At 40.9% G+C, this 1,110,367-nt stretch overlaps 2 protein-coding genes, 2 long non-coding RNA genes and 1 pseudogene across 15 annotated transcripts; 3 read left to right on the top strand and 2 right to left on the bottom strand.

The window, feature by feature from the left end:
• Positions 1-1,095: 1,095 nt before the first annotated feature.
• LOC128627524 (uncharacterized) lies at positions 1,096-16,818 on the top strand. 2 transcript variants are annotated; one of them, XR_008391747.1, is made up of 4 exons: positions 1,096-1,311; positions 12,400-12,690; positions 13,523-13,685; positions 14,068-16,818. It is a non-coding gene; the product is annotated as an uncharacterized LOC128627524 (long non-coding RNA). The 2 variants fall into 2 exon arrangements; XR_008391748.1 differs by having other exon boundaries at positions 12,400-13,143.
• A 2,214-nt stretch (positions 16,819-19,032) lies between these two features.
• On the top strand, positions 19,033-24,808 carry LOC119048009 (uncharacterized). Its single transcript, XR_008391746.1, has 3 exons — positions 19,033-19,623; positions 20,604-21,142; positions 21,430-24,808. It is a non-coding gene; the product is annotated as an uncharacterized LOC119048009 (long non-coding RNA).
• A 35,586-nt stretch (positions 24,809-60,394) lies between these two features.
• Positions 60,395-248,592, top strand: USP6NL (USP6 N-terminal like). 4 transcript variants are annotated; one of them, XM_037143516.2, is made up of 15 exons: positions 60,395-60,484; positions 95,311-95,397; positions 173,431-173,498; positions 175,847-175,929; positions 185,060-185,099; positions 199,376-199,456; positions 209,577-209,684; positions 214,909-215,018; positions 217,117-217,165; positions 218,738-218,858; positions 221,581-221,675; positions 222,538-222,603; positions 222,696-222,795; positions 225,290-225,442; positions 243,148-248,592. In XM_037143516.2, the coding sequence occupies exons 2-15, from the start codon at positions 95,364-95,366 to the stop codon at positions 244,557-244,559; spliced, it is 2,520 nt and encodes an 839-aa protein (XP_036999411.2). In that variant the 5' UTR covers positions 60,395-60,484; positions 95,311-95,363; the 3' UTR covers positions 244,560-248,592. The 4 variants fall into 4 exon arrangements, with proteins under 4 accessions (XP_036999411.2, XP_053521782.1, XP_036999409.2 ...); XM_053665807.1 differs by lacking the exon at positions 60,395-60,484 and adding an exon at positions 60,665-60,741; XM_037143514.2 differs by lacking the exons at positions 60,395-60,484; positions 95,311-95,397 and adding an exon at positions 122,670-122,759.
• A 101,451-nt stretch (positions 248,593-350,043) lies between these two features.
• Positions 350,044-853,561, bottom strand: CELF2 (CUGBP Elav-like family member 2). 8 transcript variants are annotated; one of them, XM_053665830.1, is made up of 15 exons: positions 853,116-853,561; positions 740,728-740,763; positions 508,119-508,315; positions 459,861-459,943; positions 430,164-430,212; positions 421,546-421,680; positions 413,229-413,308; positions 409,013-409,171; positions 405,367-405,430; positions 395,844-395,978; positions 370,492-370,623; positions 363,567-363,764; positions 358,367-358,510; positions 355,006-355,176; positions 350,044-353,648 (listed from the first exon to the last, which is right to left on the bottom strand). In XM_053665830.1, exons 1-14 carry the CDS (start codon positions 853,166-853,168, stop codon positions 355,049-355,051), a joined length of 1,593 nt encoding a protein of 530 aa, XP_053521805.1. In that variant the 5' UTR covers positions 853,169-853,561; the 3' UTR covers positions 350,044-353,648; positions 355,006-355,048. The 8 variants fall into 8 exon arrangements, with proteins under 8 accessions (XP_053521805.1, XP_053521808.1, XP_053521804.1 ...); XM_053665833.1 differs by having other exon boundaries at positions 363,567-363,746; positions 853,116-853,559; XM_053665829.1 differs by lacking the exons at positions 740,728-740,763; positions 853,116-853,561 and adding an exon at positions 660,184-660,203 and having other exon boundaries at positions 370,504-370,623.
• A 209,913-nt stretch (positions 853,562-1,063,474) lies between these two features.
• LOC119048000 (protein SET-like) lies at positions 1,063,475-1,065,866 on the bottom strand (annotated as a pseudogene).
• Between the last annotated feature and the right edge of the window lie 44,501 nt (positions 1,065,867-1,110,367).

The following is a 1,110,367-nucleotide window of genomic DNA, read 5'->3' as shown; positions in this document are numbered from 1 at the left end:
GAAACCAACCCCAACCACACTGTGATCTTGGACTTCCAGCCTCAAGAACTCAGAGAAAATAAGTGGCTGTTGTCCCCCCTGCCCAAAGCCATGTGTGGTATTTTGTTATGGGAGCCACTGCAAGCTAATATACCTGGGTTGAATGGCATTCCTGTAAGAGATATGTCCACCAGAACTTGTGAATGTTACTTTATTCGGAGACTTGTCTTTGCAGATATAATTAAGTTAAGGATCTCTATATGAAAACATTCTAGATTTACCAGGTGGGCCCTAACTTCAATGACAGGTGTCCCTCCTTAAAGGACACAGAAGAGAAGAGGAGAAGCACAGAGAAGGCCATATGAAAGGAGGCGGGGATCAGAATTACATAGACTCACGCCCAGGAATGCTACGGATTGCTGCTGACTACCAGAAGCTGGGAGACAGACATGGAAGATTCTTGCTCAGAGACTCCAAGAGGACCAACCTGCCAACACCTGGATTTCACACTTCTGACCTCCACAACAGTGAGAGGACACATTTCTGGGTTTTTAAGCCACCCAGTGTGTGGTCATTTGTTCTGGCAGCCCCAGGACACCAGTCCAGCTGAGAGTTTATGTTTGGGGTGCTTTGGGCTACAGTTAGTCCCCAGGAAGTGGCTGCCCTGCCTCCAAGCACCTAAGCACTCGTGTGTGGCTCTGGCTGGGTGGTGGGCGGTGACTGCCAGTGGAATTGAGCAGAGCCAGTTTCCAGCAGCAGACCCCAGAGTATTCTCTGCTCAGATAGCATGGACCTTTTGGGGTGAGGCAGCGGAAAGAGAGCCCCATGAAAAAAATACTTGGGCTTCCTGTTAATTAGACAGGGCCTGAGTGACAGAGGGTTAAACTAGAAGAGAAGTGACCATATGTGCACCGATGATGGAGGCACTTCCTACAGCTCGCACAGGGCTGGCCCTTCCCCAGGTGGGTCTGTTCTAGGAGCTGCCTTTGGAAGTGGAGAGTCTGCTCATCTCTGTTTCTGGGACCACCCTTCGAGCACACATTATTATACCACAGGCATTCCAAAGCTGGAAATAAAATAGCTATTATAATTTAAGCCAGAGGTGGGGCAGTGGAAACAGTGCTGTGCCCCTGCCCCTCCTCCGAGTTAAAGTCCGTGGCTGACACCCGCCCTCTGCTCCCTCCATGCCAAACCCTGGGCCTTGCAGACCACACAGTGCAGAGCCAGATGGCTGCCTGGTGGCTGCCAGGCGGAGAAGTCACCACTTGTTACAGGGGCATCTGTGGCCAGGAGTCAGGTGGGGAGTTCCTAATGTCTCTGGCAGACGTGGAGGTGAGTTTGCCAAATAATGCCTCTAGTTTTCTCCTGCTCCCAGATTTCACAGCACTTGGCTCCTGATCTTCTCTCTGTTTAGCAAATTCTTCTTTGGCTTTCCCTGAGCTCATGCCTACTTCATACTCTGTGAGTGTAAGGTAAGGGAATAAGGAATTATACTTTAAGGGTAATTATGCTTTTAAGTGAATTACCCTTAAAAATTACCTGTAATTTTTAAGAAATTATGCTTTTAAGGGTACCTGATGCCTGCAGGGGCTGGAACTGACCCAGGACATATAGGAACTGTCCTTCAACACTGTGAAGCCAAATCAGGGCAGGGAGGCCATGCTTTGCCACAGGGCCCCAAAGTTTATGGGGTACAGATTTTGAAATAATGATTCGAAAAATTATACAAAGTTGTAAGCTGGTGACTCCTGACAGATCGTCCTACCATACTCCTCCCTCCGCCCATCCCCACGCCACACGCAGCTCCCTGCCTGTCAAGGTTACCCCGTCTCTCTGTGTCCCCTACCATGGATATTTGGGTGCATGGCGCATGGTTTGCCTCTGTAGGGGCCACTCTCCCCTTGCCATGCTAACTATGCTTGTTCTGTTGGCTGAGGGCACTTGACATATTTCTGGCCCCAAATATCCAAATTTTTCATGATTGCCTTAGGAAAAGATTCTCTCTGTGTGTGGAGACTCCTACACACTCAGAGAAGGAATTGGCAGAGGAACCAGGAAATGTGGGTCCTTTACAAGGTCCTGCAATGGTGTCAACCACTGAAGTCATCTCTGTGGGTTCAATGTGAGGAGGAAGGTTAGTTCTGAGTGAGGGCGCAGGCTTCTACCAGAAATGAAAGGATTTCTTTTTCTCAGATGTCAGCTCATTTGAAAGCAGGTCCCTGTTTCCTTGGCTGTGGTTGAGGTTAAGAGGAAGTCCGTCTCCAGGTGAGGGGCTAAAGGCTGGCAGAGGTGTGACGCGGAGGACACTGGGGCCAGTGTTTCAGAGCCATGAGGTGGCCCCACAGCCGGTGTCGTATTCTTTCCTCTGCTGCCCGCACTCTGCCAGGTGGAATGCTGCTTCCTCACTCCACGGGCCTGCATTTTTCTAAGAATAAAGAAAGCCAGGCCTTGTACAAGTTTTCCCTTTCCCCAAAGCTAATGAAATCAACAAGAAAAAAAAGAGAAAAAAACCTCACTGTTGGTGATCAACCATGGAAAAGAATACAACCTCACACTGTAAACTGAAAAATGTTGCCAAGGAAAGAGACATGATACCCAAAGAAGCTCCTACCTCCATCTTCCCCCATCTCTGGCTCCCCAAAACCGTATGTAAAAAGCAATCAGGATTACCAGCTACAGAAAAGTGGCTCTGCCTTGGCTGGCGTGGCTCAGTGGATTGAGTGCCAGCCTGCAAAATGAATGGTCTTGCTGGTTCGATTCCCAGTCAAGGCACATGCCTGGGTTGTGGGCCAGGTCCCCCGTTGAGGGCATGTGAGAGGCGACCACGCATTGATGTTTTTCTCCCTCTCTTTCTCCCTCCCTTTCCTTCTCTCTGCAAATAAATAAATTAAAGCTGTCCTGCATATACTTATTCATTTACATAGCCTTGTCCTTGATTATATGATGACTCTTTGAGGGCAGTGACCACAATTTTTCATCCTCATATCCCCAGTCCCTAACACAATGCCTATATATTTTATATAACTTATCATAATAATAGCTGTGGTAAACTTAGTAATAACAAGAATATGTAAAGATGATACACTATTAAGTATAGAGCTGGAAAAAGAGAATTGCATAGTGTCTACTAAATACACTTCAGCCAATATGTGTTTGAGGTGCCCTCGGTTACTACCCGCTGGCTGGTGTTCAACCATGATGAGCGAATTGGTAGATTGTATTCCTGATGTCACTGCTATTTTCTGCCTAATGGCGTATTGACATAGCTAAAGCTGGCTGTCCTGATTAGAATCAGTTAGCACACTAGAACATTGTTTATTGAGCATGGTAAATGTTTGCCTTAACTTCTTTGATTTCTTGTCTTTAAAACAATGAGAGAAATGATGTGCTAAGAAGGTCTAATAAGAAAAGGAAATTAAATAATTTTGTTCAGAGCAGTAGCATCCTCTGCCCCAATCTCTTGATTTTCAGCTCACTGGTGCACTTTTATATATATAAACCTTCTTAGATAAAATAGTGGTGTGTTTATGTGTCGAATTTATTAAAATGTACTTATTAATAAAATATATACTTACATTTAAGGATAAATAAATAAATAAAATCTTTTTTAAGTGATTCGATAGGAGGAAAGTAGGCCACACAGAATTCAACCACAGTCTAAGAGAGAAACAGAAAGTTAGAACAGCAAACATGAAAACTAATAAAAGAAAAAAAGGAAGAAAGAAACATCCATGCAAACTGATGGATGAAGAAACCTATCCAAAAAAACAATGGACTCAAAGGAACAGAAGTAGATTCAAATGCCCTTCTGTTCCGTGCTGTGGTAGACACAGGTGGTTTCCGCAGACCCCCTCCAACAGTCCAGGCTGGCTGCCAGCTGCACTTGACAGTCTTCTGTGCCTAGGATGCCATGCAGCTCCCTGTCCCCAGGGCGGCTGGAACACACTGTCTGATGACGAAAGCTAGTGTCCTTGTCTTAAGGTGGGCCTGACCTGCGGTGTGGTTCAGGCTCCATCCAAAGGCCTAACTTATGGGGCCCACAACTGTACAAATGACTTTGTAGACTGTGGTAGGGGAGCACATGGAAGAGATGGTTCATAGCAATTGGGAGTCACGGGGCATCAATTTCTCCACAAACACAGAAAATCTTTTCTTGCCCAAGAAGAAGTATTTGTTGGCATGGCTGTGAGGGGAGGCATGTGTGCCGAGGTACTGGGTCTCAGTGACACTTTTCCTGGGCCTGGCATCCGAGCCTACCATCAGCAGACCGTGGGTGGTGAGCAGGAGTAACTGGTTCTCTGGGCAAGGATGGTAATGAGGTCACTAGTGAGCCATCCCTCCTGTGTCTTTGAATGGCAAAGTCTGGAGCATCTGCATTTCTTCCAGATGACAAGTAGGGGACACACCTGGGGACAGTCTGACTCTTGCTGATGCCATTATCTGTTTTCAGAAACTTCCCTCAGCCCTGACTATGGGGCCCCTTTGCAGGGAATGTCTTCTATTCTCAGAGTCAGTACCAATCCCCCAACATGGAAGACGGCTGAGGTTACCTCAGACAGAGCCAGCAGCAGGTGGGTCACCCTCATCCTCTGGTCATGTAGGTGTTTGGAGGTGGTGAAGGAGGAGTATCCGAGACATTGTGCAATGGTTTCTCCTGAACAACAGGCCTACACATAGTACCTGCCTGGTCCTGTGTGTGGCTCACCTTGGTGTCACCCTCTCAGTGTGACCTCAAGCCTTCTCTTGGAGCTCCTCCCCATCTGTCACCTTCCCCTACACATCCTCTTCCTTCTGATATCAGAAATTCTAGTTAGGCCACACACACACACACACACACACACACACACACACATTTGTATTAGTCAGGCTTCTCCAGGGAAACAGAACCAAGAGGATGTATAGAGACAGATACAGAAAGAGATTTGTTATGAGGAATTGGCTCATGCAATTACGGAGACTGAGAAATCCCATGATTTTCCATCTGTACGGTGGAGGCCCAGGGGAGCCAAGGGTATACTTCCAGTCTGAACGCCAAGGTCTGAGAATCAGGAGGGCCAATGTCCAAGAGCAGGGGAAGGGGCCTGTCCCGGCCCAAGCAGGTAGTATATCACCCTTCCTCTACCTTTCTGTTCTGCCCAGACCCTCAGCAGATGGAGTGATGCCCACCCACACTGGGGAGGGCAATCTGCATTACTCAGTCCACTAGCCAAATGCTAATCTGGGAAACACACTTACAGACACACCCAGAAAGAATGCTTTGCTAGCTATCTGGAAATCACTCGGCCCACCAAACTGACACATATAAAGTTGACCATCACTCTTTTCCTCAAGGTTTTGTTGAGAATGCAGATGCTGCACAGGGGTAACAGCACAGCCGTCAGCAATCAGCTATTTTACTTCTTGATGAATGACCGTCACACCTACCAGGGGTGCCCCAACTTTTGGTGTCTCTGGACCACACTGGAAGAAGAGTTGTCTTGGGCCACACATTAAATACATTGCAACATGTAATCACAAAAAAACCTTACACTGTTTTAAGTAAATTTACAATTTTGTGCTGGGCCACATTCATAGCCATCCTGGGCTACATCCAGCCTGCAGGCCCCAGGTTAGACACCCCTGGAAGCTTTGAGAACACAGGATGGGGGCACAGGCTGGGGCATGAGGGCGGGAGGAAAGGCGTGACACAGACCCTTAAGCGGGTAGGAGGAGGAAGCTGAAGAATCACTTCGTCTACTTTATAGGTCCCCCTTTGGGTCAGATGTGCAATAGGGAACCACTGGGTACAGGTGTCCACAGGGACCCTGAGTACCTCTTCCCAGGCCAGGCCCAGCTCCACCCTTGGTTTAAAAACAGGGTCAATGCAGCGGGGAGCTAGGGAAGCTCTAGGGACTGTGGAGGAACCCAGCCCGCCTGCCCCCCCAACCTGTCAGTGATGGAGCAGGAAGAGCCAGGCCTGGCTTCAGGCCTGGGGAGCCTGGCTGCCGGCTGCAGCCCCCTCCTGTGAGATGCTTTGTATTGGGTTTGGCTCCCAGACTGGACTGTTTTCCTTCCTTTTTTAAGATGTTTGAAGTCCTTTGATGAGTGGGTATTTATATTTCATGCTCTTTCATGCCAAATTAGCACTTGTTATTATTATCTAGAATTACAAAAGCATTTGGTGTTTTCCAAGTTTAGGTGGATAGCTTCACAATCTGAGACTATTCTTGTTTTGCATAATGGGGAGGGGTCCAAAACAGCCATACGTGTATTAAATTTCTGACAATTTAGTGATAATTAAAATTTGCCAAAGAAGTGACCAAAAGGAAACTTCTGGTGAATTTTTGGGGGGCAAAATAAAATAATTTACATTCTGCAATAAGAGTAATGGCCTTGATACTAGATAATTGGTGTGGCAAATTGAGATTTGGGGTTGGCATTTTTTAGGGTAAGGCATGCCTGCAATGTAAATGTTCACTTGCCTTGTACCCTCTACATAGTTCTCATGTTTTTTCCTTTCATTATTTTCCTTGGCCACTTTTCTTTTAACTGGACTGTGACTCACATAACAAATCAAGTGCATTAGAAGCCAGATCAAGACATTCAGGGACAGTCCCAAGAACCCGGGGCTGGCAGTCACCCCAGCTGGAGGGGAAGCCATCCGTGTCCTCCGCCAGCCCAGCTGGCAAAGGTAATTACAGTTGGAGGTGCTTGTTCAGGCCACTGGCACAGTGAGAACAGGTTGAGCTACCCCTTTGTTTTTGGCCTGTAACAAATGAAACAGCGTCTGCTCACAGCCCCATCCTGCAGTGCAGGGGCAAACTACTGCCCTAGAGGTCTTTGGAAGGTAACCTCAAAAATGGGCCCTCACTGTTTTAGGTGGGTCTCACCTGGAGGCAGAGGTTGAGGGGCAGTTCTCCACACTTTGCCTCAGGTTCTTTCCAAGCCCAGAGTTCTCTCATTCTAGATTTTATCAGGACCCAAGGGCAGCAGAAGCCGGCGGTCCTGATGACTTGGCAAAGAAGAAGTAGTGAGTCATAAAGTTAGTTATGATTTTAAAATATGAAGAGGCTGGTTCATTTAAATGAAATTTCACCTTCTCTTCCATCCAAAAGGGAGCAGTCAGAGCCCTGGTTGCACAGAGGCCTCAGGTGCCCAAAAGAACAAAGGGCACTCGGCCTGCAGATCTGGTTTGAAAGCTGCTTGTACAAGCGGCCAGGGCAGGGCCACCCCTGTGTCTCTCGACCCAGCCCTCCACAGCCACAGTCCCAGGGTGGCCATGGGTTTTGGGGTGAGGCTGAAGGCCAGCGAGGGTGTTTTCATCTTCATGACCAAACAGCCCTGGAATCTGACAGGTGTATTTTTTTCCCTCTTGTTCCAAATGTGTGTGTTTGTGAGTGTGCTTGTACGTGTGTATATCAAGTGAGAGCCAGAGAGGGGGAGAGAGAGAGAGAGAGAGAGAGAAAAGGCCAGAAGGGCACATGGCCTCCATCCTGAGTACCCCTCTATTTCAGTCACCTTGGAGTAGGGAAGTACTAGAGGCTTAGGTTGACTGTTATCTCACTAACAAAAAAGGAGCCTCAAAAAAACTTTGAAACAGACTAGTGCAGACCTCTGTGATGGGGGACAGATTCTACAAGGAACGTTGTATAAAAGTTGCTCTGTTTCACTCGGCTTAGTGACACGGAGCAGAGAGGAAGGGGTGAGCTCACTCAGGAGCTGACTCAGGAAAGTGGAGCTAGGAAGAGGGCAGACTTCACTCTGCAGCTTTGTGACTTTCTGGGAGATAGAGATATGTCTGCCTGGTGCCTTCCCCAAGAAGCAGGCTGAGTGTAGTGTCTCGGTTTCCTGGCCTGGGCATGAGATGGGGTATGGAGCCCAGGCGGTCTTTGTCGGAGAAGTCAAAACAAGAGCCAAGGCCAGCCCAGCCAAATAGCAAGGGATGGCAGAGTGGTTTCACCTTATGAGCCAACTCTGACCTCAGGATGCTGTGTTGAAAAGGATTCTGAGTTTCTATCTTAGCTGTGTTTCAGATTCCAACAAGCCTGTCATCAGGGGGTCTTCAAACAGCAGACTGCCCCACTCGTGAGGAGGCCGTGTCTGTCTTTTCCTCACCCTGAGTCACAGGGAGCTCTGGTACCTGGGGCTTGGACCCACTTCTCTCTGAGCACAGTCACAGCTGGGCCGCAGGCAGGGCAGATCTCTCAGTCCGCTGACAATGTGGGCCTTCTTCTTCCGGAGCGCTGGCAGGTTGGGACAGTTGTTCTGATCATTGCCCTGGGGACAGGGGCTTAGATAATGCTGTGTGCACTCCTGCCCCAGAGGGCCAGGCCCAGTCCAGAGTGGTGGCAGTCTCTGCACAGCTGGCCAGGAGCGATGCTGGCTGCCTCGCACATAGCCCAGGGGGGTTTGTTTGGAATTAAACAAACTGAAGCATTTAAAGCAATTAGGGCAGTGCTGATACATACTAGCTGCTCAATGAATGTTAATTTACTTTTCCTTTCTCTCTTTAAAAAACGAACTGCAGTAAAATATATATAACATAAAATTTACCATGTAACCATTTCAAAGTATACTGTTCAAGTGGCATTAAATACATTCACAAGGATATATATCATTGATAACCATCATCTCCATCCCCCTCCAGAACTTTCTTACCGTCCCAAACTGAGCCTCCACACCCTTTAAACACAGATTCCCTGTTTCTCCTCTTCCTTGCCCTTGGGCAACCGCCATTCTTTCTACGTTCTATATCTGTGGATTTGATGACCCTAAGAACCGCATATACCTGGAATCATGCAGTATTTGTCCTTCGGTGACTGTCTTATTCCACTCAGGATAATGTCCTCAAGTTTCATCCGTATCGTTAACATGTGTTAGACTTTCCTTCCTGCTTAAGACAGGCCTGATATAGATAGAGCACATTTTGTTTATTCATTTAGCTCTTTGTGGACATTTAGGTGGCTCCTACCTTTTGTCTACCGTGAGTAGTGCTGTCAGGGACACAGGTGCACACATGTCTGTTTGAGCCTCTGCCCTCATTGCTATTGTGTATACACCCAGGAGTGGGTCCTTTATCTTTTGAAACATCTTTGGCAAATTGGACTCTCAAGAACATTTGTAGATGTCATGCAGGTGGGAGTCTGCTTGCCATTGTGTGTACCCACCTCAGACAACTGCTCACTGCAGCTGAATCAGGGCCCACAGATGAGACCCGCAGCCCCCTCCCTGGACGGGTCCTCGCTCACCCCGAACAAGCCTTTTAATTTTCCTATGCCACTGCCTATCCCAGGCTGGAACATTCGTGGACCAACCTAAATGCCTCACTTTACAAGGGCTCCCTGGAGCATGGGCTGCAGCAACAGCCTTTTAACCTATGTCTGCCATCTGTCCTGGTTCCTGTAAGTCCATCTTCCCCACTGGCCCAAGATCTTTTTTTTTTTTTTAATTTATTTATTTTTAGAGAGAGAGAGAGGAAGGGAGGGAGAAAGAGAGGGAAAGAAACATTGATGTATGAGAGGTACATTGCTCCGTTGCCTCTAGCACACCCTCAAATGGGGACTGGCGCATGACCCAGGCATGTGCCCTGACTGGGAATCAAATCAGTGGCCCTTTGCTTTGCAGGTCGGCACTCAATCCACTGAGCCACACCAGCCGGGGCTGGCCCCAGACCTTGCAATACAGTTCAGACCCCACCACTCCCCACTGCCTGCACTTTACGGGATGAGCTCTGGCCTGAGCACACTTTCCAGTCCTTGGATTGCCGCATAGTTCTTCAGAGTTCTGCCCTTTTGATGCCTTTGTTTACGAGGTCCCCTCTGAATGCCAGCCACATGCCGCCCAACCCTCTCATATTTACCTCATCCAATTTATCTTTTAATGCTTTGCTTGAGGACCTGCTCCTCCTTCCTGTGTGGCCTGGCAGAGTGAGAACTCACAAATGTTTGAGAAATTCTCAGGGGAATGGCATTCGCAGTGTCCTCTCTCAAGGTGAAATGCAGGCATGATTTGAATGTTGCTTTAGAGGCAGGGTCCTGCCTACAAAGGCTGTGGGCTCAGTTAAGTCCCACTGGGCATCCCTCCCCTCCTCAGTCGGACAGTTATGTAAAGCTGAAGAAGGGGCACAAAACACCAGGACCTCTTTAAAAGTCACTAAAGGAGTGTGTGGTTGGAAGGTGCATGTGAAACAATGGTGCTGGTGGTTTCTCTTTAAGGATTTATTGCACAAATTTACATGCCTAAACCTAGGTGTATGTTTATATGTGTAGTCTTGGGGCTTTCTCAGTAGCAATGAATAGCACCACCTCTCTGATTAGTTCTCTGGCCTGTAGGGTCCCCTGGAGTGAGGGCCAGAGCAGGGCTAAGCTGTCCTCTGTCCTCGGAACAGCGCTCGTTTCATCTAGGTTGTGGCTTATGTATTAATAACTTCATTTCTTGCTGCCCTCAGTCTGGGAGGTTAGACATCCCCCATGGGCTTCTTGCCCTACATGTGAGCACATTCTTCCTTGTTCTCTGGAACAGTTCAGGCTTAAATATCACCCTTTGCAAAGAAGAATGTAAATGCTAGAGTGGGACAGCGCAGAGTTAGACAGGTTCGTAGATTACAAGTAGTGATTACACCGCTTTCTCCGTACTGCCTGCAGAACAATGAGCACTGCAGACGTGTTATACCCTGTGTGGGGGGACTGCTTAAACCTCCTTGGAAGGGAGGCTGCAAATGCAGCTGCCCTGGTTTCCGAAGAAGATCAGTTTAAAGTGTAAGAGCCCATTCTGTCACCAGGAAGCCAAACCACTGTGACATGGATGGAACCACTTAGCCTCAGAGTCATGGGCAGTGTGTGTCTGACCAATAATTTTTCTATCCTCTGAGTGTTAAAAAGAAACATCTCCCAAAGCCCTGTGTGTGGGGGACAGACCTTCCCTTCCTTTCAGGCCCTCCAGCTGAGGCTCTGTGGAACTGGGCTGCTGAGCATGCGCCAGCCTGGTGTGGGCCTCCATGCTGGTTCTCTTTCTGTTCGAAGTCCCGTCCTAGCTGGGGGTGCTGGGAGAGCCAGATTAAGGCCCTCATCCCAGCCCAGGGACAGGAGTCACTTCATGGTGGTGTCTTTAGTGGTGGTGGGGGGAGGACGGCAAGAGGGGCTCAGTAGGGAACACTTCTTAACTTCTGGTGTTTTCTTCCATATAGAGGGAGCTTTGCTAGCATAACACGCTGGTTGCCTTCTCTCATGTCACTTCCTAGAGGAAGTAGAATTACATCGGGAAGGAGAAACTGGGTTTGCAGGGCCCAGGTATGTTCTCTTCGTGGAGAACCAGCCTGCTTGCAAACAGCACAGGCCTGCTCTGCCCCTCCCAGCTGCAAAAATTCTAGGGGCAAGCCCCCTGCATGGTGAGGGTCTGCACTGATACAGCGCAGCCTCAGATAGGTGGGTGCGTCTGACTGAATCTAGGTTACTGTTAGGAAGCCACTTATTGCAGATATTAGAAGCCCCATTTTCCAGGACTTGTTATTTATAAAGGGGATATTTTGGTTTCCATCTGCTTGGCTTCTTTGACTTATTTCTCAAACACAACTTGGATAGAGAAGTTGGGGGAGACTGGGAAGAGGATGGAGGAGGTCATTAAATTTCAGATGTTCCAAACCCCTCAGTGGCAATGTCGGGGAGTAAGTTGGATGTGGGCTCTGGTACTCAGAGTGTCTTGAGGAACCCCAACATTTAGAAGTGTGTGTAGGAGGACACCCACACAAAGGAGGCAGACCCCGGGCTAGCCCTGGCAGTCATTGAATACAGGATGCTAGCAAAACATCTTTTTTTTTATTGTTCAGCAGGGTTTGGGCTGACAAACACAACTTCCTTTGGAAAATTCTGTATAGACAGCCTAGCCTTATAAAGAATGATTATATTTGGGGAACATTTTTGTATCTTTTAGGCTTTTTTTCCTTTCTCTATAATACCTAGTTGTCAGTCAGTTTTCTTTTGAGGGCAAGGAAGGCAGGAGTGTTTTTATTCATTACAATTGGTGTCTTTTGAAAAAGGACCCCTTAATTAATGTTTATGGGGCACAGAGCTTTTTCAGAGATACCCGTCCTCTCCTAACACACACAGCTGTGCTTTAGAGCCTGATTTTTCACCCAGCCAAAGGACCCCCCGGGATCCATTATTCAGCTCAACCTCTGCCTCTCCACAGCTTTCATAATGGAACCGCTTCCCTGCAAAGCTCCTGCTGGCTGAATCCCATTCATTCCCATGAAAAGGGCTGCCGATATTTAAAGTTCGTTTCAGGAAGGTTTCATAATAAGAACTGGGGAAAATAACATAATCTCATTTTAAAACGTTTCCTTCCTCTGTTCTGCTGATGGAATCAAACAATTCAGAGTTCCATCTGTCCTGTAACAGGTCCAGATTGCACGATGTGGTTTTGAAGTTGTTTCCTTTGTTTCAGGGCCCCTCCGGTGGGATTCCCGCCCTCCCTGGATGCATTCAGACTGTGCCATTTGATCACTGGATTTGCAATTCCAGAAGCAAAATAACGAGCCAGAATTGTATGAAAATGTCACTCTGCCCTGATGATCAGTACCTAGCACTGGGGAGAGAAGTCAAACTCCAGAAGGCAAAGTGGATTTTTGTTTAAAGGAACATTTTCAAAGTTAATATGAAAACACACAAGTATAAAATTAAACGACGACAACCACCCCAGTGGGAATCTGTGTGTAATGTGCCAGCGTGCTCGGAGGTGAGCCGTTCAGTCCCCGCCCCTCCCTGAGGCCCCGGACAACCAAGGCATTGTGTGCGACTACAGGCTGCCCTGAGAGACCCTCCCCGAACAGGATCTCAGTCCTGGGCGAAGGCGGGACGGCCGCCCCCTCCAGCTCTTCCCCTCCGTTCCTTGCCAGTGTTCCTGACCTGCCCATTCCCTTCCCTCTAGCTTCTAGTTAAGGGCTGGTAATTTGTTTTCTCTAAAGGCCATGCCTTATCTGTTCAGCTGCTATGACAGCCTTTGGGCTGGGGCATTGGCTTTTTTCCTGCTCTTGGATTTAAACTAATGTGCAGATTCTTTCTGTGTCACACACAAGTCTGCTGGACCTGAGACTGAAATAGGCTGTCAGCTCCCCCGGTCTCCGGGTTGCCGACTCACAGGCAGGTCTCGGATCCTGCCTGCCTTCATAAACACACCAGCCTCTTTTTGGTAATAAATCTATCTATGCGTACATCCTGTTAGTTCTCTTTCTCTGGAGGACCATAACTAATATAGCTCTTCTCGTCTTAATTATCTGAAACAACCCTGGCCTTTTAGTTCCCTTAAATCACGAAGTTTCTTTCCTCTCTGGGAAACTCGTACCTCTCCTTTGTGTCCTGACCAAAGCCTACTCTTCCTCAAGGGTCAGCCTGAGTATGACTTCCTTAAGAAAGCCTGACCCCTCTGCATGCCCACCCCCACTGTCTAGGTGAAGTCTCTCTAAACTTCTCCCCTGATACTTACCATAACTGTGATTTAAAGGTTTAAGTAGCTTAAGCAATTAAGGGTTTATTTGGGATTTTACCCATTTAGTGCCTGCCTTTCCCAGGTGATACATTCCTCAAGGGCGGAGACCGAATTGTCTTGGTTGACGCTGTGGCACGAGGATGTCCATGGGCGGATGAATGGTTCCGTGGGCCCGTGCGCCCGGGGCTGGCATTATATGGGAAGTGACCACGTCTTGCAGAAGACGGCAGACTTGCCAGGGTGAGGTGAGGAAATAAATAACCTGCCTTCTTTAACCTGTGTCGAGAAGTGTAGATCCTGAAGAGACTGGTGGTTTTTAAATTCTAGCTAGAATTTAAAACCACTGCTTCTCTGTCATGGCTAAGATAAAATTCAATCTAATTAAGGTGACAAGGTGTTTTCCAGTTGGCTAATTTTGCTTGTTGTGGTTTTTAAAGTGTGTGTTTAGCTGGGTTGATAATAAATGACTAAGAGAACAGATGAAATCCTAATTTTTGTCTCTTTTATCCAACACCACTTTCCCTAATGACTTCCATCTGGGGATAAATATGATTCATTACTTGTGTTTTTAAGTCGAAATGTATAAATTGTAGCTCCCTAGTGTGCCTCATTATTTTCACTTTGCAGAGACTTCCTATGAAGCCACGTTGTCCTTGGGCACTGGAGGCTGGCCGGTGCCGGACGAAATGGAGCCGAGCTCGCTGACTGGCTTTCCCACAGACGAGGCGCAGCCGTGGTTCCGAGGGCCTTGCACTGTCCTCCTTCCATGTCTTCTGCCTCCTGCCTCCATTCTTCCTCCCGCACACGGACTGAGCCGGTCTCCATCAGGGGTTTCGAGTAGAATATTTCACTCTCCTATTGAGTTCCAAATTTTATTTACAAGTCTCCAAAGGACATGACATGAAATCAACTGAAGAAAGGGGTTCCAAAATAATGGTAAACTTTGGTAACCTAGGAGGCTGTTCATTAACAGATTAGTTAACAAACATGTTTTGTGAGTCTTCTTTGAGACCTGTGTTATAGTAAATGACTGAGTTACAAAAGTATAGCATTATCTCTTTGTTCCCTATGTAATTAATTTTTATTAATTACATGTCATATGAAATGCAGAAGATGGTGCTGGACCTGGAAAGTCTGACAAGCTAGAGCGGAGAGTATGGGGAAGGAAGGAAAGGAGGACGTCAGCAGGAAACTTGCTGTTTTCTGGTTTGAGGTACTGAGTGCCCACAATGAGACATGAACTAAGATTCATTGAGCTCATTCCTGCTTAGCTTTATTTTTTTTTAAGATTTAAAAAATTTATTTATCTTTAGAGGGGAAGGGAAGGAAAGAGGGAGAGAGAAATATCAATATATGGTTGCCTCTCGTGGGTCCCTTGCTGGGAACTGGCCTGCAACTCAGGCATGTGCCCTGACTGGGAATCGAACCGCAATGCTTTGGTTGGCAGGCCCGAGCTCAATCCACCAAGCTACACCAGCCAGGGCCCTGCTTAGCTTTCTTTTGTGTGGCTGCCTGGAATGCTATTCCCCCAAATATCTTCATGTCCAACTCTCTTACCTTCTTTAAGATTTTCTGCAAATGTCACTTTCTCAACATGGTCTCCTTATCTGCTATGTTCCGAATTTTGTGTCTCCCCCCAAATCCACATTTGAAGCCCTTACTTCCAAAGTGATGGTATGTGGAGATGGCCCTGTTGGGAGGTGATCAGGTCATGAGGGTGGAGCCCTCATGAATGGGATTAGTGCCCCTGTACAAAGACTCCAGAGAGCTCGCTAGCCTCTTCCACTATGTAAGGACTTGGTGAGAAGACTGTCATGAATGAACCAAGATGTGTGCTCTCACCGAACACTGAATCTTCTGGCACCCTGATCTCAGATTTCCAGCCTCTGAAACTGAGAAATAAATGGCTGTTGTTTATAAGCCACCCAATTGATGGTATTCTGTTATATCCCCCTGGAATGGACTGACACTCACCATGCTATTTACAATTGCGCACCTCACTTCGGCCACATTCTTCACCATGTACTAAGTTCCCTTTATCCCTTCCAACTTTTTCTTCTTTTTACTGCCCTTGTCATCTTCCAAACACACATTTACTTTGTACCTCAGTTATGTTTTTTGCCCCTGTTATGAATGTACACTTAATAAGGATATATATTCACTGTTTTCTTCACTGATGCATTTTACATGCCCAGATAAGTGCTTGCATATGTTAGCTACTCATTAACAGGTGCTGAACAAACCCATGATATGGTCACATATTTTTAGTGAATCTACTTTTGTCTATCTTTAGAAGCATCATTACATTGAAATCAGTAAATAATTTACTTATGGACATCTGTTAGTTGGTGCTTGTTCCTTTTGTTTCCTGGTTTTTAAGTAGCTAAGAGAGAATCATTGGGGTGGTAATTTTATTGCCAATGGAAATACTAAATTTGCATCCAAGTGTCAGGTGTCTACTCTCTCTGGATGTTCTGGTTCACACTTCAGGTGCTAAAGACAAGAAATCAGTGGGAGAAGCAGGAGTCAGGATGGGATTCAAATGCTGAACTTTAGGTGAGTGAAGGCTATAGGAAGCCCCATGGGCAGAGACACAGAGTCGGTGAGAAGATTTGCCAATGGGTCATGGGGAACTAAGGTGAAATAGGAGGGAGGGGCTGGATGCTGTAAACCTGGAAAGCTGGGCAGGGGAGTTTTGGTGTTCTGTGCAGAGACAGCGGTGTGGCCAGGTGAAAGCTTGTTTTAGAAGAGTCTAGTGGCTGCTATACATCGGCTGGGCTGCAAAATGGAGTCAGACAAAGAGAAACCTTCTGCAAAGTTGTTACCCACATGCAAGTGAAAGACTGAACAAGGTGAGAGTAAAGGGTTATCTGAGAGATTTTCAGAGAAACAACAAAATTTTTCCCAATTTTTATTATGAAAATTTTCAAACATACAGAAATTTGTGAAGAATGGAATATTGCTATAACTATATACATTTGTATGTATTTGTGTGTGCATATATGTGTGTGTGTGTGTGTGTGTGTGTGTGTGTGTGTATATATAATGGCCTAGATTCAACAACTAAGACAACAGAACTCTAATTGGGTTTTATTTCATTTACTAAGCTTCTATAAGTGGCAGGGTACAATAGGTTCATTATCTAAATAGAATCATATTTTTCCAATTAGACCTCAGAATCAACATGTGATCATATTTTCTCATTATAATTTCAGTACAGTCAAAATACCAATACCATTTTTAGTATACTTACTCCTTGAATAAGAACCTCCATGTGAAGTCACAATTCATTAACTTAATGAGGAAGGCGGCGTAACGCTGTTTGGCTCCATGCATCTGTGACTGTGATCTTTGCCAGCAAAATATTTTTTAAATGTTCATGTTAGCTGGGTTGAGATGAAACATTTTTGTTTTGTTCCTCTCTAAAGAAAATAAAGGTTGATGTGGTTAATATTTTACGCCAAATATTCTCTGAGGATGAAAGGCTCGTTCATGCTTCACCATGTTAACCTCCCATGTGGGGGGAAAAAAAGGAACAAGTAAGAGTGAAGTATGAAGGTGAAAATACTGAGGAAAATGAAGCTACCAGCCTGACATCTAGTTGGTTTTTTTTATTTCTAGTAGTTTCCATTCCCCAGTCCCCTGTTTTAGATTGTTTTTTGTTGCTGTTTCTTTGTTTCTTTCTTCAGTCTTTAAGGTCTGACCCAATGTTACTTGCTATGCCTATCACTTCTTAGGGTGGGGAGCTGCTGTATTCTTGTCACACTTGTCACTCACCAATTCTCTTGTGGGTAACTTGTTAAAATGCCAGTTCAGTACATTCAAACCATGCAAGTGTCTGTTTTAAAACCATACCTCCGACTCACTAAGGTTGAGGTGTGTGGTGTTGAGGGCCTTTGAGGGCCGCTGAGGGCCTTGACTTCTTTATGTAATGAAGTCCCCTTGGGAGGGTCAAGAGAAATGGTCTGACCTTGAGTTTCAGAGCTATAGACTATCACATTATGTGGGGTTCCTAGCTATTTAGTTCCCATAATCATTGTTCCTGGGTGTGTGTAGTCCTCGTTCTGAGGGGGTAGGATAGTGTGAGGTGCCACACTGCTTCAGAATAGGTTGCTGGGGCCACCAGCTGAGAGACATGCATAGGACCCGAGTGCCAGTCAACTCTGGAGGTAAGCGGGCATGAGGGAGAGCATGGAGAGTTCTCTTGCTTAGTTCCTTGAGAAGAAGTTCCATTCTTCTCCATACACAATTCGTCAGCCAACTCTTAATTTATTTTTCTGGCTAATGAAGACAGTACTCTGTTCCTTTTCCCCATCTTTTAAAATTCATTTTTACTTGCACAAGTAACACATGAATACATTCTATTTATATTTGTCAAAGAAAATTCTATATAGATAAAGACAAAAAAAAAAAACCCCTTTAATTCCCCAGTCCCCAACCTAGCTCCTTCCGCAGAGGTAGTCGCTATTATCAGTTTGGTATAAATCTGCCCAGATTTTCTTGTATGCATTTGCATGACCACATTTACATAGAGAAATATATAGTTTTGTGGATACATTTACATAGGTAATGCCGTGCTTTTTGTAGTGTGCTGTTGCAGCTTCCACTGAACAACGTGCCTTTGAGGTCTTCCTGGAAGATTTTTATGTGGTCTTTTCCATATAAATCTACTTCATTCTCTCTTTCATGGCTACATTGTATTTCATGGACATGCCAAAATTTAGCCAGTCTCCCTGATGATGGCTATTTAAGTTGTTTCCTTTTTAAAAAATCTTAAACATTGTAATAAACATCTGTTGCTTCTTGGTGCACATACTTGAGTAATTCTCTAGGACAGGTGGAAGCTGGCCCAGACACCTGAAAGTGGCTTGCTGGTGGAAAGTCACGGACACTTCATTAAAATAGTTACTGCCAACTTGCTCTCCCTCAAAAATGGTATCAGTGCACCACCGATGTGTAGGAGAGAATGTTTCTCCACCTTGGCTATGGCCAATCTTGACTTTTTACCACTCTGTCTTGCAAAGACATAATATCTCACTTCCAGTTATAATTTGACTTTTTCTGAGAATTAGTGGGGGTGGAGGAAATTTATTAGCCGCTCACCTGCCATCATTTTTTTCTCATTGAGATGCCTTAGTTGTTTCTTTTAACAAATATGTGCATGCCTAGTTACAGAACAGTGTGTGTTCTCGAGGGATTGAAATGGAATGTTTCCATCTAGCCCTGGCCCCTCTCAGCAAGTGAGACGTGGTATCTGGTTTGGAGTCTGGACTGTGGGACCAGGGGAGATGTTGCCACACATCTAAATGGTTTGAAAAGCGTACAGTTGTTAATTAGTAAGTGCAATGGCTTTCAGTGACAGCTATTCTCTTTACTTTCAAGGCTTTATGATGTTGAATCAGATTTAAGTACTTGCCCATATCTCTTTTACAAGGTCCGATTCTAAAATTTATGGCTCCTGATTATCCCCGTCTGTGTGGTTTTCATTAATTGGCAGAAATATCAAGGGCTTTGCTGAGATCTTCTCATCAAGGACAGATCTAAGGATGTCATTTTCCCAGGTACGTTTGATCCAGTCACATAGCCTTTCCTCTGAACAGGAGACACATTTTCATGCCATGACACCTTGACTTCCAAAACACATGTTGTAACTTTTACCTAGACCCTCTGCTTCCCCATGCCCACTAACCACAAATGTTCTGCAGTCACCCTAGGTCTCTGAGCACAGCTGAAATCTTGAGAAACCCCTTGGGCTGGGAGCCGTGGGTGGGGCTGCCAGCAATGGCTGCTCTCTGGTTGGTTCCCCTTGCCTGACTCCTCTCAGAAGAGCCTTTTCCACTTCACAGTTCTCTGCTAGCCACACCTGTGCTGCTTGCCCTCTGACCCCTCCCAATCCAACCCAGCTGTTTCCCCTCAGTCTCCTCCCCACGTTCTGCAACCTGATCCTGAAGCTTCCTCTACCTACCAGGAGACTGACTTGGTATCTTCTACGAGGCCTGGGCGGTGTCTGCCACTGAGCCCCGGCCTCCCTCAGAAACTCAACAGCTACACGCCTCCTATGCTATTTCCTGGCTCTCCACCCCCAAAATGCACTGACAGTGACCAGATGAATGCTTTAGTGACCAGTCACTGGCATGGTTTCAAGTTACCACCTGCTGTTGTGTTCAGAACCTGTTTGTCCAGGTGAGTGCTCTCTACCTTACATGGTAAGGTCTTAAAACTGGAGAGTGAGAGAGACCAGTTTTATGCAAATCTCTTTATTCAGTGCTTAGCCCAGAACCATAAGCAATTGGATGCTTAATAAATACTTGGTGATTCTACAGGTGATTATTTCTTTAATTATGTATTTCTTGAACTTAGTGGAAGGTTGGTGGACTAGGGATAGAATGGTAGTGATTATTATTATTTTTTAAAGACAATTTATTTTTAGAAAGAGGGGAAGGGAGGGAGAAAGAGAAGGAGAGAAACATTGATGTGAAAGAGAAAAAACATCAGTCAGTTGCCTTTTGTGCATGCCCTGACTGCAGACCAAACCCACAACCCAGGCATGGGCCCTGACTGGGAATCAAACTGGTGACTTTTCACTTTGTGGGATGACACCCAGCCAACTGAGCCACACCAGTCAGGGTGGTAATAATTATTTTTAAAAGCTTTTTCCGGGGGTTGAAGTTCTAATTTTCTAATATGCCCAGTTCCTTAGAGGGTCTGATTTGATGCATGGTTCTGGAAGTGTAAATCTTATTTTCCAAGCCAGGTCGTGTTTAGTCCCAGAATGAGTTGTTATGAACAGATCTGAACAAACACAAGTGAGGTCATCCTGTTCTTAGCGTTAGGTTGTTGCAGGTCTGCTTTGGAGGCTTGTCTTCCGGAACCTGATGAAACAGGAATGGTGCAGAGTCTTTCCCTGCCCCCGTGCCCCCTCTGACTCTCTCGCGTCTCTACATGGCCAGGGCATCTGGCTTTGTGACAGACTTTTCTTCTTAAACAGCAAATGTACACAATTTAAAGATATTTAAAAAAAATGTGATACACGTCTGTTAGTGGGTATATGTATTATTGTAAAGACTAGCTAATTGTACATAGGATTTGGAATCAGAAAAAGCTACGGGTTGTTGTTGTTATTGTTGTTTTAATTTAAGCAATCTAACCTTTCTTAATTTCAGATTTCTCACACTAACATAGGTGAAATAACATGAAAAAAGAAATGTGAGTAGACTAATATATTGCCTCTTGTAGCTTTATGTTCTCACCAACAAGGCACTACCAGAGGGCCACCCTGACAGTAATACTGAGCCTGTGGGTAAGACCTGGCTCTGAGGACTGGGGCATTCTAATCCTGGCCTGACCAGTGACTCACTTTGTGACATGGGACTGTTGATTTTCCTGTGCAAGTTTCAGAATTGTAAGATGGGGACCAGAGCATCTGCGAGGATGATGTCTCCCACCCCAAGTGACCCAGAGGAAAAAGTTGCTGCATAACTACAGAATGGAAAGGACTTGCCTCCACACTGAATGTCACAGCTTAAAAAAGAACTCAGGACTTCCTGCCTCATGGTCTAGTGCCCTGGCCAGATGTTTGGTGAGAGAGGAAGTGGAAGGAACTGGCTCCAAGAAACTATCTGCTCTTGCAAGTGGCCGATTGGCCTGGCATCAAGGGACTTTCCCGGCCACTTTGTGAAGCTGGGTTCTTGCTGGCTCCATGGTGAGGACCAGGGACACTGCTGCTCCGAAGCTGGGTGTGGGTGGAAGCTCATGCCAGCCATGCCACCGCTTACTCCGTGTGCTCCCAGGGCCCGCGGCAGGCTCGAGCCTGGTGTGAACAGAGCTGGAATAAGGACTCTAATTGGAGGAGAGGGAGAGAGAGAGGTGTGGGTGGTAGCGGGGGTGGAGTAAGGAAAAAAAAAGAGGCCAGGGGAAAGAAAGTGGGCTCTCTTGTCCCATTTAACTTAATTTTTATTTCGAAATTCTTTTCCTGTCCCTTTGTTCCAGGCTGTCTCTTCCGCTTTGCTTCCTGATGTTCAGACTGTTGGCTTTGGTGTGTCTGATCCCGCTGTTCGCTCTGCCCTTTGACTGTTTTCCACTTCTGCGGCGGTGATCCAGGTAGTTTTTCTCCACTCCTGCTGATTCCTGCAGTTTCTAGAACATACTTTAGAAACAGCACTCTAAGAATGGGGTGAAAAGCCCTATTTATTTTTTAACAAGAACATATTTTTTTCTTTCTCTTAAAAATAAAAACACTCTTTATCTTCCTCTGATTTCTACAAGTCTCATTGTTCATTTTCTCTAATACCAATTTACTCCTTTCCCCCTTGTTCCCCTCACCATGAGTTGTTTTTTTGTCTGGTGACAGCTTTACTGAGCTATAACTCACATACCATACAGTTCAGAAGGGTGCAACTCAGTGGTTTTTAGCATATGTACAGAATTGTGTATCTGTCTCCACAATCGATTTGCTATCATTTTCCTCACCCCCAAAAGGAATCCTGCACCTCTTAGTCACTCCCAATCCCTCCTCTCCAGCCCCTGGCAACCACTATTCTATTTTCTGTCTTTGTAGATTTGCCTACTCTGGACATTTTAGATAAATGTATTCATATAGTATTTGATCTCTTGTGAGAAGTTTCTTTCACTTAGCCCAGTGTTGTCAAGGCTCATCCACGTAGAATGTGTCAGTTCTTGGTTCCTTTTTATTGCCAATACCCAGAGCTTTCGTGTGTCCACATGGGACAGATTGCGGTCAGGGTAAGTGTTGGCGGCCATGAACAGGAAGATAAATCACATGGAAAAGAATGCAGAATAATAGATGATTGACATATGGTGTGAGCCTTTGCCAAAAATAATGCTGAAATCATATTGAGGAGCATTAAATACATTTGCAGGTAATATGACAAAAACTCCAGAATTCAGAAAGGAACCAGTCCACAAAATATACATTCTCTCCATGCAAATCTAATGTTCCCAAACACTCACCTATTGTCCCTTTCTCCCTTCTTCCCTCTGGTCTTTCTATGGAAAGGAGCAGCATGAGGATGTACTCACACCTGTGTATTTCAGTTCCAGTCTTGGTCAACAAAGAGGGAAAGCATTTCATTATTGGGACTTTGAAAAGGCCCACATAGCAAAGCATTAGGCAACAGTTATATTGAGTAGGTTTTTTTAAAATAAAAAAGAGCCCTGCCAGGTAGCTCAGTCCAGGTAGCTCAGCTGGTTAGAGCATTGTCCAGATACACTAAGGTTACAGTTTCGATCCCTGGTCAGGTCACATACAAGAAGGAACCACTGAATGCATAAGTAAGTGCAACAACAAATCAGTGTTTCTCTCTCCTTCCCTCTCTTCTTCCCTCCTTCTCTCTCCCTCTTTCCCTTCCTGTCTCTCTAAAATCAATAAATTAACAAAAACAATAATCATAACAATATGTTCTCAGTCAGTAGGAGGTGATAAAGGCCCAAGATATTGATACGAGACAGTTTCCAGACTAAGTAGAATTGAAGCCCGTTGCCATAACAAGAAAGAGAGTTAACAGGCGCAGGAGCTGGGAGCAGATATCGGCAGATATGTGTGGTGAGACAATCAAGGAAATGGGGTCTTGATTTCCCTTTATTCTGGCGGAGGTCAGAAACCTTCCCCAGGGTCTCCATTGTGACAATCAGATTGTAAACTGCGTTTTAATATTGCAGCAGAAACAGCCGACCATGATTACTGTCCAGATCGCAAGTCACCAGCATTAATGTGAACTGTACGCTACGTGAGGAATACATGAGCAGGGTGGGAAAGTTCCCCTCATGCAAAAATATCTCAAGAATTATATTAATAGCTATAAAATCCATTAAATATAATTACCTTGATTAATGTGGCTTCAAAACATTAATAATAAAGAGGGAAAAGTCATTTAAAAGCTCTGGGGTGGCTGACATTAGGATATTTTGGGACCGGAAAGAGAGAGAGAGTCAGAGTGTGACTTACCGTGACCCACTGTCAGGTGACGGGCTGCTGTGAATTCTGAAATTCTGAGGCTCACACTCAGCCTGAGAGCTCTCACCTGTGTGTCATGTTCTCCGAAGGTCCTGAGTGACATTGCTTGTGCCCCTGGAGTTTTATGGAGTTCATGGGGACAATTTTTTTTAATTTACAGTCTTTGTAACTCCAGGACCCAGACATGCATTCATAGGGCTGGGAGGAAGAGATTATGCTAATGACTGCCAGACTGCATTCAGAGTTCGTTCTTGATTCAGATATGGAATGAGCAGGTATTACTATTGATGAGGTTAAGCTGGGTGCCGGGGACAAAACCATGAATAAAATCATCATGGTCCCGGTGAGGGACTGAATGCACCCCCAACCCCATTTATATGTTTGAGTCCTAACCTTCAATACGGTGCTTGGAGGTGGGGCCTCTGAGAGATGAATCTTGAAGGCAGACCCTTCATGAATGGGATTAGTGTCCTTGTAGAAAAGACCCCAAGGAGCTCCCTCACCCCTTCTCGTGAGGTCACAGCAGGAGGACAAATGTCTATGAACCTGGAAGCAGGTCCTTCCTAGACACTGAATCTGCCTCCAAGCTTGATCCTGGACTTCTAGTCTCCAGAACTGTGAAAAATAAATGTTTATTGTTTATAAGCCACCCTGCCTATAGCAGCCTGAACTAAGGCCTGTTTGCAGAGCTTTTAGTGCCTGGAGAAATGGGCATTAACTATGTATTTGGTTGTGGTTGCAGGAAGTGCTACGGAGACTGTTCAGGGGTTTGAGAGTGCTTAAGGGGACCTTGCCTGAGGGGAAACTTGCTCTAGCACTCTGATAAGCCAGACAGAGTTTCTGGGTCAAGCCCATGGAGTCCGTGTCTTTCCTCCTTTAAAATGAATTCTCCGCCCTCTTACACATAAACTCTGGCAGGCCACCCCACCATTTCTTCAGAGCTTGCCTAAATATATCCCATCATAGGCAGCAGTCATAGTCTGAACTCAAGCCAAGATCCCTATCGTGTGTGACAGGAATTTTTACTGTTTTCTCTCTTTTTAAAATTGTGGTGAAAAAAATACATAACAAAATCTAGTATCTTAACCAATTTATGTGCGTAGTTCAGAGGCGTTAAGTCCACTCATACTGTTGTGTGATTATCACTGCCATCCAGCCCCACAACTTTCTCATCGTTCCAGATGGAACTCTGCTCATCACACTAAACTCCACATTCCCCCTTCCGAGCCCCCGGCACCCAACGTTCTATTTCTATCTATAAGTTTGACTACCCTGGGATACCTCATACGAGGGGACTCATACCGTGTTGTCCTTCTGTGACTGGCTTGAATCACTTATCATAATATCCTCAAGTTCTATCTGTGTTATAGCATGAGTCAGAAATTTGTGTGTATATGTGTGTTTTAATAAACTGTAAATACTTGGACTAAAACTATATTTTCAGGGTCCCTGCAGGACACATGATTTAGAATATTAACATAAATGTTGAGAATTTAATGAAGGGACTATTTCTGAGGGTGTGGGTGTAATAAAACCAACAAGGGTTCTTAAGCCCCCCCCCCCCCCCCCCCCACCGAGCTGGCAACACTGGGAGGCTGTTCCCACTCCAAGGTCTGAAGGGGCAGGAGGAGATTATGATGATCAGAACCTGGAAGAAGAATTGTGGCTGGGGATAGGGTTGCCAGACAGAAGTTGAAGCCTTGGGGAAAGGTGGAGACAGACCCACCACTTCCCTCTTCTCTAGCCCCCCAACCTTCCGCAGGTGCTTTGCACTACCCAAACCAACCGTGAGCCAGAGGGCAAGATTGGCCCCCCAGGCACAGAACACAGTGGGAAAGGACACAAGTTGGATCTGGAGGAGCAAACAACATATCCATTCTATCGGCATTCTCCAGGAAATTGGGTGAGGTGAACGGGTGCAAATGGGGAAGCTGAGAACAGGGGAGGGTTGGGTTTCTCTAAGAGAAAAGGTGAGGTATGGGTATTGCTGAGAAGGAAAAATAGGTCTGGAAGGACAGAGAGAGAGAGAAGGGGAACGAGAATCCTCAGGAGGAAGGAGAAGGGATGGCTAAAGAGGATTTACCACACGAACAGCTGAAACTTTTTTCTGTGTCCTCAAGGGACTTTGAGTGAAGATATGCTTCATTTTCAAGGCTTTGTAGAATTTTGAATGTTGCACTACACTGGGACCTGGGAACAAGAAAGTTCAGTATTCCCTGGTATGGGAGGCAGAATAACAGCCTCAAACATGTCCACATCCTAATTGACAGGCCCCATGAATGTGTCAGGTTATTTGGAAATGGGGCATTAAGGTTGCAGATAGAATTAAGTTTGCTGATTAGCTGACCTTGAAATAAGAAAGATATTCTGGGTTATCTGTGTGGGCCCACTGTCAGCACCAGCATCCTTAACTGGGGCAGAGGAGGACGAACAAGTTGGTGCCAGATGAGGGCCACATGAGAGAGACAGGACTGGCCATTTGAAGATGGAAGCTGACCACAGACCAAGGAGTGCCGGAGCTTCTAGGGACTGGACAAGCTCCTCTAACACCCTGATGTTAGTCCATTAAGACACATTTCAGACTTCTAACCTCCAGAACTCAAAAAGAATACATTTGCACTGTTTTAAGCTACTGGGTTTGTGGTAATTTATTATAGTAGTAATAGGAAATTAATGCACTGGATTTTATGAGTTTGGGGTGAAGTTAGCTAAATTTTTTATTCAAAACATATAGCTATTTCTCATTGCCCTAAATATTATATTTAAAGCTAAACTTGGAAACTTTACTAATGAGAGGTTTAATTAAACTACCCAACTTCCTCATATGAGCTAAAAAGTACACTAGTTAAAAGAGGGGCCGGGTCTGCACACCTGTTTCCTGTGTGCAGGGAACATATTATTTGTCTTCTCTCAGTCCTCATGGGGCTGCTCTGGTCCTAATTCCTTGATTGATGGAGTGTCTGTGATGTTCACGTGTCATCATCAGTTTCATTTGACCAGTGCTTTCCAGACTCCACACTCTATATTTAAGGCTCTCCTTACAGGTAGTTTTGCATGCAGTCCATCATGCAAAGGTTTTGCTGTTCTTTGTGGCCTCTTTTTCTTTCTTTTTTGCCTGCACAGAGTCTCATTTCAGTCTTGTTGGACACACAAACACAGCAAACTTGTGGTTGTATGAGTTAGAAGACTAGCTTTTTGGCAGCAGACGACACCGATGAGGTAAACCCTCCAATTTTAGGCATCTGGAACAGGTATGTTTTTCTACGTTAGCATTTCCACATCTGAGAGAGACATGTTCAGGCATTGCTGACAGGAATACAGAACCGTTCGTCTCCTCGGGAGGAGACTGTAGCAATATTTAATAAGACAACCTCAGATGGGGCTCACTTGTCTGAAGTCAAGGTGTCAGGAGGGCTGCAGCGCCTTTGACCCACTAATCCAATTTCAGGGAATCTACTCTGAAGAAGCACCCCTTGAAATGCAAAGCAACATATCAAAAGGTTATTTATTGGGGCATTACTTACAATAGCAAAATATTAAAAGCATAGTCAAAGTTTCCATCCATAAGAGACTGGTTGAATTGCTCATGGAATAGCCAAGTAGTAGAGTATTATGCAGTCATATAAAAAATAAAGAAATTGCTAAAAATTAGAAGAATGTCCAAGGTATATTATCAAGTGAGAAAAAAAGCAATGTGGTGAAGAACATATAAAGCAGGCTACCATTAGTGTAAAAAAGGGGGAGGAGAAAGAGTGTACATGTGCGTTGGTCTTGTTTTTATTACTGGGGAGACCAGAGTCAGGGGGATTCCCCTCCCTGGTTCTTGCCTTGCTTGCAAGAGAAGAATTCAGGCAAGAGACAAGGTTGTATAGTGGAAGTGAAATAGCAAGTTTATTTATAAAACACAGGAGTACAAACCTGCAAGCAGACACCCAGCTACTCAGGATGCCCTACATAATGAGTCTTAATGCCCTATGTATAGAGGACATAAAGTTGTTAATAAGTTTGTTTTATACACTTGACCCAGAAGGTATAAGCAGGTGCTCAGCTAATCTGAGTGCCCTAACTATTGAAGTTCAGGGGTTATATACTTTAGCCAGCTCCTAGGTGCCCCCTCCTTCTCTCCTCTTCCAGACTTTGGGATTAATTTACAATCATAAAGGCTTTCTTTCCCAGCTAGTGAAATTGCTACAGAGGCTTCCTTTCCCAGCTAGGAAAATCTTTACAAAGGCTTTCTTTTCCATGGACGTGATATACACAGAATCTTAAGGCAGGTCCCCTTCCTCCTCCCTGCCTTAGTTTACTGTCTGTCCTCCCTAACACTTTCACAAGAATCATGGGAAATATAAACCAGAAACAAATGAAAATGATCACCTATAGGCCATAGGTATGAACAAAGTGGAGGAATAGGGATGAGACTGTCAGTGACACCTCTAAGTATATCTTTCTTTTTTCGTTTTGAATCATGTATTTCATTTTATTTTTTCCTTTTTTAAATATATTTTATTGATTATGCCATTACAGTTGCTCTGTTTCCTCCCTTTCATTCTCCTCCACCCTGCACACCCCTCCCCTACCATCCCCCCCTTTAGTTTATGACCGCATGTCTCAAGTTCTTTAGATTCTATATTTCCCCTACTATTCTTGCCCTCCCCCTATCTATTTTCTACCTACTGTCTATGCTACTTATTTTCTGTACCTTCTCCCCCCTTCTCCTCTCCCACTCCCCTGTTGCTAACCCTCTATGTGATCTTCATTTCTATGGTTCTGCTCCTGATCTAGCTGTCCTCTTAGTTTGCTTTTGTTGTAGGTGTGGTTGTTAATAACTGTGAGTTTGCTGTCCTTCCACTGTTCATATTTTTTATCTTCTTTTTCTTAGGTAAGTCCCTTTAACATGTCATATAATAAGGGCTTGGTGATGATGAACTCCTAGAATTTCATCTTATCTGAGAAGCACTTTATCTGCCCTTCCATTCTAAATGAAAGCTTTGCTGGATAGATCAATCTTGGATGTAGGTCTTTGGATTTCATGACTTGGAATACTTCTTTGCAGCCCCTTCTTGCCTGTAAGGTCTCTTTTGAGAAATCAGCTGACAGTCTGATGGGAACTCCTTTGTAGGTGACTGTCCCCTTATCTCTTGCTGCTTCCAGGATTCTCTCTTTCATTTTAATCTTGTTTAATGTAATGATGATGTGCCTTGGTGTGTTCCTTCTTTGGGACTCTCTGAGCTTCCTGGATTTCCTGGAAGTCTATTTCCTTTGCCAGACTGGGGAAATTCTCCTTTATTATTTGTTCAAATAAGTTTTCCCCTCGTGGCTGTTCCTCTTCCCTTTCTGGTACCCCTATAATTCGGATGTTGGAACATTTAAAGATGTTCTGCAGGTTCCTAAGCCTCTCCTCATTTTTTTGAATTCTTGTTTCTTCATTCTTTTCTGTTTGGTCATTTTTTCCCTCCTTCTGGTCCACTCCCTTGATTTGAATCCCAGTGTCCTTTCCATTACTATTGGTTTCCTGTGCATTTCCCTTTATTTCAATTAGCTTAGCCTTCATATGTTCCTCTAATTTGTGACTAAAATCAACCAGTTCTGTGAGCATCCTGATCACCAGTGTTTTGAACTGTGCATCCAAAAGTTTGGCTATTACTTCGTCGCTTAGAGTTATGGGCTCTGGGGCTTTGAGTTCTTCTTGAGCCATAATGTTTTGCTCTATTTGCGCCTGTTATGTGTGAGGAGCAGAGACTTAGGTGTTCAGCAGGGCGGGGTGACCCACTCGCTGGTTTGTGACGCTGTATGTGTGGGCGGGGTCAGAGAGGGAGCAGTAGCAATCCCCTCTGCTGCTTCCTGCTGGGGCCTACGAGGTCCTCTCACTGCTCGCTCCTTCACCAGTTTATCTGCGCATGAATGAGTGACTACGGTCAGCCCTCAGTGGGTCCACCCGCCTGCTGGTACTCCACACCTGGGATCTGCCCATGGCTGCCTGTGCGCCTGGGTTGCATGCCCAGGTTGGTCCGGTGGATCTTTCCTGCCCGACCCCCACTCTGCTGCTAGCTCTGCCCCTCTTACGGGTTTGGCTGAAGGGTTTGTTGTTGTCAGACTTCCATCTAGTTCAATTTTCTGTGATTTGGATGCATTTTTGTTGCTAAAACTTTGTTGTTTTTAAACTTGGTTGTGCAAGAAGGCACAGTGTTTCCACCTATGCCTCCATCTTGCAGAAGTCTCTCTGAATCGTGTATTTTAAATATTCAAAAGAAATTAAATGAAAGAGGACTTAAAAACCACTTTAATGTTTAGTGCAAACAGAAATAAAGGAATCTAACTGGTTAGCAAATTGATAATAAAACAACACAGATAAAAATTACAAATAAATCCCTGGCTGGTGTTGCTCAGTAGATTGAGCTTGGGTCTGCGAACCAAAGGGTTACCTGTTTGATTCCCAGTCAGGGCACATGCCTGGGTTGCAGGCCAGGTCCCCAGTGGGGGCCACAGGAGAGGCATCCACACATGGATGTTTCTGTCTCTCTCTTTCTCCCTCCTTTCCCCTCTCTCTAAAAAGAAATAAATAAAATCTTTTAAAAAATTACAAGTACAGTCATACTTTGGTACTTATTAGCTTAAGAACTCATCAAACACTGTACTTGTCACATTTGGACAAGAAAAAATGTTTCAGCCCTGGGCGCTTGCTCAGGACTCATTGCACTTGCTAGAATTTGTATGAGTCACGATGTTGCTGCACAAAAGAAATGCTTCATCCTTCCCCACTTATTGATTTCAAGTGAAAAACTCTTTACACATTTTAAAACAAATTAATTATGAGTACTGAGGTACCACTGTAACTTTCTTTTTTAAAATCCTCACCTGAGGACATGCTTACTGACTTTAGAGAGAGAGGAAGGGTGGGAGAGAGGGGAAGAGAAACATGGATCAGTTGCTTCCTGTATGCACACCACTGGGCACTGAGCCCACCTCCTATGCATGTGACCTGATTGGGAATCAAACCCACAACATTTCAGTTTACAGGACAACACTTCAACCAACTGAGCCACACAGGCCAGGGAACAAGTAACTTTTGAAGCCTGTACTCTGACTAGTGGGATATATTCTAAGAGAAAAAAACCCACAGGAAGCTTATGAATAGGGCTTGTAACTAATGGTAATACGTGTCATTATGATGAAACATTTTTTGTGTATATAGTAGGACACAGCAATGAGTAAATAAATTGAATATGTGGGGTGACCTAAGGCTCTTGCTGCAGGAGGAGGGAGGTGACACTGAATGGAGAAATGCTATGCCCCTGGATTTAAAAAGGTCTCAATATGGATTCATGATTTTTAAATTCTATCTACTGTCAAAGACAAACTGGGACATTAGCTAAAGCTGTGAAAACAGATTTTATTCAGTAACTACTGATAGTAAAGAAAGAGCTGAGATTTGTGCAGGCTGACTGGGTGTTTCAAAGGGAAAAGGAAAGACTGGGAGGAGGATAGAGAGGGGCTCAAGTGAAAAATGACAAAGGCTAGCCCTGGCTGGTATAGCTCAGTGGATTCAGCACGGGCCTGCGAATCAAAGGATTGTGGCTCGATTCCCAGTCAGGGCACATGCCTGGATTGCAGACCAGCTCCCAGCAGGGGACACACGAGGGGCAACCATACATTGATATTTCTCTCCCTCTTCCCTTCCCTTCCCCTCTGAAGATAATTAAATAAAAATCTAAAAAAAATTAAAAAATGACAAAGACTAGTCAGTTGGTCGGTGGAGGTACAATTAGGCCATTTGTGTCTGGTAGTTGGCAGTGATTGAAGTTAGCTGTCTATCCTCCCACAGAAACTGTGAGACAGAGGCTCTGATGTTGACATTTCAAAGGAATGGCTTTCAGGGCCTCGAGAAAGACATTCCTGAGTCACAGGAGGCACATGTGCATCTCAAAGGGACAGAGGAAGGATCCACAGTTGGGAGCCCTTTTTAGTAAATGCTCTAAGAAAGTGTGGTCAGGAGCCTATCTCAGGTGTTGGCTAGAAGAAACAGCAAATGCTCATGGCAGTGTTGAGCTTTCCAGGGAGGCATTTAAGGGAGGGCCTTGAGTCATCCTACAGACATGGCCTTATGCTGCCTAAAGCCGTGCTAGGGTTTGGTCATCTCTTAGTGCAGAGATCGGGACAGAGTCTTTAGGTGCTGGGAATTCTGGAGTTCTCACCACTGACAGCACATTGCAGCAATGTCATCCCAGGACCAATGGACACATTAGTACTCAGATCTTGGTTTCTAAATGCCATTTCTCTCTGAAATTCCAGATCAGGGACAGGGGAGGTATAATGTATTTGGAATATCTTTTCACACCAGAAAGCAAGACAGCGTTCAGACACCAATGGGCAAGACCGGCTATGTAATTTGGAGGGCCCAGTGCAAAATGAGAATGCAGGGACTTAGACTATGATGGAGGTGTAGGTAGATACAGTTTGCCTCCTTGCACAACCAAAAGAAGGACAACAGCAAATTTAAAAACAAAAATAACCAGAACTGCCAGAAAATTGAACTGTATGGAAGTCCGACAACCAAGGCATTAAAGAAAAAACATTCATCCAGACCTGTAGAAGGGGCGGAGACCAGGGTGGAGAGGACTCACAGCAAAGCAGTGGCTGGTGGATTAGGACAGGTGAAGTGGTGGCTAGCAGACTAGGTGGTCCCATATTTGCCTGCAGATAAACTGGGAGGAACAAGTGGGGAGCAAGACAAATGGTGCAACCCACAGTTCCAGTGCTGGGAAATTAACCCTGAAGATCTCTGACTGTAAAAACTTGTGGGGGTTGTGGTAGCAGTAGAAACTCCCAGTCTTAAAGGAGCATTCATTGGAGAGGCCCACAGTGTCCTAGAATGTATACAAACCCACCCATCCAGGAATCAGCACCAGCAGGGTCCAATATGCTTGTGGGTAGAGGGGGAAGTGACTGAAAGTCAGTCAAGAGCTGAGCAAGCTCACCTCTCTGATTCCTCTCCCACATATAGTGCCACAATGCAGCAAAGTGGGTTGCCCCACCCTGATGAATACCTGAGGCTCCACCCCTTACTATGTAACAGGTGTGCCAAGACTATATATATATATATATATATATATATATATATATATATATATATATATCCCAAATGAAAGAACAAATCACAGCTCCAAAAATAGAACTAAGCAATGAAGAGACAGCCAACCTATCAGAAGCACAGTTCAAAACACTGGTAATCAGGGTGCTAACAAAAATGGTTGAGTATAGTTGCAAAATAGAGAAAAAAGTAAAGGCTGTAAAAAGTGAAATAAAGGAAAATGTACAGGGAACCAACAGTGACAGGAAGGAATCCAGGACTCAAATGAACAATTTGGAGCAGATGGAAGGAATAAGCATTCAACCAGAACAGAATGAAGAAATAAGAATTTTAAAAAATGAGGAGAAGCTTAGGAACCTCTGGGACACCTTTAAACATTTCAACATCTGAATCATAGGGTTGTGAGAAGGAGAAGAGGAAGAGCAAGAAATTGAAAATTTATTTGAAAACATAATGAAGGAGAACTTCCCCAATCTGGCAAAGGAAATAGACTTCTAGGAAGTCCAAGGAGCTCAGAGAGTCCCAAAGATGTTGGACCCAAGGAAGCACACGCCAAGGCACATCATAATTACATTACCCAAGATTAAAGACAAGGAGATAAAGATAAGAGATTCTTAAAAGCAGCAAGAGAAAAGGAGAGAGTTACCTACACAGGAGTACCCATAAAGACTGTCAGCTGATTTCTCAAAAGAGACCTTACAGGCAAGAAGGGGCTGGAAAGAAGTATTCCAAATCATGAAAGGCAAGGACCTACATATAAGATTACTCTATCCAACAAAGCCATCATTTATAATGGAAGGGCAGATAAAGTGCTTCCCAGATGAGGTCAAGTTAAAGGAGTTCATTTTCACCAACCCCTTATTGTATGAAATGTTAAAGAGACTAATCTAAGAAAAAGAAGATGATAAAAATATGGGCAGTAAAATGACAATGAACTCACAACTATCAACAAATGAACATAAAAACAAAGACAAAAACACTAGAACAACTAAACAGGAACAGAATTACAGAAAAGGAGATCACTTGGAGGCTTATTAGTGGGTAGGTGGAGAAGGGAGAATTGGAGATAATGTACAGGGAATAAGCATAAGTGGTAGGTGCAAAATAGACAGGGGGGGTTAAGAATAGTATGGGAATGGGGAAGCCAAAGAACTTATATGTATGACCCATGGACATGAATTAAGGTGGGGGAATGCTGATGGGGGGGGGTGTGCAGTGCAGAGAAGAATAAAGGGAAGAAAAAATGACACAACTGTAATAGCATAATCAATAAAATATATTAAAAATAAAATTAAAATACAGGGTGCCTTGCTAAAAATTACTAAGACTATCAGGAAAGCACAGCAGAATATTGAACCATGGAGGGGGTGTTCTAAGAGCAGGGTCTTGTGTAACTGGAGTTTACATGCCCAGGAAGCTCATCCTGATAATGGGAGATGTGTTCAAGTTCAGGAGAGTCAGCTGGAATGTGTTCCCACTGGTTAGTTGTGGGACAATTTAAGCACTAAAAGGAATTTATAATGGCAATGGATCATAAAACACAGAATTAGAAAATAATTCATGAGTTTACAGTGATACTAAACAGGTGTGTGGCAGGGAAGGGAAAATTTGGGGAAGATTGCCAGGTAATATATATAGTGAGAATAACAAAATTAGAAAAATTATTTTTTCAACCCACAATGTCATAATGACACTAAAACCATTGGGCTAAAGATTGCTAGGAAACAAGATATTTGCACAATTTTTAAAGTCTTCCTTCATCACCCCATAGATTACTTATTAACTACAAATGGGAAAAGATGATTTTACAATAGAGATCTACCCGAAACCATCTTAACCAAGGTATTAGCTGAGCATGGATAATAATGAGAAAAGGTTATCATGCATGATCTTCATGTGATTCAAAGAAAAGTACACCATGTAGTATTTGCCCAAAGTGTTTAACTTGTACCTAATCAGGAGGAAACGAACAAACAAATGTGAATTGTGAGACATTCTACAAGGTTAGTGGCTTAACCTGTTCAAAAATGTCATGAAAGAGCCCCCCTCCGTCAAAATATAGGGGTTGCTCTGGATAAAAAGAGGATAAATAGACATGGGAACCAAGTGAAATGTATGAGCCTTGATTGTCCTAGATTGAAAAAAAGCTGTAAGACAGGGGTGTCAAACTCATTTTCCCTGGGGGCCACATCAGCCTGTGGTTGCCTTCAAAGGGCTGAATGTAACTTTAGGACTGTAGAAATGTGACTAGTCCTTAACAGTTAAGTGAGAGCTTGGTGCTGCCGCCAAGTAGAAACATGGTGCTGGGCCAGATAAAACAAGGTGAAGGGCTGGATTTGGCCCACGGGCCTTGTGTTTGCCACCTGTGCTATTAGACATTTAGGGGACAATTTGGGAAAATGGGGTTTGAACTGCACACTAGACAGTACTATTATATCAATGTTAAATTTTTTGATGATGGTATTAGTTATGGTTTTGGTTATGGTTGTGTATTAGAATGTCTCTGTTCTTATAAGACACCTGCAGATGGTTTTAGGTTGAAATGTCCTGATGTTCACAATTTAGTTTCAAATAAAAGGGAGAGGGAGAGATGGAGTGGGGGGAGGGAGGCGAAGGAGAGAAGGGAAGAGAGGGAAGGTGAGTGATGGGCCAGGGGAAGAAGGGGAGAGAGGGAGAGGGCAAGTAGGCATAATGTTAACAATTGTTTGAGTCTGGGAGGTGAGTATATAGCCATTATTGTATCAAGATCATTCCTTCACTTTTCCATAGGAGAAGCATTAACAAAATAAAATGTTATGGGGAAAATTTTTTCTAGCTAAAGCCACATGTCAGGAAGGAACACAGTAGCACATGAAGGGCAGAAAGCCTCTCTGGCAGATTGCTAGTACCCTTCAAACAGCCTGCTTGCACCTGACACTTCAACATCATTCGCACGTCTCCTGGGTCTGTGTGAGCAGCACAGTTAGTCATGGTGAGAAGAGCAGTGCTGACAGGTGACAACGGTATAAGATCAGCACCTGTACCCAGTGTGACCTAATAAGAAGAGGCTGGGATTGGTAGGCCAGCTGGCTTGGGGCTGAGGTTCCTTCTATACTGTGAGAAAGCAGGTAGATTGGTGCAAGTTCAGGCTTAGACAACTTCTTTGGGTATTATTTGAAAATCGGTGGACATACTTGTATACCTACTCTATTTATGCAACAGATATCAAGTAAGATAATATATGATGTAAAACATTCTTCTTTTATAAATTTATCTTACAGTTTACATATTTTTATTCTGGACAGATAGATGTTGGTTTTTTTTATATATGAGCTTTTATAGATGTACTTGCTATTTGTAGTTCTATTACAATATGTGTCCTATTAACACAGAATTTGTAATCATCCAATTTCACACAATTCCTATCAAAAAAGGGGAGAAAGCAGTACATTTAAAACCATCTTGTGAGTTAGTGAGGGGACTTCTTTTCTGCTGGGTTGTAGTGAGAACCAATTGCATATTTCAAACTTATATTTCTTCCAGGACTGTATCCTTTCAGGGCTGGGTGCAATAGGACATGTGCACATCATATCATAAAATACCTTCTCGGTGAATCAGCCTAATATATAGCAGGGATATTCCTGGCAGTTATTCAGAGACACCAGGGTGGCTAGCAATTACCATGCACTCAAGTGATTGAACCTCTTGCATATGTCCCACCGAACCCAGTAAGACGCAACCCCAGCTCAGCTTCCCCTTGGCTGAAATCCAAAATGCCACAGTTATTCTAGTGGTGTCTGTGCAAAGGAAAATATGATGGAGAGAAAATCCAAGAGGAAAGAGCCAGTGGCCTTAACCTATTATAGTTAAAATATCTTACTTTTAAAAAGAGAGACACAAAGACACAGAAAAGAGACAGACACAGACAGGGAGAGTCTATCAGTGTTTGTTACATCACTCGGTGGATAAAGATGTGCATTGGACAGGTGGAAACACAGGTTTGAAGAGATGGTGGATAGTGACATAGAGATTAGAGAGTCACTTCACAATTATTATAACCGCACAAGTGGATAAGTTCTCCCAAATCAAAGTGCAGAGAAGGAAAAACGGCTGAGGACAGAATCATGGGTAACACCTATATATCATATGAAGAGATGGTTATAAGGTATTGGGCCATGATGCCAATTAGGGCCAGAATATGGGGACTGAGAGATGAACACAACCAGGTTAGTTTGGGTTTCTCTCACAACAGAAAGATTTTTGATAATATATGCATTTAAATATTTAAATTCAGATATATACCTATGTGTATAGCTTTTATACAATAATACAATTAATGCATATTAAGTACGAGCAAAACTACAAAATTCATAAAATAGAAACTAGCATTCAGTATGACAGATGGTATTGTTTTGTTAAAGTAATTATAACTTCTATTTATGTGGTTGAGATTTTACTTGTTGGTTTGGTTGTTTTGCTTTTGCACATACCGCCCACCATTTAGATAATTGTCATGGTCTCTGTTGAGATTTTTCCTTTTTAACCAAGTTTATTTTATATCCCCTATTCATTATTTACAAAAGATAATCTAATAGTGCATCCCAAATATGATGGCAAAATTCTTTTTAAAAATATCATTCAACGAAGTTTATTTATTCATTGATTGTTTACTGTGTGATCTGGTGGATGGTCTCATCATGGAATTCTTACCTGACATCAGTCACAATGTGAATACAGAGCTGAATGCTGGGATTGCTCTTTAGAGTTTTGTAGGTTTCTAATACCATGTGTATTTTGATGACTCACTCTCCCACAATTTTTCTCCAGTCAAATTACTGCAAGACCCTCATCTCTGTAGCAGGGCTTCATACAGCCTACATGTTCTAAAAGGTATAAAGAAGAAGACAAAAACATAAAACAAATTAAAATTGGATGGTGAAGGGAAAGGAATAAATGAGAGCTACACTAATTCACCATCACTCAAAATAAGGTATCAGGACTGTTGAAGGAATGTATGTACCAAAATCTCCACATCAGATACCTTAGGAAGTATGATGTGGTACAGAAACGTAGGTTTGGAAGTCAGACAACTCTGCATTTGGTCAGCGTGCTCACTAGCTTTGACATTGGGACATTACTCCAATTAATCACTTTGATTTCTTATCTGTTGGGAAGTGTTACAGTGATTAAATGAGGCCATGTAGCTAAAATGTCTAAAACTGTGTCTGCTTCCACTTCATGTTCAGTAATAGTGGTTATTATCAGTTTTAGATATTTAGCTGGACTGGAATAAATGTGGAGCTCAAAATGTTGCTAGATGAGGTAAATAAGGCTCAGAGGCCTGATGGCTGTAAACATGGGAATGGCTATGTTGAAACAGACCAACGAAAGGGTGAGAGTTCGCACTTAGGGCTACTCAGATCTTATGCATCCAGATTATTGCCAGTTCTAAAAATCTGACCTGCAATGTGACATCTCACTGAACTTGTGAGATGAACTTGTGAAGAGATAACATCCCTGTCCCCAAGGGTCCAAAAACCCAGTGTTAATCATAATCATATCACTTTGTAAGTGTCATTATCAATTTAGGGAAAGTCTTAGGTACGTAGTCCATTCCTGGGGATTAAAATGATTAGTTCCTTTATCTTTGAGAAGTATAATCCTTTTGGTCTGCTTTGGAACTTCTTTTCTTAGCCTTTTTTATTTTAATTTTTATTGATCTTTTAAATTGTTTATCCTATTACAGTTGTCCCAATATTTCCCTCTTTGCCCCTTCCCCACCACCACCACCCCCTTCCCACAGTCAATCCCTACACTGTTGTTCATGTGTAGGAGTGATGCATATATGTTCTTTGTCTAACCCCTTCACCTTCTTTCAACCAGCCACAACCTTCCTCCTCCCTTCTTACAGTTGTCAGTCTACTTCTTGTTTCTGTGCCTCTGATTCTATTTTGCTTGTTAGTTTATTTTGTTCCTTAGATTCCAGTTATAAATGAGATCATATGGTATTTGTCTCTTATTGCCTGGCTTATTTCACATAGCATAATAGTCTCCAGTTCATGCTGTTGCAAAAGGTAAGAATTGCTTCTTTTCTTACTACTGCAGAGTATTCCATTGTATAAATATACCACAGCTTTTTTAATCCACTCATCTACTGATGGGCACTTAGGCTGTTTCCAAATATTGACTATTGTAAATAGCACTACTGTGAACATATAGGTGCATATATTCTTTTAAATTGGTATTTTGGGATTCTTGGAATATATTTTCAGAAGTGGAATTGCTAGGTCAAAATGCAGTTCCAATTTTAATTTTCTGAGTAAATTCCATACTGTTTTCTACAGTGGCTGCATCAATTTGCATTCCCTCCAACAGTGCACCAGGGTTCCCCTTTCTCCACATCTTTACCAGCACTTGTTTGTTGATTTACTGATATTAGCCATTCTGACAGGAGTGGGTGATATCTCATTGTGGTTTTAATTTGTATCTCTCTGATGGCTAGTGATGTTGAGCATTTTTTCATATGTCCATTAGTCATCTCTATGTCCTCTTTGGAGAAGTATCTATTCAGGTCCTTTGCCTATTTTTTAATTGGTTTGTTTGTCTTTCTGGTGTTGTAGGAGTTCTTCATATGTATTTTGGAGATTAAACCCTTGTCTGATGTATCATTGGCAAACCTGTTCTAACCATACAGTGGGTTCCCTTTTCATTTTGCTGATGATTTCTTTAGCTGTACAGAAACTTTTTAATTTGATGTAGTCCCCTTTGTTTATTTTTTCCTTTATTTCCCTTGCCCTAGGAGATATGACAAAAATATTGCTACACAAGGTATCTAAAATTTTATTGCCTATATTTTCTTCTAGGACTTTTATGATATCATGAATTATATTTAAGTCTTTTATCAATTTTGAGTGTATTCTGGTGTGTGATGTAAGATGGTAAACTAGTTTCATTTCATAACATGATCCAATCCAGTTCTCCCAACACCATTTATTGAAGGGAATGTTTTTATTTCCTTGTATGCTCTTTCCTCTTCTGTTAAATGCTAGTTGACCATAAATATGTGGGTTTATTTCTGGACTCTTTAATCTGTTCCATTGATCTATGCACCTGTTTTTATGCCAGTACCGACTGTTTTTATTACGGTGGTGGCCTTGTAGTATGGTTTGATATCACATATTGTGATCCCTCCAATTTTGTTTTTTTTCCTCAAGATTACTGAGGTTATTCGGGGTTACTTTTGGTTCTATATAAATTTTTGGAATACTTGTTCTAGATCTGTAAAAATGCCATTGGTATTTTAATAGGAATTGCATTGAATCTATAAATGGCTTTGGGTAGTATGGACATTTCAATGATGTTAATCCTTGCAGTTCGTAAACATGGTACATGCTTCCACTTATTTGTATCTTCCTCAGCTTCCTTCTTGAGTGCCCTTATTTTCTGAGTAAAGGTCTTTTACCTTCTTGGTTATATTTATTCCCAGGTATTTTTTTGTTTGTTTGTTTTTTAGTTGCAATAATAAATTGGATTGTTTTCTTAGTTTTTTTCCTGATAGTTCATTATTAGTATATAAAAATGCCATTAATTTCTGAATATTGACTTTGTATCCTGCTACTTTGCCAAGTTCACTTATTAGGTTGAGTAGTTTTTTTGTGAAAACTATAGTATTTTCTACATACAATACCATGTTGTCTATAAATAATGACAGTTTTACTTCTTCCTTTCCAATTTGGATGTCTTTTATTTCTTCTTGTCTGATTGCTCTGGCTAGAACTTCCAGTACTACGTTGAGTAGGAGTGGTGAAAGGGGAAACCCCTGATCTTAATGAAAATACTTTTAGTTTTTGTCCCTTGAATATTTTGATGGCAGTAGGTTTTTCATATATTGTCTTTATTATGTTAGGTATGCTCCCTCTATTCCCAGTTTGCTGAGTGTTTTTATCATAAATGCATGCTGGATTTTATCAAATGCTTTTTCTGCATCTATTAGTATAATCATCTGATTTTTGTTTTTCATTTTGTTTACATGACATATCACATTTATTGGTTTGCTAATATTGTATCATCCTTGCATTATTGGAATAAATCCCACTTGATCATGGTATATGATCATTTTAATATATTACTGGTCCTGGTTTGCTATGTTTTATTAAGGATTATAGCATCTATGTTCATCAGAGATTATGACTTGTAATTTTCTTTCTTTGTTGTGTCTTTACCTGGTTTTGGAATTAGAATAATACTGGCTTGTAAAAAGAGTTTGGAAGTCTTCCCTCTTTGAAAAAAGTTTGGAATAGTTTGAGAAGGATAGGTATTATTTTTTCTTTGATTATTTGGTAAAATTTGCCTGTGAAGCCATCTGGCCCAGGACTTTTGTTTGCTGGAAGTTTTTTGACTACTGCTTCAATTCTATTAGTTGTTATCAGTTTATTCAAGTTTTCTCCTTCCTGTTTCAGTCTTGGAAGATTGTATGATTCTAGAGATTTGTCCATTTTTCCCAAGTTGTCCAATTTCTTGGCGTATATTTGTTCATAGTATTTTCTTACAATCCTTTGTATTTCTGTGGTGTGTATTGTTATTTCTCCTCTTTCATTTATGATTTTATTAATTTGGATCCTCTTTCTTTTTTTTCTTGATGAGCCTAGTTACAGTTTCATCCATTTGTTTATCTTTTCAAAGAATAAGCTCCTGGATTCATTGATGTTTTGCATTTTTTTTCAGTCTCTATGTCATTTATTGCTCCTCTGATCTTTATTATTTCCTTCCTTCCACTCCCTTTGGGCTATGTTTGTTATTATTTTTCTAGTTCTTTTAAATTTAGGGTTAGACCATTTATATGAGACCTTTCTATCCTCTTGAGGTAAACCTGTAATGCTATAAACTTCCCTCTCAGAACTGCTTTTGCATTGTGTCATAGGTTTGGGTTGTTGTATGTTCATTTTCATTTGTTTACAGGTACTTTTTGATTTCTTCCTTGATCTCACTGGGACCCATTCATTATTTAGTAACCTGCTATTTAGTCTCCACATATCTAAATGATTTTGAATTTATTTATTTACTTATTTTTTACTGTGGTTGATTTCTAGTTTTATGCCATTTTGATTTGAGAAAATGCTTGATATGATTTCAATTTTCCTGAATTTGTTAAGACTTATTTTGTGTCCTACCATGTGGTCAGTCTTTGATCCATGTGCACTTGATAAGAATGTGTATTCTGTTGCTTTGGGATAAATTGTTTTGTAAATATTAGTTAAATTTATTCAATCCAGTGAGTCATTTAAGGCTGCTATTTCCTTCTTGATTTTTTGTCTGGAAGATCTAACCTATGGTGTCAGTGGGGTGTTAAAATCCCATATAATGACTGTGTTGCTGTTGATGTCTTCCTTAATGTCTACCAACATTTTCTTTATATATTTAGGTGTTCCTATATTGGGTGTGTATATGTTTATAAGGGTTACATCCTCTTGTGGGATTGTTCTTTTTAGTATTACGTAGTAACCTTGTTTGTCTCTTTATGGCCTTTGTTTTGAAGTCTATTGAGTTGGCCAAAGAGTCTGTTTGGTATTTTTCCATAAAATAGAAGATGTATTTTTCATTTTCACCAATAACTTTATTGATTTGGTTATTTTGAGTATGTTGACTATCTTCTGCATGGTATAACATTGATTGCTCTCAATTAATGTCTCGATTTGATCACTATCAACTTCAACTCATCTAGCCAACCTTGGAGCTTCTTCCAGGAGAACTCTCCAGCACAGAACTTCACAAATCACTTTTGACACATTTGAGCAGTCACAGCACCTTCTCCATACACTGAACAAATCTTTTTTAGCATTTCAGTTGTGATTTTACCTTTCTTGAAATAATAAAGCATAATGTGCCAAAATGTATATTTTCTTCCATCTTCAATATTAATATGGCTACACAAAAATTCACCAATTTTGATGTTTTTTAAAATGAATGCTGATATGATAGCTGTCACAATATAATCTAATGAAGTTGTTTTCAATGAAATTAAAGACAACTAAGTGCTACTAGAGCCATCTTACAGAAAAAAGCAAATGAACTTTTTGGCCAACTCAATATTTTGTCAGATACAAGAATTGCTACCCCAGCTTTTTTATCATCTCCACTTGCATGGAATATTTTATTCTATCCCTTCACTGTTGGTCTGTATGTATCTTTTGTTCTGAGGTGGGTCTTATGTAGACTGCATATATAGGGGTTATGTTTTCTTATCCATTCAACTACCCTGGGTCTTATGATTGAAACATTTAATCTACTTACATTTAAGATTATTATTAATAGGTACTTGTTCATTGCCATTTTGTTCCTTTATACCTATGTTCTTCTTTCTATTACTTCTTCTTAAAGTAATCCCTTTAATATATTTTGTAATGCTGGTTTGGTGTAAATGAACTTTTTTTTAGCCTTATTTATCTATTTATTTTTTGGGTCTGGGAAGTTCTTTATTTCACCTTCAATTTTAAATGATAGCTTTGCTGGATAGAGTGGTTTTGGTTGCAGATCCTTGTTTTTCATTACTTTGAATACTTCATGCTAATCCCTTCTGGCCTGAAGTGTTTCTGGTAAGAAATCAGCTGAAGGTCTTATGTAGAGCTCCCTTGTATTTAACTGACTGCTTCTCTCTTGTTGCCTTTAAGATTTTCTCTTTGTCTTTAAACCTTGCCATTTTAATTATGATGTGTCTTGGTATGGATCTCTTTGGGTTCATCTGGATTGAGATCCTCTATGCTTCTTGAACTTGTATAACTTTTTCCTTCGGCAGGTCAGGGAAGTTTTCTGTCATTATTTCTTCAAACAAGTTTTATGTCCCTTGCTCACTTTCTTCTTCTTCTGTCCCTATGATACAAATGTTGTTACATTTCATGTTGTCCCAATGTTCCCTTAAACCATCCTCATTATTTTTAGGTCTTTTTTTCTTTTTGTTGTTTTGATTGGGTGTTTTTATGTACCTTGTCTTCAAAATCACTCGTTTGATCCTCTGCTTCATTTAACCTGCTTTTAACTCCTTCTAGTCTATTCTTCATTTCAGATATTGCAGTCTTAATTTTCAACTGGTATTATTCATGGTTTCTATTTCCTTTTTCATGTTGCTGTAGTTCCCCTAAAGTTCCTTGTAGTTCTAAGTTCCTTGAGCATCCTTATAATCATTACTTTGAACTCTATGTGTAATAAATTGCTTGCTTCATTTTCAATTAGCTCTTTTTGCGAGGATTCCTCATTTTCCTTCACTTGGGTGTTGTTTGTCTCCCCAGTTTATCTGACTCTTTTTGTTTATTTCTATGTATTAGAGCTCTGTTTTGACTCCCTGTCTTCAGGGGTGGCATTGTGTGCAGGAGCCCTGTGGGATTCAGTGGTGCTGTCTCCTTGATCTCCTGAGCTGGATGCTTTAGAAATGCCCCTTGTGAAGTTTCTGTGGGCCTCCTGTTGTATATGGGTCATGATAGCTTTTGGCCCATTCGTTGGTGGATTCTCCCCTTTGGCTGATTGACTGAGAGGCTTAACCCTGACCATGTCTTGCACGCTATTGTACTGGTGCTGACAAAACAAAGCAAAACAACACAGGAAACAAAACCCACAGAAGAAAAAAACCCCCAAAACAAAACAAAACCCTAACAACCACAGCAAAATCAACAATAAAAAAAGCCAAGTAATAAAATTGGAAAGAGAAATAGAATATTATAAGAAAAATGAGACTATAAGACCAAAGGAAAGAAAAATGATCGTGAGAGGATAGAGGGAGGAGAAACCACAAGAATAAGGAATTAGAAACATGGAGTTACCACAAAAGAACAAAGAAAGAGAAAAAAGTAAAATTAAAAAAATAAGAAAAGAAAGGAAGAAGGCAAAATGGAATAAGAAAAAGGGAGAGTAAAAGTCAAGATTTGAAAAAAAGAGAAAAATAAGAATTGAGGAAAAAAATGATAAAAACCTATATAAAGGAAAAACAATGAAAATAATGGGTCATCTTTAACAGAAACCTAATCCACAAAACCAACAAACAAGCAAAATATGAGCAAAGACACTGACATAGAGAACAGGCAGACAGTGACCAGAGGGGAGAGGGGAGGGAATTGCAGGGGAAGAGGGGGAGGGTTTGCAGGAACAAGTGTAAAGGACACGTGGACAATAACAAATGGGGGGGGTGGAAATGGGAGGGGTGGGGAGGACTGGGGTGAGGGTAAAGGCAGAAAACTGTACCCGAACAACAATTAAAATCTAAAAAAGAGAAAATAAAGAAAAACAACAAAATGAAGTTTATCTCAGCAGAGTTTAGTGCCTGCCTGCTGGGCTCTCCCTGTGACTCTGCTATCGTCGGAAGCTGGTGCAATGTCAGCTAATGTCAGATGCTGTCCGTGTCCAGCTCTAGGTGACCTAGTCAAAGCTACAAGCAATCCATAGTTTGTGGCTGATTCCTCTCAGCTTAGCTGTTTCCAGGATGGGCCTGATGCCTCTGTAAGTCTGGCTTTTTATCAGCACAGGGCCCACGGGTGGTGGGTGGGTCAACTAGTGACCACAGGCACTGGAGGAACTGCCTCCTCCTGCTTCTGCCTGCAGTCCTGCCTTTAGTCTTAGTCTAGCCACTGACCTCTCTGTTTCTGAGAGGACTTCTGGTGGAATTGGGAGGATGGGGCCCCTTGATCTTCTGCGGGAGGTGCTGTTCAGACTTCAGGGAAGATGGTGGGTTTGTTCCCCATCCCCTTACTACATGTGTGAGTCTGTCTCCAATTATTTCCCTTAACGCCTCAGGGCGAAGACCCTAGTAGGATAGTGGGTGTGGCCTCTAGAGCCCAGAGTTTGGGTCTGCTGGAAACTGGGAGGCTGTTCGCAGGCTCTCCCCTCCCGTGAGGGGGTAACGCCAGTCTGGTTCCTGGGAAAGTGTATGGAGTGGCCATGCCCTAAAGCCAGTCTCTGACATCCCTGAGTCTGCCTGTGTTGCTTTCTCCTCAGCAGGAATTAAGATGCAGCTTGGCGAAAACAGGGAAAAAGAAAAAAAAAATTTAAATAGTGCAGGGTAGGGCAAGCAGGATTCCAGAGGGCGGCTTAATTGCTTTTCCCCTGGGAAAGATTGCCTCTTCTCAGGAAAAAAGGCTGCTGTGGCACGGTATTTTACCTAGCCTCCCCCTCTAGCCTCTCCTGGTAACACCCCAGGTGGTGTTGCCCTCCTTTCTGAACGTGAGACCTGTGCGTTGGCCCCTTGGAACAATAGAAAGGGAAAAAGAAAAAGAAAAAACTGCCTTTGTACGTAGTGGGCTCCATCGCTTTGCAACAGGCAGAAAACCCACCGCCTTTCACCATTGGATGCTGTGTGCGAGGGTGATCCCAGCACTGGTGTTGGGGGTCCAAGGGCCAGGCTTCACGCCTCTCTGCGGAAGGGTCCTCAGCTCTGCGGCGACCCTGGCCTGGTGCCTGCAAGGTGGTACCTGCCCCTTTTGCATCCATGCCCTTTTTACTGGTCTCAAGGGGATATCTGCCCATCCTAGGTTAAGTATCTCCTCTTTAGGTAGTCCTCAGCTGTTCACATTGGGTGGGTGTCACCCGCTTTATTTTTATTTTCTCCTACTCAGCCACCATCTAGCTGCCTTTTAGCCTTTCTTAAAAAACTAAATACTACTGGTTTTTGTTGTAAGAATGTGACAAGACAGATCAGGCCGGATCACTGGAGAGCAGCGAGAAAACCCTGTGGCGCCACAGCCTGCACTCCCCAGAGCGACCCACAGGAGGTGCTAGTAAGTGCCCATTGAAATTGCAACTGAAACCACGTGACAGCCTTTCCAAACCCTTAGGCAGCTGTGCAGCGCCAGCACACACTGCCCTGGGTCATGGGCTGTGAGCATGGTAGATGTTGGCCTGAATTGGCTGGGAATTTGCATGGGGCTCTGGGCCAGACTTTAAAAGCAGAGAACACATGGAAGCTCTGGCTCTTTCCTTCCCCTCATGAGCCTGGTCATGGGTTGGGAACCAGAAGTTACCAGGCTGGTGGTCCCCCGAGACTGCATGGTCTGAGAAGCCCCACTCCCCTCCACAAGTGCGACAAGTGTCAGGCCTGGGATGGAGGAGAAGGGCAGCATGTCATGAGAAGGACGCCAGTGCGCAGACTCCAAAAGTCACCTGGAGCTGAGCTGTGACCAGAAACCAGCTAAACCACTGTCATTTCCCAAATTACAGTATATTTTTTAAATGGGAGAAGGAATTCCAGGTGCATTCTTGAATTGAGATGGCAAGGGATGGAGGGGTTATTTGCCTTTGTGTATTTTGAAAGAAAGAAACTTTTGAGGCAGAAACCCATTATTCTTCCAAAATTGTATAGCTTTTAAATAAACAACCCCTTTCCTTTTTCACCATACTTCTGCCTCCAGAGTTTATTGGTGGGGGCAGCAGAACCCCACATAGTTGTATGATAACAAGAATGAAGAATTCAGTTCTAATCATGTAAGGGTAGAGGTTAAGTTCAAGCAGAGTTGGCTTCTGTCCAGGCTCTGTGATTTAGCAATTACTAAATATTTTTGACAGTTTCCTCACCTGGCAAATAGAGACTAATAATACTCACCTCTACTGAATTGTGGTGAAAATTAAATGAGATAATGGCTCTACAGCTTTGGGCCCATCAATAGCAGTATCAGTAACCTTATAACCATTATTCACACCCTCCCAACTCTTCTCACCCCAAGTTGAAGAGCTCTTTGCAGGATTAGAGTTCTTTGGCATACAAAAATTTTATTTCATGAATGTCTGAAAAATATTAAAAACTGTTGCAGCAGACTGGATCTTGACCATATTTGAGAAAATTGGAGAGGAGTTTTAAAATATAAGCTTACTTTTTCCAGTATAAAAAATACTGACATTTTTAGGCATAGGGAAAAAAATCTACTGTTAACCTTAATACATGATTATTATCATAATTTCTTTTATTGTTGAATGAATGAACACCAATTATTTCCAAAGATTATCTACCAGTGTATTTACTGAGAGGCTGTATGGTGAGGAGTGTTGCTGGTACCAAATGGAGAACCTGAGCAGGTCAGTGTCTGTCTCTCGCTTCAGTTTCCTCACCAGGAAATGAGGTGATATTTTTAACTGAGGAGGGAAGGGTGGTTGGGAGTATGTGTGGGGTATTTCTGCTGTCACAGGGGTTGTGGGTATATGGTGGCCAGCTTCCAAGATGACCACTGATGATTCCACTCCTAATGTTCACACCCCTTTGCAGTTCCTCCCATATTGTAGCAAAATTGGTCTCTGTGACCAACAAAATGCAGTGGAAATGAAAGTCTACCACTTCTGAGATAAGGTTAGAAAAGGCACTGCAGCTGCCTTTTTTAATCTCTCTGTCTGTCTCTCTCTTTCTCTATTTTCTTTGTGGAAAGGCTTGTCATCAGCAGCCCTAGGGAGAGGCCCATGCAGTCATGAGCTGAATTCTGCAAACCAGATTCTTGACCTATAGAAACTGCGAGATAACAAATGATTATTGTTTTCAGATGCTGAATTTGGGGTAATTCATTATGTACCACTAGGTTACTCATACAGGGTGTGACTTGCTTTTAACAAGTGGAGTTAAGGATACTAAGTGTCCTGAAGTCTATGGGACAGTCCTGCTCAATGAAGACATCCCACCCTACCATAGACTGGAGTTTTGTGTCCTCCTAAGTTCATATGTTGAAACCTAATCCCCAAGGTGATGGTATTAGAAGGTGGGGCCTTTGGGGGGGATTGGATCATGAGGGTAGAGCCTTCATGAATGGGATTAGCTCTCTTATAAAGGGGCCCCAGAGAAACCCGCACCCCTTCTGCCATAGGGGAGCATAGCTAGAGGACAGCCTTCATCAGACACTGAATCTACCAGTGCCTTGATATGGACTCCCCTGCCTCCAGAACTGTGAGAAATAAATGTTCGTTGTTTAAGACACACATTCCATGGTACCTTTGTTATAACAACCTGAATGGACTTAGACACACGCCACATGCAGAAAGCATCTCCCAACACTGGCATGATCTCTCCCAGCTTGAAATGTGTATGATCAAATTTTGTGAGTTAAAAAGGAAGATCAAAAAGAAAAGGTAATCATAAATTGGTATGTGATTCTAATATAAATTTAAATGCATGTATCCAGTGGCCCAATGAGTCTTCTTTGAATCTGTCCTGCAGAAATTCCAGCAGATAGTGCACAAAATTGTGTACAGGATGTTTCTTTGTTTGCAATAGCAGGATGCCGAGAATAATCTAAATGTCCACCAATAGAGGAACAGACAAGTAAGTTATAGTAAGTCAATACTATTGTGCAACTCTTAACAAGAATAAAGTTGATGTATATTAAAATGAGTTCTAAAGTATATTATTAAATGAAAATCTAAATTATAAACTAATATAAATGGTAAACCATTTAGGTTTTAAAAACAATATACTGGTTAAGGTCAAGACAGAGGTGTAGGTAGACATGCTTTGCCTTCATAGAAACCATAATGTAACCATAGAAAGAATTATAACCAAATCTCAAAACTAATAACACCCAGAACTGTCAGAAAATTGAGCTGTGTGGAAGTCCAATAACCATGAATTTAAAGAAGACATATCCATCCAGATGGGGAGGAGGGGCAAAGTCACAGAGACGGGCAGAGAAGCAGTGAGGCACAGAAAAGCAGTGGTGGCAGTGGGGGCAGATTCAATGGGAGGAATATCTTGCAAGTGAGTGATCCCAGCCTGAGGCACGACTGCACCACCCAGGGTTCCAGCATCCCTGTTATCTCTGACTGTGAAAAACCAGCAGGGGTTGGGGCAGCAGAAGAAAGTGCTGAATTTTCATCACTTAAAGGGCCAGCATGGTCTTGGAACATACACAAACCCACCCACTTCAGGATTCACCACCAGGGCAGCAGCAAGAAGGGTGCCAGGGGAAAGGGGTGGAGTGACTAGAGAGGGTCAAGTGCTGGGTGAACATCCAGAAGCCAGGCAGAGGCATTGTTCCCTCTTGGAGGCCTCCCTACACAGCCTCAAAGCATGAAGTGGATCATCCAACCCTGGCAATTACCTAAGGCTCTGCCCCACACAATTTACAGCAGACTTTTCTACATAGGCCATACTGTGGAGACAGGGAGTAAAAGCAGCTCTACCTAATATACAGAAACAAACACAGGGAGGCTGCCAAATTGAGGAGACAAAGAAAAATGGCCCAAATGAAAGAATAGACCAAAACCCCACAAAAGGAACTAAGCAAAAACAGAAATAGCCAACCTATCAGATGAAGAGATCAAAACACTGGTTATTAGGATGCTCAGAGAACTCCTTGAGTATAGGAAAAAAATAAAGGAAGAAATGAAGGTCACACTAAATGAAATACAGAATAATCAACAGAAAACCAACAGAGAAGGGAAGGACGCTGGAATTCAAGCCCGTGGTTTGGAACATAGGAAACAGATAAACATTCAACTAGAACAAAAAGAAGAAACAAATTGAAAAAAAAACAAGGATAGGATGAGGAAACTCTGGGACATCTCCAAATGTGTCAACATCTGAATCATGGGGATGCCAGAAAGAAAAGAGGAAGAGCAAGAAATTGAAAACTTGTTTGAAAAAACAATGAAAGAAAACTTCCAGAAGGAAATAGACACCCAAGTCCAGGAAGCACAGAGAGTCCCAAATAAGATGGACACAAAGAGGACCACATCAAGACGTATCATAATTAAAATACCAAAGGTTAAAGATAAAGAGAGAAACTTAAAAGCAGCAAGAGAAAAGCAGAGAGTTACGTAGAAAGAAGTTTCCATAAGACTATCAATGGATTTCTCAAAAGAAACGTTGCAGGCAAAAGGGGACTGGCAAGAAGTGTTCAAAGTGATGAAAAGTGAGGACTGCCCTGGCTGGTGTGGCTCAGTGGATTGAATGCCAGCTTGTGAACCAAAAGGTCACTGGTTCGATTCCCAGTCAGGGAACATGCCTGGGTTGTGGGCCAGGTCTCCAGTATGGGGCATGTGAGGAGCAACTGATTATTGTATCTCTTACATGTTGATGTTTCTCTCCCTCTCTTCCTCCCTCCCTTCCCCTTGCTCTAAAAATAAATAAAATATATATTTTTAAAAAAGCAACAACAAGGACTTACAGCCTAAATACTGTATCCAGCAAAACTATCATTTACAATGGAAGGGCAAATAAAGTGCTTCCCAGACAAGGTAAAGCTAAAGGAGTTCATCACCACCAAGCCATTATTACAGAAAATGTTAAAGGGACTTATCTAAGAAAAAGAAGATGATAAAAAATATATGAACAGCAAAATGACAATAAACTCAAAAGCATCAACAACTGAACCTAAAAAGAAAAAAGCAAGCCAGCAACAAGAAGAGGAACAGAATCAGAGATACAGAGATCATTTGGGGGGTTATCAGCAGGGAGGGGGAAGGAAGGGAATGGGGGAAAGGTACAGGGATTAAGAAGCATAATCGATAGGAACAAAATAGACAGGGGAAGTTAAGAATTGTATAGGCAGTAGAGAAGCCAAAGAACTTATATGCACAACCCATGGACATGAACTGGGGGACAGGCACTGCTGGAGGGAAGGGGGTAACAAGTGGAAGGGGCAAAGGGGGAGAAATTGGGAGAACTGTAATAACATAATCAATAAAATATACCTAAAAATACTATATATTTATAAATGTTTAAAAATAGATAAGATATGAAATGATTTACCTCAAACCCTTAAGGGGAATTCTTATGGGAAAGAGCTGTGTGGAGTGGAACTTTGACTTTTTATTCTCCCTACCACTGTATTGTTTGAATTTTTTACAGTAAGCATTCCTTTTGTGATGACAAAAATGTTTTAAATTATTACATTCAGTGATACTGGAATAATATCATCTGTACTTTTGGTGCCACTTAGGTGCTACGGTCTAGTTTTTATTCAAAGGTGGGAATAAGTGCCACGTGGCTTCTGTTTCTGGTCTGAGAAGTATGGGGTTAGGGAGCGAAGTCAGGAGGGCCCTTCTGCCTGGGGTGTGTTACAAGCAACTCTTGTTCAAGATCTGGAGAACCTAAAACATTGTTTTCCCCACAGTCCACAAACACACAGAACAGGAAATGTACACTCAATGAATTACTATGTCAAAGACACAATCCATGAAAGAATGGGAAAGCCATTTTTATGGAGTTGTTGGAAGGAAGCCAAGGAAGTGACACATGTCACCTCCTGTTTCTGGCTAAACAACCCTTAAGTCATTGATGTTGTTCATCAGATTGTTTTGGATTTTAGGTACTATGAGTAAATTAATTTATTTCCCAGCTAATTTTAATTCTTTAATATTTTTATTAGAAAATGAGGAACAGTGCCTATGCATTAATTAGAAATCTATTCTACTTTTAATTAAAACTATTGAAAAAATATCCTTTGCTTCATCTACCTGAACAGTAGTTTGGCCCCTAGTATGCATTCATTGGCTTGGGTTTATTTTTAATATCTTTATTTAACTTCTCCCCAAATGAATCAAGGCAGGGAATAAATCTTTTATTTCCTTCATGTTTTTTTTAATGTAATTGACTTATCACTTATCTCACTGAGTCTTAGTTTAGACATCTGAAAAATACAAGCATTTACTGTAGGAGTCACATGTATACTTCATATACTTTATATTATATACACAGTTATATATATGAGAGCACTTTGTAGAGAGTACAATAATTAAAAAATGCTAGCTACTTAGTTCCCAATTTAATTTATGGGGTTGAATATTCTATCTGCTGGGCAGTCATGTTCTCCAGCAGACGTGCGTGGACCCAAGATCATTCCATCCATGCCATCTTCCACGCTTGGCTTCCAGAGTTGCTCTGGCAAGGAAAAAGGGCAGAGAGAATTGCTTGTGGGAGGTTTCTATGGGCCAGGGCAGGAGGTAGTGCAGGTCACTTTTGTCCACTATGTGCAGAATTCAGTTTCATGAGCACACCTTAACTGCAAAGAGACTGGAAATGTGATGTGCAGTGTACTACATTAAGAGATGGGTCAGATGAGTGTGCACTAGCCTGACACATTATACTATCCATTCATTTCTGTTACTCACTTGGCCTATATCTTAGTCGCTCAGGACCCCATCCTCTCTTTGGACTGGCATCTTGACTAGGGTACTGCCTAGATTCCTGTTCTAACCTATTTCAGCCTGATACATTTAAGTCTCAGAGTTTCTTGTAGAGACTGTAAGGCAGTTATTCCGGCTTATAAATCAATTCACAGAACACCTAAATTCTTGGCTTGGAAAGTATCAGAGGGGAAAGTGTTAAGGGTTTGGAGATGTGACAGGCAGCAGGAACAAACACAAGCATTTCACTTTTCCCTTGGGGTTCTCTGCCATGATGACCATGTCACCACCACAGTTACAGGAACTTTCTCTGTGAATATCCTACCCCCAATGTAAGCAAACCTGATTTCACACAGGATAGCATTTTCAGGAAGACTGTTCTCAATTTTAAGGGAGGACAAATGAAAATGGACAGGATATTGTGTAAAAACTAGAGGCCACTGGTCACACATAGCCACAGAAGGACTCACTGCCCACTCTCCCTTTAAGTGCTGCCCCCGATAGCCAGCATGACTTCTCAGTTGTGGACTACTTGTTTTGGCCCAACCGTTGACACTATTCTAGACTGATATTTCACTCTTGGTCTCTGCATTGTATGAGTTTAGCTTACTGATGAACCATGTGGTTAGATTTGGTGTCTGTATTGATTTAAAATGAAAACATAAAATCTTTGTAGACTACTACCTTTGTATTTTGGGGACTTGTTTCATATTCAGTTTTAATTTAGTTTGAATTGGTTACATTTAATAAAATTGAGATTTAGTACATACTCTAAATTTCACACCACTAAGCCCCTCTATGTTCCTCTCTACCTCACAGAGCTTTTATGATGTCTTGCAAATGGAAATTATATTATGAAATGACTTGTGATGCATATTGTTTGTGTCACAAAGGTTGCATTTCCACACAGCTATGATAAGGTGTAGGTTCTGCCAGTGAGATGTCCTCATGGTGTTTGGATAGCACAAGGAGCATGTAATTCTTCCTCCAGAGGTGGCAGTTGACACCAGGGTTTGACAGATAAATTTTTTTGCAGTAAAACTGGATTCCAAAGAGTGCCCTGACAATAACCAGTTTCTAAGCTGCAGAGCAGCTGTGACGTTGGTGGTGATTTCCTGTCATTTCCTGCAGTTTCTGATTCTTTGTGCAGCAGCTTCCTGATGTCCATAGCTGATGGGGTGTCACCTGAGAGTCAGTGGTGGTACCTTCTCAACCTTCACCCATCCACTCCTTCCACAGACTTTGTACGCATCCGATTCTGTATATTAAATATTGCTGCTAACATCTGAGTAGTTCCTTTTTTCGTCACTAAACTGTAATTGAGATATTAGTTTTGTTGAATTCATTAAATGCCTACATTTAATAATAATACAATAGGAGTTAACATTTATTGAGTGTCTACCAACTACTAGTAATTGGGCTAGGATTTTTACATGCATAATTGTGTTTAGTTCTCTTAAGAACCCTATGAGGAGTTTCTATTACTATTCTCATTTTGCAGAGGAAGAAACTGAGGCACAGGGTTACTTACTGACCTAAGTCTCAGAGATGGCAAGCAGCAGAGTGGGAATTTGAGCTCAGGCTGTTTGAATCCAGAGAGTGTTCAATGACTCCACATCATACTGCCCTTTCGCTTGCACAGATATGTTTACTTCAGGTCTCCAATAGGGTCTGCTTCAGGTCTGAAACCAGAAGTGTTTTGGAATTTAGAAGTTTCAATTTTTAGAAGGGGGACGTAGCACATATGCTGCACGTTAGTTGTGGGGCAGTATAAAAGGGACCTGGGACCAGACCTTGTAATCAAACACACTAATAGTTCTGTAACGGGATGAGTGTTCATATTAAGTAAGGTAAAGACCACAAATAGCCAAAGGAAAGTTCAATTGCTACTAAGTGTGGTAGATGCCAAACTTTGGGGAAAAAAACTTTTGGTTATCAGACCTTGGTGGATTTCAAAATGCAGATTAGGAATTATGGACCTGCAATTAACATGAAGTATAAGCAAAGAGAAAATCTTTAATCTGTCTACTCATGACCACACCTCTTCTTTTTTTTTTTTTTTTTTTAGCTAAAGCACATGGGCAAGGACTTTTTTCTAATCTATTTAAGTCCAATGTAATTGCAAGTATGTTTACTTTGCGAACGCCAAAAGGTTAAGGTCATGATGTTGTTTCACAATGACCAGCGTTATCACCCCGCCTCATAGGACAGAACCAGACAAAATCAGCAAGTTAGTTGTGAAAAACAATACTTCAGAATCTCTTAAAGTATACCTTGTTATTTTTTTGTTGGGTGGGGAGCCTTTTGGGGGCTTATTTTTTTTCAATTACAGTTGCCATACAATATGGTATTAGTTTCAGGTGAACAACATAGTAATCAGACATTTATATACACCTTGTTCTTATACAGCATTTATGTTGATATTTACTTTTTAAGGCTTTAGCAAAAATATAGCTAACTATAGCTTTAGCATTTATTTTTAATCAATTTATTCCAGTTATCTGCATTTGGGTAACAAACTACCACCAAAAACAGAACAAAAACCCACCCCAAAGTCAGCGGCTTAAAACGACAACTTCTTTTCTTTTCTTTTTTTTTTTTAAGATTTTACTTATTTATTTTTAGAGAAAGTGGAAGGGAGGGAGAATGAGAGGGAGGGAAACATCAATGTGTGGTAGACTCTCATGTGGCCCCCACTGAGGACCTGGCCTGCAACCCAGGCATTGTTGCGGCAACCTTTTCGAACCGGCAACCTTTTGGTTCGCAGCCCAAGCTCAATCCACTGAGCTACACCAGCAAGGCAAACAATTTCTTATGTTCTCATGATTCCATGGGTTTACTGGGCTCACCTGATTCATCTTTATTTAGGGTTTCCCATGGGGTCACACAGTTGAGGCTCAAGGCATCTGAAGGCTTGACTGTGCTGGACACCCAAAATAGCTCATTCACATGGCTAGCAGTTGATGCTGGCTGTTGCCAGGGGCTCAGCAAAGGTTCATTCAGAGCAAATATATGTGGCCTCTCTGTGTGGCTTGGGCTCCTGTCAGCATGGTGACCGAGTTCTGAAGGATTAGTGTTCCAGAGACCCATCTGGAAGGTGTAAGACTTCTTATGATCTAGACTTAGAAATCATTTAACATCATTTCCACCCTATCTTTCAGTCAAAAGTAAGTCATGGCCAACCTAGATTCAAGAAGGGTAATAAAAAAAGGATATAAATATTGGAAGCTTGGTTCACTGGCAGAGGGGAGGGCATCTTTGTAGGGCATCTAGCTGCCATACAACTTATGTAGATATGTGCACAAGAGTTTAAAAGTTAATTTAAAAATTACCTGCACAGATGCAAAAGTTTTATTACCTTACAACAAAAGCTAAAATGCCTTGAAATTATAATTCAATTTTTTCAGTACGTTAGAACACTTTTTAATACACCTTTGCTTAATGAGACAAACAAATTATAATAAATGGCATGACATCTAAGTGGCCAAATGGAGAGGTGAAATATGGCAACTGTAAGTTGAGCAGGCAGAAGAAATTCTTGAAAGCAATAAAAACATAAGGAGACATTTTTCAAGTGATAGGCATCATTATAGGTTTTTGGGAAACCATGATAACCGTTTCAGTATGTAATTAGGAGCAGGGTGGCTTGTGAGCAAAAAAGCAGAGGAGATAATGAGAGGCAGCCTTCGTAGCTGAAAACTAGTTATTCCTGCTTTTTTTTTTTTTTGAGTCACAGACACTTTTTAGTATATGAGAAAAGTTAGAAAATTTCCTCCCTAAATGGATATTTGTATACCTTTGTTTCTTCCTGAATTCTTTCCTCCCTATCTTTCTTTCTCCTTCCCTTCCTTCATTTCCTGTACAATTACTCATAGAGAGCTGACTCAGTATCAGATACCAATCTGGACTAAGGGAGAGATTATGGAAAAAGACAGATAATTTCCCAATCTCATGGCATGCATATTCTTAAGATAAGGAAACAGAAAAAACAAAACAATACATCATAAAAAACATGAAAAAATACATCAACACATTAAACAAGAGAACATCAGATAGTTATAAATAACAAACTGCATACATAACATCTTGTATACAATTTTATGGGGTTTGAAGTCTTTCCATGGACTTGTCTTCCTTGCTCTGCAATCAATAACTTCTCTTTTTAACCAAAAGATAACTTTTTAATGTGAAGAGTGTGGACATGGCTGTTGGTTGTTCATTGCTTTTTCACTTAGACTGAACACACAGTTATTGACTGTCTTAAAAAAAATTTTTTTTTTTCAACATGAAGAGCAACTATGGTAGGGTCAGTGGAGCTGACTTCCCCAACTGGTGGAGGAACATTGGTTCCTTATGGAATTTCAGAAAGTTCTGCTGCTTGTGAGGTTGAAAATGTATCCTGCAAGACTTTCCACAGCTTTATTTAAATAAAAATCCCTCCCTTTGGAAAGTATCTGCTTACCTCTTTTAAAAAAATGAAATGGATCAGATAGCCATGGGTTCATATTTCAAAGTCTCAGTTTACAGGAGAGTCTAAGGACCTACAATTTCATCCATATTCTGAAGATGAGAGTGAAGGATGAAAGGTTTGCTTTGGAGAATTTTTTTCTCTATGTCCTCTGTTTTTATGTTCTCACCACAAATTGTACCTTTTGCCTTAGTTATTATGGCATCCTGTGGGGGATTCAAACATATACTTTCATTTTGGGAAACATTTTAAGTTATTTTCATTAGCATAACATATAACTTCTGCAAAAGTGAAATGCAAATATCCATCTATCATATTCCATTAGTTATAGTTTTAAACCTTTGGTATTTGTGAAATATTTTTTAAAAGATTTTTATTTATTTTATTTTTAGACAGAGGGTAAAGGAGAAAGAAAAGGAGAAAAACATTGATGCGTGGTTGCCTCTTGCAGGTCCCCAACTGGGGACCTGGCCTGCAACCCAGGCATGTGCCCTGACTGGAAATCAAACCATTGACCCTTTGGTTCACAGGCCGGCACTCAGTCCGCTGAACCACATCAGCCAGAGCTGAAATATTTTACTTGCTAACACAAACTGTTACTCCATATATTTTTTCACTTTTGGTGCTTTATTGATATCAAGCTTTTACCCTTTCTTCAGTTAAAGGGTATTTTAATATCTGGCACTTCATGTTGGAGTGAATATAATTAAATATAATTATTTAGGCGTTGGTAACAATGGCCCTGTGGGTCAAAACCACCTATTTCTAGAGGTAAATATTTAGTGGAATATATCCACACTCATTCTTTTCTATATTTTTTATGACTGTTCTCATGTTTACTATCTTTCTCCTTTAAGAAAAAATTTGCTCATTCTAATTTAGAGGAAAAATGAATTTATCTTTTATTTCCTTTAAAATCATTCATATGTATTTGAAATGTGTTAAATGCCATAGATAAATGAAACCACATGCCCACTACATGTCAAGTACTACCCTGGAGATATCTTAGCAAACAAGAAAGATAAAAATCTGTGTGTATACTTTAACAATACCTCTAAGATGCTTAATAATAAAAATTAAAGCAAGCCCCAGAAGTTATACCTAAGAACAAATCAAGTTTTATATTGAGGTGACATGACTCACTGATGATACTTTGACTTGGGGAAAAATGTGGGGATTTCTGAACTTTAATATTATAACATCAGAGTGCTATTATTGAAGTATAAAATTGAATCAATGATGCTTATAATGAAGGTCAAAATAAAGTTTTTAAAAATTACCCATATAATTTATGAGAAAACATATCTGAAATTTCTACTTCATTTTGCCAAATCCAGGGTTGTTCATCCAAATTCCCATGAACTCATTAACTAGAGACTTGGGGTTTTTGTTTATGGTGTTTGCAATGATGTCCCTTGAGTAACATCTCTTGCATGTCTCTGTGGTTCCCAAGGTCTCCTTAAATGATGAAAGCTGACCCAAAACATGGCAATTTATTTATCTCTTTATTTAAAGATTTTATTTATTTTTAGAGAGATGGGAAGAGAGGGAGATACATCATCAGGGAGAGGGAGAGAAACATCAATGTGAGAAACATTGATCAGTTGCCTCTCATATGGACAACCCAGTTGCCACTCCTGTGTGCCTGACTGGGATGGAACCCACCCATAATCCAGGCATGTGCTCTGACTGGGAATTGAACTGGTGACCTTACATTTTACACGATGACACAACAACTGAGTCTCACTGATCAGGGCAAAACATGGCATTTTAATAACCATTTATTGAAGGCCTACTATGTGCAAAGAAATCTGTGGGTCCAGTGGGACTACAAAACTGAGTGAGTCAGAGGTGTCTGCCTTTCAGAAGTTCAGGATATCCCAGTCTGGGTGACAGCTAATCAGAGAGTTCCATAACTTTTGGAAATGTGTTTGGATGTTGAAAAAAGTTTCCTGTGTCCTCCCAACCCCTGAGTTGTTTTTACCCCAATTCATATATCAAACAATTTATGCCATTTTTTGGATCAGCATCATAAAAAATAAACACTAGTCTTCACAAATCTGGTTTAAATGAGTTAAAGACCCAAAGGGAAGTATAAATTTATATTTTCTTAAAAGTGTATGAAGAGATCATATTTGTGAGCCAGAAGGAGCCTTAGAGACTAAGATCTAATCTTACAACACAGTTCTTAAAGTTTGCATCTTTAATATGTGACCCTCCTCTCCGATGTTGCACACAGGACCCAGTTTCTTAGTGTCAGTTTTCACCAGCTGGAAAAGCCAGATAATGACAACCATGAAGAGTTGCCAGCTTTAGTAATTCTAGTTCCTGGAATCAAGGACAGGAAGCCTTTTAGTTATTTGCACACCCTAACTTTTCTAACTTCTATTGAATAAATCATTTAATTGTCAGCTAAATACAGTGTTGGAAAGTTTACATCATTCATCTTTTTATGGCACCTCTTAATGGAAGACTCTGGAGATTAAAACTCTTGACAATTTCCATGAAATTAAAACGCTGACCTAGAGAAAGATGGGACAAAAGATGAACATTTGAGAACTTTTAAGTAGTAATGGGATCTTACACAGTAGCCTATTTAAAGTAGTGCTGATTTGAACACTTAAAGTTCCTGAAAGATGACAGAACTATGAATTTTGTCAAAAGCATTGTTGTTTTTATTAAACGAATGATTATCTTGTACACTTACTACCGACCAAGCATTTGCTTGGTTCAAGTACTCGCCCTAAGAGCCAGGTACCATTGTGCCACTTCAAGGTGAAGAAACTGAGGCACAGAGAAAATTAGACTGTCGAAGGTGTGACAGGTGCTAGGTCGTCGAGGCAGAAATGAAACCCGAAGCAATCTGGCTGCAACGACCAGGCTCTTGGTTACTACTCTGTCGACCTCACACCTGGTCCCAGCCATCCCTTGACCTGTCCATTGGACATCAGCTTGTCTGTCGTGTTCCTGCTCTGCTTCCAAAGTCTCCACTGCGTCCCAGGCCCCTTCTCTCTCTCCCTCAGCGTCCAGGGGTCAGAGTCTCAGCGTCTCGGCTTCTAGAGGAGGATGCGGTGAACCAGGGCGCGCGCCCCCGCGGGCGGCGGGCACGAGGAGCAGCGTGCCGCGGGGAAGGGGCGCCTGGGCCGCGCCAAGATGGCGGCGGCCACGGCCACTGTGCTGGCGGTTGGCGGCGGCCCGTGAGGCGGGCGGGGCTGGCGGCGCGGAGGCGGGGTCCCGGGCTAGCCGCCTTGGAGGCGGGGGCCGTTTCCATAGCGGCGGCAGGAGGTGTCGCGCCGGGGAACTTCCTGGTTCCCGGGCTCGGCTTCGCCGGGATCCTCTTGGAAGGGAAACAATGGGGCGGAGGGCACTGCGGTAGCTGCAGCCGCGCAGAGACCTGCTCGGCCACTGGGACTCCCCGCTTTGCCCCCTTCGTTGCCGCCGCTGGGACCGTCCGGAGGTAACTTAATTTCTTCCTCTCCCACTGCCAGTAGCCGGTCGCCCGCGGCGTCTCCCCGGTCGGTCTCCTCCGGGGCAGGGACTCCGACTTGGTCCCGGGGAGCTGGACGCCGCCATTCCCGGACCCGGGGGAAGTTGACGGAGCTGCGGGTGCTCCCTCAGCGCTCGCGGGGGGGCAGGCTTCGGAATTGTGTGGGGGGCCGTCCTTGTCGTCCCTCTGGAACCTTGATTGTGGGGTTCTGAGCGTGTGATTGGCAGGTTGGCGGGCGCCGGGTGGGGAGCGCTAGGGCGCAGGGGGCGTGCAGGGCGGGTCTGCGGGGGACTGCGCGGGGCGACCTCCTGGCCATGGAAGGGGGCTCCCGAAAGGGGCCGGGTCCGACGGATCCCGGGGGAGGGGAGACCGCTGCTCCTTCGCCCCAGGGCAAGTTTCGGCCCCGCGGGAGACGTGTCTCCCTGCAAGTTTCACATGCGTCTTTCAGAGTCCAAGTGGGCAAGACGGAGGGAAACTTCGTGCTTTTAAATTAGTGCTTCATGCTGAGGAACTTTGTTTCGACTAGGCGAGAGGAGGATGCGGTGAATGAGGGATTCGGAGAGCCTGGGAATCTGTGCGTCTTTGCAAAGTTTGAAGGATAGTTTGGAGCTAACAGCCTTGTGACTGTGTGGCGCATCCATTGCGTGAGAATGGTTACTCGCAGGTATTTTAATTTCAGAAAATGTGAGGAGCCTATGAATCCACTGGTGGACATTTTTGTAAATTGAAGGTTGAACTCTCCCTGCCTCCCTTCCCATTTTGATCCACAGATGCTTTGGAGTCAGTAGACTTTAGCAGGAGTCAAATGAGACCTTTATGGGGCTGGGAAAGATTTTCGAATTGGCAATACCCAGGCATTGGAAATAATATGACACACATGGAAAGGAAAAGTGGGGACACGATCTTGAATATTTCACTTGCTGGGACAAAGTGATTTCAACCTTATAACCCATTTATAAAGAAAACTAAGTCTTCGGGAGAGGTGTTTAATATTTTGTAGCTCAGAAAATTTCGGCAGAACTTTAAAGATCACCTTAGTCAAGCCCCTCATATTTTGAATCTCTGGGAAGTTTTGTTAGAGGGAAATCAGATTGGTTTATTGTTTTTTTTCCTGAAGTCACCTTAATAAGAATTAAAATTAGCCAGCATCATATGAACAGTGGTCTATTTGCTTTTACTTCTCACTCCTCAGACCCTAAAATTAAGAAAAAATATTTCTGAGTTTGCTGTTCTTTTATAATAAGTTTGCAGACATAGTCTAATTTATTACTTAAAATGGATATTAATCCTGTGTTGTATTCTACATAGGCAATTGAAAATGTCATAAAATTATACTAATAAAAGTAGAAATTAACTTTTAAAGGAAAACCATAGTTTTGACTTCAAGTACAGGTATACTGAATTAACAGAAATTCCTTTGCTGATTATGTATTTAAAGAATGGAGTTGTCACAAAGGCATTCAAAGAAGCATCATGTACCAAACGTGAAGTCTTGGTGTTGCTACCTATTTACTGTTTTTAGCTTAACTGTCAGTGACTCTTGTGCTTGTTTTTGGTAAGAATATCCCATTACCAGTTTGAACAGTGTTTTGACATGAAGTTGCTCCTAGTAAGGACAACTGCCATTGGTTGAACAGCCAGTAAGTAGAAGTGACAGCTTTGGCACCATCTGCTAATGGGCTGGTCATCCTTAGCATTATTGGGAGCCAAGACAACTTCCTGGCATGCAGATCCGGAGTGGGCTGGGCCTCCAGTGCTGAGAAGAGGTTGTGCTGGTCAGTCTGCCACAGTGTGCTCATCTATCCCAAGTTACTGTTATATTTTGTAGCCAGTGAAAATGGGTAAAAAAGAGGCCAATAAATTCAAGTTAGTGGCAAATTTTAAGAAATTGGTTACAGAGCACTAGGAAAGAAATGTCAGTTTTAAGCTGCAAAAGAGCAGTACTAAAACTTTGGGGATTGCAACTTCAGGTAGACAGAGACACATGATTACATTTTGTGGTTTATGTTTGCAAATTCACTTTAACCATTCTCGTTTTAGTTTAGTGCTATTTTTGGAAGGCATACTGCAGTCTTAGATGTAATTTACTTACATGTATAGACATTCATAACTTTTCCTTTTAAAAAGTGTCTCAATTTTTACAGAGGAAGTCAATACAAAGATAATATTAATTTGAAAGTATTCTGCCTTCTGGCACACTTCATTATAGTATGTGGGAGTAGAGCAGGGGAATTAGTCACAAACACTTGGATTCTCAACAGGTCTGAGCCATTTCCAGGCTATATCACTTCATGCAACTAACTTATATTTTAAAGCTTGTTATTATTATTCATAGTAGTAAAGTTAAAGGGATCATAAATTCAAGTTTGTTTATTCAACAGGTATTTTTTGAGTGCCTTTTGTGTACCCCAATACCTTGCATTTGGTACCTTGTTTTCAGCAACAGGGTGCATAACTCTTTTAAAGTAAAGTGCAGGGAACTCTGAAACCTATAACTAGAGAACCTAACTTGATTTGGAGGTGGTAGGGCAAGCTTTCCTGAGGAAGTGACTTGTAAACCTGAAGGAGGAGGTGGTAGGTGAAAAGGGGAGGTGGCTGGGTGGGACCCTTCGAGAATGAGAGAGGAGTATGTACACAGTTCCTGAAGAGACTGTTGAGGAGGTTAGATAAGAATATGTGTTTATTAGTGCCCTACCTGGCACTGAAGCAACCACTGTTAGTTGTATAGAGAAGGCTCTTGGCACCATACTCTATAATCATCTCGTTCCATAGCCGGTAAAGAAAGGCAGTCAATCTAGGTGACTCCAGCTCTACTAGACCTGGAAATGACTCTGCATACTGTGGTGTCTACTGTTATAACTCTGGCACCATTACTTGTTACTTTCTATATCTGTAAAACTGGGATTGAATATTAAAGAGTCTTTGATTGCTTTACAGAGATAACTATCATTCGATATCAGTATGGTATTATATAAGGGGGACCCCCCAAACCAGGAATTGTCTTCTCGAGGGCAGGTCCCTCATAGCGCTGGCTTCCCCCACTAGGTGAATGTTCTAGGAACCCATCTGTATCAGTGTACTAGCTGGTGTTGTGAGAGGCTGCATTTGGTTTCAGTGAATTTTTTTGAAGACTTTTCCGTGTTTACTCATTTCATGATAAGTGATTTATGAACTTACCTGCTCACACTGCATTGAGTGTTTAGCAGTTTTTGAACCCCCAAAACAGCATGAGCCCTATCTCCCACCCTGCCTATTCACCCAGTCTTGCCCCAAGAAACTTTTTTTGTTTCCCTGGGTGAAAACAGTCCTCAAAGGAAAACGTTGTGCTGATGTGGAAGAGATGAAACCAAAAAAGGCAGAAGCACTAAAAGGCATCAAAATCAATGAGTTCAAAAACTGTTTTGAGCAGTGGGAAAAGGTCTTGATAGATGTATTATATCAAATGGAGAGTACTTTGAAGGTGACTGAAGTTTAAACATGTAAGAATAAATACACAGTTTTTTATAAATAAATTCCAGTTTTGGGGGGTGTCCCCTCATATACTGATATCAGTATAATATTCTGATTTAACCATGATGGCATTTTTCTCGAGAAGAGCTTAGACTATCTTATTTAAAATATCTACTCACAAAATAGCAGTACCAATTTAAGCTAAAATTAAAAAAATGTTTAGTAAATGGCAGGTAGTTTCATTTGCTTCTAGGAAGATTGGGAGCGACTGGAGTTTTCATGTCTTTTGCTTAAGTGTTTTTGACTCTAGAGACATTAATTATTCTCTGATAGAGGTACACATTGCACCTGTGTGTTGCTGACATTGATGCATGTAGAAAAAGTTATAATTTTATTCTGGAATTTTTCTTTCACTGAATTAGCAAGTGAATTAAAAATGCTAGAGTAATATTTTTCATGAAATAAGTGAAAGGAGATCATTTTAAGTTTCTTAATGTATGAATTTCAGTTAGTAATATTATATAGATCACTAAAGGCAAATTAATATTTTATTATGGAATTAATGCAGTATTTATAAGCCAGTTAGCTGTTTGGGGTTTTTGTTCCTGTCTCTTTTTGTTTGTTTTTTGTACATTTTAATGTTCATTAGCCTATCTGTGGTAAGATAAGAAAAGATAAGGTGAAATAAGATTTTGAAAAGTTAGTCACAATGGAAGAAAATTGAATGGATGAGGAGATTGAAATTTATAAAGGTTAGGTATATGTGTGTGGGCTAGATATTTCTATGTATTTTGTCAGTACTTCTTATAAAAATTAATGAAGTGGCATAATGACTATTGACATTAGTGTTTAAAAAATTTAAAAATTTATTTGTGGGGGATGGGTAGGGCAGAGGAGAGTAATGGGGGAAAATGGGGACAGATGTAATTGAACAACAATAAAAAATAAAAAAATCTACTTGTCTCACCAGTTATATGTACTTGCCCTCCTTTTTCTAGCTTTGTTTTGGGTTGATTTAAAATATATAATTATTCTCTTTCTTTTTTTTATTAGCGTGGGATTCTGTTCTTTTACTATTTCTTTAGTGTTTGCCTAAGAAATCCTAATATGTATTCTTGACTTGTCAAAGTGCAATATTACTTGAAACTTTCATCCGTTTTTCAAGTAATGCAAGACCTTTAAAAACATTGAAGCCACTTTCTTTCATTACCTATTCATTGTTACCATGTTTTCAAGTGCATATATAAAAGTATATATTTAACCACAAAGATGCTTTTGTTGTTTTATGCTGTTACTATTCAATTAGACTTACTGTATTTTCTTTTTTTATTCCTTCTTTCATTACTGACCTTTCATTTGTAATAATTTGTTTCTGCCTGAAGAATACCCTTAGTATTTTTAAAAAATGTATTTTGATTGTGCTATTATAATTGTCCTAATTTCTTCCCTTTTGCCTCTTCAGCAATCCTCCTGCCCCTTATGCCTCTGTCCATGGACCGTACAAATAAGTTCTTTGGCTTCTGTATTACCTGTACTGTTCTTAACATCTGTCTGTCTATTTCTTACCCACCAATTTGTGCTTCTTACTCCCTGAACCTTTCCCCCCATTTTCCTCCTTCTCCTTCCCAACTGAGAACCCTCCACGTGATCTCCACATCTATGGTTCTTTTCCTGTTCTGCTTGTTTGCTTAGTTTGTCATTTGGATTCAGTTATAGATGTGAATTTATTGCTGTTTTAATGTTTGTCCATTTGAGCTCCTTTTTCTTAGGTAAGTCCCTTTAGCATTTCATATAATAATGGCTTGGTAATGATGAACTCCTTTAATTTGACCTTGTCTGGGAAGTACTTTATCTGCCCTTCCATTCTAAATGATAGCTTTGCTGGATAGAGTAATCTAGGTTGTAGGTCCTTGCTCTTCATCACTTTGAATATTTCTTGCCAATCCTTTCTAGCCTGCAAAGTTTCTTTTGAGAAATCAGATGACAGTCTAATGGGAACTCCTTTGCAGGTAATTGTCTGCTTTTCCTTTGCTGTTTTTAAGATTGTCTCTTTATCTTTAACCTTTGGCATTTTAATTATGATGTGTCTTGGTGTGGCCCTTTTGTGTCCATCTTGTTTGGGACTCTTTGTGCTTCTTGGACTTGTATGTCTATTTCCTTCACCAAATTGGGGAAGGTTTCTTTCATTATTTTTTCAAATAAGTTTTCAATTTCTTGCTCTTCCTCTTTTCCTTCTGGCATCCTTATGATTTGGATGTTGGTATGTTTAAAGATGTCCCAGAGGCTCCTAAGCCTCTCCTGGTTTTTTTGAATTGTTTTTTCTTCCTGCTGTTCTGATTGAATGCTTTTTCCATCATTGTGTTCCAAATCATTGATTTCATTCTCAGCTTCATCCTTTCCACTGCTGGTTTTCTGTAGATTTTTTTTTAATTTTACTTAATGCAACCTTCATTACTGCCTGAGTCTTTTTTATGGGGTTGAAATACCCGTTGAGTTTCTGGAGCATCCCGATAAACAGTGTTTTGAACTCTGTTCTGATAGGTTACTTATCTCCATTTTATTTAGTTCTTTTTCTGGAGTTCTCTTCTTTCGTTTGAACCATATTGTCTCCTTATTTTTAGTAGCCTTCTTGTATTTGTTTCTGTGTATTAGGTAGAGCTGCTTTGACTCCCTGTCTTAGCACACATGTTAAGTTGTATGGGGTGGAACTTAGGTAATCACCAGGGTGGAGCAACCCCTGCCACTACACTGTGACTCTGTATGGGGGAGAGTGTGCAAAGGGGACGATGCTGTTTGCTTGGCCTCTGGAGTACTGCCAGGGAGGAAAGACGTCTCCCCACTCGCACTTCACTTTCTCCCTATAGGCTACTGGTGCCCTTCCTGCTGTTGCCCTGGTGCTAAATCCCAGAGAGGTAATGTCTGCATGAGTCCTAAGTCCCATGCAGGACCTTTAAGGGGATGCAGTTTCTTCCTCCACACCAACCCTCACTGGTTTTTGCAGCCAAAAGTTATGGAGACTTATCTTCCTGGTGCTGGGTCTTGGGTGGTCTGGACTGGGGCTGGGATCACTTGCTCCCCAAGTAACCCTCCTGTTTTTAGTCCACCACACATGAATGTGGGACCACCCTGTTCCTGTTTCTGTACCTGAGTCACTCCATGTCTCCACCCCTCTCAGTGCCTCTGTGGGTCTCCTTCCCTCCTACCTATGTGGATGAATGTGGCTTCTTTAAATCCTTTGTTGTTAGATTTCCACACAGTTCAATTTTTTGACAATTCTGGGTGATATTTGTTTTGTAGTGTAGCTGTATTTTTTGCTAGAGTTGTGCACAGAAGTGAGACGTGTTTACCTATGCCTCCATCTTGACCAGAAGTCCTCTTTAGTATTTTCTTTCTTTATTTTTGTCAATATTAAAGTATTAGTATTGACAAACTTTCAGACTTTTTATTTGTCTGATAATGTTTTTAGTTCACCTAAAGTCTTGAAAGATACATTTTGTTAGGTATAGAATTCTAGATTGGAGCTATATACATGCATATATTTATATCTTAGTTTTTGGAGAAGAGATTATTCTCAAGTATTTGGCTTTGTTTCTATTGAGAAGCCAGCCGTAGTTTACTACCTTTTTTTAAAAGATTTTATTTATTCATTTTTAGAGAGAGAAGGAGGGAGGGAGGGAGGGAGAAAGAGAGGGAGAGAAACATCAGTGTGTGGTTGCCTCTCACATACTCCCTAATGGGGACCTGGCTCGAAACTCAGGCATGTGCCCTGACTGGGAACTGAATCAGCAGCTCTTTGGTTCCCAGTTCCACGCTCAATCCATTGAGCCACACCAGCCAGGGCAGTTTATTGCTTTTTTTGTTTGTAATTTTTTTTTTGTCAGCTGTTTTAAAGACTTTCTTTTCATCTTTTGATTTCAGATGACTTTCTTTTTTCCTCTTCTTTTCTCTCTTGGGGTGCATACCTTTTGATGCTGTGTCTCGATGTATTTCATCAGTTTTGTATAGATCTCAACCATCATCTCTTCAAATATTTCTTCTTCCCCATTCTCTAACTTAATCCTTCTGGGATGTCAATGATATACACTGTTGGATCTCACTGAATCCTCTATGTATTTCACCTGTCTTCCATATTTTCCATTGTTTTGTTTCATGTTTGGGGGGCATATTTTCTTCTAGACTACCTTCCAGTTTACAATTCATCCTCATCTCTGTCTATTCTGCTCTTACATGTATTCTATGGGTTTTTTATTTTGATTATTGAATTTCTCATTCTAAAATTTCAGTTTGATTTTTTAAAAGTCTGCTATGCCACTTCAACAGTTCTAATATTGTATCAAAATTTTTAAGCGATGCACAAATCTCTTTGGACAGAGTAAGCATGGTAACTCTATTCCAGAGTCCTTACAGGGCTTTTTTCCCCTTTGGTCTGTTATTTCTTGAGGAGGCTCATCTCTTTATGTGCTTGCTTATCTTTGATTGTGTATTATTTATTGTATTTGAAAAATTATTTCTCAAAGTAATTATAGATTTAGGTAAGGATTTTTCTATTGCTTTTTCCAGGCTCTTAGGATCACCTTTATCCAAACTGAGATTTTTTTTTTTTTTTGGAGAGTCTGTACAAGGGGCTGGTTTAGTTTATTTCTAGGCTATCCCGTCATCTGGGATTCAGCTTTTTTGAGGTCTTATTTGAAAGCAGGAGTCGGTTTCTTGGTGGATCTTGTACTTTGATATTTTGTCTTCTTAGCCAAGTCTGCCTAAGTGCAATTTAGCCTCTCAGGTACCTCTTTGGATTAGACAAACAATTCCAGGAGTAAAATGCCCCATTCCCCATCCTGGATTCCTGTTACCTCTTGGACTGTAGCTAGTAATTCCTCATTATCTTGTTAGCTCTTTGTCTCCTCCTGCCCCACCTTTAACATTAAGGTATATTATACATATAATAATTTATATACCTGGAAGAATTTTTATAAATATAATTAAGTGTATAATCATATCCACTTCGATATATAGGACATTTTTGTTACTCCACAAGGCTCTGTTACTCTTCTTCCCAGTCAATACCACCTTCTTCTCCTGTGTTAGCTAACAGTTACACAATTTTTCTGTCACTGTAGGCCAGTCTTGCATTTTCTAGTTTTTCATCAGAATAGTACCATACAGTATGTCATATTTTGTGTCTGGCTTCTTTCATTCAAATTGTGTTTTATCAGTGAGAGTCACCTGTGTTATTACATGTAGCAGTAGTGTTTCTTTTTAATTGCCCTGAACTCATTCTGGTTACTGTGACATCTAAAAAATTGTCTCACACCTCAGTGACCTAAATGATAAAAACATTTCATTTATTTTCCCTGTAAATCTGCAGTTTGGATAGTACTCATCTCTGCTTCATTTAGTTTCAAGTAGGGCTGCTTGAGGCTGAGTCTAGTATTGTTTGAAGGTTTGCTGACATGTCTGGTGGTTGCTGACAACACCTGAATGTGAGCCAACACCAGTCATGAGCCTACTCAGGTTTGAAGAGACAGGAAATGGATTCTGCCTCCTGTTGGGGGGGCGCAAGATTCTGGGAGGGTGTGTGAGGCCAGATACAATGCAGTGACCATTATTGGAAAATACAGCTTGCCAGAGCAGTAGCCTAATGCGTGACTATATCAATTTATTTGTTCATTCCACTCTTAATAGACATTTGGATTGTTTCCAGTTTTTGGTTATTATAATAAAGCTGATGTGAACATTTTTATATATGTATTTTGTTGGACATATATACTCCCTTCTTTTGGATATATTCCTAGGAGTGGAATTATTGGGTAATAGGTGGAAAAATATATATACATATTCTCTATACATAATACATATTCACATATAACTTTAATTATTTTTATCAAAGTTTTTGAAAGTGGTTGTACCAATTTATGCCCTGTGATATTTACTAATTTAAAAATATACTTAATGTATATATATTTTTTGTCTAGCTTTTTATTGTCTTTGAGCAAAAGGTTAATTTATAATACCTGGTCGATCTTTGTTGGAAGTGCATGAACCTTATCTTGTCTTTTATGTAACTTTTCATGTGTTTGTGTTTTACTTTCTTTCCCAATTAGATTGTGAAGTAATAGACCAATTTTTAAAAATATTTTATTTATTTATTTTTAGAAAGAGGAAAATGGAGGGAGAAAGAGAGGGACAGAAACATTGATTAGCTGCCTCTCGTACACATCCTGATTGGGGACGTACATATTATACCCAACTGAATCTCACTCACTGGTCAGGGCACTAATAGACTAATTTTTAACACAGCATTTTAGAATATGTATTCAAATTACTGCTATGAGTACTTAACCATTAACAGACTATCTACATTAATTACTAAAGAGAAAAAAATTTTAAAGACTTGCTTTTTGGGGAGAGTGAGCCCCACTCTTTATCAGTTTATATTACACTTTGTTTTTGACCCAACTTTTTATTACCACTTTGAATTCTAAGCTCCTTCTTCTGACTAGCTTGGCAAATATTTTTCTCTTACAAAATGTTTTCCTCCAAAGTTGGTGATTTACTGTCACTGATGATTGCCAAAAGAATGTCATTAAAATCTCCCCTAAAACTTAGGGTTACCTTTGATTATTTCATAGTAAATAGTCATTTTGGCTTTCTTCCTATTTTTTAAAAACACAACTAACATTTTAGTGTAGCTCATTTCATTTCACACCTGGTTATGATGGATTGATCCTGTTTATAATGCTAAGGAAGTTAGAATCTTTCTTAGTTATCCAGTGAATTAAAATAAGTTTTTAGGTCATAAATCTTACAATGCTAGAAGGAGGACTTGAACATTGTGTTTCAACTCCTTTATTTTATACAGTAAGATAAAAAATGGATCAGTATGAATACATGTCAAATATATAAACTTTAGATTAGCAAAACATTTTTATGCATACATAATCCATGACAATTTTGAGTGGTAGGCAGATTAGAAACTTTAGTTTTAATTTTACAGATAAACTGAGGGTCAGAGAAATGATGTGACTTTATTTGAATTTCTAGAGCTGGTTAATGGCAGAGCTGGACTATTTGTATCTAGGACTACTTATATATTGAATAATTTTTTTACAAGGCCTATAGTCTGTCATTGACCTGCTGAATTCCAAGTTTATTTACATCCTATATGAATTTATCTCTCTTCAACTATATATATATGTATATTTTTGGCCATAAGTTTTCTTATTTTTATTGACCACAGGGCCTTTGCGTGAGCTGAAGCTCTTAACTCCCATTTCACTCTGGTTTTCCTTGGTACTTTTGTCCTGAATTGTTAGCACAGGATGGTTGGAACCAGGTTTCTCTTGATTGTTGTATCTCAAGCTCCATGAGAAACTTTTGCATTATTGTATTGCAGATTTAGTATTTCCTGAATGGGTGGATGGGTACAGTCTTATGTTTAGAATCCAACTAGAGATAAATTTCTTGACAATAGATCCTAGCATCAGGTCTACTTGTCTTTATGTGTCTCATGCTATGTGCTATAGGGCATATTATTATGTGTATAATAGTTGGCAGTTTGGAATTTTTAACTGACTTTTTAAAGGACGCCAGGCTCCTGAAAATCAGAGATACTGTATCTTTCATTTTAGGTTTTATCTGTACAGCTCAGGCATTATGCAAAGTTCTGATAGGATATATCGAGAGAATTAGGCAAATGTAACCTATAAACAAATTATAAGTCACTTTTGAAAGGCCCTGCCTTTCTGGAACTGAGATAAGTAAGGACATTTGTTTTCCTAAATACTTACAAGTTGACCTGTTGACCAGTGTAAAGCTGCTGGAATTTGATAAGTTCTTCTGGAAACCTAACTTGAGTTCCACCTGTAGATGGGGTAATTAGATCTCTTACTTATCTGATGCTTCATTAACATACACGTGTAAACAAACTGAGGAAACCAAACAATTTCTCACTTTTGCCCATCTCATTCTTTGATCTTATTAGCAGGAAGTACTTTGTTGATTTAGTAAATAGGATAAACAGACCTCCTTTCATTCTAGCAATGATAAATTTGTGCTGGGAAAATACCGAAAGCTCTGGGAATTTAGCATTGTGTTTCAAGGTGTATAAATTACAGAAAAAACATTGTTTTTATAGAAAGCCCAAGAATTGTGAAAGTACAGTGGTGAGACCTTATATGTCAATAAATAATGACGTTAATATTAACTAAAGTTATTTCTTTACCTGGAAGGAGAATTTGTTACCTGGGGATCTGCCCTGGCATATATATTTGAATTAATAAACTGTGCAAACTGAATTAAGAAAGGAAGGTACTAGAATTACTGTGATGTAAGTTCCATGGAGACAGGGTCTTTGTTTTGTTCATGGTTGTGTCTTCAGAGCCTAGAACACTTCCTTACTTGGAATATCTGCTCAGTAAATATGTATTGAATGAATAGTGCATTTGTATATTATCTGTCTTTAAGTTCAAAAACTGAACATTAATCATTTAAGTATTGGTTTATAAGATTTGGGAAAATAAATTTAAATTGGTTGAGGCATCATTTCTGATTATATCTTGCTGATTATGAGAAAGTTGCAAAAAGCACATTGCAGAGCATTCATTCATTGTTAAATTTCTTTGAGACATTTTGAAATGATGCATGATAGTCCATTATGTGTAAATTAACAACAATTCATTTAGTCAGTCCCTTATTATTGGACATTTAAGATGTTTATAGTTTTATTTTTTTTGCTGTTACGAATAATGCTTCAATGAAGGGAATTTTCTTAAGCTTTATCTCAGGATGGCAATTCAACAAATAGCAATTTAGCAAAACAAGATCTAGGATTTTTTTTTTTACTAGAAAATGAACTTGGATTACACAACTGAGAAGGTGAGGTTAGAAGCTTCAGTGATCAGACAGCTGAGATCAGACATCACAAATGGTACAACTCTTTGGGTAGGCCAGCTGGTTCTACATGTGGATAATGAATAATCAGCCTTCTTTCACAGAAAGCTGTCTTGCAATTTGTAGTGGAACTGGCTATCACTTGTATTTATCTTTAGCTTTTAGAGAGTAAATGAGTCACTACAACTGTTTCTTCCTCTTAAATATGGCTTAAAATTATAAGTATATTTAACTCTTTATGACATTTACATATGTGAGTTTTACTTGTGATTATTTCATTGCTGAATTTTTTGGGAAAAAATTTGCTTTTTCATATTGAAATAGAAAATATTACATGTACACGAAACTATATGAAATATGTGCTACATAAGGTTTACTACAGTGATGTCCATGCTCTCCCCTCCCTCAGCTTAAGGGATAGAACATTACTAGCACCTCTGGGATTATGCTTCCCATTACTCTTTCACCTTACTGCTGTCCTCAGGAAACCATCAGCCTCAGCTCTGTTGCCTAGGATTCTCTTGCTTTTCTTTATAGTTATATATTGTTAGTTTTACATATTTTGGAAATTTACATAAATAGCATCATTATATATGTGTGTATGTATGTATATGTTTATAGTGTATGGTCACATATTTAGTGAATAAAATACTTTAGTATAATTAAAACTCACAAATTTATTTGCATTTAAAGTTAACATATTTATCTTTTGCATTAGTCCTCTGTTGCTATGTAACAAACAACTGCTAAATTTCAGTGGTGTACCACGACAGGCATTTAATTCCAGCTCACAGGTTTGGCAGTCTCTACTGGGTTTGGCTGGGATTGGCCAGGATTGGCTTGGATCGGCCATAAACTGTGGGTTGAGTGCAGTTACATGCCAGGCAGGTATCTATGAATTCTGGGATGAAGAGAACATGTCCATGCTTTTTTTGCAGCTATTGATATGATTTATATCCTTCATTTTGCTTAAGTGGTATATCACGTTAATTGATTTGTGGATATTGAACTAACATTGGAATCCAGGAATAATTCCCACTTGATGATGATGTACGACCTTTTTAATGTGTATGTATTGCTGGATCTGGTTTATCACATATATTAGATTATAATTTTCTTTGTTGTAATGTCTTTGTCAAGTTTTGGAATCAGGATAATGCTGACCTTATAAAATGAGCTCCCTTCTTTTGACTTTCTAGAATTGTTTGAGAAGTTAATGCTTTGAATATTTGATAAAGTTCACCTTTGACACCATCTGGTCCAGGACTTTTGTTTGTTGGGAGTGTTTTGATTACTGCTGTGGTTTCATTGGTTGTAGTTGGTTTGTTCACCTTTTCTGTTTCTTCTTGATTCAGTCTTGGAAGGTTGGTATGACAATTATCTAGGAATTTTTCTATTTGTTTCAGATTGTCCAATTTGTTGGCATTTCATTGTTCATAGTATTATCTTATAATCCTTTATGTTTCTGTGGTTAGTTGTCACTTCTCTTTCATTTCTGATTTTATTTATTTGGGTCATCTGTCTTTTTTTCTTGATGAGTCTGCTTAAAGTCTTATCAAACTTGTTTATTTTTCAAAGAACTAGCTCTTGGGTTTCATTGACCTTTTTATTTATTTGTTTAAAATTTTAATTGTTGTTCAAGTACAGTTTTCTGTCTTTTACTCCCTTCCCAGCCCACTCCCCCAGCTCTCCCCACCTCCCTCCCATTTCCACCCCCCTTAGTTTTTGTCCATGTGTCCTTTATACTTGTACCTGTAAACCCTTCCCCTTTTCCCCTGAAATTCTGTACCCTCTTCCTTCTGGTCATTGTCAGCCTGTTCTCTGTTTCAGTGTCTTTGGTTATATTTTGCTTGTTTGTTTTGTTGTTTAGCTTCCTGTTAAAGGTGAGATCATATGGTATTTGTCTTTCACCACCTGGCTTATTTCACTCAACATAATGCTTTCCAGTTTCATCCATGCTATCACAAAGGGTAGAAGCTCCTTCTTTATTTCTGCTGCATAGAATTCCATTGTGTAAATGTACCATAGTTTTTTGATCCATTTATTTACTGATGGGCACCTATGTTGCTTCTAATACTTGGCTATTTTAAATTGTGCTGCTATGAACATTGGGGTGCATAGGTTTTTTGGATTGGTGTTTCAGGGTTATTAGGATATAATCCTAGCAGTGGAATTGCTGGGTCAAAAGGCAGATCCATTTTTAGTTTTCTAAGAAAATATCATACTGTTTTCCATAGTGGTTGTACCAGTCTGCAATCCCACCAACAGTGCACTAGGGCTCTCTTTTCTCTACAACCTCTCCAACACTTGTTTGTTGTTTTGTTTACGATGGCCATTCTCACAGGTGTGAAGTGGTATCTCATTGTGGTTTTAATTTGCATCTCTCTGATGGCTAGTGATATTGAGCATCTTTTCATGTGTCTCTGGATCCTCTGTATGTCCCCCTTAGAGAAGTTTCTGTTCAAGTCCTTTGCCCATTTTTTAATTGGGTTGCTTGTCTTCTTAGAGTTGAGTTGTGTTCATTGATCTTTTGTATTTCCTTTAGACTGTTTATTTCTGCTCTGATCTTTTTTATTTCCTTTTTTCTACTTATTTTGGGCTTTGTTTGTTGTTTTATTTCTAGTTCTTTAAATGTAAAGTTAGATTGTTTATTTGAGATTTTGCTTGTTTTCTTGAGGTAGGCCTATATTGTTTTCCTTCTTAGAACTGTTTTTGCTGTGTCCCATAGATTTGAGGTTGTTTTTATATTTATTTGTTTCAAGGTACTTACTGATTTCTTCCTTGATCTAATTATTAACCCATTCTTGTTTAGTAACATGTTATTTAGTCTCCATTGTTTGAGTGTGTTTTCAGTATTTTTCTTGTAATTGATTTGTTTTTATACCATGGTGATCAGAGAAGATACTTGATATGATTTCAGTCTTCTTAATATTTATTGAAATTTTTTAAAAAGGTGAAAGATTTATGTGTTCTCAAGAGAAACCAGAGTATTACTATTGAAATTTATTTGTGACCTAACATGTTTTCTGTTCTGGAAAATGTTTCATGTTTACTTGAAAAGAATGTATATTCTGCTGTTTTGGGGTGAAATATTCTGAAAATATCAATTATATCTATTTGGTCTAATGTGTCATTTACAGCCTCTGTTTCCATGTTGATTTTCTACCTGGAATATCTATCCATTAATGTCAATGGAGTGTTAAAGTCTCCTACTATGACTGTGTTACTATTAATCTCTCTCTCTATGTCAGTCAGTGTTTGTTTTATATATTTAGGTTCTCCTATGTTTGATGCATACATGTTTACCCAAGTTATAGCTTCTCGTTGGATTGTTTCCTTTATCATTATGTATTGTTCTTTGTCTCTCATTATTGCCTTTGTTTTGAAGTCTATTTTGTCTGATATAAATATTGCTATCTCTGCTTTTTTTTGTTTTCATTTGCATGAAATATTTTTTTCCATCCCTTTACTTCAGTCTGTGCGTCTTTTGATCTGAAGTGGGTCTCTTGTAAACAGCATATATATGGGTCTTATTTTCTTATCCATTCACCCACCCTGTGTCTTTTAATTAGAGCATTTAATCCACTTACATTTAAAGTGACAGGTATGTAGTTATTCTTACGCTATTATTCAATTTATGTTTTTCTTCTTCTTCCCCATCTGCTTCTCCTTCTTCTTCTTACTACTTTTTCTTCCTCCTCCTTCTTCCTTCTTCCTTCATTATCTTCTTCCTCTTTTTCCCTTTCTCCTCCTTTTTCCTTCTCCCCTTCTTCTTCTTACTACTTTTTCTTCCTCCTCCTTCTTGTTCCTTCATTATCTTCTTCCTCTTTTTCCCTTTCTCTTCCTTTTTCCTTCTCCTCCCCTTCTTCTTCTTCCCCTCCTCCTCCTCCATCTCCTCCTCCTCCTCCTTCCCCTCTTTCCCCTCTTACCCCTCCTTCCCCCCCCCCTTCTTCTCCTTTCCCTTTAACATTTATAATACTGGCTTGGAGGTGATCAGCTCTTTTTGCTTTTCCTGTCTGGTAAGCTTTTTACCTCTACTTCAGTTTTAAATGACAGCCTTGCTGAGTTACAGTAGTCTTAGTTCTAGGTCCAAGTTTTTCATAACTCTGAATATTTTGTGCCACTGTCTTCTGGCTGAAAAGTCTCGGTTGAGAAATCAGCTGATAGTGTTATAGGTGCTCTCTTATATGTAACTGTCCTTTTCTTGCTGCTTTTAAAATTCTCTTTGTCTTTCACCTTTGGTGTGGGCCTGTTTGAGTCCATCTTGTTTGGGACTCTCTGTGCTTCCTGGACCTCTGTGTTTTTCTTTCTTGCCCAGTTTAAGAAAGTCTTCAGTCATTATTTATTCAAATAGTCTCTCAATTCCTTGCTGTCTCTTCTTCTGGTACCCCTATGGTGTGCTTGCTGTTCTAGAGATCTCTTTATGTGTCCTCACTTTTTTTGGATTTTTTTTCTGTTCTCATTGGATGTTTTTTACTACCTTGTCTTCCAAGTCATTGATTTGATCCTCTGCTCATTATAATCTGCTGTTGACTTTTTTTTCAATGTATTCACTGTAATTATTGTTTTCTTCATTTCCAGCTAGTTCTTTTGTGTGGTTTCTGTATTTTTTTTATTCTTACTGTCTGTTGAAGTTATCACTGAATCCATCTATTTTTCCTTTGTGTTCTTTAGCATCCTTGTAACCATTGTTTTGAATTCTGTATGTGGTAGATTTCATTTAGTTTTTTTCTGGAATTTTTTTCTGTTCTTTTCTTTTTTTTTTTTTTTGTCTTAAGAAAATTAATTGTTGTCTAAGTACAGTTTTCTGTCTTTTACTCCCATCCCAGCCCACCCCCTCCCCCACAGTGCTCCCCACCTCTGTTCTTTTATTTAATACTGTTTCTTTATTTCCTCAGTTTTGCTGCCTCTCTGTGTTTGTTTCTGTTTATTAGGTAGATCTGCTTTTTCTCCCAATCTTGGTTGGGTGGCCTTGTGTGGTAGGTGTCATGTGGGGCCCACTGGCTCAGTCTCCTTGATTACCTGAACTGGGTGTCACATGAATAGCTTCTGTGTGGGTTAGATGTGGCCTTCTATTGTAGTTGAGCCTTGATTGCTGTTGGCATGCCTATGGGTGGGGTTGCCCTTCAGGCTGGCTGGCTGTGAGGACTGACCATGACCATAGTGTACAAGGGGCTGTTTGGAGGGTGACCCTACAAAGTGAAATTTGCCCCAGTGTCCTGTGACTTCCTTTTGGGTGTGCCACTTGTTTAGCTAATGTGGTATTCTGTTGTAGTCTGAAGCTAGCCCCTGGTTTTGTTGATTCTGAGGCCTTTTGGGAGGGACTCTGGTGCAGATCAGTGACAATGATACCTGTGACTAGTCCTGGGCTACCTGTTAGGAGCAACAAAGTGATTCATAGCTGCTACCAGCCTCTGCTGGGCCTGGATACGTGTGGGAGGGGCCAAGCTGGAAACTAAGGCTGGCACCCATCAATACTGGGCCTGCAAAAGGTCTGCAAGAGGCCCAAGGCCTCCCATTGGCTCTCTATTAGACTAAGTTACTGGAAGGGCCTTGGCAGTGAGTTTGTATGAAGCAGGGTTTTTTTTTTTTTTTTTTTTTTTAAGATTTTATTCATTTATCTTTAGAGGGGAAGGGAAGGAGACAGAGAGAGAGAAACATCAGTGTATGGTTTCCTCTCGTGCGTCCCCTGCTGGAACTAGTCTGCAACCCAGGCATGTGCCCTGACTGGGAATCGAACCATGATACTCTGGTTCGCAGGCCCGTGCTCAATCCACTGAGCTACATCAGCCAGGGCTGAAGCAGGTTTTTAGAGGGTCACCAGGAAGGTGTATATGGTGTTCGCCAGGTCAGTATAGTTTCAATCTTGGCACCAGTGCTGGGTTTGAGGTCTCTTAGCAAAAGTCTCAGGGTTCACCAAAGCCAACTGTCACCACCTACGAGCTGGGGACCTTTGCCACAGAGTGGGGTCTCAGGGAGTCATCAGTGTGGAGCTAGTGTAGCTCCCCAGGCTAATGCCATGTGGAGGGAGTGCTTAACCCAGGAAAGATGGCACCTGTGGTCCATATGGTAGAAAGACTCAACACAGGGATCTTAACTACTGTCCCTCCAGTCTTCCCCTCCAAGCCATGCAACTCAGTCTCTCCTTAGATGACTGGCACCCCTTGAGCCACTATTCCTCTGTCAGAGCCCCAGGTGAGTCCCTGTGACTGAAAGTTTGTGTATTGGCCTTTTAAGAGGATGCCCGGGTTTCTAGTAGCCTTCCATCTCCCCCTACGTGGACAGAATCCTTGCTGATTTCACAGCCAGATATTATGTGGGCTTCTCCCCCGGCACTGGTGCTTTGGGCTGGGGAGCCTGGCGTGAGGCTGAGGCCTGTCACTCCTCAGGGGTACCTCTGCAGCTGAGATATGCCTCCATATTCTCAACTGCCCCATCTGTGTGTGGGCTCAGCCTATTTTGTGTCTGCACCCCTCTCACCAGTCTTGATGTGATTTCATCTTGATATTCTTAGAGGACTTCTGTTCAGCTACTCTTCAGATGATTATCCATGTTGATTGTTCTATGGTTTAGTTTTAATTTTGATGTGGTCATGACGGAGGTGAGTGCAGCTTCTCTACCTACTCCACCATCTTGGACCTTCTTACAGTTTTCTTTTCTCACCACCCTTTTCCATATTTCAGACTTTGATTTTGGCATCATTTTCCATCTTTGTGAACTACAGTTTTGGAAGCATCCTTAATGAGGATCTGTTTGCAGTATGATCTGTCCATTTGTTTCTGAAAGTTTCTTTATTTTGTCCTTTTTCTTGAAAAAAAAAAAGGTTTAGTTTAGTTGGGTACTTAATTATAGTTTAACAGTTATTTTCTTTTAGAAGTTTGAGAATGCTGTTCTAGTATCTGTCTTCCATTGTTGCAGTAGTAAATCAACTTTCAGGTATAATTGTTCTCTTGTTAGCAACCTGCCTTTTGTTCCTAGTTGCTTTTAAGAACTCTTCATTATTGATATTTTGCAGTTTCACTATGATGTCTCCAAGTGTCCATTTCCTTTTTTTTTATTCTTGGAATTTGCTGAACTTGAATCTGTATATTAGTATCTTTCATCAGTTCAGGAAAATTCTCAGCTCTTCTGTTTTTGCATATTGTTTCTCCTTCATTTGTCATGTTTTTGTTCTAAAACTCCAATTAGATATTCATATTAGATATTTTAATGTATTTTAAATGTCTGTTAATCTTTATATTTTTTCATGGTTGCATTCTTGATAATTTCAGTTATATGATATAGTTTGTTAATTTTCTCTTTAACAGTATCTAGTTTGCTGAATTTGGCCTTTGGGGTTTAATTTCCGTTATCCTATTTTTCACTTGATTCTTTTTCAGATCTGTTGCCTCTTTTTTTGTTCTTAGTTTCCATTTTATATTGTATTTTGAAACATTGCTATTCTTAAAAATATTTTTAATTAATCTACTTATTTCTGGTCAATTTTGAGTATTGTACATAGTTTAAAACTTTGAGCTTATTCTTATTGTAACTTTATCTGTGGAAATTCTTACGAGACCCACACTAACACTGCTCTATCTTCCAGGGGATTGTAAACTGTTCTCTCCCAGAGAGAATTGTAAAATTGAGGACACCGTGAACCCAGGGCCACTTAATTTGCAGGATTAAGATTTTCACAACATAAAAGCAGTTGGAATTTGAACTAGAAACATATGTGAAGGTTGGTTTGCTTACAGATTTCCAGGGACCATTCTATTCCCTCTCTCCAAACACAACTAAATTAAGACTTTGGACAATTTTCCTTATAGCTTTCCTTTAGGGTATATATATATTTTTTAAATTTATTAAAAATATTTTATTTATTTATTTTTAGAGAGAGGGGAAGGGAAGGAGAAAGAGAGGGAGAGAAACGTCAGTGTGTGGTTACCTCTCATGTGACCCCTACCAGGGACCTGGCCCACAACCCAGGCATGCGCCCTGACTGGGAATCGAACTGGCAACCCTTGGCTTCACAGGCCCGTGCTCAATCCCCTGAGCTACACCAGCCAGGGCAGGATATATATATTTAAGATCTTATTTATTTATCTTTAGAGGGGAAGGGAAGGAGAGAGGGAGAGAAATACCAATGTATGGTTGCCTCTTGTGTGTCCCCTGCTGGGAACTGGCCTACAACCTAGGCATGTGCCCTGACTGGGAATTGAACTGTGGTTGCTTGATTCCCAGGCCTGTGCTCAGTCCACTGAGCTACACCATCCAGGGTGGTATATATTTTTATATTATATTTTTTTTTATTGAAGATCTAGTCCTTCAGGTGCCAGGTTTTATTGCTTATTTGTAGTCTGACTTCCCATATTTTGTAGTGTAAAGGTTTGGCTTTGTCCTTTGAAACCTGTTAACACTGAAAGCTTTTCAGCATTACCCAGTATTACAGGAAATTCTACTGAGCATTGTTTAAGAGCTTTCATTTTTATAATAAAGCAGTAGCCACATTTGAAATGTAGCTAGTGTGAGAAAGAAACTGAATTTAGAATTTTATATGACTTTAATTAATTTAAAATTAAATAACTGCATGTATCTAGTGGCTACAGCATTGGACAGTGCAGCGTGGTTATGGGAGATTGTCAAATGTCTCTAGGGCAGTAGCTAGCATCATTGCCTATGTACTCCACTCCCTGTGCTATTTATTTATTTATTTTTATTTTTTATTTTTGTCTTTGAGTTTTTTTGTGAGCTCTGCCATGCATTTTAAAGGATAATTCTGTATTTTATCAAGCATTTTTAGGTGTCATGTAACAAGAGGGTTCACATGCCTTTTGTGCACAAGAATCTTGGAAACAGATCTCTGACAGCTTTAGGTTTAGTTATGTTCTTTTCTTGAATGATTAAATGGAAAAGTTCAGGATGCATCTTCTGGCCAAGATGGAGTTGTAGGCAGATACACTTTGCCTCCTTGCACAACCAAAAGAAGGACAGCAACAAATTTAAAAACAAAAAATAACCAGAAGATCAAATGGTGTGGAAACCTGACAATCAAGGAATTAAAGAAACATTCATCCAGACTGGTAGAAGGGGTGGAGACCAGTAGCTGGGTCAGAGAGGACTCATGTCAAGGTGGTGGATGGAGGACCAGAGCAGGCAAGGTAACAGTTGGTGGATCGGGCAGTCCCACATTTGCATCTGAATACACCAGGAGGAACAACTGGGGAGCAAGACTACACAACCCAGGGTTCCAGTGTGGGGAAATAAAGCCTCAAAACCTCTGACTGAAAAAACCTGTGGGGGATGTGGCAGCTGAGGAACTCCCCATCTCATAGTAGAGTTCATTGGAGAGACCCACAGGGTCATAGAATGTACACAAACCCTGCCCCCCATCTTCCCCAGGAATCAGCACCAGAAAGCTCCAATTTGCTTATGGACCCTACAATTTGCTTGTAGCAGGGGGAAATGAATGAAAGCTGGCAGAGAGCCAAGCAAGTGCCCTTGTTCCCTTTCAGACCACCTCCCCCCACATACAGTGCTACAACCCAGCAACGTGGGTTGCCACACCCTGGTGAATATCTAAGGCTCCGTCCCTTACTATGTAACAGGCGTGCCGAGACAAAAAATATGGCCCAAATGAAAGAATAGATCAAAGCTCCAGAAAAAACACAAATAAGTGACAAAGAGGTAGCCAGCTTATTAGATGCACAGCTCAAAACACTGGTAATGAGAATACTCACAGAAATACTTGAGTTTGGTCACAAAATAGAGGAAAAAGTGAAGGCTATGCAAAGTGAAATAAAGGAAAATGTATAGGGAACCAATAGTGACAGGAAAGAAATTGGAACTCAGATTAACAATTTGGAGAAGGAAGAAATAAACATTCAAGCAGAACAGAATGGAGGGAAAAGAATTCAAAAAAATGAGGAGAGGCTTAGGAACCCCCAGGACAACTTTAAATGTTTCAACATCTGAATTTTTGGGGTGCCAGAAGGAGAATAGGAAGAGCAAGACATTGAACACTTAAAGAAGAACTTCCCCAATCTGGCACAGGAAATAGACTCTCAGAAAGTCCAGGGAGCTCAGAGAGTCCCAAAGAAGTTGGATCCATTGGAAGCACACACCAAGGCACATCATAATCACATTAGCCAAAATTAAAGGGGAGAGAATCTTAAAATCAGTGAGAGAAAATGAGAGTTACCTCCTAAGGAGTTCCCATAAGATGATCAGCTGATTGCTCAAAAGAAACCTTGCAGGCAAGAAGGGGATGGGAAGAAGTATTTGAAGTCATGAACGGAAAGGACCTACATCCAAGATTACTCTATCCAGCAAAGCTTTCATTTAGAATGGAAGGGCAGATAAAGTGCTTCCCAGATAAGGTCAAATTAAAGGAGTTCATCATCACCAAGCCCTTATTATATGAAATGCCAAAGGGTCTTACCTAAGAAAAAGAAGTTAAAAAATACGAACAGTAAAATGACAACAAACAAGTATCAACAACTGAACCTAAAAAAGCAAAACAAACAAAAATGAACTAAGCAAATAACTAAAATAGGAACAGTCACAGAAATGGAGATCATATGGAAGCTTATCAGTGAGGAGGTGGAGGGGGAGAATGGGGGAGAAGATACAGGGAAAAAGAAGTATAAATGGTAGGTATGAAATAGACAGGGGGAGGTTAAGAATAGTATAGGAAATGGAGAAGCCAAAGAAGTTATATGTATGACCCATGGACATGAACTAAGGTGGGGTGGGGATTACAGGGCAGAGGGGAATAAAAGGGAGAAAAAATTGGAGAAGTATAATAGCATAATCAATAAAATATATTTGAAAAATAAATTGAAAAGTTCATAGCAGAGTGTTAGAAGTGTTAACTGATTATAATGTTAAAAGTTATGAAAAATAATTATTTTGTCTCATTATACAAAGAATTTAAAGATGTTTAAACATAAAAATATTAATTAAAACAGATGTTCTTTGTAATCAATTTCTTTTACTTTAGGATTCACTTACTTTTTTGGAACCATAGGTAAATTTGATTTTTAAAAAATATATATTTTATTAATTATGTTATTACAGTTGTCCCATTTTTCCCCTTTCACTTCCTTCTACCCTGTCTCCCCCGCCCACCCACATTTCCCCTCTTCAGTTCATGTCCATGTCATACTTGTAAGTTCTTTAGTGTCTGTATTTCCCATGCTCTTCTTGCTCTCCCGCTATTTTCTACCTACCATCTATGCTACTTATTCTCTGTACCTTTTCCTCCCCTCTCTCGTCGTCCTCCGATTGCCCTGTTGCTAACCTTCCATGTGATCTCCATTTCTATGCTCCTGTTTCTGTTCTAGTTGTTTACTTAGTTTGTTTTTGTTTTAGGTGTGATCGTTAATAATTGTGAGTTTGTGGTCATTTTATTGTACATATTTCTTATCTTTTTCTTAGATAAGTCCCTTTGGCATTTCATATAATAAGGACTTGGTGATGATGAACTCCTTTAATTTGACCTTATCTGGGAAGCACTTTATCTGCCCTTCCATTCTAAATGAAAGCTTTGCTGGATAGAGCAATCTTGGATATAGGTCCTTGCCTTTCATGACTCGGAATATTTCTTTCCAGCCCCTTCTTGCCTGTAAGGTCTCTTTTGGGAAATCAGCTGACAGTCCGATGGGAACTCCTTTGTAGGTAACTCTGTCCTTTTCTCTTGCTGCTGTTAAGATTCTTTCCTTATCTTTAATTTTGGGTAATGTAATTATGATGTGCCTTGGTATATTCCTATTTGGGTCCAAGTTCTTTGGGACTGTCTGAGCTTCCTGGACTTCCTGGAAGTCTGTTTCCTTTGCCAGAATGGGGAAGTTCTCCTTTATTGTTTGTTCAAATAACTTTTCCATTTGTTGCTCTTCCTCTTCCCCTTCTGGTATCCCTGTAATTTGGATGTTGGAGCACTGAAAGATGTCCTGGAGGTTCCTAAGCCTCTCCTCATTTTTTTGAATTCTTGTTTCTTCATCCTTTTCTGTTTGGTTGTTTCTTTCTTCCTTCTGGTCCACTCCATTGATTTGAGTTTCAATTTCCTTCCCATCACTGTTGGTTCCCTGTACATTTTTCTTTATTTCACTTAGGGTAGCCTTTGTTTTTTCATCTAATTTGTGACCACATTCAACCAATTATGTGAGCATCCTGATTATCAGTGTTTTGAATTATGCATCTGATAGGTTGGCTATCTCTTCATTGCTTAGTTGTATTTGTTGTGGAGCTTTGATCTGTTTGTTCGTTTGGGCTTTTTTTTTTTTCGTTTTGTTTTGTCGTGCCTGTTATGTAGTGAGGGATGGAGCCTTAGGTGTTCATCTGGGTGAGACACCCCAGTCGGTGGGTTGTGATGCTGTATGTTGGGGAGGGGTCCAAGAGAGAAGTATGGTGCTTGTTCCACTCTCTGATGCCTTTCAGTCACTTCCCCTGCTTCCCACAAGCAAATTGGGCCCTTCTCATGTTGATTCCTGTGTGGGTAGGTTTGTGTATGTTCTAGGACCCAGTGGGTCTCTCCAACGAACTCTCCTGTGAGGTTGTTTGTTTATCCCGGCACCACAACCTCAACCCCCACAGGTGTTTTCATTCAGTGTTTTGAGGCTTTATTTCCCCTTGCTGGGATCCTGGGTTGTGCAGTCTGTCTCCCTCCCCAGTTTCGCCTGGTTTATCTGCATGCGGATGTGGGTGTGCCAGCTACTGCCTTTCGCACTCAGGGTCCACAGGCCACCACTTTGCTGCAACCCTGTCCACCCAGTTGCCCAACCGCCCCCCTCCTGCCTGTCTGGATGAATATGTCTACTTTAACTCCTTGGTTGTTGGACTTCCATATGACTCAGTTTTCTATCGGTACTGGTTGTTTTCTGTTTCTAAATTGTTGTTGTCCTTATTTTGGTTGTGTGAGGAGGCACAGTGTGTCTACCTATGCCTCCATCTTGGCCAGAAGTCTTGGTTCTTTTTTTTACTTGTATTTTTTATTGTGGTAAAATATATACAAGATTTACCATTTTAACTATTTTTTGAATGATTTTATTTATTTTTAGAGAGGGGAAGGGAGGGAGAAAGAAAGGGAGAGAAACATCAATGTGTAGTTGTCTCTCGAGTGCCCCTTACCAGGGACCGTCCTCAAGCCAGGCATGTTCCCTGATCAGGAAATGCACTAGGAAATGGATGGGGAATCGAACCAGCAGCCCTTTGGTTCATAGTCTGACACTCAGTCCACTGAGCCACTCTACCCAGGGCCCGTTTTAACTATATTTAGGTGTATAGTTCAGTAACATTAAATATATTCTTATTGGTTTGCACCCATGACCATCTGTCTACAGAAGTTTTCTCATCTTCCCACACTGAAACTCTGTACTCATTGAACACTAACTCCCCCTCCCCCTTCCCCTTCCCCAAGCCTTTGGCAACTACCATTCTGCTGTGTGTCCTTATGGATTTGACTTGTCTGGGTACTGCATATGTGGAATCATATAATATTTAACTGGCTTATTTCACTTAGCTTCATGTCTTCAAGATTAAATTTGTTTCTTTGAAATTATAATTTGTGATTTTTTAAAAATTACAACATGAATAAAAAAAAGGGGACCACATCAGTTAGTGGAGATTTGGGTTCTTCATGTATTTTCTTCCAGAGGAGAAATGATCACACAATTAAATAAGTGAATGTAATTTGGCCTCATGAAAAAATGTTAGAAACAGTAGAATATGATACTATGTGTTTCGGTTTATAATTCTATTAAACTCACATTTTATTTTATTTTATTTATATTTTATTTTGTTTTTTTCTTTCTTTCTTAACCTCACCTGAGGACATATTTTCATTGCTTTAGAGGGAGAGAGAGGGAGAGAGAGTGAGAAAGAGAGACACCCATCAATGTAAGAGAGAAACATTGATTGATTACCTTCTCTTTATGCACCCTGACCAAACGTGAATCAGGGATCAGGGATATTCAGGGATCAAACCTGAAACCTGAATATGAGCCCTGACTGGGTATTGAACCTGTGACCTTTTGATCTACTGGACGAAGGTCTAACCAACTGAGCCACACCCATCAGGGCATTACATTTAAGTTTTAAAATAATTAAAATTGGGCCTGTTGAATAGATTATTAGGTATTATAAAAACCAGAAATTCTTCCCTGGCTGAGTAGCTCAGTTGGTTGGAGAATCACCCCGATACTTCAGGGTTGTGGGTTCAGTCCTGGTCAGGGCACATACAGGCATCAACCAGTGAATGCATAAATAAGTGGAACAACAAAATGATGTTTCTCTCCCTCTCCCTGTCTTCCTCTCTCTCTTTCTCTCTCCCTTCCTCCCTTCCTTCTTGTCTCTGTCTAAAATCAGTAAGTTAAAAAATCTGAAATTCTTTTAGATACTTCCAGAGGCCTTAACTGGTTAAAAGTGGCTGAAATTATTTTTAGGCTTTATTTATTTATTTAAAAAATGTATTTTATTGATTATGTTATTACACTTGTCCCATTTTCCCCCTTCATTCCCCTCCACCCGGCACACCCTCTTTCTCCCACATTCCCCCGCTTTAGTTCATGTCCGTGTGTCTTAAGTTCTTTAGCTTCTACATTTCCCATACTATTCTTGCCCTCCCCCTGTCTATTTTCTGCCTGCCATCTATGTTACTTATTCTTTGTACCTTTCCCCCCTCTCCTCCTCCCACTCCCCTGGTGCTCACCCTCCATGTGATCTCCATTTATGTGGTTCTGTTCCTGTTCTAGTTGTTTCCTTAGTTTGTTTTTATTTTAGGTGTGGTTGTTAGTAATTGTGTTTGCTGTCATTTTAGTGTACATGTTTTTTATCTTCTTTTTCTTAGATAAGTCCCTTTAACATTTTATATACTAAGGGCTTGGTGATGATGAACTCCTTCAACTTGACCTTATCTGAGAAGCACTTTATCTGTCTTTCCATTCTAAATGAAAGCTTTGCTGAGTAGAGCAATCTTGGATGTAGGTCTTCAGATTTCATGACTTGGAATACTTCTTTCCAGCCCCTTCTTGCCTGTAAGGTCTCTTTTGAGAAATCAGCTGACAGTCCTATGGGAACTCCTTCGTAGGTGACTGTCCCCTTATCTCTTGCTGCTTTTAGGATTCTCTCCTTCATTTTAATCTTGGCTAATGTAATTATGATGTGCCTTGGTGTGTTTCTTCTTGGGTCCAAGTTCTTTGGGACTCTCTGAGCTTCCTGGATTTCCTGGAAGTCTATTTCCTTTGCCAGATTGGGGAAGTTCTCCTTTATTATTTGTTCAAATAACTTTTCCATTTATTGCTCTTCCTCTTCCCCTTCTGGTACCCCTATAATTCGGATGTTGGAATGTTTAAATGTGTCCTGGAGGTTCCTTAGCCTTCCCTCATTTTTTTTGAATTCTTGTTTCTTCATCCTTTTCTGTTTGGTTGTTTCTTTCTTTCTTCTGGTCCACTCCCTTGATCTGAGTCCCAGTTTCCTTTCCATTACTATTGGTTCTCTGTGCATTTTCCTTCATTTCACTTAGTTTACCCTTCATTTGTTCATCTGATTTGTGACTAAAATCATCCAGTTCTGTGAGCATCCTGATTACCAGTGTTTTGAACTGTGCATTTGATAGGTTTGCTATCTCTTTGTCACTTAGAAGTATTGACTCTGGGTCTTTGAGCTGTTTTTCTGCTTGAGCCATAATGTTTTGTTCTGTTTGCACCTGTTACCTATGGGGGGCAGAGCCTTAGGTATTCACCAGGGCAGGGCCACCCAGGTGTCTGGGTTGTAACGCTGTATGTGGGGGTGGGGTCAGAGAGGGGAAAAATTTGGCGCTTTGCTCTGCTCTCTGTTTCATCTTGTTCCTTCCGCTGCTTCCTCCAAGCCAATTGGGCCTTTCTGATGCTGATTCCCATGTGGGTGGGCTTGTGTGCGTTCTAGCACCCTGTGGATTTCTCCAGCGAACTTACCTGTGAGGGTGGGCGTCTGTCCCTGCACCTCAACCCCCACAAGAGTTTTCAATCGGTGTTTTGAGGCTTTATTTCCCAGTGTTAGGACCTGGGCTGCTCGATCTGTCTTGCTCCCCAGTTATCTGCGCACGAATGTGGGACCACTACATGGTCAGCCAGCCACCTTGCACACAGTGCCCTGCTTCTGAATCGTTGCCTTGCTGGGTCTGCCCATTGCCATCCCACGCCTGGGGTCTGCTAGTCGCCACCTGGGTGCCCAGGGTCTGCCCGGTGTCACCCACCACTTCTTGTGCCTCGACCCCTCTCTGCTTGCCAAGGACTGTGCCCAGTCTACCAGTCTGGATGAATGTATCTATTTTAACTCCTTGGTTGTCAGACTTCCATACAGTTTAATTTTTTTTCAGTTTTGGTTGTTACTTTGTTTCTGAATTGTTGTTGTCCTTATTTTGGTTGTTGGAGGAGGCACCATGTGTCTACCTATGCCTCCATCTTGGCCAGAAGTTCTAGACTATATTTAGTTCTGCAATAATGAAAAGGTTAGGGTAGCACTTATTTATTTATTTATTTATCTAGACCCTGGAGTTCCCTGTCAGTTTGGGTTATCCTTAGGCCTGTTGCAACCTTACCATTCCTGCATATCAAGTTTTATCACAAAAGTTGGAGGAGTTACTTGAAAAAAACCTATATTAGAGTTATAAGAGAATAAGAATATGAGAATGAGAATAAACAGCAATAGCTCAAGTTCCTGGAAAATGAGTGTAAAGGCCAGATTTTGCAGTAATACCCCAAAATGCTTTTTATATGAATTGTGGATAAGGTAAATTACTTTTTCTTTCTTGGATGGTATGAAGAATAGCAAGTAAGATTTCACTTTTTTCCTTGTTTGTCCAGTGGGAGGGAATAGCATTTGGGGTAGAGAAAGGGAATGTGAACATTTTTTTAGTGTCACTGAACCTGCTTAGTTGCTTACATAAGCAACTAAGTCTACATTGGTAGACTACATAACTTTGAAAGTAGGTAGGAGAATCTGTATTTCAGAGCTGTGGTTAGCATACAAATTTTTGAACAAGTGACCTGAGTTATAAAAAATTTAAAATGCTTCTAAGAATAACTCCATGACATTTTACATTAATTCCAACTCATGCATTGTCATGTTTGTCAAGTACATTTGTCACCTCAGATGGTAAGTTTATAAATCCAATGTTTTGGGCTTACTAATTTTTTCCACTGAGCATTTTATTTGCACATATGTATTAAATTCCTACAAAACGAACCCCAGGATTTTCCCTCTTGTGTATTTCATCTTGCTTCTTCATGGTCCATGATGCCCACTGAGGTTGTCAGTGTGGTGATACCAAACTGATAGGGTGGAAGCAGGTTGCTTTGCCATTTTCCTAGATCTTTGAGTTGCACATCAAATCTGGGGCTGAAAACTCCATACTTGTTCAGCCTGCCTGTGTGGTTCAAAATTTTCCCAGTTCTTGTGGTCATCAATGATGATATCAAATTCGCCAGTGTAACTTAACCATGTTTCATCATCACAGTTAGAAACTGGGTGATGACTTTGGAGCATGGGCTAATAAGAACCTGGCGTTTTCCTTTGTTTGCATTGTTGATACTCTTGAGAGTACTCACGTGCATCATTATGGTACAAAGGAAAGATGGTGGAAAGAGCTTGACTTTACTAATTTTTAAAAAATACTTTTTCATTGTTTTTATTTAAATTTTTATTGTTACCTGAGGACATATTTAAAAAAGATGTATTTATTTATTTTTACAGAGTGGGGAAGGGAAGGAGAAAGAGAGGGAGAAAACATCAATTATTTGCTTCTTGCATGCCCCCAACTAGGAACTTGGTCCACAACTCAGGAATGTGTCCTGATTGGGAATTGAACCGGTGACCTTTTGGTTTGCAGAATGACATGTAACCCACTGAGCCACATCAGTAAGGGCTTGAATTATTTTTAGTGCTGGAAAAACTCTTGATATCTTAGTAACTTCAATCCATGAATAAGTATTTATTTGGCAACTTACGAGAATTGGCAGGAGGGGCACACTATTTAGTACAAAGTGCTTTGAGTGACTTCAGTCAAGATGGTAGCATAGGCAAACATGGCTCACCTCCTTGCACAACCACATCAAAATTACAACTAAAATATAGAACAACTGACGCTTAGAACCATTAGAAATTGAGTTGAATGGGAGTTTGACAATATGGAACTAAAGAAACCACATTCATCTAGACTGGTAGGAGGGCAGCGATGTGGAATGGGCTGGTCTCACATCCATGTGTGATGGATAAAAATTTGGAAGGGATATTACAGAAACATGGAGTCCTAGCCCCACATCAGGCCACCTAGCCCAGGGTTTCAGTGCCAGGAAGATAAGTCCCTGTGACTTCCGGCTGCAAAAACCAGCAGGCATTGAGTCTGTGGAAGAAACTGCTGGAGTCCCCTTAAAGAACCAATATACAGACTTATTCAGACTCACTTCCTCTGAGCTCCATCACCGGGGTAGCAGCTTAAAAAGCACCTGTGGCATACAGGGAGGAACTGAAGTGTCTGTCATCAGGGTGGAAGCTGGAGGGCAGCTTTCTCTTAGACAGATAGGTGGGCAGAAGCCATTTTGCCTTTGCTGAGCCCTCCCCCAACAGAGCCACAGAACTGGCAAGGGGGTGCCATGTCTGAGACTCCATCAATCTGGCTTACACCATTTGCCCCGCCCTGGATTCCCCTGAGACTTTGTCCTACCCAACTTACAGGCCCACCCAAACTGTTAGCCATTGACTTTTCTATATGAATGGTTGGTGGTTCATGCTTTACAACTTCCTAAAGCCTATCAAGCAACAGCTGGTGAGTCCCCATCCCCTGTACCTCTTGCTAAGTGGCCCCAGGCCTGGCACCAGCAGCAGCCAGTCTACATTCACAGCTTGGCGCTGCCTGGGAATCTCCAAGCCCAGCACAAGTAGCAGGCATCTAAGATTGCTTTATAACTCAGGAAGGGTGGCCCATGGCAGAACCCAGGTGAGGACTGACCTTGGCCTGCACCACCTGGGAAACCCCAGAGACGGCACACCCAGTGGACAGCTATAGACCACAATGGAGCACCACTGCCCTGCCCCTGCACAGCTGATCCTCCACAGAGGGCGGAGGTTGGTGGTCAGTGGTCATAAACAGTTCTTGGAGATGACTGGCCTGGGTATATCTCTTCCAGCAGCAGTCAAGTCTCAACTACCAAGAAAAAAGTGGACTCAGCACAAAGGGCATTCCTTAAGTACCCAGCTTGGGTAATGGGGGAGGCTGTGCCACTGGACTCAGCAGGACACTTACTACATTAGGATATACTACCAAGATAGGAAGTCATAGCAGCTCTACCTAATACATAGAAACAAACACAGGGAGACTGCCAAAATGAGACAAAGAAACATGGCCCAAATGAAAGAATAGATCAAGACTCCAGAAAAAGAACTAACCACAATGGAAATAAGCAATCTATCAGATGCAGAGTTCAAAACACTGGTTATAAGGATGCTCATGGAAATTAGTGAGGGCCTCAGCAGCATAAAAAAGGTCCAGTCAGAAATGAAGGATACACCAATTGAAATAAAGAACAGTTTATAGGGAATCAATGGTAGAATGGATGAAGCCGAGAATCAAATCAATGATTTGGAACATAAGGAAGCAAAAAACAACCAATCAGAATAACAAGAAGCAGAATCTAGAACACAAGAGCAGTGGAATGCAGCCTTCGGAATAACTTCCAGCATCCCACCATTTGCATCTTAGGGGTGCCAAAAGGAGAAGAGAAAGAGGAAGAGATGGGAAATCTGTTCGGAAAAAAATGAAAGAAAACTTCCCTAATTTGATGAAGGAAACAGTCATGCGAGCCCAGGATGCACAGAGAGTCCCAGACCAGATGAATGCAAAGAGGCCCACTCTAAGACACATTGTAATTAAAATGTCAAAGGTTAAAGAGAGGATGTTAAAAGCAGCAAGAGAAAAGCAGTTAGTTACCTAGAGAGGAGTTTTCACAAGACTCTAAACTGATTTCTCAAAAGAAACTTTGCCAGTTAGAAAGAAATGGCAATAAGTATTCAAAGTAATGGAAAACAAGTACTTACAGCCATGATTGCTCTACCCAGCAAAGATATCATTTAGAATCGAATGGTAGATAAAGAGCTTCCCAGATGAGAAAACACTAAAGAAGTTCATTATCACCAAACCATTATTATATGAAGTGTTAAAAGGACTGTTTAAGAAACAGAATATCAAAACTACGAACAGTAAGATGCCATAAATGCATATCTATCAACATTGAATCTGTAAAACAAATTAAGCAAAAAAGAAGAACAGAGACAGAATCATGGATACTGAAAGCATTTTGATCGTTGCCTGATGGGAAGGGGGTGTTTGGGGAATGGGTGAAGAGGTGAGGAGATTAAGAAGTACAGAGAGGTAGTTATAGAACAGCCACAGGAATGTAAAGTACAGTGTAGAAAATGGAGTTGCCAAAGAACTTGTACATGTGACTCATGGACATGAACTGAGGGAGTGGAGGGTGGTGGGTGGAGGGGAACAAAGGGGGAAATATTGAGACAAGTGTAATAGAATAATAATCAGTAAAATATAATAAAACCTAAAGTGCTTCGATATTGCCATTTTGAATTTTTAAGTTTAAGATAAAAAAAATCTGATCTATACATGAAAAGTCCCTGGGGAAAGATATTAGACTGTTCAAGTGTAAGTAAATGAACTCCTGGGACCTCTGTAAACATTTCATTTACTTTTTGTATTTGTTACATGGGATTGCCTTCTCATGTCATCATTCAGCATGCTCCAGAGCTAGCACGTTCAACTTCATAGTTCCTGGGAGGGCAAACAAATCTAATAGACTCAGTGAGACACTGTCTAGAGAGTGTACTGATACACTGAGAATCTTTCATCATGTATTCTAAAACTAACATGTAGATAATATATTTTAGATTTTTCATATAACTTCTCATTTTTCGGGGGCTAATTGAATTATTTGGAAATGTAAATCACTTAGCAGTATCTACTGCATAGATAAAGGAGAAAGGTTGTAGAATGGGAATCAGGGGATTATGTGGCATCTCTATGATTAAATGCCAGTGCTAATTGCAGTATGTGAGCCATACTATACATATAAAATTTTAAGTTTGTAAATTTATACTTCTCATGTATTTTACATACACAAGTAGAGTATATAGGTGGATCAAGTATTATTTCTTCAAAAATGTTAACTTTAATGTTTCAGAGGCAGTGGTATATTAATTCTATTTTTTTTAAGTGATTTTTCCTTGTTTTTTTTTTTTAAATATTTTATTTATTTATTTATTTTTAGAGAGAGGGGAAGAGAAGGAGAAAGAGTGGGAGAGAAACATCAATGTGTGGTTGCCTCTCGTGAGTCCCCTGCTGGGAACTGGCCTGCAACCCAGGCATGTGCCCTGACTGGGAATCGAACCGCAATACTCTGGTTCGCAGGCCCGTGCTCAATCCACTGAGCTACGCCAGCCAGGGCTTAATTCTATTTTCTTAATTGATATAGAAAATGAAGTTAACCATCATTTCTTGTGATTATAAGAAGTAGTTTATCAGTTTATGAAGGAAGCTACATATTAGGTATCACAAGTGTTAATTTTGTATCTAATGTGATCTTATATGTGCAATTTCATACATTAGATTTGGGGAAGTACTTATGCATGCACTGGTATATTTAAAAATAGCATCAGTATTGATGTATGCCTCATATAAAAATACATTAAAAAAGGAGACATAAATTTTAGCAAAGGATTAAGTTTATACTTACACTATACAGAGTGATGTTTTATGTTATGCTCAATTGAAAAGAACCAAATACAAAATTTTGTATATAGCATTTACAAATTATATATAAGAAACACAGAAAAAAGTGCTTTGAAAAGAAATATGCCCCAAATCATTAGGTAGATATAGTAGCATTATGTCGTGATAGGATTTTTTGTACTTTGCTGTTGTTTCCAATTTTTTTAAATAGATGAAACCATATTACTTTTATAGTGAGGAAAATGCTTTTAGAGAAAATCTATAGTAATAACTTTGGTGATCTTTATTTGGTTGTGTATATAAATCATTTATATGTAGTTAACGTAAATTTAGCAGTATGATATGCTATGTTTACCCTAGCTGAGGTGCTTTTTTTCTGTGACTTATTTATTTGGAAATGTTGGAGGGAATACATTTTTAGTAGCATGGGTTAATATTATACTTAATATTAAGACAAAAGATACCTTAACAAGTTTCTGTGTGGTAATTACTTGATACATTTTATTTACTTTTGAGGTAATTTCTTACAGAAAAGGGAAATATGAGTGGGATCATGATGTTCTAAAGATAATTTTCTACATTTAGATGTCACCAAGGGGTTCTTTTAGAAAGAAAATTTTGAAGTTAAATGATTTTCACCTCCTTTTAGAAAACTTCATTTTAAATACCTTTATAAAATATGATTTCTTTCTCTTTGTTTTTTGACTAGGACATGTATTCCTCCAAGAAACCTTGGACAGCAGATTTTGGTTTAATATCTGAATGGGACAGCATACAGAGACATTTCCAGTCATGAGTAAGTGTCCCTTTTTTTTTTTTTTTCATTTCAGCAGTCTCAGGAGCATTTGTGGTATTATACTTAAAAAAAGGGGAAAAAATCATTACTGGACCAGTTAGAATTATGTCACTTCATCTAAGAGATTGGGTAATCTGTATATTGAAACAAGTAGATGCTTTTTGATAGTTGATTTATTCTAAGAAGTTAGATGTGGTAAGGAAATTGTTGTCATTAGCTTCTTGGCTGATTTATAGTTCTGTTACTTAAAACTTTCTGTTGACGAGCTATTTGAAAATGACTCATTAGAAATATGAGGAGGGAAAATTACAGTTGACTTTAGTCAGATGTTTTATTATGTGAAATTTGATTATTGAGTAACATGGGTTAATATTATATTTAAGCAAACAAATTTTTTCTTAAGATAAAGTTTTCTTTATCAGTGTCTTTGATGGAGGAAGGAGCCAAGTTTATTTTATAGACTTACCAAATTTGTACAGATTTTATCTTCTCAGCTGTATACGTAATATTTTCTATCATTTCTGTCCACTTCTGCTTGTGAACAGAACTGGATTTTGTGTTAACTGTTTGCTTTTACAGAGTGAGGGAAGAGTTAAGATTTTACCCTGTTGTAACTCTGTTAGAGCTTATATGTACTTTTAGAAAGTACAGCTTTTGTGATTATGAAGATTTTGGGATGGAATGAGCATTTCCTTATTGTAGTAATATGAGGTAGTTAAAAGATTTTCATATATTCACACTGATGGGACATCAGTTGTAAGTTTCTGATGGGACATCAGAAAGTAAGTTTACAGTTGTTTGTATGGAAAATAATACAGTAATGAATAAATAATAATACAACAATAAACTGTTTTGCATACTCACAACTGTAAACCTACTTTTGCCCCACCCTGTATTTACCTTGATATGACCAGGGTACATTTTCTTATCAATAATTTAGATAATTAGGCAATTGATAAATGAAAATTATGTTGTTATTGTCTTTGAGTGCTTTTTACAAAGAATAATATTGTAGGAAGTTAGTCATCTGCGGGCTTTTCAGTGGTGCACATTTTCAGTGCTGTACTTTGAATAAACAAGGATAGTTGCTAGATAGGTTAAAATACAGATTAAGAAAGAAGCAGCTTTATGACATTCAGACTTCCAGCCAAGATGGAGGTGTAGGTGGAAACATTGTGCCTCCTTGCACAACCAAGTTTAAAGACAACAAAGCTTTAGTAACAAAAATGCAACCAAAACATAGAAAATTGAACTGTACGGAAGTCCAACAACAATTAATGGTTCAGCCAGACTCGTAAAGGGGCAGAGCCAGTGGCTGGCGGAGCAGGGTTGCGCAGGAAAAATTGGCCAGATTGACCCAGGCACGCAGGTGGCATTTGGCAGATGCCAGGCATGGGGTAGCAACGGGCGGACCCAGTGAGGGCGCAAGGCTGCAGGCTGACCCCAGTCACACATTTGTGTGCAGAAAAACCAGGCGAAGAAGCGAGCAGTGAGACAGACTGCGTAGGCCCCAGTGTTGGGAAGCAGCAGAGGGGACTGCTATTGCCCCTCACTGACCACGCACCCACATACAGCTTCACAACCCAGCAACCTGGGTGGCCCTACCCTAGTGAACACCTAAGGCTCCGCTCCTCATATGGAACAGGCTCAAACAGATCAAAACATGGCTCAAGAAGAACTCAAAGCCCCAGAGCCAATAACTCTAAGTGACCAAGAAATAGCAAAACTTTCAGATGCACAGTTCAAAACACTGGTGATCAGGATGCTCATAGAACTGGCTGATTTTAGTCACAAGAGGAACAAATGAAAGCTAAACTAAGTGAAATGAAGGGAAATGCACAGGAAACCAATAGTAATGGAAAGGAAACTGGGACTCAAATCAAGGGAGTGGACCAGAAGGAAGAAAAAAATGACCAAAAAGGATGAAGAAACAAGAATTCAAAAAAATGAGGAGAGGCTTAGGAACCTCATTTAAACATTCCAACATCCGAATTATAGGGGTACCAGAAGGGGAAGAGGAACAGCAATGAGTGGAAAATTTATTTGAACAAATAATAAAGGAAAACTTCCCCAGTCTGGCCAAGGCAGTAGTCTTCCAGGAAATCCAGGAAGCTCAGAGAGTCCCAAAGAAGGTGGACCCAAGAAGGAACACACCAAGGCACATCATATTACATTACCCAAGATTAAAATGAAGGAGAGAATCCTAGAAGCAGCAAGAGATAAGGGGACAGTCACCTACAAAGGAGTTCCCATCAGACTGTCAGCTAATTTCTCAAGAGACCTTACAGGCAAGAAGGGGCTGGAAAGAAGTATTCCAAGTCATGAAATCCAAAGACCTACATCCAAGATTGCTCTATCCAGCAAAGCTTTCATTTAGAATGGAAGGACAGATAAAGTGCTTCTCAGATAAGATCAAGTTCAAGGAGTTCATCATCACCAAGCCCTTATTATATGAAATGTTAAAGGGACTTACCTAAGAAAAAGAAGATAAAAAAGATGAACAGTGGAAGGACAGCAAACTCACAGTTATTAAGAACCACACCTAAAACAAAAGCAAACTAAGAGGACAGCTAGATCAGGAGCAGAACCATAGAAATGAAGATCACATGGAGGGTTAGCAACAGGGGAGTGGGAAGAGGAGAAGAGGGGAGAAGCTACAGAGAATAAGTAGCAGAGACAGTAGGTAGAAAATAGACAGGGGGGAGGGCAAGAATAGTAGGGGAAATGTAGAATCTAAAGAATTTGAGACACGTGGACATAAACTAAAGGGGGGGATGGTGAGGGAGGGGGTGTGCAGGGTGGAGGGGAATGCAGGGAGGGATTAGGCAACTGTAATGGCATAATCGATAAAATATATTTAAAAAAACTAAAAAAGCAGCTTTAGTTATTTCGGGTCCATTCATGTGCAGTTCCGTGAGAATGTTTATCTGATGCTGTAGCTTACTGGCACGCTGCAAGAATTTTTAAAACATGTAGTACCTGACTTTTAGGGACACTGACCTCTTTTTCCTTAGATTGTTAAGTAAAGAAATGACAACGACCAGCGCAATAATAGTCATTTGCTGTGAATGAATCAAAATTACACCTATCTTTTTGTCAGATTGGCAAAAATGTGTTTTTTGTTGTGCCACAGAAATTTAGTAGTTTATATGTGTCATGCGATGAAAAAGGTGGAAAAGCATTGATCTAGAGTAAAGTGACAACTATAGTAAAGGTGGTAATATGAGTTTGTAAAAACTAAGAGAAATGTCAAGACTTTTAACTTAAAAATGTTTATTTACATTTTTGAAATTTAACTAAATGTTTTTTTACTCTGTTAACACCACTATTTTAGATGGTGAGTTCTTTGAGGACAGGTACCTCGTTTCTTTCTTTTTGAGTCTGAGTGTCTGAGATTCTTGTCTTGTGCACAGCTGCCATTAAGAACTCAGAGCCCTAAGCGACCAAGGCAGAGGGACGATAGTTTCTGAACCATTACAATTTTGTATTTGTAAATTACAGTGGCTATATTTTATTTGCAAGAATTTGAGTTGGTTCTTTTTTATATCCACCAGTTCTTTTCTCATCTCTGCTTGTTTTTATTTAAAATTTTTTTGGTTCTCTTGTTATTTCTTTATTTCATTGTGAGTCTTTTACATGCTTTTTAAAAATCTTTTTTAGATCACTGGATTATTTTAAATTTTATTTCTGGTGCATTTATGTTGTAATTGTTGATAACAATAAAACAATATTGTTGTATATCGTTGATATTGTTGATGTTTTCTTTATGTTCTGTAATTTTGCAGGCACATTCTGATGGGAATTTTTTACCTTTTCCTTGTTTCTCTATCTCTCTCTATCTCTTTTTGTGATTTTCCTTGCTAGTTTAGCAGATTTAGTTACTTCTTGTCTGGCATTGGAGTTCCTGGATCAGAATCAGGTCTTGTGTTAGTGGATGACAGCTGCAGCCCCATCGTGAAGTTGGGGATTTCACAGACTCAGTCACTGAGTCAGCTAGCATTAGGTCAGCAGCTTCCTAAGCTGTAGCCTCAGTGCAGTTAGCAGAACTCTTTTTCAATGTAGTTTCCTAATCAGGGAGGAGTGCCATCCTTGTCTCTGATTTTAACCAAGGAGTCTGGCTACTAACCCTGTTTCACAGGGAACCCTCATATTTACAGTTACCCTATTGGATCAACTTCCTGCTGCCTTTTCCTGCTTTGGGGCCCAGAGCCTAGCAGACCTCCTCCTGGCTTCAGCTTGGCTCACACTTTGTGTTCCTGTTCAGATGTATGACCCATAGAGATGTTTAACATGTTTTGGGGCATAGGTGTGTTATTTTGGTGATTTGTTTTTATATTTTATCTGGAATTTCTTCATGTTTGTTGCGAAGACAGGGGTGCCGCAAAGAACGATTGATGCCACTGGGAGTTTAACCACTGGCATAACAATAAAACCCAAAGTCCTTACTTCACATTTAAGGAAAAAAAAATCAGTTTAGCTTAGTTCCCTAGTTCCTAGAATTCCTCTTTGTCATCCTTGTACCACTTCACTGGTTAGGTGAATCCTATTGCACTTCCTCTCCATAGCGCCCTGCTTGCTTCATTCTGGTACATATCAGACTGTGTTAAAACCACCTGCCTATTCATTCTAATCTAATCTATAAGTTTCTTGAGGGCACAGACTTTTATTCCTAGTAATAAACACTATTCCTGGCACTTAATGGTGCTCAGTAAGTAGTGCATAGATTTGGGTATTCCTAAGTAATGTTCTTAGTGTGTAGTAGCCATTCCATGTGTTATTTTTAGGTGAAATGCCCTTTGGGGGGTTGTGGGGAGAGACACACAGAGAGACAAACATATCAACGTGTGAGAGAGAAGAGGAGTGTGGCATAGGATGAAGCATTCTAAGTAGGTAGAGGAGTGTAAGAGAGGCATGAAGACTTGGGTACACATAGGTGTTTCCAAGGAGTGAACAGTCTGAAGTGCAGAGAAAGGGAAGGCCAGGCCATATACATTCCAGGAATCCAGGAAGTTTGGGATTTATCCTGTAGAGCTTAAGGAACTGTTAAGGATTTCAATTAGGAAAGCACCTTAAGATTTCATTCTGGAAAAATTACTCCGACAAGTTCACGTTTTTGTAAGATGTAAATTAAAAACATCAGTTACAAGCAGTATTTGCCTTTTGTAGCTTCGTTCTTAGTTTTCAGCTCTTTTCAGGCTCCTTTTGAAATAATCTTTGAGTTCCCTTTCTTTTTCTTGTCAATTTGATGATTTTGCCTAGTGACAGACATCATCCTTGATGTTACATCATCCATGTAACCATGGCTGAGGGGATGTTGTGGTGGTTAGATTACGCTGCAGTTTCCAGGGAGTGGGAACTGACTATACCAAAGTTCCTGTTTATGAAAAAATTAATGGAGAAGCAATATTTAAAAAATAGGAAGATACAGCCCTGGCCAGTATGGCCCAGTTGGTTGGAGTGTTATCTCTTAACTGAACAGTTGCAGGTTTGATCCCGGGTTGGGTGCGTGCATTCCTGGGTCTGGCTGATGATCTCCAGTCTGGGCGCATCTAGGAGGCAACTGATGGATGCTTCTCCCTGGCATTCGTGTTTTCTCTCTCCCCCTTCTTCGCTCCCCTTCTCTCTCCCTAAAAGGAATGAAAAGACATCCTCAACTGAGAATTAAAAAAAAAAAAGAAAAAGAAAAAGAAAACATAGGAAGATGCATCATTAACATCCAGGTAGCATTTCAAAACCTAGATTTGGGTGATCATGATGCATAACGAAATTATTTTCAGTATTTCTCCAGAGAGTAGAAGAAACGTTGGGTATTTGTACGTCTGAGGGAATTTATTGCTGCAAGATTTCCTGACTTTTCCCATGTCATGAACTGCGTAGGACATACTTGTAGTTAGTTGTACAGCATATGGGATAAACTGTGGAAGCTGTTTGGGGCTTGGAGGTGACTGGCTCTGCCCTCTTAGGCCAGGCTGCCATTTGTGTCCAACTGTGCCGCGGTCCAGCCGCAGCGGGTCAGGGGGTCCCACAGGTGAGGGTAGGCGTCGGCGCTGGGTAACAGACGACAACACGCCTCAAAGGACAGTGAAGCTCTGTTCCGTTTATTGCAAGTACAAGCAGGTTTTTATAATTCTCATTTCAGGTAGTGATTAATATTTGTAGTATAATATGATCATTTGAGCAGAAAAAATCAATACAGAGGTAACCAGGAAAGTACAAGAATTTCCATAGTTTCAGTTATATTAAACAAAAATTGTTATGACCAGGAGAACCATTAATTAGACGATTTGAAATAGCTCTATGTACAGAGTTTGAATGTCTTATTGTTTATTAAAGGTCTAGAATTTGATATAGGGTATAAGGATACACTAGACTGAGTAGAGAAAATAGGAGATTTATTATAAGGCCCTTGTGATGTCTAACTTAGCTATCTACCCTTTCTGCTTAAAATGTTTTTTTTGTGTACCATAAATTCTGACTCCCTAGTGACTGTTTAGTTTGTAATAACTAACTAGCTTTTGTTATTACTTTGCCTGTCTAGTTGATATATATTCCTATTCAAGGTAAAGGAGGGGCTGTTCCTATGTTGCAGGGGGCTTTCAAGGGTACTTCTTTTAAGTTTCTCTAGGAGTACTTTTTATAAACATGTTTTGTACTTAATTCCTTCTAAGAAAGTAGTGAGATTATCTCCTGATTTCTTAGAGTATTCTATCTTATCTTGGGTGTTTTTCTAATGATTGTTATTGATTAAGCTTGAATTCTTAGATTGTTCTGATTGTTTCCTTGTGCCTATATTCCCTGACGTTCTAGTATGATATTATTATTCTGTTTATTGAGCCGGGAAAGGTCCAGGCACACTATCTGAATCACTGCCAGGGTATTCATAATGATTAAAGCAAAAAGGTCATGATCTCCAAAGCAAGCACAATCACAATAAGTATTGCAAGGCCTTCCATGCCACGTCCACCAGGTTGGAAACTGCTTCCTTGAAGTCTTACACCCCCTCTCAGGACCTTGTCACGGAGAGAGGGATCCAACAGTGGACGCGGCAGTGGACGTGGCACAACTGCCCCAAAGCTGAGGAGATAAGTCTCTTCACACACCCTGTAACACTAGTTGGAATGCCCCAACTATAAGGCCTGGAAAATTTATGTTAAATGCCTTAAGGTGTTTTTGCACAATGGGGCCATTGTGACTTTTAAAAAATCAGCCTTAAACCTGTTATAGGAACTTTGTACCTAAATGTGCCTGTAGGTACCTGTATGTGTGGGGAACTTTGGGAAGAAAAAAAACCTACTCCAACTTTCTAGGTACTCAAACCACTTTGTTAAAAGGAACTTGGATCCATATGATTCCTTACTAAAAGTGTCTCTGCACTTAAGAAAGCCACTTAAAATGTATGATTTGTTTTGTAAAAGTGGAATCATTACTTTCTTTCCCTTAAAATGTGATGTAAAAAAATGTTAGCCATCAGAGCTTTTAGTCTCACTAGAAAGTATCAATACACTTTTCAGGCTCAGTGCTGAGTGCATCCTGATGGAAAAAGTAGACATTTCTACATTTGTGGTTTCTTCCTAAGCCATGTTTTTCTTTGATTAATGTGTATCTTCTCAGCAGGTAAAATTCTGCCTCTGATATCATGAAATTCTGTCTCTTCTTCCCAACCAGTCCAAATTTATTCTTTCAGTAGGATCAATTGTTTATTTTCTTTTTAAAATGTCTGAATATGTTTTGAAAAAATACATACTATTTATTTTGGAACCATTTCAAACTAGGTTGCATTTACAATCATGCTTCTCCTCTACCCATTTTGTATGTCAGTATGCAGTTCTAAAGAACAGGACATTCTCTTATGTAGCTGTAGTAAAACTATTAAATAGATAAGTCATGTTTAGCTAGTCTACACTTTTTTTCCCCTGTTGACAGCTTCCCCAATAATGTCCCTTAGAGCAGTTTTGCCTCTCCAGGACAGGATCCAGCTGAGTGTTATTCACACATTGTATTTAGTTGTCAAGGTTTTTGAGTCTCCTCTAATCCGGAACAGTTCCTCAGATGTTTTTTAATCTTTCATGATATGGTGTTTTTGAAGAATGCAGACTAGTTCTTTATTGTTTGATGGTTTCCCTAATGAGATTTGTCCCACCGTGTGTGACTGGTTTGGGGGGCATTCCTTCAGGGAATTCATCTGGAAAAGAAAGGAAGACTGCTGATGTTCTCTAGATTTCCTTCCTGCTTAGTCCTGTAACAACAACAACAAAAATTCCTACTTCATCTTTAATTGAAATTCAAACTTCTTGAATAACAACAGGATTTATGGTTCTGCTTTACTAGTTTCTGTCTTGCTTTTATTGCAAAGGCTTGAGAAAAAGGGCAGTGAAATATAGACTATGAGATGACCTTGAAAGTAGACATTTAGCTTTTATCAAGAGAAATTACTTTTTGCGGTTTCTATTTTGGATTGTGTTGACAAAATCTCAAGATGTTGTTGAACAAATAATATGAAGATATAAGGTGTAGCGCTATTGAATTGTTTTATAACAGTAAACCAGCTGCAGCTCTTCACATATAAACTGAGATTGCTTTACTAAAGATTAGCTTGTTTTCATTATGTGATGCCTCCTTGTCTTTGTTCTAGTAAATTTTCTTTAGCTAAAAAATAGAAGAAATGAACATATCAAGATTCTGATTTTCATTAGGTTTTAGAGATAATAGGTTATATTAAGTTTTAATGTGGAACATTAGGATACCTAACATCCATAGTTATGGCTTTAAAGTTTAGTAATTGCAAGGTGTATTGAAAGCTAGAAAATTAATTGGAATATTATGCAAAGTATAAGAGATTGAAATATTGTTTCTTTAGACAACTTTGAGACACATGCTGTAAATTTATTTCTTAAAACATTTTAAGAGTGATGCTTGAGTCTGATTTTAAAACAACTTTAAAGGAAGAGATATGATTTCGAATAAATAATGGTTATATTTTTATATCTTACTAACAGATACTTAATAAGCACCTCCATGTATATACTGCTACTGTGTTGGTCTTTGGGAATACAGGCAAGAAAAAGACAGACATGACTCCTGACCTCATAGAGCATATAACTAGTAGGAAACCCAGATGCTGACAAGTAGCGTGCTATTATTAATACAAAAAGGGAAATGAAGGAGTTGAGAGGAGCAAAGAAACTGACCTGCAGGGAGGGCAGAAGACCACCAGTAGGAAAACTGAGTCCTGGCTAAGTGAAAATGAAGAGGGAGAGGATTTTAAGCAGGGGAATAACATGTAAAAACCTGGAGTTGAGAGGTTGATATTAAGAAATTAAGGAAAATTCAGCATTGATTGAAGTAGGTGGTTGGAGATTAAGTTCTTAATTTTGGTTTAGTTTAATACTCTGCTGTTGCCTTCATTTTTTATACTTAATTTTACGTAATCTTATCTAAACTAATGTGTTTTCTTTATCTTCCCCAATCTACCCCCTTTTCGTTTTAAAAGTATGACAATGACTTTAAAACAAACATATTTGGAAATGGGGGAAAAACTCATTGTAATCTCACTATAGTAAAGGAACCATTTGCTTTTTTGTCTATAACCCTCTGGTATTGCCCAGATAATATATATTTTATATAATCAAATACATAGTTTATATGTGATTTTTATATTTGGATTTATAACATTGAATTGTGTTTAGACAGTTATATTTCTGTAACTGTTTTTCATAACTAGAACTCATGATTATCATATTTCTTAAAGGTAATGATGAATCATTTCCCTATATTTTGGTTATTTAGGTTATTTGGTTCAATTTCCAAAAAATATTTGCAGAAATGTTCTGGCTGGTGTGGCTCTGGATTGAGTGCGGGCCTGCAAACCAAAGGGTTGCTGGTTCGATTCCCAGTCAGGGCACATGCCTGGGTTGTGGACCAGGTTCCCAGTAGGGGGTATGTGAGAGGCAACCATACATCGATGTTTCTCTCCTTTTTTACTCCCTCCCTTCCCCTCTCTAAAAGTAAATAAATAAAATCTTCAAAAATATATATTTGCAGAATGAGTATCACTGGTTAATTTTCCTTTTTCTTGAAAGACAAAAAAGAAGTGCAGAATTAATTTCTTAGGCTAAGTTTATAGTATGGAAATGTTTTTGCCTATGTCTTCCTGTCTTTTTTTTTAAAGATTTTATTTATTTATTTTTAGAGAGAGGGGAAGAGAGGGAGAGAAATATTGATGTGTGAGAGATACATTGATTAGTTGTAATCAATGCAATCAATTAGTTGCAAGCCTTTCCCTACTAGGGACCTGGCTTGCAACCCAGGCATGTGCCCTGACTAGGAATCAAACCAGTGACCTTTCAGTTCTCAGACTGGTGCTCTATCCACTGAGCCACGCCAGCCAGATTCTGTCTTTCTTAAAAGACAGTAGAGGGGGTGTGAGTGTGGGTCCTAGAAGCAATCCCATTCAGATACTGAGGGACAACTGAGATAAATTTGGGGGCAGCCCAAAGTTAATACATGTGGATTTTTAACTGCATGGGGATTGGCTCCCATGTTGTTTTAGGGTCAACTGTTCTATGTTTGGCCTTTAATTCACACTAATTTTCCATTTAAGGGTACATTCTCCTGTCATTGTATACTAACTTGGAGGAGTTATCTCAATTGTAACTCAGTAATTAATTTTGTATGTGTTTAATGCCAGTTTCTCTTGGTAGAATGGGAGGAGGTTGATCATCCCCGTAATAACCTTCAACTGGCACTGTACCTATTAGGTTCCTATTAGGCATTTTACTACTACTAAGTGCTTAATACATTTTGTATGGATGAACACAATTTTATTGCCTTAAAATGCACTTATAGTTTGCAGTCAATACATTAAGAATTTCTTGATATTGTGAAGATACATTGAGATAATATATTTTTATTTCTCACATTTGTGAAGCATATTTTGCGTGTATTTAAAACAGTTTCCACTGAGCCACAGAGTTGAGGTTTCTTGGTTGCTTTTTATAAGTAAAATAAATTGCTCTTTGGCATTTTTAAAAACAGGTTTTAAAAGAGCTGCTAACCTAATTATATTAATACAAATGTTTTTGTTCATAAATAGTTACTATCCTCTAATATGCTTTGAGAGTATGTGAAAGAAGGATAATGTTGTCATCCGTAAACACGTACTCTGTGGTTCTTTCCATATCCTACTATTTCAGAACACTGTGAGGGCAGTTGGTTAGCTTTTGACATTGTTTTATTTACCGTATTTATTTTTTAATAGTTTATTTTTTAATTATATTTATTCCATTACCATTTATCCCCCTTAAACCCTGTTCCACCCGCCCCCCCACAATTACCACACTGTTATTCATGTCCATGAGCCCTTTTTTTTCCTTGATCCCCACCCTACGAGAGCTGTCAGTCTGCTCTTCATCTATGAGTCTGTGTCTAATTTGCTTATTAGTTCAGTTTGTTCATTAGATTACACATATGAGTGAAATCATGGTATTTGCCTTTGTTTGACTGGTGTATTTCATTTAGCATAATGTTCTCCAGGTATATACATACTGTTGCAGTTGGTCTGAAGGTTGTGGGTTATTGTTAAGCTGATTAACATACTGTTGCAAAATAGTAAAATTTCCTTCTTTTTTATGGTTGAGTACTATGCCATTGCATAAATGTACCATAGTTGTTTTATCCACTCATCTACTGTTGGACTCTTGGGCTGCTTCCAAATCTTGGCTGTTGTAAATAACACTGCAGTGAACATAGGGTTGCTTATATTCTTTCAACTGAGTGTTTGCAATTTGTTTGGATAAATTTCCAGAAGTGGAATCAATGGGTCATAAGATGGTTCCATTTTTAATTTCTTGAGGAAATTCCATGCTGTTTTCCACAGTGGCCACACCAGTCTGCATTCCCACCAACAGTGCACTAGGGTTCCCTTTTCTCCACATCTTTGCCAGCACTTGTTTGTTGATTTATTGATGATAATCATTCTGACAGGTGTGAGGTGATATCTCATTGTAGTTTTAATTTGCATTTCTCTGATGATTAGTGACATTGAGCATCTTTTCATTATCTGTTGGTCATCTGTATGTCCTCTTTGGAGAAGTGTCTATTTAGGTCCCTTGCCCATTTTTTAATAGGATTGTTTGTTTTTTTTAGCATTATTTTATAAGTTCTTTATAAATATTGGATATTAACTTCTTATCAGATGTATTATTGGTGAATATATAATCTTTCACTCAGTAGATTTTTTCCCTTTGTTGTTGGTTTACTTTGCTGTGTAAAACTTTTTTGGTTTGATGTAGTCACATTTGCTTATTTTTTCTTTGGTTTCCCTTGCTTGAAGAGATATAACAGCTAATTCTTCCTATCAGAAAAAAATGTTTCTACAAGCAATGTGGGAGATTTTATTGCCTATGCTTTCTTCTAGGATTTTTATGATTTCAAACCTAATACTTAAGTCTTTAATCCATTTTGAATTTATTCTTGTGTTTAGTATAAGAAGATGTTCTAGTTTCCTTTTTCTGCATGTATCTGTCCAGTTTTCCAATACCATTTATTGAATAAACCATCTTTAACCCATTGTATGTACTTGCTTCCTCTGTCAAGTATTAATTGACTACAGAGGTGTGGGTTTATTTCTGGGCCCTCTGTTCTGTTCTGTTGATACACATGTCTGTTTTTATGCCAGTCCCAGGCTGTTTTGCTTACTATGGACTTTTGGTATTGTTTGATACTAGATAGCATGATTCCTCTAACTTTGTTCTTTTTTTCTCAAAATCACTGTTGCTATTTGGGGTCTTTTGTTGTTCCACATAAACTTTTGAAATATTTATTCTAGTTCTACGAAATGTGTGATTGGTATCTGGAAGAAATTGCATTGAAGTTATAGATTGCTTTGGGTAGTATGGACATTTTAGTGATATTAATTCTTCCTATCCATTAACATAGTATGTGCTTCCATTTATTTGTATCTTCTTCAGTGTCATATAATTTTTAAGTACAGTCTTTCACATCCTTGGTTAAATTTATTCCCAAATATTTTATTCTTTTTAAAACAATCATGAATGGAATTGTTTTCTTAATTTCCCTTTCTGATAGTTCCATTATTGGTATATAAAAATGCAGCTGACTTCTGGGTATTAACTTTGTATCCTATTTTCCTGAATTCACTTATCAGTTCTGGTAGTTTCTTGGTGGAATCTTTTTTTTTTTAAAGATTTTATTTATTTATCTTTAGAGGGGAAGAGGAGAGAAACATCAGTGTGTGGTTGCCTCTCGTGAGTCCCCTGCTGGGAACTGGCCCACAACCCAGGCATGTGCCCTGGCTGGGAATCAAACCGCGATCATGTGGTTGGCAGGCCCATGCTCAATCCATTGAGCTACACCAGCCAGGGCAGCAATTCTGGTAGTTTCTTGGTGGATTCTTTAGGGTTCTTTGTGTGCCGTATCATGTCATTTACAAATAATGACAGTTTTACTTCCTTTCCAATTTTGATGTCTTTTATTTTTTCTTTTGTCTGAGTGCTGTGGCTAGGACTTCCAGTACTACCATATTTTTCAGACCATAAGACACAGGTAGGTCTTAGAGGAGGAAAATAGGGAAAAATTTTGAAGTAAATATGTGGTCAATATTTAATAACATGTATACATAATATCTGACCAATGTAAATGTAAACAGAACTCAACAGCAGCATTAATAACCATTATTCCTTCCAAATTTAGGACCATGTGTCTCATAGTCCGAATAATATGGTATCTTGAATAAGAGAAGTGAAAGCGGACATCCCTGTCTTGTTCTCAATCTTAAGGGGAATGCTTGCAGTTTTAGCCCATTGAGTATGATGCTGGCAGTGGGTTTGTCATATACGGCCTTTATTATGTTTAGGTATGTTCCCTCTATTTCTACTTTTATGAGAGTTTTTGTTTTTTTTTAGTCATAAATGGGTGCTGAACTTTAACAAATGCTTTTCTGCATCTATTGATATGATCATATGGTTTTTATCTGTCATTTTGTTTATATGGTATATCTATCATATTTATGGATGAGTGGATATTATACCAACCTTGCATCCCTGGAATAAATCTAACTTGATCGTGATGTATAATCTTTTTGTTTAATTGCTAGTATTCAGTTTGTTAATGTTTTGGGTTGAGGATTTTAGCATCTATATTCATCAGGGATATTGGCCTATAATTTTCTCTCTTTATAGTGTCTTTATCTGGCTTTGGAATTAGGGTAATGCTGGCCTTGTAAAATAAGCTCGGGAGTTTTCCCTCCTCTTGAATTTTTGGGAATAGTTTGTAAAGGAGAGGTTTTACCTCTCTCAGAATGTTTGGTAATATTCACCCATGAAACCATCTGGTCCAGGACTTTTGTTTGTTGAGATTTGTCTTTGATTACTGCTTCAGTTTCACCAAGTGTAATCTGTCTGTTCAGAACCTCTGACTTTTCCTGATTTAGTTTTGGAAGATTATATTTCTAGAAATATACCCACTTTGTCCAAATTGTCCAATTTGTTGGCATATAGTTGTTTATAATGTTTTCTTATACTCCTTTGTATTTATTTGGTGTCAGCTGATATTTATCCTCTTTCAGGTCTGATTTTATTTATTTAGGTGCATGCTTTCTTTTTTCTTGTGCATCTGGTTAAAGGTTTGTCAATTGATCTTTTCAAAGAACCAGCTCTGGGATTCATCGATCTTTTGTATCATTTTTTAGACTCTATTTCATTTATTCGTGCTCTGATCTTTATTATTTCCTTCCTTCTACTTACTTTGGGCTTTGCTTCTTGTTCTTTTCAAATTTCTTTAAACGTAAAGCAAGATTGTTTGAGCTTTTTGCTTGTTTCTTGAGATAAGCCTATAACATGATTTTTCTACTTCAAGGCTGCTTTTCTGTTCCCACAGATTTGGGGTTGTTGAGTTCTCATTATCATGGATTTCAAGGTATCTTTTGATTTCTTCCATGATCTCACTGTTGATTCATTCATTGTTTAATAACATGTTATTTAGCTTCCATGTCTTTGTTTATTTTTCAGTTTCTTCTTGTGATTGATTTCTAGTTTGATAGCATTATGGTCAGATAAGATGCTTGATATGATTTCAATCTTCTTAAGTTTATTGAGACTTGCCTTGTGTCCTAACATGTGGTCTGTCTTAGAAAATATTCCATGTGCACTAAAAAGAATGTATGTTCTGTTTTTGGGGGGTTAAATGTTCTGAAGATATAAATTAAATTCATTTGATCTAGTGTGTCATCTAAGATCACTCACTGTCTCCTTGTTGATTTTCTGTCTTGAAGATCTATCCATTGTAGTCAATGGTATGTTAAAATCTCCTACTATGACTGTATTTCTGTCAGTCTCTCCCTTTATGTCCATCAAGATTTGCTTTACATAATTAGGTGTTCCTAATGTTGGGTGCATAAATATTAACTAGGGTAATATCCTCTTGTTGGATTGTTGCTTTTATCATTACGCAGTGTCCTTCTTTGTCTTTTACTATATCCTTGGTTTTAAAGTCTAGTTTTTTGGATGTAAGTATTGCTACCCCAGCTTTTTTTCCCCTTTTCATTCGCATGAAGTATCTTTTTCTGTACTTTGCTTTTAGTCTGTGTGTATTTTTCATTCTGAGGTGGGTTTCTTGGAGAAGAGTATATATGAAGGGAACCCTCCAAAACTACAATTTATTTATAAAAATTTGTATATTTATTCTTACATATTTAAACTTAAGTCACCTTCAAAATACTCTCCATTTAACACCTAGCATGATGTTGTTTTCCACTGCTCAAAACAGTTTTGAACTCATTGGTTTTGATGCCTTTTAGTGCTTCTGCTGTTTTTTTGTTTCACTTTGTCCACATTGGGAAAACATTTCCCTTTGAGTACTGTTTTCATCCAAGAAAGAAAGAAACAAACAAAAATCACCTGGGGCGAGATTGAGTGAATAGGGAGGGTGGTGCACAGGGTTATGCTGTTTTGGGTCAAAAACTACTGAACATTCAGCACAGTGTAGACAGGTACACTTGTAAATTGTACTTCAAAAAATGGGCAAGCACTTCAAAAAAGTCTTCAAAAACAATGTGCTGAATGTTGCCTCTCACAACAGTGTCAGCTGGTATACAGATACAGTTGGGTTCCCAGAATGCTCACCCACTGGGGGAAGCCTGTACTATAAGGGGTCTGCCTCCAGAAGATAATTCCATTTTTTTTTCTTGGGTCCCCATTTATATATTGGTCCTGTTTCTTTTTATTCATTCAGTTACCCTATGTCTTTTGATTCGGGCATTTAAGTCATTTACATTTAAAATGATTATTGATGCATATGTATTTATTGCCATTTTATTTTTTACTATTTTCCTGTGTATTTTTTTTCCTCAAAGCAAACTCTTTAACATTGTTGCAGTATTTGTGTGGTGGTAAAAAAAACTTTTTTCTTCTTCTCGTCTGGAAAGCTCTTTGTGTCTCCTTCAATTTTAAATGATAGCCTTGCTGGGTTGGTTGGAGGTTCTTACTTTTCATCACTGTGAATATTTCATGCCAATCCCTTCCGACCTGAAAATGTTTGTGTTGAGAAGTCAGAACAGTCCAGTGGGAACTCCGTTGTAGGTAACTAATTGTTTTTCTCTTGCAACTTTTAAGATTCTCTCCTTGCTTTTAAGATTTGCCATTTTAATTATGATGTGTCTTGGTGTGAGCTTCTTTGGGTCCATCTTGTTTGGGACTCTCTGTGCTTCTTGGACTTTGTATCTTTTTCCTTCACCAGGTTAGGGAAGTTTTTGGTCATTACTGCTTCATAGAGGTTGTCGATCCCTTGCTTACTCTCTTCTGATATTCCTATGATGCTGATATTCCTGATTCATGTTGTCCCCAAGGTGCCTTAAAGTTTCCTCATTTTTTAAAAATTCTTTTTTCTTTTTTGCTGTTCTGCTTGAGTGTTTTTTCCTATCTTGTCTTTCAAATCACTGATTTGGTCCTCTACTTCATTTGGCCTACTGTTTATTTTTTTCTAGTGTATTATTTATTTCAGATATTGCTTCCTTTATTTCTGACTGGTCCTTTTTTATGTTTTTTTTTACATCTTTTTTCATGCTGTTGAACATACTTATAATCATTATTTTAAACTCTATATCTGATAAGTTGCTTGTCTCTATATCATTTAGCTCTTCTTCTGAGAATTCTGTTTTTCTTTTTTTCATTTGGGACCTGTTTTTATTTTTTTGTCTTCCCATGCTGGCTGTGTTTATGTTTCTTTCTATGTGTTGAGTAGATTTGCAAATACTCTGGTGCAGGCTAAGTCAGACCCTCCCTGTGACTGGCCCTAGGCAAACTGTTATGGAGCTTTCAGTGATCCATAGCATGTGGCTCCCTCTGCTCTGCATGGGTATTTGCAGAACCAGTCTGTGCACCAAGAATGCTTTTGCTAGCACCAGGCCCTGGGGGATGGTCAGCTAAAATCTCAAGGTTCCAGAGATCTGCCTGTGGGCTTTCTGTTTGGCTGAATCACTGGAAGCGCCTCTGGCTGTACTCCTCAGCAGCTGGGCAAAACTTCACAGGGTGGGGCAGAGTACTTACCGTAGGTGGGGCTGTTGCTCCCACCCCCATGCCTCATGGAGGACAGTGCTCTGCCTAAGAGATATGGCTTCTGCAGTATGAGCAATGACTGAGCATGCAGATCCTGGCAACTGGCCGTTGGGCTCTTCTTCCAGAGCCACCAACCCCAGATGTTTCTCATGTGGCTCTGGTCTGCTCTGCCCTCCTTCCACTGGAGCCCAGGGTAAGTGGATGCAAACAAAATTTTGTGTTGGCTCTTTAAGAGGCTCTCTGTGTTTCTAGCTGTCTCTCCCTGTCAGACAGAAACTTTACTGCTTTTCATAGCAGAATGGTATTTGGCTTCCTTTGCTCAAGGCTGGAGAGCCGAGCTTGGAGTTTAAGGAGTACCCCAGCCACTGAAATACCCCTCCTGCACTTCAGCTTTCATCTATGGGACCCCAGTCAGCCCTGTTGTGCCTCTGCATTTCCTACCAAACCTGTAGTGATGTGATTTCTTCTGTAAGTCCTTGGTTATAAGGCTTCTGTCCAGCTAATGTTTAGTTGGTTATTCATGATGATTTTTATATAATTTAGTTGCAGTTCCAGTTTGGTCCTGGGAGGAGGCTTCCACCTATTCTGCTGCCATGTTGTATTCTGACAGTGTTAACTTAAAAAAAAATTTATTTATTTATTTTTAGAGAGAGGGAAAGGGAAGGAGAAAGAAAGGGAGAGAACTATCAATGTGTGGTTGCCTTTTGCACCACCCCCTACTGAGGACCTGGCTCATAACCCAGGCATATGCCTTGACTGGGAATCGAACCTGTGACCCTTTGGTTCACAGTCCGGGGCTCAATCCACTGAGCTATACCAGCCAGGGCTGACAGTGTTAACTTTTAAATATCCAGTATGAATTATTAGGAATTACTGTTAAAGCACCTAAATGTTATTTGGACAGAAAATAGTATAGATTTTAGGTAGAAAAATATACAACTTTTATTTTATAAACCACATATTGTGCATTTTATATTGATGAGTTTGTAGAGGTTGATTTTAAAAATTCTACTTAAAAATGATTAAGTCCCACCCTTAAAATTTAAGTAGGATGGCAAAGATATTAAATATATTACCCAAAATTTTTTAACCTAAAGGAGACCAGTCAGAAATTAGTTTATAGTTTAATATTCAATGGTCTTTTTTGATTGCAGGCAAGCTGACTGCAAACATCTGGAATATTTACAGATTATTTTTGTTAGTAGAAATGCAGTCTCTCACATTTTTTTATTGTCATTTATCTACATGTCTTGAAAAAAGATGACAGTAGTTTTATTCTAAAGTGTATTTCCAGGAAAGCCAAAAATGTTTTCTGAAAGAGAATTAGAAAAAATCTGAATCAGTGCCAAAAATGAGAAGACTCTTGGTGGTTATTCACATGACCAAAAAATTTTGTAGAGAGAGAGAGCACAGTGCGAATGTCCTTGTCTGTGTTGATTGTATAAAAATGATATTGATGAAATATTTTATAATGTGAAAATACATATCAGCTCAAAAAGAGTGTGCATAATATTACCCCATTTTTAAAAAATCAACAAAGTACATGGAAAAGTCAAAATGGTTGTTGGTAGTGCATATCTCTGTATGGTGGGCCTGAGATTTTCATTTTCTTTTGGCATATTTTTAGGCTTATTTTCTACAGTAAACATGCATTATTTTTGTAATAAGGAATACTATTGAAGATGTATATTGACAAAAAGAAGAAAATAGAGACCATTTAAATTAGTTTGTAATTCTTTAAGATTCTAGGGAGTTGGAAGTTGGTGTGAATTGTTGATAACATTATTTGTTGTGAATAGTAGGATGATTTTGCTTTTCTCCTTTACACTTAGGTCCAAACAAGATGCTCTGGTAAACTTGTTTATGGTTTTATTAAATGAATGAAAGAAAGTATACAAATGAGATCCAGTTTAGTCCGGTTCTTTCTTCTCCCTCCTTCCCTTCCTTCTCTTTCTCCTCCCACCCTCCTCCATCCCTCCCTTCTTTCGTTTCAAGTAATGATGGGAGAAGATGTTCTTCCTTTACCTAGCTGTTTTTTCTTTATATTATGTACCATATAAGTCCTCTTATTAACCCCTTTTCATCTGAAAGCAGTTGCTTTCTGCCTTATACTTTGATTTGGAGAAAGTAGAATGGCATAATTGGAATGTCCAAATAGGTGGATAGTAGGGAGTGCTTATATTCCCAGCCTGTTGCATTTCTCTCCTTCCTGTTCTCTTACTGGCATTGTCCTTTGTGTTCCACTCTGGAAATACTGGATTTGGAAGTGAAAGGGATGAAAAGTCAACAGTTTTTTGAGTTAGACAAAAGTAGGTGGTTGGGGGGCGAGGTCATGTATAACAAAAATGCAAATGTGGGAAATAAAATTGAGTTAAGAATTTTCTGTTTGAAAAAGAGTTAGAGGAGTTCCAGCCAAGATGGAGGTTGAAACCTTTCACTTTGTCTCACAACCAAAAGGAGGGTAACAACCAATCTAAAATCAGTAAACAGCCAGAAGTGCCAGAAAATCAAACTGCAGGGAACTCCAACAACCAAGGAATTAAAGAAACATTCAACCAGACTGGTGGTAGGGAGATGGGTAGACGGGGGGATGGAGAGAACATTGGGTGAGGCAGTGGACCATGTAGGCCGGCCGGGCTGGCTGTGGCTAGGTGGCAGACCATGTGGACGCAGACAGGGCTGACTGAACGGGAAACTAGAACTCAGAGCTGAGTGTGGACTCTGGCAGGGGTTGCCGCAGTGGGAGAAACTCCCAGAGACCTTTGGAAAGTGGGGCTAGAGCCGAGTAGCTGAGTTGCTTTGTTCCCTCTCTGGCCCCTCCCCAGCAAGCAGTATCCCAGTGCAGCAAGGAGAGTTGCCCTGCCCAGGTGAGTACCAAAGCCCCCCCCCCCACACACACACACAACTTAACAAGTGCACCGAGACAAAGAAATATGGCCCAAATGAAAGAACAGGGCAAAACTTCAAAAAGAGAGCTAAGTGATGAGGAGATAGCTAACCTATATGATGGAGAATTCAAAGCCCAGGTAATCAAAATACTCACAGAACTGATTGAGCTTGGTCGAGAATTGAAAAAACCAATGAAGGATACCCAAAATGAAAATAAAGCAAAATATTCAGGGAACCAACAGTGACAGGAAGGAAACCAGGACTCAAAGCAACGATTTGTAACAAAAGGGAAAAAATAAACATCCAACTGGAACAGAATGAAGAAACAAGAATTCAAAAAAGTGAAGAGAGACTTTTGAACCTCTGGGACAGCCTGAAACATTCCAATATCCAAATTATAAGGATGCCAGAAGGAGAACAAGAGCAAGGAATTTAAAACTTATTTGAAAAAATAATGAAGGAAAATTTCCCCAATCTGGTGATGGTAAACTAGACTTTCAGGAAGTCCAGGAAGCCCAGAGAGTCCCAAAGAAGGTGGACCCAAAGAGGAACACACCAAGGCACATCATCATTAAGTTACCCAAGGGTAAATATAAGGAGAGAATCCTAAAAGAAGCAAGAAGAAAGGAGAGAGTTACAAAGGAGTGCCCATGAGACTATCAACTGATTTCTCAAAAGAAACCTTGTAGCCAAGAAGGGGCTGGAAAGTATTCTAAGTCATGAAAGGCAAGGACCTACATCCAAGATTACTCTACCCAGCAAAGCTATCATTTAGAATGGAAGGGCAGATAAAGTGCTTCCCAGATAAGGTCAAGTCAAAGGAGTTCATCATCACCAAGCCCTTAGTATATGAAATGTTAAAGGAACCTATCTAAGAAATTGAAGAAGATTAAAAATGTACACAGTAACATGACAACAAACTCATAACTGTCAACAAATGAACCTAAAAAGAAAAACAATGAAAACAAAAACTAAGCAAACAGTAGGAACAGAATCAGAGAAATGGGCTTCACGTGGAGGGATTTCAGTGGGGAGGGGGAAGAGGAATGGCAGGGAAAGGGTACAGGGAAGAAGAAGCATAATTGATAGGCATAAAGTAGATGGGGAGAGGTCAACAATGGTGTAGGAAACAGAGAATTGAAAGAACTTATATGTACAACCCACAGACATGAACTAAGGAGTGGGGAGTACTGGAGGGTGTGGTGTGCAGAGCAGAGAGGGGATAAAGGGGGAAAATTGGGAAAACTAATAGCATGATCAATAAAATAAAAAATAAATTTAAAAAATTAGATCACAACTGTTTGCAGTCTGCTCATTACAAGGGAAACTAACATTTTTTTTATTTACCAAGCCTCATTGAATCTCTTTATATATATGAGCAATTATTATTTTTGTTTTAAGCACTCTTTCCAGTTAAACTCTGTAGTTTTTAGTTAATTTTGTATTCAGTTAAAGTCTGAAGACTAGGATATAGATTAAATATATATTATAGAATTCCTTTGTCATTTTTTAAAAGACTTTTTGAGAATAGTTTCAGATTTACAGAAAAACTGAGTGGGAAGTCCAAGAGTTCCCTCATAATACTCTCCATTTTCCCATTTCCCTTGTTACTAACATCTTGCATTAGTTGGTACACTTACTGCAATTGATGAGCTAATATCGATATATCACTGTTTACTGAAGTCCATAGTTTACATTATAGTTTAGTTTCAGTATTATACATTCTGTGGATTTTGACCAGTGTATAATGGCTGTGTATCTACCTTTACAATTTCAGAGAATAGTTTCACTGCTCTAAAAATTCCCTGTGCCCCATCTGCTCATCCTTCTCTCTCTTTCCTCAAAGCCCAGCAAGCACTGATTGTTTTATTCTCTCCATAGTTTTGCCATGTAGTTGGAATCCATATAGTATGTATGATTTCAAATTGACTCCTTTTCAGATTGAGTTATTTCACTTAGCAATATACATTCAAGGTTCTTCCATGTCTTTTTTTTTTTGTTGTTGTCTTGGTAGCTTATTTCCTTTTATTGCTGAATATTATTGCATTTTCTGTATGTACCAAAGTTTCTCCAGTCACTTGCTGAAGAACATCTTGGTTGCATCTTAGTTTTGGCAACTATAAATAAAACTACTCTAAACCTTCATGTTCAGGTTTTTGTGTAAATACCAGTTTTCAGCTCATTTGGGTAAATAACAGGGAGTATAATTGTTGAATTATATAGTAAGGCTGTTTACTTTTGTAAAAAACTGCCAAACTTTTCCAAAGTGGGTGTACCATTTTACATTCTCAGTAGCAATGGAAGAGTTTCTGTTGCTACACATCCTCAACAGCTTTTGTTGTTGTCAGTATTTTGGACTTTAACCATTCTAGTAGGTGTGTAGTGGTGTCTCATTGTTTGAAATTCCCTAATGACATAAGATGTTTAGCCTCTTTTTATATGCTTACTTGCCACCTACATAAGTGTCTTTTTTGGTGAAGTGATATGGCTTTTAAAAAAATGTAATTCCTTTAAAAAACAGTAAAATTTTTTGACTGTGGAAAAGTATGGCAAAACAGAAAGACAGTATAAATTCATACATAATGCCACCTTTCAGAAGAAAAATTATTGGTAACATTTTGATATTTTTTCTTTGTGCCCCCATCTCTTTATCTGTCTATCTATCAATATTTATGTATAATGTAAATGCTAATAGCGGAGTCATAATATTTTGTACCTTTCATGTTCACTTTTCGACATGCAATTAACTTTTCCTGTGTCATTCTTCTACAATAGTGGTTCTTAACCTTGGTTGAATGTTAGGATCATTTGGGGGAGCTTTTAAAATTTAGGATGCTCAGTCTGTACCCTAGGATGATGAAGGCAAAAATCCCTGTGGATGGGCCCAGGCATCATACTTTTTTAAAATCCCCAGGCAAGTTCAGTGTGTATGAATACTGAGAACCATGAGACTAGAATGTAATAGAATCATTTTAAAGAAAAAATATAATTACCAAAATATTATATAAAACAGTATACTCTTTTTATAAAGTTTAGAAAAGCCAAATACACACATACAATCACACTATACAGGTATATTTATAGATATAGATATGTAGCTGTTAGGAGATAAAGGGAATGATTGTAACTACAGCATACGAGATGATTGTTACTTTGGGTTGGAGCAGGGAATGATGAGCTGGTGGCTGGCAGGACTGTACGTTAAATGTTGATTATTTTTAAGGTTCTAGTTTTTATTTTGAGTAATTACTTTCTGGTGTTTATTAAATTATTAAGTATAATTAATTGAGTGAATATATAAAAGTGGACTATGCATGGATCAATTATATAAATCAGGGAATACGATTAAACTGATTTTTTCCTTATAAGAAAAAAAATAACAGTCAAAAACTATTATATCATCTTTTGTAAGTATAGTTGCATTTAAGTATTACAGTGTTTTGATACCCAGTGTCATTTACTTAAAAAAATGAATAAACTATTCCTTAGTAGCCAGAGCTTTTTATACTTTCTTTTTTTCCCCTGAAATTATACATCCATTCCACTTTTCTGACAGAGTTTTATCCTAATTGGTCAAAACAACAAATATGTGATGTTTTCTTAAATAATTATTTACTATAAAGTAATATTTTATTAAAAACTCCTATCTTCATAAGGGGATGGGCTGTTGCTTATCGTGACTTGATTGAAGGACTTGCTGAATGGTCTTTGCCCCCCACCTCCCATGTTTTCACCCTTTGGAGCACTGCACCGTATAAGATGGATGAGGGTTGGCCTTTTACTAATAAAATGAGAGAAACGAGATTGTGTAAAGGAAGATGGGAATGGAGAACCCCTGCTCCAGGAATCTTCTCAAGCAGGTTAGCTTTAGCAATAAGTACATATGGAAGTTAAGGATCTGGAAATTTGGTATTTTAAGACTCTCCCTGTCAGAGTAACCCCAGAGGTATGTCCGCCTTTGCCAGGAAGGTTCAGAATTACCTATGGGGTGAAGGAAGCAGATAGGAGCATGCATATGTGTATATATGTGTACATACATACACAGAGTTAACTGAAACAGCATTTATAGAAATATGTGATTCTTTATATTTATTTCATCCTTTGAAATGACTGTTTTGTATGACCAAACATAAATAGATATGAATACATATATAGCTGTTATAAGCAAATACAAATGTTGGAATATGTAGTAAGGATTTAACATTTCAGTTTGAAATAATTTCAGATTTAGGAAGATGTTACAAGAATAACACAAATTCTCATATATTCGTATATATGGATTTCTCAAATCATACCACATTTACTTTTTCCTTCTATATTGGTGATAGTTTTTCTTGAATCATTAAAGAGTAAATTGAAGTATTTACCTCTAAGTACCCCCTACTTCAGGGTGTATTTCTTCAACTCCAGGATGTTCTGTTATATAACTGCTGTGTAATGGTCACAATCAGAAAGGTAACACTGATAAATCTCTAGCTTGTATTTGAATTTTATTCATTGTCCCAAAATGTTATCCATTCCCCTCATCCTTTTCTGGTCCAATATCTAATCTGGGATCACATGTTACATTTACTTATCTTGACTTGATACTTTCCACTCTCCTCTAATCTGTAATAGTTCCTCATTCCTTGTTTGTCTTTCATGATCTTGACATTTTTAGAGCACAGTTCAGCTGTACATATTAGAATATGTGCTCAAATATTTTTACTGATGCAGTGTGTCATAAAACAATGAGAAGAGGATGAGAGAAGAAAAAGCTATTGGTTACTTGGCAGAAGGTAAAGACTGACAGCATTGCACCATTGTGTCAAAACTAACTGCTATATGATTTTCATTTTCAAAACCAACACTGGTGTCAGTGAGATAGGTGATGATGAGAATTGAAATTTATGGAAATGTGAAGATAGATAGTCCTTTCTTCACTGATCAGACATGGAACATAGAGTTGACTGAGAGGATCATCATGTCCTGTGTATCCCTTCCTTGCATAGAAAGAGAAAAGTACTGGGAGAGAGCAAAACTAACAGAAAAATACCTCTCAAGAACATTTTTCCCCCCAAGAAGAGTAGAAGTAATTTTTCAGGAGCTGGAAATGCAAAGAACTGGAAAGTAAATCCAGAGATATGTAACACCTATTTCATGTTCAGGACTGCCTTAGGAAACAGGACAGGGGTAGAAAGAATTAGGGGAACTCGATTTTAGGAGTTTGATTTAAATACTGATTTGTCTATACCAGGTCATCAGAGGGATTTGTTAAAGAGCACAGTTTTGATGTTGAGGTTTAAAACTTGGTCTTTGACCTGTCCAAACTCTTGCTTTGATTTAATTTGCAAGTACAAACATGGCCTTTAAAGATAATATATAGTTAGAATTAATGCCCTGTTTTGTTCTCCATTTGCAAATATTTTCTCACTATCATGGATTTGTAGCACTGAAGCCTTAAATTAACACCCATGTGGAGAATACATTATAGGTGGATATATATGCCCATTTTATATTACCTCTTCCTTGAAGAGCTGAAAATGTCACCCTGAATTTTAAAACTGTACATTTCTATAGAAGAGGCTTGGTGTCAGAAAAAGCAGAAGAAGCCTTTGAATTTTGGAGCCTATGTTTTACCAAATTGGTTTATTCACTGTGTGCCTCAGTAGTTCAACTGAAAAATGAGAAAGTAACAAAACAGCCTTGAACTGTGTGAAGGCACAGAAACTGCCTCTGATTCGGTCTGGGAGTCATTTTATGATACATTCCTATCAAAATAATAAATGGGAAGGAAGAAATCTCAGAGGGAAGTTGGCAGCACAGTAAGGGGAACAAATTGCCAGTGGAATCACTTTAGTAAATAGTGACATTTAACCATATTAACTTGAATTTCAGTTTTCTCTTTTAGTTAACTCTGTAGATTTACTTTGGAAAGGGTTGCTATGTAAAATATAGAACTGTAAGAAAGGTATTAAATATTAATTGAACATTGTTGCAAATGGCTATTAAAACTCATGGCAGAAATGGTTGTTATACTTGATTTAAAATTCTCTGGTCCATGCCTTGATGGTGAGACCAATGAATTTACATAGCTCTTTGGGGATTTCTGGTGGGCAGTGTGAACCTAAACTTCTCTTCATCTGCTGGGATGTCGAGGGTGTGTGTGTGTGTGTGTGTGTGTGTGTGTGTGTGTGTGTGTAAGGAATTTAGAGGATATTTTTTGAGGTAGCATATCTTTGATGCAGATCTGGGAGCTTGGAGTTAGCAAGATAGAGTTTTATTTTTATCCACATTATATTTTCTGTGTTTCAAACATGAGGTTTTTGAGAAATTGGAAAAAAGTATTAAGGCTTTTACAGTGCAGGATATTTTGGTTGACTACTTCTGACTGTGTTTTTAAAAACTTGCACATAGCATCTGTGATCCACTATATGAGAATTTATAGCATAGCACTTTATTTTTCCTGTCTTGACTTTTGTGAGAAAATGTTTTCTCTGTGCTTAGTGATTTACAGACAATTACCCACATTTTGTTTTGTTTCGTTTTGTTTGTATCTGTTAATGCTTTGCAAAGTCATACATTTGGGACTTTGAGGATGTTGGTTTTCACAAGTGCTGAAATCACTTTGAATACATAATTTCAAGAAAATACAGCCTGTTTTTTCCTTGTTCCTTATTAACTGCTTCGGAGCCTTCTTGGATAGCTAAGCAAAGCATTTATTTCTCTGAAGTTGAACTGTGTTCATTCCTGAGCTTCCTGAAAGCAGAAATGCCATGAGCTCTTGGTGATGAAACCTGTTGGATTTCTGGAGGAAGCAGCTGGAGTCCTTGGCTTGTTAATGACTAGCAATGATTCAAGTCTTGCAGATTGTCAAGGAGCTGGTGACACCATTGAGGCAAAAGGCAGCCACAGTGAAGGAAGGTAGGAACATCATTAGAAGGAATAATCGGAGCACTTCAGGGCACTCAGGTTTTTAGATATGGACCTAAAGAACAGATATAAAAAAGGAGTTTTGAGTATCATGTATGCTTTTGAGCTTCTGATATATTATAGATTCTGAAGAGAATCAGGTAACGGCATAATTGTTAACATGCCTTGCTATTACTGTTTTTGGACCATATGTTAGAAGCATATTGTTATATTAAAAGGTATGAAGAGTTAGAAGAAGTTATGGCATATTTGCTTAACAGTATTTTTCACATTGTAAAGGCACTTGTATTATGTATTTTGGAGGGAGAATAATTGATATAATCCTCTTTTAATTTTAAAGTATAAATGTTCATAGTAGAAATCAAAAGGGAACAAAGTAGGATTCTGCTACAGCAGGGAAAAAGAACTAGATGGTTCTTATTATTGTGAATACCTGATGAAATAGTAGTTATAAATATGAACTAGAGAGTGAATGGTAGGTTTTATTGCATTTTTTAGTGAATGATTTTTTCTATTTATGATTATATGCTTAATAATTACTGTTTTATATTTAATATGCCTGTCTCATATATATTTATAGCCTGTCTCAGTTTAGGATATGTTGAAGTACATTTTCAATATCTTTTTTAATTGTATGTCTGAATTACAGTTCTTAAAATGAACTAATACATATATATATTGAAAGAAATACTTGTATATTTTTCTTTTTAAACATTTGAAATAGTTAATCTCTAAAATGACAATTAGGAATTGATTTTAAAAATATACTAGACCATCAACTGAGTTTGTAATACTGGTATTTTACTGATTTAATCTGTGGTTTAAAATCAGTTAACTGATAAATTTATATATTTTTAATATATGTAAAATATATTTTTCTGTCTTCATGTATTTGAATAGCATAAGTATAACTCAGATGATATAAAATATAAATTATTTTCAGTTTTTAAAACTTGATATGATTTGTTTTTAAAGTGAAGCTTATCAGATTGCTTAAGTCCTGTGTAAAATGACTCAGGGTCATGATGGTATGAAATAATATTGCACCGTATAGTGTAGCCAATCAATAAATAGAATATTACAGCTGAAAGACATCTTAGAAATCTCCGTGTGTATCTCATTTCATGGGGAAATATGGTACTTACATGGACAAAAATGCATCTCAAAACATAACAAATTATTGTCACTTACCTTTGAAAATGTGGTAGTACTATTTAGAATACTTTACAGTTATTTACTTCCTGTTTTCTACTCTATTTCTCTTCCCATTTCTTCTGATGTAGCAGACTGCATTCCAGCCTGAATAGCAGAATTCTAACAATTAGGCATGAAAAGCTTACTGTTTTTACTGTTTCAGGAGAATATGAATTAGTTAATTTAATCCCAGTTTCTTTGAAACTGTCAAATTTCCTACAGTCAGAATTTTTTATTGAAATATTTCTTCTACTTTATGTTTTCAGTCACAACCATTGTTACTTGGAATAGACCCAGGGGAAAGAATAATAATTTTCTTCTCACCTTTTAAGTGCGTGTGTGTGTAGACGAATGGTGCAAATCATATTCGACAGGAAATGCCATACGAATACAAAAAAATAGTACTAAAAGCTACTATGTACTAAAGTAGTAGAACGGGTTGGTTTTATTCCTAGATTTTTTTCTTTTATCTTTTTTTAGACAGAATTTTCTCTGACCTGGGAAAATAGAGGCACTTATACACAGATTTTTTTTCCCTTTAGAAGTTTTTCAGACCTATTTTAATAGTATTTTTAATAATTTAGGAGATAAAATATCTACCATTTTATTTTTATACAAAATACTATTTTTACCAGTTTTTAATATTGATAAATTTCAAAGTCCTGTAAACAGATATAAAATAATGACCTATAAGAAGAGTGCCTGACTTAGTTCTTTAAAATGTAGTATAAATTTGATGGATATAAGGAGAACAACATTTCATAGTATTATATTCATATTTAATATTAGAATATTAGTAAATAGTGTGGAAAATTGATTTGTGAAGGAAAGTATCAAAGTAGAGGATGAAAAACTTATGACAAATGGTTTGAAGAGTTTTCATTAATTACTTTTTGTTGGTATGAGGTAGTAAGAAAACCCAATATAATTTATTATAAGTAGGACCCAAGCATATGGTTAAGAATTATTTTGGGGAAGGAGGGAAATTATTAAATATTCATTAATATTTTCCTTGAAATGTTCAAAACATCTGCCAAATCACTGCTTTGTTATTTAGTTAAAGTTAAATATCCCAATTTTCTCAATTTTAGTGAAATCCAGTGCTAACAGTTTGTGTTAATGCTCTTTAAAGAAGTTAGAATTTTGTGATAGTTACATTATAAGGAAGGGAGAGAACTAATAATGTTGTTTTGAAGGATGATTTTAGTGGATCCACATTCTTAACTATAATGATGCATTGGGGAACTTATGGGAGTGATTGACATTTGTAAGATAGTTGAAATGGTTAGGAATAAATGTTTTGTAATACAACCTTGGGCAAAATAAAGGAATAATAGGTGAAAGATAACTGGTCTTTGGAGAAGTATCTTTGCCTTATAGGAAAGAGGATTAAAATAAATATGCATGAATATATACATTCATTCGTTCATTCATCATTCTCTCATTTATTCATTTATAAAGCCCTTATCAGATGTTCAGTCTTTGCAAGTTACTGTGCTAGTCACTGGGGATAGAAAATAAGATACGATCTCTGTTCATTTCTGGAATACAGTAGACACTCTGCTACTTATGGGAGGGAGGGTGGGAGGAAGGAAGGGTAGGTACATTTCTTAAGACAGCCTCGTCTAAGAGGTATTATACCCAGGGCAGAATAGTTGGTTGTACTGCCACGAGGTCATCATGGGCAGAGTTAAAGCAATTTAATTTTGTGAGCCAGGAAAAGGGCTGGAATTAGCGATTCTATGCCAAATAGAAAAAAAAAATTATAATTTTTGTCTATGTCCTAGTTAGCTTGCATTTCAAAGACCCAGCTAGACTAGGTTGGGAAGGCAAAACACCGTGGAGCAGACCTATGTAAAATCATAAAATCTATTCCAATGTACATTAGGCACAAAGGTAGTCATTATAGCTGTGTATTATTGAGGAGTCTGATTTTCTCCCTTTAAAAGCCTCATGTTTATTTGGATGAAACCATGACGTCTCCTATCCCCTGTCAGCCACAGCCATCCAACATGCCCTCCCCATTGGTTCTCCCTGGAGTGCAAGCCCTCTTCCCTTCTCATGCTCACTGCTGGCACTCTCTCCTTTGACTCTGGCCCCTGGACTCCAGGGAGTTTACTGCTCCCACTCTGTTAGTTCGGGCTACATTGTGTTCCTGCTCCACCCCTTGCCTTTGGCTGGAGTACCTCAGCCCAATGCATCCATGTGCTCTCCTGCAACCACTTCCACCCCCCATTCCCTGGAGGGCACCTGTGTGCCGCTTACCCCCTTTTCCAGCCCACCATGTGCTCCCTGGCCACCTCCCCCTCACCTTTTGCACCTGGGTCCCCTATGTGTCCATACACCCCACCCCTCTCACCTATCCTGCACTCCCAGCAGTTGGCGCCAGCAGCTTTACAGGAGCTAGTCCATGTATGCCCCTACCCCCCACTCAGCCACCGTGTGCCACTCCCCCTCATTTCTCCTGCTGGTGCCCGCTGTAGGGCTTCCACACACCCAGCACCCACAGTGCGCTCCCTGGTCCCTCTTACTGTTGGCACCAGCGCCTTGGATTCAGTGTGTCCATACCCCACCTTCTGCAGCCCCTTCCCTGTTCACACCCATTGGAGGTCATCCACACACTGCTCCCCCCTCCCTGTTCATGTGCACTCCCTGGCCAGTCCCCCCTCACCTTTTGCGGGGGCAGCTAGTCCAGGGCATCCACGAGACCCCGCCACATGCATGGGTAGTTCTCCCTGGTGAAGGGTCGAGAGTGAGGCTAGGCAGCTGGGCTTCGAACTGACAAAGGTCAGAAGGGACCAGGACAGGCTGACCATCCTGAAGATCCTCATCATTGGGGAGAGTGGCACAGGCTAGTCTAACCTGCTCCTGAGGTTCACGGATGATATTTTTGACCCAGAACTTGCAGCAACAATAGGTTTTGACTTTAAGATGAAAACAATTTCAGTGGATGGAAATAAGGCTAAACTTGCAATATGGCTACAAGGCAGTGTGGTCGACCACTACAGTAGAAGCAAAATTGTGTTAAGCCTTGGCTGGCCTCCAGCCCCACTGCACTGCTCCTTGAGGTCCTCTTCTTCAGCCTTGGGCACGTAACTCAAGCTGTAACCTAAGGCAGGTCTGGCTGCCTGCTGCTTCGAAAGCCAATACTGCAGAGGCAGGTGCTGATATAAAGGAAGATGGTTTGTTCAGATGGCCATCTGGAAGATGGGGGACTCTTGTATCAAAGTCCATCTCCACATCTCAGTCCAGGCAGAGGGTTTTTTTTTTTTTTTTTTTGTAGGGAGAGGGGAACAGAACAAAGAGTTCAAGGGAGGGAGTTGAAAAGTTCTCTCTATGTAGATGAGCACTGTTCATTTCAATAAAGCAAGTGATAGTCCTAGGTTAGTCAGTCTTCCTGGCTTCCTAGGTTACATCATCCTGGTTTTACATTTGGAGGTCAGCAAATCAGGAGCCAGAATGCCTGAAGGCGGGGGATTTTTTCTTTTGAAGTTAGTTCCTAAGATTCTTTTACAAACATGCTGTCCATCTACAAGTTAGCTATTAGAGTCAGAAACAATGCAAAAAGAATGGTGGGGTGGGTAATAATTTTTCACTGTTATGAAGGTAGTGCCAGCAGCAGCTGGCAGCACAATGGGCACCAGCAGGAAGACCCAGGGGAAGGAGCCTACCTCCCATCCCGGCAATTGGAAGGCCCATGAGAGTGGAGCCTCCAGGCAGTTATTGTGGTAGTGGTACTTCTGAGACACTTCAGTTAACGACTGTGACAGGGGCAGGAATGAATCCCACCTCACCGACACCAAATCTTGCTCAGTTGCTCCTAGTGGCTCTGCTCACTGCCCTGAAGCCCAGCTCAGCTCAGGATTCCTGTTCCTGACTAGACACCAAGAGCAGCTCTGAAATGAGGCCAGAGTGCCAGTACCTTCAAATCTGCCCCTACATCCCAGTCTGGCCTAGACCCCACTGGCTTCCACAGCTCTGGTGTGGACTCTGGTTCTTTTTTTTTGCTGAAGGCTCAGGCTCTTCCTCTATCTCTGCCTCTGGGGCAACTTTAGAGGAATTGAGGCTCATTTCTAGGGAAGGAAAGGCTGTGTTCTAAAACACATCAGATTGCAAAGTAGGTGCTGGACCAAGTGCCTGTCTCTACTCCAGCAAAAAGTTTCCTGGAGAAATTCTAAGTCCATATGAGCTCTGGTTAATCATGCCTGGACCCTGGAGCTTCATTGGGGAGCACATGGCAACTGGTAGCTTGACTAGCCCCAGATTTGTCTGTGGTGAGCCTGTCCTCCTAGAATTTTAGTTAATACAAGACACATTTTAAATGCAAATAATATGTGTGCCTGTACTGGGGGAATTTGGCTCATTCACAGGATGCACACACACATATATACAAATGGCATAGCTACTACATGTGTTTTGAGTGGCAGATTTTACCTTTCTGGGGATCAGTCAGTAGTAGCACAGTTCTCCAGTAAGGCTTTTGTGAACATGGTTTCCTTAACTTATTTTTTATTGAACTTACTGGGGTGACATTGGTTAATAAAATTATATAGATTTCAGGTATGTAATACTGTAATGCATCATCAGTATATTGTACTGTGTGTTCATTACTCCGAAGTCAAGTCTCTTTCCATCCCATTTCTATCCCATGTGTCCTCTTCTACCTCTCTCCACTCCCCTTTCCTTCTGGTAATCGCCATACTGTTGTCTGTTACTATTTTTATTAACCGTCAATGTGATAGGTACGTATATTTTTTTCTTGTAAAAAGTTAGAGTGAAAAGCGAATCCACCCCCCACTCAATCTAATCCTAAACCTTTATTCTATTCCTCTTCTTTTTTTCAGTCCTTACCCAAGGACATTTTTGTTTTAAAGATTTTATTTATTTACTATTGGAGATAGGGGAAAGGAGGGAGGGGAAAAGAGAGAAACATGAATATGAGAGAGAAACATCAACCAGTTGCCTCTCATATGCACCCTGTCCAGGATCAAACCCAGGCATGTGCCCTGACTGGGAATCGAGCCAGGGACCTTTTGCTTTGTGGGATGACACCCAGCTAACTGAGGCACACTGATCAGGGCTTGATGACATTTTTTCCATTGCTTTTAGAGAGAGAGAGGGAGGGAGAGAGCAACAGCGTTCGAGAGGTAAGCATCAATTGGTTGCCTCCGTATGCACCTGGATGACCAGGGAACAAATCTGCAACATAGGCATGTGCCCTGCCCAGGAATTGAACCCATAAACTTTCAGTTATAGTACAACACACCAACCAAGCCACACTGGCCAGAGTCCTTCGTTCCTCTACTTAAAGTGTTCAAAAGTGGGTGTTTATCCTGACAAACTGTTTCCATGAACTTACAGGCATATTAAATATATGCAAATATGTCCTTTTCATAAATGTTTATGTATGCAAATTACATTATTCACATAATATTTCAGGTTTTAACATGTAGGTACATGTAGATTTATTCTTTTGTACTGCTCTATATTTTGCCAGTGTATAGATGAAGTAGATTAATTAGCTGTAACACTATAGATAGGTTTGTGGGTTGTTTAGTCTTTTGTCATTACAAACAGTATTAAGTGAAAGAATGTCTTTTATTTAGAACACCTCATATCTATGAGATAACTTTTTATAAGTTATCTTATACCCTTTTAAATTTTATACCCTTGGGGTATAAATGATGTACCCTTTTTAATTTTTAGAGCTGTTGATAATTAGTATCTATAAAAGTTGTATAGATTTGTACCCTCATGAACAGTGTTTGAGGTTTGTTATGCTGCAGTCTATCACAGAATGTCAGTAAAATGTTTATGTGCAAAAAAAAAAGCCTCATGTTTATTTGGACAAAAACATTTTGAAAATAGTACATGTTTCTTATCTTGTTAAGCAGAAGTATGCTCCCTATAATTTAACCTTTTCTTAATTACTCAGGTTCTTCATTAAAAATATGTTTTTGTAGGCTACAAAACCTAATGACCATGTTTATTAAAGTTATTCTTAAAATAAGAATAGATTAAGGGTGGGGCCCTGAAGTTTTCTCCTATTAGTGAAACATGAACTTTGGTATCTGTCCTAATCTTTTCATTTCCCACTTTGATGTTTTAGCACCTATCCTTTCTCTAGATTATTAAAATAGCATTCTCCTTTATTGTATTTGATAAACTTGCACTGAACATTTATCACATTTTAGATGCAAAGGTACAGAAATGTATCTTCAAGCTCATATGCAAGTGGTAAGAGACAAAAGTCAATAATTAATCTAGTATGATAAGTGTTGGAGTCGACAAGGTGTTGTGCGTGGGAACCCTATAGGGAACTGGACCTGGTTTGGTAATTAGGAGAGTGAAGGAATTCAACTTTGATGAAGCGACAGATGCTCTCATTCGAGCCAAGTATCAAAGGATGCATAGAGGCACGCTAGCTCATGGAAAAAAGAGAGTGTGTATAAGCATTGCAAGCAAAATAAAAAGCAGAGGGCACTCAGGTGCCCAAATGTGAAGAGACTTCCATAACATGGGAAGTTTAGAAAGAGTCTTAAAGAGATAGTGGGAGAAAAGAAGACTGGTTATGTTGTATTTGGTTATTTAACTCTGTATTCCATCCTTCCATACCACGAGATAGCTTTCTGAAACAGTTTGCCATTGAACCTGAATTTGGACTTAACCTGTATTTCTAGCTGTATCACTAGATCTTTTCTTGTCCTGACTGTGCCAGCTGCACCAGAATGCTTATCTGTTCCCAGACACAGGGCTCCTTAAGGACAGCAAGTCCTCCTCCTCATCAGATCTGCCTGCAGGCTCCAATGCCCCCCTACCAAAGTACTTGCAGACTTTTTCTCCCCTCACTCCTCTAAGTCAGAGTTAATCGTTCCTTTCTTTGCATTCTCATAACATTTTACTTTTGTCTTTAATACTACACCTTTAAAATTATATTGTACATTATGATTATATTTATTGAAGTGACCAATATATGTTAATTGAAATAAGTGTTTTGCCTTACTGGACGCTTGTGCTTCCATCCTGTTTTTAGTTGTTTTAGATGGTTAAGAGTGTTGGAAACTGATCTTTAAATAAGTGAAATATTATAGCTAATAACAAAACAATGGGAAGGAAGTGTTTGATTGCCCTTTGAATTATTTTGTACTGGTCTGATAAGATAATGGTGTTCACCCATATTTAAATATACCCAGCCCTGGCTGGTGTGGCTCAGTGGATTGAGTGCCGGTGTGCAAATAAAGGGTCACCAGTTTGATTCCTAGTCAGGGCACATGCCTGGGTTGTGGGCCAGGTCCCTGGTTGAGGGAGCATGAGAAGCAACCATGCATCGATGTTTCTCTCCCTCTCGTTCTCCCTCCCTTCTCCCCTCTCTAAAAATAAATAAATAAAATCTTTTTACAAATAAAATATATCCATATATTACTAAACATGTTGACTATTTAAGATTTAGAAACTGAAGTCATGTATCTAGTATGGTTTAGTTGTTTTAAGTTCTTTATGATAAGTAAAAACTTGAATGCTCTTGACCAGAAAGGAAGATACTGTGATAAGAATTATCTACTGAGAAGTTAAGAAGTGGCTGCTTATAGCAAACACTGTCATTGCCCACTAAATATCCACTTTCTCTTAATTTTTTACTAATAACAGAATAACATTTTTTTTGTTTTGGGGTGATACTGCGCTCAGTTAAAAAACACACCAACAAATAAAGTCTATTTCCCAAGTCGTAAGCAAAAGCTTGCTGGGGATTTCTGGGCAGGTTTCTCTGAGATTCCTGGAGTTGTAGCAGCCATGGTGTGGTCCTGGGTCAACATTTATAAAGTGCTTAGAACAGCGCCTGGCACATAGTATGTGATTGTTAAATAAATAAATATGCATAGTGTTCAGATTTATTATGCTCCATAATTTATTGTGTGGTGATTATCTTTTTGTCCTTTTTGTATCTTGATTGCCCTTTTGAGAAAAAAATATATACCAACCTGCTTGAATGCATTCTTTATTTTTATATGTGATCACAGTTGAGAATACCATTTTTGCTATGCACTCTATCTTACAAACTTATTGTGAGTGCACACTGCCTTCAGGGGGAAGCAGTCTCCTTTGTCAGGCTTTTTTGGGAGTTCTACTGTGCCCTTTCCAACTCAGTTTTCACTCTCATCAACTCTACCACTTTGTTCCATTGTTTAGTTAATCAGTGCCCTTGTTACTAAAAATATTTAATGGTGATGGTTTCACCTCTTCAAATGGTATATAAGCTCTGTTCGAATGTGTAGTATTTTTATCTGTGCATTTAATGAATGTCCAGGGTATGCTTGTTTAATAAAAGAATCTTCAGTAGAAACGGATCTGAATAATAGTTCTTGTCACTCTAGGTCAGTACTCCACAAGACGGTGACGTGCAAAACACCATTTGGTGACACATTTGGAAATTTTCTGGATGACACCTTCTTTTTTTTTTTTTTTTTAAGGATTTTATTTATTTATTTATTTTAGAGAAGGGGGAAGAGGGGGAGAAAAACTTCTATGTGTGAGAGAAGCAGTTACCTCTCTCATGCCCCCAGCTGGGGACCTGGCCCTGAGACCCAGGCATGTGCCCAGACCCTGAATTGAACCAGCAACCATTTGCTTTACCGGATAACACCCAACCCCCTGAAGCCACACCAGTCAGGTGTGGATAACATTTTCTTAAAAGGATTCTGCCAAAGGATCTTGGTTTACTTCTTTAAATTATCTTTCATATTCTTTACTGTTTGTTAGTTCTTTCTGTGTTTTACCTGATTATTCTCAAATGTCACATATAATAACGGGAAAAAGTCAATCAAAAGAAAAAAAGTACCATCCAATATAACAATCAAAACTTTATTTTTATGTTTGTATAATGCATCTAAGTATAATTTAGATCATTTTTCACTTTAAACAGGTTTATCTTCCCCATATGAGGAAAAACTAGAAAAACTTTAAACTTCTGTAGAATAGCATATACCTGTGGTATAGCAAGACCACGTGGAATCCCCATTTGTTATAAGATGCTTAATAAATAACCATATCAGTGGCAACCATATAGTGGATAACAATATCACTGCATTTTGGATTGCACATAATGTCACAAATATATATTGTACAACTTACCTTGTTGCTGTCTTGGTGGAGAAGAGTAGATATTGTACAACAAGTAATGTGAATCAAATTTATGTATGGTCTTGCAGAGTAATTAGAGCTAACTCAGACATCTTCTCTGAGACATCGAGTCAGTATCCTATGTTGCTTCCTTAGGGTTTCTAGAAGTGACAAGGAGGATAGTTGGGCACTGGTAGGCCAAGGGTACTAGGTTCTATTTGACAATGACTTAGGGTAGCCCTTTGCATATTTTTCTAATTGCTACTCTGTAACATATATACTTACAGTTACTTTTTAAAGTGCTGTGTATTAAGCTGTGAACTTGTTGAGGACAAGGACCACAATTTATTCATCATTTTGAAAAAAGTTAATTCTGAAGAATGCAGTGGCTGATAAGCTCATCTGGTGTTTGTTTCTCTATAGCTTATCATCAAAGTGATGAATGCACATAGTGGATAAGAGAAAATTGTTCTATTTAATCAGTTACCTAATTAATGTGGGGATTCTGTTTTTACTCTCTATTATTTTATTACTAAAATCACCCAGTAGAAATTATAAACATATTCTAGAGAACAATTATGTTTTCCATGAGTTATTTTACTTGGAGTGCTACTTGGAATAAAATATTTGTACCACTGTAGAATTTAAATGTTATTTGAAAGTTCTGCCACATCTTCATTCAGATAACTCATTACCGTTTAAAATTGGCTGTTGAAGTATTGTTTCTCTTCCGTTCAGCAGACACTAGATGCAGTGATTAATAAAGGTCATTATGCTACTTAGTCATAGAGAGCTTTTAATGACCGTCACCTGAACATCTGCTAGTTTCATCACTGCAGTTATCAAAAACATCCAACACAATATAGATGCTATTCTTTGAAAATCTGATTTGGGCTAAATCTAGTTACTACTTAAGAACATTTTAATATAGCTGTAAATAATTGTAAGGAAGCCCTTATCTTTCACTTCCAAAGTGCCAGTGAGAAAACTTTTGGAGTGGTTATAATTTAATCCTGATGTCCTATGGGCTGAATTCTCAATGTCTAGGAGGAATTGTCTGTGTGTAGAATTGGATAGTGGAAGCAGTGACTTTCTCATGTATTCTAATTATCATGTGAAAACTTGACTGGAAATATAGGGTTTGGAGTGGAGTTGAAAGGAAGGAAAAAGTTTACGCAGACTTTGCTGGGAGAAATGAAGAATGAAAAATGAGAAACGGTATATTGATTATGAGGTTTTCAAAAATAGGACCAATTAATTTTGAAATAACGACAGTGCTTGCTTTGGTAGCATATACACTAAAACTGAATTAGTTACAGATTCACAGGAGATTGGGAAGCACAATAAAGAGAGGTCCCTTGAACTCTTCGTTCAGTTTCCCCTAGTGATAATATATCACAGGATTATCGTTAGGTATCAAAACCAGGATGTTGACATTGGTGCCTTCTGCAGACTTTACTCAGATTTCACTAGTTTTACTTGCACTTGTGTGTATGTGTCATTTCTGCAGTTTTATCCATGTGTAGATTCTTATAACCATCATTTCAATCAAGATACATAATTGTTCCATCATCTACGGAGCCACCCCTTGATAGTCACACCCATTTTACTTGCCTTCCCTGCACTTCCTTAACCCTTGCAACTACTTTGTTCCCTGTTTCTGTAATTTTGTAATTTTGAGAATATTATATAAATGGAGACATATATTAACTTCCTTTTGGGGATTGCCTTTTTTTTCCCCACTCAGTTTCCTTGCAAATTGTTTCATGTATCAGTCATTTGGGTTTTTTTTTATTGCTCAATAGTATCCTGTAGTATGGATGTCTCAGGCTTTAACCATTCACCCATTGAAAGATGTTTGGATTGTTCTAAGATTTTGACTATTACAAATAAAGCTGCTATGGGCATTCATGTTCAGGTTTTTGTGTGGACAGAGATTTTCATTTCTTTGGGATAAATACCGAAGATGTGATTGGTGGGTTGAATGATAAGTAGATGTCTATTTTTTCAAGAAACTGCCAAGAGATCAATATTGATATTTCCATAGAACTTATTTACTAATGCCTGATAAAACTGAGACACTGAGAAAGCAGTCAATTTTTAATGATTGTATTTTACGGAATTCCATGTCTGCAGATCAAGAGAAAACCAAGCAAAAATGTAGCAAATATAACAGACAAGTTACAGAAGTATAAATGTCTAGTTACATGTGAAAATATTTTGAATGTCACTAATAATTAAAGGACTGTTTATTGTTAGCATTATGCTGAGATGCAACTAATTTAAAATCAGATGGAGTAGCTGAAACAGTTCAGGGTAGGAAGGCACCAGAGGGTAGTTACAGTGGCTGAGTAATGCCTTGAGTACCCAGCATTTTTCATTTTTCTCCTTGGTCACACTTAATTTTTGTTCTTATGTTTGCAAGATAGCTGTTGCATCTCCATCCTTAGATCCAAGAGCCAGGTCTGAAGACAAAGGGGAAAGGGGAATCCGTAATGGATGTCACCTGGAGAAGGAAAACAACCTTTTCCTGAAATCACCAGCCAGAATTGTGTCCCATGGCTACCACTGGCTGCAGGGTGGCAGGGGGAAGCAAGTATTTTTTTAAACTGGAAGCATTCTGGCTGAAAAGATTTGGGGTTCTATTAGTGAAGGAAGATGTGGGGGATATCAGTTAGGCAACTAGCAATGCTTGTTGGAGAATGTAGATATAAATAATAATGGAATATTGTGTGCCCAAGATGGGCTAAAATAAAAAATAATATAAATAATGTCCAGTGTGATGAAAGAGGTACTAACTCCATTGGTTGTAAGAGAACAAATCAATATACTTTTTTGACTGGCATTTTGGTATTTATCAAAATTAAAAATGGTGTTTCACCTGGCCCATTAATTCAAATCTTTGACTCTATTCTGTTAGAAATACTGGCTCTGCATATGTGCTCAAAGATCTTCACTGTAGCATTGTTTACAATAATGTTTAACCACTAGGAACTCTCCAACTAGCTCTCAATAGGAGAAAGGGCAACACATTATCCTACATTCATATAGTGGAGTGCAGTACAGCTGGTCACTGAAAATAATAAGCTTGAATTATGTGAACATATCTGGAAAATAGCTACAAAATATATGTAAGTAGACCAAAAGTGCAGAACAGTATGGTTCACTGCCTGCCCTTAAATACATAGGTATGTGTATGACTACTATATGTTTTGGAGTATGTAGAAGAGAAAGACTTTATGGAAACAAATCAAAAGTGGTTAATCCTGGGAATGGGTTAGGGAAAGGGGGAGGAGATTTCACTTTTTATACACAACTGTAGTTCTTGAATATTTTACACACATGTAGTAGCTGTTAGATTAGAAAATGATATTCTATAATATGATTTGTTTTTTGGTTGCTTGGAGCATAAAGTTGTATATTTTAACAATTCTGGGTGAAACAACTTAAATTTTTATTTTGCCACGTTATGTCATAGAGTATACTCAATATTTTTTGTTGGCAAGTCCAGATTTAATATGGTATTCAGGACTGCTGGAATTCTCACAATAGGTTTGGATTAAATGCTTTTCAACTCTTGCTTATCAATTTTTTAACTTTCTAACTCTTTAGGCAGGTACTTATTTTTGTTTATCTGTCTCTTATAGTCCTTCCTATTTTTCATTTTCTGCTTTAATATTATTCACTTGGGAATGAAGCAGCAGCCATCAGTCTGCTTTAATTTTTTCTAAAACTAGACCTGAATAAAAAAATCAAGATAAATTAGGTATGAATGAAGGTTTTGAGAGACTTTTCAGGTAAATTAGAAAATAATGTGAAATTTGAGATTTGCATAATGAATTGTTTTTTTAAACAAAACAAGACTTTATTTTTTCATTTTATTTTTATAAAGTTATTATTTTTTGTGCAAAAAACTTGGACAATACAAAACACACAAGGGAAAGATTTTTAAAAAATCCTCTGTAATTTTTTATTCAAGAAAGAGCTCTGTTAATATTCAGTTGTCTATCATTGTAGTCTTTTTCCTATATGCAGTTACTATTTGCTTTACAGACTTGGTCCTAAATCCTTAAAGCAGGCTTGCACGATATGGTTGTATCCCAATGTTACAAATAAGGGAAATGAGGCTGAGAGAGGTTAAGATCAAACTGCTGAGAAGGACTAGTGGTGGTATTCATGATCAGGACTGATGCCCCGATGGAATGAGATGGGGCTCCCCTTCTTGCCTAGTTGAGAGCAATCTTCTCCAGAATCAATTTACAATAATTTGTGTTTGTAAGGTGTTGATCAAGTTTTAGGTTGTACTTTGTGATTGTTTAAGAAAGCAAAATGTGTTTGGACTTAGTACATTGTTTTTCCATATATTTTTAGAGTGTAACAGTACTTAGATGGTATGCATGTTTGCAGCCCATTAATGTTAAATCATAATGATTGAGGTCAAAGTGAGATTTTTGGACTAGTCCAAAGTGATTGTAATTCCCTAAGCAGCAGAGTCTTGTTACCACAGTGCTTTAGATGCGTTATGTGTGCACTCAGATGTTGAATTACAGAGTGATGTAGAAAATGATTTTAAAGTTGCCCTTTTATTGTACACAAAAAACGACTGACTACATTATAGAGGATGGGGCAAAGTAGGTTTACAGTTGTAAGTATGTGAAATGCAGAGTTTATTCTTGTATTATCATTTATTATTATTGTATTATTTTCCATACAAACAACTGTAAACCTACTTTTGCCCCTCTGTATTCTTATTTTTATAATAGTTTTGAAATTCTAATTTTCCTGTTCACATGTTTTAAGAAGTAGATATTTTTATTTAGGTGAATAAATACTGCCTTTTTTTATTTACAATCTGAAGAAACTCCCTGAAAAACTAGTTTTTATATTATACTGCATATACTGCCTACACAATACCTTAGATACACACATACACACAGAGAAATCTAATTTCTGAAGGGGACTTATCTTCATTGCTTTATTACACTTGTACCTTTTTCTTAGGGAATTTGGTAATCTGTTATTACCAATATTTTGAAAATTAGACTGTCATGATTATAGAAATGTATAACCAAGTTTGACTTACTGGCTTGTATTGCTTTTTAATGATTTTTTTTTTCAGAAGTAGGATTAAAAAAATTACTGTTAGGTAGTTTATCTGAATGTATCACCTAGGCAATTATAAAACATGTAATAATATTTTACAAAATAAGCTATGGTTAATTTTAGACATTATACTTTAAATTTAAATATTACCAAAAACATTCCAGAAGAAACTCACTGTATTTGCTCTGTATTTGTACTGGAGTTGTTTATGTATTTATATATAATATGATTTCAATATGATGTAACTTTCAATTTGGTTAGGATTATGTGGATATAATTTATATAAAGTTAATGAGGTGAATTAAATGTGATTATTTGTAGAGGTGTGGAGCCGTTAGAAAGCTGGGTGTGTTTGGGAAGGAAGTACAGTGATTGTGGGGTCCATGGATGGGAAGCGGTAGGAGGAGATGTTTGGAATTCTACAACCTCAGACTGAGACCAGACTGTTAAAGGGTTGTTTCAGAAACATTGGGATTTATCCTAAGATAGCCAGATGTAGACATTGCGAAAGCAGCAGAATGAGTTTAGTATTCTAAACTCAGGTAGAATAGGGTGGAGACACATAGATACAGGACTCATCATTTTGGGAGTGGATGTAATCACTGATGAAGAACTTGTTGAAGATGGAGAGAAAAGAGGAGCGAACCCAAGAGAATGCTGTTAGATGAGTAGATAGACCACTGTGATGTGATACGGTGGTGTTCTGTACATGGGCATTAGTGCTTTATTTGTTGAAGTGGAAGTTAGAGGACAAAGGTCAAGACTTCTGAGTTCTTTTGGTATTTGACCTGCCTGTCACTTTCCAATAGGCTCTTGCTAACTTTACACCCACTTTGTTTGTACCTGTGCAGTTCGATATGGCTGGAGAATACACCACAGTCTTCTGGCTAGTTGTACTTTAAATTCATATGTAGGTGGACTTTTACTGTTGCCTAGTAGTTATATGACGTTATCCTACTTCATTCACAAAAGTAACTATCTCAGTTTCCCCCTTTCTCTTAAACCTTTAACATCTGTCCCGATATCCAGTTCTCAGCTGATTATCTTGTTTTCTTCTTTACTGAGAAGCTTGAAGTTAATTCCTTCAGTGGACTAGTAGTGTAAGTTACCTACATCACATCAACTGAATCCATGTACTCAGCCTGTTCCTAGTATAGATGAACTCTCTCTGCTCCTGTGTAATGCTAGCTCCTTTGCTTGTGTACTAAATTCTCTGTCCTCTTATTCTCCTTAAAACACTGTTCCCTCAGCTCTCTGTTCTTTCCCTTATGTCATCAGTTTTCCTCTTCTGTTGGCTTATTCCCATGATTATACCATGTGCTGTTTTTTCTCTTATCAAATGAAAAAAACACCATATTTGACTCCGCTCACTGCCAGCAGCTATTCCATTTTTCTGTTCCCCTTTGCTGTAAAAGGAGTTGTCTGTACTCAATGTCTTTAATTTCTCCACTTCCAGTTTCTCTTACATGGACTTCCGTCATACTTCAGCCCCATGACTCCAGTTTAACATTGGAGAAGCAAATTTTAAATTTTCTTTTAAAATCAAAAACCTTACCTGAATTAGAATATGTTATTGATACCACTTTAAATTCTTGTGCCAAGTATAATACATTTAGAGAAATGTGTAGACTTTGTCATCCATCTTTAGTTGCTATGGTTGTATCACAAAGAGGTACTAAAAATGGTAACAGACTTTAATTGCTCTTGTTAAATATTGGGCAGTATACTTGCTGGCTTTGTAGTATTGCGCTCCATGTGCATTTTTTGGTGACTGTTCCTCAGTCCTTCCTATGACTAAGACATTGTGTCGTTTTGATCAAGGAGGTGGTTTTAAGTTTCTCTGTACTATGTTGAGTAAAGTTGTGAATGACTGAACCTAGTGAGCATGAAAACAATTAGCGTGCAGGAAGTTTAGTGTGGAAAGAAAAAATACACAGCAGAGTTAATCCAATGTATAATTAATAATATCCATAATTTGATGAGTTGTATGCTTTGGCTTTTATTAATCTCTTAAAAATTCTTTTGAGGACATAGAGTTTCTTAGAATTTATATAAAATCCTCTAGTTATGACCCAAAAGGAAGTATTCGGTGGGCTTTTTTTTCTTTCATGCAAGGAATATGAAAAATATGGGTTCTCGGTGGTACCCCTGAATGAAATTGAGTGTCACATTGATAGGCTAAAAAGTAGTAAATGTGATTGATTTGTTATTAAACAGAGGGCTACCGAGAGACTTTTCCGGACATCTCTCTACATTAAAATCTCCAAATATAAGTGAGTTGTTTTTTTTCTTTTAATTCTGTCAATTTTTGCTTTGGATATTTTGAAACTATGTTATTAGGTTTATGCTTATATCTTCCAAAGGATTGATTCTTTTGTTGCTAAGGAATGTTCGTTCGTATCTCTAGTAATGATCCTTGCCTAAGTCTACTTTGTCTAAAATGAGTACAGTTATATCAACTTCTTTCGATTCATGTTTGCATGGTGTATCTGTGCCTATTCTTTTCACCTTCAAACCTTCTGTGTTCTTAAATTTAAGATGTGTCTATATATGTTTACATTTAATCTGATCATTTTTATCTTTAAATTAAAGTGTTCAGTCTGTTTACATATAGTACCGTCATGTTTAAGTCTAAATTCGACTTCCTATTTGTATCTTCCCACCTGTTCTAAATTCTTTTTCTGTCATTTCTTGTCATGTTTTAAATTATTCAGATATTTGTATTATCCATTTTAAGATTTCTTAGTTTTTTCTAACAAAATAAAAAAGTTAGTTATAACTTTTATATTCTTTAGTCTTTAGTCTTACCCTAGATTGCATTATTCATACTTGACTTACTAGAATATATAAGTTAGTGCTGTTACCCATTTCCCAGAAAAAGCTAAGGACCTTAAAATACTCTAAGTCCATTTATGTGCTACCTGCTCTTAGGTATTACTTGTAATGGGTATTTTTCTACCTGTGTTTACTTCTACCTGTATTTTAAGCCCTGTGTATTAATATACCTATATTTGCCTTTTACATTGCTATTTCTTTCTTCATGTTATTCTTTTATCAGTGCTTATGATCTTCTGCTTGAACAACTTCCTTATTTATTTTAGTGTATGTGCTGACTATTAAATATCTCAGATGTCATTTGTCTAGAAATATCTTCATTTTTATAAAAATTCAGTTTGATATTTTTAAAATTTCTTGAAATTCTAAGTTGCTGGTTATTTTCTTCCAGCACATTAAAAATGTTACTTTATCGTCTTCCAACTATTATCATTTCTGTTTAGAAATTTGCCATTAGTCTTCTTATTGCTGTTCCTTTGAAGGTTATTCATCTTTTTCTCTGGCTATTTTGAAGATATCTTCTTTGTCTTCTCATTTCAGAAGTTCTACTCTTGATATGCCCAGGTCATTTTTTCTTTGTATTTATCCTGCTTGGGATTATTTTGCCTTTTGAACCAGTGAGTTAGCATTCTTGCTTATTAGGTCTTTAAAACTGCTTCGACACCATTATCTCTGTGTTCCCTCTCTGGGACTGCAGTTGCATGCGCGGAAGACCATTTCCTTGTGTCTCATGTGTCTCCTATGCTTTCATGCATTTTTCATCCTTTTTTTTCTCTTCTTGTTTCAGTCTGGAGATTTTTTAGATCATTAATTCTCTTATCTGTGGCTAATCTGTTAAGGCTGTCTGTTGAGTTTTTAATTTTAGTGATTGTATTTTCCAGTTCTAGAATTTTTATAATCTTTAAAAAAGATTCTAAGTTTTTGGTGAGATTCTACATCTTGTCATCAGTTTTCTTGAACATACAGAATTTAAAAGCAATTCTGTGTCTAATACTGCAGTGTCTGTCTTACCATGTAGGTCTGTTTTCTTAAAAAAATTTTTTTTTAATCCTCACCCGAGGACATTTTTCTTTGATTTTAAAGAAAGAGGAAGGGAAAGGAAAGGAGAGAAACATTAATGTGAGACAGAAACATTGACTGGCTGCCTCTGTATGTGCCCTGACCAGGGATTGAACCGCAAACTATGCATGTGTCCTGACCAGGAATCTAACCTGCAATCTTTTGGTGCACGGGACACTTCAGGCAAATGAGCCACACTAGCCAGGGTGTTTTCTTTTCTTTTTTTTTTTTAATTTTATGCTATTTTTTTCATATGCCTGGTAACTTTTTATTGAATGCCAGCTATTATATATGAAAAATTTGTTGAGGTTTTGTATAAACTTTTAACTTCTGGCAGGCAGTTAAAGGACAGAGTAACTTTATCATGTTTGAGCTGTAGCAAGTCTGAGTTTTAGTATTAATAACTTTGACTTTACTATTAATCCTAGGGTACAGTCATTCAGGGACCTCAGATGGAAATCTGGGGTGTCATCTTAATGGGTCTTGAACTCCAATTTTTATTTTCCCAGGACTGCCAGAAGCTCTGTTTGGCTTTATAACTGTTACTGCTATTCTTTGCTTGGCTTCTCAAAGTCTGTGCTGCTTATGAATTGGCAATGCATTGCGGAGTTAAGCAACTGAGAATTAAGACTGACTGACTTCTCTTTGCTTTCTTTCCTCTGGCAATCTTGGCCTTCAGGCCATGGCTGTCTTAGGTGCCCTGAGTACCAGTGTTTTTTTTGTCTTCTTAGCCCTGAGAGATGGTGAAAACTATTGAGTTTTCTTCCTCTTAGCAGTTTTTATCTGGGTGGGTATTGTTGGTACTCTTTCCCCCCTGCACTCTTGCCACTTACCTTCCTTCATTCTTGCTCTCTGTAATACAAGTGTGATGGAGATCCAATAGCCAGTCTTTGGACCTTGAGGTGACTTTGAGGATGAGAGCCTTAAAGAGAATACTAGAGAAGAAATATCGAAAAGCCTGGAATCCTATTGACATGAGAGTCCTCATCTCAGACATGGAGGACTTAGATCTAGATTTTTCAGATATCGACAGAGAAATCAGTATCTTCTCTTGTTTTAGCATTGCTATTTTAACTTTTGCATTTTACCTAGGTATAAATGCAATGCTAATTAACAGAGCAAACTGACATAAGTATATATTCACATTAACATATTAAGGGCCATTGATTTTTAGTCTTTTACCTAGTTGTTATATATATAAAACACATGACATTCACTGAGTGAGTAATTTCATGGACAGGTTTTATATGTATCTACCATACCTGCCTAAATGCCATTACTTTAATTTCCACACAAGATAACATGGAAATCCAAGTTAGTGAGAGGAATGTTACTATACAAAAAGATGAATTCAAGTGTTGTTAGTTATATTATTGTATATTTCTTATGACGTACTTACCAAATGATCCTAATAGATTATACTTGGGAATTACTGTACACTGTCCTGAAACACTTTCTTTCCATTCCACAAATATTATTCCACAGACAAAATATGTTTGTGGACAAATGTAGTGGGGGAAATGAAAAAGGCAAGGGGTAATCGAACAAACATTTAGACATTAGTGAGAAATTGCATGTAGAGGGTAAAGGAAAAAGAAAGTATTAAAAGTGACATTAAGCTTTTGAACATAAAGTGTGTCTTGGTGGTAGTGTTGGTTGAAAAAGGCACATTAGGAAAGGGTTTCTTCAAGAGGATAAATATTTCATTACTTAAGGTTAAGAATTTGTTCAGTTGCCATACTACCTCTTGATGTGTAAGAATTCTCTGCATAATGTGAATTGTATAACATCAATATAAAAGTATTTCTTTAACTTTTCTACCCTAAAGAATATTATAGAACTTTAATATTATAGACTTTCGGTTGCAGTTGTACCCTTATATATTCTGTAACTGCCCCAATCCCTGGACAGTATTTTAGGGACTGGTCTTAAAACCATTTATAATTCTTAGGTATGTGGCAAAACTATGACCCCATTGAAAACAGGAATTCAACATAAAGCAGCATTATTTCCTTATTTTGATACAGACTATAATTAGCGTCTTAGGACTTACAGTAGTATCTGTTCACATTTTTGAGGTATACACTTAAGAATGACTCACTATCCTGACTCACTTGTTGAAGTTCACTGCCATTCAAAAGCTCTTTTATTCTGCCTTTCGTTTAGTGGCTTTAATTCTTTCACTGTGAATAGAATTGCTGTAACAAGTATCACATTGCTGAATATAACCTTTGTTTTTTTTAATTGGTGTGTATATGTCCTGCCTCCAAGCATATTCAAAGCTTTTACTTACGATAGCTGGCATTTTGTTGTTTAGTCTTGGCAGGAAGTACTGTGTAGTGAGAGTTAGCAGTATGCAAGAGCAAGTGAGACAACAAGCTCTTTTGTTAATATGATGAACATACAAATACTATATAATTTATTTTAATGGAAGTATGCATGTGTTTAGAAATGTACAATAAATTTAGTTGTACCCAGTAAAGCCTGTTCCAGGAAGTATCATCAGGCCTAGTAAACATTTCAGCTTAACAATTGAGCTGGCCAAGCCAGTTATTTCTAAAAAGATTTGATCAAACAAAATTCTTGGTAAATAATTTGAATAGTCCTTAGAGTCTATGATAGTGTCAGACCAATAACTTAAGTCTAAACAAGCCACTGCAGAAATTCAGTGAGTTTTGCTGCACTGTATATAGATGTTAACAAGTTATATGCACAAGATTTGGAGACAGATGTTTGGATTTGATTTGTGGCACCACCACTTAATGGCTTTGCAGTCGTGGGCCTCCATTAACCTCTTTGTTTCAGTTTTCTCATCTCTGCATCAATACCTGTGTCAATAGAGTTGTGTTAGGGTTACATTAGAAATTCTTACTCAGTCATTTAATTATTCGGTAAGTTTAGCAAGTATCAATCCTGTGTCTGGCACTGTACTAGGCACTTGTTTACAGTGGTAAATAAACTGCTGTGGCCTGATCTGTGGGTCCAGTGGAGAAGACAGGAAGCAAACAAGTAATAAAATAATTTAAAATTGTTGTATTTTCTGTGAAAGAAGATATCAAGGCGCCATGAAAGAGAACAGCTGAAGGAAGCTCTCCCTGAACAGGGAGCTCTGAGGCTGAGGTGAGAAGAGTGGTAGAGTGCAGAGAATTCCAGACAAAGGGGCTCGAATGTGGTATGGCCCTGAAGCACCCACACAAAAAGGGTGCCGTTAGGAACTGAAAGAGGTCCTGTGTGGTAGGAGTATTGCTTGCACATGGTGAAGAGTGGGATAAGTAGTATTGGGGTTGGTGCAGTGCCTGGCCTGTGGTGCATGATGACTGTTAGTTGCTACCATTCCTATTATTATAATGATTCCTTACTTTATTTTTTAGAGGTTACTTTATGGATTGTCACTTAAAACTTTGAAGGAAGCAAATAGCTTCCAAAGCAGATGCCACAGAGTCAGTGTATTTAAACTTGTGTGTGCTGTTTAGAGAGGCCTTTAGGTTCTCACTCAGAGCTTGTTGGTGATTATCGTCCATACTGTTCACATAAATTTAGTTATTTGATTTTTGGAGCAGCCTAGCCTAGAAGTAGCAAATTATAGCATGAGTTTAGAGGTTTTGAAAAGCAGCAAGTTTTAGTGTAATAAATTTAGTATAAAATTCACAGTGATTGATTATTAAAAATGTGAGGTGAAATCTTTTGGCTTTTGGGGGGTGGTTTGAGGTATTATTTACATACCATGGAATTCATTAATTTGAAGCATAGAACTTGATGAATTTTGGTAATTATATCACTGCCACCACAAGATATAGAAAAGTTCCAACAAGAATCCTAAAAAATCTTGTTTTCTTGTGTCTCTTTGCCCTGGCCACTAGCCTCTGGCAGCCACTAATCTGCTTTCTGTCACTATAACTTTGTATTTTCTAGAATTTCATTTTAATAGAGATATTTATTCATGTTATTGCATGTATTAGTAATTTGTTCTTTGTGTTGTTGACTAGTGTTTAGAGTAGAGATTAACCACAATTTATTTATTCATTCACCAATTTATAGACATTTGGATTGTTTCTAGTCTTTGGCTATTGTGAATAATGCTTGTGTGAACATTCACAGAAGATTCTTTATGAATGTATGTTTTTGTTTGAGGTAAGTACTGGGAGTTGGATTACTGAATAGTGTGGGAAAGTTCATATCCAACTTGGAGATATTTCCACTCTTTTCTAATGTGGTTGTACCAGTTTTACTCTCACTAGCACCAGATGAGAGCTGTAGGTGCCCCACATCCTTGTCAAACTTGGTATTGTCACTCTTTTTACCTTTAGCCGTATTCACATCTCAGTGTGATTTTAATTTGCATCTTTTTAAAATGTTGGCCATTCGTATTTTTTCTTTATGAAGATATCTATTTGATATTTGAAGTGTATGTTCAAATCTTCTCATAAAAAATGTACTGTTTGTCTTCTTTCTTAGTTATAAGAATTCTTTATATATTCTGGGTACAAGCCCTTTGACAGGTGTTTCATAAATATTTTCTCCCAGTCTGTGGCTTGCATTTTGCCTTCTTAACTATCTCTCTCTCTCTCTCTCTCTTTTAACAGTTGTATCATGGAGTTTCTTTTAATAATCCTTTCATTGTATTTTTTCCATTACCACTTATCCCCTCATCTCCTCTGCCACCACACCTCCCAGCCCCCAGTCATCAAATGGTTGTGCCATGAGGTCTTTCTCTTTGTTTTTCTGTTTCACTCCACTCTGTCCCTCTACCCCCACTCAGAGCTGTCAGCCTGCTCTCTCTATGAGTCTGTCTCTGTTTTGCTTGTTGCTTTGGTTTGTTTATTAGATTTCACATATGAGTAAAATCATGTAATTGTCTTTCTCTGACTGGCTTATTTTTGCAGCAGCATGAATGGGCCTGGAGAATGTTAACTATATCTCATGAAGGGCAATAGTTTTTCATTTTAATGATATCTACTTCATTTTTATTTTTTAACTATAGTTGATATATAGTATTATATTAGTTTCAGATGTACAGCATAGTGACTAGACATTTATATAACATACCAAGTAATCACCCTGGTAAGTCTAGTGCTGAAGAGATCTATTTTAATTTTGATGAGATTTATTTTATCAATACTTCTTTGATAATTTGTGCTTATTTAGTTAAAAGAAATCTTCATCTAACCCAATGTAACAAATATTTTCATCTAGAAGGTCCATAGTTTTTGCTTTTATGTATAGATTTATGACTTATTTTAAATCAATTTTGCATATTGCTGAGGTAAGGGCCAAAGCTTCTTATTTTTCACCATAGAGATATCTAGTTATTCCCCCACACTTATTGACAAGACTTTTCCCCACTAAATTATTGTGACACTTTTGAGACTATGAGATGTTACTAATATTTGTGACCATCTTCTTTCACCAAGAATTTAAGCCTGACAGCAAAGCTTATTCAAATATAAATAAACCTGTCTTGTGATCTTACTGGTAAGTATATATTTTAGGAGGTTGTAGGAACAATGAAGGGAACTGCTTTTGAGGGCTCATTCAACCTAATAATAAAATGTTTGGTGGTAACATAGAAGAGGTGGTAACTTCTTAGAATTTGTAAAATTTAAAGGAAGAAAATTCTGTACTCAGATATGATTATCTTTAGACAAGTGAATTAGGAAAATATTAGTGATGTTGGGATTTCTTACATTTGCAAACTCTAAAAGGAGACCTGGACCAATAGAACAAAAATCTACAGTGGCTTCTGATTCCAAGTGAGAAAGAAAAGATAATACACTAACTGCTTAAGTTGTTCTTTGAGTTCCAGAGCTTAAACGAAAGGTAGAAAAAAAAGGCTTGCAACCAAAAATGAGTGAAAAAGTGTCAGGGATGATCCAGCACAAATGTATTGACATCTGTGAGTAGTGCAGAGCATGTTAAAAACATTCCAGAAAGTATAATGTGGATCCCAAAGGTCAGTAATGACCAGATAGGTCTGCTGTTGAGAGCAGGTCACCTAATGTAAATTGCAGGAAAAAAGCAAGTAAGCCCCAGACTCTTGCTTCCATCTTGCCTACCCCTGCCCTGACCCCAAGCAGAATTATCTTCAGACAGAAGAGGGAATGGACAGAAATAAGAGGTAATTAAAGCCCAAGACAGGTTAGGAGATAATAAAACAAAATTTTAAATTCAGGTCTTTCAGATTAGCTGAATTACAGTCTTAGATTATTTTGGAGTAATTGTGTATAGTTTTTTAAAGGTAATGAAACATGGAGAATGTACCTGAAGAATTCAGTCAGAAGAGGAGCAAGAGTATATTCTGAACTTCATGCTAATTCTAATCAGAATTTTATTTGGTTTTATTAAATAATGGCTATGAATGGGGTTTTAAAGGAAATGATCTTTAGGAGCCTTCCTGGGTACAGTAAGAACAAACTAATTCAACTTCCTTTTTTTGTTGTTGTTACTGAAAGACAACCTAAGGAAATGTTGAAGATAGGTTTTATTTGGGTGTTAGAAAGGTATTTGATAAAGTTTTCTGTGACACCACCAAAGGCTAGAAATAATAAATAATGTCAGGTTTGTATAATTGCTTGATGGACTATATTTGCATTTGTCAGCCAGAGTGAAGGTCTTTGCCTGTGTGTCCTAGGGTCTTAGCTTATTGAACAGTTCTTTAGTGTCTAGGATGAAAATGTACTTACGATTGTTGGATTTGTGAAAAAAGAGGGAGGGCTCCAAAGTTGACAAAGATAGCTAGGAAAAGGTTATGAAATTCAGACTTAGAAAATCTTTATAGGCTCGTAATGAACTAAAATGAAAAAGAAGGTTTTAAGTAAAAATGATAGAAGGCCAAGTTTTACACTGAGATTGAGACAGCTCCTAAGAGAGTTCTGAGAGAATTTGAATTATGTATATGCTAAATATGAACCCTTTAAATTGACTTGCCAGCCAGAAAAGGAAAGTGAGTGGTTTGGTTGCAGATCAAGGGAGGTAACAGAGTTGTTGTTCTCTTTACATCAGACCTTTTCTGGGATAGCATGTTGAATTGAGTGTCAGATTTCAAAGGGGGCTTTAATAAAATATGTTTGGAACAGGGTGAATATCTCAGTGATGGGTGTTTATAGGTTTGTCATGTAAAAAAAGCCTAATTTTGTTAGAACTAAAAGAAAGAACATTTCAGGATAGAATGGGCTGATTTGTGAGACTTATCTCTAGAAGCATTGAAGGAGAAATTAAGTGACTGCTTAGTAAGGGTGTGACGGAGGAGATGGCATTTGTGGGATGAGCTAGATACAGTTTGGGATTTCTTCCAATTCCTTTAACTTAATTTTTTTAACTTCTTAGATACCTTCCAGTTAATTTCATTAATTTTGTCTTAAGACTTTATTAATAATAAATATCTTATGTTTATGTAGTACTGAAAAGTTTTAAAATGCTTTTATGACATAACCCAAATAAATGTGTTGGTCAAAAGAATTCTACAAGCTGGCAGGAAATGTTTTACAATTAGACAATTGCATGTTAATGAGCTGTCTCATTCATTAGAGTATGAATTCTGGATTGTAGACCATCTGGTCTCTGAATGCTTTCCTTTCCTCATCTGTAATTTGATGATAATAATAGCAGCTATACCTTAGGGTTGTTTGGGTTTACCTGTGACCACAGATTTAAGAATATATGCTTAGAACATTATATTATGCTTAGAACAGTATCTGACACATATAATAGACAGTAAAGGTTGGATAATGATTTTGTCATTATCATTTTATTTCTCTTTTACAGGTAAGGAGACTGAAGCTCATGCAGGTTGTGACTTGCCCAGGTTTACATCAATAATAGGTGGTAGAGCAGTTATTGAGAATTCTGTTGATTTGGATGAAAACAAAATTAGAAATGGAGTCTAGTTACTGGCACATGGACTAATTTTGTGAAATAGTATTGATTTCATTTAATTTGTTAAATGAGTCTGTCAGACTGCTGTGAAAAAATTGACTACATTTGGGGAAAGCTTGGGTTTGCATGTGTTTATATACACACACACATTCCAGACATAATTCAGTAAGAAAGCCCTTTCTAATGCAGGTTATAAATGAAAATAACCACATTTTTCAAAAGATTTATGGTGCCTGATAGCATTTAAAAGGAAGTGGCAATTAACTTTAGTTCTGTGGGCATTCCAGAGTACTTGCCAAGCAGTTTGAGCTTCTGGTTTCTAGATATGCTTAGATTTCTAGAGGAAAATAAGTCCAACTGAAGGCATCTCTTAGAAGAAAAATCTAAATCGCCCCTCACTTATAATGAAAAAAATAATCTCACTAAAATTCTGTTCTGTCTTCAAATAGTCACCTCTTATGATTAAGTCATGACATGCTCTGTAGTTTTCCAGTCATGTTAGAAACTGTGTATTGCACCGTAACATAGGTGTACCCTGTAGACCGTGTGTATGCGCGCTTCAAGAAGGGCTGTTACTTTGGCATTTTTCTCATTGCTGGTTAGTTTCTGGGGTGAACACATTTCTTTTTTTTTAAAAATATTTTGTTTATTTATCTTTAGAGGGGAAGGGAAGGAGAGAGGGAGAGAAATATCAATGTGTGGTTGCCTTTCGTGCGTCCCCTGCTGGGAACTGGCCTGCAGGAAACTGGTTTGCAACTCAGGCATGTGCCCTGACTGGGAATCGAACCGCGATTGTCTGGTTCGCAGGCCCGTGCTCAATCCACTGAGCTACACCAGCCAGGGCTTGAACACATTTCTTATGGTAAGGATTCTTTTATTTATTTACAAAGTTGTAAACACCTTGAGGGCGGATAATATGTCTTAATAATCTGTTTTTCTCAGTACTTGCTAATAGCCCTGGACATAGCGAGTTTGTGAAATCGTCAATGCATTGATGGCTTTATTGAAAAACAAAGAACCTACTTGATTGGCTCTATTGAAAATGGTCAATTAAATCAACTTACCATTCACAATGTTAGCAATGTAATCTATTTGTCAGCAAGTTCATTAAAGCTATGTTCTTGAAAAGGACTTCTGTTGGCAAAACTACATTTGGTAAAATCTATGTCTTATGAAAATATGAGTCAAAGGGAAAACATACCCTGTAAAGGGCTTTAAAGGACTTTCAAAAATACTGTAAATGAAAGTCCTGTAAGAAATCAAGTTTAAAACAACCCAGATTTATCAGCAGTAAAAATCTCATTTGGTAAGTGAATTGATCAGGAAAGATGTAGTGTGATTTACTGAGGCAGATTCTCCTGTAACTTTTGTTATTTGGTTTATACTTATTTTAAAATTATTTGAATGGCCCTTAATAGCATAAAATGTAACGACTTTAGCATTTGTATTACTGTTGTTTAATTTTTGCAATTCTCAGTGAAGTGCTAACCCTTTTACAAATTATTGCAGTGAGTAAGGATATGCTTTTCTGGGCAAGGTTTTCTATTCACATATCGAGAAGGTAGAATATAGATGCTTAATATTCCTTTCTGCACCGTCACAGCCCCCCTGCCTGCATGGTCCACTGCAGGAGAAAGTATTAATTGGTCTTCTTATGGTCACAGGAAAGAAGTAATTACGCACTTGGACGTAGTTTCTATCTCTTTGAATTTATATTTTTCCTTTCTTCTTTTAGAGCATTAAAAAAAAAACTGGAATGTGAAAGTATGGAAAAGCTGAGGTGGCTTATTCTTGACCCTCCTAATGTTTCTGATCACAGAGGGCTGAAAGAAGGGTGTGGTAGAGAAGGGAACCCATTGCTTATGTAGAAGTAGCTATGTTGGAGTTAGTGTTAAATCCTCAGCCCTTTCCTGTAGAGGAATTTTTCTCCTAATATTAATTATCTTTACAGTTGCTAAAAGTTTTTTATGTTTTGAGTAGGTGGTACATGTACATAGTAAACAATTGAAGATGTACTGAAGGCTATCCAGTGAAAAATAAGTGTCATTTCCATTCAGTCATCTACTTTAAATCTCCCCTGGATGAGCACTATTAACTTTGTGCATTTATGTGCATCCCTAACCCCCCACTGTGTGTTGTACAATTGTTTTGAACTTTTTTCCCCGTTTACAATATATCTGGGGAATCATTTTAAATCAGTACATAATTTTCTTTCATGATTTTTTAATAAGTCAGTCGATAGATATTTATTTTGTTTCCAGTCTTTTTTGCTGCATTGTGAAGGTGGTTATGCGTATTTACTTATAAAAGAGGAATTGGTATTGCTCTTATAAATGCCTTCTATAATTTCAGCTGTTTACTCAAAGAGTTGAAGACAGTGCTTTCTAAGAAATATTTTCCACCATAAGAAGGATGGCAGCTCTTTTATATAAAATGTGTTTTTATTTATAGTTAATCACCTTGGAATGTGGTGATATTTCTTGTGGAAATTAGCATAACTCATCAAGTACATCAGTCTGGAAGAGGTTCCTTTTCTCTCTAAACGAATTTTTAAGAGTTTTACTCTGGGGTGTAAAAAGTAGACTTAGAGACTGATTGAATCTGTGTGTAAGTTTTTGGCCAGGTAATTGAAGGTGGGGCATTGGGATGGGAATGGAATGGATAGGTCACTGTAAAGAATCCTAGATGTGAATTTTCAGCATCTCCAGACAGGATGTCACCTGGTGACAGGATGTCACCAGACAGGAGCTCAGTGTCAGCACTTTCCCTTTCTGTCATTATCAGTTGCATTTAAGATCATTGTTGTTGTTTTATAATCCTGAGTATAGTAGTACAAGTTTTGTTGGACATCTACATTCTACTGCTACTATTTTTCTCAAATATATTCAATTGGGAAGATAATGTATATGGCAGATCATATATACATCTCATAAAATTGAAGGAATATGTATTTGGATATACTTAGATGTGTTTTTACATTTGTTTTGGAGCAGGATTAGCAACAGTGAATCAAGACTGACAATTGCCATTATCTTAGTCATTCAGTTTTGAATGACCCAGGTAATAATGGTATGCTAGTGTAGTATCAAAACATGAATTGTTAAATTTTTACCAGGTTAATTTTGCTTTATTTATGGCCTTAAAGTAATCTCTAATCCCTAAATCTTTTCCTTTTTATTATTTTCTTGCATACACTTAACTTTTGCTCTGAGAGATTACCTTCTACTGCAGTTGTGGTGAGTGGGATAGTATGAAGCAAAAGGAGGGAAGGAGAAATGGTATAATTTTGAGATCTGTCTTCCCTACCCAATGTGACTATTGGGAAGAGTGCTGTTGACATAGATGTACCTGTTGCTGCAGACCCTAGCTTTTCATTAAGATATTGTGGCTTTTTCTGTCCAAATGTTGCATTTATACCATTTTTTAAGGCCTGGCTCAAATGTTGCTTTGCAGGTAAGGTTTTTTCCTGACTTTGCTTCTTTTTTATTAGCTTTTCCATAGTATTTTTAAAAGATTTCTACTAAGGGGTATTTATTACATTATTTATAGTTGATTCCTTATGTGTTTGACTGCCTCAGGAGACTGATCTTTTGGAGGAACTTTGTTTTATTCATATTTACAGTAGCTAGGAACAGGGGCAATAAATTATGCCGAATAGTTTTGAATTAATGAATATCAGAAAATTTGAGCCATCTTATCTTTCTAGGGAAAGCTTGTCTATATATATTTTTTATATCCAGTATTGTTAGATAATCAGATAGTTTATAAAGTATTCCCCCTGATATTTCCAGTACCCAACTGACACCAACATAATATACAATATTACTGACAATATTTCCTATGCTGTACTTAACATCCCCATGACTTACTTTGTAACTATGAATCTGTACTCCTTAATCCCTTTACCTTTTTGACCCAGTGCCACATACTCTCACTCCCACCCCTACCCCCACCCCCACCCCCATCCCCATCTTCTGGCAACTGTTGTCTGTTCTATCTATGAGTCTGTTTCTGTTTTGTTTGCTCCTTTATATTGTTCTTTAGATTCCACATGTAAGTGACAAATTGTGATATTTATCTTTCTCTGACTGATTTATTTCACTTAGCATAATACCTTCTAGGTCCATCCATGCTGTTGAAGTCTTTATATTCTTAATCTAATCTAATCTTCATTCGCTTATGTGACTGATTACTAGGTATTCTGAATGGAATTTTTAGGTATCCATGGAGATAGGGCAAAATTCTTTTGATGACTGTAGATGCCTTTTTTTTTTTCCCAAAAATTATTTTGTAACTTGCTATACAAACCTTATATAACACTGGGGAGAAGTTTGTTTTCCAGGTTTTTGTTTACAAAAGCTTAAAAATGTGTCTGGAATTTTTTTTAAAGATTTTATTTATTTATCTTTAGAGGGGAAGGGAAGGAGAGAGGGAGAGAAATATCAATGTATGGTTGCCTCTTGTGCGTCCCATACTGGGAACTGGCCTGCAACCCAGGCATGTGCCCTGACTGGGAATCAAACCACAATCCTGTGGTTCGCAGGCCTGTGCTCAATCCAATGAGCTACACCAGCCAGGGCTTGTCTGAAAAATTTTTACAAAGATTTTGTAACTTATGTTATCAATGTGATATGTCCTTGTATTTTTAAACATATATTTTATAATAAAATTAATATATGCATTTTATTGATTATTCAAAAATATAAAGTTGTAGGAAGATAAAATTATCCATATTTTCTCGTCTTGGAAGTTAAAATTTTTGTTAACATTTTGGTGCATTTCATTCTGGTCTTTTTTCCTTTTTTATTGTTATTCTATTACAGCTGTTGCAATTTTTCCCCCTTTGCCCTCCTCTGCCCAGCTTGCTCCCTGCTTCCTCAGTCAGTCCCCAAGGGTTGCCCATGTTCACAGGTCATTCATATATGTTTTTTGACTAGTCCCTTCCCCTTCTTTCCACCATTAACCCCCTCCCACCTCCACTGTGGCCATTGTCATCTCTTCTATATTTCCACATCTGTAGTTCTATTTTGCTCATCAGTTTACTTTGTTCATAGATTCCCCTTATAAATGAGAACATATGGCATCTGGCTTATTTCACTTAGCATAATATTCTCCAGTTCCATCCATGCTGATGCAAAAGGTAGGAGCTCCTTCTTTCTTTCTGCTGCATAGTGTTCTGTTGAATAAATGTACCAGTTTTTTGATCCACTCATTTACTGCTGGGTACTTAGGCCATTTCCAGCACTTGGCTATTGTAAATAGTGCTGCTATGAATATAGGGGTTCATAGGTTCTTTTGAATTGGTATTTCAGGATTCTTCAGGTCAAAAGGAATTGCTAGCAGTGGAATTGCTAGGTCAAAAGGCAGTGGAATTGCTAGGTCAAAAGGCAGTTTCATGTTTAATTTTTTGATGAAATTCCATACAGTTTTCCATAGTAGCTTTATCAGTCTTCATTCCCACCAACAGTGCATGAGGGTTCCCTTTTCTCTACAACCTCACCAGCACTTGTTGTTTGTTGATTTTTTAATGATAGCCATTTTGACAGGAGTGAGATGATATTTCATTGTGGTTTTAATTTGCATCTCTCTGATGGCTAGTGATGTTGTGCATCTTTTCATGTGACTATGGGCCCTCTGTATGTCCTCCTTAGAGAAGTGTCTATTCAGATTCTTTGCCCATCTTTAAATTGGATTTTCTGTCTTTCTGGTAGTGACTTGTATGAGTTCTTTATATATTTTGGAGATTCAACCCTTGTTCAATATATCATTAGCAAACATGTTTTCCCATACAGTCAGTTCCCTTTTCACTTTGATGATGATTTCTTTAGCCGTGCAGAAGCTTTTTAATTTGATGTAGTCCTATTTGTTTCTTTTTTCCTTGCCCTAGGAGATATATCAAAAAAAAATATTGCTGTGTGGGATAATCTGAAATTTTTCTGCTCATGTTTTCTGCTAGGACTTTTATGGTACCACAACTTATATATAAGTCTGTTATCCATTTTTAGTTTATTTTGGTGTATGGTGTCAGTTGGTGGTATGGTTTCATTTTTTTTGCATGTACCAGTCTAGTTCTCCCAGCACCATTTATTGAAGAGGCCATTTTTACTCCATGATATGCTCATGCCTCCTTTGGCAAATATTAATTGACCACAGAGACATGGGTTTATTTCTGGGGTTTCTGTTCTGTTCCATTTATCTATGTGTCTGTTCTTATACCAGTATCAGTCTGTTTTTATTATAGTGGCTTTGTAATATAGATTTATATCAGGTATTGTGATACTTCCTAGTTTGTTCTTCTTTCTCAAGATTGCTGAGGCTCTTTGTGAGTCTTTTTTGGTTCCATATAAATCTTTGGACTATTTGTTCTAGATCAGTGAAATATGCTATTGATATTTTGTTAGGGATTACATTGAATCTGTAGATTGGTTTGGGTAGTATGGACATTTTAATGATGTTAATTCTTCCAATCCAGGAACAGGGTATGTGCTTCTATTTTGTTTTATTTTTTTGTATCTTCTTTAATTTCTTTTTTCAGTGTTCTGTAGTTTTCTGAGTATAGGTCTTTTACTTTCTTGGTTAACTTTATCTCTAGGTCCCTTATTTTTCTTGTTGCTATAGTAAATGGGATTTTTTTTCCTACTTCCTCTTTCTGATAGTTCGTTGTTGGCGTACAAAAATGCCATCAATTTCTGAATATTGACTTTGTATCAAGCTACTTTGCCAAATTCACTTATTAGGTCAAGTAGTTTTTTGGTGGATACTGTAGAGTTTTCTATGTATACTATTATGTTGTCTGCAAACAATGATAGTTTTACTTCCTCCTTCCAAATTTAGATGCCATTTATTTCTTTTTCTTGTCTGATCACTATGGCTAGAACTTCTGGAAATATGTTGAATAAGAGTGGTGAAAGTGGATCCCCTTCTTGTCCATTTGTCTTGTCCTTGATCTTAAAGGAACAAGTCTTTTTTCTGTTCACCTATTTTGTTTGTTTGTTTGTTTTGTTTTCCATACTATTTGATTTATTGTTTGGTATTGGAGTAACTCTAGTTCTTGGATGTCACAGTTGTGGTGATAGCCATCATTTAAAATCTTTGTAGAATACATCTAGAGGGTTTATGTTGTGTTTTAATGGCTTCGGAGTTCTTGGGTTCCCCAAAATAAAAATCAAGAGGAAACCCCATAGAAATTTCTGGACAGTTTTCACTAGGCTTATGCTTGTTAAGCACACAGGGCTGGCTCTGCTTGGCTGTTTTTATAAGCTGGCTTTCATGAAAGGTCAGCCTTTTGAAAAAGGTGGGCTTGTAGAATTAATTTCCCAAGTCAGGGTAGGAGAAGTAACAGTTAGAAGGGAGATACAATTCTGTGTTTTTTGAGCGTGGAGTGAAGGGGTGGTGACATTCTTGTGGTTGGTTTATCTGTGGTGTTTCTTCTGGCCATCTGGTGTCCTTGGGATCCTGGGCCCAGGTCCCTGACCTTAGCAAATCCCTCAATTCAGAACTGCTTAGAAAGTATTAATTGTTTTCTTTTTGAGGCCATTACATTGTATGCTTTGCTGTGTTTTGTTTCACTCTGATCATAGGATTTAGTGTGTTTTTGATGATGAGTAGAGAAAAACAAAGAGGCAGCTAGGCTCCTTCACTAGGCAGGTGGCCTGCTTTCATACACACAGTCCATGGTTCAAATTCATGCCTCAGGAAGACTGCCAGTTGCTACGTGTCATGACCTTCAGGAGTTGCTCCAATGTTGAAATTTTCAAATGACAAGGGTGAGGGCAACTCCGAGAGAGCAAATGCTAGCAAACTCATATTAAAAGAATAAGCAGAAGGGAAGCAATTAACATAGAATATTGAAGAAAAATAGCAAGGGAAATAGAAGGAAGGGAAAGTTGTATGATTTAGGCGGTGAATTTCAAGACTAGGGAAATACTTTGCATTGTCAAATCCAGCCAGAACGTCAAATTAAAGATCACCTTTTTCAGGTCTTTCCTGACTTTCCCAACCAGAACCCACTTCTCCTTCTGTCATGTTCTCACAGCATGCTGAATGAACTTCTCTTGAAGCTCTTATCACAGTGTGGTGTTTGAAATCCCGGCCACCTTGGCCAGGTTTCCTGACCATCCGCTTCCATGGCAGGGTGCTGAACACATGTTGGCCCTCCATCGCTGCTGTATTAACGCAGGACTACAACAGTTGTGGTCAATTACAGGATTATTTTTCAAATGTTGTCTCTGTGTAAAGCTAAAGAAACTTTACTACCTACCCCTCTGGTAACCAACAAAATGCCAGAAGTGAAGAAGATTTGTTCCTTGGTCCTAGACTGTTACTCACTGAAGATACTGTAATATTAATGTGGTACAGTGCTGATTTTTCTCTAACTCAGGTTAAAATTCTTTCTCTTATATTTGATATTTGCATAAGTCAAGAGCTAAGGATTTGTGAAGGTGTCTACTCTTTCTTTAAATTATGCACATTTATGTTCCAAGATGATAGTCAAATGGAACTGACACAATAATGTTAGTAAGTGGATGCTGTGTGAAAAGCTGCTCCTCCATTGAGGCAATGATGTAGTAAATTTGTTCCCCATTCCTTTAGCTTTTGTGAACAATATTGATCTTGCTTTATTAAGATTTCTTTGTCAGGAAAATATGCAAATCTTTGTACATTATTTATATTTTAACAAACTGCTGGTTGTAGTATTTTTTTAAAGTTTGATATACTTTAGAGTTAATGAATTTTCACTCTGAAGAACATAGGTGTTGTACATAAAAAATACATGTTTTAAAAGGGTTTGAAAAAATGACAGTAGAATTGGGTTATACTGAATAGAGAGTATAAGTCAAAGACTGAAATCCACTGGTGGGGAGCTCGTGTTTCTGTTTTCTGCCCAGGGCTTGGCAGTTGATAACTAGTACAGCATAAAAAAAACCAGCTTAATTATATCTAGTCGTATATGAAAATAATGTTTAGTTGTCCCAATGTAACATTTGGAAAAATTTGCTTACTTGTTTCTAATAATCAGATATTATTGAAGTCTGTTTTATATCCTGAAACTCTATGGCAGCTTTATGGTATCAGGGGAATAAAACCTTGGGAACATGGGTATCTAAAAATGTACAGGAACAAGTAATATTGGAGGTCATCATTTGCAGATCTTAAAAGGTTTTTCATTTTGCTGGAGGAAACAACTAGCACACAGGGGTTTCAGCACACAGAACTCTACTCACCTACTTCCTGGTCACTGTGTATCAGTGGTTGGACCTTGTGCCTTATGAATTTAGAGGTACACAGACACATTTCTCTCCCTCTTTCTTTCTCTCTGTCTCTCACTTTCTGTAACATAGTGGGCAAGAGGACAGACTTTGGAGCCTTCTGGATATGGGTTTGAATTGAGGCTCTAACTCTAATGTAGCCTTGGATAAGTTGCTTGACTTTGTTTTATTTTTCTCATCTGAAAAATGTTAATGATAATAGGCTTATTTGAGGCTTATTTGAGTATGAGATCATGTGTATACCCAGCACAATGCCTGATGGATAATAACAGCTCAATAAATGTGGGCTATTAATAAGCAGACTATTCTTCCTTCCTGAGTATCCTTCATTTTCTCTATAGTTTTTCTGGCCTCTTTTCTATTCAGAAACATCTCCTTGGCTTCCTATTGACCAGTGAGCATTTCACTAGCCTCTTTCCCTTATTTAATGCTACTTTGAGGATCCCTATTAACAAATTCTCTTGATAAACCTTTGTGCATTTGCTTGCCATTTTATTTTTTCAAAGGCACTCTGGAGACTTACTGCCTTGTTCCAGATGCCACTTCTAACCTTCAAAGCTGTGTGATCTTTGCTAGTTAATGAACTTAACAGGTTTCTCATCTGTTAAATGAACAGTAATGATAGCTACCTCATAGTTTTAATATGAGCACATTAAATAAAATAACATATAAAAACATTTATGTTGTGCAGAGTAAATGCTAGCTATGATTTAGGAGCCCAGCTGCCTAGTTGGTACTTAATTCATCTAGACTCATATATGCATAGCACTTTTGATGTTTGTTAGTATAAAATAAATCTTATCCAGGTTACCCTAACACAACATTGTTGGCACAGTTAATGGTAACAGAATGTAAAGAATATGTATCAAAGAATATGTGTCAAATACACATACATATGTGAGATACTTATAATGTTCTTAGGATTTGTTTGGTGAGGTGTGTTGAATACAGCTGCATGTTGTGAGAATTATGTGGGACTGTGCTTGGAGCTTAGGGCACTTCTTCTCCTACTTTTTAAAATGATTGAATGAATGACAGTTTCAGTGTGATATGAGCACTTGTATTTATTAGGTCCTAAATTGCTGGCTTTTGATGGCCTTCTGATCCAATTTGAACCTAACAGCATTCAGGGGCCAAGTAATATTTGCATAGCTCATACTTTTGTTTATGTATTAATAGAATTCTTCCTGTGTGCTACTCAATTGTTGTAGGTAATACTTAGTTTTTGCTTTTGTATACCATTTTAGGCACATTTTGGTATTTGTGTATCATTTTTTAATTCAGAGAGTTAAAGGTTACCATTGGGTTGAGGATAGTCTGCCAAACTACCTGTGGAATTAGTTATTTACTATTAGGGTGGGCAGTCTATGAATTCTCTCATCACTTTGTCTTATATACTGTTTATAAGAATTTACTATAATTGTATCATTTCTTCGACTGCTTGGGCTGAATTCAACACAAACTTTTATTGTAATGAATATAACTGTATGTGCTTATTATAATTCTAAATGACCTGAAAGAGTTATGAACATTAAGTAAAGAATGTGGATTCAACAGAATTCTTTCTATAATAATAAAATTTAGTCATGACCACATTTGATTTATTATCAAATAAGAACATAAAGGATTTTAGTAAAGTTAACATCAGTATCCATTTGGTAAATATTATGTCAGTTTTTTAATGTTTCTCAGTTATTTCCTGTTATTTTCCTAAAACACATAACTTAAAACATAACAGAAGCAGTACAGTTGCTCACAGTCACAAGAAATATTTTATGTTAGTGGTTCTTGGATCCTCTACAATACCACTGGTCTCCATTTTGCACAAATAATTGACAAATTAGTGTCATAAGATTGGAAAGCTACTGGAAGCCAGAAAACACAACTGTTAAAGAATTCACAAGAATTCACAGGAATCAGATAGATTTGTTTCTAAGAAAAGAAACATAAGGGCTAGCAGAAGTAAGAAGATATAAAATGATCATTACTTAAGATAGAAAGATAGCTTGGTAGTTAGAAACAGGGCTTTGAAGTCAGAAAGCCTGACCTTTTAAGTCCTGCTCTGCCACTTATTTACCATTGGGCCTGAATGATGTCATTTCTCTACTCTTTAGCTCCCCATACGTAAACTGAAGATAGTCATAAAACTAACAGTGTAGGTGGTTTGCTGTGAGGATTATGTGGGATTATGTATAGTAAATGCCCAACATGGTGTATGGCACACAGTAAATGCTAGCTAAACAGGTTATAAAGTATCCACAAATAAGGAGTTGTTACAAACCAGTCTGTGTCATCTATTAAAATGATCATACTGGCGGAAACGCAGCTAAGGTATAATCTTGAGTTTGCCAGCAAGTGTAGGCGGATGTAAGTGAGTAAAATGACTCATGCTTGTTTGGGTTCTAAGTATCTGTTGTTGGCAATTTTGTCATTCAACCCTGCCCCCAAAATGGGAATTATACTCATATTCAATAACCAGTAATTATGTTTCTCAACAGTAGTAATGGTATTTATTTAAATAATATTATATCACTTCATATCTTTTTTTCTCTGTGAATCATTTTATACATAAATGTAGGAGTTGCTAGTCTGATTGGGAGTCTAGGAAACCAGTAATGATAATTCTCTTTGAGAAGTAGGACACAGGAGAGTGACAGATGGAGATCAGAATGACTCCTCGTGGTTGTTTGTAGGCCACATGGCATTAGATCTGAAGTGAAAGGTTTTATTAGCCGATCTTGACTTACACAGACTTACCCCTGGGGTGACTAGCACAGCCCAGCCACCCCAGGCCTCCGCTCAGGGCAGGTACCTTTCTGCATGGAGAGCAGATCAAAGGGCGTCACTAGGGACAGGGTGGATAAGAAAAGCAGGAAGCTTAGCCAGCCTGCTCAGTTGCTCCTTTCAGATTCCTTGACCCCAAAAGTCCTGCCACCAGGAGAGGAATAAGGGAAGATTGGGGAAAAAGTTCCAGAGTGTTACCCTAGCTGAAGTCCTTCCACACAGACTGGGAGCATGATGGAAGCACGCACAACCGGGTCAACATGACCTTCCAGAAAGGAACGTGAGACTGTGAAGTTCTGCGAGTAGATTGGTAGCTAGATAAAGGGAAAGCATGTGGAGAGGAGTAGATTGGAACACAGACATAGCAAACAAGTTTCTGGCTTCCTTCATCTTTTAAGAGGCTCCAACATACATTTATTCATTCATCTCTGTCCATTCTTTCATTTATCCATCTATTCATTTCTTAAAGGATATGAAAAATTAGTAAATAATCAGAAGTGTTAATCAGAAATAGGTTGTGATTTCTCGTGTTTGAATTTTAGACTCCACAAAATCTTAAATGCTATCTTGAAATAAAATTTTAAAATATAATAAAATATATGAGAAACCTGAGAGTTTTTTGGCAAAGGTGTACTTTTTGCAGTGAAGATGTATTTGGAAAATAGCTTGTAAATTTAATTTGCTTTGTAATCTTTTTTTTTTTATTGTTTTTCAGTTACAGTTGTCCCACCTTTTTTCTCATTGCGCCCCCCCACCCCGTCCCCCCCATTCCCACAGTCAATACCACCCTTACCCCCCTCATCCGTAAGTCCTCTATTTGTGTTCCTTGGCTTGCCCCTTCCCCTGCTCCCCCTGTTATCTCCCTCCTCCCTCCTCTCTGGTCACTGTCAGGTTGTTCTTTATTTCCAAGTATCTGGTTCTATTTTGCTCATTTGTTTGTTTTGTTGATTAGGTTCCACTTACAGGTGAGATTGATTATATAGTATTTGTCTTTCACTGCCTGGCTTATTTTGTGTAGCTTAGTGCTGTCTAGTACCATCCATACTGTCCTGAAGGGTAGGAGTTCCTTTTTTCTTTCTGTTGTATAATATTCCATTGTGTAAATGTACAACAGTTTTTGATCCACTCATTTACTGATGGGCACTTAGGCTGTTTCCAGCACTTGGCTATTGTAAATAATCAGCACTTAGGGGTGCATAGGTTCTTTTGAATTAGTGTTTCAGGATTCTTAGGATATGTTCCCACCAGTGGGCTCACCGGATTGAAAGAGAATAATTTTAAAAACAAATTGATATATTAAGTACTTACCTGGTTGAATAATTTAGATTAGTAGTTAATTTGAGTAATTTTTGTTATCCTTTTAGAAATATTAAGTGAGTAGCTAGCTACCAGTGGTAGGTGCTATGATAGATTCTAGGGATACCAAAACAAATGAGATACCATCCTTTGTTCATGGAAATTACAGTTAAATAGAAGAGATGTAATATTAAATATTCAATAAAATATGCTGAGTACTAGGTTGGAAATTCAATAGATCAAAGAAGCAGGAGCTGGTCAGTTCTACTGTTATGGCAATGGGCAGCGGTAAGGAGGACCATCTAGAAACAGTCTACAGTTTATGATCGTTTGAGGAAAAAGATTATCTCTCTTATAATGAATTCTTGTCAGGAATTGTTTCTAGGACTTAAATTGTATGTTTATAGAAATTAGGAAGCAATTAATAGAAGACTACTGAGGAATTATTAAATGTACAATTTTAAAGTATTTTATTAATTATAGAAATATTAATTATCTATCTGACTCTGACTGCTCTATGTTTTAAATATTAGAGGTGTATCCTATTTTTCAACATCTTAAAATACATGCTTACAGATGAAACAAACAACCTACCCATTTTAAAGAGTTGATCTTTTTATTTGTAAAAGGAAAAGAAGGACCTGGAGAGCTAGCTGTGTGTGGGGGGGTACTCTATGAAAGGGAGGTTGAGATGGCAGTTGGGAAACTGATGGAAGAGAAATCATTTGAGCACCAAATTACAAATGCAGTGACAAAAGAAGGCAGGTGGGTACAACTTCCTTGCTTGGTCTGTGCAGCACTTGCAGTTCTGCAGACCTGGGGGTTTTGAGGGGAAGGGGAGAAATCATGCTAACAGAACTTTGCTATATCTGTCCTCAACCCCATTCACCCTTCTTGCTTGAAAATTTAAACACTATTCATTTAAAACATGATATAAAATGTTGATAGACTGCTGATAATGATATACTGGAAGTATTTTGAATGGAGAGGTATAAGTCATATTTATGCTGATAATTAAAATAAAAGCTAAAATTGAAGATCATTTAAGGTGATTTATTTTGACCACTTCTATTTTTATCAGGTGATGCATACTAAACTAGAGGAATATGAAATTGTACATGGATACTTGTTTGGCTCTTCTGAAGAGGAAATCTAGGCATTTTTGAGGACTTTTGAATTTATGTCATTGGTTCTTTCATGCATCTAGCTTTCAGTTTTTGGCTGTTCCCTTCTTGATCATGATCATTTATACTATTTTCATACTTGCAGCTCTGGCCAGAATCTTCTGTTGTTCTGTCGTTCCCAAGTGAACATGAGAAGGACGGAAGGAAGCCAGATGATTTTTCTAAGATGATTACACTGTTGGGGAAGGAAGGAGATAAATGCATTTTTGAGGTTGTGCATTTTTTGATAAGGCATTTGTTTAACATGGAATTTACAGAGTTATGAGACATGGAACCGGGACTGGGCTGGAGTGCAATGGTGTATTGGATTATAGACTTACCCCCTACCCCCAACTCAATGCAGAAGATAAAAGAGGCGATTCTGGATCGGTTCTGTTCACAGGACCACAGATGGTGCTTTTGATATAGGCTACCTCAGTATCCCCAGATGCTATTTAAGAATAACTTTTCTTGTGGGGAGGGCAGCAAGCTATATGTAACTTTCAGGTGTCCATATTTAACTTTATCTTTCTAAGAATAACCTGTTAAAATAAGCAGAATTTATGTTCCCTTATGACTGATTCACTTCCTTTATTTTGTTTGTTGTTAGTTGTATTTTACAGTTATCTGCTTCTTCCTCCAAAAAGCATTCCTTCCAGCCTGAATCTAGAGCACGATAAAATAAATGCTGAAGTTTTAGCAGTGGTGCCCATTAAGATTTTACCATTAAAAGAATCTTTATTCTTGATGTATCTTAGTGTTATACTGAGGAAGCAATTCAAATAATAGAAACCATTGCTTAAGCACTGTTGATTCATAGGCCCTCTTTTGGCTAAGAGATGAAATGGAAATAAGGAACTCAAATCCTAGACATCAGTAACTTACTCAGATTACTTCAGGGAAAAAAGCTTGGGCCATATCAATACATTGAACTTGAAATGAAAGCTCTCAGGAGCTGAGGCATGAAGGCCCTTCAGGGGCAGGCTGGCTGTTTTTTAGGCCAGAGAGGCCTTGCTGATGATGACTCTGCTTTTCCTTTCTGCAGCAGCTGCTTTTTTCTCAGCTTACCAGTAGTTTTTGCTCTTTCATTTTTTCAGCTTGCCTCTTTGGTCGCTATTGACTGTTAGTCTCTTTACTTCCTGATATTTCATTTAACTCCCATTACAAACCGACTTCCTCAGTTTATTCCAGTTCAAATTCCTAAGAGAGGATCAGTTAAATAAGTTATGTTTAATGTATTAGGAAACCTGACAGCTATTAAGAAGGTTGAGGTAGATTCACTGATGTATTGGAGCCAACCTGAACTCTGTCTTCAGTGACATCACCTTGGTAGGTTGATATTGGCCACCATAGTAGGAGTATCCAGAGTGGAAACTGGCAGATAACACAAACCTGGGCTCACAGCCTCTACTTCTTGCCTCCAAGAACTGGTTGCTAAACTTTTATTGGCACACCACCGGGGAGATCTGTAGATGTTGATATACCCAGTTGCCAAGATGTACTGTTAAACAAGTGAGATTGAGGTGTTGGATTACTTATAAGATGATTCTAGTTTTTGAATAGGAAAGAGAAACTTAAGTATATGTGAGTGTGCATGCATACATGCAGGTTCTTGTATGGTTCACAGAGCACTTTTGGTAGGTAAGAGTAGCTGTGTCTAGGGTAGGGATTAGGTTTGGAATGGTGTGTGTGCAGATCGGTTTAGTTTTTAGATGCTTTGTCTACACTGATTATGAACATTAAAACCCAATTAAAATTCTTATGCAAACACAATAATGTCAATCATTTACTTCAATCTGAAATATGATAAGGTATGTAGGGGGAAATATAATCCTAATATCGAAAGTGTCAAGGTAAAATGAACTCACTTTTTCCATAGGCCATCAAATTCACAGTCTCCCTTTTTACATTACTTCATATTTGACTGATTTAACACTCTCTGCTTTGCTTGTTATTAGATTTCTAATAGTCCCTCACCCTCTTTTTAGGTATGTTTTATATGTAAGGTTTTACTGTATTTGCTAATAAGATCCATGATCTATATGTGCCTGGAATCCACTTTCTTATTGAAGACACTTTGTATTCCCTATTCTAATGTAGATTAGTTGTTTTCCATAAAATGACACATCTGGATATGTCTAATTTTAGCTTCCTGAGATTTCATGGATCCTGTATGTACACCTCTTTTTCATTCTGTTAAATAAAAAATTATTATGACACTTGTTTACAGTAAAGAAATCTTTATCCAGGACTATTACAGTAGGTATTGAGACTGTCATAACAGGGGAGAGAAATTGGGCTCAACTCCAAATACGTTAAGCACAAGTGGGGATTTATAGCCAACAAGCAGAGTAAAGAGTTTGGTGGATGCAAAATTACTAAGAGGAGACATCAAGGGTAGGGGGCTTCTTGCTAAAATGACTTAACAGGATTCTTAGTAAAGGCAGGCCAGGGTGATCAGATATTAAAGGTATTAGGTGAGGAATCTGACCAGGTGTCAAAGGTGATCGGATATCAAAAATTGGGCTTGGGCGTGGGGGGCTATCACTCACTAACTTAGCAGGGTTCTTAATACAACTAGGCTAGGAAGGCAGACTACAGGATGGGAGACCTAGGTTGGGGTCTAGTTGAGAAAAGAGCTCTGTGGAGGCTGATTGACCTTCTTGTGTCCCGTTTATAAGGTGCTTTGTAATTACATTGGTGCCACCTGCATGATCCAGAATAATCTTCCCATCTCAAGATCCCTCCTTACATATATATCTGCAGATTCCTTTGCCATATAAGGTACATTCACATATTTCAGAGATTCAGATGTGGACATTTGTTGTGGACATTCTTCAGCTCACCATATCTTGAGATATCTAAAAATGCTTTTATTTTTCCCTCATGCTTAATTGATAGTTTGACTTGGTATAGAATCCCCAGCTTATGATCATCTTTTCTCAGAAGTTAGACAATAGTGCTTCATTATCTTCTAGCTGATAAGAAGTTTGCTACCAGCCTGACTTTCATTCCTGGGTATATGACTTGACATTTCTCCTTCTCTCTAAGCTTGTGAAATATTTTGCAAAGTGGCTTCCAAATTGTAGGCCCTTACTACCTTTTTAAAAGAAGAAAAGAAGCAAGCAATAGGGGAAGAAGGAAAGAATAAATAGAATAGAAATTTTCACAATGCCATCCTGCAGCAGTTATACGTATTGTTACATAAAACATTTGTTTCATTTGTCTATGTGTGGTATGTTAAGAATTTCCAAAAACCTTTCAAAACTTACCATGTATTTGCTTAGTGTCTGAAACAGGAGCAGTTTTCACATTAAAAGTTATCATTAAAATTATGCTATGATATAAAATATATTTGAGGAGGTGAGCACTCCTACTTAGCTTTACTGTTTCGAATAAACATTTTCTTTGTTACTCCATGACAAACTTTATTAAAATTAATAAATAAGAGTGTGGCTAATTTTGAAGTACAAGAGTAAGGCGTATTCTGAAGTTGCTTGCTTAAAGTCCTTGTTTGTTATTAGCTGGAATGCTGGGTGTAGGCTGGTGCCGTTCATACTTGGGATCTAGCCTGAAAGACATGTTTTTACCCTCAACAAATACCATCTTTGTTTGAATATCTATGGTCCATGTAACCACAGCTAAATCTTTTTTTCTCCCTCAGAATACATCTCAAACGTCTCCTTTCTTGTGCTTGTTTCACCAGTAGTTTAAAGCAAAGCTGCCTTCCATTTTTCTGTTTCAGTTTGTTGCAGAATGTGTGAGGGTATCACCTAACACTCTTGGTGTGCTCGAGAACTGTAAAATAGTAATGAAATCTTGGAATAGATAAGCTTACTCTATGAGGACTGAAGCTGTTGTTAATTCCCAAGGCCAGCCTGGGTACCTAATAAAGGGTAAAGTAATTTTTAAATTATAATTGTTGATATGTATATTTAAAGTTCTTCTTTCAAAATGTACACCAGGAAAAAATGGTCTGCTGTTGATCTTGTTTTATTGGGTTGAATTTGAAACTTAACAACTTTGAATAAATTGTTCATTAGAATTTGGGGTTTATCGAGTAATACTGAGTGACAATGCCTGCTTTTAAAATGTGATTCAGGAGGATACTTGATTTTTAACAGTTCTGTGTTTATTTAAATTAGAGATCTTTTTAAAACGTTGTAAAGTGCTTCTTGAAATCCTGTAGATGTCATTTTCTTCCATAAATTTGGGCCCAGAGTTGTTTTCTTATATTATTGAGTATTTAATCCAAATGTCTTCTTATCCTTGCTTTTTAAAATTTGCCTCTGAAACTTTGAAGCCTCATTGTAATAGATATAAAGTCAATAAAAATAATTTGATTTAATTTGGCTTGAATAATGTAATAGGTTTTTTAAATTTGATGATGGCATGTGGTGTAAGTACCGAGTAACACAGCTGTCATTGTTTAATAGGTGCCTGGAACTTGGTATACGCTTGCACAGACACGAGACAGCTGTTGCTATTCCTGTGGTCAGTGTTTTAGAGCAAACTCTTTGTTTTTGTAATGGAATTTCTAAATAAACAATTAGAATGAAACCAAAGGGAGTACTTGAGAGTAATTCTTTTTTTTTAACTTACATTTTATTGATTTGCGGTTACAGTTGTACCAATTTTTCTCCCTTTCCCCTACCCACCCCATAAGCTCCACTCCCTCAGGAAATCCCCCCACCATTGTTCATGTCCATGGGTCATGTACATAAGTTCCTTGGCTACTCCATTTCCTATATGTGCTTTATATCCCCATGGATATTCTGTAAATACCTGTTTTTATTTCTTAATCCCCTCACCTTTTTACCCATGCTCCTGAGCCCCCCTCCCACTTGGCAACCATTAAAATGCTCTCTGTATCCATGATTCTGTCTCTGTTTTTTTGTTTGTTTGTTTGCTTTTTTTGTTTTTTAGATTTAGTTGTTGACAGGTATATGTTTATTACCAGTTTATTGTTCATAGATTTGATCTTCTTTTTCTTAAATAAATTCCTTTAATATTTCATATAATAATGATTTGGAGTTGAGTGTAATTCTTTTCTTCCTCTTTTATTTTTAACAGCTTTATTGAGGTATTATTGATATCCAATAAAATGCACATATTTAAATGTATAATTTGTTAAGTTCTGAGAGATGTTTATGCCTGTGACACCACCATCAATATTAAAAATGTCAAGACAATAAACATACCTATCACCCTCAGCAATTTTTTTTAAGGCACATATATAAAGAACACATGAATGATGTTGAGTATAATTCTTTTTTTTTTTTAGTATAATTCTTAAACTCAACTATGGAGCAGACAGTATGAAACATAATTTAACTACAGCAAGTTCTGTTTAAGGATACTGCTTCTTATTCTAAAGATGATTGGTTCACAATGTGGAATATTAAGTAATGTCTCTAAACAGTGTTGAAAAGATTGACATTTCCATTTAGTCACTTTAAAGAAGAAGGTTGTATGCTTCTTGTTGGTTGTATTTTATAAAATTAGTTTCATCCACTCAGTTACTGATGGGTACTTAGGCTGTTTCCAGTACTTGGCTATTGTAAATAACACTACTCTGAACATTGGGGTGCATAGATTCTTTTGAATTGGTATTTCAGGATTCTTAGGTATAATCTTAGCAGTGGAATTGCTGGGTCAAAAAGCAGTTCCAGTTTTAGTGTTTTGAGGAAATTCCATACTGTTTTCTACAGAGGCTGCACCGGTCTGCATTCCCACCAACAGTGCACTAGGGTTCCCTTTTCTCCACAACCTCACTAGCACTTACTGTTTGTTGCTTTGTTTATGATGGCCATTCTGACCAGTATGAAGTGGTATCTCATTGTGGTTTTAATTTGCATCTCTCTGATGGCTAGTGATACTGAGCACCTTTTCATATGTTTCTGGGCCCTCTGTCTGTCCTCCTTGGAGAAGTGTCTATTCAGGTCCTTTGCCCATTTTTTGATTGGATTATTTGTCTTTCTGGTGTGAAGTCATGTGAGTTCTTTATATATTCTGGAAATCAAACCCTTGTCTGAAGTATCATTGGCAGATACATTTTCCCGTATGGTTGGTTCCCTTTTTGTTTTGTTGATGTTTTCTTTAGCTGGTCAGAAGCTTTTTAACTTGATGTAGTCCCATTTGTTGATTATTTCCGTTATATCCCTTGTTCTAGGGGACGTATTGGTGAAAATACTGCTGTGTGGGATATCTGAGATTTTTCTGCCTATGTTCTCCTCGAGGACTTTTATGGTGTCACGACTTATTTAAGTATTTTATCTGTCTTGGGTTTTTGTGTAGGTATAAGTTTGTGGTCTAGCCCTCTTTTTAGAATACATTTATAAAATTTTCTCCCCATACAAAAAAATACTAAGATAAGGAATTTCTAAAGAAATTTAAAGATCTAGAACATTTATTTGATTTAGAGTCAGATCAACTATTCTAATCATATTAAAATATATCATCTTTCTCCCATAAAATTAGGATACAGTTTCATCCAGTTCCAATACAGCTTCTGTTATACAGTTGGGTTTTCTTTTCTGGAAATCTCTAGGATGGTGATGATTTGTGTAAAGCATTACATTTCCAGTTTGTCACAATGATGTTTTCTAGGGAAACTTTGCCTCACTTCCCAACTCCACACAGTTTCCAATTTTTGCCTTTTTAAAAAAACTTTTAGTTGTTAAGTTGGAAATATAGTTGCAACTCCTACAACTGGTATCAGGAATAAAGGACTTGTTGGTATAAAATACATTCATTGAAAATACTCACCCATTTAATTAGCCTAATCACTGTAGAAATTCATGCTTAGCTGTTCTGAAAATGGAAATGAAACTCAATAAGTAGTCAGGTTTCTTTAACTTCTGTTGATTTGCTTTCCCTTCCCTTCTATAAAAATGTGAATGTAATGTTTTAAAGCTGGTCAACAGAAGAAGGAAAAAGGAATTGACAAAAGTTCATAAATTTAAAATAGGATAATGAATTATGTATATAGTTGAGTTGATTAGTTCATTAGTTCACTGAAAACTTGAAATAGTCTGTATTTTTGGTATTTTATTGAACCATCTATTATGTATCCACCTATGTCCCAAAGGACAGCATATTGAAATACTTTATACTCTAACTGAGAAAAGCAGTGGCATAAACATTTTTTACTAAATAAACATTAAGAAATTTATAGATCCCTACTTTCCTGTTTTTACTATTAAAAACAATCTTGTGTTTGTTTGATGATCTCATTGGCATAAAACCCTACTGGTGGACTTGTTAGGTAAAGGATATGCCTGTTTTTAAGATTTTTGATATGTATTATCAAATTGCTTTCCAGAAAGATTTATGCATTTGTAATTCTTCTGTCAGTTTAAGGTACTGCAGATTTGCCCGTTGCTGTCAGCCTTGAGTAATACCATTGCATTTTTTGGTTAGTCTGAGATAGGTGCAAAGGGATATTTTAAAACTTGTATATCTTTAGCTTTTAATGACTTTGATTTTCCCCCTCATGTCTTGGCTTTTAATTTTAGATTTTATTTTTATCAGAGCTATACTTAGTTTAAAGATTCAGCAGTCTGTAAGACTTATTTTGAAAACTAGCCGACTTCCATATTCCTCCCTCCTTACTGCCATCTCCCGTAGGGCTGCTTCATTTTCTGTTTACTTCCTTGTAGTGTGAGATAATGCCCTCTATTGCCACTTCCTGATTCTGTAGCTTTAGGTATCATCTGTTGGTTTCCTGATTTGGTTTTCTTCTGTGCACTCAATCTCTGCTACACACCTGCACATCCCTTCAACTCTTTTAACCCCACCCTTCCCTCAGGAATTACTATTTGCTGAGCCTTTGAGGGAGGGATTTTAAAGAAGCCCTCTATTGTCATTTTAGTGTGGTTTTAGGAGGAATGGATATGTGTGTTCCATCTGCCATCTTTAACTGGAAGTCCTTTTTTTGTGCCTTTAGTAATCATTTTAATAAAGTAATGCTTATATGGAGTCAAGACTGACTGGATTTGAATGCTGGCTTTGCTATTGACTAGCATTGAGACCTAAGATAAGTTAGTTCAAATCTCTAAACCTCATTTTTTTCATCTGTGCAATAGGCTTAATATAATACCTACCTTAGACTATTGTTGTAAAGTGCTCCTTAAAGTAGTGTCTCCTGCCTGGGAGTTTTTACTATCTGCCAGACACTTAGTAAGAATACAAACATAGTTGTCTCTGCTCTTGTTACTTTCTTGCTCATGATCTTGACTCAGTCTTCCAGTGGAATACTTGTCCTTTTTCTTGATCAGAGGTGCCATTTATATAGTCTATTGTTGGTCTTTTATTTTTATTTATGGTAATTGGGATATGTAATCATATTCATACTGTTTTATGTTATGAGCTTTACTTTTGTTATCATATTTGTGTTTTTATAGATACGTGGTGGTAATAAAGAAAGGTGTGGGATAGGTAGGAGAGTAAAACTGGAAATTATTTGAGGCTATTGGTAAAAGGGGCCTAAGAGGCTAAATGAAGAAATGATTGTTTTTGTCATCATGTAAGAGCACTTTTTTTGGGTGGGTAAATTTCCTTAATTTTTAAAAGCCTTCTTGAGTGTTCTTCTCATCATCTACCCAAATGTATTTCATTGAAAACTTAGAGCTTTTAGTTTCAGTTTCTCCTCTAATACTTACTTCTCTGAAATTAGATCCAAAATTGATTTCTGAGTGATAAAATTTATCATGTCCCACAAGTTAATGCCATGTTAACAAAGTTAATTTCTTTTGAATATTATATATAATATTGAAATGCTACACATGTTGATATTTCAAGGTTGTACAGATACTTAATTCATCCTTTTAAGTTTATTTGATTTTTGCTGGTTTGTCATTTTTAGTTGTATGTGTATTATTTTATTTGGATCTGCTTTGTCTTAGTTTTATGATTAAATAACTTATGATTTTTTAAGTGACAGTTCATCTAAATTTGATCTTTCCACAGATTCAGACCAGGATGTAGCACTCAAACTTGCCCAGGAGCGAGCTGAAATTGTTGCTAAATATGACAGAGTAAGTATTCATATTTACTCTTTAAGTTTTATTGAGAAAAAACATAAATAGAAATAGATTTCCTTTTAGGAGAGCATAATTACACTACCAGTCTGTTTACTTCATGTGACCATTGAAGTCATCTTTTTTTCTCTGACTTCATCTCTAAAAGTTCTCTCCTTCCTTGCCACTGCTCCAGCCTCTCTAGTCTCTTGCAGTTCTTCCAACACACCAGGCTTGCGCCTGACTCAGGGTCTTTGGGCTAGCTGTTTCTTCTGCCTAGAACATACAGATCCTAGCTATCCTTGTGCCTTATCGCCTTACCTCTTTCAGATTTTACTCAGATGCCACCTTCATGAAATTTCTGAACACACTCTTTAATACTCTTCCTCTGCCCTTGGCATTCTGTATCCCCTTCTTTTATTTATTTTTCACCACAGCACTTATTACATAACAGTCTATATATTATACTTTTTTTGTTGACTGTTCTCACTCCTAGAATATAAATTCTCTGAGGGTACAAATTTCTTTTGTTTGCTTTACTCTTGTAGTGTAAACCTCTAGAAAGGTTCCTGATTCATACTAGATATTCAATAAATATTTCAGTAAGTTAGTATACACAATTAAATACTCACTTTATTCATAACTTGTATGTGCTATTAAAAATTTACCCTGGATCTGAAATTTAAATTATACATGTGTATGTACTCTCTATTAACATTGTATCCTTAAATTACTTATGAAATCTGGTTTTTAATGCCCTAGGAAGTCATGATTGTTGGTGATTTACATGTCTCATTATTTCCTAACCTCTTGAGGTCTGTGAGTTGCAGCAGTGATTTATAAATGTCATGTTTTATATTTATATCACTTGCATGTAATTTCATATCTGTTATTTTTCATTATTGTGAGAACAACAGGAGCATCAAATTAGAGAAAGCCGTCTGGACGGTGCCCTGCTTCCAGGGAGGCATACAGGCAGTGCTCAGCTCAATGGCTGTGTTCCCAGGATTTGTTTTTAAGTGGTCATTTGGAACATCAGACACAGTTTCCCATTACTATGATTAGGTTTTGGGTAGTCCATGAAAAACCTAATTAATTTATTTAACTGCTTAACTAATTTAAAACCAATAGAACTGTCAGTCATTCATCCTTACATGCTTTTTTTTTCCCATGCAACTAACACTTAGTGACCAGGCTAGGAAGGCATTGTGCTAGGCCCTAGGGATTCACACTGCACACATGAGTTAGAGCTGTTTTTGCCCACAAGATGCTCACCACTTACTTGGAGAACACATGAGCAGACAGTTATAAAATATATTTGAATGGACGGGTTTACAAGACAGTTGGGTATTGAGTCTGAAATTTGAGGGCTTAGTCCAAGGGTGTCCACTCCACAGCCTGTAGGCCTCATGTGGCCCAGGATGGCTGTGAATGAAGCCCAAAACAAAATCCTAAATGTACTTAAAACATTATGAATTTTTTTTGTTTTCGTTAGTGTTTGTGTATTTAATGTGTGGCCCAAGACAACTCTTCTTCTTCCATTGTAGCCCAGAGATCCCAAAAGGTTGGACACCCCCGGATAGACAGTTACATTTGGGGTTTCTACACTGACAGTGCAAGTTAACAGCCTCAAGGGTAGAATGGGACAGCAGTGGCTGAGGATAGAGGTCTAGACATGCAGGCAGTTAAGAGATACTGTGAAAAAGACACCAAAAGAAAAGCTGGAAAGGGATGAGGATAACCAAGGGAGGTGATGTCATGTAGGCTGAGGAATAGAAAGTGAGAAGCAGCACTTTCTATTGTGCTTCAAAAAAAGTGCATTTGAAAAGGACTAAAAAGTACCCACTGGTTTTAACAATGGTAGATCGTTTTTGGCCTTGGCAGGAATCATTTCATGATACATGATGCATCTGTGAAGTAAAGAAGCAGAGAGACAAGGGAGATAGCTCACTCTTCTGAGAAGTTTGGATGAAAAGACAAGAAATACTTTTTTTTTCTAAGACATGTTCACTCAAAAAATTTAAAGTTTGACAGGTTGTTCTTGAGTGACTTTCTTTTTCTCCTTTGCTCCCTCCTTCCCAGGTAGTCACAGGAACAACAGGTACCCAAGTACCCAAGTCTGAGCAAAGCTTCACTACAGGTCAGCTACTGCTGACATATGGTATCTTCCAAAGTATGTACCTAGAAAATAGTGATGATATTGCCAAAAATATCAATATATGTATATTTTGAAGTTAGCTAAGGTGGATAGTGCCTCATTTACTGTTCATATATAAAAATGGCTCTCCTTTTTTTGGTCTTTATATTTAAAAAATTATTTAATTTTACAGGTTTCCAATAACACCCTTCTTTGTTCACTGTTACAGGGACGAGAGGGTGCAGAGATTGAACCTTGGGAAGATGCTGATTACCTTGTTTACAAAGTCACAGATAGATTTGGCTTTTTACAGTAAGTTGCATGAATCGAAAGCTAACTTTTTTATTATAATGCTTCTGCGGACACCTGTTACATTTACGTTATTTTGTTTTTTAAATCCTTACCTGAGGATATATTTATTGATTTGAGAGAGAGAGAGAAACATCAATGTGAGAGAGAAACATTGATTGGTTGGTTGTCTCCCATGCATGCCCTGACTAGGGCTTGAACCCGCAACCTAGGCTTGTACCCTGAGTAGGAATCAAACCCACAGCCTTTTGGTGTATGAGATGGTGCTCCAACCAACTGAGCCACCCAGCCAGGGTGATTTTATTTATTTTTAATAGCATGCTGTGAATAAGAGTCCAAGAGTTGCAACATACTTTTGTTACTAAATTCCTGACATTTTTAACCTCTGTGATTGAAATTCAAGTATTTTGTAAGAACACAATCTTTAATACATATTTGTTATATTTTTGTAAGAACATTAAGTGCAATAAATGAGTTGCATTAATAATTTAACAGAATTAAATGGAAAGCATAACAATTTGTATTTCAAGAATAATTATAAAATGTCACTTTATGTAAATGCATTTTTAAAATAATGAGCATTTAGAACTTTTAGTTTTATGCAGCCTAAAATTGAGTGATAAAAAATTCCGTGATATATCTTCCTTATAGTTGTAAATGTATTTATATTATTGCTTTTCCAAATTAATTGCATTTATCCTGAGTATGTTATGTAAAGAGTTGAGAGAGGTCTAGACCACGATAAAGTGGTTAAAGGGATTTTGACTCTTAAAAACATACTGTAAATGATGTGAATCTACTACCTGTTCTGGTTCTGGCATTGTTTAGTCAGATTCCTGTGGGCTGGAGACTTCTGTTCATTTCTATAGTTGGTTTGGTTCCATACAGTTCAGTGATTAATTTCTCATTCAAATGTATTTTTCAGTCTTTTTATTATAAATAGGAAAAAGCCAGAGATTTTTATTTTATGACACATGATTCAAATTGAGGGGAAAATACTAACTATTTCTTATATAGTTCAGAGCAGTAACTTATAGTACTCAGAACTGTTTTCTCCTTTTGTCATGTTTCTAGGATTTAGATAGTATTTGGTTGTCTGATGTTTTTCTCAGGGTAAAACAAGCAGACAGACAGAAACAGTACTTTAAGTTAGAGAATATATGCTTTTCCTGGGGCTTCACTGGCTTAGTTAACCATTTCGTGCCTCATGTGTAAAACAGCAATCATTGACTGCTTTACATACCTTACAATGTAGAGGAAGATTTGAAGACATAAAATAATGGAATACTATGCAAAAGTGTTATTTTTATAATTAATGACATTAGCATACCCAAAATGTTCTCCTGAGTAATTATAATTAGAAGACTTTGAACTTCAACAGATTAGCAGAGCAGTATTTAACTATGATTAAAATAATGTTCTTAAATTAACCCCTTCCCACTTCCACTTTTTTTTAAAGTTAAGGAAATCAAGCTTGGCCACAAATGTGGCAGGAAATGTGTATACATTTCTGTGGGTTAATGTGCAGATCTGAGGTATGTGAGTAGAGTTTTGAAGACAGCTTGAGCATTTAGCTCTGTTAGGAGCAGTGGATCCCACACTAGTCAGCTAGGGACTGTTTGTTTTTTAAAAATAGATTTCTGGGGTCTATCCCAGATTTTGGTGTAGCAGGTGGAACACAACTCAGCTGATTTTGACCTCCACAGTGTTTCTGGTGGCGGTGAACTATTCTAAAAGATGTGTTAATCATGAAATGGTCTAATATGGTACAAAACACACAGGAAAAAAACTGCATTCCAGAAGGATCTAGTAATTACCTAAACTTTTTTTCTCTTTGCTTGAAACAATATGAGCAAGTTACTGGCCCAAGAGCCTAGGCTGTGCTTGACAACTAAAAATCACACTCAGTTATTTTGTGCTTGTTTTTACCCTCTGTGTTGAGGTCCATTTGGCACTAACGGGGGAAAAAGTCAGTCCATTTACTTAATAACATCAGTTAATATTTATTGAGCATGTACAGTGTAACAGGCACTGTTTTATGCTCTTTACATGGACTAATTCATTTATTTCTCTCAAAAACTCTTTGGGATATGTATTCTTTTTTAAAAAATCAGTTTTTTAGATGAAAATGAAGCACAAAGAGGTCATGCAGCTTGCCTAGGTTGTGCTGACAGTGTCAGCTCTGGCGTGTGGACCTTGGCAGCCTACAGCAGAGCTGTGTTCTGAACTGCTGTATTACACTGCCTGTTACTGCTCTCCCTTACTTTTAATAAAAGAAACCCAGTAGAAGGCTTTGAAATGCCTAGAAAGAAAAAGGGGACAAAAAGAGTGCCTAATGAGAGGGATACTGTTCGAAATGATCACGTGTACTGAGTTAATGCCCAGAGAGCAAAGCTCTCCACTTCTTTAGAAATGAAGCTGATTGATACGAGTTCTCATACTACCTATCGTACTAGATTTTCTTTTTATTTACTCCTTGATGCTGTCCTAAGGCAAGCAGCTGAAATCAAATGAGAATAATGAAACATAGAAATGGATTTTAGTGTAATGTTAGGCTTTATTAAATTTCACTGAAATCATTTATTTTTGTTATAATGTCTGTCTAATTTCAGTAAATCACTTTCTCCAGAGGTCATTTCTGGTGGCTTTTATTGCTTGTCACTGTAGATTGGAGTTTTTCTCTGCTGTTGAATAAAGTCACGTGGCCTAGGTGTTTCAGTATTGCTCCCTGTCACACCTTGATACAGTATTTTTTTCTCCTTAGTGCTTTGCAATTTTTGTTTGGTTCTCCAGTGAAATTGGATTGTAAGTGTCAATGTCAGTAAAATGCAATGGCAAAAACCAAATTCGTTGCCTTCACTGAAGGCTGCTGACTTCATATCTAATTATAGTTTTAGTTAAGTTAAATTACTTGTTATAATATATAAAGAAGGATGACAGTAATTAACAAACGTAGTACAGGACTAACTTGGTTCTATAACAGATTTCACAATAAATATGAAAACTGTTGCCAAACCTGCTTGGCTTGACACTGGCGCAGGAATGTCTTTGTTAAGTACTCAGAAACGGAGCTGTCCCCAGGCCGTGTGCCAGTGGTCGCACTGCTTTAGAGAATGGAGGGATTGAGCTTCTTTAAAACGTTAGAGAAGTTTAAACATTTTTATCAAAAATAGCCAGTGTGACTGACTGCGCTCAACAAAGAATGCTTGGTATTTGGATAAAGATAGATAATGCTTTTAGGTCACAAGTTATTAATAGAAGAAGTAGAAGGAAATTGTACCAAAAATAAAGATAAAATTAATACCAAGCTTCAGGTTTTCAACCCCTTATCAAAATATATATATTTATAAAATTAGCATATTGTGGTTTACCAAAACTATAAATACTTGAAAACCAGAATAAAGGTCGTTTTGTTTTTAAATAATAATCTTTTGATGACAAGGGCTTGAAAACTCTATTCATCTAATAATTTTGACTAGAGTAATGTAAATTTAGACAAAATTTACTACAAAAATAGAAATAAAATTTGGTCAGTATATTCAACTTAACTGATTTTGACAAGTTAACTTAAGTTGTTAAAATGAAAGTTTATCTTAAGTTATAGAAATATTTCATCTAAGCTATTAAAATGGTAGATACATGTGCTCTAATTAGTAATTCTAAATTTAATAGCAGATGAAAAAATATATCCAGTTAAGGTCTCTCTCTTTTCACAGATGACATCACAGATGACATTGTCATTGCCATTTTTACTTACCGTATTTCTGTGAAGCATTGCTTCCTACTGTCAGCATGGTGCTTTCTTTGACCCACTTCTAGGTGCTTCTTTCTCTTAGAGGACAAACCTTTGTTTTCTAAAGCAGAGGGAGGCAATCATTTTCTGTAAAGAGCCAAATATTAGATTTTTTTAGCTTTATGGACCCTTCTTCACAGCCATTGAACTCTACCCTTATAGCATGAAAACAACCACAGACAAAACAGAGTGTGGCAGTATTCTAGTAAAACTTCATTTACAAAAACGGGCAGTGGCTGGATTTGATCCATGGTCGTCTGTGGTTTCCTGATCTAAAAGAATACTCATCTCACACATATTGTGGTCCTTTTATTTTCCTACATGAAGAGTTTTTAGGTGGTAAGGTAAAGATGCATATGTGCATGCAGGCATGTGTTTATCCTTCCCTTTGTACATTCATCTAGCAATGTTAGTGTATTCCTCCAATGTGCCAGCACCTGTGCCTGAGGCTGGTGCAGTGCTTTACAGGTGTATTTTAGGCATTGTGTGGTGCTTATTAGAGCAGCATTCCCTTGGGGGTTTTTTTGGAAGGCTGTGGAAATTAATGTATTCCGATATAGAAATTTGACGAGAAATAGTTTTTTGGAGGTGAGTGTTATGCACAGAAGATTTTGTATAAAAAGTTTTGGAGTATGAAGTAATATGCAAGAAAGTGCACGTAGGAAAACTTGACCACATTCTTGAGCTCTATCATCAGTCAATGAAGTCTCAAGATTTATTACAGAATTCAACATACATTCATGAAAACTAAACAAAGTGGGTAGAGAAGGAATGTATCTCAACATATTAAAGGCCATATATGACAAGTGCACAATTAAGATCATTCTCAATGGGAAAAAAACTGAAAGCTTTTCCTTGCAGATCAGAAGTAAGACAGGGATGACCACTCTCACCACTTTTGTTCAGTAAAACTCTGGCTAAGACTTCTGAAAGTCCTAGCCAGAGCAATAAGGCAAGAAAAAAAAAAGATATCCAAATCAGAAGAAAACTGTCTCTATTTGCAGGTAATATGATCTTATACATAGAAACCTTAAAGACTCCACCAAAAAGAAGATAAAAGTGTATTAGAACTAATAAAATCAGTGAAGATGCAGGATACAAACTCAATATACAAAAAAAAAATAGTGTTTCTGTATACTAGTAACAAACTATCAGAAAGAGAAATTAAGAGAACAATTTCATTTATAATTGCATCAAAAAGAATAAAATACTTACGAGTCAATTTAACTAAAGAAGTAATAGATCTATATACTCTGAAAAGTATGGGACATTGATATAGAAGTGGAAGAAGATACAAATAAATGGGATGATGGTTTATGCTCATGGATTAGAAGACTTAATATTATTATAATGTCTGTTCTACCACTAGCAATGTACAGATTCAAAGCAATCCCTATCAAAATATCAGTGGCTTGTTTTATGGAAATAGAATAAACAGTCCTAAAATTTGTATATAAGCACAAAAAACTCTAAATTTCCAAAGCAATTTTGTGCAAGAAGAACAAGGCTGGAGGCATCACACTTCCTAGTGTCAAACTATATTGCAAAGCTGTAGTAATTAAAACTGTATGGTATTGATATAAAAACAGACATATGGATCAGTGGAATAGAATTGAGGACCTAGAAATAAATGCACATATATATGGTAAATTAATTTATAACAAAGGAAGCAGGAATAAACAATGGGGAAAGGATAGTTTCTTTAATAAGTGATGTTGGAAAAACTGGGCAGCTGCATGTAAAAGAATGAAATTGAACCACTATCTTACATTATACACAAAAATCAACTCAAAATGGATTAAAGACTGAGTATAACACCTGAAATCATAAAATTTCTAGAAGAAAACATAGGTAGTAAACTTCTTACATTGGTCTTAGTTATGATTGTTTTGGATTTGGCACCAAAAGCAAAGGCAACAAAAGCGGAAATAAACAAGTGGGACTATATCAAATGGAAAAGTTTCTGCACAGCAAAAGAACCCATCAACAAAATGAAAAACCAGTCTATCAAATCAGAGAAAATATTTATAAATTGTGTATTTGCTAAGAGGTTAATGACCGGACTATCTAAAGAACTCATAAAACTCAATAGCCAAAAAAAAAAAAAAACCCAACTTAACAATTTGATTTAAAAGTGGACAGAGGCTCCAAATAAACATTTTTCCAAAGAAGACACCCAGATGAGCAACAGGTGTAGGGAAAGGTGCTCAGCATCACTAATCATCAGGGAAATGCAAATTAAAACCACAGCAAGATAACACCTCATACCAGTTTAGAATAATAATAAAAAAAAGAACGGACAAGTATTGGGGAGGATGTGGAAAAAAAGGGAACCTTTCTGCACTGCTGGTGAGAATGTAAATTGCAACTACTATGGAAAACAATATGGAGGCTCCTCAAAAAATTAAAGATAGAACTACCATATTATTTAGCAGTTCCACTTCTGGATATTTATCTAATAGAAATCAGATCACTATCTTGAAAAGATGTTTGTACCCCTATGTTCTTTGCAGCATAATTTACAATAGCCAAGACATGGCAACACTGTAAGTGTACATCTATGGATGAATGGAAAAGAAAATGTTGTATATGTTTATGATATGTCTTTACAGTATTAAGTGACATAAGTCAAACCTAGAAAGACAAATACTGTATGGTGTTGCTTATATGTGGAATCTTAAACAAACAAACAACAAATTCATTAGATACAGAGAACAAATACATAGTTGCCAAAGGAAGGGCTGGAGGGTGGGGGCAATGGGTAAAGGAGGTCAATAAGTATAAACTAGGTATAAGTCCTGGATCTAATGTGCAGCTCAGTGACTATAGTTAACAGTGCTGTATTACATGTTTGAAAGTTGCTAAGGGAGTAGATCTTAAAAGTTTTCATCACAAGGAAAAAATTTTTAAAAATGTTAAACGTACGCTGGTGGATGTTTAATAAACTTAATATAATCATTTTGCAATATGTATACATATATAAAATCATTATATTATGGACTAAAACTAATACACTGTTATGTCAATTTTGTCTTAATATTTAAATAAATAAATTTTAAAATACACATTAAAAATGCTTGGATAGGAGGAATTCAGTAATGGTTTGGGGTTCATGATGGGGACTGGATAGACAACCACATCCAGATAGAGTTTTGACAGGGCAAAGGATTACATAAAATGATGGGTCAGATAAAATTTTAAGACTAGGTTTGTGTACTCCTGGATTTTGCCTAAGGCTGACCATGGTTGTGTATGTATATTCTGACATTCCTGTCTCCCAGGATTTCAATAGCATGATTTGAAGTTAAGGTAGAGTGGGCTGCTGTGTGCAGTCATATCTCATCTTGAATTTCAGAAAGCAGCTGGTTCTGTGAGATCTGCCAAACACAGACCATGTAGCCCTATCATTCTACAGATAAGTGCAACACTTGGTTCTGAGTCAGGGTTGGGAATAGGTCTGTCAGCATTGTTTAGTAAATAGGATGACACCAAAGAAATGCACCCAGCAACTTCAAAGAACTTCTGTGATAGGCAGCCATAGCTGGCACTTCATTTGCAGTTAGAGATGTTTAAATAAATAGTTGTCAGGATCAGCTCAAATCAGCTGTACAAAAGGTTCATCTTGCCTAGGGTAGCTTACTAACCCCAGAAATTTCATTCTTGGTGTGTTCAAAGGGTGCCAGATGTTCTTTCAAGGCGTCACTGCTGACTAATTACCTAGGAAGTACATTTTAGAGGTGTCAACAAGCCCTCTTCTGCCAGTAAATAAAGAATGGATAGGTACACTTTTAAACCAGAAATTATATCCTGTATCATGCATACATCATAGGCCCTAGTAATCAGGATTACAAATTAGCAGGGAAATTTAGACTAAGAGCATAATGAAAGCTATAAAAAAAATCAGGGTGTCACATTCAGTAGAGTATTCACTTTACAGTAGAAAAAACAACTAAAGACTTTTTATATTTAATCCTCTAAGTTTCTTGTCCTCTTGAGAATTGATTTTTCAGCCTTTTCATATACTCCTAAAATAATCTAAAGATCTTGTTGATCTTGTTGAACTCACTGGGTTAGAGATTGCTGAACGTCTCCACATTAGGCTGAGTGTGACTAAGTGAAAATGTTAGTTTCCTTATCTATGAAATGAGGGTTTGGTTTATCTCTCTAAGATCTCTTTTAAATATTATACTTTTTTTGGGTCAGTTGTAGCTTCATGGTTCACCTAAGAACTCATCAAAGTAGCAAAGAGTGTCCTGAAAATACTAGACTCTTAAATACAAATGTTTTGCACTCTGAAAAGAGGTATTATTTGATGTCAAGGGAAACTAAGGCAAGAATATTAACATATTATTGCCAAAACATCAACACTACTAAGATAAAAACTCAAAGCATGTAACTTTGTTTATGGATGGCACATATTTTTATATTTTTGACAGTGAATATAAGAGTCTCAGAGTGTTTTATATCAGAGGTGATATCACAGAATTACCATGTTATAAAAGTGGATTTCATCTTTTATTGTACATTAAAAAAATCATCCTCATTGAAGTTTTCACAAATGTAGATTTCCTTATTTACAAAAAAAATTTTTCTTTTTAATTCATAAATCTGTTGGAGACAGTTTTATTTTTCTATACAATGTCTTTTAAACAGTCATTTATTATAGGCCATGGTTTGAGCCAGAAAGAGGAGATGATTGTCTAGAGTACAGGTTGGTGAACTGTGGCCTGCAAGCCAAACCCAGTTTACCTGTTTATGTAAAAGTTTTATGGGAACAAAACCACACTTAATTTACATTTTGCCTGTGTCTGTTCTACAATACAACATCAGAGATGAGTAATTATGAAAAAGATTGTATGGTCTATAAAGCCTAAAGTATTTACTATTTACATGTTTGCCTTTATAGGAGAAGGTTGCCGATGGTTCCTAGTCTAGAGCGGTGCTGTCCAGGAGAACTTTATGCATTGGTGGAAATGTTCTTTCTATATCTGCACTGTTCAACATGGTAGCTTTTGGCAGAATTATCATGTATTTGAACTGTGGCTAATGAGAATGAATAACTGAATTTTTAATTTTATTAATTTTTATTTAAAACTAAATAGCCACACATACCTAGAGATTGCTTTATTGGACAGTGCTGGTCTAGAAATGTAAAGATAGGGGACATTGTGGTTGTAGATAGCTAATTGTTTTATATAGAATTTGGTGGAATAGGAGCTATATAACTTTTGGGATGACAAATAAAAGATTGTGCATTACGTGTACCTGTTGGCTTATAATTTTTTTAAAGTTTGCTTTGATTTCAGCTGTTTGACACATACTGTTTTTTTTTCTCTGCAGTGAGGAGGAGCTCCCATATCATAATGCAGCCATGGAACGGGTAAGGCCAGCTCTGCATTTACTTAGAGTTACTGGTGAATTGTGTTTATTAGAGGAATAAAAACTACCACCTTTCTGGTTTTGAGTGCCATCTTATATATTCATGGTATGGTCATTCTTAATATTTGATCCTAAGTATATCACTGTTAGGAAGAAATTAGATTAATGATGAAATAATTTTAGGAGATTTGATGGGACTTCTGGAAGATATTTGAGAAAAGGAAAGGCATCAGTTATCATAGAAGATTTGATTTCTAGACAGGTAGTTCCCAGTCCAGGAGTGCTTCCTAATGCAGAGCTTTGAAAGAGCATAGTTGCTTGGGACCCACCTCAGTCTGTTAAGTCAGACTCCGTGGGCAGGAGGCTGGGTGTATAATTTGTAAAATGTCTCACAAGTCATTCTAATGCATTCTGTGGCTAATAGAGCACTATTACAGACCATAGCTCTTTGCAGCATAGCTATTGCATGAGGTTTTAATCAACTTTCCCAAAAACAACAACACATTTTGCTGTAGTCAAATTAAGATATTAACTTTTTAAGAATTAGAGAAGTCTTATATATAGTAAACCTGCCATCCTTTGGTAATGCAGAGTTTCCACTTTCTTCATTATACTCGGCTAGGGATCTGGTTCCATAGTTGAGAACTAGGGACTGAATGTTTTAAAGCTGGTCAGGCTCTCCCTTCCCTTCTCTGTTTTCCCCCCTGTAACAAAAAGTGAATTGTAAAAAAAGATGGAGGCTAATAATTAGGATTGTTCTCAGTTTATGTTTGTTGAGGAAGGAAGCTGAGTTTCAGAAAATGGAGATAAAATTAGAATTGGAATTTGAAAAATAGTTGAGTAAACTGTTCTAAAGTCAAAATTTCCCCAAAATAAAAACTGTAGCATAACTTTGAGATATAGACAAAATTGCCATTTTACATAGAGTTCCCCATAGGCACTGCCTACATTAGAATTCTCTTGTGACTTCCTGATTTTCTCAGTATCATACCTTGATGTTTGGCAATTTATTTCTTCTTTCTTCTTCTTCCTCCTTTTTTTTTTTTTTTTGATAGCTGTGTTCTTGCATAGCACTGGACCAGGTACTGCCTAGATATTTGGACCAAATAAGACATAGTTTCTGCCTTTGAGATGCTTACTGTCTGCCCAGTGACTAAAGGAAGGTCAAGTGAGGCAACACATGGGAGATTATTGATGGCTTTTGGCAGCATAGTACTGCAATATTAGTGAAATGAAATGGTAGTGTTGACAGTGGGGAAAGCAGATCTGTGGCTAAGGAATGAATGAAAAGGGAGTGATAAAAAGGAACAATTTCTAAATTCTGCCTCTGGTAAACTTTTACCAGTCCACTTCGAAGTGGGACCATCAGGATTTGTTTCCACTTTATGACTAGTCTTCTCTTGTCTAGTGCCGTGATTTCACTGATTCTTGGACTGCACTGATCCCACCACTGTTTCATTGTTTCTCACCACACTCATGTCTTCGAAGCAAACAATCGACGTTTCTTTCTTCCTTTCTCCCTTCCTTTTTCTCTGAAAGCAATGAATGAGTGAATGAATGAATGAATGAATAAAATAAAAACTTCTGAGTTATCTTTGACTTTTTCTTACCCCACATTTCATCTCTTAGCAGTTCTGGGAGTTCTGCCTTCAAATCACATTCAGAATCTGATCACTTGCTTTACTTCTGCCACCTGCTCCACTGCAATCTCTCTTCTGGAGCTTCCAGCTTCTGCTTCTGCCATCATCCCCCTTTCTCCCCAGAGTCTGTCTATTCACCAAAAGAACCAGAAAGATTATTTTAAAATAAGTAAGATCGTGTCATTCTCTAATTGAAACACACTAAGAGGGAAAGTCCTTAGAATGACCTGCAAGGTCTGGTGTGACCTGGCTTGTGTTAGGCTCTCACTTCACCTCCTGCTGCCTTTTCTTGCTCACTCACTGGCCCCCTTAGTGCTTTTTGAGCATGCCCACCATATTTCTTCTATGAGGCTTTCTGCACTGGCTGCTTCCTTTCTTGGTGTGGGTGCTCTTTCCCCTGATGGTGAGAAGTCTCATCCCCTGACTTCATAGGTGTCCAACCTTCTGGCGTCTCTGGGCCACACTGGAAAAAAAAAGTTATCTTGGGCCATGCATTAAATACAGAAACACTAATGAAAACTGGTGAGCAACAAAAAAGGTTTTAAGTATATTTATGATTTTGTGTTGGTCTGCATTCTTAGCCATCCTGGGCTGCATGCAGCCCACGGGCTTTGGGGTGGATACCCTAGGAATATCACCTTCATAAAAATATCCTCCCTGGCCATCATTTCTAAAATTGGGAACTGTCCTCCATAATACTAATTCTTTCCTTCTGCCTTTATTTTTCTCCTTAACATTTATTATTTCACATGCTAAATATTTTACTTATTTTGTGTGGGTGTGTTTCCTCACTAGAATGTAATCTCTTTGAGGATTTTTAAAAAATCTGCTTTATTCATTGCTGTCTCTCCAGAACCCACAACAGTGCACATAGTATATTAGTATGTGTGCAGTAAGTGGTGGCTGAATGAATGACCAAATGGATGTAATGACTGCTTTGTAATAAATAGGTTGATTTAAAGACTGGCTGAGATTGTTCCTTCAAATGTTAAATGTCCTGTATTTGAGAAATCTGGGAGAGAAGAGTTAGAAGGTATCTTATCACAAAAGATATCCGTATTTGGCAAAATAGAAACCTGGCAACTCAATATGGATTTCTCTCTTCAACACCTATGTACCTCCCCCTTTAAAATAATTTTCTGGTCTAGAAAGTCCAAAGGTCTAGGCCAGTGATGTAGATGATTTAAAAAATATGACAGTAAAGAAAAGGAGAAATATAAGACAAAAGTTAGTAGAAAATGCATACTTTAGGGAGGTTTTAAAAAATACTTTATTTGGTTTTTAAAAGATATTTGTGTTGGGTAAAAGACCTTCTACTTAAGGTAGTCAAGCTTGTAATTAATTCGTGCTTTAATCTCAGGAGTTTGGTATAATTACAAATCACTAAAAAATGACCTATGCATACCTTAATAATTTAAGATGTAATTTTATATTCATTTGTTAGTCTTTTATTGAGAGAGGAGCAGGGTTCTGAGGCTGGTGATTGAGATTCCATTATGCCTTTTGTACATAAACTGCACTCATATTGCATGACCTGCCTTTTTACAGTTTTGGCTTCTTTAAAGTAGAATGAGAACTTCAGACACAAGCAGAGCAGTATAAGGCTAGAAACTTTTTAGTTTATCAGGATTTCCTCAAATGTTTTTGGTCTAAGTTTAGTTTATGTATTCTTCAGTAACTGCCTAGTCTTAATGGCCAACTCTGCCATTTCTAGAAAAGTAATAAAAAAATTCTGCATGTATGACTTGAATAAAATCAATGGAAATGATAGCCTTGCTGAAATCTAAAGTGTTTATTAATCTTTACACTTAAAGCATGCAGTTAATGCCATTTGGAAAGTTGTACACTAAAGCATAGTCAAGTAATCATGGCTTTAGTTTCAGATTTACCAGTGTATTATAGAGGCGATTCAGTGTTTAAAATAAGGATAGTAGTAGGCAATCCCTCATAAGAAGATTATGTTGATATTTGTGAAGTGCTTTGGATTCTTCCATGTAGTCATTTAAACATATAAACACACTTATTATGTTTACTCTGCAGAGAACAATATTAATAATGGATTATATTGTTTCTTTGAGCTTATTGATGTTTTTAATAAGGAGGAAAGGGTATGTAAAACTATGCATTTTTATGCATTCATCTGTTTCTTTATGTAGAGCGATATTTTACATGGCTTACAAAATATTTAAGCCTATTCATATCTTTCAAAACTTTTAATTTTATGTGGTTTGAGATCTTACTCAAAATATATGATAGACTTCTCAATGTTGTTCTCTCAAAACACAAAACTTTTCTTCTCCTTGTCCTCTCCTGACCTCTGCTGGTGAGGTGCAGCTGTGCGTGACTCTGGTCAGTTTGATCTTCTGTCGGGCATCCTAATACCCAAATAGGAGACAAAAAGAGCATCTGAAGACTTAACCTTCATTAAAGTTCCAAGATTTCTTATTCTAGAAGAGCAGGCTATTTGATATCCATCTGTGCATTGTGTGTGTTTAGCCTTTACTATCTGGATTATTAATCATGTTAATAGTGGGAGGAGCCTTGGGCCAGATAGAAGAGAAATTAATACTTTGTGGGTAATCAACAGTTGCTAAGTACTTATAGGCCTTGCATATGATTAAAATATAGTCTCAGGCCACTGGAGGTTGAGAAGTAACATAGAACATATTTGTTCCAGCTTTAGTCCTTACACCTTACTTGCCCAAATAGGAGGGGGCAGTCGTGACCCAGAGGGGACAGAAATTTAAGATAATGGCATATCAGATTGCACACTTACTTCAAGTGTAAGTTTAGTCCTTTGCTGAAAACAGCCCTTGGGGAGGGGGAAGGATACAACAATGTACCCTTTTGTTGTGGTCAGTAAAGATAATGGTGAAGTACTGGAGAATACAGGGTGGAGATTAAAGATCTCTGCATCATTTTCCTTTTGATAATGTTCTAGTATCCTCAGGGTGTAACAGGGTGCAGCCAAGAGGGGGCCCCAAAAAGGGATTTGGAATGGGGCCCAGAACTCAAGGTGTCCAGGAAATATTAGAAAGACATATAAGATGTCCTCACCCCTTCCCCCTCAGGTGTGAGTTGGGGGAAGGGACAAATGGAGCAGGGCCATTGAGAACTGTTTTGCATAGCAACAGCTTTGCAGCTAACTTCTGGCATGGTCACTTAACATATCTATATAACCTTTAACTGGTTACATAGATATGTTGAATAGCTATGGCCATACTTTGAGCCAGGGAGAAGGGAGTGACTTCCACCCAAGATGCAACTGGGAGGCAGGTCCCCTGTTTACAGTGCCTGCGTGAAAACTTGGAGATGCCTGCCCAGACTCATGATGGCAGCCCAGTAAAGCTGGAAGGATATGGGAGTGCTGGCAAGTATAGCCGATTGTAGGAGGAGTCAGAAATGGGGCTGCAGAGGAAGATCGGCATGGGCATTAAACCCAGACTCGGCAGCCATTGAGAGAGACACGTGGCTTTGGCAGAGTGGAGACTTCCTCGCAGCTCTGCTGGAGAGGCAGCGAATGTGGCAGTGCAGGGGGAGAGACATGTGCTTCTGGCAGAGTGGGGACCCCTGCAGCTTGGGTAGAAAGAATCACCATGTGGCTTTAGCAGAGGACCGCCACTCTGCTTTGGCAGAGTGGCGACCACCCCCTCTCCACAGCTTAGGTGAAGGGAGAACCATGTGCAGCTTTGGTAGGGGAGAGAACCACGAGGCTGTAGCAGTGCAAAGAGAGAGCCACGCACTTCTGGCAGAATGGGGACCCTGGCAGCTGGGGTAGAGAGAATCACCATTCGGCTTTAGCAGAGAATTGCCACTCAGCTTTGGCAGAGTGGCAATCCGCCCCCACTACTCTCTGCAGCTTTGGAGGAGAGGAGAGATCCACGCAGTTTGGCCAGACTGAAGATTCCCGCAGCTCTGGTAGAAAGAAGAACCATGATGTTTTGGCCAGAGTGGGGACCCCTGTAGCTTTGGTAGAAGAGGACCTTGCGGCTTTGGGGTGCTCCCTTTGGCCACGTGGCCTGGGAAGCAGGAGAGATATATTGCCTGGAAGGGTAAAAGAACTCTTGCCAGTAGGCCATGAGAAGGTGCCACATGGCTTTGGATTAATTAGAGATCCTGCCTGGACGACGACAACATAGCTGATGGTTGCCATGGGCACTGACACTGACGTTTGCTTCTTTTCCGGAGTTAGGGTACCTAAATTAGGGCAGGGGAAGAAGAACGCTCTGTGGGTATCCTAAAGGACTTTGATATTTTTTTTTTAATTTTATTTAGTTATTTTTCAAGTACAGTTTTTTGTCTATTTTTCCCATCCCAGCCTCCCCCCCTTCCTTTTTTCCCTGTGTCCTTCCTATTTTTTTCTCCCAATCCCTCCCCCTTTTTCCCCTACTTCCCTTCCTTCTCCCCTCTGGTCATATCCCCTTGTTCTCTTTTCAGTGTCTTTGTTTTTTTGTTCTTTTTTGTTTTTTTTTCTGCTTGCTTGTTTGTTTTGTTGTTTAGTTTTAAAGGTGATCTTGGTTTTTTTGATGGTATAAATAGGACTTTGATATTTTAATGAAGAAATTAGGTTACTACTTTAAGTCTGTGTAGCTTTAAACATTTCCTTTCCTTTTCACAAATCTCTGGCATTGAGAGATGTCTTTCCTATCTGGCTACGAACAATTGAGCTCAGTAGGGGATCCTTTCCATAACAGTATGTTGTGACCCCCCCCCCCCATTGGCTGTGTATGTGTGCCCTTTTGTTCTGTAACAAGGGGAGTAGAATTTTCTTATACTATGGTCTCCTATATGATTTTAAAAATTGCCATGGAGAGCACATCTGGTACCCAGATCTTAGTTTTTCAATACCATTCCCTGTCAAAAAGAAACACTGTTTCTTAAAGAAATGGCTGGTGTAGGTCTAGGTAGAAAATGTATAAAATGAGCCTGAATTGTTTGTTCCAGATAGGGTATGTCTAAAGCATCTACCAGAAGGGAGAAATCTCCAACCAACTAAGAGAGGATTAGCTAGATTTGGGACAATTTTAACTTGAAAAAGAGTGATGGTCATAATGGATTATAACACATTGATAAAATAATCCTTTGTACCATAGTGATATTAAAAAGTGTGGAGGAGCTAGGAAGGAAAAAAACTTTTTTATTAGAAAAACATCAGTTAATCATACAGAAGGAATCATAGAATTAAAAGAAAGACCAAACATTATTTTACCACCATCAGAATCAGAATTAATTCAGACAGGGATTTTCAGTGCATAATAAGAACACTGAATACAGTTGTTAAGGAACAGATTGTCTATATTGTCTCAAAGCACATCACACATATTACTTATCAGTTACAACAGGGAAGTTCTCTATTAGTGAATGGAGAAGTTAGGCAAATACCACTTAAAGGGTCAAATGTTACATTATTGATGATAGTACAAATCAACATGATAATGTCTCTGGATATGATGTCATGGGAAGGACACATGTCCTGTGTCATATTCCTGCCAAAATATAGGATAAACGATCAGAAAAATCTAGATAATGTGGCCTGGACTTTTCATAAATGTCAATTATATTTTGGCATATTCTTGCCAAAATATAGGAGAAACGATCAGAAAAATCTAGATAACGTGGCCTGAACTTTTCAAAAATATCACTTTCATGACAAAAAGGACAGGGGACTGTTCTAGAGTGAAGGGGAGTAAGGAGCTATGCTAGTAAAGATGCATGATCACAACTAGATTCTGAATCTCCCTTCCCATCCAACCCAAAGACAAACAGCTATAAAGAACACTTTTGGGACAAATTGGGAATTTGGTATGTGAACTGTTTATTAGGTAATAATAAAGGTAATTATTTACCTTTAAAACCAATTTTAATTTTGGGGGGTGTGGTAGTGATACACTTTTTATATGTGGTAAAGTTTTTTTTTCCCCTGAGGTGATACATACTAGAAATTTGGGAGATGAAGTGTTCATGATGTCTGTGATTTTCTAATAGATCAGTCAAAATAAACCTACCCCAATATAGTAGATTAAATCAGGCAAAATGTAATAATTAGTGGATTTTGGTGAAGCATATGTAAGTATATGGTATACTGTTCTTCCAAGTTTTCTATAGGTTTGAAGTATTTCAAAAAATTGGGAAAAATAAGAGTAAGATGTCTGTGTATAAAGTTAACAGTTATTTTATATCATTTTTGTATAGACGTCTACCATCAGTAGTTTTGCCAACATGATGGAATGAAAGATTTCTGTCATTACACTACGTAACAGATACTGTTATAATTCACTTCTGGTTAGTTCTATATTACAGTGATTAAACTGCTGTGAAAATTATGTGTGATTTGGCCCTGGCTGGTGGCTCAGTAGGTTGGAGTGTAATCCTATGCACCAAAAGGTTGTGTGTTTGGTTTCCTGGCAGGACACATTACCTAGCTTGCAGGTTCTATCCCCGGTTGGGGTGCAAATGGGAGGCAACCGAGCAGTGTTTCTCTCTCACATCACATCTCTCTCTCTCTCATCAGTAAACATATCCTCGGGTGAGGTTTTAAAAACCATTTATGATTTTGATATACCCATGGGTATTCATTTTCCATATCCCCTCTATCTCCAAGTCCACAGAATGCTATTAATTGCTACATAGTGCTGTTTTCTTGTCTTTTCTCATGTAAATTATATTTAACTTTAAAATGTTTATTTAGTGTTTCTTATATACCAATCTTTGTTTTAGGTGATGAAAGAAGGAAGGGAATATATGATATGGTTCCTGTACTCAAGGAGTTCGCACTTTAATATTACTAATATGTGTTGGGTATTTCAGACAGCTAAAACACAGGTGTTAGGTGCTATAGCAATAATCATAACACTTCTCATTTTATAGATAAGAAAACTAAGATACTTGCCCCCAGACAAAACAGATAGGAAAAGACAGAATTCAGATTTGACCCAGGCCAACTGGGTCCTTAGTCCCTGCCATGAAATGCTAAGGAAACCAGTTCATTTTGTTTGGAACCTGTAGACATTTGGGAAAGGTTCCAAACCTTGGACTGGTCATGAGAGGATGCATAGGGTTTTGCCAAATGATGATGAGGCAGACTATCACAGGCAGGTGAATTGGCAACATTGGTCAAAGAGGCATGAAAATATATATTATATTGGGAATGACAAATAGTTCAAGGTGGCTAAATCATAAAAGTAGCAGGAAGATGAGTTGGGGCCATAGTGTGAAAATCCATCCAAGTGGAAGTGTGAACATTTTTTTGTAGATGATGAATGGGTGGTCATTGAAGGGTTTTAAATTGAGACACATTTTAAAAATTGTGGTGGCAGTATGGAGGCCAACACAATTTTTTGAAGATGGGGCTACCCGTGAGGACTTACTGCTTTCATCTAGGAATTAGGATTGCCTGGGCTAGGGCAGAGGGCATGATGGAAACAAGAGATGTGGATGGGACCAGTAGCGTGTAGTTTGGGTATGGGAAGGAAGGTGAAATGAGGACTGAAAACAACTTCAGGTTCTCATTTGTTTGACTTAGTGGGTAGTGATGCTGTTAATTTAGGATAGGGAAGAGAGGAGTAATAGCAATATGGTAAGGGAAATCGTTTTGGGTAGGTTGAGTTTCAAGTATTTGCCGAACTTGTAGGTTGAGATTCTAACTTGCTGTTATATTCTACTTTGTATTGGTGTTATGTAGACCATGGCAAGATATATTTCCTCAGCCTGTTTTTCTAGAGCACTTAATTTCTCACCTGCCCCATGGTTTTCAGTTACTGCTTACTTTAGAATAAATTCTGGAATAGTCAGCTTAGCACGTTTTGTGATAAAGTATATTTTATCCATGAGTTGTAGATTTATGAGTGTGGGGGAGACATTCATATGCATTCAAGTCTAGTGTAGTTGAACTGACAGTATCATGGAATTAATATTTAAACCTGATTCAACTACTGATATATAATTTTAAAATCCAGTAGCCTGTGAACTTTTTCCAGGGGACACTATTTTTATTTTTTGCTGCAGGGGAAATAAAAGCATGCTTGATTGTTCTTAAAATTGTGTGTGTGTGTGTTTTGTCCTTGTATGTGAGAATATGTAGCATTTAAAATAATCTATATATATATAATAAGAATTAGAATACAAAAGAGTGCCATTACAAAAAAGAATAACTACTTCTTAAAGTGATTAATTGATCATTTATAGTCATAAAAATGAAAGATAGCAAAAGATAGGCTAGATCTCAGCAGGATTGTTCCTGGCAAAGTGTGTTATTATACTCTTGGGTTAGCTTGAATTATTTGGTGCTTTCCTGTTGTTGGAGAAGAGAATTATGCTTTGAAGAAGTCAGAGGAGGAAGTGCAGAGAACAAAAAAATACCAAATGGCAGCTTAGATCGATCTTAATTTTTCATAGCTTGGCCTTCTCTAAAGTCACATTTAGCAGAATCATTAATTAGATTTCAGTGCCCCACTGAGTTTTAAATTTAAACATATTTCCGGAACCATCTGCAACACTTTATCACTAATAATCTAATGAAGACTATGCTTGGTCTTTTGAAATATGGAATTTATAACAGAATAACATTTGCTCACAAATGATCATCTTTTATTATGAAAAACCCAAAATTTTTATAAAGAGTTAAGAAGTAATTAAGGAGTTTTTCCGTTTTTTTGGTTTAAAGTATATTTTATTGATTATGCTATTACAGTTGTCCCAACTTTTCCCCCTTTGTCCACCTCTGCCCAGTGCCCCTCTTCCTTCCAGCAATCCTCCTGCCTTAGTTCATGTCCCTGGGTCGTGCATATAAGTTCTTTGGATTCTCTATTTCCTATACCATTCTTAACATCCCCCTGTCTATTTTGTACCTACCAATTATGCTTCTTAATCCCTGCACCTTTTCCCACATTCTCCCCCTTCCTACAACCAGCTGATAACCTTCCATGTGATCTCCATTTCTGTGATTCTGTTCCTGTTTTAGTTGTTTGCTTAGTTTGTTTTTGTTTTTAGATTCATTTGTGGATAGTTGTGAGTTTGATATCATTTTGTTGTTTATAGTTTCGGTCTTTTTCTTAAATAAGTCCCTTTAACATGTCATATAGTAAGGGTTGGTGATGATGAACTCCTTTAGGTTTACCTTCTATGGGAAGCACTTTTTCTGCCCTTTCATTCTAAATGATAGCTTTGCTGGATAGAGTAATATTGGTTGTAGGTTCTTGCTTTTCATCACTTTGAATACTTATTGCCAGTCCCTTCTTGCCTGCAAAGTTTCTTTTGAGAAATCAGGTGATAGTCTTATGGGACCTCCTTTGTAGGTAACTCTGCTTTTCTCTAGCCACTTTTAAGATTCTTTCTTTATCTTTAATAACCTTTAGCATTTTAATTATGATTTGACTTGGTATTGTCCTTTTTGTGTCCATCTTGTTTGGGACTCTCTGTGCTTCCTAGACTTGTATGTCTATTTCCTTCGCCAAATAGGGAAGATTTCTTTCATTATTTTTTTAAATAAGTTTTCAATTTCTTGTTGTTCCTCTTTTCCTTCTGACATCCCTATGATTCAGATGGTGGCACTTTTGGAGATGTCCCAGAGTCTTCTTATTTTCTCCTCGTGTTTTTGAATTCAAATTTCTTCATTCTGTTCTGGTTGACTGTTTATTTCTTCCTCATGTTCCAAATGGTCGATTTGAACCCCAGCTTCCTTATCATCTCTGTTGGTTCCCTGTGGGTTTTTCTTCATTTCACTTAGTGTAGCCTTCATTTCTTCCCTTACGCTTTTGCCATACTCAATGAGTTCTCTGAGCACTCTTATCACCAGTGTTTTGAACTCTGCCTCTGATGGGTTGGCTATCTACATTTTGTTTAGCTCTTTTTTCTGGGTTTTTGTTCTGTTCTTTCATTTGGACCATTTTTCTTTGTCTCCTCAATTTTGCAGCCTCCCTGTGTTTGTTTCTGTTTATTAGGTAGAGCTGCTTTACCTCTCAGTCTTAGCATACTTGTTAAGTTGTATGGGATGGAGCCATAGGTAATTGCCAGGGTGGGGCAACTCGCTCCACCACTTTGTGGCTCCCTTTGTGGGGGAGGGAAACAAGAGGGGCCAGTGCTGCTGCCTTGCTGCTAGAGGCTTGCTTGGCATTTGCCTACCTCCAGCCACTTTACCCACTTCCCATATGTGACTGGCACCCCTCCCGCTGTTGCCCTGGTGTTGGTTCCCAGAGTGGGTGGGTTCGCATACATTCTAGGACTATGCAGGCCTTTTAAACAGACCTTCCTGAGAAACTAGCAGTTTGAAGAAACTGTTGCCCCAGCCCCCACTGGTTTAAAAAGCCTGAAGTTATGAGGCTTTATTTTCCAAGTACTGCAATCCCCTGCTGCACAGTCTGGCCTGGGGCTGGGATTGTTCACTCCCAAGGTATCCCTCCCAGTTTTTATACACCACACATGAATGTGGGACCGCCCATTCTGCTGTCTGCCTCGGTGCCTCTACATCTGCCTCCACACCGTGTCTTCTCTGCCCCATCTCCCATCTCCGCCCCTCCTACCCATCTGGATGAATATGGCCTTTTTAAATCCTTGGTTGTTAGACTTCCAGACATTTCAGTTTTCTGGCAGTTCTGGGTGTTTTTGTTTTGAGGTTAGTAGTGATCCTTCTTATGGTTGTTTAAGGTGAAGCATGTCTACCTATGCCTTTATCTTGACCAGAAGTTCAAAGGTTTTAAGAATATTCCTGAAAATAAAATTCTATAAGATTATTTTTATTGGTAAGAATCTTTTCCTAAATTCAAGATTTTCTTTGGGATTTTATGCACCTTTCAATCTAAAAATATTGATGGTGGATCTATGCCATCTGCCTGTTTGAGGCTGGATTAAAGCCAGTCAATAAGGAGCGAATGCTTTCATCCAGGAGTGTCATTGCTTGAACTAGAGCAGGGACCTGAGGGAAGCAAGAGATAATAAGGTGTGGGGCTGAAAGTGTAGGTCCTGAAACCAAGCTTCCCAGTTTCAAACTCCTCCTTCATACATGAACATACTGGATAGGGGAATTTGGACAAGTCATTTAACCCTTTTGTATCTCTGTTTCCTTATCTGTAAAATGGGGATGTTCACCTCATAGGGTTGTAATAAGCATATATTTTGAGTGTAAAATGTGTCCTCAGAATAATTTTCTTTCCTAGGTAGTCTTCTATTTTCATTGCTTTTTATTCATATGCTTGTTATACTTACAGAAACCTCCAGAAAAGAAAAGTAGGGATTGAGAAAAATGAACAAAATAGAAGAATCTCACCTCATTTAGGAGAGAAAATTATCCTGTGTTTTGTTCTTATAAAAATGAAATGGTTAACTGCCTACTGTGTGCCCAGCAGTGCTCTAGGCAATGGGGAAGCAGCGAACAGCCCAGCCTTCCTGGAGCGGAGTAGTTAGGGGAGAATGTGGGCTAGGCGTGCAGGCACCCCAGAATTGAACCCTGGGAGGAGACAGACTTACTTACCTGGTCACTGGCAGAGGTCACCATAGACTTTTTGGCTGAGGAGGGTGTTTTTATTTTTGTTTTGTTTTGCCTGAAAAATGTGCTTTCTGAGAGTTGCTGGGCTTCTAAGATAAGGGACTGAGGTCTCTACACCTGGTTCTTTTTATAAATTTACTAATCATCTGGTCACTCTTCCACCTTAGACGTGAGTAGGAGATTGGGCAGCAAGTCCAGTTCTTTAGGAAAACAATATCCCTCTTCTGGCCATCAAAGAAGTGAGGAAGAAGCACTTTCTGTACCACCTGGCCCATTCCCCAGCTTTGCCCCAAGTTCCAATTTAGTGTGACCTATAAGACTGTTTTCATTCAGCCTCTTCTGATACTGAATTATTTCAGAACTACATCTACCTATGCTTCTTAGAACATTCTTTCACACACTACACTTGATAAAAACCCTGATAGCCTTTTAATTCCTTGTGTAGGGCCCATCTTCTCTGACATCCTTTGGTGTACTTGACTACTTCCTTCACCATGACCTTACTCTTACCCTTTCTGTCCCTATGCTGTAGCACCTGTCACAGCAGATTTCCACCTAAGGCATCCTTAGTAAATGGTGAGCTTTCTTTTTTGGCAGCAACTATTACTTTTGTACAATTTTTCACCACCATAGCGATAATTAAATATTAATCACTCCAAACACTCCACAAATCAATAAGTATCAAATTCTTGATTAAGAATTCCAGCTCTGTCACTGAAAACACTAAGATGCTAGAATTGAGTAAAATGGTGGGGGGGGGGGAGAAGAGAATGGAATTTTGAAGTTATGTTTTTTGTTGTTTCATCAAAGATATTTCAAAATATTTTAAAATTTCCTTTTGGTTTAAATTAGTAGAATGTTCAGGGGTTTTAGTGATTAAGTTAAGCGTATTGGGGAAATTTAAACAATTTCTTTCTCTTTACCTACCCCACTGAAGTACCTCCTGTGTATCTTTACTTGAACTATGGAATACTATTGATACAACTCTAAAATTACTAATACGACTTCTAAAAAGTTAGATAGGATATTTGCTCTCTTATATATCACACCTTTTAGTAGTTCTTTTTTAGGAGCATTTTCTTTGACTTTTTTTGTTTGTAATTCATAAGTAAAGAAGTCTTAAACAAATAGTAACAATAAATTTCAATTTTATTTTAGCAAAAGCACCTGGAAATTGAAAGAACGACTAAATGGTTGAAAATGCTAAAAGGATGGGAAAAATACAAGAACACGGAAAAGGTAATAAAAAATAATGCTACTTCTTAATGAAACTGTACAAGTTCAATGGGAGTTTTCTCAGTAAAAGTTTCTCTTTAATTATCACAGTATTACATTCATATTCTTTAAAAGAATTTTTTAGTTTAATTTAGTGGAATCCCTCAAATTAGGAGTCTTTCTGGTATCACAGAATACCCAATTCAGATTGGTTTCAACAATTCAGAGAATGTGTTGGGTGGTCCAGAAGTCAGCTGGGTGTGGAGTGATTGAATCCAGCTGCACAGGTATGTTGCCTGTGACAGTTTCTCTCTGCCCCTCTTCTGCCTTCTGCAGTGTCAGCTTCATCTCAAGATTGGCTTCCCTTTGGGATCATGCTTATTGCACTAGTTTCAGGCTTCGTATCCACATGTCACACTGCTCAGAAAGGGAGGACTGGCTTCTGAAATCATTCTCTGAAACAGGAGCAATCCCTTTTTCCAGAGGTCTCTGGCATCCTCTCCTTAAATCTTTTGTTGTGTATTGAGTTTGTGCTCAGTTTTATAAACCAATTAAAAATATACATCTGTTAAAAGCATCAGAAGAATCTTTAAATATTGGTTACCCGTGAAGTTTATGATGGTGAAAAATTTCTAAAATTCTAATTTTGCCTGAAAGGTCAGATGTTATCAGTGGCACCAAATATTATCAGATATTTTCCTGAAAGTGACAGGCTTCATTTATTTTTGAGAAAATGTTGAATACCTAAATCTGAATAAACATAGTTCACAGGTGGCAAACACAAGGCCTGCAGGCCAAATTTGGCCCTCCACCTAGTTTTATCCAGCCTGGCACCTTGTTTCTGCCCATCAGCAGCGCCAAGCTCTCAATTAACTCATAAAGAGTAGTTACATTTATACAGTCCTAAAATTACATTCGGCCCTTTGAAGGCAACCTCGAGGCTGAAGTGGCCCCCGGTGAAAATGAGTTTGGCACCCCTGCCATAGTTGTTTGGTCAGTCCTTCTTTCCAGTATAAGATGTTTCATGAAGGAAGCAGTTGATTTAGATCATGATTCAAACAGTTTTATTAGTACTTTTTCTTGAGACCACCATGGTACTTGGATTACAGTTAAGTGCCCTGTGAGTGCTTCCCCTGTCATCACTCAGACTATTGATAAGATATGCATGCAAGAGTTGAGATTTCATAAAATTTGTAATTTCTGCTGCTTCATCTCAAGCAAAACTGACTTGTTTTCAACTCTGAGTGGCGAATACAGTGACCACTGGCATAATGCTGCTACCGCCATGATTTGTGTCATAGTACCAGTACTTTTATGACCACAGCTTTTCTGCTGTCAGTGAAAAGTCAACAGAGTGAAGAAGGCAACTGACATTTTAGTATCATTACGAGAACAGCTGTGACCTCATGGACCATACTCCGATAATGGCTGACATCTAAGTGTTGGTTTACTGATAGTAAAATGGAGACAGTTATACCCATTTCAGAGGGACGATAAGTGAATGAGTCATGTACATACTGCACTCAGCACACACCTTGCAGAGAGTAAGCATCAGCAAATGTTAGCTACTGCTGTTTTTTGAAGGATGTTTGGACAGTAATTTTTTTTTAATGTAGGGAACATTACTGAAAAGTATGTTGGTCATTTGAGGGAAATAAAATTCTTTCATCCAGTGCCAAGTGATCCCCACATTGATGGAGAATTGTAATATGCTAGGAGGGTGCAACCTCTCTGGAGGGCCAAGAAAGAAGATAACACAGGTGTAAAATAAATTGTGCTAAAAATGGGGCAAAAATTTTTAAGGAAAAAATGTCTTCCATAGTCCTACAGCAAGCACAACTGAGTTAACTAGTAGGATAGCTATTTCCTCATACTTTTTTCTATGTATTATTTTTCCTTTTTGCATAGATATAAATTGTGGTATGTCAGCATTTGCCAATAAGAATTCCAGTAAGTGAAACCAGTTCCTTAGATTCTAATGAATATTACATAGAAGCAGAATTGCTTAAGGTTAGCAGAAGACTCCGGAGCCAGGCTATCCTAGGTTCAAATCCCAGCTTTGCCACTTTATTAGCTGTGCCACCTGGGGGAAGATATTTTACTTTTTTCTGACTTCATTTGTTCATATGTAAAATGGGGATAATAATAGCATCTGCCTCTCAGAGTTGTTTTGAGCATTAAATGTTAATTCATATAAAACACATATAGCCTGACCCTTAGTATGTAGTCAATAAGTGTTAACTTATTACAACATGAGAAAAGGTCCATCCAGCTAAATAAAGTGGGGAAAATCAGAGCTAAACATAGTTTAGCAATGTTTCTTTACTACACAACTTTAGAGAGTCTTTAATATTATTTATTATATGTGGTGGGAATTTTTAAGAGGGATCATAAATTTCATGAAACTTATTTAACCACAGATGTCTTTTCGTCCTGGGGTATCTCATAATACTAATGTCAGTTTTCTTTTTGAGCATCTTAAGTATCCTTCTTTAAAATCTATTAAACTCTTATTTCTTTTTCATTGGGAGTGAGTTGCTTGCTGATTTTATTATATGTGTTTTAGCATTAGGTTGGAAGTCAAGATGTTTTTAAGAGGAATCAGTTCATAGTAGAATGTTAGTTACAATGCCTGTGCTCTTGTTTAATCTTTTGCTGTGTCTCTCAGATTGGTCTAAAGTTGACAACTGTACTTCACCTTCTGTCTTTATGGAAAGATGCTCAAGTAATAATCACAGGATAAATTTTGGTGCATTGTACCTATGCTTTAACCTCACATTCAGTCTAATAAAATATTTGTAGAGATATATGGCTTGATGTTCTTGTCTAGTATGCATATATCTATGATAGTATGTAAGCCTCTATAAAACGAGCAATTCTACTAGGCTATTATTGTTCTGTACAGCAATTCTGACTAATTTAGTTACCAGTTAGAGAGATTTTAACAGAACTATTTCTTTGATGTATAATTTTAAAGCACTTTTCCACAGCTACAATGCTGGAATTATTGGATGATATATATGGTCTAATTTGGTGTGAAACAGAATGCATCTACTAAAGGAATTACTTGCTTTCAAATTATACCTAGTTTTAAATTGCATTGAAGTAAAAAAATAGCATATATTTTTCTTATCTTCCAAGAAGAGCAGGTGTAAGTTTTCTCTCCACAGACCCCTGACTTATGCAGCAGTAATACAAACAATTTACATAAATATCTTGAAATAAAAACATAGCCCTCATAGAGAATATTTGGTATTTAGGATACAGGCTTTGATTAAAACATTTCCATTAAGGCCATTTGTGTTGCCTGCATGTTCTCACAGTTACTGCCCTCTGTGTACAATAGTATATATTTTTAAAATATAGTCTATTAAATGAAGTTCTCTCTGTTAAGTGGAGCCCATTATAATTTAACTAGTCATGATGTGCTTGTGTCTAAGCTAAGCTAAAGCATGGTACCTACTACAGATAAACATAGTTTTTTCTTGATAAAATAACTGATTGGACCTCTGTTGGTCAGATAAATAAGGGTCTAATATTAGTTTCACTGATGGGAAATGGAGACACCACATTTAGAAGTGAAATATTCGAGGTCACATGCTTGGTGGCAAGCAAGAGATCCTATGTCCAGACTTCAGGGCCTGCCCACTGTACCATTTTTTACGCTAGCTTTTCCTTTTAGTGTTTATCAGTGAGAGGTCAGAGGGAGATAGACTGTAGTTATAAAAGGCAGGAAGGCCTGTGAATGGACTTTTTTAGGTCCAACTCAGTAGCCTTGTGTATATTTAGAGGCAGAGATGAAGGAGCCAGCAGAGCAGGGATGATTAAAGAAAATGGGGAGGCAGTAAGGAGCATCAGCGGCTCCAAAAGTGAACTTGTGTTTTGTGGTGTATGTTGCAGTTGTGAGAGTTGTATAGAATTGAGTCCAACTTGCTGACAAGGTTACTAACTGCAGCCAGGGTGACATGGACTTGCTCACTCACTGCTATTTCAGAATCACTCAGGTTTCAAAGAGTTATTAAAAACATTAGACGGGTTAGTGGAATTGGTTTTTTTCTTTTAGTTGTTGGATTTTTAAAGGTATCTGTGTGACTGAAGTAGATGGCTTGATTTTATTGACAAGTGAACAAAGAAAGATACTGAAAACAAAGGTAGATTTCAGACAATCTTGTTTTTTTCTTAATGATTTTATATATTAATAAAATTGTGATAGAATTTTAAAGCTACTTTTCAAATTGGAATATTAAAATATGTTGTTAAAATCTAACATGTTCTATATCGTGGTTGTTAAGACTATGGTCTCTGAAGTCACACTAACTGAATTTCAGTTCTTCCATAGTTTATTAAAATGACTTTGAGCTAGTTATTGAACCTTTCCTCATCTTAATTTTCTCATCCATAAAATTGGGATGATAGTAATAGTACCTACCCCTTTAGGAATGTAATAATATTACAGGGAATAAATTCATCTAGAACAGTGATTTTCAACTGGTGTGCTGCAAGAATCTTTAAAACATGCAGTACCTGACTATAGTCAGGGGCACTGACTTCTTTTCGCTTAGATTGCCAAATTAAAAAGTGACAATAGCCAACACAACAATAGCTGTCTGGTGTGAATGCCCTGTTTTGAACCATAAATATGTAGGTTTTATAATAGAGTTGCATCTTATTGGCTATGTTATAAAATAAGGTTGCATCTGATTGGTTAATTCTTTGTACCAGAAATCCTTATATACAAAGTATAGGCACCTGATGTTTAAAAAAAGATTTTATTTATTTTTATACAGAGGGGAATGGAGGGAGAAAGAAAGGGAGAGAAATATCACTGTGTGACTCCCTCTCACACACTCCCTACTGGGGACCTGGCCTGCAACCCAGGCATATGCCCTGACTGGGAATGGAACCTGTGACCCTTTGGTTCACAGTCTGGAGCTCAATCTACTGAGCCACACCAACCAGGGTGGCACCTGATTTTTTAAAAAGTCACTTTGGAGGAAAAAGAGTGGGTAATTGTTACCAGTATTATTATTATTTTTGTAAATCAATCAAAATTACTAGGTCTGTCCAGAAAATGTTCAGCCATTGTTAATGTAATGAGACTGGTTTTGTGTGACATTGATGTAACCCTTCAGCCAAGGAAAGTGGACTGGAATGCGCACACACGAGCACTGATGACCTCACTGTGCTAGTCTGTGGGGTGGTAGATACTGTTCAGTGAGCATATGTACTGTGTGCATCTCATATTCAAAATGACTGAGCCAGTAGAGCATCAAATTTTGCATTAAGCTTGAACATTGCTCTATGGAAACTATTTGGATGATTCAGAGGGCTTTTGGGGATGATGCAACGAGTGCAGTGCAAATAAAAGTGTGGTACAAACACTTCAAAGGTGGTCAAGAATCTGTTGAAAGTGATCCACTTTCTGGAAGGCCTGCAACAAGCAAAACACCTGCGAATGTTGAACATGTATGGGCTGCAATAGACAAAGACCGAGACTGACAGCATGAGGCCTAGAGGCTGACCTGGCGATTCCAAAAACTGCTGTATCTGAGATTTTGGTGCAGGATCTTGGCATGAAATGTGTTCTGGCGAAATTCATTCCATGGCTTCTGTTATTAGAGTAGAGGGAACATGATGCTGCACTTGCTAATGACTTGATTCAAACTGCTACCAATGAACTAGATTTGGCACCCTGTGACTTCTGGCTTTTCCCAAAACTAAAATCACCTTTGAAAGGGAAGATATTTCAGACTGCCAGTGAGATTTAGGAAAATATGGGGCAGTTGATGGCAATTCCAGCAAAGGATTTTGCAGTGTTAACAGTGGAAGAGATGCTGGGAGAACTGTGTGAGGTCCCAAGGTGCCTACTTTGAAAGAAACTAATGTGTCATCATCTTATGTACAATGCTTCTTATATCCTGTATCTTCAATAAATGCCTCTATTTTTCATACTACATGGCTGGATGCTTTCTGGACAGACCTTGTATACCTTTGTTTTTATTAGATTAACAAAAATATATTTTTGGTGTGCTACAGAATTTTAGTAATTGGTTTATGGGTGCCACTGGTTTACCCAATTGGTTTATGGGTAAAAGATTGAAAATCAGTGATATGTTGACTCCTAATAAATAATCAGAAAATGTTAGCATAACTGGTACTATTCATATAGTTATTACTTTTGATTCATCATTATCCTCACTCTCATGCCCACCTTCATTTTCCTTTCCTGGCAAATCCCTTCAGTGTGGGGTTTATTGTCTTGTATGAACGGAGTCTTTCCTAATTCTCATGCAGAATTCATCCCTCTCTCCCTCCCTTATAATATTTTTAATAACAGTCTCATGATGAGAGGCACTGTGTTGGACCAATAAAAAATGACCACCACAGCAGATTCGCTGCCCTCATCCTCAACACCTTTATCCCTAAACTCTTTCTGGTTTCCCCTTGGAATCTCACATGTCCTATCCATAAGGACTAACTGACCCCTCATGTTATTTCTGCAGATCTAGACAGTGTAGTGCCTGCCATTCTCCTTTGACCACCCTCGCCCACCTATGGGAGAGTCTATCTCCATCATGACTTTTCCCATTCGAGTCAGATGCTCAGCTCTGATAGCAGTCAGTGTATGTGGCTTTATTGTATTATACAAGATCGTCTGTTTATGTTGAATTATCTGCTTACATAATTATCTTCCCTACTACACTGTGAGCTCCAGAGAACTTTTGCATGTTTGTAACCATAGAATATAATGTGTTGGCTACAAAGCAGGCAGTCATTACAGTTTCCTTTTTGAATGAATGAATGAGTATGTATGAGTTGGGATAATCAGCTATCATCTTCTATGGATAAAATCTGTTGCATTAATAGAGCTGTTACATGTAGGAGGCAGTGCAATTTGGCAGAAATACCCTGAAGTAGGATTAAAAAGATGAATTCTTTGACCTAGGCAAACCACCTCTCTCTACCTTGGTTCTCTGAGTTGTTACGGAAAATATGAGATACTACTTTGTCCATTGAACAATTCTTAACAGATGTAAACTGAACAGTTTATGGAAAATAAGAGTTCTGGAAAATAAGCAAATTTTATTACAACTGTTGTGCTTTGGTATAATTTATCTTTGTTTTACAAATTTCTATGATAGTTGAAATTTATAAGGAAAGATAAGTAACCATAAGTCAGCTTGTCGTGTAACAGGACAAGTATTTGAAAAATAATAAGCATAATTTAAAATTCTTATTTTAGGGTCTCATAATTTATGATTTTTTGTTTTTGAACTTTTATTGAATTTATTGGGGTGACCTTAGTTAATAAAATTATATAGGTTTCAGGTGTACAATTCTATAATACATCATCTGTATATGGTATTGTATGTCCACTACCCAAAGTCAAGTCTCCTTCCATCATCATTTATCTTCCCCTTTATTCTTTTGTACCTCCCCCAACTCCACTTTGCCTCTGGTAATCACCATACTGCTCTTTGTGTCTGTGAGGGTGTTTGGTTTTTGTTTTGCATAATCCTTCACCTTTTTCACCCAGTCCCCCAGCCTCTCAGTTCCCTCCCCTAATATCTACCGGTCTGGTCTCCGGTCTGGTCTCCGTATCTGTAGTCTTTTTGTCTCTGAGACTTTTTGTACGTGTTTTATTTCATTACCTCTCACAGCTTGAATTTTAGATTCATCCATTTTATTCTTTTTAAGTTTTAGATGTAATTTTACTTTCATTATTTTAATGCTTTAAAAAAATATTTTCCTGTTCCTTGTATTTTAGTAAGTCTGGTTGAGTAAAACAATGGATACTGTATACACAATGGTCTTGAAAGATAGTCTTTGTTGTTGTTTTTTTAATGCAAAAATCAGTTTTTTTTTACTAACTGGTAATAACTTATGTGTGCCATTTGAAAAGCTATTTAACATCTTTGTGATTTACTTTCAATATCTATAAAATTGGGATAATAACATCTCATAGAGGTGTTGATATAATTACATGAGGTAAATATCTGTAAATAGCTTAAAATTGTTTTCTGTACATAGTAAATGCTCAGTAGTTGATTTTAGTTGTTACTGTTAATGATGCTACTGATAACATACCAATGTTTCTTTTCAACCTTTTTCATATGTGCCTACATGTTCATTTTAACCCTGGTGTAGCACTGGGAGCATTAATTTTTTATTTCTACCCAAAATTTTTCTGTTATTTTTTCCCAACTTATCATAGCAATTTGATTTTTTTTCTGAAGCTCAATTGAACTTTATGGATAATGGATAATGGACAGTAATTGATGTATAACTATTCAATGCAGAATTGAATGACAACAATAAAATGTCAAAAGTCTTTTCAAGTAATATACTTTAAGAAATACATGTCAGAGCTCTTATTTTACTCACTGGAAACATTAGTTTAATGGAGATTCAAGCTCATCAAAGTTAATTTGTTTACCTGCCATCATATTCTACTTGACTATTAAAGTTTCACTTTTTACATTTGCAATGATTTCCACATTTTCTGATATTTCTATCAGGTGCTTACAGTGTAATTTTTAGTCTAGAAATTTAGGAGATAGTTTGAAGTAACTTTTAGTGGATGATATCTTTAAAAGCAGTTTATTATGATTTTAAGGTGATTTTGACAGATGACAGGCTTTCTTTAGGAAAATAAATCACTTGCTTTTTTTTTTTTTTTTTACCACATTAAATTTGCAATTAATGGTGGTAAGTGTTTAGTACATGGGAAGAAATGTTACAAGTAGCAGAGTCTAGTTTATACAAAGCTTTTTCTGTATATATTCTTCCACTTAGAGCTGTTGTATACATTAAACTTCTAAGATTTTAGTCACTATCTGCTGAAATTTTAAATTTGAGGCATATTATGTTTATACCAAAAGAACACAACTGAAATTATGTGATTATCTAATTAAATCAGTTTCACAGTATTCACTGTTTCACAGTAAAAGTTGCTCTGTGGTATCAGTCATTTTAAACTACATAATCAAAGTTTCACAAACCACATCATGTCTGACTTACTAAAGCTTTAGTTTCTAAAAATCTAAGTAGTTATAGTAGTAGAAATTGAAGCTCTGCATATTCATAGTTCACCAAAATTTCAGTTATTAGAACTAAGATCTTATTTTCTTAGCCATTCTATTTAAATATCTTATTTTGGTCATAAAGATAATTATGCACCTATCCTTATCTTATTCCTTAAGGTTTCTGCTGTAATTGGTCTAATCATTTCCACCTGTGTTTTTAAGTTTCCAAGTTTTATTAGGCAAATTTTGTAATGACCTTAGAAGGTTTGTATGTTATTTTGAATAATTAGCCTTGAGGAAAAAGATGTAATTACTATATAGAGAAGTACATTGAGTTTTAAGATTCTTAGAGCATTAGCAGTGTATTTTCAAGGAACCAAAGAGTTGATAGTACTGATGTTTTATGGCTGATTTCATTCAAAAGTAATGATTTTCCTTCTTGATGGAAATGTATGACTATTTTTGTCTGATCAGATAGGGTCACTGTCATTAAGGAAAGGACAAAGGTGTTCCTGAAGAAATTATTAAGAATTGAAAAGAGAAGTGGGAAGAGGGAGTGTGTGGGAGTGGGGAAGAGTCCAGGGAGGGGTAGGAGTTAACTCAGATGATAAGTTTGCTGTGTTCTAGAGAGCCCCAGAGAGAAGGGGAGAGGGTGGTGGGAAAGAGATTAGGGTGAGCAGTACTCACTACACTCAGGAAGATACTTCTGGCACATGGCAACCTTTTTATTATTTGGAGCCTTTTAGGTGTGTGGATCAAAAGGAAGAGATTGTATACTAGTTAATTATATCAACAGGGAATGTTCACAACTTAAAAAAAGCAATGATTATGCTTTCATGCCACTTAGGGAACACCTTTTTAATGAATGATATCAAAATACTAATGTACTAGACATACTTAACATTTTATTTTTTATTTTCTTATTTTCTGTGTTTATGTCTCCCTGTTAAGATCTGAAATGTAGAGATGATAAGATCCAAATGTGCCATGTTAAAATGTATCATTAATTATCATGGGTACCTTGAAAATAAAAGACTAACAAATATTAATTAATTTGATTTAAGGGACCAGTCTAAACTTTTGCCAGTTCATAACTTCAGTTTGTTTCTTTTCATAAGTTTCACAGGAGAATTTACAAGGGGATCCCACTCCAGCTCCGAGGTGAAGTCTGGGCTCTGCTTCTTGAGATCCCTAAAATGAAAGAAGAAACAAGGGACCTTTATAGTGTGAGTATCTGAAGCCAGCGTGTTATTTTGAAATGCAAAAGTAAAATCCATTTCTTTTAGCATTCAAGGTGTTGAGAGATATTCATATAACCACTTAAAATTATATTAAAATGATATAACATTGGGTTTATAGGCCTGTTACTTGTTTTCTTGATTGTTTTGTTTATTGAAGTCTCCTTCCTAAATTTAAAACAAGTACTTCAGTGGAAATGTTAGTAAGTATGAAATGCTTTTCAAATACTTAAAATGATCAATCAGTGTTGAGCCATACTCATAAGAAAAATTGACTGAGACCTGATTGTAACTTCTTGTTTGCAATGTAATATTAATAGACTTACAGGGTCACTTTTAGTTACGGAAAAATAATAGCAGAATTCAATTTATCCAACAACTGCCTGTGTATGATTGGCTGTTTTTTCTAAACATGAAAAAGAATTTTTTTTTAGGGTTATTAGGGTATCTCTAGGTTTTATTATTTCTTAATACAGAGCTAAACTGTAATCAGTAATGCATTCCTCAAATTACCTCATGCATTAAATTTACTTCTCTGTCAGCTATATTACTTCAAAACCTAAATTTTATATCAGTCTTTAAAAGGGGTAAGACACATGTCTGAGAATCAGTTTGAAATATGTTACTCAGAAAATGTATATAAGTAGAATAAATTAGAATAGATGGAACAAAGAAAAACTATTTAAACCAAATTTAGTTATAAAAAGGGGTTTTGGAATTCTCTTTTGATATTTTCATTGTAATATATGTAAAATTTCATCGAGATGAAGGTAATACTCATTAATTTAAAGAATTACTCATTTTGTATAACTAATAGATTTTCAAAATTAGCTGATTGGACCCTACACATACTCTAAGTTTATTTTCATGGTTTTAGAGTTTCAAATTATTTTAGACTGTTGATTAAGTGTTTGGTTGTAGTCATAGTTGGACAGCCAGTGTTAAAAATGATGCCTGAGAGAACATGCAGAATTTAACCTAGCGCCTCCTAAGTGTGCCCAGCCTGTGGTCCGTGCTCAGTAAATATTAGCATGCCGTGTGTACTTCCTAGGCCTGACAAAGTACCACAGACTGAATGGCTTAAAATATTGGAAATTTATTCTCTCACAATTGTGGGAGATACAGCCTGAAATCAAGGTGTCAGTGGGACCCTGCTGTCTCCCAAGGCTCTAAGGAAGAACCCTTCCTTGATGCTCCCTAGACTCTGGTGGTTGCCAGCAGTCTTTGGTGTGCTTGACTTGTCTCTGCATCACTCTGATTTCTGTCTTCACCTTCACATGGCTTCTTCCCTGTGTGTTTTCTCTGTGTTTGTTCTTATAAGGACACCTGCCATTGGATTTAGAGCCAACCCTAATCCAGTGTGACCTCATCTTAATTTTATTAAATCTTCAGACCCCATTTCCAAACTCATAGTCATAGTTTCTAGGTAAACAAGAATTTTAGAGAGAGACTGTTGAACCCAGTATATATGTGCTAATATTAGAACTGTGGTTTCCCGTTATATATATTAGTCCTTTTCTACATGGAATAAGATTTTTTTCCATTGACTGGTTAATATGAGAGGACCATTTAGTAAAAACCAATCATACAATAACAACAATAAGAGAAATGGATTGCTCACCGAGACTTTCAAGCTACCATTTTCAACACTATCATAAACATTATTTTTACTCTTTGAGTTTCCCCCAGCATCATTATTCAGTGACTTGCTCACCAAGACTTTCAAGCTTATAATTTTCAACACTATTATAAACATTTTTTTACTCTGAGTTTCCCCAGCATTGTTATTTAACCAAGACTTCCTTTCTTAGTCAGTCTTTCTTCCTCTCCCTTTGTAAAAGTCATGTAAATTGTTCTATTCAAGTTGGAAATTTAGTAGAAATAAATTTTCTACTAAACCTACTTTTCTTAACCTTCTAAAGTTTTTCTCAGATTGTCAAATTGTCCTGACTCCTGACCTGGTGTTCTCATCTGTTCTCCTATTCTTTTAGTTGTATCTCATCATTAGTGATGCTGTATCCTGTAGCTGGGAGAGGTTCAGCCAGTAGAGGTTAGCAACATCATCTACAGTCTTAGTGGGGCTTAATAATCTTATAGGCCAAACTCACAGTGCTAATTTTCCTTTAAATGCTTCCACAGTACTTCTGCCCTCAGTTTTATAGGTTCATTATTTACTATTTCTTTTAAATAAGATGGTTATTCTTATATTATTGTGACAATCATGAATCTCAACCCACCCAGTCTCAGAGATGACTGGAGAAGCTGCTGATCTCTTTTCATTCAGATAAGAAATGTGGTTGGTTTCTTGTGCTCTGCACATTAACATGTAAATAGTCTAAGGCATAAACAGTCTTTCTGACCATTTTATTTTCTGACTCAACTTTGTGTCTATCATGAAGTCATTTTTTTATGTTGGATTTTCTTCTAGAGAAGATGATATTATAGATGTGTTTAGGTGTTTTTCTCCCTTTATTACTAAATTTTAATATTTTAAAGTCTTTTATCATGTATTATCAATCATTTTCTTTCTGTTTTTTTGACATCTTATCTTTTACCAAGAGGCCGATGAGCAACAATGGAACCTTTTTTACTCTACCCATTATCCTTTCCCCCCAGATATTTAAAGAATAAATATATAAAGATTATTATTTTTTAATTTAATTTTTTGTAATGTATTCTGGACCAACTTATATAAGAAGTAGCATAGAATAACATTTAAGTGGTTGTATGATTCCAGTGTAGTACTGTAAGTATCCTCCTCCATCTTTGGAACTCTGAAGTGTACCATAGTTACTTTTTCTGTTTTAAAAAGTTACAGAAGCTGCTTTTCTCTAAGCTGTACCTCAAAACACAAAACTACACATGGAAAACACTTAACATAAACACACATATCCGAGATAGCCCTCATCTTTTCACTGTTAAGTCAGGAATTGACAGTAATATTTAGCAGAAATATATATTACCAGCACATGGTAGATGGGTCGATATAACATATGTATATAGATGCTTAATTATACTTAAGCATGGGAAAGTATAAATTATATAAATTTTAATCTCCCATCTGGTTAAACATGGATAATTAAACATAGCCAATTAGTGTCCCTAAATTGTGAATGTCACTAGAGTAACAGCAGAGAGTATTTTAAAGGGCATACCTTAAGGAAGAGAAAATAGGAGAAGAAATTAAGAGCTGCCAATTTTTAGAAACCAGAATTCAGACAAATACTTACTAATCTTAGCGAACATGAGAAAAGTAATTGTAGTAGCGAGAAATTGGAGAAGCACCTGATTTTTATCTCAAAATCTCCAGAAGCCTTGGTAATTGCCAGTTCCAGGAACCTTTGGAACAAAAGTGAACAAGTCTGCTGCAGAAGCAGTGAGACCCCCTCGGTGCCTCCCCACCCTGGCAGGAGACTGGAGGTTTGCTGTTTGGAGAGGGTAGAACCAGAGGGCCTCTGGGCGGGAGAGAACATGGACACTGCCCAGGGTGGGGCTGCTGTAATGAAAGCACAGAAGAATTGAATACCCTGAATTTGAGGCGTTGCAGTCTTTCCCTCTACTCCACTCTCAGAATATGGGCAGCTGGGGCCTGTCTTTTTGACAGGAGAGCAGAAGAGCCTTCTCTGGAGAATCTGACCAGCCTAAGAAAATAAACCCAAGTGAAACTGCCCAGCCTGTGAAGACATAGTTGGGAATCCCCACCTCTCCACACAGAGTTTCCACCAGCTTTTGGTCACCTACTTTTAAATATAAGCAGACAATGAAGTATCACTATTCATTTGAGGAAAATGAGCTAATATGAAAGACAAATGAGAATGAATGGAAAAAAGCAACTTATAAGAAACAGAAAAAAAAAACTATAATATCTTCAGAGAGATAAAAATAGACATTGCATCCATAAAACAAGTATAGAATGCTATAAAAAGGAACATTTGAGAAAAACAAAGAGCTTATGAATATAAAAATGATAATAGAAATGAAAGATCCTAGAGGAGGGTTTGAAAATAACAATTGATTTCCCAGAAAATAGATTATAAAGTCAAAGAGATTAAAATAATAGAGAAAATATAAGAAAATTAAATGACAGCCCAGGAGATCCCACACTGTAATAATAAGAGTTCCGGAAAGAGATAATGGGAATGTGGGGGGGGGGGGCTGGAGAAATCAACAAATGAATTATGAAAATTTCTCAGAACTGAGAGATGTATGAGGTTTTAAGATTGAAAAGATCCATCAAGTGTCCAACCCTGTGGATAAAAACAGATCCAAACAAAGCAGAAATGTGAAGTTTCAGACACAGAAAAAGAAACTCCTATAAGGTTCTAGAGATAAAAAATACAAACTTCCTGTAGAGAAGCAGGGCTTAGAATGCAAACATCAGAAGTTAGAAGACAGTGAAGGCAGCACTTTTTGAGCAAACACATTTTCTGACTCAAAATTCAAAATAGTCAAGTAGTTAAGACAGTAGCTATCAGATATTTAGAGTTTCAAACATGTATCTTCTATACACCCTTTCAGAGGAGCTGCTGGAGCATATGCTCCTTCAGAACAAGGAAATAAACCAGGGAAGATGTGAAATTCAGGGAACAGGAGACCCAAGCAAAGGTTGGCCTTGCTAAGGGTGAAGGTAGACCCCAAGACACCAGCTGTGTGGCCACCCAAACTAAAACAGGTCAGAAGGCTCTGGGAGCTATGTCTGCAAGAAGTGGAAATGGAGAGAATACCCCTTCGATTTCAACGTCTCCAGAGGACATTTATGCAACTTAAAGACTGAATTAACAACTATATAGAAAATAAGCAAATCAAGAAATAATGCAATGATTAGCTCCAAGGAAGACAAAAATATTGTGTTGGAAAGAAAAAAAATCATAGTGAACTGTATGACTCGGCTGTGAAGAGGTTTTACATGGTCCTAGCAATGCAAACTCCAAAAAGTTCTCTATCCAAAATTGAAACCTACCTCTGTTGATAAGAGTTGAAAAAAAGAGGTAATGGGAAAAGGGAGGAAACGTGAGGAGGAGAGATGGGGCATGAGTGGGAGAGAACCTTTTCACTGTGCGCCTTTTTATGTTGTTTTCATGTTTGAACCATGGGAATGATTTTCCTAAACCAAAATATCTTTTAAATGAGAATTATTATACTACTTTTCGTAGATTTTTCAACAGCTGATTTCCATAAAAATGTGCTTTCTTCCCCTCTTTTTTCTCTCCAGAAATTAAAGCACAGAGCACGTGGTTGTTCTCCTGATATCAGACAAATAGACCTTGATGTCAACCGCACATTTAGGGACCATATTATGTTTAGAGACAGATACGGTGTTAAGTAAGTAAACTTTAATATTATTCAATGTAGACAGCATTTATAAATAGTCTCTATCAAATCTTTATTAACTTAAAATGTGAGTGTTGTGTGTCTCATAAACACTAATCTTCATTCAGGTCCTAAAGGTTTAAACTTTTGCAGATCATTTAGTTCATGTTGTATGAAACTTAGGTTCACATTTAACTTAACATTTTAATTTTTTGACATAGTTGGTGCTTAAAATTGGTAAAGAATCATTTTATGATTTGTAAATTCTTAAAAATATGGTAGATACTTTATTCAAAGTCTTAGAAAAGAGACGAGAGATTGTGTTGCCTTTCAAGAATTTTGTCAGTGATAAATAACATCCCTATAAACTTGACCCCATGCGCACACAAAACAAAAAAAGTGGGAAATGAATGAATTGAATGACTATGACAATTTATGAATGAAAGGTATAGTTTTGCTGACCTCTGTATTGGTTAGGGTTCAACCAGAGAAACAGAAACCAGTAAGAGTGTATACTAAAGAGAATCATTGTGAGGAATTGGCTTACACAATGGCGAGGGCTGACTAGGCAATCTGGGGTCCACAGAGCAGGCTGGGCCTCCTGGGTGTGAGCTGAAGCTGCTGGCCTAATGGGAACTTCTTAAGGGAAGCCACAGATCTGCTGTTACAGCCTTTTAAATGATTGAATCAGGCCCACCCAGATTGTCTAGGATGATCTCCCTTACTTAAAGTCAACTGGTTATGGATTTTAATCACATGTACAAAACATCTCCTTTATAGCAGCACCTAGACTAGTGTTGGAGTAACTGGGTATTGTAGCTGAGCCAGGTTGGCACAGTTGACCATCACAGTCAACCTGTGTTGATTTAATTTCTAAATAAAGTCAGTAACAAAGTTATACTTGGGTCTAACTGTCCTGTTTATGACTGATTATGTTAACCCTTTTTGCCCAAAAGGATGCATGTTCACTATTCTGCTTTGATATTCTTTAAGCTAATTACTGTGCTTTAAAGTTAACTGTTGTTAAAAGATCTCATATAAGATGATTAGGGAAAAGAGAAGGGAGAAAACAAAATATTTTAACATATATGTAAACATATATCAGAATAAGGAAGAAGTACTCCATTGTAGTCATCATTTCTGCAACTGGGCATGTGGTCATGGCTGGTTTATAACTCTCTTTCTGCTCCTCATTGTGTATTTCCTTTGCCTTCAAGCAAGTACCTCCGTTGATTGTGGTTTGTACCTGTTAGGGGTGACCTAAACCTCTATTTCTAAAGGATCTGGACCATTAACAATCCAGCCTGAATTGGATCGTTACAGTGGTTTTGGTAATGCTAAGAGATACCTTAAATGTTTTCCTATATTTTAGACTTACGCTTCCTTGTGTCCATCATCTAGTAGTAACTCAGTTTCCCCTTAATAATCAGTATCAACTACCCTTGCCAATATAGTCACCACTTCTTTCCTGTTAATTCAGAGACGAGGAGCCCAAAGTGTCTGGGTGGCAATGTCAACTTCCAGTTCAGGGGAATCACTGTTGTGTCTCCTTGTGGAAGCCTTCCTCTCTTTGAAACTAGTATCTCCAGACTGCCAGAGAGCCTCAGGTTGATGGGAAGGGAAACAAACATTTTGCTAGTAGAGTAGCAGAGATGGTACTGGTAGAGCCCTTCCCATTTCCGCTGCTTCAGCATTGGACCCCTGACTCCTGGCTGTGGGAGAGACAGCACTGTGTATCGGAGGCCGATTTAGAGCGTATTCAGCCTCCTGGAGAAGGTTGACCCGGCCGTGTGGGTATTGCACATAGCTCCCTCCCATGGTTCTGTCAAGCCAGTTGCTCCAACAAAAGAGGGCAACACATTTAAGAAACTGTGAAGCCTTTTGTATTTTTTGGTATAAATTCTTTCCACAAAATGAATGTTATATAATGACAACTTTATACCATATAAAATATTGTTAAAATTTGAGCGTGGGATCATTTCTTTATTATAACAGTAACTTTATTTGGATTATCTATTTATTTTCAGTCAACCTGTTTTTTTCAAGTTTATAATTTTTAAAATGTGTGAAATAACTAAGCTGTATTCAATACAAATTTTCTTTTCTCTAGGCAACAATCCCTGTTCCATGTTCTTGCTGCATATTCTATTTATAACACGGTAAGTTGGAGGATGCCTGCCCCAAGCTTTCTGAGGTGTATTCTGAGGAATGGGGGAAGCTTTCAGCACTCCCTTCCTCTCAGGGCCCTTTTGGGCTGAGTTTCTTCATCTCAGGACTAGATGATATCCACGTTCTTTGAGCTCTGTGGATTTCTTACAGTAACCCTGGCTCGTAGAGCAAAGCTGATTTAGAAGTGGGAAAAACCACAGCGTGTCAGTGAATCTCACTTTTCCCTCTTCCTCCAGACTGTTTGTTTTATTATTCTGATGTTGTTGTTTGTTTTGATTTTATTTTATGGAAATAGGACTGGGAATGAGCAGAGCTAGAAGGATAGGAAGTTGGTAGCTTGATTAATTTTTGCTTTGCTTTTTATCCATTCAGTGAGGTTTAACTAGGATATTACCTGTACCTGCTTGCTATTCCCATGAGCAGGCTAAGACTAACCTTTCTGATAATGGAACATTTTTTTTAGATATTTATTATTCTGGTGGGGGGAGATGATAATTTGGGGAAAGATCAACTAGAATTGAGTGTAATTTGGATGTTAAATAAAAGCTTGTTGACTAGGGTTCAGGGAGGACAACCTTGAACCTTGAGATATGTAATTTCTATTGTAACAAAAAGCTTTCAGTTACAAGGGAGAGAAATTCTCCAACTAGGGCAAGTTAAAAAGGAGCATAATAAAGGGACTTCTCATAGAAGCAATAGTTGGGCCTCATGGGAGTTGGAGCTGAAGAGTAAGAAGCCTTCAGTGAGAAAGAGCTACACTTTTTATCTCTTCCACTTGGGCCACATCTGACTCAGTAAGCTGTTTATTCCAGTATTTCTCCAGATTGCTTTTTTTGCCTACTTAGCAATTTTTCCACGGCTAAAAGTGTACCCATAGGCTCACCGTGACCACTCTATTCAAGTACACATCACCATCTGATTCCAGTCTCTGGGGCTTTATTCAGATTTCCTAGAAAGAGTTTCTGATTAGCCAGTGCAGCCAGTTAATTGTTCCCCTGGGGTGAGGTGTCCTCTTCTGCTCCATGAGCTTTGGTTCACATGCCACCAACACGAATGTCTAAGGCCACATTATAAGCAGGGAACATGGGAAAAATTGGCAGTCCTCAGGGGCATAGGTTGGATGTGTGTCTGCAAATGCATGTATGTAAAGGTCCAGAAATCTAGAGAAGGCCAGACCGTGAATTGGCACTGTAGGAGGAGAGAGATTTGCTAGCATCTGCATGAAGAAGAGGGATATTGAGCTGAGAAGCATAGATAAAAAAAGAAAAAAAACCTGTAAGTGCTCTTTACAGAGGGTGTAACAGTTGAACAGGGGGGAATAAAAATACATTTATGTTTAGGTTTTGTTCACACCTGTATATTTATTCTTGAACACAATCTTATTCCTTTATAGAATGTGGCTCAATGCTATGAAGATTTTAATATTTTTCTGTAGAATTCCTTATTCAATAATGTATTTAGGCACTTTCTGATTATTTTGTAAGTCAGGTTTTTTTACACGTGCAAATGCATATAATTTGATCGTAAAGCCCTTGGTTTCTGTGCTCTCATCTACTCTTCAGGAAGTTGGCTACTGTCAGGGGATGAGCCAGATTACAGCTTTACTCCTTATGTATATGAATGAAGAGGATGCCTTCTGGGCCCTGGTCAAACTCTTCTCAGGCCCCAAGCATGCCATGCACGGTAAGAAAGCCACATAGTTTATCATAAACAATAAGCAGGAGAGGGAGAAAAAAGTCAAACTGTAGAAGATGCTTGGTAGAGTTAAGTACAAAAACTTACTGTCTAGGGGCTCGTTCTGTTAATTACTGTTTGTTACAAATGTTTTGTTTCATTCTCCTTTATTGAACTGGAATGAATTTTTCTGTTCACATTTATATTCCTTTGTGTTTGCCCCAGAGTATATTGTTGGCATTTAAAAATTGTTTTCTTACTTGTCCCTATAATCAGAAGAGACTAATTTAGGTTTGGAGCAATTTTAGGAAAAGCTGTATTATTGGAAGAAAAAAGAGATGCCTTTTGATCAAAACTTTTAGGGTTATGTGATTATCATTTCAGTAAACTGTTTATTATTGATTGGATATTGTTGTATATAACTCTTTATCAAAGAATATTCATTGAAAAATGATGCTCAAGGTATTTAAAGAAAAGGTACGTAATAAAGTATTTTCGTATTACAAGTGTGTGTTTTAGTTCTTTCAGCCTTAAAATAGATTCCATTTTACATAAAAGGCTGATAACACATCCTGGGCACTTTTTTGGTGTTCAGATTAGAAGATTGACTTTAATAACCATGTCCTTCTATTGCCCAAGCATATGTAATAAACTTTGTTTAAGACTTTGGATTACAACTTATCTTGGAAATGAAAGTGACATTTGTCCATATAATGCAAAATTATTTTCCCAGTGCCATTTATGTGATAATACCAAAGTAAAACCAAAATCTAGCACTAATTTCTGTAAGAATGGATCATGTAAGCTCTATGAATATTTAAACTTTATATTGTGGGGAACCTGTAACATGTTTAAAGTGATGTTTTTATATTTCAAAATCATGACCTTCTATAGTTTATAGATATTAAATGTCACATTCTTACCTTGTGGTTTTTTTCCCAGGGGGGAGTATTTTGTGTGTGTGTGTGGTCTGTGTGTGTGTGCAAAAATGTGCATGCATGTGTGTTAGCATTTAGCTGTCTCAGTGTTCCTTGTGAATTTTTTAAAATAAATATTGTCTTCATTATAACTGTTTCTGGACACTTTGCACCTCACTAATAGACTCTAAAAGTATGACATGTTACAGTGAATTTCCATCTAGTAGACAGTATCATTTAAAAAGCATCTCGAGAAAAAATAACTCTGCCTTATATCAATTTTTATTTTGCTTTACCTTGGGGTGATATTGCTGATATATGTTTAAGTACATGGGCTGTTGTATTTTAAGTATATGTAATTATGTAGGAGACTGCTCAACTTCAGAAAAGTCATTTTTTTGCATTTCATATATGAAAGTTTCACATATAAATATAAACAGTAAAGTGAGGGCTGAAGAAAATGAGATTTAAAATATCAAGTCTGGGATGTCACTGAAAAGTGAAGAAAGATTAGGTGCCTTAGCTAGTATTTATTATGACAGGCATTGCCTTGTTTTAAAATTAGACTTCTTGAAATTCTTCCAGTTCCCATTATTATCAAGTTGACCATGAAAGTGGCACATAAAGAGATGTGGATTTTCTTTTATGAAATCATTTCACTGGAAAATATTACTAAGGGAGGAATAGAATCTCTGTGCAAATTTTTATATACATCTTAGAAAACTGAGAAGTAGTTAAGAAATAGCCCTTCTCCAAAGATTACAAAGCAGTGTTTCCCAATAGGATGTGAGGAACATAGTTTCACTTTTAGGAAACAGATGTGGGTTTTTTTGTTTTTGTTTTTGTTTTTTTGCAGGGGCGGGTAGGTCTCCAAATCAAATAAGTCTAGAAGACCAAGTTAAACAAAGAAAAATGTTTCTTTATAAAACAACTTAGAAACCTTAAGAAGCTCATATGCATCGTGAATATCCAAGAAGGATAGATATAATGTAGAGCATTTTCCCTGGATTTTTTTAAAACATAGAACATCTATTAACATCTTTCAAAGTTATATAGAATCCAGGTTGTCAAAATAGAAATATGGAAAAACTGTAAATCTATTAAGTATATATCCTTTTTAATGGATTGTATAGAATGTCTGAAAGGAAACCTGTGACTAGAAATAGATATAAAGTTCCATGAATTAAATACACAAAATTAATACTGAATTACTATTCACTGAATTACAATTAGTTGTAGCCTAGAAATCTTATACATTATATTGTATAATCAGTTGGGGTAAAACCATTTCTGATGTAACACTGATCACATAGTATATTTTAACCGATACTAAATATCACTTATAGAAAGGATTAAAAAAAGAGATAAAAACTTTGAAAGCATGATATTAATTAAATTTTTAGAGGGAACCTGAAAAAAGTAATAAATGTTTGTTATATAATATATTAACAGTAAAACGCAATGATACAAATCAGGATATGACCTGATACTTTAAGAGAAGAGGTAATCTTGATAAATGGCTTGTTTCCATTTTTCCTTGGCCTCTTAGTTTTCCTTTCAATAAAGAAATATTCTTTTATACTCTTATAAGATTATAGGAGATCTTTAGAAAACAAATATTAGACTACAGATTTTATTAACCAAAGCTCATACACAATTATTTTCTGTGTGGGGGGAGGAAAAGTACTTAGTAACTCCTGGATTTAGTTTTTGTTGTTGTTTTTGGCAGTTAAAAATGAAAGCAATGTTGCATTTTAAAATAGGGATTTTTTATTAGTCTTGTTTTTAAAATATTTTTTATGTTTGTATTCTAGGCTTTTTTGTCCATGGTTTTCCTAAGCTCTTGAGGTTTCAAGAACATCATGAAAAAATACTGAATAAATTTCTGTCCAAGCTCAAGCAACACTTGGTAGGTAGATATGACATTGACTTAAACCCACCTACATCAAGAATAAAGCTAGAACCCTGGCTGGTATAACTCAGTGGATTGAGTCCCGGCCTGCAGACCAAAAGGTTGCTGCTTTGATTCTAGTCAGGGCATGTGCCTGGGTTGCAGGAGATAGGTCCCCGATTGGGAGTGTGCAAGAGGCAACCGATCAATGTTTCTCTCTCACATCAGTGTTTCTTTCCCTCTCTTCCTCTATCCTTTCCCCTCTCTCTCAAAATAAATGAACAAAATCTTTAAAAAAAAGAATAAAGCTAGAATAATTGAGTGCAGCCTTTGATCCCAATTACCATATCGATTTATAGTGTTTTCCATTTCATTTACTATGCAGTTGTTTAAAGAACATTGGATTTTTGAAATTTAATGTTGATAAACTATCATAGCCCTAACTCAGACTTCTTTGATGCTGATATATACAAATAAAATATGTGATATTTTAGTAAATTTGAAGGTGTTTTAATTGCACAAAAAGTATTTAAGGATATACAAACTCATTCTTAGTGAACTATATATGTGCTCTATGATATTAAAACATAGTTTAGTAAAGCAAAAAAATACTTCACTATAAAACTGTATTAAAGAGAATCAAAATGTTGTATTGCAATCCTATCATAAAACAGATTTGATTTTCAGACGTAAAAATGAGAAGAAGAGAAAGTAAGAAGAGAAAAAATAGAATTACTTCAGCAGCATGAAAAAAGACTTGTAATGAAATGGGTTAATGTTTAGCTGTGATAGCTGCTTCCTTCAGCCTCCTGACCTTTAGTGTTACGTGTCAGACTTTGTTTGCTGAAATCCAGAAATTATGAAGTCTTTGTTTTTTCAGGATTCTCAAGAGATCTACACAAGTTTTTATACAATGAAATGGTTCTTTCAATGTTTCCTTGATCGTGTAAGTATTTATTTATGAAACCCAATCATAAAATTATAACTACCACACATGGCAAACTATTAACCTTATTTCTGTTTTGTTTTTAATTATAGACTCCCTTTACTCTAAACCTCAGGATATGGGATATCTACATCTTTGAAGGAGAACGAGTTCTTACTGCTATGTCTTATACAATCTTAAAATTACACAAAAGTAAGAAGACGTTTAACTACAAAGATTTCACAAAAATCTAGCCATGTTTTAACTGATATATCATTCCTTACTCAACTTCATTTTCTTTTAGTAATGAATTTAAAAAATTCCTGAAAATCAGTGAAGAAATTATCTTCAGTTGGTAATTATTTTCACTGAATCTTATGACTAGAAGCTTACCTCATTGCAAAGGTCTTTGATTCTTTTCTGTATATCAGTTTTATTTTTTTATTATTTTCATACTTAAACAGTAGAATGTAATGTGGTGGTTTTGCTAATAATATTAATCTTATCAAGTATTTGTTTCTACTGGGACCCCATTCATCCTTTTCATCATTCTGAATCAGCTCTGTAATAGGAGGAGAGAGAGACCAAAGAAACTAGGCACCTTAATTAAAAGGTCTAGAGAGGACATTTCCATGACTATTTCCTTTATCTAGGAAAAATGCATCCATCTTCAAGGTGTAGAACAGAGATGGGGAACCTTCAGCTGATCTCTCTGCTTGACTGCATTGTGGCCTGAGGGGCAAGTGTAGTCCACAGCTATAGTTGTCTTAATGCAACAGGGCTTTTAAAAGCCTGCATTTGCAATATTCCAAAAGCTGTGTAAATTTGATGTGCTATACCTTATTTTAAAATCAAGAAATGAGTTTTTCTTCACGAAATGAAGAACCTTATCCATCTTAACATCTCAATTCACCCTTAAAAATATGTGACTTCTTTTGTAACTATTCAGGGAGTCACTGAAAGCTTTAGAACTGCACGTGTGCTTCTAATTCAGCCATACAAAATAGTTTCATGTTCACTGTGTTCTACTTTCTTAGGCTGTTCTCGAATGATTCGTCTGTTCAGCCTCCCAACTAAATTATGATCTAATTAAGTACTTGGGGTCATGTTTTGTAGTGTTTTTCCCTGCTGTGCATGGTGCTGTTCTAAGTACACATTAGGTACTTTAATATAAGATTGTTTGATTGCTTACCTGAACACAAGCGCCAGATTATCCAAACTTTAGACAAGAGTGAAAACTCCCTTTAAAATCATATCTGTATTATTCATTTGGAAAGACAAGCATTCAGAAGTGTAATGGTTCGCTCCTCTGACACCCAAACCCCTACTCCCCCAACTCACAGACCACAGTACCAAACAAAACAAGTGAAAATGAATTGTCTCCAAGACTCATAGAACCACAGGAAATCAATCAATTTCTCTCAGTCTCTCCCCTCCCCTTTCCTCTTTCTGGATTATGAACTGACCAAGATATAGAACAAAGGTAAATACTTTTTATTAAGATATATACTTACTACTTTAATGTTCCCTAAACATGAGGAATAGAAATGTGATGTTCTATTTCTTTATAGCTCTCTTTTCCCACTTAATGTTTTACTTATATGACTCTTGATTAATTTTGACAAGTAAAAGTTTCTTCACCCTTTGTAAATAATCTTTAAGCATAACAATTATTAATATTTTATGTTCTATCATTTCATTAGACTAAAGTTATGTAACAAAGTCTGCTGCTATATATGTTTTCTTAGTTAGGAAGAGAAAGCTCGCAGACATCCAGAACCTTCCTTCACTGCCATATAAAGTTTCAAAAACTGTGTGTGGGACCCTTAACCAATAGTTAGCTGAAGCTCCCAAGGTTTTCTCTTGGTTATTTCCTGATTGCCGTAACAATATTCGGAGATGGTGTTACCAGAGATTCACCACATAGTGGTTTAAAAAAAAAAAGCAGAGGAAAGAAAAGAAACAACATAAATGTCCAATATTAAAACGTATAGTACATAAATACAATGGACTCTTATAGTTCTTAATAATGATGGTATAAAATTATACTTGTTGAAATAAGAAATATCAGTGATATATGCATACATCATTAAGTGAGAAAAAACAAGGAGGTAAATATCATAGAAAATGTAATTTACTTTTTGAAATTAATGCACATGTATACATATTTTATAGGGTAGTAGCTAGTGGGATCTTACCTGATTTTTACTTTCTGTTTTGTATCTGTACTTTGAATTTTTCCAATAAAATTAATTCCATAAGTAGAAATAAAAATAAAACGAGTAATGCAAATTTTTTTGAATTCCAAAACAGTAGAAAATATAGACCTAAAAATGTGTTTGGAGCTCATGTCAATAAAACAGAAAGAGCTCTCATCATTGGAGATGGTCTGCGTTCATCGTATCTAAAGGAGCTCTTGCTCTGGGTTAATATTACTGTCGGTATGGTTATTCCTAAACCATGAGAAGGTATTTAGTAGTATTCACCTTCCTATCCCCCACTGTACGAGTACCTGCTTTTCTCTTTGACTGCTTTAATATCAGAAAATATTTTTGTCATACTGAATTTCAGTGATATTCACCATACCATATTTAATTTTTTTGTTGTACCCCTTAAAAAATACTGCAAAAGAATAGCAGAATAGAATTCTTTCTGTACATAAAGTTGCTGTTGACATAGCATTATCATTTCTCTCATCCTTTCTTAGAACACTTAATGAAATTGTCTATGGAAGAACTTGTAGAATTTCTTCAGGAGACCTTGGCAAAGGACTTTTTTTTTGAAGATGACTTTGTAATAGAGCAACTTCAGATTTCTATGGGAGAACTAAAGCGGGCAAAATTAGACCTTCCAGAACCTGGTAAGAAATACCAAAACACTTCGTCTAAATTATAATTAAAATTGAAAGATACAGCACAATTAACATGGGCCATTACTGTTTCAAAACATGAGCATTATACATGCTTGTGGTGATATAATGTAAATCAGTGTTTTACCAGCTATTCATGACTTGATTCTTATTTTAAGAAAAAGCAAATAAATGTATCAATTATATCTGCCTTTCCTAATAGAATAACTGTACTATTGCTACTTAAATTTAGAAAGCTTGTTTGACAAGTAATATTGTTCAACAGAAGTAAGCATGCAGCTTTAAACTAGCATAATAAGAGGCACTTTTTACTTTCATCATTCAATTTGTGAAACCATATGCAATAGCAGAGCAAGTAAGAGTCCCATTTTGTAGAAGAGGAAACTGATACTAAGATGCTTAAATATGAAGCTGCAGAACAAGCAGGTAGCATTATTGACACTGGAGTGCAGTTTTCTGTCTACTAATCCAGGGCTTTTTGCCATATATTGCAGTGTAGATAATATACTTTGTTTACTTATTTCAAAACATCTTCTAGTACCTCCTACTAGGTTTTCTGCTAAGTGCTCTCCTGGGGATAAATTACTGAAAATAAAGACAAGTTTCATGCTTTCAGGGTACAGGAGAGATGGGATTTACTCAAAGATAAACAGATTGTGGAGGAGTAACAACAGCTAGATACAGGATACAGGGGGAAGGATCAGGAGTAGGGTAGTGGAGGATGAGAAGGAAGAGAAAAGAGAATGTAGAAAGATCACAGTAGGAATAACTTTTAAGAGTTTTGACTAGATATTACTTGATAGTGTATGATACCCTATACAAAAGGTGCTCTGCCCTCCTTTTCTACCTTTGTTTTGTGGATGGGTATGAGAAGGGAGTTGGGAAGTGGAAGACCATGAGTAAGAAGAAAAGTAAATGAAGTCAATTATGAATACCCTCAGGTGTGATTGGATTTAGCATTTCCAGTCAGTGTGGCCCATACTTTGATGTCTTGAATGTGTGTGTACAGAACAAGCAGATATACATTACTGAAAAGCATCTTTCCCCCTTTGGTAAAAACCTGGATGTTCTTCTCTCAGTTAAAAATCGCAAGAGGTCTAATCATTAGTGTTGCTCTGAAGTTTGTTCTGGGTCATAAGGGTTTCCTCGAAAACAAAACATTACTGCAGTAACCAAATGTGAGGTCAGTCCTCTGAACCCATCACCTTTCCTAAGTGAGGTCAACCCTCTCTCATTCAGTGTAATAATGTTCATTTTCTGCTATTTCTTTCCTGTAGCAGGGAATGCATTAGACCACAATTACTAACTACAGCCTTGCTACTTTAACATTTATTTTTAAATATGTTGACTACTTTTAAAAAGAGTTTAAGACAAGTTTCAGTAAAAGACATAGAGAAAAAAATAATAGAGTATAACTGTTTGAACATGAGAATAACATCAAAACCTATGTGAATCAGCATTTAAGTAGCAGCTAATATTTACTATATGCTTATTACTGTGCGCCATCTATTACATGCACTATCTCATTTAATCCCTAAAAATACCTTATGAGAAAGGACATCCTCATTTTACACATGAGGAATCTTGTAGTCTTTTCTAAGATCTTTGTACTAGGAGACTATAGACTGGGGATGGAGAGTGGAGCAGGGAGGTAGGGGAGAGAAACAAGATAAATAAGACCGAAACACTGGCTCGTTTTTTCTCCGATCATACTGGCAGTTAGGGTGGCATGCAGCCATGTGGTCGTGTACAGCAATCTGCTCATCAGCCTCAACTTCACTAATTACAGACAATTGTAATATCTGTTGGGGCTAATTTCCCCTCATAACTTTGTATTATTTTGTTAACTTACCAAAAAAAAAAAAAAGAACCACTAGTATTTTAATCAATTGCACTGAATTTAAAAGATTATTAAGAAAAAATTGATATTTATAAGACAAGGTTTTTTCTAAATACAAGCTTTTGCTTTTCATATGTTCAGGTTTACTTTATTCTTCATTAATCAAATTTGTTTTATTCATTTGATTATAACAAATTTCATAACACCCAGCCCAACCCCCCCACTTCTATAGGTAATTTTATCTTTCTTATTGCTGCTGTAAGATGAACTTCTCATTTTTTCTAACTGGTTAGGAAAACTTTTGTTATATTAAATTATTTTGTCATGGTAAAATATATAACATAAAGTTTACCATCTTAACCATTTTTAAGTATACAGTTAATATACAGTTAAGTGGTATGAAGCACATTAGTAATGTTGTACAATCATCATCACCACCCCACCTCCTTAACTCTTTATCTTATAAATCTGAAACTCTGTACCCATTAATTAAGGCCTCTCTATTCCCACACCCCTCCTAACCCCTGGAAATCACCATTCTGCTTCCTGTCTGTGATTTTGACTACTCTGAGTATCCCATATAAATGGAATAATACAGTACTCATCTTTTCTGATTGGCTTATTTCACTGAACATAATGTCTTCAAGATTCAACCGTGTTGTAGCCTCTGTCAAAATTTCTTTTTTAAGGCTGAATAGTATTCCATTTTAAGCATAAACCACATTTTGCGTATCCATTCAAGATGGACAGGTCAGTTGCTTTCATGTTTTAGCTATTGTTAACTAATGCTACAGTGAACGTGGGTGAACAAATATCTTTACAAGATCTTTCTTTTAATTCTTTTGGGTACATAGACTCAGAAATGCAATTGCTGGGACATACTATAATTCTACTTTTCATTGTTTGAGGAATTACCACACTGTTTTCCACAGCAGCCACACCCTTTTACATTTCTACTAATAATGCACAAGGTTTCCAATTTCTCCCCATTCTTGCCATCATTTCTTTTTTATTTCTTTTAATAGCCACTTGATTGGTGCGAGGTGGTAATTGTAATATAGTTTTGATTCATGTTTTCTCAATGATCAGTGACTTGAGCATATTTTCATGTGCTTATTGATCATGTATATATTTTCTTTGCAGAAGTATTTATTCAAATCCTTTGCCCATTTTTGAGTTGGATTTTTTTATTGCTGAATTTTAAGAGTTCTATGTTCTGAATATTAATCCCTTATCAAATTAATGATTTGCAAATATTTTCTCCCATGTTATGGGTTGCCTTTTTTACTCTTTTGATACTGTTTTTGATGTATAAAAATGTTTAATGTGTATGAAATCCAACTTGTTTTTTCTTTTGTTGCTGTGCCTTTAGTGTCACATCCAAGAAGTTGTTGCCAAATCCATTGATGTAAAGTTCTTGCCCTGTGTTTTCTTCTAATATTTTCATAGTTTTTAGGGATTACATTTAGGTCTTTCATCCATTTTGAGTTATTTTTTTCATGGCATTAGGTAAGGATCCAACTTCGTTCTTATACATGTGGATAACCAATTTTTCCAGCACCAGTGTTGAAAAGACTCTTCCTTTCCCATTGAATGGTCTTGGCACCCTTGTCAAAATCTTTTGATCATATAGGTGAAGATATACTTCTGGGCTCTCTATTCCATTGGTCTTAAAGTGAATGTCTTAATGCTACTACCACACTGTTTTGATTACTATAGTTTTATAATAAGTGTTGAAATCAGAAATTTTGAGCCCTCCAGCTTTCCAAGATTGTTTAAGCCATTTAGGGTTTCTTGAGAATTCATACGAATTTTAGGATGGTTTTTCTGATTCTGCAAAAAAAATATATTGGAGTTTTGATAAAGGTTGCTTTAAATCTACAGGTTAGTTTGGGTAGTATTAACATCTTAATATTAAGTCTTCTGGACTTCTGCCAAGATGGAGGCGTAGGTGGAAACACTGTGCCTTCTCTCACAACCAAGTTTAAAGACAACAAAGTTTTAGTAACAAAAAATGCAGCCAAAATACAGAAAATTAAGTCCGACAACAAGGAACCATTCAGCCAGACTGGTAAGAGGGGCGGAGCCAGCAGCGGAGCAGGGTCAGGCAGGAAAGATCCCCCGACCCAGGTGCTCAGGCAGTCGTGGGCGGATTCCAGGTATGGGGTGGCAACAGGCAGACCCAGTGAGGGTGGACCCAGTGAGGGCGCAAGGCTGCAGGCTGACCCCAGTCACACATTCGTGTGCAGAAAAACCAGGTGAAGGAGCAAGCAGTGAGACAGACTGCGCAGGCCCCAGTGGTGGGAAGCAGCAGAGGGGATTGCTATTGCCCTTCACTGACCATGCCCCCACATACAGTGTCACAACCCAGCGACCTGGGTGGCCCTGCCCTGGTGAACATCTAAGGCTCCGTTCCTCATATGGAACAGGCTCGAACAGACCAAAACATGGCTCAAGAAGAACTCAAAGCCCCAGAGCCAATAACTCTAAGTGACCAAGAAATAGCAAAACTTTCAGATGCACAGTTCAAAACACTGGTGATTAGGATGCTCACAGAACTGGCTAATTTTAGTCACAAATTAGAGGAACCAATGAAGGCTAAACTAATTGAAATGACAGGAAATGCACAGGAAACCAATAGTGATGGAAAGGAAACTGAAACTCAAATCAAGGGAGTGGACCAGAAGGAAGACAAAAATGACCAAACAAAAATATGAAGAAACAAGAATTCAAAAAAATGAGGAGAGGCTTAGGAACCTCATTTAAACATTCCAACATCCGAATTATAGGGGTACCAGAAGGGGAAGAGGAACGGCAATGAGTGGAAAATTTATTTGAACAAATAATAAAGGAAAACTTCCCCAGTCTGGCCAAGGCAGTAGTCTTCCAGGAAATCCAGGAAGCTCAGAGAGTCCCAAAGAAGTTGGACCCAAGGAGGAACACACCAACACACATCATAATTAATTACCCAAGATTAAAATGAAGGAGAGAATCCTAGAAGCAGCAAGAGATAAGGGGACAGTCACCTACAAAAGAATTCCCATCAGACTGTCAGAAGATTTCTCAAAAGAGACCTTACAGGCAAGAAGGGGCTGGAAAGAAGTATTCCAAGTCATGAAATCCAAAGACCTACATGCAAAATTGCTCTATCCAGCAAAGTTTTGATTTAGAATGGAAGGGCAGATAAAGTGCTTCTCAGATAAGGTCAAATTCAAGAAGTTCATCATCACCAAGCCCTTATTATATGAAATGTTAAAGACACTTATCTAAGAAAAAGAAGATAAAAAATATGAACAGTGAAAGGACAGCAAACTCACAGTTCTTAAGAACCACACCTACAACAAAAGCAAACTAAGAGGACAGCTAGATCAGGAGCAGAACCCTAGAAATGAAGATCACATGGAGGGTTAGCAATAGGGGAGTGGGAGGAGGAGAAGGGGGGAGAAAGTACAGAAAATAAGTAGCATAGACAGTAGGTAGAAAATAGATAGGGGGAGGGCAAGAATAGTATGGGAAATATAGAATCTAAAGAACTTGAGACAGGTGGTCATAAACTAAAGGGGGGGAATGGTGGGGGAGGGGTGTGCAGGGTGGAGGGGAATGAAGGGGGGAATAGAACAACTGTAATGGCATAATCAATAAAATATGTTTTTAAAAAAGAATATTAAGCCTCTGATCTATGAATGTGGGGTGTGTTTTCATTTATTTTTGTTTTTGCTAGTTTCAGCAATGTTCTATAGTTTTTATGGAACATGTCTTTCATGTGTGTTTAATTCCTAAGTATTTTATTCTTTTTGGTGCTATCATAAATGGAATTGTCTTATAATTTCCTTTTCAGGTTGTTTATTGTTAATGTATTAAAATACAACTGATTTTTGTGTGTTGACTTGGCATCTTGTTTATTAGCTCTAACAATTTTTTTTGGTGTGTGTGGAATCTTCAGGGTTGTACACACATAAGATTATATCTGGAAACAGTGTGAATTTTACTTTTTTTCCCCCCCAATTTGGATGCCTTTTATTTCTTTTTTATGCCTAATTGCTCTGGCTAGAATATCTGGTATTGGGTAAACTGGAAGTGATAAGAATGGGCATCCCTTTCTTGTTACTGATCTTAGAGAAAGATCTACAGTCTTTTACCAGTGAACATAATGTTTGCTGTGGGTTTTTCCATACGTGGCCTTTACTATGTTGAGGTACTTTCCTTCTATTACTAGTTTGTTGATTGTTTTTATCATGAGAGTGTTAAATTTTGTCAGATACTTTTTCTACATCAACTGAAATGATCATGGTTTTTTTCCTCTTCATTTTTTTAATGTGGGATACTAAATTGATCAACTTTTGTGTGTTGAACTATTCTTGCATCCAGGAGTATGTTCCACTTGGCCACGGAGTACATTCATTCTGTTATGTTGCTTAACTCAGTTTGCTAGCATTTTGTTGAGGAGCTTTGCATCAGTGTGCATAAGGGATATTGTTCTGTGTTTCTGATAGTGGCTTTGTCTGGCTTTGTTGTCAGGATAATGCTGTCTTCACAGAATATACCTGCCTTGTAAATTAAATCTTATAATAGGTATGTATGTATGTATAGGAAAAAACATAGTATAATATATATATAGGGTCCAGTACTATCTGCAGTTTCAGGCATCCACTGGGGGATCTTGGAATGTATTCCCTATGGATAAGGGAAGTTTCTGTATCTTTTTAGAAACTTGTTCACTTTCTGTTTCTGAATGTATTTGTATAAGATTTTGCAAAGAACTTTTCAAATATATACAAAAGTAGGAAAAAATGTTAAAGAAGCCCTTTCTCCATTTATTCATCACCCAACTTACTGAACAATTTTAAAGTGAAAAATAAGGACATCAGAGATCCCAAATATGCTCTGCAAACCAATTCTAATTCCCTATGAGAATTTTTTCAGTTGCACCCCAAACCATCTTAGATATTTTTCTCCACCAGGATTTAACCAAGAACCTCACTTTGTTATGTTTCTTAAGTATGTTCTATTCAACAGCCTCTTCTTCCTCTTCCTCACTCCCCACCCCTACCTTTGATTTTTCTTTTTTTCAGTGGTAGTTTACTGAAGAAATCAGTCCTATTATCTGTGGAGTAGTACAGTTTTCTCTCCTTTAGTCATTTAACTTATTCCTGTAGTCTCTCTATTTTCTATAAGCTAGAAGTTAGATGTAGAGGTTTAATTAGATTCAGGTTAAATAGGTAGAGTATAAAAACTAGTTTTATTAATAATAGAGATAGTCACTATGAACACTGGGTAAAAGGTGGTGGTAAGTAGATCTCTCATTTTACAAATAAGATGTTTTTAATTATAAAACTTTTAGCAAGTAATCTATGTCATAATGTTTTGACACTGTACAGATAATCCAGTTTCCTTTTCATCTGTCCCTTGACATTTTTAGCTTCAATTGATAATTCTTGCTTAAAGCAAATCTTTCATTAGAGGGTACAAAGTAGTAACTTTCAAATTTGATATTTCTTTTACATTTATCAGCAGATTTTTCTTCTATAACACTTTTCTCTCCTTCATCAACAGGGACTCTATCGTTACTTTAAAATATATTTCCTACTGAAAAGGCAGAATAAATGCGTAATTGTTTTCTGTTTATCAATTTTCAAAATTAGGAGTTGTTCTTCATTTTCTCCAGTGGCAACAAATGAGCTTGCTTTCTTCATGTGAATGAGTGAATTTGACTTATTCTAAATATTTCAATCAGATGTAATAATTGTTTTATTGCTCAAGTTTTACATTTGGCCACTGGGATCTCCCTTAAACTGATTCCTGTGTCCTTTTGACCCAGCACTGGTTGTGTGAATATTTCCTTGTTTTCATGTGCAGCAAGTATTTCTGTCTTATCTTAAAAAATCCCCTGTTCTTCAGTTTTATTCTACAAATAATACACAAATATATCCATATAAGAGCTCCAGGCAGTCTTTGCAGTATGCTGTGTGATGTATGAAGACCCCATGACTTCACTGCACTTCTCTTGCCTTCAAAGGAAATTACTGGACAGTAGGTTGGACAGATTCTTCTGGTCCTTTTCCTTTGCTTTTACATATAAACTTGTATGTAAACACATAAATTTCCACAAATACATGTAGCTTGTTTGTAGATGTATTTTATCAACAAATGTTACATTCTCTTCCTGATTTGCTGATACTTTATCCTTATGTCACTGTTTTTTTTAGTCTTCATTTATTGTGGATATATCAAGCCTTTCCTTTATTTTCGCTAATCTCATTTCCAGCTATTTCTGTTCTGTTTTGTTATTTTTCTGTTTTATTGATTAATTCTATAATCCCTTTTTTGGCCACTAGTAATAAACATGTGTAAGCAGTTATAATGTTTTAGCTCTCCATCTCTTCATGTGAATCAACTGTGAAGACCTCACTTTAAGTAGAAGTACTTTTGACAAGTAGAGTATTAAAATAATTCAGATGATTTCTTGTATAACTCTGTGGCTAGTGTTTATTTAGACAGAAGTATCCTTCTGTTCTCCTCAGCTATCTTCTCTTCAGATGAAGCCATTTGGCAGAGACTTTGTCACTTAGGGAAGTCATTGTGGTTAGAAAGCCTGTATTGATCCACTATGGCTGCCGAATTGGCCCAAACTTATAGCTTATGACCTATATACAATAATCGATAGAGGAAAAAAGTTGTAAAGGAGAGAGCCATTTTAAAGTATATCTTTTGTTTTAGATATTAGAAAATATGAAACTGAAGGAACTTTTTGAAGAAAGAAAGCATGCGTAGCTTTTGACTCTGGTACTTGTCCTTTTCTTTCCTAGAGTAATTTGGGAATTTTACTTTATTTATAGAAAAAGTTTCACAGCTTCAATATTACATTTTCTCCTTCGTATTTTTTTGGTAATACCAGTCTGAATTTTTGACTGAACACAGGAGGAAAATGTGTGTCTGTGTTCATCCACAGAAATCCTTTCTGTGGATTACAATTCTGAGGTCTGTCTGTCTCACTCCCAGATAACTTGTCTGTTTCCGACTTCCTCCCACCTCTTCCTCTCTAACCATTCCTTCACAGCTTCCTTTTCTTGAGCTTCTCTTTTAAATTACCCACCTGAAGTTGTGTTCTTTGCCTCTTTTCATTCTGCACACTGTCCCAGGTTCTTTACCATTCCCCACGCTTATGGCAGTCAGGTCAAAGACTCCAACTCTGAGCCTCCATCCAAATCTGTGTGCTGGAACTTTGGAGCGCCAGACTCATTTAATGGATACATTAAATGGGCATCTTCATCTGCCTGCCCCTCAAATACTTCAAACTTAATGTCTAAATTCCTACCCTGCCTCCAACCTTTCCTGTTTTTCCTCTGCTTTTCCTATCACTGTGAAATATTCAATATTCATTCATCCTCTTGGTCATCCAACATCTCCTCCTCCCTGTTACCCTCACTAATCAGCCCTCCATTTAGCTTAAGTGCATTTAGTTGCCAAGTTGTATGTTTCTTTTGATTGGTAATATCTCTAACATTTCCCTTCTCCCCACCCTCACTCTCAGAACCACTCCATCTACACTAAACGTCCCGACTCCAGAGCTGCTCACCTCCTTGGTGAGCCCGAGTAACCTTGTGGAATAGCCAGCCCTTCAGAGGCACATTGGTGCGGATGGGAGAAAATCCAAACTCCTCGGTTTCACATATAACATTCCCTTGGCTGGTTTGTTTTCCTACTAATGGCCATCCCATTAATTTATTAATTAATTTAAAGATTGATAGTAGCAGCAAACTTTTGAGTCTTATAATAGACTCCTTACAAAATGCTTTATTTTACATACACCTAGCACTTATTTGTTTTCTACAATCCTTTGGAAGAAGGTGTTTGTCCGTGTAAGTTTGTTTATTTTTTAATCCTTAAGGGTAATTTTCCATGCATGGCATTATATAGGTTCTTTAAATAAGTATTTGATTTACTAAATCCAGAAACCTCTTTCTTTAAGTTTGTTGATTCAGCATATGAAAGTTTTTTCATGTGAGTTTCAAAGTTTTTGACTACTTTTACGAAAAGCAGCAGCAGCAGCAGCAGCAGCAGCCATAAAAAGCAAAGGACAAAATGCACTACTGAAGTTTTTGAGGTGATGGAATTGTTTTGTGTCCTGATTGCATACACACACAAAACAAGTCAATTGTATTGTTAGTTTAAAAAAACCTATCCCACTTTTTTTGAGTTATTTCACAAAAATCTACTGAATTTATGTGGTATTAAACAAAATGTGTTTAAATAGGTGTCTGCTTTCTGCTTCCCTTAGTTTTCAAATTTTATCTGATGAAGGAAAAAGTCCAGCCTATAAGCCTAACTGTAATATTTTTTTACTTAAGTAACATAGTGATAATTTAGAAAGCAGACTGTACTCTTTTGATCACCTTGTGGGAGGCTGTACTGGTGTTTGAATGGTACATTCTTTGGGCTGATAGTTTTCCAGATATAAATTTGAAATCAGTAATTTCGTGACGGTATTTTAAAACTCAACTGGACTTAATATTTGATCTGGAAGGGAATGAGGTGACTGTCCCAGAATGATTTTCCTCACAACAGCCCCTCACCATTTCTTACTGAATACTAGTAGACCAAAGTACGTATATATTCTATTGTTGAAATTTAAAAGTAAAATGTTGCTCATAAGAAAGAGAATTTAGAACACTTTCCTGTAACTATGTCTCTTGGATGCAAAAACCTATTAATGTCTTCTGAGGCAGTTGATCTGCAAGGCCTGTAGTTGAGTGTGGTGTCCACTGGGTGGTGACAGAGACCTGAGTAAGATCAGAGATGGACAAGCCAAGCTTGGAGGGACTTAACAGGACTCTTTCCCTTATATTTTTGAGGATAGCTAGATTATTGTTGTTGTTGTTGGCTTTAAATAAAACTAGTAAATATTCTTGCCTTTATTCTGAAATACATCGTTATATCTCCCTTTTTTGAGTAGAATGTCCTAATTGCTGGCATAAAAATACTCACCATTTATATCATGGTAACAGCAGTGAAAAATACCATTAATGTGGTATTTTCACAAAAGCATCCCCTATTACATCTGATGGGAATTGTGGTGCTTTGCTACTCCTTTAAGGAGTAGGGCAGTAATTCCCCTGTGGTTTCAGGGGAAGGAGGAAGGAATAAAGTTTTAGGGATGGGACTATAGTCTAGGAGTCCAGAATGAAAATATGGGTGGTAAATATTAATACTTATTGCCTATTTTTAGTTATCTGTTTTGACATTAATTATGCTTGAGTCTTTTGGTTATTCTCAATTGCTTAGGGATGAAAGAAGGTAGTTAAAACAAACAAAGGCCAAGTATAGCTGTGTATGTGTGCTCAAGTAGGTTAAGATGAATCTAAGAGACTATGCAATATTATTTAATGCTTATTTGGATCTACTTCCATGGGAAAGGCAGAGAATATTTATTAGCATACAAAGTATTGCTGGTGATGGCATTTGTCCTTTTTATAGGATCCACATAGTATACCTTCAGTTTAGCTCAGTGAAAGTTGAATAATTAATCTTCAAAAAAGAATCACCTTTATGACAAAGTCAGGTACATTTTCTTCCTAATTGCATACCTGTAACTGTCAGATTGCCCACACACAGAGTTCTTGAATCCCGCTGTTGGAGTTGAAAGGCCTCTGCTTTGCCCAGCATCCCACGAGCGTGTCCCCACTTACACATGGCTGCTAGAACCTACTTTTGGACAGGAGATGCTCGCTCATAGATTCCCTGTGGCCACTTCCATTCCCAGCCTTCCCAGCCCCCGTTGCCTCCTGCTTTCCTTCCTTCTCCTTCTGGTCCTCTCCATTACGTACCTACCACGATTGCCCCTCCTCTTCTCTCTCCCGTTCCTTCTTTCCATGCCTCTCTTTCTCTCTCTCCTTCCTCTGGTCACTTCTTTCCATCACTTCTCATCCCTCCTCCTCCTCTTGAGAGACGCAGACCTCCACAGATGAGGTTGGCCTGAGGTTCCTCAGGACCTTTGCTGAAGTGCCAGCAATGTATGCAGAATTGTACACTGTTCAGAGGTGTTGGGTCAGTTATGGGTGTAACCTGTAGACGGCATAATCCGACAGGGTTATGGGTCAACAAATATTTATGAAAGATAGATGTCAATACAGGATCATGAGCCATGGATTAGTTCCATTTTGCCATTGTTAGTCTTCGGCATACTCCCTGGTCACAAATCATTATAGAAAGTGGATGTGACCTGGAACTGTTTTAAATTCAGCAGATCCCAGCACTGCATTCTGGCCCTGACACCTGTGAACATCCTCACCCCTACCGTGTGGTCTTCCAACATAACTGGCATTACTATCTTTAAAATTGGGAAGAATTGTTTTTTTTAAGCAGTTACATTTTAGGAGGTTCTTTCTTATGTTGCTGTCTACTGCCTCTTTCAAATTGCTGTACCTTCTTTCATGCTTATTGAAAATCTTTGTGGGGGCCAGTGGCTGTACTCTCTTAATGTCTTTGTGTGCTTGAGGTACTCGCCATGCACCTCCTACAGAGTCCTACTTCCTAGACATCGCATGAAATCACCACCTCAGTCTGTCATTTCTGTCTCAATTTTTCTATTGCTTCTTCTGAGAAATACATGCTTTATCCTATGTTTTACTATGTGTCCTGATAGTTTTTACCAATGTGTGCCTTTTATGTTTCTAAAAGATTTAAAAATGAAAAACCATTGGATGTTAGAATAAGAATGGCTTGTGAAATGGCATTATTTTCCCCAAAGATGTTTAATTTTCCTCCTTAGTCCTCTTTCCTCCCCACTTTCTTCCTTCTACTCCCACTTTAAAGTGCTTTTAAAAAATCTCTTCCCCTTATTGGCTCCTTTTTATACCCTATTCTACTCTTCTCCAGTTAGTCCAAACCTAGAATATTGCTTGAATTCTGGGTACCACATTGGCAGGATGCCTTATCATCTTCATCAGTGTCAATAAAGCTGTAGCCGAATGCCTGTGGGAAATGCTTTTGGAAGCCAGCCCCAAACTTGCTGTTCCTGGCATAAGTCTGTGACTACTAGACATAGGAAGTGACGTACAAGAGTTTGCGAAGCAGTGGATCCTAGATACCCCGTGGGTCCAGTGCTGCTGGTGTCTGCCCTCCTCATTTGTTTTGTTCGGTGGCCTTTTGCATGTAGCTATGTAAAATAAATTTTACTTGCTATAGCTGGTAGATACTGAAAATATGCGCGGACCATAGAAGCAGATGATCATAAATATTTAATTATTTCAGTGAAAAAAGCAATTCTTAAAATGTGTGCTTAGTAATGCAAATCAGTTTTCAGATCCAGGATGCAGACCTCAGGATAGAGTCTTAGCACAGGCTGTTACAACAAAAGTGCCACAGAGAGGGTTGGGTAGCACAAACAATGGAAATTTACTTTTTCCCAATGCTGGAAGCTTGGAAGTCCAAGATCAAAGGGTTGGCAGCGTTGGATTCTTCTCTCCTTGGCTTGAGATGGTTTTCTTCACATGGTTGTCCCTCTGACCTTTCTGTGTCCTGATGACCTCTTCTTACAAAGACATCAGTCACATTGGATTAGTGGCCAACTCCAGTGACCTCCTTTGATCTTATTTATCTCAGTAAAAAGCCTTTCTTCCAAACATATTCATATTTCAAGTAACCAGGGATTAGAGCTTCAGTGTATGAATTCTGAGGTGACAGAACTCAGCCCACAACAGTGAGATGGTTTTCAGGCACAGACCTTGCTGGAGAAGACAAACACAAATTTCTTCTCTGGTGAATCATCCCCAGCTCTAGTGCCCAGACTACCTCCCAGGACCCAGACTGTACGCCTCCTTAGTGAGGGCCACCGTGTGCCAGGCACGGGCTAGTACTTCACACAGCTAGTCAAGGACAGTCTTCTTTCCCTCTTAGGTGTCACCTCTCCTGTAGTGTTTGGAAAGGTGTGAGGACAGGAAGAGATGGGCTGTCCTCACGGGTCCTGAGTTTCCTGTCTGACAACATCTCCTCCCCTGGGTGCTCCTTCCTACTCTGCCAGGGGCTTCTCCTCACCCCGCTGTTGACCATGACTGGGAGGAACTCAAGGGGTGCAGTCCCTATGGTGCAGCCTGGCTGCGTTTTTCCTTTGCAGAGGGTGGGGTAAAAACTGGGTGGACACACCTGTTTGTGGCCCCATTCAGTCCTGCACTTTGGAGGGGTGGTGGCATGCAAATTCCATCATGAGGTCTCTACCTTGTGACCTAATTACCTTCCAAACCTCACCCCCAAATATCATTACATTGGGGTTACATTTTGGGATTTTCAATCTTGAATTTGGGAGGGAGTAGATCACAGATGTTCAGTGTACAGTAGGTAACTAACCTTTGAAAAATCTAATTTCAAGTGGATTTGGTTTCATGAGTTGTGAGTTGATAGATGGAAACTGCAAACAGGCTCTGAGTACCCAGCCTGGGCTCAGAGAAATGTTTGAAGCTTTCAGGACAGATTGGCGATGTGGGGAGTGTACGTGCAAGTTGTAACAGATGTTCCTTTTTAATAATAATAATAATACGGCTATGGAGAATTTTTTAAATATTTAAAATAATTTCCTATGAACCAGGCTCTCTCTGCAGGCTGCTAAAAGCCACTGAGTGCTGGGGAAGTGGGGCAGCTTAAAGGGCTCAGCATGAAAATCTCTACAACTAATCCAATTTTGTCCCTTAACAGCACATCTTGCAGGCACAAATTAACCACTCTCTGGGTGCCACTGTTTTTCTTTTCTCTTTAATGGTTATGTTTTTCATCAGGTTCCTACTCACCAACCTGAAAAGGATGTTTTGATGATTGGCTGATATTATTATCTGATGGAGTATCAACCAGCCGTTGAATTAGCCATTCAAATAACTTGAGTTGTGTACCCTTAGAAAACTGTTCGAGTAGGACGTGAAGGAAACTCGTGCATTCAGTTTTTCTGTTACATAGGTCTTTCTGTCTTCTTGATAATTTCTGTTTGTTGAGGTTGGTTGCCTATAGGGAGGAAGGGATGCAGGTATTTATCTGGACTAAATGGATCACTATTGCCCAGAGTGGTGCCCAGTGAAGAGTGGTTGCTCAGTAGAGCTGATTAAAACTTTTTGGGAACACTAGATAGATTTTAATCTTTATTGTTAGTTTTTAGACAGATAAACTGACTAAGTACATGTTTGTGAAAGTTGTTGACCTGGGCTGCCTTTGAGTCAACTCTTACCCTGATACCAGGTATTCCCTGTGAGACGAGTCAGAGTTGAACTGGAATGCTTCGGATTAGTTTACATACAGCATTCATAAACAAAGAAACCTTTTTCAATAACAGGCGTTTTAAAATTGGGGCTATCTCTTGAAACAATTTGTTCACATTAATATAACATGTCTTTTATTATGAAAAGACACAGAACGTTACTGATGGCCCCTGTCTGTTGCTGTCTGTAAACCAGGAGCTCTGCTTTACTCTGCTCATCACTCACCTGACGCAGGAGCACGTTCTGTGCTCTGCTTTAAAACACACCCTAGAGGCAGCCTCTTCCCACTGCTTCCACCACACCGTAGTGTAGGAGTAAAGAGTGGGGGCTCCGGAATCAACTGGGCTTGAATTCTAGATGTCACTGACTAGCTGTGCACCCTTAGGCAAGTTCACTTCTGTCTCAGTCTTCTCATCTAAAGAGTGAGAATAATAGTAGCAGGCTATGTTATATTGCCTGTTGCTGATGCTTGCTGTATTTATAGCTTTTTAGCAGTGGTGACACATGATAAGGGCTTAGTGAGTATTAGCTAGTACTGTTATTACCTTCATTAATTATTACACAATCTAAGTCCAACCCACCACTCAAAGAGAACTTTATAAGATAGACATCAGATTTTATGACCCTCCTGCTGAAAAGCCTTCAGTAGTTTGTGGTTAATACAGGGGAAAAAAAGGCCGGAGTTCTTTAAGACCCTGTGTGGTGTGACTTTTCTGTTCCTCTGACCCTGCCCCCAGTCTTCCCCTCCTGTCTCCCACACCAGGAACAGGCCACCTTTGTTCTGTTGGAATTCATCCCTGCTCTGTCCTGCCCCCACTGCAAGTCATTGCACTTGCCTGGCCCTGGCACTGTCCTCACAGCTCCGCCCCACTAGCATGTAAGCTCCACAGGGAAGGGATCCCCCTGTTCTGTCTGTGTATGGCCAGCACCCAGAACCGTGCCGGTAAAGAGCAGTTGCTTGGTAGGTATGTCCCTGTTGAATGGGTGAATGAATGAAACAACTGATTCCCAATTCTAATGCTTTGTGTGCTTTCAAATGTATAAAATAAAGAGCTTGCACAAACATTGTCAAGGTAAAGTTAAATTTGGTTAAAACCATCAGAAGTTTCTTTGGGGTTTAGTGAGCATGGCACAGTGGAAGAAAACACTGGGTCTGGTTCTCAAACTGATTGTGCCACTGAAAGTGACTTGGCTTCTCTGAGACTCTGCTTTCCTGTCTGTAAAATTCGGCCGGACTGGATCCCTCTGAAACCCTCAGGATCTGAGAAGCAGCCCAGCTGGGGGGAGTGGAAAAGGGGGTGGTGGGAGGCCTTCTGAGTGCTTTCACTTTAATTAGAGCAGCTTTGTTTATATTTTCTTTATATACTGGGGTTTCATATGAAATTTGGTTTGGAAAAAAAAAGCTTGCTTCTAAAAAGTCTCAAAACCACTGAATTAAAAGAGCACAAGGTTATTTTTAGTTTCATTGATTCTGGTAGCATAAATATTTAAAGGATATTGTTTCTTCATCATTCTCTGCTCCTTCCTCTCTCAAAGAAAAGCTCATTGAATATTTTTTGAAATGTCTTAAAGAAAATTATGATATTAATGTAAAAAACAAGCTTGTGCTTACCAAGAAGCGAGCTAAATGAAAACACATACCAGGTCTGCCTCCTCACTACTAATATACTCACTCCTTAGCACAGTCCTGAGGCAGAGCTCACTCAGTGTTTGTTAGATGTATGGACAGCGGACGGGTGGCTGTTTGAAGTGAGCAGCAACTGTTTGTGAGTGAAAATGTATTATTTTGTAGTGACTGAAAATATATCTTAAACCATGGAGTTTTTACAAGTGAAATCTGTTGTTTTTTATTCAAGACAATATTTATTGGCTATTCATATTGGAATACATTATCTTTAAACACTGCTACATGGCAAACTTACTGCACCTTTCTTTAACTCCTCACTTATTTTATGATATTTAAAATATAAAGCTAAAAATAGCCAGTATGATTTTCTTTTTCTTTAAAGTAGGATCCTCTTAGAATATTAGTTTTGAAATAGAGAGTACTATTTCTTTTTATGATGAAGTTATATTGTGGGAGGTACTTAAGATGATGATGATGATGATGATAGGCTATTTGGGGACAACTTTAGATCACAGTTGGTTATCAGTTGACTTTTAAATTTGGCAGATCTGCTTGAAGTTGATAAGAAGTGTTTTACTGAGTTTCATAACCATTTAAGTCAGGATAAACTAAACTGAAAGTAATGGCAAGACATTGAATAAGTGACCTGCAGGACTGTTTTAGGACTAGAAAAGAGACTATCAGCCTTGCATTCTTGAAAAAGCATATAACAGTATGTCTTCACAAAATGTAAGAACCACATGTTACACAATTGTATGAACTTTACTCATAAGGTTATAAAACATCCCCATCTGCACATTGCCTAATAAGATTTTGAATTTTGGTATGTTTTCTATTAGTCTCTCTAAATGCTTCTCTTAAGCCACTATAATTCTGTGCATATGTATATGAGAGCTCATAGGAACAGTATACAGTTATTCATAGTGCAGCTCTTATGTTTGTTACTATTCACTCATGTGTTTATGTTACTTATGAATTTCTTTCCTTTTAGGCAAAGAGGATGAATTTCCGAAGAAACCGTTGGGACAGCTTCCACCTGAATCTCAGTTTGCTGGCATTAGTCACCTGAGCAATGGACAAGGCTTTGGCAGGTCAAGTCCCCATAAGAACATCATAAGAGAGAATGACTCCTCACCTCACAAGAAATCAGAGCATTCCCCTCACCATCAAAGTAGAGTTGGCACACCAGAAAGAGTGAGGCAGCTGAGACGGAAATCAGTGGATGAGGAGAGTAAAAAGCTTAAAGATGAGGCAGATTTTCAAAGAAAACTTTCATCAGGTCCACAGGACAATACCAGGCAATATGATCATGCAGCTGCTAATCAAAACAGCAATGCTACTTCAAATATCAGGAAGGAATTTATGCCCAAATGGAATAAACCATCAGATGTTTCAGCTATTGAAAAAACAGCCAAATATGCCACTGAAAGCAAAAGTAGATCAGCGCACCCCATGCTTACCGTCACCATCCCGTGTTCCACTGATCCTCGCATGTCAAACTCGAGGCCCAAGGTGAAGGTCTGGGATGCCGAGGAAGGGAAACGGGGCTCAAATGCATCACAGTATGATAACGTATCTGAAAATGAAAATGGCACATCTGTTGAAGAGGCACTTGAAAGGGCTTACTCTCAAAGTCCAAGGAATATTGTTTACGCTCACAGTCCAAGAAAGCACGCTGAGCCAAGTTGTAGTCCATCAAAAGTACCAAACAAGTTTACTTTTAAAGTACAGCCTCCAAGTTATGCAAAATATCCAACTCAGTTAGGTGGGGAAGATCACGGGACGGTGCACCCCCCATCTTACAGCAATCCCCCTGTTTACCATGGAAATTCTCCAAAACCCGTCCCTACTGCTAACAGCAGCTTTGTGTCTGCACAGTTTAGTCATGGCGGGCAAATGAATCCTTCCAGGAGACCTTATGGTTCCACTCTTTCCATCAATGTTTCTCCAGAGAAATCACATAGCCGCCCAACTCCTCTTGTCCTACCATCTAGTCGAATAGAAGTTCTTCCCATTGATATTGGTGCTGGGGGGTATTCGGGTCATTCAGGGTCTCCAGAGAATGGAAAATTCATCATTCCTCCAGTGGATTATTTGCCAGATAACAGAAAATGGTCAGAAGTCAGTTACACATACAGACCTGAGATGCCTGAACAGTCATGGGCTCAAGATGCTAAACGTAGCCACTTAAGCAATTTAACAAAATATTCTGCCCTTCAACATGTACCCTTTCAGGACCATAACCTCCCCACAGTATCCATGGATAGTCCATTGCGGTATAGAACGTCCCCAGCTTTAGAAGATGCCAATTCACCTGGGTATCCATATGCAGGGTCTGCGGCTCCAATGTATCACTACAGAAACCGGGATGGACTTTCTATTCAAGAGTCAGTATTGCTGTGAGAATTCATCTATACTTGCTTAAGACAGGAGAATAGGAACCATACAGAACCTACATTGCTATGTTTATAATTGCCAAAGCAGTATTTTATACCATTGTAAACAACTCGCACAATTGTTATGTATGTTAGTAGAAGAGTAGATGAAAGTGTTTTCATCCCCCTGTAGATGCTGCTTAAGATGAGCATTTTAAATGGCATCATCACTGAACCTGTTGATTTAACATGGAAACATAGCAATAGCATATAGGGATGCACGCAAAGTAATTCTTCACGACTCAATTTCATTTGTAGTTTTCTCCAAAACCTGAACCCCTTTACTCTATTAGTCCATTCTATTTTGAGTAATGTTACAAAGCACTGAAAAACTCTAGACGTGTAGAGTCTACATGTAGAGTAGGTATTATAAGGATATATGTAGTGTATGTGTCTTTTCATAGATACAGGCATCTATGCATACACACTTGAACACAGAACTAATGAAACATTTTAAAACACAATGCTTTTAATCTAGATCCAGGGAATAATTTTTTTTCTTTAACTGGTCTTTTAGTCAAGTTCCTCCCCCCTTTACATTTTTAAACCCAGATCTTAAATGACTTAAGGGTTTGCCCCAGTTGATTAATTCAAATCTCACAGAATGCTCATATTTCTTATTCAATTGCTAACATTTTCTTCACTCTTAAAATTAAAGATGTTGAAGAGAAAGGCTAACCACTTAATGGTGCTTAAAAATTGTGGCAGTTTAAGTTTATGACCACAGGTGCAGCAGTACCCAAATTGTACCAAGATTGGCGTCAGTGCCTCTGTGCCATTTGTTCTGGTCTGACTCCTGCAAAGCTCAGAGCAGAAGGTTCCTTGCCTGATGCAAAGGAGGTGTGGTGGTCCTGGATACAGCTCTCCTGTGGATGCCAGCAGGAGAGGTTGCAAGTTACTGTTGGGCAGCAGAACAAACTATTTGCAAATTCCTTTGAAACCAGGATTAACAATTTGATTACTCCTTTTGCTCCTCAGATTCCTGCAGCGCTTCACTACAAAGCAATGGCTGGTCATTTACATGATCTTTTTACTGACACTCTTTTCTCTAAAGAATGTAGTGAGTGGATATTACTGCACTTGGGCCATTAAATTATTGCTATATACAATTATAAAAATCTGAATTATCTAAAATTCTGGTCTTTTTAAAAATAGTGTGACTTCCATAATTTCAAATTTTTTTCTTGTTCAGTGATAAAAATTTAGGTTCATCTCAAAAAGAAATCAGTGATGTCTTTTAAAATATTCTATTTACACTACAGTTACCACAACACTGACAAAGTTTGAAGCATGCTGAGAAAGTATGACTTTGTATTTAATTGGAGAGCTTGTTTTCAACATTACTTTGCTCACATTTGAAGAATAGAGTAGAAAACCTAACATGGGGGGCTCTTGTTGCAAGTTGGGGCTTTAAGCTTTCAAGGTACAAAAGTATGTCTTTTAAAATGAAAGTTAACATTTGTTTAGTGAGTGTGATAATATTTTTATGTATATAATGAGTCTAATGTAATTTTAATCAACTTGGAAATGATGTTATTAAATGGCAAAACTAATGTAGTATATTAGCAGGTAAGACCTACACTGATGTGCAAACAAAATTCTGGCATCACTGGGTTCTCAATTCAAATCATGTGAAGCTTAGAAATAAATGTACGTAAAAATGTAGCTGAGGATATTCTTTCTAATTTTTAAATCATGATTCTGTGACTTGTAATAAATCAAGCTGTACAATTTAGTTCATAACGGCAGTGTCTGAGCTGCTCCCAAATGTGTATATCAACAGTGGGAAATACTGCAGATTTATATATGTATGTATGCGAAATATGTATACACACACACTATTTTCTTATGTCATCTAGGACATTTTTTATCTGTATACTTTTTGATGTGATTGTTTTTAACATGCTAAAAGTATACATATATATTGTTTTGTGTCTTTTATGTGTTTTTTATACAGCAGGAGTGCTGCATCCTTGACCCTTCTAAAGCTAATTCCCTTCCGAGTAGATATGCCCAGTGGTTGCCGGCATGACTTTTTATATAAGTATATGGTTGTATCAGGTTATGTTATATAGAACTTAATCAAGTTCTATGTTATATGCTTTGTTAATTTCTAGTAGTACTGTGTTTAGAACTATAGCATCCACCCTTTATACTATTTAATCTACCATTATTAATTAGCAGTAAGGTATTATTTCCAGTCTTCCCCTTTACAAAGTGTAGCTCTCTATGTTACTTTTCCAAGTAGGAAATTTGAAGTTATTTGGCCACCATTCAATTTCACACTTTCAGATTTATTTTTAATAAAGATAGTGAAAAGATGATAAAAGATGAAGTAATTGGTAGAGTGAGTTAAAATATATTTATGAAAAACATATTTGGTAAGAATTTTTATGGGTGGAGACTGATTTTACTCTGTAATTGCATGCACTTGTAAATATTATTAAGTCTTCATAGCAGTTTTGCCTAAAACAATAAGCACTTTGGTATAGTTTTTATTTTTTTAATAATTGAGTTTGAAAATTTAAAGAAACTAGACCTAGAATCTCAAATGGTTTTAAAAATCTGACTCTTTGAGGAGCTTATGTTTTTTATAGTTTTTTTTTTAATGATAGATTTTTAAAGCTGGGAAATGCATGTAAAGTCAGATATCGAAGTATTGTAGGGGAGAAAAATGGTTTTTTTCTACCCATCTAGGTTCTCCAGTGGAAGCTGTATAAACTGGACTGACAAATGCAGATGAATAAGAGAAAAACAAACAGAAGTTTATTAACATGTGTATCATGCATTCAAATGGGAGGACCCAGCGATAGGCTGGGTAAATGTAGGGTCTAGATACTCAACTTAATGAAGAAAGGTTAGGGAGAAAGGCACATATGGAAAAGCAAGTGACATTTTGGGAAATGAATAGGCCTTTTGGAGAAATAGATGGGAGATACGATAGTTTGTGACAGGTCTGGGTGTGGTGTCAGAAGAGATTAGAGTGGCCTGGGAAGTGGACCTATGACTGTTGAGTTCTTTGGGGAGGTTCTGCTTTTTGGGATAGGTAAGGGATTTTAGGAATTCAAATGCCTTTAGCTCAAAAGCTGTCATATGCCAAAGTGGCATATTTTGGGGTGATATGTCCTGATCCCCTTCAGCATCAAAAATAAAGTGTTAAAAGAAAACTTTAAAAAAGATTTGACATTTCTAGAGAAGAAAAATGGATGTTTACAGAATGTGAAGTGATTGTTTTAACTTTTTCATTTTAAGAAGATTCTAATAGTAAATATATGTTATAGTCAGTGTAACTTCAAAATTGATTTTCATATCTGTAGTTACCTCAGACCTCTCTATTGGGGCCCATTATAATTCAGGCATAAAAATAGTACCTCATCCATCCCACTCTGCAGTCTGTTTTCATGTTAGAGAAAAACATGGCATGTCCGTAAACGGGGCTTCATTCAGAGAGGACCTAAGCTTAACTTTCTGGAAATATTTGTATTCTCAATTATCTTTTAGACTCATACTTTATTTTTACTGTGCAATTGATCATGGGTTAGGATTATGGTTTTGAGATCTGGTTTTTTTCCTTTGTTTTAATTGGCCTTTAATGGATTGTAAATATCCATTTCTAGTATGGATATTAGTGGTTATTGACAAGGTGATTTTAGTAAGTCAAACTTTATTTTTACAGTGACACAAGGTATTGTGTTTAGGTAGAAGGATTCCATTTAGAATTTATGGTTTTTCTTTCAGAAAGATTTTCAGTTAACTATAAATCACCATTTTATAGATAAGTATCACCATTTTATAGATAAGAACACTGATAAAGGAACAAATTTTAGATTCCATAGTTGTGAATCTTGACCCCTGCTGTGCTTTAGAATTATATGGGGAACTTCAAAAATATTTTTTTTTGGTTTCTACCCTAGGCCCCTTAAATCAGAATTGCCAGGGTAGATTCCAGGTATCAAGTAATTGTATTATCCCCCCATTCTGTCAATAAAGCTGTTTTTTTTTATTCTTTTAAAGTTGATTGTCTTATATTCCCCCTATGAGCTGTCTCAAAAATTCTTCACATGTCAGTTTGAGTTTAGAGACCAATTTTAGGTAAGTTGGAAAAAATCCACTGGAAACATTAATATTACCAGCAATCTCTGTACATTGTGATGAACTACTGACAGTTGTGGAAAATATAGATCACCTCAAATGGAAAGAGTCATAATCCTGTACTGTCTCATTACTGCTCACAATAGTCGTACAAAACAGCTAGAGCCTTGTTAGAATTTCCATTTCCCTAGACAACCTCTGTCATTTTCCTCAAGCCACATGCTGAAAAAAGGCCTCTGCTGTTCAAAAGCCTGCATGCATTTTTCCCCATGTGAGGAGCTGAGGACCTGCTTCTTAGACTGGTTACTCTTGACGAGTCAGCATTTTATGAAGCATCTGCAGTGGACCAGTTGTCCTGGGAACTGTGCTGGACTCGTGTTCCAGTATCAGAGACAGGTGTTACCATCTCTGTGTGCGTTCCGTGTTGGAGACCTGCACAGATGGTTACTGCAGGCACAGAAGGCCAGAGCCAAGAAGGCTGAGAAAGCTTGTGGGGGAGTTGCCTCCACTGACCCTCATAGGGTGTGTAGAGTGGACAGAAAATGGGGAGGGAAAGGGGCATTCCTCCACGGGAAAGGCATGAGCAACTGTGTGGTCTGTGGGGGAAAGTTTGCCACTTTGATGTGTGGATTTGGTGTTCCACAGAGAGACCAGATTTTGGAGTGTCTTAGATGCCATTGACCTTGGTCCTGTAGGTGGGTTTCTGCACAATTGCATTCACATCACCTCCGTGGTCCCTAGAAGTGATGGAGGCTAGATACGAGGGGACGTAAAAAAGACTGAGGTAAGTATTCTGTCTAAATGGTGGTACAGAGGCCAGGGAAGACATTTCAAGGAGAAGGTGATTAACTTTAGAAGTAATTACTAATTAAAATGGGCAAGACCTGATAATTGAATGTCATCATAATAATTGTAAGTAGCTAAAGTTACTGAATACTTACTACACGTTTGGCCTATGCTTAAGCACTTTACCCATATTAACTTACTTAATTCTCAGAATAACTTGGAAAAACTAAGGCACAGATCAGATGAGGTAACTTAGTGACAGAGCAGTAGGTAATGGCCAGGACTTGAATCCAAGTGGTCTGAATCTGGAGCCTTTCCTGCACCGCCCGCCAGAAAGACATCTTTTAAAGAGGCAGAATGTACCTACCATAACATTTCGCCCATGTAAGTGTACACTTCAATAATTTTTTAGTAAATTTACAGACTTGTGCAACAAACCAATTGTAAAACATTTCCTTCACCTCACAGTGCTCTCATGCCCCTTTGCACTCCATCTGCCTTCCTGGCCCTAGCCTCAGGCAGCTGCCACCCCACTTGATGTTCCTTATTTGCCTTATCTGGACCTTTCATAAAACTAGAATTGGACAATATGTGGTTTGTTTTTGCATCTTATTTTCACACTGAGCATAACGTGTTTGAAGTTTGTGTTGTAGCATGTATCGGTACTTTTTGCTGAATCTTATTCCATTGTATGGTGTTGTTACGGTTTGTTCACTTACCAGCTGATAGACCTTTGGATTGCTTTCCCATGCTGATATGGCCCTTTGTGTACGAGTCTGTGTGTGCATGTTTTCATTTCCCGTGGGTACGTAGGAGGGCTGTAGCTGCCTTTTAACAGTGAGTTTATGTTTAACTATTTGAGAAACTTCCAGACTGTTTTCCAAAGTATCCGCACCATTTTATGTTCCCACCAGAAAGTAATGTGTGAGGGTTTGGATTTCTTCGTGTCCTCATCAATACTTGTTATTTTTTGTTATAGCCATTCTAGTGAGTGTGACGTGATATCTCATTGTGGCTTTACTGTGTATTTCTCTAATAACTAATGATCTCAACCATCCTTTCATGTGCCTATGGGCCAAAGAAATGTCTATTCAAGTCTTTTTTTCACTTAAAATTGGGTTGTTTTTGTACTATTTCACAGTAAGAATTCTAACTGTATTCTGGATACAAGTCATTTACAAGACATGTGATTTGCAAATATTTTCTGCCAGTTGTGTGACTTGTATTTTCAATTTCTTGGTGTCTTTTGAGGCACAAATGTTTTTAATTTTAATGGAGTTTAATACATCAGTTTTTTTTAAATGAATCATGCTTGTTAGCATTGTTTCTCCACCTATCCCAAGGTTACAGAGATTTTCTCCTGTTTTATTCGAGATGTTTTGTACTTTCAGCTCTTACATTTCAGTCTGTAAGCCATTTTGAATTAATTTCTGTACATGATGTGTCTAAACACACATGGATCTCCGGTAGTCTTAGTACCGTGTGTTAAAAAGACTATGTTTTCCCCAATTAATTGCCTTGGTACCTGTGTCAAAAATCAGTTGATTTGTGTGTGTGTGTGTGTGTGTGTATATATATATATATATATATATATATATAATTTACATATATATGTAAATATATATATATATTTACATATATATGTTTGGTTTAAGATGTGAAGTCAGGAAGTACACATCCTCCAACTTTTTTTCCCCTAAATTGTTTTGCTGTTCTGGGTCCTTTGCATTTCTATATAAATTTTAGGATCAACTTGTCAGTTTCTGCCCAAAAAAGAAAAACCTTCTGGGATTTTGATAAGTATTATTTTGAATCTGAAGGTCAATTTTGGAATAATTGCCATCCTGAAAATATGAGCCTTCCAATCCATAAACACAGAATGTCTCCAGTTTTTGTGATCTTCAATTTCTCTCAGCAATGTTTGTAGTTTTACTGTATGTCTTGTGCTTCTTTTGTTAAAATTATTTCTGAGATTTTATTTTTCTTGCTTTGTGAATGGAATTGTGTCCTTCAGAGCCAGTGTGCTTAAACTTTATTCTGTACTGTTGGGAGGAGAGGCAGGGTCAAGGTTGATTTGTGCAATTCTCATGTTGGGTGGTAGGGTGAATAGTGGGGCCACCATCTGATAAAAAAAATTCAGGAGAAGGAAGACGTTTAGGTTTAGTGAGAAAATGACTTAGAATATAGGACTAGGGGTTTGATAGCTGGTGTCTGACAAGCAGTTGGCAATTCCAGAGAGATGTGAGCCTTGCCAGCAGGCAGGAGGCAAAGCCAGGAAAGCGAACTGCTTTAGGGAGAAGATGAGCGAGCTAAGGATGGAGAGAACGGGGGTGGGGGGGTGGGGAAGGGGGGGGATGTCTGGTGTGGGAGAGGTGCCAGAGGGACAGGAGTGTGTGAAGGACTCAGAGAAAACAGTCACAGACTGGTTCTGCAATATTTAAATGTCCAGTGATTGCAGATTGAACTTTGAAGTCAGACTGACTCGAGTTTGGACCTTGCATCGATGGGCCAGCCCCTGTCTTTGCTCATCATGGAACTGTGCTGTAAAGGACAACACAATCCCTGTCCTCACAGAGCTTATGTTTTGATCCATTTATCAAAGGAAGACAGTAGTATTTTTGTTTCATGGAGTTGTGAGGATTAAATGAGTTAATTTCCATAAAGTGTTCAGCGCAGCACTGTCACACAATATTTCTTTGGAATATTGTCTACACTCGCATTCCCCCGCAGTGCCAGATTCTGGTGAGTGAGAGGGATGGCCCTCGACTTTGCAGTGTGGGACACAGGCCATGGGTACACACGGCACATGAGAGAGAAAGCAGACAGGGCTATGTGAGGATCCGGTGCCATGGCTGGAGCAGGAGGTGTTCCAAGAAGAAGGAAGTGTGAGCCGTGTAAAATGCAGCAGAAGGACCCAGTCACTAGGCCCACAAAGATGGTTTGCATTTGACAACTAGGAGCTAATTGCTGTCATATGCTGTCTTTAGAGCCACATTCGGTTAGTTGTGGGTGCAAGCCCTGTGGAAGATGACCGGCTCTCCAAAGGTGTGAGTGAGAAGGGATGGGCAGTTCCCGGCTGGAGGGAAGGGTGAGTGAAGGCAGAGATGCGGGCAACATGAATTTATACAGAAAAAAATAATGCTGATTGGAAATCAGCTTTGCCCATTCAAACACACTGAAATCCTGCGAGTCAGTTCTTGATTTGATTCCAGTTTGTTTCTACTTTATGTATTGATGAGTATTAAAACACCCATTATTAAACTTTCTGTAGTTCAGACATCTCACTTTAATTTGGAGGAAAATCAGCATAATCTGAACATGAAGCAGGCTACACCAGGAAAACTCAAGTACTGCCCATGCTCATCATTGACTTTAAAGAGCACTTAACTAAGTTTTGCCGTCATGTGATGTGTGTTAACTGGAGATGTGATTCAGGAGCAGCATATATGTGCCCAAGATGGAGAGGCTAGCTTCTCTGTAAGCTAAATATGAATCAGCAACAAGCTGTGGCTCCCTCAAAAGCTAACTCTGTCTTGAATGAGTTAATAAGCTCTGCCACAAATTCATGCTGTGACTTTGGGTAGGTCTCTGGGCCTGCATTGGCTTTCTGATCTGTAAACTGTGGAGCAGGAGGAGGAATTTGGAAAGGCTTCTGGCCCAAACTCGAAGGGGAGGGTGCGCGGCCCAGAGGCCCGTTTGTCTTTGCGCTGGGTGCTGTGACAAGTGTTAGGAAAACAATGGTGAGCAAAGACCAGATGGTCCCTGGTCTCCTGGAGTGGAGAGTTATGTGGAGAAGGCTGGTGTTGATTATGTGGTTACCAACCCAAATTAGCTTAACCCTGGCCAGGACCAGGAAGGAGGAGAGCCCCGTGCACTCAGCACCTGTATAAATAGCAAGTGAGGAGACAACACTGGTGAGAAAGATGTGATGTGAATTGCACGCAGAAGAAGTAGTCCCGATAAGGGGCGGAGGAGTTCGGCTCACAGCCTGCGTGGATGCAGCAGCTCAGCACAGCCTAGGAGCAAACGATGCACAGTAGCACGTACTGACACAAACATTTGTGCTTGTGTCAATTGAACAACTTGAGCTCAAGTTGCTAACATGAGGGCAGCTTCAAGTTCTGAGCCATGTCTGAACCCATGCGGCATGCTGTTAGCTGAGTTAGGGCGGCCGCGGCCCTCCCTGTACAAAGCCGGTTTGGTAGAGTGGTCTAGAGGCCATGAGTCTGCACTGCAATGTGTTTGCCACTTGTCAGCTGTGGGACCTTGGGCAGGTCACATTGCCTTTCTGGGTCCTGTTTTCCTCAACTATAAAATGTGGGCATTAGAGCTGAAAGGCTTGTGGAAGTGACCCAAAACAGTGGATGTCAACCATGGCCACAAATAATCACTTGAGAAGCTGTCAAAATATGCCCAGACCCACCACAGACCAATTAAGTTAAATACTTACACAGCCCAACATTTCATGGTTCTGGGGTCAATCCCTTAGAACCTAACCATGGAATGCAATTGTAAAGGAATATAGCACAAGAAATCAGAGCCTTGGGCTTGAAACCTTTGATGAAAGCCATGAATGGCCTGCCTCTGCTAACAAGGAAAGTGTTTTGACCACACAGAAAGAAAGATGTCACTCTCTCCATCTCTGTTTATTTTTCTAGTTTCCATGTCATCTATTATGATCAGGAAACAACCCTCAACTTTTTTTTCTTTTTTAGATTTTATTTATTTATCTTTAGAAGGGAAGGGAAGGAGAAGGAGAGAGAAATATTAATGTATGGTTGCCTCTCGTATGTCCCCTGCTGGGAACTGGCCTGCAACCCAGGCATGTGCCCTGACTGGGAATCGAACTGTGATACTCGGGTTTGCAGGCCTGCGCTCAATCCACTGAGCTACACCAGCCAGGGCCTCAAATTTTTATTTAGAGGATTTTGAATGGTGTAGTGGCAAGAATAGAGGCTTAAAACAAACTCAGGGATGTCTCAGCTTTTCCACTAACCTTGCTGGCCATCAATCTCATGAATAAAGTAGGAAAAAATAAGGTCTCCCAAGTTTGTTCTGAAGATCAATTCAGATAATGTACATGTAATACAGTGCCTGGAACATAAATGTTAAGTGATGAATATAAATGTTTGCATAGGGAAAGGGCTGGTATTCGCATTTAAAGAGCCTTTATTCTTTTAGATTTATTAAGTACCCCAAAGTGGAATATGGGCAAAGAATATTACGTGGAACTGTACAGAGCCCTGACGTGTGGCTCAGTAGGTTGAGTGTCATCCTGCAAACCAAAGGGCCACTGGTTCAATTCCTTGGTCAGGGTATATGCCTGAGTTGTGGGCCAGGTCACTGGTTGGAGGCTCAGGAAAAGCAACTGATCAATGTTTCTCTGGCACATTGATGTTTCTATATCTCTCTGCCTTCCTGTCTCTCTAAAAATAAAGTAATTTTTAGAAAAAAAAGAAAATGTACAGATAGAGAAGTGCAAAACTATTAAACATATAGTATACAATCTCTTTAATTGGAGAAATTAAAATTTGCACAATGATTGGCAAAGACAGTTGGCTAAAAGAATGGGGGTGCCCTGCTAGTGAGAGGAACATTGTATTCCACAAATGCACCACTTCGAAAGCTCAGAGTTTATGTGCTGTATTCTTTGCCCCTGTAAAATTACTATGAATAGAAGTACAAATGGAAAAATATAAAAGGATAACCTGAATGTCCATCAGTAGAGGATAGGTTAAATTATGATAAACCATACAAAAGAATACTTTTCACCCTTGAAAAGTGCAGGCATACCTAGCTTGATATGCGACTGACATGGAAAGATGTCTGTGATTTACTGCTGGATGAAAAAAGCTGCAAAGCAGTATTCACATAGCACTTGGTTGGCATTCTAGCCTCTGGCTTCCTCCCAGACCAGTCTTGAAGCCAGACTCAGCCATGTGGTATTGAAGGTCATGGGTGTGTGGGGATGAGGTTGCTAACCATGGCTTTAGGACCCCTGGGTTGTCAAGGTGGGCCATGGAAGTTCTGTTTGCATGAAGGCTTTGAAGCCTTTTAGGACAGTGAATAAGGTTCTAGAACTGCTGGGCAGGCACTGAGATGTAAGAAGTAACCATGTTGAAATAAAACAGGGCAGTGAGAAAGGGCAAAGACCCCTAAAGGTGGAGGCAGGGCATGTCCCAGGTAGGTAGGAATAGAAGGTGGGAGCAAAGCAGAACATACTCTCCCCACTTCTGTCACGGTTTAGGCTTCAATCAAGAATGAGCGTGACAGGGCTTTAGATAGAACTCGGCAAGCACTGGTCCTCAGTGGAGAGACTCAAATCACCGTTCCCTCCTCTTGAACTCCATTCCAGTTCTTTCAGTTGGGTGGGAGGAGGGGTCAGAAAACAAAGGTTCCCAGGGCACCTGAAAGGCAGCAGGTGGCCACAGGCTGGCAGCCCTGAGACCCAGGCTCGCAGTGGAAGGCATGATCTGGTTGCCTGAGGCTGGTGTGGCCTGGGATGAAAGGGCGCAATCTTATTTTTACCACTGAAGCTGAAGATCAACTATGCCCAGTGAGTGAAAGTCAGCAATAAGATTTTTTGAAAAATTATTTAGAAAGATAAAGACCTGGAATTACGGGGGAGGGGGCAGGGAGTCAGATGCTTCATATTCTCTTGCTAAGTCAGTGCTGGACTTCGAGGCTTCTATTGTCAAGCCTGTCTGGGAAGCCTGTCTTTTTATCCCCAGCCAGCCCTCATCACAAACAGTGGTGGAGGTTTACTCATACCAGAAAGGGACAGGGGAGATTTTAAATCTGGACTTGTCCTAACTTTTAAAGCTCACCAGATACTCTATTAGTTCAGGATAGCCTATTCCTTTGGATTTCATAGATCAGTAAAATGTTCTCTAAAGATGTGAGGTACTGTGGTACAATTGTCCATTTTTATTTTATCAAATACATGTATTTTAAAAGATTTAAAAGACTATCGTAACACAAGAAAGAAAGAGCATCAACTCAGAAAAATGGACAGCCTTTAAATTAAATAGAATTACCCTTTTATTTTTAAAATATATTTTGTTGATTATTCTATTACAGTTGCCCCATATTTTCTCTCCTTTATTCCCCTCTGCCCTGTATCCCCCTCCCACCATCATTCCCCCACCTTAGATCATGTGTATGGTCATACGTATAAGTTATTTGGCTTCTTCATTTTCCATACTATTCTTAACCCCTCCCTGTCTATTTTGTACCTACCATTTATGCTTATTCTCTGTACCTTTTCCCCCCATTCTCCCTTCCACACTGATAGCCCCCATGTGATCTCAGTTTCAGTGAATCTGTTCCTGTTCTATTGTTTCCTTAGGTTTTTTTTTTAGGTTCAGTTGTTGATAGTTGTGAGTTTGTTGTCATTTTACTATTCATATTTTTTATCTTCTTTTTTCTTATATAAGTCCCTTTAACATTTCATACAATAAGGGCTTGGTGAAAATGAACTCCTTTAATTTGACCTCATCTGGGAAGCACTTTATCTGACCTCCCACGCTAAATGATAGCTTTACTGGATAGAATCATCTTGGATGTAGGTCCTTGCCTTTCATGATTTGGAATACCTTTTTCCAGCCCCTTTTTGCCAGCAAGATTTCTTTTGAGAAATCAGCTGATAGTTATAGGGGAACTCCTTTGTAGGTAACTGTTTCCTTTTCTCTTGCTGCTTTCAAGATTCTTTCCTTGTTAATCTTGGGTAATATAATTCTGATGTGCCTTAGTGTGTGCTTCCTTGGTTCCAACTTCTTTGGGGCTCTCTGAGCTTCCTGGATTTCTTGGAAGTCTATTTCCTTTGCCAGATTGGGGAAGTTCTCCTTCATTATTTGTTCAAATAAGTTTTCAATTTCTTGCTTTTCCTTCTCTCCTTCTGGCACCCATGTGATTCAAATGTTGGAAGGTATAAAGCTGTCCTGGAAGTTCCTATGCCTCTCCTCATTTTTTTTTTTTTGAAATCTTTTTTCTTCACTGTGTTCTGGTTGAATGTTTCTTTCTTCCTTCTGGTCCAAACTGTTGATTTGAGTCCTGATTTCCTTCCCTTCACTGTTGGTTCCCTGTACATTTTCCTTTTTTTCCACTTTTCATAGCCTTTACTTTTTCCTCTATTTTTTGACCATACTCAACCAATTCCGTGAGCATCCTGATGACCAGTGTTTTGAAATCTGATAGGTCAGCTTATCTTTTCATCACTTAGTTGTATTTTTCCTGGAACTTTGATCTGTTCTTTCATTTGGGCTATACTTTTTGTGTGTCAGTGCACCTGTTATGTAGTAAGAGGCAGAGCCTTAGGTGTTCACCAGGACAGGGCAACCTACTTTACTATGTTGTGGTGCTGTATGTGGCAGGGGGTGAGGGAGGGAGCTGAGAGGGAATGATGCCACTTACTCAGCTTTTAGCCAGTTTTCAGTCACTTTCTCCACTACCCACAAGCAATTTGGACCCCTCTGGTGCTGATTACCCGCTGGGTGGGTTTGTGTATGTTCCAGGTCCTTGTGAATCTCTCCAATGAACTCTCCTATGAGGCTGGGAGTTTCTCCTGCCACCTTAACCCCCATAGATTTTTTCAGTCAGAGGTTTTGAGGCTTTATTTCCCCACACTGGAACCCTAGGTTGCATAGTCTGCCTCGCTCCCCAGTTGTTCCTCCCAGTTTATCTGCACTTTGACTGCCTGCTCCTCCAGCCACTGCCTTGTCACCAGCCCTCTCTGGCCCAGCTGCCCGTCTCTGCCCCTTTTACCAGTTTGGATGAATGTTTCTTCTTTAACTCCTTGGGTGTCAGACTTCCATTCAGTTCAAGTTTTTGGCACTTCTGTGGGTTTTTTTGTTTTGTTTTGTTTTTAAATTTGTTGTTGTCCTTCTTTTGGTTGTGCGAGGAGACAAAGTATATCTATCTATGCCTCCATCTTGGCCAGAAGTGATAATTATCCTTTTTTAAAAATCCACTATGTTGATCTTTTTTTTTCTCCTTCTCCTCCTCCTCCTTCTCCTTCTCCTCCTCCTCCTTCTCCTCCTCATCTGTCTTTCTCTTTCTCTGACTTTTATAAACATCTCATTGCAGACTGGTGAAAACTCTGTGTGGCTCAGCCCTAATGCACACACCAGCATTTAAAGACCATTGAATTGGTGTTTGTTCAATACCAGGTGATATGATCAGATTTCATGGTTTGTAGAAAATTAAACTCTTTAGCCAAATCAGATGCTAAGCTTCTGCCCAGAATCAATATACTATTATATGTCCTGGGAACTAATAAACATACCACAACTATTAATTTATGCATAAGTTGTTGGCAAATAACCTCAGAGAAGGAATCCAGGCTTGAAACAGCTTTTATAACACCAGATGGGGCTTGCAAGTTTAATCGGAATCCTGAGAAGGAATCTGTACAATGTATTTTTAAAAAATGGTGATATGAATTACATCTGAGATTAGCTGAGTGAAGGATAGGAAAGTAGGACCTAACCATATTTTGCAGTGTATAGTGTGCACTTTATTGTGCAAATTTTTTAGGGAAAAATAAGGATGTGCATTATACATGAGTAGTACTAATTCTGTATGTAAATGTTTTAAATTTATTTATGCTTATAAGCATAATGCTAGAAAGCAGCAATGACATTTGTATGCAAAATAATACTCTGGAATATGATAATCGGTTTTGTTTTTAAATAGAAACAAATAAATAATTGGATTAGAAATTAAGATGAAAGTTTTTTTCCTGAAAGTTTGGGCCAAAAACATAGGTGTGCATTATACACGGCGAAATATGGTAATTGAAGCTGATGTGAGAGATTATGACACATGCAAAGAAAACCAGATGTTAGTTTATGATTTGTGTTGATGAGAAGCAAAAAAAATTCACCTATCTAAAATCTGGTCACCTGGCAGCTTCCCCTGAGGACAAGAGGCCAAAAGGAGCCTGGCCTAACCAAGTGAATGCCCACACGTAGGGCAGCAGAGCTGAATCGAGGCTGTGCCTGTCGGGGAGCCCCTTTGGGCGACAGACCACCCCCAAGTCCAGCAGGCTCATTCAGGTCTCCAGTGGACTCAGACCAGGCAGTCCCTAAAGTTCTCCCCATTTCCTGATGGACAGTTTATGGATGAAGGAAAGAGGCCAGAATTATCCATTGCCTTGGCCTTGAGCAAAGGGCCAGCCCTGGCCTTTCTCTACTGCTACATCCCATGCAGTTCAAAGGTGGAAGATGGACACCGTGTGCCCCTGCCTGCCAGCCAGTGCTCAACCTGGGAGTGAGGGAAGCAGAGAAAAACCTAGTTACTGTAAAAGCCGCCAACCAGTGATCCCAGGTGCAAATATTCAAGAATTGGTATTTTGGCCCAGTTAATATGGGTGGAAAGAGCTCAACAAAATTTAAGGTTTAATTGCATTACTGTGCAGATTGGTCTGTGTAATGTCCCTAAGTCACTCACGTTCATTCATTCAACCTGGTGTCACTGAATGTCTTCTGTAGGCCGTACGTGTCCATCAGGATAAAGTTACATGTGTTCATTACAAACCCAATTAAAAAACCAAAAACCCTAGTGAAAGTCTTTCAGTAACACTTGCCAGAACTATTGGAATAACTTTCTGCTCACCTGCATAATCTCAAATTAAAGCTTTAGTGCCCAACTTGGGCCATGTCCTTTTTCTGCTCAAAAACCTCAGTGGCTCGCCATGGTCGGTCAGATGACTTTCAAGGCTGCTCATGACATGAACGTTCTTCCAGCAGGATTTCCTGTCTCTGCCTTCTGAGGCCCCGGGGCCTCCCTGGGAATAACTCTGACTGTGGTGGTTTGGAGAGTAGCAAAGTGGGATGTTTGTTTGAAAATAACTAAGGGGCTTTGCTGGCCTAAGAGATCAACAAAGAGTGGCATCTGGTCTCTTAGGCTGGTCTCTTAGTTTTGGTGGGTTGTGGGTTTCAGTAGCTTGGTCAATGTTCCAAAGTGCACAGCGCCCCAGAGTGGGAAGACCGTCTTCCATGGTGCCCACAAAGGACACCCGCCACCTGGCTAGTGACAGAATTATAAAGCCTTTGGTATCCCCCATTCCCTTCCTGTATGTTCTCTATTGCTTTGTACCCACCTCCCACATGTAACTAAGACTCTTACCACCTGGTATCACTTCTCTTGTGAACCACAGCATCACAGTTATATTCAAATCAGTATGTCATATCTCAGTTAGTGGTTCTCCATGCAGTGGCCTCTATTTTTCATAGACCTTGCTTTTCTTACAGTTTCAAGTTACAAAGAATTTTTTCAGGAAAGGGTTCATTTTAACTGGAAGTTGGACCGTACTATCTGTTTTCCAGGTCATGGATTCTTAAACTTCAATGTGCATGGAAATTACCTGGACATCTTGCTAAAAACGCAGGTTTGATTCCATAGGTCTGTGATGTGTCTAAGGTTCTCTTGTCCTTATAAGCTCCCAAGTGATGCTGATGCTGCTAAGATGGGACCACATTGTAACGAGGATCAAGGCCAGGCTTCCTTGAAAAGAATGAGGCAGAAATGCAAGACCCATCACACCCGGCCTGGAGGGCCAAGCGGTTTCCCAGCACCAGAGGCAGCTGCCCCGTGTGGTTCATGAAGCATGTGGTAGTTTGCCTCTCAGAGCTTGTGGATCTAAGTGGAATGGCTTTATGTCTTCTTCATGTCTTGGCAGACCACGCATTTCACAGACCTAGACCCTTTGAAAACTCTGGTCTAGCTTTTGGAGGTGATGTTTCTCATCTCTAGAAAGCAATTCCTCAAGTTCTTAAGGGGAAATGGGTAAATTGTTGCCTGTTGAGGTCCCCTGGAGCAGCCCCCTAACATGTCGTTTTGCTTCAGTTTCGTGCATGCGGGGGCGGGGGGGGTGGGGAGGTTGGCAAACCTCTTTAGCAGCAGTTCTCGGGTGGACGACACCCACTCCTCGTTTACTTCTGTGTGTTTTTCTATGGGAAAGGAAGATGATAAAATTTAGCTAAACCAAGCTGTAGGTTGGAAGTTATAACCTACCTAATTCCTTAATTAAGCTGTCAATTAAGTCTGTGTCTCGGCCACCTGCTGTGCCTGGGCCTCGTGCCATGTTGCAGATGCCAACTCTGAAAACCCATCCCTACAGCACCCGCCGCTCCCGACACATTCATTCCAGTAAATCTTCAGTCATTGCCCTCCCGCATCCCCCCCGTTGCTTCCTCCTCAAGAATTTTCTGAAGTCCACATGGAGACAGGTTGCCCAACCCATTTGTCATGCCTAGGAGGCCACAGAAGGTTGGGGTCTGCCAGCAGGTACCAGCTGGGCCTTTTGAGGGCTGTAACTTTCCCAACAAGAACGGTTGGCACAGGAGCCAACCGCCTATCTTGCCTCACAGGCCGTGAGCTTCACCCCGGAGAGCAGCAGAGGGAATGACTCTCAGAGAGAAAGGAAAAGTGGGGGCAGAGGTGCAGCGCGGACACGAAGGTCTTTTGGAGGTAAGACCCATTGCCAATCAACTTTTGTGACCTAGGTGAATGTTGGATAAGCATTTGCTAGATAAATAAATGAGTGAGACACGGGAAGTGGAAGGAAAAACCTATTCTGTATGAAGCCGGCGTGTCACCACAAAATGCCCTAGTTTTCTACAGTCATGGGTAAGATTCTTGTCTTAAGTACACCTGGGGCCATGAGTCGTCTGTGACGTGAGCCTGCTGAGAAAGCAGGGTATGTCATTTCAGGGGGTCACGGCAGGCTCCTCAGTGGTAGAGTGGTCTCCCTCACGCTGTAAATATCAGAGCCTGGGCAAGGGAATGTGCACGCCCTCCCCCAATGTTTACCCCACTGCCAGCGAGTGGTGGTAGGGAATAAATGTGGAAACTTGCCACTGGCGGCACCAAAGGGCCTCCCTGAGCACGAGCAGCACCGCAGGAAGGCTCCACCTCTAACCCTGCTCTAGCTCTTCAGGGCCAGATCATTAGATCCTGAGGTCATTAGGATATTGAGCAAAAGACTCGATATCATTCCTGACATCACTTCTGTTTAAACACAAGCCTCCTGGCAGCTGGTGGGAAAACCAATCAGGGCAATGTGGGGGTGGGGCTGGCAGGCAGAGGAGTCAGCACATCTTGGCCGTGCTCAGGGGAGGCAGCAAGAGTTGGGGCAGAAGGGGTGGTGAGGGGTAAGCCCCGGGCAGCTCCAAATCTGTTTTTGAAGACAAGGCCACAAAGCCCTGCAGTTGGTTGGATGTGGAATGTGAGATAAGGAAAGGAGACAGGATGACTTTAGGCTTAGGGTTTGTTTGTTGTTTTGGTTTGTTTGTTTTTTGGCCGAATAACTGGAAGGATAACATGGCATGAACTGGGATGGAGGAGATGTGGGAGGCGTGGAAGAAATGTGCAGGGCTCAGTGCTGGGCGCGCTGACTTGAGGCGATGGGTGATAACTGTAAGAATGGCCTATCTCCCTGCAGGCCGGGCACTGGGGAGGGTTCTCACCTCCATTGTGCCATTTGATCCTTACAGAAGCACTGTGAGAAAATTAGTAGTTGTTTCCATTCACAGGCTCACAAGACCTCATGCAACAGCAGCAACAAAATAAATGTTTCCTGTTTACCTTTTCTGTCCTAGCTGCACAGTGTCCTGGCTGGTGTTGGCTCATCACACTGCTAATGAAGATATGAGTGTTCTCCTTGCTTCTGCAGCATGGCAAGAGATTATCAGCTTTGTTCTGCTCTCAGAGCTCTAGGGAAGCTTCATAAATACAGGAGTGAATGAGTGAGCGAGTGTGTGGAAGCTGCAGGCGACGGCCACAGGCCTGCACCCAACAGTGCTCTTGGCCTTGTAAGGGGAGAAGCCAAGGAATGTGGCCTTGGGGTGTGCCTCAGGGGGTACATCTCTCATGAGTCAGGAGCAGCGGAGGGCATCTCAAAGGCTTCTTAGCCCCCCTATCTGGCACTTGGGCTGGGATAGCTGGGGCTCCTCACCCTTGGCCATTTCTTTATCTGTGGTCTCAGTCATAGTCTGTCCAGCATGTCTTCAGGACAGCAAAACTTCCTACGTGGCAGCTTAGGACGAAACTGCACCCCTTGCTGACCTCGCCTGGGGGGACGGCAGCCTTCTCTTCTGCTGCAGTCTGTCTGTCAGAATCAGTGCCCATGGCTGACCCTTATTCATGGGGAGGGAAGCCAGATTCTGCTTTTTCCTGGGAGGCTTATCCAAGAATTTGCTGGCGTATTTTATAACCACACAGAAGCCTGTGACATAGTCTGAGCACCTCCTAATTATCCCGTGTCAGTGAAAGTCTTGGTGGCTAGCAGTTCATGTCAGACTTGTGAAGGGTTGGTGTAGCTTGCAGACAAGTGGCTATGTTTTCTGACTAAACACCGCATCTCTGCTGTTACTAGGAAAACCTCCAGGCCGGGAAATATTTTTCCTGTGGCTCAGAATGGCTTATATCAGAGTAGGCTTTTAAATGGTAATTCCACAGGGATACAAAATAGCATTAGGAAGACAGGAAACAGAAAGGAGATTGAGGAGTAGATAAGAATGTGGCCTAGACTTTGGTGTGCCATTTATTTGTGATACAACAGCAGAAAATCCTCTATCTTTGAAGGACAGTAGTATTCTAGAAGAGTCGATTGCCTCCATGACTGTTAAAACCGATGGAGAGTTGAAATCCTGCCAGACCTCTCATTCCACTGCCCCACTGTGAATGGCACTTGGGGTTCTGTGTGCAGAAATTGGAATTGTTTTGTTGGAGGGAAATCAGGAAGCTTAGTGATTCAAATGTACTTCCTAGCAGCATTTGAGGGCCTAGTGTAAGGACATTGATTGCACCATGGGATGTTTGCCTGGTGCCAACTAATTAGGGAAACGCATTCTGAGCCTGGCGTGACTGAGCCCAGGGAAGGGTAAATGGTGTCGCTATTGCTGGCGCACTGGAGCTCCTCAGTATAACGCGTAGTCTCCTTACACTTGACTGAGTTCATTCCATGGACGGTGGTCTGTAAAGGCCAGCGTGTCCCAGCATGCAAGGCAATTGTCAAGATATAGTAGTATTAGCAGCTGAAATTCTTATCTGCTACAGCTAAACAATTAAAGAGACACCTGCGTTGCACTGGAAGCGATTCCTTGGACTGTTTGGTGAAGTCCGCAAATGGGTGCAGCATCTCCATCACAGGGTAACTCAGGCTGGCAACAACTGGCCGATGCAGGTGGATTTTTCACTGGGGGGTCCAGCACTACCAACTGACTTCTCCCCGCCAAGGCAGAGTCCTGTGAGGCCAGACGCTGGGCAAGCATTTCTTAGCATCTGTTGGTGGGATGTAGTTGGGCAAATGTTGCAGGTGTTATGCAAAAACAAATTAATATGTAAACAAATGCAAATTAAAAAGGAGAGACCCTGGCTGGTGTGGCTCAGTGGACTGAGTGACAGCCTGCAAACCAAAGAATTGGTGGTTCAATTCCCAGTCAGGGCGCATGCCTGGGTTGCAGGCCAGGTCCCCAGTTGGTGACCACGTATTGATGCATTTCTCCCTCTCTTTATCCCTCCCTTCCCTTCTTTCTAAAAATAAATAAATTTAAAAAAAATTTTTAAAGGAGAGAAAGAGCCCTGGCCAGGTGGTTCAGCTGGTTGGAGAGTCATCCTGTATGCCAAAAGGCTATGGGTTTGATGCCCAGTCAGGGCACAGCTGCAGGTTCGATCTGCTGGTCGGGGCATGTACCAAGGAGGGGACCAATCAGTGTTGTTCTCTCACATCAGTTCTCTCTCTCCCTCTTCCTCTTCCTCTCTCTAGAGTCAATGAACGAATCCTTGGGTGAGGATTCAAGGAGGAAAAACATAAAGGAGAGAAAGAGTGAGCAAATAAATTTAGGAAACTGAGCTCAATAAAAGTAAGTCACTTGTAACTTTTTTAATACAGAATTTCTCATAGCCTTTAATATGCCACCATGCATCTTGAATACTCAAAAGGATGTGTAACTTTTCACAAACCTTATGGACAATTGGAGCCATTTTCTTGTGGTCACCCTGGGTACCTCAGTGCCCTGGGGACAACTTAGGGACCTGCTGGTCCAGAGCAGAGATGGCAGCCGTGCAGCCGGTGCGCTGGCGGTCTGCGAGGTGAGCACAGAAACCGGAGGGAAGCTTTCAGTGGCTTTTACAGCTGATTATAGTTAAACAGTTCAAATCGCTGGGCAGAGTAATCTCTGTTGTCTGCTGAGCCTAACGACAAAGTCATGGTGCTTATATTTCATATTTGTTTTATTAATTTCATATATCTAGTCATTAGTTTTTAGGGTACTTCACAAAAAATATCCATCTGCAGCATACCAAAAATTTAAAAAACAGTCCTTTCCCCCATAATCTGAAAGCATCCCCGCCAACATGAACACCCGATCGGATCTTTCCAGCATCAGACGGCAGCACAAAGGTGATGCAGGCAGAACGGGGACTACCTTCCCGGGTCCCTACCTCTGCGGGGCTGCTGGCCCTGCCTGTGATTGTGTCTTCTGTAATTCTCTATCCAGTCTGAGCAGAGTCTCAGACCCAGGTGCCTCGCCGTGGTCCATCCTCAACGTAGTCCAGAATGAAGAGCCGCAGGATGCTACCTCGCTGCAGGTAAGTTCAGAAAAAGGAAGACGGTGGCAGTTGTCACCCTGCCACGTGCAGCCATGCTCACGTGTCGGTGCACCTCCCACCCTTGGAATATTGCTGACAGCTCTTTGAAGACTTCAGAAAGCCTGACAAGCTTTCAGGAGCGGCGACTTCCCACCAAGGAACAAGGCACGGGAGGATTTAAGCAGCTCAGTTTAAACAATGCTTGGCTTTTGTTCTCCTTCCTCGTGCCGGTCATGTGGGTTTTCTCCCCCAGCTTTCTGAAGTGTTCTCCAATGGAGGACTTCAGTCTTTTTAAAACAGTAATCTTGGTAACAATGGTAATTACTTTAATTGGAGTTCTTTAACGGTAGATCCTTCTCACCCACCTCCTACAACGTGAGTCACGCTCTGATCTATTGCATTACTCTAAATCAATGCTTTATTATTTCCTCTTTATAGCCGCTAATGGGCATTGTAGGAGGGGAGTCAAAAAACTTCCAGAAGTCGTTATTTTTCAGTCTAGAATAATTACCAGTAATTTTTCTTTGTTTCCAGGTGATGGTAGATAATCAGCTTTATGCATAGAGAAGTGTACACACCGCCTGTGGCCCGGCTCCCCAGCTGGGCTTTCACAGAGCATTAGAACCCTTAACGTCCCCCGGGCTCCATTTCGTCTCGCTTCCCAGCAGAATCTCTCTGGCTGCCCCATTTCTGGGGGTCTCGTGTGGATATTGATTGACAGCACTTTGTGCTGCCTGGGGTCTTTGACCCCCAAATTGCCACATTCTTTAGAGCAGTTGTTTGAGCTGCTTGACACATCCTAGGAAGTGGGTAAAATATCATAGCCTTCACCTCGAGTACGGGAAGAGTGAGGGGCAAAGGAGCCAGACTGAAGGAGACACATGGCTGTGGGGTGGGGGAGCTCAAGGTAAAACCCCGAGAACCAGCCTCGCCTCCAGGTGTGTCTGCACAACTTTCTTTTCTCTCACTCTTCCATGTGATGTCGGGAACAGAAACAGGCACTTTTCCATTCTTAGGGTCCTATTTTATGTTGTTTTCATCCCCTGGTTGGGACTGGTGAAACTGCTGTGAGATGTGCCCATCACAGGATCTAGAACTGAGGGGAGCCGGGGACCGCTGAACCTTGCCTCTAAAATCCTCCTGGAGTGTGATGAGCTAACGCAAGTAATTTGCATTCGGGGTTCCCATTCGCTTATGTTTTCATGTCCTTTCTTTGCACCTTGCCCACATTTTAGAAATAGAATAAAAGAACTATTTCCTCCAGTTTTCTCTTTTTTCCTTCTCTTTCTTTCTGTTTTTCCGTCCATCATGTATCCATCCATCCATCCATCCACTGTAGGGCAGGAAAATTCTCTTTTCCCTTCTTTGGGTCTCCAGCTGCTTGTAAGTGTTGAACTGACATAAGGCAGATTAACAGGAGAAATGGATCCAAGGTTTGTTAAATTTTCACATGTGCATAGGAGTCTTCACAGAATAATGAAGACCCAAAGAAGTGACCGCAGCAGAAAGCTTTTTACTTTCTAAAGAAGAAATGGAGTGCAGAAGTGACAAGACAGAGGGGTTTGGGCTGAGGGCAGTGAATGGAGAAGAAGAACTGGGAACATAACACCGAGTTTAATGAGACCTCTGGGTCCCCAGTTTCCATCTCTGGGGATGAGAATGTCTGTCTCTCTTCCTCCCATTACGGGGAGAGCACCTTTCACATAGTTTTATCTCCCACTTTCAGGATGAGAGGAGAGGATGCCCCTCCGACACCTGCTGTTTCTTACGTGCATCTAATGCAAAGTAATCAATGTGCCAGAATGGCTTATTTTGGGGGGACGTGTTTCACCATCAACTATACCTATACCTATATACCCACCTATTATCTGTCAGTCTGTTTGTCCATCTGTCTGTGTATCCATCCCTCCACTCATACATCCATCCAGCCTACATGTGTATCTCTATCTGCCTGTCTGTCTATCATCCTGTATCCAAGTCATCAACAGCCTGCAAGTCCAGGCCTCCCTAGTCTGTCTGACCACCAGTTAAGGCATGCTTCGTCTTTCCATGAATTCCCCAGCTCCTCATTAAGCTGTGAATTTTCAATCTGGGATCCCCTCCTTGCCCAGGGTTTCAGTCCTTTTGAGATCTCTTAGGGGTCTGCTTTGGGGGTTGTAATGCCTCACACGTGCTCTGTCATTGAGTTGGGCCGCCACCCCTCCCCCTCAGGCTGCCGTCCTTACCTACACTGTAGCTTCGGCGCTCAGCTCTGCGTTTCAGGTGCAGAACAGTCTTTTCCCTTAGATTCCTCCACTGGGACAGAAACCAGACTGTGCTGCCCAGCCAGGGAGAGAGAACAGGGAGGAGGTGCAGCACAGGTAACTGAGAAGCCGACTGGCTGTGGCCACTCCCAGAGCTTCAGGCAGGTCTGCCCTTGGGATCCTTTCCAGGGTTCCCCAACCGGCCTCCAGGTGGCCTCATAGGAAGGCGGAGCCACACCCCACCCCTGGGAGGGCTTTGTGCCTGTCCCTAGTCAGGGTCCCACCCAGCTCCTGGGAGGTCCAGATACAGCTGGCCTCCCTGACCCTTGATTCCTGTCTTATGACCAGCCTCCCCGCAGGATACAGAGACAGACTGGCCCGTGTGTGGGGGAGAGCCACCCCCCTTGGCCCCAGGAGTGCTCCTTGGCCTTCTGGTTTCTTACAAGACTGGTCCATCAGAACATGACTGTCCCGCGTGAGCACTCACTAGACCTCGGCCTTAAAAAAAACAAGCTTGAAGCAACAGCATTCCTGAAGGCCCAGAGAGAGAGAGCAAGTCTCACCAGGTTCCCTGCTCTGGGTTTTCCTCTTTCCCTGTGGTAGGATTCTCCAGCCCGGCCTGGCCTCCAGCAGACACGCCATACAGCTACTGCAGCCCCTTCCTGAGCCCCTAGCCCGCCAATTAATGTACAACGTACAAGGGTAGATCAAGCATAGGACGGCTGCTGCAGACCCTCCTGCTCAGCAAGGGTGGACATTGGAGAGGCACTGAAGTCACTGGCTCATAGTAATTTCTAAAATCCAGTCAGGTACAAATCAGTAGTTTTTCAGAACAATTTTTCATGGCCCTTGACTTCTTCATGGACTTTTGTTTCCACCTTTTGAGTCGTCCTTCCTTTTCCTGTGTGTGTGTAGTTTTCTCAGCCTGCTTCCTGCCCTTAGAAGTTTCAGAGTCCAAAGGCATCTTTTCAGTTAGTTTTGTCTGCCCCTTCCATTCCAAGCTGGCAATGTTTTTTCTGATATAATTCCCTTGTAAACTTCGTAGGTATCCTGTGAATCTTACTGGGGCTCACTCCGTTAGGAAGAAAAGCCTCACCCACTAGAATCTTCGACATACGCCCTGCACAGAACAGTCTTGTCTAAGCCCCCCACAGCCTGTGGCATTTGTTATTTGTTGTGATGGGTCAAGCCGACTGAGACACAGCGGCACCTTGATGCACCTTTAAACCAGGTTTTCCTGACAGTGCCCTGTACTTGATTTTTGCCCGATCTCTATTTTAACATCATCTGCCGTCTGGAGAGGTTAAGAATTTCCCAAACCAGGGAGTTCTGGCTCTCTTTTATTTAACATTCCTTCCTTAACTTCTCTCTCCTATTGCACCTTGTACCAGAAGCAGCAAGAAGAAATCAGATGACACCTTTGTGCTCTGCGTGGACCTTCCCCTTAGCGAAATCACCTGGTGCATAAGGTACTCCTTTTACTTTTCATATTACTTCAGCAACAGTGCTGGTCAAGTTTTGGCCACTACTACATAACAGTTTCCAGTAAGGTTATTCATTTTTCTTTAAGTTCTCAAAGACAGGCCCCTCAAAGACAATCATGTTTCTATAAATAACTCCAAATGCACAACTTCCCATTATAAAGTAAACAAGCCCTGGGCATGTCACCTACAGTGTGGTGACTGTAGTTAGCAATGCTACATGTACATTTGAAACTTGCTAAGAGAGTATATCTTAAAAGTCCTCATTACAAGAAAAATAGCTGTAGCTATGTGTGGTCACAAATCTTAACTAGACTTATTATGGTGATCATTTTGCAGTATACGCAAATGTGAGATCATTATGCTGTACACCTGAAACTAATATAATGTTGTATGTCAATTATACCTCAAAGGGAAAATGTTTTCAAGGCTCTTCAGATTTTCACTAAGACCTCTTGAGTCCTTCCAACTTCTGCTCACTACCAGGCCCCAAAGCCACGAGGAAACGTCCCCCTAGTACTTTATTCCCCAACTTACCTGGTAACTGCCCTACCAAGAGACAGGGCCCCTTCTCAGAAAACCCCAACCATTCCCTCCCTGCAAATGCCCCATTCCCTGCCAACCCTCTTCTTTTTATTTCTTCTCTCTCTCTCTCTTTATGGAGGAAGCGGTGCATGTAATTAGTTTGTCCGGTGAACTTCTATCTCCCTGTTTTACACAGAAGTCACAGATCCTAAGCTTTTGGCCAAGAATCAGAGCCACAGAAGGTCCACGTCTACTGTGGAGAGGTGGGGAGCCCTGGCTGGTGGCAGCGCAGGGGCGGTCACGTCAGTGGCCACGTCACACCACCGGTCACTCTGGGTGCTATTCCATCTCATTCCTTCTGAGCTTCATGAAGTGGATTTTCCCATGAGAACACAGAAAGGTCATATAATTTTCTCAAGGTCACACAGCCTGTGGCAGAGCCGGGATTTGAAAACGAGTCTTCCTCGGAAGCCCGTAGCACTCCCCAACAGTGAGAGCAGGTTGTAGGAGAGGAATGGCGCCGTGTCTGATGAACGGATGAATGGTTTCTCCAGGTCGGCTCTGCCACAGTCCCAGGTTTTTCCGGTGGGAACAGCAGGGGGCTTCTGTTAGAGCAACAATTTCAACCTGTGTGGTGCAAGAATTTTTAAAACATGCAGTTCCTGACAATTTACTCAGGGCACTGACCTTTCCCCCCTTAGACTGTCAAAAAAAATAACAACAGCCAACACAACAATAGCTGTCTAGTGGGAATGAATAAAAATTATACCTATTTTTGTCAGATCAGCAAAAAATAGAACATATTAGTAATTAGTTTATGTGTGCCAGGAGACGAAAAGGTTGAAAAGCCCTGTGTCAGAGACCGTAAGCGCACACACTGCTGACTGCCTATGCTGGAGAAGCCCGGCTCCACACCAGTGGCTAATGGGACCCCTCAGGTTGAGCAGATGTACCTGGGAGAGGCACACACAGATCAACTCAGGTGCCCCATCTCCATTCCTATGGGAACATGAGTCTAGCCATTTGCAAGGAGCCTGCGACACCCCAGACGTGGTGGCTGCCATCCCTTCACTCCATCTCCTGGTCCCCCAGAGTTCCACGGCCTGAACACCCTTCAGGAATGGTTGCCAGAGGGGGCTGACATGGCCCCTTCATAGCCCCCCCTTCTGCAAACAGCTTCCTACCCCTCCCGTGTGCAGGGGAGAGCACTCCTGCTCCCAGCTGGCCTCTGAGAGCGCTCTTGCTGTTCAGGCCAGTGGAGTTGAATTTATTTATCTGCTCCATTTGCTTCTTGCTCATGTGTGGCAAATAAATCTATGAGAGTTTTCTAGTATTGGAAAGGGCATACATCAGCTTCAGAGTTGACTAGATCATGGCTGGGTCATGGTGGGTCATGGCTGGATCATGGCTATCTGTGTGAGTTTTTGGCAAGTGATTTAGCCTCCATGTCTTCATCCACAAAATGGTACACCAGCCTCTTAGGAGTGTTGTGAGGGTTAAATAGAGGCATTGGGTGCCTGGAGGTGTTAAAAAATGTTAGTTGTCTTATTTTGGAATAAGGAAGACAGATTTTATTTGGGAAAGAGGGGAATTTTCTTTCATGAATGTGAAAAAAAATTAGGTATTCTGTTTCTATTAGCCAATGTGAAAAAAGATAGTGTGGGACCCTGCACTTTTCTGACTCCCACAAAAGAACAACTACAGTCTCTCCTGCCTTCATCAGGGGACCCTTAGGCCACGTTGCTTACTTGGTCCGTGTTATGGCTGAATGCATGCGTGCCCCTAAAATCCACGTGTTGAAATCTTAATCCCCACTGCGATGGCATCTGAGGGTGAGGCTTTTGGGAGGTGATTAGGTCATGAGGGTGGAGACTTCGTGAATGCCTCCACTTGAGAGGACAGAACAAGGGTGTCCCTGGGCAAACAGGAAGTTGGCCCTCACCAGACGCAGAATCTGCCCGTCTCCAGAGCAGTGAGAAATGAATAGCTACCCTTGTTTAAGCGACCCAGCCTATGGTTTGGGGTTGGTCAAAAAGTCTGTTTAGTTTTTTCCATAAAGTAAAAGACACCTTTTTCATTGTTACCAATAACTTTACTGATTTGGATATTTTGCATATGTTGGCTATCTCTTGCCTGGTATAACATTGATCATTCTCAATCAATGTCTTGATTTGATTGCTATCAACTTCAGCTGGTCTACCTGACCATCATCCAGCTGGTCTACCTGGAGCATCGTCCAGTGAGAAATCGCCAGGATAAAACTTCACAAACCACTTTTGACCCACTTGATCATTCACGATACCTTCCCCATACACTGCACAAATCTTATTTTGCATTTCAGTTGTGTTTTTATCTTTCTTGAAATAAGAAAGCATAATGTGCCAAAAATTGTTGCTTTTTTCTTCCACCTTCAATATTAAAATGGCTACACAAAAATTCACCAATTGTTGATAAGTTGTTAAAATATATTTGATTGATTATGCTATTACAGTTGTTCCATTTTCCCCCCTTTATTTCCCTCAGCCCTGAACTGCCCCTCCCACCAGCACCCCCCCACCCCTTGGTTCATGTCCATGGGTCATACAAGTTTATTGGCTTCTACATTTCCTATACTATTCTTAACCTCCCCCTGTCTATTTTGTACCTACCACTTATGCTTCTTATTCCCTGTACCTTTTCCCCCATTCTCCCCCTCCCTTTTCCCACTGCTAATCCTCCATGTTATCTCTGTTTTGGTGAATCCATTCCTGTTCTAGTTGTTTCTTTAGTTCATTTTTGTTTTTGTTTTTTTAGGTTCAGTTGGTGATAGTTGTGAGTTTGTTGTCATTTTACTCTTCGTATTTTTGATCTTGTCCTTTTTCTTAGATAAGTCCCTTAAACATTCCAGATTATAAGGGCTTTGTAATGATGAACTTCTTTAACTTGACTTTATGATAGTTTGCAGGATAGAGTAATTTTGGATGTAGGTCTTTGCCTTTTCTGAGTTGGAATACTTCTTCTCAGTCCCTTCTTGCATGAAAAGCTTCTTTTGAGAAATCAGTTGGTAGTCTTATGGGAACTCCATTGTAGGTAACTGTCTCCTTTTCTCTTGCTGCTTTTAAGATTCTCTCCTTATATTTAATCTTGGGTAATGTAATTCTGATATCACTTAGTATGTGCTTCCTTGGGTCCAACTTTGGGATTGTCTGAGCTTCCTGAAATTCCTGGAAGTCTATTTCCTTTGCCAGATTGAGGAAGTTCTCCTTCATTATGTTTTCAAATAGGTTTTTAGTTTCTTGCTCTTCTTCTCCTTCTGGCACCCCTGTGATTCAGATGTGGATCATTTAAAGTTATCCCAGAGGTTCCTAAGGCTCTCCTAATTTTTTTGAATTATTGTTTCTTCATTCTGTTTCGGTTGAATGTTTATTTCTTCCTTCTATTCTAGACCGTTGATTTGAGTCCTGGTTTCCTTCTCATCACTGTTGGTTCTCTGTACATTTTCCTTTATTTCACTTTGCATTGACTACACTTTTGCCTCTATTTTGTGACCATACTCAACCAATTCTGTGAGCATCCTGATTACCAGTGTTTTGAACTGTGTTGGCTCTCTCTTCATCACTTAGTTGTATTTGTTCTGGAGTTTTGATCTGTTCTCTTATTTGGGCCATTTTTTTTTTGTCTTGGTGCACCTGTTGCATAGTAAGAGGCAGAACCTTGGTTATTCACTGGGTGGGGGTGGGGGCAACCCACTTTGCTGTGTTGTGGCACTGTATGTGGGGAGAGGGGGGTCCAAGAGGGTACAGTGCTGCTTGGTCAGCTCCCAGATGGCTTTTGGTCACTTCCTCTGCTACCCACAAGCAAATTGGGTCATTCTGGTGCTGATTCCCAGGTGGGTGGATTTGTGTATGTTCTAGAACCCTGTAGGTCTCTCTAATGAACTCTCCTCTGAGGCTGGGTGTTTCTCCTGCTGCTGCAGCCTCCACAGGTTTTTTCAGTCAGAGGTATTAAGGCTTTATTTCCCTGTGCTGGAACCCTGGGTTGCACGGTCTGTCTTGCTCCCTCGTTGTTCCTCCGGGTTTATCCTTACATGTATGTGGAACCACCTAGCCCAGCAGCTGCCACCTTTTCTGCTCTGACAAGTGCCACCTCCCTGGTCCTCCAGCTGCTGCCTTGCTGTGAGTCTTCTCCACCCAGCTTCTTGTCTCCGTCCCTCCTACCAGTCTGGATGAATGTTTCTTCTTTAACTCTTTGGTTGTTGGACTTCCATACAATTTGATTTTCTGGCAGTGCTGGTTGGTTTTTGTTTTTAAATTTGTTGTTGTCCTTCTTTTGGTTGTGTAAGGAGGCACAGTTTGTATATCTACACCTCCATCTTGGCTGAAAGTCCAATTTTGGTAAGTTTTTTTTTTTTTTAACGCACAGTGATATGACAGCTGTCACAATACAAGCTAACAAAATTATTTCAAATGAAGTTAAAGACAACTAAACATTAGCAGAGACATCTTACGGGAAAAGAACATAATGGACTTTTTGCCAAACCCAGTATTTTTGTTATAGCAGCCAGATAAAATCAGAGGTTGCCTGATACATGAGTCCCATGATTTAGAAGCAGTCACAGATTTTATTATTATTTTGGGGCTAAGGCTAAGTTTAATTTATTGTCTTGCGCATCCATTTCTTTACCAGAAGGTGAAGGATTAGCCCTGTCCCCACACAAACCCCTGTGTGGATGACAGTTTGTCATCCTGAGGGCATGGCCACCCTCAAATGTCTGCTTGGGCTTTTTCCTTTACCCCTGAATTGCTTATGCCTCCGTCACCCAGCGTGGCAAGGGCACATAAAGAGTGCTCAGGGGGCCTAGAGTGACCATCTAATTGGTTCACTTCTCATTGTGCCATTTCCCAATTGCCAAGCTCTGCCTCCTTCTGATGGTTTCAGTGGAGCCTCCGTCTAGCCTCTTCCGAGCCCCGGCTCACATGCCCTTTTCCTGCCCTGATGAAAACATGTTTGGGCACTTGACTGGAAAGGTGTGCTTGCAGGTGAAAAAAAGACAAGATAAAGGAAGACCCCTCCTTAAAGAAAACACCCTCAACTCTAATTCTGTTGCAAATTATCCCTGAAGCTGAACTGAGCTCACGGCCTCCACAAGTGGTCCTGGCCAAAGAGCTACAGGGACGCGGTCTGGGTTCTACGTGTCCTGCCAAGATTCAGCAGCAGGAATGAGTCGCATCAATCCTGTCTGATTCCGGGGCCTCGTTGCTATTCTTTACAGTCACTGCTCTGAGGTTCGCAGGGAAAGGATGTTTTAAGTTGAGGAGGAAGCCTTGGTGCGGGCAGGCGGTGGGGTCTTTGTAACCAGCTCTCAATGGAGAAATGCAGCATTTAATGTCAGACTTTCCACATGGAAAGTCTTCCCACGTACATCGCTGAGTTCAGGGCCTGACAAGTGGGTCTCTTTGCCCTGGAGCACTTGGTTGGGAGGCTGAATGTGAACTTGGTAACACGGTCACACGAGGTGTGGTGTGTCTCCACCCCCAGACGTAAAAGACTGTTCTCTCCCTACTCAGAGCAGAGTGTCTGCAGGCCTAGAGTCATCCAGTGAGGTCCCTATTTGGTTGACCAAAACTGGCATTGACTTGGTGGCACAATGTGCCCTCCCTGTTCAGCTGACAGAAGCTGCCGATGTGGCTCAGGACTGGGGGGACCCTGGGTGCCCGGTGGGCAGCTAGCTGCCCCGGGCTCACGTGAGATGCTGTCAGGCAGAGCGGCCTGTGTCTCTTTCCTCTAAGAGTCTGTTGATCTGTATCCTTCTGGACATGGCTATGTCTCACGGCAGCTTTGGGTTTTTATTTATTCATGTGTGTGTTCTCAGAGCCTGTGCCATTGCCAAAGGGTTTATGGCCTCTTAAAGTTTCGAAGCCTCTGCTTTTATGGCCACTGTTTGTTGAAGAGAAGTGCTGTTTGGGGAAATGATCGGTTTGCCTTCCGCCTAGGTGATGGATGGAGGCTTAGCGTTTCCCCTTTTATTCAGAGCTCTAGCAATCCGGGCACCTGCTGGCCAGCGCCACCAGCTCTCTGAATGCTCGTTCTTGTGCGCGTTCATGCTTGCTTTCCCCAGGATCTCCTTTGTGCAAATCCAGGGCTACATGTGCACTAAATTTGAGTGGTTTATCATGCTGAATCCCATGGCTCGGAGGTTTTCCTGAGAATCACCGCAGCAGTGGTGCATCTGCACTGCAAATGCATGAATCTATCGGGCACAGTGCAAGCACTCTGGAGCCTAGCCTCTCAGAGGACCAGTGGACTTGAGACTGGTCTGTTGACGGGAGGTCTCCTGAAGAGCTACATGAGGAACCAGGTGTAATTGCCCTGTGACCAATGTGAGCATAATTAGGTGAAAGGAGCTCAGGAACACTCAGTCCTGGCTGCCAAGTTGCAGGGATCAACGGTGACAAGGAGCAGCAGTGAAAGGGGAGGCAGGTACCACTTGAACAGAAGTTGGGCAAAGCTGGGTTGGATTCTGCAGGAGGCGTTATCTCTCCTGTAGCCACAGTCTGAAAACTGAGGGTATGATCATCTTTTCCCCGTTGCTTTGTGCAGGAGACCAAAGCAAAGCACACCTCGATACCTTGATAAGGGGGAGAAAAAGCAGAGGGCAGGACTCAACCATCAGCTGTGTCCTACAGGAGAAAGAAAAGCAGTTTACCTGGGTGTCCACGTCAACAGTGGCCCTCCCACCCGCAGCAAATGCAGCCCCGTCTGACTCTGCATGAAGCCACGTGGGAATTCCTTGGCTTCCTTCTCCCCAGAAGGCTGATGCAGAGTGGCGATGCTGCCTCCTCCCTGCTGCTCTGCCAATCCCTTATCCCCTTGTGGTGGCGGTGAAGTGGGAAGTTCAGCTCCTGTTATCCTCAGGTAGATCAGAATGGGACATAAACGAAAGCCAAGCACACACATTACATACGGCTCCCAACTCCATGTCCAGCTCCATGCCCGACCTGCATTCCCAGAAAGAGACACCATGACTATTTGACGGCATCACCCATATACGGTGTCCCCAAAGTGCCCCAAACAGTAGCAATCCCTCCTGTAACAGGGAGCAGTTGAGAGGGGGACCCCAAATAGGGATTTATAATGGGGTTCAGAACTCAAGATGTCCAGGAAATATTAGAAAAATACATAGGATGTCCTCACCACCTGGCCCCAAGGCTAAGCTGGGGGGTGGGACACATGGAGCAGGGCCACTGGGAGCCGTGTTGTATAGCAACAGCTTTGCAGCTAACCTCTGTCATTTAATATGTCTATAACATTTAACTGGTTTCATAAACATGTTAAATAAGTGTGGACATGCTTTGAGCCAGGGGGATGGGAGTGACTTCAACCCAGGATGTAACTGGGAAGCAACGCCCCCTGGTTACAGCACCTGCATGAGAGCTTGGAGAAGATTGGCTCCACGCCATGGGGCCACACCTGCCCAGACTTATGATGGCAGCCCAGTAAAGCTGGAGGAATACCGGAATGTTGGCAGGTGTAACTGATTCTAGGAGGAGTCAGAAATGGGGCTGCAGAGGAAGACTGGTGCGGAGATTTAAACCCAGGCATGGCAGCCATTCCAGAGAGAACCACGCAGCTTTGGCAGAGTCAGGGCCGCGCGGGTTTGAGGTGATCCCTTTTGCCCCGTGGCTTAGGAAGCAGAGTAGACTTTGCCTGGAAGAAAAGGGGTGAGGGGACGCTTGCTGGTGGGCCATGAGAAGGTGCCACATGGCTTTGGATTAACTGGAGATCACGGCGGCGAAACAGCTGATGGTGCCAGGAGCCTGAATCACAAACTTCTGCTTCTTTTCTTGAGATACAGTGCCCTGGACCGGGCAGAAAGAGGAGAAAGGACTGTGTGCATCCGTGAGTATCCTAAAGGATTTTAGTATTTTAGTGAAGGCATTAAGTCACTACTCTAAGTCTGTATAGCTTTTTAAATAAATAATTCCTTTCCTTCTCACAAATCTTTGACATTGAGAGACAGCTTTCCTCTGGTGGTGGGCATAGCAAACCTAGTAGGTGTGGGGGGACCCCCAGAACAAAAGGGGGGGTCCTTTCGGTAATAGTATATTGTACACCCCCCCCAGTCTGTTCTGTAACACTCCCATTGTTGTTTTTCCAGGGAGAGGAAAGCCCAAACAAATCAGTCACCTGTGTGTGTTATTAATTGATCATCTGTTGTCTTTCTTTGCTCTGCCTGAGACACCGGAGTGAACATTCTTCCTTGCTGGGTGAAGGAAGGTTAGGCTTCATCAGCAGAGGGCAGCAAAGGGTCCGCACAAGGTTGGAGCAGCACGAAGACCCCTCCAGGTTGTGCCTCCATTATTATCAGCCTTTGGTGAAGGAGCCTAGGCCCACTGCCCCTCCAGCAAGCTTTTTTGTAGGAGCATGTTCTCCGGAAGCCTTGTTGCCTCTGAAGAGGTCAGAACTGCAGCCTAGGGTGAGGGGGCCCTCTGCTGGTCCTACGTGCACTCTCCCTCAACCAAGAACTAGTCATGCCCCTTTGCACTTGCCTCCTCTGGACACCTGCCAGTCCTCTTTCACCCCCTGTAATGATTTTATTTAAGAGTTCTTCACGTTAAAATTCTCCAATTTTTAAAAAGATTTTATTTATTTTTAGAGAGAGGGAAAGGGAGGGAGAAGGAGAGGGAGAGAAACATCAATGTGTGGTTGTCTCTCATGCACCCCCTACTGGGGACCTGGCCCACAACCCAGGCATGTGCCCTGACTGGGAATGGAACTAGGGACCCTTTGGTTCACAGGCCAGTGCTCAATCCACTGAGCTGTACCAGCCAGGGCTAAAATTCCCCAATTTAAATAACCGTGGCAAGTCATTGTCTTCTGACTGGACCTTGACTGATACTTACTCCTCCCTTTATTGAAGAGAAAGAAAAGTCTAAAATTAATTCCTCTTCTTTAAAGAAATTAAATGCTCAAGGAAATTACAGCTCCCAAACCTGTCCCTTAGTGCGCACTGAGGTGTTTGGGGTAAGCTGATGATTTAGACCATGGCAGGGGTATGTGGAAACAGCACTGAATCTCATCTTCCTGCCGGGCTTCTGAGCTGGGGGCTGGGACTGGGCTGCAGGCTGGTCACCCTGTCTACGCGGTGGAGACCGAGGCAAAACGGTGCCATCAGAGCCAGGCAGCTCAAGGGTGGGAAGCCTCGGGTACCACTTCAGCCCATCTTTCAGCTCAGCGCTCTTCTTCAATTCGCAGTGACATGAGCCAATAAATTCCTTCTTCTTCCCTTCCCTCCCTCCCTCCCTCCCTCCCTTCTTCCCTCCCTCCCTTCCTCCTTTCCAGACTATTTTAGACTAAGATTAGTTTATGATACCATCTTTAGAGCAAACAGGGTCTTTCCAGCAGCTGTCTTATGTAGATAAAGTTGTTTCTACAAGTGATAATATTAACATCCCAGCTGAGCAGCCCTGCAGTTTGACCTTCGCTTGTGGAATCATTTATATTTACCAGCTGGTCTGTACAAAATGTTTGAGTATTTGGAAGGGAAATAAAGCAGACCGGTTGGAGTTGTCATGATGAAGTTGAAAGTATGAAGGCGGGAAGTCCTTCTTTAACAAAGAAAATCTTTGTCAATCTCAGTGAAGTGTTTGTGACAAGGCCGGAGAGATCAGGGACAAGCAGTGGTTGCCCATGGTAACCAAGGTGAACCTCATTCCTGATTGGGTAGCTGGTCTGACGAGGTATGGCGGCCTGGCTGCCATGCTTCCCCATAGACTTTTCTTTTAATTACACAAATGGAGAGCAAACAAAGGGTAGGGGATAAGAGCCCATTGCAAAGGGGCTGCTGGTTTTCTCTTAGGAAAGAGACTTTGAGAGCTTCCCGCAAAACTCTGCTGATTGTTACTTAGAGAGGCAGGGGGAGGCTTCTTTCCTATAAGGCTCATATGGAGTGAACATTGCTTCTGATATTTCTAACTCTAAAAAAAATTGAAACAACTTTCAACCCAAGGTAAAGTTAGGTCGTGGTTTATAAGTAGAGTTTTAAGTGAGTGGACACCACATTGTTCTTATAAATATAAGCTATGGTAAGTTTTAAATGATATTTATGTTTATTTATACTGAAAAAAAGAACTCTGGTTCAGAGGTTTTCCATCCTATCAGCTTTTCTTGGAGGGGAGAAGTGCTTTCCCTTGGGTCCCTCAGGCCACCTAGTGGCCGCTTCCTGAATCTGGAGGGAACTAGTGTGTCCCCAGGGTGTGTCTGACAGGCTCGGCACTTTTTTGGTAACAGGAAGACACCAAGGCTGATTCACGCCGGGGATTCTGATTTTTGTTTTCCTGATTTCATCCTCCTAACTTGACTAGACTGTGATTCGTGGCCTCCTAATCACTCGGCAGGAAGAGTTTGAGGCTCCCTCCCTGACAGCGGAGGGAAGGGTGCTTCAGTGGAGAGCTGGCAATTTGCGGGGCCCTGAAGCACGGCTCTTACCTCAGATAAGAGCGGGTGGGAAATGGAGCTGAAGAAGATAAAGCAAATTCCAAAAGTGGGGCATGTGGGACTGATCGACAAGAGAAATCGAGGAGCTGCAGATGGCAGTTTGTGAAACGGCTGTGGGGTGAAGGAATCAGGTTTCTGCTGGTGCTGCGTGTGAGTGAGGTCGGGAGAAGCTTCCTTCCTTTCTCCCTGGAAGGGCCTGAGGCTTAATCCCATTTAGGAGTTTGCAAGCAAAGAGAAGGCCCCCCCGCCAGCACTTCAGTTCAAGGTGGTGGTGCTCTCGTTTCTGGAGCCTGAACTGAATCTGTTTCTCTTCCGTCCAGTTTGTCTGATTGTCCTGATGGTTAGTGTGAATTAGGTTGTATTTGCTTCTTGTGACAGAATTGCCTCAAAATGACAGGAAGCAGTTTCCCTGTATTCTCTGTGGGCTGGTCGGGTTCCTTGGTGCCGCTGGCTCAACAGGGCCCCCTTATCAGCTGTTCGGAGACTGGTTATGTGACAAGGTGTCTGTCTCCTGTTCCCTCCTGTGCCCTCTGTCCCCACCACAGAGTAGAAAGTCTGCATGTAAATGTGTGTGTGTGTATAAATATGTACACTTACCTATAAAATGTGATTATGTGTGTAAAAGGAGGTGACAAACCGAAAACGCAGGGACCCAGGGGACAAAGACAAGCTGGGTTTCTCTGTCTGGGCTGCCTGGCCTGCTTTCCGGCCGGGAGAGGAGTCGGAAAGGCCAGGCTTGCTCCATGCCATTGAGTTCCGGTGCAGCACTCTAAGGAGCCAAGAATCCGAAGTTGAAATTTCACCCCCGTGTCCAAGTCTAAGCGCTAGTCTATGAGCGGGACAGGGTGCTGTTTAGGAGTTTGTTGGCTCCGATCATAACTCTAAAACGCATGTATACGTGAGGTGTGGGGTCTGCTTTGGGACTCACAGCTTCTAAGGACTGTCTACTAAATTCACCTTGTTTTGTACGTTTGACTTTAGAATCATATAAATATTTTACATAACTGTGAAATAAATTTTAAGAAGTGGTCCCTAACTATGGAAAGCAAAATGGAATACGCGAACTGAACTGGGTATTGAACCAGCAGCATAATTACTCAGAGAGAAACTATTTCAAGTGACTCTCAAATGCAGTAATTTAACTCAGTCTCCTCAGTTAGGCTGTGTTCTGCAGACAGAAAGAACTGTAAAAGTTCGCTGTGTGAAACTGTAGTCACTAGTCCTATGTTTGGGGCGGTGTTGGGCACTGTTATTCTAAAGCTACTGTGTGCACCTTGTGGAATGGAGCCAATAAGATCTTTCTCTGAAGTCACGCAGGCCTGGAAGTCTGGGCACAGAAGGAAAGAGTACAGATGTGTAATTAATGAGTTAAATAAAAACCTTGCAGCTCTGAATTTGAATCGCAAGTTTTAGTAGGCACTCACGTATTTTTATCTTTAAAGAGAAAAGTATTTTATGGTTTTGTCCAATTAAGAGGCTTGGAGACAGTGAACACGCCCCAGACGTCAATCAGAGTATGTAACTACCTGAAACCCTTTTCCCAGCCCAGGAGCGGCAGCTCTTCTGAGTTCGGACGTGGGTGTGACGCAGACCGCTCCCAACGCAGGGCAGGGGCGTTGCCTAGGATGCCAGGTTGCGCTGGATGGATGCGGACCGTGCAGCAGAACTTCCCCTGCAGCTGCAGGGTGGGGTCTGAGGCCCATTCTCTAAACGAATGCTAGGAGATTTATTGCACTTCCCTGAGCCTCAGTTTCCTCTCTATAAAAGGGGGTGCTGACAGCAGCACCTCACGGGGCTGTGAGAACAAAGGGAGTGACACACCCTGTCGTTGTCCTTATCTGCCCTCCACCGCGTTTGTCTTTAATGCCAGAAGTGCTTCCCCAGACGTGTGAGCAGACATTTCCTTCCTAGCTATTCGATTTGAAGAGCTAGGCTTGGAGGACAAAATAAAACAAAGCTTTGGGGGTGTGCCTTGTACTACCAACATCCATAAAGGGGAGGAGGTGTGGGCCCTCTGTCAGTGAGTTTGCCCCCCAAACTTTCAGTTTGTTTCTGGTTCATTCCATGGGCAAAAGTCTACTCAAAACTCTGTCCTGGACTCAGTCCTTCAGCCCGCCCCTAGGTCTTCTTTTATTTAACGGCTTACATCGCCAAACCCTCTTCCTCTTTTTAACAGTGGCGTTCTTGACGAGTCTGCAATGTTCAGTTGGAGGGGAGCAATGCCTCCAGCCCAGCTGCCCGGCTGGCTGCTGCCGTCCGGCAGCCTTGAGAGGGCCCCGAGCTTGCAGCAGCCGCCCGCTGCTGGGGTCCCGAGGAAGCTGGCTTTTCCAGAGGCTTAGTCAACTCGGATGGCCGGCCCCAGGCAGAGTGGCCTTCCACGAGCAGAACCGTGTCCCTCTGTCTCTGTTTGCAAACTTGCTTTGCTACATGCCTCAAGGAATATCCTAACCCACCAGTGTTGTGAATGTTTTAGAATTATTTTTTGCTAGAACATTGTGTTGCACCAGAAAGCACTGAGCCTATATAAAGGCTTCAGCCAAGGGCCCCCTGAAACACGCCACACCAAGCTGTTTACTGCAGGTAAGGGAAGGTTACACAGACTCAAGAATAGGTTTGGACTGAAAAACATAAATTATTGGAGAGAAAGGGAGGGAAAAATCACATTCAGATAACTTTTATTGCAGTATATTGCTGTAGTTATTCTATTTTAATATGAGTTTTTGTTAATTATTTATGTGCCTAATTTATAAATTAAACTTTCTCATAGGTATGCATGCAGAGAAAAAAACCATAGCATAGAGTTTGGTACTGTTCTCAGTTTCAGGCATCTGTTGGAAGTCTTGGAATATGTTCCCCGTATGTAAGGGGGGATGACTTTGTGTATGTATATACACGCACACACACTTACTTACATGTGAGTGCACACACACGCACACATGCATGCTTACATATACACGCACACATATACACTTGTGTATGTACACATACACAGATGCATATACATGCACACACTTATGCCCATACACATACATGTACACACGTAGGCGTTGACAAGGACTGGAGGATTCTACCCCACAGTGGCAACAGCTCTCATGTAATCTTTTAGGGGTTAAATTATAGACAATTAATTCTGCTTTTCTGTAATCTCCAAAATTTCTGTGATTGTTTATTCCTTTCGTATTAAGGCAATAATGACCGTGAAATGCCTGCTAATGTGTTTTAATGGTGGCATTTAAAGCCATCTGCCGAACGCCTCTCTGAGGCGGGCGCAGTCCCCGTGGAGGTGACTGTGCGGAGGACGTCTCCCGCGTGGACTTCCTGATGAAGCAGCGCCGCCACGCCTGTCAGCGGGGATGGTCCCCTGACCTGCTAATGGGCTGCGTCTGGATTTGGCAGGGCCCACTCTCCTCACAAGGGTCATGCTGGTGTTTTCTCAGCTGGTGCAGCCCTGACCCGCTCTGACAATTATTACTTCATGTCAGAAGGGCGCTGTGCTAAGCTGTCCGAATCTGACAGGAGAAGGCAGAGGGCCCCCATCAAACTCTGGGCCATGAGGCTCCAGTGGAGAGTTAAGTGTTCTGGAGTTTTCTGTGTCCAGATGTAGCATGCACCCTCCCATGCTTTTTCCCATGCTCCTGGCTCCTCCCACAGCTTCTCCCTGTAGTGGGGTGAGGCCTTCAGACAATGGCACCATCTTGGGGCCTGAAAACATGACGAGAAAGATGGCCCTGGGCAGCTGGTTCACCCTCTTCAGCACGGATAATCCAGACCTCCTGGATTCATTCAAAGGGGAAGTAGGGAGGGCTGCTCTCTCCCTGTAACGACACAGGACCAATCCCAAACCCCAGGTTTTCGCCCTGGCGGGGGGCTCATTTTGTTGAAGCATCGTCCTGTACACCAAAGTGTTGTGGGTTCAATTCCCGGTCAGGGTGGCTGTTCTCTCTCGCATCAATGTTTCTCTCTCTCTCTCTCCCTCTCTCCCCCTTTGTCTCTCTTAGAAAAACAAACAATCAAACAACCCCCCTCTCAGGTTTTCTGAAGTGAGCAAGGAGGGCTGTTGTTCAGGAGTGCTGACAGTGTGCTCCATGGAAGGGGTGGTTCATCTGTGAGGAAACAGGGGCCCCTGGGAAAGATGGGGTAACAGAGGGCAGCTACTCTTTTAGGGGCTCCCACCACAGTGTGTATCTAGAAAAGTGTCGCCAAGGTGGCAGGGATGAGCCTGGTTGCAGGAAGTGCCTCCTCAGGCAGAAGCTAGTAGAACTTCCTATTGTAACTTCCAAGCTCAAATGTATTGACAATGTTCCTTTCTAACTTATGGCTTCTGATGCCCCGCTTTGTATGTGCACATAGCAGCAGTGCTAAGACCTGCTCTCTTTTGTGCGTGCTGTATTCATACAGATGAGTTTGGGATGAAGATGGCGGATCACAGTGATGGCTAATACTTGCAGAAAGCTCTATGTGCCTGAAAGAAGTGCTTTCAACGGAGTGTTTCTTGTAAATCACACCTTTATCACATATTTAAATAGCTCCACAGCAGTGGACAGAAGGGACAAAGTTCCATAAAGAAACAAACTGTGGCCTATACATGAAATGGAATAGTATGCAGCCATGAAAATGAATGAAATTCTGACTCATATCACAATGTGGATAAACCTTGAGGACATTATGTTGAGTGACATAGACCAACACAAAAAGATAAATATTGTATGAGTCTACTTATATGAGGGCCCTGGACAACTCAAATGCATAGAGACAAACAGCAGAATGGGGAGTGTTGGGTGGGGGGAGGGGCAGTGGGGAGTTCGTGTTTAATGGGTGCAGAGTTTCAGTTTAGGAAGATGAGAAAGTGTTGTGTGGGATGGTGGTGATGGCTGTATAACCATGTGGATGTACCCAGTGCCACTGAGCTGTCCCCTGACTTCCCAAGGGCTTTCTTAAATTGCCGGAGGTGCTTTTGCCTTCAATCATCTCTTCTTGCCCTTCTGGGCTGTCTCCCCAACTTGGTCCTGATCCCAGAGTCTTGGTTTCAGAGTCAGAATCCCCGTCCCCTCCTCTGTGAACCCCTTCTCAAGAAGCCAGAGCCTGGAGCTTCAGAGGTGCCCAGTAGGAGGAGCATGTCAATCAGCTTGACCTTGGGCACAGAAAAGCCCAAACCCACTACATACAGGGCAGTGCAGGCAGGATGCCAGGGCCCCATTCTGGCCACTCATTATTTCCTGAGGCTTCTCTCCTCTCTCTCTCTCATTCTCCAGTGCACATTTTATATTCTTCCCATCTCCTGTGCACACACTACTGGGTGCAGGGCACCTTTCTACAGTGTGCTGTTTCCTCCACTGGTGGTCCCAAAGGTCGGTCCTGGTGGCAAACAGAGCCAGCAAACTGTCCCTTTTGACCTCACTGATTTTTCAGAACCCTCAGGGTTATACTGATGTCATAGTGCCTGGCACTGAATGAATGCAGGAAGGGACTCAAGGACTAGACAGCTGTCCGGAAAATGAAATGCATGAAGGGGATGCTCGTGGGAAGTTCCACAGAGCTCATCTGCTAGCAGAGCTTGAAAGGCGTAGCAAGATCAAGCTGAAAAAATCAGGACTGAAAGTGAGGTTGAGGAGAGAGCTGCCTCAGGTCACGCAGAGCGCATCTGGCAGGACTGGGAGTGCCTCTGTGCCTCCCTGTCTCTGTAAGTCTCTCTCTGTCTCTGAGTCTCTGTGTGTCTTGCAACAAGAGCTATGAGTCTTATTCAGTTCGAAGCAGAAGAGTTTAAAGTAGATGTCTGGGAAAACTCCCAGAACCTATGAATTATGCAGCACGAGACAGGATCATTTGCATGCAGGGCTTGGTCTCTGTGAGGCAGGCGAGGTGCTCACCTGGCTGGCACCGGAAGGCTGTGCCCAGTAGGTTCAGGACGCCTGTCTCACCCCCATCCCTGTCCTGCTTCTCAGTATGGCCTGTCCTGATCAGGGGATGCTGGGCACGGCAGGTGGCCTTTTCTGGAATTCTCTGGGCATCCCCAGGGTGGAAGATGGCCTGATAACTTCATAAGGCCATTCCTGCAGACAAGTACAGCCCTCCTGAGCAAGCCAGACAGGGTCCTTTAAAGACGATTCAAATACAAAAGCAAGGCAACAATAGTTTCCTGGAACCCCAGGGAGGGTGCCCCAAACAGACCATTCAAACCTTGATTTCTGTGGCTTGCAGCAGGGAGAGGAGCTCTAAGAATTCCTGCATCAGAGCTTCCAGGAAGCCTGGCCCTGGGACACCCTGCCCCTTTAAGGATTCAAGTGTCTGGGTGAGAAGCTGGTGTAGGGTGGGCTGTGGGAAGAGAGCCTGCACATGTGACCTGCTCCAGAAAGAGACACAAAAGCACGTTCTATTTATAGGTCAGAAGTAGAGAGTGGGTTGCAGGGTGTTTTTTTAAGGCACATGCGCCAGCATCTGCCTCCATGAGGCTGTCCCTCAGAGGTAACCCTCCCTGGTACCTGTGTCCACAGGGCTGGCGGCTGGGGCAGGTGTGCTTTTGACACTCCCAGAGGCTGCGCCTGTGACAAGCCTGTGAAGGAAGGGGGCCGGCATCTTCAAGTCACTGTGGGAATGTAACCTGGGGCATGGTGGGCTACTATTAAATGTTATTCTGTGATGGCAAGTGGGAATTAGCTTCGTCCCTCCCTGGGGCCCTCCTCCTCCTGCTCTCAGATGTCACAAAGCCTAAAGTGGGTTAAGATCAGAGCAGGGCCGCCCATGCCATCCCCACACACTGCACCACCATGTGGGGGGAGGGTGACACTGTTTCTTGAATGCCCCCTAAAGCAACCTGAGGTCCCATTTATACTCCTCCCTAGAAAGAGCGCAGCCCACCCCGACTCATGCCACAGCCACTTTTGCTCCAGAATAACGGGGGTTGTCTGACTTCTGCTCTGGTGATGGCTGCCCTGCTGACTGCCTGCTTTTCCAATGCCCCTGGACACAGAGCCACCAGCTGGGATTCTGCCCACCTCCCTATCCCTAGTGCACACCGGCCCAGGGCGTGTGTCCCCTGGGTGGTTTGGGACAGCAGAGGTGGACTCAGTGGCCATGTCAAATGTTGCCATCCCTGTCCTGATGGGCCCCTGCCAGTTCTTCCAGGAATCTCCTCTCAGGTGGCTGCCCAGTCCCTGTCTTTGTCCCAGGGTTCTTGCCCCACCCCCTGCCCCAGCCCTCCAGGGACATTCCAGTTTTATTGCTTGAATCACTGTTGCTGTTTTATGCTGAGTTTTGAGCCCAGCTTGACCAAAGCCCTTTTATCTGGGTGACGCCTTTTGAGGGAATGAGCAGGTGCTTCATTTAAACCCAAAGACCCAAGCAAACCCACCTAGGGTTAATTTTGGAGACGCAAGGCCACGTGCCTGGGAGCTGCCTTGGTGTCTCACCCAGAGCAGCATTTCTTCCTCCGCTCGGCAGTGACTGCGAGCTGCCTGCGGGCTCCGTCCTGAGCCAGAGCTGGCTCTGGGAAGGGCCAGGGGTGGACATCGCGTGGGGATAGTTGCCTCTGTGGATTCGGTGGTGCCTTGGGGCAGTTCGCCAAGTCCTGGGAGGGGTTGCCTGTCTTGGGAGCAGAGGCCATCCTTTGCGTGTCCTTACTCGTCGCTGCTCTGCGGGACATTTCTTGCACAGAGCTTCCGTGCTGAGCTCATCTTTAGTTTGGGGCCCAGCTGCCAAATCTGGACAGGGAAGTTTACTCCGGTCATTCAGGGCTCTTCTCCTTGTTCCAGATCGGGGTCACATCCAGTTTCGAAACGTGAGACCCCCCACCCCAGAGAGACCATCACTGGGTCTCTGTAAGGATCAGGGTCCAGCAGGGTCCTCCCACGTCCTGGCTGAAGTCTCGCTGGGGGGCCAGACTGCCAGAACTCTGTGATTTCACGCCAGAGGGGACAGGAAGCCCCCGTCAGGCTTTCATGGGATGGAAAGAACCCGGGGGCTGAAGGGGTGGGGGAAGCAGAGGAGCCGAGCCGGGTCTCCGACACAGGCAGGGTTTGAACACACAGAGGGTGTGGGGCATGTGAGACAGAGGGGGTGGTGTGAGCACAGGCTGGCCAGGGAGTCAGTGGCTCTGACGGGAGCAGGTGGACAGGACCAGAGGGCAGGCGAGCGGAGAGAACAGTGATGGATACCAGCGGGTAAAGCGGGTCAGACTAAAGGGGGCTTGAAAATTTGGACAGTCGGAAGGGCCCTAGGGTGTTTCTAGAAAAGAAGAAGAAGAAAAAAAATGGATGTCGACATACACTTATTTTCACCAGATTCTAAGCGAGGTACTTTACATTTAATCTTTACCACGGTCTTGTAGGATGTTATTTTACAGAGGAGGCGGCGAAGGCCCAGAGAGGTGGAGGGCTGCGTGGCTGGTCACCTGCGTGGCCAGTTTTCAGACTCGTTCTCCCAGGTTCTAAGGCTCGTGTTTGTTCCCTGAACCACCCTGCCTCCCGAGGGGGAAAACAGAGGCGAACGTAATTTAAGGCTAGATTGATCTAGCTGCAGTGGAGACACAGACAGATTGGAGGCGGGGGTCAGGGGGCTTGCTACTGAAATAAACGAGAGCAAGATGAACATACGAGACGGGCCTGGGATGCGCCGTCCCATCGGCGAGCGGACGCAGGGGCCTGAGCAGTTGTTGCTAGTCAAAGCCGAGCAGGTTCAAATGCCAGTTAGGATAATAACTGCAAGGGACTGACAGCAATGGATGAAAACACACCAGATACGCTGAAATCCAAGCCTTTCTAAAGATGCAGAAAATAAAATGTTCTTTGATCACTTGTGGAGAATGTTAGGGAAGTAATTCATTCTTTGGGAAACTGGTATAAGAAAGGAAAGAATCAAGCATCTATTCCTGTCCCTTAAGAAGCTTCTCTTTTCTAGAAGCATTCCAGCTAATAAGTGAAGGTGTTCTAGAAAGAGGACATTGCCAAGTGACCCCCTCTGAAGGGTGAACGGGTCTGGCCAGGGTCATCAGTGCCTCCAAATGTCGTGGAAAGCGCTCAGCGGGCCCTGCACCTCTAGTGGACGGGATTCTGCTGCCTTGGATGCTTCTTGCCAAAAGTAATGTTACAGACTCGGATTAAGTTTTTCAATCTAAATATCAATTTACAGGAAATTCAAAGGACAGGGGAACATATTCAGTGTGATCTCCGAGGTGCTTTTGGTAGCATCCAGACTGCAGGGTCTCCGACTTGATATCTGATAATATTCAGAACCCGATAACACTCTTAAAGGAGTGACAGCGGCACTGTGGCTGCGTGCGAGGAAAACTCGGGTCTGTTTGGGACGCCGTCTGAAATACTTACGGATGAACTGAGCGCCGTCCGGGGTCGAGGTGGGCGAAATGGGAGGGGTGTGGACGGAGTAAGACTGACTTGAAAACATGGAATTTAGGTGCTGGGGATGCATTAAATGATCTCCTCTAGTCTCGTATTTGTTTAACAAACGTGCTTCAAGTGTGATGATAGTGTTGCTGCAGGGACGAGGCATTTTTACAACTCTTTTATTTTAGAGAGAGAGACAGAGACAGGGAAAGAGAGAGGAAGAGAAACCCCAATGAGAGAGCCCTGGCTGGTGTGGCTCAGTGGTGGACTGGGCATCATACTGCAAACCCAAAGATGCTGGTTTGATTCCCAGTCAGGGTATGTGATTGGGTTTCAGGCCAAGTCCGCAGCTGGGGGTGTACAAGAGGCAGCTGACTGACACATTGATGTTTCTCTTCCTCCCTTCCCATCTTACTAAAATTAAATAAATCTTTAAAATAACAAAGCATCTGTGTGAGAGAAAAACATGGAGGCGACATCGGTTGCCTCCCATAAGGCACCCTGACAACTGGGGATCGAACCTGCAACCCGAGTATGTGCCCTGACCAGGAATTGAATGCACAACCTTTGAGCATATAGGACGCCACGCCAGCACCTGGGCCACCCGGCCAGGCCCGAGGGAGGCATTTTCAGAAGGGAAGGATGGAGAGGGTGGGAATGGAGAGAGCACAAGCCCCTGAACCGAACCCGCCCCATCGGTGCACTGCCGGGAAGGTGGCCGGGTGTGACCGGGGCTCCAGGGAGCCGGGTCCTGACTGCGAAAGCTGCTCTGCCTTGTGGGAGCTGAGAACTCTTCCCAGCCCACTTGGGAGAACTGTCTGCCGCTTCTTAATGATCTGTTCGACATTCCCAGCTCCGAGGTCACCTCCGCGAAGTCTCCTGCACCCCCCTGGGCAAAGCAGTCATGCTCTTCTCCAGGCTCCACAGGCTCCTCGGTCCGTATCTTGCCTGGATCACAGTCTGACCTACATTTCAGTGGTTGGCGTTCAGTCCACTGTCCCCACTGGCCAGGGTCACCCTGGGGCAGGGTCCACACGGGAATCCAGAGCTTTCCCCGTGGGAGGCATTCACACCTGCCTAATGGCTATGAGACAGACGGCCCCACCTGGTTCCCTGGGCGTGTGAGGAAGGTCGGGCACTGACCAAAAGCTGAGGACAGAGAGTTGGACAAGAAGGGACAGCCTTGTCCTTCTTGAGGTCCAATGCTGTCTCTTCAACACGGCCAGGAGAGACTCAGCCAGAATCTAGACCTCCAGGCCCTCCACTGTCTCCGTGACCATGAGCTGCTACTTCCCACTCCCCCTTTCAAAGTCAAGGGCACTGAGGACCTAGAATCCAAATGCTCCCAGAGGTCCTTCCCGCCAGGTTGTAGTCTGGGTCTAGGTACCCCATGGATGCCAACTTTGCCCTGGGGGTTCAGAGCCCTCCATGATGGGTGGCTGCTGGGGGCCGTCTCTGGCTCCCCTCTCTGCTCCAGTTTTGGGGAGCTGGGCCACGGGCGGGGCTGCCCTGCGCTGCTTCTGAGGCCTCAGGGCCTCTCGAGGGCTGACGTCTTGGACTCAGTCCAAGCTGTGCAACTGCATTTTTCTGGTTAAACTCCCTCTGCAGCCTCGGTGGATACTGTTGTCATCAGGTTTGCTTTTTTGAATCAGATTTCAGAGGGGAGTCCACAGACAGCACGCTCCTCAAAGCTGTCTCATCAGGTGGAGACAGAAGAACTTCAGGAGCCCATGACCCTGTTTCTACTGCTGGGGGCCCAGACTCCTTGGGGACAGGTGTTGGGGGACAGAGTGGGGCAAGGAGGTGCTGGGGGCCTTCCTGTCTGCTTGCGCTGCTCTGCTCAGGGCAGAGTGGCTCAGGGAGGCCAGAGCAAGTGGAACTGGGGTTCTGAGTGACAGACACATGTGTGACTTTGGGCAGGGATCCTGGGAAAGGAACAGGCAAAAAAACGAAAGAATGAAGAGGTTAGAGGAATCTTTCTCCATCCCTCCACAAAGGAGCAATGGAGGAAACAGGTGATTGCCCGGGGACTGACTCCAGAATGGTCTCTCTCAAGCCATGTTTCCATGTAGGTACCCTGTGCAAAATCATCATGAACAATTATGGCTTAGCAATAAGCATTGGTTTCTTTCCAAGTGTCTAAATTTAGCTCTCAAATGCTCCTGGAAGTTGAAGAAAAAGAGTAATAACGAAAGCTCAGAGGCCAGAAGGCACGTGCTTAACATCCTGATAGGCTCCTTCACTGTTCTGAACCTCAGTTTCCTCATCTATAGAATGGGAATAAGCACAGCGCCTAAATCACTGGGTTTTTCTTTAGAGGGAAATAACTCTGTGTGGTGACAGTGCCTGGTACAAAGACGGTGCTCAGCAAATGCCAGCTTTCTCATATTGTCTTAAACACAATTATTAACCACTGACTGTCCTTAAGATGAGCGATGGGGCCTCCAGAGGACTTTGGAGAGGTGGGGGTGGGGGGTAGGACAGATGGGTGAGAGTGGGTGGCGGACCAGGGAACGGGAGGAGGAAGGTCTTTGCTGAGTTTCTGCTCTGGGCCCACCCGCCCCCACCTTCCCTTCCCTGGCGGCTGCAGGGGGGTCTGCAGGAGGGGCACAGCAGAACTCTGTGTCACAGGGCCCTCCCGGACCATAGCGTGTTCCCTCTGGTTGCCCTGGTGATGGTTCTCTCCTGGTCCCACATTTTGTGAGGTAACTGAACTCACCAAGGCCATAACTGTGAAACTTGCATGTCCCACTTGTGACCCTGTACCCCACAAACCCCGTTTTCTCCAACGGCAGGCTTTGGGGATTCTTGGCAATCTTTTTGCAGGTTCTGTGCTGGACTAGAAGCTGGGAGAGCAGGGCCAAGCAGGTAATGACCTGCTCCATGTCCTCAGCTGGCCCCAAAGAGGTGCCTCCACCTCAGAATGACAGTGAGAGCTGTGATCGGAGACCGAAGTGGAATTTGGTTGTGGAGCGCCAGTGCTCTTGTCCTGACGTCGCTCCCCTTCGGGAAACGATTCCCAGACCGGTGGGTTAGGAAGGCCTCAGAGCTATGACTCTCTTTGTTCCCGTTCATTTTAGTGAGTGGTTTTATCAGGGCCAGTTAGAAACAGTTCACGAGGCACTAATGACCATTCTGCTCTTGTCCTTCAACGAAAGTCTGTCTGGTTCACATGCAGTTAGAGGCTGCTGTTAGCTTTCTTGTGTCTGGCATACCTCCTACCACCCCCCACCCCCCGACCTAATTGCTTTGCTTTATTAGCTGTTACTTTCTTAAGGTAGCTGATTTCTAAGAAAGCGAATGTGGCTGGAGGCAGGCGGGGGCTCAGGGCCGGGCAGGTGGGCGACAGGAGCACTGCCTTTTCTCATGGCCCCTGGTGTGGTCCCTGGTGGAGGCACCAATGCAGGGCTGGCCCAGGACATGCCCCTAGACCAGAATGTTTCCTGTTTCCCAGCGGCTGCACACACGGCTGGATGCAAGGAGCATCTTTGTAGGCTTCTGTGTTCCAGCTGTCCAGTTGCTGTCAAATTCTCTACTTCCCTCAGAGAGGCCAGCCTTGTTCAGGCCCCACGGTTCATGTGGAAGAAGTCAACATAAACCAGGCAGCTCCTAGCAGACTTTACTTTTCTTGGCATGTCACCCCCACAGCTTCTGAAAGCCGCTTCTGGCCCTAGGGATCTCACAAGCCCCCTTTCTACCAGTGAGCTGAGCCACAAGAACCTTCTTGAATGATAGATTCCAGATCTGTGGACTTGGGTCACTAGGGTGCGTGAAGGATGTCTGTTCTGTTTATAACCAGCACATCTCAGTAAATTCCTTGTTCATGCTCCAGATCTCTGCTGGTCAGGAGAAAGTTCTTCCAAAGCACTAAAAACTTTGGGGCTATAGTCAGTGACCTTTCCCTCCCCTTTTCTCTTTAGTGAAGTAGTACAGGGGCTGGTTTCTCTCCTTCACTTGCTCATGGGCCATTAGCAGGAGGAGATGTTCCATTATCTGAGCTCTAATGAGCCCAGTAACAGGAGAAGTTGGGCCTGTGGGGGCGATTTAATTTGAAATTCAATGGCCCAGTTATACTAGTGGGCTTTATGCAGGACCCAAGGGCCCGCAGAGTGGGGGTGCCCTGGTGCAGTCAGTGCCTGTGGTGGTGTTGAGGAAGTGAAGAGGAGAGACCCAGCTCAGAGGAAGCCCCGCCTGTTATTTTTGCTTATAACAATGGCCCTTGAAATAACCCAGGGCCAAGGCATCAGTTTTTGCCTGCTCTGTGGTCTGCAGTTTTAGGGGTTTAAATCATATGCCTCCAGCTTTTGTAGTTAATGCAGTATGTACTGGAGAAAAAACTTACGTGTGGGCCCCTTGATGGCCTACTTCCACTCAGTGATGGGAAAGCTCCTGTCTGCTCGTCTAGATGCCAAGTGGCCAGGGGGCACAGGTGGCAATCTGAGGACACATCTCGAACAAAATAGCAGGCCCCATCTGCATGTTTATTACCAAACGTGTAGGACATTCACTCATTGGTTCAGTTTTCATCAGTTCCTCCATTCAACCTACGTTCACGATCCACCGGAAATGTCCCTCTGCTGCAGGCACTTGCCACACACCGAGCTTCGCCAGGGTTCCACCACCTTGGTTGTGGGCTCCAATTGCTCCTCTTTTCCTGCTTCATTTATGTTGAAAAGGCAGGATTGTCCCTTCTCTTCCTCAAAGTGAGGGTTCCCTCTCGCGTCCTCTGGATCCCACGTTCCTTCCCTGCTGGCTCTTTTCCCACATCATTCAAACCTTTGGGATCCCTAACCTCCCCAGTCGGGACCCCTCCCCTCTGCTCCCGCTCCCAGACCCAGGTACCAGGGCCGTTTGCTACGTCGTCCGTCCATCTTCCTGCAGCAGCTCCGCCAACAGCCCTGCACTGCCCTGGAGCGGCTCCGTGACCTCCAGGTGGACAAACCCAGCGGCCATTCTCCATCTGTCCTTGTTTCGCCGTCTCACCCAGAAGGTTTTGTAGATCCTCGTTCCAGAATTTGCCCGAGTCCCATCTGTGAGTGGGTGTCCACAGCTCACTCCCTCTCTCTTTCTAGTCCGTCCATCCCTTTTCTTTTAAGCTGGTTTGACGTGGTAACTCTAGCTTGGGGCCAAAGGTGCCTTCGACCTTTCCCTTCTTTCTCTCTCCCCCTGCCTGCCTCTCTCTACCTCTCCTCATCCCCTTCTCTGTCTTCTTCCCTGTCCCCCGCCTTCCTTTTAGTCAATGAGCCTGAAGGGAGGGGAAGTGTCGGGAGCAGAAGGCTCCCGGCTGCAGCAACCAGCTGTCATGTCCCGGGTTCAGGTCCTCTGAGGCCCAACTGTTTGGAGAGGGGTCTCCAGGCTCCACTCTCTGGCCTCCCCTGGGTCACATTCCCACACCTAGATCTGCCTCTGTGAGCAAATGCATGTGCTTTTCATTTCTACTTTTAAATGTAAGGCTTTTGCCCCACAGATCCTGACAGAGACATTGGCTCCTATGGAGAAGTCCTATTGTCCTCACAACACAGAAGAGACACAGTGTGCTTGTATATGTCTGTATTATATAGGAATAGAATCACAGCAGTGCGGTTTTAATGAAAGAGGAAGAAAATACAACCCTTTAAAAACACTTGGCTTGATCAAAATTTCTAGACTCTATACTTTAGATTTGCTAATCCTCCTGGAAAAAAAGGACTGTAATAATGACTAAAGCATGCTGAGTTTAGCCTCTCTTTATTGAAAATGTTTTCTTCTTTTTTTTTTTAAAGGAGTTTAATTTGAGCAGCAGCATCAGCCAGCCCCATTTTAATTAGAATCTTCCGTGTCTGTGGCTAGCTGCCCTGAGCTCGAGAGGGCCATGGGTGACTGACGGCTGGGTCCATGCAGGGCCACCCTTCTTTCAGGGCGGATTTCAATTGCTTTAATCTAGTTTATTTTTTCTTTTTTAGTAACTGTACACTGAAAATACAGTAGGAACAGCTGGATTCCCCGAGCAGTGCTTGGTGTAAAAGCCTGTCATTATTTTTTTTTGCTGCTACAAAACTTCTTTTGAGTCTTTGTGGTGTTGGTTTCCTGCCTTGCCTGTCCCTGGCTGGCCTGTTGACTTGTGAGAATCAGAGATTATGGCCGAAATGGAGAAAACAGGGACATGGGCAGGTGTGGCGTTGGTAGTTGACAGGTCAACATGCCTTTGGATTCTAGCAGCTGTCCCCCAGGTCCACCTGGCCACACCCACCATGGTCTGCACATCTACTGCCCCCCCCTGCAGCCCTGTCTCCTTCTGAGGACGTTTTCAGGCCACACCCAGCAGGGACAACTCCGTGGTCCCTCCACATGTGTCAGCTGCCACTCATCCTCTGGCCCTGGCGTTCGTGGGAATGGCCTGAGTTTCTATCCTGAGCTGACTTGGGAGTGGACTGAAAAGATTCCTGCACAGCATTGCCGTCCCCAGTAGGACTTACAGAAGTGCTCACTGGGGAGGCAGATCCAGGGGTTTGCATCACAGCTAAATGCTTAAGGGCCCATTTTCCATGTTCTGCTTCTCTAGAGTTTTTCCTCTGAGTGTTTTTCTAGCTCCCGGTCCCCAGGCAGTGCCTGACCCGGGCCTTCTCCTTGTTCACAGCCAGCAGAACAGCTTTGCCCCGCTTCTGTTCTGAAACTGGCACCGAAACCTCACGCGGACCGCAGTGAAGTGAAGAGTCCGGGGGTTAACCAGACCCACTGTCCATACAAGACAGTTTCACCATCATCTCTGATCATTACATTGATCACCGTTCAGTGACTTATCAAAATATTTATTTCAAAGTGATTTGTCTGCTTAAGAGAAATAACCAGATAGTTTTTTTGTTATTGAATTTTTAGTCGGTGGTTGTAAATGTTGTGTCATATTTAACCCTCATTAGACTCCCTCTCTTCGAGTTTCCGTGAACATCACATGTGTTAACACCCTGTGTTCAGGGGTTTTTTTTGCTACCCTGTCTAAGCCAAGTGTGAGTCTAGAAAGCTGGCTGGGGCAGGAATTTCGGGTGTGAAGAAAGAATGGAACAGAGGCCACATGGAGGGAGGGGGGCTGCTGTGTGACCCCTATCATAGCGTAGCAACCTTGCACCTTTGTGTCATCCAAGAGTGTGTCACCTTGCTCAGGCCTTTGGGATGACCCCAAATGGATGTCTCCCTTGGTCAGCATGTGGTCCCCTCTCTGTTTTACTAGCTATCTCTTTTCTTCCCGCACAATCTTCCTGCCTTGCTAACTCCTTTCTCTCTCCCCAAGACCCCTTCTCCTCCTTCCCCATGCCCCGCCCTGAGCCTCCCCCAGAATTTGCGAAGTTCCGAGTTCCTCCCTCTGTCTTGTGGGCATTTACTGCCCCTGGACCCAGCGTGAGCCCATCACACTCTCCATTCTTTGCCTGGTGGAATAGAACGGGTGGCAATGGCAACTTTCTGCTCTCTGTTGCCACCATCTTTTCCTTATATTTATGTCAAGTTCCTGAAGCCCATCAGATAGATCTCAAATTGCAAGGGCTGATTTCTGCCACGGGCCCTCATTGTTTTCACATTCGAGACTCAGAGCCTCTCTGCTAGTGTAACACTGACCTTGTGCTACAAAATGTTCTCCATAAGGCGCCCCTGCCCCTCCTGACTTTGCATTATCGGGGTTGGCAGATCGAGCTCCTGCTGGATGCACATTTGTGTACTCTCTTGCTCCCTTGCTTTTCAAGCCTTTAGGTCTTTTAGAAAGACTAAAAAATAATAAGATGAATAATAAACCTTAGTTTCAGGTTTTCTAATAAATGGGATCACATAGGGCTGACTAGAGGGGCCCCAGGAGGCCTCTAGCCCCCACCCCTTGCCGTTGGAAAGGGCTGAGCCCAGACTCCCTCCCACCCCCCAGATTTCCTGCTGTAATCATCCTGAAACAGGGCTGGGTGGTGTCACTGCCTCAGGAATCTAGAGTCCCCTGTTTCCCATAGAGTAGAATCTTAATGCCCCGCACTGGGACCTGGAGTCCCCTGCAGTTCTCATTCTTCTGCCCCAAATAATCCTAGTTTCTAAAGGAACACTTCCCAGGGGGACGCGATGTTCTTGCCCTCAAACCCCTGGAGGCTGGTGTGGCCCCTGGTGCCAAGTCTGTCCCTGCACTGGAGTCACAGGCCTACCTGGTCAATGGTGGCCTTGCTCCATCTGGAGCACCTGGCAAACCTGGCTGTCCTCTAACAGGCCTCAGAGAGACAGAGTGTCAGAGCTTGGTCTAATCTGGTCACTCTATAAATGAGGTCGTGAGGGCCAGAGAGGGCAAGGGGCCAAAGGTGAGCTACTGGCCAAGCAAGAACTTCACACACGAGGGAATAGGGGCCACGCCCCACTCTTGATTCCTGAGTTCTCTCCCGTGTTGTCACACTGAAGAGAAACTGGTGGGGATGGGAGAGGAGTTTTTGTTCTCCATTTCCCCAGTGGCCTCCGCCCCACTCACCTTCTCTCTGATTCCAGAGATGGTCCCATCACGACCTGTCCCAAGGCCCAGCTGGGCTGGCCTCCAGCCAAGGCTCGGACCGCTGCTCCTGTGCTCGTAGGTGATTATCTCCCCATAAATGTGATGGATGGCCCCTTATCAAACTGTAAATCCCAAGCTAAACAGTTTGTGCTTGTTTGCAAATTGGCTCTTCCTTGTCAGGGGGCCCCGTGGAGAGATCGAGTGGGGGCTGAGCTAATGTGAATAGTGATGCAGCCACTGTTCCCAGGATTCATGACTTTAATTACTTTTCTTCCCAGGGCTGAGTGTGTTGTGGAGGCTGGAGGGCCAGGGGGTTCCTTCTTCCCTTTCATGTGCTCGCCCCATAGGAGTTCTAACAAGGAGCTGACTTTCCAATCGCATTATAAGCAGCGCATTAGAGTGAGCAGGGCCTGTGGGAGAGTCCACACACTGGGCTTCCTGGAGCATCTGTGGAGGGCCCACTGGCTAAGAGGGAGGCTCTGGGTCTGTGGTTCCGGTCCTGGACCTGTGTCCGGCTTGCTGTGCGAGCTTGGCCAGTCTTCTGACTTCTCTGAGGCTCAACTTCCTCCTTTTTAAAGAAAAAAGATTTTATAAAGACAATACTTGTTCATTGAGAACAGGTGTAGAAGAGGGGAGGCTGGCAAGTGACAGCAGGCCAGCTGTCCCCAGCAGCCCTGGAGAAATCAGGTAGCATCTGCCCAGGGAGGGCAGAGCTGGGGGTCCGGTCCTGGAGGGCAGCACAGCCTCTGTCACCTCCCCTCGGTCTGCCAGGGCCAAGTGTGTGGACGGCAGCCACTCTGGCTCCCAGCATTCCTTCCGCTCTACCAGTGTTGTAGTCAGCTAGGAACGCCAAACCCTTTGCACCAAACCCTTTTCAGCCTGCTGTCTTTGAAATGCTCTAGCAGAGCGCGTATGTCAGTCTCCTCCAAGATCTTCATAAACTGCTGGATTGTGGCTGTTACTGTCCTATGGAGTTTGCAGAGAGCTTCAGCTTACAGGTCCTTGGCCAGAAAACCCCACAGGATTCAGGTAAGCTCTTTATTCAGCTCTTCCAGTTGGTCAGCTATCTTGTCTACAGACTTATTCCAAATCTTTCAACTTCTTTAGTTCAACTTCTTCCTCTGGACTGTTCGTTTTCCCAATTACCATGGCCCCATAACCGTTTTGTATTTTAAGTGCAGACAATGGCTTCTCCATTTCCTACAGAGATTTTTCCTTAAATGCGAGTTTCTGAAAAGGTAGCAGGACCCCTGGGACCTCTTCAACAACCTGGGCCACGTCCTTGACAGTTGGTTCGCTGCAGCCCTGTTGCAGGGTAGCACGAAGGTCGTGCTTCTCATTACTGTGGGTGACAGTCACGCTGAGTCCAGCTGCTGTGGGCTCCTCACTGTAGGCTGCCTCTTTGCTCTCGGCCGCCTCTTCCTCTGGGCCGAACGAGGCCTCACTTTCTTCTCTCTGGAGCCCCTGCTGGCCGCACCTCGACCCATGATCAGTGAGAGGGAGGGAGACCGCACCTTGCCAGACCAGGAGCCCAGCCACCACAGGTCGCCTCTGGCTGCCGTGCTCTGCCGGACCCGTGCTTGTTGCTGCCCAGCGGTGGGAGCTGGGCCTCAGCTTTGTCTTGTGTGTGTCATCTGTGAACCCACCGCTGCCCACTCAGGGGCTGCCAGGAGCCTGGGGAGCACTGCCATCATGGATCTTATTTTTTGGGTGCTCATAACAGGCCAGTCTCTTTCATGTTCATGATACGCTTATACTTCCCCAGCTAGCAAATGAGGAACTGTGAAGGTTCCAGAAGGTCAGTGATTGGCCCAAGGTCACACCGCTGGTGAGTGCAGAGCCAGCACTAAAACCAGGTCTGAGTCCACGGCCAGGGATCTCAGCCACTGGACTCAGCTTCCTCCTGGGACGTAAGCTGTCAGCTCTGCAGTTTTCCAGATCAGCACCGTGGGCAGTGATATCAGGCTCTCTCCTCCCTCACATGGGTGGTCTGAGTCCAATGGGACATTAAGGCTCTTTGGAGGGAAAATCCAAATATCCTTAGTTTCACCACCTGTGCTGGTGTTGCTCTAGCCCTGGCTGCCTGGCTGGGATGGAGCAGGCCAGGGGCGAAGGTCAGTGGCCTGGGAGGCCTGCCCGGTCCCCGCGTCATCCCTGCACAGCCTGTGCTGATGGAGACAAATTGCTCAAGATCTCCAGTGTTGGATTCCTCATCAGCAGCATCAGGAGCTTTTAGACTCTGTCCGTGCTCAGGCTCCCCCGCCCCAGACCAATTCGCCCGGCCTGGGAGGCCGGCTTCCTATTTGCACAGCCCTGGGGGCAAGTTTAATGTGCGCAGCGGCTGGGAACTGCCGGCCCCATAACCCTCGGGGGTCCTGTTCTCCTCCAAATTTCTATGTTTTTATCATTTATTGAGTATCTATTATCATTCCAAAGTCAAATTAGTTTGATTTATGATCTACCCTTGAATTGAAGCCAACAGGGTGGGAGAATGGGCGCAGAGTGACCGTGTAATGAGGCTGGCCCTGGACCCAGCTGGTCCTGGCTCCTCTTCCCTAGTAAACCCAGGTCAGCAGGAGAGTGTGAGAGACGAGGTGCAGCCCCGGGCAGCGAGACCCCCCGGGGGTCCATGCTGGGGCTTGGCGTCGTATCCCGAAGGCAATGGTAAGCCAGTGAACGCCGGGCAAGAAGTCATAGTATCTGATTTGTTTTTTAAAAACAAGACCGTCCGAGGGGTGTGTGGAGAATCGACAGACGTGGCCGCCGAGGTTGAGGCAGAAGTGCAGGTGAGGACTGAGCAGAGAGTGGCCTCGACGGGGAGGAAGGGAAGTGGGAGCCCGGCGAGAGATTTTCAGGGGTGACCCCGGACAGGGGACCGTGTGGATTCCAGGTGCTGTGTGGTGGCGTGGGCGAGGCTTCACACACAGACGCTGTGTGCTCCCAGACCAGTGGGGCCTCCTGCCCCACACACGGGGGGCACCCTCCTCCCACACTGACCCGGGCCTCCCCTGCGCTCACGTCCCCTCTTTCCTGCCCTCACCCACCCTTCTGAGCCTGGGGCCTGCAGGATCCATCAGCCAGGCTCCCTCAAGGACTGTTTGCTCCATTTGCGAGCGTGTACTGCAGATGTCTCTGGCTGGCCAGGCGAGCACTGTGACCCTCTAACTCCACCTAATGTGTAATTATAGCAACACAAGCATCAGATTACCAAGGACAAGTAGCTGCAAAGTAATTATATGATTCTTTGTTGCTTGGAGGAGTTTTGGGTTCTCCCTTGAAGCACCAGTTGGGTGGGTGGGTGGGTGGGGCAGGCAGGTGGCAGACGCGCCAGAGGATGAGAGAGTGTCAGGGAGTTCAGCTATGGAGGGCTGCAAGGTGGGGGAAGTGGCCCGGGTTGAGATGAGGGAGATCTGAGCATCTCCCCGCTGCCCCTTCTGTCAGCTGCCTCCTCCGAGCCCCTTAGGGTGTGGTATCACTGCACCCTCCTGGAGAAGGAGAGGCGGAGGGTTCAGTGGGGCTGGTGGAGCCCTGGCGAGGAGGGTCGGGGAGATGGGGTAGGAGTCAGGGAGGAGCAGGGGGTGAGGGTGGTTTTCCTGGGCTGCTCTGGGACCACGACGGAGTAGTGCAGTGCGATGGCGCCTGCGCCGTGTCTGAACAAGCACCCCGACCCCTCCGTACCCTCCTCACACACTGCCCATGGACCCTGAAGTCTCTGCTAAAGCCTCAAGGCTGACATGAGAAGGGGACCTTGGTCTTGTCACCCATTCTCAGCAACAGATAGAAGGAAGCTCAGTGGTAGCTATGACCGCCCTGACCCCCAGTGACCCCCAGTGACGATGGTGAGGGTGCTTCTGCGTGCAGCCTTCCACACAGCCTTCCTGAGTCAGCCCTCCCTGCCCACCGGAGCTCAGTTCCTGTGTGTGCTCTTGTTGTCCCTCCCATGACCTCCAGACTGGCAGCTGCCCTGCCAGCGCCAGCCCCTCTGTGGCCCCTGCCTGCAAGTGCACAGCTTGGGGTCGTGCACACAGTGGATGGCCAGTAGGGTGGATTGGCCGGGAGTTTGGATGGAGGAGGGGCTTGGCTCTAAGGCAGGAGACCCGGGGGCACAGGACTGTGGGACCCTCCTCATTCTCAAGGGGTCCTAGGCTGTGAGAAGTTAACGGGAGGCTGGCCCCTGCCACTGGGATGCCACGCAGGGACCCACGTGTGTGAGTCCTGGACTTCTCCCACCAGCCCTGGTGCCACCTTTGAAACGCAACTGCTTCCTCGTAAGTGTGCTGTTACAGATTGGCACTCACTCGGTGGAACGCCTCTGAGGGTTTGGCCCGCTCCCCGCACAAGTGTTCCCACAGATCGTTTCCCCTTCGGGGACCTCGTAGTGCCCTCCCTGCCCAGGGCTCCCACGGGCCCAGCCAGCGCTCTGTTCACAGGGAACCAGCCGCAACTGGGAACATCCTCGGACACGCAGTGCGGCCGCTGAACAGTCTCTCCCTCACTCCCACTATGGTTTAGATTTACAGAGCAATTATCCCTCCGAGCAGCTGTGTGATTCGCAGGTCGCATCCATTCACCCTGCTAATGGCGCTCGGCAGACCCGCACCTGCTGGAGCCCAGAAAGGCAGAAACCGGTCGAGGCCCCAGGACCGGGCCCCTTCCTGGTGCTGTGGGGAAGCGACCGGGAAGCTCCCGATTCCTGACTCCTCGGACTCCCAGGTCCGCGGAGGGGAGGTGGCTCTGGGGTCCCAGGAAATTTCCTCCCACCCCCGATTTCAAGGGCAGCAGGCTGTGCTCAGGTTGTGAACACTGCCCTAGCTGAAGTGGGCAAGGGCATGCTGGCTGAATTTTGGATGCCATGAAACTAGCTCTCTGAATGCCCAGTTGCTGGATCTCCTGGGGCACAAGAATTCCACTCTCAGGTCTCCAGGGGCAGAAGGCCAGCAGTAATGCCGTCACCGTGGAGCTTCCAGTGGGTGCCCCATCCAGGCAGCTGTCTGTCTGTCTCTGTGATGGGAGGCCGTGTGAGGTATGTGGAATCAGAGAGCCAAATGCATCTAGGGGATGGTCTCCCGAGCTATTTGACTCATCTGCTCAGACTTAGAGAGTCTAGAACTTAGTTACCCAAACAGAAGGAAGCAGACGGAAACTTTACTTTTTAACTATTTTCCCCAAGAAGCATAAAGCGAAGACCATGAGGCCCTTTCCATCCCAGTCCCGACCCTACTCTCCCAACAGCCCCAGGAATGAGCACTGTTAACAGTAGGCGCATGTCCTTTTATCTGTGCATTCCTGGACGGGTAGGTAGAGAGATAGCTAGGTGGGAACACGCACACATATAATTTTAAAGATACCATAAAGGGATCAATGCTACATATGGTTCTGTGGACTTTTTATTTTACTTGGCGATATATTGTAGAGACCTTTCCGTGTCCCCGTGTGGGTGTGTCTGGCGTCGTCCTCGTTAACCACTAGGTAGTGCCCTGTGGTGGGGGAGTCTCCTGATCTGTGTCACCACTTCCCTCTCACTCGTTCCCATTTCACGATGTTACAGGTGATCCTCCAGTGTCTGGGACTGCTCTGTCCTGCAAGGAATAGGTTATGGCCGTAAATACATACGGACATAAATAACTACAGTGGCTTAAACAAGATTCTCCCCTCCCTCCTGTTCCTTTCTTCTCTCCTTCCTGTCTTTCCTTCAGTGTCACGGGAAGTCTGGTGGCGGGCAGTCCAGGGCTGTTCAAAGATGTTCTTCTCTCCTCCTGTTCTGTTACCCTAGTTTATGGCTTTGGTCCTGCTGGTGAAAACATGGCTGCTGGAGCTCCAGGGTCTGCTGCTACCTTTCAGTTAGGACGAAAGAAGAGTGAAGGTGAAGGGCAAGAGCCAAGGGCATTTTGCCTTTCAGAATTTGCTTTTGTGTATGGGGTGAGGGGTGGGGGATAATGAACAGGAAACTCTCTGCAAGAACATACCAGACTGTGTCAGACTGTATCTGGCCAGACTGCGTCACATGGCCAATTAACCCTGGCCTTAAGGGAGGCTGGAAATGAATTTACTTTCCAGGCTCAGTTGTAGAGAAGGCACTAAGAAGGTGGCTGGAATGGCACGCCAGCCTTCCTCAGAGCTCATGCACCGCAGCACAAGTGTGAGGAGCTGTAGGCGAGAGTCCCAGAATTGAAATTTTTTTTTTAACTTCAATCTGTTTGAGCTGGTATTCAAGGTCTCAGCTCTGGAGCCTTGTCTCATTCTTTCCTACGTGTGTCTCTGGCTCAGCACACCCAGTTTCCTAACCTCTGAACACTGGGCACTCACGTGCTCTGTCGCACCCCTGGCCCGGACCCCTCTCTCCTCGGAGGTTCGGTTCTGTCGTACATCTTCCTGGAAGCAGCCCCTGGCCAACTCAGCCGGGCAGTTTCCTTTTTCCCAGATGGAGAGTCTGTATGATGTTCTCGGTTCTCTTCCCTTCTCCATCTTTCCTTAGAATTGTTCTCAGGGGTGTGTTTGGTCGAGGAGCTAAAGGGAAAAAATATACATAGAAGAGAGGACATGGCCCCAGGCTGGACAAAGCGGGCGGCTTGGAGACAGGTGGAATCTATTTTCAAGTCATATCTCAGGAATTTGAGCCCAAATCCTGGAGAATGGTGGCTGCAAGTAGAAAGTGGGCAAGCAATTTCTCTGAGTCTCTGAGGGGTGCTGGGAGGCAAGGTGGCCCTGGGGCTGGTGAGGGGCCTGCCCCTGTGGATCCACTGCTGGGGGCCTGGGAGCTGCAGGTGGAGTGAGATAGGAAAGGAAATTGCCTGGGAGAGCCCTGTGGATCCCAGCACCGATGGGATGACACAGGGGAGTTCGTGAGCTCCAGTGACCTTGGCACAAACATCCAGCTGGTGGTGGCAGCTGGAGGTGGAGCAGGAGAGGTGGAAAATGGCCAGTCTGGGAGTCGCTGGAGGATGGTGCTTGTGAGCACACGTGAGAGGGGCGGGGCGGGGCGGGGTGGGGTGCTGGGGTGGCTGTGGCACTGGGACGCAGGTGGGGTGGAGCCAGAGAGATCCTGGGTTGTAACTGCTGTGTCGATTTGTTTAGTTAAATGGAAGACTCAGGTTACAGGTGCAAATGCCTGACCTTCTGAAAGGTCTGCAGGGCCTTTCCGTGCGGTCAGGCTCTCGCCTGCCTACCAGCTTTTTGCCCATGGAGCGGGCTGCACTCGGTGCTGCAGCTCCATTTTGCAGGGAGGTGATTTGGGAGAAGACGGCAGGAAGCGCCGCTGCCCAAAGCCGGCCCGCCTACGGGTGCTTGGGTTTGATGGCCCGGAAGCCTCTTTTGAGTGGGTGTGCTTGCAAATTTTTCCAGGCAAAAACTACTGTATTCTTGGTCTCAGGAGTAGAATTTTGGAGTTTCTATGTGGTATCAGATTCGAAATGATTTCTAAGGAGAATTGGCCTGTCTTTCCTTTTCTCTCTTCCTGCTGATTATTCTTCCTTCCTGCCTTCCACCTTGCTGTCTTCTCTCTACAGACATTTGTTGAGCACATGGCCACAGAGAGGGGAGGAATCAGACTAGAATCCAGTCCTGGCTTCTCCATTTGTTAGGTGGCAATGTTGGATGAATTACTTGCCTTCTCTGTCCCTCGGTGGTCTCATTAAGTGGGGAATAACAGTGATATGTATTTTGTGGGAGGTTGGCAGGATTAAATGTTTTACCACATGCAAAATGCTATTGGTCATTAGTGCATAGTAAGAGGTAAGTAACAACAACATTAGCTGTTATAATCTAGGGTAGCAGCTGTGGTGGTCAGTGCTAAGTGGACACACTCGGTGTGGTCCCTGCCTTCTTGACACTTAGGGTCTCGGGTTGCAAGGTGCGTTTGCAGTTCCCCATCTCCGCTGACTGTGATAACACAAGGTTTCTGCCTCACTGGGTACATCAGATGGGTGAGGCCTGGGAAATGGGACTGTGAATGGACCTTCATCTGATACATTTCACATGTGGCTGAGACAACTGTTATTTTATCTGAGTAAAACATACACGTAGTCAAACAAGTTAAATGATGCTAAAAGTTAAATTGGAAAAAAGGCTTCCTATTTCTTCCCTGTTCTCCTTAAAGAATGCTTTTCATTTTCTTTATAGTTTCTTCTATTATTTAAGGCCACATTCCTAAATAATGTGTTCTGTACCATGATTCATCAGTTTTGTGAAAGGTGAGGATTTTTACTTTCTTTTATCTCTTCTCTCCCTTCCTGCCCTCCCACTGTGGTCAAATCAATTTCTATCAGATTTGTATTCCACGTTTGCTACTTGAGTCTGTGAATACTGCTCGCTGAGTGGAGTGATGCACCATGACGATATTTTATTTCTTGTTCAACTTTTATGCTTTCGGAGTTAATAACTGCATTATTCCGTCATTTCTTTAGATTATTCCTTATCTAGCTGAGGATATTATTTATAGGCACTTTTTCCACCTAAGTTTTATTTTATTCCTTAAAATTTCTATTTGCCCGACTTTCACTTTTCTGTTTGTTTTGCTCTCTCTCTCTCACATTGAAGACATTCCTCCGTTGCCTGCTGATCCTTCACAGTTCATTCATTTTCAGAGCGAGGTGTAAGGAATTGATTGGAGCCCCGTGTGTCCGTGCAGGGCTTATTGTCTTGGAAGCTGCGTTGGAGGACCGATGGGTGGTCAGCGGGCTTTGTCCTGGTGGACACCCACGTGTCAGTATCTGTGGGTTTTTCTTTTCATGGGGAAAGACCTTCCAGTTCCCTGGCTGGGAGTGTAACCGTGTTTGCTAAGGGTTTGGAGCTGAGTGGGAGCAGAGGACTACTTGTCTCCTGTGCAAGCCTTATTTCGTGTCCACTCGGGCCCTCCCACTGTCACCTGCCTCAGTCGCCTGGCCACTGTGAGTTAGTTCAAGGTCTTAGCGTTCCTGGGGGTTGGAGGGGGGTTGTCTGACTGGGTGGGGTTAGGGCCTGGGAGTCTAAATTTGCCTCCTACCTACTTTTGAATAGTCTTCCTGCTTTCACGTCTTCCCTTTCTCTGCCTTCTTCTGTCTGGGGACCTTCAGTGCCGGAGGCTGACTGGGTTTTACTGTAAATGTACTTTCTTCTCCACCCGACTGCTGGGTTCCAGGTAAGACCTTCCCGATCCCGGCTTAGTCATTTCCATCTGCTTTTTGCCTTTGTTTTGTTCTGTTCCAAGTTACAAAGCTCCTTTAGTTTCGTTGAAGATGAAGTTCGTATTTCTGCTTTTTTCCCCTTTTACTAATTGAAGTGAATTTAAAAAGAAAAGTTGACAGAAATGCCTGTATCTGATATCTTGAAACTAGTTGGAAACACTATTAAGTGAAGATTGCTGGAACGCATGTCGTCCTTCGGACATCTAGTTGATCTGAACTAATTCTTTGCCCTGGTCAGGTTGCTCAGTTGGCGGGAGCCCTTGTCCCATACACCGGAAGTCCATGGTTCCATCCCCAGTCAGGGCACATGGCTAGGTTCCTGGCTCAGTCTCTGGTTGGAGCAAGTACGGGAGGCAGCCGATCACTGTTTCTCACGTCAGTGTTTCTCTTTCTGCCTCCCTTCTTCTCTCTCTAAAATCAATAATAAAAAAATATCTTCAGGTGAATATTACAAAACTAAAACAATGCTTTGAATTTAGCCAGAGCCCTAGAAAGCTGCACACCCCAAGCCTGTTGTGCGGGAGTCCTGAGTTTCACGTGGTGCGACGCCGCCAGCCTGTGCGCGTCCCAGGGGACTCCAGGTTGTGTGTCCTACAGGGTGGCTTCCGAGGACGTTGGTCATCAGCTCAAATGTTCTTCTCTTGCAACGATGCTCAGGGGAGGTTTTTTGTCTTATTTCTGTATAATGTCTCCTTGTTTTCTATCGAGCGGTTGGTTTGTCTTTAGTTTTTGGTTCTCCTTTTCCCATTGGCTTCTGGGGAGCTCAGAACACAATCTTAGGCTTACTTTCGGCCAGCACACAGAATTTAATTTTGTGTTCCAGGGTCATTTTTGTTGCCATTTTATTTCCACTTTTGTTTGCCTGTGCCTTTGGTTCTTCCTTCTCACCACTCCTAATTCTTATTACATTGCTCAATTTTATATGTCGATAGCTTTAATGCTTCTTTTGTGTGAAAGAGGAATTGAAGTAAACAAGTAGAATGTTGACAAATGGGATTAGTGAATGCATAGATATCTGAAATTTGTATTGTTTGATAAATGCTCTCTTTAGTCATACTAAATTTTGTCTCCTGCTTTGATCATTTCTTATTAAAATGAGGACTGTGAGGTACAGATAAATTAAGTGATTTATTCACTATCTCTCAGAAGATTAATGGTAGAGCAAAGTCATGTTATGTAGGGCCCCTTCCGTGAATTTACTTTGTCACTTCCTAAGAGATTTTAAGACATAAAAGGTCACCCCAGCTCCTTTGACCCAAACCCAGAACCCTGGTCTCAGATCCCCCAGTTTGGGCGGCCACCCACTTTGAGTTAGAGAGCCCAGAATTTTTCAAAGTTATGTCGTCTGTGGATTTTACCGTATTTTAAGCTTTGGTTTCCCACTTCTGTTCCCCTTCACTATAGATCCAATCTAGGCACATATATAGAATAAGGACCACAGCGGGTCCTGCAGAAAAGTGGAGGAAGGTGGTCAAAAGGTACGATCTTCTGGTTATGAGAGCAGTAGGTACTAAAGATGTAATGTGCAATGTGAGGACTCCAGTTAACGCTGCCCATGACATACAGGAAAGTTGGTCAGAGTAGATCCTCAGTGTTCTCATCACCAGGATTTTTTCTCTTTCTTTTTATAGTATCTATCTGAGACGATGGTTGTTAACTAAACCTATTTTTGTAATCATCGCAATATATATATGTCACTTTAAACTTGTGCAGAGATGTAGGTCAATTTTTTCTCAATTAAAAAACAATGGAGAGACAGGAGGACAAGCACAGTCAGATCCATTCAACCAGTGGGCATTCACTGACTCCTGTCAGTGTTCACAACACTAAAATACATGGCAATATAGCCCTGGCTGGTGTGGCTCAGTGGATTGAGTGCCGGCCTGAGAACCAAAGGGTCACTGGCTCGATTCCCAGTCAGGGCACATGCCTGGGTTGTGGGCCAGGTCCCCAGTAGGGGGCGTGTGAGAGGCAACCACACATTGATGTTTCTTTCCCTCTCTCCCTCCCTTCCTCTCTCTCTAAACATGAATAAATAAAATATTAAAAAAATAAAAAATAAGATACATGGCAGTACAAAATGCCACTTCTGTTTTGAAAAGACAGCTTGAAACTTCATTTTTCAGAGAACTCCTGGGGCTGTCAGATTGCTTTTCCCAAATAAAGTGAGGCTCTCCTCAGGCAGCCCAGGAACAGAAAGGGCCTGAGGCCTCTAAACCATGGGCCATGGGTGGAACAGTTAGTTCTGTGAGGCCTGTAAAAGTAGCAGTTTGTCCAATATTCCTGGTGGTTCAGTCGCTATTTTTTTCATTAAGGGATATTTCTACTGCTTCCCTGTTGTCCGATATGAATAGTGTTTGGAGTGCAGGTAGGGGTGGGGGTGGTGAACCTTAGATTTGTTATTTAATTACACTTCTGAGTTATCTTGAATTCCCTTCTCATCCATCTGGTCTTTCCTTCCTCACTGAGGGATTTGGCACATGACAGGGCCCTTTACCAGTTCCTTCCCAAGCCAGGTCATTTTATTCCTGTTAAAAATCATATCAGTTTCCTGTTTCTATAAACGTAGTGGTTTAAACAACTTAAAGTTATTATCATTTCATTTTGAAGGTTGAAAGTCCGAACTAGGGCTTATTGGGCTGACACCAGAATGTCAGCAGGCTGGCATTCCTTTGTGGATGCTCCGGGGAGAATCTGTTTTCTCACCTTTCCCAGCTTCAAGAGGCTGCCTGCAGTCCTTGGCTTGTGGTCTCCTTTCATCTTCAGAGCCAGCCGTGGCCAGTTTAGTCTTTCCCACCCGGCACCACACCGACACATGACTTTTCTGCCTTGCACTTCCACCCTTACAGACCCTTGTGACTGTATTGAGCTGACCCAGATGACCTGTCATCCTACTAAGAAATTTGGCATCATCCTCACCTCCATTCTTTCTCCCTCATCACCTCACCACCTCCAGCTCTCTCTGCCTACTTTCCTGAGGTGTGTTGCATGTCCACACTCCTCTCTACCCAGCCCTGCGGCGGTTCAGGCTCACTGCGTTCGGCTGGACGACCACAGCAGCTTCCCTCTTCCTGTGCTGCGTCTTCCAATCTGCACTCTACCTGCAGCCATGGTGAGTTTTTAAAGTGACACTTTTTATTTTGAGACACTTATAGATTCACATGCAGACGGAAGAGATAACCGAGAGATCTGTATACCTCTGTATACCCAGTTTCCCCAGTGGTGGCATCTTACAAAACAATAGTACAAGGTCACACCCAGCATATGGACATTGGTGAAGTTAAGATATAGAACAGCTGCAGCACCACAAGGACCCCTGTGCTACTTTATTTATTTGTTTGTTTTAAAAATTGTAGTAAAATACACACACCTTATAATCTGCTGTCTCAACCGTTTTTAAGTGTGCAGTTCAGTGATGTTTCGTCACTTCACGTTGCTGTGCTACCACCCCCACCCCCCGGCCGTCCACAGAATTCTTTTCATGGAATTCTGCACTCATTAAACAGTAACTCCCCTCCCCCACTGCCCTGGTAACCACCGTTCCATTTTCTGTGTCCACGAATGAGGCTCCTGTGGGTTTCCTGTGTAAGTGGAGTCCTGTAGTGACTGGCTTATTTCACTGGGTGTAGTGTCCTCAAGGTGTATCCATGTCCTGGCATATGTCATACTCTCCTTCTGTGTGGAGGCTGAGTAGTATTCTGTGGTGAGCGTAGAGCACATTTTGCTTATTGATTTCCCTGTCAGTGGACTCCCGGGTGGCTTCCACCTTTTGGCTACTGTGAGTGATGCTGCTGTGAACCTGGGTGCACAGGCGTCTCGTCCTGTGCTGTCTTCTTAGAGCCACCCGCCTGCTTCTCTTCCCCACCCCTTGCTAACCACTGCAAACATTCATGTGCTTTTCATCCCTACAATGCCAGTTCAACAAGGTTGTGTAAATGCAATCATACAGTATGTAACTTTTGGGGGTTGGCCTTTTAAAAAATTTGGCATAATTGACTAGAGTTTCATGCAATGATTATGTTAATAGTTTGCTATTAAAAATTGCTAAGTCAGTCATCTTGTTCAAGTACACATGTTGAATCGCATCATTCAATGGCTTACGTCTCTCCAGGAGCACATGGAACAATATCCACACTCCCTGCCATGACCTCTAAGACCCGCTGGGAGTCGACCCCTGCCTCACTCTCCAGCCTCATGTCACCTACCCTCCACCTGGCCTCACTTACTTTGCTTTATTCCTATGGGTTTCTTTTTTTTTTTCTTTTTTTAATTATTATTTTTTCTTTTTTAATTGATTATGCTGTTACAGTTGTTCTATTCCCCCCCTTCATTCCCCTCCACCCTACCCCCCCATCCCCACCATTACCCCCCTTTAGTTTATGACCATGTGTCTCAAGTCCTTTAGATTCTATATTTCCCATGCTATTCTTGCCCCCCCCATCTATTTTCTATCTACTGTCTATGCTACTTATTTTCTGTACCTTCTCCCCCCATCTCCTCCTCCCACTCCCCTGTTGCTAACCCTCCTTGAGATCTTCATTTCTATGTTTCCACTCCTGCTCTAGCTGTCCTTTGAGTTTGCTTTCGTTTTAGGTGTGGTTGTTAATAACTGTGAGTTTGTTGTCCTTTCACTGTTCATGTTTCTTTAACTTCTTTTTCTTAGATAAGTCCCTTTAACATTTCATATAATAAGGGCTTGGTGATGATGAACTCCTTGAATTTGATCTTATCTGAGAAGCACCTTATCTGTCCTTCCATTCTAAATGAAAGTTTTGCTGGATAGAGCAATCTTGGTTGTAGGTCTTTGGATTTCATGACTTGGAATACCTCTTTCCAGCCCCTTCTTGCCTGTAAGGTCTCTTTTGAGAAATCTGCTGACAGTCTGATGGGGACTCCTTTGTAGGTGACTGTCCCCTTAGCTCTTGCTGCTTCTAGGATTCTCTCCTTCATTTTAATTTTGGCTAATGTAATTATGATGTGCCTTGGTGTGTTCCTTCTTGGGTCCAACTTCTTTGGGACTCTCTGAGCTTCCTGGATTTCCTGGATGTCTATTTCCTTTGCCAGATTGGGGAAATTCTCCTTTATTATTTGTGCAAATAAGTTTTCCACTGGTGGCTGTGCCTTTCCCCTTTCTGGTACCCCTATAATTCGGATATTGGAGCGTTTAAAGATGTCCTGGAGGTTCTTAAGACTCTCCTCATTTCTTTGAATTCTTGCTTCCTGACTCTTTTCTGTTTGGCCATTATTTGCTTTCTTCTGGTCCACTCCATTGATTTGAGTCCCAGTTTCCTTTTCATCGCTATTGGTTTCCTGTGCAATTCCATTCATTTCAATTAGTTTCGCCTTCATATGTTTGTCTAATTTGTGGCTATAATCAACCAGTTCTATGAGGATCCTGATGACCAGTGTTTTAAACTGTGCGTCTGAGAGTTTTGCTATTTCTTCATCGCTTAGGTCTATGGGCTCAGGGACTTTGAGATCTTGCGACATTTTTGGTCTGTCCTGGCCCTTTAAGTGTGAGAAGCGGTGCCTTGGACTCCCAGGTCGCTGGGTTGTGACGCTGTATGTGGGGGCGTGGTCAGAGAGGGGAAATGGTGGCACCCTCTATTGCCGCTTGCCGCGGGGACGCCGGGCCGGTCCAACCGCCCACTCCCTCGCCTGTCCGCTAGCGCACAAATAGGCGACCACAGTCAACACGCAGCACCGCTTCCCCGCTGTCGCTGTCTCCTCCGCAGTCGCTCGCCTGGTCACTCGCTCAGTCGCTCACTAGGTCCAACCCTGCGCCTGGATTCCGCATCTGGATTCCGTGCCTGAGCCAGTCTGACTGAGTCTTCCTGTGCTACCCCGCTCCACCAGCCACTGGTTTCGCCCCTTACCGGTCAGGCTGAAGAATTTGTTGTTAACGGACTTCCGAAAAGTTCAATTTTCCGTGTTCTGGCTATGATTTCTGTTGCTAATATTTAGTTGTCCCTAAACTTGGTTGTGTGAGAAGGCACGGCACATCCACCTATGCCTCCATCTTGGCGGAAGTCCAGAGGAGTTTTAGAGTGTACAGCTCTCTCAGTTGTTGACACGCGTCAGCCGCGCCTCAATCTCACGTGTGAATTCCCGGGTGTTAGGCTCCAGTCCCTGGAGTCTCCGGAGTTGCCTGCACTTTTCCTAGAAAGCTACGGATCAGACTATAGAGGGTGAGGGCCAGAGTACAGCCAATCCTCTCCAGCGCCGGTGCTCTTCCTGGAAGCCCGACCCCTCCCGGGGCCCAGGTAAACCTGCGGCCCGACTCCTGTTTGCCCTTCCGCTGTGACGAACCCCCCACGATTCTTATGGGTTTCTTGATAGTATAAAAATACTCAAGTCTTTCCTGCTCGCCCTTTCTCCTCCTTACCCTGTCTTTGAATTTACTGTTTCCTCCGTGTGGAGTGTATGTAAATAATAGTGAACATTTATGGCCACTACCACGTACCAGGCAGTGTTCTAATTTCTAAAAACACGTCAGCGTACTTCTTACCACAACCCTATTCGATAAATACTATTATCGTGCTACTTTATATATGAGGAAACTGAGGCACAGAGTTATTATCTAACTTGCCCAGGTTCAAACAGTGATTAAATGGCAGACAGAACAGGATTTGATTTCAGGCTGTGCAGAACCCTCTGCTCCTGACCCCATGCAGCACCCAATACTTTCCTGTCACTCAAGCATCATTTCCTCAGAAAGCTTTCTCTACCTGTCATCTGTAAACCAGCAGGATCTCCATTGTTGCCATATTTTTCCCCTATAGGTTTTTATGCATTGCTACATATTTGTGGATTCATGTATTGGGTTGGCCAAAGAGTCCATTAGGTTTTTCTTTCTTTTTAAAAAAATATATTTTATTGATTATGCCATTATAGTTGTCCCATTCCCCCCTTCATTCCCCTCCACCCTACACACCCCTCCCCCCACACTCACCCCCCTTTAGTTCATGTACATGTGTCATGAGTTCTTTAGCTTCTACGTTTCCCATACTATTCTTGCCCCCCGTCTGTTTTTCTCCCCATTGTCTATGCTACTTATTCTTTGTACCTTTCCCCCCCTTTCCTCTTCCCACTCCCCTGTTGCTAACCTTCCATGTGATCTCCATTTCTATGGTTCTGCTCCTGATCTAGCTGTCCTCTTAGTTTGCTTTTGTTTTAGGTGTGGTTGTTAGTAACTGTGAGTTTGCTGTCCTTTCACTGTTCATCTTTTTTATCTTCTTTTTCTTAGATAAGTCCCTTTAACATTTCATATAGTAAGGGCTTGGTGATGATGAACTCCTTGAACTTGACCTTATCTGAGAAGCACTTTAGATAAAAGCCCTTCCATTCTAAATGAAAACTTTGCTGGATACAGCAATCTTGGGTGTAGGTCCTTGCATTTCTTGACTTGGAATACTTCTTTCCAGCCCCTTCTTGGCTGTAAGGTCTCTTTTGAGAACTCTGCTGACAGTCTGATGGGGACTCCTTTGTAGGTGACTGTCCCCTTAGCTCTTGCTGCTTCTAGGATTCTCTCCTTCATTTTAATCTTGGCTAATATAATGATGATATGCCTTGGTGTGTTCCTTCTTGAGGTCCACCTTCTTTGGGACTCTCTGAGCTTCCTGGACTTCCTGGAAGTCTATTTCCTTTGCCAGATTGGGGAAGTTCTTCTTTATTATTTGTTCAAATAAGTTTTCCACTTGTTGCTCTTCTTCTTCCCCTTCTGGTACCCTATAATTCAGATGTTGGAATGTTTAAAGATGTCCTGGAGGTTCCTAAGTTTCTTCTCATTTTTTGAGTTTTTGTTTTTTCATTCTTTTCTGTTCGATTGTTTTTTTCTTCCTTCTGATCTACTCCATTGATTTAAGTCCCAGTTTCCTTTCCATTACTATTGATTCCCTGTGCATTTTCCTTCATTTAACTAAGTGTAGCCTTCATTTTTTCTATCTAATTTGTGATCAAAATCAACCAGTTCTGTGAGCATCCTGGTCACCAGTGTTTGTTGCTTAGAAGTATTGGCTCTGGGGCTTTGATTTGTTCTTCTGTTTGAGCCATTTTTGGTCAAGTCACGCCTGTTATGTATGAGTGGCGAAGCCTTAGGTGTTCACCAGGGCAGGGCAACCCAAGTTGCTGATTTGTGATGCTGTATGTAGGGGTGGGGTCAGAGAGGGTCAATGGTGCTTGTCTCTCTCTCTCTCAGATTTCAGTCTCTTCTGCTGCTTCCCACAAGCAAATTGGGCCCTTTTGGTGCTGGTTCTCAGATGGGTGGGATTGTGTATGTTCTAGGACCCTGTGGGTCTCTCTAACAAACACTCCTGTGAGGCTGGGAGTCTCTCCCAGCACCTTTTCAACCAGTTCTTTTAGGCTTTATTTCCCGTCGCTGGGGCCCTCGGTTGCTCTGTCTGTCTTGCTGCCTGTTTTTGCCTAGTTCTGTATGTGCAATTGTGTAACCACAGTCAGCCCCATGCTGCCTGTGCTCTGCTCCCAGGTCTGGCTGCCATTGCCTTTTCCTGCTGTGATCCCTCTCTGACTGCTGCCGACTCTGCCCCTCTTACCAGTCTGGTTGAATGGTTGTTGGACTTCTGTGCAGTTCAGTTTTCTGTCTGTTCTGGTTGTGTTTTTGTGTCTAAATCTTTGTTGTCCTTAATTCTGGTTGTACGAGGAGGCACAGTGTTTCCTCCTGTGACTCCATCTTGGCCGGCCCATTAGGTTTTTTCTATATGGTGGCTCCAGTAGCACATAGTTGTTCTTTAATTACATGTGAAACCATTTTGTTAGATTGTATTGTGATAGCTGTCATATCAGAGTGCATTTTTTAAAACCTTATCAAAATTGGTGAATTTTTGTGTAGCCATTTTAATATTGAAGATGGAAGAGAAACACACAACATTTCTGGTGTATGAGGTCTGTCCAGAAAAAGTCTAGCCGTTGTTAATATAATAAGAACAGTGTGACATCGATGTAACCTGGCAGCCAAGGAGAATGGACTGGAGTGCGCACATGTGAACTATGATGACTTCTCCACTAGTCAGTCAGGGCAGTAGACACCATTGAGTGAGCACGTGTACCATGTGGCTGTCCCATTCAAAATGACTGAGTGAGTAGAGCAACAAATATGTATCAAATTTTGCATGAAGCTTGAACATTTCTCTGTGGAGACTGTTTGGATGGTTCAGAAGGCCGCAGGTATTGGCAGCTTCATCATGACAACGTGCCCACTCATTTATGATGTCTCGTGCAGAGTTTCTGGTGAGGCTTCAAATCACCCAGGTGACTCAGCCCCCCTACAGCCCAGATTTGGTGCCCTGAGACTTCAGGCTTTTCTCAAAACTAAAATCACCTTTGAAAAGGAAGAGATTTCAGACCATCAATGAGATCTAAGAAAATACAGTGAGGCAGCTGATGGCGATTGGAAGAACTCAGTGAAGTTCCAAGGTGCCTACTGTTAAGGGGACTGGGGCCTCATTGTCCTGTGTACAATGTTACTTGCATCTTCTTCAATAAATGCCTCTATTGTTCATAGTATGTGGCTGGATACTTTCTGGACAAGCCTCATATTATGATTTATTATTTCAAGAAGGTATAAAAAACACAATTGAAACCTCAAAAAAAGATTTGTGCATTGTCTGGAGAAGGTGCTATGACTGATAGACTGTGTCAAAAGTGGTTTGTGAAGTTCCTTGGTACTATTGACATTTTGGCCAAAGAATTGTTTGCTGTGGGGCTGTCTTATGCCCTGTAGGATGTTTAGCAGCAGCCCTGGACTCTACTCACTAGAAGTCAATAGCGAGAGACAGCCAGGATACTCAGAATATCCACATCAATAAAGTTATTGGTGAAAATGAGTCTTTTATTTCATGGAAGAAACTAAATGGACTTTTTAGCCAACCCAATACATAATGTAATATTGTTGTTTTTCAAGTTTTTAAACTTTATACAAATGGTATCATACTACAGCTATCATTCCAAGCTTGGTTTTTAGCTCAACAATGTTTTTTGAAATGTGTATATGTTGAAGACGTGGTTCCAGTTCATTTATTTTAAATAACTGAAGAGCAGGCTGACAGCTGTCAGAGGGCTGGGGGGCTGGGTAGCAGGTGGAGGGATTGAGCAAAGAAGGGAAAAAAGAGATTGCCATGGGGAGGGGTGTGGGGGGCAGTGGAGGAGGGTACGGTGGGGACACTTGGTGACAGTAGGAGACTTGACTTGAGGTGGTGAACACACAACACAGTGTACAGATAACGTGTTACAGAATTGTGCACCTGAAACCTGTACAATTTTGTTAACCAGTGCCATTCCAGTAAACTCAATAAGAAGGAAAAATTATGTAGGATTAAAATGAAATACCATATCTAAGAATATTACAGGTAAAATTAGACATGATAAGTAGATACCTAGTGAAATCAATAAAATAAGGAGTACTACAAAAAACTGGAGAGTAATCCATTTTATGACTATATATCTATAATTCATCTAGTTTCTTGATGGACATTGAGGTTGTTCCTAATTTTTTCTGCCATACACAATACTGGAGTGAACTGTCTTGCCAGGTGCCCTTGGATTCCATGTGCAGAAGTGTTTATATTTAAAAGTTCTTTACTCAAGAAGGGAATCAGTACTGGACCATAGGTTATAAGAATATTCAACTTCACTAGAAATTGCCAAGTTTCTGTCCAAGGAAGTTTATTCTCCTACTAGTATGAGTAGTAGAAGAATGAGAGCTCCTTTTTCTCCACATGAAAAATCATATTCTTGTATTGAAAACATCACTCTGGCAGCAAAATGAAAAGGTAGCTGGGTGGGGGTGGAAGTGGTATAAAAGGGCCCAGGCCCTGGCGAGCTGAGAGCCAGCCTGGCATGTTTCCTCAGCTTGCAAGTTCTGGTGGAGACCCGGCCATACACGCTGTGCCATCTCTTTGCATTCTCCCTCGTGGTGTCGGACTGGCAAAAACGGAATTATCTGCTTCTCGTGTGTTATCAATCACATAGCAAATTGTATGGGCAAGCAAACTGCTCTTCTTTGTAGAAAATTATTATTTATTTTTTATTTAACAAAACTCAAGGCTGAGAGGGTGCTCCATTGTGCCCCTCTGTGGTTTTAGTATTTTCTCAGCTTTGGCTCTGCCTGGGTTGTTTATTATGCATGTGTTGTACTGCAAATGTGGAACAAATGAAGCTGAGATATCAAATTAATGCTGTGATCTGTTTTCTGTTTTGTTGCCATAACAATCTGTGGCTCTTGAAGCAAAGAGAAAATTAGAATTGTATTAAAGGTGTTTACACCATGTACACTCCATCCTGCATTATTATTTATTGCTATACTAAGTGTATTTAACATTTGCTTACGGAGAGTTCACTGCTACTGCTTTTTGCCTTGTGGTTTTTCTGCTCATCATTCCAACCAGGTTTTGCTTTTTGACCTTGACTTTTCCTATAGTTCTGAGCAGGAAGGAAGAGGGAGGTTTGGTCAGATGCTTCATGATCTCTTGATTCCTTTTGTTTATCCTTCCCCGTCATGCCCCAACCCTTGGAGTTCTTTAAAGTCAAGAGTATTGGTTAGAAAGAAAGCAGAAACTGGAGAAAGTTTTCCTTATTTCTTTGCTCAATTTATGCCCCCAAACTTGAACAAGAGGCCCAGCATAATTTGGGAGAGAGGAAGAGAAGTGGAGGGGTCGAAAAAAAGGAAAATTAGAAGGATTTACATCTTAGAGGAGTGGAGATCAGTATGACAAATGGAGCATTAGGGGGTTGGTCCCGTGAGATCTACTGTCATTCTACTCCGTTCCCAAGGTCAAGTACTCACCTTTTTTGGAGCTGAGGTCGCTCTATGACTGAGGTCCTTACTGCCCCAGTGATCACAGATTACACCTTCACGGGCCTCAAGGTGGCTGAATGGTAGAGCTGGGGTGGTAGAGGTCCCCCAAATAACAAGGTAAATTTATCCATGTGGCTGTCCGCTTGGGACTGTATGGAGTTGTAAGCTCTTTTAAGGTAGATGAGATTCCTGGTCCATTTACCAGCCTATAATTCCTAGAATAATGCTGGGTACACACAAGGAACTCGACTTCATTCACTGATTATCGTGGTCACTGTAGAGACAGGGCTAGAGATAGTTTCCTTCCTGGTGTTGAAGGAAGATGTGTTTAAAAACGGACAAATCTCTGTGAGTTATGCCCATTTGAGAATGTCTGTGGCTCCAGAGACAATAGAATAAAAAGGAATATTTCTGACCCTTCTTAGAAGAGTCCTTCAGGTGATCTGTCTGTATTTTCTTCCTCATTAGGGAGGAACATGGGCAAAAGAGGATATAAGGGGAAACTTCACCTACTGACTCTTTATGCAAAAAGATCAGAGCCACAGAGGCCCTAGGCAACAGCAGATTTTTAAAATGTCCTGCTGTTGTTGTTTAGTCCCCAGGAGACCTTCAGGCAGGTCTAAAGCCCAGGGCAGGATGAAAGCCCTTTCTTGTTCAAATCTCTTTTTGAGTATGGCAGACTCAAACCTAGGATGGTCACTGGTTATGTCAGTAATACAGGCAAAAAAAAAAGTGTGTGTGTGTGTGTGTGTGTGTGTGTGTATATACACACAAAAGAAAAATCAACCTTTGTCTCAAAGCCAAAGTTATTTTCATTCTCAAATTCTTGCATATGGGTTCACACACACAAACTTAAAAAGAAAGACTAAAGCGTACAAAAATAGGTTTGGAAGTCCAGGTTAGTGTGTGCGTGGTCACATTATCACACAGGAGGCAGCCGCTTAAGACCATGGCATCTTCGATCCCAGAGTGATGCGTGAAATGGTAGGACTATTAGTTTGGTTGGTGGATGGAGGGCAGAGGCTGGGGGGAGGATGAGAGTGGCAGGAGGGTCTAAGACAGTTGGGTACGGTTGGCTCTGGGTGTGTCTTTGGGAAAAGCCCATCGAATCTTTTGGGTCTCCCCTGTGTTTCTGCAGAGCCCCTCTTTTCTGCCCAGGTGGCCATCCTAAGTCTTAAGGCAGAGGCCCCTCCAGAGGCCCCTCTGCACCTTACACGAGGCGGTGCAGCTCTCCCCTGAGACTGACTTTTTGCTTTTATAAATAACCTGTTTGAAGTGTTCCAATTTAGCTACGTTCTCTCAGACATTTTTGAGAAGGATGAATAGCCGAGTTAATCCCTTTGCCTCAGTGGATCTAAACTGCTAAGAAAGCATGTCACAGCGACTCAGGCGCCAGTTCTGACCAGAAGGGTTCGTATTCCGGTGTGTTTACTTTTGTGCCAGGTCCCTTCCTGAGGGTAGAGATGTGAAGTGAGGCATCCAGGTTCACGTAAACAGCACTTCCCAATGTCCTCAGTTCTACTTGCAGAACAGATCATCAGCACGGATGTGTGTGAGGAGGAGCCAACCCAGCTTTACTGAATTTTGTTTGGATTCCCGGTCCACGTGGTTTCAATGTCAGACTGAATCACAGTTACAAGAGAGCAGCTTGCAATAACTATACTCGCAGAAACATGTGGTTCCTACCTTACATCTTATGTGATCGCTTTATTTCTCCCAAATAAATTCCTGGCAGTATCCAGCTGTACGGACTCTGCAGATAAAATGCCCCTATTAGGCTTCCTTTCCAAAAGTGTGTGCATTTTCATTTGTGTGGGAAGATGATACTGTGAAATAGCAACACACTCTCCCCCCTCCCCAGGACTCACAGACACCCGTGTCCGGGGCTGACTGAGCACCAGAAATCAGGCCCCCGCTTCCCCAAGGAGGGCTGCCAGGCTTAGCAAATAAATATACAGGATGCCAGTTCAATTCAAATCGGATAAACAACAAATAATTTGTAGTGTAAGTATATCCCATGCAACATTTAGGACATGCTTCTGCTTATACTAAAAAATTATTCATCACTTACCAGAAATTCAGATGTATCTGGGTGTGATTTAATTTTCTCTGGCAACCCTACCTTACCCCAGAGGGGAGTGAAATGAAGGAATGAAAGTAACACGTGCTTGGCTTTTTTCCAAGTTTAAAAACTGTGTTGTAGTGTAAAATAGCAATACTAGGAAGACTGCTGCTGAGTCTGTTTTATTTTCCAGCACAAGAAGAAAAACAACCCTAGCACAGAGAACTGGGTCCCCCACCCCCTCCCCCGCCCGCCACGTCCCTCACCCCCCACCCCGCCCCCTCCCCCTTTCTAGCGTGCTGTGCGGAGGAAGCAGAGGTCCCGAGGCCCCTCAGGCCGGAAGCAGGTGCGCGCGGTGTCGGACTCACTTGGCCTTGGCTGGGGTCAAGGGTCAAAAGCGAGGTTCCGGGCCAACAGCGGAGCAGCAGCACCAGGTCACTGCGGGCCACGGGGAAAGAGGGCGCAGGGTGCGGAGCTTCACTCCGGGTAAGGCGACCACGGACTGTCGAGCCTGAACGGGGCAAACCCAGAAAACGCATTTACACGGAAAACCGGAAACTGACAAGATTTAAGGTGAACACGGGAGGCCAAATGAGAGGTTAGGAGTGGACAAATAGTTGTGGTTGTCGTGCACCTGAACTCGTGGTCGGAGACTTTTGTTCCCTGCCTTACTGAGGTAGCGGTGGAGACCAGACCCGCGTGGGGAGCTTGCCCCCGCACACCGTCAGGGGTGTTGCCTGTGGGGGTGGGAGGGTGGGGTCCAGTGACTTAGCGGGTACGCCGCTGTGGCCAACGCCCTGTCCTCTGCGCCCAAGTGGGTGAATGGCCTTCTACTCCCTAAATATATCAGAGTCTCTTCCCGTTGCACTTTGTGGTCACCAGGGCTCATCCCGTGGGCAGTGGGAATGAACCACACCTGTCCTCCTGTCTGGGCTTTTAACACCTGTGCGCCTCGGTGGTTGTCGTGGAAACCATGGAGCATAACTATTGCGTCGCACACTGGCTGTCTGGTGGTTGACAAACAACATCTGAACCTCAGTATGCTTACCTGTGAAATGGAAACAGTGCCCCCGTCATCAGGTCACTGAGGATTAAACGAGATAACGTATATAGAGCCAGTGCAGCGCAATGCCCTGCACAGAGCGAAGGTGCCGTAGGTCAGCTTTATTGGGCAGAAGCAATTTGTCTTTTGGGCAGCGCCGGGACTGCACCCTCTCTCCTCAGTTAAGAAGGCTCTTTGCGCCATTTATTTTATTAGATTAAAACCATCTCACAAAGAAGGCAATTCAGACTTTCGGTGGAATGTTTGTTGTTTAAATTCTCCCAGGATCATTGCCTTTTGCCTTTTATCTAATTGTTGAATGCTGGGCTTTAGTTTCTAAGTGGAGCTTGTTAGGAAGGAGTTGTTTGGAGCCAGGCACCTTTCTCCACCACGGGGAATCACAGCAGGTGGCAGGTGCAGCTGAGGGGAGGGTGGGGCGGAGTGCTCGCACTGGCTGGGGCCTTGCTCCTGGCTCAGGGCAGTGCGTCAGTGTCTCCGGCAGTTGGTCGGAAGATGCCTTGGTGCTGGGAGCTAGCACGGAAAGCTCCAGGCTGCGACCCTGGGGACTTTCAGGGACACACTGCAGCAGATGTCTATTCTTGGCTAGGGCAATTAGCCTCAAAGAGGAAAGTCAGCAGGAAGAGAAAAGGGCTCGCACTCAGGGAGGGACGTGACTGATGTGCATTTTCAGCTGCAGGAGAGGGAAGGCAGCTAATTAGATGAGCTAATACTATCTGGAGATTTTAGCTGATCCAGGTGGGGATAGAAGGAATCACAGCTAAAGGTAGGAAGTTTTATTGTGGTGGTTTTGGGGCAGCCATTTGGACGTTGGTGAGGCAAAAAAGGAAAAAAAAAAAAGATGTGTATATCAGACATTACTGACCCTTGACTCACCCTGAACTTTATCCTTACCCCTGAATGAAGCTCAGGGCTGAGTTAAGCCAAGCATGGGCTAAGTGGAAAGGGCATCAGGGATAGAGTGAGGGTTTTTTAGCATAATAGATGTTAATAAAATTAATGTTGAAAATGTATAGACATAGAAATTTAGCTATGTCTGTGTGTTCCGGTGTCAAGTAGTCATTTCAAATACAGAGTTCCATGGCTGAGTGTGGAGCTTGGCAGTCTCCTGGCCAGAATGGAAGAGGGAGAGGGGCTAAAAGTATATTCACCCTGATAGAAATTCCAGGCTTCTGTCAACAAGTGAGGAGAGGAGGAAGGCCTCCAGGGACTAAACGGGCTCTTGAATGGAATAGAGCCTTCGGAGGTTAACCTCCCAGCTTTCCCAAAGTACCCACACAGATCTTCTGGGGAGGGGAGAAACCCGTCCTGCATCCTGTTCAGTACAGGCCCTTTTCCTTCCTGTGGACACTCTTGTAGGGTGAGCCCAATCCTTCCAGTGACTAGCGACTATATCGGTTTCTGGCCCCCATCTCCTAAGATCAAGACCAGGAGAGATTTGAACCAGACACACACCTGTTTAATTATCCACAGTGCTCCCTAACCCCCGCCATCCCCCGCCATCCCCCACCCAAGGATGTGCTTCTACACTTCCTGTACCCATCTCAAGGTTATTTGCTACCACCTTTGGCCTTCTCATCCCCTTACCCTCTCACCCCCTCCACACCTGATTATTATTATTTTTTTTAAATTTATTTTTTTATTGATTATGCTGTTACAGTTGTTCTATTCCCCCCCTTTATTCCCCTCCACCCTACCCCCCGTCCCCACCATTACCCCCCTTTAGTTTATGACCATGTGTCTCAAGTTCTTTAGATTCTATATTTCCCATGCTATTCTTGCCCCCCCCCCCCATCTATTTTCTACCTACTGTCTATGCTACTTATTTTCTGTACCTTCTCCCCCCTTCTCCTCCTCCCACTCCCCTGTTGCTAACCCTCCTTGAGATCTTCATTTCTATGTTTCCACTCCTGATCTAGCTGTCCTTTTAGTTTGCTTTTGTTTTAGTGTGGTTGTTAATAACTGTGAGTTTGTTGTCCTTTCACTGTTCATGTTTTTTTAACTTCTTTTTCTTAGATAAGTCCCTTTAACATTTCATATAATAAGGGCTTGGTGATGATGAACTCCTTGAATTTGATCTTATCTGAGAAGCACTTTATCTGTCCTTCCATTCTAAATGAAAGTTTTGCTGGACAGAGCAATCTTGGTTGTAGGTCTTTGGATTTCATGATTTGGAATACCTCTTTCTAGCCCCTTCTTGCCTGTAAGGTCTCTTGAGAAATCTGCTGACAGTCTGATGGGGACTCCTTTGTAGGTGACTGTCCCCTTAGCTCTTGCTGCTTCTAGGATTCTCTCCTTCATTTTAATCTTGGCTAATGTAATGATGATGTGCCTTGGTGTGTTTCTTCTTGGGTCCAACTTCTTTGGGACTCTCTGAGCTTCCTGGATTTCCTGGAAGTCTATTTCCTTTGCCAGATTGGGGAAATTCTCCTTTATTATTTGTTCAAATAAGTTTTCCACTGGCGGCTGTTCCTTTCCCCCTTCTGGTACCCCTATAATTCGGATGCTGGAGTGTTTAAAGATGTCCTGGAGGTTCCTAAGACTCTCCTCATTTTTTTGAATTCTTGCTTCTTCACTCTTTTCTGTTAGGACATTATTTGCTTCCTTCTGGTCCACTCCATTGATTTGAGTCCCAGTTTCCTTTTCATCACTATTGGTTTCCTGTGCAATTCCATTCATTTCAATTAGTTTTGCCTTCATATGTTTGTCTAATTTGTGGCTATAATCAACCAGTTCTGTGAGGATCCTGATCACCAGTGTTTTAAACTGTGCGTCTGAGAGTTTTGCTATTTCTTCATCACTTAGATTTATAGGCTCTGGGGTTTTGAGATCTTCTTGAGCCATCTTTGGTCTGTTCACACTGGTTAAGTATGAGGAGCGGAGCCTTGGACTCCCAGGTCGCTGGGTTGTGACACTGTATGTGGGGGCATGGTCAAAGCGGGGAAATGGTGGCCCCCTCTGCTGTTTCAAGCCACTGGGTGAGGAGCAGAGCCTTAGGTTGTTCACCAGGGCAGGGCTACTTAGGTCGCTGGATTATGACGCTGTATGTGGAGGCGGGGTTAGAGTGGGGAAATGGCGGCGCCCTCCGCCGCAGCTTGCTGCTGGGGCTACTGGCTCTTGTCCAATCACCCACTCCCTCGCTTGTCTATCCACACACGAATGCACGACCACAGTCAACCCGCAGCCCTGCTCCCTCGCTGTTTCCCCACGATTGCTTGCTGAGTTGCCCACCAGGTCCAACCCTGTGCCTGGATTCTGTGCGCCTGACTCCGTCTGACCGAGTTTCCCTGTGCTACCCCGCTCTGCCAGCTGCTGGTGTCCCCCCTCTTACCAGTCAGGCTGAAGAATTTGTTGTTACCAGACTTCTGAAAAGTTCAATTTTCTGTGTTCTGGCTGTGTTTTCTGTTGCTATTATTTAGTTGTCTCTAAACTTGGTTGTCCACACCTGATTATTGGTTTTTTTCCACATCTAAAATTTTTCTGACTGTCACACCCCATATTTTGCTATGTTTGAAAAACTTTTAAACCCATTTTCTTTCTTTAATCTGACTACTCCTTTCTTCTTTACTTACCTGAACTATTGCAATATATCCTGGAGCCTAATCTTTTTCTCTTTTCTGTGCACTTCCCACATTGACCCTCTGGGCCTTCTCTGATTGATAGGCTGTTTTTAATGTTGGTGCTACTTAATAGACATCCCAAGATCCTTCATTTGGAATACAGGCCCCTTAACAATCTGCTGTCAACTGCATTTCTGATGCACCCACTTGACCTGCACACTCTACACTCCAGTCAGATCGTGCGCTCACTCTTTCCCACCCAGGCCAGTCTGTGCTGACATCACTCTCCACTCTCTGCATGGTGATGTTCTACCTGCATTTTAGGATTTCTGTCAAATTGGCTATGGATTCTTTCCCAAAACCTCCCTCACCATTAGAAATATTATTTCTTCTTTGGCCTCCAAAGTCCTCACTTGGCCTTTGTTCAGGACTTAACATATCGTGTGATAATTATATACCCCTCTCTCCTACTAGTCTGTAATCTCATGGAGAGAGACCCTTGAGGATGGGCCGGATTCTCTACTAGTGTGTTTCCAGAGTGTGTCTTAGAGCACTGGTTCTGCTGGATGTTAACCAACAGTGCTTATACTGTTGAAAGATTTGCATGTAGGCATGTAGTGCTATTATATCTATTTTGTAGATGAAACTAATAGCTACTAAGTGGTTGTTCCAAAGGCCATGCTTTTAACTACCACACTGTGTTGTCCACCAGGTTAATAGGTGTTATATAATGTTTCAAGAACAAATGCCCATTTTAACCAGGTTAAACAAAATCAGATCTTTGCTGCAGGGGGTGAAGAGACTTCTCATAACGTTTTATATGTTAATGCACATTGTGAATTTCCAAAAGGAGGATATAGTTAAATATAGTTTGTTGGGAACCACGCGGCCTGGTTTCAGGGGTTGTAACTGCCCCCCATGGCTAAGACTGAGTGAGCGACCTCTGGAATGTGAGCCACAGGAGACAAAGCTTGTCTCTCGCAGCAATGCTGCTTCTACTTCATCCTCCTGACCCCAGTACTTGGTCAGTTAGTTGATGACAGGTAAGACCCCTCAGAGGGGAGGCAACCTAAGCCAGACACATCACTGGGGAGGCCACCATGGAAGGACTTGGGGGGCTGCAACAAAGAGGAAGCAATAGACCTGTGACCCCTGGCTATTCCGACATAGCCCGAGTCCCCATGTCTTCTGGGAGAAGTGCTTCCTGCCTGTAATCCACGTAAGCCTGAAAACCTGTGATGGGGGAGGCGGTGCAGCCTCTTGCCTGCTAGAGCAGGATCCAGGGTGATTGGGCATAAGAAAGAGTTCCTAAAAGTCCTGTGAAGCCTGCTTTGCTAAGAGTGCTGTCATTCATATGATAAGGGTCGGAGCAGAAAATGAGTATGTCTCCCAAAGTTTCTGCAATACCCTTTCCTGACAGACACTGACTCAGACTAAGCCCTCAGATATCTTTGAAATGTTATCTACTGTTTGATCCTTGCTGCCCTGTATTCCTGTGTATTACAACCCAATAAAAGCCATTGAGGAAGGGGCTCTTGGCCTTTCTCCTCTGAGAGATTGGCCACCTTTCCTACCCAAGCAGATCATGTCTTGGTAGTTTTATTTTCATCTGTGGCAGACGGGGGGACTTGCAGGCAAAGTTGCCCCCACAATAGTTAACAGCATTTTCCCACAACTTCTTGGCTACTGAACCCTATTTTTTCTCGTAGGTTATCTTGGAGGTTAATATAATGTGAAATATAATGTAGAAAATATTGCTTTGCATCAGTGTTTTCAAATTCAGCACATACTATTAGTAAGTAGATTATACAGATTTTAAACTGGACAGTTGTAATTATATATGTGTGTATGATATATTTATCACATCCCCCCAGCCCCGTTTTATTGAGATGCCATTGGCATACATCACTGGTAAGTGTAAGGTGCATGCCCTGGACGGTTTGACTTTCATGTATTGTGAAATGGTCACCAAAGTAAGTTTAGTTAGTCATCTCACGTAGATACAAGAAAAAGGAAAAGACAAAGCATTTTTTGTGATGAGAACTCTTAGGATTTACTCTCCTAATAATTTTTGTGTATGTTATACATCAGTGTTAACTATAGTCATTGTGTCGTGCATTACAGCAGGTCCTTGAATAGCATATTTTGTTCAATGCCATTTCATTACAGTGTTGGTGAGATGCCCTAGGAACTGAACTCTTGTTTATATTAATTAGTCAGTAGTAAAATTGGTTTTGTTATGGGTCATTTCACTTAAACTTGCAGAACCCATTGACGTTAACTGAGGACTTGCTATACATGTAAAAAACTTATCTTGTATCTGTTAAGTTTGTAGCTTTTGACCACATCCTTCCAATGCCTCCCACCTCTGTCTCTGGTCACCACACTTTTCATCTTTTTCTTCAAGTTCGTCGTTTGTTTGGCTTTTTTTTTTTTTTGGTGGTGGGGAGGAAATTCCACATATAAGTGAGATTATACAGAATTTGTCTTTGTCTAATTTATTCCACTTAGAATAATGACTTCAGTGTACATCTGTGTTGCCACAAATGACAGGATTTCATCCTTTTGTGGTTAAGTAGTATTTCATTACATATGTATACCACAACTTCTGTATCCAGTCACCTGTCAGTGGACACCTCGGTGCTTCCATGGCGTGGCGATCGTAGGTGATGCTGCAGTGAACGTGGGGGTGCAGGTATCTTTCCGAGTTAGTGTTTTTGTTTCCTTTGGATTTACTACTAGAAGTGGAATGGCTGGATCATACAGTGGTCTCAGTTTTAATTTTTGAGGATCCTCTGTACTGTCTCCACAGTGGCTGCACCAGTTTGCGCTCCCACCAACAGTGCACGAGCATGCCCTGTTCTCCATTCTGATAGCCATGCTAATCGTGGTGAGGCGATAGCTCATTGTGATTTGATTTGCACATCTCTAGTGACTGATTATTGATGTTGGCCATCTGTATGTCCTCTTTGAAGATATGCTTATTGAGGTCCTCTGCCTATTTTTAATTGGATTTTTTGTTTCTAAGTTATATGAGTTCCTTATACATATTGCATATTAACTCCTTATTAGATGTACTATTGCCAAATATATTCTCTCATACAGTAGGTTATCTTTTTGTTTTGTTGATAGTTTCCTTTGTAGTGAAAAACCTTTTTATTAATAGTTTGATGTAATTCCATTTGTTTATTTTTTCTTTTTTTCCCCTTGTCTGAAGAGACATATTAAAAAACAGAAACAATTGCTAAGAGTAGTGCCAAAGAGTTTATTGCCTATGTTTTCTTCTAGGAGTTTTATGTTTTTTTCTTCTAGGAGTTTTATGGTCTTACACGTAAGTCTTTAATCCATTTTGAGTTTATTTTTGTATATGATATAAGAAATTATTCTGGTTTAATGTTTTTTTCCAGCATGTATCAGTCCAGTTGACCCAACACCATTCATCTATCTATCTATTTATTTAAAATTTGTTTTTAATTACAGTTGACCTGCACTATATTAGTTTCAGGTATACAGTATAGTGATTAGACATTTATATAACTTATGAAGTCATCACCCCGACAAGCCTACTACCCATCTGACACCACACATAGTTATTACAGCATTACTGACTATGTTCTCTGTGCTCTGCTTTATATTTTCATGACTGTTTTTATAACGGGCAATACATTCATTGTAATTCCCTTCTCACCTATTCCCCCAATACCACTCCTACCCGGCAACCATCAGTTTGTTTTCTGTATCTATAAAAGTTTCTCTTTTGTTTATTTTCGTTTATTTTTTTAGATTCCACATGTGAGTGGAAATCACATGGTATTTGTCTTTCTTTGTCTGACTTCCTTTAGCACGATTCCCTCTAAGTCCATCCATGTTGTCACAAATGACGTGACTTCATTCTTTTTTGTGGCTGAATAATATTCTATTGTCTAGATGTACCACAAGTTCTTTATCCATTCTTCTATTGATGAAAACTTAGGTTGCTTCCATATCTTGACTAATGTAAATAATGCAGCAATGAACATAGCGGTGCACATGTTTTTTTTTTTTGTTTTTTTTGTTTTTTTAGTTTCCTTGGATAGATAAATACCCAGAAGTGGAATTGCTGGGTCATGGGAGTTCTCTTTTCAATTTTTTGAGAAATCTCTATACTGTTTCTGTAGTGGCTGCACCAGTATAAATCCCACCAGTAGTGCAGGCGATTTTACTTGCTGTTTGTGATATATTGATGATAGCCATACTGACAGATATGATAGCTTATTGTACTTTTAATTTGCATTTCTATTATTAGTGATGTTGAGCACCTTTTTATATGTCTGTTGGCCATCTATATATATTCTCATTGGAGAAATATCTATCACATGTCCTCTGCCCATTTTTTCAAGTTGGATTGTTTGTTTTTTAGTATGTAAATGTGATAATTTCTTTATTTTTTTCAGCTAATTTGATGTTAGTGTATAGAAAAGTGACTGATTTTTGCACTAATTTTGTATGAAACATACTAATTTTGTATGCTTCAGAAGTACTGGATTTGTTGATTAGATATGACAGGGGATTTTTTTGGAATCTTTAGGGCTCTCTACATGTAAAATTATGTCATCTGTAAGTTGAGACAATTATACAGTTGACCCTTGAACAACTCAGGGGTTAGGGGTACTGACTTCCTGTGTAGTCCAAAATCCGCACATGACTTTTGACTCCCCCAAACTTACCTACCAATAGCCTATTGCTGACTGGAAGCTTACCAATAATATAAAGTCACTTAATAAATATTTTATATGTGCATTAAATACTGTATTCTTGGAACAAATATTTTGTATGTGTATTATATATTGTATTCTTGGAGTAACATAAGCTAGGGAATAAAAATGTTAATAAGAAAATCATAAGGAAGAGAAAATACATTTACAGTATTGTATTACACTTATCGATACTGTAAATTTACATCCTCTGTTTACAAGACGAAAGAAAATTCACATATGTTGACCCACACTGTTAAAATCCATCTTGTTTAAGGATCAACTGTACTTCTTACTTTCTAATTCTGATACCTTTTGTTTTTCTTGTTTTCACTGCTCTGGCAAGGACTTCTAGTGCTATGTGGAATGGAACTGATGAGAGATGACAGCCTTGTCTTGTTACTGATTAGAGGAAAAGCTTTCAGCCTTTCACCATTGAGTATAATATAATGTTAGCTGTGGGCTTATCATATATGGCCTTTATTATGTTGACACATGTCACTTCTATGCCTAATTTGTTAAGCGTTTTTACTGTGAACGGGTGTTGAATTTTTAAAATGTTTTTTTTTCATTCTATTAATGTGGTACATCACATTGATTGACCTGCATATGCTGAGCCACCTGTGCATCTTATGTAAATCCCACTTGACCTTGGTGAGTGTTCAAGTGTCCTGCTGAATTTGGTTTGCTACTATTTTATTTAAAATACTTACAGCTATACTCATAGGGGATATTGATGTAGTTTTCTTTTCTGGTGGAGTCCTTTTATGGCTTTGGTAACAGAGTAATGCTACTCTTATAAAGTGAGTTTGGGAGTGTTCCCTTCCTTTTGTTTTTTTGGGGAAGACTTTAAGAAATTTTGATGTTAATTCTTCTTTAAATGTTTGGTGAAATTTATCTGTGAAGTCCTCTACTCTTGGGCTTTTCATTGTTGGGAGAGATTTTTGATTATTGATTCAATCTTCTTACTAATAAATTGGTCTATTCAGGCTTCTTATTTGTTCCTGATTCAGTCTTAGTTTGCATGTTTCTAAAAATTGTTCCATTTCTTGTAGGTTGTCCAGTTCATTGGTATATAGTTGTTTCTGTAGTATAAGTCATAATGTCTCCTTTTTTCATTTATAATTTTGATTTGGGTGCTCTCTTTTCACGATTAGTCTAGCTAAATGTTTGTCAATTTTGTTTATCTTTTCCAAGAACCAATTCTGAGTTTGGTTAAACTTTTCTGTTTTTTATTTCATATTTCTATTCTAATCTTTTTTATATCCTTCCTTCTTCTAACTTTGGGTTTAGTTTGTTCTTTTTCTAGTTCTTAAGGCATAGAGTTAAATTGTTTATTTGGCATTTTTCTTGCTTCTTAATGTAGCTTAATGTAGAAAATTCATAATGCTATGAATTTTCCAATTAGAACTGTATTTTCTGCATCCCATAGTTTTGTTATGTTGTGTTTCTATTTTCATTTGTCTCAACACATTTTATTATTGCCTCTTTAATTTATTCTTTGATCCATTGGTTTTTCAGGAGACTGTTATTTAATTTTCATATATTCAGGAATTTTCCAGTTTTCCTCTTGTTATTGATTTCTAGTTTCATAGCATTGTGGTCAGAGAAGATACTTGGTATGATTTCAGTCTTCTTGAATTTGCTGAGACTTGTTTTGTGATCTAACAGATGGTCTATCGTAGAAAATGTTTTATGTGCATTTGAGAAGAATGTGTATTGTGCTTTTGTTGAATAGAATGCTCTGTATCTGTCTGTGAGCTCTAGTCTATAGAGTTGGTTTAGTCTATCATAGTGTTGTTCAAATATGCTGTTTTCTTATTGATTCTATGTCTGAATGATCTGTCCATTGCTGAGAGTTGGTATTAATGTCCCCAACTATAGTTGTATTTCCATTTACTTCTCTCTCTCTTTTTTGTGTTTTTAGCTCTGTTAGTTTTTGCTTTATGTATTTAGGTGCTCAGCTGTTGTGTGCATACATATTTATAGCTGTTACATCTTCTTGATGTATTGAAATCTTTAACATTATAAAATTATCTTCTTTGTCTCTTTTTTAACCATTTTTACTTTAAATTTTCTTTTCTCTGATACAAGTGTAGGTTCCTTGCTTTTTTTGGTTACCATTTTCTTCAGATATCTTTTTCTTTCCCTTTAGTATCAGTTCATGCTTGTCATTAAGGCTTAAGTGAGTCTCTTGTACCTTCTAGTCAGATCTTTTTTTTTTTTTGTCCTTTAAAATGCACTAGCCATTCTGTGTCTTTTGAGTGAAGAATTTTAATTGGTTTATTTTAGAAATATACACTTACTTTATAAATAATAACTTACTATTGCCATTCGATTAATTGCTTTCTGGTGTTTTTGCAGATCCATTGTTCCTTGTTTCATATTCTGCTGTCTTTTTGTGTTTTGATATCTTGTGATGTCAGTGTGCTTCGACTTACGTTCTTTTGTGTAATTTCTACGGGTTTTCCCCTTGTTTCCATAGGGTTTACATCAAATGTCTTAAAATTATAATACTGTGTTTCAAACTAATAATACTTAACTTCAATAGAATGCCTACATTTTTATAGTTTTACTTCTACTCCCCCTTACATTTTGATTTATTGAGTTACAATTTACATATTTTAATGTTGTATAACCACAGATTATCGTCACTATGGTTATTTTACTTACACTTATTTTTAAACTTTTAAACTAATGTTTTAAGTAAATTATGCCCTGCCATGACCATATTACAGAATATCACTTTATCTGTGAATTTACCATTACGGGTAGTTTTACACCGTATTTTATGTTTCTGTGATGTTAACTAGAATCCACTTATTTTCACTGAAACCCCCTTCCCCCTTAGATTTCTTGTAAGGCAGCTCTAATGGTAATGAATTCCTTCAGTGTCTGTTTGTTTGTGAAAGTCATTATCCCTGCCTCATTTCTGAAGGACAGCTTTGCTGGATGTAGTATTCTTGTGTTTTTTCCTCCCCCAAAAGTGGGCAAAGACTTTAATATATCTCACCAAAGAAAATATATAAATGGCAAACAAGCCCATGAACAGATGCTCCACATGTGTCATCAAGGAAATGCGAACCAAAACAATGAGTTATTATTACTCATCTATCACTAGATGACCAAAATCCAGGACACTGACAAAAACACGTACTACTGCGACGTGGAACTAATGGGACTCATTTAGGGCTGATAGTAGTGCAATCTAAGGAAAACAAATGCAAAGGTCCCCCTTTTCCTCAAGGTCTGTCTGGTGTTAGCAGGGGCACACTAACCCTCTAGGCTTGTAACAGCCCAACTTCGTCTGGCAGGACACGGTTGTCAGTGACTAGACAACATGCCTTCCACCCCTGGGCTTCATCTGGTCTGAACTGCTTCCTTTTTCCCTGTCTGCCAGTGTAGCTTAATGATACGGAGGAGGGTTCTGGAGTCTGACTTCAAGGGCAGATCCCATCTCCTCTGCTCACGCACTGGGTAACTTTGAACAAAACCCTCCTCCACCTCTCAGCATCTCAAACGGGCAGTAAGGGTCGCAGCAATACCTGCCTACCGCAGAGGGCATGTAATTCAAAGAGATTATGCACATTAAACGCATAGTGCTATACCTGGTGTAGAATCAATAACCTGTCCCTGTTGTCATTGTTGTTATCATTATTAATTTTATATTTAGCCTTGTTTAATTCCCCCTCTTTCATGAAACCCTTATCTAACCACTCCTGGACCTCTTTTCTTTGAATTATCAAAAGCATTCACTTTTCCTATCTGACTTAGCAGCTAGTATTTACTGTCCTGCATTCTGGGTTACCTTTTTGTGTACATAGTGTTTTACTTCCTCCCTCCCCTGAAGTATAAGTTTTTTTATTTAAAAAATTTTTATTGTGTACTGTTACAGATATCTCATTTTGCCCACCTTGCCTGCCTCCACTCATCCCTTGTGCCTCCTTCCCTCTGGCTGTCACCACACTGTTGTCTGTGTCTTATACATATGTGTTCTTTGGCTAACCCCTTCATCTTTCATCCAGTCCCTCCCTCTCCCTTTCCCTCTGACAGTTGTAAGTCTGTTCCATATGTCTGTGCCTCTCTATTTTTTTTTGTCAGTATATTTTGTTCATTAGATTCCACATTTTAAAAGCATATGGTGTTTGTTTTTTTCTGTCACAAAAGGTAAGATTTCCTTGTTTTTATGGCTGCGTAGTATTCCACTGTGTAAATGTACCAGGAGTACTTTATTCACCCTGGTATTCATGATGGGCACATGTGCTATTTCTAGATCTTGGCTATTGTAAATAACACTGCTATGAACATAGGGGTGCATGCATTCTTTTAAATTGGTGTTTTGGGAGTTGTAGGATATGTTCTCAGAAGTTAGATTACTGGGTCTAAAGACAGTTCCATTTTTAATTTTTTTGAGGAACTCCGTACTGTTTTCTACAGTGGCTGCAGTTTTCTACAGTAGTCTGTGTTCCCACCAATGATGCACTAGGGTTCCTTTTTCTCTACATCCTTGCCAGCACTTGTTGTTTGTTCATTTATTAATGGTAGGCATTCTGGCAGGTTTGAGGTGATATCACATTGTAGTTTTAATTTGCATCTCTCTGATGATTAGTGATGTTGAGTAATTTTTCATATGTTGGCTATCCGTGTGTCCTTCTTGGAGAAGTGTCTCTTCAGGTCCTTTGCCCATTGATTAATTGGATCGTTTTCCTGGTATTGAGTTGCCTAAGTTCTTATGAAATTAAGCCATCATCAGATGTATCATTGGTGAATCCCTTTTCATTTTGTTGATGGTTTCTTTTTCTGTGAAGAAGCTTTTTAATTTGATGTAGTCTTGTCTGTCTATTTTTCCTTTTATTTCCCTTGCCCTGGGAGACATAGCAGCCAAAATACTGCCACAAGAGCTATCTGAAATTTCACTGGCTATGTTTGCTTCTAGGGTTTTTATGGTTTCATGATTTATGTTTAAGTCTTTTATCCATTTTGAGTTTATTCTTGAGTATGGTGTAAGTTGGTGGTCCATTTTTATTTTTTTACATGTGCCTGTGCAATTTTACGAACATCATTTTTTGAAGAGACTGTCTTTATCCATTGTATGCTCTTGCCCCCTTTGTCAAATATTAATTGACCATAAAGGTGTGGATTGATTTCTGGGCTCTCTCTTCTACTCCATTGATCTATATACATGCTCTTGTGCCAGTACCAGGCTCTTTTGATTACAGTGGCCTTATAGTGCAGTGATATCAGGTGTTGTGACCCCTCCAGCATTGTTTTTCTTTCTCAAGATTGCTGAGGCTGTTCAGGATCTTTTTTGGTTCCATATAAATTTTTGGAATATTTGTTCTAGATCTGTAAAATATACCATTGATATTAGAAATTGTGTTGAATATATAGAATGCTTTGGGCAGTATGGACATTTTAATGATGTTAATTTTCTAATCCATGTATATGGTATATGCTTCCACTTATTTGTCTCTTCCTCAATTTCATTCTTCACTATCCTGTGTTTTTCCAAGTACAGGTCTTTTACCTCTTTGGTTAAATTTATTACTAGGTAATTTATTATTTTTTGTTGCATTAGTAAATGGGGTTATTTCCTTAGTTTCTCTCTCTGATAGCTCATTACTAGTGTATAGAAATGCCACCAATTTCCGAGTGTTAATTTTTTATCCTGTTACTTTGCTGACTTCACTTACTTTCTCTAGCAGTTTTTTGGCGGAGTCTTTAAGGTTTTCTATGTACAATATCATAACATCTGTGAATAATGACAGTTTTACTGGTTTGGCCAAAAAGTTCATTTAGTTTTTTCCATCTGATGGGTTTAGTAGTGCTTAGTTGTCTTTAATTTTATTTGAAAGTCTTGTTAGATTGCATTATGACAGCTGTCATATCAGTGTGCTTTTAAAAAACACTTATCAAAATTGGTGATTTTTTTGCAGTCCTTTTAATGTTGAAGATGGAAGAAAATTCATGACATTTTTGTCATATTATGTTTTATTATTTCAAGAAAGGTAAAAACACAACTGAAATATAAAAAAAACTTTATGCAGTATATGGAGGAGGTGCTATACCTGATCAAATGTGTCAGAAGTGGTTTGTGAGGTTTTTTGGTACTATTGAAATTTTGGCCAAATAATCTTTTGTTGTGTGGTGGTTTTATGCATTGCAAAATGTTGAGCTGCAGCCCCGGCCTGTGTCCACTAGAAGCTAATAGTGGGAGATAGCTGATGTACTATCCCCTACTCCCACTTTGGATATTCATATCTTGAATATCCAAATCAATAGAGTTATTGGTGAAAATGAAAATTGTGTTTTTAAAAAGATTTTATTTATTTCTTTTTAGAGTGAGGGGAAGGGAAGGAGGAAGAGAGGGAAAGAAACATCAATGTGTGGTTGTCTCTCATGCACCCCCTACTGGGGACCTGGCCTACAACCCAGGCATGTGCCCTGACTAGGAATCGAATCTGCCACCCTTTGGTTCACAGTCTGGTGCTCAATACTAGCTCAGCCATACCAGCCAGGAAAAATATGTTTTTTATTTTATGGAAAATAGTAAATGGACTTTTTGGTCAACCCAATACTTCTTTCCAATTTGGATCCCTTTTGTTTATTTTCTTGTCTGATCACTGTGGCTAGGACTGCCAGTACTGTGTTGAGTAAGAGTGGTGAAAATGGACATTCCTGTCTTGTTCCTGATCTTAAGGCAAATGCTTTATTGAGTTTGATGGCTGTGGGCTTGTCATGTCTGGCCATTATTACATTGAGGTATGTCCCCTTTATTCCCACTTTGCTGAGAGATTTTGTTTATCATAAATGGGTGCTGGATTTTGTCAAATGCTTTCCCTGCATCTATTGATATGATCATGTGTTTTTTGTCCTTTACCTTGTTTATGTGGTATATCAAGTTTATTGATTTGCATACCTTTATGATGCTCGCATCCCTGGGATGAATCTCCTAATTAGGGTATGTGAACTTTTTAATATGTTGCTATATCAGGCCTGCTAATGTTTTGTTGAGGATTTTAGCATCTATGTTCACCAGGAATATTGTCCTGTAATTTTCTTTCTGTGTAGTGTCTCTGTCTGACTTTTGAATTAGGATAATATTGGCATTGCAAAATGAACTTGGGAGTTTTCCCAGCACTTGAATGTTTTGGAATAGTTTAAGAGGGAAAGGGGTTAGTTTTTTGAATGTTTGGTAAAACTCACCTGTGATGCCATTCAATCCAGGCCTTTTGTTTGTTGGGAGTTTTTTTCTTTTTGATTACTGCTTTAATTTATCTAGTTGCAGTCTTTCTATTCAGATTCTCTGACTCTTCTCAATTGATTTTTGGAAGATTTTATGCTTCTAGGAATTTGTCCATTTCTTTCAGATTATCCAATTTGTTGGCATGTAGTTATTCATAATATTTTCTTACAATCCTTTATATTTCTTTGGTGTCAGTTGTTATTTTTCCTTTTTCATTTCTGATTTTATTTATTTGGGTCGTCTCTTTTTTGATGAGTCTGATTAAAGTTTTGTCAATCTTGTTGATGTTTTCAAAGGACCATCTGTTCTGGGCTTTCTTGATCTTTTGTATTATTTTTTTAGACTCTATTTCATTAATTTCTGATCTTTATTATTTCCTTCCTTTTATTCACTTTGGGCTTTGTTGATTTTATCCAGTTCCTTTAAGTGTGAAGTTAAGTGTAAGTGTTTCCTGAGGTAGGCCTGTAATGATACAAATTTCTGTCTTAGGACTACTTTCACTGTGTTTCCTCGGATTTTGGGTTGCTGTGTTCTCATTTTCATGTTTCAGGGTATCTTTTGATTTCTTCCTTGATCTGATCATTAACACATTCATTGTTTAGTAACAAGTTATTGTTACTAAAGTTAAGCCTCCATGATTGTGTGTGTTTTTCTGTTCTTTTCTCCTGTGATTGATTTGTGGCTTTATACCATTATGGTCAGAGAAGATGCTTGATAATGATTTCAATCTTCTTAAATTGTTTGGTGTCCTTACATGTGGTCTATCCTAGAAAATGTTCCATGTGCACCCAAAAAGAATATATATTCTGCTGCTTTGGGGTGAGATGCTCTGAGGATATCAATTAAATGCATGTGATTTCATGTGTCATTTAAGGCTACTGTGTCCTTGCTGATTTTCTGTCTGACAGATCTATCCATTGAAGTCAATGGGGTATTAAAACCCCAACTATGACTGTATTACTGTCAAACTCTCCTTTTATTTTCATGAAGATTTCCTTTACATATTTAGTTGCTCCTATGTTGGGTGCATAAATGTTTATCAGAATTATATCCTCTTGTTGGATTGCTCCTTTTATCATGATTTACTCTCTTTCTTTGTCTCTTCATGTAGCCATTGTTTTAAAATCTGTTTTGTCAGATATACATATTGTTTCTTTAGGTTTTTTTTTTCTTGTCACTTTCATGAAATATCCCTTTGCATTCCTTTACTTTTAGTCTGTGTGTATGTTTCGTTCTGAGGTGGGTCTCTTGTAGACAGCACATATAAGGGTATTGGATCTTATCCATTTAGCTACCCTCTGTCTTTTGATTGGAGCCTTTAAACCATTAATTTTAAAGTGAGTATTAGTATCTATTGCCATTTTATTCTTTAAACTCTGTTCCTTTTTTGTCTTGTTTTTCTACTTCTTAAAGTACAGCCTTTATACTTGTTTGTAAAATATGTTTGTTATAAACTGTAACAGTTTAGTGGTAACAAAGTCCTTTAGCTTTTTCTTGTCTGGGAAGCTCTTTATCTCTCCTTCGATTTTAATTGATAGCCTTGCTGGGTAAAGTAGTCTTGGTTGTAGGTCCTTACTTTTCATCATTTTGAATATTCCATTCCTTCCAGTTTGAAATGTTTCTGTTAGGAGATCAGCTGGCAGTCTTAAGGGAGCTCTCTTATTGGCTGTCCCCCCTTGTGTCTTCCTGGATCTGAAAACACAGACTCTCCTCAGGTAACTCCAGACTGCACTGCCTTCCCTCCACTGGAGCCCAAGGTAAGTGGCTGTGAACAACATTTTCTACATTGGCTCTTTAGCAGGGTGCCTGTGTCTCCAGCGAACTCTGCCTCTTCTTGGTAGACAGAAACCCTGCCTCTTTTCACAGCTACATGCTAGGTTCATGCCTCTTCCTGACCCCGTGTCTCTCTGGGGGGCTCTTCAGCTGAAATATCACTCCGGCGCCTCAGTGATAGCCCATGGCAGTGGGGGAGGGGCAGCCTCTTTCATGTCTCTGCCCTTCCTACCGGTCCTTATGTGGCTTCGGCAACCCTTGGTTGTAAGACTCCTCTTCTGCTGGTCTCGAGTTGGCTTTTCAGAATGAGTGTCTCCCAATTTTGTTGTATTTCCAGTATGGTCCTGGGAGGAGGCACTTTCAAGATCCATCTACTCCACAGCCATGTCTAAAACCAATTGACAGTTTTTTCTTTCATTATTTTGAATGTTATTTCATCCTTTTCTGGCCTAAAAAAAATTCTGAGAAATTAACTGATAGTCTAATGCATTCCCTTGCATGTAACTTCTCTCTTTTCTCTTACTGCTTTAAAAATTCTTTCTTTGTCTTTGACTTTTGACATACTATTCATAATGTATCACCTTTTAATCCTATTCAGGTTCACCATATTTAAGGTTCTTTGGGCCTCTTGGATCTGGATGTCTATTTCTGTCCCCACGTTTGGGAAGTTTTTAGTCATTATTGCTTTAAATATAATTTCTGTCCCTTTTCTTTTTCTCTTTTCTTAAATTTCCATAACGTGAACATTGTGTCTTTTAATTGTGTCTCATAAGTGCCGTAGGCTTTCTTTACTCTTTTTATTCATTTTTTCCCCTTTTTTCTTCTCTGGGTAATTTTAAAAATTCTATCTTCCAGGTAGCTAATTCTTTTTTCTGCATGGTCAAGTTTGCTGTTAAAGCTCTCCATTGAATTCTTCAGTTCAATTATTGTATTTTTCAGCTCTAGGAATTAAAATATTTGTATTTTTAATGGTTTCTATTTCTTTGTTAATTTTGCATTTTGTTCATGTATTGTTTTCCTGACTTCATTTAATTGTCTCCGTTTTCTTGTAGCTCACTAAGCTTCTTTAAGAGGATTATTCTCAATTCTTTGACAGTTTATAGACCTCTGTTTATTTAGGGGAGTTTTTTTTGTATGATTCTTGATTCTTTACAATGGTATGTGCACGTCTGAGTATATGGTATCCTCTTTCAGATTTTGTAGGGTTTTTTTTTTGGCAGAGATAGTTTTTTAATATTCAGCTCCTTTTTGGTTTTTGTATGTGCCTGCTGGTAATGTCCTTGGGCATGTGGGGCCTGCTATTGGGGTCTCTTTTTGGGCAAGGCAATTATTTGAGCTCTGAGGTCAGCAGTGGGGGTGGGTGTGATGCTGTGCCACTAGCTGATGACAGCTGGCTAGGACTGCTGGCTTGGTTATCTCTTCAAGTGAGGCTGTAAGAAGGGTTCCATGGTTGTCTGGATTTTTTTGGTCAGGCTTCCTAGACAGTCAGGACTGGCTAGTATGCTTCAAAGTAAGTGGGGCTATGAATTTACTTCACTGCTATTTGGGGACTCAAGTCAGACAAGAGTGTGCACTGAATATCCTGGTCAGGTGGGGCTACTGGTTTCACTCTTCAGACAAGGGAATCCATTGGCTGTGTCAAAGCAGGGCTCTGGGATGGCCTATGCAGCTTCCTGTGTCTTCCAATAAGGTACCTCGGTCAGGAAGGCCAAAGGCTGTATTTGACAATCAGTAAGGCCACTAGTTAGTTTCTCTGCCTCAGAAGGAGAAGCAGCTCCAAGGCCACTAGGCTCTGTGTTTTGGTCTTGACTCAAGCTGACCCATGCATCAGGTTTCCTGGCTGAACAGGGTCATTGGTTTTATTCTGGGGGCACTCAGTTCTGCCCACCTGCCTTGGCCCAGGCATTGTTATGTAACACAGCAGTTTCCAGGTGTTCTTGCCAGTTCTTCCTGTCAGATGGTGCCTGGGCTGTGGGCCACGGAAGGTGGAGCTACGGACTTAGCTCTCCAGCCTGGGTGGGTCTGGGAGGGCCCATTTGAGGCAACTTCTGGATTTTTTCCTAAAGGCTTTCTGGTCTAGAGGGCCCAGGAGCTGTACATTGCGGTGGTTGAGGCTGATTCAGCTCTTCTGTCTGGGTATGGGCAGACCAGGTTCCAGGGTTAGCAAAATTCCTCATTTGAGGACTCGAATCAGGGCTATGCTGAGTTTCCGAGGTCAGAATGTGCCAGCTTGATTCTGCAGATGGAGGAAAGCTACTTGGGCTCTGCAGGTAGGAACTTGGTCTGCCAGGATGCAAGTATTGGAAGCCCCTCTCCCCTCTCTGTCCCAATCAAATTCCCAGTAGTTGAGCCTTATAGATTCCCCTGTAATCCCCAGGGGCAAGAACAGAACAGGGGCTCCCACAGTGACCTACAGTGCTGGGGTGGGGGGAGGGATGTCACCCCTGGGCTGTTTTCTCACTGTGACAACTGTAGGTTTGGGAGACCTTCTGGTGTGGCGTGGTACAGGCCCGGGGGAGGAGCAGTGTGTGTGGTCAGTGCGCAGCAGCTTCTTTTACCCTTCTAATGTAGTCCTCTGGTCTTTGTGGTACAGGGGGTGCTCCAGCCTCACCCCTGTGTTCTGAGATTCTCTCAGTGGTGTCTTGTCCATGAATAGTTGTTAGTTGTTTTTGAGAGGAGCAAAGTCAAGAATGACATTTGCCATCATCTTGGTGATGTTATTTTTATCATATTCTTTAGTGATGGAGTCAGCAATATTTCTTTTTTTCATTTGTTCCAGCCATTGTGAGGGTTGCCTCGCTCACCTTTTCATCATGGGGACAGGGAAATTCAGTTAGGGATCTCTCATTCTCTGAAGCTTGGGATACCAGGCGGTAGTTGTCACCAGCACTGTACTACGACTGGGCTGAAATTGGTCCTAGGACGAGGGTGTGTCTAGTCCTGTAGGAAAACCTGAATGAGGCACCCAGATGGCAGAAGACACACTCACAGTGGGATGAGAAAGTGGGTAGAGTGTGACTGAGTGGAGAGCGAGCTTGTGAGTTGGGGCCTTGGAGCTACAGGTGGATAGTGATGATACCGCCAGCTTCGGAGGACGCCCTCTCCTGTCGTAGCCCCCCCTCTTATTCCCCTGAGGCTCTGTCTCTTTTTTCATATCTCCTCTCAACCTATTGTACTCTTGAGGAGAAGACTTCCATTTGTTCAGGTTATAGTTTTTAAAGAGGCAAAGTTATTAGATGGAACACACTCGGTAGACTGGTTAGAATGTGTCCTATAGTTAGCTAGTTGGGAGAATGACTCTTGAGTACATAGGCCCATTTTGCTCAGCTCTGCCCTTGGTAGACACATTGATGTGGAGAAGTGTCAGGACCAGCTCCCCTGCCCCATCACCCATTATATCTCATTCTCCCTCAGGAAAGATCTTCGGCCTCTAGGTAGGGAGACACTGTCTGAGCAGCATTGAGGACAATGCTCAGCTAAGGACAACGAATTCTGAAAGAGTTGCTGTCACCTTGTAAATCTGAAGTATGTAACTCAGTGTGGGCACCATGGTGACATAGTGTTCGTTTTTGGGGAGAGTGGAGTTTGTCTGGACCATTCACTCTTAGTGGTATGAAGGGTTTCTTATTACCTGGCAAATACATGCTAATCAGGGCCGGCTGCTGGAGGCAGGATCATGTTTACTTGTCTTTGCACTCCTAGCTCCTGCCGAGTGCTTTGCATGGGGTCACTGCTTAGTATCTGTCTTTTGAACAAATGAATGATGGATGAGTGGATTTTGCATTGTGCCTGTGGTAGCTATTGACAAATTGGGACAGATTACTTGGATTCACACACATTTCCTGGATGTCTGGAGCTAAATGGCATCCCAGCAGCAGCCTGGGTTTTTTGCTTTTGCAAGGCTGTTCTAATGACTTAGTTGTACTTTCCTGCTTGAGGGCTGGCCTGGGCCCCATCCTGCTCCAGGTGCTGAGTTGGCAGGACCAACAGTAGCTGCAGCTGGGACAGAAGGTGAAAAGGAGTTGTCTGCTCCTCAGGAATGCCTTAGAATCAGGTGCTTTTATTCATAGTTTTCTGTTGGTTTGTAAACAGTTCTGTGGCTTTTCTGATCTCTTAGGTGTTCAAAGTCTATCTAGGGACATTCCCTAGGTATAAAATGTTGCTGAGAAGGTAAAAAAAAAAATCTAGCTAAAAATCGAGGACAATACACCCAAAGTAGTTTGACTTAATTGCAGGGATGTTTTTCCATACAGGACCCAGTAGGTGGTTAGCTCTGTGGCAACAAGACAGAACCTGAATTGTGGGGACTCACAAGCAGAACAGTGTTCTTCCTCATCCCTATCAGTGTTCCAGGCCTCCCACAGCAGCTCCTGACTTTGGCCTTCCATTTCCACCATCTTCATCCCATCCCATAATCAGATCCCTCTCTGCAAATATTTCTTGAGTTGTCCATTTAATGAGGCATGTTTTTCTCGAGCCCCCACAAGATGACCTGCGACATTCATCCATCCATCCATCCATCCATCCATCCATCCATCCATCCAGCATTTTTGAACACTGACTATATGATGACAGCCACTGTGTGACACTGGTGATACAGTGATGAATGAGACACAGTCACTTCCTTCAAAGAGCTCACAGTCTGGCTTGGGAGACAGACATAAGCAACATATAAACAGTGCACAGTAAAGAGTGAACGTTACATGGATTGCAGACAAAGAACTATGGGAATATAGAAAGAGAAGAGAGATAAGGGAAGGAGAGAATGACTCCAAAGACAAGAAGTATTTACCCCAAAGCTTAGGTAATGGGGAACTTCTCTGAGACCCTCTGGTAAAGCAGTGGTTTTTAATCTTTGTGCTTTTAATAGCAAAATTGTTTTTCAAAATCCTACATGGACCACAATAAATGAGACAAGCAGAGTACCTCTAGTTAAATCCACCCAGGCGGGTGAAGATGGGGTGGGGAATTAGAGAGTCTGCTGCTCGGCTGCAGCCAGGCTTTCGAGCCCTGACCACTGCTCTTCCCAAAGCGCTCAAAGACGTCTGTCTCACTTCTCGTTGCTGCCGAGGTCCCAGCTTTGCCTTCGAAGGCGTAGAACCTCCAGGCTCGTTACAGGCAGTTCTCCAGGTGACTTCGTTGCTCCCATCTAGGACCCAAATGGACAGCTGTGCTTTGCTTTTGAGAAAAGATAGATATCTAAGTATAAGACTTAGATGCAGAAAGCAGGGGTGGATTACAGTGGATAATTGGGTCCCCTTTCTGAGAATGGAGTTCGTTGTCGGGCCTCACACTGAGGGCAGGGCCGTGTGGCCGTGCTAGCCTCTGAGGCGGGTGTGTCTCCAGTACAGGACGGGAAGGTCTGTTCTGGAACTTGTTTGTGCAGAGATCTCTGCTGGCGTGGCTGTGGTCTTTTTGTTGGCCCTTGTCTGTAGGAACAGAGGAAGAGCCGTGGGGTTCTCTGGGGATGGCTGCGAGGACAGTAGATAGGAGACAGGAATAGACCAGGCCAGCAGAGGGGGGCTCACTGGACCATGTTGGCAGACACTGCCGCTGCCCCAGCCGGTTGGATGTACTGAGCACTTACAACGTGATGGCCCTGGTCTAAGTGTTTGGTGTGTATATAGGCTTAGGTAATCCTCTTAACAGCCGCAGGCACTAGGTATTAGGTATTATTTTTAACCCCCATTTTGCCAGTGAGGAAATAAAGGCACAGAGAGGTTACAGGGGTAATTAGTGCAGTGCTGGTATGCAAAACGAGGCAGGGTGACTCACCAGAGGATGCTCCTGAGTACCTGCTGTATCTTTAATTCCAACTCTGGGACAGAAGCATCACCCAGTGTCTCAAAATTGGAGGGTGTTACATGGGACTTTAACTGTAATCGACCAGTTATTGTGCAGAACACAACGCATTTACATATTTAACATGTAACGTATATGGAATGTATATTTATGTATTTATTTTTGACTTTAAAAAGCGCTTTGGATGCAGGCAGGCAGAAGGTACTAGGCTGTTTTGCTGTCCAGTAGAGAAAGGTTAAAAGAAATGTAACATTTCCCCTAAAGCAACTCCCACCTGGCAGGCCCTCAAGCTGTCCCTCAGAGCTGTGTCTCCCATTGTGCAGCCCCGACTGCTCACTTCAGCAGGGGGAACGGCTGGATTGGGACTGCGGCCTGAGGGGAACATGTTGGTTTCCGTTCCTTCTTCTCTGACTGAGGCTCAGTGTTCTCCGACCCATTATTGTGGTGGATGTGTTCTATTTAAAAGAGGACGCTTTCTAGCTGTGTGACTGATGGTCCAGGAGAGGCTATGAAAAAAATACTTTCTAGGGCACAATATGTGCAGCCAAAGACCAGTGGTTTTCAGAATGGTAACCATTTGAAAGAAAACCCACCTCTTCCCCCAGTCCCAACTGTATGGTGCCAGCAGTGCAGTCTGTCTAGAGCTTTTGATTTTGCTACCCTTGGCTCTTTCGCTAGTTTTTGTTTTTGTTGACAAATTTATAAGCAGAAAGTTTAGGGTGGGAAGAGCAGACACTGGAAGATTTTCTGTGATTTTCCTTAACCATACTCTGTGTCCCCCTCATGATCAGGAATGACAAAGATTTGTTTTATAAAGGGATAGGGTGCCTGTGCCATTTGCAAGTAGAAGTTTAGGAGTTTTTCTTAGAATCAAACATTAAGCAAGAAACACAAATCTAACATAAAACGCCAAAGCTGGGAAAAAAAATCCAGCAGAAAACGTCTTTCTGTTCCAACTATGGCCTGTAGGAAACATTTCAAAAATATTCCTTCAAAGGGCCAAGCAGCAGGCTTCCCATTTAAGCTTTGCAACTGTTACAGGATGTAACACATACTGCTCTGAAATTTTACCCGTCTCATCCCGAATGATCAAATGCCTTCCCCCGCCTTTCCTCGCCCTGCGGTTCCCGAGCAGAGCCGCCACTGCCCTCCAGCAGGGTGCAGCTTCAGTGCCACGCCATTTTGGAAAAGCATCAGTGCAAACCAGCATTGTTCTCGGATATGCCTTTCTTGTTCTTTTTTGCTGAGCCTAAAGAGATAATATTCAGAAAGGCAGTTGGGTCTTCTAGGTTAGGACAGATTGTGGACGCTTCCCAGGGGTGTTTGGCAGTGAAGGGATTGCTCTGTTCCGTTCCCCGCAGCCCCTGGGTGGGGAGTTCTATGGACACGGACGGGTGAGTGGATGGTTTTCCAGATGGCTTATGCTACGATGCACTCAGAAGAACCCCCTCCCACTCCACGTTGTTTCCAAAGTCAATTTATTGAATATTAAGTCACGAAGCCAGTGATATAATTTCAATTAAAAATACCCTGTTATCACTCAAGACTTAAAAGAACAAGAATACCCCTTAGAAACAGTGCTTTGGAAAATAATCACACTAACATTACACACAACAGAGTCCTTTCTTAAGCTTTATTTAAGAAATCGAGTACTATATAGTTCAATATATATAAGACACATCCAGTATTGTGTTCCTGATAGCAAGTGCATAGATTTTGTTAAGATATCATTTTCACTCGATATAAACGTTTCATGGTCACACGAAGATAATATTCCCAGTGAGTTTGTCCAAGCATGAGAGGAGAAAACAGAACACGGCAAAAATAGTGAACTACAACAGATGAAAAACGAAAACAGCGAATTAGCAGAACAGTCGATTCCTGATAAGTGAATAAGCTGATTGTTTGGTCACAATGTTTTATTCACTTATCAGGAACGATTCACAGTACGTTTGTGTTCACTGTGTGTCCTAGCCTGCCAGCTAAGAGTCCCGACCACGGTAGCTCGTGACTGCTGTGGGCGGGGCAGACGTGGGCAGTTCTGAAATTTCCCCAAGGTGGTCCATGCATGGCAGACAGATACGCCTCGCGGACACTGCAGCAGTACTTTACAGAATCACAATGGTGAGTGTGCATGAAAGCAGGGATCAGCTGTACACTCATGAGTGCTTCAGGTAACTAGCATTTCTGTCCCCTTCTTTGGAGAATCATTGTTTTTGTTGTTTTTCCAGAACAACAACAACAACAACAAAACTGGCTTCGTCTTTCCCTTCTTTTACTTAGCACGAGCATTTTGCCTCGTGCCAAATGGTGGAGATATCTATGTCTTACATATTTTTAAAATGAACACTTGCTCACCCTCTTTACCTACTACCTTCTTTCCCTCCCTCACATCCCCCACCAAAAAAAAAAAAAAGAGAGAGAAAAAAGAAAAATCACACCCTGGGCCGTCTTTTCCCACCAGTGTAAGCTGTGGGTTCTCAGAGGCAAACTGACGAAGGCTACAAGATTGACAATAGAAGTAGCGGCAGCGAGTCAGCTCCCATCCGTGCAGGTTGGAGCTGCTGTAAGTCACTTCGCTGAGGTGTTTGGCCTGTGGAGGAAAGAGCCTCCTTCTCCCACCTCACCAGGCCCCTCGGTTGTGGAGCCCACTAGAGAGGAGAAGACAATCTAGGGGTCAGTGGGGGCTGCCGAAACCAGAGGTGGCGGGCCTGAGCACCTGTCAGGAAAATCTTATTGGCAGCCAGAGGAAGGCTGCCCGGTGCTGGGTGACCTGAGTCAGAGCTTGTGCGTCTGAAAAGTTGGAAGGAGAGCTAAGACATGGGGAGCAAACATCAGAGGAATCTTTTAAGAGCACTTGGAGAGCAGTCAGATTCCTGAGCGTGAGAGGTGGGCAGAAAGGGAGGAGGGCCTGTGGCTTGGGTTTTGGAGGGCATATAAGGAACAGTTTTTTCTTTCCTTCTCTCTTTTGATAACTGGGGTTGGGGTGGTAGTGGGGGGCGGTCAAGGCTTTTTAAAAAATACACGTTGATTCAGGAGGGAGTGTGTGGATCCCATAGGGCATTCTTGCCTTTCATTTGGAAATGGAGCATAGATTATGAAGACTAAGTTAAAGTGTGAGAAACTTTACCTCCTCCCCCTTCTACCCCACTTGACTGAGTTGAGCTTCCACTTGAACACTTGGATATATTTTTTCTCTTTCATTAATTTTAATAATTAAAGTTGCTCCTGGATTCATTTAGCTCTTAAAATACATAAAATTTAAGTGACTTTTCTATGTATCTCTCTTGGTTGATGGGAACACATAGACTTAACCTTTTTCACATCTTCTATTCCCCAGGTAAGTAAGTTTATTTCTTCTGCCCTGGAGAATTCACCTTTTTAATATGTGATGATTGATTAGTTTCTAAGAAGAGTGTGACTATAGCGTTATGCCTTTCGACTTGTGGGTGTAGACAGAAGTTCTGCTGCTTCTCTTCCTAAGTTTCTTAAGGTTATTCAGCAAAGCAGCAGCACTTTCAAATGAATGTTAAGAACTGCACACACACACCCATGACACAGGAGAGTGGGGTGAGGTCAGACGAGGACGGAAGAGAAGGTGAACTCTCCCAGTGTGGCCCGAAGACCAGAAGAGGTCTTGGCAAATCCAGCTCTGTAGGCAGGTATTTAGGTGAATAGCAGAAATGGAAGCAGTGGTTAAAATGGGCTGTTGTACATAAATCAGAGGTGGCTGGTGTGCAGTTTCCCCTTCCTCCAAATCAGATATTCACTTAGGTGGAATCGACTGTATCTTTTTACACAACATATAGAAAAAAACAGATACGTGAAACAGTGAGGTGTGTAGATGTATCACCAACACATAATGACCACCAACAATACAACACGCAGAGAGAGAAACAAGTATTAGGAAAATGGTTTAATATTGGAGACAGAAGCAAAAAACTGCATCACACAATAACATACGTTACAAAAATAAGTTTGACTGTTTCAACTACACAGTTATGTTCACAATGAGGACGGAAGAATCAGAAAAAACTTTGATCTAAACAGCAAAAAAGCAAACCCCTAAAGTTTTAACTAATACATTTATCCACTTAAAGTGACTGAGTACTTCTAAATCTAATTACCTTATTGTGTAACTGCACAATACAGAATAAAAAGTGAAACTTACCGCTGTATTTTAAGACAAAATTCTAATGCTAGATATAAGCAAAGGGAAAAAAGAAATCAAGCCAAAGTTTTTAATTCTCAAAAGAAAAGCAACTCTCTTTCTATCAACCAGAAATCAAACTTGAAATCAGTCATTGTCAGGGGGCCCACTAGAGTAAGCCACAAAAATTTCCATTTTTTTAATCTCCAGTATAAAAAGTTCCACTGGTACAAAATGCATAATAAGTACAATCAGTTGTAGAAATAGGAAAGCCTGCATTATTATTATTATTTTTTTGGCTCAAATTCCATCAAACAACAAAATCCAAATGCATCAATAACACAAACAATACTCCGTGGTCTTACAGTTTCCACTAGGTTGCAGGAACTTTGGCTTTTCTCAGACAATATTTAAAAACTATTTTATAATTCTAAACAAAATGGTATTATTAATCTACAACAACAATTCTCACAGCACAGAAAAACACAAATACATTTTTTGTATGACATTATTCAAAAAGGTAATGAAACTACAGGTTTTTTTTTAGATTTTATTTCTTCATGTTAATTAGCACTTAAGATAATAATAAAAACAAACAGTAAAATGAGTCCAGAGTAGCACAAGCCAAAGAACTAGAACCCCTATGGTGAAAGAAAGATGAACTTGTTTCGCCTTGAGGACTGTCATTTTATCGCAGTTCTCTAATTTAGTTTAAAAATGACTATTCTCTACACTTGATTTTTAAAAAAGCAGTTTCCCTGTGTTTTCTCTTCCCGCACAGGCCCTCACACCCTTGCAGCTTTTTCCTTTTGACATTAAAAGAGAAAGTGACTAAAAGGACAAATCGTCTCTGAGGAGGGTCATCTTCTTAACAATGAAACATGCCAAAAAACCCCAAACCAACCAACCCCAGAAAGCATGGACTTACCCCCTAAATGTGTCTTGGTTGCCTGCAAAATAAGAAACACTCAAATTAAAGTGTTCACCCCGAGCCCCCTGTTAACTGCACTCAGTCCCTCTGGGGGAGATGCAGTGGTTGAAAGGAAAAGAGGGCAGGAGGAGGGCAGCTCGCTTCAGTGAGGAAATCAGAAAAAATTGTTTTCCAAGATCTCTGTAGAGATAGGTAAATGAAGAGATTCAGAACGAAACAGTCTGAATAACTCAAATGGTGTTCCTGTTCGTGTATCTACACACCACCACATACTGCATATGAGACACGTGTGTGGTAACTTTTGTTTCAGCTGATTGCTGCAGGAAGTACAAAATAGCCCTCAAAGGATGAAGGAAGGCCCCAGCAGTAGTAAACACGTGTGAGGATAATACAAATCACTTCGTTATAAGTGCATGTGCCATAAGAAGGGAATTTTTTTTTTTTGCATTATTAGAGGCTAGTCCTTTCCATCCCAGGGCTATCACATCCACACACACATTAGACCGAGTGGGGTGGTAAGTGGGACGAGGAGGAAGGGAAGGGAGCCAGCAGTTTGTGGGGGCTGCAGTGGTGACGTGGGGACTTGTCAAGACAGCAAGAGATCTGTTCACATGAAGTCAAAGTAATATGGCACTTCAAAAAGTGGCAGCAGGAACTGGTACGAATTATTTGGTCAGAGAGTTTGATAAAGAACTGAGTTTTCCTTATATGGTCAGTACGTGCATTGAATTAAAAAAAAAAAAAGCTAGGGAAAAGACTACCAGCTACCACCAGACACCTTGGTATTAAGAGGTATCCACCGGGGTCAGAGAGATCCCCAGCACAATGGCTGATTAGAAATATTAATTGGGAGTATTTAAAATACAAAAGCAAAAATACCTCAAAAGACTACCCATTACCACGTCATTTAATAGGAAGGTATATGGAAATATTCTAAACTGGAACATACTACTACATCTGATCTCAAAAGCATACAGAATCTAAGAACAGAATCTAAGATTTATTTAGGTGCTGAATCTATCTACCATCCCTCTCAAAAGGTTTATTTAATAAACTGTTTTTAAACAGAAGGAATTCCAGCAGCACATTAAGAATTAAAAAAGAAAACAGAAATAATAAAATGTTAAAATGTAGGAGGGGGAGCAGAAAGGGTTAAAATACATATATCTTTTTCCTTCAGATTTGCCTTGTGGGTTTTTTTCTTTTGGATCTCAACCAAAGGATAAAGCAGTAAAGACAAAAAACAACTCAGAGAAGATATATGCAGGGTAAAAAATCCAAATCGGGAACACCCCAAAACAAACTAAAATGATGACAGTATAAAAGTTAGTTATCAACATTCCAGATAGCTCTGGGTAGAAAGGGTTAAAAGTTCAAAACTTTCTCACCTTAGAGGTTTCCATATATTATGAAGAAGATACACGGTGAGGCTGCCGTCACAGCACTGATGTGCAGAGCGATTAAAAAAGTGAGACATGGGCACTTGTACAATGTCTTACAAAAAACATCATAGAGAAATAACAAACAATAACAATTTCAGGCAACAAGACCACAGGATAGCAAGTTAACAAACTTTTTAACCTCTTTTTTTTGTTTTTTGTTTTTTAAATATCAGGGATTTATACAAAACACATAATAAAATACCCATGTTATCAAATTACTTCTCACAAGAAACACACCGAAGCTCTAGGAAGGAAGTACCTTTGGAATTTGGCACTATATATTTTCACTTTTTTTCTTTAAAAGAAAAAAAAAATCACATTTTGCTGAACACAAACACATCTAAATAGTCCACAATAAAAAAAAATGACATCAATGCTTTACAAGCCAACACAAAACTTATTCTGGAATAGATTTTTTTTTCCCCCTCACATGAAATATTTTTTAAGCAAACAACTGTTGTTTTGAAATTCTTTGTTAAGTAAACCAATTCTAAACTTGTCTTATCAACAAAGAACATTAAGACCATAAGACTCATGATGAAACCACAACTTAATTCACAGAAGCACCAACGCAACACAGTTTACAGTAACCTTTCTCCTGTACATTGAAACAGTATAAAATATAGGTAATTTCATGTGCATTAAACCATGGATTGTCTAACTGTGAGTCAGTTCAGCAAAAGGTGACACAAATAGGTAGCATTTGCCCCAAAACAGGGTAAATATTTTTCTTATACTAATCTACAAAAAGTGGTTCTATATATATATCTTAATGAGAAAGTGAGCCACCTAAAATGGCCTTATCAAAAAACTTTACACTGCCTGAAAAATGTAAAAACTATTACAGACCTCTAGAGACTTAAAATCAGACAGTTTTTTTCTCAAACTGTTTTTGGAAGTAGTCTGTTAGAAACCAACATTCTGTGTCCCTGGACACATATTGCTATTGTTACCAGTGACCGGGAAGAATGCCAATCCCTGTATAATACTTTCAAGTCTGTTTTATGAAAAGAAAAAAATAAGAAAGAAACATTTTTGCCACAGGTTTTTTTTTACTATAATTAATTTTTCTAATAATTTCAGTCTTGCATGAATGCAGCAATGTTTTTCACATTGACTTCCCAGAATTCATAGCTAGATGAGGTCACATGCAAATTTCAAAGGTCAAACTAGATCAAAGGTCAGTAGGAGAACCAAATATGATGTGAGGTCAGAAAGACATCAGAAACAATGACGGGACGATGAAACTTTTTTTGAGACGCCACAGGGACATGCTAGGCAAACGGTGAACTAACGGGCATGAAGATGTCTAGGGAGAAAACAAGGGAGAGTAAAAAGTTACACAGAATCTACTCAGCAGCAACAAAATCACTCTTAAGGGTGCGGGAGAAAAACTAATGCAAATCTTAGGTCATTGGGGAGTCTACGAGCCATCCACATAATTTGCATTTCTTACAACCTTTATCCACAGCACAATGGAACCCCAAGAGAATCCATCCGGAGAGGGGGAGGGGATGGATTCCTGGTAGTTTGGGGTGAGGGGCTGGCAAGGGACAGGGGAGGATCCAGTTTCAACGGATGTGACATAAGGGGAAAGTCAGACAACTGAACTGTAAACTAGATAATGGAAGTTACGAACAAAATAATCAGACAGATACAAACAACGAGAGGATAAAGCATGAAATTTAGGCCTAGGGTCCAACAGTGAAAAAAAGCCCATTCCTAGAACGATTCCTTTAGAGACTACTTCAGAAGGATCTAGCTAGCACAGAGAGCTGTTCTTTAGGTACCCAATAAGTTAACAATAGGCAATAAATAACTTCCATTATTTCTGAGGCAGTAAAAATTTTGTACAAAAATAGAAATGCTTTTTTTACAAATAAAATTTACAGGCCTGTGGCTTTCTTTTTTATTTATGTATTATTTATGTATTATTTATTATTAAATTTATCTTTCAAGAAACATCAAGTATTTTCATTCATTTTTATTTTATTTTTAAACCCTGTAGCTTTAAGAAACAGATCTCTAAATCTTTTTTACATTAATCCTTTCTAAGAACTAAAATAAAACAATAACAAAATAGACAACCAGTATAATAACCTGACCAATAAATGTCATGTTGCTTTGAACCCTAAAATAAAATCCTACTTATCAAAACAAACCAAATGTAGTGGAAAGACGTTTGTATTGTTTTAAGTGCTTCTCCTGGCTTTTCTCTTGCTCTAGGCCACCACCTTGACCTCTAACCAGCTGGCGCCCTCCTAGGGGTGAACAGGACAGGAGGGGTGAGTTCTCCAGGCAGTGCTCTCAGGGCACCAGGGGGGGTCTCTGAGTTAGAATTGCACATTAGCCTTTGTTTGCCTTTTCAATTGTCAAGATGTCATTTATTTGTGTATGTTTTCCTTTAAAAAAGCAAAAAACAAACAAAAAAACAGAAAAGGTAAAAGGAGATTCAAATTGCAAAACAAAGAATACAGTGGCACAACTGGAGGAGTGTACTCGATAGAAACAAGGTAGCCCAGGTTTTAAATATGGCGAACTGGGTGAAGGGTGGGAGGGGGAGGTGGAGGCCTTATTGTAAAAATAACCGTCTCTCTTGGTAAAAGTTGGCAATGTGGTCCTCCTCTGCCTTTCCTGTTGAGAACAGGCTGGCTCTTGGGACTTACCCTAAGAAAGCTAAAACAAAGCAGGGAGCCTCTGGGGTTAGGATCAGTAAGGTTTGCTGTCGTTTTTGGAGCGCTTCAGCTGGACCTTCAAGCGTTTCATGCCAATCTGAAAGCCGTTCATAGCCTGGATAGCAGCTTGTGCAGACACGGGATTGTCGTAGCTAACAAAACCTGGAAAACAGAAAGGGAAGGAAGGCAGGAATCAAGATGGAGAGGCGGTGGAGAGAGAAGGGGGCCAGGGCCCCCCCGGAAAGTGTAACTGCAAATGGTGAGTACATGTGCCGATGCCGTGGGCAAACAGGACACATTTTAGGGGCCACAATGGGAATGTCCGCGGAGAAGCCGTGAAAAGGCTAGGTGGACAGGTAATTGGGTTTGACGAGAAAACTCCTTTGCAGAAAGCTACAATTTCCACCTCAGTTGTCTGAGTAAATTTAGTCTCTTTGCTTACTGATTTCAGTCAAAGTCCACTTGTGTTTCAAGTCCCTTAGAATGTTTCTGCAAGAATCCCAGGTACATGGTAAGTGCTGCTCAGATAAGTGGTGGATAAATATGCAGGGCCGAAAGGGCCCCAGAGGCTCATGTATCCCCACCAGGCTGAATTGGAGAGGCGGGATAACTAAGGGAAGGACCGGCCAACACGGTGTGCTGCCAGATGCCCCCACCTTTCCTTCTCTCTCTTACAGAGCCCCCACTCCTTTGGCTCTAGGATGGGGTCAGTGAATTAACTGTAGAATAGTTTATACTTGGTTTTTAACATTTTAGAGTTGTTACTGAGAGGCACCTAGGGATGCAGGGGAAATGCTGGGCCTTCTTCCTTACCTGAACTTCCATTTTCAAAGTTCCACTGAATGCAACAGAATGGAAATTGCTACCTTCATAGTCCCAAGACTCTTGGGGGATATACAGTCTTAACAGCTCAGGGCTTAACGGTCCTAACAGAGTTTCCAGTATCCTTCTCTATTCCAACACTCACCACCAAAAAAGATAGGGAGGGCACGCTTTTGAAAGAGAACTGACTGTGCTCTGCAAAGACCAGGAGGCAGAATTCTGATCATGTGTCTGTTCTCACCAGAGGGTGAGATGGGCAGGGGCGGGTGGTGCCACAATGTCGGTGCCAAAGTGCTGAGCTCAAATGGTCCCTACTTACTTTTTGGTAGTGAGAGGAAGCTATTATACTAGTTGCCTTTCAGTTCTGAACGTCAGCTGTTTAGAAGGTTCTATATTAAGCTTCTCGATATACTTACTATTAAAGTTTAAAGTTAAAGAGAAAATTCCTTTACAAACTAGAGGAGGAAGAAAAGGACATGAATATGCCTTTAGCAGAGTTCTCAGCTGATAAACCTGAGTATACGGTAGAAAGTTTCTGATAGGCAGGCTGAACTGCAAAACAGTGGCTTACACTTTTTTGAAATCTAATTTTGAATAAATGTGATCTTGAAGCTAAAATATTTGCTCAGACTTTATCCTTTCCCTGTGGATTTTCAGCCAGAATCAGAAGTTCCGTTCTGATTAAAGAATGGAAACAGGTCAAGAGTGCATTGGATTAGGAAACCTGGCCAAGAGGCTAGAACAAAAGAATGGGGTTATTACCCTGTGACTAGCAAACCTGGGCCCCCAAGGAGCTGTTAAACTGGCTCATTGAGAAACCTTGGTATGGGAGGCTACGGCTTTTATAAAAATAAAAAATACCGTCCACTAAACTAAATTGTCTGCTGATACTCATAGCTGTAACTCACGTTCTTATGAACACATAGGTTAAGTAGCCTGTGGGCTGACATGCACTCTTTTAAAAGCAGTACTTTCTGAAAATCCAACCATGAAGCTCAATCCTTTTCCAATCTCCAGATCAGCCCAGGACATTGTTTGGCAATGAGCAATATAAAAGTCTGGCTCAAAACCGGTGCAGGGAAGCTCCCAAAGGTAGGCTCACACTGAAACACACACACTTTATGTAATAACCAACCCCAGTCCACTCTCTCCTGAACCGTTACCCGGGGGCTGATGGGCTTGCTGCAGCAATAGTGTAATGGGTTCAGGCCAACAGCCTTTCCACTGGGTAAAAAGAGTGACTTAAATGGTTGATGTACTAATTCCCCTAACAGCAGAAGCTTCAGACCTTCCTGGGCAGTAGCACGGAAGTTAGACGTCATGATAATGAAGTTTCGGAAGCCAAACATCTTGGTTGCTCATTAATGGTAAGCCAGATACTAAGTGTGGCTGAGAACCAGCCTACTGCCTTTGATGTTTTACTTTATACCATACCATTCTATTTGTATTATTTCCTCCGGCCCATATGTATTCTACTTTATTTTGTTTTATGCTACTCGTAATACCTACTACCAACAGGAATTAGTAAATTGGAGGGTGACTTGAGCATTTGAGTCCTTCCTCAAACTGGGCCAGAACTTGTCCAGTAATATATACTCTGAACATTCTGCTTCTAAACTACTGTGGGGACTAGAAGGGTTTGAAAAAAAACAAGCAATAATGAATGCTTTCCTCTTGGTGTAGGACATTAGTGCCTGCCATGAGCTTGTCTTCCTCTCTTTGAGCAGAGAAAGGCCTTGGGTGGCCAAGTCTCGGCTGCTTGAGGAAGGAGGGCATAACAGCTCAGGCTGCCAAGGAGCTGGGTTTCCCATGTCCTCAGAAGACCTGCCCCTCCGTGCTCTACGGCCACTCAGGCGGTCCCTGCAGGTCCTCTCAGCCCACCTCCTGGCTCCCAGCACAGTGCGGTGCTTTATGTGACCATGAGATACTAACCGGCCATCCCTGTGCTCCCGGACCTGCACTGCGGAGAGTGGTCCGACCTTCCCTCTACTAGGAAGATGTGCAGTGTGTATGGACATGCTGAGCAGTAGGCCCCAGTGTGTCACATGCATCCATGGTGGCTCAGTCACCCTGAACCTGGCAGGGTGAGGAATTAGTGGTACAGGGGTCGCAGTGCCGCTCTGTATCAGGACAGCCTACACTGCAGTTCGTTAACTGCATTCCCATCTGGTAGAGTTTGTGGTCCAGTCTACGAGACCTAAAGGAACTGCTGTTGCTCTACGATGAGCAAGTGCCACACGTAGGTAGCAACACACATCTACAGGTACAGCATTACCTGATGTATGGGCAACTGGTTTTACTTCCCAGATCCTTCCTTTTTCTACAGCCCCTTCCTCTTTCCTTAACTGTTTTATTAAACGACTTTGCCCAGTCTGCTCCTATGGATCCAGGATCCAGAGAACCAGGAACCACCACCACACAGGGACAGCCCTGTCCTGACTTCTACAGTGTTTGCCATTTACATCTTCCTCCCCGTGGCTCCGCAGTGGGGGACGTGCTGTAACATTCTAGCTTGGTTTCTGTTGCATACCAAAACACTTGCTCAGATTGGTCTGTTTGTCAATGAAGACTTTAGCAGAGATAACATTTCCAAAAGGCATGAACATCTGCAGAATGTCCTGGTCTCCAAACTCCTGTGGAAGGTGGTAAATAAAGAGGTTTGCACCCTCTGGACCTAAAGAGGAAACAAAAACCAGAGTAAGGTATTCTTCGCTTCTTATTCCCGAAGCCTCTTCTTAGGAACGCTTTAACAATAGGCTAAGCCTCGGGCTTTCCCTCACACCGAAAGAGGAGAAAATAGAAGCATAAAATGCTATGTGCCAATCTGTCTTTTAGGAAAGCAAACATGCTTTAAGTTTTCATCATTTCCTCAGAAACACTGGTTAAGAATGGCTTCCTTTTCACTGATAGTTTTCTGTGGGCCACATCTGCTCACTACACATGCGGAATATGCCAATCTCTTCATGGGTGGGGGTCACAGGATAGAGAGGGGAGGAGAATGCAGGCACCGGTTTACCTGGGTGGCCGTGTTTTGCGGTGTGTATATAGTGTCTCCCCGAGGAGAGTGTGTCCTCTGCATTCTAAGCAAATTGGAGCAATTGAGAATAATGGATATAACAGTAATGCTGCTTGGATTTCTCAATCATTTACCTAATTATCCATCCAGTTTTGATTTGCCAAATCTCTTAACACGCAGTCTAATAATCATCTTTATTAGAGATGACTGGCAATGAGTCAAGGCAGGAAAACTAGGTAGGCAGAGTTTTACAACTGTAACAGGCATTATCCCACTGGGAATTGGTTTTGGAAATGAAGACACGCTATGCAGCAGCCAGTCAGAGACTGAGCTGAGCCAGGCTCTTTATTTTCACCCATCAGTTTCTAGAAATACAACAAACAAGGGCAGAATGAGGAAGATCTGAGCTACACTGGTCAGAGAGGTAAGTTCTCCTAAGTTCCTTTCCATTTCATTCTCCTTCCTCTAGCCATCTGCACAAGAAGTATCTGAAGGTTAAAGGAAGCAAAAACTAGAGAAAGGTGGGAATCCAAATGACCTGATGGAAGGTAATCATCTTCCAATATGTAACAGGCAAGGATGCTTTCCAGGTCAAAGGGTGCTAGGACTAGTTGCACATTCTTTCCCAGATGGTTCTGGTGAGGCCCGGGGGTAGAATGCCTCTAGGATGCCCTATGTTCTGGGCATGGTATCTGGGAGGGAAGGGAGATCATAAAATCGGCAGAGTAACCTCTGCATCTGGTATGTGGAACCTTAACTGGCATTCACAGGAGGAACCAGGACCGGAAGGCCCTGGGGATAAGCTGCAGTGGCTGGGAGTCCACGGGAATGGGTCAAAGAAAACCATAAAGGGGTACAAAGAACTGTGTACACATAAAAGTGATGAATATCTTTGCAAAGGAGAGTTAAACCAGTTAACTTCCTACAAAAAAAATCGTAAAAGATATGTTCTAATGAATGGGGCTTTTTCACAAGGAAAACTTCTTGAGGCAAATTTCTGAAGCCAAAGACAAAGCCTTTCTTCTGTAAGTGTCAATGTGACCATCTGACCTTCCCAGATCGCTCAGTTTCCATGGACGTGCCACGTCCGACGCAGAGGTGGTCTGTATGTAAAAGGACACAGGCTTTCATCCCCATAATAGTTCTTGGCTTAGAAAAATTCTTAGAAGTGCAAACTGAGTAGATAGAACCCCCAAACACTGGAAATGGGTGTTCTCAGTGTAGTGTGCCACGCCCTCCCTGCACTTTGTACACTGGGCATGTCTGGCACTATCCAGACAAAAGATCCAAACTTGCAAATGAGGACAGATGGCACCTAGTCTGAACCATGAGGTCGGCTCAGCCCCTGAAACTTGGTTTGGGGGGGGGGCGGGGAGAAATGCAGATTCAATGCCTGTGCCTGGGTAATCCTAGCATTCCAGACGGCTCTACAATTCAGACTGTTTCCCTGCCAGATGGGGCCCGAGAAAAATGTGAAGACAGGAAACTCCGAAGAGGCTTTGTCCTCTTAGTCATCGTTTTTCCAGGAAAAATGCCACCGTCTCCCACTATAGACCCATTTTTCCATCTCCAAGGAATAGTTTGATTTTACAAACCACCAACAACGTTAACACCCAAATGAAAAAAGCAGACTGGACATGGAAAACACCCCTGAGTGAAGGCAGGCAGCTGCTGCCACAGAGGCCAACGGTAAGAAGTAAAAACTGTTTTGAGAGCTCCCTGTCCGCCGCACCTTTCCCTTCAGAAGCTGGCTGACAGATCACACATTCCTCAGATTTCTCCTAGTACACGGTATTTTAACTTGGTAGAAGTCTGTCATATTGTTGGTCTCAGCTGGTTGGCATTCCTATTTTGTATTTCTCTTTCTTCTGGTTCACTCCCTTGATTTGAGTCCCAGTTTCCTTTCCATTACTATTGGTTTTCTGTGCATTTCCCTTCATTTCAGTTATTTTAGCCTTCATATGTTCCTCTAATTTGTGACTAAAATCAACCAGTTCTGTGAGCATCCTGATCACCGGTGTTTTGAACTATGCATCTGATAGGTTGGCTAACTCTTGGTTGCTTAGAATTATTGGCTCTGGGGCTTTGAATTGTTGTTGAGCGATAATGTTTTGGTCTATTTGCGCCTGTTAGGTATGAGGGGCGGAGCCTTAGGTGTTCACCAGGGCGGGACGACCCAGTAGCTGGGTTGTGATGCTGTATGTGGAGGCGGGGTCAGAAAGGGGCAATGGCGGTCCCCAATGCTGCTTCCTGAGCCGCTGGGGCCTGCGTGGTCCATCTCACTGCTCGCTCATTTGCCTGGTTTATCTGCATGTGAATGTGTGACCGCGGTCAGCCTGCTCCTTGCGCCCTCACTGGGTCTGCCCGTTGCAACCCTGTGCCTGGGTCGGTCTGGCTGAGTTTTCCTGTGCAACCCTGCTCTGCCAGCTGCTGGCTCCCCCCCTCTTACCAGTCTGGCTGAACGGTTCATTGTTGTTGGACTTCCATACAGTTCAATTTTGTGTTTCGGTTGCGTTTTTGTTACTAAAACTTTGTTGTCTTTAAACTTGGTTGTGTGAGGAGGCACAGTGTTTCCACCTACGCCTCCATCTTGGCCGGAAGTCATCCATATTTTGTATTTCTAACTGGGCACCGGGTCTGGCATAAAGCACTGAGGGTGTTCGCATCAGACCACCGGCTTCCCATGGGGTGTCCGAGGCTCCTCCTACTTGTGTGTGTGTGTGACCTGCCTCCTGCAAGCATGGGACGATGGAAGGTGTGAAAGGGGCCAGAGTGAATTCAGGCAAGGTGGTTGATTTCTCTGGATTTAGATCAGTCGGGATGCCGTAACCCTTCAGAAGACTTAAAACCAAATGCTTTACAAAGCCAGACCAGCTCATGTTCCTGTGGGGTAATACACACCAGGGCACGTGACTAAATGTATCAAGCTGACTCACCTCTCTTGACTGAAGGACAGAACTATGAAGTGATAACTCTAAAACTCTATTTGATATAATTCATTATGAGATTTTTTTCTTTCCCAGTATAACTTGCCTTTCATATTATTTTAGTTAAACTAATATTAAGATGGCTCACATTTCTTGAATTCATGTTAACTGGATGAGAAAGAAGGTATGAGAAAGTGAGAGAGAATTAAAAACAACAAAGAAACCCCACACCATGCCACTGGTGGCCTGCATACCTAAATACACAGAATCTGGAGTTGGTGACTGTCACTTCCAACTGTTTCATACTAATCCCAGAGGGCTAGTTACTGCACAAGCAATCCCGAAAACCCAAGGCACGGACTAAGTTTAGGGCCGTGGGCTAGAGTAAAGCAGCTAAAGAAAATGGTGTTTCCAGGCCCAGACTCTCTGCGTCAGGCACTGAAGTTTGAGTCTCCTGCTGACATTGTCCCAGCAACACAGGCTCTGCAGCCTGCCGTGAGGTGCTGCTGGTAATGGAGAGGGCAGCAGAGGCAAGTGGGGCACCCGGCTGCATGGTCCCTTCTGAGGAAGTCATTATCTTCCAGGACCCTCCTGCTGCTCTCATTTGTCACCACTACAGTCCGACTCCAGACAAGGGGCCTCTGAGCAGGCTTTTGTGGAGTCGTGTGTATGACACCGCATCTCCACACGGCTGGGGGAACAGCCTCCGACCCCGTGTACATGTTCAAAACATCTATGGTGGTCACAACTGGGAGTAAAGAGAAAGTGAAGTAATGGTTTTTCACATAGCTTCTATTTTAAACAATCTCTGATTTTTACAAACAGAAAAAAGCCTTTTTTAAAAAAAACACGAGTATCTTTAAAGCTATGTTCTCTTTAAAAATTCACAACTTTGTAAAGTAAAACTATTATTTCTTTATAGAATACTACATTTAAAGTCAAAGTATTTAGACAAAACGGTTTGGAATTACGGGGTGAGGGTAAAGGAGAAGGGAAAGAAATCAAGCCAAAGTCTTCAACAACATGTCCCCATTCTAGCTGCTTATCCCATATTCTTAAGTCAGAAAGGGAATCAAAACCATGTTGAAAATTCTGCTTTTAAAGCAACCGCAATTAAGAAAGAAGAAGCCAAAAGAAGAGAGAAAAAGAGACAACTCTTCCTATTTTGACTAGCTCATTAACTATTTTATAATTAGCTTTAATTTATTCTGAACTTTAACTTCCTGACGTTCATTTTGCTTTACTGGCACAGAAAGCAGTGCAATCAATCACTTATTTGCTGCTCCCCAGAAGACCCCCCAGTTCAAGACCGAGTCAATCCTAACAGTAGATTTATTGTTAACCTGGAAACGACCGCCTGCTAAGAGGCAGGCTACGCTGTCACAGCACGGCCTGGGATGGGCTGGACAGCTTCATCCCTCCCACTGAGGAGGAGCTGCATGTGCGGGGAGAAATAATGCTGATTTGGGAGAAAGCGGGGGAGTTCCTAGGAATTTTTTTGATGGCAGCAATTACTAAGCAATTGTGTATAAACACATAGTGGGTGAGAAACCCATCTCAAGAGGTAGCTGAAAAATTAAAAGATATAAGAAATATAAGTCTGAACAGGAAAGATTGAATCAAATGGTTTAAGATAATCAGGTTTCTCGAATGAAAAATCACAAATACTAGAAATAAAAACAATTGCTTTCTAGCTCAGTCTAGGTGTTATGAAAAGGCGCATCGAAGCTGAAAGGTGCCCGTCAGGCCGGCCACACCGGGAGCGCCGGGCCGAGGGCGGCACGTACCTTCCTTCTGGCTGCCCGCCGCGCTCTGCTGCTGCAGCAAGCTCTGGCTGTACAGCGTGGGCAGTGCCGCTGCTGCGTACTGCTGAATCCCTGAGTAGGCCTGGGTGAGGGCGTCCATGGTGCCCGCTGTGCCGTTCGTCAAGCCCGTGGCGCCAAGTCCTCCATTCAGAGCCGCCATACCTGAGAGCATTTGAGCAACTTTACAAAAAACCCAACAATAGAGAAGAGAAACAGCACTTTTCATTAGTGCTTTCCAAAGGAAGTTAGAGAATCGTTTGACACAAGTACAACAAATAGCAAGTGCATGCAGCCAGCGTACCGATGAAAGCAACACCAACTTAAAATAAAACAATGAAGTCATACTGACAGTCATAGCATACAGTAAAAGCACACACAGCAGCAACGAGCGATGAGAACCCTCACTTCCTAGGCCAGCGACCAACACGCACCGAGGTGCTCCAGTCAAGACAGTGCGTCTTCATTCCATGCAGCGTGCTACTGGCAAGTGCTGGGGTGAGCCTTTGGGAATCAAGCCTCCTGTTGCTTCTTAGAGCTGAGAAGCCAGTAAAAAACATTACTGGCAGGGGCCTGCAGCATCTGCACCGTTAAATGTGTTTATTGGGCTCTTGGAGGACCCAAGAGGTTGAGGTGGAAAGGAAAACATAAAGCTCCTCTCCTGTAAGCTGTCCGAGGAGGAAATGGCAGAGAGCCAAGCTCCACACTCGATGGCCCAGTGACTCGGCAGTCCCACTAACCGGCTCTCCCACACAGGGGAAAGTTGCCAGGACCAGGAGCTTAGGAATAGCCTTTAGCTGATGAAGAGCGAAGAAGGCACAGGAAAAAATGCGGGCCATTCTCCTAATTGCAGAGACTGAAGTTGCTTATTCACTCTGAAAGGCTACACATGGAATGGGGCCATTTGTTTTCAGCAGCAAATAGATGCTTAGACAGACAGGCAGACACACACACGAGTATCAATCAGTGCCCATGTAACTGGGGGTTTTGCCAATGGAAGGGCTGCGTGTCGTGTTGTCCAGTTAACTGAAGCGGACACCCGTTTTTGGTGAGCTGGGTCTCGGCTCTTCGCCGATGTGAACTGGATGTTGGCCAGCATACTTTTTTGATTTTTTTCTGCTTGTATCCTGGCTGTTCTTCTGCTCTATTATGGTTGTTGATTGTGTCATATTTTCCCTGAATACTAAGTCAAAACAAGCGAGACTTTACAGAGTGTTAACTTTCATATGAGCTCAGGAAGAGGTGACATCATAATTGTCTTTTGTTCCTTTTATGATTAAACCTTTTTTTCCCCCCTAAGCTCTGTTTCTGGGAGAACTTTACTGAAAACATTAGTGAAAATCTATAACATTAGTAGCATTACACTTGGGCTATTGATCAGGGCTATAACGGAAAAACGTTGGTAGGAAGTCTGCAGGGAACAGAGAACAGAGAGGTAAGGATGCTTAGGAAATGTGCCGGAATCGCCAGGACGCTCCTACCGGCATTTTGCTTCTTGCTGTCCTCGGGAAGCAGGGGTGGGGGATGTACTGCTTTCTCCATAGTGCTTGTTATTTTGACAGCTTCACCTCTTTGATTAAAAGAAACTGCATATACAATATGAATCAGACCACTGCTTTACAATAGAAGACTCTTACAGTGTCTTAGGTCCAGTACTGTTCCTGGGGGCTTGAGGAGACAGATCTGGGCCCTGGGTGATGTTCCCGACTAGACAGAGGCCTGAGGTGGGTGGAGTGAGTGCAAGGAGAGCCTGGAGGGCGGGAGAGTGGAGCAGGACCTGCTGGAAAAGGAGACCAGGAACACTGGAGACACGAAGGCAGGGAGGGGTTGGTTAGCCAGCAGAAGGCCTGCTGACTCTGCTTTAAGTTTCTTCTTGTGAAGGAGTCTCTCAAGTTTTTTTGGTCAGGCAAATAAATGCTGTTAAAGAGCTTGGACACAGTTTGTCCTCCTAAGTAAACAACCCCTCAGACGACTCACCACATTTACCTCACTGCCTCTCTTCTTCTCCATCCCCATTATCCTGCAGAGCCACTGAAGGGATGGGGAGTAACTTCATCTTTCGGTCTTCTTATTTCACCCTCATCTCCCGGTATTTGTGTGAGTGCAAAGAAACACCAGTGTTTCTTTCCTCAGAGAGGTGAGAGGAGGTTGTAAAACAGCTGGGGAAGAGCAGAGCACAGTTGCTAAGTGCTGCTGCTTTCATTTTTGTCAGGCCGTTAATAGGTGCTAGGGATTCGGATGGTCATGCCACGGCTCCCCTCTGGAGAGTGAGGTTTCTGTGTGGGAGGAAGTGCTAGGAGGAGGGTGAGCAGTGACGTGCCACTCCACTTCTTATGGGCCCAGGTGTGCTTTCTGGCCTACAGAGCTACGGGGGACACAGCGGCCCGACAAGCAGGGGCTGAAGCCAGAAGCTCCACTTACAAAGAATGTCCCCGAATTCCCTGGACAGCAACGGGATGGTCGCAAGCACTACCTCTCCCTGACGCCGTGCCTGCTAAGGGCCTCGGCGCGTTCAGGCCCTCCTGGGGGAAGCAGGAAGGAGAGCCGTCCTGGGATCTGCGGCTTCTCCAGGGGGCTCACACACGGGGGGGCGTTTACCTGCCAGTTGCTGGTGGCCCTGACTCCCTTCCCCTCTGGGACGGGCCCTCTTTACTGTCCAGGATAGGTGAACGATCTTCGCTTTCTCCCTTTTTGCCATTTTTTCCCTTTTGAAACAGAAGCAGAATGAACTTCACGCTCCCGAGACACTGGATAGATGTGCCAGGAGTGGGGTCCTGTGTGGCCCGCGGCTCCAGCCACCTCTCACACTTGTTCCGCTTACACTTCGTAGCGGTGGGCTGTGATTTGGGACTCTCTCTCAGGGCAAACCTGCTCTCTGAAGGTTCTGCTTGCTTCAGCTGGTTCTGTGTGTGCGAGGTAGTCAGGCTGGCCTTATCTGTTTGGGGCGGGAGAAGGCAGACGAGGTGCCAAGTAAAAGGGGTGTCCTGCCACTCGGGCCTCTCCAGCCCATGGCATAACCATCCTTTGGACAAACAATAGGGATAAAAATTCTAGTGAGTACAAGTGTATTGAGAATATTTAAAACCAAACTTATCCTGGAAATTCTGGTGTATTTGCCAAAAATGGAGGCAGAATAGGTAACTGATTACCTGGTAGAATTTGAAGGAGCTTCAAAGGAAGATTTCAACCTCTGAGAGTTATTCCTGTGGATTAACTCATGTTATTCTGTATTAAATAATCATATCAAAGATAACATGTCAGTTCAGCTGCCGGTACGTCATTATGTCCAAACACTTGGCACAAAAGAAACAGGCTTAAAGAAGGTTGAGTAAAATGCTTTACCCCTTAACAAATAGGACTTTGCTTTGAAAAGGCCAAATGGATTGGTCATTTCACCCCGTTTAATCCAGGTTCCCACGAAAGCCACTGGGATGCGAAGGCTGGGACAAAGTCAGGTGTGTCACACCTCCGCAGGAGAAGGGCCTTGCAAATGGCCTATCAAAAAAGTTAGTGTGTCAAAAAAGTTAGTGTGTATCTTGACTGCTAAGCACTGGAAATGTCACTGCTCTCCGGAAGTCCTCATCTGATGGGAGACCTGAGGAACGGTGAGATTACTGACTAGCTCCGTGAAAACGACACAGATGGACCCCCCCCATAAATATGAGCTCGACATTTTTTTCTAACTGCTATGAAGGTGGCCCTGAACTGGAGAATCAGAGGCCAAGCAAACTACAGTTGTTTTCAAGCCACTCTGCTGCGCTTTCTACCAAATAAAAATAGAGTGAAAATGAAGAATGTATTGATGTATTCACACAGATTTGAAATCTGCTTACTAAGTTTCCCTGGTGTAGGTGAAGCATATCCTTCTAAGCTGCAAGCTGACAATAAACTTACATATAAAATGTCTAGAACCAGGGTAGGTGAGTGAGAATAGTACATACGGGACATTCACATGTATGCTGGTGTTGACATGGTCACAAAGTGTGTGTGAAACCTCACATTCTGTGCTTATGTATACATCTTGGTACATTCCAATGATACAGATTAAAAGTCATTTCACACTATAAATAGAGCGACAAGCCAAAATAACATGCCCAAAGCATCTTTTCTTTTTCCTCCTTTGCAAAAGATATTCACCAGGCATTTGTGGTTGGTTATATCCAGACCACCATAATTTTAAGCACTATATGGGTAAGCCACTTAAACACACAAAATCAGGTTTCCACTCCTGGGTGGATATATCTGCAAAAAATATTTTCACCTTAGCTCAGATATGAATATTAAAAACATGCCTGAAGAACCATTAAATATCTGTAAGCAAAAGCCCTGTTAGTGATTCACCCACATTTCTTCTGATCTGGACAATTTCCACTTTTAGCTTTAGTGTGCTGTACTAAATGAATGTGTGAAGGAAGGAAAAGGAGATCAGATTCAGTTAAATTTAGCCAATTGTCTGCTAACCAAAACTTGAGGGGGGAAGGAAGAGTAAATTTAGCACTAAGATGAGCTGAGAATTAAGTGTGGGTTCCATCCACCTACTTCCATCTTGGCCCCTTTTTCCATGGGAAGGAGTTAGCTCTATAAGGTAAACCAGGAAACTCTCCCGGCAGCGAGTAGTGGCCCCTGGGAGGGAGGGGATAGGAAACAGCAATGACATGGAAGCCGAGGTCAAGTACTTTAGGAGCTGCCGCTGTCCAGGTAACTTTCCTGATGACCTGCTTTGAGAATTAGTAAGACAGGTAGCATCACCATGTACGTTGAGGGACAATGGTCTGAAAGGGGCCACCCTGTGTTAGGTTTTCTCCTTGTGTTTGAGACAGAAGCAAGTATTAGCTGCTAGCTGTTGCTGGCATTGTTAAACAGCCCTGAACTAGAAACATCACCAAATCAGAAAGAGTGTATTTTTATTTTGGCATGGTTTGTAACTGAAAACATTTTCCTGGTTCATACTCTCTGGTAGTAGTAATTTGAAACTAGAAGCATTCTTAATTTCCCACGAACTATACAAACATATTAATCCAATGGCAAAGAATTTTAAGAAGCAAAACAACTTAAGCCTGTTGTCCTTGCCAGAAGCAAAATTTGTGTAATGCAAATATCACATAAGAACCAGTCACGGTGTCTCTGCCACTCAACGAGTGGCCCCTCTCTAGCCCCTCGTGATGATGGACGATGCCAGCAAAGCACAACACGCGACAGGATGGAGACAGCCAGACACACAGACAAGAGGACAACACACAACAGGCATGAGCACGTGCTGAGGAGGACAGCCACTCCCACTGGCCTGTTACTTTGCAGACCAAGGACAGGCAGGCGATCAAATCAAAGTCCTTGTTTTAGGGGAACTAGGTCCTGGGGCAAGAGAAGCAGCATGGAAGGCTGTGTGCAAACACACACACCTGCAACCGAGGGCAAGGACAAGTGGGCTGGAGCGTCTGCAGAACAAGGTCAGAAACAGGAGTCAAGGCACTGAGGGCTCTTGGCCAGGCGGGGGCTGGAGGCGGTTTTACTGGATAAAATGTCTTGCTGTGTGTGGTTACCACTTCATACACTGCTAATGAAGAGCCATCATGCATGGAAGGACAGATGTTTTTCTTCTTTTTGGTTCATGGTCAGATAAAACTCAGTTCAAGTTTTTGTTTTTTCTAGAGCATCTGAAGGAAAGGATTTAATAAAACCTGAATATTTCCTACCTCTAAATATACGACTTGTTTTCTTATCAGGATTGTGTTAGCTTTCATTTGGATGAGTTCTAGGTTCTTTTTTATCAAATACATTGCAAGGTACTATTTTTGAGGTTTTAAAGTATAGAATTACTGGGATTTTTTTTTGACTTATTGAATTATGGCTTAAAACAGAGCAATTCGCCAAGAACCCCTTTCTTAGTGCTGAAAATGGGTGGTGTTTGGTTGCCTGGGCTGCATGGTAGGCAAGTGGACCCCCAAATCGGGATCTCTTTGGGCCATCACGGACCCGATGGGCTTAGCTGCTCTCAGGCTCCCGGGACCAAGCTGAGGGAAAGGCAGATGAGTTGCCTGCCCTGTGGGCTGAGGACCTCGCCCAGCGCAGGAGCCAACTCCAAGCATGAGCCTCCAATATGCTTATCTGCGGCAGGGTACTGTCCCCATACACATCTCAAGTGCCAGACATGGGTACGAGACGGAGGACAGAACCTAGAGTTCCTTAGCGAGTCCCCACGCTCCAGAACTGGGTGACTGGCTGAGCAGTCTGCCTCACCCTGTGGTGGTGGACCGGCATCCCTTGGAGCTGCATTGATCAGTGACCCCCACCTGCGGTGATTCATAAAGACTCCTGACTGTTCCCTTTGGCGGTGGCTCCTGTCTGCTCAGCTGGATTTCCTTCTTTTCAAGGCCTCATTCGCTCCCCCGCCCCCATAAAACTGTCATGAATCTTTGGGTTTTTAGAGCTGGAGGGCACCTTTAAGATCATCTGATCCAGAACTTTCAATTTCCAAATGGGAAAATGAAGCTCAGAGTGGGGCAGTGATTTGCCTAAGATTCTACAAGTAATTGCTCGCAGATTGGGGGCTGGATCCATGTGTCCTGATTTCTGGTCCATCAATTTGCCTATTATTAGCACACTGCCTCTTAGAAGAACAGAACAAATCCGAAACCCAACCAAACCCCTCAAAACCTGCAAATAACTGCCAACCACAGAAATGTGTGGATGAGTATATACATGCTGTGTATTAGAAAAAGACGGGTGGAGAGTGGATGGGTGTTTTTTGAGGCAAAAGGAACCTAGACAGTGTCTGCCTATCAGAGCATGTGCTCCTCCACCCCAAGTATTAGTTCTCCCTGTTCTGTACCTTTTTTAGGTAATTTCTGGCTGACCATTTTTCTGGGGAGAATTTGGGGGAAGGCTGTCCACCAGAGCAGCAAATACTCACTGTTGATGGTACCTGCAAGTGCATTAATATTGTTCAGCCCCACAGTGGCTCCCGCCAGTCCTTGCAGAGTCCCAAGAGAGGTCAAAGAGTTCATGGCCGCACCAGCAGTGGAGTTGGGGGTTGAAGCAGCCACTGAAAAACAAAGAGAGGGTGGGAAAAGGGGGAGAGAAAGCACAAAATGAGGGGAAGCCAACTGGCCCAGCAAGTAATCTGTCCTCACCGCAGCAGATGGAGCCAGGGAGTCGGTGCTTATGTGGCGAGTGAGAAAGACATATGGGGTGGCACTTGTGACCATTAGGTTTGCTGATTACTAACAATGATCACAGCTCTGTTTGCCAGTGCGATGACCGTCCCCAATGCTGGTGGGGAGTCCTGGCCTGGGCAGGCTCGCCCCTCCTCAGCCCCACTTCAGCTCCATGTGTCCTGGCGTCCGGTCCACTGACTTTTAGAGGCCTTCGTGCTCTAAGCCTCCTTCTCATCCGGGTCAGCGAATGAAGGAGTGGGGGAGTAAAACACAGAGTTTGGCTTTCTTATTTTTGCTTCAGAGCCGTCATTTAGTCAATGAAGTTTTGAAAAACAAAATCATGCACCTTCCTGAATTTGCCAGAAGCCTCCAGAACCCTGGGAACCGTGGTAATAGAGGGGGTGGAATATAGGAGATCCAATCACTTTGGTCCAAACTGTCCTTCCCTGGCCTCTACACCACCTCTTATCAAATGACAGTTGCACTGGGACACGGTTCCCGCAGGGTACACAGGTCTGTGGTTTCGGTACATGTGCAGAGTCGCACAACCAGCACCCACATCTAACTTTAGAACATTCTCACTGCTCCCGGAAGAAACCCCTACCCTTCTGACACTGGCATCCACCGATCTATGTACTTTCTCGATTGACTTGCCTATTCTGCACATTTCACTTGAATGGAATCTTAAAATACCTGATCTTTTGTGATTGCCTTCTTTCACTTAGCAAAACGTTTTCAAGGTTCACCCACATCGTAGCCTATGACAGTGCTTCTCCCTTTGACTGCTGAAGAACACTCCACTGTATGGAAACACTACATTTTGCTGATCGGTTTCCCAGCCGTGGACATTTTGGGGGTTTCTACTTTGGGGTTATTATAAATAATGCTGCTGTGAGCACTGTGTACGAGTCTTCATGTAGACATGTTTTCAGTTCTCTTGAGTATACACGTAGTATACACACAGGGCTTGGACTGCGGGGTCACGTGCTAAATCTACTCAACATGGTGAAGAAACGCTCAACTGCTCTCCAAAGTCGTCCTACTCCCTGCCCTTTACAGCTGTTATCTGTACATTAAAAAACGAAAGAAAAGCCCTGGCTGGTATAGCTCGGTGGATTGAGCGCGGGCCTGCAAACCACACGATCGCGGTTCAATTCCCAGTCAGGGCACATGTCTGGGTTGCAGGCCAGTTCCCAGCAGAGGACACACGAAAGGCAACCACACATTGATGTTTCTCTCCCTCTCTCCTTCCCTTCCCCTCTAAAGATAAATAAAATGTTAAAAACAACAACAACAAAAAAACCGAAAGGAAACCATGCTTAAGGAATGAGAGATATGATGACAATGTTTATCAAATAAGAGAGACAGGAATTAGAGCAATGAAGAAAATGAAGTCCTGGAACTGATAAATGCTTCTGTAAATAACAGAAACTGTCTTACACTTCCACTACCTTACATTTGTAGAGCTTCACAATCTGTTGGCTTTTTCCACACACGTCATCTTTATCCCGGTGACGGAGGGGAAGGTTACACTCAACTCGGACCGTGGCTCACAGCAGCCCTCGGTCCATTTCCAGCTGTGAAGTCGCTGTGAGTGTGAAACTTCTTTCCATCCAGCATGGGCAGGACCCTCACCCATCTTCGTGGAAGGCCCCTGCCCAGCGGGCGGCCGTGCATCCCTCTCTGCCACGAGGGACCACAGAACAGTGTTTGCGATGCACCTTGCTTGGGACTCCTCCGGACGAGGCCAGATCACATGTCGAAACACTCAATTCCCCACCGTGTCACATTTCTGTCCATGTATGACATTGGTTTCTGGCACCTCATAATGTATATCTATTTTCTTTCTCTTTAAAAAAAATAATTATATATAATCAAGCCAAAGTTTCTAGTCCCTTTGTATTATCAAACTTGCAAATACCGGCGAAAGCAGAGACAGTGATGACAAACTCCCATAAACTCATACCCAGATTTTAGAATATTTGAGAACCCATTCCCAAAACCTAAGTGTATTTTTTAACTTAATTTTTTTACCATCATCGGAGGACATACTTATTGATTTTTAGAGAGAAGGAAAGGGAGGGCGAGAGAGAAACTTTGATGTGAGAGAGAAACACCCACTGGCTGTTTCTCTGCACCCCGACCAGGGACCAAGCACACGCCCCAGGCACATGTCCTGACCAGTTACGGGACAACACCCCATCCGGCCTCGCCATACCAGCCCGGTCTGAGTGTATTTTAAAGCAAATTTCAGACCTTATGCCATTTCACTTTTACTACTTCTGTATGTAACTCTTAAAATTGGGGCCTTTTAAAAAATATCCCGTACAGGATAGGAATTGATTGTGGGAATGGGGGGAGAGGGTGGGGGCAGGGGAGAGAACAAAGGGGAAGGGAATTGGGACAACCGTAGTAGAAAAACAATAAAAAAATACCCACACCATTATTCAGCTTAACAATAACCCACAACCTTCAGACCAACTGCCCATACCATTATTAAACCTAACAAAATAATTTCTTGGCTTCATTATGTGATACTATCGTGTTTAGGATTTTTTCACCTATGTATATGAGTAAGATAGGTATTTATTTTTCCTTTTTATACTGTCCTTAGTTTTGCTATCAAGCTTTTGCAACCCTCATAAAATGACTGAGAATGCCCTTATTTTTCCATTCTCTGGAATAGACAGTATAAGACTAAATACTTAACTTAAATGTAAATTAAATGTTTGGTAGAACTTGCCAGTAAAAATGACCTGGACTTGATATGGGATAGTTGTAAAATATTGATTACCTTTCTCTAATAAAGAGAATTATGCAACTTCTGTTTTTCCTCTTGAATTCGTTTTATTAAGTTATTGCTTTTAGGAATTTGTGTATTTCAAGATTCCAGATTTACACTGGTATTAAAACCTAATGTGCTATTGGAAAAATTTTGGTGGTGGACAATTAAGAGGAGCCTTGTAGCTCCACGGTAGCAAAATGATAGCCAAGCTAGGAGTTTAACAGAGAGAACCAGAGAAAGAGGAAGTTAAGATGAGCCCTCCTGGGGTCAGAGAAAGCTTCGAAGAATGGCCTTGAAGAATCTCCCTGTGAAGGGGCCTGATATGAACTGAACCAGGCTGGAGGGGCATTTTATGCCCCAGGGCCAAAAACGATAGATCATACAAGTAGTAATTAGTGGAGGCTAACAGCTGGATATAATAAGAATAGAAAAAGACCCACCAGAAATTTAAGGAGATCAGGCAGAGAGGTAGTCAGAGAGCTACTTGAAAGTGTTATGCCATTTAAAAAAGAAAACATAAGACTGTCACAGCCCAAGGCTGTGTCCTCTAAGGAGTGACATCAGAAGCACAGTGAAGTGGAACTGGTTTTGTTGAACTGGTCTAGCCAAGTCACTAAGCAAATAAGCAAACAAGAAGTTGGTTTCAGATGGAGGAGAAATGAGTGAGGAGGACCAGTATCCAGAATTGCTATGATATATTACCTAAAATGTCCAGTTGCAAACAGTTATGAGATTTGGAAAGAAACAGGTGACAGACACTGCATTTGAGAGGGCTCAGATAGTATACTTTGCAGACAAAGACAGGGAGGTAGCTACTATAAATATGTTCAAAGAACTAAAGGAAACCATGCTTAAGTAAAGAAATGTATGATGACAACGTTTCATTAAATGATAGAAAGGGAAACTATGAAAATGACCAAAATGGAAATTCTGGAACTGAAAAGTAAATTACAGAAATAAAGAATTCACTGCAGGGAGCAGTAGCTGATTTGAGCAGGCAGAAGACCAAGCCTCAGAGAAATGGGGCACACTGTTAAGCACATTAACAGACGTGTAAGGGGAGTACCACAAGTAGAGAAAAGAGCAGAAAAATACTCAAACAGATGATGACAAAGAACTTCCTAACTTTGGTGAAAAACATTATATTTCCAAGAAAGTCAACAGACTACAAACAGAGTAACACAAACAGACCATACCCAGACATGTGACAGTAAAAATGCTGAAAGCCAAAGGTTAAGAGAAAAATCTTGAAATCAGCAAGAAAAAAAAAAGATGACTCATCATGTATAAGGGGGCCCCCAGTAAGAGGAACAGCTGGCTTCTCAGAAGAGTGGACCTGAAAGTGGTGGGGTGGCATATTTCAAGTGCTGAGAAGAAAAATCTATGACCTAAGAACCTTATATCCAGCAAAACTATTCCAAAAATGAAGGAGAAATAATGATACTCCTAAATGAACAAAAACCAAGAATTTGTTGCTAGCAGATGTGTTTTACAATAAACACTACAGTGAGTTCTTCAGGTTGAAAGCGTGTGATTCCAGACAGTAATTAGAATGTATGTACACACATACACACCAAAAGAAACCCCCAAAGGACATGAATGAAGGCAATTATAATAGCGTAATTGCATTTTCTTCCTTTCTGCTCTTGATTTAAAAATCAGTTGTCTAAAACAATATGTAGATAATTGCATTGTTGGGCCTATAACACAGGGAAAGGTAATATATTTGACAATAAAACCACAAAGGTGAGTGCGAGGGCAACACTGTGTTGGAGCAAGGAAATTACGCCAAATGGTAATCACAAAAAAAAAATGGAGAGAACCAAAAATGGTACCTAGGAGGGTTACAAACAAACTGTGTCCATATGTATCTGCTCTCCTTCTTTCACATTCTTTAAAAGACATTAGGTAGTATAACATAGTAATTACAGTAATATATTGTTGGGTTGGGAATATGTATATAGATGTAATACGTGCACAAATAATAGCATAGGAAGGGCAGGAGGGGAGAGTTCTGTATCTCACCACCGAGTGAGTATAGTCTGAAAGAGATTCTGGTAAGTTGGGTGTCCATTGTAAGTCCTAGGGAAACCACTAAGAAAATAAAATTTGAAAATATCATGAGAGGAATTAAAATGTTATACTAGAAAATATTAATGCAAAATAAAGCTATAAAGGACAGAGGAACAAAAAGCTATGTGACATACAGAAAGTCCAAAGGCACATGTAAATGTAACCATACCAGTAAGAACATTAAGTGTGAATAAATTAAATGATCCAATCAGAAGGCAGGGATTGTTAGACTGGGTTAAAAAAACCAAAAACTAAAAATCAGATCTGTCTATGCTGTCTCAAGGAGAGACACTTCAGTTTCAAAGACACAAATAGGTTGAGGATAAAAGAATGGAAAAATATATACCACGCAACAGCAACCATGCAAGCTGGACTGGTTGTAATAGGAGACAATATAGACTTTCTGGCAATTTTAGAGAGACAGAAAATTGGATCAACTGCTTGCACTGCAAAGGACTTTAAGATGTTTCTCATGAAAATCTGTGTCTTTGTCCGATGAAATGTAGCTAATAAAAGAACTCCAGTGCCAGTATACAGTGGCCGTCAGAAAACTCTTGTTTGATTCAGGGCTCTATTCTTCTTTACCTCCCTCAGACTCTTCATTCAGATCTGAGAGAAGGGAAAGCAATGGAAAGGAACAGGGTGAGAAGATGAGATAATCCCTCACAGCACAGGAAATGAATATGAAGCAAACTGGGAGGAGGTGTGGAGGGGGGTCAGCTGGGTAAGAGGACCAGGAAATTCTGGCGCTCGTCCGATAAACACATAGGAGCTACTGTTATTATCAGAAAGGCCCTAAGACTCGCTGCCATTCACGCCTGGGATGGAGAAGTGCGGGCGCCAGAGTCCTAAAAACAGCAACGTGGAGAAAGCCACTTATCAGAAGGAGCACCCACATGCCTAGGAAGTTTCATGATGGCCCTGTCATCACGATGACATTGCAGAGTATCCAGTGTGACTGCTGGAAACACAAGACAAGAGACAGGGTCTTGTTTCCTTAGTCCCTGCAGCTTAAAAGGGCCAGACCTCATTTGCAGCACAGGACTCACTAGTCCCTAATGCTCCAGGGGTCACCTCCACCTGACCTCTGGTGGCAGGAGAAGGACCATAAAGGTTGGTGAGCATGGGCATCCCCGAGGAGGGCAGGGAAACGTGTCCGAGGTTGGCCGCGGAGGCACTGAAAAAACGAGGCTATGCCTCTAAATAAACGCCAGGCCATTACAATTCCACCACCCTCTTCTAAAACCAAAACTGGGGGCAAAATGGGACCGCAGTTAAAGCTGAGTGCTTTGGTCTCACACTGTTCGTCTTCCTCCAGCTTTCGTTCCACCACTTTTAAATGGAGAAAAAAAAATACCCAATTTAAAACAGCTGAGAGGATCCAGCGTGGTGAGCTGTGTCTTGACCTCTGCGCACTGTCTGGCACCAGCTGGGGGTTTTTAGATCTTCAATGACTGGGCACAGACTGAACCGAGGGGCAGGCGTATACGAAATGTATTTCATAAAAGAACAAAAAATATGCTTTTCTCCACTTTAGGTCTAAACACCTTCAGTTCTTGACAACTACACAGCCATTGGTGTTTTTTCTGTCGGATGACCCTCTTTGCCTCACATGAAATTCTAGAGGGGATCCCATGTACCAGCCCACGAGGCCCCTTTGACAAAGGCCACGGTGGGCACTGCTGGCCTTCTCACGCAGAGAAATCAAAGGAGCAGGAAGCAGGCTTGATCGGTCACCTACTTCTATCCAGAGTTTCACTCAGTGATGAGGGAAAAGGAGCTGGATGACATTAGAACTGATCTCTTGCTTCATGGGTGACTTTTCACATCCTTCAAGTCTGAGATGGTCTGAGGAAGATGTGGGTTAAACTCACACTCTGCTTGTGCGGATAATTCACAATTTTGATAGTGAACAGTAAGTTGGAGAGACAACTCATAACAGAGGAAGCCTGGGTTTAGGGGCTATAGGAAAGGTGGGGAGATCGGGTAACACTGGGCCCAATTTGTGACTGATAATAAAGATAAAATATGCAGATCAGAAGTCTCCACATCTTGTTTCTCTATTTATTAAAAAGCCCAGGGAGACCTGCTGCAGTGAACTAGACTGAACATAGTTTCCTGGTGTCTTATGATGCTGTCCTTGGGTGGTCCCGACAGATGGGGATGGGGTGAAGAACAGGGAGAAGAGGAATCAAGCAAGAGACAAAGAAAAATGAACTAAATAACTCGCCTTAAAGTGTGAAGATGCATCCATGGCTGATGTGGCTCAGTGGATTAAGTGCCAGACTGCGCACCAAACGGTCACTGGTTTGATTCCCTGTCCAGGGCACATGCCAGGTCCCTGGTGGGGGGTGCGCAAGAGGCAACCACACATTGGTGGTTTTCTCTCTTTCTCCCTCCCATCCCCTCTCTCTAGAACTAAAAAAATCTTTAAAAAATTGAGAAGATGCTATGTGCCCATCTGTGGACAGGATGCTGAACATACGCCCCAACTGAGTCCAAGGTGGAAAAGAGACCTTGACTGCATATCTGGTTGCCTTTAAGAATTCTAGTCAATAGTCTACTTAAAGCAAAAGACAAACTCGGATTTGTCACACAGCCAACCTCAATCAGATGCTTCAGAACTAAATATTCAACACATGCATACTAGAGAAAGAGACCTTAGACACAATAGACAGAGACAAATTAAATGCCACCAACACACACATTTTCCTATTTCTGTGTTGGCAGACTTCAAGATGCTGCCTTGGGTAATTGCATTCTGCCCACCTCGAATTCCCTTCAGTCTCCACTGAGAACTGTATCCTTTGCTTCCTCAATTAAACTGTTTACAGAATGCCAAAGGAACACTTTGGGAGAAGGGCGGGAAGTAAATGTCGGGTCCTAATTGCCCACAGCACCTCTTTCCGTGGAATGCCGTTCCTCACAAGGAGCAGGTTACACAACACAGCCCGAGGAATGCCGGCGGGACAGCTCCGTCTGCACTGCCCTGCTCACCTAGCGGCAGGCATAACTTGTCACATGTCCCATTTTGTGCCTCTCTCACCACTGGCTAAAAATCCCCAACCAGCCCAAAGTGTTATGACCAGCTGGCTAACTAGGAAATAAAATGTCTTGTGATGGTAAAAGCCATGTTTTTATGACCTCACAGGGCAACACAGTTCTGTGCCTTTTTATGGGGGGGGAAGTACATGTGGGGGCATTGGGGTATTCGTGAGGGGAGTTGGCAGGTGAGAAAGGGACACTGCTGGTGAGGATGTGTCAACTGTCCTGGTTACAGGATTCCTTCACTGCTTTGACCAGGCAGCTCATTGTCGGAAAGACTGCAAGCTGAGTAGTCTGCAAACACCTACCCCAGTCTAGGGGACAAGTCTTCCCTCAGGGCTATGCTGTGTCTTAGATGGGCAATATATCTGGAAGAGTTTCTCAGGTAAAAACTGTAGGTCACAGAGTGCCTAGGTCACTAGATCCCTCGCTATAAAAGGTGGGAAGAAAGAAAGTTAGGTCCCTGGCTTGTGTGGCTCACTGGCCTGAGTGCCAGTCTGCCAACCAAAGGGTTGCTGGTTCGATTCCCAGTCAGGGCACATGCCTGGGTTGTAGGCCAGGTCCCCAGCAGGGAGTGTGTAAGAGGCAACCACACATTGATGTTTCTCTCCCTCTCTGTATCCTTCCCTTCCCCTCTCTCCCCACAAAAACAAACAAATGAATAAATGAATAAACAAATAAATAAAATATTTTTTAAAAGGGAGGGAAGGAAGGAAAAGGCAAGGAAAACAAAGAAAAAGAAAATAGTGCTACTACGGCCCTTAGAATAACTGACAGACCAGAGCTGACTTCTGGACTTGCCCATTCAGAAAAACAGAAATACTTGTTTCTCCTCCTTCATTTCCAGCAAGAGGATGGTACGGCTTTTATGTGTATTCATTTTAGGTTGGCCCCTCCCAGGCAACCTGTGGTCCAGACATGGAGTTGTTCCCCTTGGAGACCAGGACGCGGACGGCTGGCCCAGCGCCCAGGGTGCCCTGTGGGCGCAGCTCCGGAGCTGTGTGTGTGAGTCTGTGGGGAGGTGGCCACACAGTGTCCGCCACGGAGACGGATGATGGTTGTGGCAGCGAGGCAATTAATAAAACTTCCTTAAACCAGCCCAAAGAACAAGCAAGCCTGATCTTACCAAGATGTAAAAAGTACTGCTTTTTAGTTTTATTCATGCCAGAGATAAATGCTTACTCGTTTTTCCTCAGCCTCCCTAAGAAAAGGACCTCAGCCCCATTTCTCAGGTCAGAGCTCCTATCTGTGCCGTAGGGATGCGCTGGCCCACCCGCCCCTCAGCCTGCTCCAGTCCTGGTTTCCCTTGCAGGAGCTGAGGAACTAATCCGACTGGAGAGACCTGGAAAGGCCTGCCATCCAGTGGCCAGGGGACGGGCCGCGGAACTGGTGCTTGACCACAGCCCTCCTGTTCTCTGTTCCTTCTCTGTCCCGACCTCTGCATTACCAGGTAGGCAGATTAAGTTTATGTGGGTCCCCAGGGCCGTGCTTGGAGGGGGAGGTAGGAATATTACTACTGTGTTCTCTGTGGTAGGCAGAGTAACGGTTCCTTCCCTGAACAATGTCCATGTCGTAATGCCTGGGACCTTATGTTAGGTTCCGTGACCAGGAGGGATTCAGAGTTCTGTTCGGCTGACGGAGAGAGGTGGGGAGATCGTCCTGGATTAGCTGGGAGGTCCCTATGTCATCACGAGGGTTCTTGTTGGTGGAAGAAGGAATGGAAAGAGAGCACCAGAGATATGACAGGGTGAGATGTGTTGGCCAGACAATCCTGATTAGGAAGATGGAAAAGGGGCTCTAAGTCAAGGAAGGTCAGTGGCCTCTAGAAGCTGAAAAAGCAAGGAAGTGGATTCTCCCCTGGAGCTTCTAGGAAGGAGTGTACCATGCTGATACCTTGGCTTCGGCCCAGCGAGTGTGCTGGGCTTCTGACTGACCTAGAGAATTGTAATAAAGTAAATTTGTGACCCTGGCCAGAGTGACTCAGTGGTTGGAGCATCGTCCCCTTGACTGAAGGGTTGTGGGTTCCATCCCTGGTCGGGGTGTGTATGTCAAGGCAACCAAACCAATGTTTCTCACATCAATGTTTCTCCCTCCCTCTCTCTCTACAGTGAAAAAATATCCTTGGATGAGGATAAAAATAAAATAAAATAAATTTGTGTTGTTTCAAGCCAATGAAGTTGTGGTAATGTTTCATAGCAGTAATAGAAAACTAATACAGTCTTCAATTCACTTGTGCCAGGAATAAAGCTAATAATGATGATAGCTTATAGTTATTGAGTGCTTACCATGTGTTAGTCATTGTCTTAAAGACTATAAGTACTAGTTCATTTAATCATTTATAATTATCCTATGAGGTGGGAAGTCACACAGCTGTAAGTGGTACAGCCAGGATCTAAGCCATCTGTCTGGCTCCAAAGAGTTGGATACAATGCTGATATTGAACTTAAATTCCTCTTTTGCATCCTGTACTTATCTTATGGTTACTGTGGAGATTTACTGACAGAAACAATTAATTTGAAGTCATTCAGATTCACCCTTAATTTTCTGGCTCTGTCCCCTTCACCTGTAAAGCCTCCGGCCCTGCTCAGCTGAGGTTAGGATTTATCTGCCGAACTGGGATAATGTGCCTCAGCTCTGAGAAGTGACATGATAATCAAATAATCAAATGAAGTGGCATTAATGTCTGATATCTATCTAGTAGATGATCGATAAACATTTGTTCAGTCTCTATCTGGAGGGTGAGAATCTGGTTATTCTGTCCTCAAAAGGAGGAATTACATTCTTTTCACATTATTTTACAACACTTGAAGATTCAACATTTCTCCCCCAGAGAGGCAACCGCAGGGGTGGTGGCACACCTTGTGACCATTATCATTAGTCTGAGCGCCAGGAAGCTCTGTGTGCGTGGACTTGAGAAAGTCCAGAAGAGGGGGACCAGACCTGAAAGTCAAGCTGAGAATGCACGAGACGGTCACTAAAAAAGAAGGTACAATTTAGCCTGGAGAGAAGACGACTCAGGGAAGTACAGCCTTAGGTCTCGACATCAAGAATATATTCTTCGTAGCTCAAGAGACCAAAATGAGGGTCAGGGGTGAGAGCCTGAAGGAGGCAGATTCAGTCCAAGGGAAGTGCCAGCGAATCTGAATTCTTCCAAAGTGGGCCCCGCTGCCTGGGAGGTGCTTCCTCCTGGTTGGAGAAATACGAAAGCTGAGGCCTCAGATGGTCATGTATCAGGGGGTTTCTGAAGGCCCTGAGTCTATGCTTGATAATCTCTCGAGGATCCAATAAACTCACTTTTGAAAAGCTCTTATTGTTTCTGGTAGTGCCAAACACAACTGGCTGCGTCTCCTGGCAGGAGAAACAAGGACGGCAAGACGGCACAATTCTACTGGTTCAAGGTTGAACTTTGATGAAGGTCCCCATTTCCACTGCCCACACACACCTAAACAACGGGAAAACTGCAGGTCTATTTAGAGGCTGCAGAACAAAGGGATCTGCATTAAAGCAAATTCGATCACGCTGAATACATAAGGTAGGTAGTTTCTACCTCTCTCCTTTTCTACCCACGCAGCAGCTGCCACGCTGAGCACACCCGATGCAAATTCTGAACGACTGAATCACAGAGAAAATGATCACTGAGGGGAAGAACAGACTTTTGTGGGTGAACCCCTCTGACCCATGGCCCAGGGAGGTTGAGATGCTTTGACGGCCACTCAGTCAGAATCCTTCTGTCTGCTGGAGGCAGGAAACACACTGGGGGCACAGTCACCACACACACTTTCAATGGGGAAAGGTCACATTTAACAAGTGAATAGTCTATAACTTGCTGGCAACAGAATCACCTGGAGGTAACGTCAGACCCACTGAGCCAAAATCTCTGATGGTGGGACCCAGAAGTCTGATTTCAACAAGCCCTCTGAGTGCATCTGGCTCAAGAAAGCTTGAGAACCACCCACCTCAGGGCTGTCGGAGCACAGCACCGTCAAATTCCATCAGGGCTGGGTTTGAAATTTAGTTTGTGGCATGAGAAGATGAAAGGCTGTGGGGGGGGGGAGGTTTGGTTTGTGATGATAAAGGGAAACAGACGCTGGGAGGTAGGGAACCAAGAGTAAAATACCATGTAAGGTTAGAAAGTTATGACTCTATCTTCTGCATAAGAAAACCCCACCAGGAGGCAAGCTTTTTAAAGAGCAGGAGTTCTCCCTGTCTTACTTTCCATAGCCTACAAGAACAGCTGACACATCATAGGCACTAAATAAATACCTGCCAAGCGGAAAGTTTAAACTTCTACTGTAGACTCCATGTCCAGTTTCTCTTAGGACAAGGCCAGTCTGTGGGCCTGGATGAGTTGGAAGAATGGGATCCCATCCCACCTCATGGCCTCACAGAGGCTCCTAATGACACAGCTGAGCCTGCGGGGCAGACTGCGAGAGTCCTCAAACCATCCCCTTGTGCTTATCTGCCAGACAAAGAGTGTGGATATTTAAAAAAATTGAATCAGTAAAGCCCGTAGCTGCCTTGTCACCAAGATGGGAGCAGAGACACCCTTCACTCCATTGACATAACTCATGCAGGAGGAACCAGGAGCATGCACAGGGCCAAGTTCAAAGACCAGCCTAATAACCTATCCTCTGTTTCACTTTAACTGGAATTGAGCACACACAACGTAAACACCAGGTGCTTTCTCATTCTTTGTGGAAGGTGGGGTGATGAACAAGATCCCCACTTTGGGGCAAGGTTGACTGCTGACTGTGGGGAACTCAGCCACTCTTCCATCCTCTCACAGATGCCAGACCCACAGAGGAGTAGGAAAACGGCCATTTGGGGCTGGGCAACCTTTCGCATTTACCACTTCTCCACACAAGTCTTTCTTCCTACACGAATGTTGAGCTTTCCTCCTTGTCTTTTATTGCAAGTCATGTCTAGCATGAAGTGCAATTCAAAAATGACTGCTTTCTAGGAATTAAGTGAATTAATTCTCACATTAACCCCTTCCCCCTTTTCCTGGACAGCAAGAGATTTTTTTTTTTTTTAAAGCAACAACGAAGCAACATTAACAGAGACAGCAAGCATCTGCCTTCAGGGCATTCACTAAACACTTTCCATGGAACAATTACATGGGGAAAGCATGGTGGCTTTGTGGTTTGGGAAACAGGATAGTTATAAACACAGAAAATTCAAGACACTAGAGTTTGCGGTTGTGTTCGGCCTCAAACAAGTCTGGGTGCTGGCGTCCAACGGGGCAGTGGAGACTTCACCGAGGTGAAGGGAGGATGCAGAACAATGAAGCAGGGACGCCGGCACAATGATATTAGTTCATCACAACCGTGGGGTATTAACTCGACACAGAGGGTCTCTTCTCCCCTGGGGTCTAATTATTGCACAATAACTACATCTCAATTTATTCCCCCAAAGACTTTTTCTGAGGGGCGTGGTGGGTGGGAACGGGGACTGTATTAGAGAGTGGTGCTGACAGGCTCCGAGGGGTCCTCATCTCACTACCTGAGTCTCTGTAACGGGCCTGTCTTCTACCCCGTGAACAACTGTGGCACCTTCTTGCATTATACCACTCCCAACCCACGGGGGACTTAAGCAGAGGTAGCACAGGGCCGGGTGAGCCATTACTGGCCCTCTAGAAGATGCGTAAGGGGGAAACTCAGAGTGTGAAGGTCGGATGAAGAAAATGCCTGGTCTGGACTCTGAATTACTTTTAAGGCATTATTCTATGATGATACCGTTTTGGAAGGTGAGAAAGTGCTATAGAAATGGTTGTGGACAGTATTATACTTTTACTGCCCAAAGCAGTCCCACTGCTTTCTTCAGTTTAATTTTCATGTCCACGTGCTTGTTGGAGCTTTCTCTCGTTATTTTCCTAAGACAGAAATCTACCTTATTATAATTGTTACTAGATCTGGGTACCTCCTTAATATACCTTATTTTTAGTATTTCCTGTTCCCCCTCTCCCCAGTCCCATAAAAGGCAGCCACTTAAAAAAATTAAGATATAATTTGGCTCATAAATTTGAAAAAGTCAGCTTTATAAATTCAGTATATATACATCTAACGGGAATGGAAGAAAAGAGCAAATCAAACCTATTTTCTCTTCCAATGGTATTTTGCGTATAATTTACCAAAATAAATGAGTACAGACCTTCCCTTAGTTGATCTCGGAGGTCTGTTTTGACAGATGGTCATGGACTCAGACTGAAAGACACGTTAGCGATTTCCTCATGAGGGTGAGAACACGTAAGCTGAAAGGTCCAGAAACACCACTGCGGTTCCCGGGCAGTTCCTGCTTTTGAGCCTTCCACGGGGTGGTAGGGCTGCCTGGTGTCTCGTCCGGGTCACGAACGAGGTACCTGGGCGGATGATTTGAGGATTCCCTACTCCTATAACGTGTGATAACTTGACCAGGCTCTGGACTCTGGAGAGAGCGTGAGGAGAACAAACTGCTGCAGAAGGCGACTGTGTGTCTCTGGGAGTCACCGAAAACCTGTGCGACTCCTGGTCTTCAGATGTCCTAGAAAGAGGGCAGTTTGCCTGGAAGGGTAACAGACTCCTTTCTGGGAGGCAGACATCCTTCCAGTAATGTGACACCCAGGCTGGCAATGGGTCAAGAGACTGTCCCGCGAAGTTCTAGGTTTGAAAAGCTGTGATCTGTAGGCACAGGCAGGCTAAGTAAGCCTGCTCTTCAGCAGGGCGGCCACCTCTGCTACTGGCCCACCTCAGAGCGTAAATCCCCTCGGCTGAAGTAAAACCAGACATCTCTCCACCGGCCTCTGGGCCTGACGCTCAGTGGTGACGACAGCTCCGAGGAACCCTGCCTCGACATGGTATCTCAGGCTGTTTAACCTCACAGTGCCATTTTGTCTCTAGTAAGTAGGGTGTGTTGGTTCTGTAACCCCAGGTCAAATTTCCCACTACTGTGGGAGGTTCACAGCCAACTCCTTTGTTTAGCTAAGTCCAAAAGAAGGGAACGGCCTACTCTCTGGGTTTATATTCTACACTTAATCTTAGCCAAAAGGTGAAAAGCAATCTGCATTTATATTCTCATTTTTAGGAAGGGTGGGGAGATATTTGATTGCCACAGGCAAGAAATTCAGGGAAAGATACCACTGGCTCTTACTCCACTTTTAATGCACTTTCCGAGGTCCAGAGGAAAATTTTATATGACCCCCAAATAATGACATTTTTCCATATTATAGCTAACACTGTCATTAAAAACCCCAATAGTGTGTATTATATACACTTATTAACCTTAGTATTTCCAATAAGAAAAGTAAAAGCAAACAATTTCATTTCACAACTGAGAAAATGAAGATGAACTAACTTGCTCTAAATCGCTGTCTTTCAGATCTTGGTCATGATGCCCCTATCCTCTGGCAAGAAAATAAAATTGAAATTCCTCCATTCGGTTCTTTAGGTTAACTATTTTTTAAACCTCTGCCCGGGGCATGAACATTTTGGTCATTTGTAGATATTTAAATTCATGACCTATATATGACATAAATACCTTTCTATCTTACATTCTTTACATCCTCATCATTCCTGACCTCTTTCTGCTCATGCCTCAGAGGCAAAGGTGTTCGTTTCCTCTTCTAAGCCATGCCATCATTTGCGCAACACTTACGAAGGGTTTATGATGCGCCGCATATGTTAACATGCGTGCCCACTGGTGGGGAGCGCTGCAGAGGCATGGCCAGGGGCTGCTGGCCAGGAGCTTGGTGGCAGACTCTGACAAGGTCCTACTCCATGGAGGGTCTGATTCCATCCCTTCGACTTCCTTCTGACTTTAGTCCATCAACTTTCATCTCTTGTCCACCTCTTCCTTTTCTCCTTTGTTCTGGCGTCTCTCTATCTTAGAAATATGTTTATGTTTTCTCTGTGTTCTTTAAAATTTTTTTTTGTTTTTCTGTAATCTTTTTATTTTTTCTCATGACCTGTGCTTTCTCTCTTTTTTTTTAAATTTTATTTAGTTATTTTTCAAGTACAGTTTTTTGTCTATTTTTCCCATCCCAGCCTCCCCCACCCCTTGCTCCCCACCTCCCTCCCATTTCCACCCCCCTTAGTTCTCGTCCCTGTGTCCTTCCTATTTGTTCCTCCAAATCCCTCCCCCTTTTTTCCCCTTAACTTCCCTTCCTTCTCCCCTCTGGTTAAAATTTTTTTTACTTAGTTTTAGAGAGAGAGGAAGAAAAGAATCAGAGGGAGAGGAATATCAGCATGCTGTTGCCTCTTGCACATCCCCTACTGGGGACCTGGCCCGCACCCCGAGAACGTGCCCGGACTAGGAATCGACCCAGTGACCCTTTGGTTCTCAGGCTGGCATTCAATCCGCTGAGCCACCCCAGCCAGGGCCGTTTTCTCCATCTTAAACTTTCTCCTCTTACTGACCCTGCTATTTTTATAGGCTCAAAAAAATCACCAAATTTCATGAAAATGCCATTTATAAATATGTGATTCTCACCTCTAGTCTCACTGCCTACAGGACTGACATCTCGCCCACCACTGGGGCGAAATGGCCCCTTGCAGGGGTAAACTGACGACCTGAGAGTTCAGTTCAAACACACTCAATCCCCTTGTCTCTAGGGGGTACTTTCCAAGACCCCCTGTGGATGCCTCATGAACCCTATATGTACTATGTTTTTCCCTACATATGCACACTTTACAGTTTGTCTCTGGCATGTCCAAACTACCACTACTCTTGTGCATTGAGACCATTGTTAAGTAAAATAAAGGTGACTGGAATACAAGCACTGGGACCCCAGGGTAGTTGATCTGATAACTGAGATGGCTCCTCAGTGACCAGAGGGAGGGGGGCATCTGTGACGGACAGACACTGGGCAAAGGGATTAGTCAGGTCCCAGGCAGGATGGCGTGGGACAGTGAGAAATTTCATCTCACTACTCAGAATGGTGTGCAATTTAAACTTATGAATTGTTTCTGGAATTTTTCATTTAGTATTTTCAGACTGAGGTTGACCATGGGTGACTGAAACTGTGGAAAGTAAAACTGCAAATGAGGAGAGATTACTACTGAACCTCTTCTCTGCTCTCACATTGCTGTTCGAAGTTTCCTGACATTGCTTCCTCAGCAGCTCCCTCCCACCAACTGTGCCCAGCCAGGCCATACACTCAGCCCTGTTCTCCGCCTGCCTTGATGATTCTAGCTTAACGATCTCAGGCAGCCCCCAAAGCAACTGAGCCTTCTTCACCTCTGCAGTTCATTCTCAAGCCACTGTTTTATTAAATAGCTCTGACCTCTGAGATAAACTTGAGGGTTAGATATCTAGCTGCTTGCTGCATGTGTTTAAATGACAGGCCTGCTCACGTGTGCCTCAGCCCAACACGTGCAAAATCAAATCAGCTTCTTCTGCAAACCTTTTCTTTGCACTCCCTTCTCTCTACTGATGGAAACACTGTACCTCTGGTCCCTCAAACTACAGATGCCCTGTCTTCTTCCACAGCTCCTCCCTTCTGTTCTCCCCCATCTCCATTCGGTACCGAAGTCCCATCACTGACATTCTTGTGCTCTAAGTCCTGGAACAGCTCTTGGCTGCCTACGAGAGTGCGTCCATAGGCTTTCAGAGCCTTTCATGGTGGGTGTTTTCCATAAAGCTCACCCTTGCGAAAAATGAGATAGATTTCCATTTGCCAACTAAATTCTTTGTTTGCCTTTTTTCATCTTCTACACATTTGCTGTGTAGAAGCCTTCCATTCCATTTCTACCTTTCAAGAGAAAGGTAAAAAAATTTTGGCTCTCATCCTAAAATTTTGGCTCCAATGTCAGCCTATTAAAAATGTGCCCCATTTCCTGCAGATGGACTATCTCCTGTCACAGATACCTGGCACCTTATCTGCCTCTCCACTCTCCAACTGGACTGTCCAGGTTTGTGTGATGTGCTTATTTTTTGTACCTGGCCACTGCATCGTGTTTATGGGAATGCACAGGACTGAACCACAGCTGAAAGAAACACTTCTGTTCGGTTTGCTTTCGAGTCTTCACACATGGACCTTGGATCATGCACCTTCAGGGAGCTGTGACTAGAATAAAGTTTTGTTGCTTTTCTCATCTAAAATGCACTTAAGCAACGGGCACATGCTTTGTGTCAGTGCGAGCAGTGACCAGCCGTCCATCAGACAGCCCCACAGATACTCAGTAGGAGAGAACACTGGTGGCGGCGGGGCACAGAAGACACACCGCCGAGTCCACGCGCCTTGCACGGGGCCCGTGTCCTGGCTCTGCCCGAGAGAGCCGCAGGCACACATGCACAGACTCTGCAGCCGCCAAGTGCACACGCATGAAGAACCAGAGCCCGAATCTAAAAATACTAAAAATCACACCCAAAACAGAGCGAGAACCAAGGAGCCAGTGACAGGGATCTGTCTGCCCGCTAGACATGGAACAACAAGCAGCGCTCGGGCACAGGTGGAGTCGGCTCGCAGAAACCGGAGTGTGGGCTCTGCAGTGAAGTGACAAACCGCAGACATCTGCCCCCCTTGGCGGGGCCGCTTTATTTAGCTTTCAGTTAGCTCATGACTATTAAGAGGCTCTTGGTCAGGGGCATCTCATCAGCTGTCCTGATGGAGGAGGCTGGGGACCCCCTGGCAGATCAGGACACCAGAATGAGTCAGAGAGTTGGCTGCTTTTCCATTTGCACCAAGAGAAGCCTCATTTTCTTGATAATAAGGGACATTGAAAGCTAATTCCACACCAAAGTGCCCCGCCCATGAAGGGGCCATCAAAACTCCTCTGGTTGGGAGATAGCTGCATTTTTTTTAAACCTGAAGCATGATGACTGGCATCAAATAAAGAAACATTTACTAGAAAGGCAGACCACTGCCAACTATTTTTTAAAATATGCTTTAAATGTGTAAGAACTTTTGAAATATTTGATTTTCACAAAGTGCGTCTCTTGCAGAGCCACAGAGCAGAGTGCAAGTCCACTGCCCACCTCTTCCTGGTTCTCTGACCCACCAGATGCACCCTAATGACTCACACTCATGCTCAGAGCTCCTTGCTGCACAAAACATACAGAAAAATGGTACAGTTTACAGGGGAGGAAGAACACAGAGAAGGAAGGTGCCCTCCTCTCCCCAATGTGGTCTAATCTGCAACATTTTAACATAACTGTACACAGTTATGTTAAAACATAACCGTACACAAAAATATTGGTTATGAAGTGTTTTCAAAGGTGAAGAAGTTATAGTTTATGCTTAAAGGCTAACCAAAGCATTTTACTATGGTGGGAAGTTAGCGAAATAACGGTTTTTAGAAAGCTGATGCTAGAATATAATCTATACAAGGATAGGGATTTTTGTCAGCTTTGTCCACTGATATGTTTTGAGTGTCTTAGAATAGCCCCAGGGACACAGTAGATGCTCAATAACTATTGTTGAATGAATGAAAAGTATGTTAGAAAATTAAAATCACTATAGTGACATTTTATTTATGGAACATTCTGCATAATGTCAAACCTCCATTAACACTGAGGAAAATAAACTGACTCCCATAATGTCAGGAACAAGAACGAGTTATTGTAACATGTGGAAAACTTAAAAAAAAAAAAGAAGCACAAAATGTTGGAGTTTTCAGGAAATGAATAAAAGAACAGCTGTCAGTTCTCTGTTAGCAGCAGTAAGGGCGTAAAGCTGTTTAACTGATTCGACCCCACAAATAAATCGCTGACTTTAACAATGGACTTGACTCTGCCCGAGACACTTCACCACCTGCTAGTGAAAGGGAAGGCGGACTGCTTTGAGACTGACTTCTTTTCCTTGATAATCAGCTACGAACCAAGAGGGGCCTAAGAAGAAAAAGGGGAGGTCAAGAATAACTGGTCCCTGGATTAATAAAATGCTGAAGATTAGTGTAAGTAACAAATACCCTGAAGAGTCACACGAGGTGTTGCTTCTCCTCACAGGGCAGATGTGCTCAGGGCCCCGGGGGTCTGTGAAGCTCATGAAAGTAAGGAATGCCTTGGGGAAATGAGTTTGCAAAGGCCACATATGAGTAGATGATTCTTTTGAAAACAAAATGCCTTTCTTTGATATGGGACTCCTTTATTCCATATCATGACATCAGAACATTTTAAGAGCCAATCTTCATAAAATTATTGGAATAAAAGAAACTGCTCTATATGACTTTGTTCTAATGTCAATTACTACTGATTCATTCTCCAGAGACCAGTCAGACCCGAATCTCCCCTGTGAAGCGCTGCTACTTTGAGTTTACTCCAGAACCAAGTGAGGGGTCGGCAGGTGGGTCACTGACCCTGTCAAAGGTCACCGTGACAGACTGGGTTCCTTCTCAGAGACTCGGCCTGGACTAGAACGAATAGCGTTTTCAAGCATTTACCTTAGAACATCTTCTCTGTGCTACTGCTGTTAACTGCATTAAACAACATTTGAGTGCCTGGGGGTGAGGCAATGTTCCCCAAGCGAGGGGATCACCAGTAAACAAACTGTTTCAGCTTTGAAAGAACTTACTGTCTAGACGGTGAGAGACAGGCCTGTGCTCAAACAACGCCCCAGGACGGAACCGGCGAAGCGCATTAGCAGAGTGCGGACGGAGAACGCACTTCCGCCGCAGGGAGGGCAGAACGCCTCCCCTCCGGTTCTGCCCTCGAGGAGCTTCTGATACAGTTGCTTAAGAAGGGCTCTGCATTTGCCTTGGCCTTAGAATTCGTTAAGTGTTTGTCAGAAATACGCATATGTTATGGAGTACTTGCCCTGCACAGAAGCAGAAGGCCACATCAGCCTGTCCACCGCGCTGGGTCACGAGAAGTGAGCCCGGGAATGACGCGCTTGCGGGCACAGGTGCGGGGGACGGAATCCTGGGGGGCTTGGGGATAACTCCTGGTGTCCCACCACTCATCTGGCCATTCAGCCAGCTGCTTTTCTTATTAATGCCCTGGTGACAGGGGGCGTGGCCTGGTGCCACGCCCTGGCCGTTCTTACGCTCTGAGGGGTGCAGGAGGGGCCTGAATCACGTGAAGACACCACAGGTATCAGTCAACCCCAAACAGCCCCCAGGGCAGTCACACTGGTTCCCTGGGGCTGTGCGGTGTCTGTCACAGCCTGGGGGTGTGTGTGTGTGTGGGGGGGTGTGGCAGGGCAGGGAACATCTGGAAGATGGGGGAAAATACTGCCTAGAATTTCAAGTGAAAACTATTTGAAAAGTCAATGGTGGGAATGGAAAAATGCTTTCTTAGCATTTTAAAATGCTTTACACTATCAAAAGAAATTATCTATTATCCTGAAATGTGCACTTGATTGAGTGCACTTTACAGAGGCATTTGGAGAATTTTAAAACAGCTTTTTGTTTTTTAAAGAAAGGAACTAGAAGGTCAGTGGAATAATGCGGTACAGGAACGCAATATTGTATTTTAGACAGAAAATGCCAAAGACCTGTTCCTATGTGGCAATAACGATGCTAAGTTCGAATTACCAAACGAAAGCAACGCACGTACAAACTGGGCAGAAGATGAATCCTACCTTTCTTGAAGACCTAGCTGTATACCTTGGAGACAATTTGCCTGTTTGTATCAAAAAAGATACATTCCTCAGAACAGGCTCAAAACCGGGCAAGAAGAAATGACCCAAGAATTAATTAACTAAACAGGAGACTGAAGTAAACAAAGGAAAAATGGTCGTATCAAAATAAAAGAAGCAGAATGATTGAATTAGGCTTCAAAAGACCCGGGAGAAACGTATAAAACACATATATGCATTTACGTGGTTTTTATTCTTTCATGATTTAATTTCTAATTTTATTCACTACCATCTGATAATTGCATGAAACACTTAGTCTAACCGTGGGCAATTTAGACCATTTTAATTTTTATTTCAAGGCCATGAGACAAAGGAACCTATTTATTGCCTACGGGGATTTTATTAAAAATAAAAATTAAAGCTTAATCTTTCATGTTTTAAAACATAGACAGTTTAAAATCATTCATAATAATGCTGTAGGGAGGCTGTTCCTGGGCATGCAAAATTGAAATGATAAATTTACAATTATTAAAAGAATTAATAGTTTAGGGGATTGAATTGTCCCTTTCCTTTCTGGATAGATTTGTCTGAAACTTTAAAAGGCAGCTTTAAAAACAGGGTAAAACCAAACCTTTTGCCAGAGTGATGCGTTTCACAGTTTGACTGGGTTTTTAATGGAACAATAATAAGCCCAGCTTTTTGTTATTTAAAAATAATAAGTAAAGGCGCTGGCCTTGGGAACTGCTCCCCACCCACACCAGGAAATTGCTCTGATGAAGTGGAGTCATGAATTCTACTAACCACAGTTGCTGTGACTTTGAAAGAGTCCCTGATGGAAATTAGACAAATAACTTACTTTCACTTAAATGCCAGGTTTTTTTAGTTATACGTAAGAAATATTACTAAAATGTAGATTTAAATCATTTCTGCTGCTACCCCTCAGGATTCTAATGAAATACTTGGAGCTATTATGCAAAGCGCTCCTCAATAGAGAAGAGAAAAACCGCTCTCCACGATGCCTCAGTGAGCAGAATCTGCAGAGGACCAGATGCAGCTTTCAGAGCGGAGCGGAGGAGCCCTTGCCGGCGGTGGGCTGCACTGAGAGCGGGAAGAAAGGTGGTCATCGCAGGACACACTGTCCTTTTCATTAAAGCCCCAGGAAAAAACTGAAAATGGTCAAATATGCCTGAAGTTCCTTAAGTACTTCAGCCACCTTCCGGGGCTAAGTTCTGCATGTTAAGAAGGCCATGACATATCTGTGCTCCTGACCACAGTGGAGGGAATGGATGCGGACCCACCGTGGGGACCCCACCTCGTCTCTCACCCCTGGCCTCTCACCCTCTCAGCTCCAGGGACGGCTTCCTCGCTAGTTCAGGATCACGCAGGCTTCCCCCTGCCTCGCAGCCTCTGCACCTGCTGTCCTCTGCCTGCGCGGCCCTTTCCGTAGGTATCAACATGGCTTCCTCCCCTTGATTCAGGCTTCTGCTCCAATGCCACCTTTTCGGAGGGAAAGCCTCCTTCAACCCTCTTTACTCTTTCCAACTTTCTGCCTGGTGTCTCTTCATGGTGCTTGTCCATCACATCCAGGGGACCTTATCTGCTTCTTGTCCAAGTTACCCTGACAGACTGGAAGGCTGTCCCATCCCTTCTGTTCACTGCTGTGTCCGCACTCCCAGGGCAGGGCCCACCACTGTACCAGCATGTAAGAAGCACCGTCTATCGATCACATTATCACAGCTATCAGCTCACACCCGCTTTTGCACTTGGCTTTTTAAAGTGACAAGTCATCTTTTAAAGAAGAATGAAATGTCTGAATATCAATTTTGATTCCCTGGAACCACGGCACATTCCAGCACAAACATCACGACAGAAGGATGTATTTAATCAAGTCAAACGAACCCTCACAAGCAAACAACAGGCCACAAAACCTTACACAGCTGTCAGAATGGTGGAGTGCTTTTAATGCAGCTACAGGAAGAACTGTGCTGAAGTTAGACTGAAGGACTCACGGTCCAAACTGTGGGCTATATGGCTCCTGGCCATAGAAGGAAGAGAGTTTTCATAATAAAAAAGGGTTTTCCTTTTTCTGCCTCTCAATAAGGACTTGATCAGTTTCTGTTGGCTATTTCAAGAGCAGGGAGAGAAGGTCAAGGCCAAGGTTGGAAAAATCAGAAAAATTTACTTTAGATGGAAAAGTTGATATTGCTTTCTCTTAAAAAAAAAAGACAGCAAATCCTCCTTTTTTATAGAAACAAAAAAGTGTTCAGGTTTTGAGTGACTTTTAGTTCTTTTTCTCCAAATAAAGTAAAAAATATTAGCTTCTGATTAAAGATACAATAAAATGTATGAGGTTTTAATGGAATCATATCATGGTCTTCATAGGGGAGGTAAAAATTCTTATTTGAGAAAATACTTTTAAACCCAATTTATAAAAAAAGAAACATCATGGAGGTTAAGTTTTCAATTTGTTTTTAAGATAAATCACTTATTTTTATAAAAGGGGGATTTATTTTCTCAAGATGTTTATTTCTGGCAAGGGCCACTAAAGGCCTTGTGTAAATAACAAACGTGTACATACTGTGTTAGCACTGTAACTTGCTGAGACCACAAGGTTGTTTTTAGGAAGACTGTGTGCCGCGAAGGCGCACCTCTGAAGGCATTGTAGAGAATGAAGTCAACCCCTCCATGGGCTCTCCTATGAGATTAAAGTACCTTGAGGATAAACCCCCAGCTTTGCCTAGACGGCTCCTGGATTTCTCCCTCGGAAGTGCACCCACAGGGAAATGCACGCCTCAGATCCACGGTGTTTTATAAAGGGACCAAGGGCCCTTGCCTTTGAATCTGCCAGAGGGCTTCATGGCTCCCTAACGTCAAAAGCTGTACGAAAGCTGGTCCGCGGTGTGCTGCAGCTTTCGTTTTCTATTTTTCTGAAGGAAAACCTTGCACTACTACATACAAGTCCGTTTCAACACTTAGCTAATCTTTTTGGCAGAACCGATAGAGGGTCTCGAGGTTTCAAAGTTGGAGACTGTCCAGGCCAGCTCCTCCACGCCCTGGAGGCGGCGGTGAGATCGTTTATCAAGGTCTAGGAAATTCAGGGAGAAAGAGAAGCCGGCGAAACATTTCTTAACAAACAAATCATGGTATCCAAGCAACCACATTATGTCTGGCTTGTATGAAAGAAAAATGGCATCTGCTTTTGAATAAGGCAACAAAATTTCTGAGGAAAAAGACTTCAAATGACAAGAGTCCAGAACATGGCCATAAGCAAACGACCAAGACGGCCCCTCTGGACTATGGATTTTAGAATCAAATTTGTGAAGAACAGTGAGGGTGTAAAATCACAGTGGAATGATTAGAGATTTTGAGCTTTAACACAGAATTCTTAAATTGCTAAACAAAGAAAAAGGGTTAAAAGCATGACTACAAGACTGAGGCTCTTCATGATGGTGAAGGCTTAATGAGGACTGAATGGACGTATTTTTGGAGCAAAATAAATGTGTGAGAATTGCCAGCATGGTGGATTCTCCCAGTGAAAACACTGTTTTCATTGGGAAATAAAACACATGCAGTTTGAAAGTTTGGTTCTTTAAAAACAATTAATTATTTTAAATTAATGAGCTAGCCCTGATGCCGAAGTCAAGTTCCCCGGCTGTCTGGACACAAGTACCCCGCACCTGGCACCCAGGTGCGTGCAGACCTGGGTGTCCTCTTACCAGGGCTGGTGAGGGCTCCCAGGGCGCTGCTCGTGGTGGACAGAGGGTTTGCATTGGTGGTGGTGGCTGAGGTCTGCGCCGCGGCTGCGGCTGCCGCCAGCGTGGCCAGGTTCTGTAACTGCAAAGCATTCATCCCTGCGGAAGGAAAAGAAAAGGGCGGCTTTAGCAATAGGCCCACTTTGCCAGGCAGATGACGACAGCAGAGGCCCAGGGCAGTAAGCCCTTCGAAGCGTGCCTTGGTGACTTGTGTGTCATCTAACTTCTCAGCAGTCACCTCACTGTGGTGCTGCCTGTCCTAACCCAGGACACCCTTCCCAGCTGCATTTGCTCAGGGCTGGAGAAATCACCGGAAAACACGGGTCACTACTGCTGTGTGGGGACTGGCCCCGGCAGGGCCTCCCACCATGAGGCTGTCAAGAAACAGTAAGGTCTGGGCTTAGGCAGGGGGAGGATGAGTTTAGGGTAAACTATCAGTCTCTAAGCTCGACAGCTGCACATGGAAGGTTATCTGAGAGAAAGAGACAGTTTATCGGTGAAAAGTTCTTGCTCTGGAGTGGAACGGATGGGGCTTTTGGCTCGGCTACTTTACCTGCTGCGTGACTCTGGACAAATTAACTTCTCTGGTCTCGTTTCGTGAGTGGTAATAGTAATTGTACCTTACATCAAAGGGTGGTTGTGCAGATTAAATAGATGAATGTCAATCACTCAGCACAGTGACTGGCACAATGGAAGCACCCAATGTCAGGGACCTTTGTTGTTATTGGCACCAATTCCTCTCTTCAGACTTATCTTACAGTGGCCATGCCTGGTGTGGGGCCTGGGGTCTGGAGTCTTTGACACAAGCACTTTTGGTATCTTCTCTCCTTTTCACTTCTACTGCTCAATTCAAAGCTCCTCTGAACATTCAAAGTCCTTCTCCAGGACTCACTTCACACTAACGCGTATCTGAGAAGCAGAGAGCAACGGCTCTCTCCTCACACAGGGGAGTTTTCTATAGAAAGATATTGGAGTTAAGTAGTCAGCTTAATTCTGCCTTCTCTTCATGCCTCAAATACAGATACTTAATAAATGTCTGTGGAGCAAATTTGGTCTGCTGTGGAGAGAGTGCCCAATGGCAGCTTCCATGTGTGTGGGGGTTACGGGGTGTGGATTGAGGGGCAAGAGAACGTTCTAGCAAGGCACCTGCGAAGGCCCCATGTCACGCTTGTGGCGCCCTCCCCTCAGCGCGGCTGCAGGCCTCACCGACTGCCCCTCCAGCCTGACCCCTCTACCAGGGTTTATTTCTACTCAGTTCTTGACATCTTTGCTGCAAAATGGGTTCTCATTTTCCTCAAAATGATACCCTATCTTCTTCCAGGAGACGTCCAGCTCTCTTGGCGTAGGGTGAAAGCCAAACACCTGTCTTCCTAAACCCACTTAGTTCCTCGGGGTTCCCAGAAGCAGGGCAGCAGCGTTTGTGGAATCCTGTGAGTCTAACCCTACTTTCTCAGGCCCAGACAACCAGGGACAAAGCTCTTCAGGGTCGCACTGTTGAAAATGGGAGAGTCAAGAAAGCGCTGCTCTCACGGTTCAAGCTTACCTGAGGGGAACGGAACTGGGGGAAGTACAGGAGCTGCCTGGCTTCAGTGCAGACCCACCTGGACCTGAGGGGCCCACTCCTGAAAGCTGCTCGAATGCACTTCACACCTGATGTGACGTGAGTGCAGGCTCTGAGTCCCATTGCCAGGAGCCAGGAACGTGTCCATGGACCCATCAGCTCCCTCTTGGCCCTCCAGTGACAAGTGTTCCCTCCAATGTTTCAATGATGCATACCGGATGAGGGGACCACATGACCCACAGCTGGCTGCACAGACAAGCGCAGGGGTTGGCACTGAAAGTGAAACCCACAATGCACACCTGGCACTGCCCATTGGCACAAAGAGCCACTCTCCCGGGCCCAGGCCACAGGGTCCTCACCAGGGGTGTCTCCTCTGAGCTTGCCCAGGTGGCAGCCACGGTGCTCAGACAGCAGAGTCCCAGAGCTGGGGGGGGGGGGCAGGCCCCCCTCAGTTGGGTCAGAGGCTTGGGTTGGAGGCCAGAGAGCCTGTGGTGGCAGAACCTCCTGGTCAGGGCAGCGATCCTGCCACAGCTCACACCACCCTCAGGTGAAGACTGGGAGTTTGCATTTAACATGCACTTTCTGGGTGTCACCTGCCAGCTTCCTTATTTCCTTGTTTCTAACTCGGGGGTCATTCATTAATCATATCCCCCTTTGATGCTATTTTTGTGTATTCCTTAACTTTATAACTAGATACTCAATTCCTTGAGGACAAAGATGTTGTCTTATTCCTTATCAGGTCCACCCGAACACACACACACACACACACACACACACACACACACACGCTGCTGCTGCTTAGACAGGAAGAGATGGGTGGACGCAGGAAGGATGGAGAGAATAACAGAGAGCACGGGATTTTCATGACGGCACTTTTAGACCGTATTTTTAGACAGTACTCTAATGAGTACTGTCCGTGGACCCATCCAAGTTTTTAGTTTTCTCCATGTTTGGTCAGCTATTCAGTATCTATAACACGCCGAGTATTGACTGTTTCCCTCCATCATTAATTAACCACTTTACACATATTTATTAGAAGCATGTGTATTCCTCACCTCATCCACCAGCACTCATTACAGGTCCTGGAGCCCAGCCACCAACACTTGGATTCCCCACACTACTGCCCTCTCCGCTTGGGACTGCCGGCTGAGCCCCTGAGTCCCCACTCCGTGACCCCTCTGCCTTTCCCTTCCCATGCTCCCCCCCACCCCGAGAGTGTGCCACCCGGTCCAGCCTTTTCCTGCCTCCAGCTAGAAAAGGCCAGGCAGAGGGATTTCAGCTCCAGAACACCGCACTGGGGGGTGAGGGGGGCACTCTGTTCAGTAATCACACTGTGGGAAAGGAACAAGACACGGGCCAAAGGAAGCAGAGATGATGCGTGGAGGGGCCACTGTTGATTCCCAGCACCAGAGGAATGTGGGGGAGAAAGAAGGAGGGTCAGGCAGAGAGAACCAGCAGAGACTAAGCCCTGCATTTGCCTGCCCCTCTATTTATGTCTATCCATCCATCCACCTGTCCGTCTGTTACTGAGTGGCCACGATGGGCCAGACCCTGGGTACCACACTGAAAATTAAGCAGAAAACAAGACAGTCCCTGCCCCTGAAGAGGTTGTTGTATACTGGGTCAGGGAGAAGCCAGGAACTGCAGAACAGTCCTACACCAGTTTCTGGAAACAGACCCAGACTCAGGAACTCTTTGTCACTAATCTCTGGTTTGAGGGCACGAGACAAGCACAGGAACACTGAATGGGCAGGGGGTGTCCCATTGGAGGATCATGCCCCTCCTTCTGTCTGTCATTTCGGGGTCCTGGAGGGCAGACCCCAGCAGATCCCACAGGCTCCCTTCCCACTCATCCCAGATGGCAGCGCTCAGTACACTGTAGGTGGGCAGGGCAGCGTCCCTGCCCCCTGTTCCGGGTGGGGGCCTGGTCCCAGCCCGGATACCCACCCTCCTACTTCTGCTCTTCTCAATGCAGAGGCACCTCTTCTTTGTCCTGTCCTGTGTTCCCAGGGCCTGGGGTGCCCAGCCCTCTCGGCTGGTGACAATGTGACAACAACTGCCATTTACTGGAGGCAGTGTGGCAGGTCGAGAAGAGGGCAGGCCCTGTTCTCAGACCCCTGGGTTTCAGCAGGGCTCTGCCTCACCTGCCGCCCACCTACCTCACCCTGAGCAAATCTGCTCAACTGCCGGTGCCTCGGGCTCCTCAGTGGCAAAGCTGGGACAAAACAGAGCCTACTGTGCGCACAGTGTGTGTCCTCAGCGACTGATGTCTTGGGTCCTCCGGTCTCGGGTGACCTGGGAGCCATCACCCACAGTGTGGCCATCCCACTGAGGAAGGGGGTTTGGGGGCCACGCAGTTTCCAGAAAAGACATCTGCCCCGCATCAGGAAGCAGCTTGGGAAGTTCCACGCGGATACGCTTGCTGCTTCATCCTCTGGCTCCTGGCTGCCCCCGACGCGCTGGCACGCTCACTGCACTGCTGTCTCTTCAGAGGGCCTGCTCCCGGCAGGGGCGGGTCTCCCTTCCTTCATTTCCTCGCTGGGCCAACACTGGCGTCCCAGAGGCCATTAACGGGGGTTTCTGCTTCTGCGCACCTCAAATTCACATTTCTGGTTCTTTTTTATTTTGGGGTGTCTGAGCGCACTCTGCCCTCTCCCCTGTCTCAGCTCCTTTTGCAGGAGCCGCCTGGTTTGCTGCCTGCCCAGGCCCACGTCCCCTTTCTCGGCGCTCCCACAGAATGATCCAGAAAGGGCACCAGTCGGACAGCGGGCGGCCTCCCTGGGAATGCCGGGCCTGGTCTGGCACACAGCTCTTTTCTAAGAAGGAACATCACCACTGGGAACCTCATGAAGACCTCTGCTCGGACGGGCGTCCCTCAAAACAGGGGTGATAATCCGGGTGACCAGAAATACAAAACATTTAAATAAGTTTTATGAGATACAATAGTGTGCCAAGAGCAAGATGGCAGGGGAAAAGAAGAAAAAGTTGGGAATACAGGGATTCCACGCTTTTCATTCATTATTTTGGAAAAGAGGGTCCTTCTCAAAATGAAGAAATGATGCGGAAAACAGATGTGCAATATGCCTACTTGAAACTTAAGATTTAAAAAAAATTATTTATAAGGAGAAGGGCATGAAAATTTAATTTAATGTTCACCCTAGGTAATTTTGTGTCTTATTGTTCATAGCAATTACCATAAATCTGCATATCAATAAGCGAGAACAGATGTCAGTTGTTACAAGCGCTTGCCAATCAGGTCTGTTAGAAAGTGACAGATGGGTGGTTATAAAACGTTCCTAAGGCCCATTAGCACATTCGCAGGAAGTGTCTGCGGTGCAGGGTGGGAGTCAGGCCTCGGGAAGCACAGGAACCCTTGTGGGCCCAGGATGCGCGCACACCTCACACCTCAGGAGGGTCTCCCACGCCGGCTCCTCAGCCTCCAATGCAGTTTTCAAAATGCCTTTCCTCTTGCCACTTATCACAGATATTCTAAGACAGTCTTCTGTAGGAAATGGGTCTCAAACTGACAAACGCATCGCCATGTTGTTGTTGGAAGCAAATATCCACACTCTATAATTTTACTGCTACTTTTAAAATGTGGACTGGACACTGTGAAAGGGAATCGCCAGCAGCTGTATTGAATATCGGAAGTAACGTGAACACTTTCTCTTGTTTAGCAAAAGATACACTTCTTCGGCCATGGCTTCAGTCTCTGTCATTTCCTAACAACGGCCCCTTGCCCTAGAAAAAAAAAATTCCCCTAACAGAAAGCAAACCACTCTTACACACTTGAAATGTTGTTCAAAATGAAGGGGGGGGCGCTGTCTCTGCATTGCTTCTGTCTGAGGAAATGTGGGGTTCTTCCTGCATTTTTTTTTTACGTACAGCTTGGACTCGGCCTGTTACTTGGCCTGGCAAACCCTCTGTGCAGGTGAGTGCTGCAGCCTGACACACCTGAATTTGCTGAGACTCTGAGCCCTGCCGCACAGGCTCGGGGGCAAGAGAGCTCAGGTTTCAGGGTCAGGCTGAAGTGGATGTCAAACTGGGGTCAGCTGCTTGCCGGGGTCGTAATTTTGGGCAAGTTTCTTAAGTAAAGGTCCCTAAGCCTCAGCTGTCCCACCTGTAAAATGAGATGCTAACAGTCCCTGCCTCAAGGTTGTTTGGTATTTGGGAATTCTGTATCCTAGTCCACATTGTGCCCCTGACTGGTGCTGTGGTCTCACAGTACTTATTTCATTTCACACTTCAGTTCTTCCCATTGTAATGTAGCAATGAAGGGGCGCCTTTGTTTTGTCCTGCTATGAACGTGAATGGCAATGTTATCTCAAGGAACTCTGCTAAAAACAAAACCGTAACATACCGCCCTTGTTTTTCTAAAACGATCTTCTTTTGAGATGACAGTTCCCACACGGAAATTAATGACCAAAAAGCCACTTGTCGCTCATTCATCCTTTTTCAGGGAGAATCTGTACTTTGAGCCTAAACTCAGACCCAAGTTTCTGAGATTTGAGAAATTCATGTAACAAATACAACCGTTGAGTGACAAAATGGACAAGTTTTTATTATAGGTTTGAAGAAGGAAAAATCAACTTCAAAGATGCAAAAAAGTCCACATAAAAGTATTCAGATGATTAAGATTTGATCCCAACCTATTTTCTGCTTTTAAAATCCATATTTAATAAAGGTGTCCTTTTATAAAATCATGGAACACATTTTGACTTGTAGTTTGACAGGAAAGTATAGTTGATGTGCCATTCAGTTTTATTAATGCGACTACTTAGTACCTTGTCATCTAAAATTTCTTTTTCTGCTTCTTTTTTTTTTGGATTTATTTTATTTTCTCTTCAAACAGCAAGTGTTTTTTCCTCATTCGAATGATACATTTTAGTCTCTGGTGATAAACCTGAATCTCCTGAAGAACAGACCATTATGTTTTGAGAGCTGTTCACAACAAAATATTATTAGTTTCCAAGATGGTATTTCGCTCGCTTTGGTGAGTGTTGCACACCGGAGTACTTGAATTTTATACGTGAGTTTATTACACGGCGCCGTAGACACAAAACCGGAGTCTGACTTGTGCAGGTGCCCACGGCACGGGGCCACAATCTCCACCACCTGGCGAGCACTTTAGCAAACTCAAGTGGGGTCTGGGATCGGTGCCCTCTGGGTCCTTCACGTCCCTCCCACGTATGTGCCATGGACCACGTGTGCCATGACATGCGTGATGTTGTACAAATTTTCGTACATCTAATTTCAAGTCCTCGCTGACTTAACCTATGAAGATACTGTCCTTACTTTATATAATGTTTTTTTGTTTGTTTGTTTTTTTTTTTTTTGCTTAAATGTAAGGCTAATGCCAAATTTCTTAATTAAGAAGCAAGGCAAGCCCTGGCTGGTGTCGCTCAGTGGATTGAGTGCGGGCCTGCAAACCAGAGTATCGTGGTTTGATTCCCAGTTCAGGGCACATGCCTGGGTTGCAGGTCAGTTCCCAGCAGGGGACACATGAAAGGCAACCATACACTGATGTTTCTCTCCCTCTTTCCTTCCCTTCCCCTCTAAAGATAAATAAAATTAAAAAAAAAAAAAAGAAGCAAGGCATTTAACTTAAGTGCCATTGGGAACATACCCCAAACATAAATTTGAGTATGTCATTTTATATATTTGTTTCCTCATTTACTCAAAAACAGGCACAAGCCCCTCTCAGAGGAGTGAGGGCTGGTATCAGCTTGGGCCACCCCCCCCCCCAGACACGGATGACTCAGGAGTGTCAGGGGGGAGGAAGGAAGGGAAGGAGGTGAGGGCTCTGGAACACCCTCCCACAGCGGAGCTGGGGACACCGCCTCCAGAAAGTGGCCTCTATTACCAGTTCACGTTGTAGTGACTGGCAAAGATAAAAGTTAATAAGCTTTTTGGGAGATGACCAAAGAGCAGGATGTCACTTAGCTTCACCTTATTGAAAAAACAAAAACAAAAAAATGAAAAGAAATCCCAAACCATAATCCTTCAAACACTTGGGAAGGTGAAAACTTGATTATGTTTATGAATGAAGGGCACCCTTCAGAGAAAAATCACCCAGCAGACAAAGCCTTGACAACGACATCCTTAATACTCTTATGTTAAGGCCATGGCCCATATGGACTGCTCAGCACTTGCTCTCCCAGCTTGTGCAGATGCAAGGCGTTGGATTTAACATACTGAAGATTCAAGAAAGGGGTATTTTGGAAAGCCCAGCACACTCAGCGAGTGCCTTAAATCAGCCACCTCCATGTACCTTCTAAGGTGATTCCCAGATACCCTCAGTCTTTCAGTGAGCGCGCAAAGCACGTGAGTGCTGACATCCTGACCGGGTGCAGTGAGGCAAAGGCACAGTGTCAGGAAAAGTGACAGGGCACACCGTCCACCCAGGAAGATGTGTTCGGCAGTAGCCTGAGGCTTCCTTGAGGGAAAGACCCTAATTTTGGATCTGGGTGGGTCCAAACTATTACAAGAGAAACAAATCTTACATCAGCTGAAAATGTGACAAATCTTACCATTTATTTTGGAGCTTGCAATCTGGAGGTTTTCTCTTTTTAAAACACAGAAAACTTCCTGAATATTTTGCTCAGGGCTTCTCGGAACTAAGAATACATTAACCATTCAATCTGAGTCTTAGCTCCAAGGCTAGCTTCCTAAACCGTGGCCATAAAGATACTGATGAATGATTTAACTACTTACATCATATGAACACATATATATTTTTCCCAATAATCCAAAAGCTATGCTGACAACAGAACAGGCCGGCAGTGCCAACAAACTGAAAGCCCAGGGAATAACCCCGCAGTGTTTTCATGGCAGCCAGCACGTCCCATCAGATGACAGGTCACCATTAGCCTGCGAGGCCACAGGGAAAGGCTGGGCTGACGATCACGGCACACAAACCAGGAGAAGCCTACGTACGCACATTGCAAGTCTTTCCAAATCCACTCAAAGTGAAACAAGAAAAAAACCAAGGATGTGTATTTGGGGGGAAAAAAGAGAAAGGAAAAAAGGAGTTTTCACAGTGACAGATAAAGAAATCAGGCTTTTAGTCTGCATATTGACTCAGGGTGTCCTTGATGAAAACAAACTGCCTTATTTTAATGTGCCAAAAATCTGTTCTTCTCCTTGCCTGGCTCCCCACCTCTCTGGAAAGAAACAAGGAAAAGCTTTCTCACTGTTCCTTGCAGCAGGTTAATGGCACCTGTGTTCTGATTTATTGCACAAGCTGCCGTCCCTGGCCCCGTGGTAAGTTAGGGTATCAGCCTGGAAGGTGACACAGCGGGAGTGACCTTTCACTAATCACTGCACCTCGGTTACTACTGACACAGCTCATTAGAAACAGAAAAACCCTTCATGAGCCGGCTTTCAGTACAGCCACACTTTGATTTTCTCGAGAACAGAGATTATACTCTTGCATAAAAGCGTCTGATGCCCAGTTCTGTTCACTGGGGTACAAAAGTGAAAAAGGCACCCTGATAATTGTCTGTGGATATCAGGGGACCGCGAACTGTAGCAAAGATAGGCCTGCAATCTTGGCTTTTATTATGGAGGTCAGATCATTTTTATTGACTGCCTGTTATTAAAATTTTAGAAGGATGTTAATCATTTCGGCTGCCCTGGATATAAGAATCTTGCTGGAAATTCCCCAGTAGCCAATCCCATTTTTAAAAATAAGAAAATGAGTATACTACGCAGGAATTCTCCATCGCTCCGTGTTGTTAATGTTGGTGATGCCAGAGGCAGGACAGCAACTTTCCAACAGCTATTCTAATTTTAACCAGAAAGGGAAGAGCGGTGGTAATTGCTCTTTGTTCCCCCCTTTTCCCTGCTGCTTTTCTTTGCCCTCTGAACCCCCTCGAATTCAGACAACAGCACCTGTCAAAAGGAAAGGCAGGGCTTGTGACTTACCAGCCATTTGCTGAATGCCACTGAACGCACCCAGGTTGCTGGAGGAGGTGGCCTGCTGCAGAAGCTGCAAAGGAAGGGAAAAGTGTGCTGTCAGCACAATGTGGAGAGGGGGGCAAAGTGACCTCCAGGTTAAACGGGGGACACGTCTTGTTTCCTCTACATTTGTAGGGCTGGCTGCTGTCGTCTCTTAATGGACTGAAGGTTCCCAGAGTTGGGGCTGTAAATCCATAGTAATGTCTAATCTCTATTACGAAACGCAGACACTGCGGAAACTCAATAACACTGCTGCCTTAAAGCATTTAATCAATTCACTCTTTTTAACAACCAGGTGTTACGTCTATTGAAACCAACATGGCATGACTAATGCTATCTCCCTGTAGTCTGGTAGTTACTGTAACTCATCTCCGTCAGTCCAGGTCCGACCCTTCTACTTGCTTTCATAGCTCTTTCCTTCGCCCCAGATTAGACGGGGGCCCACAGAGAAACCATGGTAACCACAGACATCAGTGTATCTATTCGCAGCCGTGACTACCTGACTGAGACGGTGCTCACCCATTTTTAAGATGGCCTTCACTGGCAGAGAAACACATACTCTTTGTCAAAACTTAGAAGTACGTGGTGGGATGCTGCACTATGCATTACAAATACATCAGCATCTTTTTTAAAGTTACCATATCTGTGAAAAGGTGTCCGCATTTCTCCCTAGAGATCTCAAAAACACATTTTCCTCCACGTAGAACCACAGTGGCTACCACATGGTAAAGGCAGGTGGTTACTGCCCTAAAATGCTTCGATATTTGCCCCATTGGCTTGACTTATAGGTAAACACTCAGGTGCTATATTAAGTGTTTGAATTGATTCATTGATTATCTTCTATTAAGGTTGATCAATAGAGTTTGTATAGAAACAAGCATACAGTTACCTCCTGTACTCAAATGTACATAAACACCAACCAGCATAGATCCCCTCCAAATTTACTACTGAAAACTGCCATGTGCTTTGGAGGAAAAGATGAATTCACTATTTTAAAAAGAGCTTTCAGAATTTATGTGGAGCTCTGCAAAACACAATGTCGAGGACCACCATTCCTCTGGGTACATGAAGGGCTCTTCGGTTTACTAAGAAAACATACTCCATGATGATTATGACTCAAAAATAGGGAGGCAGCGATTGACTTGGAAGTGCCAAGCAGAGTGCAGTAACAGTGGCTAATTACACCAAAGACTTGGTGACAGTGATGTGAGGGGATTAACACGAGCAGTCACAGAGAAACATCTGTGATGTCTGCCCACCCCCCAAACGCTGGAATACAGGGGTGGGCAAAAGTTGGCGTACAGTGGTGAGTACACGAATAGAGTTTATTCTTGTATCGCTATTTAATTATTGTATTTAGTTGTGTTATTTTTTTCCTTATTATTTTTGTATCCTTATTTACGATTTATATTTTAGGTGATGATGGCTGGTAATCTAATGTACTTTTGCCCACACTTGTTATATTACCTAGATGTCACAGAGAGAAAAAGACACACACACACACACACACACGCACGCACAGAGGGAAAGAGGGAGGGAGGAGACAGGGATTACCCATTCTGATGAAAAATCCCTTATTTTGACTTGATTACTTGGGTTTCCCATTCTTTTGTGATTGTGACCCCTTACTCCCTCCTCCTATTAGATATTTTTAAAAATTAAAGTGAACGTAAGTTGGCTTTGAAGATATTTTGAGGAACTAAAACCCGCTGAGGTGAGTAGACTGGACTGTCATTAAACCATTGCTGAGGGCTCTTCCCACGGCAAATCCATCCGTTCTCTGGCTGGGGAGCCAGAGTCGGGACCCGCCCACGAACACAGGCAGGGGGCGCCTTAGAGGCCAGGGGCCCTCACAGAAATGAACTTCCAATTCAAAGTAGGAGAAAACACAGTAAAGCATGTATAGAAATGTGTTTTGTGAGTGAGGATGAGACTAATTCTCTTTCAGAATACAGAAATCTTTTGCATTTGTGACCACAGAAACACGGCCAGAGTGTCCGGGACAATGTGGGGCCTGGGGTACGTGCAGCAGAGCAGGCCCAGGCTGGTGTGTCTCGGTTTTGGGAAATGGTGGAGGGGGAGCTGGATTCTCAGAAACCATGAAAAGGAAAGGTGAGCTTGACTTCCATCTCTGATAAAGATTCTTATTATATACACTACTAACATGGTCTGTGAACCTCTGAAAAGCACCAGTTTGCGAAAAATAAGTTAGACTCATTTTTTTCCCATATAATTTCTAGACTGACAGACAAAGAAAAAGACATGGCAGAGCATACACAGACTTTTAGCAAGACACTGGCAAACCCTCCCACGGTGTCTTTGTGGGTCAGATGGAGCAAGGGCGTGGAAGTGGTGGTAATTGGGTCAATGGTTTTAGTGAGGGCGCAGATGAAGACAGGAGAAGCATGCTCTTCATTTATTAGTCAAGTGTGTGTCGAATAGCTATTACATGCGGGGCCCCAGTAGGCAAAAAAAGGAACAGGAGACGTGTCTGTTCTCTGAGAGGCAGCCTGGCCACAAGGAGAGGACACACAGAGGGCTGCGTCCTGCTGGACCGCCCGCGCGACTTCAGGTCCAGTGAGGGAACCTTTCTGACTGGCACAGGTGAGTGGGCCGACTTCTCAAAGCCACGGGAGGACTATTTTGCAGAACAGGACAGGTTCTGCGACAAAGTCAGTGTAGTGGATAATACAGTCCCGGGAGGGACAGCGTCGGGACACAGACACACAAACACGCACACACACGCCGGCAGAGGCTGGGAAGAAGGCCCTGTCGCACCACAGGAAATCTCATGAACAAACGTGGAGCCCAGCATTTAGGTTGAAACTGAGAAAAGGTGTACAGTGGCATGGTTTGGCAGGAGTTCGAGGAAAGCTAAGTGAAAACTTGGAGGCGCACTGGCTGCCTTCGGGGCGGCACGCGGCACGGTTACTGCAACGCCACTCTCAGGTTACACGGAGAGATTTTTGAGCCCACACTAGGGCCACTGCTTGGTGCTGCTGAGGTCTTACAAGGGGAACTGTCTTAAATGCAGGCGACTGTGTATTAACAAAGACACTGACAGAGTGAAATATAATAGGTGGCTCCCAGAAAAATCAAGAAACCAAAAAGTGTAGAGACGATGAAATGTGAGGGATGACTGAAAGAACTGGGTCTATTTGGCCTGAAACCAGATCTAAATTTTTGGTATCAAATAGATAAAGTAAGAAATATTTCATCTAGTCAACAGAGTTTCGCGGGAAGACCTGGGATCACTGGAGGAAAGTTCCATGTGGATTTCACCGGAGGCCCTGATGTGGAATGGACTGACCTCTGAGGCAGTGAGCCCCCCGACCCTGTGGCCTCGACACCCTTAAATAACCGCCTGTTGAGGAATTTAGCCATGTGGGACTCTGCTCAGCATGTATCAGGCAGGAGTTAAATTAGTCATGTGCTATGCTAACCCACTTAGCTTGAAAAAATATTCTGCATCAGTGCTGATTTCAATAATCTCCTGAGACTCAAAGCGCCCCTTAAATGAATTCTTTGGCATACTCAGGGGACAAGTAGGTTGTAAGAGCTGCAGCTCCCCTCTCTCCTGGGGACCGAGCCCTGAGCCGCCTGCAGCACTTACCGCCAGGTACTGCGGGGTGAGTCCGCCCAGACCCGTCAGGTTCCCCCAGGTGGCAGTGTTGAGCTGTTGCATCTGCTGTGCGAGCTGCTGCTGGAGGCGTCTTTGCTCTTTGTCCTTCTGAGTGTCAGCGAACTTCACCACAATAGGTGAAGAGCAGCCCTGTGGTCAGACACAGCGGAAAGTGAAGAGGGAGTTACAGCCTGGTCAAATCCGCTCATGAAACTCAGCACTGGAGTTAGCTTTCTGAACTATCTGGGAGCAACATGGAAGGGTCTGGAATGGTTTTTAAAATGGTGATATTCCTTCTTCTCTGAACTGCAACATCAACAGAAATTTCCAGATACTGTCATTGGTTTCTTTGGGGATCTGGTGGTCGATGGAGCCATTTGTTTTCTTGTTCTCTTTATTAAACTGCCTCTCCTTCCTTCCTTCCTTCTTCATGTGTCTTCCTTCAACCTTCTGAGGACCTCCTCAGAGACGAGAGACCTCATCAGTGTTCTTTAACTAAGCTTCATGGTTTACCTGTCTGAGAGATAGGCCTGTTTTGTGTGTCTGCCTCTTTCCACATGTGAACAGGAGACAAGCTTGAAGGTGGGAGTTGTGATGGGAATAAAAACATCTCTCATTCATTTGTTTTTTCACTCTCTCCAATTTTCAGTTATGTATTTTTAAACTGGAACTGTGGGGATCACATTGATCCAGCAACATAATGAGGAGAAGTGGATTTGTTTTTAGAAACACGGATGAATGAAGGAGATATTCACAGAACATAGGCAATGACCAACGTAACTGTTCCCATGTTTTCAGAAAGATCTCTTCTTTCCATAGCAAATCTACATTATCCACAGTCCCAGAGCTACTGTGAACCAAAAAAAGTGTAGTTTAATCAAAGGAGATATAGCATAAACGGTAGAGGGAGAAGTCTACTTGACTTCTTTTTCTAACAAATTCCAGCCTTCTAGGTGCTTCTTTCAGGTTTCATTTCCTTCAAAAGGAAAGGAATAGGGGTGGTGAGGAATGGCCGAGGGTTATATAATAGGGCGAACTCATGTCTGATACAGATGAAATCATTAGGGAAAAGAAGGGCCTAACTCCCCAAGGCCTCCTCATGGAAGCACCTTTCAAACAGCTGCGCTGGGCAAACCCTCCACAGTTCTCCCCGCTCCCCATCTCTTCTCCTTCTTAAGTGCAGCTTGCCTTCCCTTTTCATCACAACTAAGGCTGTTAAAATTTTGCTGAGGTAAAAAGAACTAATTCTACCCAAGTGATTAAAAAAAACTTCCATTGAAACTCAGCATGATAATAGACCTCTCTCACTCCTCTCAGAAATTTTATATTCCTATTTAAATGAGCTTTTCCTTTCTTTTCCCTTTGGGTCACTTTTCTTTCTCCTAGAAAACAAACTTGCATTTCTTTATCACCTTGGGTCGTTACTGGGGAGGCAGCTAGGAAGATGCGAGGCTATCATGTCTGTGGTTACCAAAAAATGTGAAAGAATGAGGTGACTTTGTTGAATTCCCAGCGTGTTGGTCTTCAGCTCTGGTAGCCAAAGTCACAGTGCAGAATGTTAAGTGTCAGAAAATTGCACAAAAGTGGTATTTCCACCATTTTTTTTAAAAAAGCTATGCTTCATTTTTCTTCATCTGCTCCGTATTTCAGCACTTCATTCCTTAAAGAGGGCAAAATACTCTGAAGAGGAAAATTATATAGAGAAAGGGTTTTGCATGGAAAAGGGTTATTATGGCTGTACCAAACTGTTCCATAACAAATGATAGCATCTCCTCCTAACAGTACACTTACTGTTGTTTTTCTTCTTCCTTAAATATGAAAGGATGATATAAAAGCAGAAAATCAGGCCAATGATTACAGCTCAACTACTACTTGTTTAAACCATGAAACGGAAAAATTGGATAGGAGTAGATTGGAGGAAAGTAGAAAAATAAAAGGTACAATATTATAAATTAATTATTTTAGAAAATGTGTCCTTTAAACTTTGACATTCACATCATTTTCAATTCGAATCTCTTAAATAATACATCTTGATTAAAGATGTGAGCCAGAGTCCTGAAAATAATGTAGTTCGTTAAAAAAACATACTTCAGTTGTATCACTATAGTGTAACTGCATAATGTATCATTTTCCATTCGAATGTCAATATTTTTTTTTTTTTTTTTTTTTTTTTTTTTTGTAATTAAACAAGACATTTAAGTGTCTGAGGGCCTCGTTCTTTAAGCATGGATGTCCAGATTTCAAACATGTGCACCAAATTTGATTTTTTATAGTAGGTATTAATAACAAAGGATCAAGGACTTCTTAGGAATCAGTACACCCCATTCTGTACAGCAGCACCTTCCCACTCTGAGAGCCTGCCGTTCCTAGGGCTGGGTTCACACCCGGTCTGCTTCCTGTCCGCTCCAGCGGCCCCTCTGTGCTAACAGGGGCACCCAGCCTGCACTAGCCCTCTGTGGCTCCGCTGGTGGGGGGCGGCTCTGAGCACAGAGTCTGGAGTGGCTATGTCTCTAACAGAGCTGAAAGAATTTAGACTAAAAAAATTATCTAAGATGAGACCAATTCAGGTACAAATCACTCAGTTATGGAAAATAAAAATAATTAAGGATGAAACACATACATGGAAGATAATAAATACAGGTAAAGACTTTCTTTTTCCTAACAGCACCTGTTTTAATCTCCAAACTGAAATGGAGCTGGGAATCAGACTGATCCACAGTAATGGAGCAGCCCAAGTTAAGATAAAGGAGGGACAAGAACTGCCACACAGGTGACTGCATGTTGTACAAGACTGGCTTCCTAGGTATTGCACATCCTGCTAATTATTTCCTATCATGGCCGGATTTTCATCTGAGCTTGCCTTCAGGTAGGGGGGTGGGAGTATCTTAAAAATGCATTGCACTGAAAGGAAAACACAGCGATTATATAAGATATGTTAGGAGTACCAAAGTCAAAATGAAGTTCGAAAAAGACAATAGGCTTTGCAATGCTGATATCAAAACTCAGAAAAGTACAATAAACACTTAGTGACAAGGCCATGCACACTCATTCCCCCCTTCCCACCCACCTTTTGGCTCACCATAAAAAAGGTGCCCACAAAACAGGACGCATAATGAGCACTTAGCTCCCAGCATGCTTTGGGAGATGCAGCATTGCAAAAAACAAACAAAACAAACAAATAAAAAATACCCCTCCCCCAAAAAATGGAGGCCAAAAGAAGCTCAGTCAATAAAGAAATTTTTGCAGATTAAATAAAATTGAAAAAATTTTCCCCGAAGATGAAAAATATAACTTCAGATAAAGCCACAAGGCCACCTGTGGAAGAGCTCACCCATACACGAAGATACAGTGTACATAATACAGCAGCACATGCACTCCCAAATGGCTCTATCAGACAGTACAGAATGAGTAACAGCATATCACTCATGGAATGCTTTTGTGCAAAATTCTGAAAGGCCATGACCCAAATCACAGACTAAAAGTATAGAGCCATCTATCTTGCATTGGTGGGTGAACACCCACACCAACGTATTTATCTTCCCTTAAATCTGCTATGTCTCATTAGGAGACCAAATTTGAGCCTTTATGTTTCTGGGTTATTGTTCATTTTTTTAGTAAGGAGACAAATCTAATTATTCAAGGGACTCTCATCCAAGAGTATTGTCACTGTTTAAATGAAGTGGGAGAAATAGTTAATTTCTCCCACATTCTTGATACAAAAACACAATTCTGTTTGACTAAAGAAAACTTGATCCCACATTAAGAAGCAAAAAAACCCCTGTGAGCACAGGGCAAGTTGCAATTTGGAGTGGGGGTTGCCCATATTTAATCCGTACTAACCTTGGGCTGAGGAGTGGATGTGACCCTTTAGGTACAAAATATTACTTGGCTTAAACTGCATCATGACCTTACATGGCAGACCCTTGGCCACTGTAATAAAAGGCTCAAGAAATAATAGAGAGCAGGTGGAAGGCTTTCCTAAATCCATTTCAAGTCATTAGGGAAAAGACTGAGAAAGAGAGAGAGAGGGAGAGAGAGAGGGGGAGAGGGAGGGAGGGAGGAGAGAGAATGAGTATGAATGAATGGAGAAAGATGGTGAGAGTTTAAATCTGTGATTGTCATGTGAACGATGCACACAGGAGAGAACTGCGTTACCATCCCCATCATTTGCACAAAGAAAACAAAGAAAGGGCAGATGATACAGTACCTCCATGGTCTGAGACTGGTGCATGGCTTTGATTGCATTCTGTGCCATTGCCCTTGTAGAAAATGTGACAAACGCACAGCCTGTGGGAAACAAGGGGACAGGGAGCAGGAAAGACAAAAAACAACAAGACAAAAGGGTTGGACGCTTGTTAAACCAACACGGTCTACGAGAACTGCCACAGGACGACACTGTTCTCAGTAGTACATAAAAATAAACAACTTCTCCCTTTGGTTGTATCGTATTTTGCTTTTTATTCACAGTGCTGACTTGCTAATCTGACCAAAGTAGAAAGATCTGCCGATTGATTAGTTTATTTTTTTTAATGGAGACAAGGAGAAGGAAGTTGGGTACTCTTTCTAGCCACGGGTTTGAAATTAGCAAGATCTAGTTTACATTTTCTAAAATAAAAAATTGTTATTTTACATTTTCTGCCTGACTGATTATCTCTACTTAGGGCATAAACATATTAGGGCTCTGGATTTCAAATTTTAGTGTTGATTTTTAAGCAGCAAATAATAAAATCCTCCAAGGGCAAATGAGCATAAAATTCCAAGAGCTTGAAATGTCAGCAAATAAATATATCTAATCTCTTCTGGGTAGTTAAAAAATATACGTGTATAAATATACATTGATGACATTCAAATGTAAACCAATATACCAAATCCTGCACAAACCAGCACTTATTAATTATGAACAAAAACAAATGCTATAGTATTCTGAGAAGACTCAACAGTGCATATAAAGCAAAAACTTTAAATCTGCAATGGATTTTTTTTATTTGTGTAGAATCTTTATGACTTTTGGAAGTTGTGAGTTTCTGATACGTACCAGCGATTTGACCTAAAGTCTAACATTCACGAGACAATGTACATTACTTCTCTGAATGTCTCCTGTGAGACCCATCGCACAGTCCATGGTTTTTTCTTGTCCTGAAAAATAACTAGACTCCCCAGTGCCTGTCCCTGCACCTCATAGCCGCACTGGCCACCAGGCAGGTCACCACTGCAGCTACACAGCTCACGGCCCTTTCCACTAATAAAAACACAGCCTTTTGAAATTCACAGTTTATTCATTGTGCACCCTTGGGCTTCTTAGAGAAAAAGACTGTGAAATTAATGCAGATTCAGGCTGATTTTTATAATAAAACCACAGCACACTAAAAGCTGAGCTGAAGCAACGCAGACTTATTTCACTTAGGATCTCTAATGACTTTAAAAGTGCATTGATTTCCAGCTTGTTTAGCCTTGCACAGTTTGAACTTAGGTATCAGAGAATAATTTAGTGTTCCACTCAATTTACTCAAAACATTATTATTATTAGTACTTAAAAGATTTCCAAATGAAGCAGATCTAAACACCGAGAGGCTGAACAGCCTGTTGTCATCTCAGAGTGAAGGCAAGAGAGTGGTGTTCTGGCATCAACACGGCGAGATAGTTGCCCTTGTTGCCAGGACACCCAACAGAATGTTCTACATCTAAACCATCAGTGGATGGTCTGCGTTGCGTAAATCCATTTGCGAGCCCTAAACCCTATTTCCTTCTTTTGTTCTACATGTGTACCTGGTGAGATTATCAAGTCAATACTGTTCTAGCACCTTTTACCCAAACAACAATGCCTGTCCATTAACCCAAAAGCACAACAACATCATCATAAAATAAGTCAATGCATTTTTTTTGCATTATGCTGCAATTTTTAACACACAGAACTTTCAGTGAATGGCTTGATTGACCTTGCATTCATCTCCCAGTAAAGCTGGCCTTCTGAGGCCTGAAGGACAGTTTACTAGGAATGCTTAGCTGGGCAGAGAGTTCTTTGACGTCAGAGCAGCTGGTGAAGCTTTTACTTAAAAATACTGGCGGCAGGTTTTGTCATCAATAAAAGCAATTTGGCAACCCACGCCAAGGCACCTAGATGACGTGCGTAATAGAGTGTGAGACAGGTGACAGGACCTCTACCGGCTTCCATATCAATACTCAGCTCTATGGTGAAATGACAGTGCCCCAGATTTACCATCCATTTCAAAGGCATATCTCTTTGAAACCACTGTCATTGTCACAGATGTTACTGAAAGAGGAAGTAACACCAAGAGATCTTTCTTTTCCCGTTTCTTGTCTTGAGAGCACAATGGAGGCAAAAGCAAATGGTCGAATGGAGATATATTTGAAACCATGCGAAGCTGAGACTGACTCCTTTTCATAGTCAAAAGAACTGTTTCCTTCACTTCATTTGCTCTTATTATCCAGGAACATGTGCCAAACTGACAGCTTCCAAATGGAGGTTAGGAAGGCATTAAAAAACAAAATGTCAACAACAATCAATAAGGCACAGTTGACACATTTACCACAATTTCGGAACAAGCGGGACTTTTGTAAATAGCTTAGAGAGAGGTATATAGTAATTAACAGGTCTAAAAAGAAGAGTGTTAGCAACAGAACAATGAAATTATACTTCTACAAACTCAACCCATTGCCCTTTCGGGTATGAAACCTGCAATTAAAGCTTCACTGACACTTCTAATTATATGATCCTCGTCCCAGCCCAGAATAAACGATGTGCCAGCTCTGGTGACTTCTCTAACCTTTTTATTCTAGTGGCAGTAGTACAGTAAGGGCGAAGTCGCCTTCTCCGTGGCTCTGTTCAGTTTTGTACTGTGCGCTGCGTTCAGTTACTTTGGAGAGAAAATTACTGTGTCATTTATGAAGTGAGAGCACATGTTGAAAAATTTCGTTCTCTATGCTCCTCTGGAGGAAGTTAAGCAACTTCAGAACCAAATATTTCATGGATTGGTGGCTTTTTAACCTGTGTAATTTCTCTAAAACAATAGGTCTTGGTAGTGCTAGGGCTGGATTTCAATTTTCTTCCAACACTGCTGAAAATGCTGTGGTGGTAATTTAGGGTTAGACCTCACAAGTGTGGCTTTTCAGCCACATGAGCTCCTGCCACCAGGAGTGGCTGCTGGCTCCTTCTGCAAGTTGACCAGACGACTGTCTGTGGACAGAAATAACTTAAGTCATAATTATCCACTTTTCTACTAAAAATTTGCTTCTGGGTGCAGTGGGGGGGGGGTCGTCACAGAGTCTTGACAGGACAACTGCCCTGATCTTGAAGGGTCTTCTCCTTAACTTTTCTAGCCTCCTGTGTGTGCTGTCTCAGCAGCCAGTTCTCAGGCTACTGACCAAAACACAAGAGAAAGTGGATTCGGGAGAAAAGATGCATGCGCCCCAACAATGAAGCTACATTTTTGGGGGGGCAGATGGGTTAGATAAGATAGTCTATATGTTACCATCTTAAGGCCTCCAAAAACATAATAGCAAAAAAAAAAAAAAAAAAAAAAAAGAAGAACAAGAAAAATTTTCATCTGTAAATGTGGACAACCTTGCAATTATTTATTATCTCCATTTTCGGAAAGTGAGAGGTTGCTAGTAAAAATGAAAGGAGTTTAATTCCTTTTATTTCAGCGAGGTTGCCTTCTTGCTGCTAAAACAGATGAATGATTGACTGGGGAAAGGTTTCTCAAAGTAATTTCCTCCTACAGACAGGATCTAGGGAAAACACGGGCCCTGTCACAGAGAAGACTTTGGAACACATCTATTACACTTGTCATCGCAACTGAAAGGGTAGCTTAACTCAGGTGTTCTACCTTTTCTCTGGGCTGCAAGAGGATTTTTAGAGAACTCGATGAATTCTTCCTCTGTGCACACAAAAAAATACAAGCACTTCAGAAAGCACGTACAATGCCCGGGCCTCTTTTGTGCTTCTTCTCTGAAAAAGGCGCAGCAGCCTGCTGTATTTCAATGGAATAAAGTGTAATTTAAAATAACGTGTGTAGCATGAAGGAGATTTCAACCTATGCAAAACTTGTTTATAAATTCTCATTCTGCCAAGAAAAGATCATAAGGCAGCCAATTCCCCTCACTGCATCTTTCTGGGCAGGGGTTATTAAAGACACATTATCAGCATAGTAATAATGGAGCGCCACAATTAATACTCTAATCAACCATTCCCAATGTTGGCCCATTTATTTTAAATTGGCATGGAGAGATCGTTCACTTATGGCACCTAAGGTTGAGGGCAGACTAGGACTTAATAGCTGGCACAATCTCATCTCTGACACGAGAATGGAAGATCGTGCCCAGGGCAAGATGACAAGGTACAGTTAATGAATAATCCAGGGGGTGTTTGATGGAAGTTCCTACGTTTCTGAATGCTAAGGTATTATGCAGGCTAGACTAAAATGTTGTGATCAAAACTGAGTTCTCACTGTGTACATGTTTTACGAGTCCAACCCCCCATCCTGACATCCTGACCAGATATAACAAAAACAAATGAGGATACTAGGGCTGAATCCAGCCTGTGCTCGCCAACATCCCTGAAAATATTGCCAATTCATTTGTCAAGGGTTTGGGCAGGAGAATGTTGGAATACCATAAACACAGCTGGAATATTCTTAAACAAGAGAAAGTTACCTTAAATGGCAGTGGAGATTTGACTACAGTTTTTGTGAAAGAAACATGAAATAAATTCCATCATTGTCTTTGAATTACAAATATTCAGTTGCCATGGTATGGAAAACCTTGTAAACTGTGCCCAAATAGTCCATTCTGACTGATGGGTTATGGGTGAGAACAAAGGTGTATTTTAGGAAATCAGCATGCTAAGGTAACACCGTCACACAAATGCACTGGCTCAGAGCCTCAAGTTTTGATTCCAAGAGCCCACATCTCCTTTGACTTGCCAGGCATGGGCTCCCAGCACGCTGCTTGCTTTCTCAATGAAGGCTCATGAAACAGGCCTGCGAGGTCAATCTGCCGTTGCAGGACGAGCTGAGTATTATTGACTGTGCTTGAAAGCATCTCAAACCAAATCTTTCAAATTAGAAAAGATGGCAGACCAGGTTACTGCCCCCAAAGGGGAAATGCATGTTTAGATGTGGGCATATGGCATGACGTGAGGCAGAGTCCTGCTACTTGCTGAGTGGCTCCAATGTGCTTGGCAGGTGCGAGGTGGTACCTGTGTACAGTTGTGACGGTTTCGTGGGGGTGGGGGCCCGTCTTGGAACATGACACAGACTTGAGTGTGGGTGAGTAATGATGGGACTCTTAAAATAATCTTTCTTGCCAACAGGTAGGTTGTGCCTTTTTCACAGATAGTGATTCTCATAGGAAGCAGAGTACGGCTTGATAGGTACCAAGTTGTGGGTCCTGGAAGCCCAATAGTCTGGCTCAGTGAGGGGCGCTGAGTCAACAAGCCTGGAGAAATGTCAGCTCAATACCTATCAGGGAGGAATTTAAAGCGCTGATGTGACAGAGAAGAAATGACATCAGACACCTATGAGAGAGCAACGGCAAGCCCGTAGCTGGAAAGCAGACAGAGAAAAGTGAACCACCCCAAAAAACTCTGTCACTGACTACTTTATACCCTGGCTTAGTTACTAGGAAGTAATTTTCAGAGCAGCCAGGCCTTCATTTCACTTAATTTTTATTTATTTTTGAAACAGCTGAGCCAGCAACAGGCACTGAGACCAGAAGTGCTGAGCACCCTTTATCTGTGGTGCCACTAATGGGAGATACTTATTAATATTTGATTGAAAAGCACAATTCTTTAATGAAAGCAAAATAGTAGCATGAAAGAGGATTTTTCCTTTAACAAATACAGTGATTCAGGAGCTGTACCCTGTACCCAGGAGTCCCTGGGTTCTGCTCATTGAAAAACCCACCACTGTCTGCCTTTGTATTTCAGAACAAATGGTTATAAATGAGTATTTTCTTTTTTGCCATAGGGAATCTCATCAGTTCACCAGAAATTACTTTTTTGTTAAAAAAAATAAAAGGGTAGGGAGGGAGCTTCTGCTCTCTACACTGAGCCAGAATTTGCATAAAATATTGATGAGGGTCTTCCTAACTTGTTTCAGGAACTGGCTGCTTCTGTCTAGGGCCGGTTAATTCATCGACCAAATAGCTGATCACATTGCCAAATTCTCCCATCAAGTCTTGTGTCCTGCTCTTTTCTACGAAAACTGGGGCTGCTTTAAAATCTCATCTGCAGAAATAACTCACGTCTGCTCCAGGAGCTCGAGACATTGCAGGCACCAACCGTGCATTACCGTGACCACGGGACAGACGTGAGAGGGAGGGTCACTGGACAAAGAGACCCAGCCCGGCAAAGAGACAACAGAATTCATGCCTTCCTAACCCATGGTCAAGGCCTCCAGTGCGCCACATGGATGGTGTGCTTGTACAGAAGTCTCCTGCATTGCTAACCAATGATGTACTGAGGTACACGGGACAGATGTTTCGGCTGCTGCCATTTATGAATGGGGAAACTGAGGGAGAGATGTAAGAAGATGAAATGACTATGGTAACATTCATGTCAGGAGTTCTGAGATGGGACGTGGGGGTCATCAACCCCCAAGCCACTATAAATTTTGCAAGGAGTAATTTTAGGGCCTGCTTTTCTGTTCTGAGTGCCGTGTGCCTTGGCACATGAAAAAATACAAGGAAAACACAGAAGAGTGACTGAGAACAGTAACAGGAGAGTATGGTGGCTCTAATTATGAAATTGGCAGCAGGAAGGCCTTGGGAAAATGTTATCGTGTGTGTCCCACATATTTTACCCTTTGTTTAGCCATTCTGACTTTTCCCTTGGTATTCTCTGTCCTGGTTTGTCTGCCTAGGTGGGCCCAGGTCCGTCACAGCTGTAGAAGAACCATATGATCAAATACGACTAGAAGCTCTCGTGGTGTGACTTTGCTAGGATGGGACACAGGGACCATGATGGAAAGCCAGTGTCCTTCTGCGGGGAGGCTGCACAGAAGCCAGAGGTTGTGAGGGTCACCAGCATGATGCACTATTTTGGGTGACACTGGTAACGGTACAGGTGGCCAGCTACAGGTTAGGCTGAGGCATGGGCTCTGCTGTTCAGGGATCGCCCTCAACATCATGTCTTGCTCCGTGTTTGGAGAACCCCATCTTTTCAGTGAGGGTTACGTAACAAGGGTTCAGAACTATTAGAGAACGCACAAACTGTGAGCTCCGTGCCTCCTCCACTCTTCTTTCTTTTTTCTTGAACCACCCGCAGGAGAAAATATAGGGATGGTGCACTCAAAGCTGATCCACCTCCTTCCAGTTTTCCTTTAGACTCCCTCCATTTGGGCAACTGGAGGTGGATGTGGGCGGAACACTTTTGTTCTCTGTGCTTGCGACTCTGGCAGCTGACATCACGAAACTTAAGTCTAAAAGTCAAAAGAACAAATGTTCCTCTGCACATGGTGCCGACTTAAAGTGAAATTAGGGAGACAGGTGAAAATTAGCGCTTTGTAGTTATTGCCCAACATCCTTCCACGTGCGGTTTGGGACGGAAGGGCTGTACCAGAACTGGAGGCTGGGAACAAGGAGACATTTCTAATTAACCCCATGGAACTTGCGCTGATAACTACATTAATGGGATGAAATCCTTTTCATGCTGCAAGAATATGGATTTCTTAGAAGAAACTGCAAACTACATACTACATACTTGCTTTCAGTTGGGCCTCCCCAGTCAGGAATCTATGGTCAGATGAGTGTTAACACTCAGTGGCAGCCCTCATGAGTGGTTTAAAAAGGGGGGGGTGTGGCATCGTCACAGGGGATGGCAAACAGGGAAACAGCACAGTTATTTCCAACTACTTTGTATAACTGCTGGCGAACACTGGCTTTCATCAGTGCTTGGAGCTGCAGCCTTTGCTTCTACCACAGTGACAAAGAGGAGTTTGCAATCTTCTTCTGGATGAGAGCATTTCTCTGTCACTAAAGGGACTCCCTGCGCTCAAGACCCCAGGTTTGAAAATAAGACCCTGATGCCCAAGAATGGCCCAGTTACTCCAAGTCCATGTTTGCTCTGCCCTATGTGGAAACGGGTGTTTTTCCTTGGTTTAGCTCTGTCAGGAGTCCCACGCCCCTCACATTTCTTTCAGGCACAGCCAGAAAGCCAGCAACTAAGATGAAAACAAGTATTCTGCTCCTCTCCCACATCTTCCCCTCACCCTCCAGCATCCACTTCAATTTGAGACTGCGAAGGGATGTGGAACAACAGGGCAGCCAGTGGCTTCCCATCTAACAGTGATGACCTGAGCTGTATGTTGGCACCAAGACCTTCCCCACTTGAGAAATAGAAGGTGATCATTTCAGCTATGGTGAAAAGTTCAGCTTGGGTAACTTTATCACATGGACTGTATCACAGGGTCACCCCTAGCTGCGTGTGGTGGCTACATCTACCTTGACTGTGACACAGAGCTCCAATTAGCACTTCGGGAAAGAGACTTCAGTGACCGCGCACTCACCTCGACTCAGCCCATCGGGTCCCCGGAGGATCCGGCACTCTTCGATCTGGCCAAACGGAGAAAACATCACCCTGATATCATTCTCGTTACATTTCTTCGAAACCATTCCTATGAACAATTTTCTGTCTTCCACAGCTAGGAAATAAAAATAATGCATGAGCAAAGGCCACTGTCCATCCCTTTCCCCGTAATCAGTGTTTCGTGACCACATCAAACCGGGTGCCCATCACGTGAGACCGAGTGCGGCCCCAAGGCTGACCCGAGACTGCCAGGTGCCTCTGCTCACTCCCACCTTGTCCTTCCTGAACACCGCACTCTCTGTGAGCTGGTTCTTACTCATAAAATAGCTTCAGAGGACACAGAACACCAAGAAATTCTCTCCCCCTATTTGGAAACTAATGGGTATAACTAATGTAGTTGCTAAACACTACCATTCCGCGTAGATGTTTCTGGAGACAGATTGTGTGTGTGTGTGTTCTTTAACTTCAGTGACAGGGAAAGAAAAGGGTCAGGAGAGGAAAAACAAAAGGAGCAGATAATTTAATGGAACAGTAAACAAAACGGTGAAGAAAGCATTTGAGGGATGAAAGCAGCCTTCTCTGATTTCACATGGCTTCTTCCCCACGGACCCTGAGAGGAGGAGGAGATGAGAGAGGCCCATTTCTCTGGAAACCGAGTAGATGACCTCTGTCCTCAGCATGGGCTCTGCGGCCCCAACCAGGACAGCACACGAGGTCTGCGTGTTGCAGCGAAAGAGGAAGGCGATCCCCGTGAGGAGAATGGGGCTACTAGAGAATTGCATCAGGATGGCCCTGTACCAAAGAAAGAACAAGGAGGGAACACCACTATTCTTCCCACTTAGAGGCAGGCAGGACTCTTGAGCAGAAACTCACTCTGGATGTCAGGACAGCAACGTGCAAATTCTAACCTTGGAAAGTGCTGGGGGTAAAGATAAGGGAAAGTTTACCTCAGATGACCAGGGAGACTTCCCTTAAAATCCACATGCTTGTGCTCGGGAGCACTGGCCTACTTTCTGCTTGAAAGGCACCATAACAGCAGAGTTCAGGACAGTGTTGGGACTCTCTATTTTTTTTTTTTTTTAGGAGAGAGCAGGAGACTGACACAGAAACCCTCAGGGAGAAGTGGTACATATTCCCCATGTTCCATTCATTCCATTATTAGACTTAAAGAGAACAGCCGCTGCAGCAGCACCTTAGATCATCCTGGCTTAGCGAAAGGCTCCGCCGTGCACCCCTGTAGGAACCTTCTCCTTGTTTATGCTTTATCATCTTGTCATTACTATTTAATTGCTTTTATTTCTGTTTCATTCTTTTGCTAGAAAGTGTCTCATGTTCCTTTGACCCAAAAGAGCGCATTCTAGACTTTCCAGGCCCAGTCGCTTTGGGTACCTAGGTCAGAGCATGCGGTCTCTGCCCCCTGGGAGGCGGGGCAGAAGATCTGCTTGGGAAGCAGTGAGGGAGCACAGGCGTTCGCTCCCACGAGGCGCTTGCCCAGCAGAACTGGGCAGGATGGGGAAGGTTCCACTGCTCTCTGTGCAGCAGCTGAAGCCACGGGTGGCTACGAAGCACTTAAAAAATGGCTACTGTGAGTAGGAGCCAGATTTTAATGTAACCTCATGTCAACTAATTTAAATTTTAAAAGCCACACGCGGCTACTGTACTGGACAGCACAGTGCTGAGGGGCCTTAGTGAGACAGCTAAATGCTCCCGCCCCAGAACCCCAGAGGGAAGGAGGAGACCGAAGATGCTTTGCCCACCTCGAGAAGAGGTCCCGAGGCCTGGCAGGGGGAAGGGGCTCGCCCAGGGTCATGCGGCGAGGAGGTGCCCAAACCTGGACCACGGCCTAATATCCTACTGCCGTCTGGGCTTCTTTCCACTCTACTGCGTTTCCTGCAAGCCCAGGGGAGGCAGATGAGGCTTCCAGGAGGGGCAAAGCGGGGGTTAGGAGACGCAGGCCCACACAGCCGTTCAGCTGACACGTGACCTTAGAGAACGAGCTGACCTCTGTGGACCTGATTTGCCATCCATAAAATGAAGGTTTAGTCTCGTCTTCTTCTTCTCATTTCCTTTCTGTCTTTCTTAAACACTGCGGAGAGGTGGCCCAGCACATGCTTTGGCTGACTGAAGTGTATGGGGGTGGGCTGTGCCGGAGCCCAGGACCCTTCCACGCAGCCTGTCTCCTCACTGGGGCTGCTGCTGAGACGATGCAGAGAAACCGCAGGGCTCCAAGGCCTATGGGTCCCAGCCACAATTCCACAGTACCTGTCAACCACGAATGTGCCCCATAACTTTTGGGAAGGGCTTGATGGAAGATGTGGAAGTTAAGCCGGCCTTTAAGAAGTGTGGGCAGGGACCAGATGGACTGGCAGTGGGATGAGGGAACAATGTCCTAACTGGGCGGGGTACGGAATCAGGAATGCATAAGGACCATGCCTGGGGCAGATGCAGGAAGCAGCCTGGCCGGAGCACAACCCGCACGATCACTTGCTTCATCTGTGGAGAGGGGCTCAATGTGTCAGGAAGGCCACAGACGGTCCAAGGCCTCTGTCCGTGTTGAGAGGCAGTGAGCAGCCATGGACAACAGGGCCACGGGGCGATTCCTAGATGGAGATCACTGAGGACCTGGCTCCCATATACAGACACGAAATTTTAAATTTAAGATATTTTTTCTCCCTAAAGAGTAAATGAACTACCAAAGGTCTCCTGGGAACTAGTAAAAGCGCAGAAGTCAAGGGCAGCATTGGCCCAATGATGATCTAAGTGCTAGAAACATGAGATGCCCTGGAAAAGCAGCGTCCTTTCCGATGGGTGTCTGTGCTCTCCAACACCACGACGGCCACGAGGACGCCAGACTCTTTACACAGGAGAGGACGTGGCAGGGCTTAGACCCAGTGGGGAGAGATGGCAGCTGGCTGACCTGGGGCAGCAGGACTTGAACAACTTCTAGCTGTGGTTCTTATCCCCCTCCCTCCACCCCGAGTGAGCCATGGCTACTGTCTTTTTTTTTAAAATTTTATTTTAATTGTTCAAGTATAGTTTTCTGTCTTTTACTCCCATCCCAGCCTCCCCCCGCCCCCAGCCATGGCTACTGTCTTGATGAGAATCCTATTCAATTTTTTTCTGATCCTAAAGAATCTGGTTTTAGTTTTTTTAGACAAAAGCAAGTTATACATTCTCAGTCAGTTTTGGGTTTCACTGGTAAACCTATTGATTATGGTATTTAGCTAAAACAATTGGTAGATTTTGAACTTTAGAGGGATATGATACTAAAGAGAATGTGTTAATTCCTCAGTAAGCTAGTAAATGATGTTTTAAACTAGGATGAATGTTAAGAAAATGTAAACTACTGAAGAAATTGTGACTTCCTAATCACCACGAAGGGGAAGCTCAGACAGGCAGGCAGACTGATGACTCTCCCTTTTCTCAGTAATAACTATTGGTTAAAAATAAAAAAACCCTTAAAACCCACAGCACCATGTGCCAGTCAACGTGGTCATGTTTTTCATGTGTGTGCATGCGTGCTTAAAGGGAGCTGGATGTCTGCGAGCTCTCGCTAGTCAGGGCTGCTCTGCGGCTTTACCAGCCGGGCCACGTCTGCTCTCGTGGCAAAGTGGGGCCAACGGCACACTCAGCTCCGCCCTCCCGCGGGTTTTCCTGATTTTCAGTGGAAGTTCTCCTCATGCCCCTCCTCCCTGGACTGCCAGGCTGAGGATCCCTCTAAACAGCCTTGTCAACATTTTAAATAAATATAATTATCTTCCATTTACTTAACTTTTTCATCAATGTTTGATGAATTTCGTGGTGGGGTTTTCCCTAAGTAGTCCCAGGCAGTAAGTATCTCAGGTTTTCAATCCACAAGAATGCTGATTGCTTAAATAAACCCACCATGTTCACAGCATTCTGCTAAGTGCTTGAGGGAAATTAAAAGAAAACAAACCAAAAAACGTAGGGTCTATGCCCTCTCGGGAAAAAGTCGAGCCCCCTTCAGGACAGCGATGAGTGAGTGAGGGGAACACTGTGACGTACAGAGTGCTGCGCAGACGGGTTGCCGGCGTCGGTACCCACCCCCGCAGAACTGGCCGGCTCTCCAGGCCAGGGGCCATTTCAAGTTCTCCTCCCGTGGTTTAAATAAGAAGGGGTTAATATGATATGATAAGTGGGAACTTTTTTACGCTAGGGGAATAGAAATTAAACTTTAAAAACATCCCTAACTGTAAGCTTGTGCTCACACCCTGGTATACAGCCTGTCAAAGTCACACCTGGATTTGGGCGGCCTGAATTAATTAACAACTTTCCAGTGTTTTAGTGCTAACATATGGCATTTAATTACTGCCTTCGAATCCAAGAGTCTCTCCACTTTGAATCTCAAAATTGTTTCTTCATCTTCCAGTAAACCAGGAAGGGGCTGGACGGGAACACTATCCTACTCCTACGCATCTTCCCTGACAACCTTTAGTTGTATTTTGACTCCTCTAAGCTCTGAAATTGCCACCTGGACCCTCAGGATTCCAGAGGCCTTGAGCTAAGATAGAGGGCTTGAGCGGCATTTTCGGATTTGAGGCTTTAAGGACCCCTGACAAGTTGTGACGTTGGAGGGTGAAAGCAGGGTGGGTTTCTGCTGTCCCTGCAGAGTGGAGGACAGCCCTCTCAGCCAGGAGCAGGGCCTAAGAGTGAGTACCGGCTGCCACCATCAAGACCCCAAGCACAGCACCAGAGGCCACCTCTATCCTTTTCTTATCGCTCACTGCTAGACAAATTTCAGATCTAGCAACTGCATTTAACTTACTTTTTTTAAAAAAAGGTTTTGTTTATTTATTTTTAGAGAGAGGGGCAGGGAGGTAAAAAGGGTGAGAAACATCGATGAGTGAAGAAAATATTGATCTGTTGCCTCTTGCACACGCCCCAAGCAGGGGGACCAAACCTGCAGTCCAGGTATGTGCCCTGAGCGAGAATCAAACTGGAGATCTTTCAGTTTGCAGTACGATGCCCAACTTCCAACTGAGGTCACAATGGTTATGGCACAATTGCCTTTAATTTTTGACCTTGCACTGCTGGTACCTTTTCCTGGATAGTGGTGAGGGATTAAAAGCTGGAAAATGGCCTCTCAATGACACGCAAAATTAGAGAGAGTAACTAAGTTTGTGCTAGCCTACGCTGGTTCCTGAAACCCGCACCTCCTCCAGTGCCCTTCCTGCACCATCACTCAACTATCTGCAATGGAAAAAAACCCACAAAAAAAACACTTGGAGTCTCTTGAAATTTAGGTATTGACTTAGTGTGCTATTCTTAAAGGCCCCAGCATTTTATTGCTAATGCAGTGGGCTTTTTTGAGAGGGGTCACCTGGCACGGTAGAAGCATGAGTGAGTTGGCATAAATGTGCTAGAGGCTGCAGCTTAAATCAGAGGCAATGAAAAGGGCAGACTGTATGTAGAAAGCCAGGGAGGTTTCGGAAGCCGGGTCAGTAAAACACTGATGTGCAGGGCAGATCGAAGAGCGGTCCAACATTTCTGAGCTCACCACAGAGGGTCCCTGTGTCAGAGTCTCTGGACACACGAAGGCTGGAAAGAGTAATTGCTTCTCTGGAATTCATTTTTCCATTACTAATTAATCTGTGATGAGAAGCCCTGTCTTGCTCGGCAAATACAAAGTTGCAGAAATCCGAACATACTGATAATGAAGGCAGTAACTGTCTAACTGTGATGAGCCCTTTGTGCTATCCATAAATGTCAGCAAACTCAATAAAAGTGCAATTAGAGCTCGTGATACCTCTTCCACAACTGCAGGAGCTATTTCGAGCATCTGAGCCAAAGAAATCTTTGTGCTCTTTGAGCTTTGGAAACTATGCTTACCTGTCAAAGCTGCCATGTGAAATCAGAAAAGGCTTGCAGCGTTTATCACTTGCTTTAGAAAATTATACATTTCTCTGGATTCCTCCATCAGGTCCAAGGAGGACCCTGAACCCTGCTCATGTGTATGCAAGGTGAGGTCCCACTGGCACCTCCATAAAGAAGAGCACTTTAAAAGCAGATTTCAGTCCATTTATACTTTTTGACCTTTTTTTCCCTACTGGAAGTTCAGGAAATGAAGCTCTATCTACAAAGCAAAGGGAGAACTGTCCCAACAAGAAAGTTTTTCTGGGAGGGGTCCCTTTGTGCATGTGGATCTCTGCAGGGACATGAACAGCCCAAGTGCCAGCCTCAGTGAGCCAGAATCACATCGATAACAGCACAGTGAATACTCACTATGAGCCAGGTATTACGCTCAGCTCTTCGCAGATGGTGACTTAGGTACTCCTCACACACCCTTGTGAGGTAGGTGTTACAAGAATCCCACCTACAGACCACTACAGATAGCCCTGTTTCAGCTGGAGACCAGGAGGGCAGGTGAGCCTGCAGAATGTGACCACGGACACAGCTAACAAGTACAGGGTCAAGGGATAAAGTCCAGGGTCCTCAAAATAGTTCTTAACTGCTATCCTGGGTTGCTCCCTGAAAAATGGCACTTTTAGGTATTCTCTCATCTTGGTAAAAACGGTGCCCAGTGCCACTAGGCTTTTGAGATTGTGTGAAACTGGGAGCGCTCATGGCAGCTTTAGTCCGTTGCCGTGGCAGACACTGCCCGCCGTGCCCAGAGCACACGCTGAGCAGGAGGGGCACGGACCGTCCTGAGACCCCCCCCCACAGCCGCTCTGAGGGAAGGACTCTCTAAGGCAGGCTTCGTGTCTGAATAACAGGAAATGCAGAAGAAGACATTTTTTCATGGTTCAATGAGTTGGGTATTTCAGGTTAAATATTTCCAACTCAGTTCTCTAACCCATCACACCTTTACAACTATGACCTAAGGTTCAAAAATAAGACAAAGCCTTTTCCATGAACTTTCATTCTGTGGCCCGTCCTGACGGTTCGGAGCATGGTGGGGCCAAAACATGGGGAACGTCTCTCTTTACCCAGAAGTTCCAAGGTGACCTTCACTGACAGAATTTATCCCACGAATAGGTGATTCCCCCTCCCTCATGGGGAACAGAACAGACTGTAAATGTGTTCTTCTGAAGCAAAGGGGTTCTAGGACTTGTCATGGGTATGTGGCCTTCAGCAGGGGTGGACGCGCATGGTGCAGAACCCTGTGTGGCCAGGGAAAATCTGGGTAGCAACAGCCAATATGGTATTGAGAGCCAATATGGCTCTACTACACACAAAGCACTGCGGCAGACGTCTTGTACAAATCTTTAAAAAAGGCAAGCTGTGTGAGACAGTCACCATTGCTCTCATTTTACGGATGAGGACATTCAAGTTCAGCGTCTGAGTGACAGACTAGTAGAGATCAGGAGACTGAGTGTAAGTTCTGTGAGGTCAGGGCAGTCTTTTTGTAGCCTGCTCTTTTTAAAATTCATTTCTGCAGCCTCCCCTGGTACCCGGCCTGGCACACAGTAAGTAATCAATGTTCATCGTCTAACAAAGGAACGAAGTGTCTTGACTGAGGTCCTGCACCGATGCAGTGGCAGATGTCAGGCCCTCCGACACTGAGTGCCGTGTCTGCGATCAAGCAGCAGAGGACGTAGGGAATTAACTCTCAGAGAAGAGCGAGGCCGACGAGAGGCGCGCGGGCAGAGCACTGACCTCTACTCCCCGACACGCAAGTCAGGGGCTCACAGCCCTCAGTGTGACATGGGACTCTCTTCAAAACTTTCTAGTCTGTGAAGAAGCCAGAAAATGGGATGCACTACAATTAGCAAAAAATACCTTGTGGAGAGATTTAGAGCCCAATCATAATTTACATTTGCAGATATGCAGATCTCTGAGTGCATGGCTTCTGCCCTGATTACTAATTAATGAGGTGCACACCGCCTGTGGAAGGAAGCCGAGCTGATTATGTCAGTCTTGTGGGACAGGAGAGCTCTGAGGTCTGAGAAGGTAGAAGAGTCCTTTAACATACATTTCAGTAAATTCAAAATATAAAACAGGGACAGAAGGCTGGCGTAAGTGGAAGCAAAAACCTGAGAGAGAAATGTGGCCATCAACCCACTTGTGTCTCGGACAGTCAAGTCTCAGTTATTCCACGGACCCCGCCAAATGCGTTTTTTGCACCAAGTGTGTGTTTACTTAATCAGCAGGCTGAATTCTGAATGAATGCAGATGCGAATGCATTGGTACAATTTAGAGTGAGTGCTGTGAGACAGCCTCCAAGCCCCCAAAAAAGAACAGCCGGAAAGGAGAAAAAAGACAGCCTGGTTCTCAGAGGGCGACCCTTTCCCGCCTGCACAGCGGAAGGTCACTCCTCCCCATCAGGTGTCCCCTGTTGCTCTGCGGAGCAGATAAACAAGAGCCAAAGGCCGCAGGGTCACCACACAGAGCAAGCCCACAACAGAGGGACACGAAAAACCATTTTTGGTAACACCTTCACAGACTTTTACAGCAGAGGTAAACGAGGCAGGAGAGTGAGGCTCAGGTTCTCCGGCCAGGACGACTGGAGCGCAGGTCTCCCGGTGCAGTCCTCCCGGCCTTTCTGAGAGAAAAGCTCCTGGGGCCGCCCTCGCCCTCCCCGCGGACTCCTTCCCTCACTGACACAGACAGTACAAGAGACAGTTGGTCGCCACCTACCGTTTGACTTCTCACTGTCTGCAGGCTTCATCTGAATGGGATGATGCATCTAAAAACACAAAATGAGAAAGTAAAGGTAGATTGAACAACCGTATGAACGGTCTCAGAAATTCCACACTTTCAAACTTGAACACTGATACTGCTGTGAGGACACACAGTTAAAGAACAAGACCTTTCCCAGGTAAAAAGCAACCCAATCAATGTACATGCAAGCCTGGGCTTTGTGTTCAGGAGTAGAGCCCTTTTACGTCACAGGGCGCAGTGGGTACAGGGGCACGGTATTTAAAAGCTTGGGCTCTGCAGTCAGACTTGAGTTCGAACGCTGGTTCTGCCACTCAGTATGGTTTCTGCCTGTATCTCCTAGGTGATTTGGGTCCCACCATGTATGCTAGCCACACGATCTTGGGCAAGTGTCTTAACTTCTCTGAGCTTCAGTTTCCTCATCTGAGACATGGAGAGAACGCCTGCACAGCAGGGCTGTGGGAATTAAGTGAGGGAATGCATATAAAGTGCTTAATTAAACAGGGCACAGGATGTGCTGAAAAATAAAAGAGCTGTTGTTATTTTATGTTATTCCAAATTTGAATGCAGACTGTTCCTTTTGGCCACTCTGCCTGCTGCATGGACCTCCTCAGGCCTCGTGTTATGAGAATCTGAAGGTCTAGCAGCTGCCTGACTCAGGTGCCGAGGTGTAATAAACACAGAGTATGGGACAGAATGGAGGGAGGGAGGAAGAGGGGGAGAGGGAGGCACAGTCCTCAGGACCATGTCTGTTCAGTACATAGGCAGGAGCAGAAACAGGTGAAGTGGTGACCACATCCGGAATCGGGGCAGAACTGGGTGCCCGCCGGCCCCTTCCCAAATGCCCATCACAGCGCGGTGCAGGACCCGCAGAGCTGACTCCAAGTGCCGAATGCTGCCGCTATTTCCAATTAAAATAAATTCCTCAAACTACTTTCAAAGGTCCTCTTGCTTCATATTTCATCCCACCCCGAGGAACACTGGAGCCACAGGGTAGATGGAATCACTGGCTGTGCAAATGCTTTTACTATAATGGGTCCCATTCTCCCTGAACCTTTAATTTCCCCAGTGGACCGCCACCATTTGCAAGCCACAACTCTGGGTTTTATCTAATTTACATGAAAGGGCAATGGCACTTGGCTGGAGCACTTAAATGATGGGAAATTATTATCAAGCAGTCAGGACCATGTGCAGCTGGTGCCTGCCAGGGCCTCCCAAACACATGAGGAAGAGGAAGGAGGAGTACTGGGGGGGGGGGGACGCAAGCCATGCAGAGCTGCTTTGTTTATTCTAAAAGGCAAGACACTCTTATGCATAGAACACAGGCCTTGAGATCTGAGATCTACTCATATTCCCACTCCATTCCTTCATCTATTCAATTTATAGAAGAGTCTAGAATGAGAATGAAATGTTTGGGGATTAGTAAGTAGATCAGACTTTCCCAAAAAGACTAGAATATACACCTAAAAAACAGGCAGAAGTAAACTGCGAAAAACACCTGATTTGGGCGAAAGAATATGGCCTCCATCCTATGTGTAATGGAGAGAATGAGCCCCCCCCAAAATGTTGGGGGAAGAGGGACTGAGTCTTTGAGAAAGCTATTCTTCCCCCTTGCCTTATCCACTTGTTCCACAAAAATGTCTGAGGTACCCACTGTGTCCCTGGCTCTAGACTAGGAGGTGAGGAAGGCAGGCCAAGGGGAGCAGTCCAGACCCTTTGGGTGCTCGCTGTGAGGCAGGGCAGGCTGTAAACAGCCTCCCATGCAACACTGGTGAGCGCTGTGGCAGACCCAGGAACCAGGGACTCTGGGAGCCCAGGCGAGTAGGCACTTCTTTCTGCCCGGCAAGGGAAGAGGCTTCTCAGCAAAGGTGGCACCCGATTAGTATCCTAAAGGCCAGGTTGGACTTGCCAGCAGAGGAGGGAGAAATGGAATATCCCACGTAAAGACACACGGGGTGAGAAAGAGCGCAGTTTCTTGTAGCAAGTCATCCGATATGAGGGGAGGGGCACAGGAGCAGGCGCAAAGGGCGTGAGCATCCAGCTCTCGAAGGATCCTGTGCACTACGAAATTGAAATTTTGTCTAAATGTGAATGGTCAAGCATAGAAAATTTAAGTAGCCAAGGCAACAAGATCAAATTTGAATTCTAGGAAAATCCCTTTTGGCCACAGTGGAGGATGGATTATAAAGGAGCAACAAAGGAGGCAGGGGGAACAGCACAGAGGCTACTGCAAAATGAAACTGATAAAGATCTCAACTTCAGAGGCAACTGGCAGGTTGTGGGGAAGAGGGCAAGAGAGAACCCCAGGCCTGGACAACTAGATATACTCTGGGCTTATCACCCAAACAGAGAAAGCAAGAAGGCCGTTTTGGAGGGGACTGCTGAGCACAGGTCTGCACGTGACCCCTTGGATGTGGCTGTGGGGTTATAGAGAAGTTGGGAAAGGGCGGTTCGGGATGTAGCAATGGCCCTGAGAGGTGGCAGCGGAGCCCACAGGCACGGGCGAAGCTGTCCACGGAGGGAATGCGAAGTGAAGAGAGTCCGGAGCCAGGGACAGAACACTGGTCTGAAAGGGACAGACAGAGCGCAGTCAGAGAAGCAGGCGCAGGAACAAGTGGCCCCACATGAGCCATGTGGGGAGAGTTTTAAGAACAAGGTGGTGCTGCTAGGTGCTATGATGAAAATGCCCAAGTGTCCTTTTGGATTTGGCAATAAAAAATTCTGTAGGGAATTAATCAAAAGATGTTTCTGTAGGTTCCGGGGAGGGTGGAATGTGAGCTTGCGAAGGGTTGGGGAGTAACAGGGAAGGTAACAGTGGAAATGATAAATGTAGATGACTATTTCAAGAAAAGTCTCTACGAAGCGGGGGTCAGAGGGGGAGACACAGGAAGCCTGATGGAGGATGGGGCGGAGTCTTTCCAGGGAGCAAAGACTTGTACAGGTGCATGTTCAGAAAAGATGTAGATGCGATTTATGGGTTAAAGAGAGAAAAGAGGAGATAAGTATACCTACATTACGTATGGGACACAAAATGAAGTGAATGGGACTCTTGCCCTCAGAGAGCTGATGATCCATCCTGGAAGCTGAGATGTGCAAACATACAGAAGAATGGTGACCAACATCAGACACTTGGATCAAGCTGTGAAGTACATGGAAGTCTAGAGCAGGAATCCTGGGAGCTGTCATTTTGTAAGGACAGAATCATTGTACTGGCAAGGCTGTGAAGGGCCTGGCAATCATTTAGTCCAATGCTCCCAATTTATTGGTCTGCAGGGACTGAGTGACTTCACTAAGGACACACAGCTGGTTAACGACTGAGACGGGATCAGAAATCTGAGCTTCCTGCTCTTACCCAGTGCCGATTCCCCCTGTCACACTGTTTCTCCACGAAATGCCCCACATGGGACTTGGACACATGAGCCCACAATGAAAACTGCAGGCTTCACTCACTGAAGGCACCAGGCGCGCATTAGAAGGCGCCTGCCATATCCCCTTACTAAACTCCCGAAACACTTTATCTATGCAGCTTTGCGAGCAGCATTATACTGAGACTCGACTCTTAGTTTTCTTGTAGCTGCTGAGAGAATTAGCTCAGTTTCTGACCCGAGACTACCCAGAGGCTCAGGAATGCCAAAGTGCTAGTACAGTTATGTGCGCACACTATGTTCTGGTCAATGAACCACATGTATAAGGGCAGTCCCCTAAGACTGTAAAGGAGCTGAACAATTCTTACTGCCTAGTGACCTCAGGGCCATAGTAACATCTTTGCGTAATGCATTCCTCACATGTCTATGGTGATGCTGAGGTTAGCAAGTGTACCGTGCTGCCAGTCGGGTAAAGGTATAGCACATGTGATTATGTGCATCATTTTCTCTTGTGCTGGACTTAATCTCACGTTGTTTTGCATAGCACCATGTTGTATAGGCTTGTAGCCTAGAAGCAACAGGCTCACCATACAGCCCAGGTGTTTGGTAGGCTATACCACCCAGGTTTGCCTATGATGTTCACCCAAACACAAAACTGCCTAACGATGCATGTCTCAGAACGTATGCTGTTGTTAAGGAACCCATGACTATGACAAAGCAGCTGCTGCCACTGAAGACTTGACCTTTGCTTTGGTCTTTCCTAGGCCCAGGGTGGGGGGTGACAGTCAACTTCACAGAGATCACAACTGTCAGACCCTGGTGAATTCTGAGGGGGTGGTCACCCCTACCTTCAGGTATGTTCTGAAGACAATTTAGACAACGTATGTAAAGCACTGTGACCTTCTTGGGGAGAGGTGTTCAATCAATACTGTATTAAGAATGGCTCATTATCATGAACAGTTCATGTGAGTTACAAATTTCTGATCAGGTACAGGATGTAAATGTCAAGGAAGACAAAAAATGGTTTGGAGGCGTCCTTCTCATAACATTTTATTTCCTCGAAATCTCATGACTCCAAAGACCGTTGGGAGGTTTGCTGAATGGAGTAGAGAAATTATTGTAAGGAACAGGTATTCTAGTTTCAGGTTTCCAATCATAACCAGGGGTTCTTTCCCTAAACAGGAAATGGTTTCAAAGATTTGATCCGGTGTGCCGCCAGGACTACCTTTTCATTCCCTTATTTTTGCTTTACCAGACACTCTGTTACCTGCTGGGAATGCAGCGGAAAAGCGTTCTCGTCCCGATGGCTCGCGCCCGTTGGGTACTGGGAGAGAGAGCCACGTCGGACGCTTGCCCCCCAGGGGATGTGTGCTGTGCTAAGACCTGCAGCACGAGAACCTGGTGGAGAAACACCCAGCACAGGAGGAAGGGCGAGCTGGAGAAGGCGCCTCGGCTGACGCAGTGGTTGAGTTCCACCTGGACGGAATGCTAATGTTCATCAGTACACGAGTGAAGGACATTTCAGGGGAGAAACAACATACTTGAAGGTGCAGAGTAAGAGAAATAGATCATGTTGTTGCTAAAGAATGATGATAGGACATCCTAACCTACAGAGGAAACAATAAGGTCACTAAAGATCACCCACCAAAGTACAAAGCACAAGAAGACTAAGAGTGAGGGATATACTCTCGGATGGAAATACTTCAAGTATAAAGACAACGATGCGAGTCTGCTCACCCCTGAACTGAAACTGCCACGGGAAGCATGACCGGCAGCCAGTGGCCACAACGTCAATGCATTCCTGAACAGCGGAAGACAAAACCCTGGGTGTCAGAACTGCCGCTTCTCAATGCTGCTGCTGTAACAACCAGGGACACTGGTCTTATCTGCTGCCAGAGCTGGACGGAGCTGGAGGCTGGTGCTCCAGGCTGTGCTCTGCGTTTGGAGGTCCCAGTTGACATCAACAGACCAAAGGAAGGGCCAGAGAATGTGGCAGTCACCCTTCCAATCTCCTCTCGTCTCACCAGTTGTAAGGGAGCCTCAGGGTCAGAGTGGAGGCTAGTTCCCTGGGGTGGGGGTCCCCTTCTCCTTCTGTCTACAGCAAGTGAACACACGGTCTTCACGAATTGTTGCAAGGAGGGTCCTAAGACACACGCATTAATTACATTGAGGCTGTGTCTCCACAGCCATACAGGGTTGGCTGTGCCTGAAAAAAACCTGCATCCTTGGAGCTCACTGAGAGGCAGGAGGGCTCCGGGTGGTGTGGCCCAGGCTCTCTGTTGGCCGAGTGCTTGTCCCAGGGAGATGCCAAGATCAATTGTTTTGGAAACAGGTCCTGACTCATGGCAGTGAATCTGACTTAACATATTTCATCAAGTTTACATTTCTACAAAGAAAGTCTTTGAAATCCATTCCCTTGAATATTTCTTTGACTGCATGTGAATTTCCTTTTCATTTTATTGTAGAACATTTTGCCTCAAGTTACACATTATGGTACTGGATAATGTCTTGGTCCATATTTAACCCTGTTGGTTTAAGAACTAATGAAGTTTAATAAGAAGAGAAATTTTGAGAGCTCCCTCATCGACTCCCAGTGGGCAGGGGAGGAGCCAAGCGTGTTTCTTAGAAATCAGTCCATTTCTGTTACATTTGTGTATTAACATGCACAGTGAGGCGGAGCCCCTGGACAAGAGTTCTGCTGTTGCAGCTCACGGAGGGGCCGTGGCTTCAGGCTTTGGTTAGGCTTTCAGCGAGCTGGGGCTTCCTGAAGAAAAGGGCCATCTCCCACTGTCCCCTCCGTGCCCAAGCCAAGCATGACATCGATGACAAGATGCAGCCTGCTCCTGTCTGACACAGGCCCAGTTGCCATCCCAGGCCTGCACTCCGGCGCGAAGCTGTCGGTGAGTGCCAGAGCACGCCAGCCTTCCTGTGCGAAGCCTCACCCTTTATCCTGCCTCCTAACGAGTGAGTGGCACTTAGCCCTCCCTCCTCTGCTCCCCCCACAGGCCCAGAGGGCCCCAGATCTGGCCTGGTCTTCAGCAAGGCAGATCGCTGATAGGACCCGACGCGCCTCACTCCTGAACGCACTGACCTTCGAGCCGAAGCCAAGAGCCCAGCTGCGGCTCATGAAAATGAAAATGAGGATACATCTGCGCAGCAGAGCCATTACCCCAAGTCTGTGGGGGCAGCGTCACGTGCAGGGAGCTGTACATAACCCTGGCAGCAGCTGTCACTGCCTACATTACGAGTCCTATCATGTCACAGGGGCAGGGATGAGGCTGGGCCATGGGGCACCAGCACTCACACTCTCTGGAGCTCCCACTACACACAAAGTCCGGCGTGACTGCGAGAAGCCCCTCTGTCTTGGTTCCGTGATGAATGAGGGGAGGGGAGTCGGAGCTGCAACAGCCCGTGTTAACACAGGCTGAGTGCGGGAGATGGAGGGCCCGGGGGCGGGAAATGGGCAGAGGGGAAGGTGACAGGGCCGACTGCTCACACAGAGGAGCGCTCCTGCTGGAACTTGTTTAACCCGGCCGGCACCAACTGACGAGTGAGCCGCCTTTCACATGAGATTCAATAAAACATGCCATTTTTAACCCGAAATGGGTTTTACAGAGTCACTGTTATGCATCTCATTGTTAAACCTCTCCTGACCTCTGGAGAGAGTAGCCGTGATGGTACATATGATAAGCTTACTGCCCATAAAATATTTAAAGGAAGACAAAGAGAGGAGGGAAAGAGGTGAATTCACAGAAGAGCTATGCACTACCCGAGAAAATGAAAAGACCCTAGCCGTGAAGACAAACTGGAATTTTTCTTTCACTCATGACAACACGTGTATGACTCATTGAATACTTCATAGCTTGTTGTACAGCAGACCAGGGAATACCAAAAGCACCTGTACTTTCTGAATCTTTCTTTAGAAAGTTTTATAAATGGCAAGGGTGGCAAGTTTCAAAAGAATTGCCACCAGTTGGAGGCATGCTACCCCCCAAATGACCACGTGAGCTGCCAGGGGAGCTGCTATCATTTGGTGGCACCCCTCCCCCCGAAGTTGTATGGCTTCCCTAACTCCCCAGGGAGGGAACGCTGCCATCTCAGCCACCGTTATGTGACGCTCTCCCCTAGAAAGAGCGGGATGAAACCAAAGTAGCTTTAGGGATGGTGACTTACAGGTATTAAATAAGAACTTCAGAATTTTTCTGATTTGTCTGAATGGTAATAGATAGTAATCTTGCCACGATATCTGGGACAGAATGATACCTCTGCAAGAATACAGATGACAAAAGTAATGTCTTTGATCAGTCAAAAGGAGCTTTTGTCACTGGGACAAAGTCAGACTTTGAGCTCACAGCTATGCCTGTTAAGTGTAGAACTGAGGCACTTTTCGTGAAAACTGAGGTCCATCTTCCCTTCACTCTCAATTTTCCTGTGGCCCCTTAGGTATGTTAGCTACGTTGATTCTCACAACCTGAGACAGAGATGCATGGGGTGCCAAGGAAGAAAGAGGGGGAGGCCAGACTCTTTGAAACATCTACCCACACTGCTGAGAAGAAAACTGATGACGAGCAAGAGTAGCTATCAGTTATTACGTGAGAGAAAAGATAATAGCTGACACTAATAGAGCCTGCGTTTTGTGGTTTCTTCACAAACTGACGGTGTAAAATGCACACCGAACTCTTCAGAATGGATCAGTATGGTCCGCTCTTTGTTGGCTAAGCTCACATTTACACGAGGTGGCCCTGGTACTTGGTTTTCTGTTGAGAACTAGATTATATAATGCCAATTTACTCAAATACTGCTTTGGAAATTCTGGAGATAACTGAGTGCCTAGCTGTCCTCTGAAGATGCAAATTCCTTGGTGGATGGTGAGTGTGTGAGCCGGGGCCACAGCTATGCTCCGGGCCACAGAGCTGCTACAGGACACTCTTCTGCCCGCCGCCACCAACGGTGCTGACGCGGGGGAGCATGGGGCACGCTCAACCAGTGTCTGCTCACGTGTAATTTTAGGCAAGTGACCTAAGCAAGACACAAAGGGGTATTTGGGTGTGACGACCACAAAGAAATACTGTTATACGTTCTCCTTCTGCAGGAAATCACAAGTAGGAGGAAATTCATAGTGAAAATAAATGACTATTTCTTCTCCATTGACATCAATGGAGATGAAGAGCTTAAAGAATAGACTGTGTAATTAAGTGTTCAATAAAGTTATCATTATCATTATTATTTTACTTTGTGTAAGGGTTTTCTGGAGGGAATAAGGGAAAGGTCCCATTTGAAAGCTAAGAGAATATACTGGAAGGAATGGCTTTTCTTGGTTGTCTGAGAAGTAAACAGCCAGTATTGGTCCACTTCCAGCTTTCTTCATAAATGCTAATAATCCAGTGAGGACGAAAACCCTATAGCAGCCCCAACTGTGTATCTGCTTTCAGCTTATCAGACTCCAAGGAAGCCTTTTTTGCTGGAATTACTCTACCTGTTCACATTTCTGTAACAACCACGGGGCAGAGCAGAGGGGGAGACACAAGCAGTGAACCCATTCAGTCCTGGCAGAGAACAAAATAAAAACAATATTACAGGAAAATTAGATTACTCTGGGTGGAATTCTATGAGGGAATTTGGAGTCTGTTATGGTGATTAAGTCATCATTTCTGACAGATTACTCTAATCAGCTGTCAGAGAACATTCCACAACTCCATCTGTAACTTGGCGTCCCAGCTACCCGGCCCACGTTACCTTCTGTAGACAAAACACACACACACCACAGTGGGGTAGGTACAGCCGGCATTTATTATGCTCATTAGCTGTGATTAGGTTCTTTGTTTTAATACTAAATAATAACACAGGCTTCCATTTTGCTTCATTTACTCTTAAAATGAGAAGCAAAATGAAAAGGCTCAAACTAGGAGGAAGCATGGAATGTGAATGAAAAATGATTGTTACAACTAAGTGTGAACATATGCTTTTAGAAGCATTGCTGTTCAAGAAGAATGCTAATCCTCTCTTAGTTTAATTTTTCTTGGGACTGTGACAGTGTATTACTTAAGAGAGGTAAATCTATATACCACTTTGTAGTTGGACTGTGCTCCTAACTGGCGGTTGTTTCAGGAGATGGTACTGTTACTGTGTTAGTGATGTTACTGCGAGCAGAAAGCGGTTTATTGATAACACTGCACTTATCCCTCTCTGTCAGGCATCTTTGGGATATAATAAATAATTCATCCTGTCAGTTGAGCCCCCAAATAAATGTAGTGAGGAACAAAGCAAAAATAGTTAAAACTAAAAGATCGTACTTGAGTTTGTCTAGAATTCTCTGTTTAGAGCTATAGATTTCAATGACAAAAAAACTGGAGTGTACATGACAGTTTTGGAAATGGAGATCGACAGAAAGACTCACTATGAGGTGTGCAGAGCACCCTGCTGCTGTGGCAATCCCACTACAGCAGAGGACCAAGTGACGACTTTGTGTGACAGCTGTACTATCGTGATCACTTCTAATAATGAGCCAAAATTAAGAGCAAGGCAATAATTTTGCCCTTTTCACTAAGTGGGAAGTAGACAGATATCCTCGTAGAACCATGATTTCTTTTTTGATTGTGAAACTGTCTTCCCAAGCCAATGACGGATGCTCCAAGAGTTATTCTTCCAGATGCTACCCAGATGCTAAATTAGACGTGCGGCCTCACTGAGCCATGCAAAAATCACACTGACATAATAATGTCTGGCCTGGCCATTAGGGAGTGGTTTAAGGACCTGGTAGTTCATTTACATTTCCCGTACTATGATCCTACAGGCCACAAACTCAGTACAATCTCATATTTTAAGACAAATGAGTCTGGTTTAAAAATAAATTGTCCTCTTGACACTGGTCTCTTCCCATAATCACCATCACTGGGCTCAGTTCTCACGCGGCCTTAGAATAAATGAGCACCCAGCCTGCCAGGCTCCTGGTGGCTCCTTCCCCCAACACCAGCTGCTTTCGGGTCATTCACTGTTACCCAGTTCTCAATGCCTGGGGAACTGGGATGAACCGAGCCTGAAGCCCTGCATGCTGTTGAGCGGATGGCACTGTGCCTCTCTCGTTAACCTTCACTGTGTGGCAATGACCGTTTTGTTTAACTGGTTCTGCTGTTGGGCTCTTAGCCAAATCGGGTCTCTCTGCCTTCTGCCCAGGGGTTGACTCAGTTACTGACAATCTGTGGTACAGCTTCCCAGAATTTTCTTTCCTTAGGCTTCTCCAGCTACATCCCTGCCTTACCCCCACGGGAAATATCCTTGGACAGTGAAACATGCCCAGGTTGCACCTGCATTTCATTCACTCCCTGGAAATGTGCTGTGCTTACAGGGCACCACCTCCAGGGAGGGAGCAGGTACCGGGCCTGCATGCCCAGACCCCTCCCACAACACTCAGGCTTGGCCCTTAATTGGCTTCCTTTTCTTTCTCTTAGAATTTTCAGTTTAGAGCCATCTCGGTTAAATTTCTTTTTCTTCTATATTCATTTCTATTCCTCCTTAGCTCTTTATTACTGCTCACTCAGATTCCTGCAATGGCCTCCTCACCAGTGCGGTCCCCGTCCGCCCCTCCTCAAACCATCTTATACCTGTCTTTTTAATCTAAGACTCAGGTCTAATCATTTCTCTCCCCTACTCCAAAAGTTGCAATTATCTGCCAAATTAAATTCCAGCTCCTTGGCCTGTCTTTCAAAGAACTCTATGCTTTGACCCCAAATAACCTTTTCAGGCTCTACATTTCTCTTCTAGTCAAATTGGACAACTTCCTATTACTGGAACTTCTGCCATCTGCTCATCCAAAGAAATGCATAATAACCCCTCTCGTGCATATAAACACAGCATTTCCTTTGCCAATATAACTGCTGCATGTTGTTATATGGAAATACCTATATGTCAAGTTATTAGGTTGAATCATGTAAAAGTGCCACATTTATAGATTAAAAGTGGTTGAACAGTGACAATTTCATATGGTGCAACCTCATATCTCTCTCGCATAGCAATGCAAATGCACTATCTTCTTCCCGTGACTCATAAAAAGCCCCCAAGGCTCCCTTCATGCAGGCTATCTCCTTCGTGAGGTCTGGACAGATTTTCGGGAACTCATCTGCACTATTCACAAGTCGTACAATTTAAACATTAACTTGATGATAAAATGACGCTACCCTCTAAACCAACTGATGGCTATTTCGTGTGCAACACGAGGCACCCTCCATCCACCTTGGCAGCTTCAATGCTCTGCACAGATTAGTGATGCTTCATCCAGTAATCTCTAGTTTCCTTTCAAGTTTAAGGCAAACTAAAGCCACCACAAGAATACCCCTCTGACAAGCAAATCATTCAAATCGCTGGTTCAAAACTAACCCGGAAATCTTAAGCCAATTGTATTTTATCTTGAACCTTCTGACAGAATGTAAGGCATTTCATCAAATCAACAAAAAAGCCCCAGTGAATTTTGCATTCTAATGATCCTTCAGTAGCTTGGCGTCTGAGCCCTGAGCCGAGTTGCTTTGCCAACCACGTTTATTAATTAGTGTCTAACATTTCCATCTCTCTGCAAGTTGCAACCTCTCATAAAAAATGCATGATTTGATTGGCTTAGGAATGACAACTTCATTTACAACAGACAAATAAATGCCATGCCTCACTCAGCAGTCTTTTTCCATTTATTTAACTACCCCCGTGGCCTTTGGGATTTGTACTAAATGAATGGAAGTAGATAACTAGTGTAATATCCCTTTCTTTATCGTGTTTAAGCAAAAATGATTAAATATCACTCTTTCTTTTTAAAAACAAATGAGTCTGGCCTAAAAAAATTCCTACTAAAAAAAGATGGCAAGTTTGAAAAAATGCCTTAAGGGCTATTTCATATTACCCATGTTTAAAATGAAAATCCATTAAGCATCTGAGCAAGACAGCTGATATTGTTTTTAGCAGCTATATTTATTCATCTCATCTTCCACAGCATTACTAGACTTTGGTTGATATTTTGCCAAATGAAGATCTCTTCCAGTGTTGCAAATTCTTTATGAGTTTGATTTTAATTTTACTGTCTCACTTTGATTTCCACCTTTTACTCTAACATGAGAGATCACTTACCAACTTTGGAAAGTACTGCTAGTACAGCTTATGGAAATTATGATGGTACAACTGTTCTATAAAAACCCTTATTCCAAAGCTCAGGCCTCTGAAGATCAAAGTCAAGGCCCGGGCCCTCAAGTATACGGCACAGGTGAACTTGGAAAGGGGACCCATGGGACAAGAAGATGGGAGAGAACATTAAGGAAATACTCAGGACCCTCCATTGACACCACCTGACTTGCAATGGCAAGACCACTGTTATCCATCACCCAGTGTCTGGGTGTGAAGTGCTGAATGAGGCTTTAGGAGATGGGAGCTGTTGTGCATTTGTTTAGCAATGGAAAGAACATCACAGCTGGAACCACAAGGTCTGGGTTAGAATCCTGACTGTCAACTGCAAGTACCTATAGTCAAGCAACCTGACTTCTTGAAGAGTCATAAACTCGTACCATTTCTGACAGCGAGGATTATATCAGAGAATGATCCTTTTCAGGGTTGTTTGGCCAGAATCAGATAACATATGTGAAAGTACACAGTGAGCTGTAAAGTACTATATGATGATAAACTTATTTTATTGCACTTAAGGATAACAATTAGAGAAAAAAAATGCCTTGTGGCTACACATGCTCATGTTCCACCTTGTGCTTCTACTTTGTTGAGTAGGGGGGGTCTGTCTACCCAACCAGAAGGATTTCGATGCAATGAAAGTGTTGAGACCACCCTCCCAACCCCCACTTCTGCTCCACCAGTTTCTAAAGAACCCTTGAGATTTTTTTTATGTTGAGAGACTGTCTATGAATAAAAGCTACACTTGAGAGTTCATTTATTCAACTGACGTTTGCTGAGTAGCACCTATGGAATGACAACGATGGCTCTCAGAATGTTCCCTCTCCTGAAGGCATTTGGAGCTTCGAGTGGGAAGGGCTGAGATGGAAATGGTCAGGGGGGCAAAATGGAGCGGGTGCCAGGGTGAATTTCAGGAATGAAAACATATTTGGTTCTACCTGCCAGGATGGGAGAGACGGCACTTGCGTGATGTCCCATGGCTGGGACACAGAGTGGGAGCAAGAGTGTCACAAAAGTTGGAGAAAAAGGAAGGGGCACAGCAGGACTTCAGATCTCACTCTTAAGACTCGGCAGTTGCATCCATTATTTTCTGCCCTGAGACACAGCAATGCTCACCCATGCTCGTACGTGCTGAATAACAGGTAGCTTCCAGTGTCCTGACAGTGACTCCACCCATCCTCTTCCGCTTAAGAAAGCATCTGGAGGACTAATGAGTTATAGGGATGGATAACTTCGAAAGTCCCCTAATCCTTTCTGTGCTTTTATTAGCTCTGATGATAACTGGTAAGTCCCAAATGGTACAGAAGGCAGAATTCTAGAGATGCTACTACAGTAGAACAGAGGATTTCCTCACTGATTAGCAACAGGCTATGGGAAGGGAGGCAAAGGAAGAGGAGTGGAGGATGATTCGGGCTTTTTGTCTCGGTGGGACCTCCCATCCATTCAGACAGGGAATACCTACAGAGGGCCTGTGTGTGGTGGGGGGAGGATTTATGTATTGGAATTTCCTATGGACCATTTGGATGAAACTTCCAATACCAGATACCAGACATCTAGGTTTGGGGTTTAACAGGAAAGCCTGATTTCAAGATCAAGACTTCGGGATCAGCAGCCTACTGGAGACCACAAGAACGAACGATGGAGACCTGAGGAAATCCACAGCCTGGGAAGAGAGGGGTGAAAACAAAACCCTGGGGCAGGGGCAGGGGCGTCCAACCTGTGGCCCAGCCCAGGATGGCTGTGAATGTGGCCCAACATCAAGTCATACACTGACTTAAAACATGATGAGATTTTGTGAGTATATGTCACAAATGTATTTAATGTGAGGGCCACGACAACTCTTCTAGTGTGGCCCGGGGACATCAAAATGTTGGGCACGCCTGGTTAGGCATAGTTCTTTGCTTGCCATCCTTATGGAAAACAGTAAATTCCTTTCTATTGGGAGAAGGTATGTTGTTAATAATCTCTCTTCGTTGTTGTAATGAAGGCACCGGGAAGGCCCCCAGTTTGAGATATTTTATACATATTCTCTTTTACACTCAGCTCTGCTCTGATCCAGTTTTTTCAATGTTCCAAGCTTTAGGCAGGTCCAGCCTTCCCTGACATAAATCAGTACTGGGCCTAGCCAGCTGGAGTATTCACTTTTATTATGAAGAATTTTGTTAAAGTCTAAGCTAAATTTCCCCTTTCCCAGTAAAGCTTTTTCCAGTTATCACTGGAAATATTTAATGTCTGTATTATTATGAGCTTGAAGAGCATATCCTGTTTAGAGAAGGGAGTCAAGATAAAATGCCTGTGAACACACCCAAAGAATCCCAACTATAAAATCTATCCCACCAATACAGTTAGAAACTGAAGGTCAAGGTTCCTTTGAGACTCTGGGATGCGATTTTGGAAACTGGGCACCTGGCACAAGAGACTGCCGCCCATGAGATCCCTGACTTGCAGGCAAAGTGTTCTTCGTTCTCATTTCCCCACCCATGAATGGCTCTGAGGCAGGTCATACAGAAATACAACAAGGGTGTGCCCTCCGTGCGGCACATGGCTACTGAGCCAATGTCATGGAGGCACCTCTCAGGAGGTGTGACCAAAGGTGCCACAGGGCCTGAAATACTCTTATCCTGGGCCTTTCCCTCCTTTCCAAGTGACAAGGGGACTTCATGCTTAGTCAACAGGTTTGAGAGTGTGGAGCTCATATTCAATGATGAGCTGATGTGCTGATTAACTACTGGATACTGTCGCCCTGTGAGTTACAATCTTCTAATTCTTTCCAATACCAAGGGTGAGGGGACTGAACCCACAGGACTCAGAGGCACAGTGAGCACATATGAGAGAAAAGAATATATCAAGCCAAGTGCTGGAAGCAACCTAGATGCCCATCAGTAAATGAATGGATCAAAAAACTATGGTACATTTACACAATGGAGAGAGACAGAAGGAGCTCCTACCCTTTGTGACAGTATGGATGGAACTGGAGAGCATTATGCTAAGCAAAATAAGCTAGGTGGTGAAAGACAAATACCATATGATCTCACCTTTAACAGAAACTTAATAAACAAAGCAAACAAACAAGCAAAATATAACCAAAGACACTGAAATTGAGAACAGGCTGACAGTGACCAGAGGGGAGAGTGGAGGGAATTTCAGGGGAAAAGGGGAAGGGTTTGCAGGAACAAGTACAAGGGACACATGGACAATAACAAGGGCAGGGAGTGGAAATGGGAGGGACAATAACCAGGTGGGGGGGGTGGGCTGAGATGGGGGTAAAATAAAAAATTTACGTATCACTCTCCAAAAATGCATAGTTAAGAGGCAGAAATTACTTTTTTAACCCCAATCCTATTAATTCAGCTGTAATTAGAAACTGAAGTATAATGGGTAGAGGAATGTAAGCATGAAAGGTGTCAACTGTATACAAACTCAGCTGACGGGACTTTTCAAGACAGTCATCTGGTGGTGATAAGCAAAATAAACACAAGGTGTGTGTTTGTGGGTGCCGGCCCTGCTAGTTCTCCTCTTCCTTCTCATGGACTCCTGCTGGATCGCCTTTTCTGTTCAGGTCTAACACAGCATTGGCAGGTGTTGCATGGCAGTCGTTCTCTCTCTGGGCACTGATTTTCTCTTGTCCCAACCAGCAGCTCTGTTCCCTGTCTGCTTCTCATGTGGCCAACGAGCTGCACTTGGTGCTTTGATGCTGGTCTGACAAGCAAAGCTGGGACTTGGGCAAATACTGGCCATGGCAAATTTTAGTTTTATGTGGCAACAAATGACTCTATGCTTACGGACTGCTATCTAGGATGTTTGTTTCACACTTCAGGTGATTAGGAATAACCTGAAAATGTGAAAAATGTTTTCTTGAGGAAACAGCACGGGTGAGGTCTGTTTCCTCAAGAAATAAGGATGAAAAACATAGAACATTGAGAAGGATATATTACAACTATTTGGGGCAGAAGACATTCCTTTTAAGCTCCCCAAATTGCAAAAACATACGTGCATAAAGCACTCCTTAGGGCATTCATGCAGTAGTTACATTTTCTTTGTCAGCAAAAGTCTCTCAAGTTGTGGATATCAAGAGAAATGGGCTAAGGGTTTTGCTTTCCAGGTAAGACATTTCAAGCCCAGGAATGAGGAAGCAGAGGGACTCCACGTGTCTATTGTTCCGCAAGTGGGACCCGGCAACCAAGTATTACACAGATTAACTCTTCGTGACAGAAAACTGTTCCTCTTGCTTTACAATGAGCTTATTCTGGCCAGAAAAACTGTGCTTAAAAAGGAGCAACTCCTTACCCTCTTACAGACTAGGACATATTAATTCTACATAAGTCTCATTCATGTGAGATTTTTTGTCTGGTCTTAGAGCGCTGATGGGATGGAAAAATACAGCTGCTCCTACCAAAATGCAGGTGAACAAAGGACCTCGTCAGCTGTCCCTTTGCCCCTTTACCTGTCCCAGATGGTCAGGTCATCTCAGTGCACCTCCAGGGAAGGTGGAGCTCTGCCCTCTTGAGCACTCAGATGAGAGTGCACATCACTTTGATGGCTGCCAGAGGTACGTGCGCACAGGTATTGAGCCGTTTTAAAGTGGACTATGATCAACTCCCCAGAAAACAGCACTGGTGAGGTCTGTTTCCACAGAAAAGTGCTTCTCAAACTTCACTGTGCACACGCACCTCCCAGGGATCTAGCTTCAGTGCAGGTCTGAGCAGGGCCGGAGACTCAGCATTTGTAACACATTCCTGGATGATGCAACACTACTGCTCCACGAACCACACTTTGAGTAGCAAGACTATGCTGTGCTTGTGGGCAGGTAATTAGCGTATGTCCAGATGAAGGGTGGAGAAGGACGCAAGGCAATCACCACCTGCTAACCCTATAGGCTGATGAAGATTCATTCTTCCAGCAGTGGTTCTCAAAGTTGCATGACCATTGCAATCACTTGGGGGGAACTTTAAAAATACTGATGCTGGGTTTCCACCTTGAGAGAATCTAATCTCATTTGCCTGAGGTGTGGTGTGGGCAGATGCAGTGTCGGGAGCTCCCCAGCAAGTCTGCAGTGTAGAAGTGAGAATCACTGCCCTGGCTGTTGATGCAAATGGGCTTGATTACACATGAAGACCACTTCCCTTTTCCTCATTTATTTCTGTACAAATTCATCTAGCTCATGCATCATTTTAGGTAAATGGCCACATAAATATTAGCATTGTCTCTCTGGATCTTTTTCAGAGAATGGAAATGAGAAAGAAATCACCTTGTTCAACTGCCCTCTTGTCAGGGAGTGCAATGCCGTGGACAGACTGGCATTTGCACCGTGAATCTGATTCTTTAAAACAGTGTGCTTGGCATAATCTTGTAGAAAAATTGTAGGGGCATGATTTCTCGAAAACAGCAATGGGCTCAGAGCGAGGAGACATGAATTTCTGTTCCACCTCCACCATGAAGTGGCTCTGTGACCTGCAGCCTGCTACCTAACCTTTCTGGGTATTAGTTTCTCCATCTGGTAAGTGAGGGGAGGGGGTCAGAGAGTGTCATCTCTTTTTTTATAACTAATCTTTAAAAAATATTTTATTTATTTTTGGGGAAAGGGAGGAAGAGAGGAGGAAACATCAATGTATGGCTGCCTTTTGTGCGCCCCCTACTGGGGGCCTGGCCCACAGCTCAGGCATGTGCCCTGACTGGGAATTAAACCAGCCACCCTTGGGTTCGCTGGCCAGCACTCAATCCACTGAGCCACACTAGCCAGGGTGACAGTATCATTTCTAAAAACACTTTTAGCTTCTATAGCCCGTGATCTATAATGAGATCTGGTCTATTCTCCTCCACATGCCCTCTCTCCCTCCACTGACCCAGAGAAAAACATTCAGATAAATAGAGACCTACTGAAATTAGCCACAGGATTGCATGGGCTTGACTCTTAACTTTTATTTTCCTTACTGATGACATTTAGTTTGTGTTCATGACCTCTAGAGGTTTTACATCTGGACAACTTGGACTAAAAAGTGATTTAGGTGACTTAGTGGTTGAGATTCTCTAATAAATGACTCAGTGGTGCCTGTGAGATTTATTTTTTTAGGGGTTGTGATAATAGTAAAGGCCTCCAAAGGCTGTAGAAGAAATGTAAGGGAGAACTCATCAAAGTCTCGGCCAAAGCTCCTCTTCCCATTTAAATGACAGTTTACAAATATTAGTAAATCATAAATGGGATATTAACCATGAACTAGGATGACAGGGTGAAGTTAGCATGAACTAGCTGCAGCTGTCTTTTATACTAGCATCTAGTTGAAGGAGGGCAATTACTGGCCAAAAGAGATAGTCATTGATTTGTCAGAAAAATTTCCTCTAATAGTCATAGAGACTTTAACTCCTGGGTTTAGAACGACAGAATTCTAGTCGAAGAGGCAACCAGAGCAGGAAAAAACCAGTACTTACTGCTTTGTTATTTTCTTAGCATATTACTATTTATATGAGGTCAGGGGCATATAAACCTCTTGGTGCTGTGCTCAAGACATAGTAAGGGCTCAATAAATGTTAACTATTACTATTATTTTTTAATTGAACATTTATTGTTATTGGTTAAAATTATCTAAATTCTGAAAGCCCTTGAGAAATATCAGCCATGTAGATAAAACATTTATAAAACCAAAGCAAGCTAGAAACATCCTGCTGGAGTTTCAAAACTACTGTTCTGACTTTACACCCAGAATTTAACATGCAGTGACAGTAATTAATTCTCTAAATCCTAATTCCTATGGCTTGTTGACAATTCATCTACTGCACAGGCGGCAAACACATCGGGCCCTCTGCCGTGTTTTATCCAGCCTGGCACCTTGTTTCTACCCGGCGGTAGCGCTGAGCTCCTTGCCCCTAGTTAAGGAGTAGTTACATTTATACAGGCATAAAATCACATTCGGCCCTTTGAAGGCAACTGCAGGGCTGATGTGGCCTCAGTGAAAATGAGTTCAATACCCTTGACCTACTGTACTGGCCACCATATACCACTTAATACAAAACCCCTGGCACAGTTTTCTGGTCTGTATTTAAATATAAGTTCTTCTGGAGAAACTCTAATACAGTCTATATACATGTCAGTCAGTACAATAAAACACTGAATCTTATCACTCAAATATACGCTGTTGACCCCCAGTCACTTAGTTTACTCTTCCGGGGTGAAGGTGAGTTTCGAGGGAACCTAGCCAGTGGCTCTCACACTCGGCCCGCCCTGCCCCTGACAGAGAACAGTAACGCAGGAAGTGGAGGCCTGGAGACCACCCTGCCCTGGTCTGACTCCATGTGTTTACTAACGGTCACACAGCATCCTAGCTCCTGCTCCCAAAACCAAGACAGCAGCGGCCATGACCTTGGTCTAAGCCTCCACAGCACATCCACTTCATTCACATCAACACAGAAATCACGACGTGATGACTAGACAGAATGAACCATGTCACTTGCCTTAATGTCTTAGTCAGTACCTCAGCCTTTGATCCTAACTTGCTTCTGGACAAAAAGGGAGAGCAGAGCAGATGGCTGGGTGGGGCCAGAGAGAAGGAGCACCTGAGCTGCCTGGACCGCACGGACCCAGTCTCCCTGCGCTCGATGTTGCTGCTCAGTGGGGCTGCTGAGGGGACTGTGCACAATCCTGCGTGTGGTTATAGCAAATTTCTTAGTACCCATGTTTGGTCCCCTGTCTTTAGAAACAGAGGATTCAGACACTTCGATGGCCACATGGATTTCGCCCTTGTAGTCCACACCCACAACTTGTGGTCCTATTACTTCGTGCTCCAGGTGGCAAGTAATAGGGTTCATGAGCCCAGTCAGTCCCCATCTGCCCTTCCCCTATGGACGAGAGCTGAGTGGGGGGTGGAGGCCAGCTGGATGGAGCCAGAACATTAGAATGCAGGTTGTGGATTGGGACCGAAAGCCTGTGGATGCAGATAAAGAAAAGTACCCTAATAACATGAATGTTAATGAGATGATATTGGAAAAGCTACACTCCTCTGAAGAAAGGTGCTGCATTTATAATCATTTTTGCAAAGCAGGCCCTCTTATAATATGGACAGCCTTGGCTTTGGAGCTCCCTCTTAGAGATCGTGCTGTTGGTCACTTTGTCGGTAATGCCGCATCTGCCCAGTGCTTCCAGTGACTTCTGTCTGTGCAAGAGAACATGGCTTCTCATCTCAGGCAGAGTGCACGCCACACTGCCCGTGCTCACACGGTGGCAGGCGGGCTCTTGAGGGAGGCCCCAGCTGACTTCTGGGAAGGTGTACTTAGCAAAGCACCGGGGCCAGAGCTCTGCCACTGGGTGAGCTCACCAAGGGACACAATTAGTTGTAGCGGTGACAGCGTGAGTGGTAGCTGAGGATTTGGATTTGTTTTAGGACTGCTTTAAAGGAAGCAATCGTGGTCGTTCTGACCTTACCAGTGAAGCACTGGACATACTGAGGGGCACACTTCCTGCTGCAGGTCCCCTGGAACAGGCAGGAGCCAGCACCTGCAAGCCTCCACCTCGTGAACATCGAATGGATGGGACCTACACATCAGAGGCCAGAGATGGTGGTTTAATCCCAACTGTCTAGCAACTCACAGTTACCAGCTGTGTCGCCCTGGACAAGTCCCTCATTTTGAGTTTCCACTTTCTTATCAGTAAATGGGGCTTCATGACACATGCCTGTGGAGTGTTGACGACCCCAATATCGTCCTAGGGCCTGCATATGGTGCCTGATAAGTGGGCAATCAATAGTCACTTTGTAGTCACTTTTATTGTGTTGTGTTGACCTCCTGAGTCACGCTCCCCACTCCCTAAGATGTGGTGAGCGCCATGCCAAAATCCACCGTCAGGAGGCCATGCTATCAGGGAGTGTCAGCAGCTGCGACTTCTAATTCTAGTTCTGTCACTGCTTTGCCAGGGGAGGGCAGAGAAGTTAATTTAATCTGCCGGCACCTCGGTGTCCTCAGTATAACAAGGTGAACGCTATCAATACATCACCTGAAATATTTTTAGAAGGGGTGACAAACAGCACCATAAAGCCATCTACAAACACGGGCGACTCACTTATCCATGGGAACTAGGGACAGGAATCAAACAGATAAAAGAAAGCCATCAATAATCCTTAAACCTCATTAGGTTAAACACCCTTCCTTGTCAAACCAGGGCTGTAAGCAAGGAATTAGACTGACTGGGTTCAAGTTCACTGCCTTCCCTTGCCCCCCTGTCCTGCTGGAAAAATGGTGAGTGCTAAGCTCCCTGTTGGTTCTCGACTAGAGGGAAATACAGGCCAGGAGAGTCTCAAAAAAGAGGACGGCTAAACCTGTAATGGTTCAGCTTTGTCTACACAAAGGACTCGGAAATGACTAATCCTCAAACCAAGTCAAGTCACGCAAATCTCTGTCTACTGACGTGTCTACCTGTTTGTCCGCCTGCCTGTTTACCTATGAGCTTTCTCCTCTGCCTCAATCTATCTACATTTCTTAAAACTCCAGTGGGACATTCCTGTAGGCAGCGATGGAAGGTGGAGGACGGTTTTGTAACACTGCAAAGGACTCTTAGCATCACTTCGTCCAACCACTCTGTTTTGCAGATGAAGAAAGGATGGGCTCTGAAGCATTTCTAAGTGCTGATGGAGGAGGAGATGACAGCACAGTATGTGTTTTGAGTACCGGTGGGAAGTACTGTCAGTCAGGAACAAGAGAGTAGGAGAGAACATTTGTCACCATGTCCCTTTCTGTACTCTCCCTCAGGTACTGTTTATTGTTTATCCTTTCATCTTGTGACTTGTAGTAACAGCAGTAATGATATGGTCCTCAAATACGGCTTTATTATCAAAACAAAGTTAATAGCTTGTGTCAACACTAATGGGACTTCCTGAGCACCTGTGTGCAATGACGGTCTACTGCTAAAACAAGCAAAGGACACGGGATGCTCTTCCCCTGCCTCTCTCCTTCCCGGGGGCCAGTGTGCTGCCCTTGTGCTTAACCAGATCGGGCCCAGGGGTAGGGCCCAGGCCCCCTCCGATCATGGTCTCCCTCCCCCCAGCTCTCTCTTTCTCCGGGGGTGGGAAAGAACGCTGGGGCTCGTGTCATATACAGCACACCTGCACTTCATGTCATCAACAGGCGCTGTGACTTTAAGGGAAACAACATACAATGAGACCAATTTTGCCATAGGCTAATTGATATAAATAAGAGTTAAGGTCCTACAGCATTTCATTAATGTTATAATGAAATGACGTTATTTGAGCTGTACCGACCAGCCCCCTTGGCCTGGACAGACTATCGAGCTGTGCCCATCCCACATGTGAGAGGTTCAAGTTCCCTCCAGGGCAACAGTAATATTTGGGGGTAATGAATTCTTGTGGAGGCTGCATCCTCTAGAGGCAGAATGGGGACGATTTTCCAGCTTGATTCCAAACCCTCCCCCTTTCATTTGACTCTCACAACCTGCTCCTCTGCAATTCCACCAACTTCTATTGTATTCATGAAATTTTTTTCTTTCCATAATCTTCTTTTGAAATCTTACCAACCTCTTGGGAACTGAGGTCAATGTAAGTGAACTTAATATCCCCAATTTAAACTGGAGGTGTCATGAAGAAATGACGGTCTCTGAAATCAACTACTGCTTCATCCTGCCGCCGTGCCACCAACTCCAGGTCCGCACGTAACAATGAGACACCAACACTCCTCAAACGGTGACTCGGAAACTTTGCACACCCGGCCAGGCACCTGCGACAGGCCCTTTGCAGCTCATAAACCCTCATACTACTCCTACCCATTAGGTATGTACTTCAGACTGTGTTGTTTGTAAAATAAAACACTGAGTTCTGTTTCCAGCAAGTGGTGTGGTGCCTCCTTGTTTAACCCTGTGCTTGCTGGGCTGCTTGGCTCAGTCGTTTCCAACTTTTCATCAAGGGCCCTCCCCACCCCCATTAATTTTCTCCCATAGCTGTCCTTGCTTTCAGTAGTCCATATTTGAAAAGTAACTAGATTTTAATTAGTCAACTAGAGACACACGTAAATAATCGCCATCCACAGTTATTGAATTAACAAAGCAAAAGCACCCTCTATTCGAGTGCTGAAATAGAGACATTCTCATGGCCTTATGTAAAGTATTAAAATATACTTTCCCAGATCTCTGGGGCTGGGGCCTGCAGACTGGAAACCACGAGGCCAAGGGTTTCCTCCCTCCTCCAACACTCTCTCCAAGGTCTCGCCTGATGAGCTCGCTGGCCGGCAATCCTGCCACCTGGCTGAGTCCCACTGGCAGCTGCTTCTCCACCTGGAGCCCTTCTCCTTCACACGGCCTTGGCTCCCAGGGTGGGCAGGGGCTTCTGCACCCTGCAGAGAAGCTCCATGATAGCCATACTGTGGCCCATCCTAGTCCTTTCAAAAGTCAGCTTAAAGAAAGGCCTTACTTTTTGTGTAGCCTGTATTTCTCTGGGACATAGGTGTTCTACAACAACAGCCCAGGCAGCAGGGAATTAGCTGTTTTGGGTTAGTCCTATGAGGCCAAATATTTTGGTCCAGACCAAGTCCTGCAGATGTAAATCTGGAGGATGTACACCAATTGGATGTTCTGAGTGGTACATTCCACAGCAAATGCACTTTGTATGGTGGGCTGTTCCCGAAGGAGACTTCACATCTGCAGAAACTATCACACAGAAACATTGTTTTATGAGCACCTTTCTTCAGGGCCTCAGGAAGCTTTACGTACCTCATCTCATTCTTCTGTTAAGTAGGTGGAAGACAGGGTTATCATCATGAGAATGGTAGTTCTCAAGAACCTTGCACGGTCACTAGAACGAGCCAGGACTCTGATTCAAAGCCTGTCTTCCACCTACCTAACAGAAACAAACGTCAGAGCTGTGCTGAGGGAGCAAGGCATTTCGTGGAGTCTGACGTCAGCAACTGAGACGGCGGTGTAGTAGCTGAGAGGGTGCTGGCAGGCCACACAGAAAATGTGACTTTTAAGCTCAATCTTCCTGTATTTATATGACTCAACTGAAATCCACATGTAGATGTGTGAATGTTAATTTATCTGTAGGTCTTTGGAGCTTGACATAAATACGTATATAGATATGTGTATATGAAATAAATTATGTCATTATACACACAGGTAATAACAAATCCACATTCATCTTATATTTTAGAGCATTTGGAATACTTGTAGGAAGAATGATCATTTTTGGAATAAAACTTGACTCCTCTGGAAATATTTGATGAAATAACCCTCTCTGGCCTCCACTACCCCAGAGCTATTTGTTCAACACCAAGCGCACAGAGGCAGGTGGCTGACTTTGCCCGTCGGTGATCCAGTTACGAACAGCACGGCTGACGCCGTACCCCCAGCACCTAGAACGGTGCCTGGCAAACGATCCTGGTTCAGCAAATAACAGGTTGTGTGAGCACAGGAATGTTCCCCATGGCCAATGATTTTGAGGACTCAAACCTGTTTGTAGAGATAGATATTTTGGCTGTTTTTCACGACAGTTTCAAATGAAACACATCTAAAAAACCTATTTTTTCTAGTTTGACTTAGTTTGGCTTTGAATCAAATGGGATACTTTGGGGGAAATTTACATGGTAATGATGACATGGGGTTTGAGAGATTTTATGACAGAAATAGTGATAATGATAAAATAATAACCATCATGACTGACAACAAAGGCATTAAACATGTATTAATAGTTAGAAAAAGTGGTTCGAAGAAAATGACCACCTTAAAATGCATTACAATGGACAAATTGAATTTGGTCCCAGTGAGAGCCGAGCTGTCCTACTGAAAGGATATTAAATCCTGGCATTCCACTATTAAAGGACACAGGGGGACAATTCTATGGAGAGTTGCGTTACAATCTGCCTAGGAGGAGAGCGCCTACCCACACAGGTAAATTATCTCTTCCAGGGCAAGCCAGGAAGGGGTCCATTCACTTTGTGTGGGTGAACACACTTGTCCCGAGAGGCCATTTTATTTACAGCTTCTTCCCACCGGATCAGGCTCATTTGTTTTTATATCTCGAATCTACGTGCGGTCCGTGTGCGCGCTGCCGGCATTATTATAAAACACCTTTCAGCACGCCGCCGCCAAAATGGGGTGCAGCAAACAAATGTTCTCTCGGGGCAGTAACTCCTTAATATAAACTGCATTTAATAAAACTGGTAGTGATTCTAAAAAGGAATGGAATAAGGTATATTCAGAGGAAATGTCTGGAAGAAATTTGCAATTAATATTTTACAAGACATTTAGATTCTACCAATTCCTTCTTGCTGTTAAAATTTAAGAGCTTTTTCAAAACCGTATTCCTGTTATTACACCCTTAATTAAATTAATTTATACAGTGAATGCCCTAATGATACTGCTGTAGATTTCCAATCAAAATGCCTTATTGCTAGAGACAATATGTGTTAAGACCTTGAGGAAAGAATGACAGAAGCCACAGCACTGTCACTGGCACAGGGATGTTTGGCCTTCACATCTGATGACTGAAGACTGTGGGGGTTGTTTTGTGCCTCAATTAAGGTCTTCATTTTATTTTTTTTAATTAAGCTAAATTAGGTCAGTGAAGACAAAATGAATCTTGCAAGTTGCCTTTCCAAGGATTTCTCTCTGGGAACTACAATGGCAGATGATGACGCTTCTATCGAATGAATCCACCGGTTAGGTTGTGCCTACCGGAGACCCCACGCAAAGGAAACCACCCACAAGCCAAGTGCTGCACCGTTAGAGCAGAGGCAACGAAAACCGGTCCAAGAACACAAAAGGTTCGGCTGTGGGAAGAGTCAATCGCGCAGTTTTGCACCAAACTCAACGGCTCATCGAGGAGTCCTGCCCGTGCAGACAGTCACAGTACGCTCTTCAGGCTACAAGAACATGACTCACTAGGGGATTCCAAGGGGGAGTGTGTGTGTGAGTGTGTGTGTGAGTGAGTGTGTGTGTGAGTGTGTGTGTGTGGTCAGAATAGCTTAGACCCCTTAGTACCCACTAGGCATCCAGTAACCATTAGTGATTTATTAATCTGATGAAATGCCAGTCGTAAATAAGGTACTGCACTTAGGATTTGATCAGTTGCTTATGCTTCAAGTGGCCATTTCTAAAAGAGAACATGATCCAACCAGGGAAATGAACCCCGGACTCCCACCCTTGGCTCTTTGGGTTGAGCTGTCCAATTTAGCTCCCTTTATTTTTAATATTCTATTTCTAGGGCTCACGTTGAACATTTCAGATGTTATGACCCAGTATCTTTCTCAGCCACAAGGTAAGAGACAGGCTTGAGAAATGGGTCCTTAGTGACCCTGCACTGACGAGTACAGCCCTGACCCCTGACCCCAGCCCTGCGCCCTCCAGGTAAAGGGTCTCTATAACCCATGCGGGACACGAAGGGAAGGCTGCCTTTACAGAGAAATCTAGGAGCAGACACAGTCAACCGCGTGACATGTAGTCCCGCTGGCTCTTTTACTCTCCCATCCTAACCAAGTTCTTTGTTTCTCTCGAGAAGGAGAGGTGGTTTCTAAACCTAATTTTGGTTGCATGATAAAGGTGCCATATGACACAAAATACCAACAGCAAATAGGAAAAAAACAAAACAAAACAAGAACCCCGAACACCCCGCACTCTTTGATCTTGTTTTAAATTGAATGTTTTGGACACTTTAGAAGAAAAGGCAGCAAGTGCCTTTTTAATGGATTTTATCCACAGGAAAATGATTACAAGCAGGAAAGCTTTAAAGTGTCAGCTGGTGATGCATTTTTTCTTTATCCCTTTTATTTTTATTCAGAGAGATATTAAAGGCATATGGCAAAGTGCATCATTAATTTCTTATTAATTTCATAACATGAAGGCAACCAGTAAAAATAGTAGTGGTACAACTTTAAATTACTGAACTCACTTGGTATTTAACGAGAGGCCAAGCACAGTGGGGTTTCTGTTAAATTAAGTTGTGCCTTGCATCACAGTGGGGAAACAGGTGTATACTGGTTTAGAATTATGGAAATGTTGACTAATTCCAAGGATTGCAATCAAACAGCAAGGCGTCCTGTAATATTTTTTTCCCCGAGAATATGCATTAATCTTTTATGTCTGGCCCCATTTCTTCCTGTCCACCAAAGGCTCACAGCTGAAAGGAAACTGCTTTCATGATTTTCCTGTAGCTGTTAAGGGTGATATTTATCAGATGAAGCTACACATGAATGCCAGACGTGGACCTCTGTTCCTATTTACCTAATTGGAAATGGCAAGTGCAGCATCCGTGTGTGCACCACAGAGGCTCTGAGCCTGCAGATCAGACCTGACATCTCCAAATCTTCATTTAACCCGCCTCGAGTAATTGGGCATGTGAAACTGAACTGGACAGAAAGAAAACCAGAACAATCCACAAACCATCTTTCCCAACCCCCGCATCACTGTCCTTAATAAGGGGTCTCCAAATTCACCATCCCTGACTTCTGTATGCAGAGTTTTTAGGGAGGAGAGAGAGAGAGACATATGTGACTTTTTAAAAATAGATTAAGATGCTATTTGTTTGCTAAGAAAAGGGTCGGAGTAAGATGCCCCGAACAGGAGCAGGCTCCTCAGACACTTGCCCATTTTCCAACATGGCTCAGCCGTCATGTTAACTCTGGGTTTCTGGAGAGCATCTTCACATATAAAGATGGTATGTTGGGAGCTGTGCTTTTATTCCAGACAAATTAAAAGTAACCAAGCTTTGCATTATTAGTTTAAAATAGGATGTAATTTGGCATCAATATACCATAAATGCTAAATGACCATTCATTTCAAGTAGTTTTTTTAAAATGAGCAGAGAAGGGATTTGGTTGTGTCATTTGATAATATGATCTAAATGCTGCAACCTCCCAGGATTTACTTGGGAAAAATCCCATTTATATAGAAAATGAAGCTGAAGTACTGCTTATGTTTTCAAAAAGTCACTTAAACCTAGGAAAAGCTGCCTTACTAAAATCCCCCTCCTAAGTTTCAGGGAGAAGTAGTGAAATCAAATCTGGAGGGGGGATTTTCATACCACACACTCGCTTTGCTGGGCCGTCTCTTTGATTTGCTCCCATGAAAAGGGGAAAATCGAAGTGGTGCGGTTCAAGACCAAGGCTCATAATTTATTGCTTTTGGGTTATTAAGAAGCTAATATATTGATAGCCTTTTGTTGAATAGCTTGCCACTACAAATATTGTAGAATTTTCGATGGCTCTAAGGGGAATTAAACAAGTGCCCTCTTTTCTGGGGCTAAAATGCCTGTGTGCACCCACCTACGGAGCCTGCTAAATGACACAAAGTCAGTGTTACACTCTGAAAACATCAGGGACATTATGTTATCTTTCTTCTACTATCACTAAACTGGGTTCCCATAAAATCAGCACCACCGCACTGCTTACCCCAGGTTCCTCATGTGGCCGATGCCCATCACCATGGTATTAATTTGTCACTGATTTTTGTGTCAATGGGGAAAACATCCAAATAGCACAGGGGAATTTATACACGCATGCACTATACAAAACTGCCACAAAACTCCAGAAATCACGTATTCCGATGAAGTAGCTATATAAATCAGTTCATTTCCAGTGAACTGTACTCATCATGAAATATTACTGGGAAGGAAATGGAAAAAAGGGGTAAGCTTTGTATTTTCTGTTCTCTATCAACATGCAGCCACAAATTGGGCATTAAAACACTCACTTTGTTAACCACCATGGACTGTTTAGAAGCCATTAGGAGGTTTAATATTATGGCTGTACAGAGTACATTTTGTCCTTTCAAAAGAAAAATCTAAAGACAAAATTTGAAAAGGGGCCCTGGTGAGTAAAAGCTTTTCCTTTTCCATTTGCTTCTCTTGCGTGTGTTGAGGTTTTTTTTTCCCCCCGTTTTTAAAATCTTAGCCCACCCAATACTCTTCGGCAGCCGCTGTGACCCAGTGGGGTTGCTCTGATTTTCTAACCGGGACACACTGTTTGAGAGCGCTCTCCATCAGCATTAATGCCAAAGCTTCTTTGTGGGGCCGGCCAGCCGGTGTGGCTGCCGCAGAGGCACGGAGGGGTCAGCGCACACTCCTCAAAAGACCAAAGTCATTTTTGGCACTAAGAGCCCATAACTAGAGCCTTCAGTTGAAAGGACCATTTTCAAGCAATAAAGTGATTTTGGTACAAAAGTAAACCGACTCACCCCAGGTAAAGTTTTAATATTGTGCAGTGCATTCTGGGCCTCAAGTGCAGCTTTTCTTGTATAAAATGTTACGAAACAACAACCTACAGAGAGAAATGAAAAGGTTTTAGAAATTTCTGTGAATGCTTTGCTTAGATATAATGGAGACTGTGGCGCACAAATAATCTACTTTAAAGGATGCACAATTTAAAAATAATAAAGTACATGAGAACAGTAATAAACAACATCTCAAGCATTTACATTGTGCCTTTCATCCTAAGTCATACTTATTAGCTTTACCCGTGGCGCAGATCAACCCGTGACTCTGGCCACCAGCTCCCTGAACACAGCTCTTCAGAAATGAGGGCGGGAGGTGGTGGGTGAGTTGCTAATGGGACTTATGGTGCATAGCCTCACAAAGAGAAGTGTTTAATCACAGCCACAATAGCAGAAACTCGCATTAACTATAATTTCCTTAAAGGGTATCTCTAGAACATCACACTTTTAAAGCACTTTCTAAACTCATTGGTTTAGACAACTGCATTCTAAGCTTCTTCAAAACTGGGATAATGCTCTATTCTTCTTTTTATCTCCACCATGGTACATAATATAAATTCCCATCCATGAGATACTTAATATTTGTTTGCCAGAATGAAAGACTCTATTTTAACTAGTTAGCAATTAAGTTACAATCCAGGTGGACATAGGCGCCGACAGACATTTGCACGCTCTGTCCCACATATTTAATACAGCTGTGGCACATCGGCTGGCAATCTCTTGCTTCCTTCTTTCCAAGAGCTGATGGGAGTCCAGGCTGAATGCCCCTCCAGGACAGGCTAGCAGACACCCTATTCCTAGCCAGCACCTTCCACCGAAGAAAATGGTGTCAATCTGCAGACCATTCCTCCTGTGCTCTGAAGGATGGCTGACCCCTTCCTAAACATGTAGCTAACTAAAGATATGGGTTAACATATCTGGTTAGACCAAATAAAGATATCGGTTAACAATTTGTTAAGTAGCATGCAGTTTCTTAGCACAGCCAAGCTTAGGGAAAAAACAGTGTGGACAAAACTAAAAATTTTAAGAGAAAAGATGCTATCTCTGATCGGGGCTGTCTTTGGTAAGCTGGGTGAGGAGAAAAGGAGAGAGACGCACTCACCAAGACGGTGCACATTTTTACCCCACTTCACTGAAGGGTCCTAAGGCACAGAGCCAGAGACAGGGGCAGCTCTGAGAGGCGCACAGTGCTCGGGCATCAGCACTGGTTCTATTTGGGGGAATGATGCAAAGAAGACCAAGAACAAAAAAAAAAATATGACACAGTTGGAGAGTGGTGAGTTGGCACCACTAGCCACCTTTAGAATGCTAAGTTGGCATTCGGATTTTTCAAAACAAAAATTCATTCAAAGGAGTAGGGAAAAATAAAGTAAAATTCCATTTGTATAGCACTCCCAAATGCATCGAAGATGACTCCTCCTCATTTGGAAAGAAATTTGGAAGCTTGTCATATATTTGATTTCAACAAATCAAATATATATGATTTGTTGAAGTCAACTATGCAAAACCTCTACGTTTTGGACAAAGTGGAGTATGGCCACAGTTCATTGGCATTTAAAAAAAAATCCATGCATCCAAGGATAGGAAACCCTTAAAATAAATCATTGGCATGAGAAAAGAAATAGAAAATTATGAAGTTTCTTTAAAGAATCACAGATGGCCAGACTGACCATTTTTTATATGAGCTTTTCATTTTAGTTATTTGGACTTTTTTGACCAGAGTTCATGTAGCCATGCTGACTGGTAGTAGTTTTTTTTTTTTACTGAACTTAAGCAAATTAATGAGTAGTTTTAGCTTCACTGGCATAACATAAGCCCAAGAAAAGCTATCGGAATTGCTTTAGATCAAGGAATAACTTAAAACAGCAATGTAAAGTCCCAGCTTCCAGTATTTACTGTAATTGCTCTATGAAGAAAAAACACCAAGTATACTTTGTTAGGCTTGGTATAGAAAGAGCTGCAGGAAAAGGCACATGGATTGCCTTCTAAAAGCTTCCAACAACCAGACTCTCAGTAAGTTCTCCTTCCCCACTCCTGGGCTTCCAGGGATAGATTTAAGATAAGCAAGCAATGGAGAAGGCTCTAAACTTCAACCTCAATAATCAGAGCTTCAAAAAAGAGGCAGAATCTGATACTTTCAAGCAGGTGGATTTGGGAGGTGTGATGCTTAAACAAAGATTTAGGGATGGAATAGAAGTTAGACGATAGTTTGCTTGCCTGGGAAGAAGGCAGTTAAGGAAGATGGAAAAGAAATGCCAGTCTGGCCATGCTCAGAGCTAAGAATGAAGCGTTTAGATCGGTGTGAAGGAACGGTGAAATGCCAGGGGAACTGGGAATGGAGAACAAACAACACTAAGGTAATAGCGGCAAGGAACGAAGACGATGCCAGCTGAGGGGAGCCTGCAAGTCCGGCCAACCTGAGGAGCTCCGACCAACACGCAGTGGTCTCTGGAATAAAGCAAGCTTTCCTGCCTGAACCACCCAGACAAAACGCCTACCCTTTGCCCCCACCTGGAATCCACTGGGAAGGTGCAGTTCACTTCCTATTTAATGTGGTGCCAGTAGGGATGACAACATTTAACTGTTCCTAGATATTTACGTCTTAGTACAAAGCTGGCTAAAGTGCTTTCCTCTTGAACCAGGTTCTTAGGGAATGGAAGGTGTTTTTCGTGGGTGTTTTTGTCTTTGAGAAGAGGCAAGTTTGAGCCTGATGTCTGAACAGGGTGGGACGGGTGGGGATGGAGAGGCAGTCCAATGTATACAAGGGGAGACGAGAAGATACCTCAAATGTCAGTCTCTTCCCAATGTCATCTGGGGTCCTCTCTGCCTGTCTAACTGATAAGGTGAAATGGGCATTTTTTATTACTGATCATCTCCAAACTATGCACAGCTCTTAACTCTTTCTGTATGTACATTTAAACAAAGGTTTTGTTTTCTTTTTTCTTTTTAAAATTAAGATGATGCCAAGATTAGCTCCGGCTGTAATACACAGGAGAATATCGGGAATGACGTTAGTGACATGCTCTCCTCACTTCTCACTGAAGCCCGATCCTACAGCTCCGCTCCGTGGGGGCCATGCTGGCAAACCCACTTGGCACCTTTGGAAAAGGTGGCCCATATGCAGGCGGGCAGAGCTCTTCTCAATAGCCCACGGCGCGGGGAGCAGAGCCCAGGCTGCACTTCTGCTCTCACTTGTCACCTACGCCGGGCACCCTCCTGCTGTAAGCAACTTGCAGAAACGTGGGGGTTCTGGGGAAGACAGTATGATGTGGAATATCACCCAAGATTCTTCCCTCTGGGTTCAAACATTTGAAAAATATCCAACTTCCTCTGTAACTTACTTTAGTTTCTCATCACTTCTAAATCAGTGAATAAAAACCAGATCGGCCTAAAACCCTCCCCCCAACTATATGGACTTATAGCCAAAGTATTACACTAGGAACAATTTTTTTAAGTCAAAAGTAAAAATGATTCTTTACCTTTCTTGGGCTAAAACTGTCTCATACTTCATTCAGCATGCATCCTAATCCACTTAATAAAAACAGTGTTTGATTAAGTTATCTTAAAATTTGCAGGATAAATAGAGAATTACAAACTTCAATAGTCACCTTAAGCGCAGCAATTTATATTTTTCCCCTCAATGGGACTTCAGTCTGTACACTTCCAGAATAAGAATGTGTTAAAGATTCTTTATTTCTGTGAGTACTCTTTCAAAGCCATACTTTTTTTTATCCACCTATTACTTGATATGCTCACTTAAAATTTTAGATTCATTGACCCACAGAGATTATTTCAACAAAGGAAGGGAGAAATATCATTATTTGCCTTGATATGGTAATTATCATGGAAAAAGGTCAGGGAGCTACTATAGATCCCAGAAGGCCCATGAAGGTTGAACGAGGATGGAATTCTCTTTCTTGCCCACCCCGACTGGATGTACAGCTGTTCGGGGGACCACCTGTCTCTGTGATTTCCCCACACCAGCTGTAACTCGGGTCTGAAATGTGCTGGATGCACTTTCAGGTCAGCTGCAACGCCAGATGGCTCGGCAATCTGATTCTGGGGACAGACCTCCCTCCTTCGGCAGTTCTGTTTCCCACGGACAGCACCGTGAGGTGGGTGGTTAAACATCTACATTATCCACAGGTGCTCTTCGGTGGCCAGTGGCCGCCACGTGCACTGGAGGGCACAACCCCTCCGCTTTGGGGATTCCAGGGTCATTCCTGAAGGCCGCCTTTCCCTGCCGCCCATGAAGTTCTCCACGTTGAACATGGGCAGTGACCCACCGGGGGGCTCGGGGGAATTAGCAGAGGCTGACGCAGTCTGATGAGTCAGGTGCTTCAGCAAGACTCAAACCTCCTTTTTCTGCTTAATGCTGCTAATTTTTGCTGCTTCACATTTTTCTGCTTTGCTCATTTGACACTAATAAGCACTTGCACTTCACAATTCTTGTCACCTTTATCCACTTATTCAGGAGTTTCTGTCACCGGCAGCAGCCACCTTACAGAAGATGAACATGATGTTCCCCGCCAGCCTACTCCACGGCTCCCCAGTTCTCCAGTTTCACTGATGCAGCGAATTGTATCAGTAAGAGCTCTGGATTTTGGAGCAAAAAATAGGTATCTACCGTTCACGTGTCTATTTGTCAATCCTACCCCACTGCTCCACGGAAGGGCTTTTCAAATTCACAGGCGAAACCTGAGAGGTGGTTCCAGAACCACACACAGAGCCTCACACACCCACTCCCGAGGACCCCTCTGCTGACCCACAGGGGATGCTGGTGAGTCTGTATGAACAGTCCGGGGTAGTGCAGTAAAGCACATGGCCATGGACGTCTCCCTGTGAATTCATTTTGCTGCTTGGCTTTGAACATCTAGCAGAGCCCCTAGGAAGCCGACATAGGGCAACTCAAGTCTGAGGGTGGAAGAGAAAGATCCCAGAGAGCAGAGTGCCCCCTGTGAAGGCCGGTGGTGCAAGACCTCAACTGAGCATCACAGAGTGGTCAGCGAGCAAGTGGACGCTGGGCACCAAGGGCAGGAGAGAGGTACAGAAAAGTCACCCGGCGTCAGTGTCCCCTGCCTGCCTCTGCAGAGCCCCGTCCGTCAGGAGGACTGGGAGCCGTTTACCACCTGGGTTCCCAGAAGCAGGCAAGTTTAGCAGCTCAGCTGCATATGTTCAGCTTGCAGAGTGAAGTGCAATCAGTAGTATAATTGTGTGATAAAGTGACCATCTTGTATCAGAAGTTGGGAGTGGCAATTCCCAGAGGGGCTGAGCACTACACAGTCCAGACAGGGTACTTGGCACCTGACTCTCTCTCTTCATGAAGAGTTGGTGCTGTCACGAAGGGTCCCCTCAGGTATTTTGCTGGCTTAATTGCTGAATAATTTGAGACACTGTTATGAGGCTGTAGCTGTTTCCAAAGATTTAGCCCCAAAGAAGACAAGCCAATGGCATCTATACACACACACACAACAGTAGTGCGTTTAAAATCATAAAGATGACGACATTCTACTTTACTGAAATACTTTCATTTTAAATGATCAAGTAGATTTATCCTCAAAAGAAACCATCTGGATGATCACATATCTTTTCAAACTGCAGCTGTTTCTCTCAAAAATCTTTGCTTGGAAGATCTTGGTAATAATACTCACAGATTTAAAAAACAAAACCAAAAACAACAACAAAAACCCCAGTGCATGTGTGGAGAAAACCAGTTTGTATTATGTCTTGCCCTGAGTCAAAGAGCAATCTCTTCACATCGTTCAGTGGTGGGTGTGGACAATAGTGTAGACACAGCTCTAGAGAGAATGATACCAGAGCTCCGATTTTAAAATGTACTCCATCCCAAAGAAAACTAACACCCTACTTGTTAAAGAGACTTCCTCCCAGGCTTCCCAACTTTACCAAAGTGGGGAGAAGGAGAACTGAGGTTTGAGGCTCTGGAAACACCATTTTAAAAGGACATATTCTTTAAGCCGCCAACTCTAAAACAGAGAAAAGGCAGTGTGTGTAATATCTGTGTGTTTGGCTTATAGAATCTGGGCATAAAGACGGCAGGTCAGTGCCTTGAATGGTTTTCAATTATTGAAATAGTCACCCATCAGCTGTACTATGGACACTTCAGCTCACAGGCCAACACTTTCTGTCTGCTCAAGGGCACAAGGGAGCCAGCCCTGCATGTGGCTGGTCTAGTGACATGCTCCTCAGGACCCTCCTGGAGCCACCAGCCTGGGCTAAGCATACGTCCTCCTGTGAGAGAGGCTCTCGTGAATGGGAGAAAGAGCCTTGTTGGAATGCTCTGGTTCTAACCGCTAGTACTTCTTCTGGTGCCGCTCTTCAGCAATACCCTCTTATGGAAAATGGTGGAACATTTTCCAAAGAACATACAAATAACTCTACAACTCAAGGATGGAGGAAAGAAGGTGAGAAAAACGATTCCCCACAACCCCATGGCTAAGCTGCTGAAATAGACCAAAGCTGCGCCCCTGCTCACCTGTCCCTCAGTGGGCTCGGCCCACTGGATAGAAGAGGATGTGTTCAGGGCCATTCTGTGTCTCACACGTAAGAAATGCACTTTCTAAGTCTAAGCAAACAGTCACTTAAAAACAGTCACATAATAGTCATCTGATAGTTGAACCCTGCATTTACACGCTTATTTCTTTCTTTCAAAAATAAAGTAATGGTTGTAGCAGACAAATTCAAGGTACATTTGAATTCAAGACATCAACAGAGTCCTTATATTGTGAACTGACAATTCCTTTAACAGCCACCTTTGAATTCCAAGGGGCTGGCAGATCAAGGGACTAAGGCCCTGGAAGGCTAAATGAGTGAGTCCCCTCTGGTCTTTCTGTTTCGGTGAATGAAGTTCTCCTCTGTGCACATTTGCAAGCAAGGCAGGTGCCTGCGTTGCACAAGTTACATCACAATTGGGATCTCGTCGAGTCAGTAGCAGACAGGCCAGCTGGAGTCAAAAGAGGACACTCTGCTCATCCTTGATTCCCCTTGTGGTCTATTTTTTCCCCTCAATCTTTGCCACTGTATAGAGAATGTAATACTTTTTCCAGAGTCCAAAGGTTGTTGATCTAAGTGGTGTATTTTTGTACTCAAGTGACACTCACACACACCAAGGTTTTGACCATCAATCATTGGCCTCACCCCTGCCGAGACCCTAAACTTTCACTTTCTACAAAGCAGTTAAAGGTTCAAACACCCCATCAAAAATCCCCTGAATTATATTTTTTCAAGAAAACTTAGCAATGACCTTAAAAAGAGAAGTAGTTTACCAGTGGCCTGGAAGGTGACCCTCAGCACCTTGATGAAAAAGACAATGACAAAATGACATTCTTTGAAAATACACAGATGTTTCAAGAAGTGTGCTGGTGCCTGCAGACGACTTCACATGTCCCTGTCCTTGACCCAAAGTCCACCCACCAAGAACTGGTGTTGCCAGTTAAAAACCACGTCAAATGCAGTTATTAACTGGTGGCCTCTGTCATCTTGGGTGTGCATTCCCTTTACCCTGGCCTCAAACTGTGGCTTGCCTTAGCGGAGCTCGAGGTGGGGTTGCAGGAGCAATGCTGCAGACCGCAGGGCTCCCTTCCAGTTCAGCCCGGTGCTGCCTCACTGGGGCTCCTCCCAACCTGGATGGTGCACCCAGATGGCCGCAATAGCAAACGCTGAGATGCAAAAGGAAGGAATGAAAAAAGCAACATTCAAGGCAAAGAGCTAGCTCTGTAAAGAACCTGCAAGAAGATGACAGTTTTGCTCTGCAAGCCCCTCTCCCCCTTTTTGCTTTAAACTCAAAGAGAATAAGAACATCGGAGGAAGTGAACATGGCATTGCTTTCTCTTGGCTTCTGTGCCCCTTTCAACACTGGGTTTCACAATTTGTTAACTAACCTAACAAGAAGCTAACAGAAAAGGCAAAAACATCCTAGTAATTATTGGTTGACAGCACCCTTCAAAGTCAATGCCTATCCCAGGGGGCTGTGCCATGGACCACCCCCGAGAGTTCTGCCTAGAACTGTTTCAACCTCCTTTAATGTGTAAAAAGACTTTTATAACCTCAATCTCTCTCATTTGAAACTTCTAACAGTCTCCTAAGACAAACCTTTTCCCCCTATTTAGAAGCGGGTCTTCCATCGCTAGGGTAACAGCTACCCAATACAAATGCCACATCCTGTAGAAATCAACTTTTAATGAAACCGTATCCAATTAGCCTGGCTTTATAGAGTTTGATATAATTGGCACCCTGATGTAAAAAGTATTGCCATCTGGCCACCACCTAGGAAGCAGAGAAACAATGCTGCCATTCTGTTTTCAGCTCTTGAATTATGTGGCAGTCACCATTTGGATTACCAAGCGCAAACCCAAGGGAATCCCTTGGGAATTCCGGTGATAAAGCAGGAGCTGCACTTCCTATTACTGGCTGCCTGGGCAGGGGTCCTCTGCTCCTTCCAGAGCTCTCACTCCACATCCCCACCAGGACTATCCTTATACAGCCAATCTGAGCTGACCTCTCGACCAGGCAGAGAACGCTGGTCTCATGGGCTCCCTGCCATCCTGCACCCTCTCCTCAGACTCTGCGCCTGATGTGCCCTGACCACGCTCTGTGCAGTGGCCACACGCCCCAGGCTCCTGCCGGCCTCCCGCCGCCCTGGGGACTCCTCGTGGAGAAACCATCTCCTGGCTCTCACGGCCCCGTGAAGACAGGCTCACTTTCTAGATCTTCTGCCAGGAAAATCGAGTTTCTTTCTTTCTTCTTCTTTTCTTCACCTAGATTGAATCTACTGCATTTTCAAGCCCTTTGGAACAACTGAGGAGGATGGTGCACAGCTGGGCGTGTGCCGCAACCCTTCCCCACCTGTTTTTACATACACGCCAAGGACAGCAGGGCACAGACAAGGTGTCCAGGGCAGAACTGCTGGGATCTGCTTTGCCCCTTTTCCCTGGGCCTCTGAAATAAGCCACTTATGTTAAGCCATTTCACATGTCCAACACCTGTAAAAGTATCTGAAGAACTTTAATGACGCCCATTTCCTGTCATGGCAATCCCTGCATTTAGGTGTTTCTTGAACTCTCCTACTCTGTTCTAAGCACACAAAGGGGAGTTTGCGGGGACGTTCGTGCATGTCAAGGATGAAAGAAGCGAGCAGTGCCTTTTGTTACAGAAAAGGTCACTTGACCAGTGGAATACAAGGTAATAAGCAAACTGTGGACTTACTACATTTTTATCTTTAAATATTAATTTTAGAGCTGGAAGAAGGGCCATATTTTTTCTCTAAAGGAAAAAAAATTTAAGGCTGACCTTGACAAGCCAACTGTTATAATGCACAAGGCCGGAGTGGGCAATGTCCCTAAACTCGTTGTGACCGGACTGACTCCCTGGCCAGGCAGGTCTCCCTGCAGTCTGGGAGGTGAGGCGGAGATGGTGCCGCTGGGGGTGGCAGCCGTGGCTCCTTCTCCAAGGGCCTCGGCTGGAGCAGGCCTGCAGGCTGAGTTAATCAAGTCACCTCCACGCCGATGCGGGCAGGCGGCCCAGGGTTAGCTGTGCTAGAAGGTAGGTCTGTCTTGAATCCAATTAAAAAGGATTTAGTTTCTAAAGTACTGAGGGAACTCATTAAAAGGAAGTTTTTAATATAAGGTTATTTCATAGTATGGATTCACTTGAGGATAGGATGGCATTTTAATTAGGAGTTTGGTGGCAAGGAGAGTAGGTTAAAATCCTATCTATTTTTCTATGATTCTCAGTTCAGCACACTGGGCTTTTAGAAGCTTCCCGGCCAGACCAGTCTGTTAAGGCTCAACTTCACTGTCCTGCTTCGAGGGGGTGGCAATTTGTCCTCCTGGAAACTAGGAGTACAGACCCCCTATTGTTAGCTTGTGTAAAATACAGCTCGGCTCTTCCTTCAGCGGGTGCTAACAGGTATTCTAACATTTTATGGACTGATGTAGGTGGGGCTGAACTCTCAAGAGACTTTTCAATCCAGAGTAGAAACAAAATACTTTAATTCTGGAATTGGAGTGAGAAATTGTATCTACTTCCTGACTCTCTAGTCTGACAGCCAAAGTAAAGTGCAGAGGCCAGCCCTCTGGCTACAGAAACTGCGCTGATTTCAGACTGTTTCCCACGCTGTGTGACTCCAGGGAGTTGCCATCATGGCCACGACGACGGCCTCACCCACTCCCACCATGACAATTGCCATTTTTCATGTGTGTGTAGATCAGGGAGGGACAGGTCTGTACAGACTGCCTGGAACAGCAGCACACATGTTAGAAACGCACTTACAGAGCCAGATACATATACGTTGATGCTCCAAGGAGAAGAGGTCCCAGAGTTCTCAAGGTTACACTGGATGTTTCCTGCTTCATTCATAAAACTTCGCAGTGAGTCAAGTACTCACTCACTCCTCCATATTAGAATTACAGATTCAACTGGGGGTCTGACACATTTCTTTACTTTCTAAAGTCTGCTTCCTTCCTTATAAAATTGGGTTAGTAATAGTGGCCATGTTATAGGATATTAAACACACTAATTTGTGAAAATGTTTGACACAGCTCCTGGCATATTAAAATGGTTAATAAATGTTAGATATTACTGTCTCCCTTAAATTTATGTCACTCCATAAAGCCCCACACCGGGCGGGACCCATACAGGTTCCTTCCCTACGAGGCAGGTGAGGGGCCGGCAGTGTCACCCCAATGTCATCCCAGAAGAAACCCAGGCACCCAACCTGCCTGCCTCGATGTCCTGCTGCTCCCCGCGGGCCTCTGGGTGGAAGAGAGACAACCAAGCCGCGTGTAAACGATGATCGCACACCCTTTAATAGGGTTGGGAATTGATTTTGTTGTCTTGTTTTCTGCAGTAATTACTCAGGACCAGCCAAGCTCGCTCATTTGCACGGCCTTTGAGTACTCTGCACATCTATTTACATGACCACGAAACAGCCAGTCGACTTTAATGTTGTCCTTGGGATGACTTTCCTGTTCAAGGTACGACAGAATTTCCCCCGACTGTACACTCGATGGTACTTTCCCGAGGGCCAAAAAGTCCCTTAAACAGTTTGTTATTTGAAATAAAACCTGCTGTTGTCTAAGGAGCACACCCAGGTTTCGTTATAATGAAAGGGACTCAGCCACAGCTCTGTCACTTCCTTCACTTCGGCACAAAGGAGGGAAAAGAGCTGAATCGCTGGGCTTTGCAGGCAGAGGCAGCACGCTCAGGGTCTAGGATCGGGAGCGAAGGGCGAGGGGGGCTGGGGTGCCTGTCCCCAAGGCCTACTCGGGTGCTGCTGAAGATGGGGCTTCGCCAGCTGGATTTCATTGGGAGACTTCCCAGCGCTCGATGATAGGTAACACACGGCAAAAACCGCCGACTGCCTGGGAAACCGCCGTCTGGGCTCACAGTTGTGTCACTGTTCTGTTGTCCTGCGACCCAGGACCGCTGAAGCTCTCCGACAGCAGAGGCCACAATGAAAGGACCCCTGGTCCCCTTAACAAGGCCTGGCACAGTGCCCGGCTTCTAGGTGGCTTTTATAGTGACTGACTGTCCTCGGGGTGTTTCCCCATCTGCTCGGCCCAGAACAACTTCTTTTTTTAAAGACTTCATGTTCCATCGGCCCTTCTGACTTGGGCTATTGGTAGTTAAACCAGCCCATGTGACGCTCTTTAGTCCACTTGCTGAGAAGTGACCCTGGTATGATGGACCAATTTCAGGCCTAAGATGTGTAGTTTGATGGTTAGGTGAGATTGATTTTGTTCAGTCCCCTTGGTAATAATGTACGCACAGCACCAACCTCAGATTCACGTATACAGAAAATACTAAGTAAAGGCTGGCTTCTGCTTTTCCTTCTACTTATAATTTTAGGGATACTGTGCGGGATTCCTCTATATCTAGGGTGACTGAAAAAATCACATCCAAGTGGGGACACTGTGGAAGGTGGAAGGGGAAACCAACTGTCATCCTGGGACAAACCGAGGGCCACCACAGGCAAACACATACCCCTCCTCCCTCGTTCTCTCTCGGTCCTTCCTTTTCTCCTGAGTTGGAAGCTTCAATTTTTACTAAAATAACTCAAAAAACAGCACTACGATCTATTTTCCTGGTGATGTCCGCTGCAGCATAAGTAAATCTCTGATGACAGCTTTGATGTGAGTTTCAATGGTGACGACGTGGGTGCTGAGGCACGAAGAGGTGGTGTCATGAAAGAGGGAAAGGAGACAAAAACTGGGAGTGGCTGCAGGGAAGAGACTTCACACGTGCCGTCATTTTCACAGGGGCTGGTCCTGATGTGACTGCGACCAACTCCAAATGGACTGAAGAGAGTAACAGGAACTTAGCCACCCTGCAGCTTTAGTCCCTGTTTCCAGCTGAAGAAACTGAGACCCAGAGAGACGGTATCTGGGCAGAGAGCCGACTCTACGGGCACTGACCACACCTGGGCCCGAACCCAACTCGGCAGCTTTGCCAGGCTCTGCCGCTGCTGCTTCATTGTTCGTACACCCGCATCACGACCCAGGTATATATATATATGTTGAGCACGGCTCTGAATCTTTCAGGAAATTAAACAGATATACATGATTACAGTCCTAAGAAAAATAGGATATGTGGTCCTTGCACTTGATGTGCTTCAAATTTGGCTGCAGAGTGAACTGCCCATTCGGTGGCAGGGGGAGCGAGGATCCACCTTCTTTGCCACAGAATCTCTCCCGAGAAGACCTCAGAGGGAAAGTGAAATATTTCCTGGACTTCAAGATTATGGAAAACTCTACACGCCACACACTGATGAGTTATTTATTGGTTTCACTCTGGGGAGAGGACACCATCCATGCTGCACACACGCCGAAGCCGCGTTTGATCTAAAAACTTTCATTTTTCTCAGTCATTGTCAACGCACTCATTCTTCAGTTGAATCTTTAAAAAAAGAGAGAAGAGAGATATGCTGCAGGCTCCCTCTCTGTCCTCAAGATGATTGGATGAAGACGGATTTCTCTGTCTTTAGCCCGTGCGGACTTAAGGGCCAGGGCTTGCGTGGATTTCAAGCAAACGCATAATTATTAAGATGGGGTGGGGAAAGGCTGTTGTCAAGGCGCTCAACAGTGAGCTGAGAGGCTCCAGGCAACGAAGATTACTCACGGCAAAGCCTCTGCTGTACTCTGCTGCTTCCTAATTACGCAGGTAACAAATGATAATGCTTCCTTGTCGCCAAAAAAGGGGTTCTCCCGCCACAAAGGGCCTCCTAGTTCTACACGTTATTCTTTCACAGGAAGATTAATGCTCAGGCAATCCAAAACAGTAGACATTCCAAATACTTTTTTGGTATGTCCTGGAATATGTGTTCTTTTTTTTTAATTTTTATTTTATTGATTATGCCATTACGGCTGTTCTATTCCCCCCTTCATTCCCCTCCACCCTGCACCACCCCACCCCTACCATTCCCCCCTACAGTGAAAGGACAGCAAACTCACAGTTATTAACAACCGCACCTAAAACAAAAGCAAGCTAAGAGGACAGCTAGATCAGGAGCAGAACCATAGAAATGAAGATCACATGGAGGGTTAGCAACTGGGGAGTGGGAAGAGTTATCTTCCTGAAGGTACTAACTGCCGGAGGCTAATAGTGAGGTCGGTTTGACTTCCCTGAGCACAACCCGACCTGTCCAAAGGGACGCGGTCCGCACGGCTGTTGGGTGGCGGGGAGGAAGGGTGGAGGACTCGAATGTGCCACGAGAGCGCACCACACAGAAACCCCACACGTCTCGCGTCGTCCTTCTCGCTCACACAGCCGGGCGGAGTGGCTTTCCATCTCTCAGCTTTGGACAGGGGTCGCTAATAAGTAATTCAACCCCTGTTCATCCAGTACAGTCACGATTTTAATTTCCACGATGGACTCAACATTATGACAGCAAGGGAAAACTTTCAAGATTTCATTACTAGTCAATCTTATACACTGACCTACATGTTAAAGAGCTGTCATGAGGTGATACAGTCCAAGTACTTGATATAATCCGGAAAACAACCATATGTCAAAACGACTGTTAAGCTTGGAGAACGGAATGAAGCAATGAGCTACCTCAAAGAAAAATTCAGGGTTGAGCAGACGTATTAGTGTTACATGGTAGAGTCGCAGTGTGACCATGACTCAATTCAAAGACCAGAGATGGCTAACGGGTGCCGGGAATTAGGCTTTGCCCATCTAGTCTGCCTTCATTCCTTAAACCCCAGGACTCTCAGCCGAAGGCCACAATAAATGTACAACACCTTCCCAGAATCTAATTTCATCTTACAGTGTTTCTCAGCTTTTCCTGAAGACAATCATCTGGAGTGTTTATAAACACTCAGGTTCTCAGAACCGACCCAGACAGACTGGCATAGGATTTTTAGGGGGAAAGGCTTGGGAATCTGTGTATCAGCGTCCCCAGTGAGTCTCACCCTCAGGAAGTCTGCGAAACAATACAAGACTCTGGTGGCAGAGACCACCAGCCGTCCTCCTAATCCACCCCCCCCCCATACACTGCCAGGCTGGAGCAGAGAGCAAGGCAAAACCATGTCTGCTGGCTTCCTGCCATGCAACTGGGCACCGTCTAGAGAAATGCGTGTGGAAATAATCTTTGTTGCACAGGGTCAGGGCTTTTAACAGAGCAGGTATTTTCACATTTACTTTCATATTCTTTCTTTTATTTTGGATGGATGCAGATGGCAAAGAACAAAGAAATAAACAAAAATACCAGGAGGAGGGAGAGTCGCACTGGTGAGGAAGGCGGCTGGATCCCTGTAACGTCCCGCAGAGGAAAGCCGCCCGCCTACCAGGATGGCCAGAAAGGACTACTGATATGAACACGAAACACATGTCTACTGGGTGTTAAGTCTAAATACACTTTTTGGTCTATTTGTCACAGCCGTTTCACCTGTCCTGAGTACTACGACGCCGCGTGGCGAAGAGTTGTAAGAACTGAGACAATGGCAGGTCCGGGCACGTGGGTGCCCCCCCCACACCTTTAGCACGTTTCAGTGCGTCGTCTGCCAGCACAGTTTCCCGGCACTTCCCAAAGTGGCTGCAGTAAAAGCCTCCAGAAGGCTCAAAGTGAATGTGTTCTAGAACGTGGTTTCAGAAAAACTGGAAGGTGATGTATGGCTATAGAGAAATCAGGTAGATAAAGTGAACGATGCATTTAAACCTGTACTTAATGGTTTCTTGGTAAGCATGTCCTTTTTTTCCCCCCCAACAAACCACTTGGTAAAACTGACCAAACTGGGAGGATGATATAATTCTTGACAGGCCTAATATTTCAGTCCATACTGGAAAACAATCCCTAACTTCATGTGCTTGAATGGTGAGATTTAGTCCACAGATACACACAAAAGTTAGTTTTTGCCCTGGCTGGTGTAGCTCAATGGATTGAGCACGGGCCTGCGAACCAGACAATTGAGGTTCGATTCCCAGTCAGGGCACATGCCTGGGTTGCAGACCATTTCCCTGCAGGCCAATTCCCAGCAGGGGACGCATGAAAGGCAACCATACATTGATGTTTCTCTCCCTCTCTCCTTCCCTTCCCCTCTAAAGATAAATAAAATCTTTAAAAAAAAAAGTTAGTTTTTGTCTTCTCTTTCAATCTTTTCTCCCTTCTTTTTGTTAGCACTTTTCAAATTGTGGATCTAGCAGTTCAGACTCACCCCCCACCCCCTTCCTCTCTTGTTTCTCTTACTAGTTAGCCTTCTCCAGTGGTGTGGGCCCCTGCAGGGGCTGCTGTGCAGGTGGGGACAGAAGTGAACAGAAGTCTCACCTGGAGAGGTCTCAAGGGGTCTGGACACCTTGGCAGAGCAGAGAGGCAGTGTGTGCTGTATCCTTTCCCAAGGGTAAGTGGGGAGCTAGCAACTAGTGTCTTCAAGTCCTTTTGGTACCTAAGTAGCCCTGTAATTGTTTTTAATCCCATCAAAGAACTCATGAAAATAAGCATATGCACAAAGACAAAAGAGTAGGAGAGAGGTCAAGGTATATGCTATGAAAACACCACAGGGAATGGGTATTTTAAAAATGTAATAAACTCACCTCTTTTTTTTTTAAAGATTTTATTTATTTACCTTTGGAGGGGAAGGGGAGGAGAGAGGGAGAGAAATATCAATGTATGGTTGCCTCTCGTGTGTCCCCTGCTGGGAACTGGCCCGCAACCCAGGCATGTGCCCTGACTGAGAACTGAACTGTGATCCTTTGGTTCACAGGCCCACACTCAATCCACTCACCTCTTTTCTTAAATCCCCTTTTGTTGGGATTTCATGTGGATCTAAATAAGTACACAAAATACTAAGTACTTTTGCTTTAAGGAGATGCTTTCAGTTTTTTAACACTGTGATGTAGGAACAAAGAAAAATTTGTTTTTGGAATGGAGGTAAGGGTGTGGTTGTATATGAGAGAGAACCTATGTATAAATGTGACCCTTGAATGATTTGAAGGCAGAATGGAAATCATACAGACTAACTGGTCCTTGCAAACTACACGTAAAACTTCTCTAGTGGCTCTAAAGATGTTAATATAGTCATCTGAACCCCTCAGAAGAACACTATGGTAGTACCTGGAAAGTCTGGCTGAATCTGAACATCATTTATTCGATTCAACCATGAGGTCCATCCTGGGAAGATCTGCCCTCAGACACATTCTCTGGGGCGCACCTCCCATGACCCAGTTTTGTGACACTGATGTTGGGGCATCGCTGGGTGCTGGCTGCTGTAGAAGCTCCCAGGTGAGAAATTCAGGCCATACGATCAGGACACATCTAGGTTACCTGAATCCTGAAAACTCTGGTTTTATCTCATCACTCTTTGCCACATCCCTTGTTCTATGTTAAACCTTCTCTCAGTACTGCTTTAGAGAAGCAATGAATATATTTTATAGAAAGATAACAAAATTCTAAATTTCTAGCTATCAAGGCTATCTATCTCCTTGCCTGTCAGCAGCTTTTAAAATACTGATGGCTTTTTCCTCATAACAGACACACCAAGTAGAGTCCGGAGGGCCTGCTCTTAACTGTGACTAGAAATGGACTCCATGTCATTAAACATATTTTTCAAGAGAAGGTACACCCAGAAAATGAGGGGTGGTGGGGGGTGGGGGGCAACATCTATCAATCCCCTTTCTAGGCCCCACCTGTCTGATCCAGACTCTAGACTGTGCAGAGATGTACAGGCCTGCTGGCAAGCTTGACATCTGCTTCTGACACCTCTGGTCTGGTAGCTAGAGTAAGCAGGCCCGTGTAATGACAGAGAAAGAGTTTGGCTGTAGGGATATGAGTCTGTTTGGAAGCAAACTGCTATAGATTCAAGACAGAAAGAAGAAGGGCCAACAGTTTGCCTAGTAAAGCATCACAGAAACAAAGAGACAGCATCTTGTGCTCTTTTCTTAACCAAATGGCTTCTTACTAGTCTCCAATTTAAATGCTGGTGCCAGAGATAATATTCTTGGGTTGTACTAGAACTATCATTCTGCCCCCTGATAACCTGTCAACTGTAAAAATAATCATACAAGTGTACCTCATACTATACCTAGCTTTCCAAATCCCTTTCCAAATCCTTGGTTACCTGGCAGGTAAACTGCTCTTGGTCCACAAGATGAGGAGAGCCTCATAATACAACTCACTGTAGTTTTTCCCCTATGAACTGAAAAACCCAGGCTCCACTTGGAGTTCAAAGACAGGCTGTGTAATTACTCGGAAGACCTTTATATACAAGATTTTATTTTGAGTCTTGGGTCTTTCTTGAAACGTCAATAAGTTGTCTACAGATCGCTGCTAACATCTTTGTAAACTAGAATAACTGTCTCCAGAGATGATAGAATTTATGAAAAAAAATCTATGATGCTTTTCTCCTTCAGATGAGCTTTGCAGAAAACACGAGGTCTGGGGCGGACCAAATGACCCCTCCCTTTCAGGTCATCTTCCATAGCTGGCTCTGGAAGAAGGTGGTTAAAAAGCAGATTCTGGTCCAGATTTTTTTTTTTAAATTCATACACCTTAGATATTTTTGGTTGCTTTCAGAACGAAAGAAAACTCTAAGCACCAGCATCCTTATTTCCAGGGAGCCTACCCATGGCCACATGAATCAAAGTCTAGTCTAATCAAGTTTATCTAAAAACGAAAGATCGAAGGTAGAAAAAGACTCTGACAGTAGATGAAGTGTCCTGTCTCCTAGGCCTTGACCTACGGCTTTCAGGCTCCTAGGAAGTCTGACCATCACAACCCATGTTTTTCCTCCGAGAAGATAACAAAACACTGTAGAACTATCCAATTTAGGAAAGGGCTGGCTGACTGCAGGCTTTATCAGTTACTGCGTTCTGCTCCCACGTCTTAACTGCAGCAGAATAATTATTTTTGAGATTGTACCCTGCTGTCCCGAATAAGCTGTAACACTAAGAGATAACTGACTGATTACACAGCCATGTTTTAACCATTTCATCAGTCTTAGAACAGCAGCTAAAACGACTCTTTTATGTGTGCCAGTAGGTCCCAGACTAACCCCGCAGGGTTCAAGACAGTGAAACCAAGTATCAGCTGGTTCCAATTTAAAGCAATAAATCACTGGTGAATGTTGACATAGTTATATGGGGTCTGGTTACCAGGTGACAGTTACTGTACGTTTTAATTCAACGTCCACATTAAAAAAATAGTAGTATTTTGCTACTGCCTTGAAGCTGCCACAACCATGTATTTTTAAAAGAGTAATAACACCAAAACATAAAGAAATAGCTGTAATAAAACTGTCAGCATCAACAAAAATACAGAAGATTCCTCATGAAGACGTGAATTAAAATCAGCAGTAAACATACACCAATAAACCAAGCACACAGGAATTGGACAGTTTGTCTGCTAGTACCTTACTATCAGATATCCACCTGGGAATAAAGATTAAGAGCTGCTTTCCCCTCCCCCTGCCATCAACCATGCAAGTCAAAGAGAAGTGAGTGTCTACTCAGCGTCCAAGCAGGGCAGCCCAAGGCCGGTCTGTGTCACTTCCACTGTGTATTGTTTAACAGAAAAGTGGTCCATTGAGAGGCGGCCAATAAACGCCGCCGCTGCTTTCCTTGGAGGTATCAGGCAACCTGGATGCTAAACTGGATTCTGCAAGGTACAGAAAATGATTTTGGTTTTCTTTTTCCCCTGTGATAGTTGATAGAGACCCTCCGAGACCCTTGTATCGGTTATTTTATGGGAACTGAAACTTGAGATGAAAATGGACCCTACTATCTGTAGAATCCACAAAGCCTTTTTACATATGTGAATGGAGAGGGGAAGAGATGTCTGGAGTCCAATGGCAGGACCCTAGATTTGATAGTCTGCCTGGCGTAGCAAAGAGCACTGGCCTGTGTCTGAGAGGGGGGCTTTAGTCCCAAGTCTCCCAGCTGGGGCAAGCCACTCACCATCTTCCACAGAGTCCTGTGTAAAATCAAGATGCCCAGCCCACCCTGCCTATGCCCAGGGTCGTCATGGGGGAATAAATGAAGATGATGAGAAAATGCTCCATAGACAGACGGAGTCTATACAGATGGAAGTTATTACCCAATAGGGTATCGAACTCGAGTTTATCAAACCTGGATCGGCTGTAGCAGAAGCTGAGCAGCTTTTGGCAATGACTCTCCATGTCTTCTCTTCCTTTACAAAGAGGCTAAGTACACTCATGTGTTTCCCAGGGTTACTGTGGGATGATTGATCTAAATGACTCTAAATTACATATTCACAGTTTATATGATAATAGAGCTGCCAACCAATAAAAACAGCCCAATGATGAATTCAAACTACTCTGAAAACATAAAGGACAAAGTCATTTTCAAGGGGCTAATTTTTTTTCCCACGAGGTGGACAGAGGAGGTTTAAATGAAGACTCTGTTCTGTTATGTTTAAGAAAGAGTGTTAGTATCTTGTGTGACTGCATCTGTGAATGAAGACATTCAAATAGACCACTATGTCTTCAATGCAGGTTAATAATAAGGCTATTTTTCCACCCACTCTTTGGCACAGCTATAATGTTCTTGGCCTCAAGCGGGAGGCGCCGCGGATCAAGGAGTCAGAAGACGAATGACATGAAGCGTACCAGCGCCCATTCGGGTAAAGTATCACCGGACTGGAAATGCTGATTACTGTGTTAGAGACTGAGGGTCCTGCTTCACCTTCTCTTCCAGCAAACACAGAGCTGCGGCACCCAGGCCTGGCCAAAGAAGTACCCAAGTAACGATACATTAATTTCTGCCCTCACTCTAAACACATGCCAGCTGGAACTTCGAACACGCCTTGCCTCCAGTCCTCTTTTCCTCGGTGACTCTGCTTTACACGTGCATGGCTATTGGCCTGGATGGATGTGGCAGGTAGAGAACCCAGTCTGATGATTAGGGAAGAGTATAGCATACAAAGAAACGATAGCTAAGCACTGCTATCAGGACCTGGTTACCCAGTGCCGCAAAACCACAAGGGCAGGGGTCGGGGAAGGCCAGACCGTACTCACTGCTGTTCGGAACGGCCTACTTACTGCACGCTAAATCTCCTCTTCGTGTCTGGTGCGTTTCTGTTCTCTCTGGTGCAGAAAAATGAGCCAAATGGCAGTTAACACTCTCAGAGAGCACTTTGGGGATATTCTAGGAAAAGGACAGTACAAGTGCCAAGTGTGACATTACTCTATTGTAACAGAATGAGAAATATTATCACACCTAGAGGTGTGATAAGAGGTGATCGTAAGTTCATAGTGGAACAAACAACAAACATCACAGATGTCTAGAGCTTCTGAAAGGGCACTTTCAAAGCTCCTTTTGAACTAGGCAGGGGAAAGGCACTACTGTACCCATTGTCCTGAGATGGGACCCATGCCATGGGGTTGCCTAAAAGTGGCCTGTTGAAAATGATAATCTAGAGCATAGGCCACCGAGATCAAAGCTCATCTCTGTGATTTCCTGAGATTATGGCTTGTCTAGCAAAGACCCATTTTTGTAACCCATATGGCACTATAAAATATGGTGGTTTCTTGTTTTCCATGAAATAGACAGCAAATAAAAACTGAGCTGAACTTCTCCATGGAAAGTAGTACCTATGGGTGTTTGCATCTGATGTCTCTTTCTTCCAGAGACAGAAAATGCTGTCTGACTGTGTGTCTATTAATTTAACATCATCGTCCCAATAGAGCAGGATAACATGCTAACATGTCATTGACCTTTGCTAATAATAACAAGGTGGGCTGAGGTTAGGAAACATTTATTTCAAGAGTCCAGGCAGTTTACTGTACTTTTTCTCCTACTCTTCCATGATGGATATTTGGACTTTGAATGTTTCTGGGCACCCTCTGCAGAAAAAGGGCTTCGTGAGTCTAACGGGCTAGAGCGATGCACAGATGCAGGCACATCTGGGTGTCTGGCCAAAAGCCAATTTTCTTATTTCAAAATTTTCATTTTTTTAAATTCAAAATGAAAACTATTTAAAAATTCTTTCCTTGTTAATGCTCAAAGTAAAAAAATAAATAAATAAATAAATAAATAAATAAATAAATGGTAAAACAGAAAAAGCACCAAAATGAGAGTTTTAAGATCTTGAGTCATCTCCTAATGGCCAAATTCCTAGTGAGGTGACCATTATTTAAAGGTAAATCCCAGTTTTCCCACCCAGAGACTGAGGATGACTCCTCGGCCTCCTTTCCAGGTTGATACTGAGTAAGCAGTACCTGATAAATCTTCCAGGGTCAAGCACCATAGAATCACTCGTGTTTTAGTATTTCTTGGAAAGGCTACCCCACTCACAAAGTAACACAAACATGCACAGAATCTAACAGTGCCTTAAACGATCACATGCTTTCCATTAAACCCGCACTGCTTTTTTTCCTTGCATCGAAAACTGTATTGGACCCACCGAACACATCCTTTCTTCTGACAAGAACCCACTGTTAGAGGCAGGGCTGCTCCGTACCCAGGCCCGCTCCTCCACGGGCCAGGAGCACTTTGCTGAGACAGGACCTGCAGGGCATTAGCCGGAACACAGGTAGATCTTAACAGTAATTCAATAACACCCTACCACAGAAAGCCTCCTCTAGTGAAGCCAAGTTCAGACTGTGGTGCAATTTTTTTTCTGTACTTATTTAAATATAATTACTACACTTATCTTGTCACTGCAAAACTTTCACGTTGTTCTCTTCACATTCACATAAACCTGTGATTTCCTGCCGACCGCTAGTTGTAAGATTTTGAGAAGGAAATTTATCTTACCCATCAAAACCCTTCTTTGTCCTACCCTTACATTTGGCACATGTCTCGCTGAAGGAGGCGAGGGGTTTCCAACCAGAAAGCAATTATTGTCACGTGGGAGGTCAGCCTGATTCTCTCAGTCCTGAGAAAAACCCGGTTCTCCCGGGGGAAAGCTACATGAAAGTCTGTGGAGAAGCCACTGCATGCCCAGTGAGAGGGTGGAGATCTGGGGGGGGGGGGTCTGTACTCAGGGAGGCTCACAACGGTGTGTACCTCTCACTAAAACTGGCCTGGGTGGGCACTGGAAGTGATGTGAAAAAACAAACAAACAAAAACAGGAAAACAAGACCAGGTCATGAATGATTACAGTATCTTTACATTAATTAGTAGGGTTAAAATTGTTAGACGTCACCAAAAGAGTAGAAAATATAAAGACAGCAAACTCAATTTTTTTAGTGGTGTCTACCAACACTTTTCTCGGGCATTCTTGGCTCATTCGCCTTGAGCCTTCTGAACCCCGGCTGTGCCTTCGAATCACCAGAACCCCGTGAGACGCTGACCGGGCCCTTCCTCAGGGGAGTTCTGGGCTCCTGAAGGCGGAGTCCAGGCACTGATATTTTTGTTTTTCAACTCCTCTAGGTGATGCTGACAGACAGACAGGGCTGCAAACCACTGTGTCTCATTGCTTGTCCTATCAGCTTTGTGAAAAGGGCCTGGAAAGGGTGGGAAACTTACTCCGGGTCACAGAGGAAATTAATTCCAAGTCTGGACCTGAAGTCAAAGTCCCTGATATCTTTCCAAAACAACATGGCTCAGATGTAACGGGTGTAACAGACTGTCACAAGGCAGTTGGGATGGGTGTGTGTGTGTGTGTGTGTGCACGCACGTGCGTGTGAAAGGGTGGGGTGGCTGACTTTCACAGAATCCTGGATGTAGTCTGTCGCTATCAATGGCTGGCAGTCTCCCTTCCAATGGTCAGTGGCACGGTGGCAGGGCGGTGGCAGCACATTCTGCCTCAAGGCTACTCAGCATGTGAGAGATGGCTTGCTGGGAATCACAGCCAGCTGGTGCCCTGTGATGTACCAGAATAAAGGAAGCAGCATGGCTGGCACTCCTGACTGACTGCATTGTTTCCTCTCACCTGCAGCCTTGCTAGGACAAAGCGGGGCCTAATTCAGGGTGATGCTTCCTCGGTGGCTACAGCCGAGAATTTGGGGATTGTGTTGGAAGAGCTCCATATAACCACGACGACGAGACTCCAGTCCTCTGCTTAGTGCATGTGCCTTTGACAGGATCCCAGCCCGAGGGCCCGCACATCTGTATGAGAGGGACAGATGGCTCTTTAACACTGATGGACATGCTTACACGAAGGCACGTGAGGCCAGACGTGTGCAGACGACAATCCCTCACTACTAACTGGCTCATCTGGGCGAACAGCAGGAGCCCATTAAACAACGCTGACTCCATACCTCCCCAGGAAAATTCCCCGTTGTCAGGTTCTAAGAAGCCAAAGTGGCACAGACACTGGGAATCTGTGAGGACAGGGAGGGGGTGCAGTATGAACCACAGACACGGAATCTGCACACACACACACACACACACACACACACACACCTCTCACCCTCCCTCCCTTTTTATTTGACATTTACTTCTCTATATTCAGACTTCAGAGAATCACCTTGCTCAGAAATCTGAACAATGAAACAAATAATAACTATTTTTTATTTATAGAAGAAGTCAAGTCTGAAGATTTGGAAAAGATCTAAGCTTTGAAAATGAGGACACTTGAGGGCGTGTATCCTGGGGGCGAGGAGTGCATTGAAATGAAAGGCCAGAACAGGCAGAATGGTACCCTGAGCCCAAATTTCCCTCACTGAGTGAGTTCAAGGCATGTCCCGTTTTAGCCACTTAATGGGTCACTGCTCTGAGACAACCAGGTTCGCAGCTGGTTCCACGGGCGAGTCCTTGTCCAGAGGCCCCTCCCCCACAGCGACACCAGGAGCTGGCACACCTTCGCAGACCCTGCCAGGGGGTACCTCCTCAGATTATATATAGTCTTGGGGTCCCCCTGGGGTGCTTCAGCCTCTTAAAAACATGAAGCCAGATCGAGCTAAACGAGACACCGCTCTTTCCCAAGCCACCAATCTTGCCCCTTTCACTCTCCAAGCCTGTACCTGGGCAGGATTTTCCAAGAAGACAGCCACTATAAAGCTGCCAAGGTGAGAACAAGGCGCCCGGTTGTGAGTGCCCACTGTGTTACAGGTGCCGGGTCCGAAACGTCTAAGGATGGTGGGCCCCACTTGTAAGTGAGACACCCAGCCTCACACCCCTAGCTAAGAAGTACTGGGAACGAGAATTTAAACCCAGATTTATCTAGAACCTTGCCCTAAATATGACCAGGACTCCAATGATTTCTTTTTTATTGTGGTAAAATATATGTAACTTAACCATTTTTAAGTGTTTGGTTCAGTGGCGGTAAGGACCTTCACGCTGTTGTGTAAATATCACCTCCGTCATCTCCAGAAGCCTTTCACCAACCACCAACTGAAAGGTACTAGAATAAAGGGAGCAGCCCCCGCGAATCAACAAGTCCCCTTTCCGTCCTTCTCCCAGTCCCTGAAAGCCACCATTCCACTTTCTCTCTCTCACAATCTGACTATGTCAGGCACCTCATATGAGTGGATTCATTTCAATGGAGCTTTTAAAGAGAGAAAACCCAGGGAGTCATCGTGTAAATTTGCGCTTTCTCTTTCTCTGAATGCTTTCAGTGTTGCAGGCAGGTTTGGGAAGATAAAATCTCTCCATACCGAATCCAGGGTCTGGGCTACTTTGTGAGTTTCTTTCTCTTTTTAAAAAAGAATAATTCTTTTGAGAGGACCTCCCATTGGGGTTTACTGCTGTGATTAAAGAGCTATTTCTTGAACCAGGTACAGTATTAGGTTGTGGGAATACAGAGATACCCATATAAAGCCTCTGCCTTTACAGTCATTCTTTCAAAGGAACAATGGCAATTCTCATTCGCAAACTGAGATAGAAGAAGAGATACATCAGCTAAATTGACAGTAGGATTGAAGCATCCTGTGGAAAACTGAATCTCTCCACTTACTTTAACCCAGTATATTCTTTATCATTGGGCCAGAATTTCATTAACACACAGTTACTGTTGATTCCCAATCAATGTATTTTGAGTGAACATGTAAGGGTTGCTTTTTAATTTTTATTTATTGATTTGAAAGAGAGAGAGAGATTGATTTGTTGTTCCACTTACTTATGCATTCGTTCATTCATTGGTTGATTCTTGTATGTACCCTGACTGGGAATTGAAACAGCAACCTTGGTGTACTAGGATGATGTTCTAACCACCTGGGCTAGCTGGCCAGGGCCATGAGTTGCTTTAATATGTACCCACTGTATGTTTCTAAAAACATCTGAATGAGACACAGATTTTGTCCTCAAGGGAGTTATTGATAGTTAGAGGAGCTAAGACATGTGAATAAGTAAGTTAGCACATGGTAGAAGGTGACAGGTTGAATTAAAGAGTCATATATAAGTCTATAGGAGTTTGGAGAAAGATGAGATTATTTTTAACCTGGAGATTTGATAAAACTTTGTGGGAAATGGTAAGTCCTGAAGAAAGGCAGGCTGTTGATAGAAAGAGGTGGAGTACAGGAATTCTATCTTATAAAAAATACATCTTGTAGGACTGGAGATTATGAAGAGAATTAGGAAAAAAAAGAAAGATTTATGGAAGATCTGGAAAACATGGCCACATAATCTGGGCTTTATTTACTGAGCAATATGGGGCCACTAAATGTCCATGTACCGCAATCAGTACTGTGATTCTCCTGGACAAACAGGAAGGCACCGTGAAAGAAAGAATCAGGGACAAAAATATCGTTTAGAAGAGCAGACTTCTGCTTCCAGTCTAGATAAATAACCTTCCAGTCTGAAAACAGCTTGACTGCCCTGAAGAGTCCCTGTAGGAGAGGAGAAAGGGGACAGGAAAAAAAAATCTGAAGTAAGTAAGGGCATTGTTCAGACACTTTAATGAATCAGGGCACTTTATAATCAAATTGCTCAAGCCCAGTAATAAAGAGAAAAATCTTAAAATCAGACTGAGAACAAAAGACTCATAAATGGTGAAACAAAGATAAGGATGACTTCAAATTTCGTAGCAGGCACAATAACAGGAAGAAGATGATGGTGGGTTAAAATACTTTAACATACAGAGAACAGACCAGTGGCTGCCAGAGGCAGAGGGGCTGGGAGAAATGGGTGAGGGTGGTCGTAGGTACAAGCCATCAATTCTTAGATAAGTGAGTTCTGGGGATGCAGTGTGCAGTACGGCCATCTGAGTTAACAATACTACACTGTATATGTAAAAGTTGCTAAGACAATCAGTCTTAAAAGTTCTTATCACGAGAAAAAATATGTAACTATGCAAGCTGACGGCCATGAAACTTACTGTGGGGAACATTTCATGATATACATATTATTGAACCAGGCTGAACACACAGAATTAATACAATGTCACGTGTCAACTACACCATAACAGAACTAGAGGAAATACATAACACAGAAAAAAACCCCATCAACCTAGTATTCTATATTCGGTGAAAATATACTTCAAAAACAGAGGTGAGATAAATGTTTTTAGACAAACAAAAGGTAAAAGGATTTACCAAAAAAATGACCTATTGTATAAATGGTGTTAATAAAAGTCCTTCATCAGAAAGCAAGTGACACCAGAAGGAAATAGGGGTTCCCTACAAAAGAATGGAGAGCACCAGAAATAGTAACTACTTGGTATGTACTGTATTTTTCTCAGCATTCAAATCTTTTGAAAATAAATTTAACTACCAAAACAAAAATTGTAACTATGTGTTATGGGGTTTCTAACACATGTAAAAGTAAAGTGTATAACAATAAAAGCATGAAGTCTGGTGGGGAAAAAAGGAAATAAGATTCTCAAACTATATGTAAAGTTGTATATAATCATTTGAAGGAAAACTATCAATAAGGTAAAGATAAATACTACAAATCCCAAGGCAGCCCTTAAAATAAAACAGAGTTTTATCACTAAGAAGCCAAGAATGGAGATTAAATTTTAAAAAATCTTAAGAGGAAGCAGAAAATAAAGAACAGATGAGAGAATTAAAAAGCAAATAGTGAAATTATACACCTACACCCAACTTTATCAATAATCAAATTAAAATTCATTACATAAATACTGCAATTAAAAGGTGGAACTCATTACAGTGATTTAAATAGAAGTATGATCCAACTGTTGGGTATCTACAGAAAATTCACTTAAAATACAAATATGCAAACAGGTTAAAAGTGAAAAAAGGGGAAAAGATATGCCATTGTAATACCAGTTAAAAAAACCCCTCGATTGGCTATTATCAGCCAAAGTAGATTTCAAAGCAAAGGATAATAGCAGAAATAAAGAAGATTATTTCAAAATAATAAAGGGGTAAATTCACCAACAGGACATAAAAATTCTAAACATCTATACACCAAATAACAGAACCTCAAAACACATAAAGAACAAACCAAAAGAACTACAAAGAAAAACAGAAAAATCCACAGTAATATTTGGAGATGTCAATAGCTTTTTTCAAGAGGGTTTGCACAAAACTATCAACCATTTGCACAACACTCAGTGCAAGAACAGCAGGATACATAGACTTTTTGAGTGCACACAAAACATTTACCAAGACAGGCCAAACTAGAGGCCATCAAACAATTATCAGTAAAATCAAAAGTCTAAAGCCATTCAAGTTGTATTACATTCCCTGGCCACAATAAAATTAAATTAGAAATTGAGAACAGAACAATCTCTGAATAATCCTCAAATATTTAGAAACTGAATGGCATCTTTTGAACAACCACGGGTTAAAGAAGAAACCAAAAGAGAAATTAAGGAAGTATTTTTAACTAAATAAAAATGAAACTTTAACATATCAAAATTTGAGGGATGTAGGTAAAGCAGTAGTTAGGGGGAAGTAGACACCCTACTTAGATAGAAAAGCAGAAAGATTTCAAGTCAATGGCTTCCATCTTAAGAATGTATAAAAATGAGAGCAAATTAAACCCAAAGTAAGCAAAAGAAATGTAATAAAAATTGAAGTAGAAATCAACAGAGAAAGCAAAAACAATGAAGAAAATAAAACCAAAGGTGAATTCTTTGAACAAACAAGTAAAATTGAGACACTTTTAGCTGGATGAAGGAAATAAAGAAAGCACAAATTATAATACCAAGAACAACAGAGATGGCACCACTATGGATTCTACAGACATTAAAGGGATAAAAGGAGTATTACATACAGTTTTATGCCAATAAAATTTGACAAATTAGATGCAACAGACACATTCTGTAAAGGGAGAAACTCAAGAAAAAATTTATAATATGAATACACCTATAAGTACATGTATGTACATACATTTAGTACATGCATGTATATATGCACTAAAAACATTAAATCTGTGCTTAACCTCACAAAGAAATCTGGTTCCCAGATGACTTACATGATAAACTCTAGCAAACATTTAAGGAAGTAATACTACAATCTAATATAAACTTTTCCAGGGCAATGAAGAGGAGGGGATTCTTCACAAATCACTAATGAGGCAAGGATTACATTCCACCAAAACCATCCAAAGAAATTAAAAGAAAACAACACAGCAATATTCTCCCTGAACACAGATGCCAAAATTCTGCATAAAATTTAATCAGATGGAATCCAATAACATAAGAGTTGGACATCATGATAAAGTGGGGTTTATCTCCCAGCAACGCAAAGCTGCTGTAACACAGAAAATCAATCAGTATGAGTCACCATACTTATGAACTAAAAAAGAAAACCGTATGATCACCTCAATCAATGTAGAAAGAGCATTTCACAAAACCCAACATCCATTCCTGATAATAATTCTCAGCCAAGTAGCAAGAGAAGGAAAGGTCCTCAACTTGATGAAGGGCATTCATGAAAAACCCACAGATTACATCACACTTAATGGTAAAAAAAACAGTAATTTTCTTCTAAGGTTTTGAGCAGGATCATGATGTTCATCCTCACCACTTCTATTCAACTCTGTCCTGAAGGCTTTAGCCACTGCAATCAGGCAAGAAAAAAAAAAGGTATCTATACAAAAAAGGAAGCAAACCTGTGTCTTGTGTGTGTGTATGTGACTATGTTAGGTTTTTCTCTGACACAAAACCAAAGACTTAAAATTAAAAACTTCTGCTTTTTAAAGACACTGTTCAGAGAATTAAGAGACAAGAATTGATTGGCAGTAATATTGGCCAAACATGTATCCTATAAAGAACTTGAATATAGAATATATTGAGCATTCTCAAAACTCAACAATAAAGAAACAACCTACTTTAAAAAGTGGCCAAAGATTGGAACACTTTGTCAAAGAAGATACGAGTGTCAAATAAGAACATAAAAAGCTGATGAGCGTCTTTAGTCATATGAAAATTAAACCATGGTGACATCCATCACTACACACCTATTAGAGTGGTCAAAATTAGAAATACTCATTATACCAAGTGTTTGCGAGGATGTGGAGGACCAGAAACTCCCACACTCCAACACTTACAAATGTTATCATCACCTTAGCAAATAGTTTGCCAGTTTCTTAAACAGTTATATGTGTAAACGCTTACCATAGGAGTCAGCCATTCCACCCCTAAATGTTAGCAAAGAAAAACAAAAGCACAGTAATTCTTGTACATGGATGTTCACAGAAGCTTTGTTAATGGTCAGAAACTGGAACCACCCAAATGCTTACAAACAGGAGGCAAGGTAAACTGCAGTGTAGTTTACCATTCAAAGAACTGCTATTCTGCGATTAAAAAGAATGAACTACTGATATAAATGAACTGTTGATACCGAATCTTGAAATAATTGTGCTGAATAAAAGTCAGACTCTGCCCCTTCAAGAGGCTGTATGAGTCTAATTACATAAAGTTCTGGAAAATGGAAGCTTATAGTGACAGAGAGCAGGGTGGGAGAGGAGAACAGAATGTTGGGGATGAGATTTCAAAAGAAAGTGAGGCAGTTTCTAGGGATGATGGATATGCTTATTATTTTTGATTGTGGTGATGGTTTCAGAGGTGTAGACATATGTTAGCACCAAATTTTACACTTTTAGCATGTGAATCTTATTGTATATTAATTATGCTTCAATAAAGCTGTTATTGGAAACAGCCATTTGAAAGGCTACTTGAGATACCCTAAAAAAGGAGCACAATGGTGCTGGTAGTAGGAATGGAAAAACATGGCTGTAAGAACACAAAGGACTCAAATTCACAAGATTTGGATGTGAGAGCAGGGAAAGGAGCAGGTCAGGTACAACCAGAATTTGGAGGTGGGTTGACAGGAAGGAAAGCAGCATCCTCACAAACAATGGGAATGAACAAAGGAAAGGTAGGAGGTAAGTTCAAGTTTTGGACACGTTGGATGCTGCCAGAACACCTCATTCCAAGGGGCAGCTTAGAACATGGGACTAGAAGTGAGAGCAAGACGCACACTGGGGAAGTGCTGGAATTCCACACTTTCAACTTCACATTCCTCCCTCATTGCCCTTGGGTGGATTCCTTTTCTTCTGTGTTATAATCTGAGTCCCTGAAGGCACAGAACCCAAGTCTGGAAGAGTTCCATTCACCTACATGTGACCTTGAGGACATTTCCAGGATCACAACGAGAGGTAAAATCTATCAGGGCCTCACCTTGCAGAGTTTCAAAAAAGGGACTCACTTAAGTGCAGTTTTTGTAGCCTCACAAAAAGGTGGCTGTGTGCAGGCACTGAGTGAATAAAGTGATGTATGAAAACTGGAAGGGAGAAGGCAAGGTGCACCACAGGCCCTAAGGAACTGGAAATGGTGACACCTATGAAGTCATTTCTCTGTTTGCTGCCGCACTCCTGGCTGCATCGGTCCTGCCAGAACGGAACGGCTCCCTCGAACGCAGCGTGCTTCCTCACCCCAGAGCCAAAGGAAACATCTGTGTGTCTGGCAGGGTTTCAGGTTGAGCGTGCTGCTGAGAGGGCTCCAACTACAGAGGGAACTGTTTTTCTCCTTCCTTATTTTATTTTAAATGTCAAACTTTTCGCACTACAGTGACACCTTAAAATGATTCTCTTACTTCCGCTGCTTCAGTTGAAACAGTATTTTTTCATGCTCTATAGAGTGCCCAGCAGCTGATTCAAAACCAGAAGTGCAAAAGGGCCCTCTCTTTCAATGTGCCGTGAAAACAAAAATAAGAAAAAAGAAGGTAGAATAAGCTGGCAGGGAAAAAAATCCCTTTCTCTTGAACGTTCTGTATTCACTTACTCAACCAATGTTCATTACCGTTTTAAGGCACTGTATGAAGTTCTATAAGGTTCTAAAGTATACCAATTGACTAAAATAGGCTCAGATTGCAAGAAGCATCAAGTTCAAGAAAACTAGTACAGACACGACTTCAGTATGACACAGGAAGCTCTTGCAGGGTGCAAGGGGGACATGAAGTCATGGGAACTTCAGTGGAGTGGACGTTCCTCTTTAATGGGGTGTCCCAGAAGAAGCCTTTAGGAATGAAATGGCATTTGCACTGGACTAGGAAGGCCAGGACATAAACAATCAGCACGAAGAAGGAGAAATAATATCTCCAGGTTGAGGAAACGGGGAAGGCTCTAGGCATGGGAGCCAAAATCCAAGGAGTGTCCAGGAATAATTCAATAGTATTCAACGAACGTTATTAAGCACCTGCTGTTTTACCACACACTGTGCTGAGCGGTAGATGTACAGAGTATGTGACAGGCAACTTGTACCCCAAAGGAGTATAGGTTTTAAAGTGAAACAGGTCGTTTCAGTGTAATAGTAATAAACATCAAGAATAGAGATGTGCCCAGAATGCTGTAGGAACCCCAGAGGCAGGAGAGTGCAATGGTTAGGAGCACAGGCTCTAAAGACAAACTATTTAGGTTTGAATTCCATGTCTACCACCCATTTAGGTATATTTGTTATCTAAGTTTCAGGGTGGTTTTTTGCTACAAAATGGATATAGCAGTAGTTTTTGCCTCATAGGATTGTTGTGAGGATGTGTTATAACGAGATAATATATATTAAATTCTTAGCATAAGACCTGGCACACAGCAAGTACCCATATACATATTAGTGATTCTTATTTCTGACACTACTGAGAACTGATGCGACTTCTGCAGAAAGGCCAGCGTGGCAGGAATGGGGGCTGCATGCAGCGCCGCTGCTGGGAGTCCGCGGGAGACTGCCACGGGCTTCCCCCACCTCCCGTCCTTCAGACTTGTCATCCAGAGTAAACTGGGCAAAACTACAGGCTACTACATGCCAGACACGTTCCTGAGTGCTCTGTATAAACGATCTCATTCAATCTGCATAACCCTCTTCATTTTGCAGGCAGGGAAACTGAGGCACAGAGGTGTCGGTGACACAAAGAAAGTAGGTGGGAGAGTCAGGCCAGCACTAGGAACTTCGTCTGCAAGTCCTGCTTTAGAACACACAGCGTTTAACTAACTGGAAGCTGGCCTTTTATCCCGCAGGTGAAGGGTAAAGACAGGCTCAACGTGGCATGGAGATTAACCTAAACCAGGAAAAGCACACAGCTAAAAAAAAAAATCATACCTCACATTCACATGGAGTTTTACACTTTATAAAACGTTTTCACTCATCTGATCCACTTTTTCCCCTTTCTGGCAGCAAATTACTGAGGACCATAAACAGGCTAATAAACACAGCCTCACATAAGAAACCCCTCAGCCCTAGGTATTTGGGGGTGCTGAGAGAAATGACTGGGGGGAGGGAGGGAAACCTTGTTATTTGGAAACAGTGCCAAGGGCTAAGGGCGGGTCCAGCCTTTCCCAGTAATAAGCTCCCCTGCTAGTTGACGGCTTGATTTTCAGCCCGTACAGTGCGGCCTCCAATAATGTCATTTCATTCAATATCATTTCTTTATAAAGCTGATGAGATGCCCTAGGAACTTAACTCTTGTTTATAAATCAATTAGCCTGTGAGAGAATTGGTTTTGTTATACACTGCTTTGCTTACAGTGGCAGAACGTATTACCGATAACTGACATAACCCAGCAGAATGCTATACAAGTTAACTCAGATGTTCCTTCCCCTACATGTACATCGCTGTTGTTCTTAACTTTACTGGGTCAGAGAGCTTTTCGCGGGGGGGGGGGGGGGCGGGGAGGAAGAACATTATCGACTCCTTCCCCAAGCACTCCCCACCCCACGCACACAACCCTGGTGCACCCCATAGCCAATAGACTCCGAATGCCCTGTGGACATGGGCCACACCTTTTGTCTTTGTATTCTTGGTACACTGCACATTGCTCAGCAGGTAGGACTCTCAGAACATGTCCTAGGAACGAATGGAAGTCTTTTTGCTTCTCAACAATAACTGTAAAAACGGGTAAGCAGTAGTTACTTCATTCAATCTGCAGTGAATTCTGAATGTCTGTTCCATGCCAGGCACTGAGTTAGGCACTGGAATTTAGAGATATCAAAAGACAAAATTTCTAACAAGTGATTTAAGCTACTCACATAAAAGACACCTATGAAAATAAATGTTATAAATTCTTAAGATTTTCAATGTGTGCCTGGAGCTTTGATTTTTACAGTACAGTATTTTTGTGCCTTTTTTATATGAATAAATGCCAGGAGAGACTCAGTTGCCTTCTGAATTCCATATACAATATTAAGGCTTGTGGTCAAGGTCATATGGAACCCACATGGCATAGGTAAAAGAAGTGGAAGCATTATACAAATTAGATTTTAAGAACAGATCAGCAACCTTCCCTGGCATTCTCAGCCTTGCTCAAAACATCGCTTAATTGCTCAAAGATCACTTAACCTTTGTCTTAGGTTCCCCTTCAATAAAATGGGGGTGAGGGGAAGTGGCCAGAGGGCTAGGGAGGATGTGATATGGCTTAACGGTTTCCTCACTTTGAAGCACTCTAAAAATACGGCGTTTTCATTGCAAACATGTGATGGAACATGTGTCAACACAGCCTTTTGTGTTGCTAGGGCAATCCGACCAACAGTTTAATAAACCCTCACGCAGCGATTCAGCTAATGCAGGGAAAGAGAAGCCACAGGGCGGTGGGCCCCTCTTCTTATCTTCCGAGCACTCTCGGCTTGGCGTCCTGAAGGCCTGTGGCCGCCCCTCCAACTACTGATTAGCCCATGTTCACCAATCAAACTCTGCCTTTAGACGCAGGCTCTTCCTTTCACCTCATAAAACTGTCACGATGTCATCTGCCTTGGAATTTAATCTGTGGAGTAAAAACTTGACATATCCCACTTAAAAACTGTGATCCCAAGTACAGATTAGAGAACAATTAGGTAGAGAGGAAAACTGAAAAGACCTGATTTAAAAGCAACAACAACAATGTGTCTTTAATTTATTCATGACCTTTTCTTAAGTTTTTTTCTTCCTTCAAAAAATTAGAGCAAAGCCTTGGCTCTTGTCAGCACTGCCTTTGCAGGGACGTGGGCTTGGTGGAGGGACCCATCGTTTCTCTACTTCTAGAGTGGAACACAGCCATATTGGACTTGCAAAGTAGCTAGGACCCGTCACCATCTGGCAGCTGTACGGTGGCCTGTATAAAATGAACTGGTGGTCACAATCCAGTTCCCATTAAACAGATGTCCACTTCACAAAGACAGCATCATGCTCGGCAGCCTACTTGGCAAAGAGGAGACAGGACTGGGCATGGAGACCGCATTGCCTTATTCTGCCCACCCAGGTTGCTTACTCAGGCTGAGGCCAGCCTGAGGGATTACGGCAGGTAGTATGTCAGCAGCTCTTGGAGGAGAACTCTGTTTATTGATCCGTCTAACCCCTTACAAAACACCTCAAAGGGCTGCTCAGACACTGTCTCATTCATCCTACTGTGAAGCCATGTTTTTCCAAATTAGGTTTTGGCTCACTGAGCCGCACAGTGATTGTCTTCTAAGACCACCACCAGGACATACTGACTTCACCTGGGGACTGACAGTAATGGCAAGGGTCCTTCCCACTCTCTCATCAGCTTCCATTACAGTCCTGGGCAGAGCACTTGGGGTGGAAAAGGCCAGGAACGGTTCCCTTTAATCTTTCGTGGGCTAGTGAGCATTCTTACCCCAAACAAGCAAGTTATTGTTGGACCCTAAAGAGAAGGGACAAGAAGAATGATGCAAAATGTCTCATCTACTTGGACACTTCATAAACATCCTATAGAGAATTGAAACAATGAAAGCAGTGTCTACTGTTTTTGCCATTGAGGCGTTAAGATTCGAGCTAGGCAGGGAAACTAAGTGGGTCTGTTTCCTTCCTTTCCACCTGAAGTGCAGAGAGAGGGTGTGCCCTACACAGCAGTCATGTGTACAAATTCGGTGATGTCTTTTCATTTTCTGAACTCATGCAGACATTTGGATTCGTATCCTCTTTTTAACAACCTAATATTCTTTTTATAAAATTCATATACAAACATAAACAAACCCCAAATAACCTGCCTTGGAGAATCTTTAAGAAGCAACATAGAAAGTGATGATGTAAAAACTGCACTGCATTATTAGGTTTCATTAACAATTAATATGTTAAGAAAACCTATTCAGAGTTGGTATCAATTACTACAATATTTCTTTAATAAACAGAATGTAAGTCACACATAAGGAATACCTTCAAAATATAATTTTTTTTGGAGAGAGGGATGTTCACGTGTACAAAAGCTGATGTTAATGAGCTCATTTCCTCTTTACACTGTGACTTTTAAAATAATTATCTTAACAAGACTGTGTCCGAAATGATCAACTCCGCACAGGCTTCTGAAACCAGTGGTGGTTCTGAGCAGGGTGTAAGGGTGGGTTAAGAACTAGCCTCTGTGTGGAAATGATCTTTGTGAGGATGGTTAGAGTTCAGAAGGCTAAGAGATTCCTACCATAGAAGTGAGTACACATCACTTCCCTTGTGGCCACAGAGTGCTGTTCTAATGCTAATCAGCCATCTTCAAAACTGAGTGGAGCTGATAATGAAATGAGAGAGGCCACCGAAAAGACATTGAAGAACACTGCAATGAACTTTCAAAAATACCTCAAAAGGAACATCTCATTAATGGTAGTTCAGTCAACTTGTCAACAAAGTCAACTTTGAACAAATCATACAGAAAAGTCCGTGTGCCGAAGACAATAGCAAACCACGCCCGAACGCCCCAAACAGAAAGTCTAGCACAATCCTGTGTAACTAGGATTAAATCCAGTAATCCTAGTACTGTTAATACAGTCCTGCGTGCTGAGCAATGTGGCACGAGGCCTGCACCTGTTATCAAATGTCCACAGAAGCTTGAGCCAAAGCAAGATACTCATACAAGTAACTATTCTGAAAGAGTCCACTGTCCTCAGGACCAGGGATAATAGGATCAAGAATTCTGAATAGCGACTGAGGTTTGGAATTGCTAGGTCTCTGAATTTTAGTTTTAAATACTGGTTTTGCCATCTATGATGTTCTTTCCCCAGAGATCACTGTTTTTACTGGCTGCCCATCCCCCTGCTTATTCTACCATGTCCCCTTCCCCTGCAGAATGCCAGTTCAAACTGTGTGTAACAGTTTCTAGCAAACTATAGAGAAGGAAGCATTAGAAAGTTTCCATGCACACAAACTTAAACATAACTCTCCCTATTAAACACTTCACAAAATGAAGATACTATTACTGCTATGGGTAATTTTTCACCTTTGTGTTCCTCTTCAGCATCTATCAAACAGGAAGATGACTTACTACCCTTTATTCAGTTCCCACCATCCCCCAGACACTGCACGAGGCAATTTACATTCAATATTCTATAAACAATTTGTCCCTCAGAAGTCTGCCATGTAGATAGATACATCCATGTGAAGAAACGGTGTTCAAAGAAATAATGTTCTGGGTTACCATAAAGTGTGAAATACACGTGTGTGAGTGCTGGACACATGCACACGAACACTCCCGTGAGGGCTAAGGCTATCAGGCACTCTTGAGTGTCAGCTGGCTCCAGCTCCAGCGGGTGGGGACCGACCTTCCCCAGGGCCCTGCGCCAACGAGGAGGGTAGCGAGGGTCAGCCGACGCACTACAACATCTTAGTTATGCCGACCGGAGGGCTGCAAACTGCATTATCTCCTTAGATTTAAAGGAGAACCCTTGGAAAGGTTCATTTAGTGAAATTTTAGTCTCTTGTTGTCCTATACTCCCTAAAGGTAGGAGAAAGAACAAGAAAAAGTAAAAAATGAAGACAAAGGCAGAAGAGGACACATGGGGCATGTTGCTGAAAGGGAACATGCCCCATGTACCACATGGCCTTGGGTTCCCTTAAGACTCTCATTTCACCTTTTTTATATGAACAGCACTGGATGATTCTCTACTCACGGGGCCTCTTGAGAATACTTTGCACAAGCGAAAACACAGACACAGACACACACGCACACACACACACACAGACAAAATGGACACTGCTAACCCAAAGCTGGCTCTGTTTCAAAAGAACTTATGGCAGTCTCATTTTTCATAGCACTCAATTCTTTCTCTCCTTTTGGGGCAAGAACACACCCTGTTCATCCTTATATTCTCAGCACTGAGTACAATGCCTTATACACAGTGGGTGCCAGTAAATATTTTTTTGCCATATGACTGGTACTTTGGTAAACACTGTTAACTTTCTGGGTCACATCTTTCCTTTTTTTCTATTCTACATTAAATTCAATATTAAATGGGAACAGAGCTTTCAAGGCTACCCTAAGCTCCAAATAAATCTCTTACAAAAGAGTGAGGCACTAAGCCTCAGGAAAGCGCCGGCCAGAGGCCCATTCCTGGGGAACTGAAAGTTAGCTGCCCCCTCGGCCTCTTTAACTTTCATCATGTTCTCTAAGTTCATCACCTCTTCTGTGTAAAAGTTTGGCTCAAACTCTCCCCCTTGCCTGCTGTTCCAACATTTTAAGTATAAGCAGCGGAGTCCTAGGGTTTAGCATTGATTGAAAGAGTTTATCTATAAATAGCCTCACGCTGTATGTTAGCATCTTCAAAACTTCTATCATATTCCCTTCTAACTTTTCTTTTTGAGAGCACAATCCCTCTTTTTATGTTTTGCCACAGCCTTTCCCCCCTTTCATTCTTGTGACTCAATGCTCTCAGGCCTTTTAAGTTAACCTCCTAGACCTCTCCATCTGGGCTCACCTTCCCGGACCTTAAAGATTCATGCTGCTCTCCCTTAGAACTCCTCCATCTCCTTGATACATTTTCAACAACATGTCCTAATATTGAGCACAGTGGCCTACATAGGAGTGAAAAGCATTTTGTGACAAAGAGTGGTGAATTACCTGCTCCTTAACACTGGTGTCTGGTGTCTTCATTTGTAATACTTAGCATGGGGAGCAGGAGGAGGGTGTTCGACCACTAACTTGTCAGAGCCTCGTTTCTTATGCCCCTCACTCTCCCTATTGTGTCTCTCTATATGTCCAGGATGCTGTTTCCAGTAAACTGTAAGAGTTTGGAAAGCGTTTTATTTTATTTTTTTACCTTAAATAAAAGGAAGGCAATGAAAGAGCAGCATTCCACGGACTTAGCTGGCAAGAACTACAGACACTACAGACAATCCTACAAATGCCTGTGAAGGGCCCGGGCCCCCATGCAGGTTAACCTGTGAACTTGTCCCGCACAGGTCTAATCTACCCAACAGTGTTTTCCAGTGATCAGATCCTGGGTCATTTAAAGAGTGCGATCTTTTAATTCATTTCTTGAATTCTAATTTATGATCCTCTAATAGAAACAGAGAAATTACATTTCTTTATTCTCCAAACTGATTACTGTCCAGAATATATGCCTCCAATTTGGTCTCTCCAATTTGAATTAATGTCAGAACATGGATACTGGATTAGGTACATCTTTCTCGGTCATTTACATAGAAAGTGAAAAAATATTGATCTTAATACCAATGCCTTGGATGTTTCAATTGCCATCCCCGTTCTACAGGACCCATTAGTTTTTGCCATTATAACCTGCCCATTCAGCTAACTAGCTCCCTTTTCCATTTATAGCAAAACCTGCTTTTTTTTTTTTTTTTTGCTTGCTACCTAGGTGTCTATGTGACTCAGCAGAACAGAGGCCTGGTGAAATCTGAGAACATCATAATCCATCATTCCCCACAGGCCTTTTCTTCCTATAATTCTTTCTCCATCATATATGCTCACCAAAGTGGATTTGGAAATATTCTTAGATATCTGAAACTGAATTCTTTAATACATTTAATTAGTTCACTGCAAACTTCTCTAGTGTGATCTCCACAGCATCATGGAGATACCTGATGTCTGATTTTCCACTGAATTACACAGCGTGGGTCAAAACACTTTTAATTATTCTAACCAACTGTCTTGAAAGCCAACATACTATCATCCACCATTTCTGTTACTAGAGCATATAAACCTATACCAATCTGTGGCTAAATCACATTATTTTAGTTTAGTTTCTACCTTTTCCCATTAGACTAATTCTCTTTTCATCGTTTTTTTTTTGCTTCCAGTGGTTCTGAAGATCATGACTGCTCTGCATTTATTCATGAAGGTGCATCCAAACACATGTATGCCTAACTGCAGGGAGAGCTGTTCTGGTGAGAGGTCAGGGTTAGCCAATATCAGCACACACAGCACGCGAATGCACAGTCTGAGGACCAGAGAAATTTGGAAAGGAAACAAAGAATCTGCAACCTCAAGGCTAAAACCTTGTTAGCATCTGGGACCAGGTGTCCAAGGATCAAAATTCATTCTTTTAAGAATCTATGAACACATGACAAGAAAAACGGTACTAAACAGCACTGTGCATTTTATTATGGTTGGAATTCTAACAGATAAGAAACTTCTTCAAAAGGTACATGATCATTTTATTTATACTTTTTTTTTAAAGATTTTATTTATTTATCTGTAGAGGGGAAGGGAAGGAGAGAAGGAGACAAATATCGATGTATGGTTGCCTCTTGTGTGTCCCCTGCTGGGAACTGGCCTGCAGCCCAGGCATGTGCCCTGACTGGGAATCGAACCGCAATACTCTGGTTTGCAGGCCCACGCTCAATCCACTGAGCTACACCAGCCAGGGCTTTATTTATACTTTTAATGCTAACATTCTGAACACTCATAAAATATACCTTAGCTATGGTTCATTTTAAATTTTAACTAGAAGCAAAGCTTGAGGAAGGAAGAAGGTAAACCTTGCAACCCGATGGCCTTGTTATGTGGGGCCTCTGGAGCAGAAGTGAGGAAGGGACAGCAGGCCATGCTAAGCCAACTCTCGGGTGAGCGCATGTGTCTCAAAGTGATGAGAGAGTCACCAGGCAGGAACTGGACTTCTCATTTCCAAAGGCTGCTTTCATAATGACCCACAGGATGGCAACTCAGAGTGGTGCCATTGTGTAACATGGAGCGATCTCGTAGGGTACAAATAAAAAGGAGACTAAGACTTCCAAGCAGGCAAGCTACAAATGCCCCAGTGGGAAATGCACAGTGTGAGATCCCCTAGGACTTGGCTCTTGCGGTCAACCTGTAATATGCGTTGGAGGAATTTCAACAGACATAAGCCATGAAGCCCTGGGTTTCTTTTTCATGTCAAATTTCTAGCAAGAAATTTTGTCCAGGGCCTGTTGTCTTTCTTCTTTTGCTACTTTAATTCCAGAAATGCAAATCTACTGGGGACAAGATGACTGGGGACCAGTTGATGCCCCCAAGACAGAAGGAAACAAAATGGTTAGAAACATCCTTGAGTCATTTCTTTTTGTCTTTGATTCTGGCTCTCTTGGTGTGTCCTCTCTATCTCCCCCCTTCCCTGTCTTCCTCTTGTTTTCTCTAAATATGTAGGAACCAAAACGTGCCCAGGAGAGGCATGACTGTCCAGGGTAGAAGCCGTCTTTCATACAAGCCACAGAAATTCAGTTCTGTGCTGGACACACACTGCCCAGCCTCTCAGAGCCAGGGCGTGGCGTATTAAAAGAGATTCTTTCTCACTCTAACTTAAAGGAGACTTAGCTAACATTTCTCTCATGTATGTCAATCAGTTCTATGGGTGTGGTCTGTGTTTTTGAAAATAAAGAGAATTGTTAAATTTTTGAACTATAACTATATAATATAACGAATGACTCCATCGCTCCCAAGGGTGTGATAAGGATTCCTGACTGCACGAATACAAAAATTCTCTTCTCGTTTTACGTTTATCTAGTAGGACTGACCGTGGTCAGCCAACAAAGAAAGGGTGTCAAAATAAGTCACACAGTGATTTCTGTTAGCATAAAATTAATTCTGGATGAAAGCATCCTCCCGGCGGGCCGGTGAGGCAGCACCATCAAAACTGGGACTGTCCCAGAAAATCTAGGGCAGCAGCTCTGATTTTCAAGAAATTCAGGGCAGAAATTCTACCCTCTGCTCATGTACATTAAAATGTAAAATTGGCTCATCTTCCCACACTGTGAATTCTTCCTCAATTACTGATTTCAAGATGACTTAAAAAAAAAAACTGGCTCCAAGTCCATTTCTATTACTAAGTTTCTGACAGATTTTTTTTTTTTTAGAAAGAAAAGCAAGGCATATAATGTGAAAATGAACCTCTCCACTCCTACCGCACTCCTCCAGTACAGTTCCATTAATGAAAGAAATGAAAGTGTTCTTTACAAAACTTTCACAGTTTAAAGAAGAATAAAGTTTGTAAGATTATCAATTCCCTTTCGACTAGCAACAGTCACACTGTTTTCTCACTGAATCTGTCAAACAACTCTTCGGCAGGTATTACTGCTATTGTAAGAATAAAAACATTGAGGTGCACTCTCTAAACCAGCTTGTGATAATAAATTTGTAAGTCTCCTGACTCTCCAGGGCCTGTTCTCACTCTACCAAAGCACAGAAGAATCTTCTGGACCCTGGGCTGTCCTCCTGCCAAATTCTGCAATGAGTAAAATTAGGCTTTGGTGTCCTCTTCTCTGCCTCTCCCTGTTGGCTCCTGGCTACCTCATCTCATTCTCCAGAAACTTTTCAATAGTACGAAAATGGGAAGAGATTAGAACAAACTTTTGTTTTTAATTAATTCTTTTTTTAAAAATTATTTTAATTGTTGTTCTGTCTTTTACTCCCATCCCAGCCCACCCCCACAATGCTCCCCACCTCCCTCCCATTTCCACCCGCCTTAGTTTTGTCCATGTGTCCTTCATACTTGTTCCTACAAACCCGTCCCCTTTTCCCCTGAAATTCCCTCCCCTCTCCCTTCTGGTCACTGTCAGCCTGCTCTCTATGAATTCCTGAAGACTGCTGTAAAGTCTTTACCACGGAAAGAAGCGACTCACATTCTGTCACAGGCCACGCCCAGCAGAGGTAGAGAGGAGGATGGAATCATGAGCTGCTGTCTAGGCCGGTCCCCCACATCCCCCTAACTGTTCCCCCTAACCAACCAAGAACATGAAGTGCTAACAGCATCAGAACCACCACAAAAGCTGCTTTTTTGAAACTGAAAGTTAATAATCTTCCCAGAGGAGCCTTGAATTTAATCTTTGTTCCGCCCAGAAAGCTCTGGGTGTGAAGCACTGGGAGCTCTGCAGTTGCGCCATGACCTCTGAGCACAATTCAAGAAAAAAGGAAGTTTTGTTTTTCAAGCCTGTGGCACACAGTGAGAGTCTACACAAGCCACTTCCCACTTCTAGTTCTGCTCTGGCTGAGGAGGCGCCAAAGCCAAGGGTAAAACGGCATCAGCGAGGCAACAGATTAGGAGGGAGGGTCCATTTCACCGTCCCATCTCAGACGCCAAAGGCTCTTATTCTAATCACCTAGCACAGACCCCTCAGTGTTCTTTTCTGTAAAACCAGGTGAGCAGCGCCTTACTGGCTGAGCTTAGACAAAGGTAACCAGCATGCGCTAGGATAAGCTTTTTCAGGGTGCTATGATCCTGGGTTATAACTTGATTAAAACTAAACTACCAAAAGAGTGATGATCCAAACCACAGAATTTCCCTACCGTTTGGAGGTTCCCAGCTTGGTCTCACTGAACACCACCTCGACTGCCACCTCTTCCACTGCCCCTCATTCACAATCTCCAACTCCTCAACCCTTCTTTCTTCTCCAGAGCATGAGCTACCTTCTGTCTTTACCAGTTTCCCTACTGTAGACCTCAGAGAACACTCTAATGCATTCAATATCCTTCCTGACCTTCAGCCACATCGGACTTTTCATCTCCTACTCAGGTTGCCGATGTCTGCTTCTCTGCTCGCCCACTGATGGACAATCACAGAGCCACAACTACTGGGACCTACTCTACATCGACACAACCTCAGTGTAAGCGGGCCCATCTGCTCTTGCAATTCTTTCCCCTATAGGATTTTCCAAAGCTGCTGTTTTAAACCGTTTCCATTTCTCTTAACTCTTTGGCGCCACCCGACCTCCTCAGAAATGTACTACCTACTGAAAAGACTGAAGGCATCTGTCCTGAGTATTTATTTCCCCCCATTGGATTGAAACTTGCTCTGTGTCACTTCCCCTAACTGCCTGCTGTCTCAAATGGGATGTTTCCGCCCTTTCACGGGTGCTCTTCAGCCACCAACCGCCCTGCCTTTTTAAGGACCTTGATTCCTATCATCCTTCCACTTTCACTATTGCCTTTTACTCTACCTTCTTACATTTCTTGTAAGAAACAAGCTATACCTAAGCTCTCTTTCCTTCACGATCAGACTACTGGAAAGGGTACTCTCCACCCACAGGCCTGTGTTTAAACCTAGTAAGCCTCTCCCAACCCTGACCTCCACTGTTCTGAAACACTCCCAGGCCCTCCCAAACACCAAGTCCAATGGCTCCTCTTGGCCTGCGTTCTTCTTGACTCTTTTGTGGCACCGAGACTCCACACAATCAAAACTGAATGAAAGAAAAACAAAACTGCATATTCACTCTTCCCCGTTCCCACCATCACTGACTGCTTTCCCATGTTCCCCAGTTACAACAAAGCCTCTTGGTCAGCACTGCCTTAATTTAGCTATCAAGTCTCCTTCCTGCCACCACGGTCATGTCTCTATCACTCAGTTCCTCCCTCTCCACTGCGGTGACATGCCGCGTCCCTGCGTAACTGGGTACTTCAGACAGCACACTGCACCAGCTTCCCAGCCTCCTTTCCCCTTCGCAGACCCTCACTCATCTAGCAAATAACATTAAAATATTGTAGTCTGAGAATTAAGGCCCTCTAAGAACTGGAATGAGCCTATCTTTCCAGACATCATGACCTTCCCTTCTTCCATTTCATCTCATGTACTTCCCATTACCTCTGCACTCTGGGAGCATTCGGAGCTCCCAGAAGTCATCTGCACTTTCTCACCTCGATGTGTCTGTCACTCGGGCCAGTCCATCCACATGTAATGTTTAACACTGGTTTGACATATTGAAATCCTATTTTTTAAAGACTTAGTAGAGATGCCATCTTTTCCTATTTTGCTAGCTACAAGTTATTCATTGTTCCCCTGAACTTCCGTAGTTCATATATGGTCATCTCTCTCTTCTTCTTATTTCATGTTTTTTCAGATTATAGTTACCTGTGTACTGGTCTCATTGTCCCTACTAGACTTCAACTTCTTGAGAACAGTGGCAATGATAATAATTGTAACAATAACCACCACTACCACGATCTCCTACTATATTCCAGCTCTGTGAAAGCAGACTGCTCCATTTCGGCAACCCTGTGAAGACTCTCTCCACTTTCAGATGGGATTAAATACTGTGCCTGAGGCCATCACCCAGGAACAGTAGGGCTGGAAAATGAAGTAGGCTTGTCTGACTTCAAAAGCCATGCTCTTAAGTACTGTGTGGTATTCCATATACTGCGCTGACCATGGAATAAAATGTGCTCTCCATAAGTTCTAGTAGTTGACTTAGCCAGGTTCCCCAGACTTGCTGAGCCTGCATGGTGAACACATACTTTTACAGGGAGAAGAAACAGATAATGTAGGCTCTTACTCTTAAAGGATGATTTAAAAAATGGAACAAAGTTTTTACGCCTCAAGACTAAACAGATCATCAAGGTACAAAGTGAGAGAAAAATCTTACTACTTGGATTTGGTAGCACCTTGACCGGGTCTCCATCCCTGGAATCATTGACATCAGCAAGGCAACAAATCAAGGCCACTCCAAAAGCCTGACTTACATCATTTACACCACACTCAGAGAGTGCTTCACAATTCTAATTTCTGAGGCTCTGGCGTCAGCAGTGGGAAAACACGGTGATGGTACTCTGCTGGCAGAGTCAGCACCAACGCAAACATGGGGTCCCACATTACACATGAATGGGCAAATGACAAAGGACACACATAGGTATCGGTGCAACGAAGAACAGTGGTTATTGCTCTCTGAACATAAGCAGCTAAGGGCTCTAATCCTTCGAGAGGAATGTCATTATACAGCTCAAATCCCGTAACAACAAATACCATTACAACAGGGATGCCTGTATGACAAAAACCCTTGCAAGCTCTGGCTGACAGCCCATGCACTTCCAGCAGTACTTGATGTGAGACGTGGAGTTCACAGTAATGGGAACTGACCTACATTTCCAAAGGTGAGATTTGAATGATTTCACCTGTAACTTCTATCCCATGATGCCATGAGTTGGAGTGATGTACAGTCTAAACCCATGAGTATAAAAACTAAACACCAAGAGAGAAACAAACCGACCCTGCTCTTCTAAAAGGGCAAAATTCCTTCTTTTCATTTGGGAACACTGAGATAAAGAAGAAGGCTGGTCTGTGGCCTCATCTCATGAGAGGAAAGATGGTGTAGCACAGGAAGACAGATGGACTGCGCTCAAATTTCCTTTCGACTCTGCCTCTTCCCAGCTGGGTAAACTGGGCTGCATCTCTTAACTTGTTCTGAGCCTCATCTGCAAAATGTGACTAATACCACCTACTTTCAGGATTTCAGTAAGAACTAAACAAGAGAACATACGGAAAACTCCTAACACAGGACGTGGTACAGAGCACGGGCTCAGAAAGCCCACACCGGGCTCCCCATCCCTCCGAGACCGTGGGTTTATGCAAACTGTTTCAGTGAAGTTAGTTATAAAGCCCAGTGAGGTTCACAAAACGTGTAGTTTCAGACAGACTCCGATGAGGAGCCTGCTCAGAGGAATACCATAAAAGAGAGAGAGAGAGAAAACGGTAAGAGAACTAGGCCGTGCACAAGTTCTCGGGTGATGCAGAGAAAGGTCTTTTTGGCTAACAGCAGACATGTGGGATCCAGAGACAGGATACAAGTAACCAGGCATTGTAACCATAAGTGAGTTTTGACCGTTGCATCAGAGGTCATCTCGAAAAGCGCTGAATAAAATGGAGGCACACTCCCCTGGTCAAGAACCAACTGTGGCGGCTGGCTGCTCTGGGGCGCCCGTTACTGCCTCTGGCCCAGGGTCCTGTGGGTGTCGGTCTACATGGCGGGAGGGCCCTCCCTTGCCAAGTTCAGTCCTGGTCAGTCTTCCCTCAGTAGGATACTGGAGAACTCTAGTATTAAAAAAACAAATTCTAGTCCTCTCTCCATTTGGGAAACATGTAGGAAAACAGGGTAGGAATACAACTCACAACGGTTCTTCTAACATTGCCCTAATTTTTGATCCTCTTGTTATAGCTATCTAATTTCCCATTTTTCAAGTTAGGAGCAACTAAGTTTGTGGTGACAAAATCTTATAGATGTCCTTTTGAAAACACTCTTGGTGTTATATGATTATGCTCTGAGATAGAAAATGAGGGCCTGATGAACATAATCTGAAGGTGTGTCTGTTTACCTTCATAAGTAAGTATTACGCTTTTATATTTCTTCAAAGGTTCTAAGAAGTCCTGTCAGATTCCTGCAAATAGTATAGGGAACAAGAGATGGCCCACTTCTCGAAGTCACAGAACGCCAGTGTCTCAATGATTCCTGAGTCCTATCCCTTCACCTTGACAGTAAGAGGCTCAGAGAAAAGTGTGTGCCGGCGTTCATGTGCTCAACAATGAGCTTGTAGGAGGCTGCGCAGGAATAAGATAACAGGCCAAAGAGACATATGAAGATATAGAGAAAAAGGAAGTGTGGACTCACAGAAAGACCAGGAGACCAAGAACGGAGAAAGAACAAAATTACCAAAGCAAGGTTAAAATATCAACAGAGGCCAACCAAGCAGCAGCAGCAGAGGAAATATTTTCAATTCAGTATACACAGAGCTTGCAAAGCATGAGTCCAATACAAAGAAACTTCAGTGTGGTACAGAGGTTTCTGACTTTCCTCTATTTTAATAACTGTACCCCCACCCCTCACCATCACCCTCATCTTAAAATGGAGGCAGTTAAAAACCACCAGATTGGTACACGTGAATCTTACCACTGCTTAGGGCGTAAACCACAAGCATTTTGAAGGTGTGCTAACTATTTCAGGCCACTAGGGTGTTACTTCCTGCCGCCAAACGCATCTAAGGATGCCCATCTGGATCCCAAGAATTGATGTCCCTCCTAAAAGTGTATTCTTTCTTCCTCAGACCAGTGGTAACACACTAACTGTTTATAAGGCATTTCAGGATCCCCACAGGCTATGGAAAAGTGAAATGCAATTGTAATTACATGAGCAATAATGGGGAGGTAGGGGTAGAAAGAGTTACTCCTGAAATGCAAGGCTGAGAAACACTATTCCTTTGAGAAGCAGTCACTCCACAGCAGAAGAGGAGCCTGCGCTGCCTGGAAAGTGACCTCCGAGAGCAATCACGCGCCTGGACAGAGGCCGGCCGCGCCCCCGCCCTCCGCTCCTCCTTCCCCGCGTCCCAGGCCAGCTGGATCCACCTGCCCGCAAGGCTGGAGAGGGGCGGGGGCTCGGGGAGGAGCCGGCTGGCCACGGGGCACGGGGGCAGCAGGCGGCTCCCACTCCTGGTTCTCCCTCCCGCGATGCCCACGACGCCCGGGGAGGCCCACAACCCCAGCCACCCCCGCCCGCGCACACCCGGCTGCACACCCGCCAGACCGTACCTTTACTCTGGGGAGGGTTCTGACTCCGGTCCCGGAGGACGTTGATCTGGTAGACGGCTCCGTAAGGCTCAAAAAGTTCTTTCAGCTCCTTTTCCGACCAAGACCGGGGGATCTGCCCGACGAACATCTTAATGGCATCTGGGTCTGGTTGGTCTGAGTGATCCAAAGCGCCGTTCATCTTGTTGGCTGTGCCGTTACTGTCAAAAAGGGAACCGGGAGCCAGAGTTAGGGCTGCACGGTCAGGGGCAGGAAGAAAAAACAGGGGGGTGGGGGCAGGCTGAGGCGGAAGGAGGAAGAAGAGGAGCTCGGGGCAAAGTGCCTAATGAGTCGTAGAAATTTGATGAACTAAAACAAAGCACAGGCACCATTAGGGTGCTCCTCCGTGGCAGCGGCAGCGGGCTCTCCCTGCAAGCTGCTGCCGTTCAGCACCTCGCCCGAGCCCCAGGCAGCGCCCTGCCGGCTGTCACCCGGGGCGTGGACATCTTGAAACCCGGCTCAGGAGGCAGCTGCAAGTTAAGTGCAGGTCTCCTTCTGCAAGGCTGCCATCAATGCATCCGCAGCCTTATCAGCCTCACACTGGCTCTCGTGTGGAAAGAAAGGCAGGGCTGGATTTCTGCTGGATTTTCCCCCTTCTCCTCCCCTTTTAGGAGGTTTTTGGGAGGAGAAGAGAGGTGATAATGATAAAGTCACATGAAAAGAAAATGAAACACTTGGCAGTCCGTCAGATGACTAATGCAAGATGCTGATGATGAATTTGCAGAGTGTGCGAGGCGTCCATGTGTGCATCAAATTAGTACGTTGTTGCTGCTCAGAATGGAAAGTGCTCCAGCAATGCGGCTGGGTGCAGCCGATTGGCTGCCTACGCTGGAGAAAAGGGCCAGGGCGGGGAGGGGGCTCCCGTTTAAAAAGCACATTGTTTATGGGACCCATGCACAAAGGGTTTAATTCAGAGAGGCAAAAGCGACCTCAGAATTGCCTGCTTTGTGCTGGAAAAAAAAAATTGCAAGCCCAGAAAGTTGAGTTCCCGCTAAAGGACACTGAATATTTCAAATCTTTCACACTCCATAAAGCTCTCTGTATGTCTGACTTCCAGATGTTGCACTTGAGTTCTAAACAATCACACGTTTGGAAGAGAAAAGAGGAAAGTCTGCCTTTTCTTCTCCTAGCTTCAGTAAATATTTGGGGATGATACAAAGAGCATGAACATAATCCTTGACATATCAATCTTCCTCAAGCTTTCCAAAGCCCCCATTTGGAAGAGAGAAGGCTTGTTTAGAGCCTGAAATTCTAGTCATCATCATGAAATATGATGATGATGGTGTTCATTTTTTTACTTGGATCCCCCCCCCAACTATGACCTTCAGGTAAATAATAAAGCAAAAACAACACATGCCTTCTTTGTCTTCCACCCTCTGAATGCCCCCTAAATCCACTGACTCCGCCAAGTGATAGGGCTGAATGTCCTGAGCGGCATTCATTTGTAGTACTGTGCTCTTGGTTTAGCTTCTCAGCCCATGAAAATCAAATGCACTTAAACAAGTGCAACCCTGGCAGACAAAATATCTACAGAGCCATGTCCATGATCAGCATCCAGGTCCCAGCCCCAAAGGCAGAGAAGTCAAAAAGGGCCCCACATACACTAAAATGTCACTGCGAGTGGCAGGTGTCATTTTCGCTGTTCAAAATAATGGCAAATACTATTTAGTAGGACCTGGCTTTACTTTTTCCTTTTGATCTCCCTCCTTTACCATTTTATTTTATTTTATTTTTTTATCCTTGAGATAAACAAACTGTCTAACTTGAAGCAATTTCAGAGCTTTCTCTAATCAACCTTATTGTTACATAAAATGTTCTGCTAAATAAAATACGGAGCACAAAATCTTCTTGCAACAATTTGGGTGTAATGTAATGCTTGTTTATATTAGAGATCAATGGTTATTGTGCACCTTTACTTCTTTTCAAATCGCCCTTCGAGAATTCAATAAACACCTTAACCCCTCGGAGCTAACTTTGGTGGGGTGGAGGTGACAGAGCTCTACAGGGAGCAGAATGTAGCGTTCACAGCTCGTTGAGAGCTCAGAGTGGGGCAAGACTTATTTCTGGGACAGGAAGGACTTGTGGTTAGTGCTGTTGACAATCAGCTAGAATGAAAAGAGGAAGGCACCGCCACTCATCTAAGCTAAGAGAGAACGGAAGTTCAGAAATTGGGGTTGTTCCATCTGGTTTGTGCAGAACAGTTAGCACAGCGGAGGAGCTAGATGAGAGTATACAGTGCTAATGTCGACAGCGAGAATTCTGGAGCAAGCACTCCTTAATGTCTCTTCAAACGAGGGGCCAGTTTTACTTGCTCAAAAAATGCACTCACCGTGGTGCATAAAGGAGAGGAGACTGAGAAGACGCCCCTTACACCTTTGGTTTTTGTCTGTCGGTGAACCCAAATTTATACTCCCTCTCCCATCGGCCACACTTCAGAAACAGCTGGAGATCTCCTACCATCCTGAGGCAGTGGGGTGTGGGAGCTCAGGGCATGGCCTCGGAGTCCTGGCACCCCACCCAACTGTGCCACTTGGGCCTCAGACTCTCCATTTGTCAAATGGGAATAGAGGCTCCATCTCCCACAGTCACGTGCTTTAGCACAGGGCATGGCCCAGAATGAACGTCTAGTAAGTGTTCACAATTTTTTTTAAATCTCTTTGCAGTTGTGATGCACTTGAAATGAGTGGCCATCACACATGTACTTTTCAATCCAACTTTTCTCATAGTATAGACGCAAACACAACTCATATCCTAACTAATAATAATAATATGTACCTTTTAATGAGCATTTATAAGCCAGATATTATGCTAGGTGCTTTTCATACATTATTTCTAATCCTTGTGACAATTCTAGAGAAAGTATTATTTTCCAGATGCAAACAGGTGAGAAATAAGTTCCTTTCCTAAAATTACCAGCTTATAAATTATAGAAGTAGAATTCAAACCTAGGTCCAATAAACTCCAAAGCACAAAATATTTCTAATCCATCATGCGGCCAAATTCTGCATCAGTCTGCCTTGGACTGAGAGTGTAAAGCTCATGGCAAATCTATGAGAAGACAAGGCCAAGAGCAAGACCTACTGGGTCCCTGGAATCCCAATGGCAAATAACAGGTACCAATGCAAGAAACACACACACCTGTTCTCTTTCTATCTGTGGGAAGTGCTAAACTTCAGAGTGTTCACTCCACATTTCTCAATAATTACAGAAGTGTCTCCATCTCCACAGATTCCTTTCCTTTCTGTTCCCATAGAGTCACTTAAATGAGTGCCTCTCACCCACATCCCCTCCTAACTACTTGCATTTTGCAAACAATCATCCCAAAGATTGACATCAAATTTGCCTAACAATCCCTTCCTTAGGTAAATCCAGGGACTTCTAGTGGTCACACAAAGCAACAACGACAGCAGCACCTCTTGGGCAAGGAAAGTTTCTGTGCTGGGCAGGTGGTCCCACTGCACCCGTGACCCACAGGTCACTGTGTCCCTGGCCCTAAGGGTACAGCAACTGCCTGATTAACTCCATTCCAATGTGCGCAAGTTCCTTCTGCTTTGGACTTGCAACGTTCTGCCAGGCGGAGGCTCATTTCTTGCAGAGACTTACTGACTTTTGTCCTCATGGGGATGTCAGCACTGACACTTCCAAATAAACCAGAAATTGTGTGTCCAACAGTTATAAACCTTTGGGGGTACTTGCCAGAGGCCACAGAGAGCCAATGTGCTCTTCAGAGGAGTAAATATGGGAACAGATACCCTACATATGAGTAAGACTCTCAGTAAGGTCTGGTTACTAGAATCTGGTATCCGGCTTAGAAAATTAGACTAACTCGCTTCTCGTACTTCCCAGATGTCCTAAGCAACCCCTGCAAGGAATTAATTCACATTCAAACCCTGTTTATTGAGGGCCTACTCTTTTCTAAAAACCTTTCGCAAGGTGTTTGACATCCACTAGCATGATAACTCCAGGAAGCTGAAATCATTATCCCCATTTTGGAAATGAAGTAATGGAGAGCCATGAAGCTAACGTGACTTTTCCTATGTCACACCCCTCAGAAGAGGTGCCTGCAGAACCCGGGCACAGTAGGATACAAAGGCCAACTGTCACTGCTTAATATTCCAAGGGCTCCTCTAGGATGATATTTCCCGTGGACTCGGTGGCCACTTGCAGGCCCTGGACACAAGCACAACTGTGCTGGCACCAGCCCAACAAACTACAAAATCCCGAGCGCCAATTCTGCTCTTGGCAAACAGCCAATGCTAAGGCTCCTCCCGGACAGATGCCATATGGAAGCAGACCAGCGGGCATTGGTGGTATCAGTCTCAGAGCCAGGAGGGAAACACAATGGCGTTTGGGGAAAGAATGAGAGTGCTGACGGTTTGCTCTCAGCGCAGGCACTGACCTACTCCCCTACTCCACTCGGGAGCGAGGAGAAGCAGGTCAGCGGAAGATACGCAAAATCCTTGGAGGTGCCTCTAAGCAGTAAAATACTAAAATTATAATAATTGATTGAAGTGTATCATCATCATTATTGTTACCATTATTAATTCCAGGACAACAAGCTTTTATAAGGCCCAGAGAATTGCAAGGTTTCTTTTGGAGAATGGAAACAAAGGAATTGATATTTTTCTTCTTTCCTTTGTTCCTTAGACATCAACCTTCTGCATTTTATCCCCTTTATTTACATAAAAGGAAAAACAACAAACTTACAAAAGGGGTGTGAGAAATGCCAAGTGGCTGTAAATAATTATATTAATGCTGAGAAAAGGACGTAAAATGCCACCTTTGGAAGCTATACAAACCCAAAACCAACACGAAAAGATGCCCTGTCCTGGAAAAATTCTATACAAAGATAGCTAATCTCCTTGGTACTTATCATGTTACTATCCCCATACATTTTATCGTTTTCCTTTTGTTCTGTGGGCTATCCTGCAGCAGTCCTGCCCAGCTCCACAACGATGGAGACACTGGGTGATCTGTACAATCCCGTGTGGTGGCCACTGCCTACCTGAGGCTTCTAAAGACCCGAAATGTGGCTAGTCCAACTGGGAAACTGAATGTTTCACTTTATTTCACTGGAAATTTAAATAGCTCTAAATGTAAATATACCTTCAGAAAAAAACTGATTAGGGTTGGGATTCACTAAGCCATTATTCCATTAGGAGGTTCTTTTAGGAAAACAGGACTAAGGGGCCGGGAGAGCGGCATGGTGCACCGCAGCACGCCAGTGGGCCGGCGGGCCGGCGGGCCTGGGTTCCCGTTGTGGCTCTGCACTGAATTAACTATGGGATCCCTGGCACACTGTGTAACCACCCTGTGCCTCAGTTTCCTCACTTGTAAAACAAAGGGCAAAATAGTTTCTATGTAGCTCTTTTTAAAAAATTTTATTTAGTTATCTTTAGAAGGGAAGGGAAGGAGAGAAGGAGAGAAATATCAATGTATGGTTGCTTCTGGTGCATCCCCTGCTGGGAACTGGCCCCTGCTGGGAATTGGCCTGCAACCCAGCCATGTGCCCTGACGGGGAATCGAACCGTGATGTTTTGGTTCACGGGCCCGTGCTCAATCCACTGAGCTACACCAGCCAGGGCTCTATGTAGCTCTTAAATTCTGTAATCCTACAGTTGTGGTGTGGATCCAGATAATGATATATAGAAAAGATAATTTATATAACATGACCAGCTGCCTGCAACCTTGGGGCAATTCCCTGTCTGTGTCCAATTTAGTCCCTGGCCCTCACAAGTGACTATGGGGTAGGCCAGGGAGCTGACGAGGTGTCACCTACGCTGTGAGAGCAGCCTGCAGGCTCAGACAGCCGCTGAGAGGCTGGTGGCCTGGGGTTGCTGCCAAAGCATCATTTCTCTCAATTTGTGCTAATTCTTCCTAATATCTCAACTGCAGTCCCACCATCTCAGTGAGCCGACAGGCCGCTCTTTCAAAGGGCCCAGGAACTGTTTTTTAATATCAGCTGTACTTAAATAACAGCACACGAAGGAACAGGCTTTGTTTGCTATTCACAGGAAAATGTCTAAGACGGACCTGAATGAGAGAAAAGCAGAAAGAACCTGGTGACCGGCCTGGCGCCTTCTGGCGGGCAACAGAATGGGCATGAAATCCAGCATAAGGAATCATCTCTTATGTTGCCATGCTGCTGTTATCATTTAAGAAGAGAATTCTCTCCTCGACTGACTGACTGAGGGTGTGGCACCTGGGCACAGCGTCAGCTCTTCCCCACACCACGGAGAATACACCAGAGACCTGGCTAAGGCCCTGACCAGGAGCCTCCACCCTCTGCTCTAAACTCACCACAGACTCTTATTTAGGCAAAGGAATCCGCCGGCATCCAAACTCATGCTCTGGGAATTGTGTCTCCCTCTGAAAAAGCACCACTGCAGCGTCACCACGAAGAAAGCCTCCGTCTCCTGTGATGCTGTTCAGCGGAGCGCTTCTGTCACCCACTGGTGCAGCTGCGTGCCAACTGTGGCGGGATCCTGCCTGCTGAGTGGTTCTGGTAAACTCGACAAAACTCTCTGGGTATGTTTCCTCCCTGATCAGGTGACCAAACCAATGCCATTCCTGTACTTACCTGGACGGTACTGTTACCATTTACCAAGTGTAGCCAAGGCGCTGTGAGTCATGGCCACAGCGATGCAGAATGGGCCCCAAACCTCTGAGGGGGGACATCTGCGGATCTGCTGAATTCATGGATCCACATGACCCCTGGAATCAAATGCTACTCTAAGTCAGTGGTTTCTCAACCTTTCTCATCTTGTGGCACAAATAAACTAACTGCTAAAAGGTCTGTGGCACACCAAAAAACAGGTTTTTTGTCGATCTCACACACACACACAAAATAGATGTAATTTTGATTCATTCACAATGAGCAGCTATTGCTGTACTGGCTGTTGTCACCATTTTATTTGAAGATCTAAGGGAAAAGCAGTCAGTGCCCCTCACTAAAGAGTCAGGTACCGCGTGTTTTAAAAATTCTTGTGGCACACAGGTTGAAAGCGAAGTCTGCAGGAAGCGAAGTCTTTCTCCGAATGCTCAAATTGTAAATAAATTAGTTTGTGCTCTTCTGAAGAAAAGGTTCAAGTTTCCTGTAAGTTCACTTATATGCAATATGGTCATCCCTATGCTTTGCCAAATTTTTTTTAAAGATTTATTTCTCTTTAGCAAGAGGGGAAGGAAGAAAGATAGGGAGAAAAACATTGATGTGAGAGAAACACTGATCAGTTAGTTGCCTCTTGCTCGCCCCCAACAAGGGGCTGGGCCTGCAATCCAGGCTTGTGCCCTAACCAGGAATTGAACCAAAGACCTTTTGGTTTGCAGGCTGGTGCTCAATCCACTTAGCCACACTTGCCAGGGCTGCTTTACCAAAATTTGAATAAAATTTTATTAAGAATGTATAGGACATCAGTTCCATTCATAGACAACTAAGAAAGAACCTATCTGTGATGGGCGTTCTGGTGGGTTGCTGGAGTTAATGTTTGACTGTATGGATTGGAGGTCTAAAAGCTATACAGATGCTGCTCAAGTTGAGATGGGGCTACATTCTGATAAACCCATCCTAGGCTGAAAATCTCATTAAGTTGAGAAAACACTTAATATACCTAGCCTAGTGAACATCCCCGCTTAGCCAAGCCTAACTTAAGTGCCCACAACACTTGTCTTAGTTACTGTTGGGCAAAACAACTAAGGCAAGCCTACTTTATAATAAAGTGTTGAATACCTCAAGTAACTTATTATGCATATGGCTTTCGAAACAGCATCAAGTTAGAAGATCTGAAGTCAAACTATTGTGAATCAGGGGACATCCATACAGGGCACATCAGTTGTTTATGAGGGTGAAATGCAATGCTATTCCTGCAGAAAAGGCTGCAAAACACGGGGCTTTGGGCTCACCAAGCAAAAAGGTAACCTTATTATTTTACCTCTACTTGACTGCTAGTAAAAGGCAGAAAGCTAGAACCCCCCCTCAAAAGAAGTAAATTTGGAGGCATCCAGGGGGCACCTACAGTCTGAACCCACAATAACCCTCGCTGTGAAGGCCGTGTCCAGGGAACTCACCGCCTTGGGTGATTTACCAGAAATAGTTCAGTGGACTTCAGAGCAGAGCAGAAGGCATTTGCTTAGGGACAGGTTTCTTAGATGAACTTTTAGAAATGGCAACAGGGAAATAATAATCACACAGAAGATTTATATCGGGCTTCAGATTCTGCAAGTGCTGCAGGAGCTCATGTTAATTAATCCTCTGCCCACGGCTGAGGTCAGGATTACTGCCCCCACTTTACTGATGGCGAAAGGGGCGGAGACAGGGAGCCGCGGGGCTCTGGGTGGGCACCCCCTTTTAGGTGTAGCTAAAAGCTGCCAAGGTCACCTGTTTGCTTGGTCAAGGACTTGTAAATGGCCCTGTGGATGACGGAGAAGACACTAGTTTGCCCCCCTCCGTCAAACAGTTAACAGAAACGTGAGTCATGAAATGCAGACAAATGTGGGAGGAAACACAACACTGGTCTGAACTTCCCTAACTGAACATTGATTTTCACCAAAAATGTCTCCCATATTCCTATTCAAGCAGCAAATGATGACAACGAGGGATGTATAACTTTCGGTCACAAACAACACGGGCGTGGTGCTTGGTACCAGGTATCTAGGTTTTAGCATCTCTGCTTCTCAAAGCAAACAGCTCCCACTTTCAACTTTGTCTAAAATAGAACAGGACTTATTTATGCAACAGAAAGCAACTGGAGAGGATTCACAACACCACTCACTGAAGTGGGAAAAGTGGACTTCAAACTCATGTAAGGTTTATTCTCACACATAGTCATTTTCTTGAATTCGGATTACAGTTATTGAAGACCTGCTTTATGCCAGGTATGGTGCTATATTTGAAGGAGAGAGTTGAAAAATATCTAGTTTATGCCCTTAAGCTGCTCAGCCAATGAGAAGAGACAAACATATGCACAACATAAAACTCAAACACAAAGTGATACGGCCCAGAACAAAGCAATATATACAGGGCCTGTGGTAAGCCAACAACAAGTGACTACTTTGGCTGCAGGGACTGGCATTCAGCATTGTAAACCACACTTTACCTTGTGGTCAATTTTCAAATGGAATCTGAAAAAAATCAAAGGTGAAGGATGATAAGCTGTACTGTTTCACAGAGTTGGCAAGGAGATGGAAAGAAAACTGAGTGAAAAACTGGGCTGTGACAAGGGTGCAGAGACTTGAGAGATAGCAGGGGCCTGTGCCCCTCTCCCACAAGCAAGCATTTGAGGTGGGGACCTGAGCAACACCAGAGAGAGCACCTACACAGACCCACAGCTGGACGACCTTCACACATACTGCTGGCCCTCACACTGGGGGATACAGCCCAGCCTCCCCCCACCACCACTCGCTGGCAGTGCCATGAACTGGAAACCCACTGCCGTCCTTAAAGGCCCACCCCCATCATCTGTCCAATGTGCCATTCATTCGCTACGACTCCTATGAAAGTCACTGCCCTGGTCATGTCCATGCAACCGTCCGATCTGATCTTCTACTCAGTCTCATTGTATCTTTGACACATTTTCTGAACGAATAGATTTAATACAGCGAGGAGTCTTAACATTTGTAAAAATTAAATCACACATTACACAATTTGCCACCATTATTATAAAGAACCATGTTATTCCATCTAGTGCTGTTCCATTGAATTTGAGGGTCAATATACCTACTGCCAATGAGTTACATGCCTATTTGTCTCCGATGCCCTCTGGGTCCCCTTTTTCCAACCCAGCCACTGTCTTAATTTTAATTTTAGCTATCCTGATGATAAAACTATCGTGGAACTGTTCAGTGAGCTCTCTCTCCTACTTTGAACTACAGGACAAAAGACTTTACTGACCTTTGTGCTTGACTGGCATTCAGAACTCTATCTACTCTTCCGTTAAATATTGATTATCTGTCCATTCATTATTCATTTCATCATTTATCAATGGCAGAATTTAATCTCAGGCTGGTCTCTCTTCACCTTCTTTTGGCCAGCCTTCCTCTGTCATAAATGATGTGTAATCAAGGAATACAACTTAAATTGAATGCCGGCCAAAGGAATGCAGCCAGTAGTATAAGATTAGATACAAATGTGTGGGAGATTAGTAATGTCACTGCTTCTCCCAATGATCTGGAGAATCAAAAGTTGACAGTAAATAGGAACTAATTACTTTATATTAATGACTGTAGTTTAGGTCATAAAACAGAATCCATTTGTGAAGAGACAGGTGATTCTGTAGACTAACCTATTTATTAGTTCAGATGTTTTATTTTTTTTCCTGATAATGCCTTCAAGTTCATGTGTTTGTGAAACACCAACACAACAAAGTTCGGAAATACAGGATCCCAGAACAGTCAAAATGTGTGACAGAAAGTTCCTGCTCTCGTGTTATGCCCTTTAAACCCTTTGGGGAGCTTCTTGATCCCTTCCACAAAGATTTCTTATATTATGTGGTTTTCTGAGTCTTCATTATCTGCATTTCATTGGCACAGGAGATTAGAAGTAGCACATGGGACGGCTTGCAGCAGGTGGCCCACGGAGTGACCACTGACGTACGTGAGCATCGGAATGGGCCCAGCAGTGGAAGCCCACTCAGAGCTGGGCCAACTTATGTTCTCCAGAACTTCCCGTGGACAGCAGCACAGCAGAAAAATTAATATGCCTAACAACGATCTTAGCTCATCTAATGGGTCACACTGTGCTCATACAATCTGTGTAAGGAGGCAGGGAAATATATAACTTATTATTAAGAAGAATTCCTTTAAAATGAAATAATAAAGAGAGCTGGTGCCTTGAAGCAGTGGTCCCCAACCTGTCTGGCACCAGGGACTGTGGAGTGTGGGGGTGAGGGGCATGCAGTCAGGGCGTGGAGCTCAGGGAGGAATGGGAGCCAAGCTTCTCTGCTGACCTCCTGCTGTGCAGTCCTGCCCCTAATCCTACCAGGCCACGCACTGGTACCAGTCCGAAGCTTGGGGGTTGGGGACCCCTGCCTTAAAGGATGATCTTTCATCTCTACTGCAAACTTAGCTATTAAGCTGGTCTCATTCCCCTGGGGGCTCCAGGTACCTCATATTTTACTTTCTCGTTCATTGTAACACTCCTGTGAGTATCACAAGTCAAGATTTGTGTAGCATCTAACTTGTTGTCATTAAATGCAGCAACCGATATTGCCAAGACTCTTCAGCTCTTTGGGAGTTAATTTTTGCTATCTTTCTGCTTCATTTTTACCTCCTGTTATTACTGTTCTTGCTGTTGATTGGCTAGCAGAAGTGAGGGAGGTGGGTGGGGACCAGGGCAGAAATGAGTGTTGCCTTGCAGGAGCTTGTTTTTCTAAAGTAAATTATGCTTGTTCACCGATCAAGAAGTAAACTTTAATTCTTTCTCTTCAAGACATGACAAAAGGCCCTGGCTGGCATAGCTTAATGGATTGAGCACGAGCTCGGAACCAAAGGGTTGCCAGTTTGATTCTCAGTCAGGGCACATGCCTGGGTTGCAGGCCAGGTTCCCAGCAGGGGACACATGAGAAGCAACCACACATTGATGTTTGTCTTCCACTCTTTCTCCTTCCCTTCCTCTCTCTCTGAAAATAAATAAATAAAATCTAAAAAAAAATACTTAAGGTAAGACTTGAGGCCCTGGCTAGTGTGGCTCAGTGGATTGAGCACGGGCCTGCAAACCAAAGGGTCACCAGTTTGATTGCCAGTCAGGGCACATGCCTGAGTTATGGGCCAGGTCCCCAGTAGGGGGCGTTCGAGAAGCAACCACACACTGATGTTTCTCTTCTTTCTCCTTTCCCTCCCCTCTGTCTAAAAATAAATTTAAAAAAAGATAAACTTGAGTTTTAGAAAGTTAAAATGAAATAGATAACGAATCGTGAATTTTCTAGAATCTTTCTGTTCTGATATAAAAAGGCAATGAGATGCTCTACTATGACAATGAGATGTTCTACCATGACTGCACTAAATTCCTAGATAGCAATCCGAAACATTTGCCTCTCTGATCGCCTGCGTAAAGAAATTTGCAAAAGAATGAAAAAAAGCCTGCCAAGTTTATAGCCTACTTAAAGAAATTTGCAGAAGAATGAGAAGAAAAAACGGCCAAGTTTGTAGACTTGCTCCAAGATGACTTCCAGAATTCTACACGTCAGCTCATTGTGTCTGGTTCCCTGTGACACAAACATGCGTCTGTCATACTACAAAACCGTGTCCCGAAAGGCAAAGTCCAAGTGACAGTCTACTCTGCTGGTTTTTAATTCTCTAAATCACATCTTAGGATGAAATCCATACCAAACAGCACATTGTGATTCAAAAATCTACAGCACCCCCCCCAGAATGCCATAAATTTCATTTAGCATCTTAAATCACCAATCAAAATAGGCTTTGATATATAATTTGCTTATTTCTTACAAAATACCCCATCAGATCTAACCCCCTAAACAAATAAGAATAAAAATAGGATTATGTGCTAAATTATAATGGCTGTTATTCTAAGATGCTGAATATCATTATATCAAAATTCCCCATAGCTGACTTTTTTTAAAAGCCATTTCTTCATTTTTTGACACTACATCTGGCACAATGAATACAGATTTGTTTATATATCTGTCTAACTGCCTTTCCCAAACATAGCCAGATGGAGTCTTTCAAAATCAAATTAATTTCAGATTAATTCACTCTGGACTCACTCCAGTTTCATGACTCTTCACTTTGAGGCACCAACCAAACTGATGTGAAGTCATGAACTTAGAAGAGCACAGGTTGCCCCATGTCATGGTGGGGAAGGGTGTGCGGATGCTCCCCCGGCCCAGAGAGGAACGCGCCAGGCAACACCAACCACCAACCACGGTCGGATTGACATTTCGCAGTGTCAAAATCATCCAGGAGGAATTTCCTTTGGGATCCAAACAGAATCACGGTTAATTTTACATCCAATATTCATAAAGCCTTGAGATGATTCCAATAGAAATGATCAACCTCATTACTAACATCAGAACCAAGGCTGTTATGGTAAACTTGCCATATACACAGAGTCAGGTACCACACTCAGCACACAAGTTAATTCTAAGCACCCAAAGTGTATATTCTCTATCCCTGGCTGTAGCTACTGAAGGAACTATAAACAAATGTAATCAGGCTTTGCATGCTGTCAATCTCAGTGGATGCCTTTATTATCATACTTGTTTCAATTGCAATTTGGGTTTCCATGGAGACACAACAGTCAGCTCTAGAAAATTATAAGATAAATGTCAGGCAGTGATAACGGTGTTAATGAAGCTTCAGTGACAAGCAGCCCTGTGCTTCAAATAATGAGCTTATTTCTATTAGCATATGTATAACCTGTCAAAAAAAACCTGGAAGAGAATATTAACAATTAAATACCTTTCTATTTATATTTAAGAGAAGGAAGAGACCCCTCCAGGGTGGCTTAAAGTTGGTGGGTCAACCTGAATAAGAAAAAAAAATCACTGATTTCTTGGGAAAAGTAAGCACCAGGCATGGCTCTTAGCTGACATCCCGGCATGCCTTACTTTACCCAGTAATCAAAAGAATGTTTTCTCATTTTATGGTTAAGGTAATCTCTTTTGTTTCTGGAAACTAAGAGCTCAACTCATTAAGTCTGAGCTTCAGAGAAATAAATGCTACAGCCACCTTCATGATACCTGGACTGCTGTGCGCCACCTCCCGGGTCCCTCTCTGCGATGCTGGCTAACTGCACTTCGGGCGCTGGAACCCAGAATCCAGAACCGCTCCTGACTAGTCTACAGCTAAATATGTGTCACTGAAGTTTTACCAATACTTTCAGGTGGAAAAAAAAAACCTGACAAGTACAACTTTATGTAAGTTTCACACATTCTGAATATACAGACTGGGACTGGAAATGTGAACCACAGTATAGTTCAAGGTAAGATCCTATAAAAGGAAAGTGAAGAACAAAATAAGTTTTATTTGGAAAAGATGCCTTAGAAAGAGAAACAAAGAGATTTTATGTTTATGTGTTCTTCAAGAACATCCTTCAGGACCCTGAACAGTTAAAAAAGTGATAATTCTACAAGTCAAAGTCTCTCCAGAAACACATGAGGAAGGCCTGCCCATATGTACTTCTCCTTCACAGTAAATGCTCTTACCTGGCCACAGTGCCCATTATTATTTCATTCATCGCATTTCTTCCCTTCATTTATCAAAAAGCTGTTTATCGAGTGCAAGCAGAACATTGTCACTGCCCTTACATTTCTCGCTGTTTAGTAGCTTGTCCAACCAGATAGCCAAGGTCTCAAACAAGGTATCATTATGTTATTATTTCTTTTTTCAGTCCAAAGTCTGGTACATACTGAAGTGACTACATGGCTAGGTTTTCCTGGGGTAAGACAACTCTTTTTGCTATAGCTCTGCATTAGGAACAGCTGGGTGCTCAAATCCTCCTCCACCTACCTTGTTTTTCAATTGCTGTAACAAAACCACCATAGGCTGGGTGGCTTATAAACAGCAAAACTTTGCTTCTCACAGTTCTAGAAGCAGGAAGTCCAAGATCAAGGCACCAGCAAACTGGTGTCTGGTGAGAGCCTGTGTTTATAACAGCCATCTCCTCCCCGAGTGCTCACAACATGGGGGTGGGGAGGGAACCCTCTGGGGCCTTCTTTATGAGGGCGCTAATCCCATTATGAGAGTTCCATTCTGGGGCCTGATCACCTCCCAAATACTAGAACCTTGGGGGTTAGGTTTCAACAGGAATTGCAGGGGACATGAACATTCGGTCTATCATAGCACACTTGGTACCACTCTTGACCCCTTTCCCCCCATTCCACTCTTCAGGAGGGAAACTAATGGGGTCCAACCCCAGGCCTGGGGTATAACTAGGCCAGGTGCTAGGGCAGGAACTTCCAGGGCTGCTCTGAAGAAGTTAACCAACACAAGTTCTTATTTCCCCATAAGCATTTCTTTTGCTCTTTAGAATGTTTCCTTGTAACTCCGTATGGCTGGTGTGGAAAGTAGGAGGGCTGCCTCCCGCTCCAAGGTGTGGGGGGTCTCGCCCACCACTGCACATGGAACATGGAAGGGTGAGGTCCAGGAGAAATGATGGGGAAAAATGAATGGCTTCAGCCAGATGCTCTGCTCTGGAGGAGAAAGGCTACCCTGCTTTTCCTAAGAGGTCTTCCCCTACGTTCTTTCCTTCCAGACTGAATTCACCATGAGCATGTGCAGACCCAAGGATCTGAGTTAGAGTTTGGCTACAAGAAACAGCTCTAGGCCTCCTTTCAGTTTCAGGCTTAGCTCACAGGCACAAAGAACTTTTGCTTCTGCTCTGGTCAAGAGGCAGGGTTCCACACCATGGCTGGTGGCCATACACAGTGGCCCCATGCGTACATTATGGTACATCTGCAGGAATGTGAAAGCTATAGAAAACTCCAGAACTCAAAATCCTATTCAGCTGATTCAAATGCAAGGAATTAATATATCCTTACCTTTAGGCAATATAAAACAACACTATACATATCAAAAGACTATCAACAACGACAACAGCCTATGATATCCTCACAGACGCTCATGCCCTGGGTATCATTTCTTGTTATTCCATCCACGGAAAAGATACGAAAGGAAGAACAATTCGAAAGCACACAAAACCCAAGGCATCAGCGATATGCTTCTTTAATGGGACCTGCATGGTCATCTGGATCCAGGGATTATACAAGTCATGAGGTTTAAATTTAATATCCTAACTTGGACTACCAGACCCGAGGTTGAAAACTTTGCAGTTGTAAATCAAAGCCAAATACTATGTTACTAAAAACTGGGTGAGTAAACATCTGTGGTCATGGAAATGAAGAGACTGTAAACAGTATGCCTTTGTCTCATCGGTGAAATACCCTCATCTTTTGGAAACTTTCTTTTGATTAGTACGCCTCACTTCTGTTCCTCTTAAAACTTTTCACGATTTCAGATCTCTCTTGAAAGGTGACAGGGAGTCAAATATAGAAACTGAAAAAACCACCTGCAATTATTATTGTTGGTATTTTTAAATTATTGAAATAATTACTGTTATCCTTAATAACAATAACACGAAGCATATTACAACGGTTCTTCAATTTTAAAATGACAGCTCCAAACTGGGGCAACCAAAATTACAATCATCATTTTCCGGAACTGACAATATTTGCTAAATAGACTCCTTGAAGGGAAGGAGGTGATACACATGGGAAATAAGTAGGAGATTATAATTTAAGTGTGGCACAGCTTTAGCAGCAAGTTCAGAGTGAAACCCGAAAACAAATCACTGCCTTGGTTTTTTTTTTGTTTGTTTGTTTTCTTTTTGTTTAATGCGGAGAGATCTACCTGCACAGAGTGAGGCTGGACCAGGGAGCAGGTGCCCGCCACGCTTATCCCTTTTTAAAAGCTGCTCCAAGTAGCTTTCAGATTTTAGGTTCGTAGGTTTGTTTTTATAGACAATGTTACCAGGGCAGTCAAATCAAATACACTGAAGAGGAATTCTCAAGCAATGAAGTCACTAAAATGCTGATATGAAAGAAGCCTTTCCAAAATAATGTAGACAGTACACTGCTCGTGTTTATGTAAAAACAGACATACTATACTGGAAATAGTGCCACAGAGTTAGTTTGGTAACTCTGCCAATACAAAGATTATCAATCACAAAAAGTGGTGCCAGTGTTCATGCCTTCAGCTCCATGTCTACTTTGAAAAATCATGATGCTTGTTTGTTTGTTTTGCAAAATAAGGCTGATTGAGGGAAAGCAAAAGGACTCAGATGTCTTGTATCACCAAAAACAACAACAAAACTGCTGATACTGAAACCAAAAAACTCACTGAGGACAGAAAGATACAGAAATACTAAAAACAACAGCCCAAATATGAAAATGGTTCTGAATCTCCCACCCAGGGTCATATGGTATCAATTTTGGAAACCATGTTTCCCATGGGAAATGTAACTGTGGGAGGTTTTCTGTGTCCAAAAAATTATGAATTTATTTACCAGCAAAAAGGCATTTGGATTTTTGCAGATCAGCTGGCTGGAGAGTACACCTGAGTGAATGAACACCTTAGCACAGAGAACATCTGAATCAGGGAGAATCCCAGAGGATGAGGTACTTTCCTAACTGTGGACCTATGACTGCCACATGCTTTGAGAACAGCTTGTTTCTGAAGCTTCTACACACAGCCTTTATTAGCAACCCAAAGCATCCTGATCTCTACAGACAGCCTAGCAATGGTCCACCTCCGCACAGCATGGAAAGATCTAGAAATAAGAGGAACGCCAGATGTGTCCCAAAGCCACACTCAGAAAGGGCAAAGCCTCAGTGTGCATTTCAGTGCTCCTGGAAACCCCACCTCCTCTGGCCACAGGGCTTATGAGCATGTGCACACTATTTACAGAAAGAACTAGTTCTAGAATTTTCACCTGGATGACAGAAAACCTACAGGTCTGTGGTTTCAGCGGCGTGGGAAAATCAAATTACAACAGCGGGTGAAAGCAGGGGATCTCCTTAATATTCGTGTTAATAATTTAGGTGTGGGCGGCAGGGGTGGGGAGTAAATCAGTAGAAAGTTCCTCTGGCAAATGGGCTATTGGTGATAAATGGGTTCCAGCTTGGAGGCAGTTCACCTGTGAACCTGCAATGATGAGATTTACTGAGGCAATTTTTAATTCACTAACTGGCCATTATTGACAGGCTACTAGGGCAGTTTTTTTTGGTTGGTTTTTGAGATAACAATCAATAAAAACAAGAGCAAACATCTTGACTGGCTGGAGAGAGACCTCTCTCTCTCTCTCTTTCTTTCCTCCTTAATTAACAATAACATCCAAAACCCTGACAGAGAGTAATGGTGAAATAAATTATGAAACCACTTATGTATGAAACCATACATTATTAAAACTACTCTAAATGGGTCCTTACGCTAAATAAAGATGGTCATTTTAGGAAACCAAGCATCTCAAGAATTAGGACACCACGTTATTTTGACCCAGGACATAAAGTGTGTCACTTTGCCAGCCAGCCAAAGTATCAACTGTCCTTGAGTTTTATTAACATTTATATATGTCTCTACTGCTGGCTGAGTCTCAGCTTTGATTATGTACAGTCATGTATTTCTGCTGGTTAAAGATAGGAGAAAGAAGCACATCGGGCAAAATTCCTAATATTTACAGTCTGCCTGTTCTAACCCATCAGCAGAAGCAGCTGCATTCATTCTCTATCACCTAAATGAGCCAAGGACCACCTTTGGTGACACCTGACGGGTACACAGTGTGTCACAGCATGGGAGTGTCTTTGTTGCTAAAAACCTCGATTTGAGTATGGTTGCAATACTGTTTACGTTATTAAGTTCTAATGCAAGGATCTTAATGAATGCAGTTAGGAAAAGCTTAGGAGCCCCTTCCTGATTCAACCAAATCCTTGCCACACAACTTCCATTTCACTGCTGCTTAAGTTGCTCAAATAAACAAGAACATGTTAAGAACATTTTTTTTGGCAGCTCCGGTGGTGCTAAGCTCTGGCCTCCCTTCAATGTAAAATGTACTGTAACTTAACACGTGAATACCATTTCTGACGCTGCAGGCCGATCATCATTCTGGTGTGTGGCTCTCCACGGGAGCGCGAGTCCTCTTTGCTGCCATGGTGCCCACCGCCCTGCTGGGAGGAAGGAAATCTCACCACGTGGGAGGCCTGGGCACAGCTCTGCTTGGCAGTTTTACCCACCACGGTCAAGCGTTCATAAAAGTGAATTTTCAAGTGACACAGTAACTTGAAATCTCCACGCTATGCCACGGAGATCATGATAATCGGAGCAATTTCCTCCTAATAAAATTAGCAAACAGTAATTATGTATGTTTCTGTAACTTAGAGTCTACACTCCGTGCAAGAGAAATCCACTTGCCTCTCAGCTACTGCCAGGTGATTATGCAACACTGGGCTCAATCACTTTAACAGGCTTACCCTACTTAACAAAGACATCCTGGTTTGCATGCATGGGGGCCACGCTCAGAAAGGCTTATGGGGACAAGCTTTGCACAAGCATTTTATTTTTTAATGACTACAGAAGCTCTTGGGGCTCATCATATTAAAAGAACAAAAAAGGGAAGTAGAATTGGTTTTTAATTACTTCTATCTCTAAAGCTAACAATCTTAAAACAAAGAGTTCTTTAAACATTCAGACACCAACTAAAATGCGACTTTTGACCAGTTCTCTGTCGGTGCCACTATTGCTGGTACGGATAGATCAGATAAATACATACATGCATATGACATAGGACATGGTAATCGATCTTAATTCAGGTACTCATCTAAAATTCTAATCACTTTTATTAAGGCACCATTCAAGTTGAGTACCAATTCAGAAAACCACATTTACCATTTTGGCTCCTTCCTTTACTTTTAAATGAGCCCATCCATCCTGATCTAGTTTTGTCTTCATGTGCCACGGCCTTGGGCTGCCTGCTAAACGGCCTTACTTTCTCACCCAAGAGATATCATCAGGGGACCAGACAAAGACAAGGCTATATGGATAAATACACTTAGAGATGCAGCTGTGAGCTGTAAATGAAAGATGAACTACCTAATAACCTGGAGATCAAGGTTGCTCTGGCTTCAGAAGAAAAGAATCCTGAGTATAGGAAAAACTCCATTATTAGGGGATGTGAACAGCACCAACTCACAGAACACAAGAGCACGTGGCCATCCGGGAATGATGGAATACGGTTCCGAGACCCAAAGGCACTGTTCCCAATTCACTTTATGTGTGACTTCCTTCTCCCAGCTGACGGTGAATGGTGGGTACACAGGCCACTCATGGGATAATAAAGTGCAAAGGGCAAAATAATGCTTCTTGTTTAGATTGTAACAAAAATGCTTCTTCCCTTTTTTATTATGAAAGTTTGTTAAAATCATCAGTGTTCACCGTAAATTTACACGATGTCGTATGTCAATAAAGTTGAAAAAATAAAATTAAAATTAAAAAGTCTGATTGTTCAGACCTGGAACATAGTTAAATCTTATTACTTTTCTTTACCAATATGTATAGAGAGACAGACATATTCCTGAGGGTACAAAAAATACCTTGGTAAGAAGCTTGATCAACTACATGTTGAGTCCTTTTGGAAAACTTCATACGAATGCATTTAAAATACTAGCAGTAAAGTACCATTATGCAAATCATTCATTCTTTCAATATTTACTGAATGTCTATAAAATATTACAAAGTATTTTACACTTCCTACTTCTAGGAAGTGTAATGAATAGAAAAGAAGGAAGGTTGGATGCCAGTCAGACTCAAGTTCAAACCCTAGCTTTGCAGCTTTCTTGCTATGTAATCCTGGGTAAATCCTTCAGACAGAGAATGAACACGATGAGGCCTACCTCTGTGCTGTTGTGAGGATTAAGTAAGATGTTTTAAATGTCTAACAACACTTGCAAAGAGTATAGTTGTTCTCACAGTGTTGCCTTGATTTTAAGTAAGAACTGAGAAATTTAAAAAAATACATAAAGGAGCAATATAATTGTTTCTCAACCAGGTAAGCAGCTGGATATATCAGCCAGATTTCAAATGGAAGCCACATGGCCTAACATAAGCCCAAGCACCCAGAATGCTAAATAAAGCTTAACCAATACTGATCAGGATGCTAAAAGAAGGAAAATAAATGAAGCAGTAGAGGCCTGCCTGAATTTTCTAAACCGGACTTAGTTTATCTGTGGTTGGAGGGAGTTCCCCGCTTACAAGTCTCTGTCTGCAGTCCCCAAGCATCTAGCCACAGCTCACTTCCTCTCCCCACTTCCTGCCTCAGCATTCCTTCCCGCTCTTCTTCAGTAGCTGATTGGAGAATACAGATTTCCCAGAGCAATCCTACTCTTTAATATCTCCACCCCACCAATTGGTTCTGTGCAAACAATTTTACCTGATTCTCATATTAAATGTAATCACTCACTGGGCAGTGTGTTTGCAAACGTGGGAGTCCTACATACAACCTGCTAGGAGTTGCCTGGTCAGCACAAAATGCATTTCAGAGCCTCTTATGAATTTTGATGCCCCTGAAAACCTATCTGAAGCGCAGCCAGCTCTTTCAAAGATACATAAAAGTATCTCTGCCACACAGATGCCTGAGACTCATTTACAGACCAATTACAGGACTGGAGCGGCAGCAATGTTTTACATTTGTTCTGTTTTGTATTTTTAGTCCTGGCTTTTTCCTCTCGTGGATTATGGTAAATACAACGTTTGCTTCCAGAACGTGGGACTCACTGAGATCATAAAGGAAAGTGCCTAACAAGCAGATTACCTTTGGCTATTGCATTATAGGGATACCGACAGTTACGCTAAGTGGCTGGATTTAGTCATATTCAGATTCTATTAAGCTGCCTGGCCTTCAACACACAAATAAACAAGAGAGGCTTGGTGTGCAGTGTATTTTCAATCGCCCGGCCCCCAGGCAGCACAATCCGTGAGAGAGGGCAGAGAGGGCCTTCAAAACAACAGTAACAACAGTAACCAGATACCGTCAATATTCCTGTGACTTTGCTCCTGCTGAAGTTTCTTTCCTTCTTCTCACATTTTGTAATCTGCTTTCTCAACATCCAGCCAATGAAGGAGTCAGGAGAACACAGTAAAATGAACACTGTAATTCTGCCGGGAAGTTCACACTGCCCTTCGCACAGAGCCAAATATTAACAGTTTTGCATGTGGCACTGTGTATTGCCCTGCAATGATGACATTCCTTATGGCTTTATATCCCACGGCTAAGTCTGTTAATGCAGCATCAAACTACAATTTGTATATTTTACCTAATTGCCCAACTGCACAAATCATTACAAGCATGACGGGGAAGATTCCCCCCCACCCCCCGCCCCCGTCTCTTACTTGTAAGCCTGTTGCTTTTCTGACCTTGGCATAAATTAGCAAGATACTGAGTTGTAAATCTAGAGCTGCAAATGTCTTTCAGAGGCAATTACGGCGAAACTTTGTTCCAACATTATGAAATGTGGCATTTTCACTAGATAATGTCCATATTAAACACACCACCCAGAGGCCTCAGAGTGAACCTTAGAATGAAAAGAAAATGTAACACGCGGCTGCGCATTAACTGTGCAAATGCTGCAAGGAGCTCTCAGTCCATATAGTGATGCCACTGATACATGGCAGCACCGTGAATATATTGTATTATTTAAAGAGCTGTCGCCTGCAGGTCTGTGCATTTTATTCAATAGTTTCCCCCTTTTTTTCAGGAATAAGGAAAAGATGTCTTACTGCTCTGAAAATTTTTTAAAAATAGTCAGATATAGCCTTTGAAGAGAAATATATTTTAATAAAGATGGTAATAAATTTTTTTAAATCCTCACCTGAAGACAATGTGCTTCACTGCTTTGAGAGAGAGAGAGAGAGAGAGAGAGAGAGAGAGAAGCATCAATCGGCTGCCTTCCGCATGCACCCAGACCGGGATCTGGGACACACAACCCAGGTGTGTGCCCTGACTGGGAATCAGACCCTCAACCCTTTAGTTATGAAACGATGCTCTAAGCAACTGAGCCGCACCAGCCAGGAAAACAATAATTTTCTTACTTATTTGTTCAGTGGTTATCTGTAGTCACAAAGACACGTGCTCTGTGAAAATATGAATTTGAGTATTTTTTGTTAACTTAATATCTTCCCAGCCCCTAGAATGGTACCTGATATATGACAGGTGCTCAATCAAGGGTTAAATACATGAATGAATAATAAAAATTGAAATAAAAATGACACTAACTCTCCTTCCGAATGTAAGGAGATGTTTGGTAGGACATTAAAGGTTAGTGCGAAGCCTAGACAGAGGTGGTGCCTTGGGTAGGAATTCTGAAATGAGGAAGAGAACACTGCCTGGTGTGCTAAACTGTCTGTCAGAGTGAAGCACCAACGTCCAACGTGAGGCATGCAAGAGGTTAGAAATAAGGGGAGAGGAAAAGTGACATGCACATGAGGACGCACCGACTAATCCATCTGGGGTGAGAATCTCTCAAAACACAGATACCCTCAGTGCTGATGACGTCAGCAAGGCAGTACTGGCAAGAAATGTCTGGCGCGAGGGACAGCAGGCCAACGCCCGATCTAGTGTGACAGGGAGGGAAGAGCAAGCTCTGAGTCCTAAACTGCGGTGGCGGAGCCCCCAGGACCTCGGGAGAAGCAAACGTGTCTTTCTGCAAGTCTCTAGTATTTCAAGGGTTTGGAGATTTTTAATGTACTGGAACCACAATTACTAAAAATCAGCAAAACATCCAACTGAGCTGGGTATCAGAATCATGAAAAAGTGAGAGAAAGAAGATCCTTCGGGATTGGTGGGTCGAGAGCTTTTCCATCTCAAAAACTGAAGGGGTATGGGCTGGAAGAGTGACAGAAAGATGCAAAGGCGGCGAGGAGGGAGGAAGACACAGGACGGAGGAAGAACACAGCTTGACTTTATCGCGGTCTCCTCGCTGACCTGACCTCACAGCTCACCTGCCCGTTCGTTCTGAGCACCACTGCTGACTTCTTTCTTCTGATGGTCTGTCTCTAAGTCCCCTACGGTCTACCTGCAATTCCTTCAGGACTGCCGCACACTTTTAATTTTGACATTCGAGTTCTTCCCCATTGGCTCCAGCTGGCCACTGCAGTTCCTTTCCCATTGGCCCACAAGAGCCCTTGGGCACAGGCGTTCATAATCTGCCATCTGCCTCTGCCCATTGCTTCATTCACATCCGAACTCTAGAATTAGCTTCTTGCCACATTAATTCAAAACCCAGAGAATGATCAATTCTTCTCCAAAGTTACCACACACTTCCGGTCTATGTAAGCCATCTCAGGAGTAACTGTATTTTATATCATCTCACACCCTGTACAACTACCTCATTACACTATTTAACAAGTAGGACCGTGTGGCCCACTGTGCAGTCTTCTGCCTGTGAGTCCAAAGACCATGGATGGAGTTGCAGCTCCATCACTTACAAACCGAGCCACAGAACATGGGTAGGTCTGGGCTACAACCTTCCATTAAAGAAATGTCGGCTGAGATAACCGTGACACATACAGCCTGTCCAGAAAGTATTCAGCCATGCACTGTGAAAAAGAGAGTCATTTATTGAAGAAGATTCAAAATACAAGAATGGGGGGGAAGGGAAAGGGTTTTCAGGAACAACTATAAAGGACACGTGGGAAAAACCAAAGGGGGGTGGGATCGAGGGTGGGAAGTGGGGATGGCTGGGGATGGGGAGAAAACGGAGACAACTGTATTTGAACAACAACAAAAAATGTGGAAAAGAATAGAAAAAAGGAAAAAAAGGCATTTGCTAGTCCTAGGAGTTAATGTTAAAAAAAAAAACAAAACGCCCTGCAAAACATAAGAAATGTTGTACACAGGATAATGACGCTTCGGTCCCCTTCAAAGTAGGCACCTAACACACTCACACAGTTCGCCCAATCACCACCAGCTGTCCCATCCTATTTTCCTGAATCTCATCGATAGCCTAAAAATCTCTCCTTTCAATGGTGATTCTAGTTTTGGGAAAAGCCAGAATTTGCACGGTGTCTAATGGGCATTTTATGGGGGGTGCTGAGTGACCTGGGTGATTTGATGTTTCAACAAAAAACTCTGCACGAGACGTGATGTATGAGTGGGCGTGTTGCTGGGATGAAGCTGTCAGTCACCAGCTGCCCATAGCCGTGGCCTTCTGATTCATCCTAATAGTTTCCATGGGGAAATGTTCAAGCTTAATGCAAAATCTGATGCAGATTTGTTGCTCAACTCACTCAGTCATTTTGAATGTGACAACCACACAGTATACGTGCTCACTCAACGGCACCTATCACCCCAACTGACTAGTACAGGGAAGTCGTCATTGTTCACACATATGCATTCCAGTCTTCTCCTTGACTGCCAGATTACATTGATGTCACACAAAGTGTTCTTGTTATACTAACAATGGCTAGAATTTTTCCAGACTGGAATTTTGTATCACTATTATTTAAAAAATCAAGAGATATTATATGTGAAGTACTCTGAAAACTATTAAAACATTATATGCTATACATTATGTCTTTATGTTCCTTCCCAGCTAGACTCTGAGTATTCTGAGGGCAGGAACTAGGTCTAACTTCATCTGTCAAGGCAGCATCAGGATCTAAATAAATGCATCAGGAACTAAGTGAATATACAGTGATTCAGTATTTGGCACTTCAAAGTCAACAGCAAAAGACCTGAGGAGCCAGGGGCTGTTGCTTTGTATTCCCCTGCACTCCAGGGTTGTCTAGTCTAGATTACACTAATTCATTTTCCACTTGGCTCCCAAGAAATCTTTCAAGAATATAAATCTGCCCGTGTTACTCCAATGCCTTAAAATCTCCTAAAGCTCCTTCAAATAATCTGCAAGCTCTTCTGAATGATCCAGGCTTTTTAGGAACTAGCCTGTGGCTATTTTTCCATACCCTTGCTTTTACCACCCGTCCCCTCGAAGTCCCTGCTCCAAACCTGCTGGTCCCAGAACAGAACACGACCTTCCACCACTGTCCCTCAGTGTGGGGCTGCCTCTCAGTTCCATTCACTTGGCCAAATCCTATCTGACCCTGAAACACCCCTCAGGGAACTCTTCTCCCTCACTCTAGCCCCTAAGTCTAGAACGGGTCAGGAGGCACTGGGCTAAGTGCCACCGCAACATGTACGCGACTTCCGTGGGAGGTGTTCTAACAAAAGGTCCACGCCTTCAGATTTTCATTCCCGGAGCTTAGCACAGCGCCTGGCACATGATGAGGGTTTAAAATTTTGTAATCAATGAAAGACTCTGTGGGTGAATTAAATAAACAATGTTATTAGCAAGCTCCATTTTTAATGCAAATAAGTTGCATTATTTGCAATCTTATTTTTAATGCTATCTCAGAAAACCATTATGATTTAACAAATGCAAAGACATTAAATGTCAAACAATGAAATGTATGGGACAAGACAAAAAAGAGCTCAGTATTTCATACACCTTTTCAACATTTCAAAAAGTTTTTCATGATCAGATGCATGTTCTTGTCAAATGAAATAAATCCAGTCAAAGTGAATAAAACTGCTGAAAAAGGGAGAGAGGTGCCTGAGGCTAAAAGGCAGACGGGGGCAGAATGGAAGACTATTTCAGGTTCCTGGTGTGTCCTAGAGAAGCCTACCAGACTGATAAAATGGGCCACTCATCAAAAGATGAAGTCTAAAATATAATTCCTGTGCTGTTGGGTACCTGAAAGTGGGAGACTTATTCTCATCATGGTGGATGGGAGCAGGGCAGGACTCTGCGAGCAGAACCCCTGCAACGCAGATCAGAAGTTAAAGGTGGCTTAGTCTAGAGTGGTAACAATGTCCATGAAGAGAAGTGAACTAATTAGAGGTAGGTTATGATTTATTGAGTGACTGGTGTATATGACTTGAGGGGGGGTTGTTGGATAAAACAAGTGAATGATGAGGCTTAAAATAGATGCTAGGAATGGAATAGGAGATAAAGAATAAGGATAGTATTTGTAGAACTCAAATGTATAGGATAAGGCAAGTAACCAAAGGTGGGGCAGAGGGGAGAGAAAGGGAAAAAGGTTTTATGGGTTCTCATAACCGAGAAGACTCCCAGCACTGCGACAGAAGAGGCAAGGCGCCGTAAGGAGTGCCCAGAACAACGACGGAGAACACACACATATTGATTACTCTGAAATCATTCACAAACATGGGCGCTAACTTCTTCCTGGAGGGTTTCACTTTTACATAAAAACCACATAATCTGCATTAAAGTTTCATACCAAAAGGTAACTGAAATACTTATTAGGAAACATTAATATTTCCTTTTAACACATAATGCCATTAATACAAGGTTTTTTTAGTCATTTAAAAGTGATGATGATGATGATGATGATGAAGGAAAGAAGAAGAAGGAAGAGAAGAAGAGACTCTCTACTATCAAGTTATCTGTTCGATCTGAGGGCTGGGGCTGTCTTCGCCTTATAACCCATGGTCAAGAATAGGCCCTGGCACCAAAAAGAATTCAATAAATACTACTGATCGAAAAAATTAAAAATGAAAATATTCCTCATGAAGATCAATGATTCAAAAATATTCCTGAATTTTGAAAGGAATTCTTTTCCCACTCTTTTAAAAAACTATTTTCAAGTATATTTTGCAAAGGTGAGGCTTCTTAAAATATAATTCTTAAAGTTAAAAAAAAATTTAAAGTTACAACTAAAGCATGAAGTTTCACAAAATATGTAAAAGGATAGCAGCAAGCTATAAAATCCTGGCAATTAAAAAACCGGTATAGCTTTCAGCGTGAACACAGCACTGATTCGCTTCAGTTTCTTTGTAAGTAATACTCCAGAAGCACTGGTATTTCCATAGGTGCTCTCTATACAGGGTGGCTAAACAAGTCGCAATGTGATGGTGGTAATTCATTTTCATGACTTAAGTAATCGAGCCTATCTTCAGAGTTATTAATTATAATTACATTACACTGTATTTCCAAAGGAAAGTAGAACAAATAGAATATAATCACTATTAACATACTGTAAAAAACAGCAATTACATATTAACTCCCACCAGTTCAGTCACATACCATTGCACTTAATGTCTTCAATACGCTCCAGGATCAAGTTAAATGGAAAGCATTAACTTTCTCTCTTAGACGTGATAATTTATTGCGTTTTTCAATCACAGAACCCAAGGCTCCAGCTTAAACCACTATAAATTATTTAGGAGGCAGAACATGGCTTTATTTCACACACTCAAGAGATGGTCTCCTCCTGAACACATACCATTCAACCTTAGTATCCAGGCTTCCTAAAGGAAAACAGGAGTTCAAATATACATTTGAACAAAGGCAGTTCATGACACCTCCCCAAGTCTTTCTAAAACAGAAACTTTGGAAGCACGTATTCAGGCAACTCTTCCCTGTTAAATTAGGAAGTCTTTGAAGGTAAGGCTCTTTATGCTAACCACGTGGCACGCAGCACAGCCAGACACTCTGCTCAGGGGTGTGAGTCTGCAGGCTGTGTAAAGGAAGAGGCACGGACCGGCGTGCTAAGAGCGGTGTGGCTCCCACGGCACTGGCTGCTCAGAAGCGCCCCACGCGTCAGCGGGAAGCCAGGCCTGGGCGGTTGAGCCATGGGTAGAACACCCAGGCAAGGTCACCACCCAGCATGGCCAGGTACCCTCAAGGCCACATGCGTTTTAGCCTCAGGACAAAGGTCATTCAATTTGGTGTCTCAGATCCCATTTTAGAAATGTTCTGGCATTTAACATGTAAGCGGCTCCAAGAAACGACGATTACTTGTAAGCTGGTGGGAAGTGAAAATTCCATCAGCATCACTGCCCACATTTCCAGGCCGGTCCGATTCTGCCTCAGTGCCGTTCCACGCGGCACTAACTCTGTTCCAGTGATTCTCTCCATCCTGGACTGAGCATGTGCTGGTCGGCACGCACACTATAGTCACTAAGTTACGCATCTGTAACTTCATACTCGCCTTGGGTACAGATTACAAAAACACGCATTTGAAGTTTGTCTCCTTAATTACAAGATTTTGGATAACTGAAAGAATATGGATAATTCTACTTTAAAAAGTCTATCCAGGGGGAAAATGGGGACAACTGTAACTGAACCACAATAATAAAATTATTATTATTACAGCAAAAAAAATTTATCTACTTGTTGAAATATGTGTAGAAGCAGTTGTTGAAAACGACTGACTGGTTATTCTGTAGAACCTAATCTGACTGACTTTTAAGGCAAAGGCACATAAAGACACTGTGGGCTCCTCTCACAAATAATACATAATGATGGTAATAATCAGAACTCACCCTTATTGAGAGCTTAATTTATGCCAGGCCTTTCGGTAAGTGCTTAATATCTGTTAACTTAGTCACTCTTTTCTATATTTCTATCACAGAAGGACTATAATTCAGGCCGCTTGACAGGTGGGAGAACTGAGTGTAAGAACTGAGCCCTAGGGTCACACAGGGCGAGGCTGCCGGGAACAGAGGCCAGCTGCCTCTGGACCCAAAGTCCTGATGCCACTGCACTGACGTGGCCTCAGCCTTGTGACTCACAGCATCCAACTTAGAGAACGCGCCTCGGTCCCAACACTGAAACCCCAGAGGGGCAACCCCAGCGCAGTTACCAGGGAGTATGATGTAGACCATTTCTAACTCACGGTAGTCTACTGACCTCTTTAAAATTTCCTCTTTGCAAATTTCCTTTGCAAAGCCAACCTATAGCAATCTGATATCTCAAATAATGAAAAACTTTGTGGACCATGCCTTTGGCTGAGGTGATGTATTGTGGAACCACACCTTTTGAAGTGGGCCTTTTTTCTCCTTGGATTTTTGTGTATATATAATATTTATTTTGTATATATATATGTTTGTTATGTATGTAGGCATATACATACACACTCATACATACGTACTGTGTGTGTATATGTGTGCATACACATTCAAACTAGATAGCATCATGAGAAAAAATTCCTATTTTACCTAAATATACCTTTGTGTAATTAGGTAATTAACTTTTGCTTTATATTTGGGTAACATTAAGTCAGTAGAGTGATATAGAGCAGAGGTGACCTCTTGTTTCAAAAATTCCAAATATTCTCTGGTACAGTAGGGGATATTTTAAGAGTGATATCAATGCTGTACATTAAAAATTTTTAAAGTACGAGAGGAGGATGGACTCAATGTGATGCGGGGAACATTCTAGATGGAAGAAGCCGTACAGGAAAGAGTAACATCCCAGACACTGTTCTCTTTAGTACCACTCAGCAGTTGATCACACATTAGACTGTGGTTGCTTTGTGCTGTCCTGCTGTATTGTTTGACTTCTCTGCTGTTACTTCACCTTTCATACCCTGGTTCCCCAATCAGACTACAAGATCCTCAGAGCCCAGGAGCCAGGATACATACAGTCTCTACTACCTCAAGTGCTCAGTGGAATGCTCTGCTCCTAGGAACTGAGTATTTGTCAACTGGCTGAGTGACTGAACGAACTGGCTACAGGCTTTCAGGCACCTCTGAACCTTTCCATCTACGGCCGAGATGCATTTCTAAACAAAAAGCAGCACATTCAGGCTCCATGTCTCCTTGTGGGCATCTCTCTATTCCCAGCATCTAGCGAAGGACCTGCTACATTACAGACAATAAACACTTGTCACATGGTTGTAACCCTTCTCAAAGGGCCTAGAATCACCCGGGGTGATTGGTGGAAGGGCAAAATCTCAGGCTCCACTCCCAGAGATGATTCCGCAGGTCTAGAGAAAGATCCTGGAGTCTGTGCTGTCCCATGCGATGCTGGTCCTTAGACCTCAGGCCGCACTTTGACGAGCACCGACCTTGCCCTTCGGCCGCTAGGAGAATGTGGGGAAGGTCTTCGGTCAGAGCTGCCCAAGCTACTTGACCAGAACGCAGAGGAGCAGTAGTGATGAATTTTATAAAGCAGCTGAGAGCACCGCCCCCTGTCCTATGACCTCAAGTTTTATGATCTCTGGACAAGGAGGAAAACATGACTGTGGATATTTATGGTATTCCTCAGGCAAGGGTCTTTCTTACAGTGTATTTCATGGGTATTGATAAAATTATTTTCATTTTGTGAAAATCTGCTTGCTAAGTCATGAACTCTACAGTAGAGACAAGCTGGAGCAATGCATATTTAATGAATGAGAGTTCGATTTTTTTTTTTCAGCAGAAAGGAAACATGATGTAGACAGAAGTCATGCTCTTGGTTACGGCTCTCCTGACCACCACTATTTTATGTCATGTACAAAAACAACAACAAAAACAAACACCCCCCACAAAACAAAACAACACATGCCTGGGATGGAACGAGTTGCTAAAAAGAGATATACAAGCTTAACAGTGACTTCATATAAATTACTTAAAAACAAAAAGTGAAACATCAATGCCACTGTGAGAGAAAAATGAGTATTTTCAGCTAAGAGGGGCCACCAAACAATGCCATGGCACATGACACCAGAACCGGTCGGTGCAACGGACTTCTTGGGAGGAAAAGTGGATGGGAGTCAGGACCAGAGGCCCCAGTCTCTCCCTCAGTGCAGCCCTGCTCTCAAAGCACCAGTGAATGCAACCGCTCAGCCTTTAGGAATTCTGTGTGGCTGCAGCAATGGACAGTTGAGGATCAGGTGGAGAACCTAAGATTTCCGGCAGCATTATGTAAGGCCCTGTGATTTGCATGATACCCTCTCAAGCCACTGGCCAGAGAGGTTTCAATGATTTGAAAGCAAAGTGTTTCAATTTAAATTACAAACACAGACCTTGTAGGTTTCCAGGTCACCCTACCTCCTCCAACCAGGAGGACTCTGTCTGCTCCAGTGCAGGCCTGGAGAAAGGCAAGTTACCCAGCTGTTCCTATTCTCTCCTCTTGCCCTCCCTTTTCAGACCCCACAGCGCCAGCAGAAGAACTAAAACTTAGGAAACAAGCGCTCATTCATTCAGTCACCCAGCAGCCATTTATTGAAGGTCTGTGACATAGCAGTCATACTTTTCAAGGTACCAGGTTGATGGTGAACTACAGGCCCTTGGTTCCTGCCTGCCTTCCCAAATACCCGTAGCATGGAGACTGGCTCACCCAGGGGTAATCACAAGAAAGGGGAGTGCTGAAAGGAAACCCACCTGACGCCCTGGGAGTCTAACAGTGATGCCCGAGCCATGCCAAGCCACACCCCAGGGTATTTGTCAGGAGAAAACTACCCCGTGCCCAGGTCCAGTACCCAAGGGGCTGCACTTTTGAGGTCACATTGGGCTATCTGCGCTGTCATCACCGGTGCTTTCAGAGAGCCCAACAGCAGCCTGCCACACCCTTTCAATAGGAAGAACCGTAGAACCGTGGGATCCAACCCAGCCCTGTGAGCAGTAACCTTAACCTCCCAGAAAAACGGGAGAGGAAAGTTCTCCTTGAGTGGAACACCTTTTAGCCAGGCCTGAGTGTTGGACTCGACCACAACGAGTCCTTCATTCAGGCCGGGGCGAGGGGGGGACAGCAGTGTCCAATTTCCCTTTACAATGCTGTCATCCTTGGTTCAGTATACGCAGGTGGCGCTGTGCAAGTGGTTCCACACCCAGTAGAAAATACCCGGTAACACACAGTTCTAACCAAAAAATACACAGGGAACCTACTAGTGCAGGGAAAAGGCAGCTGTGAAGCTACATTAAAGTGTGTTACACACGTACTGAGTTTTTCAGTCTCCGGTTAACACTTGCTCGTTTGGGGAGGGGGCATTCTTTAACAATTTCAAAGCCTTTGCAGGTTCAGGTCCTAAGGAATTAGTCCTCTTCCTTGAGAAAGCTGTGTGTTTTACTGGACCCCCACAGGGGAGAGACTGGATGAAGACAGAGCAGGAAATCAGGCAAAAGTGACGGGCGGGACGCATGCAGCAGGCGGGAATGGTCTCAGCACAGGACTTCCTTAGCCCTCTTGAGATTGAGACTTTCTGCATAAAGAGGGTTAACGATCCTCACGGACTGTAGCAAAGATTAAACAAAGTGATGTAGATATGCTTTAGAGAGCCCAGTGCACGCTTCCCTTTTGTATTTAAGGAATATGATGTTGCACTTTTGTTTACATGGTAACAACACAGTCCACAAGACTTCCCTTTCACCATTATCGTTGTTGTCACAATTAATGGAGTATCACACTACACAGGCCTCTCAATTATGAAACACAAACTTGTATTTTTGTTGTTCTTGGTCCCAAAGTAGAAGCTGTTGGATCAAAGAATCAGTATTTCAATGGAGAGAAGGGACATTTGGATGGGGGATCAATACTTGAATGAGGGGCACTTACTGGCTCTATTTTTCTACATTCCAACTATTAAGAGAATTCTGACCTAAGGCAGGAAGTCGAGGGTTTTGATATCTGTCCACTCACGGATCCAACCTGTTGCTTGCCCTGGCCCCTCTCTACCTTATGGTTCACGGTCCACTCAGGGATCTCCTGAGGACAGATTAGGGTGTCTGCCTTCTTTCCTGAACTTGTATGTCCCCTGCCCTGCTACTTAATGATGGAAAGCTTGCTGGACCACCAGAGTAGAGCACATGGGTAGCCCTGCTGTCTTCTTCGACCTACTTACAGAGCTTTATACTTTCACTCTTTAATTAATGAAGTTTTCATCACTCACATTTGGCCCAACAGTTCTGCCATCCCTCTTGTAACACTGTAGCTGTGACACAAATAACCATCAGTACCACCTCTGAGATTACTCAGAGTCCTTATCTGTTCTGCTGTGAGGTTGGCAACTCCACTGGTGCCTGAACAAAGCAAGTTTCATTGCACAAATGACCAATATTTGGGATGCTTGATTAACAGTGTCCTAAGGGTCCCCTTGGTGGCCCTGTTCTTCTGTGTTCTATGATACCCTTTGGACATGTGATTAGATAACCCTGTGTCACTTTTTCTCCTAGGCAGGCAGTTAGCATTGCTTTTCATTTAAGTCTTTTGCTGGTGGAGTGATTTTGCTGCTGTCAGACTGCATTATGGATATTAGATCTTGAATGAGCTGTAACTTTCTGCAATTGAAAATTTATAACACAAAGACAATTTCATTGGGCCCTGTCACTGTGTAATACACAGCCCCTGACTACGCAGGATCACGTGGGTTTCTAAGGGGCTGCCTGCCTCTACTGCCCACATGTGCTGAATGAAGACGGCGGTTTATTTTCATCCCTTTACTGTGCCCTGGAGCTGATTCTGCTTCAGTGACCCAAGTGCATCCACAGTTCCTTCCCTCTTGTTCTACCTTCTTAGACACCAGGCTTCCGCCCCCCTGAAAGCATATCCTGCTTGTGAGAACAGGTACAAATGAAGAAACAGGATAACAATATTTAAAATCTGCCCAGAAGCTTATTTAAAATATTAGATTCTTTGCAAGAAGTAAATTTTTTGCAAGAAGGAACATGGATGATCTTTCCTTTTTCTCCCTTGTTCTTGGCTATACAATGGTGGACATATTTAACTTGCAGCAAAGTTATTTTTTTTTTAATTTATTTCTTGATTTTTAGAGAGAAAGGGGTAGGGGAGAAGAAGGCGGGGGAGGGAGAGGGAGAGACAGACAGACAGACAGACACACCAACTTGTTCCACTCATCCATGCACTCATCGGTTGATTCTTGGGTGTGCCCTGACCGGGGATGGAACCTGCAGCCCTGGCTTATTGGGACGACGCTCTAACCAACTGAGCCATCCAGCCAGGGCAGCAGTGGATTTCTTAAAAACAAAGCAGGAGGGGACAGTGAGAGACATGAATAAAAGAGGAGGCCAACCCGAGGATAACTAACTTGGACACACGTCTGCATATAGATAAATCGTACCTTCTGTAAAAAAAAGTTTAATCACCAATCTCCTACTCTTTTAGAGTTTAATCCATTAATGTACGACTTAAAATTTGACATCTGCCCAAAGTATTATGCAAAATCTGCTATGAATTGTATCTATAAATTAGCAGAAAACCAATTATTTTATTATGCTTGGTAATTTAGGACTGCTGGCTTTGGCCAGCTGCCAAAACTAGATCCTTGGGAACACCCTTTAAATGACCTCTCTTTCATCACAAATTCCCCCTCTTTCCCTGAAGAAATTACCTAGGCCAACTTACTACTGAGCTGCAATTAGCTGCAAAGTATAGCCTCCGACTGCCACCATGACGTAGCTGGGAACACATCGTCCTGCTTCAGGGATCTCCGCCCATGCAGGGCACAGGTGATGTGGGGGAGGAGGCCAGAGGACGGGGGAAAATTCTCTGTCCAAGCAGCCGAAAACATACATTGGGGAAAAGAACGCCTCTTCAATAAACGGTGCTGGGAAAATTGGAAAGCCACACACAGAAGGAGGAAACTAGGCTGCTATTTGTCCCTGTATACAAAAATTAATTCAAAATGGTTCAAAGACCTGAAGCAATAAGTAACATAGAAGAGTAACACATAGGCACTAAACTTACAGGATTTGTTCTTAGAGATGACGTTATAACTCTGGGCCCAAAGACAAGAGAAGTAAAGGCAAAAATAAACGAATGAGACTATATCAAAGTAAAAAGCTTCTGCACAGAAAAAGAAACTGCCAACAAAACAAAAAGGCAACCAACCAAATGGGAGAACATATTTGCAAACAACAGCTCTGACAAGGGGTTAATATCCAAAATACATACAGAACTCATACAACTAAACACCAAACAGATAATTCAATCTAAAAATGGGCAGAGGACCTGAACAGCCATTCTACCAAGACGATATACAAATGGCCATCAGATGTATGAAAAGATGCCCAGCTTCCATAGCTATCAGGGAAATGCAAATCAAAGCTACAATGAGAGACAACCTCACACCTGTTTCAGTGGCTGTTACCAACAAGACAAGTAACGACACGTGTTGGAGAGGCTGTGAGGAAAAAGGAAGGTTGTACAGTTACTGTACAACCAAGTAACCCCTCTTCTGGGTGTCCGACCCCAAACTCTGAAAACATTTATTCTCACAGATACGTGCACCCCCATGCTCACTGCCGCATTATAATGGTGACCGAGACTTGGGGACAACTGCAGTGCGCTCTGACACATGACTGGACGACCACGTGGCACGTACATACTGTGGAACACGCCTCAGGCACAAGGAAGATGAAATTCTGCCATTTGCGACAACACGGATGGACCTTGAGAACATTGTGCTAAGTGAAATATGTCAAAAAAAAAGAGTTAAGAAACCCATGATTTCACTCATGTGGGATATAAAACCGAAAGCAACAAATGAAAAAACATAAAAAACAAAAACAAAAATTCGCAGACCCAGACAACAGTTTGGAAGTTACCAGAAGGAAGAGGAGTTGGGGGGCCATAAAGGGTCCCAGGGGTCAAATATATGGTGACAGATGGTTTGACCTCTGGTGGCGGGCACAAAATGTGACACAGATCACAGATCATACAAATGTACGCTTAAAACCTATATAATCTTATTAGCCAATGTCATCCCGATAAATTTAATAATTTAAAAATTCTTCACCCACAAAACTTGCGGTGGTTGTTATTTGATGCATCTGGACTTAACAGACCAGTTATGAAGACTGGGGTTGAAGTTAGCTTTTACAACAGCAGACACGTATTATGTGCAGGGTAACCTGTACCGCTGCCTGAAACCTGTCTCAGCTGGGATGATGAATCTCAGAGCTCACAATTGGGCAGAGGAGTCCTATAAAAATGCCATGGCACTGCTTTCGTGACCAGTGTACATAATGAGCCCCAGGGGGTCTCAGGTTTCCGCGTACAGCATATCCTTCATGAAACCGAACACATATGAGAGCTGCTTCCTTTACAACTTAGTTAAAGGGCACTGTCATCTTTAGAACAGTCTTCTTGTCGCCTGGCTCCGGAGGCATCATGTCGGCGTTACCCCAACTCCATTCCTGTCCTACCAAGTTCCCGAAGGAGTCAAATATTCAAATTTTCAAGCTGTGTTACTGTAAAGTCTTTTTAGTGGAACTGTGCAGTTTGATGCATTTTATCTATTTTTGTTATTTTTTGGTTAAGAAACTACAACTAACATGTAACAAAGGCTGGGTTCATTTTGAATAGTCGATGAATGTCTGTTAATAAGTAAATTCACTAAAATACAGTCCTAGGAGCTTCGCATATTTCTAACAATAAATGCATCACCTTTTCCCGACTTTCACCATTGAGTGTATAAATAGTAGTGAAAAGGTAAGACAGAAAGTGACAGTGAACTAATAACAGATGGGGTTTCAAGTACAACGATTTGTTTAGCATTTACAAATATACATATACAAGTGCACAGGTATATATAAATATACATATATAGGAATGGAAAGGATTGCACTAGTAGTGATGTGGGGAATAAATATAAATCAAGACTTTAAAAACTCTGAAAATATGTAATTTGATTAGAAATACAAAAAAATCATCTACACTTCAGGACTTAGGGCCATTAATACATATTACAATATATACATATAAATACATACGCTTCCAATTTCAGTACTTTTAAAACAACAGAGAGCGATAAATGCCATAGGAGAACAAAGGGCTTCGGGGCATCCACGTAGGAGAAGCCTGCGTGGCAGCGTGAGGAGGCAGTGGACAGCCCCGAACACCGTGATGGCCGAGGCCCCTGCTGCCCAGGCAATTTTGCCCCCTGAGGGTTTAGTATTAGGAAGATCTGAACTGTGACAATGCTGGCGTGAGGTGTTTGTTGAATGCATGGTTGAAAGCACGGATGAGAACGGATGAGTAAAGAGCGAGAATGTTCCCTGGGGTACGTCATAAACTGTGCAGGCAAACACTCAGATTATTACAAGGCCGCAGCAAATAATGCTAACCACTAATAACATGTATATCATGAAACCTGCCAAACCTCAAAGACTCACTCTGCATCCACAGATATGACTGTTTTCTTCTATCTTCTCACTAATACGTTCTATTTTATGTCTCAAAATCACTGCTTTAGCTCTGTGTATAATATTAATTACCTGAAGCCAAAGGTCATTGAGGGAAACCCAATTTTTTATACACATCGCCAATATTTCAATGTTTTATTCAGAAAATAGCTGGGAAGATCACTGGATTCTGATACAGCTACACAAACACACACGTCACACATATGTATGTGTATGTACTTGTACATGAGGCTATTTGGTGACTCAGGGGTGAGTCAAAGTCCGCTCCCACACTCCTCCAGGGCCACACTGGTGTTCCCGTAAGGATGCTGGCCCACTGCTGACGTCTGGGAACGTGAGAGCGGTCACGTGTGAGAGCAAAAGCAAGTGCTGAACAAATGCGGGGCTGAATGTGGTTCTGAAGGGATTCATGATTCCGTGGTTATTATAGAAAAATCCACGAAGGCAATAGAAATAAATCCGGAATGGAGAACTGGAAACCTAGGTACAGGCATTCCTCTCCTCTCAGGTACCGGTCATTACCAGTGAGCTGCCCTCCCACGGTCACTGTTTTCCAGGCAGCGTTTCGGGTTCCTCATGGGAGGGGAAACACGGCCCGAGCCACCGGAGTGCGAGGACTGAGCACTTTGCGTCAAATGGACAGAAGGGTTTTAGTCTGAGCGATGGCAGGGAACTTAGAAGAAATATACTGAAAACTGGAAGTGATGTTGACAGAGGAACGAGACGAATGGTCTATGTTGCTAGAAGCCACACAAACCCAAAGGCTGGATTTTAAAAACGGAAAATTGGAGTAAGCGCAGAATATTACTCTGAAAAATCGCAGACATGTAAGTTAAGTTGCCAAGGAGGACATCAAAACAAAACAGCAGAAATGAGTTTAGGAGACAAGTAGACACTTCAATGGGGACAGTAGGGATTTAAGGCTACAGTGACAAAGGAGGTAGGACAGTGAAGCTGAGAGGTGACAGGCAGTGTGACAGAATGTTACCATCACTATTTTAATAGCATCGACGCTGGACCACTGTGCCATTTTTGGGTAACTTAAAATGAAGAAGGTATATTATTAGATAATAGACCATCAGCTTATTATGAAGGAGAGTGAATGAAGGAACTCAATCCTTCACAGGAGGAGTGTTTTCAAAATTGAGTTGTGAAGGTTGAGCTCTCCTTTCTGAGCTACTTGGTTGTGTGAAATTCTCATCCTTTACCCAATTACCGATTTTCAACCTGCCTCTCTCTATCCGTGTATCATACTCAGGGGCGTTTTCACCTAAGGCAACACTACAAATAACAAAGGCCATTGAATGATTCCAATTCCTGGTTCACAAATGTTTAGATTTATATCCAAGCAAGTCAATTTTACAGTCAAAAGAGAAATGACGATTCTCTCCCACCCTGAGCCCGGGTGCACGGCAGTGTAGGGGCTTGGTTTGCACGGCACCTGCTGTTTAATGATCTGCACTTCACCGGGGCCCAGAGGTCCTCACACTCCATTTGTATAAGTTCTTGGCCGTTTCCACCACTGATCAGGTCAATTTCAAGACAGAACCTGTTGAACCTGAAACCATCAACCTTAATGGTCCAGCTAATGGCTCCCATTAGGAAGGAAGTCATTTAGATTGAAGTAACTTGTAAAGCAATGTCACGCCTTACACGGGAAAATTCTGCCTTATGCCAACTGGTGACCTTCCTGTTGAAATTTCATATGTGATGACTGACTGTAAGCTCCATGAGAAGAGGGACCAAGAAATCTCAGGAACCACTACAGACCCGGGACTAATAACTGTGCCGGAAATATAGTGGGCATCAACAAATACATGTTGAGTGAATGAATGAATAAATAAGTGATAATGCATATTAAATTTCCTATTTGTCTGACATAATCACTAAATGTTGGGGAACGTTAAACGCTGTCATTTAACATTATAATTTAAATGCTGAAACAGTTTGTTTTAGATATGAGGAACAGAGTTGAATTACATGCATATTTGTATTATAATTTATTCTCAACTGAGCAACCTCAATCCCAACCCAGTTCCTTCTACGTAAGGAATGAAAAAAGCCAAGTGATATGATTCTTTCCTCAAACGGACCCAGAAACAGTTGGAACCAATCCCGTTGCACAGGCAAGTCATCAAGAATGACAGGCACGGCCGCACCGAGTGCGTGGAGGTGTAGACACACGAATGTCGAGTCTATCATCATTCTGAGAGCCAAGGCAGGAGGGGCAGGGGAGAGAAAAGGGGGAGAGAGAAGACACATGTTTTCATGTTTCTGTGTATATTAGCTCTATAATTGCTTCCATGTCTCTCAGCATTGTCAGAAGCGAAGCACTTCCAGACTGCGATCTGCCCGTGTCCTCCTCGCTGAAGGAGGCTGGCCACCGTCTGCCCGGCAGGAGTAGCCAATTCCTCTCCATGACGAGCAAATTTCCCACACCACTAAAAAACTGGCCCAATATGGTTTTCAGCACCAGAGACCTTACCAATAGTATCACCCCCAAACTCTTATCCTTGGCCACCTATCAAAACCCTGCCTGTGGACTGGGTGTGTTTTTAGAGCCATGGCTGAGTTTTCTCTGGCCCGTTGCTTTTAACCCCCTTTTCACTTCTGATGTAGGATGAAGTTTATGGTGGGTGATGAGAGGAACAAACAGGAATGGGGTCAGAACAAGAACCATAAAGGGCTAATCAAAAATGCTGGAAGATAGGACATGTGTGTCCTGGCAACCTGGCAATGATGTGTGGCCTTAGAAACTGCCCATTTCGGGTACCTGAAGGTGGCCTAACAGAATGTCCTTCTAGAGGAGGACACTTCAGAGGTCATGACCCTTCCTGGGTGAAGAAGGTGCCTCCCCCTTTCACATCTATGACTCTCACTCCATGCACCTGTACCTGGGGACTGAGGGGCTGGTGGAAAAAAAGGAGAAATGCCAGAGTCACATTCATCTATGCTTGTTTTTCTTGTTTTTCTGGCCACTTTAGGGAGATTCGATTTCAGGGTTGTAAATTCTGGCCCCAGATAGGACAAGGGCACTGCCAGGTCTGGGGATGGCTGCTGTCTCTGCCCCTCTAGGCCCCACCCTACGCAGCAGGTCAGGGGCCCTGTCCCCAGGTTCCACAGATCAGGTATTTACTTCTTGCCAGCAATTTCAGACTCAAAAACAACTTTCTGTATTTGTGTCCAAGACAATAAGCTTCCTAAAGACAACAATTACTTTTGTAAGCTGCTGAGCTTGGCCTTCATCAGTACTTGATGTGCACAACTCAAGCTGTAACCAGTGTGCATGAGAGAGCTTTTGCCCCACCACTGCTTGTTTCTGAGAGGCCCATTCATCCTGGTTTCACAGGAGCAAGTCCAAGAAGGGAGGGAGGAGGGGGGCCCACTCCCTTCTACAGGTTATAGAGTTAGGAAGGTTATGGAATACTACCTCTGAAGGGACTTTCTTTCTTTCTTTGTTTTTTCAATTACTTCATTGTTGTTCAATTACAGTTGTCTGCATTTTCTCCCCACCACATTCTCCCCACCCCCACCGAACCCACCTTCCTCCCTTGCTTCCACCCTCCCCCTTGGTTTTGTCCATGTGTCCTTTATAGTAGTTCTTGAAAACCCTTCCCCTCACTACCCCTCTGGTTACTGTCAGATTGTTCTTAATTTCATTGTCTCTGGTTGTATTTTGTTTGCTTTTTTCTTTCGTTGATTACACTCCAGTTAAAGGTGAGGCCATATGGTATTTTGAAGAAACTACTTTCTGAAGATAGCTGAATGGCAGCAAATCGGCAGCTTACTGCAGTCACTGTTTGGAGGGTACAGCTGGGTACAGCTAGTTAGAAACTGGCACGAAGAGTCAACTGATATTACCATTCGGTTTTTTGACTTTGTCTAACAGGAAATTTCTGAACCTCAAAAAGCCTTCTTAATTTGGCTCCGTATTGTGTAAGGCAGATGTCCTTGGTTACTAAACTGATTAGTAAGTGGTTTATATTACTCTAATGGTTGCCACTGTTATTGCAAAAGAGAAAATAGTTGAGTAAGGCCACAAAGCAACGCTTCTCTTCCTCAGTATTGGGGACAATGAGATGTCACATTCAGAAAGGACCCGGATATCCAGCCTTGAGCCTACTGCAAAGATCCACTCTCAAAAAACACTGCTTTGGGTCTCAACAGTGCTACGTGTTTCAAAACTGAATGTTCCACTCCTTGGCTTCCTGAAAAATATGAGGGGAGGCAGGACAGGAACCGAAGGCAGTTTCCAGAAACGCCTGAAGCGCCTGGAGTAGCTCAGCCTGGATCTGAAGTGCACTAAGCCTTTAAAACGACCTCACACTCTGCCATCATTCCAGGCTATTCTGTTATCTGGCAAATACGAATGCAATATCCATCCCCCGCCCTCAGTCTGCATGAGCCCTTCCTTGTGGAGTCAACTTCCTCAATAAAAAGCATAATAATTTCCATGAAAGTCACAAAAATCTTTTCTCTCCCCTGTCATCAGAGCATTTATTTCTCTTAGCTTACTGGGAGCTATGTACTCAGAACAAGACCTCCCCAAAACAGTGCCTGCAGAAAGCCCAGGAGGGCACCCTTCATTTGGACACAAACACGTGGCAAAACCACTTTACCCCCCGACTGAAATGTCAAAGGCACCAAGGACAGAGAGTAGCCTGTCAGCACTGGCAAGTGTTCTTCACTGCACTCTCTGGAGTTTGGAACTTGTGCGTATTTTCATGATGATTTGGCCAGTGTCTGCCTCCTCTATTTGACCATAGGCTGCTTTGAACATGAGCCAGCTTCATTCTTGTTGATTATTGTATGTCCATCATAACATGGAATCTGACACTTGTAAGGCCTTAAATATTGTTGAGGGAGGGAGGAAGAAGAAAGAGGAGGAGGAGGAGGAGAGAGAGGAGGACAGCAGAGAAGAAGGAAATAAGGATGCTCATTGCAAAAGAGAAAGTGCTGCTTAATGGATGGCATTAGAAGAGTTTGCCTAATTTTTTTTGCCTAATTTCTTTCATGCAAATAGTGCCAAGCTAAACATACTTCGATTATCTAACATGAACTATATATTCACAGACAGTGGTTACCCTCAGAAAACACTAAGACAGGTCTTTAAAAATTTATATCAACCATGTAATTGGACCCATCAAGGGAGAAATTGGTTTTCTATGCCTGGAAATTGGGGGAGGGGAGACTTTTTTATTTCTGAATTTTCAAAATAGCATTTAGTTGAAAAGTCCAATTGTGCAGACTTATCAACTTCTGAGGCCAAATCAGGATCTACGTGGGTGACTTCTGCACCTGACAGAAACATGCCTTGGGGTCTAGGTCATGGACACTGTTGGCTCTGAGCTCATTCACAGGCTGCACAGCTACCTGCAAGCACTCAGTGCATCTGCCAATGGTCATGTGTTGAAGCTGTTGATTTGAGAGGCACTGGTTGACCAACCTGCACACTGTTTGAACCGCACCTGCAGTAATTTTGCACTTGAAGGACTGCAGGCCTCAGAGAGGAGCACCAGTGAAGTATTGGTAAGAGGCTCGGCGCTCTCTCTAGTGCTGCTGCAGGGCTTGCGATGGCCCTCTTACAGTAATCTAGGAAATCAAGGGCCCACAGCACCGGAGTAGCTGCAGAGGCTGGGAGGGCTGGGGAAGGGAGGTGGGCGGGGAAAGAATCAGGGCCCAGATGCAGGAAGGGTAAAAGCACGGCCGGCTCCGAGAGGTGTCAGGGCTGTGGAGCTCTCCCAGTTCCCTTCCGACTTTCGAAGAGTGAGGAAGCTCCCAGCTGGAGTGGAAGCTGGTACTTGGAGGTGGGTCTTTGGAGGTGCTCGATATTTCAACTTCAAAGATAAATTTTGATTTCTAAAATGGTAGGGATTAATGTGTGTTTAAATAATATAAAGTAAGTTTGAAGTTTAACTTTCTCTGGGTAAATATCCTCTTATTCAACAATGATGGAAATATTAGAAACGAAGTCATGTTGGAACGTGAAACACCTAGAACAAAATCCAGCAAAGTTTTCCTTCCTCTTGAATGGGGAGTCCAGGGCAAGTGGGCAGTCTTGCTACCTGATGAACAGACGACTTGGGGAATATTTGCTCCTTGGCATTAATAAGCAGCCATCTCTTTCTACATCGATGTATGTATATTAACTAAATATGCGTACTTTCCAACTACAAGTGCCTGTACTTTCTTGTACAGAAACTCCTTGAAGACAGTAACCCCTGCACCTGGCAGAGGTGTCTGACAGACAACAGGTGCTCAGAGGACATTTGCTGACGTGAATGAGCCTCTCCATTCACCCTGGAATTAGCACTGTGCCTGCACGCAGCTCAGTTCTGCACATGTCAGGAAAATTAACTGCAGACAAATTGAAGCATAAAAAAGAATGAAACAGACTGTGATGGTGTTATGAGATGTATATGATGCCCAAAATGCATCAAACTGCACATGTAAAATGGTGAATTCTACTTTGCATAAATAATACCTTAACAAAAAAAAGGGAGAGAAAAATCCAATGACCAAGTAAATAGTGTGGGTCAGGACAGGGACACAGATACACCATCATTACAGAATGAGGCTGGAGGGATTTCCACGTGTATATTAGAAATTTGTATGTTTTATTCTATGAAAAACCTATTTGTATCACTTATCCATTCCTTTATAGGATTTTGAATTCTAAAATATAATTTGTAAAGAGTTTTAAATATTAAAATATATAAACTTTGTCAATAAAAAGAACTCAAGATTTATAGTACAAACATGACATCTCTGAACATGACATTTCTGAACAAGACATTTCTCCTGATATTGACTAAGTTATTAATGTTTAGACTCTGTTAGGGGAAACCATAAATTTGATTGGTTGTATCATAACAATTTAAAAAATTTTTTAAGACACTATGAAAGAGCCCATGAAGAGAGTGCTTGTCACATGAGATTATGTTGGTCGTCCTGAACCAGGAGAAATGTCCTAGCTTGTGGGAGGGGGCGGCTGACACCCACTGTTCCCCAAGGAAGACAGATGGTAGTCAAGTAAAATCTGACTTTTAGGAAGCATGTGTCCTGAATTTCACCAACTGAATCCATTGCTCTATTTTATCAAACTCTCCCAAATTTATCTGTTCAAGTTTACTTAAGATATGTAAAGTTTCGGGGGGGGGGGCATACCTTCCAGACTGTCACGTCTTCACTCATACAAAGAGATAGGTGACAAGGTTACATGAAACTGCCTTTCTGACATATCTTCTTACTGAAAAACTGTTAGTTCCCATACAGTTTCAGCCTTGCTTGTATATCTGGTCAACCGGATGGCGGTGCAGGACCGCCTCCGGCAGCCCATGTCTGAGCACCTCTACTCCCCTCATTCATGAAGTCACCCTCTGCGACAGGCAGGACACCAGGGCTCCTCCATCCTCATTTCACAGAGAGTGACAGAGAAGTTAAGTGGCTTGCGAAAGGTCAAACAACCAGCCATTGGTCAGGACTAAAATAGAATCGGGGTTTGCTGACCTCCTTGTGTCCTGCTCAGACGAATCAAGGACAAGGGAAGTGACTCCTGAGCTGTACAATAACAGGACAGCCTTTTGATTTTCTCATCCTTGAACAGGATGAACTAACACATCTATCTGGTTTAACATCTCTCTGGACGCCCAAATGAGAGGCTATTGAATTGGTGGGGGAAATTGAAGGCCAAGAATCCCAAAGTTAGTAACTTCCACCTTTCCAGTGGCTACCTATAACCTCATGTAAAAACTGAAGGCTGCTGTATCTCAGTTTTGCTCTCTATGAAATGGGGACATTATGGACTATGTATTGAATATGCTAATCTTACAATGGAAGCAACATATCCTTGGGTATTGACTGACACTTAAAGCTTTGGGAATGGAAGATACGGACAAGGTTTTTTGACAGTGCCTCTTACCATGAAAACAAGAATCAAGACCTGGTGACATCCTGAGAACAGCACACTACACCTTGCAGCAGCAGGACCACTGAGGACAGGGCTGAAGAACCAACACTGATTAAAACGGGGCTCACTCATCATGCAGCAGGGCATGGAGCCCTCGGTCCGGCACTAACTACCACACTGCATCACCTCTGCTGTACACAGCAGGCTTGACATGGGGCCTTACTTAATTCACAGACACGCTTATACTTCTGCAAAACTGAAAGCTTTTAATTACTATTTGTAGAGCATCTAAGACAATTAAATGCTTCTGATTATGCTTTTGTTTTTTAAAAACATAGAAGCAGAGAGTAAACACTTCTACACAACCATTAGAGTAAAATGCCTTCGGAGGCAGAATGCCTTGAATACATTGTGCCTTATAAAAAATGTATAAAAGGATAGCACATAAAAAGGCTGTGAGGCGTGACGTGGCCTATCATGTTGTGCATGCATGAGCTAGCTCTTACAAGATCAGAACCAGGAGCTAAGATGAATACCATTCAACCTAAGCCTGATGCGGTGGAAGTTCAATATCACATCGCTCAGGGTCAGCTGAAAGAGCCACTCAAAGGTATCCTGTCTGGAGAGTCATGCATTTTAAAAATATTTGAGCAAATGTGTTATTTATCACCGAGAATGAAGACTCTGTTCTCCATTTTAATGTGAACAGTGATCACATTTATTTCATGATACTGTCACATCTGTGGTCTTTGTTTTTTATCATGAATGTATCATGAGTGTCCAGCATGTCCTCACATTAGTTCCAGGCCTGGAGGTGGCCACCTGGGTACCTGCAGGGACTAACAGGAAACCTGGAACTGCAGGAAGACAGCAAGGCCCCTTTGGACAACGCCATCGCCAGAGAACCAAGGGTCTTTCTGCATGATGCCTAACCTATTTCTACATCTTACAGAACATTTTGATTTTTGTGACATCAATAAGATTTACATCATTCTACCCATTTGGCAATAAAAGTGACTCAGAGAGGGGACTCTTCCAAAGTCACACAGCTACTAAGTGTAAGAACTCAGACCAGTCTTCTATGACCAGACCAGGACATTCAATGGAATCTTTTTTTAAAGATTTTATTTATTTATCTTTAGAAGGGGAGGGAAGGAGAGAGAGAGAGAAATATCAGTGTATGGTTGCCTCTCATGTGCCCCCTGCCGGTAACTGGCCTGCAACCCAGGCATGTGCCCTGACTGGGAATTGAACCGCGATCCTTTGGTTTGCAGGCCAGCACTCAATCCACTGAGCTACACCAGCCAGGGCTCAACAGAATCTCTTAATAGTCTTTAAAATAGGGTGAGGGGAGAGATGAGATACAAAGAAACGGGAGGAACTCTATCATTGGTCATCATACTATTTACAAGCCAGGGCTTGGTAGGACTTGAAGGAAACAGGATAGTCGTGGTCTTGAGCCACGATGCCCAGCTTCAAATCCAAGTTTTGCCATTACTAGCTGTGTGATTCCGGACAAGTTTCTTAAGTCTCTGTGCCTAAGTTTTCTTATCTTTAAAATGAATGTGAATTAAATGGGTTAACATTTGTAAAGCATTTAGAATGGTATCTGCAATACGACAGCTGCTGTGTAAGCATCGGGTAAGTGAACCAACACAGAACATATTACGCTACCATGAGGGGGACTGCTCTTCTCCAGCTGATGTACACAACTTACTGATAAAGTTGTAACAGACATCACCTCACTGATACATTATTAGAAATTCCTTTTAACTAATCCTGATACTTTTCTTTGCCATGTGACTAACAGAAATATAGGCCTCTTTCCTCAATGGCTTTAAAAAGCAAAGCAACCACTACAGGACATCCAACCTGTTTCCCAGACTCCTAGGGTCCCTCCTCTCTCCGAGGCTTAGAAAGCCGCTGGCTTAATAATTACGTGGGTTGATCAAAGGAAGAAACTCTTTCCACCCAAGTGGTCACTGCCGCCCCCACCAGCGCAGCGCAGCTTGAGACCTGCAGCCCTGACCCTCAGGTGTCGGTTGTCCTCCCAGCTTCTGTGACCTCGTAGCTTCAGTATGTACAAGAAAAAGATGGACTCTGGATAAGATCTGGCCATTTACCGTCAGTTAGAATTGCACAGGGCTTGGTCTTTTGCTCTTCTGAATGTGTAATCTGTAAATTCCTGTGGTCTAGAGTTCTTGCAGAGACGCGATTCTAATACATTAATTAAAAAGGATTTTATCTTCAAAATTACTAATGCTTTCCCACAAGGTGATGGCCATTTAAAAAATCACTTAGTATTTTCCTGCACTCACCTTTTAGAAACCAGGATACACCAGCATCACACTGGCTGCTGAAGGGAAAAAGGTCCTTCATGCTTTGTCTTTACACAGCAATCACTGAAGCATAAATGTCAGATGTATTTCAAAGGAGGGTGTTGTAAAATGCGAAAATCAACCTATTTTTCACTCTGTGATCAGGTGAAGAGGCACACATAAAATCAATTCCTATGAAAATTAGATTTTTAATACCACTGACAATGAGGATCACCAAACTGGATTAACAGTGGTGATGAGGAACTTGAATCTACCTATATTTTCATCACGTATTTTACTATTTTGTTCCTTAGGTCTATTGTTTTTCCTCCACAGCTCAGTCAAGTGTCAGCTATGACTTTTTGAGGAGCTTTGAGTAATGGGATCAACTAATGTTCTGTACATGAAGAAACTCTGTATCACTCGCTTCTCTAAAAATACGGCTGCCTGCCACGGGAGCCAATCCCCGGTGATGAATAGCTAAAGGGACGAGTAGGTCTCTAAATTTACTTCATATCTGACAGCCCTTCAGCAGATAGGGATAATGGATCCCTCTGACTCACAAATTCGATGCCCTCCTACTACAAGCAAGCCTTTTCTTTTCGATAAGGGATAGGGCAGGGATTCTTAATGACCCAGTACGATCCTCCCCCTTTTCAGCCGCCCGACAAAAATGTGTTAACCGCCCGTAGCATTAGGCTCTCAGCAGCTGCTGGGCTGGGCATGAAAAGTTGCATAAGGCGCACATCCTCTTCACCCATTCGAACTCCATTAGCATCTGATTTGATGCTACCAATCACAATGAAGCTGGAAGAAAATTTAATCTGTGCGTATATACGTCGCACTGCTTTAGCGTCCTGACCTCCAGAGACCCGTGTGGTTAATCTGCATATTGGACAATTTGCAAGGAGTTCACCTCCACACATTTATGGAGGGAAAACTGTATTCACTGGGTGTGTAGTTTGGATTCATCCACACAAAAGTGTTTATGTAGCCCCTGTTATGTACCAGAAGCCATATGCTACCTGTTGGGGGGAACCCAGTGGTGATACAAAATGGAAAGAAATACATAAAGCTAGTTACCCACTGAACTGATAACTTGAAAAAAATTGACATATTGGCTGTATATTTTAGCTAATCAAAGCTTAAAATTATATGCTTTGTACTAAGACTACTTGCATGTTCTACTGTGGTCCTTCCAGAGTAGAAACACCTTTGTGAGGTCTAAGACTTTAAGGTACATTTAAAATGTCTCAGGTCTAAAGAATTAAAGGGCTTCTGTCAACCTGTTACATTGAGACAATCACTTAATAAGAACCTTCTCTTTTCAAATCCCACCACCACCACCCACTCACTCACCCTCACACCCAGAGCAGTGTCTGGCTGTGCTGAAATCCATCCGCGCTCCTTCACGTCCCCATTTTCATTTATGACTCTGCGCGTATAGCTAAGTGGGAGTGTCAGCTAGTTTTAAATAGCCGCAAAGTGACTTGTGACTTATCCAAACCTGGTGTAATCAAAAGATTTGATACAACGCGTAAAACTGTCAAATTTGCTTCAACACGCTACCCATTTACTGATACCATCAGTGCTTCTCATTAATACCCCTTCACATCTGTTTTTTTCCCCTGGCATTTTACAGAAACACTGGTGGCCTATTATGCTTGTGTATCTAAAGGAATCATTTCATATTCAAAACACTTTTAAAGGTCTTTTTGACCATTATTCCCTCTTATTTGTTGTTTTTACTTCCCCTGTGTTCCGTGAGCAGGCCATGTGCTAGGCACTGCAGCTAGAAAGACAAACGAGAAATGGGAAACCTGTAATTGAGCTATTATATCATATTTTAAAAAATTAAGCAGGAGAAATGCGAGGAACATAATAATCAAAGCATAGAAGCATTTGCCAGAATTGAATTTGTTAGGAGTTGTTTTTGCCCAATTACTACTTTAATTGAACCATCCATAATTCTTTCCTCTTACATTTTTCGTCCAGAGGAAGCCAGACACAAGAGGTTATGCATGAAGCTAGGAGCCGGGGTGCTTTCTGACAGCAGAGACTCCCCAAAGTCTACCAAAACCACTAGAAGAAGGAAACAAGAAGTGATGGCCCCGGAAAATGACACCTGTCAAATCCGGAACTTCAATTTCATCTCTCACGTGCCTGGGCCAGCTGTGCAGAGTGGACAAACCAGAACCCGGACGCAGTTAAAGGGAGGGGGGCCTGCTGGGGGACCCGGGTCAAGACAAACTGTGGTGTTGAATAAGGAAGTCTCTAGAACCCAGCTCTACCAGAAAAGCAGAGACCCTTTCCAACTCTGATTTCAGGAATACCTGCTTCCAATACAGGACAACTGTGTTACGTAGACACCATTTACCTGCCTCAGTAGCACGTGTGTTTACAGGTACAAATGTGGGAGGCGGGGCTGTCTCTCCCGTCGAGCCTACCTCTACCGCTGTCTGCGGCATCATTTTAATTACTGAGACAAGGCCGCCAAATGTTACCATCCCGTTTCCTTCACCCTCTGATACATTTCCATATTCCCTGAACAGCCAATTAGCGATCGCACAGCATCCAGGAGAATGACTCCTATAATACTCGGTGCCCCCAATTCCCCACGCACCATCTAGCGGTGATGATAATTATATTATCAGTAATGATGATGCTGATGATGGGAATCTCAATGAATTAAAAAAAACCTAAAAAGGCCATTTTAACAGTGAGTAGAACAGAGCCTTGATTTTCCTTTTGGAAACATTTTCCAAGAGACACAAAGTACTCGTATTACCTGGATGAGAATCACCATGGCCTCTGGGTCAGAAAGCAGGTTACGACCATCATGTTTTCAACTAAGAGAAGATACTGATTTACTGAATAATCAAACACTGCATTTCCTTGTTCCCTGGCTTTTCTAAATATTGATAGCAAGGTGACAAAGTGGTTTGTAAGTGGGGGCACCGGCTTCATACATGGAAAGGCAAGGCTTTTACTCATCGTGACTGAGTTTCAAAACTATCTTCCATCCTAACTTCACTTACACTGCCCTGTCTTTGTCTGTAAACCATTTTTATTGCCTAAACTTCTCTTGCGTCACAGGTGCCTAGATTAAAATGGATCATTACTATCGCTTTCCCCCAAATAAAAGTCACTGTCCACAGTTTACTGCCACATGAACTTTTCCTCAAATAAACATAAAGACAGCTCTCTGGCTACCCACCGCATGTATTGTACTTCTATTAAAGTGTATATAAACAAAAAAAAACATAAACAGTTCACTTTTAATCTTTCCTTTCCAAGAGTCAGTACTAGCTCAACCAATAACTACAATCTCTCTAATTTAAATGTGTGTGTGTGTGTGTATATGTATACTTCAGTAGGAGTCAGTCTGACCTCATCTTCAACTCTTGTAGGAGTTCCGGATTCACTTTTCCATATCAAATAACCCATAATCTCCAATTCTGTATGCAGCTCCAGTTAATGTTCTCTTTCACTTCTTGTGATACATCCTGAAGAAACTAAAAAGCTTACTATGTCTCCAAGGCTGAATGAAAAATAATATGAAAGAGCCCACACAGCAAGATTTTCTTGAAAAGACATTAACATCCAATACAAAAACCACATGTTAAAAAGTGTCAGCTCAGAATTTGCACTGAGACACAGCATGTCTAAAATCTGTGTCTATTGAAACACGCAAATATGAAAGGGGCCCCCCGAAAGCCAAAAATGGGTATGAGAAACAAACGGGTAAGTAGGCTTAAAAAAGTTACTCTGAGGCATCCCCAAAATACTTTTAGCATGTTTGCTTTACAAAAACCGGGCCTATGGTATCAGGCTGACTTACTCTTCTCTGCTACCCAAAGTATCTAAATATTACAATTAACCAACTTCATTCATTGCAACTTTCACCGCTTCACATGAGAAGTCTCCTTCTAAAATATCTTACTGACTGTCCGAGGTACTGTCTTGTTCCCGACTGCTTGTGGAAATGCAGAGTGTTTCCACACGTCCACCACAAACTTGGGGCATCTACCCGCAGCACAGACACAGCATGGCAAGATCCATTCATGCAATTTCGATCATTTGTCATCCATCACCTCTATGGCAGAAGGGCAAGTTGCTTAGGAAAAGGGAGAATGCTTTCACATCAGACAAGCATTTGGAATCTTTTTTTTTTCACCCATAAACCAGGGACAGTTTCTCATTTAAAGAAAGAGAAAAAAATAAATCCTCTTTATAATTGAAAAGACCTTTCCTCTACAGCTCTGTTAGCTGTTGCTGGGAAGAAAAACATTTCCTCGTTTATGAGGCGGATTTCATTGAAGGTGGATCAAGGAAAACCTAAGCTGATTCTTCTTATGAATCAGTCTTAATAACACTGACAAACATTCACCATGAACAAAAGCCTCAAAATGCGGCACCTACTGTCTGTGGCTACTTTCTTTTCAGGTTTCACTAGATGACCTACCTAGCGGAGGGGGTCAGGTGTTCAAGGGGTCAGGTATTCAAGTTTTATTTGGTCATTTTCCCTATCTATAACATGAAAATTTAAAAAAATAAATAAAGCACCAGCATAAAGATGAAAATTAATATCAGGAGGCCTACAAGGTTTTTGAGCCCTTGAGTCAAAAAATGATTTCATTCATAAATGCTATATATTATTTCATCAAAGGATTTCAGTTCACTCCCAAACGACAGCTCCCGGGTCGGACGCAGACAACAGAACAGAAAAGCACCCCCTAACCTGACGTCCCCAGCCTGGGGACAGGCAGAGCTGGTCCTCTTCCAATCCCCAAGCCCCGCTCCCAACAGGCCTTGCTGTGCATTCCCTGTAGTTAGCGGTTCTGAAAACGGGGCACAGTCGGGTGAGCGCGCCTGCTGCATTCTCAAGGGCCTGAGGCCTAGCTGTGGAGGTCGAGGTGGTACATGGGGTGGCGGCGAAGGCCAGGCTTGCAGATCTGAGACATGAGTCGAAACAGAACTAGATGGGACTCTCCCTTTGGTGCATTTAATCTAGTGTTCTAGAAGAAGCGGCCCTTTGTTGGGGTACTGCGGAGCATGCAGGGACCTCGGAGAACACGGGTGAGGTCACTCTGGCTGCCTCGCTGCCCTCATTCCTCACTGGTCACCAGGCAGCCAACAGCGGTCACCAAGCCCCTCTCTTCCCTTCACATCTGATTTCTCTGCCTTTGGTTATTACCCCTGATTAAAGCTCCTCTGTTTCTATTACATGAATTAACACATTCGTAAACCTACCAGTGTTGAGGAAAAGCAAAGAAATAATGCAGGTGCCTAGGGAGAGTTTGTTTTAGGCAGAGGATGGGGAAAAGAGCAAGGAGTTGAGTGGCTTCTTCAAATTCTTTTTGTTCCAGAACAATTTTTTTTCCTGTTCCATGTGAGCGAAAGAGAGAAAGAAAGATTTTCACACAGAGAAGCATATCCTTGGAATGCATCTAAATACAGTGCATCAAGGAAGGAGTAACAGTGAGATTAATTTTTCTGAGGCATACATTAAAATACAAAGCATCAAGAGACCATCCCTGGCCTCTTTGCTCTCCAGTCTGCCTTGATTCCCACTTGCTTCCTAGACTGGTGCCAATCAATTCTCTTTTGCTACAAAAGGAGGGAGGGAGGGAGGGAGGGAGGGAGGGAGGGAGGGAGGGAGGGAGGGAGGGAGGGAGGGAGGGAGGGAGGGAGGAAAAATACAAAGCATCTGCACTCTGTAGTTAAAGAGAACCATCAGCCTAAATAGCAAAAAAGTTGGTCACTAAACAAGGTCACTCAACAAAGTTGCAAAGCTGGGACGTGCAGGGGCAGAAAGTGAGGCTAGTAACAACCTGCTCTGTCCTGAGAGCAGGGAGGCGGCCTGGGGTCACTCAGAAGGCACTGGGCTGTGCAGGAGCAGACCCGGTCACAGCCTCGCGTGATCTCAATTTGACTCTTCACATAAAAACAACAGCACGAGGTAGCTTAGATTTAAAGGTCTTTTGGCTTTAAAGTGCTACAAGGAAAACTCCTTGAGTCCGTTCCCTGGGTGCCTGATGTTTTAGGGGTTCTAGTGCCCAAGGAGGCCAAAGTCTGGGTGCTACTCTAGAAACAGAATCAAGGTCCTCAAATGGGTACATGGGTATGTGGCAGCTTGTTAAATGAGAGAGGTAGCCATACCAATGAGAGGGAAATAGATGGATTATTTAGGGGATACTACTGTAAAAGCTAGATTATTGCAGAGAGGAAGTGCTGGACTAGTCCCTCAGCACCACAAAAACAAAATGAATCCCCCCAAACCTCCCCTTCAAAGGCTGTAAAGGTCTAGGAGTGAAATAGAACCGTGAGGCGAACAGAAATAGCTACTGGAAAATATCTGTGATAGCTCGGGATAAGAAAAGGTTCTTCTAACAGGATTTTTTTTAGGTCATAGAAAATACACAGATGGACTGGTTTACAACAAAAACACCACAGACAAAATGGACAGAAGATATGTGTCATCTCTAAAAGTGAACAAAGAAGTCATCCAGACTACACAAAAGATCAGCAAGAAAAAAGGTAAGAAACCCAATAGAAAAATGTGCTTAAAATATGTATGGGGCAAAAATTCCCAGAAGGGCAAATCCAAATGGCTGAGAAGTACTGGGCTGGCCAAAAAGTTCATCTTTTCCCCATAAGATGGCTCTAGTAGTGCTTACTTGTCTTTAACTTTATCCGAAACAATATTGCTAGATTGTATTGTGACAGCTGCCATACCAACATACATTAAAAAAAAAAACTTATCAAAATTTGTGAATTTTTGTGTAGCTATTTTAATATTGAAGATGGAAGAAAATATGAAACATTTTTGGCATTTTATGCTTTATTATTTCAAGAAAGGTAAAAATGCAACAGAAATGCAAAAAAAAGATTTGTGTAGTGTATGGAGAAGGTGCTGTGACTGAATGTCAAAAGTGGTTTGAGAAATTTCATGCTGGAGATTTCTCACTGGACAATGCTCCATGGTCAAGTCAACCAAATGAGGTTGACAGCAATCAAGTTGAGGCATTAATTGAGATCAACATTATACCATGCAGGAGATACCCAACATAATCAAAATATCTAAATCAATAGTTAGTGGTGAACATGAAAAATGTGTCTTTTATTTTACAGAAAAAACTAAACGGACTTTGTGGCCAACCCAATATATAAGAAGTTCAATCTCACTAGTAATCACAGCTATCAGATTAGAGCCAGAAAGTCACACAGTGCCACATGGAGATGCAGCGACACAGCAAGGCTCAGTCCCAGCTTCTGGGAGGATGCACTGGTCCCCGCCCCCCCGGAGAGCAACTTTCTATACCAGGTGGAATTAAGTGTGTTCATGCCCCAAAGCCCTGAGACCAGAACCCACAAACGCACCCACAAAGCCCAAGGAGGATGTGGATTGGAGCACTATTTGGGACATCTGGAAATTGGAGGCAGCTGCCGGTGACTATTACTATGGGGATGAATCAAATGTGCTAGATGTATACGGTGGTGTGCCGTGCAGCAGCCAGAAGGAAGAAACAAGACTCACGTCCAGCAACATAAGTAGCTCTAAGATGAGCACTGACTGCTGGGGGTGTGGGGAAGAGAAGAACCAGAGTCTATGATGCCCTTTGTGTATATTACAATATTCACTCATACAACTTTGTGTTTTTCAAGCACACACATACATCTGAGGCGGCACTCAAGGCATTACAGTGGTGACCTCTGAAGAGAATGGGAACAGGGACAAGGGATGACTGGGAAAGCAAAATGAAAGCAGAGTGTCCTTACATGGCCCGATCATGGGGATGTGCCATGCGGAGAAGAACGGCTCTATGACCCACCCCTGTGCACCTCAATGGGGTGGGAGAGGAGCCAGGGAGAGTGGGGAGAGGGGAAAGCTGGGGGGGGAGTGGTCTAGCTTGCAGCTTTGGACACTGCAATGTGGACAGGATCAAGGTCTAAAAGGCCAAAGCACTGGACTACAAAACTGTAAAAGAGGATACGTGAGGGAAGTGAGATATCTTACCTCCCAGAAACACATGTCTGGTTAAAACACAGAATGGCATTCAATCAATAAGTATTTACCGGAAACCTGAGATTGTTGTAGGTGCATATTTAAACTAAAACCAGCTCTAGTACAACTATGCTGTGTTTCCTGCAGTCTCTAAGTCTCTGATAGGCTGATGGTCTCAGCTCCCAAGTCCATGGGATACTCGGAAAAGAAAAGGTGGCTATTGGTGGGTGGAAGATTACTAGAAGATCAGAAGTGTGTGTGCTCACACTTAGACTTATAAACACATACACAGGCATGTGCGTACACACACACACTTGCTTAGCCCAAACCTGCTGTTCTTATCCTAGGAGTAGCATGATGATCTGGAATACTTTGTTACAGTGAGCTCTGGAATAAGGATAAAATCTGTTTTTAAGAACCAAGGCCACAAGCTGGTGGCCTGTGCATCACAACCAGCTTAAACCATGTTCTTGAATTAGTTGCAAATACTTAGGTTTCGCCTTAAGTCTAGATTCCTGGTTCTCATGGCAAACTGGGAGAATCTGGGGCAACGGCCCACCTGTCAGCTCTGCCTGGACCCTCTGGGTCTGCTTTCCCACGCACAGCGGGTGTGCCTTTGGGCCTGCGCAGGTCCCACCTACCTCCCTACTTGCGCTGCTGGCCAGGCCATCCTGGACAGCAAGCTGGCAACACTGCTACTGTGGCCAGTCACTCACTGCCAGGCAGGACAGTGTGCTAGGCTGCCTGAGACACAAAGGAAACTGGTCACTGTGCAGAGCAGGCCACTAATGAAAACCACCTAAGTCTCAGCTTAAAATGAGCATGAGCCCGGTTCAGGAGGGACTTCTGGAAGGGCCCTCTGCTCCCTCTGCAGCAGAACCAGCCAAGGGAGTGGGGCGGGGAAAGGAGAGTCATTGGTTCGCCTGTGTGAGGACCATACTTGAGCGGGTGAGAGCACAACTGTTTGGAAGGGAGGTTCAGAGTAAGCCCGAAGTGGGAAGACACCTGCACATTGAGCAGCCCTGGTCCTGAAACCAGTACTCCCTTCAAAGTAAATAAACCTGTGGCTCTAAGCCTGATTCCCTACTAAGATGACAAAAACACAAGCAATGACTGTCTGCTCTATATGGTATTCACTGTTTAATTTATATTAACTTTCATTCCCTGGCTTAAAACATCTACTTCAAAGACTCTGAGATGCTTACCCTTGTCCCCATTCCACAGTTCTGTGGAAATGAGGTATTGCTTATGTTCTAAAATTAGTATTAAAAGTACCAAGATGGTGCTGGCCAGGTGTCTCAGTTGCTTGAAGCATCGTCTGGAACACCAGGTTGGATCCCTGGTCTGGGCACATACCTAGGATGTGGGTTTGAGCCCAGGTCAGGGCGTGTATGGGAGGCAACCAGTTGATGTTTCTTTTTCTCTGTCTCTCTACCCCTTTCCCCTCTCCCTAAAGTCAATAAACATAGCCTCGGGTGAGTATTAAAAAAAATGCCAAGATGACTAAGTTCTGAGTGTAAAGGTCCTTTTCCACTTTAGGTTGTCTTTAAAACAGCTAGGACCTTCTTAAAATGATCAGGGCATACCTGATAAGGTACATACAGGACTGACAAGGACCTTATGTCAATTCTTGGAAATATAAATCCCAGATAACCCAGTAATAATTTCCTATCAAAGGAAATTTATATATGGGCACTATTTATATATGCTTTGTTTTGAGGATTTTTCCCATTAAAAAAATCTGTGTGTGAACGCCATACTATAGTCAGGTAATAAATAGTACAGGCTATGAGGACATGCATGAAAAGGTGGAGGAAGAGTGTGACTGGAATGTAATATTGCAGAGAGCAGTCAAGAAAGACCTAATGTTGGGGCAGCAATACAAACTAGGTGAGGGGGCTTCCGAGTTAAGGGTTCTCTGGGGAAGAGCACTGCAGGCCCAGGGAAGGGCCCATGCAAAGGCCCTGGGGCAGAGATGGGCTTTAGGTGTTTGAAGAACCACAGGAAGCCCAGTGTGCTGATGCAGCAAGAGCTGGAGAGTGACTGAACTGACGAAAGAAACATGGGGAAAAGAACATTTGGAGTGGACCAAAGGAAAGAGAAAACAAGTTAGGTAAAGGTATGCAGAGCCCAAAAGAAAACCAAGCGTTGACCTTTGGTGGGCAGTTGTTAAACACAGCTGGATGTCCAAAAGGGCCAGGGATGAGGAGGTACTCAGGGTCACTGAAAGTTTGGAGACGAAGTCATGGCTGACTCATCTAGAAAGGCAACAGAAACATCAGCTTACGCTTCTGACTCTGCAGAAACTACTGAGCAGTTTTACAAACACATGATCTCACTGAATTTCTACCCCACCTCTTAATTACCTGAGAAAGGTAATTAATCATTCCCTTTTATTGATGAGGAACCTGAGCCCTAAAGAAATGAACTAAGTCAAAGTCACAACTAGGAAGCTGCAAGATCTCAGACAAATCCAGACAGTCTGGCTCCGGAATCTGTGCTCTAATCACTACTGTGGATTACAAAAAAGGTCGACTCTCATGTTTCACCCAGTGGAAATCAGGAGATGTCTTGATTGCTCTAGACTTAAAGGTTTAGCCCCCAATTCCCCAACTGGATGGGTATTTAGATTATTGCTCCTGGCTAGCTAATCATGGAATAAGGTGTTGGAAGGGAGATGCTTGGCTCCACTCCATCTCAGCTGAACCAGAGTTTTCAGTCTGCGAATGTGAATCTTCAGAGCAGGTGGACTGGCTGCGGGCTCCAGTGTCTCCCATGTCGTGTTGCTCAGCCCGTCGCCCGCGCCCACCCCACGCCATGGAAGCGCCTGCACCACAGACTACACACTGATGCTGACGCTCAGGGGGTTCCATTGTTTCCTCAGAAGACTCTCCTGCTTCTCAACTCCCATGGCATTATTAGAAAATGAACTATCACTTTCTTTTAACGATCTTTTTTCTTATTACACTTCGTGGGTTTTTTTCTTAGTTCAAGGTTATTTCTTAAGTCTCACTATTCCTGGTAAATATGTGATGTTCACGAGGTGAGCGTCATCAGAACATTTTGTATGTTTTTTTTTTCCTGGAAAATAAAAACCAGCTTTTTACTTTTAAATCTGAAGATCATAGACTTTGAGCATCTGACAGAGGATTATAATAGTTTATAGGGCATGGCAAAAGGCAAGCAAATCAGTTAGAAATACCAGAAGAATTAAACTCTTTCAAAATTGCTTTCCTCCAAATGTACAAAATTGTGTAACCTAATATAATTTATGCCACATTAAACATGGGCTGATGGAAACTCCAGCCAACAGCAGTAATGGTCAGATCAAGGTGGAGACCAAAGGGTCCGAGCCCAAGGGTGAGGTCAGTCCGTGTTTCTTTGTTGAAATACTTCCCAGGCTTTGCTGAATGAAAACAGAGTGACTGACCATAATAACCATAACCCAAATTTCTCATATTTCAGGAGGATAAGTTTAGGAGTTACTACATTTGGCTCATCCAAATTTTAAGACACCCACCCCATCATTTTATCCCTCTGATTGCAATAATATCATGTCTTAGAATAGTTTTTATTTTAATTTTTGGGCCCGAAGATTAAACTAGTATGTGAATGCGCGCACTTCTTTGTTCATTTAATATTTATTGAGCTTCTAACTCAGGGCCAGTTATTAGAATTGACAATCTCAAAGGAAAGAGAAATATCACCACCACTACAAATATAAATATGTACCAGGCACAGTGTTGCGTTTAATGTTCCAAGTGCTTTAGTTTATCTCAGATAATTATGCCAACCCGTCGAGATAGGTACCACTAGAGTCTCATTTTACAGATGAATAAATGAGGTTCGGAGAGGTCAAAGAAGTTGAGTTTCACAGCTCATGGTGAAATCAGGTTTCAAACAAAAAATCTTGTGCTGAATAAAAAAAAAGCACCAGGCTATACTGCCTCTTGTAGAATGCTAATTAAATGTATTAAAAATGTATTCACTGTGTGTGTGTATGTATGGTATCATGGAAAAAGATAAAGGGAAAAGTTTAGCTCTGAATTTGTTGGAAGCTACCAGGACAACCCTGCATCTGCGGTGGGTCCCGAGTGAGGAAGAGTAGCTCCAAGATGAAAGCACAGATGTGGGTTGATGTGGGTGGATGTGGGTTGATGTGGGTGGATGTGGGTGGCTGGGCCGAGGCATGGACTTCCTCAAATACTGATACATGGCTTCGTGTGGCTGGGGGAAGCGTGTACACAAGTTGCTAACTGAGCAGGGGGAGCTTCACAGGGAGGCGCGCCTCTAGGACACACTAAGAAGTTGAAACTTCAGTAGGCAAAGGGGAGGCACTGGAGAATCTCAAATAGGAAGTGCCACGATGGGACCCACGTGTTGGAAAAGCCAGTGACTTCAGTGTGGAGGCAGGGAAGGTAGTTGAAGAGATTACTGCAAATGTGCCAGGGAGAGATGATAGTCTGTCTATGCACGGTGAAGAGAGGTGGACTGATTTTTTATAACGTATTCAGGAAGAAATATGTATGGGACCAAGGTCTCATGAGCTGTGGGTACTGAGGGAGAAAAAGGATTCTTACGCGTTGCTTGGGTGATTTTGTAAGACTACTGTACAGAAACAATCAAGAGAGGGAGGGAGTTACAAGTAACATTTCATATGAAATTTGGCTGCTCGTGGGACATACAGGAAGAGGTGCCCAGTAGAAAATTCAAGCAAAAAGCGGGACTGGAGATAAAGATGTGGAAGTCAGTGCCGTGCGCGTGATGTCTAAAACCACAGGGAGGCTGAACTTGGGGCTGGGAGGGACAACTGGGCTCAGAGCCTCAGGTACACACAGCACACACTGCCATAAGAGGCAGCCATCCGCTCTAAGGCCAGAAGAGAAGTCCCTATTTTTAAAAAATCTGAATACCTTTTGCATAAGCAAGACTCAGGGAGTAAGACAGAGTTTAACTTGCCAACAGAATCAAGGGCATATGCACCTGTCCTATCTTCAGTGATAGCAGAAGTTGTTGATATACGGGGAAAGTAAATTTACTTAATGAACTGGGAATTAGATATTCACATTTTTCTTACCTCATACCCCTCCCACCAAATTACCAGTAAGTGTCTTTTACTTTCAATCAATTTAAAAACTGGCATATTGGGGGAAGTATCTTGCAATCTACTGAATGTCTGTTTTTGTCATGGACTGAAAAGCTTCAGTAAACAGCAGTTGCTATTATTACAAATTTACTTGTGCTTATGCGGTGGATTTTCAGGATTACAGTCTGACTAATTGTCACACTCTGAAACTCCCACGAGGTAAGGGAGTTCATTCTACTCAACCACCGTGGCTCTATCGAGAGTCCTACCATTGGAATTAGTTCAATAAAGGCCCCACTACCTCTTCATGAAAGACAAAAAGTCTCTTAAAAATACATTTATTAAATTTGGACTTTTTATTGTGGGAGTTTGATGCTTTCTCCCAGGAAACTGCGGGAAACCATGATACCTCAGCAATAATGGTATTTTCCTGTCATTATCCAAATTGTTGACAAAAGGGAAGATCATTATGATCCCAGATAAGATAGAAAGAATGGCACAATGAACTAGATCCATGTCCCACTGGGTGACACTAACGAAAATCATTCTGGGTGAGGGAGAAATGGTTCTCGGAAAGGAGAGGCCGGCGGTGCTTCTGCTGTGTCATAGTGGTGACCATTTACCCGTCCGCCAGGACCCACCCTTCCCTTTGAAAAGCACAGCTGATTTTCTACAAAGAAGCTTAGATTCTGATGTTGCCAATGTCTGTGCGTGAATTAATGGAGAAAGATGTACGTTTCACTGAGCGGGTTGCAAATTCTGCTGGCCTTGAATGCTCTCCTGTCTTGGGTGCCATGACACCCATCCCCACTTCCTGGGCTATTCCTCCACCTTCTTCATGGGCTCATCTTCTTACCAGCTGATGAGTCACTTAATAATTTCATTCACACTTGTGACTGAAATTATTCTTATAGCCACACAGTCACAATTTATATCTTACTGAGGCCCTTCCTGTGTAGTCCAGGACTATAAATCTGGTCTGTACACCTAATTCCCCATTGGACATCTCTATCGAGATGCCTCCAGGTACTGCAAGTCACCCCCCATACCTGAAAGCTAACATCCGGATCATGTTCCTCCAAACCGGGTCCCCTCCCAGTGACTGACTAGCCTGCTACTCAACTACCACTATCATTCATTCAAGGACACAAGAAGCCCTCATTCACGCAGCCATCATTTATGCCTCCCGCTCTCACTGTCCACATGCAATCCATTGCAAGTCCTATTGATTTTTCCTTCAAAATATTTCTCAAATGTCCAATTAAAAGAAACATAGGATTCAGCAACAAAGTATTTTAGAAACAATCATCAAGTCTCAAAATCTAACTAAACAGCACCAAAGGAATTTATTTAGTGGATTAAGTGCCTTTCTCCTTGCCTGGCTTTTCCATTATTCTGCCATCCACATTTTAACATGGATATTGTTTAATTGAATGAAAGTTCTATTTACTAGAAGAGAAGAAAACCCAACCGCTGGTACGTGAGACCTCCCATTACAATAAACAAAGGAGAGTTGGCTTTACCTGTCCCACCGCAAGGTGCCTGTTCACTGGCTCTGCAGGCTTGTGTGTGCCAGTAACTTTTTCATGGCTTTAAAAATATCTCATTATAAAATTTTGCAGGTCCCCTTTCTGGGCAGGAACACGATATTATTATATTCACAGACGCAGATACAATGTTTAACTGGTGGCGGGGGTGTGAAGAATAAAAGATGGGGTTTAAGTTCATCTTTTCTTTCAGATATAAGAATGAATTTCAAAGACTTCAAAAAGTTCCTTTTTCACTTCCTAGATAGCACAATCTACTTATATTTATTAGGAACTTGAATCTGGCCCTGAACAAAGAAGGCCTGTGTCACTTATTAATAATAGTGTGTCAACATCTTAGGAAAGGAGCAGGGAGAGATTCTACCAGGAGTACCACCCTCAGCTGATCTATAGCACACACTTGTTGGCTGTGGGTAATTATTTACTATAATTATAAATTATAATTGATAAAAATTATAATTTTTATAATTATAAAAATAGGGACAGGGAGTTTCCAATAATAGGTGTAACTATATAAATATAATAAATTCAGTATCCTACCATTATAAATGGTAGCAACCTAATCTATTAAAAAATACTACCACTTACATAGCAGTAAATAGAAATATTTCCTAAAGAAAAACCAAATACATAGGGCAGTAACATAAGCTGAGAATTTTACCTGATCACGAGTAACAGTGACTATAAAATTTCAGTGAAATTTAACTGCCTACATTGATGTTAATTCCATTACAACCAAAGCAGAAACACAAGGAAACCTGGAATTCTCTGCTTGTACCCTAGGTCCTCTTTTCAATTGGCTCTGAAATATACTTGGCGTAAACCAGTAAAAAGCCAATGAACAGGAAAAAAATCGACCCCAAGATAATTTTAAATGAGAAATAAAATCTAGAGGGAAGCCATGCCAGAATTTATTGAAAAACAGATTTTTCTCCTTCAAAAATGTTATTAAAAATACGAATTTTTTGGTGACTTATTGCCAAGCATATTTTATAAGCTCTCTGCTACTCGGATGTACCAAATTGCACAGTGTGATGGATGGGGGCTGTTAATCATCTTTAGTGAAGAACAGAACAGCCCATGCAATATATACTATTAAAAAAGGTGAGGGTATTCTTAAGAGTACATTCATTTCCTCATAAAGGTACACTGCCATACACCTTGGTTTTTAAAATAGTTTCTTCCAAATGAAGAGCATATTTTGCAGGTCTTGAAAGATGGGCTGGCTTATAACAGAGGGTTGTCACACTGCCCAAGGACATTCCCAAACTCTCAAACTCTCATTCCTGTATTTCATATACTACAACCCTATTTGCATTTCTGTCCATTATCTATGTTTTCAACTACACACAACTTTTCATATTCTGCTCCTGGACTGTACTCAAATTGAAGGGATGGCAGAAGTGTGGAGACCTTGTCTGCTCTCGCCACTGGGCAACTGCCCAGGTAAGACTGTCATCCCAGGTACAGTCTAGCCTCAGTGAAATTGGTTGCCACTGGTTCAAAGAAATTAACCACACTGATGAAGCAGAGGAAGGCCTGATCTACAGAGAGATCAGACCAGCAATTTTCAACCGATCTGCCACAAAAAAATTTAAAACATTCAGTACCTGACTATTTAGTCAGGGGTACTGACCTCTTTTCCATTAGATTGTCAAATAAAAAATATGACAACAGCCAACACAACAAGACCTGTCTGGTATGAATGCCCGGTCTTGAACCATACATAGAGAGCTGTATCTTACTGGGCATGTCATATAATAAGGCTGCATCTGATTGGTTAATTTCTGGTACCAGAAATCCTTATATACAAACATAGGCACCTGACTTTTTAAAAAGTCACTTTGGAGCAAAAAGGGTAGGTAATTACTATTATTATTTTTTATAGATCAATTGAAATTATGCCCATTTTTTGGTCAAGATTGGCAAAAAATATTTTTAGTGTGCCACAGGATTTTAGTAATTAGTTTATAGGTACGATGAGATGAAAAAGGTTGAAAATCACTGAGACAGACTATTTTAAGTAGGACTTTTATTATTTTTCACAGAGAAAACAATGTAGTTCTTATACATATAGGTATTGCACGGATTATGTGTCTTAAATAGAAAAATAATGAGAGCCCGTTGTAAATAAAAGTCTTCTTTCTGAAGAGACAGACATGACTTCAGTGTTGATCACCTCTCCTTATATCCTCCTCCTCCTTCATCTTCTTTCTTCTCCCTTATGTCCTCCTTCCTCTCTAAGTCCTTCTCCAAGGCTGGGGTCTTCATTCCTCCCCCGTACCCTGGGTGTAGCTAATGTCTGCTCCTATTGATCTGGGGGTGTGGGGCGGGGGAAAAGAGGGCACAAGTGAGCAGAGCCCTCTTCTTGTGAAGGCTTGTAGAGCCCAGTCGACGGCTCCTGGTTGAAGCAGAGCCAAGAGCACCCTGGGTCCTGACCCTCCACACAAAGAAAAGGTGATGGTTCTTGAGGGCCTGTCTTCTGTCCACAGCAAAGAACATTCTACTAACCAGCTTCTTTCCCCCGTAGTCCTGTGTGGGCCATTCAATCCAAAATACAGGCACACAAAATACCTGTCACTCTTCAAAGAGGCAAAACTCAAAGCCTTCACCAATTCTGAATTTCTTACAATGATTATCCTGAATTTGCTTTCCTGGCTACTACTTGGGGATGCATGCAGTCCACTGACAAGTTCTTATCTCCTCTGGCGAGTGCTCACTGCTGGTCGGACATAAAAGACTGAAGTGCAATTCCTGGCCTGTGGCTCACTGTGCTAGAATTTCATGGGGGGGCAGGGGTGACAGGCTGGCTTATACCCCAGCAGGCCACGGCCTGTAGCAGAGACCAACCCACAGCAACTTGGGAAGGCCCGGATGAGAGTAATCATGGTGGCAAGAATTATGAGAGAGAGAGAGAGAGAGAGAACGCCATTTGAGGAAGTCTCGAGTAGGCTGAGCATAGTATTAGAAAATCCCATAGGAATTCAGGTAATCAGCAGGATCCTAAAAGTGGAAATGGAAGACTGGGCTATGCTACATGGAACACGTGGGCCCCTGGCACATACAAACAAGCAAACAAGCAGGCAAAGACTCGGATGTCCGAGTTGAGTCAGTAGAGGTGACAGGAGATGTAGCTGCTGAATCAGAACACTGGACTCCTTCAAACCTCCCGGTCCCAGAGTTCAGGGTAGAGTGGAACCACCTAATCGTGGGGGAGAAGGGGCACGGGTGTCACGTGCTTCTAGCTAAATGAATGGAACTAAGCAGGTAAGTTCATTGAGTATTTAAATTTTCCAGACCAGATGTCCATCTCCCCTCTATTTCTCTTCTCCTATACCCTCCAACTTAGAAATCAACTTTAAAACTTTCCGAATTTTCTTCATATATATCAAGAATACACAAAGCACTTAAAAAACAAACAGAACTCCTTTATGGATATGCAGCAAAAGAGAAAAGATATAAACATTGCTAAAGGCAAGTTTTCTATATCAATGTTTCAGGGAAAGGACCCCCTCTGTGTTTTCGATTCTACCACGATACCCACAGGCAGACCACAGCACTGAATGAAACAGTCACCCTTACTTTGGTTGGGGTACGTGTGCAAGTATTATAAATCACTCAGTTGCATTAAACAGAAAAGCAAGGCAAGTGCCAGGTGAAAACATGATCGGAAGTTTGTGAGGAACAACAGTATTCCTCTGACCACAGTTTTTTGAACCAGTGATTAAAAGCCTCACTTCATTGCTGGCTTTAACATCAGAAGACTAGCATGCATTTGAAAACATGGAAGATAGTAAAAAAAAAAAACAAAAAAAAACAAAGGAGGGAGAGAATTTGGATAGTAATAATCTTATTTCGGACCTCTTCAGATTAAGGTCAGGTGTAAATTGTCATTAGTTTCCGGTTTATTTAAATTAGGGTTGCGCTGATTTGAAAATCATCTCCATCATCCTGGGCTAAGAAGGAAAAGAATGTGTGAGTAGGTTCCCAGAGCCCAACAGAAAGGGTACCTGAGGTTTTCTAATTTTCAAAAGATATTTGTAATTGTTAGGATCGACGGTGTTTTTATTATGATTTGTTTTTCATCATTTCGGATTAATTCTTCAAAAAGGGGTTCCCTGGGGAAAAGCTTTGCCAACCCCCAGTTCGGCCGGCCGTTCAAACTCAGACTGCCTTTAATTAGCGCGTGAAACAGGCTCGAAAGATGTTAACACTTCGCCTCTTTGATTGTTAATTGCTTTTATTTTCCATTTTATTTAAGATACTTAATTTGTTTTTAGTGATTTACTCTTCTTGGTAATTAGATGTAGCGATTAGTGCGCATCTTTTCCTAGGCAATGCAGTTTTCCTCAAACAGAAATGAGCTGAACTCTACATTACAGTTGCAGCGACTCAGTATAAGGATTTGTGGAAGAGAAAAAAGCCAGCTAAGATCCCCTCTCTTCTGCTTAAGCAATGCAAATTAGAGGTAAGACAAAGAAAGAAGTAATTAGTGGGAGGGAGGCAGCTAAGGATATTCTGAATGCAGAATCCATTCATACACAACACTTCTCAAGAGTGCTGTTCTAATAGATGCCTCGCTGAAATGCATTATTTAAGCCTTAGTTGTTTAGAGGTAGAAGTAAATGCATCTCCCCTGCATTTGGTGCATAAAGCCTTTCAAACAAATGCAGGTCAATATGAGGTTACTGATTTGTCTTTGGCAAAATGAAATCTGATTATCAGTACAAAGGCCGGATGACCTAAAAGGAACTATTAATATCTAAGAATGTGATGCGCAAACATACTTCCATGATAATATACAACATACATGGCAAAATGTTCAAAATTGTGGATACCAAGAAAATAGCTGTTGTTTTTTTAAATTCAGAAATAGTTTTACTCAACAAATCAGCTAAAATAAATACATCCTTTCTCACTGGGGACTTTCACAAAAGGTTTCATCATTTGCTGATTCTAAGTACTGGTCTCCTATTTTGTACGCATTTCATTTCAAAGCGTCTCCTGTCACCTTGATAAACGCTGAAGCCCGGCTTCTCCGACTGAAGGATTGAAGACTGTCGAGTTTCGGCTTCTGCCACTCTCCTCCTCTGGTCTCTGAACAAAAATTCCACCACCTCCTCTTTCAAGTTGAAAGCAAGAGGGCCTTTTCCCAAGCTGAGAGTCTGTTTCCCAGTGACTGTTAAAATGTGAGCAAAAGACAGAGAGGTTTACACGCTTCTGGTAAACCCAAGCTGCCCCTATCTTCTGCGGGTCACAGATTAAAACATCCCTGGGCCACGGCCTGGTTACAGGTAAAAACCATCGCTAGAGAAAGGAAAGAATAAACTGAACACGGAGAGCGGAAATGAAGGCAAGCCTGCGACAGCACTCAGAGATTTCCGTCCAAATGACAGAGTCTGGAATTAAGCAGCAGACAACCGGACCGCTGGCTACTTCCACACAAAACCAAGGAGTCTCGTTTTCATTAAGTCACACGCTCTGCTTGCTTAATAAGCCTGAATGTGCGAGCGTATTTGTGTGCATGTACAGTAGTAGTGTTTCGCTAACAAGCCCAGGAAGAATCTCCATCAGGTCAATCCCCTGCACAAAGTCCCACTGGGCTGGTGCTGATCTGGGTGCAGAATTAAAAAGAAAAATAGCAAACAAATACAAATACAGTTAAAAGGGGTAAAGGATTGATAAGAATAATAAATACCATTCCAGATCAAAAGCACATCGAAGCCAGTTATTATTCCACCAAAAATATCGAAATGTAATTATACTGTTTTCACACATCATTATTTGCCATTTTGGGAAATTAGAACGGACACATTAATTAATGTACAAAACGATATTCAATTAAAGTAAGTGTCGTGTATCCTTCAAGGTTTTGCACTAGAATTCTCGCCAACGTCCCTACTTTAGGAGTTTATACCAAAAAGTCTCACATACATTTATCTCATGTTTAAGGTTTATCTGCCAGGGGACACATATTCTTTGCTGGGAAGATTCAGAAACCAAATGACAGGCATTCTGGCACGAGCACACTGCAGGCAGTCTTTTCCCACAGTGCTTGAAAAGCTGCCTTTTTTACCTTTAAGAATAAATCAACAAATGCATTTAACATAAAGATGTGGCTCTTGCTTTCCTTCTGCTTGTTTCCCTTTCCAGAGAAAATGTTTTCAGGAAAAGACTGGTTGCTATGGAAGCTCTACTGTCAACCACTTCAGTGTGAGAAGGTTGGAAAACATTCAACCACTTCCAGTCACCTGATCCACTAAACATTCCCAAGTTCATTACAATAAAAATGAGGAAGAGAAGACAAGGTGATTTTTTAAAAAAACCCATAAAAACAAAGCAGCTCTCACAGACTGCACAGCTCAGTAACTAGAATCGGGATAAAAGACAGCTGATTCTCACACACTTTTCTTCCAAAGCTTCTCTTACAGATGATGGCGCTTTAGAAAAATAACACAGATGCTCAGATTTCTAAAATAACACACCATTCTTGTCATTGTTGTGTACTTAGTGTAAAGTTACTGCTCTGAATTCAGTTCAGTCAGGCAGTTAGGGCCCAGCAAGTTAATTTGCCATACAGACACATTTTCATAAACATGAGTGCAAATAAAGCACTGGAATCCATGAGACTGTAGTGTTCCAAACTGGCCTGAAAAACCGGAATGGCTTCCAATCTACCATTCGGAGGGTCCAGTCTCTGAGAACTCACGTGCACTGTCATGTGGTCCATAGGCTCTCATCCTAATACCATTAGCAGAAATGAACTGTGACCAATTGTAAGTGGCTGCTAATTGCCCATGACAATGATGGAAAATACTAAATCAACCTCAGAAGAGCTAGTTTAGTCCAAGTGGTAGCGATACCGTCTGAGCTATCATAATCATACCATAGGTTGACCTTGTTAATTAGCCATCCTGGGGTTCCAGCTGAGAAAGAGAGATCAAGAAATGAGTGATCACGTTGACAGTCTGAGCCATGTTAATGGGACTCACTGGCTCATTCGGCTGGAGGGAAGGGCCCACATATGCACATAAAAAAAGTTGCTGCTCCCTGTTACATACAAAATCTTTCAATATTTCATATATGTAGATTATTATTGCTATCAAGCAAGTATGCTTGACATTTGGAAGAGTTCCATGGTGATGACCGAGTTGATGATATTAAGGTAGAGATTTCCTAAAATTATGAAGTTGGGATATGGATTATGGCTGTTGGTTTGATTTTATAACAACTCTCGTACTTTCCTTCCTCCTCTTCTACCTGTCTCTGCCCCTCTTCCCACAGTCCTAGTTTAAGTTCAACTAGATTATAGTTTGAATTTCACAGTATCCTTTGTGAGGCCAGAGATACCTGGAGGTAAACGCAATGTTGCCTGTCTGAACTTCCAGGACTAAGTTCCAATTCTGGGCACGGCTGGTTGGAATCTGCACACAAACTAACTCCCAAACACTGAACTGTTCCCGTGTGACAAGCACCTTCTGAACAGGGAACTGGCCAAGGGTCACGATGGCAGCTTTAACTCCTTCTGTCAAGGAAGTCAATAGACCAATGGAAACAAACAACCAACCAAAGGATAGAGGAGACGATGACAAGTGACCACACCATTCTGCATCTACTGCCATGCTAACTCTGTACAACAGGAAGTTAACTGATGCCGCTCACAAAGCACAGCCTCCTGTCACACACGCACTGGAAGGGACGGATTGTACTGGGCAGCATCGAAATGCCTCGCAGCTCCTCTTTAATTGAGAAGTGCAAAGGCAAATGAAGTTGCAAATTCAGAGGTGCTACAAAATAAGATATTTGGGTTCCACGTGGCAATGGATATTCACTCAGCTGTAAGAAGGAGTATTCGCTTATCACTCCGAGATGCCTCAATGTGAAATTAGGGTGCAAAAGGATAATGAGGTATCTACAGGACCCTCTTGCAACAGCCTGGCTTTGTTATGGTTACCGCTGCCTTTCTATGTAATGAAGAAAATGCCAGTTGTATTACATTTCTTAAAACATTTAAAAAAACTGGGGGGGAAAAGGTGAAAATTGTGTGGTGGTAAGAAAAGTGATCGAAAACTTCCAGGTCCTTATGTTATCATAGTGGGGCATTGGTTGACAGGCCCGTCCAAGGGTTCTTTAATTCTTACGGAGGTGTCCAACCTCCTGGCGTCTCTGGGCCACACTGGAAGAGTTGCCTTGGGCCACACATTAAATACACAAACACTAATGAAAACTGCGGAGCAGAAAAAAAGGTTTTAAGTATATTTACAGTTTGTTTTGGGCTGCATTCATAGCCATCCTGGACTCCATGCAGCCTGAAGGTTGGACACCCCTGGGAGTCTAGAATGTACCTGTATCGGATTTTGCTATTTACTATTTGATTAGAAGTTACAGATTAGCTTACAGATTTATGCCCATTTAAAAAGAGTACCCCCAAAGGTTATGGTTGTATTTCTCTGTAAGACATTCATTAGTTTTATATATAACCAAGAAATTTTATTCTGATATTCATTTCTAAATGCCTCTACTCAGGTCCTCAAATGCTCTTTAAACGTGAATTAGCACTTTATGAGGTTTCCTCACTGATGAGTTTCATAAAGCTTTGGCATGTGTGCCTTATATATTTGAGAGTTATATTTTTAACTTTGAGAGCTATGACCGTGGTAAGCTCACTTTTAGCTATCCAGGAGAACTGTATTGCTTTCTTTTACTTATTTTGCTATGGGTAAAATATTTCTACAGGTTACATTTTACAAAATGAGGTCAGGAACTTCTAGGGTGGTGCAAAAAATTCTATTCTGGGGTTTTCCTCCAGCTTTGATTTACCTTTCCTCCTACTGCTCCCTAATCAGCAGACAACATGCTCAGGGGACTGCAGAATTCTGCATGTTAGTATTTCCTCACAAGGATAGTTTAGCTCCTTTAAGAAAGCTCAGAAAGGCATTAGGAGGAAAGGCAGAGGGCATTTGCTTTCTCTGAGGAGCGATCTCAGTGTCTGTGGCCCAGGGCCTGTGGGTCAGGATCCTCCCAAGGCCCCCAAAAGCTGACTCACTTCCATAAAAGAGTCCCTGTTTCTCACCAGTTTTCATTCCTCTGCCTGAGGTCCCCAGGGCCAGCCGCCCCCCTCCCCAGACAAGGATTTCACTGCAGGCCCGCAAGCCCACTGCCGCAGCAGCTTGTTAAACTGGTGAAACCTGCGTGGGGGGTGGGGCGACACTGACCTGGAGTCAGTTACCTACACTTCTAAATTACAAGTCAATCTTCTGGTGCTCTCTCAGGTGACTCTGTTAAAATGTCTGAGTTCTGTAACCTATAAGACTTGTCTTCATAAGCTATTAAATACTAGAGGAAACAGAACTTCATTTTTTTTCAAGGGGAAGGGGAAAAGAAATTTAAATAAAAAATGAATATCCAGTACGGGACATGATGTTACTCTGTCTTCTCCCGAGTCCATGAAGAATAATTCTCTAAATCTGGAAAAATAGAAAGGCTACTTATTCTTTGAAATATTATACCTGTAAAAATATTCTCCTTAAATTGCTAAGTCTCATCAGAGTTGAAATGCTCCACGGGCTACTCCTACTTGCTCCTACCTTTTCACTCTCTCCTTACTTTTTTTGCCTTCTGGCTCCTGCCTCCACTTGCCACTGAAACCATTCCTGTTTACAACTCTCCCTCCGTTCAGCGCTCAGGACCACACTCCCCCGGGACCGCTGTGTCTTCCTGGACTCCCCATCTTGCCCTCTCAGTGTAGGAGCCTGAAGGAGCCATGCTCATCTTTGCCACCTTCTAGGCCACACCCTCCATTTTCAGTTACTATGCCCTTTTCACCTCCAAAGTCCTGTGGGCTCCTCCAACTCAGCTAGTGCAGAAGCTGCATGAGTCCTCTCTGCCGCCATCAACTGCCAACCTCTGCTGTGACAGACTGTTTTCCAAAGGTGGCTGCAATAATCACCCCTGTCCCGCACGTTCCTCTGAAATGTGACCTTGCTGCCACCCCTTTGAGAGTGGGAGCCGGATCGCTCCCCTGAATCTGGGCTGGCTTTAATGACTCTCTTGTAACTGGCAGAATGTGGCAGAAGGGGCACTGTGTGACTCGGGAGGCTGGGTTACAGAAGACTGCAGCTCTTGCCCAGCTGGTTCTATTGGAAGGCTCTCTCTGCAGAAGCTTGCTTGCTCGTTCTCTCTCTCTCGCTCTCTCCCTTCTCCCTCTGGAAACAGAGGAGACATGCTGCACGGAAAGGCCACATGTGTGCTTCGGTCGCCAGGGCCAGGGGAGCCTGGCTTTTCAGTAACCTCATCGCAAGTGTCAGATGACAGATGCTCTCCCTGAGCAAACGCCAACCAGACTTCTCTTAGCCTTTTCTCCACTAGGCCTTATCTTGGCCTGTAAAGACTTCAACAAACACGAATACGGTTTCTAACAGCTCTATCCCTAGGCTCGCCCTGCCCCTCCCCTTAAAATAACTGCCTGGGAAAGCTCAAGGATGCCAAAGAATTCTCCTTTTGTTCCAGACAATACCCGAAGATAGGATCCCCTATCTCCCAGCCTCCATGAGAGGGTCAGGGTGGGGGGGACACATGATCTAACTTCCACAAGAGCCAGTTAACAAACTCAGATGGGCTTCATGTGGACCAAACCCTCCTTCCTGCTTTTTTAATTTTCAACTTCCCTGACACTATGAGCGGCAGCTCAACCCCTTTCCAGTTCCCTCATCCTCCCTTTAAAATGCCCAGTCACCTTTGAACAAAATGAAGTTAAGTTCAGTTCACAGTGGACTCTCTTCCGATTGCAACAGTATATTATTGATCAAAACCTGTTCTGACCTATTTAACCAGCATTATTTTTCTTTGATACAGACATGTGAATTTGAAGAAGGCTCCAGATAATTCCAGTCCTCAGCCTGGAGTTGCCATCAGTCATCTGAATCTTTCCAGGACAGGCCCCAGGCCTCACGGGGCAGCGATCAGGCCTCGGAGCTGCGCCCTGCCCACTTCCCGACCCTCAGATTCTACAGCAGTGTAGCTGCTTCCTGCCATGAAGTGTGAGAGGACTTCTTACAGAGCAATAGGTAACCGCCACACCCAACAAAACCACCAACTCTGCATACCCTCTGCCATCTGAGGCATTCGTTTTCCATCCATTTACCCAGCTACACTGAAGCAGGTCATCGTTTCACGACGGTAGGTGCGCACCAACCCACACACGGGCTCCGCTGCTGTGCTCTCCTCCTCTAATTCATTCTGTGCGTTGCTGAATCAATCTTTCTAAACCACAGTTCTAACCATGTCACTCCCCTACCACGAACCCTTTAACGGAGCTCAATGTCTATGCAGCAAGTCCTCTATAATTCGGCCTAAATTTACATTCCCTGCCGTATCTCCCATTTTCACTGCTCACTCCAACCCAACTGGACTAGTCACTGTCCTCTCCAGACACGCCCCACATGTTGCCATGGCTTTGCCTCGCTCCTGCTGTTCCCTCTGCCTCAACCGCTTTTCTGTTCATAGCCAAGGGTGTGTGTTTGTCTCCTTCGGCGCACAGACCTGCCTCACCGGGACATCCTCCGCACTTACTTACCTGTACCCTGGCACCCGCCTCTTTCCTCTTCCACAGATACTTGTTTCCACATCATCTCTACGACGGGACTGCCACACTCATTAAGGGCACAGATCACGTCTCCGACACCTGTCTACTCCCAGTGCCTAATCCACAGCTGTGACCATGCAACAGGTTCAGTTTTTCTGTCATTGTTGAGAACATACCAGGAACACCAACTTCGTTAGCAGGAAAAACGTTCAATCACCTGGTCTGGAAATTCTTCAGCCTTAACATTTAACGCTGGGCATGCAAAAAACATACAAGGCCATGGGCACGACCACCTCCACCTCCTCCTTTGGGAGGTCTTAGAAGAACTACTTCGTTTTAGGTAAGAAGAGAAGTTCAGAGTGCAGTTTTAACTGGAGGTGCCTGGAGAAGAGGCCTGTAGAGGAACGGGTGTTGGCCCGTGCTGTCTGGTAACGCAGCTGGGTTTAAAAGACGTGCACTGCCAGACCCTGTTTCTGTTGTTCACGTTGTTCTTAGAGGTCAATTATTCCTGCTGACTAAATACCACGGAGTCAAATATATCCTCAATGTCGTGCACCTCGTTCCAGGCCCTGGTGCAAGTCACTGGCATTTGTTCATAAAACGACGAACGGGGGTGGCTTATTGCTGTCTGATAACAAAGCCTTCCCTGGACAATCGCAAGCAAGGCCTTCAGAAAGCTATCACTGAGGACAGGAAGCTCGCGGCGAATTTCCCTCGCCCCGGCAACTTTAGTTACTGTTCTTCCCAGAACTTAAATCAATACACGTTTCTAACCCTCGCCACAGAGCCAAGAGCTTCTCGGTTTAAGATAATCTAGTCTCGCCTGTTCAAAAAAATCCATACACTACCCAAACATGCTGCAAACACGTCTCTTATCATTTACAAACCCGTCCGTGGTTGCTGGTTCTGTTCAGGGGCTAGAATCTGAAGAAGGGCTGCATGGATTCAGGACAGTTCTCTGCCCTGGGCATGGTAATCTGCCCGCCCTGTGAAGATAAATGAATTTACCCAACTCGGCAAAACTTCTGAAATTCGAATGCCAACTTTACTGACACAAGATGACCCTGACATCCCTGTATTTACTAATTGTTCTTGGGAATTCCTCTTAAACTCCATCCGGAGACTGGAACAATTCTCTCATCTCCTGTCACCCAAAGTCTCTCCGATCCACCTCACACTGACATGGCGATACACAGGCCTGCCGGAGTCCCTAAGAAAATACAACACATCTAATTTTTTTAAAAAACCCAACCTCAAAAATCAATTTCTCTTTTGGTGGTTGGTCCCCCATCTCCTCCCACCCCTTTAAGAAGGCAGAAACCATCTTTCCCCGGAATTTTCAGAAATATATTTTTAACTGAAATTTTATTTGGGGCTCGCCATGCAGGAAGCTATTATCCGTCCCTGTCTTTATGTGTGTGATTAGGAATAATAGCTGATTTGTGAAGTTATCTATTACGGAAATAACCAAGATTAATGAGCCCTGTGGCACTTGCTGAATGCCGTGGGAGATTTATTGCTCAGGCTGTGCATTTCTCTTGTTGTGTTGTTGGTGCTGTCAGGGGGGTTTTTGTGTGGGTTTTTTTTTTTTAACACATGCAAATGGAGACATGGATTAACTGTGGAAAAGGAAAAAGCTCTTTTCAATGTTATCAGATATTTTGGATTGCTCAGCCCCACCTCTCTCAATTATACTATTTTATTCCACATACTGATGGGGAGTCTAGTCTCCCCTCCACCACCCCCCCCCCCCCGCTGTAGACCCAGTTAGGGAGGGTTTAGCTTAAACCCTCCATGGCCCAGGGAAAGGAAACAAATAACAGGCTATATAAGAAACCTCTCCCAAAGTCAAGAGTTAGTCTAGATGGACAGTAAAACATGGCTGCTACGGCTGCAAATGCCAAGGGAGTTTCCATCACTCGCTCAGCCGGACAGGTGCTGCTTTCCCCTCCCTGCAGCTACAGGGGATGCTGCCCATGACAAAACTACTGCCCCCACAAAGTCTGCCTTTGTCCTGAAGGTCTAGATGGATCCAGGGCAGTTCGGTACCCTGTGCGTCTCTGGAAATGGAACAGTGATCCAGGACGGAAATGGGCTGGAGTAGTATTGCCACTGTACTGGACCACCTACGTAGTTAATATGAAATTACAAAGCTAGTTTCTAACACAAGGCCAAAGGGAGGTAGGAACAAAAAGCTCCCAGTGACCAGGTCCAATATGCGGGAAGCAGAACAAGGCGCTGGAGATGGGCAAGGACCCTGAGCCTGCACACCTGCACCCCAACTGTGAAACCACCCCACCTCCTCCCATGTAACGCCTTTGTGCCTCAACGGCCTACTTGTAAACTGCAGAAAATAGTGGTACCAGTGTCACAAGGCTGTCGTGACGGATTACATGAATGAAAACATGTACAAGTGCTTACGTAAACTTCCTGAATGTTAGCTTATTCTCATGATTTTTAAATGACCATGCGTCAGCAGAAATGTACTTGAAATCTCCTGGACTCGTAATCCATGGTGTACTGATATATTGGTTCCAATCTGTAGATTGCCAGTTTTGGCAGTGGACAGAATGAGGAGGGTGTAACAGGTGAACCCCGAATAGGAGGTCTGGCTTCTAGACCCAGGTCAGTTACTAACCCATGAGTTATGATGTTGGTTAAAGAACTTTGTATTTTGGGGTCTAGTTTTCCTATCCACAAAATACAGAATTGGAAAATGATCTTGATTATCCTCAAAGATGGTATTGCATAAAGTTATATTTGTATTTCTGTTAATTTGGGGATGATTGTAAAATTAATGCAATATACCTCAAATTTCATACAAATGAAAGAAAATCCTACAAAGAAACATCTGAGTATCTGGAAGATCACAGCATTATCAACTAACAAAGACATGGGGTATGTGCTTGTAGAAATTATAAAAAGTCAACACCCCTAAAAACCTACTTCGCAAACTATAGGAATGGCAGAACATCCCAATAGGATAATTTCCATGTGCTGGAGCCTGTGTGTCCATAATGACATTAAAAGAATTGTTGGGTTTATTTAGAAGAATAAACACCAATGACCTTAGCAGGTAGACCACAATGAAGTTTTTGGTGAAGGGGTTTATGTGCTATTGACCATAACTTCCCCATTCTCTTGGCAGAACTTTAGTTTTTTTTCCCTTTTATTATTTTCCCAGAGACTTGCTAATTTAATTGTCATGTAGAGCCTGAGATTACTATACCAACAGCAAACTGGCTAGATTTTCAGCAATATATTTATTTTCCGTTTAGAAGCAGAAATTACCAAATTACTCCTTGTGAATTATATCACTTGCGAATTCAAGAGTATAATTTCTTCATTTCTCTCTCCCAACACTAATATACTCTGCCCAATAATATACTATCCATCTTTTTAGGCCCAAGTCAAATTCCAAGTTGCCATCCTAAACCTTTCCAAAGCACATGCATGCTCTCCTTCCTGGGGCCCCGACGCCTTCCACGCTTCTGATGGCTCAGCCTGCACCTCACACTCGGCTGTGTGTTGGTGCACTCCTTCACTCAGCCCACTGAGACCCTGAGCACAGAGAGCATCTTTAATCCATATTTACTCAAAGATAGAGTCAACCGTGTGCCTGTGTATTCCTCTGTTTGTCCAACAGGATTAAAAAGACAAGGACTGTGTCTTAATTAGTGTTTGTTTCCCCCACAGTTCCTGGTGTGCACCATTCTTCCACAAAGCTGCTGCTCAATAGAAGTTATAGATTTAATGATTTCCCTCCTTAGAGTTTTATCCAACTGGAGAATAAGAAAGTGGGTTCTGCACTCTTCTGGAGCGAAATGAGTGATCCAAGCAACAGTTTCTTTTCTTTGCCCCCAAATGATCTGCTCACACCACTGACAACCAGCCTGGACTGGATCTTCACAATGGGCCAGGAACCACTCCGAACCCCTGATCACAGAGCCCAGCCAACCACCAGAGAGAACTGTACACCAAGCCCCCCGCAGCCTGTGGAGACGAGCAACAGGAAGCACAGAGTGAAGGTGTGGTTACTCTGTGACAGGGACTGTTTCACAGCCCTGTCCATCCATTCTGATTTAATCCCCCCTATCACTCAGTGAGAAAAGCATTATCCGCTCCCCTCTTAAAGATGGAGAGACTGAGGTACAGAGCAGTTAAGCGCCTTGCCCAGCTAACTGACGGAACCAAGAGTCCATTCAAGCTGTCTAATCTCAGAGCCCTCGCTCTTAACCACTACACTTAGCTGGAGGGGTCGGGTGACAAACGCATTCCTCACCCGCTGCAGGAAAGGGCGGATCGGGCACCTGGAAAGAAGGCGGGAAACGCAGAGGGCTGAGAGAGGGCACACGACAGCACCTTAGTAAAAGCTCTCATGTGAAACTCGAGTTATTTTCCATCATTCACAGGTGGTTATTTGGCACTTTCTCACTCGTGCTGACGACAGAAATACATATGACAGCCATCAAACTACCCTTAGCACCAGCCTCCCCTGGCCTTTCTACCTCTCTGTTATTTAAATTCAATTACATTTAAGTTCACTGGTTCCTAGAAGCCATTCATGAAATTGGGTAAGAGGCTAAAATACACATTTGTTTCTTCTTATTAGGACTTTACCAGTTGGCGCAGCCCCCAATAATGGGTAGCTGTCAAAATGACAAAAGTCCTTTTACTAGCTAGTTTTTATTTTTCCCAACAGAGGTGTCAGCTGTCTACAGATTCACGGTATGAACAGAAGGGTCCTAGGGACCTCTGACCTCACTGCCAGTCAGGACGGAATAAAAACCACGGCCAAAGGGAACAATGCATATTAGGGTGGGACCTGGTGTTGGGGTCCATCCTCATAGGTGACTCTTTTGTGAGGGAGAACAAACATTTTTTCCCTCTGTAAATGGAATTCTTTATCTGGCATCTATTTGGAGGCATTAGTGTACAATGAAATCCTGTTCGAAGTAATATTAAGATAAGGGCAATTTCATAAAAGCTAGTTATTTGGTGCAATGGGGCTGTTCAACACATACTATCTGAAGGATGGCAAAGCTTCAATGTGTTTGCTTGGAGGTCGGGCTTCCTTTACCATCTACAGTAAACATCACCCGCCACGGGACTGACTCTTCATGGTCTGCCTTGTGCTTCTGGTCAAGAATGAAAATATTTTTGTTTGCAGCTCTAATTTGGAAATGTAAAATACTGGCTCTAGAGACTGGTAATCAGAAAATCTTAGCCCTTTTAAAATTGGAAGGGATTTTGGAGCTCAAGGGAGTAATCCTTTCCCTTCGCAGATAAGAGAAGAGCACCGGGCAGAAGTGACTTACAAACCATCCCTCAGCTATGCCCAGCAAAGCGGAATCTAGAATCCAAGTGTTCCCTCTCCGAGGCTGCCGTTTTCCACTCTGCAGAGAAACCTAGCCCGCTGCCTTGACCACATCAGCCACCAATACTCTGCTGTTGAATGAACAGCTGAGTGATCGGGACATCTGGAAAACACGGAGGGAATGGAGTTTAGAGAGAGACTCCTGGGCCGGGTCACGGGACTGACTCATCTCTCCCATTATTTCAACAAAAGGTAGGAGGCCCACCTACTGCCTGCAACTGAGCAGGTCTTCTGTCCGGTCCTCTGCTGGAAGGAGGTAAAGGGTGGATATTGTTTTCAGAGTGTGCTCACGGCAGAGTAAGTGGTTTTGAACTCTGAGAGCACAAGAGGGTTAAGTGGGGTGGGGAGGATAAGGGGGTAGACAGGACTAAAATCCAGACTTGTGCTACTTTCTTTACTCCTCACCTCCACAGAACCCTGGCTATGACCAGAAACAAGTCACCCAGAGCCCCAGCTCTGACTCCAACAGAATATTGACCATTCTCTGATAAACAGACTGAAATGACAGGGAATTTTGAAAGTCCCTCCGGGGAAAGCAAAGTAGGTCAGGGTGGTGTACTACTGGCCCCAGAATAAAGCTTGTTCTGTTTTCCTCCTCAGTGAGTTAAAAATGTATGAAAGAAAGCACCAGGATAAAGGGAAATTAGAATCCAAGGAAATGCATCAGTAAATGCCCAATGTGCCCTGAAAACCTTTCTTTCCAAAGAAAAAGAATAACAAGAGTGCCCAAATGATACGCACTGGAAACCCTTCAGCAATACTTATTTACCAGACTGGGCAAGGGAACTGTCAGTACTTTGGAGAAAAATAAAATCAACCAACTCGAATACCCTTGTCCAAATTTTCATCTGTGTCTAAATGAATCTTCCATGAGAACCTTTTACAGGTTCCAACGTTCAGTTTAATGAATTTTCTTTTTTTTTTCTATCTCAACCCTCCCATGTTCTGGCTGGTATGTGAACCGATGGTGCCAAAACAGTAAAGCAGGGTTCTCAAGTAGAATTTCCATCTTTCCTGGGAACAAATTCTACCAGGAATGTAAATGTTCTTGCCCTAATGTCCATTAGCCAGTGTTCGAAACGTGAATTGTCTCAGGTATGACTTAGACTGGTATGAAATGCAAAAAGGTGAACTTGAATGCTAGTTGAACTTGAATTGTCAAGAGGTACTCTTTCGATTGTGACCCTGACAGTGAGACACCTGCCCCCCCCACCCCCCGACTTCTTCCTTTCCCCTGTCGGTCTTTTTGCCAAACTAGTTTACAGGAAATCACTCAGTAAAAGGTGGCTTCTTCAGAGCATCTTACTTTCCAGCTGATGTTCTTAACATGAGACCATGCCCTGTTACATGAAAAATCTTATGTGTTAAAAAAATAAGTTAGTAATTCTTCTCTTTACTAAAGAATTAACTGAAAGGTTGAGGTTGCACCTCCTCCAACATAAGCACCTTTTTATTTAAAGAATAATTTTATTTTTTGAACGTTTAACTTCTATGAAATGGCTGCTCACACAACATTCCAGAAATTCAACACACGTCGTTTTTTGTTTTTTTCAAATAAATACTAAAGTAACAAATCTAACAAAGCCAACTTTGAAACTAGAATCAAAAGGACGCCGAAACCGACAGCTGCAGCCCGCCCGCCCGCCCGCCCGCCCGCCTCCAGGACCTGGCAGCAGCTAGACTTAATTCTAATGACAACAGACACGGACCAAATCACGGTTCATATGATTTCCTTTTCATTAACTGAATATTAGGACTTTGATTCCAATTAAACCCTGCTCCAGCAAAGGCTGTCCACCATGCTCCTCCACCCCAGAACAGTACCTCCAATTATTGCCTAATTATTAAGTTAAGCACATGGATGACCTTCTCTGGACAACACACAATGAACAGGACCTTCCATATCTGATTCAGTGCCACGCACACATTTTCCCACAAAATGAGTGTTGACAGAGAGGAAGTTGATGGTTACACACATGGAAACTTTCAAGTCTAATATGATTTTGCCTGAAATTGAACAAGTTTATATATCTCTAGGTGCCCATATAAAGCAGTAAATCCATTTTCTGGGTAATCTCAGGCACACTACAAACTCTGCGTTCCTTGTTTAATGGAATAAATAAGAGCCACATCCCACTAAATATATGTGATCATCCACTCAGTCAATTCATGAACATTTACTGAGAAATCAAGATGGATTAGAATCTAGGTACTTCCTAAGGAATAATCCATTAATGATGGCAAGACTTGTAAATATACAGATTTATTAAACACAGACATAAAGAAGCAAAGGGAACATTGATGAGGTCGCTACTTGGACCTTTCATATATTACCCCCTTAATTCTCGTAATAAACCTATATTATCTCCATTTTTTAGATGAATTTACGGCTGGGAAAGGTTAAATCATTTGCTTAAGGTGACACTGAGTAGTAAAGCCAACATTTGAACTATTGTCTGCCAAAAGCAAAACTCTTTCCATTCTACCTCACTAGCTCTCATAACATGTGCTAAAACATTCACAAACCAGGAAGCCATTGATAGTAGTTTATAAACCTTGATTATTCAGCCAGATTCATTTTTTCCCTTAATGTTAGAAGTGGTATAAACAGTTAGCAACTAATAGATCCCAAAGTAATGTTTTTTATTACTAAATGCCACTGTTCTTCGCACCGTACTGTGGTCATTCTGATGCACCCAGAGGTATGGCCAGGTGAGAGCAAGAGCCTGACCCAAGAAACGGGACTGGGAGCTAGCTCCTCTGCTTCGGACAGCTGAATTCCACTGAAGCGCACTTCCCCCATGTTTCTGTTGAGGCGACAGCTGTACATCGACCCGTCAAACAGGGTGCACACTAAAACCAAGGTCAGCAGATGGAATGTAAAGAAATTATGGAACAAAAGATCACTTAGATGATAGGGCTTTATTTCAAGGTGATCCTAAACATTTATGAACTTTACATATTTTTCAGATATCCTTCCCCTCTCCATCCCTCTTAACAGGTTTTAGAACATTTTCATTTTTTTACTTCCAGGCCAATAGATGCAACAGTACCCTTAAAGCCATGGGGGCGGGTAAAACTGAGGAAGACAGGTGGTTTCATACATTCTGCACCGGAAGGACACACACACTATCACACCTCCACTGTGCTCCTGGAGTACAGGAACAGCTGAAAGGACAAGGTGATCTGTTCAAGGGAATCAATCAACCGTACAACAAAGCTTTCTTGGTCTAAAAGTGTTTGCTTACTTAATTCTTTCATCATATCACATTTACACTGCAGGTGGGAGTGGTATGATTCTCTAAAAGAAATGGACATGCCTAAGAGCACCCTTGCTCCCAGGTCTTTTCAACTGAGCATCCAAAGGTCTAGTCTTCTCTGCCTAGGTCAACCCTACTTAAGAGGGGAGAGAATACAGCATCACTGCCTTGGATTATTCTTCTGTTTTCTGTGGGCAGTGCGCAGAGACAGAACTGCAAGAATTATTTTGTGATCCGACAGAATTATTCATCCGACAAACTTTCAGTGGGTTTGTAACACTGTAGTGTCACGTTTCTGAGTAGTAACTTTGTAGTGGGTATGGGTAGATTTTGGAAGGTGGAAGATTCGGAGAGGAAGAAGAGTCACAATAAGTGAAATGTGACTAGAAAATGGGTCAAGCACTAAAGTGAGGCCAGCAAAAAATACACTGAGGGAATTTCTCTCTTCCCATTGTATCTTGTTCGACTCCAGAAAAGCAGTGAATTCATTCCTGTTGTAGTCATTTTCTCTGAGCAAAGCATACGTTTATGAAAGGTGAAATTTGTAGTACCCAAGAGAGAATTTCTGTTGAACTCCATTTCCCATTGCATGCATTCCCCACAAAATCCTTTCAGGATAATACAAGGAAGAGCAATTATGTAGAAAGTGGAAGAGGAAATTAAAAGAAAATTTAGGCTGAATGTCTTAAAGAAACTTCCAAATACCTCTATCTATTAGACTGTGAAATTGCCCTCCAAGGAAATGCATTCAAAACTTAAATGCAGGAAACATAAAGTACTGTAAGAGGGAGTGACCTTGAACTAGCAGAAAATGGTCTGCTCTAGTCTACCTAAGCAGGTTACTTCCCAACAACTAATTTGTATTTTCCATTCCCTTTGGTATGCTTTGCTCGAAGATTAGTTGGGGCTTTAATTGCAAAACTCCTAATATGCTTTCATAAGTATTATTGATGTCTAAATCCTGATGTAACAGTTTGAAAATCAGACTACTCTATGTTTTTCTTCTACTCACAACAACAATTTCTAGAGCTATGGGACTGAATTCCATAAAACTGAAATTAACTTTATGTTTATGTGTCCATGTATGGTTAAGATTACACATGAACTGTTCATAATTCATCTGTCAAGAGGCTTACCCTGTATTTCAATATATCTCAGAGGACACCAGATTGTTTAACACACTCAGCAATAAATAACTTTGAAACTAATGACTTTCTGGGTTCAGCTTCAATTTTACTAATAGAACTAGTAACACACATTTCTTTTTACGGTTCAGAGGACTTACATTATTTTCCAGGAGGCAGAAGAATACATATTGACAATGCTGTACTGGGAAGATAGAAGTCTCTAATGCTGACCAGCTGGCCTAGTTACTTGCAGTGTTTTGCTCAGAGTTAGGTGTCAGGTCTCTGGTTATGAAGACCTTATCAGAATGCCTTAAAAACTGGACTGATCAGAACTGGCCAACTTGGGATTATTCAGAATTAAAAAAAAATAATATAGTACTTCCTTACTTCTTCTGCACTTAGCTTTAAGAAAAAAGGAGAAAATATTAGCATCAGTCATAAGGGAACCTTTAATCAAACAAAACCGATGGAAGAAAAGCCTCTTGCTGTCGTGTGTCCTGCGGCCGGCACGTGCTCCTCCCGGCTTTCCACACACTGTTCCCACTCCCATTCCCTACACTGAACATCTGATGTTTATAATGATAACCCTGGGCATCCATGAACTGCAATCACCAAGAGAGGCGCTACCTCATCTCGGAGCTAATGGTTTTTAAAGTGCAAAGGACTTGGGAAATCACCATTTTATAGGTGAATAAATTGAGGCTCAGAAAAGTAAAGCAACTTGCTTAAGGTTACTGAGCATTAAAGAGCAGGGTGAGATGTCGGAACCAGGTCGTATTGGTAAGTTCAATACTTGTTTCATAGTCTCTCATTATTATAACCTCCTTTTTCTGTCTGTAAAACCACATGCTGTCAATAAGCCAGTCAGACTTCCAAGGAAGTTGTCCTCCTGTCCATCTCCTCAAAGCCTGAAATTCTACCATTATCAACACCTTGGTTTGCAGAGCTCAAACCAGCTCGTCTGAAGTTCCCTCGGGTTTAGGAAGCTGAAAACAGAAAATGCCCACCATCCAAGCGATGCTTCCTGTCCCATAAACTTCTACTGAATGATGCACATTTTTTTTGTACATACCAAAAGGCAGGCCCAACACACCATTTCATCTAGAGCTTGTGTCCCTTTAGAATCGAATACTAGGTGCTGGTGTTACACTGTTAACTCAAACGTGTCCTGTTATCAATCACAGCTTAATTTAATTCTGGGTTGTAAAACATTCTCATAAGGCTCACCTAAGAAAACAGTCAAAAGCACCGAAAAGGAGTTCTGGATCTAGATCTGTTCCCAGATATTAAAGCAGGAGGTGCACATTTAAAGCCCTCAGGCCGTATGTATCCACTTCTTGCTGAATAATAAAGCAAGCCTACTACTACCTCCTTGCAATGCAAATGAATCCTCACAGCATCTGCCTTTTCTTTTCACATCCAAAGGAAACAATCTGTCCCCTTTTGCTTGTTGCTGAATCTAGGCTCTATCACTTAGGGTTGTGAGAGTAAGGCCCCGTAGAGCATTCTCTTTATCCTACAATATTCCTCAGCTGGGGGTCCGGTTGTCTTTAGTCAAGCGTTAACCTTAGTCAAGCGTTAACCGTGGCGTCTGTCCACCAGGCCAGCACCCTCCGTCTGTGACGAGAAATAGTCCATAGACTTCAAGCAAAAAACCTGCTTTTTCAAGAGTCTATTGGCAATCTAACTGGACTTTTTTATGAAACAACAGACCACGACTTTTCTTTCTTAATAATTCAGAAGAATGTTTCTTTTAAATAATCTAACATTCTAAAGTAATCGGTGTTTTCTCATACTAACAGTGTGCTACTGCATCATTTTTAACAAAAGCAGGAAGAAAATCTTTTTTTGTTTGTTTTGCTCATTCGGAGATGTTAATGGGATCAGTAAATAAAAGACCTCAGCTAATTGAGATTTTGCTCGAATACTAGTAAGTTTTTCTTGCCTAGAAAGTTTCCACCTGCAACTCTGTAGCATCTGCTTAGATCTTCGCCTGGACCCTTTATGACAGTCACTGTTCAGTCCTGAGAATTCTCACTGCTGCTCACTCCCCGTCTCATCCTTGACCACTGTTGCCACCGACTTTGCTGCAAATGTTTATCTCCCAGAAGATAAGTCTCTGATAAATGCTACCCCAAGTGGATACAAAGGAGAGAGAATGTATATTTATTTTCTGGACCCCTGGACATTGGAGTCAATCACTGATGTCCATAGAATTTTATTTACACACAACCTTCTTCTGGAGCTTCTAATAGGTCTTCTTATAGATAAACAAAAACACCTCTTATAGAGCACAGGTGGCAAACACAAGGCCCAGGGGCTGTATCCGGCTCTATCTGTTTTTATCCAGCCCAGCATCTTGTTTCTACCCAGTAGTAGCACCAACCTCCTTGCCCCTAGTTAAGGAGTAGTCATACTTATACACTCCTAAAATTACAGTTGGCCCTCAAGGCTGATGTGGCCCCCACCCCCGGTGAAAATGAGTTTGACATTCCTGCTCTAGAGGGTTTTGAGGGTCAAATTACGACATCTTACAAACTTTCTTAATCACATCTTTCATGTATCTATACCCTGGGACTCCACACTCTTACTGTATGTTTAATCCTTAGTAAGTTGGTTAATAGGATAGAATATGATCTTTTTATCGGGCAATTCTCACACTAACCTTCATTTATTTTTCTGTTTAAAAAGTGTGTGTGCGTGAGAGATGAACTAAGGGAATACTGAAAGCTCCAGGTGGAGTGGGCACTACTTTCACTATTTTGTAAAAGAAATAAACGTGTCTTCAGAGGACGTATGAAAACCACTTACAAATGCAGAGCCACACAGGAGGGGTTCCTCCTTGCCTCTGCCACTCAGAAGTAGTGGCAAAGAAGGTGACAGGTCATGCCCTGCTTGCTTGGCGTGGAGAAAAGGTCATTCACTTTCAGGACCGAGGTATCAGAACAGAGGAACATCTTCCCTTAGTAACAAACAGGCACAAAGTAGAATATTATCAAACCCCTCTCTTTATGCCCTTTTAAGTCAAAGAGGTTTTTTGTTTTACTAGTCCGATTGGGAACTTAAATGTGAAGCATTTCTCTGAGAAGATAAGTTCCAAAATTCAAATGTGTGACTTGAACTTTTGACTGATTTGCCATTTAGAGACCAAATTGTTCTGTGTTGGATACCTGACCATAGAACAGCCCACCACCGTCACGGCTGGGCAAGGCCCCCAGTGAGCCTTTACTGAAAAAAGGAACCTCTTCCTAGGCAGAGGTCCAGAGACAGCCGTGCCCCTTGGATCACCCAGATTTGTCCTGCACGGTTGACGCCTCCTGTGGCATTCAGAGCCACACTGCACTGGGGGCAGTGGGGTGTCACACGCTCTGTCTCCGTGTGCACAGTGCTGTGGGCATCGGTTCTCGGGTGGCCGCAGGGAATGGGGGCTGCAAAGACTAGTGGGTGATTTATCTCACACTTAATACTAAGTAGGGGAACCAAAGAACAGCAACCAGACATTGGTTGGAAACCTTCCCCTTTAATTCCAAGTGGCTTGTAAGGCACTGCTGAGATATTTTGAGAACAGAGGTATTCATTTCAATGATGAAATTCTACTTAGAAAAAGCTGGTATACTTTCTAAGAATGGAGAACCAGGTTAGAAGCCAGAAATCACTAAGTACTTTTCAATCTTTGGCTATGTTTTAAAAATCCCTTGAATAGTAATTCCCACCATTTTTGAATATATATTTAAAAAATTTTTAGCTCCATATGTGGTAAAAGTTGAAGTTTTAGTATGATATCACTGAGAGAATATAAAAGGGTATAAAGCTACTCTGAATTTAGTATTGTGCTTCAAGATTATTTATTTTACTATATTTTATCAATCAAAATAGCAATAGATTGGAAAAATGTTATAACATATACTCACACATACTTCCATCTATAGAAAATTCTTTATGTGTCCAAGGATTTTAGAACTTCTGGTAATAACTCTACAGACCCTCTGGGGCTTTGGGCTCAGAGGCTGGAAATAATTTCTCTAAAATAGTCTTTCAAATCCCAAGTTCCCAACTCTATGACACTCATGAAAATTAATTTCTCCTACTTATTTTACATTTGGTTAAGTTTTGAAAATGTTTTCTTGATTATTTTAAATTTAAGTGCCAAGGTAATGGTTACTAAGAAGTTCTAAATTAGATCATAACTTTGCTTCACAAAACTATGTACAACACACAGTACACTTTTGGGTTTCCATGTCACTAATCTCCGTCACTTTCTCTTACCTGTGCCCAGGGGACAGCCTGCCTCTTCAGCAAGGTGGATGTTATTACGATCAGCAGGCTGAGAAGCTCAAGGCCATTTTACATTTTAATGCCATGATAATCTCTAAGCAGAAAACTACGGCAGAGTCAGGTATAAAAGTCTTCCCACTTGAAACCAAGTAGTCTGCATATAAAGCATGCAGGCACAGTGCCCGGTTTAGAGGAGGTAGCAAACGTGGCTATATTTATAACCATCCCAAGGAAGTAACTCATGAAACTTGGATGTGGTTAAAAACAAGACAACGGGCCCAACTGGAGTTGCTTATCACCAGACGGAGACTGATCTGAACTACCGTCTGGGCTCTCCCAGAAATGGCGTCTGAAACCTATCGACCAGGCCCCGCCTGGTTGGCCCCAGAGCGGGTCCTGCCTGACAGGCCCCTCCCAGCCCCAGAGGAGAATGACTGCAGTGAGCAAGCCACTTGTTCTCCCAGAGTGGCTTCCTTGCTCCTGCTGCCTCTGCCTATAAAAGTCTTTATTTGGTCTGCTCCTCAGAGCCCCTTTCTCTCCACTAGATTGACTGCTGTCGGATTCATCAATAGGTGAATAAAGCCAAGATCTTTCCAATTTACTCAGTCTAAGTTTTATTTTCCTTAGCAATATATACTAAATGCTAGAAAAACTTCTGTACTGATAGATGTCGCAAAGATTCCTAAAAGTTCACTGGAATAGTTCATTCCCGGCTGCTGCTTTTATCCCTCCCCTTTTAAGTACACGAATCATTATTCCTAGTAAAAGTTACATGAAAAAACAAAATCATAATCTGGGGAGGAGAAGACCCACTCTCCCTCCCCCCAAAAAAAGCCTTCCTGGAGAAAAATTCCACAGTAACTAAGACCAAATGGTCCCAGTGTAGGGAACAGTTGTGTCCACAGGGAGAGCAATCTGGGTGCCCATGGAGTTCACACTGCTGGTGAGCATGACACCCCGTAAAAGTTCCATGAGTGTCATGGCTATAACTTTCAGATTAATATGTAGTATGATCATATTAATATTATGTTTATTAATTTTGTACATTTTATTTAATACATATAAGGGTATTATAATTTATATAAACATAATTTGTATAATGGGTAATATATTCACTTAAAACATTTTAATATAGTTATTTTTTTTCTGTTTGAAAATGAATTTTATGTATTTCAGGGACATTTGCTTCTACCTCCAGTGACTGTACCACTGATTTATAAAGGGAAAATGAATTCATCTAGAAGGATATCACCCAGATGAATCTTCAGTCTCAAGATATATACTAACTAGAGTCTTTTAAACCTAACAGTCACCATCTCTGAACGCCGTGACATTACTATAGGTCCTCCTTATCCCTGGCGTTACTTTCCACTGTTTCAGTTGCCCATGGTCAACCACAGTTGGAAACTATTAAATGGAAAATTCCAGAAAACATTAAATGGAACAACTCACAAGTTTTAAACTGCCCGCTGTTCTGCATAGCGTGATGAACCCCTCGCCGTCCTGCCCTGCCCTGCCTGGGACCTGGGTCACCCCCCTGTCGGGAGTCTCCACAGTGCAGACCCTCCCCACCCCTTAGCCACTGCGTAGCTACCTCGGGCTTCAGATGGAGTGCCTGGTGCTTATGTTCAAGTTACCCTTATTTTACTGGGTAACGGCCCCAAAGCCCAATTCAGAGATGCCGAAGAGAAGCGTGAAAGAGCTCGTTATGTACACACCGCCACAGGTGAACGGCAGCCTAGCACTACATCATGATGCCTTCCCCGCCGGGCCCACTTTGTCAGCAGCTAAGCCCTGTGGCATCTCACTCATCACAGGAAGAGCGGTGCGTGCAGGACAACACGATGTTTTGAGAGAGACTGCATTCATATACCTGTTATTATTGTATACTCTTATAACTTTCTTATTTTACCTATTGTTATTAATCTCTTACTATGCTTACTTTATAAATGAAACTTTATCGCAAGTACATATAAAAAACAGAGCATATATGAGAGTCCAGTGCTACCCGTGGTTTCAGGCAGCCACTGGGAGTCTGGGAACGTATCCCTGAGAATCAGGGGCTACCGGACCCTTGTGTATCTCCGGCAGGGGCTGCCTCATTACGAATCTTGGTTTTAAAATTCAGACAGAAGAATGGTCGCTCTCAGATAATAACATTAACAGGCCCCAGTGTGAAAGACCACAAGGATGGAGGTGGTCGGAGCTCAGACCTGAGGGCTCAGATGTGAGACTCACGAAGAACAGAGGGTGTGGCCACCCGGCCTTGCAGAGGCCTGGGGTCACAGTCCAGCCTCACAGAGAGAGTGCGGACATCTGAGGTTTGCACTGTATTTGTGGTGGGCAACGTGCAGAAAACAAACGCCTAAGCTCTAACGCCATTTACTGAGACACCCAAATCTTCCCCTCAAGGCAAAGAAACACCTCGTCAATGCAATTAAGAGGTTCTCTGAGTTACCTTTAGAGAGAGGCAGAGAAGGAACAAAACTCAAGGAAAGAAAAAGGCCCGATTCTTTCAAAATAGCACCTTCCATACATAGCCTGAAAATGGGTATTAAACAGGGACTTCCTTCCTAAAGAAGAACCTAGGACAGAACAAAACTACAGTACAGTCCCACCTCACCTCTGTCAACTCTCCTGTGTTACCTGGAAATGCGCCCTTCAGCTCCACTTGGTCAACTTGACCCTACCGTGAAACGGTAATATAACAGGCAAGGCCATCTCAGCCCATGGCTGCCTTCATAAAGGCAACATTTCTACTCCAGGGCACTTTGATGAACATTAAAACAAAATTAGCCTTGATAAATAAAGACGTGAACAAGATCAGAATGAGTTTAATTCACTGTCATATTTATTCTCTGGCCATCTGATACTACTTTGTGTTTTCTCTACTCCCTTCACACAGTCAAATTTCTTAAAAACAGTTAACCTCCTACGCAGCCTCTACTTCCTCACTTCCTTTTCCATTGCTCATTCAGCCTGGCCCGTTTGCTTTTCTGAAGTACCTCTCACTAAGGTTACCCAAGTCTCCATGTTACTAAATAAAAACACACACTTTTTTTAAAGTTCACTCTCATTTGATGCCCCTCCCCACCCCTCGCAGCCACCAAAGCTACAGATCCCTCACTCGAGGCACATCCACCTCCTCCATCTTCCTTTGCAGGACCCTCCCAGGTTTTCTTTCAGGTCACTGGTCCTCCTTCCTGTCTCCTCTACAAGCTCCTCTTCTCTTCAGGGCGAAAAATAATTGGTCGCCCAGAGACCAATGGATCTTCATTCTCTCCCCTGGCTGATTTTGCGCTTGTCAAGAGTTTAGTGCCTGATAATTTTCAACTGAACTGTAGATGAGTCACACCTTAAAAATTTACAGCCCATAAATCTCCTATGAGGCACAGTCAGTCTTCTTGACTGTGCTGTGTGGACAGCTGTCTTCTTGACATCTCATCTTGGGTGCTTCAAAAATCACCTCAAATGCACTTTCATTTATTGGAATGAACGTGTGATAAGGCCAATCCTCTGCTTAAAACCCTTTATTGGCTCCTTTGCTCTTAGGACCAAGACAAAACTCAACAGGCATCTCTTGCCTTGCCCCCCCTTCTCCTGCCTCATCTCACTCTCCTGCCTTCCTTGAATTCCAGCCACGAGAGCTTTCATTTAGTTCTTGAGCTTTGACAGGTGCTGTTCCCTCACTTTATTTACTTATATAGTTTTGCTTGCTGAACCCTCTATAGTCCCAGAAAAATAATCACTACCACTTACCATCTCTGTTCAATGGGACCTTTAACACTTTGAAACAGTTTTTGAATTAATTTAATGAATACTTTATAGAAAAATAAAGGGAACATAAAAACAACTTTATTAAAAATGTTAGTAAGAACTTAAACGGTACATCTAAATTTGTATTCCATTTTTTTTCCCCTGGCTTTGAAGGTACCCAAATGCAATGTACTGCTCATCAGATGTCTTTCTTTTTAAAGATTTTATTTATTTTTAGAGAGAGAGTAAGGGAGAGAGAAAGGGAGGGAGAGAAACATCAATGGGTTGCCTCTCAAACGCCTCCAACCGGGGACCTGGCCCGCAACCCAGGCATGTGCCCTGACAAGGAATCGAATCTGTGACCTTTCAGTTTGCAATTGAGCACTCAGTCCACTGAGCCACACAAGCCAGGGCTCATCAAATGTCTTGAATGAACCTGAAACATACCCATCTTGCAAATGCAGATTCCTGATTTCCAATACATCTCTAATGAGTCCTGGGTTGTCATTATTTCTGGTTCTTCTTCTTGAAGGTACATCATCAAAACATAGTATCCTTAACATTTTGATGGGAGCATAACCTCACTGACAAGAAGACAGTCACATACTTGATTTAATAAGAACACCATCATTTGATTTTGTAACACCAATGAGAAGGCAACTCAATGATTTTTTTTCATTTCTGTCATCTGTTTCTTTCAACCACCTTTGTATACACATCTACATTTGTCCATTTATGAACCACATGAAGCAAATTTTGGTGCATGAACATCTTAAAATCTGAAAGAAGACTGTCATGTGCTTTCTGCAAAAGATGATGATCCGGGTGTCTGATGTGCAGTGTATGATGAAGTACTTCCTACTGAACTTGCTCAGCCAGCTGGGTAGGAGTACCATATTACTTTTTTGTCCTTTGAAATGTATTCCTGACTCACTGATTCCTGAGTTGGGGAAAATTCATCTAGGATACCTTTATATGAAGAATCGGCCTGAGGTGTCATGCAGACAATCCGTTTCACCATCATTATTAGATGTGCTTCTGTATGCCTTCTGCATTTATTTCTGAACATGTAATACTTGTGAGATGTCTCCCTGTCAACGTTCTTCTTTGTGTTGTTGTTGAAGTAAAATTCTAAATGCTCAACTACGTTCAATTAAAGATTTTAAAAAGTAGACAGTCTCTACACCTCTTTTATATCTTCTTGAAAGATGATGCAAAACAGAATAACGAAGTAAGAAAACTCATGGATAATGTAAGACTGAATATTTATTTCACTAACACATCACGTACATGACTCCATCATTCTTTGTTTTTCTTACTGTTTTTGCTGTTTTAGTCTTACTTTATTTTTTTAGCATGGTTGACAATAACTGATGAGTAAGGTTGAACTAACCCACAGATGATGAAATAGCAATATGTGAAAATACAGGAAAGATTCTTCCCTGTGAGCCCACCACGTATCTTAGATTTCCAAGAGTCCAGTGGAACCATGTGTGAGGGTCCAATAGATTGAGTTGCGCTCTGCTTTAAAAGAAATAAGACAATTTTCTTTGTGCCTCGGAAGACGTCTAAAAAGATAAAACTTGTGAAATAGCGATCTGCAAAAAATAGTGCTGCTCAAACAAGAAATTCCAAAATGAAAATGGAGTCCAGTGAACTCTAATAGGGTTAAAGGCACCTGCTCACATTTAAATGATCAGCGTTGTTGCTCTTTTTTTCCCCCCTAGAGAGGGGTTTCTGGATCTCTCCTGATTACACCAAATGTCCTTATTCATTTTCATAGCATCATTTTCCTCTTTGACAGTGCAGAGCACAGTTACGGTTTGACATTTATTGGCCTCATTAGAATGAGCGTGTATCAGTGTCTGCTCTCTCACACAACAGTGCAGGTCATGAGGGCAGAGAGCCGCTACGATTTTGATCTCCGCTGTGTTCTCCGTGCCTGGAATCAAGCATGACACACAGTAGGTTTTCCATAGGATCTTAGGGAAATGGATCCAAACTAAGCTCTGTTTTTCTCCACACTATGAGAAGTACCTATAATTGTCCATGTTTCATAACTTTTCCTTTCCAGATTATTACATACTTTAATTCTCCCTCTCCCCTCAACTCACCAACCACACGAAACTGGACAATAGTGAAGGAAATATTTACTAAGTACTTACTGGGGTCAGGTGATTTACATGTATGGTATTGTTGTGTTTTTAAATTCTCAATAGTAAATATTATTTTTATTTCACAGATGAGAAACTGGGATTTAGAAGGTCGAATAACACCCACAAGGTCAAAGCACCAATACATGGGAGATCGAGCCCACGCCTGATCTGACTTTAAGCTGCGTTCTCTCCATTCCGTCCACGCACACGCACACCAGGGCGCATTCCTCCTCCCTGCACACCGTCCAGGGCACGGACCTCCTTGCCTGGGAAACAATGGGAGCTACGTGATGCTGTCTAAAGAGCTATGATTTCGATTGGAATCAACATTTAGATTTAACGTATGTGTGTGGGTCTGTTTTTAATGTTTCTGCAAAGCTTGTACTCTTCCTGCCTTGTGTGTCGAACCTTATCACAAAGTGGAATACCCACCACATAGGCCCTAACCAGCATTTTCATTTTCCTTGGAAAACAGGACGTCTGCTCCAATATATCAGTGCTACAGATGCCATACATCTGTGAGGAAGTTTTCCTTAGCGAATTCAGAAGGCAAGTTCCCCAGTGAGGGGTTTGCCTGTTACCAGCACCTCAAAAATATATTTCCACTGGTTACCATAATGCTTGCTTCCATAAAACATAATGACGTAAAGTAAGCCCGGTGTTTTTAAATCTGTCAAAAATGTACATATTTATGTTCTCTTGCAAGAGGTTATAATGGCTCCCTCCTTAGAACTCATTTCACCTCATACATTTCTATTAGATGCTTGGGTTCTTCCTTTCAAAATGCAAAAGCAAACTCAGGAGCCAGCATCACTAACAGCCGTGCAAGGGTTAGGGTGACATGACATGACATGACTGAAAACTGGATGTAGGAGGCAACTGAGAGTGACGTGAATACCGCAAATTCAACTCCCTCATAATTTTACCTGTGGCCAGGAGTATCTGCCAGGCCGCACGACAGTTTCTGCAGACCACACAGGGGTGTCACCCCAGATGTCCTGTTTACAGCCCAGCAACACCTACACCAGTGGTCCCAAAGGAGAGGAACCCGGCATCACCGGGCTTCTTCATTCACTGTACGTGCCTGGATCTCCTGGTCTTCCCCTCCCCACTTTCTGGCCCATATGAAACTTATTACTGGGAGATTATAACCTGATAAAACCTCACAGATGACTGACACAAGCAGCAACAGCCCCCTCTCCTGACCCCCGGGCAGACGTACAGACATCCATAGGATACAGACATCCATAGGATACAGCCCACGTGCACCCCCAGGTGGGCCTCAGACGGTCCTCAGCCACCCTGGCCGGCGGAGTGGAAGGGCTGGGGAGCCCAAGGCTGGAGAATCCGTGAACTGCTCGGCAGGAGGCCTGGCCGCTGACTTACAACAGGGAGGGCACAAGGGTTTCACCACTGGGCTTATGCACCAGCATTTTGGAGAAAACTTCCTGGGCTTGAATATTGACTCTGACACTCATGTGGCCCAAGGTCCCCTGGCTAAGTCAGTTACGCTGAGTCTCAGTTTCCTTACTTATAAAATGGAGATGATAATGTTTGCTGCTGAAACTTGTTGTAAGGGTCACAGGGATACAATCTTCACAGAGTGACTGGCAGCTTGCCCAATATGGCAAACGTTAGCTATTGTCATAATTTTTAGACAGAAGAAAATTAAGGGAGAAGCATGTGGTTCCAAAATAATATGAAACTTATCATACCATTAAATTAACTTATCATAAAAAGTAGTCACCAAACATCTGACAGGCGCTAAGACACAGGACTTCCTCTGCTCAAACACTTCCATTTTCCGCATCATTTGGAGTAAAGCCAGTCTCTTTAACAAGGCCTGCCAGGCCCCGGTGCTCTGGCCGCCCTTCACCTCTGTGACCTGATCGCCTAGCTCCAGCCACACTGGCCTCTGGCTCTTCCCCTGAACTGCCAGACACACGCTGGGCCTTCCACTGGCTGTACCGCTGCCTGGACTGTTCATCCCCCACCCCCACATGGCCAAATCCCTCCTCTCCTACTTGTTTTTGTTCCACTACCTCCTCCTTGATGAAGCCCATTCTAACCTCTCATTTAAAATTGAAACCCTTCCCCTGCAAGTCGGACACTCCGAACTCCCCATCAAACGGACTGCCTTTGACATGAGTTATTTTATTTAGTGTCTAGTTTCTGTTTCTCCCACTGGAGTGCACGCTCCAAAGGGCAGGAGGATTTCTCTCTCTTGTTCACTAATGCTCCATAAATATTCGTTCAACAAATAAAGCCTGAGCGTAACGTTTTAGATTTCCTTTAAGTTTTTCATACTGGTCAAAGAAGCAAACTTCATTCCTGCCCTTTTCCCATTTTGATGTGGATACTCCGAAACAACTACCCAAGTCCCTTGCGACTTAAATGATCTAGCAATCCTCTAACCATTGTGTTACTTGTTTACCAGGTGGTACAGTAGCTTGTGTATTGAATTTATTTCTACCCATATCTTTTGGGGGAAAAATCTGAGACAGTTTCATTGGTAAGGAATTTCCCTTCAGCAATAACACTGGAAGATACCTGCAGGTTCAAAAGAAATAATTTCACATTTTTGCAAAAGGAATCATCGTGATTAAGAAAGGATGGAGGGGAATGAATGGGGGGAAATAGAACAACTGTTCTATTTAATGGCATAATTAATAAAATGTATTTTAAAAAACTAAAAAAAGAATATTAACTGGAAGGCCAGAAGCCCCCTCCAGTGACGGCTCCAGGCCAAGGTTAATTTTTATTCTGACTTCCATCAGATTAGTTTCGTCTATACTTTTTAAGAATTGTATTAAAATATACATAACATAAAATTTACCATCTCAACCATTTTTAAATATATTCTCATTGTTGTATAAAAAAAAGACACACTTGCACACACAATACACAGTACCAGTTTCTAGGAGAGGTAGAGACGCTCTGGTAATTGCAACGGCTGTCGACCTTGTACCCACCCAAAATTCTAACATGCACCGACTGGCTCCAAAGAGGAAACCCTCTTGAACTGAAGGTGCAAGTCCCAAGTTATAAACAGAAGACTAATGTTAAAATATATAATTTGCTTAATTGATCAATTCCTTTGACACCAAGGCACGTCATACTAATGAGGGTAAATTTAAAGGATTATCAGGGATAGTCCAGGTGACAAATTATATACCATCTTGAGAAGGCAGTATTCCTGAAATCGAGACCAGGCCTGCAAAGCGTCTGCCGTATTTTCTCCCCTGGTCTAATTCTGGAGAACCCTCCGAGCACTGGAGAGTCTGCTCCACGCCAGGCTTCCCAGCGCGAGCAGCAGATTTTCATCTCTCTGACTGCAGGTCACATTATCTCATGAATGAACTGCTATTTAGGTCAGCTAAGAGTCTCTGCCTAATTGAATGTGCATTTTATCTCCAGTGTTCATGCTCCACATATCAAGATTTTAGATAGTTATTGGGAGGGTGAGGAGGAGAGAAAATATTGGTATCTGGATGCAGAAGGAACTGCAGTAATTATACTTGGTTTGAAGCAAAACAATTCAAAGTAACAGAATACTATAAAGTCTCTCATTCTCAAATGATGGGTTTACTTATACACTGAATCGCTGTCGTTTACTTGATGTTACTTGGCTTATCTGCTATTCCTTCTGTAGTGTTAAACCTTTGTTTTAAAATCGAGAACTGCTCTTTGATTTTAACATTAAAGCTTGGGTTTCTAGAAAAATATGAGCATGTACTATTTGTTTCTTCATCCACAGGCGAACAAAATTGACTCCTTGTTTAAATGACCACAGACCATTGTGAGGGGTGCAGAGCACAGAGTGACTTGCTGGAAAAAGTGAATTCACCCAAATACTGAACGTGGCTGAGAAGAAACAAAACCCCAAAGTCAGAATGGCCAAGCACTATGAACGATTCTGACAGCTCAGCACAGACTCATGAACGAGGTCAAATCTATCAATGGAACAAGATGATCCCACGAGTGATACAGTCAGACTTTGAGAAAACAGTAATCTTTTGCCAAAACCAAAAAATACAAACTCCAGCAGGAGGGGATGAAGTCCGCCCCAGCAGATGCTGAACAGTGTCGGATACACAACTGACCCGTAACGTATTTGTTGAACAGATTCATGAATAAAGAACTGAGTGCACGTAATGCCACCAGACAAACACTTGTCTTTAGGAGCAATTATAAGCGTTCCAAGAACATTTCTTTCATGTTAAGTCAAGAAATAAACCTTACCCCCATGATGCTTTAACTTAAGATGTGATCCCCAACTACTCTGAAATAGAATCGCGGTGCACAGTGCGTTGTGCACAATGGTGCTTTCATATAAAAACTGATAAATAAGACCTTCCAGTTTTTGTGTCGACGTTTCCATGTTTCTGCCTAGATTTTACAGATAAATCACGAGTGTGGTACAGCAGTAGTCACCTGACCATCTCAAATCAGCATTTCTCATTTAATGGTTTCAAATCACTGCACAGATATTAAATAGGATGCATACATGTAAAAGGCAGCTCCCCTTCACATGTAGCATGTTCTAAATATTCTATGACAAAGTACATCAAAGGACAGAGCTCAAAGTCTCAGCGTAGCAAAGGAGAAAGGTAAAGGCAGCAGATTTGAGGTTGTGAAATGGGGAGAACATTGTAACACTAAGAAACTCCACCATGTAAAACATTTCTAAAGCATGCTTTTCCTATCATTATCTGATTGTAAGGACGGCATGTGGTACAGGGGTAGCTCTCTCCTCAGCAGGCGCACACACTGCCTTGGGGGTGGGAAAGGGGATTCCTGGGCTTCCCAGGATTAGAGATGTTCACTCAGTACCCACGGGCAGAATTCAATGATGAGGTGTACTCTGTGTTACCACATGTATTAGGAGAAAGTTAAATCTCAGACCACAGGGCTGTTTGGAGACTCAGACTAAGTGGAATTTGAGTCTTCAAATACTGCGTTCTAGTTCACAGGCAGCCAACAGACCCCGCACCTGACCTTGACTAGACCTCTTTTTCCTCTTCCATTCTGAGCATAAGCCTAATTGCAAAGATGTGCTTTTCAGATAAGCTTTCACAAGAAAAGCATTTTAAAAAGTTATGGTCAAGAGTCAACTGTTCCTGAGTATCTGCTCTGTGCCAACCTCCAGCATTTGAAGGCTAACACTTGTACTTAATCAGATAAATTTAAATAATTTCAAAGCCAAGGTCTTATGGCCTCATGTTGGCACACTGTCAGAAGATGGAAGCGTTGCACACTTAAGAAATTTCACGTATTCAACAAAATGGGTTTGGGAGGCCTAAGGAGTTCAGTTTCCTGAAGCGAAAATCCTACTGTGATACTTCTATGGTGTCTGAGGCCAGGCTGCTCCTCCCAGAGAGAATTCCTGCCTCCTGCCTCCTCTGTCCTGGCAGCTGTTAATTACGTGCTTGCTGTACTCTTTACCTGGGCTCCGAGCCTTCCTTTCAAGACTTAAATCCCCGATGCAAGAGGAATGAAGGCGGTCACGTGGGATGTGTTTTCACCATTTCACCTGAGTTCTCCTTCACACAGACTCCGCCTTCAGGAGGACTCACTGCACAAGCAAAAACACTTGGGCTCCCTGGTTGTGCAGAAAGCGCCCACTGCCCCGAGGGCCTATTTAGTACCAGCTCGCTTTTCTCTTAAATGAATGGTTCAAACCTCCTCAAATTCCTATAAAGAAACATACAGGAGAGTCGTTGCAGCTGAAAACGTTCTGCCTACAGGACAGTCTGCAGACGGTACTGGCATGCTGTTATGTGGCTGAGCTCAGGCTAACCTGGTCTCTGTTTTATTTATCCGCTTTTGCATTGTATTTGAATATTAAAGTCTAGACCAGGATGAGAATTCTCTGAGGTTCTGAGAGGGGATTTATAACACTATATTTTTACTTCTTCCCATCAGATAATATATCCCCATTTGGTTGGGAATAAAGCATTTTCATTTGGTGTAGCTCCTTTTTATTTCCAGGTAATCTAAGATCTAGACAAGAAAAAACAATTCCATTTAACGTATGTCTTACTAACAGTACAAAGCAGAATTAGTCTTGCTAAAAATATAACTGTTCTTTGCAGAAGAACACACACACAAAAATGCCATGAACTTGCTGGATGCATTATCGACAAATGCATCTTTTTGACAGCGTGGGGTGGACAGAGGGTGCCGGGGTGTGGGGTGTCGGGCTCACTCCCGATTTGATACACCAACACTCAGCATCCCTACTTAGGTACTTAAAAACCAGCTCCGAGCACTTCGTCAGAAACAAAAAAGGAATACCATTTCAATGCTCTGAGAGCAGAATCGATGTGTACCCATCCAGGCCAAGCATTCTTGGATGCACACTTCGAGTATTAGCGTTCAAGTGAACGCTGCCCCCCAAGGCTCTGTCTGGGGCTTCTCTGTAGGAGTTCCATGGCGAGTAGCTGTTCATCATGCCATTAACTTGGTTTTCCTTTCTTTTTCTCTTGTTCTCTCTACCGATTAACACTTAGCAAAACAGAAATTTCCTCCAGATAATTACCTGGCTATATTTTCAAGGCATTCATAAAAGTGACTGTTTCCTCCAGCAAGCGATTCCCCTTGCAGAGCAGGAGAAGCAGGGCAGTGGATTTGGGAGTGCTCCCAGCTGCCCCACCCCCGCCCCACACCCTCTCAGGGCCCAGGCACTCTCCTGTCTGGGGACTACCACCTCCGGCTGCATCCCACCCCGAGACAGGTCTGGGATGTCTTGTTCTTTCAGGGCTGGATGTGCCGCCTCTGGAGATGGACTTTCCTCGGGTGAGACTGCTGGTTCCAGAGCCTACTGGCAGGGCTGCTTGTTCATCTTCCTGACATGGCCTCCCCCGGGGCCCACCCTTCAGGATTCAGCTCAGAGCAGGTGACTGGACATCTCCCTTGGCCAGTTCCGAACCCTCTTCTCCTCCCGAAGGGAGGCTCCCACCACAGTGTGTGGTCTGGAGCCTGGACGTGGGACCTGACCATCCCCAGGCCTCACACTTCACTGTACAAAACATTCCCCCAGTCCTGTGACTTCTCAGTTTTTTTACTCTAAGTTACAGAGTCATTTCTAATGTCTGTGCCTTCTCAGACTTCTGATTCTTTTCTTTCATGGAAATGTCCTGATGGATCAACATGATTCACTCTGGCACTGGATCTTAGTGTCCTCTTCTGAGTCCCCTTTGATGTTTTGTGATGCTTATATTGAGAAATACATCAGCACTCTTGGTAAACATTTCATTCTCACTCACAAACCGTACATCCCTTGACTCAACCCTTCCTATACGATTTAAATACTCCCCTCCTTGCACAAGGTTCCCCAGAGACCCAGCTGTGCCCTCTCCCTTTGTCTGTGTGTCTCTGTCTCCATCTCCCTCCCTCCTCTTCTTCCTCTCTCTCAATTTGCATCATGAGTGCATTTTATGAAATTTATGCTGATAATAGCATCTCATACTTCTTATTACCTTGTAAAGAGACTGTCACAGCATTGAGAAACTTGTACGAGTGTAATAAACAATTATTACCTGATTGATTACAAACTACAGAGCATGCCATTAGTCACCTATTCACAGCCATGCATTTCAGAAAAGGCAGAAGATCTAACTATTCATGTCCTATAGGAAAAACAAAGCCCCATCTGTAGAATGACCCTCCCAAAATAACATGGAGGTGAAAGTGCACATGCTCTATGCAAAAATGAATTACTTGTATGATTATAAAGTGCATTTTAATAGATCTATATGATTGTGGGACATAAGGTACCCTGGTGCACATGTATTTCTATCCATAGCAAAAATCTCTAGTTAGTTCCCTTCAGTTTTTTTAAATCTCTACAGGAGCTCCATATTCTCCATTGTCAATGGACAAACATGCTCAAACAAATTCTGTTTAAAACAAACAAAAACGCTTTCTAAATGTGTTTTTTGGATTTAGGCCACTGTCACACAACCAGCACTTCTCTGTGTGGCTCTCCTAGCTACTTTTAAGGCTTTGTTTTCAGGCACAAAAGCAGACTTGAGCATTGCTTGTAGTGAGTGCTGCAGATGGGGTTTAAATAATACTAAAAAGGAACCTTTAGAATCGGCCAGATAGGGGATACTCCAGATGGGAGAGGGGAACGGAAGCAAAAGCTTTCAAGGTGGGGGCTGGGATTACGAATGGGCCACGCTTTCTAAATGCCATCAAGTTTGAGTGAGCAATTAGGATCAAAACAAGGTCACATTTAGCTAAATAAATAAATAAATACATATTTTTTGTTTGTTTTTCCTCTTCAGAACCCATTCCACAAAACAACAGTTTAGAACAGATCTTAAAAAACATCTAAGATCTGTGCATCTATCCCACTCATCCACTTAAGACTGCATGAAAAATGAGGGCCCGTGGATGATGGACAAAGTGCACTTGTGTGGGCTTTATTCTCTCTACCTCTGCAAAAACCAGTCCATATAAAATTATGTTTTGTCTGATCATTTCTTTTATTGTTTTCTTCCAGTTATTCCAGTTTAGAAACTCAGTGGGGACAGGAATGCGTCCTGTTTGTCAAGTGCTCTGATTACAGTGTACCACTGACTCTAGCAGAGTAAGAATGGGTATCGATTTGGACTCTTAAGGCATTTTACAAATGTTGCGTCTACCTATTTGTTTGGTGTGAATGTGTGTGTGTGTGTCTTTCCCTGTATTCGCTCTGAATTAATGAAGTGCACAGGGTAAAAAGACACATGGAATATGAGTTAACTCCTGTCCTTGTAACTTCCCTTTTTTGTTATTTCAGGCAACTGGCAATTTGCATAAGCAGCATACAAACACGTCAAACATAAGTTACAACCATTACAGTAATATCCAGAGTTCAACTGGTTTTTACCATCTATTGTATCTCATGGGTTTATCTCTCACAGAATAAATCTATGAAGTCACAGAAAAGAGAGTTGAGAGTCTTCCCTTAACAGTGACTTAACTCTCACCTTGACCTTCATTTAGTCTTCACAGTTCACCTCTGCAATGCCAATCCAGTTTCCTCGGTGCATTGTGAAATGAGACTTTTCAAGAATACAAATGACTTAAGTTAAAAGACCGTCCTACTAATACACATGGAGACTGCCTCCTTTCAGAAGTTATGATGAAAGCTGATGATGGGTTTTTTAAACTGTCCTTTCTTATCAAAACGTAATCTTGCACCCATGCATGTCCTTCCCAGTTTAAGAACCTTTGCCCTTAACTATCAACTGCCTCCTGCTAATGACACCACAGGAACTGGATGGGATGGTAAAGTAGGACAAGGGAAGATGAACGGTGAGAGCAGTGGTGAAGGGAAGACGGAACAGAAAGGAAGGTGTTCCGCCACCACACAAACGCGCACCAGCTCTGTGGGAGTCACTGGAGGGAGTGTTCACCGCCTGCTTCCCGTGGCCACACTTTGCAGACACCGTTCTGTGCATGTTCTCTCACCAATTCTCACATTGGAGGAGTTAAGTGAAAGAACTGGTTCCCTTCTAAAGACATTAGCCACTATAGAAAACAATTCAGATTGTGACTATGGGTTTTGGGGGTTTATTTACAGAAAAATCAGTGTGGCTCAGTGGACTGATTGCCGGCTTGTGAGCCCTGGTCCCCAGCTGGTGTGAGAGGGGCAACCAACTGATGTTTCTCTCGTACACTGATGTTTCTCTCCCTTTCTCCCTCCCTTCCCCTCTCTAAAAATAAATAAATAAGATCTCTGAAAATGTTTTTTTTCTTTTAAGGGAAGGAGAAAGAGAGGCACAGAAACATCCATCAGTTGCCTCTTGCATGCCCCAACTCGGGACCAAACCCACAACCCAGGCACGTGCCGTGACTGGGAATCAAACCTGCAACCTTTTCTTTTGTAGGACAACACCCAACAACTGAGCCACACCAACCAGGGCAAGATTAGGACTATGTTTGAGCAGTATCAAAATGGAACCCTTATTTTTCTTTGTTTTCAAATGACTCAAATGTAGTTTCATTATTTATAATAATATCATTAGCAACTATAAACAAAACGGTGAAAGTATATTCAAGATGAGCTGATGTAGACAGAAATCAGAGTATGGCCATGAACGCGCAAGGAAATTGGCTCAGCCTTTTAAAAACATATTTCTTAGAACAAAAATGGGAAAACTTGTTGATGTAAAACAAAACTTCTTTTAGCTGACAAATGGGAAAGAAAAAAGAAAAAGATAACAATTTGAGATATTTCCTCCTAACCCAGCCACGGAGACATAGTTGAAATTAATTTTGAATGTGTTTGAATACATTGTATTTCCTTGGATGTCTCACAAGTAGGGAAAAAAGGACCAACAGTGATTTTTAGGAAGGATCGGGCCCTAGAAAATCCTACACAAGGTCAGACCATCCATCTTCTTAACTGATGAGATGGTCTATTGAAGAAAATCTAATTAACATTTGATCTAAGGAACAAAAGAATGGTCTTGTGTGACATTTTGTTGGGAAAGTGACTGTAATAATAACAATAATACTTAGTGTCCAGAGAATGTGTCACATAATTACAGTGTTTATGGCTGATAATTTGAAGGCGCAGATGAATTGGATCCTTTTAAAGGACTATTCCAACCTGTGAGAACACAACCGACTCTATTGTAGCCTTGGTTTTCCATTACAGAAAAGTCTCTGAAACAATGAACCCAATTCCACAAGATTATAATGAAGAAGACAACATTTTAAAAAGTAATAACTCAGGCTCCCATCAGGAGAAATGTTAAATAAGGTAACAGGACATTTCACTCCAAGGACAGTAAGAAGCTCTGAAGAGTCAGTCAGGTGGAGCAGCTGGGTGGCGCCACGAGGAAAACACCGATTCTGAAATGAGAAGACCTCTGCCGCGGGACGACTGACTAGCTGCTGCCCCTAAATCCACCCCCTCAATCTCCCCGGGCTCCACGTTCATCCAGGGAGCCCACCGTAATAGCAGGGCTGGCTAATTCCCAGAGTCGTTACCTGGACCAAACAAAACCTGGGGTCTGAAAGGGCTTTCTTTGCGAAGATAACGTCCTATCCTAAAATTGCCAGAGCGACATAAGGATCCAGAGAAGTGCCCAAAACAAGACCAGTACGTTAGAGTGAACTGTATTCTACATATCTGCAACTAGTTGTTCATTTATAAAGACAGCACTGCTTGGTCTGAACAAGGTCAAGGCCCTGTCAGTTAAACCCACAGGTCGGTGCCCAAGGCTCTTGCAACGATTACCAACAACCTAAATTACCAATCAAAATATAACCTAGATTTTATTCAGAGTATAAAAGACATCTTTCTTAGGTGATTAGATCAAGCAAGGATAGATCATAGTAACTAAAAACTAGGTGATCTGTGTAAGAGAAATCTAATAAACAAAATAAATGAACAAAACAGACCCAGAGGCGTGGACACATGGAACAGACTGACAGCTGTGAGAGGGGGTGGGGGAGGGGGATGACGGAGGAAAGAAGGGGAAGGGACTAGTGAGAAAACGCGTGCGAGTGACCCGTGGACTTGGGCCACGGTGTGGGGACTGTGGGCGCAGGGGGTTGGCTGGGCAGAGAGCAGGGCAAAGGGAGAAAAAAATTGGAACAACTGCAGTACTATAAAAATAAACATTAAAAAAATAAAAATAAAAACTAGGTTATCTGAACTAAATTTTGCAACGTCTTTGAAAAAAAGTAATGGTCTCTACTGGTTACATCTTCTCAGCCTCCCCCCAAATGGTCTACAGGCCCACTTAGGCAAAGCAGAAAGTATCAACAACAGACACATCCGTACAGAGTCTAAAACTCAGTTAGGGTCATTGGGCTGTATGGCCATCTCGCATCGTAGGCAACACGCAGCTCTTTCATGTGAACTTTCAACATTTCATCCCCTTAGCCAGCCCCACCCCCAATGAAATCACATCCCTTGTGTGTACATCTTCAACTAGTTTGTGATCATTGATTTGTGTGGTTCTTTAGCACTGGGCTTCCTCTCAAGTGTACACTCCATAAAAGCAGTCCCCATATCTGTTCTGAAACCCTAATACACGGGGTGGCACCGTCACTGAGTGGGTGTCCCGTGTCTGCTGAAGGCGAAAATGAAATGCGGTATCTAACTGGGGAGACCACAGGCTGAGTATCATATTTATGGGCACTGCTTAGTTATTATAATGTTTTATCGAAGCCAGTTGAGTTGGAGAGGCAAATGCAAAAGAATATAGGCTAGGACCCTGCTGGATTTAAACATTGGCAGTAAGTACATGGATATCTGAAAGAGAACTGTGTGTTTCAGTTGTGTTCAATATTCAAAATGTATGGAAGTAAGCGTTTCACATGAAACGTGGTAGGGAGGGTGTCTTCCGCAGAACACCCACGGCTTTGCACAGCCCCTATTCCACCCAAGATAAGTCCTCTTTTACAGAGGGTCTAAAAGGATGCCCCTTTTGAGAACAGGCATCTTTTGAAGAAAAACTAGAAACCAAGGACAACAGAGATTTAGCTCAGAACCCTTACCTTTCCCAGACCCTTCACCTCCTGTGCTTAAGACTGCCCTGTGCTTTACAGAAGACAATGCCAGCCCATCAGTGGCCTCATGCAGCTTTCCAAAGTCACGATCTGGGTGCCAAAAGGGGACACAGCCATGGGAAACAGGTGAGATTCTACCACAGTGTGGGGTTTTGTTCAACTAGCTTTCCCTCGCAGGCTGCAGCTTTACCTGGGTGTAGGGTAGAGCTTCCGTAGGGACCGGAAGGCAGTGTTTACTGGGTTAGTGGGTAAAGAGGTGACAGACAAGACAGACAGTAGTGGTCTGCAGAGCTCTGAGTGCCCAGGGTCAGGGCAACCACTCGTGTTCTGAGAAGAGGCATGGCCCCGACAGACGGCCTTACGATGAGCAATCTGGCCCCACTGCGTGGAAGGGGCCGAAGATGGCACCACAGCCCAGGGGACAGAATGGGGACGCTGCACCAGGGAGGTGAGGAATGACGAGAGATGAGTCTGTGGAACGAAGTGCTCAACCCGACACTAAAGACAAGACAAAGGCCGGAACAAGAACGTAAGCATGTGTCCGTGCGCAGCTGCGCGTCGGGGAGAACTGGCCGCACAGGGGATGACCCAGTTCGAAGAACCACATTTGACCCAACACCGAGGCTCAAGCAAGGCCAAGTCCTCATAATACAACCACCTCCTGCACGCCCATTTCCGTCTCTTTGTAGTGTGCAGCACCGCACACGTGGCCCAGAAGTATCTGAAACTCAAGACCAACAAGGTGTGCAAACAATGTGCCATAATGATTTTTAAATGTGGCGTTTTCTTTCACCGTTCAAGAGATCATCAACACAAAACAAGCAGGATGGTTTAAGCTCGTTACACTGGATTTCTCTCTGCAAAAGGCAAGGACGAAAAGTTGGAGGCACAGACAACGTTCTGTTCTCAGAGAGACACATCTTCTGTGGCTCATTAACTCCTCCCCTTGCCACGCAGTTCCCTGCCCTTAGCAGGGGGCCAGTTTGTCAGGAAACCCTGAAGGAGGGACAAAGACCCTCCTGTTCCTCACTACCTGATGCTGCCCTCGGAGGTGCTGCCTGCTAAGCAGGCGCCCCCACTCCCGATCCACAGGTGGCTCCGTGGGAAGGAGCGGCAAGTGTTTCTCACACTTCGGGGGGGGACGCACAGTCACACAGACCCAGGAGGACATCACCAGTCCCCCAGACTGATCACGCTCTCGCGAAGTTCCCTTTATGGTATCCCATAAAGGGGATATCCCATAAAGGCGTCTCTCCTGCCAACTGTGCAGACGTATCCTGTGAAGGTTGTCGTTTTTAGCATTTTTCTCCCCTTAATTCCCGAAGGTCCTACACAACCCATTCAAATGAACAGACGGACAAACAACAACAACGACAAAACCACCAGAAGGAGGCAGGCAAGACATCATGATGAACAGTGTCTCCATGGGCCTTTCTAGTCTTAGTTCTTGCAGTCTGAGTATGTCCTGGAGGCACGGATGGTGCCGAACAGGAGAGATGCAGAAACAAAATGACAAAGTAAGTTTTACCATTTTACGGGAAAAAGAATGATGAGATCAGAGCTAAAGCAAAGGAGAGGAAAGACCAAAAAATGTCCACTTAGAAGAAAAAAGAAAAGTGAACAAAAAGCACCAACTAAAGGCATTTTATTGAGTGATTCAGGCTCAGGAAAATCAAGGTCCAGGGTCTCCACCTTTTCACAGACCGTGTCCTTAGCCTCTCCCCATCTATTTTTGCCATAAAATGAGTAAATACAAGCAGGGCGTCTGGACTGCACAACCCTGTTGCGTCAGAACACAGTAGGGAAGCACTGGTGGAACCCAGCACATCTGAACAGGCTGCAAACTTCCAAACAATTAGCATACTGTTAAAAGTCAAGTTTCTGCGCCTTTCAATCCAGGCCCACATTCATAATCCAACACTTGGGAAGTTGTTGGGGGAAAAAGCATGCGGAGGGATGTCATTAAAAAAAATGAAAAAGGCACATCACCCACTGCAGTTATCACAAATACTGAAGTTTAGTATTTTTTTCCAGCAAGAAAAAAGTAAAGACTTTTTAACAGAATAGCTTGTTCACAGTTACATAATACAGAGAAAACAAGAAGTGATTTCTTTCCTGCCAATTTTGCGGGGTAATAGGTTACACCCAAGAGCTCACTCAATTCCGTACACATTTTGCAGCTCCCTCAGCATCCAATACATGAAAGCAGTACACAGAGACAAAGAAAGGCTGCGAAACACCTAATTTCTATTTTCCTGACAATTTCAATGATGTTGTGCTCCCTGTCATTCATTTAAATTAAGTATTCTGTACTCAGAACATTCCCATGCAACACAGTTATGTCTGTGTGCATTTTGTGGTTTTTAAGCAAATAACTCATATACCTACACATGTAATTACAGTCAGTGAATAAGAACCAGATTGGCTGAAATAGAAAATGACAATGCTCTGTAATACGTCACATTAAAAAAAAGTTTTGATTGCCCCTCGAGAAGAGAGAGGAAGGAGACTGTGTTCTTAAGTTCCACCTTCGATGTTTCATGGATGTGTTTTCACAGTTCAGTGGGTCTTAACAAGCATAATATTGCTGTCAACTGGGGGTGATCTAACTCTTTCCAGATGCCAGTATTCCTTTCGTGGGGGGTGGAGGTGGGGTAACACAGAAAACAAGGGTTGGCAGTGCTGACACGCTCACTGTCACAAATAACCACCCTGAAATGAAAAGTCAGATTGCACAAGGTAGCTGAGAATGCTCTGTGTTCAGAAAGGCAAAAATCTCTTGATAAAGTGCAGGTTTGGCTCCATTTCTCACCACTTCCATACGCACTACTGAAACAGCTACAAATGCATATTCTGTTCGTTGCCAATAAAAAAAAAAAAACAGCAGCAGAAATGTAAAGGAAAAAAACAAGCAGACTTTTCTGTTGTAACACAGGGATGTAACCCCACTCCTCTCTCTGACGGTGTCTAGAGATGGATTCCCCCCCCACACACACACACACACTCAAACTGCACTTTCCTGGCATTTTCTGGTGACTGAGATAAGCTAGCAACACTCGGAGTATTGCTGACTGGAATACCGCCCTGGAGGGCTTTCAGGGGAGGGGTCTGGAGAAAACAGGGAAAACAATGAACTTGAAACACTACACACAGGAAAGCAGCAATTCTCACATTCAGATACATGGCTTCGTGGGCTTGTTTAAATGATCAAGGACTGAGTTTCCAATTAATATTAAGTTGATTTTTCATATTTTTGAAGGCTGACACCTGGGAGCAAAAACAAACCAAGCAAACCCACAACCTTTCTGCAGCACTGGACTCTCAAAACATGTTTGGCAATAGAATGCGGGGTGAACTGGGCAGTGAAATTTTGTCAAATATAAAAATATAAGGCCCTGGCTGGTGTAGCTCCGTGAATTGAGCTCGGGCCTGCAAACCAAACAACTGAGGTTCGATTCCAAGCCAGGGCACATGCCTGGGTTGCAGGGCAGTTCCCAGCAGGGGACGCACGACAGGCAACCATACATTGATATTTCTCTTTCTCCTTCCCTTGCCCTCTAAAGATAAATAAATAAAATCTTAAAAAATATGTATATATAAGATGCAAATGTCCATCTTACAGGAAAATTTAACCAGAAATCAGCATTCCATAGAGGCATGAAGGTCTTAATGATTGACGAAGTCTCTTTAGTACTTTCCATTTTCTAAAAAAAATTTTCTGCTTCAAAAAGGAACCAAAACGATGCCCATCACATCTGACTGAACAGAACAGAGGAGCCTTCTTTAGCTCTGAGGCTTCTGGAAGAATCAAAGATGATGATACCAGGTTATCATCGCAAGAATTTTCGCAATGGTACTTCCTGAAGTCTGTCTGCACTGATACCTCGAGAGTATCTGTGGACGCTCCTGGGGCCACGGAGAGTGTGGGAGTGGCCCTCTCTCTCCCACAGCCACCACGCCTGTGAGTCACATCAAAGAGGCTGACATCCAGATTAAAGCATTCAAGACACCATTTCACTGTCTCAACCTGTGCTCATAAGCTTTCTTCATTTTTGCCACAGGATGTTTTTATCCCTTTAACACCTTCCTTGTGTTCTGTGAACCTTCTTTGAAAAACACTAACCTAAACACTGAGTGCAAAAAGTGAAAATTATACTCAGAAACCTAGTAGAAAAGACATTTAAAGAGCTGTAATGCTGTTGCACAAGAAGGCTCCATTGCAAGTAATGATTGGTCAGTAAAAAACTTAAGACTATGTTTCCTATATTAATAAAGGAAAACATCATTTTCTTCTAAAACCTCACGATGCTCAGACAGGAAGCACATACAGCATGTGCAAAACAACCCCTCCCCTGCCAAATTCTTTCCCAGTGAAGAAATATGCAAGTGCTCACACTCAGGAAAATGTGAGTGAAATAAATGATGAATTTGGCAATGCCGTAACTCAAACCGCCCTTCCTCTACAAGCCTGATTCGTCTTGTGTCCCTCCCTTATACCTTCTCCCTCTTCTCTCCTAACTCCATCAAATGTTAGCTTAGTGAAGGCAATTGCAATCACACCTGAAATTTTAGAAAATGAAGCAACAAGCCCAATTTCAGCTTCATGCCAACAAGGTGGGGAGACAGAGCAAAATGAGATTAATGATGAGGGACTTCTGCAAACTCTATGGGAGGGAAAAGGATTCTCACTCACCTGTTAGTCCTGCAGCTTCTGTTCGGTCTAAAATGAGTCAAGAAAGGAAAGGGTCAACGAGGAGAGACGTGGAGGAGATGAAATGACAGTGCATCAGGGACATGGAAGCCATGAAAATCAGCACCGAGGCCACATGCCCAGCACATAAAAGAAATCAGGACAGTCTTAATGAGAATCAGGCAGTGCGCCTAATGAGAACCTTAATATACTTTATCCTCCCTTTATATTTCATTTCAGTGTCATTAGACGCAGCGAACCAACAAGTATTTACTGAGTGCACACTCTGTGCCCAGCTCCCGACCTGGCTCTCTGGGGAGATTTCAAGTTGCAAGCAGTGCAGTTTGCAATGTCTGGTTTCCTGACCAGCAGCAGCAGAACCACCTGGGAGCTTGCTCCCAGTGCAGATTCTCAGCCTCGCCTCAGACCCAGGACCTCGACACATCTGGAGATGGACCTGCATTAGGGGTTCACAACACGCCCTGTAGTGATTCTAGGGCGCAGTTGTGTTTGGGAACACTGGCGTCCAGTCTAGTCGGGGAGGCATGAAATCATTCAACAGCAGCGGATAACAAAAGAGGGCCAGAAACTTGAGAGCGCTGCCAGGCTCGCTGAACATGCAAAATCTTTCTGATTGGTGGCTGCCTTTCAAAACAAACCCAAGGCATTTAAAATTCTATTTTGTTTCTCTCACCTCCGCCTCCAGAGGATGCCAAACAAGAGGGAAGAACGTCAATTTCCATTGTAACAACTAAACCAGCGCAGAAGCTAATGAGTATTCTGAGTGTCTCTGCCAAGATTCAACGCTACAGAAAGATCCATTTTTGTTCTTTAAAAAGGCTATAAACACAGGGCACCTTACGGGGGTCTCTACCTGTGTTATATTTGTTATTTCCACCAGGGGAATGAGATTCAGTTCTGGGGAGAAAAAGCAATGGGAACACATTTACATTTTATTGCCCTACTTAAAGCCCTTTTACTGCTCTTTAGCTGAGAGTCAGTCTAGCGTCACCTTGCTAAGGAATATTTCTTCACGCATAGTGTATGAATGTTTTAAGACACTAATAGTAATAATAATTGCAGTTCATACTGATTGACCATTTCCTTAGGTGCTAGGTATTTGATATAAATCATTTCATTCTCATGCAGCCTTATGAGGTAGCTACTGTTATTCTTCCCATTTCACAGGTAAGGAAACTTGAACTCAAGAGTGTGCCTCACTGCACACGGTGCTCACTCAGGTTAACAGTCACGCTTAGGGAAGCCTTCCTGCAGCGAGCAAGGACTTGGCCACTGTATCACATTCTCCTGAATGAATTAGTATATTGAGAGGCACGAGAACATTACCTTCACCAAAGTCAACATCGGCCTCACTTATTTTTGACAATTTCATGAAATGGAATAAACAGACAAGAGGAAGGCTGGAAGGCTCCTGAACCATCTAGAGTTTTATGTAACAACGTGCAATGAAGCTATAAGAAAGAATATAACTATGAATGTACGACTTAAATGTATGGACCTATTTTGTAGATATCTCTTGTGTCGTTTTAGGTGTAAGAGTCTTAACAGCAGAGTCTTACCCCTGGATGTTTATTATGAAACTACCAGAGCTCTATGTGTATATTAAATGAGATTCTTATTAGTAGAACCACAGTAATAAGACATTATTACATTACAATATTATATCCTAGGGTATTATAATATAAGGCCATTATTATGTACTTGGCTAATGGGGTCCAAACTGTTATAATGTACATTAGGCCCAGATTGAGTAATAAAAATGACAATAATATAATCATAACCTTTGGTACTTGGGAAAAACATTTTTCAGATGAGGCCTCAAAGCACCTGCCTAGCATTACTGCACATTTACATATGAAGAAATTGATATAGAAAGATTTACACAAATTAATACATAAATATATGGAAGTTTTTGGCAAAAAGTAGGCAAGATTAAAAGCTTACCCACTATAGTTGACAGTACAAAGATTGTGGACGATGCCAGAGAGAAGAGTGGGCTAAGCTGCTCCCTGGACAGTGATTTCCTGAGTGCCCAGCACACACGCTGAATAAGTACCATTCCAGGCTACGAGGCTGTGGCCGTAAACCCAGTATACAGAGGCTCTGTCATCTCAGAGCTTACTTCCCAGTAGATGAGACAGAAAATAAACTAGCAAATGCAGGTATTGCTTATGTTATCAAAAAGTGAGAAATGTCATGGAGGGTGAGTGAGAAGCTAGAAACGATGGGGCTGCTATTTTTATAATGGAGGCCAGGGGCATTCTTCTGATGAGGTGACATTTCAAACAGACGCTCACAGGAAGTGCGGGTGTAAGCCAGTGTAGAACATCTCAGGGACGAGGGGTCAGGACAGAGAGGAGAGCAGGTGCAAAGTGTGTGACAGGAAGACGTGCTGGAACCTTCCAAGAACAAAGCAGCCACAGTGGCGAGAGTAAAGTAAGCAGAAAATGGCAGAAATTGAGAACAGCGGGCAGTCAGAGGCTTAGGGCAGAGCGAGGACATCAGACATTGTTCTAGGTTTGAAAGGAAGCCCCCGGGGACAAGGGTTTGAGCAAGCGACACCAGCACCATCTGAAATCCAGGAGAGATGACAGGGGCTGTGAGCACCCAGGCCCGCGAAGGCGTCACTGTGGGAGGAGCACAAAACCAAGGGGACTCGCCGAAGGGCGGCACGTGGAGAACGAGGGAAAGATACACTGGAATCACTGTCGGTCTTTGCCGGGAGCAGGCGGGGGCCGTTTAGTGAGACGGAGATGGGAAGGGGTGTGGAGTCTGGTTCGGGACAAGTCGGAGATGCCTCACCTCCGTCCGGGTGGAGACAAGGAGAAAGCGGCAGGCTATTCGAGTCTGGTGTGGAGAAGAGGCTGCGGTCAGAGACACACCGCGGGCTCTGTTCTTAGGATGGGGAAATAAAAATAGATAATTCTAGAACCGTTTTAAAAATTATTTTCTCATCCAGTTTTCCTGAAACAATGTGACCGAAAGAAGGGCAAGTATGAGGGGGAGCACGGAAAGCCGTCCCTGGCCCTGCCCGTGACCCCACCCCCTCATCCACAGAACAGACGTACCTGAGAATGACCCTGCCCCAGACAGTGACGCGTGTCATCAAAGCCGTGGAGAAGTCAGAACGTCAACTGCTGTGCGAGGGAAAGGGGTGCGTTCACTTGGGAAAATGGTCTGGCCATTCCTCAACAAGTTAAACACAGAATTACCCAGTAACCCAGCGAGTCAACTCCTAAGTATATACCCAGAAGTAAAAATATACCGTTCACGCAAGCACTTGTTCACGAATGCTCACAGTAGCATTATTCGTAACAGCCGCGACAACCTAAATGTATGTCAACTTACGAACAAAGAAACAAGCTGTGGCGTACACACACAAGGCAATGATGTGCGGCGATGTAAGGAATGAAGACCTAATACGTGCTGATACCTGGTGAACCTCGAAGTCACGCTAGGTGACAGAAGCCAGGCTCTCAGACCCACGTGTTGTTTGATCACATGTGTGAAATGCACAGAACAGGCAAACCCACAAACGAGAGACAGACGAGCTGTTGTGTGGGACCAGTGCGATGGGCCTGGGCCTGGGGGCGGACGGCGACCGGGCAGGGGAGTGCAGGGCTTCCTTTGGGGTGGATGAGTGTCTTCTCGTAATAGTGACGACTGCGGCACTCTGTGAATGTGCTAGGAACCAATGAATTGCACACTTTAGGAGGGTACTATGACGGCATGCAAATTATGTCTTAGTAAAATAAAATAAAAAACCAAAACAGACAAGAATGATACTGAGGAGCAAAGCACAGTCAGTCATGGCCGCTCAGATAAAAAGAAAAGCCAGGTTGGAGTTTGTTGTCTGGAGAAATAGCAATGTGACTCTCCCAAGGCGAGAGAGACTGGGAAGTCGTTTGTGGGCTGGGATGGCCACGCCACCTGCCAGTGGTGTTCTGATTCCACCTTGACTGTGACCCTTGCTTCTGGGGAACTCAAACCTTTGAGTGCCCAGTTTGAAGGCATTCAACTCAAAGCAACAGTTCCAGGCTTTAAAAAGCTCCAAATTAAACACAGTGTATACTGTGCAATAAAAACAGAAATATGACATGAACGCACATAAATATAAATTTCCTTTTGTTTTCAACAGAAAACCAGTCTTTTGGTAATTTCCTGATGGATCAACATCTTGCTAAGCCAAATCATATGGAATGTCCACTGTAACTGAAAAATAAAACTTAAATTAAAAAAAAAAAACCATGGTGCCAAGCCCTCAAGCTCTCCTTTTCACTTACTTTTGTTAATGGAATTCTGATCATGCAGTAAGTCGGTCACAAACGTTCTAGTTTATCCTGACTCTACCCATCACTAACCATGCACCAATAACTGTGTCCCCAGAGAGTTGATCATAAATATAATTAATTCTAGTAAACTCACACACAGAACACTGGGACTAATTACAGAACGCCAGAGCTAGGTCCATACCAAGTATGTGAAAAGCCAGACGACAGGGACAGAAGTGTTTTATGCACACAGTGCAGGGCCCTGAGCTCGCAGACAGACCAGCGGACCCCGTGCAGACCCCAGGGCGTGTTCCACTCCAAAGGGATGACTGTTCTGATGAAAGGGTTGCAGAGCCCCCGCTGGGTGAACATCGTGGGGAGAAGCCACAGAAATCTCTTTACAGAAGGCCCTTTTCTCCAGAAAATGGTCTCAAAAAACAAATTAAAAACGTCTGTGGGACTTGATTGAGCAGAGATTAATTAAAAAGTGTTGAGAGAACTAAGAAATACAAATCTTACTTTTAATACAAAGTCTTAAATGATGCTCCCATCTCTATCTGTGATGTCAGTTATTTTACGAGCCCCATGAAATGAAGAGTTTGAGGGGCTTTCTCTGGCACAGCCCTCTTGAGTTCTCCTGCTCCAGGTGTGAAAGGGACAGCCCGAAGAACGTGTGTCCACAGTGAACCGCCCCTCACGGCCAGCGGGTGCTGACGCTGCACGGCCCTGCTCCGCCCGCCTTCCACTTAGGAGCGTCAACTGATGTTCCTCCACCCACCCTTGGGTCTGGCTTTGTGTCTTGGCAGTATCATCCATTATTCAAAATGGACAGAATGTCTGCAGGCCCCTCAAGTTCGTATGTTGAAGCTCTAACACCAAAGTCACGGTTCTGGAGGCAGCTCCTTAGGCAGTGATTATGGTTGAAAGGTCATGAGGGTGGGGCTCCCAGGATGGTGGGGCTCCCAGGATGGTGGTGGTGGTGGGGCTTCTCAGAGGAAGAGAGACCAGAGTGTCTTCTCTCTGGGAGGACAGACAAAAGGGCATCTGCATGCGAGCCAGGAAGTGAGCCCCTATCAAGAACCAAATCTGCAGGCACCTTGATCTTGAACTTTCCAACCTCCAGAACTAAGTGAAATAGACATCTGCTCCACGGTGTGAGTAAGCCACTCACACTGTGATATTTTATTTCAGCAGCCCGAATGCATTAAGACACCATTAGTGACGGGAGGCACAGGGTGAAGTGTTTAGAAGAAGAGGCGCACATACCGACAGGAGGGAAATGCACATTTACCTCTTCTACGAAGGGGGTACAACTCTGAGGATGCAGGGTCTTCCCGGCCACAAGCGTAGTAACTGGCACACAGGCTGGCATTGTACAAATATTTGCTGAACCAAGAAATAACAACTGAAATTGTCCTACTGGGAAAAGGAAGAGACCAAGGAGACCATAACGATGGGTAACTACAACAAAGTAAGTTACTACACGGGAAACACAGCACAAAATAGGTTTTTCCTGATGGCCCAGAGTTCTGTTGCTCCATCATTAAAATCTCATACAAATTATATCTTTAAAGTTTCCATAAACTATTGTTTCTTTTATAATACAATGGAAATTACAGATGTAAAAATGTTATAGAAAAATTAAGATCTTATCGAGCACTAAACATGTAAGTCAGTGTGTTTATATAACTGGGAACCTGTTGTATTTCTCCTCCAACACCCTGTGTCTGCTTGTTTTGAATGGTCGCCATACTGTTGCAGGCAACTGCATGGAGAACATCGTGAAGACAGGTTAGATACGTACACGCCACCCCTTCCCTCTGTCCTGCACTGGCATGGAAATTCTTTCCCTTCCTCCTGTCCCAGTTTCCTTTAGAATCACCTGGTCCCATCGCCAATGACACAAAACACAAGACACTGAACTCCCAGGAAATGAGAAGTCTTCAGTTAAAAATCAATCTGTAACAGTCCAAATACAGACTATCAACGCATTTGCTCTTCTCTAAGATTAGGCAACAGCCTACTCCCTAGGATGGTTCTGAAATCCTCCCTGTGGAGGTGCCGTCATAACAGTGACCTGATGACAGCACAGCAGAGACGACTGTCCCCCGACCCCAGCCCCCAACACACACCACAGTCCATGTCACTTGGAACTAAAAATATACCGTGTTGCACATTTGAAGAGCTCGAGCCCAGGCTCCCCGCCAGCAGCACAGGCATGGAAGTGTAAAATGTGATCAAGGTACAATTATTCCTTGTTTTGTGATGAAACTGGCTCATAAAAACTGATTTATAAGTTCCTACTTCAAGGACCAAAGTGACAAAGCACAGTTAACATTTATCTTCTGTTGAGTGGCTTTAAATACAGCTTTAAAAAACAAGCCCATGACAAAATTCCATCTTCAATGACGTGCACTTAGAATCTTACAAAGCCTACATAAGGAATAAGCTGTGTGTGTGAACAAATATGCAACACGCAAACCAGTGTCTCTGAAGGGGGATAATTAAGGCCACGGCGTAAGCACGAAGCCTAGGGTTGGGCCCTCAGTCCACCCAGACTAGACTAGAGTGCCTGGCCCTCAGCATGATTTCGGGGATTTCAGTGAGTACTGTGGTCGGCCCCAATGACACCCTTTTTGTCTTTATGTCCTACATCCTCACATAGGGTAGGTGCTCCATGAGAACCTGCCTGGCTTGTTTCCATACCAGCTACGTTGGCTCCCAACACTTCCTCCTCTTTCACTTAATCGGAAGGGCCTGCACCCACTCGGGCTGGGTGCCGCGCTGGGTGCCACACTGGTGAGGTTCACTGGGTCTCGGTTTCTGCTGCCAGGGTCCTACTGTCTGACGGGACTGTCTGACCAGGACCCAGGATGCGCCATTACCAGGGAAGCACCAGCATGAGCGGTGTGTTGACATGTGTGTGCAGAAGTGTGTACAGGAACCGTGGGACAGAGGCACTCGGCTGAGGGTGGGATGGGGACATGGAAAGGGAAGACAAGGCAGGTGGCTTCCTCCAGAAGGTCCCACCTGCCTCCATTTTCAAGAATCTGAAAAGCTTTCCATTCTGAATTCCAAAATCATGTTTAGTAAGGGAGCTTCACTACTGCCAGATGTTTTAATAAAAATGAACTCAACCTCTACTTCAAAATAATTATCATGATTCCAAGCCCATATGTGGGTTCCAAATATTACAATAGTTTTATGTGGGATATTTATATTTACAAAGGTTATAGTGCATTTTAAAACCATAATCCCTGAGAAAGTGTCTTGTCCCACCTTCATTTGTAAATTATGTGATATGTAAATTTAAATGTGTAATGTGTATGAAATTGTGCTTCAATGGATATTCTATATTTCACTCCAGAATTCGTTTTTATGGCTGTGTCCTGCATAATATTTGCTCATGACAGGAATCCTGCCAGGATTCCTACTATCTCTGCACCATAACTACTACTCTTTGCATGCATTTTGGTAGAAGAGCGATCACTTTCTAATACGATTATCTTCCCGCCTTGCCCAAGCCGACAACCATCCATCAATAACTTACTAAGCAGTACAGTTTGAAAGACCACTCAATTTCACACACCACACACCGCCACCAGCACCACCTACTGATACGCCATACACTGCGAACCGCCTTAGACAGGTTCTTTCTAGAAGAGAAGCATTTTTCTCTTAAGGAGCTAGACCAGAGAATATGCAAGGGGACTCCCCCAACTCGAGCCTGGACACAGGTGGGGAAGAGGGAAGTCATTTCTCATGTGAGGTTAAAATGTCCCCCAGGGAACTGTGGCCCCTACTCATCCTTGCTAGGGTGGGTTGGTCCTCTCAGAGGCAACCACTCCTGGGGACAGAGGGACACACAGCATTGTCCATGCAGGCTCCTCTGCCCAAGGTTACTACCAGGGCTGGTAGATTTATAATTTAACATGGCTACCTACCTGACATTCTAGGCACTGTAGAGCGTTTTTACAAAACCCAGTAAAAACCACGAACTCAAATCACTTTGATTTTGCTTTAAACCTAAACTGCCCAGTAACAAGGGATCTACAGCTTTTCACTGTGCCACTACTCATTAATTCAATCTATATCCCGCTTCTTGCTCTTTATACCTTTCTGACTTTTAAAATTAAGTTATAAGTTTCAATACTATGGAACAGGAGTACATCACAACACAAAAGCCAAGTATCAGCAAATACATTTCAAAGCAAAGATTAAAATGTCAGGAAGAAATTAAATAGCCCAAGCTGAGCTGGGAAGCAACTTCATCTTGTGAAATACTCAGTCTAATAAATAAGTGGAGAAACAACTCTTACTGTTCTTTCTGTAAATTACAGAACCCTTCATGGGATTCAGAACACTCTTAATAAATTGCTGAAATGGGATGGTGGCCAACCTGAGAGCACTCAGGAAGCAGCCATCACTGAGTGGAGAGACTCCACCCACCGCCTCCAAGACGGACTCTGAGCCCTGTCTACTGGGGCAGAAGCACATCCAGACACAAACAGCATTCAAAGGCTGAGGCGCAGCTTCCCCCGGCCCCCATTGCCTGGATGGAGTAGTTGAAGATACAGGCTTTCTAGAAAGAGGAGGTTGCCAAGGACAAGCTGAGAGCCAAAAAGTGAGTAATGCAAGGTGCCCACAGTCTGGAGGCAGGAAGAATTAGGGGTGGAGAGAGGAGCAGCTGAGAGATAAGAAGAAACACAAAAGGAAAAAGAATCACATGACAGAGGCCAAATGAGGAATTTTAAGGAGACAGCCAAAATTGCCAAACATCTAGCAGACATGCAATGGATGCTTAATAACATAAAAAACACTGGACCATACTGATGCTTGAAGCTAATCTGAAATCTCCAGAGAGGCTGTGTAGTAAAAACTAGCAAAGCAGAAGACCCACGGGTACCATCTTCCCATGAGAAACTGGTCTAAGGAGGCTAAAGGAAATCAAGACACCACCAGGTGGCGATACAGAGCCAAGTAAGACTCCCATTTATTTCTGAAGGATCTCTAACAACTTGGATCACAGGAATGGCCAATATATCACTGGAATGTCAACTTTTATGTTTAATAAAAGATAAGATTAGAGACATAAAAACCAGTCCCCAAAGAAAGGTAAATATTGAGACTGAAGGAATCTCATGTCATAGTACAGAAGAGACCCTCAATTAGTAACCGTACCTTTGCTGCGTAAATGGCAGGGGAAAGTAATTAGCAATTAATAGACACTGCCCTCAATTTAAAGCCTCGAAGGAAAGTAATTAAATTTAGTAGAAGCTGTAGCCTCTAAACAAAGATACATCACACCAACACAAAAGGAAACACAGACCTGAATAATAAATGCAAATTAGAAACACGGTTTGACTATAGACTGAAGAGAAATGATCCTAAAGTTATTTTCCCTTTGAAATGCTCTGTTCAAGAGACTAGTTTATGAACCTGTTTTAATCTCAGCCAAGGTCTGATGTGAATCCTGGCTGCTGTTTCTCGAGTACAAGCTTGCTGTACGCATGCAGATCGGACAGCTTCCTGTGGTCTGAATTGGCTGCACAAGTGCCTTTCATAACAGTGCAGATGTGCCTGATCTATACAACGTCAACATCACTACCAGGGAAAGAGATCACAAACACTGCTCTGCCTGTTGGTCATGAAATACAATTGCCAGGCAGAATCTGTGTAGCTCCACAGGGTAAATTAATGCAGGCAGCACGGCTATCAGCAGTCTCTAGCCTGCCTCTCTGAGCTTCTAACGGAAACATTTAGGGAGCAGAAGCATTACATCTGGCTACGGCCACACATTACATGGTCTGCTGAGACTCAGATGCTGATGGCTGTGCTGAATAACAAACAGCTGGGTATAAATGTAAACATCAGGAAATCAATTTTAGACACACCTATTTCACCAACCCTCTGAAATTCCAGCACTGGGTCAGAAAGAGTAATGAGCACCGAAGAGTGTAAAAGTAGCCAGAGATTAAAACTCAAAAATCTATCTGGGCCCCCTGATGTCCAAATACCTCAGCTGGGCTCTTCGTTTTCATAAAGGGCAGTGTAAAAACTCACAAAGGCCGCATCATCAGATCATTTTCTGGCTCTGGTCACCCTGCAGTTGAAAGTTAACAGAAGCAACGGAGCTTCCTGTGTGAGCTTTCCAAAGTGGAGTCAAGTTATTTCCTACATGTAACGGAATTGAATGGAAAGGCTGCCTGGAAAGTCTCATCTCAGGGTCCTCCAACACGGAACCCAAGTGCTGGGGAACAGTGTTCAGACAAAGCTGCAGACAGGAATTTCCAGCATAAGGGATCCAGGTCTGAAGAAAACGTAATTAGACAACACATCCCAAGGTGCCCAGCAGGAGTGCCAACACATTAGAAACCTCAAATAAATTTCTGTTAAATTTTGAGTAACTTTTCTATTTACAAGAATTTAAGTAAGGGAATGGGTCAGAGAAAGAGAGGCTAGATACTGCTTTTCCTGAAAGCTTAAAAGCATGGATAACCTTTCCAGTTTGTGGAAAGGCTTCATTTGGTCTTATGTATAGTCTTTTCAAAGCTGGTCAACACAGACTTTATTCTTGTATCATCATTTATTAATTATATTATTTTCCATGCAAACAACTGTAAATCTACTGTTGCCCCACCCTGTGTTTAAGAACAGCCATGATACAGGATGAGACATGAGACACGTCACTTACCATTCACAGTTGTTTTTTTTTTCCTAGAGGTCATGATTTCTAATGAGACAAATATATATGATATACGGAAATACAAATGAACCTTTAGCAGTTTAAGATTCAAAGAAATAGTTTAAAAGAATTAAGGCTTATTATAAGAGAATCTACTTTCACAGTCACTAAGGATTGGCTTCTAGGAAACACTACTTAGCCGAGTAACCTTTATTATTTATTTGGTTGAGGTTTACTCTTTGCCATGGCTTTTAGGTTTAACAATGAAGAAGGCCTGTGGGTTTTTATGTAATTATAGCCACTTACCGTTCACTTTTCAGAGTGAACGGGGACGACACTGATGGTGCCAGGACAACTGGTATTTGGAAGTATCCCAGTGAACTAGGTCGCATACTTGCTGTATTTTGAGTACCAAGAGGATGAAAAAGAGCTTGTGGTCACATCTGTAACGCCAATAAAGTGGCTGCTTCCCATCTGCCTATTTTCACCCTTTGTGCCTACTTGTTCTCTAGATTCTAGATCTAGTGCAAATTAAAGAAGTCATTTTAAAGGAAGCTTGAGACCAAAGGGTAGACAAGATAAAATCTACTGGGTTGGCCCGAAAGTCCATTTAGTTTTTTTCTGTACGATGGCTCCAGTAAGTGCTTAGCTGTCTTTAACTTCATTCAAAACAATTTTGTTAGACTGTATTGTGACAGCTGTCATATCAGCGTGCATTTTAAAATACTTGTCAAAATTGGTGCATTTTTGTGCAGCCATTTTAATACTGAAGATGACAGAAGATACAGAACATTTTTTGGCATATTATGCTTTATTATTTCAAGAAAGGTAAAAATACAACTGAAATGCAAAAAAAAATTTGTGCAGTAGCTGGAAAAGGAGCTGTGGCTGATGGAACATGCCAAAAGTGGTTTGGGAAGTTGCTTGGTACTACTGACATTTTGGCCAAATAATGCTTTGCTATGGGGCTGTCTGATGCACTGGAAGATGTTTAGCAACAGCCCTGGCTGCTATACTCAAAATATCCAAGCCAATATATTCAAAATATCCAAATCAATAGTTATTGGTGAAAATGAAAAATGTGTCTTATTTTATAGAAAATACTAAATGGACTCTTTGGCCAACCCAACAGATTTCTTTGCTTGAGCAATTAAGTCTGTGGATCACACCAGGTCCAGTCTGACCTACTACTGGATTAGGGCGCTGTTTCTCTTGTAACTTTTTAGAGGTGAAACTGTGATGTTACCGATTTTGATTAATGCTGATTCCTCCTCGCTCAAGCTACCTGGATTCTACAGTCCGAATGGTCGAAACTGTCAAGGAGTCAATGTCTATACACATTTCCACCGGACTGTACTTCCTCCACTGTGTCCTCAGTGAGAAAGAACACGTGAAACGTTATCTTCAGGAATGTAGGAAGGATCTAGATTGTCAAAAAAAAAAAAAACGGATGTGGCCACCCTGCAACATTCTCTTCATCAAATGTGTGGGATGAGGAATGAAGGTCTTCAGAGAGATGGACAGTTATGTTTTTGTTCCAAGAACAAGAAAGCCCCTGATTAACCCTACATAGCCCAAAACACACAACGGGGCAGATCCTTCATTTCGAACCTGTTTCCTCCAAGAAGAAATAGTCAACAGTGACAGACTAAAATTCAGTGTCACAAATGTTTCAGTGAAAGTAGGAGCTATTCTGTTAACGCTTGATAGCATTTTGTAGCACCCAGCACAGGCAGCAACCTGTATATCATGACCTTTTAAATATTTACGTGGAGACTTCCACCAAGATGGAGGCGTAGGTGGAAGCACTGCACCTTCTCACACAACCAAGTTTAAAAACAACATAGTTTTAGCAACAAAAATGCAGCCAAACCACAGAAAATTGAACTACATGGAAGTCTGACAACAACGAACCCTTCAGCTAAACCGGTAAGAGGGGCAGAGCCAGCAGCAGAGCGGGGTCGGGCAGGAAAGATCCACCGGACAGACCCGGTCAAGCAACCCAGGTGCACCGGAGCCGTGGGCGGATCCCAGGTGTGGAGAAGCGGGCGGACCCACTGAGGGCACAAGGCGGTAGACTCACTGAGGGCTGACCATGGTCACACATTTGCGCGCAGATAAACCGGTGAAGGAGCGAAGTGGTGAGACAGACCGTGCAGGCCCCAGTGGCGAAAGTGGCAGAGGGGACCGCCATTGTCCCTCTCTGACCCCGCCCCCACATACAGCATCACAAACCAGAGACCTGGGTGACCTCTCTCTGACCCACCCCCACATACAGTGTCACAAACCAGTGCCCTGGGTGGCCCCGCCCTGGTGAACACCTCTTCATACGTACGTAACAGGCACAAACAGATCAAAACATGGCTCAAGAACAACTCAGAGCCCCAGAGCCAATAAATCTAAACGATGAAGAAATAGCCAAACTTTCAGATGCACAGTTCAAAACACTGGTGATCAGGAAGCTCACAGAACTGTTTGAGTATAGTCACAAATTAGAGGAACATATGAAGGCTAAGCTAATTGAAATGAAGGGAAATGCACAGGAAACCAAGAGTAAAGGAAAGGAAACTGGGACTCAAATCAAAGGAGTGGACCAGAAAGAGGAAAAAAAAGACCAAACAGAAAAGGATGAAGAGACAAGAATTCAAAAAAATGAGGAGAGGCTTAGGAACCTCCAGGACATCTTTAAACGCTCCAACATCCAAATTATAGGGGTACCAGAAGGGGAAAGAGGAAGAGAAACAAGTGGAAAACTTATTTGAACAAATAATAAAGCAGAATTTCCCCAATCTGGCAAAGGAAATAGAATTCCAGGAAATTCAGGAAGCTCAGAGAGTCCCAAAGAAGGTGGACCCAAGAAGGAACACACCAAGGCACATCATAATTAAATTAGCCAAGATTAAAATGAAGAAGAGAATCCTAGAAGCAGCAAGAGTTAAGGGGATAGTCACCTACAGAGGAGTTCCCATCAGACTGTCAGCGGATTTCTCAAAAGAGACCTTACAGGCAAGAAGGGGCTGGAAAGAAGTATTCCAAGTCATGAAATCCAAAGACCTACAACCAAGATTGCTCTATCCAGCAAAACTTTCATTTAGAATGGAAGGACAGATAAAGTGCTTCTCAGATAAGATCAAATTCAAGGAGTTCATCATCACCAAGCCCTTACTATATGAAATGTTAAAGGGACTTATCTAAGAAAAAGAAGATAAAAAAGATGAACGGTGAAAGGACAGCAAACTCAGTTACTAAGAACCACACCTAAAACAAAAACTAAGAGGACAGCTAGATCAGGAGCAGAACCATAGAAATGAAGATCACATGGAGGGTTAGCAACAGGGGAGTGGGAGGAGGAGAAGGGGGGAGAAGGTACAGAAAATAAGTAGCATAGACCGTAGGTAGAAAATAGATGAGGGTAGGGCAAGAATAGTATGGGAAATATAGAATCTAAAGAACTTGAGACACGTGGACATACACTAAAGGGGGGAATGGTGGGGGAGGGGTGTGCAGGGTAGAGGGGAATGAAGGGGGGAAATAGAACTGTAATGGCATAATCAATAAAATATATTTTAAAAAATTTACGTGGAGAATAAACGCTTAACACAAGCGCAACTCTTGGTCACCAGCAGGCACGTAAGAGTGGGAAAAAGGACCATGGGTTTCAGTGCAGAAAATGTTTAGGTGGTTTCCACTGGACGGCAGAAGAACGAATCGATTCAGCCAAGTAACAGGTCAGCTGTGGCTCATAAATCCTAAACTCCTCAGCTGTCCCACTTAATTTTAACTGTTGAATCTGTGTTTCAAACTGTACAACCGCCATGTGCTTCAAACTTGAGCTGTATTTGTTACACCAAGGTGGAATCAATTTGCTATTGGAGAGGCAAACAAGAAACCCAAGAATCAGATAACCTCAAATGCTAATTTACTTGGGTTCTCAGCTAATTACATTTCTTAAAGTGAGTTGCTGATTGGTTAAGAATCCAAGCCATCAAAGACCAGGAGCTTAGAAACATAAACACATAACTTGTCCAAAAAAAAAAAGTGCCCTGAACATAAGGGAGAGTATTGGCAATTCACAGGGGGAAGGAAGGCAGGAAACACACGAACTGAGGTGCCCTCTTTTATTTCTATCTCACAACTGGGCAACTCCATTGTGGAGACTGGCTATGTCTCAGAATTTTCACCGCAGAGGCCTTGTTTCAAAAGCTCCAACAATCCATTTACATTTTAAAAGATGAAAAGAGACCCCACACAACCCCTGTTGCTGGACTGTATCACACAGACCCCTAAGTTACCTAGTTGTCTGAATGCTACAAATACTGAATACAGTCGGTAACTTTCACAGTTCAGTACAAAGGGGTCTGTCAAAAACCCAACTACATTTATGTTAGAAAAAGTAACTAAAGAGTAATTAGGTACACACCGAAATCAATTTCACCAGTTCACAATTTAATTATGATCCACACTTTTCTGTTGCTACTGTGTGTGTTGTCAGTGGCAGACTCAGCAGAACCTGAGGTGGTTTGTGGGTCTTCCGAGCAACCTCAGACAAGCAGGGTTCTGCTTCTATTTTACCCTAAACCTTCCCCATGACTTTTCCTCAGTGTTTCAAAGAGTTGAACTTGACTAGGTCCGGGAGAATGAGCTGTAACAGCATGAACCTTCACGTACGACGAATTTAACACCTTAGAAGCAGAACCACAACGACAATGTCCTCGCCACTTCTTCCCTGACTCACTTTCCATCCAAAGCCAAGGGGCATCTTCTATTTCATGGGCTCCCTGGGCTTTAAATGATGAGCAAAACATTCAAGTGTAATGTCAGGTTTTTCTCTTATTTTTTTAATTCCAAGTGGTTTAAGCTCTCACTGAAACTAGAAACGGAATCTTATCTTGTATCTAGGAGAACAAAATTGGACAGGATATTTTTCTTATCCCTCGGCCAGAATTTAAGACTAAGGGAAGAGTCCATCTCACATTAGTTCCCACAGGATCAATCTTTTTTTTTTTAAATCCCACCCTAGGTGGGAGGCAAGGGACCATAAAGGCAGTATGACATCACAGGGCACAAGAGTACTTGCCCCAGGACAGCAACTGTGTCTGGATCGCAACCAGCCCTCTCAACTTGGCCCATCCTGCTCGGATCTAAATCAAACTGTGGTTTCCTGTTTCACATCCTGAAAACAGAGGGTTTGTGAGAAGAGCCACCACTGTCACCGACTTGGTGGCGGAGCAAACGATGTGCTGAGAGAGGAATAGCATCTTCCTCCAATTCTACACTCACTGAGAACCCAGGTCTTGGACAAGGTGTTCAAATATTCAAGAGTGGAGTTTGCATCACGTAGTTGAGAGACGCGGTATTGGGCCTTACAGTAGGATTTCTGAAAACCTTAGAACAAGGGTGGAGTGGGTATACATTCCTTGGCTGTATTTTTGCTCAACAAAGCCTGCAATTTTCAGTCACTTGAAGATGTATTATAGATAATGTCAGCATTAGTAGCAAGAATACAATAAGCAATAGGGCATGAAAACTCCATTCAAATCATTCTCTTAGGTTATGACGTTTGTCTCCTGACAAAACTAAAGGCATTTCGGCAAGCTACTATGGGGTACAGAATGGTTTGTGGGTGAGGTCAACCCACGAGTATATTCCACTCTAACTTTTCTAGCATCTCTTTCCTTACATTGGGTGTCTACATATGAAACAAATACCTATGATTTGCTGAAAACCCAGAATCCTATCAAATGTTTAAGCACTTGAGCAAACAGCTATGGAGAGGTCTAAAGTGTACTGACACTTGAAATGCACCGGGTACCATAACTGAGCTGGTCACCACTGTTGATCATCTAAAACCCAGTCGTCACCTTGCTCAGAGATGCACTGATTCTACTGCCTATGTATTTGGCCCTCTTACGAAGAAAGGGGTAGACGTGCATGTAACTCTAAAAAGGATCCTGCATAAAGTGACCCACCGAGGGGAACCAGGGGGACTGAACCCCATCTGGAACTCAGCCCTTTTCTAATTTACAAGAAGACTACGGGCCCCTGAGAAAGGCCAACTGTTCACCTAAATTAGGCGTGAACATTAAGTCGTGGAAAGTAACTGGGAGAAAATGTCAGGTTTCTCACGAAATCCTCAAAAGAAACCTCTTCATGAAATACATAGTTATCTTAAATGAAGAACTGGGATTCACCTTAACATTCAGTGTTAATTGCTCCCTTATCTCTGCGGTGAGAATCGGCCTCGGGCAGTCAGGAGACCCTGACACCACATTGCCCCAATCTATCGACATCTCTTTCAACACTCTTGCCTTCTAGACTCAGAAATTGGTCTGGCTAGGAAAGAAAATCAAGAACAAGTAATTTATGTGAAAGAGCACAGAAAAAGCAGGTTATTGGGTCAGAGCTCAGAAACTATTTCACACTCAAATCCACATATTCAACTGTCAATGCACCAACATTATCTACAAATTCAACCTGTTTGTGGTCATAAAATGATCCAAGAATCCCTTACAAGACTTATAAGTGACTCCTGGGACAAACTGCAACCTTGGGCTTTGTAAAACGAGAGAGAGAGAGAAAGAGAGAGAGAGAGAGAGAGAGAGAGAGAGATGGATAGATGGATAGACAGAGGCTCAAACTTTCAGTACCGTCACCTTCTGGAACTCAAGTTGCCCACTTGTGAGACAGGAATAACATAATACTTGCCCTGCAAAATGTTCCTGAAAACCATGGATAACTTATATAAATCCCCTAGCCTAGTGGCTGTCCACACAGTATGTTCTAAATCAAGAACAATATTCTGAAGTATTTCAGAAAATGTACCCACAAGAAGGCAGCATCCTTTGAAGTGTTAGTCATCAGAATTAGGAGAAACACACACCCAAAATATTCGGCTGTCAACGAATTACAGCTTTGCTGATGCCAGAAAATCTCTTTTAGCTCCTGGGTATACATCATTTTATTGAACAGACATCTAGAAATCAATTTAGATCAAAAGTCTCACATTCTGAATAGACCTGAAAACAAGACATAGTTAGAGGCAAGATAAAGGCCTTCTCACGTCCTCGGTGGCTGCCAAGTCCCGTCTCAGTCACTTTTGCTAACAGCTGACACAAAGTCTGGGCCCAACTGCAAGGCCGCCTGTAAAGTTCGTCTTCTTTTACACTGAGAAGATAATACGATTACAAAGTGCCAACTAACTTGTACAGAAACACCTGTAGTATCTGTGTGGCAGACCAAAGACGTGGCCAACTTTGCCAGATTTTACCGGGTTTCCTTTCCCAGGGATCTTGGACAAAGCCGTCACCTCTGACGTCACTTAAGTCCCCAGTGCCTTCAGGGGTGGCCCCAGTTCCCCCAATGCAAAGTGGTCTGTTATGGGAGGCAAGGATCCTCAACTCTGGAGGTCACGTTCACGGCCTGGAGAGGGTCTCATCGTCGACATCCACTCTTGGCCAGAGCCCATGCTGAGTGTTCCGCTGGCCCATTACGGAGGAAGTCCCTCAACCCATGGGCTCAGATCAGGCTTCCCAACGGAACCTCATCAACCTCTGATTTTTAATGAACGAAGCGACTTGTAACATGAGAAGCAAGTCTCCACACTAGCTATAGTGGCTCTGGTCTCTTAGATTTCAAAGACCCTATCAGGTATGTCAACGGAAGTAAGTGTCTGCTTATTAAAGTGCAAGAACAGAATAATTCCGATGCAGCCTGCGGCTGGGCACCACCTGGATACCCACCCTATATCCACTGTTCCACCTCTTAAGGCGAAAGTCAATGATTCTTTCTCCTAACGGTTTGCTCCTTCAGAGATGCTCCTCCTCCTTCGTTCCCCAGGCATTTTGTGACCTGAGCACCCCGTGAGGCGATGAGGAGGCAGGGTCCACCATAGTACCCCCTCCATATCTGTACCATCAAAACCTTTATTTTCTTAAAGGACAAGTTTCTGCAGGGTTAGGAGTCCCTTTATGTGAGAACCAGCCTTCATATCATGTGGCCCATTCTCACCTATTTTGTCAGGTTAGAGATGGGCTTTTTCAGAACACGCATATGGAGATATTGGAGGGAGGTACTGCTTCTTGCTTCACCCCATTCCAGAGGGAAGGTCTGACCACAAGTTCACAGTTGCTGGCCCATGAACTGCATTTTATTTCTCAATCATCATGAAGAAAGAGGAGAGAAAAGAAAATCCATCTTCTTAATGTTGTCCTGGGTACAAAGCATTTTCTGAAACTTTATATGGGGCAATACTGCTTTATGGGGCTTCAGCTGAGACTATAAGGCATGAATGTTCCGGGGGCGGAAACATTAGCTGGCCAGCTGTAATGAAGTTCCACTGTACTCGATTCTCCTAGGCAATGAAGATGAACCTGTGGTCAGTTTTAAGTACCGTGAAGCTATAAAATATTTAGGTTGTCATTCCTTTCCCAGTATTAGCTTTACAATGGCGCTGTGGGACAGGTAAGAAGCGTATCCTATTATCCTTATTTTCTAGATGGGGAATCTTGACAAGTCACTTGAGACCTGAAGGGGACATGGAACAAATCAGAGGACGAGCCAAGAGAACTCATGAGGCTGCTGCTTAGCAGAGATGCTCAGTCTCGAAGAACTACCTTCCAACACTTCGCCGGAAAGACTGCGGACGCAGGGGTGTCCAACCTGTGGTCTGAGGGCTGCATGCAGCCCAGGATGGTTGTGAATGCAGCCCGACACCAAATTATAAATTAATTTAAAACATTATGTGTTTTGGGGGGTTACGTATTGCATTGTATCTAATGTGTGGCCTGAGACAACTCTTCTTCTTCCAGTGTGGCCCAGAGGCACCAAAAGGTTGGACAGTCCCACAGCAACATCCCCAGGGACTCGTTCTGCGGTGCGCAGGCAGATCCCGAGGCAGGGTGAATGTCCCTGACAGGCAGAAACGGTGCACGGGCAAGTCATTTCTAACTGAAAATGGGAACCCACCCGACAGCCCACCAACTTAAAATGATTTGTGAATGAAGGGAAGAAAACGGTTCCTAAATTCTACCCGAGAGACAGTAAGTTCTGTGGCAAGTGCTCGGCAGCAAAGCTTTGCCTCCACCTCCTAACCACACAAGGTTTCATAAGGCACTCCTAAGAATCGGAAGTAAAAACACGTGCTGAGCGCCCTCGTCACACAGAAAACGAAGAAATACCGCCCATCAGTAGATGTTTCAAGTGATTTTTTTGACATCGAAGAGTAAGAGAAAAGGAGGGGAAAAAAAGAGCCAGGAAAATATGGGCTTTTTATGAAAAGAAAAGAATAATCCTGACAAGGAACATTATGATGTAAAATAAAAATGACTTCATATTAAGAAATCCCTTTGAGAGAGAGCTGCCATAGTGTTGGCCAGCATTCGGGCTTTTCAAAGGATTAGTGTGCTGCCTTTAAATCCCGCGGCCCAGGGAAGATGGCTGGGCGGACAATGGGAGTCACAGGGAGAGAGGTACCAGCATGCACTGAAGGGAGTAATTGCAGTTGGAGGCCTTCTGGTGACAATTTTGAGAATGCAAACACAGCTGCAGCAGAGCCAAATATAGCTGGCCACAACAATGACATCCATAAAGTTAATCATTCCGAAATATGCTACACTTACATTCAACCAGAAAACTCAACACCCCTTCCATAATGGAGGAAGAAGTCAAATATAGTTTTCTGCACAGAAACACGCAGCTGCGCCAGTGGAATTTACTACCAGTGATGACCGAGCTGTTCTGGTCCCGCCCTCCTCTCGAGGTTCCAGCTCTCAGAGCTATGTTGTGTGGACAGATGTGGCCTCTTCTCTTGAAATTTAGAAAACTGCTCAGGAACGGATAATAAAATGGGCCCAGAGAAGCCCATTTAATCTTAGAGATTAAGAGGACGGGAAAGATACAAATCAGGAAAATACAAAAAAGGCAGAAAGACAACTTCAAAGACAGCTATGCTGTGCGTGACCTAAAGGAATCCAGGTTAGGGTACAAAGAATCAGCAGGGGAGCAGCACCAGCTTGACAGAACAGACATGCATCCTCTGTGCCAAAAGCTGTCCTTCCTGAAGCTTTTTCATAGCATTTTCCCCTTTCATTATTCCTCTAAGAGCTTTCAAGGAGAGAAGAGTATGTCAGATTTCAACCTGTATCTGTTCTCTCACATGACACCCAACGTCTCACTCTGGAGATGCAAAGCGAAAAAAACAACCGGGTGTGGGAGTGAGTGCACATGTTCAACCTGGTCTACACCCACCCACCCCCTTACAGTTCCACCGATCTCCTGCAACTTTAGCCTTTTCAAGATGTTCCGTTTGCATGCTGGATGCCCATTTGGCACAATCACAGTTTCAAGGACTCCTTTCTACAGCAACAGGAAGCGATGGGATGGATAATATATATGGATCCCATAAAATGTGCCAGCAGCCAGGAATTTGGCCTGGCTAGGACCAGCTGTGTCTGCCCAAGAATATTATCAATTTAGGGTCTACTGTTCAAATTTTCCTGTGAAGAGTCTTGCTGTGTTCTCACGCTAAACCTGAAAGATCGGGCCCAGCGGCATCATCTCAGCTATAACTGAGACACAGAAGTGCCCCCAGGTGCAGGTCTCAGCTTGTCAACCAATCAGGTATGACAGGATCATCAGAGTAAACTTCTTTTCCCACTTTTAACAGAAGCTACTCTGAGGTTCTGGGCCAAAGAGTCAAAACATAGTCCTAAAGCCCTGGCTAGGTAGCTCAGTTGGTTAGAGCACTGTCCTGATATGCCAAGGGTGCATGTTCAATGTCCCATCAGGGCACATACAAAAAGCAACAAATGAAGACATAAATAAGTGGAACAATAACTCAGTGTTTCTCCTCTCTTTCTCCTCCCCACTCCCCTAAATCAGTGAATAAAATTTTTTTCAAAAATACTCCTGAGTCTGATTTCTGCTATATCACTAATGCGAACTACATCTTTGGTCATGTTGTTAAACTTTTCTGAATCTTTAATTTTTTTTGTTACAAAGGTAATAATCTGTAAACGCCTGTTATGTTGTACAAGAATTTAGTAACTTTTATAGCCAAAGACCATTAAATGTAAAATATTTCAAGAAGGGAAAGAATTATGCCCAATGAAATAGTTTTTCCAATGTTTTCCCACACATACGTGTGTACACGTGTGTGAGTACACACACACACATACACACACACATATATTTATGCCTACTGACCACAGCCAGAGGAGTAACAAAACATTCTGCTTTTCTAGCCTGGAGGACCAAATGATATTGCGTCAGATAAATGTGGTACAACTCTACTGCTACAGGGGGAGACTAAGAAATGAAGACATGATTCATGGAAAAGGATTAAAATACCACCTTAAAATTTAATGAGCCTCAGTCAAGCTATGAACTTTCTTTAGAAAAAGCATGGAAAGTAAGCCCTTCAGTGGAAGATCACAGAGTTTTAGATCCTGCTGTGGAAGTCGAAGAACTATGCATTCTGATGGCACTTTAAAAACATTCTGAGCTGTGCAACGGTTATGTCAAAATCTTAATCAAATCAGCTGAAATTAACTGCGTTCTCTCCGAGGAGTGAATCAACACCATCACTTGGGAGAACAGGGACCTTCAGTCTTGTGTGAGCCTATAAATTCCGGACAGGGCAGCTGGTGCGTTGTGAGAGCTTATTCCTGTGGTTATGACAGAGAGAGCCACAAACAGTTTCATTGAAAAGAAAAACCTCTTTGACTTCTTTCACTGTTAAGGCTTAAAATCAAAACCTTCCATGAACCTCATTTTTAAAGCACTGTTACCGTCACAGGAATCCTGCGTACTGGTCCATCTGCCTGTACGACACAGGGTGCACTGAAACTGAGATCTCTTCAGATTATTCAAAAGCTGACCTCACAGAAGAGGCCATATTAGTCTGTTGAAAAAGTCCAGAATGATAAACTGAAATGCTACTTTAGTCTAAATGCAGCCTAAACTTAACTTATACACATTTTCAGGAGGGGGGGGGAATGTGTCTAATATTTGCTGGCAAGTTGGCTCTGACGTTCATTCCAAGGAGTAATTAAAATTTAGCCAAAAACGGAATTTGTGCTCATTTGTCATTTTGAAAGCCATATGATTACATATTTATTAGCATTCCATTTTAAATTACCAGCCGACTTGAAAGCATCGCTCTTCATATCGGAACATAATGTACCACGTGCACGTCATAAAACAGGCTGTGCACAGAGCTCCCGGTAGGGCAGAGACAGGGTAAGTCCCAAACATGCTCACCGGCAGTCCGACCGCAGAGCTGGAACTGCATTTCAACAAAGCTAGCTGCAGTAATCACTTTCTGTTGTGATTTAGGACAAATGGGAAGTGGCTCAAAATCCCCCTCAGCGTTTCCACCTTTCTTTTAAAAGTCCTTTAGAAGGAGTGTAAGGCTCTCGGTAAATGAAAAAGGAAATCCCAGGAGGGGAAGCAAAGTTTCCATGCCTTCACATTCACATTCGGAGCAGAATATTGGATGGCACAATTAAACAGTGATGACGCTTGAAGGGGAATAATTATTTGACAATTACCTGAGAGTATCGCATTTACTGCGCTAATTGGTTTTTGTTTCCCTCAAAGGTCTTTCCAGGAGTGCACAGCTCCGTTTCTCTTAGATTGAGCAACAGCTTTTTCTTGAGGAAAAATAAAAATACATTTTCTGCACTGCTACACAAGTAGCCCACGGCTGCTGCTGGCTTCACTGGACTGGGGCCCCTCCCAGTCAGTGGGCACAGACGGAGGGCATGGCACGCACAGGTGCCCATGGACTGGGGACCATTAGGACCTGCCCGACACTCCCTTCTGCACTTTCCTAGAACAAATATTGCACTGAGAAATAGCTGACTCCATTGTCCTAATGCACAAACAAAAGGGCAAAACAGGACCCTTCCCTGAAAAAACCACCCTCTGGTATTAACACTCTAAGTGGGAGGTACAGACTAATTCTGGGTCAAGCTCGGCACAGGAAGTGCCACACATGAACGACATTAATTCAGCTCACTGCAACACGCTGAAAATAGGAACACTTTCACTGAAATGTAAGTATGGTAAAGGATGTTTATAGTGTTGTTTGGCAGTTGTGAGTTTTGTTTTTAATTCACTACCGTGACATCAGACCGCCACTCATATTGGGTCTCTCAAGTCTACATATAAGCCTCCACAAAGAACTCCACCCAGATTTTGACACAATACCAAGATCATATGTGTGCCAGCTGTCTGAAAGTGTATCAGATTATTTCATACGCCAAAACATTAACTGTGCTTTTATAAGAAGTGAATGAGTGTTAACTGGTCAGAAACAAAACCACAAGTTAAGGGGTGAAGCAAAAGGAAAGTCTGGGGATTTGTGTTAAAACAACAACAACAAAAAACAACAGGGTGGGAGGGGAAGACCAAGGACTTTTATCAGAGGCCAAACGTGCTGTCATTACTGCTGCTGGGTGGGGAATACTGATGAGAAAAGCTTTCTAAATGATCCCATAAAATCTTGATCACTAGGGTCACATCTGAACATCCTCTCTTTTTTATCTTGTTTTGCTAGGTTCTTGCCCCTCTCACCCCAGCTCACTGCCTCTCCTAAACAGATGCCAAAGTAATCCCAATCCAGCAAGTTACAAATCATATAGCAAGACTTAACAATAAAACAATACCTCTAATGCTGATCACAGGTAACTTTAGTGTTCTAAATGTCAATGTGGGGTTAGTTTTGAGTCTTAGGGAGCAGCTAATACTAAAATATTCAGTGCTAACTGAGAAATCCCACCTGAAAATACATTTTAAAAATATCCTTAAAGAAACATATGTATAGCCCTTTCTTTTAGAGTCTCCTCATTTAAATAATTTCTTATGACCATCACAGAATCAGGTGATAAATCTCGGTTATCTCTGTTCTTTATTATTTGTAATGGCATTTTTCAAGAACATTTTAAATGCCATCTTTAAAAAAAAAAAAGGACCCGCTACTTTTGACTTTCATTTTGCTGGGCCTTTGTAAACCAAAATATTTTTTAATTAAAATATATTCTCCTTAATTAACTGAGATATGAAATAACAGGGCAAATTTGAATCAAATTAAAGAGTAACAGACTCATTTGAACCAAATTAGAGAGTCAAGTCTGAAAAGGTGGTATGTATTTCCTATAAAGTTCAATCATTCCCACGTGGCACCATTTTGCTTTTCTGACCAAAAAAAAAATCTAAGTCACATTTAGTTCAAAGATCTCTCTTCTCTCCCATTAACATGTGAACATACGTTTATATAACATACTCATACACACGTCAACCACCGCTTTCTTGTTTGCTGCCTCTGTGGCACAGGCCAGCACGTAACCTCTTTAAGGATCACCTGTAAAATGGGTACAATAACCACCTTGAGATCTATTGTGAAGGTTAGAGACTGTAAATAAAGTGTCTTGACACGTAGTAGGCATTCAATCAATGACCTGCGGTTTTGTCAAATTAGGGGAAAAAGAGGGAAGGCGGTAACTATGCTGCCTTCTTATTAGACTGGTCACATGGCCCCTCTTATAATTTCTTAATCTATAAAACTGGATCTGATGAGATGGTCTCCAACACCCCTTTCAACTTTGACAATGATGTCCCTAGAACCAACTTTCAGTTCAATCAGACACTGATAGATATTTCTAGTCATCCTAACCTGGGAGGACTTAATAAAAAGGGAAAATTCACCACGTTGATGAATTTACACTCAAAATAACTTTCCTCATTTTCAGTAAGGTTACTTACCAACTGTGGGTAAAAAAAAAAAAGAGATTTCATTTGAATTTCTTGGTAGCTTCTTCTCAGCATCTTATTTTAACATCACAAATGTGAGCTAATACTTTTGCATTTGTATTTATCTAGATTCTCCCATTTGTAATTTCTCATTTCCAAGTTATTTCTTATATTTTTTGTTTAAAAATAAAAAAAACACTTAAAAACTCATTTAAATGCATATCTGATCATTAAGAAGGTGGGACAAAGAGGAAACATCTCCCCAACACCAATCCAAAACCAGCTAACCCAGCTTAAAACAGATTTTTTTAAACATCAGTTCCTACTTTGTTTCGCCATACTTTGTTGTAAATGATGTTCTATAGTGACACAAAGGTAACAAAACATTAACAGTTAATGATTTAAAAAGTCCATTTCCACTTGCAGCTTTATTAATGAATATTTAAATCCCCAAGACTTAGAAGCACACGTCCTAATAATTCTATTCCACGATAGAGCGTTCAGTGAGCTGGGCTTTTTAAACACTAGGTGGCTGGTGGGGCTATGAAGCGTGATAATTCATCTGCAAAGCTATTTGTGCATCTGCCTTGAGGACTCAATCATATTATATCTTACAAATATATCCAAGATATTCTCCTGGGAAAATGATAGTGAAAACACACCCTACTGCTTTAAAAAAAAATCAGCACCGGAAAAGCCCCTGTGCTTTACTTAAGTTCCCCTCAGGAAGAGGCCAATATCTGGCCCACGGAGACTCAATGCCAAGGGTATCGTAGCATCACTGACCACCAGTTTGGAAATCACTGAATCCACACAGCTGTCTTTTCAATGGTTTAAATATGGTGACAAAATACACTGCTAGGTGGGTTTCGAGTATTTTCAGTTGGTCCTATGCCCTCCCACACACCTCTTTATTCCCCACTTAGTCTCTAATGTTTGTTAATTGCAAACTTTTGGAAATCATACGACCACATTCTCAGAGATAAGGAGACAAATAATAAGATTATCATTTACAAATCCTCTAGTTTTCCTCTTTTTTTTAAAAAAGGTCAATTAAACAATAATTGGCAAACACTGAAAACAATTTAGATTCCAAAGGACATCATCTGGAAATAACTAACATCTGGAAGATAAGTGGGGGTAGTAGTGACATTTGGATTTGTATGGATATTCCGGGGCTAAAATACACAGGCTCTGTTCAGAGCAAACAGTTTGAACAAGCCACCTACATCTACCTAATGAAAAGAACAAATGAAACATTCACAATTTAACTGACAAGAGACAGCACCTTTTCGGAGGCCACTAACACTTTAAATCCAGAAAGCATTCATTTGCTAGATATATCATGGTCACTGACATAGCAGGTGACCATAAATTCAAATCATGGCCAAACCAATTCTTCAGTTCAACCCCAACACTCCTCTGGAGAGGAGAAAACATAAAAAATTTTCAATAGCTAATGTGAAAACATGTATTATATATCTACACATATATATTTAAGGGGGACAAGACAAGGACCTTTTAAAACCAGTATCATGGGAATGTTACTAACCAAGATTAATTTCTCTGAGAAAAGTGCCAAAAGGAAATTCAATATTTTAATTTATGTTATCTGATTATCTTAGTTGAGATAACAAACCTGATCGCGAGTTAATATCCACTGAAAGGACAATTCGAATTTGACAGATTTTATCATCTTCTTCTCCCATTAAAAAAAAAAAATTCCTAGGGGCTCAAATAATTGCCCGCTGTGGAGTTTCTCAAGAATTTCTCAACTCATAACATTTAACATACAAGAAAAATAGTCTAACACCTTGGGGGAAGTCAGTTGCCAGGGAAATGGATCATAAAGCTCGGAATGGCATGAAAATTGGTAAGAGTGCAGTAATGTGCCAGAAAGAATATGGATGTAAAGTCTTACAGTGTGCAGAATAGGAAACATTTTAGATGGACTATTACCAAGGATAGCAGTCCTTTTTCCCTAGATTAATCGTAGCCTAGATTCACTATCAACGTTCTTGCCTGATAATTGACAATTTCACATATAGCAGGTCTAAAATGGACACAGACCTTTCACACCCGCTTCTGGCCATCCCTTTCCTGTCTCTTCAGGTTTTCTTTTTACAACACGCTGACATACACATAGATCCTACCGAGGTGACAAAGTTTCTCTTGCCAGTTCAGGCACTACCCAAACGAACCAGCCAGATAAAAATGAGGCATACTTTCTTCAGGAACCCCAGCTCTCTACTTCTCCCAATAAACTCCACCCTAGTTTGACAACATGTAAAACTACCAGAAGCACATTAATTATTAAATTATAGGCTGCATATCAGACAAAACCACCATGATTACGTAAAAATTACCACTAATTTCTGCCACAGAGCACACCTGGCTATTGTAATGCTTTATAATTATCCTCCGCCACCACTACCCCTTTTTCTTTCTTTCCTCTTCTCTCCTTCCACTCTCCCACTATAGAAAAGGAATCTTTGCAAATGCAAAGTCAGATGAGCGGATAATTTGGTAAGAAGGAATGTTTAAATGGGCCACCAAAGCTCCAACAGCCCCGCATTTCCAATGACAGGAGCGTGCACGCGCGTACTCCACCCCGGGACGCCGCACCCCGCTGACCAGTCCTCACTCGGTCCCCGCTCACGTCCGCAGGCCTGGCTCGCGGGTCCCCGACCCGATTCCGGACCCCAGTCCCCGCGCTCCGTCCTCCGGTCCCCGCGCCGCTTGGCAGGTCAGGACACTCTCCCTCCTCCCCGCGCCCTGCTCGAGCTCGAAAGCCCAGGGGAGGTAGCTGGTTCGGAGCCGCCACCCGCGTTCCGGCGTTCCCGGGCGGTGGAGCCGCCAAGCTTGCCTCGCCCTCCTCGGGGATCCGGGAAAGCGATTTGGCAGTGGCTACCGGGCCGGGGGGCGCAAGTAGAGCGCCGGCTCCGCTACACGTGCCCCCAGGGCCCCACTCACATTCGGTCAGGAACTAGCAGGCGGCCCTCGACCATCATGTCCGGGAGGAAATCCAGCTTGAAGGCAGAAGTCATGTTCGCAGCGCACGCGGCGCTCGGAGGGCGGGAGGTGTTGGGGAGCAGGGGGCGGTGCGCGCGTCCGAGCGGCCGCGGGCGGCGAGACGGGCAGGGACAGGTGCGCGGCCTCCCCGCGGCGGCCGCCGAAGCCGGCACTTGTCACATTCTCTCCCCCTCCCTCGCTCCGCCAATCCCCTCCGAAATCTAGCGCCAAGGCCAAGAGCTGCGGAGCGCCAGGTGCGGCGAGCGGAGGCGGAGCTGCGCGCCCGCGCGCAGCAGTTTAACCCCTGCGGGCCCGCCCGGGGGAGGGACCTGCCCGAGGCAAGAGCGAGGGCTGCTGTGCTCACCGGATTTAAATTTAGCCTGACTTTTCCTAGGGTCCAGAGCGTCTAGAAACGCTCACCACACTGAGTCTGCACTGTTCCTCCCAATTCCCCTTTCCAGGGCGCCTGGCACGCGGAGAACCGTTGTTAGGTTTCGTGCCACTGCGTGGCCAAAGCTTAGTTCACCTCTCGGTCAAAGCCAAACTCCCAAAGACACCGGAGTGGAATCATGTCAATTGTTTGTTTAAATGCTCTCAGTGTAACATTCTTGCTAGTGTACGAACTAATCATAATAACTGAAATAGGATTCGTGGTTTAGCCAAAGTAAACACTTCAAAAATGGCCCAAGTGAAATGTAGGGACTTGTCTCAGAGCTTTAAGGAGAAAGATGAATCAATCTCTCTGCACAGTTATGTTTACTTTTGTATCATCTTGAAAACACTAAGTATAAGGGACTGAAAATAAGAAACAGTAACAAATCACATTTTCTTTTAAAAAGATAAATCACAAATTTGTCATTTCCAAGTATGTAATACAATGATTAAAAACCAAGTGACTTCATTAAAGAGTGTTAGGCCTATAATGACCATGAAGCTTAAATTACCATTTAAGATTTGTGACTGATTTCCTGATAGGGATTGTGAAGGACAAAATGCCTACAAAAAAATACAAGATGAGTTGGATTTTCCAGGGGATTTGCTCAAATTTTTAAAAGATAAGTAATTTATAGGGCGGCATTCTAATTTAGCATTCTCCTTATTGTTTTATTGTTTGGTTATTTGAATGAAACCAAACTTTTCACAATGTCACATGTATGTAAGACTACTTGATGGCCTATTTCACAGTCTAAAGTAACATCATAAATTGCAGAGCAGACATTAATATTAATAGTTTGCCTCTTGGTAATCACAGTAGCCAGGGGGTTAAACAACTCAGTCACGTGTAGTTAACTGTATCATCTGTGTTAAATGTATCGAACACCACAATATGGAGGAAAAAAAAATCTCACCAATTCTTGTGTGATGAGAACTGACCAGCTTTAGAGGTTATGAAGGAAAATATTTATATGCCAATTTTAAATTCACACACCAATTTTAAATCCAGGCTTGATGCATTGAGCAATATGGAGTTAACAGGCCTGGAATATTCAATTAAGGCCAAACATACATAATTCACTTGATTTTCTTCTTCGGCTGAACAATATTTCTAGCTTTTGACCAGGATAATTCTAATTCCAAGACAGTTAATGTAGGACTAGGACTAAACTTCATTTGAAAACATTGCCTTTCTGAGGAACCAGGTCTAGGTTCATAAGGAATTGAAAAGCGTGCAATAAGTGAGTTCTTGTATCCAAAACGCCCAAGCTTTTCTGAATAATGGGTTACATTTTTTCCCTACCCCAGCTACTACAGGCTACCTTTGAAATTGTAAAAATTTTGTTGGTATTTCAATAATTTTAATAATTAGCTGGATAAGTGAGACAAACCTTGACAGCTTTGGGTTTTACACACATTATCTACATAAATCCCAAATGTATATAATGAGCTGACTATATAACAAATTTATTTTTTAGCGAACAAACAGAACCAGTGCCCATAACAGAGGCAGAGCATAACTGCCTTCATCAAAAGGAAAAAATGTTTTCCAATCAGCTATGGAATAAAGCGCCATCTATATCCACAGTCTATGAGATAGAAAAGGCTTCATTAACATGTACACTTCTGAAATTTTTATTCTCCCTTTAATTGCATGTGAATTAGTTAGGAGAAGCTGTCGGGACTTAAGGCCTCTTACTGACTTAAGCCTTCTCAGCAGTTTGTTAAATTCTCGCCACCAATCCCTGGAGGCCATCGTGGATTCAAAGCAGCTTTTAATCATACTATAAGGAGAGTAAAGTAGTGTGTAAGTAGGTCATAGAGAAAGAACTACAAGTGCATAGGCTATTGCCTTATTTAACAACTAGAGTGTTCCAGAGTTTTCAAAGCACGTTTGCTTCACCATTTAAAGTTAGAAGCAAGACCAGTTTCAAATATAAAAGATCACTCTTTACTGGAATACAGCGAGGACATGCACCAAGGAAAGCTTATGGGGTATGGTTGAGTTTAAATAGATTGGCAGCCAAACTATGCAGTAACCGCATAAGCACTTGATGTAGGGACCAGAGAGAAACAAATACACACCCCCAAGGGTTTTGTTTCCATGATATAAGCACATGTACATCAGCCATTTTCAAAAATACAAATTTCAAAAGCTCTTGAGCTTAAAAACGAAAACAAAACAAAAACACTCAACCAAAAACACCTGATGAAAAGCTTAAATTTCTCATTTAACTGCTTTGACAGAAGGCAAAAAAAATAAGTAAAAATCTGAAAGCAACTGAATGGGACTCCTTTTTAAAATTTTCACGCAGTAATGAGCCATCAGGTATCATGTTTTGGCAGTTTGAGTCATTTGGCAGACAGCTCCACTGGGCCACTGTTGAGCACTTGGGTTCAGTGAAGCTATTTTATAGCCAAGGATCTTACCAACAGCAGGGAAAGAGGATGGGCCCGCAGCAGGCTCCTCTTGGGGACACAACCTGGTCGGTGACACCACGAAGGACCAGGCTTCATTGTAGAAAAACCTCAAGCTCTACCCCCAACCCATCCCCTACCTTCACTAATTGTCTCCTTTTTTTTTTTTTTAATCAACTTACTATTCATTTCCCAAACAAAAGGCAATTCAAGAATTGGAAGCACTTCAAGGGAAAGTTTCTGAATGACCTCATTTTTATACGAGGCCTTCCAAGGCAATCGGGGGCATTGTGCTGTTTCAGCAAACCCCTTTTCCTCTCATTCCTCCTCTCTAATGGAGTTTTGACCAATGGTGATTGTTTGAGCTCTGAATTATCACTGGCATTTAAAAAAAAAAGAAAAAGGAAAAAAACCCCTCAGCAGAGACAGAGTGCTAAGAAATACATTTGTGCATAGAGTACGCACTGCTTGAAACCAAACAATCCTGCTTCTGTCACCCCCCTCAGTCCAGGAACTGGAAGGCAGCCCCTCAACTGCGGCCCCACGAGCACCTTTGCACACAGTGTCCACTCTAACCTAGAGACTGGTGCCTGGTAGATAGCGATTGACGTATGTAACCAAACAATTTTCTTCTTCTGCAGGCAGCCTTGTACATTTTATGACAAATCTCCATTTTAAAAAACGTGTTCCTTCACATAACCTCACGCATCACAATCTCTTTAGAAGCAAACCGTCGGCTGTGCTACTGTAGATGAACTAGCACTGCTGTGTCAAGTCAAAAAGCCACCTTCACAGAGGGGTTCCCCCCTCCCTTCTGGCTCATATTTACAAAGGAGAATCCAAAACATTTTTCCCGTATCACATTTTCAGATCAAATTTTATTAACATAGATGTTTGGGTTTTGTTTTTTGTTTTTAAGCCCGCTGCGCTCATTGCCATTTGCAGCAAGGACTGCAGGCCCTATAAGAGGATTTCCCATCATTTCCGGCCAATAAACTAGAAATCCACATGAATTTTAAGCACCTAAGAGAGTATCTGACTTTGTGGCCATGTGTTTGTTCTTGGCTTACCCAGTTTCATTGGCAACTTGCAAAAAACACAAAACAACAACAGCAAAAGCCAGAACTTTAAGTAGTACATTGCAAATATATTTTTTCTTAGCTCCATACAATATCACCTAAAAACATAAATGCTTTATTTTTTTAGATCACTAATCAGAAGTTTAAAATGATCACCTTAGTATTCCCCCACCCACTTTGAAAGCTTCTGGAATGGAGATTTTTATCACAGTCTTAAAACGACTTAAGTGAAATTAAATGCCAATAAAGATGAAATCATTATTAAACTCATATTTTACACTTTATGGGAATTTTAAGTAGTCACTCTCCCTTGAGAACAGCTGCTACTGGCTTTTTGCAATCTTGTATTTTTCTGAATCTGTTTTTAATAGAGCAAAAATTCATAATGGTGAATTTATCTCCCTTCTGAAGAGGCCCTCAAACTGCAGATTGTTCTCTGGGTACATACCTTCGTGCTCGGAAATGAGGTGCCCCTCTAGAGTTTCCAGAAGCTTCCATTCCAAGGGGATGAAAGGTTAACGCTATGGGTCTGTCACAGCCAGAGCCCAACCAGCTCATCAGTTCCCCCTCTAACTCCTTTCCTTTTTCCTAATCCATTACTTTGCTGCTTCCCCCACCCTCCGCTTTCTCTTTCTTTCTCCTCTTCCCCCTTTTCTCTCCCTCAAAGGGAAGCCAGACAATGCTAGAAGCTTCCCTCTGCAGCTGCCTGTCTGAAGAGGCAGGTGACTACAGCAATGAAGTGACTTGTTTGGTTGCTTATTTGCCAGAGAAATCCAGTTTGCCTTTGCTTTGACCAAGGCTGCCTTCTGACCCAGGAGCGGCTGCCTCTGGAGACAGGCTGCCTTCCCGCCATTACCAGGGGGGCAGGGGGAGGACCTAAGACTATGTCCCACGAAGTGAGTGAATTGGATGTGAAAACTGGGAAGGAGAAGAGTGGAGAAAGGATGGGGAGATGAGAAAGGCCTGTCTGTCCAGCATGGTGATTTGTACACAAAGGCACTCAGGAAAACAGCCTCTGAAGGAATGTTTCAGTGGCCTCTTGAAGATGCCGAGATTTGTCAGACTATACCAGGTACCCTTATCTGGTGCCAGCCTGGCGGCAGGGACAAAATTTATACTTATCACAGTGAGGTTTTTAGTTCTTGGCCATCTACCCTTCAACACTCCCACCCCCACAAAATGTTTCTCCCAATTGGCCCAGAGTGCTCGTCTTACTGTCACGTGTTGACTGCTTGACGACTGACGACAGCTGAGTGGCAACAGCTGGCTGGATACAGTAGCAGGGCTGAGGCAGGGAGAAAGCAGCAACAGGTGGGGGAAAAGCAAAAGACATGGAAGTTTTAGCCCGGGGGTGGGGTTGCCCGAGACAGACCTTGGCAAGAATCAAAATTCAACTTGAGAGGAAATTTCTGCAGGTTTGACAGCCCCATTTGCTGGAATAGCATTCCGTTCCCTGAACAAATGAATTGAAGTCGGGAGTAAGAGAGCAAAAACCTGGGGTTCTGTAACACAAAATACATGAATCTACTTTACCCACAATGATGACAGAGCCCCATCAGAGAGCTTTCGGTTACAAGGATTAGAAGTCATCTGATATGGTGTGTGCAGACCAGACTCTTTAAGGCAAATGCTATTTTCAAACTGTGTGAAAAAGATTATGAGATTTAAGAACCACACCTGTTGGATTCTGCTCTTGATTCTGCCACAGAGTTGATGGACACTGGGAACATGTCATTCAATTTTCCAATTCACCACTAAACCTTTGACATATAGCTGGCCATCATTTCCTCGTGGGGATGAATGGCTGAAAAATCGAAACCTACCATGCTCCTCAGATGACAATGTGTTAGCCTAATTTTCCCTACAGCAATTATGTAACCAAGTTATTAAAGTGATGTGGAGGTTGAAATACATTAAGGTTTTGAGCACAGGAAATTTATTTTTTCCCTGTAATATGGTTCAACTCTCTAGCCATTTTTAACTCATGATAGAGGTTTTTTAAAAAAATCCCAAATGACTTTTTATTTAAATTTGCTTTTGATGCTAATTCACACAAAGTCCATTTTTTTTTAAAAAAAAGGCTTATTTTCTCTTTTTCTTAAGTAAGCTACCCAAAATCTTCACGTAAAATTAGTGTAACAATCTACCTGAGTTAAGTGGAATGTGTTCTGTCTTATCGCTACCATTGAATGTAAACCTTGGCGTGACCCAATTGCTTCCTCTCCCCCATGCTCTCGGGAAGCTAATAGCTACATTGGCCCTATTTCACAGGAATATGGCAAGGTTAGAAAGGAGGAGAGATATGAATGACCTTGAGGATCTGAAAAAGAAAGGCGATGAGGCTCAGGATTTGTTTTGCTTTTTTTTAAATAGAAAGATAAGGCCAGGGTTTTTTCCCAAGAACTTCTTCCCTCTCCTCCTCACTCATCCCTCCTTCAGGGCCTAGCTCAGCACCCCCTCCTCTGCCCTACAGCACTTGGCACCGTCTCACCCACTGTTCTTCCTGGTTCCTGGCCGTGGTCAGCTTCTGGGCAGCTCAGACTGTCCATCCTGTCTTGAGCACGGTGTATCTCTGTTGCTAGATTGGTTATGATTGCAGTGTGACTTGTTTGGCCCCTTAAATGTGACTTTTTACCTGTATAAGGTAAATTTCAATGTACCTTTCATTTCAATTTACCTACCCCCCCCCCGAATTTCTAAACTGTTTGTCTATGTGGATGTCAAGAGAGAAGCTTTAAAATACTCCATTATTCCTTTCAACATCTGTTTTATTTATACAGACTAATGCCCGAGAAAAGTGGGGTTTAGAACGCTTTAACTCAAAGACCTCACGAACACATAGCAACAAAGAGGGGAGTTGGGATTAGAATTCAGGAGCAAAAAAACTGCTGAGATTGTTTTTGCTTTCTTTTCCCTTTCTTATTGCACAGCGTAGACAGTGGCAACATTACAAGATGTGTCCAAATCAAATCCACGGTGGAAATACAGCTGCAGAGGAAGATCCGACTTTAAAGTATCAAATATCCGATTGTTATACTTTCAGGGAAGGTTATAACAGTTGTTGGCCAGGAAAGGACTTGGTTGACTGCTGGATTAGAATCCCTTCCTCCACGAGCTGGGTGTCTTCTAGGCCTATTGCTTTACCTCTCTCAGTTTTTTAATCTTTAACATGTGAATAACAGAATTATCACTAACTCTTAGATATCTGTGAGAATTAAATTAGATAAAAGAAACCATGTAGTGTAGTGCCAGGCATAGAGTCGATTATAATAAATTCTGAGGTTATTCCTTACCTCAATCATAACACTCCCACCCTCCAAACTTTGTTTAAACCTGGAACTGGCAGGTGGGAAGGGAAAGAAACATCCAGTCTTAATTCTGTTGCGTTGACCCTTCCACATGTAAGGCCGGCAGCCAACCTCAGAGGGAAGAGGAAGGCTGTGGTTTGTGGAGAGCAGGAGATGAATATCCAGGGGCTTAGAATGAGAGCTCATCCCTTTTTATCAACTCAGTTTCCAGAGAGAAGGTCAAAATCAGTCCTAACTGCTGCCACCGGGAACTCCTGCCACCCATCTCCAACTCAGTACACTTTCACCTACAGAGGTGCTGCTTAAATCCCCTCTGAATGACCAGTCGGCCACCTCACAGAACCCACAAGGGAGCTAGGGTCTCAGACCCAGACATTAAACAAGCCCAATGTGACAAAGACTGCTGCATTGCAGGGCCCACAGCCCCTGGGTGGCTGAGGTGGACAACATCACGAGAGGGGTGAGAAGCATCTGAAGCACGTCTGCATCCGGCACAACTCTGCCCGTTCTGGTTGGTTCACGCGCCATCTAGAACCAGCAGTGCCATCCATGGGTCTCAGTGGAGGTTTTACTGACTGCAGCTGCTGCCTTTCTCAAGACAGGCATTTAAAAAGCCCCAGCTATTGTAGCTGTATCAGCCTTAAAATTTCAAACCTCAAGCTCTGCTTGGCCAAGATGACAAAGCTGGTTGAACTGATTTTATAGGGAAATTCTAGTGTTTCTTTTTCTCTGAGGGCATGCTGGCAAGTCCTGCTTCATAAATTCTAGTGATTCATCACAATCCTAAACAGCCAGTCATGGGTGGGTCCACTCAGAATGGGTGGAGGTGGCAGCTCGAGCTGTCCTGGTACTACATGTCATTCTGGGCCAGTGCTGTCCTCTCCCCACAGATGCCATTTCCTGTTAACTCTGATGGTCTTGACATCCAAGAAAATGTGCTTGGGATCAGTCACACAGGGAGAAGAACACTATGGTGACGACAAACATACCTGTGTATGATAACTCTTAAAAGGTGTCACGTAAAGCAGAAGATCACGTTTGGGAACAAACTGTACCTCAACTCACCCCAGATTAGGGTTAACCAGCACAATTCTGCATTGAGCGGATGTTCAAACACACACACATTTTCTCTCTCCCTCTCTCTCTTGCATGCCTGCCTGGCTTGCATCTCAGTCCGATCTTTGTGGATTGGTACCACGTGATCAGAAAGATGCTACAGCTCTAGGACACTTCATTTCGAGTCTTAATGGGCTACAACATTAAAACCTCACATATGCTTTCCTTCCTCTGACACCCTCTTCCCAATGTCAGTTAAGCCAAATGCCATGGATTTTAATCCTCTCTACACCACTGCTGCCTTGTTTTTCCTGCAGAATAAAAGTCACTGTGAGTTTAGAAAAACTCGCAAAGCCAATAGACATTAGAGAAGCAATCAATAGTTTTATGAAAGGGGAAATCCCCCAGGAGTTACCAAAATGTAGAAAGAAATTCACAAAGGCTAACTAATAAGGACAATCGAAAGGATGATCGCAACGGAACAGACTACTTGTTACTGCTTGAAGAGGCATAGAAAGATGCTCAGAGCGGGATGAGAGGCCACTAAAGCAACTGCAGTCTTAGTGACTGTTTCAGAAGTCTCTGTCCGGGAACCCGTGTCAGAGGTTTCTCATTTCCCCACTACCACGATCGCACCAAAGCAAGGTGTGTTTCTCACCTACCGGGCCTGACCCCTCACACGGGAGCCGTCATTCCCACACTACACTCTTCCTTCTGCGATTTCCCTTTCTTTTCATCAACCTTGGTGTTTCCAGGGCTGTGAGCAATGAACTTTCCACCAGCCACGTTTTCACCTAATTAACCCCCCTGATTACAATAATTAGTATTGATTCACTCTTGGAATGACTTCCTATGTATTCAAGCACAATCTGTACTTGCTGTAAAGTTCCAGATATGAATATTAATCACATGCTCTTCTTTGTTTTTTTAGCCCCAGAAGGAAATTTTGTAATTGTATACACTCATATTAAAAGAAAAAGAAAAAGAAAGGAAAATGGTGAGGTTTCATTTTAACAAATAAAAGAATACTAATGATACATTGAGGGCACAGATCTTAGACCGAACACATCTAGTGGGCATTTCCGAGGCTGGTGTGTGACTGAGCTCAGGGTGCAATCGTCACTCTACGGAAAGAAGCCATTTTCCCAGTTTGAATCTTTGGCTGTTCCTTTTCTGCAGTCTGGGCTTAGAATTAAAATTTACTTTGGTATTTGTTCAGGTCACTATCAAGGGGGATCATCACACATAGAGGCTGATGGGAGGATACAGATTACATATCTTGTTGCTGTTGTGAAAATAGGTGTAGACAAGTTTGCCAACTTCAAACAATCTCACGCCTTCCCATCAGGCTAAAAGATAGTACGCCTGGGTAATGCTAGGAAAGGGGTCTCCGAATTCTGGCTCGTAATGGATCAAACCACAGGAGAAGCAAACAAAGCCAGAAGGGACCTGAGAGCTGCAAGAAGTCCAAGTGAATAGATCTCAGGTAAATAATAATAATAATTTAGTCAAAAATTCAACATGGAGGTTCCCAAGTTTTATATTTTTTTTCAGTGTCCTACTGACGGTGAGCTAGGAAGCACAAGAGACTACTTTTTTTCCAAACCACAAAAAATTGCTTTGCAACCTTTGTTTTGGAATAAAAACTTCCCAGGAAAGCAGAATCTAGGTGCGCTGGCAACTGTGGGCTAGCTTCAGTTATAAAGCTTCACCAATTATCTTTTATGAGCTCATCCTAAAAGCAATTATTGGCATGCCCGATGGAGTGAGCAGTTCAGATCCCATTGGAAGTAGGAGAATATAATAAGTACGCATTTAAAATCCACTCTATTCACAATGGGTAACTTTTAAAATATCATTTTGCTGCAGATATGTTTTGGGTCCACCCAGTCTCTTAATATATGGTTCATAAAAAAATATACACTTGAGAAGGCAATTTATTTAGCCTGTAACATTAATCTGAATTATTCTGAACTAAATATAACATTTCATAACATTGCAACCTAAGTTTAAAAAATTGAAATGTATGTCCAAACTCTAAGAAACAGTTAATATTTCATAACTGTGTTTTCATAAGGAATACATCTTGTTTCCTTTTATTTACCAGTAATATCACTAATTTAAACCACAATATAATCAAAGAGGAAATAATTATAACTAAATGTTTTAAAGTTTTACCCCTTAAAATGATTCTCCTTCTGTTTTTAAAAATTAGGTTCTTAATCTCTCTCCATAAATTTACTAATATTTTCCAAAATATTGCTCTGGCACAAGCAGCTAATTAAAGCAAAACACTAAAATGTTAGGTAAAAATTATTCTTTATGGAAACCAACTGCAGTGAGATGATTTTCATAGAAATCAATTACCATTTAATATTATAGGGTCTGTTCTTTTATATCTAGTATGAGAAGAAAAATCACTTCAATATTATGAGAAATTCAAACCAAATTTTCCCATTTTCTCTTTTTGAAGTCTCACTGTATTCACCTTAGAAACCAGTGCTTATGTTATAAAAGCAAGATTTTTGAAGCCATGAGGAATGTTTGCCCTGCATGGAAATGCGTCTTACAAGCACATAACCATATTTCAGAAATCAGTATGTTCCACAGAGACCTGTAACTTAACAACTTAAAAGGTTTTATAATAATGGTCCGTGACCAAAATTGTAAGGGCAAAAGTTCTCACTTGCCCCTGAATTTCTAAACTGTTTGTCTATGTGGATGTCATGAGAGAAGATACAGGCTAAAAATTATAATTTACTTAAACATAGAAATATCCCTCTTAACTTCTCTCTCTTGCTACCTGCCATAAATTCACCAAATTGGCAAATTTTAAATCCCCAAGCATAAATACTTTAGAGGTATGTCTGATAACAAGGTATTTGCTGGAATGATAATGGTATTACAAGCAGTCTCAATCAATACGTTTCTTTCTGTAGTTAACAGAGAGGTAAGCAATAAATCTCTAACTTAATCCAACGACATAGCTGCGAAATGCAAAAAGCTCTATGAACGGCAGATATTAAATTTTTTAAAAGCACAAAACCCACAAACAAGTAGTGTTAAAAGCTTTCATTCTGTATAGTCTATACAAACAAGATTATAGCAGATAAAAAGGGTGTTTAGAAAGAGAAAAAAAAAAAGGCCCAGACATGCATTAAGCTAGTTTGACAGCTCCATTGTTCAACCGGTCCCATTGTCAGACCCAAAGATGTATTCAGTGCTACAATGTCTGCTAGCAAATAAACAAAAGACTACATTTTTCAAAGCAGGATGCCAATTCTCTCATAATTCTTTCTCTGCTCCCAAAAGGTCAGTGGTGGCTCGTCCTCAGTATGCGAAAGAACCCTGACAGAGATGGAGAAAACAAATATTTGTTTTCAATACGTGGGCCGTGCATGAACAGAGGTCTTTAAACAGGTACATGTTTTGGCAAACAGGATAAAGTGATCCAAACCTGGTAACACAGAAGGACTATCTAGGTAGGCTAAGTCCACATTAGAGTGGTATTTGGAACGCAAGTCTAATATGGGGTCTCCTCAGCTCCTTTTTCGGTGATTATTCCACGCAGAGTGCATAATAATGAAAGAGGCTTAGACAGTGCAAAGGAAGAGACAAACCAAGAGCTAGATTCGGAACCTTTAAAATGAGCCACTGGCCACTCACACATCACAGAAAGCAAAAACATGATAAGCTTTCAAAAGGCAACTCGTACAAATAGAACTCGCACACAGCAGTCCTTTTCCTTTCTCTCGCTTGCTCTCTCTTCCTCCCAATCTCTTGGTCTTGATTTTGTTTCCCTCTTTCTCTCTTCCTCTCCAGATTATTTTTTTTTCTCTTCTAAGATAAGGAAGCTACTTGCTTCAGAGCATGATTATTGTTTCAGCCAGTTCTGGAAACGAGAAAAGCATACATTAAAACAAAGGCCACCACAACATACCTTAAAAGCAGCTCCTCATTTCTCATAGTAACAGCGGATTTGGGACAGCGCATGCTTTCTGCACTGAGACACTGATAGTCTCAACAAAGCCAGTTCAGAAGTGCGCTCAAACATCAATGCCACAGTAGCTGTTCACTAATGCGCGCACTCTCCCTCTCCCTCTCCCTTTCTCTCTCTCTCTCTCTCTCTCTCTTGCCCCACTCTCTTCTCTAGTCAAATTCTGAATGGTGGAGCAAAGGGGCTCCTGCAGACTCACTAAATAGAAATAATCCTCTCTGACAAGTTATGTTGTCTAGGCATATTTTTACATTAGTACACTGTGCTGCCTATAGGGGTCTTGTGTGCATTCACTCAAGCCTGGCTGGCGTTGGTTCTCGTAATTACCGTCTGAAAAAATTGGAAAGAAAAACAAGGGAATCGTTTACCTTTCTCTTAGACATTTGCTGGCAGAGCCAATTTCACGTTTTCTTTTTGTTATCAATTATCAGCAGGCATCACAGACAACAAGAGGGGATCTGGATAGATTGGTGTGCTGGAAAGGATTTTTGCTTCTCTTTTTGGGGACAATCGATTCATAGTTGGACTCATCAATTCCTCTAGTCTTGTCCTCAGGAAGAGGGACAAGGTCAAGACCCTTAGTCCCACCCTGGGTCCTGGATGTGGAAGATGGAGATTAGAGAACCTGGATATACTTAACAGAGTTCCTGCAGATCAGAGCCATAATCAGCCTGAAGCGGGACACCTAAAGGAGGCAGGCGATGCAAAGATTGTCTGTCACACTTAAGTCCTAACCGACACTGGAGCCAACTGGGTGCTCTTTTCCAAAATAAGAAAAACCTGCTTCCCTACTTCATTATACTCACTGGGTTTAGCATATAGTTAGCCAGGGAAGATACACATTGCACTTGTGTTTATTGGAATTAAAAGAATCCCATGCAGATTAGCCAAGGAAAACAGCAAGTTAAACACACACAGTAAAGACGAGATGCTACAGACAGAATAGGCAGTTGTCCAAAAGTGCAGACGAAGGCACCGCTCCAGGAGGTGTGTGCTGATGGGAAGCCAAGAATGCTCTCATCCTGGATGGAACAACACGGGACACAGCCCGACACAGATCTGGATCGCTGAGTGCCGGTTTCCTTACTTCCAGGCTCCAGGCACCTCCTCACCTGTCCCCCGTCCACAGAACCATGCTCCTCAGTAACAGCCTGGAGTTCAGGCTTTTGTGGAAATAATTGTGGGGTGGGGGACATAACAATGAGCTTCCGGTTCCTTCTTATTTGAAGACTTGAAATACACCCCAATATCTTCGTAGATCTCTGACCTCTGAATTTAGCCTTGACCCACAGCTAGAGAAATGGAGACCTTCTGGAGGGTGATGAAGGTTCTTTACTCTCCACTGCACAGTGATCTGGCTTAGATTATCAACTGGCCTGAGGACAATAAGCCAAGGTGACAACAGTCACCACCCGCTATTTCTGGAAGGAAGTCAGATAACAGGATAAATAACTTGACAAAGGTCAAATAATGAAATGAGAGCCCTGTCCCTAGAACTGAGATATGTTTACATTTCCTCCCTTCACTGTAGCCTATGAAAGTTATAGAGTGAATATATAAAAGTGAATGACCTTGCCAGGGAAAGACGGTATAAAAAATCTACAGCCAGATAAACATCATGTAAATGAGCTCAGACCCAGAGACCTTGGAGATAAAGGGTCTGAGCCGTGCCCTGGGGACGGGTGGTGGGTGCGGAGGAGCAGTCACCTCACCGCTCTGCATCCCTCGTTGCCCCAGCAGCTAAGTGGGGGCCACCGAAGCTAACGTGTTTGAAAGCACCCGAAGAGCCAGGTGGTCATGAAACTGGGTGTGTTCTGCTACTGCCAATATTAGTAAAAAGGAGCATGAGTGAACTGCCACAGGCCACAGTTCCGTCTGGTAGAGGCAGGTAAGAATATGCTGCTCAGACAGAAATCCCTTTCTTAGCACTTCCATCCAGTTTCTAGTGTGGCCTGAAGGATGAAGCAAGTCCTAACATACGATGATAATGCTTTTGCTCGTCCATGAAGAGATTCTTAGCATCAGAAGCCACTGCTTTGGTGCATGGCACTATTCCTATAATGAAATGAATTATGGGCCCATAATAATAAGGACTGGGATTGAATCAAACCACTAAATATTTCATTTTCTCTCCACTCCCTATTCAGTCTAGGTGCCTAAATAATGAGACGACTACAGAGATAAGAATGTTGTGCTTGTCCAAACTCCCTTATTGACAGATTGAAGGTCTTATATCCACCAGTTGTATGCGCTGAAATTGTGCTTATAAGGCTGAATGAAGAGAAAGAAGGTATGTTATTTCTAACATTTGCATATTGTATTTGTACATCTTTGATTCTGAGTCCACACTCGATTAATCTTTGTACTTCTTAATCCACTAAATCGAATGCCTGCCCCTTAGCTGGTCCTTAATAAATATTAGCTAAATAAAGAGATGAATTTATTTTTAACTCTTGGAACTTTGGAGAGAGGACTACAATTGACCTGTGCATATGCAAAGTTTGAACTCCATAGGTTCATTTATATGTAGACTTTGTCCAATAAATACAGTAATGTAAATGCATTTTCTCTTTTTTATAATTTTCTTAATGCCATTTTCTTTTCTCTAGCTCACTTTATTGTAAGGATACAGTACACAACACATATAACATACAAAATATATGTCAGTTGACTGTTTATGTTATTGGTAAGGGTTCTGGTCCACAGTAAGCTATTACTAAGTAAGTTTTTGGGGAGTCAAAAGTTATACATAATTTTTGACTGTGCCCCTAACCACCACATTGTTCAAGAGTCAACTGTATTTTATTTTCAAAATTCCTTTATGTAGTTTCCTCAACGAATATGCATGGAAAAAACCCACTTTTTATTTTAATTCAGTCATTTAGTTGGCACAGCAGACAACACTGAGAATTCCTTACATGCGATTACTTTAAATTTCATGCCCCTTTCATATTTATTCATATCTCATATCAGCCCATGTGACAGGGCTGATACTGTCACATCTCAGCTGAAAAAGTTCAAGGGGAAGAAGACGGAATGACTTCTTGCACAGAGGGTGCAATAATGAGCAAGTGTGAGGACTCAGCCCACAGCACCCCGACCCCCGGCCTGTGTTCCTGCCAGGGCCACAGTGCAGCCACGGACTCACGGACACACCCAGGAGGCGGGGCTTTGAAGTGGTCCGTGTAACAAACCTCACCCTGTTCCAATGTAATAACCTTAGAGGTTACATAGTGAATTAATGCAAAATTGATTAACTGGTTATATTTTGGCTACTAGCATTTATCAGTTCCTTTTGAAGAATTATTTCAAATGAAGGCTGGATTAAAACTAGGCAGACTAAGCACTTTAGGGGACAAATTATTATTTGGGGGGTTATCTGCAATGGCAGTTAATTTTTAACAATCCTGATTACTCACTTTGTAGGGAAAATTTTCAAAAGGATTACAGACATAATTAGCAAAGAACAAAAACTTAGTATATCTCAAAGTTCTCTATGTCCCAAAAGATGTTTTTAACTTTGTAAATTAAATGTTTAGCCAGTAATGCGAACTTGGTGAGGGAAAAACTGGGAAAGCACCACAATGTGGGACTCCTGGGGTAAGCTGGGAATCAGCCCTTTTAAAGGTATATTATATGTGCATTCATACAGTATAGGTAATTTCTACAATAAAAAGCTAACTTTCTAAGTGCAAGATTAACGATGCCAACTTTTTTCTGCCTTTGTATGCCTGTCTTGTGTTTGCATGTGGGCATGTGCATTGCCAGGGTAAGAGAAAGTACCATTTCCATGGGAGTGTATGGCATGAGGTGTGCTGGAGACATAGGGTCAAGGAGCACAGATCAGTCCTTTGATGAAGGGTGGGACACAAATCTAGCGTGCTTCTCAGGTTCCCGTCCTCAGAGAACACTCTTGGAATGCAGAGGAACCGAGGACATAAAATCTACTTAGTTGCTAGTTTCAGATACTTAGTCCATTCAGGCTGCTATAACGAGATACCACAGACTAGGTGGCTTGTAAACAACAACAACAGTTCTGGAGGTGAGAAGTCCAAGATCAAGGTGCCAGCTGGCTTCTTCTTGCTATGTCCTCATATGACAGATGGGGCTAGAGAACCCTGTGGGGGTCTCTTTTATTAACAGCAGCGATCCCAAGCACAAGAGCTCTGCCTCATGATCTAATCACCTGCCAAAGGCCCCACCTTCTAATACCATCCCATAAAGCATTAGGATGTCAACATATGAATTTGGGGGGACGTAGGTTTGCCAGGTTAATTAAGAAACATGCCATATTGTTATAATAGATAAAACAACAACAACAACAGAAAATTCATAAATACTGAACAGTGACCAAAGTCTACAAGAAATAGATTTCCAACATACTGGGTGCATGACAGACACACAGTAGGTGCTCAGTAAAGTTATTAAATCTGTGTGTTAGTGGATGGGTTCCCACCCAGACCTGGTATGGAGCAGAAGACACCAAGTTCCTCTGACTGTCTCTGTGAGTCTTGGAGGAAGGGTCTCCAAGGGCAAAGAGGTGCAAGGCAGTGGAGTCCGCACAGGGACCAGCCCAGAGCGGCAGGCGGTGGGAGCTGGAACGAATGGAACATGGAACAGTCCTGTTCTTCCAGATGCCAGTGCTTTCCCTTGCCTGAAGGGGAAAACCCTCCAAAGCCAAAAGGACACAGGTATCACAAATCACAAACTGAAACATAAAACTGACGGTTGGCCCGAAGTAAAACCTTAGCAGCGTTAGTAAAGAAAGGGTTTGACGGCAATCTGAAGATCTATGTACCCTGAGTTCCTTGCATTCCAAAAACTACCTCCAAGTCACATTTCAGAAGCAGGGGGCCACTATCTCAATAACAAATCCATGGGCCCTGAGTGCCAAACTGACTTTCCTTCCTAAGCTGAGGGAAGAAAAGTCAGCTCACCTTCAAAACTCACCTTCAAAATGGTGACTTTTTCTAGGATGAGTGGGGTGGGGGGGGGTGCATAATTAGCAAGAATAATTGTAAAGCCCCTTAGAATTAGAAAGTATCATCTTTATCAATAAGTAGGTATAAATAATAAACCATAAAGTACTCAGAGCTCCAAGAAGCCACTTGAAAATAGACACTAGATCAATTTAAGGGCTATTATTATAAAGAGTAATAATGACTGCTTGCTATGAAGGAAAAGAGTTCTAAAAACAGACACCATGAACCAGATTTAGAGAACTCTTTCTCTGTGCAGATAAGAAAAGGTTTACTGAAAACAGAAAGAAGAAAATAAAGGATTTTCCATGAAAAGAACATCATAAATAGCCTCATTGATAAAATAACTAATTTTGGTCTGTGAACTCTTATAACTTAGCAAATAACATGTTCAGAATTGAGCGATTATTTTTGGCCTAATATTTTGCCAATGGCCACCCTTGGGCAGATGGGAAATCTTGAGAAAGCCAGGGGTGACTATACATAAGTTAGGCATTAACATTTGCACAGGAGATGGGCCCAGCTTATTATTGCTATTTTTAAGGCAGACACCTGCACACACAGCCACCGTTCTGCCTGCTCAAACTGCCATGTCAGAGAGATTTTTGTGATGGACCTGGAGAGTTTGGTGCACTTGGGGATCCCTCTTTCTTAGTGGTTTTGATCTTAGGGAATCCGAAGAAGTTAAAAGCACAAGTGTAATGAAGGCCATCCATGGAGTAGACGAGACTGCCATGCAAGAAGGTGAGACCAAGATGGGAATTCATGTGGTTTTATGACAGAGATGAAAGAGAAGCACAGATGGCCTGGGAAAGATGCTTTCCAAACAACCATAACACATTCACGGCTCTTACAGAAAGTGCAGGTGCTTTAAATGTTATATTTCTGAATGTCTCGCTCTCTGAAATTATATTATCTACTTACATACTTGTTTATTATCTGTTTATTATCTCTTCCCTCATCTGCATCTAAGTTGCATAAAAACAGGAACTTCGTTTTATCACCACTTTAGAATAATGTGTGGCATATGGTAGACACTTAATAAACATTTGTTCAATGGCTGGATTTCTCTGTGACGCATTCTTTTTGTGAAGTGACCGAATCTCAGTGGCTCACAGCTGTATAACACAGTGGGTGAGAGGCTCACCATGCTTGACTGCGAATGGTCAGTAGGCTAGAACGTGCAAGGGACAGAAAGATCAGGAGGTCCTGTTTCTGACTTTCAGGACTTGATCCATTCATTGACATGCCATGGTAAAGCCTGTTGCTTCACTTTTTGGGGGGGACTTTAACTCACCATTTGTGTGGGTACACAGAGAATGGGCACACAGAGAATGAATGTATTTCCCTTATTACTTTCCGCAATGCTGACATGTGGGAGTTGATGGACTGCAGGTAGGACAGGGCACCGACAAGGAGAGAAGTAGACAAACTTACAGAGTTAAGGGCAGTGTGAGTTGGAGGGTAAGTTTTATGATGTCTTGGAAAAAGCCAGTGTCCTTATAAGCCAGGAACAAGAATCAGAAGTCAGGCTAATTTTTGCTTCATTCGTTTGCAGGAGTAGATCTACTCTGTGTGTTTAACTCTTTAGTTAACTGCGCCATAGGTTGTAAAGTTAGTGAGTTGATCTCCTTCTTCCAGGGAAGGCCTGCTTACTCCCCTCCTAACTCACTGGGTCCCCAGGGACCTGCAGCAAGTTATTTTCTTATTTGTTCCATCTTCTGCCTGCCATTCAAACCAAAACAAGACAGTAAACGCTATTAAATGCCACATTCATTTTTTAAGTCAGTTCCTAATGAGAATGGAGCTTCACTTTTAAAAGTGTATTAATTTTATTTTGTTCACCCTACAGGGCTAGATATTAAACATTACTTTGACTTCTCTATTCCTGTCATATATAATTTGTGTGTGTGTGTATATATATATGTATGTGCGTGTGTTTATATACATAAACATTCCTATATATAAATATATATTATATATATATATAATATTTTAAGTACATAATTAAATCACAATCTTCAAAGGAAAGGTGCTAGAGGCCAAAGGGGTGATGGAAATGAGGCAGAAAGGACACGGCAATCCACACCAAGCGCTGGCGACAGAAGCTATGAAAGGTTTTCAAGCAGCTCTAGAAAGTTAACTCTGGTTTCAGCATTAAGCATGAACTGAGAAGAGAGAGAGGCCTGGAGTCATGGAGGCAGTGGGTAAGCCACAGAACAGGGAAGAGGTGATGTGGCCTGTTAGGCTGGTTCTCCTACTCGTGGACCACTCCCTGCCTCCTTGTTGGCCTCATCTGAGATGCTCCATGTAAGACTGAATGACTCCATCATCAAAGCAATCCAGTAAATCAGTATTATTGTCCGCATTACACAAGTAAGGACACTGGGGGCCTGGGAGTTGAAGAAAGGCCCAAGTTGACCTGCAGGAAGTGCTGGAGATGGTAGTCAGGCTTAGCTCTATTCACTGTGCCTCAGAGATAAGGTGGTAAAAGATCTGTTAGTGGTAGGATCATGATATGGACAGCTGAATAGGTGGGATGAACACAGAAGAGTGGAAGATAATCCTGATGCTTCTGACATGGACACTTTGGCAAATGATGACACTGCTATGATGGAAAAAAACAACAAAAAAGGCAAAATAGAGTAGATGGGGAAGATAAAGGATTCCATTGTGGATAAACTGAGCTTGCGATGCCTGCAGGCAGGGCTTCTGAATAGCGGAGTCATAGAACTACTTCCTGCATGGGTGATGAGGTTGGCCAGGAGGAGTAGTGAGGGCAACGAAATAAACCAAGACCAGAACCCCAGCGCAAATAAAAAATTTAGGAGGAGGCAAAGAAGGATGCTTCAGTGAAAGGGAGGTTTCAACCTATTACTGAGGAGTTTTAAACTTAGCTGGGGAGAGAAACCATATGCATGTCAAGCGTTGAGCTACCTTGCTGTATCTGATCCCAATGAATTATTTGTTTGGATGCTAAATGAAACAGCAGGGCAGTACAAATAAGAGGCAGGAAGGTTCTGAAAGTTTCAGGAATCTGTCGGGAACTGGGGCAACCACTGTAGAAGGCGGCCTGGTGTGAAAGGGAATCAAGCTACTTTCACATCTGTATCCTGGCGCCCAGTTTACAGAACAGAAAAGCAACAGCAAACGTCATTTTCAAAGGTGTCTGTGAATATTGCCAGATAAGGATCCCAAAAGTTATCAGCAACTATAAACTATAGACTTGGAGAACATTTCCTGGGTCAACTATTTTAAACTTTTTAGTGAAGTGACATATACTTAGAGAAAAGTACCCATGAGTACATTACAGAAGGAACTTCACCCAGATGAACAAAACCTTGGGTCTGTTTTTAATCCCATAACCTAAGCATGATTTGATGACTATAAATATACAGGAACTAGAATGTTTGTGAGCAAAAATTGCCTGCGAGGCTGTGGGAGGCAGTGGAACCATACCTCCCCTGGACCCACTGCCTGTTCACCACCCACACGACCCTGATTCAGGCCCTCAGGGTTTCCAAGGAGGCTCTGCCTCGCCAGTCTCACCAGTGCTGATCCGTGCCACCTACTCCACAGAGCTCTGTCTCTAATCTGTCTCTAATATCAAAATGTGGCCACAGCCGCCTCATGCTTGGAACCCATCAGAACTTTCCCCCTGCCCTGAAGATGAAGTCCAAGCCACAAAATGGGGTCATGAGACCCACCCACATCGCCAACCCTGTGCCTGTCCCATGTGTTTTCTCACGGGCACACTGTGCTCTTTCTCCACAGACTTCTGAGTCCTCAGATACCTGGTTACTCTTGCCTCTGTGCTGTTGTTCGTGCTGTTTCCTACTCATGCACAACTCTCCTGGTGATCTCCAACTCCCACCAGATTTATTTCTGCTTTATTTATTGAGCTTAAATGTCAAGTGCTGAGCACAAGAATATGTGCTCAAAAATACTTGCTGGCTGGCTGAATACATAAATAAGTCGAGGATATCGCCTCAGTAGCAAAGGAAATACAAAGATGTCAGAATATAGTCCCAGTTAAAAAAAAATGATAAAACAAATAAACCACACATTTTTCTTTTTGAGGGACTACAATGTTAGTTCTCTAAAGTTGAATTCAAAACGGTTGCGAGTCGTGGCCTCTGTCCTCAGAGAATGTACGATCATGTTAGAAAGACAGAACTTACCTATCAAAACAAAGGACAATCAACTGTCTATTGCTGTAGTAGTTTATGAGCCACGAGAGCGCCAATGAAGGAAAGGTGGCAGTGAGCTGCAGAAATCTGAGAGTCTTTCATGGAAGAATAAGATTTGAGGTGATCTTAAAAAGTACGATTCCACATGGGGAGGCCACAGAGTAGAGACCAGACCGAAGACAGGTTATGTGGGAGACAGTGAAAAGAAATTCTGAATAAAATAGCACAAGTATTGACAAATGTAGGGAAATTAAAGAAAGTAGGAAGAGTGAGGCCAGACTGTGAATCTTATTAACTGAGCAAAGGAATCTGGATTCAACATAATAAGCGATGGGGATTCAGTGTAATTTCTGGATCAGTAAATGAGAATCCTCTCCAAATATGCCAATGAGAAAGTTAGAAACAGCTCTGGCAGCTGGTAGGCCATGATGTTTCCAACTTATAAACAACTCTTACAGAACACAGAAATAATCAGACTTTGAGACTCTTGTACAACAAGAGAAAGACAAAGACATTGCAGCTACAAAAATAATGAAATACCCTCTTCTTCCCACTGCTTACTTCCCAATGATGTCTGGCTCTGCTTTAATCTTCCTAATCTTTAGATAAAACTACCAAGATCCCTGGATTAGTCAGCTGGGGCTGCTATAAAATATTACTACGAACTGGGTGGCTTAATCAACAGAAATCTATTTCTCACCATTCTGGAGGCTGGAAGTCTAAGATCAAGGTATCAGAAGAGCTGGTTTCTCCTGAGGGCCCTCTCCTCGGCTTGCACACAGCCCCCCGCTCTCCGTGTCCCCACACAGTCCTTCCTCTCTGCACGTGCACTCCTGTTGTGTCTTCCTCCTCTTGTAAGGACCCAGTTCTGTTACCCTTATGATCTCATTAACCTTAGTTACCTTCTTAAAGGCCCTGGCTTCAAATTCAGACACTTTATGAGATACTGGGGGTCAGGGTTTCATGACATGAATTTGGGGCAGCGTGGAGACACAATTCAGTCAATAACAATACCCAGTGCTTCCTACAAACACCCGATCAAGAACTGTCTGCTTCCTTAAAACCTTCTTAGTATTGGCACAAGCCCTATGTCCATACTAAGTCCCTTCCTAACTCCTTTTTCTTGGATGCCCCCATCATACCATTGGTGAGCACGCTCCTTTGCTACAGCAAGTTACACCCGACTTTGACTCGGAGTGTGATCCTGGGGACTTCGGCTTTTGGGCTTCCACACGCGGATCTCCCATATTCCTGAACCTTACCTTTTCTGTGCCTTGTGCCTGCCTGAATTGCCATTCCTCCTTCCTGGTTATCTGCTGCTCATTCTTCAAGATTCAGTTCAAATACCACCTCCCCCTCAAGCACTTCCTGGTCGACTCTTTCCCCTACTGGAATCAGATTTCCCTTGTGATGGCTCTGTAATTTGTCAGACTGCCTTGGCTGAACTGCATTTCCCAGACTTGACTTCACAATCATTTTTCATCTGTCTGGGGAGGGTCTGCTACAGGAAGACTCTCAGGAGAGGTGAAGAAGTGAGCGGAGGCAACTGCCACCGTCATTGATGGCTGGGCCTGTAACTGCTCTACCCTCCCATGATCCTCCCCGAGTGTCTGTGACTTCTGGGTCAGGGGTATGTGTTTACCTCTACCGTCAAGGTCACCAAGGCAGAGGCAACAAGAACAGACATGTGCTTCGGCCCATCCTTGAGCGTGTCCAGCTCGTGTTTCTGGGTTCTAGCCTACCCTTGATCTCCCTCACCACTACTTTACCACCACCTTCTTTTCTCGACTGTTTGGCCTGTGGACATCAACTTCAGTATCGGATGCGGAGGAAAAACCTTTACAGAGACTTCCCAACCTACTGCCAGAACTGTGTGAAGTCAAATCCCCGTGCTAACTGTCTAGCCATCTATCTATCACCATCTATCTATCCTACTGCCCCTGCTTCTCTGGTTGACCCTGACTGACATACCCCTCCTCTGAGATAAGTCTCTGTACTTTCTCCAAACCTTAAATATACTTCTCTAGTACCATTCGTCATACTTTACTGTCATTATTTGTGTGGTAGATTAGGTTATCTTGCCATTTCTTCGTGCCCTGTCTCTATCATGTGACCTATAGTGCACCGGCGTCGATGGAATACACTTCCCTACTCTGCTGGCATTGGGCTTGACAATGTGACTTGTTTCAACTGTTAAAAAGTCAGCAGGCATTATATTAAATGTGCTTGTGTGGTTTTGTTTGGGTTTTTATGTTCTGTGACCTGCCATGAGAAAAGTATGCCCCTTCCACCAGGGCCTCAGAACAAACACACACAGGAAAGATCTGAGCCCAACTCACAGACTGGAGCCAAGCACAGCAGACTTACAGCCTGAAAGGGAGCCACCTAACCCAGGCTGCCAAACCACGATTTACCCGCAGACTCACAGTGTAAGAGTAAGTGCGTAATGCTGCAAGCCGTGTTGTGGAATCATTAGTGGGCAGCCTCACTGCAGCAACTGTCTCGTAAATGACTTCTCTTTTCTCTCCCCCAGTTTGATTGTTGGCTTTTTGAGACCAACAATCTCTATTATTCGTCACTATTATAGTGGCACTTTCTATTTCTCCAATGCCTGCTAAGATGCCTGATACATAGTAGATGTTCAATAAATGTTTGTTACATACTAGAATAAATCAACAAATGACCAGATGATCAAAGAACCACATAGAGGGAGACATGAAGGGGGCGTTAGAAGAAAAAATAAATTAACAGAGGCACATAGGATGGAAATGAGGGAAGTGAGTCTGGGAGCAAGTGTTAGTAGAATGTGGTCTGTGCAAAGTCATGCAAGAGAATGTTACCTGCCCTTTATTTTCCAATGAGCAAATGTTCAAAAGGCCACAGATGTTCCTTCTGACTCCAGGAATCTCCAAAAAGCATTTTTGTTCCTACTGTGAACTTGCATGTATCTTTGGGGGGCGGGCAGCTGGCATGAAAAGCAGTGCCTGTCTATACAGTCACATATAATGTTAGGAAAATTAACAAAAGTTGAAAAGCCTGAGCCTCCTGAACCTCCTTCAGGAAAAAAAGGAAGAAAACAAAATTACCGGGAAGTAAAACTTTCCTAATATCCCTTCAGGTGACCTTGTCTCTGTAATCACCTGATGGGTTGTGGTCAGTTTACGTCCCCCTTCACCCACTGACCTCTTTGGTTGTTGTTGAAAGGCTGGGTGACACAGTAGCTGAAGCTCCCGGCCTGGTCACCAAAGGTCTACCCAGCCTGGGCAAACACATGGGAGATGAAAGCAGGTCTCCACAGCAGAAGTCCTCCCGGCCAAGACCGTGGTCACATTCCCTTAGAGCATGTGTCATGGGCCCATCGTTAGAATTGCTCCTTACGGGACATAGCTTGAAGGGTGCCAAATTCATTAGCATTTGCAGTTGAAGTTTTCAAACCTTTGCCTTACACTGAGTAAACAACACACACATACATGTGCACATGTGAATGCCCAACACCACAGATATGCACACACGTTCTACTGTGTTCTTATTTTAAATATTTTATTTATTTCTTTTTAGAGAGAGGGGAAGGGAGGGACAAAAGAAAGGGAGAGGAACATCAATGGGTGAGATACATCCATCAGCTGCCTCTCACCCCCCCCACTCGGGGACCTGGCCTGCAACCCAGGCATGTGCCTTGACTGGGAATCAAACTGGAGACCTTTTGGCTCTCAGGCCAGCACTCGATTTATAGCAGCCAGGCCTCTACTGTGTTTTGAAGAATAAAAAGATAGTTTGCTTCTTGTTTGGTGCCAATCATAAAATGAGATTAAAGCTGCTGTTTTATGCATTTGAAAGTTATACTCACCAAACTCCTGCTTTCTCTAAGCTCTGAATTTCAAAAGGAATATTTCATAAGAACAACCCCTGCTCTACACACACCACACCTCAAAAACCTGCCATAATCATGTGTTCATTTCCATTTCTATAAATGAGAAAAACATTTCCAGGGGGATCCGAGGTTGTAAAGGAGTAAGTGGAAGCTGCTCAAACCTCCTCCCTGGACTACACTGGAATTATAACTAAATTGTGTAGATATCATCCTGAATATCCAACTGAACACTTACTAGCTGGAGAGAGGCTTTATATAACCAATGATAGACGGAAGAAACCAATCCACCACAATGCGACTGATAGGGAGTGTGGAGGAGGCGTAAGAGGGCTGGCTGGGCTCCCGTGGGTGGCAGCTGGAGTCCTGGAGGGATACTGCAGTGGCCAGGCATCCCCCCTGAGTAGTGTGGGGTCTAAAACACAAGATGGGCTCCTCAGCCTATAGCGCCAGAGATGCCCAGATACAAAGAAACCCAGTCCACATCCACCTGTGAAAAGCAGGGGGGTTTCTGTCCACCAGGGAGAGAGGGCTGGAGATGCGGAGAGCCTCAGAAAGGGACAAAACACAAAATTCCACTTGCAGCCACTTACCTTGGGCTTTGGCAAAAGTGGGCAGAGTACATTAAAGACGCATGAAGAGGCTCTGGGGCTGGTGGTTTTGGGGAGAGAATTGAAGGAACAACCGCCACAATCCGTGTGCCAAATCGTCCCCTACACTGCAGGAGCCACCTTTCTCAGGCAGAGCACTCCCCAGCAATTGGCTGTGGCCTGAGAAGAAACAATAGCCCCGCTTACAGGAATTACTCTGCCCCATCCTGTGGGCTTAAGCTGGTTGCTGAGGAGTACAGCTGGAGGTTTTCTCAGTGACTAAGTTTAACACCTAAGGCAGATCTCTGGGGGTTCTGAGACTTTAGCTGACCCTCTTTTGGGCCTAGTGCTGGTAAAAACTGACCTTGGTGCACACTCTGGTTCTATCTGTACAAACCCAGGCCAAGCAGAGGGAGCCACGAGCTGTGGATTTTTTGATGGCTCCAAACAGGTTGCCCAGGGACAGCCACAGGCAGCATCTGAGATAGGTCTGAACCAGAGTCTTTGCAGGTCTACATAATACACAGGAACAAACACAAAGAGGCAGCAAATGTGAAAAGACAAAGAAGCAGGCCCCAAATGAAAAGATAAGAGAATCCTCTAGAGGAAGAACTAAATGAGAGGAAGGCAAGCAGTTTATCACATACAGAGGTTAGAGTAATGATTATAAGGATACTTAAAAGCATGAAAAATAACACAGAACCAATAAAAAAGGACCAGTCAGAAATACAGAATACAATATTGGAAGGAAATAATACACTGGAAGGAATAAATAGTATGTTAGATGAAGCAGAGGACTGAACCAGCAATTTGGAAGGCAGAGGAAAAAAACTCACGCAGAGCAGCAAGAAGAAAAAAAACTAAAAAGAATGAAGAGAGCTTAAGAAACTTTGGGACAACATGAAGTGTAACAACATCTGCATCATGGGAATGCCAGAAGACAAAGAGAGTGAGCAGGGGATTGAGAACCTATTTCAAGTAATAATGACTGAAAACTTCTCTAGTCTAGTGTAAGAAAAAGACACAAAAATCCAAGAAGTGCAGGGAGTCCCAAAGAAAGAGAAACCCAAAGAGGCCTACACTAAGACATGTCATAATTAAAATGGCAAAGCTTAAAGACAAGGATAGAATCCTACAAGTCACAAGAGAAAAGCAAATAGTTAACTACAAGGGAGTTTCAATTCGTTTGTCACCTGATTTCTCAACAGAAATATTTCAAGCCAGAAGACAGTGGCATGAAATATTTAAGGTGATGAACAGCAAGGGCCTACAACCTTGTTTTACACAGCAAGGCTATCATTTAAAATGGAAATAAATAAAAAGCTTCCCAGATTAAAAAAAAAAAGCTAAAGGATTTGTTCATTCCAAACTAGTACTGCAACAAATGTTAGAGGGCTTGCTTTAAGAAGAAAACAAGGAGAATATTTTAAAATAGCAATATATATGCATCTGTCAATAATCCCTTAAATTTAAATGGCTTAAATACTATAACCAAAAGACATAGGGTAGCTGAACAGATAAGAAAACAAGACCCATATATATGCTGTCTCCAAGAGACCCACCTCTGATCGAAAGATACACACAGACTAAAGAAATGATGAAAAAAGATATTTCATGCACATGGAAAGGAGAAAAAAGCTAGGGTAGCAGTACTTATATCTGACAAAATAGACTTTAAAACCAAGGCTACAGTAAGAGACAAAAAAAGAGGACACTACATAATGATAAAGGGAATAATCCAGCGAGAGGACATAACCCTAGTAAACATTTATGCACCCAACACAGGAACCCCTAAATATGTAAAGCAAATTTTAATGGACATAAAGGGAGAGACTGACAGAAATACACTTACAGTATGGGATTTTAACACCCCAGTGACTTTAATACATAGATCTTCCAGACAGAAAATCAACAAGGAGACAGTTGCCTTAAATGACACACTAGATCAAATGGATGTCATTGATATCTTTAGAGCGTTTCACCCCAAAGAAGCAGAATATACATACTTTTCAAGTGCACATGGAATGTTTTCTAGGATAGGCCACATGTTAGGACACAGAATAGGTCTCGCTAACTTTAAAAAGACTGAAATCATATCAAGCATCTTCTCTGACCATAGTGCAATGAAACTAGAAATTAATCACAAAAAGAACACTGAAAAACACACAAAGACATGGAAGCTAAATAGCATGTTATTAAACAATGAATGGGTCAACAATGACATCAAGGAAGACATCAAAAGATAACATGAAAGAAATGAAAATGAAGACACAACAATCCAAAATCTGTGGGACACAGGAAAAGCAATCCCAAGAGGGAAATTCATAGTGTTACAGGCCTATCTCAAAGAATAAAAAAAAGCTCAAATGAACAATCTAACTATACATTCAAAGGAACTTGAAAAAGACAAAAAACAAAGCCCAAAGTAAGTAGAAGGAAGGAAATAAGATTAGGCCAGAAATAAAAGAAATAGAGTCTTAAAAAATGATGCAAAAGATCAATGAATCCAATCTTGTTTATCCTTCTTTGGAAGGATAAAACAAGATTAATAAACTCTTAACCAGACTCATCAAGAAAAAAAAGAGAGAGGACCCCAAAATAAATAAAATCAGAAATGAAAGAAAAGAAAAAACAACGGACACTAAAAAAATACAAAGGATTGTAAGAAAATATTATGAAAACCTATATGCCAACAAACTGGACAACCTGGGTGAAATTGATAAATTCCTTGAAATGTACAATTTTCAAAACTAAATCAGGAAGAATCAGAGAAAATGAAAGACAGACTGCACCTACTGAAATTGAAGCAGTAATAAAAAAACTCCCCAAAAAGCAAAACCCCTGGACCAAATGGCTTCATGCAAGAATTTTACCAAACATTTTAAGAAGAACTAACAACTGTCATTCTCAACTATTTCATAAAATTCAAGAGGAGGGAAGGCTCCCAAATTCATTTTACTAGGCCAGCATTATCCAAATTCAAAAACCAGATAAAGATACTACAAAGAGAGAAAATTATAGGCCAACATCTCCAATGAACACAGAGGCTAGCTAAAAGCCTCAACAAAATATTCAGCAAACTGAATCTAGCAATGCATCAAAAAGCTCATACACCAGGATCAAGTAGGATTTATTCAGGGAATGCAAGGTTGGTACATTTGCAAATCAATAAATGTGATTCACCACATAAACAAAATGAAGGTTAAAAACCACATGATCCTATCAATAGATGCAGCACCCATTTATGATGAAAAACTCTCAGCAATGTGGAGATAGAGGGGTCTCTATATGGACATAGTATGGAATAGTGTGGACATTTAATATCATGAAAATGTCCATACTACCCTAAGCAATCTATAGATTCAATGCCATTTCTATCAAGATTCTAAAGGTATATTTCACAGAACTAGAACAAATATATTTAAAATTTGTATGGAACCAAAAAAGCCCTGCATAGCAACAGTGATCCTGAAAAAAAAAACAAAGTTGGAGGACTCATGCTAGCTCATATCAAACTATGCTATAAAGACCATAGTAATCAAAACAGCATGGTACTGACATAAAAACAGACACATAGATCAATGGAACAGAATAGAGAGCCGAGAAAAGAATCCATGCCTTTATAGTCAATTAATATTTAACAGAGGAAGCAAGTACATACAATGGGCTAAAGATAGTTTATTCAATAAATGGTGTTGGACAGATATGTACAAAAAATGAAACTAGACCACCTTTTTATACAACATACAAGAACAAATTCAAAATAGATCAAAGACCTTAATGTCAGGCCTGAAACACTAAAACGTCATAGAAGAAAATACAGGCATCAAAATCTTGGACATTGCTTGTAGTGATATTTTATTGGATATATCTCCTTAAGCAAGGGAAACAAACAAAAATAAATAAATAAATGGGAATACATCAAACTAAAAAGTTTTTTGCCCAGCAAAGGAAATCATCAACAAAATAAAAAGACAACCCATAGAATGGGAGAACATACTCACTGATACATCTGATAAGGGGTTAATATGCAAAACTTATAAATAACATACAAAACTCAACACCAAAAAAAGTAAACAACACAATTAAAAATCGGGCAAAGGACCTGAATAGACACTTCTCCAAAGAGGACATACAAATGACCAGTAGACATATGAAAAATGCTCAACATCAATTAATTATCAGAAAAATCCAAATTAAAACCACAATGAGCTATCATCTTACAACTGTAAGAATGGCCATCATCAATAAATCAACACATAACAAGTACTGGCCAAGATGTGGAAAAAGGGGGACACTTCTGCACTATTGTTGGATATGCGGACTGGTGTAGCCACTGTGGAAAGCAGTATGGAATTGCCTAAACAAATTAGAAATGTATCTGCCTTTTGACCCAGAAATCCCACTTATGGGAATATATCCTTAGGAATCCCAAACACTAATTTAAAAGAACATAAGCACCTCTATGTTCATTGCAGCATTATTTACAATCACCAAAATATGGAAGTAGCTCAAGTGTCCATCAGTAGATGAGCAGATAAAACAACTATGGGACATTTACACAACAGAATACTACTTGGCCATAAAAAAGGAAGAAAGCTTGCCCTTTGGAAAAGTGTGGATGGATGAGAAGACATTATGGAAAGTGAAATAAGCCAGTCACAGAAAGACAAATACCCTATGTGGGTATGCACTCATAAGTGGAATCTAATGAACAAACTAAACTAATAAGGAAAATTCATAGATGGAATGTAGGACAACAGCAGGACAGGAGGGATTGAGCAAAAAGGAGAAAGGACTCATGGACATGGACAACAGTGTGGTGATTGCTGGGGGAGGGAAGTATAAGAGAACTAAATGGTAATGGAAAACAATATAATAAGATTACATCAAAATGGGGGTTATATGGTAATGAAAAAATATATATAAATAAATAAATATTAAAAAGAGAGAGAGAGAGAGAAAAGCATTTACTAGGAACCTGTGTGAAGGTCTGGAAGCCACTGGGAACATAAAACACCCCAAAAGATACCCACCCAAACCATGATGACCTATGTAGAGAAGTGTACCAGTTGTGGTATTTGTGAGCAATTTACTGAATCCACTTCCAAGCTGTTTCAGACTGAAACCAAACTTGTTTTATAACAGTTGTTTTTCTAAATATCTCTGGGAAATAATTTCTTTGTTTTTAGCCTATATTTAGCATTTTACTACAATAAAACTTATCAATATAATACTATACTTAATTCCAAATGAGTATATAATATTGTATTACTAAAACTTTGCTGTTAAAATGTTCCTAATTTAGATGCCTTATATCAGATTTAGTGATTATTTGGACATAGATTATAATCCTTTTAAAAATAATGTGTATTTTTGAATGATTACAAAGCAATTCATATTCACAATTTTGTTGAGAAATATAGATAAGTATAAAGAAAAATTATCATTACCTACATCTGACTAGAAAAATAAATTGTTTAACTATTAATATATTTCCTTTTGGTCATTTTCAATGCATAAACTCCATCTTTTTAATATAAAATTAGGTTGTATTAATCATATAGTTTTTAGGGCCTTTTTTAAAACAATAGGAGCTATTATATCCCATAAATAATTATTTAAAACAATGTTTTCCAAGGATTATATGTTACTTCATTTTACTGATGTCCCATCATTTATTTAACTACTTCCCTAACATTAAATATTAGCAGTGTTTCTAAGTTTTTACTTTTATGTGTAACACTGAAATGAAAATTCCTTATTTATTTTTATTTTTCTATTTTTTTCAATCAGTCTACATTCAATGTTATTCTGTTTAGTTTTAGGTGTACAGCATAATGGTACATAAGCTGACCATTCAAAAAAGAAGACAAGTGACAATAAACATTAGGGAAAATATTTACCTTCTTTGGGAAGAAAGGCAAATAAAACAGTGAGGTAACAAGTTTCATTTCTTACATTTTCTTCTGAGAGAAGAGAACAATAGCAAGTCTTAGCACATGTGACTAACCTGCTTTGGGGGAAGACCGGCAGCCATCGACTGACACTCCCCTACATGACAAGAATGTGTGACTTGCGATACTCTCAAACATATCCACATTTACTTAATTTTAATTTTGCAAATGTAAGGAATGAAACCTGTTATCCCACTGTTTTATTTCCACTTCTTTCTAATGAAGATAAATATTTCCCCCAATATTTACTGTCATTTGTCTTTTTTAAAATAGATTTTATTGATTATGCTATTATAATTGTCCCATTTCCCCCACTTTATTTCCCTCCACCCTGCACACACCCCATCCCACCCACATTCCCTCCCTTTAGTTCAAGTCCATGGGTTGTACATATAAGTTCTTTGGCTTCTACATTTCCTATACTATTGTTACCCTCCCCATGTCTATTTTCTACCTACCATTTATGCTACTTATTCTCTGTACCTTTCCCCCCTCTCCCTGTCCCACTTCCCCTGCTGATAACCCTCCATGTAATCTCCATTTCTGTGATTCTGTTCCTGTTCTGGTTGTTTGCTAAGTTTTTGGTTTTTTTAGGTTTGCTTGTTAAAAGCTGTGGGTTTGCTGTCATTTTACTGTGCATATTTTATATCTTCTTTTTCTTAGCTAAGTCCCTTTAACATTTCATATAATAAGGGCTTTGTGATGATGAACTCCTTTAACTTGACCTCATCTGAGATGCACTTTATCTGCCCTTCCATTCTAAATGAAAGCTTTGCTGGATAGAGTAATCTTGGATATAGGTCCTTGCCTTTCATGACTTTGAATGCTTCTTTCCAGCCCCTTCTTCCCTGAAAGGTTTCTTTTAAGAAATAAGCTGATAGTCTTATGGAAACTCCTTTGTAGGTGACTGTCTCCTTTTCTCTCGCTGCTTTTAAGATTCTCTCCTTATCTTTAATCTTGGGTAATGTAATTGTGATGTGCCTTGGTGTGTGCTTCCTTGGGTCTGAGAGCCGCCACCTTGCTGTACATTCTCTCCACCTCAGCTGCCCATCTCTGCCCCTCCTAAAAGTTTGAATGTATGTTTCTTCTTTAACTTCTTGGTTGTCAGACTTCCATACAGTTCAACTTTCTGGCAATTCTGGTTGTTTTTTGTTTTTAAATTTGTTGCCTCTTTTTTGGTTGTGCAAGGAGGCAAAGTGTAGCTCTATCTACACCTCCATCTTGGCCAGAAGTCATTATTCTATATTTTCTTATTTTAATTCTTAAAAAAGGATTTATAAATTTATACATTTTTCTAGATAATTACTTTTAATTTTAAAAAATTAGTGCTGAGTTTCAAAATATTTATATAACTAGATATTTTAATAATTTCCCTTATACTTTTATTTTTTACATGAAAGTAAGTAGGTCTTGCCCATCCTGAAACTAGGTTAACCTTTTCTTTTATATTTTGTTGGCTTTTACTTTTCTATTTGATTCATCTAGGATTATTTTGGAGAGGAAGCTCCAGCCTGCAACTTCACTCTTTCACAAATAGGCAATATTATTTACTATGTGATCTGTTCTTTTTCTGTGGTTTGGGGAGTATGATGTGCATGTTCATGTATTAGACTTAGTGCTACTGAATCTCTCTGTCACTTGTTAGGTTCGTACCTCACTGTTTTAACTAGGAAAACTTAGCGGCTGCATTTTATAACATCCAGAACAACAAGTTACCCTAAGTATTACTCTCTCCTTGCAAAAGGAAATTCAAGTTGAAGTTTAGAATAACCTTGTCCATTCAAAAAATTTCTACTAAGATTGTGTTTGGTACTTGAATTAAACCCTTGGGTTTATTGGGGAAATTTTAATATCTTTCTAGTAGTTGCTTTTTCTACCTAGAAACATGGCTTAAATTTACTAAAATCTTAATTTCTCTCTGTTGAAGAACTTAATGCTTTCTTTGAATAGTTTCCACTTCTGTTCTTACTGATTTAAAGGGAAGTTATTGATCTAAAACATTTTTATTACACAGTCCTTAAATAGTTAGAGGTTTTTGGTTGATTATCTTTTTTCATGTTTATATCATATCATGTGCAATTTTTTTATCTTTGTTTCTGAGGAGTATATTTGTTATTTCAGTTCTGTGCCTTATTGTTATAATCAGAGCTTCCAGACATAATTGAATGAATGATGGTATTTGTACCCTTGCTCATCTCTCATCCAATGGTTGGTTTAAGATACCTACCTTTTATTATGTGTTGCAAGTTACTTTGTATTCCTGGTTTCTAAAGAGCCCTCCCCGCCTCCATCAGGAATTAGGCTTGAATTTTATTGAGTCTCTTTTGAGATCATTTTTTTCTTATTGACCTCTTGAGGTGGTGCACTATATGAACACGTTTTCCAAAACAAGACTATCTTTTTATTCTTGATATAAGCTGTAAGTGGTTGTAGAGAATGATTCTTTTCACGTACTCTATCTTTAAATGATGTCAAGGGCCCTAGTCAAAACACCATAGTAACTAGAAGTCCCAGAGAACTTGTATTATTTTTCAGTAAAATGTTAAAAGTAAATGATGTGACTTGATATTTTAAAGTTTAGGAAACACAATTGGTATAGCCTTGTTCTGACATGTTTTCGCATAACACACTTCATTCTACTTGGTAGTACATATTTGCCTCAGTTTATTATAATATTTACAACAGTTAGTTTGCATGTGGGAAATTCTCCAGTTTTAGGAAAGACTACTTTGAATTGGAGAGGCTTCAGTGCTCTGCCAGAGATCGGTGGGGTGGGTGGGCAGGAATCTTTGAATATCACTTATGATGTTTTCTCTATTAACTGACCAGATATTTTAAAGTTATTAGCCATTTTGCTGCCTGGTTTATGCACTCAAAAGTCTCTACAGCATTGCCGATCTTGATTTCTTTCGTTAATACCTTCATTCATGTTTCAAGTAGTAGAGTCAAATTGAGATGGTGGGATCTGAAAATTACAGATCACCTCTGCCAAGAAGTCTGTCCATAGCTGACCTTCCGAAAATCTCTGACTTTTGGCTTCTTCCCCTAAAATAAACAATTTATATACTCTTACAGCATTCGCTTAATGTTTTCATCAGTTACCCCTTGGAGCTGTGCCTTCCTAACACAGCTGGAAGTGCTCAGGGCCTCCTCTGAGTCCGTGTCCCGCTTTTATATATTCATATTACCCATTAGATACGGCAGTGGGAACACGTGACACGTGGTCCTGACTGCTACACGTGTTTCACACATTCCTGCCAGCGAGTCTGGCCTCAGTGCAGTCAGGTAGGCATGGGGGGGGGTCTGCTGAATTACCCATTACACTTTAAGTGTGGTTTGAACCTCTTGAATTAATTAATTCAGTTTAACTTTTAAAAAATCACTGAGTAGCTATTGTATGCATGGAACTATACTACAATATAAAATGCTCCGTTTGAGATTCCTTTCCTCTTCCCAGCTACATCGAAATTTTAATTTTTACTAATTGGATATCAATACCTAACTGATTTCAATATTTTAAAGCTTCTGATGCTTAAAAATCACTCAGACCTTTATGTAAGGCATTTATCTCACATGAAAACCCATACAATCTATAAATTAAATAATAGCAGGAAGATCTTTATTGCAGATAAATCTTTATAAAAGTAATCAACCTCACATAAATCATGCCTATGTCCATATTATAAGATATATTTTTTAGATATTAGAGGGAAAAACATCTATTGGTACTTTGACCTATCTTAGAGGATAGCAAATTACATGGAAATTATCCTTTTTTTAATTTTATATTTTGAAATATGCAGAGAATGTAGTGTTTTTTTAAAGTTTATGCTAAGTGATAGTTACATTGTTATAATTTGGCATAAGGAAATACAGAAAAGTAGGAGTTAATCAATTATCTATGAAGTTTTTGGAATATTCCCTAAGGAAGAAAATGTTATGAATGATTAGATCAATTCCCTTTCAAATGGCATTATGTTTCTGTATTTTGCTCTCAACAAAAATTTCTACATGCTAAGCCCACAAATTTCCTGGGACAGAGAAAGAGTCCAAATTTGACAAACACAATCTGCACGCTTCCTTTAGGGTCTGACTGGGTAAGGGCAATACCATTTGACAGGAATGGACCATCCCCCCCATCAGTTTGGCCATCGTCATGGTAACGTTGAGAAGTGGCCTTCTTAGTCCACACTCATCCATCTTTGGTGAGATAGATGAAGGAAAGAGAAAATGTGGAATCTAGACTTTTGAAGTGGGCCACTTGGATGATTAATGTTTTATACATATTATGACACTGGCAAAGGGAAAGGTTTAAAGGCAGCTGCTGGTCACTCCAAATCTCACCAAGGACAGTCTTTCTAGCATGAGCCAAACTCCCACACACAGCTTCAAAATCCTGACAAAAGGAAACTTGTACAAGATGATTACCAAGCACATATACGAAGACAATGTGCTCTTTGTGATCAATTAAAATGCACGAATAGTCTGCAATAGAGTGTCTTACAAAGAGGTCCTTTCTTCTCGGTACTTTTAAAAAAGGCAGACTATCAAACTTATGATAATGTGTTGCCATGCTGATTTAATTGTCAATTTTAAATTACTTAAATGTATTTTAATGATCTATATAAAGCCTTATTTTTTTTTACCACTAATAGCTATTAATGGTTGTTAAAGAAAATGAAACCACTCTATTGAAAAGTAATGTAGGGTCTATTAAGAATAAGTTTTCGAAATGCTAAATTATCATAAAAGTGTGAACCCCTGTACATTTTAATGTTCCTGAGTAGGTCAATCTTCAGGAACATTTCCTTCAAATTACACACAGTCACAGTTTAAACTTCTTCATGTATAATGTGTGTAAAATAAATGTTATCTAACTCCCAGTCAAAGTGCTTTTTCGGAAGTCAGAAAAGAAGTAGGGGCAACATGTTATTACATTTCCTCCCGAAGTTTTAGAATATTTGAAATAACAGATAAATTTTCAAAAAGAAGCATAATTCAAATTCATATATTAAAGTTATAGTTTAAATATGCTAGAGGGTCTTACTGATTAAATGAAATTTGTGGCAAATACCTTTAGGAAAGAAGAGTGGTTCTGTCGGCAAACCATCATTCATTTCCTCACGTGTGCCTGCAAGCCTGCCTTTCCTGAATGGGGCTCCTTTAGCGGGGAGCACAGCTGTCCGGCTCCAAGGACTGCTGAACACAACTGAAAGCATCTTCTCTAGGACACCAACTAGACAAGGAGCTATTATAAATCTGAAATTAAAGGTAATTAGAGTCAGAGTGAAACCACATCAGGCTTATATCCACAGAACCTAAAGCGATTTCGACACTTTACAATTATCCGTTTAACTTGTAGCTGTAGACAGTTAAATAAGCCAAGTAGTCAAAGCAAAATTGCTATTTTAAATTCTTAATTATTCTATTCGGCCACCTGCACTGATTTTATTAAACAGCTATCAAAACTTTATTTAATGGTATACTTTATGATTGAATGTGAAATGTACTGGAAAGAAGAGGGTTTTAGAATAAGTGTGAGCTTAAAGTCAAATTCTGACACAATGACCCTCTGAATTTCCTTGGGGAAAGTTTCTTGTCTGAACCTATCTCTTTATCTGTAAGGTGGGGATAATGCATCCTTTACGTAAACATTGCAAAGATAAAATAATGGAAGAGATGTCAAGAATCTGTCACATAGTAGATATTTCATAAGTCTTATTGTTCCTTATCATGATCTCCCCAGCCCTGAGGCCTTAGAAAGCTTATATAGATAAGTTTTCCATTCTTAACTTAATAGTTCAGTAATTGAAATCAGAGATACATGCAAATTGAAATGCTGGTCTTCATCTTTAAGGGCAAGTATAAAAATCTACATTAAAAAAATATGTATCTATGTAGCTCCTACCACAACATTGGGCCTTTATAGACATTCAGTAAAAATGGCAGATTGAATTGCTGGGTCCGGTAGAAGAGCCATACTATGTATGCATTTGCTCTCTGGTTCTTCCAGCTAATTCATTTTTTAAGAGTCCTTACTCAAGTCAACCAAGTAAACAGTAAGTTAAGGAGGATGTATCAACTTAGGCACAGACCACTTACTCAATACCATCCCCCAAACACCCTTCATTTACTGAACTATGATGTGTGCATATACTACACATGGGAATGCCTGGTGTTGAAGTAAAAATGTTTATGATACATTGTTTAAATGTATCACTAATTTTACTTAACAGTTTCATCTTGTACAAGCCCATGTATCTGAATGTACCTTCTGAAAAACTTGGAAAAATAATCTTAAAAAGGGTTTAAATCACTTAAAAAATTAGTACATCAGGTAACCTGCTGCATTAAGAGGAGGCCTTAAAGCCAGTGATGGTTTAACAACCCCATTAATACAGCCAGCTGCTGGGGTAAAGGACTTCTTCCGCATGTAATCCTGACAACATACTTTTTGAAAAATTAAATGAATACATTTAGAAGCACAGTATTCCCATAAAATTTCAGACATGAAAAAAAAATAAGGAAAGCTCTACCAGACCATAAGAAATAAAAGTAACTTCAAAACAAAAATCATTTTAGAAACTGAAGATTTGAGATAGTTATGAACAAGAATGGGGAAACTGGTAAGTACTTGATAAATTAATTAGCTTTAAAATTGCTGTGGGCAAATGCAAACTCCAATTGCCTGTATGAATATGCTTCAGGTCAAAAAATGAATGTAGTCTGGAGACAGAACCAACTTCTTCCCTTCAGATCAAAGTGAAAGTACAAGGTAACAGGGTGCTATCTAGTCTTTCTAATCCTCCAGTCTGATGAGGAGCTCCTTCCTGGACCTCATTCCTACTTGCTCTGCTCACAGCTCCTTCCTCTTGGGCCTCTAGCCTGGCAGGGTTGGGTTCCGTTCTTCCCCTCCAAGGGGCTGAGAGTTGCTTGATCAACCTCAGCTGTGGCCCCAAGATAGCCAGGCTCAGAAATTTCTGTAGCATTTAATGATTCATTTTCCATGTGAGTTTGAAGCTGGCTTTCTTTCGTCAGTTTAGAAAGACAGTATGAGGGGCACGCTCTGCGGGTTTCTGGTTCATTATAAGATCTCCTACATCTCTATCTGTGACTTCTGTGTGAGTGAGTCCCCATGCCAAAGAATTGTGATCGCCAGGTGCCAGAAAGCAGAGGAGGTGGTCTGCAAAGCAGTTGGGAACAGAGGCTTAGAAGTGTGACAGACGGAGGCTTAAATCCTGAGTCACTGTGTGGCCTCTCCAAGTCTCAATTTTCTCATTTCTAAGATGAGAATAATGTTATTTTTACCTGCCTAACAGAGTAGAGAGGATTAAATGAGGAAAAGCATAATAAGAACTTGGACAATGCCTGGCACACAAAAAGTACACATAATGTTAACTATTCTTATTATTTTTATAACATATCGTGGGAATGGACTAGTGTAAAATGTAATAAAGTTAGCAAAATCCTAGAAAGGGGAGTAGCTATGGCCATACTATTCAGAATACCTACTTTTGTAAGAGCGTCAGTGAAAATAATGCATGCATGACCAATAGACCACTGTGTATATTTTATTTATTAGAAACTCAGTATTTTAAAAATATAGATGCTGACCTGTAAAGTACTTATTAATGTACACAAATAACTGTAGATGCAGATTCTCCAACCTTGAATGTATATATATATATATATATATATATATATATATATATACACACACACACACACACACACACACATATATATAGAGAGAGAGACAGACAGAGAGAAACTACAAGCAATAGGAAGAATGTAAGAATGTGGAGGAACTGTAACTCTTGTTCACCATTGGTGGGAATGCCAAAACGACAGCTGCTATGCAAAACAGTATGGAGGATCCTAAAAAAAAATTAATAGTATTAGCATACGATCCAGCAACCCCACTTCTGGGTGTATATCCAAAGAAATTGAAATCGGGATAGCAAAGAGATATTAATACTAGCCTTCCCACATTCACTGAAGCATTGTTCACAACAGCCAAGATATGGAAACAACTTAAATATCCATTGCCAGATGACTGGATAAGGAAATGTGTGTGTACACGCACACACTCAATGGAATATTATTCAGCCTTAAAAAAGAATCCTGCAATAAGTAACATGTATCAACACTGAGGACATTATGTTAAGTGAAAAAAAGCCAGTCACAGAAAGACAAATTCTGCACGATTCTACTTACATGAAGTATCTAAAATAGTCAAATCATAGGAGAGAGTGATATGTGGTTGCCAGGGACTAGGGCAAGGAGGAAATGGCAAGTTGCTAATCAAAGTGTATGAAGTTTCGGTTAGGCAACATGAATCTGTGCTAGAGATCTGCCATACAATGTTGTGTCTACAGCTAACAGTACTCTATTTATACTTCAGAATCTGTTAAGGATAACGATTGCTCCTGTGCTGTTACTGCTCTTCAACTTTTGAAGCTATTGCAATTTTCCCTTCTCTTTCCTTGTATTCTTTTCTCCTCCCTCTGTTTTTCACAATGTATTAGGAAAAAAGTCAGATGTCTTTTAGCTGATCCATGGGGCCTAGCACCCCGGTTTGTTGGGTGTGTACTGAACACCGACTTGCCTGCTGCCTCTGCTTTGCCTCTGCAAATGCTGCGAACACTCTCTCTGAAAACAAAGCCCTTTGATTTTCTTAAACCAACCATGCTAACAAAAAATAATTTCTTTTTATCAAAAAGAAACAGAGACATAGTTACTAACATCTTTGCAATTATAGAGTTTTCCTCTTTTGGTTCCTTACCAATATTCCATTTTCCCCCATTTCAGAAGTTTCAACGAATCATGTTCTGACGCTCTGCTCTTACAGGCATCCTAAAGTTTGGTTTGCTTATTTGTTGAAGCACTTTGCAAATTGTAAAGTTATAATCCAATGTGATTTTTATTATGCCTGTTATTATCATTAATGATTATTTCAGTAATTCCCATGGCTCTTTCCTATGATAGCTTCCTGGACTTACAATCTGAAAAGTCTGCTGATCAGTGACCCTCTGGGCTGGATCCTATCTGAATGGTTGGAAGGCACATGTCTGGAGCCAAGAGAACAGAAATGTGGGTGTGTGGGAGGGACCCCAAATGCACTTCATCTCTACCTCTCCTTGCTCTCAGCTGCTGTGTTTCAATCACTTTCTCCTGGAAAATGGTGACCAAACCTGAAACCAGAGAGTAAACAGAAGAACTTCAAGGGCAGAAAAGTGGTGCAACTTGAAAGCTGGAGTATAGTTTAGAGGTACTTGGAAATAAAAAGGCTGGAACCCTGGAATGGGCCACAAGGAAATCACAAACTGAGGCTGGCCAACGAATCAAACTGTCATAAGGCTCTCCTTGCTCATGAATACTTTTGTTACTTTTCCTCTTATGCATCAGTAATACTATTATTGGATGGCAGCTTTTGTCCTTTTCAATCTTTATAGCTCTCTTTCTCCTCTCTTCATTTTCAGTTTCCAGGCTTAGGGTAATAGCCTCCAACATAATTGAGAGCTATTGAGTCTTGCCAGCTTTTCCTGTGCCCCTCTTCCTAGGCTATTGCTAGAGATGGCTCTAGTATTCCCTTCGCAAGCTACTACAATATTCGAATTGTTTTTATTGCATTCCTGGCATGTGTGGTACAACTTCTGAGTCCTAACTCGGTCCATTATCCTGGACACTGATTCACTTGTGGTTGCCAATCTCCTATTACCTCTGCGTCTTGAAAATACACGAAGTACCTTAGGGACCTAAGGGCTATAGAGAATATCTCAGTTCTTGCTTCCTTAATTGGCCACCAATCGATGTCATCAATAAAAAACATAAATACAAACAAAAAATCTTGAGCCAGACTGCTTTTTAACACGGCTTTTTTAAAAAAAGGAAATCATGTCTCATTAACATTTGATTACTTTCCCCCAAGACCTATATTATCAAGCAACAAGTAGGTAAATGGTGAAACTCTGACATGGATTTTGCTAAGTATTAGGCTAAAATTGGACATTTGTTTTCTGAATAACTGAACAATGGTGTAAAACTGATGTCTTGAGAAGTTTGGAAATGTTTTGAGAGCAGTGAGTGTTCTGTTTTGATTTTTGAATCATATAATTTCAAGAGTCAAGTATGGTAATTTCATAGAAATATTTATGTGAATCTATTATGAACTTCAAAAAATCATCTAAAGTTAAGCACCTTTCTCTGAAAAGGAAAAAAAAAACCACTTATATCTTCTTTAGCATATTCACTTCCATGTAAGAGCAAAAGAGAAGCTAACATTTATTGAGCATTTTTTGCACCAGGCACTGATTTTCACTGCTTGTAGGTAAGACATTTGTTCCTCATAACAATCTTAGGGGATGAGGACTATTGATATCCTCATTTTACAGAGGAAGGATCTGAGCCCTGAGGATTTAGATGTTGGTCCAAGGCCATATACCTATGAAGCAACGGAGGCAGAATATGAGTCTAATCCAATTCTGGGGCATACGGCGTGGAACTGCCAAGTATACAATGATGTACCTGCATGAATCCAAGGAAGACAATGTGTAAAATCCTTCCATTTTCCTTCAAGAAAATTGCAAAGTTTTCCCCTATACTTTCAGAAGGGATGACATTCAGAAAAAAAAAAATGCTTCCTTTCCATTTCTGTGCTTTGGAATATCTAAATTGACTCACTCCTAATCTTTAAAATTTGTACATTTCACACCAGGAGAGACAGTCAGAGAAGGGAACATTTTATTCCCAAGTGACATTACGGGTTTAAATATCCTTTGCAACAGTTTTGTTTTGAAAGATCTCTGTGGTTGCTTATGAACCAGGCAGATGTCAGCGATGAGTCTAAGCTGTACAATATTCACCAAAGACTAAAAATACTCTTTCCTGATAGTCTTTGGAAATACCATGCAAACACCATTGGGTTTGCTGCATCACCAAGTGTCTGTGTAAATGTGTCTCAAACAACAGATGTTCTGGACTCTTGCTGCTGTCCCCTTCCAATACCAAAACGACCCGTGGGGAGCTGAAGTTCCCCTCACTTTTCCTCAACAGTTTCAGAAGAATGGATGAGTTTTTGTTCTCACTTAAAACTTCCAAAAGGAGCATTAGACTTTGTGCAGATCCTGAATCCACTTGTGGCTACAGGCAGGCTTCTGCAGATGTGTGCCCACGGGAAGCTGTCAAGAGTTGGTCCAAATCAGGGCAATGCTCTTGACAGAAGGAAGTTAATCGGCGGGAACTTGTTCGTGTCTTTCCAGGACACAGATCTGTAGGTGGATCTGCACTCAAAAATAACTCAGTGATGGGGACAGTAGAAAAGACTACGGGTGAGCAGTGCAGGAAGAACAGTTACCCAGAAAATGCACAGTAAATGATGAGAACTGACACATACACCACGGGGCCCCAGAGACAGAAACAGGGTTACAAATGAGCAACATTTTGAGTTCCCTTAAGGAAGGAGAAGGAAATTTCTAGAAGCCAGATTGCTAAAGGTGAAAGAAAATAACATTCAATAATTACAGTGTTAGCCACGACACTGATGATCAATACCTTATGTCTACAAATACTGGGCTATGTCCAGAGCCTCACTAGCTGCACTGTGTCATTGGACTAATTAGGAACCTCAGACTAGAAAGTGGAACAAGCAATTAAACCCAGCAAAGGGAATGGAAGAAAAGGGGAACAAAATTAAAGGTGATTTCAAGTTCTCCTCCCTGAAACTAAAAGCATGGAAAAGGGGAAGGGTAATATAGCTTAACATAAAAAGAAATACCAAGCCTGACATGAGATAAGACGTATTCATTTCATGGAGATAAATGCAGACAAACTCTCTCTGCGGCATAGTTTTGCGATGCTTGGAAGAAGCGTTAGATTGCAGTCGGAAGACCCGCATTGTAGACATGCCTCAGGAAGTGACCAACTGTAACTTGGCCATATCACCTGCCCTACTCGAACCCATGTGTCTTTATCTGCAGTGCAGAAGTAATGAGATCTGCCTTCTTCTATATTCACCAATGTATATGGTACTGTGGCATTTAGGAGGCATGGATAAATATTAGCTTAAAGTGATAACCAGATTCCTCCTAATCAATCATCTGTACATATTTTTCAAATTTAAGATCTCCATGAAGTTAGATGTTCCTCTTCTACAAGGGAGGCAAACTGAGACTGAGTGACCAGTTCATAGACTTAATGTTAGAAATTAGGTCTTTGAACCTATGATCCCTGAATCTCTTCACCGGGGAAAATAAATCATTTACACCATGTCTCCAAAGTCACAGGGCTAGAAAGGAGGTGAGAGACAGCACTGTCTACACATTTTACTCTCAGTGAAAACGAAAAGTTGCTGATTTTCTTCTTCACCCTCAATCCATTGTTAATTACAACAAGTAACTCTTACACACTTTCAGATAAATATCTAGTGTTCTATTGATAGGGGTAGATACATTTTTGAGTCAGACCACTTTAAAATCACTATATGTTTTGCCTTTATAGTAGAAACAGAAACTTGACTGTACATTGTAAACTGGAAATGAACTTCAGCCTCGGTTCATGAGAATTTGACTAGGCAGGATTCAATGTTTCTTTAAGGTGGTATTTTCAATTTAGCTACCATAGTTGAGAGGTGGGATTAGGGGAAACAGTACTACTGCAAACTGCCTTCTTTTGCAGACAGTAGGCTGCTATATATAATCTCATAGCCAGAGGGCAGGGCTTTGTGCACTAAGCTTCAAGTTTGCTATGCCTGGGCTGTTTAAAACCTCAAGTTCAAATCCCTTCCGATTGCGTATGACTCTTCATTTCCTTGAGTTTGATCAATTACATTTCATAGATTTTTATTTTGTGTGAGACTCAAATAAGGCTTTATAACCCAAATCCAGTTTTTCTTATGGAGACTCTAAATACCTTGTTCGTTTTCTTTATGTAAGTATTGAATTTCAGGCTTACTGCCTCTAACACCTTCCCAGCGCTTAGGAAAACTCTTAAACAACGTGAGGATATTTTGGTGGAATCAGGAGTTATATTACTTACATATGTGATTCGCCAGTAACGGTGAGGGAGAGGTATAGAAGAGACCCCAACCAGGAAGCAAGTCTGACATAATAAGCGACAGCAGCCATCAGTACTGAACGACCACCAAGTGCTTGGCACTGAATGTGGATGATCTCATTCGATCCTCGTAGCTCCCCGTTTACAGAGAATTCCAAGTGCCCTGTTCAAGGTCACATGAGCTGAAGTGGGAGCGTTGGGATTTAAACACCAGTGTGTCTGAACTCATGAGGTTCCGTTTGCCTACAAAGCCCTACAATCACTGTGTGTCTACTGAGAAAATAAAAATGAAGTGTGGGGAAGGTACCAGAAATGGAGTTGTCAAATGAAAGCCCAAATCAGGGAGGCAGTGGGACACAGGGACTGAAGGAGAAAGCTTGGGTCAAACTGTCAAAATGGTATATCAAGCCTGTCTTGAAAGAGCTGGTGGCTGATCATCCCACTCCCACTGTGCTTCATCCACATGGTGAGTGGGCAGGCTTCTAGGCATGGTCTCCAGAAACGCCAGGAGTGGGTGGGTGCCAGGCTATAATACCCTTTAAAAATGTCACAGGCAAAATTCTTACACTTAGTGGAATACACACTCTGCCGAGATGGCACGTCATGGTGAGCCGGGGCCCCTGGAGTCATCCCATTTGGGAGTGTGTTCTGCTGTCTTCTGCTTTGTCTACTTATCTCCCTGGGTTTCTGTATCCTTTGCCATTGAAGAATCTCCCCATTCCCTGTCCCCAGCTTTCCACTGATCGCACCATCATCCTTTAGTGACAGTCTTGCAGTGCTCACTGAATTGGGAATGAAGCCACAGCCGAAATGAACTGTGCCCCACGTTTTCTGACGAGGGTGACTCTGTGGGTGCCTTTAACTGATACCATATATCAGGAGCAGCAACAGGCACAAAAATAAGGGGTGGGAATGAAAATGATCATATCAATCTGGGATGTGTTGAGTTTCAATTTTCAGAGAAGCATCCAGGTAAAGAAAACATCTAGGAGCATCCAAGGAGAGATGTGTGGTTAAAAAATTAGATATCTGATGAGTCTGAAGTATGTGGGAGGTTCAGAAGCCAAAAACCTAGTTTGGTAATCATCGATATTTGGGAGATAATGAAAACCACAGAGCAAATGAGTGAGCTCACCCATTAGAAAATATATACAAGGAGCAGTAGGTCAAAGCAGAGTGCTGGGAAATAACAATAAACAGAGAAGAATTAAGCGGACAGGCAGAGAAATCGGAAAACCCAGAGAGAACAGAAATGAAGGTACCACGTTTGAAGAGCAGCACTTCCCAAAGAATATTCTTAGTTTATAATGAGTTTTACAGATTAAAGTGAAACTGTCTTGCTAATTTGTATTGCAAATCGTTAGAGGGGATTATAGTATAGCATGCAGAGCTTCCTAAAATTATGACTACCAAAGTCTTTATTTTACATAAAACCTATTCCTAGCCTTCAAAACTGATGCTCGTTTGTAGCATACTTTGAGAAAACCTAGCATGAGTGTCCCTAAACAAGAAATTGTCTGCAGTATTGGTTTCCCAGAGAGATCCTATCTATGAGAGCCCATTAAGGGCTGCCTTTTGACAATTAGCAAGTCGAAGGTCTGATTACCTCTATCAGAGCAGTTTTAGTGAACCAGTAAGAATGGAGGCAAAGTGGCGAAGGACTGACTAATAATAATAAGTGAGGATATGAAAATTGTGCATGTTGATTACTCTTTCAAAAGACAGGTTGGAAAGATATGCACTACAGAGGTCCCCCACCCCTGGGCCACAGACCCATGGACAGGTACCAGCCCATGCCTGTTAGGAACTGGGCATCACAGCAGGAGGTTAGCTTGAATGCAATGCACTTGAATCATCCCCAAACCATCCCTCCCCAACCCCGCCATCTGTCCGTGGAAAAACTGTCTTTCCATGAAACCAGTCCCTTGTTCTAAAAAGGCTGAGGACCACTGACATACAGGATTTGAAGTCGAGAGGATGTAGCAATAATAGGACATTTCGGGATGAAAGTGCTTTATGCAAATTTATAGGCTGAAAGGACAAAAATAAAAAACCAGAGAGAGACAAAAGACAAAAACATGTGGAGTGAGAGAAGAGGGTAGAAGGGATAAATGCTGGAGCAAAGTACTGAAGACACAGAAAGGAACCAGATGCAGCATGGAATGGGAGGAGCGCTCACATAAAAATAAAGGGCCCATCTATGAGAATACAGAGGAGGAGGAGCTCAGGATTGATTGGGGGCACTGGGTAAGGCTCCTTACAAGAGGTAGCCTTTGACTTGGGCCCGGAAGGAGCAAGGAACAGGAGAAAAACAGAAGAAAGGCAAGCAGGAAATGAAAGCCACCGAAAAGGGGCAGGAGCCAGAAGGAAAGGTATGGAGATGCTAAAGAACAGAGTGTGTCCAAGGAAGAACATTTGGGACAGGGGTCTGAGCACTCTTCAGTTCTAGCGAGTTCTCTTCTAGTTACACGTCACTGGGTCCACAGAACAGGGTGTCTCATTGCCTACAGGATCCTTAACATCGCCATGCCTCATCTATCAGTTCATTTGTAACTTGAGGCTCTGTTTTATTATATCATTCCCAATATCTAAAGTTACACAACCCAAATTTTCTATTAAAAAGGAAAAAAGTAAAGAAAGACACAGTAAATTTTGGTGAATTGAAGCATATAAGTAGATAGTCCAACCAAAATAAACCAAAATCTTATGAGTAAAGAAATTACATGTTGTTCATTTTGCTAATCTTGAACCAAGAGTTGAGTCAAGTGACTTATGCAAGACCAGAATTTTGAATGAGAAGTGTAGAATAGATGCGAACAAGATGGTATTTTCCACGAGTCACACCTTTTTCTACACAAGAAAACGGGAATTGTTCTTGGCTATCACTGTTTACCACTTACAGGTATAAAATGATTAGTATTTTTGGTAATTGTTTTAAAAACAATTATTTCAAGAGGTTTTCTTGCCTGTGCAATTCAAAGCCAGAATCCACAAGCTACCTCCTGTTTTTGAAGAAGTGTGAATTCTGGGGTTTGGACATATTTAAAAGACATTTCTGCAAAACATTTTGTTCTAAGTGAACTGCACAAACAGAAGCTTCTCAGATGTTTTCCTCTATGATGTTACATTCAATTCTTTTGCTAAAGTCATATTAAAAATTTTAACAGAAATGGAAATTACTCCACTCTGAAGATACAGTTTTAATCTGGTTTAATCGGAAGGCTACCCCACTCGGCAGCTTGATGACGCCTCCCTGTTAGTCTGCCCAGCAGCTGGGGAAAGCTGGTCTCCATCCCAAATAAGTATTTCAACCACAATTGTTAGGTGGCAAATTAGCAACCTATACCCAGCATCAGCCAGCATCCTACTGAAAACAGGACCATTAAATGCACATCTATTTAATTGCCACAGATAATTAATCTTATCTAAGGATAAGCATCTTTCATATGCTAAAGCTGATGTAAGCTTTATAAAAACTTACAGATCTCAAGTAATTACACATTATTTCAGAGGTCTAACTGTATTTTGTATGCATTCTGAGGCAAAAAGGTATAGAGACCATCCCTCCCTTTTTATACAGTGGGTGTGCGAATGAGTGAGTTTGTCTATGAGGGAGAGTGTGTGCACGCATGTGTGAGAAAGGCACTGAGACATAGGGAGCATGCAATACCGTGTGTGCAACAAGTAGTTTGTTCACTGTTATGTAAACTAAGGGGACAGCTTGGTTGATCTACGGGTGACCAAATGCTCTACTTAATGGTTAAATCTTCATTTCAATAAGAAAATAAACCTCTTGAAATACTGGAAGCCCCTCCTAGTCACAGCTCTTAGAGACACCTCACTGCTTCTGCACACCTATAGCCTGAGACCTACTGGAACTCACTCCAGGCCGTCTGGGGTTTGCCTGCGTCCCGCAATTCAAAACGGTCACTTGACATGTTCATCATCACCATCATCACCATCATCTTAGCTGTTCTCCATCTCAGAAAAACCAAGGCCTTTGTTAATCTCATTTGTGTATTTGTAGAGCTGGCTAATGTATTTTCATTCTGAACAAGAAAAAAAAAAGGTCTTTTATTCTTAGAGTCATTATCTTATTAATTTTAACTCTAGTCCTTAGAAGTGTATGTATTCTTTACCAAAAAAAGTAATACTAAACATTAGCCAACTGTCTCTCCCACTCTGATGGCTGAATGTCTTCTATCGCTTTTTCAGCAAAATTCATCAGTACGTTGTCATTTCTGTTCCACATCATTTTAAGCCTAAAAGAACACAGAGTAAAGTGTGTGTGACACAATGAGAATACAGTGCACGTGTACCATCACGGGAACTGTCCTGCTAGTTAAGCTTTTTGAAAATTATCTCAAAGACATTCTACTCCCCATGCACCCCCACCTCTTACAAACAGCATAACATATACAATATCCGTTGGGTTTTGGAAATCATAACTCCTCATTTCTCCATTTCAACATCAGAAGAGACAGAAAGCAAATTATTTACATAATTTAAAATCCAGCAGGAAATATGTATACTTCACTTTGGGAACATCTCTAGGTGGCAGCTGGTATTCTAAACATCATTATGCATTCCACACAGTGGAATGGTACACAGCTTATTTATAAAATGAAAAATTAGGTGTTCCACATTTAAAGGCCAAGATTTTTTTTCTGGGTTCAAAAGAGTGAAAATTTTAGCAATCCCCCCCAAAAGATGTACTGCCAATTCTTAATCACCGAGCAGCAATGATTAAGTTGGTGCTTTCTGCAGCCCCCCCTCCGACCTATGCCCCCCATAGTGAACTCCTCTCTCTTGCTTCCAACTCTGTAGCATTTTGTTCCCCGTTCATTAAGTACTGAGAGAAAAGTGATGCCAAGGCAGCTCATTTTGCTCTTCTTACCAGCTTTTAATACCAGTCCGGAGGACAGATAGGCCAAAACTGCAGGCTTGAAGTAAAATTTTCAGATCATGGTAGATTTTAATGATCTACTCTCTCTACTTTCTAAGTACTAAAGATAATGAAGCATTGCTTTTCTTTCATAACTGATATCATGCCATTCCCAATGCGAAGCACAACTTTTACATTTACCCAGGGCACTTTGGCTACTGGCCTGTTTGTGAGATGAGGTGAGGTGAGGACACACCCCTCTCAGGACTCCAACTGGAGGAGGCGCAATGTCAAGGTGCCTGGCTGCTGTGCTCTGAAATCCATCAGCACTTTTGCTCCCAGGCATGTGTCCCATTGGCTGTCCAGCCGTGGATGAGCACAGAGGGATGTGAAGACAGCCCCATCCCTGGGGGACACACGATGGCCCTGGTAGTCAGGTTTGCTCAAGGACTTGAGGAATCTTCCTGAGACAGCACTTCAGTTTGGGACGCTTCCATCCAACCTTCCCTTCCCCTCAGGGTCTGTCACTAGAGTCTGGCTGGTTTCTCAGTATTTTCGGGCTTCTTACCCCTTTTCTCTCACTGTATTTCCCCCAATTAAATCCTTGCATGTTTGTTTCTCTCTTGGTGCCTACTTCCAAAAGCACCCAGATTCATACAGTCTATAATTCCGTGTAAAATAAGGTATAGGAAAGTATGGATCAGTAACCTATGAAATTGATTTGGGCATTTTGTGGAGAGGGAGAGAGAGAGAGACATTACTCAGGAATTTCCTGGCTCACAAAGCTATCAGAATAGTGGTTTTGATTCACCCTAAATAATACAAACAAGATGGCTAGAGGAATTACTTTTTCTTTATGATTTGACAGCAGTGATTACCTTCTTCTACTCCTTTCCTTTACCCTAAAATGACAGAGAACAAGCTGCTACCTGTGATCCAGTCTGAGTTCTGAGGTGGCTGATGCAGTGACATGGGGCTGCAGGACCCTACGCACAGCAGCCATCCCGGTCCCGCTCTGGCTACTGAGACGTCGTCACACTTCCTCAATTCCCTAACCCCAGACATTCTGCTGCTTCTCAGTGGAGTACACCTGCTCGGATCCAGGTGATTTTGGTTTTCCCCTGTAACGCAGGTGAATGGGTATCCCCAAAACACCTTTACCTGCTTTAAGCCCTTTGTAAATCTGAGTAAGAAAAAGAAAAGGGAAGGATCGAGGGTCTTGTAGGAAACCCATGAGAAAAGGGAAGAGAGGGAGCAAAACTCTAATTGTTGGTGCTGAAATAACTATGTAGGCCTGTCCATTACTGGGCTTTCGGAGCAAATACAGGTATTATGAAAAAGAAGACCAGAAGTATCCGCAGTGGTTTAAGCCACACGATCGATGTACAGCTCCCCCTGAACTCTTCAGCCCTTCCGGGCTACACACCCTCATCCAGCCAGGAAAGAAGCACAGTCTCCCCGCCACTGCCGGGCGGCAAAAAGAGAAGGACAAACGGACGCTGTGAGTCTGCTGCAGGGAGGTGGGGATATCTCCATAATGCTGTATGGTGGACAGCACCGGGATGTGCCAAAGAAAACTCCGACATGATATGTCCAAAACGAAACTCCCATCTCCGTCCTCCCTGGCCTTCTATCCAGGTACCCTATTTAGTTGGTGGTGATACAAACCTGCAAATCCTAAAGTTTTCCCCTTAGAAATCCAGGATCAGGACCTATGGTGCTATCATCTTTGGGTTAATTATGAGTCAGAGAGACATCTGCTACAATTGTTTATCAAAATTCTTCTATGGTAAAACACATTCTGAGTTCCAAACAACAGACCCCGAATAAACTGTGGAATATGATCCATTCATAAGTTGGGGAATAGCTGTGCTAAAGATGTGGGATACATCCTCATTTAGGGAATTATCATTAATCAGTTAAGAGTTATTCATTCATAGCCTGACATATAGGAAGCTCAGCTAAATTTTTTAGGTCTTTTAACTCATGGGTTTAGCAGTAAGTTCCTAAATTTTAACTTGTGGGTTTAACTAACTGCCTCTGTTTTTATGAATAACGTTGCTGTTTGCTCTTGGATCCCAATTAAAAACTAGTCCAGATCTTAAGTATCACCAAATAAAATGTGCAGGAGACTTTAACATGAATCTAATGCAATGATCCTCAAACTGTGGCCTCAGGACCAGCAGCATCAGCCTCACCTGGGAACCACTGGAAATGCAAATTACCAGCCCCACTCCATACTTCCTAAATCGAATCTTTAGGGTGGGGCCCTGAATTGTAGTTGATTAAGTCCTCTCTCTGATCCATGCTTCAGTTCGGGAACAACTGATCTCAAGTGTCTATTATCTTTAGTCTGGCAGTTGTACCAACCACAGGTCAATGAAAGCCGTCCTACTTGCCAAAAGCCCTGTGGAGAGTACAAAAATAGCTCCAAGAATGAGTCTTGTGTTTTAACAATTTTTCATCAAGTTGGGGAAACTTGCACATGAAATTGACAAAAAAACTTATAGACAATAAATAGTTAAATTTGTGCAAATCAAACAGTACTACAAGACATTCAAGAGAGAGGACCATACTCACTGGATTATGTCTCTTTGAATATGATTCAATGTTTGCCTTACAAATATATACTTAATATTGATGGGAAGGTAAGATGTTCTTTGAGTAAATGATAAACAAGAGGCTAAAGCCATTTTTCCTGGACTCCAAGAATTGGGTGTGGGTAAATTTAATTGTGTTTCTAAATGTGCTTTGTTTTTATCATGGAAGAAAAACAGTTCTACAGCCTTTCTCAGGAAACTAGGCCAGTATTAAACCATTGTGAGAGCTAAGAGAGTTTTTTTCATGCCTAGCTGAAATCTTTTTCTATTGATCAGAAAAAAAAGCCCCTCATAGCTAATTCATAATTGACACTGTGAGAGAGTGGTATGTGAAAGCATTTTGTAAGGTTTAAAACACTGTATGAAACAAAATTAGGTATTCGTTATTATTGTTATTATTATTGTTTGGTATAAAAGTTGCATTTTTTCTGCATGAGAAGCTTAATGATTTTGTTGATTCTAAAAAGACAATAGAAGAAGGGAAGGTTCACATGCAGGTTAAAATTTTAAAAATCTATTTTCTTATTCTTTCTGTAGTTGCGTTTGAAAACATACCACAAACAAATAAAAAACCCCAGGCTTTCTTTTGCTCTCAAGGTATTTTTTTAAGTTGCTGAAATGACATAAAATCAAACCCTTTTCAAAGTGATGACTTCAGACATAATTCTATAGGCCTGATCCTAAAAGTAAAAACAGAGTAACTTGCTCACTTTTGGTGGTCATTAATTCTTTTAAGTTACTTACCTTTTCCAAGGCACTCAATGGCATCTCAAAGCTCTGAAAGTATTAAATCATTTTCAAAAAGTGGTCATTTTACCCCCAATCACTGATAATATCAATCCAAATAGCTTTGATTTCTTTAGCACTAGATTCTGGTAAACATAAGGCACTTTCAATAGACATTATCAAATTCACCCTTAACACTGTATTTAAGATGCAGAAGGGGGTACCTTAAGAGATTTTAGAATTTCCCTAGTAAGCTGAAGAAACGCCATGACTTTCAAAGGAGATTTTAATTATAAATTTGTCCAATAATAACACATAATATTATCCAAAGACTGCTATTTCTTCTCTATTGGCCATGCTTTAAGATGCTAATGAAGACATCTAGTCCAACATTTCCTTGATTCTAATTTATGCTTTCAGACTGAGTGGGAGCATATGGTATTAGACTTTAGATGTTGGTCTGTATTAGAATTTAGATTTCAGTGTAGGAAAGAATCTTTCTGAACTTTTATAGACACCTGTGACTATGGTGAGAACTCAATAACCTGCTCATGAGGAGTCTCTAGGGGCAGGTGAGCACACTAGAATAGGGAAAATTCAAAAATCATTGCTGCGTTAAACTAGGATCAACAGGATCAGGCTGACAGCTTCAGAAGGTGAAACCCCTTTCTTCCCCTTCAACGGGCACCTTAACCTATTAATGTGACATTTACTATGACTTCAATTCAGCACTCTTACCCAACATTCATACATTAAGTCCAAGTTCACAAGCTACCGTATACATTTCTAATAAACCAATGATTTAAAGCTTTCCCAAAAGATCTATCATCTATCTATCTATCTATCATTTATCTATTGGATACAAAGACCTACACAGACCTACACTATGTAAAGATTTCACTCTGCCAGGCAAAAGCTAGCCAGTGTGCTCTCCCCTCTAATTCTTCACGTAAGTTTCTTTCAGCCTCAAGGATTGACTGTATGTATACTTCTGACAAATTTCAAGGAAAAGTTCTAACCCTCAATGGTGAGAAGTGCTAAAGATACCATTAAGCAAAAAAAGTTAAAGATGACAACCTTGAGTGTGTACTACTAGGAAGAGAATTTGCTTATAGAAAAGGTTAATCCATTTGACTCACCAAGAGGGGTTTTCCACATTTGATGAAGACACCACCCCTGAAACACAGGGTTCAGACAGCCGTGCCACAGAGCTGACCCTACTCCAGCATCAGCCAATGGTTTGGCTGACTTTTGGGGAGCTTGGGAGAAATATCAAATTTTGTCTCTCACTTTTCCCCTATCATTTCCCCTCTTCCCTCTATTTTCTCACTCTAGTTGTTGACAAAGAAATTTCTTATCACAGTGTAATATATTGTCTCTGTTACTTCGAGCAAAAAGCCTCTTATGGCAGAATGATGGTGTTACCCCATAACCAGCAGTGCCCACAGGCTCTGCAGAGCAGGGCTATGGGGCTGGTACCCAAAACCCCATTTTGTTTCTTCAGAAATCTCCACCACGAGGTACCATGAGGATTGTGGTATAAAAACGGGAGAGGAGAAAGAGCCTTATCTATTTTTTATTAGATTTTGTGTTTTATTCATACTTGAATTGGAAAGAAGATCTGAGAGAGAAAAGTGAGGAAAAAGTATGAAAAGTATGTCCGGGAAGACAAGGACAGATGAACTTAAAAAGCCCAAATTCAACAATATGGGAAAACTTTCAAATATCTATAAAGAAGAAAACTAAACTAAATCCTCAGTGATACTGGAACCACTGTTTAATTAGTTAAATGAAAAATTTAGCTGCATGGGAATGCCAGGGACTCCTTCTTTAATACAGTAGCATTTCACAACGTATTTTTTGTTTTTTCTCTTCAAGAAGTCAATATCACAAACTATAAATACACAGTGTAATCTTCTGTCAATAAAATGAGGTCAGCTTTCCTTTGTGTCTCCTTTAAAACTGGAGATCATTATCTCCCTACTCCAAATCCCCTCACCTACTTAAAGAACTTCTTTTTTTTTTTTTTTTTTTAAGGGAAAAGAACAGAAGCCTCTCAATTCCAAATTAACTCTTTGGCCTTCCTCAGGCCTAAAAAAAGTACTTGTAAGAGGATCATATTGGAATTCAAAGTCCACTGAGCAGCTGGGGGCTGTGATAAAGAAATGGGTAGAGATAGAGCAGTGAAAGAGATTCCCATCCTTGCTACATTCTCTTTAATCCCATTAGCCAAAGAGAATGCTATTCTTTGAGAAATTTAGGATGGGGAGTCCTCTGGCTGAGGGCGCAACTAGTTATAATAATACCTCCCTCTAAAATAAGCCTGGTCTATTTAAATCTATAAAGCTAATCCCCAATTTAAAAGAAAAAAGTCACATTCTAACTCATACCTCTTACATTCCCTATAAAAAAATGAGAATGACCGAACTTTGCCTTAAGCAGTACAACCAGCCAGATATAATAAAAGGCCTCTGCTACCCTGCTCTGTTAAATGGGATGGATGTTGTATCAAGTCAAATATTCTGTTTAATAGGGTATTATCAAAAATACTAGGTACGCATTACCAATTTGCAAGATATGGAATACAATAAAACACACTCAACACTGAGACAATGCTAAACATAGTTTAATCATCCTCTGATAAATCAAGACATTTTTGAATATTTCCTTGCCTCCAGGTCACCATTATGATCTTCATTTTTCACTACGCCCAGTGAGATATGGTTATATTAATTAATAGAGGTTTCTAGTTAACAGAATATTCGGACATATTGTTTCTACTCTGTGGATACTTGATGAAACAGGAAAACCAATTAGTCGGGTTTTCTGTTTTGCCTGTTTTTCACTTTGCTTTTGTTTTTTTGCAGTCCACTGGTTCAGTGTCTCAAAGAGTACCAGCTTCATGTGGTCTGAGTGATGTAAAGACTTAGGGAGAATAGACGCTGCCACTAGAGATGGGTGGGAATGCGGAGAAATAGAATTGCTCTGAATTCTCCCACCACTGTTCCTGCAACACAGTTAAAAGAAAGCTTTGCAGCTGTAAACACCTCTGCTTCCAGAGCCCCAGTGTGCCCTAGAAGGCATATGCCACAGGCTGAAAGGTTGGCTAAGAAGTTTACTGTCTGGGTACAAAATCCAAAATGCAATTTGAGCCCATCTCGAGTGGCTGAAGAGCTTTGAAGCTGGTAGCAGGAATCCTGACAGCTTCGTCTGTACGTACGTAACTACTGTGTCAGAATAAAAGCATGTTGATGAAAATCCTTTTTCAGTTTGGGTCACACAAGGTGACAGCTACTGGTGCTAATTGAAGAGGAAAGAGATAATTCAATGCTGTAACAATTTGCACCTACCTCATGCTTTTTTCATCCAGGAGACTGAAAACCATTTTTCTTTTCTACAAAGGAAAATAATCTAAGGTAACTCCGTCTGGGGTATGGGGTGATTCTCTCTCTCTGAAAAGGCCAGACAATCACTATGTGATGACCTTCTGCAGATGGACCAGAAATATCCAAGGAGGAAAGATGTAATATTTAATTTTAGGAAGACAGTAGAACTGCACTGAAGAGCACCAGCTGGAAATTTAAGAACATTCCTGGAATCCCAGCTTGGTTCTCCACATTGGACAAATCACCCAGTTGGAGTCTTCTCAGTCTCCCTTGTGAAATGCATGTAACTTTTTTTTAAATTGTTTTTTCCTCTGAGCAGAAGTCAAAGAATTTTAAATGTTCCGTAAATATTTATGAAAGATGATTGCAGTCTCCTATTGAAAGGAAACTGCCACATAGAAACTAGTGGGCCATCATAAATGGATGACCTTGTTCACTGATATGAGAGACCATAGCTGTGAAGTGCTGCAAAAGGTATTTGTCTTGCTCCCTTTGGACTTCTATAACAAAAATACCACATATAAAGTACTTTAGTTTTTGCTTATTTTAATTTTTGATTTTAGAGAAAGTGGAAGGGAGGGAGAAAGAGAGTGAGAAAAACATTGATGTGAGACAGAAACATCGATGGGCTGCCTTCCATACACACCGTGACCTGAAACTGAACCCACGACCCAGGCATGTGCACTGACCTGGAATTGAATTGGTGACCTTTTGTGAAACAACACATAACCAACTGAGCCACGGCAGCTGGGGCGCAGATAGGGTACTTTAAACAACAAACATTTATTTCTCAAAGTTCTAGAGGCTGGAAGTCTGAGATCAGGCTGCCAGCAGGGCCGAGCTCCTAGTGAGGGCCTTCTCCTGGTTTGTAGATGGCTGTCCTTGAACTGTGTCCTCACAGAGCTGAGAGAGATCACCTTTCTCTTGTCTCTTCATAGACACTAATCCTATTCAGGCAGGGTCCGCCCCCATGACCTAATCACCTCCCCAATGACCTCACTTCCCAATACCACCACACTGGGGATGAGGGTTTCAACTCATGAATTTGGGGCAGATGCAAACATTTAGTCCATGGCATATTAAACTGGATCTGGGACTCCTTGGGACTAGAAAGATGTACTGGCCCAGTTTTTGACATGCCAAGCAACAAAGCACATTCATACATTGCAGTGATATTGTAGCCCTATTCTTTTTTTTTGTTGTCTAACATATTTGGAAGGCAGAGCAATGAGGTGACACTTCCAAAGGGGAGAGCAGGGCAGTTTGTCATCAGAGGCGCTGTGTCACAGTTTTGCTAGAGCGCTCCATGGTCCACGGGCTTGCTCTGGAGGACCTCCGGCTAGGGAGCAAAATATCTCAGGCAGATGGCTGGGTTTCCTACTTCCATCTCCCTGGCCTCACTGTTCATTCTATGAATTGGTACACACAGTACTTCGGAGGAGAGATCCCTGAGAATTCAGCTGCAGAGCCCGGGAGAAGCACTAACTGGGAAGAAGCCAAGCGCAGGTTTCAGTGAAACATCTCTCTCGTGCTTGAACAAGCTTTTCTTTCTTGTTGAAACTTGTTCAGTTCCCCATGTACACCCTGCTCTCTAGACAGAGGGACGAAGAGACAGACACATGCTTATTTTGGTCTAAACATTTTCTTGATGAAGTACAGCTTTCAACCACCCTCAATGACTTACTTCTAAGGAATCATTCACGTTTAATCTGTCCACTTAATCCCAGCCTGCTGAACATTTCATAAACATTTCTGACGTCCCAACACTCCTCTGAAAGAGATAACAAGAACAGAGACTAACGCAACTCGTACTTCACAAAATGACTTTCTTTGAACCATCTGAAGTGATTCTAGTGTTTAGTCTCATAGTATCACTATGGCATGTGCAAAGTAAATGCAGTAGAGCAATGCTCCCAATGTGATCTTCCAATGAGGAAGCTGGGGAAAACTGTGAGGACAAGGTTTACGTCTGTTCTGACCTCCTAACCAGTTTCTGTCCTCCAGCTACAAGTTCTTGAAGAGCTGTATTGAGTACAGATAAAAGCTGGACAACTTGGTCGATTAGGAGTCATTGTACTATGAGAGGGGACAGTAGAAGTTATTCTTTAAAGTATTCTATAGGTAAGATATAAGGGGGAATTAGAGTTTGTATGTCTTTTTGATGATTTCAAGTTGCTATTGTTGTTGCTGTTTAAAAAACAAGAGACTCAAAAAGACCCTCCCCCTTATTTATCTAAAGAAATTTAGATAGGAAAACCTGCTTAAAGGAGGGGAGCTATCATCTTAGCATAATATAAACTAAATGTGGCAGACGAGAAGAACCTAGCAAAGTCTATTTATTGGAGTCCCCTATGAGGGACCAGGTAAAAGAAATTTGTTTACCCAATGTTTGCTTCTTCTCATTTGCCTGTGAATTGCTATTGTCTCTTTGAAGTCCTAACCACCATCCTTCTTTCCCTTTAGCTCAGGATGGTATATAAGCTTCGACTGCCCACTTTATGTGCATATATAATTACATATGTAATAAATTTGGTTATTTTCTTCTGTTAGCGTATCTCGTGTCAATGTGATTATTAGACTAGCCAGAAGAACTCAGAAGAGTAGAAGGAAAATTAGTTTTCCTTCCTCACAGAGCTCGCTCACTGACCTTGACCTGTGTATGACTGGTTCCTTTCTAGGGAGAGAAAATGGGAGGGGAGGACAAGGTGGAGGGGAAGGAAGAAAGAAGAGGGTGGGGGGAAAGAGAGAGGAAAGGCACTGTTCAACAGTTCACTCGGACTGACTGGTTGCTTAAAGCACAACCTGTGTAATCCCAATGGGTTTCTTACTGCCTTAGCTTGCAATTGCTTCACAGGTGAATCAACTCATCCTTTAACATTCAAACAAAAGGCATTCTGGGATCATCCTTTCCGAGAGTGAATAGCTCCCCGAGGACACATGCACGCAAAGGGAACCCTAATTCTATCACAGTCCTAATCTACCATTACTAGTAATATACTTCGTTCAAAAAATTAACCAGTACCTTAGGTCATAGCTAAATACATAAACCAGTTTGTGTGAATTAGTGGGAAAACTGGTTAAATGATAAAGAGACTAAGAATTATCATATGTGGAAAAGTCCAGAACTCCAGAGTGCTGAAGCAAAGAAGGTATTTGAAGAAGAAGATGGCTACTTTTAAATACTTGGGAAACTGCTCCGCAGAAGATGCTAGATTTAGTCCTGAGTGCTTAGAGAATAGAGCTGGGGCCAGTCACTGAGTATGTCTCACTGTAAGAGCATCTAAGATTTAAGGGGCATCTCCCATGCACAAACCTCTTTGGTGGATGCTTGACAAATGGCAGTCCACTGAACTAACTGCCTGCCTCACAATCCTGCCCAGTAGATACTATTTAACATCGTGGCAGATAAGTTTAGCCACCAGGGTTCAGAGAAGTTAAGACACGTGCTTCAGGTCACATTGCTTATTAGAGGCAGAAATAGGATTTGATCCAAGTGTGGGCTATTCCCAAGATTGAGCTCATTTAACAACCGCCGCCCAGGAGGAAATCACAGCTACAAAGAGAGAGAAATATGTAAGTGAATATGGCACCCAGAGCATTGTTTTGCTTGTGACAGCAAAGCATTTTCTCGAAGAAGAATTTTAAAACCTGAAAACTCTGAGTACAGTCCTCTTTTGAAGAAATAGAGTGGAGAGACCATAAGCTTTCACTCGTCTTTTTTCACCTCTTATTAAGAGCTGTTTTGTGGCAGCCATAAAGTAAAATAACTCAGTATCAGCGTTTGGTAAGCTCCCCATCAAACATGGGGGGGGGAGGAAGAAGGATGTTGCTATAAAAATGTCTGTAAACCGATCCATCCACAGAAGACAACTTTAAAAGCCAGGGCAAATAGATTCTCAGTTGCCCTTTCTTTTCCATTTTTTTCTAACAAGCGTAATCTTTCCTAACGTAGGCTGGAACAATTCCAGGTGATGACTTGATTTGCAGTGACGGACCTGGAAGGAAGCAGGGAGTTGTGTTAAGCGCTTGAACTACTGTCACCCTCTGCCTGTTTGAGCCTGGTTTCCTTATGAGGAATAAGAAGAAACCCCTGTGGTCCCTTTTACCTCAGTCTATGTGAACACCAGCATGTCCCTACAACAACATCCCAAAGTCTTGGCTTATGGAATTATTGTACAGGAGCCCAGTATGTGGCTAAAAATATAGCGTAATGGGTAACAGCCTGGGAGCCAGATTAGTTGGCCTTAAATCTCAGTCCCTACTCCATTACTAGCTCCGTGATCTGGACTAATTATTAATCTCTCACTAAGGGTGAGGTAGCACCTCTGAGACAGTAGCTACTTCACGTGGTTGTCTGATGATTAAATGACTGAATGTGAGAATGTGCTTTTATTACTACTCCTGGGTGACAGTAGTTCTGAAGCTCTGTCTCAGGCTCATCCAAGGACCTCTGAAAAGTCCACACATAAAGACTCTGTTCTGAAGGGTTGGATCAGCACATTTGGGACAGGGCCTAGGAAGCTGCAAAGTCCACCATCCAGAGGGGAAAAGTCCATTTCCTCAGTTCCCATGGGCCCCTGGAGGCAGGCAAAGTGTAACTCGCTCACTATGGTTGAGTGAGAGGTGCACACACACTGTAGACCCAGACAGACTTGGGTTCAGACGCCGGCTTTGCCATTTCTTAGCCACAGGGCCTTGAGCTAGTTACTTATCTTCTCGGAGTCTCAGTTTTCTTATCTGTAAAGACACACCTATGAAAGCTCTAGAAGGCCATCAACAATGCTAAGTGAATTAAGCCTGTCGGAAAAAGACAAATACCGTATGATTTCACTTATGTGTGGAATCTAGTGAACAAACTGAACTAACAAGCAAAAGAGAGATGGACTCATAGATGGAGAGCAGGCTGACAGCTCCTGGGTGGGGGAGGGGGGTGATGGGGTAGATGAATCAATCAAAAAGGAAAAAGACAGAAAACTGTACTGGAACAATAATTTAAACACACACACACACACACACACACACACACACACACACACAGAGAAAGGACTCATGAACCTGGACAATAGTATGGTGATTGCTGGGGGAAGGGATATAAGAGCGATAAATAGTAATGAGAAAAAATTTTTAAAGAGTGAAAATAAATAAATGAATAAAATAAAAATCCATGCCTTTAGGACATTTACTGCTTCATAAGTAATGAGTAGCATGTTTGGCCATCAGCTTATTAGTGATAATTTTTCTTTGATCTAGTTTCAGCTTTAGGAATTAAAGAAGAATAAGTGCAGACAATTTTCTTCTTATCCACTGAATGTCTTATTGATATGAAAATAATCTATATCATATTAGATTAAATCTGTTATCTTTTGCTTTTTTCCTTTTCCCATAAGCTCAAATAAAGTCCATGTTTTAATTTATAAATAAATAAATAGAATCTATGCTTATCCTTCTATAGACCGCTCAAACCAGGAGGAAAGATAATAGACAGGAGAGAAGTGCTGGCTATTTGAGGCCTTTGGAACAGGGAGTCAATCTTTTAAGAATTAGCATTTATCTTTTTAAACAACAAATGCATCTATACTGTACTTTTCCCCTTTTGAAAACATGTTGAATTTATGTACTCTTCGCTACATGTTGCTTTTTTTTCCTTAACAATACATCTTGGGAATTTTTTTTACAAATCCATACATAAAAAATATCCTCATTTTTATTCTACAGAAACATACTATTGCACTGATTGATGGCTTATGGTGTAACTAGTCCTCCATTGAGGGGCATTAGGTGGTTTCCTAGCACTTTCTGTTACAGACAATGCAGAAATAAGTAACTTTTAAATAAATCTTTTCATGCAACTGTATCTGTGGGATAAATTCCTTGAAGTGAAGTTGCTGGATCAGAGGGTTTGTACATTTGTTATTTTGTCAGAAATTGCCAAATCACTCTCCATAGATTTTTGTACCAATTTATATTCTGATCAGCAATGAGTCAGTTTCTCATGCCCCCATTAACATGATCTTGTCAACTTTCTGATCTTTGCCAATCTGACAATCAAAAGTGGTATCTCCATGTAGTTTAATTTGTATTCACCTTATTATGCAAACAAGTGTGCATGCTTTCATGTTTTGGAACAATCTGACTAGTCTTTCCTGGGAAATGATTATTCATATCCTTTGCTTCCTATTCCTCTATTGGTTTTGGGGTCTTTGTCATTTTGATTTATAGTAGCTCTTTATATATTTGAGATAGCAGGCCTTAGTCTGAAATATAAATTGCAAATTTTTTTCTAGCTTGTCATTTATTTTTGACTTTGCTTATTGTTGTTTCGTGTAGAATTTGTTAGTTTGCCATGCAGAATTTTCTTTTTGGAGTTGAATTTTTCTCATACTTCCTTACTGGCTCTGGGTTCTGTATCATGGTTTTAAAAAGACTTTCTCACTCTGATGTTACCCCAGAATTTGTCCCTGGCTTCTTCTGATAAGTTCGCTTTGTATTTTGCATTTAAATCTTTGATCCATTGGAAATGGAACCTGGTGGAAGGTATGGATGTAACTCTTTTTTTAGTTGGCTAAATTTTATTTCATATATTTAGAGAAGAAGAATTTTTAAGAAGTTATATGTAGAACAGGAAAAAGACAGCCTTGAAGACTTCTAGCAAAGAGAAAATGAATAATTATTCTTCTTAGATAACTTTAGCAACTGAATTTCTTTCCATTTTCCTGGTATGAAAGCATACTCAGTATCCTTCTCCCTCTTTTCAATGGTTGTCACTCATTTACTAAAAATATTAATTTTCACTCTGAATTGAACTAAAAATTACATGTGGTAATAGTGAACATTTCTGAAGATGATATGGAAGGTGGCGCATTATTTCTCCCTTTTTCAAAGAATTCCTTTTTTGTGGGCATCTTATCTCCTTTATCTTCAATGCTTTAAATGCCTCCATGCAATAACAATATAATCATAAAAGCTAATTAGTAAAGATTTTGTGTCTTGTTAATGATGTACAATTGATTGTGGCTCGAGGACAAAATGAGACTAACCATTCATCCGTGATGAGCAGTGCATTCTATCTTCCTACAATATGTAGATGATGGCATTTTTATTACAGTTTTTCTATTATGTAGACAACTGAAACAACTCACCAATGTGTTTTCCTCTTGCATCATCTTTTACTAGCATCAAACCTGGGCTCTTGCGAAATGTAGAGATTACTTTGGATGCCTGGCTATCAGAAGAATGAGGAAAGTTAATTACACATGGAGCAAATGATGAACACAGTCGGGGTATCCCTTCTCCATTCTAGCTCTGCTTAGTTTTTAGAACCATGCGTTTCTCCCATAAAGCCATAGGCCATAATTACATTTCACAAATGCCTGATTAAAAATAACTTTAAACTAGCCACTTAAATAACTATAATCCTTTTTTCTGGACCATCTCATACTTGGTAATTTTTTATTCATAAGTAGAGGCAGCTAGACAGAGATAACTGTTAAAATATTTATGCAGAGATGGGGACAATAAACACAGACTCTGGGACTTCCCAATAAAGGTCACTTCCCGGGGGACTATACCCACCACCTCTCCAGTTCCTATCTTTCTTCTTCCTTCTCTGTCTTCCTTCTCTAACATTTGCCTTCTCACTTCAAGAGGCTCCAAATTCAAAGCCACATGCAACTGTAGCTCTTTTCTTTGGGGGATGGTCCGATACCCCACTTTTCAAAGGCAAGTTTGGCTCTTTTCCGAGTTGGTCTAGATTGTACAGCTGTGATGAGAAACGTGTATAACAGGTGCAAAACTGATGGATAAGGATTAAGAGTTTGTTATGACATGGCTCTTTCCTGAGAATGCACAACCAGACAGAAATTTGGGCACAGTAATTTCCTGTTATTTCCTGATGTGTGAAAATGTCCACATATATTCTCCTCGGACACCTGTGGGGCCTCGAACAGCTCTGGGGCCTTCACTCCCATGCCTGAGGCCAGCTACACACCCAGCATGACCCAGAAAACTGCTCTGGCTTGTTTCTGACTCTATTTGCCATTCGTTCTCCTTCCTTTCCCTGCAGGGTGGAGCCCTGGATGGTGGGATGACCCCAGAAACTCGAAGTGCAGAGGACAAAGGAGGAATCTGGCATTTTGGAGACTGGCCCTAGACATTTCTTCACGCAGAGTTGCTTTTCCTCTCCGGTGCTAGTCTGTACGCTTAGCCATGGCTTTCTGACAGCTGGGCTGCTGGGCCACGGTGGGCAGAGGCATGGCAGGGAGGGATAGAACAGAAGATAATCTCTTTTTTTAACCTCTTCTCTCTCTTGGTCCCTAGAGGGTGATTTCAGTGGAAAAGCACAAGGCTCCTTCTTTCCCGTTTGCCCCTCGGGAAAAGGGTGGGCTTTCATAGACAGATACCCGCTCAGCTGGAAAGACTGAACAGGAGGCAGGGAATCGGGGAGAGCTACAGTTTTCAACCTTCCCAACTCGTGTCCTGGAAGGAGCACAACAGCATGAAGCTCTGCTCACATGCCCGGTCATCCTCCTCCTTAGCTGGTGGTGGTTCACCGAACAGAAGCTCATTAAAATTAGGGCTTAAATATTTGGAACTATAAAAAACAACAATGGCACTGAAGGTGAGTTCCCTATAGGCTTGAAGAATTGCTTCTAATGGTTTTAGTAACTGGATTTTGGAGGCACCAAGGATCTAGCTAAATAGCACATCATTAAATACAGAAGGGACATGAGCTATTTTCCTGAGTTACTATAATACTATTGTGAGAGAATAACTGCTGCTATGTACTCTAACACAAAGCTAAAATCTGACTGTTCTCAAACTTGACTTACAAGGAGTTGTTCACAGAAATTCTACTTTTGTTTGACACAGAACTAGAAGGTAGGATGCCATGGGTGACCTACCTTCATTACAGGCATTTTTAACAGTAGGTATTTTAATATGAGCTGATAGCTCCTGCTGTTCTGTCTTATATACTTGAACAAAACTTTTATGTTTTGTACTTCTGCCCTGAGGCAATTTAATTACATGAGTTGCAATTTTATATGCAAAAATGATAAATAAGCAATTGGTATCCTACTTCCAAAATAGGGCGGCATCAGTCACTCTTTATATCTCCCTTACAAGATGCTACGATTCTTCCATACTTCCCTAAAAAGGGTAGTCCCTGGTACCCTATTAGTATCAAAGAAATCACACATGCTCTGTACATCCAAATAAACAGAGCAGACTATTATAAACTCCATGCATCTCCCCCTGAGGTTGTACTGTTTATAAGAATATAACATAGTTCCTCTGCTCTTTGTCCAGGTTCCCATCTAAAATCTCCACAGTGCCTTTCCCCGGTGACTCTGATCCAGTGTTTGCTGGTACCATGGACAGAAACAGATGATCCTAAAGAGCTGCAAGTCACCATGTTGTCACCTGCAATATCATCCCTCTGTGTTCCCTCAGTCATGTTCTTTGGGGCTCTATCAATTCAAAAACACAGAACACACTTGGTCCTTCCCCAGCTCAAGCTCCCACTGTGTTCAAGAACAAATTGAAGGCAGAGCCCATGGAGCCTAAAAACAATAAGGATGGACAAGTATGTCTGCCAGCCACACCCTTAACCCTCCCCCAGCCCCATTCTGTAGATGGGGATAAACTCAGGAATGATGAGGCAAGCTACCTGCTTTGTCAAGGTCATCAGAAAGGCCCCTCAAGTAACCCAGGGTCAGAAAAAGAAATGCTCTTTCAATATAAAAAAGTCAAAGTTCTATCAACCTGAAGATTGTGAGTCTCTTATGTAGGAAAGGTAAGTGCTTTTGGCTAGAAGCTGGTCCTTGTGCTATGAGCACAGTGAATTTATAGGTGGGATTTAAGGAAAAAAGCACAATGGTCCGTACTCCTGAGTGAGATTCCCCTGCCATCCCCTGTCCCGCCATCCTGTCCTCCACTTTACACTCAGCATCCTCTCTCTCGTCCACAGTGATGAAGCAAGGTTTGGGAGAGACCTCTTAGGGTCACAGCCCATTCGGAACTGACAGGTGGTTCCAGAAAATGCAGGGGCTTTGGGACTGGGACAGAGATTAAAGATGAAAAGAATGTGGGAAGGAGATGAACTTGAAGAAGGCTGGAGGAGGCTGGTTCAGAGGAGGAGGGAACATCTATATGGGCACCCTCTGGGAGGAAATCCTTCCCATGCTGTCTTAGTCTGCTTGGGCTGCTGTAACAAAATACTACAGGTATTTGTTGGGTGGCTTATAAACAACAGGAATTTATTTCCCATAGTTCTGGAGGCCAGGAAGTCCAAGTTCAAGGTGCCAGCATAGTCATGGTTCTCTTAAAGTCCCTCTTCATGGTTCATAGATGGCACCTTTACACTGTGTCCCCACATTATGAAAGAGGTGAGGGGTCCCTCTGGAGCCTCTTGAGTAAGGGCATTAATCCCATTCGGGAGGGCTCCACCCTCATGACTTAATTACCTTCCTAAGGCCCCAGCCACTAGTACCATCATCTTTGGGGGTTAGGATTTCAACATACAAATTTTGGGAGGTAGCCAAATATTCAGGCCATAACACATGCCAAATATTTTTCACCCTAAATCTTTTCCTCCCTTTGAAGATTGTCCCTCCTCCTCCTCTGATTCTTTTTGAATAAGTACTGGTTTTACCGACTGTATGCATGTTCATTTGGGGGAACTAAGGTCAAAGCAGTATTTGGAATACATAAAAGAGTCACTCCCTCTTTGGGTGCCTCCTCTTTTAAATAAGTATAGAAGCAACTAAAGACATTTTCAGGAAGGCAGAGCCTGTAATGACTGGGGCAGAAAAAGTTCCAATAGGGGTTTGATCACATTAAGCAGGACCATGGAGAGTTTGCAAGGATCCACAGCGTAGAAAGTAAAATGTGCCATCCTTGTGAGAGATAGTTTGCTTGTCTTAGAGAGGGATGTGGATGGGTAGAGAGTGAAGGGGAGATGCCCAGAGGTTCAGATCCTTGGGCGCAAAGTATGTTATGGAGCCTGCGGCAGAGAATGAGCCCCCATCCCCAACTGAAGGATGATGACTAGACTTAGCCTTGGCCTCTGAACATCCTCAAGACCCTCTGAAATGTTCCAAAAACAGCTAATTCAGTCAAAGGGAGAAAAGGCTGAAGCCCATAAACATATAAAAAGTTTGAAAAAAAAACCCCAGAAGTATATCAAGTTTTATGGCCAAGACAGAAGGTGACATCAGAATCTACTGTGAGGTTCTGGCAGTAGCCCCAAAGTTTAGGGAATGCCCAAATGTTTCTTTCAAGGCCATAGAACTCTAGACCTAAAATACAGAGCATCCTTCTGAAGCTATTCCATTTCCTGCTTCTACTTCAGGTAAGAAAGACATTTAATGGCAAGATGTAAACTCAGTGATTTCCTGGTAGTAGAGAAACTGACAGCAGTTGAGCTCTGCTGGGGAGCAAGGGCTGTTGCATGCCTGTCCAAGAACAGAGCACCATGGGCAAAGAAGGTACAGCCAGGCTGTGTTCTGCAAGTGGTTCCAGTAAGCCCTCCCATATGTGTTAACTTGCCCACTTTCTTGTGTTTCTGGTAACATGCACAGGCTCACCCCCGGTTGGAATTGAGAGAACTGGGCACCATAATAGTAGTGGACAAAGATCTTGGATCCATACTAAGTCTAGTCCCTCCAATTGTTCACCTAGCATGAGCACGATTGAGTCATCTGGCTATTTTCTACCGCATATCCCATGTGCCTTCACCTAGCGCCAGATGGAGGCTGGGACTAAAGAGAATTGTCCTCCAGCTTGCCCCTGCTGGTGAGGCCTAGAGCAGTGGCATTCAGACTGTGTTATAGGCTTAGTGCATAGTCAGGGGTCTTCTGTGTTACGGTGAGGGGTGGGCAGAGAGGAATAAGGAGAAGAGACAAGCACTCTGCACATGACATTTTTCCAGTATGATTTGATGCCTCGATGGTTCCATGGTCCATGCCACCTTTCAGCCTCTCATGGAGAAGGTAGTTTGGAAAATGAACTATAGGGAGGAGCCTATGTTCTCTGACAAGATAGTACATTTAGAAGGGCTTTCGGGGAACATGAGTAACAGTGCCTTAATCAGGTACTGGATTGTCCCATGGGGGATGTTTAAAACCACCTTCGGATATGTGTCGATTTTGTGGCACACCAGTGAATGACGGAGGACACAGTACGTACCTACAAAGGCAACCACAGATCCAGAGTTCCCTCTGCCCTGTACTCAGGCCCATCCCACCGACCGTGGGAAACTACTGGCTGTCTGAGGGCTTCAGAGGGTATTGTTGGAGATGATGGCTGCCCAGCTGAGTGACTTCAACTACAGCCTGAGGCAGGCCTGTGAAAGGTCGCATGAATGAGAAGGCTCACTACTTCTGGGAACCACTGGGGAGCATTGAGAACTGAGACATGGCATTTGGGAAGTTAGTGGATCCAATAATTAAAGCACCAGAACTGACTTAGACCAAGGGTCTTTCGTATTACACATAGACACATGTTTTGAGAAGTGGGAGGCGGTGCCGTGTCTGAAGGACCCTCAGAAGCAGAACTGTGTTACGAAGGCTAGTTAGACTCTAATACAAAACTCCCAACCCAGAACCAACTGATTTTGTGAACTTATGAATTCTATTCTCCCTAATGCCAAGGTCAAGCAAAGCAGACACAAAAATGAGAAAATAATAATGATGCTTATCATTATTTTGACAAATACTGATTGAGCACTTACTATATACCAGGCCCCATTCTAGGCCCTGGGCACAGGGTAGTGAAAAAGAGAAAAAAATTTCTGCCTTAGTGGGGCTAACATTCTAGTGGAAGGAGACAGACCAATGAACAAAAATCAACTAGTTAACATTTAGTGTGCTCAATGGTGGTAAATGCTACAGAATAATAATTGCTACCTCTTGTAGAAAACTTCTGCACATCAGGTAGTGCTCTCAGCACTTTATGTATGTGAACCTATTCTGTTCTCATTACAACCTGATTATTATTACACTCCATTTTATAGATGAGAATACTGAGGTTTCACAAGAGATTGATGTCTCCAACCTAAGGTCATGAATCTGGGAAACACAGGAGCCAAGATCCCCTCCTTGGCAGTACAGCCAGAGTCCATGCTCTGAACCATCACTGTATTGCGAGAGGAAGGGGGGAGGTGGGGGGAAAGGTGTGTTGCTCCGGCAGGTCAGGGTGGAAGAGTGATTTTTGAAAAGGGACCTCGTGGAAAGCCTCCCCAAGAAGGCATCTAAGAAAAACCCTGGAAAGAGGTGAAGATGGGAGACAGGAGTCTATCTGAGCCAAGATCATTCAACTGTAATAGTCCCAAGGCAGGAGATAGAAGAGAGAACAGAGGGCCTGGTCAAGTTGAAGCAGGGTAACCAAGGGGAGGCCGGCAGGTGATGAGGCACAGTTTCCTGGACAGACTACAGAGGGCTCCGAAATGCTTACAAGTTCTGTGGCTATTAGTCTGGCGAGCCTCGGGGAGGAGTGCCTTGGTCTGAATTTTATGTTATCATATTCTTGTTTCTGCGTTGGGAAAAGACTAAGGAGTTACCTGCTGAAGGTAAAAGCAGGGAAACCAGCTAGAGGATTGTCGAATTCCAGCAGCCAACAACCCAATAACTGCCACTATGGTCACTAGGTATTGGGGACCAGCAGGCCTGGCCTCCCACCGACAGTCATTCTGAGTCAGTGTGAATGCGTCCCCTGGGCGGAGCGGGTCCAGTGGGCTTCACTATGCGCACAGCATCTGTGGAGGATGGCGGTAGATTCTGGTCACCATTGAGGAATATGAGTTTCTGTTCTTGGCTGCCTTGTGCTCATGAAATATTAATGACTGCTATTCTCGTTGACTTGTACAAGCCATTCTCACATACCTCATCTCACCTATTTTCCCCTAGGGTTGTGACTCATTCTCCAACTCTTACATCCACGGAGATGACTTTGAGCTCCATAACTCAGGCCCATACCCCTTCCACTCTCAAGAGTGCAATTTACGATTTCCTATTTCCCACCCACCAAACTCAGCTCCACACTTTCTCCTCCCTTCTTGGCCGCCCTATTTCTTGACCACCACTTTCCCTGGTTCAGACTTTTAGCTGCAGCTCAATCCTCCTTTGTTTTCTGCTTCCTACCCAATAATTTTAATCCCTATAAATTATGCTTCTGAGATATCTTTTTTTCCCCATTCCCACAGCTGCCACCTTTTTCCAGTTTCTCTTTCTCAAGATGACTCCAATAGCCTTAAACTGGTCACTGTGCTTCCAGATTTGCCTCTCACTTCAGATTCTTGTGAGCTCTGCCTTGCCAAAGCAAGCTGTGACCTTGGCTTTGAAATCTTCATCTGTTCCTTGTTGCCTGGTGTACCCGACACAAGTGCCTCAGTTTGGTAGTCGCCGTGCCCTACCACGTGTCCGAACCTGGCCCCAGCTTCATTGCTCCCTTGTAAAACCTGCACCTAGCTAACCTCCAACCGATGACGAGCACACTTTCAACCACGTACTGACCATTGCTGTCTCATGCCCTTGGAGTTCCCCTGTCCTCTCCCAGCTCTCTCCAATGCCCTTTTTAAGAAAGCTTTCTTAGTCCTCCAAATTGAAAGCATTTTCTCTCTCCTCTAAAATGCTACGGTTCTGTTATGCAGCTATGATACAGTGTTGTCCTCTTACACTACTATGACCCTAGAAGCAGGAAGTTGAAGGCATCCTTAAATCTCTTCTACAAGGGAGCATTCTGGGTGCTGGGCACCTAGCGGCTGGGTACTCACTTACTCACTCATTTCTTTATTCGACAAATATTGAAAGTCAGACATTGTCCTAGGTGCTGAGGCCGCAAAGGTAATAAGATACCGTTACCTATGCAATATGCTTGTTAGGTGTCCAATACAACATGAAATGATTTACAAATTACAGGAGTGATAATCCAACCATCTCAGTTAACAATTACGTTTTGCGCTGTCTTCTACTCCCGCCCTCATAAATCAAGGTAATTACTTGGCAATCTGGTGAGGCCGTGTAAGGCGGAAGAACTGTTCATGTCTTCTGTCAAACGGTGAACAGGGAGGAGGGGGGAGGGTAAATCACCCTGCCTCCATCTGTGCCCACTCAGCTCTAAATCTCCAGGAAAAATGTGCTCAAGGTGGCCAAAGAGAAATCCTCCCAACTGTATGTGTAAAGGCAGGGAAGGGGTGGCTGTGGTAAGTGTGTAAGCCTATCTGAAACTTTGGGTTGATCTTTTCTGTTCGAGAGAGTGTGTGTGCACTTCTAATGGATTTAAAAGGTTACTGCGCCTCCGCTGAGTGTACACACAGCAGGCAGAGCAGGGCTCGGAAGGTCTGACTGTGACATGCGCTGCACATTATAAAGACACCCTGTGAAATGGAAAACACCGCAGTCTGCTGGGGCTTAAGTGCAATTCTGATAGCTTACCGACCTTTAATGCAACCACGTCCAACATGCTACAATTTTAAAATGGGTTATTGCCAGAAGAGAGACTCGAAGAGAGGATGGATGAATAGTTTAAATGACTCTTAAAACTGAAAATGAACAAAATGTATACGTGTAGCCAGTGTGTTGCAGTGGTCAGGAGCGTGGCCTCTAAAGCAAGTCCGCCTGGGCTGGGACCCCAACTCCACAACTTACTAGCTGTGTGAACTTGGACAAGTCACTGAGAATGGAGATAATGACAGTATTTGTTTCAAAAGTGTTATTGTGAGTGTTAACTGAGTAACCACTTATAAAACATTTAGAACAGTTCCTGGCAATAATTAGCACCATATGTGTTTATTAAAATAGAAAATAATTTTTTAGACTTCATCTTTTTAAGAGAAGAAAAATGGGGCATATAGACCCATCACTAACCCCGCCCAGTACAGGACCCTCTATCCTCATTATCAGGAGCCAACTCCAAACTCCCAACCGTCTCCGAAGTAGCCAAGAGGAACTGCCAGAAAGGAAGAAGGGTGACTTTTGTTGTATACAGTAAATTTTTATACTTACTACTCTCTGAAATGGAAGAAAAACATCCAAAGGGGAAGAAAAGAATCCTTCCCCAATGATACCTGAATAAACCTGAATAAATGAAAGCTCTGTAGGAAAAGAAGCCTCCGGGTAGGGCCGCAGGAACGCTGTACCATTAATGAGTATCACGTGCAGGCCTGTGGGGAGGGCAATCCCCCAGTCGGCCCTCTTCATGCCTTGTTTCCTCCTTTATGTGCAATTTCATCTTTCTGGGGCCTATATAAATCTCTCTCTGCCTGTATTATCTTCCCATTATGAGTGAGCGGCCATAATGACAGCCACCTGTTTTAATGACAGCGCCAGGATGGCATCATTTTCAGCAGAGTGTTGTTAATCTCAGTAACCTTTCCCTCCAGGAATGGCAACCCCATCCTCGTGCAGTTATAAGCCATTTCCAGAGCACCTGTTCCCCCTCTCATTTTCAAAGGTAAATTCCTCCCAAAGGGGCCCCCTGCTCACAACCCAATCCCCTGCTACGCTGTCTGTATAAATCTTGCACTTTTGGTCGCTACGGTTTTCTCAGTCAAACCAGCAGGGGGAAAGGTGGGAAGATGGAAACATATTGTTTGAGAGTGCACATTGACATACTGTAATAGCCCCGTCAGAAATTTGTCAACATAGTTAACTGCCACTTTCCTGGGCTTCTATCCTGGACCAGCTGCTGATGCTGCTGACGGTCCCTTGCTGTTGCCAACTCCCGGACATCAAGTATGAAGCATCCACAGCTCCGTACGGTTTAATGCCAGTGACTGCCATCAACACCACTGGCCACTCAGATACACACCAAAGTTCCCAGAGATCTTGCCACCTCCCATTAGCTCGAGAGACATTCCCAGGCGTACCAACGCTCCTGCGTCCACTAGGCGCAGATTCCACCACTGTTGAAACTGTTCTAGTGAGCCCAGCTATGTCTAGCCCAGGTGGCTCTCAGTTTACCCAAGGCACTCAAGGCTAAGAAGTGCACACCTCAGTGTCTGCTCTACCATCTTATCTAGGTCCCAGACCACATGTCATTCTCCTTTCAAAACTTAACCAACTCCTCCTTCAGCCCCAGGTAAGAGTCCAGCCCTCACAGGTGCCCATCGGATGGTAGTACCTGCTTCTTCACCCCCAAGAGCAGACATGTGGGGCCTGCCCTGAGCCTGGCCTGGGCTTGAACTCTGGTTTCTTCTTAGCCAGGGTGGGACAATTTTCGATTACTTGGCCCTATGATTTCTTTCTTCCTCACTGTCAAGGTATTAATCCACATGATAATAAACAACTGAGAGTTTGTCTTAGAACATAGCATTTGATTGCATCAAAAATAACTTTCCATCAGATAGTAGTTTGGAATCATATCTACATAAGCAGCCTCTACTGTGACCCCCAGTGGTCCTCGCACACCTCCCACTCATTTGCTTGTTTCATCCTTCCTCTGAGTATGGGCTCACCCTCGTGACTCATTTATAACAAAGAGAACATAGTAACAGTGGCAGGATGTCACTTACAGCGTTTGATTACAAAGAGACTGTGGCTGCCATCTTGCTGGGCCTGTCTTATTCTTACTCTTGACGGCTACAATGGAAGCCAGCTTCCCTGTGGACAGGCCCACATGGCAAGGGAGCAGGGGAGGCCCCAGTCCACAGAAAACCAGGAGCTGAAGCCCTCAGTCCAACGGTCTGTGGGAACTGAATCCTTCCAAACACCATGTGTAGGCACCTGAGAGCGGATCCTTCCCCAGCTGAGGCTTTGTGTGAGATTGCAGCCTAAAGCTTGATTGCAGCTTTGTGAGAAACCTAGGAGAACTGGGCTTTGGCAAAGCCATACCCAGATTCCTGAGCCAGAAATATTGAGATAACATAGGTTTGTTGCTTTAAGCTGCTAAATTTGGGGGTAATCTGTCACACAAAAACAGGATCAAGAGTAGGGAAAAACATATTCAAGACAATTTTTATTTCTGAGCCCTAAATCAAAATGGAAAAAGCGAAATACACAGCTGAGATTCAAACAGGAGGACAAATGTGGTGTTTGTGAGGGTCATTTGACTTCTGACTTCCAAGATTAACTATTAAGACAAAAATAACACCCATATTCTTCAATTCCCACCATCCCGACAGAATAAATGGTTAGTTGTCACTTGCTTGTTGTCACTTGCTTCTTTTATGTGGCTGTTCTGGGCAGAGAGAAGGGGAGCCCTGCATCCAAGTGCAGTGTTAGCCTTAATGAATTCCCCAAATATCCTTTTTTTTTCCTGGGGTAAATTTACTTTATAACTACCACTATGGCCAACGAAAAATTAAATCAATAAATCAGCATGAGGAAATTGTCAGGAGGAGCTAGAAGTCCCGCTAAAGAAAGCAAGTGTTTCTGGATCCGTTCCCACGTCACTCTGTGACGGGCCTGCCCCTCGGTGCCAGGGCCACGGCAGGCCTGGGAGAGAGACAGCATTAGGCTCTGGGCTCCGGGCTGGCCCTGCAGCACTTGTCTCCACTCCTCCAGGAAAAAAGAAAGTAATCATTGCCAAGCTCTTTCTGTTCATGTTTCTGGCAAGGAATAGATACTTCTAACTTGTTAACCCTTTGCTGATGCTGCCAAATGCTGCAAGCTTGATGCCGTTTTCTTCAGGTGCTCCTCTTGTGTGATTTCTCCAGAACATCACTCAGGCCCCAGAAGAGGGGACAAAAGACCACCCTGATGGTAAGTTACAAAGTTAACACAGTTGTTGGCGGACCAGACACCAATACTGGCTTTCCCAGTTCTATGTGAATCATGCACTCCCCGCCCCTCCATTTTCTCTCCTTCCCTTCTTTCCTTCACTCACTGAATAAATACTTACTAAGCATTTGCTAGGTACCAGGAATACAACAGGCACTGGGAATGCAATGTGATCGCACTGATGAGATAGGTACTGTCCATGCCTTGCTTTTACACCCTGAGTTTGCTCTGAAGGTCACCTGCAGCTCCTTCCCTAGAAGTCTATGGATTCCTGCCTTTTTTTTTTTTTCAGCCTTTCACAGAGGTCTTCCTCTAGCCCTTGGAGTGACTGGCCTGAGCATAGGGAAGACCGAGTGCTTCAGAACAAAGGGGCCTGGAGCAATGTCAACCACAGAAGGGTAAGACATTATCACAGTTATTCCAGCTTGCTTACCCCTCAGTGGAACAGGGTCCCAGGGGGCTTCAGTCCCTGCTGCCCAGGCAGTAAACTACTCACAAACATGTATTCCCTGCGTCACTTCCTTGCACTCTGATCCTTGTCTCAAGGTCTGCTCTGGGGGAAACTCACCAAACCTACAAACTCATTGGGGACATACAGAAACGTAACTCCTAATTATGACAAAACTCTTATTTTTTCCAAGTAAGAAAATAGCAGAATGTGATCATTCAAGTTGAGAATCCTCTAAACCTAAGTTGCCTGGCATGTTTGCAGTGGCATTTGGACACATCCCTAAGAGTCACAAAAATCCATAAAGCATTCATTCAAATGAAATTTGAAAAATGCAGAAAACATAGGCATATCCTCTGAAAGAAGTATCATACCATGGCTTAAATATAATGCACTAACATTTTTCACTCTCTAAATTTAAAGATAATCCTTTGGTATTTGGGTCTTTGAACTGGCTGTACTGTAGCCTTTTTTTAAATAATCTAAATAACATTTCCTATTCTGCAAAACAATATAATACCTTGAATCAAATGAATTTTACTTGGTAAAGTTTACTTGAATGGTATTTTTCATCAACATCACAAGCCTATTAGAAAACAAAAAACAGCTGGCTTTTCACTAAAGTGACTATTTTTCATTACTGAATTCTGCATAATCAATGTTACCTGCCTCTCTATTTCTCTTGAGTCATTCCAAATTAGATTACAATATCCAAGACACCCAAGTTTACATTAGTACAGGGGAGAGGAGGAGATAAATAGGAATTGAGGTGAAAGGGGAAAAGTACTTTTGCTTCAAAAACACTTTTCAGTTTCATACAGAATAAGTAAAAGATAATTTTAACATCCATGCAGTCCATAGATGTCAGTTTCCATGAACCGCCTTATAGCCTGTGAATTGACTACAGTTCTGAAGCTGATTCCTGAATATGAATATACACATATATTCATATGGCCAGACCACCTAGACGTATACTGTCTGTCTCCAGTCACAGGTACAGAATGAGAACACCTGGGAACTCAATTAGTTAACATCAATAAGACTCCATAGATGTAAAATAAAACTTTCTAACAGCCAAACTCTGCTTTAATGATAACTACTCATTGTAAACTCAGAATTGAAAGTCAAAGCTTGACTGATATTGTATTCTAACCTCGTATGAACTCAATAACATAATATTGCCTTTATGCAATTCTTCCAAATCCACAGACTTCTTCAACAGGTTTATTGTTGAAGCTCAGAGTTTGAAAAGAAATTACTCTTGCAGTGGCTGTCTCCAAAATGCTTTGTAGCATCTTCTCAAAAGGTAAATAGTAACAAGTCAACCAGAGATGTAAGGTAAAATAATATAAATAAAAGCACCATATTTCTAAAGATATGGATGTAGAGTGTGGAAAGTAAATGTCTTTCAAACGAAATGCGGTGGTTCCACACTTCCTTTCTTGCTCACAGGGTGGCCCAAAGACCAGAATTCTCAGGACTCCTATGGGAGCTGTTAGAAATGGAGACTTTCAACCCTGAAGAAAGAAGCTGAAGAAGATATAAATAAGTGAAAGCACACACCATGTTCATGGATAGGAAGAATTAACATCATTAAAATGTCCATACTACCCAAAGCAATCTATAGATTCAAGATACCAATAGTGTATTTAATAGAACAAATATTCAAAAAAATTATATGTCACCACAAAAGACCCTGAATGGCTGGAGCAATCTTGCAAAAGAATAACAAAGTTGGAGGAATCACACTATATGATATCAAACTATACTACAAGGCCACAGTAATCTAAACAGCATGACACTGGCATAAAAACAGACATACAGATCATTGGAACAGAATAGAGAGCCCAGAAATAAACCCACACCCTTATAGTCAATTGATATTGGACAAAGAAGGCAGAAATATATATATATATACCTCATATATATATATATATATATATATATATATATAATGGGGTAAAGATAGTCTATTCAATAAATGGTGTTGGGAAAATTCAACAGCTACATGCAAAAAAATGAAACCAGATCACCTTCTTATACTATACACAAGAATAAACTCAAAATAGATTAAAGACTTAAACGTTAGACTAAAACCCATAAAAATCCTTGAAGAAAACAGAGGCAGTAAGATCATGGACATTTCTTATAGCAATATCTTTTCTGACCTAACTCCTTGAGCAAGGGAAACAAAAGAAAAAATGACCACATGGGACCACATCAAACTAAAAAGTTTTGCACAGCAAAGGAAATCATCAACAAAATGAAATGACAACCCACTAAATAGGAGAACATATTCACTAATGATACATTTGATGAGGGGTTAACATCCAAATTTTACAAAGAATATATAAAAGAGAACACACAAACCGCCCTCCTCCCACCCCCACAAACAATCCAATTAAAAATGGGCAAAGGACCTGAATAGACACTTCTCCAAGGAGGACAGACAGAGGGCTAATAAACATGAAAAGATGCTTAAGGGCACTAATTATCAGAGAAATGCAAATTAAAACCACAATAAGATATTGCTTCATACCTGTCAGAATGGCATCATCAATAAATCAACAAACAAGAAGAGTTGGTGAGGATGCGGACAAAAGGGAACCTTTGTGCACTGCTGATGGGAATGCAGACTGGTGCAGCCACTATGGAAAGCAGTATGGAGATACATCAAAAAATTAAAAATGGCCCTGGATGGTGTAGCTCAGTCGGTTGAGTACAGGCCTGAGAATCACACGATCACAGTTCGATTCACGGTCAGGGCACATGCCTGGGTTGCAGGCCAGTTCCCAGCAGGGGACGCATGAGAAGCAACCACACATTGATAGTTCTTTCCCTCTCTTCTTCCCTTCCCTTCTAAAGATAAATAAATAAAATCTTTTAAAAAATTAAAAGTGGAACTGCCTTATGACCCAGAAATTCCAGTTCTGGGAATTTATCCAAAAACCCCAAAACACTAATTCAAAAGAATATGTGTACCACTGTGTTCACTGTAGTGTTATTTACAATAGCCAAGATTTAGCAGCAGTCTGTCCATTAGTAGATGAGTGGATAAAAAAGCTGTGGTACATTTACACAATGGAATACTACTCAGCTGTATAAAAGAGGGAAATATTACCCTTTGTGAAAGCATGGGTGGACCTGAAGAGCAATATGCCAAGTAAAATAAGCCAGTTACCGAAAGACAAGTACCATGTGATTTCACTCATATATGGAATGTAATGAACAAGCAAAATAGAAATATACTCATAGAGAGAGAACAGGCCAACAGCTGTCAGGGTAGGGGAAGATTGGGGGTTGGGGGGTGGATAGATTGAGCAAAAAAGAGAATAAAGAGAAAGACCTCATGGACACAGACGACAGTGTGATGACTTCTGGGGGAGAGGGGTTTGGGGAGATGAAGGAGGGTGAAGGACAGTGAAGGTGGGATAAATGGTGATGGACGGAGACGTGACCTGGGTTGGTGAACACACTGTATGCAGTGTGCGGATGATATGCTGTGGAATTGTGTACCTGAGACCTTCATAATTTTGTTAACCAGTGTCACCCCAACAAATTCAATAAAAAGATAAAAAAGAGAATTTCGGGTTGCATCCCAGACCAATTGAATCAGAACTTGCATTTCAATAAAATCCTCCGGCAACTTCCATGCACATTAAGATTTGAGAAGCACTTTGTACACCATGATATAAGTAACACCAACACTAGTTTCAGCACTTTGCTTTCATTTAGCAGAACAAGGCTATGATGGAAATACAGAGGTTACCAAAGAAGGGGGGAAAGTTCAGATGCCAAAGGGAGTTAGAGGGGTTTCTGGTTCAATGGCCCCAAAATAGGCCCTAAAATAATAACTGAACTCCACCAACACCAAGCTTTCTTCAGCTTGTCCAGCAAAAGAAAATTGTGGGGTTATGAAGACTTGCTTTTGACTCTCTAATGCTCAGCCTGTTCATGTATGAAACAAGATGATACAAAATAAATTCCACCTAGCTCTAAAGTACTAAGATTCAACATAAAACAAACAAACAAAAAACCAATCTGGGTGCATTATCAGCAGGAGAATATTCACGTAAGAATAGTTAGTTGCACAATTCTCATGCAGATTACATTGTGTTCTTTGACAACTTTAATGTTAAAATGTAATTATTACTCCACTGAGAGTACCCATTTATTTTTTTATGAAAAGCATTTAAATATTGTATTAAATTATTTTTGTATTGAGTGAGAGTAACCATTTCTTTACCTTTGTTTCTTCTAAAGGCCTTTTTGCTTTTTTCTACTTTACCAATATCAGCTACAATGCACATGCTCATCAGAAGAGGTAGTGACTCCAGTGAGAGCAGAAGGGGAAGAGACAAGTGAAGATTCTGAGAAATCTTTGCAGAGCTGCTGGTTATGAGAAGTCAAGACAAGTACTCTGATTCCACCTTGTTCTTTGGTCCTGAGTTGCTTTCACAGGCTCTCACTTTCCAACTCCTAGGTACTATTTTCCTTTTCTCTGGCTAGAAAGAGGAGTATAACTTTTTCACCCTCACAAGCATGTTTGTATGGTTGTCTGGGTGTCCCTGCACATCAACAAAATTTAAGGTCTATGTGGCCCAACAACCCCTATGCTAATATATTATATAAGCTACCAGGTGCTGCTTTATGATCTATTTTCCCTTAACTGTTACATGTAAAGTTGTTCCAAAGCATCCCCCAAATAATCAGTACTCTTTTATAGAAAAGTTTAATTTATAATATTCAAGCAATATTATAAATATAATATTTATTTAATATTTATATTTTTATAAATATAATATTTAATTAATATTTTTGTAAGCTACAATATAGCTTACAAAATGTTGCATTCAACTTGGGTTTCAATTTACCCTGGTATTAAAGGGAGACTCTTGCATCATGGAAGTTGAACTTGGATAGGTCTTTCTCAACTGAACACTGTCAGCTGCCAGAGCTGCAGGCAAGAACCCAAAAGACACGAAACTTCTGACATGATGGAATTAGCCAAGAAGCACCAGGCCAAGATGAGAAAGGCCAAATGAGAGCAGGCAGCAAGCACAATTCTGCTGCCAGCGGAACTCTGCTAACAGTGTCGTGCACCAAATTTTCATAGTGAAAGTCAGGAACAAGATGGCAATTGAAGTGAGCGTTTAAAAGGGAAGTAAGTCACCCCAGAGAACTCCTCCTTTATTATTCTCCCGAGAAATTTCCAGAATGAACTAGGTGCCATCGGTCTATTGCACTTATTTCTGCTTCAACATTATTTGTCCTCAAGGACTCCCTTCCAAATTTGCATCCAGCTTAATATGGCAAAGGATGCCACCGTGAAAGACAATTGCAAGACCTGTTTGTGTGGACAAAAGGACTTCAACAAAACCTCCACGCAGACTTCCAAAACACTTTTGACTCAGACAGTCAAACCTTTGGTTCCATGTCCACAAAGCATTCCTCACTCCCAGCAGAAATGTTCATTTTAATAGCTGGCCTTTATCTCCAACTCAATATAAAACATCCCTCTTTCCAGCCACATTTCCCAGCAAGCTCTTCCTCCAGACCACCCTGATTGGTGGCAGCATTACTGCGACATTCCCAAACTGGAAACTCGATGATTATTTGGACTGCTTTCTCCTTCATCACCTAAGTTTTATTGATTTGTTTTTCCCACTACTTTCTCTAATCAGCCAGTGCCTTTTTCTTTCTACGACAACCAGGCTACTTCAAGCATTCATTTTCCTCATTTACACTATTTAGAAAAATTCTTATCCCTCAGGTATTCATCCATGTGTTGTATATTTGAGCACCTACTCTGTGCTGTAGGCACTGTGCTAGGTGTTGAGGATAAAAAAGTGAGCGGAATGGACTTGGCCCTAGTCCTCAGGATGTTTCTGGGCTGGAGGGCTCTTCTCTTCCCATTGCAATGCATTCTGCAGGACACCATCTGATTAACCTTGCCAGCGCACTCTTTGAATCATACATGCATCCTGCTCCAATGCCTCCAATGGCCTCCTGGAAAGAAAACAAAGCAAACCAAAAGCAAAACTAGTATATCATTTTAAAGCTGCACTCTGGCTTCTACCAACTTCTCTAATCCCATATTTCATTATCCTCTTAACAAACCATCTGGCTGAAACCAGCTGGCTGAATTTCCATTTCAGGGCACTCCACATTGCTTGCTCTTTGCTTCGTTACTGCTGTTTCCTTTCCCAGAAGATCTATATCCTCCATTGTGATATTTTTCTAATTGCCATACAAAAAATGTTCTCTCTCTCCTGTGAACTCAAATATTTAGTCAATTTATATGGTACTTAATGTACTCAATAAAAATGTTTTCAGCGTATCATGTGACAGACCCTGTGTTTGCACTGGGATCCAGGGAAGAACATAGTTTTTCTTACTATACATCAGAGTTCCACTTCTAGAATCTTTTGGTTCTTAAACACAGGGATGGCTGTATCTTTTGTCTTCCAGGTTCTCAAAGATGCAACTAGTAATAAGGATGTTATTAATATCTACATATTCATTTTAAAATTTCATCATTTATTACGTCCATAAGCCTCTTCGTCATTCACTGAATATTTATATAAGTTGTGAGCTAGTCACATAAACCTATTTCACTAAAATACAATTTGGGAATTATTTCCTTTACTTTAGAAGAACAGCACTCTCTGTAACGAATTGTGAGACACCAGATGACAGGCTTATAGACACCAGCCCGAGATCCATGGATCAGAATCTGCTAAGGGAGGGGCTAACATGCTGCCCTGTGGCTGTAAACAGAATTTCCATTCACTCACTGGATAACCATGCTCCCAACCTGGATTTCTCTTTATAATCCCATCTGTAACTCAGCTCTACTCCTTACAGTTACACCCAGTAGTGAGTTAGGAATGAATAAGGATAAAAAAAAGTGAGCGGAATGGACTTGGCCCTAGTCCTCAGGATGTTTCTGGGCTGGAGGGCTCTTCTCTTCCCATTGCAATGCATTCTTAACCCATACAAGCAGTGGGTTAAGGATGAATAGTCAGGCTAAATGGTGAATTTATTTTCTCTGTTGGCTTGTGTCACTGCCTCATGTTTGGTTTTAGACACTGTTATGTGAGTTTAATGTTGCTTACTTTAAAAACGAAAACAACACAGGATGCTTGAGTGGTTTGGGCCCAAAAGGAAAACTGTATATTTGCCAGAAAGAGGGAAAAGGGATGTGCAGAAAAGAAATGGTTATAAAACCTAATCTGAAAAGAAAAGCTCACAAGGTTTAAAATTGAGCATGTATAAATGAGAATAAATTTTATTAATTTACACACTCTTGGCAGTGTGGTAACTGCAAACATCGATGGAGGCAAATGCTGACGACAACCAAACCACCGTGAATGGCAGGAGAGACTCTCCCACCCGCTGTTCTGTCAGAGCTCAGTGGACAACAGTTGGAAACCCTTCCGAGGGGCCAGAGAAGCTCCCATTCAGCGAGTGGCATTAAGCAAGTAAAAAGTAGCTGTATGTCACATACCATTTTATCCTGGCAGTGTCCCTTTAAATACAAAAAATAAATAAATGACTGGAAGTTATGACACAAAATTATTTACTGAAGAGGATGTGATGGCTCATAGGACATTCAAGCCAGGAACTCGCCTTCCTTCTGCCATTGGCTCTGATTTCTGCAGGATGTACACGTGTGCATGGTCATGTGTGCATGTGTGTGCATAGGTGCACATGTGCACGTGTGTGTTCTCTTTCATCCTCTCAAGAGGTGCTACTTTTACATAGCAAATAAGGAATTCTACTTGTAAAAGTTTATCTTCTGCTGAAAGCGTCTCCTGCCCCCTTACTCCAGAAGCTCTACAGCTGTGAATGCTTCCACAAACAGAGTGAATAAAGCCCCAACTCTCTACAGTGACGTGTTCAGGAAATGGCACATTTTATCTTAAAGGAGTTCAACTGCTACACAAAAGCTTTCAAGTGCAAATAATAAAATTCTCAAATTAGGATAAATGTGCTTTTAAGAACCTTTATTTTGATCATTTGTTTCAGGTAACACTTGTGGATAATATAGCATAGCTCTGGATTACTGAGCAGATAAGAAAAATCTTAAAAGAAAAAAATGAGGCCAGGCCTTTATTAAATTTTAAAGTATGCCTTTGCTATACTCTCACAAAGAGACAAACAGGGTATCAAAATCTCTGGAGATCACCAGTATAATTTCTTTATCATGTTCCATTTAAAATCTAATTATGTAGTCTACGACAAGAAGAATCTGAGCAGTTTAAATAGGTCATGCAGTGAGTAAGTTAACAATATTCTAAAGTTTTCCTTGTAAAGATGGTTCCTTTGATAGTCCGTTACACATCAGGACACTGTATTACAAAACAAGTGTAATTTAATTCAGCCACTATGGGCTCTTAAATGCATCTATAAAGAATTAAATGTTTTGATTTAGGTAATTTGGAGAGTTAATAAAAACTGTGTTCCTGATATAGCTGGCTATGATAGATGAGGAGTATTTGCACACATACTCTCTTTGGCTAATTGTTCTTTTCTCATATTATAGCAGGGGAAGTTTATATTCAATGTTTAGGTATTTTGTTTTTAATCAATAATCATTAATAGCAAAGCAAAAATCTGGTTGCTGAATAACTAATTTCTAAATTAGAGGCGTGTAATAACTAATTTCTAAATTAGAGGTGTGTTTAGCCTATGTTTTGATACGCCTTCATTCCCCACTTCAATTTCAACCAGTATATGACCTGAATTTCCCATAATAAAGATAACAAAAAAAGCACTGTTTTGAGCACTTTCATGTATCACTTTATTTCATTCTCAGAATTATTGGTCTTGTCTCATCCTCCATTCATAGCACAGAGAAACTGAGAAACTTACCAAGGTCTCAGAACTAATAAGTGGCCAAACGGGGACATGAAACACGCCGGATTTTGGCTCCAGAGCACATGTGCTAAACCACTTCACTAGGCTATTTCTTATCATGTAATAAGGTGTCTTGTCTTGGATATGGACACTGTCCAAGTGTTGATAGAAAATAATTAGCATAAAGCTGTCTTTGAATGAAGCACTATAATAGCTACCATGTATTAATTTGCTTATTGTTTGCCAGGCTCTGAGCTAAATATTTTATAAGGATTATCTTCTTATTATGACACTATAAGATGGGTATCACAATTTTTCCAAATTTACAAATGAAACATGGAAACTGAGATACTAACTAAATGGCTCAAGGTCACATGAATAAGAAATGGCCAACACAAGATTCAAGTGTCTGAGCCCAAAGCCCAGTGTCTTAACCTCTATGCTAAAATACACTCAACAACGATAGATCCAAACAGCCTATTAACAAGTTCAGGTTAACAAAGACACTGAAATAGAGAACATGCTGACAGTGACCAGAGGGGAGAGGGGACGGAATTTTAGGGGAAAAGAGGAAGGGTTTACAGGAATAAGTATAAAGGACACATGGACAAAAAAATAAGGCGGGTGGAAATGGGAGGGAGGTGGGGGAAACTGGGAGGTGGGCCGGGGTGAGAGTAAAAGACAGAAAACTGTACTTGAACAACAATTAAATAAATAAATAAGTAAATAAATAACAGATTCAGGTTAATACATTTTAGCCAATAAAATGATTTTTTTCTGGGTGCCAAGAATATAAAGCAGTGAGCAGAGGGAGAAGGGTGACAGAGGGCACAGATACTATATCTCATCTACCACTGGTTCTTCGGGACAAGGTTTCTTTAAAGCTCCCTCTCCTTTCCTGTTATCATTGAACGTTTGTGTGCACTGAACTGAGAGAAACCCCCCTCAGTTTCTCTGTGCTATGTATGGGGGAATTCATACGCTAAAGCCCTAACCCCTAATGTAATTGAAACTGGAGATGATTAGGTTTAGATGAGGTCATGTGGAGGTAGGGGGGTTCTCATGATGGGATTAGAGCCCTTAATAGAAGAAAGAGTCTGATAACTTTTCAAAGATCACTTGGGCTGCTATGTGGAAACTGCATTGCAACAGAGGAAATGAGAAACTAGTTGGGGGGTCATTTTAACAGTGCAGGTGGGACTTCATGATGGCTTAGAGAGAGAGGGGGAAAACAAATTAGAGATAAATTTTGTAGGCTTTGCTGATGGACCGTCTGCTAAATGTGAAAAAAAGGCAACATAAATAACTCTAGGTTTTTCATTTCAACAGTTGGGTGTGTGGTAGTAAAATGGGTATGGGTAGGATTCAGAAGTTCTTTTTGGTCGCATCGAGTTTTTGATTTTATATTTAAGTAGTGATGTTAAATTGACACCTGGGTATTCATATTTGAAGCTCAAAGAAGCTGGGGCTGGAGATATAAAAATGGGAATGATCTATATGCAGATGATGTTTAAAGCCATGGAACTAGATGAAATCTCTCTCCACATCCTCTCTACAAGAAAGAAATGAGCAAGAGGAACCTTGGCACCTCAACACGTAGAAAGAGGTGTCAAGTAAAAGAGGAAGAATAGTCAGGAAAGTTGAGAAAGGATGGCCAGTGAGAGGAAGAGAATGGGGAGAGCTTGGTGTCTTTGACCCTAAAGAGGCATTTCATGGAGAAGGAAGAAGTCCCTATTTTGAGTGGGAAGCCAAATAAGAGAACAGATAAATGGCCTTTGATTTTAGCTAGGTGGAGGTGGCTGTTAACCTTGACGAGGCCTGTATAGTAGAATAAAAAGGTTAGAAGCCTGAGTGGTATAGATTGAGGGGAAAAAAAGTATAAGAGTCCTGTGGCAGATATTATTCCTTGAGTATGTACAAGCCATTTTCCCCTACCCTGACACATACCTTCCTACTTGAAGGCAGAATATATCTCTCATTATAAAGTCTGGAAACATCAGAAGCCCAGTTTTCTAAGATCTTAGACATGGGCAACAAATTTTTCCTAAAATAAAGATACACGAGAAGAAATGCCCTTTTTCTCTAAATGTGGTCAGGTCTCCATGTGATGGCTGGAGCAGCTGCAACAAGATTGTGAACAGGATGCATACCATACCCAACATGCCGAGAATGGCAGGGGAGAAAAAGGAATGTACCAGAGCACTGGATTAATGCTGGGTCTTCTCCAACCCTTTGAACTATAGCCACAAACTCAATTTACATTTTTCTGGCCTGACATAGATACAGTACCTTTTAGATGGAGTCAACCTGAGAAAAATAATTAAAGAAATATATATTTAGAGCAAAGTTCATGCAAAAAAGAATTTAGTCACTGCCCAAGAGTGGAAGATGCACTGCATCAGTTTAGGATGCTGGGATCCAGGCAGGGCGGAAGAGAGAATACATCTCACCAACTGTGACTGTGGCCTCAGAGTCAGTATGCAATATGATATTTGGGCGCTAGAAGCAGAAAATTGGGTAGTGTACAGTTCGGAAACCAATCTCTTAGGCCAGAGGGTTTATTTTTTTTGTGTTAGCTAAGTAGTAAATCTAAGAGAGAGGGGCTCTGGGGATTGCGAGGTCTGGGGGTACCATGAGGTTCTATACAAAGAACTTCAACCCTTTTTTGCTTTCTCCAAATCCATTCTATTGATTTTTCCAGATTACCCTCCTTAAGGGATAGCTTTGAGCACTCCCCGGATGGCTCCTCAGACTGGGTGTAAACCCTTCACTTCAGCCAATCATCCCCCAAGCTCCTCTTCCTGCACCTGCACGCCAACCAACAAGATGGTACCATTTTTTTGTTTTTTACCCATATTCACTGCACACCTCCCCTGGGCATCAATGAAGACATTCCCTCTCTGTGCAGTGCACAGCCCCCTCCACTGCCATAGGCTTCAACCTGATCCATCTGCTCCAAAAGTTGATTCACAATGCTGTCCTTGCATCCTCCAAACAGAAGTGGCCCATCTTGTTGCCGAAATCCCTTAGTGCCTTTAGTTTAAGTACATGTGTTTCTACCTTTCTAATGGCATTAGGCACTTTCCACCCGGCACTATGACTGTCTGTATCTACATTAGACCAAACTACTTAGGGGAAGAGATGATGCTCTGTTTGTTTTCTACCACAGAGCCTGCAATCATCCTTCACATATAGCTGGTGCTCAATGCACCTTAGTTGAATTAATAAATAAATGATAAATTTTATAAATATTGAACCAGACTTGGATCCCATGAAAGTTAAGGGAATTGTTCTTTCTTGGAATTATAAAAAAGACAGGAAACGTTCATAAATTCTAAATTACTTAGCAAGAAGTTGGCCTGGAAGTACCAACATTATTTTTATTTGTTTGTCTGTTTTTATTTTTTTTCCCTTATTTCTTCCACCCCAAGATCCTGGACACCACTTTCCTACTCTGTTTCTATGAGTTTGACTTATTTTTTATATTCTACACATAAGTGATACCGTGCATCCATGCAGTATTTGTCTTTTTCTGTCTGGCTTATTTCACTTAGCATGATGTCCTCAAGGTCCAACCACGCTATCATGATGGCAGAATTCCTTCTTTCTTGTGGCTGAATAATACTCCATCGTATACAGATGCCACGTCTTCTGCATCCAGCCACCTGCTGACAGGCAGGTTGTTTCCGTATCTTGGCATTTGTGAGTAACGCTGCCACGATCAAGGGAGTGCAGGCATCTCTTCCATGTCCTGTTTTCATTTTCTTTGGATGAATACTAAGAAGTGGTAATGCTAAATCCTACAATAGTTCTATTTTTAATTTTTTGAGGAAGCTCCATACTGTTTTCCACAGTGGCTGCACCAATTCACATTCCACCAACAGGGCACAAGGGTTTCGTTCTTTCCACATCCTTGCCAACATTTGTTATCTCTTGTCTTTTTGATAATAGCCATTTTAACAGGTGTGAGGCTGTATCTCACCATGGTTTTCATTTGCATTTCCCTGGTAATTTGTGATGAATACCTTTTCACGTACCTGTTGGCCATCTGTATGTCTTCTTTGGAAAAACACCTCTTCAGGTTTTCTGACCACTTTTTAATCAGATTGTTTGCTTTTTTTTTGCTATCAAGTTGTATGAATTCTTTGTAATTTTGGATATTAACCCTTTATGAGATATATGATATGCAAATATCTTTCTCATCCATTAGGTTCCCTTTTAATTGTGTTGATGGTTTTCTTTGCTGTGTAGAGGTTTTTCAGCTTGATGTAGTCCCACTTGTCTACTTTTGCTTTTGTTGCCTTTGCTTACCAACACTTTTATCTTTTAATTTGTCAAAGGTCTTTCAGAGGTCAGAATTTCATATTGGAGACAATGAGGAATACGAGATCATGTTCGCTACTAAAGCCCTCCACAGGAGACAGAGTATCTAACTTACACTGCTCTAGAGCCATATTGGGTGAGTTGAGCTGGCAGAGCTTATTTTGATTCCTTTTGCTTCCGCCTTTTCCTTTTGCTGCTACCTGACCAATCACATCCATGACTGAGAAATATGGTCAATCAGGAAGTTCACTCTTGTCCTTCTACTACATAGAATCTGTTCAGATCAAATTTTGGAGGACAAAGTTCAATAGTTTAAGACAAAAACTGCATATGTTACGTTGCAATGCAATTAATGGATTTAGTTCTGATAGTCACACAAAGCAACTAGTTCCTATATTTTTGGTAGAGGGCTTCAAACAGTCATCCTATGATGTTCTAGTAGTGATATTCTAGGAATTGGGGGTTCCATTTCTTATATTGAGTACTTATGTTCCCTAACCCCCTCAAAAAAGGCAGAGAAAAAGAGATCAAGTTACTAGATTAAAATACAAGAAAAAAATGTCTGAGTTTTTCCTTCATAACTTTACTTTAATCTTTGGCTCCTGCCTCCTCTGTTTAATGCTAAAACCTAGTAAAAGATGACATCTGATTTATATACTTAATTATTTTAAGCTTTATTTGCCAATACTTCACGTTCTTCAAAGATTATCCCTACTCCTCAGTGTTGTGCTTTAAGAACCAGCCTGTGGATTTCTGTTGTAACACTTAAGCTACTTCCAGTAAAGTGTATTAAGCCACTTCATTTTCCATACTGTTCATTTTACATTGAGAAACAGCAGACTACATTAACAAGGAATTAAAATGTTCTCTCTTTTTTAAAAACAGCCACTAATAGTGCATGATTACATTAAAATCTCTCTGTTAACATAAACCTTGTTTATACCTTTACTCTGCTATCCAAAATAAAGATGTGTCTCTGTATAGGCATCATTTGCATTAAAAACCCAGCTTATAATAACTAATTTTGTGCCTGCATTCCATTAGAACAATTGGTATTGTACTATTATTTAATTAAAACACATCTATATAAACTAAACACTCCTCACCATTAAAGAACTTCTTGAAAAATATGTTTGTAATTGGGGAAAAAAACAAATTGCTCTGATTGCTAAAGGGTTCTTTGCTACAGCAAAACAGAAGGAGTTACATGTAAGATTAAAAATGATCACCTTCCCATGTCAAGAAATGGAACCATCCATCCCATTTCCACAATGCTTCCAGATAAAGAGGACAGCATGAGTAGTACCTGAAGCCAGTTTAAATATCTGTTTTAATCCCAACAACATCATTGATTTGAATATTTATAATATAATTACAATGCTTAGTGCATGTTGTTCATATAATCTAATTTTTCCTGCTGACACATTATTGCTAGGCTTTAATTTCAGCAATAGCAAGAACTCAGAAACACTTTAAGTTATCATTAGTAATGAAGAACAAACCTGCTGCTTATTCAGGTGCCTTGTGCACACAGCTCATTTCAGCTTCAAAGCATGTTTAACTAGCGGGACACCATCCACTGCTTCATGATTTGGACAGTTTCACAGAATATTATCAACCCGTGGCCAGCTACTTTATATTAATGCCATGTAAGGCAATTAAATTTGAAATAACTCCACCCTTGTGCAACATTTGTAAATGGCCCTTCAGAAAATTCCAAGACAGTCACAGCCAGTGAAAACCAAACCATTGTAAGATGCCACTGTCTTATATCCAGCCACCTGTATCACCCACTACTTAGCAGTTGCCTGAATTGCAATTTTTCGTTTTTTTTAGATGTCACAGCAGAAGCATGCTGCTATGGCTAAAAGGATAAAAACCCTCAAGTCACATTTCACTAACCATTAGCGGACAAACAAAACACCAAGTGCCTTGTGTTGAGTGGCACTGAGGTTTTCCAGGGCGCACTTGCACTTTCCCAGTGACAGGCTGAAGAAATTTGAGAAGAAAAAAAAGGCTGAAACCTGAATAACTGAATTCTACAAGAGTGTACAAGCAAACAAATGCTAGCAAAAGAAATATTCTGAATTCCGAACGCCAAGTGAAGTAGTTGTCATCAACAAATTATACGATTTCATGTTAATGTGAGGGAGGGTTACAAAGGCCCTTGGACATGTCCTACACCACCTGTGCACCTGTGCAGAAAGTCGGGAAGAGCACCTGAGGCTCCAGGCGAGGCTAATGGAGAAGTAACTGCCATTTCTCACACCCTGGTTGCCATGCTTTTAGGAGGGCTGAGAATTGCGGTTTGAATGGGATTGTTGTCATGTTTGTTTGCAACATGATACCACATCACAGTAACAAAAAGTCATGAAAAAATAAGTAGGCTCATTACTAAAATATCTCCCATCAAACTCAAGAAGAGAGAAAACTCTCCCAGGGTAATAAACCAGCTACAACAGAGGATCACTTGCAATGAATACAGGAAATGCCACTTGGTATTTACAACAATAAACACTGCTACTTAACAGAATTCAGGGTGCGTACCAGATTTTTCAGATAGCTGAGTAATTTTTATCTGCATCATACAGCTCCCTGTGGGCCTCATCTGAGGGTGGTCCACTCCTTAGCCATTTTAGAAACGTCTGAAAGTCATTCTTTATGAAAGTCCATTTCATTATTCAGGGATTAACTTCTTCACCACAAACATGGGTAGATACACAACTCTCTTTCTCCCTGAAAATGACGGGATGCCTAAACCTTCAGAGCGGACTTTGTCCATAGTGAAGGCACAATGACAAACGAGCAGAGGAGATATATACCCCAGAACTTTCATCTGCTCTAACCCTGCAAATGGGCACAGAGCCAAAACGTTTTTTTGGGATGTTATCCAAAGAATTAAGACATGGAGCAATTTAAATATTTGGATCACAGTAAACAGTTTTTTGGCAATATTAATCATGATGCTATAAGCAAAGATTTTCTTTACATAAAAAAGCAACCAAATGTGCTTATCTGCTATAACAGATGGTGACGATATGTATTCTTCTTATTCCCTAGTGCTATTCATTATCGTAGTCTGTTTGCACTTCATTTTCTTGTTCTTAAGGCTCCCTCGACTTCCATTTTCCAGTACTCTATACCCCATTCCTTCATTCACAAACGGTCATTGAGCACTTCCAAAGACTAGGGCACATGCCAGGTGCTATACGTGATGCCCAGCAAAGTACTGCCACTCCCTTTCTTTTTTTCTTCTAATAAATGGTAGCAATCATTTCTGATGGCTAGTTCTATATAATTTGAATCCTCTTTATCATATCTTACTTCGTAAAGTGACAAAATATCAACAAATATAAAATATATCAATTAATTTACATATTGATTTCTTTTTGCTGGTGAGATAATATTACTAATTATTTATTTCCATGATGATAACAAATACAATATATATGTCACCATAAAAACTAGAAGTTCTTTAGAAGAATCTCAGGATTCTTTCATAAATCTATAAATCCTTGAACACAGACACAATAATGGATATACTGAAGAAAAAGAAAACCAATTCCATGCATCTTTAGTTTGCAAATCCCATGAATATAATAAAAGAATAGCATGTTGATGATTTCTGTAAAGAATATTGCTCAACCATACATCCCCAGATAAAGGACAGAACTTCAAACATGGATAAGGATTTCTCTAAGCCACATGTGGGCATCAATCCCTATCATTTCTTATATCACTTCTATGTGACTCATACACAGTTTTTGCCTTTTACATAGTGAAATACGGGGTCTTAAAATCTGATGCAAGAAAGAGAAAATGAAGTCCTTTCTGAAAGCTTACAGCACTTTTTTCTGGGTACATCAGGAGTCATGCACAGAATAAGCAAAGCCTGTTTGCTTACCTTGGTAGACTTCCAGCTAACTCTGTGGTTGTCTCTCTGGAAGGGAAAAAGATAAGTATGATAAGCTTATTTTGTTAAGTTCTAAAAATGTGTTTAATAAAACCATAATATAATATGTCGAGGAATAATGGTATCATATATTCAATTCACAAAAGATACTGTGTATGCAACTGTTGATTTAACATTGTCTAATAACATTTTTGATTAATTCCCATAAACATTTCAATGGCTATTTTCAAAGGAAAATTTGTACACATGTGAAATACCTGTCTTTGCTTCCTGGCAGTAAGACTTAACTAAGTTTAAAACATTAAAATTTAAAAATGTACAACATACAGAAGGAAATAGGAAGAAAAAAATCCTAAACCACCAAAATATCTAAAATATTTTAGATATTCTCCACTTAAATAAAACATCATCTTCTCTTCCCAAGAGTCATTTAGGAATAAATTCTGTTGAAAACACGCCTTCACATGCCTCTGTCACCTGAGGTTTATGAAGGAATACATATTGCACAAAATCTAATTCCTTTACTAGCAAAGTACTGTTTTTCACTTCTTTGTTACCATGTCCCACCAGCTGGGATTATTGAAGGAGATGCTATGATAAGTCAAATGGTACAAAAGACAAGTCACTAGTTGAGTGACCAGACACAAATTTAAAAACTAAATTTTTCCTAATTGCAGTATCTTGTCCTTCCATCAGAGATGGGCTCTTGAAAATAATGAGAAGTGAGGAGGAGGAGATTGAAGATTGATGTTGAGATATTTTTAAAGTGCAGGCGGGCTTCCTGGTTGGACGGGGAGGTGGGCACGCCTGAAGAGAACACGGAAGCTCCATGCACCACGGCCCTCAGCATCTCTTCCCTCTGGCTGTTCCTGAGTTCTATTCTTTCTAATAAACCAGTGATCCGGTGTGCATCACAGTGACAGAGTGAAAGACAGTGAATTACTGCTTCAGAGGGATTAAGGCACACCCTTCACCTAGAGGCCTCTAGTCAAAACAGGAAGATAAAACTCAGATTTCAATTGGGAGAATACAACTTTTTAAAAAATTTATCTTTAGAGGGGAAGGGAAAGAGAGAAATATCAGTGTGTGGTTGCCTCTCATGTGTCTCCTGCCGGGAACTAGCCTGTAACCCAGGCATGTGCCCTGGCTGGGAATCAAACCACAATCCTTTGGTTCACAGGCCCGAGCTCAATCCACTGAGCTATACCAGCCAGGGCGGGAAAATACAATTTTTGATATGCTTTGGACACTTCTTCTTTGCAAGCAGTAGAGTCTTCAGAATGTTTGTTTCACTTTCTCAAGGAGATTTCCATTAAAAAGGCACAATCATCTGGTGGTGGTATCTATTTTCAAGTTCTGTGAGATCTAGATCTTGATTTGGAAGTTTCTGAGAAAATGTTCAGTGTCTGAATTAATAGCAGCATTACCAATGAAGGTCCTCTTGATGTCCTCCCTGGACATCCTTCTCAACCGCCCGACCCTGCACAGCTCTTCTCTGTGATCCGTTCCACCAGATGTCCTCAAAACTAGCAGGCCGAAATGAGAAATGGCTAATGATTTCCCACCACTTTTCTGCCCCCTCTCCAGTGATAGGCTGCTGTCAGCTTCTGCTTCCTGCCCCAGCCCCAGAATGGACTGAATATTTGCCCTCAAAAAGAAGTTCAGCACATGTCCTTTTGAATAAATATCAGGTTGACTTCTTGCTGTTTTTTTGTGTGTATGTGTATAACTGTGAGTGATATCACACTTGCAGTTGTTTCCTATGGTGCTTGGAAATATCTTAAAGGTACAACTGCTGTTGTATTTTTGAAAATTTTAAGTTGTCTTTTAATAGAGGGTGCTACTCTGAATGTGATGTTAAGTACAGAAAAAAATCAAAGAACGAGCTAGCATCTTGGTCTGAGGGCAGGATTTCAGAGACACACCTAGACATGGAGGGAGGCAGGGAGGGAGGGAGACGGAGCTGGAAAGAGAGAGGAAGATGCCAAAGGAGAGTGGAGAAGAGAGGAAGGAGGAACGTTTGGTTGTATATTGCATGGAGTTGAGGCCTTCTAGAAAAATTAAGACCCAAAATAAAGCTGACATTTACTTCTTGTAAAAACCTTTGCAGAAGAAAACAATAATGAAAGGACTGTTTCTTCTGGACAATAAAATGTGGAAGGAGCAGTCCTATTTATCATCTTTATAGTCAGAGTGGCAGAGTTTAGAAAGGAAATTTGCTCTTATCTAGGAATTAAGGCTTTGTCACTGGGCAGCTGAGAGTGAGGATTACTTTACTTTCCATGGAGAGCTCTCTCTAAATATTATTTGCAATTAAAAGGTTTACATTACTTTTCAATATTCAAATATAATTTTGAGTTGCACAGCAATCCATGTTTATTGTAGAAAATTTGGAAAATATAGAAAGACCTCCAAAAGAAAATAAAATAACCTAGAAGTATATAAACTACAAAGAATTTTAATGTATTTCCATTAAGTACTTGTTTCTATATAAGTAGAATCATACTGTGTACAGTTTTAAATTCTTTCTGTAACAATAAAATAAAAAATAATATTTGATGGCTGTATTATTTTTAAAAAGTGTAATTCTTAGGAACACTAGTGCAGCCACTTCTTTGGGTCATCGGATCACTTAAAAAATATAAACACCTTACCTACAAAACTATAACAATAAACCCATACATATACATACAAAATGTGATATGCAAATGTAGATGGTCTATAGACCTTTCAAAACAAATATGTCAGCCCTGATTTAGAAATCTCGGCTTTAAACTCGCATTGTCTTTACTCATCTTGTCAATTCAAATAAAGGACTTCTCCTCCATGAAGTGCCTGGGGCCCTCCTGGCCTCTAGAATCTTCTCCTACTTATTGTCGGTAACAGAAACATCCTGGTTCCCTGAGACTTGACCTGCCTTAAATAAATGAGTGATTCTAAGTTCAACTGCTATAGAGATGTTCTTTCCTAAACAACCATACAATATTATCTCTGTCTTTCAATGGTAGAGAAACTGGCTTTTGAGAGAAAGTTTTCATTGCTTCAGCAAAAACCACAGTTGAAAGCTTTGCCCACTACACAGACGAATGCTTCACATCTATTCATCTCTTCTAAGAATTCAGTGCCTGCGTAAGAAATTTCTCTTCCAAACGGAACCTGGAATTGTGGACACCCCAGCTGAGACGTACCCGTCCCTTTCATCTCCCTTTATGACATTTATCACAACAGAAATATCTTTTAAATTTTATTACTTTTCATTTTGTCACCAACATATGTGAATACTCAATAAGTCTTTGTTCAATTTGTATGGAATGAATTAATGAACTTTTCTGAACTTCTGCTGCCTATGGTTTAGAACTTGATCATAGTAACAACAGCAGCCTCAGGTTGATGTACAGTTAGTTACCCATCCTTCTTTCTCATCTTTTAACTCTTTATTTTTGCTTTCCAGATGATTATCCATATTTTAATAGTATGAGTGCCCCAGTATCTTTTTAAACTACCTAGGACATATGTCATAATAAGTCCACTTACAACATTTCTCAACCTCACATTACGCTGACATTTTCCTGTGTCCTGAGGGACTGTTCTGTGCATTGTAGGGTGTTTAGCACCATCCTTGGGGCTCCCCCCAATAGATGCAAGAGATATCTACTCCCCTCAACTCCCATTTCTCACAATCAAAATGTCTCTCCACATTGCCAAATATCCCTGAGGGGCAAAACTTCCCTCGATGGAGAACCACTGCAATACAGCAATAAAATGTAGAGTCGATAACTGACTTCTGTTTCAAAGCCTTACTGGATTAACGAACATCCTCCATCCCCATGGGAAAAAACTTAGCGACAGCCCTCTCAGAATGCCGGTCTCACTTTGGCTCCCGCTCCCTCAGTCGGCCTGCTTACCAGGAAAGAGCATGTTGCATTTCTTCCCTGAGCCACTTAGGTTAGTGGTACTCGTTCTAATTTTTACATCTGATTCAACATGATATAAAATCAACGAACTATGAGTAGGAAAAACTTTGTTTCTTTGAAAACAAAGTCAGATTCCTTGGAAAGATTAAAAATAACAAGCCATTTAAGAAGACATGTTGAATTAGGTCTGGGGGCAAGACTGTTATAAATACTGGGGGACAAAAGACAAGGTTTACACAGTGTTTTTCTTTTTTTACCCCTCCTAACAAATAAGCCAGAAATTCCTGAATAGTGACGTATGGGTGTGATTTTGGAGGAACGACAATGTGTAAGGCCACTCAGTGGATCCACACATGCAACAGAAAGATGCTGGCCTGACCTTTACGGCAAAAGGCAAAAATGTTGGGGAAAAAGTTGTGTTCTCCACATAGTGAGTACTAGCAGGGGGAAAGTATGTTTTATACAACCGTGCACTCAAAAGGTAACCTTCAAGTTATAGACATTACTTCATAGGAAGAGTAAGTACCGGTGAACATAAATGAATGGATGAACACAGGTAAAGTGATGTCACCTAAAGACCTGATGATTCCACTGGAGCGTGTAGCCCCATGATTTTCAAAAATGTACAAAGAAAGTACATTTCTTTGTATCAGACTGCTCCGGTGCAGCCAGGACTCAACCAACAGCCACTTTTCAGACCAGCAAAACACTAAAGCTTTTAAAATGATGAACTGTTCGTTTTTACCTGTTTACTATTGCTGACAGATGATCTGAATTATTCATCTTTCCATAAATTTATACCTTTTGTAAAAAAAAAAACCCTTGGGGAAAATAAATTTAGCAGAATATGCTATGTTTCCAGAGACGACACTCCATAATCCAATAGAGAGAGCTTACAGAAGGCGCCATGTGGAAACTGTTCAGGGCGGTGAGACTGGTCTGTAGGATGGTGTAATGAGGGACACAGGGCATCACACATTTGCCCAAACACACAGACTGCACGTCACTAAGAGTGAGCCTGAAGGTCAACAGTGCACTTTGGGTGAAAATGTTGTGTCTGTGTAGGTTCATTGATTCATTAATGAAGGTTCAGCTCTGAGCGAGGATGTCGATAGTGGGTTGGGGGCTGCGCATGCGTGAAGATGAGGGGTATGTAGGAAATGTCTCTGCCTTCCCCGCAATTTTGCTGGGAAGCCAAAACTGTTCTAAAAATTGAAGTCTATAAAAATGAAGGTACTATAAAGACCATGCTTTTTTCAATAAATTTTTATAGGTCACAATATCCATTATTAATTTCGCTTTTTAAGCCTAAGTGGGCTTTAGCACTAATACTTACTCATTCAACGTATTCACTGAGCCCTCAGAATAATGTTCAGCACAAACCACGCTCGGTGCTTCAGAACGCACCAGGATGAATCAGTTCCTGACCCTTCTTTCCAAGTGTTTACACTCCAGTAAAGGATGTTACATAAGGTATGAAGGGGTGAACACCTTTTATATTTCCCACAGCTGAAAGCTCCCCTAAATCCAAGACTACGTCTTATTCAAAATTTTAAATACTCAGTGCTTGGCACAAACCAGGCTCTCAATAAATATGAGTGCCATGAGTCTATGAAATGTTTTCTACTTGAAGGTAATTGTAATCTCTTAAATTCACTGAAAAAAAAAGCCTGCTGGAGTTAGAGTTGTATTCGGAGTTTAATTGTACTAATTTCCTTTTCTTAGTTATCATTGCCAAGATAATCTGCCTTCAAGAGGAGAGCAGAATGCTAAAAATTGAATGAAAACAATGATGAAAAAGTGACAAAGTGAAATTATTTGTTCTGAGAAATAGAGTTGTACCAGGGGTAAGAGGCAGACCAGAAAGATGGAGGGTGTGAGCTTCTGACTTTAATTTTAAATGTGTGGACCACTCGCGGGTGCAGAGTGATGCCGGCTTTGCTCAGCCGTCTAGATAGAGGTCTTCTTCCTCCGCTGCTCCTCTGCTTCGCACCCCTGAACCAGTCAAACAGCTCTTTTTCAGGAAGTGTTGAAGCGAGGGCACACCGCCTATTCCTGTGCAGCACGCCAGTTTCCAAAATTAGCTGACGACGGGAAAGCGGAGGACATCGGCCCCCGTGCTAATTGCGTGTCAGCCTGATAAATATTTTTAAGACCTGGAATGTTTCTCTCCAATGGTACCTTTGAGTCTTCCAAAAGTACAAAGACTTTTTGAATATGTTAAGATACCTTTTTTAAATTGCCTCTCCTGCAAATGATTCAATGTTCTGGTTGCAGAAGGACTGAGATTTTCTTTATCTTAATTAAGGATAAAAATATTACAATCAAGCAGATGTTTTCTTTCCTCTTTTTCTTTTTCTTTTAATCACCACACTTGGGGCAAATTGTGGGTCTTTAAAGTTGGATGTAGCCCTGGCTGGTGCGGCTCAGTGGATTGCACACCTACCCGTGAACCAAAAGGTCAAAAGGTTGTTGGTTCAATTCCAGGTCAGGGCACATGTCTGGATTGCAGGCCAGGCCCCTGGCTGGGGGCATGTGAGAGGCAGATGTTTCTCTTTCTCCCTCCTTCCCCTCTCTCTTAATAAATAAAATCTTAAAGAGAAATTGGATCTATTTCCAAATGATACACAGACAAGAAGACCAGCTTAAAGGGATCATTACAAATCCATATATTAATTTAAGACAATTAACTTCTTATAGGGTGAACCTTAGCCCTGGGAAATCTGAAACACCTCAGAGATGGAGGTTTCTTCTCTGACAAAGAAAGCCTGGGGGCCCCTCTCCCTCCTCTTGGTCCCACTTTCTCTCCGACCATTCATCTGTTCTTATGCTCTCTTTATTTGGGCTGTTCTTTATTTTCTCTCCCACTTTCATCCCTCAATTTTCACTCACATGATTAAAACATTAGTGTGTGTGCGTGTGTATGTGTGTGCATATGTCTGTGTATAGACACAAGCAGTCCACTCCCACATGGTGAAATCTACACTTACACGCATACACACTTACTGGGTGCTCATTTAATAGCAGCCACTATTCTAGGCCATTTACATAGTCACTTAATTCTTACAAAAGCCAAACCCAATGGAGGTGAGGAAAACAAGACGCAAAAATGTTGAATTGCTTCCCAAGGTCACATAGCTAGTGACAGATAAGAGCCAGGATTTGAACCCAGGCATTTAGGCCCCAGAGCCTTGTTTCTGATCACCATTCTACACTGCTACTGAGGATACAGAAGCTACAGACATAATTAATGCATTCATTTGTTTGTCTAGGTTCTGTGCTACAGCAGTGACCACCACAACAAAGAAATCCATGGTCCTGCTAATAGGAACTTTACAATCTAGAAGGGGGAAATAGACACAAACATATAAGCAAATAGATATTTAGCACTACTTGCCATAGTGTGCGTTAGGGAGAAGAATAGGCAAGGCAGGGGCTAGAATGGAATAGCAAGGGTTGTAGGGGGGTATTTTCTATAGGGTGGCCAGAAAGGGCCCTCTGATCAGGAGACTGAATGAACATGGGACTGCAGGAAACACGGCCACTCCTCCCCACCTGAATTCCTCATGCCTGGTTCTTCCCTTTGCACAACTGCATTCCACCCTTCTCCTTGGTGAGTTTTCCTCAGGTACCCACTGCATGGAGTGGACAGTACTAGGTGTTGCTGTGCTTTTAAAAAAATGATAGGTCTGGATCTGTACATTCAAAATGCTGACAAACTAAAAGGGGAAATAAGACCCTTAGATCAACTCACCCAGTCTCTTAGAAAACTGTAGGTTCTGATGAGAGACACTTCACAACACTGCAGAGGCTGGCCAGCCTCTTGAATCCATTCCCGTGTGGAAGTGAATGAACTACATACCAGCCAGTGGACATTCACAGACATGGTCTTGCCTGCAGACCGGCCTCACAAGAGAAATGCCTTCAGGTTCCTTCTGCATAGCCTACACAGGCAGGGATTAACCTCCCTGCACCTCTCTGTTCAAAAACTGTCTACAAGGTGGAGTTTCTCTTTAAAGCACTTTTAAGATTTAGCTCAGGCTGAGAGTTGCCACTTGGGAAGATGGGACTTCCATCCACCAAATCCCTCAGGAAACCAGGGTGTACTGGAGGGGGCAGTTGTTTAGAACAGCAGCCCCCAACCTTTTTGGTGCCCAACCTTTTTGGGACTGGTTTTGTGCAAGACAATTTTTCCATGGACCTGGGAGAGGGGGATGGTTTGGGGGTGATTCAAGTGCATTGCATTCAAGCTCGCTGCGTGCTGTGAGGCCCAATTCCGGACAGGCCCCGACTGGTACTGGTCTGCCGCCCTGAGGTTGGGGACCACTGGTTTAGATCTAGTGACCTACATGAGGCAGCAGGCCTGCCTGTGATCTGGGGCATCAGAAAACTTGCAGCACTAAGATTAATTTAACCTAAAAGCTGATGTATCTAGCCTTTAGAGTATTTTGGTGTTCCCTGTAAAAACAGCCACTATTGTGTGCCTTTGTGTTTCTGTGCTCAACTGCCTTGAAAATAAAACTGCTCAAGGATTCGGTTAATCAGCTTGTCAAACCAGCCCATCAGGCTGACTGTCATTTGGGGGTGGGGGGCAGGAGGCGCTGTTTAAATAGCACTGCTGTCCCATCATTTCCAGGTGGTGGTAAGGGCTTTTGTTTTCTTTCAAAATGCCGTTTTGGCACTTAGCTGAGAGATGCACCTGTAGTGGAGACACTGCTGGTGGCGCTAGGAAGAAGGGAGTGCGTCTCCGTGCACACTGGAGTTTCCTGGGTTAAATGTTGTGACTCTGCCGCGGTCAAAGGATGTGATCGAGGAAGGACCTGAGTTCTGCCAGTAGGAGCAATTCCTGCTCATTAAACCTGCCTTATTTAGACATTAGCAATGGCAAAGGTAACCAGCCCTGAGGGACAGTCACAGACCCTAGAAGTGGCACATTCCATTTTATTTAACAACTTGCCCTCTCGGAGACAGAAGAGCAAAGGCGAAAACAACCAAGACGCAGACAATGTACAGGACAGGCTGTGTGTGTGTGTGTGTGTGTGTGTGTGTGTGTGTGTGTGTGATTATTCAAGGCTTTGTTAACATCTCTCCAAAAAATAAAAACAAAAGAGGTGTATCTTCTTCAAAAACTATGTTTCTGCAAGGGGAAGGAAGTACTAGGTCCCTAAACGACTCTGCACTGAATATTGCTTCATGATGGTGCTCACAGCTGCTCTGCAATTCATAAGTGGGCTTTATAAGTAAAAGTATAACAAAAATTATTAATCCAAATACATTTTTTCTTGGTTATATAAGTTTGAAAGGAGGTCCATTTTACTATAAAGACCAATTTTTCTCTATTAGCTCCCAGAAATATAATATTACCTATAAGTTCTTTTAATGAGGGAAAATCATCCCCATTCCTGAGAATTTCTGGGTCAAAGGGGGATTTGCAAATACCAACCTGTAATGTTACGTTTGAGTAATGGCCTAATCCATCAGCTGAAAGTATTGGTTACTGAATTCATTAGCATATTTATTAGCATTTATTTGTTACCTTGCCAAATGAATATTTCTATAGCTCCTACTATGTGCCAGTTTCCATGTGTTGGGGTTGAGCGGGGAGTGCATAAACAGGGGCCCCTCCCTCAGGAGGCTGGCCATGTAGTGGGGAAGCCATCAGGACAAAGGCCCACCCAGGTGGATGTCCAGTTGTGTAGGCAGCAGGATGAGACTGTATCTGCTCCCACACCAGGGTCGATTCCCTGTTGGAGAGGTTTTTGGTAAAACAAATCCAGAGTTCATTCATACAATAATTCATACAAAGTCGTGACTGAGAAAGCAGATTTTAGCAAGAGGAAGCATATTTTTTCTTATAGTTGCTGTCCTTCCCAAGAATGTAAAATACAAAAACTATGGTCCAGTCTGAAGTAGATGTGAGAACTCCCAGGGCTTTATGCACTTTTCCAGGTAAGGGTGTGCCCTGGGACACCTGGAGGACCGAGGGAGAAGAAGGTGGCTTCGGACAGCCACAGTGAAACTCCAGGTGAGATGAAGTGAGAATGAAAAAAATGGAAGGCAGGGTACACCAGCTCCTGGACTCCTGGTCTGTACCCTGAAAGTAAGGGACATACATGCGTCTGTTTGGGGAGTGGTATAGCTGTGACCTCTGCCAAAAACACATCCCCTCAGAGGGCTTCAGTCTACCTGGTCCCAGCTCCAACCTGCAGTGGGGCATGGGGGTCAGCCAAGGCACTGAGAGCCGCCCCCCACCTTTTTCAAATTAAAAAACGCACCAGAAATTATGTCAAGGCTGACTGGTTATGGGGTTGAAAGCTCATAGCAGCCATTCATGGGAATTGAAAAGTAGTAAGGTTTGTTCTGATGTGATTTGGGGGAATCTTGTCTTTGTTCATTAATTTTTACTTTTCAGAACAGTAGCTATAAAAACATAACAAAATGCTTCTTTCTCCTGAAGTTGAAGAAGCTACTTCTTTTCTCCAATAGTACATTCATTTAAAAATCTGCAGTCCTCAGTGAAGAACAGGATGGTGCTCTCGCCCCACTTCACAGAAGAGTAAAGTGGGCTGCCATGAGGTTCAAGAGTTTTTGATAAAACATTGGCTCAAGACTCAGGCTCAGCCTTTCTCACCATAAAGGCAGGCAGGAGTGTCAGACACCTGGGCAGAGACAGACCTGGATCTGAGTTCAGAGCACAAAGAAGGAGCCAGATGAAAACTCCCACTCACGGGACCCGATCACCCTGCTTAAATGTACCCATTTGAAATAACGTGATTCTGGGTGAAATCTGCAGAGGGGTCGTTAGTGCTGTTGTAGATCCTTGGTATTTTCCAGGTCACTTCTTGGACCCTGCTGAGTAATTCAATCCGGTCTTTATCATTATCTCCGGAGACTCAAACCTGTGTATTCAGCCGTGGTGGGTCATGTCCACTCTGCTCATTTAACAATCGTGAGTATGTCGTTTTTGTGTCAATGGGAATTCTGGACTAACCCCAGATGAAACCTCCAGCCTTCTGCACATTCATGGGTGACAATTATGTCTCTACAATAACTTAAAAAAAATCAACTAAAACCAACAGAAATAGAATCGACAGTAAAAGAGCTAAATTATAGATAACAGAATATCCATAAAACTATACTTCATCTCATGAAGTGGGTGCACTGTCTATATGCCAGGGTTTCTCTAGCCGTTGGTGATATTCAGCATATTGCAATTCAGTGCAATTACAGTTAGCTATAATTAAGAACAATTACAGCTTTTATTTCTCTACTTGTTCTTTAAAAGCACATTTGTAATAAAACTTTTTTTAAAGGTGAAGAATATAATTATATATCCTTATAACGTCTCCAATAATTAGTTTGACTAAAGTTTCTTCAGGAACAATTTTCATTTTAACTGTCAGATCTGCCATTTATAGTCAATGGAACATACTTAAAAAAATTCCATCATTAACCTTTTTCACCCCATATTGCTGTATATGAATTATCAGTACAAATTGAAGGTTTCAGTATTTAAATCTCTAGGCCTGCTGCAAGCTATAAAAAAATTTCTCCTTTTAGTTGTGTAGGTGTATATGTACATGCACATACATAAGTATGTGTATGTGTGTGTAGTACCTTTTAATAAAAAAGAAGTGCTAGCCACAGCCGTTATGCCTCAGCTGGTTGGAGCATTGTCTAGTAGAACAAAAGTATGCGGGTTCGACTCCCAGCCAGGGTGCATACAAGAAGGCAACCAATCGATGTTTCTCTCTTACAATGATGTTTCTTTCCTTCTCCCCTCCTTCCTTTCTCTCTAAAAAGCAATGAAAAAATGTCCTCGGGGGAGGACTAATAATAATTAAAAAAATAGAAATGCTATATTTATAGGGTATGTTTTCTTGTTCAAGATTTTTGGAAAAACAACTGCTTGTGTTATAAGGGTATGTTCTCTAGCTCTATATTTTAGAATACTACCTCTTTGTTTACTTACTGCATATATTTTTTTTTAAAGATTTTATTTATTTATCTTTAGAGGGGAAGGGAAGGAGAGAGGGAGAGAAACATCAATGTATGTGCTTTTGTGGTATCTGGTTCGCAGGCCCGCGCTCAATCCACTGAGCTACACCAGCCAGGGCCTACTTACTGCATATTTATGCAGGGCCCAAACTATGTAGTACCAAAACAAAGAAGTCTCCGCATTGTTACAAACTGCCTCTCACTTAGTAGAGTGCACAGTCAATACCGGCTTTATGGGGTCAGTGTCTAATTAGGATCAGCGAAATGCTACCATCTCATAAATCTAGACTCTAACTCAATGCCACTTTATCACTGTCCCCCCTGCTAGACCGTAAAGTCCATACGGGCAGGGGTGGTCTCTCATCCCCCCCCCCCCCATCACTAGCACCCAGAACAGAGAGTGGCTGCCATAAAGTTCTCAGTAAATTGACGAGATGGGGTGCGTTCAGGGTGGTATGGCCGTAGACGGTTCTCAGTAAATTGAATATGATGAATCAATGAAGAGGGTTCTTTTTTCCCACGTCTTTCCCATTTATATTGGGCATAATTGAAAATTAATCACCTGGATGACTTTGAAGATAGAAGAAAATTAGGTAATACAACTCTGGAAATTAAGGATATTTTCCCTACTTATCTGGTTGAATTAGCTGTCTTGGGAAATAAACTGTCAGACAGAGGCTGTGCCTCTGGGAATGGGGTCAGGGGTTGGAACAGTTCATCTTTTAAGGTCCTTTACAACCTTGAGATTATCCAATAGCTTAAAAAACTTAGACCAAATCTTACAGGAAATAAGCATAAGCCTAAAAGGACATGTATAGTTGTGTGAGTGTGTAGGGGTGTGGATAAAGACAATCCCACTCATTAGTATCAAAGATGCTAAAGCATGGAAAAGTTACTCTTGTTAAAAAAATCCCTCAGTATTCAAAGTACTGAAATTGGCTGGGATGTGATTTATACTATAAAACTTTATCATGTATCCCATAACACCCATCAATTACTACCTACTTCCTATCTTTTAATTGCCTTGTTTAGCACTTTACATAATTTTTCTTTTATTTTCCGCAACTGTTGGTTAGTTATTGTAATGCCCATTTTTAAGATAAGGAAATTAAGGCTTAGAGAAGTCACGTGAATGTGAACCCAGGCCTGTCCAACTCTAAACTAAATAGTTAAACCAAGAAAACAAAGCAACGTGTGGCTAATCACGATCAGGAGAGACCAGAAACAGGATGATAATCTGCTCGGATCTCCATAGCGATCTAACAGCCAAAATGAGAGAAACAAGGATCTCAGAAAAAAATTTCACTCCCCAACTTGACCTATAGATCTGTAAGCTTTTCTCTTACTGGTTCCCAGACATAGATGGTTTCTATGGAAAAGGTCTGTATGTACTGGAGGTACTGAGAGCAGATACAGGGGTCGGATGGTAGTTTGCGGGCTCGGGTTTAGGGTTAAGTGTTATTATAAACTACTTCTGGTGTCTACCTTCACCCTAATGCACAGGAAGTCATGACATGGCCATTCATCACATCACTGCGTATAAATGAACAAACTAAATGCCCCGAAATAAGTTAATGGCTAAATAAACTGGACTATATCCACAGTGGAATATGTATGGGCAGGGGGTAGGAAGAATGAGGTGGTCGTCTATGTTCTAAAATGGACAAAATTCTAAGGCATGTTGAATTGTAAAAAGAGTAAGTTTCATAATAATACCTTGGGTTTTACACAGGTGGTGTTTAAAACAAACATAGAACACAGTGTACCATGGGTACATCTGGGTGAAAAAAGGTATAGAAGCAGGCCTGGAAGGAAGCTCCGCAGGCGGGTAAGCGGTGTCTCCGAGGAAAGGCAGGTGGCGGGCATAGAAAATTTCAGTCTTACACATACAATTTGTTTTTAAAGGGCCACCCAGCCAACCTGAGGGCCCAGAGGGCAGGGTGTCATTTCCAGGGCAGCAGCAGAGCGTCCAGCTCTCCAGGGACAAAAGTTGCCAGCTGATTGTGGCACATCCTGAAGGGCATTAGGAGCTGAGGGCTGACTCCCTGTCCAGTTCCCTGAGAGCGTAGGAGGTGGAGAGGTCTGCAGGCTCCGATCCAAGATGGCACAGGGAGCAGGAGTGTTCTACGTGCCCCCTGCCTCTCTCTTGCGACCCTCGCCTGTGGGGCTGTGGAAGGAACACTTACTGCACCCGCAGCCGGGCCAGGTCCAGCCACAAATCAATAGGATCACTCATTGTTTTGGGCATGCGGAAGCCCGGGTACCAACGCCCCTGGCAAGGCCACAGTGAGCTCCGGTCGTCTCCCAACAGCTGCACAGCAGAGCAGGCCTCCTGTCCGCTTGGGGCGCTATGGACATTCCCGAAGGCCCCTCTGCAGGCTGCTCAGCAGCACGCCGGGTACAGCTCTATTCCCAGGTCTACCTTCCCCAAAGGCTGCCAGGGAGAATTTGAGGGAATATAGGGTGGAGAGCTATGAATAGAGAGGTGCGTTCAAAGAAAACGCAACTTATTCAAAAATTCATTTTCACTTGATAAGGCTGGTTTAACAGTATGCAGATAGTGTTTGTAATGTATAAATTTGAAGAGACAGCTAGCATTATTCTCATCTGTAGTATATCATTTCTGCTTCTGATATGATTTTTATATAAAATGCACTTTCGGATCTTTTTTATTTTAACTCCCTACAACTATATAGACACTACTTGGTAATAAAAACGACACACCTACACCCCCACACCCTCCCAAAAAAGATGCAGATAGTTTCCTGGAATGTATGTAAAGCCAATTTTTTAATGCTTTGAATCAATTTTAGGTGCCCTGAAGAAGCTTTCTTATTTAAAGGGGCCCTTTGGACACTGTTTTGGTAAGGAATGTTATTGATGCCTCACTTGTTTATACATTTGCATTTTCATACATCAGTTTTACTTATTGGAAATTCTCTTCAGTAAGGGTTAAGTAGAAAGTAAGGCCATATTTCTACTAATAAAAAAATAAATCCTGGGTAACAACTGTGGCCTGGGCTCCAGATGTAGTCATTCACTGGTAGAACCTTGATAATGCACAAATATCACAGAAAAGTTGTAAAAAGTAAACACAAACGGAACCATCTGAGCAAACACTCCAGTGGAACATGTCACTTGGCTTATATGCAGTCAGGGCCAGTCTCACTCCGAGTAGGAAAAGATAGTGGGGAGCTTCAAGGAAATTCTCACTTTCCTTCTACTAATCTAATCTCCCAGACTGCTTCTGTGAGATCTGAAATTTGTATCCCTCCTTTTTCCTCTCCGCCTCCCCCTTCTCCTCTTCTTCCTTCAGGAAGAACTCCTCTCTGCCTTTTAAAGATATAATTGATATACAATAAGCCGAATATACTTAATGTGCAGAATTTGGTCAGATTCAACATATATACGCCCATGAAACTATTGCCACAATCCAGTAAATGAGTGTACCCACTGACCCCTAAAGTTCCTTTCTGCCTGATAGTAATCTCTCCCTTTAGCCTACCTCCTCCCCAAGTAACCACTGGTCTGCTTTCTGTCACTGCACTAGTTTGCATTTTCTAGAATTTGATATAAATAGAATCATGCATTATTCATTTTCTTGGTCTGGCTTCTTTTACTCAGCATAATCATTTTAAGATTCACACATGTTGCAGCCTATATCAATAAGAGTGAATTCTGTTTCACTGCTGAGTAGCATTCCACTGTATGAATATGCCACTGTTTAGCCATTCTCTCCTTGATGGACTTCTGGGGTGTTTCCATCTTTTAACTATTTTAAATAAAGCTGCTATAAACATTCATGTACACATCTGTATATCGACATTGTATAATTTCCTTTCTCTTGGGTAAAATCTAGGAGTCGAATGGCTTTATCATGTGGTAGGTGTATATTTAACTTGTTACGAAACTGCCAAACTATTCCTCAGTGACCATAACATTTTGCATTCTGCCATCGGTGTATGCGAATGTGTTACTGACAGTTCCGGTACTTCCCCTCTCACCATAATTTGGTATAATCAGTCCTTTAAATGTTAGCCATTCTAACAGGTTATAGTGGTACCTCATTTTAGATTAATCTGGATGTCCCTAATTAACTAATAATATTGAAAATCTTATGTGCTTATCTGGCATCTGTATATATTCTTTGGAGAAGTTACCTGCTCAAATCTTTTGCTCCACTTTAAAAATGTTGAGGTTTTTTTTTTTACTGTTGAGTTTTAAGGGTACTTTCTCAAATTATAATTTTTTAAAGGTTTTCTCCTAGTCTGTGACTTGTCTTTTCATTCTTTTAATGATTTCTCTCAAAGAGAAGAGCCCTGGCTGGTGTAGCTCAGTGGATTGAGTGTGGGCCTGTGAACCAAAGGATCACGGTTCAATTCTCAGTCAGAGCACATGCCTGGGTTGCAGGCCAGTTCCCAGCAGGGGATGCATGAGAGCCAACTGTATGTTGATATTTCTCTCCCTCTCTCCTTCACTTCCCCTCTATAGATAAATAAAATCTTTTAAAAAAAGAGAAGAATAATTTTATTTATGAAGTCCAATTTACCAGCTTTTGGGTCATTCTTTTTGGGATTGAATCTAAGAAATCTTTGCCTACCCTGAGTCACAAAGATCTTCTCCAATATCTTCTTTTAAAAGTATTATGGTTTGCCCTGGCTGGTGTAGCTCAGTGGATTGAGTGCAGGCCTCCAATCCAGACAATCTCGGTTCAATTCTCAGTCAGGGCACATGCCTGGGTTGCAGGTCAGTTCTCAGCAGGGGACGCACGAAAGGGAACCATACATTGATGTTTCTCTCCCTCTCTCCTTCCCTTCCCCTCTAAAGATAAATAAAATCTTTTTAAAAAGTACCATGGTTTTAAGTTTTATATTTAGTCTTGTGATAATTTTACACTAATTATTTTATGTAGTATAAGGGTCAAGTTTAATTCCTTTTTGCATATGGATGTCTAATGCTCCAGCACCATATGTTGAAAACCTTATCATTTTTCCTCTGAATTGCCTTTGCACCTTTGTTCAAAGTCAGCTGTCCATATGTGTATATAGGTCTCTTTCTGGACTCTCTTTTCTGTTTCCTTCATCTATTTGTCAGTTTTTGTGTCATTATCATACTGTTTTGATTACTGCAGCTTGATGATAAGCCCTGGCATCTTGTAATGTTAGCTTTTTAAGTTCGTTCTTCTTTTTCAAAGTTATTTTGTTTATTTTAGGTCCTTTGCAATTCCACATGAATTTCAGCCAATTTCTACCAACAAAGACTTCTAGGATTTTGATTGATTTTGCATTAACTCTATAGATCCATTTAGAGAAAATTGACACCATAACAACATTGTATCTTCTGACCCATGAATCGACATTCTCTCCATTTACTTAGGCCCTCTCTGAGTTCTCTCCAAAATATTTGTGGTTTTCAGTGTGTAATTGTTCACTTCTCTCATCACATTTATTCCTAAGCGTATACACTCTTTGGTGGTATAAATGGTGTAGTTCATAGACATACAATTTAGTTTCACATGTAGATCCTACATCCTACTAAACGACTAACTTTTTTATTAGTTTTAGTAGCTTCTTTGTAGATTTCATAGAATTTTCTGTATTAAACAATAAGTTACTTTTGAAAAGACAGTTCCACTTCTTCCTTTTCCATGCAGATGTCCTTTATACTGCCCTTTCATAGTGCAGTCTTCCTGATTAGTACAGTCTTTCATAGCACAGTCTTCCTGATCTCCCTGGCTAGAATCTCCAGTACAAGGTGAAAAGGAAGTGGAGGGGCAGACATCATTGTCTCGATCCTGATCTTAGATGAAAATCATTCAGTCTTTCACTATTAAGTATAATAATAGTGGTGAATTTTTCATCTGAGATTGAGGAAGTTCCTGTCTGTTCCTAGTTTGCTGATATTTTTTCTTTCTTTTTTTTCTTTTCTTTCTTTCTTTCTTTCTTTCTTTCTTTCTTTCTTTCTTTCTTTCTTTCTTTCTTTCTTTCTTTCTTTCTTTCTTTCTTTCTTTCTTTCTTTCTAGAATGAATGTTGAATTTTGGCAAATCCTTTTCAGTGCCTATCAGATGATCATATAGTTTTCTCTTCTAGTTTGTTAATAGGGTGAATTACATTAAATGATTTTCAAGTTTGCAAGCCTGGCATAAAATCCACATGGTCATCATGAATTTTCTTTTGTATATAATGTTGGATCAATATAAGAAGTTTCCTTTTTATATATTATTGGATTTAATATGCTAAATTTTGTTTAGAATGTTTGCATCTATGTTCACATGGATAGTGATCTGTAATTTTCTTGTAGTGTCTTTGTCTGGTTTTGGTGATGCTGGTCTCATAGAATGAATTGGAAAGTATTCCCTCCTTTTCAATTTTCTGGAAGAATTTACTCACAATTATATTACTTTTTCCTTAAATAACTGGTAGAATTTACCTGTAAAGACTTCTGGGTCTGGAGTTTTCTTTGTAAGAGTTTTTAACTACAAATTCAATTTCTATTAGATACAAGGCTACTCAGGTTATTTATTTCTACTTGAGTGAGCTTGAGTAATTTCCTTCAAGAAATTTGTCTATTTCATCTAAGTCAGCAGTTGGCCTACAGCCTGCAAGCTAAAATGTGTTTTTTTCACATCTTTAAAGATTAAAAAATAGCCTGACGTATACTGTATGTGGCTCTCAAAGACTAAAATTTTGACTGTCTGGTCTTTCACAGTAAACATCGGTTGCCCCTAATGTACATGGTCAAGTATACAGGCCTAAAATTGTTAATAGTGTCCTCTCATATGCCTGTAGATATCTGTAGAAACTCTAATGATGTAACATATTTCATATTTATTATTATTAAATTTTCCCCCTGAATTGGTCTAGCTAGAGGTTTAGCAATTTTATTGATCTCGACAAAGCAGTATTTGGTCTCAGTGGTTTTCTCTGTTATCTTCCTGTTTTCTAGTCCACTCTCATCTTTATTGTTTCCTTTCTTCTACTTATTTTGTGCCTCATTAGGTCTTTTTTGTAGTTTCTAAATATGAAAATTGTAGTCATTGATTGGAGACTCTTCTTTGTTTCTAATATCGGGGTTTGGTGCTAAAAAGCCCCCCATAATTCTCTTTTAGTGGCATCCTACTAATTTTGATATGCTGTGTTTCTATTTTTTATTAAGTTTAAAATACTTTATAATTTTCCATTTGATTTATTTGACACATGGATTATTTAGAAGTATTTTAGTTTCAAATATTTGGAGATTTTTTGTTATTATTTCTAATTCAATTCTGTTTTGTTAAATTAGGTACTTTGTATCACTTGAATACTTTTAAAATCAATTAAAGTTCTTTTATGGCCCAGAGAATGGTCTGTTTTGTTAAATGTTCCAAATGCACTTGAAAGGAATATAAATTCTATTGTTGGGTGCAATGTTCTACAAATGTCAATTAGGTCAAGTTGGTTCAAGTGTTGTTCACGTCTCTTCTCACTGATTTCCTGTTTATTTGTTCTACCAATTTTGAGAGAGGACTGTTGAAATTTCTGAATTATGTAGATCTATTTCCTATATCAGTTTTTACTTCACGTACTTTGAATTTCTGATATTAAATGCATAAAAGTTTAGGAGTTCCATGTCTTCTGGATCAACCGATGAATTGACTTTATCATAATTAGATGACTCTCTTTATTCCCTGGTAGTATTCTTACTAATGATAGAGCCATTCCAACCTTATTTTTGTTAGTGTTATTGTGGCGCATTACATTTTTAGGGCCGATGTAACAAAGTACTTGAAAATATGTGGCTTAAAACACTTCCTTTTCCATGAAATATATTCCACAAATACATTTTCTCACGATTCTGCAGGCTAGAAGTCCAAAATCAAGGTGTCAGCAGGACCACAATCTCTCTGAAGACTCTAGGAAAGAATCCTTCTTTTCTTCTCTCTAGCTTCTTATTAGCTACTACCAATAGCTTCTTTCTAGCTTCTTATTAGCTGCCACCAATAGAAGTACCATGGCTTGCATCACTTTAATCTTGGCTTCTGTCGTCCGTGTCTATCTTCCCTATGTTTGTTTTTGTCTCTGTGTTGTCTCTCTTCTTTTTATAAGAACACAAGTCATATTGGATTTAGGGCTCTCACTAATCCAGAGTGATTTTATCTTAACTAATTACATCTGCAAATATTCTATTTCTAAACAAGGTCACATTCTGAGGTTTTAGGCAGACATGATTTGGGGGGAACACTATTCGAGCTAATATAATCTGCCCTCTAGATCCCCAAAATTTACAGCTATATCACTTGCAAAATATATTCAACTCATATCAGCAACCCCAAAAGTCTTAACCTATTCCAGCACTAACTTTAAATCTAACATCTCATCTAAATAGCATTGCCTCTAAAAAGTTCCAAATATCATCATATAAGTCCTCTAAATTAGGTACGGGTGAGATCATGGGTATGACTCACCCCATGGAAATTCCTGCCTCCGTGTGGACCTGTGATACTAAAAAATAAGTTATCTGCTTCCAGGGTACATGGTGGGGCAGGCATAAGATAGTCACTCCCTTTCCACAAAGTAAAGAGAGAAAATGGAAGGATAAAGAGGGTCACTGGTCTAAATAAATTTGCAATCCATCAGGACAAATTCCATTAAGTTTTAGGGCCTAAGAATAATTCTCTAAGGCTTGATCCACTGTCTGGGCCCATGAAGGCTGAGCCGGCTCCCTCGTCTGGGCTGGCAGAGATCCCAGGACCCTGCCTCCATGCCCATGGAGGCCTCACTGGCCCCTCCTTTGGGTCTGCTGCTCTGCCCTTCGCATCGGTGGCTGCATCCTTCCATTTTCTTGGGTACAACGTGCTTGTCGTTGAGCAGTTCCAGCAGCCTGCTTCCTGCTTATAGAGTCCCAGAAGTCTGACAGTCTTCCTCCACCTCATCCTGCCACCTCAGGATCACTGTCCTTCCTCGTCTGGTGCTCAGGGCCTTGCAGACTGTTTTCCTTTTTCAAAAATAAAATTTTAGTATATTTATAAAATGTATTTTTGTCCTTTATCAAATAGTTTCATCAGACAGAAAGATAAATCCAGCCCTTGTTATTCCATCTTTGTCCAGAGCAGAAATGTTCTCACTGACTTCTTGTTAATTGGAAAATAAGCTTTGAATTTCACAATAACAGTTAAGACTAAAATGTGTAGCCTGGGTAACAGCATCAAATTCACATCAAAATGACCAATATCTCTTTAGTAGGAAAATACCTTTGTAGGGCAAGCCCAAGAGGGACATTGGGTAGCAGCAGCAGCAGCAGCAGCACAATCAGTCACATTGGTTTGGAGTCTGACCATCTGGCTTCAGATCTTTGTTCTGTCTCCTATCGGCTGTGTTCCTGGGGCCAGTTACCTCACCTCTGCACAGCAGTGTCCTCATCCAAACAATGCAGATAAATTCGGACTCTTGTGAGGATTCACTATGATATTGTACATTAATAAACTCAGCACAGTGCTAGGCATGTAGCAACCAACATCCAATTCTCAGTAAATATTATGATTACTCCTATGGTATTGCCCGGAGACTACCAGGCACGAGCAATGTAGGCGAAATTCTTCAAAAATAAAGCTTCGGATTTCTCAATCGACAGATATTTTCCAGCTTATAAAGAGAGAATATGAAATCATATTAGATTTCCAGTGGATGTGTCTCAGAGTGGATTCACCAGGGGTAAGATGGGGGATCCATCACAGGGTAGAATGCAGAAGTTTGGGAGTGGGCTACCACGTAACACATTGTGCCTGACAGGCTGTCCATATTTAATACAGATTTCTTTTCAGGTGGCTCATTTTATAGTTGACCACAGTAGATTACTCATTCCAATCATCCCTTTCCTGAGTTCAGACAAGCCTTTATAACCAACTGCCCATCAACTAGACTTCTGGTATGATTGAAAGTTGATGATATAAACCAGTGACTGAAGTTTCTACGCTAGAGGGATTTTCACATTATCTTTTAAACGGCCCCATGTATCTGTGGCTTTTATAAAGAGGATCCACTTTAGAACAATACTAGGAAAATCAAATTACTCAGACTCTATGTGGTCAGGCTACTTACAATATCAAAGCTTAGCAATTTTAGACATGACATTAAAACCACCATGTTGGTGCTATTGAACTGTGCAGATGATTCATCTCAGGAAACTCAGTAACATGTTACTGACTCATACTCAGATCCCAATTTTATTCTATTTGGCTCTCTATAATCCATTTTAAAGCTCACATTATTCTCCTCTTTGAGCTGCAAGTTTTCGCCTCTGGCCCAAAGAGGTAAACTTCTGAGATTACCTCCAATTCTTTTTGGCCTCAAATGAAAAATCTACCACTTGGACTTTTTTTGCCCTACGAGAATCAGGTTAAAAACATATTTTGTTAAAATTATCTTCAGTCTGACTCACATTCATTATCGTTAACACGGTCATTCTGGTCTAAGAGCTCTGATTCTAGTAACATCTAGTGCACTCCGCACTTACCTTCCTAGACTCAGTTTGCTCTGGGAACCCTGTGCAGTAGTCCCAGGCCACGGCGTTAGGTCCTGCAGCCGGGGACAAGAACGTAGAGGGTGTTTGGTGCCCTTATAAATCTTGCATTCTGCTCCTGCCTGACTCCTGGCTTTGCTTGGTGCCTCCCAACCTCGTAGCTGTTGATATGGCAACCACTGGGACTGCAGAGAACTGCTGGGGGCGTCAGATGTCATGGCACTTCTATCGTCTTAGGACTTAACCAATTAAGATCTCTCTATATGTGTAATTGCTTCCGAGCCGCTCAGTAACTTGCTGTGTGGCCTTGAGCAAGTAATTTACCCTCTCATGTGTCTCTGTGTGAAATGCCCGCATCTGGGAAATAAGAAGAATTTGACTGACCTCTCACACTGGGACTTGGGGTGGATTAATTTGTTGCTGTATTTAAAGGGCAGTTAATTCTAATCCTTGCTTCAAAGCAAAATGTTAGAATGTTCTGTTCTCCTGCTATCTGGGGTTCCCCAAGGGCATTAGTGTTTGAAAGGAAATAATCAAGAGGAAACAATCACAAGAAAATAAGGACCATGCAAAATGATATCCACGTTTTACATTTTGGCACTTCTTCTGTTCTTCTTTCAAGTAGTCTTATTCCTTCCACTTGAGAGGAAGGAATGACTGGACTGAACCCTCTTTTACAAACCCAACATTTCCTTGTGTTTGTCTTATACAATTACAATAAAAATCACCTTTACATGGTATTTTATCTTCTACAATCCTGCACAATGCCTCTCTTTGCTGTAGATCTGCAGAACTTAGGAGTGAGACTGGCAGTTTTTTGGTAAATTTGGGCCATATGCAGAGCCCAACAGTGGATTATGGGAATGACTAGTTCAAGTTCACTATGTGTCCCAGACAGTTCAAATCGCCATGCAAGCTTGTTTTGCCATTATTATATACAAAGGGGGAACCCCCAAAAGCCAGAATTATTTCCTGGAGGGTGAGCCTCTAGTAGTACAGGCTTCCCCTGCTAGGTGAGTGTTTTAGCACCAGCTGGTGTTATAAGAGGCTGTGTTTGGCTTCAGTAAATTTTTTTGGAAGACTCTTTCAACACATTTGCCCATTTCTTGATGGGGGATTTATGAGTACACCTCCCAACACTGCACTAAGTGTTCAGCCCTTTCCACCAAAAATGGCATGACCCCCGTGCCCCACCCACCCTATTCACCCAATCTTATCCCAAGTGACATTTTTGTTTTCCTGAATGAAAAAAGTCCTCAAAGGAAAACATTTTGCAGATGTGGAAGAGGTGAAACAAAAAAAGGCAAAAGCACTAAAAAGCATCAAAATTGACGAGTTCAGAAACTGTTCTGAGCAGTGGAAAAAATGTCTTGATAGGTGTATTTCATCAAATGGAGAGTACTTTGAAGGTGACTGAAGTTTAAACATGTAAAAATAAATACACAATTTTTTTATAAATAAGTTAAACTTTTTGGGTCCCCCCATAAGCCAAATAACAATAAAAAAAACATTAATGAGACTGTTTGTAGAATGAAATATTTTGATGATTTGAAGTTTCTATCTTCAGCCTTTCTGGCTGAAAGTGTTTTCACCATGAATGAAGTCGCCATGAATGAGCACTGTCTACAGGAAGAGAAAAGTCCGCCTCCCGTGTGTGCGGAGATCTGGAGAGCTCTCACTCTGAACACCTGTGTGGGCTCCAAACCAAGCAAAGGAGAAGAGACAGAAAGACAGGGGACATGCCAGAAAGAGCACAGGAACCTGCTATTGGACAAGTGACTTGACATCTGTGGTCTCTAGGGGCTTCCTGCTTTAACAGGCTCTGATTGGGACCTTAGAAATACTGGGGGAGCAGTTTGGATCTTTAGCAAACTTCTGCCAATCACTTATTTTCCTACTAATTGTGTCTTGCTCTCAAAAGTGGAGTTCAGGGAAACAACAAAAACAATGCGAATAACTAAGAGCTCCTACTTCATGTAGGTACTAATTAAATAAAAGTTCCATTGCATGTCATTGCTTCTACTACTCAATAAACGCCCATGTTTTAGAAAAACACAAAACCTTTGAGAAAAACATATTTTTAAGAACAAGCCTTGCAAAAGACACCGCTATGAGGGAGAGTCATAAGGAGACTTTGTGTCTGTCTTGCACTCAGTTCACACGATGGCATTGGGTCCTCCCAACCATCCCGAGAGGGCTGAAGGCCGAGTATGGACAACACTTTACAAATGAAACAGCAGGCTTAGAGTGATTAACAGACTCTTCCAAGACCACAGAGGTAATAAGTGACAGAATTGAGATGTGAAGACAGAGGTTATTTGATCTTAAGACCTGTGGTTGTGTAAATCCATCCATTCAGCTCATCTAGCTAATTAACACTGGAGCAGCAACACAGAGTAGGGAGTAAAGTGAGGCCTGAAGTTGGAATTTGGTCGAAGTCCCAGCTCTGCCTCTTAGCTGTCCAAGTTATGTCAGGCACATGCACTGCTGTTTGTTCTTTTGAAAAACGTGAAGTACGATACATACCTCTCCGGGTTGTGAGGATGAAAGTACATAAGCTAATGTGTGTAGGTAACTGGTACTGCTTCTGGCACAAAGAAGAAATCTAGTAAAAGTTGCCTATTATTATTACTATTACTATTATTATTATTATTGAAAGAAAAGGCTTTTGGATTTTACCAATTTCAGGTTTCAATTTCCAACACTAACCTAACACTAACAGTTATTTTCAAACCTCCTTTGAAGGAAGGACTAGCCATTGTTTCTGGAGTTTGACTATTAGGGCCAGGTAAGTTCTGCTTGCTCTCTACCCAATGACCTGCTTTGACTAAGGATTTGTATCAGAGAGGGTTAACGCCACAGTCAATTCCCACTGCTCTCAATAACGTGCAGGAAAAGCACTACGAATAATCCTAAACAGACAATCTGAAAATTATTTACATTTGTTCTGACTTAAAGTATGTATATCTAATCTTCTGGAACTATTTTTAAATTAAAGAGAAAAGTCACTCTGCACCTCAAACTTCCCCACTATGCTCTCTCCTCCCATCATTTTCTCCTCCCATCCCTGCTGTGGAAGGTGCCACCCCGCACACTGACGTGCGGGGCAACCACAGCCCCGGCTCGCCTCCCCCAGTGAGCAGCCCACCTCCAAGACAGAGAGGTACCTGGTGCTTCAAGAGCTGTTTTCTTTCAACAAATGTATAAGCAGTAAACAAAATCTCCTTCCCGTTTATCAGACTGGCTGCCAGATCAGTAAAATTACTAAACTACACTTTTAAGGATTGGTTGAAATTATGGACAATTGCATGTTTTTTTTATTATATTCACAAAACACTTTTTCCAAGACATCCTAAGGAGCTCAGTCAATCTTGTAAATTGCCCTAGCACAATTGTCCTAGCTGCTGGTGAGGGGCAGAGGGGATGCTCCATCCTCTGTCCTTGAACTCCACTGTGGTCCTTCCTCCATAGCCCATCCCCATAGTGTGGACAATTCACCCCTGAGCACTCCAGGTCTAGATATAAAGCTGTGTGGAAATGCCATGGATTTCCAGAAATCTGGGTAAGAGTTGATTGAATGATCTTCAGTCTCAGTACGCCACTATTCTCATTCTTTTTTACTATTAATTTTACTTTCATTTTGAAACCAGGCAGAAAAAGTCATGAACCACATTCATAAGTCACTAAAATTCTATCAGTTGAGATTTGGAAAAAAACAAAACTAAACTAAAACAAACTTTCTTATCATTACTTTGACCCCATCCTTTTACATCTCAGGAATCTGTGCTCTTCTGATTTCAGGCTGGAGGATTAAGTTTAAAGTAGATCAGCGTTTGTGGAAGACTCTGCTTGCTGTAACTTCCCCAAATTTACTGTTCACAGAAAATAGTCTACATTCCTCAAGCAATTATTGAGGATTTCAGATGAGCTATTTACTTTTCTCACAATGAGAACGAGGTTTAAAATCAGGTCAGTTTTGGGACTCTCTGTGTTACACCCTTCTGCTGCAAATCCCAAGGGAAGGGGCGCCTTATGCTTTCTCTGCCAGCAGGTACAGGGTGACGGAGGCGGAGCTGAGTTCTTGATCTCAGGGCTCAAGCTCAGGCTACACCTGGATATTTTCTCATTACTTTTATTTGAAAGCAAAGGTCAGATTGGCATGAGCCAGAAAGCAAGGAAAGTCTTTTGAAATAAAATTATCACCTGGATCTTTTCATGTTTCTGTTTTATCAAGAAATTTCCAGTTTTGCCAGAATGTGTGCAAAACCTCTCATTTTAATGAAGAAATCACTCCCAATAATACATACTTGCTTTGGAGATTGCCAAAAAAAAGTGAAGGGAAGTATTACCTACAGAAATAAATACTGTCTTATTTATCACTGTTTTGTACTGTGCTGCTTAGAAAGGAAAAACCTCAGGGGGCCATAAGGAGAGTACAGTATATAATTTCTTTGAAACTTCATTACCTGTAGATTAACCCCAGCAAAATGCCTCCATCACATGGAATTACTGGGAAGAGGTGAAAACAACAAGAAAGCAAATCCACGGATTTCAGAGTGAAAATCCACCAGGCTTAGTTTCTTCTCTGTTGGATCTGCCCACATGAACATTTTATATTAGAGGATTTTAAGTTCCACAACCTTTTTCTGCTTTCTTCATCAGAGAAGATTTTATATTTAGAGTTTTATATTCTTTGATTACAAATATAAGGAGGACGATAGGCTGACCCTTTGAGGATCCGGTGTCTCTTCTCTGGGCGCAAATTCATTCCATCACTGAATAAGCACTCTCTGGGAGTCTATGATTTCCATGGGCAGGACAGGAATCCCAAGGTGAAAGTCACTGGAGGGGTGGGCCAAGCCCTCAGGAAGCTCACAATCTAGTGGGGGAAGGAGGTTGGGAACAGACCATGCTGTAGATAAGTAACAATGAATTTACAAAAGAATGGATTTCGGAAAAGGGGAACTCAACTAGTTTTGATGAGAGGGAGTGATGACTCTTTGTTCTGGGTCTTAAAACATAAATAGATGGTCTCACAGAATAGCTAAGCAGAGCCATGGAGGTGTGATTAAGTGCAAGGGTGGGGGATGCAGGCTTTCCAGTGTGGCTTCAGGCAGAAGTTCACGGGACACAGATGAACTACAGGAGGAGGGCTACCCAATAAAGGCTCTGCTCTGCACTGGTTGGCTCATACACCTCAGACGTTGTTTACCTAACTAGTCCTGATAACTGCCCACTGCTCCGTGACCGAATGATTTTTAGCTGCACTTCAAGTCATGGTTTGAGATGGAAGCTGCTCCCCCAACTGACTTCAATTCACTGGAAAGCCCTCTCTGTGCCCCTCAATGCCCTGTGTGCACAATTAAATTTCCTTTAGAATGTTTCCATAAACAAGTTATGCCTTGAAGGAATGTTCTTTATGTTCCCATAAATTGGAGGTGTTTTTTCCTGTCATCTAAGTCCCTTGTCATTTAGAATCTTAGTAACTTAAGTAATTTGCTATTGCTATTGCACAGATACAACTTGACATGCTAAACAGTGTCCCCCACACACAGCTGGAGCATCCCAGGCTGAAACAGAACAATTGCACTCGGTCTATGCGTCCAGGACTTTCCTAGATGACTTCTAATTTTTCAGCTTTATGTTCCACCAGAAGCTTTGACATATTAGTAATTTCTAATAAAAAACAAAAGGACCCCTAGAAAAACCTTTTCAACGTGTGTATTATACTCTGGAAGTGGCTCCAAAAAAAAAAAGAAAGCAAAAACAATCATGTACCATTAGCCAAGCAGTCTATTATGTGTGCATGGGTTTTACACCACAAGTATCTGTTGGCCTCACTGCACAGAATCTTAGCAAAATCAATCGAACAAGGGGCCTCGTCGATTCAACTAAGTGTGGCAAACTACCTCCATGTCTTAACAGGCCCTGAAATGCCTGCCCAAACTGCTTACATAACATAGCTCTTATCCTATGAGAATTATCAGCAGCCACATTTTTCTTCATAGGCTGGAGCCCAGTGAAGTCCATGGTGAGAGAATCCTATTAATCATAGTTGAACTTCGTGTGCTATCTGTGATACCTTGTAAAACAGAGGGTGATAAAAAAGATGCATAGTGACACTGACTGTCAGAAATGCTTTCGGGATGATGTGCTCTTATCAGATGCCTTTGCCAGTTGGATTGGCATTCAACATTTCACAAGTGGAGTTTAGAAAATATAACAATGTTGCAAATCTGGGAAGGAACAGCTCCAGGATTCTGCTAGTCTCTGGTTATTTTAAACCTGGTGACAGGGATTTTAAGGCTTGAGAGAGGCTGCAGAGGTGTCCACGCTAAACTGCAAATTCAGGAAGCAGCGACACCCAGACAAGCATCTGTGTCCTGCCCCTGCCCGCAAGTCCCACCCTGTCTAGAAGCGCCGCTCCTCTGACAGCGTCTTGGTTGGCGAGCCACAGTTTGTAAATAGCATCAGCGAGTTACTCATTTACTTTTTTAATGCAGAGAAATGTTCAACGCTTGTTTGGTTTTCATACTGTTCTTTGATTACGTCTGCAACAGTCTTCTCTGTCAGGAAGTGTAAGTATCAGGAGGGCAACCCCTCTGTAGGCACTTTGCCATAATTCTGCCTTTGGAAGTGTTCAGTAAGTAAGTGTTCTGACACAATGATGCTTAAACTTGTTTATGGAAGGCTCCTGTAAAGAATTCCAAGTTGGGTGACATGTGAATCCTAATAGCTTTGTCTGGACAGTTAAAGGGGAGATGGATGGTCAAGTCACTTCTGTTGGTATCTGTACCTTGGGTTAGAAACACTCCAAGGTCCTCAGTAGAGACTCAATAGGGACTAGAGGAAGGGGAGGAAGGAAGGAAGGAAGGAAGGAAGGAAGGAAGGAAGGAAGGAAGGAAGGGGAAGGAGGAAGGGAGGGGAGAAGAGGAAGAGGAAATGACCATGGATAGAACATTGGCTTACAGACACAAAAGACCATTTGTCCAGCTCATCTGAATACCTGGGAAGACTGAGTTCTTTCTGGGATCATGAGATGTGGTAGGTGGGATAATGGCCTTCCAAAAACATCCATGCCCTCACCCTTGGAACCTGCAACTATGTTACTTTACATGCCAAAGGGGCCAGTGATTAAGTTCAGGATCGTGAGGTGGGACATTCCCCTGGATTATTCAGGTAGGCCCAACATTAATCACAAGGGTCCGTAGGACGGAAAGAAGGAGGAAGGAGATTCAGTCAGAGAAGGAGATGTGAGGCTGGCCAGAAAGAGATATTTGAAGATGCTGCTGTGCTGGCTTTGCAGACGGAGGATGGGCCCAGGAGCCAAGGAATGCAGGAGGCCCCTAGAAGCTGGAAAGGAAAAGGTAACTGATTCTCAAGGAAACAAATCCCGCAATACGATCAAATTTCTGTCTCTGCTTGTTCCCTGCCAACCTGAGGCCTAGACTCTAGATTTAAACTTGATCTGTACTTCTGATGTTTTCCTTGTGGTTTTAAAGAAGAACCGTCTACCATGGATAACTTTGTTCCTGCTTTACTTTGTAGTTCCCCTGGAAAACATTTCCCTTTAACGCATGGCTTAGTGTAAAGCGGACACCTACATATCATCTCTAAAGACTGATTATTAGTGTTAAAAATCACTTATCACTTACCCTGTGCCAGATACTCTCCCACGAGCAGAGAACACAACAATAAATAAACCAAATAAACCTGCATGTACACAGATAATCCCTTGGCACAAAAAGACAAGGCACAAAAACTAGTGTGCGGTTGTCCTGTGTACAAGTGCAGAGGGCTGGCTTTTATTGTGAAAATCTTCACAAAGAAGACAGAACTTCCTCGGGACCCTAATTAATTTAGATTTTTCCCCATTTCAGGAACACATTTAAGTAAAGAGTTGTTTTTAAATACAAAATATGTTCTAAAGTGGCAAGGTACCAAGGAACAATGAAAGCACTGTGTGTGTGTGTGTGTATGTTCTGAGAGTGTAGGATACGTTCTCTGTACAGTCTTAAATGTCATACTAAAGAAGGTAGGCTTCACTTTGTACATAATAAATTTGAAAAGTAGGGAGTTCTGAGAGCACACTGTCTTTTAGAGTTGTGTGAACTAAGAACCTGACCTTCGACATTTAAAAAGCACTGTGGTGTTAGCAATGGACTGTAGTTAAGTTAGGCTCTGGAGTGAGGAGCGTCACTTGTGGCCTTCTGAATCGCCACTGTCCCCTCCGCCAGCAGCAGGCATGTGGGGCCCTGCTTTCCCACAGCCAGCCCCTGGGAACCACGGCTCCAGCTCTCAGTAAGTCCTGTTTCAGTACGGCGATTTTTCATGGGGTCACTGTTACTGAGTTGGGAAACTGGAAGGGGATCCTTGAGATGACTGCTTATTCAGCCTTGGCTGTATTTCCAGGTTTGTTCATTTGTTTTCAAAATATAACGAGGTGGGGGGAGAGAGGCTGAGACTGTGGGTTGGTTCCTTGCTAATTCCTAAACCACATTCCCAAACAGCCCCTGACAAAAAGGAGGAAGAGGGAGAGGAGGAGAAGAAGGAAAAGGAAAAAGAAGGCAAGGGGAGAAGGAAGAGGAAAATCATGAGGAGAGGGCCCTCGCCCATGCTGCTCGTACTGGCAGCAGGAGGGGAATGTGTTAGGTTAAACCACACGAAATAGTTGTCTTTGCAGGTGAAAATGGTCAAACATGAGCAATTTCATGTGGTCCAACCTGTCCTCCTCCATGGCTTCCTGCCCTGCCTCCCCGCCCAAGACGAGTCTCCCTTAGACATCTCTGGGCTCCATGTCATCTCCACCACAGCAACAGGGAGCACAACAGCACCCGCTAGACAGCCTTCCCACCTCAGGGTCACACTGGCCTACCAGGGACTCTTGTGAATGACCCCACAGGAGGAGCACTCGGATGCTTTCCCCAGCGCCTGACAACGCTCCTTTGGGCAGCAGCCCCATGCGACTGAGGGCAACGCAGGGGAAAGAACAAAGACAGAGCCGGTCACATCCAGAGTGCCCGTTGAAAACAGGATCCTCGCAGAGATGCTGGGCAGCCGCCACCTCGCCACTTGAATAAAACATATCCTTTTCCATAAAGCAGGAAATGAAATTGGGGAAAATGAAAAAATGCTGTACTTCTCAGATTTTATTTCTTTAATGTCCAATTTCTATGAGGAGTTTTAAAGCTAGAAATAAACACAGTGAAATTGATAATGGTCTCGCTTATTGCTTGGCAGTTTGTTATTTTTAATAGACATCTGCTCCTCTTGTCAGTATTTAAGTTTACAAAGCTTTCTGAAAAAAAGCTTGCAAGGGGCCCAGGTACGCGTGCTGCCCCCGGAGGGGCACACGTCTCTGCTACTGGGTGGCCACTGGCGCTGTCTCTCGGGGCAGCACACGAAGGCCTATAAAATATAAACATGAGAACAAACTACTTTTTACTCCCCGTGCCATTGCATCTTAATTAAAAAGAGTGAAACTAACATTTCAAGAGACAGGGAGAATGATGACAAGCACTCTTGCCATCCTTCAATATTCAGACATTATAAACTAGAGGTGAAAGGAAGTTTACCATAGAGTCATGACCAGATGGGAGCGTACTTAGCCTGAGGTTGCAGGGAGGGGCAAGAGAACGACCCAAAGGTTAGTGTTGGACCCAGAATGTGATGGCTGTAATTCAACAGTATTTTAAAACCTGGACTAATGGAATAATAAAACAATGAGAGTAGAATAATAAAATGTATTTTATTTTTAAAATGTATTTGTCAAAGGCCCACATCAGAAGAAAGTCTTCAGAGAGAAAATTCACATGGGAGCATTCTTGTCATTAAGGGTTATATTTCTCTTTTTTAGTATATTATGAGTCTTTCTCATCAATTGAAGGAATTGCTTTTTAGAGCAATAAAACCCAATGGAATAATTCAATTTGTTCATGTTAGCAGTGGGATTTTGTAATAATGAATTGAATTTCATGAGAAAGAGAGGGCACAGAATCATTGCTATGAATGAGAATTAAGCCAATATAAACTACCTTCCCTGTTCAGGCAGGTAATGTCGAGACAGGAGAACACCGCCACCCCCTTGCCATCAAGTGACGAGAGGGGAGATGCATTTAAGAAAACAAACTATGAGGGAAGCCACAGTTCAACTCCGCTACGACTCGGTGGGAATTTAAGCAACACGAGGGGCCCTCCCCAGATCCTGTGCTCTCTGTCTCCTTCCCTTCCCCTCTTCTCATTTTGTTTCCTTCCCTTTTTCTTGCTCATGGCTTCGTTTTATGCTACAAGACGGAACGTGTGAGTAATCAGATGGAAGCTAATAACAATCTAAACTGTGCTGATGAGCACTCTGGGGAAACAAATGGCTCTGGTAATAACAATTGTATTCTTCGGAATTATGATGGTGATCTGCTAGCTGTGCCAGGATCACTTTTTGCCTGTTTCTTTCACAATATTCTTCAAAAAAAAAAACATTAAAAGATGCACAAAAGTGGAGTAACCCTAGCAAAGAAAGCTATCAATAGAAAACATCACTAATCTTTAGGAGAAATTATCCCCGACTGCAAACTACGTGAAATGTATTGAAGAAGAAATAATGGCCAGTCATGCCCAGACTCAGTGAAGGAGAATCACACTGGACAAACGACCGTTAGGCAGCAACCAAGCGGTGGTGTGGCTCATACCCAATGACATGCTATCAAGCTTCAGATCTGGCAAAGGGATTCTAGCAGCACCAGGTAGACTCTGGAAACGGACAGATCCAGCAGCAGGCAAACCCTGGGTATAGACACGTCTTTCTTTGTTAGTGAATCAGCACGAAAAAAAAAAAACCCCAAATGAGTATTTAATGTGGGTGGTGGTGGGCGGGGTCTATGAAAAAAAGCACCAGAGGAAAAGAAAGGATCCATCATCCTACAGGTGCAATGGAAGCGTGCCTCACACAGCGTGGCACCCATACTACAGTCTCACGGTTCAGAGTGGGGGTTTGGGAGCCAAGTTTCTGGCCTACAATTCTAGGTTTTCCATCTATTAGTCATTTAGTTATTGGAACTCAGATTCCTTACCTATGAAATGGAGAGCAAAGCAGCATTGTGTGGTGTGAGGATTAAATGAATTAATACATATAATGCTCTTCACAAAGGAAGCATCCATTGTTTGCTGTCATTATCATCACCATCATCATCATCATCATTATGTAAAACTATAGACTATGGAACTCAGGAAGCATGAATTTGATTAAATGAGAGATTTAAGTATTAGAGGGGGGGAATCTGGCTAAAGTGTGAAAAGGTAACTGACAGAGAAGAAAGTCAGGTACAAAAACAAACACCAGAGTAAATGAAAATGTGTGTTCAAGGCAATAAACAAACAGAATTGATAGAGTAGAAAGCACACTGATACTGAAAATAAATTACAGGTAATTTATAGGAAAATAACAACTAAATAAAAAAGATCAAATTGAAAACCTGGTAATCGTATAAATAGCAAATCCACATTCCCAACAAAGAAAACAAAATATATATCTAATGCCACATCTCTTTGTTGCTGATACAATTTTCCCTCTTCTAGGTAGGCTTTTTTTTTTTTCTAGGTAGGCTTTTTAATAGTTCTGAAAGATAGCAGAGGCTATCTTCTTATTTATGTGTAATATATATATACATACATGTATACATGCATACAACCATGTATATACAGAGAAGTATGTATGTATCACACATATGTATGTATATATATACACACACTTACATGCATAATTAAATCAATGATGTATATTAAAGTTAGTAGCATATTCAAATTGACCAAAAAATTCAGTGAGCAGTTCTTTGAACTAAGAAAAATGAATAAATAGAAAAGATTCATCTGCAATCCAGAAAAGAATACCAAATGTAAAGAGACACATACCCATACACACCAAGATTTTTTAAATGTTAAGACTGAAACAAAATATTACAATACAAAATTAGACCGCAAATTTAGCTAACTTCATATTTTATTTCTTTAAAAAACAAACAGAACTAAAGTATATATGAAAAAATATTTAATTATATTAAAGGTGGATAATGGGTTTATCTTTGTCTAATTTTACTAATCTTTGAAGATCGGTTTGAAATATTTGCTATTTTAATAAAAGAAGGGCCCTTTTGTTAGGATTTCTCTTTCTCAGCTGCACATTTTAGAAAAAAATAAAGTAGAACATTTTTTTCTGAAGGACATAAATGGTTACTCATGAATTCTGTACACAGCCAGATGGCTTTCAGCAGATTTTATTTTTATTTTATTTTTTTTATTTTTTGGCTTTCAGATTTTAAAGCAAAAGTCAGCCTTACTTGGATATGCAAAGTCTCTGAAAATATATCATCCATGTACCAGTTCTAAAAATTTGTGCAGCTCTATTCCAGTTATAAGTGAGATGAATCTAAGACAAGAAATTCAGCACAGGCAAGTCAAAGTGTGAATAGACCGTGGTAAGCAATTAGTCAAAGCCACAGAATTATGTTGAAATAATTGTTATAAAGTTCAAAGTTAAATGTCAATGTTGAAAATAATTCTTGAAAGAAAACACACTTAGTGTAACAACTAATAAATTTTAGATAAAAGTTATAAAAGAGTTGTTATCAGGGCATGAATTTCTATATCACTCAAAGATTAGCTAGAAGGTGAATGGGAAAAAGTAAAAGCACTATAAATTCCTTCTCATACATGAGGAGGAATTAAAGTAATGGCTCCTGAATCGAGCCATTAGAGTTAAAAAAGCTTTTCTACTCTTCAGGACCATAACTTATCTCGGGAGGGGGGGCTGGGGGAAGAGATAATTTTGAAAGAGAAAGGCCCAAATAAACATGGGCTATATAAAACAACACCATAGAAGTTTGTTCAAACATTTTGCTTAAAACATAAAATTAATGTTTTTAAAAATGAAGACTAAGAATATGTTAAAAGCAAAATCCAACTATAAACTCTTTTTAAGAGAGATAAAAGGACAGATAAATGTTTCAAAGAAAAAGACAAAAGAAAGATGAACTAATATGTAAGAGGCAACCACAGATAAAAAGAGGTGAAAATAACAATTTAAGGCCAATCTGAACTTAGGGCAAACAAAAATATTAAATAAGAAAGAGAATAATTTTCATTATTAAAAGTACAAACTTTAAAGAAATGTTCGAACACATAGATGACAATTTAGGTAGCATTTCAATAAACTGAAAACTCAGAAATAAAAGAAATGGACAAAAATAAGAAGTTCTTTGAGAATTACATCTCTCTCAGTTTTTGACGGAGGAAGAATAAAAAAAGGCAAGGAGATATGATTTAAATGTCATAAAATAGGTAGAACTGAGTATGTATACACCTGTCCAACTATATGTTATATAAAGCAACCATTATGGAATTGTAGCAAAAATCTTGATCAACTAATACATTATCAAAAAAACTTTAAAGTATTTTAAAGATCATAAATTCTGACCATAATTCAGTAAAACCAGAAAATAATGAGATTTTTAAGTAAACCCACCAAATCAGTTGGATATCTAAAACAAAACAAAGCAAAACAAAATGTCTCTGGTAAATAACTCTTAAAGAGATAAATGGTTTAAAACTTCACAAATTATTAGAAAAAAATGTTAAAATAGTTGTATATAAAATTTATAAATGGAGATTTTATTAAACAATGAATGACAATAAATTAAGCATTATACCTGTGAGAGTAAGAAAAGGTTGAGAAAAATAGGAGAAAGATGTGAAGGATAAACTATAGAAAGAGAAAATAAAAATTAATTCAGAAATGAGTTAATGAACTGATTATTTAGGGGAGAAAAGTAAACCAAGAAAATGAAAACCATAAGGCAATGGAAGCAAAAGTAAACAGATGGGGCTTCATCAAACTAACAAACTTCTGCACAGCAAAGACAAACTTCAACAGCCACATGCAAAAGGCCTATCTTATAACACATACAAAAATCAACTCAAAATTACTAAAAATTTAAATTTAAGGCCTCAAACTATAAATCTCCTAGGAGAAAACATAAGTGGTAAGCTCCTTGACATTGGTTTTGGCAACAATTGTTTAGATTTGACACCAAGAGCAAAGGCAACAAGGCAAAAATAAACAAATAGGGCTACATTAAACTTAAAGGTTCCTCCTAGCCAAGGAAACCATCAACAACATGAAAGGCAGCCTACGAAGGGGAGAAAGTATTTGCAAAATTCATATTAAATACAGATTTAATATCCGAACTATATAAGGAACACATACAATTTGATAGCAAAAAATAAAATAATTAAAAACATGGGCAGAGGACCTACAGAGACACTTTTTCAATGAAGACATATAAATGGCCAAAAGGTACATTAAAAAAAAGTGCTCAATATTACTAATTATCAGGAAAATGTAAATCAAAACCACAATGAGATACCGCCTTATACCTATTAAAATGTCTGTTATCAAAAGAAAAGAGATTAAAAATGCTGGTAAAGATGTGGAGAAAAGTGCGATCTTGTGTACTGTTGGTAGGAATATACACTGGTATAGGCACTATATCAAACAGTATGGACGTTGCCCCCACAATTAAAAATAGAACTATCAGTGGATCCAGCAATCTCACTTCTGGGTATATATGCAAGGGGAACAGAATCATTATCTCGGATAGATATCTGCACTGCTATGTTTACAGCAGCTGTATTTACAATATCCAAGGTATGGAAACAATCCAAGTGTTGATGAATAAGTAGATAAAGAAGATGTAATATATATATATATATATATATATATATATATATATATATATATACACACACACACACACACACACAAAGGTAGGTTACTTAGCCTTAAAACAGAAGAAAGTGCTGTCATTTGCAACAACATTGATGAATCTGGGGGGTGTTATATTAAGTGAAATAAGCCAGACAAAGACAAATACTGTATGGTGTCAATTATATGTATAATTTACAAAAAAAGTTGAACACATGGAACCAGAGAGTAGAAAAGTGGTTGCCGGGGGCTGAGGGTAGGGAAGCGGAAGTGGTGTACAAGAAATAGGGAGAGGTTAGTAAAAGGGCACAAACATTTAGTTATAACATGAATAAGGGGTGAGGATCTAATATAAAATGTGCTGACTACAGCTGATCACACAGAATTGTAAAACTGAAATTCGCTAAGAGAGTAGAACGTAAATCTTCTCATCCACATGAAAGGAACTATGTATGGTCATGGCTGTATTGAACAACTCAGTGTGGAGAATCGTTTCACAGTCTGTGTGTATAACAAATCACCACATTGTATACTTTAAATATCTTACTTTTTTTTGTTAATTATATCTCAATGAAGCTGGAAAAAATGAAAACAAAAAAGAAGTAGGAAAAATGATGTTCCTAGGCTTCCATCAGTTTCACTGGTGAGGTTTTACTTATTTTCTTAAATGCTCCAGCTTTAAAAAAAACAAACTTTTAAGAGCTGATGGAATCTAATGAACAAAAATAAACAAACAAAATAGAAACAGACTCATAGATCCAGAGAACAGACTGACAGCTGTCAAAGGAGAGGCGGATTGGGGGCTGAGTGACAAAAAGCCCTCCTCATAGCCACAGACAGCAGTATGATGATTACCAAAGGGAAAGCAGTGGGGAAGGGGGGTAGAAGGTAGAGTGGGGTAAAGTAGGGATAAAAGACGACTGAAGACTTGACTTTGGTAGTGAACACACAATACAACATACAGTTGACGTATTATAGAATTGTACACTTGAAATCTATATAACTTTATTAACCAATGTCACCCCAATAAACTTAATAACGATTCTTAAAGGTTACTTTTTTAAAAAAAGAACCAATCAGTCCCTACTATATGATTTGTTCCAGAACACAGAAAAATGTAAAATATAATCAGTTTATTTGGTAAACATAGCACACCGCACTATCAAATCTGAAAAAGAAGGGACATTAAAGGCATTTCCCTTATGAGGATACATGTAAAAATATCTAAAGTCACAGGAAATCACATTTAACATAGAGTAAGAGAATTGTAAGAGAAGAATTCATAGGGATTGCCACCAAGAGGTAAGGATGTTTATATTTGGTGATCTATTAATTTATAGATCTCATAAATAGGTGTAAGAAAAAGCTTTAGGTAAAATGGGACTAAAACTAATCTTTCTTAACATGTTGGAAAAAAATCGATCTATGAATCTTAAACTAATAATCGTCATCCAGTTTAGGTACAAACATCAGAAGAACTACGCTTAAAATCAGCATTACGCAAGAATTCTCTCTGAATGCTGAGAAGCCACACAACCCTCTCGGGCCCCAAAGACAAGCTGCTTTGCCCACATTTCTTCCCTGCCAGTCAGCCTTTGCTTGGACAGGTGGTGTTACTCAGATCCGTGTTTGTGGGGTCAGGAGCAAATGTCGTTTCCTCCCCTCACAAGGCATTTGTTCCCTCTCATGGGACTGAGACGCCTATTTCTACTGCTGTTGGCTTTGGCTTGGTGGCAGCAACTCTGAAGAGTGGTAATGTCGGGGCTGTGCAATACCATAGGTCTTCCTGTATTTTTCCCCTGCCTGCTCTTCATGCTTCAGAAGTCATGCCCTCCTGGGCAGGTTCAGGTTAGAATCACAGTTCCGTAAAAGGATGTGGATAAGCAGATGCACTCCTCTGGATCCTTCTTTATTTGTCTATCCTAAGAAATGAGACTTGAGACTTCAGATCTGGAGTTCCTCTCTGCCCCCTATTATCTCTCTGCTATGGATATTCAGGCCTAGGACCACAACATGTGCCCCATTACCAGTAGGCATGGAAGAAAATCTAACTCTTTCCAAACCCAAATCCCATGTCTGTCCCAGGGATGCCCAGCCCCTGAGGGTCTCCGTGGAATTTGTGAAACACCAATCCTTCAGCAAATATGGACCTGCCTCTCCTTGTGCCACTGCCTGAATCATTGCCATGGTTTTTTATTTAGCTACTCACGGACTTAAGATTTGTGGTTCTTGAAGATGGGGACCTTATCTCACCCCTCCTGACTCCCATTAGATTGAGCACATTTTCTTCTACTTAGCCGGCTGAATAAATATTTGCCAAGTGGATTTAAAAAATGAAAATTGAACTGCTTTCATTCACTTCGTGTCAGATTCCTCAGGAGGTTAGACCTCGGGTTTTCTAATTAGGAAGATGGTCATCTCTGTGGTGCCACTACCATGGGGCTGGACAAGACAGTCCACGAAAGGTGTGCAGTAGAGAGGTGGTGGGCAGGAGCAGGGCAGGACAGCTGTTTGAAAACATTGGAAATATTTAGCCGGGTGAAGAGAAGGCTTAGGAAAAGGACCACAGGTACAGGAGAGTTGGAGAGAAGCAGCGTTTATTTCCATGTAGAAGGCAGAATGGGGCATGAGATAATGGGGTTTCATTTGACTGGAAAGAATTCAGATCAGGCACAAGAAGAGATTCCTGAACTCAGGATCAAAGGATTTAGACAGTTGTCCCCTAGACTCTTCCTAGAAAGCTTTTCAAACAGAATTGCCACCTATCCATTCAGGATGGTTTCAATGCTGGGCTTCCTGGGAGGGTATGGGTATATTAAACACCATATTTTATTAACAATGCTGAGAATCCATGATATGAACAGTTTCAAGGAGGAGCGATGACTCAGCTTTAACCAATTTAATTTCCATTTTAAGTGGATAGGCCAAAGTGAAGTTCTCAATCAAGTTTCTAGCCTGGGTTTAAGCAGGTTGCATTAAAAAATACAGTACTACCCAGCATGTAGCACTGCTTCTTCTATAGATCTGAGAAGCGCTGAGGACTAGGTTCTTGGAGAGAGACAGGAGCGGCCAGCTTTGTTTTCCTCCTTTGCTAGGTGCATGGAGTCAGACTTGCTGGCCTCTTTTAAAAATGTTCAGCTGTGTTAGAAAAGTGTCACAGTGTTTACCTTCCATTATGAGAAAGAACATCACTGAGCAGCTTTAGAATTAACTGTTTTCATTTGATTACCTAAAGGATATCTACCTGTGGGTACAATTTCCCCAGTTATTCCCCTGGATATAGAGAGACAAGTATTTAATGGCCCCTTGTGCATTCTTGCAAATACAAAAAGGATGTGGGAGAGCCCTGGGAGTTAGGCATGTGAAGAGTAAAGGATAAAATCTTGGTTTTTCTATATAATGCATCTGAGGGAATCAACGGCAAACCAGTCCCAGCTCTTCATTTTGCCTGACCCAGATCTTCACCCAGGGATGGAAAGAGACAAGGAGACGCTGAGGCAAAGCTCCTCTCATCTGTGGGGGAGGAGGGGAATTATGCTTTCTGTCATAAACAATTATGTGATCTTAATTCTAATTGGAAACAGACACTCTCTCCTCCACAGGTAGTAGTCGTTCTGTATTGTTATTAAACTCTCCACTCACCCAAGATAAGGAAGGTCTTGTCAGCACACACCACCACCCTTAGAGAACTGGGGCCAAAGCTGAGGGCATTTGTGCAGCTATAGAAGGTGCTGGTAGAACAGCAAATCTGGTCTAGGCTGACCCATTTGGAGATCTTCATATTAGATCTCTGTGTGTCATCTACTCAGAGAGGGGACAGAGGCCCGAATCTCAGAGTTGTCAAGGTGAGCAGACAGGACCGAAGCACAGAAAGTAAGGTTAGACTCGAGGTTTCATGAAAGGGAACTGGTGCACATGCAGGAGGTGTTTGCTCAGTGTCTTCCTCTCCCTCTCAGAGAAGTGCTCAGACACTCACAAAAAACCCTGTGGTTTATATCCCGTCTGTGGCTGGCTCAGGAGAATGAACCTTCAAGATAGCAGAAGAAAGAATAGCTCTTGAGCCCATAATGATTGACATTAATATCGGAATTGGCATTCTTCCTTCTAGTTTAGGAATAAAGGGTGTCAATAGAGTCACATGGTGGAGGGTGGGGGCAGTGGAGACTTCCAGGTCCCTCACATTGGAAGTGTAGTTAGTGGGTAGAGTCATTTCTGTGTGCAGTTGGCCATCTCAAGCTTTTGGATTGCCGTAGCTTCCTATGAAGACAGGGAGGCCAGTAACCCAATGTTGTCTCTTCTCTATCAGCCTTTCTCCCAGTCTATAAATTTCCTTCCTTGGAAGAGAGCATCTTCATGGGCATGGTCTGGGTTAGGCTACAAAAATAGTTAGGTCCTGTCTAGTTGAATGAATACAAGGGATGCATGTGGCCAAACTGAGGGGGACCAGGGGCTGTGCCAGGACTACTGAATACAATAGGCGTGACATAGAACTGGTGAATGAATGAATGAACAAAGAACCTATCCAACATCTACCTAGGATGGAAGCAAACCAGCTGCTTCCTATTCAACCCTTCCATTGTACTCATTGTCTTCCAGTCTTACCAACTTTTCTTCCCCAATTCCAGGCAACTGAGATTCTTCCACTCAATCAAAAAAATTTCAGTCATACTGCCCTAAAGGTGAGGAGGATGGAAGGTCAAATTACTGCTTGCCTAGATCAATGAATTCCTTCTATTTGCCTACATATAATCTACACCCATTACTCTCCTTTATGGAGCCAAATTGGAGTTTTTAGATGTACACTGGATTAGGACTTTTCTAAAAGGAATGTGAAATCACTAATAGGTGAGTGTAAATTTCCCATACGCCATTCCGCTGAGGGAATGTGACTCGGGAATTTAGGTGAGCTCCTCAATCTCTACCTGCACACAGGCAAGCACATGTGCACCTGCAATCACACACGGACCAACCATGGCTATGCTTTCAAACGCATCTCATAGTTTATATCTGAAATTCACCTTCATGCGAAGGAATGCATGATGATGATTCTTTCCTGGCAGCAAGATTTGGTAAGAAGAAAGCAAAGGAGAATGGAAGAGAATTAATCTTTTAAATGGAAGGGTGTTCCACAGAGTGGGAAACCCAACATATACAGTGAGATGCGGTCAGTAAAGAGCCATCTTCATAATTTATAAGTTTGTCTTTCAGCCACTAGGAAATTGGAGCGGTCACACTGCCTTAAAACTGATCAGTGCTAAAATGTAGCACTTTGTTGCCAAATTTCATTTGTGGTAGCCACACTTGTCCATGTGTGAGTTTCCGCTATGGGAGAGGAAAGAGTCAGAGAGGGCACCTGTGATGCACCTACATTCTAATCTGTGGCAGGGCTATTTTAGCTAAGCTGGCGGCTCTGTGTCTCAGCATGTAACTGTGAGGGCTGAATGAAATCTCACCAGACTGGCCCATTGTGAAAGCTTTTCTCAAAGAGCTCTCTTGTTTCTTACCATTTGGTGTTTCTTCCACCTTGTTTTAAGAGAAGGCTTTCTTCAGTTGATATTCACATGGAAATTGACATTTGGTTTCTTCTAAGAGACTGATGTACAGGGGTGAGCAAAATGGAAACTGACATTTGTTTTTTTTTCTGCGACTGATGTATGGGAGTGGGCAAAAGTCGGTTTACAGTTGCGAGTATGCAAAACGGAGTTTATTCTTACATTATTATTTATTAATTATTTTATTTATTTGGATTACAACTGTAAATAGACGTTTGCCCTGTCTGTATGTTAAGGTGGTTTTTTATAGCCCTTTGCTCCAACACAGATATTAAAATGAGCCTCTACATAAGCCATAGGGAAGAGGCATAAAAATGATTCTTAACCTCATCTATGCCCAGCTGACACCTGGAAAGCACAATTGTGTATTAATGATAACGCTTTGGAATGGCTTAAGTAAATATAATACCATATGCAAAGCTTTCAGATCCCCACAAATGCCACCAGTACTTATGATCCCTGTGGGTAGGTTTTCTCTTGCTGTGTTCAAGTTTGAAAGGAATATAAATGCACCATTAAATCTGCCCTAGAACTACAGAGGGTGGCTATGGCATAGTTAAGTGGAAAAGGCAGCATTTTATGTGTGATAGAGCCGTCATCCTATAAAGAGAAAATTGGCAGAGAGAGGCAGGGGGAAGCAATACATGGAGAGGGGCCTCAACAGGATAGGCAGATGGAAGTCTGACTTCTTTCATAAATTCCTTTAAAATGACATATTTCATTGAGCTTTTGGGAGAAAAATGCAGATTATTACCGAGGCTTTGAAATAAGGTGCTATCCCCAACCTCCCACCCCAATGCACATCAGAACCACTATGACCATCATCACCATTGTTAGTCAGAAGGGGAAAGAAGATAAACAGGAATAAAAGTCATCTTTCACTACAAACAAAGCCAGTTCAGCCTGTCCCAGTGAATGATGAATGGCTACCTATCACTTTGCCAAGGAAAAAGAAACCAAAGATTGTGTATCAATTTTTATAATTTTAAGGCTGAAAGATAATAACTCTGCAGAAATGGAGCAGACTTTATAAAAATCCCCTCTGAAAATGTGATTACACATAAAAATCCATAAAAATGTACAAAGTGATAGATGAACCAAAACTAAACAAATGCAGTTTCTTATCCTTTTGGAACTGAGCAGAAATAGCATATGTAGAAAGAATGATTTTATTTTGTATTTTTAAAAGAAATATTTGGAACTTAATTGAATTATACTTCTGGTGGGAATTGAAATTTTCAGACGGAATACCAGGTTTTATATTAAATTGAATTCTATATTGAAGAAATGAAGAACGAACCATCAGTGAAATATTAGCAATGAAGTTGACACACTTCACTAAACAACCCAGAAAGCTAAGCATCATGTAAGCTAGACACTGTCTTCCCATATTCCCCCACCTCTCAGAGGGTCTGTCATAATTGTTCTTGATGACTCTGATCAGGAAATCATCTTTGAGCTACTCTCGTTAAATCCAGTTTATATCGGATATTTATTTACTGAGATTCTTAAAATAAGTTAAAATTAAATCCTTTTTTTATGGCTTTCCTAATAAATCTACAGTGTCCTTCATACCTTCCATTTTATATTTTTAATGAAGTGGGAAAATTTATCAAGATGCATGCCGTGCTTTGCTTACTGCTTAGAAGTTATCAAGTTAACCCCAAATTCTACACACCATATTGCACCAATACATAGTATTTTTTATTCATTTGAAGTTATTTTGTTCACATTGAGCCTTCACGGAACTCATAATGCCCCCATTATATATATTTAACCAACAGCTAATAAAATGGTTCTAAATTTTTTGCATTTAGAAATTACACCAATAATTTGTATTTCTTTAATAATTGTGGTTGGTGGAAAAATATGCCTTCTTCATCTACAAACCTTGAAAAGTTTGTGTCAAAAGTCTTTGTTTTCAACTCACGATTAAAAACTTGTGAGGACACCATTGAATGAGGTAGGTAAGGGTTATGTTTTCTTCCCTCTGTGATGTGGGGAAAGTGTTGTAAACACAGGGGTATGGCTTATAACACGCCGTTTCAATGTATTATTTATATCAACTACGTTTAGGGAATGTACAGAGGCTGTGCTAACATCTTGCCAATTACACCTGCATTATAAATGGCCATAAGGAAAAATACTGTACCACCCGCACAGGTAAACCTTGCTCTAGAAAACTCTTTCCTCTATACCTTCAGAAAGAAGGCCGGACCAAGGAGTAAGGGTCAGAAAATCAATAAGGAAAGGAGAACTGGACAGAGACCATGGGTTGTAAAAGTGGACATCAGAGTAAGGTAGAGGTGGAGGGATTAACAAACAGTTAGTTTACTGCTAATTTCTTTAATGTACAATAACTCTGGAGCCTTGCTTAAAAACCCACTCATGTTGTATAAACTTCTGCCCCTCGCTTACTCCCATTCCTTGTAAAAGAGACCCGGTAAGAACAGACAGCATGCTAGGAGCACGAAGTACTTGTTAAAAGCAGTCTGAACTGCAATTCATCTTACTGAACACCTTGGCCAGCATCCAGCTTGCAAGTCATAAACCACCTCGGAATACACGATGTTGTCACTGAAGAAACCCTATTTGCTTATCAAAGAAAGGCAACCAATTAATAGTTTTATTACTAATACCATCACACCAAGGGCTATAACATTAGGTTTATTTATTTATTTTAAGTTCAGCCTTCTAAATTCCATGCTAACACACAAGGTACAGCTCGTATTACAAATGAATAACTTAATTAAAAAACATTGATTTTGCTCATTGACTGCTGCAAATTTTATTAAATATTAATGATAACATTTTGTATTTTTTATACTAGTCATGAAAGTTTTATGTGCTCTCTCCCCTACAGCAGCCGTAGATTTTATGACAAAATCTTAGGCAGCCCAAAGTACAAACATAAATATTGCATTGGCCAGCGTGGTACAATATATGTGTGTACATGTGCCAATGTGTGGATGTGTGCGCATTTACACAAATATGTACTGAATTAGGAGAGCTGACTCAACACAAGTGACAGAGAAATTTAGATGGTTTAACTTTGCGTTTTATTTTAACTACAAAAAGGGTCACCCAGAAATTCTTGCAATAAGCACCCGGTAGGGGAGGACCTCAGAACACTTTACCAAGCGCACTGTACCCCCAGATTCTGTATGTGTAATACGAAGCACAGACATCACTCCAGAAATAATGTAACTTCACACGTTACAGTCCCGTCTGGCAAGAGGTTTCACCGAAAGGACAAAATTCTCCTCTTTCTTTACCCATGTGCCCAGAAAGACAAAAAGCCCACCAGCCTATGACAGCATTTAAAACTTTGGTAGAATTTTGTTGTTCTTATTTCTGTGAGTTTGTTTTATATGTGTCTAACAGAGTCAGCACAGTCTTGGACTTCGATCAGTGTAGATGGACCAGAAGGAACCCGCATCTTCTCCCTCCAAGCTCTTAATGGGAACCATAAATGTTTGCAGTCAGCTGACAGCTGTGTGAAGTGAATCAGATGACATTGTTTGGAACGATTTTCCATGATTTGGAAAATTTCACTTAAAATTGTGTAAAGCGTTCAGCAGAACATCACTACTCTAAACTACTGTAGCGACTTTCTTCACTCTGAATTTCCCGAGTCATTTTGAAACAATTGAGAAGTTCATTTGTTGAAGTCACTTCCTCAAATCACCTCAGAGGTCAGAGGGACAGGTCAGGCCTCTGAGTTATAGTCTTTCCAAAACTTAACAAGCTTCCTTAGGAATATAATCATAGCAACCCAGACTTGAAAACAAAGCCTGATATTATTAAGTACTTGTCAAAAAGGTTCCAATCATACTCTACATAGTTTGCAAATGCCCTCATAGTGAAAATGGTGAGGGAGGGAGGAAGCGTAAAAGGAATGTTTTCCAAAAGGAAATACTTCCCGTGAAAACCAGTCAACATTTTCTAAAGTGAGGAATCCCAAGGTGGGCTAGACATCTTTATAAGATATGTTTCTTTAAAATGCAAAATGTTTTTATGAAACATCGATAGAAGGTTAATGTGTAGAAATCCATTTATTCGATTTTGGACAGTGACCCTCGGTAGCATGTTTGGGAGTTTTAGCTGTGTATCTGTTACTCTTCATTCTCCCCTGCAGTTAATCTGCATTCCCAGCCCTCGCCAGTCAACAACATTAGAATCTGAGCAGACATTTTTCTGTGAATTTACATATATGCAAAATGCCATGCAGTTCCATCAGTATTATTTCCCTTTCTGTTGTAAAGTTTCTTTCCCTAATGGTGAGTATTCAGGAAAAACAAAAACAAATCTAATAAAAAAGTAAAACACAACCAACCATTCCTAGCAACGAAGCTCAGTACTAGACCTGAGGGCATGTGCTCTGTAAGTTTGACACATTTTGAAAGAAACTAGTGTCCCCAGCTGAGCTTGACTATGAACTGGGTCTATATAGCCACCTTTAGTCCTCCCAGGGAATAAATTAAATCTGCATCTTGACTGTGTTGCCTGGAAGAGATTTTTAAATTATTTATGGTGCAATAGCAGGGAGTTGCTCTTCTCTGCAAGCTGGGGGTGGGGTGAAAAGTGCAGTCTGCCTCTTGTCTACTCCAGGCCACTGCTTTCCTAAGTCCAGTAATGTCTAGAGAAAAATAACAACGCTGGAAGCAACCAAGATATATTAGCAAAAAAGAGGCAGTATATCACTGTCCCCTTTTTGGGGACTGTTTGCAGGCTGGCGGAGCTGCCACTTTGCTGTGGTTCTGCCCAGGATACAGCAGCTGTACGCTGATGCCGGGCTGGGGAAGGCTGGGCAGGTGATGGCTTGAGGAATGACATGGATTTGAGGTTGAAGATTGAAAAGTGGAAATAAAAAGAAACTCAAGGATTTGTAGAAGGGATTTTGCTAATTTGGAAACTTCTGCTTTTGAGCTTTGGTAGATGTAGGGCAATTCCTTTTAGATGCAATATGGCACCAGCAGCAAAAGTGTTTGGGAAATGTTGGACTCTCTGCAGCCTCGGGTTTGATTAACTACCTAAAAAATTCTGAATGCCACCCAGACATAAACACCAGGCACCCAGGAAGGAGGTTAATGAGTGCGTGGAGTGTGATAACTGCCTGGTGTTATCTGTTAACTTAGGAATGCACTGTTCTTCGTGGTGGTCTCCGTGACTACCCACCATGTGGTTTCACTATTAACCCCTTATAAAAAGGGATCCTGTCCTGGGAGGAATGTGGACTTTTCCTGGCCTGGAACTGCTGGGAGCAGCTGCTTTGCCTGTGAATGTAAGTTTCCCCTATTAAAGCTCTGATGAATTTGAATAAGACCACATGTCAGTTCTTCAGAACTGATGCTGAATTTAGACTTTTAGACTTTTGGGGCTCTCCCCCAATATGTGTGTGTACATAGTGTACATTGTACATATATGTGTGCTCCCCCTCCACACACATATATTAGATGTCTGGAAAAAGTCTAACAGTTGTCAATATAAACGAGAACAGTTTGTGAGACATCAATGTAACATGGTAGCCAAGGACAGTGGGCTGGGATGCATACGTGTGAACAATGATGACTTCACTGGACTAGTCAGTGGGGGCGGTAGATGCAGGTGGGTGTGAGCATGTGTACTGTGTGGCCATCACATTCAAAATGACTGAGCGAGTAGAGCAATGAATGTGGATCAGATTTTACATTAAGCTTGAACATCCCTCCATGGAAACCATTCGGATGATTCCGAAGGCCACAGCTACAGGCAGCTGCATCACGACAATGCGCCCACTCATGCATCACATCTCGTGCAGTTCTTAAATAACCTTGGAAAGGGAAGAAATTCAGACCATCAGTGAAATTTTGGAAAAATTGATGGGGCAGCTAATGGCCATGGGGAGAACTGTGTGAGGTGTCAAGATGCCTAATTTGAAGGGGACTAAGGTGTCATTGTGCTATGTACAATGTTTCTTGTATCTTCGTCAATAAATGTGTCTATTTTTCACATTACATGGCTGGATATTTTCTGGATATTTTCAGTCCTCTGTCTCTGTCTCTGTCTCTCTCTCTATATATATATATGTATATATATGTATATATGTGTATATATATATGTATATACACATATATACACACACACATACAATATACATACACACACATTGAGAATCAGAAGAGCTGGCTGGTTCACATAGGGCTGGTTCAAGTATGAATTCCTTAAGCTTCTCAATGATTTACTGGTATTTTGTAAATCAGTGAGGCAGGGCCACATGGAGAGCCTTGGTGGCATGTCAATGGGATGTACCTTTCATCGAGACACATCTTTTATGCCCTCATACTCAGGTTGCTTTGACATGAAAGGAAAAAACTCTACTGTATAATTACAGAGAAGATTAAATGTGCATATCCTGGGAGAGCTAATATATTTACACCTCAGGGTGAAATGATCTCAATGACTAACATCAGGTTTTTTTTGCCAGTCCACAGTATGAAAGGGAAGATGAGAGACTACAGTATGGAGGAGTGGTAAGCAGGACACAGGAGAAAAGATGGAGGATGTTGAAGAATGACTAGTTAATAAATTTTCCTAAAACCAGGGATGAGAAAATGCTTTGTCCTACTTTCCTGGACACAGAGAAATTCCATCCTAAAATATATATGCAGAATCATCTCTATTTTGACTTCTTAGGGATATTATTTTACCTAACTTCACTGGAACAATAACAAATCATATAGCTTATATTTATATGGACTTTCTTCTTAGACCTCAAAACCTTTTCTACACTTTATCTAATCCCCTCATATCCAAGTTAAGAGGCCAGTTTATCTCATTTTACTAGTAAAAATGTAAGGCATAGAAAAATTAAAAATTTTTGCTTTCCTAGATAGACAAAAGATAGATTGATTGATGGATAGACAGGTGATAGAGATTTATATAGTAGTTTTATTTACCTCAGTGTTAGTATAATATTGACTTACTATGTAACATTGACTTTTATATATGTGGTAAACATTAATTAGTTCTCTAGAAAAAAGTGTTAAGTTAGAGGCAATACCTAGAAGAAATGCATATTATAAAGATCCACATATCTGCTAGCAATGAGCCACAAATTTTTCCCTTTTCTACTATAAACTTTTTACCAAATTATAATATATGCAGAGAAAAGTATACATGTTGTAAGTGAGAGGTTCATTGATCTCTATACTTATTTCTTTTACAACATAGAGATAAGAGCTTGCTTATACAGGTTAAGGCAGAAAAAAGCCCAATTGGAAGGAGGCAGATGAAAACTAGGAGAGTCTGTTACTACGGCAGATTGTAGAAAGATGGACACAATAAAATCTCTCACTCCATCTGCTTCTGTGCAATGTGACCTTGCTGCTCCTGCATTGAGAGGTAGAGTTTATTCTCTACCTCTGTGTCCAGAGTGGGCTCTGTGGCTGCTCTGACCAACAGAACACAGTAGAATGGACAATACGTCATATCTGGGCACACACTTTAACTGGTTTGGCAGCCTCAACTTCTGTGTCTTGGAATATTTGCTCCTGGTTTGCTCTCTCTCAGAACGCAGTGCTGGTCTGTGAGATGCCCACGCCACATGGAGGGGCTACATGGAGGCATTTCAGTCACACCCAGCAGAGCTCCCAGCCTACCACCGGCATCCACCACCAGCCTGAAGGGTGGCATCTTGGCTATCATGCTTGTCCAAGACCTCCAACGACTAGCTCCAGCCAACATCTGACTTTACGTGCATGAGAGAGCCCGGTGAAAAATGCCCTGGTGAACCCAGTCAGCCCACAGAACCACAAGAGATAACAATAAATGATTTTTAAGACACTAACTTTGGGAGTGCTATGCTAACCAGGAATGGATAAGTGAAACTTATCTTGGTACCAAAACACAGAGAGAGGATTTTGGATACATTTATAGATTGATGGGTAAGCAATGAGAGGGGAGATTTTGGAAGCAATGTAGTTTGGTAAGAAGGAGAAAGAGATGAGGTAGTGGGTTTAGAAAAAGGGATAAATATTTAGAATATCAAATATGTGCATTGGGAGACAGAACCCAGCAAAAGTGCCCTCATTGGAAGGCCATGGCAATGTTATTAGCTATAAACAGGAAGAATACCATCTGCCTGGGGCTGAGATTTTCTCGATACTCTGTTCAGTGGTCCAGCTTAAGAGAAGAGAAGTCATATGAGTGGATTGATCTTGGACTGCAGTTTTAAAGAGCAGGTGGGGAGGGAAGAGAGAGTAAGGTAGCTGTGGAGGACCAGGAGGTATTAGTTGAAGCAATGGGCCATGGCTTTTAGCCTGTGTAGGGAAAGGAAATGGAACTGGGAGAGAGTTGATAATAGACATGAAAGAAAAGAAGGTGCAGAGATTTGAGGTCCAAAGAAAAGCTATGTGAGAGAAGGGACTGGAAAAGCTGGAGAGATCCAGAAATAGAATATTATTGAATTTTTTATAACTTCACTAGGAATTAAGAGATTTCCCTATGAAAGATTTAAAGGCTAATGTGTTCATTTCCATTTGTCAGTAACTGGTAAACATCCCTGGTTAGGAAGCTGATTCACCACAGAGGGTAAAACTGAGGTTCTATTGGTCTAGCAGTGCGCTGAGGCCAGCTTATATCCACGTGTGAGAGCTAATTGTGAACATCTCTCTCTATATCTGTGGTCAGTGATGTCACGTTAGTAGCTTGAATTGGCCACGGTGGTACATCCACACCACAGACACCTGCGGACTCTACACATCAGGGCTTTCGCTGCCCAGAGAGCGGGCGGTTACACAGCTGCCAGCGCACCATCTCCCATTCCCTCCCTACGCTCAGTTCACCACAAGAAAGCGAACTTAGTTTTGTTACATTTCTTATTCACCAATGCCTTATTCTGCAGAGGACATGGGTAAAAGTTTATTTCAACATACTTTCATTAGCTGTGTGAAACACAACTGTTGGATTCAACACAAATGATTTATTACATGTGAAGACAGACTTCACCCTCTTTTCTATGCCAGAACATTAAGGCCAAAGGAAATGGGCAAGAAAACAAGCTGAAGTAAGCACAGTTTAGCAATGTGAAGATGGAGGTCCTAGAGCAGCTACGGAATTGAAATGGGGATTAACTGTGAGAAGATTTTTTTACGAGGGGAAAACTGGTGTTCTTGTTTCCCTTCTCAGCGAGCGTGTGGTGAAGAGGAACTGAATGCCCACCACGCTCCCTGACCTGAAATCCACCCCAAAATGTCATGTTCTTTCTGCCTTTGGTCTGCAAACGCTATCCTATTGGCACTGAAAAGAATGCTAAATAAATCAACCTGTCAAAAAAATTATTAACCTCCCCTTTGCCCAATAACGTAGTTAGTATATTATAATTGACAGCCAAAACAAGCCTATCCTCTCAATTCACCATGTTGGTATATATTTTTTTCAGTTCAGTTTTCACATACAGTCTGCATTGTTCTTTCTCCCTCATTTTGTCTTAGGATAGTAAAAAAAATTAATGAGTTAGCACAATAAAAGAAAAGGTTATGAGAATATGAATGAAAACCTAATCCTCAGAGGATTTTAACCTAGTAAGTTTGAAGTAAGACACAAAAGTTTTATCTGTTAGGCAAAGCAAACCTGGGGATTTTGAGATGTTACTTAGTGCACTAAACTATATTAATATTTTTTCCATTTTTATTTCCACTATAAAAACTTACTGAGAATGACTTAGATGTGAATATAATGAGTAATACAGCTCTTTGTGACTCATCTCAGAATTGCCATATAGACTTGAAAGGTTTCATTAAAATCAGAAGCATTTTAGCTTGTTCTGTTTCTATTAAATAGGAACACATTAATGTATTTCATTTTGGGGAGAATTAAAAGAGATGAATATGTAATAGCTTAGTGTTGAAAAACAGGGTGACATTTTTGAGGCAGAACAAAAGCACTAACAAAACTCCCACACCACTTGAACTCTGGTTTGCGACATTCTTTATCCAGGTGGCTTAGGTGACAATACCATTAGACACTTGCAGGTGTTATGTTAGTCACTAGGAGCCTTCCTTCCATATTTTTCTTTGAATACAGTAGGAAATGGACCACATTTCCTACTGAGAACAGATGAATGTGAGAAACATGGTAAATTCTGTTTAATGGTTATTCTGTTTAGTGAATGAAAATTATCTAACAGGGAAAATTAATTTTCCTAATTTTTCCTTCCAAGGGCACTTATTAAAATGGATTTTTAAATGAATATGCAATGATACAGCAAATTAAGTTTTCTTACACCAAAGCAACACCACACTATGAGATTTTGAAAACACCCAAGTTCTTTTATATAAGGGAAAACTATCATATTGTGGATATACATTTTTTCATACTTTTAGATGATAGAATTTGGGGATAAGATGGGGCATTAAAATTTCAGCAAGCTGCCTTGTCTGGTGTGGCTCAGTGGATTGAGCGCTGACCTGTGAACCAAAGGGTCACCAGTTTGATTCCTCTTCAGGGCACATGACTGGGTCACAGGCCAGGTCCCCAGTTGGGGATGTTTAAGAGACAACCAGACACTGATGTTTCTCTCCCTCTACTTCTCCCTCCCTTCCCCTCTTTCTGAAAAGAAACAAATGAGATCTTTAAAAATTTTTCAGCAAGCTTCTCTTGAGGGACAAGTGACATGTGAAGCTCTGTGGACATGGATATTAAAGCTGTCTATTATGGAAGAAATGCTTATTTCCTCCCCAAATCCATACATTAAAATTCTAACCCCCAACATGGTGGTATTTTGAGGTGGGGCCTTTGGGAGGTCACTAAGGTTAGATGAGGTCACGAGGGTGGGCCCTCGTGATGGGATTAGTGTCCTTTATAAAAAGGGGCAGCAGAATACTTGCTCTCTCTTTCTCTCCTCCAGGGAAGGACACGTGAGAAGGCAGCTGTCTGCAAGCCAGGAGCAGAGCTCTCAGCGGGCACTGAATCTGATCACACCTTGGTCCTGGCCCCCCCAGCATCCAGGACTGTGGGAAACAAACATCTGTTGTTTAAGCCACCCAGGTTGTGGTATTTTTGTTATGGTAGTCTGAACTAATTAATGCATAGTCTGCCCTCAGAGAGCTCGGTCTAGAGGGGGAAAGAAGTGCACACAAGATCTCACTGAGTACTTGGGCAGAAGTATTCATGAGGTGGTAATGCAATGACTGAGAAATAAACTAGTTCTTCTCTGAAATCGAACAGGTGGCCAGGTGAAGAAACGGTACCCAAATGTTAAAGTGATTTGCCCAGGGTCAAAAAATGGTTGGTGACAGGATCGTGTACATGTTTGTGTATGTGTGTGTATTTATATAAATAAACACACTGTTTGCCTAGTTACTCAGTAAATTTTTATTGAGTACTTACTATGCACTAATTACTATAGTAAATGTTTACACGAATATCTAATTTTATCCTCATAACTACCCTGGGTCCATTTGACAGATAAGGAGACTGAGGTTTACAGAGATTTGCTCACATGGCCAACATCACATAGCTAGAAAAATTAGAGCTGGGCCTTAAACCTAGATATCCAAAACATCAAAGTTTCTGGAAAGTAAGAAATGTAAAACAACTGAGAAGAAATTAAGTCATACACAAATGCTTATTACTTTATCCCTAGAACATTCTCATATACCATATATATATAAATACACAAATATTTATATATATTTATACAAATATTTATATATTTACTTTTAAAATATTTATATATAAATACACAAATTGTATAATCTCATTAGCAAAACTGGGGTGGTATCTTCTTTAGAGGATTAATGTGACTCTAATTCTTTCTTACTCCATGTGGCTTCACTAGGAGAACAAATGAGAGTCCTCCAGGCTCATCCAAACTCCTTAGAGACCATTGCAAAACCTCTGCTGCTTTGCATCTCACAACATCTGCTACACTGGATTCTCACCCCAACTGGTGCCATCATTCCTTTGCACCTGAGCTATTGCCATCATTTTAAGGAGCTCTAAAGTCTATGCGGAGATACATTCAACACTCGAGCTCTCAAATCCGGTCAGATCACCTCCTTTGCTGCCCTTCCCCCACCCCGCCATCACACCCATGACTTTGCAATTATATCTGCTACCACAATTTCATGCACCTCATTCTCCAAGCACAGCCTCTTCTTCTAGCTTTCTTGCTTAAAGAGCCCCATTGACATTGCCCTTCAAGTGGATAGAGAACTACTACCCAACACGCAGGATGCATATTCTTTCAGCCTCTTCTCAGCTTTCCTGGTAAGTCAGTTTATATTCTGTGGTCTCCCAGCAGCATCATATTTTTTGTCTTTCCCTCTTTCCTTCTCCTCTATATGACAGAAAGGAAAAATTCCTGCTTCCAGGAGCTCTTTCCTAGTAGGTGTCAAAAGTGAATGTTTTGTTTTATTACAACTCATTCTAACAGTTGAACCTGACAATGAACTTTGAGTGACCTAACATAGCAGACTTTACTGGACCTACCTCAAATCTCTTTCCTGAATAATAAGCAATGGAACTTTTAAAATTAACTCTGTACAGACCTATGGGTTCATTCTGGTCTATCTAGAGTGCTAGTTTTCAATTTTTAATTAACGCAATCACTATGAATGGTCCCACTTCCAATGCTTAATGACCTCTGACATTTTCTTCCAACTAACTACTCAGAGTATTTCTTTATTGGTGTGTTTTTCTTGCCTGGGAAGTCAATACAATTGACTTTGCATCTTTTTAAAGTCCTGGTGTTATTTGTTTTATTCTTTGACATACAAAATTTCAACTTAACTTTAGTTTCTCTCTTTCTTCAGATTGGTCTGAACAAATGAAAGAAGCTGAAGAAAAGTAACATCAGCTCGCATATTGTTCTCATTATAATGTCACTTCACTTTGGGTGGTTTCAGTAGAAGGTTCTGCTGAAATTGTTATGGTGGATCATGAAAAGCCTCATAAGTCATCGTAAGGCATTTACTTTTTACCTGAAAAATTGTGAGACTGGCATAGGCTTTAAAATAATAATTTTGTTGCCAAGGGTAAAAGCATGGAGCACAGTTAGGAGCTGATAGCAAGAATCCAGGCAAAAGATAACGGGGGAATTTTTTTTTGTCTAAAATTCATATGGGATTTTTGTTTTCAGGCTTTTTCTTATGACATAAAATTTCTGCATCTAAAAATCAAAGTGAAGTATCACATTATCTCTGTAAATTACTATAAATTTCAACTTAATTTAACTTTGTTTTAATTCATAGTCCTAAATTAGAATATTTCATTTTAACTTATCCTAAATTTTGTTTCCACTGTTAACCTGTCCTGGATCTGGTTTAACCCCTGCACATCAGGACAACCCAGTGTTCAAAGCACTTATAGCTTCTTTCAACTTGTAAGCCACGTTCATTTTTAGTTTGAAAATTAGGCTTGTTGTCTCCTTCATTATTGCCCACTATTGAAGTGCTTGTAATTCCACATGGAGTTTTTCTTTTTTTTTATATTTTTTTCACTGACCCTTTTTACTTTCATATAAAAAATGAGGCTATGTCAGTCAACCCTCTGTTGAGAATATACAAATTTTCCCTTCACGTTTATACTTTTCTAATCGGAAGAGTAAAATAGCCTTCCCTCAGCAGTGTCCTGACTCAGAGCTTATCTAAACAATTGTTAATACAATAATACTTAACAGCATCTCTTTCAACAGCCTGCCAGTCTGCAGCTTTTAACAAATTAGCTTTAGAAAAAAAGAATTCTTTAGAATGTTTTATGGAAAAGGTTGCTTCCTTTACATAGACTACTACATTTTTTAACAGAATTGAAGATTTTTGAACATAAACTGTTTTCATGTGATCACAAAAGATTTTAATTATAATAAAGATATAATAAATTTTTAGTGGCATTACATAAACTTCATGGGAAATTTTTTTTCATTTGAAAATATTAAAATAGGCACTCTCTACTTTCTTTACATGGTGAATTGATGTTAAAGCATGTCTGCAAATTATTGAACATTTCTCTCATTGAAAGCTAGGGTCTGTGTACCTTTCTTTTGAATCTGGGCTGACTCTCGTGACTCCCTTGTAACCGATAGCATGCTAGGGAAGTGATGCTAAGGGACTTCTGAGGCTGGGTCAGAAAAAGCCTAGAGGCTTCTGCCTAGTTCTCTTAAGATGCTTGCTCGGGTTGAGGGGCCACATAAGAAGTTTGAAACTGTCACACTGGAAATTCCTCCTACGGGCATTCTGATTGACAGCCTATGTGAGTTCCAGCTGACCAGCATCAGTAGATGAGTGAAGCAAATTGGATTTTGACCCCAGGTGAGCCTTCCGATCACGTGATAGCCCAGCCAACATGAGAGACCCTCAGTGAAAGCTACACAGCCAAGCCCTTCTTGAATTCTTGACCTACACAATTGTGAGCAAAATAAAATGATTGTTTTAAGCTGCCAAGCTTGGTGATACTTTGTTCACTACTAATAACCAGAACACAGGATGTTAGAGTCACCACATGCTTGCATGTCCTCTATCCATTGCCATCTGGTCTAACTTACAGCCTTGCAAATTATATACCAATATTTCCAAAGAAGTATACTCTCATGGATGGAAGTCATATGTTAATTTGAAGCACTACCTTTATGTTCATTAAAATGTCCCAAGAACCTTGACTGTAAGCAATTTGGAGAGCTGGACATAATGAGAATAAAAATAAAAATAGGTTCACTCTACCAATTCCTTTTATTAGACCTATTGTGTTTGAAAGGTTATTCCTAATTAATAATGGTTAGAGAGCCAAAAGCCTTTATCTACCTTTGAGCATATTAATTTTCTCTGTCTTCATTTCACAAACTCAAGGGTGAGAGTAATTTTTATTTGCCTTGCAATGTCTTCTAGGAGAATCAGAGTTTTTAAGAGAGAAAATATGAACACTTTTCACTTTATAAGAAAACATTTTTTATCATTTCTAAAGTAGGAAGTTCCAATTCTTAAATATATTAGGAATATACAGTAAGGAGGGGGGATTGGGATGGCCCAGAGTTGTTGATTGGTGGCTGAAGTGGCTGGAGGCTAAGCCCTCTGATGGAGTTGCCCACAACACCTTTCAAAGCTGAGAAACATCCTAGGGACCATTAACTTCCACAACATCATGCCGATATATATATATATGTATTTTTTTAAATAAAAAATGTACCAAGTCACATCAACTGAATTAAAAGCATCATTTGCCATAGAAACCAAAGGAATAAAATTTATCTTTTTGTTTTGTACTTTCAATAACTTCTCATTCCTTTTTTATGAGTCACACAATTGCTATCTGGGAGACTACCCTCAAAGAGAGAAGTTCTTTGAGCTAGTTAGGACAGACATTCTTAAAACGTTGCTTGAGGATGCTTGTGGGTCCCAGAATCCCCTTTAGAGTTTCTGTGAAGTCCAACTATTTGCATAATAATGTTACGATTGTATTTGCTGTTTTTCATCTCATTGTGTCATGAGAGGCTGCTGGTGCGAGATGCTGCAACAGATGGAATGCAGAAATATTTATGACAACCCAGTTGTCTTAGTATGTAAGAGGTCAGGAAGGCTTGTAAAAAAGTAAAATAAGGTCATGTTTAACAGTCTTTTTTGTGAAATATTAACTATATTATATAATTATTATCAAATAATATTTTTTTCTTAAAAATTTACATGTAATGAATCTATCATTTTGCTGTATTAACAACTTAAAATTTTCTGTTGCAATTTGTAAGGTAATATTGGCAAACATAACACCTAAAACAAATCCTTTTTGGGATCCTCAAAAACTTTGTAATATAAAAAAGGACTGAAATCAAAACATTTGAGAACTGCTTGTTTAGAAATTTACCTTAGGAAACAAACACTATTTTACTGACAATAACTAGCAACATCTATTCTTCTACTTAAATCATAACCAAAAACTTCTAAATGTGTGTTATGCTGCAAATCTTGAAAATTCTGGTGAGAATTAGAAATGTTTTTCTGTAATATATGGCCTAACTGATAACAAGATTTAGGCCATGCAGTTCCTTGGAGCTCTCTGAATCAAGAATTCTGGCTAGTATGAAAAGGGTTTGTGTGTGTGTGTATGTGATTATTTGTTAGGATATTCTGACTGTATGAAATACTATCAATTGAAGAATTAGGTTCTTTTCTAAACTTCTTTCTCCTTCTCTTTTCAGGCCAAATAAGAGATTCATACTGTTCACTATCCAGAAATTTTTTTTTTTTGAGATTTTGCCTATCCAGAAGGATCAAGTAAAAAAATTTAAAAAGTACTTTTTGTGAACAACTTGTGGATGAGTTCTTGGTTTTGATACTGGTCAACTGGTTGCTTTTAAAAAGAAAACATTTAGGAATGCAGACTGGTGTACCCGCTGTGGAAAACAGTATGAAATTTCCTCGAAAAACTAAAAATGGAACTGCCTTTTGACCCAGCAATTCCATTGCTGGTACTATACCCTAAGAATCCTGAAACACCAATTCAAAAGAACCTATGCACCCCAATATTCATAGCAGCACAATTTACAATAGCCAAGTGCTGGAACAACCTAAGTGCCCATCAGTAAATGAGTGGATCAAAAAACTGTGGTACATTTACATGATAGAATTCTATGCAGTAGAAAGAAAGAAGCTCCTACCCTTTGCAACAGCATGGATGGAACTGGAGAGCATTATGCTGAGTGAAATAAGCTAGGCAGTGAAAGACAAATCCACATGATCTCATTTGTAAGTGAAACCTAATCAACAAGACAGAGAAGCAAGCAAAATATAACCAGAGACATTGAAATAAAGAACATATTGACAGTAACCAGAGGGGAGGCGGGAGAAGATAATGGGGGAAAAAGAGGGAAGGGTTGTCAAGGAACATGTATAAAGGACACATGGACATAGCCAAGGGGGTGTAGGATTGAGGGTGGGAGGTGGGGTTGGCTGGGGTGGGGAAGTGGTGGGGGGAAGATGGAGACAAATGTACTTGAACAACAATAAAATAAAAAAGAAAAACATTACCATTCTTTTCTAGTTTTGAAAACCAATGCAATTTTGTATATAAAATGGGACTGATACCCACATCATAGGGTTAGTATGTGGATTAAATACAATATAATTAGTTTGCCAACCATAGTTGTTATTGAAACACCAACTTCCTTCTTTTCTCCCTCCCAGATAGTGGAGGTTCTGGTGCACATACTTCTATCTTGCATTTAGAATGTTAAGTTCTCTAGAGAGACTACTAAGTAGGAAGACAATATTAGACACCATCCATGAACAAGTCTAAGGAATTTAGTCCTTTTTTCCTCCAAATATCCTTACCAGAATTATTCTTAGATCCAGTTTCCTGCAACAGAGACCTCCTTATCACCTTTTCTTATTTTTGTCTCTTTTGTTCATTGATGAATCTTCTAAGCCTAGAATCATGCGTAGCACATAGTAAGGAAGGAACTCAGTAAATATTAAGTTGGAATTAATGCTGAGCATTAGTGCCTGTTAATATCTCCAAGGATAATAGTATAACATGAAACAAATTTTTGGAACTGTTGGCATGGGAATAATTGAGTTAAAGTTACCCATCCTGATTCTTTCCCTCCCTTGAAGCCTTCTGTAGCACAACAAATGGGAAGCTTCCTTTGTATGTGACAGAAACAGGCTGTATCCACGTCTGGTAGTGAAACCTTTTAAAGTCACAATCTGTATAGAATTTATGTGCCAGGGTTATTGAAAGGATTAAATCTTTCTATGCTCTGCTAGTCTTTGGTGACAGGGCACTGTATTTCCAGTAATCAAAGCCCCTGTCATCGGCTCTCACCCTGGTGCCAATGGATTAAATGAGCAGACTGTACCTTGCTTTTGTGTGTATACATGTCATCTGCAGGAAGCCCATCCTAGGTGACAGCAGTGTCACTTTGGTATCCCATCCTCTTTTACACCTGATCACACTTGCAGATGGGAATGCCGAGAGCACCTTTGAGTTACAAGGCCGGAGGAAGTGACTGGGACAAGAGATGCCAAATGGACATCTTGACTTGCAGAGGGGGCCTGAAGACCCTCAATGTGAGTGCTGTGAAAATACATAGAGCCTGTGTACCGTGCACAGATTGTCACTGTGACCGGAATCCAGTTGCTCTGTGGTAACAATTCAGGCACCAGAAAAAGGCAGGTGGACCTACACTTATGGACCAGAGATGAAGTTTCCCATCAGGGCAAGAGGGACTTAGAGACTTTCATCTGCTTGGCAGAGTCTGACTGTCGTTGCGTTGGCGATGTGAACTTATGCATGGACAGGACAACTCTGTAGCTCACATTCCTCACCTGGGATCCACTTTCTGCCCAGTCACCCATGTGTAAATCTTTGGGTAAAAGGACCCAAAATTATTGAGCAAAAAAGGTTTTTTGTTCTTCTGTTCCCTCAAGTGCCCTTGGGTCTCAAGTGGATCAAGGCTGCCATCAGGGGATTTGGGTGAAGACTGAGGCTAGGAGTAGTAATATCTGATTTGCATTTAGATGTTTTTGACATTTATATATGAAGGAGGGAAAATGAGTTGACAGAGATGAGAGACAAAAATGCGTTTGGAACTGAGAGTTGAGAGTTAGTGAGAGTCCTCAGATTTGCTGCATAGTGAAAAGTAAAGAGGAGAGAAATGAGGAAAGGGGCTTGGGGAAATGTTGTGGGTTATGAATTAAACACAATTCATTTAATCCTTTTTGGGGAAATGTGAACAAAAGTGAAATTATTTTTCCAATTATTTTTGGTTCCTGGGCTGTGTTCATATGAATGAGTTATTGTGCCAAGAATAGGTTACATGGACCCTGAGGTTTATTTGGGTTATGTTTGAATAGAATCAATTTCTTACCTGTGGTATTTTAGCTGGCTGGTACCTGTATATTTATTTCTAGAGTAAATGGTCATTCAGAGGAGCCATTTACAGGTTTGGCATTTGCTTTGTTTGTAGTCACATCATATACATAAACTGACCCCTGATTCTGCCTCGCTTGGGAGCTTTTCACAGCCTGGGGCTGATAGCCCTGAACACAGATTCACTGCCCCTAAATCATCTCTTAGGTGGGGCCAGCCCTGGAGAAAACTGGAGCAGGCACAGACTCTTTTTCAACTTTCACATCCAGGTGAGCACTCCTAAGAGTTTCCAATCTGATATTAATATTTCAATATTTGCAACTTGGCATTTTGCCTCTACCAGGGGAATATGTATTTTAAGTGGACTATCAGATGAAAGTTAATGCTTAACAAGAAAATATCCCCAAATGATGGAATTTCAAAAATTAGACAAAGAAGGAATTTGGGACACAGAAAAGTTGCCTTTTAGCACTGTTTAAATACCACACTCCTTCCATGTATGTGTAAATCTTGTTCTCCCCTTTAACATCCATGTTGAGGCAGCCAGCACGCACTTCTTTCTAATCGCTTCCTGGTTGTTGCTAGGGAAGGCACCCCTCCGACACTGTGGGAAATCAGTGCAGTACTAAATTCTGGTGCCGGCCCCTCACTAAGAGGACCAAGAGGGCCAGGTCCTTAGTCTCATTGTCTCTATACAGCCAGGAGGAAGGCATGCAATGAAAGTTCTTCAATGGGAATGGTTTTTTTTTTGCTAGATTTTAACCCCTGAGTAAGTGATATTATGACTGAAAATGCTTGAAAGGCATTCTTCTCAGATACCATTGCCACCCCAGCTACCTACTCCTACCAAGAGACCACTTTATGTATGAGGTTCTGACCTCCAGAACTGCTTTTGCTTCTGCTCATTTCAAAACTGGTTTTGTAGCCCTCCCAAGGATTCTGAGCTCACCAGATCCTTCACTAAATACCCACTTTATTTTTTTGGCCTGATAATTATGGTTGTTCTTATTACCGCAACCAAGAATCTGAGACTGATAAAGTTGGAAAAGACAAAGTTAAAATAATGATTGATAGTGGCATTATATATGTACAAACTGTCCTGCATCCAAGTGAAGTTGAAATGTTAATCCTGTGTTCTAAAAATAGGATATATAAAAGTAAATTGTATGTCTCCTCTCCTGCCTCTGATGTCAGTTTTCGAAAACTGAAGACCTCAATAAAAGTACTTGAAGACCTCAATAAAAGTATTTCATCTCATGCTGCCATTTGGATGGATATGTATGTGTATTTTAAATTAAATCTTTCATTTTGAAATAATCATAGATTCATATCCAGTTATAAGAACTAATACAGAGATCTTTTATCCTTTAACCATTTTCCCCAATGGTAACATGTTGAAAAACTTATAACATTACAACCATGATATTGACACTGATACAATCCATGGATCTTATTCATATTTTGCCAGCTATCACTCGTGTATGTATGTATGTATGTATGTCTGGTTTGAAGCAATTTTATTACACATGTAGCATTGTGTATTCATCACCACAGTGAAGACACAGAACAGTTCCATTGTTGGGAACTGCTCTGCCTGGTTTCAGGGGTTGTAACCACCTTCCATGGATAAGGCTGAGTGAGGGACCTTCAGACTATGAGCCACTGAGAAGACAAAGCTCATCTCCCTGGCAGGAGTGCTGCTTCTGCTTCATCCATCTCTGGCCCCCAACGCTTGGTCAGTTAGTCAAGGATGGCTAAGACCCCTGGGTGGGACAACCTAAGCCAGATGCGATCACTTGGGAGGCCCTCAGGGAAGGACTTGGGGCTGCAGCAAAGAGGGGGTGGTGGACCCTTGCCCCATGGCTATTCTGACAAAGCCTGGGTCCCCGTGTCCTGTGGGAGAAGTGCTTCCTGTCTCTAATCCACTTAAGCCTAAAAGCCTATGACAGGGAGGGTGGTGCAGCCCTCTGTTGGCTAGCACAGGTTCTGGGATGATCAGGCACAAGAAAGAATTCATAAAGTCCTGTGAAGCCTGCTTTGCTAAGAGTGCTTTCGTTCATATGATAAGGGTCTGAGCAGGAAATGAGTATGTCTCCCAAAGTTTTTGCAAATCCCTTTCTTGAGAGACACTGACTCAGATTAAGCCCTCAGATCTCTTTGAAATATTATCTATTGTTTGATCCCTGCCACCTGGCATTGATTCATGAGCTTTACCTGTATTCCTGTGTATTATGAACCTAACCTAATAAAAGCTGTTGAGGAAGGGGTTCTTGGTCCTTCTCCTGTTAGAGACTGGCCACCTCTCCTCCCCAAGCAGATCATGTCTTGACAGTTTCATTTTCATCTGTGGCGGACAGGGGGACTTGTGGGCAAAGTTTCCCCCACATTTTATCACCACTATAATTCGTAGCATTGTTCTTTATAATCACACACTTCTCTTGTGCCCCCTCCCAGTCCCTAAATGGCAACCAATCTGTACTTCAATCCTGTAATTTTTATCACTTTACCAACTGTATAATAATGAATCTTACAGCATAAACCTTTGAAATTGGCTTTTTCCATTCAGCGTAATACCCATGAGATTCATTCAAGTGGTTGTGTAAGTCCATAATTTCTTTCTTTCTGTTGCTGAGTAACAGTATGTCAAGGTATGGCTGTACTACTATAGTTGATTTAAACTCTCACCTGTTGAGTGTATCCAGGTTGTTTCCAGTTTTGGCTGTTACAGATAACACTGCTATGAATATTCAAGTGCATATTTTTGTGTGCAACTATGAATTTGTTTCTCTTAACAATGAGGAGTAGAATGATGCATGAGATGGTAGCTGTATTTTTAACTTGTTAAGAAATTACCAAACTGTTCTCTAATGGACTGTATCATTTTGCATTCCCACCAGTGGTATATGGGCATTCCAGTTCCTTCATATCCTCACCAACACTTAAAACAGTCAGTTGCTTGCTTATAGACAATCTGATAAGTGTGCAGGGGTAGTTCATTCTAGTTTTAATTTGCATTTTTAATACCTAACGATGTTGGGAACATTTTCTTTGGGAGCTTGCCTGTTAAGATCTTTTACCTATTTTTAAAAAGTGAGTTATTTTCTTATAGTGTTTTGAGAGTTTTTTATATAATGTGGATATAATTCACAGATATGATCTGCAAATATTTTCTCTCATTCCATGGCTTGTCTCTTCCTTACTTTAATGATAACTTTCAAAGATAAGACTTTTTTTATGTTGTTATGTTTTCTTTTAATGAAGTCCAATTTACCAACTTTTGGATTATAGTTTAAGAGTCATATCTAAGAAACCCTTGCCTACATAAAGCCATAGAGATTTTCTCTGGTGCTTTTTTCTAGAAGTTTTATTGTTTTATGTTTTATATTTTGGTCTGTGGTCATTTGAGTCATTTTTGAAAAATTTGGCATGAGGATCAAAGTTCATTCTTTGCATATGGATGTCTAATTGTTCTATCATCATTTGCTGTTTATGGTGGGAGGGCAAGTCTGGTACCAAAAAGCTGCTATGAACATTTGTTGTGTGAACTTCACTTTTCCTCTCTCTGGGATAGATGCCCAAGAATGCAATTGCTGAATTTTATGAAAAACTGCCAAACTATTTTCTAGTATGTGTTTTAGAAAGAAAGATGTGAGGGTTAAGAACCTGTGTAAATCTAGTTTCTGCTTCTTTCTTGTTAGTAATCTTGGGCAACTTACTAAATATCTCTGTGCCTTAGTTACCTTATCAATAAACTAAGGACAATAATATTCCCCACCTCACTGGGTTGCTGTGATGATTCAATGCATTAAAAAGCAAAATATTTAAAGGAATGTCTAGCATGTAAGGCATGAGCAGTAATGTTAGCTGTTATTATTTGCAATGGGTGTTGCTACTATTATCTTTTGCCATGGTCCAACATCCATTTTCCTACATGTTGATAGTTTCCCACACTATGAGATCCCAAGAAGCCAGAAAACTTGCATTACCACTTCTTTTTGAAGCTGATAATGACCTTTGACTTAGTTTGTACCAATCAGGCGTAGCTATGAAGGCCTTGGATTCAGAAGCAAGAAAAGCAGATGGCCATGTACAAGAAAGTAACTCTTGCCAAAATCTTCTGGAGGTAGCCTTCGCAGCATCTTAGAGTTCAGTCCCAAGTGCATGGGTGCTGAGCAGTGAAGCCCTGTTTTTGTCCTGGACAGAGCCCTGTCTTTCACTTGGGCTTTTTCCTAGTTGCATAGCTTTAGAGTGTAGCTGTCTGGCCTTTTTGGAGATTATTAAAATATTATAATTCAATAATTTTCCTTGCCACTTAGATTAGCCAATTTAAAAAGCCAAATATGTGTGTGTGTGTGTGTGTGTGTGTGTGTGTGTGTGTGTGTTTATGGCTTAAAAAGATCAATGCTTTTAGATATACACACACACACATATATATATAGAAAATGTTTTTAGGCATATGTAATAGACAAAAATATTTTTGCATGTAAGAGACATTTACTGGGACAATTTGAGAACTCTGAATGAGGTTGACTATATCATAGTGCTGTTTCATATTTTTTTTTATTTTCATTGTACAATGAAAATAAAAATAACTCATTTATTTTTATTATCATTTTACAATGGTTATACAACAAAACATTCTTATTTTTAGAAAATATATACTGAACAACTTAGCAGCAGAGGGCACTGGGTTTGTAACTTATTCTCAAATGATTCGGAAAGAAATATGTATGGAAGAGTGGTAAAGCAAATAGACAAAATGTTAAGAAATAGGAAATCTGGGAGATAGGTATATGATATTCTGTATATTATTCTTGTGATTTTTTAAAAGCTTAAAATTATTACAAAAATAAAAATAAAGGGAAAATAGAGTTCAATTATGAACTCTGCTAATACAGAAAAATAATGAGTCAAGGACAGAAACTGTTTTAGTCAGTTTGCACTGCTCTGAACAGACTGTGTGGCTTATTAACAGGAATTGACTCCTCACAGTTCTGGGGGCTCGAAGTCCAAATCAAGGTACTGGCAGATTTGGTACCTCGTGAGAGCCCTCTTCCTCTCAGGGTTCCCGACTTGCTGTGTCGTCACATAGCAGGAAGAGAACAAGGTGGGTAGATACACTTTGCCTCCTCACACAACCAAAAGAAGAAAAATGACAAACTTAAAAACAAAAAATGACCAGAACTGCCAGAAAATTGAATTGTATGGAAATCTGACAACCAAGGAATTAAAGAAAAAACATTCATCCAGACTGGTAGGAGGAACAGAAATGGGTAGCTGGGGTGGTGAAGAAGCTAGGCAAGTAAGTGGCTGAAGGACCAGGGTAGGAAAGGTTGCAGCTGGCAGAGTGGGCAGTCCCACATTTGCATGCAGATAAACTGGCTGGAACAACTGGGAGAGAGAGAGAGACGATGCAACCCAGAGTTCCAGCACAGGGAAATAAAGCCTCAAAGCCTCTGACCGTAGAAACCTGTGGGGGTTGCAGTGGCAGGAAAAACTCATAGCCTCACAGGAAAGTTCATTGGAGAAACCCACAGGGTGCTAGAATGTATAAAAGCCCACACATCTGGGAATCAGCACCAGAAGGGTCCAATTTGCTTGTGGGTAGCTGGGAAAGTGACGGAAAGCCAGCTGAGAGTCAAGCAAGAGGCATAGTTCCTTCTAGGACCTCACCCCCACATTCAGCGCCACAACACAGCAAAGTGGGTTGCCCTGTCCAGGTGAATATCTAAGGCTCCACCCCTTCTAACGTAACAAGTGAGCTGAGACAAAGAAATATGGTCCAAATAAAAGAACATATCAAAAATCCAGAAAAAGAACTAAGTGATGAAGAGATACCCAACCTATCACATGCAGAGTTCAAAACATTAGTAATCAGGATGCTCACAGAATTGGTTAATATGGTTGTAAAATAGAGGAAAAAGTGAAGGCTATGAAAAGTGAGATAAAGGAAAACGTACAGGGAACCAGCAGTGACAGGAAGGAAACTGGGACTCAAATCAACAGTTTGGACAGGAAGAAATAAACATTCAATCAGACCAGAATGAAGAAACAAGAATTCAAAATAATGAGGAGATGCTTAGGAACTCCCAGGACAACTTTAAACATTCCAACATCTGAATCATAGGGGTGCCAGAAGGAGAAAAGGAAAAGCATGAAATTGAAAACTTATTTGAACAAATAATAAAGGAGAACTTCCATAATCTGGCAAGAAAATAGACTTCCAGGAAGTCCAGGAAGCTCAGAGAGTCCCAGAGAAGTTGGACCCAAGGGAGCACACACCAAGGCACATCATAATTAAGTTACCCAAGATTAAAGATAAGGAGAGAATCTTAAAAGCAGCAAGAGAAAAGGAGACATTTACTTATAAAGGAGTTCCCATAAGACTACTAGCTGATTTGTCAGAAGAAACCTTGCAGGCAAGAAGGGGCTGGAAGGAAGTATTCAAAGTCATGAAAGGCAAGGACCTAAACCAAGATTACTCTATCTGGTAAAGCTATCATTTAGAATGGAAGGGCAGATAAAGTGCTTCCCAGATAAAGTCAAGTTAAAGAAGTTCATCATCACCCAGCCCTTATTATATGAAATGTTAAAGGGACTTATCTAAGAAAAAGAATATGATCAAAACTATGAACAGTAAAATGACAACAAACTTACAACTATCAACAAATGAACCTTAAACACACACACACACACACACAACAAAAAACCAAAGCAAACAACTAGGACAGGAACAGAATCACAGAAATAGAGATCACATGGAGGGTTAGCAGCTACCAGTGGTGAGTGGGTAGGGGGAGACTGCAGGGAAAGGCACAGGGAATAAGAAGCATAAATGGTAAGTGCAAAATAGACAGGGGGCAGGGGGTTAAGAACAGTATCAGAAATGGAGAAACCAAATAACTTATATATACGACCCATGGACATGAGCTAAAGTGGGGGAATACTGGTGGGAGAGGGGATACAGGGCAGAGGAGAATAAAGGAGAGAAAAAAATGGGACAACTGTAATAGCACAGTCAATAAAATATATTTTTTAAAAAGAAAGACAACAGATTTTGCTTTGTTCCTCTTCCTGTAGAGTTGATAGCCCCATCATGAAGGCTCCATCCTCAAGACCTCAGCTTACCCTAATCATGTTCCAAAGATCCCACCTCCAAAAGCCATCACACTGGAGATTAGGGCTTCAACATATGGATAGTAGGGTTGGGTAGGTACAGACATTTAGTTTATAGCAGAGAGTAAGAATGTTCTCATGACTTTTTTCCCCTTCACCCCCATATCTGGGCAATCTTTCCTGAGACCATGTGAGGGCAGTCAGCAGACATGGACTGGAGAAGGGAGTTACTCCTTAATCATGCTGCCTAATACACCGTGGCACCCCCATCAGACTCCCTCTCAAGCCCTGTGCTATAATCACCATTTTCTAGATGGCTGGAGAAACCTGATAGAGACAAATGAAACGGCTTTTTCAATTTACTTGATTGATAGAGGCAGGAATAGAAACCTGTTCTTTTGATGTCTCTTTTCTGTCTCCCCCACGGACCTGGGAGGATGACCCAGGCCACAAGAAGTCCAAAACAAACACTTCCCCTCCTACTCTGAAGGGAAGAGACCGGCAAAATCCTGCAACACCACGGGAACTCTGAAAGCAGGAGAAAGCAGGAGAAAGCAGGAGAAAACACGGCCCTTGCCAAAGATCGCCTTCTGTTATGTGTGGCTCTGAGCTGCTTTAATTAAAGATTTCTGTCTTAATCTCATTCATAAACTTAAGCCAAACTTTAATTTCTCATGAAGCATCTTCTGGTGAATAGCATTATCTCTAATTTTTAGCAATTTTTAAGTTTCACATGTCATGCTTTAAAAAAGTGTGACATATAATATAACTCCATCTCAGTATTCAAGGCACTGTTGCTTATTTTAAAGGTCACAATGCACAAAAGGGAAAGGAAATCAGCAAGAACATTAGGTAAACAAAATGGTTTCTCTCCCTAACTCAAGGACATTCCAACTTATTCAGGACCACACTATCTTTATTGCAATGAACAGGCAGTGAACAGATCAAATTGAAAAGCTTTTACCTAAAATGCACTTGTTAAAAAGGGCAATTCCATATAGAAAAAGGAAATAAAATTTCCTCCAAAGGATTTATTTTTATTTATTTATTTTTTAATTGTAGTTTGACTTTTATTTCTTTTTTTAAATTTTATTTTTTAATCGATTATGCCATTACAGTTGTTCTATTCCCCCCTTCATTCCCCTCCACCCTACCCCCTTGTCCCCACCATTACCTCCCCTTTAGTTTATGACCATGTGACTCAAGTTCTTTAGATTCTATATTTCCCATACTATTCTTGCCCTCCATCTATTTTCTATCTATTGTCTATGCTACTTATTTTCTGTACCTTCTCCCCGCTTCTCCTCCTCCCACTCCCCTGTTGCTAACCCTCCTTGAGATCTTCATTTCTGTGGTTCCGCTCCTGATCTAGCTGTCCTTTTAGTTTGCTTTTGTTTTAGGTGTGGTTCTTAATAACTGTGAGTTTGCTGTCCTTTCACTGTTCATCTTTTTTTAATCTTCTTTTTCTTAGGTAAGTCCCTTTAACATTTCATATAATAAGGGCTTGGTGATGATGAACTCCTTGAATTGGATCTTATCTGAGAAGCACTTTATCTGTCCTTCCATTCTAAATGAAAACTTTGCTGGATAGATCAATCTTGGTTGTAGGTCTTTGGATTTCATGACTTGGAATACTTCTTTCCAGCCCCTTCTTGCCTGTAGGGTCTCTTTTGAGAAATCTACTGACAGTCTGATGGGAACTCCTTTGTAGGTGACTGTCCCTCTAAAGGATTTAATCTGAACTAATATGCACAACATAGCAGGAAATTGTAATCTCTAGCTGACTGATAAGACTTGCACACCAAGGAGGAAAGAAAAAGGAGAAAGGAGGGGGAGAAAGGAGAGGGAGGGAGAAAGGGAGAGCGGGAGGGAAGGAGAGAGGGAAAAAGAGAGAGGAAGAAGGAAAGAGGGGGAACTACGGATGGAAAGGGAGAAGGAGAGTAGAGAGAGACAGATCGTCCTACACAGTATGTAAAATAGTCTCCTTCTGGTTAAAATTCAGTGCTTACAATATTGACCCGAATGGAGTAACTTTTTCCTGGATGTGTGTTAGATACTGCATCTTCCGCATTCAGAGAGAACGCCATATGCTATGAAATCTGGCTGTCCATTAGAATACCAAAGGAGCTTAAAGCTGCACCATACCTGAGTCTCCGGGGAGACCCAGTGACTGGGGATTTCTGAGGGTGGGGCCTGAGTGATTCCGTGGAACAATGCAGGACAAGAACCACTGGTTTAACACACACTCTGCTTTCTACACTAGACAAGCTCCTGAAACCTTTCGAAATTCACTACAACTTGATAGAGATAGCCATTCTACAATGATAACTTTCTTTTTGTCAACAAGCCATCCTCCTTTTTAGAAGTGTGAGTCAGGAATTTTGTTACATTGTGTTTGCTTCAAGTCACGTGAATGTTTACAGAGGGGGTGCCTGCAGTGGAGTGGGTGTGCTTTTCTTCACGTACCTGAACATCATGGGTGGGGGGCGGGGGGGAGTGCCATGCGAACTTCACATTTATGTTTTTCCTTGGGACATTTTTTCATTTGAGCCTATGAAGTAATTAGGTCAGATGGTATCATCATTATTTTATAGACTGATGAGGGAGAACTGAAATGACATTTTAAAATTATCTTTGTGATGGGATTATCATACTTTATTTTGCACCTAAAGCAGTGCTTTTCTTCCTCATCTCTATATTCAAAGCTATATAATATACATATATATATATAAAATTTAATATAATATATACATCTATATAATATGTAATATATATTTATATACATATTACTATATATTACCATATCCTCCACTTTTGTTTATAAATGTATACACATATATGCGTACATATATAATATTTATACATCTCCTACAAATAAAATATTAAGGGACTGGTCAATTTTTTAAGACTACCTATTTCAAGATTAATAATGGATTTAGCTATCAAAATTGTACATCAAATATGTAAGCAATAACAGAAATTCCATCTGGTGTATTTTTCCTAACCTTAGCTGAGCAGAAAAGGGGAAATTGCAAGAGGGAATTACACACAGAAAACAAAAACTGGCAATCGCTTGAAAGTGCTCAAATCTTATTTAAACAAGCACATACAATAGTTTGGTGCCCGAACTCAATTTTTATTTTACGAAAACATAACTTTTCTTTAGATTGTTTTCTAACCTCATTTCAGCAAAACAGAGCTTGATCTCAAGATTCATATCTACTGCACTTTGCTTGCGGGCACACCTACAATGTGTCTTTTCCCCTTGTGCTCAGGTGAAATAAAAGCATAAAGCACTCACTGCAGTTCTGGACCATTCAGGGTTCCACACTGGCTTAGCATGTTACACTCAACTCGGAAGGCAATTATTGCTTTTTCTCACAATTAATGGATCTCTTATAAATCTTTATCCCAGGTGATAAAAACACCAAAATGAAGTCAAGTTTCTGAACAGAAAGTGACAAGGAAACTATCACATTCATAGATTCTTCTGGGATTTTTTGGAAAGTTATTTGCTTATCTGAATGATATTTGCCAAGATGAAAAGATACCAGCAGATGCCTTAGACTCACACTGGCCAGGCAGCAGCTGCTGCTCTGTTGATACAGGGAACATCTGTAAAAGACTCTGGGCAGCAAGTGGAAAGATTTCATTGTCAGCAAAAATGCTTTAGGAACAGCCAGGTCCTGGAAAGAATGAAGAAGCTGCAAAATAACACTTAAACCTCCGGATGCAAGAAGCCTGCACTATATATAATTAATCATGAAAATGGCTGGTCTTAGCAGAAGTGAGAGTAGATTCCTTGTTGTGAATAATCCCAAAAGAAATGCCTGCTTCTATCTGAGCCTGGGGAGCGTGGGAGGATCTGTTCAAATCAGAATGGACAAGTTTACAGATGGGGAAACAGAGACACAAGACACTTCTGTCCTGACTTACTCTAATGCATGAATGAGGTGCTCATCACAGAGCTAATGGTTAGATCATGTCCAATGTCCAAGTTTAGCTTTCTGCTTCTAGAATCCTTCTTTGACACTGCTTCCTAAGGCAGTATTTCTCTTCGAAGAAATAGCTCAGAAATGCATGGCAGGCTTTTACCCACAGCTCAGGGGTGTGTGTGTGTGTGTGTGTGTGTGTGTGTGTGTGTGTTGTTTTGCTTTATTATTTTATCTTGTTTTAAAATTTTAGGGAGTTTCCACAGATATTACCACAATAATAAAGTACTATTTGCAAAACAACTCCCATTTTCTTTGGAGCAATGAGCTGAAGGCTAATGGAGGAAAAACTGGGACTGTGTGTGTGTGTGTTTTTTCTTTTTCCCTTTAAGAAAGCTAATTTGCACTTGGACACGTTTAAAATAGATTTCGCATTTGAGGCCCTTGAAGAATAAGCCTACCCTCTCAGAGACTCTGGTTATTCAAGCGAGAAAATGGCCAAAGCTATTTCCCATCTATGATGGCAAAAGCCACTCATCATTAAATAAAACATTTAGGCAGTAATTTAAATATTACAGGCTATGAAACTGCTTAGGCAGTGAACAGGAACTGGAATTAGAAGACCAGTCCTATCCTTGAGCAAATAATTAAAATCTTGCTGTTTCTCACTCTGGTCTACAAAAATGGAATGAAAATTCTGATCATCCATCCATCTAATGTGAAGTGCCGAGAACTAATGAATAACGAGGCTCTTTCTCAAAAGGAAGTTGTCGTGAGAGAGAGGTGAGAGGTAAGCAGCACCTATACTTTCCTCAGTTTCCATGATAGTTCTAATTGCAAAGTTTCCTTCCTTTGTTAGATCATATGCCAGACTTTGTGCCAAATTTTTATGCTAACCCTAACTGAACTCCTTTTCTTCATGGACCTAAAACATAGTTAAATTTTCCTGAAGTCGGAGAATCCCAAGAAAAATCAACAAAGTATCTACACAGAAAAGGCTCAGGGAACTTTATTTCTGTTAGACATAAGACATATGCTAATTTGTATGACTCATTTATAGACATTATAAGAGTCATTTGTCAACATTTCCCAGGCTCCTCATTTTTTCTGGAGGGAAAAGTGCAATTGCAGTAGAGCAAGTGTTCCCTGCACTCTCTCTCCCCATTTAGAAGAATCTTCTACAAAAAAGTTCAGGTGTCTTAGATAGTTCCTATCTCTTTTCCTTTCTTCTCTTTTCATTTGTCATTTCCTTTTTTCTTTTCTTTTCCTTTCCTCACTCTCTTTTTAAAATTTATTTTATTTTTTACTTCATCATTTATCTACCCATACCCTCTTACACCTCATCTACCCATTTCCCTCCCGAAACAATCACCTCACTGTTTTCTATGTCCATAAGGACTTTTTCCTTCTTGCTCAATCCCTCCATCTCCCCAACCATCCCCAGAGCTGGCAGTCTGCTGAGTCTGTTTCTATTTTGCTTGTTAGTTCTGTTTGTTCATTAAATTCCACAAATGAATGAAATCATATGATACTTGTCTTCCTCTGACAGGCTTATTTCACTTAGCATAATATTTTCCAGGTCTACCTGTTGGGAACCGCCCTGCCTGGTTTCAGAAGCTGTAACTGCCACTCCCCATCCATGGCTAAGGCTGAGTGAGAGACCTTGGGACCCTAAGCCACTAAGGAGCCAAAGCTTATCTCCCTGGCAGGAGCTCTGCTTCTGCTCCTTTCTTCATAACTGGCCCCCAATGCTTGATCAGTTAGCCAATGGTGGATAAGATTCCCCAAGGGGGGAATGACCTAAGACAGGCATAGTTACAATGGGGTCGGTCATCAGGGAAGGACTCGGGGGACTATAGAAAAAGGAGGTGATGGACCCTCAGCACTCCACTTTGACACAGCCTGAGTCCTCATTCTGTCTGTAATAAGTATCCTAATCTCTTGGCTGCCTTACTTCCCCTGCCTGATTTAAGCCTGAAAGAATGCTGAAGTGGGTGTGCCCTGTGGTGAAAAGGGCGGGTTCCTTGGGGCCATCAGACCTAAGAAGGAATGCATAAAATCCTGTGAAAGCTGCTTTTGCTAAGAATGCTCTCAATTCTCTGCTAAGCGTCCAAGCAGGAAATGAGTTTGTTTCCCAAAGTTTTATAGGCCTTTAGCTAACTGACCCTGACTCAGAATAAGCCCTCATAGTTCTTCAAATGTTATCTATTGTTTGATCTTTACTGCCTGACAATGATTGATGAGCTTTACCTGTATTCCTGTCCAAATTGAACCCAATTAAAAGCCCACTGAGGAACGGATTCCTAGCCCTTCTCCTTTGAGAGATCAGCCACCTTTCCTCCCCAAACAGATCATGTTTTGGAAGACTTATTCTCCTCTGTACTGGCTGGGGGGGGTCCTGCGGGCAGAGCCCCCCCACCCCACATCTACCCATGCTGTTGCAATGGGACAGTTTTTCTTCTTTTTTATAGCCCAGTAGCATTCCATCATATATATCTACCGTAGCTGTTTTATCCACTGTTGGACACTCGGGTTGCTTTCATATCTTGGCTATAGTTAATAACACTGCAATGAACATAAAACTCAATACCAAAAAACAAACAACCAATTCAATTAAAAATGGGCAAATGACCTGAATAGATACTTCTCCAAAGAAGACATACAGGTGGCAAATAAACATATGAGAAAATTCTCATCCCTAATCATCAGAGAAATGCAAATTAAAACCACAATGAAATATCACCTCACATCTGTCAGGATGGCTATCATCAGTAAATCGACAAACAAGTGCTGGCAAGGATGTGGAGAAAAGGGAACCCTAGTACACTGTTGGTAGGAATGCAGACCGGTGCAGCCACTGTGGAAAACAGTATGAGATTTCCTCAAAAAACTAAAAATGAAACTGCCTTTTGACCTAGCAATTCCACTGCTAGGATTATACCCTAAGAATCCTGAAATGCCAGTTCAAAAGAATATATGCATCTCTCTCTGTCTTTTTTTTTTAATTTCAGGAAAAGGCGGTAGCTTTGGCCAGAAGTATTAAAAAGGCTCCTTATTTTTCTCCAATTTTTACAGGAGAGTATGAACTTCTTTTGCCTTGGTTTGAATATTTTCAGACAGGTACTCGTATAGGAAAAACTAGAAAAAATATTTGACCCACAGGCCCCCCAATAAATATATACTTGTATATTGGTCAGAGGTCACAGATTAGGTTTTATTTAACAGAAAACTTTTATTACCAACACTGTGAGTCAGAAACAAAAATGTGAGAGAAAAGAGGTAGAAAAGTCAAGTAAAAAATATCATTAAGAGAATCCAGAATCCCAGAGTCAGAGGGATCTTAGAAATCATCTAATTCAATTTTGTCCTGATTTGTGATTCCCTTTCACAATATCCTCCACAAGTGGTGCTTCAGCCCATTTCTTCATAACCCTTATGCCAAGAAATATCATATCATCACTTTTCAAAGACACCATTTTTTATAATTCACGGAAAGACAATTGAGTGGATCCAAAGAGGAGTTGTATCTGCAGTACTGGTGAGGGGTGAGTTTGCTTCAAAGGCCAGAGTAAGGCCACTGATTCATATCCTTCTGTCAGTAGTTCATAGGTCAACCAAGCAGAAAGCCAGTAAAGAAATACGGATGATTGAAACAGTACTATCAGTCAACTTGATCTAATTGATATTTACCAAATACTTTATCCAGAGATAGCACAATACACTCCCCAAACTTGCATAGAAAACTCACCAAACTAAACCATATTCTGGGCCATAAAACACGTGTCTAAAATTTAGGTTAATAAAAGTCATAGAAAGTATGTTCTCAGACTACAACAGAATTACAATAAGTCAATAATTAAAAGATAGCTATAAAATTCCCAAATATTTGGAAAATTAGACAACACACTTTTAAATAAGACATGGGTTGAATAAGCAGCCTCAAGAGTACTTTAAAACTGAAGATAAAAATACAACTTAAAAAATTTTATGACATGTAGCAAAAGCAGTGCTTAGAGGGAGATATACAGCAGTAAATGCATACATTAAAAATGAAGAAAGATCTGCCCTGGCTGGTGCAGGTCACTGGATTGAGCGCGGCCCTGCGAACCAAAGGATCATGGTTCTATTCCCAGTCAAGGCACATGCCTGGGTTGCAGGCCAGTTCCCAGCAGGGGACATACTAGCGGCAACCATACATTGATATTTCTCTCCCTCTCTCCTTACCTTCCCCTCTAAAGACAAATAAATAAAATCTTTTAGAAAAAAAAGAAGAAAGGTCTAAAATCCACAACTGGCTTTCACTTTATAAAGAAGGAAGAACAATTTAAGATGAATGCAAGCAGAATAAATAATTTTTTATAGGCCACTGGTTTATGATTCAATGATCAAAAAATAGGAAAACAATAAAGAAAATCAATGAAACAAAGAGCTGTTAAAAAAATAAAATCAATAAGACTGATAAACCTCTAGCTGGGTAAAATAAAAGAGAGGGGATGCAAATTGCCAATATCAGGTGAAAGCTGGATCATCATTAATGATCCCATCTACAGTAAAGGGATAATAGAAGAAACACTACAAATAACTACAAATCAGGCCACTCAGCTGAAATGGACCAACTCCTAAAAGACGCAAACTACTATAACTCACATGAGAAATGGACAACCTAAATAGCTCTAGTAAAGAAATTTAATCAATAATTAATAATCAGGTCCAGTCCTGGTCAGCTGACTCAGTCAGTCGGAACATTGTTCCATACACCAAAAGGTGGCAGGCTCAGTCCCCTGTCAGGGCACATACCTAGGTTGCAGGTTCAATCACCAGTTGGAGCACACGGAAAAGGAAAATGATCAATGTTTCTCTCTCAAGTAGCTCTCTCTTCCCCCTCCTTCCTCCTTCCCTTCCTTTCTCTCTCAAATCAAGAAATACATCCTCGTGTGAGGTTTCAACAACAACTACAACAACAATCAGGTCCAGGTGGCTGATTTGTTCCAGCACTGATTTCACAGATTGATTCATCAGTGAATTCTACCAAGCGTTTATGAAAAAAATTATACCAACTCTCTATATTATCTTCCAGAAAATAAAAGCAGAGAAAACATTCCCTAACTCATTCTAGGAGGTCAGTATTATTCTAAAATCAAAGCCAGATAAATATATTATAAGAAAGAAAGCTATAGCTGTCAGGAAAATAAATATAAAAATCTTCAATAAAATATTAGCAAATGAAATCCAACAATATATACAATAACCTTGCACCATGACCAAATGGATTTATTTCAATTATTCAAAGATGGGTCAACTACTTTTAAAAAATTCAATCAATGTATCCCACAATATTAAAAAAGCAAAAGCAGAAAAATCATATGATCATATCAATTGATAGAGAAAAGGCATTTCAAATTTCTAACATTCACTTGTATTTTGAAAAAAAAAGGAAAAAAATATTGGGAAACTTGCCCAACTTGATAAAGAACATCTATCAAAAAACTCCTGCAGTTAACTGAACTAATAAGCAAAAGAGACAGAGTCATGGATTTTTTCCAAGGTGCAAAGGCAATTTAATAAATAAAAAATATTTTAACAAATGGTATTAGAACATCTGGGTATCCAAATATTCATAAATGAACCTAGACCTAGTCCTATACTTTCCAAAATATCAACTCAGATATAAAACTATAACACTTCCAGAAGAAAACATAGAACAATTATATGACTTTGGGTTCGGTGATAAGGATTTTTTTTTTTTTTAAATCTACGGCTTGAAAATCAGTCTGTGAAAGAAAAAAAATGAATAATTTAAACTTGATTAAAATCAGAAATTTCTTGTTTAAGAAAAGTAGTATAAAGAGAATGAAAAGACAAGCCACAGACTGGGAAAAAATATATATACATGTATATATACACACATACATATATGTATGTGTGTATATATATATGTATATTTAAGATTTTACTTATTTTTATTTTAGGAGAGAGGTGAAAGGAAAGGGAAAGAGAGGGAGAGAAACATCAATGTGTGGTTGCCTCTTGCATGCCCCCTACAGGGAACCTGGCTCACAGCCCAAGCATAAGCCCTGACTGGGAATTGAACTGACCCTTTGGTTCACAGGCTAGCACTCAATCCATTGAGCCACATCAGCCCGGCCTGGGAAAATATATTTGTAAATTCATCTGATAAAGGACTTATATCCAAATATGTAAAATCTCTCAAAACTTAGCAATAAAACAAGCAACTTAATTACAAGTAGCAAAAAATCTGAATAGATACCTCATCAAAGAATATCTCTATGTGGGAAATAAGTATATGAAAAGATGCCCAATATCATTTTTCCTTTTGGAAATGCCAATTATAGAACATGAGATACCACTACACATGTTTTAGAATGAGTGAAATCCAAAAAACTGATATTTCCAATGGCTATTGAGGATGTGAAGCAACAGAAACTCTCAGTGATTGCTGGTGGGAATGCAAAATGGTACAATCATTCTGGAAAAGAGTTTGGAAGTTCCTTACCAAGCCAAACATAGTCTTAGCTTATGAGCCAGCAATTGTGCTTCTAGGTATTTATCCAACTGATCCAAAAGTTTATGGCCATGTAAATGTTTACAGCAGCCTTATTTATAATTGGCAAACATTGGAAGTGACCAAGATGTCCTTCAGTAGGTGAATAGATGAATAACTTGTGGTACATCTATATATTGGAATACTACTCAGTGATTTAAAAAAAATGAGCTATCAAGGTACCATGGAAATACATGGATGAATCTTAAGTACATATCGTGAATTGAAAAAAGCTATTGTGAAAAGGTTACATTCTGTATGATTCTATGGATGGAGCATTTTGGAAAAGCCCAGGGGTTGAGGTGGGGAAATTGAAGCACAGAGGAAATTTTCGGGTAATGCATGATACTGTAATGACAGATTTATGATACTACATTGGTCAAAACCCTAGAACTTTACAGCACAAGGAGTGAACCTTAATTTACGCAAATTTTAAAAATCACTTACCAGTTCAGGGGATCCGAGATAGAATTCGGAATGTGACAAAGAAATTTAAGTGTGTCCAAACACATAAAACAACCCCATCAAAGGCTGTGGAGTGAAAAGATTCTAACCATAGTAATTGTAGAAATGAACAGAATCTCTAAGACTAAAGGCAAAAGGACCTATACTCAAGCACAGTACTCTGGTTGATGCAGTTGTTTCCCAATGCAGTGTAAGTATAGGTTGAAATTCTAAAGTCACCATCCATGTGAAATTGAACACTTAAGTAAGTAGAAATCCTATGGTGAGAGCCAGGGGTCTCACTGCAGGATTGGAAGTTTGCAAATAAACAAGGAAAGAAGGTAATGGATTAGAGTTGGAGACATCGGTATGAACTTACATTTAGCTTAATAGCAATATGGATGGTTACCTATAGAGATATTTAGAGATATGCATACATGCACGGGTTAATAATATCCACATGTATTTCCTTGGTGTCAGCTGAGAGGGCCTAGATGCAGTAACAACATAGTAGCAGGGAACGTACATAGTGCCCTGATCTTGGTTTCTAATCCCATTCTCTAAACAGGAGAACCAGGGATCCTTAGAGCAGCAGTCTCCAACTTTTTTTGGTGCCAGGGACCAGTTTCAAGGAAGACAATTTTCCCATGGACTGGAGGGTGGTAGGGATGGCTTTATAGCCTGCCGCCAGATGCAGCTTGTTCACTTGCCACTCACTGATAGGGTTTTGATATGAGTCTGCAAATAACCGATTTATTGTGATCTCTGGGCAGTCAAACCTCTCTGCCAATGTTAATCTGTATTTGCAGCTGCTCACCAGAGCTAGCATCACCGCTGCATCACGGCCTCAGCCCCGCCTCAGATCATCAGGCATTACAGTCTCACAGGAGTGCACAACCTAGATCCCTCCTAAGCACCTTCACATCAGAGTTCTTGCTCCAATGACAGTCTAATGCTGGGCTGGTCTGACAAGAGGCGGAGCTCAGGTGGTAAGCAGTGAGCCCTGGGGAGTGGCTGTAAATACAGATAAAGCTTTTCTTGCTCACCTATCCCTCACCTTCTGCAGTACAGCCAGGTTCCTGTGGGGACCCCTGCCTTAGAGAAATCACTGATTCTAGGACTGGAGCAGGAATTGCACAAAATGCACATGGAACATTTTGAACAAGGAACTACTCAAAATAAAACAAGAAAGTGAACAAAAACAAACACAAACATGGAGGTATGTCAAAGGACACAGGAGACAACTAAAAGAGCTTCCAGTGGCCAAAGTTGGAACAGTTTAAGCAACCAAATAGTCATATTGGATTACAATCCAAAGTATAAACTAAATATCCATGAGTCCATCCTAACATAAATAAATAGGTAAATAACTAATTAAATGGGAAATAGGAGACACACTGCCAATGCAAAAGTATGTCAAATAAGTTTTGTATTAGATACATTGCCCTGCAGTAGGTGGACGGGAGTCTCCACTCCTTACGTGTGGGCTGCACATTGTGACTTCTTTCCAAAGACAACACAGAAACAGGGAAGAGAACAACTTCCCAGTGGAGAAATGTGGCAAACACTAGGTGATCCCGCTCGACATCAGTAGTCACTAACCATATACATAGTGTGCGCACTTGATATGACCTGGTGAGAGCAGTGGCATTTTGCCTCTGTAGTCTTCTTCCCCAAACCCATCACTGCAGTCTAATCATGAGAAAAACACCAGGCAACCCCCTAGGGTCACTCTACAATATACCTGACCAATATACCTCAAACTGTCAATGTCATCAATAACAAGAAAATTGGAGCAACTTTCCCAGTCAAGAGGAGACTAGGGAGACATGATGATGAAATGCAATGTGATGTTCTGGAGGGGACCTCAGAAGAGGAAAAGGATATTAGGTTAAAACAAAACTATGCAAATCTACATATAGTACAGACATCAGGTAATAATAATAATGTATCAATATTGGTCAATTATAACAAATGTTCCATACTAAGATGTTAATAATGGTGGATACTGTACATAGTTCATATGAAAACTTTTACTATCTGGGTAATTTTTCTATAAGTGTAAAGTTTTTTTAAAAAAGTTTATTAAAAGCAGAAGGAAACATAGTCACTGGATCAGGATTTCATCCCTTTTCTTGCATTTTTCCTTGGGGCAGAATCTGGGAGGTATGATGTGGAGGTCTGTTCTCCTTGACACTGACTTTGAAATTAGAACTTAGTGAGTGAAGCATGTCACCACCATTCAGACAATTAATACTGTGTGTTAATGTGTGTAGTATTTTGTGTTAGGAAAATGCTAAATGTAATGTCCATTCTAATCCAACCCTTCAGTAAAGATAAGACATGAAATAAAAGATCAGAGCAAGCATGACAGACTCCATGCGGAAGCTGGGTCCCAAAGGAGTGAGCAGGGAATTCCTAGGGTAAGAATTTACATGGGCAGAAGTAGAAGGAAACTAATGAGATTAAGTCAGTTTGATCAGAATGGATTACTTCTGTGGGAGGCAAGTGGAAAATGAGGCTAGGGAATGTGGGTTTCATGGGCAGGCAGTACTTAGAAAGCCATCGGTAGTTTCTCACTATAAAGTAACAGAATTAAATGAGATTTTAAGTACTGATTTGCATCCTCTTCCTTCTCTCCCAGCTCAGTCCATTCCAGAACAGCTTCTGCCCAGCCACCTGTCCACTGGTCATTATCTACCTCCGTGTGGTCACTTCTAATAAGTCATGCTTCTCATTTTAGTTCCAGTTTCTCAGCGGCCTCTAACTCTGCTACTGATGGGAGAGGCCCCATGAAACAATGTTTTCTATTAGCTTCTGGAACACCACCTTTTCCTGATTTCTCCTCATCTCTCTAGCTGTTCTTCCTTGATGGATATTTCTATATCCATCCTCTAAATAACACTGGGTTTCTTCTGGTCCGCCCTCCCAGTTTTCTTCTTTCTCTCTACACTCTCTCCCTAGTTGACCTCATTCATTCCCGTTGGCGTGGTTCATTTCCATCTGTCTGATTTTCATTCCACAATGTATATCTCTAGCCTAGACTTCTTCTCTGAGTTCCGTTCTTACAGATATAGCTGCCTACGTGCCACCTCTGTGTGGATGCCCAGGAATTATGTAAGAGCTGTCTTCAAATTTAACATGTCCAAAGTTGGTCTCTTATCACCCCTTCCTCCTCTTCCAATTGTTCCCCAATCTTCCACCTTTTCGAAAGTGGCAATACCCTCCTCCTAGCTCTCTCCAGAAGCCTTGGCATCATCCTTGATTCTGCCCTTTCCTTCACCATGCAAACAAAGACAGACAAATCCTGTATGATCCCATTTGTGTGAGGAATCTAAAATAGTCAAATTCATAGAACCAGAGAGCAAAATGGTAGTCACCAGGGGCTGGGCATGGGAGGGATGCAGAGGTGTTGGCCAAAAGGCACAGTCTCAATTATGCAGAATGGACCAGGTCTAGAGATATAAGTGCAACACGGGATACTGTATCATACACTTAAAATTTTGCTAGAGAGTAGATATTATCTTAAGTGCTTACTACAATAGAAAAAGTAGTAAAAATAAGTAAATTTTTAAAAACCTTGCTAAATTCCCTTCAATGTGTCCAATCTTTTCCATTCTCCTAGTCCAAACCACTATATCATCTCTTGCATGAGTCCCTGAAACAACCTTCTCACTGATCTTTTTTTGTTCTCGGTCTTGTCTACCTCAGTCCTTTCCCTCTGCCATAATGAATCTGGTCAAGTCGCCTTTTATTTAAAACACTTCTGTGGTTTCCTGGGGTTCCTGCTATAAAAGTTAAAATATTTTTAAAAGATTTTATTTATTTGTTTTTAGAGGGAGGAGAAGGGAGGGAGAAGTGAGAGAGAGAAACATCAATGTGTGGTTGTCTCTTGCACGCCCCTTCCTGAGGACATGGCCCGCAACCCAGACATGTACCCTGACTGGGAATCGAACTGGCAACTCTTTGGTTTGCAGGCCTGCACTCAATCTACTGAGCCACACAAGCCAGGGCTGAAAGTCAAAATATTTGATGCACCCTGCCTGGTCTTGCCCCATCAGCACCTGTGGCCTCACCTTGCTTCACATTTTCCCTTGCTCTTTATACTTCAACCATACCAGCTTTCTTTCAGAACCTAAAATACATCTCATCATACAGAAATCCTTACTGTTAATGACTTTCATCTTACATGGAACAGAACAGAAGACTCTGAAACGAACTACAAGGACTTGTACATTGGACCCAGGCTCACTTTTTCTATCTCATGTCATGATACAGTCCTCTTTGTCCATGAATATGCAGCCAGACAAGGTAATTTCTGTCCTGGAGCTTTTCACACACTATTACCTTTAACACTCACCCTTGACTTTTTATAAGATCAGCTCCATCTCAGCTTAAATATCACCTCTTCAGAGAGGTCTCCCTGGGCCTCCTTATTTAAGCAAGTTTCTCACTGCTCTCTGTCCCAACACCCTATTTATCTCCTTTAGAGCTCTATGGTTTCATAATGATGTATCTGCTTACATGTTTTTGTCTTTTTCTCCCACTAGGTCATAAGCTCCAAAAGGATAGGGCTCCCATAACATACAAATTCAGGGGCTGGTGCATGGGAGGGACTCAGACATTTAAAAATTAATCTGCTCACGAGGCACAGGTAGTTCCAAGACACAAAACTAAAGTTAGTTTAGACTATTGCTAATGTAATAGTCTAGGTGCCATATCCCTAACTTGTACTTCAGCCGCTTAGATATGGGGCACAAATGTGAGACATTGAGAAGGTAAAATAGAATGAGGATTTTGTTACTAGTTTGATAAGGTTGGAGAAAAGAGAGGAGAAGGGACAGAGATGATCCTAAGGTAGGGAGCACCTGGGCAGCCATCCCGGCCCATCACCAAGATAAGGCTCTGAAGAGAAAACGGGGTTAAAGCAGCCCGAACTGTTCACCTATTAAGAATCTGATAGGAATGACTAGGAGTATAACATCAATATACCAGATTTCCCTCTGGGCTGTTAATGAATTCTATAATTTTATTATATATCATAGAAAACCAAATTTCTCTCCTAAGTGTGATATTTAAGATGTCTGGTGAGCTTCCTGGTTCTTTTAAAAAGAGGAAAAGCTTTGGAATCAAGTAAAAAATTGGGTGTGCCTCCCAGATGTGCCAGTCCCCACAGATGTGTGTCCTTGGCATGGCGGTTGGCCTCTTGAATTCTTGAAATCTTCTGTAAAATGGGGATAGCAACTCCATGCTGCTGTGAGAATTAAAATTAGGTAGCATATGTGGTCTGGAAGGGCATGGCCCCTGCGTATTTACAGTCCAACCCACTCCTCATCCATTCTAATTCAGGTCTGTTCCCACACTTTCCTTCATCTTTGCGGTTCAAAATCCTTGCTTACATTTCTGCCTAGTTTCAAGGGACACTGTGAGAGTAAAAGAGATGATGCTGCCTGCTCCTAATATCCAGTTTATGGCTTACTTACAGCAAGTTCTTAATCTTGGTTTGGCCTCATCCTGGCCATAGGAGATATCTTGGCAGTTTCTTTACACACTCAGTTGGTGTGTGCTAAGGAGGAATTCAAACTGAACATCAGTCTCATAAACACAATTGGGAAGGAAAAATACCATGTGCCTTCCAGAATCCAACATAAATGCCTGTTAAAATTATTTGTGGTTTTGAATTGTCTCCTATTGCTTCATTTATGTTAACCAGGTTGATTAGGATGGGCTACGTACCATTAACTATGGAAAGACACACTGCATTTTGGAGGGAAGACAAACCATAAACATAAGGCATTATCATAAATGCTTTATGCATGAAAACAGATCCTCAAAATTCTGAAATGTAAGATGTGGTTTCACATGTTTCTTTGTTCAGTTTTCTGCTTTGCAGAACTCACAGTAAAATGTTTATATACTTCTGTTTATATATGTGAGGCAAAAAACTTCAAAAATAGATATATTGTTAATATATCTGGAGAACTCTAAGACTGTATCCTAGGATGGTTCCCAGACGGTTGAGATAGCGGGTCATCCCAACCCAGGCATCTTTTTCTTTACTATTTTTAAGATGAATTTGCATTTCATCTTTTCTCCCCAATTCCTGTGCCATGAATGCATGTTCTCGGAGGTTGTTTTTTTAATTATTGTTTTTTCTTTATTGTTTCTATTTTTAACAATATTTCTACTTTCAAAGCAAGTCACTGGGAAAGAAGCAACTTGGAGACTATCAGCAAGGACCCCAGGAAGAAGACCCTGAAATCGAGATGGGTTCGCAACCCCCAAGCATGGACCACATTGTCACCTGATGGATCGTCACTTGCTATTGAACTGATTCACTGTCATGTCCATCAGGAAGCTATGATCATGCCTAGAAAGGGTGACTCTCTCTTTTGTTCTACTGTCAGAATGGCATTTGTCAAGTACTTGAGTCCCATGTGACACTGCAAAAGAAAACCCTGGACTTATTTTCTTGCTTCTGAAAAGGATTCAGTGCTGGTGACCCCTTTTGTCTTCAGGTCTGCCATCTTACAAGACATCCCAAGGACATTAAAATCTCTCTGTGAGCAGCTATAGAATTCTTCTGTTGAACCCCTTGGTACAAAGTTCCCCAAAGCATTGTGCATTTAGCAAATATTTATCAAATGGCTACTACGTACCGGGCACTGTACTCATTTCCTTGGGGAGACAGTGGTATGGGACAGGTGGCCCAGGCTGTGAGTGCACCATCACAGGCCCCCAATGTGCCTTTGTGAGTTGGGGCCCAGTTTTCTATACCCCTACACCACAGGTAGGATAAGTCCAAGGAAACCGAGACTGTTATCACAGTCTTATCCTTCCTCTAGCACCTTACTTTAGGATTTACGGAATCGCCTCTTCAGGCCCTGGACCTTGTAAGAGCTGGCGCTCATCAGCACACGCCAACCACAGGGCACAGCGAAGACAGAGCGGCTCTGTGAACCCTGCTCCAGAAGTGCCTTTGCCGCCCTTGTGTCAGCCATGACCCTCCGCCAACCCCGAGGAGGTAAACACCAGGGAATCTGGGATCGGATTCAAGTATCTCAGAATACTCATTACACCACCACGAGTCAACACTGGAGCAATTTGTTCTAGAATAATGCTAACATACTTGAAATTTGCAATCGGGAATTTAATTCATCTCGGCATATAAGAACATTTATTTCTTTGTTCTCCTGGCTTTAGAGGGGGAATCTTTCTGGGTACCACTGTCGCCTGTTTCCAGGACTTTTGGTGTATTTTATGCAGTTCTCTCATGCAGCCTCAGCCCAGCCCAACATCTAGGCTAGACTGGGGATCCCACTTGGAGTTAAGCAAGGTTGGAACAATCAGGAATTTGGCATTTGATAGGATGACATCTATTGTTTTTAACATATTAAAAAAAACAAGTTAGGGGAGTCGATTCTTTGACAGATGGGTACAATTGTGTTGAAAAGATAGTTTTGCAATATATTTGTGTTTGGCAGCTAGGCAACCAAAATGACTAACACACAGGAAGTATGTGCTTGAGTGCTGCTTCCAGCCAAATAATAGGAATTACAACTCTCTCGATTCCTTTATGGGAGTATCTCGATGCAAAAGGAACAAAATGAAAAAGCCTCTTGAATTCAGAGGGCTTGCTTTGGCTGCTTCTCTCCCACAGCCCCTTTATTTTTCCCCTTAGTCTTTCCCACAGGGCATCAGGAGGGGGAAGTTCTGTAAAAAGAAAAGAAAGGAGTGGATTGGAATCTATTAATTCCTTTTTAAAAAATTACCCTTCAAGAAACTGAGGAAAAAAATAACATAAAAGGAGGAGTCCATTTTGCTTGGCTTCATTATGGGGTGACACAGTATATGAACTATGCTATATATTTTTAAAGCTTTTAGGAAATAAACTTGCACTGAAGTAAAAACTATTGCTATAAAGTAGCAATGATTACATTGTAACTCTGACTTTCACAATCTGCTATAAATACTGTTTGTATCATTATTGTAATTCGAATACCTTCCTGTTGATCTTTTTTTTTTTAACCCAGGGCATTAAATAGTCCACAATTTGTATTACACTTTGGAAATCTTTTCATAGCCCAGGCTACACAATTGCTTTTATATATCCTAGTGATTACTGTACATCACACATACAGTTTTAAAAAAGGAGTCTTGTGCAACTTCTCAGTGGAAACTGCTGTGTCTTGACCCTTGTCTGGCTATAGTTCAATAACCTTTCTATACTAATGCCAAGTAGGCAGAGAAGTAAATATGACAGGATCAAAATGATGATGGGGGGACAAATAGAACTTGGCCAGTGGGTTACAGGCTGTGCCTGTTTTATTTCACAAAAGGCACTGTACATTGAAAATGCTATTGCACAGTTCCAAAGATTAACCAATCGCTTGGAATGCTGAGGGACTCCACTGGGACATACATATCATGTGGCAGAAGTTAACCTCTGCAGGGCCAGGAGTCAACCATCTCAGCTCCGCCACGGCTACCATGGGCACCCCATCTGCATCCCAGTCACCTCAGTCTCTCCCTTCGCTTCTCAGCCTCTGATGATGTTGGCTGCACATGACTTAGAAGCAAAAGTACCTTCTAAAAGTTTTCAGTAGAATGGCAATCAAAGGAAACCCTGTACCAGAAATCTCAAAGACTGTTGTACTTACAAACATGGCAGGGCAATTGCCTTGATTAACTTCTAGTAAGAAATGGAGGTAGTTAAATCCAAATAACACGAAATGATTAAAGATTTATATAATTACACACACACACACACACACACACACACACACACACACACACACACCCTGTGTGCACAAACTGATTAGAATTGACCAAAATTTTGAATTCATTAACTAACAGAAAGCCATCTCTGGAAAGAGCCTTTTCCAGAAGACTAGAAACACAGTAAGTCATAAAATTCCTCTGAAAGAATGTCATGATCATACATCCAGTAGAGGTCCGCAGCTTGTTAATAACTGGGCAGGGACATAGATAATCTTCCCAACTCCTGAATTAGGGATTGATTCCCAAAGAAAAGCACTTGTACACAATTCTGTTGTGAATATGCAGGTGGCAATGACTGTTTTTGTAATCATATCATTCTTTGCTTGCTTGTTGTAGCTTTCATCAAAATGCGTCAAAAGCACACAGCATAGGCAGGTTGGAAAGTCAATATTCCAGATAAATATTAGTCCATATACAGTGACAGCAAAAGCAAGAAGGTAAGATTGATAATAATTAACCATCCCTCAATATAGGAGATCATTGTTATGAATTAATTCTGAGTATCATAACTTATAAATTTACAATTTTTTAATTTCAATTTTTACTTGTTCTTCTAGACCTGGAATTTCTTGGAGGCATGTGCCAGCTTTCATTTTGTGACTCAGGGGACAGTGATGGAAGGCCAATACATAATAAGTGCCATTCTTCTTCAGCCACCTTTTCTCCTCATGCCCATGATAAATGTAGCATTGTTTCTAGTGAGTCTATGCATTTATTTAATTTTTTTCCATTCATTTCATTCCATGACTATTTACTGAATGCCCATGAGAGCACCTCAGAAAATCAGTCTCAGCACTGGACACTTTTGGTTGAGAATATTGTTTGGAACATACTAGGTGTTCAATAAATATTGGCTTAGAAAAGTAGCCAGTGACCACATTAGACATATTCATTTACTTATTGTTGATTTTTAATTATGATAAAGTGCACAACACATAAAATTTAACATCTTAGTCACCATCAAGCATGCAGTTCAGTAGTGTTAAGTGCATTCACATTGCTAAGCAACCACTCTCTAGAACCCTTTTCACCTTGGAAAACTAAAACTCTGTACCCATTAAACAACAACTCCCCATTGTGCTCTCCCTGCATTCCCCTGCACCCGCCAGTCTATTTTCTGTCTCCACGATCTTAACTATTCTGAGTAGTACCTCATATAAATGGAATCATATAATGTTTGTCTTTTCTGTGGCTGGCTTATTTCACTCAGCATAATGCCCTGAAGGTTCACCCAGGGTGTAGCATGTGTCAAAATTTCCTTTCTTTTTAAGGCTGAATAATATTCCATTGTGTGGATATGCTACATTTTGTTTATCCATTCATTTGCTGATGGACACTTGGGTTGCCTCCAACTTTTGGCTGCTGTGAATAATGCTATTATGAACATGGGTACAGAAATATGTTTCAGACCCTGCTTGTCATTTTTTTTGTACAAACCAGAAGTGAAATTGCTAGGTCATAGGATAATTCTATTTTTAATTGTTTTGAAGAACTGCTGTACTGTTTTCCATGGTGGCTGCACCAGTTTCCATTCCCGCTAACAGTGCACAGGGGTTCTGGTTTCTGCACTGCCTCGCCGATGCTGCTATATTCTTTTGATAATTCCATCCTAATGAGCATGAGGTTGTACCTTGTAGTTTTGTTCTGTATTTCCTTAATACAATTAGTTTTACTTTCAAAAGTGTTTTATTCTGGGAAGAGGGAGGAAGGGGGAAAATCTCTGGGTAACCTGATATTTAGGTATCTAACTACCTCCGGAAAATTTGTGGGTGAACAGTAGCATCTGTTCATAAAAATATAAAAGTATTTGCAAAATGGAGAAAAACATGCCCCTTGGTGGCCTGGGGGTCTGGGTTGGGATAGAATTCTCTCCTTAACTACCTACAAAAACAGTCTGATCTCGATAAAATGTCCAGGTGGCCATGTCATTATCTAGTTCTATCTGGTTAGCCTTTTGCCACCTGGAACATTCCTCCATGCACCATTCCCTGTCAGGTCCCTGGGAAGGGAGTCAGACCACCGTATTTCAGCCTCAACTAGCTTTGGCTTTGTATATATTTGTGTCCTCATCTATGAAATACGGGATCTGAATCTATGGATTGTGGAGGACACCCAGTACTAAACACTGAAGATCTGTAAGTCTGCTTCCGGTGATTATTCTGCACAAACTGCTCTGGTGCTTACCACAATGCAAATTCTAGATCCCAAAGGCAAAAACCCAAAACAAGGCCCTGAAGGCAGAACAAGCGCTCTTTATTTTCTAAGGCTACCCAGGTGCTCTTGTGGATATTTCCATGTCATTCTACTTCTTGTTTCAGTTTCATCATTTGGATTTTAAACTTCCCAGAGGGAGGACCTCCTCCTGCTCATCCCTGGTGCATCCGCTAACGCACAGAGGTCAGATTCTATCACAGAATTCTGTCATGAACAGGGTTGTCCAAGAAAGACACAGGATGCCTGGTTCAATTTGAAATTCAGATGAATGACAAATAATTTTTTAGCATAAAATATCCCATGCAATTTTTGAGACATACTTATACTAAAAGAATTATTCATTGCTAATCTGAAATTCAAATTTAATTGGTTGTCCTATATTTTTGTTTGCTAAATCTCGTAACCCCGAGAGCATGAGTCCTGTGGGTACGAACTCCGTCTGGGCCACATGTAGATGAGGAACTGAGCAGGTTACATGCTCCATGCTCCATGCTCCTCGGCTTCCTTGCCAGTCAAATGTGAATAATGATGATCTTTCTCCAAGGAGGGCCAGCTCAAGATTAAAGGGGATCCTGGAAATACTAATAATTTTCCCCATCCAATTAATATTTGTTCAATATTTGCATGAAATTGATTCAGTGAAAGGAGTAAGCTGTTTAATTTTATTAATAAATTAATGCTCAAATGAGAGGTTTTAATTTATCAGAAACCAAACTTCTTATGGTTTAATTACCCTGGCATTTGTTTATTTAAGCCCTTTAATATGAATTTATAAGTATTAAAATTAGAGGCTGTACTTCAAGTTCTGTAGGACTCCTGGCACAGAGTACAGGATCATTAGAGAAAGACAATATTATTGTTATTTTTAAAACATCTCTGTATGAGCAACCTACCCCTTAACCTGAAGACATTCTTTGGAGATGGATTTATAAGCACCATGCAATCAGAGCTCCAGATCTGAGAGATCATCTGGCCTAAGTGTATCATTTTATAGATAAAACTGAGGCCTGGGAAGAGAAAGCAATTTACTGGAAGTTTCCTAGCAGGGTAGATGCCCAGCCTGGTGTCCTTGGTGGCCTTTGCTGTTATGTCACATGACCTTGTGGAGAGGTTCACTAATGCTCTAGATAGCTGTTTAGGTGCCATAATTCATGAAGGATTTACCCCTAAAGTAAAAATAGCAGGCATACTTAAACACACATGCAAACATTAACTGGAGCGTTATGAAAGTTTATATGAACACAGAAATCTTACTATGATGGTTGGACGCATAAAATACTGGCAAGTTTCCCGAAAAAGACCCACTGAAATCATACAACGAACACCAGGGGGACTGAAGCTAATGATCCTACTAGAGCCATCTCCAAATAAACACCAATTTCCAATTGCAAAGCAGCTCAAACGAGTCTCTCTTTGGAAACTGTTAAAATGCTTGCAGAGATTAAAATTACAAATGCTTATTAAAACAGTATGCCCAGGAAAGGAGAGAAGACAAACAATGACAAGCAGAAAGGTCACTGTCTGATGAAATATTTCCATTAGGTGGCCCCGTTCCATGCTCTTTCCCTGATTTTCCCCCTTAATCAGAGGTATGAGTGAGTGCTAGAGAGTTAACTTTCCATGAGAGGGGAAACCTTCAGCTTACTACTCATTGTTCTAAACATTTTCTTATGTTTTTTGGCAGCTTGAATGTGCAGGCACATATCTGAGCTGACCTCCTTTGGCTACGGTTGTGTTCAGCAACAGAGACTAAATATTTCTGACATTGCTTAAGAAAGCGATCATTTTAGGTAGGTTTGCACTTTACGGTCTTACTAGATGCATGACTTAACATTAAAAGTGCTAATGCTCCAGTTAGAGATTGTGCATAATTATTATCCCAAAGTCACGTGTAGCTAAGGAAGTGGGAATATCTGAGATGTGAAGTCTGGTTTGACAAGAATTTCAAACATCCTCAAGTTTAGTTTACTTTTATTCTTTTTTCTTCAGAGATTTGGCAGAGTATCTCAGGGTCCAGATATGCATTTGAAACTTTAGGGTTCTGTTGATAAAATTGAGAGGTGAGAAATATTGTGAGAGGAAACTAAAAGAAAATTCTGGGAAACTCTCTGTCTGTGCGGGCCAAATAAGTAAATAAATAACAGCCATACACAATTAATAACATTCTCAGTGCAGGTGACACATGTAACACAGTCAATTATTCAGAGGACAAAACACAGGGTTTTCAAAAAGTTCTCCCATAGATTTTAACATGCTAGACTTTCTACTTTTAAACTTTAATAATTATGAATATTTATATAATAATCACAAATTCTAGATGGTAGTCAAAAGGAAAATAAACCTGAATCTCTCAATTGTGGTGAGTTTTCAATACTGTCAGCCATAAAACACTCTGTTTATGTGTATGCTTATATGTAAATACATATAAAATGTATAAAAATGTAAATATATTTTGCTTAATGTAGTTATTGCTCCCTTGTCAAAAGATCTGAAATAAGCATACACACTAATGGTATGAGTGTGGGCAAGTTTTGTGCCTTGTTTTTCTCATAGAAACTTTTTTTTCATTGATTTTAGAGAGAGGGAAGAAGGTAGGGAGAGAGAGGAAGGAAGTGAGAGAAGGACAGAAAGAGAGAGAGAGAGAAACATCAATTTGTTGTTCCACTTATTTATGCATTCATTGGTTGATTCTTGTATGTATCCTGACCAGGGATCAAACCCACAACCTTGGTGTATTGGGATGACTCTCTAACAAACTAAACTACTCAATCAGGGCCTTGTTTTTCTCGGTTATAAAATGGGAATGATGGTGGATCCTGCTTCATGGGTTATGGCAAGAATGAAATGAGATAGAAGATTTTAAGTGTTTAGAATAGGGCTTAGCATACATTATTTAGATAGCAGGTGATGCTATAATTATATGAGATTGATTATTAATATTATCTCTACCACATTTAGCTTAATATTTATAAATGAATAAAATTGTTTTGATATACTTGCAACACAACTCAGCCACTCCAGTTTTTTGTTTATAGGAAAACACATACACAAACATTTGGTTTTTTCAAACCAAAAAACTATGTACACACACACACACACACACACACACACACACACACTCGGTTAACAAAGTCTCTTTATTTATCTTGACTATTGTTTAGAAAGCATTATGTGCAGAAGAAAAGGGATATCCTAAATTTGAAAGGTCACACACAGCGTGAGATGAACCGTGACTGCTCATTTCTGTAGCCCAGACAGGGTTCCAGCCCTGTGACCAAGTCCATCCTGGTCAGTGCTGCGATCCTTACTCTTCCTTCTTATGCCATAAGACTGCGCTGGAATTTGTGTGTAAATGCAGAATTAGAGCGACTGAACTGCTGTGAGAGAGTGCTCAGATACTGAATTTTGGCACAATATTCAATCTCAACTATAGGCTAATTACACAATAGATTTATTTTTAACTACAACTCTAGAGGGTACTATATATATATGTAATTTGCTTTGCTTCTGTGTACCAAAAATGTTTTTAAAAGTACCTTCTGATCATGATTTTTTGCTTCAAGGAAACACAAGAAAAGAATCACATATGCCATTTTTAAGGTCTTTTTGCTCCAATTCAAGAAAACATCTTATTTTCAAAAGTCCACGTACATCTAAGCTCTTATCAAGTAAGTAAATAACTTCTAAAAAATTCCCTTTTGGGTTTATCTTGATTCATCAATTCCTCACAAGTGAAAATCCTAGAAATGTACAGATTTTTTTTCTAAGTTGAACTTCTAAATGCACCAATTCTCAGCAAGCTATTAGGGCCAGCCAGCTGTTTTCCAGTCAAGACAAAAATTACAATCTGTAATAAGTAAATAATCTAATTTTCATTACTTCAAATAACAAAATCTCAATGCAAAAACAGGTTATTTCTCTCTATCTCCATTTCTGTCTCTTGCAGATAGATGAAAAGAGAATGGGAAAAGAACAGAAATTGGTGAAAAATAGTAAAGCAGTAAATCAGGCCTACACACAAGTACAGAGAGCTAATTGCTTAAAAAGACATGTTTTCCCTTGAGATTCATCACATTGAGGTTTGGACTTTTTCTCACTGAACACATATAATTAATCTATGGAATTTAATCCACTGGGGTTTTGAGGGCATTTTATTTTGAGTAAAAATAATGTCATGCCTAAACTTGTAAAGCAGTTTTAAACTATTCACTTAAAAATGCATGACTGCATATGTATTACTGTTACTTCTTATAAGCCTTGTTTCTGTGACTCCCCTCAGTTAAGCAGGAAGTCCTCTTGGATTTGCAGCAAAATGTGCCTCTAAGGCAGTAGGTAAGAAAGGGGCCAATAGCTGTTATCTATATTTGTGCAGAGGGAAATGAAGGGAGAAGCAGAGGACAGGGTTTGATCTGGTAAAGGTCAGAGGGCAGCAGAGTTCACATCACTGCACAGCTCCTAGATACCAAATGCCCGTTCAGGGCTCGCAGAGGCAAAGGTGGGTGAAGTCCAGCCGCCTCTATCGGAGAGCTTGCTGCATTCCAGCTGAGGAGGGAGCAAAGGCTCTGGAAGAAGTAGCTACAATACAGTGGGACTCTTGCTGGGCAGACGTATAAACAGCATGCTTTGAGAGAGCACAGGAAGCCCCAGAAATTTTGAGCGGTAGAGAAACAAGATCACACTTGTCTTAAGAGAATAAATGCATGACAGTGTGGGAAGCTCTGGGGTCTGGAGTAAGTGACGATAAACCCTGTTATAATCTAATAGCATTTGAAAGAAACGATGAGGACCTCCATTACAGCAGGAGGAGTAAGAAAGATGAGAAGGACCTTATTTCTGGAGGTGCTTCTGAGAAGAAAGTGAGTGAATAATAATTAAATAGATGTGGTGAAGGATAAGAGCTAAGCCATTGGTGACTGGCATTTTTCAAGCCTCTGTCTTAGCTTCTCTTTCCATGTCAATGTCTTGTGTATGCATTTAAACACCACATATACATTCTATTCTCTCTTCTACACAAATGAATTATATATAGGTTTCTTTAGCCATCTCCTTAGAATTCCAGACCCATGTATTCAACTCTCAGCTTGAAATGTCTTTTTTTTAAGTTTTTTTTTTTTTTTTTTTTTTTTATGGACGGGGAAGGGAGGGTGAAAGACAGGGAGAGAAACATCAATGTGTGGTTGCCTTTCACGTGCTGCCCCGACTGCGGGGGGGACGGTGGGGGGAAACCTGGCCTGCAATCCAGGCATGTACCATGACTGGGAATCAAAGCGGGAACCCTTTGGTTCTCAGGCCCTCACTCAATCCACTGAGCTACACCAATTAGGACTTGAAATGTCTTCTTAGGTATCAGATACACCTCAGATACAGATGTCCAAAATCAACCCCAAATCTCGTTCCCTGTAGGATTTAATCTCAGCAAACGACATCTACACCACGCCAGAGACCCATGTGTTGTCTTTGACCCTTTCTTTTTCTTCGCTCCCATATTTAATGTCACTCCAAATCCTTAGATTTTATTTCATAAATATCATTTGAATCTGCCTATTTATCTCCAGTCCCCCTGCTATTGTCCCACCCCAAATTACTGCCATCTCTGGCCCGGACATCTGCAATTGCCTCTAAAACGCCCCTCTCACACCCGCACTTGCTCTCCCTACTACTGTGGGAATAAACTTTTAGAAATGTACATCTCTCCATGGCACTCTTTCCACTGAACAATGTGAGTGCCTTCCATTGTTCTTTGGCTAGAAAGAACAAAATCCTCAGTGTGCCCTGGAATATGTCTGAACACCTTTTCCTGCCCTCTTTGCTAAGGACTTATGTTGTGTTCTGATCTCAGCTTGCCACAGGAGCTCCTTTCCTGATATTCCCTACTTAGTCCAGAGAACCATATATCATTTTCATAGCCCTACGTACTCTCTATTTGCCCCTGAGCACAGGTGCAATTTTGTATTTATTTTTGTCTTATCTCATTAATGTTTTTCTAACTAGATGGTAAATGCCACGGTGCAGGGGCCAGTTATCTTTATGATCACCACTGAATTCTCTTGCATACTGCCTGGTACACATAAGTGCTCAGTAAATGTTTGAGTAAAACCACTAAAGTCCATGATTTCTAATGAGGATGAAGAGCGAGATGCATAAAGTCATTGATCAAGTTGAGGAGAGAGCTGGACAATGTGGAGAGCTGGGCAGATGGATTCAGTTGCATGCATACTTAGACTCTATTTTTAGATCTCCATAGGATACGAGGCAGGTGGTAGAATATACAAAATACTTCTCAAAGAGTAGTTGAAATTGGGAGTTGTTGTGCATATGTACAACTTTGCAGTGCTAAGGGGGCAGGTACAGGGAAGAATTGCAAGCTCAAATGCCTCCAGAGACCACCCAAAAATGTACCTGTGAAATGATGAAGTAGGAGACAAGTGGTACTAAGTGTGAACTGGAGAATGTGTGCTCTGTTGTATGGCATGCAAAATCAGGTTAAAACATAACATCCTAGCAGCAAAACAAAACACTTCTGCAAATTCCATTCAGTTCTCTTGGATGGCCATTTGACATCAAGGAGAATGGAAGAAAAGAAGGTCAAAGATAAAGCCTATGTATACAGAGGCACAGCCAGCAAAGGAGAGGAAGAAATAATGATCATAGAAGAGAGACCAGTGGCTGACAGTCTCTTGGAAGCCAAGACAGGGACCTTCTTAAGGAGAAAGGGATGAATCAGCATGTTAATACTTCTGAGAGTTGAAGTACAATGAGAATTAAAATTAGGCCACTGGATTTGCCCATTAGGATTCAGCAAAAGTAGTTTCATACTAAACTCATGTCAAAATCCATGGTTTCCTACTTCTGAGCAAGGTTGTTTTGGGTACTTTTTGTACAAATCCGGTTACTACAGAGTACTGTTTCTGATCTTAGTTTATTCAGGTCCCTTTTTGCTAAGCTTAAGTATTTTTACATTCTCCTTCAGTGTCATTTTTAAAATCAAAATAAAATAAAAAACCCAATAAGATGAAATTGAAGCAATTATAATTTTGAATATGCTTCATATTATCATAATCTGAATATCCAACAACTGAAGCAGTATACAGAATAGGTATTATCTCCATTTTATAGATAAGTGTACAAAAACTCAGGGAGCTCATGGACTTATCAGGGATCACACAACACATTAAATTCTTTAACCACAATTAGCCTAAATCTAGGCTCCTATGATTTGGCTGTTTTGGAACTCTCCTGGTTAATCCACTTTGTGATATGCTATTAACAATACCAACCAAGCATAGCTCTACCAAAAGCAACACCTCCCCACCTCCCACTCCGTCCCCTGACCTCACACACACAGTAAGCCAAGCTGAGCTCAGTTCCGAAGCTCAGCTTTCCATGTGGAAAACAGCATGCTGCTCATTGGAGCTCTGAAGTTTGGGACCTTTTCAGACCCCAGGTCTGATGAGGTGACTGGTGGTGTTTTTGTTTTATAATCTGCCCCTGTAAGTAAGCAGTTTCTAACTAGTCTTCAATGGAAGCTGAACCTCATCTTCAGTGAAAAAAAATCTTCTGGATATACGATTTGGATGGTTGGGAATCTGGATCTGCTTGAGCCCTCTGCCTGGGAACTTGGTACTCGGCGTGCCCATGCCTGCAACATGGTGGTCTCACTGCGGCAGATCAGATGTGAGGGTCACTGAGCATACTCCTATAGGTTTCAAGACTGCCTAATAACGCAAACTAATGGCATAGGATTACCTCTTATATTGTGCTTGGTAGCCTCAAAATGCAATTTCCATATAGGTGCTGCCTAAACAATTTTATTTACCACAAAATAACCCCCAGGAAGATCGGAAGTGTTTGGTTTTATGTATTAAGCGATACAGCTTGTTTTGTCTGTGTGTGTGACTGAGAACTATATGCCAGGGGTTTTATAAAGATCCCCAATGAGTTAACAGCAACCCTTCAAGGTAGGCTACCAGAGAACATTACTGGCACTTGCCTAGGGTCACATAGCTAATTGAGTGGCGGACTGGATCTGAATTTAGGTCTGTCTTGCTCTGAAGCCCACTTCCCCACCACACATTAGACCTCAGGAACAAGAAGCGCTGAGGAAGGCGGCAGGTTCACTAACATTATTTTACTAAGTAGTAGTGTTAATGCCCCAAATTTGGGACAAAGACCACTAATATAAACAGATGTGTCCATTTCTTCTGACTCCTGGGAAGCACCACTTTTCTTCATGCAATCTCTCCCCCTCCACTGTGTGTACGATCCAGACACTCCCAGAACCAGTTTCCAAGTCACCTGTCTGAATTGCTGACACCACACAACTCTGACCTACAGACTTTCCATTTCTTTTTTCAACTCCTTTTTTTTTTCTTAAGGAAGGGTCAGAAGAGTGCATATTAATATATTTTATCTTTCCCATTCTAGTGGTTTTCATGTTGAAAATTCTAGTACAGCCTCTGGTTACATGCTGTCTTTTTAAAAGACTATCTGCTAAACTTTAATCCATTATTTAAATCTGGAATATACCAAACACAATCGTTATATGGAATCACCTGGGGAGAGTTTAATGGAAAAGCAAGGCAGCAAATTAGTACCATATGATTAGCTTGAGTAATACTACATTTGTTTATCCAGGGCCCTTCAGAAGAATGGACTGTATTTTTAAGATATGACTTGTTTTCAATATCTGGACAGAGACTTGTCGCTACTTAACTGGACATTTAATTTTCCACTTATTCATTTCCCCCCTTACACACAGCTCTTTGGCTATTCAGTATGCACACAATGCAGAGAAAAATAATTATAGGAAAAGGGACACAGAGAATGTCATAATTCAATCATGCATTTGCAAAATACACTCAATATACTTGAAACATGTTGATTGCTATAATCATGTAGATTAGGTTTTCAGCAAATATCTTTTTAAACAGAGGTTTCTCTAAAGTCAGAAGCAGAGGCAGCTCTCGGAATCACCTTATAACACAAAATTAACTAAATTTGCCTTTGATTCGTTTTTTAAAAATTACATGAAAAGAGAAGTCCGATGTATTTAAATCAATAGATTTCTGAAACATTAGGGCATCTTTTGTGACTTTCTAGAACAGGTTTATTTTTCCCTTACCCGAATCTCTCATTAAAAAAAGCCTCTGAGTGTTACCAATGGCAAAGGCAGAAACTTATTGCCTCAAGATGTGGTTTAAACTTTCATTTTATGGTTTGGAGATTAAAGTTCCAAGTGAATACAGTTGCAGGGGTCAATGAAAATAAAAAAATCTATGTGGGAGAATGTTGTTACCACAAGTTAAAAAAACATTCACTGTTTTTATAAAGAAAAAACATTGTCTGCCAAAAAAATAAGAAATGATGATCAAAAGGGATTTAAAACCAATTACCAGGGTGAAAAACCCAAGCTATGAAATAGAGTCCACGACTTCAAATCCTCTTACTCTTTTTCTGCTTTATGATGTTGGAAGCTTATATGCAAAATATTTCTTTCTGATCCCCATCTAACTAATGGGCTGGTTGAGAGTGCCGGAGAGACTGCTGACTTACTGAATGGTGACCTGCAGAGAATAAGCAAAAGACAAGGAAATCAATTTTATAGCAGCAAACAAACAAAAAATTAACTAGAGAATTAAAGCTTAATATAGCTTTCTCCTCTAGAGAGCTCTGCCTGATTGCAGACAGAGCTTAAAACCGGGTTTCAAAAGCACAACACACTAGTTCCGTTAACAGAGCTCTGCCCAAGATATGCTCCATAAACGGAAAAACACTTTGCTGCCTGCCTTCTGTAATGAGAGAAGACAGTGAGGCAAATACTCATCCAGGGACTAGGGACACAAGTTTCACTCTCCAACCCAGTTATTGGATTTTAATAAAACAAAATCTACCTCTTCAGGAGCTATTTTCCTCAAACACACTTAGCCTGCTTTCAAAGATGACAATGAGGACCCTTTCCTTCCTTTCCTACAGAAATAAAACTGAGAACATTCTGCCTTATGTGGCTCTGCTCCCAGTTACCACTCCTCCCAGTCCATCATCACCAATGCCAGGTGCCCAGAGGCGAAATCTGCCTTTTGCTCCTTAAGGGGAGAGGGGACAGCGAGGGAGGAGGAGGACAAAGGCAGCAGTCAGGAGGGGACCTGATCAGAATCTGGGTGAGGGCAGGTGCTCAAGGAAGTTTTTTGCCATTCAGGAAAGTGTTATAATGAAATTAAAGTCCTTCAGAAAGAAATTCTGCCTCCAACCACTTTTCTCTCCAGTGATTTTCTTATAGTCCTGTTCTTACATACTTCTAGTTCTTCAACAAAGGAAACTGAACTTTTTGACCTGGTAATTTAAGGGCAACTTATTGTAAAGTGGTAATTTATTAAGATTTAAGATAGAGGAAGCTCTCAGACTCCAGAAGAATTCAGCTCACATTGGAGTGTTCCTGACTCAGGTCTTCTAGGCAGAACCTATGGGGCAGCAATACGAAAAGCCTCACCAACATTCTTCTCATGCCTGAATTCTGCTGCTCCCCCACCCTCCCACTGTTGGCTGCATAGCTGCAAGTAAGCCACAAAATGTAAATTCTCTGATATCAAATTATGTTGGTTTAAATTTCTAGGAAGCTGGAACTGATTGATCTCTCTGAAGAGCCTTATAATGCATAAAGAAGCTGGAAAAGCTATGTTACTTCATTTGGCCCAGGGCCAGTTCATAATCCTAAATCTCATCAAAAATAGCATTTTTGTTCTGTGGAGGTACCTGCTGTAAGTAGGAAACGGGGGCTTCTATGAGATGCTAAATCTCTTTGCTTGTTGTGATCATGCATGTTTTCAAATTGACATTCAATCCAGGAATGAGCTTTATTTTTAATAATAAAATTACTGACCACATCCTAAAGAAGAGGTTGATTTTGTGGTAATGAGACAGCAATTGTGGGTATAGACCAAAGGCACTGAAAGTCAACTTTTATTTCCTCAAGAAGTCATTTTCTGGCTCTCGTGGGCAATGGGCAGTAAATTATCTCAGCTGCCTTCCTCCCACAACTCCTATAATCCTTGTAGGGGATGTTTTCCAAGGAGTTCTTGACTCCCTCAGTCTCATTTCATAATCTCCCAATGGTATGAGTCCCTGCTATTACTTGATGAGATTCCAGGTCATTGTCAAGGTCAGGTGGGTTAAAGTGTTGGGTGTTCCTTAAAGTGTAGCATGCTTTGTGCTTGCCTCCTTATAGCCAAAATGAAAGGTGATCCTGGATTGATCAAAGAAAGTCTAAGTATCCCTCCTTCATTCTTTGCACGTTCTCTTCTTCCCAGGGGCCAAAGCCTAGTACAGCTTAGGCCAGCTCAGTACATAACATGTGGAAAACATTTGCTCTCATTTCTTTCTCTGGTTCTATTTCCCTATTGTAGTCCTGGCTGTTAAGCTCTTAAAGATCAAAATCTAAGTGGAACATATATGGTCAACTGGCTAACCTAGGAGTAAACAGACTATGGCCTGTGGGCCAAATCCAGACCTCTGCCTGCCTTTGTAAACAGAGTTTTATTGGAATCCCACCATGCCCATTCACTTATATATTGTCTCTGGCTGCTTTTGTGCTACAATGGCAGAATTAAGTAGTTGTGACAGAAACCATATGGTTTGTCAGCAAAGCAAAAAATATTTACTAACTGGTCCTTTATAAAAACCATTTGCCAACCCTTGGTGTAGATCATCATAAAATGGACCTGAAACATTCAATATTTGGTCACCTGCAGCTGAAACATTCCTAACTGAGGTTTCCATGTAAAACAGAGCAGAAGTTATTTGTAACAATCTAAATTAGATTAGGGAAAAAAATGGGTGTCCTAACAGTCCAGTCCAACCCATTAGATTTATACATATTGGGCTTCTGAACCAATGCACATTTGATTCTACCCTATTACTGTGCTTCGATCTGTCATTGTTTCTTTCAGGCCATGAGGGTCCAGATTTTGCAGAAGTGGCAGTGGAGAAGGCCAGCTATAACATTATAGAATATTCCGGCCCCTCCAGGGACTCCCAAACAAGTGGTTTTTGGAATACTCCATTAAGAAACTGATGGGCGCCCCCTTGGTCACGCCATCCTTAGTCCCTCTGGACACTTGTACGTGAGAGGTCTGCACCAGGACCCACACATTCGTGGGTTCCCCAAGCATAATGTCATTTAATATACCCATTCTGACTTTCCATCTGAGTGTAAAAGAATTATATTTTTTATGTCTTTCAAATGTGTGCATTTCATAAACACCCTATCATCCCGGGCCTTCTAATGGAGACATGGTTTCTGTTTTCACAGAAGTTATTCTGTAACTCAAAAGAAATAGATAAGAAAATTAAAAAAAAAAACCACATTCCGTTTTGTACAGCAAAGGAAACTATCAAGAAGATGAAAAGGAAACTGACCAAATGGGGGTATTTGTAAATCATGTATCTGATAGTATGTGATATTTAAAATATATAAAGAACTCATTCAACTCAATGGCAAAAAGAAAACAACCCAATTTAAAAATAGACAGATAATCTGAATGGACATTTCTTCAAAGAAGACATACAGATGACCAGCAAATACATGAAAATGTGGTCAACAGTATGTAGGTTCCTCAAAAAATTAAAGACAGGCCTAACATACATACAACCCAGCAATTATGCTCTGGGTATTTATCAGAAAAAACGATAACACTAACTCAAAAAGATATATGCACCCACTTGTTCACTGTAGCATTATTTACAATAGCCAAGACATGGAAACAACTTAAGTACCCACTGACAGATAATGGATAAAGAAGATGTGGTACAAACACACAGTGGAATATTATTCAACCATAAAAAAGGAAGAACTCTTGCCATTTGCAACAACATGGATGGACATTGAAGGCATTATGCCAAGGGTAATGAGTCAGAGAAAGACAAATACTGTATCATGTCATTTATATGTGGAATTTAAAACTAAACAACAACAATAAACAAATTGAGCTCATAGGCTCATGGATATAGAGAACATACTGATGGTCACCAGAGGTGGGAGGTGAGCTAACTGGATGAAGGGGGTTCGAAAGGTACAAACTTTCAGTTACAACATAAGTCCTGGGATGTGTACAGCATGGTGGCTGTACGTAACAATACCATGCTGTATATTTGAAAGTTGCAAAGAGAGTAGATCTTAAAAGTTTGTATCACAAGAAAAACAAATTTGTAAGTATGTATGGTAATGGGTGTTAACTGAACTTACTATGGTGATTATTTCTCAATATACTAAAACATCATATCACATGTTGTATAACTGAAACCATGATAATGTTCTATGTCAATCAGCATCTGAAAAAAATCCACATTCCAAATAGTTATTTAAATTATGTCTCTGTAGAGGCATAATCTAATTGTTGAGGAAGTTGCAATGTGGCAAGTGGCCGATTTGAATAAGGTTGTCAGGCAGAGTTACACTGAGGAGCTCAGGTTAGAACGAACCTTTTAGACACATGAGTTTTCATAGAGGAGAAGAGCATTCCAGGTCTTGGGGGCTCACTAATGGTTGTTATGGTCGATAATGAAGATAATGATGGTGAAAAGCATTGTGCCAAGGCTCAGAGGAAGCATTAAGTTCCATTTGTAAATGCCAAACTTAAATGAGGAACACATTTTTCCAGTTTACAAAATCTTTCACTTATCCACCAGGAAACATAATAAAATACATAAAATTGCCATTTCCATGGGCCTCTATTTTTTTTCTGGCTTAGGCATTTGTGTCTCTATAAGAATGAAAAACTTGTGCAATGAAAAAGAAAATGGAGTTCCCAAACCATGGTTAAGGGTAACACCTGCAATCCGGTTAAACTGCAATATTCAGCCCTGTAGGAATAGTCACATGACTGCTAATGTCAGTACGTCAGCAGAATGCATCCCCGCAACAGCTGATTTATACTATAGCCTGAGTTCAGAGACAGCACATGTGAAAACAGGTTTGTAGTTCAGTCTATCAACTCTACAGAAGGACTGGGAATAAAAGATCTGTGGAGGAAAATGAGAATCAATATAAAGAGAATTGCTTTGCTTCCAGAAAAACTCTACAGTGTGGGCAAAGGAAGCATGGTATGGCTTACACAGGTGGGACTTGAGATCCATGGGCAAGTACTTCTTTGTTCTATCTCACAGAGGTAATATAATTTTATGAGTGGGAATCCTTAGATACATAATCTGGTTCAAGCTCTCATTTTACAAGGAGGAATGTGATGTCCATTCAAATACTGGCTGGGCAAACTGCAGTGTCTGGGGATACGATGGATGCAGGGTCTGGGAAAGGATGAAAGTGGACACCACGATGAATCAGACATGGGTCTTATCTATCTTTATAGGGTTTAAAGCCTCCTCATGAAACAAAGGTATACATAAATGACAAAGGAGAAAATATGCACTTGCATTTGGAGATCTCAGGTTTAGATTCAGTGCTATGAGCATTCAGGAGAAAGACATTTTCCATCCTTTGGGAGGTGGGATGGAAGCAAGGAGAGTTTCGTGAGGAGTTCTCAGCTGAAATTAGGAAGTAGCAAACCTGGGTCAGGACTGGACACTGCTGGAGACACACTGGTAAAAAAGACAGTCCGTGTCCTTAGGAAACATATGGGGTGTGGGGACTGGAGATGCTTTTAACATAGAATTGAAGAAAGGAGGGTGAGTGGTTGATCTGTTGAGGTACCTTGTCCTGTTGTATTAAAATGCAGAGAGGAGCTAAACACAGGGGCCCTGCATAAGAACAGACAGGAAGTCTGCCCTGGGAATCCTCTCCTGCAGCACAGGCTATCACATTTGATTCCAGTATTCTGGGACAGTGAGCCTGAACACGTGCTATTTGGGGAGTGTTAGGGAGGCAAGGAGCACTTTCTGCTTTCTAGTCCCAAATGTTGAAATAAAAGTAGCAGGTGGTTTTCTATTTTGGGAAAATAGCTTCACTGTGGTCTCTGACCTTTGGGAGATTATATGAGGAATTTATTCCTGTGTTTCTTTGAAATTTCAAATGATCTGGGTTTGTAGTTTTTGTCCTTGATACGCTGCTGGTACAGTCCACTAGGGAAACAACCATTCAGGAGGGAGAAAACTAATTGTCAATGAATATTTTTGTACTGATTATTTGTGTCAATGGAATGGAAACAACTCATGAGGGTATTTTTGTTTTTTTGAATGCAGGAATGAGATGAAAATGCAATTGCATTTTTATGTGATCTTATAATAACCTTTGTCATTATCAGTTGTATCATGTGCTACATTAGTCATGCTTTGTGAAAAGTAGATTATTCTCCAATATAATAAATTATTTAAGAGGCCCAGATCTTGTATTCACTTTCATAAACATATACAGTAACTCATTCTACCTAGAGAATTATTACACGATCTTCTCTGTATTCTCATAGCCTACTTCCCTGCTGTTCTTGCAAAGATTTTTTAAAAGTACCCTATAGTAAGTAGGCCATCATTCTTCGAACTTTCCTGTGGGAAAAGGAAGAATAACGTGGTGCAAACTTTTCCCATCGGAGGCATACTTAAGGCAACTTGCTTCACCAAGTTACCAACGTACCAAGGAAAGGTGCTAAGTCAGAACAGTACATGGCATCATTTTCTAAGTGCCCTGGTTCAGTTAGTAGAAACCAAGTCCCCCACTGTGGCAAATAGGAGCACCTACTTCCTGGTGTTGTTGCAAAGATTAAATGAGATATTAAATACAAAGCACTTAGCATAACACCTGGCCCATAGAAAGCATCCATAATTCTTACCTCATCCTCTAAGACTAACCCTATACTTCGGGTGGCAGCCTGCTCTCAGGGGACACCGACAGAGCTTCCACGTAACTTGTCCTTCCTCCAAGTATTTTTAAGATGTCATGTAATGTGAGCCGAAGAGTATCTACACATGGCATTCATTCAAAAATACACAGCAAGCTTTCCTCTGTGAATTTGGAATTCATCTTGGGAGATTTATCAGTCATTTGAAAGGGAAATGTCTCCTAAATGAGCTAGAGAAAGCAATGAAAAAGAAGGAAAGGAGGCCAAACATGTCAGGGTCTGGTCTATTTTTTCCATCAACATGTGCTGTTCTCATTAATGGGAGTTTCTCACACACTCAGAAAGGGAACAGGTCAAAGTGTATTTTGTTATACAGCATTAAGGTTCATCCAAACATTTCAGGGATGTAGTAAGCCATAAATTTTCTCCAGATTATAATCATCTTTGTGAGATAAAGTGCTCATGATCTAAAACATCTCTGACCTTTGAAATATTACCAAGATCTTTTAAAAAACTTTTTTTCCAAATACTAAGGCAACTTTATAAAATGCTCTCTGTCAGATGAGATTGAAAACATCGCTCCAACTGTACACCAAAAATACTTCTATTTTCTTGTGGGTCAAATAATTAGCTAATAGATGGGAGGTAGGCAAAGGCCCATAGACCAAATCCAGTCCATTGCTTGTTTCTGTAAGTAAAGTTTTATTGGATTGCACCTAAGCTTAGTCATTTACATATCATGGCTACTTTCACTTTGCATGGCAGAACTAAATCATTGCAACAGAGATTCTGTGGCCATCAAAAACTAAAGTATTGCCCTGGCTGGTGTAGCTCAGTGGATTGAATGCAGGCCTGTGAACCAAAGGATCACGGTTCGATTCCCAGTCCGGGCACATGCCTGAGTTGCAGGCCAGTTCCCAGCAGGAGACCCACGAGAGGCAACCATACATTGATATTTCTCTCTCTCTCTCCTTCCCTCCCCTTCTAAAGATAAGTCAATAAAATATTAAAAAAAACTAAAGTATTTACCCGCTGGCCCTTATCAAAGTTTGAACATTCCTGATCTAGATCATTCTCTTGTACAGAAGGACTAAATTCTGCTTGAATAATAGGTGTTTATCAGATGCCCAGAGAAAGTAAAAATTGTCCACGTTATTAAATTCAGAGACTTTGCTGATCGAAACAGAAATGAGGATATGGAGATAGAATTAGTAAACTGGGAGGTAGGAGTGAGTTGGTTATTCATTCGTTCATTCCACATAATCCACCACCACTACTGTGGTAAACACAGGCCTTAGGGTGTGAACACAACAGGTAAAGCCTCTGGCCTCAGGAAGTGTACAGTCGATGAGGAAGACAAGCGGCGACCACTTCATTCAATTCATTCATTTGGTCACTCATCTGTTATGTGCCATAAAATATTTTAGGTACTGGGTATATGCCAGTTAAACACACAAACCATATACTCTAATGAGAGAGATAATAAATACATGTAAAAATATCAGGTATTGCCCTAGCTCGTGTGGCTCAGTGAATTGAATGTGGGCTTGTGAACCAAAGGGTCCCTGGTTTGAGTCCCAGTCAGGGCACACGCCTGGGTTGCAGGCCAGGTCCCCGGTGCTGGGCATGTGAGAGGCAACCACGCATTGATGTTTCTCTCCCTCTCTTTCTCCCTCCCTTCCCCTCTCTCTAAAAATAAAAAAATTAAATCTTTTAAAAAAATAGCAGGTATTGATAAGTTCTATGATGAGAATATTAATTAAACCATGTGAAATTGAAATATTTTTAATAGGTCAGAAATGGTTGAATATTGGCAATTTTATATGGTTCAACCTATCAGGGAGATATGCTAGAGAGTGACTTTTGAATGACTTTAAATCATGGGGTCTGAGACAACTTCACCGAGGAGGTGACATTTGAGCTAAGACTTGTACAACAAGCAGCATCCGGACCTACAAATAGCAAAGATTTCCAGGTAGGAAGAGGAGTGGCTTGTGCAAATATCCTAAGGCCAAAATGTTGTTCCAGAGTGGCTGGAGCAACACAGTCAGTGGGGAGAGAAGGAGAACGTATGGCTGGAGAGGTAGTCAGGGCTAGGTCAGATGAGGCCTTGTAGGTTAGAACAAGGATGCTGAGTTTAATTTGAACAGTGATGGGAGGTTTTTCAATAGAAAAGTCACATGATATGATTAATGGCTTTTGAAGTGTTTCCATTCCCCTTGTGTGGAAAATATTCGACTGTGAGAGCAAGAACTGAAACAGGGGGATATGTTAGGAAGTTGTACAGGTTTCTGCGCCAAACGAGATAAATGCAAGGAAAGGTGGAGAAAAGCAAAGAATCTGTAGATGTTTAGGAGTTGAAATCAATAGGAGATAATGACCGCATGGATGTAATTAGAGGGAAAATGAGGGATTAGGGTGGATGTCTAGCTTTCCAGTTGAGTACCTGGCGGGATGGCTGGGTGACTCATAAGCTTGTGAACAGCAGAAAGGAACCAGGTCTTGGGGGAGATTATAGAAATGGTTTATAACCTGTGTAGCTTGAGTCATCGTTAAGATATATCATTGGCTGCACTGAGAAGTCTGGGAACTCTGAGGAGAGGTCTTGGCTGAGCTGTCTTATATCATTAAAGGAGAGATGGGAAGAGAAGTGAAGGTGAGTACGACCCCTTGGCAGACAAGATGGAGTTCAAGAGAAGGCTGTAGTGGCAACTTGTCCAACTGATGAATTTTGTGACCCAATGTAGTCACTTCATCTTGTCTGCTCAACTCCTTCATCTCTAAATGGTATGGTTAAACTAGATTTGGGTTTTTCAGGCACTTCCATGGAGGTGATACAGGGGCATGGGGAGGGTATAGCAAAGGCCAGGTATTCAGAGGTCTGCTCCCTGTTAACTTCCCTCCACTGTCAACCTTTTCCCCCTCAAGTCATACCTATGAACATTAAATCTTGTATTAAACATATCGCCAGGTTTCTTTTCAATTCTTTCTACCTGAGGTTTACTAAATTGTCATGTTCTTTTTTTTTTAGTACACTAATTATATTTCTCTTGATGTAGCTGATTTTGAATGTTTTCTTTGCGTGAAACTTTTGTGTTTGTCTTTTCCCAATATTCTAGGGCATCACTGTTGGAAAGTGTTGGTGTCTTTGGGTGGGAGTTAGATTTCTTTTATACCCCTTAACGTAGACATTAAGTTACTGGTAAAACAGCCAATAGCCCCATTCACTGCTTTGATTTTCCACTTGACAAAATACACCTAGGGTGATGTCAAGCACAGTTGAGAAGGTTTATGACCTGAACTTGTATCCCTGCAGCAGATCATATCTTGAAACAGTAAATTATGGTGTCAGCAGATTTAAAAATTGTTCTATGCGATCACTTTTCATGAGCAACAGGTTTGGCAGAACTCCAGGCTGCATACCTGGAGCAAACATCTGAAAACATTCCAGGTAACACAGGTTTTGAAAGCCTTTCCACTGTTATAAATTAAGCATTCTGCTCATTTGTTAATTAGACAAGGGCAGTAACAGTGTTCCTTTTCCTTATCAAATGGGGGCTCTCACCTCTGGATTTCTAAAGCATTGTATGGATGAAACTCATATCACATACAACTCTGTACGGCATTAGCATATACATCTTCATTCTGCCAGTTGCCCCATTTATAAGCTCATGTTGTATCTTTGCTTCTCCACGTACAATAGATAGAGACTTACTGTTGGCGACTCAATGGTTCAATGAATCAGGATTAGCCAAGAAAAGCCTCATTGTGAACAATTAAGAAATATAAAATTCAATTAATAAACACTATTTCCTTTATAATTCCTTACCTCAGGAAAGGATTACACAGTTAAAAGGCTGATGAAATTATGCCTGCCAAGAAGTGAGGACAGAATGAACTTGGCATACCCAAAGTGGTTGATGGAAAAATATATCTCTTTGCCAGGTCTTGCCACTCCAAATTTGGGAAACTTTACTTACTCTAGCAATAAAGTAAACTTCACTTATGTTAGGAACACATTTAGAGGGAAGGCAACATTATTACTGATTTTTAAGTGGATTAAGATTCATTCAAAAAGGCCTTTGGAGAGCTACATCTTCAAAATTTATAATCATCACACGCATTCTTAGAGCTATGGCCCACATTATCCATTTGTGTAATAATATTAATAAGTTAATCACCAAAAAGAAAATTTTAAAAGTAGTCTTAAGAAATATTTCAATTTTAAGCCCTGGATGGTAAGGCTCAGTGGATTGAGTGCTGTTCTGCAAAGCATGGGGACACCAGTTGGATTCCTAGTCAGGGTACATGCCTGGATTGCTGGCCAGGCCCCCGGTATGGGGTGTGCAAGAGGCAACCACACATTCATGTTTCTCTCCCTCTTTCTCCTGCCCTTCCCCTCTCTCTAAAAATAAATAAAATCTGCCTTTTAAAAAAAGAAATGTTTTAATTTTAGAAATAGACTACCAATCCAGTCAGAGAAATAGAGAATGAAATTCATTCTAAGAGCAGCATCATAAGAACATTTACAGAAGTACATAAGAACATTTACCATTTCTTCATTACAAATCAAATTTAACCTACAAACAGAGGAAAACATAACTGACAGACCTATAAAACTTTTTGTGCCTTTTTATCTAGACATCTTTAGAATTATTTAACAAAAGCAAAAATCTACGTGCCCAAAGATGTTCCTTGGGTTGTTGATAATACAACTCAAGGCCTGGAAACAATCTAAATTTTCAACAAATGATAATTTAGTAAAGAATGTACACCAACATTATGGTGCTTTATTTACCCATTGAAATCATGGTTATGAATGGTGGGTAACAACATGAAAATATGTTTGATATTTACCTGAAAAAAACCCCAGCAGATTCTAAAATGGCACGTACAATATGATGTACAACACATGTACACATAAAGTTCTGGAAAGCAGGATGGAAGGATTTAAAAAAGGAATATCATTAAGATGGGTATTGGCTATTTTTCCTTCTATTTGCTCTTTACTATAATATTGTTGCTTTGAAAAATAAGAGAAGAAGAGAAATGCAAAGGCAGAACCCATGAGAGGGAAATAAGTACTAGCTAATTAAGACAAGATAAATGTCAGGAAAAAGAGGTCCAGCAACACAATTCTAGTCTACATTAAGTGCCAGTGGAATCATGTTTTGGGGTAGATATTCAGGACAATGACATCCTATAGAATCCCTTTCAGAAAAATCCCTCAGTTTCACTTTTTAAAAAAATATATTTTAAAACTTGCCCAAATGGGAAATGCCATTTGGTGTTACATTAAACCTATGAGTTCATTGTGAGCTCTACTGAGTCAGCTGAGACTCAGGTGGAGGGAACACATGAAATCTGCCACTTTGAGCTCCTTGGTTCTAATTTTCCTGGGCTCCTGAGAGATGCAAAGGTCAGAGTTCAGCTTTTTAGGAGGATTCGGAGAAAGACCTCATTTCATAAATTCTGTTCACTCAGTACTAAGGTCAACTGAGTTTTTCTAGCTTTTCTATGTTTGACCTGGGGAAAAGGAGAGGTCAGAGGAGGAACACATTTGCAAGGATTGTTAAAAGAGAAGCAGGAATAATGTTTTCTGGAAAGAGTTTGCTTTTTAAATGTAAAGTCCCCAAAAGTTTGCTACATCCCCTTTCCTCTCTCTTCGCGCCCATGAAATACAACAGTAAAGATGAGAACAGGGTCTTGTGAGTGAGCTGGTGTCAGGAATCATTTCAGTAAAACTGTGCACCCTCTCATAAAAATGCACCGCATTCGTCTCTAGGAGTGAAACAAGACTTCTCACGCCTCGATTCTCGCAAGTGTTGGAGTAGCTTCCCTATTGAAGCAGAGTATTCCTCCACGCAGATCTGGTTGTCACTGAAAGCCACCACAGGCAATGCACTTCGCATCCAGCGTTCCTTAATTGGGGTGGGGGTGGGGAGGAATTTGGCCTTGAACTGAAACAGTGATGGGAGAGAAAGAAAGCAGGCCTACCTTAAAACTTTCCAGTCTTTGAGTGGATCCAAGTCAGAGATTAAGGAATCCATTGTCTAAGAGGCAGCTGAAGGCGAATCCAATCCGAGAGGAGGGGAAGGGGGTGGGTGCAGGGGAAGGAACCGGCCCGCCGGCTTCTTGGCTCGGGCCAGCGCGATGGGGCGCCCAGCACAGCTCTTCTTACTTCCAGGATTGATAAGCACTTGTCCTGGCTTTTCTCCACCCCCCGGATCAATCTGGCGCTATATTCCTTCCCAGCCCCGGCTCATTTCTCCACACCACCTTTGAAAGCCCTTGTAATCTGCTCCAACTGATCAAATTTGACCTTTTTGTAGCCCACTTTATTCCAAGCACAGCTCTCCGTTAAATCTCTCTTTATTAACACCGTCCTCCTTGGCTTTCTTTTGGAACAAACACAGATCAAGCCCGAAGCCTCCAGACTTTACCCGCAATCATTTACAGATTACTGCAAGCTGCAGCCCTCTCCTCCTTTGGGGCATTCCCGCTGCCTCGGAGATCTTGCTTTCATATTCCTGTCGGAAGACCGGTTAGGTTTCTTTCTTTCCTTTTTTTTTGCGGTTCGGGTTCTGGGACACCCGCCTTGGGCCCAGAGCTTCCCTCAGGAGCTGTAACTACATGACTGTTAGGATTTGTTTTTTAAAAATAATTTGGAATGGGGCCGCTAACCAGCTAGAATTTACTGTGTGTTTTCTGGCGGAGATTTAGTTACACTGCTTCCCCCCCTCCTTTCTTTCTTGTGTATGTGTTTTTTTTTTTAAATATGAAGTAGTTGGGGGGGAGACAATCTTTCTAAGCATGAAGAAAAAAGGGTGTGGGCTTTTCTCCCTCAACTTGTATTTTTGTCCTTTACTCAAAACCGAACATCCTTTCAATAATCATCTGAAACTGTGCATTAGCAGATATTTTTAAAATATCAAGAGCAGGATTGCTTTGTCTTTCGTGTCCAGAGTTCCTCCGCCTGTGCTGATGCAGCTCCTTTGAGTGGAGAGGTTTCTTACTTTCATGAGCGCTGCCTCTGGAGCTTTCCCAGTTTCCACCTAAGACTGTGCAGCTGAAGCTCCTTGTCCTGCCCTCAAGGATCCTGAACTAGAAAATCCCGGAATCATCTAGTACAGGGGCTTCCGGGCCGTCGTCTCCGGGGCCATCAGGATTTCCAGTGCATCTGCACGTCTCAGGAGCTTGGGGGGCAGCCTCTCTCTTTATATCAAATTCCTCTTTTCCCTCACACTTATTTTTAAGTGAAATTTTAAGATCATGACCATAATTGGAAAATCAGCTCCACCGGTCGAATAAAATGATTGTTGTTCCTAGGCACATGGACCAGCTGAAGGCACTGAACTAGGTCTTTTTTTCCTCTTGGTTAAAAAGAGTTTAGCTGGTGTTAGGGGTATTGGGGACATTCTTGCTCCAGTCAGAGACTTTCTCTACAAGGAAGAGTAAAGATATTTAAGAGAATAGGCTCCAACATTCTGTAATGACCTTACTACCTAAAATCGTGAGCTGGGAGGAGGGGTTCCAAGCTTTTGCCTGTAGGCAGAACCAAGAAAGAGAAAGCGGCTCCTTCCCTTGGGAAAGATGTACTGACAGGTTGGGTGGGGAAACATGCTGCTTTTATTGTCAGGAAGTTCCTCTAGTGAATGCCAAATGCCCCTCACAGCATTTTAAATCCATTCTCCATTACCCTTTTCTCTAAAAACTCCATGCTTAAAACATTCAGCAAATCCTCAGTTTAGATTGTGTTTCTCTTATACAGCCATATATACTTTCCTTAATGGCTGTAAATGACTTTCTTCAGAAATGCAACTATCATTATGCTAAAATTAAAGAGAATTTCATACCTTTCACAAAAACCATTGCCCCTCTGGGGCTTCATGCTTCTTCCCTGGCTGTCTTTGCTGTCCCACTGTGGATCTCGGGCCACAGTGTAATAATGTGTAAACATTTACATAACACTTCTAATCCCCAAGTACTTCACCGAATGTGGGTGATAATAACAGCATTCGTGCAAAGCGTACCTCCAAAGAGTTCCCAATGCTTAGATAGTGAATAAAAAATGTTTCTCCCTTTAAAAAGTTAGCAAGAGAAAAACAAAAGATTATAAGGAAATAGTTTCTGTGATGTCATCATCATCCTTACATCATTAACCACCACAGCCCTGAATTCAGATCTGAGAAAGGAAAGGAATGTCTTTAACCCTTGGAGTTCAGGGGGTGGGACCTGGCTTTCAGCCAAAGCATAAAAGGACAAAAGTGTGATCATTAGTTATGAAGTACTGGTTTGAAGCAGTAGTCCTTCCAAAAACTTTTTAAGGCAGTAGAAACTTTCCCTCCAATAGAAGCTTGCGCCAAGGCCAAGAACAGAAACAAATGATAGTGGAAGTTTATTACCAGGTACTAGACACTGTTCTAATTTATTTGGGTGTGTTAGCTGGTTCAGTCCTCATGACTGAGTTGTTAGTGATCTGAGTTACCAGTTAGAACCCCTATTTTGTTAATGCACGTGAGGACTTTGGGCATGCGGAAGAAAGCAACTGGTCTGAGCTCGCAGGGCTAGTCGTCTGCAGGGGGACCTGCAGGGGGACCTACAGGTGTGTCTCTGGGACCCCACTGGAGCAACCACTGCAGGGCATTCTCTTTCCTTCCAGCAGACAGAAATATTCGGGCAGAGTGAGTGCATGTGTTTGAGGGTAGGACTGAGGCTGGGATCCAGTTATGGTTGAGTAGGAAAGGAGGCACACATCTCTGGCTTTCACTCCTTAGGTGCCCTAGAGAACTCCCGTGTTTAGGAGGACACAGCTGGAAACCCACTTCCTAAAGTGTCTCGTGATGAGGGAGTTAAACGATCTTTTAAAGGTCGTATTGAGTCCAAAACGGACTGAATATTTTGCTCTTCTCTTTCTTAATTTTGAGGATCGAGTATTTTCTTAATACCCTGTAGATTAATTCCATGCTTTGTATATTGCAGATTTCCCTTTTCCTGTTTCCCTAAGCATTCACTGATTCTGAACAGCTTCACATCAAATGGATCCATTTCCTACTGAGAAAAAGATAATGATTCAGTCACCTTCAACTCTGAGGGTGCTCACTAAATACAAACAAAGGGAAGAGCAAAAATACTACTGCCCTGTTCAAAACTGGGCTGACTATTCATCTGTAACTCAGGAAAAACAATAATAAACTCTCTATACATAAAACCCAAAGGTTAAGTTTAACCTTGAGGAACTTGGGCTAAAAATATAATTTTCTTCTACATCGTGGTATGAATTGCAAGATTTCATTTTATTTGTCTTCTTTTTCTCATACTTTGATTATTTACCCCTTTAAGAATCAGATAATAGCCATGGCCAGGTAGCTCGTTTGGTCAGAGCATCATCCCAGCTTGGGGGGGTGCACGTGCGATACAATATACAGATGATGTAGTGGATTATAAAATTGCACACCTGAAACCTATATAATTTTATTAATCAATGTAATCCCAATAAATTCAATAAAAAATAAAAATTAAAAATATGATACTTCACAAAAAATAAAGAACAGTCCTGGCTGAGTAGCTAAAAGGGTTACAGCATCATCCTGATACGCCAAGGTTGTAGGTTCAATCCCCGGTCAGGGTAAATACAAGAAGGAACCAATAAATGGATAAATAAGTAGGATAAAGCAATGTTTCTCTCCTCTCTCTCTGTCTGCCTTTCACTCCCTCCCCGACTCTCTATAAAGTCAATAAATAAAAATAAAAAAATAATATTTTGTTGTTTCTTATCATCACTCTTTAATAATTGGCTTTTCTGAATGGTCCCCGTGTTAAAAAAGAAAATCGATCCATTTAAAGCAACATTCATGATTGTCCTATTATTACCAGCAAGAAGACCCATAATTCTCCTTTTCACATAAATAAAATTTCTGTGATATCTTTCCCTCTCCTCAAGTACAGAAACCAAAACCAAGACTGAAATCCAAACCAAAAGCAACCAACCACACTAATTATACCTCTTTCATCCTAACAAACAACACCCGAACTCTAAACCACATGTCCCAGGAGCCTGTGTATCCCACACATATTGGGATTCTGGTCATGAGGAAGCAAAGTGAAATGTAGAATCTCAGTGAGGAGACACCAGCAGGAGCCAAGGCATCTGCATTTCACAGCACACCCAGGGAAATTCTAAGGTAGAGCCAGCAAATCTGCCCCAGTCACATAGCATCTCAGGGGTGGGGGGGTTCATATGGTTGAGGGCAAAGTCACTGAAGCCAGAGGTGCGGATCTGTGGCAGCTCATCTTATGGGATATGGAGGAGCGGGGAGCACCTGAAGGTGTGAGTTAACAGAAGGAAAAGAAAAACAAGCGTTCTCTATCAGTTGGGAGTTGGACCAAGTATTACACGGTGCTTCAGAAAGACAGGTATGATGTGTCTGGAAACTTCTCTCCCACAAAATGTCTAACTTTCTCATCAGCAGGAATTTTTTTTTAAAGCAGCCTTCCTAGGGGGGAAATACATTTTTTATATCCTTTTATCATTTCCTCTCTTTTTGTCTCCAATTTCTGACTCCTAGGAATCTAATTATGCTAAGTATTTTGTTTTCTGACTCAGACTTATTTGTATCCAACTCGGTTACTTCCTGATAAAAATTCTTTCCCCTCCTGTTTATTCCAGATTTTTCTCTTTCTTACTTGCCAGCTCTTATTTTCTTCTCCAGTGGGCAAGGCCTTTCTCTCTTCCTTTAAGAAAATGAAATGACTAATTGGAAGTGTATTCTATTTCTGTTAAAGAAGCATTCCTGGTCTCACTGATATGCCAGAGTTTTTACATTGGCAGACGGAGTAAGAGCAGAAACTCCAGCACTTGTTCTTGACCCTGGAAATAGGATCCAGCTTTGCATGCTTTTCATAGCAAACCACAGTGTGGCAAGGATGATAGACAAGGGCTGCCAGATAAAATACAGCACACCCTGATAAAGTGGGATTTTAGAAAAACAGCGAGTAAATTTTTAGTGTAAGTATACCCTGAACTATTGCACAGGACTTATTTACACTAAAAATTAATAATTTGCTTATTATTTGAACTTCAACTTTAACTCCATGTTCTGTGTTTTTATTTGCCAAATCTGGCAACCTTATGCTAGACTGACTTTAATTAAAAATAGCAACATCACTGTGACTATTATTTTTCTTTTTTGGAGTTCTGTAAAGCCACCTTGATGTCGTTGACTAGGCATCAACATGCCTTTATTTAACGGTTCTCAAAGTTTTTTTTTAAAAAATTTTATTAGCTGTTACGAGCCAAACAAAAAAGCCCCATTTCGGGTTGCTTTTTTCAACAAAGCAGTGATATGATTAAAGAATGCTTCCATCTTCCAATATTGGAATTAGGAAATGACCCGCAACCTTCTTGCCTTCAGATGGACTAGTTGATTGCATTTTAAGTGTTGATAAGTTTACTGTGTTCAGAAAGCACTGAAGCTGTCGTTTTATAAAATTTGAGAGCGTCCCTATATTATATTTATTTTATACAGTGACTCAACGGTTAACTCAGCTGCTGTATTTTCTCGTTTGTGCACCAAGCTCCTACTGTAAGAAATCTGCGCCTGAATAATTAACCCTCATCTTCAGTTACATGGAATGCGTATTGTACATATTCTCACTTGAAAGATGTCTATAGAGGCAAACTCTAAAGATGGTGTTTCTCCCCGCCCCCTTCTTTTTAAATAAATGCATTCATTTGTAACTTTAATGGGATTTTAAGTGCTTTCATGTTTGCCTCACAACACCTGATACAATGAAAACCCTATGAACAAAGATCTGTGTTTGGTGCTTTGTCAATGAGTTGAGAATAGCTATTATGGGACACTAAAAATGTGCTATTATGGGAATTTTAAAAAATCTTCAGGGTCTCTAAAGAGGCAGCTACAAAACCTGCTAAGCATGGGAAAAGACCAAACATGTTATTTAGAGTCTACATATGTATGGAATATATATTTTTTTTTACCAGGGGAAAGCCTTCCTAACAATTGGGAAGGAATTCGTCTTTCACTGGAGTCTTAGTCAGCTGAACAGGAGGGCGAAATGGACTGAGGCTGGGGGAGGGGGCATCTTGGGTCCTTGCCAGGCATATTTTAAAAGTGAGAAAGGAAGAGAGGGGAGGAGATTCACACCCAGCCTGCTGCTTTTCATGCCATTCAAAGGAATCACAGGCCAAATTTGGTACATACAGTGGAAAATAAAAGAGGTTTAACTCCTGTGCTGCCAAGGAAGGTAAGAGTTTTCAAAGCTGTGTAATATCCTTTTTTAAATATCAAGGCTGTTTATGTTAGCACACAGGGCTTACACCAAAAGGGACAAAGGAATGTCCAGAAGGAAGATACATTGCTCAGACAGTCCCCATATCCCAGGACAGGGAACAAAACTGGCAACATTGATTTTACAATCTTTGTTTTGTTTTGTTTTTCTTTAAATGGCAGTTTAAGATTACTTGGGTGTTTGTGTGACTAAAGACAGGACTCCTTACAGGGTTTTAAGAGGGAAATCTGAGTGTGAGAGCAACGTCAAACGTTATTGCCAAGTTTCCAGTCAATGCAACAATGTCAACATCTGCTCTCGGGGAAGGACTTCCTAACCGCAAATACCATGTTGAATCGCTCAGAGAAAAAGATAAACAAGCCTTCTGTTATTACCCTCAAATAATAAACCAGAAGACCTGAGTGGAATTAAAATGTCCAACAAATTCAGTTGAAGGCACAGATTTAAATACTTAATGACTTGTTAATTTGATTCAAAGTGGTAACCACAACAAACAGAAGTATTGATTATTGATTCACTGTATACAGTGTTCGTGTGGCAATCAAATGCTCCAGTAGCGTGCCGATGCGTTTTCCGATCTAATAGGTGAGGCAGCATTTCTCACCATGGTGAAGGACCATGTTTCTTTTTCTTTCTTGATTTTAATTTCCAATATGTTGCTGGCCAATACTTTTGCAAAATATAATAAAATTGAATTACTGGAAAAAAGCAAAGAAAATTCATATGTGTAACCCCCCATTTTTGAAATTATTGGATTAATAGACAAAGTTACTCTGTAAATTGCTATATGTGTCTGAACTTATTCCTAATTATTATGCATTTGTTATAAACAAATCATCCACAGACCAGCACTGGTCTGCTTTACACACTCTAAGGAGTACTGATGAAAAGTATCCAACAACAATAAGAAAACAATTCATTGAAACTTTTAAAGCGTAGTTTTATGATCTGTATTAAACTAAACCCTATATGAGCTAAGGTGAATAGGAACTATATCCATTTATACTGTTGATTTTTACTATTGTAGTAAATAATTAAAAAAATCAAATAACTTAAAAGCCACCTGATGACCAACATTCCTAAAGTGACCATTTCCTGAGAAATTTTAAAGTCATTTATTATTACATTGGGACTCGAGGTCATTGAGAAAACTTCTTTGTTGACTGGTAAAGTTGGTAATTAGTAACTGTGACCCAGCTCTAGCTGCTTCCCCCAGTTCCTGTGTTACTTATTTATTCCTATTCTACATTCGAATGAGGAAAACAAAACTGCAGTCTGCCATCATCTAAGATAACTCAATACGTAAAACTCCAAATGTATTTTCCTAAAGATCATTTAGATTACAAAGTATTTTGGAGGCTTCCTAAGTTGTTTGATTTCCTCAAGTATATTTAAGCTTTTTTTTAGATCGATAAACAACTGAGGCACAGTTGTAAGTAAAAGGGCCTAAGCATGAAAATAAGAAACTTTCAATGATTCAATTAACAAGCATATGGCACTTACCGTGTATCAGGAATTGTTATAATGTCTTTACAAAGATTAACTCACACAATTCTCATAACACCCTATGCGTCAAACCCTATTTTTATTTACAGATGAGGAAACTAAACTACAAGGAGGGAAAATAATTTTCCTAGTGAGTAGGTGGCTGAGACATAATCTGAAACTATGGTCTGGCTTTAGAGCCACACGTGAATACACAAGGGCCACACTGCTCATGGACAATCAGAAAAAAAAAGGTAAAGCATTTTAAAAATCGCGAATGCAATTCCACTGGACAATTCAGTTAATGAGCGTTGCCATTTAAATAAAACTTGCCCGTGAACGTGTATAATTCATAGATCAAGGCAGGAGGCTAAAACCATAGGTTTATTGTGTTTAGATCACTAAAGATATATTGAACGTTCACTCACCTCCCTTTAAAAGCATCCCTTCTGACTAAGGTAACTATAGTAGGAATATGGTGACCACACACTTGCCTTCTTACTTTCCTTTGCCATCCATCCCTCATTTGTTTAAAGGAGGAAACAATGCCCACTCAATCCTCATATGTATCATTTACACACATTCTGTTCCTGTTATAAAGGATCAAAGTCTTTGAGTGTGTTGGAATCAAAAGCCATAGAGCTCTGAGGGTGTTCAGAGGGAAATGAACATGCATGTAAGTACAGTTATGAAGGAGATATTTCCAAGGCAGGGGAAGAAGATATAACTAGACAATAATTATTGTAAGATTCTACTGGCACAAAAAACCCACAGTATTTATACTTTTCCTTGAATAGAAAACTAATAGATGAAAGAAAACATAACAGAAGAATTAGAATAATGACTCAACTAATATCATTTGAAAACCTGTGGTAATTCTATGGAGGTGAAAATGTGAAACCTCAATTAATATCAGAAGCAAACAAACAGAAATACCAAATTAATTGAAGAATGAAAAGTAAAAAGCAAGACTACAGAAAATTAGACAATCTATGGAAGCCAAGTCTTTGTCTTGATAAAGTTTTCTGCTTTTAAGTCAAATCAGTTATAAGAGAAAATTTTAAATCAGAGCAAATTTTTAAAATATGAAGAAGAGTTTTGTATATTTGAGTACATAAAATTGCATTTATCAAAAACATCATATACAACAAAATATGAACAACAAATTAAGAAATACGTACACATCTATAATGGAGCAAAACTCCATGGGTATAATAATAGAAAATATGTGGGCAAATCCAACAACGAAGATGTACAAAAGAAGGAATTCAGATAAAAACATGTATATAAAATGAGTCACAGTAATAAAAGTTTAAAATGAGATATAGTGTTTTACCCACTGAGTTGGCAAACACTTTTAAATGATTATGTGGATTCAGAATAAGCTACAATTACATGTGCCCACTCACGTATGTTTTGTTGTTGTCTAGAAAACAATTTGCTGGTATGTATTAAAAAACGTCTAATACTTCTACCTTCTGATCCTGAAATTTGACTTCTAAAATTTGTTTCTAAGATTTATATAAAAGGATATTCATCACAGTACTAATTCTATTAATGACCTATTAGAGGCAACTTAAATACCCAACAATTAAAGGTGCATCAAAAGTGTCTTCATACAATGTGATTAGTATAATTTGGGATTTTGAGAGTGGAGCCCAAATGTGGCCAAAGCCTGCATTTGACTCAGAGATGGCATCAATCTTCTTTTGCATGTGAATTCAAAATTTTAAATTTTTGCTCAACATTATCTATCCATCTACCTATCTATCATCTATCATGTGTGAGTATATGTACATACACACACATACTATGAAGACCAAACAAAGCACATTCAGGGGCTTCAAGTTTGTGGCTTCCCACATTCATGCTCATGTGTATGAATGCAAAAATGACCGAAAATAAAAACACCAAAGTGATACATCATTACACAATTTCAATCATTTAAAATTTACTTTCTTTATACCTTTTCTATGATCTAAGTTCTCTTCATGTATTTCTTTTTGTAACCAAAAAATTATGACTTCCTGTCATATTATTTTATCTATTTACTAATCCTTTTAGGAAATAAAAAGTAGTTTCTTAAAAAATGAAGGGTCCTATTCTGTAGTTTGTCTCTGATCTATAGTTCTTTTCTTTTTTTAAGATTTTATTTCATTTTGAGAGCGAGGGGAAGGGAAGGAGAAAGAGAGGGAGGGAAACATCAATGTGTGGTTGCCTCTCACACGCCCCCCACTGGGGACCTGGCCCCGGGCATGTGTCCTGACCCAGAACGAACTGTTGCCCCCTTGGTTTGCAGGCCAGCACTCAATCCACTGAGCCACATCAGCCAGGGCTGATGTTATATTTCTAAGTATATCCACACATCTACATGGTTATAGATCGTGTTATTATTTATAAAATCATTATTTCTAAGCTGTCAGAAGCTTCTTTGAAAAACAGGGGTCTAAAAATATGTCATATTTATTCTCCCTGGTGGTATAACCTAATCATTTTGGCCCAATTTCAGCTGCATTTTTCCTTTTTCCCCTTTAAATCTTATCTACCCTTCTCAGTTATAGGTAGATGGTACTAAGTGATTTTTAAATCTAGTGGTAGAGTCTACTGCTGCACACTTTCGGCAGTTCACTAGCCTAAGTGTCTTTTATTATTTAAAATATTAGGACATCCAATCACTCTTTGGCCAGGCGTGGCTTCTGAAACAAAAAAGAAAGGTTTCCTGAGAGGTCTAATTAGCACTGGCATGCCATCTTTTAGACACAGGCTTCTCTGGATAGTTCCTTTACAAAAGGGAATTAAAAAAGAAAAAAGGAATATAGCCAATAAGTACAGTACTCAATCTAGAAAAGAAAGAATGTAATAGGCTCAGCTGATTGAGGGTTATGATAAAATAACGGGCGAAAACTACAAAGCCCTCTCTTTTATGTAGGGACAAAGAATGCTTTCCACAAAGCTCACAACAAATTAATTGCAGAATCACTGCCTCACACATATAATAGTCTGCGGGGACCTCCCCCTCTGGTGTCTTATGTTTAAAGGGTGAGGCTTCTTGGAAACAAGGTTGGCCATTTCTATTGTTTATAAAGCTTGTATGTTATAAAATTTGGGAAAACAGAGAGAAAAATTTGGCTTTTATTTTTAACCAGCCATTTTTTCTAATTCCTTTATTTTACCGGAAGCATTTCGTATTTCTAAAGTATTAAGTAAAAAGAAAAAATGGTCCAAATTATTACAGCATCAAAACAAGTGTATCCCAGCTATTAGGCTGATGTTGCTGGATGGGACATAGTGTAATTCACTTCCAGAGAAGGTTTGATATAACCTTTAAAATGAGAGATGTTTTTTTAATGTGTGATATCAAACCTCGAGGGCTTTCTTCCCACTGAAGCGTTAAAAAGTGAGATTCCTGATATCTTGTTGACAATGTTAAAATGAGTATGTCAGTTTATAATTACAAATGCAAGAAGGAACTTTTTATAACTGAATATTTAACACATGTTAAACTTACAACACAAACCATATAATGTGTTTCTTGCCTGATTTTGTTCATGTTTTCTTTCTATAAAGTAGGTATATAAAAATTACTTTAAAACTTGAAAGTAGTTTTCTGAGATGATGAGTTGGCTATGAAAATGGGGGTAGATTATTCTATAGCCTGTGCTTTAATGTAGTTTAACAATATAGCCCTATAGGCAAGTAAAGATTGAAAGGAATAGGAGGTAAGTAGTTCCTGAAGGGGTAGAAGGTGCAGAGAGGATAGATTCACTATGTTTAACACTGTTACTTTTTAAATTATAGAATGCTTCCTACTCCTTTTCACCTTTCAGGTGAGATGGCAGACCCTCTGATTGGTATGGAGATGTACTTCCCCAATACTTTTTTACTTCCCCGGGACATACTGCAGATAAGGTTAGAAAACAAATGTTTTTTTTGTGAACTTGATTTCCAGTCTTTGAGTTGAAGTACAAAGTATAGAAAATTTGTCATAACTAATTGAGAAATATAGAAATAGCTCGTGAGTTTCTGCTCTGTAATTTCCTTTTAAAAGAATTATCCCTTTAGAGGGATTTTTTTTTCACAGATGGATCACAAGGTGTGATTGAATACTTATCATGCAGATCTAAGTTTTGCTACTGACCAACTGTGTGCCTTTGTGATGTGGCAGTTTAGGATTATTTTTATTGCCTCCTCTAAATTCCCAACATGACCAGGCATTTATACATAGTCAGTCTAAAGGACACTTTTATTCTTGATAACAATATGGGCCAAGAATTTTCTGTGCATTCTCTGTTTTAGTGCTCACATAAGCACAAGGAGCTATGTATTATTATTGCCCCGGTTCCACCTATCAGAGAGTGGAAGCAAGCCCAGAGTAGCTGTGTTAAATGGTAGAGCAGAGGTTCAAACTTTGCTGTGGCTGACCACAGAATCGCTCTTTACCAGTGGTTCTCAACTTGGGAGGGAGCTTTAAAGTTCCAACATCGAGACACCCTCCATACGAAACTGGGATAGAATCTCTGAGAGTGGCACCATCCACACATCAGTATTTTAGAAACTTCCAGGTGACACTAATGTGTAGGTGGCACAGTGACACTGTGCCACGTGGACTTCACTGACCACTATGGGGCACCAAGACGAGGACACACTATAATTCAAACTTGAGGCAAGTGCACAGGGAAGTATGAATCTAAATTTCATATTTGACAGTAATCATTCATAATGGTTTCAGTATGCAGATGCACTGGAATTCTACTTGAAAAACGGGTAATTTTGTAACTAAGCACTGGGAGTTTTGGTTGTGCATATTCACAGATCCAGGCCTGTCGTGGTGACATCTCGTGGTAGTAGTGAGGGTACATAGAAGGCAGGTGAAATGGGCCCAAGTGTGTGAAACTAAATATCTCAAACTGTCTAAACCCTGAGAACATGGCCCCAAAGCGGCCAGTTTGAGATCATGACTTCCATGTCTATTTTGCTTTGGAATAGCCCTGCTGAAGACCAGAAAGACTGCAGCCAAGACTTTCGTGGCAGGGCATTCAGTCTTCTGAAAATAATCAAGAATTCATTTGCTGGGGCTGCCATATCAAAATGTTATGAAGTGGCTGGCTTAAACACCAGAAATGTATTGTCTCACACCCGGGGACTAGAAATTTAAGATCCGAATTATCAGAAAGGTTGGTTCCTTCTGAGGGCTGAGAGGGAGAAGCTGTTTCGGCCTCCTTCTCAGCTTCTGGTGGCCTCAGGCATTTCTAGGCTTGTAGACAGTTGTCTTCTCTTTCTATGAGTCTCTATCCCTAGGGTCAAATTTCCCCCCTTTTATTAGGACACTGGCATATTGGATGAGGGCTCATCCTAACAACCTTATCTTAATGGGATCACCTACAAAGACCCTTTGTCCTCAGGCCCTGGGGGTAAGGACTTTAACAACTTTTAGGGAGATAATATTCAACCCATAACAGATACTTTATGCCAACTGAAAGAAGTTATCAATGGCCAAAAATTACAAAAATCCCTAATGAGAAGAAATTCCTTATTTTTCTGAAAAAAAGATAAGAACTGTACCTTATATGTGCATAGAATTTTGAAGCTTGTAACATATTCATGGACACTCTAACTCCTGATCTTCTCAGTGGCCCTTCAGATTTACTAAATACATTTAAAACCAGAGAGTTTAATTAAATACTTGGGGCCACACAACTAATAAGTCTGGTATTCTTGGTTGAAGTTCAGCCATCGAACTCTACCCATCTGCTATTCTCCCAAAATAAATTAAGAATTCAGTCTGACTCTGCCTCTCCACAGTCCTTGAAGATACCATGGCTGTGAAACCTCAGATTTACTGAGCTGATGTAAAAAAAACCCCACAGAGAACCCAAATAATCGTCTGGCTACAAGAGGGCAAGGGAAAGTGAATATATTCTCCCTCACAAAGTGGAGCATTCAAGATGAGACACTGAGGAAAACAGAAAAACAAAATGCTACTATTTTTGGGCTTCTCATAGGTACTGTTTATTGTCAAGGGGGAGAAGAACACTGAAGACTAGCTTTTTTGGTAAGTGGGTTCATTTTCTCAAAATGCTTTTGTTGATGGAATTACTTGATTTCTTAGTGTTTCTGTGATGATTCAAGAGGAGTAGAATGTTTTATCAACAAGATATATTGCTTCTTGAAACCTGCTGAGCCCCAAGTGGAACAGTTATTCAGAGTCTGTAATAAACCCAATGACAAGTTAAGCTAATTAGAGTTGATGTGTAGGATTCTAGATAATGGTGTCATGCATAGAAACCCTTGCAAATATGCCACAGATGTTTGGGTTCCTAAGTTTCCCTCCATTATCAAACCATTTTCTTAGGTCAAACGGCAGGAGATCCCTCGAGCAACTGAGCTGGATTGCTGCCACAGCAACACCAAGAAGCATTGGCTGTCTACCCTCTTATTAAAAATGCCTAGGGAAAGTGCCTCCAAGAATCTTTGATTCTTGCCAGGTACTCACATGCACAGAATTTGGGTGGGATTAGGAAGTTCTACAAAATGACTATTTGGCTTTAACTTTATTAAAACAAAGCAAACAAAAGACAAAAGGGCCAGAGTATTTAATTCATTACAGATGTCCAAATACATGACTTAAAAGGCACTTTCTTCAAAGGAAGTATGGGTTATTCCTCTTGAGAAAAACAAAGCACCGCAAAGCAAAACAAAAACACCAAACCTTCTGCTATAAAAAATGCCAGGACTAAAGGTGGACAAAAATGTTGTCGGAATCCACCTTCTCTCCTTCTTTTCCATCTCACCCCAACCCAACTTCACCACCTTGTCCTCTGTAACTCCCTGTTCTAGACGAGCTTCTCCTCAGGGGACCACCAATAGGGGCCTTTGAAAGGGACATTGTATCTTTCAGGCCAATGATTGCATTTTACAGGAAAAGAAATTATGTTTGGAGGGGGAGTTCATATCCGTGGTTCTCAAGCTTGACTGTACTTTAGAATCTCTCAGAGAAGCATTTAAAATACCTATGTCTGTGCTTCAGTGCAGGATATTTGAATTTAAAGCTCTTGAGGACATGAACATCTGCCTCCCCCAAAACTATCCTCAGATGAATCTGATGAAGCTTGAGTGTGAGAACCACTAGACTAGATGGTCATGATCATGCAGTTTGTGACCAGCAGAGCTGAACCAATTCTTGCTAACAGAAAGCTTCATGCTGCCCAAGGAAGCAAGGGGAACAGAGGCTGAAGAAAGGACAAGAGGAAAAGAAAGGAGAGAGCAAAACAAAAGGACGAGTGGAAGGAGTGACAGGAAGGTTTGTGAATGCAGAATGGAAGGGGCCAAAGGATAAAGGAGCCTGGTGTTTCCCAAGTCAGACATTGCTTTGATAAAGGACTTTACATTTGCAAAGTGCCTGGCCCATTTTTATTCTTCACACTAATAAGAAAAGATTATAGCACAAAAAAATAGGGTAAAACTGGCCTAAAAATCTGGCCTCAGAGAATTGGATCTGTTCCTTAAATCTTAGTGATATTCTACAACATGGAAAGGTAAAAGGAACACAGTTTGTGAAGTGCAGCCCGTGATACAAATGTAAGTTATGGAGAGATGACACAGTGGAAGTAGGTGAAAAAACAGATGAACAAAGAGAGAATGACTCGCACCTGGTCAAATGCACACTATTCTGTTAGGTTCTTTCCAAATGCCTCTTCCTGGTGTCTGGACTCTGAGCATCCCATGTGACCCATCTTCGTTCTTTTTGCACTGACCCTCAGCAGAGATGGTGTGAATCCAAATTAGGAACAGGTGATCTCATTACCTAGGCCTTATAAGGGATCCAACTGGTTACTAAGACTGGTTGTCTGCCTTCACATCTCAGCTCAAATGTCATCTCCTCCAAGAAGCCTTCCTGGACTCCTAGCAAGATTATTAGTTGTTCCCTCCAGTTCTCCCACTGCCCCATTCATGCATCTCCACTAGAACCACTGTCCCAGAGCTACTTGTATCCTTGTCTCTCTCTCCAGCTGACTGTGATTCTGATTTTCTAATTATGACTCATTTTTTATTCTAAATCATATAATCATTTATGTATTCTTTTTGTGTAGATTTATTGATTACTCATTATTAGCCAGATTCTATGCTTTGAGTAAGGCAGGAGGTATAACACCATAAAGCACTGTGGTCTGAAGAGACAAAGAGATAGATGATTACTACTCAGAGTGGTAAGTGGGTGACACAAATCTCAGTTCATAACTCAGGTGTGCAAAAACATTGTCCTTAATTCATAATCTCTCCCCTGTTTCCTACACTTGGTCTAAATTCTAGGAACTTACCATTTATCAGGGTTTTAGAAACAGGAGTGTCACCTTCTGCTTGTGTTGTCTATGTGTCAAATGCATATGTGTGCTTTGACATCCATGCAGGAAGGCACATGCACATGCCACATGATTGCCTATGTAGCCCCTCCAGGGGTAGTTTCCTCTCTCAGGTCTATTTGCCTAAGATTCTTGTCGAATCTTTCTTGGGAATTTGACCCAAGTTACCAAGAAACTTGTTCTCACTATGTCTGAGAAAGTAGGACATAGTCTCCACACCCCCAAACCCCTTGCTTCCTGTCTAGTCTCTAAAACTCAATCATAGTTTTGCTGTTACTATTCTGGGCTCTTTCTAAAAAAAATGAAGTACAAGGTTCCTCCCTTTGGACCCAGCTGGGCTAATCTGGCTGTGCCAGCATCTGAAGGCAGTTTGGGGGCCTGATGGGGTAAATGGGGAGGGGGGGATGCTCTCTTTTCAAAAAATTTGGTCTATGGTGCTATCACAAAAACATGTGGGAGGCTGGGAAACTAAGGTTGGAGGTAGGATGAATCTGGGGAATTCTTGCAGGAAGTAACTCTAGGCTGAGCCCTAAGGTTGCCAAAGATGTAAGAGGTGTGATCCAAAAACTGCTGTGCAGGCCGAGAGAAGAGCTCTGAGGGAAGTGAGAGAGAAGAAGTCAAAGGACTGCCAGTGGCCAACTATGCCTGGGGTGTGGAGTTTGAGGCTGAAGTGATAGGAAATAAATTTGGAGAGAGGGCTAAGCAGGGGCTAGATCACAAAGGGCTATGTAGCCATGATTTGGCATTTGGGTTTCATCTCAAGACAAAGGGGATAGGGTAAGTGACCACTTAAAGGTTTTAAAGATGTGAAGGTGAAGGCACAATTGGTTTACATTTTGGAAACTCCACCCTGACTGCAGTTAAGAAATGGGTTATAAGGAAGCAAGACCTGAGGCAGGAAGACCATTCAGGGAGTGCGGAGTTGACACAGGCAAGAGATGAGAGAGGATCAGAATGGAGGCAGTTGTGGGCAGAGGATGGGGGTTGAATACAAAGTTGCTATGAAGGTAAGATCAGACTTAACTAGCCACTGATCAGATGTTGAGATGAGGAGAGAGAGGAATCAGGTATGACATGTTCAGCTCTAGCCTGAGCAGTGTGTTAGATGGGGTGGTGTTCTTCAAGGAAGTGCAGAAGGAGGCTCCGATTTAGAGAGATGCTTATGAATTCAGTCTGAGACATGGACAACTTGTGGTACTGGGGGCATCCATGTGAGGGTGCAGAGAGGCTATTGTACACACTGGCCTGGAGCTTAGGAAAGATCTGGGCAGAAGCTATGTTTTGGTGTCATTACCATAGAGTTGTATTTAAAGCCGTGGAATAGAGGAGATTTATAAGTAAGCAGAAATTAGAACCCAGGACACAATACTGAGGAATGCTAACCATTAAGGGATTCTAGAAAAGAGAATTCCACAAAAGAGATGGAGAAGTCAGACTGCAGAGAGAGTGGATGAACTAAATTCTAGAGAGAATGTGGAACTCACGGGAAAGAGATTTCAGGAAGAAGGGACTGGGACAAATGCCATGGAGTAGAAATGAAGAGAATACAGCAGTCTTAGCCTCAAGCAGGATGCAGTGATCTTTGTGAGACAAATTATTGTGAGACAAATGATTGAAACAGAGCCAGAGGCCAAGGAGTGAAAGGGACATAGAGGAGCCATCATTGATCATGGGTTGCCCCTACCGAAAAGCCTTCCTGAGTCCCTCCATACACTTAGAATAAAATCAGACATTCTCCTCATGACCTCAGAGGTCTCTGTGATCTGTCACTTGTCCATCTCTATGATGCCACTTTCCCTCTTTACCACCTCCCTGTAGCCACAGGGGCCTCTTCTCTGTCCTTCAAAAACACCAGGCTCGTACCTATTTCAGGGCCTTTGCATTTACTGCTCTTTGGCCTGGAATGCTCTTCTCCTGATATTTTTAGGCCTGTCTTCTCATGTTTCAGGTTTTAACTCAAGAGTCACCTCACCCAAAAGTCCTTCCCTGAGCCATGTGGAGACACACCGCCAGTGTACAAGCTACTGTCATCCTCGTACCACATGATACTATTTTAGATTGTTCACAGTGTGCATCAGATCTCCATATCAACAATTTGTTTGTCTATATTTATTACTCCTCTCCATGAAATATAAGCCCCTCTGCCTTGTTTGAAATTATTTTTCCAGCATCTAAAACAATGCCAAGTATATGTTCAATGAATATCTCTTGGCTGATTGAGAAGTGGAAGCAACACATAAAGACAACTTTTAAAAGATACCAGGCAGTATTGAAGGCCCATTTTATGGGACTCTGACTCACTAGTATCACAAATCTTGGCTAATTCTCTCTGTGAGAATAGAAAATGCTAAGTGAGGGACTGAACTGGCCATGTAGTTTTGTTGTAAATCTTGGCAGGAAAATGATGGAAAAGATGAGCCATGGGGTCTGAGCCATGTGGGTGAGGAAGTGAAGAGAGGAGAACACTTATTGACGGGGAAAGGTCAAAGTCAAGGATGCAGAATCACAGAAGAGGGGGATGGGGGGAAGGGCTTTAAAAAACATGTCTGTGTCCCACTCAATTCTAGTATACAGCCAGATTTGAGAAACCACCAAAGTCAGAGAACAAATGTATCAGACTGACCAAGTTAAAACTCAGCATGCTGCTCTAACAGTGATCCTTAAACTGTTCAATGGCTTATATTTAGTGAGGCAACATGTTAAACTTTAAATCAAAGAATAAGTCCATATATGTATAAATGCCTATAAGAGTTTTCAATGTCATGACTAATGCCTATAGGAGTTTTCAACGTCATGACCTTCAGCAAAAATAAAGCTGAAGCTTGAACTGCGCAATGAAGCAAAAGGCTTTCAGCTGACGTGTTTCAGTTTGAAATGCTATAGGACAGTTTCTCACTTTCAATGTTCATACCCTTATTTATGTATGTAATAATGCCAGCAGGGGTGGGCTCCTTGGAGAAATGTGTGCAGGCACATGGGACACAATGAGCCACCTGATCAAGAATAATCTTAAAGAGTGGGCAAAATAACAGGTGGGTGTTGTTTTTCCCTTCTTTGTTTCATATTCTTTTGAAATCTATACCATATTTGTGTTTAATGAGATGTTCTAGATATTTTTACAGCAAGTGATAGATTCTGTTTACTGAATAAATGCTAAATCAGCATGTGTCAGACAGTTTACCTTATGCTGTCTCCTTCATTCAAATTCGATAATATAAAATTTGAAGGTATACCTGTTAGTGAAATGATATTCATGTATTAAATTTTCTTCTGCTGTACAGAAATTAAAAGCAACATTTCTCTGGCCTAGAGCTAAATTTTCATAACTCCCTGGGTACTCTTTTTTTTATCTTCATTTTTTAAGATGTTCAAATAAGTGAGTTTTCTTTCTACTTGACACATTTTCACATATGTTGCCTTGATCTTTCACATCTTTTACCCATATGGGAGACTTCCTGGGAAATAAAGGATCTGTGTTTAATTATCTCATGGGGACAATTTAAAGGGAAATCCAGAGCATCTCCTCTATAGCTAGCTCTGCCTTAAGGAGCAATAAGAAGCAATGGAGAGTTTATAGCTTTTGGCCATGAATAGAGATTTCTCACAGTTCCCTCTGTGATAGCACTAATTCCACCTGTTCCCTTGGGTGCATACCAAGTGCATTGATTCAGACCCTAGTTTGTGAATGTTCAGTGTGGGACTAGACTGATATATACGGTATGATTATCACAAAGGTTTGCTTAGCAAATTAATGACATACAAACAGATCAAATATACAGCATTTGAATGGAAACCAAACTAATTTTATGCAACTTTAAAGACAAAATTATTTTATATTTATATAATTTATATTTAATAATTCAAAGCTGATTCTAAAAATCTAGACTCAATTTGCATTTTACAGGTGAAACTGGACTTAGAAAGCTCAAAAGATTTACCCAAGATTATTTATCTGGATTATAGCAAAACCAAGATTAGAAAGCAAATTTCCAAACTCACCCCTATGCCCTACTACCTTCCCGTTTGTTCATTAAAAACAGATCCTCAGAAAACTCTTATGTTAGTTCCAGTTGTTTTTGTTTGTGAATATAATAATACTTCTTACAAAATGCATTCCACAATCTAGGAAACAGTGATTTGTAGGGATGTAGACTCTATAAGAAAACAAAAATCAGGAGTCAAAAAGCAGGATCTGGAGAAGGGAAATGATAAAGGTAGAAAGGTTCTTTAGCAGATAGGCATTGGCTTCAGGTTCTCTTGACCTTACAGGTTTCTAGGGCCTTTGGCCACTTGTTCCTGCTCAGTAGTTGCTCCAGAAAACTCTTCATGAGCTCCAACCAAATTCATGGAGCTTCAACTTGCTAGAACTTTGCCTCATGTAGATGAATTGGTTGGTTGGTTGTTTAGGGGCTTAGAAGGAAAAAGATGGGAAAGTCACAGACTTCTGCGGAAGACATGTGTGCATATGTCTTCCCCAGATATGCAGATGGGCATATGTGTGTTGGCACAAAGCATGCAGATGTTGGTATCTCAAAAACAAGAGGGCAGCATGACTCCTTCTGTGATGTCACCCAGCATCTGCAGCTTTGGCAACCCCGGTGAAGCTGTAATGGGTCCATGAACACAGTGGCCATGGTGATAGAGATGGAGATTAAACAGGAGTCTGATGTCATGGGCTCCCTCTCACCAAGACTGATCTAGCCACTGCCACTGCTGAGTAGTCAACCTGCTAGCAGCAGAGACTGACACTGAGCCTTCACACGCACCATTCCTCAAGGAGCCCTAGCAGATATTTGCACAGACACTTGCACCAGACACATCCATCCTAATGGAGGCAGAAATTTGTCCTTCTCAGAACCCATATATTCTCTACATCTTGTTCATCTTCTTTCTGCTCAAGGCCTCAACCTATTGACCTATCCCACACAAGATCATCTCAACACATTTATGGTGAAGAAAGTATAACAATGGCCACACAGTGAGAGAATCCTTTCATTATTCTCTGTGACTCATCACCTCAAAGAGCTGGCTTTATACAATGGCGCTGTTAAAGGCTTAACTAAGTTAAGGCTTCACTGAAGGCTTAAGCAGCTCAGGGAGACATCCTAGAGATCAGTGTGTGATCCTGTATGTATTAGTGTACAAGCAGTTCATACTAACCAGTGTCATATGTATTGTGTTCTCAGTAGTTAGAATACATGATTCTTGGAACCAAAGGAACAAAAATAGGGTTGACCCTCCTTGTCATCACCCAGTGACCAAATTAGGGCATTTATTTGTCCCATCCCTACAATTTTAGCTTCTACCAGGATTGGTTGTTGGGACACTTCCACAAGAGCACTTGGCTTCTCAGGTCAGTGTGCCAGAGGCCAAGGCAGCCGTTTATATAAACTGGTAGCTTGGTCTTACCAGAGAAGCTAGGAGAGCTGCTGCACACTGGGCATGGAAAGTACGTGTGCAGTCCAAGATTCACTGGAGTATCTCTTGGTGCTTTGATGTTAAATGATGAAGATGAGAAACAGACAATTGCAGCAACCACAGCCTGATAGGGAAAAGACAGCCAGTGTGGGTCAGTCCTCCATGTCAGCCACACAGACAAGCCCAGTGCTGGCTGAGCGGATGGAAGTGTACAACAGAATGGGTGGTGGGGAAGGATCAGTCACGGCTTCCACACCAAGTGCAGGAGCCACGTTTGGATTTTACTTCACCCACCTTTTAATGTAGGTCCTCAAACACTGAGGCTGGCTGCTACCTTAAAGGGACACAGACTGACTGGTTTCAGATGTACTCTCAGGGCATCTTGTTCTTACAGCCGTGAAACCCAAATTGTAATGGGGAGTCAATAAGAGGCAAGGCCATGGATAACTCTGACAGACTCCCATCGCCGGGGCTGAGGCCAAAGGCTCTGGCTCACCTACTGCTGCACATGAGCCCTGCTTGGGTTGTGGTCAATTTCATGCAGGCACAAACAAACAAACAGCACCTTTTATCATTGCACCAAGCACTCTTGCCTCCTGCCTTGGGCTTTCTAGTTTTGTAAAAACTCAAGCAAGAGAGGCTTTGAGATCTGCTCAGTGCTACATTTGTGCAAGTCACAAGTGTGGGGCAGATGTCCCATGACATGAACATTGACCAATGGCAAATGAGAGCTGGCAGGTAAATTTTTCCTTCCTCCTCCCCAGACACAGGGTCTGAAGTTACAGTTGTTCATATGACTCCTTGGATGCCAGTCCTATAAGATCAGGCAATTGCTAACACTGGATCCCCAAAGGTGGCTAGCTGGGTAAGGGTCACCTGAGCTTGTATTGATTCTCACCTTCCCTTGTCATTTCTCTTTTCTCTGAATCCTGCATTCCTGGGGTTGCACTCCCTAATAAAATACTACACAGAAGCTTTTGCCTTAGGCTTTGCTTTCTGGGGAGCCTGGCCAAGACAGACTTGAAATAAGAATGCAGAGATTTGAAACAGAGATGTTTGGTTTGTACAGAAGATACAGAAGCAGATGTTTAACATGTAGTGGGGGTGAGACAGGCATGGCTGAAAAGTGGGCGATATTTTTTTCTTCTTGACTGTGTTCCCAAGTTCAAGAAACTTTAAAGAAGTATTGGCACAATAATTTACAATAGTATAAAAAATCATTAAAAGGAATGAAAGAGTCAGATTACAAGACATGTAAAGAAGGCGGGCCATGTGCTTTTTTTGATATTAGCACCTAAGTCTGGTGCCTTTCCCTCCCGAGACACTAACCTCTAGCCTCCTTCCTCTTCTTGGAAATCTCGGCCTTGCCTCTTCCCAGAAGCCCCTCTGTGCAGTGCACAGTGCCTCTGTATTGTCTGCTTAGGTTTTCTTGAGCAGTTGTGTTGGAACTCTGCAATATCCTGTTACAAGCGTGTTTGTTCATACCTGCAATCTCTGTGGAAGCCCAGGTTAGGCAGGTAGAAATGGCTAAATGTGAAGGCCCAGCCCGTGACAGGTGCCAGTTTCCCAAATGATATTTATGTGGAAACTATACCTTTTAAAACAACTCATTCAAAGTAGCTTTGATTTGGAATTTTCAAATGACACATGACTTACCTTTCAAATATGAACTGTTAGGGTTTTCTTGTCTATGTGCCCAATACAGTGGATAGATCATAAACAGCCTCACTGCAAAACATGTCAACCTTTCTGAAGTGTCCCACTGACATCTACTTTCCTTTCCCTTTTTTTTGAATTTTTACAGAGGTGATCTGTTACTAATAGGAATGAATGGCTGAATGAGCACCAAGAGCATGGGGCGCTGCCAGTGTGTGGGTTACCGTTTAAAACTCTTGGACAGCAGTGCAGAATGAAATACTAATTCATTACATCTACATTGCCATGTCCATTAGAGCTTTCTCCTCCTGGAATTTACAAAGTCCAAAGCTCAGAGAGTCACTAAAGAGAGTCATTCGTATACTAGCACAATTCTCCACGGTTCAGGTGATATGATGGACTGGCTTACCTGTCACAGATAAATATTGGAGGAGACAGTCTTTTTCTGTTTTGCCTTTTTAATTGTCCTGCTTTTCCCCTCATGTCCCAACAGTCTTTTTCTAGCTGGATTTTATGTGTTTTCCTAGTGAGGCTACATTGATGTTCTGTTTCCATGTTCATACCTCATTCTGTTTAAAACATCTCCATAGTTTGAATAACCACAAAATCGCAAAAACTCTTCAAAAGATAGAAATGTTATATGTTTCAGTTTCACTTGCCATTATCTACCTTTCTACATCTTCTTTTTCTTTCAGATGCAGGGCAATTTTATAGAGGGTACAAATTTCTTTTTGAAAGGGCTATTCAACCCTAAGCTCGTCTGGACAGGGTTTTCCTGACCTAGAGAGCCTGCCTAGGGTGTGTGAATTGCAGATGCTTGGACTCTTCAGGAATCTCAATTTCCAAGTTCATTATCAAGTAAATATCTTTCATTAGCAACTTCACGGGATTCACTACAAAATATGGTTGCATTTTTGTGCACTAAATGGGGGTTAAAAAGCTTTTGAAAACTGTTAGGACTGCTCTAATTACTTGTGCACAGGAGAAAAGCAGTTGCTCCATACATACAAATGATCAGCATTCTATACCTAACAACACACCTTCCTATACACCCTTCCATCAGAATCCCACAACCACTCTCTGAGTTTCACATAGCAAGTATCATCAAGTATATATTTTAATGGACAAACTAAAGCTCAGAGGGGCTTAGAGACTGTATGTGAAAAATCTTGGATGAAAATCTAGGACTTCAAATATAAGTTCCAACTTCTAACATAAAGTTCTAGTACTAACTAGAAACTGCAGCTCAAAAAACATGTTTTTAAAAAAATCTTTCTTTGATTTATACTTCTTGAATTGGTATAGATATTATGTATGAACCCAGTATTCCTGAGACTTGAGAACTTTCTCCAAAAGCTAAAGGTTAAGCTTTTCCGGATATTCCGTACTATCTCATTTCCTGAGCACTAGTTTGAAATTTATTGACATGTAAAAATATATCGTGTATCTCCCCTTCCAGGACTCCATAATCTCATGAGCCCATTTCTTTCTTTTTTAAAAAAGATTTTATTTATTTATTTTGAGAGATAGGGAAAAAAAGGGAGAAAGAGATGGAGAGAAACACTGATGTGTGAGAGACACATAAATGGATCAGTTGCGTATCGCACACACCCATCTGGGGGCCTGGCCCACCACACAGGCCTATGCCCTGACTGGGAATCAAACCAGTTTACAGGCTGGCACTCAATCCATTGAGCCACACCAGCCAGGGCTCATGAACCACCCCCCCCCATACACACATTTATAAAAATGCATGCTTTGGCTACAGTGTATTCTCTCTTTTATCTCTTACACAAAATTCTCAAATGAATTTCCTACTCCATATCTTTATTTCCTCATCTCTAAGTGATGCCTCAAACTACTTTCACTTGGCATCTGGTAGCACAGTTCAAAATTAGATACTGTTCCAAGCACTGACTTTCATATTAGTCATCTCAATGAATACTGCCGGTTGCCTCCTTAAATTCATCATAGTATACACCAGTGTACTCCTTTCATACAGCATTCTCCTCCTATGTTCCATGATGGCTCCTTCTTCCATTTTGCCTACTGCTTCTCCAGTCATCCTTTCTCTGTCTCCTTTATTGAATTACCCTTGTCTACCTAACCTCTAATGTTGAAATGCTTCCAAGATCAGTTTAAAAATCTCTTCCCTTTCTCCAAATTATAGGCTACCTCGTCAGTTCCATTAGATGGCAAATGGCTCTATTTATCATCTATGTACTCAGAATTTTCAAGTTTAAATTCATGTATATAATGAATTTGAAGAGATTTATAATAAATAAAGGAATTGGCTCATGTGAATGTGGAGTCTGAGAAGCTCCATGATCTGCACTGGGAACCTGTTGATCCAGGAAAACTAATGATGTAGTTTCAGTCCAAGTCTGAAGGCCTGAAGCTCTAGAGACTCAGGAAGATCTGATGCTTTAGTTCAAGGCCAAAGGCAGGAAAAGACAGATGTCCTAGGTCAAGCATGCAGACAGGAGGACTTCCCACTTTCTTGTGGAATGGTCATTCTTTTTGTTCTATTCTGACTTTCATCTGATTGAATGAGGCCCATTGACATTTTGGAGGGCAATCTGCTTTATTCAATCTACCAAGTCACATGTTAATTTCATCCAAAAACATTCTCACAAGTGCACTCAGAATAATGTTTGAACAAATATCTGGGTGCCCCATGTAAGTTGACACATAAAATTAACCATCACAACTTCTCTGAAACTTGTGTGTCTAATAACCTATTTACCATGTCAACTTTGACTTCACATAGGTCTCTCAAATTTATCCTGTCAAAAAATCCCAACATACCATCTCTTCCAAATTTATTCCTCATCAAGTATCCCCCCAAACTGGAATATTATATCACTACCCATTCAACTGCTAATGTTAGAACCCAAGAGCCACCTTTTATACTCCCTTCCCTCACATTCCCCAAATCATCCATTTTAGCCTGTTTTGATTCGTAGGTATTTAATTCAGCTGTCTACTTCTTTCCATGTCTATTGTTACTTAATTCAGGTCATCATAATATTAAGACTCTACTGAAATGATCTGTGGGCTTTTAATTCCCACCATCCAAACCCGTATTGCATAAAGCACTGAGTGATCTTTTAAAATGCTCATTATAGCATATTACCACTCACCTTAAAATTCTTCTATGACTTCTCATTGCTCTTAAGATAAATCCAAACTCCTTAACGAGCCAGAGGAAGCCTTGCATGATGTGACCTTTGCCAACATCATTAGCTTTATCTTGTCGATCTTTCTCATTCACTATTCCTGGCTCCAAGTTTTTTTCTCAGTTCCTCCCTAACATAGAGCTGTTTCTCTCCTCAAAACTGTTACAGACACTGTTCTTTCTGCTAAAAACACTCTTGGCCTTTTTCTGCCTTTGCCCGGACAAGTTATACAGCCTTCAGGACTCAGCTGATATGTCACTTCCCTTGGGAAATCTTCCTGAGTTCCATGATTAGGTAGGTGAATGTGCACAGGCTCACAGCAACCCCTGCTTCTCCATTACAGCTCTAATCATAGGCATCATTAATTTACTGCTTTTGTAATTATATTTAATGCCCAGTTCTCATACCAGACCATAAGTTTTATCCATCTAAGTTATTTGCGTCTTGTAAGTTGAGCAGAGCTCAATACAAGGTATGCACCATTTAGTAAATAAATGAATAGTAACTTCATTATTCAGTAAACAAATAAATGCAATGAATGAAGCAATGAAATGGCTAGCTCTTCCTACACAATCAGGTACCAAACCAAGTGACAGTAGTAGAATCTCTTTCCCATCCAAGTGTCAGTTCGGATCATGTGGAGGATCCAAACAGCAATAGCATATGACACTTGGAGTCCCACGTTCTCAGGAATAGAGGGAAGTCTGGATGTGCCAGGGCTGGAAGGGTAAGAGCCAGGAGAACAACAGTAAAGATGATTAAAAAAAACTTGGCTATTTCAGCTACTATTTCTATTAGAAATAGTGCCTCATTTCAAGAATACGATTATCTGCTTCCTATGGTTTTCCAAGAGGCATATATTTAGAAAAAACATGGCATCACTTATTGACACTCTTCCTTTTCATGAAGAGGGAATGATAACTAGTTAAACTTATAAAACTATTGTAACAACCTTCTATGGCAATGGCAATTCTCCTGTGTGTTGCCAAGGCCATGTGGCTCCAGTTGGGAGTACGTCCCAGTATGAGCCATGGTGGCTGCAAAGTGAGGTCACTGAGTTCAGCTGATGCTCGCTGATACCTGCTTTGTTGTAGGGCTGTGTGTGTTAGGCTTGGCATCTTTCTCTCTGTGTTCCTGTTTCATCTTGGTTTCATGGAGTATTATGCCTTTGGGATTTGGCTTCAATGATGAATTTCTATGTTATGCTCAGGCTCAGAGAATGGATGGCAAGAACCGTGTTATGAAGCAATCATTGATTAGATAGCTCATATTGCTGTGTAGCAAAAACCGTGCCAATTGAGGAGAACTTCAGCTTTTGGCAAGGTTATAACCACTCAGAGGGCTGTCTGACACTCAGAGGATACAGAAAGCTTTCTGAGTAGCTTTATTCAACAAAGGCAGTATTAATCAAAAGATAAATGATGTTAGAAGGCCCACTGTATTCATCTTAGGGAAACCAAGCGAGGCCTATGTCAGAACAAAAAATGTATGAAATCAGGGAAGAAAACAGATAATTATTTTTGACTGGGAGGCTGATTTAGTTCCATATTATTTAAATACATTCAAGCCTGTCAATTATGTCATGGATGCCACATTATAATTCCTTGTTTACATCCATGCCATGCCTGAACTATTGTGTCTTTTCCCATTAAGCCACCAAAATCAATGATACAGATGATTAACCAACGGATTTAGTCCATTAATTTTCCCTGAAGTTCTAGCAAGCTCTCGCTATCCAGCCTTGAGAGCCCCACTCCATGTGGACACTGGGACAAGGGCTGACTCCACATAGGAAACTGATGTCATCCGTGGGTGAGGCTTTGTCTAGCAACATCGTGCGCCTACTTAAACGATGATGAACGCTATCTTTGTTTTAGGCAGGAAGATGTCATTACACTGGCTCGTATCACTGACCTCCTGGGGTTTTTCACTAAGTGTTGCCAAAGGGTTGAGGTGCTGATATAATTCTTTCTGGAGCTCTGAAGGGAATGAAGCAGAGAGGTAAACCTGATGAAAAGTAGATAAAGAGCCTAAGGTGAATTGAAGCTTAATGCACCCATACCATGGCTGTTTTCTTTTTCCTTCCTCTTGTTTTTCCCTTCCCCAATTGTAGACAGCCATCTAGTTGTTATTCTGCCCTCTCAAAGCATTCTTCAGTCACTTAGTTTTGGCCCAGTACTTCACCTATCAATAAAAAGAATTTGAAATCTTTCGACGCAGAGATATTATTTCTGCTTCAACTTATTTCAAGATGCTACAGTTCAAAATGAAAATCCACGGATTGCTGATGGCTCTGTCAATATCACTCAGCTCTTACAGCACTGTATTTGTGGTGCCTAGAGGAAGAGTGTGGGCATCCGAGCCCATCCGAGGGAAAGTCCTGGGGCTCAGATAATTTGGGTCTACAAAGGGCCTAGTTTACCAACTTTGCTTCTTCATTACTGAAGAATTCTTTACACATTTTCAACTATATAAAATGAAATAGTCCATCACAGATTCAATGGCAGGATAAACAAGGGTGAGAATTGTACCTTCTATTTTTCTCTACACTGCTTTCAGTTTATGATAAAAAAGAAGTAATTTGCCATTATGCATTATTGTTGTATATCACCAGTGTATATTCAATCACACACACACACAAATAACGCACACACACATAGCTTATTCTTGTATTTTTAGAATATAGTTCATAGTGGATTTTATTGATATTTCTTTTTATAGGTTGTTGAATATATTTTTATATATTTCTTAATCATTCCTTTTTCTTTTGCTTGTTTTGTTTTATAGTACTTCATATACATATCATGCATATATACACACATATATGCATATATGTATGTATGTGTATTTGTTATTGCCATTGCTGATTTTGATGAATTCATAGATTTTTTTATTATTATGGACATTGGCCTTTTGTTTAGTGCTTAACAAAAACTATTGATTTTTTTTAAGTCATCCTGATTTACGGGGTCTTGATATTTATACTGTTCCAGGACAATGATTTCTAGAAAATTACTAATTATAAATGAAACTTTAAAAATCATAAATTAATAAAAGAAAGTAGAGATACCCAATAAAATATTATTACCAGTTAATTTAATTGAATCAATATAACTAAGCCATTAAAAGGCAACATATTAGAAAGACATGTTCAATAGAAATTTACTTCCTTTGAGGTACTTCTGATGTTCACTGAAAAATTACTAAACAAACAGAAAATAAACCTATGTAATATAATATAGATTTTATAAAATAAGATTGTAGTATAATATTAACTTAGAAGAAGTGAAAATAAAATCTCTAGCTGAAAATTGTGGAGTGATTGTATTTTCAGGAGAAAAGAATTATACCCCAAACACAATAACTCTATCCTAAATATCTAATAATGTGACTGTTAGATATGAGCCAACAGGCATTTTCTTATTGTATTCCTGATAAATGAAGAGGTGAAAATAATATCATCTTACTATGAAAAGTTATCATGGCAATAGTGAGAGATTACTTTTATCATTAGTAATCAGTGAACTAAATTTTCTTAGACACTTTTAAATATAGACAGCACCTTTGATAGGTCTGTTGTATCAAAGTATTAAATGACCTGCAAAGTATAGCATTTTTCCAAAAGCAAATACATAGGAATGGAAAGAAACAGCATTAGCAATTTGGGTAAATTACCATATTCCTGGTACTATTTTAAGTATGCAGGATACAGAGGAAAAATAATTCTTGATGTTATATGAAATGGATTCCTCCAAAATAATTAAATATTCATCAGTTTTCCCCAAGAATATATCTGTGAAATCACTGTGGGGAACATTGCACAGACTCTTTGCCCAGAAGGTGTTTGTATTTAGCAAAGCCAACACGTGCACTGAGCAGCAGAGAGATGGGCGCTAGAATGGTGTGCTTTGGTTCCACTCGGAAAGAAAAGATTTTTTTAAAAGTTGGTGTAGGAGTCATTTTTCAGTTGCCTCTCTAGCATTTTTTCTCTCCTTTCTTTTTTCCCAGAGACAGCTAGTTTTGTTAATGTCTTTTCCACACAGCTCAGGCGTCCTAGGAGAACCAGAGCTCACCCACAGCTGCAAGAGGCAAAACAGCACGGGGACCTCCTGGGCAGGATGACCTTGGGAAAGTTTTCCCCTGCCATTCGGGAGAGATGAAAAAAAGTGTCCCTTTCTCTTTTCTCTTTGGACAATTTGTCTTGTGCAAACATTGGCCATAGAACTATGTCCCCATCTCAAGATCGATTTGATGAGAAAGTCAGCAGACATACGGCTGAACCAAATGAATCACAGGAAAATGGAGCAGGGCCAGAAGGTTGAGGCAAACTGAAATCTGTCCTGCCTCTGGATTGCCAGTGCTTTAAGCCAGTAAATGTCTTTATTGTTGGTGCTAATTTGAGCTGGGTTTTCTCTTACTTACAACCAGAGTTGACCTAAATAATTGGAATATTAGTATACTATGAAGGAGAGGCAATAGAAGATAAATATGAGAATGGAAGAAACACATACTCTTACTCTAACTCCAAATATCTGGTGTAAAATGATAGAGGGTTATGCTAATTATCTGCTAATTACCTATTAATTCTCTATCTATCCTAATATAAATAGCTATGCCATTTGAGATTATAAACCCATATTTTATCAATCCTGATTTTTTCTCTGTTTCTCTTTTTAGTTTTTATCCCAGTGTAGGTCTTTTGTAGACATGACCTTGTATTAAATGTAATGATACTGATTAGTATTATCTTTGAACCCACTAGAGGTCACTACTCAAAGAAAGCAATTTATCTGTTTAGGGAAGCAAAGTAAGTTTTAAAGAGTAGTAATAACTAACACAATACACAAAGTATATTCTTATTGTCAACTGAAGCAGATAATTTGTGGTTCGGGAATTCAAGAAGGTTTTATCATTTAAGGTTTCATCACCAGAGGAGGCTTGGGAGTGGCAGGGAGACTTTTTGGAGCTTCAAAGAACAAGTAGAGTTCAGATCTGTAAGAAGGGCTTGGTCTGGAAGATAGCAGGAGACTAAATTTGGCAAAAATAGTTGAAGCCTAGAGAAAAGGATCTAAAGAATCCAGACTCAACTCTGTGAGTGACAAAATAGACCAACTAAGCAGCCCTGATGTTATCAAATTCTAAGAGAGCGGAATTCTCTCCAAAGGTATTTGTTTATGATCTGCTTATGTCCATCACTTGAAGCTGGTCTAGTGTCTTCATTTTTCCTCTAGCATCTTAAAGAACATGAAAAAGGATGCTTTTACTTCATCATTTAAGTGGTTAACTTAAGACTCTTTTCAAGTCAGATGTTAAAAAGGCACAATTCTCCAAACAACTTTTATTTATATTTACTTATAAGAGCTATAAAACATGTCTCAACAAGCAGCAATTTAATTACACCCATGCATTTGATTTGATGAACATCCTGTTCATAATAAACCCTTACTTGTTAGTATATATCAAAATTTCAAATTAAGCACCCATGTTAAGCAATGTAGCCTGTTTTCCAGATGTCATAAATTTTGCTCTGGAATTATGGGCATAACTTTAGGAAGGCCCTATGTTCTTTGCATAGTCCATTGTATAACTTCAGTTTTAACTTGGGAAGTCAGGGGCATGTGACTTCCTCTGTAAGGTAGAAAACTCAGAAAAAAACTTTATATTTTCTACAGCTGACAGCTCATCTTAGGAGTTCTTCCAAAAGACTTAAAGGCCTTGGCTGGGTAGCTCAGTTGGTTAGAGCATTATTCCAACCTGCCAAGATTGCTGATTTCTACCCATGTTCAGGGCACTTAAAGGATCAACCAATGAATCAATGAATACACAAATAAGTGGAACAACAAATTGTTGTTTCTCTCCTTCTCCCTCTCTAACTCTCTCTTTCTAAAATCAGTAAGTAAAAAAAAAAAAGCTTCTGAGTCTCTTTACACAAAAAATAGAAGCTCTATCCTTGTTTAGTTAGCCAGGAATAAAAGTTACAATAAATCAGCTAACACGGCATTGTGTTTCCCAGTCTTCCATGACATCTCTTTTTTGGGAGTGGGCTCACTTTTCATAAGACATCATTCATTAGCAAATTTCTATAGTGCTACCAGGGAGCAAGACAAGAGGATATTCTAGTACTTTTAAGTGGACTGTACTAGAAGTGATACGGAGACTATTGCAACTCAGTGGTAACATTATTCTTTTGTGACTCACTTTGTTTTAATTTAAATTTGAATTTTTATTTTTATGCTATTTTTATTGTTTTTCCATCACCATTTATCCCTCCTATACCCTCTTACACCCCCACTCCTTCCCCCATCACTGCACTGTTGTCTGTGTCCATGAGTTGTCCCTCTTTTGTTTTGCTAGATTCCCTTCCCAACCCTCATTCACCAGGAGTTGTCAGCCTGCTCTCTATGAGCCTGTCTCTGTTTGGCTTATTAGTTTAGTTTGTATATGACTCACTCTGTTGCAGAATCTCTCTCATGCACGTAGCTTTGGAAATTAGAATTCACTTGTAGAGAGAAATTTTGAAAAGTGAAGCTCATTATCAAAGACACAAACTTCCTATAATTGGCTTTAAATGTTTAAATGTTGTGATACATATATATAAACCCACCAAATACACACAAATGGAAACGAATATTGTATTAAGCCATACTTGCTTTTAAGATATGATTTACGAGATGCACTCTCATAAATTTAACTGTATAAATCTTCTTTTTAAAATAAAAAAGGAAAAGTTGCAGCTCACAACACTGACTTTACAACTTGCTAATGGGTCACATCAATTGGAAAACTCTGTCTTTAGGTACATTATGTTATGTTTGTGGGATGCCGTAACATATGTAAACATGTAGTGTTGGTTTGTTAATATACGAACTAAAAGTCTTCTGAACCAGGGATTACCAATAGATAATTTTGGGACTGTATTTCATTTTGGTGCCTATCCTGGTGGAAATGTTTTTACTACTAGCACTGCCCCCCAACCCCTGCCATGGGTAGTATCAATCAGTACATTATTTAGCCTGAATTCATTTAGAGCTCCAGAAATATCTTGAAATGTAAATAAACACTGAAGCAGCTCATTCCTGCCATGCCTTCTTTCTAGAACCACTTTGATGTCAAAGCTCCAGCTGTCCTGTTATCCCTAGAGGCACCTTGAGCACCAGGATTATCCCCCAGTGTGGTGCATAGAGGAGCAGTGGTTGACAGTGACAGGTAAGGTCCGGGAGTATTCAGGAGCTGGATTGCAGGCCAGAGTCTCTCCCTGGAGGAGCACAAGTGAAATGGAACCAGAGTCTGGATTTGGTACACGCCCTGTTGTTGCAGGTGCTGAAATCAGCACTTCCCCGCATCCGCCTGAGTGCTTTCAGTGAGAGCCGCGGTGGGTTAGGTAAAACCTCGCCTTTGTTAATTCGGTGACCTAAGAAGGGCATAATTTGTTTTTACTTAGCACATCATTTCCAGGAGTGATATTGGTCTGTTTGATGTAGGAATGTATTTCAAACTTCAATCAAAGAAAATGAGGTCAGGAGAGCTTGGCAACACAAGAATACTTGTATTCAGTACTGGGAAAACACACTTGAGTAATTTCTCTCAATCTTTGGAAAAAATTTCCTCTCACAGACTGGCAATGTCACATACGTCACCAACACACCTAATTTGGACTCATTAAAGTATAATATCAAGCTTATTTTTTTAAAATCAGTGCAAAATTTGTGCTGCTCTATCTCTATTTTCACTGTACTCCTCTCTGAGCAGGGGGTAACAAAGAATAAAGCTTAGTCATGAAATATACAGCCCTGAAAGGGAGGAAATTGGGCTGATCCACACTCAGACTGAATGCAGTGCTTTGCCTCATCAGCATGAGGCTCTATTCAGAGGAACCATGGGAGAAAGCAGCACACGGCACCATTGGGATGGAGTCCCAGAATGACTGACAGGTATGATGGCTCGGCTGCGGCGGTCTGTTCTGCCCCTTAAGGAGCTGGATTATTATTCTGTTTCTCTCAGACACAAACGTGATTCTCTCTCAGGCAGAGGAAGACAAATACCATATGACTTCACTCATATGTGGAATCTAATGAACAAATTGAAGTAACAAGCAATATAGAGACAGACTCATAAATAGCAGGATTACAGCTAAGGGCAGTGGGAGGGACTGAGCAAAAAGGAAAAAGGACTCAGACGTGGACAACAGTGTGGTGATTGTGGGGTGGGGCACAGTGGGACTACGTGGTAATGGAAAAACACAATAAAATTATTAAATAAAAAAGAAATTATGTTCTTTCACTTTCTAGAGCACTCACTCCTCCACCTTAAGGCTATAGGCAGCCGACTTTAGAGCAAGCGTCTTTCCAGAGCATAGTGGGCAGTCTCTCCATGTGGTGCAATTGTTTGTAAGGCAGTGATACTTAATTTTTACACAAATGGACAGGGGGAGAGGCTATCAGAAAATCAGATTTATAGACAGACCCTTGAACCAATATTACAAGATTACAGAGAAATTTCCCACAAACTCAACACACCAATATTGCTTAGAGAAGGAGATGTTTTTAGCACAATGGAATCGTAACCTGCTCCATTCTATAAGGAGCGCAAGAAATATTCAGGGCTTTCTAGACATCTCTGGAACGTTTCTGAAATCCCGAAACACTTATTTTGAAAAGCGATGTTGGTTATTTCTGTAGGTCTTCATAGATGCTTTAACAAAGGGATTTGAATTTTACAGACCTCGTGTTGAAGTTGGAACAAATTCAGTGACTCTCGGGACCTCACTATCTGCACCCATGGCAACTACATTTCAGCCTTGTCTCACTTCAGTTCAAGGACACCTTTACCAGCTGGGCTTTAATTACTGCTAAATCAACAGACAGGCAGGTGACAACCAGTATATTCTTCCATCTTATCACTGCGGCTAGAAGTAGTGACAAAAATTTTAATTAAGTCTTAACTTTGTCTTAATTAACTTTATGTGTAGATGGAACACACATATATTTGCATGTATGTATTTGTTTAGTAATTAAACTTTTCCAATTTCTTGTTCCACATCAGAGCCATTAAAGGGAAAGGAATGGTGTTTAATCCAAATTAATTTAGTGTACATTTCAACATTCTCCAATTACCTTCTTAAATGTAAAATACTTTAACGAGTGCTTGACACATAGTAACTGCATAATAAATGTTAGTTAACAATGACAGTTTCACATTACTTTATTTTCCATCCCTTGTGGAGAATATCTCTCCAATCTTTTGCAGGCTTTCCCTACAAGTTCTCTCCATATGATATTCTGTCTAGAAATAACAGAAGTACTGATCCTTTCAGTGATTCAAGAGGAAGGAGTAGACCTGTTTTTCATAAATTATTCTCCACATTTAACTTAAAGTAGAGGCCATATTGTTGTGTTCCTCCTACTTCCACAATGTTACTATCCTGCTCCTCTTTCCTCTCAAATAATTACCACCTCCTTCAATTTAGAACTCTAGAATAGATGCATTATAAAACATTTTGAAAATACTTAAAAGCATAGAGAAACTATGCAAATCATTTTAAACTGCATCACCTATTTATAACTATAATTGACATTTTTACTCATTTCCTCCATCTTTTTTCTGTACATATATTACTTTGTCTTTAAAGAAAACTGAAATCATATTATAAATGTATCTTCCTAGCCTACTTTTCACTTATATATTTAAAAAGTATTATTTCATGCCATTAATTAAATATTTTATCTCATGTCATTAAATATTTTTCCAAACATTTTTATGACTACTTTATATTCTTTTATATGACTATATCCAATTTAACCTTTCCTTCTGTGTTAGACATTTAGACAGATTGCATCAATATTTTGCTACTATAAATAAATGATAATACTCTTTGCACATTGAGTATTAGTAAATGTAATTAACTGACTCCTGTCATTCAAGTGCCATTTGCACACTACAACTTTGCACGCTACAATTTGATGGGTAGTGTGCAAAGTTGTAATTTACTTCCTTAGGAGTACTCAGTAACTCTCAGCTGGCCATGATATGCCTCGTGTGGCCGCCAGTGAGAAGGGCATCAGATGGCTGTGTGTGCTCCGTCATGGAGCCAGCACTCAGCATTAAGTTGATTTTATACCAAGCCCAAGCTTCTCCTAGATGTGAAATCACTTACCTTTATCATAACAGAACAGTGCATGACATATAAGTAGGCATTAAGTAACTATTTGTAATCTCAATATCCAAGCACCTATTTCACAATTTTCTTGATTATCTTACAAGCATTTCAAATTTAGCACACCCACACACTGAACTCTTAATAACTTCCATGAAAATCTCCCATAAAACAAACAAAAAAATCACCTGTCTCTCTTCCTCCTCTCCATCTTAGCAAATGGGCCACGAGTGACACATTTCATCAAGCAAGAAAGCTGGGAATCATCCCTGACACTCTTACCTCCCTCACTTGGAAGTCTTGTTGCTTCTGGCACCTCTGGAGGAACTTCTCTCCAGTCCGTCCACTTCTCTCCAACATCCCAGCCACTCCCCTGACCCGCCGAGCCACTGCCAGTTCACTGGTCTTTCTTTCTGGCCTTCCCACCTCCACTATTGGCCTCGTCCAGACGGACTTTTTTTTTAACCCTTCTGGGAATCATGCTCCCCTCTTCTGAAGACAATACAACACTGATCCTTGCACTTAGCATTTTTTAATAAAATACACACTCGGACTCCTTACCATGGTTTATAAGGTGCTACCTGAATTGTGTGCAGGCCCTTTAGTATTCTGCTCAGCGCGTTCACATAAGCTGTCCTTTTTTGCTCTGTATCTCCCCCTTCACTGCTATGCTTCACAAAGCTGATCTTTCTTGTATTTCGGGTCTGAGCATATGCCACATTCTACAGCACCCATCACTCTCTATAAATGTGCCTCTTTTATTTCCTTCACTGCACTTACCATACTCTTTGCAAATACATTTATTTATTGGCTTGCTTGTTTATTCTTTGTCTCTCTCACTCGACTGAAAACCATGAAAGTCACACTATTTTATTTATAGTGTTTTATTTAATGCCTAGCACAGTACATGGTATATGAGACCCTTCATGAATATTTGCTGGAAGAGGCATGACCTTAAGCTCCCATCACCCCAGAGTGCTGGAGTGATAACTTAGGGCAACCCACCTACAGGCCCACCAGATGGCAGGCTCCAAAGAGATGGATATTTTCCTGGCTGGACAGTACTAGGCACCATTTCAGTATTTTTCCAAAACTCCCTAACAGAATTTTCTCCCTGAAAAAAATCTTGATTACTGTTCAGTAAATTCAAATAGTTTCTAAACACTTCCAAGATAGCCATAGTTTAGGGAGGCGCTGCACTCTGATGCCACCAAGCTCTCACTTAGAAATTCACACATTTACTGCTCTCATTGTTCTGTGTTTCACACGTGGTGATACCACACAGCAAAGGGTCTGCTTGTAAAACTGTCAAGGAACAGGATTCAGTAGCAAAATGAAAGATACCTATTTTTGGTGTGTTTGAGATATTTAAATAATGATTCTACTATTTTACTTATATACTTATTTTATTATTTTTATTACAAATAGCAACTCTAAAACCAATATCATCAAAATCTCCAATTCTGAAGTCCAAGAGATTTAATAACAGGTTAAAAAAATTTCGAAATGGCTTCACAGCGTTTGTTTGTGGCTTTCTGTTCAGTTCTCAGCAGAGAGACAACAGAAGGAGAATGAGGATTCCTTTACAACATGCACTGGAACTTGGTTTTTGGGTTTGGCCTCAGTCCGAAGTGAAAGTTAAAATAATTCACTTAAACTTCTAACATGTTTGAATTAGAAATCTGCACAGGATGGCTGATCAATCTCAAATCTCGGGGTTTTATTTGGCTGAGCTTTTTCACGCAGCATCTCTAAGAGGCCACCAGCACTAATCATATTTTTATATTCTCCACATGCAAACAGAATGATTGTAGCCCATTTTTGCCAAATAAATGCATAATTGAATATTAAATATCTGATTTTTAAAGTTGTCAATATTGACCACACTGTCTGTTATACTGGTTTTCTGCAGATTTCCTTGTTACCAAGATCACAGACTATTCAGTTTTCCTAATAACCAATCCTGCTGCAAGATTGAAAAGTAAGACAGTGAAAGGAAGCAGCAAAAGGCAAGGCAGCTCATTTGCCTTAGATGAATGGCTGAGATTTAGGTGACAAAAGGATCCATGCCCTGGACTGGCCCTCTAATTAAAATGAGAAATGGCACAAGCAGAAGCTAAGCAGTTTGGGGAATTAATAATCAGGCATAAATGCAAAATAAGGACACTATCTTTGGGAATCTTCATTTCCAGCTTTATGTCATCCAATCCAAATGACAGGCAGGAAATAATATCAACATGATTCAGGCAACTTTAAAAAATATGTTGCCTACCTTTAGTACAAGATAGGTGGGATGACTCAAATATCATCCCTGTTCAAGTAGAGAAGTATTGGGAAATTAGCAAGGGTTATGCGATTTATCCAAACATACCTATGACAAGGTCAAACATAGAGTACTGATGACTGGGTCATTCCATAGTCATTTTAGAGGGGTCTTTCCATTTGATAGAAGCCAGCAGGGAAAAAAATCCATAAATATAATGTAGCAGAACCAAGATAGGTGGTCTTTGTGAAGGTAGATATACCCACTGGAGGGAAATGAAACTGGTTTAAAATCATACCAAGTATTGGCAAGCAGGCTAGTTCTGAGGAGGTTAAACACACACACCCCTCATCCCTCCCGCCTCCCTACCCCCGACCAGAGGGAAGCATGCTGCTTTGCTGGAAGGATCTGCCAAGTTCTCCACTTCAAAGGGAGCTCAGTAGGGGTATAGACAAAGAAGAATTTGGACGAACATGTGAAAATGTTTACATGGATCTAGGAGCAGAGAGTGAACAAATTCACATGGGCTAGAAAATTGCCTTGAAAGCTATAAAAAGAGATATGAGTGAAAAAGGGAAAACAACTTAGCAGGAAATCAAGGTGATGAAGCAGCAGTTTTGATCAATGGTATTATTTTGCACATGAGTTTGAACCCCAGTTTTGTAACTTTTCTGCCTGCTTGCTCAGTGACGATGGGGAAAAAAATTACAAGTAGACCATATCTGCAAAACAAGCCTCTTTGCAAATGTCCCTTCAGTTTTTATCAGAGTTTTTCCCCCCTATAGCTTTACATGACAGAGTTTTGACGGATTTGACAGCAAGCAGATTCCCATATCTTTTATGGAAGAGGCTTCTCTCACAGGAATAAACTAACATTCGTGTCTCTGAGCTGGCTTTCCTGAGCTCTGTTGCTCTGGTTATGTCTGGCTATCAGTGGAGTATTTTGCAATCCATCTATGAGCCCGTATATCAGGGAAAGCTGGTAAGCTGGAAATAGGAAAGGTTGCTAATGGGTTTCCAATGTAGGTAGAGAGTGGATTTAGGTAGGGACAGATCCCTCCTCTTCAGTCTCTCTGACTTACAAATAGTAATTCTGTACTCAGAGCCTGAGGGGGAAAAATTAACATTTGTACTGGCCAACCAAATGTCAGACTATAAAGGGCCCAACTCATAGTAGGTAGTCAATAAATTGCTGCTAAAAAATTAATGGAATCATTTTACTAGCACAATGGGCAAAGATATAAATGCAATGTCTTCTCATTACCTACTGGGAATTTGGGAATTGATGCGGATGGTGAGACATGCTAGGATGGACGGATTGGGGTATGTGTGCAGCCACAGTGGTGTTCAGTGGCTAGAGACGGTGGGGATGGTTTAGGGAAAGTGAGACCACTATGCCAATTTTTTCTTGATTGGGAGTAAGTATATATCATCAGGATTTCTTTGAAAAGCTTTTTGTAACCACTTTGGAAATGCACTAATACAAATAAATCCTAAATTTCATGTATGATTACTGCTAATATATATAACCAAAAATTTTTTTATGTCTTCTGCAAATGTGAATAATTATACTTAATGTTTCTAGGCACTGAAATTATATGGATTTGAATGATTCAGAATGTAAAGTAACACTGATATTTTTTAAGCTTGAAGATAGAACAAATATGTGTGTAGCAGGGAGTACAGCTTCTAATACTATTCTCAATGTGTAGGTGGTGGAGTGAGCTGATGATATTTGTATGGATTTACGTGGGTTTGTGACTTTAGTGTATCTTTGAGCAGTGCTGGGTCATTGTCACTGTCAGATATTTATAAAACTATCTTATCTGAATTATTTAGAAAAAATCAACTGACAAATAGGTTTTTGAAAACTGGGTAGAACACAGTGCGAAGAAGGAAAAGGAGTTACTAGGAAAAATGTCACCACTGTGTATCACACCTTAGAATGATCAACGATGACCAATGACGCTGGGCTGGAGCATTTTACTTGTATCAACAATCTATTTTCTCATCGTAACATTTGCCTTAAATAGTGTTTTTCAGGGTTTGTATAGTCTGGATGGTAACCAACCAGAGGTAACAATCCTTTGTGTGTGACAGTCTCATCATTTCCATAGCAACCACTTATGGGTTAAAATGTCAAAATGAGGATTAAGACTTCAGGTGTGGCATAAACAACAGGAAAGGAACATTATGAAGACAAAGATGCTGCTTGTACATTAAGTAAATGAGTGGGAAATAAACCAAATGGAGTGGTAGTAGTTTCCAATTAAAAAATTTATTGCACTTGCATGTCACTTGTCAGTGAGGGAATCCTCCAAAGTGAGTTTGGGCAGATGGTGTCTTCTCATCAGGGGTGGTAATGGGCCAACTATAGGTAGTCATTTAGAGACTAGAGCTATTCTCAGTTTCTCAAAGGGCAGTCCTCTCTCTGGCTGCATAACATGAAACACTTTATAAAAACCCGTATTACTGTAGATACCTGTAATTTGTCATTTTTGTTTTTCATCAAAAATGCTCCAATTTCTTTCAGTCCTAAGGAGCTTGCTTTTCCTCTAAAGACTATCTCTCATTCCAAAGGAGCCCATCAGCTACATTGACACTAATCTCAGGGGTGGTTGCTTTCCAAATATGGAGAAAATTTTTTTGGTTAAGACTAAGACTACTAAGAGAGCAGAGGAATCTGGGGCTGTAGAAATATCTTCTGAACTGGGAGATAAATTCCGTGGGAGCCAAGACTGTTTTCTTCACCATTTGCCTAGAAATTGAAACAGTTTGGGGCCAATAGTAGATGCTCAAAGAGTATTTAAGTCAATGAATAAATGAATTTAGCAGGAGATAACATGAAAACAAAGACAGAAATGTCCTGCATAACATTCAGAATGTTTCACCACAGAGTTAAGATTTCAACCTCAGGTCAAAGAACATAAACTTGAATCACTCTTTTGCAGGAAGATACCACTTTTTTTGGTAATTGAGATCATAAATCTGCCATAATGTACATTTTCAGTGAGGCACAAGACCCTGGCTAGCATAGAGAAGTGGCCCTGCCTGTACAGAATGGAGGAGAGAGAGGCAGGTAGAGACCTTGCCATGCTGCTGGTCATAATGAGCACTGGCTTTGCCTCTAATAATTCCAGGTTAAAGTTCTCTTTCTCCATAGCTAACCTAATGCTACATGTTTCCTCTAACCTCATTATTTCCAAGTTTGTTTTACCTGAGCAAAAATGTTCTTGTAAAGAGATGATGGAGAAAGGGGTGTATAGCCATACAGGGGAATAAACTTTAACTTTATGGAGCTAAATGTAAGAATAAAACCATACACACTTTAGAAGAAAATATGGGTGAATTCTTCTTTAACTTTGGGGTAGGGAAAGCCTTTTTAACTCTGTAAAGTCCAGAGGTAATAAAAGATTGATACATTTGACTACATAACAATGAAAATATTTTGCATGGCAAAAACCTCCTATAAACAGTGCTAAAAGACAACGGATGAACTGGGAGACAACGTTTGTGACATACATCACAGGCAGAGGGTGATATCCTTAAATGCAAAGAACTCAGAAATTTAGAGACAAAGGATCAAAACCCAGTGGAAAAAGAGGGAAAATTTCAAATACATAAGTCAAGAAAATTCATATAAAAAGGCTATCATATGTGTGGGGAAACATTAATATGTTTAGAGTTTAATCTTGAATTTTAAATTATACTTTAATTTAAAAATAGTCTGAGATATTTCTCACCTATCAGGTTAGCAAAGATTAAAAAAGGAATAATGACACATTCTGTTTTCATACATTGCTGGTAGCAATATAAAGTAATATAAAATTGATTGAGGGGACTTTGACAATAACCATCTTTTGACCTGGCAGTCCCACCTTCTAAGAATTTACTCTGGAGATACACCTACAACAATATGAAAATATACAGACATATAATTATTTCTTATATAATTGTTTGTAATTGCAAAATGTTGGAAACAACCTAAATGCCCATACACAGGAGAACTGAATAAAGTACTGTATAGTCACATAATAGAGAATTATATTGTACTAATTGTAAAAAAAATGAGGGCATTTCTTGGAAGTGATAGAAAATTTCCAGAGTATATCATTCAGGGAAAAGAGCAAAGTGCAAAAGAGAATCTATAGTATGCAACCTTCATGTAAAAAAGAGGCAGATACAAGTAAATACACAAGTATCTGCTCATTTGTGCAGAAGAAATACAGTAGAGATAAACCAGAAAGTAAAGAGATTGGTTTCCCAGATGGGGCTCCATGGGAAAGGGGGAAGGAGAGTGGGAATGAGCAGTTTGATGAGGAGGGACTGGTGCTTCTGAGTCTACCTGTTGCATAGCTCTGACTCTTAGGACCACAGTGTTGTTGCACATACCCAACAAAACTAAAAAAAAATTAAACCAAGATGTGTGGAAAACCCAAAATAAAGTATTAACAATAACAAATAAATCTAAAAATGTTTTATAAATTGATGATAGAATAACACTAAAGGGGATGGAGAAGAAAAGAAATAATAAAAGTCATTTTGGAAAGCAGCATTTTGATTGCCTATTGTAAATTTATTTTTATTTATTTAACTTTTTAAATATTTTATTTATTTACTTTTAGAGGGGAAGGGAAGGAGAGAGGGAGAGAAATATCAATGTATGGTTGCCTCTCATGCATCCCTTGCTGGGAACTGGCCTGCAACCCAGGCATGTGCCCTGACTGGGAATCAAACTGCAATACTCTGGTTTGCAGGCCTGTGCTCAATCCATTGAGCTACATCAGCCAGGGCTGATTGCCTATTTTAAATTTAAAGGCCAAAAAGCTGTATACAAATTTAATTATTAACAAATTTGTCAGAAGGATATGTATTAGCAGTTCTGAAACTACTATACGTATATAGCAGGATTGAATAAATAAGTAAATAGATTGTAGATAATAGAGACTAGGTTTTTCACTGTTGGACAAAGAGGGTATAACCAAGAAAGGTGAAATAAACCTGTGTGTTACACTGGTATCCATCTCTTTCTCTATACAACTCGGTGGTTATAGAAGTCTAGATGTTTGTGTATATGTGTGGTTGGTATATAGATATCCTCTGTTCAGAGTCCTAGAAGCAATAATTTCCCAATATTAATAGTATATCTTGGGTCTACATTTTGGTTTCTAAATACCATTTTCCAACAAAAGAAACCAGAGCTCCTTGGAGAGGTGGTTGATGTCAGGGTTGGGGCAGAGAAACACAAGAGGAGCCCGAAATGTCTCATGGTGCCATAAGTAAGCAATTGCTCCAAAATAGCTGGGAGCACGTCAAAAGGACAAAAGAGTCAACCCAAAGGAGTTTCTAATGGCAAAGTCTGGAACAATTTGAGGAATAGTACTGGATAATAAATAGTCCATAGAATGGCATAAGTTTATAGAAACGTAAATATATAAGAAGGGGAAAAGAAATACCTTTCCTTAAGAAGTACGAATTGCCAGTTATAAATACAGTTACAGAGATATAGAGTAAAGCACAGGGAATATAGTCAGTAATATTGTAAAAACTATGTATGAGGTCAGATGGGCACTAGGTTTATAGGGGTGATCACTTCATAAGGTTTATCAATGTCTAATTGCTATGCTGTACACCTAAAACTAGTATAATAATGTATATGAATTGTAGTTAAAACATAAAGTACAAAAATAGACCTTAATTTCTGGAAGGGTTTTAGGTTAATGAAAAACATGAGAATATAATGCAAATAATTGCCATATACTCTACACCCAGTTTCTCCTACTGTTAGCATCTTCATTAGTATGATACATTTGTCACAATTAATGAACCAATATTAATACATTATTATTATTAACTAAAGTCCATACCTTATTCAGATTAATTTTTTTTAACCTAGTTTTCTTTTTCTGTTCCAAGATTCCCTTTAGGACACTACATTACATTTACTTGTCATGTCTCCTTAGGCTCCTCTGGACTGTGACAGTTTCACAGACTTTGCTGATTTTTGATGAGCTTGGCAGTTTTGGGAATTACTAGTCAGGCATTTCCTAGGAAGTCCCTCTATTGGAATTTGATGTTTTCTCAAGATAAGATAAGAATAATCTTACTTTGGAGGATGACCACAGAGGTAAATCGTCATTCTTACAACATCATATCAAGCGTACATATAATCAACATGGTTCAGAACACTCACGTTGATATTAACATGGATCATCTGGATGAGGTATTGTTCATCAGGCTTCTCCACTGTAAGAATTACTTTTTCCCCATTTTTTTTTCAGTTGGTACTTTCTGGAAGGAAGTCACTAAGGACATCCCACACTTAAAGATACAGTTGAATTTTAATTGCCTCAGAATTATGGTTGTATTGTAGTTTATTTAAATAATTTCTTTTTGGTAGAGATATAGAGGGCCTTAAATTTTCAATTACTTTTAAAAAATCTTGCAATACCTCCTAACCAGGAACATTTATCTCTTCATGTGTCACCGGTTATTCCTTTAGGATTAAAAAGCAAGGAGTGAATTGTTGGGTCACACTATATGAACAGCAAGGCTTCTGATACATAGTAAAAAATGGATCTCCAGAGCATCTGTGGCAACCCATGGTATTAGCAGCAAGCATGTATCAGTGAAAGCATGCCATTTGTCTACACTACTTTTCATGTAGCTGGAATGATTGAGCATATGTGTGATGTAAGATGATACTGGAGTGGTGGATGGGCAGAGGCCCAAATGTACATGGTGTGCAAAGAGTTTTCCTTTTATTCTCACTGTAATGGGAGGCCATTGGAAACTTCTAGCAAGGGAGAGATCCAATCTGCTTAATGTGACATGTGCCATGTCTTCATTTCTTAAAATGGTCCATTAGATTGTGGCTGGGTGTTTCTCTTTTAAACTTCGCTCAGGATCATCATAATAAAAAGGCAATGTGCAGATGACCTGACAATCTTTCTTAGGCCACTCTAACTTGCCATCAAGTGGAGAAATGCAGAAGGTAGGACTGGAAAGAGAAGAAAGAGTGCCAAGATGATGTATTCTGAGCGGGGGCGGAGGGGGGGGCGCGGTTGCATAGCAGAGTGGAATGAAGCAAAGAATGGGAAGCCCCTCTGCACTCCTGAAGGCTGTCTGAATGACTCTGCTAATGAATTTAACCTTCCCTGGTGTACCTAGTGTCTTGCCTTGATGTGAAGAGCAATGGCAAGATAAAACTAACAACATCCAGACAGTTGACAGTTTTCTGCTGGTTTTGAATGCTGGGAGAAATACATTACCTAGGATAAGGAAAACATAAGGAAGCATTGGAAAGAGCTGTTCAGAGATAATTCTGTGTGAGATACTAGATATATCTTTTAGTGTGGCTAAGTAATTTTCCATGCAAAGATGTTTATTATACTTGGGGTGACAAAGGGCCGATGCAAAGTACTAGAATCTCCTGCATCTTCACAGATTTTAAAAAATGAGGATTAAAGGGAGCTATAGGAACATGATATGAGCCATTAAATAGAAGCATCAGAAAACTTTGAAGGTTTAGGGAGTAGTTAGATGAGACAAATAAATATATTACAGAACAAAATGCTAAAACATCTTGCAATTTTTCCCTCTAAAAGGTCTTCCCTTGATTGGGGCATATAAGTACCAAGGTTCTTTAAACATCTCAGGAACAACCAGATGGCTGATCTGTCAGAGGGCCTACTGAGATTTAGAATTAATCTTTAATTACTTATTTATAATTTATAATTACACAGATAGGGGCAGCTCATCCTACTTGAGTAATTTCCTCTGTGGGATTAAGTTGTGCTATTTGAAAGGCACATTGACTTATTTCTAATATTTGGTATTTTGTTTTGTCTTAAAAATGGTCATTGTAACTCACAATTAATTTCATGACACAGAATGTAAAAAACATTGATGTAGACATTTTCCTTAGGTGTGTTGGTACCATGAGTATGATAGCTTGACGTTCAAGGAATCTAGCTAAACTGTTGTGGCTACAAGGAGTTATTTGAACTTGTAGGTATAGATCTTAGATTTTCATTCCTGATACTTTTTGATGGAAAGAGTTTTTCAGAGTTCCAGTTACAGTCTAGAGGTTTTCCATGGCTACCAGGTTGGCTACTAGGTCAACTACCAGGTTGGGGCTGGTGATATATTTTTAGAACTTCCTTGGAATGCATCCTTGACCTCTAGCCCAGCATCAGGAGCCCTGTGGCAGTTTAGCTTGCCCTCAATTGCCTCCACATAGACTCTTTCAATCCCTAGAGTATCAGAAACTTGTATGTCAGGTACCATATCATCATGATCAAAATTATTAGTCTATACTCATGTGAAACTACTGAACAGATTGATCTTGGTGGTCTCTTTCTTAAATTATGAAATCATCTTGGATTAACTGAATCCTACAAAATTGATAGTCAGCATATTAAAAGACTAAAAAGACTAGGCTTAGAGTTTTATTTTCTTCTCTAACTCAGTCATCTCACCATATAGGTATGGCTTTGTGAGCCAAAACAAGCAAGCAAGCAAGCAAACAAACACTAAAACCCAATATATTTCTCTTAAAGTTGTTATTTGTCACCATGGAGTATTTTATCAGATGTTGATTTACAGATATTCAAATTTTGCCAGTTTGACATGCTTGATACAGCTCTGTAACTAAGTGTGAAAAACAAAAGATCTGCAAAAGAAAAACGTAGAAGTGATCTTAGAGCAAGAAATTCTGAGCTAGATAATGAACTATATTCCCAGAACTTGTATTTTAAAAGCAAACAGGCTTTAATCAGCTTTTATAGGAAAATAACACAAGAGGCCAGGATAAAGCCCTGCCAATAGATTGGGCTGGATTCTTTTCTTCTTTTCTAGGCTTTTTGTATTTGGTTTTGTCTGCCCAGAAAGAATCCAGGAAAAAGAATGAAAAAATAGATTCTAAAATGGCAGACTTTCAGGACTGGATTGAGTGTTCAAGATTTTCTAGTCTAATTTCCCTCTTTTAAAGATGAGAATGATTAAGTCTATTTTGGTTTGGTGACTTATCTAAATTCATACATTGAGCTATTGGCAGGCTTATTCATTTAGCAGGTGTTTATTGACTATACATTGGGTATGTATTGAGTATTACTGAATTTAAGGCACAGAAAAGATAGCAAGCAAGCTGTCATGCAGTTTATATTCAGGCTGTCACTATGCTTTTTTTCATAAATGATGGAAAGGCACAATATTGTTACACTTAGACTAGGAAAAATGAAGGGCAATAATTGTCCACAAGAATATGAAATATTCTGAGGAAGATGTTGACCATTTATTATCACTGTAGGGATTCAAATAAGACAAATGGGTTCATGTTACAGCAGAATAGAGTTCAATCAAAAATAAGAAACAACTTCTTGGATGCCATGGTACCTAAGCATTGAAATCATCAAAGCAATTTTTTGGTAATATAAAATAAATAAATTCTCATCAGTCTTCAACTGTAGACTTTTTGCAAATTATCCATTTTGTTTCTCTTAAGGTTTTAAGGTTTTCAAACCACTAATCACAAGGATTTTAGTTCCAAGGTTGTTTGTGTGTGTACAGCATATCATGGTTGCTATCTCCTAAGATGCTAAATTTCACAAAAACAATTCAGCTGTTGTGCTTCTGTATTTATACTGGCATTGTTTCCACAACACACTGCTACATAGAAATAGTTCATGACATGTGACACAGATGGGATTCTGAAAAGTTTACTGTAAATTCAGAATTTAACTTCTTTTATTTTTTACCACTGACCTCACACTAAAATATTGAAGCAATATACCCATGGAAGTCATTTGGGTCCTGATGTTAATAACAAACTGTAATAATAATTGCCAATAATAATCCCACATTGTTCAAGATACTTTATACTTATAAATTGTTATAATCCTCTCAAGCAACCTTATCTTATACCTGTAAAAAAAAAGAAAGTTCAGGAGATAAAGTGCATTGCCCAATGTTGTACCCTAACAACTGGCAGGACAAGGTTTGGAACCAGGATTAGATTGACCGTGAGGCTAATAAAGTCTGAGCTTCTGGCCTCACTCACACAGCCCACCCCCAACCTCAAGGCCCTGGGGGGTGCCTCAGGAAATGTTTTTAGAAGGTGTGGGGACCAATTTCTGCTTTTCCTGGGACTAACATGTTTATTAGGATGCAGGACTTTCAGTGCTAACACTGGGATTGTCCAGGCAAAGTGGGATGGCTGGTCACCCCATTATAGAGGTTCATATGTTTGCAAAAATTTTTTTAAGTTAGATATTATGGCAACAGTGATTGAGAGATCAATCTTTTCCCCCTGATATTTCCTTCTCTTTTGTCTTGCCTTCTCTTATGTCACTGGAATAGCCCCACACACTTTTGGATCCTAGTGAAGGCTGAGCAGCTTCTATGGACAGTTAGTTTGCCAAACATCCCGAATTAGGGAAGGCTCCCCAGACTGCACCTATGCCCACATGGCCAACCCACCTTGCCCTGCAACATGCTGGTGCAGGGACAGAGATCCAAGGGTGATATAAATGTTTCCTAATAGCACCCTGCACCAGAATTATGTGGGAGGTGGAGGAAAAACTGGATGTAAAATGTGCAGATACAGAGGTTTTGCTGTAGGAAATTCTTCCAAATTTCATGGCCCATTATTAGAAGATTGAAGAGGTTCTCCCAAATTTAACAACAATCCTAAATATGTATACGTTGTTACCAATGACACATTGTAAAGCTGGAAGAACTCAGTAGTAATAATAATCGCCACCAATTTCTTCTGATCAGTCACTCTGGATACCTTTCCAGTTTCTTTATAAAAAAGAACACAAGATTGTTCTCATATCAAAACATGAGCAAAGACTATGAAACCAAAACATCATCCAGGAGAATCAGTATTATTGAGATATGTTAAAAAGTTAAATAAGTACTTACATTTTTTCTAGATTTTTAATGTTTTACAATATTTTTAATTTCCTGTGATTTCTCTTTATAAATAGATACTTTTAAGCTATTTTGATTTCTAATTTGTTTTGTTCTTAAAGAGGGTCTACCAACTTTGTTTTAGGTCCCGCCAAACCTAGAACCACCCGTGGATGTCCCTGGATGACCTAGGTCCCAGGTGAGATGTTTTCCACAGGCTATTCTCTTTCTACTCCCTCCCTGGGCATATTTTCCATTTCTTTACCCACTTAAAGTCTGTTTCTTTGATGACTGAAGTTTGAACATTTATCTCTACTGACACATCGAAGGAGAAAAAGTTTGAAGAAAAATATAAATTATGGATATGATTATTGATCTGCTCCATGCAGATCCTAACAAGAATAGCAAATCTCACAGACACTGACAGGCAGAATAGGCCCAGGCACACACTCCACCTGTGGGCAAGTAGACACGCGTGCTAAAACACATGTCAGGCACTCTTTTCCACTCTGAGGAGTGCGGTTTCCATCATCTGGTTAATTATTGCTGGATTGCGCTCTGATGCTGTTTTTGAAATTAAAAACAAATGGTCCTCTAGTTAACTTCCAGTAAATAATTACAGTTGACCCTTGAACAACATGGGTTTGAACTATGTGGGCTCATTTCTACAAGGATCTTTCCCCAATAAATACATACAGTACTATAAATGTATTTTCTCTTCCTTATGATTTTCTTAACATTTTCTTTTTTCTAGCTTATTTTATTATAAGACCACAGTATATAATACACATAAAAATATGTGTGAATTGACTGTTTATGTTATTGGCAAGGCTACCAGTCAACAGTAGGTTATTAGCAGCTACATTTGGGGGGAATATGAATTTGTACATGAATTTTTGACTAGATGGGGGGTTGGTACCCTAATCCCTACTCTGTTCAAGGATCAACTGTATTCTATGCTACACTGCATTTTCTATTGCTTGATGTTTCCTTCTTAATTTCCGTTTTCAGGAACATGACCCCCATCATAAGTTCTTTCTCCTCATGGCAAGTTTGGTTTGGGCTATCCATTCCCAACATGCTACTGAAATATGGATCCTTTCACACAGCCTGGGGGTTACGTATTTGTACTAGTACATTCCCTCTTCTGTTCCTCTTCAGCTGTCTTGGGGTGGTAGGTTTGTAGTGCTGGATGTTGTATAGAAATATTAAATATACCATTTATTGAAGGCAGTACTGTTGGTGGCAGTATTCTGAGGGGTAACCTTTCAAAATGATTTTCTTCTTGGAAGTGTTATTTTGACAAGCAAGGATTCTCAAATATGGACTAACCACATTTTATTTTTTATTTTACATTTCACACTGCATTTAAAAATACCAGTTTCCATATTTCCATAACAGATGCTGGAGAAGTTTTCTATCCACAACTTTCAGATGGGAATGTCATTTATGTTAAATTCTTATTTCTTCCTACTTTATATAATTTTGTCATTTTTTCTATTAATTATGTTGTGTGGGATATAATGGAATCATCAATTTAACAACATTAGACAGAAATTAAAGGAAATAATATCTATCTGAACAACTACGATAATCCTCTATTTTTATCAAGTCATGTTTTTCTATTTCGGCTAAAAAGAGAGGGAGGGAGTAAAGTTAGTTCTGAGTGTCTGTGTCCATGTGTACTCTTCTGCAGAACCTTCCTTGTCTCCTTAGCATATAGCTCACTTTGGAAAGAGTTTTTCCACTGGAGAAGAATCTTCAGGTATAGACTATTGCGATATTTAACATTCAATCTAACCTGTCCCTTTGGAAATGAGAAGGAGATTGGACAAGAGGGCAAGATATTTGCAAAGATGTATATCATATGGCATTTTAATAGGAGAAGCAATAGTTCATTGGAAATATTTGTGGCCACTCCATCTTTGTCAATTGTATGATGCAGCCTAATCTCAGGGACAAACAATTATTTCTTACTTATGTATTATGTCCATAGGTTAACTTGGGACTGTTCTCATTACAATTAACCTGGAATCCAGGTTGACAGAACAGCTGGTATGAACACCGAGGAAGGGACAGGACACTCTGCTGGGTCTCGTTCTAGCCCTAGAAAGTCCAGCCTGGAAGTCACTCAGGTCTACTTCCCCTTACAAGGAATTGGTAGAAGTAGCTCCAAACAACTATATGGGGGCCAGGGTTACAACCCTCCCAAGTGGTCAGAATGTGCAAGGTAGAATTATTTTAGAAACAGGATTAATAGTTTCCATGTGGGAAATATTTTAACCCTCCTTCTATCCATCTGTAAGTTGCTTCAACATGTGTTCATGACTATAAATAAACTAAAGCAAGGATAGTGTGCAAGTTACTGTTCTAAGAGCTAGAGTAGGGAATGATGAACCCACAGCTGTTTCCCAAGATTAGTGGGCATAGTGTAGAAACAAAAAAGCAGAGGGTTAAGAAGAGATTGGAGAAATCCCTTAGTAAATCTTATTGATGTTAAAGTGTTATAGTATTTCTATAATCTTGGTATATGTCATGTTTACTATCTTTATAAGTGATGCTGAATATTTTGTAAAGGCATCATTAAGTATTTTCTACTGCTTGTATTCCATTACTCTGTCCCAGCCTTCAATGTTAAGGAAAGTGTGAGTCTGTCTACCTTGCCAGCTACGATGTTATAAATCTGAAACCTAATAGAAATAACCATTGTAGTTGGAGTATAAAATAAGATCAATTTTCACTTATTTTACTATCTAAGTAGTAATATACAGATTTCATAGTAAATAATAATCAGCTTATCATCAATAGTTGTATTGCTTATTTTTTAGATTTATTTTTAAGACTCTTATATAATGCCATGATACTATTATTGTTAGAATGAGTAACCACAACTATAAACATTTTGGAACCTGTGGCCTTTTGGCACGTTGTTTTCTAAGGTGAGAAACACAAGAGAAATTCCACTGAAAGGAGCCCTGGTGAGGAAGAACTTGGCATTTACTGGCCTAACCTAATCTACTATAGTCTTTCAAATCAGAGACACAAATTAAATTTTCAATTGGATTTATTTCTTTTATCATCACTGGCCTACTTTATTTGGATTTGAAAAAGTTAGGAACTGTCAGCGTACCGGTCTATTAAAGAAAGGCCACAGTTAAGGTCTTAGAACATCTGGTCAAAAGACTGAATTTTCCTCTCCTGTGAAGACTGGTATTTTTATCTGGTACCCTCAGTTTGTCTGCATAATTTTTTCCCACAAATTGGTATTTAAACCTCAAAACCTTTAGCTAACTACATCTGTCAATGATATTTTATTGTTTAATTTTCTTTTTATGGAGCCAAATTACATCTCTCCCACATACAGCCGGCACTTTACATGTCTAATTTGTCGACATGTTCTATAATGATAATTTCATTGATTTAGAAAGTGACATTATGAGCAACATATGTTCAGTTTAGCAGTAGACCTTGTTATGGCAATCAATTCTTTTCCCCTCCAGAACTCAGCTATATTCCACATTTAGAGGCGGCAAAATAATTTAACCAGTTCATGTTCTTAGTGCTTAAAAAAAAAACAGAAAGAGAGAAACCTACTTCTGGTCTGCTTTCCTAAGAGAGTAAATTCTCCCTTTGTATAATTTGCAACATTCATAGATTATCAATGCATGCCAGAGGCAGGTAAAAAGAGAGAAAGTAGTAAAGGTGCTTAATAAAATAGAAAATGGCAAGGGGTAAATGTTTTGCCAAGTCCTTTGACAGTCTCCTACCCTCTCCTATTTCCCATGCAACCTTGAACCCCCTGCAAATGTCTGCTGAGACTCTCCCCCGAGCAGCGGGCACTGTGCCAAGCCCCGGGCTCCTCTGGGTGCTTTCACGTCTCTGTACTCACGCTTGTATTTTTTTCTCTAGCCCTTTACTTCTCTGAAACAAACAAAAATCCTTCTCATATTTCTAGATCCAGATTAAAGGTCACTTCCACTCAGAGGCTTTTGCAACCCCCTTCTGGAGACCCAAGTTGGCATCAGTCATGTCATCTTTCCCATTCCTTAAGCATGTGTGACCTCCTCCTCAGTCCCCTGTAAACAACTTGGGGGAGGATCTTATTTATCTTTGTGTTCCCAGCAGCTCAGTGCCTGGCTTATTGTGGTGCTCCATAAAGATGAATTAGATTAAATAGAAAATATTTTCTATTTGACAAAGTTATTGTACACCATAAAGGAATCTCTAAGATGGCACCCTGTTTTTCTTTATAAAGCAATCAAGGGCAGGTGTTGTGTGTTTTTGCTGATGAGGATTTATAAAGCTAGCCAGGAGTTTAGTTCAATATCAATACACAGTGCGGTGGTTTAGAAATGACGAGGGAAGTATTGGGAAGGAGGGACAAAACCGTTTCATAATGTTAGGGTAGGTGGCTGCATAAAAAGCACAGCCAGCATACAAAATGGAAGCAAATAGATGTACTGCTCTAGGACCACATTTTTGCCTGAAAGTAACTTTTTGTATTAAACTCATAGTGGGGACTAATCCCTTTCAGCACCTGCATTTACTATACTATGCAGTTATGATAGTCAATAGAGCATTATTCTTTTTTTTAAACCCTTGCCCAAGGACATGCTTATTGATTTTAGAGAGAGGGGAAGGCAGGGAGAATGAGAGGGAGGGGAACATCGATCGCTTGCCTCTTGAACACACCCTGACTGGGAACCAAACCTGCAACGCAGGCTTGTGCTCTGGAGTCAAACCTGCCACCTTCCAGTTTACAGGACACAGTCCAACCAACTAAGCCACACCAGTCAGGGCTATAGCATTATTCTTAATTATAAAGAGATTAACTTATATTTTGTATAAGAGCCTTATAAAGGTAGATATCATGGCAAATACTTCCGAAATGGCTTTTTCCCCCTTCGAAAATGTCAGAAAAAAGGTCTGCTCTTTAGCCCAAAAACCAGGAAAGGTGCAAACGAGCAAGATGAAAAACGTGTAGATATTAACCAGGCAAACACAGTGGAAAAGAGTCACAGCCTCACTCTCAGCCCCAGATGCCAATTCTGTACTTTCCTCCCTCATGAATTATTACATGTATGGTACTGAAATACAACCAGGCAACACAAATTGGCACATCACTTAATAGTTATAACATCCCACCAAGAGAGTCACCATCTCATCTTGCATTTACCACACAGAGACAATGCTGCTCACAGAGGTTGTATCTTCGGCTCGAGCTGGCAAGCTCATAGGTGGAAGAAACGGAGTTAGAGAATGGGTCCATCTGGCCCCAAGCCCATGCTTGTCCCATTTCAACACCGTTTTAACACTGCACCCAAATTATAAGAGGTGGATTTTGTTACAAGCAAGTTGGGATTTTCTCTGAGCGTCTAAGGAGGAACACCAGCAGTGGAAATACGTTCCATAAGGTGATAAATAAAGAAATACATATTTTTGTTCTTACCTTTCAATCCTATACTGCTGTGGACTATTTAATAGCTACTATATTTTACCCCAGGGGATTGAATCCATCACTCTGATTCAGTTTGTTTATCACCCTGTCAAACAGGAGACAGACTCTATCCTCCTCTGATTGAAAGAATATCCTAAATAAATGTAAGCACTTACCAATGCAGTTATTATTATTATTCCTGCAAGTGGCAGCTAATTAGCCACTTTTCAGTTCATATCCAGAAACAAAAAAATTGATTTTTCAGTAATACAGAAAGAAAGACACCCTTAGGGAAATTACAGCCGATAATTGAGCTAAGGATTAGACTGCTGGTGAAAGCAAAAGTACGCCCAAGAATAATTCACAAAAGTTACTGCTGAGATTGAACATGTTTTCAGAGCAGCATAAAACAGGGGTTGAAAAGTAGTTCTATTTATCAGGATGAGCCATTATAAGTAGAGCTGTACATATTAGGATTAACTAAAAATTATACATCCTTCAGAGCTCCCTCAATTTATATCAACATTAATGCCTCTTCTAAACATTCCAAAAGGCACAATCATTAAGTAAATTCCATAGGGCCTTTTCTGAGCCATTTATATAGAAACTCATGGGCCAGAAACATTCACAGGAGGCAAGGACTTGAGAGAAAGATACTATGAATAATTGGTATCTTTTCAATATGAAGGCTGTGCTGAAAAGTCTAACTGACAAAATCCACATAATTAGTTTATAGTGTAACCTTGTACTTTTCAAACAAAGTCAAGTAATCCATAATTAAACTATAAATTCAGTTTTTAGTTGAGAAAACTGAGGCCAAGAGAGGCGAAATGAGTCCCCCAAATTTGTACAATCTAGAGAGATGGCCCTGGGGTAGAAACGTGTCATGATTACTACCCAGGTATTTTTATCTTTGTTTTTGATTTGATTTTACTCAAAGTAACAGGAATTGAACTTTTTCTGGCAAATACAAAGATGAGGTGATTTGCCGCAGTTTTAAAGTTCAGGGGTGGGGCCTCGATTGCTCTGCAGCTTTAAGTCGGCTGTTGTAAGGCTGGGCTTGGGACATGAAGGAGAGGAGCCCAGACTTTCACTTACTGAAATAGCAGTACATTAATGCTAGTATGCTTTGGCTTAATAGATTGATATGTAATGTTATTGGCTCTTTTTTTTTTAAAGATTTTATTTATTTATTTATTTATTTATTTATTTATTTATTTATTTATTTATAGAGGGGAAGGAGAGAGGGAGAGAAACATCAATGTATGGTTGCCTTTCGTGCATCCCCTGCTCGAAACTGGCCTGCAGGGAAGCAGTCTGCAACCCAGGCATGTGCCCTGACTGGGAATCGAACCACAATCCTTTGATTCGCAGGCCTGCGCTCTATCCACTGAGCTACAGCCAGGGCTTGGCTCTTTAAAGATTAGGTATTGTGTATGCTTTAAAAAACAGTCTTTTAACTATCCTTAAAATGATATTTAGAGCAACTATCTGACAAAGAATTGAAGAACATGGCTAATGAGATATGGTTTTAAATAAATATGACTAATCATTTGCGTATGTATTCTACTTGGCTGTTCTTGATTTAGATACCACTTCTTTAATTTTTACCTCCTCTAGAATTCACTTTCTCTTTTCTTAGAATGACAAACAGGCACTTTTGGGGAGCTCTCCGGTCTTTGTTCCTGTTTCCTCCATAACATCACCAATTCTCTTCTTCGTATAAGTAGTGTAGTTTTGTGCTTAAAAAACAGAGACTATATAAGATGTAGAATATTTTAGATGGCTTAAACACGCTTCAGGAAACTTATTTACATTTCAAGGTAAATGCTTATTGGTGAACTGTTTGGAATTCCTGGAACAAATTTCCAACTACTCAAACATTATTCAAACGATAATTAACAAAAAATTGAGAACATATTTGCAAAATGTTGAGGAGTTTTTACTAGTCTCCAATATAGAGTCTCTCTTTCATCAGATCTTTTGAGTAGCCACTGAGAATTTCCTTCTAGGATGATGGGGACGGTGTTTAGACCATTTTGGACCAACAGCTCTTTTGTTTCATATTACCAAAAGTCAAGAAATATTTGACCATTTTTTGAGAGTACTATACTCACTTTTATATACTCATCATGCAAAGCTTCCATTAAAACAATAGTTTTCCTGAGAAAAGCAGGAACCCAGGCACATGGTCACATTATTAAGAAAAAGATGACTTTTGGGATGTTTAGTATTTCCAGTTGACTACAACTGGGTCAAAAAGTATTGTTCCTCAAAGACACCACTGAATTAAAATTCAGAGAAAAGACAAAACACATGACTATCACTGTATGTAAAGATTTATGAGGAATGAAACAATTATATACTTAAAATCATAGCATTTTCTTTTAGAAGAACCAAAATAAGATTAATATCAAGATCCAATATTGAGGAAGAGAAGTATCATTTCCTTGTCAGGTCAGGAAGGGTCTTGTTTTGTCATCTCCTAGTTTGTCCAGTCCCTAGATCTCACTATTGCTGTCACCCTGCCTTCATCAAGATAGTCCAGATAGTATTGTAAAAGAAAATGCTGAAACTTGTTTCTGCGAATACAGTGAGGACATTCAGCTTGCTCACACAAGTTATTCTTTTTTTAAAATTATATTTTATTGTTTGTGCTATTATAGTCATCCCAATTTTCCCCCTTTGCTTGCCTCTACCCAGCAACTCCCATTCCCTTAGGCAATCCCCACATCATTTTTCATGTCCATGGGTCACTCATATGAGTTCTTTGGCTACTCCATTTCCTATACTGCACTTTACATTCCCATGGCTATTCAGTAAATACCTATTGGTACTTTTAATCCCTTCGCCTCTTCAGCCATTCCTCCATATCCACTTACCATCTGGCAACCATCAAAACACTCTTCAGATTCATGATTCTCTCTGTGTTCTTCTTGTCTGCTTAGTTTGTTTTTAGGTTCAATTGTTGATAGATATGCATGTTCTTAGTTTTCATCTTCTTTTTCTTAAATAAATCCCTTTAACATTTCATATAATAATGGTTTGGGGGTAATGAACCCCTGTAGTTTTTTTGTTATCTGGGAAGCTCTTTGTCTGTCCTTCAATTCTAAATGATAGTTTGTGCTGGGTAGAGCAATCTTAGCTATAGGTCCCTGCTTTCATGCCTTTCAATATTTCTTGACAATTTCTTCTAGCCTTTAAAGCTTCTTTTGAGAAATCAGCTGACAGTCTTATGGGAACTCCCCTGTAGGTAACTAACTGCTTTTCTCTAGACACTTTTAAGATTCTCTCTTTATCTTTAACCTTTGGCATTTTAAGTATAATGTGTTTTAGAGTGGGCCTCTTTGCATCCATCTTGTTTAGAACTCTCTGTGGTTCCTGGACTTGCCTGTCTATTTCACTCACCTTGTTAGGGCAGGTTTTTTTTCATTATTTTTTCAAATAGATTTCCAAATTCTTGTTCTTTCTCTTCTCCTACTGGCGTCCCTATGATGTGATTGTTGGATTGCTTGAGGCTGTCCCAAAGGCTGCTTACGCCATCCTCATTTTTTTAAATTCTTTTTTCTTCTTGCTGTTCTGATTGTTTGTTTTGTGCTTCCTTATGTTCCAAATCATTGATTTGATTCTCAGCTTCATCCACTTTACTCTTGTTTCCCTGTGAATTGTTCTTCATTTTAATTAGTGTATGCTTTTTTACTGACTGGATCTTTTTTATGATGTTGCGGTCCTAATTTCCTTGAACATTCTCATAACCACTATTTTGAACTTTGCATCTGATAGATTGTTTATCTCCCCTTTGTTTAGTTTTTTTCTGGAGTTTTGATCTTTTTTAAAATTTAGGCTGTGTTTCTTTGTCTCCTCATTTTGGCAGCCTCCCTATGTTTGTTTCTGTGTATTAGGTAGAGTTGCTATGACTTCCTGTCTTTGTAGCATGGTCTAATGTAGTAGGTGCCCTTTAGGATTTGGTGGCACAGCCTCCCCTATCACCCAAACTGGGTACTCAAGGTGTGCCCTTCATGTGGGCTGAGTATACCTTCTTCTTGTTGAGTCTTGGTTGCTGTTGGCAGGTCAAGGGGAGGGACTTACCCAGGCCAGTTAGCTACAAGGTTTAGCTGTGATCACTGACCACCAAACTCTGCCCTCTGTGGAGGATTGGCTGTGCAGAGGCAGGGTTGTGGTGCTCCAACATAGTCTGTAGCTCTCCACTGGGTGTGCTGGCCTTGGGGTTTCCTGGGTGGTGCAAACCAAGGTCAGCTCCCACCAGTGTTTTGCTTGGGGTCACTCTGCCTGAGCTATACAGCAATGTGAGATGGCTGCTGCCTGTGCTAAGCTTGGACATTCCCAGGTGAAGCTAAGATGTGAATCTTGTCTGGCTGCTGCTAATGCCACATCTGGGGCCACTTAGCAAGACATAAAAGGGGTGGAGGCTTACTGAGGCTGGCTGTTGCTTGTTTGAAAGGATTTAGCAAGTTGTGAAGCATGAGCCAAGACTAGACATTCAAATGGAAAAGTCTTTGTTAACAGCTTAGGTGGGCCCTGAAGTTGTGGGATGGAATCTCAGGGGATCTCCAGGATGGGGCAAACAGTGTTAGCCAGGTTGATAGAGTCTTACCTGCCTACTGGCTCTGTGGCTCTGTGGCTCTGTGGGAGGAGGGATCAGAAAAGGGACAATGGCCTCTAACTGCCCTTCTGTCTGGGATAAATCTGTCCCCCCACTCCTGCCTTGATGCCAGGCACTTCAATTCCTCCCTGTCTGCCACTGGTGCCTTTCAAGCTGCTACCCCAGTGCTGCACCTCAGAAGGAGTGAGTCGAAGCCCATGTGTGGGTTCTTTAAGAGGAACTGCTTGGGACTCCAGGAATTTCTTCCACCGACTCAGTCTCCACTAGTTTTTGCAGCCAGAAGTTGTGGGGACTTAGCTTCCTGGTACTGAAAACCTGGGCTGGCAGTCTGGTGTGGGGCTGGGACTCCTCACTCCTGAGATATTCCTCCCGTGGATGGGGGACCATCCCATTCCGCATTTGTGCCCTCCTACCAGTCTGGATGGATGTGCTTTCTTTAATTCTGTAATTGTCAGACTTCCATTCAACTTGATTTATGAGTGATGATTGTCCTATAATTTAGTTGTAGTTTTGATGTGGTTGTGTGAAGAGGTTACCTATGTTGCCATCTTGACCAGAAGTCACACAAGTTATTCTTAATTTTTCTGGTCATCATAGGATGGCTGATCATGGTAGGTCAGGTGCCATTTGTGATTGTCACAAAGCAGAATCGTTCCCTGTTGAAACTCTTATATTGATGCCTTTTAATCATTAAACTATCAAATTCTATTCTTGAGAAATAATATTTATTACAAAAATAATTTTGTCATGAGAACTTGGCTGTAAGTAAGGGTTGAGAGGGGAAAATGGGGGCATTGCTTTGTTTTTACTTTTTTTCAGTGCGGGCTTTAAGAAAACTGCACTAATTTATTTAATTTATTTTAGGGATGAAGGTTATTTAAGCTATGCAAATTTTTATGAGCCTACAGGCATTTCCTACTCTTCAATTTCTTTGGAATATTTCTTATTATGTACTACTCAAAGGCCTGCAGTTTTAATGACTGTATGTTTATACATCATTTTGCTATTTTAAAATGTTTGCCAAGACTATGCCTTGTTTAGTCATTGAACCCACCAGTTCAATCGGAAGGATAGACTCCATTATCATCAATATGTTAATGCATATGGGAATGCTCATTAATTTACTCATCAAACCCTGAACCTATAGCACATGCTAGGCACTTCATTGCGCACAGAGATGATAGCATTCACCTGAAGTAATACAATGAGAAAAGACCCAGGAAGGGAGGAATGCTGCTCTCTGCTATAACTGATTATTGTTAGTGATTCTGAGAAGGCAAACATGTAGTGAGAAGTGGGCATATTATTAGTTTATCTAAAGTAAATTTTGAGAGGTTATACATCTGTTATCCAGGGGAAATGCAAGTTCTTTCCAGAAATGAAATTTAAAATAAAAAAATATTCATTGTACTACATTTTCAAAGGATGATGCAAAGCAAGATTAGGAGATGAGGTATTGATAAGCAGAGGAAGCATCAGTGAGTGTGAACCACTGATGTATTATTTTGTTCCAAAACTTCCACTTGGTAAACATTAATCAAACAGAACAAATAGTAACTTTGAGTTTCACCAATTACTTTTCCTAAATAAACACTAAATATTTGATGGTTGGGTATAGATTGCTATTAAATTTCAAGCGAGATTTCAGTGTAGTTTAATAGGGGTAAAGTACATTAAGTAGGGGTTAATGAATGATTAATATTTCAAACTAGATCTACTTGGCTTCTTTTACAGATTGACCTCACCCTACTTCAAAACCTCTGCCAAATCCCCATTATTTGGATTCTCTTTCCAAATGGCACAGGAATAACTTTTTATCAATTGCAGTTGTATGTGACATTAAAGCTTTGAATTTAAAATAAGATATGCTTTTAAAAACTCATAAAATGCAAATGTTTATAGTCTCTGAGTAGGAATTGCAATCTGTGTGAGAGTGATTTACCCACACTAAACTGATGAAAACATTACCTGTTGTCTAACGTGGCTTAATTATTTTATTAATCTGTTACCAGGAAGAACATTTTGTTTTGCATCCAGTGGGGCTTTAAATGATAGTTTTAGGATTTGCATTTGTTTTCTTCCCCAACTGGCTTTCCTAAGATTCACTTCTGCTTATTGTATTGTGCTCTGAAAACAATTGCTCAACAAGGCAACACAAGCCCCACTGTCCCACTGTGAAGCATGTGTGGCATAGGGGAAGAGCTTGGGTTTCTGTGCTCAAGGTTTGAAGCCAGGCTCTGCCACTTACCCCTGTGTGAGCTTGGGAGCTATTGAACATCTCTAAGCCTGTTCCCTCACCTATAAGCCATGGACAATATATAATCCCAAGTGTGGCTGTGAGGGTGAGAAACATGCAAAGAGCCTTACATGGGACCTGGCTCATGGTAGGCTCTCGATAAATTGTAAGTAGTGAAAAAAAAAAAGACTATTTGAGTCCAGATGAAATGATGACTGGAAGCATGATTCACAAGAGCTACTTTGGATGAAGAAGCTTAGACAGTGTAATATTGTTATTTATTCACTCAGAAGACCAAAATATATTTCTTACATATATTTGATCTTTGTCCACAATTCCTGGCTCACAGCTTGGAATTTCCTAAGTGTTGAAAGTGATCAAGGTCTTTTGTTATGTTGATGAGGTGAATTTTGGAAAGTACCTAAGTTTTGGGGGCTGGCTGCCAAGAGAACCCACCATGTAATTAGAATGTTGGACCTTATAGTCCCATCTCCTCACCCTCTCCTCTGAGGAGGGGAGAGAGACTGGAGGTTGAATCAATCATCAATGACCGGTGAGTTTATCAATTAGGCCCATGTGACAACGCCTCCATAAAAATCCAAAAGAAGAGGTTTGGGGGGTTTCTGTGTTGGGGAACCAGAACACTTCCATGTGCCACTCTCCCAGGCCTCAAGTTCCACAAGAACAGAAACTACTTTGTTCAGAACTTTGTCCTATGTACCTGTGTATCTCTTTATCTGGCTCTGGACTTGAATCCTTTAATATCCTTTGTAATAAGTGGTAATCTAGTTAGTAAGTGAGTTTTCTTGAGTTATGTGAGCTATTCTGGCAAGTAAATTGAACCCAATAGCAGGGCATGGGAACTTCCAATCTACAGCCAGAAGAACAGGTAAGAGCCTGGGCTTTCAACCAAAGACTGGGTTGTGTATATGTGTAGGTGTGTTGGGGAGGAGGGCATTCTTGTTGTACTGAACTCTTAACCTGAGGAAACTGGGTCTCTTTCAGAGTAGATAGTGTCAGAATAGAGTTGGATTCTTGGACACCATGTGATGTCTAGGAATTGTAAGTGTGTGAGGAAACCACCCTTTCACTCCCCACCTTGGAATTAAATGCAGGAACCCAATTTAGATAGGCACACCTCAATGGTACTCTTTAGCTTCTCATATTATCTCCAGATTTCTCTATTTTTTGAACCAAGACCATATAGTGAACACTACATGCTATGATGACCTAATCCTTGGCATTGCCCATGTCTTCTCAAAATCAGTGTGCCCCAGACTCTGTACCAATTTTTCTCCCAATGTAGGGATACAGGTATAGGTAGATAAATGAATGAAGGAAGGAACCTACAATCTGAAGAAGTTGTCCTATTGTTTGTTAATTGTTTGCCCACGTGATTTCATGTAATCATTTGTACTATCGTTTAGTTGGGTTTCCAAGAGGGAGTGTTGGCAGTGAGGACCATCTCAAGGTACTGGGTGTTGAGGGCAGTATCATTTGCAGGGATGATGCAGGAAAATAAAAGGTGGGAGGGGCACACTTTACTGAGGATGGTAACAGTCCTTATCTTTGTCTAGTATTTCATAGTTAATGTAAATCATGTAAAAATGTGTTAACTACAATAAACCTATTTGATAAGTAGGGTTATTACTATCCCCATTCATAAATGAGTTACTGGCCACATGTTCCACCCAGTGATTAATCCAAAGATAGAGTTCCACAGCCTCTAACTACCTGGGTCTCAGTACTCACTGTCATGTTTTCCAGTCTCAATGGAAAGAAGCCTGACTGCATCCACTTGAGTAGGCTAAATTCTATCCTCTTCAAATTGAACAAGAGTCCCCAAAACAATAAAATTCAGGCAGATGAGGGGGCTAGTAATAAACCTTTACCTGTGACTAACTGGATGGCTGTCAAAAGACTTCAAACAACTGCTTTTGGCTTTTCAATATTAGGTTATGGATTGCTGTCATCGCCACTAAAATCAGAATCAATTACTAACATTTACTGAGTGCTTTCTATATGCTGCTGCATTCAGTGCTATCTTACCTCTACCAATCCTTTCAATCACCATATGCAGTAGGTACCACTTAAACCCTCCTCTACAGATCACATGAGGCATAGAGACATTAGTCACACAACTAGATAACAAAATTATGTAAAAAGGAACTCGGATTATTTGGCTCTAGTGCCCTGATTCAGTTCATAGAGCTGAAGGGAGCACTTCGTCACTGTCATCCAACATTCAAAAACAATATAAACACTTCGGTAGTTCATTACTCTGGAAACAAGTTAATCAAGCTTCTTTAGGACAATGAGAATACTTAAATAGTTACTTAAATTTAAATAATTTTTATTTTAGTAATTTTATTTTATTTTTTATTGACTCTATTGGGGTGCCATTTGTTTACAAAGCCATACAGGTTTCAAGTGTATGACTCAATAAAACAGTATCTGCACTCTGCATTATTCACCTGTCACTCCAAGCAAAGGCTCTTTCTGTCCCCATTTCCCCTGTTTTGTCCATCTCTACCTTTTCCCACCCCCTTTCCCTTTGGCTAACACCATGCTGTTGTCTGTGTCTATGTGTTACGTATATGTGTTTTTGTTGGTTAATCTCTTCATCCTTTTTCATCAAGTCCCCTAAACCTCCTTCTCTCTGACAGCAGTCATTGTGTTTCATGTATTCATGCCTCTGTTTTAATTTTGTTAATCAGTTATTTTATTAGGTTCCACATATAAGGGAGATCCTATGACATTTGTCTTCTTCTCACTGGCTTATTTCACTTAGCATAATAATCTCCAGGACCATCCATGCTGTCACAAAGGAAAAGATTCCTTCCTTCCTTCCCTCCTTCCTTCCTTCCTTCCTTCCTTCCTTCCTTCCTTCCTTCCTTCCTTCCTTCCTTCCTTCCTTCCTTCCTTCCTTCCCTCCTTCCTTCCTTCCCTCCTCTCCCTCTGTCTCTCTCTTTGTTTTTCAGCCAAGTAGTACTTCATTACGTAAAGGTACTACAGTTTTTTATCCACTCATATACTACTGATGGACACTGGTTGTCTCCAGATCTTGGTTATTATAAATAACACTGCTATAAACACAGGGGTTGTGTGTATTCTTTTGAATTAGTGTTTTGAGATTTTTAGGATATATTCACAAAAGTGCAATTGCTGGGTCAAAAGGCAGTTCCAATTTTAATTATTTGAGGAAATTCCATACTGTTTTCCACAGTGGCTGAACCAGTCAGCCTTCTCACCAGCAGTGTGCTTGGCTTTCCTTTTCTCCATATTCTCCCCAGCACTTACTTATTGACTTATTGATGATAGCCATTCTGGCAGATGTGAGGTGATAAGCATCATTGTAATTTGTATTTCTCTGATGACTAGTGGTGTTGAGCATTTTTCATGTGTCTATGGGCCCTCTGTATGTCCTCCTTGGAGAAGTATCTATTCGGGTCCTTTGCCCAATTTTTAATTGTGTTGCTTTTTTTTTGGTGTTGAGTTGTATAAGTTCTTTACATATTTTGGTAATTAACCCTTTACCAGATATATAATTGGCAAATATATTCTCATATCCAGTGGGTTCCCCTTTCATTTTGTTGATGGTTTCTTTTGCTGTGCAAAAGCTTTTTAGGTTGATGTGGTCCTATTTGTTTATTCTGTCATTTGTTTCTTTTTTGCAAGGAGATATATTGGTGAAAATATTGCTACAAGAGTTGTGTGAGATTTTACTGTCTATGTTTCCTTGTAGGATTTTTATGGTCCACAACTTACATTTAAGTTTTTAATCCATTTTGAGTTCATTCTTGTGTATGGTGAAAATTGGTGGTCTAGTTTTATTTTTTTGCATGTCTCTGTCCAATCTCCTATTTATTGAAGATACTATTTTTATCCCATTGTATAGTCCTGCCTTCTTTGTCAAATATTAATTGGCCATAAAGGAGTGAGTTTATTTCTGGGGTCTCTGTTCTAGTCTATTGAATTATATGCCTGTTCTTATGGCACTACCAGACTGTTTAGAACAGAGTGTCCCTGTAGTATTATTTGATATAAGGTAGTGTGATCCCCCCAACTTTGTTCTTCTTTCTCAAGGTTGTTGAAGTCATTTGGGGACTTTTTGGTTCCCTATAAATTTTTGGAATATTTGATCTAGATCAGTGAAATATGAGATTAATATTTTAATAGGAATTTTATCTCCCTGGTTAAATTTATTTCTAGACTTTGTTTGTGTTGTTGTTGTTGCAATAGTAAATTGGATTGTTTTCTTAGTTTCTTTTTCTGATAGTTCATTATTGGTGTATAAAAATGCAACTGATTTCTGATTATTAATTTTGTATCCTGCTACTTTGCCAAATTTATTTATTAGCTCCAGATTTTTAGAGTTTTCTATATATAATATCATGTCAACTTTGAATGACACTTTCATTTCCATCTTTCCACTTTGGATTCCTTCTATTTCTTCTTCTTGTCTGATTGCTGTGGCTAGAACTTCCAGTACTATGTTGAATAAGAGTGAAAGTGGACATCCTTGTCTTGTTTCTGATCTTAAGGGAAACACTTGTAGTTTTTGCCCATTGAGTATTTTGTTGGCTGTGGGTTTTCATATATAGCCTTTATGATGTTGAGATATGTTCCCTCTATTCCCACCTGACTGGGAGTTTTAATCATAAATGGGTTCTGGATTTTTATCAAATGCTTTACCTGCATCTATTGATATGACCATGTAATTTTCTTTCATCTTGTTTATGTGATATATCACATTTATTGATTTGAGAATATTTTACCAGCCTTGAATCCACAGAATAAATCCCACTTTATCATGGCATATGATCTTTTTAATGTATTGCTGGATATAGTTTGCTAATATTTTATTGAGGATTTTAGCATCTATGTTCATCAGGAATATGGACCTATAATTTTCATTTTTTATAGTGTCTATATCTGGTTTTGGAATTATTATGATAGCCTCATAAAAAGAATTTGGAAGTCTTCCCTTCTCTTGACATTTTTGGAATAGTTTGAAAACGATAGATGTTTTTTCTTCTTTAAATATTTGTTAAATTTACCTGGAAAGCCATCTGGTCCAGGACTTTTGTTTGCTGGGAGTTTTTTTGATTACTGTTTCCAGTTCATTAGTTATAATCAGTTTATTCAGGTTTTCTGATTCCTCCTGATTCAGTTTTGGAAGATTGTATGTTTTTAGGAATTTATCCATTTTTCCTAGGTTGTCCAATTTGTTCGCATGCAGTTGTTCATAGTATTTTCTTACAATCCATTGTACATGTGTGGTCCAGATGTACTTTCTCTTGTTTCATTTATGATTTTATTTTTTGGATCTTCTCTCTTTTTTTCTTGATAAGTCTGATTAATGTTTTGTCCATCTTGTTTGTGTTTTCAAAGAAAGAGCTCTTGGTTTCATTCATTCTTTGTATTTTTTTAGTCTATGCCATTTATTCCTGCTCTAATTTTTATTATTTTATTCCTTCTACTTACTCTGAGCTTTGTTTGTTGTCTCCTTCTAGTTCTTTTAGGTGCTGGCTTAGGTTGATTGTTTGAGATATTTCTTGCTTCTTGAGGTAGACTGTAATGCTATGAACTTCAACTGCTATTGCTCTGTCCCATGGATTTTGGGTTGTTGTATGTTCATTTTCATGTTTCCAGGCAACTTTTGATTTCTTCCTTGATCTCATTGTTAACCCATTCATTGTTTAATAACATGCTGTTTATCCTCCAAGTGTGTGAATGTTTTTCAGTTTTTTAATTGCAGTTGATTTTCAGTTTCATACCATTATGGTCAGAGATGCTTGATATTCTTTCAGTCACCTTAAATTTGTCAATGCTTATTTTGTGTCCTAACATGTGGTCTATCTTTGATAATGTTTCATGTGCACTTGAGAAAAATGTATATTCTGTTCCTTTGGGTAAAATGTTCTGTTACATATCAATAAATTCATCTGGTACAATGTGTTATTTAAAGTTGCTATTGCCTTGTTGATTTTTTGCTCTATCCATGTATGTCAGTTGGTGTTAAAATCCCCACTGTTACTGTATTGCTATAGATTTCTCTCCTAATGTCCAGCAAAATTTTCTTTATATATTTAGGTGCTCCCATGTTGGGTACATATGTGTTTATAAGGGTTATATCCTCTTTTTAATCATTAAAGTATACACTTTTAAATTTTAATACAGTTGTCTCATTCTTTTCCTTTTTTCCTCTCCAACCAGCCTACTCCTCTCTCCCACAGTCAATTCTGTCTTTGTTGTCCAATTTTGGGTTACATCCTCTTGTTGGAACAATCTCTTTAGCATTATGTAGTGATATTCTTTGTCTCTTGTTATGGCCTTTTTATTTTTGAGGTCTATTTTGTCTAATATAAATATTGCAACCCCAGCTTTATTTTTGTTTTCATTTGCAAGAAATATTTTTTCCAATCCTTCACTTTCAATATGTGTTTATGTTTTGTTTTTAGGTGGGTTGCTAATTTTCTTATCCAGGTACCCTATGTCTTTGGATGTGAGCATTTAATCCATTTACATGTAAGCTTATTATTACTAGGTACTTATTTATTGCTATTTGATTTTTTTATGCCTATTTTATTTTTTATGCCTATGTTCTTCTCTCTCTTGATTTTCTTCTTTTTCTTCTTAAAGCAGGTCCTTTAACATTTTCTACAATACTGGTTTGGTTATAATGAACAACTTCAGTGTTTTTTGTTTTTTTTTGTTTTTACTTTTATTTCCTGGGAGCTCTTAATTTTGTCTTTGATTTTAAATGATATCTTTGCTGGATAGAGTAGTCTTGGGTCTTTGATTTTTTTTATCACTTTGACTATTTTATGCCAGTCCCTTCTGGGCTGAAGTGTTTCTGTGGAGAAATCAGCTGACAGACTTATGAGAGCTTCCTTGTAAGAGATTAACTGCTTTTCTCTTGCTGCTTTTATAATTCTCTTTATGTCTTTAATCTGCCATTTTTATTATAATGTGTCTTGGAGTAGGCTTCTTTGGGTTCGTCTTGATTGGGATCTTGTGCTTCCTGAATTTGTGTGACTTTTTCCTTCACCAGGTTAAGGAAATTTTCAGTCATTATTTCTTCAGACAGGTTCTTGATCCCTTGCTTATACTCTTCCTCTTGTACCCCTATGATGCAGATGTTGTTAAGCTTGATGTTGTCCTAGAGATCTTTTAGACTTTTCTCATTTTTTAACATTCTCTTTTCTTTTTGCTTGGGTGCTTACAGTTATCTTGACCTTTAAATCACTGATTCAGTCTTGTGTTTCATCTGATCTTCTGTTGATTCCTTATAGTTTATTCTTCATTTCTGATATTGTATTCTCTATTCCTGTCTGGCTCTTTTTTATGGTTTCTATGTCCTTTTTTAATGCCTTCCATATTTTTGTTTGAGTTCTCACTAAGATCATCCATTCTTCCTCTAAGGTCCTTGTACATCCTTATAACCATTGGTTATTATTATTATTATTATCTTTGTTCAAGAACAGCTGTTTCCATTTTCCCACCACCACTTCCCCTGCCCCACCCACACCCATGTCCCACCCTCAATACTACCCCCTTTGGCTTTGTCCATTGTTTTAAAGTCTGCATTTGCTGTTTTTAGTTGCTTCCCTTTCACTTCACTTTTTTTCTGGGGGTTTCTCTTGTTCTTTCACTGGGGTATATCCTTTGTCCCCCACACCCCATTTTGTCTCTGTGTATTAGGCAGATCTTTTATGACTCCCAAACTTGTTATGATGGCTTTATGATAAGGTATTTTGTTGCACTCAGTGGCACAATCCTCCCAATCACATGATCTCTGTGCTCTAGGAATGTTTCTTGTGGGTTAGGTGCACCCTCTTGTTGTAGTTGAATCTTGAATGCTGTTGGCCCTTTCATGGGTGAAGTTAACCCTTTAGGCTGCTGACTATAAGGGTAAATTTTGATCACTGTGTGTGGGACACTGTGTAGGGGCTACCCCTTGAGGCAGAGTTGTTTCTAGCAGGGTCTGGTGCCTGTTGGAGTCCCCCTTTGGGCATGCTGCAAGTGAGGTTAGTTGGTGGAGCTCTCGTGTGGTCTGAAGCACACTATCGATTTTGTTAGTTCTGGGTTCACTTGGGTGGAGTTCAGGTACAGGTTGATGCCAAACATTGTGTGTAACTGGCCTTACGCTATCTGTCTAGAGCTACCATACTATTCATTCTTTGTATCTGCATCTACTAAACCTACATGTGCATGGGAGGGGCCAGTCTGTGTATAAGGGCTGGCTTCCTTAAACTTGGAGTTGGGGGCAAACCTGTAAAAAGACTGAGGCTTCCTGAGGTCAGCCTCCATCTGCCAGCTACTCTACTGACCCCACAGGTTTCCTGGTCTTCCTCCAGGGCCTTCTGAAGAAAGACTGTAGAGTGTACCCAAACTGGCTGCAACTCATAGGCACTTCCACAAATTGTGAGCTCAGTAGGGTGAGGAAAATGGGGTTAGGAGGACAGGGTTAGTGGGTCCTTTACTTGGGGGTCATGCAGTTGGGCATTCAACGAGGGGCAAGTGTCCCTACTCCAGTAGCAAAGCACTCAGTCTCTGCCAGAGTCTCCAACTCTAATTTCTCAAAAGGGGTGCACTGCATGTTCAGGTTGGGTGCAGCAAGCTGTCTCTTCTTCAGGAGCAAACTCAGTCTGATGGGGGCACCATGCTCAGGAAGACAGATCAAAAGAATCTTTCATTGGTGGTGATGCCAGCCCAGCCTGTAGGAGGGGGCCAACCATTTCATCAAGGTCTAAGACAATTAGACCTTGTCTTAGTGGGACTCACACTCTGAATGTCTCAGTTCAGAGCAGCTCTCCTTCCCACTACAGAACTGAGTTCAGCAGGATAAGGTATCTGGGTCTTGGACAGGCAGATCCCAATTGGCTCCCATTGGGAGTGGTGCTTGCAAACCTGTTGGAGAGGGCTATGCATGTCTCCCTCCTCCAGGATTAGCATGGCTGAACTCCCAGGGGAGATTTGTGTGCCCTCTTCCCCCTCGTCCCCAACAATGTAGCCAACAACCCTGTACCTGCCTGTCTGATTTCTAGACAAAAGCTTCCCCAGGAAACATGCTCTGAAAGTCCCAGCTCTGCACTGCACTACAATCCTCTAGTGCAACTGAACTTAGCAGTACTGGGTCAGCTAAATGATTCAACAAGTTGGGGGATGCCAGCTGTGCATTTGAGGTGGGGGAGACTAGTACCCTTTCCAAAGCTACACAGTTCAGTCTCTGAAAAAATCCTCCCTCAGAAAAAGAGTACCTCAAAAGTCACTACTGTCTCTACTTCCGCCAAGATGGAGGCATAGGTGGATATCTGTGCCTTCTCACACAACCAAGTTTAGAGACAACTAAATATTAGCAACAGAAAACACAGCCAGAACACAGAAAATTGAACTTTTCGGAAGTCTGTTAACAACAAATTCTTCAGCCTGACTGGTAAGGGGAGAAACCAGCAGCTGGTGGAGCGAGGTTGCACAGGAAAACTCGGTCAGACGGACTCAGGTGCGCGGAATCCAGGCGCAGGGCTGGACCTAGTGAGAGACTGAGCAAGCGACCGACGAGCGACTGTGGGGAAACAGCGAGGGAGCAGGGCTACGGGTTGACTGTGGTCACGCATTTGTGCGCGGGTGGACAGGCGAGGGAGTAGGCAGTTGGACCGGTGCCCAGTGGGTCCCCGCGGCAAGCAGCAGTGGAGGGCGCTGCCATTTCCCCGCTCTGACCACGCCCCCACATACTGAGTCACAACCCAGCGACCTGGGAGTCCAAGGCTCCACTCCTCACACTTAAAGGGCACGAACAGACCAAAAATGGCTCAAGAAGATCTCAAAGCCCCAGAGCCTATAAATCTAAGCGATGAAGAAATAGCAAAACTCTCAGACGCACAGTTTAAAACACTGGTGATCAGGATCCTCATAGAACTGGTTGATTATAGCCACAAATTAGACAAATATATGAAGGCGAAACTAATTGAAATGAATGGAATTGCACAGGAAACCAATAGCAATGAAAAGGAAACTGGGACTCAAATCAATGGAGTGGACCAGAAGAAAGCAAATAATGGACAAACAGAAAAGAGTAAAGAAGCAAGAATTCAAAGAAATGAGGAGAGTCTTAGGAACCTCCAGGACATCTTTAAATGCTCCAACATCCGAATTATAGGGGTACCAAAAGGGGGAAAGGCACAGCCACCAGTGGAAAACTTATTTGAACAAATAATAAAGGAGAATTTCCCCAATCTGGCAAAGGAAATAGACTTCCAGGAAATCCAGGAAGCTCAGAGAGTCCCAAAGAACTTGGACCCAAGAAGAAACACACCAAGGCACGTCATAATTATATTAGCCAAGATTAAAATGAAGGAGAGAATCCTAGAAGCAGCAAGAGCCAAGGGGACAGTCACCTACAAAGGAGTCCCCATCAGACTGTCAGCAGATTTCTCAAAAGAGACCTTACAGGCAAGAAGGGGCTGGAAAGAAGTATTTCAAGTCATGAAATCCAAAGACCTACAATCAAGATTGCTCTATCCAGCAAAACTTTCATTTAGAATGGAAGGACAGATAAAGTGCTTCTCAGATAAGATCAAATTCAAGGAGTTCATCATCACCAAGCCCTTATTATATGAAATGTTAAAGGGACTTACCTAAGAAAAAGAAGTTAAAGAAACATGAACAGTGAAAGGACAACAAATTCACAGTTATTAACAACCACACCTAAAACAAAAGCAAACTAAAAGGACAGCTAGATCAGGAGTGGAAACATAGAAATGAAGATCTCAAGGAGGGTTAGCAACAGGAGAGTGGGAGGAGGAGAAGGGGGGAGAAGGTACAGAAAATAAGTAGCATAGACAGTAGATAGAAAATAGATGGGGGGGGGGAAGAATAGCATGGGAAATATAGAATCTAAAGAACTTGTCCGTGGACTAAAGTTCCTTTAGTTTATGTCCATGGACATAAACTAAAGGGGGGGTAATGGTGAGGATGGGGGGGTAGGGTGGAGGGGAATGAAGGGGGGAATAGAACAACTGTAACAGCAAAATCAATAAAAAATTAAAAAAAAAAGTCACTACTGTGTACAGTCCCCAAATGCCTCTGTAGTAACCTTGCATGGTGGAGTGGCCTTGCCAGCTGTTGGGGGACCAGGCAGTGCACTACCCAGGCTGGTGCTCTAACAATAGGAATGCTTGTCCTTGGGAAGGTGGCATCTGGGTCTCCAGCTGACTTCCTTTCCTTCCAAGCAGACTGAATCCCCAGTGATTTTCACCACCAGATGCTCTGAGGGCTTCTCTTGCCATGTCTGTTGCTCTGGGTTAGGGACCCCTGCATAAGGTCTCAACCCCACACTCCTTGGGGTGAGGAAGTTTTGTAGCTGAGATATTCCTCCAGCTTCTCAGCTGCCACTCTTGGGTGCAGGGGCCAGCCCTTTCTGAATCTCTGCCCTTCTTACCAGCCTGTGTGTGGCTTCTTTTGTAAATCCTTTGTTATAATATTTCAGTTCAGCAAGTCCTCATTTGGTTATTAAGGTTGATTGCTCTATAATTTAGCTATAAATCCATTTGGGGGCTGGGAGCAGGTGAGTGTAGCTTCCACCTACTCTTCAGCCATCTTGGAATGTCCAAATCGAAATAATTAAAAAATTAAAATAAAAAATACTAAAATGTTTAGGCTAAATAAATCTGGGGAGTTGGTGCAGAGGGCAATGTGGTTCACTATCCCAGGGCAACAAGTGTCCTGCCACTTATATGAAACCTGGTGCTTTGGCCCTTTACCCACATGTGAGGAGGATACAACAAGGGCTGTCCAGAGTATAGTCTTTGGTGGCCTAACATTGGTCGGCTTCCTGGAGGAGACTTTCTAGTGACACCCAGGTTTCAGCCTAACTCTTTAGCAGGGTTATTGTGAGCCTCCCATACAGCTGTTTTTGTTTGTTTGTTTTTCAAAATTAAGTGAATGGAGGAAGGAACAATTAACCCAACCATTTTCCTTATGCAAGGCACCACTGAGTTCTTGTGTGGCCATGATTGTGTTTGAAGCACCATGTTGTCTATACTCTAGCTGTGTTTGCATACTTCATATTGTGTTAATTGTGCAAACACAGTCAGATAGAGCTGCTCCTACTCCACTTCTAAGAACCCTGCAAACACTACCAGCTGAAGTACAGGCATTTTGATATTGCTCCTGTCCTCTTGGTATGGCTGGTCGGAGAGGTGAGCCTTACTCTGAAATGAGCCCAGAGAAGGAGGGAGACATGACCACAGAAAGGAAGACAAACTAAGCAGAACACAGGAATAGGACTGTGATATTGATTAGCACGACACAGTGCAGTAGAGTTCGATGGTGACAGAATTAGGATCTATGCTGCTGGGCACTTAAAGCTTTTCTATCACATGGGAATGATTGGCAAGAAGTTTTAGACTCATTGATAGGAAAGTCATCAACAGGGCAAAAGAGTGGAGAGAACAGAGGTGCCTTTGATGCAAATTTACTTGTTCTTTCAGTTCCTGTCAAGAATAAGGTAGCATCTTTTTTTTTTTCAAATATGGCTCTCAGACTCATTTATGTAAAATCTTAGAAATTAAGAAAAATTGGATTGGTTTGTTATGCAAGAAAGCATTTATAAGGGACTTTTTTCTCCCAGATTTTATTTCCCACATTCCAGGGATAATAATGATCTTCTCTCCCTGTCTTTAACACCAAATATGAAGCCATAGTTTAAATACACAGTATAATTTATCACTGAGGGAAAATAATCATAATTCATAAGTTTGACAGTATAGTCTCACTAGGAAACAGGATCCTTCTTTTACTTTAATTATTTGTAATAATCTGGGAACCTTGAGGTAAGGTGGGGGAGAAGCAAATTCTCCTAGCAAATTAATATCCACAAAGACACTAACAGAAAAACCTGTACAATAGTGTTCCTTTTGGAGAGTGTTGGGTGTAAATCTTTTGGGGAGAAAGTACTTTGATAGATCAAATAGAATATATTTTTTCTGTCTTCTTCTTTCAAATGGTCCTTCCGCCCCACCCCGCTTTTTCTTGCTTTCTTTTAAATCATCGCATAAAATGGCGATCTGCTCTTTCCGCATTTTCCTTCCTATAGGTCAACATGTGACTTAAAAGGTAATGGAAGGTCTTAATCTGGGAGGCATGAGATTAACTATTTTATACATAAAATGGTTCACCCCTGTTTACATGAGACAACTATTATATAAATTTATTGTTCACATAATGAGCTAAAATTTTCTTTCATGAATAAAAGTAATGGATTATAAAGTAGTTTAAAAATTATTTAAAAGGCTGTTTTGATTAGGTGTCTGCGTTTGACTAAGACACATTATTTTCTAAATAAGTTTCATTGCCTTTGGTGACTCCTTTCTCAAAGGGAGGGAAAAACAGTAAATTAAGGTACATGTTAGCATGGTAAAAAAGTTCCAGTGGCAGGACAAAAATTATTTTATTACTAAACCAACTGAGCCATTGATACTTCACAATTCATGAACAAATTTCCCATTACTATAGAGTCCTGCTTTTATTGACTGTTATAAAATCACCATTTGTATCTTTTTTATCCTGCTGTGTTTCTATTTTATTGGAATAGTCCTGCAACAGGTATAACATCAGCTCAGATTACCAAAAAATCTATAAAATAGCTTCCTGCTACTACCTTTGGTATAGATTGAAAGAATACATTACGATCCCACTGAGTCTCTGATAAAAACTGTGATTCACAGGCCCCCATGGTACATCCTTATTTGTAGACAGCCAGACTTTATCTGCTTTATTAAATTATGGGACCATCTCACTGGTATTGATTAGTTATGGTAAGCCTAATGAAATCACCGGGGTCATGAGATTTAGGTATAAACTTTGTGCATGGCAATAAAAGCAAAAAAAAAAATCCCAAACTGCTGCAGGAACTAGGAACACTCCAACAACAGGTTATCTTTGCTTGTGCTTTGATTGAAACTGACAATGTTGGCTTGTGATATTCAGGTATGGAGACCACTTGGGCTTAAAATAAAAACAGGCAAGAGAACATGACAATAAATGGAAAGTAGCTCTGACTCAATTAAAAAAAGAGTGAAAAACCCAGCAGGAATTGTTTTTTAAAAGACTGGTTTCAATAATTTTTAGGTACAGAAAGTATATATAATATAAAACTTTCATAAACTATGATCTGTATCTTTTGAATATTAGTAGAAGAATATCATGGATCAAAATTGCTCCTAAGTGCTAACAGTAACAGAATTTCTATCCATGTTCTTATCCATGTTAGAAATATCAGCTGAATACATTCTTATTTCCTTCCACATGGAACATCACATTCTATTGATGTTCAAATAGAATTTTTCTAACTACAAGGAATAAATTTTGTTTTTAAAGCACAGAGTAAATCATATCTGGACTATGTTAACTCTCACTGATTTCAAAGAACAGGTCACATGGCAGAGGTAGTGAACCTTCACCACAAAGGAGGACATACCAGAGGCTCAATGTTCACGGACACCATGGAAGAACTTTCTAGTCATCTGTTGCTTGTAATTGCAAACTCCATACCGGTGTTATATATCACTATTTCTACTAGCTTTGTGTATAGCTATTTATGCTTCTCAGAAAGTTTTTGGAGAGCTCCACCCATCTGGTTGAGATAGTAACTCTGTCAGGCAAGCTGACTGCTGAGGACATGAGGGTTATGCAATGGGACTCCAATTCAATCCTGGTCACCAGCTCTTCTACCAGAGTTTTTTCAAGTGTGTCAGGTATGTTTGATTTCACAGAACAATGCTATAGTGATTTATACCCACTACCTTAACACAGAATATTATGGAACAAATTAATAAGGGGAACTATGATTTAAGACTTTGCATTTTGCATTATAAAGGTAGTTAGTGGTAAATATTGAAAAAAATGTCTTCATAAAATAATGAAAAGTAATCTTTGTCCAAGAAAAAAATTAGACACTGAAAAATAAAAGGAGATTACTGAACGCTGAGCCAGAGTTGTTTTTATTTGCTTTTTCTTTATTGTTGTTCAATTACAGTTGTCCTCATTTCCCCCCGTTACTCTCCCCATCCTATCCACCCCTTCCCCACATTCTGATATATAAAAACTTATTATATATATATGTAATTTGTAATATGTATATACATATATACATAATTTGATTGTCTGGCTTATGCATTGGAAGCTAGAGTGTTAAAAATGCTATGGAGATAGTGTGGAAAAAGTTGTTTTTTCCCTCAGTTTCTGAGAAAGCAAAGGGTCTATTTTTTCTTTTCTCTGGCCTTTGAAGAAATACCAATGTTCTTTTTTACATCATATTTCTGTTCTTTAAAATGATCCACAAAATTCTTTAAATGTTAACTTACTTTCCTATTGACACATTTAATGACTTCAGAGAAGCTTTTTTTTATTTTTGATAGTTCTTCAATTGTTTATGCCTTCTAGGATGTGCACTTTAAATTTCCTTCTTTCTGTCATCTTGGGTCAATCATAATCTCCAACAGAACACTTAAAAACACAGGAGAGCTTTTTATAAAGTCATCCATGACTGAATCTTTTATATGGTGATAATGAAACTGTTTTATTATGTGGGGGCCCAGAACGTGTCACCCCAGCACGTGCTCCTGTGGTATGTGGATTCGATTGAGCTAGACAGGCTCAGGAAAAACTTCTGACCCCCACCCATAACTGCCTAGCAGAATCTGACTTAGAGGCCTTCACCATAAGAGATGATCAGCAATAACTTTCTCAAGCCACCTGTATGGCAGGGCAGACTTTTATTTACTAAACATCCGTTCTCCTCATCTACAGTGATAATTTGAGGCTTCCAAGGTGCCTAACTTCATCCCTACCCCACAACACCTACCTCAATTGCCCTTTCTATCTCTGAACCTCTCCTGCATGTGGGGTCTCTGACTCTCCCATGTCTGTGCATGTGCATGGATTGCCATACATGTGCATATATTAAATTCAGTTATTGTCTCTTGCTAATCTGTCTCATGTCAATTTGATTATGAGACCAGCCAAATAAATGTTGAGGGTAGAGGAAATTTTCTTTCGTCTTTTGGTAATATAAACTCTTTTCAGTAAGGTAATATAACTATTTTAGACTTTTTTGAATCTATGACTTTTTAAATGTTTTTGTTTATACAGTAGGGGGATAAGAAGAGGAAGAACACTTTGTAGATCTAAGCCAACATAATTATTTGACAATTAAAATATAAGCATGTGGATAAATAAGTAAGCATTTCAACATGCTCACTTTTATATTTTGGGGAAGTTATTTTCCTTATGATTAAAAGATATTCCTTGTAAAGAACACATCAAAAAATTCCCTGTCCTTCTAGTACTGAGATGATTGTGCTTCTGTCAACATGTCATATGGGCATATAAAACCTTCTTTGATTTTGTCAGCCTACAGGCATCCTTGATCTCAAGTGATGTGAACTTCATTTAATTGCCAAACTGTGGAAAGATGCAAGGTACATTCTGTGATTCTCCCCCACCCTCAGTTCACACTTCCTTTTCTTCTTGAAATTGAACTTGTCTAACCAACAGGGCTTCTTAATTTTGATGGGTAGCCTTTAATTAGTTGTACTTTAGCTACCATCTTGTTTTATACTTCAGGTCAATATTGGCAAATGTACCAATGTTTTCTTTGTTTTTCCAGTCTGAAATTTCTTTTTACCAACAATAATGCTGATGATGTTGGTAATAAGAAAATAACTATAGACATAATAACAGTGATGTAAGTGTAAAAAATGAATGTTATTAGGTTGTCCCAATTTAAAGGCTGCTTTTAAAGGAAATTTCATATTTTCTAGTAGTCCAAAGATATTTGATTTGCATTTTTTATCACCATCTAAATGTTGTCTGAAAGTAGAATCTTACCCTGGTCTCTTTGCTCTCAAGGTATCTGTGCCCATATTTTCTTTTGGTGCTAGTTTGGTTCATTCACAGTGACTCATCCTTTGCTCGGTCAGATTGCCTAAGAGTACCGGCATCACTGGGTCTTAGAGGCAACCAAATTATGAAATCAGAATTGTATGACACACCAGCATTTGAAACAAGCTATCTTGAAATAGGAGTCCATCTGATTAATTACTATATGGGCTTTGAAATAACTGAAGGACAATTCAGGATTATTTTTAGATCAAGATAAAGAAGTGCACTCTGGTGGTGGGTAGGTAGGCACATAACGGAACCAAGTAGTTGGCTTATTAAACAGCACTTAACTTTTCATAGGTTTTCCTCATGGTTTGGATTACATCTAGATAGTCAGCTTACAAGTTTTTATTTAATGCACTGTTATAGGCTCCAGGGATACAGCAACGAGCAAAACAGAGTCACTGCCAGCAAGGGGCATGTATTCTACCCATGAGATCAGACAACAGATGTGTAACAAATAAGACAAGTTCAGGAATACATACTACGAATAAGATAAAAGAGGTGGATGTTCCACTCGGATGAGAGGAGGCTGGAGCTGCTCTAACAGATGATGAAGCCCTTTTGAGGAGGAACCACTGGAGCTGGAATCTTCATGGTGAGAAAAGGGCACCTTACAAGGATTTGGGGAATGAGTGTCACAAACATGAGGAACCTCAGGCAAAAAGATCTTGTGACCAAAATGAGATTTGTTGTGTGCCAGAAGTGAGGTCTGTGACAATTGTGTTATGAGTGAGGGGAGGAATGGAAGAGATGAAAGCCAGGTTTTGGAGACCTTGCAGACTTTAATAAGGGCTGAATTTCATTGCAAGTGTAAAGGGAAGCAAAGTTTATAAAGCTTTAGAAATATGTTACTGACAGAGCAACAGTGTGAAGACTATGGCCTTGATCCAGAGGAGAAGTGCCGGAGGTTTGCACTGGGATACAGAAGGAGAGAAGGTGAGCAGTGGTTGGATTAGGAATATGAGGTATATTTTGAGGAGCTGTATCTGAGTGTGGAGCAAAGAAAGGATGACATGTAGATTTGGGAGAGGACCGGGGTGTGAGTGGACTAGAAAATAGAAATGAATATGAAATATTAACAGCTGTACCTTTACTCTGCTAAGTTGAAGATGCCCCCTAGGTATTTAGATAAAGATGCCAAGTAGGAGTTGGATAAAAGAGGACAGACTTCAGTGAGTGGCCTAGGCTGGGGAAATAAATCCCTGCTGTATGGATTGCATTTGGAACCATGGGAGTGGATGAGATCACACGGGAGGAGTGGGTATAGAAGAGGAGGCCTGAGGACAGAGTCCTGAGAACCATGAAATATTTATAGGTATTGTAGAAAGAAGGATCCAGTCGAGTAGCTTAGTAAAAAAGGCCTCTAGTGTAGAAGTGAAACTAGGCAAATGTACATCATGGAAGCCACAAAATAAAATGGTTAGAGAAGAAGAGTACACTCACTCATGACGAGTGTTAACTGTTACATAGAGGAAGAACAGTACACTCTGAATGTTCTTGTGTCTTGTAAGATGCAAATATCATCTAATGGATTATCTAGGGTGAGATCTATAACATGAGCCTTAGTAGATCTGCCACCAGAAAGCATCACACTTTCCCTGTCATGGTAGATTCCAGTTCTTTGTAGTTATATCCTACCAATCTCCAACTAATTTCATAAAACTCTAGAGACATGCTAAAATCATTTGAGATGAGAAAAGTCAGAGAATCAAGGGCCACCAATCTGTTTTATAAATGGAAAAATGAAGACCTTGAAAAGCTGAGGCCTGCTAAAGTTCAGTGCACCTATCGTATCCCCTTCCTTGCAAAAAAAAATGTATTTGAAAAGTAACTAAATAAAATTTAAAAATAAAATAAAATAAAATAAAATAGTACTATAAAAAAAAATCCAGAGGTAAACAGGTTGGCATCCTGCCATCAGGTAAACTGGTAGTAGAATAAAGACATTCATTTTCTCCTTTATTCTCATGATAGAATGGTCAATCATAACTAACCCCAGGTACACAAATTGGAGTGACTGCTCTAGGCTGTGTCTGCTCAGGGAACTTCAGGAGGGGAGCAAGTCGGGTCCAGCAGGACATGCTACACTGTGACTCAAAAAGGCAACCCTGGGGCCAGTACCCTCAAGGCCTTTCATCATTTCTCTAGGACAAGTCACCTGTGAGTCAATAACACTATACATTCCATCAGGCCATAGCTCCCTGTCTATGCAATTTCTTGCTTAAACTTACAGCAACCATGATGCAATGAATTCAGAATTTTCTCTTATGTCCAATAGCAACTCACACAATTAGACATCATTATATAGCAGGGGTTGTTAATGAGGGAGGGGAGTGGTGCTCCCCAGAGGACATTTGGCAATGTCTGCAGACAGAGGCAGTTTGGTTGTCACTGGAGGGGCTGCTGTGACATTGGAGGGTAGAGGCCCAGGATACTGTTAAATATCCTACAAGCCCGCAGGACAGTGCCCAACAACAAAAAATGCCAATAATGTCAAGGTTGAAAAACTCTTGAACTAACTATATGAAGAAAACTAACAAGCATTAGTTTTTAATTTTAGAATGGATTAAAAGTACAATCCTGTTACTTTATTTTCCTGACTGTTACACCTGTATATAACAATATCAATGTCTCCAATTTGTGCCATTGGTTTCACTTTGAAAAAAGAAAATGAGAAAGGAACACCTTCTAATGGTATTGCGCTAGAAGTATACAAACATGCCCACAGCTCTCTACTGGTTCCATTAATGCAATTTAGCATTTCTTGTGAAGTTTTTGTGCCTTGAATATTGCAAACAAAACCACTACTGTTCCTGAGACAAAATTTGGCACTTGAAAGTCATTCTAAGAAAGAAAGAAACAAACAAAAAAAAACCCCAAAAATTCAGATTTGAAGCTCACCAGGTAGTGGGTATCCAATGCAGTTGATTTTCAATGAAGCAATTATTTTCTTAATTATAAGATCAAAAACATACTTCTGCTAGGCTTGTTTATGCTTTGTAAAACAGCGCTATACATTCAGTATATCCTTAGTACATGCTTTTTAAATAAGCGATAGGTACTGATTAAACTGTGCTTGCTGTTTCCCTGTAATTATTTCTACTTAGATATGAAATCCTGGTCTTAGAAAATTATTGCCTGGGACACTAATTAGCCCCAGACAATGGCGTCTTTTTCAAATCTATTTCTATACTGCACTTTATTATTTTAATAACTTCAACATGCTTGAAGATTTTACTTTGAGAAATGTAGTTTTCCACCCATTATTCTGTTTCAAATGTACTATTCCTGCCCCATATCCTAGAGAGGAAAACTGTTTTCTATTAAAAATATCCTTTTAGTGCTACAGGAGTTTGAGTCCTTTCAAAGTGGCAGGTGGGGCTCTGTGAGTTTCCATGACTAGATTGTGAAATCCTCAGTCAAAACATTGTCACAGGGTGGAATTCAGCCCAGAGCTAGGGCCCACGAGGGGGAGAAGGAACAAAGCAAATACTTGTAGCTGTATAGTTCACCCAGACCCCAAGACATCCGCTTCCCTTGGGGAGACTGGTCTTCCTTCTAGAATCCTGTGGTTTGGAGAGGAAATTGAGGACGTTCTAACATATACCAAGCAACCACATTCCAAATCAGTAAAAGGAGTAAGAGGTCACAGATTGATCCCAACTGATGGGAATCAGAAAAACTGGAGGGCTTGGTTTCAAAACTTTATTATAAGCATGATTATTTATGTCTTGATGGATCTAACTGCATCAATTGGCTTCCTTTGGCTGTAAGATCGTCAGCTACATTTCTTGCCTTCTCTGTTAAGCAGTGATCAGATATGACAAAGGAAACAACTTGTCTCCTTGAATACAGAAGAGTTTGGATATTAAGTCTTCTTTTAAAAACTGAGTATCTCATTGGCCTTTCCACAGTCTCCTCATCAGGAGTATGAGGAGTATGGCTGGTGGGGCAGTTAAAAAGGAAGCAGCAGGCCCCAAATGGAGTCATGGGTGCTAAGCCTCACGTCAGCAAACCAAGACTCAACACCTAACCAAACTGCAGTTCCAGCCTCTCCCGGGATTGTAAACTTTAACCACTTAATCTGGAGTTGGCTGGTCAGCAGAAGTGAGGGGATTTGCCTGATTGGCACCTTCTATCCCTTATAGGAAAGTGACATAAGCCTGAAACAGTCCACTTTTTGCACTCTTTGCTAGAAAACTTCCTTGTCCCACCCCTTTTCTATCTTTAAAAAAGCCTTTCCTTTCAACAGCTCTTGGGAGCTCCTCTATATTTGCTAGAGGGGGTGCTGCCGGACTCATGAATCATTGAATAAAGCAATTAGATCTTCAAATTTACTTAGTTGGGTTTTTTTTTTAACATGTCCTATTTTCTAACTTTTTTTTTCAGAAAAAAAAGTAGCATTCTTTAAGCACAGGAATTTTGCTGGCTTCAAAATTGGAGATAATAGTTGAAAGTGAGGGGAAGAGAGAGATAAAAAAATAACAAAAACAGAATTTTAAGAGCAAAGAAGGCTCCGAAATTAGGAAGAGATTTGGAAGAGGGACAGAGGAAACTGGAGATTTCTTTTTAAAGGCGTCCCCGTACTCCAGGCCTACATTCCTTCTAAATGTTAATTACAGTCTTTACCTTGGCATTTTGCTCTCATATCAGGGAAGCAATTACTGGCCTAATTCAAATTCATAGCAGCCATTAACAATGAACAAACAGATACATTATTTTAATTCCATTTACTGCTTCCTTTCTGCTGATGTATTGACCCATGAAGCTTTGACTGGATGTCCTGTAATTGGCATTTGGCAAAGGTTGTTACCATCATCATACTTTTCATATGTGAGTATTTATTAAGCATATATTACACGTATAACACCTGGCAGGGCAGACAGCTTAAAGGCCATAGGCCAGGAATAGCCTTTGCCTTCATAGAGTCTACATTATGATGAGTCTATATCATTTTTAGATAAAACTCTAGCCCGTGTGTGCATGTGTAAAGGGTCAAGGTGAATAGCAATATGGTAACAGGTTTTTTTTTCTTAAATATCATTTCAACTACTCTCAGTATCTTATTCCAATCATGTATGCTAGATTTCATTCTTGGCTCAGGAATACCATTTATATTAGACTCTAAGGAGAGACCTCACAAAGAGTTAATAAAAAGAGAAAAACAAGAGAAACAGTTGTAAAATGAAAAAAAACCTATGACCCCTTTCCTTTGATTTCCTCTTCTGTATTGAGGCAGTGACTTTTCTTATCATGCGGCTCAGCAATATTTTATTCTTTCTTATGAGTTATGTGCACTGACATGGTTTTTTATGTTTTAATTTGGAAGTTTATATGTGCTAAGTCATTTGTTTGATTTTCCTTCTTCAGAACCATTTAATGCCATTGTCTTATGTCTGAAGACAGCATCCCTTACATAAGTTAATTAGTTTAGCTAGAAACAGTGCCCAATCCCTCAGCACCGTGGTAATCCCATGCGCTATAGAGAAGTCAATTGCCTTCTTGGATCTCAATGTTCTCATCTATAAAGAAAAATGATAGATTCTAGGGTGTGTTCTAGCCCTGAGATTTTACTTTTTTAGTTTTTCAAAACATATGTTCATTATAGCAACTAAATATGATCCTGTGTTTCTTGGCTTGCAGACCAGACTAGTGCTATGAAATATTGTGCAACAGGACAGATTTGTTCAACACTGCATTGATATTTCTTCTTGTATGCCCTTTGGCTTGCCCCCCTGCTTTAAATACTCAGCATTTTCATGACTTCTCCCTCAGATCATTTCCGATAGCATAACATGTGAATTATGCCTATCTCCTTGCTTGGGTGCATGTATTTACATTTGTAAAGACGAGGTCTACATCTCTGAAGTCCTCTCTGTACAGGGTCTAGTAAAGTCCAAAGTTAGATACTTAGTAGTAGTTGATTCAGATGAATACTCCAAACCTTACTAAAATCATTTTATAAAATCTGAATTGTATAATGCCTGCTATTAAAAGGGAATTATTAAAAAGGAGGTTATCCTGTTCAACCCCACCATCCAAGGCAGGAGTCCCATTTATACCACCTTGACAGATGGTCTGCTTCTGCTTTGGCAGTGACCAGTTGCTTACAGATTCTTGTGGCTGGTCATCTATATTGTCGAGTGGTTCTTATGAGGAGGGACTGCATTCACCACATGAATGAAAAATTTGTCTCACTGTATTTCAGCCATCTTTTAAAATAGTTTTCCTCTATTCACATGGAATTAACAAGGAATTTATCTAACATTGCCACCATTCAATACTAATGACAACTATCGTGTTATGTTATCTGATATTAACCTCATTTGGTAACCAATTTTTCCTACCTAAAATAAAGGAAAAAGATCTAGTTCACCCTACCTGACATAATCAAAAGCCCCTAAGGTATCAGGTGTCTAGGATTTTGCTGATATTTAATAAAGTGTCTAGACAGAGGGTACACACTTCATTGGAGGATTTCTAGATCAAATTGTGCACTGATTAGACAGCCTGGCTTTTGTAATTAGCACCATAAAACTGAGTTATTATTTATATTTCTACTATAGCATCATAATCAAACAGCCAGCATTTCAAATGCATTTGAATATTTAACCCAAATTGATATGTCAGAGGAGAGCCAATCACCCCAAAAGTCACAAACTCCAAGGATTAAAGTTTTACTGTAAAACTGTCTGTATTTGGGAGATTAAAGCCTGACTTGTAGGCCAGTGATGATGAACTAGTTGTTCTCTTGTAAAATTTTGAGGTTTATTTGATATTTTCATCTGCTTTATCTTCTTTCCTTCAAATCAGTTGAAGACCCATAGAGAGGGAATACTTATGTAGCTGGCAAATCTCTCTGCCTGAAGTTCTGGTGAAACTATAAATTTAAATGTTGAAAAATCCAGGCAGAGAAAGGTCACTGGGCTATGTGTCTGGAGACTTGCGTATTGTTCTTGACCACCACCAGCTGCTTCCATGACCTTTGACAATTCACTTGAGTTCTTCGGATCATAGTTTCCTAGTACTTAATATGAGAGGATCTAGTAATTTAGTTAGATATCTTTAAGATCTACTCATGCTCAATAGTAATATAGTTAAGGAAGGACTTTGAACTACCTGAGAATTTTAATACTTGTGTCCACTTGCCTTCCATTATTGGGAATGACTGACAGGTTGGTTGCCTTTGTTAGAGAACCTGTTAAGTACTACTCATGATTCAGGTGTTGGGAGCCTCCTTGCCTGGTTTCAGGAGCTGAAACCCCCCAGGGCTAAGACTGAGTGAGCGACCTTCAGACCGTAAGCCACTAAGGAGACAAAGCTTATCTCCCTGGCAGGGGCGCTGCTTCTGCTCCTTTTTTCATAACTGGCCTCCAGTGCTTGGTCGGTTAGCCAACGACGTGTAAAATTCCCCAAGGGAGGATTGACCTAAGACATTCATGATCACATGGAGGTTCCAGGGAAGGACTTGGGGGCTATGAAGGGGGTGATGGACCCTCACCCCTCAGCTTTGACGAAGCCTGAGTCCTCATTCTGTCTGAGAGAAGTCTCCTAAAATTCCTTGGCTATCTTGCCTCTTCTGCCTGACATAAGTCTGAAACAATGACAGAGGGCGGTGCAGCCCTGTGCTGGAAAGGGGAGGGCTCCCCGTGTGATCAGGCCTGAGAAAGGATATGTAAAATTCTGTGAAGCCAGCTGTGCTAAGAGTGCTCTTAGTTAAATGATAAAGGCCCAAGCAGGAAATGAGTTTGTTTCCCAAACTTTTGTAGCCCTTTAGCTAACAGACCCAGACTCAGAATAGTCCCTCAGAGTTCTTTGTATGCTATCTATTGTTTGATCCTTACTGCCTGACAATGATTAACAAGCTGTACCCGTATTCCTGCACAAATTAAACCCAATAAAAGCCTGTCTAGGCAAGGGTCAGTGCACTCTCCCCTTGAGAGAGTGGCTATGCTGTCCCTTTTCCTCCACAGGACTCAGTCGTCTGTGTGAATTCGTCTTGAATCCCATCCATGATGCTTGGGGCACTGCAGGCAGGTGCACGTGTCACTCAGGCACCTTCTTCCCATACCAAATGCCCATGACTTTTATTCCTGTAAAGGTAGAAGCTGAGAAAGGGATGCTGTGAGTCTAGTATGGAGGTAATGGGTTGAGGTTGATGATGGGCTGGTAATTTCTTTGGTTATGTGACTGGCTCTAGCTAATTTGGGGCTTAGTTTTCCTTAAAGATCTAGCTGGGATAGGAGACCCAACAAAAGTTTTCTCTTTGCCATTTCTACAGTTGGTTATATGAGAAGTGCTCATTTAATTTTGGTTGAATTAAATTTAGGTGAATTAAAGGTAAGTTCAAACAGAAAAGACTTGCTACCACTTTATTCCCAAATGGGTACACCACTTAGATAAGGTGAATTTCTGTTATTTAAAACATTGAATGACTTGCAAAATTCAACATATGCATAGATAGTCACAGAATTCTCCATAGATTTTTAAAGTTCTTAGAGTTGACCAAGCTAATTCACAGATAACTGAAGAAAAAAATGTATGTGTTGGTTTTGCCATTCTAACAGGAAAGGATGACCACAAGGATAAACATTGACTTGCACACTGTGATAAATAAAATTATTCTTTTACTGCATGATGTTTAGGCAAAATTTCTAAGCAATTTATGGAAATGAATGTAATTTGTGTTACAGCCACATAGCCAATCAAAATTTTTAATATATAGTTTTTCATTTGATCATTGTTTTACATCTACAAGTGCCAATTTACTGATTTTTCTTGATTCTCCAATTCCATGGGCTTGTTCTCCTTCTTTTCCTTTCCCTCTTCCCTGCACCAACATCATTTTTTGGCATTTGATACTCACATCTGGCTCTTTGGAACACCTGGGTCTTGCTCTGCATTTTACAGAGCAGCCCACGAATTCTACCACAACCTCCTATTGGACCGATTCTCTCTATTTCTGCACACACTTTTCCTCCCAATCCTTGAGTGTTTTAAAAGAGTGGCTTTGCTTAATACAGAAAACTCTCTGAATTAAGATATGGCAAGTGGAGGACATTGACAGAGGTTTCCGTCAGGATGAGAAGGGCTGCAGGGGCAGTGGTATGAACAGGGAATCATGCAAATTTTGCCTTCATCGCCATCATCCATCTATTCATCTACCCACTCTTATTAAAAAAAATTAATAATGTTAAGCCAGGTACTAGGGATAACGATGAACAAGCAAATGTGGCTTCTGCCCTCAGAGTGTACTGTTCATATGGAGGAGGATACCATCAAAGCAACACGACACATCAAATACCATCAGGGAATGTGCACTAAGATGGGACTCCTGCCCAGGCTTGGCTTCCTGGAGGAAGAGTCACAGTGTGAAACCCGATGAGGCCGAAATAGCAAGGATGTGCGACGCAGAAAGGAGGAGTGCAGGAGAGGAGACTGACTCAGACGGAGACAGTACCTAGAATAATTGGCAAATTAAGAAAATGTAAAACAGCTAAAAGTAATTCATCCTGATTTCAGCAGGGGAGTGAAAAGGAAAATCCAAGACATTTTTAGGGAAGGTTATGAGCCCAAACTCATAGTCTTTTTCTGATCTCTGAAGTGCTAAGTGGGTAAGCAAGAAGCTATAGATTTTTGTGTGTATGTTACTTTACCCTGCACCACTATTTCTCCTACTGTCCTCCACCCTAAAGTTCAAATACAGTCTCTTATGTCAAAACAGGAACACGGATGCTTCAGAGAGTCACTGCATTGCTATGGAAAAGTTTTCTATAGAGAAAGAGGCAGATTTCAATACTGTAGTGACTTCCGGGATGCTGAACAATGGAAGAAAGGAGAAGAAAATGGGTTTCACAAATTCACACTGTTTCATGAATTCATTCTTTAACTTTATGTTTGCTCATGGAAGAGTATGGAAGGGAAATGGTATTGGCTGGATGGGAAGGGAAAGAAAAAAAGGCATGAATTCTCATATAAGCTTTTTCACATCTTCTGGGGTGGTTTGGAGGGCATTTAAAAGGGAATGTGGGCATTATCTTAGCATTAAATACTCTGAACATTGCTGACACTTCTATTTCACAGTTAAAAGCCTGTGTTGGAACCCACTGGACACAAGGTGCTAGGGCATCAGTGCAGACAGACAGCAGGATGAGGGAGAGAGCAGCCAGCCTGCCAGACAGTTAACTTGGCCTCACCTCTCCACCTACGGCAGAGCACGGAAGCCAGACACGAGACTCCGCAGCCACGCTGCTGATCATTAGCCTTTTAATTCTGTAGTGTGAAATAAAGTACCCCTTGATGTTTGATTATTAATTATTATATTATTGTTCATTATTTCTGAAAAGTAATAACATGTTTAATAAAATCTGAGCTCCAATAATGAAAATCATTTAGATAATTTCAAGCATTTCAACCTCCTGAGGACTTCAATTTGATTTCTCAAATACAGTAGAAACTTACTAATTCAGACTAATGACAGAGAGCCCCATTGTGAATTACCAAATTTTGCAGATGAGTGGGTAGGCAAACAGACAGAAAAAAAATCAAGAAAAGTAAATCACACGATATGTTTTACCCATTTGTTTTGCCAAATGGTAGTTCAGACTCAACAGTCTATGATAAAACTTTTCTGTACATCAGTAGATGGATTGTTGCTTGTTTCATAAAGATAATGAAGTCTGGGTAATCAGAAATCTCACTATAGAACTCAGGCATTAAATCTTTGTGCAGAGATGGCTTTGGGACTACAGGGGGTTTCAAATAATTATCTGGCTTACGGAACACTGAAGTGAGAAACATGGAAGTTCTACTGTAAATGCAAAGTTAGGAACTGAGGTAAAAAATATAGTTTAATTAATCTTCTGGTTGCCATTTAGCATAAGCATAAGATTGTTTCTCTGTAATCACAGCTCTTTGAAAGAAGAAAAGACCTCATATGTGTTCTCTTACCCAGTCTCCTAGTCTACTACACTGCTTTATTGAACAGGCTTTTATGATTCTTTTTTTTTCCATTAAGAAAGAAGGAGGTGCAACTTACTTACAGCAATTCCACCTTATCTGAAAAAGGACTACGTCTTTTTCTGTGAGGAATGGGACCCAGATCCGGGGGTAATGCTGGGATTCAGAATTTACTGCACCTAGACTTTCATTGCTTGTCATTGTCTCTCCCTTCCATTGATTAATATCGGTGAATAGTTCTGAACTGTGGCTGTACATTGAACCACCTTGCTAGCAACTTAAACACACTGTTCCCCATCAAGCAGACGTTCTGCCATAATTGAGCATTGAGAGCCATTGTGAAGCCACTGATAGTTGAAAGGACCCATGTGAAGCTGTGTTTTGGGTTGAGTCTCCAGTGTCATAGTCTGGGTCCTTAGTTGAGCCACAACAGTTAGGACTAAGTGTAGATGGCAGGGTAGGGGACGGTCTCACTGTTAGGTGGAGGTATAGAGTGGAAGTATCGGCCTTGGCATCAGCATGCTGGGTTTCACTTCTTACTCTACCGCTAGTACGTGAGAACCCAGTCAAACCCAGAAATTTACTTAATGTGTCACCCACCACTGGGTTTTCTTCATCTGTAAGATTCTCATAATAAAAGTTTCAACTGAGTTGTGATTAACTGAGTTAATGTACATGAAGGCCTCACTCAGGACTCAGCACTTGGCAAGAACTGTAAACTCATTAGTGATTATTCAAAGGGTTGGGAGGGCAGGACAGGAGCTGGGCCTCCAGGGTGCAGAAGAATTCCTGATTGCCGTCAGGGAGAACAGGATGGCCCTTCTGGGTAGATACCATCAGTGGTTTAGAATGGTGTCAGTTTTAGTGAATCTTATTTTGCACCTATTTGGGGGAAGAGAATTTACCTTGGAAAATGGTCAGGGGAATAAAATTGCTTGTATTTAAAGAGTGGTATAGCCCTGGCTGGTGTAGCTTAGTGGATTGAATTCCGGCCTGCGAACCAGACAATTGCAGTTCGATTCCCAGTCAGGGCACATGCCTGGGTTGCAGGCCTGTTCCCTGCAGGCCAGTTCCCAGCAGGGGATGAGCAAAGGCAAACCATACATTGATGTTTCTCTCCCTCTCTCCTTCCCTTCCCCTCTAAAGATAAATAAAAAAATAAAGAGTGGTATATACCTGAGCTCTAATAAATTGTTTATCACCCAAAATGGATCTGGAATGGTTTATAGAGGGAAGACTGGTTCTTAAAAATACTTACTTACCCTGGCTAGTATGGCTTAGTGGATTGAGCATGGACTGCAAACCAAAGGGTTGCTGGTTCGATTCCCAGTCAGGGCACATGTCTGGGTTGAGGGGCATGTGAGAGATGACCACACATTTATGTTTCTCTCCTTCTCTTCCTTCCTCCCTTCCCCTCTCTCTAAAAATAAATAAATATAATATTAAAAAAAATGTTGCTTATCTCTGGAAGGAACCACTGCAGAGATGTAATAAGGCTAGTGAAGATGTCCCAAACACTGACACAATGGGGCAGGGTGAGGATCTTGTGGCAAGGTTCAATTTCAAAGACTTATAGGGGAGAGACACATAAAGGAGTCTGCCCAGTGAAAATGAAACTTCTGGGAAAAATAACAAGTTAAACATACCACCACCATTCCTCCCTCCAAAGTTAAACCTAGATTTATGGACAATATGTAACTTGTTCATTTGGTGGGTATTTCCACTTTTAGTGGCAACATTTACATTTTGGGCGTCTCTTTCCTATTCTGTATCTTTTTGTTTCAAGCCAGGCCGGGCTCACGAAATAGAACACATACAAGTTTAATACTGGCTTAAGCTAAAACTAATTAGGGAAGCAAATCCTCTGCTCCCCTCAAAAATCAAACATTGCCTACCGGAATCGAGTCAGAATGACTTTTAGATTGTCTGTTATTTGGGAATATCTGTACTGCAGCTCCTTCAATTACCAAGTCTAATTTGGAGTTGACTGCAAATTTAAGCACTTTTAGCAGGAGAAGTTCAGCCTAAGACTAATTCATTTGCACAGTATTTCTTGGGCAAAGGTGGGTAGTTAGGGATTCACCTAAATACGGAGAAGAGCAAAAATGTAGTATGAGGGACTTTAGAAAGTCCCTGAGTGAGGTGGCAGCAGAAATGGAAAATGAAGCCTGGCCCTCCTCACCTCCACCTGGTACTGCCTCCTGGTTTGCCTAACTTGCTTGACAGCAATTTGTGACTGCTCCCTCCCCCACTCTCTCTTTCTCTTTCTTCACACAAACACACAGAGGCTACTTCCGGGGCTAGGGGGCTGGTTATAGCAATGTTTACACATATTATGTCTCTGTGCGTCCCCTTATCATGCACATCCCGTGAAAACCTGAAGACACTGGTATCTGGCTATAATTGAGAGGGCACATGCTAATTTGGACCCTGTGACAGCACTGTAACCAAGATTTACAGTTGCAAATGGTTGACACTCAGCTATTGGGTGAAAAGAGGGTGATGGGAATCTGATTTGATGGGATGCCCCTTTCTGACATGTGAGCGAAGACACCTGCATATCTATTTTTAACCAGGCTCAGGAGACTTCCAGTAATTGACATTTGGAGCTGAGGCTCATACGTGGGGATATTTGCATCTTTCTCTGTGTTTGGGTTTTGTCAGTCTAATCCTCCTTCGCTGGTTGGGAAGCAGCCCTAGTCTGTTCATCAGCAGGAGGCTCATAAATGTCCCCCTCCCTTTTCTGTTTTAGGAAAAAGGCAAAGACTACTTTGAGCTTTTATGAGTTGCTATATCTGAGTGCCACTGATAAATCTTAGCTTAGGTTTCAAAGTTATTGTTTATTACAGTAGAAAAAAGGGAGACATCCAGATTGGATCCTTGAGTGGAAGTACAACAGAAGGAATAACGATGCCAGAACTTGGACTTGGGGAGCTTCTTGCAAACTTTCCTCACACAAGGTAGTTGGTAATCAGCATGAACAGTACAGGCTGTGGACCCTTCCCTTCTCTTGCTGTCACTGATTCCACCTATCTCTCTTTTTACCCTGTCTCTTCGGAAACAAGACCTCTTCCCGTGAAAGGGGTCAATGGTCCTCACTGACAGATGGGATTTATGTGCTACCTTTTAAAATCATTATTGCTTTATTTTTTTAGCATTTTAATAGGAACAAAGCCTTCAAGCCAAAAGAGTAGACCTCTTGTCTGAATTTTCAGATATCTAGTGGGGGCTATAATTTTATTTTAAGATGGAGGTTGGAGTTTTGTTCTGGACTTATTGAAACGTCAATATTTAATTATTTAGATTCCATGTCTACATATTTAAGACTAGTCTTCCCTCAGATGAATGCAAAGGTGTGAAATCTGGAACATATTTGGAAGACCCCATTCTATTCTTCACAATTGTTTGCCAAAGCTGCCATTTAGAAAACACGAATCTTTTCACGCCAGTTGAAAGCCAGATGCAGTTATGGCTCTTAGAATAAAACCCCAAATCCTTAAGAAGGTGGTGTCAGTAATACCTCAGGAGATTCCAGCCTTCTCTGCCCCCTTCCCTTCCTCTTCCGTCTGAGCTCCCCTGAAGTGGGCCTCCTTCCATTTCAACACCCTGGCAACCATCCTGCCCCCGGGCTCCCTCTGCCTGCAGAGCCCTCCTCCCCTCCCGCTTCCTCTCAGTCCCTCACCCTGCCAACCACTGTTTAGATACGGGAGCAAAGGTCACTTCCACTGGGAATTCTGACGATTAGGTCTCATCCCCTTGGTATGTGCTCTACTCTCGTCCATAACAGCAGCTGAGATGTTTTATAATGACATGTCCATTGGTGTCTTTATTTACTAAATGTCTAAGTACCCATCTCCACAAGGGTACTGCACAGGAAGCAGTCACCACTGAGATCCCCTTCTCTAGCATCCTGCCTGTCCCAGAGGCTGTAATAAGTAGTTATGATATCAGCAATTTTATCTACAGGATTGATAAATTATACCGAAGTCCTGAAAAGCTTTGTAGAAATTCCCTCCTATCCTGGTTGATAATGATTATTATAGTTAATTCAGTGATCAAAAAGAAAGTAACTTAAAGAGAATCGTCTTCAAAACATGTAATTTTTTTTGGTAAGTTTGATATGTGTGTGCAACATATATGGGATAACATTCAATTTTTCAAAGGATCTTTCAATTTTGTATCATATTTGTTCATTTAAAATCTCTTTAATGAACAGGAAAGTAAGGTATTTTATTGTGAAAAAATTAAGAAGTATATAGATATGTTCCTATAGTACATAATAGATATCTACTATAGTGATAGTAAATATCTACTATAGTATGTAGTAGATACATTACATAGTATAATATAGCTACTATAACTTATAGTAGCTATAAGTTAGCTACTATATTATAGCTACTATAACTTATAGTTATAAGTTATAGCTACTATAACTTATAGTAGCTATAGTATATACTAGTATACATGCAATATATAAGATACATACATGCTGTATGCGTGTATATATACACACACTATTTTATCAGTATATTATACTTACACATTAAATATAATTATAGGTATTACATGTTTTATATACAAATTTACCAGCATATTATGTATATGTTTTACCTAAAACCATACTGCATGCTAGTTGTGAAGATGGAACTCATTGCTGACTTTTAGAATCAAGAGTGCTGCTTACGATGGAGACAGCTCTACGGTGAGCTAGAATGAAGCAGCAGTCAGCTGGGAGCTCACAATGTGTTCATTGCACAAGTGTGCTGTTGGACCAGATCCCCACCAAGATCTGTGGTTGACCGAGAAGGATTACAGATCCTTCTGTAGAGGGTTATCCTCAGAACTAATAGGTATATAACATGTAAAAACATAGGGTTTCTCCTTTTTTTTTAAGTAGATGGATTTAGGGAAAACAAAGAAAGCAAAGTTACATATGTGTATCATTCATTTTGCATCAAGGCCTTTGCTCAGTACTTCCACGTTTTGTCTGTGTTATTTAACCTTCCCCACATCCTGAGAGACGGAGATGCTGTTATTGATGTGTTATAGTGAAGAAATCAGTTACTTGCATAATGTCATAGGTGTGCCCTAATCTACAGAACTGTTCTGCTACTCTGAGCTCCATGAATAATTCCATTGGCTTAAGATAGTTTCCTGGAGCCATTTTCCAGTTAAAGTGAATATTGCACCATAGACTCACTCTCCTATTAGGCAAGTTTCTAGGATCTATGAAATGAAATGACTGGTACCATGCAGGGCCTTGAGGTTGCCATGCCAACCCTCACTGATGCCTAGAGAGGTGGTCTGTCTGTACAGCTCCCAGTTCTCACACCTTACCCTAAGCAGTGCGTGGGAGCACTCTGAATGAGATGGCTTTTCTGTGGTCCTCCTTAATTGAAATGAACAGCTGTCATCCAAGAGCCGTTTTGGTAATTTATCACAAATTTTCCACACGTCTGTCCCATTGGAAACATCTTGCAGAAAACCACTCTAATGTTGGTGAGTCTCAGGCCTTGTTGGCGTTCCTGTCTTATCGTTTGTTATGCTCTACAGCCAGGCACTGTATTTACCTTCTCTCAAAACCAGACTGGAGGCTTGTTCCTTCTTTTGCCTTGTTCTAAGGCAGGATGTTATAATAACATGTCCCAGTCAGGATACCAAGCACCTTAAATAGATGTCATTATCTAATCCATAAAAATGGGTTTTTATGGATTAGATAAAATACTGTGAGATAGAAAATACTGTGATTCTCCATTTTTCTTTTGTAAAGGAAACTGAGGCAACAAAAGAAAATGTCCCCAGGCCATGCAGCTTCAAGAAAGTTGGCTGGGGTTTTGCATCCAGATGTTCTGCCTCTCAGGCCTGCACTACACCAACAGTTGTAGGGTATCTGCTGATGCAGGGCTGGAGGTGGGGAGTACACATCCTTTTCTTTCCTACAGCACACACTCTTGATTCAGTTTTCATTTCATTTTGGCAAATCAGCATATTATATGTAGGATACTGCTTTATTAGACATGGCTAGGTAGTTAATTAAAGAAGATAAATAGATCATTTTAATTATACAGAATTTATAAGCAGGAAACATACTTGTTTTGAATAACTCAAATCTCAAACACTAGGGAATTTCAGACCAGAGTACATTCTCCCCTCAAGACTGTTACCTGCAATGCAGACATTGTAAGGAACTAGTCAAAAGAGGGAAAGTTGCAAAGTTCTTGAAATTTCTAATATGAGGTTAGAGAATCTTCGAGCATGACGGAAATTCCTACAGTCTTGGAAGGCAGTGAGGAGGAGAGCATTCAGACTTTGTAGAAATGATACAGAGAGAAACCACAGTTTTGACCAGAGACTCAAGCCCCTGGAACAGCACACGCATACCACACCTGCCCCCCAGAGCCGGGCACTGTCTAACCCTCGCTCTCAATGTGCCCTGCTCTGACTGCTGCCGCTGAAGTGGGCCTGGTGCTTAGATTGTTCTCAACCTGTACTTGTTGAGTAAGTCAACCTGGAAAACAATTCCTTTGGGATTTCATATTTGATTTCAGTCATATTTGATTTCATTTGATTTAAAATTCAGCAGAAAAATGCTATGTGTATATATATAGAGAGAATTTTGTTAGAATATATGTATTTCAATGAATCTGTAGCATAATGTGGGAACAATTTTCACTTCTGTTTAAAATCTTTGGCTGAATAGAAGGTTTTCTTAGTGGAGGTTGCAGTACCCACTCAGTCATTTGCTAATCTGGGTTCTTTGCAAATCTGTCTGTGCCATGGTGATTTGCATGCCTTCCTGCGTGTTTGCTCAGGAGCAAATTCAGTGGCATGAAACCAACTCATAGTAACTTCTGTTAATATCATTAGCCTGTGTGTTAAAAATTTTTCACAGCAATATGAATTATGTTCAAATACTAGTTTTAATTATTCATGTAATGATTTTGTTAAATATACTTTTATGGAAAGGTTTTAAAAATAGGGCACCCTGAAAGGGTTTTCTTACAATCAAATCGTCATGTAGCAGTTGTAAGGTACTGATTCAATTTCTAGGGAAGCTAAGTGCTATAATTCATTATAAAGATGCCATAAACACTCAGTGGTCAGGGAGCAATGCACTGAAGGCCCTGTGTCGCACCCAGGACGTTCTCTGTGCTACACATGCAGCAAACATCCTATTGGCATAGTCTACTGTGGAGTAAAGCCATCTGCAAATTTGGGAATATAGTTAGTCCTGAACAGGAGGGGTCTGGTTAGGACTGGGCAGCACAGTAGGACAGTGTTTATAGTTCGTTTGCTTCCTTCTTTCTGAGTGGTCATGGGAGTGGTGTCTGTGAAATCTCAAGGCATTGTCTCACCGCTCCCTATGTGGAAGAAGCAGTTCAGGTCTGTTTATAAGAAGCAAACATTTCACATTCTACCTTACAGGGTTCTGCAGAATGGGGTATATAAATAACTCCAAGCTGAAATCCATGACCTACAGTTCTCGTCTTCACAAGAGAACACTTAGTGCGTGTGTGCTTCAGTGTTGAAATAAACGAAATTCAGGTAGAATCCTAAACCCAAAAAATTTAAAAAAATTCTAGAGTAACCATAACCAAACTGATTCTTACAAGTCAGGAAATCACTGAACCATTCTGATAAACTTGTCCACTAGTGTTATATATGTAGCAGCTGCCAAAGTCCTTGCTGGGAATATGTGATTAGAAAGAACAGCAGTAAAGCTTTTTCATGCTTAAGTCACATGTTGGGATGGAAGACATGATTTCGCTACCTGGTCCTTTGAGGCATTTCTGCTAAGAAATTCCCAGACACTTGGCGGTTCTGATCATGGTTTCCCCTCCTGCCTCAGGTGGCAAATTGACAGTAGATGGGGAAGAGTAAATGTTGGGACAGTAGAAATTATGTAAATGTCGCATTCCCAGAGGATACATTTCAACCCCTCGAGGTCTTTTAAACTGCATTAATTCTAAAAATTGGGCACAAAGTTTAACTTTTTATGCTAATAATGATTTCATAAAGAAAAACTCGTTAGTAAAGGTGACAAATATGAAATTCTATTGAACATTTGAATTCAAGAATCTTAGTGAATACCCTAGGGAGATATTTACCCAGCCAATGACTCTCTGATGTTATTAAGAAGTAATTTATTCAAGAAAGTCTCCATTCATGAGTTTACATAGGAACAATATCCACTTTACATAGACTTGTATTCTCAATGTAGTACATACCTAATTTACAATGACTTTTGCTTAAAATTTTCATTAGGTTGATTCAATAGTATTTGATAATTTTAATTCAGTTTTATGAGATCCCAGGTTCCCATTAATAGAATAAGAAAATGAATGCTGAGGAAATAAATTTTTAAAGAGCAAATTTATCTCTCAAATGAGCTCTGCTAATTTCAGCAGCAAGTCTGAGGTGGAGGAAAGTTAACCTTTAGTGTTTCCATGGCAGTTCTTTTGGGCAGACTGCGGGCATCCATTAGCAAACAGCTCAGATTCACAGGATCAGTGCTTTGTAACTGTGCCCATCTGTGCAGTGATTCTCTAAGAGACTCTTCTGTGAAATGCTGAAATGGAAAAGGGGCCCCAGGGTTTAAGCATAGGGCGTTTGTTTCTACAAGCCTGAGGACAAGAAAGGGACAGTGGTTTTTCAGGTATAAATCAGGCCTAGGAAAAGAGAATCAAAATAGATGAGAAGTGAGGGCTACAGTTTTCTGAAACAAGGGTTCAGGAATACATAAATACAAGAGGTCAGGAATTTAGGTAGGAGAACTACCATCTAAAGGTTAATTGAGAATGCAAAAATCAAGCCAGACTCAGTGTCCCAAACACAAGTGAGGGCACCACACCACAGGGCCAGTCATGGAGGTAGACCAACCCTGAGGATGCGATGGGAAGTTTGCCCTGCTTGACCGGAAAAGGGAGGAGTAGACAAAAGGTGTGGAACACACACACGCACACATGCACAAGTTAAGTTTGTTTTTCTAGCAATTAAGTTTCCTGTTACAGTTACCTGATTTAGACTTCCATGGTGATAAGTTCAAACTTCTTTCCATGCAAAGTGAAAACACTCCCTCCATCTTACCAACCAATTGAAAGAATCTAACACTAGGTGCCAACAATGAAGTCCAGCTTTTCCTAATATTGTCACCCTGTTGACAGAGGAATTGCAAATAAAACGCCCTGTCATATCCTACAGCAGGGGCCTAAGTATGTAGCCGTAGCTCACGCAGATTGCTGAGACAGCTGTGACTGAAGCGAGCCCCAGAGGGCAACCCTGCCCCCCGCCCTGCCATTACCATTCGGATCCGGCCTCTTCCCTCTGACCCCTCAAGTGAAGGAAGAGGACAGCTAAGCAATTATTCAGTGAATTTGATCAACGTAGAAAACCAAACTAGATTATTCACCTTTTAAATGTCAGTTTCTATTTACTGAAGTCTCACTCATGTTCATTCCCTTTACCCAGCTCATACAAATGCCCTTGGTCTGTTAGAAAACTGACCGTTTCAAACCCGTGTCCTCAATGGTCTTCTTTATCAATAGGGGTCCAGGGCTATAAAGTCAGCCTCAGATTAAGTCAGGGTTCAAATGAACATCTGGGTCTTTAGGTCTGGGTTCCTGAGGTACTATATGAAACCTTTGAAACCAAAGTCCAAAGTTCTGTGGTCTAGTTGTACATGCACTCTATAGTCTGTCTGAATACATTCTACTAGTATTAGAAGTGGACCTACAGGATACATTGTGTGTGCTTTCCATTGCCATTATAAATTATAGGTCTGTATTATACATATATATATAATGAAATGAGATGATAAAAGTGACATCAAGCTTTGGATTTCAGTGTCTAAATCATCCACTTTATTCACCATTTGGCAGCTAAATGTCTCTTAAATACTGTGCAAAATTTTATGATTTAATGTTTGCCTAAAGAAGAAAAAATATGATAAAGCTGCATTACTAAGGAGAGACAGACCATACTGTATAAAACCATCAGAGGGCAGATGTATGATCCAGTCTCCTTTGGCCTTTAAAAGAGGAGGGAGGGTCAGAGTTTCAGCTGATCTATGTACCTCATGAAACCCACACTAAGCACAGAGCAAATTAAGAGTTTACCTGCTTTCCCATCACTGCATTTAACTTGGCTCTGACAACACTTTCAAGTTCTTCTTTCTCCAGTGCTCATTTGTGTTTAAATCTCCTGTCTTTTTTAGCTTTGCTGTGATCAGCAAGAATTCTTCACTATGTAGGAATCTTAACTCACAACAGTTAAATGCTCAGTAAAATAGTTTGTGGTGCTGTGACTATTGTGCCTTGCACTTGCTGGTTCTCTGGAAGACTGTGGCCTATGAACCTTGTATCTCCAATTTAGGAGCTTCAAAACAGGATGTTCTCCTCTTGTGACGGAAGCTAGCCTAATTTGAAAAAGCTCTTCTTATTTTTTTATGTTTATTTGACTGAACCCTCTGCCAATGGAAAGGGCTTTCCATCCCCTCCCCCACATCCATCACTCATAGGCCAGGTAAGAATGGGTCCATAAAACAGTAGCATCTAGTCTCCATACTCACTTTGTTTTGACTCTGCCTCCAACAGATAATCTTGGTCTGCCTTCACATTGATGAAGGAGCAAACTACATTGCAGCGCAACCCCATGATTTGAAGGGATCTGTGATCGTCCTATTACTCCCTAGAATATCTGCTCGTCTATTATCTCAGAGTAAAACAATCACAGTCCTCCCTAACCAGTGCTTCACCCTTTTCTCCTAAGGCATAAATGCTGGTCAGTATGTGAAGGGTGTAACAAAGGTAACTCATTAAGACAGTTGTAATCATACATCCAAGTGCTGGAAGTATGTGGGATTTGTGTGTGTGTGTGTGTGTGTGTGTGTGTGTGTGTAAGTAAGGGCCATGGAAGTAGAAATTCTAAAAGGAGGTGAAAAAAGGGAACCAAGAAAGAAGGACAAGGATAACACATTGAAAATGCAGGAGTCCTGGAGAGTCTCTTGCCTAATTGCCTTTGCCATTGGCCCAGTTGACAAAACTCTAGGGTATTAAAGAATCTAAATTGCTTTTTTTTTCACCCTCTCAATTAGAGAGGCTAATCCTAATATTAAAGAATACTCCTGAGCAATAAAATGTATAAAATATTTTTCCTTTTATAACCAAGCAGATCATAAAGGAGCCAGATAGCAACTTCTATCCATGCAATGCATATGTATTTTAGGATTAAGTAACTTTTCTTTCTCCCATCTGTGCTCTAAATCTGTGCCATATGTCACCTAACAAGGTATTTACCATTATACTTTTATGCAGTTCACTGCATTTTGTTCTTCTTGTTCCTTGAAAATTAGCCTGTATGTAATCAGAAATCACTTCGACTCACAGTTCAGTGCACCTACTGTGGATGCAGCAAGTGCTTGTTTACGGGGCTGGTAATTGGAGTAAAACATTGAAAAGGAACAGAAAAATGGAATGTATTGAAAAAATGAAAAATCACAAGCATGAAAATCAGCAAAACCAAAATGAGTTTAAAAGCTCTAATGAATTAAATTGCTATTAATAGGAATCATCTATCAGCAACAGTATTCCAGAGTTTGTGGTCCTCAAAAATTGAATTGCAATGACATTTAAAACCTGAGGAGAAAAAAGATTCTGAATAGCCTATCTGTGAGGATGACTTGGAAAGGGTTGATTAGTTTCTCTGTGTCTCCTGGGCTGTCTTGAAAAATGGGTAGTGCATAAATTGTTACTAGGTCTGGACATAGAGATATTCTAGCAGAGCAAGTGGCCCTGCATTAAATTATTTAGGGAGGAGAATTAATTACCCATTTAAATTTGAGTATCATTGTATTGATATTCAAAATCACAGAACAGAGAAAGTAAGTATGGTGTATTTCCCCAGTGCCCTCCTGAGTGGCATGAACAGGCAGTGGGTGACAGCCGGAGTCACTGGGCCTGGGCGCCCTTTTGTCAGTTGAGGGGTGATGGGGTTGGCATGTAGTTTATTGTTTCAAACCTCAAAACCATGCCCATAGACCTAATTTTTCTAGACATTATTTCAATGAGCTCATTCCAAATATATTTTTTCAAAGAAGCTAAAGCTTTGGATGAACAAAATAAAGCAAAGGCACTTGGACTGTTAAATCCAATGGTCATACAGAGACGCCAATATCCAACAACAGGGAGGCTTTGATACAAATCTGAAGAGACAGAGAATCAGACTCAACAGTAAACAAAGTCCAGAAAAGAAATATCCAGTGAGAAACATTAGAAATGCTTATATACCAGAAAGCATAAAAGGCAGAAAATCAATCCCACGTGAGTAAACCGCCAACACTACCTCTTAATGAGTAATCCACGGTAAGTCTGCAGAAGAAGCAAGCTCCTTCCTGCTCAGCCGGATCACTTCTTCTCAGTTCCGTAGCCCTACAGATGAAAAAAACAGAAGTAGTAATTAAGTCAGGTCCTTTAATTTGAGAAAGATATTCTTGGCTAACATAATATTTTTAAAAATTATTTATTTCTTGTTAAATAAAAAGTTGGGTGAAAACCAAGTGAGATGAATATTGTTTTATTTGTTCTTGCAGATTACTCACTACGCTCTTGACCTCAAGTCAAGGCAGGAGTGAAATTAGTAGTGGGGACTTGTTCCACCTCATCACACCAAAGTGACAGTGCTGCATTATTTAAATTCTGATTTTTGTCACATCCACGCCAGTGAGATTTTTACTGGGGTTTTTACCATGTTACCTTGGGGATTTTGATGCTCGATGTCTGTCTTTTGTTTTATCTACATCAGTTGAAGGGGGAAGGATGAAAATGAATGCCCTTTTTCTGCCACGGAAGTTTTATGTAGAAATTTAGGAGATTATTATGGGAATATGTTTAGTTTGTTTTATTTGGGTGGTAAAATTCAGAACATTAGCTAGTTGTTCTGATCCAATGCTTCACTGTAAAAGTGCTTACTGTAAATTTTTTTTTTTTTGCCAAGCGGTGCAAACTGGGTTCTAAAATTCTTTAGATAAATTGTAATTCATTTTTGCAATTGTCAATGGTGTAAGATCGATAAGTTAGGAGCAGTGAGAAATATTCTATTATAAATGGAAATCCTGAATTCAATTCTAGAACCCCCAGATCCATTGACACAGCCAGGGCTTGAAAAACTACAGCCCAGGGACCAAATCCAGCCTACTGCCTGCTGTTATATGACTCATAAGCTAAGAATGGGTTTAACCTTATTAGGGAGTTTAAAAAAGTCAAAAGAAGAATATTTTATAGTATGTGAAAATTATACAAAACTCACATTTTGGTGTTCATAAGTAAAGTTGTTTTGGAACACAGACACACGTTTGTTTATATGTCATCTATAGTTGCTTTCATCCCACACTGGTCTGCATCTTAAATATTTACTACCTAGTCCTTTAAGGGAAAATGCATTGACCTCTGGCTTAGGCTGTGGTTGATTTCATCTTCATTGGGAGTATTAGGGGGTCAAGTGTTGAGATCCTAATGATTGAGGCTGATCAGTATGGAAAGGTGAGTGGTACCTTTTCAGGCTTTAAAATAAAAGTGACTATTTCATTCAGGAGTCATTTAGGTTGCTCCCTCCCACTGCAGGTGACGAGGGGCACACGAATGAATAAATGGAACACTCAGCTATTTGTGCAGCCGGTTCTAGGCTGACCGTATTGTTGTGCCATATTTACATAAAATCTCCTTTTTATTTTATAATAAGACTTCAAGATTCTCTTTAATATTTGATAAGAATGTCTAGAACATTCACTCAAACAGAATAAAAAACAATTCTTAAAAGAAGCAAAACTTGATATATAAGTACATACGAACATTGGGGTGCATAGGTTCACAAGTTACAATAGCCAAGTGCTGCAAACAACCTAAGTGCCCATCAGTAAATGAGCAGATGTAAATGTAGTACATTTACACAATGGATTACTATGCAGCAGAAAGAAAGAAGGGGCTCCTACCCTTCTCAACAGCATGGATGGAATTGTGGAGCATTATGCCAAGTGAAATAAGCCAGGTGGGTGGTAAAAGACAAACACTATATGATCCCATTTATAAATGGAACCTAATCAACAAAACAAGCAAGCAAGCAAAATATAACCAGAGACATTGATTGATATAAAGAATAAACTGACAGTAACTGGTGGTGGGGAGGGAGATAATGGGGGAAAGAACAAAGTACACATAAAATAATTTATATAAAATCTAAAAGGTTTACATATTTATATCAAGAATGCATATAATGAATATAATACTTGAGCATTTATATAAAGATCAAAAGCAGGCACAACCAAACTACATTTTCAGTGAAAAGATATATTCATATACGTGCAGTAAATAATTAACTTTTCCCAAAGAGAGGTCTGGCATTTGGCCTAGGTTCTTGGAAGATAATTTTTAAACCCTTAGAATAGTCTTTCTGATAAGAATGGCATTGTTTATCTGGGGAACTAGGTCTGTATCAGATAGTCTATGCCACCAATGTGGTTTATGGCCCCTACATGGATCCTCTGGCGATGTAATATCAGTTTGACTTCTAGAGATATCTACAGGGCTGGGAACAACGTCAGCCCTGTAAATGACCAAAAATGACCAACAATGTCATGTGACCAAGCCTCAGGAAAACGCTGGACACCAAGGCTTGGGTCGGCCTCTTTAGTTGGCAGAGCTGTGTACAGACTCTCACATGTCATTTCTGGGAGAAGTCAGTGCAATTCCACTGGGAGAGGATCACTAAAAGCTTTGCACTTGGGACCCTCTGGAACCTGCCCCATGTCACTCTTCCCTTGGATGATTTTAGTCTCTGCCTTTCCTCTGTAATAAAATACAGCTGTGAGAATAGCAGCTTTGTTGAGTTCCGTGAGTTCTTCCGGAAAATTAGAAACTAGGGCTGTGTTTAGAGAACCCCTAACTTGCAACTGGTGTCAGAAGCAAGGATGGTCTTGAGGACCCTTGAAAAATGCCACATATATACATTTTTGTATTTGTACCTACACAGACATACATATGTATCACAAAAATCATGCTAGTGGTTACAGGGTTGGGTGGTAGCCATAATATGTGGTTTTTAGGATGTTAGCAACATTATATTTCTTGATCTGATGGTGTTTAAATAGATATAAACATATAATTATTTTTAAGCAGCACATATACATTTATGTACACTTCTGTGTTTCTAATGTGCAAATATTTAAAAAAGAGGAAAAAACTCTTTAGAGCACATTACTTTAAATAAACACACACACATACACAGAGGTCCAGTGTAGTAATGTATTCAGCTACATAAAAGACTGCTATTCTGTCCTTAGTCTATTGCTCAAGAACTATCGCCTATTTTTCATGAGGAAATAAGTCACTTTGTTGTTTAAAGATTATAATCACAATTACCATAGGAGTGTGATAAAATAAAGGTTTTAATTGCTATCTTCTGGAGTCTTAGAAATTCTGTTCTGTTGCTTATATAAGTGAGGTCTCCTTTTTTGTTGTTGTTGTTGTTTTCACTTAGTTACAGCAAAATAAACCCTGTCTGTATAGGTTAGGGACAATGACTTTAAAATCTCTACTTTCCCATAGAGTCACCTAGATTCAGAGCAGTGACTATAATTTCCTTTACAATAGGAATTGGGATTTCTTTCCCCTTTTCAGCACCTCCCTCGGTTCTGGAACTAATGTGTGCCTAGGTAAACAATTTTACATTGATACACCATAAGGAGGATTTGAACCCATCTGCAATCAGTCCCCTGCACCCACAGAGATCTATTCGGGCCCAGTATCCAGCCTTTATGCCATCATTTAGTGTCTATAGGTACACATGGAAAGACCAGCATTATCTTCCATGTAGAAGGAGCAGCTCAAACAAAACTCATGTTTCCTAAGAGCCAGATCATTGAGTTTCTGTAACAATTCCCATTGCTTAATATGTGACAGACATGATTATAGCCTGGAAACAGAGATGGTGTAATGTGGTCACAGTAAGGTGAAACAATTTGAAGTATTCACTTCTTCAGGTATCAGATATAATTCATTGATCTTTATAAACAACCTATAAATCAACCCAGTTTGCAATCATTTTTTTGCTGGCTATTGGGAGCATGGGTATGTCCTATAAAATAATATAATTGCAGGTCACAGAGGGGAAAAAGGATGCTGAAGATGTCCTAAAACCACCTGAGTAGGACAAAGTGTGGCAAAGGTGCTGAGTTTTGCTTACAGACCTTCCTCCAACCATGGTCTGCTCAGAAAGATACTTATGGACTGAAGACAGAAACTCACAGGGTCATCCTATAAAGTGACTGCCTTTAAAAGTCACCTGGATCGACTGTCATAAGTCAATTCCTGGTAATTGCATTACCCAGCTTCCCCTGATTCCATTGTTCACATGGCCCTAAATAATCAGACTGCTCATTGATTACTGGTTTGTTCTGGCCAACTGAACAACTCAATCAAATTGACCCTGTGGCAACTTGTTCATTGTTTAGCAGATACCAGTTAGGGTCCCCCAAAGCCTGAGCTGGCCACTTTGGGGGCATTTAAAGCACTAAACATGAGGCTACTTAAGCAAAGAATATGGCTGCAGAGAAAACACCACAGGGTGGCACCACCATACGCTGCAGCAGGCAGAGCTGGAACACGCCAGGGGCAGCGCTCACATTTTATTGTGTGCAACAGTCATTTAATGGAGCTTGCATAGAAACTCTGATTCCTAGGTCCTGCTCCAGAGAGATTGATTCAATGTACTATCTTGGGGCCCCAGAAATATGCCTTTTCAGTAAGTACCTAAGTCATTCTGGTACTGATGGTCTCAGAGAACCTTAGAGAAACACCAAGTTTCCCTTGTCCTATAGCCCAAACAGAACAGCTTCTGGGCTTCTGAAGAAGCTACTTGGTTTCTTCTGTCACTGTGTAATTCATGTGCTAATGCCAGGACTTTTTAGCAACCACACATTCTATCTATCACCCAGTAGAAAAGTTGCAGCCAAGGACCCTGTCCACAGGCTATGACTTTCTTGGCTATTGTATAAATATTACTTGCTTAGTTTCTATATAATTTTAAGGCTATGTTAATGTGACCCTCCAAAGTACTTTAGTATGGTCACATAAGTGAATACTCTAATGTCCCTAGAGCAGTGATTTTCAACCTTTTTCATCTTATGGCACCAATTACAAAAATTCCGCAGCACACACACACAATATATATTTTTTACTTATCTGACAAAAAATAGGTACAATTTAGGTTCATTCACACTGGACAGCTATTGTTGTGTTGGTTGTTGTCATTTTTTAATTTGACAATCTAGGGGAAGAGAGGTGAGGGCCTCTTGACTAAATAATCAGGTAGTATATGCTTTAAAAATTCTTGTGGCACCAGAGTGAGCCTCTTGGAGCACACTGGTTGGAAAATCACCTAGAGAATAATCATGGCAGATTTCTCTCTGCAGACCATGCACTGCTGCAGTTGTCATTACCTTACAGCTGTCTAATGAAACCACAGGCAGCTGGGCCACACTGGTTTGCTGCTTCTTGTTTGGGGCTGTGTTAAAATACTTTGTATTGTAAATAAATGAAGGTAGTTAAAGGTTAAGTATTTAGTTCATCCAGCCCTTGGAATAGTGATTAATTACAAAGACCATTTCAATTTAATTCCTCCAATTCAAATTTGGCATTCATAGTTATTAAAACCCTAAGAGCTAAACTATGAATGACCTAGTTTATTTCTTATCAATTTTTAATCATAGTTTTGTTTTTGGTAAGTGATCTTTTTGTTTGTTTGTTTAATGGTGACAGCTGGGCTGGCCATTAGTAAGGAAGTGAACACTCTCACTGGACCCTCAGCCGGGCATTGAGAGTCCATTTTATTTAATTCACTGAATATATGTTGAATATATGCTATGTTTAAGGCATGCATGTAACTCACTTCTTATCTGAAAGGAGCATGCAATCTAAATGAGTAGCAATGATACTATGAAAAATGTGTAAAATCTCTAAAAGGAGTTCAGTTTAAATTGTCCACGGTTCAGCAGGAAAGGAAATTATATCTTGTGAGGATAAATGATGTCATGGAAGAGGTGGCATTAGCAATGGCAGTTAAGCAAGGAGTGTGCTGAGAAAATACATAAGCCAGTTTGTGTGGTCTGTAGATTGCATTTGGTGAGTGACAGCAGATGACAGATAGAGCGGTGGGCTGTTACCTTTCTGTGAGTTTGGGTCCTGACTCCTACCGAGATATCGCTTATTTCAAATCAGCACTCCCTGTAGTGGTAGGAGCCAAGAAGATGTTCTGGTCCCTGGGTTTGTAGTCACTTGCCCTCTCTGTGTTTCTATTTCTCCACCTGTACAATAGAATACTTAGAATCCCTTTTTATCTCAAAGGAACATCAGCATAATAAAAATGTTTGATGAAAAGTTTATTCTTCACAAAACATGCACCCATGTATTATCACTTTTGGTTCATATAACAAACCATTCAGGTATTTAGGGCTGACACATTAATCTCTATTTTGCAAGCGAATACACTGAATCTCAGAGAAAAAAAATGTAAGTTGTCCAAGGCCACATTGCTTTCAATGAGAGAGCCACAATTCATGTCTACTTTCACCAAATCCCTATTAAGACTCCTCTCTTCACAGTGAGGAGTAAATAGGGTGAATATAAAAATCTTTTGCAATATAGGCAATGTTGCAACTCCTTTAACTATAACCCAAATAGTATTCACATTCAAGTGGCTAGATTATTTTACATGATTCTATAAAGAAAAAAACTAAATCATTAAAATCAAAGCAAAGAATAAAAATAAACAACAACAAATAAAAGTTGGTATCAGAAAAAGTAATATAGAAATAGTTGGATGAATCAGATATTAAATATCTCTGATGTGATGCCTCTTGAAATACATATACTATTTTTAGCTCAAAATGCTTACTGTGACTTTATCAGGCCTCTAAAGATACCTTCCACTTTACAGAAAATGTGAGAGACAGAGGGATACACTAAATGGCACCAAGAAGAAGCAACCAGTCCAATCCAGAAGGTGTCCTGGCAGGACAGCTGGCTTAATCTCCTTAACAGATCAAGGTTATAAATTGTGGAATGGTGTTGAGGAATGCAGGGAGTGGTAGGAAGGAAGAATTAAAAAGGAAACTCAAGAAAATGTTGGGTGCCATCTTGACTGAGGTGATGGTCTCATGGATATGATAACATTTACCAAATTGTACATTTTAAATATGTACAGTTTATTAAATATTAACTATACTGTGATAAAACATTAAAAATGTTAATGTGTAAAGTGATGGGTAAAACTACAGAAATGCTCTGTCTCAATCTCTAGGTATGTCAGTCTCTTCCTCTAAGCTGCTGCTTTGCCTGAATGGTCCATTTCATTCTTCTGAACAGTAAAGAAAACTGACAGACTGGCATGGCTGCTTTGGTGCATCTGTGCCTCTTTGAGGCACATAATTGAAACGCTCACATAGTCAAAAGGGTTGTGCTAGTGGTGAGGGTGTGCAGAGAATCACGGTGTTAGTTTTAAGGGTAAGGCTAAACTCAAGTGCCATTTGGAGATACCCAGAATATTTCTGACTGGAAAATGGTATAAGCTATGCCCTGAGTAGCAGGAAGGCTCAATTTTATTTCAATCTGACCTTCAACTGATTCCATCTGTGCACTTATCCCAGGTGTTCCAGCAGATTGGGAGCTAATGCATGTGCACTCACAGAGGCACCTTTGAAAAGCTGAATTTGCATAAGTCCATACACTGTAGAGTGCTTAAAAGATTCATCAATAGTTATAATATTGCTCCTGCAGATAAAAATAAGAAGGTTCCTTGAAATTTGGGGAACATATTCAGATAACTCCAGCTTACATGCTCTTTAAATTATAGAAAATATTTCAACACTGATTTATAGCTGTGACTAGATTGGCAACTATTTCTGTGGCATTTTGAGCCTCAAAGCATCTCCATTTCAACATGTTGATACCTGAGAACATTAGCCCACAGTCACCAACACAGACTCCGCTTTCATTCACTCGGAAGGAGCCAAATGCAGAACTGCATTTTGAATATGTTACTTTTTCTAAAACAAATGCTGGGTTGATTTTCACAACATTCACTGATATGGGCAGTTACTAAAATAAGAACCTGACCCTAGACATTTTTCTTGATATTACTGCATACTTTTAAAAGTCACCTGTTTGAAAAATAGTAACTGTAACTGACAGCCATAATTCCAGTGATCAATTCATTTATTCAAATAGCAATGGTGCCTTTCAACCAGCCATATTAAAAACACTTTCAAATAAAATGGATTCATTTGGATTGCCCAGAATACATATTCATTTTCCCTTCTATTATTCCCCCTTCTACCATGTTCCCATCTGTTTTATTTTGGAGGGCCTCTGGCTTATAAAATGTATGCTGTGGTGTGTGTGTGCATGTGTGTGTGTATGCATATATATGCTCAAAAAACAAACAAATAAGCTTTTTTTCTTGATGGCACACCACCTTCTTTCTCAGGTAGGAATTTTGGCTGTTTTTTTTGAGACAAATTATTTCAAGGCTTTCCTTCCCCTTCATCTGCTACTCCCATTACCATTTGAGACCCATCCTGGTTTCTTCTACTACATTCAAGGGGCAGACATGGTGGGGATTGCTGGAGGTCATGGTGGGGTTAAGGAGGTTGGATGCACAGCTACCTGCTTGGCCGCTAGTGTTTGGCTGTCTGGGACTGTGCTGGGTACCAACCAGTGAACTATCCTCCCTTGACTCATTTTCCCTGGGGAGACACCAAGCCAATGGAGTTCCTTCCACCTGGTACAGCTTTGACTAGTGGAATCTATAAAGGGAACACATGCAGTCACTGGTGTTTGTCTAGGACCTGGAATAGGGAAAGGTTAAAGCTCTGAAGGTCCTGAATTGAAAGAATGAATTTGAACTGTCAGATTGAAGAGCTGATTTGGAAACCCAGGAAAGAAAGGAAAGTTAAGATGCCCGAGAGCCTCGTCAGGAAAGTGACAGAGCCCGTGCAAAGATATTATGCCCTTTGCAAGTAGGGAGAAGTGTGAAAGCTGCTGAGAAGGTCCCCAGACATTACAATCGTATGGGACTGGCAGGATGGACAACACCCTACTTCAGGTTTTATGGACTTGGCTTCATTGTGGACCCTCAGCTGCTGGTGATTGTGTGGAGTACACATGCACAGATAGTCTTTGTAGAACTCAAAAAAATTTTTTTTTCTTTAAAATTTTCCTACCAATTCAACTACTAATTTGTGGACCTTGACATTTAGGAATAATTTGCAAGATGGTGATATATCCAAACCTATGTCCCAGAGCAATCCTAAATCCTAGTGTTTATTAATAAATTATTGGCAAAATTATAGAGTCCTCCTTCTTTTAAAACTGATTTGCAAGGGATTGACATTGAGATTAAATACATAAATTGATTTATATTTTCTTTCTTATATTAGCATTATATTTATTTTTAATTACAAAATAAGTATCAATTAGATCATTAGACCTAATAATCATTAGATACTAAAATTTTAATGCCTTCTGCTAGATTTCTATATTCAGGGTAGAAATGGGTCTTCGGAAGGGGCTTGCTCTCCCCATCTTTTTGAGGATTGATAATTAAAGAGCTATTTCAAGGTATTTGGATTCCAAGAAAATATAGAAATTTCTCTTTTTTTGCATTAGAAATAATTTTTTAAATATATTTTATTGATTATGCCATTACAGTTCTATCTCCCCCTTCATTCCCCTCCACTCTGCATACCCCTCCCCCACCCTTCGCCCCTTTAGTTTATGACCACGTGTCTCAAGTTCTTTAGATTCTATATTTCCCATAATATTCTTGCCTTCCCCCCTATCTATTTTCTACCTACCATCTATGCTACTTATTTTCTACACCTTCTCCCCCCTTCTCCTCCTCCCACTCCCCTGTTGCTAACCCTCCATATGATCTTCATTTCTATGGTTCTGCTCCTGATCTAGCCGTCCTCTTAGTTTGCTTTTGTTTTAGGTGTGGTTGTTACTAACTGTGAGTTTGCTGTCCTTTCACTGTTTATCTTTTTTATTTTATTTTTCTTAGATAAGTCCCTTTAACATTTCATATAATAAGGGCTTGGTGATGATGAACTCCTTGAACTTGACCTTATCTGAGAAGCATTTTAGCTGCCCTTCCATTCTAAATGAAAGCTTTGCTGGATAGATCAATCTTGGATGTAGGTCTTTGGATTTCATGACTTGGAATACTTCTTTTCAGCCCCTTCTTGTCTGTAAGGTCTCTTTTGAGAAATCTGCTGACAGTCTGATGAGAACTCCTTTGTAGGTGACTGTCCCCTTAGCTCTTGCTGCTTCTAGGATTCTCTCCTTCATTTTAATCTTGGCTAATGTAATGATGATGTGCCTTGGTGTGTTCCTTCTTGGGTCCAACTTCTTTGGGACTCTCTGAGCTTCCTGGATTTCCTGGAAGTCTATTGCCTTTGCCAGATTGGGAATTTCTCCTTTATTATTTGTTCAAATAAGTTTTCCACTTGTGGCTGTTCCTCTTCCCCTTCTGGTACCCCTATTATTCGGATGTTAGAATGTTTAAAGATGTCCTGGAGATTCCTAAGCCTCTCCTCATTTTTTTGAATTCTTGTTTCTTCATCCTTTTCTGTTTGGTCATTTTTTCCCTCTTTCCGGTCCACTCTTTTGATTTGATTCCCAGTTTCCTATCCATTACTATTGGTTTCCTGTGCATTTCCATTCATTTCAATTAGTTCAGCCTTCATATGTTCCTCCAATTTGTGACTATAATCAACCAGTTCTGTGAGCATCCTGATCACCAGTGTTTTGAACTGTATATCTGAAAGTTTGGCTATTTCTTCATCGCTTAGATTTATTGGCTCTGGGGTTCTGAGTTGTTCTTAAGCCATATTTTGATCTGTTCGTGCCTGTTATGTACGAGGAGGTGTTCACCAGGGCGGGGCCACCCAGGTCGCTGGTTTGTGATGCTGTATGTGGGGGCGGTCCCCTCTGCCAATTTCCACCACTGGGGCCTATACCCTGGGTGCAGCTCCCTCCTTCAACAGTTTATTTGTGCTCAAATGTGTGATTGTGGTCAGCCCTCAGTGGGTCTGCCCACTACTCCACACCTGGGATCCGCCTATGGCTGCCTGTGTGCCTGGGTTGCACGCCTGGGTAGGTCCGGTGGATCTTTCCTGCCCAACCCCGCTCTGCCGCTGGCTATGCCCCTCTTACCAGTTTGTCTGAAGGGTTCCTTGATGTCACACTTCTGTATAGTTCAATTTTCTGTGGTTCGGCTACATTTTTATTGCTAAAACTTGGTTGTTTTTAAACTTGGTTGTGTGAGAAGGCTCAGTGCTCCCACCTACGCCTCCATCTTGGTGGAAGTCCTCAGAAATTTCTTTCTTGATTCTGCGTATGTTAATGCATATCCATAATATATTCTATGCACACTATATGTTTGTAACACTGAGTATTGGAAAGCTGGTTTGCAGACAATTTTGCTACTTCCACAAATTTATGGGCAAAAGCTCTCTATTTAATTTTGATTACTATGGTCTTTTCCACAGGCAGGCATATTCATTGACCCCAGGAACAAGTTTTGACCTTTTCAGCTCCTTTATTCAGTTTGACATTAATTTTTATTCTTTATTTTTAGCTGGTTTTCATTGTCCTTAGTGAGCAATACAGGGGCCCTGGGGGCCAAAATAAACCTATAAATGCCCATAAATTTTAACCAAACACTGGAGCACTACATGATTAAAAGCTTTAAATTCTGAAAGAGCAATGTGATTAATCCTACCACAGTGCTGAGTGGCTTCACACTGGCTTCATTTGTTGGTATTGTTGTTTTCTTTGGGTATATTTGATTTGTTGGAATGGTGATGATTTTCATTTGTGTGGTTAATGTGACTCTCTGCAATTGCAAAAAATGTCTTAACTATTTCAATAACTTTTTATATGACTCATATTCAACATTGTGAGGGAAAGAATGCAAGTACAAGGTGTGAATGTGGAGATAGATTCCCCTAAACCACACACCTGGGGCTATTCCCATGAAGACAAACACAAAAGTTCTCTTCAGTTTATTGTATGTTTTCAGAACTGAAGGCAAATGGTTAAGATGGTTTTCCATCCTGGTTTGTTTTCTATCTAGCTATTTTTAAAGATATCTTAAGGATTCCAAACTGTCCCCTGATAGCCCATCTCAGTGTTAAAACAAAAAGTACGTGCAGCAATTTCTAGACAAACTCTATTTTTGCACTTTTTTCTTTGGGTTGTTCTTTAACAAAAATAAAGAAAATTCACTTTGTATCTTTTCTGAACTCTTGCTTTAAATACCCATGGGTTGCTGTGAGGGTAGTTTTTAGGTTCACTTTCCCAGGTTAAGAAAATCTCCATTATCATTTATCTTTTTTCACAGAGCTTGTTTGATAGCCTTTGTGTTTTTATTTCTGTATCAAGCTTTTAAAGCTTGTGCTCAAACTGGTTGCAATAAAAAGCATTGCAATATTAAAATTGAGCATTGGATTCACTCCTTGCCTCATCTCATTCTGAAGACATAACTATGGTTGTTAACATCATTATATTAATATGTCTACAATTTTATTTGCTGGAAATTTTTCTAAAGCTTGTGATCGGCTAGGACCATCAAAACTGTGTTTCTATACTTTTGCCTACACACCTTTTGATCTGGATTTTGAATGACTCATAATTTTTGACTCTAAGGATGTTAATATGCGCATACCTTTAATTTTTTATTCTTAAACTAATTTGTTTTGAGAGTTCAAAATTCTTTGAGATAAGCTCCAAAAGGCTAAATAAATGGAGGAACTTCCGGCCAAATGGAGGTATAGGTAGATATTCTTTTCCTCCTTGCACGATCAACAGAAGGCCAACAACCCATTTAAAAACCAAACACAAACAGAACTGCCAGAAAATCAAACTGTATGGAAGTCCAACAGCCAAGGAGTTAAAGAAGAAGCATTGATCCAGACTGGTAGGAGGGGCGGAGATGGATGGCCAGGTGGAGACGACACACAGAAAGGCAGCGGCTGGCAGACAAGATGGGCACGGCAGGGGCTGGTGAACCAAGTGGTCTCACATTTGGGTGTGGGTAAACTGGGAGGAACAAATGGGAAGAGAGATAGACCATGCAACCCAGGGTCCCAGAATGGGGAAATAAAGCCTCAAAACCTCTGGCTATAAAAACCCATGGAGTGTGCGGCAGTGGGAGAAATCCTCAGTATCACGGGAGAGCCCATTGGAGGACCCATGGGGTCCTAGAGTGTACACAAACCCACCCACCCAGGAATCAGCACCAGGAAGGTGCAATTTGCTTGTGGGTAGCAGGAGAAATGACTGAAAGTGGGGTGAGAGCTGAGCAACCAGCACTGTTCCCTTTCTGATCCCTGCCACACATCTAGTGCCACAACTCAGCAAAGTGGGTTGCCCTGCCCTGGCAATTACCTAAGGCTCCATTCCTTACAATGTAACAGGTATGTGAAGACAAAGAAATATGGCTCAAATGAAAGAACAGATCTAAACTCCAGAAAAAGAACTAAGCGACATGGAGATAGCCAACCTATCAGATGTAGAGTTCAAAATACTAGTAATCAGGATGCTCACATAAATGATTGAGTTGGATGCAATACAAAGGAAGAAGTGAAGTCTATATAAAGTGAAATAAAGAAAACTATACAGGGAACCAACAGTGAAGGGAAGAAAACCAGGACTCAAATCAATGATTTGGAATAGAGGGAGGAAGTAAACATTCAACCAGAGAACTATGGAGAAACCAGAATTAAAAAAAAAAAAGAGAGGCTTAGGAATCTCTGGGACAACTTTAAATGTTCCAACATCCGAATCATATGGGTACCAGAGGGAGAAGAAGAAGAGCAACAAGTTGAAAATTTATTTGAAAAAATAGTGAAAGAGAACTTCCCCAATTTGGCAAGGAAATAGACTTCCAGGAGTCCAGGAAGCCTAGACAGTCCCAGAGAAGTTGTACCCAAGGAAGCACACACCCAGGCACATCATAATTACATTACCCAAATGTTAAAGATAAGGAGAGATTCTTAAAAACAGCAAGAGAAAAGGAGACAGTTACCTACAAAGGAGTTCCCATGAGACCATCAGCTTATTTCTCTAAAGAAACCTTACAGAAAAGAAGAGGCTGGAAAGAAGTATTTATTCAAAGTCATGAAAGGCAAGGACTTATATCCAAGATTACTTTAGCCAGCAAAACTATCATTTAGAATGAAAGGGCAGATAAAGTGCTTCCCAGATAAGGCCAATTTAAAGGAGTTCATCATCAACAAGCCCTTATTATATGAAATGTTAAAGGGGCTTATCTAAGAAAAATAAGAGCAGAACTATAAATAATAAAATGACAACAAACTCACAACTACTAACAACTGAACCTAAAATACAAAACCAAAAACAAACTAAGCAAATAACTAGAACAGGAATGGAATCGCAGAAATGGAAATCCCATGGAGGACTATTAGCAGGGAGGGGGAGGAGGAATGGGGAAAAGTACAGGGAAGTAGAAGCATAAATGGTAGGTACAAAATAGACAGGGGGAGGTTAAAAATAGTATGGAAAGCGGAGAAGCCAAAACATTTACATGTATGACCATGCATGTAAACTAAGACAGGGGGATGCTGCAGGGAGGGCAGGTGCAGGGTGGCAGGGAATGAAAGGAAGAAAAAAAATGGGACAACTGTACTAACATAATCAATAAAATATACTAAAAAAGAGTATGCGACAAACATTACCTTTAAAGCCAGGGGGTGAGAGCAGCCTGCCCACAGGTATCGCACTATTATTTAATACTACTCTGAAAGGATTAGCCAGGGAAATTCAGTGAGAAAAAGAATTTGGAGTTATAAATTAAAAAGAAAGAGGTAGCCCTGGTTGGTGTGGCTCAGTGGATTGATCACTGGCCTGGGGGCTGAAAGGTGGCCAGTTTGATTCCTAGTCAGGGCACATGCCTGGATTGTGGGCTGGGTCCTCAGCTGGGGGCGTGAGAGAGACAACTGATTGTTATTTCACACATCATGTTGTCTCACATATCACGTTTCTCTCCTTCTCTTTCTCCCTCCTTTCCCCTCTCTCTAAAGATAAATATAATCTTTAAAAAAAGAAAAAGAAAAAGGTAAAATGATAATCTTTGCAAACAATATGATTATATACATATAAAGGCCAAGAGAATCAACTGACAAACAGAAACAATAAGAAACTTCATTAAGGTGTCTTTTAAAAGAGTGATATCCAAAATAAATCATTTTCTTAAATCTGAAAAGCACATAATGAGAAAAAAGATTATATTAACAGTGACAACGCAAAAAGATAAACTGCTTAGAAGTAAACTTAGCAAATACAAGAATCCCAGTTAAAAGCTAACATATAGTCCTGGCTAGTGTGGCTTAGTGGATTGAGCACCAGCCTGTAAACATAAAGGTCACTGTTTTGAATCCTGGACAGGACACATCCCTGGGTTGCAAGCCAGGTTCCCAGCTGATGGCACGCAGTAGATAGCCAATTGATGTTTCTCTCACACACTGGTATTTCTCTCCCTGTCTTTCTTCCTTTCCTGTCCTCTCTCTAAAAATGAATAAATAAAATTAAAAAAGGAAACCAACATATAATTGTGAGATGCGTATTAGACTTATTGGGGTAATCACTTCACTGGTTATATAATTGTCTAATCACTATGTTCTGTACCTGAAACTAATATAATATTGTATGTTAACTATAATTAAATTTTTATTTTTTTCAAATAAAAAAATTTTAAAGCTCCATGAGGCTAAATAAGTTTTCAAAATCAATATCTCTTTCAGAATGTCAGTTATGACAAAATAAATTTCTTTTATTCCAATAGGTTAACTACTCGTAATAAACTGAAGATGACGTCTGAAGAATCTATTTGTGTTCTAATTCCATAACCTGTTGCTACTGTTGAGTTAGAAATATAATAATATTTCTGCTACGCTGTGATTCATCTCTCAAGGAAAGGATAGATATTCAGGACCAGGGACATGAGTTTCTGGTATCATAATCACTCATTTCAAACATTAAGTCAGTTTTAAAAGACTTCAATGGGCCAGCTTTCTGAGACTTTCTTATCATCTTACCATGTAATTTTCTGTCTCCATAAACTGTCTTACTCTTTTTCTCTAGTGACTGGGCATTATATGAGAAATAATGAATTTTAGGAATATCTTCCTGCATGTCTTCCCCTGGGTTTAGTTGCTGACATAGACATTCTTTGCAGTACAGTTATCAGGTGGATTGGACAGCTTCAGTAGCCACAATCAATGTCATAGAACTTTGAGAATGACCCAAATTTAAAGAATATGAATGGCTTCTTAAAGATCATTTTCTCTTAATCAGTGTGTGAATACCCTAGATTTTTCTTGTGTGCTTATTCTTTCGGGTACATTGAAGAGACATCACAACTTATGAGACTCTTCCACTTGAGTGGCCTAAATATTAACTTGGGGCTGCTTGCTCTTGAACGACTATGGAGAAATAACCAAAGATTAATAAATGTTGTTCAATTTCATGGCTGTTGTTCTTTGGCAAGTTTTTTTTTTCACAGCCTTTCAAATATACACAGCAGCTGCAAGCTTGAAATGAAAGGTTATCAAGTTCACCTTTAGGCCCTGTAATATTTCAGCTAGGCCTGCCTGAGGATTTCCTTCTTTTCTTTGATGGAAATAATAAGTATGATGAGTTTTTAATAACAGCTCTTGTTTCTACTACTGTCTCATTTCTAAAAAGTGGAGCAATAGCTCCTTATATGGCTGAGAGTAGCAGTGAGAACGAAAAGCTGAAATGAGCCTTTCTTCATACAAAGTGCCACAAGGGTCATGGAAAGACATCTTGACCTTGAGTTGCCATGGATGCATTCTGATGTTGCAGTGATAGTCTTCTGTTTTGGAAAGTGGTTAATGTGCACTCCAATTAACAGATCAGAAAGCAAAGCTGCTCCATCAGAGATCATACAGTGGCTTCTAAGTCCCCTATGCCTATCAATCCTTCTATTGCTAGTTCAGCTGAAAAGGAGATAAATTAATTTTCTGCCATTTTGTGACCTTTTCTTTTTTACTTTTACACCTATTTCTGTCAGAGGATTCAAATACCCCTCACAGAAAGATACCATTTGCTCCACATAGGTCTACAGAGGAAGGGTCAGCTTTAGAGCAAAGTGAAACTTCTTAGGCATATAAATTTCCTTCGGGTCACAAGTCATGTCCTTCCTCATGTGACTGCCAAGGCTGCTAGTGCTACAAATATACAATATTAAGTGGTAGCTAAAGCACTAGGATGCAGGGGTGAGCAACTCCCACTAGGAACTAGCTCAGTGCTAAAATACCTCAGAGAACAGCCCACCATCCCTGAAGTACAAGGTCGCCAGGCGGAAGTTCAAAGGGTGGCAGCCACTCTTGACTTTTTACTCCTTGAGAAGCCATGCAGGTTGTCAGGCATATGCTGAGCCTAAACCTGTGATCTAGTTATCTGCTCTGGGCAATGGACATGAGTTATTCAAAATAATGTCTGAGTAGATTTTTTTTTGTATGATGGTTCTATCCTTGACAAGTTCAGGTAAGTTGTGGCCTGGAGACAATTCATGCTCTAGTAACTGACCTGGTAGAGTTGACACTCTTGAAGCCCCATGCAGATCCCCTTTATTGAGCTGGTGTTCCCATCCCCCAGTTGCTGTGAATGTTGAACATTAGGGCTCACAACTGCTCCCTTCTTTCATGAATTTCTCTCAATCCCCACAGGAGTCACTACAGCCACGAGATGTCTGGGAGATTACTCGCCCATGCAGAGTCCAGCCACCTGGAGGGGGACTGTCTTCAACAAACAACCAGCTGAAGTGTGGGTACAAAGGCCCAACTCTTCTACCTTAACATGAGATGCTCCAGAGCTTTCTGTGGGATAAGAATGAGGTTGGGCTTCAGCTAAAACCACCTGCGTGCTTAGCTTCTTCCCTACTTTACCCTGCTTCCTTCACTCATTTGTGGTTTTCTCTCACAGAAACACTCTCAATATATCGCCTCCACAAGAATCCAGTCTCTACCTCCACTGCAAGGGAACAAGACCCAAGACATACGGTGACTAAGTCTACTATTGCAACACACTAACATTCATAGGACAATTGTAATAATTTATATGGTCCTTGAACATTCTAAAATGCAAATGTATATAATCCATCTGGTAAAATGCAAATATAGATTTACAATATAAACTAGCAATTTTCCTCCTAGGTATTTATCCAAGAGAAATGAAAGTATATGTCCACGCAAAACTGTGCACAAAGATATTCACAATAGATTTATTCATAAAAGACAAAACCTCAAAAAAACCCAGATGTCCATCAACTGAAGAACAGAATTGTAAACTGTGATGTGTTCCTAAAATGGAATACAACAAAGTAATAAAGAAAATGAACTGCTGATCCATGCAACAGCACAGGTGAATCTCAGAAATATTACACCGAGCGAAAGAAGCCAGGCAAAACAGGTACATACTTGTACACCATACGAGTCAATGTAAATGAATGTTTGGAGTAGACAAAACTGATCCAGAGTGAAAGAAATGAGATCTGTGATTGCTTTAGAGGAAGACATGGAAGTGACTGGGAAGAGGCAGGTAGGAATTTCTAGGGTGATGGAAATGTTTTGCCTTGATTTGCAGATCTGAGTATTTTACTGTGTGTAAATTATACTTCACTTAAAAAAAGGCAGATGTGAGAAACATCTTTTCCGAGTTTTATTTTGATCATAAACTTGTGTTGAACAGGAACTATGTCAGAGTTAGCTCAGAGATAGACCAAAGTGATTGGTTGCAATATTTTAGCTTTCCTGCATGTTTATTTTATATTTTTATAGTGTTGAGTGCTCTGTTTGGGTTCAAATTTACCTTAAGTTTACCTTGGGGAGAGAGAGCAGGGGAGAAATTGATTCTCTAGGTTGCTTTAAAAAAAGTAACATAGGTCATACTCTTTGATGATAATTTGCAAAAAAAAAAAAGTTCCATCATTCATTCATTTCCTTCTAGCAAACATTTGTAGTTTACTTAACAGCATTGCATGTACTGAATTAGATGCCAGGAATATAAAGAAAAATAAGACATTTTTTTCAGCCTCACATAATGTATTGAAGGAATTGATTGTAACTATTATGGAGATAAAATACTATTTGGACTGTAGTAGAAGTAAGTACTGTACTGGGCACAGCAGATGCTGAATGAGGAGGGATAGAAAAATCCATCTGAGTGTCCTAGGACAAGCTTGCTAAAGAAAGTGTTAGCAAACCACGAGAGACAGTGTGATACTGTTGATGTAAGAGGCTTCTGAATTTAGACACACCAGGTAAGACTTTTGCTCCAACATTCTCTCATTTTGGACAGTTTTCTTACCCTTCTTCAGCCTCCACCTCCTAATTTCTAATTGGAATAATATCTACCTTGCAGTGTTGCTATAACACTCACTGTACCTCACTATTATTATTTTCTAGGATAGGTGATATATTTAAGTCACGAACAGCCATGAACATTCCACTGTATTAGATTAGTGATGCAGGCTAATAGCAAGTAAAGATTGCTGGTAAATTTTGATCTGGGGTCAAACTCAAATCTCTTTCCTTGTCTTCTTCAGCTTCTAGAGGCTTCATGCCCTACTTGTCTCACAGCCCCTCCCTCTGTCTTCAGAGCCAGGAGCACAGCACCTTCGGCGCTCGACCTTTGACCCCTGCTTTCACTGTCACATCTACCCTCTCTCTTCTTTTGTTATCACATTGCCTACTCTCCCTTCTGACCCTCCTGCCTTCTTCTTAAGAAAACCTGTGATAACATGAGGACACACAGATAATCCAGGAAAATCTCCCCATCTTGAGATCCTTAACTTACTCACCCTTGCAAACAAAGTGCCCCTTATCATGTAATGTATCTGGGAAATTGATGTCAATCTTTGGGGTGGGGTGTTATTCAGCCTACTGCAGAATATATATGAGTTATCCTGAGACCATTCTAGAGATTCTGAGTAGTCGAAAGGCAAGGTTGGTGGGACTGACTAGACAAGAGGCTGACTGGGGCCAAGAAGAAAACCCTGCATACTATCAAGAGGGAGCTAAACGTGAAGGCACCAAAGAAGCCTCACATTGACAAGCTTAGATCTGTGTCTCAGGGAGTTGATTCTGCTTAGGGTAAAGGGTGGCTGGGAAGGATCTGGAACATGGAGGGGAGCCTATATTCTTGAAGTTATTCAGTGGACCAGGAGAGGTATGACCCAGAAAGTTTATCAGTTTCTTAAATTTACCCAAGATGATTCCATCCTTCAACACCATAACACTGGTGAAGATTTGAAGACAAGCACAAGAGGGGAAGAAGAAGGGAAGGAATACCATGGATTTCTTTTCCTTTCAGAGTTTCGACAGAACAGTTGATCACGAATGGGGAATAACTGTTACAGGACTAGTTGCAACACACTGGCAGCGTGTGTTTATCGATACACTTCGAGGCCTGGGGGCTCACTGTGCTCCCAGATCATGCAGGATTTCATTCGCAGCCTGCAACGTTGCTCCCAAGCAAAACTGTTATCCCGTCCTTAAATGCCTTGAAACCTGGCACTGATTTGGTCTCCTTATGAATGAAAGTCCTTTCAGGCAGTATTTCCAAAATGGAGGTGTCATTCATATTGAATATTTGCTCTGGAAGGTAATCCGCCCCCCCATCAGCTTATCTAGAGTTTCCAAGAATTTTTCAGCTGCTTTCATGTCAGCACTCAGCTCACCACTCACTCTTACATTATATAATGAATAACGACTCTTGAATCTTTTTAAACCACTCAGAGCTAGCAATACGTTCAACATTGTAGTTGGCCCTAGACTTTTATTCTAACAATCTTTTTGCATTGCCTGTGATTTGTCATGATGCTGAGAGGTATATGCCTCTGTTTGTGGCCTTTAGTCCAGGTCACTGGAAGCCCCTCCACATCTGATACTGGCCCATCTTGATTTTTGTTAGTCACTTCTTTAAGGTTCCATCAATTTGTTGTTGTTCTTCAAGATCGATCGTGCTGTGGTGGAATGGGACATGCCTGACTGGCGACCAATGGGCATCACTGATTCTCCACCTCTGTAGTCCTTAATCAGTTTTAATTTCATTTCCAGGTCAATCTCTCGATGTGGCCTCTTACTGGCAACTTTAACAGTAGATTTGGTATGCTTAGGTATGCCATGATGAACAAAGCAGTGCAAGATAAATCAAGCACAAGAGAAAACGATGCAGCCGAGAGATATGGAAAATGAGATGTATGAGGCTGCTGCTGGCATAACGCGGCATATTGTTGTACAGGAACATTTTTTAATAAGTAGAAAGAGTACACTCTAAAACAACAATAAAATTGTACTAGAGTAAATACATAAACCAGTAACATAGACGTTTATTATCATTATCAAGGAATGTATATTGCTCATAATTATAAGTGCTATCCTTTTATAGCAGTGCAGGAGGCTGGTGTATTTCAGCATCACCGCAAACACATGGACAATGTATTGTGTTACAAAATCACTAGGTGATGGAAATTTTTCAGCTCAATTTTATTCTTATAGGACCACCAAAACATATGTGCTCTGCCATTGACCAAAACATCGTCATGGGGCACGTGACTATACTCACTTGGAAATTCCTTTAAATATTATAACACTGAAGGCAATTTAGAGTTAAAAATATAAATATTTTATTAAAAAGCAAAGAATTCACTGAGTAACTTGATCAGAAGATTCTCTCGTTATGAAAACAGTGACAAGTTATTTGTATATAGGGTACCATCTCCTTAATAGGCTCTTGTGTTCTTTATGAATTGAGAGATTAGACAAGTCAAGAAGATGGTAAAGAATAAAACCCTTATTATCAAGCTTTTGAGGTCAATTCTTTATTCAATAAAATAATTCGAACGGCATCTGTGCAGCAAGACACTAGGTAGCTATGCTTGTTTTTTCTAATAACCAGAAGTCAAATGTAATTTTAAGCCTTCTTTTGGTGAACATTCATTACCTTAAACACGTCAAACAGTTATGTAGGTTCATATATGAGTTCAGCATCACCTCTAGGTAAGATGCTACATATGCTCCTCAAACTAAAGAAAAATGATCCTTCATTTTGCTTGAAGGTTCTAGAATTCTCCAAGAGACCTTGACATTTTCTCTATATTATTCAGGAAAGATGGACAAAGTGCTATAACATGGCAACTTCAAACCCTCTAGACTCTGTGAAGAACAAAATCTGTCAGTCCAGTTAAAATGTTAAATACTTGACTAGGAAATAAACATAAAGGAACTATATAGAATGTACTCATGTATTCATTAAACATAAAATATGTTCTGTAACAATAGAACATATTTGATGTTTAAACTCCCTGAATATGTCTTTCTCTGTTGCAAAAATTTTGAAAAAATGCATAATAGGCTTAAATACCTCAATGAGAAAAACGTCTATAAAAAGTGACCACCAGGCTACGGTCTGGGTTTCCTAGCAGATGGATACACAATGTTGTGTAGACGGTCTGGGTGATACCTGGTCCTGGATTCAGCATGTGCAGATACACGTCGATTTTCTTAATAAAAATGAAGCATATTCATTGAATAGCTAATGGATGATAGTTCTTATAACAATTTCAATATTATTTTGGATTCCAGGTTTGAAATTTAAAATCATCTCAAAGAGTGGAGATGTGGTCTAAAGAAAACTGGTTAAGCAATTGTTTGACGATCTAATTTGGATTATATACTTCACCCCTCTTAAGGCCGAACAGCAGAAGACTGAGGTAAGCAAAGGAATGACAGCAACAGCAACAACAAAAATTCCACAATGAGCTTAGTGATCTGAAATTTTAAAGACTCAGGGTTTGGATTTTAGAAAAGATAGCACCAGACAGAAAATTTTCAGTAACTATTCTCAACAGAGAAACAGTGATAATAAGTTAAAGCCTTGACATTTTATAAGGCAAATGTGGGGATCTATTTGCTAATTTCCTCTGAGTTTTATGGTGGGAACTTAAAGTTGCAACCAAAAGTCACAGGAAATATAAATTTTCTTTGACTTTACAACTCAGTGTAAACCTAATGGAAGCGGAAAGCTGATAATAGGGCAAAGAAAATTCTAATAGAATTCAGCTGCCCCTTCCAGATGAATGTTCTTATTGGTAATTATCATCCCTGTTCTAATATTGCTCGAAGTTAGAATGGCATAAAGGATGTTGTAATGACTGTCTTGTATCCTCAGCCAAACTTAGGAAATAAGATACTACAAATTGGATCGAAAACCTTGTGTAACTCTCCCAGAGCTGCTTCTCCTTTCCCCTTCCCCTCACCCCTCCTTTATTAAACAAGCGTATATATACCATACTTAATATAAAGGGAGTATGGTATATATTTTATATTTATATTTTATGTTTATATTTTACATACAGTGTTTATATTTTATATACAGTATTTATATGTCATATAAAAATGCATCCTTTTGCTTTTCTTACTTAACGTTATGTTGTAGGAATTAATCCCATTGATAACTTTGCTTCTATTTCACTTTTTTCTTTGAAACATAAAAAATAGCTTTACTGAGATGTAGTTAATACATCATACAAGTTGCTCATTTAAAGTATATAATTCAGTTTTTTAGGACTTCTGGCCAAGATGGAGGCGTAGGTGGAAACATTGTGCCTCCTTGCAGAACTGAGTTTAAAGACAACAAAGTTTTAGTAATAAAAACATAGTCAAAACACAGAAAATTGAACTTTATAGAAGTCCAACAACAACGAACCTTTCAGCCAAACCGGTAAGAGGGGCAGAGTCAGTGGTGGAGCGGGGCAGGAATGATCAACCAGACGGACCCAGGAGCTCAGGAGCGCAGGTGGTGGTTGGCAGATCCCAGGCATGGGGTGGCAATGGGCGGACCCAGTGAGGTAGCGAGGTGGCTGGCTGACCGTTGTCACACATTCGCATGCAGATAAAACCAGCAAAGGAGGGAGCAGTCAGACAGACCGCTCAGGCCAGGGCCCCAGTGACGAGAATTAGAGCCTGAAAGCACCAACCGGAAAGACTTTCGAGGTCGAAGTGCCAGGAAAAGCTTCCAGCCTCACAGAGAGTTCGTTGGAGAGACCCACAGGGTCCTGGAGGGTGCACAGGCCCACACACCTGGGAACTAGTACCAGAAGGGCCCAATTTGCTTATGGGAAGTAGAAGACGGGACAAAAATCTGAGAGAGAGCAGAACAAATGCCATTGCCCCTTTCTGACCCCACCCCCACATACAGCGTCACAACCCAGCGACCTGGGTTGCCCCGCCCTGGTGAACATCTAAGGCTCTGCCCCTCATACTTAACAGGCGCGAATAGACCAAAACATTATGGCTCAAGAACAGCTCAAAGCCCCAGAGCTAATAAATATAAGCAAGCAAGAGATAGCTAACCTTTCAGATGCACAGTTCAAAACACTGGTGGTCAGGATGCTCACAGAACTGGATGATTCTAGTCACAAATTAGAGGAACAAATGAAGGCTAACCTAATTGAAATGAAGGGAAATGCACAAAAAACCAATAGTGATGGAAAGGAAACTGGGACTCAAATCAAGGGAGTGGACCAGAAGAAAGAAAAAAATGACCAAACAGAAAAATATGAAGAAACAAGAATTTAAAAAAAATTAGGAGAGACTTAGGAACCTTCAGGACATCTTTAAACATTCCAACATCTGAATTATAGGGGTACCAGAAGGGGAAGAGGAACAGCCACAAGTGGAAAACTTATTTGAACAAATAATAAAGTAGAACTTCCCCAATCTGGCAAAGGCAATAGACTTCTAGGAAATCCAGGAAGCTCAGAGAGTCCCAAAGAAGTTGGACTTCAAGAAGGAACACACCAAGGCACATCATCATTACATTAGCCAAGATTAAAATGAAAGAGAGAATCCTAGAAGCAGAAAGAGATAAGGGGACAGTCCCCTAGAAAGGAGTTCTCATCAGACTGTCAGAGGATTTCTCAAAAGAGACCTTACAGGAAAGAAGGGGCTGGAAAGAAGTATTCCAAGTCATGAAATTCAAAGATCTACATCCAAGATTGCTCTATCCAGCAAAGCTTTCATTTAGAATGGAATGGCAGCTAAAATGCTTCTCAGATAAGGTCAAGTTCAAGGAGTTCATCATCACCAAGCCCTTATTATATGAAATGTTAAAGGGACTTATCTAAGAAAAAGAAGATAAAAAAGATGAACAGTGAAAGGACAGCAAACTCATAGTTATTAAGAACCACACCTAAAACAAAAGCAAATTAAGAGGACAGCTAGATCAGGAGCAGAACCATAGAAATGGAAATCACATGGAGGGTTAGCAACAGGGGAGTGGGAGAAGGATAAGGGAGGATAAAGTGCAGAGAATAAGTAGCATAAATGATAGGTAGAAAATAGACAGGGGGAGGGTAAGAATAGTATGGGAAATATAGAATCTAAAGAACTTGAGACACGTGGACATAAACTAAAGGGGGGATGGTGGGGGAGGGGTGTGCAGGGTGGAGGGGAATGAAGGGGGGAATAGAACAACTTTAATGGCATAATCAATGAAATATATTTAAAAAAAAGAAAAAATAAAGTATATAATTCAGTTTTTAATGTACATTCACAGGGATGTGCAACCATCACCATAATATAATTTTAGAATATTTTGTCCCTCCTTAAAATAAATTCTGTGCTCATTAGCAATCAATTTTTCTTCTCACAAAACTATACACAACAACTTACATTTTGTCCACATAGATTCAACTCTTCTGTATGTTCCAAATGAACAGACTTAGGCATTATTTGGTGTCTTGTGTCTAGTTTCTTTCACTTACCATAACATTTTAAGGTTCATCCATGTTGTAGCATGTACCTATAAGTTATTTCTTTTTATGTCTCAATAATACTCCATTGTACGCACATACCGCTTCAATTTGTTTTTTTAAAATCCATTCTCCTGTTAGTGGATACTTAGAATCATTCTTCTTTTGCTCTTATAAGTAATGCTGTAGGCATATTTTTACGTAGGCCTCTTTGTGCACCTTTAGGAATATATTAGGATATGCCTATCTTCAACTTTTGGAAATACTTTGGTAATTAATTTTTAACCAAGGGTTTGAGTAAAATGGGTAGATTTAACACTCTGGGAGAAAGATGGACAACAGAAATTTAAATATGCTCAATGAAATAACTTGATTCCCTTACTAAGTTGTCTCACTCTTTGCAGGCTATTTTTGTAATAAGCAAATGCTTTGACAGAATGTTCACAATACTTTAAACAGGGTGTTTTCTGTTGGTTTTGTTCATCTTATTTTTATTTTCAGTTCTCCTTTATTGCCTCAAGTTGAGGCTTCAGTCAAATACCACTAAGGGGCAAGGCTATATTTTGCGTTGTTCTTCACTATTCCTTGGATTCAGGACTAGCATTTGCAGAGCACTCCGGCAGATTGCAGTGCAGTTGGAGTTCTTGGAGCTAAGGCCACGTCTCTCCACAGAGAGTGAGCGGAGTATGGCAGGGCGGATATCTTTGTTGGGCTGTCTCAGGAATCGATCTAAACAGCCACTTAAATCATTTCCCCGAAGAGATCACTGTGGAGGTGGCAGAAGTGAACAGAAGGACTGGCACAACCAGGGGGATCTCAACGCACTCTCGGGCATCAGAGTGTCCCCCAAAGCAAGTGGACATGATCAGAGATTTTCAGTTTGTCTACACTGTCTGTGGGGTCTTTTACACACTGGCAGGTGCACAGTCAGGACACAGTGTTTGGGGAACGCCAGGGGTATCTGGGGTTATGAGAATCTGCTTGCTTCTTCTGGAGTCGTGAATCGTTACACATCTAGATTCAATTTAGACTCTGCTCTGCAAGTCTATTATTACACACAGGTGATGCTTGTGAATTAAAACTGTCATCTAGGACAAGCTGGGTGGCCTCTGGTGCTATTTGCCTCCCTGTAGGATGTTTCTACATGTGAAACACATAGAAACAATCTTGGGGATGGTCCAGCTCATATTTTATTCTGACAAAATAGTTGGTTATATTGACCTGAGTAATATACCAGGAAGTAAAAAAGTAAAATATAAAAGATGCAGCTGCCAGGTACTTATAACAATTTCCAACTTTCCCAATAGAAAAATCGACCTGCTTCTTAAAATTCTAATATTGTGAAGGTGAGTAAATTCAGAAAATGCAGTTGCCTTTGATTTATTAGGTCATTTAGAAAAACGAAAGCCTCACCATGCCTGGCTCTGAAGAGCGTGTAGGATTATCTGCCAGGATCCGTGGTTTCACCAGAGTGAAATTCACCAGAGGATAATGGTTTCTTCAGACATAGTACCTCTTTCAGAGAGGAATAGATGGGAAATCAGTTTTAAACTATCAGCTGAAAATCCAGGATTGAAATCTCAAGCCTTGAGAAGTTACAATATATCATAAGAAAAGATGAAGAACATGTAACATTTCAATTCCATGGCTCTCCAGGGAGAGAAGAGGAGTAATAGGAAAGAGCCTGGCCTAGAAGCAGTGCACACCTCCTCCCTGTTTCAGTTGCTGAACCAAATGGTACGCAGTCAGAGGAATATTTTTGAGAAGATCAAATTTCAAATACAATTGTTCTGATATTTTGGGATAAATAATCATGACATTTGAGGATGTCTTCCTTCAGGCTGCTAGGTGGTATGGTCAATCACCTTGGATATGAAGAAACGATATTACAAAACCATAAAATATTTTTCACCAGGCAATAGGGGGACTCAGAGCACATACCTGGCTCATTTAAGCTACGGAACGTAATTTCCAGAATGCCGTATGTCAGTACCTACAATAGAGGGGAGAAGCTGTGGCCTGGCGTGGAGCAGCACTGTGCTATGTATTTGTCGTTGCAGGTATTTTTCAGCTTTGGTTTGGGAAAATGCTACATTTTTTAACCCACTCCACCTCTCTCGGGCCAGTCTCAGGAAGCTGGCTCATTCATTTGATCAGCACGTACAGAAGAGCACTTATGAAAAGCCAGGCACGGAGCTGAGTGAGGATCAGAAGAGATGATTACTATGTTTAAGGACTTTATAGCCTAGTTAAAAAAGAGCAGATGTATGATAATAACAAGAACAATAAAGTACTCCAGGGAGCCATGAGACATGAATATACGGGGAATCTGTTGAGCTTCTCTTGGGTTTCTGGTTTGGGTGTGGGACACGGCTGCAGAAAGGGTTGGGCTGAGAGCTGGGTGTAAGGTTTGTGGGGGAATGAGCTAATGTGGACACAGGACTGTGGTTCCTGGGCAGAGGGCAGTTTCATTGTGTCTGGGTATCCAGTGGTGGGTAGAAGACACACTCATGTATGATGAGGCCAGTGACACTGGAAGCTTCTTGAAGGGCACAAAAATTTTTGCAGGAGGATTGGAATCTGCACATTTAGGGCTGAATCTTGGCATGCCACTAATCTGTGAGTCAGAGAAGTGGATCAGACTGAAGATTTGTTTTCTTTCCTGTAACAACAAATTAGTAACAAATGTCTCCCCTCCTTTAGAACAGTGAAAAGGATGACGTTCGACAGCATCTAGTTTAGTATGGCAGACCCATGAGATCTTTTTTAGACTGGCGTTTTTACTTAATGGTGAGCAATTTAAAACATTTTAAAATTGAAAATGAAAAGATTTATCATGGAAGATAGAATTCGCGTGAAGGTTTAAAACGAAGCAAGAGACTTAGAGAGTTTTATGCTGTCTGCCTTGTCAGTCTCTTTGCCCACACCCTAGAGATGTTTGTCCGCTGGTCTGGGAGGGACAGCCTGAGACGTGCTGCATCTGCAGCCTGACTGATGAGTCATCTGCATCCTCACCAGGCAGGAGCTGCACTTCAGCTACGGGGGGGGAAAAATGGCTTTGGAACTTTGGTGGCTAAATCCTACTCACATTTATGTTTTCATTTACAAACTGTTCTTAATTGGTTCAAAACACACAGAAGAGTCAAGATCTATTTGAAAAGCAGCTTTTAGGCACAAGCAATGATATTAGTGTGTACCTACACATGGGGTGGGGTTGGAGTGGGTTCAAAGGCCAGGAAACCTCAGGGACTAGGGTTAGCAAGAAAATCTTAAAATAGGTGATGCTTCAGCCAAGTCCTGAGGGAGGCATAGGGTTTTAGCATGGAGGAGAAATGGCACAAGAGGAGCTGGGCGTGAAGTGAGGGAAGGAGGGAAGGATGGCTGTGAGTTATGAAAGGGGAAACTAGGTGGTCAGACTCAGATTGCAGGGTTGAATTCTAGATAGAGGGGAGAGTCAGTCCTGTTCCCATAGCCCTGGTTATAGAGTCATGGAGCTATCACATGGCAGGAAACGTGATACATTCTTTACTTCATCATTGCTCACACTAGTGAGGAAGCGTGAAAACAAATGGAATGGGCAGGGTGTGTATAGCCCGTTGAAAGTCAGGGAAAACTCACTACTGCATGCAGACCACTCATGCTTCTGGGTCCATTTCTTCACTCCTAGCACTGAAATAGCAGAGCTGACAAGGCAGGTGCAAAGCAAACCCGACGTGTGAGAGGGGCTTTTGCAAACAAGCACCACACAAGTTCCACATAATGATGTGGCACCTCAGTGGCACCTGTGTCTGGTCAGAACATCCTGGTTCAATATTTTATCACAACTGGCCATAAATATTTCATGAAACAAAACTCAGGAAGAAATACTGGATTTGGATAATTTTTCTAGCCTCAGAAGTCATAGCCGTGATTTTCATTTTCAAAGCATCTACTCCATTTCTTAATTATGCATGGACATGGATGTGATTGCTCTAATAGTTAACACCGTCAAGTGCGGTAGCAGCAGGAGACACTCGGTTAAATGCTGTGGGAGCAAGATAAGGGGCCGAGTGACAATGTGCAGAAAACCCAGCACTCTGTGGGATGACACGACAGACCATGTTTTATGGAATTGGCATCAATCAGATGTGGTTTTCATTTCCATGAGTAGTTGGTTTTTATGGTTCCCAGGAACATACTCTGCCTTTATATGTGGGTGTTTATCGATTGGCAGTTGGGAAAATTGGGAAGTAGGTGAATTTTGGTTTGGGTGATTTTTACCCCCCTTTCTGTCCCCTTTTTGTGGCTGTTTGTCTGTATGTGCTCAGACCACTTAGGTGTGCTAGATGTCCTGTCTGACAGAAAAAAGTAGGGCCAACACAACATAATGAATTGTTAGCAACCTCATGTGTTAGACCTTTTTGGAGAATTTGTGCATTCACACAGAGTAAGCTGTCAAGCTCCCCAGAGTTCTAAACCTAGAGCCTAGGATTAGAACGTCTGGAAAGTTTCACGTTAACGCCCCTTACAATATGAGACTACACCAAGGCATCAGGAGTCTAGAGTGCTGATGTCAGTCCCCAAAGCCAGAGCCAGGACTCAGTTACCTCACAGGGTACCCCCAGGGAATCTCAGCCTGGAGTTACTTCCACAGGGAAAGGACGTTTTGACAGAAACATCCTCGCATTCAGTCACCCACCGATTCAAAAAGAAGTGCACTGAGTGCCAGTTCCCCACCAGGCAGCTGCTGGGCACAGGAGGCACAGCAGGAACCAGACACTCATCCAGCCCGCGCTGCTCATCGTGCAGCAGGCAGGTCATCTCTTCCACGCGGCTGGGATGAGTGTCGGTCGTGAGTGGTCAGCCTATTCCAATGCAAGTGAATGAAACTTCTCCCCGAAATATCCATTCCACGAGAGGGAATTCAGCGGCATTCCACAAGGGGGGGATTCTACCTTGCAAGTCGATTACATACCATATCCACTCACCAAGCGAGCTACATGGCATCCCTACTGTGCTGAAAGAAATCACTGTGCTTTCAGAAAAGGCCAGTATCCCCGGGAGCTCATTCACAACCCTGGCAGGATATTTCCATTTTGGGTTTGTTTTCACAGCTGCTGGTGGAGAGGAGCTTTCTCTTAGTGTGTTGGCTAAATTTACCAAATAGTGCCCTGATGTATGGTTGTCCCACTTCATCTGCCTGTCACTAGAATTTTAGAAACAATGGGGAAAAGTTGCATTCCATCTGACATATTAGAAATACTGCTGATTTGTTGACATTCTCCCAGTTGTCCGGGTGGCAACTGTGAGACGTTCCAAAAAGTGCACTTGTCGAGAGAGCCTCAGGCATGAAGGGGGCCAAGAAAACCAAGGGGAACCTTTGGAAAAAGGGCTTTTGTTCAGTTTCTGAAATAAACTGCCTCAGAAAAGAAATCCATGAACATCCCTCAATATGCAGACAGCCTTCTGCATCCTGTACCTTGCTCAGCTGGACTCTGCCTCCCACGAAACCATGGGATCCGGCGAGGGCCGGCTGATCAGCCCTCCTTTGCGGAGGCACACACTGTGGAGGCGAGTTCCAGCGTGTGGTCCACTGCCACGGGCCACTGGTCCCGGCTGCGGTGAACATCGATCTGGGACCGTCTCAAAGCAAAAGCGCTGAAGTGCACACACATCCACATCCACACACACTGTGCAGTGTCCTAATTGAATCCAAAATGTAAGCACTTCGCTGTTTAAAAGGACCTTGCTATCTTGATAAGAAAAACTAATGAGTTGCCCTTTCCAGAGCTGGTCACACAATAGTTCCAATGACAAGGACCCCTATCAAGAAATAAAGCAGAAGATAAATGAGATTTTTCTAATATCCATTTCACCCATTGTTCACCAGTGTCAGGCAGCACAGATCCTATTTATCACGGGGCAGTAGAGAAAAGACATGATTCGGTGAAGAAAACCTGAATTGCAGCATCACCTCACCAGCTGCAGGTAAACCTCTTTGGTCACCTGGTCAAAAACAAAGCTGAGTTTGGACCTAGGGGCAAAAATGAAAGGATGTCCATAATCTTGCATTTTTACCTCAGGGCTAAGACAGTGGTTTGCTATTTATAAACCACTAAATTGTAACTGTGTCAAATGTTCACAATGCAAATGGAGACTAAGAAATTGCCACTTAGGACTGATGACTAGAACTTTCAGGGGCTACATAAAAACAGAAAGAAAGAGGGTGATATTCAATTTCAGGTCTAGGAGAAGTTGGTAGATTGTTAGAAAAGTCCTAATTCTCTTCTGCAGAAGAATCTCCATGGGGGCCAATATTTAGTTGTTGGTTCATGATGCCTATAATGAATAAAATGGAGTGTTTGACAACAGGGCCAGATGTAAACTGAGAAAATATTTAAAACTCCAAAACTTACATTTATAAGAATCACGTAATTGTCAGGCAGATGACGTGGCAAAGGTTTGGTTGTTCCACCGAGGTGATAGACACTCCAGCACTGAGCCGATGGAATGTTTATCTCCTCTGTTAGGCCCGGTCAGCCTCACAGCGTGTGTCTCCTTGTGATGGTCAAAACATTTTGTAGTACTTTCCATTCCCCGAGAACTTTCTCTTCTGCAGAACTGAAAGGGCCGTGCCAGCTCCAATTCCAACAACTGCTGTTTACTGGGATGCAGATGAGGAGGGTCCTTGCTCTCGGAAGGGGGAGCGGCCCCCAGGAGAGCTGAGAGGCAACCCAGGTGGAGCAACAGCACCAAGGTCAGATCGCCCTCCAGCCCGGGAGTGTCCGCCGCACTTTCTCCGCAGGGACTTCTAAGGAGGGCAAACCTCACCGTCACCCCTGCTCTGCTGTCCCTGTCCTGGGACCAGCCGTTGGGAAAAAGAATGATTTTTAAATCAACATTCATTTACTTTTCTGGGAACTTTTGCTACCCCTTTTGCTATTTTTAGAGGAAGTATGCATTTTTAAAAGTATTCTCTTTTCAAAATTCTTATATGTTCTTATGTTAATTATTATATTAGCTCCTATACCATGGTAGAGATAAGCAAGGGAGGGAGCAACACAGATGCTGCTGTCTTAACAAATTTTTTTTTCCAGAAGTGCTACAGCACATGCACAAAGCATCATTTGCATTTGAATAAACGCTTTCTCTCCCTAGTTGTTTCATTTTTCCTATTGCTCCTTGCTAGAAAGGCATCCCCTGTCTGGCTGTGACATCATTATTTAATACAAGCAACCAGGCATCACTGTAGTTTGTTGGGTAATGAAGGTTAAGGTAGTCTGAGTTTGGCTTTGGGGTCTTGCTGGAGCAGTGATTCAGAGCACAATAGCTGGTGTGACCTGCCTGAAGTCCCTTTGGTTCTACCACTCTAGTGACAAGATTTGGGGTAATAATGATGTGAGAGGAAGAAAAACTTGCCTCAGATAATAAAAAGGAAAGACAACAATGCCGGGGCTGTCATAAATATACTTACCAAGGTAAAGGGAATCACTCATTTTGGCTCTTCTATGTGCATCAGACTTCCCATTTTCTTTCTTTCTTTCTTTCTTTTTTTTAATTCTAGGATGGTCTTTATTGGCTATTGAATAAATGAATGAGTGTATCCATCACTTACTGACCATTTCCTGTCAGGGCTTTACCAGGCACTCAAAATCAGAAACAAAAGCAGTGTCCTTCCTCTCAAGAGGTTTATGATCTGGTTTGAAGGCTTATTAAAATAAGCAGCGTGAAAAATAATGCGGCAGCAGAAAAGACACGATATGTCAGGCAAACAAGAAGGGGGACATAACACTGCCTGAAGTTTACAGAGTTGAATGTTGATATTTATTTCAACCCATTTTTATCTAAAAATGGTAATAGGGAGTTAGGGTGGAGGATGTGAGAGAGCGGAGCTAATGGGGAATCTGTTTTTAAAACTCTTATAACAGTAGCGAGGAGAAGAAGAAGACTGAGTATCTCCTACACACGGTGCCAAGTATGGACATATGGGTTTACTTTCTAAGAACAAAACGGTAAAGTATTTTGATATTTCCATTGCACAGGTAAAGAAATTGAGGCAAAAAAACTGCTTACAGTCCTGCTAGGCAGTAGATTTAGACAATTTAAAACTTGGTCTGCCTGTATACAAAGTCAATAATTTTCTTGTACAATCACATGCTACCTTCCAAATAAAAATATCATTATTGTTGTTGATGAACTCAGACTATGGGAAACTGGTGAACTTTTATATTTATCCAGAATTTCCAGTGATACCTGATTATAGTTGGTGGGCCACAAGTTTTCAATATTGTAATTTATATTCTGGTCAGAGATTCTTAAACTCTTTCTTTCCTTAAGGAAGGTATACCATACTCATGAGGATCTCTTTGCCCCTCAAAGCCAAGTACATGGAATTAAGTGGTAAGGAAAGTATGGAAGAAAATAAAGAAGACCATAAGGTGGGCCCCCATTGTGATAACTGGTTCAATATAGTTTTGCAATAAATAGGAAAAGTGGAAGAAAAATGAAGTCAATGATTTTTTAATATGCTAAGTCAACACATCTCCTCCTCTCTTCTTTAGAGAATAATATAAGAATAATAGCAAGATACATGATCTATCAGCCAAATTTCATTTAAAAATTCATCCATCTATCCACTCCTTTCATTCTGCGAATATTTATTGAGTGCCTACCATACCAGTCTTAGAAATTCAGACATGCCAGAAATGATTTCTGTTCTCAAGAAACCCACAAGATTACTAAGAGAACTTTTTAAACAAGCCATTATAGAATCAGGCAATCCCTGCCATGATTGAGGAAGAAAGAGATTTCTGTGGAAGCACAGAGGAGAGACTCAAGTCTTTCCTGACTATTGGTGCAGGGGGAGGTAATAATCTGAGAAGGCATAATACAGGGCATGACAATGCCGGAGATCCCAGCGCTTGAGTAAGAGAGTTGGGTAGAGAAGAGAATAGGGCTCGGCAGAAGGTATCCCAGGCAGAGGGAACAAGAGCGTGGACAAAGGTATACAGGGGGGAAATAGAATATCTTCATGTAATTGCAAAAATGATTGAAACTAAGTATTTATTGAATACCTAATACAGTCAAAATAATGTAAGGGGCACAGAGACACAAAGATAGGATACGGTCTTTATTCTCAGCATATCTACAATCTCATTGGAGAGACATATAAGTGATGGCATAAATAAAATAAAATACATAAAGGTATGATGAAATAGTGTTTTTTTAAAATATTTTATTTATTTATCTTTAGAGGGGAAGGGAAGGAGAGAGGGAGAGAAACATCAATGTATGGTTGCCTGTCATGTGTCCCCTGCTGGGAACTGGCCTTGCAGGGAACTGGTCTGCAATCCAGGCATGTGCCCTGACTGGGAATCGAACCGCGATTGTCTGGTTCGCAGGCCCATGAAATAGTGTTAAACCAAGGTGAAAATAGCATGCTGAGAGTCCAGAAGAAGGGGTAATTAACTAAGGGATCAGGAGAGGCTTTTGGAGGAGATCGCATTTGAAATGGGGCTTGCATGAGGAACAAGTTGCTGTCAATGGACAGTTTTGGAAGAAGGTGTTACAGGGAGAAAGAAGAGTTTGCACGAAGATAGGAAGTTATGACCTATTCCAGGAACGTAGCTATTCCTGTGGCTGGAGCAGGGCCAACATAAGAGGAATAATAAGAAGTGAGTCTGGTCTTGATACCATCTCCCCCCACAATGAAAGTCTTACTTTCATTAATTGCCTCTAGTGACTATCATTTGCTTGGGACAGAGAACAGGAAAGTCCTTTGGAGTTGCACTCCTGGAAAATCAGTTGCCAAAATAAAATAAATTTATTTTAAAATTTGGTAATTGTCTGCCACAACAAGAAACTATACCAAACAGAAACATTATCAAATATTGACTGGGGATTTTCTAGAGCTCTTTTCTTATTTCAATAAGGTTTTTTGAAGGATTTTAAAACATTTGTCAGAACAATTAAAATCCATTTACTTTAAACTCTTTACCAAATATAGTTTCAACAGAGTCCCAGTGGAAATAGTAAAAATAAAAGAGTGAACTGATTTGCATCAATGGTTTGTGAGGATAGATATATCCTTCAACATTTATAAAACCCTCAGCCATGTTTTTTATTTTATATCAATTTTTTCAAAGATAGGAACATTTTCAAAAAGGTACAAGTTCTGTAAATTGCAACAACTATTTCAGTATCCAAAGAAGTAACTCCCAAAAGGTATAGTGACATTTTTGGTATAGTCTAAATTGGAATATTTCTTTTGTCACATTTAAAAACACCATATGTCGTAAGCTAACAATAATATTAACTATTGAAAATACTAAAAAACACTTAAGAGTATTCAATTACTTAGGAAGAAAATTACAACATCCATGTTAATCATACAGTCCAGAATGACTGCATGTTTTTCAAGGCTATATCTTAGTTTTCCTTAAGATCATAAAGTGGTAGCCAGAGCATGCTGCTGAAAGCTCCCCTTTGGATTTTATCAAAACCAAGAACCAAATAAAATCTTAGAGGAGCAAACATTATGTCTCTTTTCCACTAATGTCTCAAACAACATCTGGAACTAATCTTATTCATGATATTCAAGACTTCCCAGTAGATACTGCACAGATTATTTCACAGTTCCAAGCCCTTATTATACCACAATATGACCATTTCCCCTCATTCACAATCGGATGAATGGGTGGATGGACAAGTGAATGAGGGGGTTCATGGAGAAATTTATTAATGAATGAAGCCTTTGATGGTCAAATTAACTATAGGCTTGAAGCAGAGGATATAGAAACTGACAGGGTGCATGGATTTATGCATCGAGGCCCTTCAGTAATCAGTGTCACCCATGCTCATCTGGTTGAATTAATTTATATAAATGAATAAAAACAGCCCAGTGGGTGTTATGCTCTGTGTACCAGAAAGACGCTGGCCACACTGCTTACAACATTTAAAGATACTCCACTTTATCCATGCCAGTGCCCTTAATGAAATGAAATATTTCCCAAGATTCTGTTTTTGATGAACTATTCATCAACTGAACTAAAGGAGAACCCATACATAATAACCTTATGATCTTTCTTTTCTTTTTCAAAAATGAAGTACAATTTTTAACTATTCTTTAACCTTATAAACATGGTGCTTATTTTTAGGACCTCAGAAAGTTTACTTAACCCCTATTCAGGGAGTGGAATTTAGTGTAGCTATAACCACGAAGCTTTTCATGCAAAGGACCAAAAAGGGCCAACAATGTTCTATTCAGGTTGTTGTGAGTGGAGCAGAGATCCCGGTACAAGGTGAAGTCATTTGAGAGTTGGTGCTCAATTGAGAGTTCAGATAAATTGTGAACACATGCTCACCAAGGTAGACTGGTTTTCACACAGTTGTATTTGCTGGCCATGTCTAGCTTTGAAGTATTGAAATAATGATGTGTCTGAGTTTTGAAAACACTGTGTTCTCTAACTTTTGACTGATGGTCACCAGGTTCTTCTCTGACCACCTTTCATCAGAGCCAGTGATGATCTGGAACGTCTCTCTTGCTCTGAGAAAAACATAAGTTCAAGTGTGCTGGCTGCAGGATGGATTCTTTCTGTGGTAGAAAGGAAGACAGTCCAGGGTTGGGGACACTGAACTGGCCTGGGATTTGAGAAGACTGGGGTTCTACTCCCAATCCTAGTGCTGAAAAAATGTGATATCTTTATGCCTCTGTGCCTGGGTTTCTGAAACACTACTTGTGTTATGAGGGGGCACACTAAATCCCTACAGGATGCAGATGTACTCCAAAATCTATAGCTTCCCCTTAACCATTTATCAGAGGTTGACTATTCATGCAGTAAAATGGAAAAAAGTGGGTGCAGGGGCCTCAGGACAGTGGGCTGGAGAAGTGCAACTGCCAGTGACCTGTGTCACCATCCGAGCTCTCTGAGTCCCAGTTCCCTCATCCACACAATCAGCCTGATATCAACTTGACCTTTTTTTTTGACTTGTACATTTGATGATGTGTCCCACCCATACATTTTCCCTAGGAAGAGATACATTTTAAAACTTATATCTTAACATCAAAATAACACTTATTTCTCTTTATCCTAATAATTTCATTGCAACATATTTCATAAGTCTAGGTTTCCAGAATTTGGTGAGCCACCACCCTTCACAATGTCTTGTATAGATTATCTTCATATAGAAAGTCTTTTTGACAATAGAGATACTTAAATTATTGAGTCCAATGATATTAGGGTAAAGATTCTCAAGAAATGTGCATTCCCATTTTCTCAGAAATTACAAAGAGACCAAGTATTGAGCATTGATCTAATGGGTTATTGTTAGTTGGCTTGGCTGTAACTTTGTGTTGGTAGAGGAGACTAAGGAGGCCGTATTTCCATAACATTTTTCTACTTAAATTTCCCAGTGCGGTAAACACACCATTATTGTGATGCAACTCTCTGACTTCCTCTGAAATGATCTATTCTGCCATAGTGTGGTAGCATGGGGCTATTAACATAACAGAGATGCAAATCTCATTTTATTGCTGAACTCAAGGCTACTTTAAAGAGTACAAAGAAAAATGTTAATATATGCAGCAGAAGGTATTTTAAATAAATATCTGTCATATATAGTTAAACTTGTCCTTCCTTGGTGTTAATTATGGCACAATCAGAAGAGAAGAGAGAGGAAAGCATTTATTACAGGTTGAAAAGCCAAATATTAGCCCTGTTCCAAAGGAAGCCAAATGAAGTAGCAATTATAAATTATTTTGATCATGCAGGGAATTCTTTAAACAGATATTTTCTTGTGCATATATTATTGATCAGAAGGGAATAATTCAGATATAAACTTGAACTAATTGGCCATTAAGATGGTATTTTGGAAGTGTTAAAGTTGTATTCCTTTAGGTCCTTTGATAAATTCCTTATGTGAAAAAAAAAAGATTTCTGCCCAATAATCTTTTCTTCAGAATATTTGTTGCATATTTTTCTGTTTAGACAGACCCAAGTGGGTCTGGGGAAAAATAAAAGACCTTTGTAATAGGTAATAGGCATTCTTAAAAAAATGAGTTGTCAGAAGTTATATTATCATGGTCATCACACCAGCCACTGAGAAGGACAGACCCAAAGGTCATACTGACAGTATCTGTTTACCAATCAAGTGAATAGCTACTTTTTAGATAGAATTTGAAGAAAACAATGCCTAAGTATCTTTTCATAGGCCTGTGGCATCTCCCCTCTCCTATGCTAACAGCTTGAATGTGTTTATTTTTGATCCTGTGGCTTTTGAGGAGAGCAGATGAAGGACACAAAGGTATAGGTATGTATGCACATACATTCATTCCCCTTCTACACATGTCTTTCACAGGCAAAGATCTGATATAACACAGCACTTGAAGGAAGAAAGTCTCTCCCCTCGTTGCTCAAGCTCCCAGAGGTAGAGAGTTAATCAAGAATCAAAGGGATAAAACATGGAAGAAAAAGTCAAAGAGATAAACCCTACAGTGGGATAAGTTTAGAATGTGGGATGGCCTCCTTAAAGAATAATGGGTAAACTGGTACATGGGACCTTCCCCACACAAAGGGAAATGGCCTTGGAATCTTTCCTCAGGTGTGTTTAAATTCCTTTTTAACAAGATTTGAAGTAAAAATTTGACACTGTCACATGTAAATTTTTTACTTACAGGATGACACATTAAGGACCTAATTCTGCTGGGGGCACAATTTACTAACTTGGACCATAGAATTAGGGGAGAAGGCGTTTTACATCGCCTCCTAAGTGCCTCTACTGCCAGGTGTGTGGTAGGCTTCCCCTTCCCCACTTCTGAGATTTGGGTGCAGCTGTGTCACTTGCTTTGAGCAATGAAGCATACTCAGAAGCAACACATGTGCCTATTGGGTCTACCTGCTCATACCCCGGTCTTTGTCCTTCTCTTCTGCAGCGTGGTGTCTGTCCACAGAAGCAGGTGCTAATAGGGAGGTGCTCCAAGGGTCCTGCCATGGGCAGTACCAAGCCAACACATAGGGCACTGCTGTTCTGGAGAATCACCTGGACCCACAGCAGTCTTTGTTTGGGCAAGAAATAAACTTTCCTTGTGCTAAAACCTCTAAGAACTTGGGGATATTTAGAATTGCACTATAACCTAGCATACCCTGATTAATAGAAACTAAAAACCAAATTAAGAAGAAATATATTCAGTTGATGCTATTTACTTACTATAGAGAATCAGATGACCCATTAAACAGTATGATAATTCAGTAGATGGTGAAAATTAATGCACAAAATGAATAATAGCCTTCATACATACAACCAACAATGAACATAAAAAGTAATGGTAGGAGTAAAATCTCTATTTACAGACAATCACACTGCCCAGATTGAGAGCATAGCAAGGAATAAAATTAATAAGACATATAATACACATAAAGAAAAATTTAAAATACTTAAGAACTCAAAAGAAAACTTGAGTGAATATAAAAGCATATCATGATCTTGGATATAGGGCATAGCATTATAAAGATTTAAGAATTTTCTATGTAAATTTGTAAATGTCATGTGATCTAATTAAAATATCAAGACAAATTTATTCTAGAGTACTTATGGTTGAAAAGTAAAAATTCCAGGAAAATTGTCCAGAGAAACAAGGAGTAGGCTGCTCATAGTACTTACTCAAATAAATTATAAAGCTATGATAATTAAAAACTGATGATTCTACTAGTTGAATAAGCAGACAGATAATTGGAACATTTTAGAAGACCAATAAATAGAATGATTTAACCTGATACAAATGGCATCTTCAATCAGTGGGGGAAGATGTAATAGTCATTAAATAACAAATGGATAGATATCATGAAAATATTATATTTCTACCTCACTCCTTACACATATATACATGGTAGAAGAGTTAGATTTTTAAAGGTTAAAACATCTAAAATCATTAAAATGCTAAAAAAATTATAATCTCTGAGTAGGAAAGGGTATTTCCAATGTGGCACAGAGCCCAGAAGATATAAAAGATGAAAATAAATAACTTTACCACATAAAAACTGTCATTGTTTACAGATAACATGACTGTATGCATACAAAATCTTATAGACTCCACCAAAAAACTAATTTACCTAATAAGTGAATTTGACAAAACAGTGAGATACAAAGTCAATATTCAGAAATCAAAGGTATTTTTTGTACACCAACAATTAAATATCAGAAACAGAAATTAGGAAAAAAATCCCACTTGATAAGGTGACAAGAAAAAGAAAGTACCTAGGAATAGACCTAACCAAGGAGGTAAAAGGTCTATATTCACAAAACAACACAACATTGAAGAAAGAAATTAAGGAAGACACAAACAAATGAAAGCATGTACCATGTTCATGGATTGGAAGAATTAATATCATCAAAATGTCCATACTACCCAAAGCAATTTATAGATTTAGCACAGTTCCTATTAAATACCAATGACATATTTCATAGATATAGAACAAACATTTCAAAAATGTATATGGAACCATAAAGGACCCCGAATAGCTGCAGCAATTTTGAGAAGAAGAACAAAGTAGGAGGGATCACAATACCTCATGTCAAACTGTATTACAAGGCCACTGTAATCAAAACAGCCTGGTACTGGCATAAGAACGGACACATGTTTGTAAATATGTGGAACAGAATGGAAGAGCCAGAAATAAACACAAGTCTCTATGGTCAACTAATATTTGATAAAAGGGGCAGAAGCATAAAATGGGAAAAAATAGCCTATTCAACAAATAGTGTTGGGAGATCTGGACAGCTACATGCAAAAAAATAAAACCTGATCACCAACTTATACCATACACAAAAATAAATTCAAGGTGGATAAAAGACTTAAATATAAGTTGTGACACCATAAAAGTCCTGAAAGAAGACATCAGCAGGAAAATCTCGGATATTCCGCACAGCAATATTTTCACTGATATGTCCCCTAGTTCAAGGGACATAAAAGAAAGAAGAAACGAATGGGAATCTCATCAAAATAAAAAGCTTCTGCATGGCTAAAGAAAACAGTATTAAAATGAAAACAGAACCAACTGTGTGAGAAAACATATTTGCCGATGATACCTTGGACAAGGATTTGAACTCCAAAATATAAAGAACTCACACAAGTCCCCTCCAGGAAGACAAACAACCCAGTTAAAAATGGGAAAAAGACCTGAACAGATACTTCTCCAAGGAGGACATACACAGGGCCCAGAGACATATGAAAGGATGCTCAGCATCACTAGCCATCAGTGAAATGCAAATTAAAACCACAGGGAGATGCCACTTCACACCAGTCAGAATGGCCATCATAAAGAAATCAACAAACAACAAGCATTGGAGAGGATGTGGAGAAAAGGAAGTCCTAGTGCACTGTTGGTAGGAATGCAGACTGGTGCAGCCACTGTAGTAAACAGCATAGAATTTCCTCAGAAAACTAAAAACTGAACTGCCTTTTGACCCAGCAATTCCACTGTTGGGATTGTATCCTAAGAACCGTTAAACACCAATCCAAAAAAACCCTATGCACCCCAATGTTCATAGCAGCAAAATTTACAATAGCCAAGTGCTGAAAGCAACCTAAGGGCCCATCAGTAAATGAGTGGATGAAAAAGGTGTGGTACATTTACTCGATGGAATATATGCAGCAGAAAGAAAGAAAAAGCTCCTACCCTTGGCGACAGCATGTATGGAACTTGAGAGCATTATTCTAAGCAAAATAAGCTGGTGAAAGACAAATACCATATGATCTCACCTTTAAGTGGAACCTAATCTACAAAACAAACAACCAAGCAAAATATAACCAGAGACAATGAAGTTAAGAACAAACTGAGAGTAACCAGAGGGGATGTGGGAGGGAATAATGGGGGGAAAGGGGAAAGGGTTTTCAGAAACAACTTTAAAATACACGTGGACAAAACCAAGGCAGGTGGAATCAGGGGAGGAAGGTGGGGACGGCTGGGGTTGGGGGGGGCGTGGTGGGCAGAAAAGGCAGACAACTGTACTTGAATAACAATAAAATTTTTAAAAAATAATGGAAGGAAGAGGCATGAAAAGCAAAATTTTGCTACATAAAAATGAAAACATTTTCTGTGTGACCAAAAGCATCAAATAACAAAAGGTAAATGGCAAACTGTAAAAAATAGTTGCAATTCATGAGTTATTATTTTTAGTATAAAAAGACATAAATCAACATAAATACTAACAATACAATAGACACATGAACAATGGATGTAAAATAAAGCACATACCAAAGGATTGAAACATACAAAAATATACCAAGCAAACTCCACCCTGAGAGATTATTTTCACAGTTTAGCAAAGATCAAACAGTTTATAAGCAGTGTTGACAAGATGTAGGAAAATAGAACTTGCCTGCTTTTCTGGTGGTGTAACAGACAAATCTCAATGAGAGTAATTTGATAAGCATCTATCTTTCAAAAAAAAAAGTCCCATAGTCTTTGAACCAGTAGTTTAATTTTTATAAATTTGTCTTACAGATATACTCGTGTGAAATAAATTAGGCCCAATATAGCCCCCCAAATTGTTTCTGTAATAGTGAATAATGATGATGATGATGATCCAAATGTGACTTTAATGCTCCTAAAAGAGAACTAGTTTAAAGGAAAGGTTGGTGAATCCATACAATGGAATACGATGCAGCCTTGAGAAAGTAAGAGGAATCTCTATATGACTAATATGGAGCAAGCTAGAAGGTATATTGTTCAGTGAGACATGCAAGGTTCAGGTGCGAGACTGTGTATCTCATGCTAATACTGACAAACACATTTGTACCTTTTCATGTGCACAGTATTATTCCAGAAAAATATTGCAGAGCCTTGGCAGTAATGGTGGCCCTTAGTAACAGGAATTAGAATACTAGGTTCAGTGGTAGGAAGACTTCCTGTCTTGTAAATTTGATAGTTGTTATCATCTACTAAAGTACTGAAATAATTTAAAAAGATCAGTAAACACAAACAAAAAGAAGGTAGAGATTTTATGGAGGGTTCAGGTTCACTAAGAGTTGGCCATTTTAATAGAACTGTAAGTGACAAATTGTACTTGAGGGTGGATTGTTTACGAAGCTCGAGTTGGTAGAAGACAGAGCACCTCCATTCCACTTTCAGCTTTCTTAGATTATGTACTCTTCCATGTGCTAGAATCCTATATTTTGGGGGGGAACTTTTAGGGGGAAATTGAAAATAAAATTGTGCTCGCACAATATAAAATCTGATGCTTTTAGAGCTACTTGTGAACGTCAAAGAAATCACTGGATGAGCCATGTGATCATTTACAAGGTTAAATAATTTATATAAAATCCATTTAATCCTTCTCTGTATCCCACCCTTGTATCTGTATTTCTAAGAAGAAAAGAATGTATCATCTGCCTTGCTCCGGTGTGTGAAAGGTTTGGATCAGATATGAGTCTTGAAATAAATTCAGAAATAATAACTTCTCCACTTTGTTTTTAGTTATGAGAATATGGCTTAAAACATTTTGACATTTGCAACTAAAGCAGAAGGGGAGGGCAGGAGTGAGGATGGTTTGGTGTGTGGGAGCCAAAAGAACGAACAGTGAGGAACACCTGCTGTGTGGTGGGCATTGTGCCGAGGCATCTCACAAACTTATTTCATTCATTCCTCACAATAACACTAAGTGTTATGTATCATCAATATCATTTCACGCAGCTGGTATGAGGCAAACTAGGATCCCGACCCAATTCTTGCAATTTGACCATTAGTTAATATTTTTGTTCACTACTTTCCCATTTTCTTATCTAACATTTCATAGAAAATTATTCTTCCTGCACAAGTAGAATTTCACCTATACAAGGGTCAATTTTGATGCAAAGAACCGAGGAAAAGAGCTGAAAGTAAAACATAGTGCTTTTACAAAAAGAAGAAGTATGGTGATTCACTAAAATCTTAACTCATTCACATTCTAGGGATTTAGAGCTTCCATCATTTTCCCTCAAATAAAGTAGGATTTTTATGTTTCTTATTTTTAAGTACCTTAGGTATTTTTATTTTCACGTTTTAATTTTGGCATGCCTGTTCTTTATCCTCGCTTTTTGAGAGCTTCCAGAATTTTCTCAAGTTAACATTCTTCAGATTGGCATGACCTACGGAGAGAGCTGGGAAGTACCTTTCTGGGATGGAGATAGTTGGTTAGGCCCTAGCCCTTTCAGGTTACTGCTGTGCCTGTGTAGCACAGTAGTATCAGGTCCAAATGACAATTTCCAGATATATGTACATGCTTTTGAACTAGCTTTTTTGTTAGCTTTAGTCACGTTTTTCAAATTCACCACCAGTTCAGCATTGTTTCTAATGAGGTAAGGTGCCTTTGTTAATTCTAAAGTCTTCCATTTAGAAGCAAAGTTCCAAATGTCAGGCTGAATCTAGAAGTGATTACTCATAGGAATAAAACATCACAAGTACATATTTGAGTGAATGCTCACAGCTGTGTTTTTTATTAAAGAAATTCAGTGAGAAGAGTTTTAATGCTGCATTATAGTCGAGAATCTTAAGGTGTATAACATTGCCAATTCCAAATTAGAGCTCCCCTGGCAACTGCCACTCTGTGACATCACATTTTATCTAATGAGGCATAAAAATGTACTCTTTGTGCACTGCACAGCAGATTCCTGTGTAGGGGGAATAAGAGATAAGGGGAGAGTGGGAGTCATCTCTCTGAAATCTTTCTTATAATGTTTAATCTATTCGGTGGCTTTATTTGCAGCTATATTTTCTGCAGTTATTATAATTCAGTAATTCTAATGTATTGCATATGCTTTAAGTGCTATAGTGATATCAATTTCTTTTTTATTCCATTTCTTTCACTCTCATTTATTTCCCATCCAATCCATAAGATCTTCTGAAGCTATAAATAGCTTCCGTGTGTACACTTGGTCCAATCTCACTCATTTTACGAGCTGTTGGTTTAATGGCTACAAACATTTTCTAGCACCTAGTGACAGTCTCTACCTAGAGGATCTGGATTCAACTAGTTGCTGGAGTCCTGTCACACTCACTTGTGACTTTGGCTTCTGTCTTTCTATAGCAAGGAGATCAGTCACTGTTGAATAAAGATCTGAGTGGTCTCTGATTCATACAGTGCTTGTAAGAATTATCTCTCTTCCCAGATGATTCATGATTTCTTGCTTAATATTTAGCACAACCCCAACTAAGGGAAAGAAAAAGTGGGTGAGGATTGCAGACTGTTGGGTGGTCTTTATCATGGCTAACTCTGAATTTCAGAAGGCAACTGTGTACTTTGAGTGCTCTTACATTCAAAATGGGACATGAACAAATGCTAATTCCTCAATCCCTTCCCCCAGATACAGCCACACAGATGGGCTGATTAAAACTGTAGGTCTGTGTTAAAGGAAAATTATTGCATTAGAGGAAGCATTTGGGGAAAGTGGGCGATGGGATGGGAAAAAATAACAAACAAAAACAGATGGAGTGTCTTGCTTGGCAAGATATTATTCCATTATTCTTTCATTATCTAACCTCAGAAATGGGAGAACATAGAACAATAGTAGGTACAGATTTGTCAGTAATAAAACATCAGGTAAAACTCAGAGCCAAGATAACTAAGGGGCTATTGTTTAATAGCTTTACAAAAGCCTGATATTTTGTCTTCATTTGTGCTTTGCAACGGTTCACTTATGTAAAAAGCAACTGCATAATATGAGATCATATGCAATGTGTCCAGATTCTTAAAACAAATGCATCCAATTAGTATTTTGAAATGGATTACACTGGACACTCCAAATTTCTCACTAGAAAACATTTTCACTGGAAGAGTTCTGCGATCTTTGAGTGAACCGGTTTGCTTGTTGGAGAGATTGCTATTCCCAAATTATGTTGGTTCATGTAATCTGAAAAGAATGTAGCTCAAGTAATAATAATTTTGAAATTTATGTTGCAGAAAGCATGATAGTTAGATATTTATCTAAGATGATGTAAGGAGAGCCTTAATTAAACTTAAGGAAATTAAATTTTAATGTGAAGGTTAAAAACAGTTGGAAGGTTTTCTACAGAATATAAGGACCCTAAAATTGAAAAGCAAATGCACACATTAGTTCAGTCAATTGTAAGCTAGATTCCAGGAATAGGAGTGACTTTCAGTTTCCTTCTAAAACCACAAGGGGAAAATTATTGACTTCAGTCTACTTTCAGAGAATGGGAGAATGAACAGGTAAGAGGATAAAAACAATCAGAATCAAGGATATTTTGGGCAGAGGTATAAGGTCAGAGTGCTGGAGAAGTATGGGGCAATGACCCACCAGGGTCCGGGAACTGGGAGATTCGGCATTCGCCAACTCTCTGAGAATGGAATACCTGCCTTTACATCATGGTCTATTAATACCATTGGATTAAAGATGTGGGTTCTCTCTGTTCTTTAGAAGCTTTGTGGTTTTGAAATTAGAGCATGATATTATTTATAATCATGATCCTTTCCTGGGGATTCTATTCTCTATAGACATGATTTATGGGAAGGAAGACTGGTAAAGAGAAGACTTTTATAGTCAAACACGTAAGTATGGGCATATTCCACTTTTAGCCCAGTGACTTGGAAAAGCTGCCCGATGTCTCTGAAACTCTGTCTCCAAAATGGAGATTATGCTCCTCACTTCATGTATTTTCTGGAAGGACTGGTGGAACACACACGGAGAGAAGGGTGCAGCAGAGGGGCCGGCACACAGTAGGTGCTCTGGAAATGAGATTCTTGGGCTCCCACGCTCTGTTTCCTTTTCTGGAATGGGAACAGCTTAACGTGCATAACAATAATAATACATTTGGTTCTATAAGGCGCAGAATCCTGATAAAAGTTTCTGACTGTGCCACGCAGCACTTACTCTTTTTAAGAGGGTTAGATAAGAATTAGGCGTTCACAGCATCCAAATATGTTAAACCCTAGGAATATAGTGACAAAGAAATTATATATGCACTGTGCTACTGTTCTGAAGCTTATATTCAAATCGAAATAAAAAAAGGATCCAATTTTTTAGAGGTTATATAGAAAATTGCTTTCAAAGGGAAGGTGCTGACATGTCTCTGTGCCACCCACAGCCAGGAGCTCACAGAGCAAGGCCCAAGAAGACTGTGTTTGAGGATGAACTGCCCTGCTGGACCCTCCTGGGCACCAAGAAGCCTGTTGGATTCACCCCTGGGGGCCCACATGCCTAGGCCCCACCCAGTGACCGACTTTGAGCTTATGTACCCAGTAGTGAGCAGTGAAAGGGAATGGAGCGGCTATGCTGTTGCTGCAAGGCCAGTACGCGGAGTTCTCTGCCACCTTCAAAGACCCAGGAGGCCAGGAAGAGGGCCAGGGCTGTTGGTTTTAGGGGTGGGATCTGAGTTGCACCCCACACGTTCCTCCCTTCCTCATGCTGCATGTTTCCCTTCAACACGCTACCCCAAGTGTCACTGTCCACTGAAATCATCAATTACCTGGAGGCAGGTGGGGAAGCACAAAGGAGAAAACATGTGTGAGAGTTTTGGAATATGTAAGGAGCTAGGCAGAACCAGGGCACCTTTGTTATTTAGGGCTCTTCCTCAGCTCTCTGCAGGTCCACACCCTAGGGAGCTCTGGCCTTCTGTAGTATTTCTCCCTGCTGTGTTCTCAGATATCAACTCCCTGGGCACAGTGAGGACTCTGGGAGTCAGTATTGAGACCACTCACTTATTTACTTTTAGCCAACAAGCAGTGTGCCATTGAAACATAACTACTTTAATTCTAATCATCTAAAGAGCTCCTCCAAATTTGCACTCTACCCCTTTCCTCCAAAAATATATACATTTATTCAGAGGTTTTATTGGAAAGTGTGAGGTCCTGAGATATGAAGTCTTATGGACGTAACACTAGCAATTCTTGTTCTGAAAGCAAGTTTGCTCATTTTCTTTCAGGTATAAAACAAGGCTCTTTGTGGGTGCTGTGGGGATCCCACTTACATTTTTATTGGTTGATTCTGGGACTTAAATTCCTCTGACAAATCCTTTGTTCAGTTATAAGAGCCACTTAGCAGAAACTTCTTAAATGACATAAACCTAGAGTTTGGAATTAGAGAGACTCCCCAACAACTTGTGCTTATTTTACGAAGCCCCATGCTAGGGTTGAAGGAATGCTAAAAATAAAAACAAAAACAAACAAATAAAAAATCCCAAAACTTATCAGATAACCCCAAACTCCTGGAGTCCTGCAATGCTTGATGTGACATTAGTACATCAGTGGTGTTGATAAAGTACTCAGCATGTTAAAATTTTATTGCAAACAGGTAACTAAGGATGTGTTTTTCAGGATTTGTGGGCTCCACAATTAATATACATGAGAGACAACACATTTTAATAAGCTGCCAGTGAAGTACCCCCCAACAGAAGATATACAGCTACCTGCTATTAGAGCTAGCAAGCTGAAAAATTATATTGTTTCCACTCCATAATATAGGAACCCTTAACATGTAACATAAAAGCATCACACATTAAGTCCTAATATAAGAAAAAGTAGAAAGAATAAAAATCTATAGCAAAAGGAAAAACTCCTAGAGGTAGAATTTAAAAAATTCAGTTTATTTGTGATTTTTTTTTTCGTTCTCTGATGAAAGCTTCATCAGTAGCTGATAGATCTCACGTGCGTGAAACTGTTCATCACATTTAGAAAATTTACATGCTGTCAACTGCATGTGAAACTCACTTAAGTCTGGCAGATTTACTACCCCACATCAGACTTATTTCATTTACTCCATACCTATTACTAATACAAATTCATTCTAATGTAAATACATGAATTTTGCCTTGACAAAACCCTTCCCTTTCATATGAATGACAACCCTGATGCAATTCCTGAGCTCTTTGGAGAAGGTGTGATCCTGCAGCTCCAAACCTAGAATATATTGGAAACCAACAAAGCAACCCACACACTTCATGATTGGGTACAGGCACGCATGTATACCAGTTTAACGAGAGTAAACTCAAGGTGAGAAAAAGTTTACATTAGCTTTTTATTTTGGTTCATCTAGACAGCAGGAACAAAAGCGCTCTTTCAGGTGAAAGAAGGGCTCCGCTGGAAGGGAACCAGCTCTAACTGCACAGTCCTAGGCTTGACTCCTGTTAGGGGAGGACTTGGTATTTTCAGAGAAAGAAAAAAAATGTCGTATGAAATAACCACAATGGCTAGAGCTTTAAAAAGATAAACTGAAGAGAATGAACCAAATGGTGGTGGCTGAGAGACACTCGAACACGTGGATCCTCTGGAGCTCAGGGTGATGCTATGTGTGCCTGGTGCCTTCACACTTTTTCAACAGAGAATGGATACACAGTTCGAATGGACAGAGAGCTCTGGCTATGGCAGGCAGGGAAGGCTACAGTAAAGAAAGGGAAGCTCAAGGAAGCTGGCCCTACAAGAACTCTTCCTAAACCCAGCCTGAGTTCTAAATGATCAAGTGGAGGGTTTTCACTTTGGCCCTTAGGTTATTTCACTGTGGGGAAACCTTGCTGTTCAGAGCATCAAGATTTGAAGTTTTGAAATTTTACTATATTTCCAGCTGATCCAGCAAAGCATGATGCTCTTTGTTCTATGAAACTATAGGAAATTATTATTGTGCTTCCAATTTACACAATGTTGCCTCATGTGTAAAATGAGATTGATATTAGTATCCACTAAAGTACCTTATACAAGCTTGCCATGATCACTAAGTGAATTAATTCATAATGGCAGCCTCACGTAGTACAAGGTCAATGAACTATAGCTGCTGTTCTTCTGGTTATTATGGCTGAATTTCCACAGAAACAATTGCCCCCAGTCACAACACTTGGAAGGCAGGCAAGTAACTCAGCAAGTGGATTAAAGGCCAAATGGGGGGAGTTTTTATTTGTCTCTTCTGTCAACACTATACCTACAGGATTAGGAAAAATCTTCTACCTTCTTACATACTTACTATGAAATTAAACTGAAAATTAATCATGAAAAAATTTAAGGGAAAAAGAAATCACAAAGGGCTGTCTGAAGACTGAATTTTTTTTCCTTTGTTTATTCTATTGTGCCTTTGATTTTTGAGGTAAACTTGAAGAAATATTCTCACCCACTTAGACTTGGCAATGGTGTTATGGGTAAAGGTCATTAGCAGAGTAAACATATGTGTCTGTGTGACATTTTATTTTATTATTAAATGGTAAAACCAGGCCCTTTCTTCCTGTTATCTGGCTCTTTGTGTCCCTGAATTTGTGTTTTCTCCCTTCATTCCCTGTAGTTATTCACTAGTTATTTCAGTGGTGCAGAATTCTCTCAAAAATCTTGTGCTCAGTATGATTGTCTTAATTTGTGAAATTCGAGGAAAACATCTGAGTATAGTGTTATTCAAAGATTTTTAGATCTATAGGGATTTGAGTCTATTCCCCTGGGCTTTCTGCAGTCCACATATATAATACCATCCAAACTAGGTTTACATGCTGGAAACATGGTAGAGCATTAATTGGGGTCATTTTTATCAGCCATTACGCATCAATTGACCAAATTAGTTGAATGTGATTTGAACTGATTAAGGTAGCAAGATGTACTAATTGATTGCACTAAAATGACAATCGTTTTGATTGTGTAAATGCAGACCAAATCTTTTAAGTGATTAGAATAATGCAATGCATTATGGAGCAATTAGGTATGCGCTGTGACTTTGCTCCAGCCCAGCGCACATCAAAGGTGAAAGGTTAAAGGTGCTAAAAGGAGTTTCTGGTTTAGAAATTGACACAAAACAGACTTCCGATATGGATTGTAAAAATTTGTACACAAGCTCAGCTATAAATCATGGCAACAGTCACTAAAGAAGAGGAGGTGGTAAAAACGAAGCAAAGGTCGTGGAGAAAGGGATCTGTTTGCTGCCCAGGGGGAACATGTGGACTGTGAGTGCACAGCGCTAGTGCTGTCCAGTACATCCTGTTCTTTCTCATTCCAAGTCAGAGATAAGCAAGGACAAAACACTGGATAAATAGTCCCTGGAAATGCAGAGACAGCAGCATAATCCAGAAAGACTTGTGTCCAGTTTTATCAGACTTATCAGATGGGCACTCCACCTTCTTGGGTATGGGGTTAAGCACATCACTCTTCAGTCACGCTCGCTGCCTGGGTTCCAGACCAAGCGTGCCGATTTTACTCACTGGTCGAGACTGGGCAGTTCACTTCTCTGCACCTCCACTTCCTGATTACTAAATTGGGTATAACAGACCCTATCACATAGGGTTGTGTTAAGCATTTGATGAAACAAAATTATGTAAAGCACTTAGTACAGTACCTGGCACGTTATAAATCCTCAATATATATAAACTTTCCTTTACTCTTATCCTCATTATTTCAGGCTGCTTTCCAACTTCATCATCTCTGGTGTGTCTTGGCTTCTCTTGCTTTTTAATAGTAAGGCTTAGATATGATTCCTCTTAGATGGAGAAGTCACTGAGGCTGATAGACTGTTTCCAGGGAGCTTCCTGTTGCAGTGGCTTTGGGTTACGTTCTGGCCGGGGAAATGCAGTGATAGCCAACTCTGCCCAAGGGAAAGAGGCTTGAAGCCATTAAAATACTGCCAGCATGACATAATTTCCCACTGCTAAGATTAGCATCTTTGCAGAATCAGAATACAGCTTTAGTAGAAATAACTCGGAGGAAATCAAATGATTATTCTACAATCAGCTTGCAAACTGCCCTTCTACTTTTAGTCAAATAAAATATGGAGCTCTATTCCGATATGTGTTTATGACACAGATTACCCACATTTGCTGCCCTTTGGAGATAAGAAGAGCCTGATCTAGATATTCTCTGCAGATAAGTTTTTAACTAGAGACAGCCATGCTATTACTTGTAGGAGCAGATTCCGCAGGCTACATTTCCCAGTTGAGTGAACACATTTCATCAAATTGTTTAAAGCAAGGTGGCTTATGGTCATAAAGAGGGCTCCAGCCACTATTTTTAAACCAGGTACACAAAGGTAACATCCTGCCTGGAGTCCACTCCTTAGCCCCATTGGTAATCTTTATCTCAACTTTGAAATGCTCAATTCTTTTCCCAATCCATGGCAGCAACCTTGGCATTTTTAAAGAAACACTCCACTCTTCAGATGCTCAGTCTGAAACCATAAAACTCAGGATATAAAAACGTAGATAGTATAGTATTTGACATGACTCTTAGCAATATTATTATTTTTGGCTATGTCTTCTTGGGCAAGGGAAAGAAGAGAAAAAATAAACAAACTGGAAGTACATCAAACTAAAAACTGTATACAAAGCAAAGGAAACCATCAACAAAACAAGGAGACAATCTAAGTAGGAGAAGATACTCATTAATGGTACATCCAATAAAGGGTTAATATTCAAAATATATAAGGGACTCATACAACTAAGCATCAAATAAAAAACCAATACTATTAAGAAATGGGCAGAGGACCTGAATAGACATTTCTCCAAAGAGGATATTCAGATGCTCAACAGACACATAAAAAGATGCTCAGAGAAATCCAAAATAAAATAATGAGATAATATCTTACAGAGAAATCCAAATTAAAACAACACTGAGATATAACCTTACAGAGAAATCCAAAGTATAACAACACTGGGATATTGCCTCACACCTGTCAGACTGCTACCATGAATAAATTAACAAACAAGTGTGGACTAATAGTTAAAGAGAAGGGAGCGCTTGTGCACTACTGATGGGACTGTGAACCGGTGCAGCCACTATGGAAAACGGTATGATGATCCTCAAAAAAGTAAAAATAAAGCTACTATATGACCCAGCAATTCTATTTCTGGGTATTTACCTAAAGAAATTCAAAACACTAGTATGAAAAGATATATGCAACCCTATGTTCATTGCAGCATTACTGACAATAGCCGAGATATGGAAGAACTAAGTGTCCATGGATATGTGAATGGATAAAGCTGTGGTACACATCTACAGTGGAATATTACTCAGCCCCCCAGAATAAAATCTTGCCATTGGTGACAACATGGATGGATCTGGAGGTTACTTTACTAAGTAAAATAAGAGACAAAGACCATATGATTTTTACTTATAAGTGGAATCTAAAAAACAATATAAACGAACAAACAAAATGGAAACAGATTCATAGATAGAGAACAAATGGATGGTTGCCAGATGAGAATGGGGCCTAGGGGATGGGTAAAATATGATGAAGAAATTAAGAAGTATAAATGATCAGTTATAGAAACAGTCATGGGGATGTAAAGTATACAGCATAGGGAATATGGACAACAATATCATAACAACTATGTATGGAGTTAGATGACTACTAAACTTACTGTAGTGGTCACTTCACAAGTTAAATAAAAGAGTAATCACTGTGTTGTAAAACTGAAAGTAATTTAATATTGAATATCAACTGTCATTAAAAATAAAATTTAAAAACATTTTGAACATGTTTAAAAAGTCTCGTACTAGTAGGTCTCAAAACCAAAAATATATTCATTTGAAATATGCTTCTATAATTTTCTAAATCAGAGGATGCTCTTCCTTGTGGTGCTTAGTCCTGGCTGCACCTGAGAATCACCATGGTGATTTTACCGAGGACATCTGGGCCCCAGTCCTAAGATGGTCAACAAGTGGGTGCAAGGCCTAGGGATGGGCACTTCCAGAAAACTCCACGTTGTCTGCAGTGTTCGGTCAGCCTGGGAACCCCTCTGTTCTTCGTTTTGCCATGTCACATACCCTGAAGGTCTAACATGAGAGACTCCTTTTAGAATTTAGGGCTCAGTAAACTTTTTTCCTCCCGATAATGACTCAGCTTTCTTCTCCTATATAGACTTATAATATACTTTATTTCTTATTACACCTAGTATAAGAAAGCTTAGAGTAAATTTAAGGTTCAAGTATAGAGGCCATCTTTTCTTACAGCAAGTATATTTGACCTCTTTTTTGGGATTCAATTTTAATATCTCCATAAATATTTTTCTTATGTAGTTGACCCTTGAACAATATGGGTTTGAACTACATGAGTCTACTTACACAATTTTCTTTCAATAAATACTATAAATGTATTTTTTCTTCCTTATGATTTTCTTGATGACATTTTCTTTATATATCTTACTTTACTGTGAGAATGCAGTATATAATAAATATCACATACAAAATATGTGTTAATTAACTGTTTATGTTTCTCATCAATGGTAGGATATTAGTAGTTAAGTTTTGGGGGAGCCAAAAATTATGCAAGGATTTTTGACTGTAGGTGGGAGGCTTGGTGCTCCTAACCCCTGTGTTGTTCAGGAGTCAGCAGCACATTTCACTGTGAGTTTCTTCAGGATCTTCAGGGAGTTGCTATTTTTTTCTATTCTTTGGTTTTCTCAACTATAAAATAAATGAAGAAAATGAGCTAAATAAAAATAGTAATTCCTGCCTTAAAAATGTTATTGATGAGAAAGAGAGAGAGAGAGAGAGAGAGAGAGAGAGAGAGAGAGAGAGAGAGGGGCTGATCTGTTGTTCCACTTATTTACTCATTCATTGGTTGATTCTTGTATGGGCCCTGACTGGGGATTGAACCTGCAGCTTTGATGTAGAGATGACTCTAACCAACTGAGCTACCTGACCAGGAGTCCTGCTGTGCTAGAATGCCCTATGCACCAGGCACCGTGCTGGGCATTCACATACATATAAGTCATGTCATTTATCCTTTCCTCCCTCAGGAAGGGGGTAAATCTGTATTTAGCACTCCTCCCTGATCGTCTGTATAGCCTACTCAGTCCTGACCGGGGATGCTCTCCCATGGATTTCTGTGCATTCTGAGCAGAAATCCCAGCTCTCATGACCACACAAACTGTTTCTATTTATAAAAGTATACTACTTTGTCCTGGAAGTAAAATTCAACTTTTCTTCAAACTTACCATGCAAAGTCTTCTCAAGGAAAGCTTCATGAACAAACTAGTTCTCCCCAAATAATTAAGGAGGCTGTGGAAGTTTACACTGCACGTTCAAGTGCATATTAGGCCTTTTTGATCAGAAAATTTCTGTGTAGCCACTCTAACAAGTGAAAGGTTTGTCCATTGGCTATTTCCCTAGATCAAGGCTCAGCAAATGTCAGTGCAAGGCCAGAGAGTAGCTATTGTATTTTAGGCTTTATGGGCCACATGGTCTCGGCCACAACTACTCAACTCTGTCCTTAAAGTGGGAAAGCAACTGTAGATACGTAAGCAGAGCATGGCTGTATTCAGTACATCCTTGTTTACATAAACATAATAAACCCAGCCTGAGAGTCAAAAATCGCCAACCTTGCCTTAGCGTATTCTTTTTGCTATCTTGTGGATTCTTTCTTCCTTCTCTATTTGTTCTTTTCTTGATCCTGTTCCCCATCGCTGTCATCACCAATAACCCTAAATTCTCTTTTCCTTCTGTACAGAGAAATTCTCTCCTTTCCTCCAAAATTTTGGCATCAGATGGTACCTAAGTCCCTGGAGTCTTGACTTCTACTCCAAATTCCTAGGAATATGTTTTACCAAGTAGAAACAGTTTTCTTCTTAAAAGGGATTCTGGTGCTAACTGTTTAGATGATACAGTGTTCTCTGACTCATTATATTTCTTTCATCTCAAAAAATTCTATAAAGCAGTGGTCAAAAACTTGAATGCCTCCCAGAGCAGGCACTGGCAGGGAAGGTGAGACTCCAGCAGTGGAGAAGTGGGAGGTGGACTAGAGGGACATGCTATGCCTGAGAAATTCACATCGATCTTTAGAAACAACACTGTGTGCACTTACAAAACAAACCTGGGGACTAAGTTTAGCCCAATGGCTACCAGTACAAGAGGTTTAGTAAGATTTGTGGGTATTAATTCTATACTTTTGAAACTGATACTCAAAGTCCAGGTGCTTTTTCCATACTGGTGAGGGGCAGAGTACTCTACCAAATACTTATTGAAATCCTACTTACTATATGCCAAGACCTGTGCTGGCCTTAGGGATCCTGTAACAGACAAGGGGAAGTTCCTGTGCTCAGGAAACTTTCAGTTTAATGTGTAGGAGGGGTGGGGGTAAGGGACCAGTACAATGCACTATGAGAAATCCTGTGATGGAGATTGTTTGGGTTCTTTGTCCTCACGTGGTAGGACATTGAACCAAATCAAATGTGGGGGCATCTTCCTGGATAATGTGATAGCTCACCTGATACGCAAAAGACCAAAGGGGTTCCATGAGGCAAATTTTATATTGAGCCAGAAGGCTAAGGGTCTAGGAAGTGCAAAGGTCCTGAGGTAAAAAGGAGCATACCCTCTTTAAAGGAAAGAACCATTGAGCCAGGGCGGGAGAGTAGCAGAAGAGACTGAGTAGCAGGAAAGGCCCAGTTCATTATGCATTTTGAAATGGGTTTATTCCTAGGGACACTGGGGAACCACTGAATGGTTTTAAGTATAAAATTTATACTTTGAAAAGATCCTCCAAGCTTGACTTCAGGTGATGGGTGGAAAGATTCAAGTCTAAGAACCAGAGTAGGCTGTAGCAGTAATTCAAGCATGAAATGGTGGTGACTAAAAAAAAAAGATCAGAGGGACATGGGCAGAAGCAAGCTGGTTAGAATTTCTGTGAAACTCTGATCACATTTTCATCAACCAACTGATACATAACCTTGCTTCATGTGTTTAAAGTTTAGAGACACTTGTGTTTCTGCTTAAAGATACCTCCTTTACTATTTATGGTTGACTTGTTAACATTGAACTCACAGGCAATAGCACTAGAACACGCGCCTGAATGAAGCTTATCTACCCTAACACATGTATGTTCTCTGTAAGGCATATTACAGACAATGTGCATCTAGGAACCTGAGACAGTCCCTCAGCGCTATGCTTGGGGGCCATTTTAAATAGCAAAATCACCACCAAAAAGCACAGAACTGCAGAAAGTATGGCATACAGTAGATTTGAAAGAGTACACTTATTTATAGTTTGGGAGCTAAGACAAGAAGGCACAGTGATGCTTTGTTCTACTTCAGCTGGGGATATGTACATCAGGTAGCTCAAGGTTTTTTGCTGTTCTATACATGTCCATAAGTGATTGCAAAAGCACTGCAAGTATTGATTTGAGGGTTACAAGTAATTTTAGTGAGTGACAATATGGAATTGATGGAGATTGGAGATCGACTATACTTAGATACATAGCTTATCTCCTCAGTAATTGCACTAAGTATTTTTATGTCTATGATTTTTAAAATTGCAACAGAGAATAGGTTGCATATGTAACAATTTTGTTGGGAAAATGGCCACTAGGGGTTTGGGTGACAAGAGCCATGCTCAGTTGAAACATTATTTAATTAAGCCTGTAGATACCATCAAACTCTTCAGAGCTCCCCTCTGGTCCAGCTCCCGTCACTTGATCGCTACCCACCATTACTTGGTAAAAGCTCTGACTGGCTACATAAGTGCTTCGGTTTGCTCTTTATGTCTATTTCCTAGAGAGTAGATTTTTCATTTACCAACTCACCTTGGTCTGAGCTAAGCCAATACTCACAGAGAGAAAAATCCTGAATTCACTATCCAACTTCCAATCAGTGGCTTATAAACCTGGAAAACTTGCTTTATCTTAATAGTGTGATAGCAACTGGCAAGGGCAATAACATGAAGATAAGGCTGGACTCCTATCTCTCCCTGTCCGCAGGCCTGGCACCCTGTTCATTTTTATTCTTGAATAGGTGACTCAATCAGTTCCCCTTGCTCAGTTCCTTGTGGCAGCCTCTGTGGAGTTGTGGGGAATGTTAATCACTCACCATTAGTTCTGGAGACAGTAGAATTTTATGACTTTTGTTTTGTTTTGTTTAAATGGAGCCATTTGCCATAAGATAAATCTGTGTTTAAAATCAGAAAAACAACTGTGGAGATTGCCTTATGGACACTGTTGCTTGGGGGAGAGTCTTATATTTCACACTGGCTTCTGGGGTGAGGGCTGATATCCCAGAAATGAGAAAAATTTCTTATTTGGAGGGAAATACAGAGGTGGGATTGTTTGGGGGGGTGCATAATTCTTCCATTACTCTACCAGTGTAGAAATGCAAACAGACATCTAACTGGTGCTAAATTCAAAGGCATAGTAAGAATTTTTAAAATTATTCAAGGAGCAATGAAGGAAAAAGGAGGTGTCTGGTCAACTTCATTAACCGTAGAGATCAGTTAACCCAGATCCTCAAATGCAAACTACTTTAGAAACACAAGCTCGGTCTCTGTGCCTCAGACATTACTCCGTGTTACAGCCAAGGCTCAGGAATCCTGCTCTGGTTGGGGAGAGGGCCCACGCATTTGTTTATCTGCTCATTCTGACTTACCCTTTATTATACATTCGCTTGTGCAAATAATGTCATTAAAATTGTACACATGGTGTGTAATAAAAAAATTTGGCCCCTATTTCCCAAAGATCTGATCCCCTGACAGGAAGGGACAATAAATCTAAGGGACATCAGGAGGATGAAGAACCATTTCAGGCAGGTTACGGGACTCCAAAGCATCGTTTTATTTCACACTGTCATTATCTCACCATAATCATACTCCTGTGCTACATTATTGCTCATAACAAAAGTCCACATATTAGAGAGGAAAGACTTTTTTTACAGATCATTTTCAGGGAAGATTACAAATTATTTGAAATCTGAGTAATAGCAACCCTAACAGGAGACCAACTTATATCCTTCTGCGTTCAACAATTTGAGAGCAAGCTATAGTAATTAAGGGGAAGAAGTCAGGAATCAGCTACATTTTACCATCTCCATAATTAAACAATAAAACTACTACATCATTTCACACAGACATTGTAAATACTAAATTAAGAAGCTCCGAAGAAATGTCAGAAGCGTTTTCTTATGAGTTTATATCAGCCATGTGATTATATTGATTCTGCATGGCAATGAGATAACACTCCACTGTGTTTATTTTTCTCCCAATTGCCTTCCAGAAAGTAATAAAATTAAATCCAATATGATATTAAATGTAAATATGCATGGATATTATATGTAAATACCCATTTTAAACTCTCTTTGCTTTTTGATATTTTCTGAGCATAATGTTGTCAAGCAACAGTAATATTCCTTTCTCCCACATGACCCACTCCACTTCCACTCGTGAGAGGGAGCACACCCTTTGTAATTCCACTTGACATTTATTTCATGATTTCTGGGAGAGAAAATACCCCCTGAAATCTGCTTTTTAAAAGTTAAGATTTTGTTTATAAGCTAAGAAAGTTTGATTTTTGACACTGATTCAGGCTTCATTACACTGCCTTCCTTCTTCTCATGTTAATAATAATATTTTCACATAAATCCATCACTTTATTTTAATTGGATATTTAAAGCAATTGCACTGATATGACTGTTGATTGAAGTGTCAAGCTAGGACTCTGTTCTTGGAAACCAAATATCAATCAGACCTTCTTATTTGTAGAAAACAAGGCTTTTTATCAGAATAAAGCGATCAATCACCTTTCCTAAGTTAAGAAAATCCCATTCAAGAATCTGGCTCTGAGAGTTCATGTCAATTGATCAGATGTGGTGTGGTGGCCCCAAACTGGAGTAACAAAGGGTATCCTAGGGTCAGCAGAACGAAGGGAGTCCGATACAATCAATGACTTTCAACGTGTTGGGTGACTGTGTCTGGAGGAAGTAAGAGGATTGCTCATCTTGGCTCATCCTCCTTCTATCATCCTGTGAATATCTTCTGTGGCAGAACTTTTATATCTTTGCACAGTGTTCCCTCTGCCCAGGAAGAGCAAGTCATTTACTTCTATCAGAGATTTGCCTCTGTTAATCAGAAGGATTTATTTGCCCTTTTCTCTCTCTGGCTTGTGTGTCCCTGCATCTAGCAGAGTTCTTAGTGCATAGAATTCTTAATAATTGTTTGGTGATAGGATGCTTAAGGTCACATAGCTAATTAGAGACAGATCTGAGATTAGAACTCACATTTACTTATGTGGTTTTTGCCTATTACTTTGTGCTTCCTCCTCTTTGCACAATCTGCAGAAAAGCTTATTATTTTATCATTTTCTGGGGAAAATAACCAAGGAAGATGAAATGTACAATTGGATTTGATTAACCCAAAAAGCAAATTGGCATTTTCCCTCCAATGGAGACTTTTAAAAAATTTTTAAAGTGCACGTTGCTTTTTAGAGCAGTTTTAGGTTCACAGCAAAATTGGGCAGAAGCACAGAGACTTTTCATATAACCCCACCAGAGCGATGTCTCCGATATAACTGATGAACCTGCACTGACTCGTCATGATCACCCAAAGTCCGTAGTTTGCCTTTGGGCTCAGTCCAGGTGCTGGACATCCTACGGGTTTGGGCAAATGTACAGTGACGTGTCTCCACCATTACAGTGTCGCACAAAGGAGCTGCACTGCTCTAAAATTCCTGCGTGCTCCGTCTATTTATCCCCCTCCCCTCTCCCTGGTTATCACTATTTTTTTTACTGTCCCCATAGTTTCCCCTTTTCCAGAATGTCACATAGTTGGAATGTTACTACATGTATAATGGGGCCTTTTAAAAGTTATTATTTTATAGAAACACCACTGACCTTACTTTGGATAGAAGCGTTGACATATTTTGTGGGCGGGTCTACCCAATACTACAATAACTTGATTGGGAGGAAATTTTTCATTTTTCTGAGCGAGTGTTTCTGCTACACACTATCATAACAAGTAGAGAGGGTGCTTTTTTCTTCTCAAAATAACATTAGACTAAAAGAACAGCTTTCCTTGGAGTCAGCATTAATGTTTAGATAATGTGCAGATGATACAGAATCCCTGCTTTCTCCTTCTCCCTGGTTATGATGGGCGGCACTAAATTCCTGCATGGCCTGCCTCTCACAAACAGCTCACCTTTCCAGGGTAGTTGGGTGGGAATAAGATAGAATTAGAAGAAGAGACTATATATGCATGTGTAGTATTACATATGTGTATATGCATACGTGTGCAAGCTTGGTTGTTTGCTCATAATTAAAGGGCCTCATGTATGTCTGGCACCACTGCCATTAATCTCTAACCAAACCAGGAAATCAAATTAGATGTGGACACCATGACACTGATTTTCAGGATTCTTTCAGGGAAAGGGCTCTACATTAGATTTTTGGGGGCGGTGATTGGAAGTGATCCCAGTTATGTGTTTTACACATACGGCTTATCACAACTATGTTTTCATTTCAAGTGTTTGGGACTTTTGGGTTCTAGAAGGCATTACTAATGTAACCATAGTGCCACTTTTCACCTGTCTAGCCAAGGTAAATATACTGAAGTTGGCACCCTTGCATCTCAAAGAGGAAGAATCAAATGAGATGCTGCAGAGGCATGTGAAGTTCCCTTAAAGTAGCCCAGCAAAGGCAGTTAGGACAAGTAAATGTGCTTGGTGTGTTGTCTCTCAAGGGGTCTCTCTCTCTCTGACCGCAGGACTGTCCCCTGGAAGGACTTACCAGGAACTACATGCAGTTAATTGAGATGCACAGGCGTTTCATGTCTCTGGTACGTCTACCTGAGACCAATGGCAGTGACTTCACCCAGGGTAACTCAGGGGGGGACAGAATAATATACCTGACATGAGACATGATCCCACTGCAGGAGTTTCCAATTCACATCACAGTTGGACCATAGCAGAATACAGTGGAGCATTTGGAAAGGCCTCCTCCCAACTCATTACCCCTATTTCCACTCTCCCATTCCTGAGAGACAGTTAATAAGTCAGCCCTAAGGCCCCGTGCAGTCTTCATCTCTGGCTTTCTGTGTTTGGACCAATACTGACTTCCCAAGAAATCTGTTGGTTCCCTCATCAACCTCATCTCTCTTTCTTTTGTTAACCCAGAATTCTACCATTTTCTCTCCTTCAACCACTGTAACTGGTACAAATGTGACACCAAGCCAGTTACCTGGTTTTCTTTATACCAAAGTATTTTTTCCTGGCCTTTCTGAATCTACTTTTTTCTTTCTTGGCATCGAGTAGACATTAGCCTTTATTAGCACAAAAGACCAATTTCTTATAAGTTAGGAGGAGTTCAATCAAAGAAACACTACTTTCTTCAAACTTCTAACTTCTATCTCATAAAATGTCTAAGCTTGTCTAAGAGAAATTTAAGATTTTAAAGTTATCTCACATTAGCAAAACAACTTGGAGCAATAATTATTTTAAATGAACTGTCAAATAGTGTCAACTCTAAAAAATATTACCAACCACTCACAGAATAAAATCATATTCACACATGCTCTAAAATTTAGAATGAAAAATTTTGTTTGGCACCATTTTAAGGCAGCATGGAGGGAGGGGGAAGGTGAAGATGAATCTTTAGTTGTACAAGAAGAACAATTTCATTTTTAAAAATCATGAATTTCTTAAAGACGCAGCCCTACTTAGTAATGCTGGGTGTTGTGGCACATTCGGTGAGAGTCACAGCATATTCACTTTGGTAGATCTTATTTCAGTGACTGAAGAAAAGTGAGGTTTACATTGTTGCTGCCTTTTAGTTTTGATCAAAATGTTTAAGGGTATTTCAGCCTGTGCTAGTTACCTTAATTGATAGGATGCACAGCAAAATATATTGATACACATGAATAGGTCAAAGATCAATTGTCCTTTTGAAAATGATATTTGCATTTAGAAAATGCCTCAAAAACTCATTGACTTCAAAAGTTAAAACTAATTTCCCCTTCACAGTAGGGTTTAGTTTTAAATCAATTCAAAGTCTCTGAGAGGCTTTGATATGTTGTTCCTCAAAGCATATCTGTGAGGCAAGTAGGTGCAGAAGATGGTGCATCCCAACGTTTTAGCACATTAGCAGATGGAGAGAACTGAGTCACAAGCCAGTTGGGTGATTTGGCAAAAACCACAACATCTATAGTGATTTCTGCAATCCCAGAATAGAGTTCTCAACTCCTACCTCCCATCTGTTCTTCGAAAAAGACTCTGAGAGCCAATTATCTGTTCTTTTGTCAGAAGTCTGTTGATTCTATTAGTAGAGATAGGGCTGGTCCCAGCAAAGTTTGCCTAGACTCCCTCACTCCTTTACTTCTTATCCTTCCATGCACTTACCCCTCTTGCTTGTCTTCTTTACTTCCAACCACAGTACGCTTGTCAGCTATTCAAAGCTCTTACCTGTGATACTGAGAGAGACATACAGATACTCAGGGGGTAAAAGGGGATCCTTGATAAAGAAAAGGTTTATTAACCATTTTCTCTGTTCCAAATGCAGCACAGTACCATTTTCTCATTCCAGCGTCACTGTAACTGACTGGAGTGGGACCATATTTCATGGCATCCATGATGGATGCTACATAAACAAACTGATGATGGCAGTGTCAGTGGTGGCAAAGTAGGATATTTACTGAATCAGAAATAAAATAACTGGGTTCTGGCTTTCGCTGTTGCCACTACACCTGGGTGACCTTGGTTAATACATATTTTTTCCTCTCTGGACTTAATCGTCTCACCTGAAATAAAGGTAGGACTGAGTAAACAAGATGAATATTCAGTCTGTGCTGACTCTAAAATTATAGGAGAATGTGATCTTTCAATTAAAGCGGGAAAGATCAATAGCTCACTCAGTAGAGATCATACTCGTAAGAAGGCTGCTTTTCAGTCCCGGCCCATTTAGTCCAATGTTCTCAACCTTGACTGTAAGTCACAGTCATGCCCATTCCTAGAGCATTTAACATTTCTAATGTAAACCTGCTGATTCAAGGGGTCCCCCCTATATTTTTAAAAGACCCTGAAGAGTTTCTTCTAGATAGATATTTCTGATTAAGAAGTATTGCTATATACTGAGGAATTCCAGAAAATGGAGGAGATATTTGGCAGAATCAGGGCTTTCCTGAGACTCCTTGAGTCACACATCTATTTGGTCTCATTGCGAGTCTGGACGTACACACTAGGTAAGTGGTTGGTTGGGCTGGGGAGAGTTTGCAGAGCTGGGAAAGTATTGCTTGTAGGACACAGGTGGAGTGCTGTCTATGTGGTCAGGCCTCATTTGCTTTGATCTCATCCAGATCTTTTTCCCTTGCCTGCATTCAACCTGGATAGAATTTTAATCTTCCCTTAAAGAACACCCATTAAAGATGATAAAATATTCTGTCTCCCAGATCCATTCAACTCCTCAAACTCTAAGATGAAATTGCAGAGGCCTCACCAGTGTCTAATTTTGTATTTGGAACTAATTAAGTATCCTGTAGGATGCACTAAGTCCAGGATGTTATTTTGCCTTAAGTAATGGACAATCGCTAAGGATGAATGATTTTGGGTCCCTAGGCCAGTATTAATCTGTTTTTCAGAATGTAAACACATCTGGTATTCAAAAATTCCCTCTCTCATCTAAATTAAACAGCTACTTTAAGCTGGAAATCCCTAAACCAAATATCTTTTGTGTAATTCTATAGATTTCCAGCGTGAACTAAAGTTATAACAAATGCTTTTCCTTAATCAACTATTTAGACTTTTCCTTTGTTGGTATCCATGAAAACAGAATCTTCTGTTGCTTTAAAATGCCTGAACTGTCATTTTCAGTGATGTTTGGGAGGGAATAGAAGCTAATTGAAAATGAGTCACTCAACTGTTTTAAAGTTTTACTTCTCCCCTAATATCTTGCATCTGAGAAAGAAAATTTACCTTGTGGTCTTGTTCTAAAATGAACAGAACTACAGAAGAACAGTATTTAAGGTTTTCTTCTGCCCTCTTTTACATTTTTTTATGCCTTTGTATTTTGGGGGCTTCCAGTCAGGACAAGGAGAAAACACCTGCTGCTTTTTAGAATGTGATTCTACCCATGGATGGCTTGGAGAGCTACCAGAGAATAAACCTGTAATTTCTGTACTTGTAGTTTAAGCCCACAAGTTACAAATAGAAGTCACAATTCTCGTGGCAGGCATTTTGTTAGGCTGTCAGGTAGCTCGTTTTGCTGCCACCTCCTATTTTTAACATTCTCTTTACATAAATAAAATGTAACACTGTGAAAAATGAAACACCTGAACAAAAACACATGATGAGGTGTACCACAGAGCATGTACATTACTCATTTCAAGCGGTTAGCTGATGTGTGATCTTCACTGAATATTTCAGTGTTAGGAGTATCACTAGGTTATAAACTGAGTGAGGAAAGAAAATTGCTCTAAGTCAAGGATCATCCTCCAGTATTAAGTGACTTTTAGTATCTCTAGGGAGTATATAATTCCATAGTGGTGTTTACAGACAATCGCAATAGCCTTTTCCTTAGTATTTCCTTTGATTAAAATAATCATAAATTTTATGTCTAGAAAGAACTTTAGAATGAGGTGGGTATAACCTTTCCGTAGTTTACAGTTGATTCTTAACAGAGCTTGGCCTGAAGCTCTAATGTTATCTTTCAGTGTGCCATCCTTCCGCAAAGCCACGCAGCTCTATTAAAAGAGAAACCAGACTTTCCCAGTCTTCATCCGAGTTAGCCCGTCCCAATTGTATTAGGTATGTGATTACTTCAGTATTCTAATTGTATTCTAGCTAGTCCAGAGTGATTAAAAAGTACAACCTAAAAAAAAGAAAAGAATTTATTTCACAAAATCTTGGTGAGAACATATTATAAGAAACCCAGTTTGTTGATGTGAACCCCATATAATGCTAATTTTCTGTTTCATGACCCTAACAAACACCTGCAACTTGTGAAAATATGTGCCATTAGCCAAAGACTGGCCACGGCGCCTGCTTTTACTCTATCATTAGTAAATCATGTGCAATCGAAAGCTCATTTTCAGCTAACCATGAGTCAGTAGCACTATGTTGATTTATAAAGGACATTCATGCTCAAAAATTATGTAATTGCCTTTAGTTTCAGGACTGGGACTAAAATTTAGGTCTTTTATTCTCTGTCCAGTGGATTTTCCATCATAGTCTAAAATCTCCCAAGCACTCCTAGAGGAGTGAAACTGGCCAAGTCTCCTCAGTCACATTTTGTTTGGACTAAAATACAGATATCTTGGTACTGTAAACATTCCATTAAATGTATTTGAACTTGCAGAACCCAGTACAGCTGGTGAGTCCTAGTAGCCCTTAAGAAAATCTCTTAAAAGCAAGGCCATGTCCACTTAGTTAAAAGGAGAAAGGCTGGGGCAGAAAGGAATGGGAGGGCAATGGGAAGAAGCATTGAGCACAACAGAACACCAGTGCTTTCCAGCTCTCTGTCTGAGTCACATGGCAGGTTGTAAAATGACTTATAGCCCCGAAAATGTTGGCAGAACATTTAGCATAGATCATGCATTTCAAGTACATGATGCAAATGCTTTTGGCTCACGTTTATAGGCTAGCAATTGACGAGGGTCTAGTGCTGTTCCAAATAATTCATTGTATTCTCTTTTTGTACTAAGTCCCTTGGACTGATTAAAGTAAACCTTCCAAAACTGAGCCTTCCACTTGCTATATGACTTTTCTGTTTCTCACATGGCTGATGTGACCCTATGTTCTTGCACAGAGTTTTACAGAACATCTCACAAACCCACATGATCTCCATTTCCTGGACTCTTCTCAGAGTAAGCATGCTTGTACAATGTGCTCAAATTGGCCAGGATGCAGTTCAGTCAACGCTCTAAGCTGACTTCATGTATGACTGGTTAACCATGTCTTCTGAGATGACCAATAAGTCAGTCAAAAAAGTGATGATAGTAGGGGTGACTGAACTACAGAGGCAGAGGTTTTATTGATCATATGGAGAACTCAAAGCTTCATTCTACGAATGGAATTTTGCATTTTTATTTGTAACATTTTTAGAAAGATAGTGATAGAATTGAGACATAAAATATACATATTCAAAGCATGGACACAAATTGTTTTCCTTTTTTATACTAGGGTAAAGGTATCCTTGTCAGTAATTATTAATTTTAACAAAGCAGGTATCAAAAGAAAAGTTAGATATGCTTATTTGACTATTTTTCCATTATCTGATTAAAATTTCTGTGCTGCTAACTGTGTAGATGCTGGCTAGAAAAGGTGGGTAATTCTAGCCAAGTCTGTAGAGTAGCTCTTTGTAGAAAGAACAATTGAATAAATTTTCCTAAGCTCTTATGTTTGTCCCTTGGCTTACTTACCATAACTTACACAATGATTCAGAGAATTATTATTATTTTCACTACTACTATAAAGAATTTTACAGGTTATTTTACTCAGTGCCAAGTAGGTAAGCCCACTGAATCTAGTAATTTCAACAATTTTTATACTTTTGGCCATACCTTTGTAGCCACCAAATTTCTTTTTGATCAGAACATTTGATTCATTAATTCCTAGTGAACCACAGCAAAAATGCTAGATATACAGGAGAGCTTTAAGCTAATTTGCTTTACTTATGAGAGTTAGCTTTTATTTTAAAATCTTCTTAATGTTTTAATTTTATCCCTCTCTGAAGTGTTCCAACATTTATCGGCCATATCATGAAATACAGTATATAAATTTTTTAAGTTAAAGGTTATCTTTGTAAGGATGCTCTGTTTGTGAAAATATCCCAGACACTGCTTCCTTGCTTTGTGTGTCTGGGGGCAGTAAGAGATTTAACCACTTTCTATAGAATACTGAAGACTTGGAGGTTTAGTAGCAGACTATTTGAGAAAAAAAAGTTCTCTTTATTTTATTCAGAAAATGAATTGCTTTTAACATAAAATATTACAAGTTTTTGTTTGAGGCTTAGTTGTGATAAGATTAATAATGAAACTTACTTTTGTGACAATTAGCCCCCTTTCCTCCCCACTCTTCCGAAATACATAGAGAATTTAGATTGAAATGCATCCCAAGAGGCAGAAGCCAGTAGCCCCAAGGTAAAAGCAATTCGAGCCTTCATCTCTGACTTGCTCCCTGAGCTGTCCATTCATTTTGTGGCTTGAATGGAGAATGCATTGCCTAGATTTGCAAATATATGGAAAATAATTCTACCTCCAGTTCATTGTCCTCTTGGCTATTTTTCTCATTTTGAAGCTACATGGAACTATTTTGGGCCTTCCCAGTACACTTAATGTTGCGTTAAAACAGATTTATCCTCCCTACAAAACTGAATTTCTGATTCTTCATCCAATAGACCAGGGCACTCTTCGAGATCTTCAGTGTTTCATTATGCACACATTTATTTGAGTCTTGTTTTAGTTAGAATTAAAAAAAATAAAATCGAAGATTAGTGGTTATCATGTTATTTTATAAAAATGCTGGTGTAAGAGCCCCTATATTATTTGTTGAGAAAGATGCAATTGAGATCTGACATATTTTTAAATGCAGCATTATTTGTCTCTTTGTGTACCTCTTTAATATGTACAGTCTCATGTTTTAGAGACAATTCTAAATCCCCCTAACAATATCAGTCAGAAAAAGACAGGAAAAGTTAGCTGCAAATTATCTGCCTGTGTGGATATGGTTTATCCATTTTGTGGCTCAGCTGTGACAAGTTGGTGAAAACAAACCACAAGCTCCTTATTGCTGTTACAAATACTTTGATGACACCTGCCTATGTTTTATAAATGGGTGTGTGCCCAGCAATTGTCAGTCACTCAGAAAACACCTGAAAATCATGTGAGTAAGTAAAATTCTCTATCTTCCTCCAGCTTTGGGGAAAGGAAATCATTGCCCGAATTATGCCATTTTTAATTAATTTAAAAAGTCTTATCACCAAATCTAAAATTTGGTATACAAAGTTGACACTAAGTTAATATTTTTTGGCCTGTGAAATGGGAATAAATTTACCTAAATAGAACGGATTCTTAAGTCACAGTACTTCTTGCTGTTTTGGTTTATCCACGTCCTAATATTACTCCAAGCAATTCAGTTCTATTCTATTTTTTCAAAGTATTTGAGTATTAACTTTGTGCACAAACTTTTTTGGGGGTAGGGAGGGGTAAGAACAGACATGGGTAAGAATGGTAATCTGTGTTTAAGGAGCCCAGACTTTGCAAAACTGTACCAGGTCAGCAAAGCCTTGGGAAATCCAGGGAAAACCGACATGCACAGCCTGCCCTAGGAATCAAGAAACCTGGTGCTTAAGCAAAGCTGCTATTCAGACGATATAATATCAAAGCTAAGTTTCTTTTTGTTTGTTTGTTTGTAAGAAGGAATACAGCACAGATGGGCCATTCCTTAGATTTACAATGCAGTAAAATTGACATTTAAAAGGTTAGAGACAGAATGTTTTGAAGAGAAACCAAGTGCAGTTTAAATGTGTCTCATTCACTATGAGCCTTCCTGGGCCAGATTTTAAGGAGTAGGGTCTGTTTTCCACGTGGGCTATTGAAAATCCTTTGTGCTTCTTGATTAAATCCTATCACCTCAACTGGAGATGCACCACAATTTTCATAGCACCTTTAAAATCTCCCGCTCATTTCTGCTGCTGTTACTTCCCATCTCTGCTTTCTGCCAATGTAGCAATGACTTTAAGTGATTTTTCTTGTCATTTCTTTCCATACCCCTTTGAAACTTCTTTTTTAAAGATTTGGGTTGAACCACTATGGAGAAGCTGGGACTATCTTTCACAGGATTCAGTGGGAAGATTAAACTTCATTTTGTTGTGAACAATAGAGAAAAGGAAGTCCTGCTAGCTAAGATATTGCCTCAACTGCTTGGAGCTAAGAGATTTCTGTTTGCTATTGCTCCCCATTTCCCCTCCTCTGGCTGCTGCTCTGACCTCTTTAGGGCCCATTTCCTTTCCTCCATGATATCCTTCCAGACCTTTATCATCTCGGAGTCAGTCTTTCTGTGTGCAGATTCTGGATCTACTCCTTAAAGATTATGTGACTTTGGACAAGTTATTTCACCTCTCTGTGCGTCATTTTATTTATCTCTAAAATAAACAAAATATAACAGTAATAATAGTACTTATTTTACATGGTTGCATACAATTTAAATACATGGCTTTACATAGATTGCTTCAAAATACCACATGGTAAGGCCTACCATTTTGCTTTTGTTAGTTTAATTATCAAACTCCTTTGTAAAATGCTTTGAGAAGAAGGACCTGTGTCTAAAAAAGGTTTGAAAGTTGCCGTTCGAGTTTTGTCCCTTCCCCTGTGTTATGTGTCAATTAAACATATGGATTTTTTCTCCCTCTCAGACTATTAGGTTTATCTCCTCTTCCTCTATCCATCATCTGAATGAAGGTTTTTCCCAAAGGTCTGCACCCAGATTTCATGCTTCCTCTTCTCAGGGATTTTATTTGTTTCCATGGCTACATATATCATCACCATGCAGGCAACTTCCATGTCTCTGTCTTTATCCAAATATTTTATTTAAATATATTATAAGCAAAACTTTTAAATACTTTCAATTAAAAAATACTAAGGAGAATGGTAGTTGGACATGTTCCAGTGCTGTGGTTTTCAAAATGACTTCAGAGACAGACAGGGCTGCTATGAAGAAGTTTCAAAAATAGACTTTGGTAATTGACTCTCTATGAATGTCAAATGAGAAAATAATCTTTAAATAAAAGTTAGTACACAGAATCCTATATATTTAAATCATAAACCAGCTTCCTCCTTCCTTGCATTCCTCTCCTGTGAGGCATGAATTACTCTGCGTTTTCCTGATGACAGAGTTGTCATTGTTCATTAGACTCCACCACATCAGCTGGTAGTGACTGTTCAGAATTTAACTGTGCATTTGTGCATGAGGTCAGCATCAAGGCAGACAAAGAAAAGGGGAGGAAACTAAACAATACAGACAACAGAAAAAAACCTATCACAGGTGGTTTGGCAGCAAAGAGCACAGTGATAGTCTTTTTACCCCTTTAAGGCATTCATTCCACTTTCTCCCTTGCATGCCTACCAGCTTCAAAGCTAATGTTTCTTCTACTGTCAGCTTCTCATTGTTCCACAGTTTTGATGGGTACCCTTAATGATGTCAACTAGAATTCAAAAACAGAATGCATATTTTATAATATGACTTTGTCTACTGCCAGTAAACACTGAGATTGGTAATTTGTATTAAGTACAGATTCTGAGCCCAGCGTTGTGCTGGGTGCTTTCAGTGCATCATCTCATTTAATCTTCTCAGTATCTCCAGAAGGAAATACTACTTACTTTTATCTCCATTTTACAAGTAAGGAACTTGAATCTCAGAGAAGTTAATAAGCTATGACAGGCTCAGGTCACAGTTTATATAAAGGGATAGGATAAAAACTTTAATTCAAAGCTCATCCAAAGCCATTGTTCTTAATAAATTCTCTATGCTGTTGTCTTGGTCTGTTGGGACTGCTATGAGAAAATGCCCCAGACTGGAGATCTTATAAAATGTATTTATGTTTAGTTCTTAAAGATTTTTACTTACTTATTTATTTTTAGAGAGAGGAGAAGGGAGGGAGAAAGAGAAAGGAACATCAGTGTGTGGTTGCCTCTTATGTGTCCCTTAATGGGGACCTGGCCTGCAACCCAGGCATGTGCCCTGCCTGGGAATTGAACCAGCAACCCTTTGGTTTTCAGGCCAGCACACAGTCCACTGAGCCACACCAGCCAGGGCTAGCCAGCAGAAATTTATTGCTCACAGTTCTGGGAAGTTGAGCTCACAGTGCTGGAAATTCAAGATTAGGGTGTTGGCCTGGTTGGATTCTGGTGAGAGCCCTCCTCCAGACTGCCAGCCACCAAATTCTCATTGTATCCTTGCGTGATGGAAGGAGCTAGGGACTTCTCTGGGGTTTCTTCGTATAAGGGCACCAATCCAACTCATGGGGGATCTGCACTCATGACTTTATCATTACCCAAGGGCCCCACTTCTGAACACCATCACCTTGGGGTGGAAAATTTCAACATCTGAAATTTGTGAGACACAAATATTCTAACCATATAAACTGTTCTTCAAATTTCTGTTAGTGAATGATTTTCATCAATGCACTAATCCACTTAAAAATCAGTCCCAAGTGGGCATGGGGAAGGAAAAGAAGCAAAATGCTGAATTGTGCACAATATAGAAGATCAGCCTTGATTTTCAAAAGTAGTCAAACGTTGACAAAATTCCACAGATTGTACAGCATGTCTAAGTTTTTTTTTAGCTTCAGGTGAGTTCATCTAAATAGTGTACGCTGAATACCCATTTACATTCACAACAATGAATACCTCCCAAACCATATGTGTATGCATTGTGACTCTGTAACCGGAACCTGAGCAATGCGTTATTAGGCCAGAGACCCCAGCTGCTTCCCCACACCCCAACTGCACGAGGCAAGCCATTTGCTGCGGCGTCTGGGTTTTGGGTTTCAGTATTGATTATTACAGCTGTCCAACATGAGTCACAGCCGTTTTACATAACCCATCGCCAAATCCCTAAAGAACTGTGGTAAAACTTTTAAAAGCTCCTCTGAAAGGATGATGAGTGACATTAATCTATAAAGGATTTTTCCTGAGGAGGGACTGAGACTACATGTAATAAATATGTTCATGTTTTATTCATACCTGAGGTGCCACAACACTATCTATCCTTGGGCATCTGAGCATTTTGCACTTAATATTCAGGTGGATGATTTGAAATAAAATGCTGTAGAAGTGTTCCATTCACTGGGACAACAATCCTCTCAGGATACAAGGTTTCTATCAGTTTAAGAAAAAGAATTATTTGAAACGTTCTTTAGGCCAGGCACCAAGGGGGTTCCCTTTAAACAAAGCACTGCATTGATGAATGATAGCCTTTTGGCATGAAAGGTGTCTCCTTAAGTTTTATTCATTTAGTGTTCATGTCTGAGTTTCATTGGGAGGTGATATTTATGTGTTAATCCTGAACATCATCTTCTTTTTGAATTCACTAGGGAATATTTCAAAGAAAATATTTACTTGGACAATATGTTGCTCTATCTATGGTCAAGTATGTCAGGGTCATTAGAACAAGCACTTGAGAAAGATCGGAAAACATCGAGCTTTGTGGTAGAAGAGGCCCAGGGATCGGGGCACTTGAAATGTGATTTTTGTTAATGCTGCTGCACTTAATTGCATTCATTTGCCCAATCTTACCATTAACTTGGAATCAACTACAAGGATTTTTGAGAGGACTGTGTATCACACACTAGTCCTTTAAAGTTAATTATAATTACTATGTAATATCAAAAGGTTATTATACAAAATGTCCTCTTGTTCATTAGAGCTGATTTGTCTATATCACATTTGCGCCTGTCTGGAAAGGATTTGGACATGTGATTTATCATCATTACTGAATAAGCCCAAAGCTTTGAGTACTCTTTCCACAGCAGGCTTAAGTGTGCTGATTCAGTTTGTACTTTCTAGGAGCTTTCGGTATAAGATAAAAAGAAATTATACTCTCAAGGCTTATTCGAAAATATTCCCATTGTTCAGAATGACATTTCCAAATGCATCACCATTCAGAGTTCAATGTGGACAACTATAATTCATTGAATTTCTACATGAAAACTCTCTAACTTATTGGGTCTCTTGTTCTCTTAGACTGAATCATCTATTTCCTTTTAAAATTTAAGTTACTGGAGGCATGTCTCTTTCTATCCTTGAATAATATACTTAAGAAACTCAGATTTTATTTGAGAGTAGGAGAGAGATTAAATTTTATACACTTCTAATCTGAAGAAAGGATGCGACTGCAACATGGGTAGTCTTTGGACATAGCTTTGGTGTTTTGGTAGTCATGGGTGTCCAAGAGGAGTTGGTCTCTTGTGTGAACTTTGAGAAATTACTGTACTTCAGTGGGCTGAGGAGGAAGAAGTACCAGCAGGAGAATCTGAAAGAAGTTGGAGAGGTAGCACAGGAAGAGGAGATCTATACACACAGTGAGGCTGCAGTCCTGATGCCTGTATCCTGTGCCACCTTCACACCTTTCAATGCTCTACTCAACCCAAGAAAAGGATAAGATGGGACATGCTCAGTAGGAGAAAGAAAGGACAGTTGAAACCATGGCTTACCTCCCCTTTGAGAACTGGGTAAAGGGTAAGCTGACAAATTTATACATTTGGGGGTGCTGAGCAGGAGCCCACACCAGAGAACCTCAGACCCTTAATTTAAAACAGAAGGTTGTGAAGTAGCCTGAGAAGACAGAAACTCTATCCTCTTGGCTCCTATTTGCTTTGTAACACAGAACTGACTGATGTTATTGGGAGACCTACGCTCTTTGCAGTAGCAACTGGGTCTCCTCCTGCACAGATTGCTGCCCACCCACCACAGCAAAGCAGACCCAACCCTCATACACACAGTGTTCCCTGGAAGGATGCCAAGCCACACGTGCAAATCAGAGACAAAAGCAGAGTGGGTGGACTGCCCTGGAATGATAATCTAAACACCCCGAAAGTGAAAATTAAGTTTTTAAAATGCCTCTTTCAAAGCAAACATTAAAGTGAAGACTTGGATTTTGTATTGCTAGTTTTTATACAGTTAGAAGTTGCAATCCTTTCTCAAATTCCAAAATTCCTTGCTTTTGCACCAAGCTCAATCATATTATCCTCATTACCCATGACACCAAAATGGAGCAGCAATGATGGTTTTCATTAACTACTTTCTGCTCATCATGATCAAATCTATCAGTCATTCTAGCTAACATCATAGTGAAAGTGTGCGTGTCTTGCAAATCTTTGCCCTGAGTTGTTTCCCACACCACTCTCTTAAATGAGCACTGAATTACCCGGAGGGAGGGGGTCTCCCTCCAACCCCCTTTCTATGTCAGGGTGTTAGCTTTTGGTCCTCTGATTTTCAGATTTTTCATGGATTACCTTTAAGAGTCTTGTGCAAGTCCTGAAATTGTATCAGTTGTTTGAATGTGAATTTTCACAGTGAGATGGTGCATGGTCTTCATCAGTGTACGAACTCATGACCTAGTGGGTTAATATTTCCAGATCCTTTGTCCTGTACACAAGCATGTTTCAAAACTGTTTTGTCTGCCTAAGGCCAAGGACAGAGGTACAAGCCATTTCCACTGTGCTCTCTGAGGCAAATCCTCCAGATATCAAAGGAAGGAAATAAGCCCATCCTTTGAATCTCTCCCGCCTAGAAGACTGTATGGCCTCCTCCAAAGAAAGAGATAAAAAGTCTTAGTAGTCCCCAAATTCTGAGAATTAAGGGTTAGGAGAATTCCTAAGAGAACTGACTTCGTACCCAACACTCTTCCAGTAAAATTTCTACAGTTCTTAAGCAAAACTGTGATTCTCTATTCTTCCTGCCTTGTGATCCTTGAGTCTCATCAATTGACTGGGAATCTGCAGTGCCCTTGTTTGAAGCACTCTTAAATTGTTGTTCCCTCTTAGAGGAGGCAAATCTCTCTCCTTCTTTTCCCAGGTTCCTGTCCCGCTTCCCTCATTTTTCCTCCTCTGCCTACCAGCATTTCCTCAAGCTCAATCTCTTCCAATGGAGACCACTGATGGGGTGATAAGGTGAGCACTCTCTCATGTTTTGGGAAAGTAGTCAGTTAAATAACACTGAGCAAGATAAGAAATTCCAGCCACCTACATTTGTTTGTTAAGGTTTAGATTTTATGGAGAATTAAGGTTCTATTCACATCTAAAAAGAAAACCCTTTACCTGCAAGCATAATGAGAGTTTAAAGGTAGAGTTTTTTTCTTTCCCCATATTGTATAATCTCATAGCTGGGTTACATCTAGGCTTGAAACTAAACTCACAGTGTTTGTCCAGTGGGTGCCCATCAGTCTAGACTTCCATAGGCATCTCAAACTCACCTCTCATCATTTTTCCTTAGAAATAAGCTTTTTTTCCTAGAGTAGCTACATCATTTAGAAGCACTCTACTCAGTAATCTAGGCTAGAAAAGTTGAAGATTTCTCTTGAGTCTTCCTTCTCCTCAGAGTTCCATATACAATCAATTTATTTCTCATTTAAATGCTAACCTCCAAAATATTTCTTAAACCTATCTTCTTTTCTCTGCATTAACAACTATTGACAGCTTCAGGCTTTTATCAACTCTTACCTGAATTTGTGTATCTGGTTCCCAACTGCTCCTCAAGCTGATGAGGGTGATGATGATGATGATGATGATTATGATAAAGCAATGTAATGGCTAATGCAACCCTGTAGGGTAGGCATTTCTTATTATTATCCACAGTTGACAGACGGAAAAAACTAAGACTTGTGGAGGTTAAGGAACCTGCTTAAAATCCAATATTTAGACTGTGGAGGAAACAAGGTACAAACTCATGGTCAGTCTGTCTTCAGAGAATGAGATTTTACCACAGCCTATGATTTCTCTGAAGTCACAGTTTCCTGGTTTCACAGTCTCCTTAAAATAAAAATAAAAATAAAATATAAATATAGCCAGCCCATAGCTAACATCATACTAAGTGGTGAAAAACTGAAAGCTTTTTTCCTCTAAGATCAGAAACAATACAAGGATGCCTATTCTCTCCATTTTTAATCAACATAAGACTGAATGTCTTAATCAGCACAATTGGAGGCAAGAAAAAGAAGTGAAATACATCCAAATCATAAAAGAAAAAATGAAGCTGTCACTAGTTGTAGATGAGATGATATGATGTATAGAAAACCATAAAGACTTCACCAAAAAAAAACTATTAAAACTATTAAACAAATTCAGCAAAGTTGCAGGAGACAAACTCAATATACAAAAATTGATCACATTTTTATATACTGAAAATAAACTATCAGAAAGAAAAGCTAAGAAAACAATTTCATTTAAAATTTCATCAAAAAGAATAAAATACCTAGGGATAATATAACCAAGGAAGTGAAAGACCTGTATACTGAACACTATAAGACATTGATGAAAGAAAATGAGGAAGACACAGATAAGTGAAAGATATTTCGTGCTCACAGAATGAATCAGTGGTGTTAATAGGTTCATACTAGCTAAGAAATCTACAGATTCAAAGCAATCCCTGTTAAAATTACAATGGCATATTTTTTCACAGAAATAGAAGAATCCTAAAATTTGAATGAAAACACAAAACCCCAAGTAATCTTGAGTAAGAAGAACAAAGCTGGAGGCATCTTGCTTCCTGACTTCAAACTATTTACAAAGTTATAGTAATTGAAACATCATGGTATTGATGTAAAAACAGACACACAGATCAGTGGAACAGAATGAGAGCCCAGATACAAACACACATGCATATGTAATCAATTTAATTACAATAAAGGAGCCAAGAATATATGGTGGGGAAAGAATAGTGTCTTCAATAAATGGTGTTGGAAAAACCAGACAGCTACATGCAAAAGAGTGAAACTGGAGCACTATGTTATACCATATACAAAAACTAACTCAGAATGGGTTAAAGACTTGAATATAAGACCTGGAACCATAAAACCCCTAGAAGAAGACATAGGTGGTAAACTCCTTAACAGTGATCTTGGTGATGATTTTTGGATTTGACATCAAAAGCAAAGGCAACAAAAGCAAAAATTAAAAGGTGGGACTACACAAAACTAAAAAACTTCTGCACAGGAAAAAAAAATCACCAACAAAATGAAAAGGCTACCTACTGAACAGCAGAAAATACTTGCAAATTACCTGATAAGGGATTAATATCCAAAATAGGTAAAAAACTCATTCAACTTAATAATGGTAAAACACAATCCCATTAAAAAATGGGCAGAGGATCTGAATAGACATTTTTTTTAAAAAGACACACATACACACGAGAACATAGAAAATTGCTAACATCAGTAATCATCAAGGAAATGTAAAACAAAGTCCAAGAAGACATTACCTGTTAGAATGGCTATTATCAAAAAGACAAGAAATAACAACTATTGGCAAGGATGTTGGGGAAAAACCCACCTTGTGTACTGTTGGTAAGAATGCAAATTGGTGCAGCCATTATAGAAAAACAGTATGGAGGTTCCTTAAAAAATTAAAAATAAGCTACCATAAGATCTAGCAATTCCAATTCTAGGTAATAATTCTAAGAAGATGAAAGCACTAATTCAAAAAGATATATGCAGACCATGTTCAGTGAAGAATTGTTTATAATAGCCAAATTATGGAAATACCCTAAGTGTCCTTTAATGATGAAAGTGATATATATATATATATATATATTCATTCTATATCTCCTGAGGGTATTATGCTAAGTGAAGTAAGTCAGACAGAGAAAGACAAATATTGTCTCATCTCATTTATATGGGGTAATTAACAAATACAAATAATAATAAATTGAGCTTATAGATTCTGAGAAGAGATTGGTGGTTCCCAGAGGTGAGGAGGTGGAGGAGGGGCAAAATGAGTGAAAGTGGGTCAAGTGGTACAAACTTCCAGTTATAAAATAACTGTGTCCTGGGAATATACAGCACAGTGACTATAGCTAATAATACTCGATTGCATATCTGAAAGTTTCTAAGAGAGTAGAATTTAATATTTCTCATCACAAGAAAACAATTTTAACTATGTGTGGTGATAGATGTTTAGGCTTCCTGTGTTGATCATGTTGCAATATAATCAAATACTGAATCATTATATTATATACCTGTAATTTAGATTTTATCATTTTATTTCTTCCTTGATACTTCCTCCTAACTCTTCCCTATGGGTCTGGGTTAGGCAGGTGCCTCTTCTAACTATTCTTAAAAACAAAACTCCTATCACCACACTACCAAATAGTTTTATAATGGCCTATTTATGGGCCTACTCCCCTGGTAGATGTTGGGGCTTTTGAAGACCCAGTCTGTGCTTTGTTCACTCTTTTTTTGTGCCAATATCAAGCAGAGTGTCTGACACTTAACAGTAGCCAATAAATCTTGTTGAGTAAATGAATGAATAAAGCAATGAAGAAAATCAGAAGGTAGTGTGTAGCTACCTAGGGAAATGTTCACAAATCAGTAGATGTTGGTTTGTGTTGCTATTCTTTAATTCAACTTATATTGGTTTGGCCAAAAAGTCTGTTTAGGTTGGGTTCTTTTTTGGCATATTTTTTCATTTTATTTTTTAAATATTTCATTTATTTATTTTTAGAGAAGGGAAAGGAGGGAAACAGAGGGAGAAAAACATCAGTGTGTGGTTACCTCTAGTGCCCCTACTAGAGACCTGGCCCACAACCCAGGCATGTGCCCTGACATGGAATTGAACCTGTGACCCTTTGGTTCTCAGGCAGGCACTCAACCACTGAGCCACAACAGCCAGGGCCACATTTTTCATATTCACCAATGACTTTACTGATTTGTATTTTGAGTATGTTGGCTATCTCCCATAGGTTACAACATTGATTGCTCTCAATGTCTCAATCTGATCGCTGTCAACTTCAACTGGTCTACCTAACTGTGAAGCATCATCCGGGGAAAAATCTCCAGCGTGAAACTTCGCGAACCACTTTTGACACATTCAGTCAATCACAGCACCTTCTTCATAAGCTGCACAAATCTTTTTTTTTTTTTTTGCATTTCAGTTGTGTTTTTACCTTTCTTGAAATAATAAAACATAATATGCTGAAAATGTTGGGTATTTTCTTTCATCTTCAATATTCAAATGGCTTCACAAAAATTCACCAATTTTGGTAATTCTTTTAAATGCATGGTGATAATTTTTTAAATGGCAGTGGTCACAACACAATCTAACAAAATTGTTTTGAATGAAGTTCGAGACATCTAAGTGTTACTAGAACCATCTTACAGAAAAAAACAAATGAACTTTTTGGCCAACTCAACACATATCTTTGTCTTACCTCAATACAATATGAACTCAGCAAGAAGATGCCAAATGAACTTTAAGCAAAGAGGGTTGTAAGCAGAGCACATATATCAGGGATGTCAACACTTTTGTTTGGATGATGTGGAGAAAGTAGAAGGTAGGTAAAATAAATCCACCTTAAATAATCTCCTTCTGATTTTTTTTAGGGAGATTATTTAATGTGTTTTTGTGTTCAAAATAAAAATCTGAATTCATTTTCAAGCCACTTTCCTGCAACTGGGTAGAAGAGAGAAAAAAAGATCTTTTTCTTTCTTTCTCCATCTCAGACCTCCCAGCGCCATGGTAAAACTCACCCTGAGACCGAGGTGATGAACTGACAGATAGCACCACAATGTCAGGCAGGGCTTTTTCCGTCCCGAGGCTCTTGGGAACAGCACATGAACAGATTGTTCTTGCCAGAGTATCTCATTATTTTAAGCAAATTGAATTTCTCATTGACTATGTTGAAAGGTTGTATGCTAGTTATAATTACGGGTTTTACTTAATTTCCTTTTATAAATAGGTCGGTACTCTGTACTTGAAAGTAGTATGTTGATTACTGACTTTTTTTTTCTTTAGGCCCTGGGGACTGTTTAGAGCAGAAACTGCTGACTGAGTGAATTTAATGAAACAAATATATGTCCAATTACAAGAGGGTGTGTGTGTGTGAGCACACACTAACTAAGCTAGAATCCCACGTCTGACGGTGAGTGCAGGAGAGAGTTTGTGTTCCAACTGCTGGCAAAGAAAGCTGCTCCTGCCTGTGGCAGCTGAGAGGTTGGGGACACTTTCTCTGCAGAATTATCTCCTCTATCTGACCTGCCCCAGGCTTCAGTCCATGGAAACCCTCTGTTCTGATGAAAGTCAGCTCCCTGAAAAAGTTCCAATAGGTTATTTGGGAAGGGGAACAGATCAAGCAGCCAATTCTACAGCGATCTATAATTAAAAAATTATGTTTATGTTTCTCTGATTATAATATTAATGCTTTCTTGTCAGAACATTTAGAAAATGAAAAAATCCAAGGGAGAGAAATCACTAAATTATCTGTAATCCCACTGCCCAGAAATAACCACTAAAAATTTCACATATTTTCTTTAAACTTATATATGTGTGTTTATACAGACATATAAATGTTCATTTGTACTACTTTGTATCAGTTTTCTCTGATATTAATATCCTCATGTTATCTACCTTTCTGAATATAATTAGATATTACTCCATAGGGTGGGTAGACTGTGTTATCTTTAACCATCCTGTTTTTTTATTCAATACTTCATTTCATTCATTTATTTATTATTTCTGATATTATAAATAACACCATGTTGACCATTCCCATAATTAATCATTCTGTATAGCTCTTACTATTTCTTTCAAAGAAATAAAGTAATGGGTTAGGGGTTTGAGCTCTTTTACATCTTAATACAAGTGTTAACATTGATTTTTTTAGAAATGTTTTGTCAGTTTATACTCCCTTAAATGTACACCAGACTGCATGTCCTACCCTGTCCTTGCACACCCTAGGGTTTAAATATTCTAAGAAATTGTCAGGGTGATGAATGAAAAGGTCTATCTCAATCTCGTTGTTTTAATTTGCATTTCCTTTGCTCTTAGTAAAGATAAATAATTTTATGCTCTACCATGACACTTGAACTTGTGTCCAGCTCCCACAGTCCCTAGGTATGCCTTTTGCCTAGAAGGGAAAGGGGTTTGAAGGAATGGTAGTCAGATGAAAAGTTCTGATGAAAAAAGGCAAGGGGAGAAAGAAAAATCCAGAGCTTAGATACAGCTGCACAGAAGAATCAGTTGAGGAACTTAAGAAGATTTTGACTTAACTGGTTATGGAAGGGCCAGATCTTGATATGTCCTAAAAGCTTTGCAAGTAGATTTAATGTGGAACCAGGGGCGGGGCAGAGCTTTGATAGGATGAGCAGACCTGTTTGGGTGGCCATGTGGGATATCCAGAGAGGATAAGGATGGCACAAGAAAGCCCTGGGCTCTTTAGGTCTGGTGAGAGTAACAGTGCAAGAAAATTACTGAAAGAGAAGCAGAGATGAAAATAGCCTAGTGAAATTCTGCCTTTCATTATGCTACATATTCTCGACCTGGGGCTGATAATTCTGCCTTTTATCATATTAACTTACTGTCCAGCTGGGACCGATAACTTAGTTAGCGAATTTTTCTGGTTTCTGGTTGTTCTTGCTCTAGGGTGAGTTTGCTCATAAGTAACTGTGAAATGTTTAAAAATAATAGCTAAAATAAAGATTTAAGGATTATCTCTGGCTTCCAAATAATCCATCTTTCCTGATTCCTCTTTCAAAATAAAAAAAAAATTGACTTTAAGAAGCTTTTCTCCCCACCCCTCCACCCTAAATAGAGAGATTATAGAAGTGTGTGTATGTGTGTGTGTCCATGTCCCAGTGTGTCACACTTCTGGTCAAAGTATGGTTTTACAGCCCTGACGGTGAATGGACATCCAAGTTAGTGGCCTCACACATCTTACGGATGCTGGTCCTAGAGCCTGAGGAAGGTCTAGGGGCTCAGTCACTGTCACAGGAGCAGCAGAGATAGAAATAAGCATATAAAACCATTTCAGGAAACCTGGATTGGAGTTCTGCTTTTGCCCCCCCCCCCCCCCGACAGGTTAAATGACTTGTGAGAATTCATCTGATTTCTCTGGGTGCGGTGGTTTTCTCCCTAAACCAAAGACAGTGACAGTGACCCCTGTTCTCTAGAGTGACAATGATGCATTGCCACCCTGCCTGGACAGATGCTAGCTCTAGCCCTGGGGTAACCACTGAGCAGGTTCAGGCCTTAGTTTTATATCCTATCAAATGGGGGTTTACAACATCAGACACAACCATTTAACACTAGGGTGGAAAGGTGTCATGATCCAGTAAGTTAATGTGCCTGAAAGCACTGGGGGCAGTTTGAGTTAATGAATTTGACAGGGCCAGTGAGAGTTTAAATTGGCATTTCAGCACAAGAGCATGGTGCTCTGCTAACATCAGCATCCACACCAGAATGGGGCTGGGGCATGGGAGGGCTCTGATTCAGATTCAGGTGATCAAAGCCTGGCATACCAAGAACAGCCAGGTGGTTCACACTTCCAGTAATAGCTTTGAGGTAATATTGCCCTGCTTTTTTAATTCGTGACCAATGTTGGTAGAAATATGTCTATGTACTTCTTTAATGCTGTTTGAAAAGTCAAAGTAATTAACCAGGAAGACCAAACTTAAATCACCTAAAACCCCTCAAAGAACTGCCCCTTGCTAGTCCCGCCCAACACCATTAAGCATGGCTGCTCTGGGGTGAATCTTTTTTTTTTTTTAAATATTAAATTTTATTTAGTTACTTTTCAAATACATTTTTTTTTCTCTCCCCGCCCCCCCCCCCGGCCCGGTCTCCTCTGGGGTGAATCTTAAGACAATAGTCACAGTTCCCTCAGATGCACCATTCTGGATATCCCAGGATGGTGCAATGGTGCATCAGGACCAACCTCGCAGACACAGTCTGCCAGGGCTGTGAGGTTTATCTGAGGTTTGAAGCGGCAAATCACAGGCATAGGGTGCCAATGTCTGCCAGCACAGTTAGGGATGATGTTGGAACCAGGGTCAGTTGTCTCACTGACTTGCTCTTTCATTCTAGTTAAACATTTTCAAAGTAGGAGAAATTTCCCACTTGAGCTCAAAGTTCTGATAGCAATCCTTGGGAGACTCCAGGGAGTCTCAAGCTTCCCCAAGATTGGGGTGGGGGGAGATGAATGAGCCACAGGGTCACCAGCCCATGAAGAAACTTGCAGTTACAAAACATGCACGATTTCTGGTCTGCTGTCTCAGTCAATGGAAACATTTTTATGCTTCTTTAACATGTAATTTGTCAGAAGGGGGCGGGGTCACATCTTCATCTTCGAGTTACTATTCTGTATTAGGTGAAAACAAAGACTTGAATCTGAATTTTTCCTCCCAGTTTCTCCTCCTTAGTTTGAGTGAGGGCCACTTAGTGTGTGTTTGGGCTGGGATGTCTTGTGAACTTCATCAAGCTTGCAAATGCCTATTCATTACATGCCCCATGATCTCCAGGAAGCCCAGAAAATCATAAACTACTTTTCCATATCAGCCAAGTCCTGATTTCCCTTCTTGAATTTTGCTAAGTCAGACATTTCAGCAGGAAAACCATGAGGGGAAAAACTACCACCGTGACCAACGACAAAAGAACAAGGCTCTCAGAATGCAACACTGGGCCTGAACTAGGTAGTTCTGCTATTTCAAGTCCCTATGGACTTAGTTTGAAAAGAGAAAAGGAAATAAATCCTCAGAATTAATGACTTTTTTGTTTGTTTTATTTCTAAATTAAAAAAAAATCAAATTTGGAAGGTTTTCAAAACCTTCAGTTGAGTAACGAAGACTCCTCATATCATCCAGGGGCAATCATTTATTTAGCAAGGATTCCATGGGCCCTACATGAGTTCATAAGAGTGATCTCAAACTCAGACACTTCCGGGGCCAGAAGGGACATATGGGAGTGAAATGAATGAGGCGGTTTGGTTATGAGACAATAGAGCGGTGGGACTAGAGCCACTGGTATGTGCATGTGCTACCTAGAGCCGTCACATCTAACTTCTAGCAAATCCCATGGAAGTATTTTGCCCAGGGTGGAGCCTTGTTGCTTTCTCATTCTACTCAGTGATGTGAAATCCCTTCCCCTCTCTTTCCTTCCCTTCCTCTAAACAGCAGCATGAGAAGTACATGGAGGTTAGAACACCAATTATGATCTGTAATTTGGGGAGAGTTAACTTACCTCTTTGTGTCTCAGACTTATTCATCTATAAAAAGGCAGATATTAAGAAAAAACATGTCTATCAGGTACCTAGACCATTGCCAGTGCATATAAGCATTATATATGTGTTTTTTCTTATTATCTTTTGTCATCCGTGTCTATTATTCACACACCTCTGATGTTCCAGGTATGGTACTGGCTTAAATGACAGCTATATCACTGGGGCAGATATGACCCTTTGCTTGAGGGAAGCAGGGCATGAAGAACTTTCATTTTTCACATTTCGAGTACTAGGTGTGTCATGAACTTTTCAAACACTACTGATTTAGTCTTTTTTTTTATTTAGTTACTTTTCAAGTACATTTTTTTTAAAAATCTATTTCTCCCATCCCACCCCACCCCCCTGATTTAGTCTTGAAACTACTTTATAAGTTTTATTATCCTTATTTTTTAATGAAAGTGGTGATAGGGCAGCTGACTGCCACAAGGCCATGGAAAGGAATCATAAGGCTTAGGCTTGAATCTAGGCCTAAATTGAAGCCTATAGGCTTCAGTCCTCTTGGGGGGTGTAAGAGAACAGATGATGCTCATGTAACCACTCCTGCACTAACCATGCATCTTGGTGCTCCTTCTCAGCTGGCCCTAAACTTAGATTTACTATTCTTTTTAACGTGAGGTTCTAGGCTCCACCACCTATCAGTTATAGTTGCTATGAGAGAGAAAAAAAAAAACTATACCCCAACCTGGGAATTTTGTAGGCTGCCTCAAAGGAAAAGTTTGACCAGTCTTACAACCATATTTATTGCATAAATAAGAAATAGCCTGGAGTGAATAGGAGAGGCCACAGCCCACCTCTGGTCCTGCTCACATTTGGCATTTTATTTGCATGATTCAGACTAGCTACCCTTTTTTCCCAGAGTCCTGTCCCCTGCACCAATTCCCAGTATGTTTCTATTGCAGGCACTTAGAAAAGGAAAAGAGGAACTCATTTTTTAAAAATAATATTCATGGGCCCCTGTCCTTGGAAATTCTAACTCAGTAGTGCTAGAGGAGAACCCAGGAATCTGTATTTAATCAATTCAACTGTACAGACAGATTAGGAATCTACTGATCAAGCTGACACTCTTAACTTCAAAGAAAAAACTGTGCAATTTGTCCAAATTAATACAGCTGCTTAGTATCAATTAGACTAGAATTCATCACTGTGGACTTCCAGTCAAATAGTTTCCCACTGTATTTCTTAGTTTCTAAAAGAGGGCACTGACCAAGTCTTCAGCACCAATGTCTTCCCAGTTTGTGGCTGACATTAAATTGTAGAACTTAATGCTCAGACTTAAGGATTAGGTGCAGGGGTGTCCAACCCACAGCTGAGGATGGCTATGAATGCAGCCCAACATAAAATTGTAAATTTACTTAAAACTTGTTTTTGCTCAGCAGTTTTTGTTAGTGCTTGTGTATTTACTGTGTGACCCAAGAGAACTCTTCCTCTTCCAGTGTGGTCCAGAGATGCCAAAAGGCTGGACACCCCTGGTAGATTATTACCTAAAATCACTACATGCAGAAAAGCACACAAACACAGACATATTGATTTCACCTGGCTGACGCACTTTGGTAGATTTCAGATAGCCTGAACCAGAGCAATCTCCTATGGGGTGAACCATAGCCTTTTTGTTATACCAGTGTATTTCAGAGAAAAAAAAGACTTTAAAAATAGATGGTAACTAGATTTTAAGAATAGAAAACCTATCTTCTCTGTTGCAAGGTTATGGTCCCAAGGGAGAGATGAAATAAGTGTAAAGCATGCCTATTTCAGGAAAAAAATTAAAGACAGTCCCTGCCTCTGAGTTGTTAGAGTGAAAACATTTGCAGTGGAGAAGCTTAAAAGCATGCCTTATTTTTATTAGCATCCACTTCTTTTCTGAAAGGCTAATTGTAAAATTTATAGAACTAATTATCTCTCTAGATTAATATTTATGAACATACAGTAGAAAATGTGAGTTCCAAGTGTTGTATTAAGCATTGGCTTTTCTCTCTTCACACACACAAGCAAACAACAGATAGCTCAAGGTGATGTTAACATTCTCTCTGCAATGTATGTAAACAGTCATGCTAAATTTTTCTTTCCCATTGCTGCAAATTGCTATTTGCCCAGCAACTGAAAACTATTTTTAACAGTTAATACTCCTGAAATGCATGGGGACCTTTCTGCAGTATGACTAAGAGCTTGGAAAATCAATTGCATAAAGGCTCCCCTAATCAAACACCAAGGAGCAAGACTTCTCTTTATTGATTCATTTTAACCACATTTTATTCTTATAAGAGAAAGGAAAGATAATCAAAAGCACTTTGTTGTTCTTCCTGCACCTGGACTATTGAGCTAAGGGTAACTTCATTTCTCAAAAAAGGAGAGCATGGCTTAAGTGTTGCAAAAAGCACGGTGCCTCCAAGTAAATCCAAGTGTGCTCATCCCAACCCAGATAAACTAACTTTTGTGTATAAATCTTAGCTTGTTCTACTATTTATAAAAAATGTGGAGTTTACATGACACACAGAATAGAAAAAATGTTCTGAGGACAGGAGGGGAGAAGCCAAATTTGATGATAAATGAATGATTTTGGGCCAATTTTGAAGCCTCTTGTTTTAGTTTTCTGTCTATGGACAGAGGGGTGTTTTACTACATCAGGAACTCTACTTAGGGGTTTGTGGTTTGGAAAGGGGACAGTGGGTGAGCTTTAGGGATTCTCTAACTCTGTTGCTCCAAGACCTCATATAAATTTATCATTTAAATTAGGATGAGCATATTACTGACTCTGACTATCCACTGTTTTCAGTAATTCTCAAAGGGTTCCAGAACTGCAGAAAAAGATATGCTATTCTACCAGGTGATCTCTAAGGCCCTTTCCTCTCATTTGTTTAATTTCTGCTGCATCCCTGATCCGATCTCATGTTTTTGCTTCAGTTGCCCACCCTTCCTCCTCCTACGCATCACAGACTTAGTTCTCTCCAAGCTTCCTTCTTCTGACGTTGGAACTGCCTTGTTCACTATGGCAGCTGCGAGTCATGCATAGCTATTTAAATGTAAATTGATTAAAATTAACAAAACTTAAAAAAGTGGGAACAACTGTAACAGCATAAACAATAAAAATAAAAATTTTTAAAAAACTATTCAGTTCCTTAGTCATGCCAGCCACTTCTGAAATGCTCACAATGTTCATGTGGTTTGTGGTTACTGGACTGAAGATTTGGAACATCTCCATCTTTAGAGAAAGTTCTATTGAATAGTGCTACTTTAAAGAGTGCTTTCTAAGCTTTCATGCCAATAATCTAAATTTTTAATAAGCTTCCCAGGTGATTCTGACGAAGGTCTACACATCTCACTTGGAGAAACAGCACTAAGGTTAACACATAGAAGAGGGCATAAAGACATCCTGACACCTTGAATTCCATTTGTTTTTAGGCCTATGATGATGACTGTGTTTTTATTGCCCCACTGATCAAGCTCCATAACCAACATCCTAGTCAATGTCCAAGGTGAATAGGTAGTTTTGAACTCCTACAGTCTTGGAGTCAGAAGTAATCCTTAAGGTTATCTAGTCCAAACACTCATTTGCTGCTTGAATCCTCTTTAGACAATTTGCTGACAGTACTCATGATGTATATACTTGAACAGAAATGATGATGGGGGAAATTCTCTCCAGGTAGCAAATTGGATCTGATGAAATCCCCAATCATAGACTAGTCTTCCCTTACACTGAAGCATCTCCCAGGAGCTTCCTGTCATCAGTCCTGCTTTCTCTGATCATAGCTCAATCCTGACTTTGGGGGTGTGAAGCTCTTGCTGGCCCCAGTCCTCTTCTCCAGGTGTCATGACCTATGAATAAATTTTGTGGAAGTCTTTGGGAAAATTTTGCTGAGCTGCCTTCAGCGTGATGGGTGAGAACCTGGTCTCTAATTTTGCCCCAGCAACCAGGTATTGTGCTTCACTGGCAGAGAGGATTGTCTCCTCACTTAAAGCATCACAGAAGCAACTTTAGTTGCATATAGATTTTTGCATTTGAATGTTTTTGAAGCTTTGGGCACAGAAAGACCGCATCCTTGGCAGAGAAATAGTGTTTCCACCAACAGCATTTCATAAATGTGAAGTATTTCCAGCAAGAGGCTCATGGGCAATGGAGGGGAGAGCAGAGAAAATAAATATGAGGGAACGAATGGTGACAAATTAGAAAATACCCTGAGGTATGAAGCAAAACCCTATTATACAGGTAGGTGGGATAGATAAATGCAATTCAGATATTGATGGGACCTTATTCATACTCCTGGGTTTGTGCTTTTAGAGACACACAGGCTTCAGCTATATATACGCACTTATCCCTCTTTCACACAATGGCACTGCAAAATATTTGAAGACAGCTTTCATCACCCTCCTATATCCCTTCTTCTTTAGGTGAAAGTTTACGTTATTCTTCAGTTTTTATGCTACATGATCTCAGAATTGTTTACTATCTTCTGAACACTTTCTGGCTTGTCTAACTTCTCTTAAATTGAGGAGTCCAGGACTGAATGTTTTTTTAATATATTTTATTAATTATGCCATTGCATTGTTCTATTTCTCCCCTTCATTCCCCTCCACCCAGGAAGCTCAGAGAGTCCCAATGAAGTTGGACCCAAGAAGGAACACACCAAGGCACAACATCATTACATTAGCCAAGATTAAAATGAAGGAGAGAATCCTAGAAGCAGCAAGAGATAAGGGACAGTCACCTACAAAGGAGTTCCCATCAGACTGTCAGTGGATTTCTCAAAAGAGACCTTACAGGCAAGAAGGGGCTTGGAAAGAAGTATTCCAAGTCATGAAATCCAACGACCTACATCCAAGATTGCTCTATTCAGCAAAGCTTTCATTTAGAATGGAAGGGCAGATCAAATGCTTCTCAGATAAGGTCAAATTCAAGGAGTTCATCATCACCAAGCCCTTATTATATGAAATGTTAAAGGGACTTACCTAAGAAAAAGATAAAAATATGAACAATGAAAGGACAGCAAACTCACAGTTATTAACAACCACACCTAAAACAAAAGCAAACTAAGAGGACAGCTAGATCAGGAGCAGAACCATAGAAATGAAGATCACATGGAAGGTTAGCAACAGAGGAGTAAGAGAAGGAGAAGGGTGGGAAGGTACATAAAATAAGTAGCATAGATGGTAGGTAGAAAATAGATAGGGGGAGGGCAAGAATAGTATGGGAAATATAGAATATAAAGAACAGGAGTGAATGTTTTATGACAAATGTGGTTTGGTCACCCTTGAGTAGAATGAAACCATTACTTCCTTCTTTCTAGGTCTTATACTTTTATTAATACAAATCTGAGATGTCACTACCACTTTTTGTTGAAGGCAATACTGATGAAATATAGGAGAAGTTTGTGACCTAGTGATCCCCATTCTTTCATTTATTTTACTTTGTTTTCTCATATTTTAATGATTTTAGAAAAATACCATGCTATAAATAGTTCAACTGCATTAGCTAGCATAGCTCAGAGAATTCAATGAGTCCTCAACAAAATGTTTATTGATTGCTTGAAAGTCTAACCAAAAATGTATATGACTGAAGAAATTACAAAATAAATATAATAACATGGCTTTTCACTGGAATTGGAAAGAATTAGAACTGGTTAGGAAAAAAATCTAGGTAATGAAGAGTATGTTCATTTCTAAAGTAAGATGCCTGAACTCCATAATCACTAAGATTCCTGCCTATTTTCAATTTATATATTTCTGTGAGCCCTGTTCTGGTAGCTCAGTTGGTTAGAGCATCATTCCTATATGCCAAGGTTGCAGGCTCAATCCCTGGTCATAGCACATATAAGAATCAACCAATGAATGCATGGATGGGTAATGTTTCTCTCTCTCTCTCTCTATGTCCATCCCCTTTCTCTCTCTCTCTCAAATCAATCAATTTTAAAAAATAAAAAAGGAAAAATATTTGAATTGTAAGAAGCTATGCCAGGCATTAGAAAAAATACCAGTAACTTTTCTAACATCCTGGTTACCTAGAAATGATTCAAAGCCTCACCAAAGACATAACCAAAAGGTACCTAACAACTAGTTTCATGAATATACTTACATTTTACATTATAACTTTAAAGCCTTGTAAGGAATTTGCTACAGGCACAGTTACATCAACTATTTAAAATATCTTTACCTGGCTGGTATAGCTCAGTGGGTTGAGTGCAGACCTGCGAACCAAACCGCAGTTTGATTCCCAGTCAGGGCACATGCCTGGGTTGCAGGCCAGTTCCCAGCAGGGGACACGAGAGGCAATCATAAATTGATATCTCTCTCCCTCTCTCCTGCCCTTCCTTTCTTAAGATAAATAAATAAAATTAAAAAAATATCTTTAGTACCTGATCGGGATTCACAAACACAGGGTAGCATGCAATAAAATTGGGTCAAGGGGAAATCAAATTTGATTGAAAAAGAATATTTATGGGGTTACAAACTGAATAAAAAAATGCTTTCAGGAATGAGTTCATCTTGCTCCTGCTGGTTTGAATATGTTACTCTTTTATCCCTAAATATGGGAAGTCATCTTAATAATTACCAAATCTTTAGACTAGATGTTTTCTTGATTTTTCAAAAGAATTTGAATATGGTTTTGTACAATTTAGTCCCTGAGATGATCATGGCAGCTGTTGCCAACTTCCTGTCTCCATCTCAGTCCTTCTTGCTTAAGCTGCATGTGATTAAAATATCTATTTGCATGAACGTGGGAGGAAGACCGAGTAGTCTTTTCCTGTTACTTGTGTCAGTGTGTCAGCTTTCCTGAGTACTATTGACGCAATTTCCACCCCTGCCAAAGTCTTCTCATCATCTCTCATCTTGCCTGTCATCTCCTATTTGCAATGGTCAATCCAAGTTCCAGCGCTTTGGGCTTCTCCATCAAGGTACCCTCTTGACAGTAAATGGATCAAAATTGGCACTATTTCTAATTTAGCTTTTGTAGTTTTTTCCTTGACTTGGATAATTGGCTACTTCTATAACTGTTTTAAATGTACAAATTACAGCTAAAGATTATACTTAAACTAATATCTGGGAAGCAACTATTACCAAATTGAATGAATAGGGTCACCTCCTTTGTTTGGTTTGTGAATACTGCCCATTTGTTAGCTTGTAAATACCAGGTATCCTTCACCACAGCCATTATGTGCACATACTGACATTTCATCATTGTCAGGAGATTCAAAATATGCATAATTCACCAACATTTAAAAACTAAAAACACATTATCTCTGACATACAGGCAGTAATGACCACACTAAGCTGCAAGGACCAACAAAGAGCTGTAACTATGGAAATGCAATTGTGACCTGAAAAAATCTATTTCTCTAATATTAGAACCTTCTCATGGACATTACCACAAGGAAGATAAATTTATAAATGGAAATTATTCTCTGCTACTTGCATTATATTTTCAGACAATTCTACTGACTTCTGTAGGTTTTGTGCAGTCACTATGAGATAAATTTATTGCTGACTCAATCATACAGTAAATATTTACCAATCCAATGGAATACAGTGTGTTTAGTCAATGCTATTGCTGTGTATCTGACTCTCAGGAGACAGAATTGCCAAAAGGAATAAGCTTAAAAGTAGTAAACACAATGACCTAGTGTCTATTTTCTTGTATATGTACATTATGATCTGTGACATATACTAATTCATTAAAGTCAGAGTTCTTGAACTGGCATGGTAAAGAGATTAATAGCAACATCAAATAAATTAACTTTTAGAAAGTGCACAAGTGATTGTGGGAAAAGAATAGGTTTCTCCTCTTTGTCTTCTTTTCTCTGCATAAGGTTGTCTCCATACTCATGATTCTAAGAGCAATTATTAGCCTCTTAAATGACTTGCCCATGCCAACTTTTTCTCTCATTTTAAGTTTATATGAAAATGAATTTTGTGATGCAGTTTAAGGAGAAAGCTTTATTTAAATGCATTTTCCTTGTGTGGCAACTATTTTTAAAAGAATTTTATTTATTTATTTTTAGAGGGGAAGGGTGGGAGAAAGCAAGGGAGAGAAACATTAATGTGTGGTTGCCTCTCATGCACCCCCAACTGGGAACCTGGCCTGCAACCCAGGCACGTATACTGACGAGAAATCGAACCAACAACCTTTTGCTTTGCAGGCGAGCACTCAGTCCACTGAGCCACAGCAGCCAGGGCTTGTGTGGCAACTATTATTGCTGTGTAGCTGGAGAACATAAATTATGGAAACCCTTTTCAAAGTGTTCTTGAATCCCCAGACATCAATCCATATCTCACATTTTTGTTATATTTGCCTGTAATTCAAATTTTTCCCATCTGTATTCTATTTATAAACCATTCCATTAACACCTCAATGTGTTCTGGCTGTATCTTTTTTGCTCTGCATCTCCCACTCAAAAACAATTTTATTTTCCAGATATAGCGCTTGGAACTTTTATTAAGTATTCTGTAATATCGGATAGTTAATGTTTCCCAGAAGTAATTAGAAATTCCTTGAATATATTCTGAATGGAATAGTATGGCACCAAAAGATGAATATTCTTACTATTCTGTAGCAGCTTTGCAATGTTATGAGACTGCCTGTGTTTACCATTTCTCAAAGATGCCACCTCTTCAAGGTGGGAAGAAGTGTTTATTCTAGGTTATATATTTTTTTATCCTAATCTCAAAACTGTGACATAGTCTAAGTCCAATGTCCAAAGCTTAGAGCAGAAGTTTGAAGGCCAATAGCAAATTCAATACAACGAAAAAGTCATCTTAAATAACTACCTAATAATCTATACCGATCCTTGAGGATCTACTCAGGCTGAGCCAAAATGAGGCTTTGTTTGTCCCATGGAGAGAGGCAGTGACATGAAGAACATTGAAAGACAACCAATAAAACAGCTCTTATATATATATGTTTTCTAATGAATTTGAGTCATGCATTTCCAACCTTATTGAACCACAAACCCTAAATCCACGACTTGCCCCTAAAGGATTTTGATGATATTTGAATTTTTCTAGATTTCCAGTTTGAAATTCAGAATCTTGTTATTCCCTTACAGCACATCTTTGTTTTTTATATATTTGTTTCTTCAACCATTTATTAAATAAAATATACGTTGCACTATGTGTACAGAATTGCCAGTCATTTTGAAATTTTCCAAAGCAGGAAGTAGAGTTCCTGTGTCCCAGATGTGGGCATCACAAAATCGTGGAAGAGCCAAGATGAGAATGAGATGAACAGCTGATGTATGTACAAGTTATTAACCTTAACAACATATAAAAATACTGAGTATTGAATGATCAGTGTAAAACAAAATTAGTCTTTGTTTTTATGGGAAGAATTAATATAAATATTTGAATGCATAAAGAGTATCTGGGCCCATTAAAGGACCAAATAAACATATGAAATATAAGCAACCTCAGTCCTCCTAGTAAAAGGTGCAATCATAATGAGAATTCAGTGGGAAGCATGTCTGGTTAGGACCACTATATTTGGTGGTTTAAGTAAGTTCCTATGGTACCTTGGCCATTTTGTAAATCAATATTTCACTCGAAAGAATCCTATTTCGAGCTGGATTATTTACAATAGTCTTATATACATTAGATTATTTCTCTGATGTATCAAAATTGAAGACCTCATTAAAAATGATAATTTGTTGAGAATGAACTGAAGCCAAATTTTATAATAAGAACAGCATAGATTTTTACTCCTACTGAAAATACCTGAAGAGTTGACTAAGTGATTTCTGTACCTCCAGTTCTTTTCCGCTAAGGAAAGTATAACCCACAGCATGGAGGTGAGTTATCTCCTCCTCAGTGAGTAGATCTAGTCCAGTCTAGAAAGTCTTCCCTGAGCCCTGCAATAGCCCTCTCATTTACAGCACTAATGGCCCAAGACTGTTTGCTTCTTGCTTGAGGCCCTTATTTAGTCTTTGTTTACTTATGCACTGGCTCAAAGTGCAGTGTTTAGTCTCTGAGTTTCTCTCTGCTGTGATCTGAGACCTCTGCTTTGAGAGCTGCCATCTCCTTGTGTGGTTAGAGCTTGCTTCTTGCTGTGGTAAAAAAACAGATTTGTAAACCCCTTTGGAGGTAAAAAGTCCCTCTTCCTGTTTGGTTTCTAAAATGAGAACTGATCTCTCACTCACAAATGCATGAGCAATATTGTATTTCCTTTACAACACAATTATATATGCTAATGGCAAGAGTAACTCCAGTGTTAGTTTATTTTATGCAGGTTATTCAGGGTAATGTGGCATACATTGCATAAATAATGGGTAAGTGGATGAAGCATGAGAGAAAGGACCAGAATAGGTAGAACTGGGTGGTCCAGAGAAAAAGCTCCCCTGAGGTGAATTCTGTGCCAAATTTTTATGTTTGGCAGAGGGATGGTACATGGAGATGCCACATAAGGGAAATAGCATGAATAAAGGCACACTGTTGGGAATACACAAGTCATCCCAGAGAAATTAAGATAATTGCACAAAAGCAGAGTGTTCTTGTGACACTATCAAGTTTTCATTGTGAGTTAAGTAGCCTCACAGAGTAACCACGTAATAACAGTTGACATTTACTGAGTACATGGAAGGAGAGAACCATTGGGCTAAGTGTATTATACATAATAGTTCATTTCACTTTCACAACTCCTTGGGGCAGACACTATTTTTACAGATGAAGAAGGAAGGCCTATGGTGATTAAACAATTGGCTCGTGTTCACACATTTGTAAGTAGCAGAATCAAGACATAAACACAGCTTGATGCAAGGGAGACCATGTGCTTGTTGTGAAAACCTACCACCTCCCTTACCTATCCACTGAGGAATTCATAGTAAAAAAATACATCAACTAACTAACTAAGAGCACCAGAAGACTTTTCTGGGGTTGATTTCTTTTTTCATGGGTCTATAAAATGTCAAAACATGGGTCTGAGAAAGCAAATCCTGGTGCTCATCAGGCATCTTCCAAAAAATAAAAATAAAACAAATGCACACACCTCTAAAATAAATCTGAGCAGTTTCCTGTGCTGCTATGTTAAGTACAAACTTTAGAGAAAGGGGCTATGGTAGGACACTTTCAGTTAGAAACTTTTAGTTAGCTATACCCAGTCATGTGACCCTTCTGAAACGTCTGTCACTGCTCATACAGCTGGAAGCTCTGCTTCGGTCTCTACCTCCCTATAAGGATGACGCGGGGCTCTTGGAGTTCTGGGCAGGGAGAAGCAGAAACACTCTGGGCTGAAGGCCCAGTCAGATAAAGAAGCAGGGAGATGCTGGATGCCTGTAAATGTTGTGCTTTTATAGGTTTTGTGAAGAATTCAAAATGCAGAACTTTCTATATTAGTCCATGAGACTGATAAAACATCCAGCTTGATTTGATTTAAAATCACTTTGATATGATTAACTCCTTCAAATCAGAAGATAATGTCTGCTCATGATTCTTGACCTTGCCAGAGGCTACAGCATTCCTTTGATGCTATCTTGAAAAATGTTTTTTTGAGTCATTGAGTTTTACTTAGAGTGCCCAACACTTATAGCAGAAACCAGTAATAAATTTTTATTTCCCTCTTATTGATACAACTTAAGACAAATTAATATCTTGTCCTTTGAAAGCCATCTACCTTGTATTGTCTCTTCTGTGCTGAAACTGTTTTAATTGGATGTGTTGACCTTAAAAATTAAACACATGACCTTTGTAGTCAGAGGAAGACTAGGCTTTCAATTCTTGGAAGGGACTGTGTCTATTTGATGTGTGGTCAGACAGAGAAATCACAGAGTGAGAGAATATTCCTTTTGCATGGCGATAGAATGGGTCTTGCATTGGAGTGGGGTGGGGGGCAGCCTGGCATGGCACATAAAACATACTCGACAAAAGAAAACCTGTCTGGGTCAGATATTTTGCAAATTAAAATTTCTTTATAAGGATGAATCTCCAACATGAAGCAACTTTGATTAGTAATCTATATAAAACACCAATTAAGCAGGCGAACAACCTTTGTTAATATAGCAAAATATGAAGAGAAGTACAATCTAAACACGGAGTGAATTTGCTGATTTCTTTTATGACTTCGACCTTCTACATTGGGCTTTTATATGTTCCCATTTTCTTAGTATCTAGTGTCTATCAAGAATGAGCTAATGAGTAATGGCTACTCTTGTGTTTGTTTATTCATGTTTTTGTTGTGATTATTAGGAACAACTTGCTCAGTGAAGCACTGTCGCTGGCATGGTGACCAATTGTGCTTCTATTTGTTCTTCCACTGTTAAAGCTCTTTTTTAAGTCATTAGATGTACTTAGCATTTCCAATAATAACAAAATAACAAGCTATTTACTTGAGATAAAACATTAACATACACACTGCCAGCTACCCATTTTTTGGTTGCCTGTGGACATTATTCTTCCCAAATATAAGAATACTTAGTCTGAGCTAAAATAGCTTTATTTCTTATTTTCCACTATTTTCATGAGAAATACCATAATTTTCTTGATTAAACTGAATGCTTGTTGACCCTTTTGAATCTTCTTCTAAAGATTTTATTTTTATTTATATTTAGAGAGAGAGGAAAGGAAGGAAAGAAACATCAATGTATGTTTGCCTCTTGTGTGCCCCCAAGTGGGGACTTGGCCTGAAACCCAGGCATGTGCCCTAACTGGGAATCGAACCAGTGACCCTTTGGTTTGCAGCCCATGCTCAGTCCTTTTGAATCTTTGATTTATTCCTTGATGTCACCTCACTGTTAATAATTAGTAACAAAGTCTGTTGGTTGATCATAAGGCTTTTTGTCTGATTCATTTCTCTCCTTACCTCTGGAGCAGGTCTGCATCTCTTCAGGCCAAGTGCTGCACTACCCACTAACAGAGCTTCATGTCTCCCTTACACAACCCCTGCTGTGTTTTGTCATCAGTAACAGGTCTTACACTGCCACCTCCACAGTGTCTGTTATGTGCCCCAAAGCCTTTCATTAGCCCTGAATGTCTACGGGTTAATGTCCTTGACATTCAAAGCTGTTTCCCAAGTAATCTTGTTGTACATTATTCCCATACAAAGACCCTTTAAGAAAGTTGGTTTTATAAAATATCTCTTCTGCGTTTTTGTTTTGAAATTTCTATTTAAAATATTTTTAACTTTGCGATTTCTTTTTAAAATACAAACTTTCTGAGGTTCTTTTTGTCCAGCTCTGATTATATCGATCCTTTTCTATTCTGAACATCAAGAGCAATTTAAAAAATAATCTGAGGGATACTGCTATTTAGAGTATAATATGTATTGGCTTTTACAAAATATCTATTTTTAAAATACATAAACTAAAATTTGGGGAGCAGGGACATTGTCTTATATGTCTTTGTATTGCTCTGACATTGAAAACATCACCCTAAATATGCAAGAAGCTCAATAAACTGTACTGCCTAACTATTTTTAATCATGTGAAATCTAAAATACTTGGTAAATAAGAATGCTCTATACCTTGTTTAATATGAGCCTTATTTACAGGTTTAAATTTATATTATAGATAGATTTTTATCTATATTTGCAATGTTTGTGTATTTTATTTATAATCTATGCACAATCAATAAAGCAATAAAATGCAAGTGCATACAGTCATAATAATCTCTTTTTACTTTATTGGACTGTAAATTCCTTAGTAAAGAGAATTCTGAATCTCTTGGGTACAGATCACTTCCCCAAGGAAATATGTGTAATTCCATACTCTTGGGCACTCATGGAATTGTAACACAAACAAGGCATAAAATTCCTTCAAAGTATTCTGAAATGAAGTCATAAGATATAATCTAGTGACATCTAGAAAGAACAAGGGAACTCAGTAGTTATTAAATTATCTTTAAAAATAAAAAATGAATTTTTTGATTTCCTCTATATCTAATTTAAGCCTTGCAAGTAAGAACTCTCTCAAAAGACTCATTCTACAGAGCGAATTGAAACATCACCCTCTCAAGAGCTGCTCCATGGTCACACCCAAGGTCTTCCAACATCCTACTCCATCAGGCTATTCAACCTCCTTCTCCTCATTGCTGCTGTCATTTCCAGATCCCATTGTCACTGTCTCCCCTCATCGGAGACTTGACCCTCTGCCTTCTCCTCCATTTCTACTCCAGTGTATTTTGAGGAATGATAACATTTTGTCACTTTCTATATCTCACTTCTAATTTTCTTTTCTTTTCCTCACTTTATGACCCCTTCCCATATCACCCCATGAAAACAGTACTCCTGAAATCTATTGTAAGGATCCACTCTTTGACTCAGCCTTCTATCATATCCTACCAGCATCCTGATTGCAACATTTCTTTGACCTCACTGAGAACTAATGATTCCACCATCTTTGCATGATTGACCATTGCTGAGATGCCTTCACTTCCTTTACAGCTTTTCCTTTACAACTCCACTGACAACTCCGGATCCATCTTTATTCTCACTCCCTGATTGTACCAACATTACCTCTCTCCTGCTGTTGAATTCATGTGATAAAATCCAAACTATTTAAATTCTTTATGCTTTAAACAGCACTTGAGCTGTTTAAAAGGCTTAAATTTGGGGGAAAATATATTATTTGGGTGACTGATTTTACTTTTTTTTTTTACTGTCAAAAGTTAATAATATTTATTAACATTTGAGTCAGTGTATTCCATGAACTTTTTTTTATCCCATGCCAACTGAATATGTTCACTTTTATTCTTGCTGTAGTGAATGTTTTAGTAATAGTTTCAGTAAAGGTCTGTGAGTAGTAAACACTCTGTCTCTGAGTGTCTGGGGATTTTGTTTTGCTGTCATTAAAAAATTCTAGTCAATCTAGGCACAGGATTCTTGTGGCTAGGTATGGTTTTTCAGTCCTCTGAAGTGAGCATGATATTTGCTTGTGAAAATATTGTATTACTGTTGATCAGAATTCTGATGGTAGTGTACTTGTCTTTTTCTTATAAATCATCTTCATTTTCTCTTTAGAGAAAAGCTTCTCTCTAGAAGCCCTTAAGATTTTTAACATTATCCTTGATGGGCTTTTATTCAAGTACAACTCATGTCCGTGTGGGTTTATTTTATTTGAATTTTTTTTTGTATTCACAGTACACATTCCATCCAGGAACAACTACTTATCTTTTTACTTTTTGCAAAAATTTCAGAAGTCTCCAAATGTTGTTTTGCCATCATTTCTTGCATTCTCTACTTCTGAAACTCCCTTAGATGTACTTCAAGGCCTCTCAAGCTATTTTCCACAACTTCTAGCTGCCTGTTTACATTTAACAAATTTCCCTATCAGTGTTCTAGGTGAATTTATTATTACTATTCCCGATTTACTAATTATCTACTTAACTATGTTAATTTTGTATTTAGCCATCTATTGATATTTTTTAAAAATTAGTAATCATATTTTTAATTCATAGATTTTAAGTGGATCTTTTTCACCTCCACCTATTTTTGTCACTTTTCTTTTACAAATTATATTTTTAAAGTTAATATCATTTTTTCTATTATCTCTTAGAATATCCTAAACACATAAAATTAATTTCACCAAGAGTAGATCTGTGTTCTAATAGCTGATTTTATTGCTAACTTTCTTTGAATAACTTTAGGTTGCTAGGTTCATTTTAAGTTGGAGTTTTTGTTTTATCTGTCTCATTTTCTTGTCACTAGTTCCAATCTAGCAGTTGACTCCACCTTGCTTCTTGGATGCAAAATTTAGAAATAAGACTTACAGTGGTGTTTCAGGGCTCATTTGATTTAGCTTCTTTCCATGGGGTCTTTCTCCTCCCCTTGACACTTCAGCAGACCCGTAGCTCTCAGGTCAGCAACTCTTTTCATGTTATGATACTTCATCATTATGAATACCAGATTGATTGGTCTAGCACCTGCCATTTCTTGTCCCTTTTATTTGGCAAGGTTGTAAACTCTTTCCTAGATGTGATTTAGATTCAGTCAACTAAGTACATTCATGCTAGATTTGGAGAGTGCAAGTGAGGTAGAGGCATTTCTGAAGTCCGTGCCCCTGCTGAGTGCAAGAGCATAGGATTATCATCATCATCATCATCATTATTGTTGTTATTATTATTAGTAGTATTATTGGTGAACGTTCTCCTAATGTCCAGGGTTTGGTGGGGCTGCTGGCTTGGGGAAGTCCCCAAAGTTGCTGAGGTGTAGCCCCTACTGCTTGTCCATGGTGTTCTGGAAGTCATTCCATGATACCCATCCAACCTGAAACCTGCTTCTCCTACCATCTCAATGATTTTGTAAGCACTTGATTCTGTGTATTAAATTTCTCCATGCCTCAGATTTCTAGAGCGTTTTTTATTCTTCTTCTGGATCTGATTGGTAGGTCCCCAGCTTCAAGAGTAAGACTTAAATGAGACATATTTTATCCCTTACCCTGAGGAACCCAAATTCTCAGCCATCTGGGGCTGATTCTAGATAGGTTACCAGCAGCCTCACTGCTTTAACTGCATTTACTGCCTTACTTTTCTGCTGTGTTTCAGGTATGTAGTGATGATTCTCTTCTTTTTTTAACTCAATCAAGTTTTAAACCATTACCAGACATAGTTATAATGTCTTTTTGTGTGTGTGTGATGAGAAGTTTTAAGATCTACTCTCTTAGAAACTTTTGAATATGTAATAGAATATTATTAACAATAGTCACCATGCTGTATATTACATCCCTAGCACTTATTTTATTTTATAACTGTAAGTTTATACCGTTTGAATCCCTCTTTATTCTTTATATATTTTATTTCTAACTGCTATAGGTTGAGGAGAGGGAGTGACATGAAAGCATAAATTTATCACGATATCTTAACTAATGGTCCCTTCTTTAAATTGGATTTACTTTAAATTTATGGCCACTGAATCCATTGGGTACTCAGTACCACCTTTTTTGATTCTACTGCACTTCTGTAGAAGATTAATTTTGTATTTTCCAAGTCAAGGACTTAGAAATCTCTCTTCTTAAATATTCCCAACTCCTCCCATCACACTCTTATTTGCCACTGAGAAATTAAGGCCACCAAAATTGAACTTTTTTCTCTTCCTCATCCTCAGATCCATAAACCTACCTGCCTATGTGTGGATGTTCTTCCCCTTTCTCTCTATCATATTCCCTAAAGAGTACTTGCTCTATTCAAAGATGAGCTTCATAAGATCTGCACTAGATCCTGTTCCACTTTGCTTCCTCTGCACCAGGTATTTGCACACCTTTACTGTAATGGTCCAGACAGCAAAATTTGTAGGCTTCATGGGCCATAAGTTCTCCAGCACCACTACTTAAGGCTAAAAGTGCAGTGCTAGCCCTGGCTGGTGCGGCTCAGTGGACTGAGCACCAACGTGCCAACCAAAGGGTCACTGGTTCAATTCCCAGTCAGGGCCCATGCCTGGGTTGTGGGCCAGGTTCCCAGGAGGGGGCAAATGAGAGGCAACCACACATTGATGTTTCTCTCCCTCTCTTTCTCCTCCTCTTCCCCTCTCTTTAAAAATAAATAAATAATTCTAAAAAAAAGAGAAGCCAACTAACAAATTTTTTGGACTGTAAGACACACTGGACCATAAGACCCACCTAGGTTTTAGAGGAGAAAAATATATAAAAAGTTTTGAAGCAAAAAATATGGTAAAATATTTAATAACATAAATAACAGGCTGCCATCCACCCCAACCCCCAGCAAGCCAGGCATGCTACATTCAGACTATAAGACACACCCCATTTCCTCCAAAATTTGGGGAAAGTGCATCTTATAGTTCAAAAAATAAAGATATTTTTTGAAGAGTTGTAGTGTGAAAGCAGCCATACACAATAAGTAATCTGGTGGGCATGGCTATGTAAAACTTTATTTGTAAAAACAGATGCTGTGTTGGACTGAGGGCTTTAGTTTGCTAATCCCTGATCAGGAGACTTGTTTCTTCATTTATCTGTTCTTTTCTGACTCATTTTCCCCTTCTTCTCTATGCATTGAGTTGCAAACAGACTTAAGAAATTTGACTCCTTATCATCCTGCAGTTATGACCCAATTTTTCTACTTTACCTCATAGTCAAATTGCTCTCATTCTCTTCACTCCCTCATCATTTATTCATTCTTCAATCCTTTCTATTTGAAAGGACTCTACTTAAATTGGCCTCTTCTCCTATTACTTTGTACCTTATCATACTATTTTCTTTATAGTACTAACACTCCATAATTATTCCATTTGCTTTCTTTTGGTATAACCCCTTACTCATCTGCAAAATGAAAGTTCCATGAGGGTAAGGACCTGGTCTGCTTTGTTTATTACTTGATCAGTGGATATCTGTATTGCAGATTGTAAGAGTTCCATAAATATCTGTTGGAGAAATGAATGAATGCTCGCAGTGTGTGGTTTTAGACACTGGGATGTGCTGTCCAAATCCCCTTTTCCAGAATTTAGTTCCTCAGATGCTGAGAGTATCACTGGCAGGTGGATCTTCATTAGTGCCTGTACTATAGGGAGACACAATCCCCAAAGTCATGGCCACTTCTCTAGGAGGCCCTATCCAGTGAATAGAAAATGTAGAAATTACAAAGCTTGGTCCCTCATCTACACTCAGGATCATGCTGAAGGGCCATCCCAGTTTCAGAGTTCCTTGTAGAGCCAGTGGAAGCCTCTGTTGAAACTTCAGAAAAAGCTCCACTCCTCTCTCTTCACAGTCTTGCTTCTATGCTTTTTCTTTCTTTCCTTTCCCTTGGTGTTTATCCCAAGTACACACTCAGATAAAGCTCCTATAGGTTCATCTCTATTTTAGAATTGACTTATCCAGGGAACTCAATTGGTGACATTTGCCAACATTTAGTTAATCTGTACAGTATCCCTCCCTTATATGTAGCTTCACTTTTCATAGTTTCAATTACTCACAGTCAACTGCAGTCCAAAAATATTACATAGAACATTCCAGAAATAAACAATTTATAAATTTCAACTTGTGTACCATTCTGAGTATCATAATGAAATCTTGTGCTATCCCACTTGGTCCTGTCAAGGACATGAATCATCCCTTGTCTAGTGTAGCCACGCTGTACAAACTCACTGCCCGCCAGGCACTTAGTAGTCATCTGGGCTATCAGATATCTGTGATATCACAGTGCTTGTGTTCAAGTAACCCTTATTTTATTGTTATAATTGTTCTTTTACCATTAGTTATATTTGTTAATCTCTTACTGTGCCTAAGTTATAAATTAAAGTTTCTCACAGGTATGTATGTACTGGAAAACACAGTGTATAGGGGGTTTGGTAGTATCCATGTTTTCAAGGCATCCACTGGGGTCCTGGAACACATCCCCTGAGGATAGGAGGGAAGTACTGTAAATGGCAACTTGGGATTCAACCCAGTTTCCACTGAATCATAGTCAATGCCCTTTCCCTAGCCTGTTTGTTGGAAGTCTTACAAGATTATGTTTTAAGATAACCTTTCCCTTATTTCTTCAGTTCTTTTCACACTAAAACTACTTGAGCAATAAAAGGAATGTTTATTTGACTCATCAAATTTATTTGCATCTATTATTTAGTTTAGAAGAAATTGATCTGGAAATTTCACACTATTATACATCAAGATTATCTTTTCTAAATGATCATGGTCTCCTCTGCAATGACCCTCCTCACTTTTAGTAGATGTGAGTGATATTTAAATATGTATATTTACACATATTTCTAATTAAACATGAATGTCTCTGAAAGACCAAATGCCATTCCTGATTTTTGGCTATAGTTTTCATAACCAGCAAAAACTTAAAAAATTAAGTAGGCATATGTAGAAGAGATACATTCTAGAAGAGTTATTTGTTTCTAAGAAGCTACATCAATTTCCTAAAGTGTTTTTTTTAAGTCACAAAATAGTAAAAATTTAAAGACTTTTAGATTCAACATAGAATTAGCTTATAATCCATTTTTGTAGGTTATGGACAAATATGACTGACTTGAAATTTTGTAAAATGTGATTGCTTAATCTTTTTCTGAAAGTTAAAATTCCCAAGTACCTTTCATGTAAATTGTCATGGACGGTCCTTAGAAGGGCTCAGCACAGTTTTTGGCCATTGAGACAAATTTTCCCTACATGTTTTCTGTATAAGTGAAATCCTCAGGTCCTTGGACTCCAGCTTGCTCACACCTACATAGATTATAGTTCACGTTTTCCCTGGGGCCTTCTTTTTATATGGTATCTGTTAAAATCTCATATGTTTTTTCCTAGACTCTGAGTTACTTGAGGGTAGGGACCATGGAGGGTTCAGTTTTATACCCTCAAGTACTGAATAAATGCTTGTCACATAAATATATGGATGAGTATGTGTCAGGAAAACACTTCTGTGCTATTTCCAAAGCTGTCTTTTAGATAGCTTCTAAAGTGCAGGAAAAGGAAAAATGAGGCAAAGTTACTAAGATGTTGAATTAACTTCAACTGCCTCATTAATTGCCGACCCTTAATTAAAGGTATCATACATCATTACGGACTAAGACTAAGTAAAGCAAATACAAAATTGGATAAGCACAGCTATTACCTTAATAGGAAGCTAATATAGCTCCTTATTTAATGATTACACACACAGGCTCCCAAGCTGAAGATCACTGATATTTGCATTATTACCATGGTTGTGAAAAGAAAGGCTTGAAGTCCAAAATTCTTCCTTGCAGAGAAATTAATGCACATGCATAAAGTCTTCCAGAGTTTTCTATATTCTTGGACCAGAAACAGCCAGGAATGACCTAGATCATCTTCTCACGAGGCCCCTTTACACCTCTAGAGCCAGGTTTTACAGAAGCTAGAAGCAGGAGCTGCATTTCTTTTCTAACACATTTGTTTAGGGCTTGACAGAATGAGGGTAATTAGATTATATTGTACCATCCGTTCTCTTTAGGCAAGCCCCTTCCCCTATTTATTTTAAAACATTCTTGTTGTATATAGTTCTTCTCTGTCTTCTCTTTGCATATGTCTGTCTCTGTTAAGTTTCTGATCACCATCATTACTGCTTAGCATTTCAAAACTCTCACCTGTTATTTCACAATCTCTTGTTACATAACCCAGGGAAGCAGTTCAATGTCACTATTAACGTTTCCCAGAAAAATGAAAAAGTAAGGCTATGGAGTCTTATTTAGAATGGTCCCATACACTGTCTAGGGACTCCCAAGGGCTCAGGTAATAGCTTGGACCTCTTGACTGTACTCATCTCTCTGCTCTACCTTTTTTCACACCTGAATGAGAAAAGGAATCTTTTTATCAATTCAAAAGCAGGGGCTCTGAACCTGGGCAACTTGGATTTTAAAAAATTCTCAATTTTGACTCATTTGCCTGCATGACCTTAAGCAAATTTATCTCTCCGAACATGCACTTCTTAATTTGTACAATGGTCAAAATACAGATCTCAGGGGATCACGATGAAGTGATTCATGCAGAGTGTTTACTGTGGTACCTGCACATTGCAGGTGCTCAGTGAAAAGGATGCTCTGGATCTGTGTATTCATTTGACTAGTTATTTCTTGTGGGTATATTTTGAGTGCAACTTATGTTTGTGTTTCTTGGCAGATGATAGGAAGAGTAGACAGATTGTGTAGAGTGTGAGTCTCTGCTAGATCTGTGTTTCTACTTTTGCACTTTGCTGATTTTTAAAGAATTTGTGTCTCTCTTGGAAGGGGAAAGGGCTGGGAGTAATGACTACAGAATTGGAAGCAGATGAAGGGGTTAAAGAGTGATGGACATTACGGTAAGCACTTTGTCTTCATCCTTGGCCCCTTTCATTTAAAAGCAATTCAAATGATTTGCTATAAAATGATATCATCACAGGTGTGAGAGGGTGAAATAAAAAAAGGAGAAAATCAATACTGCACAAAGGAATCAAAATGATTGATTTGTCTTTTTTTACAAATAGTTAATTTCTTACACCCAGTGGCAGTGAGGAGACTCGCCTGGCCTAGCTGTTCCTCATGAATGTGTTGATGTTCGGCCATTTCTGCCAGTGCGTTTTTAAGCAGAGCTGCAGGGGATGTCATGTGTTGTGGTAATTGCCATGGAAACCATTGTTGTTGAATGAATAGAGAGGTTTTAAATCCTTGGTAATGAGCCTGAGAAACTAAGTAGGTCTTCAAGTTTAACTTGTTTGGAAGTGGTTCATATTCACACGGAGATATTGGAGGCAAAAGGTGTGGGGGCAAAGGAACAAAAGAGAAAGATTTTTTAATGCAAATAAACTAGCCTAATATGTTATATTTCTACTTGTACTTTTTAATGTAACAGCACCAAAAATGTCTAGCATCAAGCCCCAAGCCAGGAACAACACTTGTCTGTTAAATAGAGTGAAATTGTGATACATTTAAAATTTAGTTTTATTGTAACAAAGCAACTTGTACAGTTTTAACATTTTAAAACTGATCATCGGTCTTTCCTTTCCAGTGAAACAAAAAGAAAATTTAAAAATAAACAGGAACAAAATTATAATATAGAAATGTCAATTCCGAATAAGATCCTACAAGGTTCTGCTCATTCTCCCACTGAATGGCAGGCCTCAAGTCATCATTAGGAGAGAATTTTATTTTAAAAACGTCATCTTAAATTGCAAGGATGTTCGTTAACATCATGATTAAACGTGTCAAAGTAGAAGCCACATTGTCAAAATGCCCACTTACCCCACCTGAATGTCTCAAACCCACCCTTTGCTGACCTTTTATAACCCCCTTTTTAAAAAAGTTTTTTTTCTTTTTTCAAACAAGAGAAAGTAGACAGATACATGTTGGTAAATGCTAACTGTCCACATTCACATAGAGACATGGTGAAATCTTTGAGCCCAATATACAGAAAAAGGAGGAAAAAGCTAGAATCCTATGAACTATTACACAGGGGCCTAGCACCCTCCAGCCTCCAGCAGAGCTAAGGAAGTGGAAAGTTTTTCTTTTTTTCCCACAGAGCACGGTGGTGTTGATTCCATAAAGTTTTTTTGTCTAGATAGGAAGGGAGAAAAATGAATTTGGAACAGAAAGGCGCAGAGATTTTTTTCCGCACTATATTCTGCTCAAGCTACATTCCCCCCAAATAAGGTAAGAACCATGGTATAAAGGAGAGAAAAGAGACCTGAGAAACAGGGAGACCGAGGACAGGAGGGAAAAAACGAAAGACTGCAACTTACCACAAGGTACTCGAGAAAATAAAGAAGAAGGTTGGAATCCCATCAGTGTGTCATTAGTCATCTTCTCCATCATCTTCTTCTTCTTCCCCCTCATCATCTTCATCTTCTTCACCTTCATCCTCATCCCCTTCACTGTCAATATCTTCCAACCCTTCTTCCTCTTCTTCATCATCATCTTCTTATCCTTCCCCCTTTTTTTTGTCATCCATATCAGGAACCAAGCAGTTCGGTGGTGGATTTGGCCAAATATCATCTTTGATGAATTCTAACTCATCTGTACCTGCATCAGAATGGTGAGTAAACCAGGTGAAAGAGCTCTCCAGGTCTTCCTGCTGTGTCTTCCTGCTGGCCTTACTCTGTGTTTGACTTGCGTGTTTCCTCAAATCCTTTCCATATTTCCACTTGATTTCAGTGGACTTTGAAGATGGATCACCACTCTCATTCAGATGGAATTCTTTGGAGAGAACTTTATTTTGGAAGTAAGAATTTTTATCAAAATAAACATCTATTCTGTAACTTGATTTAATATCTTCAAATTCTGTCACTTTGTAACGGGGCACAGCCAAGACAGGAGCTCCCCCAAAAAGAGATTTGGAATGGGGTCCAGAACTCAAGGTGTCCAGGAAATATTAGAAAGACATATAAGACGTCCTCACTCCTTCCTGCCCACCCTCACCACAAGTGTCAGTTGTGGGAAGGGACAAATGGAGCAGGGCCATTAAGAGCTGTTTTGCATAGCAAAGGCTTTGTAGCTAACCTCTGGCATGGTCCTTTAACATATCTATAACCTTTAACTAGCTGCATAGATATGCTAAATAGCTGTGCCATGATCTGAGCCAGGAGGATAGAAGTGACTTCCACCCAAGATGTAACTGGGGGCAGGTCCCCTGAGTTACTGGGCTTGCATGAGAGCTTGGAGATGATTGGCTCCACAACATGGGGCCACACCTGCCCAGACTCATGATGGCAGCCCAGTAAATTTGGAATAATACAGGAATGCTGGCAAGTGTAGCCGATTATAGGAGGAGTTGGAAATGGGGCTGCAAAATAGATGGGGGGGGGCAAGAATAGTATGGGAAATATAGAATCTAAAGAACTTGAGACACGTGGTCATAAACTAAAGGGGGGGTAATGGTGGGGACAAGGAGGTAGGGTGGAGGGGAATGAAGGGGAGGAATAGAACAACTGTAATGGCATAATCAATAAAAAAATAAATAAAAAAAGGAGGACTGGCTTGGGGATTTAAAACCCAGACACCATGAGGGCTCCATACAGCCATGTGAAGGGGAATACCATGAGGCTTTGCCAGAGTGGGGACCTCCATAGCCATGTGAGAAGGAGAGGGAACCATGCAGCTGTGGCAGTGCAGAGAGAGAGCCACGTGCTTTTGGACAGAGTGGGGATCCCTGCAGCTGGCGGTAGAGAGAATCACCATGCAGCTTTAGCAGATAAACACCACCCGCCTTTGCCAGAGTGGTGACCCTACCCTCTCTACTGCTCTGGTGGGGAGAAGAGCCATACGGTTTTGGCCAGAGTGCATACCCCTGCAGCTTTGGTAGAAGAGGGCCACATGGCTTAGGGGTTCTCCCTTTGGGCACGTGGCCTGGGAAGCAGGAGAGACTTTGCCTGGAAAATGGGTACAAAGAACTCTTGCCAGTAGACCATGAGAAGGTGCCACATGGCTCTGGAGTGATTAGAGATTCTGCTTGGATGGCAATACGGCTGACAGTGCGAGCAATCTGAAACGTCAATGTGTGCTTCTTTTCCTGAGATATGATACCCTGAATTAGGGCAGGGGGAGAAGGAAGCACTGTGGTTATCCAAAAGGACTTTGATATTTTAATGGGGACGTTGGGTCACTACTTTAAATCTGTATAACTTTAAATAAATCTTTTTTTTTCTTTTCACAAATCTCTGGCATTGAGAGATATCTTTCCTCTGGCAGTGGACAGATGAACCCAGTAGGTGGTCCAGATGGTATTAGTATACCGTCTTTGTGGGGGAGGGCCCTGTTGTTTTGTAACAGTTTTTGGCATCCCTGGGTGGACCAAATATTGTCCCTACTTGGACCTCTGTTCGGTAACAACTTCAACTCTTGTCAAATAATGCAGTGCTTCTTCATCCAAGCAGTGCAGACACTTGTGGATAGTTGACAAATATTGTTACCCCAAATTTGAGATTTTGGTGATCAATTCTGACCTCTTTTGAAAAAAATGGTTGGAGTTTGTTATATTTCTCTTCTACTTTCAAAATCTCCTCACTGGCTTGCTCCTTAAGTCTGTCTATTTCATTTTGTACTTCATCAATATGCTCATTTCCTTCTTGTTCTTTTTTTTCTTCTTTTGTCAAATCTGGAGTGGTTGACTTCTCCTCTGGCTCAGGGACAGAAGGAGCTCTTGGTTTCTTCATTAGGGGTGGGAGTGGAAAGAGGTGTTCAGGAGCCATGCTGTGAGATAAGTTGGAGCATCTGACTGAGAGGAAGTTGCATAGCTGGAAGAAGCTCAGCAAAAATCAGAATATTAAATATTTTTAAGAAAACTAATTATTAGGTTTATCTGGATTGAGAGATCCTTGAATAGTGAGCTTTGTCACTATTGTATGACCTCCGGCTGACAGAATATCCATTATAGAATGTTTCTTCGTACAATACATAGTCTTGGTATTTGTCTTATATTTGAATGGTGACTTAGAAATGCCCTGTAACCAAGGATCCTACCCTTCCATCAGTAATTTCTTAGAATCTCTCTTCTCCCTTTAATTTTCAGAGTTTGTGACCCTGATACCTCATCTGTCATCCAAGACCTTTTTAGAGTAAGAACGCACTAGGTAGGATGGGTAATAGCTGTCTTGGAAGAGACAAAGAACAAGAGATCAATGGCCAGAAGGGTAAACCTTTCTCTCTCCTAATGGCCAAGAGACTCCCCATCCAGCTCTTCCCCTCACCCAGAGACACTGTGGGAGACATACCCAGGTTTCTGAATAGACATTACTTCCTAAACATTTGTTCACATGGTGAAGGAAATCAGGACACGCCACCCACAACATTTATGTCACTTCGGCATAAAAATAATTTTGAGGCACCTGAGTTCCTGAAATCCCTTATCTTCCTAAAAGCAGAACCACCCCCAAAGAACTTGATTACCATGAATCCCCTCCCCAGACAGCTCTAACCTCTTCTGGTACCACACCCAGATATTGTCACAAATCATCAGGTCTCCCATCTGTTCTCCTAAGTGGGGCCCAGTTATTTTTCCAAGAGGTCATTTGCTTTTCCTTAAGGACTCTTCCTCCTCCCTTTCTTCACTAAATCAGGTATCTAGACACTAGTAAAGACATTTGCCCTCTGAGTATTCATCACTAGCTTTTTCCATGTGGTGCTTGATGCACATGTTAAATGTGTTTTTGTGTTTCTCTTGTGAATCTGTTTTTTGTCACTCCAATCTATAGGTCCTCTACAGGAGAACCTAGGAGGGTGGAAGGAAAAAAACTTTCCTGCCCCCCACACAGTGATAACTTTGTCCTTCCCAGGAGGATTTAAGAGAGAAAAGAGAAGGTGGTAAGGAGGAAGGGTTTGGGGATCAAAACTCTACATTCTGTCTCTTTATCTTTGTTAATAGTATTTAGAAAAATGTATTAGAAAGAGCTCCCAAAAGTTCTGTGCTGCCTAGAGAAGTAGCCATTGGTCTATGGAGAGTCTGAGAAGGAGAATGACTTTGGCTGGATGGAGCAAGAGGGTAGTAGAAGGCGGAGATATGAAGTCAACATCTGGCCCAGAAAGTAAAGGAAAGGGAATAAATGGAAAGGGGAGGAGAAGGAAGAGGAGAGAAAGGAGGGAAAGAAACAGTGAATTCCATGGGATCCTTGAGGGATCAAAGCTTGTGTGGGTAACTTCACCAAGGAAGCCTTGCTTTGTAAGTCAAGGCTTTCTGGTATTCTGGTATTTCACTGCATTCTGGTATTTCAGGGCAAGTACTGCATGGTCTGTAAATGAATGCCCTGGATCCAGCTAGCCTAGGTGTGGGCTTAGATCTGCCATTACTAGCTACAATGTCCTTCACTTCTTTATGCTTCAGCTTCCTCAAATGTGAGGAGTAAACAATCACACACAGCAAAATCATCTTGAAGATTAAGAAAGGTGACAAATGTAAACTTTTGGAAAAGTGCTAAAACACAAGCCTTTCAATAAAACATTAGTTATTAATTAAAATAAGTAATTACCACCCGACATTGCACAGCACTGCTCCTTTTTATTCTTCCCTGAAGTAGAAACCCAGGCCTGGCTGCAGAAGTCATTGTCCAGAGTGTTATATTGGGATTCTTCTCTCCCTTCCTACCCCACAGCGGGCTGAGGGGAGATGGAGAGAGATGTGCCAGAGTGTGAGAGTGGTGGTCTAGTGCTACAGGGCTTGTGCAGCTGGAGCTCCAGCAGTTCTAAAATCCTGCCCTGCTAGTAACCTCTACATTGGGGAAATTCCAAAGGAATTCTAGGCAATGAATAGCAGAGTTGATGGGGCATGTTGGTGGCTTTGTAGCCCTCTGATAAGTGCTGAAATTGGAGCAGATGGTTTAGGTTTTCTCTGCAGAATTTAACTTGAGATTGCACCACTCTCTAGGCAGTCACATGAAAGAATAAAGTCAAGGAGAAGGTGGGAGCAGGATGGTTGCACTGGTACCTAGATCCTAGGTCATAATGTCACCTCTCTGTGACCTTGTCTTCATCTGTCCTGATTTAAAATGTAACTCCTACAACTCTCCCACTTCTCTACTTTATTTTTCTCCTTAGCACTTATCATCTTTGATATACTCATTTTCTAAATTACTTAAGTTGTTGATTGAATATCACTCAAGACTAAAATGTTAATTCCAGTATGAAAGGGATTTTGGTCTGTTATGTGTATTTCATTACCTCAGAAACTGAACCAGTGCCTGGGATGGAGAAGGCACTCAACACATACCTGTTGAATGAAAGAAGTGGATGAAAGAACATGGAGCATGTCTGAGTACCCCATGCAACTGCTAAACCAGGACCTGATAAGAGTGCTGAAAGCCTATTGATCAGATAAGCAAGTTCCCTACTGGGATCAGGTTGCAGGGTAACTAAGAGGGTGAAAGAGCAATTAGACATGGATGTGTAGGAGAGAGAAGAGGCTAAATATTTCTTTACAAGTTGAGGAAACAAGTGAGAGAATCAAGCAAGCATGAGAGGCTGAGAGAACTATATACCCCAGCCCATCAGTGCACAAAGGAGTGTATGCTGGACTAAAGTGAGGTTGTGGACTCTTTCCATGACAACAGTAGATGGCTAGGCTCTCTGTTAGTAATAGTTCAGTGTGTTCCAGAGGCGTACAAAATATTGTAGCAATGTGGAAACATAAATTCTATGGTTCAGACAACAATAGTGAGAATGTTTTAGAATACCTATTTTTGACTTATACCTATCTATCCTTCTTTTGGGGAAAGAAAAAAAAGATGAAGAGGAGAGCTACACACCTTAGAAAAAATGCATTCAGAATCAAATTCCCTTTTGGATAGTCTGTAGATCACTATTAAGTGACAGCTATTCTTGGAAAGTTGATGAGCTTTGGGAAAACTGCCCAGAGTCACAATAGATATAAATCAGATTGATGATTTTATGACATTGAGCCTTCATTCACGATTCCTCTCTTACTTGGTTAATTGGTTGATAAGCCAACCAAAAGCAGTGTGCAGATGGCCTTCTAGTATATCTTTTAGAAATTCAGAGAACTATCATCAACCTTTAAATCTTCATCAGATGGTAAATTTGCATTCCATAATGATTTCAGTGCACATTTTTATACTCATAGAGCTGCTAACTAATGATCAGGGCTAAGGTTATGGAGGCTGAGTCACATGGGAAGAATGTGGCAGGCAAGAGAGAGCAGTCCACATCTGAGCAATGGACTTGTATCTTGCTCCTGTTTCTCATTATGCCACTGGCATAAATGCAACCTTGGAATTTCCAAGGAAGGCCTTTAAATGGGTTGGAGATTTATATGGTTTGAAATTAACAAAAGGTTAAGTGAGCTCTTACCAAATAATACTTTGCTAGTGGGCCTGTCCCTCAATATACATCAGTGCATTACTTCCCCTGTGTATTAGGACCACTGATGCTGCTCGAGTTGCCATGGTGACACTATTGCAAAATCAGTTCTGTATTACCCACCTGTCCCCATGCATACTTGATTAAAGAAAAACAAGCAAAATAATTGGTATTATTTGTGAGTAGCTAGTTTTAACTGATGAAGAAATTAAGACTCAGATAGTTTAATAATTTTTCTGGGGCCACACAGCTAGTGAGTACTAAATTCGAAGCCACATTTCTCTGGATACCAATCCCATTTTAGTTTGATATGCTTCATATCTTATGGAGGAAACACTGAATTTCTCAAATCACCAGTGATGTGGTCAGACATGCTTAATATAGGTGATGGAAGGGGATTTAAATTTCATGGTACCTATTACAAATTGTCATTAGATGGTGATTATTTACTTAGAGTGGCCTTGGCAACTTAATTATTGTTTAGTGTTCTGGTAGGAACATTTAAAAAGTAAAAAGAGAGCTAAAATAAAATTTCAAAGTGTATGTATGGAATATGTCTGATATAGTATTACTTCAACATATAATCTACACAAACATTTTCCATGAACTATCCAGCATGCATTTTATGCCACAGCATGTCTCAGTTCATACTGGCGACACCTAAAGTGCTCAGGAGCCTTGTGTGGCTGGTGACTGCCACTCGGACCACCCAGACACAGATGCAGGTATTGTGCAGGGGAAGACTGGCACTGAGCATGGGCATACAGACACTTTATGAAGGAATAATTGAGTAAATGAAAATAAAAACTAATGCAGAAATGAAGATATGGAAATCTGAATTATTAATAATGTGACCCATTAAAAATGCATGGTCCAAAAATTATTTATCAAGGGCTGGTCCACATTTAAGTACAAGCTACCAAAGAAGTTCAATAAACTGCTATATATACATGTAATTATACATATATATTTATATACACACACACACCTTTGTCTCATCTATCATCTATCTCTAATCTCTCTATTGAGAGAGAAGAGATTGTACAGGTTGGGGCAACTGTGGAGAGCCAGGTGAAATTCTTATTCATGTGTGCCAGATATTTATTGTTGTAATTTACTAAACTTTAATTACATTAAAGTAATTAAACCGAGTTTGCAAGACGGATGTAAGAGTGTGTGCATGCATGAGTACTCACAAGGGGAGGTGGAGGGGTTGTAGAATTCTACTTGTTTGATCTACTAAGTGGTGCAGGGAGAACTACATACCAAACAATGTGAGCTATTTATAAAAGCCACAATCTGAATTACTCATGGCACAAATTGCTAATACATAGGCTATATTTACAAACAAGCAAATCCAGTTTTGTATTACACTGGAGTTATTGTCATGAGTGTCAAATGGTCTCAGCTCTGAAGAATATACCCCAGATTCATGTTTTTGTCTCCTGGCCCCAGTTCGGTAGGCACATATTTACCAATGATAGGAAGACTATACACACACCTTTTTGTGTATGTGTGTGTAAATTCAATATAGAATGGAGACTGAATGACTATCGGCTTGGCGTAGACTGCAGGTAGAAGTTATTTTAACCTGCCTTTTGGGCTCACATACTTCTCTTTCCTAATGAAGCTTTAAAATTCTTCTTCTTGAAATCCTAAGTTTAGTTGTCTGTTAATAATCCTTTGCTGTAACTCACCTAACATTTGGGGGGCATTCTTTCCTATACATATTCAGCAATGGTGTGACACTGTGGCTTGCTTACAGAAATTTTGAAGGAAGTCAGTCTTCGGCACGTTTCACTTTTTTTCCTCCTAACCTCTTAAGTCCTTGGCCTTCTTTCTCCATGTGATTCTTTTTAGTGCTCCCCTCCCCCACCCCACTGCATCCTGTTGTTTCCTTATACCAAATACACGCTGGTCTCTGGGGGGAAAACACCATGTCCTGTGTGTAATTCAATTTGTGAAGTCTCCTAGGATTATTTGCCTCTTAAGCCTTCTATTTCATGGTGGAAGGAAACAAATGAGTTTCAGGCATTGATAAGTGGTTGGAAGAGATTGTTTCTGGACTTAGTGACTTTGAGAACTGTGTGAACCAAGGTCAAATCAGGCAAACAGATGGAACTTGATTCAGGGAAATAGTTATACAGGCAATGAAAGAGCTGAGAAGCCAAAGGGGAAAGTGAGGTCACCCAGAGACTGGTAACTGTAGAAGGCGACTGTGGCTCTTAGTCTGGGAGCACAATAAGGAAAAATAATGTCCTTGGAGCAGAGGGCCAGGCTATCATGGCAGACCTGTTCTGCAGGACCTAGAAGCCCAGAGGCTACTTTTCAAGACATATAGATATAACTGCTTTCTGTCTTCTTCTTGCCCTGTACTGTACAGCACCTCCCAGTGGCCAAAACCAGCCAGAAGTGGGCTGAAAAACAAAGACTGCAGAGCCAATCTCTGTATCTATAGTAGAGGAGAAGGACCAGGGGGAGGTATGAGAGCAAATTGGCCAAGGACCTGCCAAGGCCATGAGAAATATGTGCTTTCTAATTGTGGGAGGTATGTACCCAGGGATTGAGAAATATAAGATCTGAAATGTACTGAGTGCTCTCATCTGGTCCATGTTCTTCTGCCAGGTGCCAAGGATAATGAGATCCACTAATGTTCTCTTCGTTGTCCCCATTATCTAATGTATTGCCAAATCCCGTTGCCTTTACCTCTTCAATGACTCCTGGATCAGTCCACACATCTTTGCTACAATTACCCACTCTCTTCCAAGCCATCACCATCTCCTGCTTGTATTACTGCAATTACTTCCAACCGTCTATCAGTATTCACTGCAATTTGGGCCACTTTTTAGTCTATTTTTCAAATTTGAGGCAGGACAATTTTCTTTAACTATAAATACGATCAAGCTGCCACCTTGTGCAAATTCCTTCAGAGGATTCCCTTTGTGCTGGTTAATAACAACTCCTTAGTAGGCCTGGCATGGCCCTGCCAGGTCCTGCCCTCACCAACCTCTCCAACCGCCCCTTGCCCATTACACTTTCCTGAGTTCTTTCTGCTCCAGATACAAGGCTCTTCTTCAGGCTTTGAACTTGTCATGTTTGCCTCCTGCTGTGGGGCCTCTGCTCACACTGCCCAATTGCCTCAAACGCTCTTTCCTAGTTCACCTCTGCTCACCTCTCAAATCCTGGCTCAGGCATTTCTTTGGAGAAGTTTTCTTAGACTTCCCTAACTAGGTTATCTCTCTTTCATCCTGATCTTTGAAAGCAGAGAGAGCATCCTCACTTTCTCTTTTACCTTCCTGGCATAGAAGGTGCTGTGGACTGAATCATGTCCCTCACCATTTTCATATATTGAAACCCTACCCCCACATGTTGTGGGATTAGGAGGTGGGGTCTTTTGGAGGTAATTAGGGTAACTCTGTTGATGGGATTAGTGCCTTCATGAGAGCAAACAGCAGAGAGGTTACTGCCTCTTTCTAACTTTTTTAGAAGGAGAGGGTAGCCATGCACACCAGGAGAAGGGCACTTACTGAGCAGTAGAATCTGCGGGCACCTTAATCTGGGAGTCCTAGCCCCTGGGACTGGGAGAAATAAATGTCAGTTTTCTAAGCCCCCAGTCTATTTTATTTTGTTATGGCAGCCAGAGCTGACTAATTAAATGAAGAATTAATGAGCAATGTCAGAAGGGAAATGGCAGCCCTAAAAGCTGAATGCTCTTGGGATCTGTGTCTGATCCCTGGTTTGCTTAGTGTGAAACGGCCTTTTCTTCTGTGTGTCCAATATGCAGGATGTGACTGTTTCACGACACCCCACAAAACACTTAAAAGGCTCATCTGAGGTCAGAACAAACAGTTTTCTTCAAGACCTGAAACATTTTGCTTCTTTATCCTTCCTTATGTGGTGAATGTGAGTTTATACCAGGAAATAGGATCCATGTCCAGGTGGTATTGCAGGACAGGTCACATGAGGTCTATACTCGGAGAACAAATATATTGAGCAAAACCCCATTTATTTTCTGCTAGTCTTCATTAGGAAAGGTGGCAGACAAGGGGGATGCTATGTATTTCTTTCATTTCCACCCATTGCCTTTCTTTGTTTGAAATTCTTTCTCCCCATCCATTCATTGCCAGGTTACGTTTTCTGTGACAATGGGCTGCCATTTAGCTTCTCTCCAAGCCTAACTTCTTCCACCCAAGGACTCATCCCCATGAAGTATTATTTTACAGCTGGGGAGGCATGTGGCTCTCCCAAATGGACTTTCATTTCCACTGATCAACAATCACTGCAAAAGCTCCGTGTCAGAGATACAAGGCAACCTCTTTGTCTGAACCCACACACTCCTCTTTTGTTTTCCTCCCATGCTCACTGCGCATTATGTTCCACATGCTCTTCTTCATGGCTCAGCAGATGGGAAACTTTAAAATGTAGGGTATTATTAAAAATAATAAAAAACACTGAAAATCATCGAGCTTTGCACGCAAGCAGCATGCAGCTCTCTAAAGAGCTCCATTTATAAAGAGTTTATGCATTGTTGATTCAAGCTATCTGGATGACAAAAGAAGGGTCAGAGGGGAGGGAAGTTAAATATCAACAATGGAAAGTACCTGAAAACCAGCTCTGTTGGACCCTGTTCCTAGTCAGCAGAAACACATGCAGTAGAGGTGTATGTGAGGCCACTGCTGAAGGATCTAGCTGTTAAGACCAGGGCTTGTGGACAGGGCAGGTAGGGGCCATGGAAGGGGATTAGTATCAATGGAGTTTTTACTACATGCCAGGGACTATCTGTCTCAGCCAGCCCTCATCAAATTTATACAATGGCAAAATTGGCATGCAGCTCTCCAGTGGAAGCTGGGGGCACCACTCTGCATTCTCTTCTCAGGACAAAGGTACTCAAACCCCCAGTGCACTGTGAGATCAATGTGAGGTTCCCAAGCTGAAGGCTCACATCAATGGACCTTCAGTTCAAGGGAGTTTCCTGGCCCAAGGATATTCCTCCTTCCCTTCTCTGAGAGGGGCATGTTTCTTTCCTGGGGGCATCTGGTCAATGTCAGGGTACAAAAGCCCAGCCCCCTCAGCTCAATTCGGGAAAACTCTGAAAAGCTATCATAGCCCTAGCTCTCTGGGATTGAGGCAGACCTCCCTTAGCCTCTATTGTGGTTTAAATTCTTTCACTGCCCACTTTTGCTTCCCTCACTTTATGGGTTTTGTTTCTGAGACCCTCCCTTCCCACCTCGGCAAATCTGCTGCATGTAGACAGCACCTCAGAATCTGTTACCCAGAGGTATGAATTGTGTTCCTCCCAAATTCATGCTGAAATCCTCATCTCCCACAACATGACTGTATTTGAAGATAAGGTCTTTAAAAAGGCAATTAAGCTAAAATGAGGTCTTTAAGGGGGGCCCTACTCTAACTGGACTGTTGTCCTTACAGGTAGGGAGGTTTCGGACGCAGAGGGAGTGATGCCAGGCATGTGCACACAGGGGACGGCCGCAGTGACACGGAGGGGAGGCAGCCGTCTGCAAGCCCAGGAGAGCGGCCTCAGAAGGAACTGACCCTGCCCACACCTTGTTCCTGGACTTCTAGCCCCCAGAATCTTGAAAAAAATTTTTTTGTTATGGAAGCCCTAAAAAACGAATATACCCCCTAAAACATAACTGCCTCTATCTCTCCATTTTATAAACCCTCAGGTCAGAGAGGCCAATGATTGGCCTAGGGTGATAGATCCAGAGTAAAATTCCTGATTCAAAGTCCGTTTCTTTCTACCACAGGAGATAAAATCTAAACTTCCTACTGCCACCTGCTGATCTCTTTGTAACAACTGTTAACCTTCTCAACAGATTCTGAGAAACAAATTCACACCCAGTCTCAGTCAGCATCTGTGGAAGGGACCAGCAGTGGGAGATTTTACCTAATTGGGGTTGATCAAGAGGAACAAGTCACACATACACAATGTATTTACTTTGCTTATTATTAAAAATAGCATGTTTCCCCACAATAAACATGTTTATACAATTCAAGGCAATATATGACATGAAAAAGAACTATAAGATATGTCATAGACATTTACTTAGAAAAACTAAAATAACTTAAAACCAATCTTAAAAGAGATATTAAGAAAACTGGATGGATGTTCTAAGAAATGAGAAATCACGATCTAATCTACATCAAGGGAAAATTATTGATCTACCCTGGAAGATAAAAACTATTTATATCTAATTTTGCAAAATACTGTGATTCCCCTAACCTTAAAATAATAATGACTTCAGTTCAAATCATTTAAGTTCAAATATGTCAAATGAACCAAATTATTTCTACTCTCAGGATATTTATCAGAACATATATAATTAAAAATTAACTGTTATTAAAATGGCTAAACAGTTTGTCTCTCCAACTCAAGTTATTCTCTGTACTTGGAAAGGCTGAATGGTTGTTCAGGAAGTGGAAGGTTGAAATCCAAGGCTGGGGCTATGACAAATCCCCTTCCAGACGAAACAACAAGAACCAGCAAATGCATGCTTGCAGGACTAATTATAAATAGGGAGTTTGACAATGAATGATATCAGATTGTACGTTAGGCTGGAAGAGACCTTGGAGGCCCTCTAGTCCATTTAATAGATGAGGGAACTGGGGCCCAGAAAGATTAAATGCTGTGTCACAGTCATAAGCTCATTAGTGCTGGAGTACACCGGGACTGGAACCAATAGCCCCTGGCTGATCATCCAGGTTATATCCCCCTACAACTTGCTCCCTTTTCTCTTTCTTTTTTTCCCTTATGATGCAAGGGTTTTTTTATAATTAAAAAAATCCTCCGAGCAATGGCACGAGAAACTTGATGCCTCTTCTTTCTATAGAAGTTAAACTCCAAATATAAACTTTTAAGTAAAGCCACACATTTAATGAATAGTGTTCTTCTCTACATGTCGTAAATGGCATTAATTTGTACATATGCTTGTATTCTAGTCCCATGATAAAAATAATAGCTCTTCAAGGGGGAATCATAAATATTTCATATAGAACAGAGCAAATCTTGCTCACTAGGAAAGGTTAGAGAACAATAGGCCTGATAATTTCACTGACTTTATGAATCAGTTGTTCAGAGAAATGGACATTACAATGGAACTTCTCACTGAGGTGGAAAAACATTATTGTACTACAAAGACAGTGACATTTCTTGGGAGAAGGGATCAACAGTAGTGAGATTTGCACAGATATCAAGTGGCTCTTCCATGGATGACTGTGTGGGGGAAATCTTCTCTATACACTTAAAGAAGGAATTCCATATTAAAAAGACATTGAGGTACAAGGTGTAGGTAGTACATCCTGTTTCTGTACTTTGCTTTTGTGTGTTCTGTGGTATATATTTCTGAGGCAGGCCGACATGTGTTTGTTAACTCTTTTTGATGAAAAAGTCAGTGGAAATAAAATCCTTCACCATTCAAAACATATTTCTCACTGCTGTTGAGCCAATTAAGGTAATGACTGTGTGGTGTGGTAACCCAGTATACCGCTTGGTTGGTCAGATAGCTGCAGGTAGATAGCTGCTCTGTGAAAACAAGGATGAGATGCTAATGGACGTTTTTTGATAGGCAAGTTTGTGGGTAGGGTCAGGATTCAAAACACTTGTCTCTCTAAGATCCCCACTCCCCAACGTACACACAAAATCATTTTCCTTCATAAGTGCTTCCCTGAAAATCAAGTTTCCAGGAACAATTATAGGGAAAATGTCTATTAGGTGCTTGTCCCTGTTTTTCCTCATTTTTGGGAAGGTTTGTGTCAAGTGTTTTTTCAACACAGAAGTCAGTAAAATAATTTACCTGCAACACATGAATCCATTCTAATGTGTCGTGTTCTTGACCAGAGAGTAATTACAGTGTGTAATTGTCTGGATGAGCTGGCTCATTGTCCCACTGTCCAGGGCCATGCAGAGTAAAAGTGGCACATGCTTTAACTCTCTCAAACACTTATAACCAGTCTATGTGTAATGTGTTCAGTTTACCATTAAAAATACAGGATTCATCTATCTATGTGTCATGGACTTAGCATCACCAATGACCATGAAAACTCTCTCCCTATGACCTGTGTCAATCCAGTCCAAATTAATCAAAACAAAATGAGCTCTTTAAAAAGATATCTACCTGAACTCTGTGAACAAAGGTATGTATTATACTATCTATAGACTCTTTATCAAAATTCAATGGGTATAATTATCAATAAACAGATCATTTGGGGATGAGTGCCACGTTATCCAACACTGTGTGAATGTGCCTAACACCCACTGTATCACCATCTAGCAGTGGTCTTAGTGTTGAGCAGTAATTCTGTGCAATAGATAACCATCATTGGATATATAGCCCCAGTACTTATAAAGCTATTTTGAGTGGATTATTGGTACCAGGTACCTTAGGTATGAATAATTTTTAAAAAATGCTTGTAAAATTTCTTTCCCTGATTCTTATCAAAGTTGTCCTATATCCTCAGGGTTTTCAGCACACGATCTGTTCTCTGAACCTCTCGTAGAATCAGTACCTTTCTCTGGGAACATAGCCAAAATTACAGTTCTCTTCTGCGGGCATATTCCCACTTGTCTTAGTGCTTTTAACCATAGACATGGCCTTATTTTGATATGCTCTTCATTTAAGGGCTGCTTCTGCCAGATCTTATGCATCTGTTGCTGTTATTTCTCAGTGCACTGCCAAATGCCTCCTTGAGAGGCTTTGTGACCTTGCTCATCCTAAAAGTATTGAATGTCTCTCTCTTTCAAAAAAATTGTCTTCTATTTCAAGGTTCACTCTTTCTTACCATGAAAAGATTATATATATATATATATATACACACACACACACACATATATATACACACACACATATATATGTATATATACATATATTTTTATTCTGAGGATAATATCTACCCAATAAGAAAATATGATAAGGAAATGTAACAAAAATATCACTTTATTTGCAGCTTTGTTTTTTTTCAGGCTCATTGTTGAGAATAATGTAGTAGGTGATCAATTGATTGGTTATATGTAGGACATATTTTTCATTAACTAAAACATCTTTTTTTTATTTAGAGTAACATACTTGGTGTCATTTCTTTTGATGTAGACCTTGTTTGGGTTTCTTTGACTGTAGGCAGAAATCCAGCTAATCCAGTTATAAGATGACTAGCCATACTAGATTTAAGTGGAATGTTTATGTCTAAAAGTAACCACTGTAACCTGAATGGGAATGTGTAATTGCGTTTTTTCACACACACACACAACTGCCTAAACATATCCCCATAGATAATATCTGGCTTTTGAAATAAATCACAAAAGAATTTAAGGTAGAAATGGGAATCCTTATGTTAAAAATAGAAAGCATAATCTTACAGGCTTTATCGTGGTCTCTCATTTTATTCATCGAGTGTTCAAGAAGAGCAGGGAAGCTGCGTGGGATGATTGCTCAGTGCTATGTGTGTATTGGAGAGAAGCAGTGCATTACAGTGATTGGGAAGCCAGGCCCTTCAGGCTTAAGAATCATAAAGATGACTCTGGACAAAACCTTTCATTTCAGATGTAGAAACCTAGATATTCATACAACGGTCCCGGAAAGACTATACTAAGGCTATTTTGTCACTTTTCACCAACAGAATACCAAATTAGGGAATTATTTGACATGTCATTGAAAGGAATGTTCTGATTGGTTTCAATACTAGCTGGTGAACAATCTCTTACACTTCTTTTTCTGTTGCATTTCTTTCTGAAAGGAAAATGTTCTTTTCTCTAATCTCTGTCTCCATAGTTAATGGAGAGAAAAGTTTGCAAAATTCTAGGCTTGTCCTTTTCATCTTTTACTCTTTCACTCATTCTTTCTTCAATGTAGCCATTATTTTGGCATACAATACTAGTACTACTTTAGTAGTAGTTTTCCCCAAGGAATGTTTTCGCTTTACTTTAAAATACTTTATATGTCTATGCACACATTTATACAAAATATCACATACCTTTCCTATGTTCTTCTATCAGGGATAATTTCCAATGAAGTCCCAGAAGGAAAGTAATTTTCCCAAAGTCACTCCACTAAATTGTAACTGAGTCAGGTTAGAACTCAGGTTCATCAAACTGCACATTATGTAACATAATGGTCCACATCTGCTCTCCTGTGACCCTTTGCTTGGTCTCAAATTGCTCCCTGCCCAGAGGAGTGGGTAAGATCATGACCTTGACCAATCAGTCCATGCCTTCATCAGCATTTCACCTTCATTGCTGGTGGGGACTGTGCTTCTCTGGGTTTGCGTTCACCTGGTGGCTAAAAGGAGCCATTGTTTTATTTTGCATTAGATTCCAATTTTGATACTGGTCCCTGGCATTTGTTACATCAGAACATTCATAATAGACAGCATGCTGGCATGCCTTTAATGTCTTTAGAACATGCATCTGTAGTTGTTACGGGCATGTAATTGATTCACATCCCCAAATGCAAGCACTTTCAGATTAACTTCATGTTAGAAAGCAGCAATAAAATCACAGCAAGAGCCATATCTCATTAGGGGCACATGTATTTCTCAAGGCAAAACTCACTGGATACTTAGTGTTGAATTTGTTTATCACTTATTCTAGTCAATGAAAAATGGTACTGCACATAGAAGCTGTAGGACTCTCCGAAGGCAGAAGCATTATATTCTACTTCCTTTATCACGATGAACACAGACTATGTGCTCAGGAGACACTCCTTGCTTACCTGTATTGTTTATTAAAACTCTCTGGGATATGCCTGGTTCTCTTGCAAAGAAAACCATCTGTTAACTTAAGGAAAGGTCACAGGCTGCTGTACAGGTGACCAGCTGCTGAAAAGGGTCTCAGTCTTTGGGAGCAAGTAAGTTGACCAGGTTGATTCACCTCCAGTTCACTTGTGTGATAATTTCAAGATTTGTGTTTTAGCTTAGATGGAGGAAGTTAAAAGAGAAGGTTCTCCTCTCCTTGTTTACCAGCTAAGACCTTGGCCAACCTTTGACTTTTACTTTGGGGGCATGATTAAGGATAATAATTTCTCTGCCTTTTGGCTCCTAACTGCCAGACAAATATTAAGTAGCACAGAAGAGATCCCCTGTGCTGATACACAGGGGAACTCAACAGATACCCGTTTGCCAGGAATCAAGATTTCAACCCAATTCAAGAACCTGATTCAGTGAAAAAATCTGCTGTTAGCTGGAAGACCCCTTTCCAGAAGGGGGCCTCCTTCCATGCTGGGGGCAAATGAGTGATTGCAGGAGGTTCTTCTGTCTAAGAGGCTGAATACACAAATCGGCAATGGCTAGACTGTATATAAAAATAGAACCCTGACTCACTATATGCAGCAATCAGTGCAGAGAACCGACCAGTTATCTTCAGTAACCAGCTCAGAAGGCCACCTTCCATATGTCGAGCTGGAGGAACCACTACTTCTAGCACGTTGTCCTGGAAGTCAAACAATAGCCCTTACAACAATTGACCTAAAACTATGAATACTTGATCAATAAGTTACAGCTTTCCTATTTTTTGTCTTTGCTTCCAACTTAGAACCAATCAGAGAAAGCCGAATATGTGCCTCTAACTAATCACATAGGAAGTCCCACTTCTAATTAGCCCACCTACAGCTTCGCTCTGCTAAAAGCCTCCAATCAGGGCAACCCTAAAGCCTTCCCCCCTTTTCCCCTGTAAAGCTTTCATCCTCCTCTCCCTGCCTTTGAGTCTTAGGCAAAACACAAGAGATAGTGACCCACTCTTTTGATACATTTATAGATATAAATAAATATAGGTATTGATTGCTATCTCAATAAATAGCCTGTTCTCCTTGGCTTGATTCCCACATGCCTGCAATGTTCTTTTCCCATAGTGCTGTATGGCAGTTTGGTAGAGGACTCTCAAACCACAGTTACCTGTGTTTAAATATAGGCATCTATACTCGCTGGCTTAGTGGCCTTTGGTAGGTTACTTAACCCTCTGTATGTTAGCTCCCTCATCTGTAAAGTGGGGATAATTACTTCATTTGTATCATAAGGGAGATGTGAATTAGGTTATATGATGCCCATGAAACACCTAGAGCACTATCTATTCTAAATGCTAATCATAGCTATTTTTTTAATCAGTCCTGTTACAATTAAGTCCATTGCCCTCTGACCCCTTCCTTTGACCCGAATGATCAGGTATAAAACACCTGATCAAGTATAAAACACCAGATATAATGAGATGCAAATTCTATCTGAGAGTGGCAGCTCTTGAAACTGTTTCCATTTACTCACAAATTTACCTGAATAAATATACAATATTCATTAACATAGGAAGAATCCTTAAATTTGATATCAGCAAGGCTTTAAAAAGGCTTTACATGTGTGGACCTTTTGGGTTGAAAGGTGGGTAGGAACTTCAGTGGGCATCAGAGGAACACTGAGGGGGCAAGAATGGTAAGAAGATGCTGAATTCTTCAGGATGTGCATGGGGCCTTCTAGGAGAATGGACATCAGTACCGCAAAATCCACTAACTCAATGAGGCCAGGATGCTCTCACAGTTCTGACTACCTCATATGTTTTAATTATTGGTGGATGTAGAAGGACCCCTACCCTGAAAGAGGCTAGTGGTCCCTGTGCAGATTTTTTATTTCATGTTCATCAGGAAGTCTTCTGAAGAATTTATTGTTAGTATCATTCATTTGTTTGGACTGAAGGATCAACCTCCCCCCCTGTTGTTCTGCAGTCTTTTCCTGTTTAGTCATGAATCTCTGTTTGGGTAGGCAGGTCTTCTAAAGCTTAGGGATTTTAAAAAAGCCCTTTTGCTTTGTCAAAAGGCAGACCCAGTTTAGATATTTGGCTGGAAAGTAGGCCTTCCATGAGATTTTTCTTGATGGCTCTTGTGAATGGCACCCAAAGCAAAAAGTTTCTGAAAGGATCTCAGTGTCAGAGCCTTGAGCCCAGAACTGTGTGCAGGAGATGAGGACAAAGAAGTGGGTGTTGAAAGCCAGGAGCACGGAGTCCATTTTATGTTAAATTGAACCTGGTCCTTGGGTTTTGGGTGAGAGGGCAGATGTATTATGCTGTGTGTGCTGACATGTGTGCTTTCATACTTTGCACCGAAACACCTTGGATTGTGACACAGAATTAAAACTTCACCTTGAAGTCCTTTACCTAAGTGAGGAGGGCTGTCTCCAGTAACAGATGCTGAGAGGTTGCAAGGCTCTTAATACCAACTCTGCTATTTAACACTGAGACACTGGAATTAGAGGAATTACTGTCTCAATGTTGTTTGGAGTTAGAATATAACTATTTGAAAATAAGGAAGCTAGAAAATAAGGTTCCCCCTTTACCTCTGTTGCTATAATCTGTTCTCCAAATTTGCTAGAACTATACCTGGCAGTCTTCCCTGAGTACCTGAGGGGAAAGAAAGAAAAATCTAGAAAGGATTCCCTTATTTAGCCTGGCTTATTGTCTTACTTTCTGCTTCAAGTAGCCAAGTCATTTACTTTGAAAGCTTTTGTAAGTGAACATGTGTATTTGCTGAGCTATTTCAAATGTGTTCTATTATGCTTCAGCCTTTTTCAGTGATGGACTTTGCACACAGTTCTTATGCCCGGTGGTAAAATTTCTATCTCAGAGGTGTTCTCAATGCTCACTGAATAAAAGCAGTGGCATAAAGTAGAAATAAAAAATAATCTCTTAAGAGTTAGCATCTAGAGTTTTCTGTGTAGCTCCAGCAGCCACATATCATGTGGCCCTGGTTTAGAGAGTGTTCCCTTCTGGGTCTTGACATTCCACCTGGGATGTGGGAGTGAAATAACTATCCCAACTTCTTTGGTTGCAATGGTGATAAGTGAAATTCTAATGGATGAGTAAATTCCCAAAGTACCACAGAGAGGGAGGGTCCTGGGTCTTTGAAAGCCGCAGAGATTCCCTCTAAAGTTGGTTCAGCACAGGGCCACCTAGTGTGCTGCCCAGCCCCACAGAGACCCGAGACAAAAACTCGTAGGGGAAAGAATTAAGTTGCCCCCTTTATCAAAGTGCATCAGTTCTTTCAGGCCATAGTGATGTACCGGGAAGACGTTTGGATTCTTTCTTAGAAATATGCCTCAGGGGCTTGAAGTCAACCATTTCCTAAAAACTAACACATTCTATTCTTCTCGAGGATAGAATTTTACTTGATATCTGGTAAGTGTGTGTGTATGTGTGCCCGCCCATGAAGGGGTCCAGACAGACAGGCACAGAACAACAGAGATGTGAGGTAAGGGAAATTCAGTTCAGGAACTGTCATAACATTTATCTGTACCTCGCTTCATCTTCTTCCTCTGTCTCAGAGAAGGGTTCTCTCTTTTCCGAAATGACTCTAACTCTCTGTCTCTCACCTTACTTCTTTCTTGGCTCACTGGCAACTCTCTGTCAGTTTCTCTTTCTCTCTGAGTTCTTTGCCCCATCGATAAACACACTTTGGTCTCCCAGCTTTAAAAGAAATTCTCTGGATTGCTTCAAATCGTGGAGCTATTTGTTGCCTCTCTTTTTACCCTAAACATCTGAGAAGCATGTCTATACTTAGCGTCTGTTTTTCTTACTGCACTTACTGCTAACTTCTTGCCTTTTATTTTTCTAATTCTGATCTTTTTGACCACTTGAAAGCATTTGATCTTGTGATCTACTTTCTCCCATTCAAACACCCTGTGACATGGTGGCATTTTGATTTTCTTCCTATTTTCAGATTGTCCTTTCTTGGTTTCTTTCATTGTCAGTGTTCCTTCACATTTCTGAGGATATCCTTAATTATTCTTTTCTCTCTCTAGTCTTCCCTTTGGTGACCTCATTCACTTCCACAAATTCAAATATTATCTGTCAGTGACTTCCATGTATACATCTGTATAATCCAGCTTTCTTCCAAACCCCAAGTCCTCACTACCTACCATACACATTTTCCTGCATGGCTCAACAGTATCTCAGATTCAACAGACCTAGGCCCTAACCACTTAATTATTTCCTCAAAGAGATGACCCTATCTGAATATAGTGTTTGTCTCATTATCTCTGATTCTGTTTCTTCCTTACTTATGAATCCTCCCTTCGCTGTCAGAGTGGTTAAGCCATTTGTCCAAGGTCACACAGCTAGTCAGCTGTGGAGTCAAGATTCAAGGCAGAGTTTGTCTGACTCCACTACACACTATGCCTTTTCCCTTAACAAGTTACTCAAAGGTAACAAAATTCTGAAGACCTAGTTTGAGTTTTTAAAGTACCTTAGTGTGGGCAGCGACCAGAGGGGAGAGGGAAGGGAACTTAAGGGGAAAAAGGGGGAGGGATTTTGAGGAACAAGTATGAATGACACAGAGATGAGGACTGGGGGGGGGGAATGGGAGGGAGGGGGGGGGACCGGGCCGGGGGGGGGGAAGAAAAAAAAATGTACTTGAAAAGTAACCAAATAAAATTAAAAATAAAAAAAAAAATAAAGTACCTTAGTAAAGTTTAAGGAGTATTATTATAAAAAATTAATGACCCATTAATACAGAGAACAAAGTGATGTTTGCCAGATGGGAGGGGAGGTTTTGGGGGGCTGGGTGAAAAAGGTAGAAGGATTAAGAAGTATAAATTGGTAGTTACAGAACAGTCATGGGGTGTAAAGTACAGCATAGGGAAGACAGTCAATAATATTGCAATTACTCTGTATAGTACCAGGTGAAACTAGACTTATCAGGGTGATCACTTTGTAAATTATATAAATTTCTAACCACTATGCTGTGTACCTGAAGCTAATATAAAATAATATGGAATGTCAACTCATTGGAAAGTACACTAAAAAGAATAATTTTTAAGATGTGAGTCATACATTAATATACCTGACACTAAAAAAAACTTAGTATCTCTAGAAAATATTAATGACCCTTCATAGGCACTGAAACATTGTTACTGTACCTTCCTAGCTCCCCATAATAATCAGTAAAGATTTAGTCATGATTATAAGAAAAATTTGTTTCAGTTCTTCCAAAATTCATACACTTTAAATATTGAACTATATGTCCCCTTCGCACTGTCCCTTACAGTAGTCTTCATTAAAAAGCAAAATGAAGTCTGTTTGATCAACATTTATAGATAAAATAATAAATGACAGCCTGAAATCAAAACATGTCTCTGTATTGAGGTACATACTGTAAATCATACTCTCCATATTCAAATGCGCTCTAATTAATTTCAGGTGCTTAAAGCTATATTATGGTAAGTTGTCATGGTTTTAAACAAGCGAGGATAATTTAGCCATCTGCACTATTTCTTCTCAGTTACAAACCCAGCATTCTGAAGTAAGATGGATTTAAACCTGCAGAGACAGCATTCAGAGAAAGTCAGAAAGTGAAGTTCATGAAAATTCCATCAGCCCAACTCTCCCGCCAATATTTGGAGGGTGTCTACTTGAGGGGTGACTGCATCACATTTGTTTCAGTTTGACCAATTTCCTTCTTTAAGAAAATGAGAGCTACATTTTATTTTCCCCCTCTTATATCACTGTGGCATCTAACCTTCCAAAGATACACCTAGGTAGCTCAGAAAGCTCCCACATCTCCAGTGAGTGAGTTTTTGAAACACAAATATTGATACTTAAAGGATTTACAAAATTCACTGACATGCAAAGATCCACATTTATCAAATGATATCTAAGGCTGACCTTACAATCGGCTGTGTACTACTTAGATACTAAAAGTGCAGCAGTTGGAAAAATGCTGTGATATTATTTAACTCTTGTGCCGCTGACACTGTCAGGTTGTGGGATGATGAAAAACCTGATCCCGGGAGAGTATCTCTCTCTCCCTTAACTGGGACTTCCACTTAAACTGGTAGAATCCCAACTGTGCAAATAAAAATGCCGTTTTAGTAACAGCTTGTAAAGAGAACTCCATGTTTCCCCAGAATGTGCTTGAAGATTAATGAGTTCTACATACGTGCCAAGTCACTCTGTTTTTCCCTGTCAATCACCATCCCAAGAACAAACCCCTCTATCTCTGCATGTTTTAAAACAGATGTGTGGCTTAAATTTTAATTAAATTATTGAAGCAAATGATTACTAGAGACTTTCCAAATGTATGGCTAAGGAGTTTTGCGATAGTGTCAGCAGAACTGCCTTGAGAAGTCCTGTCCACTCTTGCACTTTTCAACCATGGTGGTGACAGTGAGGATTGAGAAGACGTTGCCTGTCTTACGAGGACCTTGAGGACATTTTGCTGCCTTGGCTATTAGGCAAATTCTGCCATGTATAATGCACACCCATGTTTTTGGCCTGAATTTCCAGGAAAAAAAATCTTTCATTTAATTTTTTAATTTGATTATTTATTTATTTATATTTGGAAACAAAACTGATGATCATATTCCAGGGTATTATTTTGCATATGGATATCGTTATTACTTTCTAGAGTTATACTTTTAACACATAAGTATAAATAAAATAATTAAAAACATTTATACATATATATGGAATTAGTAGTATCCATGTATAATGTGTATCTTTATTTTCCCTTAAAATTGTGGGCAGAAAAGTGCACATTATACATGGCAAAATATGGCACTTAAGAGTTAAAATAATATGTACTTTCTTCTTTCTTAGGCATCTCCGTCTAGCAATCTCCAAATGCTCAGTCAACTCTCCATTTGCTTCCTATCCCCTTCAGGTGAAGGTTGACGCAGCCACTAATGCAACTGCAGTACCATGAGTGGGGTGGGAACGCTGTGACGTGCTGGGGGCCTTCATGGGACTAAAGGGAGATGACTACTATTTTTCCAATTAAACAATGTCCAAAGGATTAGTACAGGAGATTAATTCTGATGAAACATTTATTGAGAAAGGAATGAGAAAAGAACTTGAACATAGGGAACATAAACATCGACCTCCTCTTACAGAATTCACAGATAAGGATGTCTCAACCCTAGGTGAAGAGAGAGACTTGCCTGGTGCCCCATGAGCTGGATGAAGCTGGCTCAGTGAGGGAGATTCAGAAGTGGCTGATAGCAGAATTCCGAGCTGCCTAAGAGGTGCCAGAAAGAGGGATGAGCAATAGGATCTGAGGTCAGGATCTGGAGCATATGGTCAGGTGTCAGAGCCTGGTAAACAGCATTTTCCTTTTAAAGGAATGTTGTTGGTGGTTACTTTGTCATCACAATGGCACTATCCCACTTTGGTCAATTATTTTATTTTGCTCTAGAGTGATTTTTACACCTGGTGTCCATCAAAATCACCTAAGGAACATGGATAACATGCAGATTCCTAAAACCTAATTCAGTACAACCAGGTCGAGGAATCTGTATTTTAAAAAAAATGTCTTCAGTTGATTCTGATGTATGTGGTCCTCACATCCTACTCTGAGAGACTGTGGTTTAGGAAACAGCAGTTTAGGCTGAGATAATATATAATTATAGGTGAATGCCAATTCAAATACATTGTTTTAGATGTGGCTAGCTCACTTTTGAAATTTCTAGTGTTGAAATTAACCATTAGTTTTTAGCTTGCCGATACTGTACAGTGTAAAAACAAATAGAGACACAACCATGATTTTCTGTGCTAATATGAGGAGAAAAGTACCACTTGACCATCATCTTAATTAGCTATTTTGCATTATAAATACTATGAGCAGTCATCAACTGCAGGTGTAGGTCCACCCTCTGGTTTATGCCTATGTAATTTGAAGACATAACATTAAAGAGGCCATTCTTCTGCATCTGGATAAAAGAACAGTACCAATTCAATACTGAAAATAGTTTTTTTAAATAAGAATTAGTGAATAGCATGCTGTATTTTTTGTTTCAGAAACTCTTTCTCATTCGAAACAGCCAGGGCACCTCAGCACTCACTGTTTTCAAACAACTTTATGAATAATCAGGTATCAATAGGTGATAGTTGTATGGTAGCTAAAAATGATCCCTTCCCCAACTGCCTTAACTTTCCCTGATTCCTCACCCTGTTGAACAGAGAGGGCTTCTAGACACCCAAAGATACTTGTATATGTGGGTGTATGGGTACATATGGGGAGCTGAGTACAAAAAGAAAATGAACATCTATCTCATGTCCCATGGAAGCAGCAGAAAAGCTCTAGAAATTGTTCAACTTCTACAAGGCTTGATTATTATGTTGATAATGGACAACAGTCCTCAAGTACTTGCTAAACTGCAGCTTGGAGACATTGGCACTGCCTTGGAGTCGGGTTCAGAGTTGATGATGAAGAGTGTGGGACAGTCTTTGCATTGGAATCCTTTAGTCTCCCACCTGTGATGGGGTAGATTTTTTTCATTTCTGTTAGCTTTCCACCAAGAAACCAGATGTGAAGGTGGCTGAATGACATGTTCATAAAATAAGTGGTTTCCAAAACATGGCTAGTAAATTGTTTACTAATCTTCAAGACTGATGTACAAAAAGAGCATGACAGCTTCTTAATATTTTATGAACTAAGCCCTGATGTGGAAGACTGACAAAATCTCCATTGGCCAGAAAGAACATACCAGGGCCACCATTTTTGCATCCCTGAATATTAAATAACAGAAATAAATGACACGTGTACTAAATATCTCTTGTCAGCAGCATTAAACTCTGTCCAGAAGAGTGAAATAGATGAAATTTGCTATAATGTCAATTTACATTGTCAGTAATGAGCATACATATTTAACTCATAGACAAGGAAGTGCACTCGCACATGTATCTTATTTCTATCCCACTCAGGCTGATAAAACAGTCTCCAGACAGTCGTCATTATGGGCAATTTGTAATAATAGTAATGGTTGCTTTTTATTAGATATAATAAAAACCAATTTCTCATTCAATTACCACTCTTGGCTCTGCTGTGATATATAGTGCTGGGTAGAACCAGTGTCAAAATAAAACTAATACTATTTTTCAGGACAAAATCATTTTTTTAAGATCCAAATATGCTCCTTTATATCTTTCCTAAACCAATGAGTCCTGAATGAACGATTTGCATTCTTCCTTAACTTGTTTGGTGATAAAACATCTTAAACACTGCAATAGCACAACAACTCCTTTCAGGAGTATGAACGCCATAGTAATTATCACCACTCAGGATATTAAAAAAAAAAGGATCACAACGAGTATGGACTGAACGTCAAGTCAGCATTGACATAGGCCTGCATTGCAAATAGACTCATCAGTGGGGTCCATGCTGTAGAATTTCTCACTCCAAAACTTCCTTCGAATTTAGGGAGATAGACAAGTATCTATCAAGAGGTACATATACACAATGGAATTCTATGCTGCAGAGAGAAAGAAGGAGCTACTACCCTTTGCAACAACATGGATGGAACTGGAAAGCATTATGCTGAGTGAAATAGGCCAGGTGCTGAAAGACAAATACCATATGATCTCACCTTTAACAGGAAGCTAAACAACAAAACAAACAAGTAAGCAGAAAAAAAAACCCCAAAAAACAAAGACACTGAAATAGAGAACAAGGGGATAGTGACCAGAGGGGAGAAGGAAGGGAAGTCAAGGGGAAAAAGGGGGAGGGATTTGGAGGAACAAATAGGAAGGACACAGGGACGAGAACTAAGGGGGGGGAGGAAATGGGAGGGAGGTGGGGAGCAAGGGGCAGGGGAGGCTGGGATGGGAAAAATAGACAAAAAACTGTACTTGAAAAATAACTAAATAAAATTAAAAAAAAAAAAAAGAGTCAGCCTTCTAACCTTGAGAATTCCTTGGTTATGTGATATAGATATTGTTCATTTACAGTGAACCTTCCACAATAATACTAAATGCCGATGTCAACTAGGTACATACATGATAGTGAGGAAGGCCACAGGTAACTGTTTTCCTAGCATTACTTTTCTCATTCTTTGTACCTGCCTTTTTTCTGCCCTTTACTCAATCTGTGCCTTTTATTCTCTATGTCTTTCATCTTTTTTTAAAAGGATTTTATTTATTTATTTTTAGAGAGGGGAAGGGAGGGAGGAAAAAAGGGAGAGAAACATCAATGTGTGGTTGCCTCTTGATCTCCCCCTACAGAGGACCTGGCCTGCAACCTAGGCATGTGTCCTGACTGGGAATAGAATTGGTGACCCTTCGGTTTGCATTCTGGCACTTAGTCCACTGAGCCATACCAGCCAGGGCTCTATCTATGCCTTTCATCTTATCATCATCCACTCCCAGATGAAAGTTTGGTGATTTCACTTACCCTTTTCCTGGTACACTTGCTTAGTGACAATAAAGAAAAGGGGTATATAGCAAATTGTGAAAATTCAAGCATTTGTGAGTTCAAATGAAATTCAGTGATGGTTTGTTTAGGGATGTTGCACAATGAACTAGACATGTGAAGGCCTGAGCTGTAATTGGAGTGTCCACTAACTGTGATCTTGTAAGTCATTTAACTTGATTGTAAATGGAATGAGCTAGTATATAAAAAATCTTATCAGAACTAACAGAAAAAGCTCTGTGTAACTGACATAGAGTCAATTTGCTGCCTTCCCTGAAACGAAAGCTTTTCTTCAATGAGGTTATAGAGACAAATCAAAGTAGTGTTGGCCACTTAGGCCTCTTTGCAGTGGTGCCTTCCTGATAGTTTGGCTCTGTCCATGCATATACTCCTGAGGGTGTCAACACCCCAGAGAAGATCAGCTATGTAACAGTACTTTTCTTCCTATAGAGAACAACTATCTCACATTGGAAATAATTATTGTATCCTCAATCACTGAAATTCCTTGGATGCTGGCCATAATGCCCTCTGGGGTTCCAGCCAAGTAAGAAGTTAATGCCTCATAAAAGAACTACAGGCATCTTTTAGGAAAACCCAACTATTGGAGTTACCTGCAAGTGTCAAATAATTCTACATACTTTGTCGTGCTTATTACCTTAAAAGGAGCATCATGCATCAACACAATATTGTACCCTGTGGGTTGGTTAGTTAAGAGTAGACCCAATTAATGGCTTCAAACATCACTACCATGTGGCATCAGTAGTGCAGCAGTGGTAGAAGATGCTCAGCAAAATATTAACTGACTTGTTTTCTTTTTATGTGTGTGCAAAGAAACACATCCAGATCTTTTTTTGCTTGTAATGAAACTATAAAATTTTGCTTGAATGATTCAAAAGAAAACACTGTAAATGATTTATAAATTGTGGCCTCCTCTGGTCTTAACCTGTGATTTGCTTCTTTGCTCAGATGATTAGATGTTCAGTTCCCAATTATTTTTCTAGCCTGTGATTTTCAGAAATTGTAGAAGAAACAACTCTATTTAGAAAGACTCCACCCAATTTAAGTCTCATTACGTATAGAAAGAAGTACTTGTCTTCTATATGACATTCATTTAGTAACTGCTAAAAATCATTAATTCATTTATTCAACAAACATTTATTCAGTAGAAGAAGAACAGGAAATGGCAAAGAGTAGGGGTGGTGGGTGATGAGCTCAAAATGAAATTGTGGAGTTGGTAATGTCTGCTGGTTGTCCAAATGGAGATGCCCAGTAGGCAGTTGGACATACATGTTTGGACCTAACAGCTGGTTTAGAAGCCATCAATATCTGCTGTGTATGAAATCATCCTGAAAGATCATGGGGTTGGCAAATGACAAAGACCAGAAGGAAGTCTTTCAAACGGTGACAAACGAAGGTATACAAAAGGAGCTGCCTGAGAAGTCAACAGACAGGTAAGAAGACCAGTCCCATGTGCTCTTTTGTAACATTACTTGTGCTGCTTCTTCATATAACTTTATTTGAAGTTTTAATACCAGAAAAGAGATATTTATATGTACTGAGTCACAGTGATTTTTATGAGAATATTGTTTGACATATTAAGGTTTATTATTTTTTATTCTATAATGTCTTTGCAGTGAGAGAAGGAGGTATATACTTGGTTTATAATCAGATAAAACATCTAACACATTCGCTAAGCAAATTTTTAAAAGTTATTTTTTTAAAAAGAGCTGAGCAACTTAGAAATACAGCACCATTTCAGAGCCCTCTATTGTCAGGGGGACAATGATATTGTTAGAAATATATGCATATGTTTACACACACAAAGGCTGAACTTTCACTGTTTCTATGAGATTTTTCTAGGCCTCCAGCCACTTGTTTAAGTAATTGGTAGATATTGCCCATCTTTTCAAGAAATACACTTTCTATACTTCTAAACAAAACCTCTTAAGTTGCACCCAAAGTTTTAAAACTACCTTGGTAACTTATTAGCTCAAAAGTATATGCTCACATCCTTAGAGTGTGAGGCATCATTTAAGTACTGTTGTGATTAGAAATAAAAGATAGTGCTTGCAATCTCTTAAAAAAGCCATCTACCTTTTCCTGAAGGTATGCCTGAGTGCAATTCTGTAACTCCTAAAGACTGTCTCCTAAATCATTCATTTTGAATGCAAAATCTCCTTTGAAGCAACTTTAAAATTAAGGTTATGAATTGCCTTCAATATAGTTTTATGTGTATACAAATACCAATAGTCAGGAAATCTCAACACTGTGTTAATGATTGAGTGTCTTCAATAGTCTATCCATCTTGTGTTCATACAAAGCAGAAACTGATTGATCCTCCAGTTCTATGAATTGCCTAGAATAAGATTACTTTTCCTTTGGATTTATGTGAAAACACACACATACACACACAGAGAAGAGACATAGTCTTTCAAACTTCTCTGATGAACTCTGCCCTTGGAGAAACACAACTAGTTCAAGAGCAAAATATCTTTTGAAGGTCCCCATATGTATATTGTCACTCTAGTTTTTTCTTATTTCTTCCATTTTTTAAGTTTTTATCTTTCCACCTTTTTAAAAAATTTTAAGCACCAACTGTTTAGAGAGATTTCACTCATTGAAAGCACTTTCTGCTAAATTGATATGTAGATAGAGACTACATACCTATTTGTATATGCAAAATTGAATCTAAATCTGCTTTAATCATTAACACAGTTTATGTACAGAAACTATGGTTGTAGCAACTTTGCTGGCTCCGGGACTTGCATTTGAGGTGGATGGTGCTGTTCAAAGGTTTAAGATGATCTCATTGATTTGCCTGACCAGCCAGTCTGATGTACAAAATCACTCACATTCTAAATTGAATCTGTGGCTAATTCCTGGGTTCCAGCATCAGAGGCTCCATCCTCACTCCTCACAGCTCCATTACTGGACTCGCACTGAGACCAGCTCTGTGAGGACAGAGACGATATCTGTTTTGCTTGTTGCATCTCCAACACTAATGAAGAGTTGTGCTCAATAAATATTTGATCAGTGAATGAATGAAGAATGGAGGTTGAATAGATGTATGATGTCCCCAGCCCAACTGCAAGGATCGACCTCTTATTTTGTCACTGGGAAATGACAGCTTTGGTGGTAGAGGCTAAGGGGGTTTTCCATGTTGGGTTTAAACTCAGTTAATAAGGTTTTGCTGCATGCCCAGAAACAAATAATTAAGTGTATACATCACTCTAGTAAGAAGCCTACAAATTCTGGGGATGAGTCGTCTTCTCACTGTTAATTACTAGAAATTGAAGTACTGTGGATGTAAGTGGCTATCTGCAGACTAACCCACTCTTAGAAACAGTTTAAGTTCAGTTAGCTAAAGTATATAAAATGTTCTTAGATATACATTGAAAGACACATGTATAATCAAGCAAGCCTGGAGTGTTACTAAAGAATGTTGTAATCCAATAAATTGTATTACAACTGAATGGTCTAAAGTAACTTCATGGTGCTTATAAAAGAGGAAATTGGACAATAAGAATCTTTCAGGATTTATCTGTTAGGTCACTGCTGCCTTCCAGCTCCTCCCTAATTTATCTCCCAGAGCTGGGCTTCTTTGACTTCCATAGGGAGGCATCATTCTGCAGGAAACCCTAGATTCACCCTTATTCTCAGCAGGGGAGAGTGAAAGAGTTTCCACTCTTAAGTCTCGAGTTCAACATTTAGTGTATTTTCTGTTTGCCTGGCTCTGTTCTAAACTTAATCCAGATCTGGCTATTGTGCTAATGTCATCCAAGGAAGAAACACAGAGTACAATTAATTACAAGCTTTGATTCCCCAACAGGAATATGTTATTGACCTTTAAAAAATATGGACTGTGCAGTGCCCTATTGGATATTACATGTTCTGTGAGAAGATGGTTCCAGTGGTGTCTAAGTTTGGGAAATGATATATGCTATGTGCAATCTATGTAGAGTAATAATTCAAATCAGCAGGTCAGAGATTGAGAAGTGATATGGTAAAAAATTTATTTTGCCTGTTTGAGCCAGCATTTACCAGTATTTGCTGAATGAATGAATTAAAAAAAAATCAAGTCATGATTTCTACTTCCTGGGTCCATCTTTATCAAACATCCTCCTGACAGCTCATTTGATGCCCAAGACACCTTGATACCAAGCATTACTCTATAAGGTACTTGTAAGTATTTCATCAAAAAGAATCTTGTATTGTGTGTAGAGAACAACTTTAAGGGCTGCAGGGCTCCGAGAGAGAGAATGCTGGGATTATTTTGCACTATTTGCCAAGGGCGCAGCAAATGGGAGGAACTTGCTCTTTTTTGTCATCCTTGTTCTCAGATAAGTGACCTCACCAAGGTCACTGCCATCTTGGGAGACTCTGGATGAACTGTGGCTATTTTCTTTCATCAACTGCAGTCAAGTGTAGAGCATCATTGTCTAGTTACCCTTGTTCATTTCTTCTTTGTTACTTGGTAGTTAGGGAAAGATAGAATAAGTCTGCATAGCCTCATATTATTTATTTTTTAAAGGAACTCATTTGTTTATAGCTTTTTAAAAAAAGTAGCATGGGGACCTTGAAAAAATGCTAGAAATTATATGTAGATGACAAAATCATATAATAAACTAAATTTCACGTACTTTGCTTTAGTTAGCAGATCAGAGAGGCTATATAAACAAGCTATACTACACAGCTTCAAGTGAGCAAATAAACAGATACATGCAGCTCCTTCCCTTTCTTACACTGTTCTTAAGGTCACTTACATGAAGGATCTGAGGCTGAGGGACATTTAGAAATGATAAAATAGCGATGATAATAGTACCTATCTTATTGGGTATTGAGAATATTAAATTTAAGAGTACATATGAAGTGCTTAGGCACAGTGCATGACACAGAGTAGGGATGCAAGGTATTTTAGTTGTATTAATCTGAAAATGAAAGGTACTTAATTCAGCTTGCCAGGTCCCCCCCACCCTGCTGCAATTATACTGTTCATCTGAGGCTTTCCAGGTTCTTTCTAGGCTCTTACTGTTGCCATCATTGATCAAATACCTGACTGTTTTATGAAGACATGGCAACTCTATTTTGAATTGTGGCACTTCCAGGACCTCATCCCAAGGTCTTGTCCACAGTGAAAAGGTACCTAGACCAGATGAGTTTCCCTCCCTTCTCTGCTTGGTCCAGGGTAGATGTGAGTGTCACTCTACAGGGACACCCATGCCCCTTTCCAAGGTCACTGTTTTTGTTTCCAGCTACCTCTCATTTCCTCTTGCTCAATGCAGACCCTGATTTTGCCTCACACTTAGGCCCCTGAAATCTTCCTACTCCTTCAGTAGGTCTTTTTGACAGAAACTTGCATTCCAAAGATAAACAGGGGATAAATGGTGATGGAAGGAGACTGGACTTTGGGTGGTGAACACACAATACAATATACAGATGATGTGTTATAGAATTGTATACCTGAAGCCTATATGATTTTATTAACCAATGCCGCCCCAATAAATTCAATAAAAAATGTCCCCTAGGGAATCAAAAAAGAAATAATGGTGATTTCATTACTATGACACTCTGATTCTTGCCAGGGCCAGACTTGAAACCATTGAGCTTGACTAAGTAGTTACTAATCTGTTTGGTTTCCATTTAAACTACTCTCCTCGCCCCCCATGTGCTCATTACTGAGGTTCATATTCAGCATCTGATGATAGCTAACCATTTTGTGAAGCCTAGAGCATAATAGGTATTAAAAGCTCAAGCCTTCTGATGCATCTGCTGTTTGTTTTCCCTCCCTCCTAATTAGCGGGTCTACATTCTCCTTTGTCTTTTTCCTAATGTATTTGTGAAATATTGTCTGGCTGCCCTTTGTTTCTCTTGCTAGTTGCATCTCATATTGTGCTTTGGCTTTTTGGCTGCTGTCCCCATATTACACATGCCCTATTCTCTTAACCTTGCCTTTAGCACTGTGCCCTCATTTTCCCTTTGCCTGTCATTTTCTCCTGGTAGCTTAAAACTCAGTGTGGGTTTTGCTCTCCGTAGAATCACTAGCTGGGTGAAAGCTTGAGGATAAGCTCTCAAGTGCTGAAGAATAGGAATATTTGGATCTTCTTGTATCTAGTGCACAGCACAAACTCTAAAATATTCCAGTATGTTCTGGAAAGTGGACCTATCCTGACCCAGCCAGCTTGGTGTTTGGTCATGGTCTGGGTATTCTAAGGTCTTCAGTAATAGCCTGTGTTGACTTCAATGAAAGTTGGACAAAGCATCAGTATGAAAGGGCTTTCATACGAGTTCATCTGCCTTAGGTCTTTAAATAAATGCCTATAAAGTTGTCTGGGAATGGTCTAATGTTGTCATATTGTTTTTAAAATGTGAAGTGAGCTCAAATGTTCTGTTCATTGCTTGACCTGGCACATTGAATGATTTAGTAGACCCAATTATGAAGTAAAATATAGAGCAGTAAAGTCAGTAACTGTGGTGCAGATTTCCTCAGCTGGTGTTATGAGGAGAGCCTGCAAGGGCAGCTGTGGCCCCTTTCCTACTTAACTGCTTACATGTAGTAACCAGCCAGAGGTTCTGGTCTTATCGAGACTGAAGAACTCCTCACTTCCCCTGGGCTACAAAGACCACATCTGGCACAGACTAAGTAGGAAGCAGAGAGCCTCGCCTGTTAACCTGTGTTTGTGAGTTTCCCCAGAACAGAGTGTTTGCTGTTTTAACAGTAAACACAAGTGAAAGCAAACTAACTAGGTCCATCTCAATGTTCTCATTAGGTTTTGAATGCAGGTTTGGTTTTATGGTCTGGCCTCACTCAGCATCTGAGGTGTGGTTTTTGTAACTGGAAAAAAACCTGTAATTGTTTACCTATAAGAAGGCTTTCTTGAGGAGAATGGGAACTGACAGGAACATCACAGAAATTTTTTAATTTTCAGCACTTTGCTTTCATGGGATACATCTGTGAGGATTATCTTTCCTTTCTTTTCTCCCACTAGGAAGTCAAATTAGCTGTTGACTTGTGAAGTTCCAAAGCTTCTATAATGTTATCCTAAATGTTAATAACACAAACATATCTTATATATGGTAACAAAAGCAATCAAAAGTAATGTGGGTCATTTCATTTATTAAAATTTCAACTCATTCACTCATGATCTGAATTATTTTTATGAATCAGCCTAATATAATGTTGTATTTTTGCATATAAGATATATCCAAAGTATTCATACATCCTTCTGTTAACAGGATTTTCTGAACTTAACCCTCTAAAAGAATTGTTTTTAGAGATCAGTAGAGGTTCTACTTCACGAACACACAAAACCTGCCAGCAAATAGCCAAGTCACTTGCCCAACTCCTATCCTGGCATTTTAGCAATTCCCCTTTGGCTCAGTTTTGTTTCCCGTTTGCTACTTGGCCTGTCTCCTCAAATATCTATGCCAGGTTGCCCTCAGCCTGATATCCATACAGAGCCTTAGATTACCCTCTTTGACGTTATTTTACTTTTTGATTGACTTTCTAGGATTCTGCTTATTTTTTCTAAAACTTGGCTCTTATTTATCCTCTTCCTGACTCCTTTTGGACTGAACTCCTGACAAATTTTTGTGCACTTGGAAAGCTCAGTTGGTCTCACCTCAGGTGTCTAGTTTCTACCAAGGTGCTTCCCCATCCACCTGGAGAAATCAGTTTTAGATGGTGGGTTGTCAGCCTTGAGTTTTCACATCTGGGGGGGTGGGTCACTGATAGGATGGTCCTTAAAAGATGTTTCTTTCCTTTTTAATATGGTGGTGCTTGTCTCTTACCACTCTGTGCTATGTTGGATCTACTCTGACATCTACCAGATATAATTACATGCCAACGTTCACCTTCTTTCAGATTCTGTGTATCATCACTTATACTTAATTAAGAATTTCACTGAGTTCTAGTTAATGCCTTACAGTTCAAGATAATAAGAGAGAACTCCTACTCTTATGGTGTTTGGAATTATAAAATCATTATACCAGGAGAGTGGATGAACATTCTGTAGTACAATCCTCTCCCAACATCCATGAAAAGACTAGAACATGGGTGCCAAACTCATTTTCACTGGGGGTCACGTCAGCCTCACAGTTGCCTTCAAAGGGCGAAATGTAATTTCAACTCCTTAACAGTTAAGGAGTAGTTTCATTTATATAGTCCTAAAATTACTTTGGCCCTTTGAAAGCAACTGGGAGGCTGATGTGGCCCCTGTGGAAATGAGTTTGACACCCCTGGACTAGAGCCTAGAGAGGTTAAGCACCTTCTCTGAGGTCACAAAGTGGCAGACCAAAAAGTGACACATAATTCCCTGCTTTGTATTGTTTTTTTCCTTTGTCACAGTTGTTTTTATCACACACAATTAATGCAGATACAGGTTTGTGTGAAATCTGGGGTGGAGAAAGTCCAATGTTTGTTCATTTCTAGGTATAATGCTGGGCCTGGGAAAAGAATCATCTTCTCATAACTGCTCACAAGAATTTCAATTAGATGAAAGAGAAAGGCAAAGAAGCTAAAACAAGGAAAGCATCATTTTCTGGGTGATGGTAGAAGATGGTCTGAGTGCTGTTGCTGAGAGACCACCCTGGTCTATTAATGATATGAAGGAGATGCTAAGTGAGATTGGGGTGTCCAGATAGCTGGGTGGGTTTCAAGAAGATAGTGGGTGGTTATGACACAAATTGTCACCTTTTCAATGAAAATGAAATACAATAGTGCCAGTAAGGCCATTGTATTTGTACAAAAAACTGGCACATACCAGGTGTAGGCGGGTATAAAGCCAGGAAAGGAAATGCTATTTTATAAAGGATTTTCAGGCACATTAACTGCATAATTCCTCAGCAGGATCGTGAGCTCTGTGCAAAGTGCAGCCCTCTCCCACATAATTGCCAGAGTGGGATTGCTTTTGGAAGAGCTTCAAAGCTCTTATGGAGAGTTATGGTGGCATTTCATCACCTAGTGAGACTGTTCCCTTGTCCTGCTCCCTTCATCTCTTTTTAGTGCTGCCAATCAAAATCACCCCCTAAAATTGGGCTCATTTCATGAAGCAGTCTGACACTAGCCCTGGCTGATGTCTTCAATGCACTTGACTAAGAGATCCTGGCTTCAAATGTAAAATATAGGCTCTGAGTGTCAGCCTCAACTCCAGGGGAAAGTCACATGTCAAAACATCATATTTCTTATTATATGAGCTGAGCTGACCAAGGTCGGGATTCTGAAGGTTTGACAGCCTACCCATTTTTCTTACTATACTCTTCTTTCCTTCTTCATGCCCAGAGTTCTCAAACCAGGAAGGCAAAAATGCATAAATTGGCTAAAAGAGTGAGTGCAAGGGTCAGACAGCCTGGGTTTGGATGAAAACTGGCTCCACCTCTTTCCTTCTGGCCAGTTACCACTCAGCCTGGGATGCCCATCTTACTTCAACTCTCTTCAAGCTGTTCCAAAATTCAAGTCACTGGATGGAGAATAGTCCAGATAATGCCTGCCAATGACCACAGTAACTGTGAGGCTTGAACGAGATCAATGGTAGAGAGCAAACTTTCAACAAATGTTAGCTATTATTATGTAACTGGTGGTTATTTCATGGGAAAAAAATAAATTAATTCACACCTTAATTAACTTGTGAATATTTTTGTGCATCTCTCATCTTAAGCAATGAGCAAGGTCACATACAAAATCATGGGGGTCCCTCAAAGGGTAGGAAATAAATGGAGTTAAGCACAGCCATAGGAGGCCAGGCTTGTTCGATTACGGAGGGACTAGGATGAGAGAAATGCTTCTGAATTAGGAAGGTGTGCAGAACTAATGATTTATCCAGAACCAGAGGGGCTTGTTCCCTTCCAAGCTTCAAAGGAGTCAAGGAAGGAAATGAAAACTCAGCAGAGGTGAATTTTCTCTCTCTCTCAAGGCTGCTGAATATTTATTTTCTGCCATATTCTCTCTCCACATTTATGGACATAATTTACACAGGACCCCTGAGGGTAATTAAGCCAGCAATTCCTTTGCCAGGAAAATGAGAAAAGCCAGATCTCAGTAAATTCTGAATTCCACTACGGATGTTGCAGAAACAGAACTGAAAACAGCTGCAGTTTATCTGGGCTGCCGAGTTGACTATAATTTGCTGCTACCCTCACCCCTACTACATAGCAATCAGTCTACAGAAGTACAGAATTTGAAGATGATGAATGTTTTATTTCTTAAAATAAACAGTAGCAATTTAGAAACACATTTATATATTTTACATTTATTTTTTCATATAGTAAAAGTATATTGGAAACTTCCTCAGTGTCAAAATCCTCACATGCACTGGCCACACATATTGAAATGACAAGCTAATATGGAATTCAGATTTAAAAAATAGACTTTGCAGATACAGTTCATGACATTTCTGATTGTTTTGTTTGCACTGACCATTTTTACTAGTGGCCAGGTATTTTAAGGGTGTAAGATTGAGTAGTTATGCATTCAAAAGTTAGTGCTAGACCAAGATGTGAGAACTTTTTTCTTTTTTGACGCTTTTTAAATTGTATTTTTCCATTGCCATTTTCCCCCCATACTCTTTTCCGCCTCCACCCACATGCCCTGCCCTGCAGTCACCACACCATTGTCCTAACTATTGTTACCACACTAAAGAACTGATAGAAAGAGTTAGTTCTTTCTCTTTTTTCTCCATCACTCCACCTGGCTGTCAGCCTGCTCTCTGAGTCTGTCTCTATTTTGACTGTTAGTTCAGTTTGTTCATTAAATTCCACATATGAGTGAGAGTTAACTTCTCACCCACCTAGCAAATTTTAGTCACTGAATAAGTTTCCTTGGGTGAAATGGCTTCCTCAGTCTAGTAACCTGTATGCATGTATTTTCCATGTTTGTAGCCCTCTCACATATTGTCACCAGAGCTAGTTGTTATTACTGTCTCTTACCAACTCTAAGATGCATAGATTTTTAAGGCCCAGCATTATTTCATTTATCACTAAGCAAGAAACAGTGCTGCCTACCTCAATATGCTATACCAGTAGTTGTTAAAATGTTTCCCATTGCAGAGATATTCAGTGAGAAAAATCTGTAAGCTTAGGATCCATGAAACATGACATTACTGCTTTTCAGAGGAGAAAACCAGTGCAGTGATTGATCAAATTCACATAGCCATTAAGTGGTAAAAACAGGAGACCTTGTTTTCTGAGTCCAGAGATCTTCCTGGCTTGGCTTATCTAGCATTATGACCTTGAGTAGTCACAGATTCTTTTGGTGTTACCTTTTTTTCCTTCTTTGTTTAAAGTGAAGTTAACAGTGGTAATAATAGAGTATTAGCAAGGCACAGTGGGACAGGGATAAAAAGGATTTTTTGAATTCAAATAATCCTGTTTTCTCCTTTCAAGGTCATTTGATTTTGCTTTTACCAGATTGAATGTGGGTCTTATTTTTCCTAATTATTAAAGATAATAGTTCAACTATTATATATTAGTGTCTAAAAATTGTGCAGTAATAGTAGATGTTTCAGCTCAAATGAATGACTTTCAGTCAAAGCAATTAAAACAATGCATGATATGACGCCAATAGGAGATTTGGGATAGCCCATTGATCACATGAATATGGGTGGTTTTAATACATGTCATAATTGCATGATTTCGTGAGTTTACATACCTAGCGTATGCCAGCTTCCTCACATATATGGAATGTGAAGACCGAGCACAACATCTATAAAACGTGATCAGCACTCCCACAGACAGTTCAGAGGGTGTTTCATGTGTTCAGTACCCTCTTCCCCTACTTGGTGGGTTCTTGGTTTTATTTTGTTTATTTATTTTGTATTTTCATATCTCCTTTCAAGTCAAAATGCCACAGGCAAAGTATTTTGGTCTTTGATGCTACTACACATGTATACAACCTCTCCTGTAACTCTTCGTTTGTCATAAATAATTCTGTGCTTTGCAAGGCATCCAGAGGTCATCCTGATTTTGCTAATGAGAAAATGCAAGGTAAGATTTATTTGAAAGCAGTAATTTGGATCACACCAAATGGTGACACAATGGCAGTTTCAGGGATTAACAACACTCGTGGCCTCAATTCCCTAGTTCTATGTTTAAGCTGTGTATTAAACACTCCTCGGCTACTTCCTTTCTTTGGAACAGGATCCAAAAGCACGTCTCTTATCAAGGTGGCTATCCTAGCCCAGAAACGACTTCCAATCACAGCAGCTGCTCTCCTCAACATGTGGTGAATCTACAAGCTTCCTGACTCTCCGCAGCTTACCCTAGGCTACTGCTCTCAGCCAGGACACATGGCACAACCCTTAGGACCTTTTCGGGACCATGAAGTTTCCAGCATTTGATCATCTTCTCCATCTTGTGCGTGTTGCTTCAAGTGTTAGTGTTCTTTAAGTGGGTTACTGAGAAGCAGGAGGGACCATAACTTTTATTTTTTTTATTCTCTGCCTTATATAGATTTTTATGAACATACAGATGCTCCTCAGTAACTATTAATTCACAAAAGTCACATTTAATCCAGTTGATCACCACCTATCAGTAGGTCAGTTGTGTCCTTAATCGACTGATTGAAAACCAAGTCCATGAATGGATTGGTCTACAGCTAGTATAGGGCCATTTCTCTGAGTAAATTTCTCTTTTCCCACTGTTCCAAACTGAGTTTTACCATCTCTCATTGCAGAATATTTGAAATCAAGAACTTTATATTTGCAAACATCCCCTGAGAACCTAGAGATAACATCTTCTAAAGCCCTCAGGGGTTCTGTGTGCTTGGCAAAGAATGTGAATGAGCCTGTCAGGAAGACAGCCATCAGGAGTGGATGCTTCAGGGGGTTTGAATAGGTGATGGAAGGTGGGAGGTCTGCTGGCAAGAAAAAGAATCTAGGGTTTTGTTTACAGAAGGAAACCAGTTTGGCTTCCATATATTACCCTTGCCCTTTCTTTGGAGCTAATTTAGAGGGTGGAATGATCTGAAACAAAGTGGAATCTGAATTTTTAAAAATTAAGTCTTTAAAGAAAGTGCATGCTTTATAACAGACATTTAGTATATCTTTTAGATGAAATGATGCTATCATCTTGGCTGTTACTGTTTTTTGAACTATTATGAGTGGGTAGCTCTGCTAAAATAGTTTTGAAATCACAGGATACACTGAAGTTTCTGTATTACTCTGATTTTTGGCATTCCAGTTTTTTCCCCTCTCCCACTTTATACTGAATGAACTAGAATTTCATTGAATTGGACAAAAGCATTTGCTCTTATGAGTTGATAGACTTCATCATATGAGGTTAAAGAAAATGCTATTCTTTCAACAAATCAGGACTAGTAGGACTAGCTGTGATGGTGATTTGACTATGACATCATTGGTCTTTGATAGCTCAAGTTGATAAGGTGATGTCATTTCTTAAGTATGTCACAGCACATTCATGAGAAAAAAGGGACAAAAATTCTCCAGTGCCTTCTGAACTGTTAAGGTATTAAGATATACAACATTTGGTTCATTATTCATGCTTAACTTGACTCTCTTAATGGACACTGATTATTATCATTGTGCCATACTAAGTAAATAAAAGAGTAGGTGTCCTAGATTACGTTAAGTATCTCTAGAAAACGACCACCGTCATACCCTTTTCACTGTGTCAGATGAATTACTGAACTGTTGGACCTCCCTTTTAAGCAACAGGCAGCTTTTTATAAAGGAGCAGGCTAAAATCATCAGAAAAGTATTTCTTTTCAGCCTGAAATGGAGTCCAGAGTGTTGATTTGACCACCTACAAAAACTAATAGCTGATCTTTCTGTCTTCTGGTGCCAAAGGAAATCTAAGAAGAAACTAAGGAGATGACTGTAGGTTAACAGGAGGGTAGGGTAGCAGCTTCCAAGCAGCAGAAACCACAATGTCTTTAGTTGATCCTGTTAAGAGTTCCCAGAGGTATCTACACTGGGCCACTCAGAGGAAGCACTTCTGTCAAATGTGCACTGATAGTAAAGAAATAATTCTCTTCCTGATATCATAGTAATGACACTTGGTGTCACACCTTACAAATTCATCACTGTAGATGTTGCCATCAGAAACACAAATTTTGCTGAGTTTGACTATAGGAGAGAAAGTGAAGATGAGGCAGGCTGTTCTATCACAGAAACTTCTTAAACTGTGTGTTTTATTTATACCCTAACATAGGAGCTTGTTCGTTTGCAAAAAAAAGAAAAATTGAATAACCAGAAAGCAAAGCGAGGGTATTTTTGCCAGGTTTTTATGGTCCTTTAAAATTATACCTGTTTCAATATCCATGTGTTTTGGGGTTACAATAATTCAATTTAGCAGATACCTATTTATTGAAGGTATAACAATTGCGATGTCTTATTGGCTCTATAAAAACAGGTCAGAATAAAAAGACATAATTCTTGCACTGAACAATCTGTTAATCTCAATAAGGAAAATGATAGTAGTGAGTCTTTATATGGTTCTTAACGGGGGTTGTAGACTGTTCTGAGTGAATTATATTTACTCATTTAATTCTTACCATTGAACAACCATTGAAGTACGTGATGTTATTATTTATGTTGAATGGATGAGGAAACTGAAGCACAGATAAATAGATATAACTTATCCAAGGTCTCATGGTAGAACTAGCATCCCAGCTCAGGAGAGCAGTTGCAGGTCTGAATTGATTACAGACATACCACCCAACCCCCACACACTGTCCCCCAGACAAAAAGCCCCATGCCACATGGGGCTCCAAATGTCGAGTTTATTTACTTATTGTCAGAATCTGTTCTTGTATCTACTTTATAGATTATACTACAAACTACAGTCAGAGTAATGTGTTTTTAAAGACGGATCTAGATGAAAACGCTCATATTGGTGCCCATCCTATGCAGAACCTCATCTATACTCCCTCACAGACCTAGGGTACCTCCATGTTCATCTGAACATCTCTCTCTCTTCCTCTCCCTTAGCCATCTCCCTTAGTGCTGCTGGTTTTCTATCCCAGGAACATCCCATGTTCATTCTCTCTTCAAGCCTTGTGCACTTGCTGTTCTCTTCATCTAGGAGGCTTGTACCCCAGCTCTGTGCCTGGGTCTCTCCTTTTTCATTCAGATATCTGCTCAGATAGCACCTCCTTGGATGCAGTCTACAATGGTCATCCCATTGCCTAGCCCCTACATTCTCTGACAGCTGTTACTTTCTTTAAGATGCTATCACTACCTAAAAATTAATTATTTATGTATTTGTTCATTGTCTGTCAGGGTGAGGTTATATCTGTTTTGTTCACTGCTACAACCCCAGTGACAAGAACACAATCCCACATATTGTCAGTTTCAGTGAGTATTTGGTAAATAAATGAATGACTAAATTTAAAAAATGATAAAATATAACTCCAGGAAAGCTAAACATTTTTTTTAATCAAGGTAAAAATAAGTTTAAAAGATTGTGATATTTTATATGCATCTCTCCTTATTCTCATGTTTTCAGTGCCACATCTCTAAATAGCATAACCTAAAAGAAGTTCCGCGAAGAACTCCTTTTTCTAGATAGATGGGTGAGGAATGACCTAGAGGCCCTTTTGAATTAAATATTACAGGATGACTTTTCATCAGTGAAAACAGCTAATTTTCATTCAGGGCAACAGCACTTCGAGGTTTGTGAATAGGAAGTGAATATCATGCTGAAAAGTGCATCCAGAGGGACCATCACTAAAATAAATTCTCGACTAAGAAATACCTAATAAATTGATATTAGCAGCAATTACAGTTCAGATATATAATTTGTTTTCCACAAAGGGGGGAAAGCATCTAGTACTGTGATGGATGGACAAGGACACAGGGGTCATGTAGAGAAATGCCTATGTAGATGCTTGGCCTTGGTCTTAGAAATAGCACAAATCAAATTCATTGGCAAGATCAAGGCAGGGTCACTGATGTCCATTCCACCTTCTAACTCACTATTGCGCTTGCTGATAGGGACACAGAAAACAATTCCTAATTCCCTGAGTCCTCCAGGAATGTTTTCTTAAGCTGTCATGGAGCATTTCTGAAGTGGGACTGCAGTGGTTGGTCACTGTTTCACTTTTCCAAGACTACACCAAAGCTAAAATAGTGACTTGTCAGGACATGTGGTTAATCTTAAAGAAAGTCTGCCTAAGAATGGATGGCAGGGGCATCTCTGAACTTACTTTCTATAATGAAAGTTTTTGTCCTGGGACAGGCTGGGAATTTTTCTGTAGTAGAATGTCAAAAGCAGACATGACGGGAGTAGGATAGTTCACTCTGAGAAGACTGAGTGAATCCATTCCTTCCCATTTTATTGCAACTGCCTCTTAGTTACTCCCATATCTGAAGTCATATACTGTATAAAAGGGGAATTAAGCAAAACAGTAGAAAAAAAAGTTAAAGAGAACCTTTTATCCTTGAATGTTTCTAATTCTGAAAAAGCTAGATATTTCTCAGTGAAGGAATGTTCTTAGCTTACCCAGCTATACAGCCACCTTAGAATTCAATTCATTTGATCATTATTTCATTGAAAATATGCCTTTCTTCCTTTTAAGAAATTTGGGTGAAGAAAGCATCGAAACTGTAAGTAGTTAGATCCAGACACAACCAATATTCCTAAATGACATTCCTCCCTGTGGGAAATTGGGAAATCTCCTTGAATTATTCCTAATTGGAGCCATGGTTCAGAGAAATTCGACAGCACATTAAAGATGTCTTGGGCAGTTCAAGTGCATGCGGAGGCTCTCTGATCTAGGCTGTTTGGCTTAAGGATTTGAGACAGCCAATAGAAGCAGCTGCACTAAGGATTTTCTGCAATTAGATGCATGCAGATTTGGGAAGTTGCTTATTAGGTCTGTCACTTTCAATCCATCTGGTATTTTCATGTTTGAGTAATATTGCGAGTAGCTCAGTGGGGTCAGTGGTTTTCCTTTTACCTGCGAGACAGCATTGCACAACTGTCAAGGCTTATCTGCTGGAGGCAGGATGCACAATTTGGCTGCCAATTGCAAAACACATGAATTTTTTATTTTTCTGTGTGAGACAGCACAGATGCCCCCTAGGAGTTCCAGTTTGGACCAGTGCAAGACTTAGGTAGTATTCCCAAGTTGTTCTGGCTTTTTATATTTTTTTTTGTACATGTTCTTTCCCCGATGCCTTATGTAATACATTAAACCAAAGGTAAACACTATGGAAAGCTAGTTATTTCCATTTTGTTTCACCACTGGTGCAGTATTGTTTGAGAAAGCTACAGACCGAATTAGTACCTCTGGAATAGGATTTGACTCCTTCAAACTTCTGCTAAATTTGAGGGCTCTCAATACTAATGATTATATCTGATCTTTAATTTTTAGCACTATTCTCCTTTCTATTTTTCTCCCCAAAGTGTGATTATATACTGTCAGCCTTTATTTCGATAGAGGAAAATTAAAGTCAAAGACATTCAGATGAATTCCACATGACATTGCACATCCTTTTCTTCCCACAATTTCTTCTAATCTCCTTTTTTTCCCTACCTGTAAGGTAACTGCATGGGACTATACTAAAGAATACCATATCCTCTGGATTATTGTGGTTATGAGAACTTTCAAATCCCAGGACTAACTCCTAATATTTGTGCTTTGTCATCCTCATCCTCTTTCTTCTTCTTCCTTCTCCTCCTCTTCCTCTCCTTCTTTTTTTAATATTTTCAGCTGATATCTTGAGACTTTATGAACAATATTTTCTAATTAGGTGCAGAGTTTATTTGTTTCTCCAGCTTCCTTTATTTATGTTTATCTCATTTATACTCAGAGTTTAAATTTGCCAAAAGATAACTAGGGATGCCCTCTGTTTCTGATAACAAACACAGAAATGGTATCATTGCAGGGACAGGGGTCTGTTTAGAAAGATGAAATAGCTACTTATTCTCTTTTATGTTGGCAATTGTAAAGTGGGACCTGAAAAATACACAATGTCTGGCCTGTACATTTTGGAAAATCGTTTTCATGCTCTCCCTCCCAACAGAGATAGGGTGGGGGCTGGTAAAGAGATGCTATTACGTAGCACAGTGCAGCTTGGAAGGAAAAATAAATAAAACCAATAGGCCTGTGAAATTGGTGGTACTTGCAGTGAAAAGCTGTTGGATATTTGCTTTTCAAAATTGTTTCCCTGAAGTATTTCTAGATGTTAGTGGAGATGGGTTTAGAGGCTCTCTTTTATGTTTTGGACTTAGAGTGCTATAGAATCAGGAAATAACTATGGCCAGGCTACTAAAAAAATAAGAAAAAAAGAAAAGAAGAAGCCTCATTTTAATGTAATGCTTATTAAACTTCTTGAAACTCAAGGCAGAAGCAGCTAAAGTAAGGAAGTGGAATGCTTCTGGAAAATCCTATAAACTGAACACCAGACATCCCCAAATTGCCATCATCCAGTCTACAAAGCACAGTGTTTGCCTATATCTCCACTATGGAAGATGATTTTAATCTGCACAGGACATGGAGTGGTGTGGCAAATGATAGGACCTCCATGTACGTATTCTCCCATAGCCCAGGTTTAAAACTAGTGTTCCCTAAGGTTAAATTTTTAAGTCTCCCTTCTTGCTTAAGTTCCATCAAGTTCTGGAGTCTCCTCCCTTCCTTAATGAATACTAGGGTAGGATAGGGAATGGGTGAGTCAGTATGATGGCTATGTCTGGAATTCAAACTCTAAGAAGCTATTTCTGGTATGCCACTTTGGTATTATTTGAAGAGAAATAAATATTTGAGGAGCATTTGGTATTATTTGAAGAGACTTTTAAGGACCTTTACTCACTGCAAAATTATCTGGCAGTATAGACTCAGTGTAAGTTGGATCATTTATCATCAGACATACACATATGAACACATATGACTACACACACCCAACATAATCATCCTGAGTATTTGGTGGGAGTGTGGGAGAAAAGCAGAAAAGCACAAGACTTAAGGATAAATAACTGATTATTTTTGATTTTACTGTTGCAAGAATTTTAACAATTGACCCATAGGTAAAATAATGTTAAAAAATAAGTGAATACTGACTTTTCCTTCTGGATAGATAGATGTACTTTTCTTTATTCCTCCTGCTAGAATTTCTGGATATTATAAGTAAAACAAACATAAGGAGACTCTGATAGAACTAGGCAGAAAATTAGCACTTAACAATACCATCTATCAATAGAATTGAAATTATACAGTGTTTTCTCCAATTACAATGTAATCAAACTAAAATCAATTTCAAAAATAAAATTAAAATACCCAAGAATATTGGAAAAAAACCAGCCTACTTCTAAATAATCCATAGGTTTTGGTGAAATATAAAAAGAAATAATAAAAGTTGTACTGAATGATAATTAATATAGAATATATCAGAATTTGTGGGACACAGCTAGAACAGTGCTGAGAGGAAAATTTTTAGCACTAAATACATAATTACAAAAGAAGAAAAGTCTCAAATCAATAATCTTATTACCTCAAGGACCTATCAACAGCAGAGCCAAATAAACTCATAGTAAACAAAAAGAAGAAAATAATAAACAGTGTAAAACATTGTAATAAGAAATACATAATACTATAGTTAAACAAATAAAGCTGTCAAACATTTAGCAAGAATTAAAAATAAAAAGAGTATGCAAATTACCAATATCAGGAGTGAAACAGGGAACATAACTACAGAGCCTACAGAAATCTAAAGAAAATACTACAAAATTTTTTTTTTTTTTTTAGGATTCTACTAGGATTCAAACATTTATTT

This window comes from Artibeus jamaicensis, unplaced genomic scaffold (genome assembly GCF_021234435.1).
Source record: "Artibeus jamaicensis isolate MK-2021 breed Jamaican fruit bat unplaced genomic scaffold, CSHL_Jam_final contig_426, whole genome shotgun sequence".
NCBI lineage: Eukaryota > Metazoa > Chordata > Mammalia > Chiroptera > Phyllostomidae > Artibeus > Artibeus jamaicensis.
Note: the sequence above shows the minus strand (reverse complement) of the source record. Positions and strands in the feature narration are given on the sequence as shown.

Excerpts from the sequence above, each read along its gene's own strand:
- CELF2 (XM_053665830.1), bottom strand. The coding sequence starts at position 853,168 with ATGGATTCCTTAATCTCTGACTTGGATCCACTCAAAGACTGGAAAGTT. Across the intron at positions 409,172-413,228 it reads ACCAGTCTCAGACCATGGAG|GGCTGCTCTTCACCTATTGT; the intron begins GTACTGTATCAT and ends GTCTGACCACAG. Across the intron at positions 355,177-358,366 it reads CAATCTGAGCAAGTGTTTTG|GTTTTGTTAGCTACGACAAT; the intron begins GTATGCAACAGA and ends TCTGTTTTCCAG.
- USP6NL (XM_037143514.2), top strand. The coding sequence starts at position 122,687 with ATGATTCAAGTCTTGCAGATTGTCAAGGAGCTGGTGACACCATTGAGG. Across the intron at positions 173,499-175,846 it reads TTGTTGCTAAATATGACAGA|GGACGAGAGGGTGCAGAGAT; the intron begins GTAAGTATTCAT and ends TCACTGTTACAG. Across the intron at positions 185,100-199,375 it reads ATAATGCAGCCATGGAACGG|CAAAAGCACCTGGAAATTGA; the intron begins GTAAGGCCAGCT and ends ATTTTATTTTAG.